Here is a 1,153,433-nt window from a genome sequence, read left to right on the forward strand (position 1 = left end):
AAAACCACGTGCGAGTTATATGTGTAATATAGATTGTTAATGTATTATAGTTGTAATGTCTAAATGCTTTTATTTTTCTTACTCTAGGCTTAAGTATCAAATTGAAGTTATGTCTAACGTTACGCCTTTTAGTCCCTGAAGGAGTAGGGAATCGAACCCCAAAGCCGACTGCTCAAATTATGCGCCAAGTCAGGGTTAGTCAAGAATAGACTACATACATACATAAATTCACGCCTGTCTCCTATGGGGTTAGGTAAAGACAATGGATCGCCAATTGCTACAAATCTTACATACCTCTTTCGCTTCAGTCATCAGTAATTCTGGTGTATCTCAGGCAAAGCCAAAGTATTTATTTCAATCAAACCATGAATTGGTACTATTGAAACGTCAAGAAATAAGTAATTGCTAGTCTGTTTCAAAATATTATTTATTGTATTAGCCGTATAAAGACGTCCACTGCTGAACTATGCACCAAAAATTATTCGGTTTTTCAATTTTCTCAGAACTGTATTGCAAATATCCTCGTAAAGTATTACGCTAGAACTAATAGACTAATAATATAACTAATGCATAACTTTTATTTATTTATACTCTTTTATAAATATGTAAATATCTAAAGCCATAAAACGTATCAATCATATTATACAATGCCTTTTGTTTTATGTTAAAGTAATGATTTTCTCTCTGAACGACTTTAAATGGTATTAAATTGTTCTTATATATTGTTTTTATTTAATATCATACGTAGCTGGAACATACAAATATAAAAATCTAAGTTACTTGTTTTTACTGTAAATAAAACATTAATGTTATGAGCATTTTATTTTCTATTATACAGTATTTATCCTTTATTTATTGGTTATTTATGAGCGCTCTATAAACAGACGATATATTATTTCTACTTACCTAAAAATAATACTATACTTATCAGGGAGTAAGAACGCCATAAAATTGAGCGTTTGTCTAGCGTAGGTAACGTCGATAACGTATGCGCTGTGCAGACTCCGCGCTGGCTCGCGTTGGCGGCGTCAGTGTTTATTCTGTGGTGTAGTGTAGTAAATGATTACGAAAGCAGTAATCACTAATCAGTGCGCCGCACTACAGCGGCGCTTTTGTTTACTTACTGATATTAATGTAATTGTAGTCACAGCGGCGTTGATGGTCAAGGAATCGCAAGCGATGCGCTTGCTTACGAAGTTCTGGGTTCAAAACGTTGAAACCTAGGTAGATCAGACCAACAGAAATCATTTTGCAATTCTGTCTAAAAAAAAAATTGTCTCTCAGACGACTAATAACATATCTGATATCTGATCAAGTTTGTTTATCCCTTCAGGGAATAACAGGTGTAATAATAATATTTATTGCCACTCAAACAAGTGATATATCAATTAAAATAACTTGTATATTCTTAAAGTTTAAGGTTGTTAAGAAATGAAACCAGAGAATAAAATTAATGCATTTAATGCCGTTTCTTTGTTTACCGATCGCTCCCCACTCGAGACTAGCACTCGTCTTACCAATTTCACATTATTGTCGCCATTCAACTCATCCACAAGCAGACATCATCGCATAAAATTAAAATTTAACACGCTAACAATTAGGCTCCCTAATTTATCACAATTGGCACCTATGAGGTCTACTAACAACAAATATACAATAATTTAAACATTAATATTCGCAATGAAATAAATTACAATAGCGATACGCTTAATACTTTAAGCGAAATACACGACACTGATAAATTACAAATAAATTGTCAAATTGTCCCTCAAAACACTTTCTTCAGAATGTTCTTAAGGCTTTTCTTCTTTTTGCTCCCACTATTTTCATTCTCTTGCTGTCCGTTCTGGGATATTTCCGTGGATTCCGACCAGAGGCTACCAGTCGGCGACTCGGAGGCTGCCTTCTTGTTCATGTTCCCGTTGTACACGGGCTCCAGGGTCCGCACCACCGGGCTGGGGGTGCTCCTGCTGCTCTGTCTACTCAGAGTCCTCAAGAACGCTGGGGACGACAGCCGACGCGTTTTCATCGTCTTCGTCTTCAAGTTGTTAAAGAACGAACCGTTCGTCTTGGGCAGGTCCCGCTTTGCAGGAATGGATACTTCGGTTTCGCTGAACTCTTTCGGTTCCGACACTGGAGCGAAGTATTCCTCCTCATCTAGTGGTATAGGGTTGTCTTGAAGCTTCCCAATACTGTCAGGCCGCGTCCATTCTTTGGGCTCTGTCTCCCCAGCCCTGTGTACGATCGATGTCTTTCTCCTTCTATTCTTGCGAGCCACCTGCCACTCGCCGTCGTCTTCCTCTCTGCTGGTCTCCCCAGTGGATTGTCTTGCTATCTGCAAAGCTTCTTCACTAGGTCGTCGTTTCTTGGCCGAAGGAGTCTCATGTCCACTGACGCCTTCAACAGATTTTCTTCTAAACTTGTCTTGTTTCTTTTTGGTCTTTTTGACTACTGGAATAAGAACCGGCTCAGGTTTCCGTCTTCTAGAGAAGAGATAGAAGGCTATGGCGAAGATGATAGACTGGAACACGATGAATTTGAAGAAGTTGATGTTGCCGAACCAGCTGTCCCGCTCCTCCATGAGGATGTGCATGGCTGCCGCCACTTGTCCCAGTTGCTCCTGGAGGCTGGTCATCTGTTCGAGGTACTTCTGTTCCCGCTCATTGCTTTTTCGTCGTTCCTCTGTCATCTGTTGTACGGTTTTCTCGAAGGTCTTCTGCATTTCTTCCACTTGCTTCTTGTAACGCCGGCTCAGCTCCTCCAGGTATTGACCCGAAAGAGACATGTTTCGCTCCAGCGTCTGAAACACATAATTAAACAATATTAAGTTTGGTAAATAAACACCAAAGGTACAATTAGGTACTTTTTAAATTTTAAAATTAGAATAATTTTGTTGAAAAGTGCAATACTGCTTTTAAGAATTAATTATTTTTGGAAATTAACGAGTGGGCTGCTTCTATTTAGTTAATGTACTTTGCATTAGTGTAATTCATTCATCGTAAATATTTAAAACTGCAATTTAGTCAATAAAGTCCTCAAAATCTAAGTGATGAAAAAAATACCAACCTTCACTCTATTGGAAAGTCTCAGAAAGACAGATTCCTTCTGCAGCGTAGCCTGACCCTGGTTCTGATTCTGTGATGTTGGCACTCCGGCCGGAGTCGGGTCCACCGCCATCTGGTCGAAGTCCGACATGAAGTTATCATTGTCAATGATTATCGAATCAGTTACTTCTTCGATAACATTGTTTTCCTTCGGTTTTTCAGTGGACACTTCAACTTTGCCATTTTTCGGTTCAGTCTTTTGAACGACATCTTTATTCTCATCCGTTACTGCTTCAGTACTCTTATCAACTTCTGGCAATACCTCTGGTAGCTCTGGCACTGGTTTCTCTTCAACTGACGGCGTCTCTTCAATCTTTTCATCAATTGTTTCATGTTGCTCTTTCGGCAACTCTACAGTGACGGTCGTGCCTTCCGTCACTGCTTCCGAGATTGTTCTCTCTTCTGATTGTGATGTTTCGTTGGTTTTCTCATCTTCAGAAGTTGTTTGTTTATCTGGAACTAATTTTATTTCCAGTTCGGAATTCGTCTCACTATTTACAGTCTGTGGCGACTCATCAACAGTTCCATTCATGGTAACATTCAGTTCCGTTTCAAAACTGGTGTTCAAAACAACTTTCTTTTCTTTAATAGCTAAAATATTACAAAGGGCGGCTAAATATTTCTGAGGGAATAAAGCATTTATATAAGCGACACGTTCATCACTAAACTCTATTGTCTTTGTACTTTTAAAATCTAGTCCGTACGGCTGACAAATGCCGGTACACTTCAAAGTCTCGCGGAGGAACACCTGGCGCACTAAACTCACTAACTTGTCCGAGCTACAGCTAATCAGTTCGTACACATCACTATAGAGCGTCTCACTGCAATTATCACACACGATTATATGGCTGGGCGAACAACACCGTTTGTACGTTTTGTCTGTCGACGTATCGTTGTGTTCCGAGGACACATTTTTAGGAACTTCAGTTTTCACCAGGGCTTGTGCCGCTTTCTTCATGATAGACATCACTGCGTCCCTCGCTGAGCCAAATAGGTTTTTGGATGGCTCTGTTTCAGCAGCGGGTATGTCTGGAACGTCTATTATTTCATCATCCTCATCCTCATCAATATGTGTAGGATGTTGCGAGTTCTCTTTTTCTAAAACTTCGAATTCTGAAGTGCCGTAAACTTTGAAAAGAGATATCGGGCAGTAGTGCTCAGAGCCGTGATGCGATAGCATCTCGACTTTAATAAATTTTCCAAATAAATGCGGGTACAGATCAAAACTTTGTACGTCTCTCATATCTTGCGCTGTGAACTGTCCGACGCTAGCCCAGTCCCTGGTTGGGAACCGATCGCTAAAATAAACAGCGAATTCTTTGGGAGTCGATGAAAACAGCTCAAAGTTAGCTATTTCAATCTTCTGCGCCTGAACAGCCTCGCAGAGCTCCACGACGAACCAGATGCGGCTGTTGCACGTGTTGAGCATGTACTCGTCCCTGTTGGGCGACAGGATGGAGCTGGCCGAGCCGGCCTCGGGGTTGACGGCTACGATCTTGGCGCCGCATGCGAGCGAAGCGTAGTTCTTCGATCGCAATTTAGTGCTTTTACTACTAAAATTCGTATTACTATGACTAGGTTGACTCGAGTGGTTCAGTACTGTGTCTTTTTTCTCGGCTTCGGCCAGCTGTTTTTGTGCCCACTCTGAGAACGAGGGAATATCCTCTTGGGGCGTCTCTGGTTTGACTGGAATGTTTTCTATTTCTTGTTCTTTTGGTTCTTCCGTTTGAGATTCTGTGGCAGTTTCTATGTCCACCGGAGGTGCTTGAAATGGTTCCTCTACTTGTCTGATCTCGTGAACTGGCTTGGCTTTGACGACGAGCCGTGGTTCTGTGCTTTCCTTCTCGACGTCTTCCGATGGTTTGTCTGCGTCATCTTCAACGGCATCGCCGTCAATGATGGAGAATATCTTGGTGTCATTGTGTTCCTCCGAGTCGTTGACGAACAACAGTTCGTCTGGATGCCTCAATTCCAATTTGGCGTTGTCTGCTAGCGATATGAGCACTGGTGGCTGCCCGGTGTCAGGTAACCTGGAAAATAGAGAAAAATAAACGTTAGAAAAATGTTTTTGTAAAACTTGAGTCTGAGGGTTTTTTATTGCAAATGAATCTGCAATAATTCAAAAGTAAGTAGCCGCTACTTTTATGTTGCATAAAACAGCACGGAATTACATCATAAATAGTTGGTTTGATAGCTTAATTAACGAATCAGTGTTTAATATTCAACCCAGCATCGTAAATTACAAATTATACATATTGAACAGAGAAAATAACGATCGTACTGAGTTTATGCAACGGTAGCTATTACATTTGTATAATTTCTACTCGTAAAATTTTGGAGTAAATTTTTACTTTTGTGACGAAGTGGAAATACTTGAGTAAGTACGAGCAATATTTTTTGCACAATTTCTATAAAGAGATCATTAATATTATGAAACACGGTACAAATAACTGCCGACAAACTTGTTCCTAACCTTAAAATTACATAAACTAGGTTCAGCAATTTTATAAAAAAAAAATCAGCCGCATTCCCTCGGACAAGCAGACAAGGCGCACCTATATTCCTACAAGTAAACACGAACATGTAAGACAGGAGAAACTATAGTCATCTCTTTCATACACACCCTATCAGTTGAAGAGAGTGAAAGAGTCGACAATTCGATTATTTGTCACAATTTATGATGATTGGACAAATAGACAGCGTTCAATTGAAACAATCAGTTGTTGTTCAGTCCTTTATGTGGTTGTTATGATGTTAAGTGGTTATTATGGGTCGATGGACTGGATATAGATGTGGCGCCAGTTACTCTTTGAAGAGATAGAAGTCATTAGGTAGGTACTAGGTAAACCTAAACTTTATGCACACTGTCGATCTTTTTAACCGACTTCGCAAACAGGAGGTTCTCAATTCGTCTGTAGAGCCTAAAAACCTTTATAGAGCCTTTTTATTTTGGATAAATTAATTAATACGCAAAATTACTTTCCTTTTCAGCCAGAAACGCCACGTAACAACTAATTTTAAATGTCTAAACAAAAGTTTTAATTAAAGACACGATATCGTTTACGATAGCAGAATCTTGGTTTTTTAAGAAAATACGAACCTACGTATTCCCTTTCGTTCAAACTCAAATTGGGTTCAAGGCCCCGAGTTACAATCATTCGTAATTGGAGACAATTTTCATGATTACAGCATCACATCTTCAGATGTAGGTACCTAACTGGGTACTGTAAGACTGGGTCAAGGAGATTCGTTACTTTTTTGACAAGAAAAGATAAAAGGTATATACTTTGACACAAATCTTTAATCATTGATTGTCTAATTAACTATGGTAAGATATACTTGGTGAATTCCAATGTATAAAGTATTATTTATTATTATAACTACTTGGTTAAATATACCTATATTATGTTAAACCAAATTAACTAAATAAATTCCAAATTAGATTAGTCTGAAATATATAACAATAAAGTCACGGGCAAAATCACGTAAGTATGTGTAATATTGTATGTTAAAGATTAAATAAAAGACAATTTGACTTCGATTCAAATTACAATATACAATTTCGGATATATACAAGCTGAATATAGCTAAAATATGATCCTGTAGCCACAGAGATTAACCTGCGTCTCAATTTCAGACTATGTCGAAACTGTCATCCAATTACAGTAAGCGGCTGGTGTATGAAATTATATTTTGGAGAGGAAACTAGAATATATGCAGGTATAGGAAGTATAATCATCAGTTTTAAGTAATTTAATCTAGTATGAACAAGAAATTGACTTCACAATTAGATTGATTCCAATCCCAAATGTAACTGGAGATCACGAAATTTTATGTTTAAGAATTGGGTATTGTTTATTGAACACCAATACAATTTGATATTTTTATCGTACACCTAAAGTAACTCTGTACCCTTAGTATAAGTTTGCTTTACGTTTAAAGTAATCGAATCCGCTTTGTTAAGGGTACAAAGAACAAGAAAAGTTACTAAGAGAGTTTTCAGGCTTTCAAGGAATGGAATTCTTTCTACGAACTCTTGGTCATTATAGACAGACGTGTTCCATCGTAAGCCGCATCATCGCTTGCCACCAGTAGCCAAAAGTCGACCCATCAAGTATAAAAATAACTAAAATAAGTTTACGAGAACCTGTCAAAAATTCTCATACCTTACCGCAATAAAACACGATTATATAATACCAAAACTGCATTATAGTTTAATATTGAAAAGCATGTTATCCGATACACATTAAAAAAAACAACAATATCGAATTATCGGCTTTCGTTACGCTGTGTGATTTGTACCATATCTATTTATAAATCACGGTAATAATATATAATAATAATATACTTGTGTGATTCATATGTAATATCATTTAATGATTCACGTTGTATATTTTGACTACGGGTTCGAATTTCCAAGAGACATTCTCCTTTGGTTTGTCAACGTATGAAAATATAACGAATCGTTGAATATCTTTAACAGAGAGTTACAGTTTACAGATGACAAATAAAATTCAGATTCAGATCTATTTTTTATGGCTTGCCTATAAAATTATTTTTATGCCATAAGGATACCATGGTTAGCTATGCATTTTGACTGCACAGTTAGCTGTGGCCGGGTAACCGCGGTACGTGTAGCGGGTTTGAGTCCCGTACAGAACAACTCTTCATGAGATCCATAAATTGTTGTTTCGGGTCAGGGTGTCCTGTGTATGTGAACTTATATATTTGTAAACGCAGCCAGGAAAAAATCCTAGTGTGAAAAAAACATCTAATTGTATGTTTTTTTCAACCTTAAAGTTTATTTATCATTTTTGTCCCTAATGACAAATTAGAAAGCAAATCTGCACTATTAGGTCTTTGTTGACCAATACGAAACCTGTGAATGACGAGAGTGAAATAAAATTGTATTATCTCTCTATCCACTTGAGACAAAGGCTATGTTAGTACTACTAGTATGTTTACACATGTAAAGTTTTCTATAAATAACAATATAACCTTGATTTTTTCATCAATTTATTAGAGTGACAATATAACATTATGCTCCAAAGTTTTACATTACACGTTGTCAATATGTCATTCGTCATAGTTTGAAATATGAAACATGAATTTTCTGGCCAACCTTGGGACCAAGGTGTGGCCAGCCTTGGATTGAAAAATAGAACTATAGTACTGAGTTACTGTAAAACTACTAAACTAAACAGTTATAGCCTGAATAGCCCTGAAACATTGAATAAAGCTTTAGTGGATAACAGCATTTAGCTTTTACTATTTATTGAGTATGACCCCACTATCAACTCACATCGTAGGCGAATCTATATTTTTCCTGAATTATTTTTGTAATTAGAACTTTCAAGTAATGAAATTCTCACCTATGTACTACTTAATCAGCGTATTAAAGACAAAATTATATTTCATACTTATGACTTAACGTTCCTGTGAAGGGCACTCATTCCATGAAATACACTCATTAAGTAGGTATGTCATATGTTCTTATGTTCTTAAGAGCAAACAATATCTTACGTGCAAAATATCTTGGTGAGTCCTTGGTGGCCACCGTACGACAGCAGTTGGAATATAAGCAGGGCCGCCAGCAGCGCACGCGCCGGCGACATCCTGCAACCGCCGCCGGCGCATTGGCGACGCGCCGATACACCTATCACGACACGACACGACACCACACCCCCGATGCGACAAACACGTGCGACGCGACCGAATCGCTCACCAACACACACTTATACTTTACTCAAGTCACAGCTCGTCCGACAAAATCGTACGATTTTAAGAATCACCTTTTTATGTTACTTATGTAAATGTTCTGTTTCACACTGTGTCCGTTGATATTGATGTCAAAGCGTTTCATTTGGTGGTAAGACCTGTAGGAATGGACTAATGTAATGCGGATGTTTGCAAAACAAGGACTGTGCTGTGTGAACGTAGTGGACACATTCGACAGTGGACAATACGCTTGCATGTCACAACTACCGCCTAAACTAAGTCTACTTGTAGATGGTTAATAGACTCTATGTTATATCGGTTAAGGTTTAGTTTCAATAATTTTGGGTTTGAGTCAAATTATGTGTCTTGCGTCATTGTGTATTAAAGTATGTTTGAAGATGTGTGTATGTGATTTATCGAATATTTTAAGAAAGGATTAGCAGGTACAGTCGTAGATAGCAGTAATTGAACTGTCTCTATTTATATAAATACTTAAGGATTTGTGATAATTTCGTTTCGGTTCATGACACTTAAAATAAATTCTTAAAAAAAAAACTGAAAACAATACATTCTCAGCATTAGGAGAGAGGTAAAACAGCAAAATAATTTCAATACCAACTTCACACGCTTCATCTAAGAACATTAACCCCACACCCGGATCAGCCTAACACGAGCTAGACAACTAATAAAAACATGTTTATATCTAAACCAATTACATAATGCACAGATTTTCGCATAATCAACAATCTGCGTATGTTGAGACAACTAGGGTTGTCGACTGACATATAACATGAGCACGTGTACTGTCAACAATCAGTATTGATACATTGTATGTGACATGACAATGCATGACCTGCGATTTAATTTCAATAAGAAATTTACAAACTAGCAACATATTTACTTACATAGTTATATAATATTATTTATTGTAAATAAACTTACTTACAATAAAGAATATTTGATCTGGTTGGATTTTTGCTGTTGTTTCAGGTTGTTTTATGCGCCGAAACCGGTCTCGTTTCGATTACTTTAAAGGTAAAGCAAACTCATACTAAGTGTACTGAAAACTTAAACAACGTCTAAATATTATAATTATTAAGAATTAAACAATATAAACTCTATTTAAGCAGCAAAATCTACATCACATATTACAATACTATCATCAAACATACAAATCCATAAAGATCCGCAGATGATACAAACCATCTACTTTATCCGAAGCGCACACATATTGCACGTCACTATTTGTTACGAAATGGTTCCCACACATGTACGAACGTCATCCAATCTCATACAATGTATCAATACTTATTGTTGGCACTACACGTGCTCGTCCATGTGGCAGATAAATAATACGAAGATGTGTGAATTTAAACACGCTTTTATTTGATTTTAAAGTTGGTTAATGCCCGTTAATATAGGCAAAATTTTAATATGGGTTAACGGTGGTATTGTATGGTATGGTATGGTAAGGGGAGAAATTCATCCAATGACTTCTCTCGTTAGGGCGAGGCGAGTCAGACTCTTACTGCCTAAAACCACCCCGTTCTTACTCCTGGCTTTTGAAGCTAGAGCCCCGGTAGGCAGTCCGCAACTCCGGATAAGCCTTACTGAGCCCAATCTTTAGGTAGAGTCGTAATAATCAAATGATATTTTAATACCAAACTTCGTGGCACATATAAAATGATATGTTGCATTACCAACAAGGTTTTTACAACATAACTCATCAGACTTATAATTGAGTCTGTCTAACCTCTGTCTAGCCCTTCAGACAAACCTAGGTTTATGATTAAACCATCTTGATTAACCTCATACCAGTAATTATAAGGATTCCTTATGAACATCACGGTTGGATAATTACTTTCGTACAGTTGCACGCAAACCTGTCTGAGATTAGTTTATCAGTTTGTAAATGACCACTAATTATTTAACGGTAACCGCATGCTTTGCCAGTAAGCGGTTGAGTTTCGCATTTGCATATTTAAATAGGCACGGCCATAATAAACGTAATGCAAGTTCTTCAATGCAGACTGTTAGGCGGCTCAATGCTGTCCAGTTGAACTGATGCTCACAAACGCGACTGCTGAGCAAGAACTCTCTGGTTGGATTCTAAGGTTTATCAAAGCATTATTGGCTTTCTTTGGTGTTTCCAAAAGTTCCTACTTACTTATAATACTACTCTTACATAGGACCTACAGCAACTGGTATTATGTAGTCTTTTTGTAAAATAACTGCCGCACTCAGAGACATTTAATGATTACTTAAACTATTCCTTAGTAACGATGTTGTATCGAAAACAATTGCTAAGGACTGAGTTAAGTAATCATTAAATGACTCTGAGTACGATGGTGTCATTTAATTTCATTAACCGATTAATTAATTTACATCTGTCTACCAAAACTTTCGAGGACTACAAGGCATGACTTTAAATTAAATAGGAATTTCAATATCAATAAATCGATTTGTTTATATACTTGTTGCACTCGCACTATCGCTTATCGATACCGGAATAGAATGCAAAAGATATGAATCGATATGTATTGGGACAGCTGTACTATAAATTGTTTTGTCACCGAGTTATTTCAGTTTATCGATCCATAAATCGATATTGGGTCAGACAGAAACAATATTTATGTTAATTGCTGTGATAATTGGAAATTGATTAAACGATTTCTTATGTAGGTTTTTGTAATGTGACGTTACGAAATTATACACGTGACTGAAGATGTATGGATGTTTGTTACTCTTTAGCGCATAAACTACTTGATAAAGTTTGATGAACATTCGATGAAAGATAGATCAAATTAGAGTAAAAATGTAGAGAAAATAATAGCAGTTGAAATGGATAATATGTACACTAAGAAAGCTATAGAATTCAAAGGTCATATAGGATAGGTATAATAGGAAGATTTCAAGTAGTTTTTATTTTTTATAGCATAATTCAATATGCGACGTCAGCACGTCTGCGCATACTGCTCATGATGAAGATGAAGAGTCTCTCTGTGACTCGAAATTAGTACAGCTTTTCTCCATTATTAGTAAGTATGTCTCACGATAGTTATTATAAAAACATATTACAATATTCATAAAAGAGAAACAAACTAATTTTATACACGGAAAACAATGAAAAACGTGTAGATAAGTAACAAATCCTTATCAAAATATTGAGAAATATAATTACACATGACTTTTCTTTTATTTAATCACTATCTTTGTGCTATCTCCACATGAATATTTACTCACCTTATCAAGAATACGTTTTGTTTATGTATAGATTATGTACATGCGTATGTAGCTACGTAGGTAAATAAAGCGTATATTTAGAGAGAAAATGTTGAAGAAGCATTTCAAGCAAGATTGCGTGCATTTTTCAACGTGTATCACATTAAAAAAAGTCCCGGTTTGTGTAAGCTTAACCGGATTAAACTAGTAATATCTTCAATAAACGTATGATTTACGAGCTCATAACCAGAGAATTAACATGTAAACATGCTTTTAAAATATCATATTTTCACTCTAAATATTACATAACGTAGATACGAGTACAATCCTTTGACAAAACAAAATCTATTACACAAACTCAAACGCAAAATAATTAGCACCTTTTAACAAAACAAGCTAACTAAAATTAATGAGAAAACAACATTGCGAACAGCTAGTAAATAACAACGGCACTAACAAATGGGATATTTATCCGAATACAGGTTCTTAAATTCGATTATCAGGCACTAACCGACACTGACGTCAGATTTCGCAAATCCCAACACTATGCCGTATCTAAGTAAGGCAGTTATCTGTAGGGCAATAAACTAATTAAATAAAGCTTGCCTAGTGTCGGAACGTGTCTAATAACTACTGTAATCTTTGTACTGAGAAATATTGAATTATAATACTAGTTCAGTAGTGTAAAGGACTTTTACACGTGCTGCTCCGATTGCCGGGTGTCTGGTGTATGATGCGGATGACAGATAACGCACAATCTGCAGTTATTTGGTATCAAAATATTTAGTGCAGAGACAGTAATCATTGTTTGGATACTGAACCGGGCCTTTTTGAGGTGAAAATCAACAAATGAATGCTATCGCTCTGGGTGGAAACAGTGACTATGGTTACAAAAGAAATGGCTTCATTAAAAATCATATAGGTATACAGTCTCTGAAACGGCAGGCATCGAATGACGTGGAGCGAGGTGAAGCTCAAGACCGATCGAGATAGAGGAGCATCATGGACGCTCTCTGCCTCATCGAGGAGACATAGGTCTTTAAACTACCTACTACAGTCTCTGTATTGACTTCATCTTTATTTTATTACGAAAATACTAAGTAACTATGCAGACAACATGGCTTTATTTGCTACCGGACACCCGGTACCAAAAACCGGAGCTTTAGAAAAGGTCCTTACACCGTAGATTTTGTAAGCTGATCGCGGACCCCAGAAATTCCGTTAACGGTTTCATTCGATTAAATTTGAATTTGTTATTGTCTGAGCTAATAAATAGTTTGTGAGGAAATGTAGTGGGGCTGTTCGGGTCGTGAGTTCGAAACTTGGCTGTTGCAACGTAAAATCGCCCACCCACAATCGTAGTAGGCTTGTTATAAAGGTTGTAAGGCATCGTAACTAAGCGATATCGTAAGTTTCTGTAAGGTGGGTGTAAGTATTGTAATAATTGGCGAATGATGGTCTTTTACGTGCTAAGAAACACGGTATTATCTTGGGAGGAAATTGTAGATACAGAATTCAAATATAGGTAAATATATGTGGAGGATTGCTATTGTTCCTGAGTACTTTAAATAAACAGTCATCTATTGGATTGGCTGTATTCGTAAGTAATGATGACAACGTCATAATATTCTTGAGTCAATAGTTCGGTTAGGTAGCGTAAAGGGGGCGTAGTTGTGCCCGTTGTGTTCACACGGTTGCTGAGATGATGTGTCATAGACATGGTGGGACAACCGACGGCATGATCACCAAAAGCTATTCAGCTATATAAAATTTCAGTAATACATACACACATTATGTCGCGTGTTTTAGATACATATACAACCTCTTTAAAAAATAAGATAACACATTTTCGGATTCAATTAAAACCTTTTTATAGCCAGCACTTAGTTGCGGTTTTCTAACTTAAAGTAGAACGAAAGTGGAACAGCCGAGCTGGTCTCTAAACAGGTCGCCTTGAGAAATAGGTCACTGTGTAGGAAAACTGTTTGAAAACCACTGGCATTAGTGGTTTGCTTTGCTAGTCTATTTAGGCTTTAGGTATATGGGGGATAAGGCTTTTATTTTTGTTTTGTTTAAAATTAGTTTTGTTGTTGCTGTGTTATGTATTTAGGGTTTAAATTAAGATGGCTTACGATGGATTTGAGGATAGAATTACCGTGCTATTTATTTGTAACATTTTTTAAACGACGAAGAGGGTTGCCAGTTATTTTGTCATTGTGGCGCAACATATTGAAGTTTCAAAGATTCCATGACAATAGATAGAAGTTAGATGACGTGCATAGACGATCGACAACACAAGTCCCTCGAGACGAAGTTTACATGTGAATAATGCATGCGGCTAGAAAATCTCAACGAACAACTGTTGGGCAGATAGCCTGCCACGAACACCCTGGTCGGAGGATCCTCCTCTTCTGGTCTTGGGGAATACTTTCTGTTGCCTAAACTGGTACAATCACAGCCTCTATTAGCAACGCAACAAGCGTTGCTAACATTGTTTAACCTTTTGACCGCCAGAGCATAAACGCTTTGCTGTGCCCTCCACGCCAAGCAACGAAAATAAAAATTAAAATAAAAATAAAAATTCAACGAAATAACCCTGAAAATATTAGGGATTCCAAAATGTTATCGAATGTGTTTATTTTGTTTTTCTCTGTGATCTGTTTCTTGGCATCTATAGATGTCGGTGGCGCACAGGGCACGCTTGCGCATGACATCTATTCATGCCATTGGCGTTCAAAAGGTTAAGAACTCTAGGAATACGATTATTTATTTGTTAGGGATATAGAACCCACAACCACCTGTTCAGCAGTTGGTATTCACGTTAACTAAACCGGAGAGCAGGTAAGGTAAATAAATTCACCTCATAAATTACCCAGGGCACTAACGACACATCGATCACGCACTTTCGTTTTCCATCACCGATGTTACTTCGATTTTCATTTAGTTGATCATTTAGTTGGTATCAATTTATAAGCCGCCGTAAGCTTTCTAGATAGGTTAACGAACCCTGTGGGTGGGCAGGTTGCATACCGAATGCATGAGGGTGCAACAAATATTGATTTATTTACTAACAGCGGCTTCGGTCGTGATTTTGGGATAAAAAGTGCTCTATGTGTTGTACCGGAATATTACTCGTATCTATATAAAATTTCATTCGAATCTATCAAGTACTTTTTGTATGTAAGAGACTTACACATTTATAGAATTAAAACTTTTGCACTATATTAGTAAAAAGGTAGACTTAATACCATCTACTAGTCGAACCTATGGGTGATGCAGAGAAGATACAATGTTGTTAGACGCAAAAAGAGAAAAAAAAGTTTTGGTAACATTAATTCTGTCATTTTAATTTTTAATCTGCGAGATAGCGATCAAAATTATTTAACAAAAGATTGTTTTCAAAACATTAGTTTTTTCTAGTGTTTTCGTAATAACGCATGTGTTTGCAATCCGCATACATTAGCATTTTAATTATGATATGTCTAGAACATTTTATTTTCTTTTATAGCCAAATGTGTATCAAATAACGACATCTGACATTTCGAAATGTTGTTTTCTATTAGGTATCAGCTAGTTTAGGTATCAGTTTCACATTGTTGCATTTAAATCTAAAAATAAGTTTTTAAAATATGTAGATTAAAACACTTGATAACAATGTTTATGTGCAAAAACATAACAAACTTAATGACTTTGTTTGTTAGAAACAATAACATCTAGAATGTTATATTCGAGACTTGTTAGCATAGCACTGGTGGAAACGGACTCATCTAATATATGTGTTTATATGGAAAGATGCGTAGTATGAAATTGTGCTATGGATTGGATGGTTTCCCTACTATCAATACATTACATACTCGAGCTGCGCATCTTCCTCGCACAGCTATACAGCTTAGTATCAGTGGAAACGGTCACATAGTTTCACAGCTTAGCTATTAGATCTTCGTAGCTTATTTACAGTAATTATCATAAGTTATAAAACGTTCATTCACTTATGTGTAAATATTATAACCTCTCATTATGTCAACTTACATAATCTTGTCTTCATATAACATAATTATATCACTGAAATTAATACAATGTAATTAGTTATCTACATCTATCTAATAGTACCTAGCTAGCAAGCTGCTTAGATTAATTATAAATCTTTATTAACGTTTACAAATACGAAAGTGCGTTTGTTTCTTTCATATTACTCGCGATCACAACGGACTATTTTTATGGCACGATATTTGTCTGTAGATAGTTAAGAGGCTGAATAGATAGACTTTTTAATAATATTTTATGTAAGTAACAAATTGAAAGACCTAATTAACAATTACATAATAGTAGGCGTAACAAAAAACCAAAAACTTTCGACAAATAATAGCGATAAGACTTTCATATTTCTTTGATAACGGAAAGAAAGAAATATTAGCAAAAATGTATTACTTTCCGACCGCGCCTTGACATACCGGTTGTCGGTCTGTCTGTGACTATGTAGCGTTATTATAAACGCGTTCAACCATGGGTCCGACGCCCTGGAGGAATGTCATACACAATTTTGCAAGCAAAGTATCGAATAAGTTTTATAGTTAACTAGCTACTTCCGCGCGGTTTCACCCGCTCTGCTCGGTTCCTATTAATCGTAGCGTGATGTTTTATAGCCTATAACCTTCCTCGATAAATGTGCTATCCAACACAAAAGAATTATTTAAATCGGAGCAGTAGTTCCGGAGATTACCGCGTTCAAACAAACTCTTCAGCTTTACAATATTAGTATAGTATAGATAAGCTTTGCATTGCAAAAACCCATAACATATACGTTAAGGTTACATTTGAAAGTAACTTCAGTCTTCAGCACAAAATAAGCATCCATTTAATTATACTATTGTTAGTTTGTATGTTAATTATTGTGTGTGTAGTGCTTCGCAATGCATTAGCAAATAAACAAATCGTCAAGTGTCATTCAAGATTATAAAAGAAGTAAAAGGTACAAGTTGTAAACACTCGTCTCGGCTTGAAGGTGAATGTCCGTTAATTTGAAAGGACATCGCGACATATTTACCATTTATGAAGATTTAAATAAAACAAAAAGAGTGTAGAAACAAGCTCTTAAATATTATAGACCTTGTCCATAAAGAAAAATAGACCTCTTGTAGCAATACAAATAAAGATCAAAATACAAAGTGTCGGTCTCTTTGGGGACCAAAAGACCAGAAAGGACCAAAGTCGTTTCCAATCATAAATCTATGCGGCTCGCGAACAGTTAGATAATTAATCAAAAACAACAAGCAATTTATTGTTACTAACAAATCAAATGTTGGAGAATGCAGTTTTGACATGCAATCGTAAGCGATAACTATGAGAAAATGTGTTAGGAAGTTTGTTTCTCAATCATATCAAGTAAGATGAATGGTAGTAGACATGCCTCATATAGGAAGTGATTAATCTGGCTCATTAATGTCAGCCACTGAAATGAGATTGTTAGTTGTCTTAAACATAGATTTCTAGACCCACAGAGTGCACCTGTGCTGTGATAGAACTAGAATCTTTCTATACTATAGATGAGCGAATGTACCGCGCGCCTGTTAACGATCTCAGGACCAGTTTGTTTGCAAGGCAGTTTGCAGCAGACAGCCGGGAAAGGCTATACCGCAATAATGAATTTTCGACTCGCAAGAATTTCTAACTTTTAAAGAGCTTGATCGGTGAGAAAAGAAATCTATGGTAACGAACCCAAGGACCAAATGTCGTGATGTCAAAAATGGTCATGTCGGTTTATAATAACCGCGAAAAGGATTCAGAAATGGCATTCGAACGGTGCTAAGTCAAATCCCACGTACGCCCACTAGTTGTGGGCGAGTCATTACCAACTGTCGCTGCAAATACTGCAATACTACTGTTTACTGCCCATTGTCTTAGCGTGGCGAAATCAGCGGGCAGGTATAATTGTCACAACCATTGTGGATGGTTGAGAGGTCTACAGGTCAATCTAGATTGTTAATTGAATATTTTATTTATTGTTTCCTGGTTGATATAAATAGGGTTGATTGCCTATTAAGTCTCAATATTTCATTGGTTTATTACCTAGGACTATGCGGCTCAAAGGACCAATATTTCGAAAGTTCAATGCAATTATTGAGAATATGATGCAAACACAGCGGTTGCAGACCAAATATTTTATAACCTCAAACAATGTGCCAATTTCACATTGGCTAAATCCTCTTGAATATTACTTGTGGTTTATTAAAGCAATATTGATTTATAGCCTTCCTGCTATATTTGCATAAGCTAGGTACTCGTGACTCCCAATATTTATCAGTAGCTCTTTATATTTACAATGTTGTTTACTGTTTCGTTATGTCGATTTTTGCAAACGATAAAAAATGTTACATTACTTCAGAGTCTGTGTGATATTCAAATCGCGAAGTAAAACATACAGTGAGTGACATCATGTACTTGAAACTTACTCAACCTAATTCTGTCCAGATGGTTTACAAGTTGTTACAGCTGACCTAGTGAATGAACGAACTGTTCAATGGTTTGAGTAACAACAGGAAAGGAGCAATCATAATAAAATGATTATAAACAACAATTTTATGTAGTCTAGGGAAAGCTCGTAATACATAGGCAATAATTGAAGTGGATAGAATTTAATAACAGTTTTTAGATTTTATGTATCGACGTAAACGAGAGGAAAAGTTTTCTTTTGTCGCGTTTTCTTATGTTGTTCTATATCGTTAGTTATTATTACGATCCTAATTACTCTAATCTCTGATTTCATCTTAATTTCAAGGTGCATTGAGTGTTCTCACTGACCATAACGGTCACGGTGCAGCCAAGTGGATCAACAGTGTAGAATGCACAATCATAAATTGTGACAGCTTGCAATTTAGCCTACATGTACAAGGGGTTTGGTTTATAAGCCTCTCTCAATTACTCTCTTAAGCTGAGTATGCACTTGTGTTGTAAGTACACTCACTAAGTTGGTCATGTAAGATTAGATGTTCGTATAGATCTGGTATCTTTACCTGGACACCTGATAGCGTCCTTAGAACTTTAAATGTCACCCATATTCACATAGGACACAATCGTATCTGGAAGCGATGAGACTGACGTTCCCTTATATTTTAAAAATCGGATATAATATCGATTTCATCGAATCAAACTGTTACCTGTACCTGTTACTACTAATCGAACTTTGTATTAGACAAAGAGTTAGAATAAATGCAAGTAACGAAGTTCCACAAACAGAATACATAGGTGGGTGACTTTGTGCAAAAAGTGTGTGCTCAGCTTAACTTGCATAAACTTACAGCTAGCTACTAATAATGGGTGTATCAGGCACGCATCGTTGAGTAAACGATAATACTCCACTGTCATGTAGTCATGCATCAGTACTCTTAATTCCTAAGTATAAAATACTTATTTTTATGCATTTCTGAGTGTAAACGAAGCTCCTATAATTAAAGGTAAGTAACTAACCAGGTATCAATTGTAAAAATCAAATACATAGGTAAAACATGTGCTTCACGGAACAAAAATGTGCTTCGTGCAATACTGCTCAAAACTAAGAGTACATTGTGGCGACACATAACAAATGAAAAAAGTCGCACGTTTGACGAGTAAATCAATGGATGATGTCATAAATACTACATGGCACATATGAAGTTTACATGCAAATAAACATGGATAGAAAATCTCAACGAACAACAGTTGGGCAGAAAGTCCGCCAGCTTTGATCACCTCGCCTGGTCGAAGAATTTTCCAATTGACCCCTACGTAAGACTAGTTTCAAGCCACAACTTTAAACGCAACAACGGGACTTATAAACAAACATGGTGAAAACCTATGTTCCATAATTACACTTCTACCCACGTCCATAGGAGTATAAATACTAGTAATATTATGTTATCACAAACTGACGCTGCTGATGGGAGGAACTAGTAATCTGCAATACCTCTATGCTATTAACCTGACGTCTTCAGAGAATGAACCAGATACCTCGCACTGTAATATTATTCAAATCCAATCGCATTATTTGTCAAACGTGACTTAGAAACGGTAACACCGCATATCGGTACCGTTGAAACATACTCCATTATGGATGAACGGAAGCGCGTTTACGATGAAGAATTTTTGATATGAGACATTACTTATGGACGTTTGAATGGAAACGTAGAGTATAAGTCAGTTTTCCATTTTAGTAATGGCTTGGTGATGTTGGATAGAACTAAAACTGTGTTCGAAATCCTTGAATCTCTAAGCATAGAAGTGAATTTTAATTCCATATTTTAATAAAGACCGCAGTGGAGACGAGAGATGTGAGCGGCGTGCAGTGAGCGATGTCACTGCACGCCGTCTACCTTTCGTGTCAGAATGCGTACTGAGCACTCAACGCCCCGCACCCGAGCTGAAAAACATCTCTTCTCGCACAGCACACAGCACACCGCACACATCTCTGCTTTGGTGGAGTCCCGGCCTAAAGCAAACTCGTACTATAGGTACATAAATGTGCTATGCTACGTTGTTGTGGATGCGTTTGGCTTCCACCCATCATATTCATTGGTACACATAGCTTAGCACTGCTGGAAACGGACTTAGCTAAGCAATGTTTTTTATATGGAAAGATGCGTGTTATGGATGGCGTCCCTAATTTCGATACATCGCATACATAGCTTAGTATCAGTTGAAACGGTCACATAATTTCACAGCTTAGCTATTAGATCTTCGTAGCTTATTTACAGTAATTATCATAAGTTATAAAACATTCATTCACTTATGTCTAGTTATGACCTCTCATTATGTCAAATTACATAATCTTGTCTTGATATAATTATATCACAGAAACTAATACAATGTAATTATTTATTCACATCTATCTAATAGTATCTAGCTAGCAAGCTGCTTAGATTAATTATAAATCTTTATTAACGTTTATAAATACGAAAGTGCGTTTGTGTTTCTTTTATGGCATGATATTTGTCTTTAGACAGTTAAGAGGCTGAATAGGTATACTTTTTAATAATATTTATGTAAGTAACAAATTGAAAGGCCTAATTAAGAATTACATAACAGTAGGCGTAACAAAAACCAAAAACTTTCGAGACAGATAATAGCGATAAGACTTTCATATTTCTTTGATAACGCAAAGAAAGAAATATTAACAAAAATGTATTACTTTCCGGCCGCGCCTTGACATACCGGTTGTCGGTCTGTCTGTGACTATGTAGCGTTATTATAAACGTGTTCAACCATGGGTCCGACGCCCTGCATCGTAGGAATGTCATACAATTTTACTAGCAAAGTATGGAATAAGTTTTATAGTTTACTAGCTGCTTCCACGCGGTTTCACCTGCTCTGCTCGGTTCCTATTAATCGTAGCGTGATGTTTTATAGCCTATAACCTTCCTCGACAAATGTGCTATCCAACACAAAAAGAATTATTCAAATCGGAGCAGTAGTTCCGGAGATTAACGCGTTCAAACAAACTCTTCAGCTTTACAATATAAGTATATAGTATAGCTTTGCATTGCAAAAACCCATAACATATCCGGTAAGGTTACATTTGAAAGTAACTTCAGTCTTCAGCACAAAATAATCATCCATTTAATTATACTATTGTTAGTTTGTATGTTAATTATTGTGTGTGTAGTGCTTCGCAATGCATTAGCAAATAAACAAATCACCAAGTGTCACTCAAGATTATAAAAGAAGTAAAAGGTACAAGTTGTAAACACTCGTCTCGGCTTGAAGGTGAATGTCCGTTAATTTGAAAGGACATCGCGACATATTTACCATTTATGAAGATTTAAATAAAACAACTAAGTGTAGAAACCAGCTCTTACATGTTATAGAACTTGTCCATAAAGAAAAATAGACTTCTTGCAGCAATACAAATAGAGATCAAAATACAAAGTTTCGGTCACTTTGAGGACCAAAAGACCAGAAAGGACCAAAGTCGTTTCCAATCATAAATCTATGCAGCTCGCGAACAGTTAGATAATTAATCAAAAACAACAAGCAATTTATTGTTACTAACAAATCAAATGTTGGAGAATGCAGTTTTGACATGCAATCGTAAGCGATAACTATGAGAAAATGTGTTAGGAAGTTTGTTTCTCAATCATATCAAGTAAGATGAATGGTAGTAGACATGCCTCATATAGGAAGTGATTAATCTGGCTCATTAATGTCAGCCACTGAAATGAGATTGTTAGTTGTCTAAAACATAGATTTCTAGATCCAAAGAGTGCACCTGTGCTGTGATAGAACTAGAATCTTTCTATACTATAGATGAGCGAATGTACCGCGCGCCTGTTAACGATCTCAGGACCAGTTTGTTTGCAAGGCAGTTTGCAGCAGACAGCCGGGAAAGGCTATACCGCAATAATGAATTTTCGACTCGCAAGAATTTCTAACTTTTAAAGAGCTTGATCGGTGAGAAAAGAAATCTGTGGTAACGAACCCAAGGACCAAATGTCGTGATGTCAAAAATGGTCATGTCGGTTTATAATAACCGCGAAAAGGATTCAGAAATGGCATTCGAACGGTGCTAAGTCAAATCCCACGTACGCCCACTAGTTGTGGGCGAGTCATTACCAACTGTCGCTGCAAATACTGCAATACTACTGTTTACTGCCCATTGTCTTAGCGTGGCGAAATCAGCGGGCAGGTATAATTGTCACAACCATTGTGGATGGTTGAGAGGTCTACAGGTCAATCTAGATTGTTAATTGAATATTTTATTTATTGTTTCCTGGTTGATATAAATAGGGTTGATTGCCTATTAAGTCTCAATATTTCATTGGTTTATTACCTAGGACTATGCGGCTCAAAGGACCAATATTTCGAAAGTTCAATGCAATTATTGAGAATATGATGCAAACACAGCGGTTGCAGATCAAATATTTTATAACCTCAAACAATGTGCCAATTTCACATTGACTAAATCCTCTTGGATATTATTTGTCATCTTGGTTTATTAAAGCAATATTGATTTATAGCCTTCCTGCTATATTTGCATAAGCTAGGTACTCGTGACTCCCAATATTTATCAGTAGCTCTTTATATTTACCATGTTGTTTACTGTTTCGTTATGTCGATTTTTGCAAACGATAAAAAAGGTTAAATTACTTCAGAGTCTGTATGATTTTCAAATCGTGAAGTAAAACATACAGTGAGTGACATCATGTACTCAACCTAATTCTGTCCAGATGTTTTACAAGTTGTTACAGCTGACCTAGTGAATGAACGAACTGTTCAATGGTTTGAGTAACAACAGGAAAGGAGCAATCATAATAAAATGATTATAAACAACAATTTTATGTAGTCTAGGGAAAGCTCGTAATACATAGGCAATAATTGAAGTGGATAGAATTTAATAACAGTTTTTAAATTTTATGTATCGACGTAAACGAGAGGAAAAGTTTTCTTTTGTCGCGTTTTCTTATGTTGGTCCATATCGTTAGATATTATTACGATCCTAATTACTCTAATCTCTGTTTTCATCTTAATTTCAAGGTGCATTGAGTGTTCCCACTGACCATAACGGTCACGGTGCAGCCAAGTGGATCAACAGTGTAGAATGCACAATCATAAATTGTGACAGCTTGCAATTTAGTCTACATGCACAAGGGGTTTGGTTTATAAGCCTCTCTCAATTACTCTCCTAAGCTGAGTATGCACTTGTGTTGTAAGTACACTCACTAAGTTGGTCATGTAAGATTAGATGTTCGTATAGATCTGGTATCTTTACCTGGACACCTGATATCGTCCTTAGAACTTAAGTGTCACCCATATTCACATAGGACACAATCGTATCTGGAAGTGATGAGACTGACGGTCCCTTATTTTAAAAATCGGATATAATATCGATTTGATTGTCTATCTAGTAATCAAACTGTTACCAGTACCTGTTACCACTAATCGAACTTTGTATTAGACGAAGAGTTACAATAAATGCAAGTTACGAAGTTCCACAGAATACATAGGTTGGTGACTTTGTGCAAAAAGTGTGTGCTCAGCTTAACTTGCATAAACTTACTGCTAGCTACTAATAATGGGTGTATCAGGCACGCATCGTTGAGTAAACGATAATACTCCACTGTCATGTAGTCATGCATCAGTACACTTAATTCCTAAGTATAATATACTTATTTTTATGCAATTCTGTTTGTAAAAGATGCTTCTATTATTAAAAATAACCCACCACGTTTCATGTGTAAAAATTAAATACATATCTATATTTTGGTAAAGAAATAATATTTACAGGATAAAAATGTGCTTCGTGCAATACTGCTCAAAACTAAGAGTACGTTTGGCGACACATAACAAATTAAAAAAGTCGCACGTTGGACGAGTAAATCAATGGATGATGTCATAAATCCTACATCGCCCATATGAAGTTTACATGCAAATAAACATGGATAGAAAATCTCAACGAACAACATGATCACCTCGCCTGGTCGGAGAATTTTCCTGATGACCCCTACGTAAAACTAGTTTCAAGCCACAACTTCAAACGCAACAACGGGACTTATAAACAAACATGGTGAAAACCTATGTTCCATAATTACACTTCTGCCCACTTCCATAGGAGTATAAATACTAGTAATGTTAAACTACTCAAAACAAAATAGGGCCCACTTCGAATTAGTCACAATTTTGGTTAAAATATAATTATTTAAGTAGTTGTTGACAAAGTTATGCATTTAACCGTCAAGCTGACATGTTTAGGAGTGCATATCAATGTTTATTTCGACAGCATTCAAGTTGTTTTCAAGAGGGTGGCTAAAAAACTGAAGTACTCGAAAAAAACATCGATTGCACAAATTCTCAGTCCCTTATGTTTTCAGTCTACACTAAACGCTGTTGTGGAACACTCACGCTTTTAATGCTTTTGGTTGATTCCTGTATTCATTGTGATCACTATGCCTGGTTTTCGCCGACATATGGACATGGAAACCGCTGCAAGAGCGGTATCTTTACTTCAGGAGGGACAGTCTCAGAGGTCTGTGGCTATGCAGCTCGGTGTATCACGACGAGCTATCCGAAACGTTTGGTAACGGTTTCAGGAGACGGGAAGTGTAGCCCGGAGACCTGGGTCAGGAAGAGTTCGGGCTACAACTGCCCAGGAAGATCGATACCTAAGATTGACTGCGCGCCGGGAGCGTACTTTAGCCGCTCGTACCTTACAAACTCGACTACGGCAATCTACAGGAACGAGGGTCAGCGATCAAACCATTTGGAATCGGCTTCATGAAGATGGACAATGCTTCAGAGTACGAGCTATTCGACTGAAACTGACGAGGGCTCATCGTGCGGCACGTTTAAGGTACGCTCGCGAGCATTTGGAATGGACCATGGACAACTGGAAGAATGTGCTCTTTACCGACGACTGTAAAGTGAAGTTTTTCAGTGTCGATAGACGGGTACGCGTGTGGAGAAGAGAAGGGGAACGTTTTTCTGAACCGGGCATTCATGGAACAGACCGTTTTGGAGGTCCCAGTTTTATGATATAGGGTGGAATTAGCTTATATGGCAAAACAAAGCTTGTAATTTTAAATGAAGGTACCGTAGCTGCCTCCAGTTACATCGAGCAAGTAATCCGGCCTCATGTCATCCCATTTTCACAAAGATTGGGCAATAACTTTGTCTTTATGCATGACAAAGCTCGTGCACACACAGCTCGTCTAACACAAAGAGCACTCTCTGAAGTCAATATCACCATCTTACCATGGCCGGCCATGAGTCCCGACCTCAACCCCATTGAACATTTGTGGGACCAGCTCAAAAGACGCCTGAAAGAAAATTACTGTCATGTGAAAAGCCAACAGGAACTCATAAACGCCCTAAAACTCTGTTGGGAACAAATACCGGAAGAAAACGTGACGCAATTGATTGAAAGTGTCCGAGATAGGCTCAGAGAGTGCATACGGAGCAGAGGAGGGCCCACTCGTTATTAACAAATAACAAACCCCATACTTTTCCCCAGAATAGTAGTGCTTTACAAGATTATGTTCTGCCCTTATTTTTTGCAAATTTGCCTTAAAAGTGTAATTTATTGATTAAATAAACAAAACAAACCAAAGTTTCTATTGTTTCTGTTTACAGTATTCCTGAAAGCCCACTTGAAACTTGTACATTCATAAAAACTGAATTTTTCGGTTCAATTTTAACTTAGAGCAAAAAAACATGGTGGGCCCTATTTAGTTTTGAGTAGTTTATGTTATCACAAGCTGATGCTGCTGATGGTAAGGAACTAGTAATCTGCAATACCTCTATGCTATTAACCTGACGTCTTCTGTGCATGAACCAGATACCTCGCAGTGTAATATTATTCAAATCCAATCGCATTATTTGTCAAACGTGACTTAGAAACGGTAACACCGCATATCGGTACCGTTGAAACATATTCCATTATGGATGAACGGAAGCGCGTTTACGATGAAGAATATTTGATATGAGACATTACTTATGGACGTTTGAATGGAAACGTAGAGTATAAGACAGTTTTCAAAGATACTGGATAGAACTAAAAGTCTTATTAAGATCCTTATATCTCTAAGCATAGAAGTAAATTTTAATTCCATGTTTTAATAAAGACCAGAAATAACAATTTCCTGTTAATACTTAATAAAAATAATCTTGAACTTGAGTTCACAGATGCAGAACTTATTGATAAAGAAAAAGTCAAGGCTGCTTCTCTTATAAATGTTTGCGCGGCCTTTTGGAACAAGAACGCCATCTAGACTCATACGGACACAAGGACCACTTGTCACTTTACAGACGGAGTTACTATAGAATTTGTCCCCAAATATTGATTTTGATTTCCGGAATATTTGAAGCTTAAGGATTGTGTGTTTGGTGTCCAATCGATACTTGATTTGGTGAAAAAATAATCAAATAAGATGTTCTCTTCACTGAAGTATATTTGAGCTGTGCTAGAAATCACATTTCAGAATTTTCGTTTGTTTGCGTTATAAGCAATGTGTACTTAAGTACTTCAGATTACAAGGTCGGACAAAGCTGGTAGTTTTTGCCTGGAAAATAGCGCATAGCACATAAAATCTCCAGTTGCTATTGTCATGTGTAGATTTACGATAGTCGTTAAATGTATCCGGCTAAAATATGTCAAAGATTAATGACTAAGAACAGAAAAACTCTCACGAGTTACGATAAGAAGCTAAAAAAAAATACCCGGAAGCAGGTATTTAATGCCGTGGCACGTTTCACACGTGCTCTTAAAATCGATATTCCCACAAAACATACGGAACGCAAATATAAACAAAACATTGGCAAATGACCATGACTTTTTACTAGTTATACATAATTGAATTACGTCGATTAAGGAACTATTCCGACCTTGGACGACTTTATTAATAGAATCGATACTTTCTTACCGAATATTGGTTCGTATGACAAGTCATCGGTATGATTCATATCTAGATAGGAGATTGATGAATTACCAACGTTATCATCCATTAGTAAATTATTTGGTTCTTTGCCAGCCTTTTTAATACCAAGTAAGAAGTTTAATGGTGTCAAATCGATCACTACATTACATTTCCACTTTTGTTGTCTTCTAAAATTCATTAAGTAATAAGAAATAAATTTCTGATCTATTCTTAATACTCCTTCCCACCTTCTTAAACTCACAGGCACCCACGAAATCTTATAAGTCTCCTTTAATCAGCGTATATACAATATTTAAGAGCGCTGCACGCATAGCAAGACCTAAAATGGATGCTAATCTAGCCACCAAGGTTCTCCAGTAAGCACTGAGTTACTGACCTGGTTTCCAACTGGTCTATATTACTCATGTATAAAGTAGGCGTATGTATGCGAAATCTCTCTCGCTTTATGACTTTGTTAGTACAAATTGCTTATGGCTGTATATCTTTGGGCAAATGGTCCTGGGAAGGTCTTTATTAAGTTTTCCGTTTGAATGGTTGATATATGTTTTTTGAGGGATAAAAGTATGAAGTTATAGTGACATCAACCTATTCTTTGAGTTAATTGAACCATTTCCAGTAAGATAAAGATAAGATAGGTCCTAAAATTTCTACAAGTGTAAAGTTCTTTCCTAAAACAGTTGATTGATGAGCCGAAAAAGAAAATGCGATTAGTGATTGTTTGTAGTCGAGAATTGTTCTCAATAGACAAGAGGCCGATGATAAATGTTGTTCAAATAAAAAGATTTCTCTTCTAAAGTTTAGACGAAAAAAACTTCACAACGAAAGTAATAGTATTCTAGACTTTCACTCGTAATGAACTCTAAATAAAAAGTTTGGACCAGTTGCATGGTTATCGCCAGGCATTATGTCATAGAAGTGCTGGTAATTCGATAGACAACGTAATAGCTTAAATAACATGTACCTATTATTATCTGTAATAAATAAAAAACTAGTTTTAACCGATAATCGATTTAAAATCTTCGATCTTTAATCCGAAAGTGAATTTGTTTGTGTGGTCCGTTAGACATGCTTAAATAACTGTATAGATTTTGATACAGATACAAGATTGGTCCTTGGAGACGCAGTCATTTTATAATAAATTGGCGAACTCAGTAGCATCAGTTGACAAAATACCTCGTTTGTGCCAATTTGTGACAAAATGAAATTAGTCATTAAACAGGAAGTATTTTCTTACATTCCTACTTGTTTTTACATTAAATAAATTATGTAAACAACATGGTAATCATTACTTTCAATACCTATAACACGATTCATAATTAAAAGTGTAATAAAATGTCTATGCCTACTTGCCCAGAAGTGAAACAAGAACAGACCGTAATTTTTTAACACCTAACAGGATCGATTTTAATGAATCAAACTAAATTCTCAGCAGTTTAACACCTGCATCTGGTGAAGTTTTATCACGTGGTGGTTATAACGATAACCGTGTCATAATCAATTCAGCGCAGTTCCACATAACAAGTTGCGGGCCTGATAAGCCTGCGTATAACCTCCACAGGTAAGCGTTGACGCTGTACCTAATCAAGAGCTACTCTGTTGCACGGGGCATCGATGATCAGATTACGAAATTTATCAAAGCTTTTAATATTACTTATGAGTGTATTCAATTTATTTTCGCAGCAAATGTTAAACGGGTTTGGTAATATGAAGGAAAAAAGTAAAAAACATAATTATGATGTTGTGACATTTGTTTTGGAATAATTGAGGAAAAATACAAGAGGACTTGGAATAAGGACAAATGTAAGGAAAAGAAAAGAACCAAAATATGGCAAAACCAACATTAGGTACCAATTTAAATAGATATGGATAAAATACCTACACCATTTTTAAGACATGATCTTTGAAGTAAGTAAGTTATAAAGTAAATAATATGGAAAGATGCGCTGTCACAATCAGATGAAATCAGTAATATTAAAGCACCCACAAAGATTAAAGAGGCATAAAACGAATGACATAACACTGCGGGTGTTATAAAAGACCTAAAGAAGGCGTTGGAATAGGCAATAACAATCCAGACCAAGTTATTGAAGTTGGAACAATTCCAGCCCGTTCTTGACCTATTTCTTGTTGCAGAAGAACTAAATGGGGTGTCAGACATGATTGATTGCAGTGCTGTTAAAACATAGAAGATATGTTATTGAACATTATATCATTATCGAGTGCCTCGTTTATTTTCGTTTACCATTCAGATCTTAGTATTGATTTATATCAAATTTCTTAGTAGAAGCATTGGAGGCTTATACAAGCGTAATGTGGAGAAAAAGGACCGTTTGTATCGAAGGACCAAAATTTAAAAAACAACATGCGGTAAGTGGTTATTTTATTTAAGTATATTTCTGATGATGAAGATGATGAAGGGGAAGCCTTTGTTCAGCAGTGGACGTCTCGCGGCTGATGATGGTGATGATGATGATGATATTTCTGATTTCAGTCCATCAAACAAAAAAGGGAAAAGGTGTTAAACCACGCTTATTAATACAACAAAATTAACAATGAAAGGAATTAGGTAATAAATGAAAATGTCAACATTAACTTGACACTTTTATTGCACGTACTTGCGTAAATCGTTGTAACACGACATTCGTCGCGAACACGATAGTGGAAGGAAGGATTTATAGTCACACAAACCTAGTTGTTGGTGATTAATGGAAAATTATAAAAGGTATTAAATGTCGGAATAGAAAAAATGGTTAACAAGTTTCATATGAAGCAACATTAAATGATGATAAACAACTAAAAGTGCAATCACTTAGAATAAGTATCGAAGTAATTATAGAAATCATGTACAATACTGTTGCACAAATAAAGAGCCAAGTGTTGTGTAAAACAACATGAAAAAAATATGCAATGTTTTTGTTTGGTAAAGTGTAAATATTAAAAACAATGTCAGACTTTGTATACATAGTTACGAAAGGCATGCAACATAAACAATCAGTAGAAAGCATTGCACATGCAATGCAATGAAGGCATATATAATCACGAAAAGGTGAGGGTCATTAAAACTAATATTGATGACGAAAGTGACTGGGATGACCTGTTTTTACATGAAAACATGGCATTGAATGATTCTAATGCTTGTAAATTTTCTTTAAAACCTGTGTGGTCTTAATGAAACCAAAAGTGTGCCATATTTTATTCGGATCTATAATAGCCAACTGCATATCTTTTGGGCATGAGATTCCTAGTTTTATTTATTTATTTTATTTTATTTTACACTTTATGTACATAATACAAAGGTGGACTTAATGCCAATTCGGCATTATCTAACAGTTAACCTTGTGGTGATGCAGTTTTACTTGCACAGGATTCCTAGTTTTACTTGGGCAGCAAAATCTGATATATCACCTGCATTAAAGTTGGTTTGAGCTAACTGGTAGGTCGTGTATAAAGTAATTACTATTTTTGCCTTGAGCGAAAAAAAATGTGTGTTAGTTATATCATACAAACAGACGATGACACAATGCCATTCTATGATACAATTATAATGAAGCTACAAGTAATTACATTAATTGTAGTGTTGTCAGAGGAAGCACAACAGACACGCCCACACACATAGTTTTGCCACATTCCAGTACAAAAGCAACTCAATCAGACATACATTCATGCTTACCATACAATACCAATAATCTGGTGGTACATAGATTTCTCTAACAATAATTACGAAGCTATGTCCAACACCCACCTCTGGTTGCAGTCGGGCCCGCGGTGGGCGCAAGCTATGTAAATCGTGCCATGGGGCCGACCGAACAAGTTTTCTATTTCAAGGAGAAAATACAGATTTACAGTGCCCGTGAAACGTCAATTAGGTGGCTTTCGCGCCTTCTACAACTATTTCGAGTATTGTATGATTGTCAATCTATTTTGCCTTAAGGGGTGAACAAAACTTCGGGCGGTATCGCGCTGAGAATTGGTCAGCACCGTTCCAAGTTGTCTGAAAGTGTGATGGGTGAAATGTAGGTGCGATAATTCACAAGTAACTTTTATCCAGCGCAATTTTCCCGGTTCAGCTTCATTTAAAGAAACTTTCTGTGCTCATTAGGGCTCCGGCGTTTCTTTCAGCTTTTACGTCGCGAGCTTCTTTCTTTAATAGGTCAAGTCTTATGACCTGTGTGTCATTTGTAATCTTAGTAATAAACTAGAGGGGTTTAGTTTAGTAACACTTCTCTTAAAAATTAGCACAAATTTTAGAACTTACTTATATTTTTTTTGAGATTCAAGTTCTTAAACATTTTATCTAGTCTGTGATCTGTTATGCCTCGTCCATTATAGGCTGTCTAACTTGCTCAATTGTTTCAACATAATTAATAATGAATTTGAATGTCAATACACTATCGCAGACATCTGTCTGGACTAGATCTGGTCGCCATTTCCAACGGATTACATTGCAGGTATTGCCTTGGATCTTGTTTGAAGATTATTATACAATGGTGCAACGTTGAACAAATTATAATTAGACAGTCAACCAGTTTTAAAACTGAATCTTGTCCTGCAAGTAGATTTAATGATAAATTAATTCAATAATGCCAATAACAGGTATTTATATGTATCCTAATATACGAAGTCAAGTTATGACTAACTTATATTAGAATTTAAGGATATTTAGCTTATGCGTAGATTAAGCAGTCACTCTCAGTTTCGATACACAACCGTCGCTCACTAAAGAATGCATATTACAGGAATTTACAATTCGACAACAATCTTCACTAAAGCACTGGCAGACAAAGGTAAAAGCGCATTCCATAATTAATTGTTTGGTTTTGATATTACCTATTCGATTGATCAGAAAACTAAGACTGAAGGCAATGGTCAGATCACTCAAGGAACCAGTGAGACCGTGAACTGCAAACAATCTATTGTTGATGACTATTCCACAAGGAAGATGGCGTAATAAATTCATAAATTGTTAGTACGCTAGTCGTATAACGACTATTGGTACAATTGGATTATTGTTCCTTGTGGGCGACGCTCTCAGTTCAACATTTATTGTGGTCCTTATGTACGCAAAACAGGGTCTGAATCTTTTTGAACATTACACATAAATTAATTCACAGTTTCATCTTACAGAGCTACTAAGATCCTTTTATACGGGGGTGAAATCTTTCAATGATTTTTCTCCCCTTGGGCGAGTCGTAAGGGAGTGTCAGACTCTTACTGACTAAAATCCACCCCGTTCCTAGTCCTAATTTTCGAGCCCCGGTAAACCCGCTAGGTGGTCCGCATCTCCGGATCGGGACTTTATCTACTTATACAGCTTTCTCTTCACCAGCTCATGGCAGTCTATTGCTGGACTATGAGGCTTCGCTTCATAAGAAGGGTTTGCCCTAATCTCCCCGCTTAGTAGGTTGCTTGGAGATCGCAGTTTAAAAAGTTCAGGTTTATCAGAGAGTGCTCTTATCTGGTTTTTATTAAAAATATTTCTGCTTGCATCTAAATCTGTAAGTCGGTTACATAAATAATTCTAATATTACTGCGTCTATTTTTAGACAGTAAATTGATCAGAAATGGTATTCAATCGTGGCTAATACCTTAGAAATCTTAAATTGTAAATAATTTGCATGATTTTAATGAATATTAATAAATTGTTACGTAAGAGATTGATTACATATTTGTTTGTTTGAGGTACCTATGTCTACCTATCTACAAGAGTTTTAGAACTTAGGATGTGTAAGTTTCAGGGATTTTTTTGGATATTTTTCGTAGGATAGGATTTTTAAGGGGTTTTTACTTGGAAAGGTTTCAAGCTAGTATTAAATTCTCGACTCTCGTGACTTAAAACCCACGCCTACATTTGATTCGCACGTGAGCACGTGACTTCAGGAATCCGTATATTGCCGTAGCAAAGTGTAACACATCACATAGCGGTTTTTAATCGTTTAGATTAAAAAATACAATGTACAGTTATAAACCAAACCGAAGCTACATAAACCTAATTTAAGCTTTTCAAATCTTCAGTTTCAGTAAACGGTTATAAGATTTTGACGTAATTTAATAGGTACCTACTCTCATTAGTGTTACGAGCCAATATCATTTAAGCGACGAAGAGGCTGCGGAATGTCTAGCAGGTCACCGAGGCGGCTCGAAAAGCAGGAGTAGGAACGGGGTGGTTTTTAATCAGTAAGAGTCTGACATTCCCTCTCGCCTCGTCCAAGGCGAAAGAAGACATTGGATGATTTTCCCCACTAAAAAAAGGCCCTACATAGCTTTCTATTCTTTCAATCGACTAGCGCTTATATACCATTAGGCTTATAACACAGTTAAGACAACGTAATTCATAAGATACGATTACATCTAAACCTCATAACAGGAGTGTGATGTTACTCTCCGAGAAACGTCAATTAGATGGCATATCATCATATCATCAGTTCCAGTAAGACAGATACATGACAGGTGTGAACCAATTAGTTATACGTAATTAAAATTTACCGAGTATTGTGTTACTTGTGTTCGAAGAAAGTATGGCATGTGATCTACTGTTTGTACCTAAAGGGCTCTAGGTAGCTAGTCTTTTTAGAGGGCTTGGTGCCCGCCCTTCTATAGTTAAAGGGAAAAAAAAGGGTAACAGAAAAATCTACAGAAAAGGTAGAGTCAGGCGACGTCATTTGTCTCCAAATTCCAGATGACAGTTTAGTACAATTTTCATAACCCATTTAGCTAGTCCCGCTAATTTGAAAACCACTATAAGGATAAGGATTTTTTGCCTGATTCGTAGGTAATATAATTGTTTTTGTAATCGACACAGCATAATATAAATTACTCATATACTATATTATGAAATAAGATCTAAAGCCGTGACCGTCAGACCCAGCGAAGTATGGCAAGACAGAGATTATTTATAAAATAGTAATGAGTCAAGTTGATTACGCAACTGCACTTTACGATGTTATGATACGATGTAGTAAAACATTTTAATACATATTAAAGATTTGATTGGTCAAATAACTACGTGATAAAAAATACAAGCGTCAAAAATCAAATCATAGTTTTTATACCAATGTATGAATATAACAATGCTTATAGGTGTTTTAGTATATTTTTAAAATGTTAACTAAATTAACTAAAAATACATACGTAAATTAATGGAGAAAAGCTCTACAAGTTTCGATTCACAGAGGGACTCTTTATCATGAGTAGCGTGCGCAGATGTGAGAACATCGCGCAGCCTACTCTTTTAAAATGTTAGTGCCGAATTACATAGTATTTAGGCATTTAGTATTCTCGAGGAGTAACCCTGATCCCTGAATGATCCCTAATCCCTGATGATCCCTGAAATAATGAAATAATAGATTTTACTTGTAGTAAAATACAGTTGATACTCAAAACCTCGTATTTGAATGATTCAGAGCAAATTACAATAAAAAATAATCATCACAATAACAGGCCATAATGATATCACCATAGACATATCAAAATATCATCATCACACGATTGATAAAAACTATCTTTTACCTGTAAATATAATTAATCATCAGATTTTAAATTTCCCACTATAAGCAGGAAAATTTAAGTAAATTATCACAAGGACACCAGTGTAAGCTAATAATGGATTATTTTTATATTATTATTTATACGTGACGTGACGTCTAAAGCATTTATTATGATAACGATAATAATAATGCCGGTTCAACCAATCAGCGTTTAGAACGTGGTCCTTATAGAAATTTCTTTTATCCCACGTAATATGTTACGTTATAATTATAAAACTATGCATCAAGATAAGGATAATAGAGAATAAATTATTTATAACGGCACCTATTTTTATTTATTTAAAGCTTATGTAAAAATATGTACATGAAGGCTAATGCACACATATCAGTATCACACATTTTATATCATGTATTATTTTACTTTATTTCTGTTATAATTATAAGTGTTTTGATGTATGGCATAGTAATGATGGATGGACAGAAACAATGTAGCATATTATTTAATTTACCTATAAATAAATCCGTGCCTGGTGACAGGTATTAGGTACCTACTAACACTAAAATGAAATTTTCCTTTAACCTGACCAAAACGGTTGACAGGAAAAGAGTTGCTCAAAATTATATTAACTGTATCACAACTGCCAGACTAAATCGAATTTAAAATTTCAAGCTCCATATTGAGAAAAATTTGCAGTTAAAATATTAGGAAAACTTAATTTACCATAAAATTAATATGCAATTACCTAACTCGTTGATAGACTGATTTTTTTTTCTTCAAATGCCAATAATCTACTGAAGACTAAAATGAAACGGGTAACAAGTATACTTGGCACATAATAAAAACCTTTAAGACACCCCTCAAAGTTAAATAGCCAATTTTTATTCAGCAGACTAGGCATCTCATATTTTTCTCCGACCTTACAAACTTTACTTCGAACACTAATTTCCTCAAGGCACGCTAAATCTTTCAAGAACGGAGAATAATTCAAGGTTAAAATAACCGAAATTAGGATATCTCGGTAGTAAAAAACCATTTGTTGTCCAGACACTAAATACCAAGGTTAGAGAAAAAAATAATAGACCTGACTAGTGCAACCAAAACTTAATGTATAAACCTGTAGACAGTTTATTTTTTTATTGTATACGCTGTACCTGCTAAGGATAAATATTTTGATACTAATTATATTAAAACTGAAACCTTATGAGTGACTTAAGGTTAGCTAGAGAATAAAACAGACTAATGACTGTATCAAGACACTTATATGAATAAAAACCAAAGTTAAATGTTACAGGGTTATAATTCCAACATAGACAACACGTTAGGAAATCGATTAAAGTTGAAACTAGAGCGTCGACGCAATGCACCTAATTCGTTATGTATACTCCAGAAAATTCGCGCTCTATTGCTAATTTTCATAAATTGTACAATGTTTTTAAGTCACGAGTGTTTCGTGTGTAAGAAAATAATTGTTAAATCATCTGAAATATGTACGTAAAAAAGTGTTGATGTATGTGAAAGATAGTGTAAAATTCCCTACGTGGTCCACAATCAATGTTTTGCAAACACGTAAAGGGATTTACCCAGTTCACGGAAAACTCACGTTACAGAAGATATACCACAATCCAAAATATTTATCCAGGTAACACTAGCACACAAGATTGGAAATAAAATAGAAAGCTAAAACACGCTTTCGTTCAAAATTTAAACTTCGCAAAATTCACGATCGCGCCGGATAATAAGACTTATTTTCCGTCCGAACGTAGTGCGCACGTCTTTCGTGTGCGCAGTCACGCGCCTTACTGAATTATTACTGAGTACTGCGCCGACTGTTGAGAGCGAAATTGGTTTTCGAACGACTAATCCTATCAATACAAAATGAGCTCTAATTCATTACAATTTAAAGTATATTTTTCAATAGATGGGGTTCTATTTTTTCTTAAAACAACGTGCAAACAGGTTAGACACGAGAAATTCGCAGTCTGCCAGGAAACTGACACGTAGGTCTTTAGCTTTTTGACCGATAGCAACTCGTATCATTTTATTTTTACGCACTAAGAGAACTAAGACCTAAAAGATCCTTAAAATGCGTAAATTACTTTCTCCATGCACAGAAAGCAAAAATATTTTCATCGAATTTTACCTTACTATGTTTACAAATCATTAAGAAAAATTAAATGCACTTTGTTTGTACAGCAATTAAGTAAGTTGGGGCATGTCTCTTTCAAAGAACGGAAGCGAGCTGACATAAAAGAATGTTTTGAATGAAATATTGAAGTTTCAAATTGGAGTCTTACTCAACAACATTACAAATACATTAAACATGACCTAGGTTTAAAATAGCGGCTTTAGACTAGTCATGGTCATCGTAGAAAAAATGCAATTCGCGAACTGGACACAAAAAATTTAAGTCTAGTGACAGTTTTCACCTGCCACCCCTAAACCGACTCTTAACTAAAAGTTACTTGGCGTTACGTAGCTCCTAAACTAACCCCTTACTTGTATTGTTAAGTGTCACTTATAAGTGTAAACCAAAAATGTCGTATTATGTTACATCAGCGTTTCCTTCAAATTTAGGAGAGGTTGATGAAAACAGGCATTAGTATGGTACTCCAAAACTTTAGATGGATGATGCTAATTTCCAATCTACCGGCTACCATTATGTTACAATGTAAACAGAAATAAGACAAAGTCACAAATAATCGGTTCCCGTTAGAAACTCCTTGCGGCACACGCAACAAGTTTAAAGATAAACTGGTGGGCAGTTGCTAGTTTATTGGCCCTTGTTAGACATGGGACAAGTCATTCCTTTCCGGTTCAACATTGTGATCTGTTGCAATTTCATTGATGATGTCACTAAGGCTATTCAATTTTTATGACGCTCTTTTATCAACTGGAAACCCACAAGCTCAAAAGGTAACTTAAACTAAGGCAATTTGCCGTACAATTTGTTAGTGCGGATGGAAGGACCACGTTAGGACCAAAACAATAAATTCTATCTATAGTAGGCTACTATAGATCCAGGTTACTATTAGTAGCCCGTTGTCTTATCAGACTATTGCGGTAGGAACGATAAACATAGCCTGGTGACATCGGTTATGTAACACTGCACTGGATGCTGTTTTGAGCGCAAAGGCCACGTCCCCATTGTGTCAGACCGGCTGTTTATTGGCCGTCCGAACTGCCGGAAAAGTCTCCGTGATCCCGATACAATGGCCATGTTTATCTTTGATGAAAGCGGGTTTTTCTAGTTCTATTCAATTAACTGGTTATATTGTCTAGGTTTTGTTTAATTTTATGACCGATATAGAGATGTAGGGCACGTTGATTACGTTCCACATAACGTAACACAGTTCTTTTATGAATTTTGTATGCTTCAGAGATGTTAATTACAATTTTTGGCACGTTTTGCTTATATTATCTTCAAAAGAATCCTGTTAGTGGTGCGTTCTACTAATCACTGTCATACATAGTGTCTATATGAGAAAAAAGATTATAAAAAATATTATTTGACCTAAAATCGAACGATTGAGGTTAAAAGCTTGCATGTATCAGCCCATGTTGAGGGGCGGGATTTAATGCAAAATTGTTGTTACTGGGATTAATGCTTGTTCGCAGTTATGTCAATATGATGGCACATGATACAAGCATGGCCAAACAAGGCTATTAACTCGTTGACAATTAGTTGATTGAAATAAATTAATGGTCCTAGGAGACGGGGCTGGTGAAGGACAAGAGTTATCAGTCTGTAGTAGCAGACACTGACATAATACTTACGTAGGTAATCCCTAAACGAGTGTACATAATTAGGTAATGAATAAAATAATATTTCTTTAAAATGATGGCTTTTGTTGTGGTGTGAACCAATATGATCCTAAATCATTGCGACTTTCAATAAAATTATTGCCAATAAACGTTAAGATTTTAAAGATAACTAATATTTTAAATATTTATTAGGTACGTAATTTACCTAAATGATTTTCAATTTTCCCCAGACCGTGCAAATATTTACATCGTAGTCGCGTCGTAAATTCACACAGCCATTATTTTATGAGTGCCATAAAATATGTTTTTGAACAAAGAGTTAAAACAACTGTCTTGACGAAAGCTTTACAATTGGACATTTTCTAATACATAAAGCTGAACATAAGCTCATCTGCTTGCTGCTTCATCTACTTTTTCCTTTATTTACTGACTGCAATTTTACAACAAAATGGATCTCAGTCCATTCATCACCAATTAACAAAGATTTATGATTAATTACCACAACAACTAGTACTATCACGACACTAGCTGATTCTAAATGACTGAAGTAAACGTGAAAATAGCACATACGACCACCAGCAGGTCAACCTATCCTATTCTGTCAAATTTCTTTATTATATTTTCAACTTGTATTACATTGATATAAAGTCTAAAATCTAATGAATAAAATTGCCAGATTGGGGTAGGTTGATCTGCTGGCAACTGTACTGACATAGGTCGTGATCATCACATTTAAATCAACAAAATAATGACTTGAAGTTTATATGTCTGCTGTCTAACAATCATCCTAGTGTGTGGCTGTCTAACATTCGTAACCAAAAATTTACAACAGGTCATTAGCAAATAAATTAATACCTAAGAAAACCCCGCAATGGCAAAGGTGTTGGAAAATTTTCATATAAATAACATTTGACACTCTTACACGGATGTCAATTTAATTAAAAGTTCATAATGGTAAACTATTGGCAAGATTTATTGTATAACTTCCATAATATTTGTTCGCAATTAATTTATATGATCCGTAAACACTATTGTATCTAGATAGGTACATAAATTATATATAAACAAGTATAATTAAAACTTTTACCTATAAACTTATAATTAGAATGACTGTACCTAAAACAGCAAGTCAGAAACTACATTTTGTCCAAGTATTCGATTCAACATTTTCGTTATTTTTCCTTATAAAGGATACGAAGAGGCAAACGTGTTATTAAATCTGGAAACGTCCTAACATTTGACGTCATTATAGTTTAACCGACTGTGTAGTCTATTTGCTTGATTAATGAATGTATTGTTTCTATGGAAAACAATTGAAATCGTTACAATAAAGTAATGGAGTGAAATGTTTTATTTGCATTACAACATATTGTATCTCTATACCAACTTGCTTGGTTACTCGAGACTTCTAGAGGTCATAAGCATGACTTCAAATTATGAGGTTGTCTGATCAACAACCGAAAAAATGTAGACATAGTTACTACTTGGTCCTTTGAGGCACCGTACAACTCGGTCCTATAGGACCTTTATTGAAATTTTTGTCCTTAATTGTGTTTAAGGACAAAAATTGTGTAGGTTTATAAAAGTATTTACTTTTCACCATTACGAAACAGATGAGCGACGTTACGCCGAGCAAACAATAAGCAAATTACAGTAAACACAGAAGAAAATGAAATGAACTCAAACAGATGCAAGTTCACGGCTAAATAAATATAAGTCAAGAGCCAATAAACCGATTAAGGATGATCAAACTTTATTTAAGCCAAGGTTGATAAATCGTATTAAGAATTGGAGCAATTGAAATAGAAAAACCATATTTCAAGTAGATACTTCAAATAGTAACAAACGTAGGAACACGTACGGTTAATTTATTTTAAACCCTCAGCGCATAGTAACAGTGACGTCAATCGCGTATTTGCACATCGCTAACTATTCAGCCCAATTCGACGTTTGGGTTGTATGACGGCGTCAGTGGGCGCGGCACGTCTCGTAAATTTACGTAAATAGAGAGGGAGGTGTTATTTTTAAATGACAACGTCAAAGTATACCTACGCTAATGTTGCTCAGTGACATTCTCAGGGCTATTAAAAAAGATAGAAGATAAAATAACACTAGTTAGACAACTAAACACGAAGATAGAGGATACTGCAAGTGGATCAATTTAAGCTGTGACAAGCAAAAGGCCACATGTCATATGGTATAAATGTTACAGCAGACGTACCTCCAGAAAGTGGAAAAGCAATAATTAATAGAACATTTAATTCCAGGATATCCGAAGTCCATAGTTTATGCAGTACAACTAAAGACAACAATATAGCACTAAAACAATAACTTCATAACAGTTCATACATTTCCCACTGTTACGTCACAGGTCGCAGTTCACATTGGCACCAGATCGTGACTCACGCGCCTGATAATCAAGACGTAAAAGGGGAATTAAACTATCTAACAGATGGGAGATGTGTACAGATTTGTTCCTATGGAGTTATGTGGTGTTAAAACTTAGACTTTCACTCTTCATTATCCATTGAATAAAATTATGATGTCTCTATCGGTGGCGCTTTAAGTTGCTGATGATCTGAAGTAGATTTCTATGTGATTATAAGGTGATTTGAGTTAAAATAGGAAATGCAATAAAATCTGCAATGAAGATGTCTCACTAATTGTCTCTATAGAACTGATGCATAAAGCTTTCACTCCTGATTCTGATTAGCCAGAGCCAGAAGGCATAAATTGTTGTAATGTCAAAGAGTAGACCACAATTAAAGCTTTAGAAACAGATGCTAAGTTATAAATTACAGGTTTATTGGTCCTAAGCAGTAAAAGATAATGTTTATAATAAGAGTGAATAGCAGCTATAGACAACAGGATTACTTAAACAAGCTCAAGTCTATAACGACACTATAACAGAGTTGGATTTATAGGAAGACATTACGTTTATAACGGTAAAATGGTACTAACTGTTATCAGAAATAGGCCCAGGTGTATAAAATTTGACCCACAACCAAGTTGAATTTAAACAATGTCGATTATATTTTAAGTGTGAATGTTTAGAATCGCATTTGATTTTATTTGGTCCTAAATCGTACCCGAAGGACCAACACTTAAGTTGGCTTTAGCTTTAATATTTCCATAAGCCGTATATTTCTCATCTTGATCCTCTTATACGAAGCTGTGATAGTAATGTAAAAGCCACCAGTAGCGTGTATTGAGTTCTCAAAGTCAAACACGACGAACAAAGCCATTCCCACTAAACCCACGTAAAACCAGATGAACTTAATTATGAATCATGTACTGCTTTCTAAGACGTGAATATCTTTATAAGGCGCGTATTTAGAATTAATTACGTGGAGACAATGGTTTACGTAAGTACGCGGTCAAAACCTGACCCCCGGCACAAGTTGATCGTGCCAACTATTTATTTATTATATTGTAGTTTAGTTTTTGTGTACAGGAAACATGAATAAGCATAAATTGTTTAGATGCTACAAGCTTTAAAATAGTAAGTTGATTCATTGCAGTGTCCCATTTCTTTGTCCAGATATTCGTCATTTCATGAGAAGGAATTTCCGGAAAATATTTTTCGAATGGCATCAGCATTGTTTTTCCTCTTCATTTCTCCACTAGGTATTTAATAGAAATTAATCTCATCGTCTCTGTAGGTGCGGCTATCAAAGCTTAAATCATTTAAATGAAAACACCTATGATTTATTACTTTATCTATTCCAGAACATTATGGGCGATCAAAAGACTTATTATATGCAAATGCACAATCTCACGAATGCGTAGGCATATCATTGGAGTCTATTTGAAATATGCGAGTCGGATTTTCGCGCACATCAAAGCGAAGAAAGTTGGAAAGCCAATGTTTGGAACACTTTGGTGCTAAGATCCGCGCGGGAAAGTACTCAGAACATTTTGTACAAATGTTTGTGCATGTTTCGGCTCAAAGGTTTGGGATTTTGTGCATACTAAGGATGGTAGGAACGGCTCATTCACATTAGCATACAACGTTGTTGTTGCTAAGCTTTAAGTTATTTCATAGAAAACATTTAATTTAAATATGGTAAGATATAGGTATATGCGTATTAACAAGATAATTGCACTATCATCAAGTGCCAGCAGCTAGGAATAAATTAGTAATGAAATGAGATACTAACCCATCAATATGGGAAAATAATTAAGTCAGTTCATTACCCCAGTAAGTAGCAATACCTCGAAGCTATGTAAGTTAAGTATTCTGATTTAGTAGCACCACTGGCTCATAAAGGGAAAATCGAGAGAAACAGACATAATTCACGAAACTAGGTGAGCTATAAATAAATATACTACATCAAACGGTGAAGGAAAACGTGACCTAACCCACGCCTTAATCTGGCTATACACATGTTTATCTATTGAGCCTACATTCACTGAGACTAGGCTTTTGCGCCGCGCCTAAGTTTTCGGTCCCGAACTCGCATCGATTGCTGTCGAGCCGTCCTAGCGTATGATTGGATTATCTATTCTGCTTTGGACAGTTAATGGATTTAAACGATCGATTGTGAGATAAGTCGGAATGAAATAGCTGAATGGTCTAAGGTTGGTCTAATTGCACGACTGGAAGTTACTGTAACAATTTGTCTCACACCCTATTAAGAGCACTTATATGTAAACGACTACTTACATCCAAGTCTGGAGTTACGTGTAGCACATTACCATTCCTTAAGATCACCTAGATAAACGTATGAATATTATCAAAGACCACATCTACCCTGTGAGAACCTGGTATTTGGTCCTCATATACCTAACTTATGGTCTTACATAATATTTTCTTGCTGATGGTTATTTATGTTACAGTTTCTTGTAGAGTTACGTCTCTTGAGCTTTGTATGAACGTTTGAATATTCATGTTCGTAATATGCTGTGTTGGAACAACAGTATGAAATGTGTGCCTTTAGCTTAGTGACTAATAGACTAACGTCTGCAAGGAGTGTTCATTCATTTTGATTTGGTTCAATACTTTTTTACTTATATGTTTGGTACTAAAACTTAATGCTTATAAAAAAGATAGTCAATCTTTTTAAAATATTCACATTCACCCGATCCCATTTTAAAAACATCAAAAAGAAAATGTATAGTTCAGTTTTTCCCAACACAGAGTGCCATTTTGTGTAAATTTTATGAACACTTTATATGCATCAAAACTGTCCTGTATACACATAAACAGTTTGTAGTGTACAGTCGCTCACAAAGTGCGATTTACATAAACGAGTCAACGTCCCCATCCTGAACAGTTCACAGGCTAACTGGGTTACCGGACCCGCCCGCTGCACCCGTCTGTACTTTTGCATATTTCAGGGACTGAATAATGCAAAGGCCTGTAGAATTTATTTTATAAACAACGATGTTATTTCATTATTTATTTTTCCTCCATTGAATAAACTTTTATCATCATCGCTATAATAATATTTTAAACACAAAATGCAATCACCTTCACTAACTTAAAACTAAGATACAAAAAGTAAGACGATTAAGGTTGTACCAATATTGTAAAGCCTGTATTACAGTGGTCAGTTTTATGCTGTTCCTTTGGTAGAATAATCCATTCAAAACACATTTTACATCATGTTATCAGTTTTATTGTAACTTTCGTGAGACATACTAAATTAATTATTATGTTATCGGCTTACTCACGTAACGTTTTGACGAGGAACTCGACTAGTTTCAAGCCATGTAGAGGCTCATATTCATGAGCAGCATTCCGCGACACACGACGCGGCGCGGCGGTTCAGTAGCAGTGCGACAATCGCCGCGTCGTGTGTCGCGTAATGCTGCTCATGAATATGAGCCTCTAGCATGGCTTGAAACTAGTCAAGTTCCTCGTCAAAACGTTAGAGTAAGCCGATAACATAATAATTAATGTTATCGGTTTGTATTTTTAGCCAAATTTTTAGATTAACGACACACAATAACTCACGTGGACTCTATATTTTATAATCTCAATTAAAGGCACGTAGTACTACGCACTTTGATCCATTGCACCGCTCGTGCGGACCTTAGGACCAAAGATCAAAACTAACATAAAACATCGAGCTATCTATCATAGCGTCATCACTGCAGTGTCGCACTATTTTGACATTTAAAGTTCAGATATTCAGTTCAAGATATAATTAGTTAGATAAGTACGCTTAATGGATCATTAGGGTTTATTAATATCTTCAACAAGTGTAGATAACAATAGAATCGATGTGTTATAACTATCACTGGTTTATCATACGTACTAGAGATAGGTTTAATGTGATTCTCAGACTTTTCATTTGTTAATCTAGAATGAAGATTTTGATTTGAAGGATGGTTTTTAATCACAATTGGACGGCAGACCACAGCACACCATAAAGGACATTTTACCTAATGTCAAGCAACACCAAAATCACCAGGTCGCACATGAAATTGCATCAGAACTTTCGAACCATCAGAACCAGACTTTAACCGATAACGATGATGGCACCCCGGAAATTGGCAGTTTCTTTGCGATCTATCGAACAGCCCTAGGTCATATTACGTGACTGGTGGATAGGCCAAGCCCTCGGGTGCCACGGGGCGAGCCACGAGGACGGAAGCACGTGTCACGGATTTGATCCTATTATGATTTACGTCGATGCATTGCAACTCGTGGAGATTAGGGCTTCCGACGATTTACTACTGTGATAGCCTTTTCAGAGAGAAATAATTTAAAGTGAGAGTTTAGTGGACATAAGAACATGAATATGAGCCCTAGGATAGCTCGAAACTAATTGAGTTCCCTCGTTTAACAGCAATGTGAGGAAGAGTTGAACATAATTAATTCAATACAGATTAAATTACTAAAAATGTTTCATGCTTCAAAACAATATTAATATCTACATCATTTGTAGACAGACGTCTAACCGACGCCTAAAATTTTTTGACCAGCAGCTATTTAAATTTGAGACCTATTTAAATGCCAATTACCTTAATAGAACAATTGTCTGACGAATCTATGTCTAGAGTGTAAGGCCGTTGCTTCGGAATCAATTCAACTTTTATTGTTTTGATTCAGCCGTTACATACATTAATTAAATAAAGTCTAGAAGGATTACAAAAGAGGTTTTAACCTTACACAAACAATGAAAAGTCAATGACCGAACGACATCAAACTAGAATAAAAAATACACGTTCAAAAAATAAAGGCTGAAACAGATCTGCTGCGCGACGGAAATTCGATTATGGAGTTTTCGTTTACGCATTTCCGTAGCTAGCAAATGTATTTATAGCTTTAAACTTAGAACAATGAAATAATTACGACGATTTTAATGTAAATTAATAACAAGCTTCCATTGAACCAGATTAGAAACATAACATCAGGTCTTTCTTAAAAAGGTTCAACGTACTCCTTATCAAACTGTTTCAGGTCGTTAGCATTACAGACGTTTCGACAAAAGTTCAAAGTTAAGGAGTTTTCACATCTGTTTAAACAGGTTTGTTTTTTATTATAGTTTATGGCAGCTCACGGTCTGACATGATGAAAGATGTTCTAAACATAGTTTGTTTGCCAAAATTGAGTACACTATCGTTTTAGAAATAGAAATGTTAATGTTTTCAATTTAAATAAAACTTACTAGACTACAAGAATAAGATGCAGATATTGAATAATTTACGCTACTACGTGACATGAGGCGACACCCACATTTCTGCAATAGAGATAGTTTACGTGATCACCACTTTGTGAATCTTATTTAATAAACGTTTTACGTTTTTATAATGCAAAAAAAAAAAAACTATGATGTTTCAGTTTGATATTAAAGAAGAATTGGCTTGGACTCCGTTTTTAGTTCTATGTTATTGAAGCGATAACCCTCAGACTCAGTAGGTGCATGAAACACCTCACTGAGAAGATGAAGGGTAGTAAGTAGCAAAGTAGCTAAAGCTAAACTTTTACATCAAGAATCTTGCATAACCAAAACCAACCGTATTTAACGGCAAATGTACACGAACCCCTACCCGTTTACCTATTTGGCATGTCGACCCACAAATCGTAGTTGGCACGGTAGCTAGACGCCACTCGCAAATGTTACATATCCGCCAGATATGCTAGGTGGATACACGATAGCTATGTAAACAATCAACGCCACATATTACTCTGTTTAGAAATTGTACGACAGCCAACATTGTTTTCACTTTGTCTAAAATAGTTTAAATTATTATTTGGGAAGGTGAAATTAAAGTTAGGAAGCTTTTATTTTTATCCCTGATACCTGCTTAATAATTATCAGATTGAAATTTCGCGAAACTACTTCTATTAGTAATCTTTAGTCTTGAATTACGAGTAGTTTACCTTCTTAATAAAACGTAACAAATGCGTTTACTTAAGAATACACTTACCCCCGTTAAAACTACAGCTAAAATAAATATCACCGATGATTGCAACTTACCTGAAAAGGAAGAGAAAATACGATTAGAATATATCATAGAAACTAAACAGATAAAACGGATTACCCTAGAATACTGGATTCATAACCCCACTTTACGGGGTTTACTTACAGTTAATGCAAACCATGAACTACACAATGAAGTTAATCTAGAACCCATTTCAGAATTTTACACAAATAGCTTTAGTTAACAATAGAAATCACATGAATAGACATCGAATCAAAATGGTATTATTCGTTGGTGAACGTAAGCGAGCAAACGGAAGGGAATTACCATACGGCAGTAAACCTTATACGATGGGCTTCAAGCAGATTGTATTTAATTCAAATAAACCACACGAATGTGTTAAGCAGATAAAACGCATATAGGAGTCAATATTTTATGTCTGGTTTGTTTGAATGACGCGCGTAAACAGGAAAGTATGAGGGTTGATAAACGTTCTGACAAATATTCTAAGGAACGCAGATGTCAAAGGCGTATTTTTTTAGGTAAGTTACTCATGCAACCGGCTGATCTGGGGGTCACAAGGGGATGCCTATGTTCAACAGTGGACGTCTTGTTGCTGACATGACAACGACATACATACATAATCATAATTACATGTCGCTACAAAATTTATACATTAATTACATAGAAATATTATAGGAATACTAAATTTGGTCCTTCGATACGTGGTCCTTTGGTCCTCAATAGAAAGAGAATTTGCTAATCAAAACTAACAGTACAAGGGCATCGACATTCCACAAACTGTAAATGACCTGAATCACTTAATATTTGAAGAATTTCGAACCGGAGCTTGATAAAATCTCGTGTCAACACGACAAACGTTGAACAGTGGCAGCCCTGCAAGTACCTACAATAAATATTTGAATTTATATAGCAAGAAAGAGTTACACCGCTCAGTCGTGTGACGTTTGCAAATCCTTTGACTTCTGTGACTCATATCCTGAAGTGTTACATTAATAGCTACGTATTTGTACAAAGTGATTCCTCTTTATGTGTTCTGTTCCTTTTTTAATGCTTAAGTGTATTCTATGTTTATCTAAAGCTCTTTGTGGTAAACTTGGCAGGATTATAATGACTTTGTTGCGTGTTCTTGTGTAGATTTTTGTAGATAACAAAGGGAATTGTTAATTTACAAAAGAAACGACTGTACAATACACATACTTGGAGTATTATACAGCATCCTAGGTATGTGTCAAAGTCATCTTAAATAGGTCAAAGAAGTCATCAAAATAAATGATATCCTTGGATTACCTACACTTTCATTTAAACTTAGAAAACGTCACCGCGTTAGTTTGCGATAAGGAATGTTTATCCCGATGGCTGTTATGTTTCAAGTGGCTACTTTGGCAATAAATTATAAACTTGACCCTTGTTTTTTTAGAAGTTCACATTCAATATTTGTAACTTAGAAATTTTAATTCTCAGCGATCGGGTTAGTGTGAGTTTTAACCTGGATATCCTGCTATTTTTGGTGTGATTACCATTTTGTTTAACTTTCTGCACCCCTTGATTATTGTAATCGAATAAAAGTGCTGTTACTTGCACTGGATGCAACTGGAGCTGCAAAGCCGTAGCTTTTGCCGATGCTGGGTACAGCCAACGTCACAATGCTCGGATACTTGGTGTACCTCGAATCACTGTACGGGAATCAGACGCTTTTGGGAGACGGGTTCCTACACGCGGAACCGGGACAAGACCGTCATTGATGCACATCGCTCGGGACGATCGTTTTATTGTGAACAATGTATTGAGAAATCGCTTTACCACACTCCCGAGGTTAGAACTCGCCTATTTGAAGTATCTCAGTGTAAGTGAACGCTTAGCGAGAAGAAGGTTGGCAGAGAGGAACCTAACTGCGTTTCGTCCAGCACGTGCCCCAGAATTGTACACAGCACCGTAGAGCGCGAATTCAATTTGCGCTAGAATCTGCAAACTGGTCCACAGACCAATGGAAATTTCTGTTTTCAGACGAAAGCTGAATAGCCCTATGAGGTCCAGATGCGTCAAGTGTACAGATGACTAAATGAGAGTTTGCCCCATGTACGATATTGGAAACTGTGGTTATCAGGGAGGTTCAATAATGATTTGAGGCAGCATCAGTTACGACGCTCTTAGATCTTGTAATTGATAGGGGTAGTGTTATTGCACACAGGGATCAGGAAGAGGGTCTTCAAGACCATGTCGTGTCATTTGCACCATTTATTGGTGAAAATTTTCAATTAATGCACGTTAATGCACGAAGTTATGGCGCTAGAATAGTGACCCAGTACCTGGACGAGGTCGGTATACGAATATATGTGGTCAGCACGCAGTTTGGGCTCAATCCAATTGAAACATCTGGGACAACCTTAAAAGATGAGTTTAGCAAGGGTTACGATTGGGGAGCTCAAGATTGCTGCAGTTGAGGAATGGCACAACATCCCTCAATCAGACATCCAAAATGTCATTGATGACGTTACAAACCGACTGCAAGAAGTCATTAGAGCCCGAGGAGGTAACACCCAGTACTAAAAACCAATAAATGAATCCAGAAACTGAAAAATAACAAATATTGTAAAACAAGAGTTTTCTACAGAAATCTCTAAAAATGCTTTTTTTTTTAATTTAAGTGATGAATAAATGCGGATTTTAACATTACTTCACAGTATTTAATTAACAGAATATATCTAGTTTAAGCAAAAATATCAAACTTACCCAGATTTAAGTAGTGTATGAGAAAATCAAGAAAATCAAGGTGGGCGGTTAAATGTGCCTGTGAGTGTATTTCATTAATGAAACAAATATGTTTAGCATGTAGAAAGAGATGATAAGTCTAAATTCCCCGGATTTTATCAGCTTTCGAAAAAACAATTAAAATAGATAATTCATAAAGATTTCGTGTATGTTTGCGATAGGTCACTATTGAATATATTAGCAAATATAGATAAATTATAATAGAGATAAAGATCGAATGAATTTATCAACGGGAAAGTACCAAATGCTGTTACTTTGTGACATTGTAATAATTTCCTCTGAAGGTCGAAGATATGAAATGTATATTAAATATTTCACTTAGCCTAAATTAACTAATTGCATTTCCGCATTAAATTCTGAGTATTCAGCAAATATTTTTTTACGTTGTACGCTCACCACCTATAAACCCGCATTTGCAATACTCAATCAGACTGCTTATATCAGAATCAAGTGAAGATAATTAACAATAATAGATATGTAGTAAAAGGGGCGATGAATGCAAATATTTTAAGAAGGAGGTGGTTAAATTGGTGCTCCGGTCAAAAAACATGATTACGTCATGGAAATCTAATACTTATTGATAAATGCATAACGCCTAAAATTACACGCAGGGTCATAAAGATCAGAACCCAACCGTCTACGGCAGTATTAGTAATATCCAATTGATGTCTCTAGTTCCTTAAAGCGACAGTGGCGCCAACCGCGCCCAGGTCACTCACACGTACTTAGAACATTAAATTATCATTATCGTTACCCTCGGTGACATCGACAGCTTGTCATTATATGCGGAAAACTGGTTTAGGCTTAATAGTCTGATAATATAATAGGCTTTGTATTAAATCATGAGTACGTACGAAGTAAGAGTGAAGAACTTTAAATTAACCACTTTATGTTCAGAAAGTGTTTATTTATGTAGTTGTTTTACGTAATAGGTTGTAATTTTGAAAACATTATTTTGTTTGCTAAATGATCTTATATATCTATCTGAGCTTCTAACTTATCTTAGAGATTGCTTAAATAGGTACTTATCTCTAAAAACTAAACACTTCAGCTCCATGAACATACCAAACCACACCAAAATGCATGCAATGCAATTCACAGATACTTCAAAACATAAGAACACACAATTAAGCAAAAAATCTTGCTTCATATGCAACAAACTAAGCATTCGTTCACCACGACCACTAATAAGCAAACAACATGTTCGTTTGTCCATAACATGGCATAACTAACATGATTTTAGCTACCGTTGCATATCCTAGTGTAATTTCTAAAGATATTCTTATGTAAATAGGAAAGTTTTGAAAGTTAACTAAAGATTTCGAGGTCAGATTTAAAACTGAAATAATGTGTAAAACTTGTTTAGAAAAAAAATCTGTTATAATATAACTGTCTATGCAGCAAAAACATGCTAGGAATGTACTTATGCGTTAACACAACATGCAACAAAATTATACTTTTCCAGCGAGCAAAGATCATTTCATCATTTATTAAAAGCGTCAGCATAAAGGTAAGTGACCCTATGAATCATAATAATGTGCATCCTACACAATTAATGCCAATATCACAGTTAATATGACAGTCCTCAGCCAAAAATAGCCACAAAAAATCTGGGCAAACGCATGCCATCTAATCAAGCATAAGATAGACGTCTGCACGTCATTCTAACCTAATACTTCGGACTTTGGCATGCCACTTTGCGCGTGCGCATACAACGATGAAAGCATATTAATTTTTCGTCATTCATGCGTGTTGTTCTGGCACAACCTTGTTTGGCTGCGTGCCTGAATGTACACTGTGTACACTGGTGCAGTGTTGTTGGTATATTGAGAAGAAGACATTTTTAATACTTTCTAGATTTGGGTGTAGAGTAAAGTAAAGTAGTAAAGATTGAGGTGGGTAGTAAAGACTGAGAAAGAGAGTAAAGGAGTAAAGACTGCGGCCTATCTTAATTTGCAAAAATTTTATATGTTTTTCCTGATAAATGGAAGAAACATATGTTCAGAAACCATGCCCATATTGCTAATTCAATGTACCTAATACAAATAATAATTATGTCTGTTAAATTTCATAGGCGATAAAATATGTTTCCTTATCTTCAGTAAATAATTTCAATGAATGTAATGGAGAAATAATGTACATATTAAATTGTTTTGGTACACGTGACCGAAAAATACTGCATATACCTATGTGTATATGTAATCGACAATGTCCGTATATAAAAACATGGCATGATTTAGAGTAAACAATAAAGATAACTGAATACAATTTATTTAGTTCAAACGCGAGGCCGTTGCAAATTAAATTGTTATTTGCGTACAAAGATAAACTTAGACCAAAACACGATAACCTCTTATAAAAAAAGGAAAATCTCAATTATTTATTAACAATTGTACGAGTTTTATCATGTTTAACTATTTATTATACCTAACCATGTTCATGCTATTACTAATATGCATTGCATTGCATATGCATCACTAATACACATAATATTTCCGATTAAATTATCTTTTACAACCTCGGACAAAAGGACCAAATAATACAAAAGTAGAAACTTTCACAATCTCCCAATCAGTCTATATTTTACTGCAACAAGTAATGTCTTGTTTACATTATTTGACATATAATAACGAGTGGTAATGTAATGAGTTAGGTACTTACTAATTTGAAGAAGAATGCTATTATTTACATACAACCACAAATTATTTTCTGTTATTATAATGTGGAAATGAATAGTTCAATGTAAAATGAAAACTGGTATTTTCGATCTACTTGCAAATAAATTAAAGATGTAACCAACTTTCATTTTTATGATTCATTAACTAAATCGAATAATTTATTTATTACAGTCCGATGACGCAACAAATCGACATAATGACGAATCAGTATCAATCATAATAGAGAGTCTTTGACACGGAATGTAGTTTCGTCTCATCATGATAATTAATTTCGTGCCAAAACATACGACAAACGTGTTTGTGCTAAGCGCCGCGTTCCTTGGTCTTCACACATCGTATTTTATCTGGTCTTTTGGTACAAGAACAAAATCACGATAGTAAATAGTGAAAATTGGATTTTAAATCAAGAATATCTCTAAAATATAAAGGTCAAAAGCTGAAGAAAAATATTTATAATATAGGAATTAATCATTCCAGTGAGGGACTGTAATGGACTTCCGCGGCTAGGAAAATATGAAATGATTTCGCGTCCTTAACATGAAACAATTTACAATACAAAACCACTAGTAGTTACTTCATACCAAATATGTCATGAATCATGACATGGTATCTTAAGAGCCAATCCTTTTTGTTTTCCCTAAGTTTGAACGATCTTGCTAATAACATTGTTTTTAGCACCAGGAAAAGGAACATTTCTCAGTACATTTTGACGTCAATCAAAATAGCTGTTTTCCTGTCCCCTTGAATCATTGAATTTTCCTCTGAACAACCGTGACCATCTTGCTAATCTGACAGAGGTTATCTCGCACAAAACAATAAAATACTTTTTCCTTCAAATGATTAAACAACAAGATACCATTGTTGGCAATTACAATTAGATTTGGCAGAAGGAAAAGTCGATGAGTAAATTGCATTAAGTTGTACCATTGTACAAGATTAAATAATACAAATGATGGACAATTCTGTGTTGCAAATTAAAAAGCATACAAAACTACCTGTATACCTTGTAGAGTAAACACAAAAGAATTAGTATCGATGGCAAAGTGCGAAAATACACCTATATTAAGTCTAGGGTTTTACCAGTCTAGCACATGTGAATATTTAAAGCAAACAAATTGTGGGTAAGGAAAATCAATAACCACTTTAACCACGGAGGCTGTTTGGGTTGGAGGCTTGCCAAATTGTCTGTATCGATCAGCTGATTCAATATAGGTCTTATTACTTTTGGGACCTTTATTTTGACCTCTATGAAAGTAACAGAAGAGTCTGACATTTAACCTATTTAGTTGTCGCTATATGAGATACATCTGCCAGCGCAGCACCTTCGCTCGCGTTAATAATGGAATAAAAATTACCCTAAGTGTTATTCCAGACCATAATCTACCCCTGTTCCAAATCTCACCCCGATCCTTTCAACCGTTTTGACCTGATTGAGTGTCAAACATACACACAAACCCACAAACTTTCGCATTTATAATATTAGTCAAACAAAAGAAAATACATTATATCTCGTATAAATGTACGGTCCGGCAAACTACTGAAAATATAGAAATTTCCTTTAGAACTCATAAACGTTTAGTTTAAACAAAGTTTTCACTCAAATCTTGGGTTTTACGGCAACATTATTGAAATTAATTAAACACAAGCACAACATCTCATCACCATAAAGATTTTAGTGGGCTTTGGAGAGAACCACAGCTCACTAAAGTCTACTGTTATTACGCTATTTTATAATTATGATAATGAATTAGAACTTAGAAAATACTTAAGTGATTTCACTTCGGAAACTTAATTGTAGACATCGGTTATTAAGAATTGTTTAACCTTAAGCTCGACTTGAGAACATTATATGTAATTTTGTTTAATACAGTAGCTAAACTGATCTAATAATAATTGCTTAACCAATTCCGTCTCGACTGCTGACTGCCTAGCTGGTTACACGGGCTCCGGCTCGAAAAACAGGAGAATGAATGGGGTGGTTTTTAGTCAGTAAGAGTCTGACACTCCTTCTCGGTTCGCCCAAGACGAAGAAAATAACTGGATGGCGTTGGGCCCTCAAAAAAAAATCCGCCTCGAAGGACACATGGATCATTAAAACTTTTAACCAATCATTGTAACTCGAAGAAAAACCTAAAGCAATATAGCTAAAAGTACTAGGACAACAGAATTCAGAAAAGTATCTCCCATTCTAAGACCTAAAGAAAGTTTTCCACAGGGAAAAGCAGACAACAGACCGAACACGAACCATATTGAGAGAGGTAACGTTCCCGTGTCGCGTCACATCGACGCCAACCGAACCATATCTTTGAAGAGTGAGAAAGTATGAACACAAATACTCTGGACTTCAACCATCGCCGTGTTTGTTTGTCCAAACATCTTAACCGTAACAATTTGTCAATATCCAGTTAATAAAGTAAATAAACTACTGACACTTTCCCTGTCAATTGGAAAAAATGTTAAGTCATTTGTTAGGTTTTGCTAGCTTCGCTGGGCCTTTAAGTACGGCTTGCTTACCTTAGATGAGATCATGAAAATCTCAATAGATCAAATTAACTAATACAAGTGTAAGCAGCACTTGTATATATAGGCTTCCTAATTTAAGCCTTCGGAAACCTACTTTTGAGTCTTTTCTCACATCAAATAAAATTATGTCTTCAAAACATTCCATTAGCATTTCAATTAGAATTTTGAAGAATATTTCAATAAAGCAAAATGAAATCGAAACAAATCTACGTAAATAATTGAATCATTAATATACTAGCGCAAAAAATCTAGCACTAAATCAAAAGAAAAACAATTCACAGTTGCAATCCATATTTATGAGAACAGAGAACACTCCGAGGACAAATGGACGATTTTTCATATTTTTTCTAATAAAACATCTGTTAAAACAAACCTACAGAATGATATTAATGCAATTGTTGATAGCAAATATTATTGAACACGTAACTATAAAGACGAAGAGACTAACAGACAAATTGGAGACAATGAAATAATGAAAACGTTATTTAGAAAGAGTAACTAGATGAATAGTTCAAAATCAATCGAACAGAAAAAGAACTAAAGAAATTGAAAGAAAGAAAGAAATAAGTGTCTTGTAAAAAGCAACACAAAGCAAAGAGATAATGATAAAGATAGAAAAGCAATTTAAGAAGCTTTGTCAAATGGTAGACATGGCTACTGTAATGCTACAACAAAAAACAATCTTCGAAAATTGGGGTCAAGACTTTCTTGAAGGACATAACAAGAAGGACGTAATGTCCTACAGGCACTCAACAAAATTAATTTCATTTATATTATAACCGAAGAATTGGAACAATACGATTACTTGAAAACCAACGGAAACACTTTTAACCTTGCATTCATGTTAAAATTAATTAATGCGTATGTTAAAGAGGTTATTAACAGGGTACGATCAAGTTCAGTGATAATTTGTATACTGTTGTTGAAGATAGCCAGATGTTACGCTTGGATAAACTAAACATATTTAAACTTACAAGCTGGCTAAACGTAGAGCCAAGTTTGTCTTTTTTGGAAGAAAATTAAAGTTGTCTTTATTAGGCTTCCAAAAGTGATAATATTCTGTGATTTTTTGGCAATATTAAGATGCTTAATGCCAAAACGCCTTCAGTGATAAAACTCGTGACGTTACTAAATAATGCTGAAAAGCGACCTACGTATTTGTATAGGGACTTTCTGGACATGCTCAAAAAATATGTACAGCATATAGTTAGGTTTTTTGGTCTTCCCACATGCATCTAATAACCAAGTTACTCAATCATATCATTCGTGAGTGAAATAAACAAGGTGATAAAGCCAGCGATGGATGAAGGACGCTGTTGCTTTCATTTAAAGCATCATTTAAAGAAGCAGAATCTTGATACTTCATAGTTTTTATACGACAAATTATTATGTAATAAATAAAATTACGGTGGATGGGCGCGCTCTCGTCACATTAAATTGAAGTATTTATGACATAAGAACCCTTGAATTTTCATAAGTATGGGACTTTGAAGTATTTAGTAGTAATGACATAATTGTGCATGTCAAATAAATGTACTGCTACATCACTATATTAATAAGTAAACATTTAACAGCGACATGATAGATTGACAGGCCCTTAAATCGCTTGTGTCGCCATCTGCTAAGCGCAAATACGCCACCTGTTTTATGTCTCAAGGTTTGACGTCTTCTAAGTTTAAAATAAACCCAAAATAAAACAGAACGCCACTTGCTTAATTTCTTACCAATTCTACCTTTCCACGCATTTCCAAAAACTGTAATATTGCTAACTAGGACGATCTACAATATCGAAACTACCGTTCTCATTAGGACAGTCCACGTAAAACCACGTGGTATCGCCCACATTCTTAACACGTCAACTAATGATTAGTCATGGGACTAACCTTAGATGTAAGTCAACGACCTTAATATACTACTAACCCATTTTAATTTCTAAGAAGTTTACAATGAATGAAGGCAAACACATAACAATGATACAACGTTAAACAGTTTCAAGATACTGACAAAAGAGTTGATATGTTATGAAATGGCAACAATAAGATTCATCTTATGAGACAAGACATTTTTGTACTATATTCCGGTCCATTGAAAGTGGTTTATGTTTGTCCATAAAGAATGTAATAAGAAAACTTGTAACTTGAACTGAATTCCTCTCAAGAATTTTTCGCTTAAGACTTCAGCGCCCTAAGTTTTTGAGAATAGGGGGTGATTTTCCATAATTTTGTTAAAGATTCACCGTTCTGTCTCGGCGATCTTGCCTGGCAACCTACTAGCTTAACGTAACGGAACAAACAAGCAACATAATACGTATCAATAACTCAAGAAATAAATCGATTACGATTTGAAATAATCGCAGAGAAAGTAATTATATAATTCATTTGTAGCAATTAATTACCCACTGAGCAGAAACGGGGGGCAATGAAGCGAAGCTGTAAGTAAGTTGTAAACGCTCAAATTCAAACTATTGTGGGAAACGGAACGCAAGAGGAAGTGTAAGAGAGAGTGTTATGTGTGAAAGAGAGGGATATAGACGATGAAAGGAAGTGAATGGAAGAAAGACGTTATATGAATTATTATAAGATTTGTCACGAAGACGTTAAGACGGAAAATAAAATATAGAAGAAAAGTTATTATTCTTTATTTAAAAATCCTATCCCACAATTTTGGGGGCTCGTCCGGGATTGGAATAAATAAAGAGAAAAACAAGACGGAACACGAACAGAATATTGGAGACGCAAATCAAATACGACGGCAAGACGAACACACGGGACATGGCGGAAAGCAAGACCAATGAAGGTATTTTTTGCAAAGACGGTGTCTTCATGGATATAACAAAGTTCAGCGGCGACGAAGGCGACGCATATTCCTCCACAAAATGGGCTCAAGACATCGAGGATAATGCCGAAATATTCGGATGGACGCCGCAGCAGAAATTAATAATCGCCCGCAGATCATTGACCGGGACAGCGCAATTGTGGCTCAAAACAGAGAAGGTGCACCGAAGCTACGAAGAATTGAAGGCGGCGCTTCTAAAAGAATTCCCAGATACTATAAACAGCAAAGAAATGCACGAGCTCATGGCGGCGCGCCGAAAACGTAAAGACGAAACCTATTACCAGTATATGTTGACAATGAAGGAAATGGGAAAACGGGCGAAATTTCCTGATTATGTTGCAATCCAGTATATTATCGATGGCATTTCGGACTATGAAGCGAATAAAGCTATTTTGTACGGTGTCACGACGTACCCGACATTGAAAGAAAAACTCGTTCTTTACGAAAATATGAAGAAAAAGATGAAGGTGAAGGTCCCCGAAAAAGCTGAAAAACATTCAACATCGACAAGGCAACGGTGCTACAACTGTGGTGCACACGGTCATTTATCGAATTCTTGTGAAAATGGCATAAAGTGTTTCAAATGTAATGGTTTCGGCCATCTTTCTACGAAATGCACGGCCACGAGTGCTACGACGAAGCATTCGGAAAACTTCGGCAGCCGATCGAGTCGACCAATCAGCAACGAGATTGACCGACAGCGCTGCCAACATGACGGAGGACGTTCGGTGCGGAAACCGGCCAATCCTACCACTTCAAAGAGCGCCATGTTCACTATGGATTCTATTTCTCCGGTTGGCACTACTGACGGCGACGACGAGAATGACAGCTGTCAATGCAATCAAAACAAAGAGGTTATGCAGATTGTAAACAAACCCGATAAAAAGCCGGGCAAGCCGATTTTGGATATTTTCATTAAAAATATCGAAGGGAAGGCGCTTGTCGACTCTGGGAGCGATGTCAACTTGATGTCAGAAGAGTTCTACGACGTGATCGGTCAACCAAAGACGACTGAAGATGGTGTTGTGTTGTCTGGTCTCGGACTTACTCAAGTGCATTCTTTCGGGAAATTTACAACTTGTGCTACTGTTGACAAACGATGCTATGACGGAATCACGTTCCATGTTGTGCCTAAAGACTGTATGCCCTATAGTATTATACTAGGTCACGAGTTCCTCTCTAGTGTAACAATGATTATGAATGAAGGGAGTGTGTTGTTGTTACCCTCTGGGGATGAGTGGATGAGACGAATTAATTGTTTTACTGTAGGTACGAGTGTTGTTATAGGTTCCACAGTTAGCCCAGCTGTCAAGAAGGAAGTTTTGCAACTTGTAGAGGATTACAAGCCAAATCCAGTGAAAGAAGCACCCATACAATTAAAAATTATATTGAAGGACGACATCCCAGTGGCGCATAAACCAAGACGACTGTCACTCAAGGAACAGGAAATTGTGGAAGAGCAGGTAACGGAGTGGTTGGATAACAACATAGTCCGGGTAAGTTTTTCAGAATATGCTAGTCCTTTAGTATTAGTCAGGAAGAAAGATGGTTCTACAAGAGTATGTGTGGACTATAGACCGCTGAATAGAAAGATGATCAAGGACGAGTATCCACTTCCGGTTATCGAAGACTTAATCGATAAGCTGCGAGATGCTAAATATTTCAGTGTAATCGATTTGAAGAATGGATTTTTCCACTTGAAAGTGAGTGAAGAATCCATACCCTACACCTCATTTGTGACCCATCACGGTCAGTTCGAATTTTTGAAAGCACCATTTGGACTGTCAAACTGCCCTAAGTATTTTATGCGATTTGTGTCAACAATTTTCAGGAGTTTAATAGACAAGGGTATAATGTCAGTATTCATTGATGATATTATTATTGCAGCCGAGGAAGAGGTTCAAGCTGTGGAAAGACTAAAAGAAGTTTTGTCAGTTGCTTCAGAATATGGACTACAGATTAATTGGAAGAAGGCAAAATTAATTTGTAATGAAGTTGAATATCTTGGTCATCGCATACGGAATGGTGAAATTAGCCCAAGTGTGGAAAAGACTGATGCTGTAGCGAGATATCCAGAACCTAGAACAACCAAACAGGTACAAAGTTTTATAGGACTTACTTCTTATTTCCGAAAATACATAGAAAATTATGCGAAGATTGCAAAACCCTTAACAGATTTGATAAAACAGGATGCTACATTTATCTTTGAAGAGAATCAACGTAATGCTTTCAACCTTTTGAAGCAAAAACTGGCCAGTAGCCCTGTGTTGAAGATATACAATCCCAAACTGCCTACGGAGGTACATACGGACGCTTCTAGCATTGCGTATTCTGCCATTTTATTACAGAAGCACCCAGATAGTGGTCTACACCCGGTCCAGTATATGAGTAGAAAGACAAGTGATGCTGAACAAAGGTATTCTAGTTACGAGTTGGAAGCTCTTGCAATAATTGAAGCTGTCAAGAAATTTCGTCATTACCTATATGGAATACATTTTAAAATTGTTACAGACTGTCAAGCATTTGCATTAACGCTAAAGAAAAAAGATTTATCAGCAAAAGTTGCAAGATGGGTACTGTTTCTAGAGCAATATGACTTTGAGGTTGAACATAGAAAAGGTTCAAAAATGAGGCATGTGGACGCATTGAGCAGACACCCTTACATTTCAGCTGTAGTGGTAAACCTTCACGACCAAGTTAAAGAAGCACAAATTCAGGACGAAGGATTGAAAGCTATTAGAGAGATTGTAAAAGAAAAGCCGTACTTAGATTATTGGTTGGAAAACAATATTTTATATAAAGGTGAACAGAAGCAGCTAGTGATTCCTAGGAGCATGGAAAAAGAAGTCATTAGAAGAATCCATGGCAATGGTCATTTTGCTAAGAGAAAGATGAAGGAAATTCTTGTTAAAGATTTCTATATCAAAGATATAGACAGGAAAATTGAAGACTTTATTGTAAGCTGTATACCTTGCCTGCTCGCAACAAAGAAGCAGGGAAAACAGGAGGGTTTCCTGTACCCTATCCACAAGGAGGGCTACCCTCTACACACCCTCCATATGGACCACATTGGACCAATGACTGAAACCAGAAAGAGGTATAATCACATTCTTACTATAGTTGATGCTTTCACTAAGTTCGTGTGGTTGTTTCCTACAAAGAGTACCACAAGCGGCGAAGCACTGGATAAGCTTAGAATCCATCAACAGACATTCGGAAACCCAGCAAGAATTGTCACCGATAGAGGCACTGCTTTTACCAGTCACGAGTTTAAGGAGTATTGTGAAATTGAGAGTATACAACATGTACTAATTACAACAGGAGTCCCACGAGGAAATGGACAGGTGGAAAGAATACATGGAATCATTAAACCAACACTTACAAAGTTATGTGCGGAAGACCCGTCAGTGTGGTACAAACATGTAAGTCGATTACAACGGGCAATAAATAGTACATTCCAAAGAAGTATTAACACCAGCCCATTTGAGTTATTGACAGGCGTCAAGATGAAGTCTAAAGAAGACATACCCTTAATTGATTTATTACAGCAAGAAAGTCTCGAACAGTTCAGTGAAGCAAGGGAAGAATTAAGAAAAAATGCTAAAGAACAAATATTAAAGATTCAAGAAGAAAACGCAAATACTTACAACAAGAAGAGGAAGGAAAGTACTAAATATGAAGTAGGCGATAGGGTAGCAATTCAAAGAACACAGTTTGGCCCTGGACTCAAACTGAAACCAAAATACCTAGGACCATACAAGATAACTAAGGTCAAACGAAAAGACCGCTACAATGTTGAAAAAGATGATATCACAGTTGAAGGACCCATAAAGACTACTTGTTCAGCTGATGGTATGAAGAAGTGGCCTGATGAGGGTGAGGAGTAAGAGCGATTATGATTTAGATTTATTTGTAGTGATGTACGGAGTGCATGAGTAAATGATGGATTTTTAGTTTTTTTTTTTTTCAGAGGTACTCGTTTAAGATGTTTTGTTTTATTTAAAGTTTTATTTAAACTGTAGCGCAAGCCTCATCAAACTTATTTATGTCATAGAATAACTTACTACTACCTTGTTTATTGTTAAGATTAAGATATGTTTAATATATAATAAGTTTAATTTGTTCATGTTGTTTGATGAATGAGTATGGCTGTTGATGAAGAATGATGATGAGCTGATGTAAGAATGATATGAGGAAAGGATGTCCGCCTTAGCATGTCTGAGGACAGACATGAGTGTCGGATGGCCGAATGTGGGAAACGGAACGCAAGAGGAAGTGTAAGAGAGAGTGTTATGTGTGAAAGAGAGGGATATAGACGATGAAAGGAAGTGAATGGAAGAAAGACGTTATATGAATTATTATAAGATTTGTCACGAAGACGTTAAGACGGAAAATAAAATATAGAAGAAAAGTTATTATTCTTTATTTAAAAATCCTATCCCACACTATTATATTGGCTTAAATACGAACTGACACGAGAAATATCATCATAGAGCCCGACCTACATACATGATCTACATACGAAGAAGGATTTAAGAGGCCGCACAAAATAGTCAAAGTTCAAATTTAAATTTTTACAATTTAGATCCCGTGCTCAACAATAAAGTTTACTATCACTGCACTGGACTACTGGTACTTTAATCAGGTCCAATTTAATATTTTTTGATCAGGAACCAGATCCAATACTGATTAGTGATTATGGACCAAAATTACTCATGTACTCCGAAAATCAAAAGAGAAATCAAAGCAATTGTGTAGGACGGGCAACAGATAGTTGTATTTTATTGGAAGCTATTGATATTTCGACCCTGTATAAATAATATCGATGTCAGCTTTCTAACGAACGCACCATTACGTTCAGGAGCCGGGCAGAGATTAAGTTCCCTCAGCCGTGTAGCTTTTAATCAAGAACTGTCCAATCTTATTAAAAGGGGCGTGAGAATTTTCCAAGTGGCCACCAAAAATTTTAAACCTTTAAAATTTTAATGGAGCCTTAAATAGATCTTTACATAATATGAAAACAAAGTTTAAACAAACAAGAGCCGGAAAGGTCGTGATAAACCCAAAAACTACTGAACAAATTTTTATGTGATTTTCAGCCAGTGGTGGCTGAAGTAAAACTCTGAAGTCTAGAATTAACAGTAGCGCAGTAGCATTAAATATTAATTGTAACCATATGAACAATCACAACGGTACTGATACAATATTGAAACACGTGAAATACAACAAAGAAAATCAAGGTTTTCCAGACAGAATCAACAAACGTATATTTATGATGTTCCGATGAAGTGAAAAGTGAATAAACTTAGCATTAATATTTTATGAACTGCAGTATTACCCACAACTTTGTAAAGAACCGTAAACTATTTTAAACTCGAGTTTTATGAATATAGAAAACTATACACTTAAAATAAAACAGTAAAGCGTACAAATGTTTATTTTCTTCAGTTTTAATGCATCTGTCTCAACTCTCGAGTCACGTAAAATTATTTTCCTTTCCTTCATCTTTTCTCTTTTCTCGTGATTCATAATTTTCGCTTAAAGGTCTTTTCACACAACCTATATTTTCCTTTTATAACCCATCAAATTACTCAATGTTTACGACCAAATCTATAGCCGAAGCCATGCTAACTTACACTGAGAACTGGCTAGGTACTAAGCAACTGCAACGACATAAAAAAACGATCCACAACACCAAAAATCCATCAACGTTAAAATTGAAATGCGCAACAATCTATATTATTGCAACAATCTAACACATAGAAAGAGAAAGTCGTCCGCAGTCTGCAGCCAGTACATCTCCAGGTACTCCACGAAGATTGATTATTAGGAAGCAGCTGATTGAAGACTACACTCGATTATTGTATAAAACCAACATAATTACTGCCAAGGGAGAGTTTACAGTGATTATAATTGCTGGTCCTTGGGTACACAAACTCGATATTAGTTATCTGTCTCGGAGAGAGCTCAGGGATCAACACAGACCTATGTTTAAAGCATTATTTTTACATTTTCGCCGTTCCAGTTTCCCTTGAGTTGACTTTTACATCTTAAGATGATAGGACCCTGACACGTTATCATTTTCTTTCTTAGACTTATTAGTATGGTAATATTTATTATGGAAAAGCTTGGGTTGGATGACAGCACTGAATTTGTGCGTGATATCAATTTGTAGAAAACTTGCAGATGCTTTTATGAAGTTGGTGGTGAAGTTTCAATATTATAATGTTGATATTGATTTTAAATGCTACATCAAAGTTAATTAAACAATTATTTTGATAAATGAAAAGCTGTTCTTACTAGTCCAGCTTCGGAATTGTCCATCTAATTTCACGAGAAATCTATCGCGTAAATTAGTTGCAAATTGAAACATTTATCACCTAGCAGTGCAAATGTATTTTATAGAAACTCAATCGTACTATAAAATAGGTGTGAAATTAGACCAAGTCCAAGTACTTTGGTTTCATTGAAAATAGCATTAAGGCCTCATAAAATATTTATCAATACTTTACAGCTCGGAATAGTTATAAAGTTACTCATTACGATGCCTAAGCGATGGATTAGGGCCCTTTCCCTACTTAATAGCATAGAGTTTATGGTCCCATTAATAAAGTGTCCGATCGACCTATAGAGACCGAAATAAAATGGCTGCTTACTAATTATCGGCACATTATTATGGTAATACTCGAAACAATATAGCACGAGTTTCTATACTTTCTATTATTAATAATAATCAGAAGAGTGCACTAACACGAGTTTTCGCTGGCAAGTGCAAATTGTTGGGACAAGGCTTCCTGTGTGAAAGCAAGCGCTTTCTTCTTAAATCACCATATATCTGGTTGTATCATCAATGTAACATACTATTATGGTAAACTGCCTCAGCTTAGATACTGTCCGTAGTTAAACTTTGTTGGTACTTAATGGTTTAAGTAATGTAGATGCTTGAGCTTATTAAACTTAGACGTGACTTGGAACTCATTAACGTTACATATTTTATGTTTATATGTGATCATGTGATTAAGGATTTGATTTGTGGTATTAAAACGGCAGTAAACACCTAGTTAACTATTAATGATTGAAACCTTATTTATTTTGCAATGAAAATGTCAAACACAAAACTGATTTATCCTTCATCGATGTAAAATTCGATATGGATAGTTATAATGAAGCAAAAGTTAGTGAAGTAAATAATAGAACCATTAAAACGCATCAACTGGCAACACAGGATAGCGGCCGCGTCCACTTCCTCCCTATATATGGCAACACTGATAATAAGCTCGCTACCTATCAACTGTCCGCCGAGATTAACATTAGAAAGGTCCAGTGGACTGATAAAATCGGAATTAAATAGATTTTCTACTTGTTTTTTCTTATAATGAGGTGTTGGGACATGTTCAGGTTTTCAATCTAGATAGATATTTTGAAACTGATGAGTAACGGTGTTTTTGTTTTAATTGCTTGTTTGTCGAACTAACAGCTGGGTTTCGGGGAATCCTTTTTAATGGATACTAAACATTTATGAGCACAAAAAACTTGGAAACGGAACACGACTGTCAGATAAATCACAAACAAAAATACTGATTCTGCAAAGCCGTGAAGTTTTTTGGGGAGTGCAGGGAAGCCCAAAGAGGACTTTCCCGAAATTTCGACATGAACGGAAAAACGACGACGCTTATCTCGCATTTTCGTCAAGAATTCTTACAGAAAATCATGAGACTATTTTATTTGTGACACTGTCGTCACAAATAAAATCGTCTCATGAATTTTATTCCTGTTTATTACACACTACTGTAGATAGCAAAATATACAATAAATAACAGAAGCACGGATGCAAATTCTACCGCAACTACAAGACGTTTACATATCTCAATGAGGGCAGAGGAGTGCGTGCCACACACAAATATATCTCTCGAGACAGTCTACAAGCACCCAGCGGGCAAACCAACTGATGAAGTGCAAATTGTGCTTTTAAATCCTGTATTTGCACATAAAGAAGATAAATCCTAAACATTAATATTAGACAAACAAAGGATGCTTTAGGCTGTTTCGTTAGTTAAGTGTTTGGAAGCAAATTATTATATTGGGAAGTTAGATTTTAGAATGTATTGTCATCAGCCTGTGGCTATCAGGCTTTCCAACTGCTGAGCAAATGTCTCGTCTCACACAGAGAAGGAATGACCGCTACCACTACAAATCTACAGGCAGATTGGCGATAGGCAAAACCAATGCACCCATTATTATCACGCATTAAGAGATTAATAAAGTAAAACAGGTTCAATTGATACCTGAATTTATTTAAGAATTTTTCAAGAGTATGGAAAGTACCAATTTCCTCTTAAATGGAATAGTACAGTAAAAAGTAATTGGAGAAAACTATAGTTACATTTTCTAACTGCTCTAGAATAAATATGAGATGTCATTTTATAACTGATTTTATTTGTTTTTGAAAGTAGACGGTAAATGGATAACACATAAAATACAAACACAAATATATGAACCTAATAAAACAGTGTATATTTGCAATACTTTATTTAGAAAGTGTTTATTATAGTATATAGAAATTGTTTGAGCACTTTAAAGGGCAATAAAATAAAAACAAATAATTATTAATAAAGGTAAAGCAATTAGGAAGAATGTTTGATGTATTAGATGTGTAGGTACTTTTGTTAGAAAATAAATTTCTCTAAAGCTGGGGTTCTCAACCTTTGCCTGGTCAAGGACCACTTATTTTATTACTATTACTTTATTCATGTAGCTTTCTCGTTCACTTTTTTGTATGTGTTTTGAGTATTGTAAGTGTAATAGTTGTTATTTTTTATTCATTTCGTGGACCTTTTTTTTCATCTGCGGACCACTAGTAGTCGGTGGTCCACGGACCACCGGTTGGAAAAGCACTGCTCTAAAGTATCTTTAATGGAAAAGCATTTCTGTAGGTTTAGAAGTTTAAATTTGTTTCTTTATCTATACCGTTTAAAATCTTAATTTAGCTAAAACTGTTAAAATAAGATTAGAATCAGACAATTAGAAATTACTAGACAGTAGAATACCAATTTAATTATCTCTACGACACTCAACCTGTTTTGTACAGGCCCTAATTGTGTTGGAAAACTACTGTTAGTAGAAAATAACAAGGCAACTGAAATTAACACATTAAAAATAGTGTTAATTGGCTTTTAAAATAATATTTATCGAGACATAAGTAAAATTAACGATGCAATAGCGTTTAAAATGAATATTAATTAAGCCACCTATCAAGTTTTAGACGTATCTAGAAACTGAATAACAAAAACAGAATTTTCTCGTATGTATATTATCCATTTAACCATTAAGACCTATTTTCGTATAATATGCGAAGTTATTAATAGGAAAACATAGTTTTTTATCAACTTACTTTTAATTGCTTTTGGTAGAAATTTCACAACACTGTCCCGTTTTTCTTTGAAAAATTTTCCATTGGCGATAAATACCTATGTACTAATATGTATTTTCACGAAATATTATTAGCATACATATTAGTTTGTTATCATAGGTTGAGTGACTTTTTAAAGTTAGTAGTAGAATGGCAGGTTTTTCTGCAAATGCGTCGCAACTTGTTTGGTATTGTTAGCTGTCGTGTGTTAATAACAAGAGGAAAATTCAGTTATTTTTTAATGTTTTTTTTTTTGTAACCATGTAGACAGAATGTGTCTATAGAACTAAGTTAGATACAAATATAAATTGAAAGTCACCTAATTGAATAGAACGGATGACATGGTTCAATTGAGGTAAAATTTCCTCAATTTCAATATTATTTAAGAAGCTAACTTTGTCTTTAATTGTCAAGACGTGAAAACTATTTGTAACAATAAACGATTGGCTAAAATCTAACAAAATTTATTACCGAACTGTTTATTCAAGATTTAAAGGTGTATCCATCTACATCGCTTGCTATGCGCTTTAAAAAAACCAGCAAATCACTATCCATTTCAGACCACCATCAAGCATGGAAGCTGCGCCACAAGAACCGGTCTTATCTTCCGCAAATAAAATATCTTTGCAATCACGTGATATCAAGTCATCATAATACTATGTACAAATCAATTTGCAATAATCTACGTCTCAAGTGGTTCCAAGAAACGACATCGAACGACCTTCACCATGATTTGAAATTAAATAACAAATGTTTATATTTTTAGTGCATAAGTATTTAAATTGATCTTTAAACATAGTTATTTTAAAGTCAAAATTGCTCAATCAATTCAGCGTGTATGGCAGTTAGACTCATTAATAGATGTGAAGTTAGATGTCCATGTCTAAAATTATGAGGTTTAGAGATTCAGTGGGTTATTAAAGTAAAGCAGGATAGCTAAAAACGTCTCATCTCAAATATCTTGTGCTATTAAAAAGAAAACCAAACTGCTATAGAGCTGTCAATAAAGGATCGTAGAAAAAAGGGGAGTTCTTTTCAAAATCTATAATATTTACGTACACATAAAAATATCAATATAATACAAATAACACGAAGCAAAAACTGGACACTATTATCGATTTCTAAATGCAAGAGGAAATCCATTAGTTACTTAATCATGCTTGGACGTTTAATCGATCGATCAAGGACCGGTGTCCGGTGAAGACCAATGTCGTAATACCGTTTCAAAATATTGAAATTAATTTCACAAAACAATTAGGTATGGAGGCACGCGACAATGAGATATCAGCTAAAAAACTGATAGAAGCGTAAAGAATCTCAATCAATTTGAGAGAGATGGGTATCGTATCAAAGGACCAAAATTTTGACATGGAGTTTCATTTAGCGTACCAAAGGACCACGTTTACTTCGATATTGCAAATACAAATACATTTCATAATTCCATATTCCTACGAGTATACAGACGTAATCCTCCTTTGAAATGTAAGACTGTATAACATTTAGGTATCGGTCATCTACTTTGTATAATTTGCAATTGACGTTTTGCTTGTGAAGTGTCATCATCACTCTGGGTATAAAACCATTCGTTTCTATTATGAACGCTCTCTTCCCTCGATAAATCATTGAGTATTCACCATTAATTCTGGGCAATAAATTGTGCACATGCTTCAAAAACTCATCGGTGCACGTCCGGGATCAGAACCGCGACTTCGCTCTTACTGCACAAGATGGAGAATAAATGAAATATGAATAAGACTTTTTACATCCTTTACATCGCTTATTTTTCTTCATTGTACATAGTTACTTTAGTGATCCGATTACAATTCAATACGTGATAATATGCCACGATTCAGTTTCTTATATTAGGTAAAAACTTTATTTTTGTTGGAACATTGCCTATACGTTTGCTTTTTACATTTTTAATGATAGTAATCTAAACCCTTCTATCATCTGGTTTGTCGATTTTTACAGATTTGGTCCTTGTAGTCGTGTTCTCATCCTCTATAATATTATTTCTCTTATTTACTACTCCATGTTTCTATCCGACCACCTACCTAGAAACTATGGCAGCATATAAGTAAATGAGCGAAGGCTTTAAGTTCCCATATTTCGTTTCTGACATTTCAACATTTTACGACTGCTGTGTGAAATACGTTACTTTTAGACACCGACGTGTCAGATTTCTATAGCACGATTTGTATTAAACTTTACACGTCCCGTCTAGAATTTAACGTCGCTTATAAATAACTTAAGCAATACATAAATATCTAGCAGCCATTGTTACGTATACGATGTTATAAACTACAGTTGCCTAAAACCCTAAAATAGACTACATATGAAAGTCACGATAACCTTTCTTCTACACACATAATCGTACAAAAAAACCAAAGAAAAGAACCACAGACGAAATCAAATCGATACGAGAGCACGCTACATCGCGTGAAAACTCAGTCCAAGTCAGACGGTCCTTAAATGGAACAGAAGCTTTTCCAAACGATCTTAGCCCTTACAGATACGCGGCGTTCAAACTGTCTGTAATTACATAGATTATTTATATTTATATGCATTTGTCATTGGATGTGTAGGCGGAGAGAAAGCAACATTTATCCGACGGTTTATGGTACTGGTCTCAGTAATAATGCGTATAATTCACCCAATGCGTAATAGATATCTGTTCAGCTGTGTATACAATGCCGTCTGTCACTGATGTTATACAGCACCACTTAGATTTAGATCTGCAATTTGTCAAAGCTTTATTGTAACTACTAACCCAGCTGTAGAACTGAGGGTCGGTTCGAAAATTGCTACTTTTCTAATCGATTTTCCAGACAGTTTAAGTATTAAAGCTGACGTAATATCCAGACCAACCTTTCGGACTAACGAAATGTATCTATCTACGAAATGGTTCACATCAATAATTCAACAGGGTCGAATTGAAGGCACGGCCTTTCGACCGCATCGGTACACACCCAAAGGACCACTATCTTTATTTATTTGAATTAACTCGCACCGAGCCACTATAATTTATACCTTTTCAGTGGATAAAGAAAATAATGAACAAAAGAATAGAATTGAAAATAAACTTTTCCACGAGTTTCTGTCGTCATGTGAAAACTAATGTGATCTAGTTTAAAAAACTCATTAATTTGGAGTGATAAAGTATAGTGCTTTTTATACCAAAAGAACGGCTGGAAAATAAATAAACTACTTTTAACGTTTAAGTAAGCAATAAAAGCATTTTGTCAAATGAAACTGCTGCAAGTTGGAACGGGCCTTACCACGTGACAGTTGTATCGGCAAGCCGGGTTCCTTCAGCATATCTTCCAGTTGCCACCGAACGAACGTGAGAATCAAACTAAATTCGCAATTACCTACTAAGAACTAAGATTTATTACATTAAACACGCTCATTTCACTTTCGGAATCGTGTACGAGAAAACGCGAACAAGTGGTAGACGGCCCTTGTCTGTTAGCCGATTCAACATTAAGCCGATCGGCTTTCCCTACAACAATCGTAAATAACGAATTCATTACGAATAACATAACCGTTTAGTTGTTTTATTGTGGTGCACGGGAGATTAGATTTTCATTGCCACTATAAAGCTGAAATGCGCCGTAAAGCCGAGATCTAGTTAGTAGGGAAAGAGAGGGACTTTATGATATCGCATGTAATGGAACGTGTCACTTTGAGTTGTTGGACAAATAATTGTTTCCAACGTCCGGATAGAAATCTCCGCTTGTTAGATATGATTCGTTCCATATTTGGGTTCTAGTGTATGAATTGAATCGAGTTTCTAAAACTGGATTACGTTACTAAAAGCGTCGCTTTATTCGTGACAAAAAATAAAAGGCACTCAATGAAAAGAGTACCCACGAAATGGCCATTTGATGGAATTACCAATCTTTATCTCGATAAAATTGTAGGTATTAAAAGACGCAAAAACCGCGGAACGAAACCAGCTACGAAATAGAAATAAGCTTTATCTGTATGGGAATAAGATTGAGTTTAGATCGCGTGTCATGTGCAGAGGTTTGGCCACTAATGATGGCAAAAAGTGTGTGTTTGTATAACATTGAATTTATCACTTTCCCTGTATCGGACACCAGCTGAGCAGGACTAACGGCTGTTAATCGTGCGTCTGACATTACATTACTATAGTTACTAGAAATTAACTCGACAATCAATAATAACGTTGTTTGTAATGTCGTCTAAAGTGTGAACCGAGTTAAAGGTCTCATTAATCTGTGGTGTGTCACAGCTTGGTGTCCCTAAGTAAAAAAATAAGTCTGGGGCTTTTTTAATTTTGAATGAATGTCTCAATTGTCTTAATGTAAAAATATGTTCTGCATTCAAGAGATGCACAGTAGCACTTCTATACATATATCCCTTCAGGGCATTAAAGGTGCGGTATTATAGAGCGTTCAATGAAATCTCATAATGTTTGCAGGAAGTATTTTACTATTATTATTTCTTGTTCGACATATACAGTAATGAATTACATGGTAATGTATTTGATTATAAACCAAATATAAGGATGTCATAATATTGACGAAACCTTTGAGAGCAGGAAGATATTCCGTTTTTACAAAGAATTGTTCATTTATTACTATTGTAGGTTACCAGCATATAGCATTGTATGACATTTATACAGCGTTACCGTGAACAATTGTGATTCTCATACTTTTTCAATTTTGCAGATAAGTTACTACATAATCGTAAACCAAGCACCCAACCGTTTGAAGCAACGCTTCTATTGACCGCTTACATTTATATTTTCAACAGTTTCGCCACATTCAGTAGTAAGTGCAAGAGTTTCCTCAGACACTTAGTAGCCTTCAACGGCAATAATCTTTATAGATAACCGACCCATAATACCCACCATTAAATTATTAGTACCAGACGTTAATACGATGGCTTTTTATCACTCTAGAAACGCCATTACTCTTAGTAATTGCGCTGGCAAATTACCATGGTAACCATAGTTGAAAACCAATTATCGCAGTTTATGACTCGGTACTAACAGATTTCTGTGACAGAACTTAAAAATCAATCGCAAATAAATTTTCATTGTGAAATGATTTCTAGAAATATTGATGTAGGTAGGTTCACTAGAGGTTAGAGTACAAAGGCGTCAATAGCTGCAAAAACGAAGGTCATGAATACAATACAATGGCATAATACATGGCTGTGGAAACGGATTTAAATTTACAATGAGATCCGATCATTACAATATCATACCTAACTACTGCATGGCGCACCAGCCAAGGAAATAACAGTGAGGAATGTAGAGCAACTAAAACTAAGAGACCCAAAACCTTTTTTGGAGTTAGACACTTCAATAACGCAAGTCGACAGCAACTCGAACCAAAGCTGTCGACTTAAGGAGACCATAGTAGCCAGTCTCACGACCCAGACAGTTGAACGACCGATTGCAACGTCCGAGGCAATACCTTTTACAAACCACGGAAAGCAACGAAATGCGGCGTACTTTCAAAACTACTGTAAAGACTAGCTACTCCCGCGCGGTTTCACCCGCTCCTCGGCTCCTATTCATCATAACGTGATGTTTTATAGCCTATAGCCTGGATAAATGGACTATCCAACACAAAAAGAATTATTCAATTCCAACCAGCAGTTCCGGAGATTAGCGCGGTCAAACAAAACGATAAATAAACTCTTCAGCTTTATATTATTATTATAATAATATAGATACGCGAGAACTAGGTATAACTGAAACATGGTTCAAAGAGACGATTGCAGGATAAGATCGCAAGATACATAATGATATTGAGAGAAACCAGATAGAAACTATGAAAAATATGGCTGTTTCTAACCATAGTGATATATAGACGCCATGGTGATCTTATCTTTGTACTATATGGTAGATGTAACGCTGAATTAAATGCTGCTAAGACTGTGGGACGATTTCCCATTGATAGTATCGGTTAGTCTTTATTGGGTGTTTGAAGATTCACGGGGAAGACTGTAACTGGGACTTCAGAGAAGGTCTAATTAGAACATCCGCGCCCTCTACAGATGCAGATGATGAAGTGGGCACCGGAGTGGTTTTAATGAGGTAAGAACCCCACACGCCCTAGTCTCTCTCCCCAAAATTTAAGGCGCCTTTTGATGGTTTGCCCCTGTAGCCGAAAAAGATGACTAAAACTAAGTGAAGCAAGTGGTATAGCAATAAAACACTTATTTCTTAAATATATTTTTACGAGTCATTAAATGTTTTTGGAAGGAAGGGTTCTTTCATATTCCGTTTGCTAATTAGCTTTTTGTCCAAACCAGGGTCGATAGTTTAATAAATTGAGTGGTTAAAAGAATAAATTACGGATCTGATTTAATTATAACACAAAACCTTTAATTTAATTTAATTGACTTGTTGAGCCACCAACAAAATATATTCAAAAATAACAATTCTTCCTACTATGATGACAGCTATAATTTTATGTACATTTCAGTATAAGTACGGCAAATTTATTCAACACCATTTTAATGACGTCAATATTAGATAGAGTTTAATAGTCCATAATAATAAAATAAATAGAGCGAGAAATATTCCATTGCCTACTAACAATTTGAATTTATCGACAATTTTCTATAACATATAAAATATGTCGTAAAGTGAAAACAAACTGATTTGTCCTTCGAGTCGCAAGCGCAGCTACCGAACACGACTGGTTTGTGCAGACTTTAACATGATATTTTTCAATATGGAGTCTTATGATGCAGTCTGATTTTTAGTACAAAAATGTAATTTAAAGAGTATTTTCTAGTCTCTCTCACAGCTAAAAATGGTTTTACTCAAGCAATTACTGTGCGGATCTCAAGTTTTAAATAAAATACGCGTCTGCGCAGAAATCGGGTCCATTAAACTATTGCCCCACATTTACAATCAGTGAACCACGACCATTTACATTGCAAATGTAAGTAGCAAGCCGATTAACTAGTATTTTGTTCATGTATTATGTGGAACAAGTATACTCGTAACTAGCTATACTAAAATTATTATAAGGAGAAACATTTGACTGTTTATTTTATGGAATAAGTGAGTAAACGACGGATCACCTGATGATAAGCAGGACGCCGTACATAGGCACCCGCAACACTAGAGTTGTTACAAGTTCAAGGCATTTAACGTTGTTTCACGCCGGTCCTCTGTGAGGCCATAGTATCACAGTTATGGTGAGCCAGCTTGCCGTGGCATAGTTTTTCGATGAAATTTTTGTTACTTTGCATTGCAAATAATGGAACGATTTGAAAAAATATTTCACAACTATACAGGCAGCCATGTATGAATTGTACATGAATAAAACATATTTATCCCAATATTCGTGCTGAGCTGCTGCAGAGAAATACTAAAAATGCGAACGAAACCGCAGGCGGAAAGCTAGTAGAGTTTGAAACATAAAACTAAGATAACTTTTATCTAAAGAACAATAATATGGGGGTTTGACATAATTCTTTGTACCCATATACTGTCAATAATGTATTTCTTAGATAATAAGTTCGAAGGCTGAAACTGTAAGTAGGTTTACCTATATGAATGTTTGTAAACGCACCCACTACACAGAAGAAAATCCTAGTGTAGGCAACGCAATTTTTTTTTAAACCCCTAAACATACGAATTCTTACTCAATTCCTAACAAACACTATCTGAAAGTTTATAAATTCAGTTTACAGAAACAGCTCTCGAACTAATAAAAACTCAACTATGCCTCGTTTCCAAAAATAAACACAAAGATCGAACATAGCAAAAATGTTAATATTCACATCATTCATACTCGTAGGTACTTAACATAACAAAAATGTAACAAACATCTTTCTAATATTAACACGGCCTCGTCGAGCGCACTGCCAAAGCTTACTGTCATATATTTATGCGCGTACGCATGTTACCGTTACGTTAACTTACACCTGTTTACCTTGTGACATTGAAAAGGTATTTTCGTTTGACCGTCAATACATTGTATGTTTGTTTGTAATTATTCATAGATTATTATGTATTACGAACATCTGGTAATTATTTAATATTTTATTATTAGTTAATGACGATTTTCTCGGCCGTTTCCAAGGTACCTATTTGATATTTACATGAGTAAGTACGTGGGGGTTAAATAATGTTTTTAGATCTGTTGACTGATCGATAGAACTAATTTATTCATAGAAAATATTAAGTTTGGAAATATTTAAAATAACCACTACTTCACGAGCTGTTTTGATATATTATGTATTTGATTTGACAAAAAGAGTACTATACTGATCAGTTTTACTGTAGTTTTCCTTATTTGACAGTTCCCACGATCCAAAATTTTATCTGATTGTTATCTAAACATTATCATAACCTCATACCTTCCTTTTCGCTTGTCTATAGTCTGATAAAAATACAGATATACTAGGTACAAACATTACATTCATTCAGTATTAATTACATTGGTCTTTAAATAAGCAATCACAATAAATCAAGACTTAAAGCGAATTCTTAGTATTGCCTATTAAAAAGTAACACAAAACCAATTAAGGAACTACTAGACTAGACTAATCAAAATTAATTTGTTAGCACTAAATATTTCATTACATAAGACGCCTGCGACATAGCGCAGCCTATATCTAACGCCGTGCGGGAATTTCTCCGTACGGGAATTGCGCTGTGCGGGAATTACTCCGTGCGGGAATTGCGCTGTGCGGGAATTACTCCGTGCGGGAATTGCGCCGTGCGGGAATTACTCCGTGCGGGAATTTCTCCGTGCGGGAATTTCTCCGTGCGGGAATTGCTCCGTGCGGGAATTACTCCGTGCGGGAATAACTCCGTGCGGGAATTGCTCCGTGCGGGAATTTCTCCGTGCGGGAATTGCTCCGTGCGGGAATTGCACGTTGCTGGAATTGCTCCGTGCGGGAATTGCGCAGTCGGGTTTTTTAGTTTTTATATTACTTTTTTCACCATTTGTGTTAAGTCCCACGTAATAGGTAGTGAGCCTATTGCCATATACTGGGCACGATTCCAGACTCCGTGCTATACTACTGTCAGTTAACAAATTCAATATTTCCACCCATCAGAAATACTATCGTGTTTAGAGAAAAAAAAAAGATACAAAATCAATTTAGTCAGACACTAGGCTAGGCGGCTAATCAATTTCCTGGCACTGAATGCTTTATCTGAACCATAGATATTGAACGTTATTGTATCAGCTTTTGTTTTATTACATAACAATGTTATACAATAACTAAACGTTCTTATACAATTATTATTTCACTGCTCGATATAATTTATCTATCAATGGCCGAAAGCTATTTAGGTAATAGGTAATGTCTACAGTTATTCTGGTAATAGGTAATGGAAACAAACGTGTAGTACCAGTCTTTGTATTCTAGCAGACAAACGGTAAATTATTTGGGGCTGAATAATAAAATTTTCATTCTCTTATTGCTAACCTCATCATTATCACATCAAGAGCCCGTCACATTTGACAGTCCATTGGAGACATTAGAGGGTTTGCAATAATTACCACAAGTGTTGGAGATCGCAATTTAAAAGGTTCAGAGTGCTTTATACGACTTTGCTTTACGTTAAAAGAAAACGGAACGAGGGCGCGTTCCGCACTCTGATTAGTTGATACATTCGCGCTGACCAATGAGAGGGCCGTACGCGCTCGTTACATTTTCGTTCGCGTAAAGCAAACTCGTACTAAGGGTACTGTTGCAATTTAAAACTCGTCACTTCACAAACATCCTTAAAAATAAAGCAATGGAAACTTCTCAATACAAAGTACATACATATAAGAGTGTTATTGTCCAGATGAGTTATTTTCTTACGTCATTATTTAGCTAAAACAGTAGTTAATAAAGTACCTAGTTTTCCCATGTGGAATTCCATGAAACATTATAAAACAAGGTAATAAGTAAATTATATTAAATTGAAATGACATAATAGTAATAAATAACTTATAGCGGTAGGTATTTAACTACTATTTATTTACCAAAATTACTCATGAACATTCAATTTATTCTTAATGGAGTGAGACAAAAATCCATCGGTCTGCTTTAATTTAATCGAAATTGGTTCGGTAGTATCGGTCATTTTGTGATAAAAGAGCATCCCTACACTAATTTTACATTTATTGGACTAAACATAAGATCTTATTCAGAAAGAGCGATGTGATAAAACACTTGTTGAATGTTGTGAATGTTTCATAGATACAGCTAAAATATCTACAGCAATATAAAGCGTGTCAACAATATGTGAAATAGTAATTAAAATGAATTGACACCGTCATAGTTTCGTGACAGTTTTATTAGCACATCACGTTCCCGTCAATAAATGCGTCACTTGAGCGCATTCCTTGCGTAATAATCATAGTTACCTACTGCGTGAATGACCACAAATCGGTTTAATTCATTCGTGGTCACACTATTATATTTAAAAAAAAACAATAAAACAAAACTGAAATTCAAAATCACACCAAAAATGTTTGTACATGTTCAAAATTATTCTATACCACTCTCTCCAGACACAAAAATCATACCTTGTTTTTGAGGGGAAAAATCATCTAATGTCTTCTCCCGCCTTGAGCGACGCGAAAGGGAGTGTCAGACTCTTATTGACTAAAAACCAACCCCTTTCTACTTTTACTTTTCGAGCCGGAGCCCCGTTAAACGTCCTAGCTACCTAGCAGCTCCGGAAAATCATACCATACATTAATTATTCTTTGGTGAAACGTAAAAACAAGACAAACGATAAATACACTTTCGTTCAAAATATTAACATTAAATTGATTGACAGACTAAGATTAATATAAAGAAAAGTTGATATAAGACAACACACCCACCGTTGACCGTATTAGTCATCGATCGCTAGCACAATTACTGCAAATCATGCACAACCATATGCGCCAATACTTCACTAATAGTTATTAACAGCTCATAAAACCACTGTAATGGCAATTAGCAGCTTACTAAATAGCAAACCGATCATTTCTCATTAGCACCAACTAATTTACATTGCAGTTTTGGCACTAATAATTTGGAATCGACAGTACGATATTTCAGCTGGTTCGGTTTTCCTAAAATGGTCCTAGTCTAGACGTGCATTGCTGAGTAAATTGTCCCGTACTTTGTTTATTAAATTGTTAATGAATTAATATAATGGTATTGGTAACAATTCGCAGTCCAAAAATGGTCCTGTTTTCATGAATGGTCAAATGAGCTGTTGGAGCGACAGATGGTAAATGACCGACAACCAATGGACGGGTGCCACCTTTGCATTCATATTATCAACTAAAAGAACTGGTAGAATTAACCTTTTAATATGTTTTTGTGAGGATATGTTTAATGTATTTTATTCTTTTTTTAACTACTGAATGGATCCAAATAAAATTCGGGACAGACTATAGTCTGGCAAACCACATAAGCCGTTTTATCCGCGCAACATGGGCGAAGGCGCTGGCAGAAGCTACCGATCAACAACCTCTTTTGGGCTTTCCAAACGAAACGAAAATATCCATATCTGTCAGCGTCCTAAATTATACCTCATTGCAGTTATCATTATTGGCTGGAGAACGTTGTCTGCGCACGAGTGTATTTATACAATATTTGGCATTCCGCCCTGCAGATAATTTTGACTTATTGCTGTTCAACAGTCATTCAATCATGCTGAATTAATCTCGTGTGTAGAACGAGGAACTTATGTTTCATTGACTTCTAATTTATAGTAGTTACCTGCATATAATTTAGCTTTTGGCTATGTTATAACAAGGTTTGAATAATTTACCATGTCAACAGAATTTATAACATAGTATGTTGGGGAAGAAAAAACTTACTCAAAGAATTAAAAGATAATCTTATTAGCTCAAGCTGGAAAATCTTCATGCAGTCCTCTGCCTCTTGGCTGAGAAAGATGGTGTGGACTATCAGACTCTTATAGGCGAAAAACCACTCCGGTATGGGAACTTCACACTTCCAAAGCCCCGCAATCATGGCGACCAGTCTTCCATGCCCCGCTTCACTCAGTAAGAGCAGTCTATTCAATAATTCAAGGTCTAATAACTTTTTATACCTTTCATTTTTGTAACACAATAGATAGATGATACTCTTACACGGTCAAACTAAACGAATCGAGATGAAAATTGGCGGAAAACTAAAAACTGGTCTTGATAAAGACATCAGGTACTTTTCATCACTAGGAAAATAGACATGGTTAATGCATTAGCAAAAACAGCATATCTATACTAGAAGCAACAATTTTGACATTTGCCAAAGCGTATTTCCTACTATGTATCAAGTCTTTTAGTCAGCCAAAGTAGATTAGTCTTCTTCAAATGTTTGCGATATTGCAAACATTTGCAATAGATAATATTAGCCACCTGGACATGTTTTGTACATGCCAAAACTCCAGGCGATACAAACTGGCGACGGGATACAAATCTTATCTTTTTTACCAAGACTTAGTACGAGTTCGCTTTACGTTGAACGAAAACGAAACGAGAGCGTGTTTGGCGCTGTGATTGGCCGACGCGAATGAACCAACCAATCAGAGCGCTGAACGCCCTCTCGTTTCGATTACTTTAAACGTAAAGCAAACTCGTACTAAGGGTACAGTTGAGTTCTCCAATTTCTTTTTGGACCCTTAGTGATAGAGTTGTAATATGTAAGACATGTAGGAAATACCAAACACATTTCGTTTCCAAAATATTATCGCGATTAATCAATATGATTTCTTGTTATAACTACAATCGTTTAATACGTACCTACATACATACGAAATTTTTGCGAATGAATGAATTCACATAAACAATTTGCAACATCACGAATATAGTCGACGTAGACAAAATTTATCTAAACAAGTACACAACATTCTTATAGAGATTATTATGATAAGAACCGTTTATCAAGTCATTAACATTTCATTACGTATCACAGATTTAGGCAAATGTTGAGAGATTAGAAGCTCTCTTGATAATACAACAGTTAACTAAGCTGCTGTCTATCTTTCGGAAGATTTGGTGAGTGTAATGAAAGTATAGAATATATTATATATTTTTTTTTGGGATAAGCCGATGAACGAGCAGACGGATCACCTGATGGAAAGCAATCGCCACCGCCCATTTACACCCGAAACACCAGAGGTGCGAAAGTGCCTTGCAGGCCTTTTGGGGGATTTAAGATGGAGTTTGTAGCTCATTTATATGAATCAACAAGTAACTTTTTTTATTGATCCAATGTAAAACATTAAAAAATTCGGAGGAGTAGGTAGGCTCTCGACAGCGGAAGATGAAGGGAAAAATTTTACCCTTATTTTGACAGATTTTCAGATGATTAAAAACAAAAAAAAACAACAAATTTGGCTTTCCAAGCATTAATAAAGTACTAAAGAAGAAGACAATTTTAAGTTACATCTATCTAAAATTCTTGTAAAAGAAGAGTTCTTCATAATAAATGACGAGATACGGATACGAAGCAGTACAGAAGCTGTATCGTTACCTTCGGAAGGTCATTGGCTACAGCCATCATTGTTTTGCTCTCACATCGAAGGCTGTGCGCTATTTATAGTGAAGACTTTCGATTTCCATACGTCGACCGTTGAAATGCCGTTATTTTGACGGACGCGCGAGTCCACTGAGAATTGTATTGATGGTGTTTGATATTGTGGCAAATTGTAAAGATAAGGTATTGCGTACACTACTAGATATTGCGTCACACCTTTTCCGTAGTGTATTTTTAAGTATTTTTTTTTATTGCAATTCGTTAAGCTTAGGAAGTCTAGGGACACACAAACACGTATTTGTTTATTGAGAACTTTACAAAACGTAAAATTATAAATATTTCTAAATCGAAACTTTCTGCCTCGCACAACAAAACTGTGGAATGAGCTGTCGTCGGCGGTATTTCCGAACCGATACGACTTGAAACCTTCAAGAAAAGAGCATACTCCTTATGGCCGGCAAAGCACTTGTGACTCCTCTGGTGTTGCGGGTGTCCATGGGCGGCGCTGATCGCTTACCATCAGGTGACCCATCCATTTATTTGCTACCTAAAATCTCCCAGAATAACCACTTAGTTCAGAATACTGGGTACTTATGCGGTTTATTTGATTAAGTAAACGCACCCACGTTACAAGAGAAAATCCTACTGTGGGCGGGACCAATATTTCAAAAAAAGCTTTTAATTCTAACATAAAACACTTCAAATCCGAATATCGAATAAACTATAGACAACATTATCTCATGAAAAATGTTCTATTTCTATTCATTCCGCGTAAAACATTTTCAGCTACATGAAAAGTAGCTCAACTTATGAAACATGAGACTCGCTTTCAGGTTAAGTGCTATGAAACATAAAACTTACTTAAAACTAGGTACAGAAGTAGTAAAATTCTGCAAAATATGAGCTAAATATAATACCTAAGTAGGTACTCACAAGTAGATTAAAATAACTCTTAACAAATATGAGAGATCGGATTTGAGATAAGGTTAGGTATTACAAAATTGTATGCTTTGTTGATTATAATTTTAGAAGCATAGGTGGAAATTCAACAAGAAATAGTAATTTATTTTGTAAACGTCTTATTCTTGTCTTCTTATCTTAGCCTGGAAGGACATCCAAAGCTGCGGATGATGAGTATTACCGGTGCCCCGTTTCGAAAAGCAGGAGTGGGAACGGGGTAGTTTTTAGTCAGTAAGAGTCTGACACTCCCTCTCGCCTCGCCCAAGGCTAGAGAAGTCATTAGATGATTTTCTCCCCTCAAAAATAAAGCCTGGAGAAACATACAGACAGTAAAAAGAACAGGCGAACAGTGCGGTTTAAGGGTATAAAAACAAAATCTTCAAATTAAGAGAATCAATGCAATATAACCAGAAAGATATTATCTTAGTACAAGGTTACTATAACATGTCTATAATAAGACGATAGAGTAATTGATCTATATCTCAACATAATGGATATCTTGCATCAGAAAGTACGACCTTGTACCATCAGACGATATGCTCTGAAAACTACTGTTTGAAGTACGAATTTGGCACTTATGGAATGATACTTTAAGGTATCTTTTCGACCTATAAGTAAGTGCTTTAGGTTATGCTCCTCAAAAATAAGTAACGTATTCATATTGCATACATTTCCTAAAGTTTCCTTACATGTTACAAAACCGTCTCTCTGGACTCCACCGCATACTCCACCGTGTTAGTTCGTTAAACTCAAAAACTGCTAAACGCATTTGGATATTTGTCACCAGAAGATAGTGTTCTTAAAGACGTCTCTTGTCACCAGCGGATAGTGATTCTTGAAGACGTTTTAGGACGTAGATAATTTGTAAAGTTGTAGAGGGAAAGATTGTTTATTCATAGACTTCCAATTATTTTAATCGAAAGAAAGAATATAGAAAATTCTAGTCAACATTTCATCATATTGTGTAACATTTATCAATTGAGTTTAAAATAGACATTTTATTTACATTTGTGTTAAAAATAATGGAATTTCCCATTTTCCTATCAGATCAGATAGACGTCAGACACGCACAGAATATACATAATTGTTGCGACAAACATGTCTCGTATATGTTTACTACTAAATAATTATATGTTCACGTGCAAAAACCTATTATTTTATTGCCTTATAATGTTCATGAATGACAGTCCCATAACTATTGCTATTGACGTACTTCGTTTAATTTTTATACAACTTTGTTTATGATAACTATAAGCCGGTAAACAAGGAAATAGATCACCTGATGGTAAGCAATCGCCGCCGCCCATGGAAATAAAAATGCTCCCGTTTCTCTTAATGCACATTGATTTCCCCGAATCTGTGTGAGATCCTTTTCTAAACATAGAAGTTCAATCACCAAGGAAGTCGAGTCAAAGGGAAGTCATTTATCCACAACGAGAATGTCCCGCAGTTTATTTTTAACATATATTTCGTCCTCGTTAAACACCGGACATGTCTTTTTAAAACCAAAAAGGGACATTTTAAAGTTTCAATCAATTTCAAAGTCATTTTTTTAAACAGTAATGAAAGACATACTTAATATGGACATACCTATACTTTATTCAGATTGGAATTATTCATTTTATTTTCAACTAACGACCCGCCCCAGATTCGCATGAGTGCAATGGTGATATACATATAAACATTCCTCTTGAATCACTCTATCTATTAAAAAAACCGTATTAAAATCCGTTGCGTAGTTTTAAAGATTTAAACATACAAAGGAAAACATAGGGAGAGATAAAGCGACTTGGTTTTATACTATGTAGTAACAAGCGTATTAAATATCTAAATTATAGCTGAATCTGAAAGCAATTTCTAGACTGTAGTTATGGATGAACTGTCCTTGAAAAATATACCTAACTAGCTGAGTGTATTATCGATTGAAACTAACAATAGATGTTAAAATACGAAGCGACAACGATGCGGGTGGTGCTCATGAGGGGCATATTGTGTACCTATTACACGGTCTTATAACTTTATATTAAGGCCTGGTTATGCTTTGTGCATCAATTATGTGCAGTTAAAGTCAGTTAACATAATAATCTCTATCCAAAATTAGTGCGGTTCGGATAATAAATGGAAATTGTCGCATAAAGCTTCGTCTCCACTAGGAACATTTGTCGAACGACATGTGTCCCCAGAGACATCGAGCGATGTCGGACGACATCGACACGACATTTTTAAATCTTCATCGACTGTGCGACAAGGAACAATGCGGCGATGACGTCGGACGTCCCTCGACAAATGTTCTTAGTGGAGACGAGGATTAATTCTCATAAACCAGACATATACATCAATCATTACAACAACAACAAATCTTTTGGTTTCATTTTAATATTCAATTATTCAAAAACGTGACCGTATCTAAGGATAAATAATTGCAAACATACCACTTAATATTCAGCAAAGATATTAAATAACACTTCGAATATCGTTTTCACAAATATCGAGTCGAAATAAAACCGGCTTACATTTTATCACGGGAAGTAGATAAACAAAGTCGGAATTTAGAGTCCAGAATTGTTTTGATTGGCACTGGTTTCAGAATAACATATAAAATTGGGATCACACACGACGGAGAAAAAACATCCCTGACCCATTTGGAAGTCCGAATTACTTCCTTTGTTAATGGGTTATATAACTTTTTTTTTGAGCGGTCGGTAATACCATCCAATGTCTTCTCCCGCCTTGGATGAGGTAAGAGGGAGTGTCAGACTCTTACTGACTAAAAACCACCCCGTTTCTTCTCCAGCTTTGAGCCAGAGCCCCGGTAACCTGTTACGTTGTCCGCAGCTCCGGATGGGTTAAATAAGCTAACACTAATTTTGCTTTATGGATGGGTGACCATAATTATCACCTGGAGATTTCCGAGATTCCGTGCTCTAAAGAACGCGTCAAGCCAGTTATTTAACGGTTACCACTGTCATAGCGAATTCTCGACCCCAAAAAGCAGTTTAGCGACAAAATATCTCAGCAAGGTCAATGTACAATGATTACGATTTACGAGTAAATATATGTGGGTTCCGGTCCACGCCTTGCAACGTCACAAACGTAGTTATTGAAAACCTGAATGTTTTACAAATTATGTTCTGATTTTATTTATTTGTAACCATATCGATGGTGTTAACGACCTTTTTTTCAAAATGGAAAATCATCCAATGATTTTTCTCGCCTTGGGCGCGGCGAGAGGTGTCGGACTCTTACTGACCAAAAACCACCCCGTTCCTACTCGAGCCGGAGCCCCGGTAAACCCGCTAGTTAGTTCGCAGTCCTACTGGGCCTTTCTGGTCGGGCGGCGAGCTACCCTTACTCGCCGTCCGCAGACCCGCACTTACGGTGGCCGTGTCAATGACATAGGAATCATAAATTTTGCACTATAACGATGGCATCGCTGACAAATTTTAGTGTCGTGCCTGATATCTAATCACAAGTTGTTTTGACAGTATATTTACGCAGACCGACAGTCATTGCTACGCATTTTGTTTAGCTATCGATTTCAATCGACAGTTACAATCTATGATCGTATTTTCCGCAAAGTAAAAAGTAATATATCACCAACTTCATACATGCGAATTAAAAACACACTTTATGTGACATTGGCATGTGCTAAAAAAATAGCAAGTTGACAATCGACACACATTACGCTCTACTTCTTCAAACCGGTATTTGTATAAAAGGCCTTTCTCTTTTTTTTATTGCAGGTACATCTTCAACTATATTCCAGTGCAGTACCCTTAGTATGAGTTTGCTTTACGTTGAAAGTAATCGAAACTAGAGTGTGTTCGGCGCTTTGATTGGCCGGCTACAAAAACCAACCAATCAGAGACCCAAACGCGCTCTCGTTTCGTTTTTGTTCAACGCAAAGTAAACTTTTTTAAAATACAGTTTCGCCCTTCGATCACAACTTTGGAACTTTGTAGGCTTAAGAGTACAAAATTGTTTTTGGAATGTTTATCAGTAAAGGAAAGACAGTCAATGCGAATAGTAGGTGTGTTACAGTCAAAACGTGCCAGCCACTGATAACAGGTATACCAACAATCGTGATTACTTTCCCAGTGAACCAGAACGATAAGAGATAATAGAAATACCTCGACAATCTATTTCGTAAGTCATAATCCTCGTATTAGTTGCAAATACTAGATTGTGGGTGTTTCCAATACGTGCAGATATATCTATCTCAATTAGTGTGATTAATAGATATGATTTGTATAGCAGGAAATCCAATATTTTTTTAAAGATAAAAATTGTATCTTATGAGACTTTTTACATAGTTTTATTTAGCTTGACAAGAGTTTGTTTGGGTCTAATTGGCTTTAAACCCCCTTTGATTGATGTGATATTTGGTACACACTCTTAATCTTGAAGCCCATAAAAATTGTTTAATATAAAAAAGTATTTTTATGTATTACTTCTTTACAGATTGCATCTTACATCATCATCATCATCAGATAACATCTTTGTAGTTAGTCCATTTGTTTTTTAAACTCCCATCAGTATTGATGATGCAATCTTGACAAAAATTGACACCAACTACACAACGTCACACGCACACACACACAACACACATTTATCCTCGAAGGGGTAGGCAGAGGTGCACATTACGGAATGTAATGCCACTATACATTGTACACCCACTTTTCACCATTTGTGTTATAACTAAGTCCCATGTAATACCCCTATTACATGTGAACCTATTGACATCAACTACAACAAACTTTACTGAGAAATAAGTAACTATATCATAACATTGCAATTTAAACCATATGGCAATGTAATAGATATGAACACACCCACACAAATTTATCACTTTTAATAACAAGTCATATCCACATTAATATCAACGGTTTGATAGTGAAAAGTAACTACATATTTTTAATGTATATTTTCATTTTAAACTTTCTTTTATCTGTGATTACGTGTTACAGTTGACTGGCTTCCTTGTAATATGATCGTATGGTCTAATTCCTATCAGTTTTAAATTGAAACTCAAACATTCATTTATATGTTTGGAATTTGTGAACCGTTTCAAATGGTTGTAGCATATGTCTTAATATATTTTAGTAATTTTTTTTGGACCGGGTAAAATTGTCTAATGTCTAATCCCGCCTAGGGTGAGGCGAGAGAGTATCAAGACTTATTGACTAAAAACCATCTCGTTCCTACTGTTGGTTATTTTATACAGTCTCAAGTAAACAAATATTTTATATGAAAATTACTTTAATTACACTTACAAATAAATAATTTGAAAGTGTAATCTTTTTTATTAATTATAGATGATAAAGTAGGCCTTTTATAAATCGATCTTTTATCAATAAATGATGATTAATTAATAAAATTAAGATATTAATCACTAAAGATGAATGTGGCAAAATAACTGCATGACTTTTTATGTAATTTTAATAAATTATAAAAAATAAACCAACCAACCAAAAAAACCAAATTGCTGTTGTAGCTAGTTCAGCAATTTGTTCAGTGAATTAGAAATTAGTTAAACACTGACTTACATTACAGTTTTATTTATATTATAACCATTTTTAGCACAATGTCTAAGGAAGGTAGAGTGAGAATATTGAAGATTTATTTTTAAGCCATTCAATGTTAAATGTAACAAAAACAAATGATTGAGTGCAAAAAACTGAAGGCCAGTGAAGGCAGTGAATAGTTTCACTTTCACTGGTTGCTCCAGTAATAGTAAAGAGTTAGAAGTTATTATTATTACTCACCCTTCTGTTGTCACAGAGTTCAGAGACAATGTCTCCGCAATTATCATCTCATGGTCCTCCTTCTTCTCGTCTTCAGCCAACTGGGCCTCAGGGGACACCTGAGATCCTGGCACTTCCTCCTCACCAATCTCCACTTTCTGACTGACATTATGCAGTCCTGATAGGTCTACTTTCGTATCGACACCGCCCTCGCCTTGGAGAGCCTCCGAAACCACCAAAATGAAGAGAGCACAACTGTGGAGTACCATATGAATTAGATTCTTATAGGAGCAGTATGTATTTAGGTTCAGTACAAAGAATAAAACGTTTACGGTACCTGGATAACACTGAAATTGTCAGCAACGACGTGTAGATAACACATAAACCACCCTTCATCGTAATATCAATGAAATATCCACAGTCCATATCATTTTGTGCGTAAAATTAAAACATATTCGCGACGCCTTCAAACTCAACAAAAAACGAATAATATTAATAATCACACATAACACTAACACAATTAACACATTTTGAGGGGTTGAATAATATTATAAAAATTAACTGCCGTCGCCAAACGGATAAAAATGTGGGAACGAACTTTTGCTCAATTTTACTAAAATCGAATCGTGTAATTTGACAGTTGCCAAAATTTTTTGTTCTTGTTGTCAGTACCAAAATAAACGCTTTCTATTGGTGGAAGGAAACATGTGTTTTAAATGTAAGCCGTTGCACCAATAGGAGTTAAACATTTAATACCTTAGCTCTGTTTTTATTGGAGCTACCATATGACTTTGGCACAAGTTTCATTCTAAGCTATAATGCTGTCGACGTTTACAATTTTTTTGTAAAAGATAAATGTGAAGAGAAAAAATTTACTATAGAATAACATTTGTTGATGTTATATTCAATATCGAATTTCTTTATTATTATTAAAATTTTATCTTTTGTGCTAAAAATGATGTTAAATATTATTTTTTGTTATGATAATCACGCCAGTGTAACGGAGCAGCTTCAAGCCGTTCATAGTGTTGTACCGCTTATATCTTTTTAACTTATTTTATTACACGAACGTTCAACTAATAAGAAAATCATCAATTTGATGGCACTTTATGAGCAATGATTTAACTTGCAATGTATTCATTGAAAGAATTTTTATTATTATAGTGAATTGTAATATTTTTAAAAGCGATATAGTTAAATAAATGTCTAGATTCGACTATTCTCTCACTAATTTAATTTTTAGTCGATTTAATACTAACATCACTGCAATACAGATAATGCTGTCATCGACGTCAACAGGCGTTCAACAAATTCGTCGGTTCTTGTTTCATTAAATTCGAAAAATGGAGGCTTTATTCGCAATACCATTCTCTGTTCTTGAAGTTCCTAACATTAAAATTAAAAAGCCGACATGGCTTCAACCTCCATCTGCCATGACAACCTTTTCTTTGGTGCTTTTTTCATACTTTCTAGTTACCGGAGGTTAGAGAGATTGTTTTGTGAGATTACCAGTAAGTTTCTTATTGGAATGCTCTGTAATAAAGTCTAATACGTGTTTTGTATTGTAGGTATTATATACGACGTGATTGTGGAGCCGCCAAGCGTGGGTTCAACGACCGACGAACATGGGCACAGTAGGCCGGTCGCCTTTATGCCTAACCGAGTGAACGGACAATATATTATGGAGGGATTGGCTTCCAGCTTCCTCTTCTCGCTCGGTGGCCTTGGATTCATCATCCTGGACCGTACACACAACCCCTCCACCCCCAAATTGAACAGGATCTTGCTAATCTCAGTTGCCTTCCTATGTATTCTTGTATCTTTCTTTACCACTTGGATATTCATGAGGATGAAGTTGCCAGGATATTTACAGAACTGATTGTTTACTAAAATAGAGTAAGCGAAGTCATGTTTTTATTTTAAATAAGTTTAATAAATATTTTTTATATTCATTACAATGTTATTTCATTTCGAGATAATTATGTCTATATTGTGCACTATTTTATTCTTTTTATTATCAATATTATACATTCCAACATTGTAACACTTCATTCCTCCTTATCACTTGTTATACAATAACAATGTCAGATTACACATGTACCTAGTATCAATTATACATATACCTAAATATACATAAAGTTAAGAAAGATTTACTATAAAAACTTCAATAAAAATTTCATTAGAATACAAAACTCATTCATACTAACGTCAATACTTAAATATTTGGCATTTCAATACAATATTTCTTTAAAAAAAATTGAGACATCACAAACTACATAAAGATACTAAAGAAAGCTATGATTATACACTAACACAAAACAATTTTTATGTTAAATACATTGTCTAAAATTAGTAAAAAACACAATAAATGCTTTATAAATAAACATTGGAAAATGAGACTTATTATTGTACTATTCCTATTCACTATTTCTACAAGTCATATAAATCCTTGTTAGATTTAGGGCCAATTTCTCCAACACCTGACAACTTTATCGGAAGAATATGAAATGTTGACAGTTGTCCCATAAAAATACTGTCAGATATTGATTCTATTATAGATATAACAATAAAAATCTACTTTTAAAAAACTTATAGTAGAAATACAATCTTACATTCGGAACAGTTCCTAAGGATTTTTTTACATCATAATACTGTCTAAAAAAGGAAAAGAATGATTATCATGAGTCGGAGAGGCTATTTATAAATATTTTTTTTATAATTTATAAGCTGCTATGTGTTACACAGTAAAAAAGTACTGTAACTAAATCTCACCTATTTGTAGAAAAAGTGTCATAAAAACTTAAAAGTAAATAATAATAAAAGTATTTTGAGACAATATCTAGAGGTATTACTTCGAGAATGCATGAGTACTTATGGTTTCAAGTTGTGACAGCGAGTTGAGTATTTCAGAGATCTTCAGTTCACAGTCTTATTCTAAATGCACTGAAAAATAAAAATAAACCATTAGATCCGTAACCAGAAACCAGAAATTTTATTTGGGATTTCATATTTGAATCACTATTATTGCACCTAGTACACTGTGTTAATGTAAAAAAATTAAATTATTCTAAAAGGATTTTTAAAAACTTCACTGCCTCTTTGATCGAGTCCTCGCAAGTCCGACTTACGACAAGGGGTTTCGGGTTTGATTCCCGTGTCGGGCAAAGTATTGCTGAGCTTTTTTCGATTATTCGAAAATTTCCCAGTAGTAGCACGGAGTCTGGAATTGTGCCCAGTATATGGCAATAGGTTTACCCCCTATTACACGGGACTTATAACACAAATGATGAAAAGTGGGTGTACATTGTATAGCGGCATTACGTGCCGCATATTACGCCACCTCTGCCTACCCCTTCGGGGATAAAAAGGCCTGACATTGTGTGATTTCTAAAAACTAACAACAGTAGGTCGGTCGGTAGTCTTTTTATTAGTGTAATAATACACTAATACACTTTGATATACCTACTAAAGTGTCTTCCTGGTGTATGTGAAATAAATAATTTTGACTTTATAATACTCACTGGCAAAAATCTGAGCTTTTATCAATGATATGTTCAAACTCTGCAAAGGATAGAGCTCCATCATCATCCAAGTCCGCTTCTTCCAGAACATTCTGTACTAGCTGCTGGATCTCCGAGTCACTCAACTTGAGCTCTGGACCACACAGCCGTTCGATTACTTCTCGTAAATCTGATACTCCAATCATGTCATCCCCATCAAAATCTAGAAGAATATAGAATGGACAATGTTAGTCTTGAGCAAAGAAATATCATGACATCAGAAAATAAATAAAGAAAAAATAAAAGATATATTATGACATTTTAAATATATTAAATACGATAGGTATGATTGGAAAAAGTTGAGAATTCCTTTTCTTATTGAATTTGGTTTCAGTGAAAACACATGATAAGCCTAAATAAAATAAAAAATTCAATAGGTCTAACTGTGAAAATGTAGATGATCTTATTGTAGCTAATCTGATGTTTGAATATTAAGGATCATCTGTGATAGTTAGTTAGTACACTCTAATATTACCTTTATTATAAAACTAAAAAAAAAAGTTTTTAAATCTCACCAAATATCCTAAAAGCATGTTCAGCCTTCACAGCCTTCGGTGCCATCTCACTGAACACGGACATCATGTCGAGGAAGTCTTCGAAAGTACAGTCTCCATCATTACTGGAGCTGAACACTTTACAAATGCGATCCCTGAACGGATTCACTCGTAACTCTGGATATTGGAGTATCTTTGTCATCGGTAATTTAGCATTCTTATTGTGGCCTACTTTCTCAGGAGCTAGAGCTTTGAATTTCTGGTGAGCGCTGAAATTTAAAATATTTTTTGTTTTTGAAACTGATCATCAAAAGAAAATAAATTGACTGCATGGTTGGCGCGGTGGCGCGACCGGCTGACGAGCAACATATAGTGGGTTTGATTCCCGATTCCACTCTTTGTGTGGTCCGGGTGTCATGTTTATGTGAACACATTATGTTTGTAAGTAAACGCTCTCCTTGACACAGAAGAAAATACGAGTGTGGGGCAACATATAAAAAAAAATAACACAATCATAAGGGAATCACTATGAGTCAATTTGAATAAAATCTCTTTGTAGTTACCAACCAATTAGTTAATTTAGTATAATTAGCATGCTTAAATCAAAGTATGGCGATAACGCGATGTTAAGGACGAAGTTTTTAAAAGGAAACATTGTGTTTTCACAGAATTTACTTAAAAAAATATTGTTACTCACTATAACACTTCCTTCTTGGTAAAGTAGGTTAAATCCTGAAAATAGTAATAAAATAATCAGTCATTAATACAAAATTTCTTATAAAATATTACTCATCACAGTTCTGTTCAACAAAAATCATAACAAAAAGAATATTATCTTTGTTACCTCGTAATCTTGTAATTCTTCCTCGGTAAATTGGCTTTTTCCTTGGCCCATTATATGTATTTAGTACAGTTTGTGCTAAATAAATTTATTCTATGAGTTTTTAGTAAATAATAACACAAAGATGAGATTCAATGGGTGCGGAGTAGGTAAATGCAAAGTGATAAGAAAAGCAATAATGTCAGTGTCAGTGTCAGTGCAAGAAAATGTCAAACCGATTGATTACACGTTTAGTTATTTTTTATGCATTTTCTAAGGACTGGTTTTATTTTAGGGAAAATAGTTAAATGAAAATTCGTAATCAATATGCGGTATCTTATTTATATTTACAACCAAATCGAACATCATTATTCGTCGTCACTTTGAGATTCTGTTGTAGTTTCTGAAATGAAAATTAAAAAAAATATGAAAGTGTTGAAAGTTCTAACCAAATACCAACCTTGTTGTTTATTTGAGAATACGAACCATTAGGTTTCTTCATTCGAGATGCAAATAAAGAACCCCTTTTGTAAGGACCACCAGGGATCAGTTCACACACAATTGGAAGGTTGTTTTTACAAGGCATAGAAACCCACGTTCTATGTTTCGTTAGAACAACGCAATCGAATTTTTTACGTGCTTTTCTCGGGCTACCAGGAGCCCAAGCTCGATACGTCGTACAGTCAAGGGGGTCACCTAAAAAATAGAAAGGACCTAATGAAAACTTTTAGCTTTTTCAACGTCCAAGGTTTTTTTTTTTTGTTTTTTACGACAAAATTTTCGTCACTTAATACATATATCTGAAACGTACCATTTACGCTGATGAAAGCACTTCCATTTTTACTCCTGAGCCCTACAAATGCCATATCAATACTGGAGCTCGCCAGGAGTTGAGCCAGTGCATCAGTACGTTGCTCGCTGGTAACGTCCACTGGTAAAGCGCTGACATTCTTACACTGACGGTATCCGAGTGTGTAGTTTTGCCTCTTTGTGATGACGAAGAACATGCCCAGGGTTGGTACGCATGTGGTGTTGACGTGAGCTAGAAATCACGACTTTCATTAAAGAAGAGGTACTTATATAAGATTCGTAGCAATTTTCGGTCCATTGTCTCAGGCTACCCCCATGGGAGACAGGCGTGAAGTTATGTACTTATGTAAATAGTTCTAGTCCTTATTTATTTAGGATCACATACACACAAACACACCCACTGTTATCGTAACTCGTGACCTTAAAGGAGTAAGGACTTATCTATATTCGCCTTAGTAAAAAACGTGCATTTTGGTAGAGACTAAGTAAGCACACACGGATTACTTACGAACAGGCTTCGCATAAATGCTATAGTAATCATATCTGGAGTCATTCACCATGGACAATCCACCGTCTGCTTCAGCACACTTCAGAACTTCGCACGTGTAGTCTACAGTCTCATTACTATCTGCCCAAGCTTCTCGAGGGCTGAAGTTTATAGCCAGACCCTTCTTCTCAAAGCCAAGCCGTTGGCAACTGATCAGAGACGTGAAATTGGCCTTGGATACTATGCCAAGCTTAGAACGGTAGCACTTTTCCATCAGGTGATATTTTGGAGTACGTAACTGAGTATCTACTGAGCATTTGGATACTGCTGTTAAAGTAGTGTCGGTGATTGATAAGAGCACTATTAGAATTAACTTAAATATCATATTTCGAAAAGTACTTTTCACTCTAAAACTTTTGTAGTATAAATTAAATACAAGCGCCTTCAAAATATTTTATAGCAATACGCGTCACTGTGACTGCAAATTAAATTAATCCTTTTTTATGTGGCACTTTATATTTTTATAACAGCGTGCGTTATCGACTTTTACAGACTGTATATGAAGAATTCAATTTAGTACCTTCTAGTAGTTTCTCGTTACCTATTCGCTGATTGATTTTAATGGAACTTATTAATGTCGCATGCTGTAACTTGTATGACAGAATAATTAGATAATGAGGTACTGTTACATATACGGAAACAACGTATTATTGTTCCGACATACCTACATAAATAGCTTATAGGTATACTCATTTGTGTTTGTGACTGAAAAGGTTGCATTACCAGAAACCAGGAAGAGGAAAATAGATAATGAATCGATCACATGCAGGGACCTATAGCTAGCGCTGTATCTGTTATCATCAATTCTACGGGGCCCGCGCGCTACGGGGGTGCCAAAACTTCGTAAGCGAAAACAGAAACACTACCCAAATATCAGAAACGATAAGTCCAAACAATCACCTCCTTTTTCCGCATCAAGCATGTGTTCAGAAGTCCCCTCTTTGAGTATTGATAGACAGGGCGGGAAAAGGCATTGATGATTTTACTCCTCAAATATAATTAAAGTTTGTGGACAAATTTTTATGCGGGCCCCCGCCAAGACACGTTACGCCCCTGATCACGAAACTTTATGTTACCTGAATATTTCCTATTTATTAACAAAACACGGTACTGACCTCAAATAACACACAGACATACTTTGCACAGACAAATTAATATAACGACTACCTATACAACCTCCTTTGCAAGTCTCAGCCAACAAGTTTCAATTAAAAATACTGTCTGAAAAAGTAAAGTTAATTCGAAAACCGTCAACAATCTAGTTGTCCCATTCAAAAAAGTGTCATTTATTTGGAAATGTCATTTTACTCCAATTTTATTGAGGATTATAATTATTATAATTAATTTTACAAAGTTATAAGCTTGCAGACAATTCTTGTAACTCAAAATGGGATGTTTTTACTCTAAGAGTAATGAGGAGGTGAGTGGTCATTTATGGTGAGGAGGTGGAGTGACGTAAGCAGTGCCAGGGTAAGGAGAGGACACCTTTCCTGTATGTCACCACCATGCGATCTGTCTGCTCTTTTGTCACCCATCACAAGAATACTTTATCTATAAAACAAAGTCATTTAATCAATTTTGTTTTAAGTATTATGTTATCGGCTTACTCACGTAACTGTTGGCGAGGAACTCGACTAGTTTCAAGCCATACTAGAGGCTCATATTCATGAGCAGCATTCCGCGATACACGACGCGGCGATTATCGCGCTGCTACTCTGCCCAGTACAGTTTTGTTCTAGATAAATGTATCAAATACTATCTAGCCTAACAATAAACCCTCCTGAAACAGAACAACTTTTGGCTGCCACTAGACAATAAATTATTAGAATTCTAAAGGAATACAGCGAGTTCTGGACCGTCATAGTCTATACTGAGACTCTTTCTTCCACAGGACATAGTCTACGACATGTCTCCTATAAGACATTTGCCCGTGATCTTCGTGAACGGAGTCCCGGGCGCAGGAAATCAAACTGTAGCGCAGACTATATCGAACATAACTGGATACACGATGATAAGGCCTGGTGACCTGGTGCGAGCTGAAGCTTCGAAGGACACAGCTAGGGGGCGCTTGATTGCTGATAAGTTACAGGCCCAGGAAGATATACCTGAGGTATGGTGAACTGAAGTATAACTTAAATCAGTGCTAAAGTCTTCATCAGTCTTTTGGCAGAACGAGTTAAGGAAGTTTCATTAAAATATGCGTGGTCCAGAGTCAGTTGTAAGAGTTTCTTAGTTAGTTCTCACGGCACCCATAGAGAAGGGGTGGTTATGAGTGATGGTGATGCCAATGTAAACGATTAGTAAAGCTTATTTAAATGAAAATGTTTACATCGTTCTCGATAAGTTACGAAAGGACTACGACACAAATTACAGACATTACAGTCTGTACCGTGCACACATATTATCACCCGCCGTTTTACCGGATGGTAAAACGGCGGGTGATGCGACACTAATTTGCTTGTCAAAATAAAATGTTCCATTACTTACATACACTGGTGTTTACACAGAGAAATTCCATTTATACACTGAGTATAATATAATGCACGAGGCGCGCGCGGTCGCCCCGGCCTGCACCCTGTCAACCGCTACCCTGCTGGCGTATCTACTGCCCGCGTAAACCGCGCCAGAGCGCCACCGGCTGCTGCCTTACCCGCGTGTTCTATTCATACCTTTATTTTATTTGACTACATGGTTGGTGCGGTGCCTGGGCGACCGGCTGCCGCGCAACGTGTAGCGGGTTCGATTTCCGTATGGAGCAACTCTTTGTGTGATCCACAAATTGTTGTTTCGGGTTTGGGTGTCATGTGTATGTGAACTTGTACGTTTGTTAACGCACCCACGACACAGGAGAAAATCGTAGTGACTTCGTTAAAAAAATCCCGAAGACACGATGCACCGTTTAAATCACTTTTTTTTCTATTACAGCAACTGACAGTGGACTTGATAAAAGAGGCGATGTTAATGCAGCAGGATGCGAAGGGGTTCATCCTAGTGGGCTTCCCAAAGAACCTACGAATGTCAAACATGTTCAACAGGCAGGTGAAGTGGCCGGAGAAGATCGTGGCTCTCGAAGTGGATAGTGAGGTACCTTATATTGTTATTATTCTTCTGTATTTACTTCTGTGTTATATCGTAGCAATGTAATACTTAGACTTTCTCTTTGAACCCTAAGGTTGACTAATAGAGAATGCCATATGGCATTAAGTTCGCCTTATGTACCACTATTCAATTGTATTGTGTACATTAAAGATTTAATAAATAAATGTAATGCCTAAAAGATGTGGGTGAAGGGCATTTCGCAAGGTCCCTAATACAAGAAGGAATGGCAATAGAGTTTCATGGCGCTTTATAAATAAGGCTTATTGTGTAGAATTTTGTTTATTTGTGCATTTACTTGCAAACTTGGTGTTAATGCACAGGACCTTTTGCTAGGTCCTACATACATACATAATTACATACATAACCTCACCTTTGACTCCCATGGGGGTAGGCAAAGACATGAGGACGCCAATTATAACGATTCTTACACACCTCTTTCGCTAGAGCCTATGGACTGTAATTCGGGCTATTCGTTCTCTAACAGTAGATTTCACTTGAAACCTCACAATTTTAGAAACGATGACATTTAATGCTCTCAGGTGGCAGCGACAAGATTACAGAATAAGTTATCGGAGCTAGGCAGACCGGAGTCAGAGATCAACTCGGCGCGGCAGATCGTCAAGGAGGCGGCGCACAAAGTGAAAAACGTACACAAACGGTTCGGGGGCCATGTTATAACGGTAAGCCGAATGTAATCTGCTTATACAGAACATTCTGATGGTCTTCTAGCCATGAGAAGAATATTCTTTTGAAGCTTCACTAAGATATTTCTATCTTTGGCTAAATGTGTGAAAATATTCCATAATATCCCAACTTTTATCCATGCCAGTCAGTGGATGATACAAGTTTTTTCTTCTACTGCACGGTTGGTGCGGTGGCTAGGCAACTGGCTGCCGTGCAACGTGTCGCGGTTTCGATTCCCGCACATAACAACTCTTTGTGTGGTCCACAAATTTGGTTCCGGGGCTGTGGTGTCATGTGTATTTAAAATTGTATGTTTGTAAACGCACCCACGACCCAGGAGAAAATCCTAGTATGGGATAATGGGCAAAAAATTACTATTAATGAAGAAACTACCTAAACCATCCGACACACAAAAGATCTCTATAACATTATCTTCGTCAGCAGCTGGACAGCAGCGGCAACCCGAAGGCCCTAGCGTCCACACTGAAGGAGATACTATCAGACACTATAGAGCAGTGCCTGAAGCGGCCAGAGTCCCCGGAGCCTCGGCCACCGACGGCCGTCTCCGCGCCAGCAGTGACGCAACCCCTGGTGGCGCCGGCACCTGAGGCACACGTCGAGCTAGAGGAAGCCGAGAAGCAGTAGGGTTAATCGTTTAATACTCAATAATTAATTGTGATTTGTTTTAAATTTTGCTATAATACATGTTATTGCTATTGTTTTTTTTTTGGTGTTTTTGAAACTAGCAGTTTTGTTCCTGTTCTACATTGTAGAAATCTTAATTCCACTCTACTCTAGGTGTTATGGTCAGGAGCGAAGATGCAAGAAATAAATTAATTTATAAACATGATAAACAAAAGAATTGATGTAATCGCTCCAGCCCTCTAGGCATGATGCTGTTGATCAAGATTGAAAGTGATGTGGAAATGCCCCACGCCCCCGTTTTGTGTGATATGTTTTACCAGGGACCTTATAATGACCTTATGAGGACATTTTCTAGTAGATAGATATTTACCGTAGTAGCTTGAGGCGGGGCGCGCGAGAGAACGAACTTCCTCATGCCCTAGCCATCGCGAGATACACTCTGGGCGTCGGGAATCGCAGGACGATCTCCGGCCACCGTAAGTGCGGGTCCAGAGCTATCAGACCACTACAGATGGGGCGGCTGATGCCTAATCCTGAGCTGCGGACTACCTAGCAGGTTTACCGGGGCTTCGGCTCAAAAGGCAGGAGTAGGAACGGGGTGGATTTTAGTCAGTAAGAGTCTGACACTCCCTCTCGCCTCGCCCAGGGCGGGAGAAGTCATTGGATGATTTTCCCCCACAAAAAAAGGTCGGTAGGTTCCTTCTATTCCAGTAATTGAAAGGTTTAACATTTTCTCCTGACCTTTTCATATTGGGTAACTAGACCAGCCAGACCCACAATGAAATTAGTTCTGGCAAAATGTCAACTCTACGGACTAGATCAGGTGGTTCACAACACATCACGCAGTTGACTCAACCGGCAGCCAAACACGCAATATTATTGAGATTTTCATAGCTTAAGAAGATGTTAAATATGCGGTCTGAAAAGTATAAATTCAATCTAATATAATTATAAAATTATCGTGTCACAGTTTTCGTTACCATACTCCTCCGAAACGGCTTGACCGATTTTGATGAAATTTTTTGTGCTTATCCGGTATCTATGAGAATCGGCCAACATCTATTTTTCATCCTCCTAAATGTCAGGGGTAGTACAACCCATTTTTTTTTTAATTTTCCGCGGACGAAGTCGCGGGCAGAAGCTGGTTAAATTATAAAAGTTATAAATTTGATTAAATCCGGGAATCGAACCCAAGACCATTGGTCAGCAGATGCACTTCCAATCAATACCAATGAGGCATTGAGAATTTTCGAAAACTAAGAAACACTTGCTCTGTGTCTGAAAATCGAACTTGAGACCCTTTACTTGGGCGCACTAGGATGTTGAAGCATCAAAAATATAATGTGACGTAAGCTTACAGTACCTAATATAAAAGATTGACAAATTGTGCGAAATCTTATTAAAGTACTAGTTAAGTCTAACGATCACAAATTAGGCGCATAGGTACTGTCACCTATTATTAGATACGATTAATTAAATTATCCTAAATACCTATTTGCATTATTTTTATCAAGGACGTTAAAAAATTTCAACGCATTTGATTTTCATGCATAAACAACAGTTAAAATCGAAAAAGTTTCGTTACAACTCCGAAACAGTCTGTAATTCAACAAAGGAGTTTGTATACCTACCGCGCTCACTGGCCGCTAATAAATTCTTGCAAATTTCAAAAATTTAATCAAAATGACAAGTGACAGTGCATGTCGTTGTCAATTGTCACAAAAGCGCATCGATTTTCGAAACAAAACATAAATAAAACGCATTCATTCCCCACGAAGCGGTCTTTGGCTAACCATCGTTTACCCATTTTGTTTATTTCATCACCAATTTTCACAAGATACTTCTGTGATGTCAATTGTAAATATCATAATTAATTGGCAGCTAATGTCAAAAGCGTGAAGTTTGGTGGCGGGAATTGCACTTTGTTGATTATTTGCTAAATTCGCCACGCTGCCTAGGTCCGTGATCAAAGTTATGAAGATCAAACTGCGTAAGTATTGGGAACTCAATGTTTTACACCGTGTGAACAGGACTTGCCTGTTAGAAATACTTGTACCTATGTAGATAACTTATCTACACAAACTTCCATCTACCTTCATGTTGGGTATTTGTATTGTTTAGTTTTGAATGAAACTAAACTTAATAATACGAGTAAAATTGCTAGGAACCAGTATTCGATAAGAAAAACTTCCTTGCATTTTTTTTAGTTCAAAAAGTATTCAGAAAGTTAGTAACAAATTGGTGAAGAAATTTTCTTATATGCAGCCATTTTGAAAATTTGAATGTTGTTTATCCAAACTATTAATAGCGTCCTTCTCTATTAATTTTTTTTGTTAAACTTTTTGACAATATTTATCCAATCTCCGTAAAATTACAGTTAACATTTTATTAATCCAGTTTTAGTATAGCATAGAAAAAATTGATCGACAATTTTTAAGTACCCTAATTACAATATCAATTGGATTAAATGCTCCTGCTTTTAAACAGTTGTCTTCTTACAAATACATACAACAGTAGCCAATATAATAAAGTTCTATTATAATAATATATTTTTACTTTTTATTTGTATGCAGCGCGAGACCGTTTCCCGTCGACTTCCTCGACGGAGGATAACGAGAGCGGCACGGATTGGGACGCGGAGGGTCGCCATCCTGCCATGACACACCCTCGCCACCCACCACCACCTCAGGTACCATTTATGTCTCCTTTTGTTTTGATGGGGGAAAATCATCCAATGACTTTTCCCGCCTTGGGTGAGGCAGGATAGTGTCAGACTCTTTCTGACTAAAACCACGCTGTTCTTTCTCTTGCTTTGAGCCGGAGCCCCGGTAGCCTGTTACTCTCTACGAAGACGTCTAATGACTGTTTTCGCCAACCACCCCTAAACCATCTCTTAACTAAGAGTTACTTTGAGAGAGCACCTAAACTAACCCCTTACATGTACTGTACACCTAACTTGCTTAGGTAAGTAGCGTAGCGATATAGTGTTGTGTAACCTTTCGGTACGTCGTAGCAGTGGTCTGTAGCATAGACGTAGCAGTGACGTGTAGCAGTTGCGTATGCGTAGCAGTGTCGTGTAGAAATTGCGTAGCAGTGACGTGTAGTAGTTGCGTAGCAGTGACGTGTAGCAGTTGCGTAGCGGTGTAGTGACGTGTAGCAGTTGCGTAGCGGTGTAGTGACGTGTAGCAGTTGCGTAGCGGTGTAGTGACGTGTAGTAGTTGCGTAGCAGCTCTAAGTTTTGGACTTTGAGTTAGATTGATTAGGTATCTAACTTAGGATTTTGAAATTTTGTGATGATGTAGGTTTTTCCAGCACTTTCGTTAGCATAGATAGGATTCTAAGATTTTTCTTTATCATCGTAAAATTCAGTATTTTAGAGCTGAGGGACGAATACATAATTTTTACAAGATGCATGCATGACTTTTGCAGAGAATGGAAAGCACAGACTGGAACACGGACAGCCGTCACCTCGCTATGACGCACCAGAGACACCCTCCACCCCCACAGGTACCTAATTACTAACACATTACATCATCATCATCAACAATAATTTGGTCGATTAATTTATATAATTTTTCATATTCTTTAATATTTTTCAGTATGTAAATATATCTAGGTCTAGTCTAGGACTTTTCAATAGGTGTTTCGTTTGTGAAAGCAAAAATCGATTATTTTCACAGAATGAATTAATTTATCAAATTAAAATAATATGGTCAATATAATCTCTTTTTTCAATTTGTCACGCTGACTAATGCGTTTTAATTTTCCATAATCAGGCGGTGATAGTCGGCTCCGTGCGCAAGCGACGCGGCAACCTACCGAAACACTCCGTGAAGATTCTGAAGAGATGGTTGTACGACCATCGCTACAATGCTTACCCCAGCGATGCTGAGAAACTGGCGCTCAGTCAGGAGGCCAACCTTACTGTGTTGCAGGTGAAACGAAGTAAACTATATTATAAAACCCACTGGTAACACATCATGTTATCAGTGGGATTGTAAACATATAAAAAGAATAACGGTAGCGTGTCACACACGAACGCGTTTATACTTTGAAACGACCACCTAGCTTCACTGACGGACTAACTGACAGCCTATTTTTATTTTTATTAATAGACGTTTTAAAAGTACGTATTTATGATTGAGTTAGTAGAGTAGAGTTTATGAGTTAGTTATATATGCTAAAGAAATGTGTATGTTTATGAAATGTATGTTTCATAATAGGTACATACAAACCTATAATAAGTATTCTTATGGGAGCAGTTACAAGATTGTGATAATCGTAATCATAAAAATACAGCACTGGAAATAAAGTGTTTATATTTCCACAATGTCATTGCTTCAGGTCTGCAACTGGTTTATAAACGCCCGGCGACGTATCCTCCCCGAGATGATCAGACGCGAAGGTCACGATCCCCTCCACTACACCATATCACGGCGCGGCAGGAAGCAGCCGGGCGCCATGGCAGGGGTAGGGCCTATGGTGGGATTGGGTGGGGCTTCCACGTCAGGGCTTGGCGTCACACCCGGAGACAGTGTCACGGTAGCAGCGTGGGATGGAATTGTTGTCGAGGTTCGTTGGAAAAGTTGAATAAGTCTCATTAACTGCAGCATTTATAATCTTATATCCAAATACTCAAACACTACTCAATTTTAAGACGCTCTCAAGACTAGTTCTGTCGCTACCAATTCTTTATAAAATGACAGAGATAGCACGATATTTAAGTACAACATAAAATTGAGTAGCTTTTCGGTATTCGGGCGTTAGTCTCATAATCAATAACATAAACGATCATTTAGCTAATCAAAGTAATACTCACCAGAATGGACCAGACGGCCGAGCGCATGACTACGGAGACGGCCTGCTGGTCTACCGCAGCGACGGTGACGAGCTCGGAGACGGCGAGGAGGGCTACTCCAGCACCATCAGCGAGGAGGAGGTCAAATACGATCCCTCTGTCTGGCAGTCCGTCATACGGTATGGACCAGAAGACCACGACCTGCATCCAGCCGCTAGGGAGTGAGTCTGGAATGTTCTTATGTCAAATCGCTATTTGATATTGTTTAGCGACTCATTACTAGAGGTCTTGCTTAGTCCCACATCCATATGAGGTGTGTTTCGGCTGATATGACAGCGATTTAGTAAGTAGGATCTGTACTCTAAGGTTATAAAATAGGAACTCATGACATTGAGCAGTCTAATGTGTAAGTGACAGCGAGGCATGCTTTCCCTCCCACAGCAGAGCATCAGTCGTATCAGTGGCCACGACACAGGTAGAACAATCCAACGAGCCGAGGGACACTGATTCAGAGCAGTTCTGCTCCAGAGCAGCCAGGGCTATTGTCAAACGCTGGTACATTACACTATCACTTGTCTAAACATTGCTGAATGTTCCACTCGATGAGCCGACCCTGTGCATGTTCACGGCATGTTTTCCTACTACAGCAGTACGGCATCGATGGTGACAGTGTCGACGTCGGAGGAGATGGTGGAGCAGGTGCCGGAGCCGGTGTCGAGCAGTGAGGACGGGTGGCAGGCGCTGGCGCACCCGCAGCTGGCGCACCTGCCGCAGCTGCCGCACCCGCTGCGCGCGCGCCGCATGCAGGTGAGCCCGCCCCCGCAGCCGCCGCCGCCCGTCGCCGTCGAGCTGGAGGTGGCCACCACCGACATGTGGTGCCACACCTAGACCACACGCACGGATACTTACTATATGTCGCAATCGTACCATTTGTACTACACTTTATTCTTGCAGTTTTACTCAAAAGAGAAGATTCATTTACCGAAAATTTTATTTTGAATTTCTTTGCCTCTTTGTTTAAAAATAAAATATGTTTGGAGCTTTTAATTATATGATTTGGCTGCGCGGACGCTGTAGCCCCCGCTTTAGATTGATCCATGTTTTTGTACATATCTAACTGTAGGAGACGTCGGTGTTAAAACACTATAGTTCCCTTAAAATCAAGTGTTCCTTATAATATAGTTAAGAGAACTTATGTTGGTATTTTTGTTTTGTTTTTAGCCTAGAGACGAGTTTCTGTTTGTTGTGTAAATAAACTTTTATACTAAACGCTTTGATTTTCATTCAAGTAGTTGAACGTTGTGAGGTAACATGGTCGCGGGGTGTTTTAACGCCGGCATCACCTGACAGTTATTGTTTTTGAAAATTCCTTTATTTATTGCTTACTTTTATCTTTAGTTGTCAAAATCTTAAAAGCCAGATGGCTTATTGTTTATTTAGCTTAATATAATAAGTCCATCTGACGAGGGACCATAACTGCAGGTGGTGCCGAGGCTGGAGGGTGATCAGGACAAGTTCAAGTGCCTGTACCTCCTGGTGGAAACGGCAGTGGCAGTGCGCCAGAGGGAGAAGGAGCAAGAGGAGGCAGTGCTCCCTGTTTAATAACTGTGCCTTACGAACTATTTTTTCATTCTATGTTATAAGATAAAATAAATCGTTCTTACGGTAACTGGTACTAGGTAGCATGCAGAAAGTGTTAAGAATTATAAAATACTATGATATGATCAAATGAAATAAGGACCATATGTGTTTTTTATACGAAAAGTTTCAATAAGTTGTGAATCTCACGAACATTTTCCACAATCAGTTTTCTTCGTCGTAAGTGATGTTTTTGTTTAAGCCTACTTAACTAGGAGTTAAGCGAATTATTTAATAATTTTGTTATTTTAGAATAATGTAAGTAAACGAATGAAATACGGCTTTTAGGATAAGATCGTACATGATTTGTTAAGTGAAACATTAATAAATTTAATTCGTAAGTTGTTTCTTATTTCTAATTAACACATTGAACGCCGTGGTAGTCAGCGGTGACAGACGTTAGCGGAGGATTTGCCTTCAACAGTTTTCTATTGGCAGTCAAAGACTAAAGTAAAAAATTTAATGAAAGATCTTCGTGGAATTGAATTTATTTTGTATTAGGTAGGTATATTTACATGGGGTGAATGGCATCATTGATGATTATTTCAGTAGTGCATCAGTACAGTTGTAGTTACTTGTGTATCATTATTCGATTCACTGAATGCCATGGACGCTCTGGATGTCTTTCTTGTATTTGTCTTCTTCTAAGCTTTCACCTTGAGTCTGCGTTTTACACCTTCGTATTCGAAAAGTCCAATCAAAAAAATATAATTCTATTCCATAGGGTAGATTTTTATGAGATAGGAGACAATCGTGCATACAGTATTCCGTATGCTTTATCTACCTGGTCGCTTTACCACTAGGTGATCCTAATGGTATGATGGATCCTGATGGTAAAGCGACCAGCATCCATTATTCTATCATCATATCATATCATTTTTTATTTATTTATGTTAAATGGGCCGACGTTCGGCCTCTATCTCGCCTGATGGTAAGTGATGATGCGGCCTACGGTGGAGCACGTCTGCCCATAAGCAACCAATTCACTCGGGCTTTGAAGACACTATCATTGGATACCAAACCACCAAATTCATTTAACCCTGTTTTTGTTTGCGTCTTCGTTCCTCCATTTCTTCTAATCTAGCCCTGGCAGCCTCGGCAGCGTTACGAGCAGCCCTTGCTCTGGCTTCGGCCGCAGCAGCTGCAGACGAATCTGAGAACAGTACATTGTCAATCTCCACAGTATCCCTCCTCCGAGCCACGTCCATGGAAGATTGTGTATACGCTTTCAGAGCCTGCATTTGTTCTTCAGCCTCAGCTTCTAGTTTCTCAGCCTCAATCAAAGTGGCTTGTGCTATTATTGGCTCCAAATACATCTGCACTTCACTAAATATTTGATCTGGTGATTGTTCCGCATCGATCTGAAATTAAATGTTGTGTTACTACAATTTTTTCTGTATATTCGTAACTTTAGATAATACAGCTTACGGTACTATGATATCTATTTGGGGGATGGTACTCGTCCAGTTTCAAGTTATCAATTAGTAGCACGTGCAATTAATTATTCCGTATTAACTAATTCGGAATTTGTTTTTAATACGTTGCCCCGCACTAGGATTTTCTCCTGTATCGTGGGTGCTTTTATAAACATACAAGTTCACATGCACATGACACCGAGACCCGAAACAACAAGTTATGCATCAAACAACGAGTTGCTCCGTGCGGGAATCGAACCCGCTACTGCAATCTGGAGGTAAAAGTAATAAATAAATATGTAGTTTAAATGAAAAAGTGTAACAGATTCTGTACCCTTTTAACTTTACCACCATAGGGCTCTATGACGCCCTGATTATGTTCAATGAAGGTAGCTATGCGCATCTTCATGATCCTGAATTTATCATCTTTTCTTCTACTGTCTTCTGTGGACGCTTCTGCACGGCCAAGTAGCCGGCGACACATGGTAGTGGGAGAAGCCTCGAATAACAGTATTAGCTAGGAAAAGAGATAGAGAATCAAAATGAATTAAAAGATGGGCTTCTTTGGTATTGAAAATTGTGAGAGGTAAGCAGCTGTGTATCAACGTCTATTTTTTGCCATATAATCTTTTTTAACTGACATGTCACTAACACTAGAATTGGAACTTAAAACGGGATATTTACCATGTTTTTCAATTTTTATAAACTCTTTTTATCCGTGATCATGGCGCTTGCAACAGTGCCGAAATATCAGAAACTCATTAAAATAACCCGTTTTAAGTTCCAATTTTAGAACTTTTTACAATTATACATTATACATCAATAGACTAATATATCTGGGGTTAACTTATTGCCATACGATTAGAGTGACAATGGATGCGTAGAGCGGAAGCTCGGTGGCGTGCCATTGAAGAAGCCTTTGTCCAGCAGTGGATAAGATAGGGCTGATGATGATGTTAGCGTGCTAAACTCTCAGACCAAACCGGATAAATCTAAAGGAGTATTTTATTGTATGTAATGGTTATGTCTCTTACTGCAACTGGTCCAATGGTCCTCTCAAATTCTGGGCCCTGACTTTTCTCGCGCGGATACCCATCTATTAGGTAGCCATGTGTTCCTTTTTTAGCAGCTTCTTCCATGGCATCCTTCAGTACAGCTAGAACCAGGTCGTTGGGTGCGAGGCCGCCTTAACAAACGATCGTTGCAACAATTTTATCATTTGATAAAAATGGGGCACCATGTTTTGTGGTTAGAAAATAAAATAATCTTGCTTTGTATACAAACTTCAAAACCTTTACCGTCGCTACCGAATCATACTGCAATTTGATAATCCCTAAACAATTAGAAGATCTTTACATAAAGGATTGTATTAAGGACCTAAGGAGTGGTCTGTAGGTAACTACTCAATATAAAATGGCTTTACTATTCTTCTCTACCAGATATTAAGTTAACACTGTCATATTTTAAATGCTGAAGAGTTTGTTTGTTTGTGCGCGCTAGTGTAGTGTATCTCCGGAACTGCTAGTCCGATTTAAATGACTGATTTTAATTCTTTTTGTGTTAGATAGTGCATTTATCGACGCAGCTAACACTACGCTACGACCAATAGGAGCCGAGTACAGCGGGTGAAACCGCGTAGGAGTTGCTAGTACAATATAGGTATGTTACCAAAAATGTACCTCTTTGCATAATAGAAGTCAGACATTTGCCTCTACGAGTCCCAGCCTTCACTTCATTTCTGATTAGATCTCCGGTGGACAGATGGGTGAATCCATACGTTTCCACCACCCTGGAACATTGGGTGAACTTGCCAGATCCTGGGCCACCCAGTATCCATACTATAGGCTTAGTTTCAGGGTCAAAACTGGACTGGTGATAGTAAAAAAGTAAAATATTATTTTTGGGAGTCATTGTGGGAGGCAAAATGGATAATAATATTATATGACAATGTTGCTATTTTTAAGTCGAATAGGTTTGCTCATGAATAGTGTTTTGATGCATCTATTTGCTTAATAATGCAATGAGAGCTACATTAGTCGTTGTTCTTCAGAAATGAACCTTTACATAATTTAATCATTTAAAAATCTTCACCAAAACATGTTTAAATATAAACTAAAAGACTAATGGAAGCTAAAAGAATTTTATCAGACATGTGCGGGTTGTGAATGCATAATTTGTAGTCCTACAAACCTTGGACTGATAAGCTTTGCACTGCTTAGCTCGACATTGCAATGGGCATGGTGGTACTTTATCAATTGCTGGCTCTTCACACCCAGAGCACAATTTCTGATCAAAATTAGGCTTTTTATTCTCCATTATGGTCGTTTTCAGTATACGTTGGGAAGTTATACCAGATGCCTCTAAGAATTGTGACCTGGTGCCAGAATTTATTGTGTTTTGATGGTTTTAAATGTTATTTTACATGGTTGTTTTTACCCCGTCATTTTGTTGTGTTTGTTGTTGTGTCTTTTGACAGTAACTGAGTGACAAATTACTTCTGAAGTTTTCTATTTGGTTTCTGTCACGGATCATAGAAGATAGAGTTTCTGCTCTTACTATTGGTGATCTTTGAATTTATAAAATACGAGCAGTTTTGTTCGTCTACGATCCACCTTACACACGTTTATCGGGGTCATATGGTGGAAATATTAGACTGGTACTACCCGTGAACAAATAAATGACATCTAGTTAAGCAGGTATAACGGTGTGACTGGTGAAATAGGCTCAATACTTATAGAGAGTACTCAGTACTCAATTCTCGTTAACTTGATATAAAATATAGGTGCTTTTTTATCGAAATGTCTCTAAAAATAGAGTGAAATTAGGATAGGTCTCGATGTAGCGGTGTCCGCAGTTAAATAAATTAATACTGGACTCTCGGTGTACTGTGTACGAAGTTTACCAAGAAGTTATTTAATATTTCATTTTTATGTTATTTTATTTCATGATATGTGTTCGCATACTATCACGTTCTCAAATATTGAACTTATCTCACCAGTCAGTCTGTATAATTGCTGATCATATTAATCTGATCACTTCCAAGGGGTTGATTAAGAAGTCATTGCCATTGATTTGATGAGGACGAACTAGAGAAGTAATCGTCTTAAACATTTCTGTACACTAGGACCAAGGTATCCACTACCATAGTTCCAAAAAAAGAAACAAAATTAAAATAAAAACATGATTTAATTAACAATCATTAGATAAAATATTTAAAATTAATGTAAAGTAGAGGTGTATGTACAAGAGTATAAAATGTTGAGTTGTGCGCTCAAGCAGCAACTACGAGGGGATCCAGGATCTTCTGGACTTCATCGAAGATGGTGTCCACGGAGGCTTCGGCGTTTATCTGGAATAGTAACAAGGAATATTGAAGGGTTTTTTGGAGTACTTTCTAGAAGTCTAAAAGTTTTTAAGGAAGAATACACCTAAGAATATATCCCTGTTGCACAGTGTTAAAAAGTAATGCTCAGAGTTTTTCAGTAAGATCAGGTTTCTTTTAAATGTATAACCAATAGGAATCCAAACAAAGCGTGTACTAGTTTTTCATTGGTCTAAAAGTTTGGGTCAAAGTTACTCCTTAAGGCCAAAGAAACGACCTCACGGTCGTTCATCGAATTAATTTTTTTTTTGTGAAAAAAAATACACCTTCAAACCACGACCACCTATTTAATCCTTTTGTAATTTGACCATATCACATTTGATAAAAACATTAGACATTTACATAATTTCGATTTGAAAAAAAAAATCAATCTCTCGGGATGTTTATAGTACAACCTACGTAACATTGCGTGTCCTAAACACATTAACTGCCATGTCGGTCACTGGTGACCGACGCTTAACGAAAGATTTGCCTTCAACAGTTTCCTTTCGGCAGTTAATCTATACTTATAATAAATCTGTAGAGAGGAATATATTTCCAAAATAACTATCAGCGGGTGATTAGTGATCGATACTGACGCCAAAAATGCAATCAGAAAATTTTTTGTCTGTCTGTCTGTATGTTCTTTATAGAAATAAAAACCACTCGACAGATTTCAACGAAACTTGGTACAATTGTTCTTCATACTCCTGGGCAGGTTATAGTATACTTTTCATCACGCTATGATCAATAGGAGCAGAGCAGTGAAGGGAAATGTTGAGAAAACGGGAGAACTCACTCCATTTTTTAAGCTTCCGTTGCGTGTGCAGCCTTAATGGTTAAAGCTACACAGAAATAATGTATGACGGAAATGTTCTCCTTAAAATTGTTTAAAAAATATTCCACGACAGCAAATGTCTATCTTTTATGGTTGACTCACAATAACACGTATAACTCCCGATAGCTTAGCAGTTCGGAGCTTTCTGATTATATTTGTCTACTCTTACGTTTATAACACTCTCATTCATTCATTCATATTATAATAAATCTGTAGAAGGGTCAATTCTGTACATTGAAAATATTGAAAGAATAAATAGCAGGGGGTGTAATTGGATCGATACCAAACCCAAATATGTGATTAAATTTTTTTTTTGTCTGTCTATACGTTATCACGTGAAAACTAACAGTTTGATTTCGATGAAACTAGGTATAATTATACCTTATATCCTGGTCATAAAATAGGATACTTTTTATCCTGAAAAATACGTAGAAAAAAATCTTATATTTTCAGTTTTAATACTACGCGCTACAGAACGCGAGCTCAACAGCAGTAGCTCAATAGAGGGATCGCCTTAATTATTATGGGCTTCGCCGTATTTTGGTCCAATAGATATTTATAAGATGTAATTGTCAGAGTTACTCAAAATGGAGAAATAAAACTTCCACGCGAAGACCGACATCCGCGCGGACGGAGTCGCGGGCGGAAGCTAGTGCTTTAATAAACTTACAGCCAAACTATTTATAATAATGCGTGACGTTGCCTTTTATTCCCCGAAGGGGTAGCCAGAGATGCATATTATGGCACATAATGCCAATGTACACCCAAATTTCACAATTTTATGTTGTAAGTCCCATGTAATAGGTGGTGAGCCTATTGCCATATACCGGGCACATTTCCAGACTCCGTGCTACTACTGAGAAATTTTCGAAAAACCGAAAAAAGCCTAGTAATACTTCGCCTGACCCGAGACCCCTTGCTCGGCAGTCGCACTTGCAACCACTCGGCCAACGAGGCAGTCTATTTATAAGTAACTTTAATGAGTTTCTACATACCCTGCTGATTTTATCAGGGTACTGGTCCAGGACTTGCTGGTTGTTGTCGAGGAAGGTCTTCAGACGCAGTTTGATGGTCTCCTCGTTATCATCAGCTCGGCCGGAGCTGGCGGCACGGCCCAGCAGCCTCGTGGTCAGCGTCTCCGATGACGCCTCGAAGTAGATTATCACCTGGAATTAAATTGTCGATACTTAAGTGCTTTGACAATATAGCAGAATGTAAAAATTCTATTGTAAAAAAGCCAATATTTTTAGACCATAGTTTGCGCTCAAAATTTTGCAAGTCGTCCCTTTAACTTATACTCAGAAAAAGATTGGAGATACACATACACAATGTAACATGAACTTTTCATCAGTTATGTTATGTTATTAGTCTCAAGTAATAAGGCGTCAGCCTAGTGCCGTATTCTTTCTCTTGAAATAATATAACTTGAAATAATACAATACAACGTGCTGATAAATTTTCGGAATTCTGAAAACCAGTTGATAACTGCACGGTTGGTGCGGTGGCTGGGCAACCGGCTGCCGCGTAACGTGTAGCGGGTTCAAATCCCGCACGGAGCAACTCTTTGTGTGATCCACAAATTGTTGTTTCGGGTCTGGGTGTCATATGTATGTGAACTTGTATGTTTGTAAACGCACCCACGACACAGGAGAAAATCCTAATGTGGGGCAACGTTTTATTGAAGTTTTCCTGATCCTATAATGAAACCAGAGACCTTTTGTTCGGCAGTCATGCGAGTCATACAATGAGTGTTACCAGTACCTTTAGTATGAGTTTGCCTTAACGTTGAATGGAAACTCCCGACGTTCTGATTGGCTGGTGTGAATGAACCAACCAATCAGAGCGCCAAATGCGCTTTTTTATATGACGTAAGTGTGATTTAACGTAAGAGACACTTACAGATACAGGAGCGATGGCTTGTTCGAAGGCGATACCCTGTGACTTCTCCCGAGGGTAGCCGTCCACCAGGAAACCCTTGGAGTCAGCCGCGCGGGACACGATGGCCTCCTTCAGCAGCTCCAACACCACATCATTGGGGACCAGACCACCTGGAAATGTTTGGAAATTTATTGTACCAGGTTGCTTGATGGAAAATATTATAATATACTAGCTACTTCCGCGCGATTTCACCCGCACTACTTAGGTCCTATTGGTCATAGCGTGATATTTGAGCCTATAGCCCTCCTCTATAAATGCACTATCCAAAACAAAAATAATTATTCAATTTAGACCAGTAGTTCCGGAGATTAGCGCGTTCAAACAAACAAATTCTTCAGCTTTATTATATTAGTATAGATTGATTTTTTTAAACGTAGCTTCAACGCCCCACACTACTACCTTCTGTGTGTTGGGTGCGTTCACACAAATAGTTATTACATACGGGAATCGAACCCAGGACAAACGCAACTGGAGGAATGGCTGTAAGTTTCACTTTATTTATTACAAGCCACTATTTTTTGGACATACAAAGAAATACTGCACTTTACCATACGACCTCATTCCAAGGTTCATATACTTAAATAAATAAAAGGTTATCAAAAATCTACCATCTCACCTTGTTCCATAATAGCAGTGAGGGTCTTCGCTCTCTCGGAGCCGCTCTTCACCTCAGCCCTCAGCAGGTCTCCAGTGGAAAGATGTGTGAAGCCATACTTGGCTATGATCTTCTCACACTGGGTACCCTTGCCGGACCCTGGGCCTCCCAGCACCCACACAATGGGCTTCTTTGATGTATCGATAATGGGGGCCTGGAAAATTTGTTTATTGGCATAAGAATACGAGTGTAAATAGCAGTTAAAATATATTTTTTGGGTTAATTGTGAAGCCTATTACTGCTAATTACTAGAAGTAATATATAGAATATATTTCGAGCTACGAGAGCAGCCGAGTACCTCCTCAGGATGCTCCGTGGAGGAGCGAAACATATGTCGAGTATATACCACATATTGCATGTCATGTGTGTGTTTTTATGTCTTCATGAGCATTAAACATGCTGCATGCTGTGCTGCACACCACATATTAAGAGAATAACATTACAAAAATACATCTATAAGAGGAATTAAAACTAAAAACCTGATGTATTGTTAGTGTACTAGAAGTAAGTAAATATTAAGATTTAGACGAGGCTCTGTCGTATCTTAAATTAACCAATTTATGAGCCATATAATTTGCTTGCCTAAAAAATCTACCTAAAGCATTTAATACCTGTCAGATAAACATTGTAATTACTTATAGTAGGTAAATGGTTTATAGGGTACCTGGGTTTCTTAAATTTGTGCAACCTACAACGCTACCTACACCGAAGTTTTAAGATTTACCGCCGTACTTAGAGTCATTTAATGACCCCAGTCCTTTGCAATTGTTTTTGGAACAAAATTGTTACTAAGGAATAGTATAAGTAATCATTTAATTTCTCTAAGTGCGGCAGTATGTCATGGTTAACAAGCGCGGTTGTACTAATTTTGCGCAACTAAGAAACGGTATAACTGACCTTATTTTTTGATCATTAATTTATTTATCTTACTTGTTTAGTACATTTTTATATATTCAATTAGAAAACGAAAAACATTTAAAAATCTAAAAAAGCAGTAGACCACCAGTAACGGGAGAAATCGAAGCTACTAGGTCAGGGCTCAAGAGAGAGGAATTTCCGGACAATACGCGCCGTGTCCAGAAGTACTGCTTTCTGCATCAGGCTCTTGACCCAACCATCGAACGTTAGCCTACTCAGGTGTTGGCTACTGACCTTATTATTATTAAATTTACAATTAGGTGACTTGCAAGAGGCGACACATTTGCCCGTCTTTTCTTTCGAAGTATCTTCGGCTAACCTGCATCTTGAGCCCGTCATTTATACCATTTGTGTGGTCACCAGAGAGGTAGGTGTTGGCTTCATAGCCATAGAAAACTGCACATGACTATATTTTCTGCGTTTTATTAAAAAATGTCTGCCGCCATTGGAGCTAGGAGCGACCAACTAGATTTACTTACCTAATTATGTTGTAGCGTGTCTTAATCTTTTGAAATAGTTTTATATTTAGCATACATTTTATTATTAACTATCTACCCAGTTTCACTTGCTGCTTGTATCTATAGCTCTATTCTATACAAAAATATGTTATCAATTTGAACCGAATATAAGCTATAATTCCGTACCAAAAGAAACTCTTCTGCTTTATACTTAATAATTATTTTAGTATGCGTTCATAAATGAGTTTTAAAATGTATCCTACGTATGTAGGCAGCTACGTGCTTTTGAAAATAAACAGCCTGATGTTATGGTGATAGTCGTGTCGGTCAACGGATTAATACCCAACAGCCTCGACAACCACCTTACGAGGCTGGCGTTAGGCGAATGGATCAAAGGCCTGATACAGAAGGCAATTCTACTTAAAACGGCACGTATTATGAGGTTTCTGTCTCTGGAGCCCTAACCACCGGTAGCTTGGACCATGCTCCCGCTACTGGTCGGCTCCTATTTTTATATTTTTAAATATTATTTTATTTTGTAAGTAGTATTTAAAAATGTAATTTTAGAGGATTTTAAATAAATATACATAAAGCACCTAATAGCAAGTAAAGCTATCAACACGTATGATTCCAACCGATGTGGTATTATTGATTATTTGAGCCAATTACTCTTCACCGTAAGTCATTATTGGATCGATAGGTATCGGATTGTCTATCAACGTTGTATCTAAGGGTAATCCAGTTATTTAACGTTGATTATGTATTTTATAAAGGGGTTGATTTATTGAGGGTAGGTCGAAATAAAAAAAATGACATTATTGATCGGTCAGTGGATGTTACAATGTTATTCATTATTAATTATAAGTTTGAAATCGCCAACCCGCATTGAGCAAGCGTGGTGATTAATGCTCAAACCTTCTCCGTGTGAGAAGAGGCCATTGGTCAGCAGTGGCCACTTACAGGCTATTGATGTGATGTGATGTGACTCAAAGATTTTGATTAATTTTCGAAATGATCAATATGCACTGGTCTAAAAGACGAGTAGTTATTGAATGGGATAATGAGAGGTCCATTTCTACTAATACAAATCCATATTGTCAACAGATAGTTTTCACTCAACAATTGTAACCAAACGCTCCATAGTCTACATGAGGTCAGTAGTGACGTCACAGTCCATCCTACCCACTGCCCATGTTGGCCACTGCCAAATCCTTGACGCTATAACGGACACCCATTATTTTAAGTGAGGACGCTGTATAAATAAGTGTAAATGTTTTTAACCTCTTCTGTGCTGGTATATAAAACCCAATAGAATATACACAAAATAGACTGCCTCGTTGGTCGAGTGGTCGCAAACTGTGCGACTGGATAAGGGGTCTCGGGTTCGATACCCGGTCGGTCGGTGAATCTAAGTTTCGGCACACGATGGGTTATAAGAAATTACGTGAAATTTATTTCTTTACTTTTTATACAATTTTGTATTGACATTTACTAATTGCCAATTATGTTCTGATCCTTTATAAAAACTGCTCTTCGGAACCTTAAAAAGTGCGTAAAATAAAGGTACCTCGTCATAGTGGATCATCTATTTAATTGACGTACTTACTATAGGTATATTAAAAAAGCCCGAAGATCTATAAATGCAGGCCAGTTACCACGCTCTCATCGAGTAGGTACCTAATCAAACCTAACTATCAACTGATAGGTTACGTTACAAAAGCCGTAATTGTCAAAAATATAAATCGAAACAACCACACAGGCATCAGTATATAAATTACAAAACCTCAACCTTCAAAAATATATTTCTTAAAAACAAAATCGAATCGATTACAACCGCAAAACAAACCAACGATAAAACAATTAAACCGTACGTAAAAACAAATGCGTAAAATCAAAACCAAACAGCAAACATTATTGAACAAACAACAGATGAATAGAATCGCTATTACAATTACAAAAATAAACATAAGCTTCCTTATCGACGCGCCATCTTGCGATCTGTCGGCGACACAAATCTATTTCGGTGTAACATTGACAGTGACCGCTCCGCAGTTTCGTAGTTACGTCGGCACAGACGTACAGACAATGCGTAATGAGTGGAACTGATTGTGATGGGTTGTGACAAATTGCTATGTGGTTATTATAATTATTTGTTGTTATTTTTAGAGTAGGTTTTGAATATAATTATGGTTGAAGAGTCTTGTGTAGTCAGGTTTCGGTATTGTTTTATTTTTCCATTGGAAATTATTCGGTTCTTTTTGTTTAGGGCAGGAAAATCATCCAATGCCTTCTTCCGCCTTGGGCGAAGCCAGAGGGAGTGTCAGACTCTTACTGACTAACAGCCACCCCATTCTTACTCCTGCTTTTAGAGCCGGAGCCCGGTAATCCGCTAGGCGGTCCGCAACATTATTCAGCTAAAATTTTGTAATTTGTTCCCGTATGTTGTAGACTGAATTTTCTAACTTTATTTCTGTTTACTTCTTCGCTAATTAAAGACTGGATGTTATTGTTAGGCATACAATTATATAAGTTAACTGAAATTGTAATTGATACACACTTGTAAATATTTATTTAAATCTTGGACGGAGTGTGAGATATCTTAATAATATAAGACCGCAATGCATGGCAAGCGTCGCCAATCAGCATCGGATCGCCAAACATGCATTAAACAGTTTTATGAATGTGGAAGAAACGAAAGAGGTATGCTAAAAATGGAGAGCTCAGAGTGCCATACATTTTTTGGCGGTAGTTGCTCTGTTGTGTTGCTGTTTTGTAGATGTATATAGAGTTATTTGTTACCATGTTAGTAGGTAGGTACATGTATATTCTTTTATATAGTACTCTAGTACAGGCTGCTGTGTTGTAGATGTAGGTACCTATACGTATATTATAATTATTTGTTACCATGTTAGTAGGTAGATACACATAATATATTCTTTATATACTCTGGTACAGGCGTCACATGACGTTTCAGTCTGTACGTAAGGCAAATGGTAAATTGGCAACACATTTTGTTTTGCATACCTCTAGAATCATGTTAGTGTCGATGGCAGGTTAAGGCTTGTTTTCGGATGGTGACATGCATAATCTACTACCATGATATCGGATTTTTTAATGTAGTGCTCTAGAGCAGAGCATATTTAGGCGTCATATGTATTTTTATAAAACTTTGCCCTACTGTCGGGAGTGCGTTTGAAAACTTGCGAATTGACATACATATCACACCTAAACTCGTAACAACAATATGTGGACCGAACAAAGAACTACTCCATATTCAAATCAAATCAAAATTAATGTTAACAAGATGTGACTGTCTATTAGACTATGGGCCTTCTCTACATTAAGGGGTATAAATGTGAGCCACGGAAGATTTAATTGGTTATCAGGGCTCTAGCTCGAAGAGCAGGGCTAGAAACAGAGTGATCTTTATTCAGTAAGAGTTTCATACTCCCTCTCACCTCGCCCAAGGCAAGAGAAGAGATTGAATGATTATCCCCCTCAAAAAAGGATAACTAAAGTATAAAATCAAAAACTATATTATTTTCTTGGAAGAAAACGTTAAATTAAACGAAAAATTAAATACAATATACTATATAATCTACAACTATCGACCTACACTTTTTCAATACACAGATAGGTAAAGATGTGTTGTAAACAAAAGCTCAAAGAAAATGTACTGCACCAAGTTATTGACTCACGCTTGTGAAAAGATGTAGTTTATTTTTAAAATACTCTATGCATTCTGTGTTTAAAATAGATTATAGAAAGTTAGTACCTACTTAATACTTTCATAGAAGTATTTTCTTTCATATCTGTAGAAGACAAATTAAAAATGCATTAATTATCAAGAAAACTTTACGTATAACGCTTGTTTTTTTTTATGGAACATAGGCAGATGGTGTATGGTATACGGGCAGACGGAACACCTGATGGTAAGCAATCGCTGCCGACCATGGACACTTGAAATACCAGAGGCATTACAAGTGCGTTGCCGGCCTTTTGGGGGTTAGGAATGTAAGGGTTTAGGCTTGTTTATAGAGAATGAAAAAAGAAGGAAGAAATTAAAACAAAAATTTTCAATACCTGAATTAAAACACTAGAATCTGAATCCTTAAACTGAAATTTCTTCACATCAATCCAGTAAGTAAACACCACGATAAAAACAAAACGTAACTTCGACAAATAACTATCGTCGCAATAAATTTTCATTCCAAAGCTTCGGTAGAATTTAAAACAATTTTAATAATGTCACTGAATTAACACAAAAATAACATTTATTTATAAAAAAAGAATTCGTTTTTTTTTTAAGAACTTTAGCCTCGAAATTTTTTATCGTTCGTTTAAAAGCGTTTCGTTGTTCCTACGAATGTTTTTTTAAATAAACATGGCTGCCAATTTCCCGATTTCCCGCCAACCGGCGGCGTCTACAGTCGTTCCCTTACTGGATTATTTTGGAGAAATGCGTCTAACAGACTGAGATGTACAGATATGTACTAGACACCCACGTTTGTTTTCAATTTGATTGTTTGACGTCCGTTTAATCTCATGAATGTATACAATAAAATATTCATACATGTATTAGCGGGATTTTAATAAATATGGACGAGTATTACGATTTAGATGTTCATTTTTTTTATTGAATTTAAGGCCTGTTTCACTATGTCTGGATAGCCGAATTTCATCTTGAACACATGTTTAAAATTAATTTGTTTGATGTTGGCTTTATACGTAATATTTTGTCATAGCCGTTATCCAAAGCAGCCATATTTATTTATAAAAAAACTAAATAAGATTACCTAGTATATAAGTAAATGTAAGTTTTTTTAACTATGTTTAGGGTACTATGGGTCTGGCATACTAACTTTGTGTGACCAAAAAACATAAATTAATAACGATAATAAATAAAAATATGTTAAACACTGCGTGAAGAGATAAAATCGCGGCCACATCTAGTTATTTTATAGATTGACGTGTAAAAGAGTTACATTGTAACCTATTTGCAAAAATATATATTATTTATCATTTATCGCAAGGGAAATTAAACCTTATTGCTTAAAAAAAATTAGAACACTTTCAATAAATATTTAGACACTCAATATTAACTTTTAGCTATTTTGATGTTGTTTAAAAATCAAAGAATTTGTACCTACTGCCAATATTTTTCTCGTAAAGTTATTTATTTCACTTCTAAATCGATTCGATAATGTATCGATTTATTTCTGTTTAATGTTTATTTTTGTTTTATTTCTATACACGTGGTATGCAGGTGTGAGTATAGTAGGTGTAGCCTTGGTACATAAATAACACTGTTAAAACTATTTCATCAATAATTTAGAAAGAATAGACTGTTCTTCTAGAGTTCATCATCATTTATCTTTTTTGTTAATAATTTGTAATTTATTGATTTGTTATGAACAGCCCCGTTGTATTCTACTGCTGGACGATGAGCCGCCTCTACATAAAATGTTTTGCCTATCTCAAGTTTGTCACAGAGCGCTGTTACCCAGTATCTGTCAAATATTTAGTTGTTAAGTGTGGGAGAGCCATGCTTCGGCACAAATGGGCCGGCTCGACCGGAGTGATATCACGTTCTCTTAGAAAAACTTGAAACAACGCTTGTGTTTTTGTTTCGTTGAGTGGATGAGGTTACCGGAGGTCCAATTACTCCTCTTCCCAATCCTCGATTCCGCAATAGCCCTGAAATTCCTAACCCCCAAAAGGCCAGCAACGCACTTGTAACGCCTCTGATGTTTTGGGCGTCCATGAGCGGCGATTGCTTACCATCAGGTGATCCGTCTGCTCGTTTACCGGCTAATACCACAAAAATAGTTCCTTAGTCGGATCTTGTGTCATCCACCGACAGAGTAGAGAAGGTACTGTAAGATATGTATAACTTTTTACCATTCTCAATTTCATATAAGATCAGATTGTCTACAAATATTTTCAGTTTCTTCTCTCTAAAACAAATACTTATTTAGATGACCTCGACCATTGACAAAGTCATTGAAGCAATGACCTCGAGCGTTGACTGCTTGCCAAGTGGCCACTGCGCCATGGCGACCGATGTGACGTCATATCTACAATTGATGAACTCCTTAATGGGTGACGATGTTAATTGGCCGTAGCGAGGAGAGAGATGTTATTGTTTAAACTATTATTGTTGTAGAAGTGTAGGAGAGCCATGTTTCGGCACGAATGGGTCGACTCGACCGGAGTGATACTATGTCCCGCAGAAAACCGGCGTTATTTTGCCAGGTGAGTGACATTCATGGGGGCCCTAATTCCCCCTCTTCCATATCTCCCCAATCCTTAAATTCCTAACCCCCAAAAGGTCCGCAGAGCACTTGTAACTTTTTCATGTTTTTTTGTTTCTCGCTTTTTTTCTTCTCTTCTTTGCTCGTTGGCAATTATTATATACCATAAAAAACTGACTGGACAATCGGCTGCTATGCAACGTGCTGATGGGTTTAATTCCCATTTCTCACAAGTTCTTTGTGTGATCTACAAATTGTCCTGGATCTGGATGTGATACACATTTGAACCTGTATGTCTGTAAACACACCTATGACTCGGGAAAAAATCCTGGTGTGGTTAAACGTTTTTTATTTAACAAAGAAATAGTTACACTTATTAAAAAAATAATAGATTTACGAGTAGTACTTCCAGAAAGGCATGGCGTATGGTTTTATTATTCCACGCAAACATTTCTTGTTGTATATACTTCATCTGGTTTTGCTCCAGTAATTCAATAGATCTTATCGTATTCACATACATACATGCATGTATTATGTATTTCTAATCAACGATAATTAAATTATATAGTAAGAATTGTACATCAGTGATCGTTAGTCATACTATAATAAATTGTCGAAAGTGCCTAATGATCTCCAACAGGCCTGCCCTTGGCCTGGCCTTTTGAAGATAACAGACCTGCCAAGCGTGGAAATTACCTACCTAGTAAGCTCTTTAATGTAGAGGAGACCCATAGTCCAGCAGTGGACTGTCATAGGCTATTTGTTAGTGTAGAGGCAGAACTCAAAACGTCATAAATGATAGTGTACACTAGTAACAAATGAACAACCGGACAACAATGATACAATTATGGGATAATAACATTAATAACTGAAACTATCAATTGTCAAGCCATTTTTGTATTGTACCTATATAATATTAAATTTTATGGTACGCCATTAAATTTTATTTGTTACTTTATGTACGAGTTACGTTGTATAAGAGTAAATTATCTATGTACATTATACGGCATTGTCTTTCCCAATGAATTATAATTAAATTAAGATATGATAAGATAGGCCCGGTGTCCTTTCCAGGTGCTTATAGTGGACACCAGAGAGTTTGTAGTAAAGTAAAAATCCCACACTCCCTAATTTTCCTTCCCCAGATAAAAATCGCCCCTTAACGTCGTTTAAAGTTTCCAAGGAAACCTAAATATAACAATTATATAGGCAGAACTGTAGTCCTGAATCAGAATGAGAATCAATTATGTCACTGCAGTATTTGATTGCAGCTATAGATGTAGGGCATCGAGTCAGTTCATTAGCTTTGCGGTTATATCAGCTGTTTGTGTCACGCGTCGCTACTCAACGAAATGCCACACTCGTTCCAACACTATTCAATTAATCTGTTATTGTGAATGAGATTGTCAATAAGGAAGTAAATAGTTAGACAGACTAATTTAGACTCTATGTAAACAATTAAGTAGACTTATTTTGTTTCTAGCAAATGTCATAACATTTCTTTTGTGTTTTTCGAATGAATAGGTACGATTGTAATTAGCCATTCATTGTAGTCTATCTACAGTGGTACACTAATTTATTCACTAACTAATTAAATAGCTACCTTTATAATATTGAGCGAAGCCTTATAATTTTAAGTGTGGGAGAGAAGAATTTATAATTTTAAGTGTGGGAGAGCCATGCTTCGGCACGAATGGGCCGGCTCGGCCGGAGTAATACCACGGCCTCACAGAAAACCGACGTGAAACAACGCTTGCGTTGTGTTTCGTTGTGTGAGTGAGGTTACCGGAGGCCCAATTCCCTCCTTCCCAATCTTCCCCATCCCCATTCCCGAACAACAACCCTTAAATTCCTAACTCCCAAAAAGCCGGTAACGCACTTGTAAAGCCTCTGGTGTTTCAAGTGTCCATGGGCGGCGGCGATTGCTTACCATCAGGTAATACGTCTGCTCGATTACCGGCAAGTCCCATAAAAAAAGCCGTTGTCAAAACGATATTTTCTATGAATTTTGTATGAAAAAGTACGTTACGAAGTCATCAGATTTTTACGTCAAATAGCTGGCTTATTTCTAGAAAATTAACTAGTAAAATTCGAAAATTAAGTAGATCATCAAATCTATGAATGAAAGTGTGATAAATTTTGATTTCTTTTTTGTTGTACTGAAATGTCTCTATAATTTATTTTTTAATTCAGGAACAAGCCAAATATTATATTTTACAGTCACACTAACAATACTTCAAAAATATATTTCCGTCTGCCTTCAAATTAATGAGATAAAAAGAAGGAAATGACAACACGGTGATGTCATAATTCTACATGGCCACATGTAGAATTATTATTACAATACCAGAATTATTATACGCTGTACGTAATATTGCCTCTGTACTCTAGGTCACAAGGTTATTGACCTAGACTACACTGCAGTAGTATCATAGTAAACTGGTTTATCAACATATACAAACATTTGTAGATAAAATCGATGTTAGTGTAGATAAGTGGAATAAATCTCTTCCATTGATGAATTAAACATAAACACAGCTAAACTGAAACTGCAGGTTGTTGGAAGCTATCGTTATTTTTGTAATAAATATCGTGAGACATACTAAATTAACTAAAAATCACGGTTTACTCACGTACATACATGGAGAAAAGCTCTATTAGTTTCGAGTCACAGAGGGACTCTTTATCATGAGCAGTGTGCGCAGACGTGGTGACGTCGCGCAGCCTACGAGGCTTCTACAGCTAGGCTCTTCCTTTGTGTGAGCTTGAGGAGCTTTTCTCCATTAATGTATATGAGTAAACCGTGATTTTTAGTTAAATAAGCTAATATTATTATTTCGTTATATACTACGAATAGTTCTCGAAAAATAAAACGTACGGGAGTGGCTATTATGTATACTTATGTATACGTAAAAGTAAAGAGGGAAAATTTTCCAAAATTCTGATTATAATTTGATATATTTAGTATTTTATAAACCGTTATCACAATAGAATGTGCATCATTAAATAAATATAATAATCTTACCTAATTATGCTTGTAGCTAATACCTACATAGATAAGACCAGCTGTGTCTGATAGCGATAACAGACACAATATGCAACCTATTGATATTTGTCTTGTAATTATTTCTTAACGAACTGTTATTTTATTGTAACTTTCGTGAGACATACTAAATTAATTATTATATGTCATCGGCTTACTCACGTAACTGTTTGACGAGGAACTCGACTAGTTTCAAGCCATGCTAGAGGCTGCGCGATAAGCCTATGACATATAATAATTAATGAACTGTTGTTATGTTTAACCTTAATTCTAGACAATCATTGTCTTTCTTTTCTGTCACAGGGTAGGTAGAAGTGTAGGTACATGTTTAACCCACCATTTTCACCAAGTATGTCATGATGTATATTAAAGAAGAGCCAAATTAAAAGCACGTTTAACCGACGAGCATGCATCAAAAGACTGTTGATGAAGCGAAAGAGGTGTGTAAGAATCGTAGCAATTGTCGCTCCATTGTCTCTGCCTACCCCCATGGGAGATAGGCGTGAGGTTATGTATATATGTAGGAATGTCATGATGTTCCATGTAATAAGAGATTAATGAAGTCAAACTCCTTGCTATCATTGAGAAATTGGAAATAATAACATTCAAATCAATACTAGCTAAATAAAAATTTACTCAGACAGGCACATTTCTGGATATTTGTACTTGTCATCATAGGATTATTGTCTGTTATTTTCCTTAAATATTTAGGTATACTTAAGTCATTGGTTCAAGTAATTGTAACTGCGGTAACCAATTACCTGTTACGTCATATAATTTTCAATTTAGGAATACCCAGTAATATTATAAATGTGTAAATAATTTAGTTTTCTGTTATTTTTATTTTATTCTATTAAAAAAAGAAAATGAAAATAAATCTAGATAATTTTTTTCGAAATTATGTATCTTGCTTGCAGATTGAACGTGTTGTTATAATAGCACACGTAGATAACTAAATTTAATAATAAAAAATGTAAGTATAATAATAATATATCTTCGGAAATCACATAATTTTGGCGTCATTCCATGTCACAGTTTTAACCCTGGTTGTCATATTTAATGATAAGTTGTCACGGAAAATTAGAAGTCTTCTAGTCAAAACTTTAAATTAGAATGTTTGTGGTTTAATTAAATCAAATCCAGTCACTTTTTCTAAATGCCAATTATATAATTTTGTATTGGCACGAAACAATTTTTTACGCTACCAACAAGAATTTTCCAATTTCATCAAATTGCTAGGAAAAATTAAAATCATGAATGTAATGTAATTAAAGCATGGAAGTGTAAATAATTACAAATATTTTTATTACTGTAAAGTCAAAACAATTTAGTTTTTAACTAAACATAACGTCTCGTAAAGATAAACAAATTTTGTTTATGAGAATATGTGCAGTAATTCACATTTGTTTTGTAAAAATCTAAACATAATCTTATACACATTATGACACAAAATAAAATAAACATAATTATCTATTCATATTTCGTATAATTTACAAATTAGATGTAGTATTGTCTTCATTATATTAGGTATAACAAAACAAAAAACTGTCCTTGTAATTTATAGTTACTTAGCTCAAATCGTTAGTAGAATTTTAACTACAGTCCGATACAGTTAACCACACGCAACGTAGAGAACATTTATGACATAAATCCAGGTACCCATTAAAAATAAAAATGGCATTGTAACGCGATATTTTAGCTCAAAGTCTCGTGATTATACTCCTTTCTATTCTTACGCCTATCGTGACGTAACACACAGAAAATCGTCTCAAAATCTGATATACGGCCTTCGATCGAACGATAATGAACGAAACAAGATATAAAATGATAGGAAACAGTGTAAAAGCGTCGTAAATTACATTTAATTACGACATGCTTGTTACTTACCATTTTAATTTATAAGTGGCGCGTAATCCGTGGGTGATGTAAATAGGAGCGGTGACGCGTCCGTTCGCCGCGAGCAATGCGGAGCGACTGCGGTCTCGTGGCCGGTCAAGGGCATGGAAACTGTGCCAAATGCTAATAATCGACCTCTGATAGCGCGGGAAACTTCGCCCGTGGCGGGAAATGCTATACTATCTACTAGCTATGTATACTACCATTGGACTGTCCTGCTTCCGTGTTTATTTGGGAATTGGGCTTAATTTTCCTGTTATTGTGTCACAGTATCAATGTTTAAACAGTCCTATTTGAATGTATGACAGAGGGTAACAAAGAGGATATTAATTTGTTAACCTATCCCTAGATGTCGTTACATTTAAGTGAGGATTCTTTTAAATATTTTTCTGTAATCTAAACTCTTGCCTAAAATGGCTTACAGGTGTGAAACAAACTATTTTACAGTTCGATATTTAATGTCCTTAATCTTTATTATTGTATTATAACAAACTATTGAATAAAATTAGAAATCAGGATATACCTAACTAACGGAGCTTGGACGACGAGGTTAGTCAATTACTTTCAAGCTACGTCCAGGACCCATAATCATAAACGGTATGCACAGGAATCGTTGTGGCTTTTAGTTAATTTACTAACTTTTTACTAGTTATAAAAACTTAGTAACTTGCTTAAAATTACTACGGAATAACACCTCAACGACAAAATATTTGCAGTACATGATTGATTTATATGTACTTGAACTTTGATGTTAGGTATTTGAGCATTATTTTTCCGTGACAATAATGTTGGTACCAAGTAGTGTCAGTTACATTACGTAAATGAATATTACGGTACCTCCACAATAAAGCAGAAGGAATATTGATATTCTTATTGACTGGTTTCCAGAGGTTTGAAATAAAAATAATCCACAATTTTTCTTCAAAGATTGGCTATTTTTATGAAAAAAGCCGATAAACAAGCAAACGGGTCACCTGATGGTAAGGAATCACCGCCTCAATGGATGCCTGAAACGCCAAACGCGTTAGAAGTGCGTTGCCGGCCGTTGCCCTTTTGGGGTTAGGAATTTAAGGTTCTTGGGAAATTGGGAATTGAGAAGATTGGGAAATTGGGCCTCCGGTAACCTCACTCACAGAACGCAACACAACGTAAGACCATGCCCGTAGCTTCACTTACATTCAACTAAGGATTGGACTGTTCAATTTTACGGGTTTTTAATAAACAAGTCTATTTGAATGTAATCAAATTTGGATTAGATAATAGAAGTAAGCTCTGACAGATTTTAACCACGAACCTTGTATATCATTGTATTGAAATAAAAGACTAAAATAAAAAAGTTGTGCTTCTTTATTATTTGTTGATAGTAATAAATAACATATGTTTAAATAAAGTAAGCTAAACTAAACTAAATTAGATTAGTATTAAATTGTTACATAAACAAAAATGCAGGAATTTTTATTATTCACAAATGTAACCTAGGTGGCGCTGTTTGTACGTTACAATCAGTAAATAACTTTTCATTTGGTTGAAAACCGAAAATTGCAGCATAATTTAAAATATACCGAAAAACAATATTTGCTAATAAAATACATATTTTTTTGCAATTCGGAATATTATTACAATCAATGGAATTGAAGTGAACAGCGATAATATTTTGATTACATTGACGCACCTTTGAGTATGCACATATAGGTACCTAAAAGGATCAATGAAAAAAGATAATGAGTGTTTCCAAGCTGATTGCGATAATAAAAACTTAAATCATCAGATTTTACGATAATTATGATAACATGATAGTGAATAAATATACGTACAGCGCCATCTAGCGTATTCTGTTTGACGTAAGGACGTAGGAGGCTTCCTTTGTATACTACGGTACTGTGTAACCATATCACCAGTTTTGAGTATCTATACAAAAAATCTTCGGAAATAACATTATTTAGATTGATTAAGAAGTCATAATATTTATAAACTAAAATTAAGACAACATAATTTGAAAAATGAAGGCACCACTATACCAAGAGTATAAAGGGCGCATTGCTATTTTCAATATACATCTGCCAAGACAAGTCAATATATCATGTATATTTGCTAAGAAAGAAATTCATAAAATAAAATCTTTTTAGAAATAATTTGGTTGCCTTTAAATAAGTAGGCTTGTGGTAATAGAACAGTAGAAGATTCTTTCTACAGTAGCGCTCACAATATAATACATTTGATGGTAATTTTTACTGTCGCACCCTTAGAATGTAAGTGAACGAATCCAAAAACTGCAAGTTCCTTTGGATTAGTTCTTTGGTTGTAGAGTATATTTTGTAACGCCAGTTTATGACAAAAATTGAATGTTATAAAAATTTTGAGGTAAGTCACTTTTATTCTAAGGGTGCGATGTGTACCTCACATAATATTGTACTTTCTTTACAAAGATTAACTGAACTAAAACTTCTGAGATTACGAAATTATGTTTTCAACAAAAATCTATATAATTATATTACATCGGTTCATATAAAAGTGCGTTGAAATAATTTCGTGAAAATATATTATTATCTATCTACAATATATATAAGTTATATTCTAAGTAATTTCCCAAGTCGACTAAGTACTAAGTTGGCCCCGTTTGTGATATTACTACGTGACTTAGCTTGCCTAAGTATTAAGTCTAACTAAATCTAACTTTGTACGTGAATGTGTGTGTTTGCACGCTATATTAGTTGGTGTTAGCAGGCTTGCTTCTGACTTACGTATACAAAGACTTTATGTTTATGAATTATGAAATAATTCATTCAGTTAACGGCTTGGGCCGCATTCCCGTAGGATAAATTAGGTTATTCCAGGACATAATTTACCCCTGTTTTCAATTTTATCCCGATTCTTTAAGCCATTTTGACATGGCGGAGTGATAAACATACCTACAAACTTTCACATTTATAATTTTATAGAAGGATTTTTAAAACATATGAGGGAATTTATTTCTTATTTCTAACCCCTTTAACGTGGTAACTCCTGTAACCTAGCCAGGATCCCAGTTATTACATAAGGTAAGATCATGAAGTACAAGTACAATTAATATGTGGAGAATTGGCAACGTTTTTGTAGAATGAGACTGCATTTTAGGAAATAAAGAAATTTAGTAGCGTTTGAGCCCTAAGTTGTATAAGAGCTAGAGCCATATTTTTTGCTAACGAGTACTCGTAGCATTATGTCCAAAGCAAGCCTGCTAACAATAAGAAAAAATGTTTTAAAAATCTCCTTGAAGATAAAAACTAACAATAAAAATAAACTTAATGCGACATTGTAATTAGTCGATAACTTAGACATAATTATTCGTTACATTTAAAGTATAGTAGTAGTCAATTCGTTTTGGGTAACATTGGACCAAAATGGTGTTACAATGGGACATAACATATAGGTAAATTTAAATTTATTATAACTTTCGTGAGACATACTAATTTAATAATTATGTTATTGGCTTACTCACGCAATAGAGTAACAGCGCGACAATCGCCGCGTCGTGGGTCGCGGAATGCTGCTCATGAATATGAGCCTCTAGCATGGCTTGAAACTAGTCGAGTTCCTCGTCAAACAATTACGTGAGTAAGCCGATAACATAATAATTAATGTAGGTAGGTTACATTTACGCCTTTATTCAAAAGGGTAGGCAGAAACTACATGCATTTACATCAATAAGTTTAATTAGAGATAGTGAAAAGTATATGGTGTACCCCAGGGTAACATTTTAGGTCCAACCTTACTCAAAACGACCACATACTTAAAGATACCACCATTTTAAAAATAATGTATGTATTTAAAAATTATCCTAGTTAGAATTAAAAACTACAGTATGATTTTAAATAGCTCTAAAAATAGCTAGACGTCTTAAACTAAGGCACTTCTTATAATATTTGTGTGTGCGTCGTTCGTACAAAATATTTGATATAAAATATACTATAATTATGTGTTTTTGTCTTATATAAATATGTCTAATGTCTATATTATATGTAATTGTGCCGACTACAACTATATTTGACTGGTCGACTACTTGAAATTTTTATACTTTTATACGGTAATTATACGAAAATAATTCCGTCTGTTACACTTTAACTTCGAAACGGATTGATAGATTGTGATGAAGTTTCGTCAAGTGATACATGAACCCATTATTGAAAGGTAGTTTATTACAAAAAATCTATTATCTGAAATGAAACTTACGGTTTGTTTAACAATATATTATTAAAAAGCTGATAATTTAGCTGACACGTATTATGACTCATTTTCGCAAATAATTTCAACCCTATCAAATCAGTCGACAATCAAATATAGTCAAGTCAAATACCTATATTAATTTGATTACAAATTAATCGTAATCTAAACTTATAATTATTAATTTATAAGTTTATTATTATTACGTAATTATATATAATTTATCCCAGTTTTTTTGTATGATATTTTAATTTTATAATCTAAATTCTAACTTATTCGGCACGTTCACGGCTTTCGCTGTTCTATCGATATTTTTAATACCAATAGTTTTGCACTTATATTTTTTGTTAGTTTTTTTTAATCATCGATATCACTGCCCATATTTATTTATTTAAACCGCCTGTATTTTTATCACCTGCCAAATTTTCTAGAGTTTTAGGTATCATTCAATTGTTACATTTTGAAATAAAATAAAAAATCACCGACTTTACTGCAGATATAATGTGTGTTAAATAAAAAATAAACAATAATGAGAAATTTAGTTATTTTTATTTTAGTTATTTTCACAGCATAATGTCTTACGGCATTTTGCTGTGGGGGCGAGCTGCGGATGTAGAATCAATTTTTATTTTGCAAAAGCGAGCTATTCGAGCAATATATAACTTGCCCCGTCGCGAATCTTTGAGAGAACTATTTAAAACTATAAACATTCTTACAGTGCCTTCTCAATTCATTTACGAAAATATTATGTACGTGAGAAAAAATCAACAATTGTTTGAAAAAAGAAGCGACAGACACAATTTTAATACGAGAGGTAAAAATAAGTTAGCTATACCGCAATTCCGATTGTCCAAAGTGCAGAAATCCTTCATGGGATTTTGTGTTAGGTGTTACAATAAACTACCAACCACCATACTGAATCTGAACGAGAAAAAATTTAAATCTTGTATAAAGCGTGAACTGTGTAAACAGGCATATTATAAACTGTCAGATTATATTGAAGATAAAAATTGTGGCAGCATGTTTCCGGCTCCACTGGACACTCGCTCACACTAGACAATGCTCTAAGACGATCATATTACACGTTAAATTAAAGTAGTAATTTATTCCAATGTAGTCTAGGGATCCTTGGCATCAAGCAGTTATTTATTATTTTTTTATTTGAAAAATTAAATTAAAGATTATTTTTTATTTGTATAGAAGCATTATTTCAAAATTGTAAGTGTACATATGTGGGCACTATGTTTGAAACAACCCGCTTTTTTAATTTATATTTTTTACAAATTGGTTTTATTGTCCCACAGTTTTGACGTCGTATTGTCGTTACATTGTTCCTACATATATAGACAATAGGTAAATGATCAAATAATGTATCAGAGATATTGTAAAAAACATTTTTTGAAAAGAGTAACGATGGAGTTTCTTGCTCGTTCTTCTCCATTCGAAGCAACACTTTGGAACGAGCGCCTAGCTTCACTGACAGACAGACTGACGGACAATTCAATTTGACGTTTCAAAAGTGCCTAATTTAGGATTAATTGAAATAAATGCTTTGACTTTGACTTTGAAACACCGACTCTCGAAAAATTAAAGTCATTTTGATCCTTTTATAGTCTTTTTTTTAACGGACTTTCTTCAGTAATGTTGGTTATTTATTTTTGTTTAAAGTTTTTTATTACTTCAAACATGGAATGCTAGAATGAACACTAACTTTCAAAAAAAATTGGAAAGTGTTAAAAACACAGGCTGTATAATCTTATACATATTAATGATGTTATTTAATTACTTATATATTAATTTTTCGCACTAAATTAAGCTTAAGGTATAAAAAATTGTATTTCTTTGTCCGTATTTTATGCGTTATCGTTCAACTATCGAATCATCATCGAATTTTAACGTATTTTTTATAATTCAATAAAAGTTAATTGATACATACAAATTATAATTTAGACAGTAGGTTAAAAATTATAATCTTGAATAGATCCTTCAAATTAAATTATTCTTTAAAGTTCACTAATAAGAATTTTCACTGTAGAATGACATTTATCAAGTTACTCAAATATAATAGATTTTTTCTGATTAATATTTCACTAATACGTCTTATTCTGAAATCCTGAAACCTCACTACACGCTTTGTAGTGGCTGCAAAAATACTTCTGTCCGATATAAGGCACGGCTTTCCAACCACCATGGTTCTACATGTGGGTATTCATGGTGATCTCTCCGGTCCCGTGTTCATAGAGGGCGCGCACGTCGTCATGTGTCATCTGGGAGACTGTCGGGATCTTAGACACGTTGTTCAGGAGAGGTTTTACCTGTAAATAGGTAAATAGGGGTTTAGTCTTAAGTGTGAACTTAAGAAATTACATTTTATGAAGATTAGTGCTTGAAATTGTTAATGAATTATACTTTTAATCAAGAAAGTACTGAACATATTGTACAAAAATTAGTTTTGTGATGTTTTATCCCCTAATCTAAGCACGTAGGCATGTCACTGTATCATAATATACGTACACTTCACCATTTGTGTTTAAAGTCGCATGGGGGTGAGCCTATTGCCATATACGTACTGGGCACAATTCCAGACTCCTTGCTATAACTGAGAAATTTTCGGAAAGGCTCAAAAAAACCTAGTAACTATTTTGACCGACCCAGAAAGTCGAATCCATTTGCAACCACTCGACCACCAACGAAGCTAGTCAATTTTGTTTAATACCGCGATATTTGATTGTATCAGACATTGTGAGTCCCATACCAAATTTTCTTTCTAGCAAAGAAATCTATCGGAGTTATTTATTCCAAATATCTTACCTTATTCCCGGACATGGCAATGAACCCGTTGCCGACCCCCCCGTTGTGCACGTTCCCGTTGGGCACGGAGCCGTTCGCGTGTCCGTTGGCCAGGCCCCCGCCCATGCGAGACACGGCCGCCGCAAACTGCTGCATGCTTGGTGGGTCTGGAAGGGAGTATTTTATTAATCGATTTTTTTAAATCACTAATGATAAATGATATTTATTTTTTTGCCAACAGGTTACAATGTAACTCTTTTACACGTCAATCTATAAATATTTATTTTTTAGGCCTCATCTAGTTATTTAGGTACTTATATTATATATAAATAACTAGATGAGGCCGGCCGCTGCATAGTATAAAACAACGTCGTAGCATACATAGGTATGCTGAGATTATTTTAAACTATGCAACGAATTTTTGATGCAGTTTTTTTTAATATTGAGTACATAATTCGGGTCAGGTCGGGTTATAATGACACTTGGGTAACTTTGATCCAAATTCGATTCAGGAACTCAGAACAAAACGCATATTAGTTTTTCATTGGTCTAAAAGTTTGGGTCAAAATTACGGGGGTCAATGAAACCCGATTTTACGGTAGTTATTTCTTTTAATTTCTCTTGCGGAGAAACTATTCGCATAAAACACTATTGTTTATTTAGTCGGGCTAATCTGTAAAGCACATTCCAGACCGATTTAAACTTGTTGCTATTACGGTTAAAAATAAATCACGCTTGTGTTACTGTTGAGAAATGAACAATACCATTATTAAATCATGCATTTAAATGTGTTACATTTTATTTAAACAGACATTTATTACTTAGTATGAGTTTGTTTTACGTTTTAAAAAATCGAAACGAAAGCGCGTTCGGAGTTCTGATTGGCCGGATCGAATAAACCAACCAATCAGAGCGCTGAACGCGCTCTCGTTTCGATTACTTTAAACGTAAAGCAAACTCGTACTAAGAGTACTGACTTTTTTTTAAAAGGGGAAAATCAAACAATGACTTCTCTCGCATTGGGCGAGGCGAGAGGGAACCACCTCGTTCCTACTCCTGCTTTTCGAGCCGGAGCCCCGGTAAACCCGCTAGGTAGTCCGCAGCTCAAGGGTACTGACTTAAGTTACCTTTGCGACTTGGTTGTTCCTGAGGCTGTGGCATGGCAGCCAGGGCTTCAGCCTTCTCCATCTCCTCCAGCAGGACGCGGGTGAACTCCGTCTGTACGTCTGAAGAGTCCGTGTCTCCATCCACCTGGAGACAACAGAGTTGAGAAGGATGTCTTACTAGCTTCTGGTGCTGATCTTTGTTTTTTGAGCAGGTCTAGACTGTGTGACTAGAAATTGCCCATCAAGAAGGAGATTCTCATACATTCTCATAAATTAGATTTTACTTTATTGTTCTCGTATCATCACGTCTTTTATCCCCAAAGGGGTAGGCACGCTGCTCATGATGAAGCTCTGTGACTCAAAACTAGTACAGATTTTTCTCCAATTATTTACGTGAGTAAACCGCGATTTTTAGGTTAACATTTTGCGTAGTCTTCTGAGGAAGTTCCAAAATTTAATATAAGTGTAAGATTTATAGGGTTTTGAACATACAATGACTAGTCGATGGTCCTGGTCTAGCGTCTTCAGCATGGGCAGGCTGAGTTCGCGGAAGACCTCGAGTCTCCGTCGGAAGGCGGCCACGGAGTCATCTCGTCGTCCTCGGCCCAGCTGCAGCTTGGAGCAGTCCAGCAGCACCATGCGAGGGGATATGCGGAACTGGAAGAGGAGTTGTTCATATTGAAGTAATTGATTGATTGCAAGTTAATGTTTGGATAGTTCGGGTTCGAAACCTACCAATGGCAAGTACCAGTGTGACTTTTTCCAAATACTTGTAGTACTTTCTAAGATTATTTAGACACCACTGACAAACGGTGAAGGAAAACATCATGAGGAAAGTTGGTCTTTGGTCAGCAGTGGCCACTTATAGGGTAGGGAACCATCTTCACATCAAATGTGAAGATAGTTCCATGTCGGTGTAATCCTGGGTTGAGGATACATTAAAACATTCCTTGTCTTCTATGTTTTGTATTTCTTTCAATAGAAAAAATCCATTTACTTATCTAAACCAATTTTGGTTCTGTCACCGTTAAAATATCTCTTTTAATTTAATTTATGATAATCATCACAGCTTCCTACGATATCACACCTTCCTTAAAATCTAATTCTCACTCTCCTCATCAGCTTACCTCAGTCTGGAACTGCTCCATCTGATCCAAGTCCCTAGGATACCCGTCCAGCACCAGCCCATGTCCCATTCTCCCAGCGTCCTGCATGGCTGCCCTGACCAGCTTGGTGACCAGTTCCTTGGGAGCCAGTTCCCCTCCACTGATAGCTGAGCGAGCTAATGCACCGTCTGATGCTGGACGTCCTCCTGCGTCTGCTAGGCTGCGGAGACGCTGGCCTAGACTGGAGATGGAAAGATAAGAGATTTGAGTGATATACTAGGAAATAAATAATGTCCGTTGTGATTAATGTACTTAACAGGTTATAGATTTCAATCTTTTTAGGGGATGGCTTAAGAACACCAAAATGGGTGACTAAAGACTTGAGAAAAAAGATACCAACCCGTTCCAATTATTCAATTAATTCCATAAGGTAAAGCGATGTCACCTCTTTTATCCCCGAAGGGGCAGGTAGAGGTGCACATTATGCAATTGAACAAAGTTCACTTTTTACAATTTATGTTGTAAGACCGAGTAATAGATGGGGAGCCTGTTGCCTTATACCGGGCACATTTCCTGTGCATTAACTAAATTCACTCACAAAACAGATAGACGTAGGACAAAGACAACAATTTACCTCATCACCAAAAAGATCGTCAGGATGAAATTAAGTCTAGAGTTACCTGTAATGAGTCCAGCCTTGTCGCTGCGTCACCGCGCGTTGGCAGAGTGTGGCCTTATTGCTGCCCGGGCCACCCACCACCCAGAGCAGCGCAGGAGTTGTCGTCTCTCCTCGAACTCGAATCACTTCGGGCTGAGAAGCAAATAATTTTTATATAGCATCTATTTTGGAAAGCAGTCGTCAAAGATCGCCAGTGGAGTTTCAGAGTACAAAGCATTGCTTATAGGTAGTGTGCCTATTAGTCATTGTGTGTTCCTCATGATATGACAAGCCATAACATTATTTTTTATTGGGACAAGCTCGCCACATTCTCCCAAAACCGCTGCAACTCCTGTAAGCCAGGATCTACAGTAGATACAAACATGAAAACACCGGAACACTGAAGTCCAGCGCGTCCCAGGGACATGAATGACTGTCTTGGATCCCGCAAAGAAATAAATCAGAAGATATTATTAGAGGAGAAGATAACATTACCATACCAACCATAAAATTTTACCTATATTCCTGTTTTTGATACGTTATTCTCAAAAAAATTAAGTGCACAGAGGTATCATTAGTCGTAATGCATAAGTAATAGAATCCAATCACATGTCCCGACATAAAAATGAAGTATTCGACCGAAATTCTTATAGTTACTGTCTTATAAGTTAATCACTAACTAGAAGCACTTACAACGAAAAGAACCTGTAATACAAATTATTTTACCGTGGGAACAAACACGTGTATGGTTTTTAAAAACCCACTCATACATACATACCCACGTATCATAAAAGAAATTTTCTTTGTGACCCAGCACATGAACCTACCCAAAACGGACAACCTTCAACAATGAAATTTCAACTCTATATCTCAATGATAAAGTTGATTTCGGCTTAAAGATATTTGTCTGGAGTATAGGTTGATGTGCGTTCGTCTGTATTAAGGTATACTTGAAGAAAAATCTACAAAACTCCTCATTAGGTCAAGGCGGTGACCTGTTTTATTGAATGAACGGCTGGATGTACCAGCAAACAATATTTTTTGTCTAGTCACCGCCCTTTAAGCAAGTGTCTGTATGCGAATTTACTTGGAGGAATATTTGTAGACTTATTTTAAGGTCGTCTTATAATATTATGTCTGGGGGTATATTTAGCGATTCTACTTTAACTTTGATTGATAAACCAGTGTAATGAAGAGATCTTTTGATGGTGATTGATCTTGATCATTTAATTATGTACCTTACTACATTTTTCAAGTATTAGATTTAGAGTATCTAAGAATGTCTAAAGAAAAAGCCGGTTTGAGGAAAAAGTTTTGGTCGATCTAAGAATATCCTAAGAAAAAGCCGGTTTGAGCAATGTTAATTGAAACTTTTATAATAATATGTTCTGCTTAAATGGTAAGAGCCCCTATATTACAAAGGTCTCCATCCATAACTTTCCATAATAAAAATAAAGACCCCAGTGCCGTCATCTATTAAGGTTAATTAACGCAATCAGTATGAGCAAATACTAAAATGACACTTACCTTTGGCGTAACAACCCTATCATTGGCCACTTGTTTAATAGGCACAGCAGCAGGCAACGCCTTAGGCACAGGCAACGGCATGGCTACAGGTAAAGGCACAACAGGAGCCACATTCTCTTCTCTTCTCTCTCTTTCTATATCTACTGCTGGAGCTGGTTCCACTCCCACAATCTCCCCTGGTATGCCACCAGCTCCGACCCCGACGCCACTGACTCCATTCATCGTGGACTGGTCTTCCGTAGCACCCAAAATCTGGAGTACAGCAGCTCTGAAGTCTTTGTAGACTTCATCTGGATTGCGTTCGCCGTTTACCTGGTGGAAGAAAAGGGAATTGAAATGGATTATTTTTATGATATGATGACATTCATCATCTCCAGGCGACCTACGGGCCGTATCTACAGAGGTGCACATTGCGGCATGTAATGCCGCTATACAATGTACACCCACTTAGCACAATTTGTGTAACAAGTCCCATGTAATAGAGGGTGAGCCTATTGCCATATACTGGACACCATTCCAGACTCTTTGCTACAACAGAGAAATTTTTGAAAACCGAAAAAAGTAGTAATTTGCCCGACCCGGGAATTGAACTCGAGACCCTTTATCCAGCAGTCACACTTGCGACCACACGATCTATGAGGCAGTCAACTTAGAATCGTGATGGCCAAAAGAACAATTTTCCACCTCTCATTTCCTTAATATCCTTATTACCAGCAATCTAAAATCTAGAATTCTAGACCATCCTTCGATCACACGACACAATTGAATATTAGGTTGAAATAATTTTCAAGAGACTCCTACTCAAATTATAAGGTAAATAGTTAATGAGTCACAAACGGCCCTAAATTAGTTACCTGTAATTAAATACACGTTTGTGTTGCACGCCCATTGACACAGATATTGGTTCCAAGCCATGCAATATAAATGTGACCCATAAGACGTCGATATTACTGCCATATTTGGAAATATGTATAGAGAGCTATATTGTGGTAAGGCAAGTAGAGTGAGCTATTTGTGGATAGTTGTATAAAGAAAAAATAAGATTTTAATAAGAAGGTTAACAGACTGGGCCGTAGCGCTCTCAAATAAATCTGAAACTTCTAAACTACGAACTCCAATCAAGTTGTGTTGTTACGTGAAGGTCGTAATTATGGCCATATTTTCGATAAATTTCTAAAGCCCTTCCTAAAACGTTAGTAATTTTTAGACGAATTACCAGCTCTATTAACTTTTTAAATAAGTACCAAAATTCATCAAACAGATTCGATTTGTAAATGGTGTAATCTTAGACAGTACATATAACTCGTAAAAACTCACATTGGTACTTAGCCGTTGCTAAAGTAAGTATAACTCGGAAAAAGTCACATTGGTACTTTGCCGTTGCTAAGTTTGGAACCCTCTGTTATGAACGAGAAGCCTCTTAAACCTACCACTACGACGTTCAACAAATACAAAGCATGATCAAAACGACATATTGGCAGTTTTCCACAAAATACACACTCATATACTAGAACACGAGCACGCCATAGCTTACCGTTCAGTTATGTTACAAAAAATTCATAAACGGTTCAAGGAAACGAGGTGTGTCCAGCCTTTTTATTTATTAAATACTTGATTATTACCTTCAGCTAGTTATGAAGCTACATTTTACACTTTACAAGGCTGCTGTCAAATGCAGCACAGCCCACTTTTTATTCGTTTCTTTTATTTTATTGGAAATATTGGAAAAATGACGGCTGTTTCGAGCTGAAGCGATAAATTATTCTCTACTTTAGCTGTGAAATGGATTATTTCTTTATGATGTTGTTAGTTTGTTGTATGTTTGAAGACTAGCTTTAAGTTTAGGTTGAAGAGACGATATTAAGAGGCACATAGGTAGTAGGTATCTGCGAGTAAAATATTACGGAGTCCTTGTTTTTGGGTGTTGTACAGAAGTATCATCCTGATTCATTAATTTAGCATTTAGAAATGTCATTTAATGGTTACTTAACCCAGTCCTTAGCATTTTTTTCGATACAAAATCGTTACTTAGGAATAGTTTAAAGTAATCATTAAATGTCTCTGAGTATGGCAAAATGTAGAGTAAAAACGAAAGAATATGAACGCTTATTGGGTAATTTACTACCTCTTGCATTCTAGTAATGATACTAGAGTAGGTAGGTCTTACAAGTTTAAATAACCTAATAGACGTTTTAAGAATCTGTCAATTAATACAGATTCATTCAAAACAGAGTTTAATACAGTAGAAACAGCATTCAAAAAATATCGACCCCTATTCTTCGAATGAAAACCAAATAAATGACCAATCAAATAGGTTTGCCACAAAAAATGTTCTATCTACGTCCAATTTCCTAGGAAATCAATTGCAAACCGCATTCTTAATGCTTTGCAAATAAAACTGACTTTTCAAACATTGGAACATGCACGCCCTATATTGTGGGAGACAGGCATCATATTGTAGTATACTAGACTACGTATCGAGCTATAAAAGAGGTCAATCACGGTCTCTCTTTATACAATTGTTCCTTTTGTTGGTTAGTTTATACTGAGCCACATACAGCCTGATTTTTTAACACTTTCCTAATCATTTTTGAACTATGGAAAACTCTACAAAAAAAAAAAATGCCGAAAATTATTGAAGAAAGACGGTTAAAAAACATTAATAGGATCATCAGAATGACTTTAATTTCGAAAGTCGGTGTTTCTCATTATAGTTTATATCGTATTTAACACCAATATCTGAAATAAAAGTAATTTTATCATTTTAGTATTCTTTTTAACCGATTTTCTTCTGTGAAGTCGGTTCTTCTTTTTCTTTAAAAATGGAAAGTGTGTATGATACCTAACTCTCAAAAAAATTTGGAAAGTGATAAAAAAATCACTATATCATATTATCTGTATAGAAAACAAGCAAAATATTTGCCAGTGATTCTAGATACCCGCGTGGAAATAGATTTTATCGAATTGGTCCTAATCTATGTATTGGAGTGAAAAACTATCAAGTGTCTTTAGGTAACGGATTTTCAGTCTTATTATTCAGATTTAAAATCGAAAATGTATAAAAGAACTTTGATAATTTCGGGTATCTGGCCAAGCTGTGACCTGTATTGTCACAGACACCCGGTGTTTCCCACGGAATACACGTCCCCACTAGTATTGCATTATTTATGCATTACGATAAAACACAAAGTATTATACTATATACACCCATTACATACATAGATAGAGGAATATTTTTAACTGCGCAGTTGTTTTTATTTACAATGTTTTACTGAAGGTGAAAGAATGGTTTAGATTTGTGTTTACACGTGTATGTCATTAAGACATAAAAAGTTAGGGCCAGTTATAATTAAAAGTTTCTTAGAAATGTCTTTACCAAAATAGAGGACATAAACTCTCTGGATACAACAAACTCTCATCAAATATCGCCATCTAAATATAAGTATGTCGTGGTTCGGCGTATTAAGACGCTCTTATTACGTCCGCTTCTTATGCATGAGAATGCGGGTTCAAAACCTACTAACAGTAAGTACCAATACTTCTTTTACCTATTTATTATATGTACTAAGATTATTTAGACACCACAGAAAAACTGTGAAGGAAAACGTCGTGAGGAAATCTGGGCCTATAATGTTTGATTATAAGTTTGAAATCGCCAACCCACTTTGAGCAAGCGTAATGATCCAACCTTCTCCGTGTGAGAAGATACCTTTGGGATTAATGGTCAAACCTTCTCAGTTTGAGAAGAATCCTTTGGTCAGCAATGGCCACTTATAGATGGTTGATGAAATATAAGCAAGTTAAGATGAAAAACAAACATTTATCAGATCATTTGTATAAAAACTCCTCATTTCTACAAAATGTCGTTGAACCATAAAAACTTACACAATATTAAACGACACCCACACACAAATGGATTTAAAGTCAATATTCCAACGGCCAACCTAAAAGACCTCTAAACAAAATCAATGAAAATACTTAAAACTTGGTGATTCATTTTGAACTTAATTGTTTAAGACGGAGTGACAAACACAACTGTTTAGTTCTCATGATAGTATCATCACTTCTAGACGAAATGTCACCAATCAATAGCCTATAGATATTTGTCTTTAAAATCTATTTCTTTGTTGGTATCAGACAAATTATAAGTCGTGGTGGCCCTGAGTTTAAGACGCCCGCTTCTCATGCATTTTTTTGTGGGAGGAAAATCATCTATCTAATAGCTTATCTCGCCAGTTAGACTCTTACTGACTAAAAACCACCCCGTTCCTACTCCTGCCTGTCGAGCCGGAGCCCCGGTAAACCCGCTAGGTAGTCCGCAGCTCCGGATTAGGCATCGGCCCTACTGGGCCCATCTGTGGTGGTCTGATGGCTCTTTGAGGTGCGCGCGGAGCTTGAGCGCTTCTCATGCATAAGGATGCGGGTTCTAAACTTACCAATTGCAAGTACCAATGTGACTTTTTCCGAGTTATATGTACTTTTTAAGATTATTTAGACACCACTTACTAACGGTGAAGGAAAACATCGTAAGGAAATCTGGGCTTATAATTTCTGATTACAAGTTTGAAATCGCCAACCCGCATTGAGTACGTGCTTTTAATTAATACTCAAATCTTATCTGTGTGAGAAGATGCTTTGGACGATAATCGCCACTAATAGGCTGTTGATGTGACTTCCGCGCTATTTCACCTCTTCTGATTTGCTCCTTTTGATAGTAACGTGATATTTTATAATCTATAAGCTTCCTCGATAAATGGACTATCGAACACAAAAAATATATTTGAAATCGGACCAGTAGTCCCGGAGATTAGTACGTTCAAACAAACTCTTCAGCTTTATATAATAGTATAGGATTTAAGTATTGATATATCTATATTTAAGCAGGCTGTGTCGCCACAAATAAATATTTCATAGCACGTGCTAGTAAATTAATAAGTGGTTCTTACTTTAACAAAAATGTTTCGAATAAGTTTCGATTACAGTTCTTTTTTTGTTTAGTTGTTATGACTGGTATTGATCGTGTCTCAGACATGCTTGATGAATATGTTTCTATTCTCTTAGTATGAGTTTGCTTTACGTTTTTAAAGTAATCGAAACGAGAGTGCGTTCGGCGCTCTGATTTGTGGTGCGAATGAACCAACCATTCAGAGCGACGAACGCGCGTAAACGTAAAGCAAACTCGTACTAATTTGGAATCTGAGTAAAAGATTCAATTGTTCGTCTCGAGAACATTACCTACTATTGAGATTCTGACTTCGTAATTCCAAAAGAAGGACCATACATCAGTAAAGTCAGTCGGAGACAATACATAAATGTGTTATGATTTTACATTAATTTAAAATAAATACGTCTCGAGGATTACAATACAGAGATATCATGCATAGAATATCATGCTTATCGGTATTTGCAATTCTTTACACTAATCAGTATGGTGTTTTTATTATTTACTAATCAACAAAAAAATAATATTTCTTTAAAATGCGGAAAAAATGGCCTCTATTTTTTTAAGTCAGGTAGTTAATATCCCTAAAACTGTCGGTTAAAAAGTTTTACCTCGAAAACAACAACGTTGCACGTGTAAACGGTAGGAAAAACATTTCATTTGAAGGAAAAACAATATAATTGTTGATAGAAAGTCAATACAATACGGAAAGTAATTAAAACAGTACACCTGCACTCCGGCGAATTGCACTCACGATTGTCGATACCTATTGAAGTTTCATTATTTTCAAGGAATATAGATAGAATTTCAAATAGTAAAAGAATTGTTAGTTTGGATTATTTTGTAGCCAAACACCCATCAGAATAAATAAAAACAAATAAATTAAAAAAATTAAAATACCCGACTGCATAAAAAACACTTCAAATAAAAACTGAAAAGTAAAAAACAAGCTTAGTCTAAAAGTGTAGATAGCAATGCTATTACCACAAAATTAAATAATTTCGTAATCAATACACAAAAAATAATAATCTTATGCGAAACATAATAGAGTGCAACTGTCGGGACCCATATTGAATGATTTTAGTCTAGTTTATTTAATGGGTCCCGACTGTTACACTCAATTATGTTTCGCATAAGATTATTATTTTTAGACTTGTGTATTGATTATGAAATTATTTAATTTTGTGGTAATAGCATTGCTATCTACACTTTTAGACTAAGCTTGTTTTTTACTTTTCAGTTTTTATTTGAAGTGTTTTTTATGCAGTCGGGTATTTTAATTTTTTTAATTTATTTGTTTTTATTTAACACTTTTTAGTTAGTTATAATACGGCTATGTGTTTCTCAAGATTTCACCCGAAACGACAGTTCAGAAACCGCTAGTCAATCGCGTCGCGTAGTACCTAGGTATACGAGTATTTAGTTTGGATAATAAAGAACCTAATTGCACATAGTATTTTTTTTCTATATGTCAGTGATATACCATTTTGGAATCCTCATGATGAGCTCTTTAATTTGATACCCATATTGTAGAAAATAAAAAATTTTTTTTTTTTTTACTTCTATCTAGGGCGCCTCACGGCCGCCATGTTGGTTTTTGTTTTACGTCACATATCTAAGAACACTTGGGTAATTGAGACGAATCCAACGATGCCCTGATTGTCGAAATCCATCAAGCCGTTTCGAAGAAATGAGGTAATAAAGAATATTAGGCTCATACATACAAGATACGCGCGAAAAACATAACCCTTCCTTGGCAGTCGGGTAAAAAATATATGTACCGGCTTTCTCATGTGATAGAAACTTTTCGAGGATTACCGACTAGTTACAACTTACAACCGGGACTCGTAACAGCCGACGAGTCTTTGAATGCATTATTTACCTAGAAGTTAGTATGTCTCACGACATTTTCTTGCATATTGGTAACGCGGCAAATCAATCTGTTGATTTGATTTGAATGATGGTTAACAATTTACGCCACTCATAGAAACTCGGAACACTTTTTATTAAGGAAGTAACCCGCTACTCAATGCCATCCTTCGAGGAGGATGGGAAGTAGGTCCTTTAAACCTAACTAATACTATTCACCAAGCACATACAAGTTATTAAAAACAGATAGAAAAATGTCCCTACATAAAACATCGACATTACTTAACTGTCCGCGCTAACAGGTGTAAAGATGAGAGATAGCACCATGATTGATGGTATATGGGTATTCCTCTAATGTTTTCTATTAAGCATTTCATAGAAATCGTAATATGTCACCCTAGTTCAACGTGCTAACTGACTTTCGGACGAAAATGATATTTATCTTGTTGGCGATAAGATCGTGTTTTGTGATTGTACCTGTACTTAATGTGTTGTAGATTTAATTTCATTTTAGTTTTCATAGGTAAAGAAGGTCAAATCATTTGATCAAGGACCTGATACAATACTGGATGCAATAACCTTACTTTTTATGGATATCTCAAATTCTCGATAAAACTTTTTAAGATCCAGCTCAGGAACAATGCATATACAGGGCGAGCGTACATTACTATTTTTTTAAATGTTGCCTCACACTAGTACCTTTTCTTGTGTCGTGGGTGCGTTTACAAACATACACATAATACCCAGACCGGAAAAATTAACTAGTATAACGCAAAGAGTTCAAAGAGTTGCTCCGTGCGGGAATCGAACCCGCTAAACGTTGCACTGCAACCAGTTGCCCAGCTGCCGCGCCAACAGTACAGTCAAAATTATTGTATTTCGTTCGAGACTCATTTTAGTATCCGAATAGCAATTAAAACTTGACTTCTCCCGCCCTGGGTGAGGCGAGAGGGAGTGTCAGACTCTTACTATCTAATAACCACCCCATTCCTACTCTTGCTTCGAGCCTGGACCCCGGCAATCCTTGCGGTTCTCCGCAGCCTTGGGGACCCAAAGGACCTTAAACTACAGAACATTTTGACCATGACCATAGACTATACCTATATAAAAAGCAGACAAACAAACATTCAGTCTGTCTATCGATAACGTCGTCATACTTAGTCCCAGAATCAGTTAAATATGTATAAACCTACCCTGTAATTGGAGGCACATTTGTCCAACCAATTTTCGACCTTACAACCTTTAGTTTAAGATCTAATATCCAATGTTATAGTCTAGGAGATAGGATCTTTAGTAAATAACTGTTTTAATAGGTAAATTCATTTAGTGAGGGGTTTTGTGTTGGAATGAATGCTTGTATGAAATTATTTTGATGAATTGTCATTGAAAATATTCAATATTTTTTTCGGTTTGTGAACGTGTGACCAGTAGAATCTATGTATCTGTATCAATCGATATAATTATTCGCTTTCGAAGTAATGTATAGCAATTCGATTGATTCTTCCAAAACTGATGTCGATAGACAAAGGATTTTGTATTTTTATGCTGCACTTTAATAAAATTTTACGAAAGCTTGATATTAATTATTCTGAGATGGAAATTAATTCTAAAGAATTGGCCAGTCCAATGCAATATTTTCAATTGTAAAATATAAAGAAAGAAAGAAAAATCATTTATTCGGCACCAGGCACGATGCACCAAAAACAAAACACAAAATAGAAAAGAAAAAAAAAAGTTGAAATTAATTAAAACATTCAAAAAACATTAAACAAAAAAAAAATGCATCATTTAAATTATATTATTATAAAAGTAAAACATACAACACAACAGGTAAAAACAAGGTAAAAGGTGGCAACGTGCCCAAGCCAAATATCAAGTATCTACGGACATATATCAGATAATCCAAAATAGTAGACAATGGTGGACAGGAGAAAAAAACATCAATCAAATGTTTTACTCGTCTCTCGCTGAAAACTAACTAAACGAATTAGTCTGACTCGCTGAAAACTACAAATTCTTGAAAACTACAAATGAAATTAAACTCTAAATGCCACAAAAACACAAAATGAATGACTTCCACCAGAGATGTGAAATTATGTGACAGTTTCCATTAATACTAAGCTATGTAGCTGTGCGAGGAAGATACGCAGTTCGAGTATGCGATGTATCGATAGTAGAAAAGCCATTGTACGCATAAATAGCACGCATCTTTTCATCTAAAAAAACATAGCGTAGCTTAGTCCGTTTCCACCGTTGCTGAGCTGTGTGTACCAATAAATAAGATTGGTGGAAGCCAAACGCATCCACAGCAACGTAACATAGCACATCTCTGATGGAAAAGCACCCCCATACGACAATTGTATTGTCCCAACTACAACAATGCTACAAGCTACAGGTAGTACCGTCATTCCACGAGCAGGTGAAAGATCACTATCGTGAATAAATAAACAAAGAATAGATGATGAATACCACGTTATAAGGGAAATACCATCGCACCACGCATGGCGCCAGGGGTGATGAATTCGTAAAGATATCTAATAAATAACAAAGAAGAGATGGTGGAGCGTGACATAATAAATGTACTTCATCTACCTTTCTATATTTATTGTTTATTGTACACATTTAAGTAGCCTAGGTTACACACATTTTAAGTAATATGTGTACAATGAGCGATCTAATCACACAATGTGATTTCTTCTAGATAACCTTTGGATGGAAATATTACTATCAAAAACATTTTCGTTTTCTCACTGACTAAAGAAAACATCCATTAAGTCCAAATGGATATTTGACCTTATCTCGCTATGTAGCTGTGCGAGTCTTTTTTATGATATAAGCCGGTAAACGAACAGACCTATCACTGGATGGTAACCAATCGCCAACGCTAATGGACATTTGAAACACAAGAGACGTTCCAACTGCGTTGCCGGCCTTTTGAAGGTTCAGAATTTAAGGATTGTTGCGGAATCGGGTATTTTTACTGAAAATACTAAACGGATTTGACTGATTAAATTTCAGAGAGGGTATGAGCTGACTTAGGTAATAGGATACTTTTTATCTCACGGGAACGCGGACGAAGCCGCTGGCAGAATCTAGTACTTTATAATTGTACTCTTCTGTCTACCTTCTTACCCCTTTGAGGGATAAAGTGGTGATGTACTCAGTTAATAGTCGCAAGTCAAGTCAATAACAGATAGAGAAATCAATTCAGAAATCTATAAATAGAAAACAGATGGACGAATTAAGTGCTCCGTCGAAGGATCGCTTAATTTGCTTTATTTTTGACGTTTAAAGTGTTTGTAAAATAGCGCTATCTCTTTTATTCTATGATATCTCTTTTTATTGATATCCAATTAGATATCTAATAGTAATGTTATAAGATTTTGACGTTCTTAAAATAGCGGTATCTATTTTCTCTGATATCTCTTTCGATTGATATTCATTAGATATCTAATATTAATGTTATAAGATTTTGACGTTCTTAAAATATCTTTTTCAAGTAACAGAATAAATCTCTCTCTCTGATCCAAGTAACAGAATAAAGCTACTCTATCACACTCCAGCATAACCCTGAATCCCTTCCAGAAACCCAAAGATCGATCTTCCAGACACTAATAATCCCCGATCCCCTATCCCCGATCTTAACCTCCAACAGCCAATCTAATGGTGAATGTTAGGTAAATCATGTCCGGCGGCTGACATTGTACGTTGACCGTCACTGACGGATCGATAGCCGAGCGACAAACGACGTGTGTTTTATTCACCACCATCGATTGTCATGTCCAACCGCCAGTAATTGTAATGACACCCACTTTCTAGTTTTATCTTTGTAGACGTAGACGAAAACGAAACGAAACGAAACGTCTCGAAGGTCGATGAGATTTTTGGTGGCGTACCTAATGTCACACCTTTTGGTTCACACAATGTAACAACCACTTTTCTCTAATTATGTTATGCGTTACATGTAATAAGGGACGAAACTATTGCCATCTATTAGCACCATTTCATACTCATATGCATACTCATTTCATACTCAATAAGGGACGAAACTATTATCATCCACTAAGCACAATTTCATACTCATATTATGCTATTCAGCATCATTATTATCATTATCAGCCTGTTCTCGTCTCGTGGGCATAGCCTCTCCAATGGCACGCTACTGAGCTCGATCTTCAGCTCTACGCATCCATCCACTACCAACCACCTTGCGGATATCGTCACTCCACCTAGTTGGAGGGTACACTATGCTCATGTACTATTAAAGAGCTCAAATTGCTTTGTCTAACCTGAGAATAGAACGGAGTTTTTAACTAGGCTGCCATATTTACAACCAACCGATCATAAACTTAGACCAATTCAAAAAATATTAATGCTATATATGTATAATCGGTCTACGTCCAAACTCTAACCTAACTGATTGATCACCTAAAATCTAAATGAAGTAATGTCAACCTAAGACCCCTTAATCAATCCAAAGGGGGCTTAGAACTTTGCACAGAATAAATATTGAAGGTTAATATTCCAAAGTGCATGAAAAAAAACAGCCATCCATAAATATCAGTGACGTAGCATAAAACAACGATTGGTCATAGATCCATGACAAGAGTATTATTTATTCATTGGCCATTTTAAGGCATTATACAGGTCTAGTTTGAAACTGAACTCTGAAATTGTGGTGGTAGGGCTTATTATTGTATATTCGGTGTTTGGATATTGCTTTTTGTATAATGACGTCTTCGAATGTATTGTTTTAGTGTTTTTTTTTATTTGTAAACAATATTCGCATTATGACGAATCGAGTTATACTGAGCTCAATTTTTTTACGAAAATGAAATTTGATAAAATAGTACCTTTGATAGAAATCTTTATAAACAACATCAAAAGTACGTTTAAAAAAACCGTCTTCAAAAACCATAACTGAAAACACGTGTTAAAGTGCAAGCCTCCCTTTTTTAAATCGGGTAATATACCTTGAACCTTCTTATAAATACAACACTGAAAACCGCATCAAAATCTATTCAGCCAAACTCAAGATAATCGCACAGATACATACATACATACATACATACAGGTCAAACTGATAACCTCCTTTTTTGAAGTCGGTTAAAGAACAGTTTGGCTTAACCGGATCGCAATGCTCTCAGTCATTGCGTCAGTAAAGCTTAGCTAAGTGTTCGTTCCAAAGTATAGCTTCGAATGGAGAAGAACGAGCAAGAAACTCCATTCGTTACTCTTAAAAAAAAAATGTTTACAATTTCTCTGATACATTTTCTTAGTCAATAATTCACTCTCTATTTCATCATCATTCGTCACTATAGTCCTCTCTCTCCATTAATCACTAGCTACTTCCGCGCGGTTTTACCCGCTCTGCTCGGCTCCTATTGGTCATAGCCTATAGCCTTCCTCGATAAATGCACTATTCAACACAAAAAGAATTATTCAAATCGGACTAGTAGTTCTGGAGATTAGCGCGTTCAAACAAACAAACTCTTCAGCTTTATAATATTAGTATAGATTGAAAAACAAATTAAAAATTCAAACAATCACGTAGGTAGGTATCTATATATTAGTCACAAAATATGAAATCTACTACCTAAACTATGTTGCAAGAACGATAAAACCGCTTTGGGCAGGTACCTAGTCATTTTCATATTAATTATGCAAAGTCCACGATGTATAATAACCTATAATTTCAATAATACCTGCTTTGTAAGAGCCACGTTCGATTCCCGAGCAGGTAATGCGCGGTTGCGACTTCTCGTAAGACCTGTTATTTCATCAAATTATTGTTTTATTATTTAATGAAGTTTAATTTCTATTTGTTTGTCGTAGCTAGTCATGTTTCTAGATTTGTTTGAGCGAAATATTATGTTGTTGTTGTTTGTTAGCTAAATTGTTTTTTGATGGAATAGGTATTTTTTGCTAACTGAAAATTGTAATTATAATCATGAAACTTTTAGCACTGATTCTGGTATTTCTACGTAGTTTATGATTTTTCTCACTCACTCGTAAGAAATTGAAAAACGCTTATAGTATGTCATAAGGACGTGAGAACACACCATACAGCTTTTCATGATATGTCATGCGATAATGTCTATCAATCACGAGTAATGGAAGAGATTATATTAACACTAGCTTCTGCCAGCGGCTTCCTCGCAGTTCCGTGGGATAAAATGTTATTCCAGATCATAATCTACCCCTGCTCCAAATTTTTTTCAGCCGTTTAGACTTGATTGAGTTACAAAAACACACACAAAGTCACAAACATTCGCATTTATAATGTTAGTAAGACTAATAATCTTACTAGTCTTAGGTACGTATCTACGTATTACGTAGATACTCATTGAATTGAGCTTTGCTAATTTATAATTAGGTTGCTTAATCGAAAACATTAATAAAATAACAAATATAATTGAGTTTCTTATGAAGGACTATTTTCAGTTGTAATAGAGTAAGGAATCTACATAAGTATTGCTACGAGAAACATGTAGCGCTCTGTCATATCTATCTATCTTTAACCTTTTTTTGTTCAGTATAAATTAATTTTCACTGAAAACACATTTATAGACTAAAAGACAAAGTTCTGAAAAATTATAAAAAGAAAAAATATTAAAATGTTGCGAAACGACACAAAAAGAGTAGTGTGGCCCATGAGGGGATCGAACCCGCGACCTTCGCGTTATTAGCACGACGCTCTAACCAACTGAGCTAATGGGCCGATGTGAGGAGTGGCGAAATAGCGGAGTGGTTGCCAAAATGTATATATAACAGAAAACGCATATTATTACATGATTATGTATTTTGTTACATCATGCATATTCAATGATTATACATAGTATTAGTATAAAGAAGATAGAATTGACCGATTGATGTTAATCTGAAACTATGAGACTGATTTTAATAATAAGGCCCACCGTTTTTAAGAAGTAAAATGGGTTTATGTGATGTATAATTCCAATCACCATTGTAGCTAATTTTATATTTTACTAAAGCTGATAATACTTTATTGAATAAATGAGTAAACCTCACGAATCACATTACATAAAGCGCCACCTGGTGAGCAAAATTGGTAACCTTTATTCTTTCAGCATTGGATTTTGGGAAGGTTACTTTTGAGGGAACAACGTAAGCTAAGTAGGTACTTTCTATTGTGATATTAAGGTTGCTTTTCCACCAGAGATGTGCTATGCTATGTTGCTGTGGATGCGTTTGGCTTCCACCCATCATATTCAATAGCACATATAGCTTAGCACTGGTGAAAACGGACTCAGCTATGCAATGTTTTTATGGAAAGATGCGTGCTATCCATAGCACGCATCTTTCCATAAAAAACATGAACATAGCAGGGAAGCCATCCATGGCTTCCCTGCTATTGATACATCGGTAAACTCCAGCTGCACATCTTCCTCTCCAGCACAGCTTATTTACGGCGATATGTCTTTCTAGCACAACTACATAGTTTAGTATCACTGGAAACGGTCACACAGTTTCCCAGTTTAGCTATTGCCTCTTCTTATCATAGCTACATAGCACATCTCAAGTAGAAAATGGATGGCTAACTACTCTTACTCTTTTCAGGGACTACCTGTCTACATACTTGTATCTAGTACCTAACCTAATATTTTTACAGGAACGGTACAATCGAGAGGAATCTTGTACATTTCACGTGGATGAAGTCACGGGTAGAAGACTTGTGTACAATAAATTGCTTGGATATATTGTTTGGAAAGATTCCAAGTTGATTCTATATTATGGTATTAAAGGTTTATTTTAGTACCTAATAGCATTATTTTGCCTGTTTTGTTAGAGGTAAAGTATAACGTGAATTATTTGTTCATTTAAAAAAAAAATCGTTGTCCCACACTAGGCTTTTCTCTTGTGTCATTGATAATCATAATCAAAGACTAAAATGGATTTAGGTAATCAAAGACTGTACTTACACATGTAGCTACTGAAATGCAAGAGATAACGAGATAATAATTATGAATACATGATAAGAAGTGTTGTACAATCTCCTGCTGAAAGATAGCCATTATTAACACATATTAATCACTAGCTATTTCCGTGCGGTTTTATCCGCTCTGCTTGGCTTCTATTGATAAATTTTGTATCCAACACAAAATCATGTTTACAAATCAAACCAGTAGTTCCAGGGTTTAGTGCATTCAAACATACAACTATCCTAAATAGGTACTAGGTAAAATTCTAAATCGATTCGCGAGGTTACCAACATTTTACGTTATATTAGAATTTTAAAAAAATAAAAATACTGTACTATCTAAATATAGCAACGCACGGAGTTACAGCATTGTTCCGGTCGGATAAAGTGTAATAGCAACATTTTCGCGACTTTTTGTGTTTTGTGGAATGCGGCTCATGAATGAGCCTCTACAATGGTTTGAAATAGTCGAATACCTCGTCAAACAGTTACGTGAGTAAGCCGAAAGAAACATAATTAATTTAGAACGTCTCACGATTTCAGCTATAATACAAATATAGCAATTTTAAACTTTCCAAATCACAGTCAGGTACACGTTCAGTGGTACTCGACCGTAACCTTCGAAAAAAGGGCGGAACCCTTGACCGAGTGAGCATTTGTACAAGACAATCGTATTTATTGGTCAAGGACAAGGAAGCTTCGAAGGTAATGTAAAGAATCCACATACGTATGTACGTGCAAGTATAATGTATGTATAAATAATATGGCTTGTAGTAACGCCACGAACGAGCACCTAGCTTTACAGCCGGACAGACTGACAGACTATTGTTTATTTCTTTATTTGTTGACGTTTAATTGGAATAAATTATTTGACTTTGACTTCCACGTCAGAGTAGAATACCTACATGTCATCAGATTTCATCATCATCATCATCAACACGACGCCGCTACTACTGTCACTTGTATCTTTCACAACTCGATTTAAATATCGGAAACTTGCAAAAATTCATAAACATAGTAAATAGTTACACCGTTTTAAGTTCTAATGACAGTAAGTACTAGTGACCACTTCAGTTTACAAACTTAAAACAGTAGTCTTCTACAAATGCTACTTACCGCAATCAGCATGTTAGTCTGGTCGAAGTAGTCAGCCACGGGCATGACGTTCTTGTAGAAGTTGTTGAGCTCCATCCGCGCCAGACTCAGCACCACGTGGCCGAGCCGCGCGCCATACTCGATCTGTCGCTCCAGGACCCGCTGCCGCCAGCTCACCAGGACTACGCCGTTTATAGTCTGGATCTAGGGAGAAAATGAGAAAATTAGGTTTTGAAAATCCAGGGCTACGAAGAAACGTAAGGTTTACTGGGGTTGTAACTCCGGCTTGAAATAGAAGTTGGAACAGGGTGGTTTTTAGTCAGTAAGAACCTGACATTCCCTCTCGTTTCACTCACCCAGGTTGAGAGGAGTCATTTTCGCGATTTATTTTGTTTGTTCATACACACTTTCCAGTTACTGTTAGACTTTCGAGATGTTTAAAAAGAATCATCCATTGGCAAAGCCACCACAGATAGTTTAGCTCACTGCCAATTTCTATAACCGCTTAATTCAAAATCTTTGGGTCTATCTTCACTTTTGACAGAAACTCTATAGATCTAATGTCGACTGTACGGCTGCCGCGCAGCGTGTAGCATGCTCGATTTCCGCACATCGATCTTAATGTAAAGATTTTGAAATGAGATCTGTTATTAAAATCGGCAGTTAAACGCATTTTACTTTGATCCAAGTATGAAGTCACACCTATTTCTTACCAATACCATTTCTGCATAGATATGGTATGGTAGCAATTTTATTCAAGAAATATCAATAAAAAAACTAAACACTACTTCAGTAACACCAACCCTTTTATTGGAAGAACACATCATTAAAGAGATATATTATCACAATACTCAATAGACGTCTACTCATATGACGTCAAACCAGAATTACCCTCCAGCAAAGTCAAGGAACTCTATTAGATTTTAGCATTGAATCTATTGAAACTTGAAGTACTCGTATTCCACGGTTTCATGGTTCGCAGAATCATTATAAGCTAGATACTGTTCAGTGTATGAGTCATATACCCTTTCCTATCATTATAGTTAATTAGTAGTCGATACGTAGGACATTTAAATGTGGGAAAGCCATGCTTCGGCACGAATGGGCCGGCTCGACTGGAGTTATACCACGGCCTCACAGAAAACTGACGTGAAACACTTGTAACGTCTCTGGTGTATCGGGTGTCCAGGGGCGGCGGTGATTGCTTATCATTATGTGATCCGTCTACTCGTTTACCGGCTTATACCTTAAAAAAGTACTATTTGTCGGTTTATCGTAAATACGACCAAGCAAGGGGTCTTTAGTCAGTAATACTTTGACCAACCCGGGAATCGAACCCGAGACCCATTGCCCAGCAGTCGCATTTGCGACCACTCGACCAACAAGGCGATCGAAGTATTAAATACAAATATTAGTAAATAAACGTAAAATACACAGAAAACAGGTCATTATAGCGAGTATCACAGTATCACGTGTGTCTAGCGTGAATCGGAGCACGCGACGGCGACGACACGGGAACGAAGCGACAAATTAATATCTACGTAATTAGAGGTTGCATGGACGTTGGACACCCATCAATTACTGTATGGTGGGTATCTATGTACGATGGTTTTAGTTTAACATTAATATAGTTTTTATTCTAGAGCAGAGACCATGTTTCAGGATTTCTACCATATCTCTTAGTTTTAGAGCATTTTAAACATGTTAGCACATTCTTAACTTGAAACAAAAGCGATTTACTTTATATTCTGGCTTTTACACCAAATAAACATTTTATTATTTTTATATTTCTTTTTTTATAATTATTAGATATGGGTATTTATGGAACATTCCATAAGCAATCTATTTACTCAGGGCATTCATAAAAGTAGTCAATATTTATGTGAAATGCATAAAATAAAGTTATTTTCGCTTCATAATAGGTAAGTAATAAGAGTAGCGAACTTGACGTCACGTCATGTTAAAAATGTAAAATGACGCGATCACTTGTAAAACGTATACTCGTATCTATTTCATGGCGATACGTAAAACCGATGAGTCACCTTTGTGGCAATTTCATTAAAGCTTGCATTCATACGTGTAACAGAGAACATACATAGATTACAAAATATTTAATAGTGGTATGGTGTTTTTATGGGGAAAATCATCCATTGACTTCCCTTGCCCAGGGCGACACGAGTGGGAGTGTCAGACTCTTAATGAGTAAAAACCACCCTGTTCCTAGCTTGGGGTCGGCATCAGCCCTACTAGGCCCCATCTACTGTGGTCTGGTGGCGCTTTGAGACGCTCGCGAAACGCGACGCGCCGTACGCACAAGAATGTTATGGTCTAAGACGCCAATTCAGCTTAAGTCCGATCACATAAGTTTTTTGTTGAATTTAACTTATAGTCCTGTTCATGTTGACATCGTCAGACCTGGTGTTATAAGTGGACTTAAGTTACGGCCACCAAACCATCAGGCGGGCCCTCTAAGAAAAAATCTGCATAGAAATGAAGGACAAACAAAATTGAGCACATACCTCAATTACAGCACCTATTTAACCCTACCATTATAACATCTGTTCTACAGGACTTTGACATTTGCATCGCCAGCCATATTGTGTTACCCGACCTTTAATAACACTTACTAGTGCAGCAGTAACTTGCAACCCTTAGAGAACAGTTTCATTAGTAGCCACTAATCTATCTAATGCCCTAGGGGAAGAACTATATTTTCTTACTGACTCATTTCACTAGCACGAGGTATCAGGGCTGATTTGTAGATAGTGCATACTATTTCTTGGTATTTCTGATTCTTTATTATTTTTTTAATTTAGATTGCGTCGTTGGTCCAGTGTTTGCAAGTGCGACTGCCAGACAAGAGGTTTCAGGTTCGATTCCTGGGTCGGACAAAATATTATTAGGCTTTTTTCGGTTTTCAGTAGTAACACGGAGTCTGGAATTATGCCCGGTATATGGCAATAGGCTCAACCTCTATTACACGGGACTTATAACACATATGGTGAAAAGTGAGTGTACAGTGCATAGCGGATTTACATGGCGTATTGTGCACCTCTGCCTACCGGTTTGGGGATAAAAGGCGTGACGTTGCACGTTGTATTTTTTAATTTCTCTCTTCTTTCGAGGTCCGATCTCTCTGCTATGGGTTATTTTTTACAAAAAATTGTCCCTGAAGCTCGACAGTGGGTTCTTGTGACGAGGTGAAAGTTCTCTTAGATTATCCTGGGGGACCATTCCCACTCTTTTTTGAAACAAATAATCAACACTGAAAATCCTCTTTTACCTTTTCTGACAGAAATAAACCAAATACGATCAGAAGTTTCGACGAAATAATTATCGACACAAACCGTACATACCTATATATGTACATATACCTTATGTATCGTAGCTGTCGATTTTATAAATTGTTACTTTGGCCACAGCTGGGCCTGTCCTTGACATAAATATACCGATTTTTATCCTAACTGTCTTCGTCTCATCGATCGACAATATTGTTAAATAACTTTTATCAAGATGGTAGCTCACATTATATTTTGTTCTGTGATTAATTGCTCAATTGATTCAATATCGGGTTCGGCTTCGGGTGACCGCTGGTGTGATTGCTTGATGATTCGATACCCAAGTCGGGGACTATGGGGATTTTTTTACAGTTTTTTGCAATCTTTTGTAGTAGCACAGGGTCTTTTGGGGGAGGAGGGGAATCATCTAATGACTTCTACTTGTCAGATTCTTACCGACTAAAAAACACCCCGTTCCTACTTCTGCCCTTCGAGCCGGATCAGGAGTAGCACAAGGTCTGGCAATTCATTACCTAATTCTTTGGCACCAGAGGAGTTACAAGTCTATTGCCGGTCTTTGAGAGGAGGAGGACATCCGAAATCTTAGCTTATACGTTTTTTCGCCTGCCTTATCGTGTATAGCCTGTATCGTGGGTGCGTTTACAAACATACAGACCCGAAACAATAATTTGTGGATCACACAAAAAGTGGCTCCTAGAATTAAACGCTCTACCAGTTGCGCGGCAGCCAGTTGTACAACCACCGCACCGTCTATTTGTAAGATCTTACCTTATCGGAATACTCAGCGACATCTCTCATGGAGCGCGGGTACCCGGACACGAGGTACGTCTTCGCCGTGGGAGCCATCTTCATCTCCAGCATCAGCACCTCCGTCACTGTCGTGCTCGACAACGTGCCGAAATCTTGCATGTCTACGGAACAAAGTACAGTGAAACTTGGTTAAGTGGGACTTGGATAAGTGAGGAACCTCCACAAATGGAACTCATACTGAGGTCCCTACCCATTGGCACTGAATTACCTCTATTAGTGGGACAAACAAACCTATTTATCTAAGATTCGTTCTTTTGATTTATCATCATAGTTACCTCTATTAATGAGATAGAAAGTGAATTTTAATGTATAAACCTCAGTAACTGAGACAACATCGTTTTGTTTGTGGATTTACTTATTCTTATTCATTTATAATGTGCACATAACACATTGTTTTATTTAAGAATCACACCTCTTTATGTGAAATAATCCATATGTTCACCGCCATTAATGAAACCCTCTGTAAATGAGACAAATGTTTATTTATACCTTTTTATCTGAGACACTGGGTTAGTGGAATACCTCTATAAGTGATACCAATTTGAAGGTCCCTTGATGTCTCACTTAACGAGGTTTCACTGTATTTTGTTTAGCATTTGTATAGGATTGCTTTTAAATTGTGTTGATAGAGTCTGTTTTAATATGAGGATATACAGATAAGGTAACTGTATTTTTAGCCCTTACGCCCGAATACTGAATTGCTACTCAATTTTAAGTTGTACTTAAATATCGCGTCTATCTCTGTCTTTTATAAAGAATTTGTAGTGACAGAACTATCTTTCAGAGCGTCTTAAAATTCTTCCTTCGTTTGCGAGATTTGCATATTAGAAAAACAACATGATTTTGATGGCAAATTTACGGAAAGCTGTGTAGTGACTAGCATCGTAAAATTATATTAATTTAACTACATTGTTGGCGCGTTGGCCGGACAACTGAATTGGCAGCTAAAAAGCCTTCGTAAAATAATCTTTGTTTATTTATTTTGCAAACGTTCGAAAACTGGCTAAGTATCTGTTGAATGTGTCCTATTGAGTTGTCATACCATTCAGATTTGCATAACAAACGGTGCATGGCGAATTGGTCGTCCGCATCTGTTGAACGTTTTAAAGACAGTGTTTATGTTAGTTTATTTGTTTAAAATTCAATAAGTTTTTTTTGAATGCACTTTACCAATTTTGATGTCTATTTTTTGAATCGAGAAGGATTATACTGAAACACATTTACTGATTAAAAACCACCGCGTTCCTACTCCTGCTTTTCGAGCCGAAGCCCTGCAAGCCCGTTAAGCATTGATTCTTTGGCCTTGTCTATTGTAAGTAGAACCTTGCTAAAAAGTGTCTACTTAAAATAGAACCCTGTCATTGTAATACATTGTAGTACACAAAAATTGAATATCTACTTAAAAAACTAGGCCAAATTGTTTTCTTTTTGTCATGATGCGTTTGCAAACATACAACTTTACACACGTGTGTGTGCAGTGTGTGACATTAGGATTGTAATAATATAGGTAAGCTAGTTAGGTATACTAGGTTGAATTTAAAATTATCGTCCTCGAACATCATGCCATTCTTTCTCTATCTCTCTCGCTAAGAAAAAAATAAAAGAAAATATTTTGTACATTGATTTATAAAACCGTTATAAATAAATGGTTTTGCGTTAATTAATCACTATCAAAACTTACAAAATGTCAACTTTAGAAAATAAGCATTGCTGTATACACCTTCAAAGAAAAAAGTTGTGATATTAAATTAATAACGAATAACTTTAGTATAATGGTAATCTAAACTTCAGTAATAACTAAAGCCTAATATACTCGGTATATACCTACTAATTAATCGAACTCAGAACACGTGTTGTACTCGTGCTAGCCACTGAGCCTGATTCATCGTTTTACAAACAAAATACAAATACCACCCTTAATTAATATTTACATTTCGTAGAAAACAAACATTTCACGAATAAGTTAATATTTACTCACACATACATACACATACACACTATGAATGTACAAACATCAGGACAATAAAACACATTATTTAAGCCCAGGACTACGATTTCATACATTTCTAAAGCATACATTACTATTTCCTGATCCTGTAGAAACATAACAACTTCTCCCGCCTTGGGAAGGCGAAGGAGTTTTAGAAACTTACTGAAAAAGATAGATAGTTCCTCCTCCTGCTTTTCAAGCCAGAGCATAATCTATAAGATTTATTTTATGGTAATGGTAAATAATTTCTGAATAATTTTTAATCATACCTTAATGTGCTTTCTGCCTACCCTAACCTTTCTAGCGTCTAACCGCCGCACTCACAGTCATTTAATGGTTACTTAATCCAGTTTTTAGTAATTGTTTTTGGAAGAAAATCGTTACTAAGGAATAGTTTGAAGAAAAACATCGAGAGGAAACCTGGGTTTATAAATTCTGATTATAGGTTTGAAATCGCCAAATTGAATAAGCGTGGCCATGGTGGTAGGTGGTGAAGCTCTTCTCTGTGTGAGAAGAGGCCTTTGGTCAGCAGTGACCACCTATAGGCTGTCGATATGAAGGAATAGTTTAAGTAATTATTAAATGTATTTGAGTACAACAGAATGATAGTTTAAACAACTTGTGCTTAGTGTGTTGTCAGTAAATTCATTCAAACACAAATAAGGGAAGAGTTTTGTATATATTGATTGCTATTACAATCAACATGTGAGACTTTTCGAAATAAACCCATACCAACCCTTTCACTCAACTTTCTACTCTATTATAATGGTACAAGATTGATTTCTGTTCAGTATCGTTTCATTTCATCGTTTCGAGTTCTTTGACCGCAAACAGATGAGTCGACAAATTGTCGTGTGGAGGGTTCCGGGTTCAATTACCGTCATTGATAAAATATGCACGTGTGACAACGAATTTGTTAGCCGTCTGGCCAAAAATTAAAGGTTTTGAAAACGGTGTTTGTTAATAAAATAGTAGGATGACACAGATATGGTGAAAAGTTTAATAAGTACCTTATGTATTAACTTATTTTCTTTGATGCTTTTAACTGTATGATATTAAATCTAGACTAATAACTACAATTGAAGTGTCTATGTGTAATATTGAAATAATCACTTGTGCACATGAATATAAATATTTACGATATATACACCAAAATAATCTGTGTCTTTGTTCTGGCTAAAAACCACCGTATCTACTCCTGTTTCTTGAGCTGAAGCCCCGGTAACCGGCTTGGTAGTCCGCCTGCTTAGACAGAGGAAATACTGATTTACTCTGCTATGAATGAAAATATGATTCAATTTCTATAGGTCATAGAATAATAAAAGTTGAATAACTATTTGAGATACTTTACTGCAAACTAAACTAACTAGTAATACCTACCTATGTTCCTGTTGTCATTGAAAACAGTCGTAAAAGAATATAATGCGACAATGCGAGCTATTAAAAATGTTACGAGTACCACATACGTATTGTATACCAGTCATAATATTCGTAGCAAGTACCTACTTATAAAGAAAATTACTTTTTTTTTCTTTCACAACTACGTTTGAATCTGTATTGGACTTTAAGGTGGCTTTTCCACCAGAGATGTGTGATGTAGCTATGCTACAAAGATACAATAGCTAAACTTTGAAACAATGTCATCGTTTCCACTGATATTAAGCTATGCATGCAACGTACACGTATCGATTCTAGGGAATGCGGGCGACGCCGCTCTTCAGAGAGCATCGAAAATAGGTTTCTATATTCCAAAATTCTCGCATGAATCGAGATTTACGTTCCGAATGATACTACGAGTACCGAGTTCCCGCGGCATCAGATTTAGTAGGAAAAATTTCGTTACTTTCTTTTAAGCTTATAAGCTGATGCCGTAACACAGCTTGTAGGTTCACAATTACAATATTTTTTTGCCTACATTGTTTCATATTATAAAAATGGATTGAACCTACTAGATTTAAGTCCATCGCTTAGATAACCGTACTTAAGAAGCTACGAGCCTTCGTAGGCCTTTGCTACGCTTTGTAACATTCGTAGCAAACGTAGCATGTCGCCTACGAAATCTCGTAGTGTTTACGTTTCGTTAAAAAATTATGACGCATTATGAGTGAGCTTATAAAGTACGGAGTATTATGAAAAATTATTTTATTACTATTTACATATAAACTAAAGTAAAGGATAGGAAATAAACAAGTATTTCATGACGCGGACACGTAACAAAATTGTATTTTTTTTAAACGTTCATGTATACTTATAATTTCAACCTTTATTTAAATTTCAAATTATTTCTGCATTTTTACTTCATGGCTACATATTTAATTAGTGCAAATGTTATTGTAGGGCTTGCAGTAATTAGCATAAAGTGAATTTTAATGTTTTTTTTTCACCGACCACCTTTTGTTATTTGTTACAAAAACAACAAGCCTTGGTATACAATGTAACCAAGAACTGCCTCGTTGGTCGAGTGCTCGCAAGGGCGACTGCCGAACAAGAGGTCTTGGGTTCAATTCTCGAGTCGGACAAGGTATTACTATGCTTTTTTTCAGTGTTTCAAAAATTTTTTAGCAGTACGAAGCCTGGAATTGTGCTCAGTTTATGACAATAGGCTTACTCCCCTTTATATGGGACTTATAACACAAATGGTGAAAAGTGGGTGTACATTGTATAGCGGCATTACGTGCCGTAATGTGCACCTCTGTCTACCACTTCGGGGATAAAAGGCATGACGAAATAAATCTATGCGATTTATTTTACGAAACAAAGCTGTGAGTTTAATACTCGTGACCATCGGTGATCAAAGTTCACATACAAACTCCCAGTGACCACGAAGGCACAATTACACAGGAATTCAACAACGCTGCCCCCTGGCGTGGCTTGCATTATCTGGCAGTTATAATCAATGAATTGCACTATACTTTAATTATTTAATGCTTGCTGTCACGACACATGTGAACTTTACTTTGTTTGCCAAATACTTCTATGTATACTTTAATCAGCTTGTTAATTTGTATAGAAAAGTTGCGCTATACTTTTTTAAGGTATAAGCCGGTAAACGAGCAGACGGATCACCTGATGGTAAGCAATCGCCGCCACCAATGGACACTCGAAACACCAGAGGCGCGCAATGCACTTGCATTGCGCGCCTTTTGGACGTAAGGCGTTTAATGTTCGAATACTCAAATGCCACTCAATTTTAACTCGCTCTCAAAAATAGTTCTGTCTCTATAAATTCTTTGTAAAATGACAGAGATAGCGTGATATTTAAGTACAACTTAATATTGAGTAGCATTTCAGTATTCGGGGGTAAGTGTTGTTGGGAAATCATGGATTGGGAAGATTAGGAAGGCGGTAATCGGGCTATACATATACTATTTGTCACTCGATAAAATTGTAGTTATTTTTCTTTGTCGCAAAGAATACGAGATACTATGGCATACCGTAGTATATCATAATGTTGGGCAATTGCAAAGTTGTGTAAATAAAATCAATTGAAAAAACAATACAAATATTGAAGTTAAACATATCTGTAAACCTGACTCATGATTAGGTACTAGGAAGCGAATATTCGCAGTAACTCGATAATGGCGTGCATTATTGAGTTGCTGTGGTCGCAAGTAATTGTTAAAGTGGTTTCGGTTTTGACTGACACACAAAAAGGGTTGGCTATCTAGTCTACAATGTCAATTTTAGAATTATTCAAGTATTTTTGGTTAGAAGTTGCGGAGCTGCAGACAACCTCACGGGTAATCCAAAATCATCGAAGGCCTCATTCATGGTATCCATTCATGAATTCTGTTCAAGGTTCTTAACTTCAAGGTATTTAATCGTGTAAAGAGTCGATTTATTAATAGCCATACATCTAGACACAAATAACTTCGGAGCTGCGGTCTGCCTAACACTTTACTGGAGCTCCGGCTCGAAAAGCAGGAGTAGAAAGGAGAACGGGTTGGTTTTTAGTCAGTATGAGTCTGACACTCTCTCTCCCTCACCCAAAGTGGAAGAAGTCGTAAGATGATTTCTGTATTTTAGAAGAAGTAGGTACTCTATACCTACTCGAAGTCAGTTGCCGTATGATAACGAAAGAGTAGAATTATTTTAAGAGTCGACATTCACAATTTGTCCATACGACAGCACTAACTCGCTTCGAAGAGCAGCCCCAGACAGCAGTGCTCTGTCAAATCTGAACCCTTATGATCTGTTTGTCGAATTATTATGTCGTTTATTCCCATCAGGCCATAATACACCTTATGTTACTTATATTAACTACGAGTTCTCTAAATCTACTCAACTAACTACAGTGTAATCTAAATCTATACTACATAAAGTGCAAACCGGGTAGAGTAGTACCGTTGCCGATGGCGTACTGCTGCAGCAGGTCGGTCATGTTGATGTGCACCACGCCTCGGCGCTCCTGCATCAGATTGTCGCAATGGGTCACCTTCCCACTGCCTGGACCACCTGCCCATCATGGAAACTGGTTAACACATTTTTTATGTTAGCCATGCTTCGGCACGAATGGGCCGGCTCGACCGGAGTGATACCACGGCCTCACAGAAAACCGACGTGAAACAACGCTTGCGTTATGTTTCGTTGTGTGAGTGAGGTTACCGGAGGCCCAATTCCCTCCTTCCCAATCTTCCCCATCCCCATTCCCGAACAACAACCCTTAAATTCCTAACTCCCAAAAAGCCGGTAACGCACTTGTAAAGCCTCTGGTGTTTCAAGTGTCCATGGGCGGCGGCGATTGCTTACCATCAGGTAATACGTCTGTTCGATTACCGGCATGTCTCATAAAACACCCGAATACTCAAACGCTACTCAATTTTAAGTTGTACTTAAATGTCGTGCTGTCTCTGTCATTTTATAAAGAATTGATAGTGACAGTACTGCATTTGAGAGCGTTTTAATATTGAGTAGTGTTTGAGTATTCGGGCATAAGACTTGTTATTCTTCCTTCTGGAAGTTTCCTAACTAGATTTGAATTTGATATTGTGTCTTTGTGTGCTGGGACTCTGTGGACTATGATTGGTAATGTAAACATTTTAAAATTAAGCCAGGCCCTCATTCAGCTTAATTTTATAATTTTAACGTGTAATTGCGTTATTTTGTAGCTATTTTCCTCTGAGATCAGATTTGAATGAAGAATTTTGTTGAGAAATTGAAGAATTTTATCAATAATAAAACGACTATAAGAACTAGAATCTTCTTACACTATGGGTTTAATATGCTCTCCGGACTCGAGAATATTCTTTTTAAAATTGCCCGTTTCGAAAACCCAGTACTTTGTTTTATTTATGTTACCCGAAGCACGTAAAACCTTTAGCATTAGATCTGACTGCGCATGATACAGAAACAAAAAGTGCAAATCTATATTTGCTACAGATTTATACATCATGCTGCTGTTTAGATAAATTATTAGCAAAGATTGGCCGGCTCTTTATGACGCCCGAATTTTATGGTAATTTTACACAGATTTTTGTTAACTTACCCAATACGAATATAACAGGCACATTAGGCGGCTCGAACTTGACGTGGCTTGAGTTCTGCATGGGGAAGGCGGCTGCCGGCGGCGTGGCGCGGCCAGCCCACGCGCTCTCTCCTCGACTACGATCCCCGCCCGTCGTCTCCAACTCTTCATTTTTTTGTTCTGAACATCATTTTGTAGTTAGAAAGGTGTTTGGAGAGCTGGTCTATGTGTTTGGACATTCAAGTTCTTTGATGCATCATTAATTAGGATTTGAACGACTATCAGAGTTAAAATATTTAACCTGTGTACTTTTAATATAGGTACATTTCATTACAGTTCTTTTTTGCAATTAACTGTATTCTTTAAATTCTATAAATTAAAATTATAATTTAAAACTCCTACAGCTGCACTGGTTACCCATAAAATGACATTTTTATAAATTGTCAGCTATCATAGTGGTAAGTATATCACAGCCAGAAAGTCACAGGGTGAAAAGTATCGGTCCAAACGAACAGATCCTTACAGGCTACTACCACAGTCTGTTTACACCGAGAGCCCCCTTAATAATATTTACCACGGACCGCCAGTCACCACTGCTTACATTACATTATTATGTTTATCATAATTTAACGGTTCCTTTCAAATTGCCAGACCACCCACTTTTAGACATTTTCCTATACTAAACAAAATAAATATCAATTTAAAACACACAATACTAACATACTAACCACGTTTCAACACTTTAAACATATTACAGTGGCGCCCAAATGGGACCCTTCATATCGATGATAATAAACCACTATTACTGCGTATTAAAACTAATACCACATCCGTGTACGCAGGTAATGATGATTAAAAGAATATGACCGACTGTTTATTTTGCATTTTCATTAATTCAACGTTTTAGGTATAATTGAAGGTAGTTTCGTTGTGGCGCCCAGCATGGGACTCACGTACGTACGTACTAGACGGCCATGACTAATTAATACAGCTACGTTTAAAAATAAAGTTACTCACCAGTGTCTAAACAGATGCCCATATTCCATGAAGATGCGAATTTAATTCAAAGTCTTTGCACCAACAAACTTTACGACACAGGGTCCGTAATAAAAAAATATACTTAACTAATGTTTTTAATTGGCACTTTACAAATAAAATATACATCCAAAACACGCGTGTAGTTCCGTTGTCTATCGGCCACGGGCAATCACACGCGGCAATTAATAGTTTATCGATTGAAGGACGCGACCTTCGTGGACGAACCTCAAAACGAAACTAAACATAAAACTCTTTAAATTGAAAATTATCTCATCTTACAAAACTTTTAACTGATCGACTTTGTTTGACTTATTCGGAAGTTGTGTCTTCGTGATAGCATTTCTGCGAGCGGTTTGAATCTTAATGGCATCGCGGGCCAACCGCTCCGTCGCAGCTCTCACACACGACTGAAAGGAACACCTTCCCTCGCCGGCTGACCGAACAAACCATTAGCTGTCTCGCTCTAGCACGTGGTAGAAGTCGCGTGCGACGGGGACAGGTCATCGTCTGAATTATTAAAACTGCGTCCCCCTCAATGAAACAAAGTAATTACAGTACAAACTGCAAGAGCAACTCTTGCAGTTGACTGATGACGATGTTTGCTGACTAAGAAACGTTCGATTAGGGTCATGATAATATTTCAGATCGACAGGCCCAAGGCGATGTATTTTATTCATGATCGTTACATTCACCATAATTGTCACGTTCAAAACTTTTCAATTCTGTGAAAAGTATGTTCCCAATTGCTGTGTACGATTGGTAAATATTCAATAGTGTACAAGTTTGTGCCGTGGTATGTAATTACCTTATTAATTTTTTATTTATTATGATTCATCGTCGGCTCGCGAGCGGTTCGGGTGAAGGGAGAACTTTCCTTGGAGTTTGTTTGTTCAGCGGTAAGTAGCCTTGTTAGTGTATTTATTTCGCTTCATTTTTCTTTGAAATATAGCTGTAGATTGATACGTTAGGAGCATGAATATTTCATTATAGATGTTATATTTTATGCACAAAATTTGTGAAAAGGCGTATTTAGTGCCTTAGTCAGTCGACCTTTGAGTCATGTAGAGATGAACCAGTAGTTTGAAGTAAAACAATTGGTTATTCAAAAAGTGATTTGAGTAAGATTTGGAGTAAGGGTGTTACCATACCAATCGATCGATAGCCGATAGATGCCATCGATCGATGGTAGAATGGATTGGTCGACATCGATCGATAGTTTCTACCATACCAATCGATTGATAGCCAATAATTGCCATCGAGTATCGATCGATTGGTGTGGTGACACACTAAATACGTAGGAACTTAGACAACCAAAAATAAAACATATTATATGAAACATTAAGGTTTATATTTCATTTGAAACACCTTTGCACAGTAAACTAGTGAGTGCAGAGATTCGGAACATTGAAATTATAAAGTAACAGATTCTATAATCACATCTCTTTATAAATTACATAAATATCAATCTTAAACTTAAGTGGTTAAGGTCTAAAATTGTGTGTTTTAAGTACAAGTTTGTACGATAGAGAATTATCATTTTGTAGGAATTTGAATTCTATATACTTATATTTACAGTGTGAAGTCGCATATAAAGAGGCTTATTTTTACATGGAATCTTTGATCTTTATAAAACTTTACTTAGGTGCTAAATATAATTATTATATTTGTAGAATATGAAGTAGAGAATATGTTTGCCTTACTAACACTTTTCAGTTAAAAATCGACAGGTTAGTTAATGTACTAAAACAAACTACAATAGTATTGCAAGGAGTTTTTACAGTCACATTGTTTTTTTATTATTGTGTATTCGAGGTTTAACTTACAAAGCAAACAACTAATTCCTTGAAAACGAATAATAAACCTTATTTCATGATACTAAAGTTGTAATTTCAATAACAGTAATCATTAACAAAATATCCTTTAATAATAAACAAAGTGCGTTCAAATTTCAACTTTATCATAATATCAATAAATTACATTATCATTCGTGAACAAGGAATTATCTACTTTTTCATACATTTGGAGGAGTACCATTGGCTGTCATTAAATACCCTTTTTAAACCATTTAATATAAAACTTTATATACATTGATAGATTAGCTAGCTAACTTAATTGGAAGAACGAGTTTACTTAGCCTAAATAAATGCATATTTACTACCTATTTACAGAATTAATGGCCAATTTCACATGTCGTAGATAAGTCTCTGATAAATTATCTGATGATTAAAATGTATGTAGTGTGAAGTAGAGAAGACTGTAAATTAGACAAACTGGGGTCTTAGTACGAGTTGGCTTTACATTTACCGAGATCGAAAAGACAGCGCGTTCGACGCTGTGATTGGTTAGTGCATTGGAGCCGGCCAATCACAGCGCGCTCTCGTTACGTTTTCGTTAAACGTAAAACAAACTCGTACTAAGGGTAACGATGAACCGACCATTGGCTTTTTGAAATATCAACTTTGTTGGTCTAGCAGTGGCCAATGCAGCAGGCGGTGATTCAGAACATCCACTCGTATTGCCTGCGTTATTGCATATTGCGTAGCTATGAATTTTTCCTCAAGTTTGCAATGGTAAGTAAACAATAGTTACCAGCGCAATATAATAGTGACGTCCAATGTTAATCCGTCAGATATGGTCAGAATGAGAAGGTTCAGGTGAAAAAGGCCATTTAAATAATAATTACAGACCACTGTATGAGTATACAATTTCCTATAATATTGTCTAATACGACTAAGTCTTTAAATCTAGAATAATAAGCGATTTCATTAACAGATGAGTAACTAAAATAAAAAAAATATTTATACAAAATAAAATTATAAAACTAAAAAAAAAATTGTTAGAAAAATAAAATGTTATTGTATTATTTATAAAAACATTAACGAGATGGATTTTATTCTGTACAAACACTGGCTCATTGAGCTTGAATAATGCAAGGAAAATTACACCTTATTATTGATAACATAAAGTATCTACTACATTAGTACAAATACAACCAATTTTAATAAAATTAATATATTAAATTAATTGTCTTTTATCAAAGTTATTGAATTAATTATTAATTTGACGATTTCAATAATATTTATTCGGCTCACTCACGAATAGTTTCGATCAACAATCATCAAGAGTCCCGGAGTGGCTTGAAATTGATCGGGCCCCAAAAATAATAATTATCATTATTAAAAATATAACAATGTTCAATTATATATAAATTATAAGTATTATTATCAATTAGTCAACTTATATTAATAATTGCAAACATAGCCAAAATAAAGATATACCTAATAATATATTTTTGAGTCATTTTTGAGTTAGGTATTAATATAATATTTTGTACCTAAAAGCTTAAGTACATTAGTAACATTACTATTTTTATAGTAACAGAATGAAAACAAACCATGTTTATCAAAAAAAAATAAGTTTACCTATACGTTTTAACTTGAGACAAAAAGTAAGCAAAGTCATATTATGGTTGTGATTATACAGTGCAATAAGTAACAAATAAAACAATGAATATCATGGATAACATGTAAAATTATAGAATTAAATCGAGACAACAAGTCGTTGGATGGATTTTAAAATATCACAATGTTTTTTTTATGACAAAGTGTACAAATATTAAAGTTTAATTGAGTAAGGGTGTTACCACACCAATCGAGCGATCGTCGATCGATGGTAGAATGGATTAGTCGATGTCGATCAATAGTTTCTACTACACCAATCGATCGATAGCAGATAGATACTATCTGTCAATGGTGGAATGGATTAGTCGATAATCAATCTATGTCGATCGATGCTATCGATGGACTATAGTCGATCAATAGGTGTGGAAACACTCTTAGGAGCACCTGCTATAAGAAACAAATGAAGATGTATATAATTGTAAAATTACTATCATTAAGTGATAGATATGTATTTGTTAATTAAAAACACAATTATTTTACATAAAAATATGTTTTCGTATGTATATCGAGACATTTAAAACCACCCGTAAAAATAATATGGAACAGGTAATAAATTAGGTAATAATAAAATTGTGTTTTTACTTATTTTCTGCTATAGAATATTAACATTTTTTAGATAAGTTTTATATATTAAAGACATAATATAAAACAAAAAATATACAGCAATAATATGTCGAAACATATACATATATACGGCTAAAATGTCAAATTATAAATAAACATTATCAATTACGGGGTTTCATTTATTTTCCTAAACTTTCAAATCATTCAATTTCAGAAAATTATAATTATCAATTTATAATGCATCAAATCTTAATGCAAAACATGTCTTTTCGTGCATACTTTAATAATGAGCAACGTAATAAACATTGTTATTGAAAATTAAACCTAAATTCGATTTACTTAAGGAACTAAATTCTATGATTGTCTATTAAGTATTAAGGCCTACGATTTGTCTAGATGCTAAATTTCGTTATCTAATATTAAAGGCCTAGGTTTAAGTTTTTATTTTTTTAATAATATATTATCTATGTTAGAACACAGTGTTGTGTGTAGGTTTTAAGCGAGGCTGACAGATTTAAAATATACAGGCAAAATATTGATTAATTTCAGAGACAGAAACCATTGACTATGGAGCTGACGTGTGGATTTAAAAGTTATGATTTCTATTTTTATAATAACTGTCGTTTGACATACTAAGTTACTTATTTGGTAAAATAATGCAACGTGACGCCTTTATCCCCGAGTGGTAGGCAGAGGTGCACATTACGGCACGTAATACCGCTATATAATATACACTCACTTTTCACCATTTGCGTAATAAGTCCCATATAATATGGGGGTGAGCCTATTGATGATATTGGTGAGACACCACCATTGATTATGTATGGGGCGTGACGATATGTATGAATGTACCTAAACTAGTTTCGAGGGAAGGTACTCTGCATAATGAGTAGCGTGCGCAGACGCGGTCGCTTGTATGTAAGTAAACTGTGATTTTTAGTTAATTTAGATGATTATGGTGTCGATAAAAAGTTTATTTAAAATATTTAATTTTTTCTTACTGTTGTATATCGCATACCTTTACTTAAAATGTCCAATGCTTATAAAAAAGCAAATAGCATATTCACCCACACATATAAAACAAAAACTATAACGGAACGGAACAAAAACAGTAACATTACGTTACTAATAATAATTAGGTCAACCAATTAACGTACGTGTCGGTTAAAACAGTATAATGCCACGCTTACGACCCACACAGTTATAGATCGTCCTACATTCCCTGCCCATACGCACTCTGTCTTTAAAATATATCTCTGGAATGATAAAACAACGTATTTATACATATATCTTGTAGTCTAAGAGCTCGTGTGCACTTGCCTTTCGTTATGTTATAAAAGGTTTAGTTTGTCAGCGTACAATAATAATAGCGACACAAGTGTGTGTACAAAAATGTAAATGTACATAACACAAGTGATCAAAACAGCCTCCGAAAGTGGTTAAATAACATTTGTGTTGGGGTTGTCTCGCTTCTCATTTATGAACCTTTACCTTTTTTAGGGCTTTTGTGAATTTCAAATGTAATTGGTACTAAAATATTTATTTTAATTCATCAAATAATAATAAAAGTATAGAGCGTGATTTTTAAGAATTTCATCATTCATTGCCTTCTCTTATAGCAAAGGATCGCTACGGTGTTAAGTATATACCCACAAAAGCTACAATAACCAGAATATCCTAATTGTTCATGACTAAAGGCACGATAGTCCAAACATTTTAATAGTCCATCGTTTTTACCTGTGTTATGAGCATGCGCTGACAAACTTTTATAACATAATGACGGTCTTGGGTTCACAGGCTCCTACACTAGATTGCCTATTCATTAGGCAGATGTGCACATAATACTATGTGCTCGATTGTAAACATAAGTATATGTTATGAGACTTTTAACATACATTACATTAAGTATATGTATGTATGTATAATATCAGTTAGATTATTTACTAAATAACTAGACACAGATTGTGTTTAGGTCTACTTTAATTTTGGAAGTCATTTTTAAAATATCATGTAAGTACAAGTGAACTTCATTAGTATTATTTTTACTCAGATTCTTAAAGAAAATCTTGAGTATTAACTAGAAAGACGTATCGATAACAGCCTTTTATACAGTTTGAGTATAAAAACAGTCAGACTAAGCATTCTTTAAGCCTCCAAACTGACTTCCACGATCAAAGTAGACCCAAACCCACATTTCGAGACGAAAACAAAAAAAACATACCTCAAAAAGGTAATATAGACCATATTCTTACAACAAGAGAGTACAAAATAAAAAATCATATAAAAAACTCACTCATTTAGGCCGTATCTTCTCATAGAAGTATATTTGAGCTACATTATTCGCTTCTTTCACTAGTAACTTTCTTTTAACAAAGTTAAAATGTTCTACGGCAAATTCGTATAATTCATTTTCCATTTTCCAAATTGCTGATTGCTGTATCTTCTCTATTGTTAAGATATTAGGGTCTATTTTTGAGCTGGTCTGTCGAAGATGTGATTTGTTGCTGTTTAGGTAGTATTCTGTCGCTCCTTTGAAGAAGCGAGGTAAGGTAGCCTCTAGCACTGTTATAAAGTCGAGCATTTGTTCCGTAACACCTACTAGTAAGTAGTGATTGACTAGATTGCGTTTCGCTTCGTCTAACGCCCATTGGTTGCCGGGTTCCCTGGAAATAAAATGTGAATTTTAATTTGTGTGTATTGCCTCGTTCACTTTATTGATTTCACCCATTATATTATATCATAATTAAACTTTATTAGTTTGTCGAATGACCTGTTATTAGAGTTATTTTATTGCCCATATTTACAGAATTAAATATAATATCAGTAATTTAATAGAATGTTTGGATTTGGGGCGGACAACCACTGGCTAATCTACGCCATAGACCCGTTTCAAAATCATTAGATAATACTGTTTTAAAAAGTTAAACTAACACTATCAATGCAATGGGACAACCATCTTTTAAAATAATATTCTGCTATTCAAATGCAATTAGTACCTACAACGATTGTCTTACTAGACATAAACCTTATCAATTTGACAACAAACTGTTTAACCTTGCACTTGAAGTTTGATACTTGTACAAGAACTGTGAAATCTAAAATTAACTATGACTAACGACTAACAAAGAGAATGTTTAAACACGTTTACATAAGGGATTAAAGAAGAGATAAGATTATAGAGTTTTTATTTAACTTATTGTTGTTGTAATCTTGAACAGTTTTTTAACAGGTACTTTTTGTAATCCCTTAATTCCCTTATAATAGCATGAATGGCTGATGCTTCGTTTCAGTACCTTTAGTATGAGTTTGCTTTACGTTTAACGAAATCGAAATGAGAAAGTTTCTCGTTTCTTTTTCGTCCTAAGGGTACTGATAGGCCAGTTGGTATGAACCAACCAATCAGAGCGCCAAACGTCATCTCGTTTCGATCTCGTTAAACATGACACAAACTCGTACTAAGCCCTACCTACGCCCCCTATGATTACTAATATTATAAATTCGAAAGTATGTTTGTTCGTTTCTTTCAAATATCAACAGCGCGATTTAATGGTATGATTTTTGTGTCTGGAGACAGTATGGAGGCTGGAGAGTGATATAGAACAGGGACGTATTATTTTTAAACGGGTAAAAGTTTGTACTTATTATGTTATAATTTATAATTGAAGCGTATTTTGATAAACAGTTGAACATTACTATAAGCCTCTGTTATGATGTCCAATTAGCGCTATTATTATTAATTAATAGAATGGAATGTTGTTTGTCCAACTCAATGTACACCCGGACATAATCTATTGTTGATTCAACTATTGTACAATGAGCATTATTAGGAGGTATATTTTGTTGTATGTGTACCTATGTATTTTAATGTACATATTAAATTGTTGAAGGACCAAATAATTAGGAAAAAAAGTATAAAAGTAGGGTTTTAGATGCGATTGGCGACTCGAATATGGATTATTTTTATTATCAAAATGCATATAACCCTTAAACTCTCTTATTATTCAACCAAAATGAATAGGATAGATGACTAATTTTTATTTGAATGTACGACTGGTATTTTAAACCATTATATGTATTTTTTATTTTCTTACAGAAACAAGTATTTTCGATGATAGTATATTGATTTGAAATATCGCGGGATGTAGTTTCAAAGTAGCTACGTTTTATCCGTAGAACGAACGGTAGAAATGACGTATTTGCTCCCACTTCTAAACTTTGATTCGTTTTATCTAAGTATTATTATCTTATAATTATAATAAAATAAAAATACGTGTCTAATATTATTTCATTACCTAACTGATGGGCTAAATAGACTAAATTTTGATACCCCGTCCGTAATAGGTACCTACCTACCAAGAATATAAATAAAAGGGTCAAAACTGACTACTCAATTCTAGGATTTTATGCACAGCAAATTATATTCTATACATACCAGCACTCGGCTGCGTGTCCACAGAAAAATGGCACTTGTAGCCACATGTTATTAGGGTCGCAATCCGGCTGCCCTCTCTCGACGCATTCGTCGAACGTCTGCAATGATAAGGGCACGTTATCAGGTATCCTAGGAACTATATCTGGCGTCTAGACATGGGCTTGTCATTTCTTATATTTATGGACGAACAAATAGGTCAGTTTAGGATATTTGGAGGAAGTTTTGCAAATAATAAATCCTATTCTAATCTTAAGGAAGATATAAGTTAATAAAAAAATGTTACCAATTATCTTAAGTAAAATATTAATAAAGTAATGTTACTACTCCCCAAGTAGCACAGAAGCGCTGAATAGTAGCTGAATTACTGTTCACAATGAAATCTTCAGCTGAATAAACCTACTGAATAAGAGCGTTAGAGGCGCCTACTCAGCTGATATAACTCTGATTTGGGCACAAATTAATCAGCTGTTAGCTGAATAAAGTAACTGGTTGCACTATATCAGCGTTATTTGGGCATTATTGAAGGTAACAGTCGCCCCAAGAGCTGAATAATGACCGATTATCAGGGTATGTGTTACTTTTTATACACCACAAGGGCTGAATAATAGACTACTTGTTCCTTGTTTATCACCACAAAATTCACTCCAGGATATTAGCAACTCTTATATGGAGCTGACAATTCACAAGTGGCAATATTGTGAATAATTTTTACCCTACTTCTTATTATTTTGATATGTTTTGTATGAACCATTTTGTAAAGTGTTTATGGGGAACAGGCAAATATTTATCGGGAAGTAAAACTTTGTTTTTCCTCATGTGCATGAAATTCGAATGGGAAAGAAAGTTTATTGTCAAATACTATATAATTATAGACGAATATTTTCACGCGCTCTCAAAATATCACTGCTTTCCTGAAAATTATAGTATTAAAAACGTTGATGATATTATTATATAAAATTAAGTCTTTTTGTTTTTCCTTTGCAATTTGAGAATAAGCTGTAAAATGAAATCATTACACTTTCTATTCAAATTCTTTTGAAATTTTCGTTAACTAAACAAAAACCAATTGTTATTTATTATTTATACATAGGTTAGAATCTAAAAAATGGCAGACAAGCAATGTGTACCGTTTTAATTAAAATTAAACAGCATGAGCTGTTGAAGTGTTCACTCGTGGTACATGAATCAGTGACGAGCTGTTACGAGTGGTTCTTGTGTTACACAAGTCAGCTACAGATTCATGTAAAGCTTGATAGTGGGTAACCCATAGTGATCAAGTAGGCTTTATAAGAGCTATTATACGATTGCGTGTAACAGGCTGATTAATATTACACAAGTTCCACTGTGTGCAGCAAAAGGCATTATATCCTTGTTATTTGAAGACACAGAATAACTGGTTACATCATAATAGCTCACGTGATCTTTCTTAAAATGCAAGTCGTCTAAGAGTTCAGTTGTGGTCTTCAATTCAGAATATAGCTTAGTTAAAGTCCACAAAAGTACTTCAAATTGCTTAAAGCTGAATAAAACTGAACTTGTTACCTATATTAACGCTGCAAGCGCTGCAGCGTAGTCTCCGTGACGCGTAATAACGTTCTTATTCAGATGGAAGCTCACTTTTCACCTATTGCAGGTCGAGTGTACTGTAATAACTCTTTATAAGTGCTAAAGTAACCGAAGTTACCTCGTGTGACATCTTATAATGCAGTTTTGTGCTACTTGGGTCTATACTATTTTTATTTCTTACCAATGTGCCATTAGTTATTTTAATTGGTAAAATATAAAATGGGTATGTTAACTTGTAAACGCACCTACTACGAGTCCCACGACATAGGAGAAAAGCATGTGTGGAGCTATGTTTTATATATGAAAAAAGAAATGTACATTTTTAATAAAATAGTGGCCTAAACTACTGATTGTTAATCAACACAAATCATGAAACTAACATAGGCCTCTAATTTACAATGCATGGAATTGATAAATTTTCAGTTAACTATTGTAGCTAATGATCTCATTCATTAATATCAAGGCTAAACAATATCACAATTTTTATAATTCCTGTAACATAGTAACTATTTATTATCTTTTTACTCCAATATAACTTTTCTCTAAATCAGATATTGAACTTGAAAAGTCAAACTCAAACCATTTATTTCAATTAGGCACTTTTGAAACGTCAAATTGAATTGTCCATCAATCTGTCTGTCAGTATAAGCTAGGTGCTTGAATCAAACTCCGTAATAACACTTTCAAAATATCATATTATAATTAATTAGCATGCTGTTAGCCTTGGGGTAGAGTGGCCATGGAAAGGCCAGGAATGGAGAAGATTGGAGGAGGCCATTTGGCTAACGAACACGCAGAAGTGGAGAAAGAATGCACTGATAGCTTAAGATGAATTTTGTCACGTCCAAGGCTAAATAAATAGCCTTAACTATACACTTACTCTGTATCATCCTAGTTATTCAAACAACTGTGTCAATAAAACCACAAGATAATGTAAAATAAAAACAATAACAACTCACCATTTTATCTCCATGTTTCTTCCGAACTAGATGCGGTCTGTAATTGTCACCGTTCCTTAAGAAATAATAGTAAGACACTAGTCTGTCAAGGGGTCTCCTAATTAAGTTAATAAATATAGGCTTTGAGGAGGCACCCAACCTGGAAAAGGGAAATTAATATTATAGTTTAGAATAGACTTCTTAAAAAGACAAAAACCTCTCCTTCCTAGTACATCATTTTTAAGTGATAAAATTCATAAAATTCAACACAGCAATCATTTTAAATTATTTTTTAAATAACACTAATCTCTGTTATTATCTTTTATTTTGTTTTTGTAGCCATAACTAATAGGAATACATTACCTGAGAAATTTTAACAGCCTAACTTTAACTGTTACGGGTCAGAGCGCTTACTTTTGAAACCAATCTCAATGTAAATGCAATTTCAATCCAATAAAATTTCAATAATTATTACTTAATTGTCAAAACTTCAATTGTAGCTGTTAAAAAGAGCTTGGAGACAAATAAATATAGAGCATTCTCAATTCTTAATAATAGAGCCCTGATTTATGAATACAGAACCTTAAAATTACTTAGAAATAAGAACTATTTTTACATTGAAACAAGAATCTCTTGATAATTACTAGTTACATTAGTATGTTGTATCTATGTTTTTTATCATACCTAACTACTTGGTAAGAATAATAAAACACAGACTCCATATGTGAGACTCTGACTAATATGTAAATAGACTTGCTATGGCCATTGTAAACAATCTCAATGTTGTGCACTTATTAGGAAGATGACTTTGATTCAAACAGGATTTTCCTTATAATGTATGTTGTTATAATATAAAAGTAATTGAAGATTATGTATAATAATATAAGTAGTACTGTTTTATGAAAAGTTACAATAATTTTTTTTTCTTGATAGGGGAAAGTTATCCATTTAAATCCCGCCTTCGGTGAGGCAAGAGGGAGTGTCAGACTCTTACAGACTAAAAACCACCCCATTCCTTCTCCTGCTTTAAACCAGAGCCCTGGAAACCTGTTACATTGTCTGCAGCTCCAAATATGCTGTAATGACTGAAATATTGTTTTATAGAATATTTTGTAACTCACCGATCAAAGTTTAAGAAGGCCATATGACCGTGGTAGAGTGCCGGCTTCACCTCATCCCATTTAGTAACATTCTGTGCGAACTTATACTGGTTATTTAGGGACATGATATGTCGGTTTGCAGTTATGTTGATATGTAACACTTTAAAGTTGTTCTTCTTACATAAATCATAAGCTACACCCACGAAACTCGTCGATCCCGTCTTCGGGACCCTATTGTATATCACTACCGTATCATCGTCATTTTTTTCTAAAGTTTTTGGGAAAAACTGGCGAGATTCCGAGTGAGTTTGCACCAACCTAAACTCTGAAAATAAAACTTAAATTCAGCAACTAAATTCCACTATACACATTTTAAACACACAACACATGTTCCCGCTTACCTAGTTTCCTATAATTGTCCTCTAAACGTGCAATTTCTGATTGAAAATAGAGGACAATAACAACAATCACGCACAGACAGGAGAACAGACATAGTTTGTTTATGTTGAACATATCTGAATGCGCCCAGACCGCACAACTTCACGCCGAAATCAGCACTGGCATAATTAACTCGCGTACATTATAAATAAACATTATTTGGGACACATAGAAATGAAAAATAGTTCCGCGGACGACAAACGCCATGTAATAACTTTCCAACGCTAGATTATGACTTTTTCAATATTTAACATTCCTTTGATACTTCTCTTTCTTTTTTTAAACGCGTTAGAACGAGACAACAATAACCATCTATGCTATTTCTCACGCTTACAACGGAACGTAACTCTACAGTGGTATGTCAACATTGGTATGTCACATTTACAAACATTTTTTTGCGGTTAGAAAAGCGATTATGCCATAAAAATATCTTGCATTTTTTCGTTTGCCACACGCATCATTACAAAGCGTGCGACATTGACAGAAAAAACGTTTTATTTATGTCATGTAATAAAAATGGTAACTGAAGATTAAACAAATATTATTTATAATTATAAGAATAGTAAACACGTAGTATTAATAAAACGGATAATAAAATTTAGCTTAACATTTTAATAAAGAATTCTTCACCGCCGTCGATTTTCTTTTTCCACTTCCATTTTTAAGTCAGGTAATTTCCCTAAAATCTTCTCTTAAGTTAGAAAAACAGCAGGCTGAAAACCGCATCAAAATGAGTTCAGCTAAATGCGAGTTTTAATCGCGCACAAACATACATACAGGTCAAACTGAGAAGCTCATTGTTTTTATCAGTTTAAAATCTCTATTGTTATGAGAACTAACTTTATGACCCTGGTGAAAATCTTAGAAGGTAGTCCCTGGCTTAACAAAAATGTCAAAAATGGGCCTTGATCGACAAAAGGTTTGGTACCCCTTTGGTTTTAGACTAGTGGTACTTACATCATGTTCGATGTAAGTAGGTACCACAAGTCTAAAAAAATAGAGGTTTTGGTATCTGGACACTTGTTCTGTGACCATTGTGGTTAGTTATTTGCAAATCAAACTAAAGTAGATATACCTACATAATAAAAATAAACATCATAAAAGATGAATTGACAAAGCTATGCTATTCAAACCGTATCGAGTCGATTTATTGGTATTGGCGTAAACCGTAGATCCGTGCGAGTTTTATGTACTCGTACACAACTAGCTGCCTCATAAATGTAAGCCTGGTTACACTACACTGGCTTACTGTGCTAATCAATATGATTTGACTATCTGCTGGACTGTTTTAAACTATGGTACAATGAATAACACAATTTAAAAGAAAGTAAGGTTAGGTACCTAAATCATTATAAAAAAGGTAGGTATGTTTAGTGTGGGAGAGCCATGCTTCGGAACGAATGGGCCGGCTCGACTGGAGTGATACCACGGCCTCACAGAAAACAGTCATAAAACAACGTTGTTTTGTTGTGTAAGTGAGATTACTAAAGGCCCAATTTCCCCTCTTCCCAATCCTCGATTCCCCAACAACCTTTGAATGCACTTGTAACGCTTCTGATGTTTCGGGTCTCCAGGGGCGGCGGCGATTGCTTACCATCAGGTAAAAAAGGAACCATGTCCCTTTGCATGTGCTTGTTTGCACTTACAGTAGGTAGTATAAATTAAATCAAATGTATGTAACCGTTTACCTAATACCATCCTGATACAGTGTTATGGGCAAACTATGGTCTACTCTCTATCATTGGCTGGTTTTAATTTGTACATATTTATTTTAATTTGTCTGTTGTGTTTACAGCCTATAAAATCACAATATCGCGGAACCTGTAGCTACCTGAAGGAGTGTATCTGCACAATCATCGCAGTAAATTGTAAATTTCTAAGCACAGGAAATACGGACGGTAAATAGTAGTCCAGCCAAGGTGACTTAGTGAATCCTCACCTCATCGGTGGTCAGTGTCCAAAGGCGCTTCGTCACACGCAGCCGGGTGCGCGCGAAAAATAGCGCTGACATTAGTTTTCCCGCCAAATGTGGGTCGCTGTACGGCCGCGTTCCAATTATTACGCAAAATAAATGTAAAGTTCACAATTTTATTAAATCGTTTTGTTATTCAAGTTTAAATCTATGTCACGATGTTACTATTTTAATAATTTACGACGATTTAATTGTTGTGTGTTTTTTCGTTAATGTTTTTAAACACGTGTTGTGTGTGATAATAACATGGGATCTTTTTTCTTGAGGTAAATATCAAAAAGCCACAATATTTGATTCTAAACTTTTTTTATTCTAATTCTGAATGAATACATACCTACTTAATACAAAAGTATTTCTTTGAAGTTAATTCTAGGAGATCATTTTATATCAATTTTAGTTTAATTGATTAGGCGTAAGGCGTAAAGGAAAGAGGGCAACCGATATCCTCAATGAAAATTATAGATACCTTCTTACGTAAAGTTTGGAGTTAACCAAAAATAGCAATAAGTGCGTATTTAGCAATACAAATGAAGAGTTTATAGGTTCCTTTTCCGGTCATAATGGGATCCCGATTCGAGTTTGCACGTGCTATAAGTTAAATCGATTGCGTCTATAAACGATGCGGTGTTACATTTCGATAACAAACTCGATTTGAAGCAGAACGGTTAATTTAAAAGGGGTCGAGTAGCTATTTCGCTGTAATAAGAAGATGGTTTCGATATCAATGTAGAGGAAACGTTCCCAATACAATATTTGGAGATACGATTATTATTTCATAATATGTGCCAAATGGCCAAAGTAGGTTCTTAGATACTCCTGCTTATGACAATTTTATTCCAAAAACTTAAATTAAGGAAAAATATTTAAAACTCAACTCTTTACAACGCCTATATTAATGATCTTATCCCTTTTTTAAACGGCTGCACTTGAACTTGCGAGAAACAAAATAAAAATCTACACAATTATTGACATCGCAAATTTACTAAAATTTCTAGAGCAAAACTTTTACTTCTTTTTCATTCGGTAATGTATAGGTACTTATAATGTGCACTCGTGCCATTATCTAATTTATGAAACCACATAAAAATCAATCAAACAGCAAAAGGAAATGAGAAATGGCGGGGGTTGTTGTACAGAAATAACTATTTGTTACTAAGACTCATCCCTCAGCGCGGAAATTAGACGGGACATGCATCATGCGTGATTGCAACTGCCAGTTATTGAGAGAAGCCAAGGGTATCATTTGGAATGAATCGCTATTTATAAACCACTGTTAAATGAAGATGATATTCCAAGTATTTTTTGTTAGTAGACATCATTAGTTTATGTCAGGGAGCTGTTTATTTTTTGCCAATTTTATAGACATGAAACTATTTCTTTTTTATCGGGCCTCCTATATCTTTTTTACCGACTTCCTAAAAAGCGGAGGTTCTCAATTCGGCCGGTATGTTTTTTTTTTTAATGGGTGTAAACAAACAATTCCCGGTCATTCAGAAAGTTCTGTAACACCGTTTTATTACGGAATGCTTGCTCATTCATAAACTCGCAGTCGCGAATTTGTCCGGTGTCCGGTGCTAATTTTGCGGATTGCAAAAATGATAAAGCATCTCACAGCGTTATGCCAGATCTCTTAGTCCGAATTGCACTAACTAATGAGTTACTTCACTTATTGTATTATAAATGTGTTTTCCAACGACAAATACCCCTTTGATTATTTCGTAGTCTATTAAAATCGACCTACCTTTCTTATCTCTACCTTTTATATTAATCCTTTGAGAATTTTATCAGATGTTAGTAGATAAATCCTTCAGGAATTAATTACAGGTAAAGTACCTACCTAAGGATTAAACGAATTATTTTATTGGTTACATGTGTTTATGTTTCACGCTAGTCCCGAAGTCCCGTCGACTCCGTACGCCAGTCGGAGACCACGCGTCTTGCCGGGCGCACGTTTATTTATATAACGCCCTTCACGATCTGTGCGCTTTCGAAATATAGATCAAGTTTACAATACTTATACACCCATTGTTTTGACACGAAAGAAAAAAACAATAGAGACGAAAAAATGGCGTATTAATTTTGAAAATAGACCGTTATATTTTTTAATATGGAAGTGGACCGTATTTTGTATATTTTCGGCAGCTTTACCCGCAAGAAGCAGGATAAAAGGAAGTCTTTGGAGCAGCAGTCTTTAAGTGCTGGAAACAGTCCCTTGCACGTCAAGGGTCCTCGGCGTCCTGTCAGCCAGAACCTGAACGTAGCCCCACGCACTTCAGCCTATAGCGACGGCAGAAAGAGTAAGGTGAAAGAATGGGACTGTGGGATATGTAAGAAGGAGTTGGTGGAGCCCAGGCTCTTGGGATGTCTGCACAACTTCTGCACCAGGTGCCTCCAGGGTCTGCACCAAGAAGGAGAAGCTGAGATATGGAATGAAGTTGATGGAGGTGAGTGCATTCAGTTAAGTAGATACTTTTGCTTTGGGGATCTGAATATTAGGGATGTTTACAGAAACAATTGGGGTTTTGGGTTTTAACCGTAAGTTGAACTAGGGGCTCATAATAGAACTTATAAAAACTGAATCCTCAATTCCGCAACACTGTTGCTTACCTACCCTTTTGTGAAATAACTGGCACTATGTCCTACTTATAGCACAAACGCAAAAAGGCCTTGAAACCCAGAATAATCTGTTAATTAAATTATTTTTAACAACTGATTATACCTTTCCGCAATCAGAACAAAAAATAGAGCACATTGTTAGGTTTCTCCGATCAGCTGTTTGGCGCATCGCATCCTACTTACTTAACATTAATTTAATTACGTTAACAGACAGTTTTGATCGTGCCAATACGGTTTGAGAGACTACACTTTCGTTATATATTTTTTGTCAGCGTTTCACAGAAAATATTATTTAGTTTTGGGCTATAATATGAATATCTTTTATACTCTATATCTTTCTATGCTAACAGTTTCTAGAGGGTCCAAATTACACACTATTTGGAAGTGCCTCACACTAAGATTTTTTCCTGTGTCGTGAGTGCGTTTACAAACATACCTATACACATTACACCCATGGACTCGAAACAACAGTAATTATGTTGATTATAAAAAGAATTGCTCCGTACGCGAATCGAACCTGCTACACGCTGCGTGGCAGCATTCTGCCCAGCCACTATGCCAACCGTGCAATTCAATTATGCTGACTGACTTCAAACTGTTTGGGAAAAGGCCAGAAGAATACAGACACAGGTCTTTGGCCTTTCACCTAATTACAGGTGCCTAGGTAAGCTGGCCTATAAAACAAACAATAAATGTCAGCTCAGAATAAACTAGGATGTTTGATCCAATTTTTTAACACGATAAACAATTCGCAAAGTCGGTATATAAAGTTTAGAAACAAATGATTTGAAATGAAATGATTTTATTTTTACTGTAAATAGGCTACAAAAGAGCACTTTTACACGTCAAAAAAGAAATCTAGATGAGGTCAAAAGGAGTTGCAAGCAGATTGTAAGCAAATCTGAAATTAACACTCCTATTTCATAACTTTTATAAACTCCATCAAGCACTCTAAAACAAAATAAGTGCTAAAGATATTTTACGATACGACCACATGATTTAATATCACATAACTAACAGCATCAACTGTATCTCCCATTACACAATTCTTAAGCACCTTTATTTCAATCACCAATTAGCTAGAACCTTTCATCCATACGGATTTCTATACAAAATCCTTCACAGAGCACATTTTTGGCAGGTCTTTTTATAATGGTTATAGGTTTTATGGTAAAATATGGCCTTTTAATGGCCTCGGCAGTCAGTCAGCAGGGGGCATCTTAAAGGGCCATTATCAGAAGTAATGGGTCATTAATGGATCAATTGGAATCGGTTGGACTATTTACTGCTGAATGCTCATTAGTTGCATTTGGAGTATTATAGGCTCGCTAAGTAGGTTTATTGTGCCTTTTGATCTTTAAGACGTCTTTGTATTGAAGTTATTATTGATTTTGTTGAAGGTAGGTAGAGTACCTTTCTAGATTGAAATGCATTTGTGAACCCCTCTACTGTTGATGATGATGATGAGATGAGATGAGAGGAAAATGTTTCTACGGGGATTCGCACTTGGCACACCTACCTAAAGTACACTAACACATGAATAAACCATTCATGTGTTAGTGTACTTATTAGTATTAACTTTAACTAAGTAGATACCTTGGTAAGTTAAGTGAAAGATCTGCGGACTACCTAGCGGGTTTACCGGGGCTCCGGTTCGAAAAGCAGGAGTAGGAACGGGGTGGTTTTTACCTAAGGTGACAGAAGTCACTGGATGATTTTCCCCTGAAAAAAAAAGTTAAGTGAAAGATCTCTTGATCGTCCACAGGCTTACAAAATTTTCTACTTGGTACCTACTATCATTTTGTACTACAATAAAATCCCCATTCAACATACAAAAATTTCACATTTATCCTATTTAACATAGCAAAACAGCATTGTATTGAAGACCAGTGATGCTCGAAGTACGTTCCGTACGTATGGCGGCGTGGAAGCCATTCAACTAGACTTCTGACCTAGCCGCATAATCTCATCATTGTGATCGGACCGACATTTTTATGTCAACCTGCTTACATTATAATATTATTTCATTTCAATAGAATATACATTTAAATAGAAAATACTGCTTGACGGGCAAAATTAATATGTAATCTTTCGGATTAAGTAAAATTTTTCAATTTGAGATTTTGTTAAAAACTTGGATCGATCCATACCCAACATTTTTCTAACTTCGGTAAGATCTTTAGAAAACTCTACTTGTTTCCTGTTTTTTTGATAATCCCTCATTCAATGACGTTTTTAGACCCGGAGCCCCGGTAACCTGCTAGTCTGCAGCTCCGAAGTTATTAGTGTCTGGGTGTACGGTTTAGAGCTATTGAAAAATTGGCTCTTTACATTTAAATACTTTGAAGTTGGAAGACCTTGAACAGAATTCATGAATGGATACCATGAATGAGGCCTTCGATGATTTTGGAAGGGGATTTCCTAAACAATGATAAAAGTATTTTCAAAGTAAACCACTACCTCCTAGTTAACGGCAGATAAGTCGGAAAGCGTAATGTAACTCGGTTATGTCTCATTGATTCAAACAGGAACTAAGCTAATGTGTTTCTATATTTAGGGTTGCCACCGGGAGCGCTATGACAGGGCTTCACAAACAAACATTATGCCGTACCGAAATACCAATAGCTCAAGTTTTCTTGATGTTGTTAATGAACACCGAAAAGCATAAAAAATGTAGGGGACTACTACAGCTATCTTTTTATACAAATCTTAACAATGTGTGTGTGATAAAAAGTATAGATAAGTAGTACGTTGGGGTAAGATCGGCGCAGGGGTAAGAACGTACAAATCAAATATCTCACTCCGTATTGACCGGAGCGAGTGGTGGTCATCGCTGGACGGAGCAGAATTTAATGACGTGCCACGCAATGTGATCAGCATTAAAAAATATAGCGAAATAAGTGAGATATTTGATTTGTACGTTCTTACCCCTGCGCCGATCTTACCCCAACGCACTTATCTAGCCTATGTTATTCTAGACCATTATGTAGGTACTCCTGTTCCAAATGTCATCTGTGTCTATCCCATCAGCTATTTTGACTTGATTGAGCAACATACCTACCTATATAGACATAAGAACCCAAACTCATAAACTATCGCATCTATAATATTAGTAAGATCCATTCAGTTTACCTATTCGTTTAATCTATCACCATTTTCCAGTAGATAGTTGCACATATTTTTCTCTATGTTATCAGTAAATTATTTAAGATAGTTATTAATAATACTATTGCTAATGCACTAGTGAAATCTTTAAGTCCCTTTACAGTAAGGCGAAAGAAGTCATTGGATGATTTTCCCGCTCAAAAAAAAACCTAAGTTTCTGCACTTCAATACTGCCTTCTGCTTACCCCATTCAGTGAATTACAGGCAGGATTATTCAATGTTCATACTTCAAACGCTTGACGTAGGTACCAGGATCTCATTCAACTCAAGAGTTCTACGAATCAATAATTACAAACTTACCTACATATGCATGCACTGTAGCTCGAATATCGAAACACTTACTTACTGTAAAGCTTTGTAAACTCACAAGCGATTGTCTGCGATTTTGTTCGATCATAAAAATTCACTACCTACATAATATATTGCCTTTGGTTTGCTTTCATCAAAAAATCGGAAAATTCCCTCTTATTGTCCCCCTAGTGTTTCTGCGGTACATACAAAACTTAATAAGTTAGAGCGTGTTTGTGAGAGCGTGAGCACGCCAATCTCCGAAACTGCTGGTTCAAATTTGAAAATTCTTTTTAGTAACTCATATGGTAGCTAGTTCCTATTCTTACTTTTCGAGCCGGAGCCCCGGCAGCCCTACTGCCGCCCATCTGTGGTGGTCTGATCCACAACACAAAGCTAAGACCACACAATCCCCAATCATTAACACAAGCCTACACCAAAGAGATCATATAAAACAGCTTAAAATATGAAACATAAACAACTACAGCAGGTGCATATTATAATAACATAGCAAACGTTCACTACAAACTATAAACCGTAACAATGTATTTGGGTCAATTCTAACATAAACCATTGAACACAGCTAATTTCAACCGTGTCTTAATAAAAGATGATTCTCTGAATGATAACAATAATAAACTTGGCGTTTATTAATGTACAACGTCTGGTTAATTTCTTAGTGTTATTGTTTTGATGTCAAAGCGGTGTAAAGGTAATCTTCTGTCAAGATTTTGCTAATCTAGTCTACTGATGACTGACAGACAATGTGCATTGCACAGCTGAAATTAGGTTTTAGTTGTATAAAGGCATATAGGTTCCTTAGGAAATGTAGGGCAGCTAGGCTATTCTGTAATTGTCAATTCGAAACATTCGAAGTGAGCTCGATCGTGGTCCGCCATGTCATTGGTTGTGAGAATAATCTCGACCAATGACGGGTGAGAATGCGATCGAGCTCACTTCGAATGTTTCGAATTGACATTACAGAATAGCCTACCTGCCCTACATTTCCCAAGGAACCTACACGCCCACTAGGAAACAATTGTTCGAATTCGTGTACCTAATGGAAGTTCCGTTCCATAAAACGTAAAAAAAGTTCCGGATATGTTTCTAAATCACTTTCTAACAAAATGTTGAGATAAATAGATAACAAAGCTGAAATTACAGGTTGCATCATCGAAGGCTGAAATAAATGATTTTCTTTACAATACTGGTACTGAATCGTATATTTTTGAACTACAAAAGTAAAATGAAGTCCTTACATCCCTGATAAACTAGTTAGCAATATATTAAAAACGCGAGCACATTATTAATAGTAAATGAATCAGAGATCTCAATGTCAAGATGTATTCGTATATCAGTAAGTTCCGGTAAAACCAATTTCTCTGCCAAAATCGTTGACTCATACACACAAGTGGCAATGTACGAGTACTCCAAATGTTTCGACTGTTTGTCTACGCGAAATTTGTAATTACACAATTAGGTACAATTTGTAAGTACCTACTCGATTTTTTTATCTCTCGTTTATATTACGTAGGTAAACTAAAAACGTGATTTACAGTAGAAAACAGGTTTATAGGTATCGTGTCGGAGAGAAATAGGGAGATTTTATATTAATGCAATACAGCTACATATAGATACTCTGTATTCAAATAGATAACTGTTTTTCATTCATGACTATGAGTTCCTACAGCGACTCGAAAATTGTCGAGCAACCCTTGAATAGAACCTAGGTAAAATTCTTACTTACAGTATAAAGTTTAGCCATCAGACCACCACAAATGGGGCCCAGTAGGGCTGATGCCTGATCCGGAGCTGCGGACTACCTAGCAGGTTTAACAGGCACAAAGGGCAGAAGTAGGAACGGGGTGGTTTATAGTATGAATCTGACACTCTGTTCTTAGGCTTATAATAGCAGACTTGACGATTAAATTTTAAACAAAAAATCCGCTTGATCACCAGGACCAATAAAATGTGTACGCATATGGCTATGTTATTTTTATGTGTTGTTCCAGGGTCAGTCCAGTTAGATCCAGGTGGATCTAGGTCGGGATCTGGTGCTGGGTCTGCAGGCTCCGGGTATGAGAGCGACCTCCGCCACTCAGGGTCTGAAGGCAGCTGGGAGCAGAAACAGCAGCATAAATATGCTATTTTGACTAGAAAGGTAATGATAGGTGCTAGTTTTTATTAGGTACATGTTTGATGAAACAATCCATCTTGACGACAAATTAAGCTATTTATTGGGCTCCGTAATTTAGAGAAACTAAAGAAGTGGGATGTTGCCGGACTTCAGTGTTCCGGTGTTTTCATGTTTGTATCTACTGTAGATCCTGGTTTACAGGAGTTGTGCGGTCTTGTCCAGTTCCCATTAAAAAAAAAGGAACTAGAAGGAAATAGGCTTTGCAATACTGATACAGCACACACAAGCTAAAGATAGTGCTTTCTCATATCCATTTTTGTAAAAATGTGAGGATCTTCTTCATAAATCTCTTCCATAATTCCAGGTATCAGGCAAAAGCGTCCAGTTCCTTCTATGCCCGACCTGTGGGTACGAGACACAGCTACCTCTGGGAGGGATAGCAGCGTTACCTCTCAACTATGTGCTGCTCCGCAAGATGGCTGCTGTGCAGGACAGCGAGGGAATCAACGTGCTGTGTGATCTCTGTAGCAGTGATAATAAGGTAGGTTTTTCAGTGAAGATTTATGAAACTAATACTTAATATCTTGGTAACTTATTCATTACTTGATTAAATGTGTTACAGCTCTACTGCTGTACTAATATTGACCATTAAATGTATTGCAGAGTCCTTTAAGCGTTTAACATAACAATTGTGATTACCATTCCTAAATTTTTTAGGATTATAACGAAGTGTTACGCTTGCCTTTTAACTAGTAATAAGTGCCTAATCTGTGTCTCTCCTGCCTACAAGCTCTTCAAACTGTGGCGTGATGATGAAATCTCTCTTCTCTCTAATCGAAGCGATTTTTGCCGAGAGATAACGGAATCAATTTCGAGCACTTTTACGACAAACCATTTCAAAGTTTCCAGTAACAGAATAGCTCAAGCAATTTTGTGTTAATTAAATTCTGTCTTCATAACACCAGCTCCTTCGGTGTAAATAGCCGTGATGATATTGTATGTGTTTACAGCATTTCTGGTAACAGCAGTAGCATATTGAACGTTACTTTGATCTGCGTGTAATTTATTCGAAGAATTGTTAATTTTCTCTAAAGGCAGAAAATTGTGATTTCATATCGCTGTTCCCATAGTTTAGTGTGAGGAAATTATGGCAGTGTTAACGAGTTTCTAGATTATAATTAGTGTGCTGACGTCAAAAGATTTATGAATTTGCTGTGTAAACAAAAATAATTGTAGTCTGTAGCCTTTCTTGCGAGGGGAAAATCATCCAATGACTTTCTGCCGTGGGTGAAACAAAAATTGAAATACAAAAAGTGTCTGACTCTTATTGACTAACACCACCCTGTTTCTACTCCTGCTGTTCAAGCCGAAGGCCAGGTAACCCGCTAGTAAGTCCGCAGCTCCGGGTAATCTGTAGCCTACACATCTTTTTGGAGTTGATTTGGCAAAAAATATTCTACAACGTCTACAGACAATTTACAATTATATAGGTTTAGGTTCAACTTTAACTTAATTACCTATTTTTGAAGACTGGTCTTTATACGCATTGTGTCACCTTATAATTACAATACTTCCCCAATATCTTTAGGGAATCTCTTTGGACAATACCCTAATCTTTTGTAAAAGAGCTGCAAAGCTAATGCCCATATTTCTTTAATAGCCATAGCCAAAGCATTCTTTGTTTGAAAAATCCAAAACAAATCCAACAAAAAAGTATTTTAAGATATTGGATCGCACGTGAAGGATTTCAACCGTGAGCCGCACGCATCAAATGTGTGGGTTTCAACAAATTACCATTCGTTCCGTTCCCGTACATTTAATTTACAGAATGTTAGTGGATATTGTATTTGAACTATGTATATCTGGTATAAGGGTACATTTTTATTGTCGTTAGAATAGATCTTTGTCAGGTGTTAGTAAGAGCCAATCAATGGTCTACACAATTGCCGAAACCAAACAGCAGCATTCTATCTGCAATCTTTAACCCGTCTACCAAGTTAGAATTTTGTATAGCCTCTTAAAAGAGGCCCATAACCGATATTCGAGGCTAATGATGTTGACGTCTTTAGGCCCCTTCAAAATTGTTTTAAGTTCTTGTCCATTATGATTCTTGTGTTACATTCCAAAAAGGTTTTTAAATAATTTCTGTTCTATTCCTCTTCCAGGCCGAAACCCGGTGCAACCAATGCCTGGTCAGTATCTGCACATCATGCGGAGAAGCTCACGGCAGACAGAAGTCGACTGCTCGTCACTCCCTGCAGCCACTCGACCCAGCTCCTGTGAAGTACTGCACGCAGCATCCGAAGGCCGACCTTAGTGTATATTGTGCTACTTGCCAACAGGTACGGTGGTCAAGTTGATTGCATTTTGCGAATGGTGTAGGTAGACATTTTAAACTACTACAACTACAACTACACCTAAATCTATATAAGCTGAAGAGTTTGTTTGTTTGTTTGAACTCGCTAATATCCGGAACTACTGGTCCGATTTCAATTATTCTTTTTGTGTTGAATAGTGCATTTATCGAGGACGGCTATAGGCTATAAAACAATACGTTATGACCAATAGGAGCCAAGAAGAGCTGGTGAAACCACGCGGAAGTAGCTAGTGAAGTAATATTTTTAAGGTAAAAAGTTGAACTGCTTAGTTTATGTTAAGTAGGTACTTATGTTGTCATCTAGAAAAGGGTGTATAGTATAGCATTCTTGCTGGGTAACTAGCGGAAGGTGGGGTTCCCCTAAATTGGGGATCACTTCAGGCTATGAACTAAGGGCCTGATAATATTTTCCATGGTTAAAATAACTTTTACCTTCACTTCCAGGTGGTATGCCGCGACTGCTGCCTAGTGTCCCACAGCGGGCACGCGCTGGCCAACGCGTCCCGTGCCGCGGCTGAGCGCGCTCGGCTGCTGCGCGACGCAGCGGATCGTGCCAAACTAGTGCCCGAGAATGTGGAGCGAGCTACCAGGAACCTGAGCGCGCACGCGTATGAGATTGATGTGAGTAGTAATTCATAGAAGAAAGTACAAGCCCTAAGAATGGGATAGTGACTGCTTCATAGAAATAAGTACACCAAGCGCGAAATTGGGGATCCTATCAGGGAAACAATAGTGTTGGAACCTACTTTATCTCAAGGAAATTGGCAAAGAAAGTATTGAATAGACTCAGTGGATCATTTGCTCCCACAATAGAACGGAACCTCATTGTCTAAAGAGTATAGTGTTCGCAAATTGCGCTCGGTATTCAAGAATGGGTTTAAATCATAAGACCCCAAACAGTCATGATTTTTTTTAAAAACGTTGCCCCACATTAGGATTTTCTCCTGTGTCATGGGTGCGTTTACAAACATACAATTTCACATGCACATGACACCCAGATCCGAAACAACAATCTGTGGATCACACAAAGAGTTGTTCCGTGCGGGAATTGAACCCGCGACACGTTGCACGGCAGCCAGTTGCCCAGCAACCACGCCAACCGTGCAGTCGTTGCAGATTAATTTGCTTCCACAACGATGCCATTTTTTTAAGGGGGGGAAGCATCCAATTTCTTCTCCCACCTTGCGCGAGGCGAAAGGGGGTCACTCTTACTGACTAAAAACCAACACGTTCCTACTTCTGCTTCTCGAGCCGGACACCTGGTAGTCCAATCTGGATCAGGCATCAGCCCTATTGGGCCTCATCTGACTAACGATGCCATAGAGCCAACTGTTTCTCCTAACTTCAAGTGATACAGCACCCTCATTCTAACCATTCTTGTAAGAGTCTGACACTCCCTCTCGCCTCGCCCAGGGCGAGAAGTCTTTGGATGATTTTCCCCCATCAAAAAACCTATTATTCTTAAATAATCTTCTTTTCACAGTGCCAAGCAGCTCGCGTAGAAAGCGAGGTCCAAGAATGGGCGGTGCAATACAGACGCGCAGTGGAGGCCCACACGCGCACGCTGTGTGCCACGGCGGCCCGCGCCCGGGACCGACACCAACAGAGACTCGACCACAAGAGCAAAGCGCTGGAGGATAGAGCCAGACACGCTGTGGATGCTGTTCGGTTTGCTGAAGAGGTAAGATCCTAATACCTAATTTGTAGTCGCAAGGGGTCTTCTGAATCCGGAGCTGCGGACAACGTAAAAGGTTACCGGGGCTCCGGCTCATAGCAGGAGAAGGAACGGGGTGGTTTTTAGTCAGTAAGAGTCTGACACTCCCTCCCGCCTCACCCAAGGCGGGAGAAGTCATTGGATGATTTTCGCCCCTCAAAAAAAGGGGTCTTCTGAAAGAGAAGAGATCATTGAAGTCTTGTCCTGTGGCAATAGTGTTCTGATATTCAATGACCTGTCTAATGTCTATTGTGCTAAACCTGTGTTTTTTTCTTATATTAGATGATTCCAAAGTCTGTGAATGTTGAAATATGAATTCTAAAATGTAGGTATTTCAGTTGCTCTCGTAAAAACTAACAAGGCGCAATAAATGCTATCAAATGGATATTGAAAGTCTTTGTTGACACCAATTTTACCTCACGTTCACTGTCCCAGTACAAAGTCATAAAACATATTCGTACGTCCATCTACAAACGTTTTATTTTACCCTCTTCATATATAGGAAACTGGCAACATTTTACGGTGGCTCTTTAAAATTTTCGGTAGCTGTTTCCAACCATACGTCCATGAAAATCTTTTTCGTCTTATTCATACGTCCGGTCAATAAAAAACATCAAATTTACTTTTGGATTATGACTCCAACCGGAGTCATGAACATGTGAATTTGATAAAAATGTGACTCCATTTGGAGTCACTGGACAGTGAACGTGTTAAACAGCTGTAACCAACGAGGAACCTCCTCATCAGTTAGACGAACACTAGCGACGCAAATCAACAAAACCAACTGGTTCTTTTAAATGATGAGCATTTATTTATTTTATTTATTTATTTATTTACAAATTTGCATATACAACATTACAGCTTACGCCAATACGTTATACAGCCAAAAGAAGAAATTAAAAACTAATACAATTCTCAACAAAAGAGATACAATTAAAAACAAAAACCAAAATAAAAATATACCTAAATAATAATAAAATTAAACATAAACACAAAACATAAACACATCTTTACAAAATACATAATATTAATTTATATTACCTAACATGCAAGAGCATACAGTAGCAAATCAGCAAAATAACTCTTATAAGTCTTAATTCTTCTATCAGAATAAAACACGTCTCCTTTCTCCACAGCTCCTAGCAGAAGGCAAAGAAGACGAGCTCCTATCTCTCAGTGGACCAGTTCTACGTCGGTTGGAGCGTGTCACAGAGTTGCAGCCGCTATCAGAGCCCCCTCGACTGGAGTTGCGCTTCGCCCCCCGCGCCCCAGCTACACATGACCCTACTATATTTGGGAGACTACTGGCCCATGCACCAGATCCTGATATGTGTGTTGTTAATACTGAAGGTGAGGATATAAAGGACTGCCTCGTTGGTCAAGTGGTCGAAAGTGCGACTGCCGAACAAGAGGTCTCGGTCGGGCAAAGTATAGGTATTATTGGCCTTTTTTCGGTTTTACGAAAATTTCTCAGTAGTAGCACGGAGTCTGGAATTGTGTCCAGTAGGTATATGGCAATAGGCTCACCCCCTATTACATGGGACTTTAACACAAATGGTGAAAAGTGGGTGTACATTGTATAGCGGCATTAAATGCCGTAATGTGCACCTCTGCCTACCTCTTCGGGGATAAAAGGCGTGACGTTGCTCAAGATGTAAAAGAATCAGTCCTTAGGGAGTGTAGGAGTTTAAAGGCACTTGTAACTTCTCTGGTATTACGAGTGTCAAAATATAGTGTAAGCGAAATTGACCTGGTCTTTTGTTGAAGGGGGAGTGTAGGAGTTTTTAAAGGCACTTGTAACATCTCTGGTGTTGCGCGTGTCAAAACATAATGTAAGCGAAATTGCCATGGTCTTTTGTTAAAGGTCTTCAAGATATGCGAGTGGATTGTGAGCACGAGGTGACGCTAGAGCTCCGGGACAGCAATGGAGAACGAATCTGGTGTGGTGGTGAACAGGTAGGCCAAAGCATTTATTCCAATTAATCCTAAATAAGGCACTTTTGAAACGTCAAATTGAATTGTCCGTCAGTCTGTCTGTCAGTGAAATTAGGCGCTCGTACTTAGTACCATATAAGAAGAGACAAGAGTTTAGTCGCACTATACTTTTTTAGATAGATATGTCTGTGATGCATGTAAAAAATTAACGAGATTTTGTAACGGAACTGGTGGTTGCGTCATCCGCACAATTCTGGTGAGGGTCATGCCCTGAAGAATGCTGCAAAAATTGTAAAGAATGTTTCAAGACCTTTTTAGAAAGACCTCACAGATTATTATAAACTTACCACCTCCTTTCTACCTCCTTCTGCTATTAATAAGCTTTTTCTACTTCCCAGGTGTCTGGCTACTTCCGCCGCCGCGACTCGAGCGCCCGGCCGAGCATGGCCCGAGTGACGGACAGTACGGACGGCAGCTACACGCTCAGCATCACGCCGCGCTCGCCAGGAGCCTATCTACTCGCTGTCACTATTAACAATAAGCCGATTAAGGTTAGTAAGATGTCAGATGGTGATTTTTTGAACTGGTTCAGTTTATGTTGATAGAAATTATTTTATGAATTGGAAATTGGGTGAAACAAGTACCCTTAGTTTTCTAGATTTCTCTTTTAGATTGTGTTGAAATGAAGGAAATAATAGTTTTAACTGTAGAGTCATCATTTCTTTTAGACTGGAATGAAAATCTGCGATTCTTTGATATAAAATTTCACTCGAGATTTCAAGTTGTCACTTTTCTCCAATGGTGACGGATGATATATGGTATGTGCAATGCTTTTCGAAGAGTTTTTAATGTTAGGTTTGTCCTTATAATCTCCAGGGCAGTCCATTCGCGTGCTGCGCCCGCGCAGGCGCGGCCCACTGGGGCACGTTCCACTGCTGCGCGTTCTGCTCGTCGGGCGGACACAGGGACGCCGTCTGCGGCTGCGGGGGCAGGATGCCCGGCGGGTACCAAGGTACACACTTATGTTTTAATGTCAATGGGGAGAGATGTGAAATAGAGGAGAATGGATCTTAATATTAAAATTGACAGGTTTATAGTCTTCCTCTAGAATGTAAAAAAAAACAATAGATTTTTCCCCTAAAACCATCAAAAGCTACATTTGAGCTACAGTTTGGATATATTAATAAAAAATGAATGAATAGCTGGGTGGTAAGTAAAGTATTATAGCTTACCACCAGGCATGAGAGTGACCAAATGTGGCAAATAAAAAAGCTAAATGACCAAATGCGATACTAGCGCCTTTAGTTCGAAAAAAAGGTTATCTTTAATATCCATTCTAGAATAAAATTTTGAATAGCATTTATTATTATGAACCTGTCCCCCCCAGGTTGTGGGCACGGCCACCCGGGTTGGCCGGGCACGCGGCACTGGTCGTGCTGCGGCGCGGCGCGCCGGACCGCCGCCTGCACGCGACCGCGACCCACCCGACCCAACACGCAGCTCTACCAGTTTTCTTTGTAATCTTACGGCATTAAATGTTATGTACAAGAGTAACTTGTTGTTTTATCTTCTATACTATACTAATATTATATAGCAATTTGGTAGAATTGTTTACTTTGTCAATTTATTTTTTGGCTCCAAAGGTCGACTCGATCGCTAGCGTTGTGTGAGTGCGGTTTCCCGAAGCCAAATTACCCCTCTTCCCAATCCCCGATTCCCCAATAACCATTAAATTCCTAGTAAATCCAAATGCCCGGTAACGCACTTGTAAAGCCTCTGGTGTTTCGGAAGTCCAGGGGTGGCGGCGAATGCTTTCCATCAGATGATCCATCCGCTCTTTTACCAGCTTATACCATAAAAAAGAAGGGTTTCAAGTTAAAAATTTCTTTGAAAATAACACACAGTAAAATATAGTTAAATTACATTTTATTTTTAAAATACAAACAAGTAAATTATTGCTTATCTCAATACACATTTACAACAATACATCGATCAAAACTCCGTAAAAAGGGACCTTCATGAAAAAATACAAAAATATCATCTTATTTCCACTTTATGTCAAACGAAAACGAAACGAGTGCGTGTCCGGCGCTCTGATTGGTTGGTTCATACCTACCGGCCAATCAGAGCGCCGAACGCGTTCTCGTTTCGTTTTCGTTCAACGTAAAGTAAATCCGTACTAAGGGTACAAAACTCTTCGTCCATAATTTGTTTATTTTATATCATTCAAAGTTAAAACATTCATTGTAAGTCTATTTTGACAGATTTAGATATTTTTTTTTGCAAATGGAAAACATGGGAAGAGTGCACGTACTGAGCAGAGGTACCTACTCGTATATCTATTATTTTGGTAAAATACTATTATAATTTCATTTCTGGTATTCGAATATACTTCTTATTTCTGGCAATATAAAGTCGATTTTTACACTACTATTATTACAACGATAAATTTAGATTAAAATGAACTTTAATTCAAAAGAAAAAGGATTATTTCAATGGCAGTGTTATTCATCAACACAATTTTTGATAAATAGTGTAACATGCAAGTAAAATGTTAAGTTCTAATAACAATTGTGCGTTATACCAATTTAAACTCTACATCTCATAAGTTTAAGGTCGCCAATTCAATATACCAACGACCCACACAAAAATAAATCAATAATTTGAATAAAATGCTACTGTCAATCTAAAACGGCTCATACTACGAAGGGAATAAAGTCGCAATTTCAATGTCAAAGTTAGATTTGAAGATTTCGAAGTAAATATTAAATTTAACTACCGTGAATACATACAAGTATTACTTTTTCTTCAAATTATCACAGATTATATATCACTTATGCAAAATATAATTATATGTCATTAAAATTAGAAGATCCCTCTATTTCTAAACTAATCTTATACTTATAACTATTTAGCTTTTCGTAAACATGATTTGTTTGTGCGAATTTGTACCCTATGATACTTTAAATACAGTTTTAAATGGTATGAAGTTCTTTATTGTATTTTAGGCAGTGAAAGTTCATATAAGTGAATCATTTATTATTTATAAAGCTTTATATCATGCAAAACTACACCGTATCTTAAGATCATAAGGTACAATTTTGAACAGCCAAAAACATTTTTGGTTTTCATTAACAAAACATAATTATGAAAACGAGTTAAACTAAAAACAACTGTAATAATATAAAAATAATCAATATCACTATTAGCTGAAATTACTTAAAAAACAAATTCTTCGAGTAAATAGGTGAACAACTCATGCGTAGAATAAAACATATAAATGTAGAACCACTCATTAAAAATTTACAACCTTATTCACAATTAATTAAGGTCGACAATCCTTTAGCATGCTCCAACCTTACTTCAAACTAATGAGAATCCATACCTATACACTACATTTGATTTGCAACCTTATAACTATACTCAATAAGGTTTAAAATACGTTTAATTTACAACCTTATACACATGACGTTAAGGTTGAAAATTGATCAGAAACTCCACAATATACAGTGCCCTCCAAAAGTTAGTTGAAATTACTTCACCTTATCAATGATGTTATATATTTTCCAAAATACGCAGTTTCGATGAATGAATTGTTTACTATTTATGTTTGGATACACTATTCTAATACGTACAGTAGGGAATTCCCCGAAATTCATTTTGATTTCTTTCAAAATCTATGTTTATGTGTGCACTACTTGAATTGAGCGCGTCAAAAGTCAGTTGAAATAGCAAACTTTAAACGATATCCGATATTCTCGCGGTTTTAAATTCATTTATTATTATTGTTAGGGCAGTGTGCGTAGTTTAAATTTAATAATAAGATATTGTAAGGTGATTTGACTGTTTTTGAATTAATAATGGCTCCGAGGCGAAAATTAACTGTCGAAGAAAGAATAAAGATTGTGTATGAATACGAAAAAATTAAAAACTTTAGTGCTGTGGGAAAATTATTTAAAGTTAGTCCAGAAGGTGTCCGAAAAATAATAAAGAAAATGTTAGAATGTCCTAGTCTTGCAGATAGGCCACGGTCGGGGCGTCCTAGGGCTACTACTTCTGTTGATGATCGACTAATAGTGCGGCAGTGTAAAATTAATCCCAAGATTGTGGTACGAGAGATCAAAGATCAGTTACAGGAAGCAGGGACCTCGGTTTCTGAAACTACCATCAGGCGACGCCTGCATGATGCTAATTTACGAGGTCACATTGCCAGAAAGAAACCTCTTTTAACATCGATCCATACGAAGGTTGGAGTTCGCCCGCAAGTATTCGGATAAACCAATAGAATTTTAAGAGTAGTCTTTAGCGAAATCGAAGTTCGAACTATTTGGAAATTTCATTGGCGCACAAGCAATGATAACTCTTACGACGACAAATACTTGCAGCCCACTGTGAAACACGGCGGCGGGAGTTAATGGTGTGGGCCGACTGCAAAATTGAAGGCAAGATGACAGCACAGGTCTATTGTAATATTCTACGTGACAATTTAAAACAATCTGCTGAAACAATGGGGTTAGGTCGGATTTTCAAGTTCCAAAAAGACAACGATCCGAAGCATACAGCAAGGATAACTAAACATATTTTGAAGATAACGAAGTGGATTTACTGGAATGGCCTTCGATGTCAACCGACCTTAACCCCATTGAACATTTATGGGATGAATTAGACCGCAGGATCCCTGTTTCCATAAGACGCAACAGGAATTTGTTTAAAAATAAAATTCTTGAAACATGGTCGATTATACCGGTCGAAACATTACAGAATCTTGTAGAATCAATGCCTAGACGACTAAAAGCAGTTCTACAGAATAATGGCGGTCATATAAAATATTAAAAGTTAAAATATTTACAAAGACACAAGCCTTAAAATATTTTTTCAACAATTTCAACTAACTTTTGGTAACGTGATTTCATTGTTAATCTACATAAATTATAATTATAAAATTTGTTATGATTCTCTTACTGACAGAAATATTCTAAATTGATTATATTTTAATAAATAATTCTTGAAGCCACGATTTTATTTGATTTTATTATAATTTCCTCACATTTACTACATTATTGATCATTTCAACTAACTTTTGGAGGGCACTGTAGCTATTTAGGAACATGCATCAACAATATAGACTATGTATTTATCTATATTAACATTATTGCAATATTTTACTATGTTTGTTACGCAATGCAACGTCACGCCTTTTATCCCCGAAGGGGTAGGCAGAGGTGCACATTACGGCAACATAACAATGTTTGTAAAAGACTCTTTATTTTAATTTTATTTGTCCCTATTTTTTATTTATTTATTATATTTGCTAATAAATATTTCTCAATTTTATCTAACCGTTTTCAATCGTGAAGGTATTAAAAAATGTATACAGGATTTTTTGTTTTTTTCTTGAGATTTCGGAACAGTTTGGTTTTCACACAAGATTAATTCTCTTTTGGAGGAAATTGCAGGCACGATATTGTTCATTGCGCAAATATAAATTATTGTTGCGCAAACATCAGTAGAAATGACTAAATATCATCGTGTTCTACACTACTTGTGAATAAATCTATTATAATTATTTAGTTGTTGATCTCTTACGTAACACAATGCCTATTAATTCACCAATATGATAAGTAGAAGCAAAACTGGCGAAAAGTATACACATGCCAGCAATACTCGCTTTTCGCCAGTTTCAACCAAGAAACGGACAGTACGCTTAGTTCGAGTTTGCTTTACATTTAAAGTAATCAAAACAACGTTGGTTTAATCGAGCCGGCCAATCAGAACGTGCTCTCGTTTCGATTACTTTAAACGTAAAGCAAACTCGTACGAAGGGACTGACTTGATAGTTTTTGAAAATTATGTAGTCAACAAAAGAACACAATTGCTCTTAACTAATAATTAGTTACTTTATACAATAACTGCCGTACTCAGAGTAGTTTTAATGATTACTTAACCCAATCCTTAGCAATTGTTTTCGGAACAAAATCGTTATTAAGGAATAGTTTAAGTAATCATTATATGTCTCTGAGTGCGGCTGTTAGATTGTAGTCTTGTATGATGAGGGCTGATGGAACTATTTTATGAAATGTAGATATGTTACTTGTTTACAAGCCCAGCGCTGGTACTGGGGCGTAGGCCACAGGCGTAGGGGCGCAGGCCTGTCTTACGCTCATCTCCCACGCGTCTAGCAGCTGGCCTACTGAACAGCTTTTTGGTAACCTGAAGAAGAAATGTTTATGATGAGTTGCGCAATCGTTGTATGGTAGTTTGCGCAAGTATGTAAAGGTTTGCGCAAACAGTTTCCAAGTGTTTTGTATCTACTGTTTGCATTTTTTTATTTTTGCTTTGGGAAATAGGCCCTATATATAAGTTTTACTTTAAGATACACATTGCAAATTGCAAACTACGATTGAGATTTTAAAACTAATTTCGTGTAATACAAGCTTAATTTAAGTTTAAAATGTTTTAGTCTTAGTCAATTAGAATCTGACACTCTCCTACCTTACTCGGGGCGGGAGGAGACATTTAATAATTTTCCACTCATGCGAGACAAATATAACCCTCCTTTTGGCGCAGTCGGGTAATACTTTTCTAAAAGTGTATAACAATAGCAAGATATAATTACCTGGCGCATCGAGCATCCATAGCCTTTTCAAGACGAGCTAGGAAGGAGTCAGGCGCATAATTCTTGGCAGTCCTGGGCTTTAGCCGGACGGGCGGGCGGGCGGGGTAGTCGCGGGGCACGGCCACGTGCACCCCGGCCACGCAGGGCAGGCGCGGCTCGTCCAGCGCCGCCACCAGCGTTATGGCGCCGCCGCCCGCGCCGCCCGACCACGACATTGGTTCGAGGGACACCTGCCGAAGGAAGTTGGTGATGAAGTATGTGTATAGCGAGAAGATTTAGACACGTCTATGATTGGCTTACGGCGCATTCCAATAACCTACCGCTGGTAGGCAAATCTACCGATAGGTAGGTTATTGGAATGCGCCGTTATATGGTTTAGTTCAGTCAAGCTTTGATTGCGTTAGGATAATATCTTTTTTTTTACACGGTTGTTTGACCTTTCTATAGTAAAAATATGATATCTTACCTTAAACCTGGAGTCTAGCCTGGCTATTTCCCCTTGCAGGACATCCGGTATCTCCATGGGAGGCTCTTCTAACTTTGGTACCTTTTGAGGTGTCGGTAAATTTCTAGAAACAAAAAGGAAACGTTATATCGAACTCACTTTTGCCTTAGCCTTACGACTTTTATCTTTTGAGGAAAGGAAATAAATCTGTATTTTTGAAGTCAAGCCAGGGTAAGAATATTAGGTCATCATAATCACGCCCTATGCCTCCCCCAATGACTTCCAGGTAGGCTTGTTGGGAGCGACCTGCATCCAGCGGCTCCTAGCGATCTCAATCAAGTCGTCCGCCTAGCTTGTGGGTGGAAGTTCTACACCACCCTTGCCAGTACGCGGACTCCAGTCGAGATACTATCAGCCCCTACGGTCATGTCTATACTTCGAACTATGTAATAGGTAGTTATGAGAACTGTATAGGTGTAATCATTCTTACCTCATTTCTGGTCCGTTCAGCGCATCGAGAGCAGATCCGAAAGTGCGTTTGAGTGTGTGGTTAGCGAGCGGAGATTGTAGGCAGTTGTTCACCACTTCTAATAACGGATTGAATATTTGTTCCTGTTGGGAGAAGAATAATGATGTCAGAATTTGTATATGTGTTTTCCTTTCAATAATGTACCTCATTTTAATGTACACTAATAGTGTACCTTTGCGGTATACAGACAAGAATACTTTAATCATTTTTAATGTCCAAAGCTGTATGAAATAGTTATATTTAAGTTATACACTGCGCGTGTTCGCCATCGAACGTTTCCTGCATACAGGAATTGTTCAAATTCAAAGAGTTGGTAATCATAATTTGTCTGGCAAATACCATTTTTCTTTTCGATTATTCGTTAACCAGCATATTATATTAACTCATATTTTCAAGAAAAAGTCAACACAGCTAAGATTAGCTCTAGTAATATATTAAATAAAAAATGTAGTTCCTCACCTTCCCAGTGCTAGGTACGACGACTCCCTCTCCCCTCTTGAAGTCTAGTTTCTCCAGCACGACCTCACACTTGATGAGAGTCTCCAGCGGCATGCGCTTGTTTGGGTTGGACAATATATCCAATAGGTTCTTCATCTTTGTTAGCTTTTCAACATCTGTCGAGAGAAGCAAAATTTGATTAGAGCTGAGTTATTTTAAATCTATACTTTTACTAATAGTTTTATGTAAAACTGAAGATTTTGTAATCCGGAATTACTGGTCCGATTTAAATAATAATTATTTTTGCGTTGAATAGTGCATTTATCGAGGAAGGCTATAGGCTATATAATATCACGCTAGGCCGAGTACAGCGGGTGAAACCGCGGCAGTAGCTACTGCAAGGCTGGGAGAAGTAACAGTCATGATTATACTCTACTAGCTAGTAGAGTATAATCATGACTGTTATTTATTTGAAGGGGTAGACAGAGGGATCAGTAGATGTACTTTAAATCAGTTTTGATATCATCGTAAATAACAGCGTAATAGAGCTATTGATGCGTTGCCGGCTTAAAAAGAGAGAACATTATTTTCTTTTAATGTACTTTTTCTAGCCAATGCCAGGAGATTTAGGCAGTACACCTTTATAATCTTAGTATTAGAACCTAGAATATAATGAAATGGTAACAAGGAAAATGGTTGAAGAATAATACGTTAGTGAAATGACTCATGTGTTATCAACACAATGATTGGATAAACAAACAGCAAAACAATCCAGTTATAATATGCATGATACATAGGGGGCATACAGGTCAAACGAAATGAGCATTAATCATATTTTGTGGGTATGTTCACGAAGTCAAAGTTATTAGTACTTATGTATCATTACTGAAAGTTTTAAATAATTTTATTTCAAGAATTGTTGTTATCACATCCACAGCCTGTAAGTTGGAACTGCTGACTAAAGACCTCTTCTCGCACGGAAAAGGTTTGAGCATTAATCACCTCGCTTGCTCAATGCGGGTTGGCGACTTTAAACTTATAATTAGAAATTATAAGTTTCCCCCATCGAATGTTGTATACATCTTTTGGCCGGAAGACATTGCTGTCATATTGTATGCTTACATACGTTATTAATGGAACTAAAAATGGTCTAAAATAAGTTATTTTAGACCGCAAACAGCTAAAAGTTATATAATTTAGGTTATACCAAGAACTCCTTAGTAACATTCAAAGGTTTGTTCTACTTTTGTTTCAATTACTTAAAACTGTGTGAATAGAATCTATACTAATATTATAAAGTTGAAGAGTTTGTTTGTTTGTTTGAACGCGCTAATCTCCGGAACTACTGGTCCGATTTGAATAATTATTTTTGTGTTGGGTTGCATTTATCGAGGAAAGCTATAAGCTATAAAACATCACGCTATGACCAATAGGAGCCAAGCAGAGCGGGTGAAACCGCGCGGAAGTAGCTAGTCATACATACATACATATCATCACGCCTTTAATCCCTGAAGGGGTAGGCAGAGGTGCACATTATGGCACGTAATGCCACTGTGTACACCCACTTTTCACAATTTATGTTGTAAGTTCCATGTAATAGGTGGTGAGCCTATTATATAGCTAGTAATAATAATAAATCAAATACTCACTCTCCCCTTCGCTAACCATGCGATGCACCATCCGACGTAGAGGTTCGATGTACTTGGAGAGTTGTCGGACCTTCTCCCGATAGGCTGCCTCCTCGCCGCCTGGGGACGCCACGCTCGCGCCCACCGGCGTGTTCAGCGACGACGAGGGTGACGCTACCATACCCATACCGACGCCCCTAGGCGACCAGTATTCAGACAATAATAGACCATATTGTTATAACGGAAAGGATAATTTTGTGTGTTGTGTTTTTATGTGCCAAATAGGTTATTGAAAGTATTAAATAGAGTAAGTAAGGAACTGTTTAAAAGAATCTAAAAATTAACATTAATCATTATCATCATCATATCAGCCATAAGACATCCACTGTTGAACTTAGGCCTCATCCACTTAACATTCTGTTTCTATTAAATTATATCAAATTAATAAAGCACAGTTATGACTGGCTTTAGTATTCAAAAACCAACAAATCTTGTATTGCAGATCCATTAATAAATAAAACTTAGTATTTTACAACTTAAAAGTTCAATAATCAGATATAACTATTCATCCAAACAAATGAGTAAGTAGTCAACTCGGACCACATGCCTACGGCCCATTTGGGACGAGTTGGGGAATTTAAAAATAAATAATATTTTTAGTGGTCAACTCGTCCCACGTCACTACCACAATGAGACAAAGTACAGTCAGTAGCAAAAAGGTTAGTGTGGAAATAATAAAGTTCTATTACTTTGTTGAAAACAAAAGATTTTCTAGGAACTTCATTCTATCTATGTTATCATTTACTTCATAAGTGACCACCATGACCATTGTTTAAGCCACACATGTTTACTAGTCTTAGTAATTTTGGTTAATACATGAATTTGAGCGATTGCTAAAAAAAATTTGGTAACAAATTATTTAACCGACACTAAAAAAAGAGGTTCTTATTTCGTCCGGATTTTTTAATATAAAATAATCTATGAACAAAACGAAAGTAAAGAAAAAAACTATAAAAAAATATTTTTAATCTTGTGTTGCTAACTGTACCAAACATTGATAAAGTTTAAAGATCCATACAAAAAAAAAGTGGGACGAGTTGACCACTAAAAACTTAATTTATTTTTAATTTCCCCAACTCGTCCCAAATGGGCCGTAGGCATGTGGTCCGAGTTGACTACTTACTCAAACAAATTGTTAATTTAAATAAAACCTTATATCTTTGTCTTTAAGAACCATAATGAAACAACTACTCAGTCTCTAGCATACATACCTCTGTGGTTGTTGCACGTGATGTTGTAGATGTGTTGGGTTGGATGGGGACGGGCTGCCGACACTGCCGCAAGCCCCCAGCCCGCCTAGTGACGACATTGGTGACGTCATCGTTGTGCCCATCACACCTGGTGATGTTAAAATAGAACATTAGTACTGACTGTTGTATGTTTATGTGTGTGATAATAGGCAAGGTATAAGTAAGTATAAGTAGGTCTACTCATTTTGAGATTAAATAAAATAAAAGGAAAATGTACAGCATATTTCGTAAAAATATCTCTAAAGATATTGAGTTTAGAAAGAAGTCATTATCTTATAATAGCTGTTTTGCAGTTAATTACCATACATACTACAAATTATCAATTAATAGACATTAAAAAGTCATTACGCAATATTTGCGGAAGCAAGCCTAATGTCAGACTCAATTTGAAACATTGATTCTCAGCTAAAGGGACAAATAAAAATCACAATACATTTATTTGTTAAAAGTGACTGTTATATGAACAAAGAAATAAAGTATCACTCACCCATAGGACTTGGTCCTCCCATACTCGGCGAAGGAGCGGAGGGCGAAGGGCTCTGCCGGAGGAACTGAGTGGGAGGCGGCGCTCGTGCACCTTGGTAGCTGCCTGCCATCATCCCTCCCACCTCCTGCTTGTTGCCCACTCCCACGCGACCCATGTGCAGCATGTTCAACCCCACTATTTGGTTGTTACCCATGCCACCTACTGCAACAAAAATTGAATTAGTTATAGCACTTTAGAAAACATGTTTAAAAGAGAAAGCATATACTATGTTGCCTCCATTAAATATAGTCTATAAAGGTAAGCGTCCACATCGTACGCATCAGATTTTAGTTTGTCTTGTATACAAACTCATACAACTGCATCCACTGATCTGCATCGTACGGACCACTCGTCGGCAATGCCTACATGCGATGCGTACTGATGACATCATACGGAATGCGTACGATGCGGGCCTGTGGACGCTTACCTTCATTGAACAGAGTGATGCATAAAACTTTAAAGGATTAAAAGTAGCCTTTGTCACTTCAGTTGTTATCAGAGAAGAAGAAATAAAATCTACAGATCTATAATTTTGCAGGTAAAACTTACCCATTTGCCCCTGCATCTGTCCTTGCATGTTGTTCGGCGCCATCTGGCCCCCCATGCCAACCTGATTGCAAGGCATCTGCCCCATAGTGTTGGAGCCACTCATCGGCACCTGCATGGAATTGGGCATGGACATATTGGGCATCATCTGTCCTTGCATGCCACCAGCAAGTTGGTTCTGCAGCTGACTGCCCATTGGGTTACCCATACCTCCCATGCCACCCACCATGTTATTCCCCATCTGACCCTGGTTGCTCACCATTCCCATCGGACCACTCAACTTGTTCTGCAGCTGCATATTCATCTGAGGCCTATTCAAGGTCTGAAGAAGACTAGTAGCTGTCTGTGCTTGAGGTCCTTGGGACACAATTGGACCTTGTTGCCCCATTTGGCCTTGCATCCCTCCCATTCCAGGGTTAGGGCCCATCACACCTTGCTGCTGCATCTGTCCTTGAGGTCCCATTGTCATCATTTGATTTCGGGACCCTTGAGAAGCTAAGTTCTGAAGAGCATTGATTGGGTCTGGTGTGAGTCCACCCTGATTGTTGGGTCCCTGCTGGGGTTGTCCTTGTTGGGCCTGGACTTGTGGGTTGGGGCCCGGTTGTCCTTGATTAGGGCCCTGCATTTGCTGCTGACCTTGATTTTGTTTGGATTGAGCTGAAAGACATAGAAACATTTAATATAGCTGTATTTTATTAATTCATGTATTCTAGATCTATCTTAGATTATATATGGTATACTTACAGAGTTCCCTCACATGCAATATAAGTTTAGCCACCATGTTCATATACTCTTCTCGAGTTTTTGCTTTCAGAAAGACGTGGTTCTCCATCTCACTGCTGTTCCGCGCTACTTGAACTCCTGAACGCTGGATCACCTCCTCACTGTGATAATTGATGATAATGCTTATTGATTTCTTATTTCAATATTGATGTGTACCATATGAAATTGGTATACCAAATAAATAACCAATATAAAGTTGATTGAAAATCAATTTTAAAAATATTAAGTATTAATTAGGTAACTAATACACCTAAACCTCTGCCTCCGTGACTGCCGCAAGGGGGAAATGTGCCCAATATATGGTAATAGGCTCACCCCCTATTACATGGGATTTAATGCTTAAACAGTGGGTGTACAGTGGTATTATATGTCACAATGTTCAAATTCAAAGATAAAAGGTGTGACATTTTACACCTACACCTATTTCTATTACACAGTTAATTTTAAAGTTACACAATATTAACAGGAAAGTTAAGTATGGAAGGAAAAGAGTTCCTGCTAAGTATTTAATTAAATGTATTGACTATTAGGAAAATGCAATTGGGTATCTCCGTGATGTGATTAATATCAGTGAATCACCATAAAACATGGTTTGTGATGCTTTCTGATGAGAAACTATGTTGGTTTGTCTTTCTTTTACATGGCATAGGAGCATTTTTGTGGAATGATTTTCAACTCTGAAAATAAGAGGCTGGATTATATTGCAGGCCATAATTCTTAGCTAGGCTAGAGGATAACGCGGGCAGAAAGTTAGTTTCTAATAAATAATTAGGCTCAATAACACATAGAGCGCCAAATATAAGGATATCCACTAACTAACATTAACAATATATTTTACAAAAATACTAATTATGGCAATTAAAATGACTGCTAATGAAACAGATAATGACTTACATTTTGGACACCACACTCTGCCTGAACGTCGAAGTTCTCCAATTATCGTCTGAAGCCATTGTGTTGAATTGTTTCAAATATTCAATACAATGTTAAAACACTACATGTAATTATTGCAGCATTTGTAGCTACACATTGAAATCCTGAATTAAACTTGCAACTTGGTTGATGATTCACGAATTATGGAGCGTCCGTCCAATAATCCCAACCAAACCAAACTAATTTTTTCACCAACTAAAAGAAAAGACCACGAAACGAAACCATAACGAAGACAAACACCTAAAGAAAGATGTCAAAACCACAGATAATGACGCATTGACGTTTCTTTTCTTACCGCATTTGCGTTTCGTTATTTTTATATGTTTTATTTTAAATGTTAATACTAGCTTAACTAATCACTATAAAACAAGAATGAAGTATGTTTTTTTGTATTTTTGATATATAATTTTACTTTTATATAGATATAAGAATATATTTTTTATATTAAGACAAACAGAAACATTTTTTCAAGGGTGTGCAGAATGAAATTAAACGAAATCACTATTATCCTTATCATTTCATTTCTGTCAAATTTCTATAACGTCATTGTCATTCAGATTGTGAAATACTCTGGTTGAGCGCTAAAGTTTGTTATTGTTAAAATTGGTTAAATAATTTATAAATACGTGAAGATGGCATCTTCTACAGTGTTGAGAGTGAAACGTAGGCTCGAAGAGAATCCACAGGATACGCTGGTTCTTATGTGTAAACGGATAAAAACTGATAAGGAAGAAATCTCTCCGTCGTTATTCGTCTTCCGGGGCACCGTTGATATTTTTGAGTTTAATTGGTAGTAAACATGATAGGAAAGCCCTATAAAACTTCTCAGATTTTTAGAAATTGGGAGATAAGAGATATAACCAGTTTTATGATTGAGGTTATGTCCAAAGGGAATATTCTGTAGGCATGGATATTTTACAAGATTTTTATATTATTTATTATTTAGAATATACATATAGTAGGTATGGGCTAGTAGAGAAGCTTGTTGTTATTAATATCAAAAGAACAGGTCAATCGCCAAGGTTAAACAACCCTTGCCAACTTTGGTGTGTGGATGGATGACCATCATAGCAAGTCTCCTTCGTGTTTCAGAAGGAGAAAGAGTAGGAAGATAAGAAATGACTTATGGAACATTTATCTTATAATAAAGTAAGCTACTATCATCATTGTCTAGAGAAACAATAAGTAGGTAGTGGGACAGCCATGTTTCGTGTTGTATTTCGTTGAGTGAGTGAGGTTACCGGAGGCGCAATTACCCCTTCCCTAACTAACAACCCTTAAATTCCGAACCCCCAAAAGGCCTGCAACGCACTTCTAACGCCTCAGGTGTAGGTACATGAGCGGCGGCGATTGCTTACCATCAGATGATCCGTCTGCTCGTTTACCGACTTATTGCATAAAAACCGGCCAAGTGCGAGTCGGACTCGCTCATGAAGGGTTCCATAACAGCAAGTAGATGACATAATATAAAAGTTGTAAAATAACTTGGTTTTACATAGTGTTTGTATGAACGACAAAGTTATATTTGTTAATAATATCTCGTTCAAACCAATTTTCGTTGTTAGTTTCCATTGAAATCTACAGCACATATTTTTTTCAGTTTTCTCACTCTCTTATTTTAAAAGTTAGAGGGGACATACATTTTTCCACTTTGGAAGCGTCTAACTTTCAAACGATTGATTTTGACAAAAAATGGTTTTAGGAACCTTAATGTCTTTTTTAAAGACCTATCCATAGACACCCATCACGGATAAAGCTGAAAAAATTTTTTTTTTCAAATCAGTTTTATGTATGGAGTGCCCCCCTTTAATTTTTAAATTTATTATTTTTTATTCAAAATTCTAATAGCGGTTACCGAAATACACCATCTTACAAAGTTTCAACTATGTAGGCCCAACAGTTTCGGAAATAAATGGCTGTGACATACGGACGGACGGACGGACAGACAGACAGACAGACATGACAAATCTATAAGGGTTCCGTTTTTTGCCATTTGGCTACGGAACCCTAAAAAGGTACTTAGTATAACTCCGAAACCAGACTTTTGACCTTAATTGTAGTACTTTAGTAAGTTTATTCAGTTTGAGAATATTTATCTATAGAAGGTTGTCTTATCAACACTACTATTGAGAGGTGGTCCCAACATTACCCTTTGTTCTTTATCATGTGTAAGCACTAAGCACATAAATATTGTTTAAGTGAAAAAGAATATAGGAAGTTGATAAATTGACATGAGAATTTACCCATTCAGTAGGGTGCTTAAGGAGTGACCTATGTCAAGCAGCGGTCTACAATAGTTTGATAATGATTAAGTGCTGATGGATTTTTGAGTGTAGGTAAATAAAGCAACTTAGTTTTTGTAGGAATTACATTTACTTTATTTTCTTATAATTACTTGATTGGTTCTTAATATTACTTCATCCAAGAAATGGGCAGGTCGGGTCATACCCTCATGGCAAGCATAACTCAAATACCAAAGAATGCTCATAACATGTGAGCAGCATCCCACTGTTCTTAAACCTACAATACAATATATACAGATCATTTCGAGCCTTCTGATATTTTATTAATGGCAACTAACTAAACATGTCTTCTACGTTTCGTTTCATTATATTACATTTCGTTACTAAAATCTTTTAATTGATATATTTGCTAAACCCCAGCTTCTAAAAATATTATTTTTACAGAAAAATGAATGGTTTAGTTGCCTCAATTAGTGGTACAAATTTTATCAGGGAACACCAAAAAAAGAATGCTGTAAGAATTCTGCCATTCTTCTTTGTACATTCACAGGAAACCACACATGTCAAGAATCTTTTACCAAAAACAGATATAAAGCAGCAGACCCTACCCAACGTAGACACTATCATAGAAAAATTAAGAAAAGAAAGAAAAGAGGTCACAACTAAAAGTCGTTACGAAATATTCAACTGAGAAGCTAAATTAAAAAAGATCATTAATTGGGTCTGGTATGAGTCCACCCTGATTGTTGGGTCCTTGCTGGGGTTGTCCTTGTTGGGCCTGGACTTGTGCTGAAAGACATAGAAACATTTAATATAGCTGTATTTTATTAATTCATGTATTCTATCTCTATCTTAGGGCGGCCGTACACGGACTGCTCGAGCAGTTAGCGGCTGAGCGGCATACACGGACCGCTCGAGCGTTGGTTGTACCCAACTGCTCGAGCAGTTGATTTTCTTTTGATTTTTTTCAGCAGACGCCGCGAGGCCGCAAAGGGCGGGGGGAGGGAAGTCGGAGAGCTGTCGACTGCTCTAGAGCAGTCAACGGCTCGAGCAGTCGGTGTATGCCACGCACGAGTGGTCGACGGCACGATGGAATTTCATCATGCAGTTGACGGCTTGAAGCGGTCGCGACTGCTCGAGCAGTCGTGTGTACGGCAGCGAATGAATGGCTATAGTTCATCGCGCAGTCGCGGCTTCAAGCAGTCGGTTATAACTGCTTGAAGCAGTCCGTGTACGGCTGGCCTTAGATTATAAATGGTATACTTACAGAGTTCTCTCACATACACTACAAGTTTAGCCACCATGTTCATGTACTCTTCTCGAGTTTTGGCTTTCAGAAAGACATGGTTCTCTATCTCACTGCTGTTCCGTGCTACTTGAACTCCTGCACGCTGGATCAGCTCCTCACTGTAATAATTAAGAGTATATTATGATAATGCTTATTAATTTCTTATTTCAATATTGATGTGTACCATATGAAATTGCTTTACCAAATAAATAACCAATATAAAGTTGATTGAAAATCAATTTTAAAAATATTAAGTATTAATTTGGTAACTAATACACCTAAACCTCTGCCTCAGCGACTGCCGCAAGGGTTCTCGGGTCAAGTATTGCTGGACTTTTTTGGACAGAGCATGGAAATGTGCCCAATATATGGTAATAGGCTCACCCCCTATTACATGGGATTTAAAACTTAAACAGTGAAAAGTGGGTGTACAGTGGCATTATATGTCACAATGTGCACCTCTGCCTACCCTTTCAAAGATAAAAGGTGTGGTGATTAACACCTACACCTATTTCTTTTACACAGTTAATTTTAAAGTTACACAATATTAACAGGAAAGCTAAGTATGGAAGGAAAAGAGATCCTGCTAAGTATTAAATTAATAATAATAATAATAAAGAAATGATAACACCATATTTACAACAAATGAAAAAATATTTTACAGAAAATTAAACACACCACACACCAACATAACAGACGACCAGAATACGACACCAAGTAAAGAACAACTAGAAGCATTTTGGGCGGGTATTTGGGAAGAATCTGTCAGTCATAATGATAGAGCTGCTTGGGTAACAGAGGAAGAAACAAAGTGGATAGGTATAGATGAAATGGAATTTATAGAAATCACAGAATCAGATATTGCAAACGTAACAGCTAGACTACATAATTGGAAATCCCCTGGAATAGATAAATTACATAACTTTTGGTACAAAAAATTAACTATCCTTCATAAATACATAGCAAAAAACCTTACTGAAATAGTATTAGGAAAACAAAGTATACCTGAGTTTATTGCCACAGGAATAACCTACATGCTACCTAAAACCAAGCACTCACCTTCACCTTCTCAGTACCGACCTATCACTTGCCTTCCGACCATCTATAAAATACTTACATCAGCAGTCACAATCAAAATCAACTCACACATTGAACAACACAAAATAATGGCTGAGGAACAAAAGGGGTGCAGGCGGGGCCACATGGGTTGCAAAGAACAACTGATAATCGATTCCACTATTCATAAACATGCTACATCTAAAAATAGAAACCTTCATTGCACTTATATTGATTACAAAAAAGCCTTCGATAGTATCCCACATTCTTGGTTATTAAAAATATTAGAGATCTACAGAATAAATCACCAAATCATTGATTTCCTTCGCAACATAATGCTTCAGTGGAAAACCACATTGCAAATCAGAACTAATAACAATATTGTAACTACACGACCTATAACTATAAAAAAAGGTATCTACCAAGGAGACTCACTGAGCCCCCTGTGGTTCTGCCTCGCACTGAACCCCTTATCCCACCTATTGCAGCGTAGCCAGGCTGGATATTGCCTCAAACATAGTTCAGAAGAAACTACAATTTCACATCTTGTCTATATGGATGATATAAAGCTTTATGCTAAAACTGAAAAAGAAATGAAAATATTGGTAGACATTACGGCAAAGTTCAGTAGAGACATTAATATGCAATTCGGGTTAGATAAATGTAAGACACTTCATGTAGTAAAAGGCAAAATCCAACCTGGGGATTACGTAGTAAACAACACAGACACTATATCAGCATTAGAACCGACTGACTTATACAAATATTTAGGTTACACGCAACTAAAAGGGCTCGACCATATAAAAATTAAAAATTCACTCACTGTAGAATATAAAAGAAGAATAAACGCCATTTGCAAAACACAACTTTCTGGAAAACACTTAGTAAAAGCTATAAACACTTTCGCTATTCCCATACTAACTTACTCATTTGGAATAATTAAATGGTCAAAAACAGATACAGAACAACTCGAACGCACAATACGCACTACACTCACAAAACACAATAATCTACATCCTAAATCAGCAATAGAGAGATTAACCATTAAAAGGCAGAATGGTGGCAGAGGGCTAATAGATATACATTACCTCTGGCAAAAACAAATAAGTAAATTAAAAACATTTTTCCATACTAAATCCCAAAGTAGTAAGATCCATAAAGCCATAGTTATGAATGATCTCAATTACACACCACTTAATCTAAGTGAACAAATAGGCGCAGAGACTCCGAACCAAAATGACCCACAGAAAGAAAAACTTGAAACCTGGAAAAGGAAAGTCTTACATGGCCGACACCCACATGACCTGGAACAAGCTCACATTAACACAATTGCTTCGAATAAATGGTTGAAAATAGGTAGTCTATTCCCAGAGACAGAGGGATTTATTATAGCAATCCAGGATCAAATCATTAACACGAAAAATTACAGAAAATATATTATTAAAGACCCCACAGTAACAAATGATAAATGTCGTAAATGTCACACACAACCAGAAACCATACAACATATTACAGGAGCATGCACAACACTCACACAAACCGATTACACACACAGACACAACCAGATAGTAAACGTCATTCACCAAAAACTTGCACTCAAATACACACTCATACAAAACACAAACACACCATACTACAAATACACGCCAGAAACGGTTCTAGAAAACACTACACACAAACTTTACTACGATCGCGCCATTCTTACCGACAGAACAATCCACTACAATAGACCAGACATAACACTACAGGACAAAACCAATAAAATAACCTACCTAATAGATATCGCAGTACCAAATACCCATAACATACAAAAAACAATCACTGAAAAAATTACAAAATATGCAGAACTCAAAGATGAAATAAGCAGAATCTGGAAACAAAACAAAGTTTATGTGGTCCCTATAGTTCTTTCCACCACAGGTGTAATACCAAACCATCTCCTCCATAGTCTCAAATTGCTAGATCTGAAAGAAACACTGTATATAACTCTCCAAAAAGCAGCAATCCTCAACACCTGCCGAATCGTCAGAAAGTTCATGCAAATAGAAGAATCTGAAACCAACCACTAGACAACACTTGCCAACACTTACCTTACTCACCACACCCTGTATTTACTTGGTCATCATGGCCCGTAAATATGGAGGACACTAGCTTTATAGCTAAGAGAAAGTTCTACTTTCTAGAAAATAATAATAAGTCCGCAAGGCAGCTTGTGGCGAGCTGTTGGGCAGTGGCGACCCCACAGACCTGACTCCCTACTTTTTAACTCCGGTTAGTACTCGTGACTATCCGAAGTGGCCACTCCTACCTCACTCTTGCCTTAATCGGCTGGTTTGAGTGGAGATTCGCAAGAGTGGAGTTGCCTTCAGCTCCACTTGGGGGAAGGACGTATCCCAGTAAGATGCTGGTAGGGGTCTTGACCGTACTTCCGGGATTGCTCTGATAGCCGTGGGATGCCTCCCCTTCCTCAAGCAGCTCAACGGATGTTGCTTCCCTTGTCGCTACATGCTAGCGGCCGTTTCCGGGGCCCACTATTGAGTTTGCGAGTCACCCCCTGCCTGTTTATCCGTATTTTTCAATATTGGTCAGGGGCAGGGGCCATAGTCCCCATAGTTAACTGGTTAACTATTCCACAGCCACCCACACCCATATCCCTATCATTTCCTTTTACCATATCTCACAATAGTCCTGCATCAACCGGGGATTGTCCTTTGGTGTACTTCCATAGTGCATACAGGGATAATCGCCGGCTGATGTCCCATTACATTTAGATTAAAATTGTTCAACGGGCCTCTGCGAGTTGGCTTCGGCCCCTCGTACGCCTTCCAAAGGTCCGGGACCCTGTGGTCCCGTGATTATGTAAGGAACAAACATAATAATAATAATAAAATTTATTTATTTTCCACCATATTAATACAGACATTGGTCTTAAAACTAAGCTTATATAATAATTAATAATATAATAAATTTTGTAGTAAGTTACACGACCAGGTTTAAAACAGTTGAAAAGACAAGTGGTGGGATTCAGGAACCCAAACTAGGAAAACCTGTACTATGGGCTCCTGGCCTTTCCCTCGGACGGACGGATATGGACTATTATTTTACAAATTATATAAATTTATATGAAAATAACTTCAATAAACAAAACTAAAACTTCTTCTAAACAAAAAGATAAAAAATATTAGTAATAAAATTTAAAAAGTACCAATCTGAGTGTGTGTGTGTGTGTGTGTGTGTGTGTGTGTGTGCGTGTGCGTGTGTGTATGTGAGTGAACGTGTGTGCGACTGCTTGTGTGTGTTTGTAAGAGTGTGGTGAGTGCGTGTGTATGTGGTGAGAAGTAATACATATTTGTGTGTGAAGTGATGTACGCATGCATGTATACCATGTTGTGAGAATGTGTGATTGACATGCGCTAGCATAAAGTAGTGAGTAGTTGTTCTGTCTGTTCGTAATCTAGTTCTAAAAGCCATTGAGTAACTTTTTTTTTACATTCTAATTTGGACAGTTTAACGATTTCAAGTTTTTTGTTTACTTTATTGTATAAATTATTGCTTCTATAGTTGAGGAATTTCTGGGCAAAGGATGTGTGGACTGGAACTGGATTACACACATCAAAGTATCTTCTTTTGTTTTGTTTGTTTTGGATTGAAGGGAGATCAATAGATGCGTGCTTTTTGAGGATGATGTCAAGTATATAGAGTTGTCTAACTGTAAGGATGTTGCTGTCTTTATACAATGAAGTAGTTGGGTAGAGTCTGGGTTTGGATAGTGCTACTTTTAGAATTAATCGTTGGCCTCTTTCGACTGTAAGGAAGTTAGATTTATGGGAGCCACCCCAAATAGAAATGCCATAACAGAGAATAGATTGACAGAGTGATTTATACACAGTTTTTATTATTTTCCAGCATGTAACATGTCTAAGGTTTTTAAAAATATGAATAAGTTTTCTAGTCTTTTGCGTTAAGTTAAAAATGTGTTTTTTGAAAGTTAAATTTTGATGGATTGTTATGCCTAAGTATTTTATTGTGTCGGTTTTGGATATATTTGGACAAGTGGAACAATTAAAAACAGAGGAATGACAAGAATGAGCGTAAATATTAAAGTTATTAGGGATGGTTGAGAAATTGTGTATTGAGTAAGTGATGTACTTAGTTTTGGCTGCATTTAATGTTAACTTATTGATAGCGAGCAAGTGAGTAACTATATTAAAGCCATTTTGAGCAGAGCAAAATGTCTCGTCCCAAGTGTCTCCGAAAAAGGTTAGTGTGGTGTCATCTGCATATGATAGTATTTGACAGTTGTTAATATTTAGATTACATAAGTCATTAATATAACAAAGAAATAGGGTTGGGCCTAAAATACTGCCTTGAGGCACACCCATGTTAATGTCATTTTCTGTACTTAACGTGTTTCCTATTCGAACTATTTGGGTGCGATCTTCTAAATAATTTCGAAAAAGAGCTAGTTGATTATTCCTAATACCCAGTTTTTCTAATTTATCTACCAAGAGTCGTGGACAAACTGTATCAAAAGCCTTTTGCAGATCTAAAAATATAGTCAAACATTTTTTCTTATTATCCAATTTGTCAACAATGAATTCGCTGAAACTATGTAAACAATCAGTGGTTGAGATACCTTTCCTAAAGCCATATTGGTATTTGGAAAGGATATTTTTGTCTTCTAAAAATTTTATGAGATTATTATTTATTATCCTTTCAAATATTTTTGACAAGATTGGAAGCATAGCTATAGGTCGGTAATTAGAGGCATCCTCTTTATTCCCACTTTTAAATATAGGCACGATTACAGACTTCTTTAAACATTTTGGAAAGACACCTTCTGCCAGGCATCTATTTAGGATAAAAGTAAGAGGAGGAACTATGATATTTTTTAAATACTTTAACACAACTGGAGAAATGTTGTCCCAGCCCGAACCACAGTCAGGACGTAAGTTAATAATAATCTTCTCAACTTCTTCTTCAGTTGTCTCGAGGAGAACAAGAGAGTTAGAGATAGAGTCGGTATTTGAGACATTGTTTGGAAGTGGGTTAAGACCAGAAGGAATTTTTTTGGCTAGTTCAGAACCTATGTTCGAAAAATAATTGTTTACTTCATTTAAGGAGTCTACTGGTGAGGTTTTAATATTTAAGAGTTCTAACGGCTGATTATTAGGTTTTTGTAAGTTGGTTATAGTTTTTATGGCAGTCCAAATCTTTTTATTGTTATTTCCTGTTGATTTAAGTAAATTACTATCATATTGTCTTTTACATTTTTTTAATATATCATTACAAAAATTTCTGTATCTAGTATATGATATTTTTAATATGTTATTGTCGGGATTTTGCTTTAGTTTGTAGTGCATTTTATCTCTAGTTCTAATGCATCTTAAGAGACCAGGCGTTATCCAGGGTTTCAAGGTTACTTTATTTCTGGGGACTTTCCGGCTTGTTGAATTTTTAGTTATAATATGTTGTATGCTATCTACTAAATAGTTCATCGATTCATCTGCAGTGATATTCTTGTTGTATACATGGTTAAAATCTATTTCCTCACAGTCATTCAACAATTGTTCATAATTTATTTTATTTATTATTTTGCACTTGTTAAGTTTATGTCGGTTACCGGAGTACATACAAAAAAGAACAGGCTCATGATCAGTGATAGCGGTCTGTAGGATAAAAGTGTGTGAGTATATTTTTGTTTTAATAATAACATGGTCGAGGCAGCTGTTTCCTCTAGTTTGTTCATAATGGGCAGGTATCATACCGAAGAAAGCAAGAATGTCGAGATAATTAGAAGTATTTAGATTAATTTCTTTTATATTTATATTAAGGTCTCCCACGAGAATAATATTTTTAAAATTTGAAAGACTTGTGAGTAATTGCTGTAAAGAGCTTAGGAAATTGTCCAATAAAAGAAAACTAGGTGGCCTATAGATTGCAATAATGGCGGTTTCATTATTTATCTTTAAGAGGAGACAGTTTGCTTCCAGTACTTCTGGTTCTTCTATTTTGCAATTAATATCACTATTTATGTAAATAACTAAACCATCATTTTGATTATAATTACGTGACGTTGAGAAGCTGGAGTACCCGGGTAATACGGGAAGACTGTTGACGGATGAGAGCCAGCATTCAGATAAAATTATTACATCACAGTTGAACTGTAATCTGTTTAGTAATACATTTAAGCTGAGAAAGTTTTTGTTAAGACTTCTAATGTTTTGTTGTAGGATTTTTAGGTATAGGTTTGGATTAGATAATACATTTTTACATACCTCAGGGTCGCAAGTATGCAGTTCCGTTAAGTGGAAACTGTCGATACTGTCTATATTGTTTAAGTCAGCGAATTTTGATTATTATAAACCGGTGTCGTTTTGATTTGACATTCAAAGGTATTTTTGTGTTGCAAGTATGTTTATAAATTGGTAGTACCAGCGGCGGCCTTACCCATTGCGAGGCTCCGGGCGGCAGGTCTTTGCGAGGCCCTTTGTCCTTCGTAAAAAGTATGTGATGCGAAAGTAGGTCTGGTTGTTTGGTTTAGGTACTTGTTATGTTTGACGAGAAATACTAAAGTTATACAAATAAATAAAATTTGAGTTTTAAAAGATTTTACTTTGAAAGATTTGCAAAATTAAAAAAATAAGGGGTGATACATTTTAAAATTAATGTTTGCGACTTTTCCTAAGACTAAAATTTTTAATTAAAACAGAATAATCTAACTAGTCTCAGCACGGGGTCAAATCGGGCTATTAACTTTACTAAATATATAAAGTTGCCGCTTGTCTCACTCGAATCACACATATATATACATAGATGTGGCTATACAACACCTAGACGCATTCATCAATTGGCTCGATAATTATCGAGAAAATGGTTTTCAGTCATCTCTTGTAACAGCGAGAGAGGGATAATGAGATTGACAGACAGTTTAAACTAGTCAGAAGACGACGTAAAAAAAGGCATTTTGTTTATGAAGGGAAAGATGAAGTTCATGAATTGAATGCGGAAGAGATTTTCAAAATAAACTATTTTTATGTTATTGTCGACAACGTGCGCGCAAGCTGTCATCCTAGGTTTGAGGCATTTAAACACCATGAGAGCATATTTGGTTTCATGTATAATACAAAAAGATTAAAGGAAATTAGTGATAGTGAACTTTTGAAACGATGCAGCGACTTGCAAATATCTATGACAGTAGGAGAATCATGTGATATTGATGGACATGAATTGTACGAAGAACTGAATATGTTCATTCGTGTGTATGAAGGAAACGACGACATTATCTCGGTGCTGAAATACATAATAGAAAAAAAATTAACCGAAGTTTACTATCGAAATAGTCCTGAGAATTATTGCCACCACACCTGTTACAGTTGCGTCTGCTGAAAGGAGTTTTTCGAGGCTTAAAATCATTAAAACATATTTGAGGAATTCGATGACACAAGATCGGCTTTCAGCCCTTGCTATTCTTTCCATCGAAAATGACGTAGCTCATTCGTTAGATTATTCTGTTAAGAGTTGACGAACGAAATGAATCGCGGGGATGCCCCGAGAGATAGAATAGCAGAACATTAACTGTCTCGACTCCCGAGCTAACCCGAATGCTATACGATTAAAAAACAGATCTTCAAGTATTTTGAGGCGCGATATTCAAGTACTATCAATTACACTGTTAGAAATTTCTATTGTAATTTTGCAACAAATGCGTTGGAAGTACACTGCCAAGACATTATAGTAAAATTAAAGCTGTTTTAGTAATTTTAATGGAATTAGTTAAGTAACTAACTTTATTTTAATTTACCGCTATGTTATAACCTGAATAAGTAATTAAGGATCAAAATAAAAAGATTTAAAAAATCTATATTTTTTTAAATTTGCTTGGGTTGTGTAGCGCGAGGCCCTTGCAAGAGCGAGGCCCCGGGCGATTGCCCTGTTCGCCACCCCCTAAGGCCGCCTCTGGGTAGTACAATGTAAAAATGTAACAGGTTTATATTGTAAAGTATATTATTGTATGTGATATAATAAAGTGTGAATTGCGTGAGATATCTATTATAGCGCTTAATAAGTGGAGAGAGTGTTGAGTGTAAGTTGAAGGTTGAAAGTGTAAGTTTTGTGTAAGTGTGTGTATGTGTGTATAAAGGACAACAGTGTAGTTTAGTGTGCGTGTGTTGTTTAATTGGTACAAGTAATACAAAATAAAATAAAGATAAAAAACAATGTAACATAGGTTTTTGGAACAGTAATATAGTCATATGTTTGACATAGACACTACATTCTCTAAGTCTATTTCTCTCTTAATAATATTCTCTAAGTCTGTTTCTCTCTTAATAATACTAGCCTTAACCTTATCATTTTTCTTTAAGAAAATTTTACCAAAAGATGTCCAGCAGTACATATAATTTTGCTCTTTGGCAAATTTTCTAGCAAGATAATATAAATGCTGGGTTTGTGGGGGCAAGTACTCACTGAGGTAGATCGGAGTTGCAGGGCCGTCCATGTTGAGGTGTGTGGAATTTAGCTTGTTTTGTTTGTTTGTAGAGTTGAAGTACCGAGCTTTCTTGATAATATGGTCCTTTGTAGAAGCACTAGTTAACTCGACAATTATGCGTGAAGCTTTATCCTTTTTGTTTGTACAGTATACCTCTCTGATCTCCGATTTTTCAATATGAGCACCAATGACATTTGTCGCATTTTGCACAATCTTACAAAGATCTTCCTCCTTCACAGTGGGTGATAATGGTATGTTACGAATTTCAACTCTATCTTCCAGTTGTTTGATATAACAACTGGAAGATAGAGTTGACAGCTTAGAACGCACGCTCAACACCAAGAAAATTGAAATTCGTAACATACCATTATCAATTTAGTATTTTATTTGTAAAAATATATATATATGTATATACTTTATTTTGTTGTTATATAGACGATCTGCTTTCTTTTCGGATTCCAAGATATCCACTTTATTTTTCATGTCATCATACTGTTTTGATACAAATGCAATGGATTCTTTGATTTCAGAGTTCTGTTTCAACAACTCGTTCATCATATTTTGTAGTGTATCAAGGGCGGAGTGAGTTTTGTTGCTGCGTTCTTCGCATTTGGATGTGTGAGATTGGAATATTTGTTTCATTTCCGACATGAAGAGCTTTTGTCCATCATCATATATCGGAGTAACAATATCAATGGAAGTTTCACTTGAGTCATTATTCGAAGCACTTTGTGTGCATTTTTGTCCTTGAAGTGAAGATTTCGAGCGAGTTGAGGGGGCGGCGGGGGGCGGGGGCGTGTGACGCAACGGCATTTTGTATACGCAGGTACCAGGATATCATAAATCATAGGGTGAGATAGAAACAGTAGAAGTTCGGTAGAAGTTCGGGGGTCAGCCAGACTGGTCGTCGATCGAGTATTTCGTACTAATTTGTTGTCCGTCCACTATAAGTTGAACCGTAGCTTATTATTAGGAGAAGTAGTCGAAACGCATGGGTCAGCTAGACTGGTCGACGATCGAGAATCCTGTACTAATCTGTTGTCCGTCCACTATAAGTTGAACCGTAGTGCGTTAGTGTTTGTGTGTTGCACTCACGTAATTTACGGTAAGTATGTTATTTGGATGACCTCCTTGCTGTTACTGGGCGCCGAATATTTGCACTGAATTTATTTTCGTATTTTATTTAATTTTTACTTTAAAATTTTAAATTTTAACTATGGGAAAATGCAATCGGGTATCTCAGTGACGTGATTAATATCAGTGAATCATCATAAAACATGGTGTGATGCCTTCCGATGAGAAACTATGTTGGTTTGTCTTTCTTTTACATGGCATAGGAGCATTTTTGTGGAATGATTTTCAACTCTGAAAATAAGAGGCTGGAGCATATTGCAGGCCATAATTCTTAGCTAGGCTAGAGGATAACGCGGGCAGAAAGTTAGTTTCTAATAAATAATTAGGCTCAATGACTCATTGAGCGCGCAACAAGGATATCCACTAACTAACACTAATAATATATTTTTACAAATAAAATACTAAATATGGCAATTAAAATGACTGCCAATGAAACAGATAATGACTTACAGTTTGGACACCACACTCTGCCTGAACGTCGAACTTTTCCAAGAATCTTCGTATAAAGCCATTGTGTTAAATTGTTTCAAATTTTCAATACAATTAAAACACTACATGTAATTATTGCAGCATTTGTAGCTACACATTAAAATCCTAAATTAAACTTGCAACTTGGTTGATGATTCACGAATTATGGAACTTCCGTCCAATAATCCCAACCGGTTTGGTTGATAACGAAGACAACAGACAAACACCTAAAGAAAGATGTCAAAACAACATAATGACGCGTTGACGTTTCTTTTCTTAACGCATTTGCGTTTTGTTATTTTTACAAGTTTAATTTTAATTCTTAATACTCGCTTAATTAATCGCTATAAATTCTTAATACTCGCTTAATTAATCGCTATAAAACAATAATAAAGTATATTTGTATATTTTTAATATCAAATTTTACTTTTACATACTAAAACAAATAATATTTTTTAAATTAAGACATACAGCAACAGGGTGCGCATAATGAAATTAAACGAAATCACTATTATCCTTATCATTTCATTTCTGTCAAATTTCTATAACGTCATTGTCATTCAGATTGTGATAGAATGTCTTGAATCCTGATTGAGCGCTAAAGTTTGTTATTGTTAAAATTAGTTAAATAATTAATAGATACGTGAAGATGGCATCTTCTACAGTGTTGAGAGTGAAACGTAGGCTCGAAGAGAATCCACAGGATACGCTGGTTCTTATGTGTAAACGGATAAAAACTGATAAGGAAGAAATCTCTCCGTCATTATTCGTCTTCCGGGGAACCGTTGATGATCAAGTATGTATAATAGAATAAGGAAGCTTTTAATGCTAAAAAAAATACTATGCCATCATAAAAATCCATGAAAAGAACCCTAAAGTATAACTTGTGTTGTATATTGAAGGAACATTTTAATTTCGGAAACATTATTGTTGTCTAACCTCTAAAATGACCACGGTTTTGTTTTAAAATGCCTCTATTATACTATTACATGCTGCTAAAGACTTTGTTTAGGTTATAAAATCTATTTTAACTAGATTAAAAAAATAAATCTTGAAGTCAAATCCACTGTTTACAAGAGTCCCCTATGGCATTTATTGTGTTTAAATACGATAATTGCGTCTTGCTTTTGCTTAGGGAGCATATGGTTGAGACTAAAAATAAAATTAAAAACATGACTAATGAAATGTGTTCTACCTACTGATCCAAGCTATAAATACAAATTATGAATGTCTAAGCTACTCTGAAGTCACTCTAATTTGTCTACTCTGCAGTGGAATTATTATGATAATAACATACAAACTTGTCCATTCACAGGAAACCACACATGTCAAGAATCTTTTACCAAAAACAGATATAAAGCAGCAGACCCTACCCAACGTAGACACTATCATAGAAAAATTAAGAAAAGAAAGAAAAGAGGTCACAACGAAGAGTCGTTATGAAATAGTCAACTGTAGTCGAGGTTTGAAGGATGAAGATAACGATGGAGAGAATACAGATGTACTCAATTTAATAGATCTGCAGAAAACAGATGACAAAGATGGGAACGTACAATATGCGTACGATCTCTATACCAGTTTGAAACAGGAGTTTGATATATCTATGATAGATAACTTTGTGGGGTAAGTTTTGTTATTAAAATTACTCATTTCTCTATATTGTTTTGTATTATTTTGCATTGTTATTGGTAATGGGAAATAGTGTAGTTTTGTTTTTTTATTTTTGGTTGATATTTATCATGGGGCAATTTTATACAAGTTTTACTTTTGTTTTAGTTTTACTTTTGTTCTCACTACATTTTATTTAGATTTTATGGCCTTTAATCTTCCCCGATAATAAACATTAACTTAAGATTTTTGTGAGTGGTTGTATTGAATTTGCACTTAGAATAGTTTCTAGTTCTTACCTTTTTGCTTTAATTATTTGTACTATATACTTATCTCCTCATTCCTCCGTTACAGTGTCGAAACAGGCTTAGTCCTAGACTCCTATGATCCAACACAAGACTCAGACCATGAAGCTGATGATGATGATGATTCCAACGATGAGAACAACTGGAGGAATGACTACCCAGACTCGGAGGCCAGCAGCATAGATGTGGAGGATATGGTGCAAGCCATGCAGAGGGTTGATATAGGTTAGTATTACTAAAATGCTATTTTATGAATGAAATTAGTAACCAGCCCTAATCCCGTATAATCAGTCTAGATTTATGACAGAAACTCAATAGAAAGTAAAAAATTGCCATTACAACTTGTACATCCGTGAGTCACATAACAAGCCAGTAGATTACTACCACACGGCCCTGTCTTGCACAATGCTGAACTTTTTTTATAAAATCACATGTATTTACGAATATTGGTGAAACTGTACTTACATGTCATTTGTTTATTTAGCGTGTTGAATTAATGTTTTTCTAACTTTCTTTTTCTTTCAGTATAAGAAATATTTATTCGTTTTTGTTTTATATTTGATAGCTACCTTTCTCTTTTATAGTACTTCTATTACATGTGAAAGATTTTTCATATACCTTTATACCAATAATGAACGATTTCATAAAGAAATTAATTTTAATTACAGAAGATGACCTATCAAGTGACACAGGCGAAGACAAAATATACGATGACCCACCGGACATACTTCAAGATGATGCTCAGAGATACGGTTCAGCGTACGCTAAATATAAAGCAAAGGTGTTGACAGAAAACCCAGATTTGTCCAACAGAGGTCTAATACTTTGCCATAAAACTGATGATGATGATGATCCAGGGTATAAGAATGATAGTGATGATGGATTCTACTACGGAGAAGATGAGGATACGGAACAGTTTAGGGAACAATACAGAAATGATTCGTCTGATGATAATTATCCGGATTGATCCGGTTTTGTAATATTATGGTGTTTTGTTTAATAAATGTTATTTTTTAATATTATATGGTGTTTTGTTTTTGTATTGGTTTGGTGTAAGCTGAAGATGATAGATACTTTCGAAATTCGTTACGAAGCCGAGAATTTCATTAACCTCTCGTCTGCATATTAGACAAAGATACAATAGGAAACACATTGTGTCTCGCGTGAATCTGCGTTCCGGCATACCAAGGGTTAATAGATTTTTAGCTTCATAACATAAAGAATAAGGTTGACGATTGTGTGAATAAATATTATTCATGAATATGAATCGCAACCACATATTTAAGGAAAAAGGAAGAAGTTTCATAGTTTATTCAAATAAAACAACATTGAAGGTCGAAAAATGTTTAATTTTGACAGATTTTTATTCCAAACACAGTAAAGACAGTTAGAAAGAGACAGAAGTCTGCATTGATTAGTATATCTTTCCTTTCTTAACAAAAAACCCTTCATTTTACAAGGCACACCTCCCCTCAATTTCAGAATTTGTTTTCCTATCTATACCCTTTTTCCGTTTCACCCCCCATAATCTCCCATCCCCTTAATAGATAATTAGACCAATGTTACCCCCCCTTTGTAAAAAATGATTTGGCCGAACATTCCTTGTCATTCTAAAACCTACTACGCACCATCTGGATGTCAGCAATCTCGTATACTTTATCGCCATTGGACTTTAAATTCGATTCGTTAATTTTTAAGGCCTAGTGCCCGTTTGTGATAGGGCAACGCGATCGATACGTTTATGACGTTCAGCGCTCTGATTGGCCAGCTTCAATTAACTTACCAATCAGTGGACTTAAACAAACTTGGACTAGGCACTCTAGTATAGAACGAAACTCAAGCGGAGTTCTCTTTTCAAATACAGTTAAAAAGGGATGCAAATACATTCAATATATACGTGCATCCCTTTCTAACTATGCTTGAGCACAGATCTCCGCTTGAGTACTATCTTTCTATAATTTAAGCCTTAGTTGGTTTGCAATAAAGGTCGTTTTAGCTTGTTTCGTCCAATGGTTACTAACTAACAAATGCAGTCGTCTGTTTATTGTATTGATGGTTTAAATGAAGTCGGTGAAGGTGGCGGCGTCCACCATGAAGTCGTTGTCCTCCGCCATCGCGTCGCCTGACTGGTTTGCCGCTGGGGACACAGAAAATAATACATAAATTACGAAATTAGATATTAGTGTTACCTGCTTGTCATCTTTTGCAACTAAATACTATATATACAACTGTTCAGGGGCCTTAGTCTGCTATTACAATTGTGTCAGAATGGTCGATCACTGATCAGTGCAAGAGGGACGCAGCTATGTAGGTTGTATAGCTCCATCCCTCTCGTACTGATCAGTGATCGACCATTCTGACACAATTGTAATAGCAGACTAAGGCCCCAGTTTCAGCCTGGGCAGCATACGGTGGCGGTGTGCCCTGCATAGGCTGAAGACCGCCGTGTCCTCAGGGATGTGGTCGGCGACGGGGACCTCCCGCGAGGCCATGGTGTGGAGTGAGGGGGATTGGGATGCCGTCTTGTCATTCTGCGAAGCAGTATCGACGAGGCGGCGAGCAAGGGTAGCTCGCCGCGCGCCGCCAGACTAGACTAGTACCTGCCTACCTCTGATGTTGCAGGTCTGCAGTCTAGCTACTTCCTTAGGTTTGGTACAGTCTTTGCTTACCATCAGGGCAGTAAACTCCGCTGTTGATAGTAATAAAAATAGGTTCTTACACATTTTCTTGAGCTGCTGCATCATGTAGACCAGCATGATGACGTACTCCGGCTTGGTCTTGGAGTTCTGGTAGATGCTGTCCTCCAGATCCGCTGCGGAGTACTCATGCAAGCCAGTCTCTTCTATGATGCTCTGCCTGTTAAACAAAAAAGGGCAAAAATAAATAAGCATGCTTTATTGCCGAACCAGATATCTAAATATTGCTGGAGCTATCAATCTGCAGATTTTTAATTAAAGATAGCGTAGTATTTCGTATGTCCGGAGCTACACACTGCCTAGCGGGTTACCGGGGCTTCGACTCGAAAAGCACGAGTAGGATCAGGGTGGTTTTTAGTCAGTAGGTATAAGAGTCTGACACTCCCTCTTGCCTCGCCCAAGGCGAGGAAGTTATTGGATGATTTTCCCCCTCAAAAAAAGCGTTTCGTATATAGGTAAGTAGGTATGTGCGCACTTCTTATGTTATGGTCTTAAGCAGTAAAAAAATCGCAGCGCAGCATTCTAGACATCGCATAAGAAAAACAACCGAGACAAAAATACAAGCAAGCAATATAAAAAAAACAACAACATTTTGCGCAATTATTAAAAAAGTAAATAAACAAACAAACGATTTGAAAACAATGCTCATTCGAGAGGCGATTCTATGGCGTATTATTAGGAAATTAAAGTCTCGAATCCAACTTACATCTTGTTGACCATAGCCTGGCGGCAAGCAGCAGTCTTCCACTTATTGTTGTCATTCGTGAGGATGAATGTGTCCGAGCCGGACTGCTGCGAGCGCCCTGAGTCGATCGCCATCGCTTGGGCAAAACGATCACAGAACTCGGCAGAATTCCCAAGTGAATTATACGGAATACTCCCCAGTTTAATAGCTTTTACTATCTTTATAAATCACGCGAGGACGCGCCGCTGTGCCTCCGCGAGATAAATTGGTAGACTATCAATCAATATCGTCAACGCGCATGCGCTATTTTGTTTTGACAACACTAGCCAGCGCTATGCAGCGCTGTCCTCATCTCAGACAGCGAAATTCCTACTTTATTTTTTGGAGTATAAAGTTTAAATTAATACTGGGGGATATTTTTTGCATCTGTGAGAGATGGTTGTTGGAGTTGAGGCTCTATTTCGATGGTGTTAGTGTTGATATTTATTTGGCTCGTATTACTGCAGGCTGCAGTTTGCTTAGTGCTGAAAACTTTAAACTATGATGCGTCGTGGCGGGCGTAGCGTCAGGTTGCTCTGCGCAAACTCGCCTAAAAATCTTTAATTTCATCCTACATACCTACATATTTCCCACGCAACATCACGCCTCTTATACACGGAAGGGGCAGGTAGAGGAACACCCAAATATTACCTAAATACCGATTTTCCGTCATTTGTTTTGCCTCCACACATAATGTTGAACATTTGTGGAAAAAGAATTGCCCGTGCGGGAATTGAACCTGCGATACATAGCACAGCAGCCAGTCGCCCAGCCACTGCACAAATATCCGTAGCGAGGGTCCATAAAGGCAAATTAAAGTACATATTATTGCCTTCCAATCGTTTGACGGGTTTGCGGATTCTGGCTACCTCGTATTGGTACCAAACTACTCACTCTACTCTTATATACCTATAACAGCCACACTTTTTTACAAACTTTACCCTACACTAGGATTTTCTCATGTGTTGTGGGTGCGTTTACAAACATACAAGTTCATATACCTACACATGACACCCAAACCTGAAACAACAAATTGTGGATCGCACAGTTGCTCCGTGCGGGAACCAAACCTACGATACGTTGCACGGCAGCCAGTTACGAAGCCACCGCGCCAATCGTGCGGTCAACTTTGTGCGTAACGAGAGAGCCATGACAAAGCTTTCCGGAGCTGCGGACTACTTAGCGGGTTACCGGGGCTCCGGCTCGAAAAGCAGGAGTAGGAACTAGGTGGTTTTTAGTCGGTAAGAGACACTTACTAGCTCTCGCCTCGTCCAAGACGAGATAGATGATTTTACCCTAACCTCTAGATTTGAAAAGAGAGAGAAAGAAATTATTTTCATAATAATTGGGCTCATTGAAAGCCAAGATTAAGCGAATCCGTTCAAAATGATTGCTTTTTGTAGTATCCTTTCTTCAGTAGGTACTTTACTGCAAGTATGTGATACCGTCTGTACAATGTACACCCACTTTTCACAATTTATACCTATTGTAAGTCCCATGTAATGGTGGTGGTAAGCCGGTGGTGAGCCTATTGCCATATAGGTACCGGGCACATTTCCAGTCTCCGTGCTACTACTGAGAAATTTTCGAAAAACCGAAAAAAGCCCAGCAATACTTTCCCGGCAGTCGCACTTGCAACCACTCGGCCAACGAGGCAGTCATAATGTGCACCTCTGCCTACCCCTTCGGGGATAAAAAGGTGTGACGATGTGATGCCATCTATCGTTTACTTAAGAATTTAAGAGAGGGACTAACTTTCTACAAAATCTTTGGTTGAACAGCAAATGATTTTGAGCGTTGGAGGTTGCTATTCTACCTTGTGGAAATTAGTTACGGAGTGCGATCAGAGATGACGTTAGTAGTACTCTTCTATTTTAGTGTACTGATATTTTTTTAACATTCGATGGGCTTCGTTTCAGTGTATCGCAGGTTTGACTCACTTAGATAATCTATTTTTGTTTGATCTAACCCTTCAGATTAGCCCTAAGGTTTTTACTAACCATTTCGACTATTTTTGTATCGTACGTTACACATTCCGATTTTCCCTAGAGGGCTTCGAAAATTTTCAAGGGTTATTTTTTTAGCTAGAACCACTAGTTTTCGAGCGGGTTAAGACTATTTTTAATCTAACTTATTGTCGAAAATTCATTGATAATATTATGTTTAAGGAGAGTTTATGAATAGGTTCATTGCTATTTTCATTGTGGTTTCTACTATAGGTCCTGGCTTACAGGAGTTGCAGCGGTTTTGTGAGATTGTGGCTTGTCTCATATAAGGCAAAATATTCAAAGTCAGTATCAAAGGGTGTCTCGAGGAAAATCAGATTTTGCGGAAAATAAAAATCATGTAATAATATGTGATAAATAATTTATTGTCTGGCGGTATTTTTACAATATCATTGTATGCCTACAACAGTTTACTTCATTAATTGTTATTATCACTTTAATTCAACGTCTTAAATATAATAATGTTGCATTTTAAACATTGGTAGGTACTGATGGGTGTCTTAAATTATTTTTTGTCCTAGCAGCAACCGATTTCAAATTTGAAGTTGCCATGCCTTTCACATTTTACATATTATGAAGTATTTTTAAGAGCTTCTATAATTTTAATCATATTCTAACGTATTCACGTTATATGGCAGTAGGTTACTTATAAAGGAATATCATATTTTTTATGTTTTAAGCGTTTACAATTAAATTTGAAGTGAAGTGAAATTCTTTTAGATATTTGGTGTTTTATGAATCTAATATGTGATAGTTAATAAAATAATAATTTAAGACATCCATCTATTACGAAACATATAAGGATTTTATTCGAGATGACGCTTCTACATTAAAAACTATGTTTTTACTGAGAACACAGTTATGGCACATAACATCAGATGCTGTGTTTCGTTTCAACCTTTTTTCTTTTACATAAAATGTCATGATTTTTTACGTTTTACTCTACTGAATTTTTAAGTCGTTAGCAGAAGTGGTTTTTCTTTAATTTCAGAATGAAAAATGGAAAACTTATATGTATTTTGAAATTAATGTTGTTTTAGATTTTGAAAGTGTTGCTATCTTACAAAATTTTATAGAGTAGTATTGCCAGAAGAGTTATATAATAATAGCCTACACAATGGTAGTTTTGTTAATGCATTTTTAAATCACTTCTGCCAACGACCAGTCCACTAAATACGTCATAATGGAAGATCGATAACATTTTTTTGATTTTGTACCTATATTTTTTAATCGCAACACTGATTCGAGACTCATTCCTTTATAGACAGACAAAACATAAAAGTTACACAAATTACAATAATTATACGTAGGGAACAAGTCTTGTAGTTACTTATTCTACACTATATTTAATGAGATAACTATAAATGCAAATTACGATTAATCTAGCGATGCTTTGGCATTGACAAAACATGGTATTTTACTGTTTGCCCAGAACATTTTGGGGTGGCGCTGCTTGCTATGGAAAATTGTTAGTTCCAATTTTCGCCGCGTGCCAAAATATACTGGGCACACAGTTTTTTTTTTATTACACTTACGTTTTGTTACATTTAGTTCGGGAATGATAAATACTGCGGTTAACCAGTTGTAAACTGTTTTAAGGAAAGGAATTGTAAAATGTACATTTTTAATTGCTGAAAGTTTGCGTTCTTGTAAGCTTTAAAAACCATTTAGAATATATATTGGGCATAATTTTGTATAAATACGTTAAAATTATATAGGTACATAGATCATCGATCTAAATAAATATTTTATCTGAAGACACATTCTTCGACAGGTTATTTGTAGAATCAGTTTCAAGTGACAAGAACGCAAAGTTGTAATTTTTTGAAAACACAATGTTTTAAAAAACGACACTGGTAAATCAAAACCATATTATGGAATCAGCACCTGCTTCATGGAGTAGATAAATTCGCCTAATAATTAATTAATATTAAACAAAAATTAACAACAAAATCAAGAACAATCACTTAGAATGAATGGTAATAATATTTAGTAATATCTTTACATATATTTACAATTTTGGTAATATTGTTTTAACCGTATACTAATACAAAGACGAAGTTTAACTTTTAACTAGGAATTTACAGTAACAGAGTAACAAAAACCTTAAAATTATTGAGGGCTTGTATGTACATTAGCCAATATATTAAGAACTTTTTACCTTAAGAACTTAAATGAGCAAGAACTTTTATGAGTTTTTACTCAATTGAGTTCTAAAGGTTTTTAAGGATTAAGAAAAAACATTCATTAGCTTCTCCTACGCCATTTGCGACCACCATAACATCACAAACGGTGGCGTAACTTAAGCTGAATTTCATATTTTGCCTTTTACATTTTTATATTTTAACATCGAATCGAAAATTTGAAACATCGATTTGGCATTGATATGCAGTACAAGATAAATTTTATAATCATTAATTTATTGCACAATCATTTAATTTTAATTTATTTCAAACGAGAGGATACATTCTTAGTCTAGGATTAATTACAAGAAATTCTGGTGAAGCAACTTAAGCAATTATGGTTTCTGCGAGCAATATTTTCAGAGTAAACATTGATATACACAGGACTTACAGTTACATATCGCCATTACGTGAGATTTCATCAAAATAACTTTAGAACCATGTAAAATAGTACCACACCTTTATAATAACCGAAAACAAGATAGTGTTAGAAAATGAATCTACATGATTTCAGTTTATTGCGCTTTAATCCAAAAAGATTTACGGGGTACAATAATAGATGGCGCTACTAGTCACATTAATTTCATGTTCTTTGATGAAACTCTACGAAAATGGGATATCAACTTAGCCTGCAACTCACACAAATATATTTAGTACGCCAAGTGTCTATAAGATTGACATTCATAGCACTGGCGTGTCTGTAACCCTTGCGGGCGTGGGCACATTATTGTTGGCCGTCGCATCTTGATTGTTGGCGGTACAATAAAACTGCTTGTGAGCCTTATAAGTGTTGACGTACTTGAAGGAAATGTCACAAGACTTGCAGTAGTTTGGAGTTTCCTCGAGTTCTGTCTCGGGTTCCTTCTTGATGTCGACCGTGGGGGGAGGAGGGACGGGGGACGTCTGTTCCTCCTCCGGCTCATCCGTCGCGTGGACGAGTCGCGCGTGTCGCACGACATTGCCGCGGTACGTGGATGTGTACGCGCAGCTGCCGCACCGATGCACGCGCTCCCCGCCGCCCACCGCTGGGCTGGGGGACGTCGCTTCACGGCTGTCCTCTTCTAAAACGCACGAGATGTAACTTTCTTCCTGAAATAGACGAAGTTTTAAATGTTAATATCGAAGTGGTATTAAAGTGGCTAAAAGAGATTGGTTTAGAAGAAACTGTTTTTGTATGTAAAGGGCTCTTTGCCATATTTATTTGATTAGGATAACAACTTAATAATAGTGTTTAGTGATAACATCTTACCTGCAAATCAGCAGGCTTCTTGTTGTTGAAGTGCATACGTATGTGCGTGCGCATGCCTCGCAGTGTGTTGCCCCGGTACCGGCAGATGGTGCAGCGGAATGCCTTCACACCGGCGTGCGCGTCCATGTGGCGCTGCGCGGCCGCCGCTGTCGGGGACACCACGTCGCAGCAAGGACACTTCCACCCTCCCTCTGACCCAGACGTAGGTCGCGGAACTTCAGGCACACTCCGAGGAGATCGAGTCTCACGTTTAGTGCAATAGTACGACTGATGAGTCGTCAGGTTGTCCAGCGAACTGAAGTGTATTCCACACGCCAGACATATCAGTTGGCGGTACTGAGGCGGCGGACCAGGCTCTGGTGGCGCGGGACTCGCGCGCTCCTCACCACCTCCAGCTGAGCAGTAATGTCGCTTGTGTATGCGATAGTTCTCGTACTTACAAAACACGATGTTGCATTCCTTGCATTTAGAAACTCCCTGTTTCACAAGCACTTGAGGAGATGCACCAGTCACAGGTAGTTCTGATGCCAAGCGTAATGCTAAGGCAGGTGGCAAGATTGCAGGAGGAACTATGGGTGCGAATTTCTCTTCGGGAGGTGACGGCACACTTGGAGGTTTGGGAGTAGGCCCTCTTGAGTTTAATCGCCGTCGCTTTGGTGAACTTTCTGCACTTGGTGAGGAAGACCGCCGTGAAGGAGACGGCGTTCCTGGAGATCCTGGTAGAGAAGGAGCACAAACTATTTGCTCAGGAGTCGTCGACCGTATTCTATTTTCTTTTTCATGTTCATCAGTGACCACTGATTCTGGGGACCGCCGAACACTAAGATCTAGTGGAGTCACACCTCCATCTCTTGATGGCTCTCGAGGTCGGTTGGCTGATTTTAACACCTCGGTTTCTTTTCCATCAGAGTTAATATTTGATAATGCCCGACTGATTGGTTGGAATGTTCCATTTGGTAACAGAAAGCATGGCGTGTCCGGGTCTGGTAGTGTTGCACCAGGGAGAGTACTGGCGCCCCGTAGTAATGAGTACGGTACAATGAGAATAGGATTCGTGGGTAACGCAAGTGCGTATTGGTTTTGGTTTTGTGCTGGTGGTGTGGCTCCAGGTGATGGAGGGGCAGACCCTGAGGTTGCTGAGCCACCTCGAGCTGCAGCCAAAGCTTGTTTCACGACTTGTCTCGTACTACAATAGTGTTGCTTGTGAGCACGATATGTTTTTATTGAGCTAAAGCGAATATCACAATCAGCGCAGTAACGGTCTTGCACTGGTGGACCGTCTGTGACTTCTCCGTTTGAGGTCGGCGTTGGCGCTGGAGTACCACTGCTGACCGGAGATGAGGAATGCATCCTCATGTGGCGGTTCAAGCTCACTTTTTTGTCTGCACTATATGAACAATACGTGCAAGCGTACTGCTTACCAGCAGGTCGCGGAGTTTTCGCATCACTGCTGGACTCATCTGCTGCAGGATCAGATGAGGCATTCGGCCCTTCTGTGGGTTTTGGAAGTCTATTTGAACAATAATGTTCTTGATGTGCTTGTAGCGTACTTAACGATGAGTAGCGTATACCACAAGGTTTGCATACATAGCTCGGAGGACCAGACCCTGGGAATAGCCCTGGGAACGCAGCCGCCGTTAGGGCGAGATAGTCTCTCGCGGCTTGTGGTGCTGCTGCTGGTGGCGGTGGAGGAGATGGTGAGGGTGGCTCATGTTTGAGCGTCGTCGCCTGCGGTGCCAGCGCAGGGTCTGTAGCAAGGCTGGTGTTGAGGCGCAAGCGAGGTGGTGAGGCAGCAGGTGAGCCCCCCGAGGCTGGTGAGGCGCCACCGCTGGACGCGGCACGCTCCCCCTCTGAGCTGGGCGTGCGAGGTTCTCCCGGCATCGCCTCGCTCTCGTTTCCCCATTCCTCGTCCTCACCTGAAAATAAAAACAATACAAGTGAGAATGTATCGCGTGCGCACCTAAATGCAGAATATTGCAGCAAAAAGAATGAATGCCATATCGACTCCTATTAGTGTTGTTAATAGCTATGTGATGGCGAGTTGGCAGCGACGTCCCGCGATAGTCGTCACTCGTCACGTTTCGTCTCGTATCTGTCGACGTCAGTCAGATGGAGCCTCGCGAGTCGAGGCATACATTAGCGCTCCTAATTGAGACGTGGCCGCGCTATGTAAATGTCGCCGCGTGGGTGGGGCGCGAGCACCGGCCACTCGTCTTAACAAATGCGAGAAATGTGGACGAGATTAAGTTCGCGCACTCGGATGGTTGATCCGTCATTACGGCCGATGCTCGTCCATCAATATCGTGCGCGGGCCCGCGGCCAAACAGAACAAAAACTTAACGGACCCCGTTGTAATTGGATCTGATTTCCAGAAAACGCTCGCTCACCTTCCTTTTTGAGCGACAACGATCTCTACCGAGCGAGGAATTAACCTATCTTTCGCGCAGCGATCTCGACTCAAAACGCCAATTAATGAGAGGCTCAACTTCATTCTCCTGGCCCTGTGAAGATCATTATATGGGCACGACAGCGAGATGGACGCGACGATTGGTGCGGCCGCGCACCGACCGCCATCTCGCGGTAACGAACACTGCTCGGATCGGATTGCGTTCGGGTCACGCTATCCTAGTGTGCGCGCGTTCCGATTGGTCATTACGATTGCTCGGTGACGCGCGATTGGCCGACTAATGCTGCCTTTATCTGGCAGCTTAATGTTAGCGTCATACCGAACGCGAGCTTATCGCGGTTCGTTAGTCGCGCTCCAGCTTCTGTTTTTCGCTAAATAAGTTATAAGCTTGTGATTGTTGGCTTGGCGAAAGGTTGTCCGGACAATCAGATAGATGGCGTGACTCGGTGTCGTTTATGCAGCGCTCGCGAACTGAACGTCGATTCGTTAAATGATATACATCTGTGCCCTTTGTCTTTATAAACATGTCATTGCGTCTGTACAAGAGAGAAACATGCGACTCATGTATTCGTTGAAAGCTAGCCCGCATAGTTTGACTAGGAGGTACAATGAGCTGGTTAGATTAGGTGTACCCTTTGACTGCAAAGTTGCTTCACGGATGCAGGAGAACAATGCATGTTGTTGGAAATGTGTATAATTATGTAATGGAATTTAATGTTAAATGTTATTTGAAACAAGGCCGACAAGCGTCATACACGTGCCTACACACGTAGGGAAAAAACAAAGCGGCCATCTTGTTAAGGTTTTATCTGGTTGGAGATCAGGGTCCAATTAAAATAGTCGTGCATCGGTGGCGTCACAATCGCAGTGATTCAAATCTGTGATTGTGACGCCCGTGAGCGATCACCTAGGACGCGCGCTACCACGGGCCGCGGACCACAATCTCGCCTGATAAGTCACCGTAATCGCTGAGCACTCAAGACTATCTAAGATAGCAGAATAAATAAATATGGACGCTCATTAAATATTTGTTTAGGTACTTGTATAAATACAGCGTAAGTGAATGGTAGTCATTTGTGTCCTGACTTTGTTAAGACCTTCGCTGTCGCTGTTAATCTTCACATTGAAAGTTCATCAAGTTACTTCGTATAATAAATTATTATGTTGTCAGCAGCTATTTCACTCATTCATTTTGTTTTGTGAGCCTATTGCCATACACTGGGCACCATTCCAGTCTCCGTGCCGCCACTGAGAAATTTTCGAAAAGCTGGCCCAGTAATCGCTCGCCCGGAAACCTCGAACGCAGTCGCATTTGCAACCACTCGACCAGTGAGACAGACCAAACCAAAGGGAAATATGAAAGAAAATACTTCAAAATTTTACAAAGATATATCAGATTTAAGCTTCATATTTTCACTTAACACTCATTCAACCGCCAATGGTAGTGGTCCCCAGATGAATGACATTCGCCTCGAATTCAACTCGATTGTAAGATAGACCGAGATAAAAACTAAAACATCGAATATAAATTAATGTCATACATCTAAGCTACATTAATATCTCGTTCATGATGACTGTCCCCTTGATCATATCTAATGATAGATTTCTTTTTGTGATCGCTAGATGGCAGCATATATTATAATATGAAGAGTGAGCACCTCTTTGCGAAATTGTACACATGCGTGAAATATATTTTTTTAATTGTATACTGTGTTGTAAGCACATTTACAAACAAAGCAACGTCACGCCTTTTATCCCCGTAGGGATAGGCAGAGGTGCACATTACGGTAGTAATGCCGCTATATAATGTACACCCACTTTTCTTCATTTGTGTTATAAGTCCCATGTAATAGGGGTGAGCCTATTGCCATATACTGGGCACAATTCCAGAGTCCGTGCTACTATTGAGAAATTTTCGAAAAACCGAAAAAAGACAAAAGGCCATCAGTGCATCTTACTTATTTTGTTCGAATCTATGACACTTACGCAGCAACCGACAACCTAACCACTGCGCTAACCGTGTCAAGTGTCCCATGCACCAACCCAGCACTAGACTAAAGCTAAACATTAAAATAATTAAAACGTCAATCAAGCCAGACAACAATCTGAACAATAACAATCTTTCCATCTAACCTAAAACATTTATCTATGAATATTCTTTTTTTAAACATGTCGTCTTAACGTCACTACACAACATTATGACCACCATTACCAGTGTTGCCAGATCGTGAATAAAAAAAGCTACTAAAAAAGTTTCGAACAAAGAGTTGAGTGACAAAGTCGGGCGAGATTATCGTTGCACACATCTTGATTTATTTGTGTTTGTTGAGCTAGGGAGTGTGTACATCTATCATGCGTGGACTGCGCGATAATATCATAGGTGTTTAATACTTAGAGGGAATGGCTTGAATCAAGCTGATGGGCTGGAACTTAACTCGTTTTGCGATACTGATAGGTGTATGTATCTGTGAATTTTGGGCAGCGTTAGGTGTCAAATCAAAAGTATATTTTGCTTAATTAAAATTTGTTGTGTCGTGCGAAATTAAGTTATTCATTATATTACTTTAACCACCCCTACTGCGGTTTATCAATGAACAAAAATACTAGACGCTAAGTTGCATAACGTCTTCACAGCATCTAACCCCATTCCATCTCATTACTCTGGAAACTATAGCAGACCTCATCGGGAACAATTCCCAACGGCTCCCATCCACGCTATTTACACATAAAAAATATTCTCAAGTAGGTATCATTGCGGTGATCTCCAGCAAGTGTCCGGCAGGATGAACGTCGTGCGTCACGATCGGACGCGCATTAACATATCGCCGGTTCGATTCCGCTATCGTTACGCCCTATGCTGTGCTCACTGCTCACTGGGGGACAAGTGCCCGTTTTGCCACGATACGAGATTTTGTAGGAGTTATTTTCTTGTTGATTTGTTGTGTGGAGTTTCTGGGATTTAATTTTGTTTTGGGATGATAATTTGTTATTATTTCTAGGAAAAGCTCTATTGGTTCAGTTGATAAAGGCATTTTCGGTAAGTAAAGAAACTTTAAGTTAAACAGTTAGTCACAGAAGAATTGATCGTCAGAATAATAATCTTCAGACTATAACTGTGACACGGCACAGTGTGATAAGCCCTAAGTAACTTACTTAAAAGTATCTGGCTTTGACTTAAGTTTCAATATTAAAATACACCTTATTACATCTCTATCAGTAACTTCTAATTTCCACATCCAACAACATTGAAAGATCATTTAACCGACACATAAATTAATGATTTCTAGGGTTTTGATGGGTAGAGTGTCTTATGTTCGCTGACGATCTAAAACTATTTCACTCAATCTCTGATATTTCGGATGAGCAGTTGCAGAGTGCGATGCAGTCGTTAGGTGGAGTAAAAGAAATAAGTTAACATTTAATGTCACCAAATGTAAGTCGATCACGTTTACTCGTTCTAGATCTCCTGTCATAATGTCATATGAATTAGCAGGTACACCAATTGAACGCGTTGCAACTATACGAGATCTGGGCGTTACACTGGATTGTAAATTAAACTTTCACGAGCACATAATTAAAACATCCAAAGAAGCTAGTAAAGCCTTAGGTTTTATAATAAGAACATCTTCTAATTTTAATAACACGCTTCTCTATAACGCATATGTCCGTAGTAAATGGAATACAACTATTATATGCTCAAGAAAAGTTGTATACCCTTATGATTGAAAAAATCCAGCGTAAGTTTGCACGGTTCATATACAAACGCCAATATGGATATTATCCATATTTATACCCGTCATTGTTTGTTTTGGCATGGTGGACCTGGAAAACTGATGCAAATTTGTACATATTTTCCATTACTACTGCTTGATTACTGAGAGGTCTATAACCCATCTGTGCGGGAGTTCACTTAATGTCCCCGATCGATATTTCGTGGTACTGGTACGGCGTCACCGACTACTTGCTTGATCCACCAGTTGGCGTTCTCCACAAATAATTGTCCAATCGATTAATTTAATTAACAGATACAGTGCAATCCGGATGCAGACTTATTCTTTAATAGTGATGGTACTGTGTCACATTTTGTTTTATTTATATTTCTAAGTAATTATTATAAAGAAATTTATTTAATTTTAAGTGTGAGATGTTTTATTTTATGTTTTTGATTTAGTGTATAAGATTTCATTTTGATTTATTGTTAAAGATTTTATTTTATTTATTGTATTAGATTTTATTTTGTATTAATGTAATTTTCATGTAGAATTTGGTTGTCCACTGTAAGTCTATATTGTTGTAGAAATATGAATGAATGAATGAATGAATGAATAACTCAACACCCAACGAGCCCAACAATTGAATGAAACAAAACACTCACAATGGAGACGTGTCGAGCAAAAACGTTGGTAAGTAAGCGTAGTACGTAGTAGATAAACATTTCCTTGCTATGTCCACGTCCTGGCTCATGACGAATAAATCTAGATGTCCACGCCGGCCGCGATAACAGTAACGTACAGCCGCGATGTTGGTATGAGACCGCGATAAATGTTGCCACGGTTAGTTCGTTATCTTTGGTGTTGCAAACAAAAAATATTATATCATTTGGTAGAAATTGGATAGTGTATTTTTTTAAAGGTTATCTTTTGTTTCTACGTACTAGGAACTAAGGGGGAGGCCTTTGTTCAACAGTGGACGTCTCTCGGCTGATGATGATGAAGATGAAGCTTTTGTTTTGAGTTCTCCCATTGTATCAGATTATTTGATAGAAGCTCGTATTGATTTAGCTACGTCATTGATGGATTCTGTAGTCGTATGTAAACACAATAACATGGCCTATACTACTCAGTCGGTAATGCTCTAGATTTCCACAAGTGAAAGTATTATTAAAATCGACATGTATTCGTACCTAATTTAACAAAAGAACCATTAATCAAATCATCACAACACCACTTCAGATCACTTTAAAAACGAACCAATAATTAAAAACAAAGTAACGTTTCCTAAAAACATTAGTAAAAGCAATTAAATACCGATTCGTCTGTTAAAACTACAAGTGGCTAGAATAGGGTCCGTGAACTAAAGTACTTGTTTATACAATATTAATTACACACTTTAATTAACCCAGTTTTGCGTGGTAACTAAATATCGTCAAAGCAACCCCTTGCAAACGAGTGCTTGTAATCGGTAGCGAAATCTCAACCTCCGTGTATGATTGATGTAGGATTTAATATTCATGAGTGTTGCCACATGTGTGATGTGGTAATTTTAATTGATACGGTATTTTGGTAGTTTTATTTTTATTGGGATTTCATTGTTATTTGTTGATACTATGATTAAGTGCGAATTAAATGATGATAATACTAGCTAAATTACTTTACGTCTTTACTGAAAAGAGTTTTACTGTTTTAAATCACAAAACTATTTGGTTAAACGCCATCTCCAAGAAAAAAAGTATAGCTGTTTTAAGTCAAAAGATCTAAAAGTTGACGTACTATTTAGGTACCTACTTCAATTACAGTTTGTTCCATATTTACTGCCAGTAACTGCCATACTCAGAGACATTTAATGATTACTTTAAGTATTCCTTAGGACATATTTTGTTCCGAAAACAATTACTAAGGATTAAATAACCATTAAATGACTCTGAGTATGTCAGTTAATCTGTCATGTAATGCCATATGTTCCAAAAATCTAATAACAAAAATAATGCTCCTACTCCATATCCCAACATAATATCTATACACAATATAATATTATATCAAAACACGAGATCAAAATTATTAACAACATATCAACTACATCAACATTGTTTCGACACCTATCCCAGTTATTAAACTAAACGTATCAGTTGATCGTATGCGCAAGATTCGAATAACACGTTATCTTAGTTTCGAATAGACTGTATCTCGCTTTCACATCTAATTTGGGATGTGTGAACTTTATACGCTGGTTCTAAGTAAGGGGCCTCGCTTCCTGGAAAAGGAATTTGAGGAATTTTAGTTTTTCACACAGTCCGTGACAGTGGCCGGGGTAAGGTTAAATGATCAACTGCCTTGTTGATCGAGTGGTCGCAAGTGTTATTGCCGGACAAGGGGGTCTCGGGTTCGATTCCCGGGTCGGGCAAATGGTTATTGGATTTTTTTCGGTTTTTCTAAGATTTCTCAGAGGTAGCACGGAGTCTGGAATTTTGCAATCAGTATATGGCAATAGGCTCACTCCCTGTTACATGGGACTTATAACATAAATTATAAACAGTGGGTGTACATTGTAAAGCGACATTATGTATCGTAATGAGCACACCCCTTCGGGGATAAAAGGCGTGATGTTGCTTTTGAAACTAATATATGTGTGACAGTTTCCACTGATACTAAGCTATGCTGTGCTGTGCGAGTAAGATGTGGTATGAAGATGCGTCGTTTCGTACGTGAAACGAACGCGACACGTTGCACGACAGCCAGTTGCTTAGCCACCACGCCAACCGTGCAGTCAAGTCAATTTATTTCGATTATGCGGTTATCATAATTAAAGCGTATTTAGATGACAATATGATTGTTTGCACTAGGTACATTAATGGAAGTAAAACTCTAATTTAAATATATTAATCAATATTGCTATAAAAAAAATAGAGCATGTATAAGAGTACAGTAAAAACACAAGAAATGTCATGAGTAAATATAACTACAATAATCATAACTGCGCTCGGTTAAACAGCCGCATCCATTCATATTCGTGCATGAAGGGTTGTGCGTATTTAAAAACAAGTACCTGATGGAGGCGAGATATGGCCGAGGAAATTAAACATTTCACAAGTAATTGCTTCTTTTCTTTGTTATTTGATATTTGTCAGGTACCCCTTTTTTTCTTTTTTTAAGGGGGGAAAGTCATCCAGTGACTTTTCCCGCCTTGGGCGAGGCGAGAAGGAGTGTCAGACTCTTATTGACTAAAAACCACGCGTTTCTACTCCTGCTTTTCGAACCGGAGCCCCGGTAAACTCGCTAGGTAGTCCGCAGCTCCGGATCAGGTTGTCGTCTGGTACCTAGACCGATAGAGTCAGTACTATGGAATTTTTGGACTGACTTTTGAGTTCTAATATCTAAACGATTCGTGTGACAATTGGGCATTTGGGATAAATCTTAAAGTTGTCATCGGTTTTGCTAAAATAAATTAAATACTAAAAGTAGACCAAAGTTAGAAAATTCGGTATATAATTCTAAAGTTTAAAATATAATACACTACTGAACCGATTTGGATGACATTTAGTATACGGACAGGCTATGAGCTGATTAGGGGTAATAGGATAGGCTTAAAACAAGTTATAACTGCTTATTATGTGGCAATCTTCTTAATTTAAAGATGTGTTGATTACCTAGATTTCTCATTAGAGACCTCATTAGATCATGATAGAGACGAAACAGGACATACGTTTATTTATGGGATTGTAGCCAGACGAGGAAGCGGATCACTTGATTGCGAACTTTTCACTTAAGTCTTATGTTCTTAGATCAGTTTTGGCACAATCCAGAAATCCAATATTGATTTTAACCTCGTAGAATCTTAATGTTTCAACAACAGGAAAATTCCTACATCAATAACTTGACTTCTTACACGAGAGATTCCAGCTAATCTATCGACATCGCACACACGAGTCCTAAGTACAATTACCTAATATTAAACCTCTATGTCCCTTTCACATGCAATCTGCATTCGTAGAAACATTAAAAAAGCTCTTGAAACACACAAAAAAGTCTAATTCTGATAGGCGCGGGTCTATTACCGTGGCACGCCGTAACTCAGAAACAAGTAAACACGGCAGTCTCGACATTTGCATAACTATCGAGTTTTTAAATCTATGCAAAACGCGACGATACGTTGCACGGGCTCACGAGTCCACCCCCCCACCGCGCCTTCAGTAAAAACACATGCGATTTCATAATACGTCCCCCCCATAACTCCACGTGTGCCACCTTTTGATTAATAACCCAGGATTACTCCAAGCCAGATTAAAATATAATTTGAATACACACTTTTTAATAACAATACACGTAATACTCCGCGAAATTGATGATAATGTGATAATACACATAAATAAACAGCTTAAAGTTGCGTCCACGCATCGCTGGAGGCGTCAAAAGTAGGCGGTACTTATGATGAATAACGTGACGGAATCCGACGTCCAATCGGATCGATCTCGATTTTAATTATACGAATCGAGAACATCGAGACGCCTATAGATCGAATATTAATATGTCGATTGCGCACGCGGCGATATCAACCGCCTGGCCTTTGATTCCGCCGTTCGAATTTCGAATGCGTAATTTGATTTGAGTCGCGACATTCCGCGAAACAGATGCACTCGATAACAGTCTTCCGCAAAAGATTCAAGATAGTTATTGCCAACTGAGAAAAATAAAAGCACAATTTATAACTGCTAGCATCGAGTGATCTTGATTTTAGTTTATTTGCATTCCGCGTACGTACCGTCTGTACTTTATTCATGTGAACATGACAGTGCGAGGCCCTATACTGCACGTAATAAAAGAAATCGAATTAAATTTTAAACTAACAAAGCATTGTTACAGTGAAACGGTCACGTCAAACCGATCCATTTCCTTTTTGTATTGCAGCACAATCTCGATAGTCGATAGGATCTAGCAGTCGCAGCACGCCTACGACATGAAAATAATTAACTCGGCTCACCGTCAAACATCATGTTTAACATCGGCTACTCCCATACCAATTACTACCGACAATCGATCCACTCACAAAAACAGGCGCCCAACACTAGCCGGGACTGGTTTGGAAAAAAAGAAGTCGACCGAGGCTCGTCGCGCCCGAGAACGTGTTAACGAGCGTTTGATGGATCGCGCTACAATCTAATACCGATGTTCTTAGCACTACTACAATTTTCATGAACCTATACACCGCTTTTTTTACTTTTATTACCTGACACCCTTCATAACATACGGCTGTGTATCCAAGCGCAGCCGGACAATAACAGATCCCAGATAAATCGAAAGAAATCAATTGAATTCATGAATAAATCGCATAAACTTGTCCCGCACTGTTATCAACGCGACATAATATTTTTTACAGCTGTTTCATAAATGCGAGAAAGCGAAACACGAGGACGCGGCGGTATTTATTTTTTTAATAAATTCACGTTTAATCGGTATCCGGTATCTTTGAAATTGCTAGCGAGGCCTGAGAGATGGAATCGATACGGGCCCCACAATGTAAATTATATAATTAAAGAAAACTCGCGATTGCGATCGAATACTTATACGATGTTAATCGAGTAACGTGACTTTTATCGGCGATTGCGTCAAATTACTGCTCAAATTGCCGTTTAAAAAATAAAGTGTAGTGTTGTAAGCGCAAAGGGGTAGAGGAGGGATAAAAATCGGTTTGTTTCTTAAAATAAAAAGTGTGCGGTGTCGTTTGGATCGCGGGCGGGCGAACGCGTTGGAGATTTGAAAATTAGCATTTTTGTCGAATAACTCTGTGGCGGTGTCTCGCTGAGCGCCCGATACCGACGAGCTGGCCGAATCTCAGCTTTTTTATACTTTTTAACAGGATTGGACTTTAAAATATTTCTCTATTCTTTGGCAATCACTTGTTTTACGAGTTAGGAATAGGACTGTGCACAACTCTGCGGCTTTTGTTTGACTAGCCTTGTTTGGGGCCCGTCGGATGTTTCTAATGGCCTTCTTCTATGACGTGAGTAACGCTATCAGAAAGCTATACTTAATTTACTGTATTTTTCATAGGTAAGATTATTATCAGCTGTTCTGTTATTCTTAACAAAGTCTCGAACTCCCGACTGGTTTTTGAAGAACTGCGATATCTACCTAATATGAGTATTTAGTTCCACAATTTCTTCTCATTAGATAGTTTCAATTTCAGTATATAATCAATCCCCCGAATGACACACAATGATACTCCATCATCATTCTGAAACGCTAACTAGGTCTACTCCAAAAAGGACCCCTATCCACACCCAAACTCAGTAGACAATCACAGTATCACCAATAACCAGCCGACTTAAAAAATCAAGCAAAAAGCAGAGCTCTAAAAATCGTTGACCCTTTATCTTCTGTAGCAGTTCTCATTGGGCGAGTAGAAATTTATGTCGTCGAGTAATCCGGCCCCATTTGTATAGATAATTTTTATTATTGCCATCTCCCAGAGCCGGCCGCGACCGATAAATGCCGAACGAAAGAGTTCGTAATGACAATTTAAATAAGGAAGACGTATTCGTTTCGAACGATAACAGGGATTTGAATTTAGAAAATTTGTAAGTGGTAACACTGGGGTAGGGCTGTGCAATGTGCATCGTGTGTGTGGTAGTGATGTTTGTTTGATTCGATTTTTTTTTTAAATAGTGTGTGAGTTTTTGGCCATATTATTGTGATTAAGATTGTTCTTCGAGATTGTACGATGGGTACTAGATTGAACTCCATGAGTACTCCAAAGTAGAGTAGGTAATTATAGTCTGTGGTATAGGTGATACATATAGTGTAATAGGGCGGGTATGGGGTAAGGAATTTAGTCCTAGTAACTAAACGCTGTCATTTGCGTATGATAAGTACGTGTAGTACATTGAACTAATTACGACTTTGTTGTACGAGAAAAAAAACTGAATAATTAATTTAAAAGGGAGCTTGTTTATACACGTAGGTACAACTTTTACAATGATACAATTCAAACACGAGAAACCATTACAATACTAAACCAATAACCCTACCAGACAACAAGCTAAGCGTGTAAACTATTTTTAACATGGCCACACTGAGTTTATCGGCTCCCGCTCTTATGTCCGCGTTATCTCGCACAGTGCATTAGTCTTCGATAATACAACGATAAAAACAGATCGACCGGCGCCATGCTTGATACAGATTGTATTTAGTCGATTTAAAAGAAAAAAAGAATCGATTCAACCCCGATAAAGATGTTATGGCGTGTTTTCTTAGTCGAGTGACTTAATTGTGGATTCCATCGCTATGTTTACGTGGGATAATAAATTTTGTGATTAAAAATGTTTTAAGCAGATGTTCTGGTTTATGTTTGGGTCTATTTATAGATAATGCAGGTTAAGTGGCGGGTTAAGGAATGATCGGTATTCTGTGTGTTGTTATTTAACTGTTGGTCTTACGGACTAATTTTTATTTGTATGTTTATCTGGTAATTGTGATGTAATTAAGCTGTGGAGTTAATGGTCCGAGTTACTCGGTTATAAGTAAAGTGTAGGTGGTCTACTTTGATTTTAATTGAAATCACAACAGTTAATTTTGAGATTATTTAATTAGTAAAATCTGTCTCAGTTTTAACTAAAACATAACATTAAATTAATAAAAGATCCTAACAATTTTCCTACAACAAACATAAGTTAAAGAGTTTGTATAATAAATGAGGCATTTTAACAATTTCAATGCGGAATGCTAAGGGCTGTAAAACTGTTAATATCTAGAATAAATTAACTGCGCCTACAAGGTGGAGGCTCTTAGTGTATTAAAGATAACACGGCGCGAGCGAGACAAAAAATAATTAATTATAAAGGGCCTTGGGCGCCTTTATAACGACTCGCTTCTAAATCAGTCGATTTAACATTATACTATTAGGTCACATCACTACCCTAACAAAATGGCGCTCTAATTTCCCTCCAAAATTAATAACCCGCATCGCTCGTGTCGTTTTTCATCAACCTCATTTTAGTGGGTTTATTATTTATCGTGTTTTCCTCAAAACATCATTTACATCGCTTTCATAACGCCGACGCACGTTGAAAGACTGAAAATTTTGTCTATTCGACAAAATAGTGCGATAACTGTGCTAATGACGCCATCACGCTCGCCATTTTCCCGCAGCCATTTTGAATTTGTAACGTTTTGTTTGTTGTGTTGTGTGTAATAGTATGAAAAGGTTTAGGGTCCTAGATAATAGCTTGTACACATCAGTTTTTGTATAAACCCCCACAAGCAACTCTATACCCCTTTACCAAAACGTATAAAACAATATTAGTTGGCATTTTCCATTCTCGTTGAAATAAATCTAAAAGGCAACGATCGAAGCATCGATACAGTTTATGATTTACAAGACAGTGGACATTAAAAAAAACAATGCTTATTCAACATTCGAAAAAAATAAAACAACAATGAGATCGCACGGGCTGAGTTTGAACGCCGAAAGTTGAATACAATCCCTTGCACAGTGGGCCGAAAGCGATCCAGATCTGGCTATCGGGATCTCAGTTTGTTCTCACATCATTACCCGCGCCGACGGCTACAAATTTACATCCAACACAATGGCTATCCACCATCGAGACATCATTAAGGTGATGCCGATAGCGCCAGCATAGCCGCGGAACAAATGCCTTATAGGACCTCCGCCTTCTAGTCAAATTCAAACCTTATGAAAAAGACGCATAAAATCCGGTTTAGAGATGGACAAACGGGCGGTTACGCGGGAAATACCGACCCACCATAATGACGGAACGTCATATAAGTTAGGAAGGAGCGAGCGATTATGAACGCAAGTATGAACGCTTGTAGAGTCGAATTTAAATTGTTAGTAGAGGATTACAAGGCTGGAGGGACGGTTTAGGAAAGGATCAGTTTGAGCCGAAGCCTGGGGCTATCGCGGCCGCACAATGGAACTTATAATATGGGTGATTGCGGAAAAATTGATAATAAGAATTTTGTACGCAAATCGTTGAATTTGTATTACTTTTTCTTTCTTTCGGTATCTTTCGGAGCTTTAATGTACGTTTTATAATCACATATCCTTTGTGAAGCAACAAGTTGGTAGCTTCTGTTGATAAAAATCCAACGTTTTCTTCGAGGAAAACCGCAAACAATGCGTCGATGCTAAGTAAATAAATGTTACATTATTATCGTATGTAAAAGATTCTATATCTGAGTTAGGACATATCAACGCTGGCGTTTGCATACAATACTCGGTTCGTTACGCGACACGATTGACGCGCGATCGACGCGCGATTTGTGTCGCCGCTGTGACGCGCGAGCGACGCCTTATCGCGTCATCTCGCCCGCCCTAATTTGCTTCGTGCTTTATTCAGCACCTGTTTAGTTATTGTCTGTATTTTACAATTTACTGTTTTATTATAACTGTGTTTTTACGTGGGTGGAATAAGATATTGGGTGTGTCGAGGATTTATCACTGTGGGTCCAGAGGTGATTAAATAAGAGGACGATACGGGCGATCAGATTGGCTATCTTCTCGTACCCATAACAAGCCTATCAGTAAATTAAAGCCGTGTAATAATAAATCACAAAAGGAAAGTCGGTATGATGTCAGTTTACCGCTATTCAGTCAACGCGCCGTCACGCCGAATTTATTATGCTAACGATCATTTGTGTATTATCTCGCATCGCGATCATGCGTATTATAACAATCCAAATAATTATACAGCCATCCGAATCCTACATTGATTAATATCAAAGAATCGCGAAACAATAACGAGATCTGGATGACGAAAAACAGGAGAACAATCGACGAACATCGTATACGAATGTATAGAGATAAGTAAAACATGGCTCCCGTACAAAAATAGCTGAGATAACAGTGCGATCGCATCTGTAAACAATGGTAGTGGTATCCACGCTCTCATTAGCCAGCCTTGTCGAGTCGACGCGGGAAATTGTGCAATTCCGCGGGAATCCGCCGCATCGAGTATCGATAGGCGATTTGTAATCGATCGATTCTTGTGCGATCGCCCCATCACTAGCGTTTGCTTTTTAATGGTCTGTTTGGATTATGTGCTTTGCTTATTGATCTGTTTTGATTTTTAGATTTTATTTCTTTACTGGGAAACTGGGGTTACTATAGAAAATCAGCTCACTGCATTATGGAGTCATTAAAAATGTCTTTGTAATTTTATTACCCCTTTTAAATAATTTGTCGTAAATTATAATAAAAAAACTACCTTTACCATTCTGTATAGCCTGGAGGCGTAGTTAAACTATATCAAAAAATTACAAACAGATCCGCAGATATATAAAAAATAATTTAAACCATATAATAATAATTTCTCGTCTAACCTTAGAAAATACAAATTTTATAACGATCGCGATCATGACATTTGATACGTCAATATTTCGCGGCGACAAAGCTGCGCATGAGTTGAACTGGTCTTACTTGAGCCGTTTCACACTTATCTAGCAAGATTAATATAACGATAACATAAATTTATGTTTAATTAAATAATTGTTATTTATGTCACATTTAATAAAATACTGTTAACTAGTATTTATTTATAATATATTAAATTAACATATTTCATTTGGTTTTTAACAGGTCGGCGCCCATTTGAGGCATTAGTTGGTTATTAGGTCTGATTTATTTTGGCGTTGTAGATTATTTATTTATTTAGGCTTTAGTTATTTATTTTGCGACTTGATGACAACTATCATTTAATTTTTTTATGATATAATCCTGTAAACGAGCAGGCGGATCACCTGATGGTAAGTTATCGCCGCCGCCCATGGACACTCGAAACACCAGAGGCGTTACAAGTGCGTTGCCAGCCTTTTGGTGTTGGGGAATCGGGGATTGGGAACATTGGGAAGGGGTGTAATTGGGTCTCCGGTAACTTCACTCATACAACGCAAGCGTTGTTTTACGTTGGTTTTCTGTGAGGCCGTGATTTCACTCCGGTCGAGACGGCTTAATAATGCCTATGTATTCATTTCTATATTAGATTTTTTTTATTAGAAACTAACGTTCTCTTTATCGATTTATTGGTATATATTTAGAATTAATAGTGAAATATTTTAAATACAACCAGACGCGTTATTTTAAACTTTACGACTGAGGACATTTGAATTTGACAAGTTAAAGTAATAATGTTGCAAAGTTAAAATTATTATTTAGAATGCGAATACAACACGGATGTTGCGTAGGCAAAAAATTTACTTCTACAGTATTTACCACTGACCGAAGCTGCGTACTACCTAACGGGTTATCCGCGGCTCCGGTCCGAAAAGCATGATTAGGAACGGGGTGATTTTTAGTCAGTAAGAGTTTGACAAAAAAACAGTATGTACAAGCTTTAACTATAATTTTAGGACGTGTCAGTCTTAATTTTCAAAAGATGGGGGACGATAGTGTCTTTTATACTTAAGCATTATTAAGTCTAAAGATACTTACTAACATAAATAAAACGTTTTTATGCTTTGAATTTTGAATTTAGAGATAGAAGACTTGAGACTATGATTTAAGTTACATTTTTTTCTTTTAAGCCCGTGTAAGTAGCAATGGGCGACTAGTATATCTAAATATTCTAGAAATATAGATTTTGACATAATAAAAAGCAGGTCATCTGAAGACCTAGAGCTGGTCATCCACCTTACACAGCAACTGGAACGCAGCGGTTCTTTTGATAGCGTTTCGAATTTAATTTGATTAAAAAACTAATAAAAACAACTGTTTCTTTATCGTAAAAAGATAAAGATCGACATTTTCGTCTATCTATATTAGATGTGTAACACAAATTTTGTTGCAAAATTAATAAAATGCTCATTTGAATGGCGAACAAGTTTCATTCATGATAACAATATGTTTTAATTATAGAAAGTTTTGTACAAATCACTTAAAAATTACCATTGCCTTTAGACACAAGGTTAAAGTCGATATATAGTTAAGCAGTTGATCTTTGACATTCCTTTCCATAACTGAAAATTGCTACTGCCTCACACAAAACCGACGTGCAACAACGCTTGCGTTGTGTTTCGTTGTGTGAGTGAGGTAACTGGAGGCCAAACGCCTTTGGTGTTTCGGGTGTCCATGGGCGGCTGTGATTGCTTACCATCAGGTGATCCGTTTCTTCGTTTACCGGCTTATAACATAAAAAAAAACTCTATTATCCGAACAAAATTAATAGTGACTAAAAAATAAAACACCCCCTACATACATACATTAAAACCACATGCTGTAAATCAACAAGTCAAAAAACCATTCGTATTTAAATAAACAACAACACAAACATGTTAAAAATCCGCGAAACCGAATAAATTCCGAAACGAATGCCGATGCCGTTTAAAAAACGCACGAAGCTAGCAAATCGACTACAAATTTGCGCAATGCCACCTCACTATAAATATCTTAAGCCATACAACGGATAAATCTTCAGGAAATCCCATAAAACAGGTGAATAAAACCTTTATGGAAAGGAGCTAAAGTTTAAAATCGCGTGTGTTTCTAGCAACTAGCGTAGGGTTGTCAACGATATTTTGTGTCGGCAATTAGGGGTGTCCATGTTGAGTTGTGGCGAAAGGATTGTTGGTAAATGTATTGGGAGGGCTGCGTGTGAGTTGGTGGGTGCAAAGAAAATGTTCTATTTTATTTTGGCAATCGATTCTGGTAGACTTTAACAAAGTATTGTTTGTTTAAGTAGACTAAGATAGGGAGTTATAGGGACTTAATAAGTAGAGCTAATGGTCTGTTATGCTTTTCACCGTCAATCTGTTGATTAGTTACAATGTCTGACATTCTGTTCATCGAATCAGAAGTCTAAAAACAAGACAACGGGTTGAAAAAGGTTTTTACGATTCAACAAGTAATAGTATTGATAGTAAGCAAAGGGTTACCGCCACACTTGAAAAAATATGTAAAAACACATCGCGAAAAGTATATAAAAAAATACATTATCAAAACACATTTCATTGTCGCTTGTCGCTGTATCATTTAATTACATATTTATTTACTTCTATAAATATTAATAAAAACCGCTATTTATTACCGAGATCTTATCGCACATAGGAGAACATTTAATTTAAATCATTATGTACATAATTTAAACATAAGGAATAAAGGTTATTCTTATATGAATATACTTTTAGTTTTTATGACGTACTTAAAAGTTATATAAAAATGTAATAGTCACAAACTGATGTTTGTTTGTCTATCCGTATCTCCTAAACAGCTTAACCTATTTTGATAAAACCTTTTTACATATTGAAATTCCAAATAAAAAATATGATTAAATTGTGTGAATAAATTCACATTTAGATCCAATTTTAGTAGGAAATAATAATTTATATAAAAAAGAGAAAATCCAGCGTCCATTAGTTAGTTTAAAAACAAAATGGCGGTCGAAATAGCTCATAGGATTGGATTTAAAGTAATTGATTAGTGATGAATGTATAATATATCGATTTTTGTAGAACGTGGCAATATAAACGAATAACGTGTTGACTCTAATTGATTGATAGCTTTGAAACACATTATCGTAACTAAAGATACAACCAATCTATTAAGGAATTAATTTAATATTAGTTTTAGGAGTATTTCGGTAGTATTTTCCGAAATTGGGTGATAAAAATTCGCGATCGTCACATCAGTGTGTAGGAGATAACTTTTATAGTTTTTTTGATTAAAAAGTGATTCTGGTTGGAATGGTATGGTATAATTTAATTTTTTTAATAAATATTTTGGATAGGAGGCTAACGAGTCAACTGATTGCTTCATGTTTATAATATAACTTTCGTGATGGATATACTTAGTGGTAGGAAACCAATTTTGTCTTCCAGTCATTCGATCCAATTATTAAAACAACATAATTAATGTTTAATAGTATCAATTTTTTTGTTTCTATATTCGTAATAAAAAGGCTTAGAACACACATCTTATAAGTTTCAAGCCAAATATAAATTAAAATAAAATAAAATGACTAGAAATTCTACTGGTTTCAAGCTATACTCGAGGCTCATATGAAGCAGCTTTCCGCGACACACGACGTCCAGGGTGTAAGTGAATAATTACGGAATAGAAACCACTCCGTTCCTACTGCTGCTTTTCGAGCCGGAGCCGGGTCAGGCATCAGCTCTTCTCGGCCACATCTGTGGTGGCTCTGGCTCTTTGGGACACTACTTCTGGACTTGTCCAAGGCGGGAGAAGTCATTAAACGACTTTTCCCATCAAAAAATTAAAAAATATGACGTATGTGTGTGTTTGTGTGATAACGAAAAATACCTCGCACTATGATTTGCATAGATAATATTATAATTTAAATACTTTCACTTTGGTGACTAACTGATAAAATAGAAATTGGAATGTTAAAGGAAATATTTTTTTTATTTAATTTAAAAACATTAAAAGTAGGTATCCTTGTTTTAAAAACTGATAAGTAATAGTCAATTAGTATAATTTGGAGTAGATTTTCTTGATAAATACCTTGTGAATGTTATGCATTTATTTGTAATATATTAGAATATTCAGAAATGTTATCAAACTATGCGATATTTATTTTAATTTGTAAGTTAATCGGTTATATTCCCATGTATGTATAATACTATTTCTTACACGTGGATTTTTTCTCTTTTATATCTGTCTTGAACTTTTACGATTAGTTCTGATTTAATAACAATAAAAAAAAAAGATATTCATAAATTCAGGTGCAATATATTAGCTATTCGATTTAATAAGGTATAGTTAACTGATGTTATTCACATCACACATCATCAGCCTATTTAAATGGCCACTGTTGACCAAAGGCCTCTTCTCGCACGGACAAGGTTTGAGCTTTTCAGGTTTCCTCACGATGTTTTCCTTCACCGTTAGTAGTTTCTAAACAATCTTAGAAAGTACATATAACATTGGTACTTTGCCGTTGTTAGGTTTCGAACCTGCACGTTTATGAATGAGAAGCGGGCGTCTTAAACCTCCGGGCTACCATGACATCGGTAGATAATTAGCTCACCCTTTAAAATTTTACAAACTTCATTATAACCTAAATAATCTCGACACGACAGCTTAACATTTTATAATAAAGGTCCTGACTGATTGTATCATTAAACATCGACTGTCTACACTTACGAATCGAATATTCGCGATTGGTACTCCGATATAAAGAATGACAATAAACGGACAGCGTCGCGATATTCGGCCGAGATACTTAATGTGTGGTCACCCTTACTTTTTACTCGATGCCCGATTGTATTGTGTTATGAATAGGGTTATTACTATTTTGTTTTTATTATCGATTTTCTTTTTTTTGCGTGAATAAATATTGAACATATTATGTATTTTATTTTAGTATGTTTTTTAGGTGTAGATAAAACCAGGTTTCTTTAACCTCTTTAACTTTGACCCGAAGTCTATATTAACAACGCACGTGTAAAAACCTGTTATCTAATTCTAGACCAGTAGTAGTAGTGTTCAGTCATATAATTTTTTCTCACCAGTCAAAGCATAATCTATACTTTACTTGTCATATTTTTCATTTCTTTTTAATGGGTGAAAATCGTCCAATGACTTCTCCCTCCTTGGGCGAGGAGAGAGAGAATGCCAGACTCCTATTAACTAAAAATCACTCCATTCCTACTCCTGCTATTCGAGCCGGAGCACCAGTAAACCCGCTAGTTAGTCCACAGCTCCAGATATTTTCCAAATTAGTATCTAAAAATTTGGTTTAATAAACCAAAAATATCCAAATTTTTCAAAACCCATTTTCGCAGTCCCTAGTTATGAATCAATATACATTTCGGTTAAACATCTCCAGTTTTTATGTGTCTCTTGTACTGTTAAAATTGAATGGGCTAGTACGATTAATGCTACATTATGCTGTAAGGTGTCCTCAGCTATTGGTTGGAGTGAATTTAAAATGCGTTCTGCGGTCGTTAGGCAGTTGTCCAGTTGGGCATTATGCAAAATGGCCAGTAAATATGCACGTTACCTTACATGGGGTTGTTTATCTCGTCCGTTTTGTGTACTTACCTGAAAAGAGAAATGGATATTTGTTAAATAGATTTATTTTTGAAGGGGATTTTTGGTGTTTTTTAAAGATTTGGAGATGTTTTTTCAGTAGGGAATGGAAGAGATATAAAAGACAGTGTATTTGTATAAAAGTACACATGTAGATATTGTTGTTTTTTTCTCATTGCTTTAAGAATTAGTCATATCTAAAAATAAATTAAATTAAAGGATTGTCAACCGTTGTTTGCTTATTTTTAATTAGCAATTAATTTCATAGTAATAGCGTTGATAGACAAGCTAATAAGAAAATAATAATAATAACTTACTAATAAATAACAACTTCCAAAATCAAAACACCATGAAATACCCCATCACATTTCACCAACACACTCTTAAATCAATAACAGAATAGCAATCAAAACCAATTCACCGCAAATAGGCCACAAACATTCTAAAATTGTGCCACAAAACCCATGGCACTTTGCACCCCATGCTCTATGACATAACGTCACCTACACACTACACACCGGCAGTAAACTCATAAGGAATGAGGAAGTGGAAACAGATCTTTATCAACACGCATTGCGTTGTGTCAATAAAAGTGGCAGTGTGCGTCAACAACTAATACACGTGACAGTTTATTGGTTGTTTTGTGAAATATTCAGGTTAAAGTTGACAATTTTGTGGGTCAGGAGGTTGTTTTGGAGAGTGCATGGTGGCAAGGGGTTTCTAGTTCAATTGTGTTCAGGAAAAGTGTTCAGAGTTTTTGTTTTTGCACATTCTTAGTAATAGGGAGGTGATTTTGGGGGATGGGGGATAATCTAATTACTTCTCCGGGCTTGGGCGAGGTCCCTTATAGACCTATCAGACCACCACAAATGGGGCCTAATAGGGCTGATACCTGAACCGGAGCTGCGGACTACCTAGCGGGTTTACCGGGGCTCCGGCTCGAAAAAAGTAGAAACGGGGTGGTTTTTAGTCAGTAAGAGTCTGACACTCCGTGTTGCCTCGTCTAAGGCGGAAGAAGTTATTTGATGATATTCCCCCTCAAAAAAGGATAAGTATAATAAGTTTTATTAACATCTCAATGTCATTCAAGTGAGTTCCAATTCCCAAACGACACAGTATCAAGTATCAATGAAGTTTAACACATAATATATCAAGATTCTGAATTAATTGCCAACCACATGACCTCTAGAAATAACATCTAACACTAATATTAATATTTATAACAACATTCGGTATTTATTAAGCATTAAGTTGTCATCAAAATATCAGATGATGATTATAAACACATATATCACTGCTTATACGGTTTTGTAACGAATATTATAGCGTGATGAAACTATAAACAATTTGTATATTTACATCTGAAACTCGTTTAATAAGATTTCTTTGATGACAGAGAAATATGATGCGGTTTGCAGTGTGGCTTAAGTTAGACAATTTAGCGAATTTGCTTTACGTTGAACGAAAACGGAATGAAAGCGCTCTCGTTTCGTTTAGGATATTGGTAAGATCTTTACCATTATAAACAACAGTCCACTGCTGGACTATGGTTCTCCTTTATACAAGAGGGTTTACTATGAGTTTCCACGCTTGGCAGTTGGGTTAGAGTTTGTAATTTAATTAAGAGGTTCTGGTTTATCATATAGCAAAGAGCGATGCTGCTCGGTCTCTGTCTCTGTCTTAGGTAGCTTTTACGATGGCCATAACAAGAGAAGGGTGGGACAAATCTATTGTACCCTACTACCTCAAGGCTAATCATGAGCAGGAGCTGCACTTTTCATTACTTTTAAAGACCGTATAGTCTCACAACTTCAACCACACTCAAAGGGCCCACTATCACTTTCTCAGTAGCAAGGTTGTACGCATCGCGTGTCTACTATCACGCTTATCACGCCATCAGGGCACGCAACTGACACGCATTGTCATGCGTGATGCGTGACACGACTGCCGTGTCAACGCACCTTATTTTCAGCCATTTTACATACTTCATGCGCTTATGTGACGAATGTGGCGATCAATCAGAGCGGAGTTGAGTTGTCATTGTAGTTCTTCATATTTATTATTTTGTTTTGTTGTTTATTTTTGTTTTGGTATAGTGTAGTATATGGGTAGTTTCAAGTGGGGATTGTTAGCAATCTCACAATTTCATCAATTTCTGTCATATTCTTTTCATTTATGCTAGGTTAATGCAATTTGTATCATTATATAATGCTTTACAAAATTGCAAATTTTTGGAAAGGGACATAATAGAATCATAGTAATGTATTATAGCGTCAATTATTTATCAATTTTGAATCATGAGCCCAGTAGGGCTGAGCCTCATCCTGAGGTGCGGTTTGCCGAGGCTCCGGCTCGAAAAGAAGGAGTAGAAACGTGTTGATTTTTAGTCAGTAAGAATCTGAAGTATCAGAGTCGGACTGACTAAAAAGGTGGGAGAAGCCATTGGATGACTTTCCCTCCTCAAAAAAGACTATTGATCATTAATAGTACTTTTGAAACTTCACAACACACTTTAAAATTATTACTCACTTCATATTCATTTCAATCCAACACATCATCACAAACATATCTTGACACAGCACTTATACACAGAACACAATTCAAACCTCAAGACAGCAGTTCCTTTGACATACACACATGAGCCCCCGGCGTCGTCCGCAATATTTAGCATCTAGAAAGGTATTAAAGCGCACAGGGTTGGTACAAAGCTAGGCGTGGGAGCTGATACAAATCTAGGCATTGTCCACGCTTCAGGTCTTGTGTCTGTTAATAGATTTGCGTATCAAACCCGACGGTACTACCAATTTATATGTACGGAGTGAGGTTCAGCCGAATTATATGGTGTTCTGTTGTTCAGATATCTCTGAATCAGTCTGAGGTGGTTTCGGAGATAGGTACCTATGTATCTACGTCTTTGATTATTTGTGTGATCTACAGATTGTTGGTCTGGGGTTGCGTGTGATGTGTAGGTATGTGATCATTTGTTTGTAAATGCCATACGTATGACACAGATTTTCATTTTCCTAACTTTTTTAGGGTGTGATAATGTTTAAGAAAATTGTAATATAACACACAGCTACATGGCCGGATACCCAATTACTTCCCTTAACAATCCCCGATTCCTCAATAACCCTTAAATTCCTAATCCCCAAATAGCCGGCAACGCACTTGTAACACCTTCTTTGTTTCGGATGTCCATGAGCGGCGAACATGGTCAATTGCAATCAATTGAACCTAATGTTTTTCAAAATAGGTAAGTGCGTGTCATCTCATTGTTTATTTGTTTTACATTAGCAAAATCTGTGATAGCACATAAATACCTATACCATCTGTAAAGAGCCTTTTTTCTATAAGCCATAAACATTTTTTATACATATTCTTTGTCACGCCTTATTTTAAAAGTCCCTAATTAAGTGTTTGACTTCCATAAATCTTAATCAACAAATTGATAAACTATTAAATATTCATTCAAGACAAGCTTCAACTAATCTACGGGCTGTTATTTTCTGCTTTAATTACGAATAATAATTCAAATCGGTAGCGTTTAGAAAATAAATATTTCATTAATTTATCTGCAATAATACTGCAAATGATCTATAAAAAGCCATAATGTAAAATGTAAGCCGGCAAACAAGCAGACGGGTCACTTGATGGTAAGCCATCGCCGCCACCCATGGACACTTGAAACACCAGAGATGTTGTCAGCCTTTTGGGGATTAGGAATTTACAGGTTGTCGGGGATTGGGAATTGGGGATAATTGGGCCTCCGCTAACCTCAATTCATTCCACAATTTTTCAATTCACTCCACTGAAAACATGACTATGTATTATGTTAATTTAGTTAGCGTTTATTATCGAAATAGATAAGCATTGGGCGCGCCTGCCAAGCCCGTTTGTATCGTGCTGGCGATATGCATGCTTAATTAATACAGGCCTACTTTGTTTATAGTCTAATTATGATCCAACTCATCAGTGGGTTAAAGAGGGTTATTGTTTTAAAATTGGTTCATTTAAATTTTTTGTTTTGTTGTAAAACCACTAATGTACCTACTACTGGTTAACTTAGTTTAAGAAAAAAAATACAAATGACACTAACAGTACGTGCAATGGGAAATAGTTTCATTTACGTGCTTTTCCACCAAGATGTTATGTGGCTGTGCGAGGAAGATGAGCAGCTCAAGTATGTGATGTATCGATAATAGCCATCTATACAACACTATATGTCCGTTTTCAATACTAAGTTAGTAGCTGTGCGAGGAAGATGCGTAGCTCAAGTATGTATGTATCGAAGTAAATCCATAGCACGCATCCATACTACGCATCTTCACAGATGGGGCCCAGTAGGGCACAGATGTGGCCCAGTAGGACTGATGTGATCCGGAGCTGCGGACTACCTAGCGGGTTTACCGGGGCTCCGGCTCAAAAAGCAGGAGAAGGAACGGGGTGGTTTTTAGTCAGTAAGAGTCTGACACTCCTTCTCGCGTCGCCCAAGGCGGGAAAAGTCATTGGCATGATTTTCCCCCTAATAAAAAAAAATTAAATACTACGCATCTTTCCATATAAAAAAAAACAAAGTAGCATAGCATATCTCCGGCATGAAAGAAAAATTAAAATTGCCTAGTTAGCCCATTTCTTTATACTTAAAACATTTGTATCTTATTGAAATTAATCGTATAACTACCAAGTATCTACTTACAAATAGTAAAATTACCCAATAACTCCACTAGGTAAGACTAACCAATGACCGTTTATTTTTAACGAGTGCAAGATGGAGTGTGATGGCCCCGAGTGGCTCCTATCTGCGGCTAAAAGCCCAGTATCTATCGAATCTGGAATGGGCTACACGTGTACTGATAACGCTTGTCTAGACTGCCTGGATGTCTAGCTTATTTTGATTTATTTTCTTAACAACTGGCTTTCGTACGTGGAAATCGATTTTAGGTGTTTTTGAAGGAATGCTTTTGAAGGATGAACATTGAAAGACAAGTATTTTTTGGAGTTAAATTAATAAACAAAAAAAAAGATATTACTCGCATCTCATCAATTCAACACGGTTCTAAAAACATATTATATCATATTTAACACGTTTCGGTTCAAATATAAATATATAATTTTAGTATTTGTATAATCATTAAAATTGGTTTTGCAATTTAAGCGTGGCGTTATTTCTTAGGATTTTTTTAAACCAGTGAATAACGGGACCTTATAAATTACATGATAAATTTTCCAATAACCTGACTTTATGCTTACGTACTGACATTATTTCAAGAAATCACAAACTCTTCAATATTCATCCTTCAATTGCATCCAATACGACTAGAACTCAAAATTCAAAATCCTCGACATTTTTCCGAAAACTTTATAATCCCGATATCTCAAAAGCGAAACATAAATTAAGACACTGCAGATAGACCACATAAATCTGGTGTATCGGCCAATAGGCGATCGCTATCATCCCCCTCCCATACGTAACTTACCCCCTTTTGAAACCCCCTCCCCCCTAAAAGCGAACTTTCGTTATCCTACACACGTACTGCAACTGAGAATCGAATTAATATTATTTAGATTCAGTGTGACGTTGATAATGCTCTTGTACCTAAATTATATTGTATATTAAAGACAATTAGTTATGTAATTGTTCTTTTGTATTTTTACATTTTTTTTTTTACTAGAAATCTTGTAGTGTTTTATTTTTGATGGTGGAATATCATCCAATGACTTTTCTAGGCGAGAGGGAGTGTCAGACGGGGTGGTTTTTAGTCGGTAGTCTTACTCATACTCCTGCTTTTCGAGCCGGAGCCCCGGTAACCAGCTAAGCAGTCCGCAGCTCCGGGTCTTGTAGTGCTTTAAAATTACTATATTATTTTCTTTTAAGTTTATAAAGTTGGGGAATTAGTAAGTATTCAAGGGCGAATAAATTACTTTAATACGAATAGGGAAATGTCAGTACTTATACGAATATTAGGTAAGAGAACTTACTAGATAAAATTCACGGTACTCGTAGAACCTTACAAAACAGCATTCTCAATGATGGATGGAATATCCAAGCAGTTATATCTTATGCCGTGTCTATTCCCGCTAACTCAAAATCAATTTGTAGCTGAGTTATGTAGCAGTCCAGTCAAATAGATTTCGCCGCTATTCATTGCAAGCAACATTGTCTCTATTAATATTATCTAAAACAATATTCACGAACAATTCGCTATAACTTGTCTGTATCAAGTATCTAAATCTTTGAATATGACAAAGCAACAAATTTCCACACTTCAATCTGTTTGCGCGTGGGCATAATCGCGAGCATCTACGAGCGGAGCCGAAGCGGCCCGACGCGACCCGAGCGCGCCCGAACCTATCGCCAAGTGTGTCCTGTGCTATCTGACAGACGTGGGTGGCCGATCTATCTGAAATGCCAAGTTGAAGGGAATGTGAATTTGACGGTCAAATGGCCGGCTTGATAACTTGCGGCTATTTATTTAAGGTTAGCAACCCGCGCCCGCGAGCCACTTTAGTTAAAGGACGCGGAGTAAAACAATGTTGTACAAAGCTGCGTAGCCATATTTAAAGCGCATAAACTTCGACATTTAAAATTAAAATTAAAATTCGAATTTTCGCGGCAATTATTTGACATTTCCATTTAACAGATTATAAAAATCAAACCATAGACAAACTTCCTAAGTGAGACGAAAGTTTTAACAATAAAGAAAATTCTTTAACTTGAGATAAATAAAGATTTTATTTGCAAAGAAAATATTCAACAAGATTATGATGCTGGATATTTTTAACGGCAAGCGGATGAGCAGACAGATAGGCATCGTTTGTTAGAGTGAGCTAATCGATTTGCAGCCAGCGTCTTATCTTACAGTAAATATAAAACTGAATGCGGTCTTATCGCAAGATTTCGGAACGGAATTTACATTGTGAGATACGATACGATTTTTGTAAAGCTTTTGTGGAATTGGTAGATAGGTACCTAATTTTGAAAGAATTTACGGGACAATTATGATAAAATAACTGCATATTGATATAGATGTTTTATGCAATACCTTTAAAATCTGTAAGTATGGTAGATTTAATTTAGGTTCGATTCCCTACCATTTCGTGAACCTGCAAGTTTTTAATATGCAAAACAGATGAGATTTTTTATTGATTTGGATGATTTTGTACACCAATTATTACCATAGGAAAACATCTCATAGAGAGGAATTTCACAACTTGATGTTTTACAAGTAACCCAAGGAGACAACTAATTATACCGTTTTTTATGAAATACGACAAACAAGTAAAAGGGTCATCTGATTGTAAGCGATCAGCACCGCCCATGGACACATGCAACACCAGAGGAATCACCGGCATTGCCGGCCTTTTAAAGAGGAATCTCGTCAAGGCTATTTTCTTGAAGGTACCGTTCAAAAACTTAGAGTGACGTCGATACAATGGACACAGACATCACGTAGTCAGACTACAAACAAATCAAACGTTACCTTTTTCTTACATATCTCATATCTGCCTGAAGAATTTATTGCCTAATTACCAGCCGTTATTGTTCTGTATATTATTTATATTATGTTGGACCGGTCCAGCTTTTTATTGACTAAGATAAGTTCAGATTTTAATGGTAATGGGAGACACGTAAATGGGATAAGTACTGCCTTAAGAGCGCCGATTACGGAGATATTGCGAGCTCTCGTGAAAAAAGATTTCTGTGATATTTGTTTGGTTGATCTTTTGTCAAGCAGATGTTTTTGGTTTACGGTTTGAGTGTGGGAGAGCCATGCTTCGGCACGAATGGGCCGGCTCGACTGGGGTGATACCACGGCCTCACGGAAAACCTACGTGATACAACGCTTGCGATGTGTAAGTGAGGTAACCGAAGGCCCAGTAACGCCTCTGGTGTTTCGGGTGTCAAATTATGCAGAAGCTATAAACTGAACCGTATGATACACGAATGTGATTTAAGATTCAATAAAAAAATTAACTTGAACAAGAGTTTCGCCTTGCAAAATAAAAACTACAGCAAACTTTATCAGATATAATATATTGGAAAAGTTTAACCTAAATATTAATAAATTTAATTACGACATAGCACTAAAATATAACTCTCTATGATTTCTTTAATGGGAGAGATGTGCACTTAGATTGTGTTCTTTTCTTTTTGTCGTCGCAAGAGATAGTGCTAACTGTCATCTCAGTTACTAAGATAAAACTATTTACTGTTTAATTAGGGTCCGTATCGTGCAATAAGTGGCGTTTTATACCTTGTTTTATGCAGCAATTTGCTGTCCATTACACATGACAGAATCCTATTTATAATCTATGCTCGTATAAAGGCGGGATTATTGCACGATGACGTGTCTATGGTTGCTTTTATAATCTGTACGATCGATGTTTTGATTTGAAAATATGAAAGATATGAAGCTTTTTAGATTAAATAAATAAATGTGTGTGTCTAGTTATGTTTTTGATGCGATACAGTTTTGAAGGCTGCTTGTTTAAATGTAGACTGGATATGGAGAGAGAAATGTAGTCGTTTAGTTTATACTTAACCCGTTAACACATAGGACACATTTTATCCCACGGGACCGCGGGCGAAACTGCTCGCAGAACCTAGTCCTTAAGTAAACAGTAATTAGGACATAGTAATTTTATCCGAATTTTAAGTATTTTTATATCTCACAAATCCGCAAGCGATGTAGAGGATAAGTGATTTTACACCCATATGGTGTCCAATGGGCATTTGTAGTCACGTACGTACAGAAACACAGACATAAGTAATACCTGATGCTATGCTCTAGAATTGAGACAAGCACTTAGCAAATATGATATTTCTATCTTCATTTTAACACATTTAGACTTTAGATGTGGCTGTCATCACTTTGATAAAGATAAGAGGAATGGAGGTAGTGATCATCTTAGGGCAACAGAGTAATGTCATTGTTCATCCCGCCCATTTTTTTTTAATTTGAATTTAAATTCCGTATACGTATCGTGTGGGATTACTGAGTAACAATTATATTATTTCAATTCCATCGCAAAAAGTACTTAAAAATAAGGCGAAAAACATCTGGGCATTTGTCTAAGACTTCAGGTTCGTTCAAAATTAGCCCTAAAGGTCATTTGGAGCATAATGTACATGAAAACACTAGTTTAGAAAATTTTCGAGCAAAATTTTTTGAGTTAGTTAATACGCTTAATTTGTCATATAAAGATTCACAAGTCCTTTACAATTAACACTTTTGTGTTAATTCAAGCTCAAATCACTACAAAACCGTCCAACACCATCCAAACGTAGCACAGCCGTAAAACGCCACAGATAACCAAAAATTCTCCCGCCATAAAACATGCGAAACGCGTCACTTTCCGAAAACATGTTACAAAGCATGTTGACTTGACCTCAAGCATTAAAAGGCTTGGGAGTGTGAAGTTTAAACAGGCTATAGGTAGTCTGAAATAAAACGCGACAAACGCCGGGTGGTGGGCGCTGATAACGCGAGGCGAGCGTCGAGCCGCGTCGCGCGCCGCCGTGCCGCGTCGCGTCGTGTTGCCACATTCAACGTTTTTATGTTGTCTATGGATTTTAGTGGGGTTAGAATGTTGTTAGTGTTTATTTGTTTACGAATTTGTTTATTGAACTAGGTTTTTGATGTAGACTATGTTTTCAGCATAATTTGTATTTTGTGTGAGGTTTCAGTTTGTTTTGTAAAGTTTATGTGTAGTTTAACATTAGGTAAAGATAATAAAAAACGCATAATTAACGTTGAGTAACAAATACTTAATTTAGTTCACAAAACCCATAATCTTATTTATCAACTCTCAAACAAAATCAAATATTAACCCACCAAAGAAAAAACAACGACAACGCAACAAATAAATAATATTTTCTACACTGGCAACCCGTCCGCCGAGTGATGGATGCACTGTACTGATAACACCCTTTTGACTTAAACGCGGCCAAAAGGTAAACATAACTCCATATTGTTATAATCTCTGTTTTTTTCTTTTTATAAATAATACTCAAGATTGTAAGCGTTTTAAGTTATCTAACCACACTTTGGTGTACCGTAATTAAAAAACTAACGTGCTACTATAAATTTTGTCTATGATGCGTGTTCCGTATCCTTGTATCGCCGCCATGACACTAGTGTGGGCGACTTTTTTTAAAAGATAACGGTTTTAGTCGATTTATTTGTTTTTAGGATAATTTAGTAATTTAATAGTGTGTTGTCCCTTATTTGTATGCCGTACCTCAAAAATGGAATAAGTATCTTAGAATGCTGTTGGTGAGTGGTAAAGAGAGCCAATAAAAAAATTAACTCATTTTCTGATTTCCATGAACCTAATATAATAATAAGCATAACGATTTCATTTTCTCTACGTAGTCGCATTGGATCTCACATAAAATAGGCATTTATATAGCAAACTGATTCTGACAGGCATACAAAATAAGAACAATATATAAAAGATTTATATTTCGATTGAATTCTACCAAAATATTCTAATTACAAATTTTAAATCGCCAACCCGCATTGAGCAAGCATGGTAATTATTACTCAAACAGTGAGAAGAGGCCTTTAGTCAGGAGTGGCCATTGATAGCAAGCTAATTTTGAGAGCCATAGATAATAAGTACAATATAAAAGATACACACTTTGATTAAATTCAACAAAATATTCTAATTATAACCAAACACCACTACTAAAAAACAAAACCTCACCACATTTAACATTAAAACACCAACCACACAACACTACAACAGCCACACAGTACACAGACTTACATAAAATTTTACACAGTTGATATTTGTACAAGTTCATGTGGTATGTAGTAAAATAACGAGTCGGCGTGCGAGGCTCTGATAAGGGCGGGCGGCGCCCCAGTGATGTATAGAGCGATAGAATGCTGCTGGGCTGTAAGATAACCTGCCATTGACGCTCTGCGTGATTGACTACTGCTACCAGAAATTATACTAGGATTTACGACCTTTCCAGACACTTTTTGCTTTGGTTCACAGTGACAATGATGAAAAATTTTGTGTTGATAGTCAGATTTTTGGTGGTGATGATGATTTTCGTGGTTGAAAAATTAAATTTGGATTTGTTGTTAAATTTAGGTACTATTAGCTGTATTGTAATGCTTTATTCGAATCATTTTTTTTGTCCTTATGGTAATCGAGTCTCCAATGATGAAAACTATACTGCCATTATTGGGTGGTGAAAGCAGATTAAATGACGTCACGGAGTCGACGTCTTCTGATGACGTCACTTGGCAAATTATAATTTTATTATAACTTTCGTGAGACATACTAAATTAATTATTATGTTATCGGCTTTCTCACGTAACTGTTTGACGGGGAACTTCATATCAGCTTGTTTTTTCCAAATCACCTTTAAGTTTCCTCTTCTACTCACATAATCTAAACTTTTAATTTTCAATCGCTTATATTATCATTAATTTGACCATTAGTCAGTTCAGATGTTATCTTTGCCGATTTAATTATCTCTTAAAAAGAATAAACCGCGTCTTTTATCTGGAACCGGAGAATTTTGATAGTGAATTCGTGATTTAGATGTTAAGACTAGAAAATTAGTAGAAGTAGCAAACATAGCACATATAATGCAAAATTTAAAAATGTGGATTTGCCGATATTGTGTAATAACAAAAAAATCGTTTCATTTTGGTTATTTCTTTATTACCTTTCCTTTAAAAACTAAACAAAATTCACTTTTAACTAGATCTAGATATGATTACAGATATTATAGTAAAATGTTCAATTAATTAATTTCACGTTTAAAAACTATTTTTGCCATACTGCAATAGGTTTCCGAACCATTAGCAAATGGACTCCTAAAACCTGCCCGTAATAGTCTAATCAATAACTTCTTAAGCAAAATCTCATCATAAAAATATATCTATCTAAAAAATATGCAGATTCACACGGAATCTATTCATCTTATCAATATCATTTTATCTTGAAGATATCCCACGGAAATTGACTGGCCCTATCAAAATTAAAAGTATCTCAGAAATTAAAGTGATAAGGCTTAGTTTGGCATACTTTCACTTTGTAGAAATTATTGCTAGGTTTATTAAGTTTTTATCTAAGTATGTGTTTTAATTTAGATTCTATAATATGTTTTAGATAGCGGTTATAAAATTATTTTGGTGTTTAAACTGCTTCATGGCAATTTCACGTGCATGCCATGGGCCATATTATCGCCAATAGGAAATCCCCTTAAAGAAGACAACAATTAGCTGCAAATATCATCTTTTAAATTAAAATGCAAATTTTAGCTTAAAATCGTAGCCAAACATTTTCTCAGTCTCTTTTAATCGAACCACTAAAGCAATTATAAAGTAAAACTAACAATAACATTGCCGCCAAAACATAGAACCCAAACGTCAAACGCATTCACCAAAGAGATCGCACTTACTCTATGGTCCTCAAAAAAAAACTTTTAAACACAAAGACAAGCGACGAATCTCAATGAGTCAGTAAGTCAATTAGCCAGAATATGTTAATAACATTTAGCACACGCTTCTAATATTATCTTATAATAAAACATTGACATTTCAAGCCAGATAACACCTAAGTCATCACCGATATGTATTTAAATCATACTTGAGTTTCGTCTCGCACGAGGACTTTATCTTAAAAAGCACTCTGTGGTATCTTGCGGGCCACAATCTCACATATTATGTGCCTATATCCTTTGTAAGGGCAGACGCATAAGATGTGCTAAGAGGGAGTTTACAAATCACTGTTTTAAATAATTATATTGACTTAAGCATTTACACTTCGTGATTCTAAATCTGGAATTTTTACGTTCCTGTTGGAATTTGGGCCTTTATCTACCCCAGACCTAATTAGGCGTGCATGTCATGTTAGCAATTATAGTACTTATTTTGGGATTTCGAGAAATCTTCTTTTAAAAATTTCCCTGTATTCTCCAAAGCAGCTTTAAAATTTCGCTGTTTTACGATCAATTATTCTTATTATAATTATTAATTTCGCCAGTATATTGTCTTCCACTAACCATATCACTAGTAACAAAAGAAATAAATATATTGAAGATTACCGTGTCCAATTCGCTATATTTATAGTTTTCTTTTTCACAGAAATTTGGTCATCAATAACTTCAACTTTATTCCTATCTAGGAATCAAAATCGCTTGCAACGCCTCAAGAAATAAAGGTCATATTCCTCTATCGCAAATATAACCCAATATACACGCACCTCAAAGACCAAAGTGATTCATTTGTCTCATACTATCCCGATGTTTTAAGTTTTCACAGATAATGTAGATGGAGCCACTAAATTAATGCCCCGGCGTTACTTGCGTATCTATACTTAGATTAGTTGCGTCGCTGTTAAGTTAGGAATGTGAATAATTAAGTTACGGTTAAGTATGTGACGTAGGTATGAAAGTATTGTTAGGAGATGAGTGTAAAATTGTTTTTAAGTAGCCCTTTCTTGCGTCATTTTATTCGAAGAGTGATATTGGTTTTGGCTAGTAATTCTCTTTTTTTACATTTGATGGGTCGATTTTTGGCCGCTATCTCGCCTGATGGTAAGTGATGATGCGGCCAACGATGGAGCATGTCTGCCCATAAGCAACCTATGGGCAGACCTACATATACCATAACTTATGATGAGACAAGACGAGGCGAGCCTATTACCATATAATGGATGCTGATTCCTTGAAAATTAATCATTACTGAACATTTCTAAAATTGGACTTTATTGAAAATCGCGTTTGGCTTCGTACTTGGCATGAAATAGCAAAAGCACCATATTTATTTTCAGAACTTACATCTTGTTTATTTTCGTCTCCCAAGTATTTAAAGCTCACAACTCACACTTCCGGGGAATAGTAACATGTATACTACCAATAACATACCAGTAAACATATGTAAATTAATTTAAAATCAGCTGCTCAAGATGTTAAGACCGAAATTCGAGAGAAAATGAGAGTGGACCAATTAAATCGTTATCAGAGATCTGAACTGAGACGGAATCGACATCACTACCTGTGTAGATTAACCGCGTCTACTAGTCATGGGCTTGTACGACAAGAGTGAACTTAAATTCAATTAACAAGAACTTAAATTCAATTAATAAGAAGGCAACTCTTACATTTTTTATGAAAAAGGGAGATGGATGGTAAGTTATCAGCACCGCCCATGGACACCCGCAACTCCAGAAGAGTAACAGCTGCGTTGCCGGCTTTTTAAAAAGGAGTACGCTCTTTTCTTGTACCACATTTTTGTAATAACTATCGTGAGACATACATGTGATGAAGAAATCGTGATTTTTTGTCAACTCTTTTTTAACAGTATCGGTTTTTCGATATAATTGTGTGATAGTAGGTCTTACAAAAATACAGTGGAGATGTAAAATACAAAGAAGATGAAAAATATCCTGAAGCACCTCTTCACAAGACAGGTTGCTATAGCCAAGTGGCTATGGTAAGCCTGCCAAATGAGAGGCTTGAATAGGAGATCGCGGTTAAAAAAAAATACAGAGAGTGCTGCTACGAGTATGAACTCACTGTTAAATGTTTTGTGGTTAAAACAGCGAGTATAGTACAACCTGTCACAAATACCTGACAACTACCAGTTACCACGTAAAAGATCAGACAAACCTCAGAAATCTAAGATACACTTCGACAGTAGAACACGAATGCAAATGGCGTCAGTATGAGAGCTGAAACAATGTTATCTCAAGTAGAGCAACGTTAGCGGAACATTGTCGCGACATTCCCGCCACATTAGACACAAGTAACATAACAGTTTAATTAGAACTGCATCTAAACCGTATTAGTTGCTGTGTAGGCGGGTGGTGGGGTGAGCGATAGGCGGATGGCGGTTTAAAACTGTCAACTAAAAGCTAGGTCTTGCCTGTCGGAGCTAAGGACTACCTAGCGGGTTTACCGAGGTTCCGGCTTGAAAAGCAGGAGTAGGAACGGGGTGGTTTTTAGTCAGTAAGAATCTGACACTCCCTCTTACCCAAGGCGTTTTCCTTCGTGGTTTGTCAGTGGTATCTAAAAAAACTAACAAAGTACATATAACTCGGAATCAATTGCCGTTGGTAGGTTAAGAGCCTCAGGCATGAGAAACAGGAGTATTAAACCTCGACCACCACCACACTACTCGTATATATTATTATCCAGAATTAGAACATTAAAAAAAACAATCCTCCTCTACTTCTTCGACAAAATGTATTCTACCCGCTACCTCTTACAACTTGCACCAACAAAACTATGGCCAACTTTTGGTGTTTCGTATTGGATCTTGCAAAGTTTGTCGTATCGGCAAATGTATCGTAGTCGATGTCTTGAACAGTGCAAACGGTTGCAAATACAACGTACTCAGACTATTACTGCTAGTAACTGCATAAAGGAGATTATCCTATCTATTATGTGATATGGAGAAATTATATATTTCTTTTTTTGTTATAAAAAATATTTTTTCTATCGTATTGAGAAAACTGTAATGTAAATGATAGATTTTAGATAAGATTTTATAAATAAATAAATAATTATGCATTTCTTATGAGAGTGTCTGAATTAGAGAGCCTATATTTTGAGTTTCTGTGAACTTGGATATGTAAAGAGTTTTTCTTAAGATAATTTTATTCAACCTTTGAGAAAGACGGAAATGAAACTTGGTCTTGACTATTAACGGTGATCAACGAAAGCTTCACAACAATGATAACTTGTTGGTTTCAAAGTAAAAACCCGAAACGTTTCTTTACCTAATAAACTTTTCTTATCGATACACAAGTAGATACAACACACACATCTACTATCCGAACAAAACCATATAAAAGAATTTCCCGCACAACAGTCCATCATGGGAGTAAAAACTTCAACCACGATACCCGTTACGGAAAGAGCAAAAAGCGAAAATTACTGATTGGTATCTCCTCTGAGCCCCAATGTATCATAGCCAGGTTTATCTACGAAGCTTATCCTAACATTGTGGATGAAAAATGTCGAGAAGCTTAGAGTACAGTTTAAAATTTTATACGTCCAAGATCTGCACTGTATCTCGATGCACCGGAGTTTCCCTCCAAAACTTTTACTTTGCTAGACTGTGTTGCTAGCTTTTTGGTGGGAGTTTTTGCCGAAATTTTGGGAAAATTTCGCTGGTATGAGTAAATAAGATTATTGTTCAGTAATTTTCGATTTTTTTAATACGATGTAAGATAATTTCTTGATAAGTGGAAATGTTATTTATTCATATTGATCTGATTTTTCTAAACAGTCTCTTTATTTGGTCGTGTTAATTTGAAAGCTGTTTGTGATGCACTATTGGAAAGCAAAGAATAGTGTATACCATGTAAGATATGAAGATCATGAGGGTTTAAAAGCTAGCAAGTTTATCTTGTAAATGGTGTAACCACAATGAAAGCTGGCAACACCGTCGCAAGATACAGCGCCCTGATATATTCCACTGCGATACAAACTTGCGAACTCGGATGTTTCAGATTTCGGCGAATTGTTCTGAATTTTAAAGTAAATAAGCTAGTTTGATAGATAACGACTGGAGATACCAGATACTTGGTACCAGATTGCTTGCACTTCTTCACAACTTTCTACTTACAATAATAGTTTCATGCATTTCGTTTTAAACTTAGGTTTTAGAATACTTTTTTGATGTTTTGGGGAGTTTGCTTTTAACCTACAGTTAAATGAATAAGACCTAATGATTGACTGTGCGATTAGTTGGGTGGTTATGAAATAATACTTTTTCTGAACACAAAAACATTAATTTTATTGGGTTCATACCGTAGACTCCGTTGAAAGTAAGGAATTTAAGGCTGGTTGTTGGAGAATCGAGAATTGGGTAGATACGCGAGGCGGTAATTGGGCCTCCGGTAACCTCACTCAAACAACGCAAGCGTTATTTCACGTCGGTTTCTTGTGATCACCCGTAATATCATCCGGTCCGGTCGAACCGAAGCATGGCTCTCATACACTTTATTTATTTAACTATAGACTTCAATACTTAGCACACAAGAATCAGTGTAACTAAACTCATAAAATGCGAGTTCCTTATGTTACGGTTTACGACGTATGTCCAACAAGTTTTTAATGCATACAAAAGTTAAAGGGATAGAGGCTATAATATCTTTAGTTTTATCGAGCAATAAACGTGGCTACATGCATCTCTATTAAATTGATTGGACTGGGAATTTGTGTGTAACTAATATTTAAAGATTAAATAGTCATCATTTCTTTGGATTGGTTTTAATTGTTGTGGTCAATTTAAATTAGTTTGTAGACAAATGTATCTAATGATGAATGTCACCACTGACAATCAGTGAAGGAAAACATCGCGAGAAAATCTGGGTTTACAATTTCAATTATAAGTTTGAAATCGCCAGCCCGTATTGAGCAAGCGTGGAGATGTATCCTCAAAAACCTTCTACATACGAGAAGAGGCTTTGGTCAGCAGTGGCCACTAATAGGCTGTTGATGTGAAATACTACTAAAAAAATCGAAATTATCCTAAGCTTTTTTCTGTCTCGGAGATCTAACTCAAGACCTCTTGCTTGGTAGTCGCGTTCTCAATCACAGTACTAACAAAACAGTCTTGGATCAAGACAAAATTTTAGATGCCATTAAAATAAATTAACATATACGTATACAAAGACAGACAAACAGCAATAAAAACAATATATCAAAAATCACACAAACGCGACTATAGTTGCCAGCTAATAAAAACAATTTAAGTTATTGTCTAACAAATAATAAATACATGGCAACAAATTACAAAAACTGTCAAATGTATGGGAGTATTGTTGAAATGTATCATTTTAATGGATATTGTGTCGTATTAATATGGAGATAGGATCTAAATCACAATATCTGAGGAGCGTCTCTAAAATTACGTGTCTGACATTGAGTATTGCCAATTGAAGGACATATACGCCCACAGCTTAGTAAAGTTGTATAATGACGTATTGTTGTATAAAACTAGTTGGTAACTTATTAACTTGCGATGATCGAGTCCACTCCTTGATTTATGTAAAGGAATGGACATTAACATAGAATACCGTAAAGATATAGATACTACTATAATAATAAACTAGATACATCTATTGATTGTGTAGTTAGGTATCGTAGTCTAGTCTAGTTTATAAACAAATCTTGCCTAAAAAAATATAGACTCATCCCTATTACATGCGACGTATATAACACAAATGGTGAAAAGTGGGTGTACATTGTATAGCGGCATTACGTGCCGTAATGTGCATCTCTGCCTACCGCTTCGGGGCTAAAAGGCGTGACGTTGTGTGTGTTCTAAAAAAACTAGTTTCCCAAGCGTATAGCGTCAAATCTACTTTACTACCTGTACCTTATCGTAGGTATCCTTCACACCCAGTACATCAGGATGTCAGCACACACTAAGCAAGCAACAGCATCGAAGATAACAAATTTACCATAGTCCCGATCGCAGAACAAATTTACGAGGCCCACAGCGCGACCATTTTAGAAAGTTCGGCCACTCCATACAATAGCGGAGGAAGTAACCTCTACTAACGGCGTCGTTACGCCCGCTAACGCCCGTTAACAGCCGTTAACGTACGTTATCAGCGATACAGGGCGGGCGGAAGATCACCTGAGGCTAACGCCCCGCCCGCCCTAATGCATCCGCACTTATTTATTCCCCTGTTACAGGGCCGATATGTTTCCTGAGATGTGTATCTGCGGAACCCACGTAGGGTCAGTTCCACTTCCGCCATATTGTTTTTCAGGATTTTAAATTGTGTTGTAAATGTTTATTTTGTAAGCTTCCGCAGAGTAAAGCGTCTTCAATTAAATTTGATGGCGGTGTCAACCATTTTTGATCTCAGTGTGAGAGAAAAAGTCAAGTGCCGTTTCCATAAGAGTTAATGGTTAATGGGCTACGTGCCGTGTTTGTGCGCCGGAATTTAGCCGTAAACGGTAATTTATTTTGAGGTAAATTCTTATTTGTTGAGCAAAAATCTCGGTAGACTGTTAAACAAAAATATACGTCTAAGCGTTTAAATCGTCCGGAGCTGCGGACTACCTAGCGGGTTTACCGGGGCTCCGGTTCGAAAAGCAGGAGTAAGAACGGGGTGGTTTTTAGTCAGTAAGAGTCTGACACTCCCTCTCGCTTCGCCCAAGGCGGAAGAAGTCTTAAAAAAAGCGTGGTGGCCACACTACCACAAGCCAAACCTAAACTATATTACTCAGACTATTTGACCTTCCACTCCCACAAAAATCAACACAACCACATTCACCACAAAAATTTCCAAAAAAAGATAAATATTACCAAACCAACCAAATATTCCTGCACACCAAAATAAAAGGAAAACAGTTCCATAGCATAATTGAGTAGAAGTGCAGAAAGATAAGGCTCGCACTATCGGGCCATTAGTGAGCGTACCTGAGTCGATATATTCAATTAGAGTTGGGCGGGCGGGCGATGCTATCTGGGCGGATTGGGCGATTCTAACACCTTTTAATTTCGTGCTAACTGGAGGCTTTGTTTCGTAATTGAGTTATGGATGTTGGGGTTTGTTATTGTTTATAATCTTAGGAGTTACTTACTTAGAATAAGAATTAAAATCATGTATTGGGTTACGTCTTTTAAAAGAGTAAAAATGTGTTTCAAATGTTTGTTTTGTGTAGCTTTCAGGTTTAATAAAAATTTATAGAAATATTTAATTATATATAATAGAAAAATATTTAACGGTGCTCATTGCTGTTTTTCCTGCGGGTCGCAGGACACGGTGCCCACTATCACCGCGTTTAATCCCGATAAGGAGAGACCTCCAAAAATATAGGATAATATTATACATAGTAACTATACAAATAGGTACTTAATTTATCAGTCTATCCGTGTTGGGTTGCTGTTTCTCCTCAATGCACTTACCTGTAAAAAAAACAAGAATAAATTAATTTACATGAACATTTAATACAAAAACAAATATATTTACAAATAGTAGTTACTTAGAGTTTAATTATATTATTACACAGATTGGGATAACTTCTACCAAACTGGCATCCATACATAAATTGCCAAACAATAAAATAAAAAAAAAAACGCACACGCACAACAAAACTCAGTCACGAATTTAGCTACAAATAACCTGCGCAGTAATCTAAAAAATCGCCAATGCGCAGCCGTCCGCTGCATATTCACGTCACAGCACTTACTACCAGCTGTTGTTCAAAAAAACAAAATAAACCAAATGAAAGTGCGACGTTACAAATTGCAATGTTTCTGACACGACAGTAATTAACGTTAAGTGTTGATAATACTACATTCTTATGTAAATTTCGATAAAGAGCGAACAGCTTAATGCGTGTAGTCTGTCAATGTGAGTGGTTTTACTGTTGATTGTCTGTATAGTGGCGCGGTGATAGTGCTGTGACGTTCATTTGTTTATTGGGTTAAGGTGATTTTGTTTAAATTAGGTTTTGTTTTCTTTAAGTGTGGGAGAGTCATGCTTAGGCATGAATGGGCCGGCTCGACTGAAGTGATGCCACGGTCGAGCAGAAAACCGACGTGATACAACGCTTGTGTTTCGTTGTGTGAATGACGTTACCGGAGGCCCAATTACTGACATGCCTCAAGGCCCCCATGCCTCCAGGTCCATGCCCCCATAGCACACATCTATAGCACCGCGATCATAGAACGCATCTTTCCATATAAAAACATAGCTTAGCTGTTTCCACCAGTGCTAAGCTATGTGTACCAATGAATATGAATGGTGGAAGCCAAACGCATCCACAGCAACGTAACATATCACATCTCTGGTGGAAAAGCAAACTAAAGAAGCCGCACTAACAACTACTGAACCAGTTAACAAGTTTTCTACAAAACAGTTACAAAATAAAATCATCCTGAAAATTCCTGAAAATTACTGAAACGACTTTATTTAAAAGCCGCGTGTCTTAAACTGAAAGTTTGTCTTTCCAAAGGCTTCAGAGTCGAGCCGTGACTTGAAGCCTTACTCGAAGATTACAGGAAGTAATTTATTTTTTAATATATTTTCATGAAATTTTCACAGGTTTATTTAAGTAGGATTCATTTATTTTGAGGAGGTTTTGTAGCTTAATTCGTTATTGTAAGGGTTTCATGCTGCTGAAAATTCTGTAAGCTACAATTTCTTAGAAAAAAAAATTTTAATAACACTCTCACCCAATTAAAGCTGTTTAAAATTTACAAATCATAAAAACAAATTCACCCTAATACTCGAATGAGTAAATTATCGCTATTACAAAAGCTTATTCACTAGCAATTTCCAAAACATCGGTCAGTTTAAAAACAAATACCCCAGCCGCAGACAATACTGTTTCTGGAGCATAAGTATCCCATTTTACTAAACTTTTTTAATAACGCCCAACCCTTTTCCCACTAAAGAACCTACCCAAAAACCTAAACCCCCTTAAAACCTAGCACACTGACACACTGGCTGGTTATCACCGCGATAAAAACGCAAGTTGTTCCATGACGTGTGGTGGTGCCAGAACAAACGTCGTTACTGCGTTACTAAATAAATTGTTAGCGGCGCGTGAGCCAGCCTCGAGATACGGCACGTAATGCCACAGAGGTACTGTGCTAGATGTGCCATGCTCTCAGTTTAGTTTCTACTTTTAAGTCTTTGAATGCCAATAGAAAACTGTTGAAGGTAAATCCTCCGCTAACGTCGGTCACCGGTGACCCCTGTGGCGTTTAAAGTGTTTATGTGATCATCATCATCATCATCATCATCAGCCTATAGTAGTCCACTGCTGGACATAGGCCTCCCCAATTGTTCGCCACTTTGCTCTATCACTAGCGACTATCATTTATGTGATCTGTATGTTATAAAAGAGTAATTCACTACACGGTTGGCATGGTCACTGGGAAACTGGCTGCTATTCAACGTGTGACGGGTTCGATTCCCGCACAGAGCAACTCTTTGTTTGATCCACAAATTGTTGTTTTGGTTCTGGGTGTCATTGGCATAGGAAATTGTATGTTTGTAAACGCACCAGAAAATCCTAGTGCACTACTAGATCACCGTTTAAAAAAAACACAAGATACGCGCGTATAACAATTCTACAGTCGGGTAAAAAGATATTCTGAGTGTTAAATAAATGTTAGACTGATAAATTTTACCAATTAAAAAATAATCGTTAATGTGATGAAGTAAAGGATTTTGGGGTTTAAACTTGGTAAGCATGCTATGAGTTTGAATGTAGGTAGGTTCTTAATAATTAATTTAATCAACAATAAAGAATAAGTGACCTAATTCATATTATATCGGTTTTCTAAATGAACCAAACTTACATAAAACTTTGGCGTACGTTGAGAGATTATGATTTCAAGTTTCGAACATACTTGAATGTCCATGTCACTTCTAGTGCAGCGTAACTAAATCCGTGTCTAACCTAAAACCGCGTCGGTTTACCAAACAAACTAAAACTCGGAATTATTAGTGTTTTTCGTATTGTAGATTGTCTAACGTTCTGCGACTGTGTATTGTAATACACAGTGTATTATGTACTGTGTACTTTAGCTGACTTAGTAGCTTTTAATGTTTCCCTACATTTTCTGAAGCTGTAAAAATATTGTGTAATAATATAAAATGAGAATACCTATTTACACCAATACTGGGATAATAATCTAGAATCATGTAACGCCATAAAATTGCGACTTTTATTAGAAGAGTAGAAGTAGGAAATACTCATTATAGATACTTCTCATCGCGAGAAGAGAGTGTGGATGAAACTATAATCAAACATCGGATCAAATACATACTTAAACTTCTCTCTTTAACTATAAAGATTATATTAACTATAAAGAGAGAAGTTTAAGTTTAGCACTAGCTAATAATGATAATTTAAAAGCCTCACTAGTGTCTAGAGCCACACATTGGTATACCCATTATTCTGCAATTATTCCGAATTGTTGTCTTTAAGCAGCTCATCATCATTTCATACAATGAATACTCTTTCTCCCAGATTTACCTCAGTAATAGAGCTTACCAATATATATCATATCCTATATCAAACCAAGTATACCTAGTACCTATACCTGGTATCTGTACATAGAATACAGTATCGCACAATCACTTTGCCCGCGGGTGCATTACCGGTAAACTTAATTACAATTAACTAAGAGATAGCGAGAGAAGCAGTGTAAGGTGTTATCTAATTATGTGTTGTGTAGGCTATTGCAGAGAAGGAAAGTCTAGGTTGGGTTAGCATTCGATTTTCGGGTTGAGTAGAGTGATGTAGGACCAGTATATAATATAACCAGTATTTAACAACAGGCTTGCTTTTAAGTTAATTGTTACCTAATATCTAATTCGAAAAAAAATCGTGTGTGTTCATCGTCATATTGAATACAAAACATTAAGCCGTCCGCTACTGAATATATAGGCTACCCGATCCGGAGCTGTGGACTACCTAGCGAGTTTACCGGGGCTCCGGCTCGAAAAGCAGGAGTAAGAACTGGGTGGTTTTTAGTCAGTAAGAGTCTGACACTCCCTCTCGCCTCGCCCAAGACGGGAGAAGTCATTGGATGATTTCCCCCCTTAAAAAAAGCGATTTCAGATCGATCGATTGGAATTAGAAAGTACTTACACAATAAGTTTACGTGTATATTAAATTAAAACCAATTACACTTCCACTTAAAACGAACTAGATAACACACAATCTTACGTAAGTACGTAGGTATAGCTAGCGGAATCTTTATCAAAATTCATAGAGAAGTGCACAAAATCACAAAACCCAGGAGATACAATGTTCGTCGGCGATACGGCGGGTGTTTGAAAGCGATAACGGGTCGCCTGCCCCCGCCTGGACGCCCCCCTCCCCCCCCCCGCCTACAGTTGCCACACTCTGAGGAACCTGGAGACATGTTATGCCTCTTTAAGGGTAAAACAAAGGGTTAAGAGGATATTTCTTATGACTAAGCTAGATTCTTTAATAAAATGTGATTTTATAATATAACTATTATTGAAAAACGTGAAATTTAGAAAGAAAATATTTGTTGCATGATATCGACCGTTGCATCTTAGGGCGGGCGGGATGTACACGTCCTATTCGGCCGCCCAAATATTGACGTCATACCTAATACATCATTTTATTACGAAATATTGTAACTTGAGTGAACACTAACAACGTAAAGTCTACATTGTATCATAATCTATTGATTGAGAGATTGATCAATATCATAATCTATCATATTCATTATGATTGTACATAAAGTGTAAATAAATAAATAATCTATGAAACACCAAAAAACAAAATCTAACAACTTATAGTTTATATTATTTGTCCTTTAAAACCAAAACAAAACGTACACACAATATCCTGTTTGACGTCTTAAATCGTAGTCACAGTGAGGCGGACTGCGTCTAACAGATGCACTGTCTTGCGTCGCAGGGCGGGCGGGAGTTATCGCGCGCGCCCAGCCGGTATCGCGACCTATCAGCCCGCCCCAGCCGCGCGCACTTTTCTAACGCGATATATGTGAATGTGAACGGTTGTCATGTTTATTTATTTTATGCTAATTATGAATTATTTTGGTGTGAGGAAGAAGGATTGGATTTGGATATAGAATTTTTTTTTATTAATGGTTTATTGCTGTATGTATGGGCTGTGTGATGATGATACCAGTTAGACGGAAAAGAAATTACGTTAAAATTATTCATTTAGGATATATTTTGAAGTCTAGACAATGAGCAATTTGCAAGACGCCATACATAAAATACGTCAGATGTAAATACTTCAAATAAACAACAACAGAACACACAAGACATAAAACGCCAGAGCTGCCATCTAGCAAGCGCAAAAACAATAAAAGCAACACGAATTTTCATTAACAAGCAAATTCTAGTGAAATTAAAGCCATCCCTAACCCCGAAACGGTGTAAAGCCACAACGTTTACGAATCAAGAACATTTATTTAGTTTATTTTCGCGGCGTCCCTATTCGCGCGATATCGGGAGTGCAACCGCGCGATAACGAGCGACACCGCGCTACATGTCGCGCCGCGCCGGTCCGATTCACGTAGATAATGGTACGAGCCGTAAACGGATCGGAACGTTTGAAAGAAATTGATATGAAGTGCATGTTTTAAAGTCGAGTTTATAGCTGATTGGTGTTTTATTGATGTTCAGGAGTTGAGAGTTATTGATGTTGCTGATTTGAATTGTGGGATGGTGTTTATTATGTGGATGATAGTTTTTATTTGTCTGATTTTAAAATCTTTGTGCTCGTGTGACAATTAATTGATAGGTTTGAGACTGTGGCTAACACCTAACTCTAATAGAAGTCGTGTACTAACAAAGGATCTTAAAATCAGTCAATATTGTTAATAGTCATTAAAAAATTATACACATTTTAAACTATGCTTGCATAAAAAGTAAACATACATTTCAGAAAAACACGTAAATTTCATAAAGCTTAACCTCTTGTCTGCCAGTATATGAGACGTAATAGATAAATAGATAACACATTTTGTCTCGCGAAGATCTGCGTTCCGAAATACAAAAGGTTAATAACAACATCACTAAACCCTCCATCTACCATAGTGAGGTCAAAATAACCCACTCACCCACCTTTCCAAAACATTCAATTCCTTGAACCCACTTGGCTACATACATGCTAACATCACAGTTTCCGATCGTAAGAGCGTTATTTAAATGTGGTTATTAATTTTATAACCTAAGTAGTGGACCGTTAGGTTTACGACGCAAGCGCAGGGTGCACTGAGCGTTCGGAAGTGGATATTAAATCGTTTTATTAGTCGTCGCCGTCGCGTTCTGGGGTATAAGTTAGGGGTTGGAGCGGGGGAATTTGCACGGATGCTGTGAAAGGGTTGAAAAATACTTAGATTGTTGTATTGGTTAAAAGGTTTGAATGTAGAGAGATTGATTTGTTAGTTAAATTATTAAGATGATGAGTAAAGAATGTGCGGATCTGATGCTGCCGTGTTATGATTTGGAAGTATTTTTTAGTTAGTATGTTTTATATTTAACATTCCAAATGAAAACGACTATCTTAGAAATATGTTTATTTATGTCTACGAGTATCCGATATTTCGGCACTGTTGCAGATATGATCACGGATGAACGAATGATCAGTTCATGTTTATTCATAGAATAATATTCTAATGATAGTGTTAATGACCATGTCAGTTTAAAAACTTATATCTTAGAAATCATTATGCAGTTTCAAGAACAAGGCTCAGTTTCTCAAAATTTTAATGTAAAAGAACGTGAACAAAAAACTATGTTGAAGTCTACTAACAAAACCAACTTCATTCCTTTCGTTATCCCACAAAACTCCATAGAAGAACAATCTCAGCTCCAAGATAAAAAGCCACAATCTCCAAACTTGGACCATTGTGGCATTGTGGTGTGAAATATAGGCGAGTCGAGCGAGCGTTATCGTTCGGGCGCACGCCGTGCTATCGGCCGCGCCGCCGATAACCGGTCGATCTATGTGCGTGATGCATGTGCTGCAGCGTTACTTACCATCGGCACATCGGTAGCTCTACAAATTGCTGCGAATCCGCCATTGGAAGTTTCTTGGCTTTGTTGTTTGAAGTCGATAATACAGAACTATTATACACATGATATGTGTAAGAAACTGTTGGTTATTTCCTAGTCTATTTGGTTCTTCTAAAAGTCGTTGGAAGAAATTGGGCCTATGTTTAGTAGAGGACGTCTAGTGGATGATGATAATGAAAGTCGAATGATTTAGTTTAATAATAGGGCTCAGTATGGAATATAGCGTCGTAATCTAGAATATAAAAAAATTTACGGGACTCCAACTAGAAAATTGCTTAAAATTACATTCAAATCTTTGTCTTGGATGAAGCTTATTTCTTTACAAAACTCATATACCTATGTACGTGATCAAAACCGTATGAAGAAAGACAAACCACTCTAGAGAGTATACTTCAGAAAAAAAATCAAGGACTAAATCTCTAAACCACCTAAAATCCCATTCCTCCAAGCCTCAAAACCCCACTAGACGCGATAACAACCATCCCATAATAGAGAGATCACGTGAAACCCATAGATTATGATGCACTTCCTAATTTAACCTGTCGAACGCGTATAAACCCTGGTTAATGAGACGTAGTATCTAACGGTCGCTTGGTTGCGCTTGCTATCGCTAAATTGTTCGCTAACAAGAGCTTTGTAGGGTTAACTGGCTTTGTGATCCCGCTTCCGATTGGCAGAGGTGACAATCTAGGATGGCGTTTCTAGGGTTTGGGTAATAAATGAAGTGGGGTTTATTGATGTGATTTTGAAGATAGTGTTGATGATGATAATGGGATTAAAATTATGTTCGGAAGCAAGAACATAATATGTATTATATGATTTTAAAGATGTATGTTGTCTTGAGTCTTTGAGTGAGTAAAATAATTAAGTAACTACGTTTACTGTACCTACGGTAGCTTTATAATTTTTAAACATGCCTACATGTTTTGTTGTTAACGGATCCTGTTTATCTAATTTATATGGTAATAAAAAACGAAACGTAAATGTTATTGGTAAAGTGCATTTTAAGAAATTTTTTACTCATAATTGGGTCTGGTACGTGATTGTAAAATATTCAGATAGTGCAACGACATTAGTTCTAAAATTAATCACTAATTCACGGTCCTTTTCCGATTTTACTGACAAGGCCTTAAAATATGCCTACTCTTATAAGTTGTCAATACCGGATTGTTAAGGTACATACATACATAATATTGGACCCGCCTATCCACACGCCTAAAAACTTAGCATACAAATATAAAGTTTATGTAAATAATCAAAAGATCTGTTTTAGAAAAACTGATCGTAATCATATTATTATGTCGATTTAAAATATTGAATTACTTACCACGGTCTAGTTTAATAAATTTTTCATCAACGGAGATGTTGAAAAATAACTTTGAAATTTGATATTTTATAATCAATTATGTGCTGGGAATTGCTTATTATTGTAATATTTTGTCGTCAGCTGTCTATCTGTTTGTCAAGATTTAAGATATATGTTTATTCGTATACAGTCAACACCTTTTCGTTTTTTTCTTACTTTGTTAGTGAATTAATTTTCGCTGAGATGCCAATGTTTCGTTCTAACTGGTTTTTTGCGAGATAAGTATCGGTTCGAATATGTTGGTAATCTTTGATGATTTTTAGTGGGATTTTATTTTATTTTATTGACGCTGTAAGAATAACTGTAATTCGAATTTATTTTATTACGGATATGAAAGAGACGATTTTAATGCGTTGGATCAAAAATAAATGTCGTGGTGGTCCGGAGGTTTAAGACGCTCGCTTTTCATGTATGTGCATGCGGATTCGAAACCTACCAACGACAAGTACCAATGTGACTTTTCCCGAGTTATACGTACTTTCTAACATTATTTAGACACCACTGACAAACGTTGAAGGAAAACATCATGAGGAAACTTGGGCTTATAATTTCTAATTATAAGTTTGAAATCGCCAACTCGCAGCAAGCATGGTGATTAATGCTTCTGCATGTGAGAAGAGGCTTTTGGTCAGCAGTGGCTACTTATAGGCTGATGATGTGATGTGAAAGATTTGGATAAGTTTTGGCACTGTGATAATGTAAATTTGAAAATGCAGTTGTTGTAACTGGCACTGTATTTTTCATTGTTGATTCTAAAGAGTCTCAGTAAGTTACTCCAAAATATATATTTCACATTGTAATATCAAAAACAATACCCAAACAATAACATACATAATTTAATTTATGATATATTCGCCACAAGCATACGATATAAGGCCGTCCATTCACGACACAATAAACAGCTACCCACGACGCGACATTGTCGTGTCATTCCGCTAAATATCGCGCGCGTACCGCGTGTAATCGCGCCGCGGGATCGCGCGACGCGGCCACCCCGTGCGACGATATCGCGATAACGGACGTGCGTTACACCGACGCGAATGGCTGAGAAAAATCTTCCTTTAAGTATTTATTTGTTGTAGAAAATCTTAATGTTGTTATTATTTTGAATTAATAATGATTTTATCAGGAGTTGAGTTCTTTTTGTGCTTAAGTCATGGTAAATAACGTTTTTTTTTTTTGCCCTTTGCCGATTTTTAGGGTTATAGAATATTTAGTAAAGTAAGTCATATCAAGAAAAAAAGGTGGTTTACAATTTTCTAAACTGTTTTAGAACTTTACTATGAACTGCTTAGATCGATAAATTTGGTATTTATTTTTATAAACAAATAATAAAAGATCCTATGTTTTATTCCGTTAAAGATAAAACTGTAAACCTAAGCTAAACAAAAAAAATAAAAAAAAATACATTGAAATAAACTACTGTGTAACACACAGCCATTGCACAGAAACTTCGTGACAAAACAAACAAAATGCAATCTTATTTTCAACAGCTCAAAGTTGAAATTTCTTTCAGCTGTAACTAAGGGAATCTGCAAGGTTTGGGAGCCTGAAGATTTGTTGGTTCCTAGAAGTAAGACCTTACCGCACGACCTCTTGATAAGGCCTTGTAGAATAAATATTATTATATAGAAATTTCACTAAACGTGTTTAAAATTAAGTAATAATCTTGAGAAAAGGTAATGGGATTTTTGTAAGAAAAAAAAATAAGGAAATATTATATTATGTAACTGAAATTAATAAAGGAATCATAGTGTTTTTTTTTATCTTTCGTATAAATCGGAGCAAGTTGCATTTTTGGATGTTACAACGAAAATTAAAAAAAAATCAATCAGTAATCTTATTTTTCTATACATGACCATCGGTTATAGATATAAAAAATACGTATCTATACATTCATAATGATTGCCAAAACGATGTTGCGAATCATAGTGAGATTTGATGATAAAAGATTTTCTTTTACTTTTTAGTTTTCAAGATGGAAGAAGCCACCCAAAGACCTAATTCCCAAAGCAATATTTCAACAATTTTATTTTCAATAGTGTTGCAATGTTCGCTGTCCATTACTTGCTTAAGTTGAGGCCGCGTTCGTAATGAGCGTAGATAGCGCGCAATGGACTCGGAACAACATCTGATTGTAGCAACAGGTGTCAAAATGTGCTAATGTTTGTTGTCCTTTTGTAGATGTAGTTTTGTTGCGGTTTTGGGGGTAAGCAGACGTGTTGGTGAGTTTTGAATAATAGGTATTTGCTATAATGATGAAGAAGAAGCTTTTTTTATTTTGTTAATAAATTCAATAACTGTTTGATGTATGACTAACTGCCGCACTAAGAGACATTTAATAATTACCTGAACTATTCCTTAGTAATGATTTTGTTCCGAAAACAATGGCTAAGGACTGGGTACTAAGTTAAATAATCATTAAATGACTCTGAGTACGGCGGTAAGATATTGATTTGGGGTATATTTTTAAAGAACTTCCTATATAGGTCTGTTTAAGCAGACATTTTGTGAGAAATCGTTGATAAAAAAATCTGTTTAGAATCCGTTTTATTTAAAGTTCATATTTGTTTAACTTTACCTACTTCTTTCATCTTTTTTTATGGAATAGGTGGTAAACGAGCAGACTGGTCACCTGATGGTAAGCGATCAGTGTCGCCTCCACTGAAAACTAACAAAACTGCGAATCAAACTTAATTCTTGGGACGAATCGTTTTACATTTTAGCACAAAGTTGCAATAATATCAACAAGATCTTGTAACAAAATATATTTTTCCAACAATACATTGTAAGTTATCGATAGCAAGTGACAAACAAAAGCTCATTGCGCTAGTCGCACAGTGGGGCGACGATCGCGCGATACTGTATGACGGACGGGCCAGATATGCGCCCGCGCAGGGTGGCCATGCACTCACTTGTGGACGTACCCACCTACGGGATGGAATTTTGAATGTTTATGGTTATAGTAAATATATAAAAATGGTATGAATAAAAATACAAATTTGATATAAGTTAACGCACCACAGACTATTACGCCCTATTCCAAAAAAAAAAAAAATTATTCGAGTTCAACTTGTGTCATTTGGTTTTTAAAACCGTTTTATTTTCTATCATAAGTATAATACTACTTGTTTTTTTAAATCTCCAATTATAACGTTTTAATTAATTAACGCTTCCGTATAAAAAGTTGTCGTTTGAAAAATGTAACAGACAAGTTCAGTACAAGACTACAAGTTGGACCATAACTCATTTAAGACACGATAACAAGAATACTCCGAGTGCCATCACCGTTTAAAGAACCAGTATAACCACTACACCCACTAATTAACAACATCTACTATTAATTTAATTTCCATTCAATAACATAATTAATCAGCAACACTAAAAACTTTCATCTCAAACGAAGGACGAACAAAGTCAACACACGCAAAGAATTTTTAATGCTGGCAACTTATTAACATTATAGTGGCCACCCTATCGGAACAATGACGCGATAAACTCGCGGCAATATTTTAAAATCGATGTTTTTATGAATCGATAATTTGTTCGGTGCGTTTCGGCGCGACGTTTCGCGAGCCTATCGATTCTTATCTCGATGTCACAACGCTTTGTTTCGATTCGACCCCAACATCGTCCATGTTTCGCTTGAAATGTGTTTCTTGCTAACGTACGAAATGATATTATCTCAGCCGGTGCTGCAACTTTATTGGTAACGTTTCGGAATTGAAATGTTGTTCGAATTTCACTCTTGTTGCTTGGAGATAGATGTGTTGTTGAGTTTTCGGGGGTGATTTGTTATGTTTGTCTTTGTGTATCTGTCCTCTTCATATGCATGCCAGGCTGTCTGGCTTCAGGTGTGTCCGATGGTTAATATTTGATACTTTCTTGCTCGGGAGAGGTCCCGGGAATGCAGTGTCGTCATTATACTGAGTCGTGCTGAATGTTCGTTACATCTGAGAAGTTTTTTCTTCAAAGAATGTGGGGTGTTAATTGATGTTTTGGCATTGAAACAACTTTACCGTATTTAGAAGACATTGTTGGGAAATTAGAAGGTTGGCGTGAGCTGATGAGCGAGCTTCTAAGAATCTTGATGTTTTAACTTTTTCTGATAAGCCTTAACGAGAGAATAATGATTCATTGATATACTATGTAACAGTAAATCTAGATAAAAGATTAAAAAGAACCAACAATACTAGAAACAATGAATATTCTAGAACTGGCTTCTTATTCCAAAAACTGCCGACACGTGGGCGGCTTTATCCGAAAACGAGACACAATCATCTCTTGAAGATCTACAAGATAAAATACCTAGGATCAGAATGATTTATTTGGACTAGCTCGTGGATACGAGGAATAAATAAAAATTGAGACAGATGGCTATCTGAAAGATGCCAAAATTGGTCGTGTTGCCAGCTTCCTCGGTTGATAAGCATATTCCTAAAATGGATTGGTTCAATGTTGTAGGAATTGATCGTGGGGCTTATTATCTCTGGTGCAATGTAGTACTCTTTATTATTGGTATCGAAGGTATCTGGAAACCAGAATATCAGACTGATAAAAGAGGGTCCGTACTTTTAACCGACGAACCTGTATGAAAAGACTGATGACTGTTGATGAAGCGAAAGAGGTGTGTAAGAATTGTAGCAATTAGCGTTCCATTGTCTCTGCCTACCCCCATGGGACACAGGCGTGAGGTTATGTATGTATGTAAAGAAGGGTCTTCTTAAGGTAATATATAGAAGAATACAATGTTTTTGTGATAGATACCAAACATGAAGAATCACAAAAAAGGTTGATTTTGAAAAATAAATCGAACGACCTGATCTTAATTTTTTCTTTTTTTTGAAACAGAATGCATTAACCGCCACTTCGGTCACTGATGTCCAACGCTTAGAAGAAAATTTGCCTTCAGTTTTCTTTCCTACTATTAATATTTCCATCACCAAAATATTCATTTACCAATATTTGCACTACCACTTCAATCTTTTAAAACATCTGTCACCAACAGACAACATGTATTAAACAAAGGGAGCTATTGTGATTTAAGAACCTGTCATATAACACCATGTGGATATAACACACACATCCATATAAAATAACCTTTACAGTTTATCGCCAAGATCAGTATGAATGATCAAACCGAAGGGGGTGATATGGACATTATTTATTGAAAGGAAAAAGAAAAATGTGTAGATATTTGTATGTACCTAGAGTAAATTTATTGATGGCATCTGTAAGGAATTTGTACATACGGACATACAGATCAGGTAGTAATAAGTATGAGATCAACGCGTAGTGGGTTCGATTCCCTCATGAAGCAACTCTTTGTGTGTTCCACAAATTGTTGTTTCGGGTCTTAGTGTCATGTGTATGTGAACTTGTATGTTTGTAAACGCACCCACGACACAGGAAAAAATCTAGTGTGGGTTAAAGATTGGGTAGGTGTAAATGTAAAACATAACAGGGGTGTTCGTAGAAAACCATCCTATATAAATGATTTGTACATTAGCGCACTTTTGTCCACTCCAAAGTACCAAGATAGAGATATCTACCTACACCGTATCGTGACACTAAACACTCCTAGACTACCAGTCACTGCAGACATAAGTCACTCCGCGCCATATAATACAATACAGCAAGCAATCCATATACAACCACTGACATTATAACCAGGTACACCTTTACAGATAAAAACTAAACTTCCTTGTAAAAAGAAATGCAAAAACGCCCGACTCCACCACACAGTTAACTAACGTTTAACAAAGATTAATGCTGCCCGATATATCATTCGCGACACGGAGAGGTGCGCGAACTTTCAACGATAAACTTTTTAAAGACTCAACTTGCTACAGCTTTTATATCGCCCTGAAAAATTGTGTATCTCGGCTGTGCCCTGAGGCGACGAGATAAAAGGAAAAAATCGCCCGAACCGTATTTGTTAAAGTGGAGTAGGTATTTGTCATGGGATGCGCAAACTTTAGTAATTGCTCTCAGGGACCTGATTGTCGGATCGGTGATAGGGATTTTTTTCCATTTTAATGCTGTGTATTTAGGCTGGTAAGATATTACACTCCTATTATGAACTTGAGGTTTTAAAACTATTGTTTTATAGTTGTAAAGTCGCTTTAAATATCGTCATCGTTGTTTCTTAACCCACGGTTTTTATTACTTTTGTTTTTAAAAGTCGTTTTTATGGTGGTAAATTGAATAGTGTTACAAAGGTCAAACTGTCGAAGTGTTGATAATATCAGCCGTTAGATTTGAGAATTTAGAGGTATTTTATGGATGTGTAAGCAATAATATGTTTAACATAAACCTACGTGATACTTTCCATAATACATTACATAAGAATTAAAATTGTACTCAGTGGAAAATTCCCAAAAAAAATATAACAAAAACTAAAGCTATATTTACTTTCCCGGATTACGCAATTAAATATGCCCAAAAGCTCGTCATATCTCTGCGATGTGTCTCGACAAAGTGACTTTATTAAACTTTTTTTTTTACCATTTTTTGCGAGTTCCGAGTACGTTCCGCGGATAAATTGTCGTGCGATAAGTCACCCGGCTAAACGAGGTTAATACATTAAACTGAGTTTAAGCACAGTTCAGGTTAACTTGTCGGTGCCTGCGGGCGGGCCCCGTTGATAGACTGGTTATAACAGTAAAGAAATGTGACCTGACATTGTTGGACAGTTTGGGTTTTAAATGCAGCTGACGGGCGCTTTTTGTCAGGCGTGGACTGAAAAATAATTTTCATTTATCTTTTATAATTTAATTGACTTCTAAAATAGGTAATACTGAATAAATTAGGTCATTACTCTTTTAGTAATAAACCATTCTGAAATACCAAAGATTATTAATGCCTTTGCCACTCATAAATCAATATCCAACCTTTTTTAATTTGAAGTAAAAATTCCGAATCGTCCAAGAAAAACTCAAAAAGAAATCCTTTCGGCGGCAATCTAAAAATATGAAAATATATGTAAAGCCGACCACCGATGTGGCGACAATAAATCGTGCGACATCGGTATCGGTGTCATTAGCGGCAGAAGTAATTGTTCAGATTTGTCTTGCGGTCGCTTGTCGAGTGGGACGCTTTATCTGGCCAATGACAAGATGTGGGCTGGTCAGATTAGCTGGTGTTCTTTACGGAGCGGGGTAGGTACAGTTAGAGGGTATGTGGTAGAAATACTGGGGGAAAATTAGACATTATACTACTTAAAAAGAAGAATGAATATTTTACAAAAAGTAAGTATCGTTGTTAAATACTATTATTGATTATATCAAGAAATATGTATATTCCTATATACTAGATATTATTTTTACATGTCGTGGTGGCCCAGAGGTTTCAGATGCCCGTTTTTCATACAGGGAGTTCGAAAACTAACCAATACCAATGTGACTTTGTCTGAGTTATATGTACTTACTAAGATTATTTAGACACCATTGACAAACGATGAAAGACTGTTTTTTGTGGACCCAAAGTAAAGAATACATTGCACCTTAAAAACTAATAAAATATTAGAACTTATTATTATTTACCATGTTTTTCAATATTAATGAGTTTCCGATATTTCGGCACTGTTGCAAGCGCCATGATCACGGATGAACTGAATCATAAGTTCTAATAATAGTGTTAGTGACCATGTCAGTTTAAAAACTAATAAAATGTGTTTAAAACCAACATTTTAAGCAGTTAATTTACAAAGAAAAGTCAATTGCAAACGGTATCTAAAACTAGGGATTATGGCTTTAGCTTGGCAACGTGCGATGTGACCAATTGGAGACATGGCTATCAGGGTACATTGTAATCTTGAGGAATTAACTTATATATTGAACATTTCTTTCGGATAATAGTAGCTAAAGGATTCCCAATTTTTTTATAACGTCACGCCTTTAATCCTCGAAAGGGTAGGCAGAGGTGCACATTATGACACATAATGCCAGTGTACACCCACATTTCACAATTTACATTGTAAGTCCCATGTAATAGGTGGTAGTATAAAAAGATTCTCAGTGCCTATAAAATAGTTAGTTATTGTTAAAATACTTATAATGAATGTCTCGTTGGACAAGTGGGCGCACGTGTCGACTGCCAAGCATGAGGTCTCGGCTTCGATACCCGTGTCGGGCAATGTATTATTAAGTATTTTATAAAAGTTCTAAAAACTGCCTATATAGAATTGAAATTAAAGCATTTGTAATTTATCATTACCTAGCTTCCCACTCAAGTCAGCTCATACCCTGTCTGTAAGCCAAATTTCATTAAAATCCATTCACTAGTTTCAGCGTGATTGACGAGCAAACGTCCAAACAAACAAACTTTACTAATATTACTGTGTAGTGTGATATAGTGTGATATCATTCCTTAAAATACCATCAACAAAAATACATACAACTGGTATAAATTCACCCCTTTAAGAAATAAAATATAGCTAAATATGAAATGATTACAAACACATTATTCATTTCAATATCTAACTCATACTTTTACCTATATAATATATTTTTAATATAACTCCTTATAACATACGACTTACTTAATGTTTCCTGCAATACATCTTGTTTGGCGCGGTTTTACTCGTAATGTATGATTCTCATACGTTAATGATGTCTATGATATATGTTCACTTACCTGAAAAAAAAAACGAAATCAATTTAATATATTTTGTTGTGAATGTGGTTATTTATGTCGTGGTAAAATTTTAATGTGATATAAATGACGTTACAAGTATGGGAGAGCCATGGTTCGGCACAAATGGGCCGACTCGACCGGAGTGATACCATGGCTTCACAGAAAACCGACGTGAAACAACGCCTTGTGTTTCGTTGTGTGAGTGAGGTTACTGGAGGCCCAATTACCAATATTCCCAATCCCCAATTCCCCAATAGTTTATACCATAATTATGCCATTATGCCAAGTTCACTGCAAGTTCACAGTTGGACAATGAAATGGCTGACTATGATTATAATCGTCACAATTATATGGTAGATTAGCTTACATATAATAAGAAATATATGGTAATAATTTAGTAATCAAGTATGTTTTACATAAAGGATTAAGATAATCATTTTTTTAAGCCACATAAGAATTAAATAAGATTTAATCTGATTATCGTACCGGTTAGGACACTTAATTTATTTTACATAACGCATTTTAAGCTATACATAATCCGACATATTGGTTATAATTAGAATTTATAATCCTAGCCTTAACACAAATATATATATATAAATAAATATAATAGGCCTATTAAATAAAACATTGAACACCAAACGTGTGCCTCTAGCTAAATTTATAAATAAATTAACATTTAATAATATAAAAAAAAAACTAAACACTTATATAACAAAATTGTGTAAAATCTGTATATTTTTACATAAAATGTTGTATATTTATATTTTTTTATCTAAGATTTAGTTTTTTTTTCTAATCTTTATTAAAAACGCACACGTGGCACTTGTATGCTAACAGATAACCGCAGATCAAGGTACACTCATGTATAAAATTCATTTTCAACCTTATATAAATTGTTATAGGGTGGAAAATGGGTTAGATGACTTTGAAAAATGGTATATTTTCACGTGCTTTTGTCGGTACAAAGACAAGGATATGGTTGACACAAGTATGCTTTAATTTGTCGAGTGGTCGCACGCGTCGTTACTTCAAAGCTTCCTGCGCGCACGCAGCTTTGAAACATTACCTATGCCGATTTTTTATTCATAATATTTTTTTGTGGTAATCAGATTATTATTAATAAATTACGAATATGTATGTATGTATGAATAAATATATGTTTTTAAGTTGTTTTTTTTCTGTATTTGGCTCGTGTGTTTAGTTTTTATATTGGTTTATTTTAATTATGCAGACTGTTATTTTTATTTAAATTGTCGCGTATTTAATAATGTTAAATATCATTGATAACGTAATATATTTGCTTATTTAGAGGTCGTTATTGCGATTATTAGTTAGGACTTCTACGCTTTAAGCTATATTTACGATGTTTGCAGACTGTAAATAATTTTTACTTTGAGTTTGAGAAGGTTTAAATTCAAATTCAAAAGCTTTGTACGTACTGTGAGTTTGAAAGAAAGTTTGTACCAAAGAACACTGATTAGATGTCCTACTGTGTGATAATACTTAAGCTATTACATATGACTAATCCTAAGGTAGTGTGTCCGAAGATGGCCCGTTTCCCAAGGTAGCCCACTTTTTAAAAATGACAGATAACGTCATCCAAAACATTTCAAATTTGGCGGGTTTATGTAACATTGACCATAGACAAAAGTGCACGAGTTTTTTATTGTGAGAGCGACGCCATTTTTTAAAGAGGCACACTCTTACAGTATCCTGACAAGACGGCGGCAGTGTTATAACCTCAAACGAGTAATCTTTTTAAAATATAGTTGAAGTTCGAGCAAATACGTTTGTTTTTAATAGTGAGAGTTCTTAATAAACTTATGTTACATTGATTTACGGGTAAGTTTTATTAATTTATATATGTTCTTTGTATTTAACTAGTTTTCACCGAACTTAGATAATTTTCCTATCATAGCCCACTACATAATAGCTTAGCATGGCCCGGGCCTTCTTACGACTATTGAATTATATATTTGTCAACATTAAAACACTCATTGAATTGTTTTGGCGATAAAATACATCAACACTGTTACACTTTTATGTATTATTGACTGTTTTAATATATTTTTGGTTCAAAATTGTTCTGGTAAAGATTTTTGTGTCATTCTTATTTAATTATTATGTTATCGGCTTACTCACGTAACGTTTTGACGAGGAACTCGACTAGTTTCAAGCCATTCTAGAGGCTCATATTCATGAGCAGCCTTCCGCGACACACGACGAGGCGACGATTGACGCGCTGCTACTGGCGATTCGAGTTACGCGCCCATCGTGCCCTCTGTCTGGAATCGCGCGTACTATCCGGCGCGCGCGACGATGTTCGTTAGACTCGTTCGCCGGCGACTGCGTAGGTGTTGGGTTCGATTCTCGGGTCGACGTATGTAGCACCGTTTTTGCGTCGAACCGAGCTAACATCGTCGTGCGCGCCGGATAGTACGCGCGATTCCAGGCAGAAGGCGCGATGGGCGCGTAACTCGAATCGCCAGTAGCAGCGCGACAATCGCCGCGTCGTGTGTCGCGGAATGCTGCTCATGAATATGAGTTTCTAGCATGGCTTGAAACTAGCCGAGTTCCTCGTCAAAACATTACGTGAGTAAGCCGATAACATAATAATTAATTTAGTAGGTATGTCTCACGAAAGTTACAATAACATTCTTATTTATTTTGGTATGTTGGTTGGTAGGTACTTGACATCAAAATGGAGGCACCAGACAAAAAAAAAACGAGGACATTGGACTGAATCACAGCTACAGGCAGCTCTCGCAGCAATTAAGAGCCAAAAGATGTCACAACGACAAGCATCGATCAAATATAGTGTACCAAGGCGCACTTTGAGGAACCACCTCAAGTCAGGATCGACGCAAAAGATAACTGGTCGCCTGCAGGTACTAACTAAATTGCAGGAAAGTGATTTATGTAAAAGGATAATGAGGCTTGCACAAATAGGTATGCCATTAACACCTAAAATTGTACGCAAACAGGCTTATGAATTTTGCAAAGCCAATAGTATACCAAATCCTTTTAATGATAGTAAGAGTATTGCGGGAAAAAAATGGCTTAGAAATTACATCAAACGTAATCCAGCCATATCTCTTCGAAGAGCTCAAATTTTAAACCCAGCGAGGGCACAAAAGCTCAATAAACCCATCGTACAAAAACATTTTGAAGCCATAAAGGTAATATATTATGATGAATTAAATATTTCTGCTCATCCAGAACGACTCTATAACATGGATGAAAAGGGATGTAGGTTAACACTCCACCAACAACAGAAGGTGTTTGCAGCTAAGGGGGCTAAAAGGGTGCATTTTGTCAGTCAAGAACATACCGAGAATGTTACCATCGCTATGTGTGTGAGTGTAACTGGCAATACTGTGCCTCCTATGATATTATTTAAAGGAAAGAGATTGAGGCCTGAATTTTGTGACAACTTACCGCCTGGTAGCTTAGTCAAGATGGCCCCAAAGGGCAGTATGACAACTGATCTGTTTGTGGATTTCATACACCACTTGGGCCAGAATAAATGTCCAGGAAAATGCTTATTGATTTTTGACGGCGCTTCTTCTCATTTAGATGCCAGAATCGTTGATGCAGCTGATGGCTATGACATATTGCTATATTGTTTACCGTCTAATACGACTCATGAGCTTCAGCCACTCGACAAATCCGTCAATAAATCGTACGAACATTTCTGGGATGAAGAAGTCTTACTGTATTCTTATCAACACCCAGATCGTAAACTAACAAAATCGCGATTTACTAAGATTTTTACAAAAGTTTGGTCTAAGTGTATGACCAAAGAAAACATAATTAGTGGGTTCAGAGCGACCGGTCTTTATCCTTATGATCCGAGTGCAATTCCTGATGAAGCATATGCGCCCTCAGTACTTACGCAACTGCCCGATCCGCAAGTTCCATGTGTCTCCAGAATGTCAAATTCAACTCCAGATATAACAAGTCCAAGGAGACACAATTACGAAGAAGACAGTAGAAATTGTTCGCCATCAATTTTAAGCCAAACCGAAACAGCAGAAAATCTTGAATATCCAACTTTAGTTAAATTAGTTGAGTATAGTTCCTCTTCTGAATGTTCCAATGAAGAATATGTGGAAAACCAAAGACAACTACAGAAGCTGCCTCTTTCGGTCAGAAATGATATTTGTTCACCGGTTCCAAGTACCTCTGGCGTCAATCGTCAGCGCTTTAATTCTTCTACACCTGAATTATCCGATAAAGACTTTGCTACTTGTTTAAGAAATATATATCCCACCAATTTTTTAAATATTTATACGTCATCTTCAGAATCAGATGAAGAAAACTTAGATACGGACTCCAGAAGACTTTCACTAATCTCACAGCAAAGTCATGTTCAATCTGACGATTTTGAAGATAATGTGCCGCTATCGACTTTAAAAAAAGACATTGAAAAATCGCCTTTTCATAAACAAATCCCCACACCAAATTTTGCAGTTATTAAGGATAAACCGAGACGAAAAGCTATAAATTACATAGGCCAAAAAAATCACCAAAGATTTGTTTGATGTTGCTAAGGACAAACTAACGAAAAATACCAAAAAAACAAATACAAGTACGAAAACTGAAGAAATACGAGATAACACTGATCATTTAAAAATTACCAAGAATAAAAATAAATCGAAGGTTATCATAAAAAACACAACAAACAAGAAACCAAATAAGAATGAAAGACAACCAGACAGCATAAATAAAAGTAAGAAAGAAAAAATAGTTAAAAATATAACAAAGAAAAATCGACAGACACATGTAGAAAAGAAGAAAGTAAATTCTATAGACTCCAGTTGGTATTGTCATGGGTGCAAGTTGGATACAGTTGCTGACATGCGTCAATGTAAAGAATGTCTTAAATGGTACCATGAGGACTGCGTTGGCTTAACTAAAGAGGACCGTGAACTATTTATGTGCCCAGATTGCAATTAAAGATCTCATCAATCAAACGAAGTTTGATTAAGTAAATTAATAATTTATTTTTGACTTGATTGTTGACCTTTATAGTTATTATTTAATAAGAATATATATGTTTAATACTAGTGTAAAAATGCGTACAAATAATTAATGCAGAAGACTGATTTAGTTGCTAATCGAAATAAGAAAATTAATGTTATTTTTCAGTATCCCTAAGATAGCCCACCTACAAGATTGTAAAGAAAGATATGGCAGAAAAAAGAACTGATTTATTTTTAGTTTGTTACAAATTCTTTCACTTAATCTCTAGAATTGTGATTTTTGATAATATAGAGGATTTTGTTTCTTTTATAGCAATTTTATGTTTTAGTAGATTTAAGATGGCCCGACGTCAATTTTTGAGTTAGTTTTCAACTTTTTTTTTTATAGAGTTTATATAATACTGTATTTAATGATAATTACAAGAAAATAATCGTTTTTATATATCACTAAACCAGATATTTTATTTGTTATTTTACGGGCCTTCATGAGAGACCCACTTCTTAAGATGGCCCACTTGCAAAGTTTTTTAAAGTAGTTAGTTTTTATGTTAATGCTAGAAGAGGCGTATATTTTATATATTATTTTGGTTCTCGAATAAATACATTACACTTTTATCAATGGTTTTTAATTATTTACCTTAACCGAATGTTTTTAAATGCTTTCAAATATTAAGCGGGCCATCATCGGCGCCTGTACCTTAATAATATTACAAATATGAAAGTATGTCCATTGGTTTGTATATTTCCACGTCACAAAGAGGCTATTTTAAAACTACTCTACCTTTACGAGAAATAACAGACATGCTGTTTTGTCACATTGTATATTTATATTTTTGATCCTTTAGCAAAGCATTCAACATCGATTCTAATCTATACAAATAACTTTTTCGTTTACTAAGAATACCGACGCATGAAAAACTTCAAAATTAAACAGTACAGATATTATCTAGAACTAAATTAACTAAGGATAGTTCCAATAAACATTCTAGTTAATAACAGATCACAAAGATCTATACGAAAACAAATAATTCACTGTTATCGATTAGTAATAAATCGAGTCGGGAGCTTTAATGATATTTAACGAGAGTAGATGCCACCGATAAAACCTATACAGTTTTTCGAATTTCTCATTCGAGAATCGATTTTCCTAATCGATTAGTAAATATTCGGGTGGGCCTGTAACTGATGTTATGGACATATTGACTAGAGTAGGCCTTGTAAACATGCCAATCGAATTCCTACCGATTGGGAACGAATTGTTAGATATCCCAATTGGATATCGAATATTTTATTACATTATTAAATACGTATTTTTTAATGGAATTTATTAGTTTGTATCATGTTTCTTAGCTACTGTTTGGACGCCATATTATAAATCAAATATGTATGATAAGAAATATTAGAAGAATTTATGATATTAGTTTATGAAAATTAATACGTTGGTTAAGTTATTTCATTGATGCCTATTCGAGTGTAGTTATGGTAATTTTTATGATGTAATTGATATCTTTCATCTGTTTGCGATCTGGCGATCAGCGGCACTAGCCAAGTGGATTGTATGAATAATTACTGCCCACGCAAATATGAGATTTTTTACCTTATAGCAAAACTGGTAGCGAGAGCATTCGCTGTTCGTATTAGTGTCGGAATGAAGTGAAATGGTTATTTAATATTAATTTATAAGTTGATGGTGTTATGAGTTACAAATTGTAACGAATTAAGAAGCTTAAACTTTAAAACTGCTGATTTTGTAGGTGATATTTAAATTAGTACATAACTAACACCGAATTAAATTGTTTTAACTTTAAAATTGCTAATGTTGTAGGTGATATTATTTACATAAAGGATGAATGCTATGAATGTGTTTTTTACATTTCAAAAAGTACCTATAACCTATAATGATCATAAACATATTATAATTCAATATCAACTTGTAGCGTGCAAACTGAATAAGTATTCGGTCTTTACGCCATACAAGTAGATAGGTAGTTACAAAATTAATCAAGTCATACAACCAAAAAAATAATGACAAAATTTAAACAAAACACAGTGCACCACATTTCTCCAAAGCCAACACACTGACTCTTGACTCCAAGATAAGCTGCTTTTCTTCACAAAAAGATGGCGACGATAATACACGAACAGCACAAAACTCATGTGAATCGGAACATGGTGACATTTCATGGTTTATTTTATCTTGCAAGCACGAATTACAGGTTAATTGGCAAACATCGGTTTAAGCTCAATTAGATAGAGTAAGGTACAAATGATTTGATCTCTTTGGAGTATGAGGATTAATGTGGTGTTTGTTTGTTTGTGTGAAATCCGAATGTTTCATTTGGATAGATTTTGGTAATGGATAAAGCTGATTTGTATTAGAAGTAATGAAGATTGAAAATGGGTAGGGATGACGGAGGATCCTGGCGCGTTGCAGCAAGCCATGGAAGAGTATGGCAGTTGATCTCAATAAAATAGAATGACAATGATGTAACTATTATGATTAAAGGTTATTGGTCAAATGCAAATGAAACAAAGAATATTTATACCACGGCACCTAAACGTTTCTATCCATTTTGCCCATATTAAAGTCAAAGTCAAATCATTTATTCCAATTAAACTATAAATAGGTACTTTTGAAATGTCAACAAATAAAGAAATAAATAATAGTCCGTCAGTCTGTCCGTCGGTGAAGCTAGATGCTCGTTCCAAAGTGTAGCTTAACGAAGCAAATGACGAAGAACGAGCAAGAAACTCAACTCGTTACTCTTTAAAAAATACATAATTATGTTTACAATTTCCTTGATACATTTTTTCAATCAATAATTGTACCTACTTATTTATTATAAGCATTATAGCAACAATGTTATCGCATTTAGGACCTTCTCAATGCACACTTAAAATCTGAATCACATTGCAGACTATATCGCCACTCATATTATTTGGTTGTACGTAACATGTTTACACATATAACCATCAACTTAAAAGTGAAAACGATTTGCTTACATCATCGAGACCACACCACATGCAACACTATAATCCCACACTAAATACAAGGTATCAACAGAAATATAAGTATTATAGTGATGTTATCAACGCCATCCGATATGTCACCATACCTTCAGATCATATCGTAACCAGTTTGTACGATTATAACCTTTAAAGGTGTCAAATTAACAAGACTTTGTGTGAAAAATAATATTTTTTAAACGTTAAATGAACCAAAATACTCGTAAAATAAGGATTAATATAACGTTGTAAATTACTAATCGATATTACATTGACAATAATCGAATGGGACATCTTCGTTTTTATGTCTAGTGCTGTAATCGATATTTGAAAATTACTAATCGGATCTCTATCTAACGATTTTTAATCGATTGGGAAAGGTTTTTCGAATTATTATTATGATTATTGTGGTTGGAATCTCAATTATAAGTATTGGAAATTGGTGTGAATTTACAAATATGAAAGTGTGGGATTCTTAAAATTTTGATTACCTACTGATATTATCAACAAGAAATACATAAAAAAATATGTTAAATGGTCTTGGGCTTATATTGTCATCAAGATTAAGAGTGTGTAGGTACTAAATATCCGGACCCGGTGTCTCCTGTAGGTGCAAATGGTGGCCACCACGGAGGTTTTAGTAAGGTAAAAATCCCACTCCCTAGTTTTTACTTCTTCAAAAAGTTAGGCGCGTCTAGTATATTTTTCAGCTCCACAGTAACTACCTAAGTATATAATATATTTTGTTCATGACTAAATAATTTAATATAATCGCGACGTATAATGAAATATCACAATTCAATTCGTCACATAAACTTAGACATATATTGCATATAGAAAGCGATAAGATTATTTAACTTTATAATAGTTATATATATTACAATAGTTACATAACACTTGATAACATTACATTTGATTAAAATTACAACTTTTTATTACATTACTCTTTAATTGATTACACGATATTAATTAAGATTACTCAGTTATCGGTCCGATAAAATTTGGTAACGTATTTTGTAAAATTTTGACATTTAGATTCAAAGATGACGTCAGTGATCGATAATAATCTAGAACATCGATTTTATAACGATTGCAATTGGAATATTTGCATACTAATGCATTTGCATTTCTATTTCGTAAATTGTCAGACTTAGGGTAAATTCGCCTGTTCTCGTCCACTGAACAGTTCGCGCGACCACGTAAGTTTGCTTCCACCTACCAATTTATGTCCATGTTACGGAACGCCCTTTAAAAAATCCCGAAAATAAGAAAACTACCACCACATTATTAGTAGTTAGTACACATCTGTTTGTTTGATCCTACACGTTTTCAACATGTTACATTTATGGCGATCCTTAAAATGGGCATGACGCAAACAGGCGTACTTACCCTATATCAAAATGTAATCTGTACTCTATTTTAGCCAGTTACCTTATATATTTAGAATGTATGGGAATAGGACAGTACATACAAGCGAACCTATATTGCATAAATCCGGAGCTGCGGACAACCTAACGGGTTATCAGGGCTACGGCTCGAAAAGCAGGAGTAGGAACGGGATGGTTTTTAGTCAGTAAGAGTCAAACACTCTCTCGCACCAAGAGGAGAGAAGTCATTGGATGATGCCCCCTCCCTTTAATTTTGTAAAGTTTAAAACTAAAAAAGGTTAATGAATCTTGTTTTATGTTGTGAATGCAACTATTCAAATAACATTGTAAGAAGCAATCCAATTTTGACCAAACAAAAATGTAGTCTTTTGAACAAATCAATATCAAAAAGACATTGATAAAACATTATCTTTACCGGATTTATTGAATGCAATAAGAAGGCATGATAATCAGCATATCTCTAGACAGTAGCATACCAGATTACTTAGTTATTGAACGCAAACCACGCAAGTCTATAACGAGAAATAACTCATAACGCTAGTAGTTATTGATTGAAAAACAAAACATCACGTAACCAGTAACGCGTTGGTTATCGGCAAAGGGGGGAGGGGGTGTAGATAAGAAAGAAATCAACCTTATCGTGTGGTAACACGCGAAAATCGGTAAAATGCACGGTGCGGGTGGTTGGTGCAAATGTTTGTGACCAATATGTGTGACCAATGTTTGGTCTGATGGTGCAATAATGAATGGAACATTTTTGAATTTATTTTTATTCTAATTACACATTTAGGAATTCTATTTTTAAGTTCTTTGACGTTCGAAAATGTATATTTTAAAATGCAACGTCTAATTACAATTTATATTTTTATAACATGTGTTGTCTCGTAAATAATCATAATTTAAATATCAGATTCAATACATAATTTGAATAATTTAATTTATGATTATTCTAACAAAGACAAATAATTTACAATAATTATGTTTCCTTATATAGGATGAGCAGCATTTAAATATGGCGCTTATCAGATCTTGGAATCTGACAAAAACATTAAAATTTCTAATTTAAAGTACAAATAAAAATACTTAAATGCCATTTGAACAGCAGGTATACAACACAAAGGTTTGATCAAACATTTGTTACAATATTGGCGATATGTTTGATGATAAGAACCCGTACATCTGTTATCTATTGCTACTGAAATAATTTTACATGTAAAGATAAAAACAAAATGTGTAAATATACAATAAATTGTCTGATACTGGCTATCTTAGCTGCTCTTATCACTTTAGGCGTAGAATAGAAATTGAAATAGTTGTTTAAATATAGGGTTTTATCAATTACCTAGGTATGTACTATGTAGGGTAACTGTATAGTAAATTTAAATACGTTTTTTATCCAATTAAAATAAAGTATTTAGTTGCTAGGCTAAATGTGTCTAGGTGTTGTTAGGTACCTATATGCCTTTATAACAATTGTAAATTACTAGGAAGGGTTTTGTTTTACTATTTTTTTTCGAGATTAATTTGTAAACCTTAATGTAGGTTTAAAAATTAAGACTTTTAAATCGGTTTTGTTTGTGAATTTTGTGAAATATAAACAAGACAGATAATTATTATAGTTAGGTAGTTTTTTAAATCTAATATACTAATCTACGTATAAGATTTTAATTAGATTAATTATGAAATATTGTTTCATGTTTAGTTTGTGTTGTGTGTGTGATGGCCCGGAGGGTTAAAAGGCTCGCTTCTAGTGCATAGGGCGCGGGTTCAAAATCTATGAACAGCAAGTGAAAAACCACCCGTTCTGTTCCCACTACTGCTTTTTGAGCCCGGATGAGGCTTACACATACGTTAGGAACACAATTTAGACAAACGCAACCGTTTTTTTTAATTATTATAAAGCGCCTTACTATAACATTTCCTAGTAAATTATTAATATTATTACATATAAGCAATATATAAATTTACAACCCACAATAAAGTAACACGGTGAGTAGATAGTGATAAACACATAAATCCAATTCGATTTTAATCTTTAAAAGATTATCGTAAAATAAATATTAAATGGAGGACGTAATCCGCGACCTTCAAATTGTGATAGGTTTTATATATCAACTCTTATATAAACTATTTTACTATAATAATAATTGTATAACTATAGTTCTTGTATAATATAATTTAATAATATTAATTTTTCCTTTGTCTGATTGGGGGTTTTCTACTTCAAAGTCAAAGTCAAAATTGTTTATTTCAAATTGACCATGAAGGCAGGCAGTTTGGAACGTCAAAACTTGCAATGTTAAATGTATTTAACTTTATAATAATTGAAATTCCACACTATAGAATGTGTTTAGAATGACTTCAAAATGTGTATAATTTTATTATAAAACACATTTATATGCACATTTTTGTTAAATTCAACAAATGACAATATGAAACACCTTTTTGTAACAAATAACAAAAAAATAAAATATGACATTTATTTTAAAATAAAAAATACAATATTACAAACCGTCAATAAGTCCGTTCCATATCGCACAGTGGTTCTAACTAAATCACATGCACAGTGTTACGCTTCGGCAATCTAGCGCGCACTAACCGCTTTCGTCGAAGCGCGAAGCGCGACTCTTATCGTTGGAAAAACGATAAAAACTTAATCGAGCGCGATTTTTACGATATTTATCAAACGACATGCCGGATTACACAGGCCGATAGCAATCACAATTATTGAAGGAGCATTGTGTAGATTATTATCTTAACACGAGATAGTGGATATATACCTATATATTTCGTGATTGTACAAATCTGATTGCGTTCGTAATCTTATTGATTTGTTGCTAGATATTTGTTGGTTTTTGTGAGCGTGACTACTGATCACGATATGCTGTTGTAGAGGAAACAGAAAATACCTAGCTATCTAAAATCGACATACCTACTTACCTACGAAAATAGACTCCATATTGTTTTATTGTGTAGCTGGTGTTTCAGTTTTTGATTATGTTCTCTGCAATAGTAATAGAATACTTTCTAACGAGCACAGCTTCACTGGCAGACAGACTGACGGACAATTCAATTTGACGTTTCAAAAGTGCCTAATTTAGGATTTTGACTTTGACTTTTCGACTTTAGTATTAGACATTTTCCTACATTTTACAAGGTTTTCCAACTAGGGTTGTAGTTTAAAAATTTATGTATACCAAATTGGGTTCCTTATATACTGTAGTGATGGCTGGCAAACTTGTACAAACTATCTTGAGGCTATCATAATTTTAATGCTTCGATAAAGAAGTAAAATATAAATAGATCTATTGGTCTAGTTGTTCCAATAATCTATAATTTTATTGGCTACAGCAATGAGAGTACTTAGCATTATTATTTTATTTTAGCAATAAAATAGTTTGCAATTTCTTTCCATTTGGATTTCATGCACCTGTCTTCATTTACTCTTTTCATCGAAAAAGATATTAAACACATTATCGACAATTCAAAACATTGGATAAAACAGCAGTAAAACCTCCTTCACTTAACCTCGTAACTTTTTTTTTGAGTGAGGCATTAAATGAGGTTGCATTAGCTTATCAATTACTTGTTTTAATTAGTCAACCGGCATAGATATAGGAATTATTATCGAACGTAAGTAGCGCCTTAGAAATGGCGATAATAGTGGAAAAAGCGTAGCAACCGAACCCATAAATATTTAGGTACTTTATCTAGCAGATAATGAATAGTATTGGGGAAAATGTCACATGCTATGTTTCAAACGACAATACTTTATCTACACGTTTACGTATTTATAAAAATACTTAATCGACACAATTTTTAACTCAGCAATAATAATATACAGTAACCTTTTGCGGTCTTAAAGATAACAAAAATAAAAATAAGTCAAACACTAAAAGCCCTGAAAAACCTACATCAATCGGAGCCGATACGAACATTAGTTTAAAAAATTGCACGACGATAGCTAGTGTCGCACAGTGGTGCGAAGCTTATCTCGTGGGGACAAAAGAATTTTTGACGACTGAGCAAACATAATGTCGCGCGGATCGTGATCGGAATCTGTTCGGACAGGTGACGTGTGACGATACAGTGCCCGTAGAAAAAATATATATTTTATACCCAAAATATTTATGACACCACATTTTGTGTGGAATATAAACGTTCAATGATATTAAATATTAATGAAGAGCTTTTATAGTTTCCTTTGCAGCATTAAATTTGAATTAATTGCTTCGCACGCAACTTTTACTAAAAATTCTTCGCTAAATCAAAACCCGCTCGGCGGTGTCATTCAATAAACCTCCTTTATTTTGTTCTGAACTCTAGTGCGAATGGTGCCGCTATCACATATAACAGTCGAAAAGTTTTTCAACTCTGTACAGAACGGCGCGGCTTAGCTCGACGGTGACGAGACGGCGACAGGTACGTAGGTAAATACGTGGATATCTCGCAGCCGCCTGCCGCACACTGATACGTCACTCATGTAAGTTTTCTTCGCGTTTCCGCGAATTATCGAATAGAAGTTGAAATTGGAATTTTCGCGTGGTTTTTTGCTAGGACGGAGCGCGGTCGGAGCACTGTGCGATGTCTTTCAAAGATATTGTCATTCAAGTTTAGGATGAATTTTTAATATAAAGTAGGTATCCTCTTCCTTTAGCGTGTAAGTTGATACTTAATCGTGTGTCAGTCATCTTATTGAATGTTTGGGTAGCGGCGCGGGTTGCTGTCAACATACTTACACAGGTACTCATGCATTACTAATGCGAGCGATTTATGGCCGTTGATAACCTCAAAAAGATGTTAATATTGAATTTAAGTGATGAACTGGTTCTCAAAAGATTGCTTGTTAGAATTTTGGTATTTCGTGGAACTGGGGTGTCCTCAGATTAATAAATAATTAGCTATCAAAGGGATCCGTTATCGATGGAAATGTACCACTAATGTGTTTTCAATGCAATCTAAATGAACAAAACTTGCAGCAAGCACAAGTTAGGACGGAGCTCACAAAGCGAACTATTCCACGGTAAATTGCCGTTAATTTGCTGTGTACCACGTTTCCATATAATATGCGATGCGATAATAGAGTCGTCTACTCGATGGACTTTCATTTCCGCGCGCACGTCCCTCGATAACAAAGAAGTGTTGACATATTTAGAACAAGCCTGAAATCGAACTGGTTGGCAGCGCGGCCGGCGGCTGCCGACAGCCGTCACCACTGCCAACATTGCCAACTAACGCGAGATTTTAATTTTCGAATCCATCGTCGCTGACGCGCGCCCTTTTGTTGCCAACGTCACAACCCGATTGGTTCCTTCGCCATTTTTTTTAAAACTGTCAAAGTCGGATGACGTATGTCAGAGGATTGAGTTGATTGATTTCGAATTGGAGTTTCGACAGCTCCGTCGACGCTCGACGGGTTTTAGACGGTCTTTTTTCTGATGTCGCTTCTAATTTGTTTTTGTTTCTTTCTAGAAGTGGGATCACCGTGATCAAATTCAAATGTTTGTTATGATATTGATATTGCCTTAAATGTTTCAAGTAAATTACAAATCACCTGAGTACAATATGTGTCCCAAAGAATTCTTATCTAAAAGAGCCTAAAAGTCAGACGAAACTTTCACCTGCGTTCAAAATTGGACGAAAATTGAAAAATATGAATAGATTTCTGGCGTGGCGCGCCTTCTATCGTATCGGTGGTCGCCGTCCACCGTCCGTCACTATCTATATTCCACACGAGCGCTCTCGATACTCGCTTCCTCGATACACCTACTCGATTAAAATAAGAATATTTTAAGGCACAACACTATTGTGAGGCACACGGACCTTCCGAGAAAGGTTGTAAGCTGATATCACATTCAAAAGCTGAATGCTTTACACGTGTTTTTGTGTTTGTACATGTACGTGTAGTAAGTGATTTTCATATTGGAAATTCATTACGCAATCATTCACTATGAAGGTAACATTTACATAATTAGGTACGAACGAATTCATTTGTCATGTCATTATCACTCGTTCGTGTCAAAATATGAACAGGTAAGGGAATCGAATGCCAGAAAATTAATTTATAAGTCACACGAGGAAAAATACTGGGACAAATAGAGAAGTACAAACAAGGACGGCAAACTAAAACAAAGCCGTCGAGACACTTAATCGAAATAGAGGTGCGCAATAATCCAACATGGCGTCTGCAATTCGACTGCAGATGCAATTGTCACGGGCCGATGGGCTCGCTCCCGCTCCTTCTGTTTTTACTCGATTGCTCGATTACTCTATTCTCGTTTTTCGTCGTGCCCGACTAGCGATACCGTTCCTACACTGAGACCTGTCATATCGCCTTTGTTCGACGTGTACCGAAAAAATAGCAAAAAACGAGATAAAAAGTCTCTCCCTAGCAAATTGGGCGTCTCTGTTATAAACAACAGAGGTGGAATGTAACGATAGCGAACAATAAATGTCCGATCCGTTTGTACGATGTGAATTTGTTGATTGTTTCGGCTCACCGGTGCTTTGTCAACGGTAGTTTTGGCGCGCTCTCCAACTGTCACTTTGACGTTTTAACGTTGTTTTTTTTTTAATTTGTTCGCCACTCATTTAAGGGTAAAGGTTATGATGAAGTCTAATTTATTCGTTTTTTAAAATGTTTTGAGTTCTTTTTTGTTTTTGCTTGCGTTTTTGAGTGACGTCTTTGCTTTTATCGTGATTGCAATTCGTTTTTAGTTTCCAGACATTTCTTTTGGGAAGATTGCAATTCTCCGTTCTTAATTCGAATGCAATATTGAGTAAAACAAACAGGACTTGTAAAATGATTGATTGCATTAATTAGTAGCCTGCAGGCGTGCCTAGTTTTTGTATGCAGGTTAAATTTTAATAGGTATATTGGGCGGGTTGTTATCTCAGGGAGCCAGGGTGTAGGGGGTGTCGGGAGGTGTTGGGGGTGTTCGATATGAATCACCAGGAGTAATGGCTGCAATATCACGTAGTGCAGTTTGTCAACTGGTTGTAGCCTCCCGGTCGCATAGATAATACAGAGATTGTGCCCGCAAGAGATACGCTTGTTCTCGATAGACTAACTAACGTCTGCTGCCAGCCTGAAATTTTAGTTCACTTTGAATAATTGTTGAGCTAAAATGGTATTTCCGTATGTTGCTATGTTGCTGTATATCGTGTAGATAATGATATTATTATAGTAATGGAATGCATAGTTGACGCGGTGACTGGGCGAATGGCTGTCGTGCAATGTGTAGCGGGTTCGATTCCTTCACGGAGCAACTCTTTGTGCGATCCACGAATTGCATGTGCATATTTGAGCATAAATTAAGTAGGTAACCTCTCACCCTTTTCAGAAGTAATAATTCAATAACGCAACAAAATATTAATTTTGACAAAAATACTTATGATAGAACTGCAAATATAACACCAGTTTCAAAACACATTAATATATCCTATTCCTTCACAACCGCATCACCCATCAAACACGCCACAATACAAAAAATTTCGCTAAAAGATTTCTGCCACTCCGTTGTATCAATAACCACTTGGCTTGGCTTGGAAAGAGCAAGTTCTGATACCATCACCACAAGTACCATTATGGCATTCGCTCAAGTGGTAGAGCGCGGCTAATCTGCCTTCGGAAGACGATCGGTTGAAAAGGCTATTCGACAATTAGGTAGAATTGTAAGGCTCTGGACTCAATCTGGATGTCTCACGTTTCCACCGATGGATGATAGGGAAAGTGGCTTTTGTTTCATCTTAGTGCTTTTCAAGAGGATAGTGAGTTCAAGGAGGTAAGGGTATGCATGTTTTAGTTGTTTTACTGGTCTGGGTAGGTGTAATGTATCTAAATATTTATTTTAGTTTCATTTATTCGATATGGATAAGTACCTAGGATTAAATGTTCGAGAAAGAGTTTATTAACATTTCTTGACATTTTGGTGATGATTTGCGTAAAATCGTACCATGTCAAAGTCAAATCATTTATTTCAATTAAACAATAAATAGGTACTTTTGAAATGTCAACAAATAAAGAAATAATAGTCTGTCAGTCTGTTCATCAGTGAAGCTAGGTGCTCGTTCCAAAGTGTTACTTCGAATGAAGAAGAATAAGCAAGAAACTCCTTGATTCCCGTATTCTTTTTTAATCAGTATCACAAAATTACATTATACACAAGTTCAATCATGCAAAAACAATGTACCTACCATCAATACACAACAACCCAATTAGACCACAACTATTACATCCACCCATAAAAGTAGATTGTCAACCTCTAATTGCATGTAATGTACTCGATTCACTCCACAATCGATAACGATATCGAGTAACTCGCTAACTCGATTAATATCTCGATTAGATCCTGCGCTTGGGCAACGATTGTAACAAATGTTAGGATATTCCCACGCTGTTTGTACCTAGGTAGTCTAGTGCTTGTGATTATAGGTTTAGTTATAAATATCATGTTCATATTTTAGGTCTTGTAAGGTATTTAGGTATCGTTGTTTTAGATCTGTGTTGGAATCGAGAGAATTTTCCCTTGGAATTATTAATTGTTAACTGATTGCGAACTAGTATGTGCATTTAATGTTTATTTCATATCTTTATTTTTAGAAACGGAGTATACATATTATATGTAGTAGATATGGAAATGTATGTAGTAGAAGTCTTATGGGTCATCAGGAGATCCAAATAGGTAATTTATTTCTTAAATATTACCTTCCATAACATTAATCTGTAGTTTTGATTTGAAGACTTACCTGTAAAGAAAATAATTATATAATTAGAAGAAAATAATAATTAAAGAAACACCTCTTATTCCCGAAGGGATAGGTACGTAATGCCGCTATACAATGTACACACTTCACCGTTGGTGTTATAAATCCCATGTAATACGCGGTGAGCCTATTGCCATATACGGGGCACAACTTCAGACAAAATAATAATGAAAGTTAACACATTGAACGCCGTGGTGGTCACCGGTGACCGAAGTTAGCGGAGGATTTGCCTTCAATACTTTTCTATTGGCAGTTAAAGACTTAAAATATAAGAAGTTTCGGTAATAATATAAAAGCCATACTAAGGAAATGGCTTCTATCACAAAGAACTATTTGAAAAACATAACATATTAATATTAATTGACTCCAACAGATAGAGAATAATGTAAATCAAACAAACAGACGATGAATGTGAACATACAAATATCCGATCGGTGCAAGAAATGTAATAAATAGCGAGTTTACGAGAACAAATGCAATGAATCACAAACAAAACAATGCGATTATCCCTGCGTTGTAGTGTTAGTGGGTGCAAGTTGGGAGAGTATAGCGGGGTGTGGTGAAAGAGCGGAGATGTAATTAAAAATGAATATGATTTATAATATAAAGAAAATAAATCATCGAATGGTTCCTCCCGCCGTTATTGGTGAGACGAGCCTCTTAATGACTTGTTAGACTCTTTGTAAAAGAGTAATGGCGATATTAGATTTTAAAATTATAATGTAAGAAAGTAAATTGTTCTTTGATTGCAGAAACTATCAGACTAAGCTGTTTTTACAAAAAAATGTATTGGATAAAAATATTTCACTACTTATACTTCACTACTATTTAACTCACCAGGAGCCATAGATAAAAGGTCCAATTGCCCCCATTCCCAATCTTCCCAATCCCCGATTCCCCAACAACCCTTAAATTCCTAACCCCCAAAAGGCTGGCAACGCACTTTTAACGCCTCTGGTGTTTCAGGTGTCCATGGACGGCGATTGCTTACCATCAGGTGATCCGTTAGCTCGTTTACCGGCCATAAAAAAATTCGTACACACACGACAACCCACCCAGTTACCTATCAAACATAACCCGCTACAGCCTCCACCTTGCGTCACACGCAAGTTCGACAAGAGGCGAGCTCAGGAAATGAAGCGGGCTCGAGAGAAGCCGATAAATCCACCAGCACACAAAGAACTGCCACTTCTTGCGTCTTTATTAACTTGCGACAAATTGTCTTGCAATAATTAAACTTACGAATATGTTACGGGATAGGCTGATGCGGTTTTAGTTTGTGAGGTAACTTGGGTTTCGATTTGTTTGGGGTTTTCTTGCAACGGTTTTGAGTTTGGGTTCGTAGAAATTGAAATGAAGTGAGGTAAACAGTGTTTTAGTTTGATTTTGACAGTTTTCGAGCTACCGCGCTGATTCGACAACTCCTGAAGATGTTCCGTGGAGGAGCAAAACATATGACGAGTGTTTTGTTGCACCTTTGCTGCGTGAGCAATTAAATGCGGGCGGAAATATATAAATCTACAAGCGGAAAAAAAACATTTATTATTAGTAGATACCAAGGACGAATTAAACAGCTGATAACCTTCAGGAATGAAGCGGTCCACAAAGAGAAGTTTGGTTTTAAGTTGGTGTAAAGTAGCAACAAGTTTGATCTTTCTCGTAGTATTAAAATATGAAGCAATTACATCGTTACCGTTTATTACAAGATTCGATAGATTACATAAAATCAACTTTAAAAATATAATTATCAAGATTAATATAAACTTTTTATAAGATACGAAATATTAAAATCAAATAAAACTCACCATAAAATTTACCAAAAAATCAGTAAACAACAACCACAAAGAACATCAAAATTAAACAAAGATTAAGGTACAGTTGGCAACAAAATTATCCTGACAAGTATCATATTTTCTATTAATGTCAAGCACGAACGTTATAATCTTTTAATTGAATAAAACAAATGATTGAACAGTAAACAAGTGAAGTTATTCGAGTGAAGGTAATATTAATCGGGTAACTTGTAATAAAGGATGTTGTGACTATGTGTAATCCGCGGGTTTGCTTGTTGACTCGATTTATCTTATTAGCATTTGTTTGAAGAGTTTTTAAGACGTATATGTGGTGACTTTTAAATTTTTGTATATAACTGGATAATCTGAATGACAATATTTGTTACTATTAAAGCCTGTTTTCAGTACAAATTAGTTATCATCTTCACTTTCAGACAATGTTTTTAACAGACATTTTCCTATTTTAAACGACTTTGCTTTTTATTAATTTTAAAACATGTTTCAAAATCTTCACATCTTCACAATCAATTATTTCACAATAAACGACAGAATGCTATCTTCAATAACAGTTGCCAATATCCTAACCTTTTCAATACCCATTAAACCAAGATCACCCATTACAATCGGCTAGAAAACAAACAAAATATGTATCCAACAACTATATCATCCAAATATAACCTATTTGTATTCAAAAGCAATCGTTTATTATAAACATTTATACTTAAAATGGTACAGTCGACGTTGTTTCATCTCTTTCAGGAAATTACCACAGTTCCTAGCGGATTATTGCAAAATAAGATATTGTTCACTCAATCTGTTCACTCGTTCGTTCCTCGTTTACTTCATTCATTTGAATGATGCGCCTTTGTTTCGAAATTTGAATTCGTAAGTTGTGATCCGTTATTTGATTGGATAAAGGTTGGTTTCAATTTTGTTTTATCTGTTTTGTATGGTTAATCAATTGTAATGGATGTATCTACCTAAAGTTTGTGTTTTGTTTAATATCTTTATTCCTTTGTTTTGTTTTATGGATTGTGTTTTCTATTAATTTTGTTGGGGTTCAAAGATTGAGTAAGTTATCATTGGTTTAACTTTAGTTTGTAATAAAATATCAATTCAATTATCTATTTGATATGAGATTTTCGAATATCTTTAGAAGGTTAGCGGAGATGGTTAGACGCCAAAGAGATATTAGGTGTTACGATGCAACAGAAAGCTGTTTTTTTAAGAATAAATTTTCTTCAAACGATTTCTTTCCAAAAACATGTATTGTATATTCTTAGTTCCAAAGATACTTAGATCGTACCACTATGAACTAAAAATAGTACACATTCTATCATTCCAATCTACTCGTATATCCCAAAACTGCTTGACCAAAACACAACACAGAGACCCTGTTTTTTCATATTGCAAATATTTTTTATGGTATGCGATAGCAAAAATAAATAGCTATGAAATGTTAGAAGGAAATAAATAAACATGGTTGCCAATGTGACGGACGGACGGACGGAATAGGAAATTGCGGAGCCAGATCGCGGGATCTTGTCAACACGTCAATATACTAATGTTATTCAATATTTTGTTCAATTTTGATAATATGGTAACATGTTTTTCAATGTGACTGTACTTTTTTGGGGTCGAATTTGATTTTTTTAATATGTTTTTTTTTAGGTATATTTTTTTTTGTTTATGTTTTTTTTATGTTTGGTTGTTGAAATGGTGCATGTATTTGTATAATAATAGTATAGTTTAGTATTAATAACCTATCTCTTTTTTAGTTGATGTAAACTCAAGTGACGTTAACTTAACCGTACTTTAAAAAAAAATTGATTTCGATGATTGTTTTCTGTGAATATTATTATGTGTGTAAATATACACTTTGGAACGAACACCTAGCATCACTGAAAGACAGACTGACGGACAATTCAATTTGACGTTTCAAAAGAGCCCAATTGCTTTGTCTTTAACTTCGAAATGGTATATTCCTCATAGTTAAAACCAATAAATTACACTAAACATTTAGCATAGTTACAACAACATTTTTAATCTAAAAATAGTACCAAATACACCAAACAAGCCAAGAAACAAACAAACAAACACAATGGCACAAAAAAACTCGCAAATATATTTGCGTTCCACATCCGTACATAAAGCGTACCCGTCATAACTTACATAGCACACAAGATTTTAATATAACGATAAGGGAGGGCCGATCGCAGATGTATGCGTTGTCACGACACCCGCCAATATCCGACGGCGGATTGAAATATCTGACCCATCCCTGGCTGAGGGGATGCATGCGATACTATTTAATTATTTTACTGTATATGTTACGTGGCATCTTGAAGACATGGGAAATTGGTAGGGGACTTGTGAGAAGGGGGTATTTAAATGGTTTTTAGGTTGTGTTGTGAGGCCTGTGCAATACAGCAAGGTGACTTCTATTCCTAAATTTTGGCTACGAGTTTTTAAATGTTTGTTTGGCGTGTTTTGACTTGGTTACTGGCCTTAAAAGTCAATTTTTGAGTGGAAAAGTTTAGTTGATTAATAATTAATACCATTTTTAATTGTAAGTTCTTAACATCTAACTCTTTCTCATGCAGTAAAATTATGGTTAAATACAAAAAAATTCAACGTGTCACATTAATATTATAAATGTGAAAGTTTGTTTAGATGTTTGTTTGTCAGTCAATCACGCTGAAACTACTGAACGGATTTTGATAAAATTTGATACACAGACAGAGTATGAGCTATAACTTGGGTGAGAGGATTCTTTTTATCCCACGAAAACGCGACCAAAGCAGCGGGCAGAAGCGACATACATATATTTGAACTTTGCACATAAGAATATGTAGTATCAGATCTTTTGTCTCACAAATGTGGGTATCAAAGTATCGCTGATTCACCCAATGTTGTCCCCTTGAGTCATCAGTACTGATGCACTTAGTCACCAGAATTTACATTAAACCATTGTTTTTATCTATTTTCTAAGTATTTCAAAGGTCAGTTAATATGATAAACTTGGATTTATCACTGGTAAATAAAGAAAAAATATAAGTAAGTATATGATATAAAAATGGATAGGTAAGTTTGTTCTTAAATTCGTCGTTGGAGGCGCTAGTGTCGATTAGAGACAAGGAGTTTGAAAGTGATAATATATTTGATGAAAGTTATTAATTCTGCTATTTTCAAGACTTTTTTAATATCTTTTTTTATGCCACAGTCGGGCAAGAAAGCACACGACCCACCTGATGGTAAGTGGTTACCGTGGCCTATGAACGCTTATTGCTACGCTACACTATATCTATGTTATTCCAATTCATCCATCTAAATAATTGCAGTTTAATCGTTACACAACAAACTAAACTAACAAACTTTAAAGAATAAAGAAAAAAATCCTTAGGACTATTTTATTTAACATTTCCCACATTATGACAGAGCTCCTTGCAATCATGGGCTCCTGGTATCCGACACTCGAGTGAAAGATACCGCATTCCGATGACACACACCGTCTGTACACCGTCTAGCCACTTTGCAATGGCTATCTGCGCGTACGCAGCCTGCTTTCGCGCCAACACAACCTTTTTAAAAACAACATACCATAAGAACCACATAACCACCACTGGAAATTCAACCTTGAAGTACGATAATTAAAGTACAAAATCAACTGCAGCGATGGTATACTGTTTAAACGTATAATGAACCTCACGGCAAGACATTTGAAATGAGAATGGAATACAACTGAAGAAGGTAGGTTTTACTTCAAACGTTGCAAAGAATTTTAGGCTCAATTTCTAAGAAGGTACAGTTGAATTTGCTATAAATCAAGTTGGCGGTTACGTCCTTCATGTATTTGCACAGGTAGGGCTCCTAAAGGCAAGTACACACGTGCAAAGACTAACCAATTTAGCAAATCAATGCGATCGGCGATCCGTAACGGAACCAGATGCGTGTGAGTGGATTTTTTTATGTGATTCACTGTTTTGGAAGGAGATTCTAAGGAAAACAGGTGGCAAAAACTGCATAATGTATTGCGTCATCATATTATATGGCCTAGAGCTGTTCTTGCAGACTGCAATTGTAAAACAAATATGATAATTTTATTATGATAAGGCATCGAGGAATCAACGTTCATTTTGCAGTCCATTAGACTTTTGCCATGATACCTATGCACTTAGTTTTCATAGAACGATTCACCTAACAACAATTCATAAATAAACAATTAAATATTATACTGTATCAATCTTAATTTTTATCCGGAATACCAAATAACTTAGCTGACTGTACTGTAGTTTTACACTTCTACATCGCTTTTATTTTATTTTTCCAACTGTGGGAATCATCCCATGATTTCTCCAGCCGTTGGTGAGTCGAAAGGGAGTATCAGCCTCCAGACTCTTACTGACCCCCGGAGTTGCCTACTACCTAGCGGGCTACCGGGGCTCCGACTCGAACGCAGTTCTAAGAACGCGGTGGTTTTTAGCCAGTAAGGGTCTGACACTCCCTCTGGCCTCGCTCAAGACAGGAGAATTAGGATGATTTCCCTTCATAAAAAAAAATAAGACTCTCACTGACTAAAAATCACCCCGTTCCTACTCCCGCTTCGAGCCAGAGCCCCGGATAGGTTATCCGCAGCCTCTTCAGATACAGCTTTCCTAAAACCACTTCAAAAACTCCTCACCGTAAAAAGTTCTTAGAAATATAACTGGAAACAACGTAAGTAATTAACTTGTAGCAGTTTACTCACCGCAATAATGGCTGCCAAGTGATAACATATCGATAGTACGTGCTAAGTAAATGCTTGGAATATTTAACGCTTGCCTTTGTATCGAAGGACAAATACACTAAGACGTACATAATCTTAATTATATGCTAAATGGTTTAAATATAATGTATGACCTATTTTTACCGAACATAGATATTCTATCTAAAATATAAAATTCTCACTTGACTACAATTTGTTGGTCTAGTGGTTACAAGTGCGACTGCTTTGCATAGGATCTCGGTTTCTATTCTCGAGTCGGGCAAAGTTATTGCTGGGCTATTTTTGGTATTTCAAAAATCTTCAGTAGTATCACGGAGTTTGAAATTGTGTCCAGTATTTGGCAATAAACTTACATGGGACTTATAATTCTAACTCAATTTTGTTGAAAAAGAAGGAACAATGTTATTACATTCAAAACTCTCCAAAAATATGTGAATCGAATCAAACCATCAACCAAAGCCTTCATAGGGCACCTGGTATACTAAGCACAAAAATAAGAACTGATTGTTAAATGAATCATCTAAATGCAGTAGCATTTTACAACGGGGGTTTAAAAAAAATAACTATCACAATATAATCAAAAACCATGAAAGCGATTACACAACATCAAATCCCACACCCACCACATCAACCCATCAAAGGCAAGCAAAACAAAAATAAACAACCAAGTAAACAACTATAAACAAAGTTGTTTCACAAACTGACAAACTGGTGGATGCTTCTAAACAGACAGACTCAATTATTTTTCCATCTATACATCAGTGAATCGTGGCCATATTTCAAATAGACCCCGACTAGTTTCACTGACTAACTTCCCACAATGCATAAGGAAGGGAATAATTTTAATTGGCACACAATAAAATATGGTGAGCCCGTTGCAGTATCGATTACGGCCGCATTGTCGATGGTTCTGCTAGTGATGGGAATGAGTCGGTTATTTAGTCGATTTTTTTTTTCGTTTAGTCCTTTTTGTTGTAGTCGATGTTTTTTTCAACAGTGATATGTTTTTGTCGATTTTTGATATGACCATGTGAAATTATTAGTAGTCATTTTGCCCTAAGTTAGTGCATAATCAAATTTTGTACAATTCCAAACATTAAAAGATGTCTCATTAAATCAAATGACAAAACAACATTTCCAATCAAATCACAATTTCATCATTGACAATTTCAAAATCGCCAATATTTAAAATAATAATTGCCAAAACAAAAAGGGCTCCCACTCCGTCAAGTTAGCGTGCGCGGGCTCCGATGGGAGAGCCGATTGCGCTCGCAGGTGCGACCACAATCGGCACATTCGTGACAATATAATTGTACCGCATACCTCACTATACGTCCCTTAATTTATACCTAATAGAGAGATAATCTTATACTTTTTCAACATGTCTCATTTACATTTTAAACCTTTATCTTTTCGTACAGTGGGTTGTAAAACTTATAAAGCAGTTTTACTGGTCCGCTTTACTGTTCTTATTTTGCAGTTTTAAAGATGTCTTTATGGAGATGAATAGTTATTATTATACGGTTTGAGTGAGAGGTTTCTTTGCTACGTAGATTTTGTAGTATCTTATTTGATGATGGAAAAGTCGTGAAAATGGTTTTTAAGTAAGTGAAAGACATAAAATGATGAAATTGATTTAATTATTGATACAATGCAAAATATTTTGGCAACTTCTGTTTTACGGTCTACCTATGGGTTTGAAGTAAACCTTGTTTCACTGAATTTTCGGTCTCATTAAGGATGGTACGAAGATCTTTTAGTCTTATTTGTCTTGGTGTTTAGTCTGTTTTCCCTGAATCCTATTTCTGATAATGTAAGAGGATACAATTTCAGGGGACATGAAGAACTAAATTTTAAACCTATTAAATACTTGTTGACTACATAATATTTACATATCCACCGTACTCAGAGTCATTTAATGATAACTTAACTCAGAATAGTTTAAATGATTATTAACTGTCTCTGATATCGGCAGTAAAAGTATTTGATATCCACGATCATCTAACATGAAACACAATCTTTCAACCAATAAGGTATGTATATACCTATATATGTATATGTTACTATATTAACCTACTGCTTAATTCAGTTAAACTTTTTATAGTTATCAAGTGTCATTATATCAAGAATATTAATTAATAAATTCGTAGTTTCTTTCATACGTAGTAAGTTATGGTCGAGTTATCTACATTTTAATTGGACTTTATAACCTCTATTATGTAAATTAAGCTATGGTGATGATTTTTTTATTGTAGAGGCCCAATTTTTATGATTTACATGATGGCTGATCTTGATTTTAGTTGCCTTGTGTTTTTTTGTGGTTTTCTTATGGGTGTAGTTGGAAAATTCTCGAAGAATACCGTGGAAAGTTTTCTTATATGATATAAAAATAAATAGTTGTATTAAAATGTGTTGTTAAGCGCAGATCTCGAGAACAGCTGAACCGATTTTGCTAATACATTTTTTGTTGGGTTAGAAAAAAATTACAAAATTGTACAGAAAAATTTAAAGGCGACTCAAAGTTCGTGAGGTCCGCTAGTACCTAACTTAGAAAAAAAAACAATTAAATTGAAAATTCCATGAACGAATCTAAGGCAGTTGTCCCACCAACGGCGAGAAAACGACTAACTATCGGCTATTTTCTCGCTCAAGAAACGTACAATAGATATACTTTCCGTGTAAACAAAAGAGATGCATATACAAACAGTTGATCGCTGACTGTTCACACTGCCGGCGAGTGCTCGCTTCACTAGTTTGTCGCTGAGCGACAAGAGCTATGAAAGATAACACTCGCTCGGCGACACTCGCCAAGCGATTAGAACTTACGCCAGACAACAACCAATGGTCATTTTTCTATAGTGCGTATCGTACTGATGCGAGTAATCGCCCGCCCCACTCGCACACTCGCTTATAGCTGAGCTACACAAATATCGGAACTATGCACTCGCGTCACGCGTTTCGCTAACTCGTTGCTAGTTCTAGCTTTACTCGTTACTCGTTAATCGTTGCCGGTGGGACAACTGCCTAACTCTTTTCTAGGTTTAGGAATAAAGCCTCTATATAATATGGAAATGATATAAGAATCAATTAACTGAATAAAATATATGTTTATAATAAAAGCAATACAATAAAATAATTGCCATGACTTATAATGATAGACATAAAATCTTTAGTTCCGAATTTGTTTAGTCAGTGTTTCAAGAAAGTATTACCGCATCGACCAATCATATCATTGACAGTTTACACGAGATTTCCATCACAGATTTGAGAGAACGAATCTCGAGAAATCAAAGATTAGATCAAGATTTTTCTCTGATTATTATTATTATCGATTGACTTGTTATTGGATTTTCAAAACCTCTATGCTATCTCCCCGTATATTTTTTGAAAAACTACGCACATTTCCACTCCCACATTTTACTATTTATGAGTCCTTTACTTCGTCAAACTATTGCTGAAAATTCTGAAAATCTAGTAACATTTTGACATGTATGTAAATTAATTCTCTGAATTCTGAGGCAATACAATGACTATATTAACGCAGTTTTGGAAAAAAAATAACAATCAATAAAGTATTTGTATTTCCTTTATACTACTTTTAGCTCAGGAAATCTTCTGGAAAAATTAAATTAAATGTCCAAGGAAATAAGACGTGAATGTGTCTATATTAATTTTCCATTTTATAAGGACAGTCCTGGATAGTCCCGGGGTGGGGGGTACAATAATGATATTGCGGCGCGATCGCAGCCCGCGATAGCCGCATCGTGTGCCGATAGATCGACTCACGCGCACCTTTACGTTTATATTTCACTCTCAGCGTGAGCGTTGCGCTTGTAAACCCAACCGATTTAATTGGCGAGAATGGTTGTTGTTTTAGAGGAATTGTCTGGTTTGTAGGATTTGTTTTTTGTTCTTGTTTTTTAGTTGTGTAGGGTTTTTTTATTTTGTTTTGTTTAGTGTATGAATGAGGACTTCGATTTGTGTTTGTTGGTTGAGTGATGTTAAGATAGAAAAAAGTTTGATTTTAGTAATGACACATTTAAATCTCATTTTGATGTAATTTTTTAGAAGAATATGAACAAAAATCTGCTTTTTTCCTTACGTCATAAATGGGTAATTACTTAAATGCACGTAAATTGAGGATTATTGAGACTTTAAGACCCTTTCAATGAACAGAGACCTAACACTGCGTCAGCTGGATGAAGCAACCTAATCCCTTATAAGCCTTACAAGAAGACAGGCCCACCTATGACTGGCCTATCTAGCAATGAGCACTCCTCGCGTGCCCAATAAATCGTGGCTTGTGGACGTGCGTACAAATTGGCGCGATGCGATCGCGACAACGCGACGACGCGCTTGTCTTGCCTCTTGTTAACGCCTCAAGCAGATCGCATGCGATTTTATTGTCGCACTTTAAAACGTGAGTGCGCCCACGTTTTGTTAGTCCGGTGTTATAGTCGTACGTCTGATTGTTAAAGAAATTGTTGTGTTAGAATTGAACGGGAATTGTTTGGGAGAAATTGTGAGTCGTGTTTTTGATGGTTGAGTGTTTCCTTATTCGTTTGTGGATGTACCTTGACTTTAGGATGTGCTAAAAGTTGAAGGTTATTGTGCGAACACCGAGAACATATTACTTTGTCCTTAAAATACCATCACGTTGCTTCTATATGTTTGTTTGTCAAGGTAATGTATGTAACGGGCACTAGTCTTTACATTCGTGTTTTAGACCAAATAACTAATTTTCAAAATCCATCTCAGTTCACTGCTGAACTAGTGGCCTCCTCTACATCATAGATTTCGTCTTAAATTTTACCTGTGTGGAAGTGAAATAAATAAAATAAATTAATAATCTCCACGCCTGACAGGAGTTGAAGATCACAATTTCAGGTTTACCAAAAGCGTCCTGGTGCCTGGTCCATGAGTGTTGGCTCTTGCGACAGCCGCAGCAAGAGTTGTGATGGTGACAAAAACATAACTCCTCTGTCGTATGCCGTGTAGTCACTACACGACATGAAAACATCCACATTTCAATAAATTTCCCCAAATTTTTCCACACTGAAATTCCAGGTTTTTGCCAAACACCGAACACAGAACAAAGAATTGTTTGTCCCACTTGTATATACACCCCCATTTAACATAACCGTAATGGTTGGCTACCGATAAGACCGGCGACGTTTCCGGGAGCGATCCGATAACGACACGATAACGATACGACGCCGGATTGCGAACGTGTGTTGTGGTAATTAAGTCGAGTTTTTTTTTTTCAGATAATATGTTAGTACATAGGTTTTTGGTGTAGTTATATGACTTAGATATTTTAGGATTTTGGTAATTTTGGGTAGGTTTGCCAGCAGACAGACTACCTAATGGTAAGCAATCGACATTGAGCAAGCTTAATGATTAATGCTCAAACCTTCTCTGTGTGAGAAGAGGCCTTTGGTCAGCAGTGGCCACTTATAGGCTGTTGATGTGATGTGAATGCAATCGGCACCACCTTTGGATCAGTACCCGTAACACCAAACGAGTATGGGTATTACTCGCGTTACTAAACAATCAATGGTTAAAGCACTTTCAACGGTTTTTCTATCAGAAAATCCTCAAAAACTTAACCAAAAACTCTATTATTAACAAGTACTAATTCCTTATTTTTTAACAATCTCACTCTTCAAGGTCCATTTAGTAGCATTGACCCGTAATTGCCATTGCAGAAATTACAGACAGAATTACATTAAGATAAATTGACCACAAATGCAAATTCTTATGCTGATTTTAATTAAATAAAATATATTACAAAAAAAAAAACGCGAGTTTTATGTAACTAGCTTCTGGCAGCGGCTTCGCCCGCATTGCCTTGAGATAACAAGTACCCTATCACCCAAGTCAGCTCATACCCTGTCTGTATACCAAATTTCATCAAAATCCGTTCAGTAGTTTCGGTGTGAGTGACAGACAAACGTCCAAACAAACTTTCACATTTATAATATTAGTGTGCAATTGTGCATACATATTCAATTAGGAATAAATGAAACAAGTTAAATTTATTCTTAGAATAAGATAAAAATCTATTTAATAATTTAAAGTAATAAATAAATACAGTATGATTGACAAAAAAGGTTGTAAATACAGCAAAGTCTTGTCAAGCTATATTCAATTTTATTTGCATGCGATTAAGATTTATTTTAGGGTGTTAATCTGTTTGATCCGGTTGCTAAAAGTACACATTATAATCATTTGCAATACATTTTAATTAAAAATGATAGAAGACAAAAATAGAAATTGAATTTAAAATAAGTTATATTATACTGATAAATATCAATCTTCAATTGCATTTTTATTACTATTTCTAAAATAATATTTTATTTAAATTATAATGACATGTTCAAGGTTTATACTCGTACTCACCTCATATTATTATCGATATTATTCATAATTATTATGTATTCGTTACCAAGGCGTCAGTTACCAAACTTTTAGATAATTTTTTGCTTTCAAAATTAGTCAACATTTTCTGGTAAATCCTTAAGTTATTTATACTAACTACAGGATATATGAACCACAGCTAAGTAACAACTTTACGAGATTTGAACTAAATCTACATTAAATTACTGGGCTATTATTACTAGATGGGTATTCACGAAAACTGTCCAAAACTTAACGAAAGATACGCACATCCCATTTTTTTAAACACATTATCCCACACTAGGATTTTCTCCAGTACCGTGGGTGCGTTTACAAACATACAAGTTCACATACACATTTCGAAACAACAATTTGTGAATCACGCATAGAATAATTGCTCCAAGCGGGAATCAAACCCGCTACACGTTGCATCCATTTGCCCAGCCAACAGTTCAATTTTGAACAACAATCCTTTGTTTACCAAAAACAAAATAATCAAAAAATAAAAATAAACTAAATTATTAAAGGTACACACACCTCTTATTTAGAACATCATTGTCACATACGTTTGATAGGGCAATCAGTTAGTTCTAGCCACACATACGGGTAAGACGGTATCGGGCACGGCAGCGCATCGCGTTGATAACACCCCTATGGCGCCGTAGTTAGATAAAAAATAATTATACACTGTGTATTACGGGCTAAGTAGTGTCTAATGCAGCTTTTGTGATAGTAAAATGATGCATGGTTATATTATAATTAAAGGTATTATTTATAGTTAAGTTTGTTTGGTCTTTTATTTTATTGTATTTGGAGTTTCGAGCAATTGGATACAAATATGTACTCTTATAAAAGTAAGATTGAATTAAGTTTTTAAAAAGAAACACAATGACAATCCTAACCTCTCTTTATTTATTCAAATAATGTTAACATGAGCAAATCACAAAATAAACTAAATAGGAACTAAAAGTAACAACACAAACCAATATTACAAATAATAGCACTTGAGAGCACAACCATACAACCGCCTCGCCCGAGCGCCGATGCAAAAGTGAAGCGCCGCACGGTACTGCTACGTTCACGTGATGCTATCCCTTCCACCTGACGTCATCGCGCTTATGTACTAGGTTGAGAGGGATTTTCCTCTAAGACGGCCGTTCCTGACAGCTGAACGTCCTCGTCAGCTTGGATTTCTGCAGCAGGGTCCCTTTGCAGTCCATCCTCATTTGATGGTTCCTCACCAACATCATTCTCTTCTGAAATGTTAAAACAACATTGTAGTGATGTATTATTTTGGCTTTGGATACTCATTGCAAACGGACAGCAAGCGTGCACTCAAGCAATCCCCTTACAAAGGGTAACCAAAGCAAGAAGGCATCATCAATGAGGAGCTCTACTCATGAACGATGTCTGCAAACATAATATGAGCAACAGTAAAACAAGAAGCTCTCGAAAGTGGCCCTCTGGCTTACGCCAGGACAACACACAAATAACAACAAATCAAGAAGCCACTTCCGAGGCCCTCTGATAAAACCTCCACATTGAGGAGTATCAGGACAACACACACATGGTCACCTCCGTGACGTTCTGGCTGCCCCACAAGGGTACCAGGTAAACACACACATGGTCACCTCCGTGACGTTCTGGCTGCCCCACAAGGGTACCAGGTAAACACACACATGGTCACCTCCGTGACGTTCTGACTACCCCTCAAGGGTATCAGGTAAACAACACAAAAGTCACCTTCGTGACACTCTGGCTGCCACTCAAGGACACCAGGACAACACAGTTCACTCACCAGTCCCGAAGAATACCTCACATGCATCCGGGGTCCACTCACCCCGCCACTGAACCATATGTTCTGCGGCGCTCTGAGTCTTCTTTCCATATGAGCCTGCCAATAACTCAAGCTCGTAACGGTGGTGAGGCAATGCCCGGACAACTTTGTACGGACCTCGCATCCCGGAATCTAGTTTGCCGGTACTTTGTGAACCTTTGCTGACGAACACGAAACTGCCAACAGAAAAAGTACGGGGCTGTCGACGACCCTCATTAACGTAGGTGTCCTGCCGTTGCTGGTTGGCAGCAAGCAGTTCCGAGACCCTCTGTCTCCTCAGAGTCTGCAGGGCTTCTCGGTTCGGATGAGAGTCACTCAGCGCAATGTCTCGAACCAGCGATCGTAGAACCGGAGTGGTTCCTTCAACACCGGTCAGCAGTTGCAGGGCAGAAGTACGAGTTGTTGCCTGCTTCGTGATGTTAAGAGTTAGCTGCACTTTCCATAAAACGTTGGACCAAGAAGCACCCCTGTTATTTACCTCTATGCGCAGCATGTTGAGGACTGTGCGGCAGTACCGTTCGACTTGGCCGTTCTCGCGATGCATCCCGGGTGTGATAAAGTGCATAGAGGACCCAAGTTCACTTACCCAGTCTTGAAACGCAGCACTTTCGAACATCCTAGCTCTGTCACACACTATAGTTGACGGAGTGCCAAACAGTGAGATGGCATTGGAAAACACCCTTTTCAATTCATCCGCGTCTTGTCGGTATAAAGCGTATAATAAGCAAAATTTTGAAAATGAGTCTACAACTATGAGGATGTATTTATAACCGTTGGACTCTGTTAACGGCCCAAGAACATCAGCATGTAACACGGAAAAGGGAATGTCTGGTTTCGTCCAAGACTCAATTGGTTGGTGAGGTGCTCGGGGCACTTTCTTGTGCGCTAAGCAAACGATACAATGGCCAACATACTTCTTAACAAAATGTCTAAGACCAGGAAACCAAAAGTGTCGCAGTATCAAGTCGACAGTTTTATCGACGCCTATGTGATCGTGATCGTCATGAAAGACTCTTAAAAGACTAAGCCTATGCCCTTTCGGTATGAAACACAGAAGGCGCGAGTCTTCACCAGTAGGCGTGTACTTATAGTACAGCAAGTCATTTTTAATAAAAAATCGACTGCTATCCAACTGGCCCTCTCGAACCTTCTGCATTAGATCCTGAGTCTCTAAGTCGGCAGTTTGAGCAATTTTCGCCCAGTTTCGTGGATTTTGGATTTGGAACACGTGAGCGGGCTGTCTGCTGAGAAAGTCAGCATGTTGCATGTTGCAACCCTTTCGATACTCTAAAGAAAACTGAAAATCTTGCATGTAAACCCACCAGCGAGCTACACGAGGTAGTAAATCTTTTTTTCGTTCAGTTAATTTTAAAGAATTGCAATCGGTGACAATTTTAAATTTGATACCGATCAAATAATGCCGAAAGTGTTGCAAAGCACGTACCACAGCTAAGGTCTCTAGCTCGTAACTGTGATATTTTGATTCCGCTCCCTGGGTGGACTTACTGTAATACCCTACAACTCGCTTACGTCTTCCTTCGTGTTCCTGAAGCAAAATAGCCCCGAATCCTATCGAACTAGCATCCGTATGTAGTTCTGTGGGCAAACTGGGATTGAAAATTGCTAAAACTGGCTCCTCAGTTAAGCACTTAATGATATAGTCGCGAGCAACATCTTGTTCCGGTCCCCAAGCAAAAGGCACACCTTTTCTCAGTAGCTTGGCAATACAAGCAGTCTTTGAGGCGTATTCAGCAATGTACCTGCGGAAATAGCCTGCTAGCCCCAAGAACTGACGCACCTCTTTTACATTTGTGGGCTTCGGGGACTTAACTAGAACATCAGTTTTACTCGGACTCGGCCGTACCTGACCATGTCCAATCAGCCGTCCTAAGTATTCAACTTCCGTATCTAAAAACGTACATTTCTTCAGATTAACCGAGAAACCTGCCGCTGACAGGGTTTTTAAAACCTCTCGCAATACCTTTAAGCCTTCCTCGATCGAATTGGACATGATCAGTACGTCATCAATATAGGTCAATACATGGCCAGTGTCTATAAGATGCTTGAGTGTCTTTGTGATAATGCGCTGATACACGACAGGGGCGTTAGCCAGCCCGTAGGGCATTTTCAAATACTCGTAATGCCCTTCAGGCGTCACAAAGGCAGTCTTACTAATAGAGGCATCGTCTTTCATTGGTACTTGATGAAAGCCAGTAGCCATATCAAGACTGGTAAAATACTTGAAGTTGCCTAATTTATCGATGTGGTCATCGATTAGTGGCAATGGAAATCTCTCCTTAACAGTGACAGCGTTTAAGGCCCTATAGTCTACGCACATCCTATCCTCCCCGCTCTTTTTCTTTACGAGGATGATAGGACTCGCATAGTCTGATTGGGATTCTCGTATGATACCCTTACTCAAAAGCTCATTAATTATGCCGCGAACGCGTAACTTCTCGTCTGCCGAAAGCTTGTACGGTCGATAACTTATTGGACTGTCACTGCTAAGCCGAATCTCCATGCTCCCAGTGTTTACTGTGGAGGTCGCCGTGCCAGTGGTGAACGTTCTAGAAAACTCGTCGATCAATGATAACAAACGTTTCTTGTCATCACCAACTAAGGGTGTCCTCACTTGGTCGGCCAGCTCCACAGACGACACATTGTACGCTTGATCAACCCTCACCAATCGTTGAGAGTCACTTGTCCTAATGTAGGTGACACCATCGCGATTTAAAATGTCAGTCCCTACCAAGACAGGTGCCTGAATGCAATCTGGTGGTACTACATAAAGATCCGCCTCTAATGATAATTCAGGGAACTCAATTATTGTCTTAACAAAAGAAGTAGACTCAATGTCTTGACTACCGATACCTCGTAATCTACGATAGGTTGGCAACTGATTAAAACTAAAATGCTTTAAAACCGATCTAGAAATAAGTGAAATATCAGACCCAGAATCAATTAAAACATCTACGGGTAGTTTTTGAATAATTGTCGTCATCACGTTCTTTCGTCCGGAATCAACGCGGAGCAAAAATTTACGTCACTACCACTTTTATCATTAGGCTTAGAATCCATACGTTGCTTAAAATAGCACGAATCAACGAGATGACCGGTTTTCTTACAATAGGTGCAAATCACTTTGACTGGTTTTGAATAATTAGACTTCGTGTCTTTTACGTTCAAAGTCTCAGAGGGGGTAGATTTTGAATTAGAAGTGGCTGAGTCAACTTTTGATCTTTTTGAACAATCAACTTGTTTGTGACCGTGTTTGCCACACGAGAAACATGTCACCTGTCCCCTCTTAAACGATTCGCGTTTACGAGGATGGGAGGTTTCAGCAGCTGACGAGCGTATGGGATTACCGGTAGCACTTTGCGTGTTCTTAGGTTTTACATACACGGACAAAAATTCGACTAAATCTTTCGGCTGCAGTTTGGCGTTGGTAGCCGCGGCTTTCACCTGAGGGTCGGAGATGCCACGAACTACTATAGCGGTTTTGAGCTCATCCGAAAGCCCTCGTACGATATTTAACCGCAGTAGGGACATTCGAGCGTACTCTGCATACGTGGTGAACTTGTTAGACGTTGTACTCATGACGTCATACAGCACAGTCGCCACATCGACTTCACGCGGACACAACGATCGAAACTCGGCTTTAAAATTCGACCACGAGCGATCGCTTGTCACCCAATGGTTCAACCACGTTTTGGCGTCACCACGCAGGCAGCCACCAATACGCCCAAGACACTCATGATCATCCCAACCGTTCAGGTTTCGGCCACGGTCTACCTCCGCACACCACACATCAAAATCATGCAAACTTGGGTCAAAATTTGAAATATAATAATGCTTAGATCTTACTTGTAACAATGAAGACAGTGCACCGACAATCCCATCCGCCGTGCTGCTGGTATCGCGCGGCGTTTCCGCAGGCCGGCTCGTAGAAGGCGTTGCCACGCCAACCTCGGCTGTAGTCTCGGTAACGTCCAAGACCACAGATGGGGGGCTGCCTCGAACGCAAGGACGAGACGGAGCGGTTAAATTAGTCGCCGTTACCGGCAGGCGCTCCTCAAGTGCATTTAGTCGTTGCAAAATCTGATCCACCGGATCGCGTCGTTTTGAACGACGGTCGCGACGTTTGTGTGAACCATGCCTACGTTTTCGACTATCACGACTCCTACTTCGACGCGTGGGTGGCGTTTCACCACCTGAATAATCACTGCTCGACATAATTACTACCTTGCGGGTAGTATTTACAAAAATAAAAATAAAAGAGCAAAGTACTAAGTTACCAGAAAAAGATTGATCGACCACCTGGTTTTAAAATAAAAGGATGGAGAACGATCAAAGTCGCGTTAACTATCCCACTTCTGATCTTATAAAAGTAAGATTGAATTAAGTTTTTAAAAAGAAACACGCCAACAATCCTAACCTCTCTTTATTTATTTAAATAATCTTAACATGAACAAATCACAAAATAAACTAAATAGGAACTAAAAGTAACAACACAAACCAATATTACAAATAATAGCACTTGAGAGCACAACCATACAACCGCCTCGCCCGAGCGCCGATGCAAAAGTGAAGCGCCGCACGGTACTGCTACGTTCACGTGATGCTATCCCTTCCACCTGACGTCATCGCGCTTATGTACTAGGTTGAGAGGGATTTTCCTCTAAGAGTACATTATTTTTTTTGGTATTTTTTGTGATTTTTAGGTGATATAATAATTATCTAATTTATATTTTAACATGTTGCCATGGGTGACCGAAGATGATAGTTGATGATTTGCTTTCAACAGTTTTTATTGGCAGTCAACTTTAGTAGGTAGGTATTGGTTTGTAGTAGTTTGTTAAATGTCAACTGATTTGCTTAGTGTTTTTTATAATAATGATATCAGACATAGTAAATTAACTAAAAATCACGATTTACTCCCGTACATTAATGGAGAAAAGCTCTACTAGTTTCGAGTCACACAGGGACTCTGCAGGCTGCTCGCTGCTACGGTGCTCATGATGAAGCACCCTTTGTGACTCGAAACTAGTAGAGTCTTTCTCCATTTATGTACGTGAGTAAACCGTGTTTTTCTTAGCTTAATACTAAGATACTAATTATCAAAACACTAATTAACAACACTAAACACCAAAAAATTGACACCTGAAGAAGCCCCCTTAAAGAAACTAATAAAATATTCCTCCCACGTAAAGCTATTATAAAAAGTCATTAAAACTAGATGTTAGCTGCCGATTAGAGACAAAAACGTTTTTGAAAAGATACAGGCATGTTCTAGAGTGGGTTTTTTATCGGCTCTGAGATCGGTCTGTATCGCGCGGGCGAATCTCAATGCGATCGGGCGCGTTTTGGGCGATAAAACCACCCCCTCCACCCGCTAGGGGTCGCTAGACGCCTTTTCGACGTAGCATAGTATTATTGTATTTATTTTGTATACTTTTCGTGACGTATTCTTGTTTTTAGGAAAGTTTTTTTTTTCGGGAGTGATGAGATGAATGTTTGATTGGGTGAATTTTTGTGGTTATGTTTAATTATTATGTTTTAAGTTTCATATAACTTTAGTTTTATGAAAGTTAGACGTGTCTTTTTTTTGAGGGGGGAAAATCATCCAATGATTTCTCTCGCCTTAGGCGAGGCGAGACGGAGTGTCAGACTCTTACTGACTAAAAACCACCCCGTTCCTACTCCTGCTTTTCGAGCCGGACCCCCGTTAGACCCGCTAGGTAGTACCCGTAGCTTCGGATCAGAAGTTTGACGTGTTTAGGGTTATTTTAGTATCATATTTTACAAGTGATATTTAGTAAACCGTTCTACAATTTACATTTAATAACGTAAAGCGTTAACAACTGCAGAAGTGACCATTAAAAGTAATCTTGCAGTTGACTGCGATTTATGAAGCTCACTAGATAATAACAGTAGTGCAAAGTTATGCAAAATAAAGCAATATAACACTTATATACAACACATTTATCTCACAAGAAAGTAGGCATCCATTTTGTAATAATTTTCTAACACTTTCTAATGAATATTTTATTCCTATCTCACTTCAGAATCTAATCAGAATAATTTCAAATAACTTACTTAATTATATCTGATATAAAAAATAATAAAAATATACAAGCACATCAAGGTACCCTGAATCTAAGAAACGGTGATTCATTTTCTATTTTATCACTTATAGTAATAAAGTTGAAAATCGATTTTTGCAGGTTAAGGGTAGCTTCTAGAGCTGGCTGGCTACTTAAAATATATTTAGATAGAAATACAAGCCACAAGCTAATGCATTTTCAATCCTATCACTTTGCAACAAAGTCGAGAATCAATTATCACAGCAAAGGGTAGTTTCACAAGCCGGTTTACCTACAATATCTAAATTCATTATAATTTACACTGGCCGCTATTTTCATACGAAATTATCTGGCCACTAAATCATAGATGTGTTGATAACATTCTCTTCTGTAATTACCCCCCCTCACACCGAAGCGAGCTTCGTCCTACCGGCAACACACCCCGGTTATCGCGATGTGGCGTCGCGCGTCGCGGCGTTCCTTATCAGTCGCCCGCTCTCCATCTTAGATTACGATCCGTTGTAATAAATGGAAGGTGGATTCGAGCGTGACGGTGTGATACGCGGACGTGTGATGTCGCGAGCACTGTTGGCTGGTATGCTTTTACGTGTGTTTCTGAAATGTGTTTTTCTTTAAAGTGACCGTTGTTGGGAAAACGGTCTGTGAAAACTGTTAACGCGTCTTGCACTTATTAAAGGTTATTATTATCCTGCAAATAGATATTATGTGAACGTATGAGTGATGGTTCCTACTACAAGAAACTACTAAACGGATTTTGATAAAATTGAACCAAGAACACAGCAAAAGTGTTACTTTTCACCCAGATAAAGCGAGCGAAAGCACGGGCGGAGCATAACTTTATCACCCATGTGATAACAAGCCAACTTCGACTCAACAACTACGTAATCACCAATCACAAAAATCTTTATCTATAGAACAACTTTCACGGTTCCGTCAACGTCATCAGGCATCGAACTCGCGACCTTTACGTAGCCCCGCCCCCTGCGATCTGGAATCAATTAGCTTGCGCGTGAGTCGGCCGGCCCACGGCGCGGCGCGGGCGCATAAATTGATGCTAAACAAGATTAACCCCGAAAACATTATACATACGGCTTTTACGAGAGCAATTTATTAGGAAAAATTGTCGTAGGCCATTTATTTTAGAGTTTTATTAGCTTTTAATGAAATTGAGTTTAGATAATGGACATATTTTGAAAATTCGATTTGTTACGTTTCTATGGAGTTTCTTGCTCGTTTTTTTTTCCATTCGAATCTAGGCAGCTTCACTGACGGACAGACTATTGTTTATTTCTTTCTTTGTTGACGTTTCAAAAGTACTTAAGTATATGGTTCAATTAGAATAAATGATTTGACTTTTGACTTTGACTTTCTAGATGTATAGGAAACTAGTTTAAGCAGAATTCCAAATGAATAATTCTGTTTAAATTAAAATATGGTCCACATAGAGCGGCATTTGATTAGAAATTCAATTTTATACATAGGCACATATAACATATAATATGATACAATAATAAATTTGTACCGTATACGAGTAAGCTCGCATATAAATAGAGCGTGTATTCTATGGGGCGAGCTGCGAGCGAGTTCTATCGACAAGATGTCAGATAGCATACCATAATGTAGGTCCTCTATTTCGACACTATGTTTTGAAGTTATAATCACATTGTAAAAAAGTTACTAGAATCATTTATTTAATTTATTTTACAATTTAAGTACATTATACAAAGATGGACTGAATGCCAATTTGGTGTTCTCTAACAGTCAACATTAGGGTGGTGCAGAGAGACAACAGTAGGTGTAAAGTGTATTTTTTTGTTGAAATCTTTTAACATAAATTAATTTATAATTATATCCATACTTATTATTATTTTCTCTTGATTTTAACAAAAGTAAGCCATTTTATTCTTAACAATCAAATATTACAGAAACAAAAACAGAGACTAAATAAAAATCAGTCAATAGATTGATACAAATATAATTTCAGAATAGTTGCAAATAAATAAGAATGGGACCAAAAATTCGTCTAAAATTGTTTTATGAATCATAGACAGTTTAATGTTTCAACTAAAACTTTTAAAAGAGCAATAATAATAGCTATATTTTGGAGCACAAACCTTCAAGGTGCTTACAAAAGGAGATCACTTAGATAACAACAGCGCAGGAGTGTAGATTTAAGTTCACGATAACAGCTTCGATTCCCCGGCCGGCCGATGTTTTCGTTAGATAATTTTATTATTTCGGTGGAAAAAAAATGTATTTCGAAAAATAAACAAGGCCATTGTTGTCGGAATTAATTTTAATTCGTAATTAATCTGTTCATGTATCCATATTAGGAATTCTTTGTTTTTTATTGTTTTAACATTGAAATGCGTTTCTCATGGTGGAATGAGGGGATTTTAAAAGTAAAATTTTGTTTCTTCTGTCTTACAGTAATTTATTCATTTTGTTGCCCTAACACATGACTTTTATTTTTGTGCTATGTAAGTAATTTTATTACTTATTTATAGTGTAGTAAGGTAGCTTTTAGAGCAGTGCAGCGCGTGAGTACAAATTGTATCTAAAGCTTACTAGCACATCTACATGACTATCATGACCACTCAACCAAGAGTGTATGGACTAAAAATAAGAGTTTTAGAAATCAAGAAGTTTTCTTTTGGTGGGACAGAAGGAAAACAGACAGATCACCTGATGGTAAGCATTCGGCACCGCCAATGGACACCTTATATCATGTTTATTTCTTGTTTCAACACTTTATTATAACACAAATGTTGAAAGTGGGTGTCTCTGTCTACCCTTTCCTAAAAGGTGTGACGTTACCAAAAAAATCGAACTGAATCAAAACACGAAAATATCATAAACGTCAACTATTTAATAATGTATATAATTAAAAATGTTATTATGATAATTTCAAGTACATTGTATGAGCAAACAAAATCGCAGATATCATGACTCATAATATTTTTCTTTGATATTTATATTTCAAATAAAAATAGGTTAAACGTACACATTATTCTAGGAATAACGATTAACTATTTACAAACAACGTTATATTTACAGAAACAGTTTCATTTATGTGCTGCAAAACACATCATGAACATTCTTTCATTCTTATCCGACGATATGATAAAATGAATTACACTGTTAGATAGTTATTTCGCTAATTAAAAGTAAACAAAGTTAATATCATTGCCAGAACTGTTATCTGAGAGGAAATACTTATTTCCAGTACTGATAAGAATTGCCTAATTGATACATGGAGACCAAAAAATTTGGTATCGGTATCTGTAATGGGCGTCCCTAGCACCTCTAACTACGCACGTCACTACAAATTCAATATGGCGTCGGTACTAACAGCTGTTTCACGAATTGTTATGACTAAAATCTATATTAAGTTTGCTACGTATATGCAAATCGATTTCTATTAATTAATTAATGATTTATCAAAACTTGTATGCAGTAATTTGATTAATCAAATCAGATTATTAGCGAATTTTATCATATTGATTTTGCAATGATAATTAAATAATTTTAATTTAATTTATTTTATCTTTATTTTTAGATAGTGTCGGTATTAAAAGGTCGTTTTTAGTGATAAATTAATGATATTGATTTATGTTTGCTTGTCAACACTGGCTTTAGTATTCATATGTTTTATGTTAAATGAATACATTATTCTAAAGTTTTAGTCTTATTTTGCTTCAAACAAATGTCCAAGGGCCGATTTTTTCAACAGATAACTTATATTCATAGAATAAAATTGACGTCTGACAGTTTTTGTATGGAAAATCTGTCAAAAATTCAACATTATTCCTCCGATAAACTTGTCTAGCGTTACGTGAGTCGGTCCTAAGTTAAGTATGTACATTTTTCTTCAATTATATTAACGTAATTAGATACAATTATGATCATATGTTAATTAGTTCGAGAATTGTCCATTACTATTTACCTTAATTCTCACTTTGACTTGTTAATTGTAATAAAAAATAATGGGAGGCCCACATAAGTTGTTCATAAAGATAAAAAGTATTAGATTATATTATATTATATTTTACTGTTTCAATTGTTGGTTAGTATGAGGCCTAGATATAGTACAGTACCAGTTACCCGGCGCCGGCTCGAGAAGCAAGAGTAGGAACGTGGTGGTTTTTTGTCAGTAAGAGTCTGACACTCCCTCTTCTCTCGCCCAAGGCGATCTAAGAAGTCTTGGGACGATTTTGCCCCTGAAGTACCTAATTACGAAAAAAGAGAAGACCTGTTGCATGTTTAATAGGATTAACTCCTTGCGTCATGAAAGGATTCACCGATTCCAATCAAGTTGACATTTTCCCGAAATATCAAAATCTGACATTTCGTTTTATGTCATACAAACTGTAACAACCATTTAAAGGGTGTGACAAAAAACAAAACAGACGCTGAACAATCGTTAATACTGTCAAAACTATGACCTTTCAAAAATCCCCTAAAGAATTAAAAAAAGAAACAACATCACACCCCTCTTTATCGCATAGTACGCACACATTAACATTTTCTATCTCCCTCACACACATTTTCTATCTCTCTCACCCACAGCCCCCACAATTTGATAATGAACGTGGAATCAGACTGTAGATAACGTTTCTCTCTCGCCTTATCAGTGAGATCGGGAGTCTGGGTCCATTGAGAGGAACACACGTCATTTTTATCGTAAACCCCCCGATTGTCTAAGTGACGGTATGGGTTTTTTTTTGTTTTTTGAAATATTTCAATAGAATATTATGAACAGTAGCACTGTTGAAAGTGGAAAAAATGAGGCTTTATTGTTTATATGCCACTAAACAACATTATTATTAAGTTGACATAAAAAATTCAATTAAAATCAGGCAAAAATATGAAAAAATCTGATTAAATATCCTAAAACTGAGAATTTCTAGCTTCATCCTACCATTTAGGAGACAAGAAAGACAATACCCAAGCTACAAAAATCAAAAACATTAAAAATTAATACTTCAATATCAAATTCAAAACGAATACAGACAGTTGCATCGAGTTATATCGATGAACCATCAAGATATAACCTCAGACGAAACATATACAAACTATTTAGACGCAGTTGACATTGACAGGAGCTGTCAAAATAGGAACATGCCTCACGAGTTCGGTATTTAAAAATGGATTCGGTGCCGTTGCGTGTGATTTGGTATCGGATTAAGATTGGTATCGATATTTTAATTTCACATCACTATTGTATGGTTAAAAGTTTTATTTTTCTGTATGCCAAGTTGGTTACTAGGTGAAGGTGGTTTAAAATGAGTGTATAGTGTTTTAAAAATTTGTTTTACGTTAACAATTAATTTTAAATGATAGTCAAATACTATTTACATCTCCTTTTTGGCTTGTTTCAGTAAAAATAACTTAATTAAACTCTTACGAACCTGATGGACCTATTAAACTACGTTTTTTTAAAAAGGAAAACGCTCGTTTTTTTTCTTGAAGGTCGTATCGGTATCATACCTTCCAAAAACTATTCATCCAATATATGCAACCTAATTTCAATCCAAAATACTTTCAGTAACCAATTTAAAATACCTCTGAACCAGTTCAAAATCTAAGTAACCCAGAGTAATTACGTTTTATCAATGATTTACATTCGCTTATGCCCTGATATTGTATCTAAAGAGCAATAAAAATCCTATATAATACATTAGTTCCACTGTTAAGGCTATCAGAGAAGAGATAAAGAAGCGACCAATCTTAACGATGTTGTTATCGCAAAATTCTGAGGAAAACGCTATCACACACTATATCTTTGTGTCCAAAATTTATTTATTTGTTTTGATTTTTGGCCCGACTTGGCACCCTTTTTTCGTTTTTGTGTTTTTACGTGGGATGTTATGTTATTTGTATACTTATAATACAAATGGTGAAAAGTGGGTGTACACTATACATTGTATAGGATAAAGTGTACTTCTGCCTACCCCTTCGAGGATAACAAGGCGTGACGTTGTGTGTTGCATGTTATTTACAGTTTATGGTTACTATGTAACTGCCGTACTCAGAGTCATTTAATGTTTACTTAAACTATTCCTTAGTAACGATTTTGTATTGAAAACAATTGCTAAGGATTGGGTTAAGTAATTATTAAATGTTTCTGAGTACGGCAGTAAGTGTGTGAGGTTTATTGTATTGTTCATTTTGAGCCTATTATTGTTTAGGTTTTACAAGAAAACTATAGATATTTTTATTATTTTATTGTTAAAAAAATATAATATAAACTATTATTGTATGCTAGTAGCAGTATCTGTTGTAAGAATTAATTGAAAATAGTATAGGTCCATTATATTTTCGTGATTAAATATGTAAACAATATGAGAGAGCCACCTACTTCTATCGTATGAACTTATTTCTCATTATTTACAAAATATTTCCAACCGTAAACATCACTATATTGTATGTCTACCTACTATAAAGACTATTTTAATTTAAAATTACATGTTGTAAATTTTCAATGATTTTAACAACAACCAATTAACAAATGCATTGTTTTGTTCCTCCAATACGCAGACAGATGAATTAATTTCCCATATTTACGGAGTCTACCTTCTAGGTAAGTATATCTACAAGTGAAGCAGCTATTTACTCCGTTCCAACATTAGGCAATGGGCAAAATGTCAAAGTTTACTAGATAACGTAACAACGATAACTACGTGAGTTAGTAACAACAGTTATTCTTATTTGATACAACATTTCATTCAGTACGGTCAAGATAGATGTCTTTAATCGGCGCCCAGTATCTATTCTTAAGATATTTCATTGATACCCATCGCAGATTGAATAGACAAGAAGCCAGCTTAAGAAAACTCGAATGGAATGCTATTTAAAGCATCAAGAAATATATAAAAGAGAGTATTTTTTTAGGAAATTGTGAGAAAAACAAAGCGATATAAACATTAAGTCGCGCCGAGCGATATGTAAACAAATCTTACACATTGTTTTGAAGTCGACAGCGCCACCTGGCGGCGGGTCCCCGGCCGCCACTTCCAGCTGCTTCAGATACCGCAACCACAATAACATAATATCCACAGCACAGCACTATTTTTGGTATTTATTTTGTGTATATTTGTGCGCGCGACATTTCAACCGTCATACTTTTGCCGCGTAAAGTGAGTGACTGGCCCGGCGAACCGAACGCCCCTCCCCGCACACACGCGCGCCCGTGTCCGCACACGGCCGCACACAGACGCAGCCGATCCCTTATCAGGTTGGTTTAACTAGCAATGGCTGGCCCCAGATGCTATCACTCCGGGCTCGCGGTAACGTTGCATTGAAAGATAAGAGTCAGCGATATTATCGCTCTTTGAATAAACTTGTATAAAATGTCAAATAAAAAAGCTTGCGCGCCATACACGTCGGTCTAGCGGCGATTTTTTGATACCCGCGATGTCGGAAGTCGGACAAGGTTTGTGATTTCGAGAATTCGTTATGAGCTCTTGGAAATGTGGAAGTTGTGGCCTTTACAATGTTAGAAACGACCAGTTTTTGTCCATTTTTGTAAAGTTCACAAATTATTTGCTATTTGTTGCAGCTAAAATGATTGATCAATCATATCGACAAGGTAATGTTGTGTTCTTCGATAAATATTGCTTGTATTGTAATTTACAATCTAATTAATTACCTAATTAAGGCTGATTTGCTTATAAACGTAATCAGTTGATGATGTTAAGCTATCTATACTTAGGTGGAATACTTCTCTGACTTTGCAGATAGACACCGATGCGACTTACCTGGAAAGACAAAATTTATCATTAATAAAGATTTTTGAAGCAAATATGGTGATGGTGATGCATATCCCTTGTGATAGAAAACCAAACTTTAAAAAGATAAAGTAAATAAGTATACATATGTAGATGACTATAGAGATAAGACATAAAATATGCAACGTCACGCCTTTTATCTCCGAAAGGGTAAGCAGTACACATTACAGCACGTAATGCCGCTATACAATGTACACCCACTTTTCACCATTTGTGTTATATAAGTCCCATGTAATAGGGGGTGAGCCTATTGCCATATTATTATACTGGGCACAATTCCAGGCTCCGTGCTAAAAAAGCCCAGTAATACTTCGCCCGACCCGGGAATCGAACCCAAGGCCCCTTGTCCGACAGTCGCACTTACGACCACTCGACCAACGAAGCAGTCAAGAAATAAAATGAACACATGACGTACAAAAGGTGACTTTGACGAAACCTGTCCAAAATCTTAACGATACATCTGAAACTAAATAGGTCAAGCAGAGTGCATAGTTTTTGCACGTTTTGTTGAGATCTTATCTCATCCCATCTCATCATCTAGTTTTAGGGTCCCATCAAATGTTCATCATGCACAAAGAATTGACGAAAGGGTGAGATATGTAGTTCCCACCCCTCACCATTAGGTGAAGCTTGTCAATCGAGTCTTTTCGTCACAAAGCCTTTTTTTGAGGGGGAAAATCATCCAATGGCTTCTCTCGCCTTGGGCGAGGCGAGAGGAGTGTCAGACTCTTACTGACTAAAAACCACCCCGTTCCTACTCCTGCTTTTCGAACCAGAGCCCCGGTAAACCCACTAGGTAGTCTGCAGCATGCTACAAAGCCTGAAGACAAAAGTCTTCAACGAGTGCGTCCTACCAGTAATGACATACGGAGCCGAAACGTGGACACCAACAGTGCGACTGGTCCACCAATTTAAGGTTGCGCAGCGAGCTATGGAGAGAGCTATGCTCGGAGTCTCTCTGAAGGATCAAATCCGTAACGAGGTGATCCGACCATCCTTATTTGTTGCTTATCTCTTATGTAAAGTAGTAGATACAACCAATTATAAGAATAATCTTGAACTTAACTAAAATAAGGAATCAGATTATCATAAGTTTTTCTCAGATCAGTTTTTTTTTTTTGGGAAGGGTAAATCATCCAATGATTTCTCTCGCCTCTCTAGCGGGGTGAGAGGGAGTGTCAGACTCTTAGTGACTAAAAACCACCCCGTTCCTTCTCCTGTGTTTCGAGTCGGAGCCCCGGTAAACCCGCCAGTCCGCAGCTCCAAGTCGTCAGATTAATTTAGAAATCTAAAGTCTTTACTACAAATTTAATAACAAACACTAATTATAAGAAAAAACATAGTAAAAATACATAAAATAACATCAGAAAACCAAGAGCTATTAAAGCAGGGAACAACAAAAACTTAATCGATGATAAAAGATAAACGCATGGTCGAAAAAATAATAGTTTTTATGTAAATTAACGTTGCATACGAGATGTCTGATAAACGCAATCTGAGACGGGGATCGCACACTAGCATCGTCCTTGTGTGAGTGTAGTGCTGGCTGTACGCACGGGATTTGCACTTATCGTGTAGTATATTATACTATAGTATATTGTACTATAGATAGTGTCTGAGAGAAGAGTATAATTCTCCTTACCGATTTCGGTAACGGCGACCTTACATAAGCTATTTCCTCTGCCCCTGATGTGACTGGCCAGACCGAACTTAGTTTTAAAAATTCGATCACAGTTAGAACAGTAAAGCTGGCCGGCAGAGTTGTGTGTGTAAATATAGGAGGGCTCAGGCTGGTAAGAGAAGAGTAGAGAAGGATTGGAGCAAGGAATAAAGAAGATTAGGTTAGAAGTAGGATTTTTTTGGTTATGCAAAGTCTAGATGGGGTTTTTGAGTTTAATACAGTAATAGCAGAGAATCTGACCATATGGACTCATAATATAACCTGTATATAAATTAAATATACCCCAAATATACCATTACTTTTCCTTTCACAACGAGATTTAAAAAAAATCAAAAAAAGTAAAAAGTAAATAGTTTTATATTTCCCCGCAAAACTGCACGCAGTCCCAACATTTCACATCACTACCGTTCAGCCACCTGCGTCCGTATCTAGTAAATCATAACCTTGGTAGCTATCGCGGGATCAGTACCGAATCTTAGACTGCTATTAAACTGAGCTGCGTACGCGCACTTGTACCGTATATGGATAAATGTACAATGAGCAAAAAGTTTTTAATGTTTGTTTTAAATTATGGATTTTTTCGGTAGATTTAGGTTTGATTTTGGATATATGTGACTTTAAATTGGTGATGTATTACATCTTCAATCCTTTGCCTTCACCATGACAAAATTGCATTCTTAGCAACTTTTTTTGACTAAAAATCACACCCTGTTCCTACTCCTGCTTCGGATCCTATCACCAATTTAACTGCCTAAACAAGAACAAATCTACATCAAAAATAAAAACTATATCCCATATAAAAGCAGGGCATCAAAAGCACAAATCAAACAGAGACCGCTAAGTACATCATATCTCGTCGAAAATTCATAAAAGAAAGCCCAGACCGATAGTCGGTTGGCGCCGGGCACATGTTGATAAGTCCCAGAATAAATCAACCCGCTTCGCTCCTAGTGATAAGAGGAGATAACACATTAATCAGTATTGGACCAAGTTAATGGATTCTTAATGTGGCGGCCGTCATGTGGCCAAGGAATTTTTGAGACCCCTTTGGTTTTAGGTGTGTGAAATTTTTGTGGTAGTTGACGCCATTTTTTTTTAAGTATTAGGTGTTTAAATCTCGATTTATTTATTTAATTGAATGGAACGGTATAAACCAATTACATTACTCAATACCTTATAAAAATTAAAATAGAGAAAATAAAAATATACAAAATTTAGACAATTAATATTAATATTCGATCATCGATCTCTTTCGCAAAACTCGATGTTTGTCAGTAGAATGTCTGTCCCATAGATACAATGATGGCATTTCAATGCTATAGGAATGAGTGAATAGACAAGTCAATATATGAATTAGATTGATTCTGATATTCATCAAATTAATATATGATAAACAAAAATACAAACGTTAGATATGTTATGTAAGTAAAATAAAAACTCTATACAAATGCTGAAAGATGTACCTATTGTATTTATTAAAAATCGAAATATATAAGAAGATAAACATTAAACGGCAAACTTAGATGCAACGATAGCAAAACATGGTTTAAAAACCCCAAGATCAGAATTAAATTCGCGAATGGCTGATTCACAATAATTTCAAAAATTCATATGAGATGGTTATTTTATTATTTTTATTTCGTTTCTTCCCAGTTCTGTCTGTCCATCTAGATTTTTATCTCAGTGAGCTACTGAATTCATAATTTTTATCTCTATATCATCTAAGTGGTGGTTACAATTGTATAAAATTAAATTTACATAATGACTTTTAATTGTAACCTTGTTGTCTGTGTTTTGAGGTACAATGTATTATTTTATTGTTTTAAAATTATAGTTTCGGTTACTTGTTGTACGGAAATCTGTCTGTCGGTGTGGATTTGATAGATTAAATGATTTTTAGGCTGGAAACAATTACTGTGGTGTGGTTGAATTGAATTGTAAAAGGGAAGGGTCAATTAAGTAGCCGTGACTTTTGAGTTCTATGACAAGGCCAGTTCAATTGGAGTGATACTATAAAACTTATAAAAATGGGAACCTTCAATTTTCTTTACCGCCTTAAAACCTTAAAACCTTCTCTCCTTAAAACCTTCTCCTAAGTCTGAAAATACTATGCTGAAAACCACATCAAAATCGGTTCAACCAAATGCGAGATAATCGCGCACAAACAAACACGTTCAGGACAGACTGAGATACCATTTTTTTGCAAAACTGGCGTAAAATCACACTTACTGTGAGAGAAGTTACGTCAGTTCTTCAATCACTCCCTTCAAAGGCCTGCAATGCACTTGAAATTGGACTGATGTTGTGAGTAGCCTATAGTGTCCGTCCATGGACAACATTGGTCATCAGCTATCAGACAGGAGGACCAGGACCGACCCGGAGCTGCGGACTACCTAGCGGGTTACTGCGGCTCCGGCTCAAAAAGCAGGAGTAGGAACGGGGTGGTTTTTAGTCAGTAAGAGTCTGACACTCTGTCTCGCCTCGAACAGAGAAGTCAGTCCCCTCCTTAATGCGATCAGATGACCCGTATGCTCGTTTGTACTCTATCTCATAAAAATCGAATATTGTACCTTATGATGTAATCATATTATTTGCGACCACACACCAACAAGACAACCTCGCAAAATTTTTACCAAATGACTCATAAATAACTTCCACTTACAATAAACCGTGAACCACTACCAAAATAAACCGCAGACCGTAACCACATAGGTACAGGTATCGAAACGTATCGGGTCTGATGCGTTTCGTTTCGTTGATGTACCGATAGGCGGTCAATCGATACGTTATCACCACCATCTACCTCCCCTCCCCCAGCCCCTGAGTAACGGTAGCAAAACAATTTGTGATTATGTTCATTAGTTTAATTGTGTTTGGTTAGTTTAAGCAAGTGCAAAAATCTATGAAAAATGGGTTTCTGGTGTAAAATACTCTCAGTAATAATACCATTGTGTTATGGCATTTTTATTAGGTTTTTAAGGAAGGAAATTCATCCAATGGCTTCTCCCGCCTTGAGTGAGGCAAGAGAGAGTGTCAGACTCTTACTGACTAAAAACCACCCCGTTCCTACTCCTGCTTTTTGAGCCGGAGCCCCGGTAACCTGCTAGGTAGACCGCAGCTCCGGGTAACTTTTAGGACTACCACTGATTTATGAAAAGCATACCATACATCTGTCATTCTACTCAAATACCTTGTATTGTAGTGTTCATAGTGTAAAGCGTATACCTAAGTTCTTCCTTACACAAAACCATGGGGGTTTCCACAAAATTAAACTTTATTTTATCATAGCATTACTGTTCATATTTGTCTGTCGCTACCACATTTATGTGATGGCGAGATGGTAGCTGATAATCGGTCGATCAAATTACCACCGCGGTTAGGTCACCACGCCCGCCAGCTACCTTCGAAGGTGTAATCATTAAAGGACAAAGGAAATTAAAGAAGGACAGAGAAGGTTGCAGACTAATTACAAGTGCCTCTTTAATACATTAATTTGAATGAAGTTAGTAATGTATTGCAACAGTCATGTTAAAATCGGTGTATAGGTTATTAAAGAGCGTATCTTAAATGTGTAGTTGGCTTTCACGATACCAACAGCAAGAGTACAGGTTGACTCAGAGCTGCGGACTACCTAGCGGGTAACCGGGGCTCCGGTTCGCAAAGCAGGAGTAGGAACGGGGTGGTTTTTAGTTAGTAAGAGTCTGACATTCTCTCTAACCTCGCCCAAGGCGGGAGAAGTTATTAGATGATTTTATTGGTCTTACAAGACAGATTACAGAATCTCCTAACCTCACAATCCAGAAGTAAAGGGTCAAAAACTAATGTAATATACACAATACAACTTGATATCACTGTAACAGAAATTCCACGAAGCACATTTTTGTCATAATGCCTTGCCTAAGACACCTTGAGACTGTAATCTGATCTCGCTACATTGATTCGGAACAGATGCTGTGCTTTTTATACTGTTTTGACTCCGATTAGATCTGTGAGATTATGTTTCTTATAAAGTGTAGTCGGTTGAGTTCGAAGGGCAATGGGCAATATTTACATTTTTCGAAATGAGGTCGATTTAGTCGTGTTTGGTGTTAATAGGCATTTACCACCAAAGTAGTGGAATGAAAATAAATAATCATAAGTAAATCTTTTTATCACTTTTTCAGTGTAAAGTTTCATCCTTAAAATTGGATCTTCTTTTTTTTAAGGGGGAAAATCATCCAATTTCTTTTTGGGTGAGACGAGAGGGAGTGTCAGACTTTTAGTGACTACAAACCACTCTGTTCCTACTCCTACTTTTCGAGCTGGGGTAAACCTGCTAGGTAGCAGCTGCTTGGGAAAATTGGATCCTCTAGACTCGAGTCTAATTTTTTTAAAGAGGTACATACTTTTGGAAAAAATACATTTGGTCCATACACGATCATCACGATCTTCTATTAAGTATTATTTTGCGCAACAAAACGTTGGAAGGAATTTTCAACATAAAATTCATCTGTTTTGTTAGTCCAAACCAGACGTAAACTTTACTAAACGAGGCTGACTTATAACATGCTCTTCAAAAACTTAATATATTTGAGGACCACCTATAGTATACTTCTCTCAAGGGAGTCATAAGATTATAGCTACTAAGAATAACAATGCATCGCAGTCTGTACATTTGTATGACAGATCACAGTACGAAATGTGTGTCACGGAGTTCCAGAATTTTTTTTCCAAGAAACCCAGTCATCGTTTACTGTAATCAGATGCAATCGGATGCAATGAATCAATTATATTTGATAGGCCAATAACACAGGCTACTGTATGTACTGTACTGTGTATAGCTTTAGATCATCATCATCATCATTATATCAGCCACAGGACGTCCACTCCTGAACATAGACCTACCCCAACTCCCCCAATGACTCCCAGATAGGCTGGTTATAAGCTATTTGCATCCAGCATTGGATAATTCTAGATATTTCGAAATTTTTGCTATTTCAAATACTATGTGCTATTGCAGATAGTCTGGAGTTAAGCTCAGTATATGACAATAAACTCGCTTTCTTATAACGTAGGACACGTATTACGGTAACATTTCGGGATACAATAACACATTAAACGCCATGGGGGGCAAAAGTGACCGGCGCTAGCGGAGGATTTGCCTTCAACAGATTTTTATTGGCAGTCAGTCTTAAATATTTTTATCATTGCGTTTAATGACTTATAAGTCCAAACGGGATTACAATTAACTAAATAAATTAAATGGCTAACCAGATGTTAGTCTCTCTCTATTAATACTGCCCCAGCTAATTACCAATTAATATGAAATAACTTGTTACGACTCATTTAAGCTTAGCACCTGTTTCGTATATTTCAACTTAAGCAAGTTGACTACCTTGTTTGTAGTTAGTAGTTGCTTCTATTGTAGATTGCGATTTTTAATATTTTTTTCGACCCAGAAATGATTTCAGATTTTGTTTTTGTCTTCCAAATTTGCAACTGACCGACAGACACACATTTTTATATCATAATATTTTTGCTTTGACTTTTAAAAGTGCCTTCCCGGTTTATTTGAAATAAATAATTTTGACTTTGCAATTATACATTTTGGGAGCATTGACAAACTTACAAATAATTGCTGCGTGCTTCAAACCCGTGTTGCATTACACAACAGTTGATTATCTAACCTATCATCAACATTATACATTCAAATCACACAAAAAAAAATACAATACTTAAGTTACTTATACTAAAAAACTAAGTTCTGTTATATGTTCGACATTCCCATCAACGATCAAAGACTACATAAATTGTACCAAAACCACCGCTATACATATAAAGACTAGTAAAACAACGTTCCAATGCTTACCCAAAAGCGTATAAAACTGAAAACATACACAGTGGCCATCATAAGTTGCTGAGACGACCCATATTGCATTGTGAATCTAATTGGATTGAGATGCTTATCTTTTGAACCGATAAAATGGTGTAGATAACATTCTATAGTGACTTATTAAGGCCGTTCCCAGAATAATATTAGATCGTACGATACGCGCTCTGCTCGTACGGATAGCAGCTAACGAAACATAATTTCGGAATTTTTTTGTAGCTAATTTTTTTGTTTTGTCTGTTCGTGTTCTTGTGTGTCGGTTTTGTAGTTGTTAGTGTGAATTGTTTCATATTTTTTTTAATTATAGGACGTAGTTTTTTATTTGTAAAATGTTTTTTAGCTTATTTTTAAAAGATTTTAACCTGCGTAAAATATTATTTATACATCACTATAGACACAAATTGAAATCGATCAATCTTAGTTCGACATTTTAAAATTACTATCTATTTCTCCTGCCACCACCTCGTATCAAGCCCTTAGTCACTCAGTTCCCTCACAAACCTCCTAACCGTCAAATTCCAACCAGCTTAGGTCACACATCTCTATCTGCAAACCCTACCTTGCTATCAACGATCAGAACAAGCGATCGTGTTGTGTAGTTTTTGCGAAATTGGTCCCGATCGAGTGTTATTCGTTCGTGTTGATTCCCTGGAACATAGCATGTATCGGAAACTCAATCTGTGACAACCCTGGTCTCGGAGAACGTGAGTCATCAGGACCTTGGACCAGGCTACAGGAATGTTAAAGAGGTCTGTAGTTTTTGTGTGAAGATAGAATAGGATGGAGTGGAGTTTCTTGCTCGTTCTTCTCTATTCGAAGCTACACTTTGATACGAGCACCTAGCTTCATTGACGGACAGACTGACAGACTATTGTTTATTTCTTTCTTTGTAAATGTTTCAAAAGTACCTAAGTATAATTTATGCTTTAATAGGAATAAATGATTTGACTTTGACTTAGGAAAGGCTATCGGGATCTTATATTGAACTGACTTGCTTTAAGACTAAGTACTAACAGATTTTGGCAATGTAGCTATTAATGAAGTCGGTTAAAAAGAGAAACTAAGATGAGGAACGTTTTATCTCAACCATTTTATGCTAGAACTAATCAACTTTGCTGCGGACCTACTACCTACCTACCGGGTTACCGGGGCTCTGGCTCAAAAAGCAGGAGTAGAAACGGGGTGGTTTTTAGTCAGTAAGAGTCTGACACTCCCTCTCGCCTCGCCCAAGGTGGGAGAAGTAATTGGATGATTTTACCCCTTAAAAAAAAAAACTAATCAACTTGAACTTTCGCTAACCATAACTACATCGGGCAGCCAAACGAAAGGTCAAGCGTTCAAAACCAGGCCGTTGCACTGTTGATCTGGAACCACTCAAGTAATTAGCATAGCTCGGTCCGAGAAGGTCTGGGTTTGATTACAGTGAAAGTTACTGTCAATCAAGTGACCATATCGATTACATTAAAACAATAGATACTATTTCCTCTTTGAATTTAATCTGACTTGATTATAATTCTAGTTATAGATAATGAGGTCTAGGTTAGTTTAAATGATTGAAGTGGTTGTATGAAAAGTGTTATATACTAAAGATAATAAAGTAACTTCGACTGTCTCGTTAGTCGAGTGGTCGTAAGTGCGACTGCCGGACAAGAGGTCTCGGGTTCGATTCCCGGGTCGGGCAAAGTATAACTGGGCTTTTTTCGGATTGGGTGTATATTGTATAGCGGCATTATGTGCCATAATGTGCACCTCTGCCTACCACTTCGGGGATAAGAGGCGTGACGTTGTGTGTGATAATAAAGTAAACGACATAGACCAACAAACTGAAGTAGAATTTGCAAAGGGTGATCATAAGGCACTAACCAATATCGTCTGCAAATCCAACGAAGATGATAACACTATAGATACAGATGTGCAACAAACTAAATCAAGATAAACAACAATCGATCTAGATGAAGTTGAAGCAAACGAACAAAAAGTCAAACCGAAAGACATCTTAAGGAGCATTCAGAATAATATTTACAATGATAACTTTGTTATTAATAGCGTTGCTTTAATAAAATTAATACTGTATCGTGACCAAACTCATGATGATAAAGATCTACTTGAAAAAAGGTGCATAAACTTTAATTAGAGAAGCAAGATCCATTTGAACGATAAGACGTAGCGTTCTGATACACCTTGTCTGGTCGCTTATTACGTATGAAGCCAATAGCACCTGTGTGATCTTATGTAGGTATATCGTTTAGTGAATTAATCATATGTTGAACATTTGGTGGTGTTCGGTTGATCGTAAGATAGTAAGATGATAGACCTCTTAAAGGCTATATTTAGTAACTAGCTTCTAACAGCGGCATCTCCCGTACCTATTCCTTTGGGATAAAGTGGCCTATGTATTTTACCGGACCATAACCTACACTTGTTCTAAATTTCATCTTGATCTCTACAACCGTTTTGATGTGAAGAAGTAACATACAAACATGGACTCAAAGTTTAGCATTTAATTTTATAATATTAAATAGGATAAGTACGTCGATAATTTACTTGTGTATTGATGTAAATACAGGCACAAAAGCAATATCAATGAAATAAAAGTTCTACTTGATAAAATCAAAATGACGAAATTAAATGTAAAATAAAATTCCCACATTGACCCACCACACAGAGATACATTAAAACTTTATGAAGATGCTATAATTAAATAGAGGTCAAGTTACAAATTTTATGCCGCCATCAAACATGGACTCAACTTCATAGTCAACTCTCCTAGACCCGTGAACAGCGTCGATTGATTAATTGTGACTAATGAACAGTGTCATCAGTTTTATAGATCTGTTAACCATGTGGGATGAAGATAATTTACTACATTGAATACTAATTGCCCCAATCGAGTTGCACTTGGCCGATTTTTCTCGATTACAATCTGTCAATGACGAGGCTTATACAAAAACATAAATTACTAAGGCGATACGATCAAAATGTGTTAAAATCAATAAATCTAAGTCAGAAAAACGTATGCAAATGAATTGTAATAAAGAATGAGAGTATCGACTTGTGAGCTAAAAAATAAATAGGTTCTTACGACATCACACATGAACAAACTGATGTTTAAGATTTCGAATTTAGATAAGCAATAGAAACTATAATAAATGAATGATAAAACGATTGTGGAAGGAAGTTGTTAAGAAATATTCGAATAAAAACTTAGTGGAGATTGAAATAAGGGTCAAAAAACAAATTTTACAAGATCAAACATCTGTTGATAACTGTTAGTAGGAGATCAATTAGATAAAATCGGTTTGTTAAGTGTGTAAAACGAAAGCAAATTGGCCATTATAGCTGTTTCACATAATTTGAGGTATTTCCTTATTGCTGACAGGTATCTTTGAAATCTATTTCAAATCTTGTGTGAAAAAAATGATCCATAGGTGTTAGAAATTCATTGGATGCGAATAACGGAATATCAAGTTCAAGGTTATGCTCTAGGGGAGACCTAGGACACAGCTGTTGAGGAAACGGGCATATAATGGCAATGTTGTTGGTTTCAACATCAAAATGATTGATTTAAACTATATTATAATTTCTAATTATAAGTTTAAAATCGCCAGCCCCAATTGAGCAAGCGTGGTGATTAACGCTCAAACCTTCTCCGTGAGAACTTTGGTCAGCAGTGGCCACTTCTTATAGACTGTTGGTGTGATGTGAATGATGTATCTATTTTTATTATGTACTTATAAATATAATAATTTACTATTCAATGCAATAATTGGCACTTATCTACAAAAAAATAGGTAAATTGTAGTAAAAACCACAACATAATAGCTAACCGACATCGTTACCTGTATCTATCAGGCAAAAGCATTGTCTTTACCCATAGAATCGTTAATACCTAATTGTATATCAGCCACATGTCATATATTATGTCCGTTAATTAAATACAACATATAATATCCTTCTTCTTTGTTTTCAAAAACCGCGTTGATTGGTGTCGAACAAAAGAATATTGCTATCAATTTGCTAAAAATATATTTTAAGTGGTTTTACAAAATTAAATGATTCAGGATAACTAGTCCAGTTATTACTGGATTCATGTTATTGTTTCCATTTAATTTACCTATTATTGTATTTAAGGAGTTGTTTTTCAATCTCATTATCTGTTCTACATAGGTACATTATGGTGTAACTACATAGTTATAATTAGAATTAAATGATTGCAAGTTGTCTGCAGACACACATCGTTTTGTTTATTGTATAGATTCGTCAATTATGAGTTTCAAGCTTTTTGAATTAATCTCAATTAACTATTGTTGTTTTTTTGTGAATATTTGGTTTTGTGTAATCTATTTACCAGGAGGGGCAAGGCATTTTTGGAAAGAGGCCATAACTGAAGCCATGGTATCACTCCAGTCCAGCCACCTTGAAAAAATCATGGCTATCCCACGCAAAAAAGTGTGTACAGAAAAACAAGAAAGAATCAAACATCTGAGTGTAATACGATTCCCTTTTGTATCTGCTAATCTTGTCACCTTTGTTCATATTTCGTATAATAAGCTGTAATCTGAGCGATCGAGTGAATCATTAAACACCCGATAGAGGGCGGAGGTGACGTCCCACTGCGGCTGAATGGACATGACCAAGTTACAAGACATTGGCGACCGTTTAGGAAACACTTAGAAATAAGACTGACATAGGTGATAATGTTCAAGAAATTTCTTTAACTTAAAACTACTTAAACTCAAGCAAAATTACTACAACAGGAAAAATTTACTACGGTTCATCAAAAACAAAATTTTGTATTTGAATCTGGACTGCTCATGAATATTATTTAAAACTATCAGATTTGTAATAGATTTAAACCCAAAATAAAATCTTTAACAGTTTAAAGTAAACCTAAAATTCAGTCAAACAAAATCTATTTTTCTTAAACCAACATCACGTCCGCAGTCGCTCATAACTAAAGGTCTACAGCACTAGCAACACACGGTCGATTTCATCCTTTGTTGTACACAAGAAAAATGGCTGAACACTATCGAGCGACGATACTATTACTTTAAACAAGATCCTCGCTCCTGATAGTCAACTGCGAGGGTACATACGTAAGCGTTGGACACTGATGTACACTCCAGAGAATTAGAATTATTCACAAGATTCTGTTATTTATGTTTACATTACCTTAAGCGGTGACTAAATCATGGGTTTCCACTGTAGTTAGTGAGAAAGGTTGAAAGTTTTCAAGAAAAAACTGAGTTAATTGCATGGATTTCCTCAAGGACGTATTTTGGGGCCAAAAATAAAATCTAAAAAGATATATGATATCAATTTCAAACATGTAAATATGATAATATTTGGTGTACAAAAAATTAATATTTAGCATCATGTATCTTAACCACAAGATCTCTCAACTTAACAAGATCTGAACTTAACAACAAAAACAATCAACACGGCGCTATTCAATCAACCAGCGATTACTATCAACCAATTCCATGTACAGCGAGTACTATTAAAAATATCTTTACAAGCACACCTCACTATCAATTTGAAAGTTCAAACAATCAGAATAACTTAATAGGTGTCTCATAATACAGGAGTCTCTTTGGGTGGGCTTCGAGCAGTTCTCATTTGTCATGTGGGGCCGCTACCACGATACGCGTCACTCCTTTGTGTAGAGATGGCTATCGCAAGAACAATGCCGTCTAGTGTTTATACTTCCAAACCGTTTAACACATTTGTTATAGGGTCAGCCGTGTTAAGATCAAGTTACCTTTGATTCGGATTGTAAACTTCAGAGGAAAGGTACTGTGATTTCGTGTGGATGATAATATTGTTGGATGTTGATTCTTATGTTACTGACTTTGGAAATATTTCTCGGTGTTGATTTAAGGTGTAAGATATTAAAACTACATAACATTAAGTTGTACCTTGAAGAAGGTTAGGCAAGGGTGCACCGACTTGATAAAAACTTATTCTTAACGGCAACTTGTCATCTCATAAGAATGATATGGTATAGCAGGCAAGTCTAATTTTATACATCATCAGGAAAAAACTCCAAGGCATATGCTCAATAGTAAAAATGACGAAAAACATGACCATATTTCTATAGGGTGTCCCAAAATTAACGCAAGATTTGAATTAAATAGAAAACGCCGTTTTTAGTCTTTTGATAGTTATATTTTTATTGACTCGTAAAGTACATAGAATAGGGTTATGTATGGAATAACACATCGGACAAATGGCGTCACGGCTTTGCATGCACATGCGCACTCTTTTGTTGAAATTTCCATTACCATTCTGCATAAATGTGGCTGAATTTCGTTGATGCAGCGTTGAATCTCCTCCTTTAATGCACGGGTGGTAGTGGGCTTGTTGACATAGACTTGTGATTTCAAATAACCCCATAAAAAGAAGTCTAATGGTGTTAAATCACTCGATCTAGGAGGCCAATTTTGATCACCGAAACGAGAGAGTACACGACCTGGAAATGTCTTTGAAATATTCTTTAATAATGAAGACACGTTGATCTATCGTGTAACGCTCCATTTTTAATAACCCTATACTGTTAGCTGTCAAATTGCTGTTTTTTCAGGGTTGCCAACACTTCACTGCACAAATGGCGGCAAATTCAAATCTTGCGTTAATTTTGGGACACCCATTATAACAAATCCTCCATTACAACACCATTACAATACAAATCGCAGAATATATTTAATAAATCCGCACCTCAATTAAAACAATGACCAAAAAATAAATCAATAACACGAAACCACCCAGAACTATACGAGATCTACTTTCCTCACCATTATCCATAAACCTGTGTCTACCAATAAACAAGAAAATAATGGTGACAATCTCCCGATCGAATGTCGATAGCGTCGTACCGTTTAGTGTTTCAAACGCTGAACAATGAACTATTTGTTACGACAAATACAACCAAACAGAAACAAGTGGACGAAACAATTCTATATCCATCACTCTTTTTGTTTGAATCATCTTGTACTAACAACTTGTGGAGCAGTCAATGTAAGCGATACAAATCGATGCTGTCGCTTTTATCTTCGTTTGTTAGTAGATGCGTTCGCGCTGGTAGTCTTGAGTTTTTTTCTCTTTTGTCTCTTTCTTTCTTGTTAGTTCGTGGTGTATATCGTTACGCCCTTTTTCGTATACTTCGATGATATTGTCCTACGAGAGTTTTATTAGATTGATATCAGTTACAACTGTCAGTTTATTAAAACTTTTGTGTTTTGTGTTCTTAGTATGTGTTTTGTTGTTAGTATTCGTCATGGTTTTGTTTTTATGATTTGTTTTACACAGTTTTATGGAATAATTAGGATTGTTAGTGGTGCTTACTGTATTATTGATTAACCGTTACACTTATAAGTGTACTAATTTAGATATTCCATAAACAGACTTTTTTGAAATCTTTTACTTCCTTTTATTACACTGGTATTTTCTTTTACTGCGGTTATGACTACTTTAAATTAAACAAGACCTGTTTACTGTTACTCTTCACCATTCCCTTCAGGAACATCACCAGAATCACTATCTAACAGTAACAATACTAAAAGTCTAGCTACTATCTCTTCATCTCCTATCTCACTCTACCTATCTCCAGAAACGACTGGCCAACTTATCACAGAGTAGTTTTTTAAGATTTTTTCGTGAATTTTGTAAGTTGCAACTCGTGTGCAGATAGCCTTAGATTAATGACGTCAGATTGCAGATTTCGGATGAGCAAGATGGCGGATAGGAATCTAGGTAGAAATATACGCTGTTGTTATTCGTTAAATGTTTGAGGAAGTCTGGGAAGGATTTGTTGTGATGACGTGATGATGGTGCTTAAAATATGTACATGACATAAGTTTACAATCTTCCGAAGGGATATACAGACAGAGCCCACATTTCAAAGTCAAAATTATTTATTTCAAATAGACTAGGAAGGCAATTTTGAACGTCAAAGTAAATATTATAATATATTAACAACGTCTGTCTGTCGGTCAGTCACGACTAGTGAAGCTATTTGCTCGTTTCAAAAATTCCTATGGAGAAGAACGAGCAGTTTTGTAATCAATGTCATGTACCTAATAGGGAATTTATTATTTTATTGTAACTTTCGTGAGACATACTAAATTAAATATTATGTTATCGGCTTACTCACGTATTGATTTAAGAAGAATATAAGCCTCTAGCATGAATAGAATATGAGCCTCTAGCATGGCTTGAAACTAGTCGAGTTCCTCGTCAAAACAATACGTGAAGGAATTTATTGTCAAATTCTGGGCACGATTAGAGTCTTCACTGAAACTTAAAACACTTTGTCCGAATCGTGAATCAACCCAAGATTTTTTACTGACCACTCGAACAACGAGTTAGTCATGGTCATTGCAAGAAAAATCCTTCCTTAAAACTCTTATGTCTACGAACACTTACGAACAAACCCGAGAACACCCGAATGATCCCGAACTACCCCAAACACATTAGGTTGGCGCCAAACCTATCCCAGGCGATACAATATCAGAGAATTAATTCTCATTATTATCTTATCATATAAAAAGCTGACCTCCACAGAGGGCCAGTTATCAGATATTTTTTTATAACGATAAAGAACTTTAAGCACCTTTAAGTTTCATCCAAATAATTGTAGCATTCTGGAGTTATTTTTAAGTGTGTGAAGACATTTTTTAACATAACATAATTAATTGAGCATGCATGAAAAGACTGATGACTGTTGATGAAGCGAAAGAGGTATATAAGATTCGTAGCAATTGGCGGTCCAGTGTCCCCACAGGAGACAGGCGTGAAGTTATATAATATGTATATATAATTAATCCCGCGACATCATCCCGCGATATAACTTCGAAAGAATTTATTTCCGTAAGAAAATAAAAATATGTGTCTAATATTTTAAAATTATCTACAAGACGGACATTCAAATAAAAATGAGTCATCTACCCTATTATCTAAAACTTCTCGCCTCAAATACCAGTAATCACAGTCATAACCCCTCTTCCAATGAACTACATACACCAAATACATCCCACAAATAGACCAACTTCATTAGCATACATTTATCCACAATAAGTTTTTCGCAACTTTTTTTTTTGGCACAAGTAAATGGTAGTCATAGATTGGTACATTTTGGCACCGAACCCCACGATGCAGCTACGTTAACCCTCAGACTGATACTTTATTGTTCGCTATTTACACCCGACGATTATCGTAAACTTGTCGATTTTGTATTACTTATGTCATTTATTTTTTTTCCGTATTGTAAGTTGGGACGGCGTTCAAGGGTTATTTTGCGTAAGTGTGTGTGGGTGTGTTTTAAAAGTGATTGTTTTAATTTGTAATGGTGTGATAATACTGATTAAGTTTTTGTTAATTATAGAAATTCAGTTTGCCTGAATAAATATAATAAGAACGTTCACATAGGCTAGTAACTGCAACATCCTGTTAAGTAGATGAGGGAGGAAAATAATCCAATGACGTTTCTCGCCTTGGGTGAGGCAAGAGAGGGTATTAGACTCTTACTGACTAAAACGACCCCGTCCCGTCCTGCTCATCGAGCCGGAGCCCCGGTAACCTGCTAGGTACTCCAAACTAACAAACTAAATTACTAACACATAAATCATTGATAAGTCATCATATAAAATTTTACCTCAAATAAACTAGATATTTCAAAGTTAAATCCAGATCTAATAAATAAATTCCTTCCTTCCTTAACAATAAAAAATACCGAAATCACCTTGCAAAGAATGTTTATTTCTTACTCAAGTCATAAATAAATACGACATAAACACAAAACCTAAAAAACTAGAAAAACTTTATATCGAAATATCAAAAAGTTGGAAAAGAAAAGGGTATTAGCATGAACATTAGAGCAATATTTTTATATGTATTCATGATCGTATCGTGGGCGAGTCCAACTAATGCCTTGCCTTGCCGTATCGCGGGCGAGTCCAACTAATACCTCACTTTACATGTCACATTTACATAGTTTTTCAAGAACACTGCTGTCGAATCAACGTTTAGTGTTGGGCGTAAGTTGTGAGCTGCAGCGGGTATTGTCTGACATTAAAAAATAATATAATATAAGCAATCGACGCCGCTCATGGACACTCGAAACACCAGAGGCGTTACAAGTGCGTTGCTGGCCTTTTAGGGTTAGGAATATAAGAGTTTTTGTGGGATTGGGGAGATGGGAAGGGCGTAATTGGGCTTCCGGTAACAACACAAGCGTTGTGTTACGTCGGTTTTTTGTGAGGCTGTGGTATCACTCCGGTCAAGCATGACTCTCTACACCATTCACTGTTTTTTTTTTTTGTAATACATCTTATTTTAATCAAAACCCTCAATAATCATTAATGTCGATTGAAAACCTATAAATTGACTATTTACTTACAAGCACAATAATGCCAGAATACCATGAAAATAAAACCCGAAACTTTCACATGTTAAAACCGCTTCAGCTCAAACATTAGACCACACAACCTATAGCGTATTTTACTACCCAAAATGGCAAATTACATGAAAGAAAATAGTGCAGTAGCATTATACAATTAACATTTTTATAGCCCATACATTCAGTATAAGCGCTGTGCAGAACAATGGATGGGCACGGATATGCGAACTTAATGCATTCTTCCGTTCTAGTGCGGGTTCAAAGCGGTGATTAGGTGATTATACTGTTTTAACGGGCAATGGACGTTAGGATTTAAGTTTGGTACTAATATTTAAATAATAGTATTATTATACTGCCTCATTGGCCTCATTGGTCAAGTGGTTACAAGTGGTCTCGGGTTCAATTCCCGCGTCGGGCAAAGTATTACTGGGCTTATTTCGGCTTTTCGAAAATTTCTCATTAGTAGCACGAAGTCTGGAATGATGTCCAGCATATGTTAATAGGCTCACCCCCTATTACATGGGACTTACAACACAAATGGTGAAAAGTGGGTGTACATTGTATAGCGGCCTTACGTCTCGTAATGAGCACCTCTGCCTACCCCTTCGGGGATAAAAGGCGTGACGTTGCGTCTAGTATTATTATACTATTGCGGAAATGTTCAAAAATAAATTTTAATTAGGCTGTAGTGTTTTCAATTATTTTAATCAAAATATTTTAGATATCGCTTATTTTCCTAATATTTTTTTCCAAATTACAATTACTTTGTAAGCAAATTTGATTCTTATCACCATTAACAGAAAATTTAAAATAGGGATTATCATTGAGACAATGTGCTATATTTATATGCAAGTTATGTATTGATTTCTGTTATTTACTGGCAGCATGTCAAGGAAAAACAAGCGTTAACTTATGTATATCTATGTAGTAGGCAATATGTGTTGTTGATGCTAGTATTCCTATATACCTACGAGTATCTATGTGAACATACGGACATGTGGGTTGACTAACAAACGTTTTTTTACATTATATTTTTGACCTATATATTTTTAGTGTTGATTCTTTAAATATAGGGCCTTCATCCTAAAGGGGTTTTTTGAGAAAGGAAAATCACGGGTTGGGCAAAGTAGTAGTGGGTTTTTTACGGTTTGTCGAAAATTTCACGCAACGACTCTTAAGTTTCTAACCCCCACTTAGAACACCTCTGGTGTTTCAGGTGTCCATGTGTGGCGGCGATTGCTTACCATCAGGTGAGGCGAATGCTCGTTTACGGTTTATACAATAAAAAAAAAATTAAACTAATTTTTAAATTTCATTATAAACAACCGTATGTATAATATTTGATTGAGGACAATTAAGTTTAAAAAATAAACTTTGCGTGTTACTTCTAAGACTGCAATGAAACTAATTACTGCAGTATGTGTTTTGAATAATAATGTTAATTTCTCAAACTCATTTAAATCTGATAGATTTAGTATAATTTGCTAACATATGCAACAAAATGCAGTATATTTTATACCTCTGTAGTCTGTACTTGCCCATATCTTTTTTTACTATACGTACTTACCAATGCAAACAAATATTGCTTAAAGAAATGAAGCGAAAAGAATAAACAAACCAACTTACTTTCATAAGTCAAAAATTACTTTAATAAAACAATTCAAAAGTGCCTTCCTAGTGAAATAAAAGATTTTACTAAGATCATACTAAATTGACTATACTATCAACCACATACGTACCTAAGTCCTAATGACGCTTTACCTTCAGTCGATCTTAACGCTTTCTTGAGTGCATCTAAAACTAGTCAAGCATTTCATCATCACCATCACCACCATAAAATATCACTCACAAAAACATCCACTGCTAAACATAGGCCTCCCTCACTTCCAGCCAAGCATTAATTGCTAACCAATCACAAGCGCCGTGTGTCACACACGAACTTACAACAATGGCTTCCCGATAAGCTGTACTTATAAAATAATTGGCTACGATAATTCTAATTAGCGGCGATACTATCAATATCTTGGTACGGAGCGAACAGGAAACTCTGATAATGCTCTTATTTATTAACACTTTAAACATGTTTAAGTTACGAGTAGTACTAGGCTTGTAGTTTGTAGATACAATAAAAATACTAGCCGTTCTGCCTTTTTGAGTTTTCTGCTGATATCGTCTCTTTTGGTAATGGACTGTGGGTAGCTTCGCGGTTATAATATGTCTACAATCAGTAGCAACGTATAGTTGGTCTGATGGTAAACGTTCACTAAGATTATGGTCATTAGAAGCATCACGACTGTTTTTTTTTTCAAAGAGTAACGAATGGAGTGAACGAGGAAGGCCTCGTTCTTCTCCATTTGATATTTGTTGTTAGTTCAAAACCTATTTATAGTTTGATTGGAATAAATGATTTGACTTTGTTATTTTTTACAGGATAGGCGGCAAACGAGTAGTTGGATCACCTGGATCAATACTGCCCATGGATACCCGCAGGTCCAAAGAAGTTCATAATGTTGTCAAAGAAGTTTTGCCCATGTTCCTCATCCTAGTTCTGGCTCCTGGTTCGAGGTCAATGACATTCTTGTTATGCTCTAGATGATAGTCATATAGATTATTATGACTTTTAAAGATACCATAGTCTACCTACCGTATATGAGTATGTATGTATGTTTGTGCGCGAATATCTCACGATTGATAAATGATATTTATTTTGCAAATAGGTTATGAAATAACACTTTCACACGTCAAAATTGGTTGAACCGATTTTGATGCGGTTTTCAGAAGTCTTTGTTACTCTTAAGAGCAGGATTTAGTAAATTAACCGACTTTCAAAAAGAGGAGATTGAAATCTGTATAAACGCAGTTTACTGAAAATTATGATTAAGACCCTGTATTTTCCAGGTACACAACTGAATACTGAGTACTCTCCAATCTCTGCATTTCATATTATCACCAGGATCGAGTTCAATGCAATTCAAGAAGTTTCTGGAAAAAGATAAAACTATTTATAGTGGTCTGAAGTGATAGCAGGCTTGCGATAGTGGTTTTATAGCCGAACTACTGACAAACAGATAGTTTCTAAGGTAAACACTTATTGATCATCGGTAAAATTTTATTATGACTGGCTATTGGCCTTTTGGTAAGGGTTTAAAGATTACAGAAATCTTGTATGAAGATATCGGTAGTTAAAGATTAAAGAAATCGATGGAAGACTACCAGCAATACTATGAGTTTCACCAAAATGGTGCTATGAGGAATAAGCTAGTAGCAGACGCAGGGACGTCGCGCAGCCTACTGGCTTATGATGAAGCACGCTGCTCATGATGAAGAGTCCCTCTGTGACTCGAAACTAGTAGAGCTATTCTCCATTAATTACGTGAGTAAACTGTGATTTTTAGTTAATGATGAATAAGTAATCACGAAAAAATTAGTTTGGATATTTGATTGTAAAGATATTTGGCGTCCTGATGTTTTTATCATTTACAAAATCCACACGTTGGATCTCTAAATAGCCACTTGTTCATTTTTAAGTTGAAGCCAATCATAAGAATGTTGAAGAAATTTTAATAAACAATTCTATTCAAGTTCTAAATCAATTAAAAAACTGTAGCAAAACAAACTAAAAATTATCACCGAACGTACTCCCAGTGCAGCCTGTACTAAAAACAAATGATAACAATCGTCTTATCGTGCTCTCAGCTCTAAAAGCGCTTTAAAGCTGAACCTATAAAAATACAAAGCACTACCCACACACGGAGGAAGGCTATCTACAGCGCTGTTTTATCTACACGGTATAAATTTAAGCGATTGTTATCAACATTTCGTTGCGATTTACGAAGCTTTTTATCGTATATTATTTATGTTGTAGTTTCTAGGTTTTTAAAGGATTGGGGGTCAGTAGAGATGGACATGACAGACTGCCTCGTCGGTCGAGTGATTGCAAGTGCGACTGCTGGACAAGGGGTCTCGGGTTCGATTCCCGGGTCGGGATTTTTTCGGTTTTTCGAAAATTTCTCGGTAGTAGCACGGAGTCTGGAAATGTGCCCAGAATATGGCAATAGGCTCATCCCCTATTACATGGCACTTATAATTGAAATGGTGAAAAGTGGGTGTACTTTGTATAGCGGCATTACATGTGTATAATGTGCACCTCTGCCTACCCTTCGGGGATAAAAGGCGTGACGTTGTACTAGGCACTAGAAATGGACATGGAAACAACTTTGAGATCTTACTCATCTTACTCATCCTGTCACTGTCATCAGTACCTCTACCATGAGTTTACTACAATAGTTTTTGTCGATACTCGATATCGAAGGCGTCATTTTTTGTATGGCATTTTTAGTTCCACAGGTGACCGATAGAGGCGTTGTAAAATTTGACTATCGACAAATACTATTACTTTAAACTTATAATAGAGGTACTGTCCATTAATGTCCCATCACTAATCGAAGGCTTCTTCTCAAACGGAGAGGAAATGTGCATTAATCGTCACACTTATTCAAGGCCGTCTGACTACATCGTACAATAGAATAAGCATAACTAAAACATAGCACAAAACAAGACTTAAAACAAAAAGCCTTCAGGGAGCTGACATCAATCTGAAAAACAAAATACAATACAAAATTGAAGTCCACATAAAGAAATAGCAAAACGTCCTTGAAGCGATTCTGGATAAGAATTTATATACGGGAGTGATAAGGCTGGGCGGGCGGGCGATAAGCGGCCGCGGGCGGCGATAACACTCCGCCCGCCCTACCGATCTTATCTGTGATTAAATAGCTCGCGTTATCAGTAGCGGGAGCCGACGATCTTGGGATACATAGAGTAGTGTACTAGGGTAGAGGTGTTGGTCTTACTATTGATGAACTATCTGATGTAATTTGGTACTTGATATATGATTCTTGAAGTAAGTTATTAAACTTTATCACTCACGTTAAGGATGTCAAAGGTACTCAATGACCATGTTGTTTTAATGACTTTTAAATATACATACATACACAAAAATAGGTTTATAGAAGTAGATCACAAAAAAATTAAACTATATCTTAATTTCACACAAGGACTAAAATTTTCAAATAAGAATAGGTAATTTTTTCTTAGCTACTATCCTCTTATTTTCAAGGATACCAATCTTGCACCCTCTGTCCCAAAGTACTCTATACAAAATATGAATACGCAGCGTTGTCGGTACGAATCCGTCAAACAGATGAGATAAGACGGACGTGAACTTTTGCTGTGTTTGTAACGTGCCACCCCCTACCCCTCGGCCCCCCACGCAAGGGGAGGGGGTGCCCCAAACCGACCCCCCTCGACACTTACATATATTCAGAAGTTTGTGTGTGTGACGATAATGTCGGGAAGCAGTTTGCTTTTGAAATAAAAATAAGTTTCCTAAATGTCTCCTGTAATCTGTATTTTAGGATATTTTTCGTTTATTTTGGAGATTAGATACGAAGTCGTTGGTTTTTAGGAAAAGTTAGAACTCAAGTCAAATGATATCAAAGCTCAAGCTAGTCAGACTATTGAGACAGCTTGTAATACTAGTTATTTCAGTTCCACTGCAAATGTTATTGTTTACCATTGTAAATAAAGTACCATTATATAATCTCATAATAGTTATATAATCTCATCGAAAACAATTCTTAATTAAATAAAAATCATGCTTTACTCACGTACATTAATGGAGAAAATCTCTACTAGGCTCTACTCCAGTAGGCTGTGAGACGTCCCTGCACGCTGCTCATGATAAAGACTCCTCTATACTCGAAACTAATAAAGCTTTTTTCCATTAATTAACGTGAGTAAACCATACTATTTAGTTAATTTAGTGTTATATTGGTGTCTCACGATAGTTATTACAAAAATATATCATCAGAGTTCTTATCGTATCAATATTGAATGCTGAGAATCATAAACATATTTCACGATTCCTAACTTAGTTTCCTTAAAAAAAATACATAGTTTTTCACCCATTACCACTGACCTTTTTGTGTGGCCCTCGAAACTAGAATGGTGACTTACTTGTGCAGAACATAATGGCATCAGATGGCCTACTTACCTGGAAGAAAAAAGCGAAATTAAATTACATTATAATATCATTACTAGGTGACGGTGGGCTGACCCGCGAATGACCTGTCAGCTGTAAGTTGTAGGCGGTAGCGGGGATGGTAGCGGGTTAGATGGTATTGTGTAAATAGATGGGTATCGAGAAAGGAGTGCGTACTTAAGTAGTTTTTTTCATGTCTTATATTAATTATTAATGCATATGTATTTGTTTAGGAAATGGGCAAATTTTTAGTGTTGATTTAAAGGTTCTTATATTATTAACAATATTGTTAAAGAGTTTAAATGGTCTAGTTTTTGTTAAAAGAGGTACCTGTTCTAAATTTCATTAGATATTTTGGTATATTGTTATAGAGTTTAAATTGTCTACTTTTTTTGTAAAAGTGTTACCAGTGAATTATGTTTAAATGAGTATATAAGAACCTATAAATCAACACTAAAAATGTCTGATGAAAGTTACAAGATAAATTATTGACGAAAATGATGTCATAGATTTCTTGAATGGTTTTAAGTATCTTCTTTCTGTCAATTATTTCTAACATAACTTATTACCATAATATTCAGATAACACTCCCGTGAAAAACCCTGATAATGTGCAGTGCTGATCGCTTACCGTCAGGGTAACCGTCTCGCTTGCCGCCTATACGATAAAAAAATCGCTCTTCAAAAACTCGCGACCTCTCACCACTTACACCACACCCTACCATATTAGCGCACAAAGTTTATACGTATGCACTGTTGAAAAAATCTGCGGTATTATGCAAAACAGGCATATCAAGCCATCTATAGTGTGGTGCACACGCGGTGTAGCATGTTGCTGTAACATGCTACAGCTTAGTTTTTGTTGCAAATGTGTTATTGATTGTGCGATCCAGATTGCGATTGTCATTCAAGTTTCGAATGGATATAGACAAAAGAAAAGAAGTTTAAAACGTCTGCTTTGTCGGTGGTGTTAAGACAATTTTCAGGATTATGATGAGATTGACCATGGTCATTAGTTATCACTATCGCGAAGAACTACCTTATTGAAATTAGATTTGACACAACAATACATGAAGTAACTATCTTGTAATACAACAAATATATTATATCTAGTTCTAATTCTAATTCTTTAACAGATAAGATCGTGAGGATCACTTCATGTACCTACGAATATTTTCTTGGTATCAACCAATGCTCATTAAAACTTCTTTGTCTTGCTGCCGTACTCAGAGTCATTTAATGGTTACTTAACCCAGTCCTTAGCCATTGTTTTCGGAACAAAATCGTTACTAAGAAATAGTTTAAATAATCATTAAATGTCTCTGAGTGTGGCAGTTGAACGAGTAAGATAATTTTGTTACACATAGGTCTTTAGTTATGTCCTAAACTGAACCTAAACCTTCTAACTCCAATTGAACCTCCCCTATCTTCCCCTAATCCCACTAATCGACACACAACCGTATTCAATAATCCTTGCACCAAAATAAAAGCGTGTGTGTCCTGTGTAACTCGAGCACTACAATCGTAGCACCCCTAGGCGGTGGTATCGCTCCGGCCGCTCGGCCAAAACTCACGTTATCTCGGTCACTTTTCACGTTTTTCACCAATCCGAGCGCGCCAGAATAGGACGCTGCCAGATCGGTAGATATGAGCTTTATTGAAGCGGCTTATGTAACTTTGTCTAGTTATAATTGTGTGGTGTTTTTTTTTTTAATTCTTGTGTTAATATGATAGAAATAATCTGTTGTTAATTTTAATGTGAATCTGTATTGAAAATCGATTGTTTTATTTACTTTTCAACAGACTATAAGTGGCCACTACTGACCAAAGGTTTCCTCTCGCACGGAGAAGGTTAGTACAATAGCTGCCGCGCAACGTGTAGCGGGTGCGATTCCCGCACGGAGCAACTCTTTGTGTGATCCACAAATTATGGTTTCGGGTCTGAGTGTCATGTGTATGTCAACTTGTATGTATGTGTACGACACAGGAGTAAATCTTAATGTGGGGTTTTAAAAAATTATATAGTGTCGATGACACTTTCAAAACCGCGTTCGTTACATCAATTTCACCAACACACACGCGTCACAATTACATCAAAAAATGTCACAGACCTATTCCTTAGCAAAAGAATACCAGTTTTAATTTCGACTCGATACAATATCAATTATATATCATTATCACTACGAAAAAAAAGCCAAGGTTTTTCACCAACCTCGTTTTAATTGCCTCAAGTGATAGTGTATCGTGGGTTCGATCCCTGTGCCGCTCATTAGCTGATAGTTATTCAGTTTGTTAACAATGGTGGTGCCTGATAACTGGTGTGTAGATAGCATGCTCGTTCCGAGTTTAGTTCGCAATTAATGTTATATGTTATTGGTATATGTTATATAAGTTTTTGGGTAATTTGTTATGTTATATGTTTTTTTTTTAATTATCTAATGACTTCTCCTGCCTTGAAACGAGTGGGAGTGTCAGACTCTTACTGACTAAAAACCTCTTAAATTTCATAACAAATAATATATTATTAAGACCATTTAAATGCACAACTCTACTCCAGGAACAAAAATCTAAATACTGGAACGTATTAAAAAATATGAATAAATAAATAACTTTTAAAAATACATACATATTTTAAATGTACAATAATTTTACATACATGCAGAGACAATGGATCGCCAATTGCTACGAATCTTACATACCTCTTTCACTTCATCAACAGTCATCAATATTTTCATCATCTACAATTAGTGAGGCAAATAACTCATACTCTCTCTGTGTCCTTCTTTCTAAAAACCAGGATTTCTAAAGGTTTCCTCTCAATCTTAAAAACCTTTAAATACACACACAAACACATACTTTACATATACTCTATATTTGTTATCGAACTAACAAACTTTAGCTTAAGAAGCAAGTAAGATATTATATTCACAATCGTATAAATCCACCCCAGTAACAAAAATCTAAACACTTGAGCGAGTTAGTGTAAAACTGTGCAAAATCTCGCAAGTATGGCTCGTATTAACTTACACATGAAATATATTCAATCTGCGACTTCGCGATAAGGCCCTCCCACCCTCCGCCCTCCCTAGAGGATCTCCCTCCGAAGCTAAGCCGGATGTGAGAATGATTTTTGACGGTCACTGTAGATGTATGTGATATATATATTTATTTTTTGTATTTTGTGTTTGTTTTTGAGAAATTATTTGTTATAACCAAACAACCATTTTGTTTAAATGGCGTTTTAAATAGATACTATGGACACTTAGACAGATAGGTAATTTTAACTTGTATGTGATAAAGTTTACTAGTATAGAAAGCATTGTAGAAATGTTTTATACATATTATAGAAAACTGTAATCCCTATCATATAGTACCTATATTCATTAAAAAAACACTACTAACTATATTTTATCGAACCACTCAAAGTCCCACTTCATTATTTTAACTTTAAAATTGACTCACATCACTATCAAACCATAACAAAGAGGTGGCAGCCCTGGATCGTGATAATAAAATTATTATTATTCGTACTATCAGGGCCACCACCCGCCGATGTTATCGCCGCTATCTCGCAGCGCCAAGCGACGCTTCACCCCCTTCTGCGAGCACTAGGGATGGGGAAATTGTATCGATAAAATAATAAATTTTGTTTTTATTGAGTGATAGTTTTATTGGTGATGTTGTGATGACTCGTGTGTGGGGATTAAGTGTTGGTTATTACGATTGTGTGTGCATCCTTGTTTGGTATTTAGAATGAGTGATTTTATGTCTATATTAAGGTAGACTAACCTATTTCATTAAGTATTACAGAGTGCTGTTGGGGCATTAAGAAGTATGTTTACCATTAAAATATCATGTCATTGTGTTATGATTTAATAGGATTAACAGCACTTGATATTTAATCTCAACATTTAGCTTTAAATTGTAAATTATTATATGTTGACATATTATTAGATACATTCACTGTAAGCATTCGTAGTAAAAAAAGATTATCAGAACTTTAAAATGTAAATTATTATATTATGTTGAAAAACTTTTAGCACAATATACATTCACTACACGCATTCGTAATAAAAAAGAAATAAGCCAAGAGCGTTCAATTTAGTTTCAAAAAACATCGACAAATTCCAACCCCAGCCCGAGTCTTACAAACAAACGTTATCGATATCAGGCCGTCACTAGGGGTGTAACCTGCCTTATTCCGGATAAGAATAAATACAGTGGCTCGCAACGCGATGTGCTAATACATCCTTATCGACTGACTGACGGTACACACACACAAACATTCCTACACTCACACTCGAACACTTTTAATTGGAATTTTGTTTTGGCAGCTCACACATAGTATAAAATGTGTGTTTTACTTCTTGAAAGGGTGTGAAGAATGTTATTATAAATATTGAGTGCTATATTCGAATTATTTATTAAATTGGTAGTTATGGTATAAGCCTATATGACTAGTGACTAGTGACTTACTTAGTTTAAAATAATGTTAGATAATGTAAGAAATATTATTATCGTAAAGATTCAGTTAAGAGACTTATTACCAGCGCTAAATTTACACGATGCTACTGATTGACTAAGTGAAATGAAATCTACTTATAATTATTAATATTAATAATACATAAAGCTAAAGAGTTTGTTTACTATTTGTTTGAACACTCTAATCTCCGGAACTACTGGTCTGATTAGAATAACTCTTTTTGTGTTGGATAGTGAATTTATCGAGGAAGGCTATAGGCTATAAAACATCACGCTATGATCAATAGGAGCTGAACAGTGAATTAAAAATTATAAAAATACGAAAGAGACGTCTTTCTTTACGATTAAACCAGTGTACCAATTTGAATAATTCCTACTGTGCAACGTGGCGCGGGCTCAATCCCCATACGGTATTAATACTATTTATCTCACCACTGTGCAAATTATTTTTGCTACTGTGCAAAGTAGTGTGGGTTCAATCCCCATACAGACCAATTCTTTTTGTGAACCACATGTAGCTCCGGCTCTAAGTACGACGTGCATGTGAAAGTCAACGGGTTTGTAAAAGCACCTATGACATTGGATAAAAACATAGTTTAGGGCGATATTTTACAAAAACCATTTAGGCTGCTCACCTACGCCTCCATCACATTAAACAGGTATTATCTCGTGACTTAACAATCAGTATAAAACCATGTAGGACACATCTCGTATCAAAGGACATACCGAGGCCACAGCTCTTGGTATCACACCAGGAAACATGGCGGCCTCGGCTAAACGACTCCTTTTGTTTTATCGATCACCATTTCCGCGTTACAATATATCGATTACTGTCAAATGTATTAATTTGAATGGTTTTATCGATATGTTATGTAGGTTACTTGGTACGTTACTAGTTGGTAATGTGTGTAGATTGTTTTTTAAGTTTTGTTGCTTGGTTTAATTCTTAGTTATTGTTATTGAAAAATGTAAGAATTGCCGGTCGAGTAATCGCAAACACATCTATTCATCTTAGGGTCTTGAATTCGATTAAAAATATTTTTGAGATTTTTTGTATAATACGGTTCTGGAAACTAAATATTTTGATTTTTAAAACACTTCAGTAGAAACGCGGTCAGAATTTAAGCTTAATATTTTAATAATTTATCTTTTAATACACGAATCTTTTACGCACTCACCATTTAATTTCAATTACAAACAACCTACTCCTACCTACCCCTTTAAGAAACAGGCAGCCACAACATAACATTATTACAAGCCAACATACCGTTTATCTCTCGCGCCCAGCCCTAGATACAATCAAATTAATTACATGCAAACATGTTGGTAAAAATGTGTGTTTGTTACTTTAGACCCACGTCAAGACGGACGGCGGCGACACCCATATCATTGTGTTATTAATTATTTCAGGTACTATCAGGTACTGGAACATTCGCTGATTGTTATTCATGAGTGCTTTTTTAGATGTAACATTTTCCATGTCGTGATTGTGTTTTGTTTATCAAGGTAGGTGGATGTATTTAATGCTACACCTTTAATTACCCTTTAACATTTAATTTTTTGACACTTATAGTTTAGTGAAAATCAAAATTGATTGTAAGTACGTGCAATAGTAGCTGGTTCGATTCCCGCACGGACAACTCTTTATGTAATCAACAAATTGTTGCTTCGGGTCTGGGTGTCATCTGTATGTAATAAACGCACGCACGACATAGAAGAAATACTAGAGTGAGCCCAGCGTTAGATACAATCAAATTAATTACATGCAAACAGTGTCTAAATGTGTCTTTCGGTCCTTCAGACCCACAGTCAAGACGGCTCGGGATACCGGTTATCATTGTTCATTAACCGTTATTACAGGTACTATCAGGTACTGAAACATTCGCTGATTGTTATTCATGAGTGCTTTTTTAGATGTAACATTTTTCCATGTCGTCGTTTTGTTTATCTAGGTATGTGTGTTTTTAATGCTAAACCTTTAATAACCCTTTAACATTTAATTTTAGCTGACACTTATAGTTTAGTGAAAATCAAAATTGATTGTAAGTACGTGCAATAGTAGCTGGTTCGATTCCCGCACGGAGCAACTCTTTATGTAATCAACAAATTGTTGCTTTGGGACTGAGTGTCATGTGTATGTTCATAAACGCACGCACGACACAGAAGAAATTACTAGAGTGAGGCAATAAACCGGAAAAAAAAATAACCGTGTCAAAATTGTCTTACGGACACCGTAAGACAATTTTGACACTTATTTTTTTTGACACCCTCAGGAACAGAGGGGTTTCTTAAAATTTAACAGAGATTGGTGAAAATTGACATTGTTGGTCGCTTAGTACTTAAGAAATCTTCGGTTAGGAATCCGACTCCGGTAATAAAGAGGGAGTTTATTACCAAAAACAATAAAAAATTCGGTCTCAATATAGGTACAAATAAAGCAGTCAGACAGACAACAAAATACATTCTACTTTAAACTGATACAAACAACTGAAGATCGATTAAAAATCAACAAAACTACTGCACACAGCAGTCACTTAACAGCAAAATTACTCGATAATACATTTACTGCCGCACAACCCAAATACCACCTTATGCCACCATTAACAGAGTCTAATTTCCCATACAAGACTACCTTTACACATCACTAAGTACCCGCCAATCCAATTGCGACCTTTAGATAGTGTAGTATAGGGTCTATTTCAGTTTGGATGCCATCCCCGCCTGTTGCTTCAGCGGATATTGCTACGCTCTATCACCTCCCTGGCGCCCTCTAGTGAGAATTACCTTGTAATTCGCCAAATTACCCACTGGCTCCTGTAATTAAATACTTTTCTTTGGCTTACTTTTACACTGATAAGGAATTTTGACCTGTTTTTGATAAAACAAATTGGTGCTTCAGGGGTGAGGATAGATTTAAAGTTATTTTGTTCATTTAGGAAATCCTTTCTAGTTTGTTTGCTTAGTTTTTCACAACATACTATTTTAAAGCAAGCATACTATCTAAGTAAGGGATATCTAGATGGGTGACCATTGTAGGTGCTCTGAAAAATCTGATAGGTTTTATAAAACAATGTGTATAACTTTGTTACTGCTGTTACATTGCTGGATATGTGAGTTCGGACACTAGGACATCTCTGCTTACACCTTTGACAGAATAGGGGTGTGATATTAATAGACTTTACCATACCTAAAAACTGTATTTAATTAACACTAGACATAAAAGTACAACTTTTAATCACACATCAAATGAACGTTTAAAAAAATCTCATAAAGATGACATCATCAAAATCACAAATAAAATCACCTTTCAAACAAACTTCCACCTCCCGAAAGCGACAAAAGCGCCCTCTGCAAAACGAATCTGCGCCGCGAAAGCTAGTGTAGGGGGTAATAAACAATCCCTGCTTCACTTTTAAACGCTATCTCGAGCCTGCAAGCCACCCCGTCCCGTCCGATAAGGAGATATGAATTTTGATGTATGTAATTTTGTATGAAAACTGTCTTGACTACGATTAATAAATGGGTGTCATGTTTCGTGTTTGTTAGGGCGTTTTTAGTGAAAAATTGGTGCGTTCACAGTTTTGTGATTGAAGATTGAGCGTTTGTGAATAATGTTTTCGGTGATCTGTTCTTAAATTCGTGTAAATAGTGTCTAGGATTATAATGTATGTTTGTCCATATCTTCAAGTATTTAGTTCGTCAAAAGGGTAGGTAGAAGTTTATATTGGATGAATATTGGTGTTACATTGTTCTCACACAATTGAACGTATGTAATTAATACTGAACTGTATTACGAGCTTGATTGAAAAAGAATAACCTATGGAGTATTTTGCTCGTTCTTCTCCACTGGAATGAGCAAATAGTTTCACTTAACTTTTTTTGTTTTGACGTTCAGCAATGTCTTTCTGGTCTAATTGAAATAGTTGATTTTGACTTTTTAATTTATTTGTGTACACTACATTTTTCTCTTTACGTCATTAGAATCGGGATGTTACTGAGTCTGTGCTTGCAGTAGATATTGTCAAAGTCAAAATCAAAGCATTTATTTTAATTAATCCTTAATTAGACACTTATAAACGTCAAACTGAATTGTCTGACAGTCCGTCTGTCAGTAAAGCTAGGTGCTCATTCTAAAGTCCAGTTTGTATTGGAAAATTGAAATGAATGATTTTGGATAGGTATGTACGCATAAATAGCAGTTACCATTTATGTATAAAATAACACTTCTCCTTTCAAAAACCTCAAAAAGCAACTTGAGTACACATCACAAAAAGTAGTAATCCTGTTTATCAGTCGTCACGCTCAATTGAGCCCTTAAAGAGACACCTTGAAACATGTTTACGAAGCTCCACGGTTTTATCTTGTAATCGTTCAAACGCGGACATTTCGCTGCTCAATGATTGCGTCATAAAGTGTAGCGTATGCTCAGTGTGTTAATTCTTACGATGGAGTACTAGAATGCACGGATTAAAATTATTACTTATAGCATTAATGCAGGGTCTCGGTAAATCCGCTAGATAGTCTACAGCTTCGGAAATGATGAGGTAATCACGTCTTAAATCTCTTGAAATTACAATATATTTGACAAACTCTCAAGTTTATTTTGTCAACGAAGGGACAGTTACAACACTACAACCACGTATTAATTAAAGTATTACAAAGACAATAACTTGTCTTATTTCCCAATCTATTGCAGAATCCATTAGATAAACGTTTGGTAAGTTTGTGTGTAATTCTACGACAATTACAACAGTAACTGTTATCTAGCAATCATTGTGATCTGTTGCTTAAGTGTTAACTAATTATATTGTTACTAAACGTGATGTAAGTGCATTACATCTAACTGCCACACTCAAAGTCATTTAATGATTACTTAAACTATTCCTTAGTAACGATTTTGTATCGAAAATAAGTGCTAAAGACTGGGTTAAGTAACCAATAAATGACTCTGATGTAAGTGCATTACATCTAAGCTTGATTTCATTACACATCACCTTTTTACCTGGATAAGCAATCAGCAATGCTCAGATGTTATTGTACCCAGACCATTTACAGACATTTCGGAGCTGCAGACTACCTAGCGGGTTTACCGGGGCTCCGGCTCGTCAACCAGGAGTAGGAGCAGGGTGGTTATTAGTCTGTAAGAGTCTGACACTCCCTCTCGCCTCGCGCCTGGCGAGAGAAGTCATTTGATGATTTTCCCCCCTCAAAAAAAATGGAAAGACAGTGGGCTACTTGCCATAAGTAATACTCATAGGTAAGCTTTCTTAAAAAACAGGATATATCTCTAAAATGCTTGTTGGATCGACATCGTAAACTGAGAGAGCAAGACCTCATATTTGATAGTAGAGTATGGTACTACTCCACCAATGATACCATCATTAAGACAAGTATCACACCACACAGGACAAATCATGAAACGTCTTAAGCAAAGCATTAAAAAACCAAAGCCAGATAAACGACAAACGTATCTTAAAACTTAACCACACATAACCAAAACCATGATGGCTGCCATTATAAGCGTCTCATAAACTTCCATTCACCTAAGCCTATTCAAAAATTCACTCGAGTGATTTTAAAAACGTCCTGATTCTGTAAAGGTGTGATATAGTCGAGTTTATCGTTACGCGCAATTTGCCCAGACCGACCGCCTCGTTCGAACTAACGACCGCCGTCTACATCGCTGATACGCTTTGTGATCGTAAACTGTTGGTTTTTCACGGCTGTAGAATAGAGTGTGGAAGTACTTGGGATTTGGAAATGAAGAATTTAGTTTATCGTTGTTTAATTTAGTTTTGTAAAATCTACATTATTGGGTTTGTTTTTCTTAAACTGGGAAAGTAATGTTATTAGAACTTGTGACGGGATATTTACCATGTTTATTTATCTATGAGTCTATGAGTTTCCGATATTTCAGGATTGTTGCAAGCGCCATGATCACGGATGAACAGTGCAACAGCAGCACAGCTACAAGCACAGTGATTTTTTCTCAGTCATATTAAAATTCATTTATTGCTTCAAACATTGTAGGTCTCACACATTTTGCCTTATGACCTCAACAATGTGTATCCCGATAACAGTCCGTTATCACATTAGATCATTACACAAAATACTCGATCAAGCATCAGACAATTGCAACCCCTACTCTCGGTCTCTCGATCCGACCCTATCACGCTACTTCACGGAACAAGAAATATTTCATACGAGATTACCTTTGAGAAGGGCCTACAGATTGATCACAGGTGACATTATCGGCTGATGCCCGCGAACCGGCCGCGGCTCGGCGAGAAACGAGTTGCGATCGAGTACCGATAGTAATTGATACCTGACGATCGAGAATCGATTCCGACAATCGTTTTGACATGAATCGTTGGCGTTAAATTTCTTAGTGATTGATTTGTATTTAAATTAATTTAATTGTAGTTTTGTTATGTTTGGATTTTATTTGGGGGTTTTAAAGTGATTTTTATCGTTGTGTTGGGGTTTTTAAGTGATTATGTTGATGTTTGGATGATTTTAGATTTGGGATGATCGATTTGTGAAAATGATCTTCCGTCCTTAAGGATCCGATATTAAGGGCTAAATAACTTTAACAAGCGTCACGTCAGTCAAAGAAAAGTTTTTGTTGTGTTAATGTTTGTACTGCTTCTGTTTATTTTTGTGCATAGCATCACAGTTCACAAGATCATTCTTGTGAACTGTGATGCTATTTTCTTTGTCTCTAATCTGGTAGTCATCTACCAGATTAAAGAGACTTGTGACCAAGATTTAAAAACCTCAAAACTATTAAAAACCCTTTGTACGATTAACAAACCCAGTTGCCTGAATATGAAAACAAATACTTCCCGCAATAAGTTCAACCATGATCGGCAGTTCGCACCTCATAGGGAAAAGGATAAATAATTTAGTATGATCCTCTCTCGGAGATAGCCAGTCAGAACAAAGGTAGGGCGCTATCGCGAGCACCAGCCTTCACCCGCCCGCCCTCTGTGGTTTGTGTCCAATGTTATACGTCACGACATTACACGATACGATATTTTTTGGTGTTTGTGATTATTTGTGTATAACATGACGTTATATTATTGTTGTTTGTTTTTCAAATCATGTAATGAAAAGTTTATGTTATTTTCGAAAACCTCGTGACGTTGATAACTACATTTCTATTTCTATTTCTGAGTAATTCAATATTATCATTGACATTACATTTTATTTGGTTTAAACATTGACATTACATAAATGAACTGTCTACAAGGAAAAAAATAAAACAAATACCCAATTATTTGAATTTCATTAATAAAAGTAACTATTTTCCTTTATTTGTTATTACAAACATATTTTATTAATTTACTCCAAAAATGGAATTATTGATTCATCGTGCTTCACACTGTCATTAAGATTTAACCAGCTGTTTCTATATTATTTGTTTATACAAAACTTGACAATAACCATTCATATTTAACTTACTAGTCTTTCTCCACACAATTTTATATCAGTCTGATCAATTTTTTTAAATATTATCATGGTGTACTGCATGCATTCTACACAATATATTTTTTTAATTACATCTCATAACGATAAACAAGAGATTAACGATAAACCACATAACACAATGTAAACGCACCCACTCGATGGAGGGTGTGCAAAATTCAAGGTAAATGAATCTCTTATGAAAATGTGATACAATGTATTACCTAGCGATAGCCAGCCAGATAACGGGATGATTGAGCGAATGGAAGACGGGTCGACTGCCGCCGAATGGAAGCTCAGGAAAAATACTATAGTTAATGGTTCTGTACGAATGTATGTGGCCTATATTTTGGTGATAATTATTGTTTCTTTTGTAGAGAGATTTGATTTTAGTTTTTGGAATAAAATATTATCTATTAGCTTTGAAGATATCGTACTGAGAGTTATGATACATGAATAGTTGTCTTTGTGAATGGGATAAACCTATTTATAGGAATTCAAGGAACTAGAACGGGAATTTAATGTGAAATAATTTTGGTGAATTCAATCACAATCTTGACTATGTATTTTAATGAAAGTTATTATGTTCCTGAAAAAAAGATATGCTAATTATTTATTTATATCAACACATTTTTAATACCACCTTTAACACATCATATTACATTTCCTAAAACTACAATTTCAGCACACCATCATTACTACATCCCGCAACAGCAACCAGAGACAGTGCCAACTCATATATCCTTACAATCTAATCATCCCCCCAGCAAATCAAAAATCAACCAAGTTCCAACTATTATCTATAGCCAGACAATTACACCGATCGGAGATCTTTAGCTCCCTGATACCAGAGGCGTCGGGGCGAAGCAGAGGGGGAGAGAGTGGGTGAGAGTGGGGGAAGAGGGTGAAAGAGTGGGGTAGGGGGTGTTATCAGTGATTTTCGCGCCATTAACCGTCGCGATACAGTCGGCACTCTATGCACAACGCGTTAAGTTTCAATCTAATTGATGTAGCACAGGTAGGCTTGAGTCAAGTGGCTTTTCTGGTCCATCTAAGTTATTTATGGTCGGTTTGGTTTGGTAGTTTTGGTGGAGGGTTGATGTCTACGTTTTTTGGCAGGTTGTACGGGGCAATTTTGGTATTTAGGTTTAATCATTTACATGTAAGTGAGTGTTACATTTGATAGTACACTTCCGCATAAATTTTCACAAAATGAAAGTGATGTGATGTTATTTTAGCTACGTATTATATTGAGATTTATTTTCTTTGTGTATCAATTTCTATACTTTTTAATTTAAAGGTTTTGATTGTTTATATGCACAATAACAGTGGCAACATATATTAGCATAGTTACAGTTTTAACAAGGTTGTAACATTTTACCAAAATCTGTGGCACCTGTGACTCCTCTAGTGTTGCGGGTGTACATGAGCGGCGCTGATCGCTTACCATCAGGTGACGCGTCTGCTCGTTTGCCCCCTATTCCATAAAAAAATCCCTGTATATTAAGTAGTTAAGGACACATACAAATTATTTTAAATTTTAATAAGAACCAAGAACTTAAAAACCTAAAACCCGTAAACCAGTATAACTTAGGCACAGATCGCCACAAACATTGATATCGCTTATCGCCACAACACATAGATTACAGTAGTGCAACTAAGTAATGTAATGTAATGTTGATGGTAGCACGATACGGCACGCCTCCCTAAATGCGTTTCAACTTGTTGATTCACTGGTATTGCACTCTACTATGTTGTGCTATGAATTGTTTTTTTGTATTTACTGTTTTGTAGACTTGTTTATTTTTTATTGAAACAAGGAAAAATTCTTTAAACATATTTTTTTTTAAGGGTAACGAGTGGAGTTTCTTCCTCGTTCTTTTCCCTTCGAAGCTACTCTTTGGAACGAATCTAGCTTCACTGACGGACAGACTGACAGACTACTATTTATTTCTTTATTTGGCGTTTCAAATGTACCTAAGTATTTATGGTTTAATTGGAATAAATGATTTGACTTTAAACTAAACCAAATAAAACATTTTATACACACAAACAATACTTAGTTATTTCGATAACTATACCTAATGCGCTCTAACAAGGTGCGGCTGACAGATTCAGTAACGTTTCGTATCACTCTTGAAAGTTGCTGCGATTTTAAAATTATGCCTTAATATTTTAGCTGTATCACATTCGTATTATCTTAAATCATTCGGATGCGTAGTTAATTAAATTAAAACCAACCGGAATGTTCTAGTATTCAATTAAAATCTAATGAAATGAAAAATAAAGTAAAGTGTTATGCGTATAACGTAAAGCCATAGTCGTGTTTAGTGATGGGATGTACGGCTACGATGGATAGGTAGTCGATGTTTTTTTAGAATAAAAAACGAAAATCGTGCGTCGTTCAATTATCATTCTTAAAAAACCTTTAATTATGTGGGTAAATCCACTGTAGACGCGGCTCTCTCTGCCCAAACCACAGTGACATTATCTGAGCAGAAATATGTAGTAGGCATTTTTCTAGACATTTCCGGCGCCATTGATAATGCGTGGTGGTACTTAATCTAACATATACAAACTAATATATCCTTGTTTTCTTCACGGTTCTGTAAAACTGTAACTCTGAAACACCTCAGGGCTCGGTCATAAAATATTTATTTTGACAAGTATATACACGTAGTTAGACTGCACAACTAAATAACACACACATTTAAAAAAAAATCAAGAGAATTAAATGTATGCTGCGAGTATCGATAGCGATAAAAAAAGATTTTTCTAATGTCCATCCCTAAAGAGAGACGTCAACGTCATACTGGCATCTGTCAGCCGCACCTTGTTATAGCGCACAGGGTATAACCAACGCGCATGCGTCATAAAATTAACTTCAAAACTATATCAGTCAATAATTTATCTATGTGACAGACAGACGCAATTGAAGACTGACTCACTATCAATACTTACCAATATCAATGTCTGTCTGTCTGTGTGCAACGTGCTACTGAATTGCTGTGGAGATTTTGATTAGGTTTTATCAGTTAAATTAAGTGGTTTTGAGTGTGAGAGTAGTGAACTTTTGAGTGTGTCAGTGACGAATTTCTTCTGATTAAAGATGATTTATTTATTTTAATTAGTTTGAGTATGAATGATATGTTGAATAGTGACAACAGAGTACAATATATTTGGAGCACTCCTGCTCTTTCTGTGGGTATCGTCGGAGCTAACTACGAAACTACACATTTAAGTCTTTGACTGCCAATAGAAAACTGTCACCGATGACCCTCGTGACGTTTAAGGTGTTAAAGGCTTATTAACCTTACGTTTTTTGATACGGTATTCAGCATAGTATTTTTCAGACTTGGAAAAAGGTTTTTAGTAGACTACCCGATAAAAAAATGGAGGATCACACCTTTACACGTGGTTTTAGTTTATGGTTTCAATCTTTCTTTCTTCTATAAACGATCCCACCCAAAACATAAATGTGAAAGGCTGCCAAGTTCGATAATATTGGAATGCTTCGCCTATAAAAGAAGTGAGATCTAAATAAGTACCAAGTTCCATACACAGACCTCAGTTAAAAATGATATAACAAGTTGGCAAGTTTTCACACACTTTGTTATAAACCTACTAAACGCAATGAGTCAAGTGTATAATTTTCTATTAAAACTTGCCAAGTTATATCATTTTTAACTGAGGTCTGTGTATGGAACTTGGTACTTATTTAGATCTCACTTCTTTTATAGGCGAAGCATTCCAATATTATCGAACTTGGCAGCCTTTCACATTTATGTTTTGGGTGGGATTTCATTTATTTTTGTAAGGTTTATTTTCTTTTATTCTTATTTTACTTCACTTTGACTAAATACAAACCTTCGTAACGAATTTTAGGTCGTTACGACCATTGGAAGATATAGATATTTTTTTTTGTTTTAGTTCCTTAGGGATATAAATTTACACCTTCATTATTTTTAAAACCGACTCACACTTGGCCATTTTCAGATTTTTTCCTTTACCTTGACCTAAAGACCTACCTCCATGCCAAATTTCAAGTCAATACGACCATTGGAAGTGGTCTAGGTTTTTGATGAGTGAGTGAGTCAGTCAGTCAGTCAGTCAGTGAGTGTATAGTAAAATAGCGATTTTCTGACGTCAATATCTCAAGACCTACAATAGGTACATTAATGAAATTTTGTATTTTAGATAAGTAAGTAGATCTCGATAGATACTAGAAATTTCATATGCGTAGATAAAATAGATTTTGAGTTATAGGTGGGTCGAACTTGGCCCGAAATGGTTCGTGTAATATAACCCACGGCCGGTGTGTCGGTTTTTTTGCTCGAACTTGGCGGACACACTGCCGTGTGTCTAGATCCCACAGTCCCATAAGCCAATGGTACTGTGACCCACGACTTGAGAAAATCCTAGTGTAGGCCATCCTTAAAAGCCCCTTCTTAAAAAGTATACTAATTGAAGAGCAATCTTCACCATTAGCATCATTTGTAACTTACTACTTAACACTTAATCTAACCGCATCGTACAATCTAGAAACATCTATAAAACTGGTGTGATCCGGAAAACTCCAGTTAAAACCGGTTATGATGTACTTACAAACGAGTACAGGTGTTTAATGGAAAGTGTCGTGTCGCCTCCATCTTTGAAACGATATGTGCCGACAAATTTTATTGAAATACACTTTTATGGGAACTAAGAATAGTTTTGTAGAAGAGACATGTATTTGGAATAGACGTAAGATTACCTCATTGTTCTTGTGGTTACAAAGTTGTTTGTTGAGCAGTAGGTATCTGGTCCGGATCCTATGGCTTTTATAGTACAGGGCGGAAAACTAGCAGGCAGAAATCACTTGTCACCTAACAGTTAGCAATCAGCGACGCCCATGGACTCCCACAAATGTAAACCAGAAAATTTACAATATCAGATTTGCTAAAATCATGTCGAATTTTTATAAAACCTTATTACCAACACTAGAATTTTCTCCTGTGCCGTGGGTGCGTTTACAAACATACAAGTTCACATACACACCCTATCTTTGTTAATACTGTTAATACCTATAGTGCGGAATATGCCATCACTCCTTCGATTTTGACGGTGTCGTGAGACCAAAGTGATCCTACACATTTGACAGAAACCGGCCTATAGTGAACTCTTTCAACCTGTGATCTTTACGTACGCACGCCTGTTATGTGTCAAGACAATGGCAAACGCTAGAACAGACTCATAAGTCATAGTCCAGTAATGGACTGCCAAGGTTATAGCAGCAATTCTAGAATTTCTATTTAAAACAATAAACACAGTACAGAGACATTTTCAAACAATAGAAGATAAAAGCGAGAGCCATCTATTTATCACTGAGATATAAATAGGAGGACAATCTTATCTCCACGTTATCAGATCGCTGTTATCAGTCAGCATTGTCTTAACAGATGCTTGATAACTGGATAAATATTTACTCTCGCTATCTATGATTGTTGATGAGATTTTTGTTTGCGTTAGTAAAATATGGCTGTTCGTAGATTTTTTGTATTAAAATGCTGTGTTACAGTCAGTAGTAGGTACCTAGACGAATTTGTTCAAATATATAGCATGTTGAACGAAGATCGACTAGGAGAGGGTGGTCAATCAAAGATATAATTTAAATAATCACAGTACTTGCTGCTCACACAGAGAACTTTTACAATTTTTGATCTAGTTAAACGCCGGAGAATCTTAACATCGCCATTCACAAATCGGCGCTCAACTAACAACGCCATCTATTGGCAAAAAATACAAACTAATTTTTAAATGAAGTAATATTTACGTGAACATTTGTCTTTAAAAATATTGTGGGTCAATCGTGGTGGCGCGGAGGTTTAAGACGCCCGCATCTCTTGCATGAGGGTCGGGGTTCGAGACCTTCTAATGTCACTTTCTGATTATTTAGACACCATTGACCAAGGGTGGCGGAAAACATCGTAAGGAAACCTGGGCTTATAATTTCTAATTATTATAAGTTTTTAAAAACCAGCAAGAATTGAGCTAGAACTTAGAGATTGAAAAACCTCGGAAAACATGTAAAGCTATTGCTGTTGTGTTTTAAATTACAGAATCAACAAATGACACACTCATGGAAAAAATGTCTTCATCACAATTAAAGCTGACATAAATCAAACAACCACAAGAAAAGAAAGCGTAAAAATAATTTATTTCTACATTCAATTTGGTTGACCATAAACAAGACATAGAGACAAACATACATCATTCAAGTTTCAATAAAAAATAATTAATTTCCTATTAAGTTATCTATGGTTTTTACTTAGAATGTCACTAAGTAGTAACTTAGAATATTTATTGTTGTAACAGTTTTAAATTAATGTCAAGTTTCACTTAACAGTTTTAAGTTAAAGTAAGTTAGCTACTTAAAAATGTAACTTAAATTACTTTTAAAATCTTAATGTTAATGCACTTTAGTGAGGTTTCGATTAATCAATCATTTTCAATGTAATGTTTGTTAAATTAAGTTTTAATTTGTGTTGATTGGTTTGTTTTTAGATAGTTATAGTGATTAGGTATAAGTTATTTTTCTGCTGTCTCTCTTTTAAGAGGCGAAAATCATCCGATATCTTCTCCCGCTTTGGGCGAGGCGAGAGGGAGTTTCAGACTCTTAGTGACTAAAAACCACCCCGTGCCTATTCCTGTTTTTCGAGCCGAAGCTCGATTGTCGTTGTTGTTGTCTGGAGTTCGATTCCCGGGTCAGTAAAACTGTTTCATTGTCTAATTGTGCCTCATATATTTGCCAGTTAAGAAGGTAATAGACTCACCCTTTTTATATCGAACTTAATGGTAAAGATACAGGCGAAAAATGTATATTACATAGTGCATATCTTTTCAGAGAATAAAAAACAGCATACTATCTTAAACAAATTCTTTGAAAAAAGCATCGTATCTATATTTCTTTATCTCTATTTAGTCTGTGCCATTTACATTGAGAGTACTAAACGTTTATCGCGGAATGCAAATTTAAATTTTATCGATGTCAAACAACATGTCGATTATCGTAATGTCACAACACTACAATGTTGTAGGACATCGATGTTTCTTGTGTAATGGTCTTGTACTCATAACTATGTTCATAAAACTGTTCAATAGATTATTATTATGCTATGAGAAGTGTACTTAAATGATTTTATTATGTTGTTCATTACAAAAACGAATGGATTTCTAGTTACTTATTTTTTTATGACATAAGCAGGTAAACGAGAAGACGGATCACCTGGTGGTAAGTAATCGCCGCCGCCTATATACACCCGAAACACCAGAGGCGTTACAATTGCCTTGCCAGCCTTTTGGGAGGGTTAGAAATTAGAGGTTTGTTCGTGATTTGAAGATTCGGGAGTGGGTAATTCTACTCTTATATTATGTTATAAATATCTTACTAACAAAGGGCTCATAACATTACTGGAAAGGAAACTATGGACACGATAATATAGGCAGATACTCTAAGAGAGAGAAATAATAAAAATCTAGAGTTAACAATGTTACGATGTTCCTCTTTTTAAAGATAAAGTTAAAGATCATTTATTTGCATAAACATGTGTTATACATACAGAAAGCTTGCAAGATACTCTTAATCTCATACATGTACCCAAAACCTAAAAAGTACCCAAGTAATAGGCATTAGGTACAAACACAAAAAGCCCAAAACTAAAAGCAGACTAAATCGAAAAGCCTGAAAAACGTTATCAAAAAACACGAACAAAAAAATGATCAGTTATCTAAAAGTTATGGCACAAAATCCACCACAGCCGGGAATCGAACCGGCAACAAAGGCGGCGACACCTCCGCCCTTATATTTATTGCAAATTATGAGCGTTATCCAACGATCTCCAGCACTCGATAATGGACTTCATACGGACGGTGGAATAGCGTGGATAAGACTATTCGACATTTCACAGGAGTAAAACTGTGTAGCAAAACAAAGATTTAAGACGTAATATTGAATTAATTTTTTAAGTACTTATGAAAAAGGAAATGTCGGTAGGTATCTCTTATTTTGAAATAGGTCAGTAGTAAGTTAAATGCAAGTGCCTGTAATAGGATAATTATATGAACCTAAACACCCCACGTATATTTAAAATAACCACAAGCCAATTATTACCATCTTATGTCTTGCATTTCAGTCGACGAAACTTCATAAAAAAATAAAAAAGCTCCCAGTTGTATAAATGTGCCTATCACTAACAAAAATAAAAACAACAATATTGTCAACAACAAGTTGTTGGTATATAACCATTTTTAAGTTCATCATCATTATCACCAGCCTTCACGTTTTTAAGTTACAGTTACTTAATTCACTCAACCGCCTTAAATCGCACGACCGTATCCCCACAAAGCCAACAGGCGGGGCCACCTCAAAGCTATTGACAGAAGCGGCGTAACGTTGATATCAGCTGATTTATTCGCCATTACACCAACCTTAACTGATCGGGAGATTATAGCGATTTTTATTCAACCCCTAACGACCTCCCCCCGGGTAAAATGTCCGCCGGTAATCCGACACAGGTGTTATTGTGTTATTAGATTTATTTAGATTTTTTTACTGATTTTAAAGCTAGATTTTTAAGAAGAAGAGTCGAGTATGATAGTTCGATTGAAATGATACGATATTTCCAAACCGATACGACCTTCAAACCTTCAAGAAAAGAGCATACTCCTTTATAAAAGGCCGGCAACGCACCTGTGACTCCTCTGGTGTTGCGGGTGTCCATGGGCGGCGCTGATCGCTTACCATCAGGTGACTCGTCTGTTCGTTTGCCACCTATTCCATAAAAAAAATACGATGGCATCACAGATAAGTGGCGTGAAATAACGTTTTGCCATGTGAATGAGATAACCTGAGGCCAAATCCTTTTCTTCCCTTAATCAGGTCAAGGTCGGTATCAGACAGCTTAAAATAACTCCTTTAGTGTCGTGGGTATCTACAGATGGCACGGATGTTTTGCCATCAGGAGAAGCAGGAGCACCGTTGGCAACAAGCTCGTGTGTATGAGCTCAAAAAGAGAATTTTCCCGAAATCCTTAGGGAAACAGAAAATATCATGGACCAAGAACTACTCTAATAAAAAAATAATCATTTTCCTCCCACGTGATGGACAAGACCACACACGTATAGCAATTATTATTTTTCCATATCGTGACCGTTGCATATATTTCTCAACTGTAGATAAAAATAAACGAGACGTACTTTATCAGGTAGGTGATACTTGGTGTTCTTAGAATGATGGTTCATTATGTGTTCTTCTGTGTTTGGTGACTAATAGGACTTGGATATTAATAGGGCTTGAAGTTTGAACACTACATATATTTTTATATTATAACTTTCGTGAGATATACTAAATTAATTATCATGTTTTTCGGCTTGCTCACGCAATTATTTGACGAGGAATTTAACTAGTTTCAAGCCATACTATAGATATAGAGGCTCATATTCAGCAAATATTACTCATATTCATGAGCAGCATTCCGGTGACTGAGTAGCAGCGCGACAGTATAAAAATTAACTGTGACTGAGTAACAGTATAAGAATTAACTACATATTATTATGCACTGATCTCCGCTACTCCAGCAGACCGATATTTGTACCCAAATCTGACACAATATACAAAAACTTGTACGAAACAAAATGAAATGTACTTAAAAGCGATAACAGCATAGAAACACCTAGAACTGCTAGACAAATGACAACAATAGTTGGAAACGAGAAAAACATCAGCATCTGATAGTGGCCGATGTCACCTTAATATTGCCAATTGCCAATTAATTGGCATATTTACAAATAAGCTCGCTTGATAGTCACTTTCTCTTTATCTCACAATAACAAGTTTATCGGGGACAATGCACTATCGGCTATAAGTTGTATCGCTATGCAGGGCTGTGCAGTGCATTTTTGTAAGGGCGACATTTTTCTATTCTTGTGACTTTTTTCTCAATAGCTCAGCTCGAAGCAAGGTGATCTTTATAATTAATAATGATTAAAGGAATTAGGAATCATCAAGTTCATATCTCTGGGGAGATATGAACATGTAAACAATACTAATTTGTTAAGAATTCATCTAGTTCATTTTTCTGAGGAGATAAAACGTCTGTCGATGTAATTTTCAATTAATAGATCATGTTTTTCTTTTATGGGATGGGAGGCAAACGAGCAGACGGATCAACTGAAGGTAAGCTGTCAGCATTATGGACACCCGCAACACCAGAAGAGTCACAGGTGCATTGCCGGCCTTTTAAAAAGGAATATGCTTTTTTCTTGAAGGTTTGAAGGTCGTATCGGATCGGAAATACCGTTTTTGGACATCTTTTGGTTTATTGAGTTCCATTTTACTATCGAGTTATTTGTATGTCACCAATTTTCAGAAATACCTCCGAACAACAGCTAAATTCTAGGGTTATATTCTATTGACAGTTATCATTAAATTCTGAACTACTATAAATTACCCCAGTACACTTACCAGTTCGGCGCTCTGATTGGTTAATTTATTCTAGCTGGCCAATTAGAGCGCCAGACGCGCACTCGTTCCGATTTATTTAAACGTAAAGCAAACTCATACTAAGGGTACAGGTATAAAATTAATTAAGTAGTACTTAAGTCTAAAAATAATGTAAAAAGGTAACTTAACTTGTCACCCCTATATATCAAGCGAAAGTGCACGGCGACGATATCAAACAATGTGACTCGGACGATAGCGTAACGTGATCGCGGCGTTATCGCAGCGTTATCGTAGCGTTATCGCAGCGGCTCGGATACCGGCTGGTTGTTTGTACTAGTCGCACTGCTTACAATACAGTGTAGGGCAAAAATGTACTTTGTTTTTGTTCTCAAAGAAAGTGTGGCTTTATCGGTGTAGTGGACTGCGCTGTGATAGTGGAGTTGGGTGCTACTTTATACTATGTACTAGTATGTTACATAGGTATTGTACCTAAAGTATATATGTTTAAGAGTTTTGTTTTGGTCTATGTTTCAGCTACCTAGGCTTCGGCTCAGTAGCAAGAGTAAGAATGGGGTGGTTTCTTTAATAAGAATCTAACGTCTAGGCGAATCTAGGGGGAAAAGTCATTGAATCATTTTCTAACAAAAAAAGATGTTTTAGGTTTTTAGCAAAACATTTACACTCTAATTCCATATGTAACACCTTATAATACTATGTTTTAAGGCAAATAAATGATTGTGAATGAATTAGAAGTTGAATTAATTTATTATGGTAAATAAGTTACAACTAAATTATTAAATCGTTTTCGGTAGTTATGTCAGTAATCTTATTATTGTAAAAGCTTGTTACAAATTAATTTAATAAAAAACGTGGTAATCATAGAAGAATTACCTCTCATGTTTAGCTTTTCTTTCATTTGAACTGCAAACTACCTTTCATTTAGTCCAACGTAAATACTTCCCACATTTAAATCATACCCTTACCAATAACAAACTAAACACCACAGGAACACAACCTTACACCCAACAGATGCTACAGATCCCAATCGTTCAAGTTTTTGCGTGTAACACACGGCGAACGCAATTCGTATGCGAAACGCGTACGGTGTTAATTTCCTCGGCGGGACGACAGCGGCACGGGGGCGGCACGCGGGCGGCATGGGGGCGGCACGACACGGGACGGTACCGTGACGCTTGGACGCCCCGTAGATGGATGATGAAAGGATATGACAGCTAGATTTTGTTTTGTAATTTATGAATGAAGTTGTATGTAGGTACTTAAGTCGGTGTTACAGAAGTATAGGTGATGGTTAGCTACTACAAGATAATATTTTTAAACATCATATTTATTTATTTTAATTTACTTAAAATCAAATTAAATAATACCACTTTCAAAGAAACATCAATACTCAATACAAACAAGAGTGTTGATCTTAAACAGTTCCACATAAAATCCGCAATTGTGAACACAAGCAACTTTGATTTCAAATAGCGAAATACCTAACAAGATTTTCCTAGCATTTCAAAATAAATGGATTGACATTGGCATCCGAAATAACACGAAAGATATATTTCATTTAACCACCTATATTTACAGAAATTGCATCCCTTCAGCACTTCCATAACACACATTTTTACGCGCAAAGAAGTACCACTACATCCTCACAAAAATCAACCTCACTCCCAAAAAAAACCTCACTCAAAAACAACAGCACGAGACCTTTAACTCCAGGACCCCACACCAGATAAAAATCCCAACCACCACACAAATGAACAGACAAACAAACAAACAGAATCATACAGCAAAAGAGCTCACATGTAGCAAACTTTTTAATCTATTCAGACAATTGAAATGCAACACATAATGCGAGCGACGTCGGGCGAAAACAATAGTTAAGCTGTGCTCGGCTTAAACATGAGAAGTGGGCTATCTGGGCTTTGTATTGAGAAAAGTTTGTTTGCTATTGAGCTGGGTTTTTTTTTTAATTATGTGAGGGGTAATTTTGTGTTACGATTGGTTATGAGGTGGTATGTGGTTAATGTCTAGGTATTATAAAATACCAATATTAAAATGAATTCATAAATATTTTTTGAGAAGATGTGTTTGACTTAGTATAGAAAGGAAATCAAGAACTAAATAATCATGTTTTATTGTAAAATTTGGTAAACTTAACCTTTTAATTAGTCCGGAAAAAGTTAGGTATTCGTAGTCGAAAGTAAGTTAACTCCTTTTTTGAGAATGAATATGTTTTTTCTTAATACTTACTTGAGGATATGATGACGATGGAGATTGCTAGGTTTTAGTAGCTTAGTACTGCACTTTACACTTACCTGGAAAATGGGAAAAAATTACATAATTAGTAAAACAATAATAAAATACCATTCTGTTAACATCAAAATTAAGGCTAAAAATAATATGATTTTATTATAACTTTCGTGAGACATACTACATTAATTATATTATTATATTAGTTATCGGCTTACTCGCGTTCCTATCTGACGAGGAACTCAACTCGACTACCTAGCATTGCAGCGCGACAGTTGCCGCGTCGTGTGTCGCGGAATGCTGCTCATGAATATGAACCTCTAGCATGGCTTGAAACTAGTCGAGTTCTTCATCAAACATTTACGTGAGTAAGCCGATAACATAATAATTAATTTAGTATGTCTTACAAAATATTATACAAGATATAATAATAATTATTAATTTATTACAACATACATTAACACTAGATTACTAACAAACTAATAAACTCCCATAATCGTATAAACGAAAATGTTTTTCCTTCTATCACCTTCTCAAAGTCATTAACGCAAATACATTTTTAATTGCAACATTTTTATTTCTTACTCAATGTAGGACATTTAGAAAAATGGTGGACGCATTAAGAGGTGAATTATAATGCCTTTTAGAGCTTTTCTCAATTAACTTAATTATATTTTTTCTTCTTACAGCTATGATACTGCTGTAGTATTTATTCTCTGAAATTACCTCGGTCCGTTAAGGTTTTTGTTTTAGATTTTTATCTATTAATGTGTTGGGTAAGGTAGGAGATATTATAAGTGCCATTTTTTATTAGAAATGTTAGATGTTTGCTTAGATTGGTATGTTCCTTAATAATTATCTTTCGTCATAAAAGTCCTTGATGGTTCTCTATTGGACTAAGAGCCGTAACTTCATAAGACAGTTTGTCATAATTTCACTTAAAAAATCTTTGATCCAAATGTCGCATACGCAAAGTAATCAAATATTTCACTATATTTGATTAAGTTTCAGTCAATCAAATTAAGTTATTTTTCATAGGCATATTATAAAATAAAAAAATGTGTAATTATCCTCTTTTATCCATTCTTTACCTACCAAAAACATCCACGAACCTCACAAAAAATACACATCCTTTACCTCCCAAATTCAAGCACATGATACAACAAGATCACACTCCATCACCTCCCTCCGAGCCCTCTCAAAGATGGGAGGTCGAATTTCCGCCGCGGCCTCACCGGACACGCCGCCATGTTTACCAATCGCGAGACAAACGTCATTGCGAATTTTAAACAGTTCAGCTAATGATGTTGTGAGATTGTGTTCTGTGAAGTATTTGATCCTATTTTGTTTTTGATGGGTTGTTTTATAATAGGTATAATAATAATAATAGTCGTAGGTATGTTGACATGTGTTTTGTGGTTGACAGAGGTGCTTACGTGTGTTCTATTGTGGCCATATTTAAATGCGATGTCCAACTATTCTTGAGTGTGTTGAAATTTTGATATATAATAGGTGAGTCTAGTATGAGTTGTATTTAAATGGCACTCAGACTACTAAGCTTGGAGACTATGTAATTCTTTTGTATGTAGAGGAAGCGCACAGACTGAAGTGTACTGTCAGAAAATGATTTCTTTTCTCGTTAAAAACCATTGCCCCATACTAGGATTTGGTCCTGTGTTGTGGTTGTGTTTACAAACATACAGTTTCATTTACACCTTCCTGGCAGACCCTAACAAGCAATTTTGGATCACTCAAAGAATTGGTCCGTGCGGGAATGAAACATTTACTTTAAGTAGCCAGTTGCCCAGTCACAGCACCAACTGGGCAATCAACTCGTATTAACCATTTTTCTCTTTGGCTCAAAAAAATCATACTCATTTCATTATTCCCTAATTTACCATCGCCAAACAAACGAACCATCATTAACATCAAAAAAAAAACTAAATAACCTCCCCAATATTTTAATACGTAGCTATGCAAACAGATCTGTATGCAAACTCATTACTTGGCAATCTTATTGAGAAACCATGATCCAAGGGACGAGACGGGGTGCCAATGAAACGTTAACCGACTTGAAAAATGAAACATAATGTGTAAATCCTTAATTTATATGCGTTGCCGCGGGCCGTCGTGCGCCCTTGTAGGGCTGGCAAAATTCTATGTTAGTGTAGAAGGAAATTTATAAAAGAGTAATTTTACATGTTAAAACAACTAGGTGACAATATTTCGTGACAGACCTGACAGACAGAAAAAATATTAAACAAGCATAGGTAACTAATTTAAGTTTTAAAGTCATCAACAGTCTTTAAAAGTCCACTGGTGCATTGCTCTATTTGCGCCGAGTGTTGACCAAAATCTCCATGTTTGCTAGGCGGGTTGGAGATCAGCGTTTAAGGTTTAGACTTATTATTTATATTAAGCCTGGGTCTCTATCAAATATTATGTAGTCCCTTAATCACTTCTTACTACAGCCGCAGAAGGAGTAGGAGTGATGCAAATGTATTTATTTCATTTCAATTAATTGCCTTGCGATTGCCTCGCCGGTCGAGTGGTCACAAGTGCGACTGCAGGACAGTTCGATTCCTTGATCGGGCAAAGTATTACTGGGCTTTATCCGGCTTTTTAGTAGCACGAAGTCTGGAAATATGCCCAGTTTATGGCAATAGGTTCACCCCCTATTACATGGGACTTATAACACAAACGGTAAAAAGAGGGTGTTACATTGTATAGCGACATTGCAACTCTACCCCTTTAGGGATAAAATACATGACTCTGCAAAAATCTTTTAATAATTCGAATTTTAAAATAAAGTGATCAACACATCGTTTTCAAAAACCAGTCATAAAAATATTTTTCCAAGACGCAAGTACCAGCCCTATAGGTCCGTCTCGATTCATTTCTTAATAAGCGCGTTGTCAAGTCGCCGGCAGCGCTAATTTGTTTGTACACCATCGACACCATTGATCAATGGGGAGCATCGGTTGTTGACAATCATCGGGGGAATGCAATTTTTAAATTTGTTTATTTTAAAGGGATTATCGTGGTACGTATTTTTTTATAGTTATAGCTTATTTTACTGTGGAAGTTTTTGGGATAATAGTGGTTTAATAATGTCTTAATAAAATTTAGGTCTTGTGTTCTAGATGGTAATGGTAAGGTCTTATTTTAGGTATGTTGAGTTTGCAAGGAAATATAAAATAGAACATTGTGTACATATAGAAATAAAAACTAACTTAACGCGCCAAAAAAATATTCTCATCGGACTCGTGAGGTAAGGTGTCCAAAAGACTGGCAGCATTGCCACGTTGAAATAATTGCTACATAAATGTATAAATATTTTTAATGCCCGTCCTTATAGCGTCAACCTAACAATAAATATATTTTTTTCTAAAATTCATAATTAATTGACAGACATTTGATGTCAAGAAAATAAAAAATACAAGTGCTTTCAACATTGCAAATTATTTTCTAAAAACAGTACCACAAAGTCTAAATTACCAATCACATACTAAACTATTGTATAGATCAGAATGCAGATCATTTTTCTTATAAATGATAAACAACACTATGAAACAATAATCAAGTTTTTAAAACTACGACTTGAAGAGTTAAGTCTCCGGGGCGGAGGCTTGTGAGGCTCCTCCCACCAGCCATGATGCCCGACTGGTTTGGCGGGAAACGAGACCAGCGACATCTGTGTTTTGCGTCCGGCAACTTTGTTTTTAATATTAAATTTTAACAATAATAATTATAGTAGTTAGTTGTGGATTTCAAAATTTATATATTATTTTAAATATGTATCACAATATGGTATATGTTAAATAAAGTAACATAAATATCTATAAGCAACTTCGTCGTAAAATTAAAATCTATTATAATAAATAGACTGTGATTTCTTTACTGAAAGCTGGAAAATTTTAATTAAAATTGCTGTACTTTGAATCCATAATTTGACTGACTTATGAAAAAAAATCATTAACATCAAATAGAAAAACAATATTCAGGTAAATTTTTCATTTTTGAGTCAAAATTCAACTTCTGTATAAAACAGTTATCAACAACACTAGATCCACAAATAAAATTATATTTCCTTAAAAATTCCAGAAACATTAACGACCTATACCCTGGAAACCATTATCAAACAACCAACAAGTTTTCCTTCACAATACCGTGAATCAAAATATCCATAATCATAGCTTTAGAAACAAACAAAGATAAAAACAGGAAAATAACTATGGTTAATTAAAATGGATAACAGAACGAATTTAACGGTGAATTAATATACGCAGACATCGATAAATTGGTTACAGTTTCCTCATAATTGTTCGAAGACCTAATGCGAGTGAGCGCCATCAACACTTTTATAACGTTCTGCACTCTGATTGGCCAGATTCAGCTAAGCCACCAATCAGAAGACTAAATGAGGTAACGTTTCAATTGCGTTAACGTAGAAAATAACTTGTACTAGGCCCTCTGCAGTTAAAAGTCCCGCATGTTTGTGGGGAGATAATCCAGTGCGCATGTGTGGTTACGTCAATGATTTAGTTCCCCGTAGGTTAATTTATAAGGAAACAGCTTAGGTTATTGATAGGGCCTACTAATGTTATTTTGTTGAAGTTTTCCTCAAGTGTTGTGTATGGTAAGGTGCACGCATTTTTCATTTACAAGTCTAGGCAAGCTAAAACAACTACTGAAATAATGGTGTACTATGAAAACTTAAATTCATGATTTTCTAACAATTTAAACAACTTTTCACGAATAAATTCACCAATAAGTTCTACTTATTACTAAGTCATGCTATGAAAAACCTCTCAGAAGTACTCAATAAGACGCTAAAAACTTGACCAACTTGAAATGTCAGACAGTAGGCATCTATTGAAGCTGTTGATGGACAAAAATCAGTAGAAAGAAAATATACTTCAACTATGATCACCAATAAACAATCGATAGAAGAAGAGAATAAGCAAAACACAATTGCACTAACAAACGATACAAATACAGCAGTTCATTGAATGCCTGCGCTCCCAGCTCACAGCTCACAGGCACCAACTTTCAAAAGGTCCCTCAATCATTTTAAACGAACCGCTATAAAAATAAGAAACTTGTTTCGTCGAACCATCCCATCAGAAGAAAATAAAAGCGAACATTGTTCTCGCACATCGCCTCCTCAAGATGTATCTCACTCGTTATTTAGTTAGCAGATCACCCCATTGTTACTTAGGAGAAACCACGAAAAAAGCATGGGCGGGGCCCCTATCTGCACTTGCATCGGGACCGATGAAACATGCTCTCTATCGCGATACATGCCTTCCAACACAACCGCAACCGAACCAACAACTTCAGACCCTAAACCTCCACCATAAAGTCAACTTTCCCCTGCATCCACTATAAGCAGCTTATTAAAGAAAATTAAATTTGCAGCCATGCGAAATCGAAACGAATCCACGAAAGGAGAACAACGTTTTTACCATCAAACAATATTGATCCTTATTGCTTTCGAACGAGTACTTAACGTTCGATAATGACCGTTAAGATTCAATTTGGTCGTAAAGGTTCATAATCGTTTGTGGGGATGTGTGTTGCTTGTGATGTTTTATGGGGTTTTGTGAATGTTTATATAGTGAAGGATATTTATATAGAGTGGATTATAGATAAGAGGCGAACGTATTTTCATTTTATTACCAAATTACCGATGGTAAGATTGTGGGCTGGTGCGCCGATTGTGGCGCTCCGTATCGGTAACATTTGCCAAGAGGTAATTGTCTTATTACTTATTTTGTGCATTCCAACACTTGGTCTGAGTGTGTTTAAGTTTAATATCAGACCATTGTTTTAATGGTTGTTTTTTTTATTTTATTTCTTTTTGAATGAGCTGCTGATGATATTGATTGTTTGAGTTCAGAAGGTATTCCTTTATGTTATTTGGCTGCTATAAATCATCTCATTTGAAATAAAAACCTTCTGTAGACGTTTTCTTTAAAGATGCAATTATTAACCTGATCAACGTTAATTACAAACCGTCTTAACACCTTCTCAATAAAAAGACCAAGTAACCTCCCACACACAATTCTAAACAAAACATAAACAACGCCTCCTATTTTCACTGACGTATAAAATACAAACGTCTAAAACAAACACCAGAGAAACAAAACACGCTTTTAAATCAAACGAGTATCATTTATTAGTTTTATAGTTCAAACGGGCAAGAAAACAAAAACAAAAATTAATTATAAGCTTTGAGGCAGCCCTATCCTAGATCTTCACGACCCTTCGCCAGCCCTTAAATCATACCAACGCTTCGCAAATTGATCGATCGAAATTCGTACTTCGAAACAAAAGGGTTAGCCAGTAACAATCACATAAGTCAGTTGAAATCATTTGTTGAGAACTAAATTTTAGAACAGCGACCTCTATTGGTTGTGTTAGACGCTGTAATGGAAATTGTGATCAATAGATGGCGATAGTGTTGCGGAGCGGGAAGTATTATCGCGATTTCTTTATTTATTGGTTGTAAATATTTTGAGAATATGTTTTTATTTATTTTCAAACTGAAAAAGTTAGTTTTTTTTTATTCAGTGCCCAATTGAAATTGACGAATTTATAGCAAATGGTGTTCAAAATATTCACTTACAAAAAAGCCGACACAATTATTGTAACCGGTACTTACACGGTTTAAAACATGACATTACACATAACTAGTACCATTAGATAAAAAAACGCGTCCACTATTTAAATAAACCATCTTTCTATCATCTATTCCATCGCACAGTCGTTTAATAGCGCGATTTTAATCTGTGAAAATGTCACACCATGACAGGTTACTGTTATTATGACACAAAGACATACAAACTTACATTATTCATTACATTTAATCAATAACCAACCTTTTCACTTTGACATAAGACTGAAAATTTATACGCTACAGCAACAAGTTAAATTTGTCTCGTCATAAAGCTTTGGTCTGGCATCCGGCGCGGGCGCAGCGGAACGTCGATTACTCGATAATTTCAGAAGATTAAAATCGGCTTTTTGACAACGCTAGGTACATTTGAAATACGTTTGAATAAGTGTTTGTACAACATTGACATGTAAAGGCAAATTGTCAGCCATTTTGATGGATAATGACGTGTAAATACGTATGTAACATGCAATAATGACTTTGATAATAATCAGCCTTTTGGCTATTGTAAAATTGTATTGTCTAAATGTTCCGAAATGCGCTGTTGGATAGACGAATGAAAGAGAAAGTTCTTGATTAAAATTAATGAGGATTAATTGTGTGTTTGTGTAGAATGTAGTACAATCGAATAAAATAAAATAAAAATATTTAATAGAATTCACGTAATAAGGTAGCAAACGTAACTGCTAAGACAAAAAAGAGTTAAAATTGAAAGTAATACTTGGAAAGGAAACAAAAAGCGATAGCAGAAACTGGTGATATTTTTGGCACAGGTCTTTCCTAATGTACTTAACCAACAAAACACCCAATCTGACCCAAAAAACCTTGGTTAAAAGTAAAAAAAAAACTTACTGGCCTAATTGAGAACCTCCTTCTTTTTGGAAAGTCGGTTTAAAATGGCCATAATTCCACCCAAAAACATATTAAACACTGAAGAATCACAAGAACAAACAAAGAAACCGCATCAATTTCAAGAAATATCACTACGGAAGCCAACGTGTACCCAATACCATTTCCTGCCCCAACCGTAAGGAGCTTGCAGATAAATAAATCCGAAACTATCGCACGATACACGGATCCGTTCGCAATCCTTATAAAGCCAGTGCACACTGTTTTTGTTCCCCGTACAAACGATTTTATCTGCGCGTACGCAGCGTTGCGAGTTTTAGACAATAGTGCGTGGGCGCACATTAAGGCGGACCTATCGAGTTTCCAATCGTTCTGTTAGACTGTTAAACACGATTTTGTATTTCTACAGATTAATTGGTTTTGTATTTGGGTATTGTGATGTTTGCTAATGCGTTTTTTGTATACAATTTTTGTGCATCTTTCCTTTTTGATAATAACTTATGTCCGAGTAGGAATTTTATTGACATTTTTACGAGGTGAAGAACGTTGTGTGATTTAGGAATCTGTAATATCATTCATATGTAAATGTAAACTTAAATCGCCAAATTGCCTTTAGCAACTTTGGTGATCAATGTCTTTTCCTTTTCTGTATGAAAAGAGAACTTTGCTCGGCAATGGGACAGTAATAAGAAGTGGCTAGAAGACACCTAAAGCATTAACTGTCGAGAGAAAACTGTTGAAGTCAAATCCTCCGCTAAGCGTCAGTCACCAGTGACCGACGTGGCGGCTTTTTTTATGGGGGAAAATCATTCAATGACTTCTCCTGCCTTGAGCAAGGCGAAGGGGAGTGCCAGACTCTTACTGACTAAAAACCACCCCGTTCCTACTCGTGCTTTTCAAGCCGGAGCGCCGGTAAACCCGGTAGGTAGTCGGCTAACGTGTTAATCAATTTAACCATTGTCAATTTTATTATAACCATGGCTAGTAAACTAGTAAACTTTCAACAACAACGCAACCTCTCAAAAACTCATACCGTTTCTTTTTTAATTCTTTTTCAAACCCAAAACCAATTTCCCTAACCCTTAATAAGCAAGTAGCCACTAGCCGTACGTAAAAACAATCATTAATAGTTGTATAACACAAACACGTATATAATTAAAGTAAAACATTGTGTTGTTATCTTATCGACACATCGAGCCATTAACGGGTGGCCACAAAAACATGGCCGGGTAGCCGGACCAACCGATGTGTGCTAGTTTATGATGTATGGGGATTTCGAGTGGGTAGCTTAGAGATTGATTAGAGAAGGATACCTGTATGTGTGTTATATGGTTTGATTTTACTGATATAGGTTGCAGAAAACTAGATGTAGTACCAGTTTGCTTTCTCACTCTAAGGGTAACTTCAAACTCATACTAAGGGTACGGTTCGTTCTACGAATAATGATGTATGACGATTAAGAGTGGAGTGATCAGTTTCATTATAGATATTTATTACGTGGTAAAAATTTTGACTAAATCATTGTTTCAACATCAAGAGCCAATGAGTCTGAACTGTAGAAACATTTGCCAATATCTCCACGCGTGTCAGGTGGATTGTTTCTGGACAATAGGCCTCCTCTGCCCGGTACCTGTATAATTAAAAAGTGACAACTGCATTCTTCCCGTCCGTCACTACTCGGCTTTGGTACGGCTTACTCGAGATTTTATTAAACCTTATTGGGATTAAAAACTTAAAACGTTATTAATTTATCAAATCATAGTGATTAAGTTATAACATTATTTTATAATCCTCGTATTATCAATACCTTTCTGCAGTGTCATTGCAAACACGGCAACGTGCAAAGACTTAAATATCAATTACGTTAACCGCCGTACTCAGAGTTATTTAATTATTACTTAACCCAGTCCTTAGTAATTGTTTTCTATACAAAATCGTTACTAAGGAATAGTTTAAGTAATCATTAAATGTCTCTAAGTGTGGCAGTAAAACTTTTTCCATGAACATCATTTTCATCCTCCAATTCGAATTAGTTCGAAGCATACTATGAATGAATGATGAATGATATTTATTTTTGCAAATAGGTTACAATGTAACTCTTTTACACGTCAATCTTTCAAATAATAGATGAGGCCGACTATGTTTAAAGCCTAGCTCGTCATCCCAAGCAGCCGTGTGTCCGTCCACATTATCTCTGGATCTAAAACGCTCCACACAATCGCATAATCGTAGTCACCAGTAACCGAATACTAACTGTCAAAACAAACGTACACTGTCCTTAAACAATAAGCCCATAAAAAACAACGCCCACTAACCTTTACTCAATAATAAACCTTATTTTAAAGTGGTAGAATTCAGTATTACATCTGATAATGGCTAATAACATCCGTCATATGAGATGAATTGATATCGAAAGCAAGTGTCAAAATTCTAACCTCAAAATGTTTTGTGTTTGTTGTAAGTTGTAAGGTGGTTTTGTTTGAGAAGAACTTAGTTATATGTTGTATAAAAATGACCAATAGGAGCCTGAGTGTTCTATGAAAAGACTTGAGTTCGATATCAGGCTAGAAAAACTCAAAATTGCAAAAGACATTTCATTCTAATGCCAAAAAGTAATGAATGAACCGAACAAACCAAAATCTTCTACTAAATTCATACCATGTGCTTCAAAAAATAATTGAAGCTACTATCACATTTTAATAACGCATGATCTAAGCCTCAGGGTGAGAATCGAATAAAACAATCGAGTCGCTAGTGCGAGAAAATAAGCGACGTAATCGATTCTATCAGTTCACGAGAATCGAGAGGTTGTTAACAATTGACGCCTATAATGTAGTTTATGCTTGGAAGAGATGAAATGGATCGAGGGGCCGTAGGTCGAGAGAGATTTAGCTTTCAATCAAAAGGCAACCCTTTAGGAAACAGAATAGAGTTTATTATAGACTATTTTATGTACAAGGAACAATTGTTCAGTTTGAGATGAGACATGTGATTAGACAGCTATGCTTTTAGAAATGTTGTGGCAACACTATGACGTGTATTGCACATTTGGTTTATTTATATTCAATCAATTTTAGTTGGGGAACTGAACTAGTAAAATTGACGTTTGTAGGCTTTGCTGGGCGGTGGAAAGGCGAATTTACTTATGGTTAAGGCATTGAACTGAATGTGTCCAATGTATGTGTCTTAGGAAATATATAGTAAGTCTGTGTAACAACGTATATCTCATTAGTGTGGTGGTTTTAACCAGATTCCAGAGCTGCAGACTACCTAACAGTTTACCGGGACTGCGAAAAGCAGGAGTAGGAATGGTGTAGTTTTTAGACAGAAAGAGTTTGACACTCCCTCTCGCTGAAACTGGTCCTCCCTTAAAGGTGCTGATGGTGGCCATAGTGAGGTGAGTGATAATCTGAGGTAAAAACCTGCACTCCTTAATCATTCTCCTCAAAATCTCGTCGCCTTTGATTTAAACGGACTTTCTAGTATTTGGATTTTTTCACAAGTTTTTCACATTAAAAGCTCAATTAACATAACTTTTGAAAATAATACATTTATTATCTGTCAGTTTACTTAATCATAACTTAGTCAGGCATTTGATATTGACACTAAGTTATAAGTAACTTAATACTTGTGTTTCTCAGTAGCGCGCGGGTGGTCGCTACGTCACTGCAATTACTGGTTGCTGGTTGACTAGTTGCTAGGTGACTACTTATTACCTTGGTTGGGTAATTCGGCTACTGTTCGCTTATGGGTATTTTGTAGTTATTCATTTCGATATTTTGTGCTAATTAAAGTGCACTAAGTAACTAGAAGAAATTATCAGTAAACAGGACAAGTTACATAAGTTTTTTTTTCTGGTGTCGTCAACAAAACACGAACTAGAAAGAGGATAGATCGATTTGTCTGCTCTTAAACATCCACCCGCATATACTCCAGTTAATCCGTGATCATGACGCTTGCAATAGTGCCCAAATATCGGAAACTTAAGTTCTAATGTTAGGACAATCTACAATTATATAAAAAAGATTGGAAAATTGGAAAAGGAAGACTTTCCATTTTACACTACGCAAAAGTTTGCCAACCGAGAAATAGGTAAAACCTTTTTAGTTCAACACAAAACATTCTAATCTCGAAACTTAAAACAAACCAACGACCTCGAAAAAAAAAAGAAAACAAAAATAATTAACCCAACAAATCACTATCACCTCGTTCCGTAATCAAATTATTTCAAAATTCGAACTTTCCTATTGTTTAACGGTCGATGGAAGGCGCGATAACCCTGCCAAAACAAATAGTTCTAATTACGTTTAGTTAAAAGTTAACAATCGGCCCGTTTCTATCTGGCAGTATTAATTGGGTGGGCATCAATCAGGCGGTTGGACAAATTGGGCGAATTATTTTTTCGATTACACGGCTATTGTTTAATCACGGTCGGGTAATAGGGGAACAGATAACATCAGAAAGTTGAGATTTTTGTGCTCTTTCACATTGTATCACGGGATTTTTTGCAGCTTTTGAAATTGTGCAGTTTTTGGGATATCTTAGACATTATTTTGTACAGTGCCCTTAATATGAGCTTACTTTACATTTAAAGTAAACGAAGCGGCAGCGCGTTCGGTGCTCTGATTGGCCGGCTAGAATATACCAACCAATCAGAGCGCCGAACGCGCTCTCATTTCGATTACTTTAAACGTAAAGCAAACTCGTACTAAGGGTTTTTGAGGATTTTTCATGACAAATTATCAGAGGGATAAAAGTATAGTGTGTAATTTAATTCAGGTTAATTAAAAAGAATCAAACTCGTGTCCAGCTATCTATGAACAACATTGAGTATAATCGCTACACAAAAAGAGGTTACCTAATCAGCTTTGGGCAAGTCCGTTTCGGGAGATAACGCGATACTGACCGCGAAAGTATAAACAAACAATATTCTTCGGGAATTTGAACATGTTGAGCCGTAATGTACTTTATTTATTTGTGAAATTTGTTACTTTACATAGAAATTACATCAGCAACTCTTTTTTTCTTGAGAGGAGAAAGTCATTCAATGTCTTCTCCCGCCTTGGTCTAGGCGAGAGGAAGTGTCAGACTCGTACTAACTATTTAAATACCTCCCTGTTCCTACTCCTGCTTTTTGAGCCGGAGCACCGGGAAATTCGCTAGGTAGTTGGCAGCTCCGGAACCCTTTACCAGTTACAAAAATAAACATAAGTATCATTTTATCCGTCTAGAGATTCGAATCTGAGATCCCTTGCACAGCAGCCAGATGTGAATAATGTTTTATTTATGATTGTTATAAAGTTATTAACATTATGTGTTATTTAAAAATAAAGGGCTTTCAGTCATAATAATTTTTTTTTTCTAAAAACTGCACTAAAATATCTCGTGACGTATTAAACATTGGAAACGCACACTAATGCCTTCGTCCATTCGATATGAGGGAGTTTCACATGAATTTGTTTAAAGTTAATTTATGCAAGGTAATCGTCAGATCCACTCAATTCATTGCTTTAGTTTTGTTTGCTTTTGTTAATAAAGTAAGCCTTTTCTTTGGTTGGACACTGGACATTTAGCCACTTTTAAAATAATTTAATGATAAGTAATTGTTTAGACACAGAAATTAAAATAAAAATAACGTTATTTGTATTTTAATTCACAGGTTTTAAGTCCACGGACTACCTAGTGGATTTACCGGGGTTCCGGCTAGAGAGAAAAGCAGGAGTAGAAACAGGGTGGTTTTTAGTCAGTAAGACTCTGACACTCGTGAAAATTCAAACGTAATTATACCTTCACTTCTGCCTATCCCTCTGATATTAAACAAGCGTATTTATATATAAGTCAGTAACCAAACTATATATATTATAATTAAGCACATCGTATTGATAAGGTCTGTTATCACAGCGTCCGATTGCACCATCGTTTTATCTCACCATTCGTATAGTTTAGTACCCATGTTGATACATATTCAAATTATAAGTTGTCATTCAAAATATCTCATCGGTGAATGTAAAACCTTTCGGAGCTGCGGACTGCCTAACGAATTACCGGGGTTCCAGCAAAACCAAAGACTGACACTGTCTCTCGCCTCACCCAAGGCGGGAACGTAATTGGATGATTTTCTCCCTTCAAAAAAAAAGTGGATGTAATAAGTAGTAGTAAGAGAAATCTATGACGTTCTCGCCGGCCTATTGGGGTCAGAAATTTAAGGGTTTTTTTTTTTTTTTTTTTAAAAAAAGTTGCCCCACATTAGGATTTTCTCCTGTGTCGTGGGTGGTTACAGTGATACAAGTTCACATGCACATAACACCCAGACCCGAAACAACAATTTGTTCACACAAAGAGTTGCGCCCGCTACCCGTTGCGCGGCAGCCAGTCAGCCCAGCACCAACCGTGCAGTTAAGCAGGTTGTTGGGCAATCTGAGATTGGGTAGGGGGTACCGGTTACCTCACTCTCACAAGAAACACAATAACGCAGCGTTGTTTCACGCCGGTTTTCTGTGAGGCCGTGGTATCACTACGGTCGAGCCAGCCATTCGTTCCACATGCAATAATAAAAGGCGTACTAATTATCACGATTTCACGAAACGCATTTTATTACAAACTTCAAGGAAGTTTTTAGCAGTTTTACCAAACGACTTAAGAATCAAGCCAAGAATCAACTCGTGCTTAATCAGCCAACGACGCATACTGAAACACGTGTTCGTTACATTAAAAATATAACACAAACATAACATAACATATAAGCTACAGATTCATTACACACAATATCTTATCAGTGAACGAGGTCCATTAGGAGAAACTATCTGTTATCACCAGCTTATCTCGCTGATGAGAGGGAGACGAAATCATCGTTACATGACGTTGTTTTTAAATTTGTATTTAATTATTTGTCGGTATCGCGTGATGGGATCAATGTTACAATGGAAAATTACGTTCAAAATTTGTGTTGATTGAATTCAGTTGGAATATGATAATGTTGGGTTATTTTTAGATGGACATATTAAGTGATTAGCACCCCTACTCATTGCAGTTGTGGTTGAAGTGAATGGTACGTATTTGACAGAGAACAGGCTGCAGCGCTGTTTGATAAAACTATACTTTTTAAATGCGATCTCCAACCCGCCTACATAGCGCGCAGATTGTGGCAAACCCCTTTTATTTAAGAGGCTCAGGGTTTACCAATGACGGAGCTGCGGACTACCTAGCGGGTTTACCGGAGCTCCGGCTCGAAAGGCAGGAGTAGGAACGGGGTAGTATTTAGTCAGTAAGAGTCTGACACTCCCTCTCGTCTTTCCCAAGGCGGTAAAAGACATTGAATAATTTTTCCCCCACAAAAAGGGTCCACCAATGGAGACTGATGATTTTAACATAATATCCTGTCTTTATGGAATCGAAAGGTATAAATCCTCTATGGGAATCAAACGAACTTTTTCAATACTTACTAGTTGCAGTGTGCATAAAGTCGTCACAAAAAAAAATACATTTGCAAGTACCTAAATACTAAGTAAGCGTTACTAAGTTTAGTTACGTTAGTGTATGTTCGTTTGTACGTGTCTTATCTCAGAAACTGTATCGGTCGAGACAAAGCAACGTATGTAGTGGATGCATTCGCTCTTGTTATCGTTTCTTATCGTTAAAAATTTGTTACTTAGTAATTAGAATCCGGGTGGCTATGTATATAGTGGTTATGTACTAAATAATACTATGTTATGTACTTAACTTAATCCTTATAAGTCTCCTTTTACATATATCTGTATGGACTGATCGCATTTTTGGTACGGTTTTCACCCATAGAAAATATGAATCTTGAGCAAAGTTGTTTTTCTTTAAGGGGGTTAAAATCATCAAATGACTTCACCCGCCTTATAGGTACCATGCTTTCCGTTTAGTTTTATGGATATCAAATTCATTTCTATGTTATAAATGTACCCCATACCTTAAAATCGTTAATTTATGATAGTTATCCGAGGTGTGATATTTTTTTATGGGAGAAAAATCATTCAATGTCGTCTCCCGCCTTGGGCGAGGCGAGAGGGTGTGTCAGACTCTTACTGACTAAAAAACCATCCTGTTCCTACTTCTGCCCTTAGAGCCGGAGCACCGGTAAACCCGCTAGGTAATCAGCAGCTCCGGATTGAGCAAGGTTTAGGTGTACAAAATTGCAAATGGAGAGTGTAAAGCACCTAACCAGTATTACAATATGAAAGCTATACTTATTGAATATATAAGGAAAAGAAATTCATCACTGTTATTACCAAATTAAATAATTCAAAGGTGACGTTGTGATACTTATTTTGGCAATGTGATGTTAATTTTACATCGAATTTCATATTGCGGTTTTCCCACTAATATGAAGGTATTGTTTCATTAGAATTTATATGTCATACATAACGGCGATACATGTATTTAATAACTAATGATGGCATAAATATTGTTACGATCATAACTTGGCAAATATACCGCATGGTACATTTTAAAAGAGGGGAGTTTATATTAAATCCCTCCTGTGCAGTGGAGGTCTATCGCGGACTACCTAGCGGGCTTACCGTGGCTCCGGCTCGAAAAGCAGGATTAGGAACAAGGTGGTTTTTAGTTAGTAAGAGTCTGACACTCCCTCTCGCCTCGCCCAAGGTGGCAGAAGTCATTGGATGATTTTCCCCCATTTAAAAAAAATAGTTCTGCAATGGACTCATACAGACTATTGCTGATGATGATATCATGATATCAATATAAGAGGATAGAAAGAATTGTCTGCCTCCGCACAACAGAACTGTAGAATGAGCTGTCGTCGGCGGCATTTCCAAACCAATACGACCTTTATCGAAATCTTTGGTAACCTTCTAGAAAAGAGCGTATTCCTAGCGATAGAAAAGCAGCCTTATGCTGTATGTCCATCTTTCTACCTACCTTTAATAGCCCACGTGACGACATACATGTAGCCATTACAATCATAAGTCAGTTACGTGCCCATATCAGATTATCAGTGGAATGGTTTATCTTAGTTCAATGGTTATCACGGCAAGATTAAAAAGCAACAGTTAAGGGTCGATTGTACATTCACAAACTTCATATTTTTTTTGTCATGTTTCTTTTGTAAAGACTAAAATAGTTTTAGTTTCGTCGGCAAGTCCATTCAAGTGTAGTGTGTGATTAAAGATTTTGTCTAGTTTAATCAAAAGTAATTTAAAATAACTCTCTCTGACAGTTCCATCTATTTCTGCACTAAAATCTATCATAATTGTTGCAGCTGTTTAGGTGTTCAAGTGTATCAAACTTCTTAACATATTTTTGTTAGACTTAGTTATGTTATTACATCAATTGATTAACTCTTTTTATCTGAATTATCCTATGTATCATAATTTTTATTTCTCTTATCCTATTCTAACATAATAATCGCGATAGATTGGGACGAGGAACACGTATTTGTAACTAAATCATGCTGAAACGGCTGAAAGGATCTGAATAAAATTTTACCCAAACATAGATTACTTATATACCCACACAGACCACCTTAACTCGTGATATTAGGTACATCTCTTTGCTTTGCAACTATTTATTTATTCATTTGCTCAAATATGGTACATGATAGGTGTTTACAATATAATTAGATCAGCACATTTACCATTATTAGCATGTAAATGGGTTATCTTATAAAGTAAAGTCACAGCTACAACACTTAACAAAAAGAAAGTATAAACAACACACTCTCATATATATTTTATTACCTTATGACCACATACAGATACAGTGACACACAGATTACAAACATACACGCGTGCAAAACAAGTAATCAGAAATAGAACAAAATCATCGAGCGTACAACAGATGGTACACTATCATCGATGATACTATAGCGGATGCTGTACGATACCAACTCACTGATAGCGATACTCATTATTTTATTTTTTTAATTTCGAAGCTAACTGATAAGTTAGAAAGAGATATAGAATGATTTTAGTAGGAGGAAAAGAGACAGGTGTAGCGTGATGGCCGCATGGTACTTATATCGTCGATTATCGATGCTGGAAAGTTAATTGTGGCCGACCTTTTCTTGTTTTTCCTAATCGTCAGTTTGTCGTCTGTGGTTGCTTGTTATTGGCTGGTGCTAAGTCGGGTACCTATTGTTTTTTTTTGTATTCTTATCTTGGATAATTTGTATGTTAGTCAGGGTGCTTTTTCACCAGAGATGTGCTATGTAGCTATGCTACGTTAAGATTGTACATTAGGTAAACTTTGTAACTATGTGACATGTTTCTTTTGTAAAGACTGATACTGTATGTTTCGATACTGCCATGAATCGATAGTAAGGAAGCCATCCATAGCACGCATCTTTCCACACAAAAAAAAACATAGCTTAGCTCTGTCCGTTTCCACCTATGGGATGTGTATCTATACTTATAATAAATTGGTGGAGGTCAATTCTGTAATGAAATATATTTCAAAATAACATCAGCGGGTGATTAGTGATCGTACTGACACCAAAAATGCAATCTTTTTGTCTGTCTATCTCTGTCTGTATGTTCTTTATAGAAATGAAAAGCACACTCGACAGATTTCAACGAAACTTGGTAAAGGATCTTCATACTATTACACAGGTTATAGTATACTTTGTCATCACGCTACGATCGATAGGAGCAGAGCATTGAAGGGAAATTTGGGAAAACAGGAGAATTTACATGACATTTTTTACAGTATTTCGTCGCGTTTGCAGTATTAATGGTTATAGCTACATAGAAAAAATGTATGACGGAAATGTTCTCCTTAACAAAAAAAAGTTTAAAAAATACTCCACGATAGCAAATGTCTATCTCTTATTGTTGACTCACAATAACACGTATACTCCCGTGCTTAGCAGTTCGGAGCTTTCTGATTATATTAATTGTCTACTCTTATGTTTATACAATACATTCATTACATTCATTCATTGATTCATTCATTCATATTATAATAAATCTGTAGAAGGGTCAATTCTGTAATTGAAAATATTGAAAGAATAAATAGCAGGTGTTACTGGATCGATACCAATACCCAAATATGTGATTTTTTTTGTCTGTCTGTCTGTATGTTCAGGCGTCACGTGAAAACTAACGGTTTGATTTTGATGAAACTTGGTATTGTTATACCTTACTAGTGGGCATAAAATAGGATACCTTTTATCCTGGAAAAATACGTAGAAAAAAATCTTTATTTTTCAATTTTATTCTACAGACGCGAGCTCAAAGCAGTAGCTCAATAGAGGTATCTCCTTAATTACTATGGGCGTCGCCGTATTTGGGTCCATTAGAAGATAAGATGTCGATTGTCAGAGTTACTCGAAAATGGAGACCCATAAAACTTCCACGCGAAGACCGACATCAGCGCGAGACGGTTTCGCCGGAAGCTAGTCAATGAATATGATTGGTCGAAGCCAAACGCATCCAAAGCAACGTAGCAGTCCCTGGTGGAAAAGCACCCTCAGCTCAACGTTTAACCGGATTTTTTTACACCGGATTGTAGAGGTCAGATGGCAGTTGCTTCATTTCAAATACTGACATTCAGACTAATCTGGTTTATATGTAAGAGCTGACCGCAAAACTTATAGTGAGTTTAAAAACAAAAGTAAAAAAAAACTGATAGACTGCACGTTTGTCTGATAGCAGTGGTTGGTCATCCGACTGCCACATAACGTGTAGTGGGTTCTGGTAATAGCAGTATTTATAATACATTACTAACGCAACATGACGCCTTTTATCCCCGAAGGGGTAGGCAGAGGTGCTTATTACGACACGTAATGCCGCTGTACAATGTACACCCACTTTTCACCATTTATGTTATAAGTCCCATGTAAGAGGGGGTGAGCCTAATTCCTATTGTGTCCAGTATATGGCAGTAGCACGGAGTTTGCTCCGTGCTACTACTGAGAAAGAATTTTCGAAAAACCGAAAAAAGCCCAGTAATACTTCGCCCGACCCGGGAATCGAACCCGAGACCCCTTGCCCTGCAGTCGCACTTGCAACCACTCGTCCAACAAGGCAGTTTATAATACATTATGATAGTAAATTCACCCGTCACTCACTATCTTCGCACTGTGATGAGTACTCATTAAAAAAAAGATAATTACCCAGTCGACCGAAGTATTTACAATTGATAATGTAATTACGAATTACGTTGAACTCGAGATTTCTGATGAAATCTGATAATAATCGCGAATGTTGCTTTATTCTCTTCAATACGTAATATTCAATCGGGGTTTTTGTAGAGAAATTACGCATTAATTAATGTTACACGCCCATTTTTCGACAATTATGTTATAAGTCCCATGCTATGGGTTTTTTTGAGCTAGGAAAATATATGTAATGCCTTCTCCCACCTAGGAGCGGGGCTAGAGGGAGTGTCAGATGGGTTTTTATTTTTGAAGGGGTAAAATCATCCAATGACTTGTCCCGCCTTGGGTGAGGTAAGAGGGAGTGTCAGACTCTTACTGATTAAAAACCACCGCGTTCCTACTCCTGCTCTTGGAGCCGCAGTCCTGGCTATGGGTTGCAACTATTACTAGTGACCAACTACTTTTTAATCTACAATACTATTTGACTGACTCAAAGGTCGGATCTCACCATCGGCTTGATCAACATTTTCATTATTTTGAGCATTTTCTTCATATTGACACTCATATGGCAAGCATTTTGTAATAAGTACTTTTATGACTAAATATTTTATCATGATTATGTACTAAACAGTCTAAACGACACTTATTCCACCTTAAAAGAGTTGTGTTAAAGAAATGTACCGCCTAATTACTTAGCTATCCCTAGGAACCGATAGGCAATCGTGCGCAGCTCTCGACGTGAGAATGTATTTATCTACACGGCATCCCAGTCGCCATTACTCAGAGATACAGCACGAATATTAGCCCACACCTTCATCTGATCATGATCATCGCCATCAGGGGCTGGGCAGACGAGCAACTTTTGTCTACCGAAAAAAGAGTCAATCAGAATTTTTGAAAAAAGTCTACCAAGAACATTACTCAACTATACTCTTTAACTATACATATATTGGACATGGCTTATTTTTATCATCGGGATCATTAACCCAATTCTGTTTACTGCAGAACATAAGCATCTCTAATTCACAGCACACAAGTTTACCGCAGGACATAAATATGCTTCTCCCATACACAGCAGACGACATTTGTCCTTATTTCTGCATTAATAATACGCACATAGAAATATTACTCTTACACAAATATGAACCTCTTAAATGCTAATCTCCAATCCGACTGTCAAATGGCAAGTGTCTTTTGTTGAAAAGCACCGGAGTCCAGCACTGATTGGTTGGTTTATTCGAGCTGGCCAATCAGAGCGCCGAACATGCTCTCGTTTCGATTACTTTAAACGTAAAGCAAACTCTTACAAATCGCCGTTCTCAGAGTCATTTAATGGTCACTTAACCCAGTCCTTAGCAATCGTTTTCGATACAAAATCGTTACTTAGGAATAGTTTAAGTTATCATTAAATGTCTCTGAGTGCGGTAGTACTCTTACTACTAGAGTACTGGACTATCATTGGTTGTTGATGTCGATGATGATGACAAAAAGTGTCCCGTGGATAGTCTCTCGTCTGCACAGGCCTTCAATGTGACTTTTAAATAAACTGCACCTTGTATCACGAGATATAAAGGTAATCTACACGTTTTATCATAAACTTTTTCTTGTGGAGTTAGGGAAATATGTGGTTACAATTTCTTTCAGTTACTTTAGTAAAGAATCAAAAGAAAGGGAAGAATATTTGATGAAGAGTCCTGTTGATTTAAAAGTATGTAGTTAGGTAAATTGTAGGACTATAATTACACAGGTCAGTAGGATCTACATCTATACTCTATACTAATACATAATGCTGATAAGGTGGTTTGTTTGTTTAAACTTGCTAATCTCCGGAACATTCCGATTTGAATAATTATTTTTGTAAAACATCACGCTATGACCAATATGAGCCAAAATTTGGTGATAAATTATATAAATGATGAAGTAACTCGCGTCTTTGCCTTTTTTACGCCTAAACCACTGTTCCGATTTGAAAGAAATCCTTTTGCATTGGATAGTCCATTTAACGATGAAGATTATGAGCTATAAAACATTATTCTACGACCAATAGAAGCCGAGCAGAGTGGGTGAAAGTATAGTGAAAGGATAATGTATAAATAATCATAATTATTTTCCACAAATTCCCCTTGAATATCACATGACGTCATACGATGCATTATAAAAATTAAAATGCATAGATTTCTATCAAGTCCTTGCTACCTTGATTAAAACAACGATCAATATCTTCAGATTAAAATAACAAAAAAAAAAACGGAATATCAATGTTCAACAAATCATATAGATATCAAAACATAACATATGTATGTGGTGTTCTTTTTTAAAAAGATTATCGTTAAAATTGTAAAATCGTATCGTTATCGTTACATCGGTAGCAAGCGATCGGTCGATAACATTCGTTATCTACCGTTATCACGATAGTAGCCAGCAAATTGTTAGCACATATTACACATGTACAATATCTAATCTTTGTGTTATATTCATGTTATTTACTTAAATAATATGTTGTATTTGGATTCAGTGTGATTCGATTTCTCTTTTTATTACGTCATGTAAAATTGGGTGTTTATTCTTTGTTTTATGGCATAAACAGGTAAACGAGCAGACGGATCACCTGATGGTAAGCAATCACCGCCGCCCATGGACTAGTTAATACTCCAGCTAAAAACATATCCCGTGCTGTATCTACGGAGCGTTGCCTTCCACGCGCGGAAAAGAATGCACTCAAAGAGCCAAACCACCACAGATGGGGCCCAAAAGGGCTGATGCTGATCCGGAGCTGCGGGCAACGTAACAGGTTACCGGGGCTCCGCTCAAAGCAGGAGAAGGAACGGTGTGATTTTTAGTCAGTTAGAGTCTCTGACACTGACACCCCTTTTTGCCTCACCCAAGGCGGGAGAAGTAAGAAGTGGATGATATTTCCCCTTTAAAAAAAGAACAGAAAACTTTAACACAAAGTTTCACATTGAAACTACAAAGTACCAGGGCGCCATAAAGTAATAGGAGCTTTAAAACAGCTTCATAAATACCCATTACTTGGTTATTCATCACCTCTCAACATTACAAGAATGCAATGAGTAACATGACCTCACATATAACACGGTTGCACTTCAAGCTCAACACAACCAGTATAAACTGACCTTTGAACGTGTGGAAAGACCATACAAGTTGAGACCAAGATATACTGGATTGTATAGCTTGTTGTGTTAGTTGTGTGTATGGGATCTAAGATTTTATCAGTAAGGGTTAAGATGAACGAGTGAACGGTTGACAAGTGGGATATCCTGCTGATACCACCCGTATTACCGTCGATATGGTAATTATAATTTTACACGTGGTTTTTATATTTGAAGGTTTTTCTTTTTTTTTATATATAAAATTCTAGCTGGTCTACTACACTTCGTCCACCGCCTCACACATTTTTTTTGTAACCTTTTCCTTTTTTCACCTTCCTTGCACTTCTACAAATAATTGAAGACGAAAAATTGCCAAATCGATCCAGCCGTTCTCGAGTTTTAGCGAGACTAACGAACAGCAATTGATTTTTACATATAAAGAAGATATTTTTTTCTATTATAACCGTGCGATTTATCTCATACAGTGTATCCACACGATTGGCGAAGTATGGGTTTACCTGGCCTGTACTAAAACAAATAAGTAACTTAAAAGAATAACTCTCTTCTTCATCGTTCTAGAAAATTTTTCGCGTTCTAGAATCGAGGGGCGCGAAACTCGAGCCTCCAGTAACAGCGCAACAATCGCCGCGTCGTATGTCGCGGAATGCTACTCATGAATATGAGCCTCTAGCATAGCTTGAAATTAGTCAAGTTCCTCGTCACAGTTACGAGAGTAAGCCGATAATGTAATAATTAATGTAGTATGTCTCACGAAAGTTATTATTTATTTATTTATTTTTAGCTATGGTCGTCCCACTGCAGGCAAAAGGCCTATCCTCCTTCCACTCCTCTCTGTGAAGAGCTTTCTGCTTTCTTTCTTTCTTGAAGTTATTATTAGTTATGTAAAAAAAGTAAAAAGAAAAATTGTACTGAACCTTTTATCTTTGCGACTGACTGGTAGATAACTTAACACGGATTTGCAAATCATTAATACTCGAAGTCCGAGATATACTATCTCTCATGTTAAACGAGGTTAAGGATTCTTACCTTAAATATAGTATTATTGGGACCTACATTACCTAGAAGAGGCTAAAAGAGACCTAGAAACAATGTAGTTTTGTCAGGAATCTCATGAAAGATGGATATGATGATTGATGATGTCTGCTAGGTAATATGATAAATGGGAATGGGAATCACTGGGGGATGTCTAGGTTCAGTAGTGGATGTTTTGTGGAGTATACCTATTAAGTATTTTTTATAATATAAGCCGGTAAACGAGCGGACGGATCACCTGATGGTAAGCAACAATAAGTCCGTTGCCAGCCTTTTAGGGTTTAGGAATTTAAGGGTTTTTGGAGAATCGGGGATTGCTAAGATTGGATAATTGGGCCTAAATAGATTTACCTAATTTTATTTTATTTGAAGGTTTTACTATTTTTTTTTATTTCTAGTGATCGTGTTTATGATCTGTATGTCACCTACTAGATGGACAGACGACCTAATTAAAGTTGCGAAGAGATAGATATCGCAGGTGGTTTCCAACCGGTCTATGAAGAAGTCATTGGGGGATTTGATTTTCAAACGCGCCTTATTGCTCAAATTAAAACAAATGCCTTTGACTCCATTATCAGTTTATCAACAAACAACGATGTCCTTATAAAGAAAATCAACCAAAAACTCAGGAACATCACGCGACTTCAATTAAACCCAGCTTCACCTGATCACACGAGATTGCTGACTAGATAATCTTAATTTATTAACCCTCACATTGATAAACAGTTAGATTTTATCGATCGAAAGCGATTTATTTAGCGTACATGTGTCCTACAAACGTGGGATGAAGTGGTCACTCTTGTTTTGTTTCTGACAGCTAACGCGAGATGGCGTTGTTCTCAAATGAAGATCGGATTAAAACATCGTTAGGATTTTTTGATAATTTTTGTTTTTGGGATGTTTGATATTTATGTGTTAGGACTTAGGACTAATGGTAGTTAAAGTTAGTTATAATTAAAACAAGCCTCAACCAAGCTATCCTACTTAATATTATAAATACCGTACGGAAGTTTATGATGTTTGTTGCTCTTTTACGAAAAACTACTGAAGGGATCGGGATAAAATTTGAAATAGGGATAGATTATGATCTGGTCAGGGATGAATTACACATATGCTACTTTTTATCCCAAGGGAACGCAGGCGAAGCCGCTGGTAGAAGCTAGTAGATAAACAAGTATCAGAAAGTCAACGAAACAAATTTCAGTACAATAATGTCAAATAGATGAACAAAATAACCCAGCACATATTATGTTTAACTTCACCTACCAGGATTAAAAAAATGTACTTCAAAATATTGCATTTTTTAGCTTTCCAGATTTAAGAAAAAAGTACTTCTCAATATTGCATTTTACTGAACAATATTACTATTAAACAATTTGATTCCAATCAACCTTTCATCCCCACAACATCTCATCAAGAACAATAAATTCTAAAACAAAACACTACACATCACAACACTTATATACCCCGGAATTCCAATACCAAGTCTTGCCTTGGAAAGAAGGAAAAATTATAAATCTCCTTTTATCGATTAAAATCGTTATCTTAATGTCTATCTTGAAATGATCGATCAAGTGGTTATCGATAAACCGGGCTCATACGATTACGGCCGAGATATAGATCAAATTACATGGATGTTGTGTGTTTATTGAACACACGTAGAGGATGTAGTCGGTAAAGGAGTGGGGTAAAAAAGTGTGTTAGGATTAGTTTGGGAGTTAAATTATAAAATATCATTCTCGCCAAAGGTTTTCTGAAAGAAATTATCTCATCATCATCATTGTCAGTATCCGGAGCTGCAGACAACGTAAAAGATTACCGGGGCTCCGGCTCAAAGCAGGAGAAGGAACGGGGTGGTTTTTAGTCAGTAAGAGTCTGACACTCACTCCCGCCTCACCCAAGACGGAAGAAGTCATTGGATGACTTTCCCCACTCAAAAAAAAAATAAACATCATTGTCAGTGCTTTTCTTAATTATATTTTGATATAAACCAGTAAACGAACAAACGGATCACTTGATGGTAAGCATTCGCCGCCGCCCGAAAGGCCAGAAACACAGGCGTTACAATTGCGTTGCCGGCTATTTGGTGGTTAAGAATTTAAAGATTGTTGGGGAATTGGGGATTGGAAAGGGAGGTAATTGGGCCTCCGGTAACCTCACTTATAAAACGCAAGCGTTGTTTCACGTCGGTTTTCTGTGAGGTCGTGGTATCACTCCGATCACACATTCGTGGCAAAGCATGGCTCTTCCACACTTAAAAAGGCTTAATGGGCTTCATGAAAAGTCATGTTTTATGAGGTTAATAAACATCCTTTATAAATGAGATTTCCCCTATAACCTGTCCAAGCAATAATTTCTAATTATTAAAGTCCACCTTCACCTCTGGTTGTACACGGCTAGTAGTCTATCTAGACTACACAAGTGTGCGTGTACACCAACATGTACTTATCGGGAGATCACTATCAAGTAGCGTAGCGATTTTAATCCTCGACAGATATCAAATTATCACAGGCTTGCCTAATAACTAATCAAGATTATAAAATTCTGTCGAACACAATGTTTTATCCGTGACAATGTTAATTTTTGTTGTAAATTCATTAGGAAATAAGATACTTTAATTGAAAATATCGAGATGTTTCTTGTGTCGGAGAATAATACATTTATTACAAACACATAGACTTTTTGTGGGTGTCATAAAAACTGACTAATGTCCGAATACTCAAACGCTACTCAATTTTAAGACGCTCTCAAAACTGTCACTATCAATTCTTTATAAAATGAAAGAGATAACACGATATTTAAGTACAACTTAAAATTGAGTAGCATTTCAGTATTCGGGCGTAAGGCTGCTTTTCCACCAGAGATGTGTTATGCTACATTGCTGTGGATACGTTTGGCTTAATTGTCGTCGGTTAAGGGTATATACTTTTTAATTTGAATTTGAAAGTCAAGAATGTTTTATCTCCAATCAATTTATTTATCTTGTAATCGATAGTTTTTGCCTTTTGTTCTAGTCATTTCTTTATAATACTTATTATTTATGGCTTCGATCGAAAGATTAGCTCGTGATATGAAACATTATGATTAACATTTTGCGCGATTTACTAAGATATAGTTTTAGATCTAATTAGTTTGTTTTATAATTATTAATTGGATTATTATTACAAATAATAGATGAGAAGTCATTGACCTTTATTTTGTACTTATCTAGCGGTAAGAAGTCTTAGGTAATAACTTCAATTATAATTAATAATAACTACAACTTATTAATTATTATGTATGAACTCGATTAGTTATTTTTTTTATGAAACAAAACGAGCAGTCGTATCACCTGATGGTAAGCAATCGCCGCCGCCCATGGACACTTGAAACACCAGAGGCGTTACAAGTGCGTTGCCGGCTTTTTGGGGGTTAGGAATTTAAGGGTTGTTGGGGAATCGGGGATTGGGAAGATTGGGAAGGGGAAAATTGGGCCTCCGATAACCTCACTCACACAACGAAACAACGCAAGCGTTGTTTCACGTCGGTTTTCTGTGAGGCTGTGGTATCACTCCGGTCGAGCCGGCCCATTCGTGCCGAAGCATGGCTCTCCCACACTTAATTAGTTATATGGCACGTTAGAAGTAGCAGTAGTAGCGCGACAGTCACCACGTCGTTTGTCGCGGAATGCTGCTCATGAATATGAGCTTCTAGCATGGCTTGAAACTCCTGAGTTCCTCGTCAAATAATTACGTAAGTAAGCCAAAAACATTATAATTAAATTAGTATGTCTCACGAAAGTTACAATATAGAAAACTATAATTTATTGATAAGTGTATATATTTTTAAATATGTTATCTTTATAAGTACTTATGAATGGCATGTTTTATCCTAATCTCAGATGTATACACGTCATTAAAACATGTTATATACATACATACATATGTAAAAATCACGGTTTACTCACGTAAATTAATGGAGAAATGCTCTACTAGTTTCGACTCACAGAGGAGAATGCGATGACGCCGTAATTTTTAGTTAATTTAATATGTCTCACGGAAGTTATTATAAAAACTATTGCTGTGTGTAACAAAATATTATAGTAATAAATTACTTTTCACCAGTAATATGAGCCTCATCCACTAGGGTCAGCGTCAAGTTATTTGTTATATTACCAAGCAATGGTTCACATTCCGTTGATACTGAATCCGTGATTCGACAATAAAGTTATTTTTTACAACTTAATACTTATTTCATAAATAACTAATAATATGACAATTTAGCATTAAGTATTTAATATGCACTTAAAATGATAATTAGCTTTTTATTTTTACAATCTTTTTATTGTACAAGGTGCAACAACCTTGATTTCGAATTAACTTCATTAAACATGCTAATTTGTTGTCTATTAACTCAGAGGTCAATTCTCTTTGAAATCTTAGAGGCTGTACAGACGAGAGACTTTGGTCCGACTGGCTTGAGTCTACTATTTCATATGACATTCTAATTCCTCTGCATGATTTATAGTTTTTAGCGGATCGATATAGAGTTACAAATCCCATGACACATTTGAGTTAAATTCCCGGTGGGCCCACGATTCTTTTACAATTGTTTTTCTATATTGTGATCTCTAAGTCTCTTGCCATTTATGAAGATATTTATTCTCTTATGTAGAGGAGACCCGTAGTATCCGTATAGTATAGTATAGTACCGTAGTAGTATAGTTTTTTTTTTTTTTTTTGAGGGGAGTAAAATCATCCAATCTCTTTTCTCTCCCTGGACGAGACGAGGAGGAGTCTCGAACTCTTACAGAATAAGTACAACACACCATTCCTACTCCGTTTGAACCGCAGCAGTCCGCAGCTCCGAATAGTATAATATAGTAGGTAGTGAAATTTGACGAGCAGTTGATGAAGACTAGGTGTGTGGATGGAATGATTTCCATCACCAGCAGAATAAAATCCCCCGTCTGCACAGGCAAAGAACTGAACTAGTTTGAGTGAACCTGTCCCAACCAAATATGCATAAAATACGTCACACTTTACAATCCATACTTAGAAAAACCAACAAAAAATTCCACTCATACGCATGAATGAATGACAAGTAATTGAAATATTTAATTCGAACTCACTCATAGAACTTAGTTCAATAACACAGTTCAAAAAGGTTATATTGGTTTGAACTTCCGTTAAAATATGCGCTATGGGAATTACGCGGTAATTGCTGTACAGTAATTTACAGTTGTAATAATAATGAATTAACAACGGAATTATGAAAAATAAACTTATTGCTTGTATTGTATTGTGTGGTGACCATTTTCCGTGTAGCTGTATGACAAGGAAATTGGAGGTATATTAAGGTGCTACTAATGTGGGCAATTTATTAAGAACTGCGGGTTTGGTCAATATAGGGATATAGAGTAGCCTAAGTACAATACATAACTAACTGAAAAGTAAATTTTCCAAAACTTTCTAATAGTGAAACATTTTCTTACAGAAGTTTAAACAGCTTTTTTGAAGCTACACTAATTGTGATGTTTGGCTATCAATCACGCTGAAACTACTAAACGGATTTTGATGAAATTTGGTATACAGACAGGGTATGAGCTGACTTGATAAGATACTTTTTATCCCACAAGAACGCGGGCGAAACCGCTGGCAGAAGCTAGTATTTAACATAACAATTATGAGTTTATGACTCACGAGAATTATATTATACAAAAATAGTTTCCTATAATTATCCGTCCAGTTTTAAATTGTGGCCTCCACCACCGCGACTGCCAAATATTGACATTATTTTATATTAAGAGATGCAAATGAAGATGCGGCCTACGACGGAGCACGTCTGCTCATAAGCAACCGAATGAAAAAGTTATCAGGAAACACAGACTCCAACAAAGAATAGCTGGTGATCAACCAAGAGATTTAAACAAGAACATCACACTCAACAGTACTTACAACTACTAGACAAAGATCATTTAAGAACACAACAATGTAACAAAACTGTGTCCTCAAAACCCAAGTCACCCTAATTGAAATATAACCCTCCACGGTCACTTATACCCATCCCGTTATTTGAGCGCCATCAACCCTCAGAAGTCAACGCAAGCCACGCGCTTGCCATGGGAACCGAGGGTGGAAAAAATCACGGAGGGTTTAACACCCTAACCGCTGACATATGGTCGTTAAGACCCCGGACGATTTAAGGTTTTGGTTTTGGAGACAATTTGTTAATAGTAGTGAAGAAATACTTGTATTTTGTTTATACTAAGCTATTCGAATTACCTATACCTAAGTTATAAGCAAGGGGTGTTGTATTCGTACAAGGTAACGCTCATATATTAATTGAGAAAAGCTCTACTAGTTTCGAGTCACACTCGTGAGTAAATCGTGATTTTATAGGTAAGTTAAGTTAGTAGTTATTATAAAAAAGGTAATTAAATTTATGATACTTTTCACATTTATAAAATTCCCATTAATAATTCCAACGTTATTACTGATTATTTTTACCAATAAAAGAATATTTGGATTTATAATTTTACAGAAATCGAACGAATAATGAAATTTACCAACATAAAAACAAGTTATGTCAAAAAAAAGATATAAACTTTTCGAAATATGAAAACACGTCAATATTTTATTTTTTAAATATCAAATGATTTATAGAAATTAACACATTATAAAACATAAAATTTATATTATACATGACATATTATTAAATACGATATAATAATAACTTATTATTAATAACTTATTTGGAATATTTCAAACGTTTTTTGAATAAATTTACATTTAACGACCAATATATGGCCATGGATCATATTACTGAATGACGGTTTGTAAATCCGGTAGTGGCTAGGTATTCAAATTAGAATTATAAATCACTTTATATTTCAAAATGTCATATTTATATTAAATTACATTCATAAGTATGGCAGAGCCATGCTTCGGCACGAATGGGCCGGCTCGACCGGAGTGATACCACGGCCTCACAGAAAACCGACGTGAAACAACGCTTGCGTTGTGTGAGTGAGATAACCGGATGCCCAATTACCCCCCTTTCCAATCTTCCCAATTCTGCGATTCCTCAACTACCCTTATATTTCTAACACCTAAAAAGCCGGCAACGCACTTATAACGCCTCTGGTGTTGTTGGTGTCTATGGGCGGCGCCGATTGCTTACTATCAAGTGACCCGTTTGTTAGTTTACCGGCTTATACCATAAAACAAATAAAAAACAATAAATATGATATAGCCATTACAATGATTCATTTGATGCACTTCTATGACGTCAAAACATGTAAAATATGCAGGAAGCTATAAAAATGTGAATAAAATAGGTACTTATGTTATCAAAACAATGGATGAAGTTTTTATATAATGCACTTATTTAAATAAATATAATATAAATAGCATAATTTATCATATTCTAAATTCCTAGAAATACATAAATTATATAGGTGTACGTACATAAATTAGTGAAAATTTTCCAGTGGACACAGAAATTAAGAAACTTCGATTAACAATCAATATGTAGGTAGTTGCAATAATTTTTAAAACATTCACCGTCGCGTAACCTGCTGATAACTTTATCAGGCATATCATATCAGATGTGTTTTACCAATATACTATGTGGTTATTAGTGTTCATTGATAAATAAGTACACTTGTCATATATTATATGCTTATAATTACAATATAACATAATCTGTGTAAAAAAATCGAATGATAATGTTTTCTTTTTTAATTATTTGACATTGACAGGTAGCCATGTTTGTTTTTTAAATCTGTATCTTTTATTGTTTGTTCTTTATTTAAATTTACGCGGTTAAAAATATTTACAAAATGGTTGAAGTATGTTTTTATTGGTTCTACTTTTTAAGATATGAATAACAGAAAATATTTCTACAATATGGCGATCAAATATATTTTTTTATAACCAATGACATTGTCATTTGCTTAAGTATTTACCAACTGCTTTCAAATGACTTCTTGTATTTGTAATATTTTATGCTAAAAATACATAAACCAACATTTTCTCCTTGGGGTAAAACCATAGAGTTGTGGCGCTAGCTATTCCTCCATATTACAAGACGGTATAAAATCCAGGTCACCATGTTATTTTAAGATGACAAACAAATACAAATGTTTCCTTAAATTATTGCACGGATGACGACATCACTTGCTCTCAAAACTTTAATCTTCTCAAGGAAAACTAATTTAATATTGTTCATAAACATAATTATTATTTCATACACCTTTTTACAATATGACAGGTTGTTGCTATGACATGTGTCATGGCGGTTCTTTACCTATATAGTGAGTATTTTTGGTTATTTTTGCCGTAAACAGAAATGACCATATTGTTTATCAATGATTACTAATTAATCCTTATTAGTTGAATGGTTGTGGTGGTGCAACCGAGTAGGATTTGATTTCCAATTCAGGAAAATATATTAACCTATTCGGTTTCCAATTGCATCGAACCGTTGGTCTCAGCTGTGGTCTCAGGCAGAATGTTCCTTAGCTGGATAAATGCCTCTTACGGGCCAAATGGATGAACGTATATGTTTCCTCAAGTTGGAGACGATTTCAAATTGAAATTTACAAGTTCAGGTTTACTTAGGTATAATGTTTTCCTTCCCCAGTCATGTCTAAATAAATTAATCTAACTAATAATGTTCAATATATTAAAAGTAGTTTTTACTAGTCATAAAGGAACATACTTTTATAGCATACTACCTTATGCCAGCGTAGAAAAAGTTTTATCACCCAAGTCAGTTCATACTCTGTCTGTATACAATATTTCATCAAAATTCTTTGAGTAATTTCAGTGTCATTGACGAACAAACATCCAAAGAAATAAACTTTCTACAATATTAGTGTGATATGGTGGAGTACCACTAAGAACCATATTTTAAAGCTGTTTTTAATATGATAGACAATTATCATATGTCCTTAGCCACAATGTACAATTCTATTGTCTATAAGTGTGTGTTCAAAATGTGAATCATTTTGACTCAAGTTTAGTAATAATTGTACTATCTTACTTTATTCTAGACTTACGTAGAAATAAAGAATGAATATTCTTTGAATGGCGTTATATCTAAGCGTAGTAATATTGGTAATATTCCATGTACTCAGTACCAGGAAAAAATACAGTTTCGGAAAAAAGTAGGTATATTACACATTTATTGTTATAGACATACAATCAACTCACCATGTCACAAATTATGTTTTTATTTATGTAAAATGTACACATATAGGAAATATGAATTTGCTCGCCGAAAGACTGCTGAAGTTATTTCGCTAAATATTGTAGGTACAAATCTTATGAAATAAAAGGCAGTACTTTTTTAAATAGGTCGATGTTTAGGCGTGTGATACGTCCTACGATGGAACAAGTCACTGTATAAGTAACCTATTCAATCAGGAGTTTAAGTCCAAATTGTACCCCTGTGGACACACATACTGGCAAGGAATTCCACTCTTAAGCGGTGAGTAAGTAGGGGAATCACACTAATTATTTACCAGTCCAGCTTACCATCACATTCCGAAACAAACGTCAGAATGCCACAGCCTTCTAATGAATATACCAAGCACTCGCACGAAGCGTGTCACATTGACTAACCGACTTCCCCAAAAGAAGGAGGTTCTCCATTCCGCCGGCATATTTTTTTTATGTATGTAAACCGATTACGTCGAGGTTTATGGTTTGATTTGCGTAATTCTTTTTTTCTTAACAACAAATATAATTTATCTTTATTTATTAACTAGCGGTAGAAGCCAACGGCTTCATAATTCGTCAAAAAGTGTCCCTTGCCTGTATACCAAATTTTATCAGAATCCGTTTAGTAGTTTCAGCGTGATTGACGGACAAAACATCCAAATATCCAAACAAACTTTCACATTTACAATATTAGTGTGATTCACAAAACAAGTTTGATATCTAACCAAAAGTAATCAAACTAATAAACAAATAATATTAATAGTTTATCTGTATATTAATTAACTAAACGATTTATGCTACTGGTTCCTAAATCAAACGTGACGTGTATCACTTTAAACATCACACTTAATCAATAGGCCATGACAACCAATTATTGGACTATGGGCCTCCTTTTTTTCTGACGTCACGATTCACCTGATGGTAAGCAATCGCCGCCGCCCATGGACACCCAAAACACTAAAGGCGTTACAAATGCGTTGTTGGCCTTTTGGGGGTTAGGAATTTAAGTGTTATTGGGGAATTGGAGATTGGGAAGAGGGGTAAACGGGTCTCTCTCCGGTAACCGGTAGGGTTAAAATTACTAGCTCTGCTACCTTCTATTCTAAACAAACTGACTTCAATTCAAACCAGCAACCACAAAAAAACACCAAAACATCATCAATCCGCACAAAAAATCAACTCACACGCACACACCAAAACCGTCCACTTTACAATCGATCCTCTTAAAGATACGTTCTGAAATCATAAGTTAACCATACATATGTTTACATGAAAACGATTGTCCATTTGTTTGTTTGTTCGTATAACATACGAGGGATATTAGCCGTCCACCTGACTGGAATTATGCGAAGCGGCACGATCAAAGGGTTATTGTGCGTCAAGTTATCCCGACTTATACGCAAATGACGTTGCGCGGGCGCACCCGGTGACAGAATTACGCTTGTGCCGCCGCCCTTTTCCTGGTTCATTGTTTTTGAGGATGGGAAGATGTATGGATAAAGGATTATGGGTTTATGTGGTATTTTGTTGGGTGGGTTCATTTTTTTTTAGTTGGTGGGAATCGTTTGAAGCCCTGGTTTAATGTGAAGTTGAGGGATTTAATGTTAAGTGGTTAAGGTGGGGGTGTCAGGTAATAGGTTATTTAGTTTAGACTTGGAAATAGTCTTGTATTTTATAAGAATAGAAGCGTACGGTTTGTATATCACCTATTTTTTCTATTGTAGGACTGACAGAGTCATTTGTATCCGACTTGTAGATTTATTATCATAATTTTAAGATAATAGACACTGCATCTTAATGTAAACATTATTTTCAAACAATGCATACAGTGCTGAGTGTAATGTTTTTGTGAAATAAAATACTTATTTATTTATTTATAATTACTTATTATTAAATTAGTACATTAACCGCCATACTCAGAGTAATTTAATGGTTACTTAACCCAGTCCTTGGCAATTGTTTTAAGAAAATAGTTACTAAAGAATAGTTTGAGTTATCATTGTAACCTCTTCTAAGATCCAGTGATTAATTTAAGTAAAATTCCTTACTTTATGTAATAATTGTTATCATGGCAAAAAATATTTCAAATTGTAATTAGATAATTAGATTAGCACTAATCCACGAACGTAACAGATAATCTATCTGTAGATATAATTTATTATCTTGATTAAGCTACTTACATGTTTTCAAGTAATCATCCTTAAACACACTTTTTTAGTACATGTGTACAATTTTTGTAATAAAATTTGGCAAAAAATATTTATCACAATAAAATTATTATTTTAGATCCATTATTTCCATGTCCATATTCCAATCATGACTGCCTTGTTGGTCGAATGGTTGCAAGTGCGACTGCTGGACAAGGGGTCTTGGGTTCGATACCCGGGTCGGGCAAAGTATAATTGGGCTTTTTCGGTTTTCCGAAAAGTCGTCAGTAGTAGCACCGTGTCTGGAATTGAGTATATGCTGCTGTATAACTCAACCTCTATTACATGGGACTTATAACACAAAATGGTGAGAGGTGAGTGTAAATTGCGTGCCGTAATGTGCATCAATGCCTATCCCTTCAGGGATAAAAGGCGTGACATCGCATCCATATTCCAACCTATACTCCCACAAAACCGTATAACAATCAACTCAGCAATTTAGCAGCAAGAACACACAAACGTAACATTTCGCATTTACAAAGCAAAGTGCTGCGTTCAATGTTCATGTTTCAATCCTACACGTTAAGGGGCTAGGCAGATAACAAGATGTAATTGGTACAACATATAGATATAGCGGAGATACCCTTGAGTGGTACCACTTCAGTATAATGGTACAGATAAAGGTTTAGACCACTCTTGCTGGTCCTATTCGTGATGTGGAGATATTTTTAGATATTTATTTATAGTGTGGAATGTTGAATATTTGTGTGTTAACATGAGAATTTGTTGGGATGAGGTTTTGAGTTGTTTGTGTAGTACATGTAAAGCAGACGCGCTTGCTTTGCGTGTGTGTAGCTTTTTGATATGAATTGTGATTTGGTTTTGAAAATCACATACCTTTTTAGGTGAAGCAATTGAAACAATGTAACCAATAATTGTATTGTGAACCTGATTGAAAAAGACTATCACCTATGGATTTTCTTGGTCGTTCTTCTCCATAGAAATCTACGCTTTGGAACTGGCAAATAGTTTCAATAGAGGACGGACTGATAGACAGATATTTTTAATATTATTATATTTGCTCTGACGTTCTAAAGTGCCTTTCTGGTCTATTTGAAATAAATAAATTTGACTTTGACGGCGATTATTAGTTGGTGTCGTAGGTATGTTTCAAACAGAAATTAAGACATAAGTGGGTATCTAATCAACCGTTAACTTTCTAATATTTATCTTGTACGTAGTTACTTGTTTAATATCTTATATTTCCATACATATTCAAATAACTACACAAGACAACCCGAAAATTAACAACAACAGTACTCATTATAACAATACAATAAATAGAAGGAAAAATACAATAAAAAAAAAATAAACAAATGACGTCAACATTTCCATTTTAAAATTGGAACAGGTCACCTTGAAAGTACAAACTACTAGTGATGCGAAAGATTACAATAACTGAGTAACTGTTATGTTATTAATAAAAATAACGATCGAATCTCTGTTGACATTTGCAGGCGATAACAGGTCACACAAGATACTTTATCAGTTGTACTTACATTAATCATTGTACTTTCTACTTCGCTGTGAAATATTTAAAACATTACGTCATGATGTTATAAATATGTATAATATTATAACCAATGACAGCTGGGTAGGATACTTTGGTATTCTACTTATCACGTTTTCCTCTAAAATTGTACGGGATAAAATGTTCTAGTTATATTATTTCTTAGGTTTAGAAGATTATCAGAGCTAAATAATAAAACATTCTTGAATATAAGCTAAATATTTTTTTATCCACTCGATTTTTTAAACGTTAACTTAAAGCTTTTAACCAAATTGCAGATTCCTGTTAAGAAAACAATAACGACACGTATAACATACAATATTTATTACAAAAATCTAAATTATACGTTGGCTACTTAAAAAAGAAACAACTTATTAAAAAGAACTAAAATTAACTACCATAAACCATTAAAAATTCCTCATCGCCGTCGAGAAGTATGGTGCCCAAAAGACCGGCAGCATTATAGTTAAGTAACCAATAACCATATAACGATATTACCATAATAATAATTCATAACGACTGTTTTAACAAGTATTCGAATAACGTAGTAGCCACTATTGGTTTTAACAAAGTTTTTATTTATTACCCGTTAACAAGTTACATTATAATATATTATATTATGTCAACTCAATTAGTTATATTAGTAATGGATTTATAACTAAAATGCGTAATGATTTAATGAAGTGTTAAAATAATTAATAGCAATTGTTATGCTATTTTAAAATAACAGGTGTTTTATTTGTTTGTTTGTTTTAATTATAATTAAGTTATTTAGCCATTAAATTTTATTACATTACATTTTATTATTACCATGTTTTTAAATTTTTATGAGTTTCCAATATTTCGGCACTGTTGCATAGAAAAATATGTTAAATATCCCGTTTTGAGTTTTAATACTAGTGTTGGTCACTAGTATTAAAACTCAAAACGGGATTTAAAAAAGTTATTTGATTTTAAGTAAATTGAAGTGAAATAAAAATAAAAAGCAACCGTTATACACTTTTCCGAAAAGCATTTGAAATTGTCTTAATTTCTAAGTTATTAGGGGAGGTCTATGTTCAGCAGTGCACGTCTTGTAGCTCACAATCTCTCAAAGAGGATAAGCAGATATTTCGAGGTTAATCACTTTTCACCAGTTAACTTCCATTGTAATAAAGAGTAAAATGATAACAGTTGTAATGCTCTTTTGATAGGTATTTAATTTATTGACGGTTATAAGATAAAAACAGGCTCTTGGCAGTATTCTTTATTTGCTGAGAAAAGCGTACAACACGTTTAGAATATAGCTAAATAGAAAATAGGTATTTGGTGCTACCAAAGCAATTATTATGTTTCAACCAATCTTTCGATTGGGATTCTTGTAAAAAACCTTCCTCAAATTCCTAATTAAAACCTATATGTTTCTTCTTCCTTAAATAAATGGCAAGAACATATTAACATAGTACCAATCACACCTCTAATCCCCAGAGGAGTGGAAGAGTGGTTTTGCACATATTTAATATTAAAACCCTTTTCACCAATAAATGTTGATGAATGATGATCAAGAATAAATCCAATATAGTTAATGGAGTTTCTTGCTCGTTCTTCTCCATTCGAAGCTACACTTTGGAACGAACACCTAGCTTCACTGACGGACAATTTAATTTGACGTTTCAAAAGTGCCTAATAAAGGATTTTTGTAGAAAATGCTTTGACTTTGACTTTGAAATAGGGAATGAGCCCATTACCTAGTGCTTACTCTTGTCAATAAACAAACTAACCGCCGTACTTAGAGTCATTTAATGGTTACTTAACCCAGTCCTTAGCAATTGTTTTCAATACAAAATCGTTACTAAGGAATAGTTTAAGTAATCATTAAATGTCTCTGTGTGCGGCTGTAAAGTAAATAAATGTCACCCCCAAAAAGCCAACCCCACGTCACAACTATCAGAATAATTCCACTACTATAGGTAATTATTAAAGTTATAACTTTAAAGTTATCTCCAACTTGGAGATAAGTAAACAATCAGAGAATATTTAATACATATAAGATAACAGTTTATCGAACTCGCCATTAAGTTAACTTAAGTCGTTGAACAAAAAAATAATTATAATCGAACCGTAACGTGAGCGTTACGGTTAAAACTGTAGATTAGTCATTATTAGTAATTGCTAGAATTCACTCTCGGTATTGCGTTGTTGTGTTGTTAAAAACATACCTAAGTCTGTTTTTATTTAAATATGAACGAATAGAACGTGGTTGGGTGATGAGTAGTGCTAAATATTGAGTGTTATTTATGGGTTAAGCAGTAATATTTGCACCTGTGTTTGTGCTAACATTTTTAAATGAAACTATGAGGTGACCGGCAGGATGGCTGAGAACCAGGTAGCACCGTCATCATCATCATCATCATCATCAATAGCCTTTAAATGCCCACTCTTCTCACACGGAGATTTGACCGAAGCACCGGTGTTTAACAACCCTGAATCGCAGTTTAAAACTGCAATCGCTAACCTATTCGTCACGCGGGAAGATTATAACAAATCTTATGTAGAGGAAGCTCATTGTCTAACAAAGGACTGTTAATGACTACCTTTGCAGGGTATAGTGTTAATAATGTTATGTTTTATTAAAAATCTAAATACTTATTGGAATTAGTATTAGCAAACTGTGGTGAATATGCCTGTTTGAATTCATTATTTTTGATTTTAGGCTACTTTTTTGTTACATATAATTTTGGTAATATATTTTAAATTGATAGTTATTTCAAACTTTATATGTTAAGTATAGATACTGATGACATTGTGATTATATTAGCAGTACTGATTTTTATTATGATATTTTTATAATGAATGAGATTATCAACTAATGTATCTAATAATAAATTATAACAAACTCCATAGATAAAATGTTTAAGAAGTTAACTAAAATAGAAATATAGGTAATAATAACCACTAAACAATTAACAATAAATATAACACTTTATTTACCATTATTGCAAGTTTTATTGGTTTGATGTTAATGTGACAAAGGTTTGATGTGACAAATACTTACTATTTGTCACATAGTTTAAAATATGCATTAAAGGTATACATTTCACCCATTTACTCTTAATTGGTTAATGAAATATAAACATCACAGTGTCTTTGAAATCAACACAAAATATACTAAATTAAATACTTATAGTATCCATTATAGCTAATTTGAAAATTCCATTGTTTAAGATAAACATTTAAAAATACAGATTTGTATAAGAATACATACTCAAAAATAGGTTTTTTATGGAATAGGTGGCAAACAAGTACACAAGTCACCTGATGGTAAGCGATCAACGCCGCCCATTGACACCCACAACACCAGAGGAGTCACAGATGCGTTGCCGGCGTTTTAAAAAGGTATATCATTTGACAGGTTTACATGTAATTCGGTTAATCAAATTTAAGTAATTCTTTTTTATAGTTATAAGGATAATAGGTACTGCTTAGTCTAAAGCTAAATATATCTTTTCAATATGAGTAATGTTAGTTAGACTTCACAAAGTTATTTAACAAGACTTCCTCATATATGTTTACGAGTATTTAATACATGTCTTATTGTATATTATTAACATATAATATTAATATAATTATATAACATTGCACAAATTGCATTGTTATTAACACGGCATAAAAGATAACTTTACATATTTAATTATTACTTAGAATTAATAAGTGATAAAACGTCTGTCAGCTAACTTTATTGTATTAACGTTATATTATAATTTAAGGTAAATTCATTCAATATCTATAAATATACATGCTTACTGCTAATATGTTTTGATATTATTCATAAAACAAGGTTCTTGTTACCCTTATAAAGATACATAAAGAACTTTTCAAGTTACTACTAAAAGTAAACTAAAATTATACTCACGATAAAGTTTGAAATCTGTCAATTATCAAAATGAGTAATCACAACAGATTATACAAAAAAAAAAACATAAACAAAAACTTTTCAAACAAGAACCCGCCAAAAGTTTGAACTTCGAAATTCGAATTGGAAAAAACAAACGAATGTTTCGTTGTTTTTTTAAAACTGTGCAGTTTTACAGTTAGAAAGTGTTGGCAACTTACGTTTCAGTGGTTTGGGGTTACTCTGCTTCCGACGTGACATGTCCTAGCACGGGGCTCGAATCTTTCCCAACATCACACAAACACTCACTACACACGATACTTGTTTGTGAACACTTACACGCGACCGGCTCCGGCAAAGGTCGGAACGCGACTGAATCGGAGGCGTTCACAACCACGTTGGTGCCAATTCGCGAGTTTCTCGAGGGCTGGGTTTAGCTCCGCCCACTTTAGCCCCCCCTCCCCCCTCCGTAGCGCGTAGACCCGTAGCCGCGTAGTCCATTTGCTAAAACTTTTTTTTTATTAATAATTTATTGACAATTATTGCTAGTGCATTGTCGACGGTATGAGGAAATTATTGTATGTTAGTTTAATTGTTTTCAATTATGGAACGTCCTTTTCTGAGTACTGGGATCTCCAGTCTGCGAAGCTTGAAGATCGAAGCCTTTCAAGAAGTGGAGGACTGTTGATCTATTTCTAAGCTGTTAAAATAAGAGTCCCGTAAGTGATGTTATTCCGAAGTATTCCACAGGTTACCTGCACACTTAGTCTAGATAAAATTAGAAAGGTTGATGATGACGCGTGTAACTACGCTGTCTTGGGGGTAGTTATAAATTTTGAACATAGAATGGGGAATTTGAGGCTGTTTGTCTTTTTCACTAGTGATCTATGCACATAGTAAGATGACGAAAGGTAATGACGGCCGAGTATGTGAATATTACGCACAATTTTGGTGGGTAGTCGTAATTTTTTTTATCTATTCTTGATTTGATTCAGTTAAAACGGTGCAGTTTTAAAAACCGTAAATCGTAAGGTCACTTGCATGTGGGAGAACCATGCTTCGGCACGAATGTGTCGGGTTGACCGGAGTGAAACCGACGTGAAACAACGGTTGCATTGTGTGAGTGAGGTTACCGGAGGCACAATTACCTCCCTTCCCAAACCTCGATTGCTCAACATCCCTTAAATTCCTAACCTCCATAAGGTGGCGACGCACTTGTAACGCCTCTGGTGTTTCGGGCGTCCATGGGCGGCAGCGATAGCTTACCATCAGGCGATCCGTCTGCTCGTTTGCCGGCTTATACCAGAACAACAAAACGCAAGCGTTGTTTCAAGTCGTCTTTCTGATGACACTCCGGTTGAGACGGCCCATTCGTGCCGAAGCATGGCTTTCCCGTACTTATAAATGTAATGTTTATAACTGTTGTAAAACTAAACGTTAGTTATTAAATACATTTTGTAAAAATAAAAAAGGTTTTCTTGAAGACGAACAAAAAATCTATTGAAGAAATACAAATAACTGTTACCTACATACGTACTATACGTAAGTAAGTACTAACCCTTGCTTTAAGTAATATTTTAACTAAATAAAAAGTAAAGTTGTAACTTGCTCTCGGCATGTTTTGCAGGTGACCATGAGCACCATTTGATCTGATGGATGAAGGTGCGGATTCAAAACCTACCAACAGCAAGTACCAATGAGACTTATAGTATTATAGATTATTTAGAAACCACTGACAAACGGTAAAGGAAAACATCGTGAGAAAACCTGGGCTTATAATTTCTTATTATATGTAAGTTTGAAATTATGAACACGCAATGAGCAAACGTCGTGATTAATGCTCAAACCTACTCCATGGGAGAAGATGCTTTGGTCAATAGTGGCCATTATTAGGTTGTTGATGGTGTATAGTGTCAAAGTCAAAGTCAAAGCATATATTTCAATTAATCCTAAATAAGGCACTTTTGAAACGTCAAATTGAATTGTCCGTCAGTCTGTCTGTCAGTGAAGTTAGACGCTCGTTCCAAAATGTAGCCTCAAATAGAGAAGAACGAGCAAGAAACTCCATCGTTACTCTTTTCAAAAAATGTTTTTACAATATCTCTGATACATTATTATTTGATCATTTACCTATTGTATATATATGTAGGAACCATGTAACGACAATACGACGTCAAAACTATGGGACAATAAAACCAATTTGTAAGGAATATAAAATAAAATAGCGGGTTGTTTCAAACATAGTGCCCACATATGTACACTTACAAAATGCTTCTATACAAATAAAAAATAATCTTTAATTTAATTTATCAAATCAAAAAAATTACTGCTTGATGCCACAGGATCCCTAGACTACATTGGAATAAATTAATATTTTAAGTTAACGTGTAACTAGTGATCGTATTAGAGCATTGTCTAGTGTTGATCGCTTATGGCTAAAATTAATAAACCCCTCAGATTGTTTAAAAATTAAAAACAGAGATCGGTCCAGAGTTAGGTTTAGATCAAGATTAGTTACTTATTTTGGTTGTTACGTGCTTACCATCAAGGGATCCATCCAGCCAAAAAGTCCCGTCAAAATCAGTCCAGCCATTTCGGAGATTAACCCTAACAGACAATCAGACAGACAGACAAAAATTGTAAAACATTATTTCAGTGTATTTGTTGTATGTGTATTGTAAATGATAAATGATATTTATTTTTGCCATAAATTGCTATTTTAGCAAACAATGTAGGTAACTCTTTTACAAGTCATTCTCTTAAATAACTAGATGAGGCGAAGAGGCCAGGAGATATTAATTTGCATGTAGTAAAAAGTAGTGATTTCAATATTACAAACAGACACTCCAATTTTATTTATTACTCTAAATAGATTAGTAATAACTTCTCTACTACCAACACTTTGGATCAGTAAAACTCATGTATTTCTGACGTTGGTAGCGAAATATGTAGAATATTTTTGTAAATAGTTCTTTTTTACCTATATAAAATGTTGATTTAAATAGGGTAGATGTCTGATTTTTATTTGAATGCCCGTCTTCTATTTTTTTTTAATTTTTATTTAGAAAAAGGTTTTAATCGCAGAGCGATTATGCCAACCATGTAGTTTTACAAAAAAGGGAAAATATTTGATTCTATGACCTTAGCTTAATTAACTCAAGGAACAAAATACATAACTTAACAGCGCCCGTCTTCTATATTATTTTAAAACATTAGTTACTCATGCTCAAATCGCTGCAGCTTCCCTACCAAGGTACGCAAGTAACCTGAACCGTACCCGTACCTAGTAATATTGTAATAAAAATATTCGTGAAAACTTTCGATTACATTTATTTTTTTATTATTTATTAATTAATTTTATTAACATACATCAAGTGGAATTTGAGTGCATGTTTGACGTGGTGGCTGGGCAACTGGCTGCTGTGCAACGTGCAGTGGGTTCGATTTCCGCACGGAGAAACTCTTTGTGTGATCCACAAATTGTGGTTCTAACTGAAACTAAAGTCTGGGTGTCATGTGCATGTGAACTGGTATGTTTGTAAACGCATCCACGACACAGGAGAAAATCCAAGTGTGGGGCAACGTTTTTTTTTTAAATAAGGAGAAATAAACCTATGGAGTTTCTTGCTCGTTCTTCTCCATAGGAATCTACACTTTGGAACGAGCAAATAGCTTCACTAGAGGACTGACCGACAGACAGACGTTATTAATATTATTATATTTGCTTTGACGTTCAAAAGTGCCTTTCTGGTCTATTTGAAATAAATGATTTTGACTTTGACTTTGACTTTGACCTGGTCGAAGGTGAGTCTCGAGATACCGTGCTAAGCTGTCGGGCGTTTTGCGACCACTCGACCAGCGATTCATTTAGGTAGGTACCCTACATATTTAAAATTGCTTTTTTTACTAAATAACCTAAAATGAAAGCGTGACTAATGACGTAACAAACATGCTATCTGTAGCACCGTAGCATTTGCTACGACTTTTGCTACGCCGCCTACACCGTTACTCCTGCTGTTATTCAAAAATGTATTTTTGGAATATTTGAACTTGAACAACTCAAATTATGGTTGTTTATGAGAACTTAAACTGCGTAAAAAAACATTTTTGCACAATGTTCCCATCAAGTAAAAATTTTAATAAGAAAAAAATTAGGTAATAAATTACTTGTTGTCAATGTTTCACCAAGCTGTTATTTTAATAAGATAAAATATAGACGATAAATAACGATAAAATATTAATTTGTGGTGGTAGTAAAATTAATATTTTCAAGCATGCTTACCGATTGAAATTACTTTAAACAAATGTAAAATATATAAGTATTTCATGGTAATAATTTTTGACAGTAGTTTTATGTAACTGATGCGCTTGAAGGTAAGGCAAACTAAAATAAAAAAAAAATCACAAGCTATACGCTGCGGACGATTCATATGATTCGTAGATTGACTTTAAAAAATGACGGAGATTCTCAGTTTGTCTCTCGATAATCTCGCGATTGGCTGAAACGAATTTCATGTGGTTTTTAGAAGTGTGTTTACACTTAGAAGCAAGTTTTGTATTAGAAACTTGAAAAAAAACGGAGGTTCTCCGGCTGGTTTTCTTTTCGTAATTTAATGAAAATGGTTAAACTTGGCGCATTACATATTGACATGTTTTATAAACAATACCATATTTTATTCACCGTGTGAAATACCCATAATAACAACATACAAAGCAAAGCAACGCGTCGTGCTGGCCTAGAGACTTAAGACGCTTCTCATGCATGAGATTTTTTTTTCAGAATTCTAGTTACATTTATTTGTTCTCTACGGACCCTTGGTCCGTGCCCTTGTCATATAATTTTTTTTTTCAAGAAATCGAGTCAATATACTTACTACGTTGTACACTACAATTAACCACAACTAAAAATTATAACAAAAAATAAAAATACTTACGCATTAACATTTGTTTTTTTTTTATGTTAGAATGTGGGTTCGAAACCTACCAACTGCATGTACTAATGTGACGTTTTCCGAGTTAGGTATATGTAAGTTCTAAGATTACTTAGACAACACTGACAAACGGTGAAGGACTACATCGTGAAGAAACCTGGGCTTATAATTACAAATTATATTATAAGTTTGAAATCGCCAACCCGCATTGAGCAAGCGTGGTGATTAATACTCAAAACTTCTCCGTGTGAGAAAAGGCCTTTGGTCAGTAGTGGCCACTTATAGGCTGTTGATATGATAGGAAGCAAAGTAAAGCGTTAAGTATCACTGTTGGTAACGCCTTCTAGAAAATGGGCGTGTCTTACATTTTCTTATTCAAATGCGATTTGTTCAGTATTACTTATTCTTTGTTACGTCACGCCTTTTAACCCCAAAGAGGCAAGCAGACGTACACATTACTGCAGTAATGTCACTGTACAGTGTACACCCGCTTTTGTTTGTGTTGTAAATCCCAGGGCTGGGCTCGCTGTTATAGCAGCGGTAAGTCCCGTCTTTGAGGAGTGGCTAGAGAGGCGTCACGGCGTCCTCACCTACCGCCTGACGCAGGTGCTTACCGGACACGGAAGTTTCGGTAGGTTCCTGTTTCGGATTCGGCGGGAGGAAACGCCCGGGTGTCGGCATTGCGTGGATCACCCGGAGGACACGGTGGAGCATACAGTAGCGGTGTGCCCTGCATGGGCTGAGCACCGCCGTGTCCTTAGGGATGTGATCGGTGACGGTGACCTCTCGCGTCCGGCTTTGGTTCAGGCCATGATGCGGAGCGAGAGGGAATGGGACGCCGTCTCCTCCTTCTGCGAAGCAGTCATGCTAGCTAAGGAGGAGGCGGAGCGCGTGAGGGAACGATCCTCCTCACGCCCCAGCCGCCGCAGAAGACACTCCGGGCGTCGGGGATCGCGTGACGATCTCCGGCCACCGTAAGTGCGGGTCTGCGGACGGCGAGCAAGGGTAGCTCGCCGCCCGACCAGAACCAGACCCGTGCGTACGGCGCGTCGCGTTCCGCGCGCGCCTCAAAGAGCCAGACCACCACAGATGGGGCCCAGTAGGGCTGATGCCTGATCCGGAGCTGCGGACAACGTAAAAGGTTACCGGGGCTCCGGCTCAAAGCAGGAGAAGGAACGGGGTGGTTTTTAGTCAGTAAGAGTCTGACACTCCCTCCCGCCTCACCCAAGGCGGGAGAAGTCATTGGATGATTTTCCCCCTCAAAAAAAAAAAAAAAAAAAAAAATGGGGGTGAGCCTATTGCAATATACTGGATACAATTCCAGACTACATGCTATTAATGAGAATTTCCGGAAAACCGAATAAAGCCCAGTAATACTTTGACCAACCCGGGAATTGAACCCTAGACCCATTGCCAGCAGTCGCACAATTCACAAATTGATGTTCTATCTGGATCTAGATATGAAACCAGCTACTTTCGCGTCGTTTCACCCGCTCTGCTCGGTTCTTATTGATCATAGCGTGGTCATTTATAGCCTATAACCTTTCTCGATAAATGCGCTATCCAACACAAAAATAATTATTCAAACCGGACCAGTAGTTCCTGAGATTAGCGCGTTCAAACGAACAATCAAACAAACAAACTCTTCAGCTTTATATATTAGTAATATATATATATAGATATAGATAGATTCAGCTTTATATATTAGTATAGATAGATTTTAGGTAGGTAATTTTTATTCCACGGAAACGCGGTTGAAGCCCTTGGCAGAAGCTAGTAATACTCGTATCTACATTACGGATAAGTTTTATTTCTTTAATTACTGTCTGTCCACCTTATGGGGTTAGCGCTTGGTTCTGCTAAAAATTGTCTGCCCATCGACTGCCAGCTCTGACCACTGTCACAATATTTTTGCTTGTTTATATTTTTGGACCAAAGTAAGTATATGAGTCTTAATTTTTTATTTCCTATTGTCATTTAGTCCCCATTTCTATTGTCATATGTATGTTTGCCCGCCAGTATCTTGCGACGGGCTTGACCGATTTTGATGTGGTTTTTGGAAAAAAATATTTATATTTTGCGTTTGACTTTTAATGAAACTCACATTCTAGCCATGAATTATTACAATCTCGCAAAATATCTAGCACTATACAGTATGGGGAAACGTAAATTAACTCTTACGAGTTAATTTAAACCACATACCTGATTGTTATCATTCATCAGCTGAAAATTTACGAAAAATGAGCGAAATAGTATATTTTTGGTTTTCGTTGAAATATTTTGTTGTATTATGCTTCTGTAATAGTAATACTTGTAGTTTCATTTAAATCATATGACTGATCTTCATACTGTATAAAATAGTAGTAATAATGCTACAGAAAAGAAAATGATTATAACTCTTTTTTAACTTTATTTTATAATTTCAGCATTCATGAAACTTTTGTTAGGAATAAAACCAAACAGTAGCGCCACCTATGTGTTTCAATACATATTATGTACCAAGCTCTTTATACCTACGCCCTTCAAACCCGGATAACGGTGTTGGTACTCTCAACGCGTAGGTATGGTCGCAGTTCACATCCTTTTCGATAGATGGCGGTGTGATCGAATGAGATATTTATAACTTTGCATTAAATGCGACTATTATAATGTAGTTTTAAACGAAAAAAGTATTTTGTTTTGCTTCTCAGAAAAAATGGGTTTTAATAATGGTCTATACTGCCTGAGGGCGATCTGTTGTTTGAAAGAAAGCTGTATGTTGATAGTTCAAAAGCTCAGCTCAGTTCAAAAAAAAGCTTTCTATTAGATTTCATAATTTTTAAACATGGTTTTTAGTAAGCGATATAATTTAAATAACTTTACTTATTAGTATTCCCATATGATAAACTTTTAAACGATAGCTTACACCACAGCAGTAATATTTCTTATTTAGTTCCACTTTACTCCAAGAGATGTCACTGTGCAGTGACGTCATTTTCTGAATGGCGGTGTCAAGATTCTCCGGTGTTTGGTTGGGTCGCTCGCTCGGCTCGTCTAACGCTAACTCTGGTTTCCCTTCAAAACGCATAAATCTTTCGCCTTTTACTAAAGATTTCCGTGGAGGGGAACACTCAAATGAGTCTATAATATTTTTTGAAAGACTTCGCTTCGGCGGAGTTTATACTTCCTTGAAAATTAATAGTATGTTCTTGTTCACTAATGTGAGTATACTAATGTACAAGAATAAGAATAACACACAAAATAAATTGTATAAGACTATTATTGAAAGCTCTTTATTTATCGAAGTCCTGTAGCAATAGCAAAACTCTCATTTTATGCATATTGTATACTAAGCACTAACAGGACCCAAGAAACATCTGCATTTAGTTCCTTCTTAGTTCATAATAGACGTGCTATAATGAAAAAAAAAAAATGCACCGAGCTATATTCTTTTATTATTTTTCAAGCGAATTATGTAGTTACATATATTTTGTTCCGATGCTATACGGTTTGAATTCATTTATTTCTTAACAATTACTACAGTTATTAGCAATTAACTAATAGCTATACTACAATTCCCAATTTCCGATTCCCCAACAACCCTTAAATTCCTAAAGGCCGGCAACGCACTTGTAACGCCTCTGGTATATGGGGTGTGTACAGTGTATTGGTGGCGACGATTGCTTACCATGAGGTGATTCGTTTGCTCGTTTATCGGCTTAAATTATAAAAAAAAAAACATTGAAACTGGACGTTACTAGCAGAATGGGTGAAGAACAAAATAAACTTTATACTACCTGACTCGACCCCTGAAGTACACCTGCCCTTAGTTCCTTTTCATCTCAATAGATGTCACTATGCAGTGACGTCATTTTCTGAATGGCGGTGTTAAGATTCTCCGCCGTTTGGTTGGGTCGCTCGCTTGGCTCACTTTACGCTAACTCTGGTTTCCCTTCAAAACGCATAAATCTTTCGCCTTTTACTAAAGATTTCCGTGGAGGGGAACACTCAAATGAGTCTATATTATTTTTTGAAAGACTTCGCTTCGGCGGAGTTTATACTTCCTTAAAAATTAGAATATTGGTAATACACCTATCAACCACCGTAAGTCCAAACTTAAAGGTGCAATTGTCCACTTCAACATAAATGGAATAAGGGCTAACAATAAGATGCGTTGCAAATTTTATTGAACGAAAGAACGTACAGCAAACGTGAAAAAGACCGCCTATTATTTTAATCAAAGCAAAACACAAACAGACCGACTATAAATAAAAATCATTATTGTTCTTCATGTTCTCTTGTCTTCGCCCACAACAATAAATAAATCAAAATATATTCCATAATATAGCCAGAATACATTATTTTCAACAATTTTCTTTTTATTCTGGTGTGTAGCGTGGTTAAATAACTTGATGAAATGATACTGAAAACTGTAAAGGTTGAGACTTGATTGTAAAATATTAATGTTATAAAAGTCTTTATCTGATGCTACTTTTTCGTCCTGTATTAATACAGTTTACTACTTACAAAGTATTCTACCTAAAGGTTGATTAACTAGTTTTAAGTATAAAAATTTATATAAAAAGCTCAATTAAATAAGAGGTGTCCATTCTTATTAGACAGTATTTCTTATGTGTGCTCTTCATGTTTCAGTAGGAACCTTTAAACGCAGTAAAATACTGCATGTATGACTGACTGACTGAAATATAATAGATTTGGCAACTTGAAGTGAAATCATTGAATGAATACAAACTTCTGAGACCGTATGAATGGGGTTACGTTCGTACGCCGCAAGTTACACCACCTGTGGTGCCGCGGCCATATTCCCCCGTCTAGTTCCGCTGGGGCCCGATAGATGTCACTGTGCAGTGACGTCATTTTCTGAATGGCGGTGTTAAGATTCTCCGGTGTTTGGTTGGGTCGCTCGCTCGGCTCAGTTTGCGTTAACTCTGGTTTCCCTTCAAAACGCATAAATCTTTCGCCTTTTACTAAAGATTTCCGTGGAGGGGAACACTCAAATGAGTCTATAATATTTTTTGAAAGACTTCGCTTCGGCGGAGTTTATTATACCTTAAAAATATAGAAGCTTGGAAAGCTTTATACTGAAGCCACAAGCAGCAACTCGCTTCAGTACAAACTACAAACAATTTAGTTTATAAACATTTAACTAGGATTCGAACCTCTGTCAATCTAATTATAATTATAATCGGTACTTATAGCTGAAATGCTACGAATTACGTTGAACATAAAACATCAGCAATATAACTGATTGTAGCTAACGCCTTAAGTTTTATTTATTTACTAACTAAAAACCATCCCGTTCTTACTCCTGCCCTTCGAGCCGGAGCCCCGGTAAATCCTCTAGGTAGTCCGCAGCTCCGGAGTACTACAATATTAAATTAATCAAAACAACACAGCAATATGTATTTCTGTACATTTGCTATAACCAAACGTTAAGGCGCTTTAACACCAATCTTGGTGGCCACAAACTGAGACATGTTAAAGGTGGCAGGGAAACGCTGGATGCAGGTTGCTCCCAACCGGTTGATCTGGAAATCATTGGGGGCGGCCTATGTTCAGCAGTGGACGTCTTATGACTGATAATATATGTTGAACAGGATACCATTTATTTATTTAGTAGAAAAAAACATGCTTAATTTTACAGCTTAAGCCAATACAATTAAAGCGATGTATTAGACAAAAAACGTACAATAATTTTATTTACTTAAAATCAATGTTGATTTACTTTTACAAATAGTGTATTTACTCATGTATTTAAGGTACTTTCTTCTTTCCTTGTATGAGTTCTGTTACTTATAATAATTATAATTCCCTTATGACAATAATTTTATCAAAAGCTCTGCTTTTATATGTACATATTAACGTAATATGTAGTAAACCATACGTAGTTTCCTGTTTGTGCTCCACAGATATCATTTAAATACAACCACAATGAAATACAAATATTGTGTAATTTACACAATAATATCATAAATTAGTAATTCAATCATTTCATTCTATAGTATATGAAAAGTCCCCACATTGAATTAATCTGGGAATTAACCAAGGATTCATGAGGCATTAAAACAAAAGTACCCATTTTACTTTTACAAAAGTACTATACTTTTGTTCTAATACAAAATTCATTAAAATAAACAACGATTTTCTAACAGTACTGAATCTCAATATAGACAATGGCGTCATCAAAAAATAAAAAAAAAAATAAGTATGATGACGGAGTACTTAGTCCGTCAGTTAACTACCGTACTTGTAAAGTAAAAAAAAAACATTAAAGAATCTCAACAATAACACAGAATACTACGTAAAACAAAGAACTACAGTTATCAGACCCATAGAGGAAAAATTGCATCAAAATATCAAAATAAAACACAGTCGTGTTACACCCACCTTTTGCACTACATAAAGAACTGACCGGTCAACGGACACACCCTCACACACATGTCAAACACACACAAGCACAACATGCGCGTGGGCAAGTCACACGCATAGTGTGCAGCGATGCAAGACCAGTTTTATGCGGTTTCGAGTTTTTTCCTTATACTGGCATACATGCAGCATTATGCAGTTTCAAAATGTAATACTTTGGACAAGGATTCTAGGGTTTCCTGTTCATCATTTCTTGAGGATAAGTAAGCTCGTTACAGGACTGCTGAAGACGCAGTTGACTGGTATTTTTTTTGTCTCAGAATTAAGGTATTTTGTGGTAGATGTGTTCTTGTCCGAGTCCGACCGAAAAGCGGTTCGCCAACGCAGTTGTCACCAATTGATCGATCGAACGTTTGATTGGTGTAATAATACTTACCCATTTGTTAGGGCGGGAAATCACCAATAACTTCTCCCACATTGGGTGATCGAGAGGGAGTGTCAGACTCTTACTAATTAAAACCACCCTATTCCTACTCCTACTCTTCGAGCCCGGTAACTCTCTAGGTAGTCCGCAACTCCGGGGTAGTAACATCCTCAAAAAACTTCCAGCTAGGTGCAGTCACGATTTTCGTGTGGCTGACATACATAGTAACAGTAGTTGAATGAGAAAACGCTGAAAAACTGAGTAGATAAGTATCATTGTTACTAAAAACATTTAATGTTAATTAAACTATTCCTTAGTGAGGATTTTGTTCTGAAAACAATTGTTACGTGCTGGGTTAAGTAATCACTAAATGACTCTGAGTACCGGCGATTAGTAGCCCTTTTGCAGACGTAAAGATCATTCAAGAGTGTGGCGGTAAGTTAGTAATTTAAAGTTAGGACAGTTTCAGACATGTTCAGTATTTTGATGATAGTCTGGGTATTATTTCACTAATTAAGTATCAGTTATCACACTGATTAGAGATAACAGCTATAATTAAAGCCAAGGACGTTGTCGGAAGCGAAATAATTAATTAATTGATTTTGACAGGTTTTGTTTAAAACCAGGAGTAATTAAGTGTGATTATAAATAAATAATTGAGATATAATAAATGGTAATACCATAAGGACACGTAATGACTTTGTCGGTGATAATATGTATTACATTTTTTAAAGCATTAACTGCAGAAAAAAACTGTTGAAGGCAAATCCTCCGCTAAGCGTCGGACACCAGACACCGACATGGCGATTTCTTTTGTAATACCGAAGGAGAATCTTTAAAGAATATTAGCCTAACTTTTTTGGAGAAAGACTCGGGACTCTTGGAAGAGTGGGATACTTACCTGATACATTAAAACCACGCCAATGGTCAATATCTGCGCTAAATCCTTTTAATAGGGTCGACGTTTGGCCGCTATCTCGCCTGGTAGTAAGTGATGATGCGGCCTACAATGCAGTCTGCCCATTAGCAACCTATTTGTTAAGGCCTTGAAGACACCTAGGAAGTCTCGCGATGGGTTAAGTATTTTTAAACATTTTCAGTTTTCATAAAATTCTCAGTACCACGGAGTCTGGAAATGTGCCCGCTATATGGACTTTTTAAGGAGGGAAAAGCGAGAAGCGAAACGGAGTGTCATACTCTTATTGATTAAAAACCGGCCAAGCGCGAGTCGGACTCGCCCATGAAGGGTTCCGTAGCAGCAAGTAGATGACATAATATAAAAGTTGTAAAATAACTTGGTTTTACATAGTGTTTGTATGAACGACAAAGTTATATTTGCGGTTTTTGAAAATGTTTTATTTCTTAAAAACGTATAATGATATCTCGTTCAAACCAATTTTCGTTGTTAGTTTCTATTGAAATCTACAGCATATATTTTTTTCAGTTTTCTCACTCTCTTATTTTAAAAGTTAGAGGGGGGGGGACACTCATTTTTTCACTTTGGAAGCGTCTAACTTTCCAACTATTGATTTTGGCGAAAAGTGGTTTTAGGAACATTAATGTCTTTTTTAAAGACCTATCCATAGACACCCATCACGGATATGTTAGCTGAAAAAAAATTTTTTTTTAATCAGTTCCATATATGGAGTGCCCCCCTTTAATTTTTAAATTTATTCATTTTTATTCAAAATTCGAATAGCGGTTATCGAAATACACCATCCTACAAAGTTTCAACTATGTAGGCCCAACAGTTTCGGAAATAAACGGCTGTGACATACGGACGGACGGACGGACAGACAGACATGACGAATCTATAAGGGTTCCGTTTTTTGCCATTTGGCTACGGAACCCTAAAAACTACCCCATTCCTACTCCTGCTTTTAGAGCCGGAGCCCCGGTAACCCGCTAGACAGTCCGCAGCTGATATATGCACCACTGCCCTGCCTCTTAAAAACTAAAGGGATAAGAATAAGACATTATATATTAATGCAAAATAATAAACCTTATAATCCTCTGCGTACCCGGGGAATAAATAACAAGGTACTATATTAAATTATCAATACATACATACATGATTCAGTATACAATTGACTCATTATAGTTATTTTAATGTAGGCAATGTTTTCATCAGACGAACATGTACAGTTGCGTCATTAGTGCCATATAAGTGCCAAGATGACACTATGACACTATCTGGGCCTTTGACACTACGTGAATAAAGTACCAACGCAATATTTTTCTGATATTATAGTTTAATAATATGCGTCGTAGAATATTTTTTATAAGTACCTACCTATACAAAATGTTTAAATTGATTATCTACTTTAGATAGCAAATTAATGGTCACAATAATGAGGCTTTTGGTTCGATTCCCAGGTCAGTTAGGCGTTAATATTTTTCGTTGATTTTCAATATTTTTGAATTGTGTTGTAATTGTACATATAAGTATAACAGTATAAGTTTTTGTTTAATGATTCATATAATAACAAGCGTGATAGTATAACTAAGAAACCTCTAAACATGAGTAATTCATTATAAACCAGAATCGAACCCGCAACCGATGACTGTACTCATCTAATTACAGAAACGACCACAAATGCACAATTCGCGAAATGTCAAAAGGTTATTATGACATCATTATAAAGGGTGTCCCAACAAGAACGCAAGATTTAAATTTGAAATAAAACGCAGATATTTTTAAAAAAATCGTGAAAGCTTTATAATATCGTAAAGTAGAGAGGATGAGGTTATCTATGGAACAATACATCGGGCAGATGGCTGCCGCTGGTTTGCTGAAACATACGCGATCTTTCAATGAAATTTTCAATGACCGTTTTGCGTAAATGCTGTGGTATTTCATTAATACAGCGTCTAATTTCCTTTTTAAGGCTTGAGTCGTCGTCGGCTTATTCGCATAAACCATCGACTTTAAGAAACCCCAAAGAAAAAAGTGTAATGGTGATAAATCACATGATCTAGGCGGCCAATTCTGGTCTCCAAAACGTGAAATAACACGACCGGGACATGACTGATGCAGCAATTCAATTGTTTTTCTGGTTGTATAACATGTGACGCTATCTTGTGGAAACCACATGCCTTCCAAATCCATTTCTTCAATTCGAGGTACGAAAAGACTGGTTATCATTTTACGATACCGAACACCATGATTGACTGTTTGCGCTTGACCTGCTCATTTTTAATCGTGTAGCGCTCCATTTTTACTAACCTCGTACCTTATACTAACAAAAAATAACACGTGTTCAAATGTCAAACAATGATACTTCGAATGCCGCCAAATTTAAATCTTGCGTTCTTATTGGGACACCCGTTATTATTATACGTGTAAATATAGGGTAATTGAACCCAAGACTCAGGTTAATTTTACTTTTTTTACCCGAGTAGCCTTCTCTATAACAAAATACTCAATAATACTTTGCTTGACTCGGGAACCAAACCCAAAACCCTCGGCAGTCACACTGGTGACCCCTATCAGACTTTTCAAAAGCATAAAACCTTTAAAAACACATTACCTGAACCGGGAATCGAACCCAAAACCCACAGCACTCAAGCTTGTAGCTATCAGACAGACACATGACGTCACCTTGTCCAGTATTGGGAATTCAAATTGCCCACGGACCGGTCACTGATAACAGCTTATCAGGGCTCTGCGTCATACCAGAGCGGCGACGTGGTTTCCCCAAACAACTCACACATGTACAGAAATAACAAGTTTGTTTACATCACACGCACACACACATTGATAGGTTGCGTGTGGTCCAAGTGATAAGATGTAGCGAGGTAATTATGTTGTCTGTCTGTTCGTTTGTTTGTGTTTTGTGTTTTGATATGTATACATTACTACGGAAATTTTGAATTAGGAGTAAATGAAAGACAGAAATCATTTAGTATCATTATTTAATAAAATAAATTTTAATTTTAACTTAACAATCGACCAATCGACTATACTTATATTTGGCACTAGCACAGCAGCCCTCTCTGATAAACCTGAAACTTTTAAAGTACTAACTCCAACCAGTAGACCCTGTCCACCGGTAAACTGCCACAAGCTGCAATATAGTAGTAAAAAAAATATAATTACTATTAAAATATGCATAGCACTTTTAGATTTGCTACAGACTTTGCTACGTGACTACGCCGTAGCACAATCGGCATATAAGACAAACTAATCGTAGTATAACAAATGTGCAATCAAATCCGTGCAACTACATTTTATTGCATGATTAAAATACATACATTTTAGTAAACATCAGTAGCATTTAAAATGTGCTACGTGACTATGCCGTAGCATATGAAACTAAGCGTAACGCGTAGTATCGTAGTGCGCTAAACAAAAGTATATGTTTTGTATTTTTAACTAGAATACTTTGACTTGGTAATCGTAACTTTTTTTTTGTTCTGATGCAATAAGCTACAACAATGCAATTTAAATACATTAAAGCTTATAAACACGGATATAACACTCAAAGTCCAAAGTCCAGAGACCTGACCTCGCTACCGTTTATAACTTGTTCCTTGAGCACTCGGCCTGCGCGTGCGTCTCACTTTCACGACACAGAACTATGCGTCAGCGCACCTCACTTACACACACACGCACACATAAACACAACACACGTATCGTAACGGTCGGTGTAGAAAATTTACATAAAAATGAGTAACGTTTGCATGTTTGCAAGGAAATGGAGAAAAATCTAGTAATATCAGTTTTTGTATATATGTATGTATATTTCTTATATATAAGACATGTCGTTTAAGGTCATCGACCATATATAAATGTGGCTAAAAATAGAATTACGTGTCATTGGGCGTTGGTGCAGGCGTTTTCGAGAAATTTTGTATAAATATACTTTTATATTAAGAACTTTTTGGAATGTCCACATTGGTTGCGTAGTTATAGTGACATGATTATGTATATGACATGTTTATTTCTGTGTGTGCAAGCATATTATTGGAACAAAGATCTCGATGTGATTCTTCTTGACCACTAAAACTTTTTTTGATATATATATATTAAATCAACGTTTGGCCGCTATCTCGCCTGATGGTAAGTGATGATGCGGCCTACGATGGAGCACGTAACTTGTGGAAACAATCATTTACTCCTGTAATAATTATCTTCTGATTAATTTCATTCATTCGCATCCCTGGGACGCGCCGGACAGTGTTCCGATGTTTTCATTGTTGTATTTACTGTAGATCCTAGCTTACAGAAGTTGCAGCGGTTTTGGTAGGTAGCGGCAGGCCTGTCCCATTAAAAAATCCGTTTGACCAAACTATTATGCATTACCTGTAAACAAGAAGTTTGCAAACAGCAATGTAGGTATGCCTGTAAAGAAAAAAAATGAATTACGTAAACAAATAATTATTAGTCTTAACTTAATACCTATAAAGTCCAATTTAACCTATCACGAAAATGCAAATAGGTAACTACAATGACCAAACCTGTGTTTTAGGTACTTAAAATCCGGTTACCATTATTGGACAATTAAATTCGTTTTAAAACTGTATATTAAAGTAATAAAATAAAGCAGAAAATCAAGTTCTACTACGCAACGTACAAAATTGTCATAATTTAGCGAAATACATACTTAACATACTCATAACATACTTTTTTATGGTAAAAGCCGGTAAACGAGAAGACGGATCACCTGATGGTAAGCAATCGCCGCCGCCCATGGACACCCGAAACACGAGAGGCGTTACAAGTCCGTTGCCAGCCTTTTGGGGATTAGGACTGGCAACGCACTTCTTTGGGGATTAGGAATTTAATTTAAAATCCACACAATACCTAAACACATAAACTACATATACACAATTAAATTTAAAATTCAACTCTAAAAAGGCAAATTAGAAAGAAATGTAAACTAATAAAAATTGAAACACTAATAAAACCGGTACATCTAGATTTTATTCCGAAGTGTCACCAGAATGTCCACCCATGTCTGACCTATACCACGTTTTGTCATCTTTCACACTAAAAAAGTATACAAAGGTCATTAACATTTGGCCAGCAAGCAACAAGACATCAACATGCAAATATAATCAAAGAATTTCGCAATATTGCGACTCAATTTGCTGAATATAGGCAGTAGTGGATAACGCCCACAGTTTCCAAGTTGTTTCGTAATACATCGAGCCTCCATTGCCAAAATCCGGCTAGCTATTTGGAATTTCCGAAGTAAAAAACGTATGGGATTTTTTTCGTTAGAATTTTGTACTAGGATCTAATGTGTGGTGTTAGTTACGATGTCTAAATCAATAACCAAAATTGTATAAATACTCGAAGAATCATTCAAATTAGAAATTAAAAATGTGAAGTGCGTTATTTCTATTTGAATCCGGTCTAAACTGCGTCATAGATACTTCTATCATAATTCCGATACTTTGGACTCGAAAATATTCATAGAGTTATTTATAAAAATATTAGTGACGCATCATAGTTCGCCAGTTATTACTCTAGACACGCAGAATGTAGATACAGAGCACTTTATCTAATCTCCCGCTCGTACAATAACAACAACAGCTATGGAACCATTCACTTGTAACTCCGACACAAGTATTTCAGCACTCCATAATTACGTGCCAATAGACCTCATGGCGCACTAATGAAGCAACTGGAACAAAACAAAGAGCACGACGGTATGTTGCAAGACGTCGCTCGTCCCAATGTTGGAAAGTAGCGAATGTCGAGCGCGGGTCATCGAACCGCTGCTGTCAAAATAGTAGAGCTAGATGCAAACGAGTGTCATTGATTGTGCGCGGCGCGGTGCAGGCGAGTGAGGCGAGCGGCGACCTTGTCGCGCCCGCGCCCCTCCGGCGACGTCATGCGGGGGCGCGCCGGTGACGTCACGCCGACCTCGCCGTCACACCACGTGCACGTGAACAGCACGCGCCGCCACGCGCCGGCTGCGTGATCACTGCCCCGCCATTGGCCCGCGCAGCCGAGCCACCCGCTCCCATTGGGCGCCCGCCCCCCCTTCACCCCACAATCGCATGCCTCGTACCTCGAGCGCGGTCCGAACGGTTTATTCGTCTGCCGCTCGCTAACCGAACCACACGGCTCCCAACAGCGGAAGCGCGGAGCGAAAACACAAGTTTTGTGAATTAAAAAAGAAAGTTTAATTGCGTTGAATGCTATTAGTCTATTCAGAATGTCGACTCTGATCGAAGTTTGTGGACCCCTCTCACCGCCGTCAACGCCTCCGTTGATGGAAAACAAAGTGAGTGTCTTTTTAAATCGTCACCAAAACTTTTACGAAATTTAAAAAATAAATAATTTTCATGTGCCCTAAAAATATTTTTCCTCCTTTAAAAAATAATCTCAGTGCCATTTGTGCAATCGAAAGTACGGTAAGAGCTCAGCGCGCGATCACGCAGCGCGCGCGTGCTCACCGAGTGCTAGAGACCGTTCACTTACGTGCATCTGTCTTTGTCTCACAGGTCGAGTTACCTTACAAGAAGGCTGCAGTGAAACGCGCTCGAGAGTCGCCGCCGCCCACCGGACTGGTCACTCCTCAGCCCTCTGATTCTGAGGGTGAGGAAGACTTCAGCAAGAGGTCCCGGTGCGAGCTGGCGCGGCTCCTGCTGACGACCCCGCCGCCCGAGCCATGCTGCCGGCCCTCCGTCATAATGCGCGCGCACAAGGACGGCACCTGCAGCCCCGAGCCGCTGGCGCCTCCGCCGCAGCAAGACAACATGAACATCCTCAAAACCCTCAAGTTCAAAATGAACAGAGGACACAGTTACTCGCAAGCTAAATACATAGCGTCGCAAGCTCAAGTAGTTCCTCCTATCCAAGTGGAGCCTCCGAGCCCGCCTCCCAAGGCGGAGGAGGCTCGCGTGCCCTCGCCTCACCCCGAGTGTGTGCCCAAACATGAAGTGCGCGACGAGCAGCGCGTGCCGTCGCCGGCCGCCGCCCCGGGCTGGGTGCCGCTGGCGCCGCGGCCCGCGCCCGCCGTGCTCGTGCCCGGCACGCTGCTGCCCACCACCGCGCTGTGGCTGGTGGCGCCCGCCCCGGCCGCGCGCCGCCGCCTCTACGAGTGTTCGTATCCCGGCTGCGGGAAGAATTACTTCAAGTCATCCCACCTGAAAGCTCACGCCAGAACCCACACCGGCGAGCGCCCGTTCCGCTGCGCCTGGGCTGGGTGTGAGCGTCGCTTCTCGCGCTCGGACGAGCTGTCCCGGCATAAGCGTACACATACTGGAGAGAAGAAGTTCGGGTGTCGTGTGTGCAACCGCCGCTTCATGCGCTCTGACCACCTCGCCAAGCACGTCAAGAGACACGCCAAGGAGCGCGTGCCCCCAGCGCCCGTGCTGAAGCTGCTGCCCTCGCCGCCGCTGGCCATCCCGGTCCCGGTGCAGCCCGCCGTCGCGCCCGCACACTAACTCTGTGCGCGCCACGACACCTCGACTGTGATCCAGATCTCATGATCGTTACCTAGTTGTAGTTGTACTCATCTCTAAGACTGTCCTATGTCTACTTAAGTAGCATCTAGTTGTAAGAATATGTTATTGTTAGCGACGTTAAGCTTCCAAAAGATTAAACTAAATGTTTTATACAAGATGTTGTTTTGATTTGTCGTTGCACCTCACTGAACTGCACAATGCACACACTGAACACACTACACACTGCACGTCCTGGTCTCCAGTACGTGGGAGGTAGTTGACACACGGTGGACACACACGGCTCGCGTGACTGCGCAGCACGATAAGTAGCACGGCGTGATGGTCGGCGGCGGGCCGTGGTCCCGGCGACGGCGACCGGCCGCCGACTGCCGCCCGCCGCCGCACCTACCACGGCCTGATAACGAGCACTGCCACGCTTATCAACGCCGATATCACGCCGAAAACATTTCAAATGAAGAAGACACACTAATTAACATGAACACAGATAAAAGAATAATGTGACAATCAATATCACATTATTATCAAAGCTAATATAAACTTTGATGATAAAACATTAGAATTCAAACTTGTAGACCAACAATTTGATACACAATCTATAAAAAGTAGCCAATTTTAAGCGAATCTCGGAACTCTCCGAGAAATAAATAGTTGCATCATATTAAGTCGAAACAAGAGTGAACGAACAGATTCTTGGAACGAAGATATTATAAAACCAAATTCGATGTAACTATAACATTTCATCGCAATTTGGCAAACACCTTAGTTTACTGAAAATAAAGTAATTTTCCATATAATAACAAGAAGTGAAACTACATTTTCACCAATAAGTGCTCATAATGATAAAAGTCATGTAAACATAGAGTCCTAAGAAAAAGATCGCAATACATTTTTCAAGGGGAGAAAATCATCCAATGTCTTCTCTCACCTTGAGCGAGGCGAAAGAGAGTGTCAGACTCTTACTGACTTTAAACCACCCCGTTCCTACTCCTGCTTTTCGAGCCGGAGCCCCGGTAAACCCACTAGGTAGTCCGCAGCTCAAGATCACAATACTAAGAACAGACAAACAGACTGAGTAACATTTCCTATAAAAAACAAGAAAAGACTAAGACTTAATTATAGAATACAAATATCACAACATCCCGCTGGTATTTCCCGAGGAAAATACAAAAATTTCACAAAACTTTCACTCTAAAAGTAATCCATTCTGAAGGAAGAAAACCCCCAGAATGATACATTATACATTTTAAATTTTGATCACATCATCATCAGCAGCCTATAAGTGGCCACTGCTGGCCAAAGGCCACTTCTCACACGTAGAAGGCTTGAGCATTAATCACCACGCTTGCTCAAAGCGGGTTGGTGATTTCAAACTTATAATTAGAAATAAGCCCAGGTTTCCTCACGATGTTTTCCTTCACCGTTTGTCAGTGGTGTCTAAATAATCTTAGAAAGTACAATAACCAGGAAAAATTCACATTAGTACTTGCCGTTGATAGTTTTCAAACCCGCACCCTCAATGATGAGAAGCGGGCGTCTTAAATATACTGACTATAATTCAGACTCCGTGCTAATACCGAGAAATTATCGAAAAACCCAAAACAGTAATACTTTGCCCGAGCCGGGAATTGATCTCGAGACTCCTTTTCCAGCAATTGCAATTTCGACCACTCGAACAATGACGCAGATGAAACTTAATATAAAAAAGCTAATGAAAAGCAATACGTAACTAAAGATTTAAAAAATCAAGACAGAACATTTGTGGTTTATATTACAACAATGATCCTGCGCAAACAATAATATTTTCTTTAGTTTCGCGCAATTAACCGCAAAACTTTACGTTAATTCATTTTTCTGCTTAACTAACTGTTCAAAACAATATCATCAATACAATATTTTGCAAAGATGTGGACAGAAATGAACATAGTAACTACATGCACTTTTCTTAGTTTAAAATCTCTTTGAAATGGAAGAAAAACAAAATAGTCCAGTTTATACTGCATAGCATAGCACTGGCGAAAACGGACACAGATATGTTTTTATATGGAAAGATGCGTACAATGGCACGCATCCACAGCATGCCTCCATAGATGGCTTCCCTACTATCCATACATCACATACTCCAGCTGAGCTTCTTCCTCGCACAGCTACTTTGCGGCGGCGGCTTAGTATAAGTGAAAACGGTCACATAGTTTCACAGCTTAGCTATTACATCTTCGTAGCATAGGTACATAGCACATCTCTTATGGTAAAGCGCCTTAAGAAGTACAATAGAATTCTTTGTAAGCGCGTCCGAAATGCCATTGAGTTGCCAAACAATGGTGGAAATTGCTGTGACGTTGTCATTTTGACGCCATACTCGTCACATGCTGGTACCATGATTGTCATGTCATCATTTACACGTCATTCGTGCATCCGTTTTCCGTTGCATCGGATAATTGTGTGCAATTTCGTGCGTTAATGTTGTGCGTGCGTTCTCGGAAAAGGTTTGTTGTGAAACAAATTGGCATAACAACTCTATATGGTTTTGGATGCTACGCAATGCGGTGTGAGAGATTTTACGCACTCGTGTGGATTACGGAGTTTGTGACTAATCAATGTAGCCTAAGCTACTCCTTAATACATCAGCTACCAGCCAACTAAAGTCCTATCAAAATTGGTGCAGTCATTTCAGAGATTAGCCAGATCAAACAGACAGACAAACATTTACAAAATAGTAATTTCCGTGTAGGCATCTTAATTATGCATGGAGTAAAAACCTATTATTTTATAATTACAAATAGACAAACAGATAATTCAATTTTATATTATTATTCTAGATTTTATAAATTAACCTTTAATTTTCAAAAAAATATTAACACCAGTTAAGTACACAAAGTTTACAAAATTATTCCCAAACACGGAACACAATTTCGTGTCAAATCCCACACCAATGAACACTTCCCAAACACCAAAATAATTTATATCTGCCTATCACCGTAACCTCAAAACTTCTCACTTACCATTCACACTACCCACCACTTTCCCACTTAGCCAAAAATGATGTAGATCCTTAAGCATTTGGCCGCGACATAACGCCATCGGACGCCAATCGGCCAACGCTTTAAATTCCTCACTTGAGGAGTATTCCCTCACTCCCACACATTACCACCTGCTGCCAAATACAACGGTAACTGTCATAACATATTACATTTTGACGCCACTATCGTCATGTGAATCCTATGATGTTGTATGTCATAGATAGACGTCATTCTATGTGCATTATCGTTACATAATCATGTTTGATTAGGGTAATTCTAATTATAGTTGTAATGACGTGACGTCTTTTTAAATGATTTGATTTAATATTAGTTTTATTTTAATTATATTCCTTTTAAGCATTATGTTTTTCGGATAATTTGCGTAATTATTTGACGAGGAACCAGACTAGTTTGAGTAAACCCAAAAATATAGCTAGCGGTTTGATTTCTGCACAGAAGATTTTTTCGGTAAAATATTTGAAATAAGGCCTTTTTCTTTGAGTTGAGATAATCATCCAATGTCTCCTCTCGTCTTGAACGAGATGAGAGGGAGTGTCTCTTCCCGTCTTGAACTTGAATTGACTAAAAACCATCCTGATCCTACTCCTGTTTTTCGAGCCGAAGCCCCGCTAGGCAGTCCGCAGCAGAAATAAGGCCTACCCTAATACAATTCCACACCCATTTTGATACATAATTAATGTTAATCTGTCTACAATAATAAGAATTTAATGCCCAGGTCAATTTTTATCAGCAGTAGTAATAGTTCGTTAACTGTACCTTAGGTAGAGCTAATTGATGAAATAATTAATGTTTAGTAGTAAATTAACGATAAACGACAGTCAGATATTTGTTATGGTAGTAGTAGTGTAATAGTAGTAGTAGTAGTATCGCCACGCCTTTTATCACTGAAGGGATAGGCAGAGGTGTACATTATAGCACGTAATGTCATTGTACAATGTACACCTACTTTTCCCTTTTGGGTTAGAACTCCCATGTATTAAGGGGTGAGCCTATTTCCATACACTGGGCACGTTTCCAAACTCTGTGCTACGACTAAGAAATTTTCGAAAAGCCGAAAAAAGTCCAGCAATACTTTGCCTAACCCGGGAACCAACCTAGTCCCCTTGCCCGGCAGTCGCACTAAAAGAAGAGGTATGAAAAGAGGCCTTTGGTCAGCACTAACCACTTACAGGCTGTTGATAAAATATAATCCCAGTCCAATCACTAAAATTATCAAAAAAAATTCAATTCAAAATACACGTCACTCAAAATTTCACATACATACTCAAAGTAGGTACTTATACGCATATTCATTAACTCATATAGTATAGCCGTTCGCAAATCATTGATACGCACTCTCCTAGCAACGCCAAACAGTCACGCACCGGCCGAATGTCTGACATCGTTCGAAGTCTATGTCAGATACTAGTTATGCAGGGTAACTAACCTATTGTTTTATTATGTAACTACTTAATCAAACCGGTGTGTACCTGATCTATTCTGTTTCTGTTTGATAAACCTTATCCTGTCCTCTGTCCTGTTCAGTCACGGTCATTGTTCAATCGTTTAGATGAATTTGGTGATGTGGAGAGTGTTAGTAATCTATTAATCAAGATATACTTACTAAAAATCATGGTTTACTTACTTAAATTAATGGAGAAAAATAAATGTACATTGTATAGCGGCAGTTCGTGCCTTAATGTGCACCTCTGCTTACCCCTTCGGATATAAAAGGCGTGATGATACAAAAGTATATGTCTTTATTGTCAAACAAAGATTAAAAGCTTATAATTTACAAGACTACACCGGATTTATGAGTAACCATGGCAAGTTCCATTGTCAGTTCTATGAATGAAGGATATAATTACATCTATATTATGTTTGCTATGTGATAACCACTAGCAATAACAATATTTGTACACAGTCAGTGTTTGGCACTACGTATTTGCATAAATAATATAATTTAAAGACCTATCACGATAGTGGTGCATGTTTTTCCCTAAAAAAACACCGAAATGCCAAGCAAATGTTGGAAATTTTAAAGTAATAAGTACTTGCTACGAGTATTACAACCGCAAGGAAAATACCCAACGAGTAAAGTGTACTGATCATCATTTTTAATAACTTGTAGTGAGATTGTTAGTTTATCTGTTAGTGTTTACGGCTAAACTGCTAGACCAATTCGGATGACATTAGGACCTGGAAATGGGAAATAGAGGGGTCGCATTAAAATATCTTTTGACTTGAAATGCTGACTAGCTTTTGAGAAACGCTTCAAAACCCATTGGGCTTCCTAAGGTTTGGATCCGGTTTTGGTGATCCACAACTTGTTGTTTCGAGCCTGGATGTCATGTGCATGTGAACATGTATTTTTGTCACAGCCACGACACAGGATAAAATCCAGGATAAAGTCTATGAAACGATATTTACGTTAAATGAAATAGTTCTTTAGATAAAAAAGAATAAAGTACATGATCGCAACTTTAGCTATGTCTTTTCTGCGGACTACCTAGCGGGTTTACCGGGGCTCCGACTCGGAAAGCAGGAGTAGGAACGAGGTGGTTTTTAATCAGTAAGAGTCTGACACTCCCTCTCGCCTCGCCCAAGCCGAGAGAAGTCATTGGATGATTTTCCTCCCTGAAAAAAAAAAGCTTTTGAATGTGTGTGACTTTTGAATGAAGTTTACATCAAAATATTTTGCAGATGATGATTTAGAATTAGTCACATGAACACTTCACAGTTTACCTCTAACTAATCATAATGAATGATTATTAAGATTTTTATAAATATTTGCAGTGGATCGGTATTCTTCCTATGACTAAGCGAAACGGATATAACAGTGTACATAAACATAATTTTAGGAAATATTTTGCAAGTGTAATTTGTTTTTTTAAGTGTTATTCTATAAGTGAGGTAATGCCCAGTTTTTGTAACATTTATGGCAATTTTCATCAACTGCTCTAAACCATCCTTTATTTTTTTTCTTGTGAGGCGATATAGACTTTCAGACTCTTACTGAATAAAAAACACCCCGTTCGTACTCCTGCTTTTTGAGCCGGAGCCCCGGTAACATGTCGTAGGTTCAATTCCCGCACCGACCTAATTATGATAATGGCATTTTCTGAGTAAAATTACCATTGCTAGCCCGTAGTTAGGAAGTTCGGCGGTGTTTTACCCTCGTGCCTCTGAAAGTACGTAAAGCCGGTCATGTCAATCTGCCGTCCCATCGGATTCAGAGAGTGAGAGAACAGAGAGTCCACCTGTGTTTGCGTACACACTTGTGCACTATAATATCTCCTGCGTAGTGGGCTAGTCTAGTTAGACATACTAGCCATCGTGATCTAAGTTGATCGGGAGATTTTTTATTATTACTATTCATATAGAGTAAACTACTAATTACACGATGACACTTAGTCATGTCATCGGAAGGGAGGGGCGTAGCTCTGTATGATAGCAATATGGGTAAATCCCCGCTAAAGATAATTATTGAGGGATGGATATCCCACCTACTGTGGTGGACTTACCCACTATTTAGTCTTACATCATAGTCATTAAGAAACCCGTAACAAACCATTGCTGGATCAAAGGCTTGGTACAGGTTCATTCGAAAGTGGTTTTTCCACCCTATTTTATTGAGATGGAAAATCATCCAATTAATTCTCCTGGCTTAAGTGTCAGACTCTTACCGCCGTACTCAGAGTCATTTCATGGTTTTCGGAACAAAATTGTTACTGAGGAATAGTCTAAATAATCATTAAACGTCTCTGAGTACGGCTGTTACTGACTGTTTTCCTGTTTTTTGCTGTTTGGTCGGGAGTACGAAAGGCTGATGAAAGTTTTATTTTACTCTAACACGATAGGGGATTAGTGATTGGCTCTCACTTCATAGATTCTGCCTCCATGTCGTCATACCAATGCTATCTAGTTAAAAAAAACAATGTATCGTATTTTCTACAACATTTTAGAGCTTTGAAAAACGTTTATGCTAACTAACCAATCAAAATTAATGTATAATAACTAAATAATCAAGAAGAATAGACAATAACTATTAAAAAATATTAAAACATAATTTTAAAGATTTTAAAAATGAGAATGGAAGTTACTAGACTATTTAAATATTATTTCAACATTTTTATATACAGCCAAAACAAAACCCTCTCAACATAGCATCACTAGTTACAATGCAATGCAAAAACAAAACATTTTTCCACCTTCCACAAGCTTCGCGATACAAATACATCGCCAGGAAATATCTATTAAAACTAAGAATTTCTGAAACAAAAACAATATCGTTATATTAGCCAGCTGCGAAAATAAACATAGGTATCAGGAATTATCAATATATCGCGTCACGCGAGTTAAGCCAAAATATGTTGACGTTTAATCGTAGCACGCCGCCGGCGCCTGCGCACCACGCGGCCTCCACGCACACCCACCGTGATCTGACGTCACTCGAGAAAATCATAAAGGGATAATAATATTTTTGACAAATAAAAAAATGCAATTCTTGTTCTCGATTTTCGTATTAAAATTGATAAAAATGTCTGTGATAGGCATAAGTAGATATTTAGGCAAACAATATTTTGGTGAAGCTTGAAAAATAAAATTTTTCCTTGTCTAGTTATTTTTTAAAGAAATGTTTTCTTTACTTTTCCAATCATAAGAACATTTTCCTTACCGCTTCTGATAATATGAGTTTGAAAACAGGATGAACAGTTTTTACGAGTACATATTTTGTTCCAAAAAGCTAAACAAACAGTTTCAAGGCCATCCTATCACCTTTTCTTCTCAAAACCGAGTTGTATGAACAGGAACCAGGAAAGATATTAGCAGCCAAACTGTCTAACAACAAGAAAAAAATAGAATTCGCGTGATAACACGCAGACACCACGGCTATTACAATATCTTAATCTTTGTGTATACATTTCACAATAAAAAATCATTTGCAGTCATGAATTACACGTGCCAACTTTGTATCTAACTACTGGTATACTGTACCAAGTTTTTTTAGGGGAAAAAATCATTCAATGACTATTAAGGCTTGGGTTAAGGCTTATTTCATCATCATCAAATCAACATCAAGCCTTTTTTGAGATCCAATGACTATTTTCCGCCCTGAGTGAGGCGAGAGGGAGCGTCAGACTGCTACTGACTAAAAACCACCCCGTTCCTACTCCTGTTCTTCGAACCGGAGCCTCGGTAAACCCTTCGATACTGTACCAACTTACCATGGTAAAAAGTTAAAGTAACTGGTGAACACTGTGTGGGCCAGAAATTTAATGGCGTGACATGATATACAAGTAATAATGTGCTTTTCAGGCAAAAATAAACCTTAATATAGAAATTATAATTCGTACTCAAAACACTTTTACCAAAACCCTTTTCCTTATTCCGAATTAAGAGATTAAAAATTAATAGCGCCGCGGTGCAATTAACGGAATTTTTTCATAGTTATTTTTAACTGAGTTGTTAAAGCATGGGATGGGCCGACCGGTGGGTTATGACGTCAGAGTCCCTGGTTATTTCTAGTGCAAGGAAACCGTCGTCAACGTACACAGACGTCAAATATTTTCACGTCCTTTTTAAAAATAAAACAACATTTGACAAAAGTTACGCAGCCAGAAAAGTATGCAATGGGGCATTCCTAGTGACTGGTGGGACTATTTACTCAAAAATCCCCATCCCATTTTTGACTCAAAAATAGAATACAACTAAGACAATAAGTAACTAAAAAAATATAGCGAATCTACATAATAGCATTTCATTTTAAAGTTTTAATGTCTTAGGACTTAGAGCTAGTTACCTATAATCTTTATACTATTCATGATCCTATTGATAAATATTTGAACTTTATATTGATTTTGATATTCTCAAAATCAATTCCGCTGTTTTTGAGACCAAACATCACAAACAATTTCAATTAAATCTAAAATTATTGTTTTCTTCCTCGCCTAGAAAAATGCTTACTGAGTAATTGATTAGTTGCCAAGTGACTTATCTGTCAATTAAGATTATATACAAGGAAGGGACAAGCATAGACTTGCTTACTAAACAACCTTTGGACTTTACATAGAAAAGAGTAGAAAGAAACAAAAAAAAAAGATTTGCAATTATATGCATTATAAATGCAAGCCATTCAGCAATATTAATTTTGTTTAGTTGCAGTTTCGAGATGCTGTAAAATAGAGGATGTTAGACAAACTTCGTTTCACTTTCTCCTTGAATTAATAGACAGAAGTGAACATTTTTATGAACATTAACCACTTTTTGGATACTGGTATATAGCTCTATACTGATAGACAACAACTTCTTAACAAAACAGTAATTGAACCGAGTTGACACTTAATTTGGAGCTAACCAAATAATTACCCACTAAAAAACTGGTCAGCATCAAAATCGAAACCTCGTGCTCAGCTGCCGTACAAGTAACCTTAACCAACAACATAGACAATAGTAATTGTGTGATATTTATTTTTTTAATAAGAAAACTTATAACACAATGAAGTCGTGAGCAGTCTATGTGGATAGTGGGTGTGTTTGTTCCAACACTAGTGATTGCACGTGGATTCTGTCAGGTTTATCTTCGTATTTATATTTTCTTTTTAATATTTTATCATAATTATTTAGACCCGTGGCAATGGGTGAAGGCAGCGTAGAAAAGAGGGATAGAAGTGAAACATGCTATTCTTTAGAATAAAAAAAGGAGACGTTTGAAAAACATATCCTAAAAAGGACTCTTCCTATGTATTACATACGCTTACTTAGGGGTATACATACACTTACATACACTTACGCCTGTCAGAGACTATGGAACCCCAATTGCTACGAATCTTACATACCTCTTTCGCTTCATCAACAGTCATCAGTTTTTCATACATGCTCGTCGGTTAAGGGTATTTACTTACTTAGGGCTCTTTCTCTGAATCTTTATAATTATTCGAAATTCCCTAAATTTTGACTGAAAAGATATACTGTCTATTTAAGCCTTTCTGAACAGATATATCTTCTCCTTTTTAATCTTATTTAACTCCATCCTATAGATTATTCACACAATCTTTAAAAACTTTAAACATAAACAGACAGACACACAAACAAACTAAAATCACCATACATGAATAAACCGATAGTGTAAATGAGAAATATTGTCACAGATATGTTACATATGAATATTAATTAACAAATATGTAATATTTCTCCAATTCGCCCCCTACTAATGTCGCTAAAAACTCAGTGACTGGTCCTATATATTAGCAGCTCACTGAAAATCAACATAGTAAATCAATAATTATCGTGTCATTTCCGAATATCAGAGGAAAACATATGTTTTTCTTGCTTGCAACATCCTTGTTGATATTTGTAATTATTTGGATAGTGTTAAATTGTTTAATCTTATGCAAATCAATTTTGAAAAATCGTTACCATTCTAAAAAGCAAACAATCTATACTTCCAAACATCCACTTCTTATTAATTATTAGACTTACGAACAAACAACTTCGATAGGACATCTCCAACAGTCATTCAATGACTTCTCTGGCTTTGGGCGAGAGGGAGTGTCAGACTCTTACTGACTAAAAAACACCCCGTTCCTACTCCTGCTTTTCGAGCCGAAGCCCCAGTAAACCCGCTAGGTAGTCCGCAGCTCCGGATCAACAATAGGTAGGTAGGTAACCTTTTTCTCCTCAGGAACCAAACGTGTGATAACAGTTTAATATACTACGGTTTCATTTAGAGAATCTAGAAGATATCTTAAGCCTCAATAGAACATCTCAAAAATGGTTTGTATGCTACCAAAAAAAAAATAGATCAAAAAGATCGTCAATATAATATACATTTTGAACAAATAATCTAGATCTAGTACTGTAAACAAAAACACTTAGGATCTTCGCCAATAATTCTAGACTTCATTTAAAACCTTTCTTTAAAAAAGTCATGATGTGAGCTGGCATTGGCAATCTCCCATTTAGGCCACGCAATAGGGAATTCCCTGCCTACCTCGCTACTGACTAAGCGTTAATATAGAGCTGCCCCAATTTCGGCCACATTGCACAACGTTACTCAGTAAATAAAAGGGTCCTATTACATGTTGCGACATGTTTGTTATTGGTAAATTACAATGGAGTTATTTACAACACTACACTAATATCATAAGTGTAAAGGTTTGTTTGTTTAGATGCTTTTCTGTCAATCATGCGGAAACTACTTGCGGAGTTTGATGATAGTTTCCTTTGAGTTTCATCTGCTTTTCTAATAATTCAGCTGACTTAGGTGATAGGATACTATTTATCCCACGGGAACACGGGCGAAGCTGCTGGCAGTAACGGTTTTGTGTCGGAAACAATTGCTAAGGACTGGGTTAAGTAACCATTAAATGACTCTGAGTACGGCGGTTAGTAAACCATTTGCAGAAGTAAAGAGCATTTCATTTCAATAGAGCCATCTAGCAGCCCAGTAACAGCACGACAGTCGCTGCATCGTGTGTCATGAATATGAACCTGGACTGAAGTAGGAACGGGGTGGTTTTTAGTCAGTATGAGTCTGACACTCCCTCTCGCCTCGCCCAAGGTGGGAGAAATATTTGGATGATTTTGCCCCTTAAAAAAGCATGGATTGAAACTAGTCGAGTTCCTCGTCAATTAAATACATGAGTATGAAAAACAAAATAATTTATTTGGAGCTTATTATGTTGAGGAGGCCCATAGAAAACTGTCAAACTGTTAAAGATACACTCTCGTTTGTATTTACTATGAAACTTTGTACCATTGAGACGTAGACTAGAGTAGCGCGCGATGAACGCGGGATCAAAATAACCCGTGCTACATATAGAGGTGTGGCACTCGGGATCGTGGACTTTGATCCCGTTTCTATTTCAGTAGCAAAACATTACAACTATACTTTGTTATGGGGAACGTGGCTTTAATTTTAATACTTTCGATTTTCTTTATTAATGATTTGCTGCGAAGAATCATTTGTATAATTTATTTTCTTTAAAATAAACTTTGTTACACTAGGATTTTCTCCTGTGTCGTGGGTGCGTTTACAAACATACAAGTTCACATACCCATGACACCCAGACCCGAAACAACAATTTGTGGATCACACAAATGGTTGCTCCGTGCGCAAATGGAACCCACGACACGTTACATGGCAATCGATTGAACCGCTACCGCACCAACCGTGCAGCCATAAATAACATATGGTTTGATAGTTTCCATTGAGTTTTAGAAATTCTTAATTCTGATCACACGAAGTCCAGTATAGTACCCAATATATGGCAAAGCACTCGACTATTGCTTGGGAGCCTTAACATAACCAGTAAGCAGTGAGCACCTCTACCTGATCCTTTTTTTTTTTTTGAGGGAGGAAAATCATCCAATGACTTCTCCCGCCTTGGGCGAGGCGAGAGGGAGTGTCAGACTTACTGACTAAAAACCACCCCGTTCCTTCTCCTGCTTTTCGAGCCGGAGCCCTGGTAAACCTGCTAGGTAGTCCGCAGCTCCGGATCTACCTGATCCCTTAGTAAACCAAATAGTTTTAAGTATGTTTTCGATAATTCCAGGATAACATGTATCAGTATGGTAAAGCAAAACTAAAACTACTACTACTCTACTTTAAAACCATACAAGTTACACATCTGTATGTATAATGTACATAAGTATTATATACCTATTGTTATTTATTAATTTTGCCAAACATTATCACGGTACCGCGGTATAGCAACAGCCAACAGGTTGTTGAACTTGAAAAAATGTATGAGTCTTAATTTTTTCTTTTTATTATTTCTATGTGTAGTCATAATAAAGAAGTTACTAATAAGAATAATTTTACCTAATGTTATAATACGGATGTTGTACGCACGAGTAAGTTTGTGTGTTTGTGCTCCTAAACTGCTGAGCCAATTATAATAAAAGTTAGAACAAAATTAAATTAAATTTATTGAGTAGTTTCTTATTAAACAAAAGACGGTTATAATTATTTTTTTACGCTAATGAAGTTACAAGTATAAAGTTTCTTTTCATTCACTTCTCGAAAAGGTAAGCAGAGCTGGTAGCAAGGATGGTTTTTCTATTAGTAGACCTTTAACGAGGTAAAAATAACACACTTTCCAGTTTTTCTCTTAAGCTTACTTAGATTTCTTAGATTTCCATCACAAAAAAAATACTTAAGTAACCAACACTTTTTGCCACAAGAATATTACTGAAATACCAACTTCAAATTAAAATAATAAACAAGTTATGACATTTAAAAGAAAAGCTTTACATAGAAAGGAGTGGAAGGAATTTAAGGAGGCCTTTACCCTGCAGTGGGACGATCATAGCTGAAAATAAAATAAAATAAATAAAAAGTTATGACATTTGAAGGTCGTAACACTCATTGTAAACCCACCCTTAAAATGTCACGGTTACACAGTAACAATATACTTTGCCGGGTATATTCTTAGTGACAAGTTTTCCGTTTTCCTGAAACGCCCACGAATACAAGATCCCTGTAAAAATAACACCATTCATGAAATACTTTGGGATTTCTTTGTAAGAACGGCTTAAGGGTGCTTTTCTAGAGACGTGCTATGTTGCTATGCTGCGAGGATGTGATGATAGCTAAGATGTGAAACTATGTGACCGTTTCCACTGATACTAAGCTATGTAACTTTGCGAGTAACATGTGCTATGAAGATGCACTGCCATAAAGTAGCTGCTGTAGGTACTCTGCTTTGTACATAGCTACATCATCCGCGACCATATTTAGCACGCATCCATAGCACGCAACTTTCCATACAAAAAACATGTCTTAGTTGAATCCGCTTCCATCAGTGCTAAGCTATGTGTACCAATGAATATGATTGGTGGAAGCCAAATGCATCTACAGCAACGTAGCATAGCAAATCTGGTGGAAAAGAACCCAAAGAGTGGAATTTATTATCAGAGTCTATGTTTCCTAAAGGGTAACCTGAGCCTTCAAGTCTCAAGTGTAGAGGTTGCTTTTAAGCAGATTTGTTCCATCGTCGGCTGCATTACTGTCATATCATCACGTGAATTTGTGACCAATAGCTATCGGCTAACAGATGTGCATATTTTCCTTTATTTGCACAGTTGGCACAGTGGCTGGGTGACCAGCTGTTTAGATGTGATGTGTATGAGAAATTATGTGTGGTACTGCATGTCTAACAAACAAGAAAATCCTTATGTGGTGATGTGGGAAAATCATTACAATAAAAGAAACACGTTATGTCCCACACGCCCACTTTCCGTGACTTGAGTCTCACGTAATGGTGGGCGAGGCTTTGACCATACACAGATACACATTTTTTTTATACATTAGATGGGTTAACGTTTGACCACTATCTCGCTGGTGGTAAGCGATGATGTGGCCTACGATGGCCCACATTTTTTTTTATACCACGACGGTTGCTTTTGGTGGTGGTGGTGCTAACACGGCCCACCTGATAGTAAGTGGTTACCTGCCCATAAATAAGCAATCTATTCACTCGGGCATTGAAAACATCCTATAATTCTGCGATGTAACTGAAAATCCCAATAATATTTTTTCTAACCTGTAAATGACTAAAAGCTTACTATAAATATAAAAACCATTGATGACTATCCGAAATATAAAATAAAGTAATACATTATGCGAATGAAACACGCGGTGCGCGGTGGTCCAATGTGCGTTGTACACAAAGTGGGCACGTGATCTGCGCGCACGCATCGCACTCGTGAGTCCGACCACTCCCCTCGCTAGTCTAGGTATACTAATTTGAATCCGAACTAATATGCATTTTTTTTCACGGAAATTATTTGTTATTTCTACATAATAATATTATTGTTCTTTAAATATTACTGTAAGTTAAGTTTAGTTAAAATATATATTTTTCGGTATTTTCAGTAATTTCACATGGAGTTAATGTGAAGAATTTTTATTCTATTTTTAGCAGTTTTAGCAGTGGACTTATTTTGAAGGATGATATTAATCAAAAGACATAAGTAATGAAAAAACTACACTTTGGAACGAGCACCTAGTTTCACTGACAAACAGACTGACGGACAATTCAATTTGACGTTTCAAAAGTGCCTAATTAAAGTTTCATTTAAAAAACTACTTTGACTTTAAAACTAAATAAAATGTTAGTTACTCAGCTAACCTATAGATTTTCAGGATGAAGGTATACATAACAACAATACACACATTCTTCAACAGCAAATATATATATAATATATATATATTTTTTTCATAAATTTCGAAGAGATCGGCTCACAATAAATAGGACGGTTAAGTACCTAATTAATGATCTGAACAATTTTGTTTATTGTTTGTGTGTTTGCCCTCCAATGGGCTTAGCCTATTTGTTTCCAAGCGAGAAAATAATATCTTATGTTTAGGGTTCCGTTTGAAACGAGAAAAAGCCCTATGATCGTTTTGCTATTTTTTATAATATTACCCACACTACTGCCCCTTTGGTCGAATGGTCGAATGACTGCTGTTCCAGGGATCTCGTGTTCGATATCCGGGTCGGGCAAAGTATTTCTGGGTTAATTTTCGGTTTTTCGAAAAAAAAATAGTAGTAGCACGGAGTCTGGAGATGTTCCCAGTATATGGCAATAGGCTTACCCTCTATTACATCACTTTAAACGTATAGTCAAACTCGTACTAAGGGTACTGTTTATTTTGAATACGAAGCTCTTTTTATCTAACATACATTTCTAATTTACCCGTTTCAATAACACGTGTACCACATATCGATCCATTACTAATACAAATAAGGATAGAAAAATAACAACAATTACTTATTACATAATAATATCAACATGTTCAATCTTCTTCAAACAACACTTAACATTTTTAAATAGCTCTTGACAAAATCAGGCCACGTGGAAAGCTTTAGCACGATCTTGATGTGGAATTATATTATTATGTAATATCTAATATACCATTATATAAAATTTAAGAGTTTATTTGTTTGCTTGAACGCAAATCTCTGGAACTACTGGTCCGATTTAAATAATTATTTTTGTGTGTTGGATATACAGTTATTAAGGAAGGCTATAAAATAGGCTATAAAAAATCACGCTACAAAAAAATAAACACAAACTCTTTAACTTTATAAATATATTAGTGATAGTGATAGATGTGAATGTTTGTTTGTTTGGATGTTTGTCCATCAATCACGCTGAAACTACTGAACGGATTTTGATGAAATCTGGTATACAGACAGGGTATGACCTGACTTGGGTGATAGGATGGAAAAAAACTTTCTGTATTCCGTCGGTGATAGGATACTTTTTATCCCACTGGAAAGCAGGCAAAGCCAGTGGTAGAACCTAGTACGATACATACTCGTCTGTAGCTAAAATTCTATGAAAACTACAAAATGTTCCCCTAAAAACGGATGCTGTAATAATTTAATTCTTGCATAACATCATTTGTGTAAACAAATCTGTCCATAACTGGTAACTAGGTATAAAAGCATACAATGATGATGTCATTCAATATTAATGCAGTTTTATACTACGGGGAATCCATTGAACATGTTTGGTTTTATGCAAAAACAATGCATTGGTAGGAAACTGTATATTTTAGTTTATGAATGATCACAAAAACAGGGTATTTCCTTAAATGGAATTAAAATGTGAAAACTGTCTTTACGCCTTCTCTGTTTAATTTTGAAGTAGTTTTGAATACTGTGTGTGAGGAAGATGCGCAACTCGAGTATGCGATGTATCTATAGTAGGGAAGCCATCCATAACACACAACATAACTTAGCAGAGTCCGATTCCAGTGCTAAGCTATGTGTACCAATAATAATGATTGGTGGTAGTCAAACGCATTCACAGAAACGTAACATAGTACATTTCTGGTGGAAAAGCACCAACACAGAAACTGAAAAAATGTATATACAGCATCCTTGAAAGTTCTCAGTAGTAGCACGGAGTCTGGAATTGTGTCCAGTGTATGGCAATAGGCTCCCCCCCTATTACATGGGACTTAAAACACAAATAGTGAAAAGTGAGTGTACATTGTATAGCGGCATTACGTGTCGTAATGTGCACCTCTGCCTACCCCTTCAGAGATAAAAGGTGTGACGTTACATCCTTGAAAGTTAAACTTAAAACGAAAACCCAGAAAACCGGGCCATTTTACTTATACGCATACAAAGTCGCGCACAACAGCTAATCACAATTATAAACTTCCCAGGAATTTACAAATTAGTTAATATAAGTCTCAGTAAACATACAGTTCGATTATTTTAAGAGGTTATTGGTTAACTAATAACCTTCATCTCAATAGGAAACCATAAAGTGGTCGATAAGCGTCCCGATGAGTTACCACGAAATTGTTACAATGATGAGTAAACCACTAATTTGGCGTTTCGCGTAGGTTTACTAAAGAAAAGGTTAAATTGGGTCCTGCCCACTCATTCTTTGTAAACCTACATCATGTCATGGTTTTGTATTTGTATATTTTCATTCAGAAACACTATAATATTTAGTTGCTAAGGCTTCTGAAATGCCTTTGGACTAGAACCATAGTGGTTCCCAAATTCCGTGACTTCTTTTTCAAACTATGCTTCATACTTATGACTCTCTTTGTATTTATCAATAGGTATATTTAATCATGATGATGACATGGTGACCTGAAGGTTTAAGATGCCTGATCCGGAGCTGTGGACTACCTATCGATTTTACCGGGGATCCGGCTCGAAGGGCAAAAGAAGTCAGTAAGAGTCTAAAAAAAGCTTCTAAAATGCCTTCTTTGGACTAGAACCAGAGTTGGTCCCAAATTCCATATCTTTTTTCAAACAATGCTTCAATCTTGTGGCTCTCCTTGTATTTATCAATACATAGTTATAGGTATCTAATGCTGATGATGTCGTGGTGGCCTGTAGGCTTAAGACGGCAGCTCTTCACGCATGAGAGCGCGATTTCCAACCTTTTCTTGATCAAGGCAACCTAGGCCTATTTTTGGACATTATGAACTTTTTTCATGTGGTTCCACATAAAATTTTCGTATGGTGTGTTCTCATAAAAATAATGTCTTTTTGATTATATTAAACATTTGATCCGCTCAGTTTTGATATATTTTATTTGAGCTTAACCGTAGTATTTTTATTAGATTTTGTGTATCTTTCTCATTCCGCTTACCATATTTTGCAGACCGCTAGTTGGGAACCACTGATTTAAACAGAAACTAAACTCTAACCTGACCTACTGCATTCATAAGAAACAATGAACATTTACAAACGCAATTAGCAAAGCATTCGAAATATTCACAACTGCAAGCCAATTTAGACCATGACTCATAAAAGATGGAAGTAATTTACAGTTGAAATTCAATTGCAGTTAAAAATATACTTACGGAGGTCGATGCCTTTTTATTGCATTGCATGATCACTTGACGAAGTTCGATGTTTTTAGTTTGATAATGAACGGGGTGGCCTTGTGTTTACTTGCTGTCATCATTGATTGATGGCCAGACTGCTTTCTCTGAGTGTAACTATGTGACAGTGGCTTAACAAGCTGTTTGTCTGCTGAATCTAGGATGACACTAACCTAGATTGTGCTATTCCTTAATATGAATGCACTTTTCTGGGGTCTTTTTAAAAAATATCTAGAGAGTGATACAATAATAGCAAACAGTTTTGACTGCACGGTTGGCGCAGTAGCTGGTTGGTTCGATTCCCGTACGGAACAACTCTTTGTGTGATCCATCCGGGTCTGGTTGAAATGTGTCGGTGAAATTGTATGTTTATAAACGCACCCACGACACAGGAGAAAATCCTATAGTGGGGCAACGTTTTACAATCAGTATTGTCTCTCTTTATTATAGTAATGATATTAAAACATAACCAGCAAAGACTGGACATCTACCCATAACTAGTCAAAGAAACTGGTGAGGACAAAACAGCCTTAGTACTATAAGGAGTTATTCATCCAATATCAATATTATGAGTACCTTACAATGGCTAGATTAACCGTACTTACCTTGGCTTGTTGATACTAAGTCGTGATCGTCCGACATATTGGTATGTTTGGTTACAACATGATCCTAGACTAAACATTAGGAACAGGTCCGTTCTAGAACATTCGTTGCATAATTGCATTTACCTTAAACGTAGCTGCGGAACAGATTTCGGTGTTGGAAGAAGTGTTAAATAAAAATCGACTTTATAAATTGAGTGTTGTGGATTCTTTTCCTGTACGTAATTTTCTAATACGGGTAGATAGTCCAGATGTAAGATAGTGTTTAGAAAATATTAATAACGAAATGCTGGAGCTTATGATGATGCTACAACCTCTTTTTGTCTACTATAATCAGTTATGGAATTGTCAATTAAAAAGAAGCGGACTACCATAAAAAATAAGGTTCAAAATCCAGAACCATCTTTCAAAACATTTACCAGTAATGCAAAAAAACAATATTCGGTTTAACTACCTTCCCTACCTACCCCATTTTGGCAACAAGAACCAAACTTTCCACGACTACAAGCCATTAGTTAGCCAAAAACGTCTGCACAACGTCTACCAATGTCATAGAAAACAGTTGGCTGGGTTGCCGGCAGCATTTTAATTGCGTGGCGGTGGGCGGGTCACCACGCGAGCGTCGCGTGCGCAGGTGACGTCACAGCCGCGCCCGCACCTGCGCGGCGTCCGCGCAAGAACATTGACACACAAAACAGACACGAGAAGAGGATTTATACGTGTTTTGCAGAGAAATTTTGTTTTATTTTTGCAATGTATGAGGCTGGATTGTATTGTTTTTAAAGGCTAGATTTGTGCGTAATAATTTAAGATAATGGGTTTTCTGTATAATTTGGCAATGTTATAGTTTTCGTGTTTATTAAATAAATGTTTTTAAACACTACATAAATTCTTATAAATAGTATTTTTTATTAAATGTTAATGTCGGCCTCATAAGTTTACATTTAGCATCTATAACAATATCATTATTTCACTAACGTCCAAGACTTAACAAGACACGTCTTAACAAACCATTTACTACCTACACTCACTAAAATTTTACACTAACAGTAAATTCGGAAAATCCAAAGACAGATCCAAAAATTCCAAAAACCCCACCCATTCTTCTTTACGCCAACTTCACCCATATATGGACTGCGTTAGAAAAAAAATAATGAAATCAGTTGCTAACCATAAAGTTACACTACTGTTATACGACTATATAATCTGTGGTTATACGTCGACCAATCACTACTACACACGGCAAGAATCTCACGCACACATGCGCAGCAGAAAAAGAAATAAGCAGAGCGCGTGCAATGCGCGTGCGACTGCACAATTTCGAGATCCTTCTCATTCACATTGCCAACTAGCGTGTGACCTGTCTGTGCTGTAATTATAGAAAAAAAACTATAGTTTTACATAAACACAACTTTAAGATTTATTATTCTATCCGGAGCTGCGGACTACCGGGGCTCTGGCTCGAAAAGCAGGAGTAGGAACGGGATGGTTTTTAATCAGTAAGAGTCTGACACTGCCTCTTGCCTCGCCCAAAGCGAGAAAAGACATTGGATGATCCTCTTAAAAAAAATTAATTCGGAAGATTAGTTGGCAGAATTCTGCTGTTTTCCTCTTACCTGACCATAACTATCTCAATTTCACTCTTCTCTATACTAAAAACTAACTCCATAGCTCTATACTAATCATATGGCTTATTCGAAGTCTCCAAGAAGAATCCAATCTAAATTCTAAATCTTCTGCCTGTGATCATAGCAAAATATATCGATTTTAGACATTCTTCTATTTATATTTTTATAATAACTATACTAGTTACTCTTACAGAAGGCTGCGCAAAGTTGCCGCGTCTGCGCACACTGCTCATGATGAAGAATCCCTCTGTCACTCGAAACTAGTAGAGCTCTTCTCCACTAATTGACGTGAGTAAACCGTGATTTTTAGTCAATTCTTCTTTTTACCACAATAACCCTTTAAAAACATCAAGTTCAATAATAATAAATATGCTTTATTTCCAAACCGAAGCAGTCTACGTTTACAAATCACAGATTATTCCATATGTTTACCTTACATACAAGTAAACCATATGTTGGTACCTTATCAGTCTGTAATCGCATGCCCTTCGCAATGTACATATATTTTCGTTATATTGGTATAAGTAGTGTCACACCCTTTTTACGGTAAATATTATGTATTTATCTTTTATTTTATCTTTTTATTCAAGGTTAAATGGTAAGTTTGCGAAGATATTTTGAGTATTACGTAATACAGTTAGGTATTATTAAGTAGTTTCTGGTGTTACGTTGCCTTTCCCAGGATTATTCAAATGCAACTTTCAAATTTTTTTTATGGGGATAATCTAGTAAACAATCAGACGGATTACCTAATGGTAAGTAATGGGCGCCACCAGAAATTTAAAAAGCCAGATCTTCAGCCAGATATTTCTCACTTCCTAGTTATTTGTCATATTTCTGCAATCATGAAAGATCGCCAAAGACGCACAAGCAGTAAATGCCTACTCACATAAAACCTACAATAGGCAAAGAGCCAAATTGTCAGCATTTAAACATAATACGTAATATTTATTAACCATAAACTTTAGAAGTTATTGATTAAAATTTGGCTCAAAGTGGAGGCGAGAATTTCAATATGGGTTCTATACGAATCTGCTAAAATATTACAAGGTAAAGTTGCAGGCAGCTGTTCGCTTCAGCAATGCAAGTTTCTCCCAAATACCAGATCTGGAATAGATTGGAAGAAAGACCTTCTTTTTAAAGATAGAAATCATCAAATGACTCCTCCCGTTCTGGGTGAGGTGGAAGGTAATGTCAGACTATAAACCACCGCATTCCCACTCCTGCTTCGTAGCTGCGGACTAGTTAGTGGGTTACCGGGGTTCTAACTTGAAGAGGAGTAGGAATGGGGTGGTTCTTAGTCAGTAACAGTCTGACACGCCCTCTCACCTCCAAGGCGGAAGAAGTTATTGGATGATTTTCCCCTCAACAAGAAGGCTGATCACTCTATTTCTAACTGAGTACCAATTACAAGAATGCCTATTTTTCATCTTGATGCTAATTTGATGATGATGAAATAAGCCTTAATCCTGGCCTTAACAATCTTAATTTAATCTAGTTACATCCGTGAGTATCAACGCCAAGATAATACCTATTACCGGATTCTTATAAAGTATAGTACCTGTATACTTATCACCGGTATTTACCGGTTCCCTAGCAATAGTGTGAAATCTTCGATTGTGCAACATCATTCGTTCTAATGGTAGGTCTACACCGACTGCACCATTGATTGTGTAATCGTCATTAGCTTGACTAATGCGGCTTGGTACTCGTAGCGATACCGAGCTCAACAATAATGGTTGAATTGTTCAAATAGTTTGACGTTTACTATTCAATATTTATTAATAGTTTTGTTCCTATGTTTATCTGACTATTAGGAGGGGGATAGAGGTGTTTTTGAGAGTGGTGGTGGATTAAAGACTATCCGCTAAGAGGTGGATATTGTTGGACAACAGATAAATTGCAGAATGTGTTATAACATAAGGACACGCCTATTAATATACTAGACAACAGTACCAAGTACCAGATCTATTCAGGCATGGACTTCCAAAAGCAGGAAAACAACTAGAATTCAATACATAAAATTGTGACAACATATAAAAAAATATAAAAGCATGTAAATACCCACAACACAGGAGAATACATAGACCATAAAAGTGATTTTTACACATCGGAAAACATGTGGATGGATAACGCTAGGTGCAACGCCACAACGCATTTGATGCAAAATACTGCACAATTGGCAAACAAATTAATTAAACTGATCAAGGAAAACCTCGTTAGCATCATAAGGTTAAATAGTATGCACAATTAACCCTACATCGTAAATATAATTGCATTAAACATCAACATCCCGTACACAATTACTTTTGGACTATGAGCCTCCTCTACATAAGAGGAGTTTGTCATAATCTTCACGCTTTGCAGACAGGTGGAAGATCTTAGTATAAAGATTCAGGTTTATCAGATAGTGCTGCTGCTGTGCGGTCCCAAATGAGTAGTAGAACCTTAGTAGGCTCTTATAGTATCCAAAGAGGTGCAGAGGTGGTAGAAAATGTACTATGTTGGAAAATACAATCATAATATCGTGGTGGCCCAGAAGTTTAAGACGCCCGCTTCTCATGCATGATTTGTACGGTTTCGGAACCTATCAACGGTAAGTACTAATATGACTTTTTCCAAGTCAGATACCACCGATAAACGGTAAAAGAAAACATCGTGAGGAAACTTGGGCTTATAATTTTTAATTATCAGTTTGAAATCGCCATTGAGCAAGCGTGGTGATTAATGCTCAAACCTTCTCCATGCGAGAAGATGCTTTGGTCAGCAGTAGCTACTTAAAGGCTGTTGATTATGATGACGATGAGGTAAATACTAAATAGTAGTTATTTTAAATACTAGGTCAAGTAGTACGCATAAACGATTTAACGTTCAACGTAAATAATTACATTTGCCCGTTCATAATCATAGAGTTGGATGGCAACCTTGTATGGTCGACTGCTATTGGTCGATTACTTTATCCTTCGATGGGCTGAGAACGGCTGTTGCTGTCTTAGTGCCAATTTCAATAAGCGATCTTATTCCAAAATCTTTAGACTAAGATCGATTTTTGACATTAGTTCTATAGAGTTTCTGTCAAAAATTGACTCAAAGGATAATTGGTTTTTGAATTCCATAACAACTTCAGATGTTTCGATTTCGTCCAGATGCATATTTAACTTGGTATCATCAAATTTGCATTTAGCCAGCTTTTTACTTTCCTGCTTAAATTCCCTAACACAAACGTCATAAAAAGAATTTAAGGAAACAAAAACTCATTGAGTACTATACAATTTACCTTTAATAAAACGAGCAAACTATACATAACCAGTTTATCTTGGTCTCGCTTTGAATGATCTTATTGTGCTATCGACGGTCAGGTTATACTGGTTATGCATAGCTTCACTTGAAACCTTTGTACAACCTGGTTCGATACTCAGAATGACATAAAAACCTCGTTATAAGTAATGGGATAGAAGGAAAATTTTATATAATTAAGTTTAAGTGCACGTAGCAAAGTATACCTGACACTCACAACGTACGCAGCTACGTCTATATTAATAAGAAAAGAAGTAAGTAGTGGTATGGACTTTTATTGCTCCACATTGGAACGAGCACCTAGCTTCACTGACAGACAGACTGACGGAGAATTGTGCATAATTAAGGACCAATGGAAATAAATGCTTTGACTTTGACTTTACCAGCACTAGAGTAGGTAGAAGTATCCAAATGGGTCCCTCCGCCTATTCTTTAAATTTCCAGAAATATGGTAGTTTTCAGTGAAAGGAACCGGGCGGTTGACTATGATGAGAATAAAAATAATCCAAGACTGCATCATTATCAGATTACATTAGAAACGCCCGAGGAATCCAGTAGGGAATAAAACCATGCCCTTTTTAAGGAGAAAATCATCCAATGACTCCACCAGCCTTGGAGGAGGCGAGAGAGAGTATCAGACTCTTACTGACTAAAAACCACCCCGTACCTTTCCCTGCTTTGAGCTGAACCCGGTAACCTGTTACGTTGTCCGCAGCTCCAGATAAGGAAATCAGAACGACGATGATGATGAAGGCACTTACAATCCAAGACCAGATCCAAAGACCAATAAAAACCATTTAAATAAACCATAAACCAATGACGTCGTAAGTAAATGGGCGTGAACACTTAATAATAAGTGATGTATGAAATAACAAAGGAAAATTCTACGAGCTAAGGTTAAGGTTAGTGGTGTGCATGACTGGATCCACGTTCATATCTGATACTGTTCTGATACTGTTTACTCACGTGCCCATTGTTTGTTTCAAAGACCTTTCTGGGGTATTGACATACAGACGGATCTTCTTTTGAGAGCTAAACAAACATGCAGAAATTAAGATGTCAAAATGTCTTTGCCAAATGACTGTTAAAAAAAGATGATTTTACTTTTTTTAAGGGTGTTAAAATCATCCAATGATTTTTCTCGCCTTGGGAGTGTCAGACTCTTACTGATTAAAAACCAACCCGTTTCTACTACAGCTTTTCGAACCGGAGCCCCGGTAAACCCAGCAAACCCATTAGGTAGTCCGCAGCTCCTTTTTAACAGTCTTACATCAGTAACTTTTTTTTTTAACTAGGTAATGCAAACGTGCCCCTTTGCGCACATTTAAGTTACAACTACATACACTGATAATTGAAAATGCATGAAGTATTGTAGATAGTACTAATTCAAGTGCATTCTCAGTTCAGTCAAACCCTCGATATCATCTCACGCCAGTTCAATACTTCCAGAAAACCATCGAATTTGCAACCAATGGTTATACGTGCTATCCGAAGCATGAGCGTGAGACACCGCCTGTACAAAAACCAGTAATTTGCCCGACCCGAGTACCGACCTTGTGCCAACGCTTACAACCACTCCGCTCTAGTCATACGGACTTTCTGACGCAAATATTTCACGTGTTCAACTCACGTATATGAAGATATAGAGGTGTGATTCACGTGTCAGTTTAATTGGCCAATGGCGGCAATGACAAATGACTTCAATGCGCGTCAGTTTGTTTCCAAAATTATTCTACAATCAGCATTATGTCAAGGTACTTCCGATGTGATGAAACGCCCACTTTTTAATCGGTTCTGTTATGATTTTATGTAATAGGGGCGTTGTTATTCACTGCACTGGTGAATTCATTGGAAATTTTTGATTACGAAAGTTCATTATAAGTTTTTTTCCGGTATCCACGAAATCTTGATTAATATTCATTGGAAATTTACGTTTTAGCTTGTATCTAAACTATTAAGACTTCAAGGTTTTACTGCCGCGTTCAGAGACATTTAATGATTACTTAAACTATTCCTTAGTAACGATTTTGTTCCGAAAACAATAGCTAAGGACTGGGTTAAGTAACCATTAAATAACTCTGAGTACGGCAGTTAGTCTTTTTCTGTCAAATTTGGAGAAATCCTAATCAACGTCTGAAACGGGTCTAGAATCATATAGGAACTGATATAATAAAGCTTGACAACAATCATAAATTGGTCTTCAAACATGTCAAGAAAAATTTTACTAGCCACCATTAGACCGACAAAATGTGTAATAAAATAATCTGTCTTCTTCTTTTTATAATGTGTACTTTAGTTAGATGACTATGTCATTGTTTAGATAATGATGATGTGGTCCCTTTACTTAGAATGATTAGACATAACATCTAATATTTTTCTTGAAGGGCTATATAGTCAAATATTTGAAGTGGAAGCACTTTTCGTGAATTTTTGTACGTATGAAACCAAATAAAGCTCCATTCATCCAAGGATCAGAAAAAAACCTCTGAAAAAGATAGAACTAAATATTTTTTGTGGGAGAGCCATGCTTCAGCACGAATGGGCCTGCTCAACCGGAGTGATACCACGGCCTCATCGAAAACCGTCGAGAAACAAAGCTTGCGTTGTGTTTCCACCTAATACCAACATAATCTAGTTCTACTACGCAAAAGTTCCTTATATTTGGAGGTTTTGTGGTTACTATGATGTGATTCTATGCAACGTCAATGTCACGCCTTATATCCCCAAAGGAGTAGGCAGAGGTGCACATTATGACACGTAATGCCGCTATACAAAGTATACCCACTTTTCACCATTAATAAGTCCCATGTAATAGTCCTCTGTAATTCTTTTAAATTTAAAACCATTTCATTGTTGTAGTCGATAGTATTACTACTAACAATGTTCTGTGGTTATACAGCAGTTACTACTGGTTACCTACATTTTTGCGGTTGAATAAGTACATTTGCATGTTTTGCAATGTCATCACCAGTTGATGCATTTTCTATCAATCTTTCCTTAGTTACTTATTTCAAATCACTGGTTGGACGCGTGATACTTCTTCTAGTGTCTAGAAACAAATTTACACCACAAAAAACTGGCAATGGAATGCCTCTTTTGCCTCTTCTATGACTAGACGCATTAATGTGATGGAACTCAATGCAACGTCATGCCTTTTATCCTCGAAGAGGTAGGTAGAAGTGCACATTACGGCACGTAATGCCGCTATACAATGTACACTCACTTTTCACCATTTGTGTTATAAGAGCCATGTAATAGGGGGTGAGCCTATTGCCATATACTGGGCACAATTCCAGACTCTGTACTACTACTGAGAAAAATTCGACAAATGCCTAGTAGTACTTTGCCCGACCCGAGAATCGAACTCGAGACCCCTTGTCCGGCAGTCGCACTTGCGATCACTCGACAAATGAGGCAGTTAAAAGAGAGGTAAGTGATGGAACTATGGCAGCAAAATGAGTAGGTACGTCAGAATCGTAATATAGGTAAGTTACATTGTTGTTTCTGGGACAAAAGCGTGAGTTTACACGTACCTACGGATGATACAATTAAATTCGTCAGACCCTAGCAGTCTGCAGGACAATGTATTCATTGTAACATTACTCACCTCACCTGCCGCGATAATGAGCGAATTTGAAACTATATCCAAGAATAGTGACGCAATACTTCGTTCATACGCGTCATCGAGAACCACGCTTCGGTAGCGTGCTACGTTAGTCATAGCTTGTGTATTTTCTGTGTTTTCAACACTGACGCCTCCCTCGCTTGTACCGATACCGTACTGACACTCAGTACGAGGCCTTTGTATCTGCAATGCTGTAATCGCTTGCAACAGTAACGTTATTCTAGTTGCTGTTTTGTTCTAGAACGGTTTGTTTTTTATTCTTTATTCTTTATAGTGCTTGCAATAGTTTCCTTTGTCAGGGAAACTTTGGTTTTAATTCGTTGCTACTTCAGTGTCAAATTGCAGATGGTGCAATTGTTTGTCAATATTGTAAACTAGGAAATGATCTGCATTGTCAAATTTCGTAATAGTATGTAATATACCGACGCTACAGCCAACTGAAGTCTTATTATTATGTCTAGAATCAAAACAAAGCATCCAATGAACTCCAATGTCCTTAAGAATGAATATGCAACATTACATTTCAAAATATTATTACTAAAGGGTAAGTCCCCAAGTCTGTTAAAGATAAAAATGTAAACAAATGAATTTTGCGAGAACAGTGAACAAAATGGCAATGCTTTGTGAACGAAGGTCAATGGGGTTTTGCATACAATTCATTAACAACACCAAATACGGAATTCCTTACAACCTGAACATAATCGCATGAAGGTTCAAAAACAATTCAATGTACGACGAAGATATTATCAAAAATACATTTTCTGTTTCGATTGCACTGTTTATCCTACTTTCCACAGGTGGTCTACCTACTTCCTTATCGTATATTTTCTTTGAAATGTGTTCCTAATCAAAACATTGTTCGGCCTTGGCTATTAGAGTAGAGCTCACACCTTGCATCGATTCTGCATTATTTTCACCGCTAGCGTGTGCCTGAATCATTCAACCATGACCTATATTATTATTTCCTGTCCATTCATCATAATTGATTACTTACGATTGTTCAACAATGTTTATTTATTTGTTATTACCACCTCCAAGGCATTTGACATCTTCACTGATAACTTTGATAAAATTTGTTGCTAAGGAAACATTTTAATTAGTTGTATCATCTGTTCTTTCCTGGTCATCTTCATTGAGTTATTATACCAAAACATTACGTTTGTATTGCATAAGTTCATTCATAATAGTACCTCAGTTGTTTGCTTGCTAGGGGACATTTGTAAGGATAACCTTTTGTAAATTGAATAATACGAATAGTAATCATTTTCTGGAAACAATGTAACTACAGTTTCATTGTTTTCCGTTTCAATCACATTGATATGAGCACAATAGTCGTTCACATCAACACTTTGATATTTTTAATGTAGTGTATGTGAATTGAACAATGTTTTAGGCTGCAGTCTGTTTGTTAGTCAGTCATGTTTGTAGTGTGCCCGCGCGATCCGCACTGGGCGCGGAGCGATGTCTGCACCGCTTTATATACCCTCGGTTCGCTGATAAAACGACATATTTACATTCCGATAAAACATCGACGTTTGCATTTAACTTTTTATTCCTATCCGCACTAACTAAATATCTAATGCATCACGCATTTTTAAATACCATGTTAAACACATATTGCACGTTAATTTCACAAAATTTGACGATCCGATTCTCGAAACTGATCGCTGTGGTGACGTAAAACAACAAGGTAGGCGCGTGTGCCGAAAAAATATTCGACACACACTTTGTGAGCTTACGCAAAGCGAACGGAAAACTACAGCTGCACTATCACAACAAAAGAATACAGAGGCTCTTATGTGGAGGGGTTAGGGTTTAAATTGGGTATGGTGTAATGAGGAGCGTTGTTTTGACGGAGTGGTGACGCGGATGACGTCAGCGAGCACGCAGCCGACGCGTGGCCGGCGGCTGACGAGCCCACTGACTCGCCTCGATACAAAGCTATTCTCGTACCCGTACTACTGGCTGTTTGTGCAACGGTTTAGAATTTTAAAACGTTCGCAAACTGCGGAGGCTTGGTCCGGCCTCGATACAAGTTTGGTGTGTCCGATATGATCATGCTTGCGATCATTTTGTAGGTCTGCGTGGCCGTGAAGAGATAGCTTAACTTAACCTTAATCAGGTAATTATTTGTATGAATGTTATTAATAGGAAATGTGTCGGTTACAATAAAGACGTTTCTTTACATAAAACTTTTGTTGTAGATAGTAAAAAGGTTGGAAACAAAGATTTCATTCCAGAACGTTGCTGTTGTAATGATAAATAATGCTGGTATGTTATGACATAGAATCCTAATATAAAACGTAGTCAACAGTTCTTTGTGAGTAACGCTACATGCAGCGGGTTCGTGCCAACTGATAAGTTAAGTACCTATACTACTAACTACATTTTTTAATTTAAACAGCTTGTTTGCAAAGGATGGTAATGATAGATGCATATGCAAATCAAATACATAGTAGTATTTTCAGAAACAGATGTATTTAAGCATACATAGATAGGTATAGATAAAAAATTTAAAAATAATACTAATGGAAATGATGCAAGAAATAAGAAAAATGATGTTAATAAAGATGTGTACCTAGATTTTGAAGTTAATAATAAAAAGGAACAAAATGAAACCAATCCACTAAATACTAAAACATAACTGTACATTGATTTCGTTGGTAAAAATACAACTCTGACTCCAATAGACGTTAGAGGTTTTACAAAAATAGATAAACTTGAATTTTCAAATTTCAATGAGGAAATCCTTCAAAGTACAGACGTCATAACGTACTTTACGTAGATTAAGACAAATAACGTCTTGGATACTTATTTTACAATGAAAATATATTAGAAGCTATTTAAGAATCATTAGACTGCCTCGTTTGTTGAGTGGTCGCAAGTGCGACTGGCGGAAAAGGGTCTCGGGTTCGAGTCCCTGGTCATTTATCATAAACTCAAAAGTTAAAGATACTAATGACTATCGAACCCTATCGACACCTATATTTGCGAAGGGGTAAACAGAGATGCATTTTACGGCACTGAATGCCGCTATACAATGCACACCCACTTTTCACCATTTGTGTTATGGGTCCCATGTAATAGAGAGTGAGCCTATTGGCTTATAGGCACAAGTCCAGACTCCGTGGTCCTACTGAGATTTTTTCGAAAACCCGAAAAAAGCCCAGCAATATTTTGCCCGACCTGGAAATCGAACCCGAGACCCCTTGTCCGGCAGTCGCTTGCGACCACTCGACCAACGAGGCAGTCAGACCTCAATACTTACAAATACATAATTCAAGATATTTTCCGTTAACCTCGCAACAGTTTCTATACATTCTGTTGTAAAATTTTCAAAGCACACATAAATAAACCGAATGTTTATTAATTAGTTAAACAGCGTGAGTAATAATAACACGGAAGTTTTCCCACCATTTTCTTGTAAACATCATCGTATAAGCGTGTTCGTTTCGTCAACAATGACCTCCCAATGAAATTCGGACTTTATACCTGTTTAATTAAGACTCATTGTATGTATTATCAAACATGTCTATGTGTAAGTGTACTTTTATTGAAGTTACTATTTCTGAAAAAAAAAAAACTATTTTTCACAGTGTCATTATCTGGTATCTTGATTGCTGTTTTCTAATACAAAACAGTCTTCTTGAACGAAGGTTGCCTATAAACTGATCACCTGATTGATGGTAAGCAATCGACGCCGCCCATGGACATCTGCAACACTAAAGGAGTTATTTGTTGTTTTTAAGGCTCACTGACGTCACTGTTTGAAGAAGAACTCGACTAGTTTCAAGCTATTGTAGAGGCTCATATTCATGAGTAGCATCTACATTTTCTCAATTCCTGTAGCACGCATGAGACGTGTATTTTGAGCAATGTGATTGGTAAATAGGAAATGGTAAATGGGACTTAGATATAACACAAATGTTGAAAAGTGGGTATACGTTGTACAGTGGCATTACGTGTCGTAATCTGCACCTCTACCTACCGCTTCGGGGATAAAAGGCTTGACGTTGACGTGATTGGTAAATTTTAAGACACTGCTCAGATCCGCGCATCTCAGCTTCTGTAGAAACGCTGCCTTACAAATGCATTGCCAGCCTTTCGGGAATTTGGAGACAGAATGGGAGAGTTTTGGACACTCAGTAACCTCACTCACATGACATTCGATACAACATTGCAACCATTTATCACGTACGTTTTCCGTAAAGTTTATATTCTCGACTCTACGTCTAGATTATTTTTGAGAATTACATCATCGATCACTTAAAAATTAGCCTAAAGCCAGTCTAGACAGAACTAGACATTCAAATTAAATTCCTATAAGTTAGTCACAGGAAAATAAACACTGACTGACTAAGTTCTGTGCATTCCAAAAAAACTTGGCAGTCTTGGAATTAATCTTGGTATTGCCATAAGGAAAACTATTTTAGTATTGTGCTATGTGGTCACCGTTATAAAGATAATATTTTTTTTTCTGCTGACTTGATCTCGTGATTGTAATCGCGGGTTGCAGGTAGCAGCAGTATTTAGACTCTGGTAAATATCTGGTTAAGTCGAAATAAATATGATTGAAAGTTTTTGTTTGAGAGTCAGTAAATATTACAATATCTAGGTTTGTCACGTAGTACACGATTCACCCTAGTTTTTATAGTATAACAGTTACGATTATAATAGACCTCTTTTTCTAGAAAATACGCTGAAACTCTTAAATATAGGACTTATGCCTGGTAAATAGTAACCCTTCGAGGGTCAAAAGGCCTTCTTTGTTTCGTTTTAAGGGGAATATCATACAATGATTCTTCCGTCTTGACGTGAGGGAGTGTCAGACCTCCTACTGAGTAAAAACCACCCCGTTCCTACTCGTGCTCTTTGAGCCGGAGCCCCGCTAACCCGCTAGGTAGCCCGCAGCTCAAATGCAGGTCCGCGTGTCAAAAGGCCTAATGCAGTATTTGTAAACAATGATGGTAACATTTTAAGGCATGCGGGTGTCATATACTTGACACGCTTGACATGCCTTTTCCAACATGATATCATGGCTAAATAAACACAAAACAAAGTAACTCAACACTGCGAAAACAACATGGATGCATTTGCATCTGCTGAACATATGTGTAAAACATAATCCTTTAACGTCTTCTCAAGACATTGATATTTAAATATCTGAGAAAGAATTTGTTGTTTTTAATTTTTGTACATAGTTGTAGTTATTCATTTCTGTTATTATGTAGATACTACATATTTGTTCTACAGAGGTGCTGTAATTCACATTTTTATTTTTATTTAATAAAAGTAAAATAACATTAGGATTTTCTCCGGTGTCATGAGTGCATTTACAAACATACAATGCTTCTCCGTGCGGGAATGGAACCCGTGTCACGTTGCGCGGCAGCCAGTTGCCCAGTCATTCCTTAGTAACGATTTTGTATCGCAAACAATTGCTAAGGACTAGGTTAAGTAACCATTAAATACCCGGAGCTACGGACTGTATCGAGGGTTACTGGGGCTCCGGCTCGAAATGCAAGAATAGGAACTTGGTGTATTTTAGTCAGTAAGAGTCTGACACTCCCTCTCGCCTCGCCCAAGGCGAGAGAAGTCATTGGATGATTTTCCCCTCTAAAAAAAAAGTAACCATTAAATGACTCTGAAAACGGCGGTTAAAGCTTTCCTATTACATTACTGGCGACTCATTCACAACTGCTGACTAACATAAAGATTTGACACAGAGGAAGTTCTCTGAATTCCTATTAAAACGGGGAAAATACGAGATTATTGATAAACGTACAAAAGTTTTACTATAAAAGTCGTGTTAGTAATCAGTGACACGCCTTCCTCAGCTCATGAGTCACGGTACACACAACTTCACACCAAGCTACACAAACCAGTATAAACTGGCCTTTGAATCAATAGAAAGTTCATACAAAGCTAGATCGTGATAAGCTGGTTTTGTATAGGTTGACATGTAACTGTGTTCGTCAGTGGCGCCTTTGTGTTGTATTTTTAATTGTGTGTTAATTACTGAGTGTAGGAATGTTGCCAAACGTTTGTATTTCAATTTGAGAATAGGTACCTAGCACTATTGTTTGTTTTTACTACTGATCATGTATACATAGGTAGGTATTATGGTATTATGTTTAGATCGTATCTGTGTGTGTGTAGTTCACGGACGATGCTCATTTGTTTTGATTGGCGAAATTGTGAAAATGTTTGAAAGACTTTTTCTGTTTTATTTTTGTTCTATAGGGACGATGAAACATATACAGAAATTAATAGTTTTTTGTTTGCTGATTTGAGTTCTATAGGTACAGTAAAACGGAGTGAATAGTAATAACAGTAATCTAGAGGTGATTACTATTTAGTGTCTAAATCATAGAATAGTGTAATGTTGATTTATTTGTCATTTGTCGTCACACTAATCACACTTCACACTCACATTTCTCACATATTATACATGTGAAAGTTTGTTTGTTTCCCCTTTTATCCTTACCTCTCTCCTTGCAAATATATGCTGCGTGTACCGACAGCTAAATTCAAACTCTATATATATAGTAATTCTTAAACCTAAAACCAAACTCATTTTAAATATTTATCAGGTCTACAAAACTTGACCAAACACAAACAAATAATATATAACGGTCAGTCAACAGAAAAACGTAATACCGGCCACACCAACACATAGGTATTGCAATAACAATAATATAAAATAAGCCACGACCGTGCAGTAATCGCTTATTTACTAGGACTTCTAATAATGGCGGCCGAACCGAGGTCATTGTGTACTGCGCATGTGCAATCCAAGGACTCTATTGTAGCCAGACAATGGAAAATCTGTTCCAATCAGATTTTGTGTCGCTATAAATAAATATTCGGTGACAATATCTGTCATTTTTGCGAATTTAACACTTGTTTATAAAACTATATGTGGCACATTTGGGTTGAAATTGAATCCTTACTAAATGTACATATTATATTATTATACTAGCAGTACCCGTGACTTCGTGCGGGTTTTAACGTTTTCCCGCGTAAATCTCGATCTCATGTGAATAGAACCTCGAATACGACACCTCTAACGTAAAGTTGAAAGTGTCTATCTTGGATTTACGTTTTGACAGCACCATCGGTTTAAAACGTGAATATACAGACAGCCTGACACAATTATTGTTTAATCTAGACACACGGCAGTGTGTCCGCCAAGTTCGAGCAAAAAAACCGACACACCGGCCGTGGGTTATATTACACGAACCATTTCGGGCCAAGTTCGACCCACCTATAACTCAAAATCTATTTTATCTACGCATATGAAATTTCTAATATCTGTCGAGATCTACTTACTTATCTAAAATACAAAATTTCATTAATGTACCTATTGTAGGTCTTGAGATATTGACGTCAGAAAATCGCTATTTTTACTATACACTCACTGACTGACTGACTCACTCACTCACTCACTCACTCATCAAAAACCTAGACCACTTCCAATGGTCGTATTGACTTGAAATTTGGCATGGAGGTAGGTCTTTAGGTCAAGGTAAAGGAAAAAATCTGAAAATGGCCAAGTGTGAGTCGGTTTTAAAAATAATGAAGGTGTAAATTCATATCCCTTAGGAACTAAAACAAAAAAGTTATCTATATCTTCCAATGGTCGTACCGACCAAAAATTCGTTACGAAGGTTTGTATTTAGTCAAAGTAAAGTAAAATAAGAAAAAAAGAAAATAAACCTTACAAAAATAAATGAAATCCCACCCAAAACATAAATGTGAAAGGCTGCCAAGTTCGATAATATTGGAATGCTTCGCCTATAAAAGAAGTGAGATCTAAATAAGTACCAAGTTCCATACACAGACCACAGTTAAAAATGATATAACTTGGCAAGTTTTAATAGAAAATTATATACTTGACTCATTGCGTTTAGTAGGTTTATAACAAAGTGTGTGAAAACTTGCCAACTTGTTATATCATTTTTAACTGAGGTCTGTGTATGGAACTTGGTACTTATTTAGATCTCACTTCTTTTATAGGCGAAGCATTCCAATATTATCGAACTTGGCAGCCTTTCACATTTATGTTTTGGGTGGGATACAATTTTACATATTTGGCTTAAGTGTCTTTCTAACACCTCCAACTATTTAATTGTTTATATTTTCAATGTACAAAATCAACACTTCTACAGTTTTATTTTGTGTATTGATTCTTTCCCTTACATACTCAATATTATAAATGAGAAAGTGTGTTTGCTTGTTCATTATTTCCAAAACATCACCGAGAATTTCTATTGTATGGTTTTTTTATCTGAATTTGTGTAAAATGACTTTTCCTTTTAACTTGAGTAGTAGGAAAACAAGTCTACAATAAACATAAGATTTGAGCAAAAAAGTTAGAACATCTCAATATGATCTTGCCAGCAAAATCTCTTTAAAAAGCAACATAATGGTAGTAAATTTATAATTATTTTATCGGCTACTACTACAGTAGCAGCGCGACAATCGCCGCGTCGTGTGTCGCGGAATACAGCTCATGAATATGAGCCTCTAGGATGGCTTGAAATTAGTCGAGTTCCTCGTCAAACAGTTACGTGAGTAAGCCGATAACATAATAATTAATTTAGTATGTCTCACGAAAGTTATAATAAAATTATAATGGTAGTATATTAAAATACAATTGTACTGACTCATGCTGTACATAAATAGTAATGTTACTGACTCACCCTGTATACTATACTACTCAGTCAGTCACACCCTAGAATATTTAACGGTTGACGAACAAGTTGCATGTTAGACCAACCTATGAAATTAAATGAGTTTACACTGCACCATAAAAATATTGTAAAAGTGCCTTTAATTAAGTTGAAAGTTTCAAGGGAAACCGTGAAGAAGGCCTCAAATCATTGGTTTTTAGATTTTTTCATCATAAATACATCTAAAATTGGTTATAGGAATATTCTTGTATTTTTATTAAATAACCCGTTAAAACTTTTCGAGACTAAGAAAAGCCACGTGTGGGTACTATCTCCGGAGCTGCGGACTACCTAGCGGGCTTACCGGGGCTCCGGCTCGAAAACCAGGTGTAGAAACGGAATGGTTTTTAGTCAGTAAGAATCTGACACTCCCTCTCGTCACACCCATGGCAGGAGTCAAGTCATAGGACGATTTCACCCCCCAAAAAGGGAGAGTACTACTAGAGCCGATGCCTGACCGGTGCTGCGGAAAAGCGCAAGACGTGACAATGGCTCCGGCTTTAAGTCGGAGTTGTAATGGGATGGATTTTAAGCCAGTAAGAACCTCGTCTCACCCAAACCGGGAGTCATTCGATGATGACCACGTTACTGGGCGGTGTAATGTCATTACCTATTGTAATGAAGTAAGGAACCACGTGTAGCTACAGTAACAACTGCGAGTGCTATGACGACTGTTTGACTGGGATTAAAGATCACGGCTAGAATATATTAACTGTTTAGTAACTCTATTGCAATGATATCGGGGGTGGTGAATATTTCAGTTAAATAAATAGGCGCACTTTTTATTTCAATTTTCATTCTCAATCCACGAACTTATGGGTAGTACCCATAAGTTCCTAACCCCCAAAAGGCCGGCAACGCTCTTGTAACGCCTCTGATGTTTCAGTTGTCCATGGCATAGCAATAGCTTACCATCAGATGATCGGTATGCTCGTTTACTGGCTTATACCATAAAAATATATACAGTTATATGTTATATCAATAAGTAAGTGAATAATATTAAATGCATTTTCTATAAACTTCTAGTACATACCTAAATCCATCGTTCTTCATACGTGATCATGGAAGTGAAAATAAAAGGTTCTCACTGAAAATAAAAATGGGCGTGGCATATATGATTGTATTCTTACCACAGATGCTTACCTACATATATACATTTTACATGCCTCAATTCTATATGTATAGTGACAAATAAAAATATAATTAGCATTCTACACGCGATTCCATTGCATTCATTGCATGCCATGACACACAACATATACATACAAACATACATACATATACACATACACATACCTACTTAATTATAATTTTTAATTTATTTCTGGCATGTCTACAATTGTAGTTAAATGAGATTCATTAGAACCTTTATCGCGTTAGTTATTGTCTTATAGTACTTAGTTGTGTATAGATTGACCATTGAGGTGCGATTCTTGATTGTGTACAAATGGCTATCAGTTAACGACTTTTGAGGAAGGTTCGATTCCAGTGAATTATTAAGCTTTCCTAAAATTCCTAGTAACAGGATAAGGAAAAAAGAAGGTATTTTTGAGGGCGGAAAATCATCCAATGACTTCTCCCGCCTTGGACGAAGCGAGAGGGAGTGCCAGACTCTTACTGACTAAAACCACCCCGTTCCTACTCCTGCTTTTCGAGCCGGAGCCCCGGTAAACACGCTAGGTAGTCTGAAGCTCCGGATCAAGCATCACAACTAATGGGTCTCTATGAGGCGCACGCAGAACGCAGGCCTAGGTCTAGAATCATTTTCAATATATACATATGCCAATAGACTTACGCGTTAAATCATCTTCATAAAAAAATTACGGTACCACTTTATTTGTGCTGTCATATTAAAACTGCATTTATTTTTCCGCTGCACCTGACCTCCGTCCGACTATTTACCGTCGCATCATGAGACCGAGAATGCACCTGTATCTGCGCACGTACACAATTGCACAATGCACTATTATTTTCTATCAAACTTGAATAGATTTGCAATACTACAACTTTACAAAAAAGGTTTAAAATTTTTTTCCGGAGACTATATTGGGTTTTGTGTCGGAAATCATATATTATATAATGTCACACAAGCCTTATATATAAGTTTGCCACTATAACAAACTAGCAACCCGCCCCAGCTTCGCATGGGTGCAATAGTGATATATTATGCATGTATTATACATATAAACCTTCCTCTTGAATCACTCTATCTATTAAAAAACCACATCAAAATCCGTTGCGTAGTTTTAAAGATTTAAGCGTACAAAGGGACATAGGGACAGAGACTTTGTTTTATACTATGTAGTGATAAAAAAAGGAGATATGACTGACTGACTAAAGTGAATGTCCTATTTACAAAAATCTGCGCATCTACCTAGATTTTCGTTCTATATTACGCGAACGATAACAAATTGATGTAAACATTGAATATAATTAAAATTCACCAAACTGCGTAGATATTAGCTATTCTTAAATAGTTTGAAGACTACACAGCATATCAAGCTACCCAATTTTGCCAAAATTCATTATTGGATTTTCAACCTTATAGTTCTATATGCAAAGTTTAAAATCAAATAAATTAAATTGGGGTAACTAGCATGCATTACTTTTATATACGGCTGCGCAATAAACAGGTAAGTCTGGTTGGATCAGTTTTTTTTTAAGAACACGTCAGTGATTCATTATTGTCTATGGTCGCATTTTTGTTTTCTTTTTCGCAGATGTCAACGGAGGTTGGGTACTACGTAGTATTTATTTTATCCGGTTGCGATATATCATGTACATAGGTCGTGTGTTATGTACACGATACAACATACATAAGTAATATGTATTATGATTTATTTAACTGGCTTTGGATTACCAGTTTAATCGTATTTTTGGAATCGGAATAATTGATGTTGATGAATAACAATCTCCCTTTTTTAAGAGGGGAAAAATCATCCAATGTCTTCTCCCGTCTTGGGCGAGGCGAAAGGGAGTGTCAGACTTACTGACTAAAAAACACCTCGTCTCTACTTCTGCTTCTCATAACAATCTTTCTGGACTATGTATCTATTATTCAATAATAGCCATATCCTCTAGTTATGCTCCTAATGTCGCCAATAGTCCCTTTTTGTGTTTTTGAGGGGGGAAATCATCCAATAACTTCTCCCGCCTTGGGCGAGGCGAGACCAACCAACCCGGAAAAATTCCGATCCAACTCATGCTTTTCGAGCCGGAGCCCCGGTAAACCCGCTAGGCAGTCCGCAGCTCCGGGTAGTTGACTCCCATGAGATGTTAATGGCAAGATTAAGACCAATAAATGTTCTGATTCATAGCTCTATAACTTTATACTTTAACATAATGTTGATTCAGATGGTAACAATGTATGAGATCACAGTGTTTCCAGAAAAATCAGGAAAAAAATTAAAAACTAATTCACATTTTTTTTAAAGAGTTCATTGGTTAATGATTCACAACTTTTCGATATTTCCCGAAGTCATTTAGTTAAATTCACAAATCGCAGACTCATGCAAAATAAATGCAATTTCCCTTTGAGTCAATCGGATTTTTGTTTTATGGAATTTTTGGCAAACGAGCAAACGAGCCACCTCATCAGATGGCTCGTTTACCATCGTAAGCGATCAGCGCCGCCCATGGACACCCGCAACACCAGAGGAGTCACAGGTGCGTTGTCGGCCTTTTAAAAAGGAATATGCTCTTTTCTTGATGGTTTGAAAGTCGTATCGCGACACAATGAAGGTATTTATTTATAAAAATATCATGGTAAACACATTTCCTGCGTTTTAAAATGCTTACTATATTTTTTTTTTTATTTTTATAACAAAAATATATATGTAGATCCTGTACGCAAATAGTCCTAGATAATGCATTCGTGATATTATAGTTATTACAAGCATGAACATACAATTTCTCTTATTTACTTGCATAGTACATCTATTACCTACAATGTTATCATTAATTACATTACCTGCCTAAATACCCACGAACAAAGCAAAGAATGACGAAATATTTAACTTATTTTGATACCATTTGCAACTAAACAAATCTATAATGAAATCTATTTAATTTTTTCATAATCAAATCGATGATTCTGACAGAGAATTCCAGAACAATTTAAGAAAAAAGAAAAAAAAAATGAAAACCGCGCTAAAATTCCTACTGGCAACCAACACTGCCAAGAATTCGAATTTGGAACGCGAGACGCATCGAACACATCAGCAGGGCGTGGTCCTAAGACAAGAGTAGCAACGACCAGCATAACATTGACACGTCACTATCAGCTGTGACACCCTGATTTCCCCTACATCATTAGAACAAAGAGGGGCGAAGGAGATCAGGCTAAATAACTACTAATATACAAGCTTATATTTATTATAATCGTGTGTTTGTTTTAATATCGCGGGGGGCAGGGAAGGTCTACTTTGACTGGTGAGTCAACAAGTCTATTTTTAAAGCGTTTGTACGATGAACACGCGCTCGCCTCGTGGGTTTGTTTTGCTCCGATAATACGCTAGTTACGAGTCGCACCCACATATTTACATCGTGCTGGCTTATTGTCAGTTTACTTATCTGTCGCTATGCGTACTAAAATGCTTACCGATACGTATCATGTTCGCCGTAAACTCTTAATTAGACCACGATAAAAATGTTACGATAAATTGATTATTGTTTTAACGTTTCGCTCTATATCTTTGACTTTTAAGTTCCCACGAAAATGTAAGTAAATAGTGCTTATCGCTGTTTCTTCGGGTCAAATATTTTTTTTTAGTTATTTTGATAATAAATCACTACGTCATTGTTAAATGGATTTTTCTGTTCAATTGGTAGTGTATTTGAGATGAAAATCGAGTTTTATGCGAAAAACAATTGCTAACGACTGGGTTAGTAACCATTAAATGACGCAGTTTTTTTACTTTTCATTGTCATAAAGGGTAGTCAAAAGTAAACAGTACAGTATGTGTACAGCCCAAATAGAAATAGTAAGTACAATGATCAGTCACCTATGTATTTATATGACCACTAAGCAGATAAAATACAGTAATAAATATACCTTATTGCCTTAGGCATTATATTAAAGATAGATTACCCCACGTGTATAACTCTAAACACATCCAACTAGCAAATTATTCCATAATTAACCTTATCGTATCGTAATAAAGTCTATAACAACAAAACTCGACTAAGACATAGTATCTGCGTGTTGTATGTACTGCTTATATAAAAATAAAATAAAAACAAACGAAATACCGTGACCTGTGCCCTTGTCATTTACTTTAAACGACACGAATTACGTGTAATGACAAAAATAACCTTAAAGCCAGTCAATAAGGTAAGAAATTAAAGGTTTCTGACTTCATTGCTAAGGGAAACCAGAATTAAATAGACTTTGTGGGTATATATTTTATTTAAGCAACGCCTTTTATCCCCAAAGGGTTAGGCAGAGGTGCACATTACGGCACGTAATGCCGCTACACAATGTACACCCACTTTGCACCTTTTGTGTTATAAGTCCTATGTATTAGGGCGTAACTCTATTGCCATATACTGGGCACAATTCCAAACTTCGTGCTACTACTGAGAAATTTTCGAACAACCGAGAAAAGCCCAGTAATATATGTATGTATATAGATTTATACCAAACGGGTCATCCCTTTAGATAACCCACACTACACTCGCTAGATCACCACAGACATAGCAAGAATAAAAAATACAATAACAACACTCTCTGCCTACACTATAACGAAACAACAAGCGTATTATTACATCACGATCCTAAACTTGTCTACTTTCATGAAAACCCTCTTATCATGACCCTTATCTCTTATCTGATCGAAAGACATCTTAAACCTTAGTACACCTACTTACCAGAAGACTTCTTGACCTTACCTTTTAATATTTAGCACATCCGGGTATCACATTTTATAGCCATTTTATCTTTTACTATCTTTTGCTAAGAAATCCTTAATATTACAAATAATGTTTATTAGTTTAATCTACAGATTACAACGAAGCAGTAATTAATAATAGAATCGTCGGTTTATATGGATAAAATAGTGTATTATAAAATGACCCAGTAATTTTCCAGATTACCTGCATTGATATATGTATTTAATGTACATATATGCAATCAAATGTGGGAATTCTGTAGAGTTTATCGCAGTTTAATGTGACGGAAATCAGCTGGTGTAGGCAGATATTTTTATGTTGTTACAATTACAATATACAATTATTACATTCCAGACTTTCAAATAAGACCCAAACAGGACAAGTATTCTTAAAAAATCAAACAAGTCCTCAAGATATCCAGATATGATTTACTCTACTTGGCTCGGCACGAATGGGCCAGCTCGAAGGAAGCAATACCACGGCCTCACAGAAAACCGACGTGAAACAACGCTTGCATTATGTGATTGAGATTACCGGAGGCCCAATTACCCACTTACCAATCCCCGATTCCCTAACAACCCTTAAATTCCTAACCCCCTAAAGGTCGGCAACGCACTTGTAATGCCTCTGGTGTTTCGGTTGTCCACGGACGATGGCGATGGCTTACCATCAGGTGATACGTCTGCTCGTCTACCGTATATACCACAAAAAAAAACTTTGTACACGCAAAATTCAATATTTACTACTTAATACTTACATTATGATTAACAATAAAACGTGTTTGTTGACAATTTACTGTGAGAAACTTGGTACACAATACATTGTGCAATTTTCTGATAGTAGCCATAATATACTCCTTGTTTATCCAACAACGTCATATATGTTGCAAATTAAAACAAGTTTGCATTGTTTTCTAGATTACTAAGTACTTGAACCTACATTATTAATGCCCTCTGACTAGGCGATGAAGCTTACAAGGTCGTGGGCGCAATAAAATTCACCTATCGTGATAATAATCAGTTTTATCAATGTTTGCTAACAGGTAAAAATTGTTACTGAACTCTATCTGACCCGTTAAAGTGAACAAAAAAATTCAATAAAAATAGCTAAGTTATCGCATAGCAATTCCACGCTGCAAACATGAAGTCATTTCAGATAAGCATACATTTCATAACAACATTTTTGTTTGAAATCGAATAAACTCTTCCTAGGACGTCCGTAGCCGGCGACGATCCGCCGCCGACTGACTAAATGAAAACTACGAAGCCCCCACGTTACCTACTGAACTGATAGCGGCGACCAATCGCGGTTGACCTACCTCCCTCCCCGCTGCGTTTCAGAAATAGGAGTAGAAGGAGGAAGTGTATGGTTGTTTAGGGGTCTTGTAACACTGGTTTGTGTCGATGATAATGCGCTTACGCAAATATAGCGAGATTGGCAAGTGTCAACATAGATAACGTGTCTGCCAACCGGGGTCATGGCACTGTTTGTATTAACTTGCTATACTTCTCGATATTTTAGTTCATTGGGACGACAGGTCGGACAAACATTGCCGTATTTTCACACTACGAAACTGTTTTGTTTACGTTTTTTCTCTTTATTTCGTATTATGTATTACATTAATGTATTATATCGAAGTTTCTAGTAGCACTTATTGATTATTTTATTCAATAAACCTTCTATTTAAAACACCGTTGCATTTAACACGGAATATTTCGTGCTATAACTCAATAACAGCAACAAATTAACAAAACAAACAATACAAAAGTAAATATTATTTCATAATATGTACGTCAGAATAAAAAACGGCAGCTAAACAGTACATAGTGATAATATTAATGAAAAAAACAAATAGAAAAACCGAAAATATGACTGATACAATAGGAACTGTGTTATCGGTGTGTGTTTGCAATTAAAATATTAAAACAGAGATACTGATGATAACCCTATTGTTTTACCTATAGTAATGAGACATGAACATGATAAGAATTATATTTTTTACACGTGTTTATAATACTTTTAGTTTCCCTTCTTTTTAAGTGCATTTCTAAGAAAATTTTGATATCTTTTATTAGTTATACTTGCAATGCCACGCCTTTTATCTCCGAAGAGGTAGGCAGACGTGCACATTACGGCACGTAATGCGCTATACAATGTACACCCACTTTTCACCATTTGGGTTATATGTCCCATGTAATAGAGGGTGAGCCTATTACTCTTGTCCGGCAGTTGCGCTAGCGAACACTCAACCAATGAGGCAGTCTTTTAACAGTTAAAATAGGTAAAATTCTAGACTCAGGTTGCCGTAGTAACCAAATCAACTGACAAGTCATTGAGACTGACACTAATCCTCATCTCAATAACAATATCTTTATACCGACCTCAGACCCAAATCCCTCACTCCCGAATACTATTTAGCAACAAGAAAAGGACACCAAAGTATATCAGGTGGACCCGTGGACCCCAACCAACCATTTATATTCTTCATTCAATTGTTTTGTTTATACCGGGCCCTGTCGTCTAGGGAAGTGGGCCATTACAGACCAACATTGTTTGTCTGTTTGAGTGTTTGTCATTGTCATAGAACATAGGAATGTCACTGTCATTTGTTTAATTAAGATGTTACATTCAATTATTTTGTGTACTGTTACTGTGTTCATGGGCAGCGCTGATCGCTTACCATCAGGTGACCCGTCTGCTCGTTTGCCCCCTATTTAATAAAAAAGGTGCGTTATTATATAGGTGTCTGTAGGGTGTGGCATCAGATCTTATTATCTACGCTTTAGATTAAAATATTGGTATCCCAATTATAATCTAACGTTCGTAGCTGCGGACTACTTAGCGGGTTTACCGGGTCTCCGGCTGGTAAGGCAGGAGTAGGAACGGGGTAGTTTATTAGTCAGGAAGAGTCTGACACTCCATCTCGCCTTGGATGATTATCCCCCTTAAAAAAATAAATAATGATCTAACGTGTAGTGTTTTTTTAATTGACGATCGAATTCGAGGTATAATTATTGACTAAAAATGCGATTCAAATATGGAATATCAAATAAAGGGTGTGATTGCTTAAAGCATTTAGTTAATAATTACTGAGGTTATAAGTTAATCGTATTATTTTTTAAACATTACGTTGACGTATTATATCAGTTTAATTAAGGCAAAAAGGTATATAAATAACTTTTACCAATTAACTCCAAATACATAATAATAACAAGATAACCGTATTTTAATGTTTTTACTCCATTTTTAATCGTATGTACAAACGTTGAGATATGAATTACTAAATAAACAATACTATTGATATAATTGACCAATTAAAATAAGTGGGCACACCTCTTTTTTACTTTTTCGAAATACATGAGCATGGCCGAAGACAAAAAAGGTTCTAAACTTTTTGTATCAGCCTGTAGACGGTTAAAAAAGTTACCATAGTATAATATTTAATATTACCATTTATGATCGACTCGTCTTCTAATAATATATCATGTCGTTAGTACCGTAAATGTAGGTAAATACATAATACTACATATCACATCTGCTCACCCGACTAGTCGGATAGTCAACAAAAGTTCCAATAGAAATAAAATAAAAAAAGTACAGCTACTAATATAATACTCAAATAACTCCTTTCAATTCTCATAAATAAAAAATATACTAACTTTCTTTTTTTATAAAGCTTAAATTCAACAAAGCGATGTACACCGTTATTTCGCCACTCTACACATCGGCCCATTAGCTCAGTTGGTTAGAGCGTCGTGCTAATAACGCGAAGGTCGCGGGTTCGATCCCCTCATGGGCCACATCCTCTTTTTGTACATTCTTTAATTGTTTTTAAACATTATTGTATATTAATTTATTGGTTTTATCTAGTAAGTTGTTTACTTTTTATTATAATATTGTTTCTGATGCAATGTTTGGTGTTGAAGACATATGTATAGGAAGAATGGATAGAGTATATAAAGTATTATATTATGTAGTTGACCTGGATCTTAGGTATTAAGAGTTATCGTTGTTTAAGAAGAGTTTACGTCAATAAATAATGGTTTTGTCGAACTTCGGTGTACAATATGTTTAATTAATAAAGATTGGAAATTTTTAAGCGTCGAAAAGAATACAATGTAAAATATCGATTATTATATTCTACAATGATAATAATAATTTAGCTATTTTCCGTTGGCTCAATCATGTTGCACATTATGATGTTAATTTTATATGTCAGTGACGTCTTAATTAACTTAGAAGGCATGTAGGTAAGCGATGAGCAAGAACCATCTACCATGAACACCGAGTTTTTATACTCCCCAAAAACCTAGACACCTATTGAAGGAAAGGTTCTCCTCCCAACATGATCAAAAATCTATGTCTTTTCCTCTGTTTATCTGCCATCAGATGTTCTAGCCATAATCAGATGGTATGTGGAGAGTAATAGGCATTCCATTGAATACATGTCCTGTTTGAACAACTATCGCAGTTAGTATCTCCCTCTTAATTATAAAAACTCTTACACCATCTAGTCACCACGACACAACGACATGTCACAACAAAGTCCCAAGTTTCATATATCAAAACTAAATGATGCAAAATTCTATCACCAATGTGTATCGGAGACAAAGCTGCGTAGACACCACACCTCAACTGGATGTAACCTGTTCGTTATCTCAACTCCTGACCCCTGATCTTCAGCCCAGCCTCCAACGAGCAAAACACTGATAAATTAGGTATAAATAACCACATTGCGTTAGATGAATTCGAATCTAGACCCCTTGGTTATCTATTTATCCAGTTTTCTGATTGGTTATGATTAATGACTGAATTGGTGGTTTTATTGTTGTTAACCCGATTGTTCTTGATAAAGTATTTGGTTCTTAGATCGTAGAATCAAAATAACTATTGTGGTTTTTAAATCTAATCATGTGAAGTTCGTATTTCTTAACAATTGGTTTGAGAAGATGCCCAATAGCAGATGAAATTGCCCACTATTAGGTATATTAAGACTGTAAAGTATAAATAGGAAGGAATAATGGCATAGTAGTGCCCTGATCTAATGTCTTGAAGCAAATTACAACAAAAACAAAAAAACCTTGCCGGCTAATTGGGCCTAAAGTTTCGTTAGAATTAAACCAGTTATCCACTCCATTTATTCCATAAAACCTCTTTATTTAACCGCAAACATTAACTAAATATAAAGCTACATGCATATATTAATAACATGACCTAATTCTTCGCAAAATCCCCAAAATAACTAATAAAGGGAACTTTTAGCACATGTCCAAATTAAATTAGGACACAGGTAAACTGTCACACGTCTGACCCTATACGGGTATAGTGACGCAAATTGACTCTCTGATAAGCCCGGTTAAACACGGTTCTTCGTTCGATTCTCTGAAAACGTAATTATATGGCGGCTTTGCGAAATTTCGTGTTGTGTACTAGGGATATTAGTGGTAATTGCTAAAAATGTACATACATACATACATAACCTCACGCCTGTCTCCCATGCTAAAAATGTGTCAATGATATACTATGGTTTTCTGCCTGTGTGAAAAAACCTATATACCTCTATATATAAAAATCAATTGCTGTTCAGTCTCGCCAAAACTCGAGGACGGCTGGACAGATACTACCTGCAATGAATACATATATAAAACTATATAATAGTATCATAATAGGCATATAATAAATAGGCTCACCCCCTATTACATGGGACTTATAACACAAATAGTCAAAAAAGTAGGTGTACATTGTATAGCGGCATTACGTGTCATAATGTGCACTTCTGTCTATCCCTTATGGGATAAAAGGCGTGACGTCGCGTATAAAACTATATATTAACTAACTATATATTTATCTATATATTATATACACAAAATACCCAATAAACACTCCAGCGATCCAGTTAAGTTAGATAACATAATGTATGTTATTGCTTATATTAATAGCTCCTACTTTGATAACTGCTTACATTGTAATGGCAATCAGGATTAACCAGGATGCTAGGTAATAGAATAATATTAAGTTAGATTTAAGCAAGGACATATAAAATTGTATTTTATACGTATTTTGTATAGTATATGGGTGTAAGTTCTAAATGTACTGGTGGTGGCTAACGGATGATTTTAATGAAATAAGAGTATGAATACCAAAGTCCCTTGTCTTCCCCCAAATAGCAAATGCCTTTTGAAGAATTAGCCTGTCATAAACAGAAGTATATTATGTATAGAAGACGTGAAGATTAAATAAATATATAAGAAGATTTGTTAGATTACATAACTGTAGTTTCATCCCTGTATTTCTGCTTAACACCATTAAATTTTAATTTCTATGAAATCAATAAATGTTTCTACCTCCATTAATGCCTTGTCTATGTTACACTGCATCAGTGCATTAGCACTAAACCCAACTAATTAACATTAAAACTACAATAACGTATGTAAACGTTATGTAAACGCATAATGATCATGTTATAATACCTACCGCTATCACGCGAGTTATCGAATCCCGGTCATCTTGGAGGTTGTAACATTTGAACTACTGCGACCTATGATCCTTTGCTGTTTATTTAGCAACAGGAAGCCATTTCTTCAAACTATCTCTTAATCATCGCTTAAAATAAATTATTGTTTCAATTGTTGAGTGATTGTAAGTTCCACTGGCTAGCACGAGATTTGAGGGTTCGATGCTCATGACACAGAGATAGAGAGAGAGAGAGAGAGAGAGAGAGAGAGAGAGAGAGAAAGAGAGAGAGAAAGAGAGAAAGAGAGAGAGATAACTAAAGAAAGAGAGAAAGAGTGAAAGAGAAAGAGAGAAAGAGAAAGATAAAGAGAAAGAGAGAAAGAGAAAGAAAAAGAGAAAGAGTTTATTTGGGACAGGCCGCAAAACACATCATTAATCAGATTAGCTATATCGAAATTTCTGGTTTTTATTGTCTCGTATTTGACTGCATGGGTGTGCGCATTTCATGTATTCGAATTACATACTATATAGCATTTACCCATAACGCTATCCTTAAATTCCAAAACACAGGAGTTAAGAATCCCATATTCCGCTGGTGAAGCTGCATCAAATTCCGTTCAGTAGTTTATGAGCTTATAACGAACAGATACGACGAGAAACATGGTATATTTTTATTTTATTTAAACCTACCTCTTCTTAATCAAGTCATGTTAACAGATTATATTTCTAACGCGTGTTGTTTAGTAAACAAACAAACAAACACATTAATTAGGTCTATATATTGAGGATTTTATTTACAATACCGTCAAGTGTTTACGTTATATACTGACACTCAATAAAATAAGATCGAGGTCTCCCATTTATATTAATCTCTAGTAGCTGAAGAGCTGCTCGTTTATCTGTTAACAGTATTTTATTTGGATGTGGTAAATAACTGTGTCTTATATCTGTAAAATAGCTGTATCTTTTATCTATATATTTAAAACTCTCTGCGTCTTAGTGAGGGACTGACTGACAGACAGACAACGCACAGCCAAAACTAATAGAAGCCTAGAAGACCTAGGAAGCTGAAACTCGACATATTTGTGCCTTAAAGAGTGTAGGGGAGCACTAAGAAAGGACTTCCCTAAATAAAAATAACCTAACCCTCCTTCTGGAGAATTGGTATAAACCAAACCCATTCTTGCTTTATTGTTCACACCGGCACTTAACAAAAACACAAAACTCAATACATATTACTTTACTCAACTCCTTAATCAACAGGACACAGTAACGAGGTTGTATACCATAATTACTAACATCGATATAACAACACACCCTCACACACACATATACATACATACATAATATGTTAAACACGGTCAATCACATCAAACACACCCCTTACTCTACAAAAGCCTACCTTAAACCTTATACCATAAAGTTACTTTTTCAAAAGCCGTACACTATACGTACACTGACCCCTTTTTTAGTCCAAAAATAACTTTGTACGCACTACGCACCCCGTAAGCGTAATTTGACCAGAAAATAGGGCTATACTATAAATACATCCATGGTAAGACTATAAATAGTATGCGCCGAAATTGTGTCGGAGGGTGTAGAATCGGGTAATGACACCACTATGTTGTGTCAGGTTTGATAGGTATTGTGAACTCTTTCCTAGCTGGCTAGACCTTCAAACCTTCAAGTAAAGAGGAATTCCTTTTTTAAAGGCCCGCAATGCATCTGTACCTCTTCTTGTGTTGCGGGTGTCCATGTGTGGCGCTGATATGTCTGCTCGTCTGTCGTCCCATACCATAAAAAGAAATAATAAGCAAAGATTAAGCATCATAATGTTAAGGGCCAATGAACATTCCCTTTATAAAAGAAATTGATAAAAATATATTTATAACATACATTTCATCACGATTTTTATTTATCCCTGGCAAATTGCAGTCTAGTCAGGCAATTTTGTCTAGTAATGATACACAAGTACTGAGTACTACTAATAAATATACACAGGTTCTAACACCGTATTGCTCCTCAAATAAACATTTTAAATGAAATAATACCCTGCCTCGTGTAACTTAGAAGGGCTAATTCCCACTCCAAAATATCATAATTATCATTACCTACCATAACAGAAGAAAAAAATCAGTCATAAATAAAATACAGCCACAATTTCTAGAATTTACCTAAAATAGATGTAGTACGTAGCACCGCGTAGTCGCTACGCACTGTAGCGCGCGTAGTCGCTACGTCGCGTAGCAGCGTAGCGTTAAATTCGGCGCGGTTACATCATGCTACGAAGCCTTCTTTTTTTAGTAGACAACTAGATGATGAAATTTACACATAGTTATTTTCCTTAATGATTATATTTAGACATTACATATACAGCTATGTATGTATGTATGTTTTTTGAACAGATATGAATAAGTTTGGATAAACTTAGTATGACCCAAAACTGAGTTATTTTGGTCTTGCTTTTTTGGTATAATCCAGTAAACTACGAGGCGTATCACCTGATGGTAAGCAATCGCCGCTGCCCATGGACACACGAAACACCTGCGTTACCAGTGTATTGCCGGTCTTTTGGGGATTAGGAATTTAAGTGAAGTTGGGGAATCGGGGATTGTGAAGATTGGTAACCTACTCACACAACGAAATACAACTTAATCGTTATTTCACGTAGGTTTTCTGTGAGGCCGTGGTATCACTCCGGTCGAGCCACCTATTCGTGCCGAAGCATGGCTCTCCCACACTTAATATGTCTTGTAAGGTGGACTTAAAATGGGCGACGTATATTTTCAATACATTACAATATTAAAAGAAAGTCCTTAGAGGTATTATTGTAATACATATTATAAGTTCGTACTTAACGAGTGGCTCGTTAGTGTCAATCAAATACAAACAAAATACTGGTTATTATCAAATATTTACTTATTAATTATAATCTATGTAATCTAGGACATGTACCACATTGAAATAGGTTCAACGACTTTAGTAAATACCTATTTTAATAGTATTATGTTATGTTAGTAAATAATATTATATTTTGTGATCAATTAGTATATGTATATAGGATTATGTACAAGTAATTTTGTTACATGAATGGTTATAACGCGATTATCTGTATCGATTTTAAAAATATTATTTTATGGCCAGTTTACAATCGCCTATTTATTTACTTGTAGGATTACTTAATAAAAATAGAATTTGTATATATTATAAGCTCCATACATAATTCTCTAATGCATATAACTTTTATTGGAACTGATTATGAATGTCCTGAATGTCCCGTTTATTAAGTAGTTACGAACGAGTCTGCTGCGCACTTTTCATACTCAATTCCCGAAGTTGAACTAAACAGTAGTAGGTGGGCGCGGTATATAGCTGGGCACCTGTCAACCGCGCAAAGTGTCGCGGTTTCGACACCCGTAAGGAACCACTCTTTGTGTGATGCACAAACTGTTATTTTGGGTCTGGATGTCATGTGTATGTGAACTTGTATGTTTGTAAACGCACCCACGATACATCAGAAAATCCTAGTGCGGGGTCAATATTTTAAAAAAGTATTTTAATATTTTTTTATCATTTAAATTATCGTTTTAATGCTTTTTTAAATATGTTTTTTAATTAAAGTATTAATATGTAATACTTTTTTTAAACGTAAATAGAATAAAAATTGAGATCAAGACACAATAACAAGATTGCCAACACGAGGGGTCTAAGGCCGCGAGTTCGAGGTCCATTCCAGTCATAATTATGTTTTTCGGAACTTACTCATTATCACACAAAGAGTGTTTTATTAATGTTACTATATTAATACTATTACAAGTTATATTTGCATCTGATAAGGCTATAATTACTCTGTTATCAGTGACACGTACTTCCCGACTGGTGTGGAGAAAACTAGAAGGTTTTGATGATAAATAATTATTACTATATGTTAAGTTATTTATTAGGTTTGGGTCGACCCAGAGCTGCGGATTACTTAGCGGGTTACCGGGGCTCCAGCTCGAAAAGCAGGAGTAGGAACGGGGTGGTTTTTAGCCAGTAAGAAACTGACACTCTCTCTCGTCTCGCCCAAGAAGAAGAGAGAAGGGAGAAGTCATTGGATGATTTTTGCCCTTTAAAATATATATTATATTTTTGAATACCTCATTTAGTTGTATATAAGGTTATGGATTGTGAGGTATTAGCTACGATGATTTAGTTGTGGAAAGCACTATTGAGCATTTTTTGGTTTTGTGTAAAATATGGTGCTGTTAAAAAAAATATACTCTACTATAATTATATTAAATTATGTTAAAAAATGTATATGTACATATATATTTCACAATATTACTCGAACTTACACCTTCTAGAAACAGCAATATAACAAACAACCTAAAAAAAACAACAACAACCAATCCGGGAACAATTAACTGAAAGGTTAACCACTCAACCCAGAATCGAACTTAGACCTTTGTGCTCACCAGCAAACAACTTAAACATACAATAAACAATTTGAACAAAAATATTATCTAACATATTGATAATATCTTATCAGGGACCACACGTGATGTCGTCACAAGCGAATACACGCATCACGCACCAACTGCGTGATGGAAAACTATTTACAAACTCATATCATGACTTCTACCCTCCCTGATAGCACTGAATGGTACTATAAGTGATAAAAAGTACCACTCTACTTATAAAAGGAACGTTTTATACATACATATTATCACGGCCACTGTTATGCAGTGTGATTTGTGAACATGGTCATGATGATTCCCGCGTGATAGTTCTGTGATTTGGTGTGATCATCATCATTGGGGTTTTATATTCTTGTCTAGTAATCGTGATTTGCAAGATTAGAAGACATTCTTCATAATTCTTTTGTTAGACATTTTGAGTTGCAAATGTTAGGTCTATGAGTGAAGATCTTGGTTCTTTTTTATCTTGTATCTTCTTGATCAATCTACTGCCAATATACATATAAGCGTTATCCTTGCCTCTTCTAAATGATGAATTCAGACGCGCTCATAATACAAGACAAGACATTTCTAGAAGTTTCAGTTCCTTAACTGATGAAATACCAATCCGTCTGTGATCAAATTGCAATTAATTGGGAACAAGCTCTGGGTTTTTCTCTATTACAATTGGAAGCAATAATTGATGACAACTATATCTGCTGTAAGTGGGGTCACCTCTTAATTTCTGTATAACCTTCAAACTTTCCATGAAAGAGCATGCATACTTCTTTTTTAAAGGCGACTACGTACTTCTACCTCTTTTGGTGTTGTAGATGCCCATTGCTTACCATCAGACGATCCATCTGCTCGCTTACCCCATGTCTTCTTAAAAGGGTCACCTGCTTCTTTATAAAGAGCAACGTCACGCCTTTTATCCCCGAAGGGGTAGGCAGAGGTGCTCCTTACTACACGTAATGCCGCTATACAATGTACACCCACTTTTCATCATTTGTGTTATAAGTCCCATGTAATAGGGGGTGACGGGATATTTACCATGTTTATTCACTTTGGTGAGTTTCCGATATTTCGGCACTGTTTCAAGCGCCATGATCACGGATTAACTAAACATGGTAAATATCCCGTCATAAGTTCTAATAATAGTGTTAGTGACCATGTCAGTTTAAAAACTTATCCCCTATTATAAGTGAGCCTATTTTCTTTATAAAGAGTCACAGGCTTTTTATTATATGAAATACTGGCTTATCCTCTATCAGCTAATCTACAACGTATATCAAATTGCACGACCAGGGGCCTATTTCTCAGATAACCTTCAGCAGGACACGACAGCAATGTTATGGTCGTGCTCGGCTCGTGCTCACCGCGTGATACTTTAATTCAATTCCAACGACCGATTAAATAGATTGTATTGATAATTGTTATCGGGAAACCCTGTTGTTGATGTTTTGGGAATGAAATGTCGTGTCATAATTTGTAGTGGTGTGTGCTACTGATTTGACCCGTGTGCAGAGAAATGTTGGTTTGTTGGAGATAGATTACTGGGGATTTTGTATCTAGTGTCTTTATAGTATGTTCTAGAATTATTATATGTTTTTGAGGCCGGAATGTCATTCAATTACTTCTCCCGCCTTAGGCAAAGCGAGAGGGAGCGTCAGACTCTTATTGACTAAAACTCGCTAGATAGTCCGCAGCTCCGGGTAGAATTGTGAGCTGGAATAAGCACAATTAACTCTTAAATTAGTTATAAAATATTGGCACGTGAGAGTGTTTTACTATATTTTTGAAGAATAAAGAGTTTTTTTTAAGTATAAGCGAGTAAACGAGCAGACGGATGAACTGATGGCAAGCAATTTCCACCGCTTATGGCAGCCGCAACACCTGAGGCGTTACAAGTGTGTTGTTTTTTGGGGGCTTTTTAGGGGTTAGGAATTTAATACATATATAAAGAGAATCGGGAATTTGAAAGATTAGGCAGAGGGTAATTGGGTCTCCAGTATCCTCACAACGACAACGTAAAAGGTTACCGGGGCTCCGGCTCAAAGCAGGAGAAGGAACGGGGTGGTTTTTAGTCAGTAAGAGTCTGACACTCCCTCCCGCCTCACCCAAGGCGGGAGAAGTCATTGGATGATTTTCCCCCTCAAAAAAAAAAAAAAAAAAAAAAAAAAAAAGTATCCTCACAACGAAACATAACGTAGGCGTTATTTCACGTCGGTTTTCTATGTTCACAAAAGAGCGTATCATATATTTAGTCATCATTAGTCTTTGGACTTCAGACTCATTTTCATTAAACCAAAATTATTTCATCAGACGGACATCAAACTTTGGTCGCCACGCGCATCCTGCATGCACATGACACTGATAAAAAAATATTTTCAGAATGACTGGCATTTTTGAAACGTGTGACTTTATTTTTTACTGAATCATGAAAGGTGACTGAACAAAATTTCAGTTTAGAATAGAATAGAATTTACTTAGAGAATATTTTCAATTATTCTGAAAAGACTGAAATAATTTCTAGAATATACTTCTATCGGCCTGAAACGGCTGAAACAGATAAGACTGCACACAGACACGCCCATAATATATATTTATAATACAAGAATGTGGAAGTTTCATTATTAATTCGGGTAAAATTTGATATGCCTAGAATTTAGCTTTGGTTAATATTATAACCACTTTTTTATATTGACAAAAATAATGAATTTCCTTTTGTTTTCTTTCAATTTCCCCTCACAACAATAACAATTTTCACTTTTCAATTCATGTTTCTACAAAATATATACATTATATTTTATTAGTACCTGTATAACCTATAGGAAATTCATGGGCTACGAATAACAATTCGAAAATTATAGTACATAATAAAAAAAACCTAGGAAATAATTAATAATATCTAGACTCCCACGTAACTACTAGTAACAATCAGCCTGTGAATATTTGACAAAACAATCATTATTACTATCACGTGTCCCACAGCTGGCCTTATCAGATAAGGGAAGATATCGCCGCTCCCACACTTGCGCAGGAGTGGCTAATCCTTAGATATCACGCACCCGATAGTATTTTGGTGGTGATCTCTATATACCTACAATAAAGTACTTATATAAGAAAGAATTTATTTGTAACCGCACTTGGGTTGTAATAGGATGGTTTATTTTTGTAATCATTTATTCGGAACCAATTATCAAAAGTTAATATTAATTGATTATGATAAAGAAATTGCCTCTGTCATTACCTTAAGCTTATATAATAGGTACCGACAATTCCAGAGACGGGAAGAGGTGCAGTCGATATTTTCTCTCATTAATAATCTACCTAATCCACCTACTAAAATAAACTAAAATAACCTTTTTTGAGCGTGGAAAATCATCCAATGACTTCTCCCGCCTTGGGCGAGGCGAGAGGGAATGTCAAACTCTTACTGACTAAAAACCACTCCGTTCCTACTCCTGCCTTTCGAACCGGAGCCCGGTAAACCCGCTACGGGTGGTTATTAGTCAGTAAGAGTCTGACACTCCCTCTCGTCCCACCCAAGGCGGGAGAAGACATTGGAATATGTTTCCCTCCTTAAAAAAGGCCGTCTATGTAGGTACTGTAACTTCGGCAAAGGGCAGGAGTTGCAAGGGACTAGTTTTTAGTCAATAAGAGTCTAACGAAGTAATTTGAATAAGATGTTTAAATTCTATCTTCTCTTTAAAAGTTTATTGATATTGCCTTTTTTGAATAAAAGGCAATATCAAATTGACTGCACCGTCGGAGCGGTGCCTGAGTAACCGGCTACCACGCAATGTGTAGCGGGTTCGCTTCCCGCACGGAACAACTATTTGTACAACAATCATCCACAAATTGTTGTTCCGGGTCTGGGTGTGATGTATATGTGAACTTAGATATTTGTAAACGCAAATCCTTAAGTGGAAGAATGATTATTTAAAAAAAATCTTTCACATTTCACCCACATCCTTTACATAACACAGTCAGATACCAATCATTCAGCCTTATCGTGTACCTTACGAATGTCTTTGAGACGTAAACTACTTATAACTAGAACACACACTATCACAAATTAGGTACAATACTATCAGCAAGTATCAGTGATTATCATTATCAACAAGATACGTCAAACGATTGCGTGAAACAACGAATAGATTGATAAAAAGGAAAATATTGTTTCGTGGGAAAATTTTGGTTTATGTAATACATATGTATACAATATAAGTAAACAGCGTTTTGTTAAGGGGTATACGAAAACCTTTTCACGTTGTAAAAATGTATTTATTTGCTTTTATTAGGGTGATAGCCAGCAGAATGCACCACCTAAGGGTCAGACAAGCAGAAAATGCCAACGGCATTATGTCTACCCATGTATTAAAGTGCATCAAGCTTTTTACATAAAAATAAAAAGACTTCAACCGCTATTGGCACTAAAATAAAATTACATGTGGAATGAAAATCACACACAAAAATTACTTTTGTCTGACCATGAATTAAATCATCAAAATAGGTTATAACGTTACACATAAAATATCTTCCATTATACATTTACTTTTTGTTCCACACGTATAAATAATGAACACGCCATATAACAATTAAAACAAAATTGCTTTACAAAAGGCGTGTGCGCAATCTCAGCCTTCATTAAACCCTAATCAATACAAACTGATTTATAATGACCTCACTATTATTTACGAGATTTGAACAACACAGATATAGAGACAAAATTAGTGGCGCAGCGCTGAAGGGCTTCGCCTACGTGACAAGTGCGACGTGCGCCGCGCTATCGACTCACGCGCATAACTTGATATTTTGATAAAAAATCAACAACAGAAATTAGTCGTGTGCGAAATATTCTAATGCTGGGGTACTTTTGGTTTGGGTTTTTGAAATTGGTAGGTATATTGAGTTATCTTTTTGTTTATTATTATACTTTAATAATTATTAAGAACAATATAGGTACATATAATTATGTATCTTTTTTTTTGACTACATTATATACTTCTAATTATTTTATCAATGAAAATGGGCCAAAAAGTAGCTTGCATATATTTTATACTGAACTCTTTAGTGCCTTATAATAGCATGCTTGTGATAATAGTGGATATGCGTTCTCAAAAATATATTATAATATTATTTTTTATCTAAAATGCGGCATTATGTCCATTAGTCATTAAGTAAATCGTTTAAAAATATCTTATGAAATAGCTGCCTGCCAGCTTGGCCAGAAATGTGAGTAAAAAGGCCCGACAGCCTATAAGATTGACTGCACGGTTGGTGCGGTGGCTGGGCAACTGGCTGCCGCGCAACGGGTAGCGGGTTCGATTCCCGCACGGAACAATTCTTTGTGTGATCCACAAATTGTTGTTTCGGGTCTGGGTGTCATGTGCATGTGAACTTGTATGTTTGTAAACGCACCCACGACACAGGAGAAAATCCTAATGTGGGGCAACGTTTAAAAAAAAAAAAAAATTATCAAAAAATAATAATGATTATATGAGTCACTTATATGTATAGATAATTCAATATGGCACTATTTACATGAATTTTCCATGATTCATAATTTTCCAATCATTGTGTATATTTCCTTAAACCAAATTAAATGTTCTTTAGTGATAAGACCGCCCATTGTGCTATCAATTTCTGAATGTTTGTCCTTTATGTTTTTATGGTGTACAATAAAGAGTTTTCTAAATGGTATGTGTGGTGACCATAGAAAATAATTAGATTTGTGATCAGCCCTACTCTTCTACCTGATGGTAAGCAATCGCCGCGGCCCATAGATACCCGACACAGCAGAGGCGGTACAAATGCGTTGCTGACCTTTTGGGGACCAGGAATCTAAGGATTGTTGGTGAATCGGGATTGGGAATGGGGGTAATTAGGCCTCCGGCTGCGTTGTTTCACGTTGGTCTTCTGTGAGGCTGTGGTATTATATCACTAAATATAAACAAGTGGGAGGAAGAAGGATTAATCCGTATATCAGTATATTGTGTAGGTATACGGTGGCACACAAAGTATATGGTGGCAAAAATATCAGAGCTGATAACACAAATTGCATAGATAAGCCTGCATTTTATTTTTATGACACATGCTCATATAATGACACTGAGGCTTGACAAACAGTAGACATTGTTTTGATATTAGTTTTACCTTGCGGGGAAAAACAGCAGCATGCAATATGTAATCTTATTTCTCACTAATATTATAAATGTGAAAGTATGTGAGTTTGTTTGTTTGTTTGTTTCTGCGTATGTTTGTTGCTCAATCACGTCAAAACGGCTAAAGAAATTGGGATGAAACTTAGAAGAGGTAGATTATCGTCTGGAATAACACTTAGGCTTTTATCCTACAGAACTGCGGGTGACGTACGCAAGTCGATTTAAGTAAATAGTGGTTTTGGCTTCATCTATAGAATGTGCAAATCACCTTTTTTATTTACTCAAGTCGACTAGTTTAAAACAATTTGTTTTATAGTTACACAGTTTGGTTTTATCTGACACAATACCTGGGTCTGGGTTAGAGAACTTACCAATTTTAAACAACAAAATTCTTTACTGAGCAACAATAATGCAATTTATTTCCTTAAGATGACACCCAATAGAAAACTTTTGAAAACAAATCCTCCGCTAACGTCGGTCGACGGTGACCACCGCTGACCCCCGTAACGTTTAAAGTATTAAGGAAATTTTCATGAATTTCCCCCTCAAAAAAACTGTCTAGAAAAGTTTCCAAATCGCTCATTCCAAAATATTTTGCCGGAACTGAAAATCGAAGCCAAGATTACGATCAAAAGATTAACAGGGAATTACAGACAATGAAATATGTAAATTCGATAAAGATTGTGCGTTTTTAAAATTGTAATCTAATTATTTCATCATCGTTTTTTATTGTTTTATGTAAAGTTCTAGATTTATATTTACATTCTAGCCATATTTACAACTAAAGATAGGGCTTAGTAGAACTAAATAATTCTGACTGGAGCTACGGACTATCTAGCGGGTATACCGGGGCTCCAGCTCGAAAAAACAAGAGTAGGAACGGGGTGGTTTTCAGTCAGTAAGAGTCACGCCTTCTCGCCAGCCATTGAGTGATTTTTCCCCACTTAAAAATAGTTATATTTACAAGAATATTAAAATATCTTGTGCAATACTTATTGCTCAATTTCTATTTATTGCGTAATATTTATTCTAGTATAAGCCGCTGACAAAATATATGAGCTTCTGCCGCAGTGGCTTTGCCCACGTTCCTAGGATAAAAATTACACCATATATTATTCCAAACAATCTATCTGTGTAATTTAAACCAAATCCGTCTAGCAGTTTTTTAGTGAAAGAGTAACAAACATACACACAGGAGGTGAGGATGTACCTTACAAACTTTCATATTAGTAGGATTTCTTTAAGTCATCTTCACCATATATTATAAAACGAATGACATTAACTCGCTATTACAAGCATCACTGACTGACCCAGGAATCGAATACAAAACCTCAAATCAACAAGACACTCGAAACAATTAACATACAACACATTCTTATCAATAAACAAAATCAATCTGTGATTCATATAAAAAAAAAATAAACAACTTTTTCCTTAACCTTAACAAAATTTCCTTATCGTGACGCCACTGCGAATGACGATGGCCAAGCATGACGCGATGACGCGCCCTCCGTCATACACTGACGATTATGACGAATGACTCGCTGAGAAGCTATGACGACTGGCGGATATAATTAAAACTTTGTCATCGCTGGCAAGCGAGTGACACACTTTGAAAATAGATCGATTTTTTGTCATAGTTTGTTTCCAATGTGAAAACTGAGAAAGGTTTCAGGTTGAATTTCATGGGTCACTTAAAGTATTTTCGAAATATATCTATCTATAATAATGTAAAATACTTAAAGGTAGGTCATATAATAATAAATACTTGATTGCTTATGTTATTCCTATCCTACTAATACGACACCTCACAAAAAACCAACGTAAAACAACGCTTGCGTCGTGTTTCGTTGTGTAAGTGAGGTTACCGGAGGCTAAATTACTCCCCTTCCCAATCCCTGATTCCCCAACAACCCTTAAATTCCTAACCCCCAAAAAGCCGACAACGCACTTGTAACGCCTCTGGTGTTTCAAGTATCCATGGCTCGTTTTCAAGCTTATTCCATAAAAAAAAAACGAAAAGTTAAATTAGGAAATACTTAAAACAAACACAAACATTTAAAACACCCTTCAAAGCTATAAATACACATTACGATTCCAAAAATAAAACGTTCCTCAGAAGAATCGTCCCCACTTACTATTACCACATATTATCTAAAAATAAGACAGGTAAAAATAACACTTACTTGGTACGAAAAAGAAGAAATATTTACGAAGAAAAACATGATTATTTACAGAATATATTTCCCGGCAACAAGGATTTTTTGTGGAGAAATTCTCTATTTTTACCCGACCGCCTACAAATGAGTGTTGTGTTTGTATTTATTTCCCGTCCGTCTGTAAAGATTTCCTGTTCCCTACCTATATTTGAAACACATAATTTTCTCTTCACCGCTTTTATAGAGAGGCTATAGTTTTCCGCCTACAGTTTCGTGTCTACCACCGGCTCCGGCTAGAAAAGTAGGAGTAGTAACGGGGTGGTTTTTAGTCAGTAAAAGTCTGACACTCCTTCTCGCCTCGCTCGGGAGAAGTCATTGGATAATTTTCTGTCCTCAAAAAAAAAAAGCTTCTTTGGTCAAAGGAAAAAAGTTAGACACAAAAATCATACATTACATACTGCTATTTTTATTTTTACATTCGACAAACAAAGAAACACGTTTTTGCAACACATTTGTATATAATATTAGTCCATTTTATTATTTAGTTCATTGCTATAGTAGACACTCTTGATTTAGAATCAGGTAAACTTTACGTACATATACCTCGATCTTTACACATTTATTTTGAGAAAAATATACAATTACTTACCTAACATATTTTTTTACTATTTTAGTCTTTCGATTAAGAATTTCCAAAAAAAAAAATATTACAGGTTTTCTCCCATTTAGAAACTAAAAACACAAAATAGCACTTACACACCGACAACCAAAAAAACCGTCCTAAAAATATCCATAAATATAACTCAGGCTTGTTCACAGAACACAGATCCCACGTCATGAACTTTGCACGAGCGTTCATTTCCCGGGGCGCGTTCAGTGTCGTTCAAGTGCAAGGGTGGCAATCGATGCAACGGGGTCAAGGCTCAAGGTTGCACCCCTGGAACCCGCTGCCCCCTCGCCCCGCAACCCCCGCCACCGCTCGCGAGTGACGTCAACGCCATTCATGCTCGCTGGCTGGTCGATACTGCCACCGGGTGGGGTGGGGTTAAGGTATAAGCGGTTATATTATAAAATTGAATTGGTTTTGTAGAAATTCGGACAAATTTTTTGTAAAGCAGCTACAGAGAAAAATGATTTTACATAAGTATGAAATTGTAAAAATTATAATTTGCTGAAAATCTGGTCAATGTCGTAAAAAAATTAATAACCTAAGTTTTAAAGTAACGCATTTCATATAACTTCGTAGCTAAGTAGTAAAAAAAAATAAACAATTATTTCACACGACAAAAACAGGTGACATATACAAAAACGATTTAACAACAACTTGAACAGGTTTAAATAACACTGTACTTTAACAATCTTATGAACATTTGTTCGCTAAGAGTAAAACGCTCGTCGCTTATGAATTAAACCTCAAAAGTTGGATTAAGCCTCTCGCAATGGTGAAAACAAAGCGAAAATTCTGAATTTCCGTCACAAAAACAGATTAACTGTTCCTTAATTTCCTTTCCTATTGACTCAATTAGAAATTGAGTGAAATCGTTGAGTTTTCCTCTTAAAATAACTTTTTTTTAATATTCCAGTGTAGACTACTAACACTTCTAGCTACCCCAAACAAATGTGTATTTTCGATCTTATTACAGAGTAACAGAGTTCTAAATTGAATAACAAACATTTATAGCCTTATTTATTTTTAATAACGTTCTTCAACTTATTTAAAAATCAGCTTTTTGCGTTACAGGTGTGAGTGACGTAATAGATAAAATATGCGAAATTTTGAAAATGCGACTCACTGACTCGTTTATACAAGGATCAAATTGGCGTGAACGTGTTAAAGTCAATGAGGCAAGAAAGAGATGCTAGAGGGAACGACTATGTCCATCTCTTTCGTGCAAACAAGAAGTCGATTTGGTTCAGATAAAGCAACCAACAGTTACGTTTGCATTTTTGCTACACCCAAACAATAATTGTGTTAATTTTGTTCCAAACCGGGATAAAATTTAAAAACAAACTATCCAATTGCCAACAGTATATGTATATTAAAATTCTACACTAGTATATTAAACGAAAAATACTCTTTATAGTAAGTTCGCTAAGATATTATCAGCACAATATATCTTCTTTTTCCATTCTCCCCTATCATCATATCACAAACTCCTTTCTTTCTCACATCATTTTCGATTTCTTTCTCAATAAATGGACTACACAACCCAAAAAGAATGATTCAATTCGGAGCAGAAGTTCTGGAAATTAGCGCGTTCAAACAAACAAACAAACTCTTCAGCTTAAATATTATAAGTTAGTTTAGTTACTTAGTTCTTATATACATAGAGTCATCTCCTAATTAAGGTCATTTTTGACATAAGCTTCAACTTATAAAATGTGTCAATTTCTATCTCCAGTGAAGAAATCTACAGATATGTCCATTAAACACTCGCTTACTTCAATTATAACCACCCTTCTCATAACAAGTCCTTTACCAAAAAGTATTAAACGATAAATAAATAAAAACAAAACCTTTTAAAACCCCTAACAAACCCTACAAAACCGCAATTTACTCTCAATGACTACTAGCACAATAGCTAGACGTACCGGCGACCTGAGCCCTGCAATGAAGGTTTCACAGCGAAATTCACCCTGGCAATGAACGACCTTCCTAGGAAGGTGGATGGTCTGAGGCTGAGTGCCTGTTGCCTTCATGTCCCTCCCTAAACCTCCCCCTCTCACCTCAGTCTCTGCGAGGAGGGAGGGAGGACTTGCGTCACTGTAGTTCATGGACAAAATGGGCCGGGGATCTGAAATGTGTGATTCTGTTTCAGTGAGAGTGTTTTGTAATCATTCGGATGCTTTTTCTTAGTTAATAGATAAATAATGAATTAGATTTTCGAGATTAATGAGTTAATGATGAATTTGTAAATTCACATAATAATTTAATAAAAATTTCGTAAACATTAGTAGGAAATTTTACGGGGACATTAAAAATAAACAATTAGTCTTTGTTCAGTTTAGATTCATTTCGACTTCCAAAAGTACCTTTTTAACCGACTTTCAAAAAAGGAGGAAATTCTCTATTCACTGTGTATATCTATCTATCTATATGCTGTAACGGCCATCTGGCTGGACCGATTTAGTAGATTTTGGCCTTAAATTATTTGTAGAAGTCCAGGGAAGGTTCAAAAAGTAAGAAATAATGTTTAAGGAGGTGCGAAGTTTACTGGGCCAGCTAGTTTTTATATAGATTTGTATATATTTAGCTATTACTGCTCGGAGACGCGTTTGCCAATTATTAAGTTATTTTTGTGACGTATGTAACTGAATAAAATTGTTTGATTTTAACTATAATATAACGTTAGAATTCAATTCCTGCCTCAAATCGACTACTCCAATAAACAAGATCAACTTCTAATTATCTCTCCTCTCTTTCCTTAACTACAAATCTCATAATCCTGATAACGAACATTACAAGCCTTTACAAAAATTCCAACATCTTGTTACCATCGAAACCACTATCATCCCTAGTTACAAACACCTTAAGAATTAAACCTTGACGAAAAACTTACGGGACATAAAAAGTTGGGTTGATATATTTCTTTAAATCGTCACGCCTTTAATCAAGGCAGAGGTGCACATTATGGCACGTAATGCCACTATACAATGTACACCCACTTTTCACAATTTATGTTGTAAGTCCCATGTAATAGGTGGTGAGCCTATTGCCATATACCGGGCACATTTCCAGACTCCGTGCTACTACTGACAAATTGTCGAAAAACCGAAAAAAGCCTAATAATACTTCGCCCAACCCGGGAATTGAACCCGAAACTCTTTTCCAGCACAACTCGGCACAACTCAGCCAACGAGACAGGGTTGTTAATCTGAAAACAAATATCGAAATGTAATACACATACAATATGTCATCAATAGTAAAGTTTTTCTTTGACAAAAGTTATCACACAAGATGACATCAATACGAAGAATACTTTACCTATTGTAGTATTTTTACAAAATGCAACATAACAGTAAAAAGACAATCTTTATACTTAAGAGAGATCACAAAATACATTGTACACATACAAATGGAGAGAAAATCACCCAGTTTCAAGGTACATTTCTACCAGTGGGTGTTAAATTGTGACGTTCGCACTCACCTTTAAGTTTTTGTTCGAAAGAAACTTATGTACCAATCTCTTGTATTTTCTACGCATTTCCATTAACAAATGTAAAGGTTTTCTAATAATAAACAGTCTTTAATAAAGCTGAATGTAAGGTTAGTTCAAATATCATGAGTTTATGCATAGTCGGGAATTGTGAATCCACACTTACTAGTGTTTTAAGTGTGTGGGGTAGTGGGGGATATGCTGTGGTGCCGAAAAAATATATACAAAAATGAGCTTTGTAAGTTACTGTGCTTACAGTATTTTGTTTTATTATACCAGTAGATTTTCTTTCACTGTCATTTAACAGGTAATCAGAAGTTAGAAAGTATAAAAAGACAAGGGCGCTTACTCTTGAAACCAATAGAAAATCTCAATAACTATTCAATGTCAAAGTTATACGAGTACAACCGCAATCGATTTTTTTACAGTTAATGGGTCGACGTTTGGCCGCTATCTCACCTGATGGTAAGTGATGATGCTGTTAAAATAGCATTCAGAATGGAAATCAAAAGAGCTGGCTTCGTGCAGCTGTGCTGCAAATAGGTAAGAAAACCGCTGATTATTTTTCATCATTAAAATCAATAGGTAGGTTTTTGCAAACTAGATCAATTAATCATCTGATATCCCACCACACCTGAAAATCGATGAACAATCACTACCAACTTCACACTGAATCAACCAAAACCCTATGACGTAAAGCGACAAATCTCTCCCATAGCTCCTACTGTACACCAACCCTGAATCCACGCCCTGCTCCGCCGGGAGTCGCGTAGGCGTCTGACGTCATCACCCTCACTCCCCCCCACCCCTTGCGCCTTTCAACTTGACATTCGGCCGGCTGTATCGATTCGCAAGAGTCCGCAATGCCGAGGCCGCCACTGTTTACATTCTATGCCACCTTGTGAATGAAAGTTCTCAGTTAATGGACAGGGTAGAGTATCAGTGTGATACTGTTTTGGTTTATCAAATGCTTTATTCACTAGAAAAGTGTTTAGGTAGTAATTTTGAGGAGGATTGATTTTGAATTGTATTTTACAAGTTAATTAAGTTCAGTTTGAATTGTAATTTATATGTGAATTAAGTTCATTGTTCTGTTACAGCTATAGATGTAGATTTTTGTAGGTACAGCGATAAGAAATACTAGTTGTTTCTATATTAACTAAAATTCACTGTTTACTCGCGTATAGAAGAAAAGCTCTACTAGTTTTGCACGCTGCGTCCCTCTGTGACTCGAAACTAGTAGAGCTTTTCTCCATTAATGTACGTGAGTAAGCCGTGATTTTTAGTTAATGTAGTATGTCTCACGATAGTTATTATAAAATTGGTTTCAAACTATTTATTATTTTTTTTAAACATTTGCAATTGAATTGGGATTATCAAGGTGACTCTCTTGCATACACTAAAGTGCATTGTCCCTGTATATTAAAGCAAGATGGATGTTTTAAGTACTTACTTAACTATATCATCTCCCTCTTCGAAGAATAACATGCATTTAAAAATGCATCATCGTGCATTAAAAAAGTACTAATGAATTAATCATTAGTATTTTTTTACTGTATAAATACATTTTTACTGTATATATACAGTATAAATATTTTAAACCGACATGGTTACTAATAATATCATTACTTTTTTTATTAGTTAAACTAATCTTTAATTCTAATGACATGTATAATAAGACTTTTTATTTTACTATATAAAATATAATATTCACAACTAAACTAAAAATAAATAACATATTGCATGTATGTATTTATATTGTATGTTATGTGTGTGTTTTTATGTTGCACCTCTGCTGCATGAGCATTTAATTGCGGGCGGGAGGGCGGTGCTGCACACCGCATGCTAAAAAATACAACTATAAGCGGAATTAAAACTAAAAATCTATTGTGTTGTTAGTGTAGCATGGATTTCCGCAAAGTAGCGCCTCATTCTATTCTATACAAAAATAAATTTAAAACTAAAACTTCATTTAGAAAGATGTAGTATAAATACCCGAATATGTCAACATGAACAAAATATCGACTCGTTAACACATTCGACTAAGAAACAAAGAAAATCCGAAAGACATAATCGAATTTACTAGAACTAGATTAATCCCCGATCCACTGTCGTCATCCCCTTCCCCCCAGGACTAGCGTGACCTCAAACCTGTGACGTCATCACATAACCTTAAACGTCGTGGGCGGGTAACCACGCTTCACAAATAGAATTTCGCTTGTCCTATCTGTAATATATTAATATTTGGACCCTATTTCTTGGTATTACATCCCACGGAGCAATTTTGCTGGCGTTTGCAAGTTTGAGAGTTTGTGGGGTAAGGGGGGGGGTTTGTATCTTACTGGTGGGTTGGTGAATAAATGTTGGTGCTGCGAAATGTACCTTTGTAATTTTTTTAGGTTATTTTTTATACCATTACCATTTTTATTTTATATCATTTTATAATATTATAATTACTGTTTGTTTGTTTATTTGTTATCCGTTGCAACGTTATTTTTTTGTCTGAAAAAGGATGGGAGGAGGTTGGAGAGTGATACAGGCTACTGTTTTTCCTCTATTACCTAGGTACAATGGTGGTCTCATGCGCCTGACCACCACTTAGTTAATGTTTGCTTGAACGGGATAAGATTTGCTCTCTAGACTGACGAATGAAGTAGGGTGGTGGGCGTTGCCAACGTCGGCGCAGGTAGCTGAACAACATCAAACTGCTCTACACATATTTATGAGATAATAGCTTAATGTTTTTCCTGGGTACAGGCAATAAAAATGTAAAATGATCATACGAATCTGTCCTCCACTGTACCTACGTCTCAATAACACAATTGTAGGAAAAATCCACGGAAATTTTAAACATAGCAAAAGAAAGAGCTCACTCTTAGTGAGGAATACAAATTGTATAAACAAACAAATCCGTTTATTTCTTATTTAAATACGTGAGATCGGGCAAAGGCGTGTCCTGGCGTTCAGCCAAACTAACCGGATAAAACCGGCTGTTCATGAGAAACACGCACGCAATCTTGCCAAGTGCCTTTAATTACTAAAGTAAACTTATGTAGGTGTGAATTGTATTAGTTTTGTACGTACATAGGTACAGGTACCTGTAGTCCTATATCAATGTATAATATTCTAGCTTTCCACTTTAGAAGATTTCTCTCAACTAGGATTGGAACACGGTAGCCGGTAAACGAGCAGACGAATCACCTGATGGTAAGCAATACAAAAGTTTTCCACACTTTTCACCATTTGTGTTAGAAGTCCCTATTGCCATATACTGGGTACAATTCCAAACTTCGTGCTACTATTGAGAAATTTTCGAAAAGCCAAAAAAGCCCAGTAAACCTTTCCCCAACTCGGGAATCGAAACCGGGACCCCCTGTCCGGCACTCGCACTTGCGACCACTCGACCAACGAAACAGTCTGAAAGTAGAATATCTTAATTAAAAAAAACAAGCAACCCCACAGCCTACCGTTTCCTGAAACTTCTTTCATTATTATGATGTCAATAGTATCAATATTATGATTATATTGACGTGGAAAATGCCAGACACGTGGTGGCTGTCAGCGGCAGGGTCCCGATGTCGCGCGATGATCGTCACGCGAGCGTCACGTGACGCGAATGACGTCAAACACCCTGCCGGGCACGTCGGGAACAGCTCTCGTCACAGATGACTGATCAACCGACAGGACCTCGTATAATATGAGGCAGATGAAGCATACTCGTAAGTAGTTACTACAAGTATTTTTATTTTAACGTTACGCCTTTTAATCCCCGAAGGCACAGGTGCACATTATGGCACATAATGCCAATGTACACCCACATTTCACAATTTATGTTGTAAGTCCCATGTAATAGGTGGTGAGCCTATTGCTATTCCCTAAGAAATTTTAGAAAAACCGAAAAAAGCCCAGTAATACTTCGCCTGACCCGGGAATCGAACCTGAGACCCCTTGCCCGGCAGTCGCACTTGCAACCACTCGGCCAACAAGGCAGTCATCAAATATACTACAACAAGTATTTATTCCGAACTTCTTAATACTCCAAGAATTTTTTGGTGTGGTGACTGGGTATCCGGCTGCTCTGCACCGTGTAGGGGTTTTGATTCACGCAGAAGCAATTCTTTGTGTTTTTTATGGAATAGGTGGCAAACTAGCAGACGAGTCAACTGACTAGCAAGCTGAAAAGGCAGTGGGCCGGTCACATCTGTCGAAGAACCGATGACCGTTGGGGTAAACCTGTTCTAGAGTGGAAACCGCATCTATGCAAGCGTTGGTAGTGGTTGGATGCGTAGAGCTAAAGATCGAGCTCAGTGGCGTGCCATTGGAGACGCCTATGTCCAGCAGTGGACGAGAACAGGCTGATGATGATGATGATGATGATGATGACTGGCTGTTGATGTGAAAGTGCTCCCAGGTCTCCCAGTTACTCAAAATGTACATAATTAAACGATCGCTCGACCAACCTACATAATAATATTCATTGATGATTACTACGTAAAGTATCAACAGCTGGACACAAACCGCATTATTCATAGCCATTCGTTCACTGTGAATGAATCATTACATCCTGCGATATCGACTCAACTAACCAACCATAGTATGTACACGCATAACTCACGCGCATAAAAATAAAACAATGGGAAATGAAACAACTTTACTGGCGATATCACTACACAATTGAAACTCAACCTTGTGTCCAACCAAATTAGAATGGGAATGCCAAAACCCTTTGCTATTACTACTCTTAAACATGTACATCCCCGGCAAATAATGCGCTGCTATTGGTCAGCGTAAAATATGTAAGTGACGCACTAAAGCGAAACTTTAAACGCAAAAATGTTGGCTTTTCTAAAAGAAACCATAATAATTGATGTTAGGAAATTAAAGAGATTGAAATGATTGGTATTCTCATCTAAAATTTTGCAATGAAAAGTTGATGGTTTAGGAGTAAATTAAGTTTGAATGTAGAAGTTCTACATCGCGGTAGTGAAGTTTTCCTGCGAGTTAACATAGGAGCGCAATGTGATGTGTATCCATCGGTCTTCCCCTGGGGTCGCTTCATCGACCGACCCTCGGGCCTCGGTCCCCCTGCAAGGGGGTGACCCTGTTGGTCTCGGATGTCTTTCTAAATCAATCAAATCAATGATGACATGATGAGATCTTGCTACATATCGACCTTCCTTGGGTATAGTTAGACGTCCGAGACGTTTCACGGTCTCCCCTGAAAAGGGGGACTTGTAAGTGGCTCGTGGGGACTCTGCGAGTCCGTGAGTATCAGCACGTGGTGCCGCCACTTGTGTATCACACGTGGTGCCGCCACTTGTGATACTGCGCTTGGGAGACGAAGACCCCCAGGGGAGGCGTCCGCTGGTGAACACAGCGTTGTAATCGTTCAAACCCAAAAAACAAACAAACCAAACAAACCTTTTGTCTTTTTTTTTTCTTTTTTTTTTTGGTGTTCCAGTATTTTATTAATTCAGATTTAATTTAATATTTTCTAACATCTTTTGTTAGATACCTGTTCGTGTTCTTTAGAGTTGGAGCTGTGGTTGGAGCAATCGAAACAATGTACTTAACCAAGAATTGTATTGTGAACCTGATTGAAAAAGAGTAACCTATGAAGTTTCTTGCTCGTTCTTCTCCATAGGAATCTACACTTTGGAACGAGTAAATAGCTTCACTAGAGGACTGACCGACAGACAGACGTTATTAATATTATTATATTTGCTTTGACGTTCAAAAGTGCCTTCCTGGTCTATTTGAAATAAATAATGTTGACTTTGACTTTTCAAACTTTTCTTGTAGATACGAGGTTTCTTATGAGGGGCAAAAATCATCCAATGGCTTCTCCCGCCTAGGGTTAGGCGAAGGGCAGTGTTAGACTCTTAATGACTAAAAACCATCCCATTCCTATTCCTGCTCTTCGAAATCCCAGTAACAACCCGCTATGTAGTCCGCAGATTCTTGTACGAGGTGCTATTATTATTCAGGTGGGTAAATAACTTACTTAAAAAAATAAGTTAATATTACCAACTTACTTACATATAATTTATAAAAGTGTGAACCATTTCAGCAAATAGGTGAGTAAGATTTTTTTTCAAATATTCACCTGACATCACAGAAAATCTTTCACCATTTTGTAACTAGTAACGCCATCTAGTTTCATTATAAAGAACGAATGAGATGTTAGCAGCGTTGCTTGCTTGACTTTAATAATTACTCTTAATTTATATTTGTTTATCAATCATAATTATTATGTTTTACGAACAAAAATGTTTATTTAGCATGTAATGTTATATTTTTTGTGTGAATTTTTCCAAAACGTTTGCAACTTAGAATAACGGTTGCAATCATTCCGCAGACGACCGTTAAAATATTTATAAGATTCTATAATCAAATTGATTTATTTCAAAAACAGGGTTTTTTGAATATTTTAACGTAACTTAAAATTCATTATTTATTTAATATACGACAACAAAAAGCAAAGGGGTCGTCTTTTTCAACAATCTACTCAACTGGCCCATTAGCTCAGTTGGTTAGAGCGTCGTGCTAATAACGCGAAGGTCGCGGGTTCGATCCCCTCATGGGCCACACCTCTCTTTTGAATTTTTACCTATTTGTTTACTTTTGTATTATTTTTTGCTATATTTTGTGATATTTTGTATTGATAGTACTACAAAATTACGACCGTCCATGGCCGGTTTATACAATCCCGATATTATTATTAACATATTCATTCAATACGCCAATTATGTTTTATTATTGTTGATATATTTACCTACATACCTACTTAGCCAATATTTTCACCTCGACCTACCCTAACTCTTGGGGAATTAAAAAGTATAATTTTATATGATTTTAACTTGATGATATAATTACCTATATATTACGAATAGAGTTTCTTGCTCGTTCTTTTCCATTCGAAGCTACACTTTGGAGCGAGCATCTAGCTTCACTGACAGACTGACAGACAAAAGTCCCTAAGTAAGTATATTGTTTAATTGGAATAAATGATTTCACTTTGAAAATATATTATGATTCAAGCTATAATTGTTAATATCGAAAAAATATCGTTTTAATAAATCGATTCCGAAACCTACAATTCACCAACCCGTGATAAGTCAGTTTTTTTTTGTGAAAATCTTCCAATGACTTCAACCGCCTTGGGCGAAGCGAGAGGGAGTGTCAGACTCTTACTGACTAAAAACCACCCCGTTCCTACTCCTGCTTTTCGAGCCGGAACCCCGGTAACCTGCTAGGTAGTCCGCAGCTCCGGAATCCAGTGTTAGACTATGAGTCCCCTCTAGTCTAGTATGCGAAGGTTAGACACAATCTGCCCGCTTAGCAGACAGTTTTAAGACCAATTGAAAAGATTTTTTTTTTTTTTTTAAACGTTGCCCCACATTAGGATTTTCTCCTGTGTCGTGGGTGCGTTTACAAACATACAAGTTCACATACACATGACACCCAGACCCGTAACAACAATTTGTGGATCACACAAAGAGTTGCTCCGTGCGGGAATCGAACCCGCTACCCGTTGCGCGGCAGCCAGTTGCCCAGCCACCGCACCAACCGTGCAGTCAAAAGTCAAATTTACATTAAAATTTATAAATCTACAAGTGTAAGAAGGTCCTTATTGTATAGCGAGAGACGCCCTCTGGTGTCCAGATGAAATAATCATAAAGTCTATAACAAATATTGACACGAATACTACGTATAATGAAATCTCAATGACTTAATCACGACTAAATCTAGTTATAACTGGATTTTTGTAACCTTCACACATTCAAAATGTACATGTGTATGTATGTACTTACCTACTTATCTATGTAAAACTAGGTAATCGATCTATTCTGTATACCTAGCTAGCTACCCAGTGCCGGCGTAAGGGCCACTGACACCCCGGGCGAAAATATTGTGGCGCCCACTTGAGGGAAGCAATATCAAGTGTTAGTAGTAGTTTTTAATTTTTTTGGCACCCCCCAGAATTTGTCGCTCTGGGTCGTCGCCCCATCACGACCCCTAACGCCGGCACTGTAGCTACCTAGCAAATAAAGCTACATATTTTTACATATTTTGATTTTACCTGAGTAATTGTATGTTAGTGCGTTACTTCAAAACTACTGTACCTATCTTGTTCCTCATCGTTAACGACCTGTGACTGGCCACAGCTGGACTATTATGAGCCTCCTATACTTTGAATTAATTTAATTTAGTTGGAGTAGATAAACATCGTGAGGAAGCCAGGAAGAAGAGAGTGAGAAAGAGAAAGAGGAAGAAGGAACAATGATTGGCCGGCTTGAATAAATCAACCATTCAGAGCGCCATACGCGCTCTCGTTTCAAAGACTTTACTTATATACTGGACTTAAAATTTCTAATTAATAAGTTTGACATCCATATTGACTAAGGCAGTTGTCCCACCGGCAACGATGAACGAGTAACGAGTAGAGCTAGAACTAGAAACGAGTTAAGCGAGACGTGGCGAGCGAGTGTGTAGTTCTGATATTTGTGTAGCTCGGCTATAAGCGAGTGTGCGAGTGAGGCGGGCGATTACTCGCACTACGATACGCACTGTAGAGAAATGACCACTGGTTGCTCGCTCGGCGTGAGTTTTAATCGCTTGGCGAGTTTCGCCGAGCGAGTGTTACCTTTCATAGCTCTTGTCGCTCAGCGACAAACTAGTGAAGCGAGCACTCGCCGGCAGTGTGAACAGTCAGCGATCAACTATTTGTATGTGCATCTCTTTTGTTTACACGGAAAGTATATCTATTATACGTTTCTTGAGCGAGAAAATAGCCGATAGTTAGTCGTTCACTCGCCGTTGGTGGGACAACTGCCTTAGTATGGTGATTCATGCTGATTCCTTCTCCATGTGAGAAGGGGTCTTTGATCAACAGTTAGACAGTTACAAAGTGGTTATGATGAAGGCAATGGGTTATGTAGCGACACATGACAAGTAACAGATGACAGAAGTCGCACATAGACACAAATCTACGGATGACGTCATGAATCCTACATCCCATATATGAAATTTACACGCGAATAAACATGGATAGAAAATCCCAACGAACAACGGTTGGCACGATCACCTCGCGTAGTCAGAGCATCCTACTTTTCTTAGGGAATTTTACTCACTGTTCCCTTAAGTTATAAGACAAAATAATACCAAATTAAACATATCAAATATATTTACAATAACTGGTAGAATGATTTTAGCAATAAGAACAGATATAGTACCAAAACTTCTATCGCACATTCGTGATTCAATCTTTAAGTACATTTCAAGTACAGTTTGACAATGTAAAATAATATGTGACTTATCTCATACAGTTTAGAATACAAAATCACTTGACAACGTACCGTGTCAATGAGCTGCACATATTTGCATTTTTAATAATGCTTATTATACTATTTAAATAACCAGTAAAGCAAGACTCATCGTGTAATACAAATCATTAGATACAAAATCTCTTTCAAAACTGGTCGTTCCTAGACAATAGGACCAAAGTAATTTGACCTGTAGATGCTTACTGTGTGTGAAAGAATGAGGGATCAAGATAATTTGGTGTGGTCTCATCTATGATATAGTCGTTTAGCAAGTCAGGTATCTTGACCGATTTTAATCGGTTTCTAGCACGTGTCTGTCATATTAATATGTCGCCTTGACTTTGGTACTATATTTTATTATAATAGGAAGTTGCATTACGAATGAGATGTATAAATATATAAATAAATGAATAAAACATTAATTGCATTAGAACTAATGACTATCTGCCGTACTCAGAGATTTAATGGTTGCTTAAACTATTCCTTAGTAATGATTTTGTTACAAAAACAATTGCTAAGGACTGGGTTAAGTATCCGTTAAATTACTCCGAGTAAGGCAGTATGGGACCTATTATTACCTATACCTATTATCATATAGGTATGGCGAATAGGGATGATGACAGGGTATGAAAATTTAAAATCTATTTAGTCCGTCAGTTGGGTAATGAAATAATATTATACATGTATTTTTATTTTATTTTGTCATATAATAAAGCCATACTTAGATAAAACGAATCAAAGTTTAGGGGTGGGAGTTAATTACGTTTTTTTACCTATAAAACGTACCTAGAAGTGACGGCACGCGATATTTCAAATTGATATATCGTCGAAAGTATTTGTTTACGTAAGAAAATAAAAAAATACGTTTAAAATATGTTTTAAAATAATCTACAAGACGGACATTAAAATAAAAATTCGGGTGACTTAGGTATAAATATGGATAAAATTATATGTCCCGTTAAAAAAATAAAACGTACAAAACCGATCAACCAGATCTTTAATAATTACATTATTAACATACAACATAATATATTCATAATTTACAATAATAATAATTAATCTACGAAAAAATTGCTTCACCATTAGGTTCAAATTCCTTCAACATAAAAAATGCAATTAAGTTCAATATTTTATACAGATACTCGTTATTTGAGCGAAAAATGAACTTTATAGCTTTAGAGAATCCAAACGAATTTAAACCTTAAAGATGATAAAGCAATTTTATAGTGGATATTACAAGCTGCACAGTGCAAATACAGCCTCGCTTGTACAATTAAAATTATGTCTTATAGACAGTGCATAGAGTTGTTTTTAGGATAATTTTAAATGCACGTATTACCTTTTTCTTCGTGTACGTACATTTTAGGTTTAAAATCAGATTTAGAGTTATTCTCCATAACCCATTATTTAGTTTTAAATAATATTTAATCTTTAAAATTTCCTTCTCAATAATTTTGTGACAACGAAAATCAAAAGGTAAAAAAATGGCAGGACAATTTTAAGTGAGATTTCTTATAAAAAACTACTATAAAAAGCCATTCACTAATTTTAAAATTACATCTTTATACAAGCCTTCATTAATTTCTATTTAAAAAAAAATGTATTATAACATTCCTTCCATATTAAAAATAAAACGAATTAAATTTATACAAAAATAATATTTTTTTAAACTTGAGGTTTACTAGGTTATTTTATTCGAATATGCGCATAATAGTTACCTATATGGTCATGCGCAAGAGTTCACGTTCACTGTAGGCTCACTAACGCCATCTAGTAAAGACAAGACGACAACTTTTGTTGTGTCTAACCACCGTATTGTTTTATAGTTTTTTTTTACTTCCAAAGTAATTTTACAGGATCCTTTCAAAATTACTTGACTGAAACTTATTTTACAATATCATAATTGCGTTATTTATACTTAAAATAAGATCACTTTAAATTTTTATGTAATTCACATTTACTCACATCAGCACCCTTAGTACGAGTTTGTTTTATGTATAACGAGAACGCGTTCAACGCTTTCATTGGTTGGTTCATTCGCACCGGCCAATCAGAGTACCGAACGCGCTCTCATTTCATTTTCGTATCAACGTAAAGCAAACTCGTACTAAGCCCTCAATTATAGAGGTAACAACGTCTTCTGAGTAAGAAGTTCTAACTTTTTACTCTTCCATTGCATTAAAAAAATAGTACCAGCTCTCAAAATTATGCTGAGTGTAACATAATAAACGCAATTCTTTGTAGACGCTGATTCGCGGGCAGTTAAAAACTAAGAAGAATTTTTTTATGTAATAAGCCGGTAAACTAGCAGACGGATGACCTGATGGTAAGCAATTACCGCCGCCTATGGACACATGAAACACCTTAGGCATTACAAGTCCATTGACGACATTTTGGGGGTTACGAATTTAAGGGTTGTTGGAAACCGGGGATTGGGAACGGGGGGTAATTGTTTTAACAAATGCATGATTTGAACCAGCACTCACAAAGCTTTGCATTTACTCTGCTACACAATGTTACTTACTATATCCTCAAGTTTTCATAAAACTTGATATTCTCATTGTTCTTCGTGTAATTAGAAAATGTTTAGACATCATCTAGGACAAGCCAGCGGTGTTTTTCAGTTTTGACTTCTTGCTGTAATATAGGTGTGCGCACGCGCACCTTTACTTCCAAGGACCCGCCCACTGCTCGCCTGCCGTCGTATAGCTGGAACGTAAAATGTCAACATTAATATTTTGTGAATGTTTTTTTTTTTTTTAAGGGGGAAAATCAACTATATCTGTCTATAATCGCTTTGGGCGAGGCGAAGGAGAGTGTCAGACTCTTACTGACTAAAAACCACCCCGTTCCTACTCCTGCTTTTCTAGCCGGAGCCCCGGTAAACCCGCTAGGTAGTTCAATTACACATTACTACAAGTTAATATGGAAAAAGGTAGTTTAGATCGTTCAAAATAGACAAACATACAAAAAAAATATTAATTTGCATGAAAACTGAACTTTACTTTCCTAGTTCAGAACATAAATAAATTAAATAACAAAGACAATGACAAAAGTTAATGATCTAAGTTAAAGGCCTATATCCACAGTCTATTTGTTTATTTATTTATTTATTAAAGGTATACCAAAAGCTTCTGTATTAAGAGTATTAAGTGTAGTAAATACATATAAAATAGTTTTGGGCTTATACCAAATTACAGGTTGCCCAACCGCCAATTACAGGATAATCAACAATCTTGATTTAACCAGCAATCTTGATATTAGTAGGAACTTATATCAAAAAACTTTCTTTACTAGGTAAACCTAACAACAGTTAGTAAAGAAAGAAAGTTTGAAAAGACACCTTCTCAAATAGAGAAGGCTGGAGCTCAAAGTTATTAATTAGAAGTTTTAAGTTTTGTACCCTTAGTACGAGTTTGCTTTACGTTTAAAGTCATCGAAACGAGAGCGCGTTCGGCGCTCATAGTAAAGGTACAGGTTTTAAAACAAAAGTAACTAAACAACATACTTCATAAGTGAAAATACTTACAGCAAAAGAGTCATGTAACGTAACAGTCTCCTGTAGCGGCGCGAGCTTGACATTGGCGGTGCCGAGCAGCGTGTCGCTCCGGAACCAGCCGCTGCAACAGAGGACTGACTCAGCGCACCCGCCGCACCTGCGGGACACCGCTACACATGCCACGAGCTACCCCACTACAAGCTTATATATACATGGAATCACTCAAAAATCAACGTTTATATGGACATATTAGATACACGCATTAGGCAGTTGTCCCACCGGCAACGATGAACGAGTAACGAGTAGAGCTAGAACTAGAAACGAGTTAAGCGAGACGTGGCGAGCGAGTGTGTAGTTCTGATATTTGTGTAGCTCGGCTATAAGCGAGTGTGCGAGTGAGGCGGGCGATTACTCGCACTACGATACGCACTGTAGAGAAATGACCACTGGTTGCTCGCTCGGCGTGAGTTTTAATCGCTTGGCGAGTGTCGCCGAGCGACTGTTATCTTTCATAGCTCTTGTCGCTCAGCGACAAACTAGTGAAGCGAGCACTCGCCGGCAGTGTGAACAGTCAGCGATCAACTATTTGTATATGCATCTCTTTTGTTTACACGGAAAGTATATCTATTGTACGTTTCTTGAGCGAGAAAATAGCCGATAGTTAGTCGTTCACTCGCCGTTGGTGGGACAACTGCCTTACAAGCACAAGATGATGAATATGAATGAACATCCCACTACACATTTACAAGTAAAAACATGGAGTGAGAATGAGAAAGTGACAAAGAGAAGATGAAATGAAAATGAACACTCGACTACATACAAGTGAAAAGATGGAGTGAGAATATATAATAATAATTGTTTATATCTATACCAACATCCAAATTACGTCAAGTTCTGTCTCCTGAACTAGGCAATGCCTGTATCTCAGGAGGCAGTACCTTTCCATTATATTTTTCAATGGAATGATATGACAGATGACATGGCAATGAAATGATGAAGTGAGAACAAAATAGTGAAATGATAACGAACAGATGAAGTAAGTAAGAAGTCATAGAGGAAACCTAGAGAATTAGAATCATTGCACACGGACGGCACGGACACTTCGAAAACAATACGAAAGTGCTGTAAGCGCGCTGTCAGCGCACAGTCCGCACGCTTACAGCCTTTTTGTATTGAATATAATATCATACTATATAGGATTTATTTTTAAGATATATAGATCTTACGACATAAGATTTGATATATGTATAAATGGTAAAATAAACCTTTTATTTTACAACATCACACATTCATTACTTAACTGTTAAAAAAAAGGTAAATTACTATACTAGTCTAAGGCATTCCAAATGCACTATATTTATTAACGTATTTAAGAAAAATAAGAAAATATCTAAATCGCTATCTTCCACACTTACATTTAATGATTACTTAAAGTTTTCCTTAGTACCGATTTTCTATCGAAAACAATTGCTAAGGACTGAGTTAAGTAACCATTAAATAATAATGAATGTACGGTGGTAAGTTTATAAAGTCAAAATGTAAAAATCTTGCAATTCAAACCTAATAAGGAACTACATAATTATAGCAAAATTATGTACAATTTGTATTTATTTTAAATAAAACAATCTAAATAAAGGTACAGCCCACTAGGCAAATGGCATTTAAAAAACAACCAAACGTTTTCAAGAAAAACGGAAAAAAATATAATTTTGACATTGAAATTTTTTTTGCAAAACTGGTAACGAAACGACGGGGATTTTTGACATTTTATTTAAAATGATGTACTTAACGTCTATGCCAATTTTCAGCTTTATGCGAATTATATCAAGGTCAAATGTCTATCTTGACCGGACAATACGTAATTTTGCTCATTCTTTTTTTATTGTTACTGTCTATTTCTTACAAAAAATATGTACTAAGGAAATAAAATACTAAAGAATGATCGTTAGTATTAGTATAAAATAAAGATAATGAAGTTACCAATGAAAAAAGCTTTGGGAAAGCAACATGACCTCAAATAAAACTCCTCCATTCCACTTACCCTTTACTCCAGACCTCTAGTTTGATGCCGTATCGCTTGAACACTCGCTGGCAAGCTCGGTTCCTGGTGATAGCGAGAGGGAACACCGCGTTGTATTCAGGACTGTTCGAGTTCTTCACTACATCTGTTCTGTCTGACACCGGGGCTTCCTGAAAAGAGAAAATGGTGAAGTTATAGTTATTTAGAATTAAACGTCGTTTGTAATAACTAAGACTATGATTAGCGCAGTAGTTGCGCAACGTGTCGCTTTATATTTTTTTACAAAGAACAATGAGGGCTAGAGCCGTTTATTTTTTGCTTACCAGTACCCTTAGTATAAGTTTGCTTTACGTTTAAAGTAATCGAAACGAAAGCGCGTTCGGTGCTCTGATTGGCAAGAATAAATCAACCAACCAGAGCGCCGGACGCGCTTTCGTTTCGATCTCGTTCAACGTAAAGCAAACTCATGTTAAAGATACAGAAGGCACTAAAGTAACGTCAAATCTTTTGGTCCAATCACTAGCTATTAAAAAATGGATGATCAATTGTTTGACTCTAACTTATTCTCAACTGGACGCTACATGAGTGCAAATAGCAAGATTTTAAGACTTAATAATATATTATTCTAAATATCTTTATAGAACAAAATAAAGACTAACCTGTGGGAACGGGAACTCGAATCTGACGTAGGTATCAATGTCCTTAGCAACGTTGTAAGCGATGCCTCGCACGATTGTCAACTCTAAGTCGTTGACACCAAGGTCTGTATTGCATTGTGTGATCGAAAACTCTCTTGTCACGTAGTGGAAGTTTGGTAGGCCTCGGTTGTTTCTGAAATATAAAATTTATTGTGTTTTTATATGTAAATAATAGAAAAAATATTACTCTATTTGTATATAACACTACCTATCAGATTCTTATTGGGGTTCAAACCAACATGAAAATGAAATATACCCAAAATTAATTGAACTGTTTAAAGTAAATAGACAAACACACCAAAGACTGACTGCACGGTCAGTGAGGTGATTGGGCAACTGTCTGCCGTACAACGTGTTCGATTCCCGCCCGGAATAACGCTTCGTGTGATCCACAAATTGTTGTTTCGGGGCCGATTGTCATGTATGTATATCATGTCATAAATTTCAAGCACGAATTCTGAACTAAACTTTAGCTTTAAAAAACCAATATCAAATAAAAAAAATACTCACAGCACAGCAACCCTCAACACATCAAGATCTTCCTTCACCCTTTCAGCAAGTTTCTCATACATCTTTGCTTCAGCAACATGACCCATATTCTTGCAGTGTTTCATATATTCTTTAGCCATTTTCGCTTGAGACTCCAACTGGTTTATGAGGCTGGTGGACCCATCCTCGTTAGTCCCGCTTACCATGGCTCCGACATCCACCCATCCATCATGCGAGACCCCTGAAGGTTCATCTGTCGAAGAGCTGTCAAGAAGAGAACTGTCTCCAGACCCCTCTCTCCTGAAGTCATTTTTGTTGAGGAATTGAGTAAACGGTTTGCGCATTGTTGCGCTTAATTTGCGCAAGTCGTTATTCTGTTGCGCTAAGTTGAAGCAATTTTGATAAAGCTTGTTTATTAGAGTTGTTTGTTTTAAAGAGGGTTAAATGAATGATTGTTGTTGTTATTTAGGAACAATTACAAAAAAGATATTGGCTGTTTTAGGATTTAAGTCATAAATAGGTTTAATAGCATAATATGTTAGTAATTAAAAGTACCCTTATCCAACGAGCATGCATATATAGACAGAAGACTGTTGATGAAGCGTAAGAGGTATGTAAGATTCGTAGCAATTGGAATTCCATTGTCTTTGCCTACCCCGGGGGAGGCAGGCATGGGCTTATGTAAATGTATGTATGTTAGTAATTGTCAAAAATAAAACTTTTATTCAGCGACTGCTAAGAAAATGTTCTTTCAAAAGCCAGTTTAGCTTGGACTATGAGCGAATAAGCTTGTATTAATTTAGTTTCCTTAATAACACGCGTCTTACAACTAAAATACTAATAATACTTACGCTTTATTACTCGTTGTGGGTCGTGGCAGGGCGGGCAGGTTGCTCAAGTCTATGGTCTTCCCAGCCTTCGCGGCTTCTATTAGGGGGTCAAACCGTTTCGCGTTTCTGAGGTACTGTAGCGCCATGTCCACTTCGCCTGTAGACAGGTAAGTTTCAGTTAGTAGCTAGTAGAGTAGACATTTGAGTAGTTTCCCTAGACAATCATTTTTTTATCGAATTTTCAATACAGTAAAATATTCAAAAATTGTAAATTACAATTACATTTCCATTCATACCTATACGCTAGAAATAAGTCTGTTGTTTGACGTAAAAATCTGATGACGTCATTACGCACTATTTCATACAAAATTCGTAGAAAATAACGAAATAGAAAATTTTGATGTTTTGAAAAATTATTAAGTTTAACTAGTAGGATTTGTTTGGATGTCTGAATATTTGTCCGTCAATCACGCTGAAACTACTAAACGGATTTTGATGAAATTTTGTATACAGACAGAGTATGAGCTGACTAGAGTGATAGAATACTTTTATCCCACAGGAACTGATGCAAAGCCGCTGGCAGAAGCTAGTTATGTCTTCCCAATCCCCGATTCCCCAACTTCCCCTTAAATTCCTAAACCCCAAAAGGTAGGCAACGCACTTGTAACGCCTCTGGTGTTTCAAGTGTCCATGGGCGGCGACGATTGCTTACCATCAGGTGATACGTCTGCTCGTGTTCAATAAAAAAGTTAATAATAATAAAGATTAGAAGTTTACCTTTCTTCTTATGCAATAGAGCTGCTTCCTTGAACTGCGTCTGTCTCTTGATGAGTAGTGCGACTATTTGGTCCCGTCGCGCGCTCTGTCCAGTGCTGGGACTGGGCTCCGACGGCGCCGGGGCCGACCGCGCCGGAGAGGGAGACGGCTGCGGCTGAAAATGAAACGTGTAATGTGTGACTCCAGCAATATAAACTAAATGGCATCGAAGCGCTTGTCTAGCAACAGGGTAGATGACTTATCTTTATTTTAAGTCCATCTAGTAGATTTTGTCTTAATATTAGCTACGTATTTTTTAATTTCTTACGGAAACAAATACTTTCGAAGATAAATCGACCTGAAATATCCCGTGACTTCACGTCTAGGTACATTCTATACGTAGAAATTACGTATTTGATCCCACTCGTAAACTTTGATTACGAACATATAGTATAGAAAACTTAATATATGGGATTAACACTAAATGATACGTCGAACCAAAACTGTTCTAATTACTAGGTGCACAAGCGCTAAAATGCTATTTAACTCATATCAAGGTACCTAAAATTAAACATAACTGTCGAAAACAATTTTTTTATGAATAAAAGATATACATATCGCCATACTCAGGGTCATTTAATGGTTACCAATTGTTTACGGAACAAAATCTTTACAAAAGAATAGTTTAAGTAACCATTAAATGCCGCTGACTGCGATAGTTAGTGTTGTGTTCATATCATGTAATAAATGATATTTATTTTTGCAAATAGGTTACAATGTAACTCTTTTCCAAATTCTTGTCAATACTCACAGCATTCCCAGTAGGTAAGGGTCCGTACCCCGCCGGAGCCGGCAGTTCCTCGACATCGATAGCATGGCCGGCGTCGTGGCGTTTGATGGCGTCCGCATACTGCTTGATGATCCTGTTCATCCGACGGGCCTTCGACGAGTTACCCTCCTCCTTCGCTTTTTCTTCTTGTTTCTGTTTTTAAAAGGTATTATAAGTTTTTAAACTGACATGGTCACTAGTAATATCATTAGAACTTAAAATGGGATATTTGCTATGTTTATTCATTCTTATGAGATTTCGATTTTTTTTTTTTATGGAACACACCGGTAAACTAGCAGACGTATCACCTGATGTAAAGCAATCGCCGCCGCCCATGGACGCTTGAAACAGCAGGCATTTCGGCAGTGTTGCAATCGCCATGATCACGGACGAATTTTTTTAAGGGGGAAAATCAACTATTGTCTTCTCTCGCCAGGGCGAGGCGAGAAAAGTATATGTTAACTGGAATATATGCGGGTGGATGTTTATAAGGAGATAAATTCGTATACTCCGCTACTACCGCATATACACAAAAAGTAATAAACATGGTAAATATCCCGTTTTAAGTTCTAATGATATTAAAAATATTATTTGTGGTAAATCACATTCATTTGACAACAACTAGTAAGGTTTGAAATATTCCACTTTAAAGGGGTAACTAAACTTTATAGCTATACTAATAAGGTTGATATTTCATTGACACAAATTCCTCAATATTTTACAAAACCACAAACTTACTTTAAAAGCTTCCAGCCTCTGGCGCAGCCCTTCTCCCAAGGTCTTCGCCATTATCAAGCCTCCACCTCCACCGCCACTCGTGTCTTCTGCCGGTGCTGGTTACAGAAATAAAAAATATTTACACTCTTTGGTGAAGTAGTTCTAAACATGACTAATGTGTAAACGAGAAATTATATTATTATGATTTCCGATTTTTATTAGTCAAAAAGTAGAACTATGTCATTGCAAAAATATTTTGAATAAATAAACATATTGAAAACACTTTCTTCTTATGTGATAATATACTATTTTTTTATAAAACTATCGTGAAAGGGTCCACGCGCAGACGCGATTAATGCAAGCAGCGCGACGTCGCCGCTGATGAAGAGTGACTCGAAACTAGTAGAGATTTTCACAACGTATTTACGTGAGGAAACCGTTATTTTTAATTAACATACATTTCCATATGTAATATTTATCTAGTTAATGATTACTAAGTATTACTTTATACTACTTAAGATCATCAGCATCACACTTTTTACTTATTTTCAATTAACAATAATTACGATACTCTACTAGACGCTTACCAGAAGAAGTCTGCATCGACTCCTGCCCCTGTTGCCCGCGCTCCTGTTCCAAAGACGCCCTGATCATGTCCACGGTGGGCAGCTCACTGAGGTCCATGGCCTGGCCACTCTTGTGGGCTTCCACCACCGTGTCGAACTGCTTCGTCACCTTCAGGAAGCCAAGAGCCAAGAATTTGTCACCAGTCTTCTTCGCTGCTAAAGCTTGTGCTTTGAATTCTGCTTGGCGATCTGGAAGTAGAAATAGGGTGTCAGAAAACTGTACAGTTAGTAGGAGTTTGCTTTACGTTTTACGAGATCTAAACGAGAGTGCTTTCGGTGCTCTGATTGGTTGGTTCATTCGCGCTGGCCAATCAGAGCACCGAACGCGCTCTCGTTTCGTTTTTGTTCAACGTACTATTAGGGTACGGATGATTATTATAATCAAACTTGTAAATTTTTTGGTTTGGACATTTTTTGAATTGTTTTTGTCGATCAGATGGAAAAAGTGGTATAGCCAAACGCGAGATAATGGCGCACAAACAAACATACATACAGGTCAAACCGAGAACCTCCTCTTTTTTGAAGTCGGTTAAAAATATCTTTGGTGCATAAAAAAAGAAGAATAATGAAAAAGAAACTGAGACCAGGACAATAATTTAGCTTTCGACAAAATAAATCATCATTATCAACATAAAACCAAAAAATAAATAAATTTAAAAAATTAAAAAACCCGACTGCATAAAAAACACTTTAAATAAAAACTGAAAAGTAAAAAATAAGCTTAGTCTAAAAGTGTAGATAGCAATGCTATTACCACAAAATTAAATAATTTCATAATCAATACACAAAAAATAATAATCTTATGCGAAACATAATTGAGTGTAACAGTCGGGACCCATATTGAATGATTTTAGTCTAGTTTATTTAATGGGTCCCGACTGTTACACTCAATTATGTTTCGCATAAGATTATTATTTTTTGTGTATTGATTATGAAATTATTTAATTTTGTGGTAATAGCATTGCTATCTACACTTTTAGACTAAGCTTATTTTTTACTTTTCAGTTTTTATTTAAAGTGTTTTTTATGCAGTCGGGTTTTTTAATTTTTTAAATTTATTTATTTTTATTTAACACTTTTTAGTTAGTTATAATACGGCTATGTGTTTCTCAAGATTTCACCCGCGACACGAGAGAACTACTTCCAATACCAAGATCATAAAAAAGTAACACACGTCGATCTAGTTATTTTAGATTGATTGCGTAACATAAAGAGAGTAAAGGAATTAGAAAAAGAAGAAGGATTAAGGGCAGTAAAAATTACTATTTACAAATTTCGTAAACGGTCTAATTCTTTAAAAGAATTTTCGTCGTGTGGACTATTAAATTTTTTTTTTTTGGGTCTTTTATTGTGAGGGGTTTTTGTCCGTAATAGTATTAATCCTTATCCTTTTAAATAGTCTATTAATTTACTACATTAAATGAAGATAAAATTTGCTCTTTACACTGTTTCAAAATTTCTACTAGTTTTATGTAAACGACTATCGTACTTTTATTATCAGTTTTCACTTTTAAGTTCAGACACCGCTAGTCAATCGCGTCGCGTAGTACCTATACGAGTATTTAGTTTGGATAATAAAGAACATAATTGCACATAGTATTTTTTTCTATATGTCAGTGATATACCATTTTGGAATCCTCATGATGAGCTCTTTAATTTGATACCCATATTGTAGCAAATAAAAAAAAATTTTTTTTTTACTCTTATCTAGGGCGCCTCACGGCCGCCATGTTGGTTTTTGTTTTACGTCACATATCTAAGAACACTTGGGTAATTAAGACGAATCCAACGATACCCTGATTGTCGAAATCCATCAAGCCGTTTCGAAGAAATGAGGTAATAAAGAATATTAGGCTCATACATACAAGATACGCGCGAAAAACATAACCCTTCCTTGGCAGTCGGGTAAAAAGAAACTCACTCAAAATAATCTGCAACTCTTTTTGTCTTTCATCTCCTGCACTCTGACTGGGTTCTGGTACCGGAGTGGGTTCAGGAGGGCTGGGAGGGCTCGGTTCAGGCTCTGGAGGTCCCAGGTCTATCAGAGGCTGTTCTGGAGGGCTGGGCTCTGGAGGTGGTGGTTGGGGGGCTTCTGCTGCACCTGCTGGCTTCCCCACCGCAACTGGAGGAGGTATATCCTCATTTTTGATTGGTTTGCCCGCTTTAGCCTGTTTTAGTAAATCTTGTAACGTTTTTAAACCTCGTCCAAACCTGTAAGAATAAACGATTGTGTTATTGGAATTTTGCATTATAAGTACTGTTGGACACAATAGCTGAAAATAATAAAGTTGGAGATATGGTACTCTTTTTTCTTTAAACACGTTAGCGATGCCGCGGGTAATACTTAGTATAATGTACTTGTGAAAAGGAGGTACAAATTGTGGAATATTTAAGTACGTATCAAATATTAAAAAAATATATATTAATACGTAATTAAGAATTAATCTTTACTAAATCTTCACGAAAGCACTTAAAACATCATCATAATTATCGACATCCATATTCACACTATGCAAACAAAACCAATTTATTTATCCTCACACATTTACAACGACAACTTTCCCCAGTATTTCAATAAACAAAACAAAATGGCGTTCAATTCGAGATGAAACGTAAAGTACCTATTCACTCAGGGCTAATGAACGATGTCTAGACGGGAGGGAGGAGGAGGGAGCAAGGACCTTTCCAAAATTACTTCCATCTCTCGATTGCACTCTACGTGCACTTTGGCTGTCTACCTCAAAATCTAATAACTATACATATGTAAGTATGTGGAGATACCCCTTTTTTTTGTTGACGGGGGAAACCTATGAAATAAATAAAGTATGTGGAGATACCTAGATGACTAATGCTTAAGGAAAATTAATTTTGACGATCACGTAAAGTTATAAGCGGTTGCCAAGAAATGTATATTTAGGTCCGCAAAAAAAAAGGATTTTTATAATCTTATTATTACAATCTTAGTGATCTGGTCAAAGAAAATATTATGAAGATTACTATAATATAGTAATCTTCGTAATAATATATATAAACTATAATATAGTAATCTTCATAATACATAACACCTTCCTAAATGTATACAAACAGAATCCTGTGACGTATTTATGATAATGAACAAAGGGAGAGAAATGAACGATCGTGTTATTTCGATACCGTGCTTATAAAGTTCAGTAACTGAACGGTTAAATTAATTCGCTTTACACAAACATTCCTTTGTTTGGTAAGCACACAGGTTCTTTGTTCCCACTTCTCAGGTCCTGAGCAGAGGAAATCAATAATATCTCAATTATAACAAAAAGTTTTTGATAGCAGAGTGGAAGTGCAGTAACTAAGAAGTGCAACTTTTCTTATTATTTACAGAGAGCTTCGTACGAGTTTGTTTTATGTTTAACGAGATCGCAATGACAGCGCGTTCGATGCTCTGATTGGTTGGTACATTCGCGCCAGCCAATAAAAACGCCGAACGCGCTCTGGTTTCGTTTTCGTTCAACGTAAAGCAAACTCGTACTAAGGGTACTGAGCGCCGAACGCGCACTTGTTTCGATTACTTTAAACACAAACTTAACTCGTAATAAGGGTTACTGGTTGGTACTGATTGGTTGGTTCATTCAAACGGGCCGATCAAAGCGCCGGTCCCAATACGGGTTTTTAGATTATTATCGACAAAACGTCAAAACAATAAAGTTGAAATTTAATAAAGAAAGACAAGGAGTAGATCGTTTTGCTGGTCACTGTACTTAGTAGACACAAGCTAAATATAACAGGTATGATGAACTGTGAGCGCTAATTAGCATATTTCGCGAGTAACGTTAAAAAGTTTTAACATTGAATTATGTACAAATCATAAACTAAGACTAATAAAATTAGACTTTAAACTGCTATTTATAAATATGGAAAATAATCATATCGATGGTTGAAAAACTAATTGATCTAAGTGACAATTTTTTACGATAATAATTTATATCCATACTCGGAATCACCGAATATTCTCCATATTTGCAAACAAATGTCTCTTAAATCAATTACCTTCTCAATCGTCGATATGGAGGGTTCAAAAACAGATGTTATTCCAAGGTTGCAACAGAAATGATTTCCTATTTCCGCCGACACCTAACCTAACCTTTACAAACTAACGTATACACTTAAACTTTCTTCAAGAATCACCCTCTCCCCTAAAGTAAACACAGAAATACAGACCAACTTTATAATACCTAAGGATCTTACCTTCTAGCCCGACTGCTTTCACCATTCGACTTGGCATTCTTTTCAGCGACTGTGTAGTTAGTGATTCTGTCCTGCAGCAGGCTGATGGTACTACTGTCGGTACTGAGTGAGGCTCCAGGCGGTGGTGGTGCGGGGCGTGCGGCGCGGGGAGGAGGGGATGGAGCTTCATCATCATCTATCGCTAGGGATTGCAGCTCGTTGAGCAGATCTGGGTCATCTTCGTCTCCTGAAAGAAGATTAAATTGATAATACTATTTTCCTACAGAATGTGAGTAATAAATGCCATGTCATGTCTTTTCAGATCTGCTACTTATGTTAGTCTTTTTTTATGGGCGGAAAATCATCCAATGACTTCTCCCACCTTGGGCGAGGCGAGAGGGAGTGTCAGACTATTACTGACTAAGAACCACCCCGTTCCTACTCCATATATGTGGTGGTCTGATGGATTTGAGTTGCGCAGGGAACGCGACGCGCCGTACACACTGGTAATTTATATTATTCTGAAACTATCTTTTGTACTTTCTTCGTTTCAACATGACATAAATTGAAATAATAAATCTAACACTAATACTAAAATAAACTTAATACAGGTCTCTTATTACACCACTACACTACTCCTCGTCCATCACTTACCTGAACCCTCATCATCAGAAGGAATATCCTTCAAGCTCTCCGCTATCATAGCATCCAAGTTTGCCGCGGGCACCGGAGGAGGTTTCCTCGGCTTCTGTCTGTGGCCACCACCACCACTGATGGCTGCCAGCTCTGCTTCCAAGTCAAAGTCATCGTCTGACAGGTCCAGGGGCTCATCATCATCATTTATGTCTGGTATGTCTAGGAGACCAAACTGTGACAAAGAAATTATTGAATGTTATTGTAGTTAGTTTTTTTTTATAATTGAATTACTATTATTATAAAAATAAGATATGATTTACATGGTTATGCATTCGTTGGAAAGGTCTCGGGCTCCGTGAGGTTTATAGCAAACATAATTTTGAAAAATTCAACAGAAAAATAGGGAAAATGATTGGTGGCGAAATGGAGTTCACTGGGTTTGTTAGTTACTAATAATTATCATTGTGGCTCAGATTTTGACTGCCAGCAATAATCTGTTGAAGGCAAATCCTCCACTAGCACCAGTAATTTTTGTCCCCCATGGTGTTTAAATGTGTTAATGATAGTGGTTACTTTTTGTTGTATGTGTTTTAAATTAGTTTTTTTCTAATAAGGTCAAAACAGAATCAAATTAGAAAATAACATAAACAATATTCCCATTAGCTTTAATATTTGTAGGATATTTTGAAATTAATTGCTATTAAATTAACTGCATATGGCAATAGGCTCACATGCATGCATATTGCATGGAACTTGTGACACAAGTGGTGAAAAGTGGATGTACATTGTATAGTGGCATTACATGCCGTAATGTGCACCACTACCTTCCCCTTTGGGGATAAAAGGTGTGACGTTAAATTAACAGTACATTCATACTGTAAACTGTAAACACTTGTTTAGGTACCTGTTTATTTTTAATTATTATGTCATGACTAGGTTATACATTCATTATTTTCGAGTGCTAATGACTAATGTCTATAAACAATTAAGCAATAATATATGTAGGTTAATAATAGACCTATTTTTACCTCAAATATAAGAAAGATATTTAAATAGGAAAAAATCTAATTATAGTTATACAATTTATTCTCATTTCCTAGAGGTAATTTAGCAATACTGTATGGTTTGTGTATAGGTACATTGTTATACATTGTTATTTGAGTTGAGGCATTGCACTGAGCTCATTAAATAAAATAAAATTAATAAATTACTCATTATTTAATGTGTGCTAGATAATGTTCTTTTACATCATAACACAAAAAAGATTAAAGTGTTTGTTTAATAGAGGTAAAAAATACGATTTTAATTAATATTATTATTCACTGCTACTTTTTATGATTATAATAATGACCAGTCCTAGCTTTAAGAATTGGTTATTTTTTATATTAATTAAAATTTTAGTCTGTGCAAAAAAAACTTACTAGCAGTTTCTACATAAAACACATAATTTAATCATATTGTATGCAGGAAACTGGTTAAACTTAGGTATATAAGTCAGATAAAATGTTAGGTTCAATGGTAATAGTAATAATCTGGATTATTCCAGAATCCAGAATCCAGACAACAAAGGACTATGTCCTTACAGACTAATTTATCAATTGAGACCATAAAAGAGATTGTATCATTATCCTACACATGTAACTAGCTATTTTAAACCAAACATGTGCTCATTCCTTAGATAAAAGATAATTTAGCAGCCATTTCCTTGTTCTTTTTTCCTCATAACACGAAACTTTATTTAAATTTCGATCCTAGAATTGTTTTAATACAATCTATGATCGAAATTTTAATGGAAGTAACTATGGTCACAATAAGGAATACAAAAGGCGGGATTCCTTACGCTAAGATTTCAGTTTATAAATAAAATAACAATACTAAGGAAGTCTTTGTTTACAAAACCAAAATCAGCTGATAACATCTTAAGATTAACCTCAAACTACTATTTACTATTGTATAGCAACAATGACATGTTCCTATAAATAAACTAACTGTAATCACAGTAATAGAACCGGACGAGACCCTAAGAAATTATGAACGAACAAATAATCTGCATGACTCACCTGAGACAAATTACTCCTATTCCCGGATCTCGGCTTTCTAGACATTTTGCACTTTTAACTAATAATATCCACTATATTCTTCACCTAACTGCGTAATATCACTTTAATGTTATAACGCTATCAAGTTTTAATTAGGCTTAAAAATAATTTCTCGCGATATTACTTGTATTTTGTCTGACACTGACTTAGAAAAACAGTGGCTAGAGATGCGGAAGTGATCAGTTGATTGTAATCTATTTGACAGCTGATAACTCGATTCAAAATAACAATCGCCTAGAAAAAAATCGTTTTAGTCGATTACTAACATCTGAAGTTTGCTTTATATTACGCTATTTAACTTTATAGTGTAATTAGATGAATTAGATAAGTGTTTTGAATCAATTATGATATTATATAGTTTTAAAATAATATTTCTCACGCAACAATTTAGTCGATAATTTAGTACTCATCTCTAACATTCAATTTAAAAAGTTCGTGCACAATGATGTCAGTCTAAAAAATATTTTTCATTATTTATTAATTTCTCATACGTCTTTAGGAGAAAAAAATATTGACAGATATTTTTACACGTAGAAAATAGTGTTTTCTATGTGGGTATAATTAACTTACTCAATAAATAACTTTTTCAAAGTTTAGGTTTGATAATCTAACAGTATTATATACATTCTTCGTTCTGGCAACAAGTGCATCATCGCGAGAGTGACGTATGAACGGCAGAAGAGACGAAAACGAAAGAAAAGCCTTTCTGTGCCGTTGTTATCTTCTATCGTACTTGAAGAATGGAGACAAACGGCCAGGCTAATGGGCTTAAATCAAAAAAGAAAGAAAACGGAGACGTCAAGGACAACCTATGGTAACGGTTTACTGTTAATTTTACGGGTAACATGCACTCCCCATATAGGGATCCAATGTGTCACACCTACGTGATGTCAAGCTATGAAGCTGAGAAATATGTGACCTAGCTGCGTTGTCTACCTTTGTATGTAAAATAACAGCGAAACATTCTCACACGGCGACAAATACGCACATTTGTGTACACTTTCCCGTGCGAGTACCAACCTCTGGATGGTGATGACAATGAATGTACTATAAGCTTAAACATTTTCAGGTCTTCGATATTAGAAGAGGTTCAGAACCAAGGGAACACAAAACTACCTTCAAACAAAAATGTTTTAGTTTTGGGTGACAATGAGACTGGTAAAACTACATTGGTAGCGAAATTACAAGGAGTAGAAGACCCTAAGAAGGGTTCCGCACTCGAATATGCGTATATAGACGTTAGAGATGAATACAGAGATGGTAAGTGTGTGTTTTTGTTACTAAACGTCGTATTTTGGTAGATAAACAAGTATTTAATTGATCTAACCTACATTCATGGTACTAGAAGTGACATTTTGTGTTTTCTTATTAGACCAGGCACTATTGTTGTTACAACACACAAATACAGACACCAACAAGCATGTAGTAGTCCAATCATTTGTTTTCAACAAGAATCTTCAAGTAAATTATTCTTATTGGAATCTATTTAGACTATGTGTCATGAATATTGATTTATTTTTATGAATCATATGTTCTAATAACTACCAATAAGAAATGTCTTATTTAACATGTTGATTTTAGTGTTTTAAGATTCATTTTCATTAAATCAGATGATTATTCATAGTAAATTCTCATTAGATTCTATCAAAATGCCGATTTTAACCAACAAAATCATTTTTGTAACAAAATAAAAAATTGATAAGTGCATGTATACAAGCAGAATCCGTTATTGACACAAAGTAGGATGATAAATATCTTGCTTAAAGTAATTAATATGCAGTATGCACATGCATATTTATTTACAATAAACACATGATTATAATGAATATCTATCTCTAATATCTTACAAACTAGCATACTAGTTAATTTTTTATCTAAAATACATAGTCTAAGTAGAATATTGAAACAATCAAACAGTAACTACAACTATAAAACATTGGAAAGCAAGAAATATTAATTTATACTTTATACTAATATACAGTGTGTTTGGTCATGTACTAGCGATATTCTAAGGATTGATAGAACAACTATTCTAATACACAAATACACTACATATTTAAGTCCAAACTACTTACAATAATTTGTTTTAATTTCATATTTTTGAAAAATATTTTCAATGAATTTTAATTATTTTTTCAAATTATGAACGTAACAACTCCCTGATCAAAATTTTATACGATAGACTAGAGTTTTGCGCTTCGAATAAGCCTATTTTTAATACCAGTAAAGCCTACACTTTGGGAGATATGATTTTTTTGTGTCCACGTAGAGAATATTTCAAGAAAAAAACAAAATGGCCGCCACATAGCTGATAAGTAGTTTGGACTTAAATATGTAGTGTATTTGTGTATTAGAATAGTTGTTCTATCAATCCTTAGAATATCGCTAGTACATGACCAAACACACTGTATAAAGCTGAAGAGTTTGTTTGTTTGTATGTTTGAACTTGTTCATTGTGAGTTTGAATATCATGCTATGACCAAAAGCAGCGGGTGCAACCACACAACAGTAGCTAGTTAATATATTACTATTAGTTTTTAGACTAGAAATTCTAAACTTTCTTAGTGATTGATTTTATTACGCTTGTATCAAGATATACTTTTTGTTATGATTCTAAATACATAGTATAACTGACTATTCTTATATAAAACTAGCTGATGCCAGCTGCTTTGCTAGCTTGGATTACGAGCTTTGTGACTAATTAAAGTAGTTACTTCTTAATACATTGGCTGCCAATAAAATTCACATCAATCATGCCATTTCAGAGATTAGCCAAAACAAACTGACAGACTAAAATTGTAAAAAAAATATTTTTTTTTTGTTTGTATCATATGTATATCATACGCATGTTATGGATATTTCAATATTAAAAACATACACTACAATTTTATTTATTAGTCTAGTAAGCATTTATAGTTTAACTTTCATTGATTACGTATCAAATAATATAATCGAGGAAATACTTTTACATGGTCAGTGTTGCACGTAATTACCTTACAGTACAGAATTTAACGTAACACATAAAGTGTAACACCTAACACTTTATGTGTTACGTTAAATTCTGGGCGTCAGGCAGTCGCGTCAGGCGTCCGGCGTTTACATAATTGAACAAGGCAATTTCTTTGAACATATATTATATTGGATTATCTGATAAATTAATATAACAATGACTTGAAATAACACTTTCATTATGTTTTGTTGTATGAGTGAGGTTACCCAATCATTCCAATACCCGATTCCCGAATCTCCATGGGCAGCGGCGACAGCTTACCATTAGGTGATCCGTCTGCCATAAAAAACACATTCAATTTTATATACCAATCACAGAAAATAAGTTCTTAATGGTAACACAGTATGTCTTATTTTAATAATTCTTCTGTATTTATAAATTAAAAAATAAGAATACTTTGTAGTACAACTCTATTTAAGGAACAAAATAAAAATGTTTAAAGTTGGAAAGGAGTACAAAGGTGGTCATTATCTACTGACAGTGATATATGTTATCAATATGAGATTTATGTATTTATTTTTTATAGAAATACTATCATCCGAACTTGAAGTGACATAATTTATTTACAATATTTATCCTTTTGGTTTAAGTATTATCTTTAGTCATGGTGTTAATAATAAATCTGGGTAATTAAAATTAAAACTCAATAATTAATATGGCAAATATCTTCAGACATATTACAGTCAATCCAACAATAAAACAACAATGTACCTATGAAAGTAAAAGTATCGCTTGTAAAGTTTATTGATCATATGAGTTAACAAACATATTAATAGTTATATTAATAAAAAACATTTAAAAGTTCATAAAAATAAATACTAAATTCATCATCATCAACGGCCAGAAGATCCACTGCTGACGTCCACTGCTGGACAAAAGCCTTCCCCTTAATCCTCCACGCCGAACATCTCACAACCCGCATCCACTGGCTCTCCACAACTCGACGAAATTGTCGGATAATAAAATAATTTCTTAGTCTTTAACCCTATTCTACTGATAAGTTGTAGGCCTTCTTCTATTTCTGCCATCTATTTCGCCATTATATCTCTTATCTCGAACGAGATAAAATAATAATTAATCCTAAATAATCAATGTTACCTTTTTCAACACAGATCAAACACGTCTCAGTGTATGGGTGCTGGATGGAGATCCAGGGCACACGAACCTCCTCAAGTTTGCCCTCAACGAGGAGACATTCCCTCACACGCTGGTACTCCTCACGGTTGCCATGACAACGCCGTGGGGTATACTAGACCAGTTGCAGAGCTGGGCATCCGTGCTCGGTGACCACATAGACAAATTAGATCTCACACCAGGTATGTTATCTTTGATAAGTGTTTTTTTTATCGATATAAAGTGCTTTTTTGTGGCATTTGATAATTGTTTGAGATAGTTTTGTTGATTGTTGTACTCAGGTTTAGTTTATTTTGGCGTTTTGTAGCTGAATTTGCGGACATAAAAAGGTTATTAGGTATTTCATGGGAAAGCTCTTAAACTCCTACTATCATGGATTAATAAAAACAATCATACGATTTTTCTATATAAAGTTCTGAAAAAGTGATATTTACAACTATGTATATACCTGTTTGGTAGAATAAAAATGCGTTTCTCAAACATATATTAGTACACACACACACAACGTCACGCCTTTTTATCCCCGAAGGGGTAGGCAGAGGTGCACATGCACATTACGGCACGTAATGCCGCTATATAATGTACACCCACTTTTCACCATTTTGTGTTATAAGCCCCATGTAATAGGGGGTGAGCCTATTGCCATATCCTGGACACAATTCCAGACTCCGTGCTACTACCGAGAAATTATCGAAAATCCGAAAAAAGCCCAGTAATACTTTGCCCGACCCGGGAATCGAACCCGAGACCTCTTGTTCGGCAGTCGCACTTGCGACCACTCGACCAACGAGGCAGTCATCAACATATATTAGTATATCATAATAATTCTATCTGCCTAATTTTCCGGAGTTGCGGACTGCTTAGCGGATTACCGGGGCTCCGGCTCGAAGGGCAAGGGTAGGAACAGGGTGATTTTTAGTCAGTAAGAGTCTAACACTTCCTTTCACCTCGCCCAAGGTAGGAGAAGAAATTGAATGATTTTCCCCCCTAAAAATAAAAAATGCCAATTTTTTTTATATTTCATACACAGTTTATAATATACTGTATGAAATCTACTCACCCCACATTGCCAATGCACTACATACATAGTAATTAATATCTGTAGTAGATAAAACTTTCGAGGCGGCAATGAGCGCGATTCATTATCTCCGTATGACTCAGACTTGCATCCTTGTTAGACGTTCAAGGTGCAGTTTGCTGCAATTTGCAATTATTATTTCTTTTTGTGTCTTTTACATGACAATGTGGTACTAGGAGGTACTTAGTGACACTTGACATCACGGCTTTTATTTCCCGAAATGGTAGACAGAGGTGTATTGTGCAGGAGTATATAATTCTAAACGATATGTTTCCATAATTATGTTGCAAAGAATTTTGGCCCTAACCCATGAATCAAACTATAAGCCTTTATCGCAGTCGCTCGTCAATCACACTAAGAAAATTTATTATCAAAAAAAAAATACAAAATACGGAATATTCTTTAAAATTTTAAGTGCGTGCATTCATTTTTTAAGTCAGGTATTATACCTAAAACCTTCTCCTAAGTCTGAAAAATACTACGCTGAAAACAGCATCAAAAACAGTTCAGCCAAACGTGAAATAATCGTGCACAAACATACATACACACAGGTCAAACTGAGAACCTTCTATTTTTGAAGTCGAATAACAAATAATTCTATACAATCTCTCAATCTCATAGTAGCGACATGCGCCATGTTAAGTACGAAATCAACTTAATGCTTTTCTTACTATTAGATATTTTATTGTGGTCTAGCAAGCTTTAGCTTCGTGGGTTTTCCCATACAATCTGGCTAGTGACTCATACAACTGTAGTACGACATTATATCATACTTATATACAACACTACTATTTACACTATGTCCTTATTGGCCGAATAAAAACTGACTGAACCTTCCATACTAGCTTACCAAATTCATTAAAAGTATTAAAATGCAAACCTTATCCAAAATTGTTAGTTCGAATCCTCTTTCGGCTCTCGCATACAAATTAACGAAGCTTAAAGTTAGCCCAATCAATACGGAACGATTTCCGTCCACTAACAACGCGACGCGGGCGTCAACATGTCTAAAAAAAGTCTGAAATCGGATATTATTTGTGATGTCCTCGTTTGACATGTTGCTATGAAAAGCCTATGTGTTTTGTGGGGCTAGAGAGAGTTATACTTACAGTCAATTCGCATTTAGCAAGCCTGGTGCTTAATGCTCAAACCTTCTCCGGGTGAGAAGAGGCATTTGGTCAGCAGTGGCCACTTATAGGCTCTTGGTGTGATACTTACAGCGCTTATTTTCGCAATATATCCTTTTCGGACTTAAGTTTTGTGGGTATTTTTTACCATAGCAAAGTCAGTCATTTTTTACTCCAAAGTAAACTTTATCTCTGAACTAATCAAAATTCGGTGCAATGTAAAGACAGACAGTTACTTTCGCATGTGTTAAATTAGTAGGAAAGTCCAAAACGTGTTCTAGATTCATGTTTAAAATTAGGTGGTTCGAAAATTCTGCGAAGGCTGAAATTGTGAGTAATCTCACTAATATTATAAATGCGAAAGTTCGTAAGTTTAAGTGTATGTTTGTTACCTAATCACGTCAAAACGGCTGTAGGCATCGTGATGGCATTTGGAACAGAGGTAGATTATGGTCTAGAATAACACATAGGATACTTTTTATCCCACGGGAACGCGGGTGAAGTCGGTGTCAGAAGCTAGTAAACTTAATAAAGTGTAACTTAATCCTCTTTTTTGCAAGAGTGGGCATACATGTATTTGCTGTAGTTTACAGTTTACACCTACCATCCCTGCGTTATATTACTTTGTCCACACATCAGGTATTATTCCAGACTTCTAGCTATTTTGGCCAACCTAGGAAGCAATTTTCGCTTACAGACACCTTGACTAAATCAATGAGATAGCAATAATCACAAAATAGCATTATGTATTTTTGAAACAGTAATACACATTATCCTTCCCTGTTAATAGATATACTCAATACGTTTTGTATTCCCTTTTTAAAGACAATACCGTATGGCCAACAATACCTCTATTGTCTCCCCTTAAAACCACATCCCTACTTAGACTCACTGAAACCCGAAACCTGACCTTTTTCAACCGAATTCTGTCGCTTGTCCACTCAACTTTATAATACTTACACTTCAGTGAATTAGACCATTTAATATAAATGCTAAATTGCCTACATTTCACTTAAAACCTAAATACTAACTTACGGTATTTAATACAGAGTTCATTATTCAATAACGCACCCTTTATTATAAAATATGCTAACTTTGCCTACATTTCACTTAAGATAGACCTAAATACTCCCTTAAGGCGTTTAATAAAGAGTTCATTATCCAATAACACACTCGTTTTGCATAAAAGATAGTACATTTACTCAAATGACGGTGAAGCAAGATAATGAAGTCCTAGAAAGCGCGAATAAAGTCTATGTCAGCGATAATAGTAACGCAGCGAATGACCTAGGACGTGTGTTGTCTAGTAATTGAATGAACACTAGATAGTGTTCATACTTTCTATGTGTAGTTGTTGGCTCGGATATGTATTTATGTACCTACTTTAAAACGAAAGATATCGACAAAAAGCCTGTTGCCGAACCTTAACAAGTTATATACGTGTATATTATTATGTGAAATTTTATGTTTGTAAACGCACCCACGATACAAGAGAAAATCCTAGTGTATTTTTTTCTTAAAAATCACTATGCACTAGTGAAAACCGTATCAAAATCCAATTCAGTAGTTTTAAAGCTTTTCTCTGACAAGCAGAGAAATAAACTTGAAGGGAGCGCTTGGTTTATAATATACCTAATTGTTTAATCTTCCTTTTTCGTTAATATAAATAACACAGGAAAACTAATCGAAGTTTTTTGAGGAAAAATAACTTTATTAGACAAAAAATTACAAGTGCAAAGGATCATAATGATGACGGCAGCACACGAAGGTCGTATGCACCAGCGGGGTGCCTTAGCTTGGCTCTAAATCATAATATTAATTTATTAGTTAAGTAATTTAGTGACTAATGGACAAACATAGAATTTTGTTAGCTTTAAGTCACTCAGATCATTCTTGTGAAATCTCATAGTTGGATATAAAAAAATCAACGCGGCCCTTTTCTTGAGATTAACGAACTTTTTGAAAGAATCTTTAGACTGCAACGTCAATCAAATGGTTACAATCGAAGTGTAGAGTCAAGAAAAGGATTGTATGGATTTTCTATAATAAGTCTAAATGCGGACTACCTAGCGGGTTTACCGGGGCTCCGGCTCGAAAAGCAGGAGTAGGAACGGGGTGAATTTTAGTCAGTAAGAGTTAGACACTTCTTGTCAGACACACACGTGCTATCTTGTAGAAGAAAAACAAAGCCTAATTGCTTTATACAGGCGTTACAGGACTCAGCAACGCTGACAAGATAAACAAGCAACTATTTACTTAGACAACAGCAGCAACCAACTAAACCCACCTCATATTAAGTGAACCACAAAAAAACTAGCAAAACAACGGCCCAACTATAAAAATAAGATCCCAATTAACCGATAGAAGAAAGTCGTGATGGTACGAAATCTTTTTAAACTTAATGGTATCCCCAGGTACATCTATTTCTTGTTGGTGACTCATATTATTGCGTCACTTAAGTAACTCGCTTGTACCGGTGTATCGCACGCGGAATATAAAGCAATCCGGTTGATTCTCAACGCTATGTTTAGTTTATATTTTCATTCAAATCACTATCTACCACACCTGTTGTGTGGGAACCGGTTTTGTCTTTAATTATTTTAGTATGTATTAAATATGCGGAAGGGAGTTTGTTACGCTTTCACGGTAGACAGATCAAGCTTCATGAGATAGGATCTTTAGTGAGCTTCGTGCAAAAAATATTTATCAATTTTTGCTCTTGAACTGTATTAGTTATCTAAAATAAGCAATTAGATACTTCAAGCGGAAATATGACCCATGAGTTGTTGATCATCAGATCTTCTATAGGTACTTTCATTACCCTTACCACCATTTCTCTTCCTATATCTGTTATGATCCATTTTTATTTTATGGAATAGGTGCAAACAGGCAGACTGGTCACCTGATGGTAAGCGATCAGCGCCGCCCATGTTTAAACAGCCCTTTTTTAACATGAGCCCTTTAATAAATCTCTCAAAAACCTACCCTGATCCGGAGATTTTGGAAGATCAGTTAGACCTTAAATACGCTTCAAATAAACTCTAAAATGTCCTAAACGTAGCTCGCAAAATGGAACTCCCTTCTCAATGGATCGATGCCTAATACCCTTAACACCCACAGTACAATATTGCCAAAGCCAATACTCAGTTGGCTACGGTCCGCCCGTCCAGCTGATTGGATTGAATTTATTAAATTGTTATTCAATAACGCCTCGGTTTTGTTTTAAAAATAAAAACTTTATCAATATTTATGTTGTGTTGAAATACGGCTTTGGCTCGAGTTTTTAGTTTGGTTACTGGGAACTTTTATTAATCTGAAAGTACTCCATTAGACAAATTAATACTTACCTCTAAAAACTTTCTAGCTTCGTAAATATGTAATGTAATTTTTTACTTCTCCAAATTAATAAGCTGTGAATCTTGAAATTCCTTGCGGGAATAGAAACGCTGTAGAATTAATTCTTTTGTGACAATAATACTAAAACGTTTCTGGAGTCTCCGTTATATAAGACAAACTATTATCGACATCGTATATTTTATTATTTAAATGAATGCTACTTAAAGACCCTACACTTTTTAGACACTGCCTCAGTTTCTACAAGGCTCCATAACCCATACACATATCTGATAGTAACACACAGCGAAATTTTAATGAAATCTATAACAAGTGATGTCACAGATAAACTATCCAACGGCTATGGCTACTTTACCATCGATTTGTTTGTTTACGATAGTGACAAATATAATATTAATCTATGCCAAGGTGATGTGGACAGACCAGTTAGTGCAAGAATTTGTTAATATTTATTTATAAATATGGTTATGATGTCATAATGTAACTATTTTACGACAGATCTTTTGGATTTTGTTTTGTAGTGGATTTAGTCTACATGTCTAGATATGATTTCTTGTTATATTGCCAAAAATTACTCTTTTATGGCTTAAGTCGGTAAACTAGTAGACGGATCACCTGGTGGTAAGCAATCTTTGACCACCGATGGATACCGAAAGACAAGAGGCATTATAAGTGCGTTGTCTGCCTTTTGGGGCAGAAGTGCACATTATAGCACGTAATAGCTATATGTAATGGACACCCACATTTCACTATTTATAAATCCTATGTAATAAATAAAGCTATTGTATATAGAGGGTGCCATACCAGAGGCACATAAGAAGAGAAAAAGAATAAGATTCTCTATTAATTCTAATTCCATAACTATCTAGTTTCTAAGTACTTTACACACATAAAGCTCAAAGCTAAGTGTAAAGAGCACTAATTCCTTCCTTTACAAGCTCACCAACAAGTTCCATAAAGATTAAGTCACTCTATAACCATAAACAAAGTTAACAAAGTAAATGACGCAACACACTTGACCTTGACCCAAACCTTCGGGCACAGAGTAAAAAATTCACCACAGAACATGTGTTACCAACATACGTATACTTAGTGCATTCTGTCTAAAGGTTTGCCAGTGTGTGGGCGGCTTTATTGCTGTTTTATATCTTTCTTTATTAGCTAAAGTGGGCGGGCATTTGAAAGGGGTGAAATGGGTTTTTATTTGTAATAGGTATATGGTATGTTTTTATTTTGTAGGTATGTGGGATGATTGGTAGGATTTGGTAGAATATATTTTTTGTTTAATCATATTCATACTTATACTGTAACTTAATTTGTTAGTGAGTAACCAATGAAAAGGTAGTTAAATTACTAGGTAGACCGATTTGAATTGCTTTTCTCTTTTTTTAACGTGTTAACTTAAATCCTAGTGTGGGGCACCACACTAGGATTTTCTTCTGTGTTGTGGATGCGTTTACAAACATACAAGTTCACATGACACCCAGACCCGAAACAACAATTTTATCATGGATCACACAAAAAGTTGCTCCGTGCGGGAATCGCTGCTACATGTCACAAGGCAGCCAGGGGCCCAACCACTGCACCAACCGTCTAGTATTTGACTTACGGCTACTTGTAACTTTTTATTCCGATACTTCTACGGAGCACGAATATACCTACCTACTATTAAAACAAATCTTAGCTAAAATACACAGGCGAGAAAACTATTTTCTAGCTGTCTACAAAGCCGATTATTATCACTCAAGTGATATCTTCCAGACAACCTCTGGATGGGCATCTTAACTCTCTCGTTAACAATCTGTTAACGAGAGAGTTAAGATTAAGAACTACTGAACAAATAAATACATTGAATAGGCTCTAATGATATATTAAGGAGTAACTGTAATCCGGTACATAAACTTTTTTTTCAACCATAGCATCAATTACTGATGTACAAAAAAATTGGCTTACACTGTAAAAAAAAACTAACTTGTTTGTAGTTTATACTCTATCAAAGATGTGTGGGATAGTTTTTTTTTTATATCGTATTTCGTTACGGTTCGGTTCATGCTAAAAAATGTATTAAACAAATACATATTACTAAGCTTCTTAAATTCTCTATTGTACATGAAATAATTTAGGCATTTAATTTTGAAGTAAGTCTAACTGCCGTACTTAGAGTTTTAGAGTCATTTAATGGTTACTTAACCCAGTCCTTAGCGATTGTTTTCGGAACAAAATCGTTACTAAGGAATAGTTTAAGTGATCATTAAATATCTCTAAGTACGGCAGTTAGAGCTGTCTAATCAATATAACATTATCAAGCAATTGCTAAGGACTGGGTTAAATAACCATTAAATGACTTTGAGTACGGTAAGTAGCTTAAAAATTATGATAAAAAGTAAAGTAGATGAACTTTTATACCTGTTAGAGTTTACTTAGCTGCCCGCAGCGGCAGGATATTTGATCAGCCTGTTCAAAGTGATAAGGTTGGTAGCACCATAAATTAACCTTTATCTAGACTAAAAATTTATTTGGAGTGCCTGTTTGTAATATTAAAGTTAACTTTGAACTACAAGCATATAAATATACATACTCTATCTAAGATTTAGACTTAAAGATTTAGGTCATATAAAGGTTTTTTACAATTTTTGTCTGTCTGTCTCTGTTTATTCTAGCTAATCTCTGAAATGGCTGGTCCAATTTTAACAGGACATTCATTGGCATGTAGCTGATGTACTAAGAAGTAACTTAAGCTACTTTTATTAGTCACAAAGTCGGTAATCCATACGAGCGAAGCCACGGGCATCAGCTAGTTTTATTTATCACCACCGTATTTTAAACTAACTCCCTTCTTGGTAGATTAATCACAAAATTTGAGGCGTCTACGGTAAAGTTTACTCTACAAGTGACATTATCTTAAACTAAATCTCTCCTAGATCAATATTAGATACTTATCCTTTTTTAAGGGGGGAAAATCATCCAATTAGGCGAGGCGAGAGGGAGTGTCACTCTAACTGACTAAAAACCACCCCGTTCCTACTCCTGCTTTTCGAGCTGGAGCCCCGGTAAATCGCTAGGTAGTCCGCAACTCCGGAATATTAGGTATCCTAAAGGGTCAAAAAGGGTACAAAACCGGTTAACCTTGTTTGTCACTTACAGAATTCTCCAGAGAAATGAACATTCCGCCTAAAACCTACGCTATTATTTATTCAACCGTTATGGCTTATGAAAACGAGATAGGAATCCGCTGGACCTACATTTTCTACCTCTATTTCGACCTAAAATCTAATGTGGTTTATTTCTATCCGTCTACAATTGTAACTGTACCCTTAGTACGAGTTTGTTTTACGTCGATCGAAAACGAAACGAGAGCGCGTTCGGCGCTCTGATTGGCCGGTGCGATTGAACCAACCAATCAGAACGCCAAACGCGTTTTCGTTTCGAACTCTTTAACCGCTTAAAAAAACTCGTACTAAGCCATCTGGTTTCAGTGAGGCTATTTCTATAACATTTACAGTTCGAAACAGCGAAGTGAACTCGATATTCTGTCCACCATGTCATTGGTTGTGAGATTAATCTTGAGCAATGACGGGCGAGAACTCGATCGAATAGATTTTTAATATTCATACCCCGTCATCATCCCTATTGTTTGAGTGGTTTGACAAATATTATTTTATTAAACCATAACATCAATACACCATTTTAATATCATGGGTAAACAAAAACAAACCTTTTTAACCCTTTATCATATCATAAGAGACACGTAAATCCTAGATTTTTTAAGACCAAATTTTTATGGATCGAGCCGGTAAACTAGCTCACGGATGGTACCAGATGGTAAGCAATCACCGCCGTCCATGTACAGAAACATCGGAGGCGTTACAAGTGCGTTGCCGGGCTTTTAGGGGTTAGAAATTTAAGGGTTGTTGGCGAATCGGGAATTGGACCTGTAATTATTTAAAGTTCAACAAGACAAAAGATATACACTACCCGTAGAAAAACAAAACCCTAATTCAAACCTTTCTACAAACTAAATAAAGTATATTTTCTTTTCTCAATACGAATCTATCTACAATAGTAGTCTATCATCGTGACATACGGACAAAGGTCGCGTCTGCCATTATGTTTATCCGTGATCGGTTTTACTAAATAATATATTAATAGATACAGATTAATTTGTCACAAGTCGTTGATCTTAAGATCCCAATACATATTACGCGTTATTTATTAAGTACAATTCATTTCTTTGATAAATAGTTTTACTTATAAATATACATACATACATACAACGTCACGCCTTTTATCCCCGAAGGGTTTTTTTTTATAGGGGATAATCATCCAATGACTTCTTCCGCTTCGGGCGAGGCGAGAGGGAGTGTTTAACAAATATTATTTTATTAAACCATAACATCAATACACCATTTTAATATCAGACTCTTACTCACTAAAAACCACCCCGTTCCTTCTCCTGCTTTTCGAGCCGGAGCCCCGGTAAACCCGCTAGGTAGTCCGCAGCTCCGGAGTAGTCCGCAGCTCCGGAATCCCCGAAGGGGTAGGCAGAGGTGCACATTATGGCACGTAATGTCACTACAATATACACCCACTTTACACAATTTATGTTGTAAGTCCCATGTAATAGGTGGTGAGCCTATTGCCACTTATAAATATCTTCGTGTAATATATCTAGTTTGACAAACTGATGGACAATTCTGCTGTGTATGTTTGAAAGTAATGCACTAACGACCCGCCCCGTTTCCGCTCGGCTGCTATTCCCCTACTTTCTCTGATTTGCTTAAATGTTTCTTCCATATGAACCTTGTTATAACAATTGGAATATGACAAACAATCAATTGGGTGCAGTTTGTCTATACATACAGTTATAAATGACGTTCCCAAAAACGTAATTTTATTCCTGTCTAACATGTAATCAGACTACGAAGCCGGGCAGCCCAAAAAAATATAAATCCTTTCCTTTTTGAGTTTACGATCATACAAAGAAATCTGTTCTTAGAAGAAAAGTAGAACCAAACTTACGTGGCAAGAGCGAACTCCTTTTTAATAGGCTGTTAATGTGTTTTTCTCTCCTTCTCTGGTGAAGCGAAAGTCTATAGGCATCGGTAGTCACTTACCACCCAGTATTCCAAGCATCTATACCTAGTCACTTATCAGATAACCCAGTATTTCACCTGCTCATTAGCCTCCTATTCCATAAAAAAACATGAACAAACCTTTCAAAGAGCAGACTTCACCAACGTGTTCCGAAAATCGATAAGCGTCTTACTTGGCCATGATCGCTTCCAAATTGCGTAGGTACTATACCTACTTACGTATACTGTCGCGCCCCTTCTGTCTGTGTCTCCGATTGCTTTGGCCCGGTGCACGCAATATTCACCCCTCTTTATGGCAGTGACGTCATCTTTCGCAAACTACTGAACGTCATACATATTTTTATTGCATTGTGACCATGGAAAATACTTGTAGGTCGCTATGGGGTTTGTACTTTGTAACTAGTCCTAGACTTAGACTTACTATTATAAATGTGAAAGTTTGTTTGTTTGGATGTTTGTCCGTCAAACACGCTGAAACTACTGAACGGATTTTGATGAAATTGATTTGTTTCTGTAAATCGTGTATAATATTTATAAATAATCTAAATCTTTTGATTGTTTGAAATTCAAAGGACCTATCATTATTGATTGACAGAATTGTTTGAAAGGATTGATTGGGATTTAGGAAACAATCACTCAAATACTCACTCATATCACATCACTTATGTATGAAGGTTGATAATGAATATGCCTCGTTTTTCGAATCTGCATCTGAATTCTGATGATGGAAGACTAAAAAGGGCAAGAGTCTGACAAGACGTTTTCCTACTTCAATTCAATTTTGAAAGAATATTTAATACTAGCTATTTCCGCGCGGTTTCACCCGCTCTGTTTGACTCCTTCCTCGATAAATGCACAATCCAATACAAAAAGAATTATTCAATTCGGACCAGTAGTTCCTGAGATTAGCGCGTTCAAACAAACAAACAAACTCTTCAGCTTTATAATATTAGTATAGATGATACTTATCAGGTACGATTTCGAAATTGTGAATCTAGACTAGATTTTCAGCACGACTTCATGACAATAAGCTAGCTCTCTATTACATATGACTAATGGCACAATTAGCGCAGTGCGTGTTTGCACATCTTCGTGTAAAACCACTCGATTGTTATTTCAGGAGCATTGTTTTAGCTGAAATCTTTCTTATTCAATAAAGTCTAGATATTCTCTTGAAATCTAGATATCTTGAATTTGATTCTTGATCTTATTACCTCCACCCACATAGATTCTGATGATAGACTTATCATGACTGTAGCCGGGTGGTTTTCCGAAAAAAATCACAAAATGTTAACGGCGTCATTATCCTCAACCAAAAGTTAACAATTCTGCCGATTAAAACACAAAATTTGGTTTCAATAAAATAAGCTGTGACACTGCTCTCAACCAATACAATAAAAATAAGGATGATAATAAGCTACCGCGATGCTTAATAACGCAGGAGATTAATGATTTGTTAAATAAAAGTTAAAGTTTTTCGGAAAACCACCCAGCCTATTATGTGGACTGTGTGAATTTGATATCATGACTGCATGCCGTATGCATATTACTAAATTTTGAGTAGATACGAGATACTAAATAAGCGTCCTAGCAGCGGGTTTACCGGGGCTCCGGCTTGAAAAGCAGAAGTAGGAACGGGGCGGTTTTTAGTTAGTAAGAGTCTGATATTCCCTCTTATCTCGTCCAAGGCAGCAGAAGTCTTTTAATGATTTTGCCCTTATAAAAGCTATCCGTACTAGGAGTTTGTTTTACGTTAAACGAAAACGATACAAGATCGGCTTCGGCGATTGGCCAGCACAAATGAAACTCTTACTAAGCCTTCTGCTTGGTTGGTTCAATGGTGTAGGCCAATAATGGCGCCGAACGCGGTAACGCTTTAGAACCCAAATATAACTTTCCTCTTATAAATAGAGACACTAATCTGCCAAAGACCAAGAAAAATAGCAGCATTCTCAACTAAAGACATTCACAAATATACTTCCGAAAAAACAATACAAATGTCCAGTTTCTCCAATATTGACTAGCAGCACATGTACATACACTATGTAATGTTAATTGCACGAAATGCCGCTCAAACAGTTTACTCGATAACCGCGCAATGTGTTTGTATTGAATTAATTTTCCTCAGTTTTTTGCTATACGGAATCTTAATTGTTAAGTCGCTTCGGAATCGCTGTATCATTAGCAAGATCGAATATGTATATAGATTTAAATAGGTAGTATATAAGTAACGTAACGTCACGCCTTTTATCCCCGAAGGAGTAGGCAGACGTGCACATTACGGCACGTAATGCCGCTATATACAATGTACACCCACTTTTCACGATTTGTGTTATAAGTCTCATGTAATAGGGGGTGAGCCTATTGCCATATAATGGCAACAATTCCAGACTCCGTGCTACTATTGAGAAATTTTCGAAAAACTGAAAAATCCCCAGTAATTGTTTGCCCAACCCGGGAATCGAACCCGAGACCTCTTGTCTAGTAGCCGCACTTGCGATCACTCGTTCAAAGAGGCAGTCTATAGGTATTTAAGTCGAGTAGTATATAAGTATACTTAGTAAATATGTATATGACTCGTCTGTGAGATGATTTGTTTGCACAAGTGCATTTTTTAAAATATGGTAATGAGAATGTGAAATTTGAATTTTGTGTCTTACTTACTGGTGGTTGAGTCACTTTAGTTAGTGCGACTGTTCAGTAGAAGTAATGTGACAAGATTACTGTGTTGCAACATATTATGTATCCGTTTTATATGCGTGTTGTGCGTGCATATAATCAAGATGCATTATAATTGTATAATGGTATTATTCATATTTGCACACGTCAGATTGTAGCTAGCTAGTGAAGAATTGCTCTTTAAACTGATAACCAGGTCAAGATGTATCTGATAGAATATAGACCTGTTAAACAGTAAGGTAACACTAATTTTGCACGGTTGACGCGTTGGCTGCGCAACTGGCTACCGTGTTCTTCTCTGAGATTCTCGATTCTCTTTGTGTCACCCACAAATTGTTGTTTCGGGACTTATACGTATGTGAACTTGGTATGTTTCTAAATGCACCCACGACACAGGAGAAAATCCTAGTGCGAGGCAACGTTTTTTAGAAAAATAAATTAAAGCTTTTCTTTTATTAAGCTATGTCTTAATTGTTGTTACAGAACAAAGGTTACAAAGTAAAAAGCAACAAGTACAGAAATGGCAGAGGTATACGGAGCCAGGAGACGAGCTGGAGCCCACAGCCTCGTCCCCCATGAAGAGGTCCTCGCGAAACCTTTCGGATGACTTCGAAAACGGGGATGATGACGACAGCCCCCTACCAGAAGGAGTACTTACTACTAATCTAGGTCTTGATATTGTAGTTGTGGCAACTAAGGTTAGTGAAATAGTAGCTTTGTTTTTTTTATGGTATAAGCCGGTAAACGAGTTAGGATCACCTGATGGTAAGCAATCGCTACCGCCTATGGACACCTGTAACAGCAGAGGTGTTATAAGTGCGTTGCCGGCCTTTTAGGGGTTAGAAATTTAAGGGATGTTGAGGAATCGGGGAATGGGACGACTGGGAAAGGGGGTAATTGGGCTACCACAACAATGGAGTTACAAACCAACCTTTTGGGGATTGGGCAATTTGGGGATTAGGAATGGCGTATGGAGAGCGTAGGATAAGGCTTTCGGTAACCTCACCCAATGTATCAATGTTGTGGCTAAATTCTAGACCATTTTTTATACAAAATACTGTCACCATTTCCCCAACCGACATAGCCCCCAAAGTATTTAAATTCCATAATGCTTTTCTCTAAGAAAGCACAGCTTCAGTTTCTTATTTACTTCTGAACATTTTAATGTACAACTCTACCTCTTAACTCCACAGACTGACTACATGAGCACCCTAGAGAAGGAACACGATTATCGCGACGAGAATTTTGACTTCATGCAGCAGTGGATCCGAAGGTTCTGTCTTCAGTATGGAGCTGCCTTGTTCTATACCAGCGCCAAGGAAGACAAGAACTGCGACCTGCTATACAAGTACCTTACTCATAGGATATATGGCCTGCCTTTTAGGACGCCTGCTCTTATTGTGGAAAAGGATGCCGTTTTGATGTGAGTATTAAGTGATAGTTTGTAAAATATACAACGTCACGCCTTTTATCCCCGAGGCAGAGGTGCACATTACGGCACGTAATGCCGCTATACAATGTACACCCGCTTTTCACCATTTGTGTTATTATAAGTCCCATGTAATAGGGGTGAGGCTATTGCCATATACTGGGCACAATTCCAGACTCCGTGCTACTACTGAGATATTTTTGAAGAGCCGAAAAAAGCCCAGTAATAATAGTTAGTAAAAATATGTACTAAAAGATTTGTTTCAGACTTCTTGAGTTATATTAGCTGACTGAAACTAGAGGTCGTTTTAATTTTACATTTAGAACTGCTTCCCAAAAAACAATTACATTATAGTAGTTATTAACGTAATGTATAGAAGTGATTTTTTCTAAGATTATGTAGACATCATTGACATAATAGTGAAAGGAAAACTATTATAAGTTTGAAATCGCCAATCGAACTTGAGCAAGAGCGTGGTGTATTGTTATAATAACTATCGTGAGACATACTAAATTAACTAAAAAATCACGGTTATGTACTTGATGTGAGTAAACCGTGAGTTTTTAGTCAATTAAGAGTGTGATGATTAAACTTCATACCACCTACGTGTTAGAAGAAGAAGTCTTTGCTCAATAGTGGGCAGTTACAGACTGATGACGATAATTCGACGTGTTTCAAAGTGAGTAAAGCTATGTATGAAATTGTTACAGACCGGCTGGCTGGGACAGCATGAAGAAAATTAGTATATTGTACGAGAACATGCAGACGTGTAAGCCAGACGATTACTACAGAGACATTATCGTGCAGCCCGTTATACGGAAAGTAAGTTCTAGATGTCATTAATCCACTTCTAATTGTAAAAAGAAAATTTATTGCATCCACTTGAAATTGTATTGAGTTTAATATGATAGGATTTGCTTAATAGTTTAAACTAATGTTACCATTTGTGTTGACGAAACACACAATAAACACACAGTAACACGAGGTAACTTGACTAGTTTCAAGCCAAACTAGGAGCTTATATCTATGAGCTCGAAAATAGTCGACTAACTAAACTAAATATTTAACCGTGTATTAGTGACTCGTTTACTAATTATAAATAATGTATTTTCCAGAGCGGTGCGAACCGCGAGGCGGAGGTCCAGGCGGAGGACGAGCAGGCCTTCCTGCAGCGGCAGCTGGCCGCGCTGCAGGCCGGCGCCCCCGCGCCCCGCGCCGACTCCCCGCTCCGGGCCACGCAGCGCTCCGCCGCACAGGTACCGGACCATATTGCGCATAGTAAACATACAACTTTAATGTAAAGATCAGGACGTCTACTCTAATTCAACGAAAAACGAAGTTTCGTCCGTAACTGTGCAGATTTCATACTACAATTCTATTTATTGCGAACTATTGTGAACAAAAATGAACGAATGAAATGAAGATAAATAAATGGTTTTGATTTGAAATTAAGAATAAAAGGTTATTTTAAGTAATTTTAGTAGAACATTAATAAAACCTAAGATTAAACGAAACTTCGCATTCGAGAACCGGAGTAGCCCTACAGGCAAACAGACACTTTTACCTTCGCATAGAATGACTTCCGCTTGTACAACTATGGATTTATCACCTGTTACTTAACAAACCTCTTTACTTCACAGTTGGACGGCGCAAAGATCGGCATGGGTCCGGGCACGCCTGGCAACGAGGGTGTGCTGGCGAACTTCTTCAACTCGCTGCTGTACAAGAAGACAGGGTCCCCGGCGGGGCGCGGGGACGCGTCCCCCGCGGCGGCGGCGGCCCGCTCCGACGCGGCGGCCGAGCTGGACCGCCTCACCCGCGCCAAGCCGCGCCCCGCCGCGCCGCCGCCACCCATCGACCTCAACTCCTCGTCTGACTGCTAGCGCAGTCTCTAGGTTCGATACTGCTATACATAATACGCGAACTATACTAACTTGACAACTATTTCAGCTAAGTAATACTAAGGTTCAAACTTACTCCGTCAAAGCAAAGCCGTGTCAAGCGTAGCGACGCGGATTTTTGAAACACAACGCAAGCGTTGTTTCACGTCGTTTTTCGGTGAGGCCGTGGTATCACTCCGGTCGAGCCGGCCCATTCGTGCCGAAGCATGGCTCTTCCACACTTAAATGTTTTATAAACCATCAAACATTATAGAATGTCGTTATTCACACCACTCCTTTCATCTCTTTTTGTTTCCTCATTAAGGAGATAGGGTCTTTTGTTTTAGAGAAAACTAAAGTCATACAAAATAACCCTATTTTCATATATTTCCAGGTAGACGTAGTGCGGCTGAAGGTCCGTAGTGTCTTGGACGCCGCCGATATCTCCTCCACGCTGGCTTCTACTGCAGTCGTCGGCCACTTGGTAAGCATCCGTTACACAAGAGATTCCACGTGGCTCACATCGGCGACTTACGTATTCGGTTTATACTTAACACGTGGTTATACGGATTTTTGAAAGATTGCCTCAAATATTCCAACGTATATCTCCTTGCAAACGCATAATAAATAGTGATAAGTCTCATTTATTTTGAGGATCTTTTGTCTTTAAGGCAGCGGCAGTGTTGCTCGCAAATGTCGGATATTTAAGCGGCTATGATGTGACATTTCAAATGCGATATTCTGGTCGCTCATTCATCAGATACTTGCGCAAAGTAAAGGATGCGTGCATTGCCTTATAACAAAGGACATTTTTCAACTGCTTTGCTATTTCAATTCATCTGCACAGTACTTACCTTAGCTTACCGCCCCATAATCAAGTGAATCTCTAGATAAACGTAGATACAACGAACCCGTATAGTTTTCGTGTTATAAACACGAAGATAGATAAATAAACGTAGCTGTTAATTTATAAAGGCAGCTCTGATGTGTCAGTCTTTCAAAAAACGTTGTAAATGTCGGCGAGAGTTTTACACTGCGATTAATGTTGCCAATTTACATTTTTATGTAAAAAAAAAGTATTAAACGTGTTTACAAAATGAATTGTTATGAAGTCTGTCTGTTGTTTACTTGAATTTTCAATATATTTTATGTTTATTGGTGATTTCAAGCTCCGTATCGTTTTGCGCTAATTAATTGTCATGTTTGCGCAAAGTTGCGCAAAATACAGTCAACTAGCTGTCATAATTGAGTTTATTGTCTCGTTATTATAAGCAATTATAATTTCAGTTACAATGTATTTCATCCCTAATCTTTTCGAGACAGACCGATAAAATATTCTATATAATATCTAAAAGTAACAAGTATTATTATCGCAGTATGCAACTCTCTGTCGATATGCCACGTCATAGAATCGCCACGATAACCAACCATGGCGATTAGTGATTGTATTATGTAACGACAATTTAGATTTTATAATAATTAATAATATTGTAAAATTAACTCGAAAGGGCTTGGGACATTTTGGGTTTGAGATTTGTTACCTAGAACTATGAACTATGTTCAGTAAAATCTCGATTTAAAATAAATCTAGTCGGGAAATTAGTCGTTATTAAGTTTATTGGAAATGTTGAGCCGATATCTAAACTAGGTTTTTGTTAAATCGAAATTTTGTTGAACCACACAACAAAGAATGGTTAACATAGATTATTAATATCTTGTTAAGTAAGACTCCTTTGAATAAGACCCATTACTCGAGTCGGACAAAGTATTATTGAGGTTTTAATCGGTACTAATATGGAGTCTAAATGACTCGCTCTCTATTACATGTGACTAATAAAAGAAAGAATTAAATTGAGTAAACTTAATAAAAAACGGTTCGGAACTTAAATTAAACATTTCTTGTCAGTATTTGTATTAAATATTAGAATTATGCATTGTAGCTTGCAGTTTTTTAAGTAGGTTTTGTGTCATTCCAACTTAAATGTCGCTTTTATGTTGTAGGTAAAATGCACAGACTTCCGATATTCCAACGCGTTTTTGCTTTGCTAAACACATGCTAAATGCACATAAAATAAGGTTTAAGATTCAATTCATACTACCGCAGAGTCGTAGTCGAAATGTAGATCTGAAAGGTCACAGCAAATTCACCCTTACGTCCATAGCAAGTAACGCACATATTTCCTGAGATCAAAATATTTTTTCTCACAAGGAAAAATGTGCAATACTTATTAAGAGCTAAGGTTAAATTTGCAATGACACTTCATATTCATACTTTTACACACTTCGACTGTGTGTTAGTTATTGAATGCATAAAGAAAAGAAAAATATTGCAATCTTTGCTGCAAATGTAATTAAATAAAATCAAAAGACCCTGATGTCTCAGCCCTAGGTATAGGAACAACTATAATACATTTCCATTTCTATCGAAACTAAATGCGAATTTAATTTCCTAATTAAAACGCAGCGTTTATTTGTAACATTTGTTTTATGATATTAAAATAAGTATTTATTTAGATAGTCTTTTGTGTAAATGTTAGGTAACACGACTCTTTTGGGACTATCCAATCGAAATAAAGTAATAAATATATGAAATTAATACCCATATTTTGATTTGTATTTAGTCTTCTGTGGACTGGTGTGAACTGTCAAATAGCAGCGAAAAGCAAACAGAACTATCTTTGTTGTCAAAATAAAGGTGTTTCCTGTTTGGCAGAATGTCCAAGAAGGTCTTTTAACAGCAACACAATTTGAAGCTTTAATGCCTTCAGAATAAAGTCAAATTTGAAATGAAATTAGTTCCAAAAAATCAGTCTCCTTACAAAGTATTGAGACTGCCGAAAGAGGATCGTGTTACCAAACGTTTATTTGGAAAACGACACGAAATAAAAAAAAGTAATCCTAGTGAAAGGTTTTATTATCATCTGAGATTATGGAGGTCTCGACGAGACCCTCCCAGAAGACTGGCGGTGCAATGACAGATGGTTTTATGCACAATGAAGTCACTATTTGTACAAACCATTCAACAGTGTATGGCTAATGCTAATTATGTATGTTGTAAAACATTTTTTTTTAATTAATTGTTTTTTTTGCTCACCTGTATTTCTAGATTCGCTTCTGTAATTGGACTCAATGGTGACCTTTATTGTGTTGTGGTAACCGAATTTATTTATTATGGAAATATATTAATTATTTGGAATATTTTTTTTAATACCCCGTTTCCTTATCTATTGTTGTTTTTTACATTGTGACTGTATTAATTGGATTTTGTTCACATGTGGTGCAATACTGAACATTCCAAACCTGGTTTGGTGCTTATTGTAATAGTAAAATTATTATTAATTATACAATGGAGTTTCATTTAACGTTTCTTGCCTGCGCTCTCTCGTACACGAAATTAAGGGCTTGCATTAAAGGTCACTATTATTCCAACAAATACATTCTAATATAAACCAAAAACATTCTGTAATAAAGTATAAATTCATATCTTAGAGTACTTAACAGTTTAGTAAATTCAAATGGTAATGAAAATAACAGAAGTAAGAGCATGGCTTTTCCTTTAACTTAATAAGTATTTATATCGATTAATTAAATATCTTTCAATTTATAACTTATTAACGAATAGCTTAGGTATTAATTAATTTTAGCAACGTGTTTTTTGACAAACTTATAATTCGCACGCCTTTGTTTTTATCTCCATTTTGAATTACTAAGAGTTCTGGCAGCTAACAATGTGTGAGATTTTAATTATATTTTAATGCAATACCAATTTAATATGTGATGCATTATTTATTCAATATTAAAATTTAAATTTGCATAAAGAAAACAGCTTTTTTCAGTTCATCTAATATTTTTTTACTCAACATTACTTGACATAAATAATTTTGTCAAAAATCACAAAAGTAAATAAATATGTTATAATGATAAACTCATTTGTATGATAGGGGTGGAGTATTGGCAAGTTTTGATATGAAATATTTGTACAAGTAAATGATGTGGTTTGAAGCTAAAAGGCTGGATTATTGTCTATTTTTATAAGAGGGATTAAATGTTAGGTGGCTAAAATGCATAATTATAACATAGACATATTATATTATATGTGAGCTGTGAAGGATTTTCTTCGATCACTTTAAACCGGATCATTTAGTGTTGCTCTATCTATATAGTTGTTAGAGGATATTTCCGAGTTATCGTGGTCGTCTATTTATACGTATAATATTTATTATGGATAGTAATCAAGTATTTTTATATAATTGCATTGTAATCCTTGACAAAATTCGTGTACCTAACCAACCATTATAATATTATTATTAATTCTCGATCCCAGATAACTGTTGCTCATTTAATTTCTATTTTTAACATTATTTTATATACTAGTCAAATAACAGTTGGTTTTATATCGATTAACGACTACCTACATCTCTTTCTGTGATATATTTTTTTATGTAGAACAAAATAATTTCCTTGTGACGTGTTCTCAGCACCATGTATTAGCCACATAACATCCTCATTATATAGGCATAGACATTGTTGTTTCCCGCTCAACTGTTATCAGAAAGACAAATTCCTTTTTTGTTAAAATTTGTTTAGTTTATAAAAACGCAACTTATAATTTTATTCATTATTTTTCCGATAAATTAAAAAGTATTTATTAAAATAGACTATAATAAATAGTTGGCTGTTTATTAAAACAATGCCATTTCGGTTGTAATTAATACAGTTGAAGCTATAAGGCTTAGTGATTAGTTAGATTCTCAAAATATAATTTTTGTTACGCTTTGCAATAGGTTAGATTCCAATATTTAATAGCAAAAACATTTTAGTTTAACTATGTTATTTAAAAGAAAAATATTACTAATCTATAAGCAATGCGCGATGGTCTAATGGCCAAGATCGAACGATTAATTTGTATTTGAGTGTATAAAAAGTATTTATAATAATATGGAATTTTAAAAATTGTAATAAAAGGCAGACAGTGGGCATCCATTTGTACTGGTGACATGTTCGTTATGTTCCCCATCTCACTATTTGGGTGTATTTTATTGGACAGAAGCTTTGTGGTCCAAAGATTCATACTAGAACCTCTAATGGCAATATAATGAAATTCTATACTCTCTATTTCATTTGGGAAGGGGATTGTGACTTGGTATTTTAACTAACTAGTGTTGTGATTAAATCGTATTGAAATATCGATTATGGTTTTGAATTATCTAAACGGCAAACCACATTAATGCGATTTTTCTGCACTAAAGTTACAGTATGTACCTTTCCCAAATGAAATTGTGTGTAATTTTATCTACATGTATCTAAGAATTTAAAAAATAAACTTGTTGACGACAGTAACTATCAGAAGATACACAGATGGCGCTCTCAGCGTATTAGACTGTACCCCTCATTCAAAACTTGGTTTTTGTATAGAACAGTAAAGTGGTATAAATCTTTGGCTCCAAAACTTCAATATCTTATCGCACACTCATCTCTGTAAATTTATTTCCTTTACAGAGGTAATGCAGTGAAATATCAACACTTATTGTAGCGGCGGTTATGTCTAATGTAAGCTTATAGGCGATACTATGTACATAATTTGAATAAACTAGCATGGAAACTGTTCTGATCAATTTTGCTGTTTTATTTTGTTGTGCTGTTTTCTTGTTTTTGAGATTGGCAAATTGTCAAAGGTAATACCTACTCACTTTATATAATAATATGTTACGATCTGATTAATTGAAAATTATTAATAATTTTCTTTTACAAACATGTAGTGGTCCACATGTTTTTGTAAATGTGAATAATCGATAATTTATTACTTTTAGTAGTCACTATTAATAATTCACGAAACATATTGGTGAAAGTAATGAAATAAATGTAAACCCAATGTTTCTTGACCAGCAGGTATTTATTTATCAGTCTTACAATTATATTAATTAGAAATAACACAAACAAAGTTACTTGTACGTGCTTTAAAATGAAAGGACAACAAATTCACATTCTGAACTAGAATATTAAATAGTGCCGGGTCGAAAAGCAGGAGTAGGAACGGGGTGGTTTCTAGTCAGTAAGTCCGACACTCTCGCCTCGCCCAAGGCGGGAGAAAGAATTGGATGATTTTGCCCCCTCAAAAAAAGAGCACATTTATCACAAAATTAACAATAAAATTCTTTTAAAAATCAAATCTATCATCAAACTTATGCAAGAAAGTCTTTCGTGGTACAAAAAAAATTGTAACAAAAATAAAGTTAAACAATCATTGTTTCATTAACCAAATCAACACGAATCCTAAAAGCAATCATCAACAATCATATTTCAAAATCGATTACCCAGTTGATTTTTGCATGATTAACCTTTCAGAAGCAGAGTTAGTCAACTTATAGGTAAGAAAAATGATTATGCTGCAATGATATTATAATACCTCTTTTTAATTTATAATATCATTGTTATGCTGTTTTAACTGGCTTGCAGTAGATGTTAGAATATGCTGGTGTAACAGGTCACCACCATTAATTAAATAAATATAGGTAAAGGAAAATATACACTATGAAATAAAACAAAAAGAAATATTATAAACATATATTTTAATTATAGGCCCAGAAGGAGATGGCGGGATGAACTCGACGCCTATGAAAAGGATTGGCCACAGAAAGCTCTGCATAGAGACGAGTGTAAGGAGGGTAGGGAGGCCTTTGCCCTGCAGTGGGACGATCACGGCTGAAAATAAAATAAATAAATAATATTTTAATTATCAGATATTGGGTACACATACAATTGTTTTTATCAATTCCTCAAACGGATCCCTGTGGCGGAGCATTATTTCTCTCCGCCACCTATACGATAAGCCAGTCCTTTTTATTTTGCTTTTGTCTGAATGCTCTCTTTAAACTTCTCCACTGGCTCTCCATTCGCTCAGTATGTGTACCGTCTGCTGCAATAAAGCGGTGTTCAGGGTCACTGTGGTTCAATCTCATTTTCAACTATTTTAAAACTAACAATAACGATTTAGACGAAATAAATTAAAGGTGTTATTGTTTTTCAGAATCAGTATTCACAGTTCCTCTATACTTTTTTTTTTCTTCTTCTTCTTCTTGATGGCAACGTTCCTCTATACTTATTTATTAGTTCTCTCTGATCTCTCTATAATTCACACTCGCAGTAAATTTCAAAACTGTCAAGTGTCAAGTTAATGTGTGTCAAAATATTATATTTGTAGTGAGGTGAAAACAAAGTAAGTTACGTTTATGAGAGCCACGATTATTATCCTCAACAAACCCAATAGACATTAAATATCTATGAAAATATAATAATAATCCGTCCTTGTTGGATTCTGCTACGGCGCCCGTTTCTTGGCTACTGGCGTTAATTGTGAGCATTCATGTAGTTAAAACGTAGAACTTACCTCTTAGATTTAAGAAACATGGATATGACAACATTCTAGCAATGTTTTTGTACTAAATACAGTGAAAGTAAAATGTGTTAATTTGGTGAAGAATAGTAATCATATTTTGAGTAACATTAGCTAAGTATAATAAAAAAATAATTTATCCTATCCAATCATGTTTTGACAGTACCTGTGTTTCGTTGGCCAGACTCTTTTATTTATAGCTTGTTTTTAAAGTAACTGTAGATTAAATAATGAATATTAAAATATCAATATTTCAATTAAAATTTATACAAATATAGGACTAAGATAATTATAGTACCTATTTTTAAATTAAAAATATCGATATCTAGAATGACAAAAATATATTTAGTTTCTGTTCCACAATTTTTTTTATGGGTAAACCAGTAGACCAGCCCATGGATCACCTGATGTTAAACAATCTCCGCCGCCTGTGGACATTTAAAACATCAGAGGCGTTACAAGTGCGTTTGAATTGAATTTAAGGGTTGTTGGGGGATCGAGGATTGTGAAGGTTGGGAATTGGGCCTCCAGTAACTTCACTCACATAAAGTAACACAACGCAAGCGTTATTTCACGTTGGTTTTCTAGGCCGTGGTATCACTTCATATCCCCTCCCATGCTTAATATCCCTAGTTCAATCCACCATTACAAAAACTTTTAAGTATATCTAGCAAGATTTTTTCATAGGTATTTCATATCCATTGGATTTCTTTAGTAATTGGTATAAAGCAGTCACAGGTCTGTGGTCGGTTTGCTACTTCCATAGATTTACATAACAATTCGATATTTCAGTGTAACTACAATCGAATAAAATCGAGTTAGCTATCGCGAAGTTGGTACATCACTACTCGTTATCTTTTGTCATTTTAAACTGTCAATTTCTGTAACTTCATTTCATTGTTGCGTTTTATTTGATGACGAGGAGCTGTATGTGGCTACTGTAGGTTTTTTCCTGTAACCGTAATTATTTTCATGCTTACCAGGTGATAAATGTGGTGATAAGTGTTAGAATAGGCCGTTTATTCTAATACCTAAAAGTGCTCGTGATTATTCTGTGCTAGTGAGTAACGTAAAATTCTATTAATAGTTTTTTTTTTCATCAAATGTCTATAGTGAAATTTAAAATTAGTGTAGTTATGATCGATATATAATTTCGAAGTGGCGGCCAACGAGATGGGGCAAAGTCCAAGCTCCGTGTTGAGCAAGAGTGGTCGAAGGAGCTCTTTCCGGAGGTTCGTCCGTCGGAGTAAACTGAACAAATCCAGTTTGAGTCACACGTTCAATTTGCCGCCTTCCGAGGACTACCCGGAGCTGATGAACGTGAACACGGCGACGGAGGAGCAGCTGATGACACTGCCTGGCGTGAACAGGCAGTTGGCGCGAGAAATAGTCAGGCATCGGCAAATGATAGGCCGATTCAAGCGAGTAGACGACCTCGCTCTTGTTTCAGGTAAATAAGAGGCGACTTCCTCGAGACCAGTATTTTTACTCCTGGTTTTCACATAATTATTTAGTGTTATTAACACAATTAATGGTGTAACTAATGTTTAAGTTTTAACAAGTTAATTTGATGATGAATAGGGCTTCCTTACAAGTGTGTCAAGGCATCAATTCATGCATTAATAATTAGTAATTTTAACACACTACTACTTCGGCAATTATCTACCAATACAAGGCTAATTTCATGAAAATAATGAACTAAGCAGAAACTGAGAGTGTACTATATTATCAGGTTAAAGTATCCGATTCAGAAAACAATGGTTCAGTCTAATAAAGTACTTATTCAAAACAGAGATTGTAGTATGCAAAATATAATAAAAATACTTAATACATATGTATTTTATGCAGTTTGTAACAACCTCTACTGATTAAGATTTAGATTCTACTTTAAATCAATTATTATTAATATTTATGTTAATATTATACTATTATAAACTAAAATATTACATACACAGAATGGTACATTTTACTTATGTAATGAATATTCACATTCACAAATGTTTGTAGGCAGATCACTAGAATATTAATTGAAACACATTTTAAAATAAAATTAGGTACCATTGTCCCTGAAAGTAAAAATGTCAGAGTATCATAAGAAAAAGTAAGTTACATGTTGTTTAATTTACTTTTATGTTGTTTTAAATTTCAAAATAATCACTCAAAATCCAATTGATCAAAATACTACTCATATTTTTTTATTTTAAAATAAAATCTGTCATTTTAATATAGCAATAGACTTTATTCAATAAAAGTACAGTTATCAACGGTAGTGACAAGATAATATATTAATTATCTTCTTGATAAACTATCTCTTACTATCGCCTGTCATATCTAAATAATCTCATATAAAAGATTTCAGTTTTCTTTTAATAACATAAAACTTTTTATGCAAAATGTATTATTTTCTAAAATTTAATTACACTTATTTATTTATTTTATTTTACACTTTATGTATAATCATACAAAGGTGGACTTAATGTGAATTTGGCATTCACCAGTCATTAAAATTACCTACCAAGTCATAATTTTTTATCTGCCCTGCTCGGCTCCTATTGACGATTTATAGGCCCTTACCACAAAAATTATTTATTTAGTAGTTCTGCAGATTAGCATTGTAGCACTAACGAACTCTTCGAGTTTTAATTTATAAAACTTTTAATATATGCATCTATTATTATATAACTAGTATAGATAAATTACTTTTTAGGCTTATTTCAAGTGATATTACTAGGAACATAGTATTCTTCTTTGTTTTTATGAGTCAGTGTATGCTTGAAAATTGCAACTTTCAATTCACTTAGATGACACTATGTTTTGATTAAGTAGGTCAGTACTTTTGTTAACACAAAAAAAGATGTACTGGATTACTTACCTTCATTAAGCATGAAGCAATATTTTATATTAATTCGGTCCTGTAATATCCTATGGGCATTACCAGAGCTGTCCTTAACCAGTATATAGTGTGTTAGCGACCCGCCCCAGCTTCGCATAGGTGCAATGGTGACATATTTTGCATGTACACTCACTTTATCAATTGAAAAAAAAACCGCATCAAAATTCGTTGCGTTGTTTAAAAGATTTAAACATATAAAGGGACAGAGAAAGCGACTTTGTTTTATACTATGTAGTGAACTTTGCGAGTAATTTTTGTAAGCAATTCTCTTGACAGGTGGACGTATCATGTGCCCTTACTTTAAAAAAGAATTTATGAATGTTAGGTAACAATATTAGGTGGTATACTAGTTTCAGATTATTTTATAGTGATGATTCAAAGAACAATTACTGCAATTTGTTCTTAAGCAAGTGATTTTCTTTTATTAGTATGTATGAACAGTCATAAAACATAAACAAGCCTTAATCATGTTTGCATACATTGTGATTATGATTCAGCTAAATAATCTAAACAGCCTCTCTTTGTGTATTTTATACAACATAAAAATTATTTATTAGTTAATTAATAATAAACTTTAATTAAACTCCGAGTTTTCTTTTCAGGTATAGGTGCTGAAAAACTAGAATTACTAAGGCCAGAGATATGCACAAATATAAGAAAACAAATATCTAGAGCAAGTTCATTGACACAGTCCTTAGACAGTGTACGGATACAGTCTGAGAGCAAACTATGTTCTGTAAACTCATCAAGTGTATTTCAGTTACAATGTGTACCGGGACTCAACCAAGAGATAGCCGCAAACATAGTAGACTACCGTAACAAAAAAGGCCCTTTTAAGTCATTAGATGATCTAATTAAAGTACGTGGAATGGATATTGTGAGACTAAGTGCGGTCAAACCTCACCTAAGTTTGGAATCAAGAAAGTGTGAAAGTGTACAACATTTAACCAATGGACATGTAAATGGTTGGAACGAGGTGGAGGGTATGCCGAATGGAGTCTCGAGCACTCCTAAAACACCACCGCATAGAAAGAGTTTATCAATGCCAAATAACACTAAGTATCCAATGACGTTGCCAAATGGTTTTGCTACCGTACCAGTGAATGATATTTTGGACTTGCTATCCGCATACTCACATAGGCCTATTGTAGAAGAGAACTTTATGTATGAGCGAGACGGAGTAAGATGTTGTCGACTTGCCTCGTGGAATCTTCATGAGCTTAGTGTGGAGAAGATAACTAACCCTGGTGTAAGAGAAGTTGTCTGCAGGACTATTTTGGAAAATAAGTAAGTAACTAGTTATTGTTATGGAATTGTAATATTAAAGTCCATTAGTTCATCTAAGTAAGATTTTGAAGACAAACACATTTTATGATTTAATATTAATTTCCATTGTGCAACCTAAATGTTACCTTATTTCTTTGGAGCAGAAGACGTCGTTTAAATGTCCTCAGTATTCCATTAGTTTCATAAATATATCACCTTAATATAGTCAATAGTAAGTATTTTTCCCACATTTCGTTCTGAATGAAATCACATTGTTGTGTCAACGTTTTGATTTACACCTGTTATTGTAAACATTTTCATGGCCCTGTAGAAAATCTCTAATAACTTCACATGCCAATTATAGAAATAATTGAAGCAATTAATGCTGACAATAATATTCTTTATAGAACGGATAAGGTTTCATCCAACTAATTCTTCTTGTTAGTGAAATGATTGAAAGAGGCCAAGCGAACACAGTCTTTAAGTTCGACACCAATTCAAATGGTGACAGTAGGTTTATTAGGAAGTCTCAGTTTATTCTAGAGCCTGATGTTCCTGTCCGTGTCTTAACTACAACAAAAAAGACATTTTATCAGTCAATAATTTAGTTCAGTAAAGCTTAATTTAGAATGTCAAGGAAAACCGAAAATAGCATCATTTTACTCATGCATTTGGTACATGACATAGTGATGTATATAACTGTAGAATACCTACATAACTGAAGGCTTATTTCCTCATACCGTTTCAAGTGAGAACATAAGCATATACCTAAAATCCGTATTCATTGTAGGTACTAAGACTCTGCGATATTTTTCGGAGATTTTATTTTTAGGGCTTTCAAACAAAATTTCTGCAGTTTTATAATATTAGTGTAGATTCCATCTATCTCATTCTACTGTGAAAAATCGATGAAAATCCGTTCAGTAATTTCGGAGCATAGAAAGACCTAAAATTAAAATGTCATTACAAAACAGGTAATATAGCTGTCAATGTCGAACTAAATGCCTAGGTAATATAAATATAGCAATTTCTGTCAGTCAGTCGCCTTGGACTTCATATTCTGTAGGTAGTTAAACAATTATGTAGTATTTCCCTGTTATTATCACGCCGCAACCTATTATTTTATGCGTTTCCCGCCGCCATAACGCAACTGTCAATCCTTTGACAATTTCTTGCGCCAGATTATTATTAGAATTATTAATAAGAATAATTGCTGAATGGCGACCTATCTCGACAGCCTACATATTATATCTCATTATCCGGAGGTGCGGACTACCTGGCGGGTTTACCGAGGCCCCGGCTCGAAAAGCTGGAGAAGGAACGGAGTGATTTAGTCAGTAAGCGTCTGACACTCCCTCTTGCTTCGCCCAAGGCGGGAGAATCATTGGATGACCCCCCTCAAAACCTGCTGCTACCTGCTTTTCGAACCGGAGCCCCAGTAAACCCGCTAAGTAGTCCGCAGCTCCGGATCAGGCATCTGCCCTATTGGGCCTAGTTGTAACTCCTCTAGGGTTGAAATTAGTCATAGCCCATCAAATTGCTTACTATCAGGTGACCTGACTGCTCATTTGTCGCCTTATAACTACCATGAAAATCAACAATAACTATATTACCTTCATTCAAATTATCCTTTTCTTCACCAGATTGTCATTAATAGCCGTACAAGATGTATTAGAAGAGGCCGCGTTGAAGATCATCTGTGATGAATTAAACTCTCCCGTTTTAAGGAGGGTCAGGGAATGGAGGTGCAATAGCCAACGGTGGCAGTACTGCTTGTCTGAACGAATAGAAAGGTAAGTCATGGCTTAAAGAAATACCTATTAGACTATAGGAATCATCGCTGGGAGAAAGGCACAAAAGAGACTGCACAACTGGGACTTCTCCCATAAGTCATTTTGTCTCCTGTACTAAATTCACCGAGGGTAGTGGAAACTATCGTTTTCTTTTTTTTTCTCCTTTAATAACATCTTCGGATTTGTTTCGTTGCGCGATCCAAGATAGTCATTCATTTCTCTGGGACGCGATTTATTTATCATTTATCACAGGCGAATACAAACAAAAGACATTTCTTAACTATAGAATAAAATTGACATTTGTTTTTAGTTTGGAAGATCTTCAAAATCAAAAAAACTTATCTGCCGTTGGAAAAATCGGCCCTAAATTATTTAGTTTTTAACCAAGTCATATCTACTGAAACAACTTTTATTTTCTTACCTGCATACTAAATACTCGTAGCTGTGCTGACTGTAATAATAATCGTGAAACAGTTTTCGAATCGATTTGCTTACAAATACAGACATAACTAATTCAAATGAAATTGATTCACTTGCGACTCGGTTCTGACCTGACAAATTACAACAAGACATTTCCGACTTTATTACGAAAACGTTAAGATTGAAATTGTTACAGAAAGTTTGACGGTAAAGTATACTTTGATGTGCTGGTGTCTGCACATGACAGGTTATAGGTAAAGTGCTTTAAAACGGTTCGCGTGATCATATTGTTGGTGCAATACGTCATTGAAAAACACGTGTTTTGAAGTATTTGAATGATAACGAGTATAATCGATATGGTTTACAAGTGCTGGTAGCGATTAGATTGCGTATTTTAATGAATCTAGGTTGCTTAGAGGTTGAAATTCGACCGATTTTAAATATAAAATTGTTAGAGACTATTTCGTTATAGATTTTGGAGATGACATTTCATCAAAACTGATACACGTTGCTCAGCAACCATGCTTGCATTTTTTATTATGGAATAGGGGGCTATACGAGCAGACGGGTCACTTGATGGTAAGCGATCAGCGCCGCTCACGGACACCCGCAACACCAGAGGACTCACAGGTGCGTTGCTGGGCTTTTAAAAAGGTGTACCTACGTTCATTTCTTGAAGGCAAGGCAATGAATCAGTTATATCACTAGTTATTTAACTCAAAGACGATGAAAGAAGATTTAAATTAATTGGCTATTAATTAACGTCAAACTCTTCTATTTTTAAACCCTTGCCTTGCAGAAGTTACGCTATGTACATGACAGAGGTTTTTTTTTTTTTTTTTACATTTAATGGGTCGACGTTTGGCCGCTATCTCACCTGATGGTAAGTGATGATGCGGCCTACGGTGGAGCACGTCTGCCCATAAGCAACCTATTCACTCGAGCCTTGAAGACACCCAAGTTATACCCATCAGGAAACAGAGGTCCTAACTACCGGTCCGCTTACGCGATGTCACGCTTCCAAGCTACGCAGGCGTGGGTAGCACGAAGCCTTTTATTTAATAGCTTGGTGACATGCAAAGGAAAAATAGATTGTTGGACAGGCTTATACTGCAGTTCGCCGAACTGTTTACCTCCTATTAGGTTGTTATTCTCACAGTTGACTGACGCCTGCGAGGCTGTGACGATGCCTGCACAAAAAGTACCTAGTTTGTCGACTATTTTTAGGTAATTGAGGTAAATCCTCAAACAGATTGAGGTGACTTTAGTCGTTCTGGACGTAAAAGCGTAATAGACACATTTGCTCGTAGTAACTTTATGTCGTCTTCATCATATTAACCACAGGACAACAGCTGAACATAGGGTGTCCGAGTGTCTTCTACATCTTTGTGAGTGGATGTCACAGAAAATTTGTATAAAGTAATATGACTCTAGACTATCGTAAGTCAGAAACCAGCAAATAAATGAGTTCCTATACAATTAAGTACTAGCTGACTACCTAGCGGGTCACCGGGGCTCCGGCTCGAAGAGCATTACTAGGAACGGGGTGGTTTTTAGTCAGTAAGAGTTTGACATTCCCTCTCGCCACACCCACACCAAGGCGGGAGAAATCATAGAATGATTTCCCACCATCAAAAAAAAACCTATATAAATATATACGGATATACAGATATTACACAGATATAACTCAAAAACACATAAAATGGATGTGACAAATCGGTTCCATAAATAGCTCATAACGTCCTTTTCCACTAACAATCAGTTCACGATACTATGAACAGAATGTTCCACATTCCCCAAGGTCATAGCTAAAGTGTTGGAAAATGCGGTGAACCGCACACCCCTTACCCTAACGAGGTTGCTCAATGTCACCTTAATAGGAACACACTTGTTGCATACTAAACTAAGCCGTAACAATAAATGGTAGTAATTTATTCCATGCCTTTGTAATTCGTATTTTCTTCGTGGAAATGGTTCTTACATTTTGTCTTTCTTGATCTTGATGATGATAGATTATTCTTTCCACGTGTGTAGTACCTGACTAAAAGATCATTTAACAGACACTGGGCAAAAGTGCTCTCTGATAAACCTGATTCTCTGACCAGGCGATGTGATCGTGCTTGGCGGGCTTTCTGCCCAACAGGTGTTGGTTGGGATTTTGGGTCCTATCCATGTTTGCATGTAAACTTCACATGTGCGATCTAGGATTTTATGACGTCATCCGTTGATTTGTTCGACGATCTTCTATGTGTGACTTCTGTCATCTGTCACTTGTCATGTGTCGCCACACGTATCTTCAACCATTTTCATGTGTTTTTTTTTTACAGAAATGTTAGAAAATACTTGGTCATTATTTTAAATTGAGGGCATTACATCCATTTCTCCTTGATGACGAGGACAATGAGCTCTCGAAGTTGTAAAACCAGATATTTAACTACCGTTACATAGACAGGATGCTTGGTACATTAGTGACCCGTGCCACACAGCATATTTACATAGTCGGAAGTTGATTATGGCCGGTGATAAACTGCCTAATACTTCTAATACCATACAATTTTAATACACACACAACAATTATTCTCGCTTGTTGATAAAACTCACAAGTTCGTAAATCAAAATGGGGCTCATGCTAAACCTGGGCTATGGAAATATTTCCATGTCACATGGTACATGAAATTATTCTTCAATTAACTAACAGGAACTTGTGCGAACTACTAGGGAATGGAACTCCTTGCCGGAGTCTGTGTTTTCTGATGGGTATAACCTGGGTGTCTTCAAAGCCCGAGTGAATAGGTTGCTTATGGGCACACGTGCTCCATCGTAGGCCGCATCATCACCATCAGGCGAGATAGCGGCCAAATAAACGTCGATCCATTAAATGTAAAAACAAAAACGGGAACTTTATTAAAAGTGGTTTGTTGCACCACCTTCAATTTAAGTACGAAAAAGCTATGGCCCAAAATCTCTCAATAACTCCAGAAGTATATCAGAAATCTACATATAGACAGAATAAGAAAAGCCTGCATATATTCAGCCTCAACAAAGGTACCATACATTAAATCGTAGAGCTATAAAAAGTGAACAATTCAATGATTGTTCATGGCAATAACGTTACGTCGCGTCGCTCGGAGCGGATCTAATCGCTACCGTCACGTGTACTGCCACGACCTGAGCCAGCGTCTGATATGTTGTGATCGCCTAGCACCTAGTACTAGCTTCACTGGCAGACAGACTGACGGACAATTCAATTTTCACCTTTCCTAAGTGGCTATTTAAGGATTTATTAAAGTAAATGTTTTGATAGAGAAGAATACCGTGGTACAGAAGAATACTGTTCGCTTACCATCAGGTGACCCATCTGCTCGTTTCCTATATTCCATAAAAAAAACATTTGTCATTTCTCTTCCCTGAGAAGACTAAGAAACTGCGCATTTAATGGAAACCGGGTAGCAGCGCTCTCTGATAAACCTGAATATTTTAAATTGTGATCTCCAATGTCTTCCTATGTCGTAGAGGAGTATGACGTTGTCACACGCTGGTGACATGACACGCTGATGAAAACTACGAAACGGATTTTGATGCGGTTTTTTAATAGATAGAGCGATTCAAGAGGAAGGTTTTTATGTATAATATGCATTGCACCCATGCGAAGCTAGGGCGGGTCGCTAGTTAGTAATAAATATAACTAAGAAACAAGATCGTATTCTCCATTGAGAATTTGAGAAACCCAATTCCTGAATGAAATTCCATGAAACTATTACGATACGTACAATAAAGCGTCTATTCTTAGTTTCTTAGTAGAACCAGACGTGAAATTACGAATATCTCCGCACATCTGTTCTATCTAGTTATTCAAAAGGTCACAAACTCTACTGCCGAGCAGATAGTCTTGGATGTTATTCTTAAACCAGGAAAAAGATTGTACTGACTCAGTCATGTGTCAATCAATAAGTATCGGATTCGATGTCCCAAAATCGATCAAGATATTATTGGGATCTTTACACTGGACACACTTTAAGTGTGGGAGAGCCATGCTTCGGCACGAATGGGCCGGTTCAACCGGAGTGATACCAGGGCCTCACAAAAAACCGACGTGAAACAACGCTTGCGTAGTGTGAGTGATTACCCCCCTTCCCAATCTCCGATTCCCAACAACCACAACAACAACTTGTAACGCCTCTGGTGTTTCGGGTGTTCATGGGCGGTGGCGATTGCTTACCACCAGGTGATCCGTCTGCTCGTTTACTGACTATAAAAAATAATAATTTTCAGTTTATGAATTGCTATAATTACATCCTATATACAGTACATAAGAAGAATTAATTGACGGGAACCATTTCGTATAAATAATATGTCTACCTATCTCTACTTAACCCTTTTAAAAGCGTATGACATTCCGACATCTGCTTAGAAACAAGTGTGCGTCATGATTATCAATAGTGTAATGTCCTTTAGTTTATATAAAGATGTCCTTGCACTTCCCTTGCTTATACTCCGTCTGCGCCCGCGCATAACTGCGTTTTTATTGCTCTTAGCGTAAAGTCGCAAGTGTGCGTCTGTACTTTTTTTATGAGATAGGGCGTTAAATGAGCAGACAGATCACCTGATGGTTAGCAATCGGAGCCGCCCATGGGCACCCGCAATACCAGAGGAGTTGCAAGTGCGTTGAGAGTTGCCAATATTTTGAGGGGTTAGAGATTTCAGGTGTACACAACGCAAGCGTTATTTCACATCAGTTTTCTGTGAGGCCATGGTATCACTTATATGTGCATTTAAATAAAGCCAGCTAATATTCTGTGAATCTAATTGTTCATCTATGTTTTGTGATGAAATCCTAATATTACAAGTGCAAATGACATTCAACTTTAAGACAATATAATGTAGTGTTTATTTTACATTTCTTTGTCATCTCTTAATTTAAAATAGACGGAGACAAATGTAGTCAGAATTTGTCTGTTTTTACGGGAATTTCCGCTCATAAAATGTGATATTAAATGTAGATAAGGAGGCATGGCAATCCGTTTGTGACGTCATATTATACTAGGTTCAAGTATTTAATGCCTAGGCACTCAAATGCTTCATCATTGTTTAGGGGACCGGAGATATGATTTGTCCATGAAGTATTTTACTTTGAATGAAAATGGTTTGAACGCTAAGAAAAATAGTTGACTAGTTTATTTACCTACGTTTTAAATTAAATGTTGTATTTGCCGACCAAATATTGAAGTCATTAACTTACCATAACGATTTTTAAATCAAAACAGTAGAAGAGTTAAAAGTACTGACTGAAGTTTGTAATTGCCATACTCAGAGTCATTTACTTTTTTTACTTAACCCCTTCCTTAGCAATTATATACGGAACAAAATTGTAACTAAGGATCAGTTTAAGTAATCATTAAATGTTTCTGAGTGCGGCAAAAAGCGTTTTTTATTTTTTTCATATTAAGTTTGTCATCCTCACACAGGTACATAATACTCTGTATATACTCATGTTCCGTGCTAGAACAAGTGCATTAACGTAGGAAAACGTGATTTATCTCACACACAGCCTCACTTATCTCCAGACGAAGATTATTAAGCCGTCATCACACAGTCTTAGTTCTGTCAATGTATATTTTTTTACTTTAAATTCATCCTTATAAATCACTAATCACACTATACATCGTTGAAAGTTGCATGAACATCTGTTTATTAGTTTTCGTGTTTATCGCAATTTATGGTAGACGTTCTTGTTTCTTTTGAAACATTCGCCTAGCACTCTATTTTAGTTTTGTTTTTATGGTATAAGCCGGTAAACAAGCAGACGGATCACCTGGTCATGGACACCCGAATCTCGTTGTATTTAAGGGTTGTTGGGAAATCGGGGTTGGGAAGATTGGGTAAGGGGGGTAATTGGGCCTCCAGTAACCGCACTCATACAACGAAACACAACGGGAGCGTTGCTTCACGTCAGTTTTCGGTGAGTGAGAGTAATCCATTCAGCGACCTGGAAAAATGGAACAACTCCATACTTGTACTTAACATACCAGAATATACTTAATACTTCTGCTAACCCATTCTAGCAGTAGGTATTAATGTTAAATGTACCTACTTGGAAAACACTTGCCCACTTGCCTGCCCTTTGTACAGGGTTATCAACTCAATTAACTATTGTTTATTTTGTAAAATGACTACCTTACAATGGCGGACTATTCAATTCGTCTATCTACGTACACAGTCGTTATTATAAACGCTGAGTAATTTGTAAATGGAGTGATACTAACATGTTATTTTACATTCATATTTCAATTGTTGTATCGATCCGTTTGTTGTGTGTGTTACGTTTCTTGTTTTGCCTTTTGCCACTGATTGGATTTAGATTTCAGCCATGATCGTCCCACTTCAGGGCAAAGGCCTCCCTACCCTCCTTCCACTCCTGTCTGTTTAGAGCTTTTTTTGCCACTGATTAGTGGTTAAAATTCGTTTCTGCTTAATCTTTTCCTGAATACTATATTTTCAACAATAGTTTACGTAAATACTGTCTGTTTCATCTTTTTATTTTTTTAAAGAGTAACGATGGAGTTTCTTTCTCGTTCTTCTCCATTCGAAGCTACACTTTGGAACGAGCACCTAGCTTCACTGACTGACAGATTGACGGACAATTCAATTTGACGTTTCAAAAGTGTCTAATTTAGGATTAATTGAAATAATAGATTTTGACTTTGACTTTCGTATGTTATCTTGTATAAGTTATAACTTTTTCTATGTATCTTTTGCTTAATTTGCACTCAGAAAAAGCGATATAGCTTTATATCACCTCAAAAAACGTCCTAAAATTATATTGTGAATCTGATTGAAAAGGAGTAACCTATGGAGCTTCTTGCTCGTTCTTCTCTATAGGAATCTACACTTTGGAACGAGCAAGTAGCTTCAAGAGGACTGACCGACAGACAGACGTTATTAATATTATTAATTTGCTTTGACGTTTAAAAGTCTTCCTGGTCTATTTGAAATAAATAATTTTGACTTTGACGTGTAAAATGGGGATATTTCAAATAGGTAAGTAGTGATCACTCCACGTACTACATAATCAATGTGAATGTCCATAATAGTACATTGTTTGGAATCAGTTGATCGATGCAGTGCACGTGTTTTATTGATAAGATAAGAACGTCGGCTCTGTTCATAGTTGAGGTAATTATCGATTTTATATCAAGTTTTAAATAACAATTTGCTTCTATACTCGATTACTCGTTCACTGGGAAATTCTTTTGATAAATGTCAAGTGTAGAAATTAAATAAGTATTTGATATATTAGTTTAAATAAAATTGAACATGTTTATGTTTATTTATACATTAAAATTGTTTAACGGGCCTCTGCGAGTTGGTTTTAGCCCCTTTTACGATGTACGCCTTCCAAAGGCCCGGGACTCTATGGTGCCCACAAAAGGATAAGAAAAAAATGTAATATAATTACTATTAAGTTGGAAGGTCAATTATTATTTATTCACGTGTGTTATGCTATGATTTTTCTCCGGTAAATTTCTAGATATTATTCCAGACATTAAAAAAACGATAAAAGCTTTGCTAACATGCTAACGCAAATAGGATAGTTAGTTTAACGCAAATATAGGTATTTTTATTCTTATGTATGTGTAACTGACAAAAAAACTAATTTCTCTTTAAATCTCGGTACTACCTAGTACTACTAGTACCTACAGATCATACAAATATTTGCTCTATACGGGCATGGAAACTGTCCATCGCGCAATAATTTTTAAAATGACCTTACAGATAAAATATAATTAGTTTTATCGCTTCTTAATTAATTTACGCTATGCATAATGAGTCATCATTCGAATGCACGAACTTTGACATTTAATGACAAGCGCGTTCGCGTTCAGAAATGAGGTCAATTAAATGAAACTGGTGCAGTTTTAAAAAGTTACTTGGTAACAAAAAATTGTTAAAAAAATATTTATTTATCAATGTTATTTATAGTGTAATCTATATATTAATACGTGATGCAAAAACTTTCGGAACCTTTTTACGAAAATTGCGCGGACGTAGGAGCATAAAATTTGGTACACTTATAGTTTATGTGTAGGAGAAGTGAAAAATGCTAATATTTTTCAAAAATAATGCTTATAAAGTACATTAAATCAATAAATAAAACATTACACACACTACCATGCATAGTATCGTATTTGACAAAACGTCAAAGTTGATAGACATTGCGATGATATTCTCACGTCTCATATGAAAAGAGGTTTCTCATTGAAGGAGGTTTGGTTATTCATGATCCGCCGGAATATATTAATTTGAATTTCACAAAACTAATAGCAATTTGTTAAATAAAAATTATCCTTGAACGTATGGAAAGTGGTATTGTAAATTAAATCGTATATGGTCGAATTTCGACCACTAGGCGACCACTAGTATTTAATTAATAGGTACTCGAGTTAATTATTTTAGTTACATTTTGTTTAAACTTTTATGAAGTCCAATCCAAACTTAACTGGCTTTTTAATTTAGTGAACAGTGAGCAAAATTCCCTAAGTAAAGGAGATTCCTTCCTCCGACCAGTCGAGGTGATCATGCCTGGCGTGCTTTCTGCCCAACAGTTGTTCGTTGGGATTTTCTATCCCATGTTTATTCGCATGTAAACTTCATATGTGCGATGTAGGGTTTATAACGTCATCCGTTGATTTGATCGTCGATCGTCTATGTGCGACTTCTGTCATCTGTCACTTGATATGTGTCGCCACATAATGATAGCAATTTCTAATATGATATAGACGTATAGATAATTGTTTAAATACCAAAATGTTGAATTTAATACCATAATGTTATTTTATTTATAAAGAATTAATCATTCTACACCGACAACGGTAGTTATGTGAAACTATTCATATTATATTAAGATCTCCATGTATACCATATACTCAGAAATAAATGACTATTCTATTTTATTCTATAATTATTTTGGCCATATTTTTTGATAGACTTTTTTTTATTTTATAAAACGTTGCCCCACATTAGGATTTTCTCCTGTGTCGTGGGTGCGTTTACAAACATACAAATTCACATACACATGACACCCAGACCCGAAACAACAATTTATGGATCACACAAAGAGTTGCTTCGTGCAGGAATCGAACCCGCTACACGTTGCGCGGCAGCCGGTTGCCCAGCCACCGCACCAACCGTGCAGTCAGACTGTAAGGAAATACCCGACCTGACCACACTGTAGTTGCCTATATCCTTAGTCCTGACTCCTGCATGACTGTATTACCTGTCAACATTTCGATTCAAACATTTAGAACTAACTGTCATGGCTTCATGGTCTCATAAAGTATTGAGCTCTTAACCGTCGTTTACGTATGCCATGGGCTATGGCCATTTCATTCAATTAACTTTCGAATTAATATTGCACGTGTTTCGACCATTGAAATTGAAACTGTTCGTGTTATGTGACTGTTAGATGTTATTCTCATGGTGTAATGATATACCGTAAACCATTGCCTATTTTGTGAAAGTTAATAACATAATATAACTTCTTGTTACCCGAAGTACTTGATCAATTTGGCTATTAGGTATAAGATTTTGGAGAGGCACCTAAACAATTGAACTTATTTATAGCTTTTCAAATAAACAACATAAAAATAAAATAGATAACATAATAATATAAAATAAATAATTGATTTCAGTAATAGGACTGTGTTGGTTTAGGTACTGTGTTATTCTCTGTGTTATGACGTGCACTAAAGAAATTTAATGTTTATATCATCAGATCAAAATCAAAATAACTTATTTATGTTTAAAGATATCAGTACCCTCAGTACGAAGCTACCCACTAGAGCGCGTTCGGTGCTCTAATTGGTTGCTTCATGCGTTGGCCAATCAGAGTGCTGAACGCTGCTCTCGTTTCGCGTTTCGTTCAACGTAAAGCAAACTCGTACTAAGGGTACAGACAGTTTGACGGTCCTGCCGGCATCCCCAAACCGATAACCGCAATGATACTTTGATCTTTGACACCAATAACAATACGGGTGTCGAACCCAACATAAACAGCAGCCGCACTGTGATAATTATGTTATCTCTTTGTTTTATTATGTCATTACAAAGCTAAATGTGTTTAATTTAATTAGTCTTTGATAATTTATTGCTCTTTATACCATGTTGTAAAAGCTTCTGTCACAATTATCATTAATTGGGTTAAACGACTGACACGCAACCGTTCGGGGTAATTCGATTAGTTTCGTGGCACGATTGGGGCCCATAATTTTCAACAGCATGTGCATGCGAACTAGTCGCAAAGGTACAAGCCGAGTTGGTTTGATACGTTGAAGTTTCTCGATTAATTTGCTCTAAAAGCTATTCACAGTTACTTTATGAGTCCTACGTTAGAGAACGCGAATGTTGACAAACAATAGAAACTATTATAACTCGTACTGTTACTGTTATTGGGAATCCGATACATTTTGTTGACTGGAAAGGAATGCTAACAGCATTAGTCCACCATTATGCAACTGTACCTTTGTGTATACCGGAGCTGCGGTCTACCTAGCGGTTTACCGGGGCTCCGGCTCGAAAAGCAGGAGTAGGAACGAGGTGGTTTTTAGTCAGTAAGAGTCTGACACTACCTCTCGCCTCATCCAAGGCGGGAGAAGTCATTGAATGATTTTTGTCCCTTAAAAAATTCCTCAGATAACATATTGTTCTGTTAGACCTACTTATGCGGTGAAACTGTGACCAGTGGGGTGGGTGATTTTAATTTTTTTTTGGTATCCTAACTACGATACCCGAACACGCCAGATTATGACCCTGCGCAGTTATTTTTTCCAGAATTACGACTTCAACCATAAAAACAAATCATTTCCCATTTAATTTTATCTATAGTCTTTATAATTAAATTATCTCCATCGTTAACTAGTATTTCTTTTCTTATTGTTACAGCCGACAGTTAGGTTTCATATACGACTCGGTGACCAAAGGTATCACGGTGGAAGATATCGACCTGGACCAGGTCTGTCTCCTCACAGAAGCCCCTGATGCCCGGCGCCTTGTCTCCGAGCTGACAGCATTGCGAAGCGAACGATACATTGTTGCTCCTCAAGGTAAGTTCCACTTTATTTACAGTGAAAAACCCGCAATGGAATGGAAATGTGGTGATTTATCTCTAAGTTAGCAGTAAGCAGAAGACAAAATATGGTCCGCGAATTGGAAATTATTTTTCTTGCTATGTATCAAATATCTTTTTTTTTATGGAACACGGTAAACGAGCAGACGTATCACCCGTTGGTAAGCAATCACCGCCGCCCATGGACACTTGAAACACCGGAGGCGTTACAAGTGCGTTGCCGGCCTTTTGGGGGTTAGGAATTTAAAGTTGTTGGGGAATCGGGGATTGGGAAGGGGGGTAATCGGGCCTCCGGTAACGTCGGTTTTGTCGGTTTTCACTCCAGTCGAGCCGGCACAAAAGTGCCGAAGCATGGCTCTCCCACACTTTAATGTCTGATCTGATCTATCATATTTAAGATTTCTAATTCAAGAGCGACTCTTAAGCTACACATATTTTAACCTTTACTTATGTACTATGTACTAAATCAATATTTATTTTCCTTATTGTGTACCAAATATCTTAGTTGCCTATACATTCTATATATACAGGTATTCAATTTTGTTATTATACAGATTCAGATCAGTGCGTAATACGAGTACTATACACCTACGTTCGACTGTTTATCTATTTATCAGACAACCCACATAGTCTCGTATTGACTACTGTAATATTTGAATACCGTTAGCTACTATATATAGCAAGTATCAATAGAATATTGTATAATGGCTACAATATCATTATTATTGGTTATATTGAAGGTAACAAGATCCGTTGGAGGTCGTTAAAAGATAATATGGTACAATGCCTTGTTTGTTTGCTTGTCTGTTCGTGTTTTACGCTTTTGCTCCGAAACTGCTGGGTCTATAATGTTGAAATGTTGTTTGTAGATAGTTTGTAGCTAGGAGATGAGCTGATATGAATAGTCGACTAAGGAAAGCTCAGAGAAAACCGATGTTTTAAATAATTTAAGAAACTTTATTTTAAACAGTTGTTTTGTAAATAGTCCAGTATCTAAATAATTATGGTCCTAGTTATTATAATGACATACAAACATACAAACGTACTCTTACATTTTCCTGTACTGATAAGCAAAAACCACAGCTCCATTTAGTACACTACTTACATACTTCTCTGACTTCCTTGATACATTTAGTACAACAATACTAATAAACTGCATACCAAAATAGCCCATATCTGAAATACAAAGACAAAGTTAATAATGACTTTATTTTCCAAACACTAAAGTTTACTTTTCATTAATGACTAAAACGTTTGTTACACGAAACCATCAGAATGATTATTGCATTCCAAAATAGTCCATATCCGAATCCAATATAAACACATTAAATGCGACTTTATTCTCTAAAAGCTAAGGTATAGTTTCCATTAGTGATTTAAAAATTTTTGGGTGTTTCATGAAACCGTCAGATGTTTGTTCTAATCAGGGCTAAGTCCATTTCGTGACGATCGATAGCCTTATCACACCTTTAACTTGGATACATCGATAATGCTGCCAAGGTGAAGAGGTAGATCAGGGAGATAAAATTTTGGAAGTGCTGCTTTCGCGAACCATGTTCTATGTTACTGTATTTTGTTTCATGTTTAGTAACTATTAACAACTTTTTCTATAGTAAAATGTTAAAAAATGCGAGCCCTTAATTGAATTTCAATGAAAGTGACTCATAATATTATAATTCCTAGCCAGCAGCTTCGCTTTCGTTCCCGTGGCATAAAAAGTACGTACATATAAGTTCAGCGTATTTCACGAATAAATATCAAAATAAACAAAAAAAACTCACATTTATAATATTAGTGTGATAGGCTGTATTATTTTGACTTGATACAAATCCTTGTTACCGCCCCATCGAGCTCATTTTCTCCCTTGAAACTAGACTTTAACCACCAGATTTGTTACGAAACAATCCCACCTATATTCCGAAATAGAATCCTATTTTCTGGCATCCCAAAATTTGTATGCAAACGTTATAAAAGTAAACATCGAGTTTTGGTGCGTCGGCGCACGCTAAATGTGCGGTTATGCATTTCTGCGCTTGCGTTTCCTCGAACCGCGCATGCGTGAATGTTTACATCGTGTTTGGTAAATAACCGGCGATAATACACTGAATAGTAGTTTGTAAGTTACGCAATCTTTCAGTTATCTGCTAAATAACTGTGGAATTTTTTGCCGATAAATTTTTAACTTGTAGTTATTGAAGTGGAGTGTATCAAGGTTGTTGGTTATTGTTGTGTCTTCCTCGTTGGCACCTTGGTCTCATGATTGTGTTCACGACTGTGAATCACGAGGTTTATTCTTGGTTAGTTGTTTTCTAATTAACGACTAAAGAATAACTGATCACTGTATGTAATTATGCAGGTCGTTTTTAAACTGGTCTATCTGGAAGTCATTGGGGGAGGCCTATGTACAGCAGTAGACATCTTGTGGCTGATACGATGATACATATGATATAATAATGATGATGATGATCATACATTTTTGATTTCTAATTTGTCAATCTGTCTAGATGTTAAATTGAGCTCAATTACTAATTTTGGTCGTGAATATCAGTTATCTTTGAAATTGCCAATCTTTCATTTCTGCGCTTCTGAGATAAGACGTTAAATTGCCTTAAGCCTGGCCACCAATTCTACAGACAAACCTAATTATTACTTGAATACCTTCTGCTAGTAGCTTCGCCCGTGGAATAAAAAGAAAAAAAAATCATATCACACAAGTCAACTCATACCCTGTCTGTATACAAAATTGCATCAAAATCCGTTCAGTAGTTTCAGCGTGTTTGACGGACAAATGCTGAAATTTTTAGTGTGAAATTAGCTCGATTCACGTTTTACTTGTACCCCAATTAAGGTTACCTTAGTAGCTGAGACATTCGATGTATGACATGTAATTCGATCAATCTTTAGTGGATACGTAATTTAGAATCCAGGGCAGGCAGTAATCCAAGTAGATGGTGACGCATGTTGCGTACATCGTACATAGTTACATACAATTAGGTAATTTATTTCTTCTCCAATTATTATTTTTCTTTTTTTTTCATCCGTTATCATGGCGCTTGCAACAGTGCCGAAATATCGGACACTCATAAAAATAGAAAAACATGGTAAATATCCCGTTTCGAGTTCTAATACTAGTATTATTATTCCTAATCGGTGTTTGATTTTCTTATGTATTGGCAATCTCTAGCTACACTGGAACGACCACCTAGCTTCACTGACGGACAGACTGACATTCTATTATTTATTTCCTTATTTGTTGACATTTCAAAAGGACTTATTTATGTTTTAATTGGAATAAATGATTTGTCTTTGATTTTATCTACCGTTTGTCATCTTGTTTTAGCAGCCTTTTAGCTTAGCCAATTTAATAGGTTCGGTTTCTAATTTTCAATTCACTTTTGTGTCAATTCCAATCTGATTAAAACATGGTCTTGAGTAAATTAAGAAGACACAACAGTAAATTAATTGTTTAAACCTAAACTATGTAAATTACATGAATACATTAAAACCCCACAGTTCATTAAAAGCTAAAACGAATTGTGTTTATTACGAAACAAACGTAGTTTTAAATAATTATTCAGCGCGAAAGATAAGTAGCTATCTTCTAAAAACACATACCTAGACAAATTCAATTAGCTACCAAAGTACCTATCATTAGGTTTTTTAAAAACGCTGACAAATTATTGGCAATAGTCTGATAGCTTAGAATAGACTGTCGATTATAAAAAAATACTTTTGTAAATATGCAGTTACGGTAGAAAACTATTTCTCAATGCTTGATGTTAGATTATTGTTAATGTTTTATTACATGCTTACATAGACAGCCTGTAAGTGGCCACCGCTGACCCAAAGGGTCGCACAGAGAAGGTTTGACCATTCATATAATTAGAAGTGATAAGCCCGGAGGCTTCCCTACGACATTTTTCTTCACCGTTTGTCAGTGGTGTCTTCTGTGTGTCTAAATATTCTTACAAAGTACTCATAACTTGGAAAATAAATAAGTTCTGTCCACTGCTATATAGGCTTACACAAGACATAGTATGCCACTGAAATCTTCCCAATCTTCAGCTCCTGTAGTATGTAAAAATACACACATAACAATCTACAAAACATATAAGAAAGTATATAAAATTCCTGCCGTGCCGCACATAATTGACGGTCGATTTGACCCTGCTTGTCACCCGTCCGAATCTGCATAATTGGCTCAATTCGTACGACCCGTGTAGTGTAGTCCGAACTTTATTGCTGAAACTATGTATGTGTAATATATGAACGCCTCTTGTGTGTACCGGAGTTATAATCAGAAACATTTTCATGTAAAATATTGTCAAGAGTTTTATGGTTAGCATTATTTCGCCGGACTTTAATATTCCGATGTTTTCATGGTTGTATCTACTGTAGATCCTGGCTTACAGGAGTTGCAGTGGTTTTGGGAGGTTGTGGCGGACTTGTCTCATAAAAAACACCTCCTATACTTTAAAGATTAACGATTCTAACCACAAATTATACATAGCTTTATCATAATCAGTATACATTTTCCAACTATCTATACTGTTTCGACTAGTGCTTATACATCGATTGTAAAGTATTTTTGTTATTTTCGTACCAGAACAGAACCGGTTTAGCTGACAATATAGTTAATTCGAGAGAGATAAAAACTTCATTAATCCTATAAGTATAGTTATCATGAACTCAGGTACTTATTGATTTTTCTCGACCTTCCTTCTCTGTACCGCAAATAAAAATCTTTTATCATTGATGGTATTATCTCTGTGATAAACCAGCATCTCAAGACATTAATCTTTGGTAAAAACCCGTTCTTTATTATTTGTTAAACAAAGAAAACATTTATGCACTTTTTTATAGTATACTAGCAAATTCGGCGAACTCCGTTTCGCCACCAATGATTTTCCCTGTTTTCCTGCTTTTCTCTTGAATTTTTCCTAAATTTTCTTTGCTACAAACCTCACGGAGCCCTAGTTTTTTATAGTATATTGACAACTAAATAGGTACATAGTAAGATTCCCAAGAGCGCTATTTACCTGGCAATGTTATGAGTGTCAATAGCAGTTTTTGCAATCATTTTTTATTTATTTATTTAACACTTTATGTACAAAACGAACATAGACGGGCTTCATGCCGAATTACATTCCCTACCAACCAAATTAAACAAACTCCCTCATGTTGTATTCCTAATACAAAAAAAATAACTCCTAACCTACACCTACTTCTCATTTTTGCTTTGGAACTCTAAAGGACACTCTTGAAACCTAACTAAGAGTTAATATTAGGTATCACTTAGAGGTTGGTGAAAACTGAAACGTCGCTTATCTTAGTTTAGGTGGTTAAAATCTCCGGACATGCGGACTACCTAACGGGTTTACCGGGGCTCTGGCTCGAAAAGCAGGAGTAGGAACGGCGTGGTTTTTAGTCAGTAAGAGTCTGAAACTCCCTCTCGCCTCGCTCAAGGCGAGAGAAGTCATAGGATAATTTAATAACAAAGAAAAAAGGGGTTTTAACCTAAGACATATTCGTGAAAACGGCCATAAACATCTATAAAATAGTCTAGAACAATCCTCACAAACGCTATCAAAGATATCTCTTCAACAGCCCACAATAAAACAATGTTATTCAATGTTAAATACATTGTACAATGTTAATTTGTCTTCTAATTATGCAAAACGATGATATAATACGAACCTAAAACACACAACACAACTGAATATTCCTTTGTCTGTCTGACTCATCGGACCTGATAAAATTGTGCCAGAATTTGTAATGGCAACTTAAACATTAATTTACATGAATAGCAAAATTTTTGTGTTTTTTTTTCTAATCGGTTTGTTGGTGCTATATTCTACTTAGTGATTATGACTAGTACTTTTCTAGATTGAGTCAACAAATGAAATAAAAAAATATAATCTGTCAATCTGTCCGTCAGTGAAGCTTTTTTTTTTGAGGGGTGAAAATTATCCAATGATTTCCTTCGCCTTGGGCGAGGCGAGAGGGAGTGTCAGACTCTTACTAATTAAAAACCAACCCGTTCCTACTCCTGCTTTTCGAGCCGGAGCCCCGGTAAACCCACTAGGCAGTCTGTAGTCTGTAGCGTCCGTCAGTGAAGCTAGGTGTTAGTTCCAAAGTGTAAACATCGAACGGAGAAGAACGAGCAAATGTTCAGTAATTAATCATCAATGTCTGTCGTCTGTCTATGGCTTAAGTTGTTTCGATCTGTGGTCAGTGCTATATCTCAATAGTCTGCCAATCATGTCTGATTGGCTATTGAATCAGCATGGCGCATGGCGGTCACCGTCAAATTAATGCAAATGTCTTTCTGAGTTTAGTTTTTAGTGTTATAGGCCTTTGTTTTTACCTAATTGCTTAGGATGACTTGAATGTTTTTAAATGGCTGTGTTCTAGTCGTAGCGTAAGTTGGAGAAGCTATTATATATTATTTTTTTTACTTTAATGTTCTCTATAATAGCACGGGTTTTGAATTGGGTGTTAATCTTTTTGAAGACTACCTACTACTTAGATACTATGCCACTATAGATTTATGATACCTACTTGCTGCTATCCTTTCAGAGAATAACAAGCGTAATGTCAGGTTTTTACTCCTAAACTACTCAACCTTTGATGAACGATTACTACAGAGATACTTACTTCTTCTTTATCGAAATTTTAGCGAGTTCAATCTATTATGACTGCAAGTTAGTTGCAATTTGCACTGTAACACACAATGATGTCATATAAATGTAATAACGTTTATGTAGGTATAATTACGTTTGTTTTGATAGCATTGTGTACTTTGCCATGTACTTACATTGTTATGTATTGTTTAGCTAAACTTCAATGATTGACGCGTTATTTTTAAACCGCCATGTTGTTTTTATAGCCATTTGTATTGTTGAGAAAATGTGTGACCATTTGGTTTAGTGCAAGCGTACTACACTTACCTATTTTCTGGGTATGGTAAGCAAAAATTATAATGTAATTATAATCTATTGTAGATTCACTGCCGTACTCTGAGTATTTAACTAAACTTTCGAGACAAAGACGCATCTTACTAATATTATAAAAGCGAATGTTTGTGAATAAATATGTTTGTAACTCAATCACGTCAAAACGGCTTAAGGGTTCGGGAGGAAATTATGAAAAGGGGTAGGTTGTCTGGAATAACAGACTTTTTACGCAGGCAGAAGCTAGTATTATAATATGTATGTATTGTATGTCTACAATGAAAAAAAAAAACAATAACAAAAGTCCACCAAGACCTACACTACATTAACTAATTACTTTGTTTTGTATAAACATACGAATAGAGCTGTAATTTGCGTTAGAACTGTTGACACGAAAACTCTAATTAGTGAGAAAGCACGTTGCGATACACGTGCTAAAATAACAAGAAATTAATCGTTTTACACCACTATTAGTATTGACATCCAACCCGGTTGTTATTGTATGGAAATTGTTATATTTATAAACGTTTGACTGCCTCGTTGGTCGAGTGGTTGCAAGTGCGACTGCCGGACAAGGGGTCTCGGGTTTGGCAAAGTATTACTGGGCTTTTTTCAGTTTTTCAAAAAATATCTCAGTAGTAGCACGGAGTCTGGAATTGTGCCCAGTATATGGCAATAGGCTCACCCCCTATTACATGGGACTGAAAACACAAATGGTGAAAAGTGGGAGTACATTGTATAGCGGCATTACGTGCCGTAAAGTGCACCTCTGCCTACCCCTTTGGGGATAAAAGGCGTGATGTTGCGTTATAAACGTTTTGGTTTCCTGCGAAGGAGTAAAGGTCAGGGTTACAATTATGGTTCTAAATTCTCTAGCTGTAATTGATAACCGATCTCAGTTCAGAATCTCGGGATTGATCTAGTGTTTTTGACAGAAATTCAATAGAAAACTTAACCTTTTACCAGTTAATAAAGAAGATAGTCATGTCTAGAGATCTTTGTAGCCTCTAGTCATATAGTGAAGTTAAGACTTGAGTGATCAAGAGGACCACCTTCTAAACTTTTACGCGCATAAAAATACGAATAGTAGAAGAAGAAGTAGAATAGTAACAACCTATTATTATGTAGATGAGACAGAAAAAAAAACCTTGAAATCACGTATTTCTTAACCAGAAGAAAAAGGGGACAAAATCATCCAATGTCTTTTCCCGCCTTGGGCGAGGCCAGAGGGAGTGTCAGACTCTTACTGACTAAAAACCACCTCGTTCCTTCTCCTGCTTTTCGAGCCGGAGCCCCAGTGACCCTTTAGTCCGCAGCACCGAGTCTAGAACATAAGCTTGGCTTTAACAATTTATTCATTAAACTCAAAGACTGTCTCAAGTAGACATAGACGAGTAGTTTTTTGTCTATCTAGATTTAATAATAGGCGTCTAGTCGTCCTAAATAGGCTCAGTTTCAAGGCTAGCAGCATTCTGATCTAGGTGATGATATAATTTCAATTACTAATTCTGTTCAGGTAGTTTTTTTTTATATTTTTTGTCTAAACTGGTTGTGTCTTACATATAATTTGTGGTTTTGTACTTTATGTAGTGGTAAATCCTACTAAAATTATCAATGCGAAAGTTTGTTCCTATTTCTTTTCTTTCGCAAAAACTACTAAAGGGATTGGAATGAAATTTTGGAATAGGAATAGATTATGGTCTGGAATAGCACAGGCTACTCTTAAATTAATCCCAGGAGAACTTGGGCGCTGGCAGAGGATAGTGGTTACTTATTGTATTTCTAGAATTCGTATTGTCATAGTCTCCCAAATGCTTAGACGAGGCATAAAATCTACTCATTATTTTTTAGAATATTGATTCTATCATTTGGAATTTTCCAAATATACCATAGCTGAACTTTACACAATGTAAACATGACGTAACCCACGTCCCAACAATGGACTGACATTTTCTTCAGCTAATAGCATTATAGCGTTTATAGCAAAACTACTGACAATGCTATCACTAATCGGCTGATCAGCTTATGGTCATTACCTATATGTTCAGTTCTCAGAGTCCCTATTGACTCGATTACTAGTATTAATTAATTACATAATGCAGGACTTAATGACAAGGCCTTTAATTTCTCTAGGACGTCTAAGAATATAGAATACTAACTACTTCCGCACGGTTTTACTCGCTCTGTCTCGGCTCCTATTCATCGTAGCGTGATGTTATATACTTAGCATATAATCTTCCTCAACAAATGGACTATCCAACACTAAAAAAATTATTCAAATCAGTGCAGTGGGTAAGGCGTAAAGAAGAGATAGAGACGTGAGTTAAATATTCATCCACTGCTCAGCTACTTTTGGTCATAGCGTAATGTTTCATACCATACAGTCTTCCTCGATAAATGCACTATGCAACACAAAAATATTATTCAAATCGGACCAGTAGTTCCGGAGATTAGCGCGTTCAAACAAACAAACTTTTCAGCTTTGTATATTAATAATAAATAATTATATAGATTTAGACATATGTAGAATATAGAGAAACAAACATGATTTATGAGCTTTCAAAGTCCCGAGCAATATCTAATAATATCATAATAGAAGAATATCGTAATTAGATTCGAAGTCAGGCTTCAATAGAAACTGGAAAGGAAACGAGGTCGCCTCACTCACGTTCAAATCTACTTATAATAGTTCTCTAATGGAAGTTTTAAATATAATAATGTTAACAATACATTGAATAGTTTTTTCTGTAATAGTTGTGAAGTAGCCGTAAAATTATCCATTATTTTTTCAAATATTGCCAATATGCATGCTACAGTAACGTACAATGTAATGTGATTATAAAATCTACACTGTTTGGTTAGATAAAGTTATATGTAAAATAGAATCAGACGTTACTTTGCCGAAATCTTTTAATATAAAGGTGAAGTCTGTTTGAACGCGTTTATCTTCGAAACTACTGGTCTGAATTTAATAATTATTCTTGTGTTGATTAGTCCATTTAACGAGTATGGTTATAGGCTATAAACATGATGCTACGAATAATAGGAGCCGGCTAGAGCGGGTGGAACCGCGCTGAAGTAGCTAGTCCATGATGAAAGTGAATTCTGGACGCACAGCGCAGTCTTATATGCATATAGAGTTACGGACCCACCGCATAATCTTATAAGCAAGTAGAATTACAGAGAATTATGTAAACATAATTAAAGTTAAGATTTCATCATCATCTTCAGCCTGGTTCCATCCGCGACAGGACGACCAATTTTACCTAAACGGAATTACATGCACGAGCTAACAATAGATTCTGCGTACCAGACTAATAACTTATGCATATAACCGCATTGAATTTAGCTACTGTTCCAACTTGGAACCGGAATTTTATAAAAAATGAATATGAACATGAAATAATGCTCGTAAGAACGCACGTTGTTACAGGATTAAAAGCTGAGCAGTTGATATTTGTATATTTGTAATGTATTTCACTTTTACTTTACACTCACGAAGTTCAAATCTTAACTTATGCTTGGCATTTACACTTTCAGTCACTTAACTAGCGAGTTGATCAGTACCCTTAGCATGAGTTTTCTTTATGTTTAAAGTAATCGAAACTATAGCGCGTTCGGCGCTCTGATTAGCCGGCTCGAATAAACTAACCAAACGTAAAGCAAATTCGTACTAAGGGTAGAGAATTTTCATTAACATTCTAATCACAAACATCATTTTCTTTCACTCAAACATTCGTGTCTACGAACTTTATTTTTCCATTAACTCATGACCATGAGCATCACTTAACCAATTCATCCAAAAGCCAAAAATAGCTTAATGATGTTTCGCCTTTTTGGCGGGGCTTTAAATTCCTGCGTGACCTTTGCAGGATGACCTTGCAAAATCTTTGCCATTTTTACGAATCCTTAGTGTCCGATGCCATTAAGCCCACGTACAATGGTTCCAACAGGTAATTGCTCATTAGTAACTGAATCAATAACAACCTGTTAGTCGTATGTGCTAATTTTAACCTGTATAACTTACCTGAGGACCGGTCGTTGCGACGCATTGAGGACACGACATTGCGTGTCGTACTCCCTTTTATTAGCGACGACTTTTGTTGTTTTAATGGTGAAGATACTTAAAATTGTCTTAGTCTTTCTCAATTTTGATATTTGTCTTCGGTAGACAATGGACTCGCCTTTGATTAATGGGTCTCATAACAAACGCAAACTCATGCTTATCTTGCCTACAGGTGTACAGGTGTACGCAAGTCAAGCATGAGTTTGCGTTTTATGCCCAAGTCTAGTAATTAGACGGTCACGGTGAAACTATCTTTAATAGTACTTAGTAAGTCTGGAAAATATCTAGTGTTTTTTTCCTTTAAATTACATTGTCCCACACTAGGATTGTCTACTGTGTCGTGGGTGCGCTTACATACCTACAAGTTCACATACACATAGACACCCAGCCCTGAAACAAGAATTTGTGGATCCAACAAAGAGTTACTCCGTGCGAGAATCGAACCAGCCAATCCTTGCACGGTAGCCGGTTGCCCAGCCACAACACCAATTGTTGTTACTGTAGCTGTATTGTTTTTACTTTTGGATTTCTCTGTATATCTATCAATACGAGGAATCATTTTCTAAAACAGTTCGCAATTATTGCCCCTTTAACATTATTTGTTTTCTGTTTTTTTTTTTTTCTCTAATATTCTCCATTATTTGTTATAACCTTTGTATCATGTTTCTGAACTATAGTCTGTCTATCTGTCTTTGTGTCTACCAGTTACAAAGACTCAATCGTATTGGGTTCGTTTTTCCTTTTGGGTATAGATAGAGGTCGCAATAGTTGGACTCATGTTTCACTTTGTTTTATTAGTTTCGTTATAAAGCGAGTGTATATTGTTAGCTCAATGCCATACGGTTGTATCGCAGAAATTAATACTCTCATTAACAGCTTTTATTTGCTTGCGGCAACAAATACTTTCGGAGGTATATTGATTTGAAATATCGCGTGACGTCAATTCTAGGTACTCTTTATACGTAGAAATTACGTATTTACTCCCACTCTTTTATTCAAAAGGAAGTTAAGATACAGTTTCGCATGCAAAATCCTTATTCTTTTCTATTCAGATTGCTTCATCAACTTTCCTTTTAACATCATCTGAGGCTTTATATTTTTGTGGATATTAAATTCTCTTTACTTAATTGTAAATGGTGCCAAATCCGACAGTCCTTTCAAATTTCTTAGTTTGAAGTACAAAGTAATTTAAAACTGTGACGTCATTGGGTCACGATTGCCAAGTACAAAGACCTTCCTCTTACTTTAGCGAAACAAAATGCTACTAGATATTACTTTATTTTATATTTATATACAATAAGTATGTCTTTCCCTTGACCTTTTATTGGCAAATAGCAGGAAATACTTCCTATAATGTACGTCTGTGTGTAGGAATGTAGCCTTTAATGACTTTCTTTGGCACGGGTGCATTAAGTTGGAATTTTGCCCAGGGTTTAAAAAATTAGGATAGGTGATGGTAGATGAAATGTGACGTTGACCTGGCTGAAGAAAGGTTGGCAATTGGCGAGCAATTTTTTAAAAACTTTCTTGGCACTCTTTGGCTTTGTTCTCGTATGTGCAATTATTGAAAATAAGGTCTTCTATTGCCAGGGGATGAGGCAAAAGCTGGTCCTTTTCTACCTACAAACTCCAAAAAAATCTAGTCATCTATAGCTATAGGTAAGAAAAATAGCTATTTTTCTTACCGGGAAATATTGTCATAGTTCAAGTAGAACTCATAAAATTTAAGAAATGGCGACACAGCACTAATTAACCTACTTTTTAAGATTCAAAAACTGGATTACTTTTTAACAGATTCTAGTTATCTTAAACAAAATCAGCGTATTTTACGATAAATCAATACCTATGTATCCGTTAGTTAAAATTCCATCGTTTGATAGTGTAAAAAGTACTGATAATGTCTGTCTTTCGGTTAAGTACCGAGTTATCAATTTGATATCCCATCTTTGGCTCTTTATCCGAGAAAGAAAGGAAATATGTGTGACGTCAAAGATTACGTACTTACTTTTTTTAAGATTTTCGGATTATTTGATAAAAATTAGGACATTATTTTAATCTGATATAGATCATGCAGATGACGTATCTTGTCGACTTGTCAACACTTGTCTCGTACATTGCAGTAGTATTCTAGAAACATATCTCATACGTATATTAGAACAAGTGTGGGAGAGCCAGCCTTCGGCTTGAATGGGCCGGCTCAATCCGAGTGACACCACGGTCTCACATATATCCGTCGTGAAACACACTTGCGTTGTGATTTGTTATGTGAGTGAGATTACCAGAGGCCCTATTACCCCCTTCCCAATTTTCCCAATCCCCGATTCCCCAACAACCCTTAAATTACTAACCCCCAAAACTTGTAACGCCTCTAGTGATTCTGGTGTCCATGGGCGGCGACGATTGCTTACCATCAGGTGATCTCTGCTCGTTTACCGGCCTATACCATAAAAAACCGTAACATGACTGTAGGCTTAAACCAAAAGGAAGTAAGGATCCGATAGATTAGTTTAAAACGCATATCGGCGTACTATCGTCGCTTATAAAAGGCACCAATGCTAATTACCGAACCATATTAGTGTCGGCATTCATTTAACTATACATGCATAGGCAATAGCAACAACCTTATTGCTATCATCACAAAGGCCAGTTCCGTTCGCCGATTTCGGTGAAGTTGACGGTCTTCGGCCATATTTGTCGGCGTTTCGGTGAACGGTGTCGGCGAAGCGGGTAGCCATGATGCATGTTAAGTTGGCAGTAGATCATTTCTTATTGATTGCATTATTTTTTTATGGGATTTGTGCGGCAAATGATCTTCTGGTGGTAAGCAAACGGCGCGGGCGCTAACCATGAACAAGCAGCATCCATACGAGGGGTTGGCAAGTGCGTTACCGACCTAGTGGGGGGTCAAAGATTTGATATTTCTTCAAGTTACTTGAATTGGTTAAGTTAGGAGTTTTTCTTTTTTCTTCTTCAATCGTTTTATGTAATCTGCTAAATACAGTCCTTTGTTTATTAGCTCAGGTAACTATCAAGAGTGACTGCATGCATTTTCTCCAAAAAAAGTAACAGAAAAATTACTCGTTTTAAGGGGCAAAATCATCCAATGTCTTAGCTCGTCTTGGGCGAGGCCAGAAGGAGTGTCAGACTCTTACTGACTGAAAACCACCCAGTTCCTACTCCTGCGTTTCGAGCCGTAGCGCCGGTAAATCCACTAAGTATTCTACAGCTCCGGATCAGGAGAAAAATGACTTAGAACCTACATTTCACAAATATTTAATATATAGACTACTAGCAAACCCGGCAAACGCCGTTTCGCTACCAATGATTTTACGTGGTTTCCTGCTTTTGTCTTAATTTTTTCCTGAATTTTCTTAATAACCCGAGGCCTTTCCAACGAATGCAAAACCGTGGAAATCGATCCGTGCGTTCTGGAGTTATAGCGTTAGGAAGGAAAAACCCGACTTATTTTTATATTATAAATCTGCATCTGTCTCATAGTACCTACTCGTATATCAGTCTAAACTAGTTTCTTGGTTTCAAACTATAAAATAAACACAGATATCGTACAAGGTTCCCGGCGCAACAAGTTCATGATCACCATCGCTAGTGACTTGATAATGCTATTGATTTTAATGCTACTTCCACTTTATTACCTTCTGAAACATTTATTGCCTGTTGTACTAGTACGGCTACCTATTCGTGTTGTATTGACATTTATTTCATTGTGTATATTGATAACGACTTTGCTCGAATTTTTAGTATGAGTTATGATTCTGTGCTGTTGTAAAGTTATATTATGTGTGCCGTATTTTTGTTTTGCGTGTAAGATTAACTATTTTTGACCATAATTTGGCCAATTTATTTTTTCTATTTTATGTCTACCATGGTATACTAATGTATTGATTCAATTACTGCACTGTTTGCAACTGTTTATCCTATCGAGGTGTGTTGTTGCTTGAATATTTTATTATAATAGATAACTATGCTATCTATAATAGGTATCTATATATTAATACGTGATGCAAAACTTTGGACCGCTTTTTACGAAAATTACGCGGACGTAGGAGCATAAAATTTGGTACACTCATAGTTTATGTGTAGGAGAAGTGCAGAACGCTAATATTTTTCAAAAATAATGCTTATAAAGTACATTAAATCAATAAATAAAACATTACACACACATGCATAGTATCTGATCGTATTTGACAAAACGTCAAAATCGATAGACATTGCGATGATATTCTCACGTCTCATATGAATAGAGTTTTATAAAAAGAGTTTGTTTGAGTTTGGGTTAAATAAAAATTATCCTTGAACGTATGTTAAGTAGTATTGTAAATTAAATTGTATATGGTTGAATTTCGACCACTAGGCGACCACTAGTAAAATATTAATAGCGAATGTGTTGCTAGGCGCTAATCTCCAGAACAGCTGAACCAAATTCGCTAACTCTTTTTTGTTGGGTTTGCTACTGTTAGAAGAAGGTCGGCTGTTATTTAATTCTTTGACTGTCAATAGAAAACTATTGAAGGCAAATCCTCCGCTAACCTCGGTCACCGGTGATTTCCATGGCGTTTAAAGTGTTAATTAATAGATTTAAACTTAGAAACAACCTTCCAAGTAACTGCTATAATATTGAAGTTGCGAACAGCATTCTTGCTTTCCCAATTTATGATATTTAGGGCAAAAACTGTTGTTTAAATTGATGTGTAATCCAGAAGTTTGTAGACCATTAGTATCTAGCTATTTATTGTGACTTTAATGGAACTAGGCGATGTTGTCTCAAAGAGACAGATATATCCAGAATTGACTGAAAATATCAGATTCAACACAGAAAATGAAGAAAATCAAATATTAATTATGGAATGGACGTGACTGGAATTTCCCCATTGTTTCTTAGTTAATGTATTGTTGTAGTTTTTATTACTTTAGTATGACCAAGATCTTAATTATGAATAGGTATTATTGCAGTACCTAAGAACACTTTGTAGCTGCTTTGAAATAAACAATATTTAATATTATTATACCTAAATATAATTATGTTCTTATCTATTAATCCTTGTAGAAATATGAATACCTAATTAATTCTTATAAATATTACACTAATATAATATTTATTAACTCTAAACTGGTCCCATGTCGCCGCAGACTTGGGATCACACTCTAGAATTTTGTCTCGTGTCATATGTGTTTACCAACTAACAATGGGGTAATATCCTCGGCCAAAAATAAATTATTACAACTGTTCAATACACTTCCGTACAGTTAAACCTACCTACGTTATTCACCACAGAACTTCTTTGTTTATACATTACATACGTACGTAGGTACGTACATACATACAATATAAAACTCCTATTAAATTGTCACACACGCGATCAAGCCCGACCTTGTGGAGGACATCATCAATTTGTAATGAACCCCGTGAACATTACATAGTTCTGAAATGTAAACCTCTCAAGGTTATTTTAATTATTTCATATATTTCTGTTATACAGCTTACCTACCTATGTAGAATTTTGGTTAACCGTATTAACATAGGCAGAATAAAATACGTCTCTACTACTCCTTCTTGAACTCACTAAGTCTCTCGAGAACTCTCGTCAATAAGAGTCTGACACTCCCTCTCGCCTTGCCCTGGTGAGAGAAGTCATTGGATGATTTTCCTCCATGAAAAAAAAAGTTCTTTAAGGAAATTTTACCTATTCCAATAATAGTCTCCCTACATATAATTACATGAAACTGATAATAAATCAGTAACGATAAGTCGGTGTACTATTTATCTACAAATCTACCTACCCTTGGGACACAGGTGTGAGATTACGATGACACACGTACGTTATATAATTGACTACCTATTTCGATTATCTTAGTTATATAGACAACAGTATCTACTTAATTACCATAGATACTATGTTACATAGTTAAACAGGGCGTCAGAGACAAGGGGTGTAATAAGACTTATGATAATAACAAAAGTAAAAGGTATACATCATACATAGTGATTATCATGTCTCAAAGAGCCATCAGACCACCACAGATGGGGCCCAGTAGGGCAGATGCCTGATCCGAAGCTGCGGACTACCTAACGGGTTTAACAGGGCTCTGTTCGTCAAAATCCGTTCAGTAGTTTCAGCGTGATTGACATCCAAATATCCAAACAAACTTTCAATATTAGTGTGATTATACACAAAAAGCAATTCTATTCTAAACGACGAATACATATGACAAATACATACTCCTAAAATCAAGAACATAATTATCACGTTTTACACACACATACAATATACACAATATCTCATATAACACACTGTATATAACATAGTAAGGCATGTACTATGTACTAAGCTGAACATAAAGACTAGGTAAACAGCTGTGATGATTAATCACAGCCGTGGCACGATTCTTATCTGTGACTTTGTGACTCTTGGCAGATGATTCAGAGACAGAGTACGCTGATGAAAACTTATAAAGAATATATTTTTATTGTTTTTCTTGCGATTGGTTTAGTTCGTATCACGGTAAATGTGATGGGCAGGTTTTTTTGGCGTCTTCGTCAAGCTGCCTCTGATTTTTAAGCATGTAAACATAGCTTAATACATACGTATATTGTGATTTTTTATTGATTACTCAATCAATTGACTGCAATTGAATAAATATTGCATATTTTACACATTTTCATCACTTTTAACAATTCGTTTCGGCACGCAGTTTCTACTTAAATAAGGATTTTTCAAATTCACCACCTGCGTTTCCACTCAATGCACATATAATAAATTCTATATAAATAATCTGTATAATAAATTGTTTACCAAGCATAAACAAATACAGCCGAGCAACGTAACAAGTGAACCCAGACGCTATTTACACTGGAATTACATAACCACCACAGAATGACTTCATTGCAGACGAACTAGTCAGATTTTGTAGGATTTTCCACACAAAACATGCACTTGTGATACCTATTGAAAAGTGTAAATATAAATTTTGCACTCTTCACAAATATGTTGCTTCGTGTGACGTATAGATTGACTGATAGTCATATCATTTGATGTTAATGTTACATTCTGTCTCACTACATGATTGTATAGAGAGATTTTGCAAAGATTATGACAAGATTCTTTCTTTAGTAACTATATCTATTGACAGATAAGTTATTGAACCTGGCTATTAGATAGAAAAACGAAAATGAATAACGCGCGAGTGACACTTATTTGTCACTCAAGTGGTATAAAAAATACAGAGTCAGCTGCCTGAGGCATAATGGATCGATCCGGACAAAGGTTTATTAGTTACACGAAATCATAAGAGATACTATATAATTTTATTATAACTATCGTGAGACATACTAAACTAATTATTATGTTATCGACTTACTCGCGTAACTGTTTGATGAGGAACTCGACTAGTTTCAAGCCATGCTAAAGGCTCATATTCATGATGAACAAGCATTCGGCTCGCCTCTTTTACATATGTAGGACTCAAAGTTTGACTACACGGTTGGCGCGGTGATTGGGCAACAGGCTGCCATAAAACGTGTAGCGGGTGCGATTGCCGCACGGAGCAACTCTTTGTGTGATCCACGAATTGTTGTTTCGGGTCTGGGTGTCATGTGTATGTTTGTAAACCCATGATACAAGAGTAAGTCCTCTAGTGTGAGGCAATGCTTTTAAAAAAAGTCGTATTTTCGAAAAAAACGCATGTAATATTTATACGCACTTCTGTCTGTATGAAAATCTTTTTCTATATTTGTGTAATTAACAGATTTTTTCTCCTTTCAGCGTTCCTGCTATGCAGTCGACCAGTGATAGTCGTGAATATGCACTTCAAAGACAGCCTGGAAGCTGACGACGTCACCAGCCTAAGAAGTATAGCAGACCTCGCGGTCTCCAGCAAGATGGAGCTGGTCTTCATCGGAGAGTTCAGGACGAGGAGTAATGTGCAATGTGAGTTGATAAACATGCTTTATTAAAATGCCTTTTATTGTGCAAGAGTAATGAATAAAAGTCTTTGATTACCTTAAGTAGGTAAAGAAAAAAAATATTGCCCCTTTTTAGTCCTATGTCGTAGGGGGTGAGTCCATATACATACATACATAACCTGAAGCCTATCTCCCATGGCAGAGACAATGGAACGCCAAATGGTACGAATCTTATATACCTCTTTCGCTTCATCAACAGTCCTCAGTTTTTTCATACATGTTCGTCGGTAAAGGGTACTTTGAGTGACTGTATCGTATCATACACCGCATACATGTCATTAAATTATTCACTATCTAGATCCGGCATGACGACAGAAATCTCGAACAACATTGTTGCCGATAATTCGATTATACCGATTAATCGCTGCCCCCTTATCGTTCAAACAATTATAATTATGTAAATGATCAATTACTATTATCATTATAATTTAATTTAATACCTTTATAAAACAGCTGAATTCTACGTCATCACACGCAGGTTATGATTCTATAATATATCATAATTCTATATTAAATTGATTTAAATGTATTAATTCAATGTTCGAAAAAAACTCAACTAATTTCAAGCTGTACTGGGACTTATAAAACTCTTAATTAGTATCGTTACATCGCTTATATAATTATAGCTTAGGTAAACTAACTGGATTTTGACATTTAAAAGTGGCAACCATAAATTGATTTAGACACGTGCAATTTATTTTCAAAACTCTGATTCATTTTCGTGTTTAATGCGTGGAAATGTAAAAATGGCGTTACATGATGTCTATTTTAGCTGTACAATATTATGTAACAGATTATTTTTAAATGTCACGAGCTATGTGGCCAAATCTATAAGAATGACAACACAGGTGTTCTCTTGTCGTTTTAGAAAATATGTGCTATGTATATCTGTCCATACCTCAAAATAAATGCAGTACATGTTAATACCTCCTACGATAAGTAAGAAAAACAAAATTTAAATCTTATGTTTTCTGTTCCAGCTTTCAAAACCTGCCAATCGGTGCTGAACGAAGAAATTGTAACTACGGTCGACGTGAAAGCTACGGGCCAAAGCAGCATCTTATGCCCCGGGATGCTGGACAGCACATCTTTTAACGGACACTCAGGTGCTATCAAAACAGGACTTAGCCACTTAGCCATACCACGAGGCTGGTCCTGGGGAGGCCCAGCATCCCCCTTCTGCCCAATCTGGGCCGAAATAAAGGTCCCAGATTGACAAAAACATACAATAATGTATGGCAATAACATAAATATAGCTAATTTTGTATCCTCGGCTGTCCTACTCATCATACAATGCCTTCTAATGGTGTTATTGCACTCATATTTCAATTGAGATTAGACAGCCATTTTCAAACGTCAAAATTGGCGCCAATTTTCCTGTCAATTTTAAGGTGTCAAAATGTATTTATACTATCTATGGTTTAAGTGTTATACTTTTTAATATTACGTGATAACCTGATTGGGCATGTGGGGTTTTGGTACGGCTGATGCCATTTCATGTGGGATTTAATTATTAGCCGTTTGACAACTTGGGTTTCTTAATTTATTTTAGTGAACGAATTTTTAAATTAAGACTTCATGTAAACTGTACATGTTGCAATAATATTTCTATTATTGTATGTACATTTAGTAGTGTAGGACCAATATAATATAGTCCAATTTTTGCCCAACCAAAGCATGGAACATTTATCGTGAAACTAATAGCAAATATAATGAATTACCACTCTAGCTAATTATGTATATAAATACATTTGTAATATACTATATATTTATGTAAATAAAACGTAGTCTTTGCGGGGCATAGACTGAAAGTGTGCTTTTTAATGTTAAGTAGGTAGATTAAAAAGTTTTTTTTGTTTTAATTATTTATGCAAAACTATTATTTTCGTCTTGTAAGCATCAAAGCGTTGATATCATGTGAAGTGGTTCTAGAAGTGGTGCTCTTGTTCTAACACTACCCTTAGAAATCAGAACTTGATAAAATAAAACATATGTATTTTACCTATAAATATGTACAATCTTTCCATCCTATAAAATATTTCATCACACATGCATACTATTATAAACTCCATTACCGTTTAATAACAATATTTTTCCTAAATCAAGTATCGCAACAAACACTACAATGCTATAAACTTATAAAGACTTTATGGCTCACTAGCGCCAAATAATAGAGTAAAGTAAACCATCAACTACTAGGGATGTGCCATAAGACACATAAATGCTTCGAAATTAATTAGAAATCCTGGCGCCCTCTTACTTTTGTTAATGGTGGCCATAGCGGAGGTTCGCGTGAAGTAAATACAGAAATATATATTTATGTAAAAGATGTTAAAGAAATAAATCCAACATTCTAAGGTTTATTCCCAAAAGCAAACCGTGTTTTGAAGCTTCATTTGTACCTTAAATTCATTTATTGAATCAATATTCATTATAATTATGTATGTCGGTCGTTTTCATTTAGTTACTTCTCTATTGAATAAGATCGTAAAATATAAGAGATTTGACTGCTGTAACTCTTGCTACTAATTAGTGACTGAACGTAACTAGTAAAACGCTTTCTATGTAAAAATGTAAATTTTGGCGTTCAAAGGAATTTAATATTTAAGATAAATAAAAAAATCTACTTAATATTTTTGTATTATGTGATTTTGATCTCGTATAGGAAAAATGATAATTAGATTCTTGAAAATTTTCAAAATTTATTTCGAGTTGTCGGTCTTTCTGCTACTATCTTGTAAACGGCTGAACCTACTTGCAATATATTATGTGAAAATCTTTCCTAAATACTGTAATATAAAATATATGGAGTAATATTTTTGACAAATTACACAATATAGATAAATAAATCTGTCCTACAACTAAAAATAATAGATAATAATTAATGTTTCAATTGTTTTTTTTTCTCTATGGGGTATTTAAGGGGTCCACAGATAATACTAACCAGAGATTCCACAATGTCTATAGTTTATCAATTTTGTGATAATAAAGTATAATTTTAATTTTTGTGGTATTATCTGAATAATTTGAAATGTTTATTACATGGTGTAAATTATTGATGAATTTTAAAAATAAATTATTTAAATTATGATGTTGTTGTTTTATTGTTTATGGTGTATTGTGTGTTTTTAATGACTTTGTCATGGGTTGTATGTAGTCATTAAGATTTATATCTACATAATTGTTTCCGTGTGGTTCTATGAATCGGTTAGGAAGATTATTTAAAATGGTGCTTGAAGAGTTATTATACTCGATTACGGATTCAAAAGATTTAACCTCTCATATACAATCTGATAGGGGTCGGACTTCTAACCCGTTAAGGCTGAGTACTACATCTAATTTTATCGACAAAAAATAATATGGGGGTTGAACCCCCAATTGAAAATATCGAAAAATTGTGATTTTTTCGGTAAAAATAATTCAATAATGATTTTTTTTCTCACCAAAACATTATCAAACATATGAAAAAAGTAATGAATTAGTTAGCCAAGGTTACTACCGTTTGTCTTTTTTTGTTTCTACGACGCATACATTTGACTGCACGGTTGGTGCGGTGGCTGGGCGACTGGCTGCTGCGCAACGGTGGTAGCGGGTTCGATTCCCGCACGGAGCAACTCTTTGTGTGATCCACAAATTGTTGTTTCGGGTCTGGGTGTCATGTGTATGTGAACTTGTATGTTTGTAAACGCACCCACGACACAGGAGAAAATCCTAGTGTGGGGCAACGTATAAAAAAAAAAAAAAAAAAATAAATACAACCCTTGATATCAAAAAAAGTAAAAAAAATATTAAAATAGCCATAATTTTTAGGGGGAGGAGGTTAGACCCCTTCGACTTTTGTCGATAAAATTAGATGTAGTACTCAGCCTTAACGGGTTAGAAGTATCGCCCCTATCACATTGTATAAGACGCAATAGAAACACATTGTGTCTCGCGTGGATCTGCGTTCGCGTAGACACCAAGGGTTAACAGATTTCCAAGATTAGGATTATCATTTGAGTAAGATATTAAAAAGTTAGCTGATCTATTAGCTACAATATTAATTAACTCTCTGCGTATCCTCATACAAGATGAAAAACATGAAAAAGTTTCCAACCAATCACCATAAAGGGCTTGTCTTAAAAAAACACAATTACGTGACAAAGTCAAACTTTGACACTGACATTACGACGCGACGCCGCCGAGTTTGGAAAACTTATATTGTTATGAAATAAAATACACATCAGAAAGCCCTAAAAACCAGAAAATGTCGGACATAGAAACCAGACTGGAGGGAATGCTCTTTGACTTCCAAACTACATACAAAACTGACTACCGTAGGGGTCAGATTCGAACGCCAGTGTTAACAAAATACGAGGAGAAACCTAGATGCCTACAAGTTAGGCCTCCGCCCTTGAAAGACATCCACACGCTGACTGCTTGGAAGTCTACGCCTGTCCCTTTTAGCTTATTCCATAAACCACATCCTATTCTTCATAAGGACCCAAATAAAGTTCAGGAGCCTTATGTTAGTATTGTTTCTCTTATTATTGCAATTAAACTGAATATTACTTACTTTACTTAAACATAATGCCAGCCCGAATGCTGTAAAACCAACCATCAGATTTGACAAAGACAGGGCAATAAGGGCTTGCTGATAACGTGAAAGCTAATCCGCCTGCGCAGCTGTGTGGCGATTATGGGATGTGAACCATCTTTCATACATCTACGAGATAGTGCTCTCTTCCCTTAAAGTCCAGTTATGGACTTTTTTATCGTATGAGCCGGTAAACGAGTAGACCGGATCACCTGATGGTAAGCAATCACCTCCGACCATGAACACCCGAAACACCAGAGGTGTTGCAAGTGCGTTGCCAGTTAGGAATTTAAGGGTTGTTGGGGAATCGGGGATTAGGAAGATTGGGAAGGGGAGTAATTGGGCCTCCGGTAACCTCACTCACACAACGCAAGCGTTGTTTCACGTAGGTTTTCTGTAAAGCCGTGATATCACTCCGGTCGAGCCCGCTTATTCATGCCGAAGCATGACTCTCCCACTCTTAGGTATACTTGAACTTTTATGGGCTGTTAATGATGACCTAAAAGCCCGCATTGTACGCATCGCACGCAACGGATTGTACGCACCGCATCATCAGCAATGCCTACATGCGATGCGTACGATGCCTGCTTACCTTTAATCACCTCACAAACATCCAGGTAAAACAACCAGACAAAGAGCTAGCGCAGGTAATAAAAACCCGTCCCCGCATAGTGATGACTCCCGCAGTCAGCGTGGATGACATAGAGGATCCGAAGGCGAGGGAGATCCTCTGCGATGCCATGTACACCAGCACTGTCGCCAAAATGTACAGGGATGCCGTCTCTAATTATGTCAATATGAAAGCGCCGCTGTGTCCGTTGCCTGTACCAGCTAATCCGGTAAGTGGGTAAATTGTAGCTTAGTGCTTGTATGATCAGTATCTTTAGTACGAGTTTGCTTTACGTTTAACGAAAACGAAACGAGAGTGCGTTCGGCGCTCTTATTGGTTGGTTAATTCGAGCTGGCCAATCAGAACGCCGAACGCGCTCTCGATTCGATTACTTTTAACGTAAAGCAAACTCGTTTTTATGGGTACTGATGTATGAATGTGATGGAAACTAACGATGTAAGGATCGTACTTGGTGACATTGTCTTTTCTGCTTAACCCTTGCCCCTTAGGATAAAAAGCGAGAGTTTTATAGTTACCTTTGAAGACCACATCTCTGTCGACGGTAGAGTATTTTTGGCAATAGCAAGATTTGTACAAATTCAAAAAGTGACGTGTCGACCACGCCAACAAAAAAAGTATGCCTTATGCCTACCTATAGCTATTTACATCTTCATATCAAAATTGTCATTCTTTTACTTAATCGTAAACTGGAGCTTCATACAAACAGGTGACTCTGCCGCGCCTTCAACCCCCGTACGTGTCTCCGGAGTGGAGGATGGAGACGGTATCCTGGGACAAGCAACAACTGAGGAGCTACTGTGACCCTACCAAGGAGTTCTGGCTGCGGCAGAAACCATCTAAGTATGTACACAGATACAGACACACCACATATCGAATTGCACACACACACACACACACACACAACGTCACGCCTTTTATCCCCGAAGGGGTAGGCAGAGGTGCACATTACGGCACGTAATGCCGCTATACAATGTACACCCACTTTTCACCATTTTGTGTTAAAGTCCCATGTAATAGGGGGTGAGCCTATTGCCATATCCTGGACACAATTCCAGACTCCGTGCTACCACTGAGAAATTTTTCGAAAAAAGCCCAGTAATACTTTGCCCGACCCGGGAATCGAACCCGAAACCCCTTGTTCGGCAGTCGCACTTGCGACCACTCGACCAACGAGGCAGTCGAATATCGAATTGCCCCATCATTTTTTCTAATCATCGTGCATCAAAGAGCCATCACACCACCACAGATGGGGCCCAGTAGGGCAGATGCCTGATCCGGAGCTGCGGACTACCTAGCGGGTTTACCGGGGTTCCGGCTCGAAAAGCAGGAGTAAGAACGGGGTGGTTTTTAGTCAGTAAGAGTCTGACACTCCTCTCGCCTCGCCCTCGCCATGAAGAATTTACTTCATCATGGCGAGGGCGAGGTATATGACAGAGTGCTTTTTTTGGTGTTCCATTGCCCCTCTATACCCCAATGGAATGCAGACGATAATCATCCTGTATTACTGTCTATAAGTCATAATAACAATGATATATATATTATGTTTTTCGGCTTACATAACTAGCTATTTGACTAGGTACTCGACTAGATTCAAGCCACGCTAGAGGTTTATTAATAAGCAAGCAGTATACGAAATGAAACTAGTCGAGTTCCTCGTCAAATAATTACGTGAGTAAGCCGAAAAACATACTAAATAATTTAGTATGTCTCATGAATGTTATAATACTGTTTCATTTTGAACAAACGCCCGCGCGGGCATTAAGTCTTATCCTAATGTCACGCTTGCAATGCGTGTACGAATGGGTTAAGTCGAATCATATCATACTTATGTTTAACTTACAGATGCATTCCTTGCGAGGAGACAGCAGTAATGGCTGCACATCGCAAACTTAAACATCAGATGGCATGGGCAAACCGCAAATGAAGATATTCAAGGACACACTTATCTAGTTTACATTTCATGAAACTAGAAACGAGAATTCTATACAGGGTTTTAAGATTTTGTTCTTAAAACGAAATGCTAAGATGGCGTTGGTCTACCAGCGTCTTTTATCTTGACCGAGTGTTGTTTTTTTTATGGATTAGGTGGCAAACGAGCAGACAAGTCACCTGATGGTAAGCGATCAGCGCCGCCCATGGACACCCGCAGCTGGCCTTTTAAAAAGTAATATAATTGGTGCTAAACTTGTAAAACAAGCACTTATTGCCTGTTAACATAATTTACCCTATTTTTAGCTAATATATACCTAGTATATTAATTTAGATAAAAGTCAAATGTTATTTTGTATTTTAATTTTATGAGAATATTGTGTTGGGTTATTTCTACCTAGGTTTCTTTGAATTAGCTTTTAGATTTCAAAGTTTGTTTGAATTTTTAATTGTTAATAAAATGTTATTTTATAGTTTTGCGTTTCATTTTGGTGTGCCAAAATATTATTAATGTGTCGCGCCTATTTTCAGCAGTACACAGAAGCGATAAGGAATTAGAATGGCTGATCAAAGAACTATATTCCTAAATCATATTTTATCATCTTCATTCCATTTTAGCATCTTTTTATACACAGCAATAATGAAATAGCACCTATATTTAAGCATACTTTAACGCTAAGTTCAAATGGCAAGCGCTAAGCGCGCCTATTGATAATGCGCGTTTCATTTAGGCCGTATCTACATATGCTAACGCATACATACTGTATGCAGTTGTAAACGCGTCTTATCAAAACTTAGCCTTAGACCGAACGCCGACCGATTTAGACAAAACTGTCTCACATTCTGCCTACACAAAAAATACTTTTTCGTCAACAAAAATGTCAAACAATTTCGACTTGTCATTTGCTCACGAGAGTGAAGCTTTAATTTTTTTACGTACTTTTTGTGGTACTTTTATTTAATATTCTTTGCTAACAATTTACTTTTAACAATGCCCGCGGAAGCGAAATTGGAATCTATGTTATTGACCTATGAAACCACATACAGAGGTTCTTACACTGACGGCAGTCTCGAAAAGGCGATGAGGAATCGAATGCCTGATAATAAGGTGGCAGGATATGTTAGGAAGCGACGTCCAAGACCACCCTTCGTTCCTCTTAAAGATTTAGAATCCCTAACTCCTTGGAAAGACGCTAATGTGCCGTTTAATTTATATCACAAACCGAAAGAGATATTGCAAACTAACCCTGCAAATATGCAGGAACGATTTGTAAGTTTTTGAAGCGGTTATAATGTATCTAAAATACTGATTTAGGCTCTATGTATAATAATCATTAGGTAGTTTATTACATGACATGCCTAGATATAACGCCCACTTCGTCAGTTATGCTATGACGGTAGATATCCAACGCACTCGCACGAAGCGCTTTGCTTCCAGTTTCTTTGTGCAAAATGCTAGGGAGTGATATATAGATAACAAGGAGCCCACTAGCCTGACAGAATTATAGCAACCGTACGCACCTGCATGCAATTGCTATGACCGATGGTACCCTGAGATGTAGGAATATAATTACTAATTAAATGAATCGTTTAATACTTAAACTGTACCTATTATAACAGGAACAATTTGTAGATGAAGAGCGTGCCACTATCCAAAAGACACGTCCAAAGGTACTACTGACTCCTGCCTATCATTTGGACTCCATCCCAGAACCGTAAGTTCTACTGCACTATGACGCATTCTTCTAATCTCCGAAAGGCTAGGTAGAGGCGTATATAGGTACAAAATACCCAGTTCACTAATTATGTTTCGAGTCCCATATAATAGCAGTGAGCCTACGACTCTTATTCCCTGAAGAATGCTCTTATAGGCACACTAACCAGTTAGACCAAACCTATGTTCTTGCAAAGTACTGAAATTCTGTTAGGTACTTAATTAAGCAGTAATTAAAATAAGCGTCAAATTAATACGTATAATAAACGTCATAGTAGCTACTTAACCTTCCGGAGCTGCGGACTACCTAGCGGGTTTACGGGGGCTCCGGTTCGAAAAGCAGGAGTAGGAACGGGGTGGTTTTTAGTCAGTAAGAGTCTGACACTCCCTCTCGCCTCGCGAGAGAAGTCATTGTGTGATGAAAGCTACTTAACCTAAATACATGGCCGGAATTTTACAAGAAAGTATCCTAATAAAAATAGCACTATGTAGGAAACATGATATTCCTAAACTGTTTTACAGACGACGTCAGATAATAGTCGAGGATATGTACAAGTCCGACACAGCGCACGGTCTGGAGGACGCCCTGAAGGGAATGACAGCCAACAAGTCCGTGAAGGCTCCGTTGCCAGGAGTGTACTCGAAGTGCAACCCGGTGAGTTAGGGAAGGTTATTGTCTGAGGCAGAGCCGTATTAGGGACCATTTACATAGACCGGCTCCGATTGCGTGCTCTTTCCCACTCGCGCAGCCGATCGGCCCCGATATGAATTATTTGGCGACTCCGCTGCAACCGACTCCAAGCGTATACGATCCCGTCTGTGTGAAAAGAAAAATGGGCGCCGATGCTCTCCAAGCCGATCTATGGGAACAGACTTTTATTATTATCTATGAGGCAAACCAGGCAGCTATCTATGGCGCTAGCAGGATGGGGAACGCTTGGTATCCCTCTGCCGATATTAAGATTTAGGGGCGTCTATCATGTTCTTGCCTCTTGCCTCCTCTGGAGAGCATAAAACGGTTCCAAACGCTACACGCAAAATTACATTTTAATTGGTACCTATCTTATGCAGTTCGGTTACTTAGGAACAGGTACACAACAAGTTATTTTAATACACCAGTACCTGACTACGCAATGCAAAGGGGAGTTTTAATTACCTTCAAATACATAACATCTTATGAGGAGATAGTTTAGACAAAATAAAATATAAAAAAAATCGGCTATATCTTTAGTCATTAAGTAAAAATGTAGGTCAATGACTGGCAGGAAAATGAGATGATTGGTAGGAAAAATTTTTTTTCGCGTAATCTTTTTACTCGATAGCTTCAAGTTCCTAACATAATGTAGTCGTTCTTTCTGACATTAGGTGAGGAATGAGCTGCCGCCCCTGTTGCCGCCGTACGTGTCTCCGGAGTGGCGCCGCGACAGCGTGTACTGGGACAACAAGCAGCTCAGGACCTATGCAGACCCAACCAAACATTTCTGGCTCACTCGGGAACCACCCAAGTATGTTATTGTTATATTACTTTTTTGAACTTACGAAATTAATATTTATTTTAACATTGTAATAAATGACAGAATACTAGATCTTTTGGTTGTAGTTGACAAATATGAAATGAACATAACGTGCTTTCGAGTTCAATTCCCGGGTTGAACAACGAATTTTACTTTATCTTTTTATGGTATAGGTTGCAAACGAGCAGACGAGTCACTTGATTGATGGTAAGCGATCAGCGCCGCCCATGGACACCCGCTTTTTGCTGAACATTGATCATTAAGAATGAAGTGATCCGTCCGACTGCTCTTTTGCGATAGGGAATCTCATAAAAAATGCTGTAAATAGAATTTTCCTATAATACTATCAAGGAATTAATAGTACTGCCTCGTTGGTCGAGTAGTCGCAAGTCCGATTGCTGTACACCCTGGTATCTTGTTCGATTCCCGGGACGGGCAAAGTATTAGAGTTAGCATGGAGTCTGGAATTGTGCCCAGTATAATGGCAATAGACTCACCCCCTATTACATGGGACTTATAACACAAATGGTGAAAAGTGGGTGTGTGCCGTAATGTGCACCTCTACCTACCCCTTCGAGGATAAAAGGCGTGACGTTGCGTTGCGAATTAATAGTACTAACAAATATTTTACTTTACTTTCAGCTGCTTAGCGTGCAACGCAACGGCTTTGCATCGACGATTGAACAAAAAATACGTGTGACTTCAACATAGCTTTATTTTCAACCTTAAACGTATATCAACATTAGTACTAGATTACATTGTGTTCAAATTGTATTTAGGTGCAGATGTAACTTGGAAAATTTTGATAAATATTGATACTTAACTGGATTTGTCAACTGTCGCTTTGTCTGAGACTAATCGTTAGGTCATTCAGGCCTTAGATTTTTTTTTTGTAAATATTATCGTCTCATAAATGCACATACTAACTTTGACTATTGACTTTGACTTTGAATGACTAAACGACATTAAATGATAGTATATCGTTTGTTTGTTAAGTTTGTTCTTTACATACAAATTAAAAAAAATAAGTACTTTATATGGAAAGTCACATCTTGATTGATTTGGGACTCTAGATTAAAGAGTTGTATGAAAAATCGTTGTTATAAAAAGAAATATTACAGAAACAGTGTTGTCTTTAAAGCATTAACTAAAAGCGTCGGTCACCAGTGACCAACGTGGCGGTTAACGTGTTAAAGTCATTATAAGGACCATCATATTCTTTTACATCTACACCTAAATATAATTTTCATAATAAGGCAGCAGTTTGATCACTATTTAAAAAGTCTGTGTTTTTCGAAAAATTCAATTCAAATCTTGAAATTAATAATTCTTTAAATAAATACATAAATTGACAATAACTGTGAAGTTAGACCAAACAATCCTAATTCAAAAATATATTTAATCTGTGACCATGTGTTTAAATAAAATAAAAATGTCAGAAAATCATATCGCATGCCATTTTAAAATTAAATAAAAATGCATGAAAAATATTGATAAATAATAATTAAAAAAGCAATTGGGGATTGTTTGGTCTAATTTCAGATTATTATTTTTTTTTGTTTTCAAATTGTTTTTGTATTTCCATCCTTTTCACACATTTGCAGTGTGAGAAAGACAAAAGATAACCTAAAATTAGCTCTCCACTAAATTGTATAAACATGAAAATTTTAATCTAATTTTTAAACATTTTTATTTAGACAACATTTAATTTTTATAAGGCATTGTATGCTAGAAGCTTTTTTATAAATAAAATCTTTTCTTTTTCATTCAATTTCATTATTTCTTTCTATGGCGACCGAAAAATAATAACAAAACAAAAATTATATTTCTGTACACTTATTTTTTTAATAATATTGCAGAAGTTTTTATTCACAATGAGTGAATGTAATATAGAAAAAAAAACTAAAAACTAAAGTAAACCTGTACCGAATTTTCAAATCTATGAAGAAAGAGCAACATTTATTTATAATCATAATATTTATCCCTACACAATTAACACAAACACTTTAAGCTAAATATATTAAAAACTTACAATTCTATCAATATCTGTCTAGCAATTTTCGAGATTAGATTGAACAAACTTAATTAATAACAAACGAAATTTAACTTTTTTGTTCAAATTAAATATCTAACTAGATTTTTGACAAACACATTCTGAAAATTTAAGGATTATCTATAAAAAATTAAACTTTTGACTAAACTGTTGTTACTATCCTAATATATTAATAATATAAGTAGGTATACATAAAATTATTATTATGAACAAGCAAAATACCGTTATATTAAAATAACAATTAGATTCACAAACAAAAATTGTTAGAGTAATAGTCGGACCATTACAAAACGTGCCAAATGTCGCATCCCGCTCAACTTACATAAGTGTGAGCGAGAGATCAGATAAAAATTACTTATAACAGTTCACACGTTTGTAATGACCCAGCTATAACTAACTATAGTAAAATCAACTGGGAATTATAATTACATATATATTTTTGAGCAGTGTACAGAAATCATAAGATTCTTCAATTATTTAGCAATAATAATAATACAAAAACACAAATTCAATGAAACAATTTCTTTGAATTGACAGATGTCACTTGATTTTAAGACAAAATTATGTTAAAAAGCACCTTTGTTTAAAAACAAACTGTTCGTTAAGATAAAGACAAAGTTTCTATAAAAAAACAAATGATACGTTCTTGAAAATATTAGGTATAGCACCAGTGCAAAGCTATGGCAAACATGGTTGATGGTATAATGTTTAAATCAAGCAGATACATCTCCTTACCTGGAGCTGCGAACTGCCTAAAGGGTTACCGGGGCTCCAGCTCGAAAAGCAGGAGTAGGAACGGGGTGGTTTTTAGTCAGAAAGAGTCTGACCCTCCCTCTCGCCCTTGCCCCCTCAAAAAAACCCCTTCTGCTTTTATTAAAGTCGGTTAAAAAGAAGAGTATTGAGATAAATAGCAATTAAATACTCAATAACACGTTTTTAATTTTGTAAAGGTCACAGAATCGCTGATCACAACTGTCTTAATCCCAAGTCACATCTGCTATTCCGATTATGCCTTACAAACTAAAACTAAAAAAAAAACAATATCACAAGTACTAATTAAACTTTGATTTATCGACGGAATCTTGTTCAAGCAAACTTTTATATTAGTTTACCCGCACCCCCTACCCCCTTTAAAATAATATACCGTTAAGCTATTGTTAAATTTACTACAATTTTTGTATCCAATAGTTCCTTAAGCGTGGCGCCACTGTCGCTTAAAGGCGACTACGCCAATTTTTAAATACCAAAGCTGTGCTTGAGCAAGATTTTTAAGCTTTTTTTATTTTATTTTTTTGTTAACAGCACAAATTATACAGATACAGCGCATTTTTTTATTCGATTTTTTTTTTATTATTTATTTTTAATATTAATTTGACTGTTTTATTTTGATTCAGTCTCTTATTTATGTCGGAAATTAAATGAATTATTATATTTAACGAAGAATTTATATTATATTTGACATCCAAGAATACGAGTCCATTTTGCAGATACTCATTAAATACACAAATTGAACTTTTGAGTGCTATTTGAGTGTTGACTGAGTATTTATAAAATGGACTATGAAATATACGATTACAGAAAAACTGACAGCATAAACATTTTAGTATATTGACGAACAAGTTACAACATTTAATATATTGTTATTAAATTCTTATAAATATTTGTGTTTGAAAGGTTTTATCCATTGACACTTAACAAAGCTATCGTTTTTAAGAGTTTCCTTAACTGATAACCGATATTAATCCAAAATCTCTGGATCCAAGTTTTTGAAAGAAACTAATATCAAAAACTTACATCAATACAAAGATTTTGGTTTAATATTGTTGACCGTAAATGACCGCTAGATGTCACTAAACCCAACTAGTTCAAAGCACCTATAACATGTTTATTTAGAAATAAGTTGTTTAAAGCAAATAACATCTTAATAATAGTTTAGTGGCTTTAAAACTACACTAGCGACCTCTAGCAGTAACATGTCCGTACTGATTGAAATATCTTGAATAGATTTTCGACCTTATTGTTTGGAGATAAGAGTTGAAAATTTAATGAAAGTTGATTTGATTGACGGTACATTAAATTACCAAACTTACTGCCACACTCAGATACATTTAATGATTACTTAAACTATTCCTTAGTAACGATTTTGTTCCAAAAACAATCACTAAGGACTGGGTTAAGTAACCATTAAATGACTCTGAGTATGGCAGTTAAACGGATTTTTAACTCTTAAATTGGAATTCTAAATAAATTACCAAACCCATTATCAGACTTACAACCTTATCATAAAGATTCAGAATCAAACAAAACATGTAGTTTCTACAACCAAAACCTAAATCAGATTTTCAACTCTATAACCCCGATAATAAGGTCTCAAATCAAACAAAATGATAAAGTATTAACGTTGGAATTCAAAAAGGACCCTCCTCATCACATACCTCTCGACTTCGACCCTGACGAGCCTCCGTCATCCATCCAGAGCGCTCACCAGGCATATGTTGGCTAGTGCCATGGCCGTGTTCTGCCGGACCAGGGGATTCGGATCCTTGATCAGCTGTAGCAACCGAGTTCTAGCCGTCTTTGTAATGTCCGGGTCTAGTTCGGTCTCGTCCGGGTTCTTTTCGCGGATTCTGTATAGTTCTGCGTAGAGGAGGCCTGGAAATTAAAGTATAAGTTGAGTGTAAATGTGTGTTTCTGGTACTAAAGTGACGTCCTGCGTGAGCGATCTAGAGGCGAAGGCGATGCGGCGCGGTGTAAAAACAAGAAACTGTCACAATGTATTGACGTGACGTCACATTGTTTACCGCATTTAGAATGCGATGCGATCAATTGGTTTGATATTATCGCGTGAACTGGACGCGCTGCCGTCACGATTTTGTTTATAATGTCGGAAACAGAAACAAAACGAAACGATTCACATACACGTAGGACATAACCGCCGCGTCACACCGCGCCACCATTATAACTCCTTTATCCGCAAAAATAAAGCCCAAAATATATCACAACACCAATTTAACCCCCTTTTTAAGGGGAAGGGGGGAATCATCCAATAACTTCTCCCGCCTTGGGCGAGGCCAGAGAAGCGAGTGTCAGACTCTTACTGACTAAAAACCACCCCGTTATTACTCCTGCTTTTCGAGCCTAAGCTCCGGTAACGCAGTACGCTCCGGAAAATTGTTATCGAGCCGGAGCCCCGGTAAACCCGCTAGGTAGCCCACAGCTCCGGAACCATTTTAACCCCTATCCCTCCAAAAATAAAGTTCAAAATGACTTACCAAGTAACAAAGGGGGATGAGGTTTGATCTCGTCCCGAGCACAGTGCAGGTAATTCACAGCAGTTTGCAGACACTTGACAATGCTGCTGGGTAGCTCATCAGCCAATTGTCTCAGTAATGCTGAGAGGAACTCGTCCAGGTACAGTCGGCCCTCGTCCAATAGATGTGTTTGGACGAAATCGTTTGATTTCTTCACGTTAAACGTTCTGAATACTTGTTTGAGAGTGAATTTGCTTGCCTGAAAAGATAGTTTTGTTAGTTTTTATGAAGCAAAATTTTGTAAGTAAGATTTCCGTGTATTGGTTTGATTACTGGGACAAAATATTGTTGATTGTTGGTCTTCAAAATGTTCAGAGTGAAATAAACATACGACTCATAACAATAATTGGCGAAAACTAATTTTTTTCGCAAATTCTAACACTCTTTTGTCTTTGAGAGATAATTAAAATTAGCTAAAAACCGAATGATATGTTATTTCTCCTCATATAACATAATTTTTTTATATTATTAAATCATCAATGTTTACAGCCAAATATTATCTTAACCAGGCGCTAAAAAACGACAACAACGCCATCTACATTACACATTAATTCACACTACAAACAAAAATACAACTTACCCTCACGACATTGGGGTTATTATCGCACAAATGCAATAAGAAGCAAGGCAGAGAGCTGACGCCTTGGTCGACGAGCGCATCCGATTTGACTCTACCGGCTATAATCCCAAATAACTTGATAGAATGCTCCCGTAATTGTGGACATTCCGTGTTCATAAACGGTCGTATTTTTTGTGATATCGATAGCAATTCTCTATCGAACTCCTGGTCTATTTTGTCCAGCTCCGTTAAAAGACGGCTGAGACCTTGTATTGCGGCGAGAGGCACGTTGTCTGATGGTGCTCTGTGGATTTAATGGGGGTTTTATTTAGTTTTTTTTTTATATATGATGGTTAGCAATCGCCGCCTCCCATGGACACCCGAAACACCATGGGCGTTACAAATGTGTTGCCAGCCTTTTGAGGGCTAGGAGTTTAAGGGTTATTGGGGAAGCGGGATTGGAGATGGGGGAAGGGGGTTATTGTGATGAAATGTAACTATGATGATAATAAGTTCATTGTAATTAGAGTCGATTTATACGGGCGGAGTCGAAGCGCGGAAATCTAACTCATAAGTGCGCATCTTTCGAGATAAAGTTGAATTTGTTATTGCATTTTCATTTCGATGCACTTCGACTCTGCACCCGTATAATCTAGCCCCTATAAGTGACTGATTGTTATATCTGGTATGTGATGTTTTAACTTAGAAATTCTCAGTGGTATTCCCAGTTAGATTAATTAATATTGTACTTCCATATTATATACCGATATGTGGTCACAGAAGTATAAAAGACCAGTTAAAAAAAAGAACTTACTGAGTCTTCTGCGCATCGACTCCTTGGCTGAGCGCAGCTAACGCGGCAGGTAGCGCCTGGTTCCTGTGTTCGGGTTTGAGCTGCGCGATGTTGGCCGCGCCGCGGAGACACGTCGCTCGCACTCGGTCGTTCTCGTCCTTCCAGCCCGTGTTCAGGGTCGCCAGGACTGTCTCTATCAGGACTGGGTTGTTGTTGCATCTGGGATCAAAATGTTGGTGGTTTATATTGATGGTTTCAAAGTTTTTTGGGGTGTTTTAGAAGAGATCTTGGTGTTAGCACTAAGTTTAGAGTTCTAGACTAAGTTGAAATTTCATGAGGCTCATAACAAGAAAGTTGGTGTTACATTGTATATTTTTACAAATTAAGAAGTTTAACTACTTTTTTTATTATTTAGTAACAGAATCAATTACAGATTATTGTATTTTCTTCAACTACTATCAAGAAAACAATTCGGAAAGTAATTTGAAGTACAAGTACACACTGGTCTCTGTTAAATGTGTAGTCATATGGGTGACGAATGTATTCTCTACATACGGTGATAAATGTATTATATCTTAATGTCACCACTTAGCTAGGCTTTTTTATGTGGGGGCAAAATCATCCTATGACTTCTCCCGCCCTGGGCAAGGCGAGAGGGAGTGTCAGACGCTTACTGACTAAAAACCACCTCGTTCCTACTCCTGCTTGTTAAGCCGGAGCCCCGATAAACCCGCTAGGTTGTCCGCAGCTCCGAATCATGCATCTGCTCTAATGGACTCCATCTGTGGTGGTCTGATGGCTCTTTAAGGCGCGCGCGGAACGCGACGCGCCGTACGCACGGGTCTGGTTCTGGTCGGGCGGCAAGCTACCCCTACTCGTCACCACTTAGCTAGGCTAGGTGAACCAAACTGATGACTGCACGGTTGGTGCGGTGGCTGGGCAACTGGCTGCCGCGCAACGGGTAGCGGGTTCGATTCCCGCACGGAGCAACTCTTTGTGTGATCCACAAATTGTTGTTTCGGGTCTGGGTGTCATGTGTATGTGAGCTTGTATGTTTGTAAACGCACCCACGACACAGGAGAAAATCCTAGGGTGGGGCAACGTTAGGCAAAAAAACTCACCCATAGTTGAGCAGGTCCCCGAGCAAGGCGAGCGCGGCGCAGCGCTGCGGCGGCAGCGGGCAGCGCGCGTAGCTGGCCACGGCCGCCACCACGCGCGGCACGTGCCGCGGACAGTGCCGGGACAGCGCGCCGCCCAGGATCGGGGCCAGCTCCAGGACCGTGCTGCATGGGTCCCCGTGCTCTATGCTCAGGCATAACGAACACGCTTCGCGGACCTGGAGTGAAAAACAGGTTTTTGCTAAATATTTGATCAATAGATTGGACATATTTTTGCTTTTCGTAATCAATCATAATCCTAAATAGTTTTAAACAAAAACTTATCAAACGCATTTAATAAAAGAAGAAAATGTTAATAACAAAAACTAATGGAACTTATGTTCAAAATTGACATCAATTCGAATGTTTTGAATGCAACAGTCGGTGTCTTCAACCACAAATGCAATTATGACGTAAAAATAACACTTGGCTACTGATAAAACTTCCATGTTTTATAAAGAATAATTCTGAACGGACTAACATTTGGAACTTGGTGGCATAGTAACCTTTATTCAGCTCAAAATCTATCTAATGATGTAATACACATAGCTATTGGAAGGTTGGACCAGATTTCATAGAATCTCTGGCCAAAAGCAATAATGTAAAAAATAATCAACATACCTTATGACAATCAGCCTGCTCCAGAAACGCGTTAAAAGTCTGCACAGTGATCTTCGCAGGCGATAGCTTGATAGCATCCCTATTGGGGATGAACCCGAACCGTTCTTGCGTCTTATTGGTGGGCGGCGAGTAGGCAGGCGACTCCGCGTCGATGTAGCAAGCTAGCGTCGTGTATAGGACGGCGAAGAGGTCCGCAAACTTGGCGATGCAGATGGGCTTCATTGTTGGTTCTTGTAACATCTCTCCGAAGGCACTTATGAGCTGGAAATTTTAAAATAATGGTTAATTACATTCTGTACCTGTAATATGAGTTTTCTATTGGTTAGTTTGCCGGCCAATCAAAGCGCCGAGTGCGCTCTCGGTTCGATTACTTTAAACGTAAAACAAACTCATAGTAAGATACGATTGAATACTAACGGCAGAATATTTTAGTTTGTTCTATTCCTGTGCGTGTACTCGAAGTAAGCACAACTGTTAAGATCAAAATTCTAATAAATATACCGTGAACTGACTAGAGAAATTTTCGAGTTGTGAATACAATAAAATTCTGTGAAGTAGATATGGAGTCAACATTCATATCGGCAGTTGAGCCATAAGCCTTATGCAAATAAGGCAAACTTACAACCTACACAGTAAAAGTACTCTTATTCTTGTAACAATATGGTACAAAATTGCACACGAGACTTTCTATAACACACTTATGCCCATGATTTATTTACAAAAACTGCTCTTCAAGTCAAACTTACAGTTAAGGGCTGGAGAGCGGCGATGTGGTGTTCAGTAATATGGTAGGGGTCCTCATAGAGCTCCACTGACGTCATCAGCCGGAGGAAGTTGTCCGTGATGGCTGCGGAGAGACCCTCGTCTTGAGCCAGACTACGCCAACATGCTAGCACACTCCTGGAAGGGGGAAGGGGGTTTAGATATAGGAGGATCACTCGAAATTTATCTATATATGGATATTGCTTTTACTTGGTGGATGGTGCCTGTCATAATGGAAGGTTAGATGTTTACATTTTCTTTTTTAGACAAGTATGAAAACATTTATGTCTTGTCCATTTAGAGGATTTAAAATTGCATGTAAATTTTTATTTTTATCACTGTATTAGCGTGACCAGTAGTAGGAAGGAATACGGAAAATGGATCATAAATATGTATAAACGCGGAAAAGTAAACATATTGGGTGATATGAATATCATGTCAGCATAAACTAGATAAAATCACAAACTCACGGTTTCAAAGGCAGCCTCTGGGCCAACAGCACAGCTATCACGGCGTTGGAGTGATGACGAGTCAGTGACGTCAGCGGCCTCATCAGTCGCTGCCGGGCCTCCACGCCGACCTCAGACATAGTCCCCAACATCACCTCCACAATCCTCTCAATACTCTGGTACAAATCCTGACCCTTGTTCACGAAATACGCATCCAAAATAGAACTGATCCCCACACTCCTCAACTCCTGGTCATCATAACCTTCCAACAGACTTTCAATAAACTGCATGTTGTGATGATGAGGTATCTTCGGAGAAATAGCCTCACACAACGCCGTACAGTAATCACTGATCATATTCAGGTCATTCGTCAAGATATTGTTCTGAAGATGACCCAAATTCATCATGCATTCGTCATCAGGGCCAATAGTATGGCCTTCATACAAATCTTGGATCTGAATTATCACTTTAATGCAGTCTATAGTCGTCAACCGGACTGGGAAGTTAGTGTCTGCGATTCCGGGAATAATGAGGCCCAATAAATAGCCCATCTGGCCAAACTTGCTTGGTGTCTCGTAGTTCAGTTTCACGTTTTTAATATAAGTGTCGAAAATCACGTGTAGAATCATGACGGAGGCTGTTCGGATCTCATCGTTCTCGTGTCGGAGCCATTCGATCAACAACCCTATTAGATCATCTATTGTGCTCAAACATGTGGACTGGATAACCAGCTCTTTAATCAACTGGTGCAGAAGTGTCAGACTGTCGTTCAAGGTCTTTGCTAGATTATCATTCTTATCACCATTGCCCTCAATTTCGTACTTCTTTTTGAAAGAAGAGAGCTCTCCGAATATACTACTGAACAAGACCCTCAAAATAGTGTTTCTTTCTTCTGGTAATATTCCCTTCTGTAGCTTCGTCAATGCTTTCGAAGCTTTAACTATGATGGGGTACAACTCCACGTTCCTTTTATCTAGGTTTGTGTTGTATATTTGTTCTAGCACTGCGTTGAGCAACTGCCAACGGTTTCTTAGAGCCACATTGTGATGAGCTGCTGGGTGTAAAGCCTTGCTGATCTCATATAGAGTTGTGACACTGGCTTTGCAAAGATCGAATGGAGGATTAGACTTCAGTATATCATATAGGATTGCCGTCACATTGTCCCCTAGCCTTGCTAAAACATGGACGTCCAAACAGTCCACAGCCACCTTCCCGTAACACGTGATAACCGCGTACCTAACAACGCTCAACTCTGCCTCGGTTTTGGAATGTCTTGAAGATAGGAAATTAAGTATTTTACTGCCTCTTTTTGATTCATTCTCCTTATAAGTCGCGTCCAGTTCGTTTAGAATGAACTCTCCGTGTTGTCTCGAAGCGATTCCTACAGCTTTGCTGACATAATCACTACTCTCCATCGGAATGGACTTTAAGGCCAGAAGAATAATTTTGAGGATCTTTTCAACCACCGCAGCATTGGACATATGACAGGAAAGAACTGCCAAGTACTGCAAAGAAACTCCTTTGATCATGGGAGTCTGTTTTTTGGAAAGAATCTGCTGTGAGATCAGCGTGGCGATGAATTCCACCCATTTATTGCTGTTCACTTGTTCTACAGCTGATACTAAAAGGTCTAACAGCATGCTATGCCACTGCTCTTTGGTTTCCGTCGTCTCCACATACTTCAGAAGCCTCTGGATTTCAATAGTCCATGAGTTTTTAAGGTTCTTGTGGACATCGCCCGAATATTCTTCGAGGAAGACTAGAATATTTCTGTTTCGCTCTACCTGGTCTGGTTCTACCACATGTGTGAGACACCGAACGAAGACTAGGTCAGGGGAGCATTTCATTTCGATCTCCTTCTCCGATTGTTCGTCGGCTGCGACATCAGAGTTGTTTTGGAGAAGAGAAGTAAGACAGTGGCATACGGTAGCCATTGATGCCGTAAATTCTTCTCCGGTTAATGCTGTTAATAGCAAGTTGCGTAATTGAGACCGAATGCTAGTTACTGTATTGCACATCAGAATCAAAGAACTTTTGCACGTATCGTGTAAGTCTAGAACATCGTGTTTGGAAACATTTGGCGCTCCTTCATAACTGCAGTGTTTAATAATGAACTCAACCATGGTGAAATCTTCTGGAGTCGTTATACAGTTCCTATACACGAGCCCAACGATCGCTTTGACTAATAGCTTTTTCATTTTGATCCCTTGTTCCATGGTAGTCATTATTTTGAGCAACACTATGAATTTATGCGCGTAATTCTCGACAAAGACTTGCGATGACGTTGTTAAATGAGTTAAAATTATCACAGCTTTCATTCTGTCTTTTTCTTGGTTATTTTTGCACTGGTGCAGGAGACTCTCTATAGTTTGGTCGGGGAACTGACCAGCCATATGGTCGAAGCACCTGAGGACCTCAAAATGGTTCTTAACCGTCTGAGGTTGATCATAATCCGGTTCTAGGAGAACCAGGTTGAATAGAACATGGTTTATAGAGTTGATGACGCTGTCGTTCAAACTCAGTTTCGGGTTCAAAGGCGATGGAGAAAGTAAGTACGATATACATTGGCTTATGTAGTAGTAATTGATTGCCGGTTTGCGGTACAAAGACAGCAATGAAAGGACGAATTTGTTGACAGTTTCGTTGAACTGTCTCTCTGAGATTAGTCTCGTGATTGGGCCTAGGGCTTCGAGAACGGATTCCGAGACCTTTGCTTCGTAGGACGCGAGCCACTGGTTGTACAGTACATCAAATATTATGGTAAATTCTGTGACAAAATTATCTTTGATAGATGTTATGTTCTCGTTTTCTACGTTGTCGCCTATTTGTTCGGATACAGCGACTGCGAAGTGGCCGAAAGCTGGAAAGAGAAGGACTTTATTACTTTTAATTCAGTAAAACGTAGACTCGGAAAGAGAATAATCTGTAAACGTATTGAAATTATTGTAATCCTTAAAAAAAGCTATGAATTATCATATTAATGGAATATCTAAATAGTAGAAGAATGTGAACTACACATACACATGTGTAGTTTACAATACACACCCCGGCAATATATAAACAATATTACAACATAATGCAATAAAAACCTGATACACAACAAACACTGATTAACCTCGTCATTTTATTGCTACGATAAAAAAGGTTATTAGATAAAATAAGACACATCTGCTATTTTTATCGTCGTTTGTATAAATAAATATTATTTGTTTTAATTAATTCTTGATTTACTATTTATACGTGTAGCTGTATTAACCCCTCGTATGCCATATATAAAACAACAATAGAAAACACATTGTGTCTCGCGAAGATCTGCGCATACAACGGGTTAAAGGACCAACTCAGGAATAAACCCAAAGAAATGCAACCTATTGACCAATGAGATAGAAAAAGAGGAGTAAGAACGTTGTGGTTTTTAGTCAGTAAGAGTCTGACACTTCCTCCCGCCTCGCCCAAGGCGTGAGATATCATTGGATGATCATCCTTTTACGAACTAAAATACTTTGGAAACTCGAGCTTTTGCCTGAAATGCAACCCAATGTCAAATAAGATTAATCAATGACAAGAAAAAAAAACAATCAAAAAACAATCAATCAAGATACTTAAAGTCAAAAAACTGATACAAAAATATCTTACCATAAGCAAACGCCTGCTTCAAACCATCAGCTTTGACCAATGAGAGTAGGGGCAGCATTTTGCTGAGAATTTCCTTAATATGAGGTACTACGCCATGTGTGTTCACTGCGGCGAGGGTGCCGAGGGTATGTGCTATTGTATAGTGCGGCACTGATGCTGGAGACAACTGGTTGATTAAAGAACGAAGGACCTGGAAGAAGATTAGTTTGAGAAGGAGGTTCTTGCTCGTTCTTTTCCTTAAGAAGTTAGGTTTAAGAATTTAATTACTCCACACTGAAAGTAACCTAGTTATCTATTAATTGTTTTATGAAAATATGAGGCAAACGAGCACGGATCACCTGATGGTAAACGATCAGCGCCGCCCATGGATACCCGCTACACCAGAGTCGCATGTGCGTTGCTGGCTATTTAAAAAGGAATACGCTCTTTTCTTAAAGGTTTGATGGTTGTATCGGTTCGTAAATTCCGCTAACGTCACCTCATACAAAATAGACAGACAGACAGACAGACATGGCGACTGCTAAATAGTTAAATATTTTCCAGGGACGTACTGGAAATTGAAATAATTCGATTTCAAAACCTTCAGTAGTTAATATTTAATCACATTATTTCTAGTGATATTCTTTATTAAAATACATCCAATCGCATCAAACAGACCTCTGTCCTACAACTAGTTTTTACAACAGACTCTACTCTCTATCCCCTAATCTATGATAGACCGACAGACAGTGGCAGGAAATGGCAGTTGTTAGTACCAATTTAATGTGGTATTCTTAAACTGGCCAGATTACTGCAACCGGCTAGCTGCGTGATATCGTGACGCATTCGACATTGACACCACTTAGAGTACGAAATGGATACCTAGTGCGAGTGATGATGTTCAAATTACCATCTTTTCTATTCAATGTAAGTAATAGTAATAGTCAATATTACTTTATCTTGAAAATTCTTAGAAGATAGGTTACTAGGTTTCAATATAAGAAGTCCAGCTAGCAATAGGGAGCAAGTTTATTTATCAGGACCAAGCAAGAATACCAGGGGAAGGCCCTGTCTTGTACATGGTGAACTGGTCCCATTTCACAGCAAATTTGGGACATTTTTTTATAAAATCTCATGTATTTACAAATATCTGTGTAAACTTTACATGTCACTTGTTTATTTAGCGTGTCGAATAAACGTTTTTTCTCTCATTCTTTCTTTCTATCATTTCTATGTACTTAATTTCCAGACTATAAAGGATAATGTTTCATAATCCTATAATGTTTTCCCATACATGTATAAGATAAGGCTAAACGCTAAACATCAGGATGGGTGGTAATTATAATAATTATCGACCAGAGTAGTTGCGTCATGCTTACGTCTAGCTTCTGTCACAGACAGAGGCAGAAATAAAGCCTCCTTAATTTCTTAGTCCATTGCTGGACTATGGGCTTTAAAGAGAGTAAACCGTAATTTTCATACTCTTAGCTGATGGAAATTGCAGTGTAAACGGGTCAGGGTTATCAGACTGCTGCAGTACGAATTTGTTTTACCGTTCAACGAGATCGAAACGTTTTCCGCGCTGATTCTCGATAAATTCTTATGGTACCCAAGGAAAGCACGGGAATGGTGATAAATTCTATTCATTCTATGCCGGCACCATACAGTTTTGCCAAAATTATCAGCCTCGTATTTAACGAATTTATTAAAACGTCAAACAAACTCATACTATAGTTACTTGTCCTTTAGTCAACTCTTATAGTACCCAAGGAAATAACGGAAATGGGGATACATTCTATTCTAATTCCATGTCACCATACAGTTTTGCCAAAATTATCAGCTAGGTATTTAACAAAATTTCAAAATAGCTCCTTCCACTCACCAGATCCAAGTGCTCATGTCCCACTGCGACTAAAACAGCGGACGCGCCCATCTGGACGACTGGCTCGTAGTTCACATTCTCCATCATGGCGCGCAACATCGCCGTCACCAGATTGTTGGCAGTAGCCGGCTCCAACCTCTTCACTTGGTTCACACATGTTTGCTCTAGAACCCTGCAATTTACAATTAAATTATAAAAATACATACATACTCTCGAAAAACATAACCCTCCTTCTGATGCAGTCGGGTAAAAAGATTGCCTCGTTGGTCGAGTGGTTGCAAGTGTGACTGCCGAACAAAAGGTCTCGGGTTCAATTTCCTGGGTCGGGCAAGGTATTACTAGGCTTTTTCAGGTTTTTGGAAAGTTTCTCAGTAGTAGCACGGAGTCTGGCTATAAGTTGTAAGGCAATAGTAATTTATACATAATAGGCATTACCCTTATTACATATGTATATTTGTAATTTAACCTCAAGGCAAACCATTGAATTATTTAAATATGTTTTTAACATGATAATATGCATATGCATAGATTAGAAGCCCATTACAATATAATTTTAAATTTATAAAATGTGATAACATTGTGAAATACAATACAGAACTAAGTTGTTTTAATGCTTCATTAGAGATATAATCTTATTTATTTCCATATATTTATTTAAAATACTCTAAAATTATATTTTGAAACATAACTTGTTTAAGTTACTTACGAAAATATTATGTACGTAAGAAAAAATCAACAATTGTTTGAAAAAAGAAGCGACAGACACAATCTTAATACGAGAGGTAAAAATAAGTTGGCTATACCGCAATTCCGATTGTCCAAAGTGCAGAAATCCTTCATGGGTTTTTGTGTTAAATGTTATAATAAACTACCAACTACCATACTGAACGTGAACTGTGTAAACAGGCATATTATAAACTGTCAGATTATATTGAGGATAAAAATGCGTGGCAGCATGTCGGTCGGGCTCCACTGGACACTCGCTCACACTAGACAATGCTCAAATACGATCACTAGTTACGTTGGCTTAAAGTATTAATTCATTCCAATGCAGTCTAGGGATCATGTGGCATCAAGCAGATATATTTTTAATTGTGAAAGATTAAATTATACCATTGATTATTATTTGTATAGATATGCATTATTTCAAAATTGATAAGTGTACATATGTGGGCACTATGTTTGAAAGAACCCGCTTTTACAATCTTCTTTACAAATTGGTATTTATTGTCCCGATAGTTTTGACGTATTGTGAGTTACAATACAGTTCCTACAGTATGTATTTAATGGATAAATGCGTGTATCAGAGAGATTGTAAAAAATCTTTTTTTAAGTAACGATGGAGTTTCTTGTTCATTCTTCTCCATTCGAAGCTACACAGACAGCGCCTAGCTTCACTGACAGACAGACTGACGGACAATTCAATTTGACGTTTCAAAAGTGCCTTATTTAGGATCGCTTCGAAATAAATGCTTTGACTTTGACTTTGACTTTACTATTACATCCACACTCAAGGTGAAAAAGAATCAGATTAAGAACACAGGGAGCCGCTGGTTGCAAGTTGCTTCCAACCAGCTGATCTGGAAGTCATTTCGGGAGGCCTATGTTCAGCACTAGATGTCTTGTGGCTGATATGATGATTTAATCTTATAATTAGTTTTTTTTATTAGCTTGCAATTTTCTAATTAGGAATGTGAATATTATTTTATTTTTGCTATAGAGGGTAGATCTCAAATATAATTTCAGTAATCTGTGTATTAATACTAGTTTATTATGATTTTTCTAATCCTTTTTTCTGTCAAATAAAGGACAGAAAATCCCATTTTGGCGATATTATAACTCAATTTGTTACTACCATCAATTCTTATGATTATACAGGCTTATATGTTTATCCTGTAACCATTTTTATAGATAAAGAATTTATTATTGTTGAATATAAATTCTTATACATTCTCTCTTCATCTGAATAAAGTGGCATAAGTACCGCACCTCATAACACTTAAATAAAGGTATCTAATATAACATAGACTTATTAGGAACAATAAAAACAATAGCTGTGACAAAAATGCATACATCATTTATTGTTTTGATTGCAATAATTAGTCATGGCTGTGTGAAAGTCGTGCTGATATTACTTAGTCATATTATGATAATAAGTTTTCTAGATAAGTTAAGAGCATTGGACAACAAAGGTATCTAGAAATAGTTATTGCATTATTTATAGGAACACATAAATCTTCTTGAATGTCTACTATCGATATATTTATAACACGAATAACTCACTTGACAATGTTTCCAAGCTGCGTAGGGTTCACTTTGACGGTGTTTGTATAGAATTCACAAAATATTTCTATCACCTCGTTAGGATAAGAATTCGCTATTTTCGTCAACGACTTTATTACAACATTGTTCACGGAGTTCTCGTTATCGCCTACAGCGTTAATCAACACTGTCACAGTATCTGTAAAATGAAATTATACATGTTTTTTTTCTTTACACCTCGAAGCCGTACAAGTAAACAAATAAGAAGTTTAATAAAAATACCTTTAAGAGATTCGGTTTTTGGTGAAGCCATCTTAATATATTCACATGTCCTTGAAATTATAAGTTTATTAAAGAAATTCGCAACTTGTATCTGTTTTTCTTGTTTTAGGCAACGACAATCTGCGAAATTATTAACGAAAACATGACACAGCTGTGCAGTTATTGCGTCACAATGACATTTGGTGTTTAATGTTGCCAGTTACTGATTGAATATTCTACTAAAAATAGAAAAATACTTAGTTTTCATTTGTGGAATTACATAATTTGAACACTAATTAAAATAGATGATGTTAACATGTTCAATTTTTTTTCGAAATGTAATTAAAATATAAGTGATACTTTTTTCAGACAATTCGTTATAAAATAGTAAACCTACCAAAACAGTTAGGTTTCTTGAATCTTGTTGTCTTTGGTAATTGTTTTTATCTAAAGCAGTATTTACACTAAGCAAACAAAATCAAGTCATTTGGAAAAATTATGTAAATAATCAAACACTAATAATCAAATACTCTATTAACGTTGAACTTGAGTGTATAAATAACAGCTATAATATATCAAGTATTAGTTTTACATGATGCAGAAAAGATAAGAATAATAAAGAATCGACGGAAGTGCAATTATTTTTACAAATTAACACTATTACTATATTTTTTTTATTGTTATAAAGTAAATAATCTTATTGAAAAAGCTAATTTTATGCAAATTATTTTCCAATTTTCAACACTTTCTTTAATAAATGACATTTGGCTTGATGTTGCCAAGAGAAAGAAAATGGATAAACAAAGACATTACGAATAACATGCCCAAAGGCCATGAAAAGAAATCAGATTGTACGCTAGGCATAAAATTAATTTTTGTGTTTGATTTTTGCGTTCAATAATAGTATTGGGCATAACAGTTGTTTTTCTCAATAAATAATTCATTATATCATTTTTTAAAGCTTTTTTAAATATTTTAATATAAATTATATTTTATAATATAGTCGATTGAGTGGTATCTGTTGTAAATATTGTATTATAAATTTATATCATAAATGTATGTAGGAATTAAAGTTTAAAAAACAGCTTTGAGTTATAAGTATTAAATTATTAAGAATTATTCTTAATGTCAAATTACATAATAAAATTAGCATTGTGCACCATTTTAGAATAATAATGAAAGTTTTTGTAAAACGGAAAGACCTAAATAATACTTGCATTACACGAGAATCGAACTCAATCTAGAGTTCCTTCCCCAGTATCCCTTACTCGATTGTAACATTTGCGACCACACGAACGACAAAGCACTCTTTAAACAAAATATTTTTTTTTTTAATAATGACTAAGGTAATTCTTTAAAACTTTACTGAATATTTAAGCGCAATAATTATTTGATTTAATGTACTTTTAACATTTATTAGTAAAATAATTTGTATTAGGTAGAAAATTATGACTGATATTTGTCGACTCTGAATCTGTCTGAATAAAATTTGTTTAGTCTATGCTCTTCCTGTTCGACGGTCCGACGGGCGTGCGACGAGAGAATCGCGTTCTCAACTTCTCGCAAATCGTGGATATCGCGGTCGTGCGATCTCATTCTACGAACGGGATTTTTTCCCACAAAACGAAAATTAAACTAGTAACACATCATTTTCTACACATTCGTGTATTACCGCTTAAAAACGAAAACGACTTTCACCGGATACATCGATAATTTGATTAACGAAAGCAAGGGGGCTCGCAAATTATCCCACATAACATTGAATTTATTCACAATGTATCCGTGCGTTTGGTCAGTTACCGATATATCTGTGTGATGTACTGTGTTGTTCGTTTAAGTGACAAAGCAAAAGCGTTGGCTCCCATTCGAGACTATTATCCTATTCGTGATTACGTTGGGCCGGGAACTGGCCACTTGGTTTAGTCGCCGCGGGGACTCCAAAGCGGTAAATACGGAGGCGCAGATCCTGCTTCGCATCATTTATCGTCAGGATTGCGGTGAGTACGGTGCCGGCGCGGGACGGTCACCTTTTCATACAATTAACACTGGATATCGCGGCGAGTTTTAAATTTTCGTACTTGGCATCTGACATTGAAGCGAGTCCGATCAGGTGCCCGTAAGTCTTAAAATAGCTATAAAATGTCAAGTCTGGCCTGGCACCGTAGCAATCAGCTGATCTGTAGCGTTTTAATTATAACGAATTAGGTAACTGATTGTTTGTTGAGAGTCGCTAAGATTTCGCTATCGCCGGGAGCGTAATCGGTTGATTATTATAATGTTGATAGTGCTATCTTGGAGATAGTGTTACATTACTGGCAGTCTTGACATAATATCCAGTGATTTGAACTTTGTCTTTGCAGATTTAAAAATGGTGCAGCAAGATTTGACTTAGGCAAGTCAGACTCATATGTTCAAGTGGTAGTCGGGAATGGCTCGGGGTGGCTCACGGGTGTGAGCTCCGCGAGAGCTACAGACACTCGGCAAGTCAAGTGTAGTGTTGTGCAGTGTCTAGTCATAGAGTGTGTGTGTTAGTGACGGTGGAGCCGGGATGCCCTCCGTGATGTTGTCCGCGGTGCTTGAAGAGGAGCCCGATCTGTATGAGGCGTTCCCCCCTCACGTTGACCCCACCGGTATCACAATCCTTACTGATAGCCCACCAGGTGAGATGCTATTTCATTAATTAATAATTCTTTATTTAAAAATGTATTAATTTAATTTAAAAATAAGTTTTATTTTCACTATTTCTTTCTAATTTTACTTTTTTTTATTGAATAACTTTTTATATTTTATAACTGGCACACAATATTATCTTGAAGAGGTATTCTACTGATCTATTTATAAGAGTCTTACATAATTTGCATGAAGGTCGGAATTACAGTCACATGTTATCATAGTTATTAATTGAAATGATTACTTTATTACTTCAATGTTGTTTGATAAAAAAACTACTCTGTTACTCAAATATAATATTTCAGATAAAAACCTCAGAGTTAAGAAAATAGCTAGTTATTAACTACTTTCTTGCAACTAATAAAATCTTTAGCAAAAGTCATAGGTATTTTACAGTTATATTTGAAATGAGGAAAAGTATTTATATTTCTTCAGTGACTAATTTAGGAAAAAATATCCTTATTTCAAGTTGTAAGTTCCAAAAATATTACATTAACTAATAATGCTAATGAAATTGTTTTCTAGAACACAAAGTCAGAATCATTATGGCCTACAGAAATATTAAATTATTGCCAACTCCATGTCCTTTTTACACCACTATGCTAATTTATGAAGCATGAAATATTGTCTATTCATTTCTTTGTCTCTTGCAATGCCTAGTTAAATCCTCTTTGGTTTAAATTTTTGTTAGCTATGGTTATTATTCAAGTCATAGACAAAAGTTATTTTTAATTGTGTACCTTTTTTGTACTGCCCTAGTTTCGTATCTATGTGTAATTTATTAAATAATTTTATTGTTTTGTTATCTTAGTCATTGAATGTGGTATTAACTTTATGATTCACACATTCACCTTGACTTTTAGATTTTCTCTCGCGAAACTACGGTTCTATTCGTTCTGGCAATTGATTCGGGTTTTGGGGTTTTCCGGGAACGCTATGGATAGCCAACAATCGATTTCGCTACGGTTCGCGTGAAGTCGGAAACGCCGGCGGCGGCGGCGATGGCGGTGGCGCCTATTTTTTTTAAGCTTTTTTTTCATAGAATTTTATAAAGTTAAAGAGTAATTTTACGTTTCTCTGAATTGTTAAATAAACAGTTTTATCCCTTTTTTTAAGAGCCACGCTTTAATAATAACAAAATTAACGAAACTTTTAATCACAAAAACTGCACAAGCTTACAAAATCGTTAGGGTTGGCAAAAACGATAAAGAATGACTTTAGAAAGAAAAAATCTTAATGAAATGTGCCTGATTACCTAGAAAATTAACGTCTGACGGACATTAGATTCACGAAACTCCTCACGTCCGTCTTTTTGTAACCACCTCATATTGTTGCGTGATAAACCATTATAACTACGATTGCTACTAATTACCTTTAAGCCTAAAGAAATGTTCAAGGAATAAAAACTGGTGCGTAAAAGGCAAATGTAAGAAATTTTCGTTTTTACTGCTTTTATAATTGACTTGAAAAAGGTCTTAAGAATCTTCATGATTTTAATGGAGAAATATTAGGTAACTAGTTACTTAAAATTTAGTCAATCCGATTCCATATAAGATATACAATTAAGCCTCTCCTGTACCAGTAGCCTACATTTTTTCTAGCTAAAAATCCCGTAATGATTTACTCCAGCTCTCCAAAAAAGAAAAACTCTGAACAGTTTTTGTCCACCGCTTACCTAAGACCCTTAAATAGGTCGACTATATCTAACCGAAACGAAACTCGATAAAGATCCGTTTTTCCCAGGCAGTTTCAGCATTTAATGATCCCGCTGGCACTAAGTTTTTATGAAGCGAAACCGCTGGGTAGTCTGTCCGCAAATCGATCAACTTTGTGTGTTCGTGACAGATAGGAAATTGCCTTTGAAGTGCCATTTCTGAAGACCAAAACGTTGAATGCTTACAGAAAAGAAACGTCTAGAATGTTCCGGTCCCTCTCGGTTAATTAAACCAAAGCATAAAACGGGTTTTAGGTGCATCGTAGAACATTCTAGGTGTTTATGACAGTTTCGGGTTCCAAACTACTTCCGAAAGTACCCAAGATAATGTTACGGGGATGTAAAAGTTAGTTAGCAAATAAATGGGCTCAAGGGGCCGTTAAAAAGGATGACGGTTTTGATTACACCCAAATTGTGTAATGGGTACTTGGTTTGTTTATTGACTACGGCCATCTAGCTTCTTAAAGACGGGCAATTTGGTTTGATTAGTTAAAACTTTAATCTTTATCTATAGACTCGAGGCCCTGCCCTAAACAGATTACAGTTATTACAGCTTACCTGCAGGATGAAAGTGATAAAACTCATTTAAACGATAACATCCAACTTGATTAGAAGCATTAATAAAGTCTGGAAATCGACTGATACCTATCCCATCATAATGAGAGTGCGGAGAAAGTCCAATGATTTTCTGACAGATTTTTATCATTACATTAAGAGTTACAGATAGCCCGTTTCAAACACCAATCATTGTCTGATTGGTTCGAAAGAGGGTTTAAATCTTCTGCCATTATGCTTTGTAGCCAATTATAGTTGACCAAAAACATATTAGTTACTTACATTACCTTATACTATTATGTGAAAACATACCTTTTTGCGTATGATTTACTAACTAGCTGGTACAAGTGCAAAAATCCCACGGCCCACAATCGAAAACTCGAAACAACGATGTTCGATCCGCTTCCATATCTAGTCTTTTCGCCATTGAACATGTTCATTGACTTCATGTTTCTCCACAGCCGCGAGTTTCCCTGAATGAGTGTAATGCTCGGATCATTGTTTGTGAAACAGTGGCATGTTATGCATTGCACTGTCTAAACACTCTTAACGGTAACAATAGTGACTTAATATTAGCAAATGAAGTTCAGGTTAGCGTCGTTTCTATGTATTAAAGTTGAAATATTTTGCAAGAACTGTCTTTGATACGTTTTTTGTGTTACTAGGGCCTTTTTGTTAAAGAAGATGGTGATATTTTTAACGCTAACTAACTAGTTATAATCGGACGTAAATGGGTTTGTACTTTTCTGTTTTATTTTTCAATGGATATCTTATGAATTAACGAATTAGTTATCTGAATATCTGTCTGCTTAACCATAAATCTAGATCAATATTTTAGCAAGCGTGCCGCCATTCGATTTCAGATTCTAGACGAATAATGAAAAATCATATTTTATTTATCAATGGCGACCGGATACTTGAATACCCGCGATAGAGTAGTATTTAACTAAATACCTAGTCATATGAGGATTAAAATGTAGTAAATATGTACAAAAAAAAGAGAAACACCATTCTCTTATTTAGTAACTGAAAGTTTTAGCGTTTAATGATCTTGCAGTAAATTATTAGGTGTTAGCAATAATTAAGTAGCTATTACCTAGCTGTATTACTCGAATTAGCGAAAATTGAATGCATATTTTACTACTTGTCTCCTTGCCCCGAGCAAAATGACAGAATGCTTATTTAAACAGGTAAATATAGAAGATGAAAAAGATAAAACTTCGAGTTCAAAAGCAGATGGTCTTCATCCAAGTATAAAATGGGACAAAGGAAACTCCTTCTTTGACAATCTTTCCCAATAAATTTTAAGTCGCAAAGTTTCACCAAGAAGTTGCAAGATTGCTTTGAAAATATGGACCGTCTTGCAGCGACGGCGTAAAATATTTTTAAGATCTGTTAAGTGCCCTATAAAAAGGGTATGGACGATACATTATGGCAACATTGAAATCAAAATCGTCACCTTTTATCAGTAGTGTCGTACATTTTGTGTCTGAAAACAGTTCTTTACGTTATTTTAGCATATTTTTTAAATGCCACGTTTTGCGTAATGCCAATTTTGCTGGTATTTTTCCATTATCATCGGAGACCCTGCATTACTATATCGTCATAATATAAATTTTATTTAACCAGTATAAACTGGTTAGAATCTTCCTGTGTATCTTTGATTTAGAACGACTTGTTAATCATATTTTCATGTAGAATCAATTAACACTATCCTCTGTCAATATTTTGCACCAAAATGTGATCTGCTACTTTAGGATTGGTTGTTTAGGTAGATAAATGATTTAGGAAAAGAACTTTAAAAAGGGGAGTTGACTTAATGTGTTCAGAACAACCTATTCCTTCGAGAAATAAAAGATGTCATGTTTCGTTCTATTAGTTAGTTACGTCGAAAAGAAAAGTTTGTTTTCCTAAAGTTAGGAAATGAGATTGCGGGTCAATAATAGTGGTTGCTATTAGGGTAAAAATTCAGATAAAAAATCTCCACTACATCTAGTTCATTTATGTTAAGAAATCCTAAATCATTAACATAAGTAACTAGTCAGTCACATGACATTTACTAGTGATTTTACATCTCCTACAATGACTTCTAGATCGGGTGGTACAAGCCACAAAAGTGAGGAAATTTCACCTACTCAGCGATCCTTAAACCCTTCCCTCGATGACGACGTTAAACTTACAGCCTTAAACCGTCGAAGTTTTAAAAGCCTAACTAAGGTCTGTCAAATCACTCCTGGCTAGTTAAAAACCACGTTTACTCAATGTAAAATACATTTAACTTAAGGTTTAGCTATCTGTGTTAATCCTAATCTGACTGGGATAAAACTAGACAGAAGATTAGGCTGTTAAATGCTTTTTTAGAACAAAATAGTATACTTTATCTAGACCATCATTAAAGTAATTTTGTACATGTTATCTGTTTAGATTTGGACACGAAAAGAGAAAGTTCTTTCTAATGAATAATAATGTTTAATGACTCTGTTTTATTCTAATCTCAGTTTAAAAATGGCAGCCACTGTTTATACGAGTGTTGCCAACACTAAAAATAAGTCTAGACGAAAGAGACGTCTGTTACACTTAATTGGATTTGAGGTTTAGTTAAAAAGGTAATTACCTACTAAATGTTTTATTTTCATCGTAATTTATTTAGTAGTTATTAAATGGTTTTTAAAAGGAGAATGAAAGTAATTTAAATATAATATAATCTTAGATTATAAGACTTACTTCAAGAATACCTAATTCCGATATTCTCATACTTAGTATTATGATTATAGTTACTATATGCTAAGTACGTGGACACGCATCAACATGTCGAACCAACATTTGCATATTACTTCATGCAGTTATTACTAGAACATTCCATTCAAAACAATAATGTCTATTAATATTCTGGCCCTATCTAGGCCACAGCACAATGTTTGTTATCACTATTGAAGGCAAACAATTCTCATCTTAGTGTTATCAGTGAAGAAATCTGAGCCACTGATAAAACTAGCATAATATACCCCCGATAAGAGGGTCATAATCGTGAGAATTTATAATCTTCATTGTCAGTATAAGACAGGATTATCTTTGCAAGGAAAATATTTTATTCGTTGTAGTAGGTCTTTTTCGTATGACGATATACAAATGAGTCATTGATTAAGTATAAAAGTCCCTGTCACTAGTGAGGGGATTTTTATATTACTATTTAGATTAGTGCAAAAATCAAGGTAATCTAGTCACTTGGTATATATTCCAATTAACTATTGAAAATTGTAATGAAGTAACTACAACGAATTTGTTTTAACAAAGGTATGAGCGAAAATTTTCTTCTTGATATCTAACGTTCATTACAATACAAAATTCTCTATATATCGTGATTACAATCATGCAAATGGCACTTCTCTTAGTTTTCCTTATAATGAATATTAATACATTAACTTATCGTATGTTAAGTTCCTTAGAATAATAAAATAACTAATGCATAACAACTCAACATAGTTTATTGCAGTTCATTGTAGTTTCTTATGGTCCATAAATAATTTATGTTACATTTGTCTACCTTATAGAATTACCTTGTAATGTTCGCGGTTTACCTTATTAAGGGAATGACATAATCTAAGTCTAATGAGGGTCGTATTGTCCAGGTATACATAATATAGTACCCGGAAACATCAACTTTACTCCCAAAATATTCATTAGGATGTTAAATAGTCCATAAATAAACCATTTTCTTTTCAATAAGTTTCGGTGCCGATGTCATGTTACGCTTTTCTTGAAAAATGTTATAAATCATCATGTTTTTTTTTTATCTGAATAACGAAGGCTTCCAAGCGCTGCAAATGAAAAATAAATCTATGGTGAAAACGGCAAGAAAGTTAACGTAAAGACAATAGAAGCAAAATAAAAATACGAATCATAATCACGTGATTAACTCTTTAAGAGAGTCGTTAGAGCAGCAAATGCGGCAATGGTCCAATGTCATGCGCTTGAGCAGGGTGGGGATAACACGCCACCTGGCGAAAGTACAGACCCTAATGTAGATGTTTTGAATAAAATCACCACACCTGCCCATTTTGCGCAGTATTCGCAAATGGTTGACCTACTAACAACGAGGGGTTACCCTAACCCTTTCCATCTGTCACTTAATACCAGTCGGTAGCTGCTGTTTTTTTAATGTTATTGAATTTAACAACCAAACACGTGTTCCGCTATTGCGCGTGCCATCTCAAGGCCGTTGAAGAAGGCGGTCCGATTCTATGCGTTTGCGCACAGTGGGGGCAACACGCCACCTGGCGAAAGTACCGACCCTATTATTATGAAGTTTTTGAAGTAATAATTGCACGGGTTTTACAACAATAAAACAAAGCGGATGTAGAAATCTGTTGTAAAATTGAGTATTAGAAAGATTTGATAAAAGTTTAAATGTAAGGCTTATCGGAATCTAATCAATTTGATTAGTTAATCCTAATAAATGACTTTAAATTAGAAGGCGCAATCTGAATAAGGATTTTGTAGAGATTATATAAACTACTTAAATAGTTATTGATTACTATAACTATTCAGAAATACTAGGAACGCTGAACGATACTAATTTTATAATGAAACCTGCGTGATTTTGGTAACTTTATCTTAAGAAAAAATCATTATCGTTATGAAAAAACTTGAGGAAAATGCAGAATCGTATCTGTTACGATAGGTTAACTACCTGGTGTGACCTTCAATTGGGTATTTGAACCGAACATGAGACTTTAATAAATGACCCTTGCCCAAGCCTCGTTCGGCTAACAAAATATGGATGATGCAAGCCTTTGAATTTATATATATAGGGGACGCAGAATTGAGAAAGGTCGAGAATTTGAGAACTTGTTTGAGCTATGTTGAGTTTTAGAAGCACTAATTTTGGTATTATTATGAAGATTAGTAAGCGGACCGTTAAGAAAATACCAAAATTCATGGACTCATCCTTAAATTATGTTTTTGAATTAAAGTGGAAAACCGAAAACCTTGACAAGAAAACTTTAAAGAGGGTTGCTACAGTTTTTAAACTCTGAACGAAATCATTGACGTTTCGATCGATTGCTTCGTCAAAACAATGATTCAACAGGAAGATGTTGAAAATATATTTCTTCTAAAGATCGCAATTCCCGCAAAAATCATACCTACATTGGAAAGATTTATCTCAGGATTTCCGTTAAGAGATTCGGTTGAAGTAAATATGGTCTACGTGACTCGTGGCACTGAGGTATCGTCTGTTGTGGCTCCGTCTTAGTAATTAGTTTCTTCAATAATTGCGATGATTTTACTCAAATTGACGTAATAGTTTCTAGAGCATATTCTCTACAGTGACCTCGTGTCAGGTCAAGCAAGATTTTCTCTTTAAGTTCATGATGCAATCTTTGTAAATAAACTGACATAGATCTGAAAATTGCATATGCTGGTTCCCATTGAATATGAAATGTCCTTGAATGGTTTCGCATGTAACCATGACGAAATAAATCATAATTATACAATGATGTGAGAGGATAAACGCTATATAGCATAACTCGCTGTAAGGCTCTGAAATTGTGATAATTTTGATGGGTTATAAGTTCGTAATCTCGTTATATTACATATATCGATTTACATGATAATATTCTTAACACCAAAGAGCTACATAACAGCAGCTGAATGTTACACTAGCAAATTGTAATAAATATGAGGCACAGTTCGCATTTCGCTTAGTCATAATTCAGCCAAAGTATACATCGGTCAAGCTCAGCTTGTGTATTTGTTATACATATTATTTCTTATCAATTCTGTTTACTTAAACAATCCCTTAATGTGATTCGGATAGATTTCATTCTTTCGTGACATTTTTTTTGTGAAAATTGTAACGATCTTAATTATTCTGTCATCATACTTCAGGAGTGCCATTAGTGTGAACAGTGAGATTGTGACAAGATAACTGTGATTTATGATGGTGTCTGCTTGAGTCATACTCGGCCCCATTAAGTGGTTCATTCATGGTGTGACTGAAAACAATGCAAGATTTCTTTTTATTGTGCTTCAAAAATGACGGTGGTCCAAAATTTGTGCAAGTCACCCACGATGGAAGTGGTTCTAGCATGGCCTAAGAGTGAGTTCTTTTGATTAGCAGATCAAGATGTCTTTTTGTTTTGAAATGTTTGGCATTCACGCCTCATGGCATAGAGAACAATTATTTTTTTTACATTTAAATATTCCTTTGTGGTTCCACATTTTATGATCCACGTTGTTCTCAGAATTTCAAACAAACCAAACGTAAACAATTAGTAAACTGAAATATGAAAGCGCCGTAGCGGTTCGTCATAGAAGCTGTACAATAAATCTTAATTTTGCTTCTCAGTGATGCATCCGGATCGGTATTCCACGTATGCGTATGACACTGTTTTGCCTTGAATTTTGGACGCTTTTCAAAATGTGAAAACTTCCTTCCCGATTTCGGAGAATTGTTAGATGATTACCTCGAAATATGAATTTAAGAGATTAATTGCTTTTAATTTTCTTTGTACCATCAATATTTTCTAAGTAATTTGCTTTAGTTGCTGTTGCAAAATGTTTTCTATAAAACTCATTATTCTTAAAAAAATCTGTCTCATAATTGTGATGGTCCATCGTAGTTTCCTTTTACTAGTTGCAGTAAAGTTTATGAAATCCATCTACCTGCTTGATTTGTTTGTCCGCTTGCTTTTGTAATTCTAAACCCTGCGTTTTTTGTAACAGAGACCTTTTTCATTCGTTATGTCTTTCGTGTCTTACTGCACGTATACACCTAACTCTTAATAAAACTACATAACTAGTAACTAATAGATGCATTGCTGACCTGACGTCATTAATTGTTAGGGTATGAATAATAATTAAAGAAAGAACTAAGTCATCACCTCTTACGTAGAGATGAAAATATATTGTTAAATAATTATTTACGTATGAGGAAAATCCTTTCATCCGTTCCCGGTGAATAATACCGGTTTCCATGCAATTCGGAAAGGAAAAATAATGGCGTTAAGCATCTGGTATTACACTCATTTGAATTGTAGGGAAATAGATTCAATTTTAGGTGTAGGTTCCGGCTTAGTAACTAAAGTACGCAGGTAATTTACCTGGTGCTTTACCGATGATGCAGTGGCCTTTTTGGAAATACTTGGATGCATCAGGGACTTGAGTCTAGTGACTACACTTGTTAACTTAACTTTAGTGTAGTGAAAAGTTAGGTGATTTTCTTATACTTAGTATATTTATTTGGTTGGTGTGGTCCTGATTCAAATTTTGGCTATGATTTATTTGCATCGCTCTATGTTTGATTGGCAGAGAACGCCTTCGCGCAGTTAGTTTTTAAACGTTACCCTACATTAAGATTTTCTCCAGTGTCGGGTGCGTTTACAAACATACAAGTTCACATGCACATGACACCTAGATCCGAAACAACAATTTGTGGATCACACAAAGAGTTGCTCCGTGCGGGAATCGAAACCGCGCTAACAAGAATTAAACCTTGACTTTGTCCTGGAATCACAACGTTACAGCTTCTTTCTAGAACAATTTAGGTTAAGGATGTTTTGTTCAGAATCCGCTATTCTTGTGACATGAGTAATTTCATACTATCTTAAGATTTCCCTTTACGAGTAAAAATGATTTGTAAAAATTACAAGTCTGAATCATCGTTTTTTATTATATTTGTTCTGCTAATGGTATCTCTTATCATTTTATATAATTTACGATACACTGTTGTATTAAATCCTTTTAATTACAAGTGCTAATCTACTTTCTGTTTTTTTTTCATGAATAAGGAAAGGAGTAGCGTAATCTAATCTTTTACGTTAATTTTGAAGTACGTCATGGCAGATTTGTTGACGATTTTAGTGTGAAATCGGTAATCGTTATCATGATTACGTCTCCGTGATTCGTATCACGAGTGTTCCAAAACCATGATTAACTACTTTAATCTTTTTGTAACTAGACATGCCTTCAGTTTCTTTGGTAGTTTCTGATCTTCATACATAAATGATAAATGATAAATGATAAATGATATTTATTTTGCAAATAGGTTATAAAATAACACTTTTACACGTCAATCTCTTAAATAACTAGATGAGGCCGGCATTTCCTATCCGACTACTCTGAGAAGAAATGCCGAAACAAACTCAGAGGTCATAAGCCGGGTCCAGACGAGTGTAACGTGTAATGTAATCCACCGTGTAATGTAACACGAATTCTACGTGTGGACGGCAGTACGAGCATTACATGTAACACTCGCGCTGAAGAATTCGTGTTACATTACACGGTGGACGTTACACTCGTCTGGACCCGGCTTTAGTCTCTTTTAAAGCCGGGTCCAGACGAGTGTAACGTGTAATGTAATCCACCGTGTAATGTAACACGAATTCTACGTGTGGACGGCAGTACGAGCATTACATGTAACACTCGCGCTGAAGAATTCGTGTTACATTACACTCGTCTGGACCCGGCTTAAGCCGGGTCCAGACGAGTGTAACGTGTAATGTAATCCACCGTGTAATGTAACACGAATTCTTCGTGTGGACGGCAGTACGAGCATTACATGTAACGCTCGCGCGGCGCTCGGGGTTGATCCATCGGCTGTCGGTTTTTCGCGCGAACACAAAGACGCTCGCAGTCAAGGCTCGGAACCGGTTTAAAAAATACCGGTTAATACCGGTTTATATCGGTTTGCCTCCGAACTTTTCTTAAGAACGTGAACATTAAAGAACTTTATTTTAACCTAAATTAACCGGTTTATATTCGACGAGGGGCATGTCGGTACACGCGTTGAAATATTATTATTGAAATAAGCTGAACAGCGCGCGGCGTTTCTTTGATGTGCGTCGTATTAACCGGTTTTTATTGCTCTAAACCGGTTAATCCGAAAAAACCTTTATGAAAATACTGTTCCACATACCGGTTTAAAAAAACCGGTTTCGCGAACGAAACCCAATGTAAAGGTTTTGCGTACAAGTACATAATAACGGTTTGAAAATTTAACCGGTATCCGAGCCTTGCTCGCAGTGCTCGTTTGGACGGCGTTCGTGCCGTTTTTGTCGTATGTACTTTCATGATGTGGAGTGACGAACAATCGCTTGAACTTATTAGTTTGTATTACGAAAAACCTGTTATTTGGGATCCAAAAAACCCGCAATTCTTTAAAAAAATCTGAAACACGATGCTTGGAATGATATTGCTCATTCATTGGAAAGAGATGTAGAGGATCAGCTATCACGACCTTCCTATTCGGCATGTTCGTAGCAACTGAGTGGAAACAGCTTTTGAAATATTTTCGCGTTCACAATTCGCTTTGAGTTCGTGTGCCGTCCACACTGTTGATGCTAAATTACACGTAATCTTACATTACACGTTACACTCGTCTGGACCCGGCTTTAAAGTCCAGACAAATCAATTAAAGATTAAAGATGTCGGAGAACCGTGCAAGTTGATTCTGTAGTGGTCTTTTGAGGAAAGAACCACAGCAGTTTGAGCGGACCTGTTCAGATGGCAGCACGCATGTGTCAGTTTACAATCAGCTCAGCTGACGGCTGTTGCTGAATGATCCGACGAACAACACCAACCAAAAGAACATTTGGGTAGGCCACACAAATGCTCAAACTGTCAGAATATAATTTACTAAAAATAAAATGACTAGCAAAAGTCTCACACGGTCCTCAAACTAACAATTTTAAAAGGAAATATAAAAATATAAAAGGAAAAAAATATATAAAACAATGTCAAATTAAGTTAATGTCAAATTGTATAAAAAATGTAACTATATGTTACAAACATGTCAGCAAGACCTGTGTGGACATTATAGCAGTTCATTCCCAAGCCTGACTATCCTGCAAGTAGTCTTTTATTTTATAAAAAGCTTTACTACAAAGTTTTTCTTTAATAACATTTTTAAATTTACCTAGGTTTAAACTTTGAATATGGCTGGGAACTTTATTGTAAAAGCGTATACATTGACATCTAAACGAACCGCTTATTTTCTTAAGTCTAGTAGTAGGAACAACATATTTATTTTTATTTCTAGTGTTGATATTGTGTATATCACTGTACTTTTTAAATAACTTTATGTTTTTATGAGCATACACTATATTTTCATAGATATATTGAGAGGCAACAGTCATTATATTAATTTCTTTAAATAGTTCCCTGAGAGAATGCCTCATAACTTTACGTCTGTCTCCCATGGGCAGGCAGAGACAATGGACCGCCAATTACTACGACTCTTACATACCTCTTTCGCTTCATCCACCATTTTTTGATCTTCAATAGTTAGTTACTAAATGAGAAAGTGTTATGAGTTGTGTCCTTGTCTTTAGCTTGGCAACATTTCATACGATGTTGACCTAGGTCATAAGTTATTGCGTTAGGACAATAATAAAAAGAAGTTATTGTAAGAAATATCTATACATCAACACAAATAATAGTATACAGTACTGCCTCGTTGGCCCAGTGGTTGCAAGTGCGACTGCCGGGCAAAGTAATGCTAGGCATTTTTCGGTTTATCAAAAAATTCTCAGTAACTATATAGCACGGTTTCAAAATGTGCCCGGTATTGGCAGTAGGCTCACTACCTAAATGGGACACCAAAATGGACATGGGACATAAATTGTGAAAAGTGGCTGTACATTGTAAATTGGCATTATGTTTCATAATGTAATAGGTATGATGATACAACTATTGGAACAAACTGCAAAATTAATCCAATAAACGAAATATCAAAACAATGTTTGCGTCCACAGACATAAACAAAACAATAAACATGAGTTGTTAAAGTAAGTGCTGCCATCTGTCAATAGTGATGCCAACTAGTAAACATCGGATAGATTAATTGCATTGAATCTCATCCGAACTTTGTAGATGTCAGTCGTGGGTAGGGTTGCTATACGTTGGGAAATCCAGAAATCTAGTTCAATAAAATTCTTATGTCCAGAATTTTTACAAATCAACTTAACTGGTAATGAATATTAATGGTGTTTAGCACCTGGTATTACACTCATGTTTATATGTAGGGAAATAGATCAAAAAGCAAAAAGCAATTTAAACAGAAAGGAGTGGAAGGAGGGTAGGGAGGCCTTTGCCCTGCTGCATCTAACTTAACTACTTAACGTAGAAACGAATGAAGTCGGTTGATAAAAAATACCCTCAACCCTTCAGTGTACACGCGTTCTTAGTTGGTTTGTTTAATCATTTTCATCAAATATCTTCATGCAAGAGAATAAATTAGTTAATATTATAGCAGCATAATGTACTATGAAACTTGCCAAGTTTGTTCATAAATTAACCCGTTGGATGCGCAAGCGACGGTGTGCGGTTGACGTAGCTCTGACGTCATATATACTAAATACTGGTGAGGAATTAAAAAATATATATTAATGAGCGTGTCGAAAGTATAATTTCTTTAATTTATGAGATTAAACTAACCCACGATTGTATGATGGTAAAAAAAAAAATTTAATGCTGAAATATTATCGTTTTAGACTTTTTTGAAATCCAGTTCTTCTATTTATGTGTTAATTTCTTTGAAAATGTCAGTTAAGAAATGGTACCGGAAATTGTAAATAATGTTCTAGACATATCAAAACATTTTAGACTTGATTTGCGGTTTTAGAACCTATTCATCGGTTTCTCTAAGCAAAATAATCCAATTTAGTTATTTGGAATAAAATTTATAAAATGTTATCTGACTAGTTTTTTTTAAATGTTGCCCCACACTAATAAATAATTTCACATGCACATGACACCAAGCCCCGAAACAACAATTCGTGGATCACACAAAAAGTTTGCTACGTGCGGGAATCGAACCCGCTACAGGTTGCACGGAAGCCAGTTACCCAGCCACCGCGACCGCGCCAACGGTGCAGTTGAGTTATGTAATAGTTTCCCAAAGTATAGCTAATTATAATAAACTATATAACTTCCGGGAACACAGTATTATACTGAAAAGACCCGACATAAAACAGTTATCAGCCCTGTACAATTAGCATTACTTAGGTACATGTAAACATGCGCATGGTAGCTTTACACAATCTCAAAAGATAAAAATACACGCTGTATCTCTTGTAGAACTAGGTACACTGATTCATTAAACAGTGAATCATGCGCATGTGATATTCGGAATTTTAAAATTTTACGTCACTATTTTTAATTTGGAACTGATCAAGAGGTTGGTTTTGAAAAACATGATGCGATTACGTGCGTACAGTCATGCATTTTGAGTTTTTGACGTTCTTAATGAATGATACTTTTTTAGTAAAATGGATGATAATAAATTGAATTTTAAAGCAAGGTTAGGCAAATAACTTGTTATTCTGTTAGTGAAGGTGTGTCGTAGTGCGACTACCGGGCAAAGGGTCTCGGGTTTGATTCCCGGGTCGGGCAAAGCATTTCTTTATTCGGCTTTTCGAAAAAAATCTCAGTAACTAGTAGCACGGAGTCTGGAATTGTGCCCAGTATAAGTATGCCAAGAGGCTCACCCTCTATTACATGGGACTTGCACAAATGGTGAGTGCACCCCTTCGGGGATAAATAGGTTACTAATATCCTATTGGATGTAACCTTTACGCTTCTTTTTATTTCTGAAATACGTATTAGTTGTCTGACCGTAAAGATAAGAAAAAATGCGCTCATTGTTCTTACAATACAAGAGAATTGTAGTAATACATATAAAATCTAAATTGCCATGGTAAATCGCTGTTAAAAACGTTGTTTTTTATATGAATAGCAATAAATAGAATCAATACTATTTCTGATAACAATTTTATTCTGCTCCCATATCTATTACGTCTATGTTTGATGGATAAGTAGGAGACGACCATAGTAAAGAAAGATGGATAGATTGTGTCTAGTTAGAAAGATGTGAGAAAAAAAGGAGTTTGTGATAAGAGGAAGTCAGACATTTTGTGCCAAGCCCCGATTTCAAAGGCCAGGTTTCCTCACGATGTTTTCCTTCACTGTTTATAAGTAATCTTAGAAATTACATATAATTCGGAAAAAGTCACATTGGTACTTGCCGTTGTTGGTAGGTTTTGAACCCGAATCCTTACGCATGAGAAGCGAGCGTCTTAAACCTCGACATAGAATGCAAAGTTCCTCAAAATGTAAGTTAAAAGACTTAAAAGACAAATAGTTATTATCTAAAGTACGTTCTCTACTCTGTCCTTATTCTAATCTGGTATAAATTATTTTAGTACGGGAAAATACCTGAACAATACACTTGAAATGCGGTAGAAATCACAACAAACAGTCAGCCTACCTTTATTGATTGTATTAGCGATAGTTCACCAAGTTGCTTAGTTAAGTTGTTGCTACTGCTTGTTCGGCAGGCGCAAGCGCCGGCAGTAGTTATCTGTAACATTTTGGAAATAGATTTATTATTGATATTACTTAACGAGCTATACATACTGTTTTAAAAAGTTAAGATTAGTTAAAATAGAGCAAAAGAAAATAACAAACAATTTTTTTTAAGGGGGAAAATTATCCATTGATTTCTCCCGCCTTGGGTGACGCGAGGAGTGTCAGACTCTTACTAGATTAGACATTTAATCGACTCAAAAACCATGCTATAAAAGTAACACAAACTCTGAATACTAAGTCAATACGCCAATCCAACTGAAAATAATAATATTTGTGACATTCAATATTCAATGGAGCTATTAACGGCTCAGTGGGGTGAAAATAGCCAGTTATCTCGATAAAACACACCGAAAATAGCAAGATTGCTCCATCTGATAAAATAATCCGTATCTTAAACTCAATAATAAACTTAATGTTAGTGTACTTACGTACGTATTTGCTATGTTGACGTCACAATCGCTATAATATCGCTTCTTGGAAAATTCTAATCAATATGAATATCAAGGAAATGAATTTGGTGTAGACTTTTTAGAGTACTGAACGGGATTTGTTATCCATGTGTCTATCTTATGATGGCATTCAAGATTGTAGTATGATTTAATTTACAAGTTTTTTGGACAGTAAGTGTGATAAATACACCCTATAGTTAGATGGGCAATTTTAGGATTAATATTCTAATTGAACAAATACCGGATAAATTCTGAGTTATTCGAGTATTTGCCCAGAAAAGTCGTTAAATACCCAGTATTAATCCGTTTTGACTAGCCATTCCCGCCTATGTTATCAAATCCTTCCGAACTTATTTTCCTAAAACTTTGAAATAATGCTTAATTGATTTTCCCTTTTTGCCTTTAACTTTAATAAATTTAATAAGGATAAGGATAATGAAAACCTTATTGTATTTTTTCTTACCATAAACAATATATCGGCCAATATGGAAGTCATTGAGGAAGGTCCAGGAGTTGACATTTTGCATCAGTTATATTACAATAATAATCAGTTTTTATCTAAAATCTGGTAGAATTTATGATACGAACAAGAAATATATTTATTTTGAACACATCGGAAGTAGATCCACTTCGCGCGAACGAGGGTACGGAAATTAACTAACTCTGGTTGTAAACAACCCTATTTTATTACAAGGCTATCGTTTCAATAAAATACCGTTAGTTGATTGCAATAAAATGAAAAGAAATGGTTTTCTTATTTAGTAATTTTAATGATAATAATGTAATAAACACAAATACATGTTTTTACTTGTTGGACAAATTACTCATTGTCAATTCAAATATTGCGTGATGTTGTGTAATTCGTAGTCATTTTATTGTTTTGTGTATCTGTTAAGAAATTAATGTTGTGTACACTATTAAATTTAAAACTATAATTTTTCACTATCTGTTTTGTTTCTTGAAGATAATTTCTGTTATAGGTACAATAGTTTTGAATCTAAATCTAGATTAGGAGGCTTTAGTAGAAAAATCTAATTAAAAATATCAAGCAAAACATAGTTTCACCAATAATATTTTTTGCAACCTTCACAATAAAGATAAATCTTGAAATCTGAAAACGAATGAAAAAATTAAGAAACAAATCCTGCCAGAATGTCCAATTTAACACGAAACATATATAATAAACCTAATACATAATAACAAAACAAACATTAAATTGCAAAGTTTACGACGCCGCGCCGACGTAACAATCACTAAGTAATAAAGTAATAACTTAAAAATAAATCTTCTATGTCTGTCAATCGCAGCGGTTGGTCGGCGACTGCATTATAGATAACCTCGTCTTATCATACTTGTTTACTTAACACCACAACGCCAACTGTCGGTACAAACGACCGTGTCGCTTTCTTGGCGAGAAATGTGACGTCATGGAGAAAAAAATTACGATCCCACAATTTTCCATGTTACTGATGATAATGAAAAGATAAAAGAACCTTTATTCTCTCGATTTTGACCAGTAATTTGATTTAAAAATACTCTGGAAAATATTTAAGTAAATGCCAAAAAAGAGTGCGGCTTAAATCGGATTTGCGGATCACGATCGACGGAAAATGTTGTAACCTCTAAAAGCTTTTCAATTGTCGCTTCGAAAAATGCTTACGCGATGTCCATAATTTTGTGGAAGCGGAATCGGACTTTTTTAATGCTCGATTTCAAAAGAACTTGATTGGGAATTGAATTATTTTTTTGGTGAAAACAATAGAGAAGTATTGAAAAGAGCAAGACTTTTTAATATTTTATGATGAAGTGATTACAATATAAATAAAATGTTTCAATAATATGGACACTAACCCGATTCACAAACACACAAAATGTTACAAAGTAGTCAATAGTATGTTTACCCCGTCATTGAACTCCGAGGTGGTTACACAGCTGACTTTAAATAAAGTTACACTGAGCTATTTCAGTAGCTGATGGATAATCAATAATCGTACATTTTTAATCCAGTGCCATCGGCCTCTTAATGACACAAATCCTTCTAACTTTGAACTTATTTCAATGAACTTACAACTTGACATAATGAACTAAAGGTATCTAGATAGTATGCTAGGTCGACCAAAGGGCGTATCCCGAGATGTTCAACCATTTTATTTTGTTTCGCTCCAGTCTCCATCTCAACCTACGATTACGTATGCAAGACGAAAATTTCGTTTTATTGGCTCGTGTCCAAAATGTTGCGTTTTGCTTTGATTCTGTTACTATTTATACGACTGTTCATGTTGTTATCGTGTGATATCTACGCGTTGTTTACTTGACGTATGTACTTAGGTTTTTCGTGAAAATTTCGTTTTTATTTCTTTTGGTTTCATTAGCATTTAACGACTAATCTGACAGTTTTTGCTGTGTAGTGTAGTTGCCTTTTAAGTAATAGTTTTTAGTTCTAAACTAAATACTTAATTAACAGCAAATACGTTTTTGCATCCCACTGTTTTTTATTTGAAATCGATTTTATAAAATTTTGGTCTATTGTACCGGCGCGCTGGCCTCACGGTCAAATAAACAATGGAAGTGTGACAGTGTTGGGGCGCGCTATCGCATTTTCCGGAGGCTGGCGAGCTTGCGGCGGCGGGCGGCAGTGCCGGCGGCGCGCGCGCACCGAAAGCATGTGCCCCGCGCCAACAGTGCGATGTACATAGAACCGGCCGCGTTTCGCGCACCCAGCGCGGAGTCCCTCGCCGTCTCCGACCCGTCGCCTATCTGGACGCAGTGCTTACCCTCTCCGTTATTCGCAGGCAAAAAAGCGCCCCTCAAAACATTCGAGGAGATCCAGCCCCTCATCCAACAGGCCCGCAAGCGCGAGCTCAAGCTACTCATCAGAGAAAACTCCTGGCCAATCAACAGCCCCGTCCGCGCCTCCCTCTGGCCGGCTCTCTGCAGACAACATCAACATGGAAAGTCTATGCTCGATGGATTCTACTGGGACATGGTTACACAGGTCAGTGCTCTTTCAAATTACGCAACGCGACAGCGATAGGTTTTTTTTCCAAGGTGTGCGACCAACTTCACTAACTTGTTTTGCACGAAAGAAATTCGTTTTGAACTCGCAAGGTAACGTGCGCCCGCTGAGAGCGTTATCTCGCGAAACCGGCAAACGCTTAATATTTACAAGGTCATGTCTATTTACTTAGTACAATACCTCCTTAAAATTAGGTAGATACCGCGCCCCCAGATAAGGTGATGTCCCCTCCAAGGTCTCGGAAATTTCGGCGTGTTTTTGTACAAGTGCTCTCTATAGATTCAGTAACAAGTAGCGAGTACACTAGCGAGCGCTTCGAAATTCAAGTCAGGTGACTGTTTGTTGACCACAAAGCATACTCACACAGGCGCAAGACGTCCTTGTAGCTGAAATATGCGTGAAGTTGTCATAAAAAGCCAATCTGTCCATCGAGGCCGAATATAAGTATTATGTGGAACAGCCTGTATAGTGTGTACGTCTGTTTCATTTAGTCCAAGTCGTAGGCTTGTCTATCATCGCGCGGGTCCTTGTGTACGACATCAACGTGCGCTCGCGCATCCTCGCGTCACAATGGGAGCTATCGCGCATCTTAATTAACCGCCACCGGCCTAACAATGGCGGACTAATTATACGACAGGTGGCTGTAACGAACGAATACAAGCACGGTGAATTTATGACTTGTTTTTAACTTGTTGTGACATTTATAACTAATGTTTTATGTAAACTGCTGGTAAATAAGAAAATACGTACATTTTTACAGAAATGGTTTTGTGTACGAAATGTACAAACGAACAGCATCATTAATATGCACGTAGCTAAGAGATTGGCAAGACATCAAGTTAGCTCGCTCACCTTCGCCGCTGCGCACGCGTCGGTACCCCACATGCACAAACACCGTATGTGGGTGTGTTTAATAACGATTGCATTGTAAGAGCTTTCCAGATGGACGCTTTAACTTAATGAACGAAGATAATTAATTATATTCTATGCTCTCGTAGATTAGTAAAACATAATAATATAGTAACATGCACGATATACTTATCTCATATCCTTCTTAAAATGGCAAAAAAGATGTGTAGTCTCTTCACGTTTTACTATTTAGTCTAAAATGTATGACAAATACATACATTGAGGTAGTTGTAATCTAGACACACGGCAGTGTGTAGTCCGAGCAAAAAACCGACACACCGGCCGTGGGTTATATTACACGAACCATCGGGCCAAGTTCGACCCACCTATAACTCAAAATCTATTTTATCTACGCATATGAAATTTCTAGTATCTGTCGAGATCTACTTACTTGTCTAAAATACAAAATTTCATTAATGTACCTATTGTAGGTCTTGAGATATTGACGTCAGAAAATCGCTATTTTTACTATACACTCATGTGACTCACTCACTCATCAAAAACCTAGACCACTTCCAATGGTCGTATTGACTTGAAATTTGGCATGGAGGTAGGTCTTTAGGTCAGAAAAAATCTGAAAATGGCCAAGTGTGAGTCGGTTTTAAAAATAATGAACGTGTAAATTCATACCCCTAAGGAACTAAAACAAAAAAATTATCTATATCTTCCAATGGTCGTACCGACCTAAAATTCGTTACGAAGGTTTGTATTTAGTCAAAGTAAAGTACAATAAGGAAAATAAACCTTACAAAAATAACTGAAATCCCACCCAAAACATAAATGTGAAAGGCTGCCAAGGTCGATAATATTGGAATGCTTCGCCTATAAAAGAAGTGAGATCTAAATAAGTACCAAGTTCCATACACAGACCTCAGTTAAAAATGATATAACTTGGCAAGTTTTAATAGAAAATTATATACTTGACTCATTGCGTTTAGTAGGTTTATAACAAAGTGTGTGAAAACTTGCCAACTTGTTATATCATTTGTTATTTATTTTGTAATGTCCACATTGGCCATAGTTAGTTCGATCTAAATATGTGACTAGTTACATATTTATTTATCAAGTCATCAGTAGGAAGGGCAAAGTAAATTTTGTTTGAAAATACATGTTACTGATTTTAGTGAAGAGTAAGGAAAAAATATATTGTATGTAAGTAAAACAATGGTAAAAATACTGTTTTCAAGTTCTATCTTACTCCTATAAGACGAAGAAGCAGCCTAATGAAAGTGACCAAAAATATATACGCAGGACGATTAGGAGATTTTTGGCACTGCGCGCTTTTCACGAAACTGTCGTTAGCGGTATTTCCGAACCGATATCACCTTCAGAGCGTATTCCTTTTTAAAAGCCGGCAACCTACCTGTGAATCCTCTGGTGTTGCGGGTATTCCACCTAAAGATTGAAAGATTTTCTTCCCACAAAAGAACAATTAGGGAAAATCAAATAGACAATGTCCAAAAATAATGTGTACTATGGTGATAAAAATGATTACATGACTATAAATGATTAATGCATTACATACTAATGAATCTATTACTGTATTTTGTATCAGTACTTAGTAAATATCCTGTCCTTTACTCATATGTTATAAACAAACTCATCAATGAAAGTCCAAAAACGACGCGTGCCCAACTTGGAAGGGAGCCACATATTTATGTAATTACTTATCTCTCCATGTATTCGTGTTTACATTGGCACCCACAAGAGTTTTTTTCCTAGGAAGCCACCACATAAAACTCCTGTACAATAACACTTTCTTAACTCTTCACGATTACCAAGAAATTTTTGTTTTTGTTCCACATGGTCCAATTTATTCCAGTGTCAAATGTGTGTTAATATAACTTGTTCCAATCGCAATGTAAGTAAATAGGATGACTCATTGGGACGTCCACGTGCCATTCAAGGTAACAAGCCAAGTGTTCCGGTTTTCCAAGAAACGGGGAGGCATTCCAAGCCGAACATCTTAGTGTACGAACATGTTTTGTTATCTCCGTTCAGAATACTTGGCAGGAGAAACATTGTTTATTCACTGTAGGAAATCATCTGTATTGTTTATTACTCATCAAAATTTGGTTTATCATAAGTAAATCAGTTCCGTTGCATTGCAGTTGCCAATTTTGAAAGGTATGGTAAATTCTACTTATCATCAGCTCAGTTCACTGCAGTTCTGTTAGCTAATGTTTTCAACTACTCCCATCCGTTTTGCGGATATTGTTACACCTAGCTGTAAAGCTGTTTCTGGAAATCTCTTATCCATTCTCAGAAAGACTACTCCTAAATATGATATTTTCGAAGGGTCCACTATAATAATTCAAGTTGACATAGAAAATTATGACGATGATTCACCGGGAGAAGTACGTGTCATCCAAGGTTTAATTGAAGTGTGTTTCTCCGAACCTGGGGAGGCTTTCTATACACAGAGCAGTACATTAGTTGATATATTTGTTATTGTTAACTCGGAATTGGAACATTTGGCAATTGCTACACTGTTTGTGCGTTGGTGTTAGGAAAATTTCTGGGCATTTTGCTGCTCTATTGATCAAAACGATTAGTGTTAGTCATGGACGTTTGTTTCTAAGACAGGTATATATAGGGATTAGGGCTTGACGATTAATGTTATTCCCTTTATTGTGATAACTATGACAGTGGCAACTATGACAGGGCTGAACTTCCTTTCTTCAATCAAAATAATGTCCTATAGGAACATCGTAATCGATCAATTGAATAAAGGTGGATTAGTTTAAATTGCTTCATTTAATTGAACAGAACAATTTAAATCCAACTAGACAGAAAATTGATACTTGACTCATAGAATCGTCTATACAATTCACAAAAGGAAATCTATTGCAAAATAGCTATTGTACTGTTAAACTGTCTGCGGTTGTTGTACTGTTAGATACTACTGAATCGCATTGACCGCAGATTGCTGTTCGCACCCATCAAGTTCAGCTATTCGAATCAACAAAATTCTCGACTAAGGCTGCCTGCCAAATATGTGCTGCATGCAACAATATGCAGTAGTCATAAAAGCGTGACGTAGAGCAATTTACTTTGCCATTTTAGCGTGGACTATAAGGCCAAGTATTACAATATATCAACGCATTTCTTTGAAGGAGCTTACAAAGGGACAGCTTATTATTAGACGTTACGGTATTACCGTAGCGTGCGCTAGTGTTTAGGTATCCGTGAAATTCATTCGAGGGTCGTTCGCAGGAACTCGTCATGTGAACTCTGGTGCAGTGCCAACGACATACGCGCCTTGACCTCGCAATCCGTCACACGCTGTCACTCACCGATAACGGTGGATTTACAACGATATCGCTACCCATCATGCTATAAGTGCGAGTGGGACGGAGAAAGCCGACGAAAGTGACCGAATGTCTTGCTTTCTGGTCTTCATGACCTAGACATTATACTCTGATGTGACTATCTGATTGTAAACAGAGATATTTATGGGTGAATTGGTGGGAAGAGAAATTCGAATGCTATGCCACGACATTTTCTTTTGACAGTCTGTAGAGCGAGACCCTGGGTCTAATTTGATGAAATGAAATATGTACAGATTTTCGCATGGCTGACTATATGCCTTTGTTTCGTACCCTGGGGTTCTAAGTGCCTATTTCAATAAATAAATCTGACTTGTTGAGGTGTCTGGCAACCGAGCACTCTAAATACAAGCGCTGCTCAGACGTCCCGCGTCATGTCGTAATCTCATTACTTCAAATCCGATTATGACGGTCGAAAGCCCAACGTCCCGCCATTTCATATTAAAATACAAGTTTAATTAAATCTCAGAGGGCTCAGTTTTACATATTTTCGCAAAAATAAACCGTTGATTTGCGAAATTTCGCTGAATAAAGTTAGGGAGATCATCCTTTCTTATTTTACCGTCTTAGGGCTTTAAAAGCAGTTTCTTTAATGAGTAAAAATGTTTCACGCCTGCTGTTCCTAATGAAGGCGGCTTTGGTAAATTAATTTGCATTGTTTAATCTTAATTATGTTTTGTTGTAGTCTGTCAGATTATTATATTCGGCGTGATTAATTACGATAAGCATCACGGCAATACATTGAAGGAATTAATTTTATCTCCCTCTTGTTTGTAGGGAAATATGATTAGGCATTTTAGTAAATTTGGATGTTGAAGTAAGCGAAAAGAGGGCTTTGTGGCTTCTCTGTTTACATGTAGAGTTAAAATAGTGTGCGTGCTGAGTGAAACGCCTGATTAATAACTACTGATAAGCCGGCGTGTCAAAACTATCCACAATGCTACTACGCGTTTTATTTTCTACGTCGTTTATGGCGTTTCATTGTTTTTTCTTTTAACTGTTGTTATGTTTTTGCTATCTTTGTCCTTCGGTGACACACTATTTTTATAATAATTATCTTTAACGTTTTATCGTGTTTGGTGAATAATAAATAGTTACTAATCTTTATTGATTCGGTATAGTTTTCCATGTAATTGCTCGGCTCTGATTTAATGTGACATAAAATCATTTCGTACCGATAATTGATATACTTACATAGGTAAAGCCGCGCGCGCGATGGCTGAGAGCCAAGTCTTAAAATAGACAAGCACCATTTTGTTTTCCCACCTTCTGCTACTTGCATTGTGGTCACGTGAGTAGAACATCAATATTTTATTTAACTTCATACAACTGATGTATTTTCAATCTGAGTTCATGTTTAAAAGAACAATGACTTAGGAAAAAACACGAGACATGAATACATAAGTGGACTCGCGGATGTTGTTACGCATAAAGAGGAAAATCTTTGTGACGCTGAAATAATAAGCACAAAGTTAAAGACTAAACAACAAAGGAAAGAGAGAAAGAAACATATTAACTTCAACGACATAAAAAACAGCTTCAAAAACATGTGAAAACAAGTTGTATTACACGCTTGGAGGGGCACGTCCTTGTGAGCGAGTCAGCTGATCTGACCACCGAACCAGAGAATATCACTGGTTATGACTAAGCCAAATTACAAGTACAGGAAGTGCAAAAAGATACGGACAGACAGATAGAACCTATTTCCTGCACTTGCAAGTATTCGCACGCACTGCACGACAACCTTGGACGTTTATCGAGTTAATTCACTCATCTAGTTAATAGAAATGTTATATTAAACGATCCTAGTGTTATTGATTTGCGCAACGCCCATTGTTTCCATGTTAATACAAAAACAGGTTTATTTGCATATGGAATTTATGTCTGGGCTTAAAATAGAAATTGCAGGAGTCAGAGCAGAAACTGTTGGGTAACTATGTTAAGTACAACATATTTAATAAACTCACGTCCAAATACATATGGACGAAGATGTAGTAAAAAAAAAACTAATATAGTTGGCGAATATATTGCTGTGAAGGAGAGTCGAATGGAATAGTAATGAATGGATGAAAATAGTTCATGCTCGGCTATATTTGTGGATACGGATTGAAACGATAAGATAACGTTATGAAAGATTAATATTGTGTATAGAAACAGTGAACGGATAACTTGTACCGAGACTTTTATTATTAGCGCTATATGTATTCAAGCAGATTATAATTAATTTTATCTTATTACCCAATTAAATTAACAGAATTTGTACGTTGATATCGCTAAATGATAGCTTGAAAATTTTGCAAAATTCGCCATAAAAGTCTCACGGTTGCCAAAACCGGCTTCGGTTTTGCAATCCGCGCATATTTAATGTACGTTTCTGGGTTGGAAAGGAAATGCCTTTGGTATTTAATCGGCACACCTAACAAGTGGACTAATGCAAGAACCACATCGATCGAGGAATTATTCGAATGCGCCAAACCACGGCACCTGTGCTACTGTCCGTCTAATCGAGTTTGCGCAATTGTTACCAATTAGCGTTGCAGCTCACATGGGCATTGGATAATTGCACGGTAACAGAACGTTAATTGCTTTTACATCTTCTCTATTGTGGTTTGATCATCTGAATCACCTCTTTCTCACCCATTGTTTACAGAATCGTCTTCTTTGTCTACAGATGAACTATCGATTTTGTTGGACTGACTCCCATCTTTTCTAACCTCTAATGGATTTTTTTGTCTTTTTTGCTCTCGCATTCCTTTTTTATTATTTTCAGTTCGTTGAATTTCTGACAGATATTAAAACTTTTTGCCTCAACGAAACATGAAAATTCGGCGCTGTGTTCTTTTATCCTTATTATTTGGTCTCATTAAGGTGTGTCCAAACATAGCGTGGCATTCAAGCGCGGCTGCCGCGCTATGTTTGGACGACTGCCGTGCGCGGCAGCCGCGAACCACCTGCCGCGCGCGACGTTCGCCGCGAACGGTGTTAGTGTCGCTGCACACGGGCCACATGCGAGTGCCACAAGCGCCGCGACAAGAGGCAAGAAACGGCCACAAAAGTAGCTGAAGCGCGCGACATCCACTTGTGGCCGATGGTCGACACTTGCGGTCGGAATTGTATCTCTGATACAAATATTTCTATATCCATATTTATCTACCTATATGAACCACAGACTACGTGCGTGCGTTACCGTTGGCTCCAACAGCGAGAGAGGGGCGGAATCGCGTGGGTGGCGTTTGTCGACGTTTAGTCGCCGATGCGGGCCACAAGAAGCAAGCTGTGACGATTTGTGATTTGCGTGCGGTAGTTGATTTCGTAATAGATCCCTTCCAGATTCTTTGTCCTTTGTTGAAAGAGTGGTCGCATCCAACACTGCCTTTCTTTTATTCCTTCTTCTACGTAATTTTCGAATAATAAGCATAGCGACATTACACGCTGCGGCTCTGCGGACGGCGAGCAAGGGTAGCTCGCCGCCCGACCAGAACCAGACCCGTGCGTACGGCGCGTCGCGTTCCGCGCGCGCCTTAAAGAGCCAGACCACCACAGATGGGGCCCAGTAAGGCTGATGCCTGATCCGGAGCTGCGGACAACGTAAAAGGTTACCGGGGCTCCGGCTCAAAACAGGAGAAGGAACGGGGTGGTTTTTAGTCAGTAAGAGTCTGACACTCCCTCCCGCCTCACCCAAGGCGGGTGAGGTCATTGGATGATCTTCCCTTCTCAAAAAAAGCGACATTACACGCGGCCGCCGCTTTCATTGTAGTTTGAATACGAAATAAAGAGCGCGGCGTGTCTCGGACATGCCGCGCAGCACTGCCGCGCAGAAAGTTTAAACTAGTCGCGCGGCAAATTTGTGTCCCGCGAATGCCGCGCGTAGCTGCCGCGCACTTTGCCGCGCCGTGTTTGGACACACCTTTAGGTAAATAATAGATTTGTTTGTATAATGGATAACAATGTTTTTCATGGTCTGTCTGATAAAATTGACTTCATGTTTTGCTTCATATCTTGCAATAGTGAACGGTAAAAAAATAGGTTTACTATTATAAATTGGCCCATTTCTTTGTTACTTGTAATTGTGGCTTGTAGTACAGTAATGATGACTCACATCGCAATTATTATTAAGACTACTTCTATGATGTTCTCTTGTTTTAACTCCTCATACCTCCTTTACTCAACCGGAAAAGTTTAAATTAGTTCATACAAAAGTTACAAATAAATAATAATAGTTTCGTCTCCCAACCAAAATTATGTCATTTGACTCAACTGACACGTTCCTTGTCAAGTGTGGCCGCTCATTATAATCGTTGAAGCAATTTAATATCCATTATTCTTAAATGGTGGGTGCTAATTAAATTAACTTTAAATCAGTCGCTGGGTGGCCAAATAGATGTTGTTGACAGAAAAAAATTATACGAACCAAGAAGATGTTATATTTTTGTAGATTTTGGGCTGGCCTTAAATGAATTTAAACTAAAAAGACTCATCAGTTTGATGGTAATAATAATAATCATTATCAATAAAAACTGTTGGCAAGCTTAAAGTTATAATTTACCAGTGGTTGTCTGATGAAAACAACTTTTTACATCGTTCTGTCATTCGGAATTCCCTTATTATTGATGAACATTTGTTACACGTGTACTGGTAGGTGATCATAATAATTATCACTTCTCTAAACTGCGGTTTTAAAACCATAAACAAGCAAAATCTTTGAAGACTTTGACCCAATATTGACAAAGGACGTGGTTTCGTAGAACAGTTTAGCAACAAAAAGTAAAATAATAAAATAGGTAACTTCTTTATTAGGTATTGGTCGTTAGTTACTAATCTTGTCAGATTACGAATGACTTCAAGTCTGGTAGTTTTAAAATGTACTTAAAATTTTGAACAAGAACACTCCGTTTGGGCTAATGACATTTTCTGAATTTCAATTCAGTAGAAAGCAATAGTGCATATATTCAACGTCCACAATGCATATTTTACTAACTGAAATCTTTTAACCAGATGATTTTGCATCAAAAGTAACACATAGCAAAATATCATAACAAGTAATAACGAACAACAATCGTACTAAACTAGAATCCATAAACATTGAAAATCAACCGACCTAACCCAATTGCATTTTTCTGAAGCACGTTCACAACGTTATCGTCTTACAGTGTTATCGTAAATTTTATGCAATGCATGACCATTATAATGCACACTTAAATAATAATGTTGACATTATTACGTAACCAAAGTGTACGTGCAACTTTGTTTTTGTTAAAGGCTTAGATTAATTACTGCGCAAATACTGCTTTAGACTTGTCTTGTCTATTTATGCGGTTTTGGTCTCGGTCAAATGTTAGGCACGATGATGTATGGTCAATATTGGTTTTGTTTGCTTTTATTTTATCATCGTCTGCCCACACATTGTCGTTTTTACATTCACTTCTATCCTTAACATATCCTTGATCATCTTCTTGTCTTATTTGGTTGTTATCTACTGTCGTATCTATTACTTTATTGAAATTTCATTTATTGTCACCCTAATTTTGTTCTTAATTGTCCTCGTTACCAGTCTATATTAAATATTTATTAAAATTATTAACCTACTCTATATTATTATCATGGGAAAATGGTGGAGTAGAAAAATCAAGTTCACCAAAAACGTTCTTTTAAATAGGTTAGAATGCGCAAAAACTGTATATAAGTACTTGATTGACGTATGTTTTGCGGAAGAAATGTTATGTAAAACGACTACTATTGATAATCAGGAAATAAATTGTTATTGTCAGCACCACAATAACATTTAAATCGATGGATTTGAATCATGTATTGTCCTTTTTTATGGATATAGTGAATACCTATTAGATTTTTTGTTACTATACTTATCAGTTCAGGGGCCACGAGGTGGTCTGTAGTAATTATAATAAAATAAGAAAATGAACTCGTAAGAACTAATGATTCAACAATTAAATATTGCGCAAAACCTCTCGACTCTCTTTGAACCCACAGCAATTAATCACAGGAGACACTGGACTCGTAAATCTTACTGTATCTTACCGAGAAACGTGAACAATTGCACGTAAACATACAAAATACGATGTGATAACTAAGGAATTGTTGAAATCGAACTTTGTTCGTATCATTGTATCATTATCGACTGCAGAGTGTCCGTCGCCAAGATGTTTACTGCTGTTTTAATTAAATAAATTATTAGTATCGTCTCCATATCGGGTCCCCGAACCCACTTGGGTCACTATGTTTTGAATTTTATCAAGAGTTATGCGTTTCTGTCCCTTAGTTATAGTATTATTGATAACGCTAATTACGTGTTGATGTTCATATTAGTTTACTTTTGCGTAATTTTCCTGTTCATTTTGATTCACTACGTTTTTATTGCCATTTATTTGCACTGTATTTCCTTGGGTTGCATTTTTATTTGCGACGCCTTATTTGGAATCGAATTCAACTTCCTTTTCCGATTAATTCGTTATCTATAGCCGCTTGACTAGAATACTAATGAGGTTCTTATGTTTATAAAAAGAGTTGATTCAAATACCCAACTGTATAGAGTTGAATGGAATTACTTAGCTTCCAATGTGCAAATCAAAACAACTCATATTTTAGATCAGCTTTTTGTTTTAGTGAATTTAGTTTAAGAAGTGCGAATGACTTTGTATACGAGCTTTTGGGAACAGGATGCTTATTTCGGTTTTTGATGTTATTTGTTCTATAAACAAATACATAAATCTAGCAACATTTTCATAATATTTATTCCACCATTGCCTTCGCTGGTTCGTTCGCAATTTATGCAGACTTGAACAAATTGTTTTAAACTTCTCTATCACATGATTCACAGTCATTGTCTTTTATAGTGTTTAGAATATCTTTTTCAATATTTACATTAAACTTTCCTAAATTAAAACCTTTCGTACAACATGTTAGGTTCGAAAACAAAATTGTATTAGCAATATATTATTTTAGACGCGGAAACGTTTAGTAAACAAAGCACTAACAGGTGTACTGACAACTTATTCTAATGCCATACGTTGTGCAACAATTTGTGCACATTCACGTCCGTGTCAGAACTGATATTGCGCAATGGATCCACACACTCGTTTCCTATTTATTAGGTCGATCTATTTCAGTACTTTATCGTATGAACACTGCCAATATTTATATCATGAGAGTTGGAATAACAATGTTATGTATAGTGGCCGACTAACAAAGGGCTTCATGCTATTAGCTATCAATAAATCTGACATCTTTATTATCAAATCATCTCTATGTATCTTTAACCTTCCTAGCTTCACCTGTGGCTTACCAGTCTTAGAATTTAATGAATTTCCGATCCATATTAGTTTGAGCATTGTTTATTTAGTTTTCTACTCCAACAAACAGAATTTAGACGTCAGCTGCATATCTTGGTTTACGTTGAATAACTGCGAGCTTAGTGAAATGTAAAGCGCCTGCAGGGATCTGATTACAACACTTTATACGAGCTACATAGTTTGTAGTAATTTTCACTAACCACCTTTACATGTTTCTCTTTTATGAACACTGACACGCTACACTTCAAGTCTTCTGAGTCATCAACATTTTTCTCACTAATTATAACGACTGTCATTGAAAGGTTATCATCATTACTGTCAAAATCTCTCTCATTCATCATCAGACTAAAAATACAATGTAAGTCAACACCAATGACCCGCACGAAATGATAATTATGTAAAAATAATTGTGCACTAACTGCGCGAACTTTATTATGTCCATAAGATAACCCCGGGTCGTTTGTTCGTATCACATTATCAATCAAACTAGGTACTGTAAACAGGCTTGACATGAGGTTATCAAATCAACACTGTTTACACTGCATTGCAAACTAGATACGGAAACTGTCTTCTCTTATGACACATTCGCGTCTAATTGTCGTTATGTGATCTATCGAAATGGGCCAGTGGAATTTGCCCACGCCACCAGACTTGTGTTTGTGTATTTAACCATTATCTTCAGAGTGGCACTCGTCTGATTTTAAATGTTTTGTATAATTGTGATACGGCTAAGTATACGAAAGTGAAACACTCGTTTCTTATCTACTCCATTTAATATCCTCAATGTTGTTATTCAGGTAGCGTCTTTTTAATTACATTCGCGCTCTCTATAACCAACACAATAAGCGAATGTAAAGACCGGTCGTTATATTAAATCGGTATGACGTCATTGTATTCATCTTGTTGTCCAGATGTAACTTTTTATGTATGTAAATCAATCTCTTCAACCCTAGTCCATTCATGTGTCATTTACATGCCGGCACGCTGCATGAAAGCTAGTCCAGTATCTTTGCTTCGTAATAGTTTATGTGTTCTTCTCTCGCGTCTGTCTTATATCTCTTTACTTTTGTGTTTCTTGTTATTTGGTGTTATTGCTTCAACTTTATCTTAAATTATACCACCGGCGCCTGAGTGTTTTAGTGTCGTATCTACTCGATGCTAATATCTAACCTCGTAGATAACAGGAGTGTTTTTCACAATCGACTTATAGCCAAGGAAGATTTACAGTCGCGCACAGTACGATGGTAAAACACGGAGTTATTTCCGACGGAATCCGCCTTGTGGATTTGCTCCGCCGAAAATAGTATCATCGATCTTATTCGCAAGAGAGAATAACAGCGGCCGCATATTTATTTATACAGCGGCATATAGGAAAAGTTCTGCCTTATTCTCTGAGTTCATTTACATATTTATTCCACTGTGGTATGTCTGTGGGAGCCGGGAGCCCTTTGTTGGCCTTTAAATTTATGTACGAACGTTCTAGTACTACCATTACAGTGTCAGTTGTAAAGAATACGGAATGATTATGAATGGGCTTTTGATGTAATCATATAATCTTAGAGGAATCATAATCAAGCGTTGTACACAAAGCGCATCAAATTCGCAATTTGGCTCATGTCGGTCCACTTTATTCAATTAAGCGTTGATTGTCGGTAGCAAGAGGTCGCGTCGGGTTGTGGCTGTACTAATTAGGGCCTTAACGCTTCGCCCACGCACGTGCCCATTGTCACACATGTACCTATAATCCATGCTCATACAATACACCTTATGATTCGTGTCAACCTACCAATTGTCCAATTGTCTTCTCATTCATCTTGAGCAACGTTTCTCAGAATACTTAACTTGATTAATTATAGATTCGCTTTGTTTGTACGTTTGTGCAACCTACGATAAACTACAATTGAAAACATACTTTACTGCAATTATAATTATCTAACGTGAAGATGACATAAATCCATAACGAATAGATATCGGTTTGAAAACAACACTTAATACAGTGCGTCAGATTGTACGACTGTACGGCTATATCAGTGGACTCGTTGAAAGCACTCAATAATTCATTACATTATTCATGTCAAACATCAAGGTTGAATGCAAATGTGCAAGTTGAAACTGAACAAAACAAATGTATAGATTTCCATTGGATTTGGTACAATCCGGAGTAAGACCCGAGCGATCGTGATGGGCTCCACTGGCTCCACCAGCCCACGTGCGTATCGACCTCAATACTATCAACGCATTGGCAATACAAACATTCTGTTTATATTTACCTTCGTGTTATTATTACATGCCAGTGAGTAAATGCCAAGAAACACTAGATCAATTTAAATTTCGATATCTGCAGTCCATTTATTTTCTGCGTTTCGTCATTGTCTAATTTCACCTCGAACAAACAAACGAGTGAGATTACTGTTATCGACTCGTGTACGTGACTGCCACCAGATGGTTTTTTTTTTTGTAATTGCATTGTGTTCTTATTTAATTACTATTGTTTGTTATATGATATACAATTTGCAGTTGTATAATTATTTTCTTTTCAACTGTAAAACGTATTATATACGGCATCATAAATGCTTAACTCGGGAATCACGTGCGAAAAGTTGTAGAACCGGTTTTGAGGCTTCGTTTATAAACAAAACAGGCTGGGATTCAGGTTTTGGCGTATTCGTTCTAAGCGCGTGGGCGGCCTTGACTGAGCGAAGGACGGCCGGCTCGCAGCTCCGAGCGTGCGCGTGCGCTGGGGGCGTGGCTCACACGCGAAACCACGTATGGATGACTATTATTTTCCTTACTCTGGTTTCCCTATCCCTTAAAAAGTAGCTGTAAATAAAAAATAATCTACAGTTATAATATTATAGACGTTGATGTTAATATAACACACTGGTAAAACTAAATCAAAATAATTTTGGGTATATCTACGAATTAACACAAGTGTCACCAGCACATATCCACGAGTATAGCACAAAATACTCTAGACATAACACGACAGTTTTTACGTTGCATAACACTGGTATTTTCGCCATTTATTTTGCAGAAACTAATTTAATTATGGTGCAGAAATTTTAACGCCGTTGTGACGTGACCAAGAGTTCTGTGGACAAAAACTGGTGGACGCATAACGACATTCATTATTCAGGAACCCCGGACGTACGGTACGCGACAGAAATAATAAATAAACCATTCATTCGTAAGCGGACTTGCCTACAGCCTTTTCAGTGGCTCTCTCGTGCAATAATTAAAATTCGCGACAAAATATTCTCGAATTCGACTTTTGTGAACTTAGTCAGGCGTTTGACTGGGAGGGTCAGAGCCCATTCGTCCCCTAAAATTCGTCCCCCAGCATAAAAGTTGTAGATTCGGCCCCTGTATAGGTGCCCATTGGTCTCCTGGTAGGGGACCAATTGATATTTTAATTAAAAATATTATTTTTAAGGTACCCATTCGTCCCCTCTAATATATATATAATATAAGTTAAAGATTCGGCACCTATTGAGGTACCTATTGGTACCCTGAGATAAAATTAGCTATATTTTACATAAGAAACGGTTAACATAGTACACTTGTGAACAGTTTATTAACGGAATTCATTTAATAAATCATAACAAATCATTAAAAAAAGAGCTACGATGAATGATAATCCGTCATGATAATAATATATAACCTGTCGCTATCGACAATTTTCTCACTCTTACTACGAATGGCTTGTTAAAAAAATGGGTTACGAATAGATAAGGTGTTTAAAATCGGTACTTACTCTCCAGATGTGCGCGGGGTGCGGAATTATTCTAGGACATTATGATTTTGTATGGGTTAATTTTATTTGAAACTAGCTGACCTGGCAAACCTCGTATCGCCTCAAACATTTTTTTCTCACCTTTTAGACCTGTCCTAGACTTCCAATAATATTTCAAGACCAAAATTAGTCAAATCGGTCCAGCTGTTCTTGAGTTTTAGCAAGACTAACAAACAGCAATTGATTTTTATATACTATGAAATGAAATATGAAATATTTAAATGTAAAATGTTTAGAATATTTAGACTGGTGTTTCTAACAAAGAGAATGTAGGTTGTATAAACAAGATAAACATGATATCTACCGAATTACTATATTTTTTATTTAAGCCTTTTCTGCGCGACTGTATCAGGACTACCAAGCTGCAGTATACACATATACATGTACTTATATTACAAGAATGAATAATAATAAATATTCTTCAGGGGACGAATGGGCACCTCAAAAATTGCAGGGGACGAGTGGGCACAGGGTGCGAATCTTAGGGGACGAATGGGCTCTGACCCGACTGGAAGTTTCGTAACGTGTTTATTCTAATTAACAACATGATGCTCTTAAAATTGCACTAAAATTCAGATTACAAACAGTTTTTCTATTGTTGTCAAACGATTTTCTTCAGAAATAATTATTTCTTTGAAAGTATATCTTATTATTCAGGGGCCTAATACTTAATCAATTATTTATAATTCGTGTAATTGAAAAACAAAACAACGAGGCACATTATTCATTAATATGTCTTTATACAAGAGTTCCTCGTATTTATGAATACTGTTGTAACGATATTGCTAATAGTTCTGGATGGATTGACGTCTTTAAGCGTTCCCATCAGATTTCGTAAACCATTTGTACATAATTTTTCATCCAGAATTAAAATTAATTCTTGCATATCTATTTTAACAGTGCTAAGTGCTATTTAGTTGAATGAATTGTTTTTTACCGTCACTTTTCTTTGACCAAAATTTCTGTTTTCAAAAGTATGAATTCACACACACACACAACGTCACGCCTTTTATCCCCGAAGGGGTAGGCAGAGGTGCACATTACGGCACGTAATGCCGCTATACAATGTACACCCACTTTTCACCATTTGTGTTATAAGTCCCATGTAATAGGGGTGAGCCTATTGCCATATCCTGGACACAATTCCAGACTCCGTGCTACTACCGAGAAATTTTCGAAAATTCGAAAATGGCCCAGTAATACTTTGCCCGACCCGGGAATCGAACCCGAGACCCCTTGTTCGGCAGTCGCACTTGCGACCACTCGACCAACGAGGCAGTCATGCAAAAGTATGAATTCTTTTTCAAAAACGTCCATTTATCTCCCTCATTGTTACGTCTTCTACACTTGAACTTGAGCAGTTCTTAACAACAGCTTTGCTTCACCTTGTAAGATTTACTCCTATTGTGATCCAAAGTGGGAGCTACTTTAGTTAAATGCTTTGTAAGTACTACATTGTGTAGCAGGCTTTGAGTTTCAGTCAACGGCTTTAAGCATTTTCGCACTTAAAATTCCATTTTCCTCAGTTTCATGGAATGTTGGCGTAGTGAAAACATCCCTTACAACAATGCTATTATTATTCATAGCTGAACTCCATCTATCCCCAGTAGACTAATCATCTTATTTATCTGGATCATACACTTTAGAAATATCATCACACACGACGAATTCCTGTAATAAACCGTAAAACGATTGAGAAACTATGACACTGAATATGATTGCACTAAAATTATCACTGACCGGTGAAGCAATATTATTTTTGATGCGAATATTATCTGAATCTCGGCGATTCCTTTTTACACGAGCTTTGTTGACGGTCTAAATATAGTCAGTTGGCGTCATACCGCCGGGACCGGCTGTTGTCTCTGTTGAAAAATGTTTATTGCACGTATTTATTTTATTTATCGTTACGTCCAATTTACAAACATTGGGTTCGTTGGCTTCCCAAAATTTACGCAATGGATTTGTTAAGTTCTTTCGTACGTTATCATATCTGTATGAGGTATCGTTCAGTGAACCAGTTCAGGACAACTGATTATAAAACTTGTCTTATTTAGGATCATGCTTGTTTTCTTTCCTTTCATTAACAAGTCGATTAATTTACATGAGCCCTTGTCATCTCTTTGTATTCTATATATTATAGTTTGTACATAAATTAACACATATTTCGAAGCTAGTCTGTTTTAGACAGCACTTAATGAACAATTTATAACAAGTTAAACGAAAGTCATTACCAAAACAAGTTAACGAATGTTCGCTGTTATCTTCTGTACAAAAATATTGATCCAACCATGTTTGTACAAGTCATGATAATAAGAATACGCTGTTTTGTTTATAATTAAGTAGTCAAGAAACGTGACATGGGGATTACCTATTTTACAACGCTGATTAAGCTGAACATATTTGTAAAGAAATTATAACGAGTTATGTTAGCTTCTCTCGTCCTTGGGTGGATTGTACCCATAAAGAATGTTAAGTTGCTGTTCCATATAGCAGTAAAAACGATGATTAAATTAGACACCTTTAAATTATATTTGCAAGTAGATAACGTGTCCCGCCCATCAATTTTGGACAAGGTAATATGTTAAGTCCACATAGCCACGTAATCTTGACTTACCAGTTACTTTTGAAAGGTTAAATGGATCATTGAAATCCAAATATATCCTCTGAGTTTAACCAAATATTTTGGTACGTGTCTAAAGTTCAGATGAATAAGAGAAATCACACTTAATATAATATTAAAATTGTGAAAGTTTGTGCGTCAGTAACGCTGAAACCACTGAACGGATTTTTATGAGCTGACTTGGGTTATAGGATACTTTTTATCCCACGGGAAGGCGGGTGAAGCTGCTGGTAGAAGCTAGTATAGATATTAATTAATGTTCCGGGTACATTGAAAGAGTGATCAAGGCTGCGATTGAGATACAGATCAAATGTCATAATAATATTAGAATAATAGGAACCAAGACTGACGACTTGGATTCAATGTTTCACCACAATGTCATATTCATCTATCTTCAGTACCTACCTGTGCTAGGTAGCGTGTATCTAAGCCGACATGCAGGCTCAAATATATAATTTGTGCGCCTCGCCTCATCTTGTCCTTGTCGCAAAGTGGATAATCACGCGTCCACAGAACATGTCAGCGACAGATTGGATAACAAATTCATATGACCACACTAATTTGCGAATCTCTTACACCTCCCAAAAATTTTAAAAGCGTACTTAGTATTTGACATTAAAATTTTATGACCATCATTCGTTTTAGTATCTCTAATTGAATATGATGTACCGATAAATTATTATTTATCGTATTTCTAACTAGTGTGTGTATTCAATTAGTGGGTCGGTTAGTGTTACGTATACGTGTTTCTTTCCACAGTAATTGTACAATGAATGATAAGCAAATCATAGATTAGATGGAGTGGTGTTTTACATACTTCATAAACCCATTCTGATACTCGATTGACGTCAGATTCACATCCGACAGACAGCTGGGCCAGCATAGCGTGTTACCAGACCATCTTACGAATCGGGCATTGGAATTGGGACGTCTATTTTAATGGATACTTTTAAATGCTGCCATCTGTCTCGAACGCAATGATAAACAACTAATTCATTCGGATTACCTTTGATTCTAAGAACAACTTGAGAGTCTTTATATCTTTTATAAAACTTCGTGATAGTAAGTTTTTCTTTATTATAGTCTTCTGTTATGTTTTTGTTAGTCTGTTATCTTGTTACAATAAGCAGACTTATAAAAATAAACCTGTGTCTGGCAACTTTCTTAGAATTCGCATTGTTCTCTTGATTTGATACAAAATCTAAATTCTACACTCGATCGCCATAAGAGTGTGTGTGTTGCATCATGTAAATATTATGGACAACGTTTCATAATAAACGTTTGGATGTCTTTTGTGATATTTAAGGTTATCGCCCGGTGCACATGCTTGCCAATAAATAACAATATATTCAAAAGCGAGTTGAGATATTAGCGGAAGAAAAAGACCTTGTAAATATTAAGCAAGCCTATACATTGTATACAGTCTACAAAAAAACCATTTGTTAACAGTGACACGAGTTTCCTGTGTCGCAAATTCTTATCTTAATTAAATCTGAAATCTTCTTTGCTCTAACTCATTATTCATTATTTCCAGGTGTTCGGCACAGTTGAGTTGCCGGACAAGCCGATCATGTTGCCGCCCTTCGTGGAGGCGACCCACTGCCTCGGCTACCACCTGACTCGTAAGGGTCGGGCGGTCGCCGACAGGGTTGTCTCCGTCCTTGGGTACGCCTGCCCTGACATCACGTACAGCCCTAGCCTGTACCCTATCACCGCTGCGTTATTGCACTTCATGCCTGGTGAGTACTGCTTTAATATATTCTTTACAATCTTCAGGAGCATCTTCTCTTGGCTAAAAAAGTTCAGATGAGTCTTCTGCCAAACTTTTTGTTAGCGTTAGTTACTCATCACGACGTCTTATTAATTAAGGAAAATCCGGTTCACTTTGGTTTTCTCACATACCAATTTTTTCTAACGGTTTCTGTGACACAAAGTCGTGCGCTAGGATTTAATTTTCGTCATTTAAATTACAAAGAAGCTCGTCATGTACACCTTTTATTGCTTTTTAATATTCAACGCAAATCAAAAACGCCAAGATATATTTTTTATGGTAATTGAAATTTTATTAATCGTATGACAGCTGAAACAATTTAATAAAAGATAAATTATTATTAGAGAATGAAATAGAAACATTGGAAACTTAAGTTATCATCGTTTAGAAAACCAAATCTTAATGTGAACGTCCAATTTCATCGGGCGGTGCGGAGGCGGCTTTATTAATTAGTATTGAAGCTATCTCCCGAAGTATGAATGGGAGTTGTTAAATTTATTACTGTGCCACGCTCGGTTTATGAACACTACCGCCACTTTATTGATTGTCATTACTGCTATTATGATGGTATTTATTATTATAACAATATACAGCCATTTAATCGATTTCATTTCATTTCTCTTTCGTGACGTTTTCATTCTATTCACACCAATAAGTCCTACAGCGTATCTACCACTGTATTTTACCTTTATTTCAAAGTATTCAGGTAACAAGTGGTTACATAAGATACAATTCTAGAGCAGAGGCGTCACAAAATTTACAGTCGCTCTCGCCTTAATTCAGTAATGAGTGCGGGGGGCGATAATTGAACTCGGCAATAGGCAAATTGCCGGACCAGTCTCTCCCGTCTATATCGCGATTACCTTTTCACTGCTCGAAAACAAATAACGACTCTACAACTTCGTGCTAAGACCGACTATTCTTTGCATGTAATTCGTATGCCAGATATTTCTTATCAACATCTAAATTGAACCCTCGTACTTGGTAGCAGAGTCTGGTATGTATTCGATATGGATCTGACTGGGTTGACGTGATCAAAACGATAAATGGACGTCGCCGGCACGCCACAGATTTGCATTGCGTCCGTCGTGCTGTCAGTTCCATACGATTCACTTCCTCCGTAGCACGTTTTCATATAATTGACTGGAATGCGACCATGCGTTTACGATCGATATGGGATGTGCGTGGATATTATGTTGTATAGCTTTTGCCCGCGACTTCGTTCGCGTGGAATAGTGACTCCCGGCAAATTTTTGGTTTTAACCAAATAGTTCCCGATCTCGCGGGATCTCTTCAAAAATGAGATGTGGAAGATATTCTAGGGAACTCTTCAAAAATCAACATAATGAGTTGATTTTTGAATTTAATAGATGTATACTCACTTAGGGCATTGAAAAAATAGTTTAAAAACGGACTTAAACTAAAGAAATATTATAATCTTTCCGAACTTAAGATGAAAACTAACTTAAAACTAAAGAATTAAAGAAAGCTACGAATTACGAATTTATAACAATTAAAAAAGAAATTATATTACAACCTATCCTCTATGCTATAATAACCAAGCTTAAACTAAATAATTTAAAAGAAACGACTTAAATCTAATTAGTTTATAAATTAGCCTTACAATTTTATTAAACAAACTAACTACAGTAACTACTAATAATCGATATCAAACCAAACCTAACCAGGAAAACCCAACAAATAATCTTATTAATTGACAAATACAACGAAACCAATTTAGAATATACGAAACAGCAGGACCACTACAGACAAACAATCATACGACTGATAATACACTTATTCCACGATAGTACCGAAGCGCTCGGCCGATACCCAACCAAATGAATGTAACGAAACCATAGCGCGATCTATTTCGATCCCAACGCCATCTATCGAGGATAAAGACAACTTGGATTATTTATTTATACTCCGTTCGGGCATTTTCTTTGTACTAAAAGTTTAATTATATTGATATTATTTTTTTCATACCTTTTTACTATTTATTTACTATTATTTACTATATATTTTTGAACTACTATATATTTTTGAAATAAAAACTATCCTATGTCCTTTCTAAGGTTTTAAACTATGTCTGTACCAAATTTCAACCAAATCCGTCAAATAGTTGCGGAGATTAATGGTATAAGCATAGAATAGTGTTCGACGTGATTCTTTAATTTGACATAACTTTTTTATTTATGAACCGATTGACATGAAACAAACATTAAATGTTAATTGAAGTATACCACAATATATTCGTGAAAACCGCATCCAACTCGGATCAGCCGTTTCTGAGATTAGCGCGCACAGACAAACAGACAAACAGACAAAAAAAAAGTTAATTACATTTTTGGGTTCGACATCGACATAACAATAACCCCTGCTATTTTTTTTATTTTTATTTTCAATGTACAGACAGCACTTTTCTACGATTTTATTATATGTATATAGATTAAATATTAATGCTTTTATGATCTTGCTGTAACTAATGGAAATATAAGTCTACATAAAGGTGTAATGGTTGAACTAGCCATTTATCATAGCACGGATAATTTGAGTCGCGAGGAGGCGGAGACGCGGTGTCAATTTAACTGCCGGATGACTCCAAAAGTGACAATTTCCTCAACTGTCATCTCCCTCTTTATTGTGTAATATACCCCTGTATTTACAGAAGCGACATGATTCTGTTCTCGCGATTATTTTATAGACAACCAATTCAAGTAGTGATACACAATACCGAGAAGAAATCCTTAAAGGTAGTGCGAACAATGAAGTTTCTTTGGGATTTATTTGTGTTGATTCCATAACTCTTTGGGGATTTTAGTTAGCTAGTAGTCGTTGAGTTAACCTGTCGGTCACGTTTGCTATGCGGCATGTTATTAAACTGAAATAGTTCATGACGCTCATGGTCACATGTGGCTCTCAAACGCTCGAATCGGTTTGGTCGTGTCCGACGATGTTTTTATTGTCGTCCCTCGCCACTCGTGTGTCAATGTCGTTCACTTTATTAATTTGAACAGACATACGTCCGTGACACTGGTAGCTCTCACCGTTATCACTGTCCGCTCTGGTTTTAACTAGATATCGTTCGAGTGTTCCACGTCATCAGCATTATCCATGTTGTTTTTGCACTAATAAATAAAGTTAGCGTTTGTAATTTGCTCTAAAGCGTCGACGTAAACTCTGGCTTGCCGTGTTTTAGTGGTTGGCTCCCCGCCAGTGCCTGCTCCCCTCGTATCGATCTCAAAACTGGCAACGTTACCACCAGACGCCTGAACAATGTGACCGTTAAGGAATCTGTTCCACACTGTTATCCCTCTTATCTTTACGCGTTTGCTTTATCAACAGTTAAAACGAGATAAGCCGGTTTACGTCAAGATCAAAAGAATTGAATACGAGTTTAATTTCTATCGAAAGTTTTATGCTTTTTTACTAGTTTTACAATTCAATGCGTATTGTAATTGTTGTAATCTAATTCACCACAATACCGACACAAAGGTCGAAAGGGCTGCACAAAAAGTTCGAATAAAACTCTCATTTATGTTGTTTGTTCGTTTTCTGAGCATTCAAGCGAGAAGGGGCTTCCTGTTCCGTTCTCGTGCCATACAATCGGTTTATATTACCCGCGACACGTAGATAAGACTAAATAAACTTTTCCTGCTTCTGTTACAGACATAAAGACGATAAGGACATCGTCTCGAACAATATCTCCTTTTAACAAGTTTGTGAAATATTCACAAGTTATTATAATTATATTCTTGTTTATGTTGTTCGCTGTGATTGGGATGCCGAACTCGCTAATAAGCCTCCCTTTGTCAAAGTGAAACATTGGAGGCATTTTCGTTTACGAAACAATTTCCAAGTAACGAAGTTCTTCAATGTTTCTTTATTAAGTACTTAAAGTGGAGCCTGACAGAAGAGCTTCGAAAATCAATTTGCGGTGTACCCGTCTTCGACGAACGCGGAGAACTTTTACTATGTTTTTCAATTACGCTTGTTCAAAGGAACACCCGATCTCCATTTGGTACGAAATGTAACCCCGCTTTTATACCCCAACTCAGACAAACAAGGTTGTTTATTGATACCCATCGATATACCTACGTTGGAACATTCGATATACAACGATAAAATTCCCTACTCGCGCCCATCAACAAATATTTATTTCAGAAACTTTTTGTGACCATTTTACTGCTGAATTAATGGCGCCAGTATTTTTGTTTTATAACGAGATTTATTGTGTGAGATCTAATCACATCGTTATAGTCCACCAAGGCCAGTACGATTTCCATACGAGCTGAGGTCCACACAATGTCATGAGTTAGTCAGACCAATGATATCATAGCAATGCTGCGGACTAGATAAACGATACTGAATTGATACTATTTTTATATCCACAACGAAAAGCTGGTGCTGCGAGGCCAAAAGAAAATTATATCATGCAATAATAGACCGTTGCCAAATTATATGCATTCTGTAAAGTACATTGAATAGAGGGTAACGACTAACGAGACTTTGTCCCAATTTTTCTTCGAGCTAATAATACCGACTTTCTCTGTTGAACTGTCGTATATTTTTATTGCTGTAATAATAAAGGTCTTATTAGAAACGTCTGTCATAAAGTTGCGGGCATGGCACGACCGTATAAAGCGGGGCTTTTGGTTTTGGTAGCAAATTGTCGCTGTCAGCTTTTTCTGAATAATCTTCTTTATGTTTGTTTAACTTTTTGTCAAAGGGATTCAAAATCACAACCCGTAGAGATTAAATCGCGTATTACTGTCAAATATTTGAATCTTAATTCTCTTAAATATTCAAAACATCTGTTTCTGTATAGATTTTAGTGGTTCAAATATTTCAAGGGTACAACTCTCATGTTTTTGTCTAAATTAGACGTGTGTAGTTTGGCGCTCTTCCTACACGTAAGACGTGTAAAGTCGGTATAAAATGTAACAGATACCACTCTGTCTAAACCGTTGTCTATTTCTGGACTCTGAACTAGACCGACAGATGTGTTACTTTCGAACAACCCTCGTATTTTCCGTCGGAAACAGATTACCTTTTTTCGGACCAATACAAAGCTACCAGTCCAATAAATTGAAGGTCCAATCTCTTTTCCTTTTTGTTTTTACACGATCCAAATAATTGTATCATACCAATCAGAGTTTTTTTATTTCTCCGGTATCCTTTTTGCGAATTTAACTTTGTTTCCCTTTTAAGCTTCTGAAGTCTTTTAGCGTTTATTCGTCTCTAGAGCATTTAAACCTGTATCCTCGAGCGTTCGTTCACTTACCGTGGATGTAGGTCAAGCTATTGTGTAGGTTCTCGTGTACAGCCTTTACAGATTTTCACAGTCAGCTGTTCTCAATGGAGTCAACGTTTCACTGCTACATCATTCAGCCATCTGTAGTTATGACTTCGGCTATTGTTTTGTCTCCCTTTCTCATTTCAATCACTTCGTTATTTTAATTTAGTAGGCTGAATGTGCAGTGGCTGCGGTATTGTGACTTACTGGTGCAATATGAAGCTCGCAAACAATAGATTTCCTAGCCATTATATCTTTGTGTTCAATGTGACTTAAATTCTCTATTCGAAAAATTCAGCTTTCTCAGTAAAGATATTTAAACGTTTTTATACTCTGGATATTATGCTTTTAGTTTAATAATATGCATTTCCACCGCTAAGCACTACAAAACCTTTTATTCAAAATGTTTTCCAACCCGCAATTTCATTTAAAATTTCCTCTCTACTTGTAGCTTCAACTAGTGAAACTCTGTCTACCTCAAAGGATTTTCTAAAATGTAGCGTTGCATTTGAGTTGGAGCTCATGAGTGCCTGACCCGAATCCACATCGACCCACTGGAAATAGGTCACGATCTTTGTTAAGCACTCCCTATTTTCGGCTTTGAATTTTCTGACTTACAGTTTACAATACCAGGCTTTGCGAGTAAATACTCGTTGTTATGAAGGACCAACTCATTTGTCAATAGCCTTCCGGATCACCGAATTACGAGGGTTGGGAAATTGGAATGTAATTCGTACAATCGTGTGATTTATCTTGGATTGATTCCAGTATCGGTTCTACCGTTGTGTGTTTTCGAATATACGAAATTTAATGTCAATATAAAAAAAATTTTTGCAGTGTTTAGTTAGGAGAGGGCGATTGGAAACGTAACCAAACCATACCGGATCTTACAGATACATGTTTATCTGAAGATATGTAATGCTAATTGTAAGATAAATCTCTTACACCTACGAGATGTTATACTCATACCTATACACTTTTCTTATTAAATACCTATTCAAAATGATCACGATTTGGCTATTGCTATTGCTAAGGAAAAATACTGATAGATCACACGCAGAATTACATACAGTTATTCAAATAACAATTTGGTATAAACAAAATTGTCGGTCGCGACAGCCGCTGGTCGTATATCAAAGCTACCTGTTTTATGACCATCGTTCGAACCACAGATTGCAACCAGAGTAAATAACGGTATATTTAGATTTTATACACATCTACATATCTTCAAATAAAAATTCAAACTCGAGTTTTTATTCAGATCGCTGTGACTATGATTGTTAGCTGAAGCAGCTGCTGAAGGTTTTAATTTTAAAGTCATTTCAGTTTTACTATTCACAATAGAAGAAGTATTGGAAACCGTATTTTAATTGCCGATTGATAAAGCTATAAAAATGTCATTTGTGGTGTCATAAAGATAAAAATGCACTTAAGCCAAAGATGTAAACAGGATTAATAATATTTAAGAACGTTTACAACAATGGATAATAAACTTGTGATACTAAATAATAAATATCTTTTGCAAAGATACACCATATGCTTGCAATTAAAAGTTACATCGCAGCAATGTTATTTAATATTGGTAGATGACGATTAACATACAAGAATAAGATTACTTTTACGATTTTATTTATTATTCATTTATGCAACATGTAGTACAACATCGCCTACGTCTGTTTCTAATATATTTCAAAGTATTTATACAATGAATCATAGAAACTCATGTGATATCGTTACGCTTGCAATCGCATAGGTGGTTGGCCTCTATTACAAGTCAGTGTAGTGCAAGGACTTTTACTTATAATGTCCGTTTATTATTGAAATGTTTGCTATCTATAATTGTGTCAATGCTAATGTTTCTTTTGTTGCATGACTGTATCTGTAATTATTTGCACATGTCTTGATAGCTTGTTAATTGTGATATTTACTTCCATGACTCAAGTTTTCTGTTGTTTCTATTTGAATCTCTGTTGAAAATGTTAACATGAAACAGGTCTTTGCTACCTCAAGTCATAAGTAACGCAAATCTTTGAATAAGACTGTTTGTTTAACAGCATAAACCTACAGCACGTGATAATAGTGAGAGCATACAGCACTATTTGTGCCCCTAACTGGCAGGTCGTTGCCATGTAACACAATACATTTGTCATTGCTTTTGGCAGATGTCAATGTTAGGCTTTTGAGCACGTTCGCGACCACACATACATATATCGGGTTCGTATTGTGTGCTCTACATAAATATTCTCACAAATACAGAAAGAATTTCGGTGAATACGCGAAATATTATCACATTTCCATACAGATCCGATTGCGTTAATAGCTTCTGGGACATCCCTGAGGAGTACCTCAGGGAGCAATACTGGGCTCGACCCTTATTTTGGTAATTTAATAACTCTTATCCCTTGTGAAATCACCAAATAAATGTCTTTAAACATATGTTAATACAATTACGTGTGTATAAATAGATTCTTTGTTAAAAAAATATGGTTCTGCTTGAAGAAAATGAATCCTTATTGCAACGTTTTATATCCATAAAACTGGAAAAAGACATTGTTGTGTTCGTTGCAAACAGAGTTAAATAATGTTTTAATTGCATTAATAAAATCCTCGTGTGTAAGATCCGTTAGGTCAGATTATTCTTTGAATTGTCAAATGGCATGACTGTTCACATAAAATTGTATACTACCGATTCAATCATTTATGTCATTGGGTTCATAATAAAATTCGTTTTTACTGCTATTATGTCATTATAACTAAGAAAGATTTAATACATAATATTTTTAGTATCGTTTAAGAAATGTATTGAATATATAGGTTATTTACTAGCCACAACGATCTATTTATGCTATATTTATTGACGTGTTATTTCACTGCGACAATGGCTAGTTCGTCATACTCGTGTGAAAACAAGTTATAATTTGCAGTCGTGATGATACGTACCGAGTCAAGGTGATTTCTGCAAATGCTTTCTTAAACGTCAACAATGTATTATTTATAAGAGAAACGCGTGAAGATGTATAAGGTAAAGCCTGTGAGTGAACAGAATTTTGACGAGATTTTGGCAGCGGTATGAAACTCGAATCGCTTTCTGAAGATATTTATATTTATTTTGGCCTACGTATTCTATGTATTTTTATTTATGTCGGGTTTTCCGATTTTGAAATTTACAGTCAACGAACTTGACACTAATCCAAAAGCTATTGTTTACAAATTGTGTAAATGGTGTACAAAATATTTTGTTTTTATTATTATTCATGCTGAAATTAACTGTCGAATGTCTAAAGGAAGTTTAATGCAATATCTTTGTCGACTTAATACCTGTAAAAGGCAAATGTCCTGATGAATGAACATTGCCCACCATTATTATATACCAAAGGCCTTGTTAGGCGCAAAATGTATCCAACCTGAAAGTTATGGGTCGATTGTTTCAAATAACCCATTCCTTATAAGTGCCTGTTACGCGATTAACGTTAAAGGTTAATTTAAATAAACACCAAAGAAATTGTCAAATGAACCTCGCAATGATTTGAACACATTATTAAATCCTATAATGAAACGTAGTTCAAATAACAATTTTCAATATATTTATCGTACGAGGTTCTCCGTCGCGTCTCCAATTTCCACTCTTGTATATAAACTTGAGCCAATGTTAGGCAGAGGTGACGTCTACTTAATGAGATTCCAAATTCAATCAAGAAGTTTAATTTCACTCCTAGGTGACGACGGTAACTGCCTCCACTGATGAAGTGCTAACTTCAAAGTTCAGTTTCAAGTTATCCACAAGTTCTATCTTAGAGTCTTTGAAGATATGTTGTTCCAATGGTTAAGTGGGGCAACAAGTTTTAATTAAGTCTTCTGTCGGTATTTGTATTTAGTATTTTCATCGTATTACCTATAGTTACGTATTTATCATCTAGTTTCATCATGCCCTCTTCTGTTTTCCAATTTAATATTTGGCTGTTGATTTTTTAAATGTTTCGTTTACCTCTTTCACATTTAGTCACCTATAAATCTTAGCAATGCATTTGACCTAGAACAAAAATAGCTATCGATTAATCACAGTTGACTGAAATAGCATAGATATCACAAATATTCAACCGTTCGAACGGTGAGTAGGTGTGAATGTGTCCAAAATGTGTGACAGATAAACAAGTAACAAATGACGTATAAAAAAGCAAACTATGTATAAATCCTACCAATGACTATAGACATGGTTTTTGTAATTAACGTAAATGAGGATTTCATTCGGGACAAGGTTGTCAAAGGCATGTTTTCTCAAGTTGTTTGATGTAACAATCTTCATTTTGCAATGTCTTAGAATTTTCGGTAAAACCTCAAAGTATTCATATTCATATTCATATTCATATTCATATTCATTTATTTGCTTTCCACAATGTATGTACAGAGATGTTCTTAAAAGTAAAAGTAACAATTATGGACCCAGTTTGGGCACAGCAATTTTAAAGATATACAATACAGGCTTAATAATTATAAGTACTCATACGTCTGATGGGAAATTTCGATTTATTCTGAGTAATCTGATAACTACATCATTTTTATCATCGATCCCCGCGTTTACATATTCACCTTCCGCAGACGTATTTTCTACAGTCAATTTCCTATCTTTAAGTGTTATTTCATCACACTTTTTGATAGAAAATTCTAACAGTCTATTATATTTTTTTCTCATATTCATCTTGGGCCGCCTTCAAAGATGTATGTATAGTTCCCAAGTCAAGTGCGGTCACTTATTTATCATCCGACCCTTGGGGCCACGTCTAAAAGGACCCCTGTATTTCCCTATGGTCCTAAGTGAAGATAATTTGGGAAACATATTGACAGTGCTTTTAGATCTTATGTTCTGTAATGTTAATGTACTTTTGGAATGTTCTTAGAAATTTGAATGACTTTATTTATTTTCATTGGTAAAGAGATATAGCGAGAGTAAAGGTTATTTAATTATTACAAACAGTTTGAAAGGGTTATTTAACTGAATTACTTAACGTGGACCTCTAGTTAGCCATCAAAGTGACAATTAACCCCTCACACACAAGTTCAGCATATACATAGACACGCCCATTCAGTCCTCCATTGATCTCCAAAGCGTTAACGATATCCAATTTAATTCAGTTATCTAGTGGAACTAGTGGAAGATTCAATTAACTACGACCGAGGAACTAGGGATCCCCTCCCTCTAGTCAGACAGGTTCGTAGATAAACCGTATAAATGCATCCGTTGGGGCGTCCGTCTGTCACATCCCGTCGATTTAGCCAGTCTATTCGAGAAAAGGGTAGAGAATAAAGACTGATACGGGTTTATCTGGGACGATGTTCGTCTTTGAACCTTCCAAGCGAAATTTACGAGTTAGAAAAGAAAATTCTTTTGGAACGTCAACACCAGTACAGTGATTTTGAAGAAAGCTGGAGTAAAAGTTTTTATAACGGCAATTAAGCAGCATACAGATATCTAAAAATATACATACCATAATAAATACCAAACACTGCCAATATCATAAAAACGGTAAACACAAAGAATCCATAATACTCTCATTCATTTACTTAAACTTTATCAACACGTAGCTTACGTCAAAGGGGCTGCATTAAAGTGGATCAAATCGTATAAACGAGTGTTACTAAACGGTCTACGTCCATACACGTACTAACCAGTATCGCCATGTGCTTCACGTTACGAAGCCAACACGTCATATCTTACTGTATCTATGCCGATAAAATTTACGTAAAAACAAAGGCTTATGTCCCGTCTGTTGATACCAATATCATTACACTTTTATTTCTGTTTTTATGGCAGCCATTCCTTCGGTAAACACTGAATTGGATTGTTTTCAAATGTCAGTCAAAAATGTGCTGGCAGCTTCTCACTATAATTTAAATGTGACACAAATAGTGATCATTTATGATGGGTGGTCTATAGTAAGGCATTCTCTGCCTCCATCTCTTACTAGTCTTGTATCATTAAAGTTCATTTTTCCTTGTTGACATTTTTTCTGTAGAAGCATTAAAACCGGATTACTATTAAATTCGTAATGCATACAATAAAAAGTAGATACGAAAAGCAAATGTTTGCGCACCTCTGCTTAATCCTCTTTAAATATTTTTGCATAACAGTGTGAAAATTTACATGTGGAACGTTGACAGACGGTAAAATAATATAGTCTACATTATTCATAGCATTGAAATATTTGTTTAATGACAGTAACGTCCATTTGTCGAGTTTCCGAACAGCTTTTGCAGTACGTAAGCAAAATTTTTTGTTCATCCGGCGTTAACTGGAAACTGAAAAGCTTTCGTAGCCCAATTATTGGAGCGTTGACAGTTTTTTTTTTCGCGGAAACTCGTCGGTTCGCAACTTCGCTCTTCTGGGATTAAAGTTTCAGTTTTGTTGTTTTAAGTGCTCTGTAGTTTATAGTTTTTATCTATTTTTGGCAAAGGCTTCGTTTTTAAAGTAGTCAGTAATTACGTTAAAGATCTGTTCATTATTGACTCTATTCAAAACTGAGTCTAAGTCAAATATTGAATTTGATGCAACCTCATTAAAATTAACATCCGCATAAATCCATTAACTCTTTGTTTGAATACACCAGTCATTAGTATAATAAGTGGGTATTGTTTAGCATTATCGACAATTTATTATTTATTTCCTACTGACATATTTGCATCTTGTCTATCACGAACTTTTCAACCATCGATCTTAAAATATCTATTCTACTGACTTCGTATCTCCTTCAACGCCGATTATTCAGAATGCATTAATAGTTACTACGGTATGCTCACTAATCTATCAGTGTTGCAATCTTTTAAACAGATATGATATCACTATACTTACCTCTGAGTGGTCGGAACGTGTGTGGGCAACACTTGAAAACAGTTATAGCTACTATCATAACCTGTATGTCTAATGGATAAGCAAGTATATTATTCTCCACCAGACGCCCACAGTTCGTCATGAAAATGGCCTTCTAAAGCAGCCTGAATATTATCAACATTCCAACTATAATGATGATAAACGAGGCTTGCTTGAACTATTATAGAAACAATATCTGAATTCATATTAGTGCCTCTATTCAAATCCATCTTACTGACAAAAGCTCCATTTCAATCTCAATCTGAAATTCTATCTCAAAGCAAGTTTGTTAACGGTTCATTAGCGTGTTCGTTATAGCTATTAATGAGGCGATTGTTCTAAGCTGTAACTATATCCCTCACAAGGTAAATAAATGCTTAATCGAGTGGAAATATCGCGATAAATCCTTGAAAATCATGCGTAACTTTGTGTATAGCGTTAAATGTCACCATTATACGGGTTTTACACATGATGCATACACATGAGTTGTTCTATTTTTGTAGAAAATGTTTCGATTCGTTTAATTTCAAGAGATAACTTGAAATCAGTATTTGAATCGACTTCCATTCAATGGAATGACGTGACTCTGCGTTTCGATACTGAGCAAAATTAAAAATAGAAATCTATCACTGTTCTTCCAAAATAAAAATTCGCGAAGAGCGTAAGAAAAGTAATGAAAGTAGCATCAGATAAAATAGAAGATGGATGATGAAAGAATAATAATAAAGGTTTCAAAGGTAAACAAAATTTCTCGACTCAGCTTGAAAATATTACTTGTCATATGAATGATAAATCGGAAGAGATCAAAATCAATTCATCGTTATTGGATTGAATGGATAACTGATATGCAGAGTAACCTTCAACTCAACATAATATGGAAAATTTATTAACCAAATAATCTCTTGGTTTATTGTGTGATTTAGAGTATTCTTCAGGATAAATTTATTGTATCATTACTAAGTCTGTTAAGTCGTCGTCTTTACCATTTCGTTATCGCCGCTTAATTTCAGTTTCAGCCTAGTTCTCAGAAAGTTAATTTATTATTCTATCTTTCACTACTTTTAAATTCAAATTACTATATTATGCTTCAGTGTCTATTTAATTAGTAGCTACCTTTGAAGTTTATAATGTTATACGATTATTCATCGGGTCGCCTTTATCTTTTATTTCGTCATTTATAGTACCATTTATTTACTTAATGCTCAATATTAGTATTTATCTATCTGTCGTCTGTCACTATTGCTATTAAATGTTATATTTATCATATCTTTAATCCTAACCGATTTATATGCAATATTTTTTTATTATAGTCTTGCATTTTGTAATTGTTTGTATCTAACTTTATCTTAATCACAAATATTTTGTTGTTTTAAAACTACTCACGTGTAGTTTTATTGATGTTTTTTCATTGTAATTTTAGATATTTATTAATGACATACTCGAAAATACCTAGAATATTTCTATCTCGTTTGAAGATATTAAAGTGTTGACCTTTGGAATGCGACTGTTAATTTAATAAAACGTATATGGCTTTAAAGGTTGCAGTAAGTAATGCACTAAATTGGATCGATACAGCGTTAGCATGACTGACAATTCGCACGCTCATTAAGCTCCATAATTATCTATGACTCAGTCCGATTGTACAAATACGTTACTTTATGGATCATTACGCTTGATTAATATGGTATACAAATGTGTATTATGACTTAATCCTAAATCTTCAGTTTTAATATTATTCCCTTCTAGATAAACAGTAGCTTAGATAGAAACGTCTACGTCTAAGAGCACTTGCAAACCTCTTAGCCTTTAAACATATTCGATGGAAGAGATAAAAGCCGTCGCAGCCTCTATTTTTGCAACGTCATAGAACTTCTTATCCAGTAAGTGCTTGATGTACCTCTACTACACACATCACTTTATATTTGTTGGCTTTCTTCAAAAAAATCCATTTCTTTCTATCCTTCAGTAAAATTTGTTTGCAGACGAATTCAGTGAGTTTTTATCTATGACTCATTCGTTTCACGAAAAGAAATAACTTAAATCTAGCCTAGTCATAGTGACAATAAAAACGCCATAAAATATATGTTTATTTTGTGCTATCTCATTGATGGGTAAAGAGTAGAACTTTGGTCCTTCGATGACTAATTTTCTGATGAAATTCTTGTGTATATACTCATATTGTATATGCATTACCAGGTGCACACCTATGTTCGAGTCTATCTATTGCAACTCTTACTAGAATTAAGTCATTTCAAATGTAAATATCCACGATTTGCATGTACTGTCGTCGTAAACATTATTATTACTTTAATAGTAATGGGTTTTCTTCTATGTAGTAAAATTAATTTCCATAGTCTAACATGGCAGAGATATGTTTAGTTAGCTATTTTAATTTTGCTATTTACAATGTTTTGTTAGAATAAAAAATTACCTTTATTGGTGTTCTTAGTACTTTATCCTGTTAAAAATCATTAACTTTAGCTGTGTCACCGAGATTAATAAATCCTTTTTCAATTTTTAAATCTCCTCTATTTACGTGTCCCTAGACATGTAGTCTGTCTGTATTGTTATACACATCGTAAAACGTAAGTCTTATCTCGCACGAAATTGATAACAGTTGTAGTACATTTTATTTTAAACTTAATCTTGAAATGACTGTCTGTTTCAATTTCTTTATTAGTCACATGTAAATCTTTAGAATCATCGAAAACATATTTGTGTTCTTTTATCTTTGTGCAATATTCAGTATTCATCATCTAGTCATTTGATATAGACATCTTAATGATTTATATCGCCTAATCTTTTAGAGGATGAGTAACATCCGAACTTGTGGACCAGTAGTCATTTCCTTTTTAAGATTAGATCTTAAGTACATAGATGATGATGATGACGATCATGATGACATTCTCACTACCAAAGCTACATCTAACATCATCATTCCTATAATAAAATTCACAGACCAGTTTTACTTACATATTTGGTAAAATTCTTAGTGTCTAGTGAGCGTGATATTTGGGTTTTATGTAAAAGGTTACCGGTCAAAGTCCGCTGTCCTCACATGAATGAACGTTGTTTGGGTTCAAAGTTTGTAAATATTCGTGATAGAGACTAGTTAGAACATGTGTAGTGCAATAGGGTAATAAAAGGTACACCGACTTTATAAAAGCCTGGGACAGATCTAAAATACACACGAAACCCATTGCAAGGTACCGCTACGGTTGAAAATTAACAAAAAACATTGCTAATTCTTCCGGGATAAACGCATAATGAAGATAAATGAAACACGATACAAGTCTAAAAATAATTAATCCAATATCATTATTTTTTAATTAAGCCCTCGCACAAAATTTGGAACTTCATAAAATATCATTTTCCCTAAAACTTTTCCTTTGTCTCGGGCAATTTTTTGCTTTCACATCTCTGTTGGCATATTACATGAATATTTCACGTTTGGTTTGACTTGAATTATTGTTTTGTGTCACCAAGGCTTTCTGCCTGAGGGAACTTGCGAGAAAGGGTTACATTTCAACATATTTCAGGGAATTATGATGGCGCTTTGAAATGCCTTTGTTTGCCAGTTACTATATTGTTCTTTCTGTTTTTAATTTTATTATTATAGACCTTTTGATGATGTGATGTCCCTTTTGCTACTTGATTCTGTTAACAGTCCCATTAACTTGTATTCGACACTACATATCAATGTCTTTCATCGATAGACTTGAGGTCAACCTATGGCTGAATAGATGTTTTGAAATAGTGAAACGATTTAAAATAACAAACTAAAATAATTCACTATTCATATTTCGTGTTTTAAGTAAATAACAGTAACTACAGAACGTTAACACTATTTGAAACGTTTTTGCTATATTGTCACGGTCGGCCGTAGACACTAAATATTTCATTGAAATGTATTTAGAATTAATAGCTCCATTATATTTTTATTATACAGTCATTACAGCTCGTTTTGTGCTTAGATATATTTAAACACAAACATAAATAGGCCTATACAAATATTGCTGGCAGTTACTGAAGTCATTTTCTTTTAAAAGGCAGAAAATTACGTTGTTTCCAAGGTGTTTTAATAAGGCTTTTACTTTAAAAGCACCACTTTATGTCCCTAGTTTCAGACTGCTTATATTGTAAAACAAAATTGCTCCAAGAAAGTTACGACTAAGCTGGAAAGCCCTAGAAAATTCAAAGTTATTCTTAAAGTAAATGAACTCTGCACCTTTTGATGAATTTTTCCACCGTTGGAAAATTTCTATTTACGTGTTCAATCCTTGGTACTTAAAGGTCATATGCTAGTTCAACCTTTGTTTGTACACGTGGATCATTTTGCTTGTTTAAGGTGGATGCAGTTGGAAATATAGCATTATGTATGTTGCCAAACACTTGAAAATTACTGTGTTTAATTTCTGCCATTGAAGAATTTGGTTTCCATGGCCCAATTTTGTAAAGTTTCATCTAATCATTCTTGTTGTACGTATTAACAATCCTGTCAATGAAGAATTGAATAGTTCTAAGTATATGAACATTTCTACAATTAATATTACCAACACGAGTTTAGCATTATTTGATTTAATGTCTTTCACTTCTCCCACGATGATAAAAGAAAATATACTCCTAGCGAAGTCAGAGTTTACTGCGGTGTTAAAGTTTTACGATTGTCATCAAGTTGAGTAATACCTAGACTGTTTCGGTTTTCTGTTGTAGCTCCTATACTAACGGCTTTAGAATCTTCTAGAATGCCCTAGATAATTCTGTTATTTTTATACTTTCGTTTCTTTGTTTAAAGAATGCCAGCTGTCCTAATTGATGGGACATTTTTAATGAAACGTTGTTTTGTTTGACCTGATATTATCCGGCTGTTGCCTCTTCGATCTTGCCTCTTAAGTTAATACGAGTTACAGTTGAAATTAATTCATCTTTAGTTTCTACGTCATCGTGAAATTTATTTGTGTTCTTAAAAATATAAAGCATTACATCCACCTTGAGAGTCGTGACAAAGGTTGCATAATTCCAATGACATTCACATAGTAACCGTCGTAAAGGTCTAAATTGCTTAATGGTTAGATTAGGGCATTGGACTTTGGCCGTCCATTCAATCGTATCAAATATTCACCAGCTTCATCGAACAGGTGGTTCCATCTACCGCAACAAAGTGTAAACTCGCTTTGTATTTGTTTATTGTTAAAAGTGCCAGTTTCCTTACGATGTTTTCCTCCGTTCGGAATTGGTGATAAATCTAAATATAAACTGCGTGTACGTGTTTCATAGGGTTCTGGGCTTTGGAACGTGGCTTTTGTAGTTATTGCTGTCGCTTTAGAGAAAAATCTTTTATTCCAATGCTTTGTTAGCGGGAATTACTGTCGCTATGTGAAATGTATTTGGTTTCACGGACTTAGATCAAGGCTTGTGCAAAATTTAATACTTACATATATTGACTAAGCGCATTAATGTATTCTTTAATAGAACTAGCAGAAACTATAAGTCATTAAAATAGCAAAGCTGTTAATTTACTTTCATTCCTAGGAAAGTCTTAACATATACGTGTTGGTCTTAAGAAAGTTATTTAATATGACGAGTTGGCCTCTTAAGGACCAGAGGTATCTAAATCAACGACTTTTATAGGCCTATAACCAGTTGAATCGTTTCTACGTGCACCGTGTACCATCCTAAATGGTGTTTCAGCCGATATAAGGAAGGCCCTAGCAATATATTTGGCGTGAGCTTATAAGCTGTCCCGTATAAAGGTGCCTCCATTTGCGCCAGGGGTGAAAATTTACGGAAAGGCGTACCTATATTGCGACGTTGAAATGACTTTACCCAACATATTTCGGTGTATTTCTGTTGCGTATATCTTTTCCTTGGATGTCATTGCTTTTCATATAGGTAATACAATGTGACTGATGAAAAACTATAAAATGAGATTACAACAGAAGTCTCAGATGGTTCTAGTTTTATATTAGTCTGATAAAAAAAAGCTAAGACCTTGAAATCTGTTCATCTTATTTTGTTTCTTTGAACGAATTTCGACTCAATTTGTTCAAACTCACGTTTGAAACCCAAAATAGTTCCTTAATTTAGATTTTTTATTTATAAAACGTGTCAGCCGTATTTGACAGATTCCAAAGATCACAACCTTCATGAGTCACTGTTATCTTTAACCAGATGACTTTGCAATTTCTGAGTCATCGTCCAAATATCTGGCTTAAATTGGTTACAGGTTCAACTGAGATAACCTTTGCTTTTAGATTATCATGATGTCAGAGGTCAAATATATATTTTTATCAAATAAGAGAATCATTCATAGTAACAAAATCCACATTTTTTTCCATGGTATGGACATCTATGAGTCTATTATGTTCTTCGGACCATCGAATACTTTTCAGCTTGTTTTCATTTCGACTTACAGTTTGCTGTTTGGTTTCGACTAGACCGCACGTATCATGACTACTAGTAAGATAAATTTATTTTAGTCAACCTCAGTCCGCATAATACCAACTGTTGAAAAAATACAACTCGGTGTAATTAGAACACTATCATCACAATAATATTATAACCTTCATAGATCAACTCAAGCCAAGTCAGTCATCAATTACTGCCTAAGTATATACCTCACAGCTATTTACTCCACGTATATGGTTAAAATTGTATATAATAAACATCACATTACCACAAAAGGTGACGTAGTTGACAGCAAAACGAGCGAAATCACCACTCCTGTATGATTTATGAAAAGTTTTAATTAATTCGGAAAATGCTACTCATTATGCGAAACATGTGTTTTGTTTACGCGAACAATGACGTCACGGACAGTGTTCGTTCGAGCAACTAATTAGTGGCGAAATTAAAAAAGTATGAGCCTCCTCAATATTATGGTGTTTAAGAGTTTTCTTTTGTCTATTTTGTGGTGGTGATTATGAGTTAATTTTGGTTCCTTATTTACTCCTGAGACATTGTTTGAAATATGCTTGTATATATACTGTTGTGAACCAGTCTTAATAAATTTTGATCTACATGTAGATTCCACTAACGCTAACGACATTTCATTAGTATGTAATATTTTGTCTAAATTTTCTCTTTGTTAACCAACCAAATGATCATTAACCCTCAATTTAATGGGATAATGTAAACTTCAAAGCGAACAGAAACTTATCCCTTTAATCTTGTTAATTTCTTAACTCAAGTCTTTCAAACTTGTTAACAATAGATGTCACCCCAAGGTGTCATTTATTTAACCCCTTAACTGTTTAGCTATAATTGTTTTATGAATATACATGTCGAGGGTAACAAGTATTAGTTGGGTGAGGCACTCGTAAAGTTCCAGCTGCGTTATATGCCACAATGAATACATCTACAAGTTTTATCTGTCCAATATAACGTTTATTGTTTCTCGCCATTGGACGGATGGATCTTGTATCGTGTGCTCGTAAAAAAAGTAATTTGCGGTAACCTATCTTAGTATTATAGTAACAATGTGTGATGCGTAGTTTCCAAGTGGATGATACGGTTTGGCAGCGGTTTCGAAGTTTGGAGGCCAAAGTTTGTCATTGCCGATCCCGTTGCAGGCCGATCATGAATAATTGAATACTCTGGATCATTTGAGCTCTGTCTAAAGCCCATGTTCCAATTTAGAGGTCGTTCGCTGAGCTCTGAGGATCTAATAGATTTCCCAATTTAGTTTATTACTTACTGATCCTACAAGACGTGTTTTGATATAAATGCAAATCTTGTTCTTGGGTTTATCTTCTTTCAAAATATTTCTCGATAAATAAGTATACTACACTGTATGCGAAGTGATAGACGACTGACAAATCCAGGTTGTTACTCACATTAAAAAAGAAGTCAATGTCCTAAAATGTTGTTCTTATTGCCGGAAATACGGCTATTGGTATTTTTCTACTTTCAACAACACTGACTTCAATAGCTTCAAAAAATTCGTTTTTAAACAAAATAATATATGTATCTTCTTTACGTTTGGCGACGTTTTATAAGCGGTCGATTTGTTGTGACAGAATTCGTTCCAACGAATCCGAATCTGTTTTGGCACGTAGCTAACACATATTCGTAGGCCACTCAAACAGCGAAAAATCGTAAGAAAAAGACCTAAGAAAATACTCTGGCAGTGGCATTGATGGATGGTGTGACAGGAACATTTACTTGGGTCCAAACTGTGAATAAGTTACGAGGTTAAACGTGCGATACTTTAGCACTCTGCCGCAGTATAATGGTGCTCGGGCGTTTGTAATGGCCAGCCATTCGTCCGTCCCAAGTTCCCAAGATGTCGGTTGTCGCCGGCTCAGAAAGGTTGCCAAAACCCTCGTTTATTTGTGTGGGGTTTTCCATAGTAGTTCGTTTGGTACATTGGGTAATTGGGCAACGTACGAGATGCGTTTTAAATTGATTGTTGTTTTGTATAAGTATTGGCTTGCATTTGCAAGACGGTTGGGCGCTGTCATGATATTGTTGTCTTGGCAAAGTGCAATGTGATGTCATTATTTCTCACTTTCAGTTGCATTTAATTCTCTTGCATTCCGGGCATTATCACAATCATTATGTAAAATGATCGCATTTGGCTCCCACTAATAAAAATGCAATTGTTTGTATGAGTGTATTTTTATTTTAATGTTTGTTGGCATCTATTCCTCGTAACTATTTCTGTTTACAAAACGAATAAACTTTTCATTTTGTTGAATCAATAGAGTCACTTGCAGAGTTTGTTATTGTCTTAAACATAAATATTACTGTTTTCTTTTATCTACTAATTTAATCAATTCTATTTGTGTTCTCATAATTCTAATCAAGTCTGCTTGCGTATTCTGGATTAAATTCAGATATTTTCTAATTGTTATTGTTCATTGCACTGCCAACAACGCCAACACTTTTACACTTGTGTAATTATTGCATCTGTCTGTCTGATTGTAGCCAGATCATTAACGATAGAATTAATTACTTTATTTCTGCTTTGTCTCATGCTGTCTACTTAATGATTATCGTTACTCTCTCAATTGCTCTCTTGTCTCAATCAATTAGCTTATGCTTAACCTCTTCTTCGTCACCTTTCTTCCTTTAAACACCATCTTTACCTTCTGTATTATTTATAACTTTTCCTACATCCCTAAAATCAACACCATCTACTTACCAAGTAACAGATAAATGTAGCCTACCATTAATAATATCGAAAACAAACCAGAGTTCTTAGGAAATACAGCCAGCACCTACCATAAACATCTTCCCTAACAGTTCAACAAACATCAACGTATGGAAATACTCAGACTGACATAGAACTTAGTACAGTGATTCCCAACCTATGATCCATGGTCCGCTAGTGGCCTACAGAAGCCAAAATACCTTCTGAAGACCACTAGTTCTTAAACTATAAGACCTAGTTTAAATACTGAGTAGTAAAAGACTGAGTACCTCTCTTTGTCCTATAATACTGACAAAGTTCGAATTGAACTTATTGACAAACGAAAGAACTGAGAGGAGCAACTGGTTTCAATTATCGAAATGTCATCTTTTCCAAGTTCAATTGATGGTAATACTCTTAAAATAACCAAACTCATGAAGAAAAGATTGTAGTGTCTCCATAGAAATAGTGAATATTAATAAAAAAATGTGGTTCCTAACCAACAAGAACGATATAAAAGCGGTCCATGATAAAGAAAAGGTTGCAAGCTTCTGACTTAGTGCGTTCGTAAATTACGTAAGTGTAGTCTTGGGGTGAATGTGCTGAAACAAGGTAAATGTTCAGCGTTTCAGTGCTCACTTATTCATGATGTTTCAGGTTTAGTATGAGTTACTGGAAGATTCATATGGCTCGTTGTGGATTTTGCTTGCGGTACAACGGTAGCTTTTTATACTTGATGGATTGTAAAAGTAATGTGTGTTTTGGATAAGTAAATCTAATGTGTTTAGGCAGTAGAACTATAATTGTATAAAGCTAACATTTACACTTTCTTTTTCGTATTATATATTTTGAGAATGTCAATAGAGAAGATCTCAAAGTTTTGCTAACCAGACAGATCTCAAGAAAAGAAATGTAAAAATAAGCTGAGAGGTCACGGCCTCGAGTCTAGACACATTTCTAGACCATTATATTATTCTGTAAATGTAGGACAATGTATCGAATGTTCGAGATGGGAATCTATGTAAATAAACTTATTACAACTTGCCATGAAATTATATTATAGTTTTATTTAGAGATCACTATCTTCTTGAGTTCATGTTCAAGTTTTCGCTTAATGTGTTTCATTATATCTTTCGTGAGACATACCAAATTAATTATTATGTTATTGGCTTTCTCACGTAACTGTTTGAATAAAATAAAAAGAAAATCGTACTCAAGGACCGCGTTTCAAAGGGATAAAAAATCGTTACTGAAAAGAATAGGTCAATTTGAATGGTAAATCGCTTATATCTATCGTAAATATACCTATGCATCTAAGAGCCTATGTATCTAACAGCCAATGTATCTACGAGAAACTCTGGAATTAATTATAAGTTACACGAACTTGTATATTAATTAACTATCTTATAACATACATGTTATTAATAAAGCGGGGTTTATATGAAAATCTAGAGCAGTTTCTAACTCACGAAGCCTTAATGAGTCATCTTTATTCAGTAGTTATGAAACTCGTGGAGGTAAAATTTCATATTCGTCGCGTCCAACGTGTTTTTATTAAGCGTAGTATTATTTATGAAGTACATATATGAAGCTATTTTAGCTTATAATAAAGTTAAAATAATTTAGGTTCGTTTTTTGAACTAGCTCAAGACTGTCTCTCTTTTCTTTTTGTTTAAAAAATAAAGTATCGAGCCACTATCTCGCTTTGTGGTAAGCAGTAATATGGCCGACGATGGAGCAAGCTTTCTTCGTGATAAAGATTGTGTTCTTTATACACGAATTTTCGAACGAGTGAAATTGCTGAGACTTTCAACAAGTATAGCGTACATTTCATTCCACGTGTTTTAATTACTTATTAAAATCTATCCATTCAAAGATAACCAATAAAATTAAAGTGACTAATTAAATCTAACAGTCTTCCATTGTAGTGTAAAAAATATTTCTTGAACAATAGCTGATAAAACTGAAGATTTACGACCTGCCGATGTCTTCTTTTGTTAAGAAGTTTTCTAATTATACTTACAACCTAACTATAATTGACTTTTGCTGTATTTTTGTAACATTACATTTCTTTTTGAATGACATTGGCTTATGATGAGCTAATCAGTTGTACACTTTCGTCAATTAAGTCACCAATTCTATTTTACCAAAATACCATTCACTTAAGATATCGATGCCATAGTTATTATTGTACTTTATTTTCCAATCATGACTATCATAATTATTTTCACACACCCTTTTTCTGTAACAGTTTCAAGATTATATACATGAAATTCTTTATACAATATGCATATACAGAAATACATACACTCAATATCATCAATATAGTATCTATGTACTTCCCCAAGACATCGATGTCTTGGCTTTCATCATAACACAATTTCATTCCCTTTACCAGCACCTCGGCTAATGCATTTATCCTTGAGCACGGCACCACTTAAGGTTCTGACGTCCCCTGGATCTCTAATTGTGTTACTTGGTTCCATATTAAAAGCTTTCTTATGTATTCTAAGTAATTGTCCTATATTTTGGCTTGTTTTAAGTGTAGGATTAGAAATTGGTGCTACGAGACGTGGTTTTAGTGCGTAATGGTCCTTTTTATGTTCGTAATTGATTTTTGGTCCTAAATTTTTGCTGTGGTGTCTTAGACTAGACTATTGTATTTTTAAAGACAGTGACTTTTATCAAGATGGACAGACAACCTGAAAAAGGTCGTAGGAAACAGCTGGAAGCAGGTCGCTTCCAACCAGCCTATCTGGAAGTCATTGGGGGAGGTCTATGTTCAGCAGTGGACGTCTTGTGGCTGATATGATGATGATGATGAAGACTTTTATCAATATTGCACCATATTTGTCCTCTACTAGTCCTGTCTACCAAATATTTTACGCCAAATTCCATAACAACGCGAAGAAATCCGTCTAATATTGTTATTACAAACCAATATCCAATCGTAAAGTTAATAATAATACTCATTATGAAACCATGAAGTTGATTTACAACGTATATCATCACACGCCATAGTCTTTCACCGTGTTAATTAGATTAATTAGTCGACCGCAACGATGTTACGGAACACCTGTGGTTGACACGTGCTACGGAAGATAATACGGATTGTGTTGCACTAGGACCATCTTTATAATCTCATGATGCTGTTGAGAAATGTATTTTATGTTTCAATGCTGAAAGTTGGTTTCAGATTGTGCTTGGAAGAGGTTATATTTATGTAGTATGTTTTTATGTTTGTACTGAATGAAATACTCTTTAAGTGAACTTATCATTTTGCTATTACTTTTCACATAGTCGCAACTTATTTGGGACATAATGTAACGTATAAGTTAGCCTATACCGGAGCTCCGGCTCGAAAAGCAGGAGTAGGAACAGGGTGTTTTTTGGCAATAAGAGTCAAATATCTTATGATACATTTTGCTCTAGAAATCAAGATATTCTCGCCCCTCTTCTTATGTCATGAATAATGATGTCTGTCTACATAATTTATCATTACTTCTAGACATGGTCATTAATATTCAAATTATTCAACGAAACTAAAGCACTAGACTCCATCTTATTCTTTTTTTCTACTTCTGTTCTCATTCAAATAGACCCTTTGACCTAAATGACTGGTAATAATTCTGAAACACAAAACGTAATGAAACATTCCATTTCAAATCCTAAACCTCTTTATTTAAAATCTAAATCGCCTGTAGCATTTATATCTCAATAAGCAATTGTACCGTTTGGGAGTGACTATTAATTATACGCGCGGTCGTTAGTCGAATGATTTACATTTATCCCACGTTTAAACCCATTTGTTTTAGCTTTTACAACTTAATCTGACTAATGTGAAATGTTGGAGTAGGATTCTATTATGATATCCAAAATGGAGGTGGTTGTGGAAAAATTTGATCATAATATTGTATGGTCATCGAAATTAAGTGTGTGTACCAAATATCAGATCGATCTGTCGTCATGGACGGGGTAAAGTTCCAATTACTAAATTTAACCCAAACAAACGGGGCATAAAGCCGTTTAGTAAATTAGATCTATTTTTTAAATTTTATATGGTTCTGTCTTCAGAACTTTTTCTACTTCATAGTCTCCAGACAGTCATCTACTGTCACAGGTCTCTGAATATTAAGCTACAAATCGATCCATATAATTGGAGATACAGAAAGTCTATTACAGTGTACACCACACCTTCCAATTTCCATTCCCAATACATAACTTGAATAAGATACATGTATACCATAAATTCAATGTATATGTCAGTTATTGGAAACCGATCCAACTCTCTAGGGCTCTCAAATATAGCAGGAGCGTCGATTGCAAATTGGACGTCTCACTCCAATTTGTCATGTACAAGTGCTAGTCTAGTGAGGGAGAAATCGCAGGACGTCCCGTGTCCCGTGTCCCGCGTCCCGCCAATTCCCGGTCTCTTGATAAAGTTAAGAGTATATGGGTCAGACATGGATAAATTGCTCACAGGAATTGGAGCGTTTGAGTTCGAAAAAATTGGTTTAGGTAAGGGTAAATGTGATTATTTTGTACTGATGCTGGATTATTTTTATATTTCTAGCTGTTACCTATATGGTTTGTGTTGTAACTCGGTACTGAACGTGAACGTGAATTAGTGCCATTAACTATGGCATAATTAATGTTAATTGTCATCTATCGCCTTACCACTGGTCGTGGGATTCCCGCATCTTCTTATTATTTTGCTATACTAAAATCTCTCATCGTTTCACCAATCAATTTTCATTATTATCCTCGCACCATTATTTTCCACACGGACTAAAACAAAAAAAAATTACGCCCAAAATTGTATTTATTAAACCGTACGTTCCCGGGAACAAACATCACTAGTTGAAACTGTTTTCACGATCCAATGGGATTGGTTCGCTGTCCGGAGTCCACAGCTCTATTTTATTTTCATTTTGCACTAACAGCTTGTGTTAATCGACTTCCATTGCTTGCGGTCTGTGACGCAGCAATTATAAAGTGACTATTTATGCTGAGATGTTTTTAAAAGGATTTCTTTTATTTACTTTTCTCCTACAAAGTAATGGACTGAAATGTATTGGACTATTAAATGCTTCGCTTATATAAATTGTCTCATACATTTTGTATCGAAAACAATTGCTAAGGACTGGTTAAGTAACCATTATATGATTAACATTATACTCAGAGGAGTACGGCGGTATGGGCTGAAAATTTAATCTATCTAATGCCATACCAAAATCGACCACAAATCTAAACTCCGTTACAAGTAATTCCAATTAAAAATGTATCGATGGGTACACTGAAATCAATAATCCAAAACCTAGTGTTCAACTTTTACAGTTGCGTGTCTTGTAAAGGTAATTAGGTATTACCTATTAAGGCTATAGTGATTAAGCTTCATTATGATCATAGACATACCTTCGACATATCACGAACGTTCCATGTTCAATTTGTGTTATTTTTAAGTCAGAAACTTTGGTCACATGAACATTTAGTAGTTGTAGTAATAGTTGAGGGAACAGAGAATAAAGTTCCTCAAGAAAAGGAGAATCGTCCGACCAGACGAGGTGATCATGTCTGGGGGAATTTCTGCTCAACAGTTGTTTGTTGGGATTTTCTATCTATGTTTATTCGCATGTAAACTTCATATGCGCAATGTAGGATTTTATCACGTCATCCTTTGATTTGCCCGTCAATTGTCTATGTGCGACTTCTGTCAGATGTCACTTGTCGTGTGTCGCTAAACCACACCCCCAAGACCAGAGGTCGATCCTGATGGGACAACTGTAAATATTTGAGATGAGCGGTGCCAGAGGCAGCGTAGAATGTACCTGGTCCCAGTGTTCCTCAGGACTGTGTGCAGATGTGCTGTGTCTAAACGACGAAGAACTAAATTAAAAACCAGAATCTATGACACCATTAATCACATTCGGCGACATTTTTACAATCTTTGCAGACTCATTCACAATGTGAACGTTATCTTTATGGTATTTGGAATCACCTGAGCTGAAAGTGTGTCATGACGAGGCGACAGGTCACTGACCGACTGACGGACTCGCTGACAACAATGTCACTAAATGTATCATTTTTGTACTCTGTAGTAGTATGATTGTAATTTGTGTTGTTTTTGTTTAATGGATAGTGATGGGGTTGGTATTGATTGTATACTGAATCATAATTATATGGGTATTATGTAGTTCAGTTTTTTTATTAAGGGACGATTTTATGGATAAAATTAATGAAATGTGATATTTGATGTAGATAATGATGAATGCAAGCAGTTTTGTTTATTTAATTATAACGCCCAGTTACTTCCCACTCCTCGGATTAGGTAGGTACCTGGCAGTGTCCAAAATAATCATGACACAATCAAACTAAGCTGTGCAGCTATAACTAAAGCCCATAACTGCTTTTAGATTCGTAACAACCAACCATTTGGCAACACGGCCAAAATACAACAGCGCGTATATTGTTCAACACTATACGTGAATTGCCCGTAGCACATAAATTATAGTAGACCGATAGTATTGGTACTACCGGTATTTTATTATTAACCCGAGTAAATTCAGAAAATAAATTATTTTATTCCGGTTTCATAGGACATTTTTACTCAAAATAGTATTTTTGTTTAATCTCTTGTAGGCTTTTCGGTTTGAAAATTTCGACCTGTACCATTAAGTTTATCGTTAAAATTTTCCTGAATGACGACGGAGATTCGATATGTTGGTTTATGGAACTTGGCACTTTTAAGTCGTAAAATGGCCAGAAAAATAGCTGAATAAATTTACTGTCTTCTGTTATTCTTGATTGAATAAAGATTAACGTTATGTATATGTTTGTCCACAGAGGAAGAATGCTACCACTGCATGGCGAGCTTGGTGGCGTCCAAGGAAAAGATGTTCATCACGCAAACGAAACTACTCAACGAAGTTACATGGAAGACTGTTATGCAGATCGCTAAGAAACATGCCGTAAGTTTAAATTTCAGATATTCCTGTTTTTGGTCAATCTTTAATAACTCTTGACATTTATGTTACTTATTTTAAACTACGCAACGGGATCATCAGACATATCTCATGGACTTAAGCCTACTTTTTTATGTTCTCCTTTTTCTTACCCTATTTTTATTGGACAACGTAACGTGTCTTCTTTTTCTTTCATTACTTAACGATCATCATCATATCATACATTACCTCTTTCTTTCGTAGGGTCGGTCACACAAACAGTCCATTTTAACACCCTATAGTAAGTTTCAAATACCTAGAGTCTACACATAACTTCTGTCTTCGCAAGTTTACCATTACCACTGTGACAGTGACATAGAAGTAATGTTGCCTACATAACTCCCGTCAAATGGGCATAAACGGACATGTTTTGACAAGAGTGATATGGTCTGTGTCTAGCTGATAATGCTAGGAGATGACGGCCCGTGTCTGCGAAGATGGCTACGCTTATATCATGTTTGGGTGTTATGTTGTCTTTCATGCTACGTTCTAGATGTGTTAAATATCTGTCTGGCTGACTTGAGGCGAAAATTCTGAATTTTGAGGTTCTCAGATCTTTGAGATTTTAGTTCTATGTTGTCTAGTGTTAAACTTTTCTTTCTTTGCATCATTTCGAAATTCTTTCTGTGAGCTCAGAAATCAAGTTCGGAACATTGATTTCGACTCCTGTTTCTCGAGATTAATAGTAATTTGTTTTGTTATTGCTTACTCCTGTAATGTGAGTATATTACTGACTAGCTTCTGCCAATGGTTTCACCCGTGGTTAAAAAGTATCCTATTACCAAAATCAGCTTATACCCAGTCTGTATTCCAAATTTCATCTAAATCCGTTCTGTAGTTTCAGCATGATTGATTAGTGTGATACATCCCAACCAAGATTTTCTACACTATTTTGAGAAATAAAATGCGCGTAATACCTACCCGATTGCCTAAGCAATGAGCCTGGTAAGATAAATCTTGCTGACTATTACAAAACTATCCCCAGTCACTGGGACTATTACTCCGGTCATCCTGATCCCCGTGTAATCAATGATGCGGCAATTTATCGCGTGACTGAACACCTGCCTGATCTACTAATGTGAGAAATTGACTCTTATTATAGGTTGCTAGGTATTTGTTTGTGTTTAGAAATAATATCTGCTTTTCATCGAAACGAAAATGTGAGGATAAATGGGCTCAGAGTACCTTTTTTTAAGGGGAGCAAATTATCCGGAGGCGAGAGGTGTCAGAATCTTTCTGACTGAAAACCACTTCGTTCCTTTTCCTGCTTTGCGAGCCGGAGCCCCGGTAAACCCGTTAGGTTGTCCGCAGTTCCGGATCAGACATCAACACGACTGAGCCCCATCTTTGGGGCTCAGAACACCTACGTCCAATGTATGACAATTATTTTATCTTGTCAAATTCTGAGCACTATCTATCCAATGCTAAACAGAATTTCAATTTAAACTTGTAGTAAAGAAAAGCCGTATGTGTGAACCGACGCGACGGTGATCAATTCCAAACCTCTTGGTCTCCTCTCTAGGTAATTGGAACTTGAAGATCAGTTTAAAAACAACGACTCGGGATAATTCTACTTCCCTAAGTTTCGTCCCGTTCATTTACTCCTAAATTATTTAAATTTAATATAGTTACATAAGTAAAGTTAATAGCCACATATAAATTAATTCAATTAGCTATGTATATTCAAGATAATTGCAGGGCGTTACTCCTTATACACAGTGTTATTACAAGCAAGCTGCTGTTGACACATTAAGATTGAGTATCTTGACCTACGTTGAGTTTATTGATTTATTATTATGTATTGCATAATGGTTATGTAATCAGGTTGTTTGTTTGAGAAAATAAAACATTTTATTATAATTGGTTAACTTAAAACTGTAATAACACCACGATTTTATAATAATTTTCGTGAGACATATTAAATTAATTATTATGTTATCGGCTTACTCACGTAACTGTTTGACGAGAAACTCGACTAGTTTCGAGCCATGCTAGAAGGCTCATATTTATGAGTAGCATTCCGCGACATACGACGCGGCGGTTGTTACGCTGCTACTTGGACAATATGAGCCTCTAGTATGGCTTGAAAGTAGTCGAGTTCCGACCGAGGCAGGAGAAGTCATAGGATCATTTTCGCCCCTTGGAAAAATGCCTTCAATCCACCCGCCTAATAATTTCCATAGAAATTACTTTCATATTAAACTTTAATAATAAAGTTAATAGAAAACTGTAAACATTTTATTTACGTATCGGAAAAGGGCGTTGCGTGCCAGTTTCGTTTGGCCACAGCTACAATCAAGTTCATAAATCTACCTTTTAAATTGTTACTTAAAGCCTTTACATACTTCACGTAACTGCGTAGTTACGGAGGAATAATGTCTACATTGTTTCGAAAAATAAATAAGGAAACTAATAAAATACTTGCGGATACTCTTGTACTTCGAATATGATGGAAATACATATGTCTACTGCAAGATTATATAATTATTATTAATTATTAATTCATATCGCTTATATTGTCTCCTAAATATTTTATTTGCTAAATCTGTATAACTCATTTAAGGCGTCAATTTATTGACAAGCTGGGAATTTTCCCTCTACAATATTGTGAGATCGCCTAAAAATGAGACCATATACTGCATTTTAATTCTGGCATCCCTCATGTTTCAACAAATAATTAGATATTTAACAACCAATTACTATAAACTCAAATTCCAGACAAAACTCACGATAATTATATCCGTCGGTCAACAAAACACAATCGTACCCACCTAAAGTTTACAACCCCTTACAAACACCATTGCGTGACGACTTCAGAAGTGGTGTTATCGACTGAACCACCATGGTATGGTACTGGGACACGCAACCAAGGGTTCCTTAAGTCATTCCCTTTGTTTAAACATGTAAATATTATAGCTTGGCCACATAAGTTCCACGTAACAACCCTTATAAGTATTTTGTTGCAACTTATGTCTATCGCCGTGTTGTTGTTATAGGGAAAGTAGAATATGTATTTGTCGCGACTTTCTTACTTACCTATTTAATAGAGACCAGGCAGCAGCGATCTCTATTATATATGATCTCTTTAAACTACGATCTCCAATTCACCTACTAAGCGTGGATATTATGGTAAATTTCTCTTTTGTATATGATGCTGTTGATGTATGTAATATTAATGTATGAGTGTCCAAATGCATCCTATGTAGTTGTATTTTTCTTATGTTAGAAATACACTCAATAAATTAACAGATGTTATTCAACCGATGTACGATTGTAAAATAACTACACCAACTCCTTTTTTCAGAGAATACTCGTAATGCCAATAAATCTTTACATTTGGTTTTTCCCTGAAAAAGTATCAAGTGATAAACAGACAGTACTCGGGTTTTTTGGCGTCTGATATGTTATAAAACGTTCTCTGATTGAAGATATGCCTATTGCCAAATATCCAGACTACGAGAAGTTCTGAGAAAACCCAAGAACTGAAAGCACCGTCGTCATCTCGTGCTCCACATGACCGTCGTCAAGATATTTGTAGCAATCTCCCTATAGATTAGTTACCCTGTAGTAGTCGTTACAGACATATAGCGACCAGATTGACGATATAATTAAAGGGCCAAATTAAAAGTACCTTTAACCGACGAGTATGCATGAAAAGACTGATGACTGTTGATGAAGCAAAAGAGGTGTGTAAGAATCGTAGCAATTGGCGTTCCATTGTCTCTGCCTACCCCCATGCGTGAGGTTATGTATGTAGTAGTCATTCTACATGCCTTCCTAAGACGACGTCTCTACAAGCACCGAGAGATCTTTGAACGTAGTTGCTACTTAAGAATAGTCAGCACGGGTCAAGAGTAGCTCTGCGCGTCACAAGTCCTCCGAAACGCGGTCACTTACCGCTGACAAACGCGAAAAGTTATTTCAAAGAGAATTATGTAAATCGAGTTCCTTGATTGATTCTGAATTTCTGTTAAAGGGACAAATCTTCCCTACTAACAAACCAGATTAATCAGAAATTAGAAAATATGATGTGTAATCTAAACATTACAATTTCGTAGTATTTCAATAAAAAGTGTCATCAAGTTTTATGGATTAGTAGTATAATTATTTTTATGACAATTCTCCAGTTTTGATAACCCATAAAAAATAAATGAATAACAATTTAATAATATAATAGTCAATAACACAAAATTAAAACGTACCATCCCATCACGACCCGCAAAACGACTTTATAATGTAATCGAATAATTATCGCGTCTATTTCGCGCATCACGTGTGATCAAACCGAGACGTGATCTAACAATAAACTATCGATAACGATATCACGAGCCACACCACTATTTATCGACTATGAATAATAAACATTGGGGGCAACGACCATCGAGGGAAAAATCGATCGTTCACTTGAACTTTAATCGATTTATTTCGATAAACGTAAATGTTAATAAGTCGATATTTGTGTCAGTGATTGCATCAGGGTTCTGACTTCTGACTCATTGCCCATAAATAGCCTGTGATGTTGTCATTGAGTGCAATCAACCCTATAGGTAAGGCAAGTTTTCTTCGTGCAACCAAATAGGGAGGTGCAACTTATCGATTTCCATATTTGTTTATCGATATCTAAACTGATATTCTATTGTACAAAATAGAAGTCAAGAAACTCAAATAATATTGTACTTGCGTATTTCATATTAAGGTATAATAAAAATATATTAAGGGCGAAGGAAATTGGAACGCGTATACATTTTCCACGAGGCGCGCGGCGTGGAAAATCCGCTGGGATTATTATTAAATTATCCTTTGTGCGTTAAATATGATTAGGATTGCTGTAACAATAACCAATGGCGATAATATTTATCACATTATCCTCGTTTCTGGCGTATTATTACATAATATTGTAGCTTAACTTTCTTTAATAAAATTATGGCCAATTTCTCGCTACATTTTCTTTTGTAAATAACTACTTATAAGGCTATAACATAACATACATAGGAATTCAAATTTGGATTGAGTTTCTTTTCCCAGGTAAACTTGACAAGATGATTAATTTTTTTCTTTTTAAACAAATGGACACATTTTTACCAGTCATCCTGTTAAACATAATATCTTTCGTTTCTTCTCCCAGCCATTTCTTGTTATACATTCTTCCACATCCATGAGAAGGCCCCACTACCGCCCAATCCTTCCAATCCCCTATTCCTGAACAACCCTTAAATTCCAAACCCCCAAAAGCCCAGCAACGCACTTACAACGCCTCTGATGTTTCGGGGGTCCATGGGCAGCGGCCATTGCTTACCATCAGATGATCCGCTAATCGTTTACCGACTTGACTTATACCATAAAAAAAAAAATACATTTTTATCTTTACCCCACCACCCTAAACGTAAAATACAGTTTCCGTACAGTGTTTGTGATTGTTTGCAGAAGTCGGCGGCGCAGCACCTGTCGCGGCTGTCTGGCGCGATCGGCCCTGAACGGATCTACGCTGACTGGCAGTGGTGGATCCTCGCCGCGCTGCCCTTCCCGCACCTCGTCAGGGTGCTCGACTGCTTCTTCCATGAGGGGATCAAGGTGAGAACTCCTGAAAGCTATCTGGGAGAGAAATGGTTTTTTGTTTTGTTCTTTACAGGTTTACTTAGAACCCTCAAGTGTTCTTGGACGTAGGTTCTCATTTATAAGACCAACAACGTACTTGAAATATTTTCGGTGTACATGGGTGGTGTTACTTAATATCATCAGATGATCTTTCAGCTCGTTTGTCCTAATCCCATAATAATCATTGTAGGTCTTAGCTAAGTATTATTCGATTAATCTTTGATATAGCACATAGCCTTTTTTGAGGGGGGAAATCATCCAATGACTTCTCCCGCCTGGGATAGACTCTAAAATATGTAATTAAAGGACACGACAATGAGCACACGCGAAAGTTTAAACGTTATTCGTTTAATACGCTTATTACTTGTTAATTTTCTGCTACCATTCTCATATTAGACTCGGAGACTTGGGATATATCCCATCCATGAAATAGAAAATGTTAATACATAGTAAACTCATTTACTAAGAAAGAATTGCTCCAGCACAATTTTAATAAGATTCCTTCTTAAAAGACGTTTCCTTCCGTAAACATTTCAAGTAATTAAAATAATGTAATTAAATTTATTTCTACGTGAGCACATTTAAATCTAAGAGGTTGTTTAATAAAGCATTTCTTCTGTAATCTGGGGGCACGGTAGTGCCCCCGCCAAGACGAGCCAAGCGAAGCGCAAGGGCACTACCTACCTTTTCTCGAAGCGCTTCGTCGTATTTTTGAACCTTCATAACTTGAGTTTGGGTTATACCAGATAAACAAAATTTTTAGGATATAATGTCAGTGGTAGACTTAATAAACCTCTAAAGTTTCAATTGCATAGCTCTTATACTTTAGATTTTATTGATATCTAAAATACCCCGATTTCGTCACTCACTCACTCACTCACTCACTGATGATCAACAAAATTCTTAAGGTACTTCCTGAAGTCCTAGAAAACTGAAATTTGGTATGTAAGCTAGTATTAGTACCCAAACAACAAAAAAATCCTAAAACTTGGAACTTTTACCCCCAACCCCTTAAACTAGGGGTGAAAGTTTGTTCGAGACTTCCGCAACTTTTGACGCTAGAGGTCTGAATGCGGCCGCGGAGGGGTAAAAATCTGAAATAGGGAAACTTAATTCCCTATTTCCTGCTTGAGATCTGAAAATTATACACAAGTACATAGAACACAAACTTTTCATCAAATCAAAACATTATCCTACCCATAAGTACTTAGATATGAATAATATTACTACACTTCACTTCGGTAAGTGTTTATATTAATCAACCTATACATACTTTTGAACATAAGCATCGTAAGTATAGTATGCGCCAACGCCCGCCGCCTGCCCCCTCGTCCCCGCGCAGTAGCTAAAAATAATCGGCCCGTCAGCGAGCGCGGCACCCGAACGCGGGCAGACGCGCGAGGGCAGACGTCGTTGACGGTTGTCTCGTTGAATGAAAAGTTTTCGGAATATTTCGGTGATTTAAAAGTTTGCTATCGCGGAGAAAAAAACCATTTGCCTAATATTTAATTGTTAGTAGTTTAGTAGGTAAAGGTTTAGATACTAGTGTTTTAATTTTCATTGATAAAAAGTATTAGGATTACGTTTCCAATTTTCTTATAAATTTAGTAGTTTAGTAGGTGAATTTGTCGCTCATTTTATCTTTCTATCATAAGCAACCTACAAAAAGAAATGAAATCCCACAAAAACATTTCATGTTAAATGTTGCCAAGACGAGACCATATAGCTCGCACTGTCAAAAAGTAATCAGATCCCGTGTAGAGCCAAGTTTCTAACCCTATACTTTTGAACTGGCGAGTTGGCCGCACGGAAAGAGTTTAGAAGATTGAATAGATTTTTAAGCTCAAGCCCATATGACGAATAGCAAAAAGTCCGTGCGGCCGACTCGCCAGTTCAAAAGTATAGGGTTAGAAACTTGGCTCTACACGGGATCTGATTACTTTTTGACAGTGCGAGCTATATGGTCTCGTCTTGGCAACATTTAACATGAAATGTTTTTGTGGGATCGCTTATTTCTGATTCGTTGAACTGAAAATGGTTTCGCCAAAGAGCAATTTGAGACGAAACGATGTACGCGCCGAGTTTTAATGTTTGCTTTTACTTGTGGAATAGGATTATGTTGTTTTTGGTGAGTTTAGGGTCGGAGCACCGAAGTTAGACGAGCAATGTTTAAGTGGGATAATCAGTGTTCCTTTGAAAATCACATTAATTTGAGTGAGAGAGGTGCATTTGTTCTATAGGAGACGTCTGGTTTAAATAAGTTTGAAAGACCTGATGGTAAGCAATCAGGTCACCCATAACACCAGAAGAGTTACAAATGCGCTATCGGTAACCTTTTTCATGCGACGAAACTAAACGAAAGTGTTGCTGTAATCGTTCCGCACGCCCCTCAAAGAGCCATCAGACCACCACAGATGGGCCCCCGTAAAACTGATGCCCGTTCCGGCGGTTTATTAGAGCTCCTATTTTCAATATCTCTGACAATTTAGCTCATAACCTAAATAAACCAGAATTCTATCTTCATCCACAGGTGTTCTACAGGGTGGCGCTAGCGATCCTCATCCTATTCAACAAGCATGCTTCGAACCAGAGCTCCGATTGGTACGCCGAGGCCACGAAGAATGGCGTCGACCACGCCATTGACAAGTTCTGCAGGAACATGCCCGCATCGCCCACTAAACTGCTCAGGACCGCCTTCAGTATAAGGGCGTTAAGGTATTATAGTCATAGTATTTTTAGTTTAAAAATGTCTTAAGTACTATTCGTTTGTCATTCTGTCTGTCAGTAAAGCCAGCTAGCTCTAACTAAACTCTTAAGTTAGTTATAAAATAATGAACTTTATAGTCTACTCTTACTTTTTATTTAAAAAAAACCTCCACCGCCATCGTCTGTCTTTTCCAAATTAACTCCAAAACTATTCAACGGATTTTTATACGGTTTTCATTAGTGGATCTGGATATAGATTACAGTGATTCATGCAGAATGTTAAGATTTGAGTAACGCGAGGGAAGTTGCTAGGTAGCTAATATTTTATTTCATCAACTGACATCAAGCAATGAAATTTCGAGAAAATCTGGCCTCAAAAATGTAATCCAAAACTTTATTCCACATCCCAACTAATGACGCTTTCATCAAATGAAATCTCACAAATAAAAACTTTACAATAACTCTCGTAAATTGCGAGGCATACAAATATTTAACTTCATATTCAACACAAATTGAATCGCGCCTAAATGAAATATATAAACATCACATAGAAGTAAAGTAATTTTACATACTTTATCAAGTTTTCTTACGAAGTTATGTTACTCGAAATTCGGTTCATTAGCGTCTAGTCTACGTGTGATACGAATGCATAATTAATTTCATCTCAATCAGCGTATGGAAATGAGATAAATCGCGAACGGTTGGGCCTTTATTACATTTTGTATGGTAATTAAGGGTTTTGTCTGATGTTCCTTTGTTAACATTATTTGAGGCTTGCTTTGTTCTCTGTTTTGTGGAATTTTAAGACGTTTATATCTTAAGTGGAGTAGGTAGTATTAGGTAGTGTATCATGTATGATTAGTAGCTATACATAAAAAAGGTAATATCTAATATAGGTTTTGATAGCTTCATGTTAAAGATAGCTAGTCAATTATATCTCTGTAGCTGGTAAAATTCTAAGAATTCAGACTCGTACTGAGAATTTTGGATATGGGCGCCTAGCTTCACTGACAGACAAACTGACGGACAATTCAATTTAATGTTTCAAAAGTGCCTAATTAAGGATTAAATGCCTATGCCTAGACTTTGGGAAAACTAAAATAATTGTAAGTAGTTTTCTTTGTGGTGTTAAACTCAAAATATCTCGGGTCGTTAGGCGCATTCAAAACCGCTTAATCAGGTAGAAAGATTTCTGTATATTTCAGCCAAATGAAGATTTAGGATAGAATTTTATTACAGGTGAAGGCTTTAGCTATAAATCTAGATGAGGCTTTCTGTAATAAAATGTGGCTGTACGTTTTATGTACGAATAATGTCTGTCGGAAAATACGAGTACATTTTTGTTCGTTAAATCTAGCCTTCTTTATTTGATGGTTTATTTTTTTGACGACCATCAGCGCTATAAAATAAAAACGTTGTATTTGTTTTATCTACTAACGTGGGTAACAAAAATATATTACAGATTACAATTTTTTATATAACTGACGGTGGCAGATTGATCATAATATCTCTAGGTAGATACTAAGGAATTGTCAGAAGAATCTATTAGCTGTTTTTTTTTCTTTGTACAGTATAAGATGTGACTAAAATGTCCATCTACTAATGATAATCTTCTACAGTTCACAGTACATATCCCGGGTGTTCATCAAGACAGAAATGACGCTCAAGTCCAAGCAGGTCATCACTGGCTCCCGCCTCGTCCGCTCCCGGTCATCAGACAACCTTCCCACCAGCCAATCACAAGTCAACATACAAATGATGTCACACACTCTTACAATCCGCGAAGTGAGTACTTTACCCTACTAGGACATATACAGTGACATTTACCCTACATTTTTTGACAGGTTTATAGGAAGCTTTACTTTACAATGCTTGGGAATGGTAAACGAAGAGAAATGAGGATTTATTATTATCTATATTCAAATATATTTAATAATATACTAATATCTTTATATGATATTATGTATTATATGTATTCTACTTTTATACAAGCCTTTTTATTACTATTATTATATACAGAAAAGGCTATATTTATTTATTGATTTGTAAATTCAATTGAAAAAAGGATTGATAGTACATTTTTTTGGAAATGAAATTCTAGTTTCTAGCCACGGTTAGGTATATGTTCTGCTTACGGGTAGCTATGATGCTAACAGTCACGATGGATCTACTCTAACTACACACTGCACATTCACAGATACAAAGAATATATTTGTATATCGGTTTATTTTACTTGGTTCGCAGAGAATGTCTGAGGAAACGTGCAAACAAATGGTATTGTACTACGACGAATTAGGCGTGGCTTTGGCTTTTATTTATCATTAAATCCATTCAATTGCAACCCTAACACTACTAACTATCAAATCGATTTGTTTGACAGATTCGATAGTCCAATCTAATATTTAAGATACATTGTTTCGTTTGTCGAACCACCGTTATGTTATGTTCGGTCTGTGTAGCCAAGATCTGTGAATGACATATTGTTGTGCCCCTCGATGTTTATCATAATCAAAATCGATTTTTTTAATTATCATTAGTCGAATATTTTGAAACGAATAAACGATTATCGAACATTCATACTATCATTCGCTTTGAATGTCTGATTTATTTGTTTCTCTCATTGTTTCAGTGTCTCTCTTCTATGTAAAATATTTTCTTTACAATTATTCTTATTATTGAACATAATTATGTATTATGTCAATGTGTTTGACAGTTGGCATGTGTGTGTTCGCAACTCCCTGGAGTTGGTACAGATGTATTATAAATACGAAATGCCATAACAAGTGGACATAGCTTGAGATATTAACAAAATGTTGAGAGAATATCGATAATAGTGATGTGAAGGCATGTAATCGATTGTTTTGTGTGAGTGCTAACTGTGTGTCGATTTTCCCGTTAGGGCTCACATTCGCCGGGCCCGCGCGCCCTATCGATGGGCGTATTCCCAATCCAAGCCATAAGGTCGCAGATTCTAGACCAGAGCGAAGTAAGATACAAGTATTAAGTCACCAAATATAAGTGTCGCCCCTATTTGAGAGCTTGCGACATTATATCGATGTTTAGATGCACCGCTTATCACTAGGTGTTTTATTTATTTTATCCTTTTGAAGCGATTATAGCTTCGAAAGTATCGACTTTAAAGTTAAGCTTGTTTTTAATTTTTGACTGTTTATTTTGCGTGTATGGTAAGTACGTAAGTGTAAGCTAGTGTGCATGACGGCTAATGTTGCGTCCGTTTGTTTTTATTTTTGTTGTACTACATGTTTATTTTGTACAGTGCCAATACAATAACTCTCTGTAATCAGAACTAATTACAAAAACCAACTTACACAACTACAGTACAACGAAAATATCGATAGAAAAAAACATCGATAACATTCAACCACTAGTCTACAACGCAGCGCACCAAACTACCCCAAACTTCAATAGATTTTCAACTCTTATCATAAACAAATACAGTTGAATCTCAATTTCCAAATTGGGGTAGCTTGATATGCTATTGGCAATACAAAGGTATCACTCGTGGTCGGTGTTCGCAGAGCCCACGATCAGCCCATCTGGCCCTGTGGTTCCCATTCCCTAACGCAGTATTCAAGGATCAACACCATCACGCATCAGATTTGAGACAGAAGGTTTGACAGGACATTACTGCTCACACCAATATAGTAAACATGGAGATAGTTGTCGTGGTGGCACTTTAACTTGTAGTTGTTATTTATTACGTTATTGTAGAAATGGGATGAAGATGGAAATTAATATTTGGTTCTAGTCTGTCTGGTATGTGGTGTTTAAATATTTGACATGGTGTAAATTATCGAAAAATAAATAAACTACGACTAGTTGGAAACTAAATAATGAAAAAACCCAATAATACTAAGTTTTAACGAGTTGGTTAGGGCAATGGCCATTTTGAAGTCTAGTTAAAATTCAGACGCAAACCTCCATGGGAAAAGTCCTGAAGAAAGATTATTTATGTTATCGAAATAAGAAAAATAAGTACTTCAATTTAAGAGTCAACGCAAACAACGTCACTTTTCACTATCAGTGACGTCATAATAACATTTCAAATCAACCTATAGTTTTAAGTTTCGACAAAAAGTGTCCAATATTTCCACCAATCTACCAGACGGACATAAAAAAAAACATATTTCAGTCATCTTCCCTATATATTATACCTAGCACTTGGTAGAACGGTCCTAAATTGGCTGGTTCCGTAGGTAGTTAGGCGTTGTTTTGTTGATTTTGATTTATTGAGCTATCACTACGTTTTATTGTCAGTCAGTCCGTGTGTAAGTGCTCATATCCTCTCATGCATATAGTGCCTGATCGTAGGATGGGATAGATTTGAGGAAAATTTTTAGTGACACTGTTTTAAGATACAGACAGTTTACTATAGTTTTATTTGTTCCTATTTAGTCTATGTTTCTAAATTAGTTTTTATATTATCCATACTGTCTTTAAATTATATTGTGGTCATATTTAGTTTAAATGATTTTAATTTAATGCATGCAACGTATTGCAATTAATAATTTTATAGTAGTCGTTAATCGTGGTACTTATTGTTTTCGTATTCAGTTTATTATACAATATTTTCCTCTTTCAATTACAAAACATAGAATTTTATTATTATATGTTTATTAGAAATAACTTTTATAGCTGTAAAGTTATTAAATAATAATCGTTTACGGCATTTTAGTCACAATAATTATGTTTCAATAAAAAATTCATAATTTAATATTCTATTACGCCTACGGAACCCCAGTTTTAGTGCATGCGACTATAAATTCCACAATATCACTGTATGTAGTTGCACCTATACTGTGCCTGACTATAGATACGTAAAATTAGGCTTTCCAATACATAGTATTACTTAGATATCCTATTACTTGTAGGTAACCTAGTTCATTATTTAGGAGGTATTTTAGTAGTAAACTACTGTTTAGGAATAGTTTATTATATTTTTTTAAATTGAGATTTGTAGTCTAGTATAATATTCATACATTTATCATCATTAGAATCCTTGTTATTATTTGCTGACGTCATAGATTTATAGATTAATACTATAAACCCTTAGGGCAATAGAAATATGTTTTTTTAAACATAGTTAAGGTAATTCTTTCTCCTTTTCTTTGATGTAGTAAGATATAGAAATTAATTCAATGTTTCTTTTTATTATTGTAGTGTAATGTCGAAATAATTTAATATGATTATCTTATTTTTTATAAAATCTCCAATTGCATGGATTTAGAACTTTCTTTGTGTTAGTATACAGGTTGATAGTTTTTCTTGAATTAGTTATACATGTTGTACAAATTATTATGACTAGTTTTTAACATTCAGCGGGTTAATTAAATTTCATATAAAATAGTTTTTGGCGTCTATTAAGGTTAGTAATATTTTAAACGGTAGGGACAGAATCAGCAGAGCAAACGGTAGTGAGTATAAGTTTCATTAGAATGTCTAGATGTGCCATAATCCAATAATATAGTTGTAGAAGTCTTTAATTTTAGATTAATTTCTCAAAACATTTAATCTCATGAATTGGTTATCTCTTTCTTTTGTATGAAAAGTGGAAAGAGATAGCGATAGCCAAAACATGGGTGCACTTTGGCAAGAGGTTTGTATGCTGCAAATAGAAGTATACTTTAATCATTTGATAATATGGTTGAAATTTCAATGTGGTAGAAATGTTTAGAAAACTAGGGTCTCTTATCATAATTGAAAATTCAACTCTATTAACCACTTTCTTAACGTATATTTCTGTTTGTACCATAAACATCTCTTACAAGGGCCAATATATATGTCGATTATTACTTGAAAATATATAGTTTTGTATCGTTAACATTGTATTATGCTTTCTCTCGATGTTGTGGAGTCGGCTCTTACTCGAGCTATTTGATTTTGTTGCATGAACTGTCATTTCATATGTATTTTGTATACGTCGATCATCAGTGATAGTGCAATACAGCAAAATGCTATTTTGTTTCGAAGTGCATAAGGTCGGAATTCGCTTGCAGTTTTGTTAATGGCGAATTTTTAAAATTTATTATTGTCAAAATGTCATTTAGTCTCTAGAGTTCTTGTGCTCATATATATTGATTTTCTGATGGAATAACATGAGAAAAATCAAAGGGTTTTAGTATATTGCACTATCACTAATAACAATAGTAGAACTGTATGTGTTTATATTGAAATACTCGCACTATAAGCACAGATCACTTGTACACGTTTACTAAAACTACACCACTAACTGTGACGTCATCGAGATGTTGCTAGACCTAAAAATTCTGTTATTAAACATATCATAATCAAATCTAAAAAAAAAACTACAAAGTGTGACCAATAAAATCCAAGTTGAATTTATAAAAAGTACATTTTCTACCTCTCAAATTAATTGGTCACCCCAAAGCGTGTTTGACATTATGAAACGTCAACGCGCCAATAACCACAGATAACCAAACATTGTACAAAAAAAAAACAAAATTTTAACCCAGTAAAAAGCAATCATCTTTACATAAAAAATTAAAACAATATAAGTACTAATATTATTTTAAATCGTTCCAGCTGTTCACGTTATGGTCGTGGTTGCCAGTTCGCATCACTATGTACCAACCAGTGTTGCTATATACGACCGAGGAGCACGGTTGCTCGTTAACCACCTTCTACGTGAGGGTGGAACACCATGAACCAACATTGCTCATGATCAAGACATGTAATAATGAGGTAAGTGCTTAAGTTATAATTATTAATTAATATATAATTATTTTATTTAACGGCTTACCCACCTAACTGTGAGATGAGGATACTCGACTAATTTCAAACCACACCAGGGGCTCATATTCAGGAGCAGCATGATGTGTTTTTTTTTTATTGTATTTAGACGGATTTTATTTAAAACGCACCCACGGTATAGGAAATTTGTATTATTTCCTATATTTTCCTTCCTTTATAGGTGCGATTACAAACGTATAATCAAGTATTATTACTACATAGTATAACACAAAGTCGCTTTCTCTGTCCCTATGTCCCTTTGCACCCATGTGAAGCTGAGGGTTACAGTAGTCAGGGGACAGTAGTCTAAATAATTTAAACATTATCAAACCTCAAATCAACGATTCAATTAACATGTAATCGTTATAATTGCAGGTATTCGGTGCGTATTGTTCGACGAGATGGTTCGAGCGCAACCAGAAGGACGAGCGCGGCAACCGACAGGCTTACTTCGGCACCGGAGAGACATTCCTCTTTAGGTAACATATTATTATATTCCTTAATATTTACTTTTAATGTGTAATATGCTGAGAATTTCGTAGGCAATCGATTTTTTTTTAATAAAACGTCCTGTATACGATGATACATATATTCATTTTATCATTAGAACTTGAGACGGGATATTTACTATTTTTATTTATACACTTGTGCAAGCACCATGATATATGAATAAATAATATGAATAAACTGAACAGTGCCGAAATATCGGAAACTCACACACATAAATACTTATAAACATGGTAAATATCCCGTCTTATGTACTAATGTTAGTGTCAGTGACCATGTCAGTTTAAAAACTTATATTAATTTTATATTAGGTATCTCTATGACAATGATTTATTTACTAATTTATTTTTATTTTACGGTTTTAAGGGTTTATTTAAATAAAGTATAAAGTAATATTTTTCTTATTAGCTATTATATTTCCCATCGCTTTTTTTATTAATTGTGCAATAGTGCTCTTCGGGTAAATGCTGGTAATATATAAATATATGTAGTGGTTATTTATGTATTGTATGTATGTTGTATACTACTAACTTAACCTAACACTATACTGTACTGTGTATGTATTTACCTATATAGATATATCCCATCAAAAACATCCTGTAAAAAACCCAAGTCTCGCAGCTCAGTCTTTCTACCGTCAAAAGTTGTGAGATCCATGTAATACCAAGTCCGTTAATCTATTTAGTGTCTACTTGAAGGACCTTCTGTCTTAAGTTATTACATAAGTTATTATCATGCCAATATTAAAAATATTTAACGTTTTAAACAAATAGATCGACTTGGACATCGCTTGATTTGATTATTAGTATGTATCACACTACACAGCACGACGGGCCAGCGACCAACAGGAACGAGAGTTTCAATCGCGTGAGGCGCGAGAGACTAAAGAATCTAATATAATATTGTAATATTCATTTTGTTTTCATGCGATGACGTAGTAGATGAAGTAGACACTAAATAGATTAACGGACTTGGTATTACATGGATCTCACAACTTTTGACGGTAGAAAGACTGAGCTGCGAGACTTGGGTTTTTTACAGGATGTTTTTGATGGGATCTCACTTCTTTTTGTTGTTGTTCAGTTTCATGGGCTAAACACACCCTTACCCACCCTATACCCCCTCCCTTGCCTCATATGGTAGGTACCTATCTACACCTATTAAATTTATAACCACCACCAACCACCAACTGCATAAATAACTTTGTAATCCCATATATTTATATGGGATTACAAAGTTATTGATGCAGTTGGTGTATTTGGAAAACTGGACCGAAATTACAAAATATTTAAGTTTTCCCATGATTAAGACACTAAACTCTATATGTATTCCAAATATGAAGCTTCTAAGTCTGCTAGAAGTGCCTTGGACTTTTGATGATCGGTGAGTCAGTGAGTGACAAAATTTAGAAACTTTAACAAGTTGTCATTCTTAAACTACTGGTTCAAATTGACTGAAATTTTAAATATTCCGTGTTTATACAATGCCGGATTAGTTACTGAAGATTCAGGTTTCTTGCTTTATCCACAACCGAATTATAGGGGGTCGAAAAAGGCCCGAATTGCTTCGAGAAAAGGATGGTACGGCCGTGCCGCTTTTTTTGCTCGACTTAGGGGCACTGCCGTGCCCCCAGATGTTTAAAATGAAAATAGAAAATCTAGAACTGTATAAAAATCCAATGAAAGGCCATCCAACATTTAAAATAAAGTTAATAAATTGCATGCACTTTCCTAAAATCTGTTTTAAAGCTATGTATTATTTAATGTACCTACCTATATGTAATTTTTATATAACAATGTCTTAGTTGTAATAGATATATGTATTCTAATAGAATGTACTGGGTGTATCTGTCTGTATCCGACTTTTAACAAGACCATAATACATGTCTCTACTCTCTGCGTAATTAATAATTCAAGCCCCAACAAATCTTTCATACATTAGTTATTGTTAACCACATACATTTTTAACTTTAAATAATCTTAAAACAAAGCATATTTTGACTTAGCAACATATAGTATCAATTCTTTAATTAACACACTAACTAATGTATCTGAACCGCCATATTAAAATACACCCGAAACAAACTAGTATACCATTATAAGAGCAAAGTATACGTAAATGTTTAACCCCAGTGCACACAATAAACCTGTACAGTCATAGCATGTTGCATCAACCCGTCGTTCGCTTACAGCCTTTATCCGGAGCGCGCAAAGTACCCCTGGGTGGGTTGTACAACGGGAGCCGATGGGAAGGGCGAGGAACGGGTCGCTCACGGCTCCGAACTCTTCATGGCAGCAGACTCGAAGATGATCACCATCGGCGGAGGGTCAGTTCTTATAAAAATCATATTAAAATTCCAGCTTGCATCCACTACGAGCAAAATACCCGTGGGTTGGGTGTCTAGAGGACAAGGTTGAGGGTCCAAGCGATCAGAAAGAGGCCAGGACTCCACACGCCAATTCTCTCTTCATGGCGGCTGATAATACCATGATTACGATCGGTGGAGGGTATGTCGAGTGAACGTGTGATCATTATTGTGACAATGACAATTGAGGGATGTCGTTTTTGCGTTTCCTAGATGGCGCTAGTGGAGTTTAAAGTCTTGTTCGTTTAATCGCTGTTTTCAAAGCTGGTTTGGCTTGTCATTTTAAAATAATGTAGAGACATTATTATCCACTGGCGGCAATTTTAAGTGCCCTTATTGCCCTATTGAATCATGCTTGTTTCCATAGTCTGGGTTCGACTCCCTCCACAAACTCCAGTTATCTCCAAGAGTGTATTATAGCCTTGAATATGTATCCTACTTGGACGTAAGTGTACCCCAAGTTTGAATGGTTCGATGTCCGCATGTTTTGTTTTATAGTTTTTTTTTTTTGTTACTCATAGATATTGTTTTTCCGTTTCGATGTTGTGTTACTTTTTATTATTTGTTAATTTTATCACGAACATTTTAATCTCTTTTAATCACGAACCCCAATATTGACTTGGGCTCCATCATTTACATGCACTGTGATAACTAAATCTGTTGGAATGTGTCTATAATATGGTCTTTGTGTTCGACAGTGACGGCCAAGCGATCTGGATGGACGAGAACATCAGGTTCGGCAAGACTGACCGCTGCTCGACCTTCAACAACCCGCCGCTGTGCCCGAGCGGGGACTTCGAGATCAGGGTCCTCGAGGTGTACGGCTTCTCGGGGGCGTAGGCCCTCCACTTGAATAATCTCGATATCACCATAGTTTCATATCCCCCGTGTGATAAATGTTGTGATCGCTTCACTCCGCTGGAGCGCTACGTACGAGTGCGTGCCGGTCGAGGTTATCAATAGATCCCCAGGGATTTCATCCGCCATTATCTCGCCAATCCTCACACTCTTCTGTTGACCTGTAGCGACAGTGCCGCGCACTGGGTACCCGGTACCCACCCTCACCATATTTCAGAGGAAATCCCCCTCGTAGCGATGTATTGATCACCCTTTGCCGATATAACAGACTGTGTAGATGTATTCCTAATATTTATTCTACAAGTTAATCTCGGTGTGGACCCCGTAGCTGTCCTTTTCTATTCAAAGCTGTCCGTTTAAGACAACGAAGACGGGGAATGTAGGTTGTTTAAATATTTACTCGTGTTTAGAATGTGTAAGTACAAAAATTTTGAATGTATCGTACCTACTCTTGATGGATTAAATAATACGCTTATTATGAAAGCAATATGTATCTGTGGGGCGCAGCCGTGCGGTGGGAACGTTCGGGGACTCGGGCGATGCGAACATTCCAGTGACTCGACTCATAACATCGTTCTCTCATTGCGACGACTCAGCCTAGTCGTACACGTACGAACTAATTCGGTCCAAGCAACAGTATTTCGGTATCGTATTGTATGTTCATTATTGCTTGTTAGGATTTATACTCGCTGAAATTTCGTCGTTGCTCACAAAAATGTACCAAAGAGTTTATCTTGTAATGAATTTATTTGTGACTCGATGCTTCGTCATAGAATCACGGCGATGTCGCACTACATACGAACAATACGTTCGAGACCACAGACGCTCAGCTAACTTGTAGCTTGCGAACAAATATAGTATATCAGTGCTAATCGCAAACAATTCTCGCTCCTATCACGAAGTTGGAAGGTTCATCTCTCACTGCCATCGTTCGCAGTCAAAATAGTATTATTTATTATGTATTTCAAAGGTGATGTGCCAAAATCGGACCATATAACGAATTGGCTTTACTATGAACTCCGGGTAAAAATCTGGATTAATTTCTTTTATACATAAAATTTATGTAAAAGTGATTTTACATTTATTGTATATGTTTATTAACGAAACGTAAGTGGATTAGTTTATTTTTGTTTTATCGAAAATATGTCGAAATTATTTTAGTTAATCCGTTTGAGTCCGTTTGTCGGAACGTGGTTGTTGTGTTAGTTAATTGATGTGCTACTAACAGTTAGTAGTAGTGCCGTTGATATTAAGTTTAATAGGTGTTTTACTAGGAAGGGGGGGTTGTTGCGGGGGTCAGTTTCGACAGACGGACGTCAAACTCTCGTTAAGCAATGCAGGCGACGTGTAGGTACAGTCGGGAACGATAGAAGCGTGCAAACATATCCCTCGCGGTACAAAGGGGTACAACCTGCGTTCGTGTCACCCGCGGCTTATTCCGCTACGGTTTATTTGTAAATATTATTTTCTGCAGTCTCCTAACTACCGGACCATGCTCGACCAACACTTTACAGTTTAATCGCCTCACGAGGCCCGGACGGATTGTTATGTAAAAATGTTCACATGTACCTGAGTAATGTGTTTATATATTATGTGAAGTTGTGAATGTCGTTAAGTATTGTAGCCCATACACAAATATTATATCGTTTGGTTAATATAGACATTCTAACTTTTTGAATATTTATAAGGTATTTGATTTAGAGGAGGTTAGTTTAATATAGGGATTTGGACGGCCCGGTACGTGGCCTGTTCAATTTAATACGCGAAGTTGCCTCTTGAGCATAGTACAGCTCTATAGTATTTAAGAATGAAGTAAAACTCAACATAACAATAATGAAATTATGGTTTCGATTAAACTGCAAGGGTGGTCCCTAACACGGCATGGTCGCTACTTAGTGGGCTGTGCGTAGCGATGGGTTTCGTCATGGTACTACATGCTATATGTTATTCAGAAGCCTAAGACTCGTTTTAAATTCAAATTATTTATGTAACTTATTGATTAGGTAACCTGTAACGTTTATATTGTATGTTATGAAGCGTCTCTCTGCGGCCGACGGACTCACGGTCACATGTTTTTGTTTTTATTTTATGAAGTTAAGGAGATCAAAGTGTTTGGCCGGTGCAGTCGAGGGCGGCGCGCACTGTTTGCGTGCGGCCCTCGAGTGCAGCGCGTCGATATATTTATGTTATGTACTAAGGTCGCCCGCACAGAGACGATACTCGCGATATGTTGCTGTTAGCCAATTGTCGTTGATCAGTGTAAAGTCTAGTCTTTATCCTGTTTTTATTATCTCTAACGATATAATATTATGTAAACTATATACAAATTGATATTTAAAAAAAAGTTCGTGCGTTTTTTGCCCCATTATGGGGCGCGTAGGCTCGTGGTTAGTTAGTATATAAGTACATTTAATATATGTAAATTTATTAATCTCCTTTTTCCTTTTCAGTATTGTGTTGTTTTTTTATGTGAGGAGCATATCATTGTGTGACATGTATGTGAGGCGTGGATGTAGTGAGCTTTGTTTTGTTACTATGTACTGTTACATTCGAATAGTTTAGCCCGCCGCGCACGCGACGGTCTCAAACTCGTTTATGGTAATGTAAATGTTGCTTCATAATGTGTAAAAAAATATATAATCCTATATACATGTTGTTGTTTTATTATATTACCTGTTTGACCTACTTGCCCTATTTGAGCTTGATAAAATTGTAGGTGTTCTATTTTTATCAGTCAATCAATGTTATTGAATTATAGAAGAATAAATTATTCTGAAGTAAATTACACTCTGGTTAGCAAACATTTCAGTAATATTCATAACTTTGTTTAGAATAAGATAAGACTATTATCAAATGATGGAAATAAAACAGATTATCAAATAAAAAACAATTTTATTACATTATCAACACTAGTCCTTTGGACGAGTTCTATAATTGGTTACTCTTTGAGACATGTTAGTTTCTAGAGGTTCGTCATTCACCCAACTTGCAACCTCTTCATAAATAGTCTCAACAACTTCAAACACTTTATAGAAATTATCTTCAGTGATATTCGCTAAATAATAACACATTAACATTGCCAAAGGATTCCTCACTTTTGCTATGAAATCTTTTAACTCCTCCTTGTCATTTTCCTCAAAAGATGAGCCATCCTTATCAGTCTTCATGATAGATGATGTTGCATTCCACATATTGTAAGTTGGCTCAAAGTAATTCTCAGGTGACCCAGTTATTTTTAATGCATCTACAATTGTGTTTGTTGACACTAAAATATCAATTAAATCTGAATCAATTTCTTTGTTAACTATCAATTTCTCTTCGTAATATCTGAGTATTATATTTATAAGTGTTGTAACATTGTCTTTACTACTCTCATACATTTCTAATGAGTTTTCAAACCCAACAAAGTTCAGTACTATCTGGAGACTTACAATTTGAACTCTTTCCAACTTGCTCTTAGAGCATGTTGCTTTCCTATTCACTGTAATTTCAGTGAAGGCTGCTGTCAGACAGTCTAAGGCCTCTTCTACTACAAAGTGTGAATAGAATTTTGTGCGAAACTTTTCAGTATTACAATATGAACACAAGGTGTTTAAATTTTCTAAGGCTGTGACCAATAAGTCTTTGTGTGATGAATTCTTTAGAATAAAGTATAAAGCGGAAGAATACTCGACAGTTGCGAACAAATTCATCCAAGTCTCGATCTCCTCGTCGTTCGCTAAAAACAAACAACTGCTCACTAACCTAAGCAACTGAACTAACACTAAACTGTCGTCTGTATTTATATAACACATTAGAATAGCTAACAAATCGTCCATCTTCATCAAAACATTCACAACTTCCTTCTGGCAGCACATATTTCCAATAATACCGATAAAAATTTCAACAATTCTTGAGGTTTCAATAACGGGTAGAGCGAAATTGATAAGTTTCAAAACTTCGTGTTTCTGCAGAAATAACACAACGTCCTTCTCTGTAGTCATGTCCCACAGTATGCAGATATCATCTTCAAATGATTTTTCCTTTATATCTTCTTTTAGAGTATCCAAATTAGCGAGTTTAAGTAAAATTTTTAGAACAAAACGCTCGCTGTATGCGGTGTCGCCAATGACATCGCCGGCGACTTGATTCTGAGTTTCAGCATCTTCCATTTGTTCTGCCTTCATTTTATATACAACTTACAATATTATTTACAATTTTAATTTTATTTATAACTAAATAAATACTTTACATTACAATATAAAATTCTAAATAATAGTCCGTCACAGTGTCTCACACGTTTGACAGAACCGGTCATTGCCCTCGTTGAATGAACTACATAGAAACAGCGAATGAAGAACTTCTTATCAGACAGCTTTTCTGAAGTTAGTTACAAATATTATTAGTAATCATGTGAACTGAGTTTTTGCAACCGTCTCAATTGCGGATTATGAATATGTCAGGGTTGAGAGACCTCTAACCGACACTATTGCGAGGTTCCGGTCTTATGCGTATCAATTGAAAAATTACTGTCATTACTTTCAATCAAGCCAAACCACAATCCAACCTGGGTTTGGTTGGTTATGATGCAGTAAGGCGGGGTTCGTTTTTCGACCTCTCTAAGCTGACCTACTTATGTTCATCATGTCTTATTTAGGTCACACAAAATGATTTGCTTTATTTTATTCATGTTTTTATATTAATTACTACATTAGATGACAAGACAAAGTCGTCACAATTCAAATTCTCGTTTCAAAAATAATAAACATAAATTATAACTTTTGGTTTTATAAAGTATTAAACTTAACGTAAAATTAAATATTTCTGTAATACAATCTTATCTGCCCACAGCTTACTAAAGGTATAAGTAAATCACCTAAATATTTGATCTCTGCGATCAACATTTGAACTTTATTCAGCTTAAGACAGATTATAATGGTGATTTTTTATCGTAAGTTTTGAATTTCTGTACACAGATTACCTATTTACATAAAAATACCAATTCCATGTTTCACATAAACAAAAAATAGTACATATTGTATAATAAAGTATTAAAAAAAACACTAATTAATTGACTTAATTTGTCTTTTTGCCACAATAAAGTTACAAATACAAGAAAATTAATAATAATGACACATACACACACACACATATACATCAGAAAGTTTAAGGCTGTTTTTACAATAAGTGTATCAAATAATTTTTTTTTTCTTCTGGACAGGTTCTTAAATTCGATTAAACAATGAAAAAAGTCAACAAAAATAATGGCTCAGCGCTAACATAATTATTGTCGGCACTGACTCGTGCACGGCCAGATGGCAAACATCCTTAAAAATCTATAAGATTTTTAAAAAGGTTTGATTTGGCTGTTAATAATAAATTAGTAGGTAAATACTTACTATGGAAGGTATCTATTTATTTTGAGAATAGGCCATTTGACAAAATTCCATTAACATGAGTTATTTTTAAATTGATTAAAAATTGGACGTAAACATTCGAATTTAACAATAATATTTTGAATAACCCGCAAAACGGCTTCTTCGTGCAAGATAGCGCCCCGCACAAGCAAGTGAGGTCACTATCAATAAGTAACCAACATCAAGTTTTCTGGTCGATAAACGTACCATACTGCGATTTAAAAACAAATAATATGTAATTGGTTTTTGTATAAATAATGCCTTTCAAACAGTTTCTGAATAAAATAAACACCAAAACCGTAATAAGATTATTACAAGAAACATGCAGGTTACGTCACAATCGATTCACCAAACTTGACCGTTTTGTATCCCTGGTTGGGGTATAAAGATTTAAGATAAGTTTTTTTTTAAATAAACCATTATAAATACATATATAAATTTGTTTTACTCAATAACGCTTTTTAAAGTCATAATTTACGTATGTAGCTTTTAATAATACTTTATTTTTCATACTGTCAAATAGCCTATTGTGCAAGTTATTGAGTATTAAAATATATTTTACTGTCGCTTTGGTCCAAATAGTAGTCGCGAGCGCTACAGCTGAGCACAAAGATCTTATAAAATATTTGTAATTCAAAAAAATGTGCCTATCATACTCAATTTATTTTTTACATTATTAATACTTTACGAATATCTAAAACCACTTTTCTCCATTTTTCTATTTTTTCCCACTTCTTGAAGCGTAAAAATTGCTTTTGAGACATTTTTCAAATACTTTTTTTGTTCTTTTCCAGATAAAACATTGAATATTAATTCTGCGTTACCAATTCTAAATTTTTTGTCTTCCATTTTCTTGATTACAATTCTGGCTTCATAAGGATAATTGAGCCGAATCCATCCCTCAGGATCACCTTGTTGATAGTCCAAAAATTCAATGGTTGCACCTGAAAAGAAATAGTTTATGATCAAATTCTAGCAATATATTATATAAATAAATTATGTGACTAATACTTGAACTAAAATTGTTTTTAAAAAGTCTATACATAATTAGTTCTTGAATGAAATAATAAAAAAATAACATAAAAATCCAGGTGTTTTAGGACATTCTTTCATAAAAATGTAAAATAAATAGTGTAGAACTAATATTAAAGTGGACTAACAAATAAAATGGAATACCTAGTTCCAGCAGTGCTATATATAGATCTTCCCTGCTCAAGTCTTCTGGGGCTCCGGTAAAGTGTAAAACTGTTCCATAAGAAAATTCACGCTTCCCATGGGAATAAAATTTAATATAATCGCGGCACTCCATTAGTAAGTAATCTTCATAGTAATCCCTGCCTCGCATCCTGCGACACTTGCACATACCTTCTTCACCACACTCCACCTAAAATATAGAAAAAATAATCATTTGTTAGATCAAACATCAATCAAAACAAATCTTAATTTATCTGTGTCCCCTTGTGACTGGTGAATCAGCAATCTTTGAATGTGTGAGAAATTATTTATGAAAGGAGAACAATAAAATGAATGATTTGTGGTAGGATTATGTCTGTTATAGGAGAATAGTTAAAAAAAGATTATCTTAACTATTCAGGATAAGGGCAACAAAAAGATTATATTGAAGCCAATAACACAGACAAATTACTAGTTTATCATCATAAAAATTAGAATCTTATGATGCAATCTCCCGTCTGTGATCCATGATGTCTAGATTTTACTAATGAAATCTAGAAAGGGTTAAATCATCCCTGAATACAAAACATTTTTTACCAGCCACATAAAGTAAATATTCATTTACATATTTGTTAACGGTTTCATCGGAGTCGTAACCATCCATTTCAGGGTTTGTATCGATTACTAAACCATCAGGTGAAAAGCATCCTTCTCGTTTCTTTTTTCTTTTTAGAACTGGAGCGAAGGCGAGTGAGTTCAATTCTTCAGGTTCCAGTGGAATGTGATGGATACAGATAGGTTCATGTACTGTTCTAAGTTTCTTTAATTCTTTCACTTCTTTTGTTTTCTTAGCCCTTTTCTTTTTTTCATCTTTTTCTTTGTCTTTTTCTTCAGGGTTCGCACTTGGGCTATTGTTTATGAATTCCTGTATTTCTATTTCACCAGGCCATTCGGTAATTTTTAAATCATCAAAGCTTGTAATTATTTGATTTTCAGGATATATTTCTGGAGTTTTAGGCCTCGTTTTGTACTCAATATTATTGTTATTCTCATTCTGCAATTCGGCAGAATATTCGTGGACGTTAGTTTGGTGATACATGTTGTTATCCCACATGTCGTACATTTTTATACGTTTGCACAACCAGAACAGACTTATTTTTCTTAAATTTTATTATTGTGATACCACCACTGATATAAATAATACACTGTTTCCGAAAAATCAATAACAAAAACAAACACCTCGATTCTACATCTCGATTTATCAGTTATCCGTCAAAATGAATGAATGAAATTATTAGTACTGCCGACTGAGCATTTACAGAGCTGGTTACTTTAAAGAAGAAGATTAAAAGCTTTTGTCAAATAATATTTTTATAATTACCGTATGATTTGTTATTTAAAATCTAAAGATCATGCCATATTTTGTAGCCCGATAGTATAATTCATAGGTGTCTTGAAAATAAAAATACCTTTTGTTTTACCATTCAATTTTGCTGATTTGTTGACTGGTGGAATAATGAGAAGGGCGACTGCCAAACAAGGGTTTGATGTTCGGGTAGGGCTAAGAAACAACTAAAAACTTGTGTCGATTACGTCGCCAGTAAGGTACAAAGTTAGCGTACTCCAGTATAGTAGGGGTTGACCAAAATGCGGGTTTTGTGAACGGCGAGCAAGTGTAGCTCTCCCTTCGTCCAGAAGCAGACCAGCTTCAGACTATCATAGATGGGGCCCAGTGGGGCTGATGCCCGATCCGGAGCTGCGGACTTCCTAACGGGGTCACGGGGTTTTTAAACAGTGTCTGACTCTCCTTCTCGCCTCACTCAAGACTAGAAGTCATTGGATGATTTTCCCCTATCATAATTATTGATTTTCGGTTTTGAACTCCTGTGTGTAAATGGTAATCAAAGACTACTACAGTTACTGACTTGTAGTATGATAATCTTGCCAAGTTGCCCTCATTTGGGATTCTGAAACTGACAAGAACTATAGTAGTACTTTTGACGCGTGTGCTATATATGCGTGACGTGTGTTCTTACTACTTATTCAGAAAACAAAAGGAAGAAATGTGTTAATGTTATACTTACATATTACATTTTCATGTACTTCGCGTGTATCCCTCGTCAGCAGGCATTTGGGAAGTACATAGTACTGGGTTCCTGACTCACTACAGTTGTATCAGGGAAATGGATCAAAATAAAAAGGCAGCAAATATAATCCTTACAAGATAAATTTTAATAGTAAATATTTATGGAACAAATCAAAAACTAGGATAACACCGTTTCGGATCGTTAACAAACATTATAATTCTTGTAATCAAGTTTATCTTATACTTAAAAGCAATTATGAAAGTCTATGGTTAGCATAGAGTCCCCTCTACAGCAGCGATATCTGTAACTAACTGTCGTTTGCTTTGATTTTTCTAGGGGGCCCATCATCGTTGTCATTTCGCCTTTTCTTGCCATGGTATTTGTTTCCGCCCTTTCTGCCCTTATTACTCTTGAAGTTTTTCATATTTTTTCGCCTTTTAGCCATTTCTTCTACTGTTTTCTGTAAATATGTTGTTTCTTCTTCACCTTCGAGAACTTTGAATTCAACGTCGGCTTCAGCAATCTTCATCTTATTCTCAGTCATTTTCTCAGCGACAACCTTGGCAGTGTTTTCCTTTGTAAGGCGCACCCAACCCTCTTTGTCACCAACTTTGAAGTCAATGTATGCAATGTCTGCTCCTGTTGACAGTAAAGTAATAATCATGTTAATATTTTCACAAATCTAATGTGACATATTATTAATAAATTAAAATGAGACTAGAGAGCATCTTGTTTAACAGATATGTAACTTTTTAGTATAAGTTGTAGGCAAATTACGGTACGCGAGCGTCCTTCGACAAGATGTGGGAATAGATGGTTATTTTAATTATTATGTTTACGGCTTACTGTTTAACACCGAACTTGTCTAGTTTTAAGCCATGCTAAGGCTCATATTCATGAGTGGCATTCCGCGACAATCGCCGCACCTGAGTCTGAGTCAGGCTCCTCGTCAAACAGTTACGCGATTAAGCCAAAACATAATAGTTAATTTAGTATGTCTCAGGAAAGTTATAATAAAAGTAAAATTTTTGGTCCGCATAGTAGAAAAGAACCAATTAGGTAGGTAATAGGCTAAGCACTTCGTGTTTTGCTGATCATATGACATTAGTTATTTTTTTGTGGTGGTCACCAACAACCACAGGTTAACACTAAACTATGATGCTTATAAACCAGTGAGAGTACTATGAAACGCTGCTTACCAAGAGTTGAGAGTGCCTCTTTGATGTCCTCCCTCTTCATCTGATCTGTGCCACCACTGAAGTATAATACTGTTCCTGTTGGTAGCTTCAATTCTTCTTTTTCCACCTGAGGACGAAATATAAAATATTATTATACTGTGGTGTTTAATTTAAGTAATAATAGTCTTCAGTCTGCTTAGTTTGTGTTATAGTTGTGGTTGCAAACAACTTGACTTGCGTAAGTAAAATATTTGGTTTTATTTTATTTTAAAACATTATCCCACATTTGAGGTTTCCGAAAATTTACACATTTTTTATTAATCGACTTAAAAAAATTGAGGTTCTCAGTTTGACCTGTATGTATGTTTGATCATGATTGTCTTGCGTCTGGATGAACCGATTTTGATGCGGTTTTAAGCATAGTATTTTACAGACTTAGATTTTAGAAATAGGATCCAGCATATTCATACTATTAAGAATTTTGATATAGAGAAACAGGCCTAGCATTGTCTAACTATCTAATGAAAGTTATTTTAAACTGCATTTATTAATAGTTTTTAGGAATGGTTGATGCCTGTGACAACTCATTAGCAAGACAGATAGTCTTTTCTACATAATAGAGTATTTATAAATAACTTACATGATGATGTTCCTTGTCCTTATTCTTTTTGTTATCTTTCTGTTCCTTCTTGTTGGCATATTCTTCTTGTTTCTGTGCTATGTAGTCTTCTTGCCAGTGGATAAGCAGTTCTGTGCCCTGGTACTCATGAGGTTTAGACTCCATGAATTTTTCAGCCTGAAATTAGTGGTAACTTGTTAAATATCGGTAAATTGAACACTTATAAGAGGTTTACTTGAAAGATATGTTATCTATAAAGTAGATTTAGGCCAAAGTTAAGTAAAATGAAGGTTTCCAATTAAATTGAAGTCTAGACGGGTAATAAAAAGACATGTTTTAGTAAATATAAAACTACAATACTACTTATTTTAATTTTATTAACTACAGAGTTTAAAATCTTAAGTGTTTATCAGTCCATGCTTTACAAGTACAGCAAGCATATAGTCATTATACAAGCATCTTAACATTAAAATAATAACTATTAAGCGACACACTACATTTACTCAAAAAAAATCACAATTTACTAATGTGTCTCTCCATTCATGTATGTAAGTCTGTGTTTTTTTAGTAAATTTATTATAACTTTAATTCAAAGACAAAGAAATTAAATGCAGATAAAACATACCTGTTCCCTAGTCTTGAAGGTAAGGAATATGGATCCCTTGAACAGCCTCTTCTTAGTGGATCTTTCTTGGTACTTCCTCATGATAATATTCTCAACCTGTTCATACTGCCTGAAGTGTTTCAACAAGTCATCTAGGGTCGACTCTTTGGGGAACCCTTTAGCGTAAATAGTCCTGCTACTTAACTCCTTTCTGCGTTCCTCGTTCATCTCCGGAATGGGCACTTCAGGGCTGCGTCTGACTTTCTTTTTGTCTTCAGAGACCTGTAATGTGGAGATATAATGTTTAAATGATGGTTTAACTTTATGAAGGAACAATTTATATGAGAACACATATTCGGGTAGTTGATAAAATCATTAAAAATACATTAATTATTGATAACATGGGTTTGAAGATTCTTTTTTTAATGGATACAAATTAGAATTGAATTAGATTGACAAAATTTATAGGATTGTCTCCTATCCATAGATTAAACTGTTCCATAAATAAACTGCTTATTATCAACAATGAATATTGTAACAATATGTTATATGCAATAAAATTATTAAAAAATTACCTCAAGTAATCCATTGGTAGATTTCAGCAAGGCTTTGGCAATGATTTCAGTATCTTTAGTGAGCTTGGCAAGTCGGTTGAACCTGGTGAGGATGTCCAGTGGAACCCATCCATCATCGATCTGGACTTGTTCTCGGAGGAATTTATCTCGTGGAAGGTTCAAATCTCCTGTAAATATAGAGATGAAAATTGTAAAGGGGAGTTTTGAAGTTTGTTTTGTTAGTATTATTGATAGCTGAAGTTAAATCATGATGATCATTAGTTTAACTGTCTCCCCGCTGAGATTTCTAAACAGAGCCTGGAGCCAAATGCCACTTAATGCTTGTCTTCAAATGGAGTAGAAAACTAAATTATATGGTATTAACATAAATATTGACACTTATCAGTAAACAAGCGCTGAAGTATTATGGCTATATGCTTAGAGAAGGAATGTGCATTGTAATGCTTGCTCAAGACGGAGACAGACGGAGTGGCAATATGAAATATATGATTTTTAATTACATTTAAGTAAGAATTCTAAATATTGTTTTAGGGTGCTGTATTAATAAATTAATGCTTAAAAAGTAGAATTGCAACATGATGAAACACAATAAAATATAATCTTGCATCATTATTATGGCATGAGCGACTACATATATGCAACAAAGTTAATACAGATACCTGTTGTAGGTACTTTTAATAAAATACTATACATTTGTTGACTATACTGTTCTATATAGTACCTATATTGTAAATTCTATCATATTATTGTTATGTATAACTTATGTAGGCGACTCAAATATAAATAACGTGGGTGCCAGCTGGTTATAAAATGTAAAGTACCTACTGATGTTTATAAGTATACTTAAATAATGAGCATAAACAACATTTTACTGGCTCGTGAATAGTATTAGTAAGCTAAGAACTTTAGCCAATCGCGTCTTCTTTATTTAATCCCTACGCCAGACGAAATAGCAAAACAAGTTTAGTACTCACCGAAATAATATTCAACCTGACGAATAATCGCAGATTCCAACTCATTCTGTTCTTCGGAAACCTCCTCCTGCTTGTTATTCTCTCCGTTAGACTCCGCAACGACTTCCTTAGCCTCAGTCATGTCTAAAACACCAAATTAAACAACAATGTTAGTCTTTCAACTCAAATCTACACGCGCATCCGCATTTTACAAATGGCGCTATCGATTAACATCTTTACCTGGTTTATTTCTGCAGTTTTTGACACAAATACGTCGAAAATAACAATTAAATTGTTACTATTTACGTAAATTTAAAAATATAGGTGGATTCCCTTATGGGGAACACGTGTTTTCAATCTTTACCCCACACGCGGCCGGCACGAAAACGAAATGATAGAATGGCGGGAGAGCGGGAGGGAGGGGCGCCGTAATGATGTTTGACGTTTCGTTCTGAAAACCAGTGCTTGGTATATTTGGTATTGATTTTATAATTTATAGTTATAATTTTTAGGTAAGCGGGTTTGTTCGTGCATTAAAGTAATTAATCATTATTAAACATTAAATACTTACTATTTAATTTTATAATGCAAATGTTTTTGTGCCTATTCCTGTTACGTGCAATAAATTAAAAATTAAAATTAAAACATCTAAAGCATTTTTTGTGTCGAAATTAGTAATTAGTCACTTATTAATTTCAGAATATATTTCTTAAAATAAGAATTAGATTAATATTATCTTAATGCTTTAATTTACTAGTAGAGCAGATGACTTTTATACCCTCAGTCACTGGTAAGTGCCAACTGTCAGATTATGTAAATGAAAACATTCCGTCAATGTCAAAATAAACAACATAACCTGTAAATACATCGTGTGAATATTGAAATATTGTTCAAATTATGGTTTGATTACATTTACAATTATGGGAGTCCGAGGATTGACTACTTACATCAGTCATAAAGAGAATTCTTTCCTACAAGACTTCTTATTACACGATTGCTCTCTGGTTATAGATGGTCATAGTTTGTGTGCGCAGTTGTACAGGTTACTCAACTGTTTCTCCGCTTTCGGTGGGGATTACGATAAATTCGCCTCGTACGTACGAAACTTTTTCAAGAACCTGAAGAAATGTAACATTACACCTTATGTTTTGTTCGACGGGAGTTACGAACATAGGAAATTGAAAACTGCGCACAGTAGATTAAGGTCTAAAATTTATGGTGCTTCAAAGCTAGACCCGGTTACTCAAGGCAGTCTACAGATCTTTCCGTTACTAGTTCGTGATGTTTTCATAGAAGCTTTGATTGATATGAATGTGGCATACACAGTCTGTGAGTTTGAAGCTGACGATGAAGTAGCTGCGATGGCCAGGCACCTCGAATGTCCTGTACTAAGCTACGATTCAGACTTCTACATATACAATGTCCTATACATCCCCTTCAACACACTAGACTTCAAAGCTAAACCAATAGAAATTGATGGTACCAAACACTTTGCTTTAGAATGCAAAATCTTCAGAGTCGAATACATGCTCAAAAACTATGGAGGATTACAAGAAGAATTATTGCCTCTACTAGCAACATTATTAGGCAATGACTATGTTGAGAAGAAAGTGTTTAGGAAATTCTTCTCACAAATGAAACTGCCTAAGACAAAGAGGAAGACCAATGATCAACAGAAATGTATTCATAGTTTATTTCAATGGCTGCAGAATGAGACATTGGAGACAGCTATACAGAAGATACTGGGTCGATTGAAGAAGAGACAGAAGGGAAAAGCTCTTGCTTTAATTAAGAAGAGTATTAATGGCTACCATAGTAAAAACTGTAGATCACTGAAGTACTTTAATATCAGTAAAGAAGATACTCCTGAATCAGAGTGGCAATTGCCTGAAAACTTCGAAGAAGAAATTATGGCAGAAGATGGAGGTGAAAATGAAAATGACAATGATAATGAAAATGAGTCTTCTTCAGAGGATGAAGAGGTCTCTTCTGCAAATGAGGGAGAAGAAGAATTAGAGGGAGAAAGAGAAGAAGAGGAAATTGAAGACAATGGGACAGAAACTGAAGATGAACAGTCAGATCTTGGTGTACCTGATTGGTTTGCTGAAGGAATTCGACAGAATCATATCCCAAAAGCATACATAAACCTTTACACACATCACCTGCACTTCTGCTCACCCCAAGCAGAAGATTATGACGAGGCAGACTCATTCTTATGTTGTCTACCTATCCTGAGATATGCTTTTGATCTTTTAACTGATTTCTCAGAGGAGTATTGCATATATGTTAGCCGGGAAAATAACTCAAGTTACAAAAGGTTATTTGTCAAAAATGATATTGGGACTTCAAGACAATTTGATGCACCATTCTCTGAACTAACAGAAGAACAATTGAAGTCATGTTTTGAACACTTTTTGAAAGAAAAACTGAAGGGATTTCACTATAAATTAGTTGAACAATTACCATCCAATTTCCAGTTGTTTTTTATTGCTATCTTATGGTGGGTGGCAAACTGTGATGTTCCGTTAGGTAATATACATAGTTTAATCATGTGTTATGTAATGCTAGAAGCAGTAGATGAAAAAACAGGGACATTTAGAGGACAGTTCCAATTCAATAACAAATATTCTAAAAGAGTTGAAGAGCTAAAGAAGAATGCAGCACCTCTCACATTTGTCGAAAACGAATTGTTCTTGAACAAAAACAAAGTGCAATATGAAGACTCTTTGATAGCTGCACATGTTTTGCTAAAACATTTTGAGTTGGATGACAAAATAAAGAAGAAACCGAAAAGTTATGACTCAAAGAAGATGCAGTCTTTTGCCCAGTTTCAGTGTTGTTTGAGCCAGATTAATAGTCTAAACACTCTTTGTAGGAGTCCTTTTGAGAGTACAAAGTATTCGAAAAGTTTCAATGGCACCTTTGTATATAATGTGGCAGTCAAATTGGAAAATCAAGTGGACCCAAAGGCGTTTTTGGAACAGTACTTGAGAGGTGCTAACTCCGTGTTATTGTTTTATAAGAGCTTAAGCTTTATTTTCGAAAGATGTGCGGAAGTAATGGGTTTGACGACGCAAAAATGGGAGGGTACTAAGAAAAGGAGACGAAGGAAGAGAAATAATACGATAGAGGATGAAATCAATTTTATTGTAAAGGGTTTTGAATCAGAGGTTATTATTTAGAATAAATTTTTATATTTTTTCTCTATTGTTTTTATTAAAGATAACTAATTCTTATGACTCTCTCCCCATTTACCCTATCAGTATCTAAAAAAAAATATTACCAAAGTACTACTGTTACTCTTTTCAGAGGATTATGAAAGGCAGATGACAATGGCTCCATGTCACACATCAACAGCCTATAAGTGGCCACTGCTGACCAAAGGCCTCTTCTCCTACGTAGAAGATTTGAGCAACAATTACCACACTTACGGCGCATTCCAATAAACTACGGATCGGTAGATGTGCCTACGAGCCGTAGAATTTTGACACATTTTGTATGGAGCTTATGTCAACCCAATTCTACGGCTCGTAAGCAAATTTACCGATCGGTAGTTTATTGGAATGCGCAAGTTACATATCTTGAGCAATTGTTCAATGTGGGTTGGCGATTTCAGACTTATAATAAGAAATTATAAGCCCAGGTTTCCTCACGATGTTTTCCTTCACAGTTTGTCAGTGGTATCAAAATAATCTTAGAAACTACGTATAGCTCAGAAAAGTCACAATGATACTTGCCGTTAGTAGGTTTCAAAACCTGGCAACCCTTATGCATGAGAAGCAGACTTAAAGCTTAGGAAAATAAAGATACTCAGGCTACCGGGGCCTATGGGAAAGTCTAGAAGGCAGGAGGGTATACTGTTAATACTCATTTACAGATTCAAAAGTAGTTAAAAATAATGAAAATTCGTAGCCCTCTTTTTGTTTCATCATAGTCGGGGTAAAAATAAAACAAAAATTAGGTACTAGCTTACTCTAAAAATAATTTAATGTACTTTCTTAGATCCATTCATATGAGATACAGGAGTTCTACTCTTTCCTGAGACAAGAGAGTCTAATTTTTCGCCGAATAAATAGAAGACCATCCCCAGGACTGCGCTGCCGATGAAGTATAAAGTCTTGGTGGTCCAACTGACAACATAGAGGAAGGGGTAGGGCCAAATACCATATTTGAAGTACACAATGTGAATATATGCCGCGTAGATAGCTGTCATGGTTATGGCTACAGTAAAACCAGTCTTCTTCGTTGGGAAATTCCTTCTCGTAACAAGCAGCTCAATGAGAATTATAGGCAAAATTGACGTGTGCATAATATGGTTGATCCATTTCGGGAATTTAAGTTCGGCCTCAGGAGGGAAAATAGCCTCTTTGTTGAATATGTAGAAGGTCCAAAATACAAGGACCACGTAGAATGCTGTGCACAGTGTGATGCTGAAGACGACGTCCTTAATTTGACGGATTAGAGGCGGTTTTCGCGTGACTTCGTTGGTGCCGAAGATATCGTTCAGGAGAGATATCACGAAGTAGACATGCTGGAGCGCCTGAAAGTATGAGAAGAATAGAATTAGTACATGTTTTTTAAAGTAACGGATTTGAAAAGGTTAAAAATTTTGAGAATGAATCATCAATCAATCATTCATATGAATCATTACATACATATTATTATATTATAGTTATAAGGGCCCACGTCTCTGAACAGGGTCAGAATAGGTCAAAAGTTGTTATCGGCTTAGGGTTCCGATACCGTATAGAAAGCAAAGGTTTTTTCATATAAAATTTGAGTCAGCAAGTTTAGCCTACACACAGAGACATTTAATGATTATTTAAAATATTCCTTGGTAACAATTATGTATCGAAAACAATTGCTAAGGACTGGGTTAAGTAATCATTAAATGACTCTGAGTACGGCGGTAAAACTTTAGGGACACTTGAATTAATTCTGTCTGGCTTATTAATGGAAAAGTACTGCAAATACTTATATCTATATATCTTTAATCCTGATAACATTCATTCATGACTTCGATAGACAAACTCATATCCGCACAAAAGATACCGAATTGCTGATAACGTTTCTTAAAATAAATTTATAAAGGTAGGTATTTGATATTTATAATTTTATTGTTATAATTTTATCTAAAGCTTCAATCATTGCACTTTGTATCCATGACTTCCTTTTTTAGTTCATTCGGTTAAGATTAAGTATAGGTAGTAGGTTATATTTAATTCCTGTAATCCTTATACTTAGTTGGTGGAGACAGTCTCGTTGTTCTAATTAATGGTCGCAAGGGCTATTGCCGGGCAAGAGGCTTCGGGTTCGATTCCCAGGTCAGGCAAAGTATTGCTTTTTTAGGTTTATCGAAAATTTCTCAGCTGTAGCACTGAGTCTGAAATTACGCCCAGTATATGGCAATAGGCACCCCCTATAACATGGGACTTATAACACGAACGGTGAAAAGTGAGTGTAGGTACATTGTACAGTGGCATTACCGCATTACATGTGCACCTCTGCCTGCCACTTCAGGGATAAAAGGCGTGACGAATCGTTCCTTATAGGTACTTAGGTAGAAAACTTTAACCCAATATGAACTAACCCCTCGCCGCATGGAACTTTAATAAAGGTAGCTAGTGTAAGGGGCTACCTTCTCCTTTGGGATAAGGGGAAGGCAGCCGTTCACCCTTGGGAGATTCAATGGCGTACCGTTATGTCGTTGTTGGTAGCATAATAACCATAGATATATCTGTGGTAATAACTTAAAGACGATGGTACTACTGATTTTAATATTTGTTATAGGTATTTGTGCAAATTAATAAGATACCTAATAATTTGGTATTGAAGAAGATGTAGGTGTAAATATTTAGTATCACCGGTAGAACCTGCCGAAATATTTTTCAGATGCCTCGAGAAAAATATTTAGGAACCATACTGACAACAAAATCGTAAACTTTGGTATTTTTGACAACAAAATCATAAACTTTGCTCTACGCTAGGATTTTATTCTATCGTAGATGCAATTACAAACATTTCAAGGAACAGAGAGTAAAGATCCCTAGGAAAAGGAGAAAAATTTCCTAAATTTACTTGTATACATAGGTAAGTATCTATTTAGGTAAAACAGAAAAGAACACAACAAGAAACAGAAAATATACAAATAAATATTTAATAACTTAATATAAAGAATTTTTCAAAATGAATTGTTAGGGTTTTGTAACCAGAATTCAACGAGCGTATTATTAAAAACAAACTGGAAAATTGCACGCGGAAATGGATGAATGACTAGAGACTATCTAGTTAGTAATATGAATAGAGAAAAATGTACTTACAAGAGTCCAAAACGTGAAAAATAAAACTCGAGCCTTCAACGGGATGAACTCGAATTCTTTAGACGGATATTCGATGTCAATATACTTCTGATCGAACCAGAATGCGTAGGAATATACGCTGATCACAGCTAAATGGAATAAAACTATCATTTTGAAAAAAATAATTTAAAAATAATTAACTATTGCAACACTTTTCCCAACGTCTGTTTCAGTCGACGTCTCTCGCAATACTGTCACGATTTGAAAATCGAACGCTGTTTATTTATTTAGTGGTCCAGCTTTGAATCTTATCGGCCTATTATTGGTATGATAATAATTTTGAAATACATTGACTGTTTTATTTGATAACGATTTTCTACTTCAGTATTGAAGAGGCAGTGGATGCTGTGCGTCTACCAATGTTGGTGTTGGATCGTTGGCGTTGGACGTACCTAAATGCCATAATATTGGTCTTATCAAGTCTTATGTGAACGATTGTTATGACTTTTTGTATTAGGTATCTAACTTATTTATACCTATTCTTACTGTCTGCCTCGTTAAATTCTCGCAGTAGCAGAGTATGGGATTGCGCCCTGATACGACAATAGGCTTGTTACCTATTACATGGGACTTCCCTAAAGCATTTATTTACGTAGGTAATGTGAAAATATTGCCAAAAACTGATTTAAAACAGAAGTCAATAAACACTTTCTCTTTCTATAAAAATATTGACTCACATAGCATTTCTACCAGCTCCTTAAAAAACATGCGTTTTGTTACAAAAAATATATATATCTAAAATCCGGCAAGACAGTCGTCTGAGGGGTCACGAGTTCGATCCCCACGTGGAGCACTTAACACGGAGACTAGATAGTGTGCGTAAAATTATGTTATCAGTGTTTTATATATAACATTATAATCAGTTAAAATAGTCAAAATATTGGCGAAATATTTGTAATGAACTGAGGTTTTCTTTAGATTGCTTTTCCACCAGATATGTGCTATGCTACGTTGCTGTGAATGCGTTTGGCATCCACCAATCATATTCATTGGTACACATAGCTTAGCACTGGTTAAAACGGACTCAGCTAAGCTAGGTTTTTTGGAAAGATACGTGCTATGGATGAGTATTATGGATGGCTTCCCTACTATCGATACATAGCATAATCAAGTTGAGCATCTTCTTCACAGAGCTACTTTGTAGTGGCACATTTTACTTGCACAGCTACATAGCTTAGTATCACTGGAAATGGTCACACGGTTTCACAGCTTAGCTATTACATCTTCGTAGCATAGCTACATAGCACATCTCTGGTAAAAAAGCACCCTTTGTACTACCAATACACAACTCTCAACATTAAATTATCTAATTTAATTTTATCAATAACCTAAAAAACCCTTTCTCCCGCGCTGTCAATGTCACATTGTCGGCGACATTATTTTTTCGGCCACAGATAACTATTGCACCTCCGGTTTATGGATAAAAAGGTTCAGAAAGTCATAGATAACGGTCGGGCCATAGTATAAAAAATAATAATGAAAAAGATAAGCAAAGCCGGATGTGTTTCGTAGTTATTACTGCTGATGTCTGATTGGTTTTAATGCTGCTTATTAATTTATCACTATGGAGTCGTGTTCACGTAATTTTGTAGGTATAATATAGATCTATTTTTTATGGAATAAGCTGGTAAACGAGCAGACGGTTCACCTGATGGTAAGCAATCGCCGCCGCTCATGGACACTTGAAACGCCAGAGGCGTTACAAGTGCGTTGCCGGCCTTTTGGGGGTTAGGAATTTAAGGGTTGTTTCACGTCGGTTTATTTGTGAGGCCGTGGTTTCATTCCGGTCGAGCCGGCCCATTCGTGCCGAAGCATGGCTCTCCCACACTTATATAATAGGTATCTGTCATTCCCCGACCTTGGAGACTACAATTATGGCCAGTGTAAGCTAATAGACCCAATCTCCCCAATCCTCAAATGCCTAACGCCTAAAGGCCGACAATACACTCGTGACTCCTCTATCGGGGGTCCATGGGTGACGTCGGTAACTTATCATCAGGTGATCTGTCTGCTCGGATTCGCGGATTCAGCGCCGAACGCGGTCTCGTTTAGATTACTTTAAACGTAAAGCAAACACATACTTACGGTACATGATTTGCACTTCTGATTAACTCTTATTTAGGATTGAAAAGGTGTGAAAAGGCGTCATTACTTATTGTCCAATGTTTATTTTACCGGTGCTTGGACTTTGAATAGTGAGATCAGTAGCCGTTTTTATGACTGATTGAGTAATACTCGACTCAAAGATCAATATTTTTATTGAGGTAGGTAAGTGTCATGGGTAAGCAAAGTGATTTCTGATCCGGGTTCTATACACTTAGTACGTGTAGTAGCGCGTTTGACGTTCTAATTGGCCGGCAGAAATAATTCAACCAATCACAGCGCCGAACGCTCTCTCTCGTTTTGATTACTTTAAACGCAAAGCAAAGTCATATTAAGGGTACTTAGTCATGTAACAACTTTTGAAAATTGTTGTTGTTGTTGTATCGTCACGTGTTTTATACAAGGGGTAGGCAGAGGTGCACATTATGGCACGTATAAATGCCACTGTACAAAGTACACCCACTTTTCACAATTTGTGTTATAAGTCCCATGTAATAGGGGGTGAGCCTATTGCCATATACCTGGCACAATTCCAGACTCCGTGCTACTACTGAGAAATTTTCGAAAAGCCCAGTAATACTTTGCACGACCCGGCAATCGAACCCGAGACCCCTTGCCCGTTAGTCGCACTTGCAACTACTTGACCAACGAGTCAGTTTTTGTCGGTTTTAATTATATTTTATAGTGTAAATATTAAGTAATCATCTCAATGTATGGTACACTCCTTGATAGTGAGATAGACAGAGAAATGATAAAAACACAGCTGTTTAAAACAAATGCAAAGTAATCAAAATAAAATTGAATGAAACAACAATTTTGAGTGATTTCTTAATTTTTTATTGCTGAAGTGACATGACATTGCATTGATAAATGAATTAGATGGAAATCGGATAATAGGTGCATCATGTTATTTAATAATTTCTATAATAAGATCCGATCATTTGTTTTAAAGAACGTTGCCCCACACAAGTATTTTCTCCTACATATGTCGTGGGTGCGTTTACAAACATACAGATGACACCCAGACCCGATACCGAATCCAGTTTGTGGACACAAAAAGAGTTGTTCCGTTCGGAAATCGAACCTGCTACAAGTTGCGTGGTAGCCGGTTTCACAGCCACTGCGATAACCGTGTGTATGTGAACTTGTAACTATGATTGTAAACGCACCCAAGACACAGGAGAAAATCTTAGTGTGGGGCAACGTTTTCAATATAAAGAACAAAAAATATTACTAAAGTACCTACCTACGCATAAAGGATAGGTATCGTAGCTAATCTTAAAATCCCTGAACTAAATATAAATAGAACGCAGACACAATTAACATTTCTTTGATAAACGGACCTTTGGACTTAATATTTGTTTGTGAATTTTGAGTTATTATTGTTATCGCAAAGATAATAAATTGCAAGGCTCAAGTCGGTCCAAAGGTTTGTTGATATCACGAGTCACGACATAGACTTTGGACTGTTTAACTAAGGAGACAGATAATGAGCAGACGGTCATTGTAATCTGTCTACTGACACTAATTTTGTTGCTAAGTATAACAGTTTACAGATGGGGCTCAGTAGGGCTGATGCCTGATCCGGGGCTGCGGACTACCTAGCGGGTTTACCGGGGTATCGGCTCGAAAATCAAGAGTAGGAACGGGGTGGTTTTTAGTCAGTAAGAGTCTGACATTTCCTCTCGCCTCGCCCAAGGCGGGAGAAGTAATTGGATGATTTTCTCCCTCCAAAAAAAAACTATGTATAACAGTTTAATTCGCCATTCTAAGTTAAAGGGGACAGTAAAGATCAAGACCTGTCTGCTTGATATTCACAGATATTAAATACTTAGTAGATCTACAAATCTATGAATGGAAGTGTGATTATATATTATATATTTATAATATTTATATTTATTATATATATTTTAATATTTTATTGGACTGAAAAGTCGAAATAATTTATTTATAGTATACAGTAGAGTAGATACATGTTTTTGGCAAAAGTTACAATCATTCAGGAAATTGATTGATTATTGCAACATTAATATAATCAAAGGAAACAACGAATTAAACCATATTCTTAATCTTTATCGATCGCTAAAAATAATTTCATATCATAATAATCAGATCGCCAAAAAATAAAAACTGTTTGCCAAAGGAATTTATTTACCTTTCTCGTTGTGGGTTTGGTATCTAATATGAGGGAGGGTAATCCTGTCGAGTCTACCCTGATATGGTCAACAGCGGGGTTTATCTTGGGCCCACACGGTACGCTAAGCTGGGTGCATCACGGCTCAGCACGATGAAGTCTTGTGCCCATGGAGTTTGGGTGAAAATTAAGGAGGATTTAATTTTTAGGTTATTTTTTTTTTTTGTTATCTTATTTGAGAGTTTTGTTGGTGGTCTGGTGTAGGGTGTTAAGCGAAGAATTAATTTACATTTATTTGGGTAGATAAATATCAATGAGTGGGTGGCGTCCTCTGCCTAATTCTTGGGAAAACCACATCATGTGATGATGAAAAACATCTATAGTAAGTAAGCAAGCAGTTGTTTGCGGCGTAAATGAACTATACGTCTAATCGTCCAGCATAGGTACTCGCCCGCGTTCCCGTCGGATAAAAAGTATCCTATCTCCCAATTCAGCTTAGACCCTGGCAGCATACCAAATTTCATCAAAATCCGTTTAGTAGCGTTGAGTGTGGTTGACGGACAACTTCCAAACAAAACAAACTTTCACATTTATAATATTAAGTGTGATACCTAACTATTAATTATCCAATATAAAAATAAATTCACATGACAGTACGTCTATCTAAATAAAAAAAATCCTAAATATCTTCACCGCATGGTCACCCTACGTTCTGCTAAACTAAAGCTAAGAAAATAAAGGTATTAAGTTTTCTATTAACCCTCGCGCTGGATATTATTGGCAATAATGTCAATCCGGGATTTGGCACCACTGGCACCGTGGTAAATAGTACCTTAGCTTCATATTTTGTCAGTTTCCATTATAACGTTATTTTATTTGGTATTTGAAAATAGCTCGTGAAGTGTTTGAAGATGATTTTAGATTGGAACTGTAAATAGAAATGAAATTATATTTTGTAAATAAGGAAAAGGTATCTGCAACGTCACGCCTTTTATCCTCGAAGGGGTAGGCAGAGGTGCACGTTATGGCAAGTAATGCGACTGTACAATGTACACCCACTTTTCACCATTTGTGATACAACTCCCATGTAATATTGGAGATAAGCCTGTTGCCCGACCCCTTGTCCAAGCAGTCGCATTTGCCACTCGACCAACGAGGCAGTCCAAGGAAAAGATAAAATAGTGGAAAGAAGTCATTTTTATTTTGCCCGAACCGGGAATCCGAGACCGCTTGTCCACATTTAACTTGCGACCACTCTACCATCGAGGCAGTCTACCCCGTCCCTACTCCTGCTTTTCGAGCCGGAGCCCCGGTAATTCGCTAGGGATGAAAATTATGAATGGAGGCGGTAAAGAAAATTGAAGACGGTTCTTTTTTTTTAAATTGATAACTTTTTTTTTTTCTAGCAATTTAGACTCAGATATGTACATAAGTATGCCTGACTATATGACTAATAAAATCAGACATATTCTGTATAATTACCAGCACCTCCTAGCGTCTTCGAAGGTAAGCAGGCGTAAAACATCACGCCATAGTATCATATTGTGTCATTTTGCCTCAGTAACGCGACCGCAACACTCTCATTTACCCGACTGCGACAAAACACTACGTCATTTGTCGGAATCAAGTTTTTAAATGAACATTCTCCCCCATTAGGGTAGCTGTAAGTTTGGCTGGAAATTGGGAATTGCGTAATAAGAATTTGGAATAGATAGTGATGACATAAGTATGAAGATTATGAGTAGAATAAGGGTGCTTTTCCACCAAAGACCAAGCCAATGCTGATCAATGTCATTGGTGTGACCAAGCCAATTGATCAATTGATTTGGTCACACCGCAACGCGTTGAATTCGTGTGTCACCGTAACGCTTCCCGTTCGCTTCTAGATCGCTCACGCAAGACGTCGCTTAAAAATAGGGATTAATGAAATCGAAACCCATGGTACACCTACACGGTATATTTCTAAACATTCGTCTCGCTAAAACCACGCATTTCTTTGGTGGGTTTTAGTAAAAAACCGTCATTAAGTCGGCAGTTAATGAGAGGTATTTCTATTTGTGGGCAAATTTGCATCGCTCCCTTTTTCAACATTAATAACGAGGCCTTTAGGGTTCTTTAGAACATTTTCTATTTTCTTGTTTTTGTTTTATTTTTATTTATTTTCTTTTTGCAACTGGAACTTACTCTAGTATTTTCTCAAGTGTAGTGGGTGCGTTTACAAACTTAGAACATGAGACCTAAATTCGAATTCGAACAATTTGTAGATCACTCAAAGATTTGCTCCAGTTGTTACGTCAGTGAGACATACGTTGACACACATGAGACAGGTTCACCACAATCACGCATGTTACTCTAGGATTTTCTTCAGTGTCGTGGGTGCGTTTACTAACAAACAATTTCACATGTACACATCATACCCAGACCCGAAACAAAAATACGTGGATCACACAAAGTGTTGCTCCCGACAATCGCAACGTCGTGTGTCGCGGAATGCTACACATGAATATGAGCCTCTAGCATGGCTTGAAACTAATCGAGTTCTTCGTCAAACAGTTACGTGAGTAAATCGATAACTTAATAATTAATCGAACACGCTACACTTTGCACCACAGCTAGTGGCTCAGCCACCGCGAAATCCACGTTTGGTAGGCGGATTGGTTACTTACAATTTGTTAATTTGTATACGGAACTGCGGGTATCCATTTAATTTCGTAGCGTCCATAATTATATTTACAGCGGCGTTAGTCTGGCTCTCGGTGGTATTTTTAATACGAGTGACCCAAGATTTCGGGGGCTTTACTTATTTGCCCTGGAATCAATTTGCGTCCTATTTCCCTTGGGTGGTTTGTTATACCTAATGCGCTCTAACAAGGTGCGGCTGACAGATTCAGTAACGTTTCGTATCACTCTTGAAAGTTGCTGCGATTTAAAAATTATGCCTTAATATTTTAGCTGTATCACATTCGTATTATGTTAAATCATTCGGATGCGTAGTTAATTAAATTAAAACCAACCGGAATGTTCTAGTATTCAATTAAAATCTAATGAAATGAAAAATAAAGTAAAGTGTTATGCGTATAACGTAAAGCCATAGTCGTGTTTAGTGATGGGATGTACGGCTACGATGGATAGGTAGTCGATGTTTTTTTAGAATAAAAAACGAAAATCGTGCGTCGTTCAATTATCATTCTTAAAAAACCTTTAATTATGTGGGTAAATCCACTGTAGACGCAGCTCTCTCTGCCCAAACCACAGTGACATTATCTGAGCAGAAATATGTAGTAGGCATTTTTCTAGACATTTCCGGCGCCATTGATAATGCGTGGTGGTACTTAATCTAACATATACAAACTAATATATCCTTGTTTTCTTCACGGTTCTGTAAAACTGTAACTCTGAAACACCTCAGGGCTCGGTCATAAAATATTTATTTTGACAAGTATATACACGTAGTTAGACTGCATAACTAAATAACACACACATTTAATAAAAAAATTCAAGAGAATTAAATGTATGCTGCGAGTATCGATAGCGATAAAAAAAGATTTTTCTAATGTCCATCCCTAAAGAGAGACGTCAACGTCATACTGGCATCTGTCAGCCGCACCTTGTTAGAGCGCATTAGGTATAGTTATTTTCGGGGCGATTGTCGAGCTGGAGATTCTGAGTTTGAATTCTAAAATTCTAAGAATAAATCGTTATCAGGTTTTTAATTTTGAAATTCTTAATAGGAATTCAGTACACGGCCTTTTCTTTATCTTTAGTAGTGTGGTAAGAATGTTCGCACTTTCTAGTCTTTTTCTTAACCTTTTGACCGCCAGAGCATAAACGCTTCGCTGTGCCCTCCACGCCAAGCCACAAATTCAACGAAATAACCTTGAAAATATTAGGGATTCCAAAATGTTATCGATAAACCAAAGTGAGTAATAATTTTCGTCTGAATTTTTTTGAATAAACTGCTTATAACATAAAAAGAATATTTATTTAACCTAATCTCCCACTGTAATAAACTTAAGACCACATTAATAGCAACTATCAATAAAATATCAGCCTTTTGAGACACAAAAATACATATAAAATTGCAGCAAGTTACAGCACTATTATCTATCAGTTACGCGCCATTGGCATGTATACATGCCAATGGCGCGGGCAACTATCCATTTTTTTTAAATCTCTCGTTTATGATTAGGGATGTAGCTGAATAATGTAACTTATCGAGTTCATGTATGTATTAGGTAATCAAATTTGAAAACTGCTAAATAGGTACAGATTTTAGTGATATTATTTATACACTTTCATATTCTTAAAATAGTTGCCTTGTATTTGTAAAATGTCACATGAAACTTAAAAATATAAAAAATCAACAATCGTATTTATTTAGTATGCTCATTAACAGCCTTGTAATTGAAACCGTCACGTGAAACTTAAAAATATATAAAAAATCAACAATTGTGTATAATTATTATGCTCAATATCAGCATTGTATTTGTAAAATGTCACATGAAACTTAAAAATATAAAAAATCAACAATCGTATTTATTTATTATGCTCATTAACAGCCTTGTAATTGAAAAAGGTTACGTGAAACTTAAAAATATATAAAAATCAACAATTGTACCTATAAAACATTATGCTCACTAACAGTCTTGGAATTGTAAAATTTAAAACTAAATTGTATATTATCTATAATTATTATCAATAACAAAAATTTAATAAATAAATAGCAATTATAATGTAGGTACTCGATAAAATATTTTTTGCAACTTCCCCGCATTTAAAAACACGGCACGCGCTTACGACGTCACGAGTCCGACATCTATACATGTCAATGGCGCAGAAGGGATTGCATATCGGTAGTATGCTAGGGATGCGCATGATTGGCGAAAAGGGAATGTCGATAATATTGAAAATATAGTAAATATGCTATTATACCCAAGAATTTTTCAGTTTAAAATATAGTATATTTACCTTTTTTCTCAGAGACTAAGGTTATATATATACTTTTTAATAGTTATTACAAAAAATAAGCGAGTCATTTAGCTAAAATTTTAATATTACTTGAATTACACTACATCACTAGTAGGCATGTATACATGCCATTGGCGCGAGAGAACATTCTTTTTTAGCCGATATTTAAGTTGTTTTTATCAATCAAATATTAGAATAACTATATTGCAATTTTGTTCACTGTGTACAATTATGTAATAACTGGGTATTCAGTTCTTAAGATACATCAATAAAACACGTGAAAGTAATGATTTAATGTGTTTATTTTGTTTTTCTCTGTGATCTGTTTCTTGGCATCTATAGATGTCGGTGGCGCACAGGGCACGCTTGCGCATGACATCTATACATGCCATTGGCGTTCAAAAGGTTAAAAGTAATCTTTCAATGGTTTCGTACAATATAATGTTCCTGGTGAAAAGTAGATGTTTCACGCATAATATCCATAAAATCCCAAGAATGTACCCTATAGATGGTCCATTGACTTAATTTTTTTTCAAAAGTTAAAGTGTAAACCTCTGCTTTTTTTAAGTCGGGTAGTTCCGAAATCTTTTTCTAAATCTGGAAAATACTGTGCTGAAACCCGAATCAAAATCGTTTCAGCAAAAGGCGAGACTACCGCGCACAAACATACATACATACAGGTGAAACTGAGAACCTATTTTTTTTGAATTCGGTTAATGAAACTATAGAAATGTTAATGCTTATACTGTGTACCTTCTTATACATATATTTCTATCTTCCATAAAAGACGCCATTTTAAAAACTCCAATATAGTAGATCTCTTCATATCTCGTTCGCAGTAATTGTCTAATTATTGAATATAACATTAATGAGTTCCTTAAAACCCTCTGTATAAAAGTCAAAAGGAATAATTAAAATGCTATTCGTTACACTTTCTGACTAATAAATTCGATACTTAATTGTCTAGGCATTTTGTTAGAACCCAATTAAGGGTTTTAGCGACAGGTTTACTTAAAAAGTAGGTACTTTTTTATTTAAGGCTTGGACTATTCTGAGAAGAAATGCCGAAACAAATTCAGAGGTCATAATGAAATGTTTTGTTTTGGATTCTAGGTTTTTTGTTCGATTAAATAGAGTCAAGAAAGTAAAAGGTATTTGAGTTTTCGATACCAAGATTTTTGTTGTGGGATGAAGTTGCTACACTTTGGAACGAGCAGCGCCTAGCTGCACTGGTAGACAGACTGATAGACATTTTTTTTATTAGTTAATATTTCAAAGTACCTGTTTATGTTTTAATTGGAATAAATGATTTGACTTTGGTGTCCGTTGTATACGCTATCGGGTTATTTAGTATCCAGTAGTTATATTACTTTTTTTATATAACATAACTGGCGAGAAGTGTATGTCGATACTTAGGTATTTATAAAAACTAATTACACCAATAAGGATAGGTAATAGGATAGGAGAATAAGTATATTCTCCTGACAGTAGTCAAAACCTGTGGATTGCCACAGGTAATTAAATGTAAAAGATACATTTATAATATTGGTTGAAGGTAATGAAGTTTCTTTCAAAAATCCATCTAAATTGAATTTGGATTCAAACATAAATTATGGAAGTAACAACCGCATAAGATGTAATAAGTTCCTTTAAATCCCCCCTTATAACTTATAAGTCTATTCTCTAACCAAAAAGGTAGGCTATTGTACAAGTGATTACTAAGGCAGCCCCCAAACTTGGCCGGCGGTCGGGTGTATCTAATCTAGCGGAATGCCAACTATTGGGGGCGGACCCTAATTAATATCAACTTTAGGGCTCGTCTAATTTGAGAACAATTTGTTTTAAGGTATTGCTATTGAATCTTTGGATGCTGTTATTGTTTTAAGAATATAGTGCTTGTGGTTGGTGATGCATTTCGGAAGGTCGTTTGGGGGATTGTTTAGGTTATGTTAAGATAAGGATACGATACTCTAACCTCTAGATAAATGGAAAAAAGAACGCTAATTAAAAATTGAAGAAAATTTTCTTTAAAACCCACACTAGGACTTTTTCCTCTATCGTCGGTGCGTTTACAAACATACAAATACACACATGACACTTAAACTCGAAACAATAATTTGTGGATCACACAAAGTGTCAAAATCAGTCCAGCCAACAACAACAATCAGACAAAAATGATAAAAATTGATAATTTTCATTTAAATCCACATAAAAACTTTTACAAACTTGAAAAAAGACGAAAACAAAACTTTACGCAGATGGTGCAGCAGTATTTACAAGGCACCTTTTCATTACCCGGCGCTGCGGGCAACGTTACCGGGCTCCCTCTCAAAGCAGGAGTAGGAACGGGGTGGTTTTTAGTCAGTAAGAGTCTGACACTCCCTCTAGCCTTACCCGAGGCGGGAGAAGCGATAGGATGATGTTCCCCCTTCAAAAAAAAAAACCTTTTTCATATCATTGATTTGTTTTACAGACAAAGCCACATAAAAAAGCTAGTATGAGACGAGTTTATTATTAGAAAACCCAGTTGCGAGTAGGATTAATTATTCCGTTCAATCTTACATGAATATTCCGTTGGTATAATTATATAACTGTTCCGTTTGTCTCCCGTTCTGTTCTCGTGCAAGTAATTTCATTTTCTCTGTCGTCTGAATCTGAATGTCGGGTGTTGGATAACGTCTTAGCTATGTACCTACCTGTGTAAACTATGACAAATTGAGGATGAAGACCTTTTATTCATATAAGGGGGTAAGTTGTTACCGCTATCCTATGTAGATCCCTTCCAAATTTTAACAATACAAAGGAAGTCAATACGAAAAAAGTTATTAAAAAGCTACTTCATAATAAATGAAAGCCTTGTTGGTCGAATGGTCGCGACTGCCAGGCAAGAGGTCTCTTGATCCGGAGCTGCGGACTGCCTAGCGGGTTTACCGGGGCTCCGGTTCGAAAAGCAGGAGTAGGAACGAGGTGGTTTTAGTCAGTAAGAGTCTGACACTCCCTCTCGTTTCGCCCAAGGCGAGAGATGTCATTGGATCATTTCCCCTCTCAAAAAAAAAAAAAAGAAAAAAACGGCAAGCGGTCTCGGGTCCGGCAAAGTATTGCTGGGCTTTTTTAGGCTTTTATAAAATTTCTCAGTTGTCTGGAATTGTATATTATAAAGTGCCATTACGTGCCGTAATATGCATCTCTGCATACCTCTTCGGGTATAAAAGGCGCCACGGTAATAAATGACTGCATTGCAAACATGAAAAACATAGCTTTCTGTCAATCTCGACACTTGTATTGAGACTCCTGCTCACCCCAAGAGAAAAGTGGCTGATTTATTATGTATAAGCAGATCTGAAGGAAAATAAGATTCACTACTGTTGTGGTCTATCGAACAGGGTACCTACTCCGGTTCTCGAATCCGAAGTTTCGTTTAATCTTCGGTCGTAGTAATAGAATTACTTGAAATAACGTTTTATTAATTTCATATCAAAACCTATTTATTTATCTACATTTCATTTGTTCAGTTTTGTTCACGAAAGTTCGTAATACTTAAATAGAATTGTAGTATGCAATCTGCGAAGTTTTTTCGTTCGTTCGTTCGTTGAATTAGAGTAGGCCCCCAGGGATTGCAGGTTGCATCAAATATTATTATTATGTAGGTGAATGACAATATTGACTTTGATTATATTAGTTTTTTGTCTTTTTGTTAGTGAAATGATTGCCTCCTTGGTAAATGTCGGTTTGGGTCTCAGGTCAGTAAAAGTTTTCTTGAGGTTTTTTGGTTTTTTGAAAAGGTTTCACTTGCAGCGCTGAGTCCGGGTCAGTCAAAGGGTACTTGAGACTTTTTGGTTTTCGAAAATGCTTTAATTGCAGCACGGAGTCCGAAAAATGCCCCGTTTTTTGGCAATATACTTAGGTACTGTCACATGGGAGTGCTAACATTATGGGTGAAACAATGTTATTTTTAGTGAGATCACAAAATTATTTCAAAACAAAGAATTATAATTGTTGTCTTCTTTCTCAATCTCGATTCTTGACTCATTTCGGCTTTTCTTCTCAGGGCAGTCCGATAGGAAATGCCGGCCTCATCTACTTATAGTTATTCAAGAGATTGACGTGTAAAATAGTTACATTGTAAACTATTTGCAAAATAAATATCATTTGTGTATTACAATTGAATAAATAAATAAGTATCTTGGCCTCAAGTTGGGGTTAGTTCTGACACAGGGAGCAAAATATGTTGCATATGAGAGCTGTCCATATAAACAGGGTGATAGGAGTTGCAGTCTTTACCTATGTATGTAGTTTGCATTGCATCTACAAAATACAGGGTGGTTTTGTGAGACAGAGAATGTTTTCGTTGAAATTTGATTACTTTTAAGTACACTTTTTATTTCACTATCATAACTTAGTGGCATGTTCCAATGCCATTATTAATTTCAGTTTGTCTTAAAATCCTGTCAAGTATTAGTACGTTTATAAAGTGTAAGAAATCAGATCTTACAATTAATGCAGAATGGGCCAGTTCGACGTGAAAACCGACGTGAAACAATGTTTGCGTTGTGTTATGTTATATAAATAAGGTTACCGGAAGCCCAATTACTCACCTTCCCACACTTCCCAATCCCCCATTCCCCAACAACCCTAAAAATTTTTACCGCCAAAAGGCCGGCAACGCACTTGTAACGCCTCTGGTGTTTGGGCGGCGGCGATTGCTTACCATCAGGTGATTCGTCTGCTCGTTTACGTAAGTGCCAAGTTGCGAAACATCAATGATTATATTCACATGATTTTCATTCCTCTCTACATCCCTTTCACAAAAACACCTACCTATATTACGAGTGGTCTCTCCCCCAAACTACTCTATGCAGCAAGAAGGTCCCAGTAACGAGGTATTCAGAGCCCGCCTTTCTATTGCCTTTGAATATCGACAAGCTGTAGCACAGCCATAATCATGGCGACACGTGTACCTACTTGTACAGCTTGTTTACATGTATTACTCTTCTAGATACTTCTCTTCTGTTTATAATAAGTGGAGGGAAATATTGGTCTGTTGTTTAAAGGTTATGAAGAGTTTATGTGAAGTTTCGTTTTAGAAAAATTGCATTTTGTAATCTACTAGCTGATCCAAACTTCGTACCGCCTCGAACATTTTGTTCTCACCTTTGAAATCTTCCCTGGACTTTTGCAAATAATTTAAGAACATAATTATCCAAATCGGTCCAGCCGATCTCGAGTTTTAGCAAGACTAACGAACAGCAATTGATTTTTATATGTAGAGATTAAAAAACGCAATATTTCCTTTTTTTATTTTCATTGATTTATAATAGATTATTTTGTAAGTATCTAGTGTATAAGTCATTTTAAACTTTTATACCTTAAGGTACTCGATCGTAATCGAAACAATGTCCCAAAATTGTATTGTGAATCTGATTGAAAAAGAGTAACCTATGGAGTTTCTTGCTCGTTCTTCTCCATAGGAATCTACACTTTGGAACGAGCAAAAGCTTCACTAGAGGACTGACCGACAGACAGGCGTTATTAATGTTTGCTTTGACGTTCAAAAGTGCCTTCCTAGTCATTGAAATAAATAAACTTTGACTTTATACTTAATCGTTTAATTTTTGAAGTGATTCAGTGCCGACATCAGCCTAGTGGAGAAAACGACAGACGATAACTTTTATGAATCTTAAATTATGGGGCTCGTTAGTCTAGCCTTTCTTAAATTACTATGTATCATAAATCCATTCATTTTCTAAAAGTTTAACACAAAAACAAAGTCCAAAAAACAAGGATTTCTAACAAACGAAAACGATTTGTAAAACGTAGACAAATTATTTATAATTTCAACCCCATTTAAGAAGGGCCATGAAGAATTTAAATTATTGTACTTAAAACTTTCCTTAATTGTGCTTTTACACTTCACGACCCTTATTTATAAAAGTATATTACGTAAGTAAGGGAGGGAGGTATAATTTTCACAAAATTAAGGTGCAAATTTTAATTACTTTTTTATTTATTTCCCTTTATAAATCATAATAAATGTGATTTGTGTGTTTCGCTAGGAAGTGGGAACAGGTGATAACTACCAAATTAGATTTTTTATTTATAAGATTTTTTCAAATATGAGTTTGTTATTGTATGTTAAATAAACATGGCTGGGAATGACTAGAAGACACTTGGAAAAAGTGGTCTAACTAAAGTGGTTTGGTCATAATAATCAAAATTACCTGTAAGACCAGATTAAAAAAAGGTTAAAAATTACTGCCAAACAAAATATCTTCCCTACTCTTTTCTACAATTTAGTACTAAATAGCTAATCGAGGTAATTTTTTTTTTATATTTATTATAAATGATTGACATAAAACACCAAATCGTGTAGGCACGATCGTATCGTAAAACAACGAAATGATATCGTGTAACTCCCGTATCGTTACGTATAAACGTCATCCCGCTTATAAACTTCTTCAACTGCCTGAAACTTCGTACAATTTTTATTGTTATTTAAATATATCAAACAAAACTCGCTATAAAAGGAAAACTGTGTTTCCTAACTTTGCCGCGAGAGAGCAGCACTTATAAAATCCCATGTTTTTTTAACCAATATATTCAGGGATGGGTAAAGTCGGCCTGAAGCAGGTTTTTAGGGTAAAATGTGAATTTACGGTGGTATTGATTTGTGCTTGCTTTGGTAGATTGATATATAAAATTTGGTAATTTAATGTGACAATGAAAAAGTGAAAAAATAATAATTATATTTATTTGCAAATAGGGTACAATGAAACTCTTTTACACGTTAATCTCTAAAATAACTAAATGAGGCCGGCGTTTCCTATCGAACTATTCTGAGAAGAAATGCCGAAATAAACTCAGAGGCCATTGTCTCTTTTAAAGTCCAGACAAATCAATTAAAGATGTGAGAGAACATTTAATGTGTGGACATTTAATTGTATTTTTTTTTACTTTATTGAATGTAGTTTTTCTAGTTTATTTCTGTTTATCTTTGTTAATTGTTATACTTTTGAAATTCCAACAGATAAAGAAATAAGTAATAGTCTATCAGTCTGTCAGTGAAGCTAGGTGCTCGTTCCAAAGTGTAGCTTCGAATGGAGAAGAACGAGCAAGAAACTCCATTCGTTACTCTTTTTACACAACAACTTGTAGACAAAGGGACATTTTTAATTCTCAACACAGTCGCCACTACTGACAAAGCCGCACCAGTTTGCATATATACCGTGTAAATAAATCCCACCGAATGCAGTGTTGCTGCATCAAATATTGGTGTTGCCATCAATTGCGATGCGGGCCCCGCACGGAAACTGGCAACATTCATTCTCTATTTACACGTTGTAAGTGTCAAAATGAATTCGTTTTTTTGGTGTTAGGAGTCATACGGTGTTGGTGAAATGATCGGAACATGGGATAAAAAGCAAAGCGGTGTTGTGGTCGTCATTAATATTATTATTAGAAATTCTAAGTAATATTATGAAGCCCATTTTTATGTATGTTGTAGCCACTTGTATCATAGCAGACATAAGAAATTTTCTCTAAAAACTATGCAATACTAAGGGTTGTCTCTGTGCGATGAATACCATAAATAGATTATGGCGTGGTATTCCACGCTATCCCTGTATCACATTTCATCCGGATCAGCCATTTTGAACAAATAAACACACAAACTTTCACATTTATAATAATAGTAAGATTAGATAGAATTCATAAATATTTTGCTACATAATATATTTTGTAGGTCACTTACATGATATTAGTCTCAAAAACCCTTTACGTAAATAACCTAAATCTGGATAACCATTCAATAAAACGTTAATAAATTACCTCAAAACATGACAAACGTAACTGATGAAAGGGCACCAGATAGGATTCGAACCCAGACCCTTGCTTGAAGACAGAAACCTTATCTTTATACACCAATGACCTTCCATACATGAAATTTACTGTTCAGAGTCTAATAGAGAGTTATTGGCCTTTAAAGGGTAAAGGTTACCCTTTAGGGTAATAGAAACATTACCTTGGGGTAAGCGTAGCTAAATCAAAGGTTGTCTAATTAATTTATTGTTTATTGAAAGGCTTTGATCGTTTATTTATGTCTTTGACAAAGGGTAAATGTCTATTGAATACGAAATGTGATATTTTTTGCCAATAAGCTACCTAAACATACCGCCCTGTATAAGTAGTATATTTCCTGAGAAATACAACTCGGGATTTTTCAAGGTTAGAGTAAATAGGTACCTTCTAAGTCTGTGTGCTCCATCTTCGGCCACATCTTCGCTTCGCTGTCCTGGCAGTAAGCAGACTGGTGGCCAAACGCATAATTTTACGCAACATTAAAAAATAGTAAGCTATTACAACGACAACGTCACGCCTTTTATCCTCGAAAGGTTGGCAGAAGTGCATCTGTATGTTACGGCACGTAATGCCACTGTACAATGTAAACCCACTTTTCACATTTGTTGGTGTTATAAGTCCCATGTAATAGTGGTTGAGCCTATTGCCATATACCGAGCACAATTCCAGACTCCGTGGCATTGCTGATAAATTTGCGAAAAACCGAAAAAAAAACCTAGTAATACTTTTGACCGACACGGAAATCGAACTCGAGACCCATTTTCCGGTAGTCGCACTTGCGACCACTAAACCAAAGATGCAGTTAGGTATTATTGTATAAATTATTATAATACACTTATACCTACCACAATACCAAAACAAATAATAACAGCAAAAATAATAAGAAAGCTAAACGGTAGGCAGAAAGAATAAATTATTATTTCCATCCCCAAATATTACCATATCGCATCTATAATATTTAAAATTATAATCTATGGCGGGACGGACGAAGCATAGATGTATAGGGTGTCCATGAATTATTCAACAGGTTGGCTTGTTGTTACCGTATCCGTTGCTGGTACGAAACTGCTTACGGAAGTGCTGCCATCTAGTGATAGGGTACGGTACTCGTATTTTGGTAAAATAGTGCCACCCTAATTGATTTATAGACAGCGATTTCGTGTAAAAAGTGAAGTTTGTTTGTGTGTGTGTTTGTTTGCTTGTTTGTACTGTTGGTCGGACTTTAGTCAGATTTTGTGTTTGATTTATTTTTCCTTGTCGCTAGTTTTTAGTTATGGGTTGACGGTATTCTTATGCATTTGGAATTGTATGTGGTTCGTATGTATCTGAATATTATTAAAATTGGTGGAATTTTTATTTTTATTTTGTGGTGGTTATAAATTCTGTTACACCACTTGATACTTGGTTGTTGAATAAAAGTAGTCAAATTAACCCTTGTTCCAATTTTTGGATTGTGGTCTGGGATGTTAAGTACATCCATGTTAACACAAATGTTGAAAAGTGGATGTTTTGCAAAGCGGCATTACGTGCCGTAATGTGCTTTTCTGCCTACCTTTTCGGGGATAAAAGGCGAGACGTTGCGTTGGTCTGCGATGTATTACAGAAATGTACATTGTTACCCTGAAAAGTTTTATATGTAGATATCAAATTAACATCTTAGTTTTAGCTTCAGGAAAAAATACATAAATATTAGACAAAGCCACGCAAACCTCTGTAACTAATACCTAGATTAAACAGCCAAAAAGTTTAAATATCCAAACAAAACATCGTTAGCTTCCTCGCATAATTACAAAACACGAGATTCTCGCTAACAAAACGTTTTTTTTTTCTACACAAAATATCCGCCAGAAACTTTTTAAATATGGCCGCTGCGCGAAGCAAAGCCGTTAAACAAATCGTATCCATTTGCAAAACTGTTTAACAGACAATAAACAAATTGCTTAAAACAGTACAGATAGAATAAGATCTTTTACTAGTTAGACTTTAATTTTAGGAAATATCCTAGCCCTGTTAGGCTGCTTTTCTACCAGAGATGTACTATGCTACATTGTTGTAGATGCGTTTGGCTTCCATCAATCGTATTCATTGATACACATAGCATAACTATGGTAGAAACGGACTCATCGAAGCTATGTTTTTTATGCGGAAAGATGCTTGCTATTGATGACTTCTGTACTATTGATACATCGCATACTCAAGCTGCGTATCTTCCTCACACAGATACTTTGCGCCGGGGCATCTTCAAAACACATTAATTCGCATATCTACAATTAGCTTAGTATCGGTCGAAACGGCCACATAGTTTCACAGCTTAGCTATTATAGCTACATAGCACATCTCTGGTGGAAAAGCCTAAGGATGGCTGGTAAAATAAGTTTTAGCGATGCCTAATTGCTTTATTCTCTAGTTAAATGTCTTACTTATTATTTATTAAGTGGTACATTAATATTAATAAAATGATTATGAAGTTGCTGTATAAAATTGTAATGGTCTTTCTTGTTTAATAAATTACGCAAGACTACTGAATATCCATCGGGTTTGTTTGCTGTGTAAAACAAAGTACTTAGGGAATAGTAATTTTGTAAGTGGCTCAGTAACAGTAGAGAGAGCGTGGATGATAAAAGCTGCAAATGTGTAATTTAAAAATATATATTCAAATCATAAAATTCTTCCTTAGAAGAAAGAATTTTATTATAAAATATTTTAGAATAAAATTCTTTCTTAGAAGAAAGAATTTTATTCGGAAATTATTTTGAAAACACAATGTAGGTATTGTTGTGATGTTTGTAAAATTAGTAATGAAATAGTTTTGTAACACAACGTAACGCTTTTTATCACGGAGAGGTACGCAGAGGGGTACCTGCACTTTAAGGCACTTAATGCCGCTGTACAATGTACACTCACTTTTCACCATTTGTGTTATAAGTCTCATGTAATAGGGGGTGAGTCTATTACCATATACTGGGCACAATTTCAAAGTCCATGCTACTAATGAGAAATTTTTATAAGAACCGATCCAATTCACAAACATGAAAATAATAACAATTTGCGATTCTAGCCTATCTACTATCTAGCCTATCTGAAAACCTAAAAGCCTTATCCAATTTCTACTTCCACACTTCCAAAAAACAATTTCCAACAATACAAAACAAAAACAGGAAAGGGGGTCACAGTTGTGAAAATATATTGAAAACTGTTGCAAAGTTACGAATGCAACCAGTTGCTTTGGAGACAGATGTTCCCCGGATCCGTGTCTTTTTGCCCCCCAACGGGGAGGAACTTGTGTTGAATTAATTACACAAAGCAAGACGGGACGAGGTTCTGTTTTTTTAGTTTGTGTTAAAAGAAGTATCTAGAATAAAACTGCTGTACATAGTATACCAGTTATAAGTATCTTAAAGGATTTCTTTATTGTGTTTGGTTTTTTATGATAGTGATGTGAATGTCTAGTCTCTCCTAGCAAGTAACAACACTAAATAGTGAAATAACATATTTCACTTTGCTAACTACTTTGCCAACTCCTAAGAATTTAGAAGGACAAAATAATGTTGCTGTTGGTGTATAAAAATTTTCAAATCTTTTCATAAATTATGGTTCAACGTTTATTACATGAGAATAACGGTATTATTAGAACTTATGACGGGATATTTACCATGTTTATTTATTTTGGTGAGTTTTCGATATTTCGGCACTGTTGCAAGCGCCATGATTAATCCGTGATCATGGCGCTTGAGAATAAATATCCCGTCATAAGTTCTAATAATAGTGTTAGTGACCATGTCAGTTTAAAAACTTATAATGAGAATAACGGATTGGCAAATTATACCTTTTGGGCGGAAAATCATCGAATGACTTCTCCCACCTTGGGCGAGGCAAGAGCGAGTAACAGACTCTTATTGACTAGAAACCTAGTCGTTCCTACTCCTGCTTTTCGAGCCGGAGCCCCGGTAACCCGCTAAGCAGTCCGCAGCTCCGGTCAATAAATACCTAGTAATCTGACTTAACACACAAGAACAGTCAAAATCGACCCGAATATTTATACTTCGGCCAATTATGCTCACATCTTTTAATCCTCATACAAATCATTGTTTCTATAAACAAAAGACAAGACACGAAGCAAAGCACACCGGACAAGACTAGGCCATACGCCATACAAGGGGGGAATGGTCACAAACTGACTCAGGCCAGGGCAAGTTGCCCGGATAAGTTACCGTAAGTTAAATAGCCAGTTTGCACAAACCGGTTAAAGGCGGTTAGAGCGGGGGCACACGATGCGTTGCGGCGGCGGTGCGGCGCCGGAGCGGTGTCGCTGCGTTGTCTTTTTTTATGGAACACGTCGGTAAACGAGCAGGCGTATCACCTGATGGTAAGCAATCGTCGCCGCCCATGGACACTTAAAACACCAGAGGCGTTACAAGTGCTTTTGGCGGTTAGGAATTTGGTGGTTGTTGGGGAATCGGGGATTGGGAAGGGGTTTTATATAGAAATATTTGTGGCATGTCACATGCGCTTCGGCGCCGCACCGGACTTGCAAGTTTGCAACCACCACGACCATGCGGGGAGGGGGGAATGTGTTGCGACGTCGGAGCGACACCGCTCACTTGTCACAAGGAAACATTCATTAACAGACTGTCCAACGCTGCTACGGCGTCGCTGCGACATAACAACGTTACGGCGCTGCACCGCTCGTGTGCCCACTGACACGGTGAAACGTTTGCGGAGCGGAGCCGCATCGCAACGTGTGGCCCCACTCTTAGAGCCAGTCCACAGAGTAGAGGGGTGTACTCGTGGGACGTCTACATTTTTGTATTTAAGACGTGAAGACTGCGTCATAGTAACGCTGCGACAGCGCAGCGCCTGTGTGGCCGGCTATGCGTCAAAATATTTGCGTTGCGACGACGCAACGCACCGCAACGCGCCGTGTGGACTGGCTCTTAGGCGGTTAGTTTGTGGGTACTGGTGGTATTCCACGGATGCCATTGTTCAATAGTATTTGTAGTAACTTGGACAATTACTTAGATTCTCTAGAGACTAGAGGTTTCGGGGTAATGGATTTTGTGTCATAAGTAGCTAAGTATAAAGTGTTTTTTGCCCTCTCTATTAAAGTCTAGTATAGTTTATTATAATAGGTTGACGGGATAAAGTATTTTCTAATTATGGTTTGGTTCATATTATGTAGGTAGCTAAAATACAACCTATTATCATATTATTATTTTCTTGTAAGAAGAAGGCTTGAGAGCTAACTTGCTGGGAGAGCCTTCTTCAGATCCCGCGTCTAATGTTCCACGAAGCTATCGACGTGTGAAAATAAAAAAAATATCTTAATATTTTTACTATTCTCATTTCTAAAGCCATGTTGATCAAATTATTGTAAATTCGACTACTCTTTAGATATCTTGAATTCGATAAAGTCGGGTAATGTGTTATTTTTATTTTATCCGGGTTATAGTACGGCTAAGGAATCACGTAACTATTTGATAAACTTACTCAACTAGTTTCGAGCCACACTAGGGGCTCATAGTCATCAACATTTGCACTAATCCAATTACGATTGAATTGAAATAAAATCTTCACCCATTTATTCGAATTTCAAAATTCTTATCAATACCATGGAGTCTTAAATAGGGTAGATGACAAATTTTTATTCTAACGACTGTCTTGTAGATTATCTTAAAAACACTTAAAATATTGGACACGTATATTTTATTCCAAATTTTTGGCTTTGGTTTAAACTTGGATTCCTTCTATCTTGGTATTTACAATATTATTATACGACCAAATAAAAAAAATACGTATCTAATAGTTTTTCTTTACTTAACTGACGGTTTATAAAGAATTTTTAATTTTCATACCCCGTCATCATCCCTATTGTTTTTGGGGTTAATACAATACCAACTCCACACATTCTTAGCTCCCAGCGATGTAAGCCGTGAGTAGTAACACCTCTTATACAGCGTGCTCTCAAGTCTCAACCGCTCTCCAGTAGACGGTAAACTTTGACCTTTTAATACCTCTTTAGTTAGTACTTCATTTCTGATAGCTGTTCGTGGAAAATATTGAGGATAGGTTCTTGCTTTTTTTTTTAATGTAAGAGTAGTTATATGTTTTGGGAGAGCCATGCTTCGGCACGAATGGGCCGGCTCGACCGGAGTGATACCACGGCCTCACAGAAAATCGACGTGAAACAACGCTTGCGTTGTGTTTCGTTGTGTGAGTGAGGTTACCGGAGGCCCAATTCCCCCCTTCCCAATCTTCCCAATCCCCGAACAACAACCCCTAAATTCCTAACCCCCAGTGGGCAACGCACTTGTAACGCCTTTGTTTCAAGTGTCCATGGGCGGTGGCGATTGCTTACCATCAGGTGATATGTCTGCTCGATTACCGGCTCGTTTCATGGAAAAAAAATGTATTTTTCTGAATAGTAATGTAAATAATGGGTATAGTTAAGAAGGCTATGTAGTAGGGGAGGTAGAAAAATACGTACCAAGATCGGGTTTCTTTGAGCCAATTGAGCCATTGCCAATTTGAGTTTCTTTGGGTAATTTTGACACAAACTTTTATACAAAAGAAAAACTAATACCTACACGCTTTGGTTTTTGATTTTTTTTATTACTTGCCTGCAATTATGCATACTGTACAAGTGTACATACATCAAAATAATATATTTTATAATTTTTATCTTTCTGTCTTTCTGTCTGATCCCGCTAATCTCTGAAATGGCTAGACTGATTTTGACCAGACTTTTATTGGAAAGTATCTGATATACTAAGGAGTAACTTAGCCTACATTTACATTAGAAAAACAAAATGTAGAAAAATAACAAATACCCCAATTCTGTCGCAAGTCATTATTCTACGCGGACGAAGTCGCGGGCAACCGTTAGTTAAATAATAATTATTTGATTCAAATCCATTCATTCACTTTAGTGACATATAAATAAAAAATCTCAAACGAATTTTTCATATCGTAACGACCGAAACCGAACAGAACACATTCAAAAAAGTTCCAATTACTTACTTATGATTTAAAATTCGAACCTCATTCGATTGGTCGATGTGAGTTGTGGCCAGAATTTCGACCAATGGCAATTAGCTAATGGATGTGACTGAATGAATAGTTTGTGGGTAACATCAGATTAAAAAAGAACGATAATGTTCTTTGGTTTTGGGTATTCGTTTTGTCAATAAAAAGATAAAAGAGATTGTCACTCTGAATTTGTATTAGTACCTACCTACCCACCGATTTATCGATTATTCGATTATTTAAGTCGATTATACGAGTATTACCTAATCTGTGGAATATTTAATCCGTTCTTGTTTTCAAGCACTTACATTATTAACTACGAATTTCAAGAACTAATCTTGATCCGTAGGATAGAATCAAGTTAGATACATTTAACACATTTTCGTCCAATACTAGACTTCTTAATGTAACTAAGAATTTACGAAACGTACCTACCTATGAACTTAATACTTGGAATAATGCGTTCCCCCCCAAAAGCGATAGTTTCTACAACAGAGGGGCAATAAATTAACAGTTATGTTATAGATAGAGTGAACTGGGAGGTGTCAAATACTGTTGGACGTGGGTTCAATCAGGGGATGGGTATGAAACTAGCGGCCATGTAACTTTATGTTTGAATATTTTTAAAGGTTTTTACAATGAATAAAGATATTGTCAGTGGAATAATTTACGTAATTGTGTAATAACTATACACTTCTGGTTTTACTCCCACGCGGTTTCACACCCGCTCTGCTCAGCTCCTATTGGTTGTAGCATGATATTTTATAATCTATGGCCTTTCTCGATGAATGCACTAGTCAACATAAAAATGATTACTGAAATCTGACCAGTACTTTCGGAGAAAAGCGCGTTCGAACGAACGAACGAACAATCAAACAAAACATACTCCTCAGGTTTATATTGATTTATTATTGAGGTGCATACCAGTTCAATATTTCTTTTCGCCCCTGATAGGAGTCATCTTTATTATTAATAATAACTCCTTTATTTATATCCTAAATCTATCTAATACAATATGATAGGTAACTGGTGTTGCTCTTGTACCGAGGCTATAGTGAAACATAAGCTACATTGCCATTGATCATAACATAAAAAAATACTACAAATATTTTAAAAAATCTCTCAAAACTCGCCCGTTTCGTGGCCCCACACCGCACGTCACAGTCCTTTGACGGCGGTTGTACCCAATCCTCGGATTATCGGTTGATTTGTAGACTTATGGCGTCACTTGTTAACCTGACCTGTTATTGTACTAGCCACAAATCCAGGATTTGTCTGAATCGAGGCCTAATTTCAGGCCTTTTGTAATCCATTAGGTACGTTATATTCGGATGGATGGAACTGGAATAATTGGGTCTTTTGGTAATTTTCGTGTTAATTGACAATGGTTTTAGTATTATAAATGATTGGTATTTGCCCTGGATTTCATCTCTGTGTCTACTATAATATTAAATTTGCTACTTTATGAACTATGAGAAACAACAATTTGCTAAGTCTTTGTACTAGGACCTTATTGACTGGCAATGGTGGCTAAATGGGCAAGCATTATAGTATTTCTCAAACAAGTAGGTAATTGATTTTTAAATAAGATAAAAAGACCATGCTTCAAAGCAAATCTCCAGGAAGCGGTCACAAAGTTTCACAGCTTAGCTATTACGTCTTCGTACTTCGTAGCATGGAGCTACATAGCATCTCTGGTGGAAAATCTCCCTAAATGAGTACAAAATACCCTGTACCAAAATAATACGGAACGATTACTTGTTTACTCTCTAAACGCAAGTGTAACAATAAAGCCGCCGTGCGACAAAGAATATTCAGTAAAAGTAAAAGAAAATATCCTTTCTGTAAAGTAATAGTGAACGTTTAAGCAAAAAAGCACAGTTTCCTCCCATATTTGCTTGTGTAAATGCGTGTGAAAATCTCGCGAATTTGTTGGGATCAGGGGCTGTGCAACTGCGGGTCAAAATGCAGAAGTGTCATTACGTTTTCTACGAACTAAACTAACAACGACCTTCAAGAAAAGAGCATTCTCCTTTTTAAACAGGATGGCAACGCACCTGTGACTCCTCTGGTGTTGCGGGTGTCCTTGGGCGGCGATGATCACTTACCATCAGGTGACTCGTTTGCACAACAAAAACAAAAAGTTTTTTTTTTATTTAAATTTTTATAACATACACAACCTTATAGCTATGGAACAGTATAACTCAAGTGAATATAAAGAACATGTAACACACAGTTATCATACTAGGAGAGCTGTACAGGGTAAATTTGTAATACCACAAGTAAAAAATTACAATGGGAAAAGGACTAGGCAATATTTGACCCCAATAATTTATAATAAAGTAGCTTTCATAAGAAATAAAACTGTTAACCTAAACAAATTATCCTTAAAGAAAAGACTGAAGAAGGAATTTATAAATATGTTAAACACAGAAGTACCTGTTTAAAATTAAAGTTCATTGTTTTAGATATAATATAAAGATATATATTCTGTAACCATAAATAGTAGTAATAAGTAAATAGTAGTAATAAGTAATAATATTGTATAAGTATAAGAGCGCCACTATCGCCAATAAACTGTAATACAGTTTGGCGATTTTTGATGTAAAAGTTAAATATGTAAACTTTAATGAATAAATAATTAAAAAAAAAAACAAGTAAGCTTTAATAAGCCCTTCATTTAATGAAATCTTCTACCAATCGGCAGTAAAAGCGGTTTATTTCTGATTTCGATTTTTGTTTGGTACTCTGTGTTCTAATCTATCCTCACCGCATTCTGAGTATGAACTAATTGAACAATTAGTGAAATTATTTGAATTTTAGTTTTTTGATAGACCTTGTCATTGTCTTGTTTCCCAGACCAGTGGCAATGGACTGTCACGGGCTGTGTCAGGGCCTTCTCCAACAAGGTTTTGCTATAGGCTTTCACGCTTTGTAGGCAAACAAACTTTCTATAATACTAGCTTCTGCCCGCGACTTAATTATTAAAAATAATAAAAAAATTTAGGGTTGTACCCCTAACATTTAGGGGGATGAAAAATAGATGTTGGCCGATTCCTATAGATACTGGATAAGCACAAAAAATTTCATCAAAATCGGTCAAGCCGTTTCGGAGGAGTATGTGCAACGAAAATTGTGACACGAGAATTTTATATATTAGATTTTCCAAATGGAACTTCTGCTTCTTACTTTTGTATTCCCGGAAGCGTCGCCGTCACCCGAAGCAAGGCTTCCGATTATAAGCTTCGGCGCCCGCATTTTCGATTTTTCATGTTTTAAACGATGCTAAATTGGTCTGGCAACTTCTACGGGAAGTTCAAACCCAATCTGCTTCTGATTTTCTCCGTAATAACATTTTTGAGTGGTTTACAAGTCAATATTATTATGTTAGAGTCAATCAGACGTATTAATGGGAGAGATAGCTGAAAATTAAGTTTATCACACGTAGGAGTACTTTATTGAAAATTCTGTACATTTTCGTCAGTTAAACTATGATCAACCCAAGAATTAACATGATAATAAAAAACCTTTTGTTTTCGGCTTATTCACGTAATTATAGTAGCAGCGCGACAGTCGCCGCGTTGTGTGTCGCGGAATGCTGCTCATGAATATGAGCCTCTAGCATGGCTTGAAACTAGTCGAGTTCCTCGTCAAATATTTACGTGAGTAAGCGGAAAAACATAATAATTAATTTAGTATGTCTCACGAAAGTTATAATAAGTATAAATAATTGTAATTAATCATTTTCACACAACAATTTTATTCATCATCGTCATCATATCAGCCACAACCGTCGACTGCTAAATATAAGCCTCGCCCAATGACTTCCAAATTGGCCAGTTACAATCTATCAGCAAAAACCCTTAGTTACTAAACACTATTAATCAACAGAGGACGCTCTCTATTTACTTAAAACCTTCTATTTTTATTTCCTTTCTTATTTAAAAGGTCTCCGTTTCCCTACAAGACTGTAAGCAGCTTGTAAGTCAAGGCTCATTAATTTTCTCCAGACCAGACTTAATGTAAAAAGTAAAATATAAAAATAACGTACAATTCCCTTAAGGTAGTGTGAGTTACAATATACTGAAGATATTTGCTGTAAGCTGTTGTAAAAAAAATTAACTTTTTGGGGTTCAATAGTAACACATATAACAATGTAGTTGTTTTTTGGTATGTTGTCTAATTGTCTTCTTCATTGGTTGGATGGTCGCAACTACGACTGTCAAGCAAAAGGTTTCGGGTTCGATTCTCTTGGTTTGACGATTGACTTTTATGTGGTAAAATTTTATTCGGATTTATGTGGTTTAAAAAAAATTGCTGATAACATGGAGTTATAAATTGTGCCCAGAATACGGCAAAATTCACATCTCCTACTACATGGGACTCATAACATTACTGGTGAAAATTCAGTATTTCATTGCACGAACTTGTGCCATTTCCCTTTAGGGGTTGAACGGCGTGACATCACATTTGTTATTAAATAGTACAGTGGTCGCAAGTGCGACTGCCGGGCAAGGGGTCTCGGGTTCGATTCCCGGGTCGGGCAAAGTATTACTGGACTTTTTTCGGCTTTTCGAAAATATCTCAGTAGTAGCACGGAGTCTGGAATTGTGCCCAGTATATGGCAATAGACTCACCCCCTATTACATGGGACATATAACACAAATGGTGGAAAATTAACATTACGAGCCGTAAGGCAGTTGTCCCACCAACGGCGAGTGAACGACTGACTATCGGCTATTTTCTCGCTCAAGAAACGTACAATAGATATACTTTCCGTGTAAACAAAAGAGATGCATATACAAATAGTTGATCGCTGACTGTTCACACTGCCGGCGAGTGCTCGCTTCACTTGTTTGTTTTTGTTTTCACTCGTTTTCACTCGTTTCTAGTTCTAGCTCTACTCGTTACTCGTTCATCGTTGCCGGTGGGACAACTGCCTAATGTGCACCTCTGCCTACCCCTTAGGGGATAAAAGGCGTGACGCTGTAAAAAGAAATAATAATATGCAGAACCACGACACCAACGAGTTAACAAAATTATCTTTCTTAGATTATTTTGTGTAAAGAAGTTTCATGGCAATGATTTTCAGTTTGGTTTTGTAAAGTGTCTCCTTATGTTAGGGAGGTCATTTGTTTGCCTAATTTATAGGGTTAGCTTCTTATTAGTTTGTAGCCAATTACTTTTTCTTTGTTCCATTTTGTTATTTTTTTGTTTAAGAAGATACGGTGAATGTTTATCATTGTAGTATAATAACTAGCTGACCCGCGCAACTTCGTTTGCGTGTATCCCGCTACTTCGACAAATACAGTCAACGCACCAACACATATTGGATACTAATTTTCAATTCACAATAACTTCTCTTTCCCTTAACCGCGTTTAAAATATTAAAATGTTTTTTGGTTTCTGTGACTCTTCTTTGATCGCCCCCCCTATCAGTTTTTGGAAAAAATATTTAAGTAATGTACAGATTTTTTTTTGTCTTATATGTATAGATCAAAGTCGTAGTACCTACTTTTTAATATTATTTATTTTTTATGTACCGTTTTTTTATATTTTTTGTTTTTTTTTTTATGTACTTACCTACTTTTGTTATACATATACATCTAACTATTATTTTCTTGTTTACTTTTTAAATTATTTACATTCTACATTTTATTACTTTTACTTACTTTTTATTTACTTAAAACAATTAATTTTTAGAAGATTAACGTTGTGTACCTACATTTTAAACTTATTTACTTTTTACATTAATATCAAAAATAAATGCGATTTAATACTAACCTTAGAATACAATACTTTTAGGAAATCAAAAATGGAACTAAATAAAAAAAAACACAAACCACACTTATTTATTAATTGTTACAAAAATACAAACTTAACGGAAACTAAAACAAAATTACCAACTTTTTAATAACGAAACAAATCACATTAAAATTTAATTACACGCGAAATTAATATTCAACAAAAAGGCAGTTCGACCATTCAAACGGGCAGAGGTTCCCCTTGCCAAGTGAGCTCGACGAGAAAAGGCGCGAACTGCGGTTGCAAGCGCTTATATAGACAGCAGGCTCCGCCCACTCGTGTTCCCGCCATTATCACGAGATCTGTCACTACTCCTCTAACACGGCCTCTCCTGACTGGAGGACGTCCTCGTCTTCCTCTTCCTGGATTCGGAGCGGCTCCGTGGCTCCAGAGGTGCCGGGTACAGGCTCGGTCATCCCCTCGCCTCTAGGATGCACATCATGCGTGGCAGCTCGCTCAGGCGTGAACTCTACCTCCTCATCATTGCTATCTGCGTCTGAAAACATAAGCAAATAACAATCCAATTATAAAAAAAAAACTGAAGATTCACGCTATTAAATCGTATACAATGAACCATAGGCACTACGTTAGCATAGTTCAATCAAACACTAGAGAGGAAGCACTACGTTAGCTATCTCTATTATCACGAAACAGAGGCACTACGTTAGCTTGTTTCACAAATGAACCATAGGCACTACGTTAGCATAGTTCAATCATCCATTAGAGAGGAAGCACTACGTTAGCTATCTCTATTATCACGAAACAGAGGCACTACGTTAGCTTGTTCCACACCGTAAAAAACACGGATACATGACATAGGCACGACGTTAGCGTATCATGTTTAATCCACACTTGTAAGACATAGGCACGACGTTAGCTTATCATACGGGTATACTCACTTTCAAAGTAAGCAGCGCATGTCTCCGGAGTCCACTCCCCGCGCCACGGCTTCATGTACTGAGCCGCAGCTTGTGTAGATTTACCGTAGGAGCCCGTCAACAGCTGTAGCTCATATCGGTCGTGGGGAAGTGCTTTGACCACACGATAGGGCCCGCGCATGCCAGAGTCGAGCTTGCCAGTCGATTGTGTCTGCTTAATTACAAAGACAAGTGAGTTAGTTTCAAATGCCCGAGGTGTTTTTCGGTTAGCGTTCACAGTCGTGTCCTGCTGCTGCTGGTTTCTAGCCAAACGCTCCGACGCCCGTTGTCTCTGCATCTCCCTCATCGCTTCACGGTTAGGGTGAGAACTGTCCAGAGCCGCATCACGTACTAAGTGCCTTATGAGAGGCGTGGCTGCTTCGATGCCTACGAGCAAGTTCAGTGGCGATAGCTGAGTGGTCTTTTGCTTAGTTATGTTGAGAATAAGTTGCGATCGCCACATCATGTCTGCCCATTCATCCTTGCGATGATTGCACTGAATGCGAATCATATTCAAAAGTGTTCGGCAGTAACGTTCCACTTGCCCATTTGAATGGTGCATCTCCGGTGTAATGAGATGCAAGTCGATGCCCAACTCTGAGATGAACTTCGTGAAGTCTGAACTCTGAAACATCCTGCCTCTGTCCGCGACTATTAATTTCGGTGTACCAAATAACGAAATAACATTTGTAACGAGTCGTTTTAATTCTATAGCGTCTTGTCCAAACATAGGGTACAATAGACAGAATTTGGAAAAGGAGTCTATTACAATCAGAACATATCGATAACCATTTGATTGAGGCAGAGGGCCTAATGCATCTATATGAACTATTTCGAAAGGGGCACAAGGTTTCTCCCACGAGTGTATTGGTTGTCGTGGAGCCCTCGGGGCCTTTTTATGCGTTAAACAAATAAGACAATGACCTATGTACTTTTGCACGAATGATTTTAAAGAAGGGAACCAAAAATGTTTTCTAATGAGCTCTAAAGTCTTATCAGCACCAAGGTGATCATGTTCGTCATGAAATATCTTGAGTAAGCTGAGCCTGTGACCTTTCGGCACGTAACACAAGAATCTTGGCTCCTCTCCGATTGGAGAGTACTTGTAAAAGAGTAGATCGTTTTTATGTACGTAGCGGTTTGAATCTAGCTGTCCGTCTGTCAGTTTTTGGATGAGTTGTTGGGTCTCCTCGTCTGCAGCCTGCGCTATTCGAGCCCAGTTTTGCTGTTTACGAACTTCACAAACGTTAACGGGGTTTCGACTCAAATAGTCTGCGTGCGACATTGAACTGCCCTTACGGTATTCCAGGGCGAAATCAAAGTCCTGCAGATACATCCACCATCTGGCAACACGTGGCAGCAAGTCTTTCTTCTGCTGGGTAGATTTCAGAGCATTACAGTCAGTTACCACTTTAAAATGAACACCGACCAGATAGTGTCTGTAGTGCTGCAGCGCCTTGACCACCGCCAGAGTCTCGAGCTCATAGGAATGGTATCGAGGTTCGGCGCCCTGCGTTCGCTTACTAAAATACCCAACGGCTCGTTTGTGTCCGTTCCCGTGAACCTGAAGGAGCACCGCACCATACCCAATTGAGCTTGCATCTGTGTGGACTTCGATGGGTAAACTTGGGTCGTATATGGCTAATACAGGTTCACTAGTTAAGTGTGCGATTATTTCTTGGCGTGCTTCTTCTTGTTCACTTCCCCACACAAACAATGCACCCTTTTTAGTAAGTTTGGTAATCGGGGTGCTTCTAGCAGCGAAATTAGGAATATAACGACGAAAATAACTGGCCAAACCTAAGAACTGACGAACTTGCTTGACCGTTTTCGGATTAGGGGCTTCTATCAGTGCTTTAACCTTAAGTTCGCTCGGCCGTACCTGACCTTGGCTTATAGTGCGACCTAGGTACTCGATCTCGGTCGATAAAAATGAACATTTCTTTAAATTGATAGAGAATCCAGCATCAGCAAGCGTTTGAAGTACGTCACGCAAGTAAGTAAGGCCTTCGTCTACAGTATTACTAAGTATCAGTACATCATCAATGTACACAAGGGTTTTACCAGATTCCAACTGACGTCGAAGAGTTTTTGACATAATGCGCTGATAAACTACGGGTGCGTTCGCTAAACCATACGGCATCTTTAAATATTCATAATGACCTTCTGGTGTAACGAATCCCGTGAGCGGTATTGCTTCTTCGTCCATCGGAATCTGATGAAAGCCTGTGGCCATGTCAAGGCTAGTGAAGAACTTATGCTTCCCTAACCGGTCGATCTGATCGTCGATCAATGGCAAAGGGAAGCGGTCTTTGACGGTAATCTCATTCAATTTGCGGTAATCAACGCACATGCGGTCCGATCCATCCTTCTTTTTCACTAGAAGTATCGGACTCGCATATTCAGACTCTGATTCCCGAATAATCTTCTTATCGAGAAGCTCTTGAATGATCTGACGAACCTTCAAAATTTCCGGCAACGAAAGTCTATACGGCCTGTAATTGACAGGTGTTGCATTATTTAGTTTGATCGACATGCTGCCAGTATTCACTGTAGTAGCAGCTGTTCCCGAAATAAGAAATTTAGAAAATTCGTTGATCAAGTCAAGCATTCTATCTAGGTCAGAACCGGTCAAAGATGTTTTAATAGGGATATCATCTGTGGATAAAGCACACATGACATTATCGGTACGTCCCTGTTTATAAGTAAGATATTGTTGATCGCGAGTACGAACATAGGTTACTCCTTCACGATTCAACACATCAGTACCGACTATGATAGGGGTGGTTAAAAATTCTGGGGATACCGCATGCAAATCCACTTCCAGAGTAATTTTGTCAAACTCTATTGGTAAAGTAACGAAAAAAGTAGACTCAACCTCTTGACTACCAATACCTCTCAATACTCTAAAAGCAGGTTTGCGTGTGCATCTAAAATGTTTTAACAATGTGGAGGAAACTAGCGATATACTTGAGCCGCTATCAATGAGCACATCAACGGGTATGCCCTGTATGACTGCAACAACTATATCACTGCATCTACTACCTACATTTTCACGACAGAAGTTTACGTTACTAGCGTTACTGGATTCTGCCTTCTTTTTAGCAAAACAACTCTCGATCCTGTGGCCAGGTTTTTTACAGAAGCTACATGGTTCGAGTTTCGTTGTGCTCGGAGCAGGGTTACTCTTCTGACCATTTTCACCACCCTTACTATTGTTGAAAATGGGCTTCAACCGTTTATAACAATCAGAGGATTTATGGCCATGCTTACCACACGTAAAACATGCCCCGTCATCGATTCTACGCTTACGCGAACTCGCATCGTAACTAGGTTTCGAAAATCGATCATTATTCGAAGTATTGGGTCTCTTTGAATTTGGCAATTTCGGTTTGACGTAGATCGAAAGAAACTCTACTAACTGATTCGGCATTAACTTTGCATTTGTGGCAGAAGCGCGAATTTGAGGGTCGGTAATGCCTCGAATTACTATCGCAGAGATCAATTCGTCACTCAAGCCCCTGACTATACGCAACCTGAGTAGCGTCCGACGAGCGTAATCTGCATATGTTGAATACCTATCCGAGTTTGTACTCATTACTTCGTACAAAATATTTGCAACATCAGGCTTCCTAGGGCACATTGGTTTAAATTCTCGTTTAAAATTGCTCCAGCTGCGGTCACTAGTTACCCACTCATTAAGCCAGGTCCTAGCGTCCCCTTTAAGGCAATTCCCAATACGAGACAGACACTCATTATCGCTCCAGCCATTAGAGACCTTAGCGCGATCTACCTCCTCACACCAGGTATCTATATCGTGGACACTAGGATCGAAGTTAGAAATAAAATAAGCTTGGTTGGATCTCACCGTAGTATTGATGGAACGTATGGCGTTGATCAGTCGGTCAGCTACGTTGGCATCATGCTTTATGACCCCACTCACGGAACGTTCGGGCGAAGGCGGAGCCGCAGAGTCGCGACGGCTTGCACCTTCTCCGGTCCCAGTCTTCGTCTCCGCTACCCGCACGCGCCGCTGTGGTGGTTGTGACGGCAGTGGCGTTGCGCGGGGTACAGCAGCGGCAATCAGCTCGCAAGGGGCTTGCGGCAACGCACGCTGTTGTTCCTCGAGCGTTGTCAACCGATCTAGTATCTGTTGCATTTGTTGGGTTAATAAATTATTAGGAGTAGTATGTCGCCTTGGGGAGCTGCTTGCCTGCGAACCACGATGTCGGCTGCGCACATCGCGGCGCCCTGTGTGAGATTCAGATTCTCTCGCACGAGAATCATGACGGTAGTGGCGCAATTCGCGGCTTCCAGAACGGCTTCTACTTTTACGATTATTATTAGGCATATTCGCTGCTTCACTGTCAGCAATACAAGCAATGAACTTATTAAATTAATCAAAACGTGCAAATAGCAACTCAGTAAGGCAAGGTAACAGTAAAAGCCAACTGAGATACGAAATGTAAATTGCAATATGTAAAGCAGATGATTCACTATCAGGATAATAAGTAAATTGGAACGTACTCACCAGAACTTACCGATACACTCACACTTAATCACTTACGTACTTCGTATAGTAAAGCCGTTTGCTTTAAACCCAAGTAGCCAATTCGAAACTAACCCAAGAAGAAGAAAAAAAAATTAAAAAAATATTTGAAGTGTCAAACTGCCAAGTGTTAATAGTTATCTGTGGTCAGAGCGGGTCTGGACACGTGTCGTATCCCACTTCTGATTTTAGGAAATCAAAAATGGAACTAAATAAAAAAAAACACAAACCACACTTATTTATTAATTGTTACAAAAATACAAACTTAACGGAAACTAAAACAAAATTACCAACTTTTTAATAACGAAACAAATCACATTAAAATTTAATTACACGCGAAATTAATATTCAACAAAAAGGCAGTTCGACCATTCAAACGGGCAGAGGTTCCCCTTGCCAAGTGAGCTCGACGAGAAAAGGCGCGAACTGCGGTTGCAAGCGCTTATATAGACAGCAGGCTCCGCCCACTCGTGTTCCCGCCATTATCACGAGATCTGTCACTACTCCTCTAACAATACCTATTATTATCATACAATTATTGTTGTCGCGCTGAAAAGCACGTTTTATTTTTCTCAAAGAGCTGCGATAAATAAACGCGTCCGATCGCTTCCAATTTCAAAGTGCTAATGGGGAGCCGCTGCCGCCGAGGCGCTATTTATAGGGACGCTGCCCCCGCCGCCGCGGCCGGCCCGTACCGTGCCGCAATACTAATATCGTGATATCTCCTAAACTATATGTCTAAATAACACACTGTAAACTGCAAAAATAATCTAAATTAAATGCTTGTGATGATGAACTTACTTATTATGATAAGGATATATGTATTATTGGTTATATCACCAGTTAAACATCACCCAACGAATTAAATGTTTTTTTAATACAGAAAAGTAGTTTTTGTGACTTAAATAAAAAAGCTGGATATATGTCATCGCGGACTTTTTTGTAGAACTAATAAAGACCAATGTTTTTGCTATACATTGTTCTTACTTGTATCCAACGGTATAAGCGGCGCACGCACAAATGCAATCTTCAATTAGATTTTTTTCTGACTTCTTGGACATAAATCGCTATAACTCAGCTAATATAGTTTCAATGTATTTCAATTATATATAAAAACCTGTCGGAGAAAATACTCTTTCTATTAGTGAAAACCGCATCAAAATCCGTTGCGTAGTTTTAAAGTTTTATGCATACGAAGGGACTACAGACAAAATGGGCGACTTTGTTTTATACTATGTATAGATTGGCTTTTTGTTTATTGAAAGTTTTACAATGAAGTTATTTCTTGTTAAACCTCGTTATACATATAAGGTGTTCTAAAAATATCTGCCACGGCTTTAATGGGAGGTTGTGTTGTGTTTGAAGATTACAATAGTAAAGAAATTTCGTACCCCGTACCATTCTACTCAATTTGAGAACATAAAGAAGTTAATTAAACATTGAGCACACATTGAGTCTACTCTGCATAACGTGGTTTACAAATATCTCTTTCATAGAGATAGTGAAAGAGATATCTTTTTCATTACAAATGGACACGTAGCGTTTTGTATAAAAAAAATACTCATAATAAATACTTTATTTTTAGTATTGAAATCTTCAAACACAACACCACCTCCCATTAAAGCCTTGGCAGATACATTTAGAACACCTTATTAACGATACGCTTCTTGTAACACGTAGCTACATAATCTTACTGAAATTATACTCGTAAGTGCGAAGTGCCTATTATGAGTTTGTGTGCATGTTTGTTAATCAATCACGTCAAAATGGATGAAGGGATCGGGGTGAAATTTGGAACAGGGGTAGACTATGGTCTGTTATAACACATAGGGCTATTTTCTTTTGAGGGGGGAAATCATCCAATGGCCTCTCCCGCCTTGGGCGAAGCGTGAGGGAGTGTCAGACTCTTACTGACTAAAATCTACCCCGTTCCTACTCTTGCTTTTCTAGCCGAAAATGAAAAAAAATGCGGGAGCGGTTATATTCTGGGCGCCTACAAAAAAAAGCTATGCCATAATCTCCTTCAAAGATACGATGCTACGTAGTAGCTTAACTAAATAATCTTCATTTGAATAATTAAAGCAATATCGAATAGCTTCTCTACACTCGACACCACAGGAATGAATATTTAATAAACGATGCAATATGGCCGCTTACAATGCATTTGGCTCGATGTCAACAGTTTGCCGCCAGATGGCGTCACTTCCGGGCAGAACGGATGTGACGTCACTGCCTGTGTTGCCAGGTCGCAGATGGATTATTGTTTCATTATAGTGCTGTAGGATGTAGGTTTCAGAAGGTGGATGTAATTAAATGGATTTATTGAGGTATTGCGTTTGTTTATTTACATTTTAATGTAACTTTTGCTCTTCCCGTGGGTATTGTAAGAACTGACTATGGGACTATACATTTGGCTTTGATAAACCCGTTCCTTTAAAGTGTGATTTCCAATGAAGGTTTCTATCATTTAAGGATTTTATGTTTTTAAGCTAGCATTTTGGATGTAGCACGGATTTTGGACTAGAATGGGGGTGAAGTTAAACATTACGAACAGGCTATCCTAAGCTGCAGACTGCTTAACTGGTTACCAGGGCTCCGGCTCGAAAAGAAAGAGTAGAAACGGGGTGGTTTTTATTCTGTAGGAGTCTGACACTCCCTCTCGCCTCGCCAAAGTCGGTAGAAGTCATGATTTTCTTTCCTTATAAATAAGACTGCTGATTCAATAAAACATAAACACAAAGAAAAATACGGGGCGCCTACCCTAATACACATAAAAAAACGTCATTTTAAATTAATTTTCACACACAACTATTTAAAAACGTAATTAAAATGATTAATAGAGCCACTAAAGCCATTACAATTATATAAGTTCATGTAAAATTAGAAGCGATATGGATCTTGATTGAAATCTTTTAATCAAAATGGCAGTTGAACACGTCACACGCATAAAACTTTCTTTATAAAGCTGAAGAGTTTGTTTGTTTGGTTGTTTGAAAGCAATATTTTTTTAAGGGATAGGTTTAATCATCATGATCATCTGATGGTAAGCAATCGGCGCCGCTCATGGACACCCTCGATCCCTAAGGAGTTAAGTGGGGTGCTGGACTTTTGGGGGGATTCGGGATTTTTAAACTGTTAGCTTGGTAATATTTGAAAAAAGAATGCTACTGGCTATAAAACACTTTTAAGAATTTTAAGTTGCACTTAAATATCCTTCTATCTCTATTTTATATAAAGACAGAACTATTTCTGAGAACGTCTTACAATTGAGTGACGATTGACCATTAGGCTTATAAGACCCAAGTATCGGATGAAACCGCGCGATAATAGCTAGTCCGAAATAAAAAAATGGCTTCTCACAACAGCACACGCATAAAATTAATCTATAAAACATATTGGACGCTTGTAAAACCGTAATTATTGTGATTTTATTATCCAATAGCATGGCCAGGACTACATGGAGTTTCACTTAGGAAATTGCTTCCTGGGCGGTGACTTTTTGTAATTTGTTAGTGTAGTTCGGTTTGAAGTTTGGGAGTAGTGTAAAATGTTACGAGATTTATGTTTTTAAACATATTTGAAGTCCTTCATTCTAATAAAAATTACTCTGGCTTTCAATATACTATTACATAATATTTCTTACTAAACTGGAACTGTTAAAAACTTAAATACAAAAGAAAACTAAAAATGTTTTACTATTTACAAAACCATTAAAAATTTCGTCCACATCGACGTCAATAGGGCAAGTATCCAGAAGACTGGAAACATTGCCACGTTGTATGGCAATGCTTATCCTCTGACCGAGGAACAGACCAGGGGCCTTAGTCTGCTATTACAATTGTGTCAGAATGGTCGATCATTGATCAGTGCAAGAGGGACAGAGTTATACAACCTACATAGCTCCGTCCCTCTTGCACTGATCGATGATCGACCATTCTGACACAATTGTAATAGCAGACTAAGGCCCCAGCCCTCTGGTCTGTTGTATAATAACTGAAAACTATTTCCAACCTAACTTCACAATTCACATCCTTTTGATACACAAACGACACAACAAAAAAACAGACAAGAAAACAAACAAGCAAACAGACAGACAGACACACATGGAAAAAACAAAATGGCCGAAAAATGTACCCTTCAAAGTTTAGCCACGGACGGTCGGCAAAAAAGTTTAAAGCCCTCCAGGTAGGCTGTATGTATGAACGTAAAGTTCATGCTTATCTTGTTTCCCTCGCTTCTGTCTAGGTTTCTGTGTACTTTAGCTGCGTTTGCTGTCCGTACTTCGGGGTTTACTATGAGTTTTTTTCTTGTGTTTATTATTATTTACTGCCTTATTGATCGAGTGGTCACAAGTGCGACTGCTAGACAAGGGGTTTGATTCCCGGGTCAGGCAAAGTATTAGGTACTGGGCTTTTTTCGGTTTTTCGAAAATTTCTCAGTAGTAGCACGGAGTTTGGATTTGTGCCTAGTATATGGGAATAGGCTCACCCTCTATTACATGGGACTTATAACACAATTAATGAAATGTGGATGTACATTGTATAGCGGCATTAATACGTGCCGTAATGTGTACCTCTGCCTACCCCTTCTGGGATAAAAGGCGAGAGGCGAGACGTTATTATATTTATTTATTATATATTAAACATTTTCACATTTAAAGTCTAGAACATGTAGTAAGACCATGTCATCATAAGTAGGACAAGTGGAACTTCTTATCGTATCTGTGACGTCACTCCTATGTAGACTTATGTGGACTTGTGTTAACTTGTGCGCTATTCATTTAATGTGTAAATGTTCTCGTGCAAGATCTGTTTTTAAACTAAATCGTACAGATAAGGCCTTAAGATGTTTTGTCTAAAACATCTTATTCTTAAGATATTACCTTAGGGTGCTTTTCCACCAGAAATGTCCTATGCTACGTTGCTGTGGATGCGTTTGACTTCCACCAATCATATTAATTGGTACACATAGCTTAGCACTAGTGGAAATGGACTTAGCTAAGCTATGTTTTTTATATGGAAAGATGCGTGCTATGGATGGCTTCACTACTATCGATATATCACATACTCGAGTAGCATATCGTCCTCGCACAGCTACATAGCTTAGTATCAGTGGAGACGGTTACATAGTTGCACAGCTTAGCTATAACATCTTTGTAGCATATCTACTTGCGAAAGCACCCTGACTGTGAAACTGTATTAATAATCTCCCATCTTAAAAAAAAAAATCAATAATCAAGTAAGTAATTAATAATAAGTAAGTAAGTAATAATAAAGGAGACTTCTTAGGTACGACTTTATAGTATTATATCTATAGTAGTACCTAAGAACTCCCCTTTAGACTTAAAATAATCCTGTAGCTAGTGTAGACATATAAACTAATTACACGTTTTTGTCCCTCGACTGTCCTCTTCCTAGACAAATTGGTATTCCGAAGAAAGCAATTAATTGTGGAGACGGCGCGAATAATTTGTAAAACGTCACGTACAGGTCCCAATAGATGTAGGTACTGCTGTGAGGTCCACCGACCTTTGGGGATGGGATCTTTTTTTAGCTATAGCTACACACATACAAAGAAACATTGTTTATTTATTCTAATACTTCTTAGACAAATTCAAGTACATAGAAGGATTTTTTTAAGGGTGGAAAATTATCCAATGATTTCTCCTTCACATTGGGCAAGGTGAGAGGGAGTGTCAGACTATTACTGACTAAAAACCGCCCCGTTTCTACTCCTGCTTTTCGAGCCGGAGTCCCGGAAAACCGCAGCTCAAGATCAGGCATCAAGACAAGGCGCGCGCAAAACGCGACGCGCCGCACGCACAGTTCTGGTTCTGGTCGGACGGCGATTGCTTACCATCAGGTGATTCGCATGCTAGTTTACCAGCTTATTTCATAAAAAATAACTTACGCAATCACGAAATGACTGTGATAGTTTTCGAGTTATCATCATTACAACATACCTATTCAAGTAAACAAAACATTTCTCTCAATATGTGGTTTAGACATGTTAGTTTAGAATCAGTGTTCACTCGAAACGTGAAACCAGATTATATTTCAACACGAACAGACAAACAAACAAAAACAAAAATCCAATAGTTTTATTTGAAAATAAGAGTGGAATAGAAACTCTCATGTTTCGCGCTGACAAAAAGGGACTTTTTCACGCGCGTAAATATTAGAACGTATTAAAACCACAGACAAAGGTGTGGGAGCCGGATTAAACCGCTTTTAACCGGTTGGAACTAGAAATTTCGAGTTAATTAGGGAGCTTATTTGAGTACCATCTATATTTTACGCTATGCGGGTAGGCGCGGAAAGCGTTGCAGATTTTTTGTCTTGCGCATAGTTAATATTCGGTTGTCTGTTACACCGTAGTGTAATAGTAGGTTACAATATTTATAGTTATTATAAAAAAAAGGTTGCCCCACATTAGGGATTTCTCCTGTATCGTGGGTGTGTTTTAAATACACGTGACATCCAAATTCGCAACGACAATCTGTGGATCAGACAAAGAATTAGCTACTAATAATTGTGTTTTTTAATGTCTTTATACATTATATACGTACATTATAAATGAGCTGACGGATCACCTGATGGCAAGAAATCGCCGCCGCCCATGGACACCCAATACACCAGAGGCGTTACCAGTGCGTTTTGGTCTTTTGGACGTTAGGAATTTAAGGGTTGTTAGGGAATCGGGGATTGAGAAGGGGGATAACTGGGCCTCCGGTCCAGTATACTGTAAATAAGCAATTTTTAGTTATAAGTTCGAGTCATGATAGTTGATTATGGTGATATTAATTATGATAATTCATGTTGAACTGAGTTTTTCTTTATCTAAACCTTCTCAAACAAGGTTCTTTAACTTGTAATGTATTAATTGAATTGCTATTACAACATTAATCAAAATTTTAACCAAGAAATTCAAGTTAGCATCTTCAAAATTAATTCTATTACGTGAATACGTCTTTCAGTTATTAAATCTAAAGTGTCAGCAGTTTACATGAGCAAATATGTCGGCTCCACGGAGCTAGACGCGAATTAATCTAGCACTTATTCTAGGCTGAAATATCTTGGTAAACCCCTTTCTGGTTTGCGTTGGATTCCATGGAACAAGAGAGAATTATTTTGATACCAGTTTGTGTTCTTATGGTAATGTATATGCAATGGAGAAATTAAAACCTTTTTTTTAGTAGATTTTTTTGTTTGATTTGATTAGATTGTATTTGATTTTTGGTCTATATAAGGTTTACAAACAAATCAAGCATTCAATCGAAAAGATAATACAAAGAAAAAAAAGTTGAGCTAAGCTAAGCTCGTCCTTCTCCATTCGAAACTATACTTTGAAACGAGCACCTAGCTTCACTGACAGAAAAGTCAACGTTTCAAAAGTGCCTAATTTAGGATTGATTAAAATAAATGCTTTGACATTGACTTTAAGATTTTTGTGATTTTAGTAAATAATCACTATCCAAATGTCAAATAGGACTATATTTAGAAAAGATTCCATTATATTCATCAAAAATTAAGAAACTTCTTCAATACCAAAAAGCCCTGAACATAAAAATATTTAAAATCATACTTTAAAACTATTCGGTGTAAATGCGACCATTTTTAATCCGTTCCAATTTACAGGGTGTTTGCAATTCACATACTGTTAGTAATTCAGCGGTTGTACTCGAGCCAACCTATCACGGTGACATTCATAGCTTTTCATTAAAACGAAATTAAAGCTTTATTGTTAAATATCTTCTGGAAACCAAAAGATACGGTTATTGCAATGTAGTTGTTAAATTGTATTTTGTGGGGATTAACACAACTTGCGGCTTTAGGTTTTCATATTTCTGGTTTTGTTAATTAAATGAATACAGTTCGTTTTTTGTACTCATAAATGCTACGATTTTTTTAATAGGTCTAAAGGAACTTGTAGTATTATGTTATAGTGATAAAACGCATTAATAAAACTAATGTCATAGGTAGCCTGTTCTCTTAATTAAAATGTATTGAAAATTAACAACGCCATCTATCATCAGCAATATAAACTAATAACGCCCAACTCTCACCCCAACCAATAGATGGCGCTCCTAACACGTTGAGTGGAGAACAATATCCTCTTTCTACGGAGGGTTGCACCACCCTTTTAATTGCACATTAATATAATTTCGGATTATGAAACACAGCATCTGGTCTCAAAGGAACGTGCTCCCGAAGTCATATAGAAAGTTAAATTGACTGAGTTACTTATTCAATAGAAACTGACGACCCGTATGAAATGGCCGCCATTTTTGATCAGCTAGCTACCGTACGGTACGGTGTTGTTTTTGTTTGTTTAAAGAACTTTGTTTTAATATAAGTAGGGTTTTGTGTTTGTTGTTTATTTTTGTGAATAGATATATAGGTAATCTATACATATAATGAAGCTGAAGTGTTAATTCTGTGCATTAAAAATAGTAAAACAATAAATAGTTTTACGAGAAAGATATATTAATACCAAAAATGTGATTAAATAAATTGTTTTCTGTCTGTCTATCTGTATGATCACGCAACACATAAAAATTACTGGTCTGATTACGAGAAAAGTAAGTAAAACCATCGGGCTTCCTCGATCGCTTTCGAGCGGCCTCGATCACTTTCGGGCATGACTCGAGCACTTTAAAAAAAAAGCAACGTCACGCCTTTTATCCCCGAAGGGGTAGGCAGAGGTGCTCATTACGACACGTGCTTCACTTTTACTTTCAGGTGTCTTAAACAAATTTTTATACGGGACCCCGATAAGTCACGCTACGACACTGTTTGTATAGTATCATAGTAACCACAAATCAAGCTATAACACTATTAGCAAATCACTGAGTTCTCCCTAGACAGTTAATAGGCAATCAGGGCAGTAATTATTATTAATGGGAATATTAACAGGTATTAATTAATTGTTTCGTACTTGTTGTTAATAAGGTTCAAATTCCCATGGGAAATTATGGCAGGTGTCGCTGCCTCGTTGGTCCAATGCTTGCAAGCACTAACAAGGTGTTTTGGATTTGATTTCTGAGTCGTTCAATGCATTTATGGAAAATAGTTTATTAGTTCTTAACAAAAAAATAGTATTATTAGAGAATAGTATGGCTTGAAAGACGATGTAGTGACAAAGACTGAAAAGGAAATGTTACGATGGTTTGGACATGTAGAAAATATAGTTCGTGGTTGGTGGTGGTTGATGAAGCGAAAGACGTATGTAAGATTCGTAGCAATTGGCGGTCCATTGTCTCTGCCTACCCCCGTGGGAGACAGGCGTGAAGTTATGTATGTACATTTATATGTAGTTCTTAATTGTAGCTCTACATTAAATGCTTGGAGCCTCCATTTAAGTACGCAAAAAGCGTATATGTGTGATTTAAAGTAAATAAGGAGACTCAATAGGTACTTTCATACTTTTTTTCGTCTCTATTTTTAATATACCTACAAACATAACGGACAACATTGATGACGCGATCATTCGAGGTTCGATTGTCATCGTAAAGCCTCGTACTTTCCATTTCCTTTTGTTAGACCCCCACTCTGGGGTCCTGTCCAAGTTACAAGCTAAGGAACCTCAAGTTTGTTTTGGTCAATCCAAAATATCTTAATTATAGTACTATATTATTCAAATATATGCCGCTTTTTTGTCGCCAATTTGTTTCTAAGAAAATCCAATAAATAGCGTTATAAGAAGACTAGTGTCTTCCGATAATGGGGCACGAGCGCCTAGCTGAAAAAAAAATTTAAACATGAATGGAATGGATATACTAAAAATGTTTCTTTGGCAAAGTTGTTTGAAGTCATGAGTAAAACCACGTGTTTAAATATCGTTCACTAATTACCAGTCACCCTAATTAAGCATATATTATAAATGCTAACGTTAATATATGCTTAACCACGAAAACGACGTGCTGTTTTGTATCCGATTTACAAAATGTCATTTCACAATATTTGCCACATTCTCTCCACGCTCAAATCTCCCACCTTAACATCAGAAATCCCTGTAATCGTCGGCCGATATCTAACTTGATTTCCCTCCCGGATATAACTTTTTTCCCCGATGGCAAGGACCAGTTTTTTGATTGATGACAATTTGATTAACATCAGTTCCCCATCTAATGGCGCACTTCTCTGATTAGTATTAAAAGTGTACCAGCCACTGGCAACTCATTTCCTGGCCATTTTGATAGGTCCCCTTTTAAATGCGATGATAATGTCATTAGTTTTCTTTTATATCGTTCTTTTTTGAAAGATGGCAGCACTGTTGAAGTGTCACGGTTTTAATTTCCGCAAGGAACTAATGTTTTGATTGGTTTGGGTTAGGTGTGTTGTGTGTAATGTTATATGTGTCTACTATACATATAGGTAATAATTGTTTTGGGTTATTTTAAATATTTTTTTTTCGAAAACATATTATTTTATATTGATGACGATTCCAAGTAATATTATTCAGTAATCAGTACCCTTAGTACGAGTTTGCTTCAAGCTTAAAGTAATCGAAAGAAGAGCGCGTTTGGTGCACTAATTGGTTGGTTTATTCGAGCCAGCCAATGAGAGCGCTGAACACGCTCTCGTTTTGATTACTTTAAACGTAAAGGAAACTCGTACTAAGGGTACAGACTAGTAGACTAGACACATAGTTTAAAAATACAATTAAACCAGGGGTAGAATCTTTATTGATATTTAATTAATCGCTGCTCTACACCAATCCTGCACTTGAAATTCAAACACAATCATGTTAACTATTTATAAACATTTATGGAGGCAAATATATTACAGGATACAAAATAAAAGCAAAACAAACAATTAAAACTAACTTTATTACCTAAATACCTAACAAAAGCGACATCCGAAGCACACAGGCTTCGGAGCTGCCTCAAAATTTCAACAACTTTGTGAGAGTAAATCTTGTCTCCGGCATTTGTTTTTTATTGTTCAGCGCCATATTGGAAGGAGTATAGGTGGTCCTCTCGTAAGCCACCTTCCTGTTCGTGAGGGTGATCATGTGAAGGAGATCCAGCTCCTTATGATGTTCCTTGATCACGTGGCAGAGAGCTTGGATCATCCAGGAACCGTACATATCTCGGTAGGATAAGTGGTCTGTGGAGAATTGAATGTTGATTAGAGATTGTAGCTAGAATAGCACTGGACTATTATGACTTCAAAAGTGCCGTCCTGGTGGTCTATTTTAAATAAATAACTTTGACTTAGACTTTGACTTTGATGAGTGGTCTCTAACAATATTTTGTAAATCTTGAGCCACTCCCTAAGAAGATTTATAGAAGGACAAGTTTACTAGCACCATGCAAGCATCCGTATACAATATGAATGTATCATTGTCATGACTGTGTCAACAATTGGAATTTATAATATTAGCACTATAATATTAGGACAACCTCTAATCGACATTTATATTTACAGTATTTACAGTTTACAGTTTGGGTACAGTATTATATACAGCTGAAGTGTTTGTTTGTTTGAACACGTTTATATCTGAAGATACTGGTTCGATTTGAAAAATTATTGTTGTGTTGGATAGTCCATATATCGAGGATTAGGGTTATAGGCTATAAAACATCACGCTACGACCTATAGAAACCGAGTAGAGCGAGTGAAACTGGTTGAGAGTAGCTAGTTTATAGTATTATAGGACCTTACCTTCCACAGTAGAACACAGTACGAGGAAGTCAGCGTGGGTGGGTATAGTCATCACACTCTCGCTGTCCAGGGCTACGGTGTTACCTGCGTCTGTGTTGGCGCCTCTGCAAGCCTATATATAGTATACAATGTGCTAGGGGTGAGACTTCTAACCCGTTAAGGCTGAGTACTACATCTAATTTTATCGACAAAAGTCGATAAAATTAGATGCCTCTTCATTAGATCCCTCCCCCAAAAAAATATGGCTATTTTAATAATTTTTTTTTACTTTATGTAATATCAAAGGTTGTATGTGGCGTAGAAACAAAAAAACGGTAGCTTGGCTAATTTATTCATTACTTTTTCATATGTTTGATAATGTTTTGGTGAGAAAAAAACATTTGTGAATTATTTTTACCGAAAAAATCACTATTTTTCAATATTTTCAATTAGGGGTTCAACCCCCATACTATTTTTTTGTCGATAAAATTAGATGTAGTCCTCAGCCTTAACGGGCTAGAAGTCCAACCCCTATCACATTGTAGATTTTAATACAAGTATCTTTATTATACGACTGTCTTGATCGAGTGGTCGCAAGTGCGACTGCCGGACAAGAGGTCTCGGGTTCGATTCCTGGGTCGGGCAAAGTATTACTGGGCTTTATTCGGTTTTTCGAAAATTTCTCAGTAATAGCACGTAGTCTGGAATTGTGCCCAGTATATGGCAATGGGACTTATAACACAAATGGTGAAAAGTGTATTAATAGTAGGCATATCCCGTTTTTTTCAGTTAACAGCGTGAAATAATGCTTCTGTTGTGTTATACCCCTTAAGAGCGAGGTTGCCGGAGGTGCAATCTCCCACCTCCAAAGTCCGATCATATTCCAGTAAGCCACCCTTCTGATGTTCTTTATAGGAGGCACTGATTGCATACATCAGGTCATCCTACTCACTTCAGTGAAGCTTAAGTCTTTTGAAGCTGCTTCATAATCTACCTGCACAAAGAACAATTTCGGTTTGTTGACGAGGCTCAGCTGTTTCTCGAAAATGGCCATGATATCTGACAGTAAATATGGCCGGTCTGCTGCGTGCACCTCGCCCCCCTTGTCTCCGTGAGTCAGGATTGTGATGCAGATGCATGAGGTCTTCGAGTGATCTTTGGTAGCAACTGGAAATGGAATACGTATTTTAGTTATTATAGTAAGTATGTATCACGAAAGTTATTATTAAAATAGATAATAGTAGAATATTAATATTGGTTAACTAAATTGTGTTTCGTTGTGTGAGTGAGGTTACTGGAGGTCCAATTGCCCCCCTTCCCAATCATCCCAATCCCCGATTCCCTAACAACCCTTAAATTCCTACCCCCAAAAAGCCGGAAAGGCATTTCTGATGTTTCAGGTGTCCATGAGTGGCAAAGATTGCTTACCATCAGGTGAACTTTCTTTTCATTTACCGGTTCGTTTATCGATCTTCAGCTCTACGCATCCAACCATTACCAGACACCTTATAAGTTTTTAAACTGACATGGTCACTAACACTAGTATTAGAACTAGGATATTTACATTTAAATATCCTATTTCGAGTTCTAATACCAGACACCTTGCGGATACCGTTGGGTTCATTAACTTACAATTTCCAGAAAAGGTTTGAAGTTTAAAAAAAACTTACTTGCAGTTAGGTTTTTGATAATGTCTGAATATTCCAGGTCTTTGTGGACAATGACCTGGAAACCTAGGTCCCCGAATATGGTTTTCAAACTCTTCACGTCATTATCAGTACCATTTCTCGTTGATGGCTGCTTGTTTCTGTAATCATTATGAAAATAGACTTTATTAGTTGGGCTGTAAGGTTCTATTCTCATTACCGTTAAAAACCTTGACAAATAATAGTATCTAGTCGGTGTAACCAGTAGGCTGCGTGACGTCACCACATCAGTGCACGCTGCTTATAATAAAGAGTCCCTCTGTGACTCGAAACTAGTAGAGCTTTTCTCTATTAATGTACGCGAGTAAACCGTGATTTTTAGTTAATTTACGCCCGAATACTCAAACGCTACTCAATTTTAAGTTGTACTTAAATAACGTGTTATCTCTGTCATTTTATAAAGAATTGATAATGACATTTGAGAGCGTCTTAAAATTGAGTAGCGTTTGAGTATTCGGGCATTAGTATGTCTCACGATAGTTATTATAAAAATAGATAATAGTAGAATAATCTTCTTGGGTCTTAAATAGTTTTGAGTACCGTACAATGGTTTATAAAACGAGTTTTTTTTGAAGTTATAAAAATAAAATAAATACCAACCTGAAATAAATAGTTTTCTTAAAAGTTTTCTGGTTCAATATTATGAGGTACTTATCACCGGTCATGTCATAATACAAGGCATTTGGATCAAACTTCACACCGGCTTCGTCAGGGACCAGCAGAGGATTACTGAAACATTACCAAATGTATGTTAGTAAGTATGAACTGATTGGGTTAAAAATTAAATAGCGAATTTAGTTCAAATTCTTTGTATCGATCGTTTATCTTTATAGAAAACTAGCAAACCCGGCGAACTTCGTTTCGCCACCAACGATTTTCCCTGTTTTTTTGCTTTTCTCTTGAATTTTTTCCTTAATTTTCTTTGTTAAATATACACCTTATGGAGCCCGAGACCTTGTCAACGAATACAAAACCTTGGAAATCGGTTCGTGCGTTTTGGAGTTATAGTCAGGAAGGAAAACTTGACTTATTTTTAAATTATAGATTTAATTTTATTATAATTTGGAGATAATTTGCTAGGTCATATAATGGCATTGTCCCTTTTTCTCTTTATTCTTAAAAAATCTGCGTTTAATAGATAGACACCTATGGACCCGCAAAGGAGTTACAAGTACGTTGTCTGCATTACAAAATGAAGCAGCTGTTCGTGTTTGAAAGATTTTTACAAAATATACATTGAGTCTTACAATCCTTGATCACATTATATTACATTTTTTATCAATAATTTTACGTTTAAACATAATATGAGTGTTACGAAAAACTTTTGTTTTTTTTTTATTTGTGTTTATTTTTTTTAATAATAGAATTACCGTGTTAATTAATTCCTATATCTTTACTACATATTATAAAATTTAAAACTTTCTTTGTTTCAACACGCTTATCTATGGATGTTCTAGTTTCAATTGAAAAGTATTTGTGTCGAAGTTTGTCTGTTTATCAAGGAAAGTAATGAGATATAAAATATTATTATAGAATCCTCTAAACATCTCAATCCTTAAGGTATTAAGTCTCCAAATCACAGTCATTTGTGTGACGAAGTTTAAATAAATCAATAAAATACTCTAAACATATTAAAAAAATTGGGTGCGTCTAATAATATGATCAGGGACTGTACCTATCTATAACAATTTTAGTAGCACTTACCTGGTATTGGAAGGGTTTAGATTAAAACCCTTGATGTCAACGGAACTTTCAGCACTATTCTCCATTTTAACACACAATACTTTTATAAAAAAACTAAAATTAATCACTCAAAATACTCGAAAATCTATTTAAAATGTTTAAAATAGTAGAAAAACACCGATCACTTGAAAGAATGTCTATGTTTTGAGTCGAATATTGACAATAGAAGTATGAAATTGTTTCCTGATAAGAGAATGTTTGATAACAATTGATAAAGTTATCTATTGGACCGATAGAGAGTGCAATCGGTAACGTGAACGCACACGTTCTAACTTGAATTAGGTATTTTATCATTTTTTTTATAGATTTTTCTTATAGTTCTCCCGCCTTGGACGAGGCGAGAGGGAGTGTCAGACTCTTACTGACTAAAAGTTACCCCGTTCCTTCTCTTGCTTTGAGCTGGAGCCCCGGAGTGTATAGGTAAATCTGCATCAATCTCTATGTTTCTATAATTACTGAGAGTAACTAATAGAAAACAAAAAAAAACAGTAATTTAAAATTAAAAACAAAATCGTGTTGTGGCGGCCTGGAGGGTTAAGACGCCCGCTTCTCATGCATGCATGAGGGTTCCAAAACTACCAACGGCAAATATCAATGTGACTTTTTCCGAGTTATATGTATTTTCTAAGATTATTTACACACCACTGACAAACAGTGAAGGACAACATCGCGAGGAAACCTGGGCTTATAATTTCTGATTATAAGTTTGAAATCGCCAACCCGCATTGAGCTAGCGTGGTGATTAATGCTCAAACCTTCTTCGTCTGAGAAGAGGCCTTTGGTCAGCAGTGGCCACTTATAGGCTGTTGATGTGATTACGTCTTAAAAAACCACCTTGCACTTAAACTTTACCTTACCTGAGTACAGGTTAACACCAAGCTGTAATCACTCCCGTCTTGAACAACTCATCCGGTTTTGTACCCGGTTCATTTGACGGCTGATCCGGACGTCCGGTGCCATTAGCGACCGCTTCACAACCTTACACCCGGTCCGGCTAAATTGTACGAACATAATTTGTGTTTCTAAGTAATGGTATAATTGCTTTCTTGGGTTAAAAATTTTCTTAGAAATGGATCAAAACCTTTCCTGTGTTTTATGGTATATAGATTAAATATCTGAGGGTATATAAGTCTCTCTTATATATTTTCTCTCTCTCTCATCTCTCTAATATTTTAAATGGGGAAGTTTGTATGTTTGTTACCTAGTTTTGTTACTCAATCACGTCAAAAAGACTGAAAGAATTGGGATGAAATTTGGAACAGGGGCAGATTTTTGGGCTGAAATAACACATAGGACACTAAATACTACGAGACCGAGTGTCTGCACACGCTGCTCATGATGAAGAGATGATGATGCCCTCTGTGACACAAAACTATATCTAGTACATTTCTCAATGTATTTACGTGAGCAAAACAGTTATTTTAAGTTAATTTAGTACGTCCCACAATAGTTAATACAAAAATATACTTTGCTTGCTTAATCCATAGATCGAACCCCTTGTTCATATTCAGTAGTCGTACATGTCCAGTCTAATATTAGTGTATTTTCTCTCTTCCCTTCTATGTTAACATAAAAACAAACACAATTCTGATTATTATTATATGTCGTGTTAGTCCTAGTAATGTCATTCTGATACATGTTAGAGTTAGACATGTCATTCTGATACGTGTCAGAGAGTAAGTAGTATTCGATGTAGGGCTGGCACAGAGTTTACGTGATATATTTATAAATATATTTTTGTCTTACTTGTGAAAGATTAGTTTGTGAATAATTTATGAATCCATTAAGGAGCTTATGTTTGCTAGATATTAGGTAATATTGTTTTTTCTGTAAGTTGTTGTTTCTAGGTTATTTTTTTAAGCGTTGTCTCACGGTAGTTTTTTCTCCTGTGTTGTGGGTGCGTTTACAAGCATAATATAAGTGTGATACCTACAAGTTCACATACATATCACTCCCAGACCCGGAACATCAATTTCGGAAAACCGATAAAAACCTAGTAATACTTAGCCAGGCCCGGGAATCGAACCCCTTGTCTCGGACTTGACTCGACTAACGAGGCAGTCGGTTGTATTATTTGTGAATACAACCTTCTTTGCAATGTGTAGCTATAGTTACGCGGTATTTTTATACAGGGTGTCCCTGAAGTCGACGTCCAACAGGCACCAGATGATCGGCAAGGTTCCAAATGTTATCAGAAAAATATAAAAAAAATTCTAAGTCTTACAGTTTTTAAATTACAGTGACTTATGTGTTATCCACGAAAAAGTACACCCTGTGCCAGTCTTTTGACTCTTGTTGCTACAAATCTTTATTTTTTCGTCTGCAGTCTTCCTTACATTATTATTAATATTGTTTGACAAGAGATCCTCGCTGATTTTCAACATGATGATAACAAATCGCTTGCAAAGTGTTGTCTAGTACATACGAGGTTGTAACGTATGATTTGAGTATACTAGAAGAACTATTAGTAAGTTCAAATAAATTCATCGAAACGGAGTTTCGTTGAAAAATCTTTTTTTGTGTCGAATTTAAGAAATAATTTGCAAAGTGCTATACCATTTTATAATCCTTATTAAATGCGCCAACTTTGGTGAAATTTGCCACTACTAGCGCCATACATAATTTATTCAGAACAGTCACTTAAAGTAAGGTGAAAATTTTATTCAGAGTATTTGGTTCCTCTAAAACTAACAATGTTTTCCAATCTAAAGCAGTTGGCTAAGAATTTATGATTCCATATTACTGGAGCACTATTCAGGATAATGTAAGGAAGACTGCAGACGAAAAAATAAAGATTTGTAGCAACTAGAGACAAAAGACTGGCACAGGGTGTACTTTTTTGTGGATAACACATAAGTCACTGTAATTTAAAAACTGTAGGACTTAGATTTTTTTTTATATTTTTCTGATAACAGTTGGAACCTTGCTGATCATCTAATGGCCGTTGGACGTCGATTTCAGGGACACCCTGTATGTATACCTATTTGTGCTAACACGATGTAATATGTTTTAAAAACTCCACTTAAAAAAACAATTTCACGCGTATATTCAAATTATAGCAACACCCGGCACCCGTATCATCCGACAAAAGGCTTCAACGCGCCAACCCTAAGGGAAAACAAAATAAAAAAAAAATCCTGCATAGTAACTGTGACGTCATCCATCACGACACTTCCTTTAAGGGGTCGGCAGAGGGGGTCACGCAACCCTGATTATACGTTTTCAGTTCTTACATTTTATGCTCCAACAGCTTTCATTAATTCGTTTTGTTTCTTTAAAACAATTTGTTGGAAAAAATGGCATTATGTTACATGTTGTAAAAATTCAAACCAGCGATAGTGGAGTTAGGGTTCGATTTCCGGGTCAGGAATTGAAGAGATTCTTTTTCTCGATGTATAGGAAACTAGGTATCTGTAGGTAAAAATTTTCAGTACGAACTGAGTCTAGCATTGTGTCCGGTGGTCACTATATGCACCATGGGGGTTCCGGTGTTGGTCTAAGAGGACCTGGTGCCTTCTTCAAGTTATAATTGTAGACTTAAAATCGTCGCTCTTGGAGGGGTAAGTCGTGACTGAATGACTTCTCCCGCCTTGGGCTAGGCGAGAGGGAGTGTTAGACTCTTACTGACTAAAAACCACCCCATTTCTACTCCTGCTTTTCAAGACGGAGGTCTGGTAAACCCGCTAGTTAGTCCGCTAGTCCGGATCAGGCATCAGCCCTACTGGACCCCATCTGTACTTCAAACCAATGGACCTACGAGGCAGTTCGTGGGAAACTAGACACAATTCAAGATTCAGTGCTATTTCTGGAAAATAATTTGTTCAAATTTCAGACACTTTCTTCAATCCAGGAATTAAATCCGAGACCCCTTTTTTGTTAGCCTTCTTTGACCAGTATTTATGTATTTTTCATATCACTTGAGTTGGGTGTGACATGTTAGGTTAAGTTAAAGGTACATAATATATCATGTGTTTCAGAACTCGGTCATTTGTGAGGTCACTGGATCTAAATAGAATTACGTACACTAGGTGCTACTCGTGTCTTTGCCTAAAAATCAGCTTTTATCACTCTCCAGTCTCCTAACGACCCGGAGCTGCGGATTGCTTAGCGAGTTACCACGGCTCCGGCTCGAAGAGCAGGAGTAGGAACACCCCAACTCTAGCCTCGCCCAAGGCGGGAAAAGTCATTGGATGGCTTAAAAAAGTCGTTGCGTTCCTGTCCTTATCTAAAATTACCTAGAATCTTCTGTCCATTTTTTCTCATAATGCCACCCTATTAAATTCATTTAAGTGTATGACAGTCATGTTTCGGCACGAATGGGCTGGCCGACGTGATACCAGGGCCTCAAAGAAAACCTATGTAAAACAACGGTTTCGTTGTGTGTGAGGTTACCAGAGGCCCAATTACCTCCCTAATACCCAACAACCCTTAAATTCCTAAACCACCAAAAGTAGGCCGGAAATGCACTTGTAAGGTCTAGATACTATATAATCATAGGCTTTACGCCACGCGCAACTTTTTTAAACCCAAGCTCATTGTAAGAATTAGTACACACCTGTGAATTTATTGTAGGGAGTAATATGTGCAATATTTTATTCTGTCTATTTATATCTATTGTCTAACTGACCTTACGTGGTTAATTCATTTCTTAAGTAAGTAACTAATAAACCATCTATTTCCTAACATCAAAACGCACTTTATACCCTTACCATTAAAAGCTATTTTCGTTTAAGAGGCTCATTATCATTGTTAACAAGTTATCCACCACTTCTGTCTACCCATCAAAGGTAGAATCGTGATGATACTTGTATCAAACTGACCTCAAAACTTCACTTAGACCTTAGGGTGAGTGACGACGCACCGCACATATTTGCGACAAGTCGCCGATCGCGTCGTGGAACGTACAAATAAATCGTCATTTTCCTGTCTTTATCGAAAATTACTTAGGATTTTCTTCCAATTTTTGCACTAATGGTACGGTACCCTATTAAATGCGTTAAAGTTAAGTGTGTGCGAGTCATGCTTTCGGCTCAACTGGAGTGATACCACGGCCTCACAAAAAACCGACGTGAAACAACGTTTGCGTTGTGTTTCGTTGTGTGTGAGGTTACCGAAAGCCAAATTGACCCCTTCCCAATCTTTCCAATTTCCGATTCCCCAACAACCCTTAAATTCCTACACCACAAAAAAGCCCGGAAACGCACTTATAACGCCTCTGGTGTACCGGGTGTCCATGGGCGAGGGCGATTGCTTCCCATGAGGTGATCCGTCAGCAAGTTTACCGGCTTATTATGGTATAAACCAATTCATTCATTGTTATTTCCTAGATAATGAACTGATGTTTAGCTGTCTTGTCGTACAATGCGAGGAAGTTTTTATGACGTGCGTTTGCGATGCGTCGTCGCAACGCTGTGTTGTAGCCTCGCCTTTACACCTTTAGACCTTACGAAGGTATTTTAAGGTGTCAAGTGTACTCCAATATTGAGTTTAGGTTAAGTGATAAGGGTTTTATAAGTACAGTTACTGTGTTTAAGTTTATATTTTATAGCTAAGTATGTTGACGACCTTTAGGGCCGATCTAGCTGTTTCGCCGCTACGGCCAGTTCTGTGGTCATCTGGAGGATAAAGCCAAATTAGCCTCGAAAAAGCCCAAGCTATATATAGGTTTAGGTTAGGTTTAGGTTAGGTTTAGGTTAGGTTTAGGTTAGGTTTAGGTTAGGTTTAGGTTAGGTTTAGGTTAGGTTTAGGTTAGGTTTAGGTTAGGTTTAGGTTAGGTTTAGGTTAGGTTTAGGTTAGGTTTAGGTTAGGTTTAGGTTAGGTTTAGGTTAGGTTTAGGTTAGGTTTAGGTTAGGTTTAGGTTAGGTTTAGGTTAGGTTTAGGTTAGGTTTAGGTTAGGTTTAGGTTAGGTTTAGGTTAGGTTTAGGTTAGGTTTAGGTTAGGTTTAGGTTAGGTTTAGGTTAGGTTTAGGTTAGGTTTAGGTTAGGTTTAGGTTAGGTTTAGGTTAGGTTTAGGTTAGGTTTAGGTTAGGTTTAGGTTAGGTTTAGGTTAGGTTTAGGTTAGGTTTAGGTTAGGTTTAGGTTAGGTTTAGGTTAGGTTTAGGTTAGGTTTAGGTTAGGTTTAGGTTAGGTTTAGGTTAGGTTTAGGTTAGGTTTAGGTTAGGTTTAGGTTAGGTTTAGGTTAGGTTTAGGTTAGGTTTAGGTTAGGTTTAGGTTAGGTTTAGGTTAGGTTTAGGTTAGGTTTAGGTTAGGTTTAGGTTAGGTTTAGGTTAGGTTTAGGTTAGGTTTAGGTTAGGTTTAGGTTAGGTTTAGGTTAGGTTTAGGTTAGGTTTAGGTTAGGTTTAGGTTAGGTTTAGGTTAGGTTTAGGTTAGGTTTAGGTTAGGTTTAGGTTAGGTTTAGGTTAGGTTTAGGTTAGGTTTAGGTTAGGTTTAGGTTAGGTTTAGGTTAGGTTTAGGTTAGGTTTAGGTTAGGTTTAGGTTAGGTTTAGGTTAGGTTTAGGTTAGGTTTAGGTTAGGTTTAGGTTAGGTTTAGGTTAGGTTTAGGTTAGGTTTAGGTTAGGTTTAGGTTAGGTTTAGGTTAGGTTTAGGTTAGGTTTAGGTTAGGTTTAGGTTAGGTTTAGGTTAGGTTTAGGTTAGGTTTAGGTTAGGTTTAGGTTAGGTTTAGGTTAGGTTTAGGTTAGGTTTAGGTTAGGTTTAGGTTAGGTTTAGGTTAGGTTTAGGTTAGGTTTAGGTTAGGTTTAGGTTAGGTTTAGGTTAGGTTTAGGTTAGGTTTAGGTTAGGTTTAGGTTAGGTTTAGGTTAGGTTTAGGTTAGGTTTAGGTTAGGTTTAGGTTAGGTTTAGGTTAGGTTTAGGTTAGGTTTAGGTTAGGTTTAGGTTAGGTTTAGGTTAGGTTTAGGTTAGGTTTAGGTTAGGTTTAGGTTAGGTTTAGGTTAGGTTTAGGTTAGGTTTAGGTTAGGTTTAGGTTAGGTTTAGGTTAGGTTTAGGTTAGGTTTAGGTTAGGTTTAGGTTAGGTTTAGGTTAGGTTTAGGTTAGGTTTAGGTTAGGTTTAGGTTAGGTTTAGGTTAGGTTTAGGTCAGGTTAGGTTAGGTTAGCTTTAGGTGGCATCTTTTAAATTTTCGCCGTCGAAGCGGTGCGCCGCCCCTATTTTGCCGTCCCTCACTTTTGAGAGATTCCTTTACTTGTGTAAGTGATTTTTTTTGTGTGTCTGGTGAATAGCGACGTAGCTAGCTAAAGTAGTATCTACTTGAACAGCAAAATCTAAGCAATTAATGTAAAAATAAAACCGTTACCCATTAAATATCATTGTAGTGTGTCCTTAATCATTTAATCAATATGAAATACTAGAGGCTCTAGTCTAGAGCCATTCTTTCCCCAATTTCGCCAGACATTCAACGTTTCCAAGATAGATACTTCAATTTCAATGAAAGTGCTATCCACTCGAGTCGGACACGTAATTGAAACTAGACGCTAGGGTCACCTCTCCAGTTAATAGCAAGTGATCCGACACTATTGGAACACGTATTTGGTACTTATTTAGTTGCTAACGAGTGTACCCTTTTGCCCTTCATTTTGGTAATGGTTTCTTTTTTTTTTGTATTTTTATTATTATGATTAGGGTTATTTGGGTTCTGGTTTTGACGAAAAGTTTGTCTATAATTTTTTAGTTTAGATTTGTTATTTTTATTATTATGCATTGTCACGCCTTTTATCTCCGGCTAGGCAGAGGTGCACGTTATGGTATAATGTCCCTATACAATGTACATCCACTTTTCACCATTTATAAGTCCCATGTAATGGGGGTGAAAATTTTAGAAAACCGAAAAAAGCAACCCAGTAATACTTTGCCTGACCCGGGAATTGAACCCGAGACCCTTTGTCCGGCAGACGCACTTGCGACAACTAGACCAATGTGGCAGTCAGTTTAATAAAATTATATTTATATTTATCCTGTTATTAATAATTATTACCATTTACTTTTTTGTGTTTTTCCGAGTAAGGTTGTGTATGAGGTTCCAAGAAATAAAATAAAACAATCAAATTCAATGATGATTTTTATTCTAATTAAATTTAAGTGGAAACATGAATTCTTATAACACGAATCTAAAGAAGGAAACGCTATTATATTCTTAATTACGAAATACTTATTAAATTAACAAATTGTCTTTCATTTTGTCATCGTTCAAATAATACAACACATCTTGTGCCAACAAAATTAAACGCAAGCTTCAATATTATGGCACGATTGACACGACCACAATGACAATACTAGGTAATTACGAAAAAATACGAAAAAAATACGAAAAAATCGAAAAAACGAAAAAAAATCGTTACAAAAAATAAACTTAAAATTATGCAAAATATAATCACAAACGTCAACGTTGTTTTTTTTGCAAAATTGTGCCAAAAACGAGCATTTTTTTTCAATGAGAGTAGAGGACACGTTTTTTTAGGTTCTAAAACAACTACTTTTTTATATGTTCGGTCTTTAATTTTTTATTATTAAATATCACGTTAATAGGCCATTAAAATTTCAGTAAAGGCCACAAATAGCCCAATAAATCGATTTATTTAATGTGTAATATTTTTTTTTGTTTTACAAATGTTTCTATTTATTCCAATTCTCTATTTTCTGTGTGACACTTGTCCCGCGCAGTCCTCTACCTACATTTAACAATAAAAAGCTCGACAGTGCCAAATGTAACACTACTTATGTTAAAAAGTGTAACAATTATTATGTAACTGTAATTAAAAACATTTTACAATTTTATCTTTACCTTTTTTTACCATTATTTTGAGAAGGCACATGAAAATTTTTCTTATAAATAAATTAATCGACAGCGCGATGAAAATAATTTAAAATGTTTCTTTTCAACTTATTCTTGTTTTCACTAAAAAGCGAAGGTAATTTTCTTTGTTACTTTTTTTTCGTGTGGTTGCGATTAGAAAGTCGCAAGTGTGTCGTAAAATTGAAATTAAAAATCGCAAATACATCGCCAGCCTTTCTTCAAGCTCAATTATCGTTCTGTAATTCACTTTACGTGTAACAGTAGTACATATTATAATGTATTTATATATGAACGGGTCTTACATACTATATAAAAATACAACAATATATTTCTGGATGAAAATTGTTTGATCTGTTGATTAAATTGAGATTAATCTTATTTAGTGTCACTGTCTAATCTCAAACCGTAGTCTCGAGATCGTCTGATAGTTACCAAAGTCAAAAATTTTAGTATTTTTTTAATATAATCAACAGATTAAACAACTTTCGAGTGGTACCTAGGTGATATGCCACAGACAATATCTTATTTTGTAAACACTACAGTATTTTACAATGTTCTATATTATAATATATAAAAAAAATTAAAACACAAATATTTGGATTATTGAACTAAAACAGAGGTATTTTGTATGACTTTTTTTTTAATATACTTTTCCTTTTATACTCAAAAACATTTCGTTTCTTAATTTAATCAATGGTTTTGTTCCCAAAACAGATTATGATTGGCCAGCATGATTTAGCTTGAATGATTAGCTATAACAATCAGCGTATGTACATGTATAGCCGATAGCAATAACAGAGAAATTGTTATGACATGGAATAAGGTCCGTATAACAGAAAAAATAAGTATTTTTCCCAATTTATAAAGATACTTGCTTCATTTAACATTTAACAGAAAATCGGAGAGAATTTCGAAAAAAGAGGGTTATAATAATAATTTTGTTACTCGTATTAAAGATGAAACGAATTTTATTCCAGAATCATAATCAATTTCACAATAATAACAAAAACAATGTATATCGCTCGCTACCACTACGTTAGAATAAGAAAAATATATATTTTTTTATATATCAAACTAATATTACAAAAGCTCGTGAGAGTAATATAATAATTATAGTCGATTTTACATGCGATACCTTTTATTCAACTATTTATAAAATAAGATGATCAACAAAACCGATTTTTAAGGATTTTTAACCGATTAATCGATTTGAACCGATTTTTACAGATTTTTTAACCGATTAATCGATTTGAACCGATTTTTACAGGTTTTTTAACCGATTAATCGATTTTTAAGCTTAGCTATTCATGACTTATTTTTTTCAACATTAAAAAAGTATCGCACATAAAAACCACAGAGTCACAAGAAAATGTCTTTTACATTTTTAAAACTACAATACACTAATAGATATACAAACGATTATACACGTTCCCGCGTTTTTTAAGAAAATTTCAAACAATCCAATTTTATAAATAAAACAGAAATATAAAAACTGGATCTGGCAAGGATACATACAAAAAGGAATAGAAACCTTTTCTTTCAAAATTTGACTAAAAACAAAACTGCCATTAGAACTTAAGACGGAATATCTACCATGTTTATTTATGTCAGTTCATCCGTGATCATGGCGCTTGCAACAGTGCCGAAATATCGGAAACTCATAGACATAAATAAACATGGTAAATATCCCGTCTTAAGTTCTAATGATAGTGTTAGTGACCATGTCAGTTTAAAAAAAAACAAAACTGTACCCTTAGTATGAGTTTGATTTACGTTTAACGAGATCGAAACGAAAGCGCGTTCGGCGCTCTGATTGGCCGGTGCAAATGAACTAACCAATCAGACCGCCGAACTCGCTCACGTTTCGATTACTCTAAACTTAAAGCAAACTTATACTAAGGGTATTGTACGCCTCTTACTTAACCCTACACACATGAAAAACTTAAAAAGAAAAAAGAACAAACGATTTTTTTACATGTCTTTCGAATCTGCTGCTTTGAACTGACTTGCGGAATACAATATTGTCTTTAATCTATGGTCATGTTTAAAAAAACCGTTACGAAAGCTGTCTTTTAATCGATGTTATTATAACATAAGATACATTAAATGCATATCACAACTGCCCTCTATCGTCAGTAATGAATATTCAAAATTTTATATTATCCTGATGTATGTAAAGTACAAAATTTTACGGTAAGTATTATATTTTTTTTTTTCATCAAATATTTAAATCACTACTTCAAAACTATGGAAGCCAAAATTGATGGTTTTGCTAGAAACACCATCTACAAAAATGCGACATTATAATTTTTTTATTGTTTATTTTATCAATAATTTACCTATGCATTTATTGTAAAACGTACGCATCTAATATTACAGAGATAGCTTTTCTATTAAACAGTGGTCCTATTAATATATTTTTTTCAAGATAATAAGAAAATATCGCAGTGGTCCAATATTCATATTTAGTTGAAATGAAATTGTTTCACTCTCAAACGTTTTAAAATCGACTAAACGATTATTCGATAGTCACATTCGAATTTTAACAATTTAAAAAATGACGCTGTCATTTCGTCGACTGACATTTGGCGGGCTATTCAAAAAAGAGCCAAATTCCAATTCCGTCGTAAGATTAGAAGAGCTATCCCATTGTTTCTTTTTTTTATTAAAAATGATTATCATTTTAATATAATTCATTTATGATTGTGGTTCTGACCCTGCCTCGTTTAAGCAATATAACTATTTTAATGGTACATATTACAAATTGTTACATTTCCCTTACAATAACTACGTCACTAAAAGCTTGACCGAATTAGGCCGATAGGAACTAAAGTGACAAAATGAAATAAATCTAAGAAAGAATAAAAATAAAAAATGTCATTTAAGGAGAAAAATCGAAATGTGCTCTAAAGTTGACTAAAATTTAATTCAATGTTGTTTACTGAACTGCGATTTTCAACGTTGATAAAATAACTTTATTCTTATACTAACTCTCACTTATGTTAAATTACAAAACTTACCGTAGAGCACTGTAAAAGTAACAGCCAAGTAATTTAGCGCCTCGCTATTTGGTACTTGATCACTTTTCATACCAAGATTTTTACGCTACTAATATTTTTATATGCAATTGTACAAAAAGAAAAAATAATACAATGAAATACAGTATTTACTTTTAACTAGGCCACAAAATATTTAAAAATAAACAAATTATTGACAAAACAATAGTGTACAATTTTAATGAAACAATCTATTTTAATAATTCTTGATAGACAGTGATGATGCGAGGCGCTTCCACAGTGGTGTCAATTCCTGTAACTATGAACTTTCTGGTTCCTCCCAGTCGATGCTCGCCCATTGTGGCAACTCAGTTTCGTACTCCCAGCCGGGTCCCTGTGAGAAATAGTAATTGGGACGTTAATTATTTTGATTATACATTTATTTTTAAGAAGCTTAATTTTCTAGATTTTTTTTCTTCTCCTCTGCGAAATTAAATACTCACTTGAGATCTTTGGCTAAGGAACTAAAATCTTTGGATTATCCAATTAGTAGGTAGTTTTTTCAAATAAGTTTTTTTTCAGGTCAATCCAGAGGTTTTGGGTTATGTAACATCGGTAATTTGTTTCAACCGAAAGCATACTTGTGTAGCATAAATAAATATGTCATTAAACATATATTTTTTAAAAGTGACACGAATGGAGTTTCTAATTCGTTCTTCTCCATTCGAAGCTACATTTTGGAACGAGCACTTAGCTTCACTGACGGACAGACTGACAGATTATTATTTATTTCTTTATTTGCTTTATTTGTTGACGATTCAAAAGTACCTATTAATGGTCTAATTGGAATAAATGAGTCGACTTTGACGTTAGCACCAAAGTTCTTTTAATAATAACAACTCAAGTAAATCACCCTGAACCCTTAAATTGAACACCAACCTTGTACTTCCACGCATGTAGATACATGACGAGGTCGCGGGGCCTGGGGTCCCTGTACCTCACGCGGCACTCGTAGCAGTGAGGGTCGGAGGACAGTGCGTCGGTGGAACCACTCGCCGAGCTGCTAGCCAGGCCAGCCGCCTGGCTTGAGGCCGCCGGAGTGCAGCCTGTTTGCGTCGCCACCGTCACCTTGTCTGACTGTTGAAGACAATTTTAAAGGTTTATAATAAAATCATTTTGTTAAGTCTTTGACTGCCAATAGAAAACTGTTGAAGGCAAATCCTCCGCTAACGTCGGTCACCGGTGACCACCACGGCATTCAATGTGTTAAACGCTCTGATACAATTTGTCGGTACTCTTTTAAAAGCTTGGCGATGCAGTTGTAACTCTTCTGGTATTGCTGGTGTCTATGGGTAGTGCTGATTGCTTACCATCAGATAATCCGTTCGCTTGTGAGCCACTCTACTCCGTAAAATAAGGAAACTATTCAGCCGAACCTGGATCTGAAGCCAATGTGGATTGAAAACAACTAAGCTAAAAAAGGTGTGCATTCCTAACCGATATAGCCATTGTATCTTTACCATAATAATGATATAATTGTTACTACCATTACATACTCATATATCGTTTTCCTTCACCGTTTGTCTGTGGTATCTGAATAATCTTAGAAAGTCGGAAAAAGTGACATTGGTACTTGCCGTTGGTAGGTTTCAAACCCGCACCCTCATGCATGAGAAGCGGGTGTCTTAAATCTCCGGGTTACCACGACATTTATAATTAGTTATATGCAAGATTGATAATTATTTTTAGGATCATCTATTTACTATAGTAACGTGTAGTAAGTATCTGGTATTTTCCACGTATTACTCTACTCTACCACCACTTTATCCAAATAACATGGGTTAGGTTTAACAGATGTATCCTAGGGTACCTCTAGGCCGAACTAATTCTACAAATCTAGTTAGGATCAGCAATTAGGCTCTAGGCTAATGTTAACGCGTTGCGGGCATTGATTTAGGCTTTGGAAGTAAAGTTTAGGATTGTATATAGTGACTTAGATTTGACTTATTTTGTTTATAGTTACAAAAATGCAATTCTTAGGATGAGGGGTTGAGTTAATTTCAAAAGGTTTTTTTAATTGTATCAGAATAGGCTGACCAATTACCTATTCTATCAACTTTGTACCCTTAATTATCTGCTGTTATTGCTATTGCTTTATGCTATTGGTAGAAACTTGAATTGAATTCAGTGATATTAAGTCACGTCAACAGAATAAACACCAACATTACCAAACAACACCAAAAAACAAGATGGAGACACAAGCTCATGTGCTAATGCCAATTATAGATATGTACCACATTCACAAGTCTTGAAAAGATGGTTTCTTTTCGACGTAAAAGAAACCACAATATAGCGCCATCCTGTGTCAATACATGTATTTATATTATAGTCTTCTAAAAGTACCATATTGATAGACCATCTTTTCATCCATACCTTGGCATCATTAGAGTCTTCATTGAAGGATGGAGAGGCGACCGGTGATGGAGCCAGGGTGCACACCGGTGAGTTCACCTCCGATGGAGCTTCAGCACCACTTGACGGGCTGGGCAGCGTTGCTGGGGAAGAAAGGGCTGATGAGCATATAAAGGGTAAAGGAAACTTTTTTTTTTCACAAAAGTGGTATATTCTGTACTATAAACACTACTTTTATGAAAATGTTATGGAAAGGTACTGCCTCTTGAGATAAAGGCATTGCCTAGTTCAGGAGACAGAGCTTGATGTGATTTGGATGTTGTTATAGAAATAAAAAAATATTTCGGAACCTTGAATCAAGTTCTTTATTATAGAAAAAGGACCTAATTTCTCTAGTCCCGTTCTGTAACCTTGTTTAAAAATTGAATAAAAATATTGTGCGTAATAGGTAAAAAGAGGTCTAATGCTTTTCATAATTGGGGGGCTAACAAAAAACTGCTTAATTTTGGTCTTCCAATACTTCAATTAAGAAATGAAAGTTTCAAAGACCCACAAACGTAAGGTTTTCTAGTAAACTTACGGGTCATGATGGAGGATGGTGTGACTCCTGGAGCGGGAGACTCGAGCCTTGGAGACGATTCCCTGGAGGCTGGTCCAGTGTCGCAGTCATCCTCACCAACTGTTGAATGGAATGGTCATAAGCTTTGCCATCAATATCAGCAATCAAACTGCTGATTGTCGACTGCCTTTAAGTAAATCAGCCGCAAAATAAAAAAAGGAAATTAGAATAGAAGCTCAAATAAAAAATGAATCATTGAAGTAAATATGGTTTTGGACATCTAGACATTTAATTCTATTCATTAAGTCAAATCATTGTCTAACCTTTAACCGCATATTTTCCGTTTCCCTGTCGCATGCAGCACGCATCATGCATATTTTTTTCGTTATATTCACGCGATTGCTCCTTCTTATTTGGTGTAAAATTAGTTTTTTTGATTTGTAACCGCGCGCTGGGGCTATCCATCAAATTCTCACCTTCGACTTCAGTAACAAAAGCTATTAAAATCCTACCTTTATCATCAGACACTGGTTTAGAGAACAGCAGATCATCATCAGCAGCGTCTACTCCGAGCCAGTTCTCAGCATTGTGGATGGCGATCAGGTCTCTGACCAGCTGCTCATCAGACTTGCCACCCGTGTCACCCCCCTTTCCTCGAAGGGGTCCAAATACGGGGTGGTTGTAGAGAGGATCGTTGACTACTGGGTAACCTGTTTGGAGATAGTGTTATAATAATATGAGTAAAATGTGAGGATGATTTTCCATCAGAGATGTGCTATGTTTACGTTGGTATGGATGCGTTTGGCTTCCACCAAACATTATTCATTGGTCATCACACATAGTTTAGCACTACTCGCACTATCTATCATCCATCAAATGCTGCGTATAGTTTAGTATCAGTATACTGCTCACACCGATACATAGCTTAGTGACAGCTATTACATCGCAGCATAGCTACGTAGCACATCTCTGGTGGAAAACTACTTTAATGAGGATGATGGTGGCAGACATATTTGTATACTGTCTTTTTTTTGTAAGAGCACGATTGCTAGCCCATTGTAAAGTAAATTAACATGTTTAATTAAGTTTTACAGCTTATTCGATACAGATATTGTTTGACAAAGTAACTTAACTACTTTCAAGTCACGCCAAGGACTTATACTCACGAGCAACATTGCACAAACTTATTTTCCTTCTTCTAATCATAAAAAAGAACACTCTTTAAAACCCAAAGCCACCCACAACTTACCCAAATACTGCAAGTGCACTCTGATCTGGTGCATCCTTCCTGTCTTCGGTTTACAGAGCACCACGCTGGTGTTGCTGGCTGTGTTGTAGCCTAGCCTCTTGAACACTGTCGAGCAGTCCTTGCCCTTGGCTGATACCTTGCATACTCCGATCTTGTAGCTCACCACTTCTATTGGCTCTTGGCATTCGATTTCTTCACTGTAAGGAGATTGAGGGTTAGTTTTGTATGAAAAAGGTTTGTAATAGACAAGGGTGTGGCTGTAATATATTTGTATAGTTCTAGTGAGCCTTTTATTCTTATATTTTAGGGGATGAGGCTATTGCAATAAATAGCACATTTCCAGATTCCGAGCTACCACTGAGAAATTTTCGAAAATCCGTAAAATGCCCAGTAATACTTTGCTCGACGCGGAGATTCAACTCGAGACACCTTACGTGGCAGTCGCACTTGCGACCTACTACAGTTCTAAAGTTAGCATATTACAAAAAATCTAATGCTTTTTGAGTTCTGTACGTCTACTGATAAATATTTTGAGAAACCATCAAAGATTTTTTTTTCTATTTCAGAAAAATATTGCTACAATTCTAGGTTAGTTATTGTGAATAGAGTTTCAGACAAAAGAAACCGCTAATTGGGTTAGAAGAGGGTTTTGAAAATAACGAATTTAATTAGGAACGTCAAGGTTACCTAACTAATTAGAGCAAAAATACTATATTAAAGCTAAAATTGACATACTGAATCATACTGTCCTTCAGAATTATTAGAATTTAGAATTTAAACCAAACTCGTGTCTGCTTTACGTTTAACGAGATCGAAATGAGAGCGCGTTCGGCACTCTGATTGGTTGGTTTATTCAAGTCGGCCTATCAGAAAGCCGAACGCGCTTTCGTTCCGATAAGTTTAAACGTAAACCAAACTCATACTAAGGGTACCTACTGATTGGTTGGTTTATTCGAACCGGCGAATCAGAGCGCCGAATGCACTCCCGTTTCGATTACTCTAAACTTTAAGCAAACTCGTACTAACGTTATAAAAGCCAAAACCACAATTAAACAAAACCATTTCCAATTTAAAAAACACCACCATTCACCAGTCGGTAAAAGAACAATTTTACACCGTCATAAATACTGTATCATGTTGATTGTACTGGAAAATTGTAAATGTATTGAAACACCGCCAATTGACTATTATTCCAATGTTGGATGTGAATGAATCATTCATAAAATGGCGGAGAAATATTCTAAACGAGACATTCATTGAATATGTTGAAAAATCTTTTGAATTTATGACGAAGTTTGAATGTGTTGACTGTGATTGGAATCATGAATGAGTTAGATATTAAAAAGTGAAAATATTTCATTGATGTCCAAATAATATCGTAGTTGTGAATGAAGGGTAGAGAGAGGTGGCTTAATAACTCTCATTCATTCAAAAATGCCTTTGGAGTACACGGTGATAGGCTAATAAATCTTGGCATCTGACATCATTCTATTGAGCTTCATGGTGATGATAAAACTGACGTGAAACAACGCTTGCGTTGTGTCTAATCTTCTCAATCCCCGATTTACCAACAACCCTTAAATTCCTAACCCTCAAAAGGCTGGCAATGCACTTATAACACCTCTGGTGTTTCGGATGTCCATCGGCGGTAGCGATTGCTTGCCATCAGGTGATCCGTCCGCTCGTTTATCGGCATATACCATAAAAAACTAAATAAGTTACTTAACTAAAACAAATTTTATTACTCACAGAAATTTTATATTGTATATTTTAAAAAAATAACAACCATGAACCTTCATATTCCAAGTTACATCTTTATAAAAACACTTCGTAACTCACCAAGTGTACTTAAATCGATAAACATTTTGATTGGCTTGTCAACAGTGATATTTTATAAGAGCAAATATAAACTCTATAAGTCTGTCTGTTAGAGTTTAATTTCGTTTGAATGTGTATAAATGGTCGTGTCATTGGTAGTTAAGAGATCGATACTAAGTGTTGAAGCTTCAACAAATTATCAAAACTTGTTGTTATTTAGTTTAAATAGTATTTATGTTGAGGAGCTTATTGCAATATTTAAACTTATGTCAACTGTGCAGTCAACTGCAAAACTAATTACATCACTTAGGATTTTAATCTCACCTACCGGGTGACAACTCCAAAATTTGTTCAGTTGTTTTACCGTTTACGCATAATAAAAAGACTCATCCTGACTTTCGTGAAAGCCTAGACCTTACCTAGACCTTTGCAAGAATTCCTACTTATTTAATAAAAGCTGATAGAAGAGCTACTTACTCAGGAAACTCTCCATCCACTCTGCAGACATATTCCTTCTGCACTTGTCTGTTCCTGATCTGGTGTTCCATCTGTCTCGCCTTCTTTGGACTCCTCCCGAATAGTAGGAGACCTGGTCATCATCACATATCATTAACATCATTATTAGAAAACAGCATTAATATAAAGAGATTTGAGAAGATAACACTTTTTTTAATTGACACGGTCACTAGCTTTAACTGTAGAAATTAAGACGGAATATCGGAAAAGCATAGACGTTAATAAACATGGTAAATATCCTGTATTAAGTTCTAATGTTAAAATATCATTTTTTTTAATATTTTTATAGAAATTTATTAGTTTTTTTTTGCTGTGTGGAAGTATAATCTAAATTATCATCATTGAAAGAACTATATACAATATAGTAATGTATTAAATTGTTTACTATATACACACATTTTACATTTTTCAATTCCATTACTAAAGAAAACCTCACTGTTAACAAAGCCAATTTACTTTTACAAAAACAATAGTCGTACATTTTATTCATAACTCTAAAAGCATGAATAGTTTAACGACCTCGCTTTGACGACTCTAAAAACCACATCTTACACAGCATTTCTTTAAAAAATAAAGTCAGAAACTCCAACCATTTATCAAATGAGATCCCGTCTTACGTTGGAAAAGGAGCAGAAACCAGATTTAAATTTACACCAATTAACATCTGTGGTCCTAGTGGAAAAAGGGTGTAAGTAGGATTTTGTCGAAAATAAGTTAATTATGCCTAAATCGTAAGAAAAAACTTTAATTAATCGAGCTTTTACCTATAAAATAACACAAATAAATGTGAATTAACTAAAAAAAGAGTAAACTACGCGATAGACTCCTCTGTGACTCGAATCTAGTAGAGCTTTTCTCCATTAATGTACGTGTGTAAACCGTGATTTTTTAGTTAATTCAGTATGTCTCACGATAGTTATTATAAAAATACAAATACATGTGATTAAGTAGCGGTTTAATGAGACCAAACGCGAATTTAAAGCGACTTTTATTGCGTCTCCTATAAAATTGCAATTTTAGACTTAGATCGGTTTTTCACTAGGGCCACAGAAATTTCAGTGAGTGTAATTTTCTAAGAGGCTTCTCGTGAAAAGATTTTGCAGTTTAGGGCTTACCTGACGTCAACCTGTCGAGTCTGTGAATGGTCCTCAAGTTTTTCAAGTTGTACTCTTTTGCGAGAATAAAAACGACTGTGTTGTGCCTGTACCGTCCACATGGATGCACCTAGTAAAACATTTCTTATTAAAATGGATTTAAATTTTGAGTAAAAACGTTCTGTAAATACGTTTCAAGATTTAATCTTAACCATGCTTTCGAATTGAGAGTAATGTTTTATCGAAAAACGTAATAATTTATTAAAGTAGTAATTGAAATTCGAGATAAAAAATTGTTTTCGTCTGAATACTTAAACATCAATTTGGCTTTGCTCTTCTTATTTTAAAGTCGTAAGAGAAAGTTGAGGACAGTTTTAATATTCAGACGTTAGCCTATTGATTCAAAATTTTTAAAAAACTTGTAGACAACTTAACAAGATACCTGATGAATAATATAAACGAATAAAGCAACGGTGATGAAGCAAGTCAAATGAGAGGTCAGTAATCATTTCCATGACAAACATCAAGCGAAAATACCACCTAAATAAAGTTTCTTAAAGTTGTAAATATATTAGCAAGATTGAATATAGTCGCTAGATTTTTGCCACAGGAAACTAGACCTTAATAATGATGATAATGCACACAAAAGGCACAGTGACCATACGTTTCTGCAATATAAAAGTAAATAAGAGTACAAATAACACAGCAAAATCAATATATTGATTCACATGCACAGTAAAGAGTGAAAGAAAGACGAAGAAAGAGATAGAGAATAAAGTAAAGCGAGTACCGAGCCATGAAACAAACAAATTTAACATTTCGAGAGATTGAATTGCATCGATTTTTACTCGTAACCTCCTTGACACGAGTGACGGTAATGGTAGCGGAAAGAACAATACATTTTTAGCACAATCAGCCAATTGATTTTTAGAGACAATTTTTTGTATACAAGAAGTCCTTTATTCTGATAACAAATTAACAATATTGAAGAAAACACATGCATTTTCATTGAATGAAATTTCTCAGTACAGAAGTTGGTATACTTATTCAAGGTTAATACTGTAAAACTTCTCATGCATAAAATCGTTCACCGTTTTACGAATATCTCATATACGCCTTCCACGTAGTAAATTCGAGTTTGTATTTTATTTATAGACGGTATAAAACCGCTACCATCCACTGAATTTGTTACTGCAAACATGATTTGGGTAAAAGGTAACAAGAATTGACAAAATGGGACATTAGACACTCTTAATAGATTCGATATATAAGCTTTTGCAACTCAATTTACCAAAATGTCAAAGAAAATACAAGTAAACTTGTTTCTGGACAAAAAAAAAATTGAATCAGTATAAACACTTTGGATAACACGGTACCCGCTCGAAAGAAATGAAATGAAATAAAATAGTAGAAAGTATACGGGGCTCGCAATACTCAAGTTCGGGACCACTTTCAAGTGGTATTTTCGACAAGACCGCACATTTTCAACTCTGTTTGTGGTATTATGTTTCAAACTTTTGTGCAGATCACAATCTAGTCAGACTCTGACAGCGTACTTTTTTTGGACCGAGAAAAAAAAATTAACCCACCGAATTTCGCCGTGCTATCTTTGAACAGATTTATTTTCTTTCTCATTGTACTTTCAACGGTCTTTCTTTTACGTCCTTTTTGTTACAAAAAAGGGATCCTTCTATTGCGGGGAAAGCGTAATGTTACAAAAAGATATTACAAACTTCGGGGATTATTTAATTGCCAAAGATTTTCTGTCGTCTCACAAAGGCCTTTGGCTGTGTATGCATTTTGGGGAGTAATCACGTTTCTGCTTTTTATGATATTGGGGTATGATGAAGATTCGGATTTCGGGTTCGGTTTTAAGCGCATTTTAAGGTCCAAATACCAGTCAGAGCCTGACGATGATGATAAAACGGTCCCAACGCATGACTCACCGGTAGCGAGCAAGGCTTGTCTAGCACGAGTAGCTCTTCATCCACGTGTATGATGCGCAAAGGACTAGCGAGCACTGGAGTCTCGTGCCTGGCCCACCACGGACACAACATTGTTTCATTACGGACTTTATATAGTCTTATGATGTTGCAATTGCCTTTGAGAACAACTGTATCAACGTCCGTTGTTTTATTTCCAAAGTATTCTTTCATTTCGTTAAAATAATAATCAGAAATCTGGATTGTGATTACAGCAAACGAAATTCAAACAAGGCTTTATATAAATTCTTAGCTGTTACTAACTCAATATCCCCTTTGCGGAGTCTGCTTGGGAATTTAATAATGCAGAAAAATCTGTTCCATAAATATTTTGATCGAGAGAGCTAGACTTCAAACTGAGCTTTATTGATGTATGAGTTATGTACAAGGCGTGGTTATATACAACGTAGAACAATAACAAACTCTTCTGTCTTCAGTAAGTAAGACATATAACATTTGGAAGATTCACAAGTACTTTTAGCACCAAAATCTAAAGTAGAAGTAAAATTTTCTACTAGAAAAGGTATAAATAGGGATATTAAGGGTACAAAACAGCTAAACAAAGGTGATCTTAATGGCTTATTCTATTATGCATAGAGTGGAAACGTTAAAATTAATGAGATACTCAAAGTGCATTACAACATCATAGACAATGTAAATACTTAATACACTGGAGACACAGCAGAAATAGGGTCCTACTTTTAAATGCATGACATTTCGTTAAAGTAATTAAATAAAATATCAGTGCGTCATGTTAACGCATTAATATTTTCTTAAAGACTCGGATAAAAGAAAAAAGTGGAATTTCTTTGTTTGCGTGCAAGAATTTGGAACATTTGAGTGAATGTGTTTTTAATAAAAATGGAATTTCAATCCAAGTGAGTACAAGTACAAGAAGGACCGTATAAAGGAACAATTAACTATTTCGCTGTGTGAGTTATTTACGAGTCTAAGGATTCTAATCCCGCTTGATTTGATGGCAGGATTCTTGTATCTAACACATAAAATGAGTTTTACAGTGTACCGACTTGCTCGTACGAATAACTTTTGTGGAAACGTTAAACTTTATAAGATTTTAATGAATGTACTTTTGAGTATATTATTATATATTTTGTTTACCAAGTGCGTCGTAGGTATACGATTTAAATTTATTTCGTGTATGTATTTGTATTTGTGATTTCAGAAGTTTAATTGTTTATGTTAGAAAGAGTATATTGTTAGTTTAGTAGATATTAAGAATTAAATTGAAAGAGAAGCATTAAAGAAGAATTCAGTGCATTAGTAGTAGCGACTAAAGATTTAGAAGCTGATTAAAGATACGTAAAAATATATAACAAAATAGGTACCTACTATAAATAATAAAACCGAAATCGTATTTCTAGAGATACAAAAGATTACGAAAGACATAAAAATACAAGTAATAGGTAAATACAAAATACAATTGATTACGAAATAACCTAGTTGCGTATTTTTGGTATACGTTTGATTATCAAGAAGAAATGTAGGTCACATTGAAAATATTTCACTTTGCACCGCTTTTGGGGGTCTTACATTGAGCCGTTATTATCAATCACTGGGATGGGCGTCCCAGGATCATTTGGACCCTTTTACATTCTAACTGACGAAATATTTCTTTTATACGGGATCCGCGTAACAATTACGTCGGCATAATCTATATTGATTTCTTGTTTTGACCGATTCTATTGGCTTGAATTTGTTACCATCGGGCATTTCGGTGGATTTTTGAGTGGTTTCGGTGAATTGGCTGGTCCCTAATTTAAGGGTAAATTGCTATATTAAATTCGCAGTAATATCATAAAAAATGTAACGCACGATAAAGATAAAATAAGATATTCTTAATTGAAATACCGTGTACCTACCTAACAATTTTGCTTGATTTGTTTGGTACCGAACAGCTTGATTTGTTTGGTACAATTTCTTTAAAACTAGCGAACACCGCGAATCTTGTTTCGCCTTAGAAATTTTTGATAATTTTTTCTTTCATATTTTGCTGACCATAACAAACCTAACAAAAGAATTGGCGAAATCGGTTCATCCGTTCTCGAGATATGCGCTTAGTAACATATTTAACAATACATATTTATTAGCATTTCATTTCGTTATTTCAGTATTATCATCAATCATTACGATTCTGTATAAAATCGTTTTCTAAGTTTCAACTCATACGATACAAAGCCCTAAAAGGGTAAACAGAGTTCAATATAATTATACTAAAGCGGATTTAACGTCAATTACAACTCCTATACAATAAAGGGGGCCAAGCCTATTCTCATACAACGGGCAATAACGAATCACAGTTTTTAAAATACAAACAAATAAAAGGCAACGATGCAATATCCTTTCCTGAAATTTCCACTTCACTGAAACGAGACGTGAGGGGAGAACTAAGCGCGTCTGAAAGTCTAGGTAAGATCTAGATATCCTAGATGGAATCTAGACTTTGTATTATTACTACATGTTATGTTTACGTGTAATTCTTACTTTAATATAAGATGTACGATTGTGTGTTTGTTTGTTGGAGAGGATTTTGTGTCTGGATATATGTAGTCAGGGCTGGAGAGTGATAGAGGTTACTTTTTGCTTTTGAAAACGTGAAGCCGCGTGTGGAAAGCTAGTGGTGATACACTAGGACTAATTATTTTGTTTATAGTGTGGTCATAATCGTGACTACTTAACAAAAGATTCAACGTTTGATTATGGTCTCAGACAATTGTTTGAATTCCACTGTGGAAGTTGCGTTTCGTTTCAGTATATAGAAATATTCTCGCCTTATCACATAGATAGGCAGATATAATAACATATGACATTATGAGGCACAATACAGACTTGTAACATAACTACTGAAAATTCTGTTCACAAATTAACAAGCTAATATAAGAACAAGAATTATATTTCTCAATTGAATGCAAAGTAAGGAATATTAAGCATCTCTAGCTACCCCTGAAAGGCCGTGATACGTAACAACAAGAGGGTTTAATGACTACATACATACATACAAACACACTAGCAAGAGTAATTGCTGTACATTGTTGTTTCACTCTGGGATCCACGTCAGGGCTCCATTTTGGTTCAAAGGGATTTGCCATATTTGGGCGTGAAATGCTTACTTTGAGTTTAAGGATCGTATTAAGCTGATTATTTCATTCATCACATATAACATATAACAATGGGCTTCTGATTACTTAACGAGGTTTTGTATGAATATGTGTGTGTGTGTGTGTGTGTACTAAATTTAGATTTGATAGGTTATGTTTTGAGGTTTACGTAATAGAGTGGCGAGGCTGTTGTTACTCGCTGTCTATTAAAACCTCTTACTTAATACTTTGTCCGATTTAGGACCCAAAACTAATTGTACAAAGCAGAGACTAATTGTATTGTCACTAAGTATGTTATTTTAAAACTAACTGAAATGGCAAACTTCGTACCGCTTCAAAAAAAAAAGGTTTTTCTCCTTTTACACCTACCTTGGACTACAAGTACTACAACAAATAATTCAAGACCAAAATTAGCCAAATTGGTCAGGTCTTTTAGTAAGTTTTCATTACAATGTTTGTTCAAAAAGTATGATATAGTAACTAGTAACAGATATAGTAGCTTAGTTGAAGTATATTTGGGGATAAACTGTTTAAAATTAAAACTAACTCAATAAAATACATTCGAAGTCATTAAAGGGTAATAAAATACAAAATGCTGTTATTTTTTTGTAATAATAGACAAAAGAATAACTAAAGTACATAGCATTTTATTACGTACCTTTAGAGAACTATGATAGGATCCGCGATAAAGCGACCTTTAACTCTTACTACGCTTTTAATGCTTATAAAGATGTTGAATGGCCAACAAAAACCAGTTTTATTGAAGGCAGAGATTGAAAACATGCGTCCGAGGTAACAAAGAAACAAATCGTAAAAATACAATTTGCACATTAAATAGAGCTTAGTATGAGTTCCTTCGGCTATCAACTATTTTATGGCAGTCTGCCGACCAACGTAATTGAAAAGCGTAATGATAAAGGCATTATCGAATCGCAGCTACATCCCAAGATCTTCTTTAAATACATCAATAACACCATTGACGGCTCTCTTCAATAAAATTTTCTATAGAACTTATTTCAAATCCAACTATTTTATAAGCTCCTAACGCTGAATTCAAATACTCATAATATTTGCATTTCTAAGATCTACCTCGGGGTATTGAAGAAACATATTTCTCGATTGAAAGCAAAGTAAGGAATATTAATTCGACGCCTACGTCTAAAAATATACAGCCTGTATAAAGCCCGACGTTGAAGTTGAGTGAGTGCTAAAAAAAATCAACTTCTTCCCCTGTTTTACATGTAAATTCCTACACCTCCCACACTCCTGTTTTATTCCGTAAAAGCCGATATGAAAGTGCTTCATAATATTAGGTATCTTCTATCATGTAACGTCGGAGTATTTCTTGCCAAAGGGACCGCTTTACGCTAACGCAAAGGACTTTGTGAGAAACTAGCTTTTAGGGACAGGAAAGCGGATTTCAGAGAAATGGGAGCCTAGCACGGTGGCCCCACTAAAACCGTGCGACCAACTAAATTAAATTCCCGCCGGTTAGACATTAAATGCGATGTTATCGTCTGTCTGGCTAGTAAAGTATTACATCGAAATTCAATTCACGAGTTATGATCTCTTTATAATTTTTACTTAGAACTTTAGAAGCGAAGAAGAAATTAGATTCTAAAGAATAAAAAGAAGCTTTAATTAGTGCATCACTAAGTCTATATTAGCACGGCATGCGACACAGAAAGGGTGATATACAGTTGAAGTATGACAAGCGTACACATTACATGGCTGTCTCATTTGCCACTTACGGGGATAGAGGCCGGTTTGTTGACAACCACAATGTCCTCGTCGATATGAACGAGGGTGATCGGTTGGCTGGTGACCGGTACTTCGTGCCTGCAACGATACACACGTCAGGCTTTCGGCTTCTGGGCGACGGACTCGGAGCAAAACCACATAGCATTATGTTGTAGACGGACAATCACCTTTGTGTAGACGATATTGATTATATTTGGTACTAAGTGGAGTGTTTATAGAATTAGTCTTCAGGTTCATTTTGTTGCTGGAGTCTCTATTAGTGTTGTTCAAGTCGATAATTTTGCTCAGAGTTCGTTACAATATCAGTTCTCGTGACGTATGAAATAAAGATTAGACGAGAACGTTACAGCAAATGACCATGCGTGAGCGTTCGTAAGATGTATCGTGTGATGCATGCCGTTCGGACACAAGACACTGTGTTGGACCATCTGCAGTAAATTTAAGATATCAAGTGTTAAAGAACTGTGTCTCCTTGGAATACGGCCAATATGCACTCGCATGCTCATTCGGTGCTTAAGATTATTATTGAAGATTATATTTGTGTTACAGTGGACTAAATACAAATTAGACCTGAAATACGAACAAGCGACGCACGTCACATTATTAAAAAAATATATTTATAGTTAGAGTAATTGTGATAGTATGTAAGGATACTTTAGTAAATAAATACATATAAGGCGAGAAAAATAAAGTTATTATTTACAATACTGAAATCAAAGTAACATTTGAGTTTGACGAGTATTGTGTAGAACAAAATAATGTTGATGTGTTTGGTTCGGGGTTTGTGTGTATTTATTTCTAAGGTGCTGTAGCTATCTGAAGCGAACTACTAGATACCGTTGTCTTTGTGGATGGGAATGTATTGTTACCTATGAACAACGTTTGCTAGGAGGTCATTGTGCTTCAATCTGTAGTCAGGGTCCACTCTCTCGTAGTTGACGGTGAGGGTCCCCGCTCGGATGCACCGCTCGTACTCAGCTGCCGGGTGGGCCCTGAATTCCCGCGCAAACACGTCGAGAATTTTCTCACCGACCCACCTTCCTTTGGTGAACGTTGTAAACGTGAAGTAGTACGGGTACACTTTCCTGAGGCCTGGAATTAAAAATGCTTTGAATATTTTTCTACAAAATAACCCAACAAAAAGGGGTAATGGTGAAATACCAACAAAACATAATCAATAAACGTAGACATTCTTGCTTCATATCTAAAATTAATGTAACCACATTAAGGTTTCACTGTAAAGTTAATATCACACTTAAAATGATTAAAATTCTCTAATTTATCAAATAAAATCTGGACTGAAAAGGCTGCGAAATATTTCCAGCATTTTAAAAAGCGGTCATATCGCAATTTATAAGTCGTTACCTCGAAATATCTGCATAGCTGTAAAGCACAGCGGGGGGTTGAATGAAGAAAGCGCCATTGCGGTTAGATGACTAAGGCCATTAGATCATAATGGGCCCTTCTGACATTAGCTATATTGAAAACTAGCGTGCCCGCTGTTTCATCCACTTAATGTCAACGTGTGAGGTTACGTAATGGGTCGACACGTTGCTACTTTTTGTTAAAAGTATTGTATTATGTCGGTAAGTATTGCTTTTAAACAAGTTTTGTGATACTATATTAATGTTACGTTTAATTTTATTAGTAGCAGCGCGACAAATGCTGCGTCGTGTGTTGCGGAATGCTGATCATGAACATGAGCCTGCGGCACGGCTTGAAACTAGTCGAGTTCCTCATCAAACAATAACGATAACTAATATTTAATGTTATGTTTGTATGCAAAAACAAAATGAAACGCTAATGTAATGTAATAGACAAAAACAAGTAAAAAAACAATATCAAATGATGAGAAATGTAGATATCAAAGTAACAAAAGTCGTTCAGAAAATTTCGAAATTAAATCAATTAAATTGGATACGCGTAATACCGTTGGCCATATCAATGAAAATTATCTTTCTATTCTTCAAAAAGGTAAAGATGATGAGAATGAGGATAAGAATCAAATCAATGGAAAAGAAAAAAATTAAAGGAACGGATTCGTTATTGAAGATAGGAGGTATTCATGTAATCCAATATCTGTCAAGGTTTGTAAAAACTCCGTACTTAGGGAGGAAATATAAAAAAGATATTTTGAGGGAACGAAACGTTACTGATGGTTTCGCTCAAGATTGCGACAAAATAATATTTATAGAAGCGACAGTTTTTTGTTCGGCTACAGAATTATTTGTTTCGGTTCCTATTTCATTGATTGCTTTCACAATGTTGTTTATTATTTACGAATTTGTTTCTGTTTCACTATTATTATGTATTGTCGTTTTCTTGTAATTGTTTGTTTTGTTTCGATACAATTTTATTAGGGAATCGATTTTGTACATTGTTTGATGTTGCTCTATCGTGTTCTAATTTCATATCAGTTATTTTCTTACTATCAGATTTATGTATTTCTCTGACAATGTAATTTTTTTTCTTAGCCATTATTTTTTATAAGGGAATAAATGCTAAGTCAAATAGTTTCGACTTGTCTTCCAAATAGTATTGTCTATATCGAAATGTAAAGTCAGACTTACCATTTTCAATATAATAAGACGTTTCGTTGTACCGGTCATCTGTGAACCCCGGCCTTTTCGCTTTCAAAGCTTTTGTTTCTAACTTTGCCTGGAACAAAAGGAAAAAAAAATAATAAAAACCATTGTTTTCAGTTTGCTTTTATGAAGTTGCGAATGTTGAGATAGGCTTTATAGTATAAAGTAAAGGCTGTATCGTGTGTGGCTAACGACGTGACGTCAGCTAGGTAAAAGAGGGCGTGGTGGATATAGTTTTTGCTTGTCTAGTGTGAAATATAAACATGTGTGTGTGTAGGTGTAAATGTTTTGTTCGCTTTAGGCATTACACCCAAACCATATTATTAGTTAGGGTTGCATATTATTGGATAATTGTTTATTTTTCTATAGATGTCATGAGAGCTATTGAAAAAATACAACAGACATAAGACATTTGGGTATGCTGGACTGTTAATAATACTGAAATTAGTGACTTTGTAATAACTATTTAAGACAATCTAGTCGATTCTTATCTAAAATACACACTTCCAGACTGCCTAGCGGTTTACCGGGGCACCGGTTCGAAAAGCAATTGTAGGAACGGGGTGGGTTTTAGTCAGTAAGAGTTTGACACTGCCTATCGCCTCGTCGAAGGCGAGAGAAGTCATTGGATGATTTTCCTCTCTCAAAAAAAGGACTCTATTCTGTTTAAACTGACTACACTTTCATGCATGAATGAGATACCAGATTACTTCAAAATAGCTTAAAACGTCTACGTTAAAAATTATAAAATGTTTCTGCAGGATGGTTTTCAACGAAAAACAATTTGGAGTAATTCTTTGGAATTCCGTAATGGAACTTCAAAGTTAATATATTCTGTTATAAGACGGATGATAATGGTGCTTTTACACCAGAGATGTGCTATGTAGCTATGCTACGATGATGTAACCACTGATACTAAGCTCTGTAGCTGTGTGAGTAATGTGTTATGAAGATGTGCCGCCGCAAAGTAGCTGTACGAGGAAGATGTGCAGCTCGAGTATGCGATGTATCGATAGTAGGAAGCCATCCACAGCATCCATCTATAGCACGGGTCCATTTCTACCAATGTTAAAATAGCTTAACATTTCCAAAAATACTATGCTATGTGTACCAATGAATATGATTGGTGGAAACCAAACGCATCCACAGCAACGTAGCATAGCACATCTCTGATGGAAAAGCATCTTAACAACCTTGGGTACCAACACAGGTCCCAAAGGTTGGCCCAAACGTATGGAGCAAACATTGGACCCAATACGAGTTGGTAAAAAACTTAAATCTACTGGGACGAGTTGGGATGAGAAAATTAGAAAAGTTTGTTATTAAAAACGGAATGGTTTGGTGTTTTGTGTTTTTATATCGATTGGATAGAATCACTTGGAATATTGTAGTGGATTTAACTTTAGTGAAAGTTTAAAGAAAAGTAGCTCTTTGCTCTGTTGCTTGAAGAGCCTCGTTGGCTGAATGGTCACAAGTGCGATAAGGGGTCTTAGGTACCCGAGTCGAGCAAAGTATTTCCGGACTGTTTTCGGTCGAAAATTTATTGGTAGTAGCACGCAGTCTGGAAATGTGCCCTGTGTATGGAAAGAGGCTCACCCCTATTATATGGGACTACAACATAAATTCTGAAAACTGGATGTGCATTACGTGCTGTAATATTCACTTATGCTCTACTTATTCGGGGATAAATAATACTCCACTTTACTAACTAACCACATAAAACTAGAATACAACAATACAACTAAACAAAAGCTAATCAGTCCACAAATTAGCTCTAACAAATAAGACCTACTTTCGCTTAATTTCATCAATAAATTACCCACTAACGACAACAAATCTTTACGTGACAAAGGAGCGAAACTTCGCACTTTGTAAGCGATTCACTTTGTACTACAAACGAATAATATCGATTCAGCATTTATATTGTTTAAGTATGGAGAAGAGTTTATAATGAGAGTGGTTATATTACTTATAATCGTGTAAAGTAGCAGTACTCTTAGTACGAGTTTGCTTTATGTTGAACGAGATTGAAATGAGAGTGCGTTCGGCGCTCTGATTGGCCGGTACGAATGAACCAACCAATCAGAGCACCGAACGCGTTCACGTTTCGCTCTCGTTAAAAGTCAAACAAACTCATACTAAATCCTAGGTTAAAGGCAGAGCTGAATATATTTCTCATCACCTTAAATGCCTTTCAGCAGGGTAAACAGATCGGGAAGTAATTTGAAACAGGGGTAGATCACGTATCGTCTGGAATAACACATAGGCTATTTTTATCCCACGGAAACGCAGGCGAAGCCAAAGCACAAGGTAGTTGGAATTAAAAGGGGAAATAAAATTTAATTATGCTACATGTTGCAATTTTTTCTTATAAATTTCAAAACAATAAAATACTTGTAAAATAAATGTCCCGCGGGTGCTGTGATTAAAACTACAACAGCTGAGGCTTAGCGCTGATTGGTCGATCAACGTCTGACGTCACATCGCCTGGATTACCGCCATATTGCTTTTTAATTCGAACGTGGAACGTTATTTGCGGGACGGTATTTTGTTTGTATAAGTTATTGGTACTTCATATCTATTTTTATACCTACTTAATTTTTATAACAGAGAAATAATTTTATGTTTGACAATGTGGTTTGTGTAAAAAGCAATGTACTTTTAAATACCTAAATACAACACAGTTATTGGTGCAACCACTCTTTCTACGAGATATTACAATCATTGATTCCGACTATAAAATCAATTATAACAAAGAATCTTAATTTCAAACACGCATCCCCATTTTCCAACACAACTGGTCAACACAAACAATGTCAATCCAATTTCATTACCAACTTAAAATTTCACACAAAAAGCACAAAATTATTAAACGAAATAGCTGAATATTAAAGCTTAACAGTTAACTCAACAGTTTCAATTATGGACTAGAAAATCAACTACAATACATTTTAAACTAATAACTAAATTCGAAGCAATTATTTAGCAAGTGTAAATAAATTCCACGCGGCACACGTTCAGCGATAAACTGAAACTTTCAATATAAACTGAATAGTAAAGTGGGCATTACCATATCAAGTGCTCCAGTGTAAATAAATCAAATGTTGGTATTAACTTATGTCTGTTTCTAGTTACATTTTAACTAGAATAAATTTAACATAGGTACGCTGTGTTTTACCTATTGTTTATATATATTGTAACATTCTCCTAATTGATTTAGAATTTACATACTAAGAAATAAGTTTCAAAAAAGAAAAGTATATGCCTTTCTTTAATGGGTAAAATCATCTAACGACTTTTCCTGCCTTGGGCGTGGCGAGAGGGAGTGTCAGACTCTTACTGATTAAAAACTACCCCGTTTCTACTCCTGCTTTTCGAGCCGGAGCCCCGATAAACCCGCTAGGTAGTCCGCAGCTCCGGAAAAGAATATGACTATCCCGCACAACTTGCATAAGTGTGAGCGAGAGATCTGATAAAAATGACTTACGACAAGTTCACACGTTTGTGATGGCCCAATTATAATGCTACCACGGCCTCATAGAAGCCCCGTATGAAAAACGCTTGCGGTGTTTTCGCCGTAAGAGTGAGATTATCCGAAGAAATTCTTAAGCCTGGGGCACCAATGGCTTATCATCAGGTTATTCACCTGCTCGTTTGCCACGTTATCTCATTAACATACTTCTTTAGTTTTTATTACACTTCGCATTTAGGGATACAAATACGTCAGTTAACACTTTAAAAGCCACGGGGGTCACCAGTGACCTACGTTAGCGGAGGATTTGCCTTCAACAGTTTTCTATTGGCAGTCTAAGACTTAACATTACTATTTAGCTGTTCACGAGCTGTCCATGCAAAAGCTTCACCCCAGCTCGATAATAAAGCGAGTATAAAATAAAGACATTACATTGGCGAACACATAAAGTCAGCATAACTACACATCGGGACAGAATAAGTTCGATCACGCGATCAGATCGTGGTACGACGGTATTACTTGGAGTGGCTATAAAATGCCAACACAAGAAGTGAGGACTTGGCTAATAAAGTGAGAAAGTCAAATAATTTTAGCCAACTTCAAAAAAAAAGACAGATTTTCGGGTTATTATTTTGTCCAGTAGTTGAGTACGGTTGTCTAGAACCAGAGCAAAAGGTCTTGATTCCTTGGTTGAGTTAAGTTACAATTTACAGCGTTGCAATTTTTAAAGACATTTCAGCTTTGTTGAGTTGATCACAAGTCCTTTGGTTCGGTAATTACCGAACGAAAAGCCGTTTGATCAATTTCCCGGGTCAGGTAAAGTGATATTAGTCAACTTTCAGACAAAGTGTGGCTCATAGACTTAAGCTAGATCGTATAATATGGATTTATAAAACATCTCTGGCGAAAAGTTGGTGCACTAATATTATAAATGCGAAAGTTTGATTGTTTGTCAATTGCATAGATGTTTGTCCGTCAATCACGCTGAAATTACTGAACGGATATTGATGAAATTTGGTATACAGACAGGGTATGTGCTGACTTAGATGATAGGATACCTTTTATCCTGCAGGAACGCAAGCCAAGCCGCTGGCAGAAGCAGATATAAATATGTCAGCATATTATCACGTATTATTATATATACCTACTTATTATACCTACTTATGTTTGTTAAATTTATGTAAATAATGGATCTGTGGCCAGTTAAGTGGATTTCGTTGTATTTGAGGTTAATCGCTGCTAGTTTATTTCGGTTCTGCATTATAATTTCAGTAAAATAACGATAAAAGTAGTAGGTAAAGTATAATAATAAAATTTATGACACACCAAGTTTTATTTCACTTTAACAACACTTTATGTCTCTGAATTTTTCAAAAGTTGCTTACGAATTGAATTTTTCATGAATTTTTACTGACTATAAAATTATGCATTGTAGTTTCATGTTCAAAAATCAGTCTATTTAACATTTTTTTATGAAATATTATGATTATAGTTTTATTACTAGAATAAATTAATAACTCGTTTTGTCTTTATCGGTATCCGAAGGTTATATAAAACTTATTTTTATCCAACAATAAAACTTGGGTGAGAATTTATCCCGAGCTGCGGACACCGTAACCTGTTACCGGGGCTCCGGCTTAAAACAGAAGTAGGAAAGGGGTGGTTTTTATTCAGTAAGAGTATGACACTCCATTTCGCCTTACCCAAGGTGGGAGAAGTAATTAGATGATAAAATAAGGGTGCGAATTTGCACTAAATGTGACGCACATCGCTGCAATAAAATGAAAAGGTGTGAATTTGCAGTGAAAAAAGTGTTGCACCTGATATACAATATTGGATCAATCTTGCTGTGGCCGAAATCAAGTCAGAATAGAAAAATTTACAACAAAACGTCCTATCATGAACCATAATTGTAAAACAAACAACTAAACAGGGCCAAGAGCACTAAAAAAAAAAAACAAGACAGAACAGTCTCAAACCCATACTTTTCGTAGACACTCAAGTGGGAAGGTCATTTTATTTTCATTATCCCTGCGGTCCGGTGCGGGGGCGAGTTTACGACAAAGAAGTGCACTTGGAACTAATTTAAATACATTACTCGTTTTGTTAGAGACTAGCAGCTACGTTGTCGTACTGGACCATAATTGTACTTGTAACCGACGGAAATCTCCACTTGATGCTGTTGTTTGAGGCGGCATGAAGATTTGTGGGCGAATTGTCAGTTGAAGTGGGTTAAGTTTGTTAATTTTGTTTTTTGAAGGCTATTAGATGTGTTAGAATATTGTTTTTAGGAATATGGAAGAAACAAAGAAAGAAAATCAGTTAATTTTCAAGAAGTCTCTTTGATTAACTTTTTGTTATAACTACTCTATTTTATTGCAAGAGTACCTACTTTCCTTCATAGCACTCTTAGTAGCATTTGAAATTCTGAGTACTGCATTACTTTTATAGTTTCAATGTGTTTTGTGTTTGAAGTTATTCGTCCAATGGCGATTAGTGTAACTGGTGATTATGAATGATCAGATTCATAAAGGAGAAGTATTAATTACATTTTTGTATGTTCACGTCATCAGCGTATAAGTGGCCACTGCTAACCGAACGCTTCTTTTCACTCCGAGAAGGTGAGCATAATAATCACCACGCTTGCCCAATGCGGGTTGGTGATTTCAAACTTATAATTAAAAATTAAGCCCATGTTTCCCCAGGTAACAACTGAATCTTACCTTTTTCAAGTCTTTATTAATGTCAGTATCGTCTGCTTTCCTCTTCTCGCAGGATAGAATGCAGTTCTTCCCGCTGTCTTTTTCTCCCTGCAAAAGAAGAAAAAAGATCTTTTAGTCAACATATTCTAACGAAAAGACCAAAAAAAAATCCAGGAAATGTATGTATATTGTACCTATAACTTGTTTTTATAAATTCAAACCGCTCGTATATCTGTATACAGCATGTATTGTAACAAAAAAAAAAAATCTATGAAAGTTCGAAAAACAAATTAAAAAAAAAACATATCCCGTCCACAACAACATTCAACACCTCTATCAACAACCAATTAACCCGATTTAATTCAAATAAAGAACATCGACGTTCGAATTTCGAAACCAATCGGAATCACCAATCAAAACGGTCGGCGAAAACAATTGGTCGGTACTAACCTAGGGTTGATAGGCGACAAATGAACGAAAAATAGTCGACTAAGCGAAAATGTTTTTCATCGCAATTTTGTTCCGTAAATTGTTTTGTTTTTACAACAAATTGCAATTGTTTGAACGTATTTTTGTTTGTTTTTTTCTGTGTTGTTGCGGTCTTGGTTAGAAATTGGATTGGTGTATGTTTATTTTTGGGTATGTGCAGGTATGCGTGCAAAGGACATATTTTCTTTGATGGAAAAACGTGGGTGTTGTTTTTGACTAAAATATAAGGTGGCGGGGAGGATTTTCCTGTGTGTAGTTTGTTTTGTACAAATATCATCTATCTTTTTTGGAGGTGACAGATTGAATTATTAATATCATCCACTAAACCTCAATTAATATCATTATTCTATTGATTTCACACAGCAAAATATTTCTCACAAAAAAACTGCATAAAATATAAAATGGACATCCCTAAGTCGGCCATGTTTAAAAAGCTCGTCACGTCACCGTGTCTCACAATTAGCGTGATACAAATTCTAACAAACTGTGTGTTGATTGCACACGTGTAGTCAGAGGGTTGGGTGAACAATACCGTGGCGTTTTGGGGTTAAATTAATATTTGGTATATGTGTATATGTATAGATACATCATTATATCAGTGTTGTTGTCTAAAGTTTTTAACTATAAATAAAATAAAGGACATCACCCATATTTACACATAGCTTAGCGCTGGTGGAAACGGACTCAGCTAAGCTGTTTTTTATAGAAGCGTGCTATGGATGGCTTCCCTACTATCGATACATCGCATATTCGAGCTGCGCATTTTCCTCGCACAGCTGCATAGCTAGTATCAGTGGACGGAACGGTCGCATAGTTTCAAAGCTTAGCTATTACATCTTCGTAGCATTGCACATCTCTGGTGGAAAAGTTCCATTTTGATCTTCGACTTTCACGCAACGAAACAAACAAAACAGAATCATCCAACACTGCCTCTCCCGAAAAACAGTGACGCAACCTATTTCTAAACAGCGCATTTGTTTAAAAAGCACGTCGCCATGTTTCACAATTAGCGCTCTACAAATGCTAACAAACTGTGAGTTGATTGCACGCGCGCCGTCGGAGGGTCGAAGTGAACAATGCGTCGGCGTTTTAGGGTTATACGTCAAATGGGTCAAGGGTTTTCAATGGAGTTATGTTGAAAGGTACGTCTATACAATTGTTGTGTATGTGACCGGAGTGTGTATGTTGTGTATTTTTGTGTAGATAATGTTATTTGTGTATGCTTTTAAATCTACTCGTGTGTCTAGTGGGGTTGAAATGATACGTTTGTAAGGTTTTGATGTTTTGTCGTTTTATGCGAGTATGGTATCTGTATGTTGAGGGATTGATGGTGACGAGAATATACATATATGTATTGTGATTTTATTAGTAAGCATTCAAGAAAATTAAAAGAAGACAACACAACATAATCTCTTCTTTGTTCTTACATAAAATGTTAGGCATTCGTGAACATACATACACTTTTAGTCAGTTATGTTATGAGTCTCATGTAATAGGCGTCATTAAATAGAATGACGATTTGGAATATTGTCCAAAATTAGAATGAAGTAAGAATTATGAAGAAGTTAATCCCTGTAGAGAAAGAAGTATACAGGTCCCTGAAGAAGAAGAAAAAGTATTATATTAATATTAAATAAATATTTTTTAATAATATATTTTTCTAATAACTGTTGGAACCTTGCCGATCACTGGAGACACCCTATATAAACAGTGTATACTATGTAATCCACTTACATTTATAAGCTTCATTGTTAAAAGAGCTTTACTCTACCTCTTGAAAAGAAAATATTTTTATGAATTTATCATATAAAACATTTCTATAATAAATCACGAGCCTGCTTGACCCACGTATTGCGCCTTTCTGAAGCTTCAGCCTTGATGGATGGCTAGTATACATGTTGTATATATACTTTATATATATGTAGGTATACATTTATACAGTATACAGCATTATTACGACTGTGAAATATGATTCTTTATATCACCGTTTTGAGTTTGTGATGTGGATTCTACTTGGTTGTTGCTGTGGATTTTATATAGAAAGTAAAACGTAATATTATACTTATTATAAAGGTTAAGTTAAAGGGAAGTTTGAAAACAATTTTGATGTGCTATGTAGCTATGCTACGAAGATATAATAGCTAAGCTGTAAAACTAAGTGACCGTTTCAATTGTTACTAAGTTATGTAGCTGCGCAGCTTGAGTAAGCAATGTATCGATAGTAGGGAAGCCATTCACAGCACACATATTTCCATATAAAAAACATAGCTGAGTTGAGTCCGTTTCCACCAGTGCTAAGCTACGTGTACCAATGAATATGATTGGTGGAAGTCAAACGCATCCACAGCAAAGTAGCATAGCACAGCTCTGGTGGAAATCACCCTGAAAGTTTAGGTATTTATTAGAACAAGTACGTTTTAATAAAAGTTTAGATGTGTATAATAGTTTTACCACAACTATGTGGTTTATTTATAAGTTGCGTAAAGGTGGTCAAGACTATCGTACATCATCATTATTTCAGCTGAAAACGGCCACAACTGAACAAACTTAGCTATCAAATACCGCGTATACATAACTAAATAGTTTATGAAACTTATAAAGGCTTATTATTGAAACCCTACTATTGATAAGTATTAGAGTAAAATTACTATTATATTGTATATTTATTTATTACTATTATTTCAACAGAATAAACACCAACATTAATGGTTTTTCGAGAATAAGACACAAGATCTTATGCTTATGCCAATTATAGTACATTCACAATTGTATACTTCCATAAATGTATGTATACATATTTTTCTTTACTTTTTGCTGTATACAGCATATATATATTTTGGATTTACCTGTAGTAATCTCTCCTCCACAACTTATTCATGTATTATCATAATACTTTAAGTTATTATACAAGCCGTTGAATCACATCAAACTACACCGACCATCGCAGTAAACAAACATTACTTTAAACAATAATAACATTAATAAAATAAACCAATCACAAATCAAAAGCTAACCTACAACAAAAGTAATGACAGTTAAGAAACCGTAGATGCGTGGGGCGCTACGATCAATAAGCTACGAGCCGCCCTACGCGCTACGCGCTACGAGCGTAGCCGTGCTACGAACAGCTGTGATATTTTGATACGAAACACGTGTAATGTTGGTGAATGTAAATAGAAAATGTTTTTGACATTCAAGCTAGTTTTTTAAGTTTGGGTGGATAGTAGTAGTAGTAAGTTTTTGTAAACGTTGCCCCATGTGCTTTACACCTGTATCGTGGGTTTACAAACATATAAGATTACATACACATGACACCCAGACCCGAAACTTTTGTAGATCACACAAAGAATTGTTCCGTGACGGCATCGAACCTGCTACACACTGCGCAACAGCCGGTCGCCTAAACACCGCGTCACATAATGTGACACCCATCCATTAAAAAAATATCAACAACAACTGTCTGTCACTCATCTAGAACAATCACAAAAAACACAAGTTTTCAAACAATCACCCCAAATAAAAAAGTAATCTGTTAACAAAAAAAAAAAAAAAAAAATTAAAAAGAAATGATTTGTCAACCGTTTCAGTTACATTGTAAATATTCAATAGCCGAAAGGAAAACAACATCAATTTCGTGAAAGTTTTAATTGAAAGAGTTTGACCGCGGCCCAATGAATTCAGTGATAGATAGCGGTAGGCTTCGTCAATGTGCTGGAAAAAGTTTGGCAATGTAATTTAAGAGAAAAAGAAAAAAAACGATGGACTCAATCAAAATGGTGATTATGAGTATGACTGACAGTTGTGATGATAATTGGTGAGGAGTTAATGACTGATCAGAGGATTTGAAGTTAAATTTTTAATTGAGTGATGAGATTTTGTGTTTTAAATTTAGAGAAATGTGGCTTACTGAAAATCGACGTGAAACAACGCTTGCGTTGTGATTTGATGTGTGTGAGTGAGGTCACTGGAGGCCCAATTACCCCCCTTCCCAATCTTCCCAAATCCCGATTCCCCAACAACCCTTAAATCCGACGGCAACGCGCTTGTAACGCCTCTGGTGTGTCAAGTATCCATACTTAGCCACTTTTGTAATGGAGATTTTTAGAAGAAGTATGTTGAATTATTTTAAATAAACTAGAAAATTTATAACAGTTTTAGAGTTTATTAATTTATCTTCGACAAATAAAAGATTACAATGTAACTATATTCAGCAGCCACGAATAACTTATTTATATTTTTTTAGCAACTCTGTCCAACATTTTTTTGACAACCCCTGTCCTTGGGTGTTAACAAATTGATAATCAAAGCAAACAAAGCGAAAAGAGAGCCTCGTCACCGGTTTATTCAGCTTGATTAATTTAAGCTCCAACACGACTCATGTTTAGACAAACGCCTATAGTAATTTTCACTGACAACGATACGCGTCGTTGCTATGCGGAAAATGATAGGCGCTTTTTTATTTAGTTCACTTTTTTTTTGTTAAAATGTTGAATTGAATGACATGTGTTTTTTATTGTAATTCCCAACAATGGATAGGGATAAAAATAGTCTAGTGACTAGTGGTTATAGGCAGAAAGGTGGTACAAAAAGGGGGAATATGAATACAAAATATATTTGAAAAAATAAAATAGTATTTTTGGCTTACGAATGATCTCATTTAAAAAACCATTTCTAATGCGAAATATAAGAGCTATTTCTTTTTGAACATAATATTCCTTTTAGAAAATAAGTGAGAATTTATTTTTATATCATTCTTTTATTAAAAAATCTCATGAATAAAGTTATGGATAAAAGATGATAAGTTTGGAATAAACAATTCATGCGATATTATTTTTTTGCGACTTGATAGGGATGACAGATGAAAAAGATATGTAGCCTGTCTGCCTTCAGATTGAAAGACGCGGGTTTTTGGAACCCATCAAGCGGAAAAGTAAATTACGTTTGTTCTATTTTCAGTCATACGTAACGTTGGAAAATCGTTGAATAATAATATTTCGTCTAGTTACATAACCTATTTTTTTGATATAGTTACTTGGCATGTCTTGTAATCCCTAAAAGCAAAATAATATGTACATATTTATTATTCTTAACAATTTAACATATATTTTTTGTAATACGAGTCCAAAAGCACAGAAAAATATAAGATAATTTAGAAAAACTTAATGATTAGAACAATAATAGGGTAGTCGACTGATTTTTATTATAATGTTCGTCTCGTAGATTTTTTAAAAATATTAGACACGTATGTTTTATTTTCTTACGGAAACAAATATATTATGTACTATCAATGATAGATATTGATTTGAAATATCGCGTGACTTACATCACTTCATTGTAGGTACATTTATACGTAGAAATGACGTATTTGGTAACAAAATAAACAAATCGCGTCTAATATTTTTTCATTCTTGATGACTATCATCCCTATTGATTATCCAAATTAACAATCGATAGAAAGAGATCACAATCTATCACCGCCTCGCTTTAACCACAAACAATCACAAAAGCACACCCAAACGAGAAACATAAAAAAGTCCAACGCAAAAAATCACAACACCATCTGTACCCCATAAAAGTGGCATGCGAGAAAGAGATGAAAGTATTTCGTTAGTATCGTCGTCAAATCAACGACTGGACAAGGGCGCCGGTGTCCAAAAATAACAATAGTTTCAGAACGTTATGACATAAGATGGTTTACTGGTAATCAGGCCGACTGCTTTTTGAACGTTTGTATGAGTTTAACTGAAATAGAATCGACTGGTATTGTGGAAATAGTACGCGAGATTGCTTTGACAATGAACAGAAAATTGCGACTAAATATCAAGCCTAAAGTGATAGAAATGGACATACGATAGGACACATATTTTGTGATAGCTATGTATATTAATACTAGCTACTCTGTTCGACTCCTGTATTGGTCGCAGCGTGATGTTACATGGCCTACAATAAGCTTCCTTGATAAATAGACTATCCATGATAAAAATATTTCAAATCGAACTAGTTATTCTAATGATTAGCATGTTCAAACAAACAAACTCTTCAGCTTTACATATGTATTAGTATAGATTAGCTTGTAGCCTTAAGCATGCCAAACTTTACAAATACAGTACCGTACATCTAGTTTTGGTACCTATATTATTGTTTAATCTTAACGAGACGAACATATACTAAACTGTTTACTGAGAATTTAGCAATCACAGAATGTAATAATATTTAGCTTGACCCGAGATTCCACGAGATCAAATTTTACTGCCAATTATTAATCTTTGATTTATAGATATTCATTTTGGATGGGTATTTACACTGACAATGGAAGCTTACCTATGATAATATCGCCTCACAGAAAACCGAAGTGAAACAACGCTTGGGTTTTGTTTGTGAGTGAGGTTACTGGAGACCTAATTCCCAATCTTTCCAAAAGTGCGACAATGCACTTGTTAGCCTCTGGTGTTTCGGGTGTCCATCGCCGGCGATGCCTTGCATCAGGTGATCCGTAGACTCGTTTACCGGCTTATATGATGAAATTGATATTGTCTCGTCTCGTTTGTGGAGCGATCGGTATTTTGGGATTAAAATTAAAGAAAAAAATCAGTAACAACATGAACTTTGGAATTTGTATTGATTTATACAACAAGGAGCTAACATTGTGCTTTTACTAAACACTTCTACGACTTAACTGACAAAGAAAAGATCTTACACATGTAAAAATAAATTTAAGTGCCCATAAAATCTAAAAAAAATCTCGCCAAATGGGAAACAATCAAATTTTTACTACCGACAATAATACGAATTTTAATCTAGCGGTTTTACAAACCTGCGTTTTTTTAATGATCAATAAATAGTTTAGGAGGTGACAAGCCAAGGGCGGCCAGACGGATGAACAACACCTGCTGGGCAGACATGATGAAGTTGTAGTAACATAGTAACAGTTTGATGATTTCAATGTCCATTTTGTTTACATCTTTATCGTTACCATTCGGGAGAGAAGTCATTGGAGGATTTTCCTTTCTTAAAAAAGAATCTGGCTACGCACTTTGTAACTTCTCTGATGTTGTGGGTATAAAGTCAATTTATTTAGACAGATTGTCCAAAATATTGATTGTGCGATTAAATATTGTATAATAGTAGGCATTAAAACTTCTTATTACTTTTAGACGTAGACATAGCAATAAAACAGACGGTTAGATAATTTTAATGTTTATGACGAAATTATCTACGGATTGGTATTTCAATTGCGAATAAAGGTGGTGTTTTGATGCGTGAGACGAGATCTGATCTTTATTATCATCTTAATCGTATCTCTTATCATCTTTAACTAAGTTTTTGACGACAAACTTCATACACGCAAGTGTGGAAGAGCCATGCTTCGACACGAATGGGCTGGCTCGACAGAAGTGATATCACGGCCTCGCAGAAGACCGACGTGAAACAAAGTTTGCGTTGTGTTTCGTTGTGTGAGTGAGGTTACCGGAGGCCCAATTGCCCCCCTTCCTAATCTTCCCAATCTCCGATTCCCAAACAACCCTTAAACTCCTAATCCCCAAAAAGCCGGCAACGCACTTATAACGCCTTTGGTGTTTCAGGTATCCATGTGCGTTAGCGGTGTTGACGGTTAACGCCTTATACCATAAACGATGACAATTTATTATTAGATGAATAACCGATCTTTACATTGAAATTGTATCGGTATTAAATAAATCGTTGTATTGGAACGGTACCTTAGTGAACGCTTCGCTTCGTAAGGGCATTACAAGAATTCTGTTCTATACGAACACGATACTATGTTTTATGGGTCAAGAACTAAACGAGAATGGGTACAATACCTTCAATAATAATTATTATGACCATAATTATTATATTATGTGAAGACTAGGAGTTAATTGCGATTATTATAATATTATTAGGTTTATGATAGTGATAATAAAATGATGAATTAAATTTAAATTGATGATGAGCTTGTTGTTTGCTCGTTTAGTTGATTGGAATTGGGATGCCAAGGTGTGTTTTTTGAGCCAAGTGTTTTTGGTCTTGAGTCGGAGCTGTGGACTATTTAGCGGGTTACCGGGGCTCCGTTTCGAAAAATAGGAGTAGAAACGTGGTGGCTTTTAGTTAGTAAGAGTCTGACACTCCTTCTCGCCTCACCCAAGGCGGGAGACCTAATTGGGTGATTTTCCTGCCCTAAAAAGAAAAGTATTAGTTTTTTTCGTCTTTTTAATAGCACGAAGTCCACCATTTAGAATTACAGAAATTACAGTAACGAATGGCGGGAATAAAGCCTCTGATGAATTTTGAGGACTACTAAGACTAATTATTCGGAATCAACTGCAAGACATCTAACAAGGCAGTATTATTTACCTAGAAGTTTGTTGTATAATTACAATAAAAGTGGTATTTAAATACATGTAAGTACTAATTTATAGCAAATATCAATTCATATAGATTGCGACTGATTGTCAATAAATACCATAGATTATAGAAGCAATACTCTATAGTTATGGGTCAAAGAGTAATTGTCTATGTACCTTGTCTATGGAACACGTGTTCTTTATTTAAATGGATCTGTTATTGATGTCGATTGGTTATAATGTATGATAGTAGGATAAGTAATTGTATTAATTATAACCTATGTATATTATGTCTATTTGAAAGAGATACACTTAAAAACGACTGAACAGATTTCCATACAGTTTTATTGTTTAATAGAGCAGGTAATGTATTAATTCAAAATTATTTAGATATCACTGATTACCGAATTGAATTAATTAATCTCTTAAATTGATTTATGAAAACACATACAGTCATTATAATATAAATGAATGAATAAATGTATTTTTACTATAACTTTCGTGAGACATAATAAATTATTAGCATGGCTCTAAACTAGTCGGCTTCCTAATAAAACAGCTACGTGAGTAAGCCTATTACATAATAATTAATTTAGGCTAAGTGTATGCTAAGATTGTAAAACTCAAAATTAAAAATTACATCCAACAGTTGAAAATAGCCGATCAAAGTTTAACAAATTAACCAAAACCAAATCCTTAACTCAAGAATCCAATACAACGTTTAACTACCCATCAAGTACTTGAGACATTTCGTTTTTAAAAAAACAACTCCATTTAGTGAAGGCGTAGGGAAATTCGCTATAAAATTTCGGTAGCAAACGAGCGATTAAAAGTCGCGTTTGTTGATGAACAGCGAAAACATGTCTGTTGACGACTGAAACACGGTGTAACATGCTCGTGCACCAGTTCAAAGACACCTGATCACACAAAATCGCGTGACTTTGTACCTTAAGATACCAGCAAGTTTGATTGTGGTGCAAGTTGTGAGAGTTTTTATGTTTAGTATACTGAATAGGTTTTTTTTTTGTAAAAACTACAGTGAGACATATTCTAAATTAACTAAGAATCACGTTTTACTTACGTAAATTAATAGAGAAAAGCTCTACTAGTTTCAAGTCACAGAGGGACTCTTCATCATGAGCAAAGTGCGCAGACGCGGTGATTTTTAGTTAAGTATATGTTTGTAGTTTTTAGTACCTAGTAATGTCTGAGCATTTTGGATGAAATATACGAGTAATCGACAAACAATAGCTTTATTTTAAGGAACTGTAACTTTACCTACAGACGTAGTGGTGTAAAAGATTGTGTATACAAATTAATTCTATCAAAATGATTGGTTACTAAAATTTTGAATGAATTTATGAATTTGTATGCGTTGGAAAAATGTTTTTTTTTGTTGGCAAAGTATGAATCTAATATTTAGGTACAAGATTTTTAATTTGAGCAACACTATGAGTATTATAAAAACCAACGAAAAAAAATCTAAGATAAAAACGCCGCAAAATTCACAATAATTAAAACCAATTTCTTGAAATTGGACCACACCCAAAGACACCCGTGATGCGCGCTCATTAAATACAGAAAGAGGCAATTCCGACATCCGATGTGCGCAATTTCGGATGCCCAAGTAATTCAAGACCACCTCGCCGCCTGTCGGTACCCGTACTAAAGAAAACTAAATGAAATTGTTAGCGATAGTGATTTCATTAGACTGGAAATGTTCTTACATTTGCAAATTTACCGGATAATGTTATTTTATGAGATTGTTTAGAAATAGTTACGGTAGAGTGTTGTAGCTTCTTATAGTGAATAGATTCTGATGTTTGAATAATTTTTAGCGTGTTTCTCCTTTAGTGTATGATTAACTGACTGCACGGTTGGTGCAACCGGCTACCGGGTAACGTATGGCGGGTTCGATTCCTACACGGGGCAACTCTTTGTGTGATCCACAAATTGTTGTTCCGAGACTAGATGTCATGTGTATGTGAAATTGTATGTTTGTAAACGCACGCACGACACAGAAGAAAATCCTAGAGTAAGGCAATTGTTTTTAACATATTCAAAAAAAGTTAGTGAATTTTTCTTTGTCAATTGAACTATTTAGTCACACTGAAATATTGGAATGTAGAACATGATATCCTGCGTTTAGTTTCGAGATGAGGAATGGGTTATTATGTCCTTTGATTCACAAAACTGGTATAAATCAAATGAAAACTTTTATGACCAAGTATACAATGTGATAGGGGTGAGACTTCTAACCTGTTAAGGCTGAGTTCTACATCAAATTTTATAGACAAAAAATCCCCCTAAAAATTATGGCTATTTTAATATTTTTTTTACTTTTTTTGATATCAAAGGTTGTATGCGTCGTAGAAACAAAAAAAAAACGACAAACGGTAGCTAATAACCTTGGCTAACTAATTCATTACTTTTTTCATATGTTTGATAATGTTTTAGTGTAATTATGAATTATTTTTACCGAAAAAATCACTATTTTTCAATATTTTCAATATTTTCAATTAGGGGTTCAACACCCCATATTATTTTTGTCGATAAAATTAGATGTAGTACTCAGCCTTAACGGGTTAGAAGTCCCGCCCCTATCACATTGTATATCTGTCGCTCCATAAAATAGACCAATCAATTTTGTCATGAAACTCTGTATATACGTGACGTATTAACGATTACGCATATTTAGATAATTATTATTAATTGTCAGACCGTGTAATTGCTCTCCATTCGCTGTTCCCGATATAATGAGGCGATTCCCATAGTTAGAATGTTATTTAGTAGCGATTCGCGAATCGTAATGACGGACTAAATCGAGGATCGAAATGATTGCAGCGAGCGTCAAAATGTTTTTTATTTTCGTTTTGAGAGAAATGTTCGCGAGATTTTTTGCTAAAATTTTCGGCCAGTACAACGTGTTTTGAGGATTTTTTGCATCGTTTAAGATTTGCTGGTGGTGTTAAATGGTTCTGAAATTAGTAGGTACGAGACACGTTTAAGTTTTTTTTAAAATTGTGAGAAGAATGAGATTTTTTATATGTGATATTTCTGTCCAAAAGCTTATTGATTGTTGTCTCTATTTGTTCATTAGGCACATCAAAGCTTGTTTGCAAAAATATGAATGATAAAAGAAAACGGATACAATGCTGTTTGTCTCTTTTTGAATCTATAGATAGAAAACTTCGATAATAAAATTGAAGTTCTACCCAAGCTTCCAAGTTTAGCGAAAACAAACAAACAATAAACATGAGACCACTCGTACAAAATCGTATAACACGGGAACATAAATAACCCGTACGAAAGGTATTTAATTACAACGCAACAATACTCTAATTAATGTCCTACAACGATTTTAAAATCGGCTCGCGTTTATCGAATGAAAAATAAAAGTCGAAAAACTTGTTTTTGCGATTTTGCGACAAAAAGTCGCTCGTGTACCGCTGCGCGACTCGAGTTTAATTGCTAAGGAATTACTACTTACTTTACAGGTTTACAAACGTGCTTTGATTTCAATTTATCTTTTCTTGTAATCGAAGATCGGGACAAAGCGTGGGTAGTTTTAAAAAAGCATGTAATTTGAACATTTTGAAGTACCCTACTTTATTTTCGTTTTAAATTTTTGGCGCGCATTGCGATTGTTATCGCTGTAGTGGGCGGTGCATTGTGTTAATCGCTTTGTTTTATTTTTTGCGGTTTACTAAGTGTCTATTAAACGAAAAATATATTTGCATTGTTTGAGCATACGTGTAGTGACATTGCAATTATTTTTAACCACACAATTTTCTTTAGAACACTGCCCATGTTTTTGTTTAAAATACTGATAAATTATTATTGAGTGACACGTATATCCCAGGTATCGCATTAACCTAGTTTCACAAAACAGGTGTATAGACACAAAAACAAAAATTCTAGGTTTTAAGGGAAATAAAATGCATGTAGTTTTAAGCGACATGTGAACATAGGCTTAATGTCTCTCAGATACGAAGCAGTAAAGCTACTGGCAAAAGGCAAACCTTCTTATGTTATGCAGCAAGTTCATAGTTCAGCAGTGGACTGTCACTGTCACACCCCATAACTGAAATTAGCTTTTTTTTACTTTATTTATTATTTACATAAAAGAATAATACAATAAAAATAACAAATAGCAACCTTAAAACCACTAGGGTTTAGAACCGTGCTATGGAATCTGCCTTAAATGTTATAATATAATGTTATAATTACATATTACTATTCCAAAATGTCCATTGTCTATAAACAAAATAATAAATGTACCCTTAACCCTCCCGAAATACTATATTGAAACAATATTCAGTGAATACTAATTGTATTCGTAAACATTTGGCTAACGATGTGCCAAGGTCTCATTATTATGATATTCACTGCACCAGTTGTAACACGAGCTGCAATGTGATTCAAAATAGCATTTCTATTTGTATATAATAGTTGTATTGATACATAATAATATGTTACATATAGTAGTTACGTATACTAGTACGGCTACTATTCTTCGAAAGCTTACGCTGTTCATAAATGTTCATACTACCACTATCTTTGTTTTAAAAGCAAAAAATAATGACACCAATAGAGCAGTATCCAATTTTTTTAATGTTCGTCTGGTTAGTTACGTATTGTTTCTTTTCTTACAAAATTAGATACTTTGGACGATATATTGTTATGAAATATCGTGTGACGTCACGATTTACTAAAATTTATAAGGTTTACTTATAATTTTATCTAACTGACAGACTAGTTAGATTTTTATTTTCATACACTATCAAATACTTGATTATCAGGGCCATTTCGGTAACTGTTTGACATAGATAAGAATTTCGCGTTCATTCAGGAATTGTGCCTAGTAAATGGCAATAGATACTGCATTACATAGAATAAAAATAACATACATGGTGAAGAGTTGATGCTACATAGAAGATACACCTTGGTCTACCTCTTCGGGCTTAAAAGGTGTGAAGTTGTGTGCATTATTGTGCATTTTTGTCTAACTCCTCGATGATAAAAACAAAGTGACATATTGTTATGTAAAAGGCACCACTAAAAAAACACATTCCTTTTTCATTTACCAATCTAAATACCAAAACGCAGTACCAATTTAAATCAGTAGCTTCTGAACGTGTCAGCAATTCCCAGGGTTTCAATATAGTCCAGTCGGCTAGACGCTGGCATCGCTGAAGGCATGTGGTGGTCTGACTATGCCAATGGCATTCCCAACGTGCCTGGGAGTCTAGGACTGAATGATTTATTGGTGTTCGTTAGAGGATCTATAGTAGTACTTAGGAACTATTTTTGAAGGCATTTAGGCTAATTAACTACTCTTAGTTAGGGTTGATATTGGAAGTTATGTTGGTAAGAGTGGATATTTCTGCTCATTGCCTCAGAGGTCATTTTATATCTTATCCATACTATTATTTATAAGACGTAAAGATTTTGGTTATATTACTTGATATTCAACCACGCCCAATTAGGTAAACAGGTCTACATGAGATTTTGCACAGAGATAGACTATTGTAGTTTGGTTTCTTTTATACCACAGAAGGAGCAAGCAGAATGTTCTGATGGAATAAAGATTTTGTTTATATCATAGTATAATCTACGTTTGTTACAATAAATGTGGAGGAAAATCATCCCATGACTTTAATCAGGCCAGAGAGTCATACTCTTACTGACTAAAAACCACGCCGTTGCGGCTCCTGCTTTTCGCGCCGGAGCCCCGGTAAACCCGCTAGGTAGTCCACAGCTCTAGCTAAATGTGTTACCTTGTCGACCCTGCTAGGTACTAAATTAACATTTTAAGTTCTAAGATCTTACGTGAAGACGCAAATTTTAGCCAGTTCTATACACAAACATAGATCGCATGTTTTGACTGTGTTATCTCGGTAACTAAATATAAGTTCCAGACTGGTTTATACTGAAGAACGTGTGACCTATCGGATTGGAGAGAGGCCAGCATACCTAATTGATAGGTGTGCATTTTATTAAGGAAGTCTCGTTAAATCGTCCGTTAATTCTTTTGCCAAGTCGATTAAATGTTACTAGCCCACTACAGTAGTACGCATAGTTTACTATTTATTTATTTCAAACAAATATGTCGCTTGCATTCTGAGTTGCGAAAGAATTTTCTGGCTGGTACGGCGTGGCGTTTGCAAGTAGTAATGTTTGGGACGATGTGTTTTGTTTGATATTAGATTAAAAATAATGGAGTTTGATTGGTATATACTTTTCCTTCATTAGGTTAATCAGGCTCTAAGATTTGCTTCCAAAGTAATACATATAACTTTAACATAATCACACTAGCATAGTAATATTATAAATTTGAAAGTTCGTTTGTTTGGATGTTTATCCGTCAATCAAGCCCGAGTGAATAGGTTGCTTATGGTCAAACGTGCTCCATTGTATGCCGCATCATCACTTGGACCATCAGGCGAGACAGCGGTCAAAAGTAGACCCATTTATCATAAAAAAATCAAGGTGAAACTTACTGATACGGATTCTTCATCTGATGGTTTACAGACAGGGCGATGAGTCTGCTGGGAGGTGCTAAGATACTTCTTATCTGACGGTTAACGACCCATTCTTATTGCCCAAGATGTTAATAGCATAATATATTTAAATTGAGGTAAGATCTCTTCTCATTTTAGTTTCAGGCTTTATAATACGTATTTACCGGAACCCTTTAATTCATAAATTAATTATAAATCATAGTTAATGGATGACAGTAATCTTAGGGTTGATTTATCTAAATGGAGAACTTAATCCGTATGTTAGGATTTCCTGTCACGCAGGGATTAAGGTGTTATTTGCATATAGGTAATTATAATTATAATTATCATGTATTTTCATTTAATGATTGATAATTGAATTAATATGGTTGTCTTATTTGTATGATAACAGAAAATAACACTTACTATTGTGAGACCTACTAAGTTAACTAAAAATCACGGATTTTCATATACAACTCTTCATCATGAGCAGCGTGCGCAAACGCGGCGCCGTCGCGCAGCCTACTGAAGAAGAAGTAGTAAATGTACGTGAGTAAACCGCCTTTTTTAGTAAATTCACCTTAAGTTTATTTTTTCTAGATAGATATTAAAGAACTAGTTCATGAGTTTTTGAATCCAAAACACCATGTAGACCAACCAACGAGCCATTCATCATCTCAAAGTAATAGCCAACAATAAAACTGCTGCAAATTCTCTAGAGGTACCGTCTCTAGAGAATAATCAGTATAAAGAACTATCCAGAATCCAGAATAGAATGCGGTTCGTTCTCTTAATTAATCGACTAGGGAATTGTGCTTGAAACGGGATGGGAACCAGTGAGCTTACATTTTATTTCTACGAATTGTTACTCCCAAGGGATTTTCGACGTTTTATGTTAAGGAGTAAGGTTTTTATTTGAATGGTCTTTGTGATTATGTTGGTATAGTTCTCTTGTATGTAGTATTGGGTTTGAATTTTGGGTACATACATTGTGTAATTAAGTTATTGATATAGTTCCCCTCACTTGAATCCTTGCCGGAGTCTCTGTTTCCTGAAAAATATAACTTGGGTGTCTTCAAGTCCCAAGCAAAAATGTTACTCATAGGTAGGGTTCCTTGAATTTGAAGTAATGTTTATTTTAAATACTATACTAAAGTTACTGCAAACTTCAACCCGTTTGTCAAATGTGAAGTATACAGCTAACCCTAAGCTAACCCTCTAAAGTACCGGAGACCGATATCCTATAGAGATCCGATAGTAGTTGATATTGGTCTAGATACTAGAATCTTAGGTCCTCATGTACACCTGTAGCGTTTGCAACCATTAGTCTGATAAGTAATAGGAGGTAAACAGAATAATAAAGTAGCACTTCCTCCTCCATAAAAGCGAGTAAAAAAATAAATCAACCTGCATTTATGCATTCTGACAACAACTTAGTTTAAAAGGCTATTTATCTCGCCTATAAAATATAGCCTCCTGTGGGGAAACGGCCGCTTTATAGCCTGTTTTTAATTATTTAAAATCTCTGCCGGCAGATGTTTCCTAACACTTTGTTTTGTTGTATAAAAAAATAACCCCTTTATTTTGTTTTAACGCATTTATTTTATTCTTAACTCAAAATTAATTAAGCGAAAGTGGTATGATAGAATCGTAGCAATTGGCGTTCCATTGTTTCTGCATACCGCCCTGGGAATCAGACGTGTGTTATGTGTGTATGTAAAACACACTCATTAAAGAAGTATCTTCTCAATCCCCGATTCTCTAACAACCCTTAAATTCCTCGCCCCAAAAGGCTGGCAACGTACTTGTATTGCCTTTGGTGTTTCGGTTGTCCATGGGCGGCGGCGATTGCTTACCATCAGGTGATCCGTCTGTTCGTTTACCGACTTATATCATAAAAAAACACATAATTAAATTAAGTATGTTTACAGGTAAGGACCAGTTATTGAAGGCAATAAAGCTATTTATTAGCTCGGCCCAAAGTGTAAAGCAAAACATTTATTTACTGTTGTTGATGCACAGGATTAACAAACACATTATGTAATAAAACCTATTTGATGTGTCAAGATGTTTGTCATCAGCAATTAGAATCGTCAATCGTCATTCTATCACGAATAGATAGTCTATTTAGTTCAGTTAACACATACCTAGTAGGCAAAGGTTATATACGATAGGTATTTTCGATCAAATAATCAGGTGCGCAGACGCATTAAGATTTCTTTCGTTATTTAAATAGATTTGTGTATTTGTTGTGGTTTATTATAAGTGTGAAAATTTAAATAATAAAAGGGTCCTTTTCCCTCTTACCCCTACAGTGTTCTTGACCGGAGCTGCGGACTACCTAGCAGGATTAACAATGCTCTAGCTCGGAAAACAGAAGTAGGAATGGGGTGATTTACCTCCCCCAAGGCGAGAGAAGTCATTGGATGATTTTCCCCACTTAAAAATCTCCTACTCTCGCTCGGTTGTGGTGAGAAGCGGCTAAGGACTTTAGAGGAGCCCAATAGTAGTGCTCTCTGATAGACCTGAATGTTCTAAACTGCAATTATGCATCCATATTATACTGACAAAGCCCATTGTATAACAGTAAACTCTTAAGGACTATTGATATGTAAGGTCTCCTGCAAATGCATGCAAGATAGCCGAAATAAAACTAAAAAAATAAAGAAATATAAACCCTAAACCCAAGTGCATACGTTTCAAAAACCCTTGACCTGAATTCACAACGAATAAAAGGTGGCAGTTTATGAAAAACCCAACTTTATATGCAGATGGTCCCGGCATAGCACTCATATGTATGTATGTTACAAAAATATAGAGAATTTTTGCAACGATAGTCAACTGCGCGGAAAAAATTGCATACGAAATTCTTTTGTTTTTTTTCAACGTTTCGTTTTGCTAGTAAAAAAAGTAGTGTTAATTGCTTTGAAATTTTTATTGAAGTACGGTAACGTTATGGGTTTTTATTTATTTATGCCTCTAGTTTTTTGCACGTAGATGATATTTTTTCATCCCGTAGCGTTTTTGCCGTGGGAGGAGGGGGGAGTGTTCTGACGCTCCCTCGTATCTACTGACTTCCACCATGCTCCTACTATTACTGCTTTTCGAGCCGGAGTCCTGGTAACCCACTAGGCAGCCCGCAGCTCTGAATCAGGCATCAGCGCTAAAAACCCCCCTGTTTATTATGTTCAGTAGTGTATGGCTTCTGGCTAATACGATGCTGATAACTACGATTATTGCATGTTGAAGAGTGAACGTCTGTTTGTCATAACCTGTTATTACATGGGGTCGGTATAAATTGTCCTTTTATCCAGTGTTAACAACAAGGTTCATATTTGAACGTGCATTTATAAAACTATTTATGTAATTACAGTCTAATCGAAACGTGCATTAGTAATACGTACATTACCTACTATAATACTAAGAAGAAGATATTTCTTAACCATTCACAAAGTAACGTAAAATTTTACGTTTTAAAAATACGTACATATACTACTGTTTTTCACTCAATTCTCGAACGAGACGTAGCCGAGACGAGTAACTAAGGAGACAGTCAATTTAATAAAGAAAACAGTGCCATTACTTAGGAACAAAATAAAAAAAACAAAAAGGTATCAAGGACCTCTATTCTTTACCCAAATTGAGAGTGAAGTTTCGTTCCTCAGAGGGTTAAAAAGAGGTGAAAATAAGTGCGGAGGTAACGTGTGGTCTTGACGCGATGCAGACAAGGTCAAAGTGACGGGTTAAGAGGTGGGGTTGGGCCTAAAAGAGGAGCGGGTAGCGGGTTAATAGAGATGAGCGAAGGAACTAATGATATTAGTATAGTGTGTGACATATCATGCAAACGGCTGTATCGATTGTGATAAAGTGAGTTCGAATATTTGTTTGTTGAGCTAGAAATTGATATCAATTTGTTAAGTTGTTTAAAATCATGACAGAATATCTGGGAGCGTGGTATTGCTCGCCGCCAAGTCGAAGAAAACTGCAGTTTCTATTTAAAAACAAAATATCAAATAGATTTGCTACTATAGAGAGTAGTAAAAAAACTTAAAACACACTGTTTTACGTAGTAATCATAAGACCAACTGCATACAATTTTTTTTTAACGTTGTAGGTAGTTTTTTACAATTTGTTTGTGTCTTACAAGTTGCAATTACGCATCTTTTGTGTCCTATAGTAAACACGGTTACACATCAAGCAATACTAATCCAGTTTATTATGGTCTCTCTTTGTATGACCTCTCCGCATATTCGACGGTCAGTTTAAATTGGTTTTACATAGCTCAATGTATTGTTAAAAATATGATAGTATTGGTAGTCCAGTCACTGCTTGTGCTGGCTTGTGCCATACGCGAACTTTACGAGTAGTAGTACAAAGACGGCCATACAGGGAACAATGTGGTATTAAACAAAAATCATTATTGTAAAACGTTGTGGTCTCCTCGACACTGAACAATGGGGGTTTTTGGCCATTACCAATAATATACCATGCCATAATCATCATCGTCAGCAACAGAAGTGCGTCCAGTGGTGAATAGAAGCCTATATATCTCTTATGAGGGGATTTGTCACAATAGCCACACTTGACAGGCACTTGGGTCACCACGCTGCTCATGATTAAGAGTCCCGTTGTGACTTGAAAATAGTTGAGCATTTCTCAATAATTAGACAAAAGTGATAAAATAATGACTTATTTTATCATCAAGAATTTACAACGTCCATTTGTCATTGGTCGCGGTGATGTATGATGCAAATTGTGAGACGTCTCCCAAAACCCCGTAATTTAAAGAGACCAAAAAATAGTTTTTAGCGTTTTTCCAAGGAAGGGTTATGACGTATGCGTTGGCTATACAAAAACTCGCATTTTACGACTTTGGCCTCATTTACAATTCCTTTTTTGTGTTCTTGTAACCGCGAGTAAATCGTGCTTCGGTGAATGTATCGGTTGGATTCTGTTTATTTATTTCTTTTAGAGAAATATAGTGTTATAGTGTACATTGTTTCGTTGTGATCAGTGGTCTCTATATTATGTATTTTGTTTCCTTTCTTCAAGGCCACAAGTTCTAATCTTAAGATTCCCTGCTAGGTGATATATTGTAGTTGCGAAAAAAATAATATACCAATAGAATCATGATTTACATGATAGAATCATGGTTGACTTGGGCAACCGGCTGCCGCGCAACGTGTATGTGTGAAATTGTTTGTTTAAAAACGTACCCACGACACAGGAGAGAATCCTAGTGTGGGGCAACGTTTAAAAAAAATCAAAATAAAATAAAATCTCTGCAAAAGATCTGTCTACATTGAGTAGATTATTGATGACAATGAAACAAACTATCACACTATAAATGATCACGTTCACAATATTACTTCAGTATGCTAAAACAGAGGTTTAATACTTCAACAACATTTCCTCCTAACGTCTTTTGCAACCCTAACCTATCATAAACGAACAACAATGAACGCGCAAAATCTTGTTCCATTTTTTAACCACTCAACACTGCTCACAATCATGGCAATACGTTGCTTTGAAAAATGGACAAAAAGACCCCCGTAACAAAGGGGGGAAGTGAATAAAAAGTCAAAAAGCTGCGGCACGCGGACACACGATACGAAAGTCGATGTCGGCGGACCGCGGACCTCAAAAAAAAAAGAGGAGACCGAATTTTCGGTGCCTAACGATTTCGGGAACCGAAAAAACCGAAAAAAGTCAACAATGTTAAACTATGGCGACGTTGAAGAATTACAATGAGATTGTTTGTACTGTGTGGCGTGCTTCTGCGAAAATGTGACTCTGTCTGAATCAGATAGGTTGGTTGGCGATTTTCGGGGAAGCAAGTTGAAGTTTCAAGATAAAGTTGTTTTGTTGAAATGATTTACAGAAATGAGGATAGGAATGATGATTTACTGATTGTTGGAAGTTAAACGTATTGCTTTTAGAGAAGCTGGTTGCGCTTTCAGAACCTCGATACTCCACACTTACCTATGTTATGCTCTACACACAAGCAAGAATAAGATGTGATTTAAGGGAACCCTATACCTATCTATAATTTTAAGATGTCAAAGCGTAAGAAAATGAAAATGACAATCAGATCCATACTTACTTAAAGATGTTTTTAAAAAAAAAAAAACAATGGTATATACCTACTATACCAACAAATAGGCCGAGCTTATGAGGGAGGGAGTCTTTCCTTAATAAAATTTTCTTTCAAAATACCCATATTTTACAGGATAGGTGCAATCTTTTCGCCAGTTCTGCCCCACTTGGCCTTAATGACCCCCATCGCGTTTCACGGTTGTTTACTTCAGTTTCTAACCAAACTTTGTTACCAAAACTTTTCTACTTACATTACGCTTTAATTTATTTGATCGGGCCCCATGAGATACACACACAAAGTAATATAAACCTTATTCTACGGTTAGTAAGGACGAAAATTGTTTAGCAGGGGACGTGTTTATGCAATATGGAGCCGATTATCTCTGATACGGATGGTGTTATTAAATAATGAAGCACGTGTAATATTGTAATTGATTCGAGGCGCTGTTAATCCCCAGTGGGGGGATATTGTCATAATAATGGTGACGTAAGGGATAATAGTGTAATTGTTTGGGTAAAATGATCGGTGTGGCTGATTGAATGTCATGTGAATTGTGTCAGGTATTGTCAATTAGGTTTTATTGGGTTATGTTGTTATAATTGGTAATAATATTTAACTTTTATACGTAAGTTATGCTTTCAAGTGGTCTATCTGGTAGCCATTTGAGGAGAGAGATTGACAGTGGTCACACTAATATTATTAATGTGAAAGTTTGTTTGTTTGGATGTTTGTCCGTTAATCACGCTAAAACTACTGAACGGATTTTAATGAAATTTGGTATACAGACAGGGTATGAGCTGATTTTTATCCCACGGGAAAGCAGGCGAAGCCGCTGACAGAAGCTAATGATGTAATAATATATATATTTTTTAAATATAATTGCAAAATTTGTTTGTTTATCTTCCTTAGAGTAAGCATCAACCAGTGTGCACTTTTAAATAACTCACAGAATTTTTCATAAAAAAAAGAGTCAGACTACTTTCATTTGCAGCACATCTCTTTAACAAAGTTCACTTAATTCCACTAAACACTCATCAAATACAATCACGTATCGATTTACGAGTCATCGCAATCGAGACGACTCGATAAAAAATCGATTCAACAAACGAGAATCGACTAATTGCTAACGGACAAATTAATCAAATTATGAATGGTGTGCGAATTATAGAACAGGGAGAGGCTTGGAGCTTCGTTAATTGTTCATTTATTTTTTAATTAACCAAGATACAGTAGCAATTGAGATCATAGAAGATATTGACTATGATTTACAAAAATGTAGGATATTTTTGAGAAAAGAGAAATTGACGCCTCTTCTACGATTCATCCATCAATGATTATTTTGACGAAAATAGACTTTATTTACAAACATTATTTGGCAGTTAGTATGTCACTAGTACCACGCTATCGGACAAAGCCTATTACATCACTCTTGAGACCCATTTCACATCTAGACAACGATCAAAACATTGTGAACAGTACATAGTACATAGTAAGACATCACAGACCGTCCAACTATTGAATAGATCAAAATATTATCATTTCTTCAACTTAGACAATTGACTAGAATTCTGTATAATTCCCATATTATATAAATTAACACCTTCAACTTAAGTCGCTTTGAAAACAAACTGTCAAGACAGAATAATGTTGTTAAAACATAAAACGTTAGCTTAGAAAGACTATGAATGTTTTGGGAACAAAGGAATTTAAATTTTATTTAATTAAGTGTAGAGCAGTGAATCGCCTAGTTATTAAAATTATGTGTAGTTAGTGAGCGTAGAAATGTCACGTTTTATTGTATTGTTACGAGGAGAAATTTACTTTGACTGTAATGTTGGTAAGAATTAAATGTTTACGAAATGTATGTTATTATGTCACGGGATTTGCTCCATCAACATCATCATGACATTTTATTTACCTTGCACCAAATAATACAATACCAAAATTATGTCAGAAGTAATTTTAATTGATTGATTCAATTGTCACATATAAATAGTTTTAAAGTCCTGTTAACAGTTTTATATAAATAATTAATTTATTGATGACATAAAAAAGAAAACTAAAATTCATAAAAAAAGTACATTAAATCACAAACAAACGGTTCTCCTGTTCTAAATTCCGTTTCCCGCGAAAACTTCGTGGCGGCCATTTTATTCTCGAATAAAAACATGGCGGTGGTCCTTTAGTCTGGAGTCCTACATTTCAATCGTAAAAATAAAAGGAAATACTGTCTTAGCTACCATTTATCGTGATTGTAATTATGTGTAATTAAGCTTAGGAAACGTGGGTAGGTAAATTAAGTATCGGATTAAGGATTTTTTGTATGTGGAAGTTTTAGAATTACCTATAATATGTATAGTGCACAGTCTAATGACTTCTTTGGGCTGCTTAAACAAAAAATCAAATTGTTAATTATACAAACATGAGTTTGGCATGAGTCAAAATTGGATACATTTTTGTCCATTAAATTCATTAAAATTCGATTTGTTTTCAGTTAGCTTGTTATGAATATTCATTTGTAACAATAATAATATGTAATAAGCCCTCATGTATACTTATTACAAAATTAAAAGTAACCTAAAAATAACAGATCGCTATTCTAAATTGCCGCCAAAACAGTGCAGCGGCCATATTGCCAAAAAACATGGCTGTCCTTTGTCTGGTTGGTAACAGTTAAAAAAACGTTAAAGGGCGTATCGGTTGACCTTATCGGAGGTCGTCTTTGTCCCTTTTTCTACATTTCGCAGCTTTTTGACTTACTTTAGCGAATATATTTTTTGTGATTGCGATTACGGCGGGTTTTCTATTAAAATGGAAAGAAGAAATTGAATGGAGGTAAAGAATAAAGATACATATAAATGTTATTAATGTGAGATATTTATGTGTGAGATTTAAACTTTGTGTTTTATGTGCAGTTATAAAAGTTGTCTTGCATTCTCTATTATTTATTGTTTTAATTCACGAAGTGTGCGGTTTGTGGATGTTGTGCTCAAGATTTTCCGCCATTTGAGGTTAGAGAAAGATATAAAAGTTGTGATTTTTCTTTGTCTAGTTAAAATACACACATAAATTCAATAGGTAGTATAGTTTAGTGTCGCTTTAGTAATTTACTTTAATATAGATTTATTGTCTTGTTAGTCAATGACGGCAAGCATGATCGGAGACTTTTTGCATCAAGCAAAGAGTCTTAAGTCACTTATTTTTATAATAACTATCGTGATCCATACTAAATTAACTAAAAAGTCACGGTTTACTCACGTACATAAATGGAGAAAAGGTCTACTAGTTTCGAGTCACAGAGGGACTTTTCATCATGAGCAGCGTGCGCAGACGCCAAGACTTTACACTAGTTTACTAGTTTTAAGTCACTACAGTTTTAATTTCTAGATTGCTCAAAATAAGTATTCGACTCTACACATACTTAAATTATACTCCTCGTATAACAAACGATACATTTAACTATCCGCAACACCCTTTCCAATATCTGAACTCAAACTAATATTGCATACACAAAGTTTGGATCAATGAATTCGTACGTAATCAAAACTGACCGCGGTTAAGATCAGCAGCTGATGGAAGCTGCTTGTGTAACAAAGGGGCCCCGGTTGAGATAGATTGAATGATCAAAGGAGTAAATTGCACATCTCCAGTGTGTGGCTACATTGAATGCATCCTGCAAATTGCAAGCGTGAGATCTTTGTGGAATGATTTTATTGGAGATCTGATTATGTTGTCGTGTTTTGGTTATGGGTTATATGTTTTAAAATGTTGTTGATGTAGTGGATCTCGAATATGGTTTTAATTCTTGGTGCCTTTAAACGGAGGTAATGACTGCACGGTCGATGTGAGTAAACTATTTTTTGTACAACGTAGCCATACCAAAAACGTAGATAAAACGTACCTCTACGTTTTTAAACGGGCCTCATAATTTTCTTCACCGCCTCCATGTTATTAAGTCATTTAATATCCCTAAAACTTTAGTCTAAAAAATACTATGCTAAAAGCCGTTTCAAACTCAGTTCAGCCAAACGCGAGACAATCGCGCACAAACAAACATACGTACAAATAGGTCAAACTGACACTTCCTTCTTTCAAAATCGGTAAAAAATACTCTTAGTTAAAAAGAAATACAAAAAAGGTAATAAATATTATAAAGAAAACGTAGTCCATATTAGTTTCCGCGATAAGATCAACTGGCCACTATCTAAATCTGCGACAAACCGGACAAAGGGGAGACCTTATAAATCGCGGAGCTAATTGTACCCACTGGAATTATCTTTTAGGAACATTTATCAACTTCTTTAGACATCCCAGTTTAATTACTAACGTTATTGTTAAAGAGTTTTTATTTTTACGCCTTTTATCTCTGAAGGGGCAGGGTGGGCAGAGGTGCTCATTGCGGCACTTAATGCCACTGTACAATGGCATTAAGTGGTACACCAACTTTTCACTATCTGTGTTATAAGTCCCATGTAATTGAGGGTGAACCTATTGCTATTAACTACAAGACTCCGTGCTACTATTGGGAAATTTTCGACCGAAAACAGCCCAGCAACAATACGCTTGACTCGGGAATCGAACCCGATACCATTTGCCCAGCAATCGCATTTGCGACCACTTAACGAGGCAGTTAAAAATATAAGCAAATTAAGCTTATATAGTTACACCTACCATCACAACCGCTGCTACAAGTATTTTATTCTATTCCATGACTAATAACCACTGCACTCATAACCAAATACCAATTAAAAACAAACGAAAGCGACAGCAATAACATAACGCAACGTACACCAAAAACGTCGCATTAAAAACTGAACCGTTAACCCTGCAAACGGCGTGTCAAAAAAGTTTGCACAAAAACAGCACCAGGGGCCGATAAATCCCACGTCTGCACGCATTGAAGGGCACTTACATTTCAATATGAAAGGGAACAGGAAATTGGTTTCCAAGCACACGACTCCCATGAATGCTTCCCGCGATTTGTATCGATTGACCGCGGTAAATTTGCGTTCAACCGAAAAAAATCCATTCAATATTGACATTTAACACAATAATAATAAAGGCGTGGCTATAAAAAAGAATCGTGATTTGTTATGCAAAGCTATGTTTGTCGTTCGTGCAGGATGGGTTAGGTCCACTTCAATGAGATATAATGACAGATTACTAATGTTTTATTGAAAAACCTATGGTGCATGTAATATACGGAAATGGTGAAAGATTGTTATGATCAGTGAAATGAAATTGAATTTGAACAACATTGGGAATAATAGAAATAAAGCACGCCTTTGATTACTTGTAATACTTTTGTTCTCTTCGAAGTTTTTATATGTAGAACAAGTAAAATAGAACTAGTGCGGGCATCAGACCACCACAGATGGACTGATGCCTGATCCGGAGCTGCGGACTACCTAGCGGGTTTATCAGGGCTCTCGAAAAGCGGCAGTAGGAACGTGGTGGTTTTTAGACAGCAAGAGTTTGACACTCACTCTCGCCTCACCCAAGACGGGAGAAGTTATAGGAAGAATTTTCCCCATCAAAAAATACCTAGAATTAAGTATTTGATGCTATCAAGCTACAGCTTCATCAAAATGTTTGCTCCAAAAGCAAATCAGTTGACAGCCGTTTTCCATTTGAGTCATAAGCTTAACGCAGAAGGTGAACCCTTAACCAATGGCCTGTGGATCATTTAAAACTACAAAGCCAAAGTTGCACAGCCTCAATAACTATAATAACTGTATCGTCAGTCCTTAATTACTCCCAATAAATGTTGCATTCACATCAATACAGCAGTAAGTCCACAATGTTCCCAATTACGTTCCATTCAAAAGTTTATATTATTGGTAGCTGCAATTAATATGATGTAAAATATTTTAATAGTTGCACGAAAAGTTTCAATGAGTGTTTATTTCGGTGGGCGTGGATCAATTTGACCCCTCTCGGTTACGAATGGGTTGACTTTTGTGTGTTTATGTATTTTGGGTACATTTATATTTTTCTAAAAGAAAGTAATAAACAGCATTTATTTAACACTTATACAATTTTAATTATGTCATGAATGTGTATCAGAGAATTGCCATTCTTAATAATAGTTTTTGCGAAACAAATTAATTTTTCTTTTCCTATTTCAAACATAAATATCTGCTTAATACATATTTTATATCTTATGAAGATAAATCATACAAATATCTACCAAGTTTAGGTGAAAAGGCGCCAAATATAGAGACAAAAAAACTAATACCAACATTTGTATGTAAATCCCACAACAGTGTTGTCACGCAACACAATCGGAAACCACGAATCGCATTTTCATTTCTAATTAAACATGGTTCTACGCAAATTAGGATGTGTGATCAATCGATTAACGATTAACGATTACCGAATCACAATCGTTTTCACACTCGATTCTCGCTTGTTAATCTGTGTCGTTTGGGCGTGCGTGTGTTTGGTTAAATACCTGTCTATTTTAATACTGCGAAATTCCACTAGTATTTTAATTGTGTATGTGTGCGTGAGAGGTTATGTGTGTGCTTTGTAATGGTGGATGTTATGACAGGATTTGGCTTTTGAATAGATAATATAGTAAATGTCTTATCAACAGCCTATAAGAGGCCACTGGTAACCAGAACCTTTTCTTACACGGAGAGAGCATTAATCACAGCGAATATCTAAGTGAAACAATATCTGCACTAAGAAGTGTATATCGTTAAGGCTTTAGACATGTCTCGGTCTAGTGTCAAAGCAGAAACCTAAACTAGTTTGACGAATCAACTAAAAAAAATATTAAAAGTAAATTATCACAACCCGTTTACCATAACACGAAGTTAGACACACAAGAAAAAATACAACAAAATAAAAAACAAAATCAATGATGCATTTAATAATCCACACGCAAGTCTGCGTAGACCAGAGGTGGGGAACCTTTTCTAAAGAAATGTCTTTGACTGCCAATAGAAAACTGTTGAAAGCAAATCCTCCGCTAACGTCGGTCACCGGTGACCACCACGGCGTTCAATGTGTTAAGATTATAAATGTGCCAAAAAAACATTTTACTGTCAATCCTACTGACAATCTATAGCAACAAAGCTTATGGCCTTCTTGATTGTAAGCTGACACCGTACTCGTAAACACTTGCAATACTATAAACTAAAAATCACGGTTTGCTCAATTAATGGAGAAAAGCTCTACTAGTTTTAAAAGTGGGACTCTTCATCTTGCAATACTAATAACTTTTGTGATTCATAGTGACGTGCCCAAAACATGACACATATAATAAGCAATCAAGGTTACAGAAAGCCGCTGAAGGCACTTTGTTTCCAACCAGACGATCTAGAAGTCATAGCTCTTTTTCAGCAGCGGGCTTCTTGTAGCTAATATGACGATAAATGCTACGCGTGCCAAAGGTGTGCAATCCCTGGCCTAGACTATGTGCCATACATCCAGTTTCATACAGTAATCAACATACTAGTTTTTAGAAAAATAGAAAATAAAAACAATCAGTATCACCCTTGCTGAAGTCGCATGGGATATTAGTCTTTATTGCTAATTTGAAAAGTATTGAAGTTGCTTGTTGGTTTCCATGAACTAGTCTCATCTAGGTTTGCTTATGGCAAGGGATTATTTTTAGTAAATATCCATTAAATGGCTAGTCTAGTGATCTAGTTATGGTGCTCCCATTTTGTTTGTGGGACGTGCATTACGTCGCAACTGGTACCGATGTGAAAATACAGGGTTTTCAATGACAAGTAATACTTAACTTCTTCGTTGTAAAGAAGGTTTCATATATAGACACAGGACAAAAAATGCAAGCAGAGTTTGAAAAAACACTTACAAGTAGTAATTTCTTCAACAATCATATTAGATTTGTATTTAGAAGGCCGAATTTTGCGAATTGAGCGAATATGATCCGCAAATTGTTATTTTGGGTCTGGGCGATCATCTGTGTGATGTGAACTTGTATGTTTGTAAACGAAATCACGACGCAGGACAAAATCCTAGAGTGGAGGCAACGTTTAAAAAAAATATATGTACTTCGATCGCCCCAGGAGTTAAGCCTGGGGCCCCTAACCAAGCAGACACACTCAATACAACTAGACGAATTAGGTTTGTTAGATTTTGATTTAGATTTCAGCCATGATCGTCCCACTGCAGGGTTAAGGCCTTTCTACCCTCCTTCGACTCCTGTCTGTCACTTATAAGTTAAGAAGTACTACTTAAGTTACTCTAACAAATTGGGGGAGAAAAGCACCTACAGCTCCTTGCAAAGAAAATCATCTATCTACAATCTTCACCTTTATAATTTATGCAAACAATTTCTCAGTACAAACTATAAAAACTTACTACAAGATTATCCTAAGAATCCAAGAGCACAATTTACGAGTATTTTTCAAGGATATTAGCATTAACATGGTCGTGGACTGTGCATATCAACATGCTCATGCGCCTAAGAACTAGTTCAGATGTAATTAGAATATCTTTATAATTACTTGCCTACTAGTAATCCGACCAGTCGAGGCTTTAAATAAAGTAAACGACTCATACTTTGTGGGTGTCAGATAGCACAATTTATGGAGAAGAATGTGAAAATTATTTATATTACGCTTTAGTCAGAGGGTTATTTTGTATGTAGTTAATTTGCAGTGTTGTTGTGTCTAATAGTTTCATTTAAGTACTAAGAGCTTGGTCGTTGTTTAAAGGCTATCGCACACGTAAAAGGCACGGACACATCACGGCGTTTTTGCCTTGAAAACAATACAAAAAAGCTGTAAGCGCGCTGCCAGCGCGTGGACGGCGCGCTTACAGCCTTTTTGTAATGACGTTACTAATTTATATTCATTCGTAAATTTGCTTTTATCCATCCTTTCTACATATCCAATGTAGATGCATTTGATATGTGCAACAATACTTGCTCATTATTACTTCCAATTAGAAATCACTTGCAAACTAGCTAATCACTCGACCAATCATTAAAATATCACATTCAAAGTAATACCGGAAATATTTTATTACAAGCTTTTTGCTTATGAATAACTTGCATTAGAAATGCGTAAATTACCGCAAGCTTAGAATATAACTAATTAATGTTTTCCTTTAATAGTTAACTACTAAGGAACCGAACCCGTTATTGAGTTTATAGTCTGGATCTATTTTACGATTTGAGCACTTTATTTTATGTGGGAAATTGAATTATGGATTAAAAGTATTTTTAACCGACGAGCATGCATGAAAAGACTGATGACTGTTGATGAAGCGAAAGAGGTGTGTAAGAATCGTAGCAATTGGTGTTCCATTGTCTCTGCCTAACCCCATGGGAGACAGGCGTAAAGTTATGTATGTATGTAAGGAATTATGAACTATTTAAATATGGATAGAGTGAATGATATGAAAAAAAAATGGTAATTTTGTGATGTCATTTCGTAAAAGCAGATTATGACAAGAACAGTTTTAAGTTTACACCAACACGTGATTATTGTGTAAATTCTACTAATGAATTTAATTAAAAATGTACTTGTAAAAACAATGAATATTTTCATAACAAAATAAGAAAAAAAATACAAAGCTCCTAAAAGATTTTCATTTAAGAAACTTTATTTACTCAGTACATCTACTTAGCGGGCGAGTTTTAATAAGCAAGCAGCTAAAACATTTCACTGGCGCTATCAATTAACAGCGTCTAAACGAGGCTCAAGCTAAATTAATTTACAAAAGGAAAATATTTAATTTAATTTATAAACACAGAGGTCACATTGGAATGCGAATACACGAAAAAACAAGATATCAACATTTTTTTTTAATTGTAATTTTAATTGAATTAAAATTGTTTCTGTTTTAAATAAAATATGTGGTGGGTTTTTGTGAATTGTAGGTTATTATTTTAAGGAGGAAATGATATAATATTCTGATAAATTCATTTTGTTTTTTTGTATACGTTTTTTAATTTTAGGTAGATAAAAAGAAAGTAATCAAAATAAAACAAACGTGAATACGATGACGACGACGATAAAATGAAAAAATGGTGTTTAATATTTTTTTATTACCTAACTGACGAACTAATCAGATTTTTTATTTTCATACCCTGTCATCATCCCTATTCGTCATAGGACCATGGATTTTGTATTAATGTGTTTAAAAGTATACAATATTTTATATTAGAAATACAAATGTAATAATGTTAATGTTAATAAAATCAACTCTACCAACGTTAATCGTTACAGAAATCAAAAATAAATGCGTCCGTCTGCTTTTCTATCGCACAATAAATGCGCGCAATTTTTCCAATTTACATAATTGCGCAACTTTGTTATCGTAATATCAAGCTGTGTAAATTGCAGCGAATAAGTTGTAAGGCCAAGCCACACGGGTGACATTTAATCTATTGATATATTTATGTGCATTTACAGCTCTGTATATTTATTGGGATAACATGGTTGCACCATCAGGGCGTTTACTCTTGAAACCAATTTCAAAGTCAATGCAATTTCAATTCCATAATTATTCAATGTCAGAACTATACAACCCCAATCGTGTTAAAATAGCATTTAGGGTAACTACGGAATATAAAATCAAACTCAATAAATACTATTTAGTTCATTAAATATCTGCGAGAAACTCAAGAGTACGAAATTTCACAATACCAATATAAATTGGTCGGGATTGGATTCAAGAGTGAGCCCCTTGGTCGCACAACAAACAAAATGCAAGGTATATCAACATCGATAGCGTATTGATAGTCATCTGTTGGATTAAGGACCTCTTCCACATAAGAGGGTTTGCTATGACCCTCACTCTTGACAACGGGTTGGAAAGAATCAATTTTATCAGCACGGGCTGTCATACGATCTCAGTGTAGATCTTTAATCAAATATGTAGATCTTTAATCAGCTTTTAAGACATTCACGTGAAAATTAGAAAAAAAACTCACGGTATTAAAAAAAACAGTGGATTGGACATCCCACCTGTAGTCAACTTAATCGCGCAACAAACTGGTTGTTGGCAACCAAAACAAATCAAAATATTTATTCCGGTGTCTCTCCCCAGACAACATGGTTGCCCGACTGGTCATACGACCGTGGTGTCCTAATGAAATAGGGCTCTTAACTAGATTCATAGCATCCAAGTTCAGTGATCTTAATTCCAGTACATTTTCTAACCTGTTTAGTCGATGACAGTTAGTGCTTAAGTGTGTGTTCACACGGTACAAGTTTAAGAGGGGAGTCCGTTACTTGATGAGATATTAGACAGGTAATGTTATTTTTTTGAGGGGGGGAAATTATCTAATCACTTCTCCCGCCTTGGGTGAGGCGAGAGGTAGTGTCAGACTCTTACTGACTAAAAACCACTTCGTTTCTTATCCTGCTTTGAGCAGGAGCCCCGGTAACCTGTTACGTTGTCCGCAGCTCAGTCTGGTAACGTTAGGATTGCCAATTGACACATAGATGAAGTGCAAAATGGTTCTGAATTTAATTAATAAAGCAGTTATGGAGAATTCGTCTTGCCTTGTTAACGAGTTGGTATTTATAACCTTAATGCGACAAGACATAATCTAAAATGCAACTATCAACCATATGGATCTGCAAAAACGCAAAAAGCATTTATTAGCTCATTCATTGCATCAAGACTTACTAATTACAGTATCATAGCCATAATAAATCAACCATTCTACATTCCAGAACCTTCCAGCATCCTCCAGATTCCTTATAAACCCAGTCAACCAGATTTGGTTCCAACCTATTAATACATGGGAGTCGGGAACGAGATTTCTTTTTTTGTCATGAAAACTGGTATATTTCTAGTAATTAGGTCTCGATATCAGGACAATTCATCTCACGATCATTGCAGACCTAATTAATACGCGAGTTATTTTTAGAGCTGGGCTCGAGACGTCGCTAAGTAGTCTAGTTAGTGAGGGGACTGTGTTGGTAAAAGTTAATTGTTTGTGTTTAATTTGTTACTTTAATTACGCTGTTCTAGAGGTGTTGTAGAAATCTATTAAACTGGTCAGATTGATAAACTAAAACGTTTTATACTGCTTCTACTGCTTCTCTGACTCTTCTATAAAGGAGACTCAAAGTATAGCAGTGAGTTTGTTAGGCCTCTTATCGAAAAGTCTACTATTAAAACTTTATCGGAATGTAATACGCCTTCCACAATTCAAAACAATAACATTTACATCACATCATCAGCCTATTAGTGTCCACTGCTAACCAAAACCTCTTCTCGCACGGAAAAGGTTAAGCCTTAATCACCACGCTTACCTAATGCGGGTAGGAAAATCTTTACATACCTATTATAGAATTCAGAACCTCAACATTTTCGAAGCCGGTTAAAAATGAATAAAAAAGTTAAGTCGGAGCACTTGCCACAAAATTAGTTCACTCATCAAAGCATGCACTTCCCCTCACTAGTAGTGTACTTTTTTAAAACTGCTAAGTCTTGCCAGTAATTGCAACAAAATTACTCATGTAATAGATGTACCAGTGTTGGGATTAAATGGATTAATCTTTTAAATTGTTAAGGCGTGGTTTTATGAAAAAATCGTTAATAAACCCGACGTTCCCTCACGTCGGGTTTATTAACGATTTTTTTTTAAGAATTTTTATTATTTTTAACACACTCTGGTCTCTGGTTCCTTTTATTTTATTAGTTTCACGTCTAGAGCCGTGCAATTTCATACTTTTATGTGGCGTAAAATTTCGTTAAAAAAGATATTGTTTTCTTTCCCTCGAATTCGGTTTCTTTTTTAATAAATAATTGGCGCTTTTAATGTTTTTGGACGTTTTTTACGATTTTTGCATGTCTGTTATTGTATTTTGAGTTGAGGTGATCTAGTCGTGGTTTTAAGACGGCAGTTTGCAAACGATAAAATATTTTTTAATGTGACTAAATGCAAATCGGTTTTCGATGACTCGATATTAAAAAGGTAGACTTCAAAAGCATCAAGCAAGATTTTATGATTTTAAAAACGAAATATTTCTTATATTTTTGTTTTATCGATGTAACAAGGGGTACCACAAATGATTTAACTTCGTGGAAAACTAAGAAAAAATAGAAGTTAATTGAGAAAAAGTAGACATAGACATCATGTTCCATAACTTTACCTACCTATATCATTTATAAAAGAATCTTGCAGCCCCGCCCAAAGAAAGCTTCAGCCAAGTTGGTCCAGGAGTTAGTTAATGACCGTACTAGTCCCATAAAGGTAATAACCCCATGATTTATGGTGTAAACACCGCTGTTACTACACAGCATGCCAATTCAGATCTTGTAACATTTTAATTTTAGACGACTTTATGGCTGCTATTCGTAAGAATTTTTCTTTTGCTTTTTTTGTTACCTGATTTATTCCGTTTAGTATTTATCGTTTGATTTTTAAAAAGTTGTTTGGTGATGGCGAAGTAACCATAATATTCTTTATAACACTTTTCATATTGTTGTTAATGTTTAACATTAACAAGTCGCCAATGCGACTGAGGACAAAGGGGTCTCGGGTTCGATTCCCGAGTCCGGAAAAGTATTGCTAGGTGTTTGTGGGTTTTTCGAAAATTTGTCACTACCAACGTGGCGTCTGGAATTGTGCACGACATATGGCAATAAGCTCAACCCCTATTCAAGGGACTTACACAAATGGGAAAAATGGGTGTACATTGTAAAGCGGTATTCCGTAATGCGCACTTCTGCCTACCCCATCGGGAATAAAAGGCGTGACGTTGCACATGGGATAGTTATTATTGCACGGACGTGTAAATTAAACACACATTCACCAACACCGAATTTGTTCTGTCAACAGTATAACGGCATTAAGGGCTTCTCTATAAACTGTCAGCCATATTATTACCTATATACCTTTAATGGAATTTCAACTTTATGTCTTTTAGCTAGAGAGTTGACTCTTGATTGAAATGTATGGACGTTTTAGGGTAGCTTGATGTGCTGTGCGTATTAAACGTTGTTAATCCGATGACACGAAGGCTGCAATATCGAGCTATACAAAACCATTTTATCATGGTCTCAGTTTGTATGATCTTTACGCACATTCGACGGTCAGTTTATACTGGTGTAAATGTGACGTCGTGTCATAGTCTAGGGTTAGTCTATTAAATGTCCTGGTAAGCTAAACTGGTACCAATTACTTAGTTGTATGGTGTAATTTTGTAGTGAATGGTAGTACGAGTATTCGTGAAGATTGGATTGTAAGGCGATTATGTATTTGACTGCACGGTTGACGTGGTGGCTGGGCAACTAGCTCCCGTGCAACGGGTAGCGGGTTCGATTTACGCACACCGCGCATAGAGTAGCGGGTTCGATTCCCGCACAGAGAAAGTTTTTGTGTGATCCACAAATTGTTGTTCCGTGACAAAATTACGAGAGATAATATACAAGTCTAGAGTGAATAGGCTCTTAAGAAACTAGTGCGCCTCACCATCAACGATTATATCACTACTTACCATCAGGTGGGATTGTAGTCAAGCATTAGTTTTTATCGAATAAAAAAATAGTGTGGGGTAATGTTTGCTTTAAAATAATAGGTAAGTGAGGTTTTAGCAAGTATCTAAATTAAGTCTTATCCTATCGTTATCTTTTATGTTACCTAAAAAGAGGAGATAAAAATAACTTGTGATTTGTGTTTATTTTTAATTAAACCTCACGTTTTTGCAAAAGCTAAAAAAATGTAGATTCAAATATCTTTATCGTTTAGCTTATAATTATTGTTACGTGTACATACACGTAACAATAATTATAATTTGTCTTACTTATGCGTAGCCAATCTATAAATATTTTGTTCCGTTCAAAGTTCACAAGATTTTTTATTTGGTTTTTTATTAAATATCAAAAAAATTGTTTGTCGGTTATATAAAAACGAATATTGATAATGTATTAATACGGTGTAAAAAAGGTAAGTTTTGACATAAATGATAAATGATAAATAAATGATAAATGATATTTATTTTGCAAATAGGTTATAAAATAACACTTTTACACGTCAATCTCTTAAATAACTAGATGAGGCCGGCATTTCCTATCCGACTACTCTGAGAAGAAATGCCGAAACAAACTCAGAGGTCATAGTCTCTTTTAAAGTCCAGACAAATCAATTAAAGATGTCGGAGAACCGTGCAAGTTGATTCTGTAGTGGTCTTTTGAGGAAAGAACCACAGCAGTTTGAGCGGACCTGTTCAGATGGCAGCACGCATGTGTCAGTTTACAATCAGCTCAGCTGACGGCTGTTGCTGAATGATCCGACGAACAACACCAACCAAAAGAACATTTGGGTAGGCCACACAAATGCTCAAACTGTCAGAATATAATTTACTAAAAATAAAATGACTAGCAAAAGTCTCACACGGTCCTCAAACTAACAATTTTAAAAGGAAATATAAAAATATAAAAGGAAAAAAAATATATAAAACAATGTCAAATTAAGTTAATGTCAAATTGTATAAAAATTGTAACTATATGTTACAAACATGTCAGCAAGACCTGTGTGGACATTATAGCAGTTCATTCCCAAGCCTGACTATCCTCCAAGTAGTCTTTTATTTTATAAAAAGCTTTACTACAAAGTTTTTCTTTAATAACATTTTTAAATTTACCTAGGTTTAAACTTTGAATATGGCTGGGAACTTTATTGTAAAAGCGTATACATTGACATCTAAACGAACCGCTTATTTTCTTAAGTCTAAACATAACATATACATAGGTCAAACATATTTCATGTATACTTTTAAAACCTCTTCTCACATTCAGAAGTTTTGAGCATTAAACAACAAGCTTGCTCAATGCGGGTTGGCGATTTCAAACTTACACTTAGAATTTTATTATAACTTTGACTTTTTTGAACTGGACTAGCAGCAACGCAGCAACGCGACGGTCACCGAATCGTGTGTCGCGGAATGCCGCTCATGAATAAGCCGTTAGCATGGCTTAAAACTAGTCGAGTTCCTCGTCAAATAGTTATGTGAGTAAGCCTAAAACCATAATAATTAACCTACTGTACTCTGTACTGAATCAATCTATATTTTCTTACCTGTCTACTAAATAACTATGCGTACTGTACCTGCATCAGTGCGCCTTAATTACTGTGCCATGTTACAGTAATAAATGCCCCAGCTAATTGAAAACCAATCAAGCACACATGTGTTAGAACCACAGAATAGAGAAGAAGAGATAGAAATTGCATACCGCTTGTGTTAATATCAGAACCAGCGTGGCAATTTTTCTGAAGCCACGCCCAAATTAACACATCTCCAGGATAATCATAATATGTCACACTAGCATAATCTTTCTGTGACTGGTCCGTGTTAAATAGCCTTTAAATCGGCCGCCACTACTTTGAAAAATCACATTAATTACATATTAATAGAGTTGACTTTTGTCTACTAATTTTAAAATAAAGAATCTACTTTTCCAATGCAACATAATTTCACTAACAAGTTCTGCTACTCGACGCTAGATGTCACTATCATAAATGCATTCAATTACGCTATATTGCTATCATGTTAAGGTTGACATTTGTTTAACGAGCTACTTTATTACTTGTATTTTCTCTAGTGGTGTTCTGATATCGAAAGCTTACTTATCGATTAAAATGTTCAACACATTTTAATACTCGTATACATTATAATATTTTATCAGATTTCTATAGGAATAAACATCTTTCCTTGTAAAACTGTAAATATATATATTTTTCTTTTCTAAACTATAATTTTAAAGAGATAATAATTGAAGGATTTAGATTTGTTAGTACACAGAATAATAAAGTAAGTATACATGTATTTGAAGTAAGCAGCGTCCTCTGATGAACTAATGTAGAAAAGGTGTATTAGTTTCAAGTCATATCGGGTGTAGCAAACTGAAACTGGACTGAAAAAGAAGAATCTATTTATCTATCTATTATCATCATCATCAATAGCCTATAAGTGGCCACTGCTAACCAAAGGCCTCTTCACCCACGGAGAAAGTTTGAGTATTGATCACCACGCTTGCCAAATGCGGGTTGTCGATTTCAAACTTATAATAGGTAATTACAAAATAATAAGCACAGGTTTCCTCACGATGTTTTCCTTCACCATTTGTCAGTGGTGTCTTAATGATCTTAGTTAAGTACATATAACTCGGAAAGAGTCACATGCCGTTTGTAGTATTCCAACGCAATTTGTATTGCAAAAATAAAAAAACACATTTTATATATAAAGTATTTTTTTACTACGGTCGTGTTTTAAAAAAATATATATAGAAAATAAAACTGAACATTAAACCAAGTTACTTCCATTCAGTTGGTGGCCAATATTACATAACGTGATTAGGTATTTCTGCCTGCACAATCTGGACATTTAACTGATTATTTATAGTCAAAAATAGCGAATTTTTTTTCGGTTATACTTATAATATAATATCTTGTTGTACAACATGGTCAAAACAAATTGTACTAGTTAGTGGGAGAAAACCAATTTTGTCTTCCAGTCATCTCGATCCATTTTCCTTTTATTTCTGGATCCTTCGGAAATCTAAAACAATATAATTAATGTTTAATAGTTACTTATTATCCATTTTTTTGTATTTATCTATATTCGTAATAAAAAGTTTTAATTATATCGACAGCTTGTTATCGATAATGTCAATCCCTAAACGAGTAGCAAAATATTAGATGTCACGAATGAAATCTTCTAGAACAGCAGGTTTGCGTTTGAAAAAAAGTAGACCCTATCATCTTAGACATAAACTTATATTTAGTTTGTAGATTTAAAAAAATATATGTCACTAGTTTCAAGCCAAATATAAATTAAAATAAAATAAAATAGCACTTACCGATGATACGATATACCACTACTAGGCACATTTTTGTCATGGCTTTCATCTTTTCACTATAAAATAGCACATTTCGTCATTTTTATATTTTTTTACGATTTTTGACGCTTTTTTCCAAGTCTAATTGACGTTATTACAGTCCAACGAAGACTGATATGCGTACAAACGTCTAAATGACAAACATAAGCATATCTGTACTTATCAGGGGCTACGCGTGCCCCGCCTACATACTACTTCTACTTATTTTTCTCTGTTCTGTGGTTAGAACACTATTAACATGAGCTTGTATTTACATAATTATTGCAGGAATTATGTTAATCAACCCGTCTGCTATACTTAATCCAGATACTAATTAATGTTATAAATTGGAAAATGATTGTGTTTGTGTTTTCGTTTCGAGGTAAATTTTGATTTGTTTTTGTGTAAAGATAAAGATTAGATGGGATTTTAAAGAAAATTTTATGGTGGAAGTGATAGAAAGAAATATTTTGTCTATATAGGAATTTAATTATTGCCAAAATGAAAGTTAAAGTCAAGTTCGAGATAAAGAAATAGCATATGTTGAATCAACGAGACCAAGTGTAACTAGATTAAAAAATAAACAGGAAGCAATTCTATACATATATATTCTACAATTTAAGATACATCAAGATAAAAGATACTACTATCTTTTTCGCCTTTTCTTAATCAAGTAAGTCTAAGATAATTTAAACAAGATTTATTTGAACATCAGTAGTTACATATATTCAGTAGAACTAACCCATGTTCTTCTATAAAATAACTCACTAAGTAAGCCGAAAAACATAATAATTAATACAATACCCCGCACTTAGTTGTCAGACTTTCAGGTTTCTGGCAACCAGTTAAGACCATACTCATGTTAGTAGGACGATGTGGATCAACGGCTTTACGAGCTCTGCGAGTGAGGGGCACTTCTCCGAAATTTATCCCTATATAAATATCAATTGTCTGTCCAAAACCCACATTTCGAGCCAGGTATAGAATGAACGTAAATTACTCTTAGTAATTGAAATAGGACCCCTGTCGAGTTAGGACCTTTTTATATGACCCACATACACGTGTATTTTGGACTGTTTTTGTTTGTGAGGGCTCAAGAACTCTTCTGTTTGGACAGGAGGTTTAAGGTATTCAGTGACATTGGCTACTTTATGGATTAAAATTATGTTTTTAAACAAAAGTTATTTTTTTTTATAATGACTACCGTGAGACATACAAAATTAACTTAAAACACGTAAATATTCAACGCATACACTAAAATGCGCCTGCCCACGCTACTCATGATGAAGAGTCCCTCTGTGATACGAAACTAGTTGAGCTTTTCTCAGAATATCTACGTGGGTAACTCGTTGTTTTGTAGTTAAGAAAAGTACTCTCTCTAGATTTTAGCATAAGGTTTCATGTAAGTAATTCTGAGAAGGTGATGCCTCCATTAGAACTCCTACGCGATCAAATTTCATGAACTTTAAAGAGCAAGAAGCAACAAGAGCAAAATAGAAGTATAAAAAAATAGTCTACTACTTCATAAATAACAAAACACCAATTTAACATGACTAGAATATCATCAGAATCAATAAAGACCACGGATCTAAAATGAAAAAAAGTTTAAAAACCTAAAAACGGATTGATAAAAATTCAACCGAAGCTGGTACAAAATCAACTAGCATAAATGAATCGTGAGCACAGAAATGAATTCCGCAGACAGAAGAACTCTTCAATAAGTAATTGGATAACTTAGAACTCGAATAAAAGGTCAGAGAAAATAGGAGAGAGAAGGACTTGAGTGATGTCAGCAATCGTTCAGCTATAGCTGCTAATACGTTTACAACAAATTGCAAGTCACTTGATCGTATCAATCAGGGCCAATGAGGAAATTTATGGCAACAAAGTGATCTCGGAAACACTGCTTAAGCGAATCGGAGGAGATGGAACGCATTTTTTTGTACTGCGGCACGCAATGCTTGATGTATGATCGTGTCTTGTTTTGGAGCAAGTTTATTAGATACAGTTTATAAAGGTCCTTGTGAGGGGACATGTTTTAACTTAATTGAACTAAGTTGGTGAAGCTATAAATATTTTTAAAAAGAGGAAAGAAAAACAGATCAATAATTTTTGGTCTAATAAGTTTGTATAAATCTCATAAGAAAAAAATTTGTAGAACTTTGATTCAAAAAATTATCTCCATATTTCTTCTTGCCAGCCGAATCGTCATATTGGCAGTAAAGTAAACATATGTATGACTGTGTTAGTATAGGCTATCCTCAAAAACAATTTACCTTGTACCATTTTCTGTCAGCTACCATATAACTATTCAGTTCCATCCAATTGTTTTTACCTATCTTCCACAGTCCAAGTGACGCGACATTCTTTGGAGCGGCCATTACAATGAATTGGTCTTCAAAGCGTTTAACCGCAAAAAGCCAATTGAAAACCAAACGATTGTGGTTAGCGCGAATCTTTTCCAGCATTTCAGGCAATATTCGATAAAGAGGCCATTTAGTGTTTTTTTAGATGACTTCCCTGAATGATTTGAGAATTGAAACATTTATTTTCAAGGACCTTCATGGCTAAAGTGCACGGATTTTTTGCTAGTTTGGTTTTTTGTGCTAAGCTTTTTGTTTTGAATTTAGAGTAAGCAATAAAATGAAGATAATAATAATACCTATTATATTATAATAGGTAGGTATCATAAGAATCGAAGTCAAATGAAACATACCTAAAGCTGGACCATTACTAAAAGTAACTATTAACTTCAAGGTATACTTTTTATCTAAACCTAATTCTAAACAGAATTCTCGGTGACAAAATACTTATCCGTAGACAAAGTACTTTAAAATAGTCTTATTAAACAACATTCAACCAAAAACACCCGTACCTTTCTGCCAGGCTGCTGATGAGGCAACTGAGGAGGCGCGATGAGCCTCAACGGGGGCGGAGCTGGTGGCAATGCTGCCAAAAGAGGCGGTACTAGTGGTACCACCCCTCCCATGGGCAGGGCGACTGCAAACTTCTGCAGGCCCATGGTCCATGGCAGGAACCAACCGCCTCCCGCCTGCATCGCGCCCCCCCCTGGCCCGTACCAAGCCAGTGCGATCAGCTGCTATCACCCCACATGAACACTAGCACTGATCACTGTTAAATTGACTCTGATAACATGTGGTGGAACACGTCACTTGTACCTGGGGACAATTGAAATGTTTAGGTTAGTTTCAGTTGAAAAAATAGCTAAAATATTTCGTGGTTGAATCATTCTCAAGAGGATATAAACAACAGTTGGGGATATTATGGAATAATAAAATCGTAAAAAACTTGTTTTTTAAATATTTTAAATTACCATTACTGATGCACAATCAATGATATTAGACTTATTTTTGTACAAGTGTCAATAGCTTGATTGAAAAACACACTAGTACTTTACCTACCCAATCCAAGAGATCTTTTCTAGTCTTAACAATACAAAGTCATGTAACGTTATGTTATTAAAATATTACCGTGAGAACACATATCAGGAAAATAATAAATCTTTCGATTCACATCTAATGTGACAGCTACTGATGTGCAACAGTGGCTTCCTATAAAAACTAGACCTTCCATATAAACTTCTTTAGAGGAAAAATGTTGCAAGCCTGTCTGATTATGGACATATAGGCAAACGGGTTGATACGCAGTAAGCTTAGTGGCAATTATGGGATGATTGTACGTATTTAGATTAAGGTAGGATCAGGTGGAAACTCCATGATTAGATATTGTTTTATCCTTAAGACTGTATGTAAAAAACACAACATTTTAATACATTTCTTTCTTTGTTAGTTAGAAGAGAAAAAGAAGAACGTTTTTAAGTGTTAATGATAATATAAACAAATCCATCAAAACACTGATTCGTCGAAAAGAAAATCAGAAAAATATTAAGTTCCACTGAAATAAAAAAAACATTTCAGTTCAGAATCGAACGGAGCTACGAACGTGGCGCCACTCAAACAAAAACTCATGCCAACATGACACGAGGATTACAACACACGAATACAAAAAAAAAAACTAGACAAAAAATCCCAACACTACATGGTTCATAGGAAAAGTAACATCAAAACCAGAAGTGTTCACACTCATTACTCCTGCCATACAAAAAGTCAAAAAAACGACAAAGCATATATTATTTCAATAAATCCTAAATTAAGCACTTTGAAACGTCAAACTGAATTGTCCGTCAGTGAAGCTAGGCACTCGTTCCAAAGTGTTGCTTCGAATGGAGAAGCAGAAAAGAGCAAGAAACTCTATTACACACATTACTCCTACCGCCCAAGACAGCAACAGTACGGTAGGTAAAGTTTCTAAAAACAGAACAATTTCGTATTCCATTTGTTTGGCTTTATATCGGAAACGTCCATTCGTATAGATCAAAGCCGTCGCGACTGTCTGCGCGTGCGGTTACTGGGGCGGAAAACTAAAAGAAAACTGCTCAAAATAAGCGCGTCACTGCGTAGGATAGACAGAAGTGTCACGTCCTGTGGAATGAGATACTTTTTTATGGTGATACTGTGATACATTCTGAATTTTGGTTTGTTGTGTTGATATCCATATTAAAGAATATTAAACTATATAATATACAAAGCTAAGATTATAAAAATAAAACATATTATAACGTCACGCTATTCTTGGGTCAACGTCTTATTGGATAGGTGGTCCTTAGCTATGCAGTAAACCGCTGATCAGGGAGCTGGTTACAAATCCTTGACGCCTCATGTATCTATAAACACTTTAACATGTGTTCCACTCACCCAAAACAAAAAAATAAATAATAACCCCTTTTCGGGTAAGATAACTAGATAACTACATATTTTTTAATATTGACTACTGTATTTTGGGCATAAAGACAGAACAAACCGAACCGGCTACAACACTGACATTTCATTGTACATCTATGAAAATGTGCGTATAAAAATGGTATTTAACCATTTTTTTACAACACACACCCACACAGGTTTTTCCAAGCAAATTGAGACAGTTACAGGGAAATTTATAATTTTAACAACGTGGGTTACAGTACAAATGATGAGATTACAAGTACTATGTGTGGGTGGACTAAATGCCTCTGTTCAACCGGGGGCGTACATCTAAAATACTGCAAAAAATATCATTATAATAATGGCATAGGTTTATTAAAAAAATATATATTCATTGTTTTAATCAAATGAATAAATTATTATTTTAGATTGAGATTAGATTTAGATTTAGACCCACTGCAGGGTAAAGGCCTCCCATACCACACTTTAACTCCTCTGTCTAAAGCTTTTTATTTTAGTACTTAATGAATAATTATTTTTAATAGCTATACTTTAACTAGTCATATTCTGTTTACCCAAGAAATGTTTAGAAGACATCACTTTAGTCTTAATGAACGTCTATCAACTAGTCACTGTTGCTAGTGGCTTCATCCGCGTTATATGGATATATAGTAGAATTCTTTAGACTATCTCTGTCTCAAGTTTTATCTACATCTGATAGGTAGTTTTTGCGTGAAAGAGTATCAAATACAATACCTAGACATCGTGACAAACTTTCGCATTTATTTTAGTTGGTAGATACAGTAGATTTCTATCTATAAAACGGTTGTATTTTACAAAATGTCTTTTACTATCTCTATTAGATCTATTTCATATATTACCCTAGTCTAAAAATATATCCATTTTCCAAACATATAGCAAAGTGAAACTTTTGTTTTATAATTTTAGCATGACATCGTTGGCCTCACATGTCCCGGTTAGAGGCGTGAAATTGTAAGGGACACAAATTAGCACGTGAGTGTACCGCGTTTTTAATTTGTTTGACAAACACTTTTTTTAACGACTGTACCGTTTTGCAGGAACTAAGCTCACAGCTAATTGGTACGTTTAGTGTGAATTGTTGGGGGTATATTTCTGTGTGCGGAGAAAAAGCTTGTGTTTTTTATGTTTTATGGGGATAAGCCGGTATACGAGCAGACGGACGGTAAGCAATTGGCGCCGCCCATGGACACCTGAAACATCAGAGGCGTTATAATTGTCTGAACTTGAAGTGATATACATATAGGTGATGAGATGAGAAAAGTGATTTCATTTCAGAGTAAAGTTGAAAAAAGCTGTTTCACAACATTATTTTAGTAATAGTCTACAGTATATTAAGTATGCTACAATATCTCATTGAAGTCTAGCCTGTAAGGATATTTGTATGTTTTGAGTGAATAAATAAATAAAAAATATAAATAAGCACTAACTTATTTTAAGCAACATCTAGATATAAACATATTAAAACTCAAAGAAATATAGGTAACTAAAATTATTTTAAACAAACAAAGCTTGATTATCAGATTCCAATACCTATTTTCATATAAAAAATCAGAAAAGAATCGCCGATAAAAATTAAGAATCTCTAACAAAGAACCCAGACATCAGATAATTCACCAAAAATACTCCTCACCGTTTTGCAATTTAAAAGATTTTAAAGCACTTTATATAATGACATTATTTTGAGTTGTTTTTATGAGATCGATGTTTTGAACGGCGTCCAAGAATTTAACAATGACTTGTAATGCGTAGATCTCATGACTAACTCATTAAAAGTATTTATTTTTTATTTATTTAAAAAGCTTTATGCACAAGTAGGTACATGGGCGGACATAATGCCGTTGGCATTTTCTACCTGTCTGACCCTTGGGTGGTGCAGAGAACATAACAGGCGGGTGCATGGAACATGATAGACCATTACGATGGGAAATGATAACATATATTTCTGACATATACACAATAATACATACCAGTACATATATATATATATATATATATATTATATATTATATAGATACATATTATATAAATATATATATACTCATAAATAACACATACTACATATAGAGAATAGTCAGTGTGATGAATCAGCCAACCTCTTTAGCAAAAGCTCGCGAATCTTCCTCTTAAAAGTTAAACGACTTGACACCATCCTGATATCCCGGGGGAGCGCATTCCACAGAAAAATGCCTTGCACGAAAAAGGAAGAATGGAGAAAGTCAGTGCGATGAGTGGGACATTGGAGAAGACGATTATGGGACGAACGGAGTTGTTTATTGTGGTTTGCGCAGATGTACTGGAAATGGGGGGATAGATAACTAGGTGAAGAAGGAGTATTGAGAAAGGAGAATAGAGTGGTTAGCGCCCTTTGCTCCCTGCGCTGGCGAATGGGCAACCACTTTAATTGCAACCTATGTGCAGAAATATGATCATATTTACGCAGGTTGAATACGAATCGAATGCAGTTATTCAGAAGTCGGTCAAGTTTATTGAGGAGATCTGCATTCAGGTCGTAGTAACAAACATCAGCATAATCGATAATAGGAAAAACCAAGGCCTGCACCAGCATAGCTTTCGTAGCGGAAGGAAGCAAATTCTTTAGTCTGTAAAGCACCCGTAGTGATCCGGTGACCCTTTTGCAACGTGAGCGACCTGTGCATGCCACTTCAAATTTGTGTCAATGCACAGCCCCAAGTCCTTAACCTCACTACTCAGAGGGATAGCCACATCGTTAAAGGATACAGCCGGTAGGTTGGCCCTGTCAATCCCGCTCAGCGTACGGGCGCTTCCCAGGATAATGGCTTGGCATTTCAGTGGATTCACCGCTATGCCAAACCTCTCAGACCAATTCTTTATGGCTGCCAAGTCACCGTTGACCTTCCAGATGGCATCAGACAAACCGTCAACGCCAGCCTGACAATAAAGTTGCAAGTCATCAGCGTATAGATGGTACGCACACTGAAGTTCGGAAGTAATGAGATTGATGAAGACGGAAAATAAAAGAGGAGATAGAATGCCGCCTTGAGGAACGCCAGTTTTTAATTCGCACCAGCTAGATGAGGTCTCATCCAGCTTGATCGACTGCTGACGCTCCTGAAGATAGGAAGAGAACCATTCAAGAGATTTGCCAGAGATCGCAAGATGGGATAGGATGGCTAAAAGGATATCGTGACTGACCATATTGAAGGCGTTAGAGAAATCTACCAAAACCAGAACTGTGGCCTTAGTGTCCTCCAGGCCAGTTCTAATATCGCCAGTCACTTTGAGGAGGGCAGAAACAGTACTGTGTCCCGGCCTGAATCCAGATTGGAGAGGGCTGATGAGTCCATTACAGTAAATGTACTTAGAAAGTTGTTTGTGGACACAGGCTTCAAGGACTTTGGATAGGAAAGGGAGTATTGAAATAGGTCGGAAATGAGAGGGTATAGTAGGAGCAGAGACTTTCGGGAGAGGACGAACAAAGGCATTACGCCATAGGGATGGGAAGGTACCGGAATAGAGGGAAAAATTTATAATGTGGGTTATAGCTGGCAGGACGTGATCCAAAATTGTGATAATCATGTGACGAGAAATATTGTCACACCCTACCGCTTTGGATTTAATGGACAGGATTATCTTACTGACCTCTGACGACTCAACAGGTATGAAGTGAAAAGGAATAGAAATGTTGGGACGCACCAGACCAGCGATATGGGACAACGTATTTTCTTTGACTAGACGATCCATAAGAGGGACTGTGGAGAAATGCTTATTGAGATCATCTAAGCCAATTGTGCTGGGAAGGTCTGGATATTGTGTTTTGCCGATACCTAGAGTTCCAAGGAATTTCCAGATATCGGCGGAAGAAGAATGAGAGATATTTTCGAGAACATGGCGGCGTTTAGCGTTACGCACCATCAGGTTACACCTGTTTCTTGCAACCTTATACGCTGCCCAATTTTCCTCCGTACGGTCTTTGCGATGCTTACGAAAGGCACTGTCACGGCGCCTCATCGCAATCCTAATCCCTGGCGTCATCCACGGCGCAGGTGGCCGCTTAATCCTCACTTTCCTGATGGGTGCGTGACGGTCGTATAGGTTGGTCACCATTTTGTTAAAAATTGTAACTTTATCATTGACTTCAGTCGCCTCCATTAGAGGCTCCCAGTCAATCAATGACGCATCATTATGTAATTTTGCCTCATCCACCCGTGCAAAGCAACGCCTGTACAGGACCCTGGGCTTCACTTTGGGCGGTTTTAGGATGTAAGATAGGAAGATTAAGTCATGGTGAGAGAAACCAGGCGCGTCATGCTGACCATGACAGGAAACAAGGGAAGGATCAGAGGTAAGGATCAAATCAAGCCAAGAATCATCACCCGCGATATTGTGGTGAGTTGGGTTGAGCGGCAATATATGAAAATTAGCTGATTCAATTAGACGAAGGAGTTTACGGGATCGATAGGATTCATGGAATAGGAGATTAGTGTTAAAATCGCCCATGATTATGTGATGCGTGTACTCAGAACCCAAAGATTCAAGAACCGATTCGAAGTCGGTGAAATAATCAACAGTGGGAGGACAGTAAACCACACCCAATACAACTTTCCCCCCTTGGCAACAAACTTCAAGAAAAAGGTACTCCGCAGTACAGTTGGTAGGAGAAGTAGCGAGCACCTTATATGAGAATTCACTGCGGAGATAAATACCTACACCACCCCCTCTTTTAACCATGCGGTCGTTCCTTATTAGAACATAACCTGGGAGGGGGTAGGTTGTGGACAGCAGTGGAGGTTTGAGCCAAGTTTCGGATATCAGAATGGCGTGGACGTTGCTATTATTGAACGTGTCAAACAGGTCGCTGTGGTGACTTGGAATGCTTTGTGCATTTATGTGACAAACGTTCAACAAGCGATTGTTTTTGTTGACAAAACGACGGTGGATGAAGTCAGTCAAGGAGTCAGTAGCAGAGCAAAAACTGTCAGCTTCAGAGGAAGTATTGGCCGTTAAAAAGGAATCATCATCATCAGACATTAGCAAAATAGAAATATATAAAATAAAAAAATAATTAAATATTAAATATAAATATATATATGATAAATGAAATAATATTAATAATAATTCAAGTTCTGCACTACAATTATCTGTTTCGACCAGCGACCCTGCACCACCCGCCAGCCAACATCAACAGAAAAAAAATAAAACAAAACAGAAACAATAAAAAAAAGCAAAACACAAACAAACATTCAACAATTAACAAATAGCTCAAGAGAAAAAAACAATTTAAAACACATAATTTATAATAAAAAGTAATGAGAAATTAAAAAAAAATAAAACTTATCAATAATAAAAATTAGACGTAACAAAACGCAAGTTTATGGCAAGACTATATTAGCCACAAAGTAAAAAACGTCATACGTCTAATGTCACCTGTCAAGTGTCACCCACTGACCTGTTGCAAGGCTCATATAAACAACATGGTATCTTACATTAACGCTATTAAAATTTTTAACAACATGATTAATATATTTAATAATGAGGGTAAAAAAAAAAAGTAACAATTATTAATCGAGCGAACAAAGAGATTGTGAAATATAGTAACAAGAGGGGCGGTATAATGTAAATGTGTGAATATAAAAATTAAACTACCTGTAACTGAGCAATACTTGGGGCTATGGGTAACAAAGAGATTCGAGAGGGATAACTTATAATAATCTAAACAAAGCGACGGAACAAAGACTCAAGTAAGTACACTATAATATAAGTCTTTGATTTGAGATACAATATGCAACTCGCAGTTGGTACTTATCTGCGTGTCACTTTCAGGGTTCCGCCAGCCTCGTCCGCGTCCCGCCTGGCCCCGGATGAGGAAGTGCCCTGTGTCTTTGGGTACTTAGCCAGCAGAGGACTTAGCTCACCCATTGTAGTGATCCTGCACCTGCTCCCATCAGAGGCCTTGATGACGATGACGCCGTCCTGAGTCCAGACCGACCGCATCCCAAAGTGCTGACGCGCCTTCACAAAGATGCCTTGCCTTTCTCTCGTCAGGAATTCACGGATGGCAATCTTGGTTCCTTTTAGGCGAGTTTTGGCCCGCCACACTGAAGATTTGCTGTCCACACTGGCAAATCTAACAAGAATAGGCCGGTGATGGTCAGCACTAGCTTGCCCCAGCCTGTGTGAAGCCCTTATAGATGTTGCGGTGAGTTTGCAGCCGAGTCTTCCATTGACAAGCTCGAGCACCGAATCAATAATATTCTCCCCCTCTTTTTCAGGTATGCCTTGGATGATCAGCGCCTTTCGACGGCTCCTGGTCGCAAGCTCATCAATTTGTCTGGAGCATTCGGACATCTGACTTCGCAGGAGCTTCAGCACACCGAAGATGAGTTCCCTAAATGTGCGGAACTCTTCTGCCACCTTGGCGATGGTGTCCTTGCTGGGGCCGGCTGCCTGGATCTGAGCCTGGAGTGCTTCCATCTGCTTTGTGACCAAGTCTTGCAAGGGCGCGAACTTCTCCTCCAAGGATTTTTGTGTTGAACGGACCTCATCTATTTCTGCCATTGTTTGTTGAAAGTGCAGTGATATTGTGAATAAATAAAGTTTAGTTGATGTGCTGGCAGGTGGTGGTGCCAAGTTGGTTTTATTTATTCAGGGTTATGACAACCGTAAGTATTTATTAAAATAATAATTTTTGATTTTGTAGTGAATTTAAACTTTCTACCTAAGTCACACAAAATATATGTGCTTGCACTAGCAAGTCCAACCCGCGAATCCTCCTGAAGTATTGTTGTACTAGTATAGTTTTGATAATTGAGTCTGTTTCTTTTTTAGATTGGTGACCCGAATTCTGTGTTTGTCGTTTGAGCCGACTAAAGTGGGTACTACATAATGTACACGCGTGATTGGGAAGCTGCAAGATCTGATAAACATGAAAGTTTTTTTTAATCGTTGCCCCACACTATAATTTCCTCCTGTATCGGGATTGCGTTTACAAACATACGAGTTCACTTACACATTACACCCAAACCCGAAACAATAACTTGTGGATCACACAAAGAGTTGCTCCGTGCAGGAATTTTACCCGCTACATATTGCACGGCAGCCAGTTGCTAAGCAACAGCACCAACCGTGCAGTCGTCGGCTGGCGCCTTAGCTGTCGTCAGTTTAAGCAGCCACTTCCCCAACTGTCTACCAAACGCGGAGATTATTGCAAACTCTCTTGTTTAGAGGAGACTCATACTCACTAAACTGGTACGGACTGGAGCTAAATAATTTAGCTAAGACAAACGAAATATATTTAAACATTTTTCTCAATAACTGTCGTCCGGCTCTCAGCCTTGGAATATTCTTAGCGCATAATTAATAAAATTGACGAATAACATCCGCGGTTTTGCCACAACACAAAAAAATAAACAAGCATTATTGTTTCTGGAAACACCGTTAAAATAATCACTAGTTGACGTTTAGTGCCGCCATTTTGGAAAATGGCGGTCGCCGTCTGACGGACCGTTGTGTAAACTATTCGAACATAAATTATTTTATTTAAAGCTAATGTTTTATTTTTGTTTTAGTAAAATATGGTGTGTATTTAGTGTAGGAAAGATGGTATTAATTATTTTTGTTTCATGTTTGCGTAGGACCAATGAGTTTGTTTAACCCATTAACCGCCAAAATAAAACTAAAAAATATATTAATATGAATTGTTTATTTTATCACTGCGTAGACATAAAATAAACTATAAATCAACATAAAAATCGAAAATTATAATTTGGGTCCGTTTTGAGGGGGTGTACCCAACTGAGTACAGCGGCGTATTATGTGTGAAAAAATTCAAAATATTTTTTTTCTACACACAATGTTTTTAGACATTGTTTACTACGTCACCTTCTTCCTCATCTGTGACAACGCTTTTTTTTGAGGGGGAAAATCATCCAATTACTTCTCCCGCCTCGGATGAGGCGAGAGGGAGTGTCAAACTCTTACAGACTAAAAACCACCCTGTTCCTACTCCTGCTTTTCGAGCCGGAGCCCCGGCAAACCCGCTAGGTAGTCCGCAGCTCCGGATCAGGCATCAGCCCTACTGGGCCCCATCTGTGGTGGTTTTAGTCTGTTTTAGTGTGATGGCTCTTTGAGGCGCGCGCAGAACGCGACGCGCTGCACGCACGGGTCTAGTTCTGGTCGGGCAGCGGGCTATCCTTGCTCACAGTCCGCAGACCTGAACTTACGGTGGCCGAAGATCGTCCCGCGATCCCCGACTCCCGGAGTGTCTCTCGCGACGGCTGGGGCATGAGGAGGTTAGTTCTCTCACGCGCCCCGCCTCCTCCTTAGCTAGCATGACTGCTTCGCAAAAGGAGGAGACGCCATCCCAGTCCCCCTCGCTCCGCACCATGGTTTGAACCAATCCCGGACGCGAGAGGTCGCCGTCGCCGACCACATCCTTGAGGATACGTCGGTGCTCAGCCCTTGCAGAGCACACCGCCACCGTATGCTCCACCGTGTCCTCTGGGCGGTCCTCACAGTGATATCTGTGACAATGCTGGGTGCTGGTAGTATGACTGCAAAGTCGCATCCGGAATCACTGTCACTATATTCTAAATTATTGTTAACTGCTTCCTCTATCCCGCTGTAATGATCAGAAACGTTAAATCGTTTCGAAATCATTATCACACAAATCTGAAACAAAAGATAATCGTTATACAGATTCGGCCGCTGTACCCAATTAGGTACAGTACGGTTCCATGCTCAATTACAATGTAAATATATGAAACAAAATATTTATTTAGTATTTCATTTAAAAATCATTCTATGTACTATAAAAACAATAAATAAAATATAACATTTTCTTTACGCTAAACTTAAAAAAAAATATTATTCAGTACTTACCTCTATGTACAATGATAGTACGATTTTCAAATCCTCACAGATACAGATTTCAAAAATTTTATCGGCATAAACTGTAATTATTTCGAAGTACTGTTCCTATTGACCACTACAACGAGCAGTAACAGCAGCAATGAGTAAAAATAATTACAACTTTTGTCAATTGTTTCACTGTACCCAATCAGGTACAGAGGCGCCATATGGGTTAAGTTACTAGGGAAGCTATAGGCAACTTACGTATGTAATTCAGTGCAATATAAAACAGTTTCCAATTTCAATAATAAACGGTTATTATTATCAACTAAAAGTATTTGCATTGAAACAAAACTTTCCCAATAGACCATTAATTAAATTCGCTCATTAACACAAAATAGATTTACCGTTACAATAATAATAATTGTAACTAAATATTTTCCAATTTATACACAATTAGCAGTTCATGAGAACACAGATAAATAAATTTATTAGTGTAGTAAATAAATTATCGAGCTAACGTGTTAATGCTATTAAATTCATATAATTATGGTAACGTAATGTCGCTTTTACGATACGTTATTCCTATTCTGAATAATAATGAATCCTAACAATTATGAAATCCTATTTCAGACTTCCTTTTTAAGACAATATTTTAGTTACTACCATTTTTTTTTAAATTTTTGTAGAACCTTCTATGTTTTCAAAAAAATATATCAATTTTACAACCGAATACTCTCATTTTAAGTAAGACACGCATTATCTATATATTAATACGTGATGCAAAAACTTTGGACCACATTTTACGAAAATTGCGCGGACGTAGGAGCATAAAATTTGGTATACTTATAGTTTATGTGTAGGAGAAGTGCATAGCGCTAATATTTTTCAAAAATAATGCTTATAAAGTACATTAAATCAATAAATAAAACATTACACACACATGCATAGTATCTGATCGTATTTGACAAAACGTCAAAATCGATAGACATTGCGATGATATTCTCACGTCTCATATGAAAAGAGTTTTATAAAAGAGTTTGAATTAAATAAAAATTATCCTTCAACGTACGTTAAGTGGTATTGTAAATTAAATCATACGTATATGGTCGAATTTCGAGCACTAGGCGACCACTAGTAAACTTTAAACGAAAAAATCAATACATTTCTACTAATTTGTAAGTTTTGGAAGTCGGTGTATTTAAATACCCACAGAGTCACAGTTGACTGGACAGATCGATGGGTGATTAGCAGGACAATAGCCGTTTTGTACGCTCGTTGGACGCGACCAACGCGCCCGACATCAAAATTAAGGGTAGGGATGTGATGTGTGATGTCGATGTTTTGATATCCGAATTATTATTGTTTAAGGGTGTATTAATGCTACTTATTTGTACTATGGGTGTATTAATGCCTGAAATTTTTTTTTAAGTTCAAGTTTGTATTATTGTTTTCAGGGAATTGTTTATTGCAGTTTTAAACTTATTTGAAATTAAAGTATGAAATCTTGTCTTCTGTTTTCCGAATTATTTATAAAATATAAATGACCAGGTTGATCAAATTATACAAATATGTTGAACATAGTAGTCATAATATTAATTTATTGTGAAATTGTTACAATACACTCACAACACACAACAGGGCAGGAAGCCATTATTTTGACACAATTCTTCAGATAGGGATCTCCAAATAATTTCAGATACCCAAGGCTTTTATGATCATTATGGTCAATATCAAGAAGGAACGGAAAACCGAAACCGCTACCCAATTACCTAGGAACATACATCGTACGGTTGATCGAGCCCTTTCATTATAGAATGCTAAATGCCCTCAAATGCTGTATAGAATCGGTATGGTATTGTGCAGAATCGGGGAATTTTAATTCGATATTCATTATTTGGTTTCGATTGTTGGTATCGTATTGTTTGCATCCCTATTATTTAGGGTTTTGTGATAGGAGTATCAATATGATGCAGTTATTTCAGACTAAACCTGATTCAATCAAATAACAATGGCCTTGTATTTGTGTGTACGTTTTGTTGTCATTTCCCTAAAATTTATCTGTCTGAATTATTGAGCTTAATAATAGATAATTAAATATGCATTTCGCAATTCCGATTCATTGCTTTTACAGCGGTAATCGGATTATTTCATGTGTGTATATCGATATTATGAGTAGTGTAGAAAATTGTATGTTAGTGACGTGTTCAATGAGGCTCTAAAATCTTTGAAATTTTTACAGTTAATTTAGGGAATGAGGTTAAAGTATAACTGTGTTTGGCACGCTGTCAACAACTTTTATAAAGAAAAATGTTAAAAAGACATTACTGTTCCGCCTCAACAATTATGTCACCGGAGAGGATATGGGTTGTGCAATTACTGTGCGATTGGCTACTGTGTTACGTGTCCGCATTCAATTTCCATATTTACGCAACGAATTACCTACAACGGACTATAGAACTGTTTTTCGAAATAGCCTTTATGTGTAAATGATTGATTCAATAGTTTGATAAAGAATCTGGAATATCAACAAAGTATAGTACGATATGAAAAGTAAAATGATGATGAAACGATAATATTGATGAAAATTAGTGGGAAAATAAAACAAAAATATTATTATCGATAACTTATATCGATATTTTGAAAACAATCGATCGATTGTAACGGCACATCACTAATCAATAAAAGTAATGACATAAGTTTAAATTCAAAAATTCAAATAAAGAACATTCCCCTATCCATTCCAATCATTCGTATTTCAAACGTCAGACACGCCTCGACGATTCGTATCACCGAATCGATACATCGATTTACAAAATCGACTAATCGATTACAAATAGGGATCGGTATTATTCGAGCGGAATTTATGGTCGGTTCCTCCCAAATAACAATGTAGAGTAGTGTAACGTTCTTTGATAATTAAAATTCGTGGGAACGAATCCCATAATTTGGTTTATGGGTTCACTCGAATATTTTGTCCATTCGATTTGAGTTTACGACGCATTCTTTTAATATTGAAGGGCAAAGAACGGATTAAGAGGTGCCCTTGTCCCAGCAATTTAGCCGAAGACGATATTGTTCGAGCCATTTTAATACCACAGCTTGTTAGTGGGATTTTATTAAGTTCAGACGATTAATCGGAAAATAATCGCTCATTTTGTACTCGGTAAGTCGATTTTAATAAGTCGGTTACTTAAGATCGGTTTAAAATGAATGTCGAAATATAATCGGAAACGAATTAAGAAATATGTAAGTGCGTAGTAAAGTATAGGTTATTTATAATTACGGTTATTTGAAGGTCATCATATAATGAAGAGGTTTGTGCCTGCTGATGTGTGGAACTTAAATTCCCGGTAGTAGCGGAAAACATATGTAAGCACGGCTACACATCAACTTACACAGAACTAACATAAACTGATCTTCCAATGTGCGGAAAGACCAAACAAAGTTAGACCAGGATAAACTGGTTTCGTGTAACTTAATTTGCAGTTCAGTGTATATAAGTGGGTATGTATGTTTGTACATGTATGTTGCAATCAAATGCTAATAATATAAGATTCGAAGCCAGGGTCGTGTTCAGCCGAGGGAAACGGGCACTTGTGTTGATAGCGCTTATTACTAAGATTTTATAGCTAACGTCTGAATTTTTTTGAATGAGTTACCTGACTTGTTTTTTTTTTATATTGCAAAGGTCAAATGCAGAGTTACTCCTGAGAATGGATTTACGACTTTATTGTTCGTTAGTTTAGAATCTATAATAGTCTGCATAATAATGGATAGTATGCAATATACATTAAAATATGTAGTAGATACAAAGTTTGAATTTTTCAGGAAATTTAATTATGTTAATAACGGAGTCCACAGTCCAGTATAATTATGAGAATAGATTCGCTTGAAATGTAACCTGTAAAAAATTACGTATATATATCTATACTTAATATATAAAACTGAAGATTTTGTTTGTTTGTTTGAACGCGCTAATCTCCGAAACTACTGGTCCGATTTCAATAATTATTTTGTGTTGGATAGTGCATTTATCGAGGAAGGTTATAGGCTATAAAACATCACGCTATGATTAAAAGGAGCCGAGCAGAGCTGGTCGAACCGCGGAAGTAGCTGGTTTTAAATAAACCTTTGGACAAAACTTTCGTTCCCACAAAAGAACCTCTTTACACTATAAGACATGACGAAAACTCTCATTTTTCTTTCCAAACGCACCCTTTCCACAAACTACTCTTTACATAGAGTGGGTCATCTAATACTTGGGGAATAAAATAAAAACACTCTATATGCATGTCAACGCCACTCTATATACATCACATCAAGCTACGCAAAACCAATATAACTTGACCTACAAATATTCCAAAAGATCATACAAAGCAGGCTCATGATAAACTGGTTATGTATAGTTCGATCTCATACTAAGCGTTTCCAAGTAAAGTGCCCTAAAACCACCTTGTCAAATGGTGTCAAACGTTTTAGGTTTATAGGTAATAAAGTGGGAGGACCTAGAAACATGGGCTAGTCTATTTACTTTATGTTACATCATAAATGTTGGACTAGAAGTATTGGGTAAGGAAATGTCGTATGCCATGTTTTGTGGGTACATTTTTGCTGTTTATTAGGTTATGGATAAACAAATTGCACTTAGGGTGCTTTTCCATGAGAGATGGGCTATGCTATGTTGCTGTAGATGCCTTTGGCTTCCATCGAGCATATTCTTTGGTACATATAACTTAGCACTAGTGGAAACGGACTCAGGTAAGCTATGTTTTTTTATAATGGAAAGATGCGAGCTATAGATGCGTACTATGGATGTGTGCTGTGGATGTGTGCTATGGATGGCTTCCCTACTATCGATACATTGCATACTCGAGCTGCGCATCTAATTCACACTGCTACATAGCTAAGTATCAGTGAAAAAGGTGACATAATTTCACAGCTAAGCTATACCAAATTGGTGTAGTATCAGCTCGCCCCCTGGATCTTGCCCCTTCCGATTAAAATGTTCCACTCGCCCCGTTTTTATTAATTTGGAGTTGTGGTTCGCCCCTTACGAAAACTCTTACGGGGCGAGTGAAAAATTTAACAATTAAATAATTATTTTGATGCATCGACTCGCCCCTTGCGGCATTTAAGTGTGGGAGAGCCATGCTTCAGCACGAATGGGCCGGCTCGACCGAAGTGATAACACGGTCTCACAGAAAACCGAAGTGAAACAGCTTGCGTTGTGTATCGTTGTGTGAGTGAGGTTACCGGAGGCCCCCCTTCCCAATCTTCCCCATCCCCGATTCCCGAACAACAACCTTAAATTCCTAACTCCCAAAAAGCCGGCAACGCACTTGTAACGCCTCTGGTGTTTCAAGTGTCCATGGGCGGGGGCGATTGCTTACCATCAGGTAATACGTCTGCTCGGTTATCGGCTTGTTTCATAAAAAAAAAATCCCTTTGAAATTTTTGAAGTTTTATTGAAGAAGAATGAGTTTTATAAGAAGCATTATTGAAGTTTTAAGAAAAAATATTCATTTAAATATTTTATAAACTTAGAGTGCTGACAGTACTTTTAACTAACCAACAATCGGGGGCGAGTTGGAGTATCTAATAATTTAAGGGGCGAGTTGATGCACTTAGGCAATCAGGGGCGAGATCCAAGGGGCGAGCTGAGCCTACACCACCAAATTTAGTGGTAATCTGTATGAAGGTGAAAAACTCGAGAGGACATTATAACCTAACCATGATAGATAGTTCAAAAAACGAACTTATAAAAATACTTTATCTTGCCCTTGTTAGATAGAACAAAAGTAAAATATTTATGTCATGTATTTATGACCTACTAAACATTTATAGAATTAGGAATATGTAGATAAATACCAAGGTAAACATCCTTTATTTACATAAAACGAAAACACTGAAAAAACGAGAATAACAAACCATAGAAGAAAATTTTGCTTTGGACATAAAAGAGCTTAACGCAAAGGTCTAACTAAAGGGTTAAATTCAAGGTCAAAATCGTCAAAAAAGGCGAAACATTTTTAAGGTCTCATTGTCTGAACTAAATGGGGGACTTATTAATCTCATCGCCCCTTTATCCAGCTTATTAGGTAACACAATGGGATGAAAGAACTAAGTAAAGAGAAAAAAAACATGGCGTCGCGTTCACAAATCGATGCGGGGTGCATAATGTTTGCAAATTGCGACCAGTCGCAGCGACTTTTTGCCTTCAAACTTATTTCGCATACAATAAATTACAATAAGGTTACTTTTACGAAAATAAATTTAACGTTTGACATTTACTTTTAGATTGTGCGAAGGGTTATAGCTGGGTTGCTGAGAAATCGCTGCGTTTTTTTTTGTCTTTGTGTTGACGCACTCTAATGTTGGAATGGTGATTTAATGATATTACAATTTGCTAAATGTTTTATTAACACATTGTACGCCATGGTGGTCCCCGGTAACCGACGTTAGTGGAGGATTTGCCTTCAACAGTTTTCTACTGGCAGTCAAAGACTTTAGTTTTATTAATATTGAAATTGTTCTAAGAAGTTACTACAAGTAGGTATACAGTCTTTTATAATAGAAATGATAGATTTATTTTAATGAGACTCAATTCCTTTTTAATGAGCATCTAAAGCTTTTTCTGAAGCCGTAACGTGTCTCTTTATCTCATTGATCTTTGGAAATAAATAATATTACAGAATGTAAACGGAACGCTCTCGAAAAACGCCACATTAATTTTGTGTTTATAATTAAATTGCTTTTAGTTTTCGTGTTATTCATGCAACATCAGCCTTAACCAGTTGATTACAACTATTATTACATAAAATAAACATTGAATTCCTTAATTATTTGAAAATAAAACTCGTTTTTTATCATCACCTGTTTGCGGCGTTTGGGAGCGTTCCGTTTACACTCAGCATGTAAAGAAGATTTCACATCGATATAAAAGCCACCTTAATATTCGCTTCACTTTATGCGAAAATCGCCACCGAAATACAATCAATGAGCTACTTTATTCCAAAAAAAAAAACAATTTTAAAATCTTTTTAAAAGCTGTTCATCGATGATTGAATTTAAAATAAAAGGATACAAATAATTCTTCTGTCTGCATAAGTAAAAATAAAAGGAGCTCAGAAAATACGAAGTGTGGTTGATAAAACGGATCGAAACAGCTTAATAACTTAATTCAAGACGCGAATACGAACTAAAGGTATACAAAACGAAGTAATTCGAGTAAATGTACCAATTATTTTTTTATATTGCAATCGATATTCAGTTTTGTTTGTCCTATCTTTATTGTAAGTATTGGGAGTTGCATTGGAGTAGGGATACCTATTGAAACATTGTTCATACATATAAACTTAAACTCACGCCTGTCCCCCATGGGAGTAGGCAAAGCCAATGGAACGCCAATTATTTTTGTTACGGTGCAAATAAACTCTTTTTCTTTCTAATTGCTACGAATCTTACATCCATCTTTCACTTCCTTAACAGTCAGCACTTTTCATGCATGCTCGTTGGTTAAGGGAACATTTTCAATTACATTATTTTGTGGTGTACCGACACTACAGGATATAAGAAAGATGTACATAATATAGCACATACGTATTCGTACATTGAGTCAATGACCCCAAAAATTGTTAAATTATTAAAATCATCATGCCAGAACCATTGTGAGATTTCAAAGACTTACACAAAAGTCGTCGCGTTTTCTAAGCTCATATGAAATCACCTTAACAAAACCCGAAGATTCTGGAACGACATTAAGGGTCCTGATTAGTTAAATATTTTCGGAGTCCCTTTGACGAAAACACGTTGCTCGGTTGGATCGCAAAAACAGATTTTTTTTTGTAACAAAAGGATTGAGTCGCTGAATGTATTGAAGTAAGAATTTTAATGTGATGAGACGAGCGCACTGTTCAAGGGAAATGATGTCATGGTATGTTTTGCTGTGGTATAAAACAGGGGTAAGCAGACTTGTTTGAGATTTTAAGGTAATTATAAAGTTTTATAATTGAACTTTACTTAAGGAATGCGTATTTAAAAAGGTGTATCGTTGATAAAATTGATAAAGTTTTGTGGTTGAACGCTGTTTGATAAAGTACGTACTCAATCTGCCTCGCGAGCTTAGAAATAAGACTCTAACCTGATTACCATGGAGATTATTGCAAATTATCGCTTATGTCGATGACGTAACAGTTTAATAGTGGTTTATCACCAACTGTTGATTTATATGCCACTAACTTTTGCCAGCGCCTTCACCAGCGGTTGCTAAATTGACGTATCCATGCGTCCATGTATCCTAAATCCTCTCACCCAAGTCAGCTCATACCCAGTCTGAATACCAAATTATATCAAAAACTGTTCAGTAGTTTCAACAAACATTCAAAGAAACAAACTTTCCCATTAATAATATTAGTCTGAAGTTCAGCAATGGATCATGAGATCATCACAGAGTGTTGCTGTTATTATATTACAAAACTCCAACCACAAATACAAACTTCATAATCATATTATTTTACACGCATTTATAAACCATTTCTAGTTACCAACGCCTATTAGAATAGTGGTTAAATTTGAATAATAATATAATTTCATTTCATTAGTGTATCCGTGGTTACCCACAGTGGTCGTATGTGGTCGCGATGATAGAGCAGACCGCATTTAGATATAACTGCTTTCAAATGGTACAATTAACCATTGTTTCAAGTATACCTATTATTTGTTGATTATTGTTTACAATATGCACTTGTATATTATGTAGCAAGTGCTTTATGTATCTATAAAATTCTTATGTTATCCTGTTTGTGTTAGGTATTTTTAAACATTGCCCCACACTAGGATTTTCTCCTATGTTGTGGGTGCGTTTACAAACATACAATTAAAAATGCACAAGACACCCATTCCCGAAACAACAATAAGTGGGCACACAAAGAGTTACTCTGTGCAGGAATCGAACCCGCTACTCGTTGTACGGCAGCCTGTTGCTCAGTCTCCACGCCAACTGTGCACCCAATTACTTAAACGATTTTTCTACGATTAGTACCTTCAAGAGTATATTGAAACTACTACTTAGGTCATTTAATTACTCTGTCACAAGTCAATTGTGTATTACCTAACAACTAAAAAGGACTCATTTTGAGTTCTTTCTAAATCCTAGATTCGAGTCTAGTATCAAACAAAATATAAGGACTTGATTTTTATAATAATCATCATCACAAAAATAACAGTGATAGGCAGACTTATTGCTCTAAGACAATCTCAAAATATCTAAAAAAAATATATATTTTCTTTAAAATAAATATCTCGAAATCAACACTGAGACACTAAACTACATACGTTTAACAAAGAACAGCCCGATATTATTACACAGCTTTAAAGATTTATTAAAACAATTTTGCGCCACAAAATTATGTTAACGACACCATAAGTGATATAGACGGTGTATTTTATAACAATTTACGAGCGAAACCGGGCGAGGTGATAGTTTATTGTGTGCCCTATGAATCTATATTAACGTTGGACATTATTTGTGGGATTGGGGCCTTATGGTTCTTGTAGTAAGGACGTGTGTGCTTTATTTATATTGGTTACATTAGTTTGTTACTAGAATGTTTTGAAGATGATTCATTATGACAATACATGTGCTTACTTATTTTATTAAAGTTTTGAATACTTTTGTAGCAACTTCATTTAATTCATATAATATAACACAAATAAAAAATATAAATTCATTTCATATAATATGTTTTATTAATTCTCGAAATATTAAGTCTATTTAATGCTTGCTATACTCAGAAAATAATTAGAAAAGAAAGAGCTCTAAATTATCACGGTAATCTCAAAATTATTAAAATTAAATTATAACTGATAAATAAAATTAGGCTTGTTTAAATTATATATACTAGTGGTCTCCTAGTGGTTGAAATTTAACCATATACGATTTAATTTACAATACCACTTAATATACGTTCAAGGATAATTTTTATTTAACTCAAACTCAAACAAACTCTTTTATAAAACTATTCATATGAGACGTCAATATCATCGCAATGTCTATCGATTTTGACGTTTTGTCAAATACGATCAGATACTATGCATGTGTGTGTAATGTTTTATTTATTGATTTAATGTACTTTATAAGCATTATTTTGGAAAAATATTGGCGTTATACACTTCTCCTACACATAAACTATAAGTGTACCAAATTTTATGGTCCTACGTCCGCGCAATTTTCGTAAAAAGCGGTCCAAAGTTTTTGCATCACGTATTAATATATAGATATTTCACAAAACATTACTATAAAGTCAAAGGTTTAACTCAAAGACGTATTATAATACACGTTCCCGTGGAGTAAAAAGTTCTAATCCCACCCCAAGTCAGCCCTGTCTGTATACCAAATTTCATCAACATCCATTGAGTAGTTTCAGCTCGATTGACAGTCAAACATCCAAACAAAAAATCTTTTACAGTTACATATGATACTCATCAGTGTGATGTAGGTACATGAGGTAGAACCTCGAATTCCTACCACTGCTTAAGCCTTAACAGGTATTGTGTCCTTATTAACACCATGCCACAACGCAATGCTCCCATAATAGTGACCTAATTCTTTACCCCTGTCAAATTTACGAGTGCCTCTGAGATAAGTGGGCAATTTGTTAGCCTCCTTCAAGTAAAAAGGTTAATTCTAACCCGTATGTTTTACGCATAGATATATGTTATAATTGCTTTTGTTTTCAGCCTTTATTATGTGATATATAGTGCTTGAATTGAATGCGGGTTTAGGTATTTAGTATTTAAAACGCGAGTAAAGTTACATAGGTATTCATTTTGAATAGGACTTCTAAGTCAGATTATAATGGTTGCGTATTTTTATGCTTGAAGAGAGTAAAGAGGTAGGTAGACAATGTGATACTTATTATAATTACTATTGTGTTACATACTGAATTAACTAAAATCACGGTTTACTCACGTCGGTAAATGGAGAAAAGCTCTATTAGTTTCGGGTCACAGAGTGACTAGTCGTCGCGCAGCCAGTAGGCTGAATGAATGGAGAATCCCTCTGTGACTCGAAACTAGTATAGATTTTCTCCATTAATTTACGTGAGTAAACCGTGATTTTTGGTTAATGTGATACTTATTTTTAAGCAGTTATGTTATAGTAGTATAGTTAGTGTCCCAAAAATACACCTTTTCCAACCACTTTAAGGAATACTATCATACTATGTACACTGTATATAAGTTTACAACAGAACCAAAACAAATAGTTCTCAAAACTAATCCACCCAAACAAAACTAGACAACACAATCCCAATCTAAGCGATCTCTCGAAAAGATAAGGTAAGTGTACATATTGTTGTCCTAGCGAATTCAATTACGAACGACATGGCACAATAATGAGGCGCAAACAACACGTGCGATGACGTCACGATATAACATGACATTTATAACGTCACGCCTGCTAATCTCCAAAAATTTAAGCTGAGAGGTTCACGTAGTCAATATAACACCCTTTTGCTAGATATGTTATGAGTCTCATGTAATAATACATAGGACGAGTCGATAAGTATTTCTTCAAGATTAGAGAAGTTTTAAGAAATCAAATGAACACAAGGATGCCAGAGGGCTGTAATACGAGATTGTTTTACGTTTGCCGAAATCGAAACGAGAGTGCTTTCGGCTCTCTGATTGGTTGGTTCATTCAGATCTGACCATTTTTATATAATTATATCGTTTTCTTTCAACGTAAAGCAAACTCGTATTAGGGGTACAGGGCAGGCAATCTTTAGCATGTATTGAAGCTTACATTAGTGAGTTATACGTTTGTGTTTTGAATTTCATATTATATGGAAATAATTTACATGTTTCAATGTTAAGAATTTAGGTATTTTGCCACCAAAAATAAGTCATTAACCATCAAAGACAATCAGTTGACATTGTCACAAAATTGTGGGAAAAAGGCATAATTTAGCAATTTAGCAAAAACGTCAATGCAAACAATTATAATGTTTAAACGTTACCAAATTATAATAAGCGAAGCTATTTTGGCTGCGGTTTTAAGACATTACATTTGGAAATAATTAAAGTTTTATTTTTGTTGCTGTAACTATGTAAAATATAATTATTTTTCAAGTTTATTTTAAGTACAATTATCGTCATTAACCAAGGTAACATAATAGTATGTTATGTTATATTAGCAGTCCTTGTATACTTCAGTGAGGTAGGTAGATATAGACATATACTTATAATTTTAGATCTACCATTCAATTCCAACCAATATCTATACCTATGTTAATTGTTAACAGAAACTTTTATAATATTCATGTTATGTATTTACTATCTCTGCATAATAGATTACTGGATAGTTTCAAAAATTATAAGCCCAAGTTTCACGATGTTTCCTTCACCGTTAGTTATTGGTGTTGTCTAAATAATTTTAGAATTTTAGAAGTACATATAACTTAGAGAAAGTTACATTGGAACTTGCTGTTGGTAGGTTTCGAAAACACACCCTCATGCATGAAAACCTTAAACCTCCGGTCTACCATATTTACAATTACATGTACTTATGTAAATTATGAACTTCATATAACAATACTTATCTTATACTAAGACAAAAACTGCAGGTCACCAAACAACCTTAACGACCCCTTACAAGTAAAATATCCCATGACATCATTCTATAGCATATTATCTAAGTACCGTATTTATTTCAACATCCTGTTTATAATACTTTATTATCACGCTATGGACGCTAATGGCATCCCATTCAGTGAAGCTACATGTCGTGAGGTCCACTCACGGTGCTTTGGTACAAGGTAATCCATGATTTACCGTCATCATTAGCTTTTGAAAACGGTTTCACTTGACTCTATTAAGTTGGATTTTGTCTATTAATGAGACGTGGTTGACCTATTTCTTACATTTTAGAAGTTGTCTAAGTTACACTACACTAGAGATGAATGAGGTTGGGTAACTATAATTATAATTTTTAGGAATAACAGTAATTTGAGATTGTGTTTTGTTTGAAAAAAATATTTCCCCCTCTAGGATTTTCTCTTTATCGTGAGTGCGTTTACAAATTTGTATGAAGTTCACAAACACTCAGACCCGAAACAACAATTTGTGGTTCATACAAAGACCTGGGAGTCGCAATAACTATTGTATCTATGTACAGTATTATCAAATCAAGCTATCAATTTTATTATGAAACAAATAGATTGAATAATATAATGGAATCTATTCCTTCGATGAATTATGACCGTGATGTCATGTGTGACGATAAATGGGACTTTAACCTTAGTTAATAACATCCCTATTATTATTCCCACAAAGGAAGACAAAATGAAGTCATTTCGGTCAAATTATAGGCTTGTATTGTTAATTCGAGTTACATGTACAGGAAATTGACCAAAAAGGTACCTACTTGCTTTTAAAGGGACATTATACAATCTAAAATACAATTGTATGACTAATAAGGAAGACTCTAGGTAATCTGACATCATAAGAATACAAAAAATGGGTAAAATCCACAAGGCAAAGCTTAGTACCTAATTACGTGCACAGGATAATTGGTAAGATATTAAAAACCTTGCAAGAATAAAAAGTTTTGTTCTACGAATTTCAATAATACATTAGACAAGTTTCTTACATACCGTTCTTACATAAAGTTGGGTTTATTTTGCCTTAGGGGGTAATTATGACCCAAACTTTTAGACCTAGACCTGAAAAAGTAATATACTCTTTGTTATAGATTCCTACCTTAGTGCGTCAAAATAACCTGAATTTACCCGATAAACAAAAAGAATACACAAATTGTCTTAAATCATAAAGATCTTAGAAAAGTAGTGGATGCAGGATGCTTTCAACCGTCCCATTTGGAAGTCAATTAACTAAAAATTACAACTACTAAAGAAGAGTCCCTCTGTGACTCGAAACTAGTAGAGCTTTTCTCCATTAACAATACCGTGATTTTAAGTTTATAATAATAAAAACATCTAGAAGTCAATTGGGGATTCCTTTGTTTAAGCACTAGATATTTTATGGCTGATATGATGCGATAGCAAAAATAAAAAAAATATGTACTCGTGTAAGCAAAATAAATAACAAAATACGAAACTTAATTAAGACTGTATCATTAAATACAACAAGACATAAGACAACATTTTCTAATAAGATTAGAAAAAAGAAGGAATAAATTAACATGTTGCTCTTAGGGTTTGCTTACAAATGGCCATATTTTCTATCCAAGTTCTCATATTAACCTAATACTGCTGTGTCCCATAGCATTTTTATGATAATTCCAACCATTCGCAAGTACTCGATGTTAATTTCTACAGTAATGAATGTATATAGCAGTTTTATTTATAACACTAATAAATTAAAGTTGTTTATTTTATCGATGTCGAATTTATTTGTATTGGATACTGAAAATATGTTTATTTGTGTAATTCATTCTGTGTATATGAGGATTATAATCGTTAGAGTTGTCTTCGTGTTTTTATTGAAATGTATGTTGTATATTAATCTTAGTATTCTACTTCCTTATGTAGTATATACTATACTAATGCTATAAAGAAGAAACTGTACGGTTGGTGCAGTAGTTGCGTGGCGACTGCTGTGCAACGTGTCGTGGATTCATTTTCACGCCCCAAAAAGTGATAATGTGTTAAAAACTTGTTAATAAATAATGAATATATTAATGTATAACTATGTATATCTGTGGCATTGTTTACACATGAAGTTACTCTCAATCCTACAATAGATTTCAAACCTTCTCACTTTGCAGTAAAGTAAAAAATCTATCAAAACTATCGACAAATTTGATTAGCTTTATGTGCGCTTGTACTTGAAGTGCATTCTAGTTTAGTTCATTAGCAAATGCTTTAGGATGCCTAAGTTGTTGATAGGTCTAGACTTGCGTGTGGTCTAAGGAAGTTTATAATACCTTGCTAATTTGGATCATGTTCGTAAGGCGGTAAGCAGAAAGGATATTATATGACTTAGTGTTGAAATTTTGATATGGTTTATGAAAGAACAAGAATGCTACTGCACCTACATATTCAATTAACATTTTTACACGTTTTTTACTCCTTGAGCTTTTTACAAAAGTAGGACGAATGTATCATCTGTAATGTTTGCTTTGAGTTTAAAAAAAACCTTTGCCCCACTCTAGTATTTTCTCCTGTGTCGTGAGTGCGTTTACAAACATATAAGTTCACATACACATCACACCCAGATCCGAAACATAATTTGTGAATCACACAAAGAGTTGCTCCGTGCCGTAATCAAACCCGCTACACATTGCCCGGCAGCTGCGGATGCCCAGCCACCGCACTTACCATGCAGTCATATATATATATATATAGTCATAGTTAAATAGTACCTATGATTTTCGGATGTTACTATAAATATATGCATAAACTTTTCTTGTTGAAATTCCTACGTAAAAAGAAACTCCCAAGTTTCATAGCATAATTCATAACGAAGGTTTATTATATGCAAAAACTGCACATAAGTTATTATTACAATCATAAAAACAATAATAAATAATGAGCCTATTACCATTATAAATGGGTATAAATAGCAATAATTTTATAGAATGACTAGAACTATGAATTTTCCTGTTATTCCTTTAAGAAATTATAGAAATAATTACCAAGTTTGTGGTCTGACGCCATGATGGAAACCTGAATCATGAAGTCATCAGTAGCTTGCAGATTACGTTTTACGATTATTATATTATAATTAACTTAGAATCGATGTAAAAAGAGATAAAATATATAGGTACATAATGTGTTTCCTGTGCCGACTAGTGGGTGATTTACCTTAGTAAGGTTGTGGGTATAGTGAGTATTTTTGATACAATTAAATATACAAATAATTAATAGTCGTTGTTAATAAGTAAATGACTTATCCGTTTTCATGGTTATAAGCCTCGGTGGTGGCTTGAAATTAGTTGAGTAATCACAAACGTCAATGAATAGCATATTGTAATTTAATTACAATATTTTTTTTAAATAAAATCTCTTTCAAGTAGTCAAACAACAATCTTGTTTAAAATACAAAATACAACATTTTGATGTCTATTAGCTTAAAGTTGAGACATAAGATTTTCTTAATCTATTTGTGAAGTAGTTTTAAAGCCTGCGTTATCTCGGCTGAAAAGGCACTGGAGGCTTGCCAAAAGACTAGGCTTGGTTTCAGTACTCACGACAGATGTAAGCGGTCATTGAGTCGCCATTCAAGCTGGTACATACCTGAAAAATAGAAAAAACTATTAGTACTTGAAATGTTAGTGATTTGTTGTATTTAATCATTATTAAATTTATTGTAACTTTTTTATTGTATGAGCCGGTAAACGGGCAGACGGATCATGAGATGGTAAGAAATCGCCGCCGCCCATGGACACTCTGAACACCAGAGGCATTACAAGTGCGTTGCCGGCTTTTTGGGAGTTAGGAATTTAAGGGTAGTTGGGGAATCAGGGATTGGAAAGGTTGATTTACATTGAATATGTACCCATATATAAAAATAAAATGTTTAACAGATTTACTTTAACAGCTGAATAGCATCGTCTCAAGGTATTATTTCGTAATTTTAATTGGCATATTCTTCATAGTACCTAATATTGTTACATCAACTCATTCACTCTTCATTAACGTCTAATATTATATCATGATTATAAAAATTCCATCATGAACCATTAGAAACAAAAACAATAGCACTCTCAAATTACTCAAATTCTACAATTTCACTCTCACAGACCTCAAACATTTGCTTTCAAAAATACTTAGAAAGATAAATATCAAAAATCTTAGTTAGCTAACATTATAAGTTGAGTGTATAAATATCGCATAAAAACTTAGCACAAGGATGTTCAGGCTATAATATGGTAATTTGTGCAACCGGCTAACAACGCAATGCTGTTTATTCTGTTTAATTCTAAACAAAATGTTTTAGTGGAATAATTCTTAAGGTGACTTTATATTGGAGACATTTTTTGATCAAAGGTAAAAAATATCCATAGAGTTCTCTCGCTTAGGGTAAGGCAAGAGGGAGTATCAGACTCTTACTGACTAAAAACCACGCCGTTCCTAATGCTTTTGAAGCCCCGGTAACCCGCCAGGTAGTCCGCAGCTCCGGTTCAGACATCAGCCCTACTGGGCTTCATCCGTGGATGGATCTTTGAAGAACGCCTAAAACATGAGGACTGGATATAATCTAAGCTCATGAAAGTTCACTATTGGACCGTAAGGCGATTGTAATCGGAAAACGTCATATACTTCACGATTAGAAGCTATGTAAAATGTATTGAATAGTAAAATTTGGAATAGATGCTTACTGATGAGATACCAATGCCAGTAGTTCAAGAGTAACTAAAAAATATTGTTTGTAGACATAAATTCATTCACAATATTTCAACATGTTTTGACCAACGCGTTTTTCGAACACTAAGAAAAAAAAACACAACAAACAAAAAAAAAAAGCATTTTATACACGACTTTACTTACATAACCTGCAGCTGCATCACGGCTAATTATTATACAGTGGGTGAGTAGGTATTTATACAGTAGCCGACGCAAATAGCCAATTACATTTGTACAGACCGCAACCATGAGTTCATCGCATTACAATTTTTTGACTCGTACACTTCACTTGAAGCTACGACAAAACCAGTATAAACTGACCGTCGAATGTTTGAGAAGGTCATACAAAGCGAGACCATGATAAATTGGTTTTGTATAGTTTGATATGTGTGTTTGTACTACGTTCTTTCATCCTGAGTAGGTTTTACAAGTATGTGATTAAGAAACTTAGGGCCGTAGAGTATGTTGGAGTAATTAAACAAGAATGCTAAGTTACGCATGGTATCTAGGAACCTATAGGTATTTGACTTTTACCAGATTTTTTATATTAATTAGTTTTGTGTACCTAATAGGTAAGTCAGTGGGTTCTAATGCGAAGTTCATCGTGCCTACGGCAAGAATGGGCTGGTACGATTGGAGTGATACCACGACCTCACCGAAAACCGACGTGAAATAACGCTTGCGTTGTGTTTCGTTGTGAGTGAGGTTACCGGAGGCCCAATTACCCCCCTTCACTATCCCCGATTCCACAATAATCCTTAAATTCCTAAACCCAAAAAAGCCAATCGTTAAGCTCCTGGTGTTTTTTGGGTGTCCATGGGCAACGGCGATTGCTTACCATCAGGTCATTCGTCTGATCGTTTACATATTATACAATAAAAACTGGAAATAAAGGAATAAATTATTGCTTTGCAAATGCACCGTCCACCTTATAAATTAATAAAAAGGTCTTGGTTTACTAAAAAATAAAACTACGTGTGTCACGAACTTTATTTTAGGGTGAGTGCCACTGTTGTTGCCGGAAGGGTCGAAATATAAATAGACAGGTTCCATCGATTGAAAAGGGTCAAATACCTGCGCCCGTAAAATTGGCAGGATGCTCTTCGTAAAATATGATTTTTATGTTTTGTTTACATTTTATGTGCGCCATTTCAATGTTTGTGTAAGACTGTAGACTGTGCGTTTTGGTGCTGTTTGTTCTTGTTCGCTTCGTTGGTATATTTCGCGTTTTGATTTGAAAATTCTTATTAGTAATCGATTCTTGAAGAAACACTATATGTTTGCTTACCTCCTTGTTAACAAATTGGTACTTATATCTGTCTATGAATCACTAACGGTCAGTCCTAAAATATGAGTAAAATTTTGCTACTACATATTTTGTTTATTATTTTCTTTAAAAAGCGTTGCCCCACATACAATTTCACTCACACATGATACCCAGACTCGAAACGACAATTTGGGGGATTACACAGTTTCAATTTCCCAGTCACTTAAAAAACATTGGAAATAAATATTGTATTACAGAAAAATAAATCTAGAACTAATCCTATACCTATTAAATACGTGCAATGAAAAAAAAAATTATACAACGAACTGACAGTAAAAACTAGAAACCATCCTGTTTTCTATAGAATTCCAATTAACGTGTTTATTAACAGCGGCTTTTAAGATCGAGGCTATTACATGGTCAATAAGTACTTTATAATTATGATAGTGTCGTAATTGAAATAATCGTTTAAGAAAAAAATATATAGGTACTAGTTACTAGTCTGTGACTTGCTGATTTTCAATTATCTTACACATGGACGGTTTAAAACATAGTTTTTATTAACATATATCAGTTTTCGGTCAAAATATTGTATACCTGTTCAATGAAATGTGTAGCTTTTACCCGCGGCTTCGCTCGCGTTAAGACGTATTTATTAATGTAATGTATCAAAATCTATTTTTAGGGATATGCAATTTATATTGTAGCTTTATGCAATCCATTTAAAATTGACAAAGTTTCATACAAACTTTCATACCCTATTTAGGTATACCCCTTGGGGGTAGAATTGGTCACAACATCTACTTGTAAACCAAGTTTCAGCCGGATCTGTCTACTGGTTTCGGCTGTGCGTTAATAGATCACTATGTTAGTCAGTCAGTAAGTTATCTTTGAGTTGTTTAATATTTAGATTAAGTCAAATAAAGGATCAAATCTTCTGCTTTATCGTAATTACAATCTCGACCCAAAAAAGACAAAAATGTTCAACGTAAATTAATGAAGTTACTTTAAAATATTTATGTGTGACAATATTCCTGTGGCTTCAATAAGATCATATAATTTACAACACACATAAGAAGCACATATAAAAGTTATACAATCCCTCATAAAATCAGTTAAAACTCCAATTAAGCGTCGATTATAAACTGGTAATATTCTCTTTTAATTATAAGTAATAGTGTTTCGAGATAATTACCCATTCGCATCAAGGCTGTATAAAGTATGGTGGTGTTAATCACGTGATGCTTAGAGGGTGACGTCATACAACTTCGATTGGACGGTGCGCCGATGACAGATGGTTTTACCCTAGTTTAGGACGGGCCACTGATATTGAAGGCTAGATGTGGCTGTTGTGTGTGCTTTTGTTTTTTTTTTATGATCGAGGGCTGTGTGATAATGGTTGAAGAGTACACCTGTTAAATTTTGTCTTAATACGTCTGTTTTTAGTATAAGTGTCGTAAGAATTTCACTACTAAACTAAGTTAAAGAGAAAACTCATACGAAAAAGCCTAGGCAGCAGTGTTCTCTGATAAAATTAAAGCTTTGCAATTGCCATCTCCAACTCGTTTACCAAGCGTGGAGATTACCGCAAACCCTCTTATGTAGACGAGGCTCATAGATTAGCAGTGGATTGTCACAGAATGTTGGTGATTTAGAGAACAGCAAGTAAAGTTCCCTAAGAAAAGGAGGATCCTCCGACCAGGCGAGGTGATCATGCCTAACGGGCTTTCTATCCAACTGTTGTTGGTTGGGATTTTCTATCTTTGTTTATTCGCATGTAAACTTCATATATGCTATGTAGCATTTATAACATCATCCGTTGATTTGATCGTCTATCGTCTATGTGCGACTTCTGTCATCTGTCACTTGTCATGTGTCGCTATAACGATATTAATAATCAACCACATCAAACAATATTTACTTTTACACCATCTAGACCACATTACATCCATGGTTTCGCTCCATTTTACGTCGCAGTACATTGATTCGATGGCTGTGATTACATTTCTAAGGCTGCCCATGTCAAACGGTGGTTTTGGAGTCAATAACGTCAAGCCAACAAAGGATGACCTTTGGGCAACTTTGTATAAGGTTATTTAGGTAGATTACTAGCAATAAAGTAGGTATAGTTACTTTCGTGTTTTAGATACGATTTAGTTAGGTGGAAGTGTAGGCAGAACAATATGGAGGGAAGTGGTAATTATTTCCTTCCTACTCGATGTTATTAATTAGAATATATGATATCTTCTGATTAATTGCGTTGCACTTGTAGATATAGTGGCTTTTTTGGAGTATCAGACTCTTACTGACTAAAAACTTTTCAAGCTGGAGCCCCGGTAACCCGCTAGGCAGTCCGCAGCTCCAGATCTGTATCAGCGCTATTGGCCCCCATTTGTGGTGGTCTAATGGCTCTTGAAGGCGTGCCGTATGCATGGGTCTGGTTCTAATCAGGCGGCGAGTTACCCTTGCTCGCCGTCCGCAGATCTGCTCTCACGAGTAGCTAGTAGTTGAATACGAAGACCTCAGAACTAAGCTCAAGCAGTGGATAGAACAGATATAATGATGACTTTTATAGTAAATCTGATGACAATATACTATTGGTAAGTACGTATGTATAATATCATACACTACTTACGAATTCGATAAATAAAAGGCGTTATGTTATGTTTATTGCGTGTTCGGCAATGAACAAACGCAATTTTTTCCCGCTATCAATTCCCCATAGCAATAAATATTTATTGTCCATTAATTGAATTAAGTAATTACAACTTTTTGTTGTACGTAACGAACTCAAATAGCTAACTATTTCTATGTTTTTTGCTCCACAATGAATTACATTTAATTCCAATTCGAAACTCCTAGTATTATTTATTAGCATCGTCTAAACATGCATGCAATATTGGTTTCTATGTCTGTGATTATAAAATTGATGTTTCATTGGACGGATTGAGTTTTTTATGTACCTACATATGGCCATTTTATTTGATCGTATCAGACGTAATTTGATTTTCTACAAGTGTACTCACAAAAAATGTCTAAGTAAGTATGCTTTTGTTGTATAATTAGACTATGGGTAGGTACTATCTATTTTATAACCTGTTTTGTTCCTGGAGTCAAGCAGATATGAACTAATGTAAGAAATGAATTAATAATAGGGTGGATGATTAATTATTATTTTAACGTCCGTCTTGTAGACTATTTTAAAACATAAGAGACGTGTATTTTATTATGTTATTGAAACAAACATCTTTAAATATATTTTGATTTGAAATATCGCGTGACGTCACTTCTAGATACGTTTTATACGTAGAAATAACGTATTTGCTCCCACTCCTAAACTTTGATTCGTTTTATCTAACGACAGAATAAAAAATACGTGTCTAATTTTTTTCACTACCTGGCGGACTAAATAGATTTCAAATTGTCATACCTCCTCATCATATTGTAACGGCATATCTCAAAGTCTGACTAAATATCATAAAAATCGATCCAACCAATTTTGAGTTACTTATCAGAGGTGCAACTAACACATTTTTTATACATACAGTTAATTAAACAAGATGTAAAACATTTAAATACATATGTACATAGACCTCGGTACAAGCGGTACAAGTCGCACAGCTGTTCTAAAGACAAAGCCCTAATATGTCATGTGTCTGTAATTACATCCGTACCCGCACTCCTAAACTTTAAACTCAAGACAAATTATGGGATCCTGGTACCCCTTGGCTTAAAACTTCTGACGGCGCCTTGACATCGCATTTGTCATGGATATGACATGAACATGATTATTTGAGGCTATGTTCACTGTATCGTTTTTCGTGCATTGCTACTCATGAAACCTTTTTTTAAGGGGGGGGGGGATCGTCCAATGACTTCTTCCGCCGTGGAAGAGGCGAGAAGGAGTGGCAGACTCTTACTGACTAAAAACCACCCCGTTTTTTGAGCTGGAGCCCCGGTAACCTGCTACGTAGACCGCAGCTTCGGATTACTCGTGACTCGTGAGTCCTAAGCCTGACTTGAAACTGATCGAGTTATCTCGACCAACAATTATGTATGTGTAAGTTGTATGCCATGACATAAGTTTCAGAAAACAGGTGGGAGGCCATAATTAAAATACTGACATTCAGCTCAATTTGGTACTGAATGGTGACCCCAACCGATTTGGAAATGCCAATGCAATACATGGAAAAAGTTCAAGAGTACCTATGGCGTTACATATCATTATTAACTGTCTGAATTACATATCATATTGAACTGTTTATTAACCGACTTGAAAACAGATTGAGGTTCTCTGTTTTACCGTATGTATGCATAGTTGTGCGCAATTATGTCACGATTGGCTGAACGGATTTTGATTTTCAGAAAAGTATTTGATACACTTAACAGCAGATTTTAGTCAATCAGTCGGTTTTTTAAACGTAGTTTACTACAAACAATAATAAATACGCTAGTTATACTTGAAAGTAAAAGTTTATAGTCTCCTTTCCGATAAGAAAGTCATCTTAGACATTGAACTCAAGATTTCTTGCTAAAGAGTCACAATAATGGTAGTTTTTATAAAATATTCCAATAATGCATTATAGGTACCGACTTATTCCGTAAAAAAAATTAAGCATGCTAATATACAAAAAGCGGACTAACTTGGGGGCGTATCTGTAGCGAGATGACTGCAAAGATTAACGTCGGCTTCATAGTTTTTTTCGAGCCTCCATTGTTCCTTGATAAGATGCTAATAATTGTAGCATTCTAGGGCTGCACCGTGAAGTTATACATTGTAATTACTTATGAAATATTTTTAGTTTTATGGGACCTTTTTTTCTTTTTCCACGTAAATAAAAATCGGTGCAATACCGTGCATTCTTTTCGTGTATTTTGCCCATTTTGCTAACATGAGATTATGATGTCATGGTGTTATTTTTAGACGAATTTTAGTTTTGTATAAATGTGATAATTAATTAAACATTTTCAAAGCAAATAAATAGCCAGAACATATTTTTATTGAAACATACGAACCTAAAATCACACTTTTCACAATTATAAACAGCCAGTACTCTTAGTACGAGTTTGATTTACATTTAAAGTAATCAAAACGAAAGAGATTAGTTGGTTTATTCGAGCCCACCAATTAGAGCAGTGAACTTTTCGATTACTTTATACGTAAAGCAAATTCATACTAAGCGCACAGAACAATATACAACAGTTATAACCATACTACAGTAACTAAAAAGGTCTATTATATCATACAATATTTTCTAGTTTCTTAGTAAAGTGAGGTACGAGGAAAACACAGAGGAAAACCGCAAAATAAGGTCATCACGATTGATGGTGACTATAATATAAGAATTATTGCCATTCATGATCTCAATCGTCGTGATTCATAAACTAGGTATACCTTTTTTACTTGTGTTTGTCATAGACAAGGTCTTTCTGCTGCACTCTAAGACAGTTAATGATTACTTTGACTGCACGGTTGGCGTGGTAGCTGGGCAACTGGCTGCCGTGCAACGTGTAGCGGGTTCGATTCCCGCACGGAACAATTCTTTGTATGATCCACAAATTGTTGTTTCGGGTCTGGGTGTCATGTGCATGTGAAATTGTATGTTTGTAAACGCACTCACAACACAGGAGAAAATCCTAAAGAGGGCCAAAAAAAAACAATTTAGACTATTCCGTAGTAAGTAACAATTTTGTATCGAAAACAATTGCTAATAAGGACTGGGTTAGGTAATCATTAAATTACTCTGAGTACGGTCGTTAATGAGATTTAGAATGGAAAAATGGATGAATAATAGGCGTATTACATTTGAGCACCTACTGTACCTATCTGTGAAATACCTTCGGTGTACAAAATAAGTGGTCTAGATGCTCTGGGTGTTTTTGAGAGACAGAGAGAGAGAGAGAGATGTGTCATGTAGCTATGCTACGTAGATGTAACAGCTAAGCTGTGCAACTATGTGACTGTTTCCACTAATAATAAGCTATGTAGTTAGCTGTGCAAGAGTGAAATTATTTATTTATTAAGGCTTACCAACTAAGATACATACATACATACATTATGCTGTTGTTATAAATTGTCACGCCTTTTATCCCTGAGAATCAGTTTTCACTAGTATTGTTACAAGTCACACGTAATGGTAGGAACCTCCTATACATATATATCATTACTCGCCACCACACAGTTAAACACAATTCCATAGAATCTTAATGATCCTTTAACCGACATGGGAATTGAACTCTAAACTCCTTTGTCTACCATTCTGTGACCACTCGACCAATAAGTGCAGTCTATAATTATTTCCCAACCGCTTGTTACTTATAACACTCAATATAATTTTAAATGTTAGCTTGCTCATTTCTAAACCTCACTATTACCGTAAAATATAAGACTTTTGAAAAACAACATTCCCTATATAATAATTGGCACCTGCACATCATGCTACTCTATTTACCATTAATAGAATTTTAATCTTATATCTCTACTATAAAGTTGTTATTGCAATTGAAGGAAGGGTAGCTTCACGTGTGTGCTAATGAAAAGCATAATAGTATTTTTACAGTATAAAGGGTGAATATTCATAAATAAATAAAGCCGTAACTATTTTATTGCCAAGATATCAAATATGCATATTTCAAATGACTTTATATTATCATACAGGTTTTTTAAGTATCTTCGTTAAGTAAGGGAAAAATAAACAAGTATTTGAAATTATTATATGGTATTTTATTTTACCATAAAGGTAAAACCGTGGATGAAAATTAAATGGTAAGGATTTTAAGTTCTACAGTTTTTTTAATAGAAAAATACAGTAATCTGTTAATTTTAAAAATATACTACTATCGTCTTGCCTTTTATTATAGGTAATACGGCACTTAATGTCATTGACAATGTACGCCCACTTGTGTCTCTCGTGTAATAGGTCTCGTGTAATAGGGGTGAGCCTATTGCTGGGCACAATGCCAGAGTGTACTGCTACGGAGAAATTTTCAAATAACCGAAAAAATCCCAGGAATACTGTACCAGACCCGGGAAATATACTAGCTATGCCACATGTATTTTCATTAAGAAAATTGTATAAAGTAATATTTCCTATCACCGATTTGTGAAACCATAGTGACAGATGCATGCTACACTATAATCACTAAAACTCACATAATCCAATATCCTCGCAAAATAAAGTCCAGATTACCTTGACACACACAGAATCACTAACCAAACAAAATGCACCAACTAAACAGTGACGTCACACGTATTTAAACATCGATAACAGAATCCGGTTATTCGATTCGTACAAATCAGATGAAATGTTGACCTTGAAGGAACCGGTGTGAGTCCCGAATAAGTCGAGACCGATGCACTCCATCTTGTAAGTAATTACTTACGTATCAATGACCTTGTTAACTTGGTAATTATATCAAGGTTACCTGTTTCGCACGGTTCAAGTAGAATTGGTTCGTTATTCATTATGGAGGCTGTTGTTTGGGAATGTGTGTTAGGGCTGCGCGTGGCGAGCTGGGGTAAAAGAGCCATCAGACCACCACAGATGGGGCCCAGCAGGGCTGATGCCGACCCGGAGCTGCGGACTGTCTAGCGGGTTACCAGGGCTCCGGCTCGAAAAGCAGGAGTAGGAACGGGATGGTTTTTAGTCAGTAAGAGTCTGACACTCCCTCTGGATTCGCCCAAGACGGGAGAGACGCCAAAGAACGTAGTCAATACATAAGGTTTAAAACTAGAAATGGTGTTCCTTAAACAACTAGCGCAAATGAAACCTTTATTTGATTTTTCACTAATTATGTGTATGATGTAAGTATGTATTTAATACAGTACGAAATGCGAAATTGTACTTAACTTGATTAGGTATGTAATAAAATACATTTCCATTAAAATACAAATCCCGACTGTGTAACAAACAAACAAACTACACTTAAAATAATATCGGATTGGCAAACACACTGGTTAAGGTGACTTTCAAATGTATAGAGGTCTAATGGAAATAAGTGCTTTGACTTTGACATGAGATAAGTAACATATAGAGATATATATAGGTATATATATGACAAAAAATATAAATGTATTTGACAAATTAAACAAAAAACAGTATACATATACGAGTATGTCTGGAACATTATAATGTGTGAGTGAGGTTACAGAAGGCCCAATTAGCCCCCTTCCTAAACTTCCCAATACCTGATTCATCAACAGCCCTTAAATTTCTAACACTCCAAAAGCCCGGTAACGCTCTTGTAACGCCTCTGGTGTTTCGGGTATTTCTGTGTGCCGCCGATCGCTTTTCCTACAGCAGAATAAAAACTAAAGAGTTATCCATTTTGAAGGGGGAAAATCATCCAATGACTTCTTCCGTCTTTGGCAAGGCGAGAGGCAGCGTCACATTCTTACTGACTAAAAACCACCCCGCTCCTATCCCTGCTTTTTGAGCCGGAGCCCCGGTACACTCGCTAGGTAGTCTAGACTACTAACTGAGCTACGAAGGCTAACGAAGAAACCAAAACAAGAACGCGATATCATCAATGTCACACCAATAATAAAAACCCCAATTGTACACAGATAACAGTGTCAAAGATAATCTAAAACCCACAATAAAGATTAAAAAATACAAGGAATTAACAGCTGATTATCCTAAAAACACATATATGTATACTACATTATCATCGAACGGTACAGTATATGTAAGAAGAATATATAAAAAGTTGTTGGAACATAAAAGAAAAGTCCTTGGACGGAACGGATGCATAAATTCATCACGTTGAGATGCATATCGTTGTAGACATTATGTATTGTGTTGTAAGAGCTGTGCTCTGACGATATATTGAACTATACTTACTAAGAGAAGTGGATTTTTTACCATATACAATTTATTTCATTTAAAAGGGAACAGCCCTCAATTTTCTTTACCGCTTCCATTTTTCAAGTCAGAACGTATGTTCTAAAACCTTAACCTAACGTTACCTTAACCCTAAAAAGCTTTTCCTCAGTCTGAAAAATACTATGCTTGAAAACCGCATCAAATTCGATTCACCAAAACGTAAGATAATTGGGCACAAACATACATTCATTGATTTTCAGCATAGTATTTTTTTACAGGGATAGAAGATAATATAATATAATATAATTAGTTATTACAGGGATAGAAGATAAGGTTACTGGCCTATACTGACTTTTAATGGACTTAAAAAAAAAATTAAGGCGAGAAAGAAAATTTCAAAACGTTCCACTTTAAAAAAAATAGTTATTTGTTGTAAAAACATCATCTAACCGAGGATTAATCGATGCATGCGCCAGATGTGAAAAAAAAAACACCGAATAACAACAACAGCATTCATTTTCATAAAGCCAACCAATGAACAAAGATATTTAAATTTATAATTTGCTTTAAGATAAAACGGCAAACGTGGATCTCGGTTTACGTTTTTGAATAATTAAAGTCGATTTTAAATTAGTACTTACTAAAATACTAATAGGTATTTACATTTGAGGATACAGGCAAATTCAACAGGTAAGTATGTAAATTGTATAATGGTAAGTTTAAATTGAAATAATTAAAAATATAGTTATAATTGTGTCATGTTATGCAGTTGTAACACGATAATTTCTAATTATTTAGTTATTTAAAATGTAATTTATCCTAAAATTAAATAAAATAGGTAATAATTAAAATTGTTTTTCGTACTAATAATATATGTGACGTTGAAGTTATATTAAGATTTTATTTTCATAATTCATGCATAGGTAAGTATAAAATATTGATTATGAGTATTTTTTTTTCATACAAAATTGTAGGGTTTTCAAATAAGGCACTGATATTAGTATTTAGTTATTTTATTAAATATAAAAAAAGTAAGTACAAAAGGTTTTTTAATGCAACGCCATTACGAACATTTTCAGAGAGAGACACAATGGCGTCGTGAAGTGGCCATTATTGGAACTTCTCTGATTGCGTTCGAATTCCACCAATTACATTTCTTACATTCAATTGCTTCAAACTCATGGTAGAGGTACTGATATAAAGAAAATATCTACTCTCAAATATTGCCAAGAATCGCAAGTAATCATCAAGGTTGAAACATGTGCGGTCTATTATAACATCGCAAATCCGTTCGTTTGTTTGTATGTCAATCGTGCGCAGTTAGAAGTAAATATTTATATTACAAATGCACACGTTTTCAATGCATAGGTTAGGTCGGTTAAATGCTAGTTGCTAGTTATTATACATGTGAGAATGTGTTAACAAGATGATTATGTTTGTGGATATGGTGACTTTGAAATAATAATGGACCTTAGGCCAGCAGTCGAATAAAATGGGCTAATGCAAGGTTGGCTGGGACACCGGCTGCCGCGTAACTTGTAGCAGTTTCGATTCCCGCATGGAATAACACTTTGTGTAATCCACAACTGGTTGTTTCAGGTCTCGATGTCATGTACTCGTATATGTGAATTTGTATGTTTGTTCGCACCCACGACACAGGAGAATTTCCTAGTGAGGAGCAACGTTTCTAAAAAAAACATGATTATGTACGATACATGAGAACCTTAACCTGATTAGATACTATATGTGCCGCTATTAAACCCTAAATAAGGTTTACCTTCAGAGGATCAAAAGAGATAATCAAAATTAATACTTAGTAGATATTGCTAATAACCAATAATTTCGTAGAATAGCATTCATTGTGCACATAACTGATTATACGATATAGCAATCATAGCGTTTAATTACGGCCGGGATGAATCGAGCGTTAATTTTCATGTGTAATGATTTATTATCGGATAAATTGATTCATCATTTATTACTATTCATAGTTACATTTACTATTACATACATAATGGTAATGTAAAACTAATATTGACTTCGTAAAACTACGTAGTAAGTATCTTGTTATGATCGAAAAAATCTCCAAAATCTCTAAAGTAGTTAAGTATCTTCGAAATGTTATGTGAGTAAACCTCATATTTGTATTGGGTAGGTAATGTAGAGCATACATATTAAATCAGTAGTTGTGGCTGGCAGAAGTCAAAAAACGGTCCACCAATTAAAAAAGAAATACACTATACATGACTACACCCTTTGTATGTTTGTTACTCAATCACGTCAAAATGGCTGAAAGGATTGGGATGAAATTTGGAACTGGGGTAGATTATAGTCTGGAATAACACATAGGTTACATTTCAACCCACGGGAATGCGGTTGAAGCTGCTGGTAGAAGCTAGTTTTCACATATGGGTACAATATGAACTTATCTCACTTCTAACCCCTTTCGGGGGATGAGGACATGAGACAATAAAAATAACTTCATTACTATGTAAATGAAATAACCCGCGGTTTGAAATTCTTGTGTTACATTTTGAAATAGAATTTTCATGAATTGTACCGTCATGTTTACCTTACAGGAGACTGAAAATTGTTTATCTGACTGTATTACAGTTTCAGTTTGCTGACTGAACATAATTTAATTTCGGAGAAATGCGTAATTGGTTGTGAATATAATTCCCAGATTATGAAGTTTCGGTGCGCTGTTGTAGGGTGGGTGCCTATTGCCAAATAAACGGAGATAATTTAGAACTTGAGTTATTTCTAAGAAACCAGAAACTCGTGCCGATTATATTTACAATACAACCAATTTATAATGACAAAATACCCAAGCCTTTCTAAAATATTTCTAGTTAAATATGAACAATGTACATCTTTCAAATTAATAAAATAATCCAAGTAAGTACTGCGTACTAACGAGCTGACAAAAAAACTAATTAAAATATTATAACAAGTTCAATAACATATATAATGCTAGCTGATGCCTGCGGCTTTATTCGCGTGGATTACAGACTTTGTAACTAATAAAAGTAGCCTAAGTTATTCTTTAGTACATCAGCTACCTGTCAATAAAATGTTGTCAAAATCGGTCCAGCCATTTCAGACATTAGCCAGAACAAACAGACAATTTTTTTTGTATGTATCGTATATATATATATTCATATACATGTAGTAAAAAGTTATTTCAATATTACAAACAGACACTCCAATTTTATATTTTATTAGTCTACATTCTAGATTTTATAAAACCTGAAAATGACAATAAAGCTAATTTAAAAAATCTTCAGAAATTACATACAATCAGATATTAAACAGAAACTGAAATTGAAACCTGAAATTTTCAGGAAGGCTGATGGGAATGCAACGCGTATTGTTTTCATTAAATAGTACTTTGTGAATGTGTTTCGCTGAAAGTGATTAATTGCGAAATTCTGAATGAATTCGACGTTACGTTACGTTGCACTGAAAATTCAAGCTTTTCATGAATTCTGAGAACCTATTTTGTAAAACAATGTATCATGTAAATAGAGCCTTATTCATTCAATAATGCATTATGATTTTGATTATACAATATCTGTTTAATAGAACTTAAATGGATATTTATAATTTTTAACCGATTTCAAAAAAGAAGGAGGTTCTCAATTCGACCATATTTTTTATGGAAGGCACAGCATATCTCCGGTATGACGGAATTTTTGGCAAGTCCAAACTAATTCTTGAGTCCGACATCCCCATGTCGGACTCAAGAATTAGTTGAGAACTGGTACCCCTACCAGTTTTCTTAGAATGAGTAAGCGCTGCGGTCCGAATTAACCAACTAATCAGAGCGCCAAACGCGCTGTCATTTTGATTGCTTTAAACGTAAAGCAAATCCGTACAAAGGGTACAAGCTCAATAGTCGCTTTTAAGACTACTGAACTAATAAGACAGTGAATATCCTCAATGTTGTCAACTTCCATACACCCAATAATAAAGACAACGACCTATCAAATACCATTCCTAAATGAAACATACGAGATTTTGATACAGAACTGCATTCAAAAATACACACTGACACCACAAAATAAGAACCATTATTGCATGGTCAACTGAATCTATTTATACTCTAAATTGCTCATGACCCTAATCGAGCTACATAACTTCACATCAAGCTATGCAAAACCAGTATAAACTGACCGTTGATTGCGCAGAAAGTTGATAGAAAGCGAGACCAAGATAAACTGGTTATGTGTAGCCATGTAGGTACCAAGATAATTTTATTGTTTGTACCGAGTGTGAGCCTCACAATTGCTCAATAGACCAATCAGAGTGATATGAGTGGCGTGATTTACATTATAAGGAAGTGTACGAGGAAGATATTGAAATGTTTATCTGTTTTTTGAAGGAGGTGTGTTGTTTTGTGCTAAGATTTTCTCTTCTAATGTGGGTGGAAGATGGTGTAGGTTCAATTACTAGACAAAGTGTTTCTAATATTCTTCGGTTACTTATTCGTCTGCTATTCTCCAGTTCGACGTGTTTTGCCTAATTACGGTAACCATTTTTATTTTTCACTTACTTAAAAATCATTATTTACAAAACCATCAAATATTGGGAATTGTTGTATCGTAATTGACGTTTTAATTTTTTTTTAACGGAATGGAAGGCAAACGACCAGTCGGCTTACCACATGGTAAGCGATCAGCGTCGCCCATGGAATCACACAACACCAGAGGAGTAATATTTAGATTTAGATTTAGATTTCAGCCATGATCGTCCCACTGCAGGGCAAAGGCCTCCCTACCTTCCTTCCACTCCTCTCTGTTTAAAGCTTTTTTAACAGAGTAATATTTACGTCAAAATAAAAACATAATAACGCAAAGAACGTCAGGGTTTAGAATGGTCGTGTAGTGAAATATGTACAAAACTATCAGTAAAAACACAAGGTACAGGGAAAGTTCCAATTGTTAAAGACCATAACTATGAGGTATTTATTAACTTAATAATCTACGAGTTACTTCAAAAGACATAAACTATTACCAACAAAAACATAATCAAAAACAAATAAAGTGAACAAGAATAGAAAAAAAACTGCATAAATTAAAAACTCACAAGTGAACAAATGAAGGGAATATTAATTTATTAATTATAATAACGAAGAAACGTGTTTCGTTCATGCATTTAGTATGAACGCAGACGAGCAACTATTGGACCACACGTGAGCAATTAAAAAGTTGCTGAATATTAACGCATGGAAATATTTCGTATTATGAAATCGTATATGATATGTTACTGCGTCAGTATTTAATAGTATCCGTATAATATGAGCAATTTTAGTGACTGTATCCTTTGATTTGCAATATTTAATACGTTATAAAAGTGTTAAAGTACCACTTATTCCTAAGTATTAATATACACCTATTCCACAAAACTTTGTGGGTTTCATAATTTTCTTTATGAATAATTTATTGGTTCAAAATGGGACCTTTTTTGTTATTTATTTTGGATATTGTGATAGTTTTTCTGCACATCGAAGGATTACTTAGGTGTATTGACAATAAATAAGTTAAGTTTTAATGTGATTTGTATTTTCATTTTCTGATATACTTTTTACTTGTCTTTCGAGTTGGAGTTTTGGATTCAATCAAGCATATTACTACTATTGTGATATACATTTTCACCAAAACTGTTTTTAACGCAACTCACAATTTAAACTCACACTCACTCCTAGCAAACATTTGTATCTATTCTTTATCTCATACATGAAAAGCATTCTTGACAGCTTACACTGAATATTTCCATCACTTACTCAACCACAACAAAGCAACGGAACCACAAAATCGCCCCACAGTTGCCCGTATGTACAACTACTAAAACAAAAGAACTACGATAATTTTTCGCCCGACAGGACGTAGCTGTCTCCTCGATAACCCGTACTATTAACATGATACTGCAATTAATTATTGATATTTTATGCTGTATGTGGTCATGCTATAGCCTAAGGTAATATTACTGTCCCGAGTATTGGCGTATACTAAATCGATCGATTAAAACTCAAGCCTTTGTGTCCAGTATTGTCATAAATATTAAAGAAGACTGTTGATTATTCCCTTTGTGGGCAAAAGTCCGTTAATAGAAGTAATGCTTTTTACTGGTATTCATTTTAACTGACAATACAGTACGACGATAATATCAGTATATTTAGCGCTTTATTGGATAGTCATGAAAAAATACCAATACATGATTCATGACGTCTAATTTATTTGTTTTGAAATCAGTCGATTAATTACGACTAGTCCCCTAAAACTCTGAAACCACAGTACAAACTCTGAAACCCAACAAAATTCGAAATAACTACACAAAAACCAAATAATCGAAATCAAAATTAACCTCATTCACCATAAAAAGGTACCGAAATCTTCCTCAAAATTAACAAAAATATGTAAACACCAGCATATCAATCAGTTTATATTCATAGAAGGATTCATCCGTAAAGGAATGGTTAGGGAATATTAAAACCCTCTACAGCTCTGAGCATAAATTTCTTATAGTAGACCTTATTGATGTGGGTTCAGTTAATACGAGTGCAAAATTCTAGAGGTGTGCAGTTTTTACGTTTTATGCTAAAGATGAGATGCATGGTTTTATGAACAAAATTTTGCTGAGTGAAAATTTCGTTGAAGTAGTAACTTTAGTGAATGGACATAACGAAGTTAATGAAATTGATTTGAAGATAATAATGTTTGATAGGAAGGATACTGTGATGTTGGTGAAGAACTGTGGGAGAGCCATGTTTCGGCACGAACGCTTGCCGTTGTTTCGTTGTGTGGGTGAGGTTGCCGGAGGTCCAATTGACCCCATTCCAATCTTTATTATAAACATATCTTCCCAATCTCCGATTCCCCAAAAACCCTTACATTACTAATCCCCAAAAAGCCGGCAACGCATTTCTAACGCCTCTGGTGTTTCCAGCGTCCATGGGCGGCAGGTATTGCTTACCATCAGGTAATCTGTCAGCTCGTTTACATATGGCATATACCATAGAAAAATAATTCAATCAAAGGTCACAAACCTTACAAAACAGCCAGGAAACATTTCCTTTAAAATTAAAGTCAAGACAAATAACAGCAGTAATAAATAAAACTGCATAATACTAAAAGAATAAGACGAAACACTATCTGTAGTAGCTGTTAATGTTTAACGCTGATCTGTATAACTAGATTTAAAAGTAGTTAGCGTGCTCCGACTACAAAATGTCGGATCAAGCGAAGTAGAAAAAGATGCAACTGAAAAGGACACTGGCTAGACGCCAAGATGAATTTAAATTTAAAAAATGAAACCGTAGTTTAAGATCTTGTAATAAATATTACATTAGGTCTTTTATTCTTAGAAGAGTATAAAATTGCACTCGACATAATAATTTTAGGGAATGATACCTGTCTTATGGTCAGCAATGTTATTTATTAGCATTAGTAATTGGAGTGCCTATGTTCAGAAACGGATACAAAAAACGATAAAAATGAATATGATATGAAAGTAAATAGAGAAAAGCTCTACTAGTTTTGAGTCACTCTTCACAGTCACTCTTCATCATGAGCAGTGTACGCAGACGCGGCGATGTCACGCAACCTAACTTACGTCAGAAAACCGTGATTTTTAGTTAATTTAGTATGTCTCACAATAGTTATAATAAAAAAAAGATAATTTTGAACGCCTTAGTAAAAGTAGTTTTATGTCCAAAACAATACAAGTAACTTAACCATTTGATTGGTTGCACTGATCTCAGGATCATATGCATAAAACAGCCCTATAGTATATCACGGACATTACAATAGCTGTACCCAATAAACAATCTCCTCATAATTCCCATATAAGGAAGGCAATCAAATTTTACTTTCTATCACTTCCTCAATATAGAAGAACGATTTTTAGGAAACTTCTCCCTTCGAATGATAAATATTTTATTTGTATAAGCTGGTCCAATGATAGATTACGTGGAGTGCGTACGTGGATGGCGTACTGATACTGATGTCTTTATTCGAATCTTCACTTTGAATATTTTTTGACCTTATGAAGAACTACGTAACTAGTAGGTTTGATTGCTTCCTTAGTAAAGTGACTGAGCTGAGCTAGGTCTTGAATTAGTTCTGTAGTTTGAGCAAAGTGTAATTAGACTTTCTATTGTTGATTTTTTTCAGTTAAAATATGAAATGGGACATAAAATTCATTGACTGGATTTTTTATAGAACTTATGGTAGCATCAAATCTGATGGTACACAGTTACCGCAGCCAATGAGATGAGCCAAATGCATCATGAGTGCGTTCCCAATAATTATTGCCTTATTTCTTATTGTAATGGGATTGTTAACATGCAACTAGTGAAGACTGTGCGTCATACTATATGTGTACCTCCTTCAATACCATCTTGTGTATGATGTAGAGTTTGAATGAATGCAACACTTTCATTGTTAATATTCTCAGTTGCTTACAGTATATCCGAGGCAGTTTGCCAAGATTTAGAAGCATTAGTATTGTGTTCAATACCAAACCCGTTGTTGACTAACATTTATAGAAATATCTCTATGCACTTACATATCGTAGCTACAAGTATTTGTATCCGTGATGAGAATTTACATTACACATTAGTTCATCTTAGTTGTGAGCAAATCTTATTTAGATTTTATAAAAAAAGTTTCTACATCTTATTGTGACCAAAATTCCATGAAGTTTTTTATATTTGGTGGGTCGACGTTTGGCCGCTATCTCGCCTGGTGGTAAGTGATGATGCAGCCTATGATGGAGCACGTCTGCCCATAAGCAACCTATTCACTCACTAGTTCCATGTTCTTTATTGAATTTGTAATTTTAGACTTTAATAGGTACTCAATATGTATTTTAATCGTTTATCAATATCCTTTCCAGTACTACTAACTTTATTTAAACCCTTAACAAACAGGCTGAACAAGGAAAACCTTAAAAAGCTAAAGAAAAACTTGGTAATATCGGCGAGAGAAAATCCCGTAGAACATTGAACAAGCGGCGAACTAGATGTTTAAGATAAACTAATAAGTCTATGAATAAACGATCATGTGAACGGAAACTTAACTTAAAGAACTTTGAAAGATATTGAGAAAGTTACACTTATATTTAAGTGTGTATGTGCTTAAGTTAAAAGAAAGGCAAAATTTTGTGTAGTTCAATGTATGGAGTTTGTTTCAGATATTGTTATGGAATAGGAAAAACTAACAAAAGATTAGACAAGATAAGTGTTAAAATAATAGATAGCAATCTGTTTCCTTTACGCATGACCAATATCAGCACATTGACGTATTTTTGGCAAAAAATAGAAAATGAAGACGTAGCGGTCTTTATGGCAATCAGACAGACAAAGCGACGATATTACAATGATTTATAATATTATGTAGAGATGCGCATATTATATCGCTGAATTCATGCAGATCTTTATTACCACATTGTATTATAATTCCATAATATTTTCCATTAGACACCGGACCACCACGGGTCAATAGTTTTGTATAATCATTATATTATGTAAAGTCATGTCTAGCAATAAATAAAGATGATGCCATTCCAGTATAAATCCATCCCACAGATCATAATCAAAAACTCAAACAAGAAATGTTTGCTGAACTAATAAATCTTTTGAGTGCTGATCCTGAACCAACTGACAACAAAAATCGTGATGAAAACATCGGATTCAATTTAAAGCGAAACGATGCCTATATCAAAATTCAACACACGACTAGCCAACAAGTGTGTAAAAAACCCAGCATCAATAACAAAGCCAAACAAATTGGCTGGTCAAAATAAATGGTGGACATTCTCCCTCCAACCGACAAAATATGAGCAAGAAAAATATGGAAGTCCGGCACGCTATGGACATTTTTTTCTTTTCGCCATTTTCTAAGACGTCCGTTGAAATTATTTATGGTATTATGCCGAGTTTGGTAGGTTTCGATGATATTTTAGGATGGAATGCATAAAAATATGGGTCGATGCTAGGTTTATAATTCATGGAAGAAGGTTGAAGATTTCGATTTGCTACTTTGTTTCTAGGGACGTAAAGACTAAAATGGAAGAGTTATTCTTCAGTATTATGACAAACCTAAATAAATGTGTATCTCCTCTACATGCACATCATAACTCCTTGTTTATTGTGGACAAATTAATCGATAATGTTGTAGGTGCCATAATGGCAAGAATGAAATCGATTTCAAATAGGCAGATATAATTGTGAAGCCTGACCTTAAGTCCTTAAATCCTGTCTTCATTAAGACAAAAATAAAACACCAAATCCATTAATCACAATTTCGACAATGACACATAATTTCCTCCTCCAAACAATGAATATTTAAACACGAAACAAAAACCGAATATAAATACGAAAGCCATTTGAAACAGAAACAACAAGGAGGCTAATAAAAACAAATAAGAAGTCCCTCTCAAGAGTAACGAGGTACCATCTGATAAATCAACTGTTGGCTATGCAGCAAAAACTGATTGTAATGATACTAAATTGAATGTAACAGAAGTTAATGTGTACTTTAGTGGCCGTGACCTGACATTACAAAGAATAGCTTTATACGGTCGCGATTACATCATTTTCTCTACTTGTACAAAGGATTGCCTCGTTTAATGGTAGAATAGTCGCAAGTGCAACTACAAAGTAAGAGGTCTTTTCTAATCGAGATTCGGTTACAGTGTTGTTAAGATTTTTAGAAAAAAAAAATGGAAACTGGAATTGTGTCCTGTATATGGCAATAGAATTGGTCTTCTAAAGGAACATCGTACTCATTTAAACAGCTACGGACGAGGCAACATGGCGTTTTTTGTTTTGGAAACAATATGAAAATGCTGTAAGCGCGCTGTCAGCGTACGGAACACACGCCTTTTTGTATTGATGTTATGAAATAAATCATAAGATGTAAGATTTAATGTTCAAATTTAAAAGACAAGGTTATTGCTGAATTGGAGCAGTGCCGTTAAAGTGTAATAAGTTTACCTTACTATTAGTAAATGAATGACAATACTAAATACAAGACAGCTATTAATAGTAAATTAGGCCTTTGTAATATAGGGGACATGGTGTCATAACATAAATAGTGATAACTTGATATTAAATTGTAAAGTGTGTTCCTTTATGGGGATAATAAAACATGCTTTTAAGTACAAAAAGGTATTAGCTTCATGATATTTACTGTCTGGTAATGTCAAAACTATTGTTATAGAGTTTGGTGAGCTCTGTAGAGTGACGTGGGGATGCGTAGGATGGGGTCACTGGATCGATTGTTGTGACGGCTATTGACAAGGTCACTGGCCAGACGTGGACAGTTTTGGCTAAGGTTACGATTATATATTCTTAGAAGCTATCGCCTTAGGTTTCTCCAGAAAAAGGTAGAAGGCAAAAAAGGGAGTGATATTTCACGTTATTTTTAGATACTATGATTTAATACATTACGGGTTATGAGGATTTTTTATGATGGATTAGGCAAATATGTACATTACTGAATAATCTATTTTTACTGGGAATTTTGAAATTACAATACATCAAAATAGAAGCGGACAAAATGAAAAAGGTGTTACGTACGGTCGGTTTAACTAAAATAGTAGCCAAATCACAAACAATGTTTATCAATTAGCATGCATTCCTAATTTTCTCCTGTGTCGTTGATGCGTTTACAACTAAACAATTTGTGGATCACACATACTCAATTGGACATTAAATAATCTTTTATTATACGAAAATCGGCCTTCACCAATTTTCAAAGCACAATTATTTTGTCAACAACAGCTAATCTCAACAAATTATTTAATGATATTAAAATTACATCGCAAAGTGTGTATGAATGGGCAACTAGCATCATTACGGGGCACTTAGCCACTTATGGGTGCTTGACCATTACTTACAATTGGACAAAACACGCACATCAAGGTACCCTTATCTGTCAAACATCTGTAAGAGATTTTGAACCTTATACGTTTTGGGATAAAGTAGAAAATGGCTTAAACAATTGTTGACAGAATACTTTGATGTGCTGTTGGCCTTATATTAGGACCTCATTATTAGTAAGACAAGGTTATAAGTACACCATAACACTTAGCTTTTGTATTCAATAGAAATCCATTCGTATTGTTTTGTAATTATAGTGTTGTTTATACTGTCTATTGTGTCTTTTGCCATTGTAAATAGAGGTCATTTTCGCATGAAATCTCTAGTTCATAGACCAATGCTTTGTAACAGAATCGATACTATGTTTTATTAGCATCTACTACCTACTATCGATCAATTTGAACGTTTAGTACAGAGTGACGTCATTACTGATCTGGGCATATGATTTACTACTACGATGTATACTACCCATTGATTGTATCAGAAATGATTCAGCTTCAGCAAAATATGTTAAAATCAATTATTTTGAGCAAGATATAATTTCATTTGTTATTATGAGGAAATTATAGGAAATCCTTTTATGATATCTATATCATAAGATTTCTTTATCATATCATAAGATTTGATATAAGACACCAGCAATAACTGCGCTAACTCAAAAAGCTTACTTTTGTAGAGGCGTTTAAAGGGAAAAACGTGATAATTACATTAATTAAGATACTTTTTTGAAATTATGGTATGTTAATATTTCAGGTATTCTTGTTATCTCATATTTATATTTTCTTAATTATTTCTATTTTTCAATTTTTAGCCGTATATAAACGTAATTCAAAAAAAAATTACATCTTATACACGTCTAACTATGTTTAGTGTAATACGGGACGTCGTAGTGCATGATCAATCATCTGATGCATATTTCAATATTTTATAAAGAACATGTACTTACTCACAAAAATACATAGTCAACGTCATTAATAAACTAAACTAACACATAAGTATTTACTCTCGCGATCGTTCATTTTACAGACCAAGTATACACACGAACGCACTAAACTACAGCTAAATGATTCAGTGTTGCACAAACTTTGACTAAAGTGATCCCCGCGCACACTCCGCTAATAATAGTTGGCGTAATAAAATCGAGTGATTTCAAAAAGTACCTTTTTAGCGTTTTATAGATTTGTAACTTTCTTATTTTTATTTCTTCTCAATTTTTTTATGACGTATGTAAACACACATTATAAGCAAGTCATGGAAAATAAGTTTTTTCCAAATTTCAGTTAGCGTATTAAATTTGCATCGATAAGAGGTTTGCAATAATTTCCTTACTCTTACTTTTGTAAGGATATTGACCATATATACGGTTCTAAGTTGCAATAATTTCCTTACTCCAAATGAACCTACCTACTACCAAAATACGACTAATCTTATACATCTTAACTCTTATTTTTATCAATTTGGAAAACAAGGCATAAATCCTATCATCAAGACACCCACACCTCGAAAAAAGACGCAAATTACATTAAATAATATCTAAACTACTTATTTCATATCCCAACCCTCGATCCGATTCTCGATTCCTATATTAAAGTACAGTAATCGATTCAGTGAATCGTACTTAACATCGAGTAAACCCACTCTTATCAATTTAACACGAAGAATGATGATTATTGGCTATTTGTGGTCTTAGGGTCTAACTAGGGATCGTTAGGGCCTACCACCGGAGGCCTAATGCGTATACGCATAGTCTAATGGAAAATATAATGCAATATATTAGATTTTTGCATCCTAGAGGCTACAAATCTTGTCTTGTTATTTTACGCTTTATAAAATCTCGTTCAGAAATGAAATAGGCAAAGATAATAATCAAAATTTAACATCCAATTGCTTTCAGAAAGAAAAGCTAGAAAAAATCTTTAAAACTGAATATTTGCCAGTTTAGAATTTCATATTTTTACAAAAATATTGAGCAAACGAGCTGACAGGTTAGGTCTCTGATGGTAAGCGATCAGCGTGCGTGCAAACAGGTGTGTTACCGGCCTTTTTAAAAGGAATACACTCATCTCTTGAAGATTTGCACAGCTTACAAACCCATATAATTCAATGAAAAACAAAAACAATAAAAAAATCTTACACTAAATTTATGCCCGATGTCAGCAAAAACGTTTTCTTTTTAACCATTTAATCATGAAATCAAATTTTACTTATTTAAAAAAATGCAACTCTTATACAAAACTCATTACATAAAAAACATAACCTAAAAGCATTATTTAAAAATGGCTACCTAAGCCGCTGCAATTAAACGTTTAATTACCCAGTAAAATTAATTACGACCACTCCTAATCATTGCAGGGCTGTCTCATACAATTTTTATCTTAACATTATCTCAGGCTTTCAATTTATTTATTTATTTTATCTACAAACTTCCGTAGCGGCCATTTTTATGTTCGGTCTGCATTTATCAGACGTATGTCAAATGCGATTAACATTGGTACGTGAGTAATAGGGGCTGGTTTAATTAAAAACTTATCTTTGTGATTAGTTAAGGGACAAATAGACATACAGTAGTCAGTTGAATCCTAAAGCAAAGTGAAGTAAATAAAATTTAATTTAAAATCTGCTTTAGTAATTTAATTTGTGAATCTATTTGTTTTGTGCTTAGGTGGATTATTACTATTATTAACTCTTTAACTGTCTGTATTTCTATATTTCCGTGTCCCTACCGTTCATGTCGTATTGCAGCGACAACATGCATGAATTTATCAAACATTAATCACCACGCCTGCTCAATGCGGGTTGCCGATTTCAAACTAGAACTAATCAGAAATCATAAGCCCAGATTTCCTCATCGTCCTCATCGGATATTTTCCTCCACCGTTTGTCAGTGATTTCTAAATAATCTTAAAAAATACATATACCTCGGAAATATTATATCCCTCTAGAGCAGAACAATTTAATATACACTCAACAATTAATTTACTCAACTAAGTTACACAACCCTACTCATCTTTAATCCGAGGCGAGTACTACCTTCCAGTGCTCGCTGCAAGTAGCTTGGAACATTAAATAAAGCCTCAAGAACATTTAACTGTGATAAATCAATTTAGAACTGGTCCTAGTATCGTAGGTAAGGTAAACTGTAGTAAGCGAAGTTATTTGCACGCATATAATGCTTTTGCACGCAACTTCGGAAGCGTAGTAATAGTCCCATATTTGTGCGACGCCATAAACTTCCAAAAAACTTGCTATTTTACATTAGCCAACATCTTTCGTTTTAAAAATTAAGATTAGATACAAAAAGAAAACGGCATCTGAATCGGCTCAGACGTTTTTGAGATAAACGTGCACAAATGCTTTATAAAACGGATTGAATTTTTTTTTTTCTATGCCTTTAATAAGTCTGTCTGATACCCTTTTTATTGTATATACGTAAAATTAAATACCAGTATAAAGGATAAATAATTTCTACACTAAAAACGATGCTTAGCTATAAAACAAAATGCCAATAAAACAGTTCAGTAGTGATGTTTAGAAAATAATTGTAGCCTTAGAATACAAATAGACATAAAATAACTAGTTTTAAAAGAAAATTCTCTAAACGTTTATGATTGTCATAAATTGTTCTGACATTCATAGCTCTCTTTTAATGACAAAAAGTATTTTATGCAATTTGAATCTTGCATTTTATATTGCACCGTTTTGCGTTATTGCACTAACATTTAATGATTACTTAAACTGTTCTTTAGGAACGATTTTGTATCGAAAACAATTATTAATGACTGGGTTAAGAAATCATTAAATGACTGTGCGTACAGCGGGTAAAATTATAACATTGAAAACTAAAGTATATTTTGTAGGGTTATGTGTAAATATAAGGAAGTGCATGAGGTACCAAATTCAACACGCAGTTCAGTGTCATTGGTGTAATTGTAAAGTGTAACCACGTTTTCTAGTCTATATAGAAAATACGTACTACTATTTTTAAAAGGAACTTTACAATACATTTCTTCTTTCTTTAATCTGTATGGGTTTTTGCCCTTTCACTTCACATGACATCAGCAAATAAGGCTTTGAAGTTAAGTCCTGGTCACAAATTAATGAAAATTCTATTACGAAAACGAAAATAAAAGAGACTTAATGTTTGGACGCTTAGTCACTTCCATAACCAACGATGCAGAGAGCTCCAATAATAATAAATAATGAAAAACTAATAAATACCAAAGGAATAATAATAATATTTCTAAACTATGATTATGTGGGGAGCTAGTTATGAATTAAAATGAAATTCTTAGTTTTAATTTACATAGAAATTATCGCTTTTTTGAGTTATAAACAGTCGTAAAAGTTAGGTCTCAACGAATATAAAATAGTAAGTCCTATACCCTATTCACTAGTGTGAAGATGATTATCGGTATAAGTAACTACTGGTCGTAATGTATGTATGTTGATAGAAGTACCAATTTATACAATGTGATAGGTGTGAGACTTCTAACCCGTTAAGGCTGAGTTCTACACCTAATTTTATGGACAAAAGTCGGGGGTCGAATGGGTCGAATTCCCCTAAAAATTATGGCTATTTTAATATTTTTTTTACTTTTTTTGATATCAAAGGTTGTATGCGTCATAGAAACAAAAAAAAAAAACGACAAACGGTAGCTAATAACCTTGGCTAACTAATTCATTACTTTTTTCATATGTTTGATAATGTTTTGGTGAGAAAAAAATCATTTGTGAATTATTTTTACCGAAAAAATCACTATTTTTCAATATATTCAATTATTTTTTTTTGGCGATAAAATTAGATGTAGTACTCAGCCTTAACGGGTTAGAAGTCCCAACCCTATCACATTGTATAGTGTTTGTGTGTTTATGGAAATTTGTTAGAAGATGTTTTACTGTAGACAAGGTTTGTGGTTATTTTTGTTTGAATTGTAATTGTTTGTACCATTATTGACAAAAAAAAAAATACGGCGATTGTCGCGGAGTGCTGCTCATGAATATGAGCCTCTAGCATGACTTAAAACTAGTCGAGTTCCTCATCAAACAGTTACGTGAGTAAGCCGATAATATGATAATAAATTTAGTATGAAAGTCTCACGAAATTTGTAATAAATCTAACAAATAACATTTTAATATAATACAAGCCATATACACGACGAGGCTTATTTGAATAGATTAGTTTTTCAAAATAAGTCTTTGGGCAGAATGAGCCTTCTGAATGAACCTGCTTAGTACCGAGTAACGACGTAATAATAGTTCATTATTAAGAAGATTGGGTTATACGGTAGATTTAATTGAAAGGGCAGAAAGCTCTGTATAATTTAATGCATATATAGTTTTATTGCCATCTTTAAGAAATATGGACGATTATCTATATATCTTCCTTAAGACCTTTTTATATAGTTCGCAGTTAGCTCTAAAGACTGTAATACTTCCTGGGAAATCGAATACCCACTAGACAATCGGTCAGAGCTCAAGGAAGAGGAATCTCCGGACGTTACGCGCTGCGTCCAGAAGTACTGCTTTCTGTATCAGGCCCTTGACCCAACCATCTAACGTTAGCCTACTCAGGTGTTGGTCGAGGCTTTTGGCTATGAGGCCATTGATAGATACGACTATCATATACTAGTCATTAGGCGAAAACTAAACGTATAGGGCACAGATTAATCTACAGCTTCTGTATAAATGCATAGCTGTCATAAAATTGTGCCTAGTTTTGTAACAATGACAAACATCTACAAAATTGCCAACATAACTCGCAATATCCACTCACAATATCCTGATTACCATACAGTTTACCCGTTCAATAAAACTGGCATTCATTACTGCATATCAAACAGGCGTATTAAAAATAGTGCCATCAACAAAACAGAATAAGGCTAGGGCCACACTCCTGTTCTATTTTAAACCGCGGCGGTTTTTAAACGCGCGAGTTTGTGAAACAAGCGCCACACTAGCGGTTTTTCTTGCGACTGATCATTAAACATCTATATTTTTTTAAACGTTGGCTCTCATAAGGGTTTTCTCCAGTGTCGTAGGTGAGTATCACGACGTTACTAACATACAATCCATTGCTTTATGTGGGGATCGAACCCACAAACACGTTGTGTGTGGCAGCCGGTTATCCAGCCACCGCGTCAAGCGTATCGTTACAAAATTGTAAAAACAGCACAATTTGTAATTCATGGACAACTGAGTAGACTTAAACGAATGACTGAAAATATCGCAGATGTTTCTCAGTTTGTAACCGACTTGCGTTTACCTCGGCGGTATCGCGAGAAAAACTATAGTGTGGCCGAAGAATTAATGAACATAAAATATTAAACGTACAATATTAGCATAAACGCGACCCGCGAGGAAGCAGCTGCTGGTCGGATCTCGCATAAACACGTCGCCGTCCAGTAGATCGGGTTGCTCTCGACTTACCTGTAATGCAAGAAAAAACCATTGATAGATGATACGAGTACTAGGTACGGCCATATATGGTGGGCCGATAACTAAAGGCAGGATCGAATGACGAAATAAAAATGGCGATGGTTTTTGTTAAAACTGTTTAAGTGTCTAGTGAGGCTGACTAATGAGAATTGGACTCTATAGGGTCGATTTAATGATAATTATGAATTTTGGAGATGTGGTAAAAGAATAGTAGTTACACAACAAACAGTTGGAAGTAAACTGCATTCATTGGCTCTTTGCGACCATTATGTATGAGTCATAAATAAGATATTAAGGATCAAAGGCTTATGATTATTGACGGATCTCTTCCTTAATTAGGTATGGTGAAAAGACGTTTCGTGATGATGATGAAATTGTAAATCGTATGCGTCAGCGGGTTTAGTTATAGTTGGGCCATTATAAGCGGATTGTCACGCTAAAAGAATATCAATAAATGTAAGATCTGATAAAAAAATTACAGTTCGCACGTCTGTAATGGCCTAACTAAGGTTCAGTTAGTAGTTTAGTAGACAAAATTTAATCAAAAGACAAGAATATATTCCACTGTGACGATTAATCGACCAATCCCTGTTGAGAAATATTAATATTACGATGTAATAACAAACCAATAATCAGATTGTAATAAAAGATAATTGGTCAAAATCAATATCGGTTACAAAGTAATAAATGTAAATGTATAATGACACTATAATGTTTTGAAAAATAAGTACATCTTTATTTTACACGATGCATACGAATTAACCTGTTAATTTGCATACAACCCTAGTATCAAGATCAAGAATGGTATCTTTATGAAGATCATGGGGACGATTCTGTTTTTACATCTTTTTAAGTATTAACAAGATGATATGGTATAAAGTCTGTTGTTTTTAATTCCTATTCTAAGTGTGAGAATAACGTCTTCGCCACGTTAGTACAGCGTTTAATTGACTCAAGTGGAAAGTATGCAACCCCTACGCCGCTTAGTCGCAGCGTACGCACTGCGCATACGTTTCTCGAACTCCTACGCTGGACCACACATCACATCAACATACCAATCTTTCATTAAACAGATTTTCAATTTTATCACAAAAGGAATAAAGTTGAATTTTGATAAAAAAGTTGATGAGGGTAGCTTAAACTGTAGCCGTATGTACCAGGCGCCCATAGCAAACAGGATCTTCATGGAATCGATTAAAAACTAGTCGGTAACTATGGTTGTAGGATAGATAATATTACCACTCATGTAGTGTAAAATGAACAGAATATTTATATTTATCTATCGGATACATTTATCAGGAACTTATAAGAAGAGCTGATAGCATCTTATTAGCTCACATTTTCATTTTCAAAACTCTTACTTTTATAAAAGTGAAGTCAAAGTACCAGGCTCCCATAATAGTTTCGGTAGGTTCCTGTTTTTGATTGGGCGGGAGGAAACGCCCGGGTGTCATCACTGCGAGGACCGCCCGGAGGACACAGTAGAACATACAGTGGCGGTGTGCCCTGCGTGGGCCGAGCACCGCCAAGTCCTCAGGGATGTGGTCGGCGACGGCGACCTCTCGCGCCCGGCACTGGTTCAGGCCATGGTGCGGAGCGAGAGGGATTGGGATGCCGTCTCCTCCTTTTGCGAAGCAGTCATGCTAGCTAAGGAGGAGGCGGGGCGCGTGAGGGAACAAACCTCCTCACGCCCCAGCCGTCGCGAGAGACACTCTGGGTGTCGGGGATCGCGGGACGATCTCCGGCCACCGTAAGTGCGGGCCTGTGGACGGCGAGCAAGGGTAGCTCATCGCCCGAACAGAACCAGACCCGTGCGTGCGGCGCGTCGCGTTCCGCGCGCGCCTCAAAGAGCCATCAGACCACCACAGATGGGGCCCAGTAGGGCTGATGCCTGATCCGGAGCTGCGGACTACCTAGCGGGTTTACCGGGGCTCCGGCTCGAAAAGCAGGAGAAGGAACGGGGTGGTTTTTAGTCAGTAAGAGTCTGACACTCCCTCTCGCCTCGCCCAAGGCGGGAGAAGTCATTGGATGATTTTCCCCAAAAAAAAAAAAAAAAAAAAAAAAAAAAAGGCTCCCATAATAAACAGGAGCCCTGCGAATTAATTAAAAACCAGTCGGTAAATATATTTGCATTTTGGATATTTCCAGACAGATGTAATGAATGGAGTAATTATTATATTTATCTATGAGATAAATTAAATAATAACTTTTATAATGTAGGATAATTCTGAAAGAAAACTGTTTAACGTTTTAATTCAACATTATTTTAAATACATATTTTGGCAATTTGTTTTCAAAATCAGCAGTGGAGTAATATTAGGAAAAGTTTAAGACAATCAGTGGACGAAAAAGGGTTTATTTATTAAGATAATGAATGATAAAGATGAAAAGACAGCAAGTAGAAAGAATATACACTCATATTATTTTCATTTACTTTTCAAAACTTTTACTTTTAGAATAATGAAATCCAAGTACCAGGTTCCCATATGAAACAGGATCCTCATTAAATTGAACACTAGTCGCTAAATACATTTGCATTGTGAATATTTCCTTCCAATCATAAAATATCGTATATCTACCAGGATTCCAGGATAGATAATAAAATCTGAATAGCAGATATAATCTTAAAACTTTCTCACATTCTATTCAATAAATTATTTTCAAAACTCTTACTTTTACAAACAAGCGAATACTGACTACTAAGTACCAGGCTCCCATAATAAACAGGATCTCATCGAATCAATTAAAAACTAGTCGATAAATACGTTCGGCTAGACAGTGCATATTGCTAACCACATAATATATAGATAGAGGGTGTTGTGCTTACAATGTTAGGCGTATAGGGTGAAGTTTTCTGTATGAGAATTTAATAGGATGTTAGAATTTTAATCGAGTGTTTATATTTAGAAATACATGTCTTCCTTTATTAGTGTCATTTATAAGTGTACATTATAAGTTTTATGGTAATAAGAGATAGTATTAATGGACTGATCTAATCGCTTGTGTTTAGAGTTTAGAAAATGTTACATTGTAAACTCAGTTTGTTATCTAAGACCTAATGCAATTTTCTAGGTTCCTGGTTCAATCCTTCCGTGTCTGGAAGAACACGATTTTTTATTTGGAAAAGGGCTTGTATTTTGTAGAAACAGTTAAAAGACCAATATTTAGGCATTTTCTTATATCTACATAATTTTTTAAGTGTTAATTTATCTCAACTAAATTAAAATTTATGTTATAGTATGCAACGTTAGACATCACTAACAAACTGTGAAGGAAAACATTGTGAGGAAATAATTTCTAAACTATAAGTCTGAAATCGCCAAACCACATTGAGCAAGCGTGGTGATTAATGCTCAAACCTTCTCCATGCGAGAAGAGGCCTTTGTTCAGCAGTAGCCACTTGTAGGCTGTCGGTGTGATGTGTAAAGCTACGTTACAACGTGAAAGAAAGACAAACAAACAAACGGATTACTTTATACATATATAAAGACCTTACAGTATTTTCATAGAAGTGCCATCCTGTATACTATAATTGATTAAACCCATGATTATTGTACGTATTAGCACGGCCGCGGTCATGTAAGTTGAGTCCGATTATTATTTCCGCGATACTTATTGTGGTTTCAGTAATTTTATGTTGAGCTTCACCATTGGTTTCGATTCAGGTTTTTAGTGATTATTCGGACACTTAATTTCATTTAGCAAGAGAATAATTGTTGTGGAAAGACAGTAATGGGTATTAAGGTGTAAATAATAATATTTTTCCATTTTTGATGTTCCTTAATAGTTTTTATGTGATAGTTGGTCTTGAGTTTGATGTCAAGGTTATAATCCATAGTATTCAAGTATTTATTGCATCCATAATGTACACAGGTGTTAGAAAATACAGTATTTAGTCACAATTATGGACCCTGTCGGGCACAGCAAAAGGTAGTGTGAGTTTGCTTTACGTTTTGAAGTAATCGAAACAAGAGCGCGTTTGGCGCTCTGTACCCTTAGTATTTATACGAGTGTGCTTTATTGGTGCGCTCTGATTGGACGCCTCTAATGGACTAACCAATCAGAGCGCTTGCAGCCATCTAACTACCATGGCACGGATTAAAACAAAAACAAATTACTATGAAAGAAAAAATCATTATGAATCATTTTTATACAAGGAAACGTCCAATATTTTCCTTGATTTAATGATAAATGATCATATTTATTGGAATGATTAATGATGATGCAATCATTGCCTGATGATTAAGTGAAGACTGCTTCAAATCGTGACTTCTAGTACTTAACAATGCAAGGTTACAGTCATTATATAGAAATCTTGTTCAGATACAATTGTTCAATGGAATTACAACCTTATTATTATGAGTAAATAAGGTCGTTAATATATGAAAGATGATTGAAAGAGAAGGGTAGCTTGATGTGCGATTGTCTGCACTATAAAGTACTTATTAATGTAATTATTTTCAATTTATTTATTTATTTGTGTGGATTTAATTTTAATGAATATGGATTGGTAATGTTATTATAATGGCTTCAGGGATAAATTCATTGTAAATGCTTTTATATTCACACTTGGTGCTTACATAAAATAACTTTGACTTTGATTACCCGTTCAAACAAACCTTATTAATAGTGTTTTTATCTAGAGTGGTGTATAATGGATAAATAATAATTGGCTTCTAACCGGCCTATCTGGAAATCATTGATGGAGGCCTATGTTTAGCAGTGGACATCTCATGGCTGATATGATGATGATGAATTACAAAACAATTAGGATTAACACTATTTGGCCTACCTCCCTTTAGGGATGCTGTAATACGACATTTTAAGAGTTGACCATAATCAATCATCTTCAAAAACATATATTGTAAACATAATAGCCAGAAGATGTATTATAAACTTTTTTTAAGGGGGTAAATCATCAAATGACTTCTCTCGCCTTAAGCGAGGCGATAGGTAGTAATATTGCAGTTAATTTAAATACGGTATGTAATACTGTTAGTATATTACCAAATTTTCATGAAAAAAAAAACAATTACATAAAACGAATTGCTAAAATAAATCCTCTATTATTTACTAACACACGTGAAATAAGATGCAACTAAAGTTTTGTAACATTTTGAGCTAACTTTGTATCTTATCTATGTCCTAATAGAAGAATACTGTTTAGCACACAACCTGTGGCTTATTGCGCATGCGTTACAGCACTGGGTCAACCTACTGTTGTGATTGGCGCTTAAGAACTATTTTGTATGCAACGCTGCGTGCGCGCAGGGAGACGCGGCTTTTGTTTTGTTAGTTTTTACATCGTGCGTGAGCCCACCTGGATTGTTTTTAGTAAGTAACAAAGAGGTGTTATAAAAGTTTTGTGTTTTACAAAGCATTTGGTGTATTTCGTCATTTATGTTATGAGGTCTATGTAACATGAGATCAACCTATTACCATACATCAGGCACGGAAGGTTCCATACATCATGGGTGATGGTAAGTGGTCATCGTAAGAAACTGAAGTACACTTATACCATGAGATGCGTCACCAGGTCTTCAACTGTTTAATAGCCCCATTAATCCATGCTAATATTATAAATGCGAAAATGTGAGTGTGTCTGTTTATTTGTCTGTTTTTCACGGTAAAGTGGAGCGACGGAATGACACGATTTTTTAAGTAAAGATAGTTAGGCTATGTTTTATCTGCCTTCTAACCCCCACTTGCCTAATTTCCCAAAGAAGAACGCTTAAAATTGATATTGAAACTATTTTTTACTTGCAAAAAATAGTATTTTTTTTGTATATTTGCCCTAAACCCCCTAAAAAGTGCGCACGAAATCGCTAGTAGAAAGCTGGGCGCAATATTTTTCTTAGGTAAGTCACTACCACGAATATTTTAAACAAAATCTAATCCCTGACACTCTTCTTTGCCGACTATCCCTTACATAGTAAGTATCTATCCCTTTATTGCATCACTTCCATGTAAGGAGAAACCAGTTGCATAACCATTTATATTATGTACTTAAAGACTTATAAATAGGCATACAGCAATAGCTATTTTAAGAAGCATAGCTAGACAATTTTGTAGGAACACATCAAGGTATGCAAAACCAGTATAAATTGACCGTCGGTGTTGAAGAAAAAGCATACAAAGCGGCACCAGGATAACCTGGTTTTGATTGCTTGTTGTTGTTAATCGTTTGAATTGTTCATAGTTTATATATTACTAGCTGACCCAGCGAACTTCGTACCGCTTTCGCGTAGCAATGATGCTCTACTTTATTTTGTATAGCTGAGTTATGTATGAGTCCCTATTCAATTTGAATTGGAATCTATAAATATCCTCCATATAAAAATGAATCCATAATTTCCTGATCTCACTATACCTGAAAAGGACTTTACTAATTAAAAAAAAAACAAAATATATTTTCATAATAGTGTTTATTTCATAGGATTCAATCATTTCACTGTCCTGCAGGCGCCTTATCGGCTCTGATGACAATTTTGTGATTATCTGATGGCATGCGGTCTAATGCATTTTTGTGAATGTCTAATGCATCGGTCTAATGCAACTAATTCATTGTGTTAAAGGAAAAATGTTTGAAGTTGTTCATCACAATGGATCTCTTTATGAGTTGTACCATAAAATATATTTGCAAAAATGTATAGTCTTCAACAGGCACTGGCAATAAGGAACCTGTTTGATGATATATTTGAATCCCTGAATCTGCAAGAATATAAATATGTATACAGGCAATTGTATAGTAAATTGTACCACCATGTGGCTCGTAAAATACTGCCACAATACTTTACATCATTTCAAATTAAAACTACTTTTAACCTCGACATTAAACAGCCTTCCACGGCAGCTTTAGGTAGTAGGCTTTACTAAGAACATCTTGTTCATGCCACTATAAAATACAACATGTTATAAATGTTGCTGATTAAGTCTTCGGATTATAGACTATTATTAGTAATTTGATTTATTGTTTACAAAATAAACACATCACTGACGCGACATATTTTGCACCAGCTACATGGTTTTAAAACTAAAAAAAAAACGTTTGTCATTATACTTACTTCCTAAAAGTAGGCAAAAAATTGACTCGTATAACTTTTGTTGCCCCAAATGATGTCATTTGAAAGCAATTATTGTACTACTGGATATGAGTCCAAAATGAACCAATGAATGTAGTGGCTCTGGTGGCGGTACCAATGGCGTCAATTTGACTTGGCCGCTGGCTCAACACAATCCAGAGGCTTAATTTTTTAATTTCAATCCCAATGTGGACACACAATGTTCATTAGTCCAATAGCAACAATTTGCTCTGAACTGTAATCAATTGCCACATTATAACTGAATGCAGCTTTGTGGGGATTAAACACAACATTTCTATCTTGATGGATTAAACACAACATTTCTATCTTGATATTGATTCAGTTTAAGTTCATTTCGCGCTTCGCGATGCTCATCAGTTTGATTTACTCTTATATTTCTTTGACTTGCCGTATTTCGAGTTCTGCGGCCTAAGCTTGTACGTCTGGTTGGTAGCATTGTTAAAAACGAAATTCCAACTGAAAATAAAAAGCTCTCATACATTTTCTGCGTAACCGTGTATACCAAATTGTAGTATTGTGTAGTCATCAAAAGTTACTAAAAATCAATAATGAAGATGTGAACTTACCTTGATTAACAAACACTTATTAGCAAATAAAAATCTTCTTAGTCTTTAAAACTCGAAGAAATATTAAGATAATCTCTCAGAAATATTGAAAATAATACATTTAATTTTGCATATTTTAAAAAACGCGCAATACGAATGTCAATGTCATTCACACCAATAGACTATATTGAAAGAGCATCGTTTGTTCGAAAACGTGAATAGAAACTTTAATTTACACAAAATAAATTTCTGAACACACGCGTAACTGTTAATAATTTGTCATTATTTCTGAACGCACGCATAATTAATATTTGAGGAATTTCTATTAATGCTTAATGCACTTTTCAACATTTTCAATAGATTAAAAAAAATACAGACAATTGTTTATTCACCCTTTTCATAGTTTATGCATAAATGTCAATCATTATTTACAGAATTTGAATTTAGAAACAACAAATATTTGACATGTACAAATGAAAATTTATCGAATCTAGCTTTTGCCCGCGACTTCGTCCGCGTAGTGGTGTTAGTGGTCAAAATGCTGCCGTATGTCATCTAAAATGTGAATTACTTGAGAATATGTTACTGTTAGCATTTTTAAAGATATGTATTCCAAAGAAACCACGACCGCCGATTCATCATTTTATAATCATGATGAAAAGTAGCCAAGGTTATCTATATTATTATCCTTTAATTTCCTATATATTGCCTATCAATAAAAAAATACATTGTTTCGTTGTTATATTCCAAAAAAAAAAACATTCGTGCAAGCGTAACCTCAACACAAACAGGATTACTTTCGCATTCATAACATTAGTATGGTAGTAGGGATATTGGCGATTTAAATAAGTATATGTGTATTTAAATAAGAATCGAACGCGAGTGAAGCCACAGGCAACGCATTAACGAAAATGACGAATTTTCAAGCAAACATTAATCTCCTCTATCAAACATACTACGCCTTTTACTCTTTTTATTAAAAAGCCTATGTTCTTTCGCTCCTCATTAAGTGTCTAAATACAAAATTTCACTGTTACAGCTTTAAAAATGACGAATTTCCATATGACCATTCATCCCCTATTTTTACCCACTTTCCCGTATTTTTTGCAATAAAAAGTAGACCATGTTCTTTCGTTTATCTTTAAGTGTCTAAATACAAAGTTTCACTGTTACAGCTTTTAAAATGACGAATTTACATATGAACAGTCATCCCCTCTTTTTACCCATTCTCCGCAATTTTTTTGCAATAAAAAGTATCAAGTAAGGTCTATTCTATCTCAGTACCAAATTTCATCAAAATCGGTTCACTGGTTTAGGCGTGAAAGCGTAATTACAGACAGACAGAGTTACTTTCGCATTTATAATATTAGTAGGGAATCTATAGCATTTGTTTTTTAGTATCCAATAGCATTTATCCAACAATGAACTTTATCCAATAGCAATAAAGCTCAAATTGACTCTACGTATTAGTTAGAAAACGTTTGTATGGGATAAAGGAAAGGGCAGTTTTTAGGGTTTTTCCGTCAATTATTTGATATTTTCTCACCTTTTAAACCTTCCCTGGACTTCTACAAATAATTCAAGACCAAAATTTGCCAAATCGGTCCAGCCGTTCTCGAGTTTTAGCGAGACAAAGGAATAGCAATTGATTTTTATATATATAGATTATAGAGAATGTTAGACAAGACTGTCAAGGTTCCACTTAATGATGCTAAGATTAGTTGTAAAGATACCTGATTCGTGTATGATCAAGCAAGTGCGACTGCCGGGCAAATGGTCTCAGGTTCGATTCCCGAGTCGGGAGAAATATTGCTGAGCTTTTTTCGGTTTTTCGAGAATTTTTCAGTAATAGCACGGAGTCCGGAAATGTGCCCGGTATATGGCAAAAGGCTCACCACCTTCTGGCATGGGACTCGCAACATAAATTGTGGTTGTAAATTGTACAATGGCGTTACGTCCCATAATGTGCACCACTGCCTACTCCTTCGCGGATAAAAGGCTTCACGATAAAAAAAAAATGTATTTCCCTCACAAATCATTACATAAAAATTTCCTTTTAACACAATGATCTGACAAATCAAACACCATTACCGAACAATATTGAATCTTCAAATAAAATAGATTTCAAATGTAAAGCTCTATTCACACTGACTCGATTCGTCTGCGCTCGGTCGTGTTCGCTTCCGCGCTTAGCAAATATCACTGAATTATTCATTCCTAACCTACAAACGAGGTTCAAGGTTACAAAATAATCTGCTATATTCACGAGTGTGGGATTTTAGTATATTTCGGATATAAACGTACGTTTGGGAGTAAATATTACGTATCCGGATACAACATCATGTCTTTTTGAAAGGATTTCGGGTTGTTTGTATAAACATTAGCTATATGTTAAGCTGTTATCTTTGGAACATATTATGGATTATATGCTGCTATTTTTTAAGTTTTATGTAAGTCCAATTGCAATAAAAGTTCAACTTTCTTTCTGTTAAGGGACGAGCCCGCTACAACCTCCTAAAATTGCTGCAACTCCTGTAAGCCAGGATCTACAGTAGATACAACCATGAAAACAGCGGAACACTGAAGTCCGGTGCGTCCCAGAGACATGAAGAACTGTCTTGGTTCCCGCAACCAAATAAATCAGAAGATATTATTAGAGGAAAAGGAAAACAAAGCGATAGTTTAGCAAGTTCAGTTTATGGGGTATGTTAGTAAAAAAGAGTAAACTGAATACAAAAGCTTTGAACAACACGAGTATCGAATTCAAAATCATACTTTTGGCAGACGAGACGTTCGCCACTGACATTAAAAAGTCATCGCTGAACTCTAAATGACAAAAATAGAGTCACAATTTCATTTTTCTTTCTTCATATTCATCCAGTAGAAGGTACACTTATTTAAATCGTGGACAACAGTTTACTTAGTTTAAGTATCATTATCATATTACTGTGAACATTATCTCCAATATTATAAATACTTCACACCGAATCAGATAAACGGCATATCAATAGCATTTCAATAAACTTGAGATATGTGATACCGGCTTTCATTATTATTCCTGTTTAATATACAGTAGTATTATACCGCATTTATCAAATGGTTATAATATGCAATATTGGCGAGAAATATGTATGAACAGCTTGTGAAAAGCAATGTAAAGTTTTTAGGATTGAAATATCTTTTTAATATACTATTTAATAACTATGCACGCTTTGTGTCCAAAAATGACAATACACATTTATTTCTTTATTTTGTAAAACCTAACAAATTAGCTTACAGCTAATTCCAATACAATGCCATATATTATATTACATTATTTAACCTTAACATTTAACTTTATAAATATAAAATTAAATAACATAATTTAAAACATAAAATACTATGAAAATACAAAACTTTATTACTAGAAACGAGAAGCGCTCTCTGATAAACGTTAACCTGTTACACTGCACTAAACACCGTGACAAGCGTTGAGATCATGGTAAACCCTTTTTGTCTAGATGAAGTATATTAGTCGAACAGTTATTTAATTGTTAAAAAAAAAAACGTTGCCCCATAATAGGATTTCCCCTATATCATGGGTGCTTTTACAAACATATAAAACATACGTTTACAAACACCCGAAACATCTATTTATGGATCACAGAAAGAGTTGCTCCGTGCGGGAATCAAACCTGATACACGTTGCAGTCGGTTACCCAGCCACCACGCCAACCATGCAGTAATTATGTGGATTGTCAGTGGCAGTGAATTGTCACGGGCTGTTTACACTCTAGGTCATATGCAACTCATAATAAAATTAATAAGCAAAAAGTATGAATATCGAAGTGCATCGTATACATACATACATCTTAAAGCAATAAAAACTGGTATATTACTTATGTGCATTAAATAATATAAATAAAACCAGTTGATATTATTTATTCTTATTCATTTAATGTATTATGCGCTCTACATAATAATTTCCGCATTTGTTCTTGTCTTTGAATGTTGCAGTCCAGTGTATATACGCCTTATTTTTAGTGACCTTGAAGTTTCTTAAATATAGATTTTTTGAGTTTGTATGTCAGTTGATTGTTTTTATTATTCACATACAGGTACTAAATGTGTGAATTCGTGCTCATTTTGCGGGTTTATTGTTTGAAGATCGTTTAAGAATAAATATAATACTAAATACAGTGAAGATCTTTCGTTTCGATTTCAATACTCAAGTGAACAAAACAAAACTATATTGATACTAGCTTCTGTCAGCGGCTTCGCCCGCGTTCTCGTGGGGTAAAAAGTTGCATATGTGTTTTTCCAGATCATATAGGTCCATTGTCTCTGCCTGCCCCCATGGGAGACAGGCGTGAAGTATGTCTAAACTACTCACAATAAAAAGCCTCATAGCGTTAAAACTAAATATTTAATCGACCACATTTTTGTTCAAGTTACTTGAAATGAAATCGATTATAGGGACAATTAAAAACATCAATATAAACTATAAGGACTTAATTAATCCGCACAAGTTAAAATAAATCGAATATAATGGATTATGAATGGCGTTAATTTATAAAACAAGGGCCTGATTAATTTTATGATACGATAGGATTTAGCTGATTATAAAATTTTAATCGCCTTCGTTTCAGTGAGAGAATGAATTAAGTTTTCATTGTTTAAAAAGTTACTTTTGATTGTGAAATAATTCGACTTGATTATAATGAAAAATACATGAATGGGTAAGAATAAAATCTGAAAACCAAAGAACCAGTAGGCCACAGATGGGACCCAGTAGGTTGGATCCAGATGATACATAAATATAAGTGTCCTAATCGACCCAAAGTCGAAATACCCAGTAGGCTACACATGTGGCCCAGTAGGGCTGATGCCCGATCCAGAACTGCGAACTAACTAGCGGGTTACCGGGGCTCCGGCTCGAAAGACAAAAGTAGGAACGTGGTGGTTTTTGATCAGTAAGAGTCTGGGACTCCCTCTCGCCTCACCCAAGGCAAAGTCATAGGGTAATTTATCCCCCCCCCTTCAAAAAAGACCAAAACAGTTCTCTACTAAGAAAACCCCATAAAACCTTTCCCACCACCCTGATCCAAACAAAACACCGTCCGACAAACAAAACCGTAACCCAAGCAATGTTTTCACTACATTTTAAGATGTTGTTTGTACCAATTTCAATACATTATGAGGTAAATCTGAATACGTCAGGTGTGTCATATGGCCCGGGCCGGTGATTACTCAGAGCCGGCTAATGTTATCCGGGATAACCGGATTCATCTCGACTTTTACGACCGGGTTGCGCTGTGGAGTTGATTTCAACGTTCCGAGCGTTTTGTTTTTATTAGGATTTGGATTCTACATATAGGCCTCTATTAGTCCGATTGGGTTGTTTGACCGGCTGTGTTTGGACTAAAAGAAACACCATTTTGTAATTGTTTAAATAGTAGGATGAATGATAAATTGTACACCCCAAAAAGTTCGTTCATACATACATACATAACCTCACGCCTGTCTCCGATGAGGGTAGACAGAGACAATGGAACGTCAATTGCTACGATTCTTAAACATCTTTCGTTTACTCGTAATCAGTCTTTTCATGTATGCTTGTTGGTTAAAGTACTTTTAATATGGCCCTTCTTCAATCTAAAAAGATCAAACATTTTTATACATTCAAAGTCACACTTATTTATTTTATAGTATTTAATAAATCGCACAATAATAAGGAGTGAACTAAGTCTAGACTAAAATAAAATTGATCATTAATCTCTTGAATCGATAATTTTTATTCCAAGCAAAACATAGATAAGTTGCACTCGAATCCGATTGAAAAAAAAATTAAAACCCGTTTATAAAACAGTAGTTGTACTACTCAATCATCGAGGCGATCGATTAATAAATAACACAAAAAATCTCACTAAAAAAACTAGAACAATTCCTGTACCTAAGTATACGTTACGTACGCATGTAATAGTTAAAAAAACCAGTTATTTACTAGTCGCAACAGTTATCCATTGACCGAAGATAATGCATGCAGCGCATCGTGCTTAGTGCAACGTATTCAATTGATGTTTGGCGGTGCAAAACTGGACCGTATTGTGTTGTAATACGTTTGTGTGGTGCAAGGCAGAAGCGGAATATCTTTCCTTAAATTTGTTAGGTAGGATCCCTACCCTAAAAGAAAGCACGCATGAGACGACTGAAGACTGTTGATGAAACGAAAGAGGTAATGTAAGATTAGTAGCAATTGGCGTTCAATTGTTTCTGCCTACCCCTATGGGAGACAGGCGGAACCAGGAACAGCAGGTTATGTATGTATGTATGTAAGTATGTATGTATGATCCCTACCTTGATAGCGTATAAAGATAGACACAAGAGTGTTGGATAGATACAAGAGCGTGGGCTCTTAAAGAATAATTTTAAACCTAGTCCTCGCGTTATCACAAGGCAATATAATTATGCTTCTAATTGTTATAACTAACAATTAATGCACTACTTACTATTCTCATTATTCTATACAATTGAGGAAATAACAAAAATCTCTATGATCTTGACAATTAAACCACGTAACTCGTCTATCAAGAAAAAAACGTGCGCTACGTATGAATTTACTTCTTTAATCAAATCAAGTTGCACTCAATCTAACAGTTTTTGTATATTTTTACATAATTTACTATAGATATAGGTTAATTGTTGATCTTGATTATCAGAATACAAGTTTTATTTTAAAGCGTCTACTCGTATTTGAAACCTGCACATTGTCTATAAATAAATATGTACGTATGAGCATAACTCCTAAATAACTGTACTGAATTAGATGGATTTTCCAGTTGATTAAAATTTCTATTGTGTTTATTATTATGAAGACAAGGTACTTGAAAAAATACATGAGTCCAGTAGGACTAATGCCCGATCCGGAGCTGCAGACAACCTATGAGGTTTGCCAGGGCTCCGGTTTAAAGCAGGAGGGATCCAGATGGTTTTTGCTCAGTAAGAGTCTGACATTCCCTCTCGCCTCCGTTCCTACTCCTACTTTTCGAGCCGGAGCCCCGGTAACCCGCTAGGCAGTCCGCAACTCCGGCACCAATGAGACAGTTACGTTAGTCAAACTACCTATAAACTACTAAATAAGTAGTTCTGAGTACCTATGACAAAATACTTCATACACTGATAGATAGTGCTAAGAATGACTGAATCTAGATTAGATTACACCAGCACTAGACTTGAATAAGTTATTTTGAAGAACTAAATTCTGTGCCAACAAACACTACATTCTAGGAATGCACTAGGACATTTGTCTCAATTAGATACTTTTTAATTTAATTTAAGATTTTCAGTTGAGTGCTGTACGCCATTTTCTTGAGTAACTAAGCATTCGGTATAAATAGGACTTGTCATATACGTAGGTAAGCAGGTATGTATGAAGTAAACGATGCTAAGTGTTTGTACACGTGTGTAAAATTATTTGATAGTTTAGTTTGTTTTTTTTTTAAATACGTTGGCCCACACTAGGATTTTCTCCTGTGTCGTGAGTTCGTTTACAATTTTCACATGCACATGATACCCACACCCGAAACAAAAATTTGTAGATCACACAAAGAGTTGCTCCGTGCGGGAATCGAACCCACAACACGTTGTGCGGCAGCCAGTTGCCTAGCCACCGCGCCAACCGTGCAGTCAAAAATTTATAAAATCGAAATACAATAATCCATTACCAAGGAATCGATTATTTTTTCAGCAATCACATTTACCTACTATTTTGTAACTAAGATTTTTTAATAAAAACAACACCTGTTCACAGTCCTCAAAAACTCTCGTTTTATAAAAATAGACTGATAATATATTCTTCTTGAATCACATCCACTTAATTTAAATTACTATGCGACATTGATAAAATAACTTTGTGTTTTCTATGCACACGAAATTGCGTAACAATACAGAAAAACATATATTATTATCTATACGTACCTATATTGAAAAGGCTAAAGACTTGTTTGTTTCTAACCCAAGGTTTTAATATGGTAAGCAATCACCATCACCCATAGATCACCCGAAACACTAGAGGCGTTACTAGTGCGTTGCTGGTTTCACCTAAGTTACTGAACCGATTTAAAAAATTGTTTCACGTTTGGAAAACTCTCGACTACTTCTTAGAAAGTGACATACCTACAATTTTTATCTAGATATTCGTATGTAATTAGGACTTATTGAAAGACTTTTTCTGTATCCGACTTGGGTGAAGAAGCAAGTGGTAATGCTAGTATTATGTATTTACAATGTTTGTGTGAAAAACGAGGATTAATGAGCTCATGTCGTAATGTCATAGTGATGTATATTGTAACTGAGAGAAGAAAGAATTAAAGAAAAACATTTTATTTGTACCGTAACAAAAATAATTAACAGTAATAAAATAAAATAAAGGTGTACACGGCGCAAAAATGTTATGTAAATTACCTACTCGTACTTATTTTTATCTTTTGTCTTACATGAAACAAGGTTCTTCCATAATAATTTTATAATCGTTTAACTATTTATATTTGCTCGATCAAATCGATTTTACCATCCCTCTTAGTCTTAGCTTAGTCTCAAACAGCAATCCATCAATCGCATCATTTGGTTACTTGCTTTGAGGCTTAAAGATCATAAAAGTAGGTCTTACCGATACCTACAACTAAAAATAAACATTAAAAACGAAACTAGCCTACTTTTCATCCTTTCAATATGATTAATGTAAACGTTCTGGGAAAAAATGTGTCTAGTCCTAGTCTAAAGCCAGTTCTAGGGTCCATTTAAACTGTTTTTGCTTCTGTTTTTGCCCCTAAGCGGTAGGTCTTGAAGCCAGTTACTTACTTAGGTAATTGGAACAGACCGATTTTACCCCCTAAGGGTAAAAATTGTTAGCAATAAGTGTTACCCTGTCCAAGAACATAATTGCAAAAATAATATAAATGTACCAGCATGTCAAAGTATACTAAACTATTTACTCTCTTCAATAAATTTTCAACTTTATTACTAAACGGTTAAGTTCTTTTTTATTTGTTGTCATTCGGATGGTTTGAAGTACTTATGTACAAGAACTTTTAACCAGACGGCTGTGTGTATATAAACTCTTGTTTAAGAATCTAAGCTCAAGTATTAAACTTTCGTTTTATGTTTGGTCTATCAAGTTATTAATATGAAAGCGTATGTATTGTTGGTTATTACTTAAAAACGGCTGAGTGGAAATAAAATTAAATCTGGAAAAATAAAGAATAAGCATTTCTAATATAATATTAGCTTTCTTTCAAGCTCCCTATTCAGTTTCTATTTTCTATTCACACCCACGACACTGGAGAATATCCAACATTGCATAAATGCAGACATTTCCAAAAAAAAAACGGACATGTAGGTAGATCTGAAAAATACCTGTCATCTTGTAAAAAATGCAACTACGTTACCGTACTGGAGAGAATCCAATTTTCAATGCAAAATCTAAATCTAGGAGACATGACTACCGTTGGGGGGCGTCAATTTACAAAAAGATTACGTATTTTGTCAAATTGACTGTTGTTGGTCAAATGGGCGCAAAAAATTTTAGGAATACGTGCAACGTCACGCTTTTTATGATTTTATTGTAACTTTCGTGAGACATACTAAATTAATTATTATGTTATCGGCTTACTCACGTATTGTTTTGACGAGGAACTCGACTAGTTTCAAGCCATGCTAGAGGCTCATATTCATGAGCAGCATTCCGCGACACACGACGCGGCGATTGTCGCGCTGCTACTGTGTGTAGCAGCGCGACAATCGCCGCGTCGTGTATAATAGTCACACTTTTTATCCCCGAAGGGGTAATCAGAGGTGCACATTACGGCTAATGGCGCTAAATATAATGTACATCCACTTTTTACCATTTGTTTTATAAGTCCCATGTAATAGGGGGTGAGCCTATTGCCATATATTGGGCACAATTCCAGACTTCGTGCTACTACTGAGAAATTTTCGAAAAACCGAAATAAGTCCAGTATTACTTTGCCCGACCCGGGAATCGAACCCGAAACCTCTTGCCCGGAAGTCGCATTTGCGACCACTCGACCAATGAAGCAGGTTTTTGGGAATACATAATTTGTATGTCTTTAATTTCTCAGTTATAACACTAAATAAATCTAATCAATTTTATATGATTTGTCAGTAAGTTGCTAAGTAAAGGAATAATACAAGAAAAATCGGGACGTCGAAAAATCAATGTAATCCCTTTCCTATCAGAACATAATCCATATTAATCCTCAGCCGGGATTAGGAACTTTCTCCTGAAGAGATCTGATTCAGAGATTGAGCAAAATGTTGGTATAAATGATATACTGAGTTATTACTAGGGATTCTTTACTTCATACTATAGTACTAGACCAGGCTAAATACCAATCTTAAAAATTAGAAATAAAATTAAGTGTTATAAGTTATTAAACTGACATGGTCACTAACACTAACATTAGCTCTTAAGACGGGATATTTACAATGTTTAATAATGTATGTGTTATAAAAAATATTGGAAACTCATATTAATAAACTTGGTAAATAAACCGTCTTAAGTTCTAATGTTAAAATTAAGTGTATTAGTAATAGCTCTTAAGATACAGGTCTAACCTAATTTGAGGTCAATGGAAATAACACATACCTATTATAATATATATATTAAATCATTTTGATTTGTAAACGCACTCACGACACATGAGTAGATACTAGTGCGGGGCAACGTTTTATTAAAGAAAAAGAATTAATCAGATTCCTACATAGTCAGCTGATTGCATCTGCAACACCATTTGACGCATTGTCTGTGATCACTGACTAAAACATCATTCTAACCTAAGTTGTTTGTTCCGATGTTAAGAGAAATACGTACGTATCATCACATAAATCAATAAATCATCCTATTAACCAACAATCATACAATTCAAACCCTGTATTTAACACGAACCTCTAAACCGGTACGCACAAATACAGTACAGCGTGTTTAAAAAAAATATTTGCACGACAACGACACGACGACAATACGCACACCAGGCGTCTCCGCACTCGCTTTTTATAATTTAAGTCTTATGACATAATAAATAGATCTCGAATTGCATTGACACGTGGCGCCCGCTTTTGGACTGATGGACTTTGATTAATGCAATTTGAGATTTATTCACGTTATCATAAGATTCATATTATAAATGCTTGTATCCATAAGAACCGGTCTCGCCACGTGAGCAAAGACACTGGCAGCAAGTTTACAAAACCTTGCTTCGTTTGTAAATATTAGCGGTTTTATGTATAACTACTAATTTATAAATGTGTACATAGATGAGACAATAGTTGTTGAGATGCAGAGGAATTAAGTCTTTGACTGCCAACAGAAAACTGTTGAAGGCAAATCCTCCGCTAACATCGGTCACCGGTGACCACCACGGCGTTCAATGTGTTAAGTAATTTCGCCCTGCGATTTTGACGGCGTTGGCTAAATAAATAAATCTTATGTAGTTATTTATTCCAGATTTCCATTTAAGAGTTAGAAATATCTATAAATACACATAATTTTATTATGATTACGACCACATTGATGCATTTCCTAAAGTTAGTAAAAGCCAGTATACGGACTACCTAGTAGGTTATCGGGGCTCCGGCTTCGAAGAGCAAGAGAAGGAACGGGGTGGTATTTAGTCAGTAAGAGTCTGACACTCCCTCTTACCGTACTCAAGGCAGGAGAAGTCATTGGATGAATATCTCCCCTCAAAAAAAAGAAGCTAATGAGGAAAAATACCAATTTAATGACTATGATTTTGTATGTATAGTATATAATACTAGCTGGTGCCCGCGAACTCCGTTTCGCCAAGAGATGTTAATGCGCCAACAGAAGATAAAAAACTATTATAATAGAGTCATTTCCGTATGTTTTTAAAGTGAAGGTGTTGCATGCCAGTTAAATAACCACTTCTCATATATGTTGATCAGGACACTTTGTACTTCCACCATACCGAACGTCGAAATACATCGCAATAAGCCTAAAGAATTTCTTTATACACCACATTTGATGTTCTACCTGTAGGAGCCAATACAAACAAATTATCGGAGCTAGTGACACGCGAGAAAGCCACATAAAGCTGTCCGTGTGAAAAACAGCTCGTTATTATTATGATTCTTTAAACAGGTAAATGTCACAAAACGAAGGGCAATTCACGTAAAAAGCGTTAATTTTCATCGATTTAGCTTCAAAATTAACGGAGTTTCATGGAAACTTACCCCCCCTTTTTCAGCCCCTATTAGGCATATTTTCCAAAAATCCTCATTGCATCATTCTTAATTTGTAACCAAATAGCCGAATATTAATTTTAATCGAATTAGCTTCAAAACTGACGGAGTTTCATACAAACTTACTCCTCCCCTTTTTACCCCCTTAAAGGGCGAATTTCCAAAAAAGGATAGCCTATATGTTAGCGAGGACTAATAGCTATATAACAAAAAAAGTTTCATCAAAATCCGTCCAGTAGTTTTTGCGTGAAAAGTGAACAACAAACAGACAGACAGACAGACAGACAAAAATTTTTTAAATCATGTTTTTCGCTTCTATTGGTTGAATAAAGATCCCCCATCTTATTTTTTCTTAAATATCTGTAATGTACAGACATGGAGTTGTTATAATTTTATTATATGTATAGATTACCTGTTTTAAGCTTGCACTTTTTACACATACTATACACAAAAATACAATGCAGAAACATACATATACAAAACATGTACATTTCAAAATTCATTCTTAAAATGGTGAGAATCTAATATCTAGTAAGTTTCACTGATTGGTTTCATAATTGCCAAACGAAATGAAGCAACAAGCTTAATTATTTCAAAATTTGAATACAAATATAGCTTCTTGAATAACACTGAATGGTTACATCTTCGCTCTCCGTGAATGTGTACCGTCAGATTGAGTTCAAGTTGATACGAATGTCAAGTTACAAGACCAGTTGGTTGATTGCAGATATTAATAACTGGAAGTGACTTTGATTGTATATTTTTATGGTGTAGGAGTAAACGGGGTGACGGATCACCTGATGGTAAGAGATTAGTGCCGCCCATGGACGCTAGCGACACTAGAATGGAAACTTTGGGGCGCAAGGGGAATCCCCCCATGCATACAAGCATAAAGGTGTTTTTTGGGGCAGAAGGAACGGTTATAGAAGCGTTTAACTATCGTGAGACATACTAAATTTAAGAGAGACTCTTATTCATCATTCAGACACGGCGATGACGTCGCATCTACTGAGTAGCCATGACGAATAATATGGCCTCTGTGACTCGAAACTAGTAGAGCTTTTCTCGATATATTTACGTGAGTAAACCGTTGTTTTTAGTTATTGCAAGCGTTGTTTCACGCTGATTTTATTTGAGACTGTGTTATAAGTACCTAATAAAAAGTGGTTGAATATTTTACGATATTAGTCATCAATATATTTCACCTTTAGTTTTCCCTTTCAAGTAGGTAAAGATGTTCTTACAACGTAGTCACTTTCAAATCCTCTTGTAAAGAGAAGACGAACCTATTTACTTGACATTGAGCACAATTTCCAACACAGTGACATTATAATTTTGAATTCGACAACTACAACAAACATCCGAATTGAGTACCTCCTCGTTTTTTGAATTCGGTAAAAATGTGACCATGCTAGGCAGTCGTAACAATTTTATGTGAATGAATTATTATTACTATTTTTTTTTCAACATCACTTATGTAAAACTCAATGAAGATGCTTGACGTCACTTCTTTTTACATTTTTTGGTACATGTAATCATGAAAAACATTTGGTTTTTCAATTTGAAAAACAGTTTTTTACTCTTATCACAGGTAGCTGTTATTGCAATTTATAAATATAATAATACATTGACTTCTAAATGTGTCCTTGTATTTATTATAAAAACTCTTTTTCTTATAAACATCAGCTGACCGTACTCATTAATACGCTACCAATTTGCACTTCATTGGTATTTATTGGAAGGAAAAAAATATGTAAAAAAATTGCTGCAAAAATTAAACGGATAACCTTGACTCCGTAGTCAACGGGTAATTTTACACCTATGTGTAAAAAATCATACTCATATTTACGATGGCAACTTTGCAAATGTCTACTATACTATTAAAAACTGACATTTTGTATCTATTCACTACAAACTTAAATCATGACTATAATGCAAAGAATAGGTAGGGTAAATGACAATTATTTATTTTAATGACCGTCTTGTAGATTATTTTAAAATATTAGACGCGTATTTTTTAGTAGATATATCGATATATCGTATAGATTAAGTAGATTTTTAATTTTCATACCCCGTCATCATCCCTATTAAGACCATAATGTACCTAAAGATTTATAAAGGTAAATTTTCCTCATTGGACTCTCAACATAATTCTACGTATTACAATTTAATATTCAACACCAAGTTTTTTATAAATCAAAGCAGGTTAAAAATATATTTAGCATTAGCAGTTTTAATAAAAAACACTATCCTTGAAGGTAACTTTGAATATACCTTACCTACACCTTTGTCTACAATATCAGGAAACAAAAAGCATATTAAGAACGCATATAACATAAATGGTAATATTTAACTACTTCTTCTCAAATATGCACATAAAACAAACCACTTCCAGTACAAGACAAAGATCACACAGCCAGCGAAAGTGCCGGCTTCGAGGTCAGTAGAAATGCGGGGAGGGGGGAGGGGCGTGCGTACGCGCACGTTTGCGTAATACCGCGTAACCGGTGACAGCTGACATTGGCCGTATGTGGGTTACGATTCTTTACGATTATTATGTATGTTAACTTGGATCGGAGAATCTTTTTGTTAAAAGTGTAGTGAAATGTGACGTGTTTGTAACAATTTTGAGTTATTTTTTAGTTTATATTTTGAAATGGGAGGTTTTTGTAACATTAGCTTATGTTGTGAATTCCTACTGATGACGTATTAAGTTGTGATGTGAAAGTTAAGATTTTCATACACTTTAGAGGTACAGAGGGCTTAGTACGAGTTTGCTTTACGTTTAAAATAATCGATTGGGCGTTTGGCGCATTAATTGGCCGGCTCGAATAAACCAACCAATTAGCGCTCTCGTTTCGATTACTTTAAACGTAAAGCGAACTCATACTAAGGATACTGGACTGCATTCAAATTTACTAATTAAGACTAAATTAAATTAGATCTTCACAATGTCGGTCCAGTTTTATAGACTTCTTGACATTTGGAAGTCTTGCAACGTAACCTTGTAGAATAATTGATGCTCTAGGCATTACGTAAATCTAGAATTCTATTATTATGCGCTCGCGCTGGTGTGAAAGACCGTTTCGGTTGTTTTTGGTTTATTTTTTGGAATTATTTGTGAAGGTCTTAGGCTATAGGAACTGGTTCTAGACTAAAGGCAGTTTTCCTTTTAGTCAGACGTAATAAGTTTAAGTAAAATAATGGATTGACGTTTTAAATATGATTAAGGTTCATCCACGTCCATACACTGTACCTACATTAAACATTCTAATTAATTTCTTAATTTAGATATTCTTATTGGAAAATTTTAAGCAAACTGCAGACTATATTCGGCACCATAATAGTAGTTATAAACAACGAAAAATATAATTTTATTATTAACTTTCAAAGTAAAATATTTGCACATCTTTTTTGAGGGGGGAAAATCATCCAATGATTTCTCCGGCCTTGGGTGAGGCAAGAGGGAGTGTCACACTAACTGACTGAAAACCACCCCGTTCCTTCTCCTACTTTGAGCCGGTGCCCCGGCATTGCTGTGTAATGTTTTCCGCAATTCCGGATTGGGCATCAGCCCTACTGAAAATTACACCTTGCACGATTGGTGTAAACCAAAGCACAAATATTTATGAAAATAAACCACTGCACTTGCATAACAAACATACCTCTAAAACCATTAAAATCAAACAAAACATGGACAATAACACACGAAGGTAATTCCGAATTACTGCCCACTTGTACACATCACTATACAAAACCAGTTTAATCATGGCCTCTATATGTATCATCTATCCACACATTCGACGGTCAGTTTATACTGGTTTAGCATAGCTTGATGTGCCGCGTGTCCGCCACAAACGTTTCTATTCCCGTCGACCGTAAACCAACAGATCTCCCACTTATGGATGCACTTCAAAAAGATCCAGGCCAAATAATTGTTGAATGGAAATTTTATTGCAGGAACTTCAAAAGGTGGTACACATTGCTACTGGGTACTTTGGTTGCCGTCTGGTTTGGTTTGCAGATGAACTTAGGTATTTAGTTTGGATAATATTTGTGAATATATTTATAATATAAATATATATCTATGAATCTCTTTAAATAAGGGCCAAACTATAGTCATACATCATGCAGAGGTTGGACCTATGCACGAAGCAGATTTAGTTTGGACTAAATCTATAAAAAATCAAAACCTTCATAATAATTTGGCGGTCTTGATCAGTAGTCTCATTTGCGATCACTTAAATCATGAATCGTGAGGTGCCTAACTTGTTAAATCGTTTTAATCAAATTTTCAAAGAACGAAACCATTAAACGACTATTCATGCATGATTTTACAAAATTAAATTGAACAAAATAAATGGTCGCAATACATTACCGAAAATGAATCCTAAACAAAAAGGTACCACGAACAAAAACTTCAATGTATAGAAAACAAAGCAGGTACATAATTTGAGTTATTGATACGTCTTTTAATAGCTGAATCGCGTGATATGAATACAAAAGGAAATTCTACTTAATGTATGGGGATTGTCAAATTTAAAGCAACAGTAATTTAAATAAATTATTTTTTCATCACGCCTTTTATCCAAGTAGGCAGAGACGAATTGTGCTTATAGTGAAAAGTGGGTGTATATACCATAACACTTTTCACCATTTGTGTTACAAGTCTCATGAATTAGGGAGTGACCTTACCATATACCGAACAAAATTACAAATTCGGTACTACTACTCATTTACATTTTAGTTGTAAAATGTTGCTTGGAAATAACATAATGCTTTGAAGATAATACGGGGTAAAGAAATAAACATAAATGAAACGTGCTATATTAACGGTGAAAGTGTGTTAAAACAATGTCTTATGTCTTTTTAAGATGTATTTTCCCTTTATAGTTATCTTAATATTTACCGAAGCATTTTCTTTTCCTCTTAAACAAGAAACTTAGTAAAACATACAAAATAAACAATAGTTTCAATTTTGTTAGTGTAGGTAAAATTAGAAATAAAATAACATTGCCCCAGGACTTTCTCTTGTGTCTTAGGTGCGTTTACAAACATACAAATTCACATGCACATAACACCCAGACCCGACACAACAATTTGTGCATCACACAAAGAGTTGTATGGGGATCGAACCCGATTGCCTAGATTACCCAGCCACCGCACTAACCGAGCAGTTTTTCAGTAGAAATTACAGAACCGATCTCAATAAATGTTGGTAAAAAAATCGATATTTGTTATCTTTCTTTATATGGCACAATACGGAATTGTTGGACCAAAGAAATACAAAAAAAAAGTAAAATCAAGGACTAAAAATACCCCTAACCTATAAACCTTAAGCACACGAAGTTCAAAAACAAGATTTACCTTTGCAATAAATGTCTATCATCATCTCATAAACAGCTGTTCAGAATCTCGTACGACTTGATATATGAAGTCAGTCAGTCATAATTTAATAGGAACATATTAGTCCGTCACTGTGTTGGTCGTACTACCGCATTGTTAGCCGCTGAAAATTATTGTTTTTCTTGATGGCTGGATGAAATAGTAGTCGTACTGGAACATGTCGTACGTTAGTCTTGTTTATGTCAACTGTTTTTGACTTTGAAATGGTATGCAGTTTAGTAGGAATGATGAAGTTGATATTAATCTTACAGCTTTTCCACCAGAGATGTGCTATGTAGCTATGCTTTTTTTAAGGGGGGGAAATCATCCAATGACTTATTTCGCTTTGGGCGAGGCGAGAGGAAGTGTCAAACTCTTATTGACTAAAAACCACCTTACCTACCGTTACCGTTCCTACTTCTGGTTTTCGAGCTGAAGCCCCGGTAAGCCCGTTAGCTAGTCCGCAGCTCCGGATACATAGCTACGCTAGGAAGATGTAATAGCTAAAGTGTGAAACAATGTGTCCGTTTCCACTGATACTAAACTATTTAGCTGTGCGAGGATTATGCGCATCTTGAATATGCGATGTATCGATAGTAGACAAAAATAAATCGCTAAATGAGTTGCTCAGCGCAAATCTCGAGAACAGCTGAACCGATTTCGCTAATTATTTTTGTTGATTACATTATTGTTAAGAGAAGGTTCTTGTGTAAGAACAAATTAAAAAAAGATGTGCAGAAACATTTTCAAGGCGAAACAAAGTTCGCGAAGTCTGCTAGTTAGCAATAAAAATAACATATTATTATGTATGTGTATAATTAGGTATGTATGTTACTCAATTACATCAAAATTACTGAATGAACGTGCATAAAATTTCAAACAAATACTTTGGAAAAGATAATACATACATAATAGTCACGTGGAACAGATTTATTTTACAAATCAAGAATGTATTTCTAATTGCACTTTCGAAGTAAAGATACGATTTATGACAGTCAGGTATACTGAGGTATACTGAGAGTTATGACAACTGGGTTAGACAAATACATACGTCGCACTATATGAGTGTGTAATGGTCTGCCAAGGTCAGACCTAGTCAGACCTCGTAAATAACTGATATCCTGTCTCTGGTTAGAACGTATTGTGGACTATTTCCTAGTTGTTTGAACCAACACGTGTATGTTTGTTCCCCAGTGAAGATAAGTGCATTTCAAAATGTAGATGGGTATGAAAAAAACGAGCTCATAAGCATCACGTCGGAATCACTAGTTTAAGGAACAGAGAGTAATGTTTCCGAAGAAAAGAAGGATCCTTCGACCAGGCGTGATGATTGTTGCTGGCGGGCTTTCTGCCCAATTGTTGTTCATTAGGATTTTCTATCCTATCTTCAAATGTGCGATGTAAGATTTATGCCGTCATCCGTTGATTTATTGGTCTATCGTCTATGGGCGACTTCTGTTATCTGTCACTTGTCATGTGTCGCCAAATCTTACAGCTCCATATTGCCAGATATGTATTAGGGTTTAAACTATTATGAAACTGATACATTTGTGATACCTACTAATAAATTCTGATTAACAGGTATGCATATTTAGATATAAGCCCAATACCCAATTAAAGATAGGTATAACCCACCAGAGCATGGAATCAAAACAAAGTCTAAAGCGACTCCACAAAACAATCAATCTAATTACCAATCCAATCACATGCAACATCACAAAGAAAAACAAATCTTATCCTCATGAATTCAAAGTTTGAAATAGCCAAACGTATTCCTGTTTAGGCTTGAAATCAACAACAATAGACCAAATAGGAAAATACCCCACAAACATCGATATCATTGTTATTCTATTAACTCGAAAACAAAAAAAAAACTTTTTCAGCTCCATTGTTAATTATGCAAAGCAATTTTTTACTAAAACTATGAACAAAAACTATAATAAGATTTAATTTACCATCCTCGCTTAACCAGTATCTTTGTGTGCACAAAAAGTAAATAGGACCTTGAACGTCTTCATATAATTTGTAAGTAGATATATATTTATGAACATAATGTATTATGAATCGTCACTTTAACTATACTTCGTTCTTCTCCGAATCTATATTTTGGAACGACCATCTAGCTTTATGCTTTTTTTTTTTTTTTTGAGGGGGGAAAATCATCCAATGACTTTTCTCGCCTTGGGCGAGGCGAGAGGGAGTGTCAGACTCTTACTGACTAAAAACCACCCCGTTCCTTCTCCTGCTTTTCGAGCCGGAGCCCCGGTAAACCCGCTAGGTAGTCCGCAGCTCCGGATCAGGCATCAGCCCTGTTGGGCCCCATCTGTGGTGGTCTGATGGCTCTTTGAGGCGCGCGCGGAACGCGACGCGCCGCACGCACGGGTCTGGTTCTGTTCGGGCGGTGAGCTACCCTTGCTCGCCGTCCGCAGGCCCGCACTTACGGTGGCCGGAGATCGTCTCGGGATCCCCTACGCCCGGAGTGTCTTTCGCGACGGCTGGGGCGTGAGGAGGTTTGTTCTCTCACGCGCCCCGCCTCCTCCTTAGCTAGCATGACTGCTTCGCAGAAGGAGGAGACGGCATCCCAGTCCCTCTCGCTCCGCACCATGGCCTGAACCAGTGCCGGGCGCGAGAGGTCGCCGTCGCCGACCACATCCCTGAGGACTTGGCGGTGCTCAGCCCACGCAGGGCACACCGCCACCGTATGTTCTACCGTGTCCTCCGGGCGGTCCTCACAGTGATGACACCCGGGCGTTTCCTCCCGCCCAATAAGGAACAGGAACCTACCGAAACTCCCATGTCCGGTAAGCACCTGCGTTAGGCGGTAGGTGAGGACGCCGTGATCTAGCTTTATGCTAAGACTAAAGGACTGTTCTATTATGATATTTAAAAAGTGTTTGTGTATGAATTAATTGAAATAAATAGATCATCCAATGACTTAGGTTAATATGTATAATACATACATAATAAATCACCACTGCACCCATGGGAGGTGGGGCGGGTCGCTAGTTAGAAATATAACATTAGCAAATATTATTTGCATGATAGTATTCTAATTGCTATAAAACTGCATGATTGTCTTACCCCGAGGCATTGGTATTTAGCTAGCTAAATATCTATTTCTACTTATAAAGAAGAGATAATTTATCCCATTCAGATTTCGTGCAAGTAATTGAGAATTGCAATCTGAAAAAACAAATTATAGGTTGCCTAATATAACTATTGATGTTTAATCATTGACATCACATCTTTTATTATATGCTATAGAGATACTATTAGGACACCATTATGAAATTAGTTTCATTTTAATAAAAAAAAAATGAACAAGAAATTGTTCGACCGGGAATTTGATATCAGAACCTTACATTTAGCAGTTGTTCTTGGAACAGTAGATAATAGGGATGATGACGGGGTATGAAAATTATAAATTTATTTAGTCCGTCAGTTAGATAATGAATAATTTAAAAAACTAAAAAACCCGACTGCGTTTCTTCATAATAATAAAATGAAAAAACCCTAAAACAAGAAAGTAATCGTAAAATTTAAGCAGTCGGGACCCATTCTAAATATAAAGACTTTGTGAGGGCACATTCGGCTTGCTTTCTAGAATGGGTCCCGACTGCTTAAATTTTACGATTACTTTCTTGTTTTAGGGTTTTTTCATTTTAATATTATAAAGAAACGCAGTCGGGTTTTTTAGTTTTTTAAATTACTTTTTTTATTTATTTATTTTTAGTTTTATTATTTTTTCATTTTGATATATCTAGCGTCACTCTGACAGTAAATATGAATCACCTACCCCTATAAAGCGGAAATCCATCGAGTCGTTCAGGCTAGAGAGTGAGCAATATTCGAATTTGGCGCCAAAAATCCGCCATTTTGTTTTTTTTTAATTTTGATATATCCAGTGTCACTCTCACAGTAAATACGAATCTAACGACACCTCTCAAGTCAAAATCCATCAAGCCGTTTAGGCTGCAGAGCGTGCCAAACAATTATACATACATACATACATACATACATACATACATACACTCGAAAAACATAACCCTCCTTCTGGCGCAGTCGGGTAAAAAATATTAGACACGTATTTTTAACATAACCTATTGTCATATAAGATAATAATACTTAGATAAAACGAATTAAAGGGAAAGATTGGGAGCAAATGCGTTATTTCTACGTATAAAACGTACCTAGAACTGACGTCATGCGGTTTTTCAAATCAATATAACTTCGAAAGTATTTGTTTCTGTAAGCAAAATAAACAATACGTATCTAATGTTTTAAAATAATCTACAAGACGAACATTCAAATAAAAATTAGGCATCCACCCTAGTCATTTATGACGTAAACATACACCAAATATGAAATATCTGTCTAGTCCACATCAATTTCACCCATACCAACATATCATGTCGTCACAACTATCTATAACAAATCTTTCACACAAAAATATACCTAATTCCTATACCCAATCAGACCTATTTAGGTCGATACGTATCTAGTAGGTACATTATAATTGGCGTGCCTTGGAAACATAAAAAAAAACAACACAATCGTATATTGACTGGCGACAAGCCAGTTTGAAACTATGGTCTAATTATACGCGTACCGTATTGCATCGGCACTTTAATCTTAGATTGAGAGAGACTAGTTTTACCGTGCTGTTTCACCTGCTTCTAGTTATTAAAGTGTAAAGATATATAGTTTCAAATCTTCTTTAAGAATTAGGCTATGATATGTAGAAGATAAATGTGTAATCAAAACTCGTTAGTTTTGCTTATAATATCATTGGGCAAAGCCCATTTGTTTTATTTCAGTGCACGATCACATTATGGCATCTCCTATTTGTACTTGCTTCATGACTAATAGCTTTATGGAATCTTCTTTCCCCTTTTACAACTGCCTATATTGGGTTCAACACTGAATTTTATAGATATTCGGCTGAAAACTAGTATTTTACAATATTTACTAGATGGCTCATTCAAGATATCAAGTTCAGTTGTATCCTATAGAAGAAGCCAATGCATACCTTTCCCAAATAACAATAAAAAATATGGCATCCAAAAAACCTCTTTTGCAGTCATGAATCACGGCATAGCAACAGTACACACAGGGTGTTTACATTTGAGTCAGAAGCTCGAGTGGTGCTTGACCCTGACTGGCAGAAGCGTCAAGTGTATCGGTCATGCTTGAGTTACAACGCTCTGATCGAGTGTCATCCTTTTATTTCGAAATAAATTATGTTTTTGTTTTTGAATTCGTTAGTTGAGTGGCATTTGTTGAGGAAAGGGTCTGATTACCGGGTCACGCATAGCTTTTGTCGATTTTTGAGATCCTCAGAGTGTATTTTTTATGGATTAACAAAACATACAAAAGTAATATTAGAACTTAAGACGGGACATTTACCATGTTTATTTCTATGAGTTTTCGATATTTCGGCACTGTTGCAAGCGCAAGAGTTCATCCGTGATCATGACACAAATAAACATGGTAAATATTCCGTCTTAAGTTCTAATATTAGTGTTAGTGACCATGTCAGTTTAAAAAAAAACAAAAGTTGTTCTATGAAAACATTAAAAAATGCTTATTACCTACATGAAAACAGTTACTCAAATACAATAAATATTGAAGCTATAACAAAATTAGGCCATGAAATCAGTTGTGCAAATATTAATAACCGTACAAATTTTCGTTTAATAATACATTATACAAAAAAATGTTTTTATGTTTAATTTTACATAAACTAATTCAATCGTATAATCCGAAATATGGTTTATTATTATGTCATAGCAACTACACAACAAAATCAACCGTTTTCCCAGATACTAGGTTTTACAAAATAACTAAGCAATTACTTGAGCAAAATTTTAGCACAATCCCATAAATCCTCATATCCAACAATCACACATGCCAGTTAACCCAAAAAATCATTCATATATCAATATGTTCAATAAGAAAAAAACACCAAAGGGTCCAATTGGACCACGCTTGAAACCATAACAATAAACCCTTCGATTCCAGACTGAGGCAGTACATCACCAAATCCATACTCAATGCCCGAAGCAAAATGATAAATTGGAGATCATTAATGGAGATCAAAATAACCTGTATTTGACTTTGCTAATAAAGAAAATTTATGTTCACCATATATCATGCCATAAAGTACGGTCTCAAGATATTATTTGTATAGTTTTAATACAGAAATATTACGAAAGGGCCTCTTCAAAATGTAACTGAGAGTTTTAAGAGGTGAAATCTCTCATAACGATGTTTCTTTGAAGAAGCATTTCATTTGTATTCAAGGCGAAACTTTGACAACAAATAAGATAACAAAATATACGAAAAGACTAAAAAAAGTCCATATTTTTTTCTTATAAAACTACTATCAGACCAGTCTACCTAAGTCATTGTCTATTTGACACCAAAAGCCAAAGCTAATCCCATAAAATTTCCCAATATGCCAATCACAATAAAAACTAGAAACGACAATCGACCAATGACGTCCATAACCTATAAAAAGGGCGCTCATAAACGTCCAACGAAAAAAAAAACTTGACCCACATACACTTACTCCATTAGCTAAGTTCTGTGGACGTGAAAAAAAAACGAAATATCACAAAATGTAGCTCTAAGGTAGGTACATAATGTAGGGTGAACATTGAACAATAAAGCGCACCCTGTGTCATCACAGACTGCGCCGGTGACCCAAATAGTGGCATAATGTCGCGAAATGGCCACTACACAGACACACAGACGCTGGAAGTGTCTTAAATTTGTGACGTCATTTATCTAAGAAAGAAAGAAGAAAGAAAAAGAAATTAATGCCAAAAAGAGGTAAATGTGTGACGGACTAATTTTGGGGAGGCCTTTGTTCAGCAGTGGACGTCTATCGGCTGATGATCATATAACATGATAGCAGATCCTCGTGAGTGTCATTGAGAAAAATAATAAGGAAAAGATTATGTGCATAAATTTCTCACATTTGCACGTGTCGTGCCAAAAAAATAAAAAGTCAGTCAAATAGTGATATTGGGTTAAAAATAGATATGACAACTTAGTATATTATTTATAAATGTTGGAATTTACATTATTAAATGCGATAACAAGAAAATAAATAAAACATGGCTACTTGGCTAAGCTACGCGAATAGAATGGTTCGATTCCTTCAATTGAATGCAACAACCATTATCGGATAAGTCAATTTATTGTAATCATGTTTTATATAACAATATCATAAATAATATTATAATAAAAATGAAATCAACAATAAAAAGCGAAATTCGTTTTCGATAAGAAACGTATAAAATGTTGTACTATTTATTTGTACATGGCGTATTTTAATATAAAATAATTCGATATAAATGTAAATATATACTACAAGGTGTGGATAATACGCTTAAATATTTTCCACTGTAGTAAGCTTCAAGTTTAAAGATAGTTTTATAGAAATATATTGATTCTTGAAGGTGTTTCAACAAGCAAACATTAAGATAATACGCTCCATTCCTAACTCACCTTTAAATGTATTTAAGCATAAGTATGAAATTGCAATAACGTGACTGCAACGTACATTTATTGCGTTAAGAACATGTACCATCAACATCTACAGACCTGTCAAACGACAATAATACCGCAATGATATCCATTGCTCGTTTACAAAGAAGCAAGATTGCTATTTGCTTAACGAGTGAAGCAATGTATTTTCAAACTTATTTCTTTAGAAATATAATTTTGCTAATTCAATGCCAGGTTCTTTCTATTCATGTTTATAAGGATAAGCTGATCAAAGGAAATATAAAGGTCAAAATGCATTCTTTTGAAGTAACCTATGAGCTTTGTCCCTTAAAATAATGATGTCTTAAAGATAAGACAAGGTCGGAAAGTCTTTTTGTGGATTCATGCGTGAATGGCGATTACATTACTCTGTCGTAATAATTGGTTGAACAGCGGCCATACTCGTATTTGCAAAAAAATGTGGTTACGTAGCATAGTAACATTTTTGAAATGTAATTATAACGGGTGTCCCAATAAGAACGCAAGATTTAAATTTGGCGGCATTCGAAGTATCATTGTTTGACATTTGAACAAGTGTTATTTTTTGTTAGTATAAGGTACGAGGTTAATAAAAATGGAGCGCTACACGATTAAAAATGAGCCAGGTCAAGCGCAAACAGTCAATCATGGTGTTCGGTATCGTAAAATGATAACCAGTCTTTTCGTACCTCGAATTGAAGAAATGGATTTGGAAGGCATGTGGTTTCAACAAGATAGCGCCACATGTCATACAACCAGAAAAACAATTGAATTGTTGCATCAGTCATGTCCCGGTCGTGTTATTTTACGTTTTGGAGACCAGAATTGGCCGCCTAGATCATGTGATTTATCACCATTAGACTTTTTCTTTGGGGTTTCTTAAAGTCTATGGTTTATGCGAATAAGCCGACGACGACTCAAGCATTAAGAAGGAAATTGGACGCTGTATTAATGAAATACCGCAGCATTTATGCAAAACGGTCATTGAAAATTTCATTAAAAGATCGCGTATGTTTCAGCAAACCAGCGGCAGCCATCTGACCGATGTATTGTTCCATAGATAACCTCATCCTCTCTACTTTACGATATCATAAAGCTTTCACAATTTTTTTTAAAATAACAGCGTTTTATTTAAAATTTAAATCTTGCGTTCTTGTTGGGACACCCTTTAGTTTGCTACATAATTGCGCTTTTTATTTCACGAAAGGTATAGGTGAGTTTACGTAGTAATACGGTTCGATTTTTAAACGGTTTTGTTTAGCTTGACCTGTTATGGTAAATTTTTGTATTTGGTACATATTATTAATACATACAGTATAAGCTTATTAAAACCGTTTAATTGTTTACTTGTTATAATTTACGTTACATTACTAAATAGCGTGGTGTGTAGCCGAAATAGTCTACTGTAAACCACCGCACCTTGCTATGTGTTTTATTCAGAAATAACGGGAGTATTAATGAAAACTTAAACCTATTATTTTATCACAACTGAACTGATAGTCAAATATTACGACTTGCCGAGCGTAGTATGTAAGAGTATACCCTACCAAAGAGGGTGTCAAAATTACAGTCTTTCAAAAAATACAATAAAAACGGTATCCGTAAACTGGTAGTGTTCTGTAATTTGCTAAATCACCGGAACCCGGAGAGCGATAAGTAGAAAAATTACTTTTAAAGCACCTTAGTGGGACTTGTTAATGTAGTGGTCATTAGTACATACTTTTGTAATAACAAAACACCTGCATTTTGTATTTAAACACCCACTTGATGTGTAAGTACTTATTTCACTTTTGTTTGACAAGTTATTCTTGTATATTTCCAGTAGTCAGTGAGAAAATAAAAAGAATAAAAATGACACTGACATCTCACGCTAACTTTGTCATTTTAAAATGACATAAGTAATACAGATTAGCTAAAAGTATTTAGAAATACTTAATTATACATACATAATATTACGCCTATCTCCCTTGGGGGTATGCAGAGACTATGGAACGTCAATTGCTACGATTCTATTTAAAAAAATCTATTCACTTATCCAAATGTTTTAAAAATTCTTCAAATAAAATGATTAAACTCAGAAGAATCACAAACCAAACAAATTGCATTTTGCTTATCACAAAAAAATGAACATAAAGTGACTGATCTAGTAATTGGACATCTACAAAAAAAAAGCGCTCACGAAAACAACACGCAAGGTTCAGAACACAGGAAAAACTTAGTCTTTTATACTTTTTCATTAAAAAATAAAGAAATTTTCCCTATAATTAGGTACGAGCTAATTAACATGGAAAAACAAATGAAAGTTTTGTTTATACTTAAAACAATTCTCATTATAATACTTGCTCATTGAAATAATTTATTTCCAAATAGGTCAACATTCATAAGAATTCACGAACGTAAAAGAAAAATTATGGGTTCAACTCCGGAGCTGCGGACTACCTAGCGGGTTTACCGGGGCTCCGGTTCGAAAAGCAGGAGAAGGAACGGGGTGGTTTTTACTCAGTAAGAGTCTGGCACTCTCCTTCCCTCGCCCAAGACAAGAGAAGTCATTGGATGATATTGCCCCCTTAAAAAAATCTCTGAACGATCAAGAATAGGTCTAGAATAATTTAGTTTTTTAGTGATAAAAGTTAAAGTAGTATATAAGTAGTAGTATACTAATACCTAGTATGAATTACTTACCTATCCATTTACCAAAATGGAACCACACGGTGTGTTTTTACTTAATATGAATGGAAACCAGATATACTAATTAGTAAGATAAGTTGTTGGAGATCTTTAATGTAGGTATTATCTATTTTTGGTCTAGTATTAGAACTCGATTGATTCAAGTTAGTCACGTGCCAAGTCTTTTAAGGAGTATATAACACACCATATTTGAAAAGTAAGAGGTACGTAAGGACATCTTTGAAATATACGACATGACATCAATGAGTCTGGAGAGAGTCTAGACGATGCTTGAAAAAATTACTTTCTTCAGGAATTTTCTACTCACCAATCAAATAACGAACAAATAGATAAACGAAACCACATTATATAAAAGAAAATATATCAAATTCCTTCCTTTATCTATTTATTTAACATTTCGACTCTAATTACATTAAATAAGCTAAAACAAACACAATTGAAGCAACACGCCAAACAAACGGACATCTGGTTTATACATCGGCGCCTGCGCATGACTACTGACGTGACGTCAGAGAGTAATTTCACGTCAATTTCAACGTCACAGAGCCACGATCATGTGGCTAATGAGTTTCCAAATTATTTGTTTTCCTTTGATATTCAGTTTTATTATTTATTTTGGCTTAGTTTGATATTCAAATGTGATCTAGATAAAATTTCTGAAATTCATGAATTACCAGTAGGCACGGTTTTAGATTGGTCACCTTGATGATGATAGTTTCAGCTTGAATTAATAAAGCAATATTAGGTGTTTTGGGACTTTTAATTATTTTTTTAGGGGGGAAAATCATTCCATGGCTTCTCCCGCCTTGAGCGAGGTAAGAGAGTGTCTTCCTGACTAAAAAGCACCCCGTTCCTACTCCTGCTTTTCACGTCAGAGCCTCGGTAACCCGCCAGGCAGTCCGCAGCTCCGTGTCGGCATCGGCCCTACTAGGCCCGATCTGTATTGTACTGACGGCTCACGGAGGCTCGTCGTCCTCAGACCCACACAGCTTTTTAGGCCTCATATTTTACCAATGGTTCGAGGAAATTAACAATTCATTCTACATACTTTCCTTAAAAAAACACTTCATATTAATTCATCATTATCACCACTAGTACAACAAAAACAATTATTTTAATACTTCCCCACTTCCCCCAATTAGACGACATGTTCGAAAAGATTTAGAATTTAATTGCTTTTGTATTAATTACCTTAATGTTAATTGTATAAGAGAAAAACACATTAAGCAATACAAAACCAGTATAAACTGACCTATGAACGTGGACATAGGCCATACAAAGCGAGACCATGATAAACTGGTTCTGTATAGCTTGTTGTGGTATCGTGTGTACATTGAAATTCGTCGATCGCGTGCCAGAGTTTATAGGACACGGGGTAATTAGAAAAACATTAAGATTTAATTGCGAATTACTTTCAATTAAAGTGCTGTACAATAAAATGTGGGATTTATTGTTATGATGACGTGTACGTACCTATTTGTAGCGTGGTAATGGTGGAGTTGAATACATTTTTGGCACCAGCTGCTATTTTTTTCATGAGTATAAGAACCGATTAAGGAACTTGATCAGATAAGGGAAGTATCACTTTCTGCTAAACCTGAACCTTTTTTATTGCAATCTTCATTTCGCTTTCTAAGTTTGGAAATTATTAATACGTTAATTACGTTATTTCGAAATATAAAGCTAATTAGCTTTTTCTGTAGGAATTTCCGCAATGTAACGTTTGCACGACTACACGGTTGAAGCAGTGGCTGCCGCGCAATCTGTAACGCGTTCGATTCCCGTACAGAGCAACTATTTGTGTAATCCACAAATTGTTGTTTCAGGTCTGGGTGTCATATGAACTTGTATGTTTGTAATCGCATCCACGACACCGGAGAAAATCGTAGTTTGGGGGAACGTTTTATATAAAATAAAAAAACGTCTAAGTATCAATTTAACAAGCCCAAATCACCAGTATCCACCCATTAAAACGGAACATTTGAATATTTCTACTAAAAATATGAATATTAGAGAGAAAATATAACGTTCACATAATTTTTCAGTGATCTATTTTATGAATATATTAGTGCGCGTCGAGAGAAGCCAATAAATCTGTTAGCTTTTAGATTGGGACGAATTTATTATTTGTTGTGAAGAATATAGTGAAGCTACTGTTGCAGTTGAGGAAGTATATAAATAAATATACAATATAAAACTAAATTGACTGCACGGTTGTATGTATGTAAACGCACCCACGACACCGGAGAAAATCCTAGTGTGAAACAACGTTTTTTTAAAAAGAAAAAACGTCTGGGAACATCTTTTTCCATACATATATATTCCGCCCAACTCATTCTTATGGGATAAAAAAGCCATTAGTATAAACCAATTAATAATATTAAAGTATTCACTCATACTTCAAAAATAATATCACATCAACAATTACATAGTTCAAATATAAATAATCTATCAACAGCACAAATCACATCAAAATCAGCCCATCAGTTTCCGAGTACACAACACACGCACGTGTTTACAAACAATAGTCCCATTTCGCATAGCAACAACACCAGTAGCAAATCTTTTTGACATTCAGAAGCTACTATCTACCTACGCCCCATATATTACGAGACGCCATGTTTTAAATCACATAGGACCAACGGTTTGTATACAAAGCAGTGAATTGTTGGGATATAAATTCAAAGCCGCGCTAAATATAACACTGCATGTGAAATATGTCGGTCGATCTGATCTGGGATGGACAGAAGTCCGAGACATTTTGAGTTATGTATACTTTTTTATGAGTATTTGGTGACTCACTTCTGCAGTGGTTTAAAAAACTTTATTCTTAATAAAAACATACAATGCCACTTACTAGAGAACAACACTAAGAAAAAAGGTACATATAGTTTGTCTTGTCATTATCAATCCGGTACAGACTATGTTGTCAGTCAGGTACTATGTTAATACATGTTTCTTGATCAAAAAAAAATTGGAACCTAAGCTCTAGTGGCCTTATCTCTATTCTCTCTCATCTCTAGATATAGCGTAGTTGTTGAATGTGAACAAAAGTTAGATAAAATCAATGATACACAGAAACAAACATGATACTGGATTGTTCCTGTTATTTTTTATTTGTCTATCAAATACATTTTGTGGTATGCCATTTTTAATTCTGAAACTATAAAACTGCACGCTTGTATGTCAGCAAAACATGGACACCAATTAACTCTAGCAACGTTTGTTTGCAAAGAAATAAATGAATTTATATTTCAATTTCAAAATTGTAAAAGTAAGCTTTCAAATAAAAGACTATCTAGCGGGTTACCGGGGCTCCAGCTCGAAGAGCAAGAGTATAAACGGGGTGGTTTTTAGTTAATAAGAGTTTTATACTCCCTCTCGCCTCGCCCAAGGCGTGAGAAGAAATAGTATGCCTTTCCCCCTTCAAAAAATATCATATCTGATTTTATATTTAGTAAAAATTTTTTCGTCTGTTGTTCAAAATTATGAAAATTAATAATAGGTAGGTACTTAATTATCTGTAATATTCTATTAAATTATACCAAATACCCACGTCCTACACAATATTAACGCGTCTCATAAACTATAATAAAAGTACCGAACGTATGAAATTAAAAAAAAAAATGTAAAAAAAAAACACAAAAGCCATTGGACTTAAAATAAACATTTCGCCAATCCAGTCTATGTGAAATTATATATAAATAAAATTACTGTCAGTCAGTTAGTAACATATGTTCTATGGGAAGCCATTCGTTTTATTAATCGCCTATTTATATACTAACAACTGTTTTCGATTTGTCTGTCTGTCTATGAGTTTAGAAAAGAAATGTAGGTATCATGAATTAGATGAGAGTTTTCATATAATTCTGGGATGTGAATGTGAGTTTGGAAGAGATTTTAGTGAATTTATTTATGAGTACTACTTATATTAAGAAAATATAATGATGTTAGGCTTTTTCTATGTCGTGGTGCTGACCACCGGACCTGGTGGTCCGGTTATCTCGTGGTGGTCCGATGGATTCAGTGGCCGCGGAAGCTCCTTTTTCATAGACTGATGATGTGATGTGACGCTTTTACTTTCTTAGGCAACTGCCTATGCGCAGTGGCCATATATGCAAATGCGTATATCTAGTGCATAGATAATATATTTTTGTCACCATTTGATTAATCTGTAAAATCATAGGATTAACATAAGGCTTGAGAGATAGCGTGATTCGACAGCGCAGCACTAAGACTTTTAACTTGTTAAACGAGACGCTTAAATACATTAAGTAACATTTAAAAGGCGGTGCTTTTGACAGATGAAAGATAGAAAATTGTCAGTCACGCGTTAAAACCGTATTTTAGTGATAAAACTCGATACATTTTACGAACGTACTTAATTGATTTTTATGATGATTTTATAGCTATCGTAATAATAACGTAACATCACGACTATAATACAAATTATGAATAGAAGTGTAGATTTGTAAGAAGTCTTGAAGACATCTAACAGATATCTTCATGACTTTAACAGATTTTAACAGATTCTAACAGCTAATTTTCTCCAATCGTTAACTAAATCTCCTCACTTGGCAGGCGTGTTGGGGATCATAATTTAAAAGTTGAGTGAGTGTTATTGGACATCACTGTTGCTGCTTAGCTGCTTTAGTTCCTAATTCTACTCTTGAAATGCCCGTGAGTAGAAGCAATAAAGCAATCATCAATGATTTTCATTTCGTCCTACTCTACTAGGGTTCGGACTCGCGGCTAGATTGAAGAGTTGTTCATTGGTGTCAACTTGACTTCGAAACATAGTTCACACTCGGCCACTGTAGGAGGAGAACGGATTTTCCGATTATTTTGTGATTCGAAATCAAATCTTTTTGTTCGGTAGTGGTGCATGAAACCAGTTGAGCCACAAGACATACAATTCAATATACGTTCTGTATTCATCGGCATTCTTGATTAACGATTGATAAAAAACTGTTAGTCACGCATTTAATGATAATGTACAAATGTTCATACGTTTAACGACGTATCAACGAGTAATAGTTTTTTACGTTATTTTTATAGTTATCGATCCTAATAAAGTTTATTAACGAAACAATAGCTGGGGGTGTGGTTTCGGAGTTAAATTGGAAACAGTTAACGGCTGACGGTTATATAATCAAAACGTTTAAATAACTAAAGTTTTCGTTGTTGTTAGTTTGTTGTGTGAATAGGGTTCGGTATCTAACCTTCTGTTTAGGTAATCGAAATTGATTATTTCGATTAGGTATGATGTTATTTTTGGTATTGTCTTGTCAGGAAGGGTTTAGTCAAATACTGTATTCTATTAATTCAAAACCTATCCTTTTTGAGGAGTCAAAGTCAAATCATAAATATAGGTACCTACTTTAGAAATGTCAACAAATAAAGAATAGAAGTCCAGCAGGTATATTAGTGTTCGTGCACATAGGAACCTGTACTAAAGGATATATACAATAATCCATACATAAAAACTCCTATAATTTATAGCCACGATAAAAAATAAGTACTCAACAATCTTTAGTCAGACATAAAAGTAATTCTAGTATTTAGTTTTATCGATATATTTTTAAAACTTCACTATCGCAACGAAAGATTGCGCAAATGTCTCACATAAAGTGATTCTAATTAGTCAGTTGAATCAACGCCATAATTAATGATCCGATCTCAGGACATACGATTTAACTTGAAAGACTATTTATTGCTTTGCTACATTGTACGGAGTATAATCAGATTAGGGATGGGATTGCTTAGTTGACTATCGAATTTTATCGATAGTTTTCTAATGTGGACTATGTTCTTGCATATTTTTTTTTAGAATTGAGGGTTTATTGTTAGTAGTTTCGGGCTTTTTTACTTTAATTATTTTATTCAAATTTTTGTTAATTTTCTACCAATTTAGTAGAGTGACATTACAAAAACCTACATAGCATTTTGCGAACATGAAATGTCATTCACACTATTCTAATTGAACTTTCGAAATAAAGGGAAAAAGTTCACATTTTTGTGACATTGTGAGTCATTAAAACCACCTTTAATTACTAAGGACACGACATAAAATGCCATGGACGGAGAGTACATGCAATCCCGTTATTAAAAAGACAAAAAAGTCCAACCACATTCGTGTTTATTCGTACCAGTTGAAAACCTCATTTTTTATGACGCAAGAAGACATCGTACGTATTAAAAAAATACTTAAAAAGCAATCCATTAATGTATTTCGCTATGTAAACACTCAAGATCAATATACAGCTATTAGAACAACACTCAAATAGTAAGCCAAAGACGAAATGTCTGTTCTAAAAATAAAAATAAAATATCTGTGAGTCTATCTGCGGAACAGTTAAGCCGACGGCAACGGCGGGTTAGCACCATTTTTGTCGAGATTTATCGAACAATTCTTTCATCGTATATTTTATTTATAAATCTTAGCACAACACTAAAACTTCTGCCTATGTTTGAGCTGTCACAAAACAATTCGTACCGTATGATTTAATAATCGAGTTTAGCTACGTCACTAGCCTTCCAATCGAAAACAATATTCAATGTAAAATCTAAATATTTACTTGACATTTTAGTTTTTTTTAATCGTTTTCTTCACCTTGACATTCACATATCTAATTCTGTTTAAATGCAGAATTAAGATTTCACTTTTTCCTCGTCTCCCATCTCTATCGGCTATGGCATGCGACTAGGACCAATTAACCGAAGGAAATGCCCTTTAAGGTATTCCACCACGTTGGATAAAATATTTCAGAATGTCCGTATAATATATAGAATAGTTCTTTTTAATTCCTTATAGGTATTTTATTAATAGACTCTCAAGCTTAGTGCATGTGAGTGCGGGTAAGGCAGGCGTTTTAGCCCATCACCTGCTTATAAACATAACTGGCTTTCGCTAGACCACCTTTTTTCATGCTAGAATTTATGCGGTACGAAAATAACCCTTAATATACTATTTCTAAACCCGTTTCCTCGCAAGCTATGCATCGAGATTCTTGAATGGAAATTAGAAAAAATAAACAGTGATGGGAAAAAAATGTTGCGGTGTTTTAAAGTTGATTAAGTCGTTTTTGTTTTGTATCCGATTGGCAATTAATAAAAGTTTGTTGTGTTGTGTGTATATTTTTATATCTTGTAGATAATATCTTAGATTTATGTCTTATCTGTCCTTAGGAGGCATGTCAATGCATCAATTAATATACTCATGAATATGGAAATTTCATAGGTATTATTGTATCTATTTCTGATATGCCAAAGTCAAATGCATTTTTTTCAAACGTATTCTTTACCTACTCATATTGCGGAGTGAAAAAACTACACAAAAAGTTAGAATTACTATAAATACAGATTTCAATGAAAAGGTAAATCTCTCATCTCTGTCTTTCAATTTCAATTTTAATCCTTTATTCATAATTTTAAAACAAGATTTTAATATTTCTGTATCAAAAACGATGAGAAACTAAGAAATGGCGACAGTAACTGGATATTTTGATATAAAACTAAACTTCACGAGCTAAATGTAAGAGGTTTATTGTTAATCTGTTTACATTATGAGCCCTTCAACACGTCCAGAGTCACGTAGGAACGCATTAAAACCTTATTTTATAATAAACATTAAAACGATATCATTTTCAAATGCAATTCTAAAAAAATAACTATAAAAACTAAATCCAAGCAGTATACAAAATGTTTAAGGTTGTATATCATCTTTATTTGCACATAAATAAAAAAAGTTTTTAGTAAAAAAATAAAATATGTAGTACGAATTGCTAAATTCAAATGAAAAAAAGTTTTTATTGCGCTACCGCCTGTTCGCTGTCGACCACATAACTTTTTAATCGTCTAAACTATTTAACGGTTAAACTAACATAACTAACCATATTTTTAATAGTTATTTTCCATGTAGAGGTAAACAGAGTTTTCAGGGAATTTTAATAAAAATATGACTAGATTGAAATTGATGGAAAATTTGGTGGCATCGTCTTTACTTCCTCAGAACTTATAAAGTAAAATTCATGCTTATTTTAAGAAGAATTACTGCATTGAGTACCGAACTATTTTTTAAATAAGTATTAAAATATCGTACTTGGAACGCAGTTCTAAACGAAACACAATATATTTTCTACAGAGTGTCTTATACATTAATATTAAAATGTAGTAATAAAAAAAATACATACATAAATCGCAAATTAAATCCTAAAATAAGTTGACAAAATCTATGAAATACAACACATCAATTTCAGAGAAAACGACTAGCAAACACATTTTTCAAACAATCATTTTAAAACAAAGGCCATGCCTAACAATCTCAAATACATACTTTTAAATTAAAATGAAATAGTCGCCGCCATTTCTATGCAAGATAATGTTTATAATTGAGCTATAAATAAAGTTGTTGGGGTAAGCAGAACTGTCCGCCATAACCTAAGAGATATTTATGGGAAATCCTATGTCTATTGTAAAGAATTTCAATAAGCAAGTGTTGGGTTTCTTTGGTGAAGATATTTTAAATATTTCTTGGTTGTATCGGGTTCGTATTTTTGTGCTTGGAAAAGCATGAGCATTTGCAATGAGAAGAAAGATATAATAGTATGTTTTACTATAATCAATGTCACTTTTAGGAAATAAAGTATGGCGACACTTGACAAGTGACAGGTGACAGAGGTCGCACATAAGACGATCGACGCCCAAATTAACGGATGACGTCATAAATCCTACATTGCACACATATATAAATTTAAGTACATGCGAATAAACATGGGACATTTTTCGAAAAACCGAAATAACAGTAATACTACTATTTGCCCTATCCGGGAATCAAACCGAATTTTCCTGGCATCCAACCGACCACTCGACCAACGAGACAGTCAATAGTAAAAAATATAATATCTTTATTTATTTAATCCTTTCATATCTATAAATGGCTGCATAAAATTCGTTGCATTTATGGCAACAGCAGTTGATAACAACTTGGCTCATAGCTCGTTATCAAACATTTTTGCCACATTCATAATTACGTTTTGTTTGGATTAAGTGTTAATCTACACTTGGCAAGGTTTCGATAACTCGGATTATGTAAGGATGAACGATTTTGTGACGTATCACGTCTTGTCAAGGTTGTAAAACTCATGTCGGTGTTTGCGTTCATGTACCTACTGATGTGTAAAATGAAAAAAAAATGGCTTGGTTACTAATGATTTTGTTATAAGGGATAATTATTATAGATTAGAAAGAACAAAGTTTACTAATCCAGCATTGCATTGCAGATTAAAATATAAAACGTCACCTTATAGCCAGAAAAAGATAAATTTTAACACCAATAAAATAACGTTCAAATTCGAAGCAGTAACCAAAAATATCATATTTCTCGAAATCGAATTAATTTTATTTATTTTATTTTTACAAACTCGACCCAAAAACACCAAAATCCAAACAAAAATTATTCAATACACAAAAAACCCTTCATATAAATTCGATTATTTTACAAGAAAAAACGAAAACAAATATAAACGACAGGTAAAAACAATAAAATTCAAAAATATACACGAAACCTACTATTTGATAAACATTTCAAATTTAAATGCGCAAACGCAGAAGCAATGGATCGTTGAAATAAACATTAACCAAACAAATCAAGTGATACAAAACCAGTTTACCATGGTCTCGCTTTGTACGATCGTTTCACACTTTCGACGATCAGTTTATACTGGTTTTGCTTAGCTTGATGACTAGCCATGTGTATGTATACAATATCCCGTTAGAATAACAATCAACGGGTTTTTAAATTACATTATCTATAGCCATAATAATTATAGACTTCTATGATCTTATAGCCGCAATAATACAACTGAGAGTGAGGTTTCAGATTCGATACCGTGTGTATATGAAATAATAAGGCAAACGAACAGACGGGTCACCTGATGGTAAACGGCCAGCGCTACCCATTGACACCCGCAACACATAGAGGAGACACAGGTAGGTTCTCTTCATGAAGAGGTACCTTTATAAACAGGAATACGCTGTTTTCTTGAAGGTTTGAAGGTGCAATCGGTTCGGAAATACCGCCGAAGCCGAAGACAGTTCATTCCACAGGTAGGTAATGATACTGCTATCACTATTCTTCTTGCGGTTATCGTAAGAACCAATTAAGGGGCTTCATAAAGTAAAAGTGTTCGGGCTTTTTTTAATGGCGAAAATATTACTTCTCCCGTCTTGGGCGAAGCGAGAGGGACTGTCACTTGTCGAGTGACTAAACACCACACTATTCCTATTCCTGCTTTTCGAGCCGGTGCCCCGGTTACCTGTTACAGCGCCTTGTGATCAACGTGAATCTTTTATACTGCGAATTTCATCCACCATCAGACTTAGAGATTATGGCAAATTCCTCATGGCGACGAGACCTATGGTCTGGCAGTGGATAGTGGCGGACTTTTTGCATTCTGTCCCACAAAATCACCAGAGTCACGTTCCAATTAGTTAAATTAATTATTATGGATTGAATTAAGGATATTATTAGTAATTAACAATTATGTCTGTTTTATAATTATTTTAATTCGATGCATCATGACCTAATAAATATGTGCTCGTAATTTATACATATTATGGTGTTAATTTTCCTATTGATATTGATATTACCATTGGATTGTCCCAATAGTTAATGTGTTCAGATAATAAAGTGCAGTGACCGAAAACTAAGTATTTTTAATTAGTTTTTTCCCTAAACATGCATTGTTTAAGGTTAAGGATAAATGTAACTTAAGTCTGTACCTACTAATTAAATAAGGAGGAAAAATTTGGTAAGTTTTTTGCATTGAATATGCTCCAAAACTACTGCATCGATTGGATTGAAATTCTTTCACGTTTGAAAAGTTTTATTTGTAAAAGTGACGTAAGATGAAAAAAGAAAATTTACCTACGTGGTAGCAAAGATATTAGTTATCACAATGCAAGCGTACTAAGAAACGCAGATTGTCGCGATAAATAAAAAAGAGTTAATATAACTGAATAATACATATTAAATGACAGTTTTCAATTTTACATTCAAAGATATTTAGTTACACAAGAATAATACATATTAAATGACAGTTTTCAATTTTACATTCACAAGGATAATAAAAAAGATTGCAAAATCCACAATTCTACACTATATCGATAAACAAATATTTCCATTTCAATCGACATAAAACAAAGAATCTAATACTACATTTTTAAACTATTTTTAACCCAACTAAAAAAACTACAGTTCAATGAAAGCACTGACCTGAACAAATTCCAAACGGTCGCGAAAATCGTTCGAATATTTGACATATGACAGGCTCGAAAAAAAATGGCGGTTTTTCTAATCTTTTTATTTCGTTTTACATGAAGGGTAGTCAAATAATATTTGGAACAAAAGTGCTATCATCGTTGACAGACGTTTTCGTCTGATGGTTAACCAAAGTGACTTTTTCTTTGACAAAAACAATAAGGTCACGAATCACGAAGTATACTTTAAATTCCAAGATGTCTGCGAGCAATTTCATTTTGGCGGTTATTTTCATTGAATTAAAAATGGAACATTAATTTTCTTTGTTCAAATATTTGTTTATATGTGTCTATGTTACTCAAATTATATTATCTTTTTATTTTATTTTGCATGTTAATTTCATTAAGGCCATTTGAAAATATTAATGAATGAGTTTTTGGATATGCGTGAATTGTGGTAAGTTTAATAATAAAAATGAATAGTGCTTTATTATAAAGATTACAGTTTTCTTTTCCTAGAACAAAAATTTTAGCACAATCCGTCTAATCCATCACATCAATATTTAGATTAAAGTCCCCACTATAATATTACGACATCAAAGTTAAAATATTTTCGCTTCTATTCGTTGTTTGTTTATAATAAAAGTAACTTCGGAAACGGTTGCCTTCAGTGATACATCAAAGTCTTTAGATGTAAATAGATTCAGAGCAGTGTCTTTGTAAATCGTTTCAAATTAAATGGTAGTTCGCGGTTTACTGTTAAGTTTAATGTAAGAATCCGATCTTTTTGATCTAAAGGGTGCCATTAGAATTAATGTTCAATACATATTATGTACTTCTCTTTTTTTTGAGGGGGTAAACCATCCAATGATTTTTCCCGCCTTGAGCGAGGTTAGAGGGATTCTCAGACTCTCACTGACTAAAATCCACACCGTTCCTACTTCTGCTTTTCGAGCTGGAACTCCCTCTAGACAGTTCGCAGCGTAGTTCTTAAGGTGGACAGACGAATTGATAAAAGTCGCAAGGAGCCGATGGATGCAGATCGCTTTAAACCAGCCGATTCTATGTCCAGCAGTCCTCAGGCTGATATGAAACTTCTATTTATTAGTCAATAAAAAATACAATGAACTAATAAAAAAGTCATAGCAACAGTACCTATACTTCAACAAAAAATAGTTTTCTCTACATTATTTTTCTTTTTTATTATGCTACCGAACACATATGTTTACGCACCAGTCCGATGCGTACTATTTAGTTTTTTTTTTCTGGCGTTGTACCGTGAATTAGATCACGATTATGTCACGAGTCACGTGTAAAATTGTATGTATGTATCTTGTGAACTTTTTGTGAGTTTCATTTTAATAAATACAAACGGCTGTTGGAAAATTTTCTGGTATAATTTGAGTTACCTATATGATCTCGCAAGTTTTTGGTTCTGTTCTGTGTTGAGTAACAGTACAAGATTTGGAATGAACAACTGGATATCTTGCATCGCACCAGAAAGATTGGAGAGCCATGCTTCAACACGAATGCGCCGGCTCGACCAGAGCGATACCGCGGCCTCACATAAAACCCACGTGAAACAAAATTGTGTTGTGTTTCATTGTATGAACGAGGTCATATCCTCCTAATCCCCGATTCTCAAACAAACCTTAAATACTTAACTCCCAAAAGGTCGGCAACGCACTTGTAACGCCTCTGGTGTTTCGGGAGACCATGAGCGGCGGCGATTGCTTACTAACAGGTGATCCGCCTGCTTATTTACCGGCTTATACCATAAATAAGAAAAATGAACTACTATTTATTTCGGAGAACATAGTGTCGTTATTGTAACTACTTCCTTGTAGAATGGCATAAATACTAAATAATATTATAAAAAAAATGTTCCCTAATCGTCATTCATACTAAATAATTGCGTGGCACAATTTTTTATAGGATTTACAAAGAACAGTTGGAAAATAGACAGTAAGACTCGCGTCAACTGTCATTTGTTTGAGAATTAGGTAAATGAATTTAGGTTACGGAGATTTTTTGGCCTCGGCACGTTACGAGGCGCGGTTTCATCAATTTTGTTTTATAGTTAGATAAAAGAAAATTTCCTGGTTTTTCTTTTGTGTATGGAAAACATGATTAAGCATATTATTTTGGAGTAATTTGTCTTTTTTTATAGAAAGAAAGGAGTGTTAAATAGATTTAATGCTGGCTGGCTGGCAGGATGCAATATGTGAATTGTTCATGACAGTTTGAATCCTATATCGTATGCACTATGACTTCAAATCAGCGCAAAGAAGACAATTTGTGCAGACCTGAAGGAAGCATTTTAGAACATGCTTCTAAACAGATTAATTATCACACCATTAACAAAAGCGTTGAGCAATCCAGACCATTAGTGTTTCAAGATAATAATGGGGGTAGCAGCTGTAACTTCACAAATTATATTATAAATCTCTTCAACAATACAGATTTAACTACAGCTTGGCAACGGCCGCATTTAAAAAATATAAAGACTGTTGTAACAAAAGGTTTGAGGAGAGAAGAATGTATTTTTTTTTAAACGAAAATAAAATACGGAAAGTCTGGCGACGGCCAACTATCTGTCGTGGTCCAGTCGGATGTTCGTCCGAAATAGACCGAGTTTCGAGTTCGGCTATACAAGTCAAAGCGACAATCGTTAGGCATGCATTAGTATTATTTAGTTCGTCTTTTTGCCCGTCTGCTAGCCGTGTACCGATTGTTATTTATAGTATAATGAATTCGACTACCACCATGTGGTCTGTCCATTTCGCTTTTCGTCTGTAATCAGTTTTTTGTTGGCCATTACTTTTTCGTTAACGATCATTCACAGAGCTACTGGATAATCACTATGTAATATTGTGTGTGATTGATTTCGGAATTAAATTATTGGAACGTTCAAGGCTAGAGAACGTTGGAACGAGACTCGATTTAAAATACAAAACATTGCAACCGAACCGTACGTGTGAAATCAAAGAAAATAGAGCCGTAGCGTATTTACTATATTTATAAACAGCTAATACTTTGTACAATAATATCCAACTAACTAAATAAGATGGATAAACTGAGAAAGTCACATGGCAGCACGTTTCTAGTTTTTTTCTGATAACAAAAAGAGAATGAACTCGAGACGAGAATAGATATGAAGTAGATGCTAGGAAAAATTTGCTTCGTCGCATAATAAGGCGAGAAGCACAAAGTACGTATGATTATACTAATGAATTTAGATGAGATGAAATAGGGGTTCTTTGCATATTTTGTGTGTTGTGAACATAAAGACTTTGATCATTATACTGTACAAACAGTAGTCTATGTGCACTGACATTTCAATTCCCAACCAGACAACTACACCTGTCACCATCATTCAGTACCAGCCGTCCATTTAGCTACACTCTCACAGATTATTACTTAAATTTTATAGTTTTAATGCTTCGGAAGTAATCGAGCATGTTATTTACGCGAATTTTTGTCAACACACCAACTTTTTTTACGAAAATATATGCTTGCAATAACCCAACACACGTGTCATAACTTTCTATTGTTTTATCAATAAAATGTCTCGCTGTAATTGCTGTAATTTGCAATCTCGTTATTCTACTCCAATTACACAAATCTTCCGAGTAAACAATTGTAAGCAAATAACACGATCCTATTCACTACGAAAAAATAATAAAAATAATTTGGCATTAAGCCCGTCACAAAATTACAAGGAGAATTAAAATAATAATAAAATCGAGGACAAACACTATAGTATAGAGTTACGAAAAAAAAACAATACAACATACATGTAGGTTTTAATCTGTTTTAATTTTACATTCCAATTACTGGTGAGTTTTAAATCCAATTTTATGGAATTGAATATAGAACATGGAACGAAAACAAAATTAAATTATCCGACAGTTGGAGTAGCCGCGTTTGAGTTTCGAATCAAAATTATTCAAATAAGAAATGGCGGGCAAGGAGACGTCAAAGATTGGTATCGTCATTAATTTAATTATTTATCGTAACATAGCATTTGTAAACCTTAACTTGGATTTTATACAATTCTCTAAGTCCGAGACGCAAATTTGAACCGACCCCGTGGAGATACGGCGTTAATATTTTATGAACAAAACTTTCGGGTTCACGAATGAATATTCTATAGCTGTCATTATACATTGATGTTTTTGGGTTAAAAAATAAACATTCGTAAATTCGTGTTATCGTTTGCGGTGAATTAGAAAATTCATGATAAGTAATTCTGTGTGATTTTAATCTGAGGTTTTACACGTTTTTCTTATAACATTACACTTAGTACCCACGAGGAATATTGAAAAGACTTGTCACAGTTTTCCTATCACAATATTTTCAAATGTCAGCTTTTTCAGTTAGTTATTTTTATTAACACAAATATAGATATATTTTCTATAAAACTATCCCTATTCAACAAATAAAACCAAAGCTTCGTACTCACTTTTAAATAGATGTAACACGAAAAAGAAATTAATCCGTTCAGCCGCTCCTGTTGCTAGAAGCACACAATTCTAAAACCACAGTACAATTTCAAACAAATTAATCAACGCCACACATCAACTGAACATTAACAATAGCAGAACGCGATATCAACGTCTTTTCTTAGAATATTGCGATTTTAAATCGTACGTAAAATTTTCGCGGGAAACAGAGAGCGCGCGACAGCGTCCTGACACTGCGACGTTCAAAACACGACTGAGCGAAAATCATCAGTTCACCTGCAATGCGTGCGCTGATCGGTGGCGGGAGAGCGAGAGGGGGTTATTGAAGATAGTTGAAGAAAGAGCAGGATGTACGATACACGTGCTTCGGTACCTACGGAGGGGGGTAGAAGCAGTTTTGAGGAAAGGGGCGAGTTTGTACAAAGCTGCGAATGAATAGGGATGTATTTTGCATTATGAAGACTGGGACAATAGCCTGAATTATAACTTTTGTTCGTGAGGAAACTCGATGTGACATTTTCGTTGCTACTATCTCGTTACGTTAATGAAGTTAAGGCCTTTTAATGTAAATGGGGGCGATCGCTTGAGATTAGTTACGGGGCGAAAAAGTTTTTAATATTTTTACGCTTTTTTATCGTCTCAGATAAAAGGAAAACATGTTTACGTGGAAAATCGGTTTATAATTTTCTTTTTACGGTTTTTCTTTTTTGAAGAAGTTTCAACTTTATTGTTGGCTTTGTAGGGTGCATTTTTTGTTTGGTTTAGTTGTATAAGGTAAGTTTTCTTTGATTGTTCGAATCGAAAGACGATCCCGAGTAAACGTAACCATAGTAAAGAAAACCGTTATGAATTTATGGTATCATTCATATGATATAGGTATAACAATTATGTGGAAAAGTCTACCACTTGACTCGTAAAAAATTAAAAAAAAACACTTAAGGCATTTTCATTTAACAAAAATAATAAGATACCAATTTTTATTATAAAATCCCACCACTTACTCTCTGAAAGATTCAATCAAACACTAGATAATAAAAAATAACAAAATTCTCCAAACATGGCTACATTTCCAAAAAACCGTTTTTACTAGTTTAATCTCAATAAAGACACCCTCTTCATCTTTTGACTGTCAAAACGGCCCCCTTAACCCTCTTTAACCACAAAATTCACCAACTTCGAAATGGTAGGACAGCTCAAATCTAATTTTGTTAACGTTAACAACAGAATCGTGCCTTGGTTAATCATAGGCTCATTAAAACCCAGAAACGTCAACTTCTGCCAATGCGGAAGACTTGATTGACATTTTTATTTCGTTAATTCTTACATACCTACAATATAAAGGGTTTTTGTTGAAATCTAATGTATAGAATGACCTATTTTTGTAGCAAGAATGAAGTCAAGTCTTTTATATCTATACTAATATATAAAGCTAAAGAGTTTGTTTGAAACCCAAACTTTCCTTTTTTTTATAACGTTGCCCCAAACTAGGATTTTCTCCTGTGTCGTGGACATTTGTTTGTTTGAACGGAAAATCTCTGGAACTACTTTCTAGCCTCATCTGAATAGTTCTTTTTGTGTTGGATAGTACATTTATCGAAGAAGTCTATAAACTATATAAAACATCCCGCTATGACCAATAGGAACCGAGCAGAGCGGGTGAAACCGCGGAGAAGTAGCTAGTCAGATATAATTGAGAAAAGAACCATAAATATGGACAGTTTCATACGAATACATACTACTATTTTTATTCTTATACAAGATATACTACCTAGAACAACTTAAGCACTATATTATTAAATGTAAATCTAAGTGCAATATCTAATGACATAGGATTATTGTATAAATATTTATATACAAGATTACGTGATGGTTTTTCCTAAAGGAAAAATAGGTATATAATACCTTGTCTGGTATTACCTAGGTGATTTCAACGACGGCGTAATTATTTGACGAATATCAATGCACGGATGTGTATGTATCGTCACGCCTTTTATACTCAAAGGGGTAGGCAGAGGTGCACATTACGGCACGTAATGCTACTATACAAATTATACAGTATACAGTTATACACCCACTTTTCACCATTTGCATTATAAGTCCCTTGTAATAGCGGGCAAGCCTATTAGCATATTCAGACTTCGTGCAACTACTGAGCAAATGTCAAAAAGCTGAAAAAATCCCAGTAATACTTTGCCCAACCCGGGAATCGAACACGAGACCCCTTGTCGCACTTGCGACTCGACCAACAAGGCAGTCTTATCAGTAGGTATTTCTATTTGAATTATATATATAAATACATAAGATTTATCCGCCTATTGTACTTTTGTATTCATGATACATTATTATTTATATTTTTACATATTATATGCATTATACTACACCTGCTATATATTGGATTTCCAATTGTTTATGTATGTATGTATTTATAGACCTAATCTAATACTTGGCGGTATATAAAAGGTAAAATTGTGGGTTTTTAGGTACATTTAAGTCGGTTTTACCTTGTCTGCTAATTAAATTGATGCATAAATATGATTGAACTTAGGTATGTAATACTGTTTGAAAGGTAATGTTAGATGTAATATCAAAATGGGTAATAATTACATTTATTGAATGAGGTAGCCTAATTGGTTAAGTGCATTCTATTCTTAGGATGACTTATACCCTGATCCGGAGCTGCGGACTACCTAGCGGGTTTACCGGGGCTCCGGCTCGAAAAGCAGGAGTAGGAACGGGGTGAATTTTAGTCAGTAAGAGTCTGACACTCCCTCTCGCCTCGCCCAAGGCGAGATAAGTCATTGGATGATTTTCCTCCTTTAAAAAAAGAAGATGACTAATACCAGTTACTTTTTTGAGGGAGGAATATCATCTAGTGACTTCTTCCGCCATAAGTGTGGCGAGAGGGAGTGTCACACTCTCACCACTGACTGACTAAAAACCACCCCGTTCCTACTCCTGCCTGAGCTCAAGAGCCGTGGTAAGCCCGCTAGGACCACCTCCGAAGGTAATTACTAAGGCTAAGGTGCATTCGAAGCTCCATTCGAAGTTAAATTTTGAGCGAGTACCTAGGTTCACGGAGAAACAGACTGACAGACGATTCAATTTGACGCTTCAAAAGTGCCTAATAAAAGGAGTAATTGAAATAAATGCTTTGCTTGAAATAAATAAGTGCACGCTTTCAATGTAAAACCAACTTTTCACTAGTTATAATAAGAATCGCATGTAATACACTAATGCAATTACAATACGTATACAACTCCAAACTCCATGCTGTAATTAAGATTTTTCAAATACCTGTTTGAAAAACACCAATATTTCTTTGCCTAATCTCAAGAACCGAGACCAAAGACCCCTTGACCATCGAAGCAGTCAACTTCAAAGAATGTAAAGCATATATCGCTCCTTGATTATGACATTAATGATGAATGATACCAGATCGGTTCGTGCACGACATGGGAACTCCATATTTGTAACAAAAGGAATTATTTTACACACCGCTGGGCTTAAACAATTAACTTCACTTTTGATTGACGTCGGTAAAACGAAGTAATGTAATTATGGAAGCATTTGAGTTCAAACTATGAATCGTGAATTAATTTTCTTTGTTAGATTGAGAATTCTGGATTTATGCGGTTTTTTAAAGATGTTTTGATTGATTTATGATCTGTGAACTTGTGAAAGGTAGGTTTGCGATTGACTTTTTCAACAGAGCAAAAAGTAGTACTCCACACTAGGTTTTTCACATGTGTCGTGTGTCGTGGGTGCGTTTACAAACATATAGGTTCACATACCACACATGACACTCAAACCCGAAACAACAATTTGTGGATCACACGAACAGCAGTCATCACTATCATTGCTTACAAAAATTAACCACATAAGTATGACCATTCAACCAGAAAAAACACACCACAAAACGTTTTTTACAATACACCATAAAACAACATCCCTACTTGTATAAAAATTACAATTATTTTTGCTAATACAACCGTGACTAATATGGCCGCTGCCTAGCCGTTAATCCATCAACTTTTTGACAGTCCACGATACGATCGCAACTTGTAAATTGGAATGTAAACATTATGGATCGCATGCCATTGTGGGGGGAGGGGGTGAGCAGATATGGTTGTAGTGGAGATTTCAATTTTGCTAATGTTTTGTGACGAGGTTTTGTTTGGAAGATTAATATAGGTCTCTGTGATTGAAAGGTATCGGTGATTTTTAATTAAGTAATGCTGAGAAAAGATAGTGAAGATTTTTAATGTGACAACAAAGTGAGTTATACCTACTTTGCTGTATTAAAAAATCACGCCACACATCCTTATAACTTACTAGCTTCTGCCTGCTCGCCGGCATTCCCGTAGGATAAGTATCCTGTATATTACCGAAATCAGCTCATACCCTGTCTGTATACCAAAACTTCATCAAAATCCTTGCAGAAGTTTCAGCGTCATTGACGGACAAAAATCCAAACAACTTAAAATATTATTAGTGTGATTAATTCCCACCTAAAACACTAAAAACTTACAATTTAATACAAAGAAAAAGTCTACCAAACCTGTACTAACACCAATCACCACAAAAACTTCTTAACCCGGACACAAAAACAATTTGCCGATTGTACCTACGTACTTAAAAAACTATTAAAATTACAACAGCGAAACAGTGATGATTTTAACAGTAAGTGCTAGTACAAGACCGTTAAAATAATTACACTTGAAACGGGCCAAGGTTATCCATTGTGTGTCGCTTTGGATGTTTTTTCCCATTAATTTTGGCCAGCCAAGGCTCTTCAGCTTAATGAATATTTAAGAAATTATATTACTATGTTTTCGTTCTGTTTTGTTCAGTAAGCTTAGTATGAGTTTGCTTTACGTTGACAGTAATCGAAACGCGTTCTGCGCTCTGATTGGCTGGCTTGAATAAACCAACCAATCAGAGCGCCGAACACGGTTTCGTTTCGATTACTTTAAACGTAAAGCAAACTTGTACTAAGGGTACAGTACTGAATGGTGTTAATTGAAAGTTTTGGTTTGTATTTTCCTTAGTTTAAACGCTGAAAGACATTCTAGAATTTATGTAAAGTTTTTTTTATTTAAACCTTTATCATCGGATACACATAATATTTACTTTTCCAAAAAAAGGTGATAAACCCAAAATTATTATTTAATCACGATAAAAATATATGTCGGATCGGAAAACGTAGATCAGGTTAATCCAGGGATAATTTGATTGTGCGTACGTACAGAGATAGTGCCGATATGACGAGACGTCATAAAACTTATCATTCGCTTCTGCGTCCCGATACGGTTTATGCACCTATCATTATTGAGTTAATAATACGCTAAGTGTATAGTGACGTCATTCTTAATACAAATAACCTGCCTTTAATTAGGATATCTGCTGTATCGGTATTTGCCGATACATCCACGCACCAAACAACAATTTCGTCGGCTTATTGCAAGAAGTCATTATGTGACATATCCACTATCCTGAGATAAACGGTATTTTAGTTTTATTTAGATATTGTGTGGTTGTTGATTTGCCCAAATTATCCTAAATATAACTACGTTGATAAAAATTGTTTTTGCAGTTTATAGAATGTGTCAAAATAAGTTCACTTTATTTAAAAACGTATTAAGTGATTTTTTTGCATTTAATGATTTCTTACAATATATATTTGTTACATGCGAGAAGTAATCCTGCAATAGTCTGTCGTCTACTGCACTAATCGTGCTGTTAAACTTTATGCTTGTTAAACTTCCAAAAGATCGGCAGAGCACTTCTCTATCATGTGTTTTTCTTTCTGTTTTATCAGCCATTACCGTCTCATTACAGGGAATAACCTATGTGTTATGTGATAATTTTTATGTTGAGCATGCGAGCAATACGCATTCAATAACAGGTAATGTCTACAATAATACGCCACTATTACGTACGGCGTATCGCCAGAAGGAAAACCAAAATTAAACAACGGAATTTCTTAACAAAATAATGTTTTCCACGTAATATTACAATGTTCATTAGCGTGAAATGTCAATCATTTTAACTTCAATGCCATCAAAATCTCGGCCGAGATTGTCGGATTACAAAACTTACATCAGTCAACGAAAGTAAAACCTGGCACGTATTAATGTGGCTATTATGCTAATGTTGACCCACCGTGACAGGTCGGAAGCGTGTCGTACAGAAAAAAAACATTGAGTCCTACTTTATACAGGCAACAACAAAAGTGTGAAGTCCTTTAGGGTTTGTAGGTATAATTAAATTAATTGAACTTTCAATCGTAGGCAAAATTAGTATGATCCATTAACAGAGCATAAAATAAATTGAACTTTTAATCGTAGACAAAATTAGTATGATCCATTATTTAGTATATTTATTGACTGCACGGTTGGTGCGGTGGACAACCGGCTGTCGCGCAACGTGTAGCGGGCTCGTTCGAGGAGCAACTCTTTGTGTGATCCAAAATTGTTGTTTCAGGTGTGTGTCATGTATATGTGAACTTGAATGTTTATAACCGCACCAACAAAACAGGTGACAAACATAGTGTGGGGCAACGTTTAAAAGAAAGAAAGAATAATAATTATATTTATCAAAATTTCAGTGACGGTTCACAAACTTCATTACTGCGAAAAATTTAATTATTTACATACTTTAACACACATACGAGAACAAATTAACAAAAATAATAAAATATAAACAGATGTTTGTTAAAGGCAAGGTTGGTGAATACTTTTGTACAGGGTTGTATCACAAAGCTGGCGTATTACGTCCCGTCGTATTATTATAATAGTAATTTGCGTAGCGTGCGTAGTGAAAGAGAAAATTTGTAATGACGGTCATTATGTAATATGTTTGAGTGGTTCAAAATTTACTGCAGGGAATTAGGGTTGTAGGGCGGATTATCTGCTTTATAGACATGCAAATAAAATTATGGAAAAAAGGACAAAACAGGGGCTGCAGGAACATAATATGCTATGTTTTTTTATAGTGAATTTTAAGACATCAGCCTTATTGGGTAATGAGATAAGATTCTTATGCATATGTGATACTAATAATAGCAGATAATAGTTTTGTTATTGGTTTTGCTAATCCAATGTGGTTAGATTGATAGACTAATAGTTGCTGGTTATTCAAAGAGACAGATTGGAATTTACAATTGATTTCACACTTTAAGCGGCGACGTTTTACGACCAAATTATAAATCCAGAAGGATAATTCACGAAACTGAGCGGACTACCTAGCGGGTTACCGCGGCTCCGGCTCAAAAAGCAGGAGTAGGAACGGGGTGATTTGTAGTCAGTAAGAGTCTGACACTCCCTCTCACCTCACCCAAGGCTTGAGAAGACATTAGATGATTTATCCCCCTCGAACAAAAAAAAAGAATAATAATTCACACAACATTAATAATCACTGTCCATATTTTAAGATGATTCACACAATACAACAATATCTGTACAAAAAACAGACAGAAACAAAACTTAATTGCTATAATAATTGTTTCCTTTGCAAATGTACAAGGTGTACTTATTAAGCATTGATACAGATCTGCGGTTAGAACAATGCAAGGACGTTCTTGAGGATTTTTTTAATCACAGGAAAACGGATTCATATTAAAAACGTTACAACAGGTCAGTTTCTTTAAGGATTTCTGTAATATATTATATTTTTTATTGAAGATTGTAAATTAAATATTTATTTTGTAGCTGTGCGAGTAAGATGTGCTATGAAGATGCGCCGCCGCCAAGTAGCTATGCGAGGAAGATGCGTTGGAGTATGCGATGTATCGATAGTACGCAAACGATCCATAGTACGCATCTTTCCATATAAAAAACATAGCTTAGCTGAGTCCGTTTCCACCAGTGTCAAACGCATCCACAGCAACGTAGCATAGCACATGGTAGAAAAGCATCTTTACTTAAGATTGTAAATTTGTTTTGTAACGTAATGGATGGCGTATTATTATAATAATACGAAGTAAATATGAAGTGCGTATTATTGTGTAAAAGGGACTGGAAAGCCAGATGCGGCTTTGATTTATAGGTCGGGCAAATATTTGTAATTTCAACTTTAAATATCTACTATTTTGCTTATAACAATAAAACTGAAATAAAAGAGTTGTTTTCAGATATTTCATACTTATATATAATTATTTATTTACAATTATAACGAAAAGATTTCGACCGTGACACACTGACACAGTTTGAAGACCTTAAATGCATCTAAGTGATTTAACTAAACGATGACGCATTTACAGAAGGCAATTAGATGGTCTAATGTCCATTTTCAAAAACCTATCTGTTTGTATGTCGTAGTGTAAACAAACCGGAGCTGCGGACTGCCTAGTGGGTAACCGGAGCTCCAGCTCAAAAGTCAGAAGTAGGAACGGAGTGGTTTTAGTCAGTAAGAGTCTAACACTCATCTCGCTTCGTCCAAAGCGGTAAAAGTCATAGGATGCTTTTCCCAGTTCAAAGACATGCAAACACATCTACGTTATATTGAAAACGAGCTTTAATCTTACATGAAATCTCACGATACCCAGTGACAATCACTTAATACGAGATCTTATGATCACTCAATTCACTCATACATGCAATTACTAGACCAACGACCTTTCAATACAAAGTATTTAATGACCAACTACGTCAAACTAAAAAAAAAACTGTCGCCAGGAGGCACTTCAAAGCGGAATTACATTCATCAAAACTACTAGCAAAGAGTTTTTTAATCATTTACGACTGTTGTAAAACTGATATAGCGCTGTAAAACCGTCTCCTGCGCCGATAAAATTAACTTAAACTGTAAATCTTTTTATCAAAGGGATTTCCGCTGATATTATCCAATGTAGTACTAAAATGATAGGGAAATATTACAATAATAAACATCAAATAATAACTTTTTTATGTAATAAGCCGGTAAACAAGCAGACGGATCACCTGATGGTAAGCAATCGCCGCCGTCCGTGGACACTTGAAACACCAGAGGCGTTACAAGTGGTTAGGAATTTAAGGGTTGTTGAGGAATCGGGGATTGGGAAGATTGGGAAGGGGGTAATTGGGTCTCCGGTAACCTCACTTACACAACGCAAGCATTGTTACACATCGGTTTTCTGTGAGGCCGACGCATCACTTCGGTCGAGCCGGCCCATTCGTGCCGAAGCATGGCTCTCCCACACTTTGTATGAAGGCGTTGTGAGTCAACCTTTATTTTATAATATTCTTGATTGATGTTGTTCTGACGTCTGGTTTCTATGAAAGGGTTCTCTATGAGTCGTTTACGCCCACTTCTAGTAAAGGGCAAAATTGCTGTCATAAAATTTATAATTTCTTTGATGTAACTAGAAGAAAATTTGGAACAGTTGACGCAATTATAGACCTTATGACCCTATTAACGTAGATTTTCTTTTTGCACGTGGCCCAATAAAATTAAAATTGACACAAAAAAGTAAAATAATAATTTTATATTCTGTTATACGAGTCATTCCGAATCCAGACATTCCTTCATTCAGTATCCTTAGTACAAGTTCGCAACTTCAAAAACGAAGCGCTCTGATTGGTTAGTTCATTCGCGCCAGCCAATCAGAGCGCCGAACGCGCTCTCGTTTCGTTTCGTACTAAGGGTACAGAGTTATGAACGATAAAACGAACACTATATGTTATATTGATTCACGGTACATAAATGAAATCTCATACATAACCCCTAAAACATACCCAAAACAAAAACAAACCCTGCAAACTTTATATGCAATAACTAAAGAATTGATTCTCATTTATGAACCATAATCCATACAAAATAAAGCTCAAAATGCATTAACTATACTTCGCAAATTACTTTCGTAGGAGGCACCGAATTTCATTTGATTACAATACCATCAATAAACCCTATGTTCTTAGCTATAAAGTTGAAATTGCAATGTTTTATGACGTTGACTTAGCAACTTGGTCTATCGTAGTTAATTATAGAAGTTTAGGGTTCTGTCAAAACATTTTTAGTTCCGTACATGTCATTTGTTTTAATTAAGATTAATGATTTTTGTAATAAAGTGGACTCCTGGAGTTGGGTGTAGTATGTGTCACTCATAGTTTATTTATATTATACAGTGGAGGCCAAAATTAAGGGACACAATGACATTTCATTTCATATCATTTCATTTCATATCATTTCATTTCATATCATATTTTTTTTCTTTGTTTCGTTTCAATCGTTGTAATCGGTGATGAACTAGGTTGTAATGGTAGTTGTGTGATCCCCAATTTGTTGTTTCGGGTCTGGGTGTCATGTGTATGTGAAATTATATGTTTGTAAACGCACCCACGATACAGGATAAAATTCTAGGGTAACGTTTAAAAAATGTAACAGAACTATCTTTTTGATCCTCGAAAGGACATGCAACCAACGAGACAGACTGCTGTCTGTCTCGAATTTGAGATCTGAGTAGGGCGAATTATATTGGAGTTTATCAGATTATTAATAGTAGATAGATTTGCCACCGTCCCAGGTGCTGGGTTTAATAATATACTGAACTGATTAAAAGTGCATGCTGTTTGCCTGTCCTTTCGAAGATCAAAAACATTGTTCTGTTACATTTAAAACCATCCAAATAGTTCTATAAGCATAATGTGTTGTTATCTACTAAACTACTAATATACTTGGTAAAAAAACTTTCGACCTGACAAGTTCAACGTTCAGCGGCAGACATAAAATTAATAGGAAATACAGGGTGCGTGATCATTTCGCCTAAATGTGACTTGAACACGCGCATTTTGTATAGAGCAATGTATACATAACCGCATATAAAGGTACACTAATCTATCACATTCTTTCAATTGATTTTCTACCTTAATTTTTGGTGGGAAAGTTGATATTCTATTGATAATGTTGGGTAACTTGATGTGCTGTTGAATAAAACAGTATATAATTTGTGCGAACTGAAACTAAAGTTTTATAGGAAATGTTGTTTGAATGTAGACAAAAACTAAGCATTCGTAGATACGGAACTTTTTTTAAAAATTAAATGTTAGATATGAAAGTGCTTAACTTAACTACTTAAGTTTGAAACTTTTCGTGTTATTCTTCTAGTTAATCTATTTTATAGTATGTTAAAATACTATGTTTGTCACATGGTTATTGAAGTTAACTCATCATTAAGTTACAATGAAACGAGTGTTCTTACGGTTGTAAACTACGTTAATTAGATATCTAGGTATTGGTTTCAATTCAAAGCACTTTTCAGCAGCTATTTTAATTAGCACTCTATTTAGTGCATAGTAATGTTATGAAACAATGTGAAAAGCGATAAAAAAGTCAATTGAAACTAAATCAGTCATTAAAATAAAAATATGTGCCAATACTAACGTTAATTAAATCTAAAGCTAATTGAATGAGCTATTACGTAATTCATACCACTCTCATACCAATAAAACGCATTAAAAAAAAAGAAAAAATCTACAATGAAGTGCAAAATTTATGGCACACGGCCAAATATACGAGTGTCATACTCATACTCATTTCCTTTGTATAACTATAAAAATCTGAAAGAACTTTTTTATATTTTATTTTAAATAAACATAAAACAGGTCTATGCACTCTTTACATATTATTACATCTTTGTAATTTCCTCATAAAACGACAATACGTGCTGACAGCTGTCATTGCGCCATCTTGTTTTTTTTCTGTTGTGAAATGTCAGTGTCATGGATTGTATGTACAGAGCGCTTAGTACGAGTTTGTTTTACGTTTAACGAGATCGAAATGAGACCGCGTTCGGCGCTCTGATTGGTTGGTTCATTCGCACCGGCCAATCAGACCGCCGAACGCGCTCTCGTTTCGTTTTCGTTTAACGTAAAGCAAACTCATACTAAGGGTACAGGAAACGTGTCGTCGAAAGTTCGCGAATTTTATTACTTTTTCATTGCTGGAGTTAAAATGTAATCTTGCTTTGTGGAATGCGAATCTGTGTTCTTTCTTTAATAACAATGATATTACGTTTGATGACATTGTTTTTTGTAATTTTTATCATTGACGTGACAATGTTTTTTACATTTCTTTTGAGAGTTATTTCTCTCATTGTTCCATTTTAATTTGCACAGAGTATTTTTCCAGTAGCTTTGATTAATTTTAAAAAATCATTTATTAATTTTATACAAAAATTAGATCAACCTTGTTCGATAAATGTCTTGTCATGTCATGTTTACGTCAAAACTTTAGACAATTTTGTTTTTTAATTTTCCGCTATTTTAAACCCACGACAGTTTTGCATGTAACACCAATGTCTGGATTGGATAATAGCTAAGTATATTCCAATATAGTGACAATCTTATTGCCTTGTATCGGGCACTGTTCCAATTCTGCTGAAATGATTTTCCGATAGGATACGAGAAGATTCGAGCATAACACTGCAATTACACTTACGAGTTCGGGAATTTTGAAGCCAGTAGCAGCTTTGCAGGCCGCAGTAATGTTCATTGTTATTATCTAAGACTTTGTTAGTTTAGTTCATGAGGGAGGAAATTTTCGTCTGTATAATGTACAAACGTGGCAAAATACGTACTAAAATAATGCTGTAGTTGTATACCAAGACAATGTTTATACCGTCCTTTTCAATTCTAATATTGCTGTAGAGGACGTGCATCACGTCTTGTATGAGTGTCAACGAATGGAGTCTCAGAGGTGTCAGAATTTTAGTTTAAATAATTTTAATATTGTTATTTATTTTTATTTAATAGCATTTTAGCATCACCAGTGATCTGAGGCTAGATCTCTTTATAATTTAATCATTTCAATTTAAGGGCATGCTTAACCTGTTAAAGGTTTAGCTTCTTCATTTTTCTACTAGGAAAAAAGCCCTAATGTATAATTTAAGATTTAAAAAAAACTAATAAATCTCATTATCCATTATAATAAAATTCTACCAACCCAATTTAAAAAACAAATCATCCAACGAGGCGCCTAAAAACTTGCATTCACGGAAAGCTTCGATCCTTTATATCTGGCACGCCAATCAGTGTTCATTATACAATGTTTTATAAGAAATTAACTTCTAAGAATATTTCAATGTAAACACATAGCCATTATAATGTACACGAAACAAATTGTGACCTGATATAATAATGGGTGTTACGTTAAACATGCACTCAAGTGCACGATTTTGATTTGACGTTTATTGTATAAACTACAAGACTTACTTTTGATTGGTTTTTAGCAATATGTGGTGTTTAGTGATGAATTTGTGTATACCTGTAACAAAAACATATTAAATTGTTAGTACACATTTTTTTACAATCAATAGCATATATTTTTATGGTATCATATTTCTTTTTATAGCAATCGCCGCCGTCCATAGATACTCAAGAGGCGTTACAAGTGCGATGCGTTAGGAATTTAAGGGTTGTTGGGAAAACGGATATTGGGAAGATTGGGAAGGGGGTAATTGGGGCTCCGGTAACCTCACTCACACAACGAAACACAACGCAAGCGTTGCTTCACGTCGGTTTTCTGTGAGGCCATGGTATTACTCCAATCGAGCTGTCCCATTCGTGCCGAAGCATGGCTCTCCCACACTTAAATGACATAAATACGACAAAACACGACCTTTAACAATATTATCAGCAATAAATAAATGTTTATAATGTTCCAAGTTTAAATAATATAATCCCAACAATATAATAATTGATAAGTGATCCACTTTATTATTATACAGATAATCAGTCTTTATACAAATAACAACGCAGTGAATTTAAATATGTAACGTCACGCCTTTTATCCCCGAAGGGATAGGCAGAGGTCCACATTACGGCATGTAATGCCGCTATACAATATACACCAATATACACTTTTTGTGGGTGGTGCCTGGGTGAGCCTATTGCCATATACTGGGCACGATTCCACACTCCGTGCTTCTACTGAAAAATTCGCGAAAATCCGAAAAAGTACCCAGTAATACTTTGCCCAACCCGGGAATCGAACCCGAGACTCCTTGTCTGGCAGTCGCACTTGCGACTACTCGACCAACGAGGCAGTCAATTTCAAATAGATACAATACATAGGCATAGAATATCAAAACAACATTTACAATTCTAATTGTAAATGTTGTTTCAACTCGTCAGATTGGATTTTGTGGAAGATCTAGAGATCTTCTACAAAATCCAATCTAACCAGTTGAGAGGAGCAACAGCAACTTCAAAACAAAAGATAGATCCTAACAAGATGTACTATATACCGGAGACACCTCTCCTTTTGTCCACGGCCTAACGAGAACCCTTTACAAGTCTAGTATTGGTCGAGGCTTTTCAGGCTATAACGACTGCCAGCACAAAGATACTTGGATCTAGGTACCTAGGTACATATTTCCCATATATCGATGAATTTGTCGGCTAAAGTCATTGTGGTACATATCCAATGTTATCTTTTTTAATTACTTGGTCAGATTTCAGCCTTTTCAGAGTTTAAAGACTGTTAGCATAAAGCTCATTATATTCTATACTAGCTTCTGCTAAAGTATCCTATCACCCAATACAGCTCATATCCCTGTCTTTACACCAAATTTTATCAAAATCTGTTCAGTGGTTTCAGCGTGATTGACGAATAAATATTCGAACAAACTTACACATTTATAATGTTAGTGTGATTATTAATACGGTTTTGGCTGTTATTCTCTTTGTTAGCTTTTATATTTGTAGGTGTACATATCAAGTTAACCTCTATCACCTGTTAAAATATTCAGTGTTGACTGCCTTGGTAATAAAATCGAATACCTACACGAGACTGAATAAATAGATTTCAGATTTAAAAACATACAATCTCACATAGAAATCTCTAATAGAAAATAAAAATTATATACACAAACCATTTTCCGCAAAGACTAGGAATCCAAGACCATAAATCAAACAAATTTCTAACTTAAAAACGTATCATTAAGCTTCATTTTCTAACAAACGAGTCCCTCTAATTTGCTTCAGCGACGTAATGAGACAGACTGTCAGAGCAAATTGGACCTTGATATTACAGGGTAAGGTTTATAGTGGTTTGAAAGGTAATTGAGGTCTTGTTTGAATAGGACATGATTAGATTATGACAAGCATCGTTGCAAGATCTAAGTGATCTGCGAATGAAAGGAAATCTATTTAATAGAAGGAAGAAATATAAAGACTAATTCTATGAAAGGAAATAAAATGGCCACTTATCTTCATTTGATTGGATATCAAATCAAATAACTAATGCATCTTCATATCAAATATTATATGAATTTTATAGCGTGGATTTTGTGACTAATAAAAGTAATCTAAGTTACTCCTTCCAGAAAAATCTTCGATCTCCAGTACCTCGTAATAGGGTTAACGACCAACCGTCACTCCTCATTAGTGTTGAGAAGTAAACCAATGCACTACTGAAGGAAAGACTCCTTCTTTAATGAGGGAAAATTCTAACCACCCTCTCCTTATGTTTAAGTAAAAGAGCCATTTATTATAATTATTAAATTAAATGCGAAATTATTCTAATTCTAATATTTTTTTATGGAATTGGGGGCAAACGAGCAGACGGGTCGCTTGATGGTAACCGATCAGCGCCGCCCATGAACACCAGCAACACCAGAGCGTTACTAGTGCATTACTGGCCTTTTGGGGGTTAGGAATATAAGAGTTGTTGGGAAATCGGGGATTGGGAAGATTGCAAAGAAAGGTAATTGGGCTGCCGTTAACATCACTCACATAACGCAAGCGTTGTTTCACGTCGGTTTTCTGTGAGGACGTGGTATCACTCCGATCGAGCCGGCCCATTCATACCGAAGCATGGCTCTCCCACACTTTCTACGAGTAATAAACCAAAGAGCCAGCCAGACAAAAGATACAAAAGTCAATATTGATTCTTAAAGTTAAAATGAACTTGGAGAGCGCTGGGACATTGATAGGTACGGAATTTAATTGCTGTTCCCGATGGTATATCAGCTTACCCAAGCCTTTTAGGTCTAGGGTTCTTGCATAAGCGGTAGCGAGAGCGAGTAAAGAGCCAAATTTATGGCATCATGTATGAACGAGAAGTTGGAAAATGAACTGTATTTTATGTCTAGTAGTTGCAAGTTTCGTTTATTCACTGTGATTTATTTACCATCAAATTAAATCGACAGATATTGGTGATTTTGTTCGGTTATATAAAGTTTTGTAAAACATGAATTTGTAGGTTAGTTATAAGCAATAAACTAAAAATCGCGGTTTACTCACGTAAATTAATGGAGAAAAGCTCTACTAGTTTCGAGTCAAAGAGATACTTCATTATAAGCAGCTGCAATAGAGCACGCTCCATTCATTCACGTGAGTAAATCGTGATACTTAGTTTATTTAGTATATCTTTGATAGTTATTATAAAAACATAGCAATAACGATAACAATAATCAAAAAAGTGTATCATACGCTACAAATGAAACAAATACTTTGACCAAGTTTCAAGTTGCAACATCAACAAAACAATATACAACCTTGTCCCAATAAATCACGAATCGAATCGGACATCAAAGGTAAACCATATTAAGATCAATCCAGTTATCTAGACAAGCACATCTGTTCCGAGATACAGTTTAAACTAAAACGTTTCTCGTATAACTGTGCGAATGTAATCGGTTTTTGTATATAAAGCTTGTTTATGTATATGTATGATGTTCGAGTCTATTTATAGATTGGATTATTTAAATATTGGGGTTAGATTAAAGTAGTGTGTCCTAGTTCGTTTTTAGGGTTAATTGTGTGACGTGGATGAGATTAAAGTTTAGGGATTTTCCTTTCTATCTTTGATTCCAGATAAAGTCATTCAATTATTTCTACCGTTACATGAGCACATACCTATTACCTATATACATCAAGAGAATTGTTTTTGTATGACCACTGCTGACCAAAGCCTCTTCTCGCACGGAAACCAGGTCTAGGTAGTTCGCAGCTTCGGATTATGATTAGACAGACAGGAAAGTTAACGTTAACTCAATTTTTTTAGATAAATACACACTTATAATTAGAAATTATAAGACCAGGTTTCGTCACGATGTTTTCCTTCACCGTTTGTCAGTGGTTTCTAAATAATCTTAGAAAGTATATATAACTCAGAAAGTCACATTAGTACGCAGCTGCATGCATGAGGAGCGGGTGGGAGGGGTTTTAAACCTCTGGGCCTCCACGACATTTTATTTATTTATTTAATCTTTAATGTACACAATACAATAAAATAGTGGTACACAAGGCGAACTTAATGCCATATGGCATTCTCTATCAGTCAACCATTCTATCGTTATACATGACAAACCAGTACCAATCAATCACTATAGATTTATTATAACAAACACATTGTATAAAACACATAACCATTAAACCATTTAAACTGTTATTACTACAAAATCGATGAAATAAAAGTTATAAAAGAGCTATAGAAACAAAAAGAGATATATTTTATTGTTGAAATTGATGTTGCAGTGAGTATGAATGTTTGGTTTGACGTCACAGTACCGTCATAAACCCATGTGCAGGCAGTTTTATCTAGTTTTAGCTGGAAATCTATGGAATGAATAAATCATAGTGTTCCCATCCATCATCGGTCCATGATGGTCGGTTTCTACGAATTATATGCTCGTATATAGATTAGAATAACAGTTTTTTGTTGAGATCATTACCTTATTGATAATTTATAAAGATAATTAATTTGATGCAAAACTTACCTACTTGACTTAAGGTATTTAACGCAAGGATATGGTAAATTTATTACAATTCATGAATGAAATTCTTAATCTTTTAGCCAGTGTTGTAAGAGAAACATCTGACAAGAGTTGCTGATAAATTTTATTCTTTTGACCTACGATCAAACCTGGCCGTCAAGCATTCATCATGGTTTCATCATCATGGTAGACCTTATAAAGAGGAGGTTCTTAGTCCAGTAGTCTAGTTACACGAGCTATTCATTAAAATAAGGCGAACCCATTGTCATACTATTGAGACTTCCTAAAATTGAAAACCAAAAATACTTTTCCCTACCCAAGAATTGAGTCAACGATGCAGTCGAGAGACAGAACCAAAGACTTAGTATAATCGTTATACCTCAGCACTAAGACCTAAGCCATACCCGGAGAAAGTAATTATTAAAGAACTTAGTTCATACCGTGAAAGGTAGCCGTCTCCAATTAAAAGTTTAGCTTCATCTGCTCTAGACTTCGCTTCATTTTCATATTATTATTAAATTCCTAAATAAATTCTAGCGTTTAATTGGGATATAGGAGTCTTTTTGGTATTAAGTTGTTTTGTTGTTAATAATTATAATAGGGTAGAATGTCTGATTAATATTGAACTCAAGTGAGATACTAAGCAAGGGTTACCGGTAAAGTAAAGCTGCTTTTTTTTTTTGAAGGGGGGAAAATCATTTAATGTCTTCTCTAGCCTTGGGCGAGGCGAAACGGAGTGTCAGACTCATACTGACTAAAAACCACCCCATTCCTTTATGTACGACCCTAAATTAAAGTAAGAGTCTGAAACAGTAAATGGCAATAGGCTCCTGATTCATAAGACTTAGAACATTACCGTAACAATTGTATCTTACATGATATGTGGACATCTTTCTACCCCTTTTGAGGATCCAAAGGGGGTTTATGTTATAAAATACATTTTACAAGCACAATATTGAAAAGTAATTCAGTTAATATTCTCTCACGCCATTTTGGCTTCGAATAATTTTATTAAATTTTTCCTCGACCCAGTAAAAAAATATTGGCGAACGTAAAGACAAAATTTTAGCATGAAATAATTATATTATTCAAATTTTTCAGCCTCGATAGAAGTCTGTATTTAGTGGACTTTTTGTTTGTTTAATATATTTATTTGGTTCAAACATTTACTTTAGCTTCAGAATCAGTATTACTTTATAAGTGTTATTTTATACAGTTGTTATAGTCTACGAATTGGTTTCTTGACAGAAAAATGCAGTGAGCTTTGTCCCAAATTTTGTTGAATGCATGGGTGTATCTACATATTTACTAGCACTCATCATCATCAGCCTGTTCTCGTCCACTGCTGGACACAGACCTCTCCAATGGCACACCACTGAGCTCGATCTTCAGCTCTACACATCCAACCACTACTTTTACACTATTGCTATTACTAGCTATAACGTAGAGAAAAATAATAAGAGAATCACAATAGAAAACAAGAAACATAAACAAAACACTACACACCAACTTAACAGAGAAAACTATTAAAAAAATCCAAGTTTTATCATTTGAAAACAAACAGTTTCATGTTGCAGCAATAAAAACTAACTTTTTACGCTTTATTATATTCGTTTAGATAAGAATTTCATTTGCAGTAGCTTAGGTCGGCTAATTTAAATTGTATTGTGTATTTAACACGACCAACTTGAAGTCGAGGTTTTATGGACGACTTTAATTAGAGAAAAGACTCTTGTTTTGTTTAATATCTTTGGGAACAAAAGAAAAAGTTTGATATTACATAAAAACGGAGAAAGAGATTGTAGTATTGTGTTGTTCTGATGATAAGGATTGCATTCTTTCTATTTTGTTATTCTCATTCTCTTGTAGATAACGCTTAGTATCGAGTTTTTAAGACAAAGTGCTAACGAGAACATCTTAATTACATAAATTCATAAACTATTTTAGGGAACATAGTGTAAAGTTTCCTTAGAGGAGGAGGATCCTCCGACCAGGCGAGGTGATCGTGCTCGGGTTTTCTGTCCAACAATTGTTCGTTAGGATTTTAACTTTACATGTGCAATGTAGGATCAATGACGTCTTCCGTTGATATGTTCCTCGATCATCTATGTGCGACTTCTGTCATCTGTCATTATTTGTCATGTGTCGCCACACTACCGCGTTTGCCCCATAGATACAGAAATTACACCTTAATCATCATCATCATGATCATCGCTAGTCAGAATACGTCCACTTCAGAATAAACAACTCCCATTTTATAGGATTTTGCTACATCTTTGCACTTGGCAGGCGATTCAAAGATCGCAGAGAAGTCAAAAAGAAAAAGAAATGCTACTGCTATCCTTCGCCATCTGGTCGCAGTTTTACAGCCTAATTAGTTGAGAGAAATTAAATCGAAATAAAAACCAAACGACTTCGAACATCACAACGAACCCCCAAAATTTGGAAGCGACTAACTTTATGTGAGAAAATAATTGTCAAACGAAACGTAAATGATATGAAGCGCGACGTTATAAGTTTGCGCGCCACCGAGCGTCGGGTAGTAAACAATAAGGAACCATGAAAATAATTCGCATCATTATTCATACAATAACATAATCATCCAAACGACGTACGAAGGGGCGTAGTGCTATCAAAATCATAAACATAACACTTACAAATGAAAGAGAAATATGAAATTACTGAAGAAAGAAAAGGACAAAAGATACCATGGATTTTATTACACGAAACGAAGTTATGGAAATAAGGGCGATTTACAACGTGGATGCACGTTTTATGGCGTTCAGTGTATTGTTTTGAAAACGATATTATTTTCAGTCGAGCTAAGGAGGTCTGGTTTCCTTAGAATTTCTCATGGGAAAGCTTGTCGTACGTGGGCAAGCAAGGTGAAGCTTTTTTCATTTTTGCAAATCAAATTTTGTAAAAGCTGCAAAAAAATCTGATAAAAATGCTTACTCAAATTGAAAAAGAAAAAGTGCAGTCGAAGCAAATTGAATCCTTAAACAAAAAGCTGCATCACCACTAACTGATCTGGAGCTGCGGACTAACTAGCGGGTTTACCGGGTTCCGGCCAGAAAAGCAGAAGTAGGAACGGGGTGGTTTTTAGTCAGTAAGAGTCTGACACTCCATTTCGCCTCGTCCAAGGCGGGAGAAGTCATAGGATAATTTCCTCTCTTAAATAATAAAAAAAAACATATAATCATAATTGGTCCCATAAAAAGACCTAGAGGAACCCCAGAACCGTCTTAAAGATACCAGTACTATAAAAACAAAAGCAAGCAAAAATACTGCATTTACCTTAAAGAAAGCCAACACCTCTGCTATGACCTACATACATTTCACCTAACCAGTTACCACACACACGTAAACCGAGTTTACGAGTATATACGAACAAACGTACATTATAGCTTTTACAGCAATTTATGAGTTGGACGAGTAATAACAAACAATGATTTACTATGTGGCTGACATTCTGGAACAAAAATACTTCACAATGTTAGGCTTACGTTTTCTTTGAAGTTCGTTGTAGTTATTGATGTATTTGGCCTTTTGGAGGGAGATATGTATTTTTGTGTCATTATAAATAGGTACAATATTTTTTGTACCACCCCTACTCTTGGCGTGGGTGTCATAGGAATCACCTAAAAGATATTTGACAGAGACTGGGCAATAGCGTTTTGTGCTAAACTTAAATATTTTAATCTGCCTGTCAATCTTTAAGATTAAGGTAAATCAATTGCACGAAATCTTTATGAACAATTTAAGATCAAAAAGTTCAATAATCCTTTAGTTAACACTGCATACTTTATTGGAATCTCACGTTGTTGAGCATAGCCTTAATTGAAACCACTAAATTAATAAATATATGATAATGAATAATGTTTAACCGCACTGTACCTACAGATAACTTACAATACAATGACCCTTAAAACAATAGCCCTGTTTTAAAAGCTTATTAACAACGCCACAAATAATGTTTGCAATATCAAGAATGGCAGCTTATGATAATATTTTGACAGTTAGAATCGATGTTTTGACAGCTGACACAAGTGACAGAATGACTAATATGGCGTATTATGTCAACCATATTTCATTTATTGCGAGCGCAATAGCCATAACAATATGTCAATGACGATATTTAAAAAGTTTAATAATATTATTAGCTATTAGCTTGTACCTGTGTTGAAACTATGCGATGTTTTCTATTATAGACTACACATTGACAAAGAGACATGTGCTACTAAAGGGTCGTGCTAGCCCGGTGGATTAAGACGCTCGCTTCTCATGCATGAGAGTGCGGGTTCGATACCTACCAACGGCAAGTACCAATGTGACTTTTTCCGAGTTATATGTACTTTCTAAATGTATCTACACATCACTGACCAACAGTGAAGAAGAACACGGCGAAGAAATCTGGGCTTATAATTTCTAATAATGTAAGTTTGATATCGCCAACCCGCATTAAGTAGGCTTATAGGCTGTTGAAAATGATGGTGATTGACAGAGACCGTCAGTAAAGCTCTCTGATGAAAGCTGAACCTTTTAAACTCATATTTTCAACCCATTTGCTAATCACATGGAAACCCTGATATATCAAACCCTGGTATGTCAAGGATCTCCGTAGTCCAGTTAACGACGCAGTTGTTTCTATTGGTCAGATTATATGAAACTTGTTTATTAAATAGAGAAATTTTAAATAATCATAAGTCATATAAACAAACTATGCTTCGTCTAATCCAGAAATCTCACCTGAAACTGTTAATACAATATCTCCACAGGCGCGCTTACAATTGAAATTACTCGAGCAAAGTTTTGAAACCCACAAATGTAATAATAGTTTTAGTTAGAAGCGTTTTCGTGGAAACTAAGTTAGTTTCTTAATAAACCAATGCATTAGAGAGCGATATGCGTTTACATTCTGCTGTAAAAGCGTTTGCATTAAGCAGATTGGCTACAGGGAACGTTTGTGGAATCTCGCTTTTTGTTTCACTGTTATCTGATTTGGTTATTCAGCTATTTTAATTTGTAATTTTTGCTTTGCTGGGATTAGAAATATCTAAATATGCAGTTTAATTCTGGTTTTTAGTTTTGAATCTTTGTCATTCTATGTTTTGTGGATAAAATCATATACATCATACATCTACACATTTAAAAAAGATTATGTAAAATGACAAGTATTAGGTCTTATGGTCTTATCAAGATGATTCGTAGATTATGAAAGTTTTGGGGAAATTGTGGCATGGCATCCATAGCAGAATCTCTAGCCATCATTCGATTCACACTACATGAAAGTGTGTTTTTGTGTTTATCTCTACCTATTTCTTCATGGCATGATGTCATGTAATATTTAGTTAGGAACTTTAAAATTACATGTCATGTACCAATATTTGATAGAACAACTAACTACAACCTGAATCCAAGACCGAATTTCTTATATTTAGTCTCAAAAATATAATGTTTACATTCAATTTAGATCAAAGGCAAGAAACATCACGCCTGAAAGAATTATCGGATTTATTGGTACTGTGTATTGACATCCCGAGACCACAAAGGCTTTTAGAGGACTTCAAAAAAAGTGTATCCCTTCGGATAAGGGAGAAATGTTGGCTTTGCGAAATCCGGATAAAGTTAGTGACATCCGAATCAGTTTCGGATGGTTTTCTTGTGACGTGTTTGTTTATTTATGGTTTGATGAATCCGATTATCTATTATAGAGAATATTTTTGTTATGGTATTAGTCAGTAAACATGCAGAGAGATCTGCTATAGACACCCGAAACACCAGAGGTGTTACAATTGCTTTTTTGGGTTGTGAAGTTAGATGGCTGTAAGATAATAGAAACATCCCATTGATGTTTTAATGAGAACTGACAACATGTTTGCCTCCGAGCGCATCTCCCGTATAATTCCAAGGAAATTATTAATCAATTCTGTTGGAAAAATGTAATTAGAAAAGTGCAAAGACTTGCAATTGAGCTTGATTTACTACACGAGTATAGATTAAAAAATTACATAATGTAAATGATAGTCATCGCACTTAATTTTAGGCAGTTGTTTTGTGTCCAACACAGAATTTTTTAAATGAATACCAATAACCCTCATACCAATTGTAGAGGTAACCATTCGATTAAAACAGTCAGTAATGTATTTCATAACTGTCACGTAATAAGACAAAATTAAACACGTCTACTCCAGAATTTGGAAAAGGAAAATTTTTCACAGAATCTAATAAAAATAACTCGCAAACGTGATTATGAAGAAACAATATTATTTTCGTACAATTGCGAAGTAGGTACAAGGTTTATGTTCAAAGTTTTTATTGTAGGCTGTAAATAGAAATTACAGGTAAAGCAGGTATTTTTCCAAGGCAGATAAACCTAAAAACAGAATAAAAATAAAAGGGGAGTATACATATATTTTTACAATTTTTTTCTTTTTTGTATTTTTTTTTGCTTTGAAAATTGTAAACAACTGTCTTATGGTAAAGTACTGAAAGGAACGCCTTTAATCCTCGAAGGGATAAGCATAGATGTACATATGCAAACTTTCACTTTTGACCAGGGTTATATGAAGCACACATACACTGTTTTTATTGAAACATTTAAAATCTGAAAAACTCGAGACGAAACCAACGAGATAGGGGTCGAAGCGATCGACTGCCTAGCGGGCTACCGACGCTCCGGCTCAAAGAGTAGGAGTAGGAACGGTGTGTTTTTAGTAAGTAAGAGTCTGACACTCTCTCTCGCCTGGCCCAAGGCGGGAGAAATCATTGGATGATTTTCCCCCTTCAAGAGAATGCATAGATATAACATCTACTGTATGGAGCAGACACTTATACAATTCTTTATTCTACATACATAAAACATTTATCTATCATTGCACACAAACAAAATACAAATCTTTTAATTAATTGCAACTTTTATAACATCAAAGGTGAAATAACAGTTTTTATACCGGAGACATTTTCTTAACCATTTGTCAGTGTACAATGGCACACGTCATTAGGCACACCCATCAGTTTTCAACGCTACACATATTCTTCAAGCATATGTTGACCATCTAATTATAGTATAGGCAGAAATAGTAATATTGCGACAGAGTTCAGTCAAAAGAATACTCGTGTTAACAGCTTAACACGTGTTTCTGATTTTTGAGTGTTGACGTGATATGATAGTTTGGTTGTTTGAGCACGATGTGTGTATCGATATATCAACCTTGTGTTCGTTAAAGGGGTTTTTGATTATAAACTCTAATATTAGAGTTGAATAGCCAAACTATGAGTCCTAAGATCAAACATATTGATTAACATGTTAACCGTTACGTCGGTCACTCGTTACCGACGCTTTGCGGAGGATTTGCCATTTTTTTTCCACAGTATTTTTTTGCGGCCGGTAATGCTTTAATATTGGTTGTAATTCCACCAATTACTTAGACTACTGCATTAATATACTTCGGCTTGCTTTTCAAGAATAAAAAGAAATGGAAACCGAAGTTAACCCTTAACTAACCGGAGATATCGCTTGCACACAGCACCTAACAAAACCGACTACAAAATTTCCCACAAACCAAAAACAATAAATCATAATATAAAATAAATAAAAACTAACTTAAAGCGTCGAAGAAACTGTCCTCATCAGAGTCGACCATTGAACCAAAACTGTATCTTCACCTCAAACCAGCACAATACCGAAAATATTACACTAGAACTACGTCACGACCGAAAAACGATTCGTCAAAAACCGTTTCAAGCCGAGAAACCGTCTTCGATACCGGCGTTTCAAACAACTACGTCATCTCACGTGATTATGTAGTGAGCTCGCGTGAAACGCACATGTTCACAGGAGAACACATCAAGCGATACAAAACCAATATAACATGGTCTTGCTTCGTATAAACTTTCCACACATCCAGAGGTCAGTTTATACTGGCTTTTCATAGCTTGATGTGATCATTATACCTACATATTACATTGGAAGCGTTCCATGAACGTAGAGGAAAAAAAAAGTTTTTAAAATATCATAAATCAAGATCGTTCGTCCTGACGTCAGAATTCCATTCAGGCGCTTCGTAAATTTTGGTGTACTCTTGGAACTCGATTGTGAATTGAAAAGTGAGTTGCGTTCGAGTTTTTAATAAGACGTTGTTTGTTTAGATAGGTGAACGTTTTTAGAAGTTGGTTTTGTGTGTATGTAGAGATAGGTAACAGATTTTAGTTGTTTTTAACTTTTTATCTTTTTTTCGATACATTTTTTTTAAGGAGGAAATCATCCAATGGCTTTTCTCGTCCTGCGCGAGGCTAGAAGGAGTGACTCGTACTGATTAAAAACCACCCTACTGCTTTTAGAGCCGGAGCTCCAAAAAACCCGTTAGGTAGCCCGCAGCCCGAAACCTTAACCAAGGATTTTTTATTTTTTATTAAATTTTGATATTTACTATTAGGTAAGTCTGATGAGTAACAAATAAGAAAACGACAACTTCGTATTGAAACCCACTATCATATCAGAAAAATCGTGGCTTCAAAATAATTGTGAAGTTAAGCATGAACAAAAACATTATATAGATGAACAGAAATTAAAAAAAAAAGAAACGTTTTATTATTAACTTTCATAAGACATACTAAACTAATTACCATATTATCGGCTCATTCACGTAACTGTTTAATGAAGATCCCGACTAGTTTCAAACCAAGCTAGAGGCTCATATTCAGGATCAGCATTCCGCGAGTTTTTGACAAACAGTTAAGTGAGTAAACCGATAACATAATACCTAATTAAAGAACTTACAAAAGTTTTTCGAGAACCAATAGTAAGTCATAATTTTACTTCATGAAACGGTTCATACTAGATTTTTATGAGCGAAAATTGTTTACGATTTTTTGTGTATTGCTTTCATGTAGGAAACCTGTTATTGGTGCAACATATATACATACATACATACATACACATGTGAGTAGATTTAGTACTACTTCATCGGTTACTCTTCATATATATTTAATTTCAGTAGGTAGTAGTAGCATTAGAGCATTTGCTTTTTTAAACTGTAGCATAAAATATCGATTTAAAATTTTCGTTATGTGTGTTATATTTTGTGTGAGAGAGCCGTGCTTTGGCACGAATGGACCGGCTCGACCGGAGTGATACCACGGCCTCACAGAAAACGAACGTGAAACAACGCTTGCGTTGTGTAAGTGAGGTTACCGGAGGCCCAATTCCCCCTTACCAATCTTCCTAATCCCCAATTCCCCAACAACCCTTAAATCCCTACCCACAAAAGACCGACAACACACTTATTCCGTCTGAACTGGTGTTTCAAGTGTTCATGGGCGGTGGCGATTGTTTACCATTAGGTGATACGGTCGTCTGCCCGATTGCTCGCGTGTTCCATTTTTTTTAATAGTTCTGTTTTCTTCGTTTTGTTTCTGTGTGTGTTTCACTCTACTTTTGTATATATTTTAATTTATTATTCATGCTATGCACTTATAAGCTCATTTACTGTATTCATGCATTTTATTGCCATTTTTACGATCACTTATGAATCTGTCAACGTAGTACGAGTCGTTTTATTATAGGAATTAAAACGTTCGTGAAATTTTATTCTTTCTTATTTTATCTTTGAGTTATAATTAATAATATCAATACCAGTAAAATCAGTATCTATAATAATCTGTCCTGTCATGTTTAGAAATCTAGAATTTTCTAGTAGTTTAGTTGTTATTAGTAGTAATACGAGTGAGTCAGATCAGGGCGCCACTATCGCCAACAATGTGTTAAGTATAACAGTTTGGCGATTTTTGATATAAAAAACAAGAAAAGAAATGTTTCTCACCTAAAAATATAGATTTCAAAATAAATCTTTTTATAATCCCTACTAAACTTCTCCTTAAATATAAAATATATTAAAAATTCAAATGTAGAACGCACGAACGCACACGTAGGTAAATCAAGACGGAGTATCTACCATTCATAAAATCAAAATCGCTAGACTAAAAAATATGGCAGCCGGCTCGTTCAAATGTAGGTCGGGACGAGCAAGTAAATCCCTCCTTTTAAACTCTGTTAATCCCTCTGGCTTTTCAATTGTGAAACCTTTTCAGGAGACTCACAATACTGAGCGGCGCCAAGTCGTGAACGTACGCATTGTCTGACAGACCGCGAGTTTGTAACCTTTTTGCTTCAAACCTTTTGTTACCGTACCGCGTTTTTCATTACAGCAGTGTCACAGATTGGGTTAAACGAATCGGAATGTTCGGTGATGGCTTTTTTTCATATTTCTTGAGGTTTTTGTTGAATATATTTAGATTTTTTTGGTGCGAATTCGTTTTTAATGGGCAGCGTTTGATTTGTCTAGCGTAAGGTGGTGGAGCATCAAGCAAATGTATTTTTACAAAGCCAGAATCAAAATAAACATTGCAATTTATTTTGATAAAAATTCTGACTCGGAGTTTACAAATATTTACCACGAAAAAACTGTAAAATTATTTTGTGAATGGTTGAAATATGATAAACAAGACGCATTTTTAGAAAATAAACAAAACTTTGTATTGTAAGAAATCTCTTTAAGTTTCATGAAACTAGACAACTTGAATGAACCGTTTCTTTTTATTCCAAAATGATACAGTTTTTTTGCTGGAATAGGGGGCAAACTAGCAGACGTGTCACCTGATGCACGGGCAAACGATCAGCGCTACCCATGGACACCCGCAACACCAGAGAAGGAACAGGTGCGTTGCCGGCCGTTTAAATAGGAATACGCTCTTTTCCTGAAGGTATAAAATATGTGACGTGTTTCGAAAAAATGGTGTTCAAATTACACATCGACTTTGTATTTAGAAAAATCGTATCATTTCCCAAAAAAAGGTCTCATTAAACATCTCTCCAACTTTAAAAATTAACTTCATGAAATGTCAATGTTTTATGGGGTTAAAAAGTCAATATACACTTTTTAATATACCCGAGAAAGAACCGCAAGTGACCTACATAACTTGCACCGCATGCCCGTACATGATCTCTTTCAAGGCGGTCTAATTTAACATGGTTCTTCAGCCAGTAATCTTCTTTGAGGGATAAGATATGGGGCACTAATCACACTATATATTATATGCTATATGTTATACGTTGGTTTGCACTTATATGGCTTCGCTTTAGAAGCTTAGAATTTACTGTCGAAGCGATATCGGTTAATCGCCACGTAGTATTATGGAAAGTGGTCTATTTGTTGCTAGTAGTAGTGGATTAGTAATTCCTGCTATAGTTTTTAATTCCGTCCTCATTGGATGATTTTCCCAGCTCAAAAAAAGGTCTAATATTTTTTTATTCTAAGACGTACTTACTATGTTAATGCACTGTGTTTAAAGATCCACTGTAAGTGAAAATAGGAAGATTCTTCTAGATTCTTGATATATCACAAAAAGAAAAACAAAAACATTCACTTTATATTTACAACAACATTCTCACACAATACATCAACATCATACCTTATTTATATCACAAAAATACCTTCTAAAAGTCCACACAAGACCACAGCCCGAAGGCACAACATGAAAACAGATTTATTTAGTCAAATAGGAAAACGTAATAAACCATACAAATATGAGTGGCACAACCCTCCTTTATTTAAACCTTTTAAGATATTAATCCCAGATTTCCTTTAACGGGACCCTTTTCAAAGAAACACGGAGGTATAGGGGGTATACAAGACCCGCACTATTTGAACTTAGAAGATCAAGTGTGCCAAGAGCCAGGGTTTTGAAATTGAAAAAGGGAACTATTGATTCAACGGATAACCGTTGCCAATACTGTACCTCTACCATGAGTTTGAAGCAATAGTATTTGTCGATAGTCGCTAGCGACGACGTAATATTTTATGTTTAATGAAGAATAACTCTAAACGGATTAACATTTGGATCTTGGCGCCATAGCATTCAGCTCAAAATTACCTATCCAATGATGTAACTCACACACTTGTGACCGATAGAGCGCTTCGCTTCAAGCTTCCTTGTACGAACTGCAGTGGAACTCCATGCCGGAGTCTGTGTTTCCTGATGGGTATAACCTGGGTGTCTTCAAAGCCCGAGTGAATAGGTTGCTTATGGGCAGACGTGTTCCATCGTAGGCCGCATCATTTCTTACCATCAGGTGAGATAGCGGCCAGACGTCGACCCATTAAATGTAAAAAAGATGCGTTGTTGCCATACAAAAAATTTACGTCATCGCTAGCGACTATCGTCAAATACCATTGCTTCAAACTCATAGTAGAGGTACTGTTTACTCGATAGTGACGTCACGTTTGTCCTGTGGCGTTTTGTGAAAGGAATCTTTGAATATTGAGGATCAATGAGGAATATGTACCTATGAGTATTACATTGACATTGATGTCCTCAGTAAATAAGTTTCAGTATTGGTATTGGCGAAATAGGGTTATTGTGAAAAATTATTTGTTTGGTAAATCTTAGTTTAGGTTTAAGTTTAGGCATATATTTAGTATATTTTTTATTGCTTTTAAGACTTAACAAAGCGTTTCTATAAGTGTGTATGCCCATGATGAAGGGGACTCTTCTGCGACTCGAAACTAGTAGAGCTATTCTCCATTAATGAACGTAAGTAAACCGTGATTTTTAGTTAAATTAGGCAATGCCCTTATTTCACTTAAACAAGCTTCACAATATGTTCACGGACCGAGAATCAAATCCCAAATCCTCATACTTATTACTCATTAAGCCATAATTGATAAAACCCACTTGCATCCACCATAACAACACCGCAAGTATCAAGTATGTCGCAATAAAAAAAAAAAACGAAACAAAAAAGTATCAATAAACAGGTGCTAATGAAACATTGCAACACACTCGCTCCTCATAGTATTTGTAAAAAGAAAAAAAAATCGCTGAACAAACATGAAAACACGTTTCATGTAGACCGAACAAACAGACAGCAACCCTTCACTGTATATGTACAGTATCACTGTAAACAAAACGAGCAGCTTTGCTGAGGATTTATTTAAATTTAAAAATTTTAAATTTAAACGGTTAAAAAATCCCATTTGAAATTTTAAAACTCTTCTCGCCTCAGGGAACTTCGCGCTCAATTTGCGGAGTTTCAAATTTAGAATGGCATGAGAAGCAGTATTTTTTTTTATTAATTTTTTAATTGTCATTTTATTGTTATTAATTTTGGTGTTCCGTTTATTGTTTTGGAAGTAACGAGATTATTTTTTTTTTGGATTCGAATATTTTTTTTGTTGAAATGAAATTTAATTGGAGTTTTTGGATTGCTACTAGAGACTCGCACGGATTTTCGAAGGTGGCTAGGTATGAACAGAAGCATTGTATAATTACAAGGAACTTGTGTAAGAACTAGCGTCAAGAAAGCATTATGAAACTAGAGATGCATACAGAATTTTCTAGACTTTTTAGACTTCAATAAGTCTAAACTTCTAACAGTCAATCAATGAAAAATTACTGAGGTTTATGAACGCATCATAATATCATAACGCACCTTTGTAAACCTTATTTTGTTTTGTTTTTCGTTATAATGGAAGCTACGCATTTTTGTTAATTATTTTCTTATTAGAATACAATTAAAGTAAAACCCACCCATAAACTTTTATTTCAACAATTTTAATAATCATTTCACAAATTTCGAAAACTAGGTTTAGTGCCCCCAGCCGTCGTTATATCATTCAACAGCTAATATAACGTCAAAAAGCAATGACAGATGCATTTGCAAATTTTGACACATGACGTATTTACGTCACCGTCACCGACCTGCATCGCGTCAACTTCATAGGATATTAAAATAGCGCCAGTAGGACAGACTGGCTATTTGGCTGTATGGCCGCATGGCTATTTGTTTTGTTATGCAACAGTTTGTTCTGAATTCATACCTACTCTTGGATTGCCTCGTCAGAATATGTTGGTTGAATGGGGCTAGATAAAGGGAATGGAGGTAGTTTTATTTACTGATATGACTGTAAACCAGAATAAAACTTTTCTTTGTATCAGATCATAGTGGTCAGCAACGTCAATTTTAACGCTACGCTCTTTTTCTAATATGATTGTTCATATTATAATTTTCGTGACACATTCTAAATTACTCGACTTACTCGAGAGGCGTGTGTCGTGTATTGCTGCTCATGAATATAAGCCTCTAGCATAGTTTGAAATTACATTTTTAAGGGGATGTCATTTGAAATGAAAATATGAAAGTATTTATCATATATTTTATTATTTGAGCTTTGCATACAATAACTTAACTAGCTGATTAATTTGTTATTACTTTGCCACCCACCGAAAGAACGACCATAAAAATTTACATCTCAAGCTATTTTCCCTAAACTTCCACGAAATCTAAAATTACATGAACGAACGTAAAATTGCCGATAACATAATTTTCATGTGTTTTCCTGCCATCAAGCCATCTGTGGCGTATCAATACGATCATTTTAACGGCACCAATTCAAACGGTAGTAGTTACGTCAGGCAAAAATAAATCATTGGCCAGCAAATAGCTGAGCAACGACCAATAAAACTCCTTTGAGGTCGAACGTCTTAATGATTGGCGGTATAAATAAATATCGTTCTTTATTCGAGATTCAAAATTGGATTCGAAACTTGAATGATCATGTTTTGAAATTCGAATGTTTGATGTTGTTTTTTTCTTCTTGTGACATTTTCTTCCTTTTTGTTTGAGATTATGTTGCTTTTTTGATGTTTCGTCATTTTGACGTTAGTTAAAGTGGTTATTTTAAGACTTCTTGTTGATTAATGTTAGTAGCAATCATTTGATTGGTAATAATGCTTCTGACTTAATGCACTTCCTTTGTGCACTTTAATCCTATACGTTGTTATTTTATGCTGAATTTATCTAAAGGTGTACAATAAAGGTTATTATTATTATTATTATAATGACGCGGAATGTTGCTCATGAATATGAGCCTCTAGCATGGCTTGAAACTAGTCGAGTTCCTTTTCAAACAGTTACTTAAGCAAGCCGATAACATAAAAAATAATTTAGTATATCTCACGAAACTTATAATAAAAATATGGCATTACTTTTCAAAAACCCGTATTTTATCAAAGAGCACAGACTGCATACATACTAAAACTAAAACAAAACCCAATACTTTCATCAAATCATCCTGAAAAAACTACAAAAAATACAAATCTAACTGAAAATAGACCATACAAAAGGGAGGAAAATGGAAAAAGGGCCGCCATTTTTGTTCCCCTCCAGCCGACATGACTTAGCAGCGCGGTGGCGTGCCGTTAACAAATGACTGACGACGCTGACCATCAAAGCGATACAATGGTGCCATATTGGAATTGTAACGATACATCTGTTGTGCCACTACTAATTGTGCAAGCGAGAATTTTGTGAGTTTTTTTTTCTGAAATAACTGAATAAAAGCAATGCATGTGAGCTGGGATTAAATCCTGTGATAAATGACTTACTGTGTACCAATGACATCAATTAATATAGTCTCCTTTCTTTTTTTTAAGAAAATAATCCTGAGACATTCTAAATTAAGTAAAAATAACGCTAGATTCACGTCGTTGCCGCACGCTGCTTATGATGAAGAGTCCCTCTGTGACTCGAAACTAGTAGAGCTTTTCTCAATATAGTTACGTGAGTAGACCGTTATGTTTTAAGTGAATTTAGTTGGTCTTCTTTTCAAAATATCATAATTAGTAGTGTCTTACTTTAATAGTCATCACAAGATACGGATTGGACGAAAAGTGCCGCTTACCTGAAATGAAAGAAAGCAGAAATTAATAACAAGAAACAAATTAAAACATTCTGGAAAAATATTTTTCTTGGTAGATGTACTTGCGGCCAATCGACCAATGAGACAGTGATACAAGCAGTATTATAGTTACAAAACCCAAAAAACACCACATCTATTCGAAAAAAAAAAATGTGAGAAAACATAGTACGGTCCACATGTCCAGTAATACAATATGCTTTGATTTATGGCATGTAAAACGATTCCTCTTCGTAACGCTGTGAAGGATTTTTCAAGGAAAATTATAAATTGTTTAAGACACAATAAATGGACAATGGACATGGATGTGAGGTATGCACGACATATTTTTTCCACACACATGAAATCCAGCATAATGTCGACAAGATAGCTCGCAGGAAAAGAAAGGAGATATATAAAAAATATATTGTTTAGAGGCAACATTATGTATCTTGAAACTTTTAAGAATTAGCAAGGCGCATCATTATAGGCTACGGTAACCACTTATTATCCGGTGTGCCACGTGCCTTTTTGCCACCGACGCGGTTTTAAAATACTTCTAATAAAAAAAAAAACTGTTCAAATCAATCAGAAATTGAGCAAATTACTACACAAGTTGGTTATGTGAGTGGCCGCTTAAGGTGATCGCCTCATTGATCGGTTGCGAAAAATCTCAAAGACAAAACCTTCCTTTCGAAACCGCTTCTTGGACTAAGATCAATATTCATATTCCATTCATTAACTTCTCTATTATAACCTCTGAACAACCACCAAAATCTCCTCTACAATCAAACAGTCCAAACACAGCCTTACCGAAACCGCAACCAATTCCGATTACACCCAATTTCCAATTCAAAGGCGACCAATCCACTAGTAAAATAAATATATGATTGTCTCAAATAACAGACGTACTGTACACAAATCCCGGCGATTGGTGGCCTGTTTGAACATGTCCACAAACATGGGAACATGTGTAGCGGTGTACCATGTCCATTGTGGTCGGTAAATAGTTTCCAATGGTTTGTCTTGCACATATTGTATATAGGGGGTCTTATTTTAGAGGTAATTAGAGTAATGGGTCTTTTTTGTTTCGGTAGCGGTATCCTGGTTACCACATATAGTAAATTACTAAAAGTGCAATAAATCGTTTGTTGAAATAAAGTAACGCTTATTAATCGATGGACAAACAAGAAATCACTTAACACCTACTTTTCACAAATTACGACATCAGCCTTGTGAAATAGACAGTGACCCTATTTCCATAATACTGGGAACAATTTCAAACTACGCAATCACTACGAATTTGCTTTGCTTGCTTTATTTGCAGAAATGAGCCTCAAGACCCATATTCAAGAGTCGCTGTAACTCCTCTAGTGTTATGGGAGTCCATGGGCGGCACTGATCGCATTCAGCCTCAAGATCCTTACCCGACAGTCGCTCTAACTCCTCTGGTGTTCCGGCTGTCCATGGGCGGCGCTGATTGCTTACCATCAGGTGATCCATCTCCTCATTTGCCTTCTATCCCACAAAAAAGTCATACTTTCGAAACATAAACCAGAAAAGCCACAAAGAGAAAAAATACCAAAAAATATAAAGTCTACTACCCCTCCATTAACTGGTAATGATTGTCTATCAAGCAGCCGGTAGATGGCTGTCTATTTGTTCAGTACACAAAGCTACTCAATATCCGTTCCGAGTCCACCCCAAAATGTTACAAATCTGTTATTTTCTCGAACCGATTTATTTGTTATTTCATTATATTGTAGATTGTAGACTTGGAGATTACTTGTCGATTTAATTTGATTGGAGATATGATTTGATTTGTTTAGTTCGGTTTGTATGAATTGGGTTTTTTATTTCGGTGTCGGGTAATGTTTTAGATTTATCTTATAGTTAATTATATTTTATACGAACTTATCAAATTATTACATATAAGAACTGGCTATGTTGCTAACGGCATAGGCGACTGTAGCCGTCGATACGTGTCAACGGCTACAGCAGCAGTTGACCTATAGCGACACTTGCAGCTGCTGCGTCCGTTGCAGTTGAAATGTTGACGGACACGCGTCACCGGCTGTAGTTACCTCTGCCGTTGGCTACATGCCGCCCGTGTGTACAAAGTAATCAAAAATTACACCAATTATGTGGAACTGCATTCATGTAAATTTCTCTTCATAAACATTAACAGGTTCAAATAAAAACCATCAACATATTTAAAATTACCAGAAGTCCGATAAACGGCATAAACTTAATAACAAAACAAAAAAGAGTTCTAAAGTTCAATTCAATACAAACTTGGAAAACTCAAGAACCACAACAAAAGTGGAATAGCATTCAAAAATATATATAAAAGCCTGCACAGCAAAATTGTGGGCGGAAAGGTCGTAGTCGGTCACATTGCTTGGAAAATATGCATTTGGTGCAATTTTAAACTATTTACCTACAACCAGTATTATTGTGTGGTTACCTAGGTTGTTGGTTGTATTTTTATACTGAAATACATAATATTTTATTTTTAACTGGCTTCTGCCAGCGGCCTCTTCCGCGTTTCCGATGAATAAAAAGTATCCTATCACCCAAGTCAGCTCATACCGTGTCTGTATACCAAATTTTATCAAAATCCGTTCAGCGGTTTCTAAAATAATTCAACGTCTCTGGTATTTCGGGTGTCCGTAGGCAGCGGCAATTGCTTACTAACAGACGATCCGAAAAAAGCAGCCGCTCATTTACCTATTATTATATCATAAAAAAAGAACATTATGCAATTTTCTTTCTTTATGCAATTTCAATTTCACAACACTATCACCAATCACAAATTCCCAAAACACCGCACCACTTACCACAAACCCATTCATCGACACGACATTACCTAATTCAAACTATTAAATTCCGTCTCTTCCATGCAACGTATCTCCGATTTCCATCACCCCACTCGTTAGTGATTCAGATCACGTCCACAAAATGCAGGAACTATTCATCTGGAAGCTGTGACCTGTTATCTGTCGCAAATCTATGCAAAAGGAAGGCAGGAAGGAACGGGAGCGCTGTCATAATAATCTGGTTTGATCTCTCTACAGACTGTGGACATTTTCTTTTGGTATATTTTTAGTTTGACATGTTTTTTTAATGTTTACGTTTATAAAATATTATACAAATAAGAGAAATACACTTCTCAACTTCATGTATCTTCCGACCTGGAATGGATGTTGAAATGTTTAATGGCCTTTTATGAAAATAAATTACGTGCACGTGATTATGCTGTCTCAAAAAAAAAAACACTTTTCGGAAGACTTTACTCATATTAGACTAATAGTTGGACAAACAAACTAAAACTAGATAAGATTATTTAATTAATTCCCGTACACGATCATGGATCTGGAGTGAAATTTATGCAGAACCAAATTAATGGAAATCTGTCATAATATTAAAACTGGTGAAAAGTGGGTGTTATATTGTATAAATGTAGCCCTGTTTATAACACTTTGAATATAAAAGTTAGAAAAACATATTATGCTAATACATAATAGGAAAAATATGAAATTCAAAATGCTTTAAAGTAAAATACATAAACGTCTAGCTTCTACATAAACAGGTATAAATTATATTCTCATGTAAAATACTGCTAACGTCAGATGCCACGGCTAAAGTGGTTGCACTCTTGGGATTTTAAATTGTTCCCATAATTCTTTGAACCTTTTCCTGACTACCCTCATTTTTCCAAGAAATACGTTGCAAACAATATTGGGTTTCCCATTTTTAACCGACTTCAAACGGCAAAAGGTCTATTCGATCAATCAATTTGATTCGCTTCGGATAGATTTAGCGGTAAAATGCATTTTTTTGCAAGTTTTATTTTAATTTTGTATAATATTAGTGAGGAAAATTGGGTGTGTATTATAAAGTGGCATTACGTGACGTGATGTGCACATTTTTACCACACCTTCGAGGATAATTTTGCATAAATATATTTAGAGAAGCTTATCTATACAGACATTTAATATACAGATTTTGATTTTGAGGCTTACTCACGTCATTATTGTCATGTATATTCGGAAAAATTCCATTATATAATGCCACACAACATAGTCCCTCTCAATAAACATTTCTGCTACTCCAATTCAAAACACCCGAACCAAAAGTTATCCCCACATTTACATATACTTCCTTCCACTTTTATACAACAAACTTCTTCATATACAAGTTGACATCTTTCATTAGGTATGTCAGTATATATGTCATCATAAATGACATGTGCTTACAGAATGAGGAAATATATTGACATTTGAAGGTTTCGAAGTTTGACATGTAAAAGGAAACGTTGCCATTAACGTGTTTTGAATAAAGTTTGTCATTGAAATGACATTTGAGTGGAAATATTCGCGTGTACTTTGATTACTTGGCGTGAATTTGTTGATATAATGATATGTAGCAAAATATCAAGTATTTTTGTAATAATATTAAAACATGGACTGCCTTGTTGGCCGAGTGGTCGCAAGTGCCACTGCTGGACGAGTGGTCTCGGTTGCGATTCCCAGGTCAGGCAAAGTATCTTGAGCATTTTTCGGTTTTTCGAAAATTCCTCAGTGGTAGCACGGAGTCTGGAATTGTGCCTAGTATATGGCAATAAGCTCGCCCCCTTTTACATAAGACTTATAACATGCATTGCTTTTTTATAAAAACATAAACACGAAAAAATCGTATTCTTTCCACCAACTCAATAGGTATTTTTTACACCAAAACACTTTCTTCTGAAAAAAAAAACACCCTGTTTCAGTATTCTAATGAAATCGTAACCCTTCGATGAGACCACGTCCCATGTGACGTCAACCCTCCGGATAACAAATGTCTTTTTCAACACTTTGAATGCAGGCCACGGGTATTATGTACCCACAAATCTCTGGCGTCTCATTTATATGTAGCATTCATCTTGTTTTACTCTTCCCTTGACAGGGTTAAAAGAATTAAAAATGTTATCCCTTATCTAGGGATGTTTAGATAGGTCTGGGGACAAATTAAGGTCGAATTTTTTGGCTGAATTAGGCATACTCTTGTAATTACTTTGTACCTTATTTTTGTTTCTAATTATAATTTCGCTGTTTAGTAAAGGTTTGGGGGTTGTATTTCCAAAAAATGTTTCGTTCCAAATTTTGCTAGCGTCTAGACATTGTAAAGAGAATTTATTTGCGTAATTGGATGTAATAGGGAGTTTTAAATTAATAAGTAAATGTTTGAGCTCGTTTATACTTTATAATTATAACATACATAGCCTATTTCGCTTATTTTAATAGTTGAAATATGGTACTTTTACATACTAGATCTATGTATCTACATGAGAGGAATTTTACTGTGATATTCGTATAGCTGTTAACAGTGGTTGGATCTGAAGGGCTGAAGATCAAGCTTAGTAAAGCGTTGTTGAAGAGGCCTGTCTAGCAGTCTACTGATGAGATTGATTGTAACATAATTTCAAATAGAGGTTATTGCCATTCATTTATGGCGACACATGAAAAGTCACAGATAACAGAAGTCGCACATAAAGATCGACAAGTAAATCAACGGATGACGTCATAAACCATATATCTCACATGTGAAGTTTACAAGCGTTTCAACAAGTTTAAACATGGATAGAAAATCCTAACAAACAGCAAATGGACAGAAAATCCACCAGGCATAATCACCTCACCTGGTCGATGTATCTTCCTTTTCATAGGGGACTTTACTCTCGGTTTCCTAAACACTAAATACTAATTTATGTAAATCTTGAACAAAACCATTCCTGATCCAGGAATCGCTTCAGAAACCTCATACTCAGTACCAATCCACACTTGCTACTAAACCAGTGAAACAATAAACTAAAGCTCTCATAAGAACACAAAGTTAAGTTACACAACTTGAAGTAAATTGTTAATTGAATTTCTCAGCGAGGAAATTGGATACACATTGAATGAAACTACATTATAACTTGGATGTGCCTTAATAGGCTGGGACCTGAGTACTCTAATTATATGTAACAGTATTATTATGATGTACCTACAGTTTGTTCAGCGCTGTATTACGTTGAATACGATTTTGGTAGATTTTTTTAAGGGATAAGTAGGTAACCGAGTATATGGATCTACCGATGGTAAACAATCGGCGTCGCATCGCCCATGGACGCCTGAAACATCGGAGGCGTTTTGGGGTTAGGAATTTTATGGTTGTTGCGGAATCGGGGATTGGTCTTCCCAATTATCCCATGCCATCAACCACAACATTACAATTTGGTAACTACATGGTAACTGCATTAAAATTTGTTATTCACTACTAGGTAAGTTAAGGATGCCGTATAGGTAAAAATATTATCATAAACCGTTCTTACTCCAGGCTAAACTAAATTATAATTTAAAAACTTTTAGGCTGGTAATCGACACCGATATTTATTCTGAGCATTCGCCTTCAACTAGAGTGTAAAGTAACCTTTTCTAGATAATCCATTCGTTAAAAAATAATATTTCAATTTAAACAATTCTTGAAGAAAATACGAGACCAGCATAAGTCGTTTTCAATAGTTGAGGAGACGAATATCATTATAACTTCGCCACTGACAATGGCATTTTCTATTGAAACTTGGACAAGCGTTGAGACTTGCAAAATATTTCAAATTGATATCCTCCTTGTGCATATACGAGTACGTAGTATATTTTCTAAACATCTAAATAATAATAACTACATATTACGTGTTTTATTTCAGACTTCTTTATTTATTTTGGACTAGCTTCTGGTTAAAAAGTATTCTATCGGCCAAGTGAGCTCATAAGGACCTGTCTTGGGCGATTTTGATGACAGACAGAAGTCTGTATGCGAAATTTCATCAAAATCTGTTCGCCCGGTCATTCCGTAGTTTCAGCGTGATTGACGGACAAATATCCAAACATTTAAACAAACAAATATTTACATTTATTTAGTACGATATTTGCAAACGGTTTTATTTTTAAAGATATGTCAATTTGTAAAATAAAATACGTATATCACATACGTATTTTATTTCATCAATCATACTGGTATTTTTTATACAAAAATGCCGCTCATGGACATTTTTACTAAAGCAGAATTAAATACAAAAGGAGTTTGAAGCTGGGATCTCTGATAATCTCAATCACACTCTTTGTGGCCTTGGTAATAGGTATCACTCCGTTTAAGCTAGTTCGTTCTAAACATGACTCTCCCAAGTCGAAAATTGCGTTGACATTGTATCAGCCATAATTGTGGATTAAAAAGGCTCTTCGGTGACGTAAAAATGTTACGACCCATCCCGGGATGGTGCACTTACGCTAGCCTTCCGACACGGTTTCATTTTATAGTTTATTTAGTATCTTACAATTCCTTATAACTCATTATTAGATGGAAAAAATATCATAATAATCATCTAACTACTTCGTTTTTTATTGACTGAAAGTAATCAAGAACACCAAAAAACAGAGATGTTGTGCTAAGCAAATTACTCTTAACTGTTTTTCACTTGAGTGGTTTTAGTAAGCTCATAATAACATGGACAATTAACACTATTCCATATGTACAAAATAGTTAGTTATCCTTACAGTTAATAAAACAGAAAGTCAATCCCAATACTAGTTCGCATCATCGCGATAATGGCCAAACGCTGACTCATTATCAATAAAAAAACCTAGCAAAAACATTGGATAATTGCTCTGTTTTTACAATAACATACTTCACTAATAAACCTAAGAATCTATTTAGCAATCGCATCACAACAGAAACGCATAGAAAGCAGGATGACAGCTTCCATCCTGTCAGTATGTAAACATCTGGTATTTGAGATGTAGAATACTGGGATATAACTAGACGGCTGTCATATCTTCACTTCCTTGCAATAAATGTTTGCCATTAGCATGGTACAGTAATAAGCTTTTAGTACGAATAAATATTGAGTAAAACCTGTTTTAAAGTGTGCTCAAGTGTGTTGGTAGTAACCAATACAAAAATAAACCGAACTAGCTTCTGTCAGTGGCTTCGTCCGCGTTCCTGTAGTATATTAGAAAACTAATAATCTATTGTGTAGTTAGTGTAGCATGGACTTCCGTAAATAGTGCTGATTCTATTCTATATAGTATCATAAATATGTTTTATTCCAGGCCATAATCTATACCTATTCAAAATTTTATCCCGATCCCTTCCGTAGTTCTTGCGTAAAAGAGTCACTCTGGCATTTATAATATTAGTAAGATCACAAGTAATGATCGGAGAAACCATTGGCATTCATAGTTCTAAAATTTTGACAAAACTGCGATTTAAAAAATCATCGAATTGGCTTTAAATCTAAATTGGTTACTGGTGACATACGCTTAGCTTCAAAAGTTTTCTTTCCGCAGTTAATGCTTTAAAGGTACTATGGAATCTTTGTATTATCTGGCCTCCACACCAAAAAACCATACGTTTAATTACTGAGTCAACATAACACCTCAACTATGTTCTACAATCTTCAAAATACAAGCTGTCAGAATAAAGAATTTGTGTAGGACCCCCATTATCTAAATATCAGGACAGTATGCTCCATAAACCTTTGAACTGAAACAAACAATAATCTTGAAATACATTTATCTTCTAGGAAATGGGTAAAGAGGTGAATTCTCGAAAATGTCACAGTAAAGGCATTGTTGACAATTCCTGGTACTGTAGTAGCTACAATATCAGCTTTTGTTGACTTTGAGAAGACTGCGGAAGGTAACTAAAATCTGAAAGCCATTTGTATACTATATTATTATGTACATTTACTTAATAAATGTGATGTATTTCTAGGAAGACGTAACAATTTGTCCCTGAGGTAAGATTTCAATAATTATCACTACGGCAGCGGGCGGGCTGTAACTATACAGTTAAATATGGTATGTAGAGAAAACAGTTAAACTGTACAGTTTTAACTGAACTAGTGGTCGCCTAGTGGTCGAAATTCGACCATATACGATTTAATTTACAATACCACTTAACATACGTTCAAGGATATTTTTTATTTAACTCAAACTCAAACAAACTCTTTTATAAAACTCTTTTCATATGAGACGTGAGAATATCATCGCAATGTCTATCGATTTTGACGTTTTGTCAAATACGATCAGATACTATGCATGTGTGTGTAATGTTTTATTTATTGATTTAATGTACTTTATAAGCATTATTTTTGAAAAATATTAGCGTTCTCCACTTCTCCTACACATAAACTATAAGTGTACCAAATTTTATGCTCCTACGTCCGCGCAATTTTCGTAAAAAGCGGTCCAAAGTTTTTGCATCACGTATTAATATATAGATTTAATTTAACATGGATAAAATTGTACAGTTGAAACTGCACAGTTAAAGGTGGTGTAAAAAGGTGACTGTATAGACGTACGATTTAACTGTACAGCCCGACTGTAAAGTTAAAACTGTACAGGTAAATCATAAGGTGTGTAGCATGTATAAATAATGAAAAAACCATGTGTGGAATAAAGTTAATTTTCGAGTGATACGAAATCATAAAATAATCAAAAGTTCATACGCCACACTACAAAATCAAACTGACTCAAGTTAAAGTAGTTACCAAAGAGATATTTTTGGTTTAGGTTTACCATTTACACGGTGAAATAGTCACAAAAACGTAAACATTATGTCTGCTTACAGTAAAAGCATCACCAATAAAACATAATAAGACATAGATTCTCACAATTTATCCAGTAAACCAACATTGACTACAAATAGATAAACCAGACACAATCAACAAAGATTATCACAAAAGATCTGTTCTGTTATCAGCTAATTCCGAGAATGCTTGAAAAGCGACATTTACTATTATATTGTGTTTATTACCTTCAATTGCTTGAAGCGAGTTGTTCAAAGCTGCTATCAATTTAACAGGAAACATACTGTTTATAACGCCTCTAATCCCCGAAGGGTAAGGCAGAGGTGCACATTATGGCACATAATGCCAATGTACACCCACATTTCGCAAATTATGTTGTAGGTATAGGTGGTGAGCCCACCGGGCACATTTCTAGACACCGTGCTACCACTGAGAAATTTACGAAAATCCGAAAAAAGCCCAGTAATACTTCGCCCGACCCGGGAATCGAACCCGAGACCCCTTGCCCAGCAGTCGCACTTACAACCACTCGGCCAACGAGGCAGTCTGGCAGTCTACTTGTACATATGTAGGAGATATAGTGCGAATATAAGGTAAGTGTTAGAAGCACTCAGAAGCAAGTATTTTCAAGATGAGTTCTGTGGAGATACAGTTATAACCGTCATTTATATGTGGGCCCTGGCCTTTCTAGGGAATTAAATTTGTAGGTTATAGTTTAGGCTCGTATTCGCTAGAAAATATTTTTGCGTGCGTCATATTGCTAAGCATGTTGAAAATGTGCCGGCCGGACAGCGAGCAAGCCCCTGCCCTTGCCACGCGACCAGAACCAGACCATTGTGTACGACGCGTCGCGTTCAGCGCGCACTTTAAAGAGCCATAAGACTACCACAGATGGGGCCTAATAGGGCTGATGGGTTTACCGGGGCGCCTTCTCAAAGAGCAGAAGGAATAGGAACGGTGGTTTTAATTCAGTAACATTTTAAGTCGCGCAAGGCGGTTGAAGACTTGGGACATGTTGAAAATCAACGGAAAACCTTTGACTAGCGACGTTTTATAGCAACATGGTTTCGCTCATCGTAAGCAATGATTTTCCTTGGACGGTTGCCCCGAAACAATCAACATGCTGCACTCCAGTTGCATAGCACTCAATATGAAACCATATTGAGTAACGTTGCCGCATCTGTTGAGCGTCACATGTTGCGCGTCAAATGTTGCTTAGTAGATGCGTGGGTTTAGTAATTAAATCTTTATTCTATAGTTAAAGAGAATTGAAGTAATGAAGTCTACCGTCCTGAGGGCTTAGCGTCAGGATTATAGTACTACGTTAACAGTTTAATGGATAATTCATTGAGATTAACTTTGTATTTACTTTTTACTAGTTTTTCTTAACAACTTTCCTACAGTACTGTTAGATAATGACATAACACTATTATGGCCCACTTTTTAATTCCAATAGGGGTGGTGAAAGAAAGGAAAAGTAATCTTAGTGGGATTTATTCGGTATTTCGATTTCTTTCGTTCAATAAAAGAGCGTACCTATTCCTTTTGAAAGGCCAGCAATGCTCCTGTGGCTCCTCTGATGTGGCGGGTGTCCATGTCCAAAAAAATCATTTATTTCTGTAAAAATTGTAAAGTGGTATTGTTAGATATTTTTCCAGAAAAATTAACTCTTCATTTATTTTGTTTTCTTTCTTTTTTTAAACGAAAAAGAATAATTTGTTTTTCAGAACCTGACCTGATTGACAATACTGATAAGATTGGCTCATTCAAACAAACAACCTCTTTAACTTATTTTGATTCCACAACTAGTAATACTAAACCAAGTTTTTATACCTTTTGTCTAAATCCATCAATCTTCAAACAAGAATAAAATAATTTTATTTGAATTAGATCGTTCTTCTCAAGTTATCAAAATTTTATTAACATTTTAATGTTAAGATAGAATTTCGTTTGAGTTTTTTGTTTAAGAACTGAGTCTAGATTAAATAGTAATTTAAATTAGTCTAGATCTATTTTGAATATTCGATAGACTGAATTACAATAACCAGTAGAATAAGATACTGTATTAGGTATAAAGAGCTGAGCTGTGGACTACCGACTAGGTTTACCGGGGCGCCGCTTCGAAAATCAGGAGTAGGAACGGGGTGGTTTTTAGTCAGTACGAGTTTGACACTCCCTCACCCAAGGCGGGAGAAGTCATTGGATGATTTCCGCCCCTCAAAAAAAAAGTTATAACAAGTTACTTAGGTGGTTAAATTTTACTGTCCACAGTATAATGTTCTGGGTCTGATTATGATATCCAATTATGTGTTTGTTAACATATCCATACCTCAGAGAAAAATACAGTGTAAAGCTAAGGTTTTTATCATCAAACAATCTGAAATTCTGTAAATAAACTTAATTTAGTTATTTCCTACAATCTTGTTCGCGATTCAAAGAATCTTTCATTAAAATAATTATGGTCAGACATTACCACCTAAATATTTAAAATATAAACACAAAACTCAGACCTAACGCTTACACAAAACTACCTGAAAATCTAGAAATATGAATAGAAATATTTCAGACTAAAATATCTAGGTTTAACTTGGCTTATAATAAATTTAAAACGAAATTATTCTTGCTAATGTATCTTCATTTTACTCTCCTTTGATTCAGTCTGAAGACGTTTCTAGATTTTTGAAAAGACTTAGTGCTATTGTAATGCTTAGGCACTATGCCTAATTTTGTATTGCGTATTTTTTTTGTATTGTGTCCCTCACTAGGATTTTCTCCTGTGTCGTGAGTGCGTTTACATACATACAATTTCAGATACACTTGACACTCAGACCTGGAACAACAATTTGTAAATCACACAGAGTTGTTCCGTGCGGGAATCGAAACCGCTACACCTGCTATCGTGTTATCCGTACAGTTATTGTACCTAATATCTCTCAAATCGAGTTCAGTGAGCATCTACAAGTACTTCAGGGATTCAGTAAACAAATTCCCCTGTTTAATACAGTTTCAATACACACCTTCCAAAGATAACACTTGAATGTTTGTTCAGCAATAACAATGGCAACTTGCACGAGTCGAGGTTAGAACTGCTCCCAACTTTGGCGGCGTGTACAACCGTGTTGGGAGTGTCGTTTAGTAGAGTATCAGGTGTTTAGAAGGTAGGTAGAAGAATAGCTGTTGATTAGTAATATGCAACTATCGGTAGTTATGTTATAAGTGCGAGTTTGCAGATGGCAAGTAAAGGGTAGTTTGCTGCCTAGAACCAGACCGTTCAATAAGCCATGAGACTACCACATATGGGGATGATGTCCGACCCGGAGCTGCGGATTGCGCGGGTTTACCAGGGCTCCGGCTCGAAAAGCAGGAGTAGGAATGGGGTGGTTTTTAGTCAATAAGAGTGTGGAAACTCCTCTCTCCTTCACCCAAAGCGGAAGAAGTCACTGCATGATTATCCCCCTTCAAAAAAGGTGATAAAGCCAGTTTCTAAAGTAGTTCTTCTTTAATCTAGAGACGAAAAAGAAAATTGAACAATCGAAATACAAACTGTTTTAAAGTGTATTTCAAACGAATAATATTTGTAACACCAAATCAAAACCTCTACAAAATTATTAATAATAACCTTAACGCTCCGATTCATACTATACCAACTTACCTAGTGTATATTATAGTACGTACACGACTACATACACGCCCTACATACTCCACACGCCCCAACCGAGCCAGAACCAGCGTAAACAAACATTTTCACAAATTCGCCAATAAAGTGATTCGTGAATCGTGCGCCGGAAATTTCCCCTAATACAGTTACACAAGACGACGAACGAAAAACCAATAAAATAGGAGATTTATACTGAAACGCATAAAATTAGTTGTTTCCTAAATAATTGTTTGTGTTTACGTTTTGCTTTGGAACTTGTTGATCTATTTTGTATAGTGAAACATGTTTTAGCGGCATCAGAGGCTTTCGACGACGTTGAAAGTGGTAAGTGATGTTTTGTCAGGATTGTTAGTTTAAGTGGTATGAGTCTTTAATATTGAAGATTATTGTAAAGAAGAGGTAAATAGAGATACGTTTATTTTGAAACGGTTATGTGTTTGTTTACAAATAAGTCGTTTGTGATAAAGATGAGTTGAGCGTTTGTGAGAAAAGAAAAAGTCCAACTACAAATTATGCAAGTTAGTTTGTTCCCAAACCCAGTTCCCAATTCTGTAAGCTTGATCAAATGATCAAACTTCTTCTTCTAGATCGAAGTCATAGAGATTTGCCAGAAAAAAGTAAATTCTAATGAGAAAACTCCATCATCAGATATATGTCCTTATTGAAGTATTTTTTTTTTTCTAACTATTAATTCGTTTGATGCTCAAAAAATCACCTTTATCTTTATAACACAACCACATGTTATCAGTCTTTTTTTAGCATTCCACACTTCACCAAAAACACTAAGGTAAGTCAGAAAAGCTAGGCTGAAACCATCATGATTTATGTCTAGACCAAACATTCCTCCGTGCGAGTCTAGCCAAATAGTGGTGTACGATAAATCTATATTGACGTAGAAATGGAGGTGTGCTCAGAATATTGTATTCGTGAAGGGCTTTGTTGGGAGTACTTGGGGTGTTGTGTGTAATGGGCTCGTCATTGGTTAAGCTAGTAAAGAAGTTCGTTATAAGAGGGAAGTCTTGTTATGTGTTGTGTACCTAAACATCCATTTTTTTTTTGCTAGTGAATGAGGTAGATACTCTTGAAAATTATGGACTGAATTGGATAAGTGTATAATATAGTTTTCACCAATGAACAGATAGAAACCTTTTTGTATTATTTTTGCAAAACGTTCTGCCGCGAAGAGGCAGTATAAACGCTATTGATAGAAATCATATTGTTGTTAATCACGAGGTATTTTAATAATAAGTTCAAACAAGAAACTTTAACACACTTCACCCAATTTCTATGAGTTTATGAATTGATAACTCAGTAATAGAGCTATATCTGATCGAGCTAAGGATCAAACCGATTTTTTTAAGATCCACACGATAATTGATTGGAAATCGCAAAACGCAATAGCACTTCATCCCACCAGCAAATTGAAATCAAATCAGCGACTAGATCAACAAAATCACGTTTCATATTTACCATCTAAAAATACAACAAAGGTTAGAATTTGCTGGCATTTACACCTACGAACCAATATGTTAGGATTGAAGTAAGAAAACAGTATTGTTTGCACAACATATTACTAATTCATTTGGCCAGCCAATAAAATCATTCGCAGTTTAGTCAGGGAAAATAGCGATTTGTCTATGTCTAGAGCAGTTTGTAACGCAATAGTTGGAAGTGTGAGATTATCTCGAATCTAGGTCTTATTGGAATGAACTAGGAAATCTAGGATATTTTATGTGTTACTGCTGTTGTGATTGTTTTGAAATGGATTTTATAGAAAGCGTTTCAATTCATAGCGTTGCGTCTTTTGGCATTTAACGGACTTGGTCTTACGCATATAAAATTTTAGTCAAAATAGGTATACCAGATGTTTTCTTTCAATGCAAGAAGAAAGCATTAGTTAGTCGAGATGCTTTTCTTTTGAAGAGTTACATTTCATACTCTATTTCGTAATAATATATTTTATAAATCCCACAAATAATTCTTCCTTACCATTCTCTCCGCTAAGTCCGTAAAAAAAAACAACAACTATTAAGAACCTTCCTACTTTACGAAGTCGGTTAATAAATAATTAAATACCAATCACGTGGCAGCTACAAGTATCCAAAGTTTTTTTTCTCCTTGACGGCAACCAAGTACCCAAAGTTTAGTTAGTTTGTTACCCACCTGACGTCTGACATTCCCTCTGTCTTGACATCTGACGTATCGTATGAGTGACGTCATCGAGTGTATTCTTATGTAGGTAATAGTGTTCGAATTAATGAAAATCGACAGGTTAAAGACGTTTCGCTGTTGTGTGATTGGTGGTTAATTTGTGAATATTGGTTCACTTCATGTATGTACATCATTATTGCGAATGGAATTTTGGTATTCGGTGTAGTGAGAGAGTAATGGGAGTCTTATGTGAAATGTGTGGGTCTTAATTGTAATTAAAACAGCTGTTACATTACATCAATGTATGCTTTTGCTTTCTAAAATTATCTGCCAATAATCTACGTATGAGTTTGTTATGAAAGAGCTATCTCTTTCAGTGTCTCTGTCGCAAGCGCGCGGAAGCGCATCGTTCGTATTTGTGAACCACTTTATGCAGAGTAGAGTCAATGTTTGTTTAACTTCTTTATGTTCTCAAATTGAATTAACTGGTCCGGTGTACGAAATTTCTTCACTATTGTAATCTTCAAACACAACACTGCCTCCCATTAGAACCGTGGCAGATACTTTTAAAGCTTTATACATACCTATAGTTAAGCCTAAGAAAATCACAATCTAACTTATAGGTACTAAGTTTTTTGTAGTTATACGAATTTTCTATTACAAAAAGGTTTAGAACCTTATAATATACCCCGACTTACTTCTTTTGTGAAATATGTAAATCTAGTATAATATCTAACACGTTATTCACAGTACGTATCTATACATAGTATAAAACAAAGTCGCCCATTTTGTCTGTAGTCCCTTCGTATGCATAAAACTTTAAAACTACGCAACGGATTTTGATGCGGTTTTCACTAATAGAAAGAGTATTTTCTCCGACAGGTTTTTATATATAATTGAAATACATTGAAACTATATTAGCTGAGTTATAGCGATTTATGTCCAAGAAGTCAGAAAAAAATCTAATTGAAGATTGCATTTGTGCGTGCGCCGCTTATACCGTTGGATACAAGTAAGAACAATGTATAGCAAAAACATTGGTCTTTATTAGTTCTACAAAAAAGTCCGCGATGACATATATCCAGCTTTTTTATTTAAGTCACAAAAACTACTTTTCTGTATTAAAAAAACATTTAATTCGTTGGGTGATGTTTAACTGGTGATATAACCAATAATACATATATCCTTATCATAATAAGTAAGTTCATCATCACGAGCATTTAACCCATATGGCGCCTCTGTACCTGATTGGGTACAGTAAAACAATTGACAAAAGTTGTAATTATTTTTACTTATTGCTGCTGTTATTGCTCGTTGTAGTGGTCTATTGGAACAGGGCTTCCAAATAAACGGCAGTTTATGCCGATACATTTTTAAAATCTGTATCTGTGAGGGTTTTAACATCGTACTATAATTGTGCATCGAGGTAAGTACCGAATAATATATTTTTTTAAGTTTATCGTAAAGAAAACCTTATATTTTATGTATTGTTTTTATAATGCATAGAATGAATTTCAAATAAAATAATAAATAAATATTTTGTTTCATATATTTACAGAGTAATTGAGCATGGAACCGTACTGTACCTAATTGGGTACAGCGGCCGAATCTATATAACGATTATTCGTCTGTCACACAAGTCTAAAACAAATTTTAGATTTTTGTGATACTGAGTTCGAAACTATTTAACGTTTCTAATCATTACAGCGGTTAGAGGAAGCAGTTAACGCTAAGTTAGAACATATTGACAGTGATTTCGAATACGACTTTGCTGTCTAACCACCAGCACCCAGCGTTGTCACAGATGAGGAAGAAGGTGGCGAAGAAGATATGGTTTCTGCGGTCTTACCACATGAAGTGCCTGGCAGTATTGAAGTATTTAAATCTGTGAACTGGCATCACGAGCCATGCCGAGACAAAGATTCCGGGACATAAAAAATAATCTTCATTTTACCAACAATGATGTAGCAAGTAGTACCAAAGACAAGATGTTCAAAATACAGCTACTAGCTAATATTCTTATGAATAAATTTTTACAGTGGTAGCATAGATTCTGGAATTGTGTCCAGTATATTACGACAATAGTCTCACCCAATATTATCAGGTCATCATCCTGCTAAACAATTCACTATCACTTTACGGGGTTCCTTGCGATTCACGGAAAGAAGTGGTGGTGGCTTTTGTTTACCTATAATCTATATGCTTGACGTGGCTATTGCTAATGCCTGGGGTCTACATGTGTATGAGTCACAGTGATAGCATGGATCAGCTTATGTTTTGTTACAAGGTTTTATTTACGCCAGAAAACTCAACATAAGGCTCGACTTTCTTCTTCTTTGGTTTTTTTTTTTTTTTTTATGGAATAGGAGGCAAACGAGCAAACGAGTCACCTGATGGTAAGCGATCAGCGCCGCCCATGGACACCCGCAACACCAGAGGAGTCACAGGTGCGTTGCCGGCCTTTGTTTTTTAAAAAGGAGTATGCTCTTTTCTTGAAGGTTTGAAGGTCGTATCGGTTCGGAAATATCGCCGACGACAGCTCATTCCACAGTTTTGCTGTGCGAGGCAAAAAGTTGCGCGAGAAGCGCACAGTTGTGGCCTGCCAACCATCTATATGGTGGGGATGGAAATGCTGTCGTGTGGGTCGATGGCGAAAAGAAGCGGCAGGAATAAGACCAAACAATTCCTCAGAGCACTCCCCGTGGTATAAGCGATAGAAAATGCACAATGAAGCTACATCTCTACGCATTGCCAAAGTGTCAAGTCGGTTTGAAACTTCCTGACACTCAACAATCCGAACCGCACGCCACTGAACGCGGTTCAGAGGATTAAGCTAGTATATACTAGAGTGTCCCCGCCTAAAGATGAGAGCAGTATTCCATATGGGGCCGAACTTGCGCCTTATATAGAAGCAGGCGATGGGCTGGAGTGAAATACTGCCTCGATCTGTTGAGCACACCAAGCTTTTTCGAGGCTAATTTAGCCTTATCCTCCAGATGACCACGGAACTGGACGTCGCTCGAAATGTTGATGCCAAGTATTCCAATACCGGCTGAGGCAGTCAGAGGGGTACTTTGAAACTGAGGACTTTGGTACCAGGATTACCTCAACATGGTGTAAGACATTATCCCCAGAAGATTGAAAAACCATTGCGATGTGTTGAATACCATTCAAGAGTGCATTGGCAATGTAAAAAATGTCTAAAAACATTGTGTGTTGAAAAAAGTGGTTTTGTATTTTTCTACACATAATACGCCACTGTACCCAATTGGGTACACCCCCTCAAAACGGACCCAAATTATAATTTTTGATTTTTTTGTTGATTTATAGTTTATTTTATGTCTACGCAGTAATAAAATAAAAAAATTATATTAATATTTATTTTTGTTTTATTTTGGCGGTTAATGGGTTAATTTAGATTATTTTTGCAGTTTACAGTGTGTTCTTTAGACATATAGTTTAGGAGATATCACGATATTAGTATTGCGGCACGGTACGGGCCGGCCGCGGCGGCGGGGGCAGCGTCCCTATAAATAATATTAAAAAGTAGGTACTACGACTTTGATCTATAAATATAAGACAAAAAAAAATCTGTACATTACTTAAATATATTTTCCAAAAACTGATAGGGGCAAAGAAGAGTCACAGAAACCAAAAAACATTTTAATATTTTAAACGCGGTTAAGGGAAAGAGAAGTTATTGTGAATTGAAAATTAGTATCCAATATGTGTTGGTGCGTTGACTGTATTTGTCGAAGTAGCGGGATACACGCAAACGAAGTTGCGCGGGTCAGCTAGTTTTAAATAAACTAAAAAAGAATTCATTCGAGCAATTTTAGCCAAAAACCTTCCACATTTCATGCAACCTTTCAGCTGGCCATCGCGCAGAAAGATTCAAGTAGCGAAAAGTCTGCGGTTAGGTCTGTAGTTCGGTCTAACTTTTCAGACTGATACCTAGGACGAAACCACTGGAAGTTTCTTTCAGACATCTGGCTATACTTCAGTCTTAGATTATGTCTAAAAGTATAAGAATTTGGATAGCTTCGACTGTTAAAGTAGGGAAATGAGGTTTTGATTTTTTCCAATCTATTTATTTTTTTTTTATGGAATAGGGGGCAAACGAGCAGACGGGTCACCTGATGGCAAGCAATCGCCGACGCCCATTGACACTCGAAATACCAGGAGCGTTACAAGTGCGTTGCCGGCCTTTAGGGGGGAATAATTTAAGGGTTGTTAAGGAATCGGAGATTGGGAAGATTGTGAAGGGGTGATTGGGCCTCCGGTAAGTTCACTTACACAACGAAACACAACGTTCTGGTTGTTTCACTTCGGTTTTCTGTGAGGTCGTGGTATCACTCCGGTTGTGCCGAAGAATGTCTATCCCACACTTTACCTAGAATCCATCAAAATCGAGTATTTAAACATTAATAAAACAACCAGAAGCATTGAGCAATAAGTAAATCAAATCAACGTATTCATTAATCATGCTCAAGCTTATGAAGCAAACATCTCCCTCAAATAATTTTCAATTAAGATTGCAATGAGCTATGTCACATTAAACGTTAGGCAGAACCAACATTTAATTTTATATAAAATGTACAAGATTTGTACACTTATTTAAACTCGAGTTAATTTGTGTATTTCATTTACGTGATGGTTAGTTACAGTTGATTTGTCAACAGTAGAGTAACTCTTTCTTTTTTTAAGAATCTATGATCCCTCATTTAACCTACGAAAATCCAAAATCTGTGGATTAAAATCAATTTTTGAAAGAAACTCTATATATACAAGTGATTATGGCCACCACTCTGTCAACAAGACGTTTGCTTGTATAACTAATAGTAGTATTATAGTAATAGTAGTAGTAACTGTATAGGCACTCTAACTGTATCAAAGTGAAATTCAATATTAAAAACACACAAAACATTGTACAAAAAATACAACCGTATTGTTAAAGCACAAAACTTAAAAAAAAATTGCTTGAAACCAAAAACTCCTTCCCAAACAATACTACTCGTAAGTTAGAAAGAGCACAAAAATATAAACATATAACTCATTTCTCTTTACACTTTAGTTTAAAGGCAAAAACTTAGTCTCGTTGCAAACTATCTAATACTACCTATCATTCAGACATATTTCTAAACTTCACTGTACAATGGCGACACAAAGTTGATTTACTGTTCAACTCAAACTACAGATAGGATGTTAAAATGGGGAATAAATCTCGGTTGAGTAACTCGTGGACAGAGTGGTCTGAAGATCGACTACTGAGCGTCAAGTCTTGGTTTCGGCTAGGGCATAGGAGAAAGTATTAATAAGTTTTTTCAGTGAGAATATGTAACGTGTTAGAATACAAAAAAAAAAATAAAAAAATTCAGAAAATGAAAATTAAGTGTGGGAGAGCCATGCTTCGTGATACCACAGAAACTCACAGAAAACCGACATGTAACCAACTCTTGCGTTGTGTGAGTGAAGCTACCGGAGGTCCAATCACAAATATTATAGTCTCAAAAATACTATACTAAAAATGCATTAAACTTGGTTCAGCCAAACGCGAGATAATCGCGCACAGATATACATACATACTACAAGTCAGTTAAAAATACTTCTAAAATCAACAAAATGTTTAGAATCACATCCAAAATTTGCCAATGCCAAAGAACTCATGCCATAACAAAACTGACAAACAACACACCTTGCAAACATAACAAATTCCAAGTACCTCCATCAACTACTTCTGGAAACAACAATCATAAACCTCTGTCCACAAGCCACGATATATTTGATTTACTATTAAACAGTGACTACAAGTCAAGACTTTAAAACGATGAATAAATCTTACGAGACGCATTTGAACTATCTCAAATATGACGTTGTACATCATTTGATGTTTGTACTAGATATTATATTTTGTATATGAATATCTGCACGTCTGTCGGCTCCCAATGTGATTTAGGGTTTCATAAAAAAACATGAAGAGTTTGGATTAGAATGTGAGGTGTACTTGTATTGTTTATAGAAGATGTTTTGGGATTCAAGGATAAGTTTTAATGATACGTATACGTATACGTATCCATATGCAAAGGTCTTCAACAGAAATTTTACGAGAAATTACATGATTCTTTGTTGCTCGGCAATTAAATTGTCATTTTTTGAATTTCAAATTGTATGTCGTATAATATATTTCATAATGACAATAGAAAAAACCGACCAGTCATGCCATGCCAGACCGTCAGCGCACTGTGCTATTGAGTTGTACAGCGTACGGATCGCAAGCTGGAAGCGTGCAGGCTACGTGCTTACTGCTCGCCGACAGCGAGCCGCAAGCACGCCATGGGCGCGCCGACTGTAAGCTTGCACCTTGCGGGCGGCACACTGCAAGCACCCTGGTAGCTAGCGGTAGCCACAAGCCGTGCCGAAGACGAGCCGGAGCCGCCTAAATTCTTTTTAAGAGTATGGCTTCTTTCTTTTTGTTTTACCAACTGTTTGATAGTAATAGGTTCACATACCGCACTAAGAACCTTGACCACTAAGGTGACAGCGACCTAGACTAGACTACCAACAATTAGACAACAATTAATAAGCGTTCTCCATCACCAATTCATAAAGCGACCATTAGCAGAACAAACATTACCCAATACAATAATGACGTAAATGAGACATTAGACGAGTCGATCTAATAATAGACCTTAATACAACGTACGTAACGTCTACATTTCTATATTATTTTGGCAAAATTGACAGCAAAAAAGGCAGAGAACAAAGAAAATTTCTCTGTGAAGAATGGACAGTGACAGTGTACACGTGGTGACACATTGAGCTGTACAAAACCAGTTTACCATGGTCTCGCTTTGTATGGTCTTTACGCACATTCTACGGTCAGTTTATACTGGATTGTATAGCTTGACGTGTAGTTGTGTACTTCGGAAAAAGGTTTGGTACACCGACAATTTGATAACTGTAGTTCCCTAGTGACATGTTACGACAAGTCTGTGTGCGAACGTGTTTTAGCTACGTACGTGCATAGTGGTTTGTTTTTACGGCTTTAGTAGATGAAATTATCAATTTGTCATTAGAGTATTTTTTTTATTTTATTTTTTTTAGGATTTTCTCCTGTGTCGTGGGTGCGTTTACAAACATACAAGATCACATATACATATTGTATATGAGTTCAGTGTGGCTGTGTGGTGTAGTTTAAAAAGGCATGTTAGTGAGTGTAGAACTGTGATTACTATATTTATAAACCTATTTTTTTTACATCCAATCAATTGAAATACATTTCAATACAAACCTATTTACCCGTTTCAAACATTTTACGGATTTCCTCCTGTGTCATGGGAGCGTTTACAAACATAAAAGTTCACATACATTCTTTGAAACCCAAATCTACAAATACCTACATAATACTGAATAATCAACGCTCATTATTATTCCACTAACAAAATAAATACCAACAAAAAATAAAACCTTAAACACAGTCAAAAAATTTCTCACTAAAATAAAAATTCCTTTAATTTATGTCCTTTGACCCGACTAGGCAACTAGGCTCTACTTCTGCCCACCCCCTCCAGTCTAAGTGTTCATTCACCACGTTAGTTCTCGCTTGACTACCTACAGTTAACGAGCGTGAATTTATTTTCTAGACTTTTTCACACACAGTTTTGTAAAAGGCTAGATTTCAGCCTATTTTTTCCTTGGTCTGTCAGACACTTTGAAAGGCGTTGACTTGCTGGAACCATGTTTTCAGTTTTAGTAATTACAGTTTGTTTTTTAGGTCGCTTTTTAGTGGTAAATCGGGCGTATTTCGTTAGTTCTACTAAAAGGATTTTGGTAAGCAAAATAGAAGATTAAGACACATGAATATAACATGGGTAAACACGCGTAGCCACAATGTTTTCCGTTCTTCTGGGACGTTCAGAAAATCCTTAGATAAAAAGTATCTTATATCCGTCTCCTAGTATTAAGCTACTTCTCCATCAATTTTAAGCCAAATCGATTTAGTCGTTCTTGAGTAATAAATCATGTAACTAACATCACTTTCTTTTAAATTATATTTTTACAGAGTGTAAACGGAATGCTCCCGAAAAACGCAATTTTTGTCTGTATAATTTTAATAGTTTTGTCTTTTCGTTTTATTCATGCAACATCAGCATTAAGCAGGTGATTACTACGATTATAATATAAAATAAACATTGAATTTCCTTATTTTTTTGAAAATAAATCTCGTGTTTTACCATCCCCTGTTTGAGGCGTTTGGGAGCGTTCCGTTTAAATCCTGTATACTTATAGTTACACAAAATATCACCAGTAATTTAGTTACCAAATATAAAACTCTTCAGACTTAAAGTAATTAACCGGCCACACTTCCGATTCTGAAAACTCATAAACTAAAGTTAGAAACTGCAGAAGAGTACAGCTACATAAATATTTACATTAAAACATATGTGCCAATAAGGAAGCATTTAATTGGCAATTATGTATTTACGATCAGTATTTAGTAGAACTTGAGACATACTTAAACTGCTACTTAAGTATACGCTTCCGATACTACATGACACAATTAAAAATATGTCTTAATCAGGGGCCTTAGTACGAGATTATTTTACTAAGAGCGCTTCTGGCGTTCTGATTGGCTGATTCATTCGTGCCGGCCAATCAGAGCGCAAAAATCGCTCTCGTGTCGATTCGTTCTTTCAAACAAACTAGGACCTAAATGCCTGTTTAACTTTAGCCCAAAATTTCTTCATATTACTTTTTTTAAGGTATAAGCCGGTAAACGAACAGACGGATCACCTGGTGGCAACCAATTGCCGTCGGCCGTCGCCGGCCTAAGCTAAGAAATTTAAGGGTTGTTAGGATTCGGGGATTGGGTAAATTGGGTCTCCAGTAAATTCACTCACACAATCAACTTAAATTCTTCATCATTCATCATCAAAAACCAAACCTGTGTTTAAAAATTTTGAATCTTTTAAACCTTTAACTGCCTACGTTAACGTTACACAAACCAGCTACATAATAACCTAACCTATAACAAAAACACGAACGCTACAAGCTAACCGTTGCAACGCTAACATTTTTGTTTGCAGCGAAAAAAAGCTGGGATAGAGCAAAACGCTCATTAACCCCTAGCAGGCCAAGCCTCCTCAATGGAGGGTTAAAGAGGGCAGTGGAAGTGAAAATATTACGCTAACCAACCCAGTTGCATTGTGTTTTTGTGTGCACTTTTGAGGGTTAACTTGTGGATTTTGCTGTCGCGAGATATTGTTTGAATTAAGCTGGGGGTTAAGTTATTAGACTGTTCACGTTTTGTTTAAGAACTGTGTTTTAAAAGCAGTGAGTATTTGTGTGATGGTTTAAAAAATATTAAATCAAATGTCTCTTTCTTTGACCCGGGAACCGAACGCTAGACTCCTTACTCGACAGTTTCACTTATAATAGGTTTTAAATACGCCAATTTTTATTATAATACCTTCAGAAGTATCTATCTAAGTCTCTCTCTAGCTGATGATGAAAACGCGAAAGTTTGTGACCCTGGATATTTGTTACTCTTTCCCGCAAAAACTACTAAAGGGATCAGGATGAAATTTAGAATAGGAATAGATCATGATCTGGAATAATACATAGTTTACTTTTTTATCCCACAGAAACGCGAGCAAAGCCACTGGCAGAAACTAGTGAATGTATGTACAATAAATTATGCTACGAACACGAAGCGTATGTGGTACTCAGTATTGAAGAATGAAATGAACGCTAGATTTCTATGCCCATGAACACTTAAAACGGGTTTTCAAAATTGTCTTCGTTACATGTAAAACACGTATCACAATGTGTCGTATTCAGTCGAACTAACTCTTTTTTTTTTAAGAACGAGTAGACATGTCGAATTGTAGTAAAGAGATCTACAATTTGAGATAATAGAATCCATGGATCTTATAGCTAAAATTAATTTTGACTTATATGCCATTTGTGTTCACTTTTCTGGTTCTAGTAAATGTCCGCCACGTGTGTTGTTTCAACTAAAGGCACTTTCTGTGAACCAAGGCCACTGGAAAAAGTGGTTTCTATGACAGAAGTTTATGTAAAAACTACTATCTATGAATAGAGTTGAACAAAACTGTGTTATGTATTGTTATGATAACCAAATGCCATTTTCTTCTAGGTATACCAATAATATCTTACAAGAAATCACATCAAATAGCCAATGTGTACTTTAACATCGTTTCTGTAGACTAAACAGAATCCAGCCATCAATGTAAAGCGATTTGATTAATAGCCAATCGTTTGACCAGCACCCATTAATATATGAACGGGAGTAGTTCATCTTGTTTGCTTATTAAAGAGATTCTGTATGACTGTACCGTTTAATTGGTTTTGTTAATCGCTGCCCGATTAATGGACAAATGTGATTTAGTTTTATGATATTACTTATAGTACATGAACCAAAGAGCTGCTCTTCTTACTTTTATGTAATCGAGTGTGAAAGAAAATAATGTTATTAGAGAAAGGTGTGGATTGAAAGATGATGTAATGTCAAGAATTAAAATAAAGTTAATATTTTTTGGACATAAAGAAAGGTAGGATGAATGCAGATGTATCAGTAAAAAACCACCGCGTTCCTAGTTCCGTTTTCGAGCCGGAGCCCCGGTAAACGCGCTAGGTATTCCGTAGCTACGGGATGTAATATACCTACCTTTATTTTTTAAACATTTCTACACACTAGGTTTTTCTCCCGTGTTATATGTGCATTTACAAAGACATACTTTCACATACACATGACACCCAATTGCACATATTATTATCAAATGTGAGCTTCTTGAGCAACAATTCTAGCTCAAAATTAATACTCTATGAAAGATATAAAAACCAAAATTATTCCAATAACTACTAATTACAGTTCAGTCCCAATTCAGTACCCACTTACTCTTCCCGTCGTGAACAACATAAATCACTGTATTTCATACGCATTCAATACTGACGTTCATTACAAATACTGGCGTTTATGAACAGTCCTATAGTACAGTTTATAGTTTCATAGAAAGTTCTGGAGTAACGGGGACACGTGTGATAGGGTTGAAAATTGCTAGTGCGACTGTTAAACAATGAAGCTTGGGTTCTGTTCCTAGGGTTAGGTAATTTTTCCGAGGCTGCGGACTACCTAGCAAGTTAATCGGAGCTCCGGCTCGAAACGCAGGGCTAGGAACGGGGTGGTTTTTAGTCAGTAAGAGTTTGACACTCCTTCACGCCTAGCCCGAGGCGAGAGAAGTCATTGGATGATTTCCTCCTTTAAAAAAGAGGGGTTAAGTAATTTTAATAGTTGGTTTAAGTCTAAAATTGTGCATAACCATAAGTTACAACCCAATAAGGAGTTAAATAAATCGGACAAAGCATTATTGTGTTTTATAGTTGTCAAATATTTTTAGATGTATTTCGAATTCTGAAATATAAGTAATACATACACTACAGACATCATAACTTGAGATTACCAACATAATTAAATAGTGAAATGTTTCATTTAATATATGCAGTTTGCACCTCATGTCTACCCCTCAAGGGAAAAAACGCGCCATGTTACGTACAAACACAGTGACGATACAGTTTATAGTTTAACAGAAAGTTGTAGAAACAGCGACACATGTGCGCCTACCGACTACTTGTGACACGGTGCGCGGTGGATTAAAATGATACATTGTTCTGTACGGAATGAGTTTTGCGTGTGTCGGTGTATTCCACAAGGAATGTTTAATGTATTTTAGTTAGTGTTGTAGTTTTATTTAACTAGTTATTGCGTCTTTTTTTGTGTTCAGACTACAAAATTTAGGGGAAGGAATTTTATATAGTAGGAATGCTCTGTTAATGTACCTACTAAATAATTAAATGCAGCGCGCAACTGGCGAAGAAGAACATCAATTTTATTTAATGTGTATTTGTGCTTATTCTTTATCTTCATTTATTACTATTTTAGGTTAAAACTATCGAGAGAATTAAATCGCGAGTGTGCGGTTAAAAAATAATATCAATAAATACCATTTATTTATAATAGCAAACAAAAATCTTCAATAAAAACTCATAAAACCACTTGATTATCATTAAATAATTATACGTAACGTAATAATTTATTGCAATTATGAGCTCGATTTAAGTATGCAATAAAATTAAACGTCGAAACATCAATATTTTAATAAAGCATCACATAAAATTTATGAAGAATTTAATACAACGCTTCATTGATGGATATCGTTCGAATTATTATGGAGATTATAAAAATGTGGATACTATGCTCTGATTCCTGATTGATATTTTAGGGAACAGTGAATAAAGTTCCCTAAGAAAAGGAGGATCCTCCCACCAGGCGAGGTGATCGTGACGGTCTGTGCCGAACTGTTGTTTAGGATACTTGTGATGATGTTATTCGCATGTAAACTTCATATCCCATCAAAAACATCCTGTAGTCTCGCAGCTAGTCTTTCTACCGTCAAAATGAGATCCATGTAATACCAAGTCGGTTATCTATTTAGTGTTACTTGAAGGACCTTCTGTCTTAAGTTATTACATAAGTTATTATATGCCAATATTAAAAATATTTAACGTTTTAAACAAATAGAATGACTTGGACATCTTGATTTGATTATTATATGTATAATACACAGCACGACGGGCCATCACAGGAACGAGATTTCAATCGCGTGAGGCGCGAGAGATAAAGAATCTAATATAATATTGTAATATTCATTTTGTTTTCATGCGATGTCCAAGTCGATCTATTTATTTAAAACGTTAAATATTATTATGGATGATTAATATGTAATAATGTGGAGGTACTCAATACTTTGATTCGTGTATACATGATATTTTGACGGTAGGAACACTTGGGTACAAATGGGATCTCACTTCTTTTTTCCCTTTTTGATACCAAAAAATAAAGGAGAATCCACCGACCAGCCACAGCGAGGTGATCGTAACTGGCGGGTTTTCTGCCCAACTGTTGTTCGTTGGGATTTTCTATCCATGTTTATTCGCATGTAAACTTCATATGTGCGATGTAGGATTTTTGACGTTATCCGAATTGCGTATTTTGTCATCTGTCACTAGTCATGTGTCGCCACAATATTAATTGTCTAGGGTAGTTATCAATGGAACTGTTTATTAAAAAATGAGGTCCAAATATGTAATGAGGTCACCTTCCCTTATTACAAAAAACTCTTTACAATATACTAAAGTCGGTTAAAAGTGGGTGTTACCTATATTTCAAACTGAAATGACCTCTATCTATCCCTCTGAAGAACGAAAAGGGTCTACTAAATAAAAAATAATATCAGATCTTTAATAAAAAATCTTAATATTTTCTAGACTCAAAATAATAAAAAAAAAGAACTAAACGATTTGTAGATTACTTTATTTTCTTTGCATGTCATGTTCACACTTCATTTAATATTTGTATGAAATATAAATGTGTATGAAGATTTCTTTTTGCATTTTTTTTTTTACTGTACATATGGAGTGATTTGACAGTTGCGTGGGATGGTATTGAGATATATGTAAGTACGTATCGATCATCAGATGAAGTCGGGCGGCGGCTTGTTGTATTATTTTTGTAAACAGTCGTAAAGTATACATTATTGGTTTTGGAATTAAGAACGTTTTGGTTTGTCAAGATTATGATGCGCGGATTTTCTCATATCAGCTAAAGGTATTTGGTCTCATTATTTTATGGTTATTGCCATCATTTAGTTTTAATTATAAATCAGCTAATTAGCCACGTGGTGGTGGTTAACGTATAAATAAGACTAATGATTTCTTTTTAAAGTAAAAGTGAAGAATAATACGAACGTAGAAAGAAAAACAATTACTCTCACTTAAAAGCAAGGGTACAGAGTATTTTAACTACTATGGGGCCCAGAGGACTGATGCCTGATCAGTACAATTTTTGAGGAGGAAAATCATCCAATGACTTCTCCAGCCTTGGTCGAGGCGAGAAGGAGCATCAGACTCTTACTGACTAAATCCGCCCCGTTTCTACGCCTGGTAAACTCGCTAGGTGGTCTGTAGCTCTGGATTAGAAGATCAGAACCAGACAACACTACATTCACAATATTATTGTTGTATTATTGCACTGGAATAGCTCCTAACATTTTTTACTGTCGCATAAAATGACAATGGCAGAATAAAAGTCGACGTCAATGTTAACGTTGCAGTGTTAAACATGATATTATGCGTAAAATGTTAACTAATTGGGTGTGTCCTCAGTGGTAGCGGGGTTTTGCAGAACATGGAAATGAGCGGGTGACAAACAAAGTATTACTTTGTATAAGTGTATCTCGTAAATTAATAGGGAAGACGCGTCGACGTAGGCTCTTCATGATCAGTAGGCTGCGCGACGTCACCGCGTCTGCGCTGCTCATGGTGAAGAGTCCCTCTTGGCTCGAAACTAGTAGAGTTTTTCTGCTTTAATTAACGTAAGTAAACCGTGATTTTTAGTAAATTTTGTATTGTATTGTGTTTCACGATAGTAATTATAAAAAGTGGAACATCTCGTTAGGTAATTTTAAGAATGTTGGTTGTCTTGGTGCTATGTGTAAACACAGCACGCTGTGTTTAAACACGGGATTGGACTCGCTAATTAATTAGCGAGTCCCGTTTATACAGAAGGAATTATGATAGAGAAAATATGATTAAATAGTATTTAATACAAACACAGTTTAAATTATTAATCCTTATATAAGAAACACCAAAATAGTGTAACTAAATAAGAAAGAACTACAAACAAAATCCCAGCCACAGAATCATCGTCACATCCCCGCCATCTTAACACAGATAATATTCAGTGACACGAAATAAAAAGCGGGATATCGCTCCTCTGAATATAATGGAAATAAAAACGTAGACAACGATATCTCAGTACATTCTTATTCATATTTGTACGAGTCGACGTGCGGTGTACGTAAAAACGGTATATCCATACAAATCTTACGCCTAAAGTCGTAATCTGTATTAGAGCGAGTACAAACAAACGATTTGTCGCGCGTTTTTTAAACGACAACATTAACATTTTTATGTATTTTATTTGTGTTACGGATCTTATGCAAATGGATTCGTATTGACGTCAGTGAAATAACATTGGAATGTGTCTACAGTCTGCTTCTAAATAAGGGGTGATTTTTCGTTTCATTTGACGTGCGTAATAAACGTGGGTGTAAAAAATCTATCGTATATTTCAACACAAAGCTAACTCTTTGGGTTAGCGGAGTAATTTTTCAAAGTAATATTGTGTAGAGCACTTCCCTAGGGAATCGAGTAGAAGTTTTTAGTTCTCCGTTAATAGTCCTATGTAATAGGGGTCGAGCCAATTATCCTACGCAGCAATTTCAAGCTTCGTTTTACTGCTGAGTACTTTGATACAAATGGCAATTAAAGGGAAAAAATATGAGTACAAATTCCATCTCTAAGGTCTCTTTGTGGTCGGGGCTGCGGACTACCTAGCGAGTTACCGGGGCTCCGGCTCGAAAAGTAGGAGAGGGAACGGGTGGTTTTTAGTCAGTGAGAGTTTGACACTGGCGCTCGCCTCGCCCAAGGCGGAAGAAGTCAGTGGATGCTTTTACCATCTCAAAAAAAATATCTCTTTGTGAATCAAACCTGTCGTGTTAACTAATGCAACTCCTGGAATCCTAAAGTAACCACAAAAACAAAAACAATGAAATCCGATACACCCCATGGATATGAACAACTATCTTGTCCACAAAATGTTACATGTTAGTCATAAAATCCCCCAAATCTAAGCAGGGAAATTTAAAAAAAACATTTGCCTACAATTTACCTACATTTTAGCCACTAAAGATACAACATACAAAGGAAAATAACCTAGGCAGAGACTGGACAGGTAATAAACTTGAAAAGTCGCAGTAAAGCTGTATCCTAGGTCGTTATGCTAGCAATTACTCATATTACAAATGGCTGCCAAGACGACATAACATCATTCTTAGGCCATTACTTTTTCTTTTATCGGATAGGTCACAGGCTTAGGGAAATAGGACACGTCAATGTTGTTTGACTAAGTTGTAAATTATGTTAGAATAGGCTCGACCTAAAGTGTTGGCGTATAACAGAAAAGTATGTTATTCATTGATGGTATACAATTATTATATTTATTGTATTGTATATTATATTAGGTACTAAGACTTTCGCGCGGTTTCTCCGCTCTGCTTAGCTCCTAATGGATATAGCATAATGTTTTATAGCCTGTAGCCTTCCTGCACTACCCAACACGAAGTTTATTTTCATGTTTATTTTTTATGATGGGTTTTCAATTGATACTGTTGCAAGAACCATGATGATCATAGCGTACATAAATAATATATTAATTTATCGGTGACCATAATGTACTACAATAGGGTACAAATAGCGAATGTGGCCCATTCCCATCTACATTTATACGACGCAAATGAAAAATTTGCCCTTCCGAAAAATCATACGATCTTCTCTATAGGCGTAAACTAGACACGTACTACTTACAAAACGCTAAAAACGCAAAAAATAAACGACTATTATCTACATTTTTATTTATACTCGCAGAATCAGAAATACTCCATCTCCATTTTAATATTGTGCGCCGCAAAACAAAAGAGGGAACGCAAGTGCGGGCGGAACATAAATTATTATTACGCGAAGGAGACGCGACGATCGTAAGTTCAAATAGAGACCAAGATTTGTATACGCAGTTTAAATATTAGCATTGCGTCGAACTGTCGTAAGTGTGCGCCCGAAATTATGTCTGTGTGTCTACTCCTTTATGTTTGAGAGTCAGAAATGTTGATTGGAATGCGAATTTAATTTTGCTTGTTTGTTTGTTGGTTTTCAAAGTCAATTTTGTTGAGAATGTTATTGTAATTTTTGGGAAAGATCGAGTGTTACGATTTGCATTATAAATAAAACAAAGAAACATATTAAAGGCTAAATATATGCAAAAATGTTAATAAAAAACTACGTTTACTACGCCTAGCGAAGCGTAGCCTAAGGCAGGGTCCTTTATCCAAATGAAGTGACGAAAATCGCAAACTGGCTGGTAAAAGCTAGATGCGAATATAGTACTAAAGATTACACTGGATAATAGATACCATTTTTGAGGGAAGAAAAATCATCCAATGATTTCTATCGCCTTGGGCGAGGCGAGAGGGAGTATCACAGACTCTTACTTTCTAAACAACACCCCGTTCCTCCTAGTAGCAGAGGCAGAAGCTTTGTGCCGGGACACCGGTAACTTGTTACGATGCCCGCAACTCCGGATAGGACTGTTGGGTATCTGTTATCCTAATAGATACCCATGTTCAACAGTAAATGGAAACTTTCTTTTTTATGATAATAATAAGTATGAAATAATTTATTTTCATTCATTTCTTGATTGATTCAATCTAGGCGATTAAGTGGTTTTTCAGAGAACAAAAATTATATAGAACTTCACGCTTAACCTCACGTGACCTGCCATCGTAATGTCGTTGGTATTACCTGTAACAAAAAACAATAAAACGAGTTAAGAATTGCAAGCATTAAAAATGCAATAAAATTCTAATTTAAAAAAAATGTGCAGTAGTAGTTGCTTATACTCTAGATTATGACAATCAACTGTTTACTTCTGTTAGTATTCTGTGCTTTTATTTCTCAATGTTTTAGTATGATGATAATATCCAATTAACTTGTCTGTCAAATATTTTAGTAGAACTAGCACTGCGTCGTTATTAGCTTTTTCTATAAATCCAAGTTATTTTAATATGACTGTATGTGAATCATCATCATCATCAGCAGAGAGACGTCCACTGCTGAACAAAGGCCTCCCCCTTAGTCCTTACTGTATGTGAATACATAAACAATTTCTCAAAAAACATACTAAAGGTTTAAATTCAACCAATAAAAACTATCATAGCACAAAAATACTCATTCAATACAACACAACAAACAAACGAATAAGTAACCACGCCCTCCTATTTCATTGACAGCCACTACCGAACATAAGTAGGTGAAGTTAAAATGCATACTAAAATAAACATAGGGAGTAAACGTGTAATGAAATATGCATACCGAAGCGAAGCCGCCAACGATCTGTGTTGCCACACGCAAAAAATATATACGCGAGACGCCAGTGTTGCCAGTGTTGTGTTAAACAAACGTTTCTTTGGAATCGCTGATATAATCTGTTGGATTGGTTGAGATTTTTCTTTGTTGGGAACACTGTAACTGGATTTATTTTTGTTTTGCGTGTTGGTATTTTTTCCCGTGAGGCATCGGTTGGCGGTTTTCAATTTACGTTCTGTTTTATATATGTATTTATAGGAAGATACTTGTATTGTATACGGTTGAGTTGTAGTATTTGTTTTATGTATTGTCTGGATGAGATATTCAATATCTTTCAGTACATTATGGTATATTTAAGTGTATATAACGTGTATGTATATTATTTATTCATTACTTATTATTAAAATAAACTTCCGAAAAAACTACCTCTCAAAATAAATACAACCTTTACTCTGAGCCTCTTGTCCAATTTACTCAATAATTACTTAAGTAAGTATTTACGAAATATCTTAACGACACACGCCTTTATTTGACAAACACAAATAATGTGCTGTACCGCTGCAATAATGAAAAGGAAAATGCAACCGCCTTGACATCGAGAAACCTTGACTTCGAAAGCTGTATTGACCAAAGGGAGGTTTTTCAAAAATGACAACTGATAAATTGAAAGAAGTCTAAGGGCTTAGTACGAGTTTGTATTACGTTTAACGAGATCGAAACGAGACCGCGTTTAGCTCTCTGATTGGCCGGCTCCAATGAACCAACCAATCAGAGCTCTGCTAGTTTACAGAAGAAGGTTAATCTGTTACATACATCATGACGCGCATCTCCCATTAGGGGGCTATCAAAATGGAACATAACATTTGATGTTCCATTTTGTTACACGATTCTGGCAAACCTCTTTCACGTCATCGACATTCATCATTATTCTGTTATAATGAAACTAAGAACATAAAAATTTGTAGAAAAGTATACACGTATAAGAACACTTCTACCTACCCCTTTAAGGCGCGGTGAATAGACAACTTTTATGTATTTGAGGGGGTGAAGCAGGTGAAGTGGGTCTCGTGTACTGAGGGGTGCACCGTGCAAATGTCATTGATACGCGTATTCCATTTTATTTAGGAGCGTAATTTCGCTATTATTGTTTCATGGACGAGTGGCCCAGTGCGTTGCTGTCTAGATTCGCGTTCCGTGATCCTTAAGATCGAATCTCATTACTCGTATTAGTTTTTGTTTTTTTATTTTTTCAATATTATGTTGTATACATTTTTATTTTATTTTTTTATTAGTTTTTTTATGACTAAAACCGAAATCGAACAATAATTTACACAAACTTACTACTACTATAGTTTTTGCGCTAGTGACAGTTGCCTGTATGACGTTGACGTCTCTCAGTACCACATGATTAGGGATGGACATTAGAAAGGTCTTTTTTTATCGCTATCGATACTCGCAGCATACATTGAATTCTCTTTAATTTTGTTATTAAAGTGTGTTGTTTAGTTGTGCAGTGTATCTGCGTGTATATAATGTCAATATACAGATACAGATTCAGATGATCCTGACTCAGATAATAATATGAGTTTGGACGAATAATAAGTAAATAATTTTGGTTTTAAGCAAGGAGCGTGTGTGACGTGTCGAAGATCTGACACGTTTGGCTCTCCAGTGCCCCGAACAGTCGCTACAGTCGAAGACAAGTTTTTACATTCAATATTCTGTACTTAGGGCCTATGCACACCACGTTTTATAAACGGCCGGCGACGCGCGTTTTGGAAACGCGCGTCGCCGGACGTTTTTCTCCTACAGTGCAGTTTGTTGTCGTTTGTATCGATACAAACGCGCGGCACCAGCGCGTGTGTATCGATAACACGCGCGTTTGCATCGCTTCCGCATCGCTACACACGCGTGTCTGTATCGCTACACACGCGCGTCAGGTGTGCAAAGGTCTACAGGCCGCGTCTAACTATCGCGTCTGTAGCGATACAGACGCGATACGCACGCAAGTATCGCGTCAGTATCGCTAAAAACGCACGTCGACGGCGCGTTTAAAAAACGTGGTGCAAACATAGGCACTTAGAAGCAGTAGGCACTAATCTTTTAAAAACTAAAAAACGGACAGGAGGATATATAAATAAAACACCAATTATGTATAAAATATGTATTATTCATCTTCAATAATTAGGAGAATGTCATCTAAGAATTGTGTAGGGGGCGGGGTACGTATATTTTCTTGGTATCTTTCCCAACTGAGATACCATATTATACAGGCTGAGATGCACGCCACTGACGAATAACTGATAAAATCGCCTCATCTTCCAAGACTCTTCTGCCAATAGAGTTACTGCGACCAGTCGCAATCGTACAATCTACACAGCGATCCATGTCGTCAATATCCGATTGATAGGCTTAAACAGTTGTCCAAAATAGAGAGTAAGGTAATTTAGAGATGCAAGATCCGTCAAAAGTCCTTTATAAAGCCGAGGTCGTGGGGTTTAACAATAAAACATGGAAAATACGTGCGCATTTAGAACGAAACACAACAAACAAGTGTCATCTGTCAATCGATGACTGACTGATATCAGACAGAAGTGTTGTAAGAAGTTTAAATCACAGAGTACTTATACGCATAAATGATTAAATAATCATTAATGTTTTATAACTTAATTTAAGTTTTCTCGCTTCCCAGATAGAAACAAGGTACCATATTTTGTGATTTCCTTTAGAAAAATATGACGGTTTTTTAAATATACATTTCAACTAGTTAACTGCTGGGCCCAAAAGTCCCCTTCTCCTTTCAAGAATGGTACGGAACGTTACTGAATGTGTCATCTGCACCATGCTACGCGGTAATAGTATATGAAAAAATTAATTGTATTTACATAACTTTAAATCGATTTCGTACAAAAAAATATACTGACAACCCAACTTAGAAAAAGCTAATTACAAAATAAAATATTACAAACAGCAAAAAGATATGTTAGTGAATGATTATTTTCTGAGCGGCGATTGACACAAACTGACATAGGTCCACCAAGCAGCGCGCCTCAGCGGTCACTGCCGGTCCGCGTAGGAATGAAAGAGAAACGAATAGATGTCATGATCGGACGACGTTTTGTTCGATTCGTTCTGAGTTATTTATCATGAATTATATTAATTCTTACAAATATCTCATTTCAATCGACAAATAAATAAGGCAGATCCCTTTATTATTTTAAATTACGTCACTGTTATTAATTTTATTAAGATATGTTCATAAATAATATAGTTACAATGGCTAGAATTTCAATTTAAATGGTTAGTTTATGATTTTTTTTTATCGAGAAAATTTGTAGAAATCGTGTTTTGAAGAAGGTGGTCCATTCATAAAAATGATCAAGATTAACATATATTTTTTTTGTTGCTCTAACATGTAAACATTGGGCAAAAAAATCTGTTGAATCAATCCTATTTTGACTATGCACAGCGCCTTAATAAACAAAAGACCAGATACAACATTGCATTACAAAAACACACCAGACTCTCCGTAATAACAACTGACCGGCGACCTTCCGGCGATTATCCGGAGCCGAGCCCGTATTCGTCCAAATCACTTAGTATGTAATGTACATTTCGCGTAATGACCGTTTTTAAACCGTGCCGGATCGTAAACCGTTCCGTGTTAGCCGGTCTGTGTGAATGTCATCGTAAATCTGTACTGCGGTGCTGCATAGCGTGCGTGTTAGTGCGAGGATGCCCTTAAATAGTTTCTGTATTATAAGGCGCTAATGCTGTTTAGTTGTAGAATAGATAGGCTTGGTAGGGGTTGTGCAGAGCTTTGAGATTGTTTTTTAAAGAATAGGTGATAAACAAGCGGTTGGATAGCGAAATGGTAAGCGATCAGCGCTGCCCATGGACACCTGCAAATCCAGAGGAGTCACAAGTTGCCGGACTTTTGAAAACGAGTACTCACTTTCCTTAAGGTTCTGAGTTTGATCCTAAAATGAAAACAAACAAGTGGACGATGACAAAATGTCGTTAAAGAAGCCTTTGTTGAACAGACAGCAGGAGTCACGTAAGTCAAAAGGACGGAGGATCAGGAGGACAGCATTGGACGTCTTTTAGCTTATATGTGGCTTATGTTGAAGGTAAACTGTTAGCAATGTATTGGTAGTAAAGCCAAAGTAATAGACACAACTGACAAAATGGAGGAATACAATTTGTATAGACAGCCTTCCGACAAACAGCAATATTATTGGTGTCTTTCTTTACAAACAGACACTAATACTAACTTTTACTATATTACCAATTGTCCCAGTCCCCAGTAAGCCCTCTGGTATTCGTTCAAAGGCTTCAGTTTAAAAGTTTTAGGACAAAGAGTGCTAAAGTTGAACTGCTTGATTGAATGTCTGTCTGTATGTATATTTTTTAATATTGTGACATTCTTGAAAGTAAATACCGTTACTTTCTTCCTACTTCATGGTTGAAGCAGTATCTGGGTGGCTGACTGCACCACACCGTATTGCAGGTTCGTTCCTCATGCAATATTGTTTGCAACGCATTTCAGGTTCTCACATAGATCAGATTTCCCGGTTTTAGTCACAAAATAAAATCCCAGTTTCCTATAAGCCGGTAAGCGAGCAGACGGATGGTAGGCAATCGCCACCGCCTATGGACATCCAAAACACCAGAAGCGTAACAAATGCATTGCCGGACTTTTGTAAGTTAGGAATTTAAAGGTTGTTGGGGAATCGGGTTTAAGAAGATTGGGTCTCCGATAACTTCACTCACACAACGGAAGCGATGTTTCATGTCGGTTTTCTGTGAGGCCGTGGTATCACTCTGGTCGCTTCATTTGTGCCGAGGCAATAGTGTAAGGCTACATTAAAAAGTAACCTTACAATAACCTCCAAGAAAAAAGTAATATAATGTACTTAACATACAGTAAAACTTAACGACACCCATTAATAAACTAGTCAACAAAATACATTTCAAAGTAAATACCAACTTTGTATCAGTAGGTCAAGCTATAAACGTCGACAGAATCTAGAATATGGCGGACAAAGACAGTGCAAACACTGGTTAGTGCAATATTAATGTGTCAATAAAACTATTCCGACTATTTTCACAGGAAACTGCCGTACAACTGGGAGACATAAATCATTGATAATAATGTTGCATTCGATGCTGTATTAGTGATATGTGTGGGGGCTTTACTTAAGATAATAAAATTTAAAAAAGAGGGAACCCCCTCAATTTCCTTTACCACCATTTTCATGAGTTTGGAAAATACTATGCTGAAAACAGCATTAAGTCTTTGAATGCCAATAGAAAACTGTTGAAGACAAATCCTCCGCTAACGTCGGTCACCGGTGACCACCACGGCGTAAAATCAGTTCAGCCAAACGCGAGATAATTGCGTACAAATACATATACAGGTCAAACTGAAAACCCCCTTTTTTAAGTCCGACTCCTTTAGTAGCTAGAGATTTTTTTGATATAAGCTTGTAAACGTGCAGACCAACTGATGGACACCTGAAACCACACAAGAGGCGCTACCTGTGTGCCTTTTGGGAGTTAGGTATTTACGGGTTTTATTCGTTAGTTGTACTACAATATTAGTCAAAAACTGTATAAAGCTCATTAGCCAAAACTAAAACAGACTATTATTCATTCCTATTACGCAAATAACCCTTTGTACAATTTACAAATAACATATTTTATAAAAATATACAACAACAAAATTACCTATTTAGCTTTGTATTTACCTGAATATAAAATTTCGTTTCAGCATTTTTATCCACTAAAATATTTTTACTAAACAAATAGAGCTACCAACGGGCGGTTTTTTCAATGTAAAATTAAGCACAACATGGCATATGTTTACTCTGGAAAACTAAAAACTCTCTAGAGGATACCATTGTGCCGTCGACCTTGTAAAAACCCATACTGTGTATATTTTTTAAGAATATTAGCCTATGGAGGATAAGGCCTTTATAATATTCAGCCCATAATTTTACTTTTTTATATATGTCGACATATTTTCCTTTCGCAATTATTGCAAAGTTGTTTTTTGTCATAACATTTACATATTTATCTGACTGCACAGTTGGTGTGGTGGCTAGGCAACCAGCTGCCCCGCAACGTGTAGCGGGTTCGATTCCCACACGGAACAACTCTTTGTGTGATCCACAAATTGTTGTTTCGGATCTGGGTGTCATGTGTTTGTGAACTTGTATGTTTCTAAATGCACCTACGACACAGGATAAAATTCTAGTGTGGGGCAACGTTAAAAAATATTACAATTATATGCTATCTCTTTTTGGTGAAACGAAAGCAGTTACGCCGAACACAAAGTCTAGGGTTCCATCCCTAGGGTAGTCTAAACTACTAAACTATTATTAGAACGCGAAGGCGTTTTCTATTCCGAAATTCTATAATAGCTAGGAGTCTAGAATTTGGGACCTTTTGGGATCGATTGGCTTAGATTTGGTAATAGGTTTACGCTAATATAGTTCCTAAAATAACACAATATAATGGTTCCTAGGTTGGAAATAAATTGCTTCCATTCTTCGAACTCATATAATACCTACTATACTTTTTCCAACTAATTTAGGAAAAATAAGCACAATGTTTGACGCAAAAAATATGACGTCACAATACGTATTAAGGTACAAAATTCGTAGAAAATTATCGTTTGTGATTATGTAGACAGAAATATTTAATTTCATAAGCTGGAGAAATATTCTATTGTTATCCAACTTTGCCTACCCCTTCAAGAAATAACAGGCATGTTGTGTTATTATTACTTACTAGCTTCTGCCAGTGGTTTCTCTCATCGAGGATGAAAAGCATTCTATCACCCAAGTCAGCTCATACCCTGTTTGTATACCAATTCATTCATAAATTTCATCAAAATCCGTTCAGTAGTTTCATCGTTATTGACGATCAAACATCCAAAGAAACCAACTTTCACTTTAATACTCAATATTAACTGCCGTACTCAGAGTCATTTAATGTTTACCTAAACTACTTAGCAATTATTTCCAGAACAAAATCGTTACTAAGGAATAGTTTAAGTAATCATTAAATGTCTCTGAGTATAGTAATAAGTATGATTACTGTGATCTGTGTAGAATATTAGAAGCAACTTGTTTTTTTATCCGTCAGTATCACAAAGTTGTTGGTCATCATAAAATTTGCATTCTCAATTCTTTGTAGCATTGCAGTAACATTTTCATGGACACTGAAACTGTAACTATGTATGTAATGGATGCAGTAAATACGGCTGATATATTATTATGAACAGTATACTAAAATAATCGTATTTACAATGTAATTTTACTACTAAATATATCAATTTATAAGTGCCATTATTTTACTAATAATTATTATAAATGGGAAAGTTTGTGTGTATGATCGTTACCGACGAGCGTACATGAAAAGACTGATGACTGTTGATTAAGCGAAAGAGGTATGTAAGATTCGTAGCAATTGGCGGTCCATTGTCTCTGCCTACCTCCATGGGAGACAGGCGTGAAGTATGTTATGTATGTTTGTTACTCAATTACGACAAAACGGCTAAAAGGATCGGGATGAAAATTGGAACAGAGGTTTAAAGAGGTAGTTTATGGTCTGACATAATACATACGCCATTCTTTTTATCACACGGAAACACGGGTAAAGCCGCTGACATAAGCTAGTACGTAATAAAAAAAAACTAAAGAAATAATAAACAAAATGTTATGTATAAGAAAGTTTACTTCAAAGCAGCTGGATAGAGAGAGCATATGAAGTAGTTTCTCAAGTCAAATATCTCACGTTATAGTAGTTGGAAAAACAAATATACATTTGTCATAGTGAAGGTACCTACTGTACACATATAAATATTGCATGTTGGTTTGTGTGAAAGTGAAGACTAAGTTGGTTAAGGTGTGTGGGAGCCATGGTACCGGCTCCAACGGAGTGATACCACGGTCTCACAGAAAACCAACGTGAAACAACGCTTGCATTGTGTGAGTAAGGTTACCGGAGGCCCAATTAACCCATTCCCAATCCCCATTTCCCAACAACCCTTAAATTCCTAACCCCTAAAAGGCTGGCAACGCACTTGTAACGCCTCTAGTGTTTTGGGTGTCCTTGGGAGCCTATTGCTATACATAGTGGATTTTTTACTATCACTATTACATTGAAATTTTTGAAAAATCTAAATCGCTGCAACACTCTACCCGAACTGTAAATTGAAACCGAAACCCTACCTCGATTCAAGACGATATAAATACAAATACTACAGAAAAACCATCGATGTAGTCTTACCCTTTTACATTCCTTGAAGTATCCCAAAACATGGGATAAAATTCCCCTTACTTAGGATAGCCTGTAACCATATTATATTTACGAGCAGTTCGTCTGTACAAAACTCCATCGATTTTATTCATATCTTCCTAAGTGCTGTAACATCTTAGGGTTGCCCCTTTGATGGTATTATGCATGTTGCAAAATATATACCAGGTACCAATAACATACAGGAATAATGTGTGAGAGAGCCATGTTCGGCACGAATGGGCCGGCTCGACCGGAGTGATACCAAAGTCTTGCAGAAAAGCGACGTGAAGCAAGACTAGCAAGCTTAGTCCAATTACCAATATGAATGTGTGCTATGAATGGCTTCCCTACTATCGATACATCGCATACTCGAGCTGCGCATCTTCCTCACACAGCCACATAGCTTGGTATCAGTGGAAACGGTCACGTAGTTTCAAAACTTATCTATTACATATTCGTAGCATAGCACATCTCTGATCGAAAATAACCCTTATTATAAACGGGTGCTCATACTAGACATAAATATAAAATAAATAAATGTCAAACAAATCGTTTGCATCTAGGTATAACAATAATAAATCAAAAGAAAAACCTACAAACATCTGCTCTAACAAACTCACAACCCTACCACGTTATACTCAACAGAATTACTCCTACAAGCCTAACCTATGTTACAGGGTGGTTCGGAAAAATACATAGACACTACTTTATATCAAGCTACACAGAACCAGTTTATCTTGGTCTCGCTTTGTATGAAGTAACACTACATTCAAAGATCAGTTTATACTGGTTTTGCATAGGTTTATGTTTAGTCGTGTATACTTGAATGTAACAGTTTCTACAGGAATGTTCTCGAAGCATTTCACTGAATGCGGGACTCGATATCAAAGGCATGTGAGTAATACCGCCATGTTGTTTTTGCTATATTAATACAAGTTTTTTTTTGCGTTTGCACTGGGAATTATGAGGGTTGTGCAGAGTGTGTTGGGTTGTTATTGATATATTTTTTTAAGATATTGTGCTGGAATTTTCGAAGCCAATGGTAGTGTAAAGAAACTGCTGTTTAAAGTTTTATTCATAACATTAAGGTTTAGCCTATCACTACACAGATAGATATCACGATAAAAAAAATGTTTTGGTTAAACAGTTGAATATATTGTCGATTACAAGCGGTAGTAAAATGTTCAGGTAAATCAGAATGTGCTGTACTGGCACAGCCTAACAGGTTACCAGGACTTTGGCTTGAAAAGAGAGGAACGGGGTGGTTTTTAGTCAGAAAGTCTGAGTCTGAGACCTCGTCTCGCCCAAGGCGGGAAAAGTTCCGATGCATTTCCCATTGTATGGTAGCCATAATCAGTCCCTCATTTACTTAGTTTCAGTTATAAAAAAACAGAACCGCCATATTTAAGACCCACCCCATTCTTGAGACATCTATTTACATCATCACAATATAAATCTCCGAACAATATATTTTATAAGTAAAAATGTCGTCAATAAAATTTCTTAAGAACGCGATTTGAATTTGTAAATAGAAAATCGAATTACAAAAGAAACTTTGAATAGAGAATAGAGATTAGCGAAAATGTTATTAACGAAATTGTTACAAAAATCACGTATAACGTATATAAAGTAACAATAAAATAGAGAGGCATTTGTTAACATTTATTACTTTATCTGTTATTGTGTTACAGTAATTGAATTTGAGAATTAATTAGGTAAATAGTCGTAATGGATTTCTGTAGATCTATTTGAGTCGGGTACTGAATTTCAATTATAGATTCAATTTCGCAAGAGATATTATAAATTATAACATTGTATAACATATTTTATTATCTGAAAGGATTTGTAGAATTACATAGATACGCCAAGTAACTATTAGGTTTTTCGAGTAAGATTCCTATATACGTGAGATTTTTTTTTAAACTTAGTCTTACACTAGGATTTTCTTCTGTGTCGTGGATGCGTTTACAGACATACAATTATGATTTGATTTTTGAGTGATTTTACAATCACATCAAACTCAGACCCGAACTAAAAAATTGTAGACAAAAATAGTTGCTTAGTGCGGGAATCGCACGCCGTGCAAAGTGTAGCGGACACGTTGCTCGGCATCCAGTTGCCCAACGACCGCGCAAACCGTGCAGTCATACTCGGAGATTTGACAATGATTTTTCAACTTGAGAGGAGATAATAAAGTATCAATAGCAGGTACCTACTTAAGCTAATATTTTCCGCTTTCGGTTTCCTGTCCCAATAAAAAAGTGAAAAATGTTGTCATAATAATAAATGTCAAAATACTGCCAATCAAGACATTCCAAATTCAAACAAATGTCGTTAAAACAACGTTGACAAAAAAAAACAATAAAACATTCCAATTTTAAAAATGAATTCTTTCAAATAAATGACATTCCATAACCCACCTTTACTAAGAGAAAAATATTCGATGAAGTATAAAATGCACCTTTGAAGATATTATGAATCATAAGAAACCGATTTTAAAGACCATTTTTCAACGTCATCATAAAAATGTCGCCTCTTGCGTTTCTCATATTCTATTTGAAACGTTAATATAGTCCTGTCATTACGTCGGAAGCGGACAATTGTGAACCTTAGCATTGCGACTTAAAGTTTACTTTTGTTTGTGAAGTGGAGTATGTAACAAATATGAGGATTTTAGACTTCCCCTGTCTTCTGAACGTCAACTTGTCTCAGTGTTAGATTTTGTCCAAGAAAAGAAATGTTTGGAAAGGAAGTTACTAGATTTTATTTTCAAACATGTTCACAAGTGGATCCACTAGAAATAGGTTTCGGGTATTACTTGTACAGAGGAAACCTTTCTATTTTCTTAAAAAGAAAGTTTTTTTATGTTAAATGGGCCGATGTTTGGCCCATTAGTTACCAGATCTAAGAATAGCACACACTAGTCGACCCGCAGCTGCGGACTGCCTAGCGCATTACCGGGGCTCCGGCTCGAAAGGCAGGAGTAGGAACGGGGAGGTTTTTAGTCAGTAAGAGTTTGTGTCTCGCTTAAAGATCTAATCTCGAAAAATGTCATCAAAGGAAAAAAAAATGATCTGTCTCAAAAAACAGCGCATACTAGTCAGTTAACTGAACAAAAACTGTACTTCAATGGATTACACAAGACTTAACATCGAACCAACGTACACTTCTTTCTTTAATATCTCAAATTCATTTTCAATTCTACTACAAAAGCAATTAAGTTGAAAATTAACTACATAGTCACTTCAAGTACCAAATAGCCTGCAGCCTGCAGTATGCATACCTGTAGTACTAACTGACGTTGTTAAACATAAACTTTTGTTCACAAAATTAACAAAATTACGTCGCTCCGGTACAGAATGTAAACAAAATCCAAAGAATCTGAGCCAAGCTTGTTTAACTCACGTAACTAAATTAGACAGGACTAAGAATCTAAAGATTTTTTGTAGGAAACTTAGGAAATTACTTCGGACACACCTGCGTTTCTTTAAAATTGCCCCGTCATTGTTTTTGTTGCTTTCTATCTGAATTTAGTGTCCCTTTCGCTTTTGGAAGAGGGTTGGATTTGTTTTTAATTAGCTTATAATATAATTATTTAATTAGGTATTTAAGACTCTTTTTCCTAAAAATATTGAGCCAAACTAGGTTTTTGTCCTGTGTCGTGAGTGCGTTTACAAACATACAAGTTAAGAAACAACAATTTGTTGATTACACAAAGAGTTGCTACGTGCAGGAATCGAATCAGTTACTGTGCCGACCGTGCAGTCGATTATGTGATCAGAAATGTGATTGATACAATCTTCATATAGGAAACATCATGTTTCCTATATGAAGTCATCATGTTTCGATACAAATGAAACGGTTAGACCATAGTTATACTATTAACAGATATAACACCAGTGTGAAATAATACTTTCTTTTTTGTGGGGAAAATCATCCAATTACTTCTCCCGCCTAGGATGAAGCGAGTAGTAGTAACAAGACTCTTCATAACTAAAAACCACTCCGTTCCTACTCCTGCTCTTCGAGCCGGAGCCCTGGTAACCCGCTAGGTAGTCCGCAGTTTCTTGAAGAGATCCTGCTATGTTTTGCTCTGGAAAGCGTACAAAATGAAAACACATTACGTACTTTACATCAGATTTTTGGTTCGATGACGCATACCGCCCAATTCACAAAAAGTCAAGTCGAAAAAACCAATGTTCGTGGAATGAGTGATTCTCGGAATATTGTATTGGAAAAATAACAGTAGAATTTAATGTGAATATGATTTATTCATATCTACTGTTTCTATGTGAGTATATTCATTTAATTATTTTTATATTCGGAGAACCAACAGCTCGTACAAAATTGACCTCTTAACTGCCGTCATAAGAAACATTAGAAAATAGATTGAATCTATCTCAAATCTGTACTTCACGGGTTAGGTGGATTCGGTTACTATAAGGAGGGAATCATAAGTTATAATTAAATAGACACGTACATAAGTTAATGTAACACACACTTTGACGCCATTCAGCACGTAGTGTGTGGAGTAGTGGTAGATTATGGTTTGACACAAAGGCAACACCGTTGGCTAAAGCTAGTTGTCATATAGGTCTAACTAAATATATTCAAAGAAACCCAACATCCTTTGCCGTACAATAATATACTTAAGAACCTTTTACTCTCTTGTCTTCGGTCTCACTAACGACAACAAGACAAAATATTCCCACAATCCAACTACAACAGACTTAACACATTACAAATACAACTTCACTATGCATCGCCTCCGAACATGCATCAAACACCGAACTAACACGAGATTAAAGCTTCGATCAACCGACAGACTTGTCAATCCACGCGTTGGAACGTCTGACTAAGGCAGTTGTCCCACCGGCAACGATGAACGAGTAACGAGTAGAGCTAGAACTAGAAACGAGTGAAAACGAGAGAAAACAAAAACAAACAAGTGAAGCGAGCACTCGCCGGCAGTGTGAACAGTCAGCGATCAACTATTTGTATATGCATCTCTTTTGTTTAGACGGAAAGTATATTTATTGTACGTTTCTTGAGCGAGAAAATAGCCGATAGTTAGTCGTTCACTCGCCGTTGGTGGGACAACTGCCTAAAGCAAACTCCAACTTAGATTGAAATAGAATATCAAGCAACTATGGATTAACTCTTGTCTTACGTTATATTAACAGCTTGTTCGAGTCCACAAGACTGGACAAATGGTCTTCCTCTACAAAGCGGGTTTGTGAGGGTGTTGGAGATCGCAGTTTAAAAGGATCAGGTTTAGCAGAGAGCGCTACTGCCAAATTGGTGTTAAACATTGATTGAAACAGGTGCTAGGTGACTGGCTGCTGTGAAACGTGGCGCGGGTTTAATTGCCGTACGGAATATTTTTTTGCCTTTTAGGGACCAGAGAGTAAAGTTCCCTAAGAAAAGGAGGATCCTCCGACCAGGCGAGGTGATCATCCCTTCTGCTTTCTTCCCAACTGTTGCTTTATGGGATTTTCTATCCATGTTTATTCGCATGTTCATGAACTTTACATGTGCGATGTAGGAACTTAATGACGGTATCCGTTGATTTGCTCGTCGATAGTCTATGTGCGACTTCTATCATCTGTCACTTGTCATGTGTCACCACAGCAATATCCACAATTTTTTATTTGAGTCTGAGTATGACGTGTATGTGACTTTGTACGTTTATACACGACACATACACATAGTAGTATAATTCTAGAGTGAGGTAAGATTAAAAAAATCCTTACTGCCACACTCAGTCAACGATTTTGTTCTGAAAACAATTACTAAGGACTGGATTAAGTAACCATTAAACAACTCTGAGAACGGAGGTTAGTTCACTGCTATATTTTGACGTCACCACACAGCTTGATTGAAATATAACACCAATGCAACTCCAGATTAACTCCTAGTCTTGTATCACGTGAAATGTAGGTGCGGGTTAGCAATTAAGTTGTTCGGGAGACAGGCGACGTATGTATGTATTTAGCTCTTGTACTATAAATACTAGGATGGGGTAGCAGTTTGTGCTTTGAGGAGGTGCAGCCTTAGTTTGAGAAGATTGGTTTTGATTGAATGTTTGATTAATAACATGGTATCTATGTTGGTCGGTGAAGGGATAGTGATAAAGATAGATTATAGTATAAAACAATAGATATAAACCCTGCTGAATTAGTTTTGAACTACGTTACTTATTTTTACTATGTTGTGAGACATATTAAATGAATCAATCATATTCACTTACGCTACACAACCCTTGCCATGTATACGTCAAGGAAAATTGTTTATATTATAGCAAAGAGTCCTAATTCGAGTTGCTTTGTCGAAATTACATGAGTTAGGGCCCTCGCCCACGGCGACATTTTGTAGCTATACTGTCGCGCGTCTACACGACACGAAGTGCAGATTACATGTGTTAGTAGCAATGCCACAAAAATCCATGAGCGTATTTTCATTAGAACTTGAAATGCGATATTTACCATGTTTATTAATTTCTATAAACTGATCCGTGGAACGATGAAACGATGGCATATTTACCAAGCTCATCCGTGATGATGGCTTGCAACAGTACCAAAATATCGGACACTCATAGAAATTAATAAACATGGTAAATATCCCGTTTCAAGTTCTTATGACAAAACATAAGTATGTTTTATATCGAAAAAATGTGCATATCTCACGAGAATTTTAACTCAAACAAGGTCAGATGCAACAGTCAATATACTCATACTCAAACTCATATGGAGCCTCCAATTCCCAGATCGGCACGTCCGTTTCCAACCGTAGTTCAGATTTTACATCTTAATTTAACTTCGCCTTGAGTGCACTAACTATTAATGATACTTGTGGCCCGAAGTGAAGACATTATATTTTATAACGCAATACGTTCTAGACCATTGCCTTTCTCATAGGTTGGTGTGAATTGTTGTTTTTGAATTGGCTGTTTAAGATTCAATTACGTGGAAATCTGTTGTTTATTACATCTATTGTTTTTTAAAACTGATATTGTTGTTTATAACAAATGAACAGTTCTTTATTATTAACGATACATTGCAATATTATAACTTCTGCTCTACTCTTTCAAAAATTGGTAATGTTGAATTCTATTTAGACTTTCAATCTCCAACGCGACGTCCTGCGTGAGCGATTTAGACGGCGATGCGGTGCGGTGCGGCGCGAAAACAAAACACTGTCAAAATCTATTAACGTGGCCTACTTATTAGAAACAAAACAAAACGATTCACATGCACGTGTAGGACATAACCGCCACGTTGCGTGGCGTCACACCGCATCGCATTGAATTCGTGTGTCACCGCACCGCTTCGCGTTTACTCCTAGATCGCTCACACAGGACATCGCATGATCTACCTAGATGATGAAATTTAATTGAACTAGAGAGTATTCTTTAAAAATATGCAATACCTTAACCATCATCATTTACAGCCAAAAACTAATTCCAACAACTATTAACATAATATCTAATTAAATATCACTCCACAAGCAGGCTCGTCAGTCAAAACATTTTTGCAACATTATCTTTATATTAAATATTTATCCCACAATCGTTTGAAGGCAAAGTTTTAAAATTTCAAAACACGCACGTCGTACTAATCATAACAATTTCACACGGCCAAAGAGAGGCAATTTATTATGCATACTCATGTTTTATTCAGACTTAAAAGTCCACATAAACATTCTCTTTAATATTTTAATGCGTTATCATTGAAATGTTTTTCATTAAAATCGTTATAAATATAGTTCCTTAATGAAAGATATCTTACTACGATATTTTTTTATTACTCATCCGGATTGAACTGAATATGTGTTTGTTTAAGTGTGGGAGAGTCATGCTTCGGCACGAATGAGCCGGCTCGACCGGAGTGATACCACGGCCTCACAGAAAACGTGAGTGAGGTTACCGAAGGCCGGCAACGCAGTTGTAACGCCTATGGTGTTTCGAGTGTCCATGGGCGGCAGCGATTGCTTACCATCAGGTGAGCCATCTACTCGTCCACCGGCTTATACGAATATCATAAGCGTGCAGTCAAGTTACGTATGCAGCTTTTACCATTCAAAAAAGAACTTTTATCCATAAAAGATAAACATCAAAACCAAACGGCCAGTACACGGAATCGAAATACCATATTCAAAGTCATAAAATAAATTGAAAAATAACATCCTGAGTCTATAGACATTAAGCACCGAGGTTAGGACCTGAATACAAAATACTAGAAACTTCTGAACGGACCCAGTCCTTTGTAAATGTTACTGAAAATACTAACTTTTTGATATAGTACCATTAAAACTTTAGTGATTTTCAATTGTTTGGGACTTTCGCAAACTATTTTTGGATATCGAAGTGAATGAAATATTTTCGTTTTTGGGTTGGTCCGTTATTTTAAATTGTCAGCCGGCAAATTATTTATGATAGTCGTTAGAATAGTCATTAAGGGAGAAAGTTTGACAACGGTTTGAATACAGAGATGTATCAGGCGGCGATTGTAGCTAATTACTTCGAGTTAAAAGTATTTCGGATTGTTTTGGAGTTAATTGGGAAAATGGCTGAAGATATTGCAATTAAACGAAATATCTGTAAAGGATTTAAGTAGACATAGGTTTTAAAGTGAATTAGTTTTTTATTAATGATACATGTTTACAATATAATACTTACTGCAATTATAGCTAATCTAAAGGGCAATTTCTCCATCTCACCATTAATTACAATTAAATCAATTTCAGAACACTACACACATGCCAAACACAACAAGCACAACTAACCATCAATTTGCACGCAATGCAATGGAATTTACTAGTTACTAGTTCTACCACACAAATTCATACTTCTCAAAGATATTTTTAGACAGCCCACGCAACAGAAAATTCTGTTGCACAAAATTCGGAACGGAATTACTGGTAAATGGGGTGCTCTCATAATCTGACAGTTCCGCTTTCGTTCAGCACTCATTCATGTTTATTTGCAGGAGACTATGTAGATGATAATTCAGCATTGATGCCTCATACCAAGCCGCCATACCACCTCCATTGTTTCGCGGCACCACCCTCCGTGGTATTTGTTCAAACGTTCTCAACAATCGTTGATCGTTCCTGCTACGTCGCTGTTTGCATTAGAGACTCATTGTGAAGCCTCCCTCCCTCGTATTATGTGTAGAACACGATTGCCAGATTTTTTGTCACCGTCGCACTTGTTGAATCGTCTATGACGGTTGAATGGGATGGCAGATTGTGGATTGAAAGATTTTTTGAATCGAAGACATTGTGACACGAGTGCGATGGAAATGTTCGTGAAAGGAGAAGCGCTGATTGGAACTGCAGCTGTTTTTATGAGATTTTTTGAGGCTTTGCTAGGAAATGAATTTCAGGTGCTTCGGTTTGAAATTTAACCGCTCTTGTGGAATAGAGGCCAGAAAACTATTATGAGAACCAAGACCAATTTCATAGAAATCTTTATAAAAAAACGGCCTAGCAACCGCAGGTTAATAAATTCATTACAGATGCCCTGCATTAACCACTGCCAAATATTTCTAAATGATAGCTGCACTAAATCATGATTTACTGTATTTACAAATACGTTCCGATCTGTTTTGAAGTGAACATTCCAATTATTGTAAGATATAGAGCTTCCAAAATATTGCATCCGCTACATAATGGTGCATTCATCACGATGTTTACTTAAGAAAATCAACAAAGCAACTGCATACATCTTCATGTACTGAGGAATAATATGGCAACTGAAGTTAATGCCAAATCGTCTCATTTGTATTGTGTTGTTGCTATCTGCCGAAAATAATATTCAGACTAAAATGTATTCTGCCTAAATCTTTTGCCAAAAATCACCGACACAGTATCAAAACATAACACAGTATCGTCTACTATGTGCAGTCTGCGTAGTTTCAAAATTCTGCCTTCATATCCTTTTAACTCGTTAAAAGCCGGGGGATCACCAGTAACCGTCAACGGAGTTTTTGCCTTCAACAGTTTTTTTTCAAAGACTTAAGGAATTAGGCTGTAAACATTGTTATGATTACTATTACCATAAGAAAGATCATAATTAGGTATCAGTCTCAAGCCAAAATGTCCGTCAACAGATCTAAATAAGGACGTCATATCACCACTAGTGGACCGCACAGAGCAGATGGTAGCAATAACTTGGAAAAATATCACCATCCAGTCGAATTTGGATGAAACCGCTGATCTCAACCCACTTGGGAAAAGGCCAAGAGAAAGAAAAATTTATTGAATGTCACTTAGACTCTTCTTAAAGCTGCTTGCACTATTATTTTACGTCGAATGTTTGTTGGCTTCTGCAGTTGCCAACTGTTGCTAGTAACAAAGTGTCATGTTGGAACAACAATAATAATTTAAAACATGTTTTGTGTGTGCCTTTCATGAGACATCCAGTTGTATCTACAAGACTGTTTTGAATATACAATGTTTTATGTCTTAAAATTATAGTAAGAAAGAAAAATTTAACGCACAAAATTTACTTAAATGTTTGTCAATTACACTCTTTTCATGCGATAGGAGTCTCCTGTATTTAAGATGGTCTGCTGTAATTTTTACAATTGAACATAATCAAGTTTAGCAAAGAACTCTGCTGCCTGGTATCTGCCAAATATGTAGTTCCTTAGTGGTCTCTAATGACACCCACAAAAAAAGGAAAGATGGTGACCTATTCTTTTATTAAGTCTTCACTCAATCATTAGATCTTTACGTTTTAGTTTCAAACGAACTAAATATTATCATACACAGTTCCAGTTTACACAAACCGATTTATATCAAATAGAACATACAAAACGAACCACATATAAACCAGTTCATGCTTTAAAACAATACACAGCAACACGTATACATACATAACTCCGTAAATATTGCTCCGAAAATCACAATTCACATGCCAACGCGTTCGAAAATACGCAAACTTACGCGATTTGGGCGCTTTATCAACATTCGCTGATGCCTGGCTTAAACTGGACATAAAGCAGAGTGTTCGCATTGAATGTGCATCAAATGAACGAATATTAATGTTTGGATCGATGCAACTAACTGCTGTGGCGCTTTGCCAATTGGGTGAACCCTGGTTGGGAGTGAAGATGATTTTCTTTACCGGATTTTGTTGGAGGACAGGGTTGGTGAGTGCTGTGGGGACAAGTTGCTGATAGATTTACAATTAGGAAAGTAAAGTTTTATGAAAAATATGCATGATGTGCAAAATCAAAATCGATTCAATCAATAGTCCTCCAGAAAAAGTTCGATGCTTATTTCGAATTGAAAAGCCCTACAATATAACAATACACAATTTACAATCAAAGCTGCTCATTATAAAAGACTGTAAGTTTCAAACATCAGCAGTTATAAGATTCACTCATCAGACAGATACCTAATATTGTGTAAAGAAATTAATGAAACAAGTCAAGATATTGCAATATATCTTAAATCTTGAAAACCCCTAAATCACCAATCACAAAACGCTAAAACTAAATACTCATATCCAATAAACCGAAGCGATTGAAATCAGATTGTCACGGAAATCCATAAATAACATCAGCTGTTTCTTGTTAGTAGTACAAACTGCCCACGCGTGCAATAAACTATACTGAATGAGCATAATCCATTGAAAACGTATGCAGAAACACAAGTTTGTCAAAACTATTATGTCAAATGTTTTGCTAAGTACAGTCGTAAAGTATGATAATATTTGTTTTATACGACATTTTCTTGAAAGATGTAGACAAAGGTCAAGTGCCAGTAAAATTGTTATCTGGAAAATTATTGTTCTTTTCTACATGAGAACATAAAGTGTATTAACGTTATGACTAAGGCTATCACACAGGCTAGTTAGAAAGTCGATGGAGAAATTAATTCAAAATCGGCCAATTATGTAATGTTCATACTCGTATATTATGTTCTTATGTTGATTTTGATGACGTGGAAAGTGGAGCTGATATGTAAGTCCTAACAAAAACTCCTTGTTGCTATAGCAACAAGAATTTTACATATTTCCTTCGTCATCATACATAAAGTATTTCGTGGATTCTGTGTAAAATTCTGTGTAAAAGAATGATAGAAACACAAATACAACATAGAATAAATCTACAACATCAAAGCTCAACCAGCGATTTGTAATGACGCCGACGATAATGACAGTGGCTATGAAATATGTTCAATTATACACAAACAAGACAGATGCTCTGTCTAAACATCAGTTGGGACATTCAGAACACCTTAACGCAGAAGAAATAAAAGCCATTTTCGCAGTTACCTCTCTGACTGGAGACTGAGACAGAAAGAGAAGCTAATATTTCAGTTTCTATTTCCTTACATCTAACGGCCTTGGGTCCATGACCTTGACCAATAATTTTATGGAGTGACGTCATGAAAACTATCAGAAATGAATTGATATTGTGCTATCGAATGAGACATCTTTACTAGTATATGTTTATTGGTCGTAAAATGTGTTACTTATCTGTCTAGTTAGATGGGAGTGTTCGATTAGTACCCACTAATCGAACAAAAGACTAGGTATGTCTTGAGATCATTTTGGCAAAATTTGTATATTTAGCTACTTTCTTTTCCCCATTATTGCTACATTGGCAATAATATTAAAAACTGACAAGTAGACTCATGAATAAGAAGATTGCAGCATAAAGAATTTAATGACGATGAAACAATAACTGCTAATATTGATAAATACAGTACATTTCCTCAAAATGTATGTTGCTGATAGGAACCTCCACCAAATTCACTATCGACTTCCACATCAAGGAAACTGTTTCCTCGTCTCCCAACTTTATCAGCCACGCAGACCTTTAATCAGTGTCCACAAATGAATTCTAAATTATGTACTACAAGTTTACTGTTATATATTTTTTTTTCTACTTTTTCTTCGTCCAGTGGCCATATGGTCTGGCTAGGTGCCAAAACGTATCGATCATTTGGCACGTTGCCAGTCAAAGTAGAGAAATGAAAACAAATCCTTATAACAGTGACTAGTACAACTTTCAATCAGGAAATTTGGGAATATTGGGTTTGAAGTTAAATGTGTTTAAGACCATTCACGTGGGCGTAGTAAGGGAAAAGTTTTAGGTTCATTCTTGGTATTGCGTTTGTTTTTCTTTGTAGAAGTTTATACTTCCCGTTTATCGTTTAATCTTGGTAATTTCTGAAGAAGGTGGTTTGGTAGAGGTATGCCAACTTTCAGTACAGGTATTTCTTTTTGAGTGTGATCGGAAGAAAGTCTATCAGCAACTATCCTTAACTCCAACTATAAAATATGACAATTTTCTTCAACAGTACCATAAAATCTCGTGCTCTCTTACTCTGTATTTATGACTAACAAATAAGGTCGCTGTTGAATACTACGATAAATATTTATGTTTGTATATTAAGTTTTCCTCTTCTGTACCACGGAACTATGACAAAATATCATACGATCTTATCTTTACCTATGCAAACGAATATATTGCTAAAACATATGTCACTATGAAGGCTATAAAGGTAGAAATTCCTTGAAACAAATTGAGGTAACACGAGACAATATCTCCTATAGGGAAATTCGGTCCGGTAAATGGCCCACTAATTGGGCATAGAATTGGAACGTAATTCTGCAATTTGACCCACAAAATACAGGGTCGAATGGGATCACGTATCGTCAAATAAACTAGTCTATTTTACTTCACATACACATATGCGATGAATTCGTATTTTCGTCTGTTTGTTTCGGTTTAATGTATTTTTACCGTAATATTGTTGCTAGCTGATCTGTAAGTGTACCTTAATTTGGTAACGTAATTAAACTATTGTGCCTTGTTTAAGCTTAGAAACTATTTAAGTGTGGGAGAGCCATGCTTCGGCACGAATGGGCCGGCTCGACCGGAGTGATACCACGGCCTCACAGAAAACCGACGTGAAACAACGCTTGCGTTGTGTTTCGTTGTGTGAGTGAGGTTACCGGAGGCCCAATTCCCCCTTCCCAATCTTCCCCATCCCCGATTCCCGAACATAAATTCCTAACTCCCAAAAAGCCGGCAACGCACTTGTAACGCCTTTGGTGTTTCAAGTGTCCATGGGCGGCGGCGATTGCTTACCATCAGGTAATACGTCTGCTCGATTGCCGGCTTGTTCCATAGAAAAAAAAAAAAAATAGTATTTTATTGTAGCCAAGTGTAGTAAGTCTTAAATTAACCACTAAAGAACAAAGATTTGATGCTATTTCACAACTCTATTATGCTAAAACTAATTTCCGAAACAAAATCACTCACGAAGCTAGAATAATTTTTAAATTATGCTGTCGTACTTTTTTCTTGTCCCAATTCTAGAATAAAGCTAAATTTCAGTAACCCAATGTCCAAGAAAAACGATCCGACTATTCCTGACCTCGTCTATATCCCAATACCCATTATTTAACCATCAGCGCGCCAGACTCCCATAGCACATGTTAAATTGATGCCCACTGTTCAACACGTGTGTCTGCCTAGCCAAACGTAATTAGAGTAAAAACTGTCTTTATGTAGATGGTGATCAGGCTTCGGTTGGAGACAGCTTGGATGGTGTGGTTTCGAGTATTGTTATTATACATAGTTGAGGGATAAGAATAATAGTAAAAAGCTAGTAAATGCTAAAACACTTTGGAACGAGCACCTAGCTTCACTGATAGACAAGACTGACGGACAATTCAATTTGACGTTTCAAAAGTGCCTAATTCAGGATTCTTTGAAATAAATGCTTTGATTTTGAAAATATGTATCGTATCGTATCGTCACGCCTTTTATCCCAGAAGGTAGGAAACGGTGCATATTATAGCAAAAATGTACATATTTGTAATTCATTAAATTTAGATTCTATTATAAGTACATTTTTAGATTCTAGGATAGTTTTTGTTCATTACCCTAACTCTTGTATCTTCTTATGTATCTTCTTAACAACTTGATCTCATGAGTACTATGAAATCATCATCTCACAACCTTTTACGCAGCCCAATATTTGTCCAACTCATAACTTATTTTTCGGCAAATATATCACTAGTTTACCATCTCCTAGCAAAAGACGTCAATGTCAACACAACATACCTTTTTTTGTACATAGAGACAAATTTATTTGTAGGAAAACTTATACAGTGATTTATATCCCATCCTGGATTCAATACAAGACAGATTTCCTCATCATTCATACTCAAAGATATCGGAAAATAGTCCAACGTATCATATCACTGGATAAGCTATTTCTATTCCAACTAGATTTTGTCAAGCGATTCAGCTTCGTTCGTGTCTTGTATAAGTTTCCTTTAGAGTTCATCTAAAAGTTTTCTTTAAGTCTTTCCTTTAGAGTATGTCTCAGATCAGTATAAAAAATAGGGAAATTAAATTTTTACGTTTATTTATTCTTCATAAATCTCACGGCTGCTATGATTATTCGTTGAAGTAAGGTACAGTTTCTTATAGTAAATAAACATTGGATAAATAAAATTGTTTTCAAGGCCAAGTCGATACTTGGGAAGTTGATACTCTGATCCTCTGAATTCGATAATTCAGAGGATCAGAGTACTATCAGGAGTACCTGGAAATCACACCAATACTTTCTGTAACTGACACACTGACAGACAGACTGACGGACAATTCAATTTGACGTTTCAAAAGTGCCTAATTTAGGATTAATTGAAATAAATGCTTTGACTTTAACCAAGAAGCAGTCAAAATCTTAACCATGACTATCAGACTATCATCCTTGTCACATTTGATTATAGAAATTTCAAATCGTAAATGTTGTCAATAAAAAAATATAAAAAGTATTTTTATTCAGTGACTGGCCACGCAGATTTATTACCGTGAGGCGATTTTTAAAACGATGACTAGTAGTTTTTTCTTGTTCAGCTTTCGCTAGGTATAATTATGAAGATTTTTAAGTACCTTAAAACACGTGTAAAACATTGTTTTTGAATTTAGGTTAGCAACAGCTGTCTGTTATATTTCACATAAACCATTAAACGAACTATTAGAAACGGAGCACTCTTTGAATTAATTAGTTCTTTGTGAGAAATTTTGAAGAAAAAATAATAAAGGGCTCTCGAAGAAATGTGATTATTTTCTGTTTAAAATAAAAGCTGAAGAGCGGCTGTCGTCATTAATTGGGTTACGAGTACTTATAGCTAATTGAATCGTAATAAATTAAAAGAAAAAATGTAGTTAAAAAAAAATATACTTACCAACTAAATAATTGAATATATTACCTAAAAGAAAATATTTTATACAGAATAATTATAATGTTAATTAAACTTTACAAGATTTTCATAAGTTAATAGAATGTTACCAATAACATAAATAAAACTTTGATCCATCATGGCCGGCATACAAAAGCGCGGGAATAGTAAAACTGTCAATGTCATCTCTTCGCGCCAATTCTGTGACGCGCCGCTACACTATGGTCAGAATACAAAACAGGACAACCAAATATTTTTCTTTTCATAAAATTATTCTGATGAATTGACAACGTTCTTGACTTATTTTTAAAGCTGGTAAAATTATATAAGTGACCTTTAAACAAAACCTTACAACTTTTAAATGACAGTAACTGCGTGGCCCAAGACGAGAATGAAAATAAAAAAGTTTAGTAAATTGTCAATGTTTATTTGACGTTTCTATTGTCCGATGTCAGACCGACATAACATCAGTTCAATTAACACCAGCGACCCAATTTATAACTAAAAAGAATTTGAGAACCTTTTAACTTTGTACAATTCGGCGTTTTGTCAACTATTAAAATTTTAAACTATTTTTAAATACACGTTTCCTCTCGTTTAGACGCAGCTCTAAATTGGACGCAGTTAAATATTTATGAAAATTTATTATGTCATTGACGTTCCAGACTACAGCAAAGCGTCGAGTCATAATTTCAACACGTTTACAAAAAAAAATGGCTGTCATAATTGTGTGAGTAATTTTCTTTTTTACCGGATTTGAAGGTAATTCATCAACTCGTCCCACAACGACCCATTTAGGACGACTTGCAGAAAATCTAAATAAATAGTATTTTCATTCTGCAACTCGTCTCACGTTACTTTCAAATCGAGAAAGGACGACTTACAGAAATGCAAGTCGTCCTTTAGATTAATATTTTCTCCTGTGTCGTGGGTGCGTTAATGAACATACAAGTTCATATATTTCGGGTCTGGGTGTCATGTGATGTGAACTTGTATGCTTGTAAACGCACCCACGACATAAGGGAAAATCCTACTGTGGGGCAAGGCTTAAGAAACAAAAACGACTGTTAATAAACTAGTGCTGTGTAGTAAATATATCAATATTGATACTAAAATATCTTAAACAGAACACATTAATAGTCACTTGTATTCGTTTTATTGTCTGTTACAGTACGCATGCTATCAAATCCGAACGTTTACGATTACGTTGACAGTTTCTGTTCGAAAATGCAGTTGCAATTGCAATTGTTTGCATACTATTCTTGTTAATGCTAGGCACCAATAAATTCGCCGATTGTACAAAAGACTGTACAAAACCAATTTATCTTGGTCTCGCTTTGTATGATCTTTCCACGCATTTAACGGTCAGTTTATACTGGATATGCGTAACTTGATGTGTAGTCATGTTTAGTTTAAAATAACAAATGATGAATAATTTTCATATATTTTTCGAGTACAGTGCCAAAATCTTTTGTTAATGATGTGAAACTCATATTTTTCACATTCATTTTGTTATGATTCCAACATCACCGGATAGGAAGCCATCTTTTAACGGATATGACGTCACAAATTAAAGAATTATAACCGTCACGTCAAAAATTAGGCGAGTTTATTGAGACGTCAGATTTTTTTTTTAAATATATTTTTAAATGAAATAAAATAGCAATAAAGCACGGAGGATATTACATTGTCAATCAAAATTAAGAAGGCGACTTTACGAGTTTCCGTACTAAAAAAAATATATAAGAAAAAAAATACAATGACACGTTTTTCAGTGTGATCATTAAATATACATAGGTTGACGAAAAAGACAGCTGAAAGCCATAAATTTCAGGAGACAATGTTCCATGAATGTCTGGGAACTAATTAATTACGACTAATCTATTTTTATTTAGTGATGCGACCGGTCTTTTAATGTTAAAGGGCCAAGCGATTAAAAGGCCTGCATAAATTAAATGATTTTGGGCGCTGGCGCGTGTTAGCAGCTGAGGCTGGCGATGAAGCGAGTTTGTTATAAGCGAGCGATTAATTATTGTATTTTATATTTGTAGTTATGTATGTAGCTCATATTCTTTTGGACACTACAATCAAATATAGATACAGAAAAATAATTTATAGGAAACTTGTGGAAATTGTATTTAATGGTACTCATTTATGTAAGTTGAATAACAATATACCTACGCTACCAGACTGATGACCCACCACAGATAGGGCCAAGTAGGGCTGACGTGTAATCTAGAGCTGCAGACTACCTAGCAGGCTTACCGGGGCTCCGGCTGGAAAAGCTGAAATAAGAACGGGGTGGTTTTTAGAAGAAAATCATCCATTTGGCGCGAGACTAGAGGGAGTGACAGACTTTTACTGAATAAAAACCACTCCGTTCTTACTCCTGCTTTTCAACTCGTAGTCCTCATAACCCGCTAAGCAGTCCGCAGCTCCGGGTCATTTAAAAGCTGTGGTGTAATCCTTACTATTAACATTATCCGCTGAACGCTCATAACTTAGACCAAAAGAAAACATTATAAATACCTACAAAAATAAGAGTTTGCTTTTAAAGCTTATTACCACGGAGTTTTCTAATTAAAGCGAGGGAATGAGGTTTTTTTTCTTCCTAACATCAGCAAATATTCGCTTAATAATTATTTTAGAGGAAGTGGGGCAAATTTTGAAGTTAATTAAATGAGACGATACCTTCGCATTTGATGTTAAAATAATAATTAGTCAGGTTTGAAAGTTAACGTTTATTTTAAGGAACAGTTAGTGAACGCGAAAATGAACTTTAGTTAATGAGTATTTACATGCTATTTTTAATTAGCACTTAATTTAGTACACCTGATAGAACAGTGATCGGTATACGGGCTGATGTCTGATCCGAAAGTACGGACTACCTAGCGGGTTACCGGGGCTCCGGCTCTAAGGGCAGAAGTAATAACGGTGTGATTATTAGTCAGTCTGACACTCCGCCTCACCCAAAGCGGGAAAAGTCATTATATGACTTTCCACCGTCACAAAAAATACTACTTTTAAATAACAAACATTTATTCATACATTTATGAAGAAGTAAATAGTCAACAGCACTTACAGTTTTTGCTTAAATAAATAAAATTTAAAACAAAATGCTATCTCAAGCTCCTTACAACAATAGTAACCAAGTTTTAAAGTATAATATTTTCAGACTCACGATCCATTTTTCAGAAAACGAAGTTATAAAAGCGTTGTTAATTATTTTTCTCTTAGTACTCACTCCTTTTCAGGACCCGAAGGGACTTTTGTAACACTGAAACTTACCTGAAAATAGAAATACAAGAATATTAAATCGAGAACATTTGAGAGATAGGAGCTCAGTTTATTGAATTCTTGGAAATCTAAACTTATACATAATGGATTTTCATATAACAAGGTTTATATTGCGAGTAATACGTACATAAGTATAGACGAACTTAAGAAACCTATATTACTTTTTCTATAATGTATCAAGGCTTATAAATAAAATTAGAGTGGCTGTTTGTAATATTGAAATAACCGCAAAAAGTTACGTTATAAAATTCATCAGCACATTGTCTGCTGACGAAGTTGTGGAAAAATTGCATTATTTTATTTTGGAATTATTTTCAAGCCACAAAGTCGTTACTTATAATTAGGTGATCTGTCTCAATTACGAGCCTATCCTATAAAAAAATGGAACAGATTCCAGCACAATAAAAGTGGATAATCTACTAAACAAATAACTTTCTTTATATTTCCACCTAAATTAGGCCCATAAATTGGATGCCTGCCCGATTCAACAGCAAAGGCTGGCCCTCGCCGCCCTCTCAGAGGGAACGCCTATCTAGATGAGGAGTGCCAACTATTGTAGTTTACAGCGTCTATTGACCGAGACTAATCTCTGATCTAATGTGAAATGGCGACTAAAATACTCCCATTTTATTTATAAGTTAATTTATGACTAGGAATTGTAATAATAGTTTTTTGGCTTGTTAATAAAACTCAGTTTACGCCAATTGCTACGATTTTTACACATCTCTTGCGCTTCGCCAATAGTCGTCAGTATTTTCATGCATGCTCGTCAGTTAAAGGTACTTTTAATTCGGCCCTCCTTTATTATTTCACCAGTCTGATCTGTCCGTCTAGGGCACCTCTACCGACGACCCCCTCTGCCAATTCTGATGTACCTATTACTTGTAATACTATTTGAACCACAATGTTTATCTCTCGTCTACCTTCATGCAAAACTTTCATGTCATGATTGTGAATCATCAGTTCCACATTCTTTTGCAACTGACGCGTCAACTCAATATACACAAGATCATCACCATTCCTATTCAACTTTATCAAATCACAACTGAACATCGTGTTCGTGTAACTGAAACATTGCATGTCTGTAACGTCTGGGCAATCCACTAGACACTAGAGTCGCATAAAGCTGACAGACACATCCAAACATCTTACTACAGCTGGCCAGACACATCACAGCGACCAACATCTCAATTGTTACAACCAACAGTTTATAAATACCAAACATAGCCCCCGCATTCACTCAGTCTATTTTAACCCATCTGACTCAAGCCATGCAAAAAATGTCAAACACTAATTAGACCACATTGATTGGTCGAGGTTCAGCAACGCCCATCGAAGGAGTATTGTTGACACGCCCACACATTGGACAATGCTGGGACATGCTGGCCATTGTCCAAGATGTCAGCTGGGCTCATGGCTGATGGCTGAACACTACACGTTACACAATAGACGTGGATAAATAATGGATTGTGTCTTGTGATCGTGTTGGCAACTCTTCGATCTGCGGCGCTACCGCTACCGAGATGAACTGTTTAAATGAGCTTTGGCTTTCAAATAAAGCGTGTGGTTGACTGAAAATTCGTATTTCTATCGCACGATTGAAATAAAGCTACTATATACTAAAGACAATATGAACATTTTAATAAAGAAGACTATGGTACAAAAATCTAATTGAGTCAAGACCAGAATTGATTTAGGAAGAAGAGTCATATTTCAAAGTCACTGAATATGGTGACAGCATCTTGCCTCAAACTAGAGGATTCAGACGATTAATCTTAATTAAGTACTTCTTAAAAAGTTGCAGTGAATACGACTGAGTTAATGACTCATCTTCAAATAAATGAAATGGATCAGCTAGGAAAGAAGAATATAATTGTCACGAGGCTAGAGTAGCCAACAGTCGCACATCTCCATCAAATTCTCAAATTTTGATCCAAAACATTCAAAACCAAATGTCAACAACCTATCAATTGTTATCCCTTCCACACAAAACTCAACTTTATCACCTTTCACGAGGATTTACAATTAATTGTCTAGTGGTGACAGACGATTTAAAAATGAACGCAAGCAAATTTCGATCTTATAGCTTTCTAATACGATTTATAACACGCAAATTTCGATAACAGACCGATATTCGATATAGCTAAAGAAATTGGAACTCTATTATGTTTTCGATAAGGTTTGGTATTGATTGTGTTGAATGAGAGACGGTTGAGTGAGCTTAGTTGACAGTTGTTGGCTTGTCGCCAGTTTCTCACCTGTTGCTAGCAGCGCTGTCGCGACAGGACCCAGGAAACGTTGATAATCACTTGTTATTAGTCATGACTTTATCAGTTTTGATATTTCTATATGAAGCTGGGTTACTGGGGTTAAAATAGTTTAGTGCTAGTGCAACGCCCACGGCACTCTGTGGGTGTTACAACAGACGTATAAGTGGTTATGTAAGGATCTGCTGCACAGTCAATACAAGTGTTACAAACAAGATTAGCTAAAGGTTAGACGGATATAGTTCTATAAATACAACGTTGGAATGAAAACAGGGAACCGCGTGTTCAGCTTGCATAATACTATGCGTGTCTCGTGTGTATGTTTATAAATACTAATCAATAAAATGTTTGAGTTAATTACTGACGGCCATTGACGTTTTTAGGTTAGCTATAAATGAGTAAAGTTAATTATTTGACTAATAGAGTCGCGGTAATAAAAGTAAAAATATTTTTAAAAGAGTAACGAATGGAGTTTCTTGCTCATTCTTCTCAATTCGAAGCGAGAACGACCAGACTTCACTGACAGACAGACTATTATTTATTTCTTTATTTGTTGACGTTTCAAAAGTAACTATTAATTGTTTGATTGGAATTAATGATTTGACTTTATAGCATCGAACTTAAGTGCAAAAACAAACGATCCTATTCTTCAAAAACTACTATACAGCCAAGAAAGCAAATCAGTCAGTATTGAAAGAAAAAAAGGGACTAAATCAAAACACAGGAAAAGTGTGCAACCAAATGTGTCAAAATGATTCTAGTTTACGTACAGTGCAGTCCTTTAAATATCAATTATTCATAGCTGAAGCGGATCCTGCGGAAAAACATATATCCGACAGGAGTTCTAAACCTTTTGTCTGAGTCAAGTATTCTATTCTCTACGGAGATATTGCTGAATAAATAAGAGGATAGGTCGAGGTGGCTAGAGGTTAGGGCGCTTGCTTCTCAAGCATGAGAGTGCAAAGGACTCTAAACTTAGCACCAAAGTAACTTTTTCCCAGTTAAGTATGTACTTACTAAGATTATTATAAGAATATATGTACTTTAGATAGTGTTGTGGGCGCGTTTACAAATATTCACATATACATGACATTCAGAGCCGAAACAATACAAAGACTAGATACAAAAGTTTGTGGAATTGATAACTTTATGTTTTTATTAAATGGAACAAATCAAAATGCAACATCCTTTGCACAACTGCGATGATTATTTTCGTTCAAAGAAATGAAAATGAATATTAACTATTATATTATTAGTTTGGAATTACAGACATAATTATAGTGGACATAATGTTTGAGAATTTTCATGAGAAGAGAGGTTGAAATGATCCGAGGATCTTTCACCCTTTAAAGCCTTTGCCTGTAAACATATCGGAAGTACATTGCGGTTGTGAGCGTGGGAAGGGGATGTGGGTAGTTAGGCTAAGAGTTCATGGCGGTTTCAGCTTCAGTGAGTGTAGTCAGTACAGCTTTACGGTCGAATGAAAAAGATTCATACACTAAAATACGAGGTAGAACTAATTTATGTTACCTACTAGAGAACCGTAAAAGATTAAGGTTTTGATAGCTTCTGCTCTTATTAAAGAAAAACCTTTGAAAAAAGACCAGATCAAAATAGTATCTGAATGATAATATTGTATCAAAATACCATTTACTAAAAATGGATACACATTTTTCTACGAAATACTACAAAACCACTAAGTACTACGAAACGCTACGCTGGGCCTACGATAAATGCTACGAAAAGGCTACGATCGGTCATTCACCTTTCGCTGCGTAGGCTCTATCGCCTACGGGCCTACGACTTCTGATGTGAAATTATTCGAAGTGATTTTTCACTTTCATGTTATTATTATATCTTTACACTCATGCATTATATAGTATAATAATTTTAGAAAGTTCATAATTATAACTCGGAAAAGGTCATAAAGATAACATCTTCTATTAAAACAAAAATATTTAGTTGTGACTTATACAGCGATACTTATCATGACAATAATAGTATTTCCCTAGTATATTATGTAAATAAATTCCTGTTAGACTCACTAGGGTGTGAAAAAGACCCTGAAACTGTATAAAAAGTGACTCATTTCAATGAGATTCTATTTTTACCCCCAACATATTCGTAGATAGCGACTGAAACAGTTTTGGAACAAAATGTTTTATTAATAGGTATGTTTTGTTAATTTATTTTCCAAGAATTGGAAAGTTTTAATAAGGGAGGTTTGCTGTGTTTTTGGAACTTTGTTGGGAGCCCCAGGGTAAGTTGGGAAGGAAAAGAAAGGACTGTATATTTCTAGAAATACTGTCATTGCAATTAACCTTCGAAGGCAGAGATATACACTTGTCATTTTCTGCATTATTATTAAACAAAATGGTATAATCCTATAAACGAGCTCACGGATCACCTGACGGTAAGCAATCGCCGTCGCCCATGGACAACCGAAACATCAGAAGTGTTACAAGTGCGTTGCCGGCTTTTTGGAGGTTAGGAATTTAAGGGTTGTTGGGAAGGAAGGTAATTGGGCCTTTGGTAACCTCACTCATACAACGCAAGCGTTGTTTCACGTCGGTTTTCTGTGAGGCCGTGGTATCACTTCGGTCGAGCCTGCCTATTTGTGCCCAAGCATATATGCTCACATAATACCTTACCGAACCTACAAACCAAACTGACCACCTCGTACTCAGAAATTATTGCTACAATCCGACAAAGAAAACAAAACATTAAATATTTTAATCAAACTCCATCAAAAATATGAAATCGAAAATATTCTATGAACTGAAATTTTCCAGCTCTTGAGCTGAGACTCTGATAAGATTGCATTTCATGAATTCTTTATCGTGAGTGCAAGAGGTAATATCACGAGTTTCCCTCGCTGACACTTCATAAATGTCACGAAGATGGATTTTATCCAGTTAAAATATATTAGAATTGATGTTGAAACTTTACATGCGGAGAATAGACTTCAAAGAACTTTAAAAACAAGTAATATCGTAACGCCTTTTATCCCTAATGGTGTAGGTAGAGGTACACATTACGGTACGAAATGCCGCTATACTAATATAAACCAACTTTTCACCATTTGTGTATTAAGTCCCATGTAATTGTTATTGCTTTATACTGAGCACTCCAGACTCCGTGTTACTTACTTTTGATATTTTTTCGATAATCTGACAAATGCCCGGCAATGCGCACTTGCAAGTCCTACAATCACACTTGCGACCAGTCGAACAACGAGGCAATCTTTAAAACTTAGTATAAATGCATCTGTTAATGATTATCAGCGGTAAGATTGGTTTAGAAATTCACCCAGAACATAAGAACAACTGGCGAAATGTGAACGAAAAGTAAATAGGTGACACAGGTGTCTGTGTTCAATTTTTCGGAGATTATCATCCAAAATCATATCTATTAATAACAATAACTTATACCATTATGTAATTACTCATAACATTAAGAAAATTAGAAAATGAACACACATAACTTCAAGGCCAAACATCCACTTCTAAAAAGCCAGTATGTTATAACATCACAAAGAAAAAATGGCACAAAAGATTTACCCCTAACGTAACGTATCAAATACAAAATAATATCATACAAGCAACAAAGCGTGGAACAATTTAAATTATCTCGACAAGGATCCCATAATTCATGGCTATATCTCATCTCCGTACATTAGGCACTTTGTGTGAATGAGTAGGCTCATATTTTGAATTTTAGCTTTATTCAAAATTTGAGATAGGTATTTCTGTTATTTTGAGTTTTGTAGAGATACTTGTTTTTTTATGGAATGGAAAAATGACAAACGAGCAGACGTATCATCTGATGATAAGCAATCATCGCCGCCTGTGGACACCCGCAACACCAGAGGAATCACAGAAGCGTTACCGGAAAAAGAACAGAGTGTGCCTGTTTGATTTGTTTACTCAGCTGTTATTTTCGACATCGAAATGTGCAACCAGTGACTTTTTTGCCACTGTTTATAAGATTACCAGAGCTCAGGACCCTAGGTCTATAATTATGAGTTTGCTGTACGTTTAAAATAATCGAAACGACTCGATTACTTTAAAGGGTATGGTTACACAGCATAATTAATATTTAGAATAAAGTTATGGCAATCCATTACTTTATTATATTAACTCCTCCCAGCTTTTCCATCTCTATGTATTATTAATACACCAAAATGTTAGCCATTATAGTTTTTTGCAGTAGTACTATTAGATTCGGCACTATATAACCCAATTTCTGTCTACTGTAATTCAACTTACGTTCACTATATTTTTCGCCACATCACCAATTTTAAAACATCCTCCTAGAATCTAGCCCTTTAAATGTTATCCCACAATTCCCAAATCAGAGTGGAAACATTTTTGCTATTCCGCAAAAACCCGACTAACTAATTCACATCACACTGAAAGCCTTAAAGGAATCTCAGCATTGCCACTACCATTGAAATAAGGCCACACAACGATTGGACGACCTCCCCAATTTTTCCCTCATAACAGGGCCTACGGGAGCACAGAAATTATCCTACACCCAGCTCAGCAATTCACACCTTTACACCCATAATACTAAGAACCAAATTTCAGTGTAACCTTCGTAGTTTTGGTAGGTTTTCGAGATGTAGAAATATAATCGAGTTAATGAGATACGCTCCACGTTGGATATCATTGCGCTATCACAGTTAGAGTGTCGTCAGGGTCCGATTCAATGTGCGATATTTTTTTTTCTTTTCGTTCGTGTTATTTGTGTGTGCCCGATTCGGATTTTGGATTATCGTTATAGGTTGGGCCTTAGTTTTTGAGGTTAATAGAGGGTGCAAAAGGTGAAATGGTTTTAGTATTTTAACTGCTAAATGGGACCAAATGTGCTTAACGGTTTTCTGTGCAAAATCACATTTTCGTTCTAAAGTAGTAGATAAAATTTATAGTCACCACGATTGCTTTATACTAGGTAGAGGTTTTGTCCTAGTAATTAAAAGACCAAGCAAGAATTTGTGTTGCAGAACCAAATAGTTTCCTCCAGCTAACCTAACCTATTAAGATTAAGACATAAAAATAACTATTTATTTCAAATACTCCAACATTTGAATACTATTTACAACCCATCACTCAAATAAACACAAATTAATATTAACACCAAAGTACTTATATTAGACTAAAGAAAAAACAGCCATACGACCATATATTCCTCGTCCATACCTTCACGCTTCCAATTTCTTGTGTCAACATACAGATGCGTGCTTGAGCGTCTAATTACGTGCGTAATGTTAGATGAAGAGAAAATAAAGGTACCTTTTAACATACGTATAAAAATTTCGGGGAAAATCCTCTCGGTAATTTGAAGATGTCGTGTGTAATGGGAACCATTAAACCTTTGAAATTCGGATGTATTTTATGAATTCTTGGATGTTTCTGCCCTTTTATTAGTAGGTCGTTTGGAGAAATTATTTGTGAAAATTATGTAGGTACGAACATGTATGTATGAGTTTTGGGTTGTCTAAAGAGTTTTATGGAAATTCTCTTTTCAAAGATATCTGATTTGTAAAAGTTTTGATAGACATATTTTCAAAGGGATGTGGGTTAAGGGACATAGTGATTTTTTCTAATTTAACAGTGCATCATTACGTCATCAACGTAATTTTTTGAAGTTAAACCAGAATTACATCTAGGTACACTCCATCATACTTTAAGTAAACCGACTTCTGATGATGCGAGAAAGGTGTTCTACTTTATAGCTCTGATTCATTGATCTCGTTTTTGTAATGTGTGTTAGGGTACGATGGGACTGACATACGCTGTGCGTTATAAAAGTCCCTAATTATATAAAGAAATAAAAAAAGTCATCGTTATTCCTAGTCATCGTCCACTGCTAGACATAGATCTATTCCCCAGTGACTTCCAAAGTCTTCAGCAAGCAGTAGGCAATTTTCCTGAACCCAAAATTAGTTCCAACCTCCCAATATTTATTGACATTAATCTTCTGAACGTGTAACGGCGTAAACAAATCGCGACCGGTGCAGTTCAAACAAATACACCATTTCACAGGTTTGTAATAAATCTTGCGCGTTTGTATGCGTACGCGCACGTCAACTAACGTAATGGGGGCGCCGTGACATGGTAAGTGCGGTATATTGATTGTTTTTAATAGAACTTTAGGTTTTGAATTGACGTTTAAATAACTAACGGTCAATTTTGACATCATCATCATCATCATCAGTCGAGAGACGTCCCCTGCTGAAAAATTGCTTCCCCTTAGTTCTCCACGTAGAACGACAAGCCGCCACCTGCATCCACTAGCTCCTTGCCAGTCTGACGATTTTAATTTTGACATGGATATTTTAAAATAAAAAATAAAACTCAGTGTAGAACTGTCACAGAAGCCAGTTAAAACAGTTTAGACATACCAGTAGCAAATTTTATTTAGCTACAGAAACTAAATAAAACATGAGATAAGATTTATCTTAGTGACAGATGGACAGACAGGCGGGCGTTTTACTCTTTGGGAACATCCTAAAAAAACAGATAGAGAAAATTGTAATTGAAATTAATATGTGAAGTCGACTTAGGACATGGTTCTCAATGGATGGATCGGTATCATTATTGACAAACAGTAAGAGCATCATGTATAGACTTGCCTATTGAAAGTCAAAGTCAAAGCATTTATTTCAATTAATCTTAAATAAGGCACTTTTGAAACGTCAAATTGAATTTTATTATAACTTTCGTGAGACATACTAAATTAATTATTATGTTATATGTAGTAGCAGCGCGACAATCGCCGCGTCGTGTGTCGCGGAATGCTGCTCATGAATATTAGCCTCTAGGATGGCTTGAAACTAGTCGAGTTCCTCGTCAAACAGTTACGTGAGTAAGCCGATAACATAATAATTAAGTCAAATTGAATTGTCCGTCAGTCTGTCTGTCAGTGAAGCTAGGTGCTATTAGGTATATAGTCACAAAAACCTAGTTATAAATCTTTGAAACTGATACCAGATCTCCTAAAATAACACCACTAGACTGCATACCATCGCAAATCGCTGAAATAAAGGGCGAGACAATTCGATTTCGCATTCACGAAGCGCCCAGTGGTATCCCGACGCATTTGGCAACGGTTGATAGACTAAATTCAGAACTATTTGACGGTGAGATAAATGAGATTTTGTTTGCTCCTACCTCTAATACGGGATTGTGTGCTGTTGCGTAAAGAAAGAGAGAGAAGATATGAAGTGATATCATTAGAACTTACAACGGGATATTTACCATGTTTATTTCTGTCTATGAGTTTCCGATATTTCGGCACTGTTGCAAGCGCCATGATCACGGATAAACTAGAGTGTATTTTTAAGGGTGGATGTTTATAAGGAGACAATTCGGTCTACCCTTTATCGGAAACTCACAGAAATTAATAAACATGGTCAATATCCCGTTTTAAGTTCTAATGATATTACCGGGGCTCCGGCTCGAAAAGCAGGAGTAGGAACGGGGTAGTTTTTAGTCAGTAAGAGTCTGACACTCCCTCTTACCTCGCCCAGGGAGGGAGAAGTCATTGGATGATTTCCCTCCCTTAAAAAAAGATATAATGGTATTAATAGTGACCATGTCAGTTTAAAAACTTATGGCGATAAAGTGATCTTTATTTGCAAACATGTATTGTGTTGAGAGTGGTCACAAGTACGACTACTCTACTAGTCAGTGCATGTAAACTAAATGGCGCTCTGTTATTTCTTTTATAAGACAAATAGCTTTAGTTTAGGCATGAGATATGATAAGTGATATGGCTGAAATATGATGTTCACTAACAACATAATAAGCAAGCAACATTTCACCAGTTCTAATTACCTTTAACACAATATACTGACGTCGTATTAATCCTCGGTTATTATACCTCCGTTCGGCCATTAAGCCATATACAAGCAAAATGCTTCGTCAGTCTATATGTAATTAGTGCTAGATGTTCTTACATTAAATTGTTAGTAAGCTTAGTTTGAACAAACACGCGAATGTTCTAGAGATGTTCTGTAGGCACGCGAAAATATTTGTCGACTTTATAATTGGTTTTGCTTATACACATAGGTATCTGGCTTTTCAATTATATTTTGGCGTAATTCACATATCTTTTTGAAATTTATAAGAGGACAATAGCGGCGCAACTAATCGCCGGTACCAATAAAATGTATACAACTCTAAAGAGAGTTCCTTTTCTGGTATCCACTTGGTTGCGCAACCATAATTATATTGATCACGCGTCTTACCTGGTCGCGCCACCACTAAATAGTATATGGTAGGTCACTTACTCAGCCGCCGTGTAGTGGCGTTTCAGATGTTTGTATGGTGTCTAGTTTAGTAGCTTAAGGACACCAAGTTGGCGCGGTGTAATATATCCCTAACAATATCAAACATATTTATAGTAGGAAGGTATTTCGGTAATTTCCTGGTACCACAGTAATTTCCTCAAAACTAATACAGTCATTAACCTACAACTTAAACACACAATAATAATGAAAATTACTACAACGGTAACCTGACGCAAATCAGTTTGGTGCCTAGCGTTACATGTTACCGGAATTTTGATTAAACTTCCAAAATACCTTCAAAATTTCCTTTAAATAATTAAATATTAGAGTGAAGGAAAACTAAAATATACTAATTGGCTATTTGTAATTTGTTTTGTTATAATAATTGTTGTGTTTGACATTATAATTAAGGTGGAGCACTAATTAGCAGTATTTTATGTTGGTTTCATTAATGAAAATGTTTATTTTTTGCTTTTACTTATTTATAAGTCATGTTTAGTTTGGTTCGTTACATTTTGAGTTTGGTATATTTTATTTTCGTTTTTGTAAAAGTTTGTAGAAGTATGTAAGGGACATTAAATTCCATCAATCAATTCCCGTGGGTGTCATGTCAACTAAGGAATTACACGTTTGTCAGAAAATCGGGAGCTCTTTGATATAATGTACTTGAAGTCGTGATGGCTCGAAGGTTATAGATGCCCGTTTCTTCTCTCCTTTTAAACTGCGATCTCCAACCCTATTGCCAAGCATCAAGATTACTTATGGCAAACCCTTTTATCTTACAGAAGGCTTCAGTTGAAGATTATTACAAACTATTGATGTTTTTAGGTAATAACTCAAAACCAATTTCATTTTACGAGGAGAGGCAATACGAAAATGATCAACTAAATTAAAAAAAATCCAATAACTACGCGAGTATTAAAAACATATACCAACATAGCCTCTCCCACCCACTCATCCAACTAATATACCCGAGTGAAACGTCAAGCCTTTATGCACTTTATTGACACGTCAATTAAAGACTAATTTACTTTATCCTAGAATTTTCCATGACGTGAAGTTTTAAAATAGAATATGGGTGCGTTTTATGTTTATGAAAGAAATACTTAAAGCTAATGAATTAACTCGTATCGAGTATGAAATCAATCATGAAGGCATTATTACAGTAATGAATGTCCTCTTAAAGACTGTATAGAGGCTATTAGTGATAAGCTTGCCATTGTTCGATGAATCCATTAAATCATGATGTTATTATTTCGTAATTCAGTTATAAACGTGTGTGCTTAAATGTGGGAGAGTCATGCTTTGGCAATAATGGCCGGCTCGATCGGAGTGATACCACGGCCTCACAGAAAATCGATGTGAAACAACGCTTGCGTTGTGTGAGTGAGGTTACTGGAGGCCCAATTACTCCCTTTCCCAATCCCTGATTCCTCAACAACCCTTAAATTCCTAACCTAAAACTTGTTGTTTGACTAACAAAATTATCTATCTTTTAATATATGTATTCTATCCTTTTGTTCTACGGTAGCTTTCTAATGATATGCCATGCTACTGCAAACATAGGAATACAGGCAAATATAGTCTCAATACATACGTACATAGAAATCAAAACTAAATTAAGACCAACACGTAACCTGACCTTTATTACACGCACTGAAGCTACGCAATAATAATTTGTCACAGTCCCTCAAGACTGTAAGTCCTGAAACCTGATCACCATGGCAACGGACACCGCCACACAGACACCTCATGGATTATCTAGCGAAACAGTCGACCTCACCGGACCATAAACACAACACCTTGAATGGAATTATGGTAGGGTACGATGTACAAGCGAAAAGCGATTTATGAAGATTTGTTCCTTTATTAGCTTCTTCATGTATCATCTGGATAGATCATCGGTACAAGCTAAGCTAAAGAAAGAATATCCTATATACAATTTTAATTTTTGTTTATAAGTTTTTATCTATCGATAGATCTTTATTTCCAAAATGATCTGTATTACAGTTTTCTCTTCTCTCCATCAATTTAGTTTCGCTTCTGGACTTGATTTTAGAATGATAAATTGACATCTGGTCAATGATTTATCTTCATGATGAAAATAGGACTGATTACACAAAAACAATATAGGTTCATTTAATGAAATTTTATCTGCTCCTTATTTGCCAATACTTCGTTTACAGCAGTAAAAGCCGCCGAACACTTTTTAATTATCTTGAGAACACCCTTTCTAAATGCCTCTCCTTGCTCAATAATCCATTTCCTGGCGAAAACCAATGTAACACCATATTGTTTACTCGTACTATTAAATTGAGTCTCCCAGAGAACAACAAACCCCAAATCTTACATTACATCGTAAATCACTGTCTCTCTTACCCCTTATACCACACCTCCACTTTGAAGAGTTAAGCCCTCAGGGAGGAAGGATTTGTGGTGGAAAAACTTTGTCCATTAAGACTTGCCAGTGGTCATCAGTTGAACGTGTGTTTGTTTACTTGTTTCTTTGCTCGAGTCTCACTTAACATGCCACTTATATGGTCTGGGGTTAAGCACGTCAGTCAATGAAGTGGTCGCTTTGATTGTGTTTGGTGAATGGTTGGTTGAACCGATTAGGTGTGCTGTGAATTTTCTTTCTATGTTCTGGATAAAGTTACGTGTCCACAGGTCCGCATCGAATGCATCGTATGCATCACACGCACCACACGCAACGGATTTTAGTGAGTCTTGTATAGAAACTCATACAAGTGCATCCATTGATCCGCATCGTACTCACCGCATCATCAGCAATGCCTACATGCGATGCGTACTGATAACGTCATACGGAATGCGTACGATGCGTGCGATGCGTACGATGCGGGCCTGTGGACGCTTACCTTAATAGAATAGTCATAGTAGAATAGCTAAGTTATTAAAAAGATGACTCAAATAGGGTTGATCATAGAGATTTAGGACTGTGTTAATCCTGACAGGCTAGATACGGAGAAAACAGTAATCACCATTATATTTGATTGCAATCTTTTACGCTACATCTGTTAGTTTTACCATAATAAGTATAATGACAGTACAAAGACATATTAATATAGAAAGCATGAATTCATACAATTTCAAAGTCAAGAGTAGAATCAAGTTCCTACGGTTCACATTTCCTTTAGCTACAAACAAAAAGCAATATTTCACAGAACTTACGAAAACAAGACTCAAATGAAAAGGCCTCCGAATTTCATAATCCAAATCAGAGCCCAAACATTTTGCTCGCAAACTCCAATGTATTCGAATAATTAATTCATGTACATACTTTAATGTTTGAAAGTCACCAGCAGGGCACTTAAAGATAATTAATTTAGCTACCAGCTGTAATGTTCGTGAATAAACTGAATATTTATTATGTGTAACCGTTTTAGGCTTGACTTGTTAAGTGGCTAGTCAGTTTCTGTATGCTAGGGTTAACGGGTTATATGTAATAGGGGTCTAGTTAAAAACTAGTAAATCGTAGCAGAGGCTGTATATTCTGTTATAATGTTTGAGATTTATTTCTCTGGAACTTTACACTGTATTGTACGCATGGGATTAATCATTATACTTATATATTTTTGTTTAAAAAGAGGTCTGGAATAGACAAAAGGTCAGTGTAATGTTACATAGAATTTTTATACCATTTAAGGATGAAAATGGGCGTTACAAATATTTGTGCAAAGTATAAGTACATGTCACTAGTTAACTTAGCGTGAGGAATAAATGTTTTTTCTGTCTGTCATGTGGAATTTTTTCTTCTTCCATTATGAGTATACAGTACATTATCTTAGCAGCTAGCTGCAATCGATTGATTTGTTTAAACTCCAGAAGATTCAGTTCAAAAATGAGTAGAAGGCTAACATAAAATTCCTTACAAAGTCACAATAAAATATACCATCTATACGAGTACTTACTCCACCAATTTCAGCCAACCGAAAGCTCTTATTTTCTTATATTTTTCATTTTATTTCCACGGTATAAGCAAAGGTACTTTATCGAGTTCCAGTCGCCGTAACAAATCCTGAACGTTCAATATATCTCCTTCGAGCCACTAGTTCGAAACATGATATAAGATAAATCGATCTTTGAAATCAAACCCAGAAATTGTTTAATGCTGTTGTGAACGGTATCTACCTGAAACTGATAGATATTTGAAGTTAGTAGTTATTATCCTATTTGTCTCAACTTACCGGTAACTTAGTGCGCAGTGGGTTTGCTGGGTCTCCGGCTCGAAAATCAGGAGTATGAACGGGGTGGTTTTTAGTCAGTAGCAGTTTGATATTCCCTCTCACAATAAAAATATGTGTCTAATGTTTTAAAATAATCTACAAATTAGTCATCTACCCTATTACGGTCCTACCGAAACAAAGTGACCCAACAAAGAACCAAAGTTCATCGACATAGCCAAATGGCTAAGTAAGCTGAAGTGCTAATGTGCCAGTCATATTTATCGAAGAACCGATGACTTTTTTAATATCTCATGCAAAAACCAAAATGTATGTTTATATGTGTCCTTTAAACTTCAAGTCATACACAACAAGTTTTATTTCATACAAATTTAAGGTTAACACACTCTTCGCAAGTCAAGCCAACCAGCTAAAGTTACATCATTAAAACGGGACGGTGGAAAAAATCCTAAAGGAATATTTTAAGTGGTAACCCTAGCTGTGAACCCGCCAAGTTATCATTTAAAGCCGTGAGGGGCACCCCTAGACGGGAGGAACTTATTCTTAATTTGTGAGGGTATTTTTGGAGTATTTCACTGAGGATTATTCGAGGCTCCATTTTTAGGATAACCCTGTTCAAGGTCATTTGACAGTACGTTCATATTGGTTGAGGATAAAATTTAAATTTTCATGATTGGTTCTTTCTTGGGATTAGCAAGCTGCTTCCATTTTTTGTTATTTACAGTGGTAATTTTATTGTAATCTTCTTTTATTCTAGACATTTTCTTGTTCGGATCTTGTTTAAAAATGAGTTTTTTAACAAGATTAATTTGAATCTATGGATGATATTATCGAGCTGTATGTATGTAATGCCATGGGGGACGCCAAAAGTGACTGGCGGTAGCGAAGGATTTGCCTTCAACAGACTTTTGTTAGCAGTCAAAGTCTTAAATAAGTTTATTTTTGTAAACAGTATAGAATTCAAAGATAACTAACTCAAAAGAAGTTAATATCACGAAAGGAAATTGGTGGTCTATTCTATATTCCTACCCCTATGAGTAAAAGAAATAAAGTTATGTATGTATCAAAACTAGATACAAGTTGGTTACCACATAAAAGGCATTAATTGAATTATATAAAAACACACAAGAAAACATCATAATCAAACAAACACACATCAAGCCACCAACATCCACAAACACCAAACATGAGATAAACGGGACCAAAAACCCAAAATGAAATACAAACTAAAATAATTTCGTGAACAAAATCTTCCACTACACACTACAGCTGAGCTAAAGTAGCAGTAATTAATTAAAGAAGTTAGCAGTCAACAAACAGACATGGGACTCATAAACATGAGACGCATACTGAACGAGGAACAAAACTTGGGAATTTGGGATCCACATCCGTAACTGACGAGTATGTGGCCACTAAACTAGCGAGGATGTGGGTGAAAGTTTTATGAAGGATCCTATTAGTTTTTATTTTATTGTTGGGAACTAAAATACAGCTATGCGTGATATTCGCGTTTGTGAAATGATTGCTATGTCCTTTTTTAAGGGGGTAAAATCACCCAATTACTTGTCTTGCCTTGGGCGAGGCGGGAAGGAGTGTCAGACTCTTACTGATTAAAAACCACCCCATTTTTATTCCTGCTTTTTGAGCCGGAGCCCCGGTAACCCGCCGGACAATCCGTAGCTCCGGGTTTTCTGGGTAAACTGTTTTATGATTGGCATTACAAATTGTTAGTAGTACGGGCTTGGAATTTTGGATTAATGTGCTTATTTAGAAACTTACATTAGTTTTCGGCATAGTTTTTTTCAATTGAGTTAATGCAGAGGTACAACTTGAAAAAATCTGGCTTATTTCATTACATCTACGATTGACTTCTTAATATTAATACGTAATAAAAAAAGAAGAAAACATTAAATGAAAAAACTATACTGTTAAAAAATAAAACACGATCAACAAATAAAAAAGCACAATCACACTATATTAAATCTTTAAAATCATCTTATAAGTTTTGGGCGAAAATTTTAACCGAAACTTTAACTTACATTTAGTTGTAACAAGTTAAGACTGTATGCTCAAATATCTCGCTGCTAAAACTCTCGTCATCTGTCGGGAGTAAACCACCAAAACTTGCTAAGTCCACTTCCGTATCGCTTTGGACAACGTGTGTGGCCATGAAAACAGCGTTATTGTGAGCGATACCAACAAAAATAGCTACTTCTCTTAATGAATGGGCTGCAATAAATGGAAAACTTCAGAATGCACGAAGGAATTCAGAAGTTAGTGAATTAAAACATTAAAAATAAAACGCCCGACGTCGTATCCTAGACCTCATTTTCGGTAGACAGTTTTACTAAGTATAATATAACTAAGTGAAAGAAATTGCATACTAAAATTAATGCCAAAATTCTCGCATAAATGTAAATTCAGTGTTTAACTATCTATCAGACCCGATCTTGAATAAATCACTAAAACATTTGTCCACAATAAACGAGTGTATTTTATTGCATCCAGACGTTTACGAGAACAGAACACATAAAATAAACACAGAAATAGAAAATTATTACATTCTTAGTTACATTGTAATAAACATGGCATTAATTGCCTTCTGAACCACCTATAGGGTGCTTTTCCACCAGAGATGTGCTATGTAGCTATGCTACGAAAATGTAATAGCTAATCTGTGAAACTATGTGACAGTTTTCACTGATACTAAACTATGTAGCTGTGCTACGAAGATGAGCCGCCACAAAGTAGCTCGAGTACGCGATGTACCTACCGATAGTAGGGAAGCCGTACATAGCACGCATCTTTTCATGTAAAAAAAAGGTACCTAATTTAAAAAACTAAAAAACCCGACTGCGTTTCTTTATAATATTAAAATGAAAAACCTTAAAACAAGAAAGTCATCGTAAAATGTAAGCAGTCGGGACCCATTCTTAATATAAAGACTTTGTGAAGGCACATACGGCTGGCTTTCTTGAATGAGAATTTGGTATATCCAGTGTCACTCCCACAGTAAATACGAATCCAACGACACCTCTAAAGTCAAAATCCATCAAGCCGTTTAGGCTAGAAAGTGAGAAATATTCGAATTTGGCGCCAAAAATCCGCCACTTTGTTTTTTTAAGTAAATACGAATCTAACGACACTTCTCAAGTCAAAATCCATCAAGCCGTTTAGGCTAGAGAGTGAGAAATATTCGAATTTGGCGCCGAAAATCCGCCATTTTGTTTTTTTATTATTTTGATATATCCAGTGTCACTCTCATAGTAAATACGAATCTAACGACACCTCTCAAGTCAAAATCCATCAAGCCGTTTAGGCTGCAGAGCGTGCCAAACAATTATACATACATACATACACTCGAAAAACATAACCCTCCTTCTGGCGCAGTCGGGTAAAAAAACACAGCTTAGCTAGGTCCGTTTCCACCAGTGCTAAGCTATGTGTGCCAATGAATATGATTGGTGGAAGCCAAATGCATCCACAGCAACGTAGCATAGCACATCTCTGGTTATTAATTGTGAATACAATGTCCAAATGAAACGAAAATGTAGCCAACCACAATATGACTAATTCCGAAAGCAAAATAATCAACAAATCAAATTCCCTAATGCATTTCCAACCCAGATTTAGGCAGTCCAAATCAAATACGAGGTCAGTGCCAGAATAGATCCATCAAAACTTCAGATGCAACCAGAAATACACGGCGCCCTTTTTCGGATAGACCCCCCCTGGCCTCCTTTTTGAGGCGCCTCGGTCGCTCGCTTTATCAAAAATTCCGAGTCGGTCACAATTCCAGTTCAAACATTGTTCTCAACTTTTATTCGACAGCCCTAGCAGGGCTGCCACATTCCAGGAAAATTTGAAGAGTATTTATGCAGATTCGAGTTTGTGGTTTGAATAATTGTCCGTATTACAATTGTATGGAAAGGGAAAAGGGATGGAACGGTATTTGTGGTCAAATTGTATTATCATCATACAAAAGCTGGGTTGCTTCTGGATCGGGAATCAAATGAAAGAGTTTTCGTACAGAGAGGTATGGATATAAATCGATGTTTGTGCTTTGAAAAGTATTTATTTATTTAGGTAAGTTAGAAGAAAACAAATAAGAGTCGGTAACAATAGCAAAAAGTTACCAAAACATTGGATGGTTGTAAAAGAAAGAAGTCTGGACCTTTGTCTTAGGATCCATACATAATTTCTCTAAAAAGGGAAAAAAGTAATCTATTCTATTACAAGTAAAGTATAATACTAGAAAAATATTAGTGTACAATTTTTTGTTGCACATTTAAAAAATTGTACTAAAATTGGATTTAGCAAGATGCCACATGTATTTTTCAGGATTTGCATTTGATTTTCCAGGAGAGCGATGTTATTTGTTAAAAATAGCTTCAGTCTACGCTACGAATTTCTCTTATTCGACTATAATTATGTTACAAGTCTCCAGGTCGAGAGAGCCTAATCTAGTTAAGAAGACAAATATAATGAAGCAACATATCTATACTCTAATTTATCTCATATATGTAGATATACAAGTTATATTGTAACCAATAAGCCTGTATTGTCTATAAGTTATGTTATTACTGCCATAAACGGAAACAAGCCAATATATCGGGCACAAATCCAATCGATATACATACATACATGTACATTGTTGTGTCATTGTGTTACTGAAAGGTACTTCATATTCAGAAACCACTAAATCAAAATGTTTAAGTGCTAATTTGGTCGAAGGTCTCATAACTATAATTTTTTCAAACTTCTACCAAGTTAGTTTACCAAGACAAAATGTTTCTTTAACGCCATCTATTGACCAGGACATTGATTAACTATTTTGAACAAAATGTTCAATTAACTTAATTTCAATTCTGACATTGATGTATATTTAACGGTTTTATGCTTGATCTGTTTATTTGGTTTCGTCAAATGTAGTGATTTATTATTTCACCTCCTTCCTGATGACACATTCTTTCTTAATCTTGATGACCATATTATAATCTACTTTTTTCCACAACTACCTCTATTATGGATATCAAATGAAGGGGTTTTATTGAGCTTATTAAATCCGCTTACCATAGAAAATATTTCTCTGTATTACTACCGTACTTGTTTCTAAATTAATTTTGGTAAAATCTGGAACTCTGGGTAACTTTAGACTCCTGCCTTGTGTTCTATATTTGTAAGACTCATAGTCTATTTTTGGGTATAAGATAGACAGTTCTCTAAAGATATCTAAGCTAGTCTTTAATAAAATCATAATTCCCAGAATGCTTTATCTAATGTAATATTTACTCTTATCTACGTCCCTTGATAAACATCCATAATACATTATTGAGGAAAGATAACTTAAGGAAAACATAATCTTCTGTGAAATCGTAAGATACACATACATAAATACATACATATGTATAAGACTTAAGAAAAAGGTATGTATATAAATCATGCACGTGCCTACATGGGCTCATACATACAGGTAATGGTAATTACGAATGGAATTCCAACAAAACAGAATAATTATGAGTTTTTTCCTCGAAAGACATGTGGAGAAATTAATTACCTAATATTTTTCTAATATTATATACACGTATTAAACATAAATATGTATTAGTGTAGAAACACTAATAAACCTAGTTTGCAGAGTGAGTATAAACGCAACTCTGAAGCAAACGCAAATAATGCTTATATCAAATTAATAATTTAGAAACGCGATTGAATTAAGAAATCTGGAATACCCATTGGGCAAGACACGTCCAACTTCTCTTAAATTGGATGAAAATGAAAATTTCTTTACCTTTTTTATAATAACTATCGTGAGACATACTAAATTCAATTCGGTTCAGAAAAAAACACTTTGTGGTCAAAAACCACTAACGTAGTAACAAGCAACCTATAAGTTAATTATTCAACTTATATAACACATATACCATACCTATATAGTATTCGTGTATATACATAGAAAATAACTCGTATGTCGGTAAGGACGCAGTTTTGTCACGGCAGGAAATGCCAGCTACAACTTACATAATGAAATCGGTCAAGTACTTGGACTAGTTCAGTCTATTTACTTGGTACCTAATGTGTACAAAATAAATACCTAGTACCTAAACTCCTCTATTAGTGTAATAACTAAGTTTTTGTTGAAGTTAGTTGATCATGTTGAGGGCTTATTTATTCGTACTAAGATGTACAAAAATAGTCTTCAGACAGTTAAGCTGTCTGGGGTATCTTGTTTTGTTTGCGATGTTACTGACTAACTACGTAATGGTTATTTTTTTTTTAAATAATGTTTTTATTTCGTAAATGTGAACTAATCTAGTGCCAAGTAGTTAATAATTTGAGGTACATCCTCTATTCCTTTACAATACAACTAAAATAAAAAGTGTAAATGGGTCGTTCCCACAATTAAAGACAGGTGATGGTAAAAAACGAGTTTAATTTAAAAAAAATAAGGATTTCAATGTTTATTTTATGTAATAATAGTAGTTAACAAATGCTTAAAGCTGATATTGCATGAATAACACGAAAACTAAAAGGATTAAAATTATAAAAACAAAAGCAACTGTAGCAGTTTTCGGGAGCGTTCCATTTACACCTTGTGTAGATTATGAGTGGTTCCAAACAACTCCTACTTTAAACCGGTCCATTGAAAAAGAATTGAAAAAAAGGAATGTACACACACAGCGTAGCGATTTGTAAATCATTAGGTAAGTAAGTGTGTATTTTTCGAGAAGACAACATTATGATAAGAGTCTCATTTTCCACGTGCAAATTGGCGAAAACATCCCGAAAATTTCCTCTCACAACAAAAAAGGAAACAATAACAAACACTTCGGCAAAACACTCAACTTCTGCTCAAAATAACATTTCCCAAATTTTCCACTGAATTAGGAGTGCTTTTCCACCATAGATGTGCTATGTACGAATATGTAATTGCTAAGCTGGGAAACTATATGTGGTCGTTTTCATTGATACTATAAAGCATGAAGCTGTGCGAGGAAGACGCGCAGCTCGAGTATTCTAACTTTTCCTGCTTGATGCGTGCTAGCATCCACAGCATACATCTTTCCACATAACATATCAGCTTAGCTGAGCACCAGTGCTATGCTATGTGTATCAATAAATATGATAGATGGAAGCCAAAGGCATCCACAGCAACGTAGCATAGCACATCGCTGGTGGAAAAGCACCTTCTCATACGAAAACAAAAAACAATATGAAATGGATTTCCTTTGTCTAAACTAACATGTGTATTGGTTAAGACAGTTATTCGGTAAAATGGGTCCCGGGTTTGATGTGAACCCATTTTGTCGATCGTTTTCTAAATATTTGTGTTACTCTGTCAACCATGGTTCTTTCGTCGAATATTTTGTCAAAATATTTTCGTGTATTTTTGAGATTTGTTGCTTTATATTTAAGTTGGAAGGAGATTTTGCTTTTATAACTTATGAATGAAAGTTCAGTATTATCACATCCAGATTTGTGGCAAGACGACAACTCTTGATCATAGTCCTCCGAAAGGACTTCTACCTGATCATCAGCCCCCTTACCTATAAGTAAATTCAGCGTCTGGTTAGGATTTGAACAGCAATTACGAAATCATAGTTTATAATAAGTATTGTATGACATATTAAATTAATTAAAAATCACGGTTTACTCACGTACATGAATGGTGGAAAGCTCTCCTAGTTATAATTCACAGAAGGACTCTTCATCATGAGCGCGTCTTTGTCTCGAAACTAGTAGAGCTTTCCCCCATTAATGTACATGAGTAACTCATGATTTTTAGTTAAATCACATTCACCAACCTTACACTAATCAATCAATAACATCACAACCCCTGAATCCACTCCCGGAACGAACCCCAAATCGCACCGAAACACCGTAATCAAACTGAAAGAAAAACAAAATTAACCCCAGGCTACACAGCCGACCTGAAACATCTAAACAAGTGACTCTAATACCCGTAAACCGTAAGAAATATCCTTTTCAGAAATACATCTGTTACAGGGAACCCCTTTCGATCATCCCCGTGGGCGATACAAGAGGAAAAAGTGGAGGAAACAGGGGCAGTTCGATCTAAATATATATTCGTTGGAGTTAAAGGATGTTAGTGCATGGCTGGTTTATTTACTGTTTTGTCTTTGTGGGTAAATATGTTTGGTTTTGTTTATTATTCTGTTAGTTTTGTTCTCTTGGGATGTTTTATCTTTCTGTTAAGGTTTGGAGTAGGTTAAAGTTTTGTATATGATTTTTGGGTATATGTATGATTCTTTAATAGAATTTAATAGTCTTTAACCATCATCATCATCATCATCAGCCTATAAGTGACCACTGTTGAGCAAAGGCATCTTCTCACACGGAGAAAATTTGAGCAATAATCACCACGCTTGCTCAATGCGGTTTGGCGTTTTGTGACTTCTGTGTCATCGTCGATGTAGTCATTAAAATACAAAACAAATACTTTTTTCTGGATAATTTGTATTAAAACTCGTCATGGTGTGACTTAACAATATCCTTTCGTATTTTCACTGTTAGTAATAACATTTGTTACAATAAGCAAAGGAATACTTAACAGTTCATTTAAAAACACAACTTAAAACAACATACATAAAGACTATACTACCATTGCACTTAATAGCAAAGACAAAGAAAGAAAGTGCACTAATACCAATGCAATAATCCGCTATACGACCTTTACTTAAAAAAAAAAGCAACCACCTGTTGGATAATACACTGGCATTTTAACTTTCCCCTTTTTTATTGAAAAGCTAAATAGAATAGTGATGTGCTTGAGATAAATGGATCGAAATGGGATATTTTATACGAACAATAATGCTTCGATTCTAAATCGAATACGTGACTAATTTTTTGTTAGAATACATTTTAGAATTTAAGAGGCAGTGATAAATCTAGGTACACAGTGTACAGTGAAAAGGTTTATGTTGATTTTAAATTAATTTACGGAATTTAGTGAGATAAAATAATTTAATAACATACATACATAACTTCACACTTCATCCATGGGCGTAGGTAGAGACAATGGACCGCCAATTGCTACAAATCTTACATGCCTCTTTCGCTTCATCACGGTTTTTCATGCACGCTTGACGCTCGTCGCTTAATTACTTTTAATTTGGCCCTTCTTTAATAACACAACAACTAAATATCTATACAAGACCCCGGTATACAGAAACTATGCTTAAAACATGACAAAATCCAAATAATAATAATAATGCCTAAAATCAAAAACGAAAAATAAACTTACAAATCCATTAAAAACCTTCCATACACTATAAACGACCCACTAATATCATAACAACACACGACAACATCACAGGCACATCACAAATATCCGACATACACTTTAACGAACACAAAATATATAAAAGCGTGCGGATATTATCCGCATCGCAATATACGCATCGCCCCATCTCTATAGCACCTGGTGGCCGGATATTAAACACCCATTGAGGATAGTCGAAGCAATTTATTTGCCACTTAACTCAGAACCATGCGACCACATATCCGTGGTCGTATCCAGTGAATTACTAGCTCGGTGGTCGGTTACCACATGTTAACCAGTAACCAGTCGCGTTTGTGGTTGATAGGGAAGCAATTTTAGAGAGTATATGTATTGTTTTTATTGATTTTGGAAATCATTTTGTACCCTATATCGTGGGGGTAAAGGTACATATTTCTTTAGATGTATGTTTCTATCCGTATATCGATAGTTCAGTGCGGGCTATGAGCTTCTTGTATGAGGTTATTTAAAAAACTTTCCGATCTCTGTTTTGCCTTAGTTAAATCGTACTATACTCGTCGTCGGATATAGCTATGGAAAATATACCTCACTTGCACTCTTTAAGGCAAAACAGAGACGAAAATGCTACTCGTATTTGATTCGACTGTACATATTTCTAATTGTCAGAGGTATATGAATTTCTAGTAGAAGCCTCTGAATTCCACGTGTAACTAATGATGATAATGTTGCCGTCACAACGTTTGATATTGTAGGTATGCATGTAGCAGTTGGTTATTATATCAAAAGGAGCTATATCGTATAGTAACTACATTAATGGGACCATTTCTAGCAATGGATTTAATGTTAGCTGCTCGGTTAGCGGTTCATCAGGATATAATAAGGCAAATGCTAGTCATGTATGTGTTCGGTGTTCAATGTCTAAGATATAAAAAGATGCACTCTTTACAATCTTCTTGTATATAAAAATGAATTGATGTTCGTTAGTCTCGCTAAAAGTCGAGAACAGTTGGACAGATTTGGCAAATTTTGGTCTTGAATTATTTGTGGAAGTCCAGGAAAGGTTTAAAAGAAGAAAAAAGAATTATTGAGGCGGTACGAAGCTTGTCGGGTCAGCTAGTTTTATTAAAATTTTAAAAAGTGCAATGTTGTGCCTCGTATTGAAGCAAAGCCTAACTTATCTAGAACTAGAACCTAAAATGTTACTAACACACATTTACATTTTAAAGAATAAAATATATAACATTATATTACATGAATCGACACTAAAGTCAAAAATAAGACAAGTATATTCTTAACCTAACTTTGATCTAAAGTCAGTATATCTATAACCTTACTTACATCCTTTACCTTCGCTTGGTTATCGCTTCAAACCACCCCGGTATAGGTAGAATGCATAAACAAAACACAAACGGTAGCCGAACCCCTACTATGGGGGCGAGAACTTAATGAAAATGCAGGGTAAAGTTCACAAAGGTACATGAAGATGGACCATGAATACCAAGATATGAATAATGTAGAAAAATAATGGGCTACTGAAATGTAAGGCTGGCTTATGAACTAGGGAAGCGGTCGGTGTAAACCAGCTTTACAATTTTTTTAAAAGGAATTCAGTACTTGGTTTGTAGTAACGTCTTTTGTCCCCCGTAGGGGTAGTCAGAGGTGCATATTACGGCACGTAATGCCACTGTACAATTTACACACAAAGAGGATGAGACTATTGCAATATTATATTGGGTACAATTCTAGACTCCGTACTACCACACATTATTTTAGAAAAACCGAATAGTGATAGGCCCGACTCGGAAATCGAATCGAAACCCTTGCCCGGCAATCGCCCTTGCGATCACTCCACTACCAAAGTAGTTTTCGTACTTGGTAATGTTTAACTATTTTCGAAGTATTTCCTTTTCTTTGGTGATTGGTTTTCAAGATTTAGATTATCGACTACAGATAAAACAGGATAGTCCAATAGAGGATTCACAAGTTTCCGTGTGTATTATCAATGATTAAATAACTAGTTCGTTATTGGGTAAAGCTATTCAAGATTGGTCGTGGTGGCCCGGAGGTTTAACTCGCTTCTCATACAGAGGGTGCGAGTTTGAAACTTACCAACGGCAAGTACCAATGTGACTTTCCGAGTTATATGTATTTTCTAACATTACTGAATTAGGCTTCGAATAGCTCACAAAAACAAAACTGCATTTTTAATTAAGAAAGTACTTTACAAGCCCTTAATTATAATGATCAGTTAAAGTGACCAAATAACCGTATAACCCAAAAACATCTACGATTATCCTTTGAGTCAAAAAAGCATTTTATAATTTCTTCTTCAGCACTTTTAGATAGAAGTTCTGTCCGTCAGAAAAACGTCAATAAAACTCAATGTTTCATACTACATACCACATATATAACCTACCACAACGACAAGAAAGAAAGAAAGAGAAGGAAATAATATAAACCCCTTTAATCCTTCGAGAGAGAGTGAGATAGATAAAGGAGGCATTAAGGCATACGTTGTTGAGAGAACCAACTATGATTTGTACCGAAACTTTTCAGGCCACTATAGAGGTTATGTTATTAGCCTCCCTCGTAACTCCTGAAAGTTTCATATAAATTTCATGAGGCTGTAGATGCAGTTGTAAATAATCTGGACTTCATTTTCGGAATGGAGACTGAAATCTTTGGAATGGTGTCTTATCTATCTCTAAGTACTGGCTTCATCCGCGTTCCCGTGGGATAAAAAGTATCCTTTTACCCAAGTCAGCTGTTACTCTGTCTGTATATCAAGTTTCATCAAAATCCGTTCAGTAGTTTCAGCGTGGTTAACATTAAACTTTCAAATTTATAAAATAAGCGTGATTGCTTACACGGAATGCCCAATATTTATCGAATGAAATCTGTAAATAAAACTGAATTTTTCTCCAGATACGTGTCTATGTTCCAAGCTATTTGCTAAACACTAAGAATAATATCCAGATCCCTTATTATTACTGAGAATTCATTAAAACCCTAATCAAAGACCTCGTTGATACTGTGGTCAATTCAACTTATCAAAAATAAAGGCTCTCTAGTTTGTTCTTCATTCCTTCTTTGTAGAATAGGTATCTATATATTAATACGTGATGCAAAAACTTTGGACCGCTATTTACGAAAATTGCGCGGACGTAGGAGCATAAAATTTGGTACACTTATAGTTTATGTGTAGGAGAAGTGAAGAACGCTAATATTTTTCAAAAATAATGCTTATAAAGTACATTAAATCAATAAATAAAACATTACACACACATGCATAGTATCTGATCGTATTTGACAAAACGTCAAAATCGATAGACATTGCAATGATATTGACGTCTCATATGAAGAGAGTTTTATAAAAGAGTTTGTTTGAGTTTGAGTTAAATAAAAATTATCCTTGAACGTATGTTAAGTGGTATTGTAAATTAAATCATATATGGTTGAATTTCAACCACTAGGCGACCACTAGTATAAAAAGATACCTAAGACCCATTGTCTTGTTCATAATTTCCACTGATAAAAAATATCTATAGTAATAATTTTGTCTCTGAAATCTTTTGTGTTGTAAGCATCAGATATATAAATTGGTCATGACGTATACAGCCTGAAACAAAATGAAAAAGTCATATTTTAAGGGATGACTGTAACTATAAATATCAATATGAGAGGATTAATAGAAATATTGTAAAAAGAAAAATATACGAAGGTTTTCGAACGGCTTTTCAGTGTATATGGCTGTTAATTTATAATTTCTGTGAATTTTATTGTATTCATACCTGAGTTCCATTTTTTATGTATGTATGTATGTATTGTATGTAATACCTGAGTAAAATGTGCAATTTGCATTTTGATGTACCTACTTGAGATTCAGTACCTTTTGTAGTTAATTGGCATTTAGTAGAGTGCAGTTCAAGATACCAATTAGCTATAGGTACCATTCAGATGTTTAAAGACCATATTTCGCATTATTTTTGGTTTAAACTTATAAAAAAACAGCAGTCGACCTCGTCCATATAAAAGTTTCGAAGCATCGAATCGCAGGGAAAATAAACTTCACGTTCATGTTCACAATAATTTCCAATTTTTGTTTCAACTTACCTAATTTTATTTGCGCAAACAACCGGCAGCTCCAACTATTTGGGTCAACCTAGCGAATATATCGTAAATAATGTCCTATCATATATCGTCCCCAGAGATAATAAATGGGTAGGTAACATTATCGAATTATTTTGTCCTAAAATAACGACCTTTGAACTTTGTGTTTTAATATCTGAAAGTACGTAGGTCGATGGAATCCGGCCGGCGACCGGCTGACGAATGAATCGAGCCCTTCTTTTTGATCTACACAATCTTAGAGTATGTTTATTATTTATGTAGCCTCAATATAGTTGAATTACTTGTTCTCGTGTCTTTACACGTAATACTACATCCACAGACATGAAAATTGAGCTGAAATGGAATAGAAGCTTCTGTTAAATAGCTGTCAAAACCCTAGAATTTCTCCATTTGTGAATATTCAAACATTTCAGTGTATTGACATCGCAGACACTTAACAGACAAGCCAAACATCCCATGTAAACAAAGGGTGATGGCAAAACTCCAATCGGCGTTACGCGAGGACAAAAACGAGAAACATACCTTGATCTCGCAACTGTCTCACGTTAGCCACTCACGAGAAACACACAAACACGGTGAAACACGTTTCACGTCACTAACACGCGGGCGAAGACGGCGGACGTGCGTCCGGGGCGGCGACGGCACGGGAACTGTAAGGCGGGCGGCGGTGTTGCCACCCGCAGACGGGAATTATGTTATTGTCAACTTAAGTAGGCTCACTAGAGGGTGGGTAAAAGTAGGCATAGTTTTGTGGCGCTGCAGCGAGTGAGAGGTCCGAGTTTTAATGTTTTCTGCACTCTTCTGTTTGGTGTTGTAACTTAGATGAAGATGTCGTTAAGTTACGTTGCTGTAACTGAAGGCAATAAAGTTTCGATTCGATATCTTAACACGTTGTTAATTTTGATGTGCCATTACTACATTAAGGAAGACGTAGTTTTTAACAACGTATCAGTACCTACCATAAAATAACTTGAATACAATTTTCATTATACTAGTAAAAACACACATCTAAAGATTAACTCCCTTCAAAATGCCATTTAAACCATCACAATTAGCTCGATCGTTCTTAGGATTAGACCTGACAATCAGATCGACCAAAACATTCATAATTGAATTACCAATTACCAGCTTACTACTCACGTCTATTTCACACAAGTCATACTTTAGCAAAACATTAAAGGTACCTAACAAAATCTCCCTTATCCCAAACCTGTTCTTAAGCTAGCAACACCAAAGGCGTTCGCGACGGAGGGTGATATCCAAGTACCAAGCATTCGATTTGGAAATTTCGTAAAGGTTTATGTGATCTCTTCATAAGTAATACGTGTGGTATTCAATAATGGATTGGATTATATTATTATATTCTTGTATGTGTTTAATGTAAGGGATCAGATCATCAGCTCATTGGAAATTAATAATCTTTAGGGTGAATTTGTATGTGATATTGTTTGTTTAGTTTGTGATAGGCAAAGGTGACAGTTATTTTGTTCGTAAAAGAATTTGTTGTAGTATTTTTGATAGTTTGATTTAAATGGGGTTTTACATACGGTTTGTATATAACTATATACTTATTACTGTATACTGTAAACTAAAAGCTTATTCAAATAGTCTATGTTTAGAATATTGACAAAAACTTAAAGTAAAAAGTCAAAGGAATGTAGAATTAAATTTTGGCCAATTTATGACGCTATCCTATTTTTTAAGGGAAGAAAATCATCCAATGACTTCCCTGCCTTGGGCGAGGCGAGAGAGAGTATCAGACTTTTGACTGACTAAAAACCACCCCGTTCCTACTTCTGCATTTCGTGCCGGAGCCCCGGTACACCAGCTAGGTAGTTCGAAGCTCCGGATACTAATTTACCCTGACTACGTCTTCGAGAATTAAAAGACTTTATTTCACTCTCTGGTCGTTGCCTCATTCTGAAGATCGTAGTCAGCATTAGAATTGCATCTGGAACGGACGATCTACTTCCAGTGGTTTCTGTCCAGAACCTCTCTTACAGCCGTTTAAAATGTTTAATTAAAAAACACTTGATATTAAAAACCACATCTATATCAGCCAAAAACCCTGAAACACAACCCAACGAACTCCTTTCTACCACATCGAACAAGTTGACTCAATCCTGCCTACCCACAACGATGATATCGGCACACGCAACACCGTAATAAAAATTGATAGACTGTTGCAATTACAACGCCTATGGTTACACCACTTTGAATCGTGTGAAATACGGTGCAAAGTTGCGTTGATTTATTTATCGTGTAGGGGCATTTAAACGCCATGCGATGTTTAATCAAATACTGTGCTATGTTGGTTAAAATTAGGTGTGGTGTTTTCCATAATTTAAAGGAATAATAAGACTCGGAGTTAAGTCTACTATTATAATCTTCAAATTCTTAAGCAATTTAAACATACAATTCATTACTTACGCCTTTTACCCCGAAGAGCAAGGCAGAGGTACAATATTTGTGTTATCAAGTCCCATGTAATGCTATTCCTAAATACGGGGCACAATTCCAGACTCCGTGCTACTACAGTAACTTAAACTTAAAGTAACGTTTTTAATCAAACTCGGGACGAATTCAACAGTTATGACAAGGATTGGCCACAAAAAGCATTAAACAGAGAGGAGTGGAAGGAAGGCCTTTGCCGTGCAGTGGGACGATCATGGCTGAAATCTAAATCTAAATCTAACGTTTTTAATTTCCCAACATAATAATAACACTCACCTTTCATCACTTATAAGTCTTACGTGATGAGGGATGACTCTATTGCCAAATTTATGAGCCATAATTTCCAGCTATGTGCATTACAAAGTAATTTTCCAAAAACTTGATAGTTCTTAACAAATCAGTCAAAATCACTAAGAAACTTTCAGAAAAGCCAAAATCGTTAACATACGAGTATATTAAAGTAATGTAGGTTCTAAGTTCAATATTTATTGTCTTACAATGACGTAGCAAGGGTGAAATACATAGATTTCAATGTTTTCGCTTCCCAGGTAATCCTGTGAATAGTAAGGTCTCGGATATACACGGATTATCACTAGTGCGTAGGGCTGTAGAACGAATTGCCGGCTGGGGAATATGTTCGAGGGCGTAATTTGCATTATCTTCAAGGATATGGGTGTAAAAGGGAGTGTTTTAATGTATTTTATTCGTATTTGTTTTGATTAATGATCTGCTGCATTTAGGGGTATGCGTTTTTCTAAAATAATATTAGTAAATCATATTTTGGAGTCTGTAATTTTACTAAAAAAGGTTTCATATAATCTCCACACTTGACTCGGAGATAATGGCAAACTTTATTTATCTACATAAGAACATTTACAAGTTTATAATAATAAGTTTATTTCAAAAAAGACACATTTATACAACAGAGAACCGAAGGACGTGTCGTTGCACGGCAGCCTAGGGGATCATGCACATAATATGCATAGCCAATCATCAATTCTATAAAATAATCTAAATCTACTAACGGAAATCAAATTGCATTGATACTACGAACCCATGCACTACTTACCATGTAACAATAGCTATCAAATAGCACAAACACCAGCAGATCAACCTACCCCTATCTATCAAACTCCTTTATAACATTTTCAACTTTAACATTTTGATATAAAGTGGAGATTCCAATGAAAAATACAGATTTGAGTAGGTACAGGGCTGCACACTCAGCTATACAAACCAGTATAAATTGACCATCGATTGTTCGGAAAGATCATACAAAGCGAGACCATGATAAATTGGTTTGTATAGGTCAACGTGGTTGTGTGTACAAACTACATAGTATATAATCCTAACGTTTGCATCCCCCATGGGGGTCTTCCAAAGTTAACTGACGGAAATGGGGCCTGTGGTGCTCTTAAGTGATTAGTTGGTAATCTACTTATGCATAATGCCAATTACTGAGGGGGTTGGGTTGTGGTGGTCATCGGTTTTTGGATAGTTTGGTAAAGATATCAAGGTTTGGAGTATTGACTCTTGTGTATGTGAAGTTTGAAGAATGTTTGGTTTGGAGGTAAAAAGTTAGATTTGAAAAAAAAAAATTGGAAATATCGTTTTTTTATTCAAGACGGTTCTAGAAGTAGGCTTATATCATTACAAGAAATTAAAAAAGGAGATTAAGTAATTTTATTGTAACTTTCGTGAGACATACTAAATTAAGTAAATATCACTTTTCGATCAGCTTTTCTCTATGAATTTTTCACCTAAGAAGAACTGTAAAATCCTGGCTAACAAAATCCAGTTTTCTTAAAAGTACCTATAAATTTTATAATGTATAGGTACCTCATTATCATCAATTGGCAATTTCAATCTTATAATCAGAAATTATAAGGTCAGGTTTCCTCACGATTATTTTCTTGTCTAATTAATCTAAGAATCTTAGCACAGGTATCTTTTTTCCTAAAAATAATTAAAATGCGACCCAGCACATAGAAATTGGCAGCCATAAAAGATCAACCTAAATGCGGTTACTCATTCAAAGAATCCCTAATTCCCTTCATTGAATAATTGGCCCAATTTGAAGCCAACAAACGCTAAATAACCTGCTAAACGGACCGTAAATGGATTGTAAAGTAAATACTAATAGCTAATTTGTTTTATAAAATTCTTTGAGCATTTTATTTAAAAAGGTATTGGTTTTTATAAACAGATTGCTTAGAAGTGGAATGTGCACAGTACAGGGCAATCCCTAGACCACTATACTGTGTCCGTGATAAGCACATGAGTAGCTAAGTCAGTGATGTAGAGTTGGGAAATGCTGGATAGTGTTCATGGAAGGAAGATTCATGCTAAAACTAGCAATGAAAAGGGTATAGTTATTGACGTCATATTATTAGAGTTCTCTCTATAGTATGAAGTAAATTCGACATATCATCATACATAAATGACTGCACGGTTGATGGGGTGGCTGCGTAACTGGCTGCCGCGCAACGTGTAGCGGGTTCGGTTATCGCACGCAACCAATCTATGTGGTCCACAAATTGTTGTTTGAAACAACAATTTATGATATTTGTAAACGCACCCACGATACAGGAGAAAATCCAAGCGTGGTACAACGAAATTTTCTACAAAAAAAAAATCTTATTTAATAACCTAGCGATCACTTTATTAATTAACACTTCTGAAAACTTGATGTTCCTTCTTTTCTTTATTCTCATTATATTAGCCTAAATTGAACATTTGTAAACAAAGGTGGATTTGCCAGCCACATGAGAGCCCATGATAGACGCCAGTAGTCCAGAAACGGTCGCCGTAGCCGAAACCGGCATGGAAGGATTAAAGGATTAGCCTAAATAATTAATCTAACAATATCCCACAAAATTACACCTACCAACCTCAAACTATAAAAAGTCCTATCCAGAAACCCACACATCACCCAGCAACACAACGTTACAGCTACAAGCTACAGCAACGTATAGACGTTACGGCTAGTCGACGGATCCTCGCGTCCCCAGAGCATCGTAACGCACACATCTAGATTACCTAGGTAAAGCTGCGGTTACACTTGCATTAGTGTCAGAAGCTATTTATAATGCATGTGATTAAATGAACATGTCTTGAATGGAGGTGTATGTATATTGTGACGGTGCAAGGCAAGTGAAGTATACTTACGTAGTTTTGGTGGTAAAGTTGTTTGTATATTATAGGGTGTGGCATTGTTTACCTGAAAGAAAAAAAAGCAAAGATTAGAATTTGAATTAAAATATTGTGAACAATGTAATTTGGATTTGTTGTGACCTTTCAAACAGAGATCTCCATCTCGCTTGCTAAATGTGGAGATTATGGGAAAATCTTCTGTAAAGAAGACGGTAGGGGCCCTGGGCCAGGTCTATTGGAGGACTCGGTGCCCCTTACAGGTGCCGAAGGTGGCAACCGACGTAGTTTTAGGAAGGTGAAAATCTCACACTCCCTAGTCTCTCTCCCCAAAAACAAAACTTCATCCTGATCTACCTATGCAACCACACCTTTACAAATAGTATGGGATTTTTAATATCAGACCGGAGCGGTGGCGCGCAGGAATCGAATGCCACCTTAATGTATATTACTCAAATAATATTACACCGTGTTTTATAACGTTCTACAGGTTTGTAGAACGTTATAAAACAACAAAACAAACGTTAAAAAATCCATGTGAAGTTAAAATTTAACTTATTAGTATGGGTTACTTATTAACAATCGTTAATTTTTGTCTTTCAAACTAATGTAAACCTAAAACTAAACGAAGGCTTTTTCATTTTAAGTGCTTTTATTTAGCTTTACCTGTTTGTTTGTATGGGTAAAATATAGCAATTAGAATTTCCTTTTTTAACGATTAATTTAGACAAGTCAAACTGAGGATATCATCAACAACCTATAAGCTGGCCATTACTGATCAAAGGCCTCTTATAATTAGAAATTATAAGCCCAAGTTTCCTCACAATGCTTTCCTTCACTATTTGTCAGAGGTATCTAAATAATCTTAGAAAGTACAAGTGGATATCTTGGAAAAAATTACATTGAGACTTGCCGTTAGTAGGTTTCCCACCATCCAAATTTCTGGTTATCTATGATCAGCTTTTGGTTAGGTATTGCTTAATTTAAAACCATTAAATAATTTTACAAAACTAAATATATACCTTTACTCTCCGTGGATATTGCAAGTAGGCATTGAATTGCATCCTACCTTTCTTGTTTCACAATGCAAGATGAAACCTCTTCGATAACAAAAGATACTTCTAATAAAAAACTATGCTTCAAAGAACTCTATTTATTTGTTCCGTATCTTTTTCTTTTTATCTTTTTATCACAACAACGATACTAGCTGTTGTTAATTGAAAATGGATCTAATAACATTTTTATAAGGCTTTAGAAGTAATTGGATATTGTAAGACAATAAAACATTCGAGGAACGTATGAGATATTATAAGTAATACGTAACCATTTAGGATATGTTTAGTGGTAAGTGTTACAGTGAAGTGTTGTTTAAAACTATTTGTTATTTAATTTAGTCTAAGGTTAAAAAAATGTCAATACACTATTGAATTAGGAGTTCCTGTAATGATAGTAGTATTTTGTATTAATAATGAATAAAATATTCTAGGGAAAGGCAAAGATATTCTATGCAGGTCCTATGTTACCGCCTAATCACAAAGTACCTCCTTAATAGTGACCAGATTTTATTGATGATGGGCCATTAAAAATCAATTTTGGTATATTACCCACGAGGCTGACATTTAAAAAATAATTAAACCTATCTAGAGCGGTTACGTGTTAGCTTTTTTCCAGGTCATACGGCAATTTTTGTGCTAAAGCGATAATTTTCTTGCCTTAGACACAGGCATTTTTTTTTAAAGAAAACGTTGTTAGGAATTTCTCCTGTGTGGTAGGTGCGTTTACAAACATACAAGTTCACATCATCACACAAAGAGTTGCTCCGAGCGGGAATCGAACCCAGGCTCGGTTGCCCAGCTAACCGTGCAGTCTATAAGATTGATTCGGTTATTAATATATTCAGAATATTTATCAAATTATGAGTAATCTGAGGAATCCTCAAACTCGTCGCTTTTTTTAAGAAGATCTGTAGCATTTTAGGTCTTTCGAAACCATACTAGAACCCTAAATTCTTTAAACCAAACTAAAATATTTATCCAAATCCACACTAAACTCCCAAACCCACAATTCTTTAAAAAACTACGCAACAAAATGCAAAGAAGCACTTCACACAGATATCCTTTAAATTCAAGATGCTGCTTGGAATCGATTTATGCTCCACCTCTTGGCATGATTACACCTTTGGGAGCTAAGCAAACGTTCTTTACCCACAGCAAGTCCATGTATCAAAACTGCTGGCTGGCCGTGGCTTCTTGCCAAGTAAAATTGCCAGGCAACCTGTGTACATCCCATTTTGTGTATTACACCTATTTAGGGGTCGTGTTATGCGTTTTTATGGGTGTGTTTCTGTACTAAGGCGATTTATTTGATTGACAAAAATTTTGTAAGTTAATTTTGAAAATGCCGCTACGCTGTGTACCACACAAACCAACTCAAAAGCCCCTCCAAAATTTCCCTAAATCCCTAATTGTCTATGAAATCTTAGGATACAATCATTTATCATCATTTTGTATTCCTGTTACCAAAAAGATTGCAGATAAGAGAAATTACAAAATGGATTTTGAAAGATTAATCACAAATTAAAGAAAAACTACTTAATTACCCGTGACATTAATTAAGAGACGTCAATCCCAAAAACTATTTCCTAAATCTCGACGAAACAAAAACTTCTATACACAAAGTAAAACTAAGAAGAAGGCATAATTTATGAACACAAAGACTATCAAACTAAACAGGTGAACAAAACCGTTCACAGTTCACTCTATTATCGCGTAATCCAAAAGTTTTCAGATGAAAAACTAATAAGAGAGCCGGGAATCGATCCCGGCATTCTTTTAGAGCACTCCCAATGTCCGGGAATCCGGGATGGGAAGAAAAAAGAAACATCCGAACTTGTTTGCAAAAGTTCGGTGTACGGCCCCCTTTGTGGGAATTAAATTTCTTATTGATTCCGTTGGAGTAGAAGGTTGAAGGTGGATGAGCTTTGTGGTTGGTCTTGTCTTGTATCCTTGTTACTGGAGGCTTTGGTGATTTATAAAAAAAAAATCACAGAGCTTTCAAAAGTATCCATAAAATGAATTTATTTAGTAAAATTCGATCATATTCACAGATAGTTAAACACTTAAAACCGTAAACATTCATAACAATGAAACAAAAACAATCACATCTAAGTATAATTTTAAGTAACTCTATCATTTTGAAAACAATATGGCGACATATGACAGAAGTCGCACTTAGACGATTGATGAAAAAATCAACGGATACTCGACACTAGCAGTATAGTCGACAACACTGTTTTGGTGACTCGGTTGCCATACAAGACGGAAAAAGAAATTTAAATTACGTCATAAATCCTACATCGCACATGTTTTACTGTTCCCTAAAAACAATAAAGCAAATATCAACAAAACACTAACTCACTCCCTCCATATAATCCCAAAAATTGAAACAACATCCATGTTTGACGGTCACTCGGTAGGGCAAGACATTGATATAAACCGTCCAAATGCCAGTCGATCCCCGTAACTATTGATCCCTTTGATAAAATAACTTCAAACCTCACAACTTAATGGAAACTGTCCCTTTTCAGTGCGTTGCCACATTATTGGAACTTCGTTGTGACAGGTCTCAGAGGCCTTCGGATTTTCATTAGATGCTAATAATTTTGTCTGAAACAGTGACGTTAAGTGAAAATTGGGTTGGAAATGATAATTTAGGTTCTGAGATTGGTTTTAGTCTATAACAGGTTTAGGCTGTACGGATATTTGCTGGAGTGTTAAACGATTTTTATACCTACATGGATTAATGAAAATGAATGCTGCGACTTCGAAATTACCATACACGTTATACTGTACACCAAAGAGAAGCATGCAAGCAGATTTATGACAAACCTCTTAAAACTAGTCATGTCATTATAACCTTAAATTAGAAATTCAGTCTATTGTCATACACTAACTATAGTTCCAATGTTTTTTACCTCACAATTGAATTACCTAGTATTTGAAGTATCTATGTCCCATCGACAATTCCAAAATAAAATCTAAATTACAAATTCCTAATTTAAATCTAAATTCCAGTGTAAAATGAAGGCCAAAATACTGTCATAATACTTGGAATTTACCGACTGACCGATTATGAAAGGCAAATACTAATTGACCCACATAAAATATTGATATCCAGCCCAATTTGGGAGACACAGAGAGCTAATTGGGGTCAACTTTGAGAAAAGGCCTGGCAAAATAGTTTGTGAGCCGCTTATTAATTTTTCAAACGGATTAACTAGTAATACTGATTTCACAGACATTGACCCTGAAAATGAAACCAAATAACTTGGGTATAATATTTTTAAAAGGTACGATTTACTTTTTTTACGTTTCCACTGTAATAGAAAGTTTAAATTAAACCTTTTCCATTCTCCGGATTATGAATGAGGATTTCGAAAACCGAAGAATCTGTGGCGACATATTATGACAAGTGACAGATGACAGAAGTCAGAGTAGAAAGCACGCCAGGCACGATCACCTCGCCTGATCGGATGATCCTTCTTTTCTTAGGGAACTTTACTCACTGTTCTCCAAAAATTGAAAAGAACTTGGAATCAAACGAAGAATTTGCCACAAGCATAGCTTGACAACCACTAAGCCTATTCTATCTTTACAGATAGACAGCGTTTCACTATCAATAGTAATATTACTATCAACAGAACCGTTTCAAATATTTATGCAATTAACTTTAGGGTTACGCGAAGGTCAAAACAGGTTTGGTAAATTGGACCGAACGCACAACGTGAACTAGTGTAATTGGACTATTTCTCAGAAACAGAAATGGCGTGTAGCTGTCACTTTTGACAGCTGTCACAACGGCATGTCACTTGGCGTCGGACAATTACACATTCCGTGTAACTGAGTTGAAATATCGAATTCGTAACGCAACGTTTACATTGATACGTGGCAACATGTATTTTAAGATGTGTAATTGGAACTGAATATTAGTTTCATGATGTTCAACGTCATGTAAAAATACAACACAAGTGTTGTTTCACGTCGGTTTTCTATATGACTGAGTTCGTGCAACAGTTTAGCCGGTCCAGCTTGTCCGGCTTGTAGACTGCCTAGGAGTAGAGCCACGGTGGTTTTTAGCCAGTAAGAGTCTGACACTCCCTCTCGGAGATGGGAGAAGACATTAGATGAATTTCCCCTCATAAAAAAGTCGGTCTTTTGCCCCATTCATGCCGAAGCATGCTTTTCCATAGTCTCATGTACAGATATACTGTAAATATTTGTATTTCTAAAGTACCTAATTACATTATTACTAGTCTTTATCTGATAGAGAATTTACCTAGAAAAAAAATAACTCATCGTGCGAACAACGAAAATAATCTACGCACATAAAACAGAAACGCTTCGATCACACCAGCTAAACAAAAGTAAACTTCATCGAAAAGGAAATTAATTCTATATTACCGTAGCAGGTACTTTTGTATAATTAGAACAGTCATTTCAGCTGAAAAGAGAAACATAATTCACACTCCACTTGGGGAAAGTATAGAGGAAACTTCACTTAACTTGGCTTTTATATTCACTTGCTATCTCAATTAAAAAGTTTTGGCTTTCTTCGATCTAAGATAAGCGTCGAAATTAATGCTACTTTCTTTGTTCATTGGGTGGAATTAGCTGTATTACTGGCTTTGGATATTTTAGATCGTGATATTGATAAGTGTGGAAGTTTCTGAGGAGGAAATGGAACTGAGAACTGTATGTTGGAAACTACATATTACTTATTTGGAGAGATAACGAAAAATCAAATCATGTCGTACATGTTTGTCCTAAGTACCAGTTATTTTTGGTCAAAATCAACCATTTTTAATTTCTTTGTCAAGAGTTCCACTATCAATAATGCAAATAAATAACGTCTAAAATCCTATATATCCTAAACACAGGTAGGTACCCACAGAATTGAAATAAAAACCCTACATTGAAAATAGTATAACACGTGTAACTGAAAAACCACCCTTACCCTTTAAAAATCGATACAACCATAAAATATTATTATAGAAAAAAAAACGTACCACACCGAAACAGTGAATCTAAAATAACACTACGCCCGATAAGATCTAATGGAAGGGCCAAAACGACCCGAGCGAGTGCAATGGACATTTATTGAAATTATATCGCTATCACCAATGTGATCTCAGGCCTTTGGAAAGGGATGGAATTTAATGAGCGGACAAAGCCTGGAAATTTATAGCACTTCCATTTTATATTCATATCTATGTAGAATTACTTTTTCTCGAACGTTCTCGAAGGTCGTTTCGCGAAGGTTCGGTGAAGTTTTCAATTCAATTTTCGGTCAACGTCTTTCTGTGTCTCAGTCGCCATTGCTATATAGAACAGTAAAATTAAAGTAGCTAACAACGCATAAATATTTTGCGTTTAAAATCCTACCTATAAACATGTATATCAGATCTTTACAATAAAACAAAACTTCTTTACAAACAATTTCAATAACAAATAGCTACAAGTAAATTCAAAGTCAGGAACATACAGGCTATACCGAGCAAAAACCAGTATAAGTTGACCGTTGAATGTGGGGAAAGATCATACAAAGCGAGACCAAGATAAACTGGTTTTGTACAACTTGACTTGCAGCCTATACAGGGCTATTGAGAACGCCGTAATATCACGGCGAGCCATAAATCGCGTGCCGTCGCGTCTTTAGACACGGCATCTTAATGTCTTAATCAATACCAGGTCGGTAATGTACTATGTATTGAAGAAAATTGGTTTGGAAATGTGATTAAATTGATTTGTTGTATGGTTATGTTGGTAGTTATAAGTTAGAAGGAAAATAATTAGGATATTAGGATACATTAAATATAGTATGATACTGTTACAAACTTATTGGTGTAGATCAGTATTTGAATTAATACTGTCGCTCAGCCTTTTCGTATAGTCAAAGAGCCACCACAAATGCGGCCCAGTAGGGCTAACGCCTGATCCGGAGCTACGGACTACCTAGCGGGTTTACTGGGGCTCCAGCTCGAAAAGCAGGAGTAGGAACAAATTTTAGTTAGTAAAAGTCATTGGATGAGTGCGACAGGACAAAGGCTTTTCGCACACAACGTCGTATCGAAAACGCAGGTGACGCTGTGAGGAATATGTTTGAACATTTTGATGACAATTAAAATCTCTTAAACCTAAATACACTTCGTGTACAACTGGTTTCAGCACAAGTCTTCTACAGCATTGTCCAAAGAATCACATCACTTACCAAAAAGACAGAAAACGAAAACCCAGACAGCGAATTCTAGATCAAGACTATTTTAACACTATGACGTCATGAAACAAGTCTGGTTGAAACAATAGGATCGCTTGTAAACCAGAACAGCACATCAAGCTACCCAAACTATTAAATAACCTCAATAGAATATGGACTTTATCACAAAACGATAAAGTTGCAAAATCGGATCGTTTGTAAAGTACTTTGGGAATCGGGAATGCGCCAAACAGTGTGGTGCCAAGTCGGTCAAATGCTGTATTATATTATGACAGGTAAACACCGGTCGTTATTAATAACAAGTAATTGAGATGCATATGATTATAATGGTGCTTTATTAATTTGGGTGATTTGGTGTCGAGATGCTGGTTTGGACTGATAGTCCGTAGCTATGCGGAATTAGGCGAAATATCCTATTTATGTAAAGATGCTTAAATGTTATAATAGTCATTCCCATCCATATAGATAGAGTACAAATATACTATATTTTTTTAATAGGAATATGAAACTTTTTGTTCCATACATAGCAAAGCTGAAGGTAAAAATGTGATCTTCTTTCATACACGGTTGGTTTTGTTTTAACGTTTCAAATAACAAGGTTTGTCAAGGAACGCTTACAAAAACATTTCCGAATGCTTCTCATATTTCAAGGACATATAAAATTGAATGTGTTCAAATGTAAGGCTATGTAAAATGAAAACTGCCTCGTCATGCATAGAGAGGTCATAAGTACGACTGGTGAGTATGGGGATCAGCTCGGACTGGTCAAAGTAGGAAAAGTAAAATAAAATATATATTATCTCGTTGTAGATATCACGGAGTCTGAATCTGAATTATGCTCAGTACAATACGTAGAACTTGGAACTAGTGAAAAGGGTATGTGTAGACGTGTCCTAATTCATCCGTTCGGATATTAAAAGGTGCTATGTTTATAACTTAATAGCGTAACTATCAAAAAGTGTATGCCTTTTGAATCCAATCTCAACATCATAATCAACAGCCTATAAGTGGCCACTGCTGACCAACGCCGCTTGCTCAATGCGGATTGGGATATTTCCCTTCACTATTTGTTAGTAGTGTCTAATAAATCTCAGAAAAGACATATAACTCGGAAAAAATCACATTAGTACTTGCCGTCGGTAAGTTTCGGACCCAGAATCTCATGCATTAGAAGTGGTCTTACATTACCACGACATTTTTCAATTCAACCTCACTCTACCGCAAAAAAATCGTCATGATTATACATAGTTACATCAACAGACTAAAATAATAATAAAGACATAAATAGTTTCCATTACCAAAAACAGAATCTAATTTAACAAAGATAGTGGCACAGATTAGAATTATGAAATACGATTATCTTAATTTCGTTTCGGTCCAAACATTGAACCCTTCAGGATGGGTTTCAGATGGGATCATGAGATATTTAGAGGTAATAACAAATAATGGGTTATAGAGGCTTGTGAAAACTAGTACTTTTAGAGTAGCTGTATATAATATTTAATGATATGGTTGGACAATTAGGAGGTACTTATTATTTGTGGTAGATTTTTAGATTAATTCAAATACCAAATGTTAATTTATTCATAGTAGCTTTTTCTTTTTTTTAAGTTGTCCCACACTTAAATGTTCTTCTACGGATTGAGTGCGTTTACAAACATACAAGTTCACATACACAACACACCTAGATCCAAAACAACAATTTATGGATCACACAAAGAGTTGCTCGTGCGGAAATTTAACCTGAGACACGTGGTGCGACAGCCAGTTGCCCAGTCACCGCGCCAACCGTGCAGTTAGTTTTCTCTCGCAGTTAGTTATGGAAGATGCAGATGACAATCTATAAGTGTCCAGAAACCGATGATGGTCATCATCAGTCGTTACCACCAAGCGTAATTCCACTGCTGCACTTTAGGCCCCATATACTTAAGAGGCTATGGCTTTGGTATGGTTGGACGGACAGAATAAAAAACAACCTTAACAAAATATCTATAAAACAAGTCCTCCTATAAAAAATAATACTTAATAAAATCTGCACTACACTAATTCAATTAATAAAGAACTTTATTCACAAATAAATACATTTCAATTTGCATCGTACAGTATTTCTCAACTGAAGTAGCGTGCTTTTTCCTTTGCGCTCAATCGAGTAATTCATTTGAATTTGTTTATTAATAACTTTCATGTAATTAAGCTTTTGAAGAGTATTCGATCGTGAAGTGCTTCCAAGTTAAGTATGCACTCAGCTGCAACTAAATTATGGGGAATATTTTTGAAGAACATTTTTATAAAATGTAGACTGGAAATGGCTATGTGCATTGAACTTGTTTATTTTTAGGTAAATGAAGACAATTTTCTCTAAGAAAAATTAATCTCATTATTAATTATGGTAAAAGTTTTTTTTTTGAGGGAGGAAAATCGTCCAACTACTTCTCCCGCCTTGGATGAGGCGAGAGGAAGTGTCAGACTCTTATTGAGTAAAAATCACCCCGTTTCTACTTCTGCTTTTCGAGCCGGAGCCCCGGTAACCTGCTAGGCGGTCCGCAGCTTCGGCAATCAATCGCATAGCATGATGTGTACCTTCCTATCTTCTGAGCTAGAGAGTGATATAGGCGCAAGTATTATGAGCTAATTTTACCCCGTCGCAGCCAATGCTTCAGACGAATGACAAGAACAATATCGAAAGTATCAATAAATTACTAAACCAATCGGCATCACAGACAGTGATCATTTAACTACCAATAAACTATACAGCTCAAAATAAAGCTAGCGTTAAAATGATCATCATTTACCTAATGACCTGGCAAACACATGAAAACAAGAACAATGGTAGAAATGACAAGATTTATTTCACAGTGGCCATTAATCTTAATTTTGCAAAAACAAAAGAAGATGGAATTCAACATGGCGTCGCGAGCGATGCAGAGACAAATCGTGCGACGGCCACGTTTGTCGTACGACAAATCGCAGTTCATACCGAAGCACTTCCCGGTTCACTAATAGCATTGTCCACTCTTAAATTTATAAGAGGCGTTAATTAGGAACGTTCGAGAACGGCCCGAGGGTTGAAAATACCGTCGTCAATGTAATTAACAGTAAAATGTAGGATTGGGTAGGTAGAGTTACTATCGGAATTATTTTGTGAAGAAATTTCTTGGTATTTGTGTATTTTCGTTGCTTTATCTACAGGGTTTGTTTTTTAGATAATGATTGTTGGAATCATAGGAAAATTAAGTAGAAATTATCAGGTCGGAATTTTCATTTAACTACCAACTACAAAAACTTGGTTCAAGAAATTCCAAAATTCTTAGTAATATCTACAGAATCCGAAATAGCGATCAATATTTCTCAACAAACGTTCTCCAAGCTATGACTACAATGAAATCTATCTATAATTATACATCTAACCATACACTTATGAAAACTATACACCTAAACCAATTATTTTTTCTGTATATTCATTCGTACGTCTATATCAGATTCAACATGTTTAATGCATATCTATAAGACCTTTAATGTACACAAATAATCTTTAAATCAAAATTATCTTTATCTTTAAGCCCAGTTGGCGTAGTTGCAAAGCAAACTGGCTGCAGTGCAACATGGTGAGCGACACAGGCATTTTTAAAAGGAACAAAATCAAAACAATATCGCTTTCCCCACTCCATCACAGAATAACAACTCAGGACATCAAATCAAAAACTGAAATCCAACCACAAGAACCGACTGACTAACGAACAATCAATTCGTTTAAATCAATCAGCAAATAATAAACACGACACTCGATTCGCAGTCGCGTTGCGGTCACGTCATTCGACCTCTTTCATTAGTCCGCTATAGACCAGCCGAACAACAAAGGCTAATATAATTAGATCTTGGCAAAGCACTCTGCTCAGATTCAATTTATTATCGAACAAGCGACTGAATATATTCCTGTTACTCTCATTACTGTTAATTCGTTAGATTAAAAAAAAGGTGACAACATTTTTGGAATTTTTAAAAAGTCAGTAAGGTACATGTAACTACTTACCTGTTTAATGACCCGATAGGGCTTAGACGCGAGGCGCTAATCACATACCTACTAGTAGAGATGGTGTGTTTGTCTCTATGGGGCATATGTAATTGGGCCTCAAGTAAAACACACAAGCGTTATTTCACGTCGGTTTTCCGTGAGGTCGTAGTATCCCTGTAGTTGGGCTCGCTGTCATTGCAGCGGTAAGTCCCCTCTTTGAGGAGTGGCTAGAGAGGCGCCATGGCGTCCTCACCTACCGCCTGACGCAGGTGCTTACCGGACATGGGAGTTTCGGTAGGTTCCTGTTTCTGATTGGGTGGGAGGAAACGCCCGGGTGTCATCACTGCGAAGACCGCCCGGAGGACACGGTGGAACACACGGTTGCGGTCTGCCCTGCGTGGGCTGAACACCGCCGTGCCCTCAGGGAAGTGATCGGCGACGGCGACCTCTCGCGTCCGGCTTTGGTTCAGGCCATGGTGCGGAGCGAGGGGGACTGGGATGCCGTCTCCTCCTTCTGCGAAGCAGTCATGCTAGCTAAGGAGGAGGCGGGACGCGTGAGGGAACGAATTTCACGCCCCAGTCGACGCGAAAGACACTCCGGGCGTCGGGGATCGCGCGACGATCTCCGGCCACCGTAACGGGTCTGCGGACGGCGAGCAAGGGTAGCTCGCCGCCCGACCAGAACCAGACCCGTGCGTGCGGCGCGTTGCGTTCCGCGCGCGCCTCAAAGAGCCATCAGACCACCACAGATGGGGCCCAGTAGGGCTGATGCTTAATCCGGAGCTGCGGACTACCTAGCGGGTTTACCGGGGCTCCGGCTCGACAAGCAGGAGTAGGAACGGGGTGGTTTTTAGTCAGTAAGAGTCTGACACTCCCTCTCGCTTTGCCCTGGCGAGAGAAGTCATTGGATGATTTTCCCCCCTCAAAAAAAAAAAAAAAAAAGTATCCCTGTAGTCAAGCCGGTCTATTCGCGATGAAGCATGGCTTTTCCACACTAAAACTCGCTACATTTTTTCTCTTTCCAATCGTATCTAATGACCATTCCATGAGGTTAAAAGACTGAGTGAACAGAGAGTACACACTGGTGTACTCTCTGTACACTAGTGTAAACCACAAGTGTGTCGATAAATACTGATTTATGGACACACTTATGGTTTATTATATCTCCTGCGTAGTTGTCTAGTGTCTGTCAAGATCGGCCAAATCGATTAAGTAATTAATGCATTACATGTTAGGTCACAGAATACTAGTTAAGTAATGTAAATTATGCGAAATTCGTGTTTTCAATTAACATTTTCATTGTGATTATAGAATTTTAGATTAGCAATTAAATTAATTGTTATTGAGTGTGGGAATCCATCGGGTATTAATTAGATGGTTTGAGTTATGTTAATGATGTTAAGATGAAGTGACTTCTTGAGATTTATGATAATTGAATCGGTAATTGATTACTTACCTATTTACTTTTAAATTATTTGCATTCTTATCTTTTCAGTAGTTTTTTTTTTTCATTACTGAAGGTCGTGTTTAGTCTGGTGCACGCGTCACTTGATGTACGACCCTTCTTCAAGCGCTTCTGTCCTCTGCGGTCTTTATAGTTTGTGGAACCATTATTTGCATGTGATTGCTAATTTAAACTATTGGAACGACATTTTAAAAACATGTACTACACAAATGGATTACTCATACAATAACGGTTGTTATTTCTAAATCAACTATCTTAATTGGCTGAAATTTAAAAATCGTAATCCAAATAATAAAATATGTTCGATAGACGCACTCACAACCAGTCGACCGTGAGGTCCACACAATACAACCACAATTAAATCAGTATCTAATGCATTCACATTACTGAGAACACCAAACGATTACTGTAGTCAGACTATTTAGAACTCTGAGGTTTACAATTGGGGTTTAGCAGACAGGCTCCTGTTACCTATTTGGGAGGCCACTTGAGATGACACTTAAGTGTGGGATCTAATTATCAGTAGGAAACTCTCAAATTATCTTTGAAAATTTCGAGAACGACATAATAGCTTATCCGGGATCAAAACTCGACGGTTTCAGTCAGGTCTCTATTGTTTTGTTGTAGGAATTTAGCTAAATAGCGTTGTAAAATCTTTTCACGTATTTGTTATTTTAGACTAGCGGAATGTTTGAAATTTCAGTCGCAGAAGTATTGACCTCATTTTCATTTGTTACCTTTGCTTATGAATGGCATTTTCAAATTTCTTTCCAATTGACTGCATATGCCACGTCACGCTTTTTATCCCCGAAATGGTGGGAGCGGTGCACCAGCACATTATGGCACATAATGCAACTGTACAATGCACAGCTACTTTTCAGCATGTAATAGGGGACGTGGCTATGGTCATATATTGGACACAATTCCAGACTCCGTGCTACTACCGTTACCCGCAGTCGCAGTCACACTCGACCAACGAGGTAGTAGAATTGATTACACTAAAAAAATCCTTTGGACTATCCTGATAGTAAAGTTTCATACATCAGTAACCAACCTTTATTTTCTTTATCAGTACAGGTTACTACATCGGATAAATAGGCTACTACATCAGTTTTCGATCTAATCTAAATAACGACTTCCCATCATCATCAGCCTAAAGACATTCACAGAACAAAGACTCCCATAACGATTAAGGGATGCCCACACCTGTATACCAATATAACATCTCCCATTCACAGCCCAAGTCCCCCAATCAATTAACACCCCCCACACTCCTAATGCAAAACCGCAGAGTGTTATCGAACAAGCCCAAAGCCGACCATTCACAGCACGACCGCTTATTAATACCACCAATAGTGCGTATTGTGCCAAAAGGTTGGATTTATCGCAGTTGTTGTTCACTCACAAAACACTACGCAGACCGCACGCGGATTAAATAAATGTGGATATGAAAGGGCTATGAGAAAAATACCTCATCCACCAACAGATTTGAGTTACCTCTTTTTTTTTAAAGAGATAGAAGGCAAATCAGCTAGCAGACTATCTGATGGTAAGCGATCAGCACCGCCTATGGACACCTGCAACACCAGAGGAGCCACAAGTGCGTTGCAGGCCTTTTAAGAAGGGGTTTGTCATTTCTTGAAGATTTGAAGGTCGAAACAGTGTAGAAGTATGTAGCTGCTAATCAGTGATGGATCATTCCACAGTTTACATTTAATAGATATTGGTAGCCTAATTATTATTTACATGTTGGCATCCACCATAAGTATGGCATATTCGTATTAAGTCGAGTTTGAATTACGTAATATTTTATTAATTGCCATTTAGTTCTGTTCTTTTTTATCATATTCTAATGATTTCCGTAGTATTAATAATTAAATATCACGTGTTTACATCCCTGAAGTAATTCCGACTCAATACATTGCTTTGCCTCATCCTTTTAGGCAAAAAGGGTGAGGTAAAAGTTTCTGGGTGCTTTTGTCGTCCGGAATAATGTTATAGGAAGTTTTGAGTTGTCGCATAAATCATTTTTGGGTTTGTACGTTACATACGTTATGTGCCATGTGTATTCCGAAGGGTGATTTAGTATGGAGGAATCAATTTTCTCGTGGTTTGTTTTAGTGTTGTAACTTGTTATTGTAAGTTATGTGCAAACTAAGTTACTTTTGCGGTTACGTGCCTTATTGTTGAGAGTTTATAGAAAACCTACCAAGTAGTTATTTCTTTGCTCATACATAGTTACATAGTGCTCAAAGTATCATTATTTACAAAGCAACGGTTATTTTTTCAGTGAATCATTTTGATAAACTACGAATAGGTAAACTCTAAATAAAGCCCTAAAATGACAAAAACAGACTTTAAGACTGACAGCCAACAAAAATCTGTTAAAAGCAAATCCACCGATAGGACCGGTCACTTTTGCCTCCCATAGCGTTAAGGGTGTTAAATAGCAACAAGTTAACAAGACTAAACTTAAAACAAACACAAAATCGATTCAATACAACCACAAATAAGTACAATATCTTCAACTATTACACAATCGTTTACCAATGGCGATAAAGACGTCTCAATCTATTCTACAATTATATTCACTACAGTCAGACCATTGAAGGTTTGCACGCAATACCATAAACTCTGTCAGTACTTATATTGATTAAGACGTTATGATGTCGTGTTGTAAAGAGGAGATGTTAGAGATGTAGTATTTCGAATCTAGATACGAATATGGATACGTATCGTCACGCTTTTTAGCCCCGTAGAAGTAGGCAGAGGTTCACATTACGGCACGTTATACCGTTTATGTTATACATATTTAATTTTACGAGTGTGCATATAGGAATAATATTTCGTCACTGTCAATTACGGATATTTAAATAATATAAATACTTTCTACTAGGTACCTACGTTGTTAATGAAATGGATTTTAGTTTTACATAATCTTAAAATGTGACCAGTTAAGTGCCGAGATATAAGCACCACAGCATCTTCTAATTTGTCAGAAAAACCATCCCTAACTAGAGAATAGATGATAAGCCTTGTTTAGCCGCAACCACTTTCGGATATAAAAAAGACAATCATATCCTTTTTTTAATTTGAAGGTTTGATACGGATATCAGATACATTTACGGTTATGAGAGACATCACTAGTTAAGATGCCGTGCTTTAAACATCAACACGCCACTTGTAAATAATCGCGTGATGTATTTGTAAAACTCATTAAAAATAATTAATTTTGCATTATAAAGGATTAGATATTGTAATTATCAGACTGGTGTTTAGTATTGTTAATATGTTATTGTAAAATAACTTTATAAACGCAACGTCACGCCTTTTTATCTCCGTAGGGATAGGCAGAGGTGCACATTACGGCACGTAATGCCGCTATACAATGTACACCCACTTTTCACCATTTGTATTATAAGTTCCATGTAATAGGGGTGAGTCTATTGCCATATACTGGGCACAATTCCAGACTCCGTGCTACTATTGAAAAAAATTTCGAAAAGCCGAAAAAAGCCTAGTAATACTTTTCCCGATCCGGGAATCGAACCTGAAACCTCTTGTCTTGTATACACACTTGCGACCACTCCACCAACGAGGCAGTCTTTATCATTACCAGAAATATGTTTAAAAAACTAAATCATTTCATATCCAATTTTCTTCAATCCAAGAGAGAAGTGGAACGGAATGGACCACTTACGCATGTACTATGTACAGCGTGTTCCAAAAATAAGGAAAAACAATTACACATATAATTTTCTGGCTATTGTATAGTATTATGAGTTATGACGGTGACTTTTCGGTTTTGTTTTATATGTATTTAATTGTAGGAGAAAAGCTGTTGTTTGTTTGTTTGTACAAAAGTTGGGGACAAAATATTAGGTGTATGTGAGTAGAATTGTTGATGTATGAAGTAAAATTATTGTTTTTATAGGCAATGAGTGTAGCATATTTATGTTTAACTAACTCTGGTTACATTTTATTGTTTTCCCACAGTGAAAGCCCAAGTTTATGCTTAGATGTTGTGTCTCACGGTAAAAGTAGAAGTTAATGTGTAGGCGTTGCGTATACCTACTGTATAACTTGGAATATGACATAACGTTGAATTTTTTAAGGGGTAAAATCATCCAATGTCTTCTCTCACCTTAAACGAGGCGAGAGGCAGTGTCAGATTTTGACTGACTGAAAACTATTTCAAACACATTTTAAACAGTCGCTTTTCATACCACTCCTACTAATTCCTATCAAAATTCATGGTCACCATTAAATCAATTGCTTCCACCACAAAATCCTCCACAAATTGAATACCAACACATTTTGCAAATTAAGTAAAGATGTCACACCCACACAAAACTCAACAAATTCCTTTACCGAATATACGAAAATAGACTTAGAATATTAAAATAACCACATATAACATATATTTAAACACAAATCAGTCAATTTGGGATGAAATTCGCGCGTCTATCACAGCGTAAACAGATAATTTTCGCTACAATTTTGAACCTTAACCTCTAGACATAAGGGCCATGACATGCTCTGACTGATGAGCTGATTACACCCCCCACCCCTTCGTCTACAAATTAATTGTGTCTAATGGAACACACGCTTGAGTACGCGTTTCTCATTCGTCACTTATACATTGTACGATAAGCTATATTTCTTACGTGATAAGGTCGAAAATTGAGTGTGATTAATTAGGGGAAGCGCAGATATTTCGTAACGTATTTGCGGTGGATCCGTGCTGTGTTTGAATTAGTTTAGTACTTGTACGAGTGAGAGAACTAGTGTTGAGGTGGGAGCTATTAAGATCTGGCAGTTAAATGTAGTGAGAACTAAGTTTCTTGTGCTCTGTTTAGACAGATGTAGATTCCAAACTCAAACTGAAAGTTGGGTAACAAGTATATTAGCCATTGTCGAATGGGAACTAAACACTAAACCTTTATTCGTTTAACAGACACGCGACTAGTTTATTTTAAATCAATTCAATTTGTAGATTCAAACGAAGCATCATTATTCAAATAAACAGCAATATACAAGGCTATACTGACGTAAAGATACCTAATTGCGTACCTACAGGTTCCAAGATAGTCTCTCTAGCTATAGAGTCTAGATAAGGTTTGAAATCAGATGGGTTCTGATTGGATAAAGAAACTAATTAGATCTTACACTTATTTCATTGGGTAGAGGACTAATTTTTATTTTAATGTCCTCTTGTAGATTATTTTAAATTATTAGACTCGTATATTTTATTTTCTTACAGAAACAAACACTTTCAATTTGAAATATTGCGTGACGTCACTTCTATGTAGATTTTATACGTAGAAATGAAGTATTTGGGAGCAAATACTCCTAAAGTTTGACTCGTTTTATCAAAGTATTTTTATCTTATATGAAAAAAACAACAGTTTCTTAATTCTTTATTACCTAACTGATGGACTAACTAGATTTTTAGTTGTATTATTTCCTCATCATCCCTATTATAACTAACAGTACTAAGCAAAATAATAAGCAAGCAAGATCTTATGCTATAGGTACTGCAGTTTCCATACTATTTAGACTAGAAATATAATGTGTTGATATCCAAGAGTTATTAGCTGAACCAAACAACAAGATATATTGGGCTGACTAAAGACAGTATTCAATGTAGGTAGTAAATTATTAGGATTATTTAGAGAATGGTACAGTTATAAACTGATACAATTTAAAATAAACATATAAATTTACTAGCGGTGCACATTATGGCACGTAATGCCGCTATACAATGTACATTCACTTTTCAGCATTTGTGTTATAAGTCCCGGGGGTGAATCTATTGTACCTATAATCTGTTATACTTTTTTCTGTTTTAATTTTTATAAGATATTGAGTAGTGTAATTGGTTTTTTGTACCGTTCTATTCAATTAAATAAAAATTAATAAGTTATTTATGTTTTGACCTTAATACGCCACGGCCCTTAAGATTATAGAACATAGACTTTGAAGGGACTTAGGGTCAAAATGATCTAGAATAGGCCGTCTACTAAGTTTATAGGTCCGAGAATTGAAAATTAGTGTTCTAGTTAGGTCTTGAAAGAGGCTAGGTCAAATTGTTTAGTAAGTTCGTACAAGTCAAGTTATAATCTTAATAATCGAAGACATAATTGGGGGTTCGGTCAAAATAATCTGAATAGGGATTAATTAAAGTCGTATAGGTATTAGTATTTTATTTAGGTCATGTTTCAAAGCCTTCACAGACTTAGCTAAAATATAATATCATAGTAATGTAAAATATAATATCAAGGCATATTATCACACATTTTCAAGTGACCACACACGCAACTGTAATATCTATGTATTTCATTGACGTCACCAAATTTTTATTTTTATTTTTCCTCAAAAAATAGGCACCTTTTGAGGGTTTCCTCCCGTCAACAAAAAAGTACCTATTTACATAATTATCAATGGATCACTTTCCAAAAACCTCAATTATGTTCACTAACATCATTTGCATGTACTACATATATAATGACTACGAAGAGATATTTCAAAATTATATTAATACCACAATATTATTATAGTGTATAGTACTGTTGACTAGACAAGAATGCCAAAACAGAATACTTGTCTAATTATGTGTTGGTAACATATGTATAAACATACACATATATATGTATATACAATATTGTATGGATACAGTGAATATTAAATTAATTAATTATTATTTGAAGTGGAATGCTATCCTTGTAATGTTTGTTTATCATTAATATATGAAATACTAGTTGATACCCGTGGCTTCGCTCGTGGATACGGACTTTATGAGCATAGCCTAAGTTACTCCTTAGAAAATCAGATATCTGCATTGGTTCAGCTACATCAGAGATTAGCCAGAACAAACAGACAGACAAAAATAGTTTAGCATTTTAATTTGGTGTATGTATCGTATGTACATTTATATACAAATAGTAAAATGCTGTTATTTTCATATTACAAACACAGACTCCAATTTTATTTAAGTAAATAGATGCAAAGATTGCAAGATCTTTAATATATAACATAAAGTAAAATCGGTCGCCACGTCTTTTAATCCCCAAAAGAATAGGAACAGTACAACATAGCACTCACTATATGCACATTATACAACATAGTACCCACTTTTCATCCACTCTCTCTTCTTACGACACCCACGACAAGAATAGAGGCATAACTTTATTCAACACAGACACCATACAATTCCAAAACAAACAATAACAGTCAAATAAAAACTCAGTCACATAGGCGAAGCGTACACAATAAGATTAATATTCGAAGGTTTGGTTGCGAAGCAATCCAGTCAGTGTGCGCTCAGCCGATTGTGAAGTGTTCACATTTCAAATATATCGGCGTTCGATAGCGAGTGCAGTCGAATTTAATGGATGGTGTTCTGAAATATGTGTGTGTATGTGTTGTGTACGTAACATGCTATTTAATCTCTAAAGGGGTTGACAGAGACTTTTCAGTAGTTTACATGTTTAAGGATGCTTTTCTATCAGAGATGTGTTGTGCTACGTTGCCGTGGATGCGTTAGGCTTCCATCAGGCATCAATCATATTCATTGGTACACATAGCTTAGTACTGGTGGAAACGGATTTAGCTAAGTTATGTAATTTTATTATAGAGAAATTTAAAGATGCGTTTTAATTTTGTAAATTTTTAAAGAAAGAATTTGTAGTATGGAAAGATGCGTGCTATGGGTATGGGCTGTAGATGGCTTCCCTACTATCAAAACATTGCATACTCGAGCTGCGCATTTATAGCTTAGTATCAGTGGAAGCAATCACTCATTTTAGAGTTTAGCTATTACATCTTTTTAGCATAGCTACATAACACATCTCTGGTGTAAAAGCAACCTAAATCTAATGATGGCATAATCAAAAGTCACAAATCATTCACAACGAACCAAGACATCCAATTTCATAAACCGCCGCCAACTTTTACATTTATAACATTAGACGAGTTCTTTATTCCAACTTTAGTATCAAAAGGTACGGAATAAACAAGAAAGTGGATGTTCAGTACGTACTCCCAGTTAAACTTTCAGAGGTTTCCCTTTGTCTTGGAAGTCTAAAGTTTTCCAGTTTAAGATCCAAATCAGATCCGTGGAAGGTTTCGCGGAAATCGTAAAACCAATTTTAAACAAGGGTCGCCTGAATAAATTAGGGACATGAAGGATGAATTACACTTCCGTTTCGGGACGGATCTTGCTTCCATTTATGTTGAGTATACAGTCAGGTTCTTGTTTTGCATAAAATGTTAGGAGACGGTTTGATTAAGAGGCCTGTCGGTCTTAAATGGAATGAAATAGAAGTTGTCGATTTTATTTAAGTCACGTAGTTTTTCTTTAGATTGAACGATAAAGTGTGTTTTTTTATGGTATAAGCTAGTCAATGGTCAGACGGATCACCTGATGGTGAGCAATCGCCGCCCATGGACACCCGAAACACCAAAGGCGTTACAGGTGCGTACTCGGCTTTTTGGGGGCTAGGTTTTTGGTGAATAGAGGATTAGGAACATTAGGCAGGGGATTAATTGGGCCTCCGGTAACCCCACTCATACAACTCACGTGAGTTTTCTGTGAGGTCGGTCGAGCCGTATTCGTGCCGAAGCATGGTTCTCCTAAATTTACAAGTTTACAAAAGTTTTAAATTTCTTCACAGAGCCAGAAACAGATTTTTAACTATTAGATGAATCTAAGCTACTTTTTGAAAGCAAGAAAAAGCTACTTGTACGTAAATACTCGGTCCTCTGTTTTGAAAGGCTGAGCATCAATCATTGGTCCCCAACCAACCATAGGCAGTCAAATCTATCAATAGACACGTCACATATCTTCGGCAGGACGTTTACGCAATCTGCACGGAATTGCAAATTAATTACCGTTTATATGCGTATGAGTGTGTTGTCGGCAAATATTATTTGAGTTAGAGGTTTAGTATTCAGTGCGTTTAGTAATGATTTTATAATAAGTTTTCTTTTGTGTTATAAGCCGGTAAACGAGCAGACGGAATACCTGATGCTAAGCAATCTTTGCCGCCCATGGACATCTAACACCCCTTAAATTCCTAACCACCAATCAACCATTTGTAATGTGGCGATTTCTTACCGTCAGATGATACTAGTTTACCGACTTATACCATAAAAACTAGGATTTATGCAACTTTTTCTTTGAACGTGCAGGTAATTCTGAGAGCAACACTCAGTTTAGCTTTAGCTTCAAATTGGCAATTTAATATTCATAGCGACATATGTTTAATTAAAAGTGAGAAATTGATTTAAAATAAATTAACTAGTAACAGAAACTCCTAAAATTAACTATCTGCGATGAATCAGAGATCGTGACACGTTCGATTTAGTTAAAACTTGTGAAAGCCAGTCAGATTAGATTAAAAAGTCCCAAAGTCAAAGATAGTTGCTGAATTTCAACGAGAAAATTATTATAGGTATCGATATAGTTTGTTCTGGAATAACTTATAGATGTCAATTTTGGTAGTTCTAACTATTAAAGGAGAATATGATTGAAAGAAAGAGTTATCACTTAGATTGGACAAATTACAATTTTATCGAAAGGAATAGAAGATGATGAAAAAGTGTTACCGCCGTACTCTCAGAGTCATTTAATGGTTACCAACTTAATTCAGTCTTTAGTAAGCAGAGTATATTTCAGACTTAGAAGAAGGTTTTAGGAATATTACCTAACTTTAAAAAAAGGGGGCGGTAAAGAAACAAGATGGCGGTCCCCCTATAAAAAAATGTATAACTGTTAACTGTTATCTTAAATAATGCTATATACCATTATTTTAAATTGATCGATAACACGTTAAAAACTAAATCAAAACATTGATTCATTTACATAGTCAATAAAAAAATGCAAAACTCATAAAATTACCATAAATCACACCATAATTACATCAAAATAACCCACAAACCCATAATCCGAGGTTACAGCACTCAAACAATAGCCAACAAATATCATTAAATCATAAAGTGACAAGATAATAATAATTCCACAGCGATTTTAATTAAATAAATACGCAGACGGGTAACGAAGCAATAAGCCGGTGTCTGGCCGATATTTTAATATAAATTAATAATGTATATTTAGCTGATTTGAAAGCAATAGCTGAAGTAACTTTGACAACCCTATAATCTTTGTGTAAAGATAGGCCTAATCGAAGTAAAATTACGCTAAGATATTTGGTAATTTGTAATAGTAAACTTTAATATAGTATTTGGAATCAATACATAATGGATTGTGTACGATAATGTAAGGAAAACATGAAATAAAGTGTACTTCTTTAAATATATCTCGTAGACTGCCTTGTTGGTCGAGTGGTTGTAAGTGCGAATGCCGAACAAGGGGTCTCGGGTTCGATTCCCGGGTCGGGCAAAGTACCACTGGACTTTTTTCGGATTTTCGAAAATTTCTCAGTAGTAGCACGAAGCCTGGAATTGTGCCCAGTATATGGCTCACCCCCTATTAATTACATGGGACTTATCACATAAATGGTGAAAATTGGATGTACATTATGGCGTTACGGGCCGTAATGTGCACCTCTGCCTTCACCTTCGGGAATAAAAGGCGTGACGTTATGTGTGTGAATTAAATACACTTGGAAATTACGTTTATAAATTATCGAAAGTTTACAAATCAGTGTTTTCTCTGTCAAATCACACATATGTCTAAAGAAAATGACTTTCCTAAAAACCCATCAATCTTCTTCAACCCATAAATACGCTCAACAGCAGCAACGTTTAATTTCTGCGATATTAAAACCAAACAACGAGACGCCTGAAGCGTCTGTTCGCAAGCCAGATACACGTTGCCAGACACACACATGCCAGACACACGCGTTGCCATACTTCTCCTTAATTAAGTGAATGCATCGCACTGAGGCTGTATGCGGTATGCGTTCGTCATTTCCTGCCGAAATGTAATTAAGATGGTGAGGGGTTGAAGTCGCGTTTACATGTGCCAGCTTTTTTTTTGTGTAAAATAGGTTGTCTCGCTTTCATGGGTTGAACATGGTCTTTAATAAGCTGTGTTTTTTGTGGGTGGTGATGGGTGAAAGAATAAAAAGAAATGGAGTTAGAAGTCTCGATTATTGGTTAGCACAATACTTTTATTAGATTTTGGTTAGGTAGATATACTTCAAAATTAAGTAATAAATAATTATATTGTATTTGGTGTAAGTCATTGGGGGAGGACTATGTTCACTAGTTGACGTCTTATGGCTGATAATATCATATTATGATGATCATGTTTTGGTGTAAGCATGTATCACAAACGCGTGGTTATTATATTGACTGCCTATTATATCAATATTGAGTCAAAATTCTCACCAGAAATATCGAAAAATAATGAAAAAAACTTAAAAATTACATAATAAATATAGGGCACTTTGGACTGAACTTTTTTTTCAAAATAGGTGATTCGTAATTTGCAAAAGCAAGGTTTTTTTTTCAAAACGATTGCAGCGCTAACACAAGCGAATAATACAGAATGATGGCCGCAAATAAACCTTGTTCTTATTTTCTTTTTCACGACACCAAGCGGCTGCCATATTAGATTTTCTGTGACAAAATTTTCTTTATACGGGCCAGTAAATTTTATGCATTACTTACATTGAGCCATTTACATGATTCGACTGGTATTTGCAACATTTCATTACTGTTTTGGTTTAAATTACAAGTATTGATTTGTTGTAAACAGAATATTTGATTTTAACCTTGTCTTAAGTCGCCGTTTTCTTTTATGTAAGACAGTTAAGGTCATAATACACAAAATACGCACCGCTTCAACTTAGCAATTAAATTTTCATTTAAATTTGAACTTAAAATCGTGTGTCACGCTGAAACTACTGAACGGCTTTTGATGAAATCTATACTAATATTATAAAGCTGAAGAGTTTGTTTGTTTGAACGCGCTAATCTCAGGAACTACTGGTCCGATTTGAATAATTCTTTTTGTGTTGGATAGCGCATTTAACGAGGAAGGTTATAGGCTATAGTCAATCATCACGCTACGATGAATAGGTACCGAGTAGAACGGGTGAAACCGCGCGGAAGTAGCTAGTTTGGTATACAGATAGTTTACGACTTGTGTGATATGAATTTGTATCCCACGGAAACGTGGACAGAGTCATTGGCAGAAACTAGTACATCATAATATGTTGTCATACACTTTTACAATTCAAAGTGTAAATCCAATAACACTTTGAAATGTATTTTTACTCTTATGTAACTTTAAATTAAGAGTTTAATATTATACTAACTTAAGCTACCAATAGGGCGAAATCAGACACACATAACACTATGTCCAAGAACACACAACTGAGCTTGCACTCGATCAAAAAGATACAAACTATATTTTCTTCACATCCTTTTGCCTTCCTAAAAAGACGTACTCACAAATGTTTTCATTTCAATATTTCAGTCGAAACAGCGTCACAAACTAGCCAACACATGTATACATTATCTATAGGGTTCATAGCGCATAATTTTTTCAGCAGTAGTCGAGCAAAAAGGGTTTGTATGTAAACTGAGTTGAAAAGGACTTTATGACGATATTTGTTGGGTTTAGGTCTGCTCTCGTACTGCTGGTGTGAAAGTATGATTCTTATTATCACTTCATACATTTTTCCTTGGATTTGTATTATTTTTGAGCTGGTGAAGTTGAAATGTAGTATAGAAAGGAGTTTAAATCGTCCAGTGACTTCTCTTGCAATGAGTGAGGCGACAGGGAGTGTCAGACTTTTACTAACTAAAAACCACCCCGTTCCTACTCCTGCTTTACGAACCGGAGAACCGGTAAACCCGCTAGATAGTCCGCAGCTCCGGATTAGGCAACTCATGTCCGGTAAGCACCTGCATCAGGCGGTGAGGACACCGTGGCGTCTCTCAAGCCACCTCTCAAAGAAGGGACTTACTGCCGCAATGATGCACTCTAAACGTAAAACAAACTGGTACAAAGCCCACACTACACATACCTACTAGATTCGAATTCGTAGCTTGACAGTAATCCAATGACGTTAGTAGACCACAGTCGACATTAGAGCGTCAGTGCAGTTTAATTACGGTTACAAACAGACAGACAACTGGCAATGTAAACAGAGGACTGCATCGGCATCGGTGACTGGGTTAGCTTTAGAGTTCCGATAGGTAAGGTATTGATTAGGTGATGTTAAGTTTGAAGCTATATTTGGGCATATTTTTTAGTAGAAATAATGTACCATTTACCAATTTTTTTATTTATTGTTGTTTTAATAACAATTTCTTGTAACTATGCAAATAAACTGTTCTTTTTTCTTTCTTCCTTCTATGACAAGATAAAAGCTATTGAAATATACGAAAATGTAGTAGGTGGAACGCTATAGTTTCTGCTTCATGAGACAAATGCGGGAGTTTAGATAACACTTATGTAATTCTATCTATATAATCTAATATTACAATGACACACATGTCTGGTAGAAAAGCACTCTGAAACGGCACAAACTATTTACTTATAGTCCGGTCAAATTAGACCAAAACATTAGGGTGAAATTACATAAATTCGCAACAAGCTGAATTTTGGTACAATTGTTCAAAACACGATTATAAACAATAGCTGAAAGTTCCCCATCATTCCCGTGTGTGGAAAAAAAATTGAATTCAAAGTCAAATGTCAAAAAAATGAGATTTTCGCGATTTTCAGCAAAACGGTAAGTTTTATCAGAAAAATACCTTAGACTAAAATGTAGATCATTAAATTATCTATAAAAAATATATCAATACTTTTTTCTTCATTGTTCCAGAGTGGAAAAATGAGTGTCCCCCCGACACTCATTCTTCCACTTTGGAAGCGTCTAACTTTCAAACGGTTGATTTTGACGAAAAATGGTTTTAGGAACCTTAATGTCTTTTTTAAAGACCTATCCATAGACACCCATCACGGATATGTTAGCTGAAAAAAAAAAAGTTTTTGAATCAGTTTCATGTATGGAGTGCCCCCTTTAATTTTTAAATTTATGAATTTTTATTCAAAATTCGAATAGCGGTTATCGAAATACATCAACCTACAGAGTTTCAACTATGTAGACCCAACAGTTTCGGAAATAAATGGCTGTGACATACGGACTGACGGACAGACAGACATGATGAATCTTCCGGGTTCCGTTTTTTGCCATTTGGCTACGGAACCCTAAAAAACGCGCTAAGTACACTACCTCATAGGTGGCGTGGAAACGTGTGCATTTTATGACAAATGCAACTTACAACTTTTTACACTGCGATATCTCCGAAACGGTGTCTCGTGAGAAAAAAAGTATTGATATATTTTTATAGATAATTTAATGATCTACATTTTAGTCTCAGGTATTTTTCTGATAAAACTTACCGTTTTGCTGAAAATCACGAAAAACTCATTTTTTTGACATTTGACTTTGAATAATTTTTTTTCCACACACGGGAATGATGGGGAACTTTCAGCTATTGTTTATAATCGTGTTTTGAACAATTGTACCAAAATTCAGCTTGTTGCGAATTTATGTAGCACCGAATGTCTAATTTGACCGGACTATTAGATTAATTTATCAATCATTAACATACTTTTTGATACCTATCTATACCTACAAAAATGAATATTTTAGTTTTGAAAACAAATCTCCAACTTTAAATTCCAACCACTACTCAAATACAGCACCATTGACAAAACAAACAAACGTTTCTCTAATTAACAGTGACGTCACAATGTGTGGCCCAAAAACAGCTCAAAGAACATTCGAGCACAGCCCTGATTACTGTCAGGATATTAAACCTAGTTTAACACGAAGTTAGTTGAGTTTAAAGACATGTTGTTAATGACAAACTATGTATTTCACTATGTAGCAAAGTACCTACGTTGTTTTTTAAGTGTGAGAGAGCCATGAGAATGGGCCGGCTCGACCGGAGTGATATCACGGCCTCGCAGAAAACCGACGTGAAACAACGCTTGCGTTATGTTTTGTTGTGTGAATGAGGTTACCGGAGGCCAGATTACCCCCTTCCGAATCTCAAAATCCCCAAATCCTCAAATTACTATCCCTCAAAGGTCGGCAACGCATTTTTAACACCTCTGGTGTTTCGTGTGTCGCATTTTTACCCTTTAAGCATTTTTTTCATGTATGTAGCAAAGCCTCAATAATAACAATACATCGCCAAATCAGGAGACAGTAAACAGCCAGCCAACAACAGCCTAAAAGGTCCTATGGATAGTCCATTCGGACCTTTACTCCATTGCACTAGTGAATATTTAAAGAGACTACTGTCCTGACCGTAATATGACCATCAAAGGACTGCTTTGACCAAATCAAAATGGCCGCCGTCACGTCACTTGTGACACGAAAACCCCGTAATTAACCCAAATCATTTCGTTTGATCTATGAAGTTATATTCCATTCATTTAATTATACCACCATAAAATAGAAGCATATAATTATGAATAGCACTTGCTCGTATTCGTCTAGATTTTACAGTGGTAATAGATTATTATCCCTAGCAGTATAAACAAGACCTAATTCTAAATTATAGAAAAGCTTTCTAAAAATATATTTTCGCTTTTTTGGGTATTAATTGCACAAACCAAAAAAATTGCTTAGAGCGAAAAAGGATCCGGAGCTACGAACTGCCTATTGTGTTACCAGGGCTCCAGCTCGAACAGCAGAAATTGGCATGGGGTGGTTTTTAGTCCACAAGAGTCTGACACTCTCTCTCACCTCGTCCAAGGCGGGAAAAGTCATTGGATGATTTTCTCGAATCAAAATAAAAGATCGATAAAGGATACCTTTTGTTGTCATGTTTGTGGTTCCTTATTAGCACGCATAGATCAAACAACAACTCTTAACAAAACATAACAAAAATCTGCACCACACACAACCATTTTTCCGCATACCCACGACTTATATATTCATTCCATTACGACAGAAAGGAATACTATAAAAGTTACGTCATAACAAAGTTAGCACTGTCTCATGATTGTCATAAATCTTGCTTACCTAAAGCGCAGTGCCCGAGTATGAACTGGTGACTGTGGCGTATCTCACTCAAAACTTATGGATACTTCCAAATACTAGTGTGAGTGAGTGTGGGCATAATTTCTGTTGAGTTTTCAAGGATTTTGTCGGAATTTTGTACAGATTACTGGGTTACCAGTTTAAATAAAAGTGTAGCAATAAAGGGCCAATCTTCAAAACGGGCGTATCTAAAAGTATCAGAGTGATCACACGACCCCAACACGCTTTTGGAGATTGACCCTAAACTGAGCGGCGAGTTCTACATCGCAAAAGTGAAGTCTTAACTATTCAGCAATTGAGCAGTAGCGCGCTATGAGATAGGTCGACAAACATATACATAGATCTTTTATCAAGTACAATTTCAAGTTTATCGCCGACGTTTTGGAGATTTGGGAATTAAATATGGGGGAGGATCAAACCTGTGGTAATCTCACCTACACCGCAAATACAACGCAAGCGTAGATTCACACTGGTTTTCTGTGACGCCGTGCTATCTGATCAATTCCATTGATATTGTTGTAAAATGTAAACCTTGCTTACTGAGGCAGTGCCCGAGAATGTGAATACTTGGCTATTGCGGCGTATCTGGCTCAAAACTTATGGATAGTTCGACGTACTGGAATTATTAGTGGTTAGAGGGCCACCATAATTTTGGAAGGAGCTTTCTTGTGATATTACAGAGATACTATTGGTAGTATAGGAGGAGGTTGCACGTTATTAGTATGAATATGAAAAGAGCGCACTATTTTTAAAAGGCCAATGACGCACCTGTGATGCCTCTGGTGTTGCAGGTGTCGGGGCGACGCTGATCGCTTACCATCGGGTGATCCGTCTGCTATTTTTACTGTATAATGTCTTAGCTGTATCCCAAATGGTAAAATCGCTGGTGCACAATGTCACCTAAAAACTCATGCTAGGCTCAACACTTACATTGAACTGGATTGAGCCAACAACAAACGTTACATTAAAAATAGTAGACAGTTTACATGAAAATGTCCCTGCAAAAACCATGGTCACTCTAACCTAACCGATACAAGCCTTAGTATCAGGCATACTCAATGTCGTTCCACAAGTTTTTGATTTATGTGCTGAGCCCCCTACGGCTATAGCGACATGTGCTGGCAAAAGGAGCTCTCAAAATGTCGGCACCTTAATGGAAAAGTGACTGAACTTCACAAAGTACCTCTGTTATGTGGAGATAATTCATCACGTTTTCACTTTGGACTTGGAGTATTTTAAATGTATGTATTTATACTTGTATATGTACCTGCAGAGGTGCACATTTTCAATTTTAAATCCACTTTTACCACACATACATACATGCACGGACTGCTTGAGCAGTTACACAGTGATTCACATTCACGGATTGCTCCTGCAGTTAGAGTCAACAGCTTGAAGCTGCCATTGATAACTGCTCGAGCAGTCCGCGTATATACGAATGTAGAAGATAGTTCACTATACAGTTGCAGTCCATGTATGGCGTCCTTTTTTTAAGGGGAGAAATTCATTACAGTAGCTCTCTTTTCTCGTCTTGAGTGAGGCGAGAGAATGTTAGACTCTTACTGACTATTAACAACCCTGTTCAGTCCTACTCCTGTTTCGAGTCGGAGCCCTGGTAGCCCGCTAGGCCGTCTGCAGACCATATACGTTACGAGTGCCATAATATAATGGGACTAAACCTATTGCTATACTGCACAAAACACCGGGCTATTGAAATCTATAAAATGGCCCCACTAAAGCTTCATTCGATCCAATAATAATCAAACCATTACTTAGTAGTTCTGTGAAACAAAAAAAATATTTGTATGTTACCAAATAATATGTTCCTACGAACATTGCGTGTATTTGCACAAACACAAACGAAATCCTAACTAAAATAAATACGTAATATTGAGAACTAGAGGTGATAATATTTTATGCGTTTCTCAGTATCGGTGGCATATTATTATTTTAAGCGTTCGCAGTGCGCCGGCGCTAGACAGGAATAGTCCAGGTCTTCTAGGAAAGCTAATGAAACGTCCCATTTCCTTAGTCTTTCTTAGAGGGCTTAATCTGTCTAATCTTGCAAAGGTGCTCAAAACTGATGGAGGCATCTAGAAAGGTAGATTTATTAAAATATTTGTAATAGTCTACTTTTGACTGTATCGATATACCGGTTTTTAGAAAAATCGTTTTAATATTTTTTTATAGGACGGAGTTTGGAAATATGACTGGTGACTGGTGACCACAGGCTCAATCTCTATTTTATGGGAATCATAACATAATGGTAAAAAGAAGGTGTTACAGTTATTCGCTGTCTCTCACTATAATCGTAATAGTAACTCTGTCTAAAACTTGAGAAATAAAAAGGTGTGACGTGAAAAATACAAAATTCTTCAACTGCACTTCAAATACCCAAGCAAAGAAGTCGTATTCAACAAACACAGAACTAACATTTCACTCATACACAAGAAAATGTAGTATTTATTTTCTAGACGTAGAAAGTCCGTGATACGAAGAAAATGATAGAGTGACCATTTATTTGGAGCAGAAAATTGGAATTTTCTGCCACAGCTTATGTAGCTTTTGCTAATGTTTTTCATATATGTTGCAGGTTGTAGTTCCATTTTAGATTTTTGGTTTAGGTGTTATGTGAGAAAAATAGGATCACACTATAATGATATTAATAAATGTGAAAGTCTGTTTGTTTGGATGTTTGTCCGTCAATCACGTTGAAACTACTGAACGGATTTTATGAAATTAGGTATACAGACAGAGCATGAACTGATTTAGGTGATAGGATACTTTTTATTCCACGGGAACGCGAGCAAAGCCGAAGCTAGTTTATAATATAGATAGACTTGTGTATAAGATAGATAAAATTCTGACAGTCTTTAATTTCAAAGATATTTTCAAACATACTTACAGTTAAGTATCACCAACGTAAATTCAGCTTTCTAATATAATTTACCTGTAAAAAAAAAGAAATAAACTATTAATACACAATTGTCAAAAACATTTGTAGTTAATAAAATTATATTTTAAAGGAGCAACCTTTTCATCCAGAAAATTCAGGTAAAATTCATATAGTCAGTCAATTAGTCAGCATAATAATACTGAACATTAACAACCAAGTAAAAGAAATAAATGAATGATTGAACATTATATTCATTTAATACCCATATAAACCGCATCAAAGAAAGCGTAGGTATAAAATCTCACCACTAAATGTCATATTTCTCACTTTAACTCGAATCTGAAGGTCCATTAAAGGCTCAAAGGGGAGTCTATGCGACCAATATAAGTTGATCTCTGATACTTCAGATAATATGAGAAAAAAGGGGTCTCACTATTTAGATAGGCTATAACGAAGAAATCTCGTGGAAGTGGTAGGAAATATAGTCAAGTTAGTTGGAATATGTAAACTTGTAAAGGCGTACAATGTCAGCAAATACGTGATTTATGTAGTTACGTGCGGTTTTGTTGCTATACCGTAAACGGTGCGAAATCTTGTCCTTGTTAGGAATTCTGTCTTTTTCGTTTAGGTTAATTTTTTTATTTTTTCTTATTACTTTAATCACTCCCTGCTACCTTCATCAGTTTGTATGACCAACCTGGTGAATGTAGGCAAACTTCTATAATGCCGATGAGTGAATACACAAATAATATAATTACGTGCAGGTCATCTAGGACATATTGCGACTGTTATGATGATGATCATTGCCACTGAAAATAGATACTTATTTAGGTACTTTCAAGGACGATTTAAGCAAGTAGAAAAATACACTGAACTTTTCGAAGACAGTTTATCAACTTTTACTGGTTCACTAGGTCACCATAAATAAAAGGCAGTACGACGGAAAATCGACGTCATCAAACTAACAAAATGGGTATAACCTTCCAAGCAAGAATTGAATTTAGCCACTCAACCGAGAGGCGTCGAGACAGACCCATTCCATACAATATTCAACGTCCATTCTCACTAATATATAAAAATAACAAGACGTCTGTTCGCTTGTGCGGTCGAGATTTGGAGAAAATGAGCTTCTTGATACTGGGTTAAAATTGTGAGGTAACATGATATACTTATATTTTATTTAATGTAAAATGTTTTCTATAATAAATACAATACAAAGAAGTATGAAAGAAAAAGATAAGCAAGCAATTGATGTACCAGGATTAAATGACGATGATCAAAATATCAAATGATTAAGGTCACAGGGAGCCGTTGGATGCAGGCCGATTCTAATCGGCCGGTCTGGAAGTCATTGGAGGAAGATTATGTTCAGCAGTAGAAAGAGAGCAGTCTTGTGGCTGAAATGATGATGATGATGTTAATGATGATCAAAATGTTGACGTTGATGAACAAAATCAAAACGATGATGTTGATTCTGACCATGATGAAAACTTTGTAAGAGGAACATACAATGACATATTTTAATTCTCTTCGAACATAAAAGATACTAAGTTATGAGATAATCACCATCCACGATAAAATGAACTTCATGTCATACAACTACTGGAGTTCTGACAAAGTTATTTCATTAAAGTTAAGCTAAGTATTGAGGATTAAACTTACTTAATATTAATTTGTTTTTAAGTTCTTCAATAATGAGCAGTTGCTTATTCTTAAAAGTCAATATGAACTGGATTGGTACAGAGGTAGTTGTGAATTAAGTAACATTCCCATGCAATAAGGATGATGACGGAGTATGAAAATTAAAAATCTATTTAGTCCGTCAGTTAGGTAATAAACCCGTAGAAAACAATACTGAAATAAAACGAATCAAAGTTTAGGAGCTGGAGCAAATGCGTCATTTCTACATATAAAACATACTTAGAAGTGATGCTACGCAATATTTCAAATCAATATATCGTCGAAAGTATTTGTTTCTTTCTATAAGAAAATGAAAAATACGTATCTAATGTTTTAAAATATTCTATCAGAGGAACATTAAAATAAAAATTAGTCATCTACCCTATTAAGTAAGAGAATAAGCAAAACCAGATCAGGCAATCTAGCTACAAATACATCAAAACCAATCCAAAAAAGAAAAACATGTTCCCTCCAGATTTCGTTGGACATCAATCAGCTAAATAATTCAGCATCAATTTTTCCAACACCATCGGAAACGAACAAAGGGTGACTTATAAGAAAACTCTGGACGATGGATGTACACACTCATCAAGCTATACAAACCAGTATAAACTGACCGTCGAATATATGGAAAAGTCACACAAAGCGAGACCATGATAAACTGGTTTATCTGATGTTAAGCCGTGTGTACACCATACGGATCCCTAAGGTGGATTCATGGCCGAAACTATTTATAGTCTTGGCCGAAATAAATCCAGATTTGGAGAAAAAATCGTCGGAATCTCGACACGTCTTTTCTAGGTTTCTTTTAAACTGCTTCGGCTGTTGAATAATATAATGCGAGGTACAGTGTAGTCGATTTATTTTCATTTTCCTCTACTTGTCCGGTTGAAGTATTGAGAGAACGTGCTGTACAAGTTTGGTTCTGTATTGTTTGAAGTCGGCCAAACTGTTGCGTCTGCTATTGAATAGTGTTGAGTTTGGTTTTGTCGGCTGGATTTTTTTTTTGTTAGGATTTTAATATTGTTTTATTATGTTTTTGCTGATGATGGCTAAAGCTTGCTTTGTCTTGAATGGATTATTCTATTTTGTGGTGGCCCAGAGGTTTAAGACATGCGTAACTTTTTTATTTCGACATCTCTTCGTCTTTCTACTAGCTATTATTTTAGTTAACTATAAGACTCAAAATATGGACTATTGGAAGTTTTAAACGCAAATTAAATATGATATTGTCGAAAATAGTAGCGTCATATAAACAGAGTAGAGCTAAAGATCAAGCTCAGTGACGTGCCATTGGAGAGCCCTATATTCAGTAGTTGAAGAGAACAGGCTAATGATGATGAACAGACAACAAAAGCCAAACAATCCACAGTACCTACACACGCTAATTAAAACTGCTTACTCGTAGCACGACAAAAAGTTGCGGTTAAATCAAGCGTGCAACACATTAAAAAGTTCCGTCCCAAACACTGGTACAGAACCTCATAACTTTGATAACCAAACTTTTGTTCAAAGGCATGAAAATGAGTGTTCAAAACATTTACGTGATATAAATGTCACGTCAACCGCTCATATTTATGAAGGGTATTTAAAAATCAGAGGGCTTATTACGAGTTTTTTTTACGTTTAACGAGATAATTACTATCTTGAGACATACTAAATAAACTAAAAATCTCGGTTTATTCACGTAAATTAATGGAGAAAAGCTCAAAAGCTCTAGTAGTTTTGAGTCACAAAGGGACTCTTCATCATCAGCAGCAGCGTGGGCAGACGCGTCGACGTCGCGCAGCCTACGTCTAGCCCTCTGATTGGTCTGCGGTTGCAACAAATCCGATTTATTTTTTAATTTGATCTACTTTTAAAAATAACACACCTGGGACTAAAAACATATTGCCTATTAGTAGACAGAAACATGCTCTTTTATTTAACACATCTTCTTCAACGCTCGGGTTATAAAAAGCAGAGCTATGGACGTTATAAGTGAAACTGTTTCAACCGTACCCAGTCTACCCTACTCACTACATTAATAGAGAAAAGCTCTACTAGTTTTGAGTCACAGCTCTTCATCATGACGATCCTTCAATTCGATTTAACGTTTCAAAAGTGTCTAATTTAGGATTAACTGAAATAAATGCTTTGATTTTGACTTCGACATGAGCATGCGCTAACGCGGCGACATCGCGCAGCCTAATAGAGATCGGACTGCGTCTAGCCGTCTGATTGGCCTGCTGCTTTGATACAACTAATCAGATTGCAGACGTGTCAATCAGATTAACGTAAAACCAACTCATATTAGGTCTCCAGTGAGTAATTTTTTATGCACGAGAGACGAAATAGTGGATTTTAAAAAGAATTTTATTGTCGTTTAATTATCTCTGTCTGAACTGACATGGTTTGTCCCTTTAGAAGTAAATTGCTCTTTTATTTAGTTCCAAGGGATTCCGACATAAGATTTATGGGTACTTGGACTCATTAATGTGACAATCGTTTGTATTTTTGTCTGCTGTAGCTTATTTGTGTTGGAATTTCCCGGGGTAGGTAGGGTAAATATAAACTTTTATTGAGTGTATTTGTAACCACTTTTTTTTGAGGGGAAAATCATCCAAATACTTCTCCCGCCTGGGGTGTGGTGAGATCCCTCTCATATCCTCTTGTCAGACTCTTACTGATTAAAAACCATCTCGTTCCTACTCCTGCTCTTCGAGCCGGAGCTCCGGTAAACCCGCGAGACAGTCCGCAGCTCCGGATCATTTTAATTACTATAACGTTATAAGTCTCTTTGAAACTTTAAAATTAAACTCTATTGTGTTACTACTTTGATCTATCTACGGACGCTTATTGCTGTCTGAAACCAGGTTTTTTACCAACATTCAAAGATATTTCCATGATAACAAAGACGGATAGCTTTACATATTATCACAGAATGGCTGTAATATTTGGAATTGGCTGCAGAAACACCTGCAACTTGGCTCTCGTAATTTTGGCGGAACATTTACAATATCCGTGGCCACAGGTGTGATAAGTTAAAGGAGATAGATTTCATTGTTGAAGTTCTAGTTGGAGGCATTTAGAAAATAGTAGAAAAAGATATTATATGGAATACGAAATAGAGATAGGCATGTGATTTTAGGCTTTTAGACGTAGAAAAGCACCGTAAATATCCTATAAATACTCTTTGAGTTCTTGTGCCGTTTTATTTAAATTCATTTTCTAATTTTACTTTTTTCTTAATTAAAAACTTTGTTCCACACTAAAATATTCTCTTATGTCGTCGGTGCGTTTACAAACATACAAGTTTCCATGCACATGACACCCAAATCCGAAACAACAATTTGTGAAATTGGATAAAATAATTTTAATAGCCTCATTTTTTTAAGTCAAGTAATATCCCTAAAACCCTAGGTCAGAAAAAAACTATGTTGAAAACCGCATCAAAACTGGTTCAGCCAAACACAAGATAATAGCGCACAAATATACATGGTCGTACTTTCTAACTACTTTTATAGAATAACCAGTAAAATTAACTGCAATAACCACCCCCTGCTTCTAGAACAAACATCCATACACAGTTACGACATACAACTGTCAAATGTAACTACTTTCACCTTGACCCAACCTTTGCTTAGAACACACGACAAACTAAAAGTACAAACACTGGTAGTTGTCTAACTCATAAATGGGGCCTACAAACAGTGACCAGCAGGTCAACGTATACCAATGTGTCAATTTCTTCATTGGATTTTCGACCTTTAAATTAACACGATAAAGTTGAAAATGTGATAAAGAGAGAAAGGTGTAGGTTAATCTGTCGTATGTATATAGCTGCCTAGTACCTGGTAAATATTTATTTGAACACTGTATAGTAACTAATAAATGGAACTTTATGTAGACTACGCTTGCATTTTAATATTATTGGTTTAATTTCTACACCTGAGGTTTAACAACTTTTTGATTGGCGAGACGACCTCTGGGTCTTTTCTGGATTGTGTACCTTACACAGAATTCTTTTTGTTCCAATCGGATTTGTTCAACAAATAAAGAATCAATAAGTCTACATAACATTGCCTTATCGCAACAAACAACCACCCACATGTTGAAGCATAATCTTAAACACACATACATACAATACTTATAGAAGTTTCTAGAAACTGATTCCAAGCAAAGCAAGTGAAACTTGGCTCCAATTAAAACAATATTGATACTACAAACCATTGAATTTCGAATATCCATATCAGAATATCGGGATAGCATAGAGGGTTCCTAGCAAGTTACCGGCGTTACAGCTCTAAAAGCAGGAGTAGGAACGGGGTGGTGTTTAGTCAGTCTGACATACTTTCTCACCTCACCTAAGAAGGGGTGAAGTCATTGCACAATTTACCCCTCAAAAAAAGAGTATAGAGTGTTAAGACGCCTGCTCTCATTCATGAGGGTGCGGTGTCGAAACATACCAACGGTAAAGTAACAATATGTGATTTTTTCCGAGTTATATGTAATTCATAAGATTATTTAGACACCAGTGACAAACGGTGAAGGAGAACATAGTGCTCCAAGACTCCAAGCAAGCCACCAAGAGTTCTAGACTTTCATATCTCCAAAAAAAAAACGATCAGGTGTATTAGAGAAGATTCTTACCCGTTCTCTGTTAAATATGTGGTTGCTTAGTCGACTCTTATCACACCCGTGGGAAGAGTAAGAATGGTGACAATTCACAGGACAATCGCTACAGTTACATTTATTTGTCATTGCGCCATTGGCAACTAAAATTAATTCAAACGTTTATTTAATGTGTGATATTGTGTCGGTATCAAAGGGAAGGTTGCTTTGTTTAAGGGTGCGTCTTATAACAGCGACTTTAGGACGATACCGCACTTTCATACAATTTAAGTCAAGACTGTATAGCGTGTGTGTAAAGAATGGTAAATACTTTTTTAAGGAGGAATATCATCCAATGACTTCTCCCGGCCTGGGTGAGGCGAGAGGGAGTGTCAGACTCTTACTGACTAAAAACCACCCCGTTCCTACTCCTGCTTTTCGAGCCGGAGCCCCGATAAACCCGCTAGGTAGTAAAGTAAACGCTAAACAATCGAATGAAACCTAAGTATATTGGCATAAAAAGCAACACAATTGAAACTGACAGTACCTATCATGCCAAAAATAAATTGTTCTCAATACCAATTCATTCAAAAATAAAACTCACTTGCACACTGACAATTAAATCATTAATTTAATAAAATATTCATTGAAAATACCGCGGTTTTAAGCGTCCATTCCAGTCACAATATGATCGACCGCGAATTTTAAACAATTGAAAATCGTTTCTTTATAGTTCGCTCAGTCGCCTGTGATGTGCGGTTTTTTGGTCGCATATATTTATAACTAGGTTCTTCCAGCAGCTTCGCTTGCGTTTCCTTGCAATAAAAAGTAGCCTATGTGTTATTCCAGCCCTTAATCTACCCCTGTTTCAAATTTCATCCCGAGCCCTTCAGCAGTTTTGTATGAAGAAGTAACAAACAATCACAGAAATTTTACGCATATCTAATATAAGTAGGATGGTATATGTCAAAAACGAGCAGACCGATTGACAAGTAAGCAATAGGCGTGTACCAATGCCCAACATGCAACACCAGAGACCCGAGAGAAAACAAATGCGTTGCCGGCCTTTTAGGGGTTAATTATTTGAAAATTGGAGAGTTAGAAATTGAGAATAGAGAGAGAGAGAGAGAGAGAGAGAGAGAGAGAGGATTAAGACTAGTGATCTCACTCACACGGCGAAACACAACGCAAGCGTTATTTGACGCTAGTTTTCTGCGATATCAATCCTGTCGAGCCAATTCGTGCTGAAGCATAGTGCTGTTGCTACGAGATCTTCTTTTAAGTAAATAATGTATTAATTTTTGTATTTTCACTGTTGTTTTATTTCACTATTAATTCTTAAGTCTTTCTCTTATTATTCTGTATATATAAGTATTTGCATGTGCGTTTTATTGTAATCGTTGTATCTGTGTGTACGTTTTCGGCGTAGCGTTGTTGGAATCCAACCTTAAATATGAGCATAAAATGCTACATTATATCAAATGTTTACACTTAAAGCTGTTGCGTATCTAAGGGCATTATCGCGGCCATATTCTTATTAACAATCCAAGTCAATGTAGCTATAAATACTTACTTCTATTGTTTATTGTGTTATATCATTATGTGGTTTTGATTCAAGAGGATTAGTTAGGCAGACGATGAATGGGTGTCGTTTTGTGAATATTTTATTAAGTCACGTCTTTCTCCTGCGTAGGTTGAAGTTGTGTGGTAATGCTTTTCGCGAATTACATTTTACTGAGCGTGATGGGTTAGGTTTTTATGAACTAGCTACGTATGTATGTCTTTATATTACAAAAAAAGTAAATTCATATTTCAATTTGATAAGAACCGCGCTAAATTTCGTGATTTTTGACTGCACGGTTGGTGCTTGGTGGCGACTGGGCGTCCGGCTGCTGCGTGACGTGTCATGGTTTAAATTCTCAATTTTCTGTTTCGCTTCTGAGCATGATGTGGGAATATGCATGTCTGTAAACGCACCCACGACACAGGAGAAAATCCTAATGTGAAGCAAACTTTTAATTAAAAAAAGGAATCATTTCTTAGCAAAGCAACAATTTAGTGTCTAAATTTACTATTGTAGGTTATAGATACGCATAATGCAATTAATGGATGTAGGTAATTTTGTAGTCATGTTTTAACAACACTATTTTTCGTCTAGATATTTAATCAAAATAAAGTTTCTAAACCTACCTACTTCAAAATCTACATTAAAGCTTACCCGCTTTTACAAAAGAAACGAAAATTTTATTCAAATCACACCCAAATAGCTTTGAAATGGAATTGCTTTAATTTTTGCAACTAAGCTGAGTTTGAACACGAATGCTTTAGTAATTATGTACTGGTACAATTAAACGTAAGCTAGCATTGCCCCCAGGTGCAGTGTACCTATAAAACGAGTACCTAACATTTTTATAATTATTCTCATGAACATAAACGTGTTCATATATTTTTCATTATACCTAACCTCAAAATACTAACACATTGAACGCCGTGGTGGTCACCGGTGACCGACGTTAGCGGAGGATTTGCCTTCAACAGTTTTCTATTGGAAGTCAAAGGCTTAAGAAATTTCAATAGGTTACCTTTAGATAAAACCTGCAAGACGCAAAATATTGTTACAAACCGCATATTAAAACAAAATCTTCATCGATTAGAAATAAACTAAAAAATTCTATTAACATTGTTTATTTTGTGTCAACCACACCTCTACTACGTACATTTTGGCTCCCACTTCTAAAATTTTTCGTGTTATCTAAGTATTCTTTACTTATGCGACAAAATAAAAGAAATACAATTTCATTACCTAACCGACGCGACGTACTAAATAGATTTTTCATTTACTTACCCCGTCATCATCCCTATTTCTATCTCCTTTTTATCTACAACCTCAACTCTCAATTAAGATTCAAAAATCAAGATTTGTCATTCCAACAAAAACATTGATTTACATTTCCAAGGTACTCGCAATTTGCATATTTGGCATTCACCGGCACTTCGGTGGCAGATGAGAATTTCCATAGTAGAGAGTGGAGGACATTTGTACTCCTATATTTAACCAACGGATGGTCACGGTGGTATAACCAAATTGGCAGAAGGTACCAAAGTGTGAGTTTGCATGTTTGAGTAATTGTGTTTGTTAGTGGGAATGGGGAGTCTAGAGCTGCATGGTGGTAATTAGGCTTTATTTGTGTGAATGAGAATGTGCCTGGTTTAAGCTCGGTCGCTATAATTGGAGTAACTAATAAACAATTAAACTAGAAATACGTATGGGTATGTAGCTTAGGTACATTAATAGTTATTATTTCGGTGAATTACAGGTCTGATGGTGGTGTTTCAAAGTTGGATAAAAATCTTTGAAACACTACCATCACACCTGATGTACAAACACTATAAGTATAAGCCTATAACTCACGGTTATAGAGAGAAGTAACTGTGGGATAGGTTACGTTAGGTACAGTTTAAGATGAACTGTAAACTTATTTGTTCGATTCAACGTTATAGTTTCAAATTAGCATAGCATGTCATTGATCCACAAAAGATAGATGCCACGGTATAAGCCTAGATTTCTATGTTGGTATGATTAATTTTTAAATCAAACTTGAACTACTTTTTATTTCTTTCTTGATTTTAAAAGTCAGTGAAGTTATCTGCATTTTAAGTACTTATTAAAAAATGTCCCATCACTAGCGAAAATGCGCTCCACGTAATATTTTAACTCAGCCTCGCATCTGGGGAGAAATATTCTTTGCAATTTATAGCGTGTAAAAGGTTAAACAAATCATTAGAATTTTAAATTCACATCCAATCTATAATAACAGATCCACTTGTTCATTAATACAAGTATCTCCACTTACAATTTCGGGGGATAAACAAGCGTAATCACCCACTCAAGTCCTTACCAAAGGAATTACCATACTAACAACTAATTTCTTGTTAGTCCCTTCTAAAGTCTAATCTTGTATCCCATTTATTTCGATTGGTATTCTACCAGCGTCTTCAGATGTAGGGTCAATGACCGAACGTTGAACTATCTTGACAAATGGCTGCTGGTTCGATGTGATAAATTAAATTTTGCGCTATCGGTTAATTTTGATTAAGACTTATAGGATCGTTGATTAATAGTCGGTAGTCATGAAATTTCTTGGTCGAGAAAAGTGTTTAGAAAGGTTCTTAAAGGAAAGGTTCTTAAACTTCTGAATTTTTAATCGAGGTATCAAACGAGTCTAGTTATCACAATTCTTTGTATGAACCATAGATGGTTTGTCTGGGTGTCATGTGCATGTGAAATTGTATGTTTGTAAACACACCTACGACACAGGAGAAAATCCTAGAGTGGAGCAATGTTTAAAAAAAAATACTGTATGGATATCTTGGATATCACCGCCATCAAGATCATCAGCATCACATTGGCCACAAGACATTCACTGTTAAACATAGGCCACATTCTAGGTCGGCCAGTTAGCAATAATAAGCATTTATTTATTTACTTCATTGCAATGAAATTAGCGGACATTAATGCCGTGAGAATTCTCTGACAGTCAACCATTGGATGATGCAGAAGGATGAAGTGGTAGTATTTATTGTGCATTTTAGTGCCAAAAATACTGAAGACGCTCCGTGGAGGAGCGAAACATATGTAGAGTGGTTTGTTGCATGTCGTGTGTGTGTTTTGTGGTGTACCTGTGCGTGAGCATTTTATTGCGGGCGGGAGGTGCGGGCGCTGCACACCGTATGCTGAAAATATATCCACAAGCGGAATAAAACTAAAGATTCATTGTATTGTTAGTGTACCAAAAAAAAAAACGAATAAAGAGAGCCATTACACTCTCAAAATCAAAATGTTCAGAACATAAGATTACATTTGCCGCAACAATGGTTAAAATTAAGAACTTCGAACTATTTCTGAGTTCACTACTGAACTAAAACAGTGGAGCGTCAGTAACTTGAGTTGACAGGGTTTCCCCTACCATAAGTCTACGGTATATTAATTTTCTTTATCTATTTTGAGTACAAAATCACAAATTAAAAGCATGTAAACTTGATTAATTATTATGTTATCGGCTTACTCACGTAACTGTTTGACTAAGAACTCGACTAGTTTCAAGCCATGCTAGAGGAACATAATAATTAATTTAGTATGTCTCACGAAAGTTATAATAAAATCATGTACACTTTATTAAAATCTTTCCTTATTTACCCATGTGTATTGCGTTATACTATACCTTATTAAGATAGGAAATTCCAAAAAAAATAATTGGAAATTCATATCAAATTCTAGCCTAGTTTTGTACCTTTTTTTTTGGTAACCTTGTGGTTAAAGATTCTGGTTTTTATCGATCCCGATTCGAAATCTTCTCTAATAAATACGTGTTATTAGACATTTTCGTTACCTAACTGACGGACTTAATAGATTTCCAATTATCATACCCCGTCATGATCCCTATTCATATGGAAACACACTTCTTCACTACACTTTTGTTTAACGTCCAATACCTCCATACAATCGAAAACAAATAGTAAGGGTAACAAGTCACCAGCAAGTTTCTGCGCCAAATGAGTGAAGTTTAATTTGGAGTAGAAAAGCGAATGGTTCGAGTGCACCAAGCGATTTCTGTTTTATAACTCTTTGTATTGATAGTGATAATGTTTCTTTGATTTTTGTAGCCATTTTTGAGTTTGATGACAGAGACTTCATCATCAATTACAATGATAAAAATTGTTATTATTAAGGTAATTTTCTAATGTGTAGGAGATAATCAGCTCCTCTCATTTACGTTTAACATACAAAATGTTAATGTTCTTTTTATATTTTTTTGTGATATAAGCCGGTTAGAGAGCAGACGGCTCACCTACTGATGGTAAGCAATCACCGGCGACACCCGAAACACCAGAGGCGTTACAAGTGCGTTTTGGGGGTTTGGTATTTAAGAGTTGTTGGGAAATCGGGGATTGAGTAGTAAATTGGGCCTCAGCTCCGGTAGGTAACCTTACTCAAAATTGTTTTGGGGTATGTCAGCGACTATTTCAATGTTACAAACAAACACTCCAATTTTATTTAGAAGTGTAGATACACATATCACTCACATGCCACTCTCTATAGTTTCACACATACATACGACAGCGTATTTGAGAAAACGAAAATGAAAATCCACCGCAGCAGTATTACCATCCAAACGAGTCGTCTGGGTATGACTCGGGGCAAGCCAACGTTCATATTATTTGCAGTTGCTACAGAATTTATTTCAACAATTTATAAATCTCGTACAGCGATCAAATGTTTCATATTTCCATTTTTACTGGTTTAGATTGACTGAGGGAGTCTAGTTTGCATTAGTGCTTAAGTTCTGTGGGAGTGCTGTAGACTTATCAAGTGTGAAAAATCACGAACTTTAAGTACAGACTACCCCAAATTAAGTTCTTATTAGGAAACAGATCGTGCGCATTCAAAACTGATATAAAATTTTTGAACTTTCTGCTTCGCACAGCAAAACTGTGAGCGTATGAGCTGTCGTCAGCGGTATTTCCGAACTGATACGACCTTCAGACCTTCAAGAAAAGAGCGTACGCTTTTTTAAAAGCCCGGCAATGCAGCTGTGACTTTTCTGGTGTTGCGGGTGTCCATAGGTGGCGCTGGTCGCTTACCATCATGTAACCCATCTGCTCGTTTGCCCCCTATTCCATAAAAAAAACAAAGTTGTAAATAAAAACTGAATTAAAAGTCCACAAGATAGACTTCATTTTGGATATTCTCTAGAAATCAAACCCTGTCCTGCTTACACCCGACCTTCATACTTTTTACTAACATTTCATTCATTATATAAGTCCTCATAATACTCAAAATCTCACATGAGGTTGGCAACGGCTGAAATAACACAAAGCACACTTTGACACACGCCAGCATTTTAATTACCACTGGATGTTCCACTGTGCAAACTGAGTGCACCCATCATTACCTTGCATTATTCAATGCTGGAAGGCAGCTGATGGTATTGTATAGGCTACAGTCAAACTATAAGCTATTTTATGACGATAGAGTAGAATATAATTATTTTTCTTTGCCTCTAGTCTTCGCCCAAATGTCACAGATCACCCTTAATGTCTGGTATGGATGTAGTAGCTTTGTAGTCATACTTTAAATCAATCCTCACAGAAAACCGACGTGAACTAACGCATACGTTGTTTGAGTGAGGTTACTGGTGGCCCAATTCCCAATTCCCAATCCCCTCCTTCCCAATCTTCTCAATCCCCGATTCTCCAACAACCCTTAAATGCCTAACCCCTAAAAGGCCGGCAACGTACTTGTATCGCTTCTGGTTATTCGGGTGTTCATCGGCGGCGGCTATTACTTACCATCAGGTGATCCGTCTGCTCGTTAACCGGCTTATACCATAAGAAAAATCCACCACGGCATCATCCAAAATTTTGAAACATGTGACAAAGAGGGTCATTTCTGATCACCAATAATCTTTCTTAAAATAATTGCTTGCTCCGCCCTTCTCAGTCACCCGTCGAAATCTCCAAAAAAGGAGCTTTTCTTCACAATCCTAATTAAATGTTTGCGATTAATTAACGTAACATTGTTTGAACCCACTCTAACGAGTCAAAGTCAAGATTTTCGCTTTAGCAACGGTCCACGGACTTTTAATTAGGTAGGTATTCGAGTACTTGTACCTACACAAACTTTAGTCTACTAGTTTTTCGCATTACTTTCATTTGCAGATTTTTTGCTGAGAATTCCGAAAGTGCATTTACATAGAAGTTTATTAAAATTTTCCGTTTTAAGTCAGCAAAAGATAGTTTGTGTTAATTTTTTTTGTGCATATCCTATTCATTAGGTTGTATTACACTTGCTTAACTTAGTCCTTACATTGGTTCATAATGCTTTAAACTGGTTCTTAAGTATGAAGAGTAAAGTCGTCAATTTCATTGCGACAGAAGTCGCTTGTTACAGCAGGTGACGTCATATTTTCGAAGAACATTTGAATCTAGCTCAAAGACAGACACAAATTTTCCCAGATTAATGTAATAGTTTCATCAGCCAAACCGAAGATTCTTATATAGAAACAAAAATAATGTCAAAACACCAAATTTTACACTTACCACTTCCAGTTTACCAAAACCCATGTACAGAACCCAGTTGGCGATGCGTAGCGGCTATCTCGCGTTAGCACCCGGCCCAAATGTGTGACGAAACGTGCCGAAACTACACGCTGCACATATGTACACATCAAGCTACACAAAACCAGTATAAACTGACCGTCCGATGTACTGAAATATCATACAAAGCGAGACCAGGATAAATTGGTTTTGTATAGTTCTATGTGCGGCGGTGTACTAATTAATTAGCCTTGTATGCAGTCATGTTTTTACTTTATTTATTAGTATTTAAGTTGCTCGTTATTATGTAATATTTTGTTGGTAGTTTGTAGAGTGACGTAATGTGTGTATCTTTGGCTGGTCCTTTGGGTAATAAATGGGTTGTGTTATGCAGATAAGAGGGATAATTGCAAGTATCCTTTTAAGTTATTCAATTATAATAGTGGGCTATTGAATGACTGTGGAGAGTGTACAATTTGCATAGTGGCCGGTTGTCTAGATTTTTTTAAGGTATAGATGGAGCTAACGAGAAGACGGATCGCCTGGTAAGCGATCAGCGCCGCACATCGACACTCGCAACACCAGAGGAGGTGCGTTGCCGGCCTTTTAAAAAGGAATACGCTACCGTGCAATGTGTAGTGAGTTCAATCATCATACAGAATTCTTATATTTGGGATTAATAAATAAATAATTGTGACGTATTTGTAAACACACTAAACCGTAATTAAAGTATTTCAAAAGGCTTTAACAAAAAGAAGCCCATGTTGAGTTCAAAACACATATAGCTTTCATAACCAAAGAAAACATGACTTCCAAATATACCTTTCCATAATCTTCCTAAACACTACCAAACACCTCCCCATAATCTTCCTAAACACATTAAAACCGCAACACACATAGACAAAATAAAACAATAAAACAAAGTAATTGAAACACTATGCAATATAAAGTGTGCACTATTCTAAAAGCTACGCTATAAATTCATATTACTTCGTGATGAGACCGCAGAGTCAACTGTGCAGTAAAGAGCATAACAGTCTACACTTTAAGCAATAAAAAACCAGTTTATCTTGATCCCTATATGTATGACCTTCTCACACGTTCAACGGTCAGTTTATACTGGTTCTGCATAACTTGATGTGTTCCTATGTAGGTATACCTACATACGTATGTATGTGGTTAAGTATGGTCTGGTTTTGCACCTAGATTGCATATTATATCTGTGTCTAACAGTGCACCTGTAGCTTTAGTGAAGGAAACGTTTTAATATACAGGGTTGTCAGAAATGTGAATTATTAAGTTAACAGTACAATGAGATTTTAATCATATTACTATAAGGAATACGTCACAATTTTAGCAATGTCGCCAGTAATTGGGCCTCCGGTTATCTCACTCATATGACGAAATACAACGCAAGCATTGTTTCACGTCGGTTTTCTGTGAGGCCGTGGTATCACTCCGGTCGAGCCGGCCCATTCGCGCCGAAGCATGGCTCTCTCACACTTAAACTAAAATAAATTACATTTATCGATAGTACTACAGATCCATCGATCATATCCATCGATACATCGATAGGGCTCAGGACACCTGAAATGTTTATTTTTTACAAGAGACTAAGCTCATCAGCTATTGAAAATTATTATTTTGAAGTCCCATTTATATAGTTTTTTAATTGAATAAGAAATATGACTAATAACGCCAGAATTTACAATAGAGCCAACCAGCCTATCAGATAAACTGTCGAAATAATGGAGACTGTTAAGGCTCAATATAAATCCTTAAAGGGGAGTTTTAAATCCTTCGGGAATATTCGCAAAACGTTCACACACTTATTTTTATTCATGACGAGTATTCTGCGGGCGCCTAGCACCTCAAATTGAGATTTTGTCTTAGGCAAGTTTATTAAGGTAAGCTTAGTATTTACATAACATAACAAACACGTCTTTTTATTTGTGGAAAGGGTAGGTAGAGGTGTAATTTATAAGTGCTACGAGTATGAGTTGTTCAAAGATGAATAATTAACCAAGTGGGTTTGTTTGTTTGAGTTTTCTTCACGTCGCAATGGAGTTTATGACATGATTTTTGGTGTGAAGTTACTTGAGGAGTTTGAGAGTGACATAAGCTGCTTTTGTCTCTTTCTACTTTCCTAAAATAGGGGGTTGAACCGTAAATTACAAGATAGAAAGCTAAATATTGAGTTACCGTATATGAACTAATTGTGACTAACAAAAAAAGAGCGCATGTTTTTTTAGAAATCTGCCCCCAACTCCTTAAATAATTCGAAGCCGCGGGCGAAAGTAACAAGTAAAAATTTAATCTTAAGCACGTTCAAAGTTGTTTGAGTTTTCTATCACGTCAAAGGAGTATGACTTTTTGGCAAATAGATTTTTGGTGTGACTCTAGTTACTTGGAGAGTTGGCCCAGTAGTGACATATGCTGACTTTTGGAGCTCGGTCTACCTAGCGGGCTTACTGGGGCTCCAGCCGAAAAGCAGATAGGAACGGCTGATTTTTAGTCAGTAGTATCTGAACTATTCGCCTCGTCCAATAGAAGTCATTGGATGAAAAAAGCTAAAATTGGTATACTAAAGCTACTTAATTCAAAGAGCTAGCTTTGTATTTACCTAATCTGGAAATCGAAAGTTTATCTTTCTTCCCAAACAAGTCAAACCAGTAGGGCTTTCTTGGCAAAAAGTTAATTTTAAGTCTTCTAAGTTATACACTCACTAAAAATATTTACAAACTTCCCTCCCACTCATCGCAAAGGTTACATACCTCAAAAGTCAAACCTCCAACAAATAAAATCGACATTGAAATCCCCACGCTCTAGAGACGACACGCCACGGGAACTCCGCACGTGACCGCGGGATCCCCAG

At 35.9% G+C, this 1,153,433-nt stretch overlaps 32 protein-coding genes and 6 non-coding genes across 76 annotated transcripts in view; 17 read left to right on the top strand and 21 right to left on the bottom strand.

Moving 5' to 3' along the window:
• Positions 1-1,445: 1,445 nt before the first annotated feature.
• Positions 1,446-88,146, bottom strand: LOC118273039 (SUN domain-containing ossification factor). Of its 3 annotated transcripts, none has more exons than XM_035589789.2 (4): positions 87,830-88,146; positions 87,514-87,747; positions 3,067-5,134; positions 1,446-2,800 (listed from the first exon to the last, which is right to left on the bottom strand). In XM_035589789.2, the coding sequence occupies exons 1-4, from the start codon at positions 87,916-87,918 to the stop codon at positions 1,769-1,771; spliced, it is 3,423 nt and encodes a 1,140-aa protein (XP_035445682.1). In that variant the 5' UTR covers positions 87,919-88,146; the 3' UTR covers positions 1,446-1,768. The 3 variants fall into 3 exon arrangements, with proteins under 3 accessions (XP_035445682.1, XP_035445683.1, XP_035445684.1); XM_035589790.2 differs by lacking the exons at positions 87,514-87,747; positions 87,830-88,146 and adding exons at positions 8,628-8,980; positions 36,528-36,733; XM_035589791.2 differs by lacking the exons at positions 87,514-87,747; positions 87,830-88,146 and adding exons at positions 8,628-8,980; positions 36,508-36,733.
• Positions 88,147-88,758: 612 nt separating this feature from the next.
• LOC118273585 (oligosaccharyltransferase complex subunit ostc-A) lies at positions 88,759-89,450 on the top strand. Its single transcript, XM_035590633.2, has 2 exons — positions 88,759-88,974; positions 89,061-89,450. Exons 1-2 carry the CDS (start codon positions 88,836-88,838, stop codon positions 89,369-89,371), a joined length of 450 nt encoding a protein of 149 aa, XP_035446526.1. The 5' UTR covers positions 88,759-88,835; the 3' UTR covers positions 89,372-89,450.
• Positions 89,404-92,554, bottom strand: LOC118273584 (calcium and integrin-binding protein 1). Its single transcript, XM_050707948.1, has 5 exons — positions 92,391-92,554; positions 92,244-92,278; positions 91,568-91,815; positions 91,014-91,215; positions 89,404-90,435 (listed from the first exon to the last, which is right to left on the bottom strand). Exons 1-5 carry the CDS (start codon positions 92,439-92,441, stop codon positions 90,414-90,416), a joined length of 558 nt encoding a protein of 185 aa, XP_050563905.1. The 5' UTR covers positions 92,442-92,554; the 3' UTR covers positions 89,404-90,413.
• Positions 92,555-92,734: 180 nt separating this feature from the next.
• Positions 92,735-94,048, bottom strand: LOC118273286 (uncharacterized). The gene is made up of 4 exons (XM_035590184.2): positions 93,685-94,048; positions 93,178-93,408; positions 92,853-93,062; positions 92,735-92,769 (listed from the first exon to the last, which is right to left on the bottom strand). The coding sequence occupies exons 1-4, from the start codon at positions 94,046-94,048 to the stop codon at positions 92,735-92,737; spliced, it is 840 nt and encodes a 279-aa protein (XP_035446077.2).
• A 928-nt stretch (positions 94,049-94,976) lies between these two features.
• Positions 94,977-98,231, top strand: LOC118273638 (adenylate kinase isoenzyme 1-like). 2 transcript variants are annotated; one of them, XM_035590704.2, is made up of 5 exons: positions 94,977-95,143; positions 95,615-95,833; positions 96,649-96,807; positions 97,362-97,502; positions 97,948-98,231. In XM_035590704.2, the coding sequence occupies exons 1-5, from the start codon at positions 95,111-95,113 to the stop codon at positions 98,149-98,151; spliced, it is 756 nt and encodes a 251-aa protein (XP_035446597.2). In that variant the 5' UTR covers positions 94,977-95,110; the 3' UTR covers positions 98,152-98,231. The 2 variants fall into 2 exon arrangements, with proteins under 2 accessions (XP_035446597.2, XP_035446598.2); XM_035590705.2 differs by having other exon boundaries at positions 97,951-98,231.
• A 1,607-nt stretch (positions 98,232-99,838) lies between these two features.
• Positions 99,839-104,928, top strand: LOC118273636 (pre-B-cell leukemia transcription factor 2-like). Of its 10 annotated transcripts, none has more exons than XM_035590693.2 (9): positions 99,839-100,141; positions 100,725-100,840; positions 101,581-101,658; positions 101,928-102,086; positions 102,496-102,723; positions 102,974-103,170; positions 103,367-103,504; positions 103,597-103,756; positions 104,432-104,928. In XM_035590693.2, exons 1-9 carry the CDS (start codon positions 100,126-100,128, stop codon positions 104,549-104,551), a joined length of 1,212 nt encoding a protein of 403 aa, XP_035446586.2. In that variant the 5' UTR covers positions 99,839-100,125; the 3' UTR covers positions 104,552-104,928. The 10 variants fall into 10 exon arrangements, with proteins under 10 accessions (XP_035446586.2, XP_035446587.2, XP_035446588.2 ...); XM_035590694.2 differs by having other exon boundaries at positions 103,600-103,756; XM_035590695.2 differs by having other exon boundaries at positions 103,391-103,504.
• Positions 104,929-105,279: 351 nt separating this feature from the next.
• Positions 105,280-108,476, bottom strand: LOC118273443 (adenylate kinase isoenzyme 1). Its single transcript, XM_050707731.1, has 5 exons — positions 108,193-108,476; positions 107,682-107,871; positions 107,037-107,188; positions 106,337-106,519; positions 105,280-105,948 (listed from the first exon to the last, which is right to left on the bottom strand). The coding sequence occupies exons 1-5, from the start codon at positions 108,316-108,318 to the stop codon at positions 105,622-105,624; spliced, it is 978 nt and encodes a 325-aa protein (XP_050563688.1). The 5' UTR covers positions 108,319-108,476; the 3' UTR covers positions 105,280-105,621.
• A 693-nt stretch (positions 108,477-109,169) lies between these two features.
• LOC118273600 (adenylate kinase isoenzyme 1) lies at positions 109,170-125,522 on the bottom strand. 3 transcript variants are annotated; one of them, XM_035590648.2, is made up of 5 exons: positions 125,355-125,522; positions 112,756-112,948; positions 112,101-112,249; positions 111,197-111,367; positions 109,170-109,351 (listed from the first exon to the last, which is right to left on the bottom strand). In XM_035590648.2, exons 1-5 carry the CDS (start codon positions 125,355-125,357, stop codon positions 109,274-109,276), a joined length of 594 nt encoding a protein of 197 aa, XP_035446541.1. In that variant the 5' UTR covers positions 125,358-125,522; the 3' UTR covers positions 109,170-109,273. The 3 variants fall into 3 exon arrangements, with proteins under 3 accessions (XP_035446541.1, XP_035446539.2, XP_050552356.1); XM_035590646.2 differs by lacking the exon at positions 125,355-125,522 and adding an exon at positions 118,254-118,423; XM_050696399.1 differs by lacking the exon at positions 125,355-125,522 and adding an exon at positions 113,947-114,077.
• Positions 125,523-131,666: 6,144 nt separating this feature from the next.
• On the bottom strand, positions 131,667-165,790 carry LOC118273287 (adenylate kinase isoenzyme 5). Its single transcript, XM_050696269.1, has 12 exons — positions 165,179-165,790; positions 164,183-164,341; positions 163,042-163,152; positions 156,666-156,808; positions 152,620-152,802; positions 136,751-137,062; positions 135,246-135,376; positions 134,587-134,806; positions 133,952-134,116; positions 133,481-133,604; positions 132,375-132,520; positions 131,667-131,878 (listed from the first exon to the last, which is right to left on the bottom strand). Exons 1-12 carry the CDS (start codon positions 165,198-165,200, stop codon positions 131,759-131,761), a joined length of 1,836 nt encoding a protein of 611 aa, XP_050552226.1. The 5' UTR covers positions 165,201-165,790; the 3' UTR covers positions 131,667-131,758.
• Positions 150,209-150,282, bottom strand: Trnai-aau (transfer RNA isoleucine (anticodon AAU)). The gene has a single exon. It is a non-coding gene; the product is annotated as a tRNA-Ile (tRNA).
• Positions 165,791-170,839: 5,049 nt separating the features above from the next.
• LOC118273195 (heparin sulfate O-sulfotransferase) lies at positions 170,840-177,926 on the bottom strand. Its single transcript, XM_035590031.2, has 5 exons — positions 177,662-177,926; positions 177,282-177,585; positions 176,182-176,320; positions 173,657-173,754; positions 170,840-171,887 (listed from the first exon to the last, which is right to left on the bottom strand). Exons 1-5 carry the CDS (start codon positions 177,771-177,773, stop codon positions 171,518-171,520), a joined length of 1,023 nt encoding a protein of 340 aa, XP_035445924.2. The 5' UTR covers positions 177,774-177,926; the 3' UTR covers positions 170,840-171,517.
• A 1,713-nt stretch (positions 177,927-179,639) lies between these two features.
• Positions 179,640-195,456, top strand: LOC118273353 (tripartite motif-containing protein 45). Of its 2 annotated transcripts, XM_050696262.1 has the most exons (12): positions 179,640-179,936; positions 181,813-182,114; positions 187,752-187,900; positions 188,241-188,417; positions 190,042-190,218; positions 190,698-190,874; positions 191,737-191,934; positions 193,104-193,317; positions 193,832-193,923; positions 194,301-194,453; positions 194,779-194,914; positions 195,290-195,456. In XM_050696262.1, the coding sequence occupies exons 1-12, from the start codon at positions 179,917-179,919 to the stop codon at positions 195,421-195,423; spliced, it is 1,929 nt and encodes a 642-aa protein (XP_050552219.1). In that variant the 5' UTR covers positions 179,640-179,916; the 3' UTR covers positions 195,424-195,456. The 2 variants fall into 2 exon arrangements, with proteins under 2 accessions (XP_050552219.1, XP_050552210.1); XM_050696253.1 differs by lacking the exon at positions 179,640-179,936 and having other exon boundaries at positions 181,577-182,114.
• A 4,476-nt stretch (positions 195,457-199,932) lies between these two features.
• Positions 199,933-222,570, bottom strand: LOC118273302 (mediator of RNA polymerase II transcription subunit 15). 4 transcript variants are annotated; one of them, XM_035590202.2, is made up of 11 exons: positions 222,319-222,570; positions 206,685-206,824; positions 205,944-206,597; positions 205,356-205,556; positions 204,830-204,956; positions 203,580-203,755; positions 201,952-202,106; positions 201,454-201,575; positions 200,985-201,087; positions 200,519-200,748; positions 199,933-200,112 (listed from the first exon to the last, which is right to left on the bottom strand). In XM_035590202.2, the coding sequence occupies exons 1-11, from the start codon at positions 222,378-222,380 to the stop codon at positions 199,998-200,000; spliced, it is 2,085 nt and encodes a 694-aa protein (XP_035446095.2). In that variant the 5' UTR covers positions 222,381-222,570; the 3' UTR covers positions 199,933-199,997. The 4 variants fall into 4 exon arrangements, with proteins under 4 accessions (XP_035446095.2, XP_050552171.1, XP_035446096.1 ...); XM_050696214.1 differs by having other exon boundaries at positions 203,580-203,762; positions 204,828-204,956; XM_035590203.2 differs by lacking the exon at positions 222,319-222,570 and adding an exon at positions 207,618-207,910.
• A 317-nt stretch (positions 222,571-222,887) lies between these two features.
• On the top strand, positions 222,888-225,271 carry LOC118273656 (probable RNA polymerase II nuclear localization protein SLC7A6OS). Its single transcript, XM_035590737.2, has 4 exons — positions 222,888-223,132; positions 223,652-223,959; positions 224,299-224,474; positions 224,918-225,271. The coding sequence occupies exons 1-4, from the start codon at positions 222,986-222,988 to the stop codon at positions 225,214-225,216; spliced, it is 930 nt and encodes a 309-aa protein (XP_035446630.2). The 5' UTR covers positions 222,888-222,985; the 3' UTR covers positions 225,217-225,271.
• Positions 225,272-225,577: 306 nt separating this feature from the next.
• On the bottom strand, positions 225,578-227,911 carry LOC118273700 (mediator of RNA polymerase II transcription subunit 15-like). Its single transcript, XM_035590797.2, has 3 exons — positions 227,652-227,911; positions 226,969-227,105; positions 225,578-226,386 (listed from the first exon to the last, which is right to left on the bottom strand). The coding sequence occupies exons 1-3, from the start codon at positions 227,762-227,764 to the stop codon at positions 226,307-226,309; spliced, it is 330 nt and encodes a 109-aa protein (XP_035446690.1). The 5' UTR covers positions 227,765-227,911; the 3' UTR covers positions 225,578-226,306.
• A 3,485-nt stretch (positions 227,912-231,396) lies between these two features.
• LOC118273222 (zinc finger protein ush) lies at positions 231,397-428,252 on the bottom strand. Of its 4 annotated transcripts, none has more exons than XM_050696181.1 (4): positions 428,087-428,237; positions 255,202-255,242; positions 233,108-235,023; positions 231,397-232,947 (listed from the first exon to the last, which is right to left on the bottom strand). In XM_050696181.1, exons 3-4 carry the CDS (start codon positions 234,986-234,988, stop codon positions 232,540-232,542), a joined length of 2,289 nt encoding a protein of 762 aa, XP_050552138.1. In that variant the 5' UTR covers positions 234,989-235,023; positions 255,202-255,242; positions 428,087-428,237; the 3' UTR covers positions 231,397-232,539. The 4 variants fall into 4 exon arrangements, with proteins under 4 accessions (XP_050552138.1, XP_035445974.2, XP_050552129.1 ...); XM_035590081.2 differs by lacking the exon at positions 255,202-255,242 and adding an exon at positions 337,786-338,583 and having other exon boundaries at positions 428,087-428,162; XM_050696172.1 differs by lacking the exon at positions 255,202-255,242 and having other exon boundaries at positions 428,087-428,252.
• LOC118273121 (endonuclease/exonuclease/phosphatase family domain-containing protein 1) lies at positions 345,086-608,041 on the top strand. 3 transcript variants are annotated; one of them, XM_050696313.1, is made up of 8 exons: positions 345,086-345,096; positions 569,401-569,516; positions 569,616-569,906; positions 571,952-572,636; positions 574,259-574,408; positions 585,767-585,927; positions 604,751-604,915; positions 605,931-608,041. In XM_050696313.1, coding segments are annotated over exons 2-8 (1,689 nt in total). In that variant the 5' UTR covers positions 345,086-345,096; positions 569,401-569,515; the 3' UTR covers positions 606,167-608,041. The 3 variants fall into 3 exon arrangements, with proteins under 3 accessions (XP_050552270.1, XP_035445812.2, XP_035445813.2); XM_035589919.2 differs by lacking the exon at positions 345,086-345,096 and having other exon boundaries at positions 569,343-569,525; XM_035589920.2 differs by lacking the exon at positions 345,086-345,096 and having other exon boundaries at positions 569,343-569,516; positions 569,591-569,906.
• On the top strand, positions 435,837-435,955 carry LOC118273760 (U5 spliceosomal RNA). Its single transcript, XR_004783432.1, has one exon. It is a non-coding gene; the product is annotated as a U5 spliceosomal RNA (small nuclear RNA).
• On the top strand, positions 436,714-436,832 carry LOC118273765 (U5 spliceosomal RNA). The gene has a single exon (XR_004783437.2). It is a non-coding gene; the product is annotated as a U5 spliceosomal RNA (small nuclear RNA).
• On the top strand, positions 437,720-437,838 carry LOC118273759 (U5 spliceosomal RNA). The gene has a single exon (XR_004783431.1). It is a non-coding gene; the product is annotated as a U5 spliceosomal RNA (small nuclear RNA).
• LOC118273508 (Krueppel-like factor 10) lies at positions 446,585-448,165 on the top strand. The gene is made up of 2 exons (XM_035590503.2): positions 446,585-446,824; positions 447,045-448,165. Exons 1-2 carry the CDS (start codon positions 446,756-446,758, stop codon positions 447,987-447,989), a joined length of 1,014 nt encoding a protein of 337 aa, XP_035446396.1. The 5' UTR covers positions 446,585-446,755; the 3' UTR covers positions 447,990-448,165.
• Positions 493,900-493,973, top strand: Trnai-aau (transfer RNA isoleucine (anticodon AAU)). Its single transcript has one exon. It is a non-coding gene; the product is annotated as a tRNA-Ile (tRNA).
• Trnai-aau (transfer RNA isoleucine (anticodon AAU)) lies at positions 520,066-520,139 on the top strand. The gene has a single exon. It is a non-coding gene; the product is annotated as a tRNA-Ile (tRNA).
• On the bottom strand, positions 523,858-540,451 carry LOC118273457 (coiled-coil and C2 domain-containing protein 1-like). 3 transcript variants are annotated; one of them, XM_035590435.2, is made up of 14 exons: positions 540,241-540,451; positions 538,199-538,412; positions 537,566-537,791; positions 535,263-535,552; positions 533,303-533,530; positions 532,737-532,831; positions 531,981-532,151; positions 531,191-531,344; positions 530,435-530,570; positions 529,605-529,883; positions 529,056-529,227; positions 528,418-528,566; positions 526,407-526,533; positions 523,858-525,586 (listed from the first exon to the last, which is right to left on the bottom strand). In XM_035590435.2, the coding sequence occupies exons 1-14, from the start codon at positions 540,283-540,285 to the stop codon at positions 525,464-525,466; spliced, it is 2,409 nt and encodes an 802-aa protein (XP_035446328.2). In that variant the 5' UTR covers positions 540,286-540,451; the 3' UTR covers positions 523,858-525,463. The 3 variants fall into 3 exon arrangements, with proteins under 3 accessions (XP_035446328.2, XP_050552153.1, XP_050552150.1); XM_050696196.1 differs by having other exon boundaries at positions 529,605-529,847; positions 540,241-540,450; XM_050696193.1 differs by having other exon boundaries at positions 526,407-526,497; positions 540,241-540,449.
• Positions 540,899-566,678, top strand: LOC118273159 (cytoplasmic dynein 1 light intermediate chain 2). The gene is made up of 9 exons (XM_035589977.2): positions 540,899-541,093; positions 541,349-541,539; positions 544,402-544,605; positions 558,238-558,452; positions 558,948-559,177; positions 559,894-560,005; positions 560,299-560,439; positions 560,824-561,078; positions 561,458-566,678. The coding sequence occupies exons 1-8, from the start codon at positions 541,020-541,022 to the stop codon at positions 561,064-561,066; spliced, it is 1,410 nt and encodes a 469-aa protein (XP_035445870.1). The 5' UTR covers positions 540,899-541,019; the 3' UTR covers positions 561,067-561,078; positions 561,458-566,678.
• A 1,093-nt stretch (positions 608,042-609,134) lies between the features above and the next one.
• LOC118273120 (uncharacterized) lies at positions 609,135-612,278 on the top strand. Its single transcript, XM_035589917.2, has 4 exons — positions 609,135-609,457; positions 610,144-610,365; positions 610,864-610,997; positions 612,000-612,278. Exons 1-4 carry the CDS (start codon positions 609,197-609,199, stop codon positions 612,079-612,081), a joined length of 699 nt encoding a protein of 232 aa, XP_035445810.2. The 5' UTR covers positions 609,135-609,196; the 3' UTR covers positions 612,082-612,278.
• A 703-nt stretch (positions 612,279-612,981) lies between these two features.
• LOC118273119 (uncharacterized) lies at positions 612,982-616,451 on the top strand. The gene is made up of 5 exons (XM_035589916.2): positions 612,982-613,356; positions 613,707-613,801; positions 614,323-614,455; positions 615,166-615,305; positions 615,957-616,451. The coding sequence occupies exons 1-5, from the start codon at positions 613,078-613,080 to the stop codon at positions 616,012-616,014; spliced, it is 705 nt and encodes a 234-aa protein (XP_035445809.2). The 5' UTR covers positions 612,982-613,077; the 3' UTR covers positions 616,015-616,451.
• A 1,052-nt stretch (positions 616,452-617,503) lies between these two features.
• Positions 617,504-633,237, bottom strand: LOC118273114 (maestro heat-like repeat-containing protein family member 1). Its single transcript, XM_035589903.2, has 12 exons — positions 633,061-633,237; positions 632,800-632,977; positions 630,517-630,688; positions 628,656-628,845; positions 625,041-627,879; positions 624,555-624,708; positions 623,809-624,069; positions 623,152-623,366; positions 622,052-622,249; positions 621,259-621,541; positions 620,640-620,877; positions 617,504-620,019 (listed from the first exon to the last, which is right to left on the bottom strand). Exons 1-12 carry the CDS (start codon positions 633,089-633,091, stop codon positions 619,832-619,834), a joined length of 4,947 nt encoding a protein of 1,648 aa, XP_035445796.2. The 5' UTR covers positions 633,092-633,237; the 3' UTR covers positions 617,504-619,831.
• Positions 633,238-634,538: 1,301 nt separating this feature from the next.
• LOC118273115 (GTPase-activating protein skywalker) lies at positions 634,539-724,291 on the top strand. Of its 9 annotated transcripts, none has more exons than XM_035589904.2 (14): positions 634,539-635,036; positions 635,400-635,699; positions 654,588-654,790; positions 674,307-674,511; positions 702,681-702,805; positions 708,263-708,409; positions 710,964-711,148; positions 712,759-712,924; positions 713,384-713,413; positions 714,039-714,125; positions 717,704-717,862; positions 718,286-718,389; positions 720,778-720,924; positions 721,481-724,291. In XM_035589904.2, exons 2-14 carry the CDS (start codon positions 635,588-635,590, stop codon positions 721,620-721,622), a joined length of 1,812 nt encoding a protein of 603 aa, XP_035445797.1. In that variant the 5' UTR covers positions 634,539-635,036; positions 635,400-635,587; the 3' UTR covers positions 721,623-724,291. The 9 variants fall into 9 exon arrangements, with proteins under 9 accessions (XP_035445797.1, XP_035445798.1, XP_035445799.1 ...); XM_035589905.2 differs by having other exon boundaries at positions 708,266-708,409; XM_035589906.2 differs by lacking the exon at positions 720,778-720,924 and adding an exon at positions 720,609-720,743 and having other exon boundaries at positions 634,540-635,036.
• Positions 724,292-724,512: 221 nt separating this feature from the next.
• LOC118273117 (uncharacterized) lies at positions 724,513-726,002 on the bottom strand. The gene has a single exon (XM_035589913.2). The coding sequence runs from the start codon at positions 725,804-725,806 to the stop codon at positions 724,550-724,552; it is 1,257 nt and encodes a 418-aa protein (XP_035445806.2). The 5' UTR covers positions 725,807-726,002; the 3' UTR covers positions 724,513-724,549.
• Positions 726,003-726,500: 498 nt separating this feature from the next.
• On the bottom strand, positions 726,501-729,491 carry LOC118273118 (uncharacterized). 2 transcript variants are annotated; one of them, XR_007705692.1, is made up of 3 exons: positions 728,807-729,491; positions 728,213-728,420; positions 726,501-727,980 (listed from the first exon to the last, which is right to left on the bottom strand). XR_007705692.1 is itself a non-coding variant. In XM_035589915.2 (3 exons), exons 1-3 carry the CDS (start codon positions 729,330-729,332, stop codon positions 727,721-727,723), a joined length of 966 nt encoding a protein of 321 aa, XP_035445808.2. In that variant the 5' UTR covers positions 729,333-729,489; the 3' UTR covers positions 727,415-727,720. The 2 variants fall into 2 exon arrangements, 1 of the variants encoding a protein (XP_035445808.2); XM_035589915.2 differs by having other exon boundaries at positions 727,415-727,980; positions 728,835-729,489.
• Positions 729,492-730,418: 927 nt separating this feature from the next.
• Positions 730,419-734,632, bottom strand: LOC118273541 (la protein homolog). Its single transcript, XM_035590567.2, has 7 exons — positions 734,466-734,632; positions 734,247-734,369; positions 733,273-733,439; positions 732,719-732,979; positions 732,115-732,270; positions 731,496-731,601; positions 730,419-730,935 (listed from the first exon to the last, which is right to left on the bottom strand). The coding sequence occupies exons 2-7, from the start codon at positions 734,365-734,367 to the stop codon at positions 730,604-730,606; spliced, it is 1,143 nt and encodes a 380-aa protein (XP_035446460.1). The 5' UTR covers positions 734,368-734,369; positions 734,466-734,632; the 3' UTR covers positions 730,419-730,603.
• Positions 734,633-735,043: 411 nt separating this feature from the next.
• Positions 735,044-737,427, top strand: LOC118273514 (protein asteroid). The gene has a single exon (XM_035590514.2). The coding sequence runs from the start codon at positions 735,146-735,148 to the stop codon at positions 737,405-737,407; it is 2,262 nt and encodes a 753-aa protein (XP_035446407.2). The 5' UTR covers positions 735,044-735,145; the 3' UTR covers positions 737,408-737,427.
• A 760-nt stretch (positions 737,428-738,187) lies between these two features.
• LOC118273698 (androgen-dependent TFPI-regulating protein-like) lies at positions 738,188-740,784 on the bottom strand. The gene is made up of 2 exons (XM_035590795.2): positions 740,546-740,784; positions 738,188-738,765 (listed from the first exon to the last, which is right to left on the bottom strand). Exons 1-2 carry the CDS (start codon positions 740,693-740,695, stop codon positions 738,211-738,213), a joined length of 705 nt encoding a protein of 234 aa, XP_035446688.2. The 5' UTR covers positions 740,696-740,784; the 3' UTR covers positions 738,188-738,210.
• A 29,677-nt stretch (positions 740,785-770,461) lies between these two features.
• On the bottom strand, positions 770,462-771,615 carry LOC126911136 (uncharacterized). Its single transcript, XM_050696421.1, has 2 exons — positions 771,371-771,615; positions 770,462-770,967 (listed from the first exon to the last, which is right to left on the bottom strand). Exons 1-2 carry the CDS (start codon positions 771,528-771,530, stop codon positions 770,780-770,782), a joined length of 348 nt encoding a protein of 115 aa, XP_050552378.1. The 5' UTR covers positions 771,531-771,615; the 3' UTR covers positions 770,462-770,779.
• Positions 771,616-786,749: 15,134 nt separating this feature from the next.
• LOC118273396 (caspase-3-like) lies at positions 786,750-791,191 on the bottom strand. Its single transcript, XM_035590344.2, has 6 exons — positions 790,996-791,191; positions 789,892-790,020; positions 789,256-789,392; positions 788,580-788,752; positions 787,607-787,718; positions 786,750-787,048 (listed from the first exon to the last, which is right to left on the bottom strand). The coding sequence occupies exons 1-6, from the start codon at positions 791,058-791,060 to the stop codon at positions 786,825-786,827; spliced, it is 840 nt and encodes a 279-aa protein (XP_035446237.2). The 5' UTR covers positions 791,061-791,191; the 3' UTR covers positions 786,750-786,824.
• Positions 791,192-799,068: 7,877 nt separating this feature from the next.
• The window catches only part of LOC118273278 (pseudouridylate synthase RPUSD2-like), a 465,443-nt gene continuing 111,078 nt past the window's right edge, over positions 799,069-1,153,433 (bottom strand). Inside the window, exons 1-15 of one of the 5 annotated variants that reach the window (XM_050696238.1) lie at positions 976,004-976,267; positions 924,663-924,758; positions 868,208-868,511; positions 826,100-826,186; positions 819,890-819,977; positions 818,189-818,411; positions 817,310-817,397; positions 810,482-810,590; positions 809,328-809,439; positions 807,033-807,229; positions 806,296-806,493; positions 805,805-805,903; positions 805,246-805,367; positions 803,752-803,949; positions 799,069-803,206 (exon numbers count right to left, since the gene is read on the bottom strand). In XM_050696238.1, coding sequence (XP_050552195.1) covers positions 803,132-803,206; positions 803,752-803,949; positions 805,246-805,367; positions 805,805-805,903; positions 806,296-806,493; positions 807,033-807,229; positions 809,328-809,439; positions 810,482-810,590; positions 817,310-817,397; positions 818,189-818,411; positions 819,890-819,977; positions 826,100-826,186; positions 868,208-868,390 — 1,779 coding nt within the window. In that variant the 5' untranslated portion in view covers positions 868,391-868,511; positions 924,663-924,758; positions 976,004-976,267 and the 3' untranslated portion in view covers positions 799,069-803,131. Of the gene's footprint in view, positions 803,207-803,751; positions 803,950-805,245; positions 805,368-805,804; positions 805,904-806,295; positions 806,494-807,032; positions 807,230-809,327; positions 809,440-810,481; positions 810,591-812,406; positions 812,495-817,309; positions 817,398-818,188; positions 818,412-819,889; positions 819,978-826,099; positions 826,187-868,207; positions 868,512-924,662; positions 924,759-976,003; positions 976,269-1,099,421; positions 1,099,552-1,153,433 lie in introns of those variants that run through there. The other 4 variants (XM_050696241.1, XM_050696234.1, XM_050696232.1 and 1 more) reach the window with 4 other exon arrangements.
• On the bottom strand, positions 875,937-876,692 carry LOC118272048 (uncharacterized). The gene has a single exon (XM_035588352.2). It carries the CDS (start codon positions 876,690-876,692, stop codon positions 875,937-875,939), a length of 756 nt encoding a protein of 251 aa, XP_035444245.1.

The sequence above is a fragment of the Spodoptera frugiperda genome, chromosome 1 (assembly GCF_023101765.2).
Source record: "Spodoptera frugiperda isolate SF20-4 chromosome 1, AGI-APGP_CSIRO_Sfru_2.0, whole genome shotgun sequence".
NCBI classification, from domain to species: Eukaryota; Metazoa; Arthropoda; class Insecta; order Lepidoptera; family Noctuidae; genus Spodoptera; species Spodoptera frugiperda.

Coding starts and splice junctions, on each gene's coding strand:
- LOC118273039 (XM_035589789.2), bottom strand. CDS start 87,918: ATGGACTGTGGATATTTCATTGATATTACGATGAAGGGTGGTTTATGT. Junction 87,748..87,829: donor ACAATTTCAGTGTTATCCAG/GTACCGTAAACG, acceptor GGTACTCCACAG/TTGTGCTCTCTTCATTTTGG. Junction 5,135..87,513: donor AACTCTGTGACAACAGAAGG/GTGAGTAATAAT, acceptor TCTATTTTCCAG/GTTACCTGACACCGGGCAGC.
- LOC118273585 (XM_035590633.2), top strand. CDS start 88,836: ATGGAGGCTTTATTCGCAATACCATTCTCTGTTCTTGAAGTTCCTAAC. Junction 88,975..89,060: donor ATACTTTCTAGTTACCGGAG/GTTAGAGAGATT, acceptor TTTGTATTGTAG/GTATTATATACGACGTGATT.
- LOC118273584 (XM_050707948.1), bottom strand. CDS start 92,441: ATGGGCCAAGGAAAAAGCCAATTTACCGAGGAAGAATTACAAGATTAC. Junction 92,279..92,390: donor AAGAATTACAAGATTACGAG/GTAACAAAGATA, acceptor TACTATTTTCAG/GATTTAACCTACTTTACCAA. Junction 91,216..91,567: donor ACATGCTTTTAGGATATTTG/GTGAGATTTAAA, acceptor ATATTCTTCTAG/ATTTTGATGGGGATGACATG.
- LOC118273286 (XM_035590184.2), bottom strand. CDS start 94,048: ATGATATTTAAGTTAATTCTAATAGTGCTCTTATCAATCACCGACACT. Junction 93,409..93,684: donor CATTTATGCGAAGCCTGTTC/GTAAGTAATCCG, acceptor CGTGATTTCTAG/CTCACGTCAACACCACATGC. Junction 92,770..92,852: donor TCGAATGAAGAAACCTAATG/GTTCGTATTCTC, acceptor TTTTCATTTCAG/AAACTACAACAGAATCTCAA.
- LOC118273638 (XM_035590704.2), top strand. CDS start 95,111: ATGGGATGTTTTTACTCTAAGAGTAATGAGGAG. Junction 95,834..96,648: donor CCCAGGAAGATATACCTGAG/GTATGGTGAACT, acceptor TTTCTATTACAG/CAACTGACAGTGGACTTGAT. Junction 97,503..97,947: donor TCGGGGGCCATGTTATAACG/GTAAGCCGAATG, acceptor TATCTTCGTCAG/CAGCTGGACAGCAGCGGCAA.
- LOC118273636 (XM_035590693.2), top strand. Junction 100,841..101,580: donor GCCACCCACCACCACCTCAG/GTACCATTTATG, acceptor TGACTTTTGCAG/AGAATGGAAAGCACAGACTG. Junction 103,505..103,596: donor AGGGCTATTGTCAAACGCTG/GTACATTACACT, acceptor TTCCTACTACAG/CAGTACGGCATCGATGGTGA.
- LOC118273443 (XM_050707731.1), bottom strand. CDS start 108,318: ATGGAGAATAAAAAGCCTAATTTTGATCAGAAATTGTGCTCTGGGTGT. Junction 107,872..108,192: donor GCAAAGCTTATCAGTCCAAG/GTTTGTAGGACT, acceptor TACTATCACCAG/TCCAGTTTTGACCCTGAAAC. Junction 106,520..107,036: donor GGACCATTGGACCAGTTGCA/GTAAGAGACATA, acceptor CTCTTTTCCTAG/CTAATACTGTTATTCGAGGC.
- LOC118273600 (XM_035590646.2), bottom strand. CDS start 118,379: ATGAAAATTTATTGCGACGATAGTTATTTGTCGAAGTTACGTTTTGTT. Junction 112,949..118,253: donor ATTCTAGTGTTTTAATTCAG/GTATTGAAAATT, acceptor CAAATTTTCCAG/GCCCCCATTATCGATACATC. Junction 111,368..112,100: donor AAGCCATCGCTCCTGTATCT/GTAAGTGTCTCT, acceptor ATTTAATTCCAG/GTGATAATCTACTTCGAGGC.
- LOC118273287 (XM_050696269.1), bottom strand. CDS start 165,200: ATGGGCATCTGTTTAGACACTG. Junction 163,153..164,182: donor GCCTGTTATATTCGTATTGG/GTAAGTTAACAA, acceptor CATGATGGGCAG/GTGGTCCAGGCAGTGGGAAG. Junction 137,063..152,619: donor AGACTAACATGCTGATTGCG/GTAAGTAGCATT, acceptor TTCTTCCACCAG/GTAAACGGCGAACGCAATCC.
- LOC118273195 (XM_035590031.2), bottom strand. CDS start 177,773: ATGTTCAACATAAACAAACTATGTCTGTTCTCCTGTCTGTGCGTGATT. Junction 177,586..177,661: donor GGACAATTATAGGAAACTAG/GTAAGCGGGAAC, acceptor TTTTATTTTCAG/AGTTTAGGTTGGTGCAAACT. Junction 173,755..176,181: donor AGAAACATGGAGATAAAATG/GTGAGTTGTTAT, acceptor TTATCATTGCAG/ACGTTCGACGAATGCGTCGA.
- LOC118273353 (XM_050696253.1), top strand. CDS start 181,778: ATGGAAGTGGACCGTATTTTGTATATTTTCGGCAGCTTTACCCGCAAG. Junction 188,418..190,041: donor TCTGTAGCAGTGATAATAAG/GTAGGTTTTTCA, acceptor TTCCTCTTCCAG/GCCGAAACCCGGTGCAACCA. Junction 193,924..194,300: donor TCTGGTGTGGTGGTGAACAG/GTAGGCCAAAGC, acceptor TCTACTTCCCAG/GTGTCTGGCTACTTCCGCCG.
- LOC118273302 (XM_050696214.1), bottom strand. CDS start 222,380: ATGGCTTTATACGAAGATTCTTGGAAAAGTTCGACGTTCAGGCAGAGT. Junction 206,598..206,684: donor ATTGCATGTGAGGGAACTCT/GTAAGTATACCA, acceptor TATGTCTTTCAG/CTCAATCCAAACAAAATCAA. Junction 200,749..200,984: donor GGCTAGACTCCAGGTTTAAG/GTAAGATATCAT, acceptor TTCCTTCGGCAG/GTGTCCCTCGAACCAATGTC.
- LOC118273656 (XM_035590737.2), top strand. CDS start 222,986: ATGGCATCTTCTACAGTGTTGAGAGTGAAACGTAGGCTCGAAGAGAAT. Junction 223,133..223,651: donor GGGGAACCGTTGATGATCAA/GTATGTATAATA, acceptor GTCCATTCACAG/GAAACCACACATGTCAAGAA. Junction 224,475..224,917: donor CATGCAGAGGGTTGATATAG/GTTAGTATTACT, acceptor TTTTAATTACAG/AAGATGACCTATCAAGTGAC.
- LOC118273700 (XM_035590797.2), bottom strand. CDS start 227,764: ATGGCGATCGACTCAGGGCGCTCGCAGCAGTCCGGCTCGGACACATTC. Junction 227,106..227,651: donor CAGGCTATGGTCAACAAGAT/GTAAGTTGGATT, acceptor TTTGTTTAACAG/GCAGAGCATCATAGAAGAGA. Junction 226,387..226,968: donor GCAGCAGCTCAAGAAAATGT/GTAAGAACCTAT, acceptor CTGTGTCCCCAG/CGGCAAACCAGTCAGGCGAC.
- LOC118273222 (XM_035590081.2), bottom strand. CDS start 337,873: ATGTTATTGTGGTTGCGGTATCTGAAGCAGCTGGAAGTGGCGGCCGGG. Junction 235,024..337,785: donor TGTCGACTTCAAAACAATGT/GTAAGATTTGTT, acceptor TTTTATTTTCAG/GTGAGGACGAGGAATGGGGA. Junction 232,948..233,107: donor AGAAGCCTGCTGATTTGCAG/GTAAGATGTTAT, acceptor CGTCTATTTCAG/GAAGAAAGTTACATCTCGTG.
- LOC118273508 (XM_035590503.2), top strand. CDS start 446,756: ATGTCGACTCTGATCGAAGTTTGTGGACCCCTCTCACCGCCGTCAACG. Junction 446,825..447,044: donor CTCCGTTGATGGAAAACAAA/GTGAGTGTCTTT, acceptor TTTGTCTCACAG/GTCGAGTTACCTTACAAGAA.
- LOC118273457 (XM_035590435.2), bottom strand. CDS start 540,285: ATGTCTAGAAAGCCGAGATCCGGGAATAGGAGTAATTTGTCTCAG. Junction 537,792..538,198: donor TTCTGATGATGAGGGTTCAG/GTAAGTGATGGA, acceptor ATCTTCTTTCAG/GAGACGAAGATGACCCAGAT. Junction 528,567..529,055: donor TCGAGTTCCCGTTCCCACAG/GTTAGTCTTTAT, acceptor TTCTCTTTTCAG/GAAGCCCCGGTGTCAGACAG.
- LOC118273159 (XM_035589977.2), top strand. CDS start 541,020: ATGGAGACAAACGGCCAGGCTAATGGGCTTAAATCAAAAAAGAAAGAA. Junction 541,540..544,401: donor TAGAGATGAATACAGAGATG/GTAAGTGTGTGT, acceptor TTTTCAACACAG/ATCAAACACGTCTCAGTGTA. Junction 559,178..559,893: donor GAAAAGGATGCCGTTTTGAT/GTGAGTATTAAG, acceptor AAATTGTTACAG/ACCGGCTGGCTGGGACAGCA.
- LOC118273121 (XM_050696313.1), top strand. Junction 569,907..571,951: donor CGACCTCGCTCTTGTTTCAG/GTAAATAAGAGG, acceptor TTTTCTTTTCAG/GTATAGGTGCTGAAAAACTA. Junction 572,637..574,258: donor AGGACTATTTTGGAAAATAA/GTAAGTAACTAG, acceptor TTTCTTCACCAG/ATTGTCATTAATAGCCGTAC.
- LOC118273120 (XM_035589917.2), top strand. CDS start 609,197: ATGTCGGACATAGAAACCAGACTGGAGGGAATGCTCTTTGACTTCCAA. Junction 609,458..610,143: donor ATAAAGTTCAGGAGCCTTAT/GTTAGTATTGTT, acceptor ACAAACATCCAG/GTAAAACAACCAGACAAAGA. Junction 610,366..610,863: donor TGCCTGTACCAGCTAATCCG/GTAAGTGGGTAA, acceptor TCATACAAACAG/GTGACTCTGCCGCGCCTTCA.
- LOC118273119 (XM_035589916.2), top strand. CDS start 613,078: ATGCCCGCGGAAGCGAAATTGGAATCTATGTTATTGACCTATGAAACC. Junction 614,456..615,165: donor TGTACTCGAAGTGCAACCCG/GTGAGTTAGGGA, acceptor TTCTGACATTAG/GTGAGGAATGAGCTGCCGCC. Junction 615,306..615,956: donor CTCACTCGGGAACCACCCAA/GTATGTTATTGT, acceptor CTTTACTTTCAG/CTGCTTAGCGTGCAACGCAA.
- LOC118273114 (XM_035589903.2), bottom strand. CDS start 633,091: ATGGCTTCACCAAAAACCGAATCTCTTAAAG. Junction 624,070..624,554: donor CCGCTCTCCAGCCCTTAACT/GTAAGTTTGACT, acceptor TAAAATTTCCAG/CTCATAAGTGCCTTCGGAGA. Junction 622,250..623,151: donor GGGGACCTGCTCAACTATGG/GTGAGTTTTTTT, acceptor TTTTGATCCCAG/ATGCAACAACAACCCAGTCC.
- LOC118273115 (XM_035589904.2), top strand. CDS start 635,588: ATGCCCTCCGTGATGTTGTCCGCGGTGCTTGAAGAGGAGCCCGATCTG. Junction 713,414..714,038: donor AGGAAACGTGCAAACAAATG/GTATTGTACTAC, acceptor TTTTCCCGTTAG/GGCTCACATTCGCCGGGCCC. Junction 717,863..718,285: donor TCAAGACATGTAATAATGAG/GTAAGTGCTTAA, acceptor TTATAATTGCAG/GTATTCGGTGCGTATTGTTC.
- LOC118273117 (XM_035589913.2), bottom strand. CDS start 725,806: ATGAAGGCAGAACAAATGGAAGATGCTGAAACTCAGAATCAAGTCGCC.
- LOC118273118 (XM_035589915.2), bottom strand. CDS start 729,332: ATGTACGACATGTGGGATAACAACATGTATCACCAAACTAACGTCCAC. Junction 728,421..728,834: donor ATGAAACCGTTAACAAATAT/GTAAATGAATAT, acceptor TCTATATTTTAG/GTGGAGTGTGGTGAAGAAGG. Junction 727,981..728,212: donor TATAGCACTGCTGGAACTAG/GTATTCCATTTT, acceptor ATTTCTTTTCAG/GTGCAACCATTGAATTTTTG.
- LOC118273541 (XM_035590567.2), bottom strand. CDS start 734,367: ATGACTGAGGCTAAGGAAGTCGTTGCGGAGTCTAACGGAGAGAATAAC. Junction 732,980..733,272: donor CTACCAATGGATTACTTGAG/GTAATTTTTTAA, acceptor TCCACATTACAG/GTCTCTGAAGACAAAAAGAA. Junction 732,271..732,718: donor CCTTCAAGACTAGGGAACAG/GTATGTTTTATC, acceptor CACTAATTTCAG/GCTGAAAAATTCATGGAGTC.
- LOC118273514 (XM_035590514.2), top strand. CDS start 735,146: ATGGGAGTCCGAGGATTGACTACTTACATCAGTCATAAAGAGAATTCT.
- LOC118273698 (XM_035590795.2), bottom strand. CDS start 740,695: ATGATAGTTTTATTCCATTTAGCTGTGATCAGCGTATATTCCTACGCA. Junction 738,766..740,545: donor TTTTCACGTTTTGGACTCTT/GTAAGTACATTT, acceptor TCATACTTTCAG/GCGCTCCAGCATGTCTACTT.
- LOC126911136 (XM_050696421.1), bottom strand. CDS start 771,530: ATGCGCGGGCCCTATCGTGTGGTCAAAGCACTTCCCCACGACCGATAT. Junction 770,968..771,370: donor ATGCGCTGCTTACTTTGAAA/GTGAGTATACCC, acceptor TTATGTTTTCAG/ACGCAGATAGCAATGATGAG.
- LOC118273396 (XM_035590344.2), bottom strand. CDS start 791,060: ATGGAGAATAGTGCTGAAAGTTCCGTTGACATCAAGGGTTTTAATCTA. Junction 790,021..790,995: donor CTAAACCCTTCCAATACCAG/GTAAGTGCTACT, acceptor GTAATGTTTCAG/TAATCCTCTGCTGGTCCCTG. Junction 789,393..789,891: donor AAGAAAACTATTTATTTCAG/GTTGGTATTTAT, acceptor TAATGATTACAG/AAACAAGCAGCCATCAACGA.
- LOC118272048 (XM_035588352.2), bottom strand. CDS start 876,692: ATGGCAGAAATAGATGAGGTCCGTTCAACACAAAAATCCTTGGAGGAG.